Raw genomic sequence first — 1,149,375 nt, 5'->3', positions numbered from 1 at the left:
ATGAAATATGAATAATGAAGTTTCACTGGGATCCAACATGCGTGTGTTCGTTTCAACTTTTGATCGCGTTGATCGATTTTGATAAAATATGGTCACATACTTTAATTTACTTTTCTACATAATCTCACAAAATTTTGAGATGAAAACATAAAATTTGAAAAAATTAGAGCTGATTTTGTGAGGCAATCTCAATTTTCGCTACTTTTACTAAAATAGTTGCATCTCTCTTCCTAGTGCCCGTAAGATGTTAAAAACTCATTAAATAGAGAGTTTATAAGTTTACCTAGCTTGTGTGAAAGTTTCATGAAAAAATATCAACTGTAAGTGAAATGCCATTCTGTCACAGTTGGAAGTTTGTGCGCTGCTCTGCACGACTTCATTCTTTTTTTAACGCAACTGAATGTGATCACGAATGCATTAGAGGGTTTTAACACGTTCGTCGCCAGGGGACTGAGATAAATGGAGAATCATCGTCAATGATCAAACAAATTTTGCAGCCAATGATTGAATTTGTTATAATTTGTTGCAATTTGTTAGAGAGAATTAGAAGGTTTCAGTTTAAATGAGAGAAACCGGTGCTCAGAGAGAGTGAAAATGTGCTAATTGTTGAAAATGTTGCAAATTGTTACAATTTGTTAAGCAGTTGTGGAATTTTGATCATTACCATTCCAAATGCAAAGAATTCTCTCTCCACTGCAATCCCTTGTTCGTCGCCACGTCACCCATATTCGGCAGACGGGTGTATTTCCTGGGGGGGCCCGTAACCAGCGTTGCCACATTTAAATCTGTATTTTCGAGGCAAAAAATCTTTTTAATCTGTATAAAATCTCAAAAATCTGTATTAAAATCTGTATTCAAAATTTTGATTCCGGATACTAACATTGCACTACAGTGACCTTTTTTATAATGCGTGGCGCACTAATCTAGTTGCCCTTTCATTATTGCGAACTGCGACATTTGTGCGATCTTTCAAATCAGTGTTAATTCTGTGATTTTTCTACATGCAATCCGCTTTTTGGTTTGTTTGTACAAATAAATGCGACTTTGAAACAATCCACGAAATCCAATTTCCTGTACAACGAACAAAATACGTATCCGCTACCGCTACATGTAAAAAATAAGGTCACGCCAACTTTAAAGTGGATATGTTTCGTAAAATGCAACGATCTTTGTCCATCCGGGGTTTAAAAATCAGATGGGAGTTTTATATTGTGTCAATTGTCTCTGATCAGTTTCTGTATTTAGTTGTAATCGCTGTATACTGCAAGAAAAATATTCACAGCAGCTGAAGTAACTCAATGATATTTAACCACAGAGAACCAGAGTTCGGGCTGGAGCTCCCAGCGTGTGTAAAAATACCAACCGCGATTTCAAAATAAACGACGCCATTTTTGCAACTCAGCTAAGAGCCACTAGATGTCGTTACCGGTATTTTTATTTTTTCCATTTTTTCTACACGCTCAGACAATAGCACCTTCAACGAATGAAAAATGCACTCAAAGCCAATTCTTTTTGTCTGTCACCCAATCGGGTATAAAAATAATTGTATGATTTTTCGGTTTTTTGCCTGTGTTTGTTTTTGTCAACATAAAAAAAATACTATTACTATAACAAAATTGTTATCGGATATCTGTAATGAGTGTAATGGAAAGGAGGAATATTTGAAGAATTTATTAAACTTTGATATCGAGTTGCTTTCAAATGCCTTTTTCTTTTCCCTTAAATTCTTTGGAAGTTTCCGGGTAACCTCCATGCTATTAGTACTCTACTCCGACTAAGAGGCAAAATTCGGTATTTGGGGAGCTATTCCAATTTTCGAATATTTTCGGAAGTATGTACTGAAGTCCTATCTTTCAATTGATTATATTTGAAATGCTTCGTTATGAGTGAAATTTGTTTTAATAATCTGATCCTAAAAGACAAGTGAAGTTTATTTATCCAATCGAGGAGTATCATCAATAAACACATCATACAGAAACCCTGCGGCAAATGTAAATTTAACTATTTTTGAAATTATAATTCACATTAAACCAGACACATAATTGAACTGTTATATTAGGGGCCGATCTCATACCACGTGGACAACTTAGGGGGGGGAAGGGGGGTTTGGAAATGTCCACGCTTGTCCACGGAGAGGGGGGTAGGAGTTTGGGTTATGTTCACGTGGACATACTTACTTTCAATACATTTTCTAAAGGTAAATAAATATTAAGATGTTTCAATCAAAATCTTAAAATAGCATACCTTTCCAGTTTAAGTTCAAACAATAAGAAGCTTCTTGAAAGCAAGTGATAAATATGATAACTAAGAAATTTGAAATTTTTATTTTTTTTTTATATCATGAAATTCTTATTCGGTTTTACGGTTTCAGCCAAAAAGTGGTGTTTCAAACTGTCCAATTATACACAGCAAGAAAAAATCGTGTAAATTTAGATCGAAAACGATGCACGAAAACGGAACATCGATTTTGATGTAAAATTCTATCACGGTGTATTTTTTTCGAGGATGTAATTTTTGAGGCGTGTAAATTTAGATCAAAATCAATGCACGAGATTGGAACACAAAAGCCGTCGTGTAAAAATACACTGGGATGTAAATTTTAAAATTTATTATCGTAAATATTGATATTTTTTCTAAATATTAAGGTTTTTGCTTTTGTCTTGAATAAATACGCCGCATGTATCATTTTTAATTCACATTTATTTACAAAACTGAACATAAAAACCATTCGGAAAGCGTCAGGCTGATATTGTTGTTGCATCCGATGATTCCCAGCACGGGGATGTTTTTTGAATCAGCATGATCAGCATCCTCGAATGGTTCCGGAAATCATAATTTTTCGGTCAGCATCCTGCACACTCGAATTGTTCTGACAAAAGTTTCTCCGGATAATCACTGGCCGGATATCAGCCGCTGCGAAAAATCTGACCTTGCTGTAATGGAGAGAAAACTTATCAGTTTCAACAATATTCTTTATTTCACGTCTCATAAACTTACTACTTTAAAGACTCTTAAAGTGCACCTGTAGCTACGCCTTTGAATGACTCGTTTCCGAATAATTTTCCGACTTGTTTACATTGTGCCCGACGCGCAAACTAACTTGAAATATAAAAAGGCACAATTTAAATATTTGCATTCAATTTTAAATCAAACAGATATAATTTTACACTGTTTGTGATATAAATTTCGTTGACCGGTTGATTTTCGCATGATGCAGTGTAAAATTAAATCAAAACAGTTTATATCTATTCAATTTTGGAAAATAGGCTAGTATTACAGCGAAAGAAGTTTAAAATTACATCTTTTTGTAATTACACTAAAGAAAAAATAGATCACTCGTGTTTTAGATTCCGTGTACTTTTAGAAAATTTTTGCTGTGTAGGTATTTAAAATAAAAACTTTCAAATCTGTCCACGTGGACATCCGGGGAGGGGGGTAGGGGTTGCCAAATGTCCACGCTTGTCCATGGAGGGGGAGGAGGGGGTCAAAAATCTCATTTTTTTTTGTCCACGTGGTATCTAATCGGCCCCTTACCTTACTCGTCAAACAATTGAATAATGTTTGCTTTTTTCCCCAAACAAAATCAGTGGGTCAATACAAAACGAGTACCAAAGGCAACATTGCCAAAAACAAGATTTCGTTTAAAAAGCAGTTCTTGCTGCAATTTTCATTATGTTACTTTTTTTACACCCCAAAAAAAGAAAACTAGCTGAATTCTGTTTTGGTGCGACCTGGAAGTAAATTTTGGGTTATTTATGTTCTGAGTGTTCTCAACTGTTGACAAACAAAACCAACAACAACAGCTGAGTCACTTAGCTAAGAGCCACTAGATGGTGCTGTTTTTAGGCCAATTTTAACGGTTTTAAAATGGCCGACGATTCAAATTCTTACACACGGATTCGACACATATTTGTTCGTGGCCCGTTCTCTGGTTCTCTGTGATTTAACTAGGTACCATTAAAAGTTACATTTCGTGTAATGCAATGTCTGATCTTGGTATATGATTTTCGGACACAGGTTTGAAAACTGTTTTCTTACCGTTGCATTGATGCAGTTCCAAACTATAATCTGGAAGATTTTTCTCATTTGTGAGCATGGCAATTGATGGCTTGAACGTTGGATCATCAAAGGAGATTATTCTCGATTAACTCAAAGCATAATCAATATATCTTACAATTTTTTTCATTTGCTGAAAATCTGTATGAATTCTGTATAAATTTCCAATTATCTGTAATCTGTATGTACAGATTCTTGGTTTGAAAATTTCAAAAAATCTGTATGTTCACTGAAAAATCTGTATATGTGGTAACGCTGCCCGTAACATCAAAAAGCAGGTGACGCTCTCTTACTTGAGTTTACCGCTCAGCTTCGCCACACGTTTCAAATATGGAAGTTCTCCCTCTTTGCTTTCTCTCTCTGAAAAATTTTTTGGGCCCGGCTAGCAAAACTATCAAAACGAGCGTGGCGACGAACGTGTTAAAGTGTTTTAGAGTTGACCAAATGAGCAGTGTTGAATTTTACGGTTTCCTCCGACATCAACAGCAGCACACTTCTGCTGCCACGAGCAGAACCAACACATTTTTTGTTTTGGTTCCTCTTGCTATGTCCAATTCGCAATCGAGAACAATAATTCAATGGTTGCTTATTACAGGTGATGACGATAAACGCGGTACAAATGTTTACATCATCACACGGTTAGGCGAGAATACTTAAATTGGGTTTGTGAAAACACAACAGTGTTGCCAGATATTCTGGGTAAGAGTATCAAAGTACTCATTGAGAAATGAGTACTTTCCCGGTTAGGGAACATGATAAGTTGAGAGCGTGACAATAGCAATCGTTAATAAACTGTGTAGTTATGTAATGACTTGACTGAAGAAATATGAATAAAGATAACTCTATTCCTCAATTGAAACCTGCGTTTTCAACAGGTTAAGGGCCCAGATACGTCTGGAAAATGAGTTAGTGAGAGGGGTCCTCTCAAGTAAGGAGTGTATCATTGTATTTTGATTGTATTGATTTTATTGATGATTCAACAACCAAAGAAATAGTTCGGAAGTGTTTTAAAAAGCTTATTATTACTGTTTATAAAGAAATACAAGTAGAAAAGTAATTATTGGACTTTCGACTTGACGCGTTTCATTAGGATTTGTACAGTTGATTGATCACACTTTTTGGCCACAGCATTCCAATTTTTCTTGAAAACCACCATGGCCCTGTTGGCCTTACCATCCTTCTTGAAAACTCTCTTGACGATAGTCCAATATCGTTCTATGAGATGAAGCTAGGGGCAGTTTGGTGGGTTAATATCTTTCTGAACGAAATCTACATCGTTACTCCCAAACCATCTAAGAGGGGATTTAGCGTAGTGGGCTGACGTCAAATCCGGCCAGAACAATGGTGGAGTCGTATGTTTCTTATATAGTGACAGCAACCTATTCTGCAAACACTCCTTTTGATAGATATCGGCATTGATTGTTCCTTTTGTACAGAAACTCGCCGACTTCAATCCGCAGGAGCAGATTGCCTGCGACATAAGCACTTTCTGGCCAAATTTTTCCACCTCAAGCGACTTCTCATGGTCACTCACATCCTACCCAATAGCTGCAGTGTAGAATTGTGGTTCCGGAAGAGTACTGGAATCCTCTTTTACATAAGTTTCATCGTCCATCAGAATGCACGCATCTGGCTTCTGCAAAATCCGATGATACAGCTTCCGGGCTCTGGTTTTGGCTCGTGATTTTTGTTCAGCCGTTTGTTTGGACACTTTCTGCTTCTTTTATGTCTACAGGTTGTTCCGCTTCTTGATCCGCTGTACCATTCCGATCGATGAATCAGCTTTTTTCGCCAAATTCCGTATGGACATCGATTGATTCCGGTTGATAACCTTACGGTCTAGATTTGGATCAGATGGTTCTGGTTTTCTGCCTATTTCTGGCAAATCATCGAACGTATAGTGTTCTCCAAGCTTGTGGATTATGGATTTCACGCTCGCCGGATGAATGCCGTTTCGCCACTTCATTCATTGAGATGCCCTTCTCTCGCATCCAAGTGTCCAACACACGAATTTTGACTTCTTTTTTGATTCGCGACATTTTGGGAGAAACGAATGTTTCAAACGTAAACAAAGCGCTGGTTCACTCTTGACAGTCTAAGATGCTACATGCAGGTGAGAACAGTTGTGCGCGTTCACGCGTTAGTAAGTAGAAGGCCCAAATATGTTTATATGACCACCGTAGAGGGCCAGCCAGCTGATGGAGGACCGCCAGCACAGAGGCCAGCCAGCGAGATGTCCCAGGCCAGCAAGGAGGTTCCGCCAGAGATAGAGTCCAGGGAGGTTCGTGGACCGAAAGGGTTACTCTCGATGCCGTCATGAACCACGCTGCAGTTAGTGAGCGTAAGCTCACGGCCGACGGCCAGGAGAAGTCCCATTATCCGCAACCGAGACGGATCAGCTCGAAGGTCGGTAGGTCCACTCCGGAACAATTGAGTGGAGCTGATAGCCGAGAGGGTGACTCTCGTGCTTTGGCTGTGCGCTACGGTTCTGCAACGATTCTGTATGGCCAATTGTAAACCCGTAAGCACACCGTTTGACACCAACGTTCGCTGGACGAAGTTGAACGATGGTGAGGTTATCAACGTACAACCCTTCAAAGAATTGATCGGTTGTCTACAATATACGGCGACATCTTCGAGACCAGATGTCTGTGCTGCGGTTAGCCAGCCCGGCGGAAAGGCATTGGCGAGGCCTGAAGCGTATTCCGCGATACCTTTGAGGTACGACCGATACGGGCGTTGGTATTTCGCAGAAACGCGAAATCGAAACCACTCATCGGATATGCTGATGCAGATTTTGCCAAGGACTCCGATGATCGAAGGTCTGTATCAGGTTACGCTTACATGATCTTCGGGAATCTTGTTTCGTGGGCAACGAAACGTCAGCAGACGGTCAGTCTGTCGTCGACCGAAGCTGAGATAGGGGCTGTGGGGGGATTTTCGGAGAATTGTTGACTCGTTTACACTAAGTCTCCGATTGATTTCTTTATTTCGGTTCAAAAGGTTTTTATAAACTTACAAGTACGTGTTAGTGTAAAAGAATTTGTTTATGAAGCTAGAAGTCTGGAGCACCATATAGATTGGTTCGGTCGAAGACCAATTATGTAAACACCAAAAAGGTCGCGCATTCGAGCGATTCAATTATTTGTAAACACCCATCATGCGATCGCGCATTCGAGCGATCGCCCTCAAGTGGGTCATAAAACGATCGGTACGTACAGCATGGTATGCATGGTGTACGATCAGAACTCAGCATGTTTATCTTAGAGAAATTCAACAAGACATTCATTGTTCCACTTTTACCAAAGCGTTGGTCGAAGCAGAAAAATGTATAGCCAGTATTAATACAATGGTTTGGTCCAAATGCATCAAGAGCAGAAATGGATGTTTGTAAAATATCCGTTCATAAACATTTAAACATATTGGACTCAAAATAAATCAAAGTAGATTTTGTCACATAGGCATTATGCTCTATGAGTTAAAACATCCTGCAACAATGTTGCTTGGAAGTTAAATAAATGCTAGTCGGAATAATTGAATTGAATAATTGAATTGAATAATTGAATTGAATAACTGAATGCAATTATGCCACACCTTCCCCCTAAGAGAAAAATGATGTAGCTTTGCGAAGTCATTTTTTAAGAAAGAAGAAAGAAGTAGTGCTCCAAAAATCTTTACATTTTGAAATTAAATAAATTGAATGTATTTTATAAAATGTCATTTCTTAATTCTAATGTTAGTATTTTTATAAATGTTTATTTTTCATTTTTGTATTCTGTTGTAATAAAAAATATATATTCTCTTTTTTTTTTTTATTTAATATACTGAATTGCATTATTTTTATGAACTGTGTATTTTTGATTATTGTTTTCATCTAAAATGATTATATTTGGATGATCTATTTCGATGACTTTATAAGGACCTTTATAAATTTTGTCCAATTTTGTTCGATTGTGGTTTTCTAACATAACATAATCATTTAATCCAATTGTGTTTGGTTTTGAATTTTCAATTTGGTTCTGTTGTCTTTTCATTTTAATTTTATCAATTAATTTATTCGTAATGTGTGCTGCTGATTTTAGTTTATATTTCATTTCGGTGTAATATTCATCATAGTTATAAATTGGTTCAATATAGCTTGGATTTTTCAAATTGTTTGGTAATGTCACAGTATGTCCGAAAATTAGTTCAAATGGTGTGTATGGGAAATCTGTATGGGGAGTTGTGTTATAACAAAATGCATAGTAAGGTAACCAATCGTCCCAATCGCTCTGCGATTCGTTGACAAATTGCCTTACGAATTCATTCAGACAACGGTGATTTCTTTCAAGACCACCTATTGTTTCTGGATGGTATGGTGTTGAAAATTTATGTGTTATTTGAAGTTATTCATTAATTTTGTGGAAAACTTCATTTTTATATTCGGTTCCTTGATCTGTCCTGATGGCAGATGGGGTTCCGTATACTAAAATACAATTTTCAATAAAAGCTTTTGCTAGTGTTACAGCTTGTTTATCAGGGATAGGTTTAATTATAACATATTTTGATAGATCACACTGAATAGTCAATGCATATCTATTTCCTGTATTGGATTTGGTAAATGGTCCTATTGTATCTGATGCTATTGTTGTAAATGGTTTTTGTGGTGTAGGAGTTATTGTAAAATTTTCCAAAGTTTTGTATGAATGTTTATTTTGTTTACACTTAATGCAGTTTTTAATATAATCTGCAATAGATTGTTTCATATTAGGCCAGATGTAAAGAGCCTTTAGTTTACGATATAGTCTGTTAATACCTGTGTGTCCACCAATTGCGGAGTCATGGTTTTCTTTGATAATATTTTTGATTTCATCTGTATCATCAATCTCACGTTGTGGTTGATATAAGATAATTTGTATAAAACGAAGGTGTTCATTGCATGCTTTTTTAAAATCGTTTATACTTATTATTTAGAAAATTGTACTAGATAGCGCTAGAGCTATTTTTTCAATTTTCAGTTCCTTTGATTTTTCATCAAGTTTCTTCAATAGTGTACCAAGGATTTTATTCATTTCTTTTTTTTTAATGGGATAAATGGCGCTTGAGCCAAATCCTTGTTATATTTTTTATTCATTATTTTGCATATAAGGCCATTTCTGTTGTTTTGCGACGTCTTTTCGATAACTAATTTTGGTAAGTTATATACTGAGGTAATGAGGTATATATCAATGTTAAGTGATTCAAATATTTTGAGTTGATCAGACTCCATATCTGAAATCACGTTTGTTTGCTGATTTACAACCTGCTGTTCTTTCTTCCTACTTTCCGCTCTAGTTGTAACTTTCAAAATTGATAAATTTGTCAAAGTTTCTGTATCGATTTTTATTCTTGATAGGGCATCCGCACCTACATTTAATTTTCCTTTGACGTACTGGACTTCGAAGTTGAATTCTTCTAAATCCAGACGCATTCTTGTTAGTTTTGACGAAGGGTTCTTCATCGAAAACAGATACACAAGAGGTCTATGGTCTGTTTTTACAAAAAACGTACGTCCGTATAAATAAGGTCTGAAATGAGTTATTGCCCAATGAATGGCAGTTAACTCCTGTTCAATAGTTGATTTGTTGGATTCTCCCTTTGTAAACGCTTTACTTGCGTATGCAATAGGAAGTTCCGAATCATTTTGTTTTTGTGCCAGAATTGCACCACATGCTATTTTTGAAGCATCTGTAATTAGTATAAAATCTTTAGTAAAATCTGGAAATTGTAAAATTTGGGGTGACAGAAGTTTATTTTTAAGTGTTTCAAATGCTGTTTGGCATTCCGAAGTCCATATAAATGTAACATTTTTTCTTAATTATTTATTTAAAGGATGAGCTATTTGCGCAAAATTTTGGATAAACCGTCGGTAGTAGTTGCAAAAAGCTATGAAACGGCGTACATCATCTGCGTTTTCTGGAATTGGGTATTTTTCAATTGTTGCATACTTGGAAGGATCTGGTGAAATTCCTTTTTCTGAGATGTGATGACCTAAATATGTAACATCACTTTTGAAAAAATTGCATTTAGCCGGATTAAGTTTCAGATTGTATTTTCTTAATTTTTCAAATACTTTTTCTAAATTTTTCAAATGATGGTTGGTTGAACAACCTACTACAATAATGTCGTCAATGTACAAGAACGCACACTCTGGTGGTAATCCACTTAGAGCGATAGTCATCATACGTTGAAAACTATTAGGTGAAATATTTAGTCCAAAAGGCAAACGATTAAATTCATAATGACCTGATGAACTTGAAAATCTTGTAAATTTCTTAGAATCTTCGTCAAGTTCAATTTGGTGGAAACCTGACATCAGATCTAATGTTGAAAAGTATTTGGCTCTACCTAAATTATCCAATATTTCATCAATGCGGGGTAGAGGAAATTTATCCGCAATGATCTTTTTATTCAGTTGGCGGAAATCGATGACTAAACGCCACTTTTTTTCATCGGAATTTGATTTTTTAGGTACTAGAAGTACCGGTGAGTTGTAAGGAGAAACTGAATGTTGAATGATTTCTGCATCCAGCATCTTCTTAATTTGTTTGTCAATTTCGGTTTTATGTGTCTCTGGTGTACGATAGTTTTTTATGTACACAGGACTGTTATTTTCCATGTTAATTGTTTGCTTGTAAAAATTATTTGCACTCAAAGTATCATTCTCTAGAGCAAAAATGTCATTATAGTTTTCGCATAATTCGATTAATTTGACCTTTGCTTCTGTAGGCACGTTGTTTGTATTTATCTCGCGTTTTAATTTGATTATTCTTTCCTTGTTGCGTTTTTGCTTTTGCTCTTGTTTACTAATTTGTACTTTATCAAATTTACTAGCTGCCAATACTTTGATGTTAGATAGAAAATCATTTAACGACACTGTTTCATGTATATCATTAATGTTCATTATGTTTAAATATTGATCATTTTTATCAATCAAAGCATTTGAATAAAACACTCCTGGTTTTATTTCATTGGATAGAATAACACTATCTTCTGTTATATTTCCCAATTTTATTTGCTTAACTATTTGGCAACGTGGAGGTATGATAAAATTTTCTTTGTATTTGTCTTGAATAGGAATTTCAAATTTCTCATGGTTTAGTTCGAAAGTTAATAACCATGTTCTAAGACAAATATTACATTCATAGTTTACAAGAAAGTCACGGCCAAGGATTCCATCTGCATAGATAGGAAAATCCTTTGTAACTGCTTGAAATTTGTGTGGAATTTGAAAATCGTTTATTAATACATTTGTATATGTACAACCAATGGTTTTTAATTTGCCATCGGTAACTCCATTTATTATACAATTTTCATCTATGTAAATATTTACTAATGGTTTAAGTATATTTTCCTTAATAATTGAAATGTCAGCTCCTGTGTCAACAATTAATGTTACAGGTTTTTCGCACATTTCTAACTTTAAAATTACAAAATTAGAGTAATTTATGTTACAGTTATATACATTTATTGATTGTTTGGGTGTTGCACTTGTCGCGCTTGACCCTGATTTTGTTGTTGGGATTCCCCTCTGTTGTTGTTTGTTTGATCGACACAGCAGGCATGGGGGGCAGCCACTGGCTCTCTCCCGTTTTCCGCTGCGAAAACATTTCTCGGCCCACGATTGGCATTGGAGTTTTGATTACCATTATTATTACGCCAGTTTTGTTGGTTGTTGTAACCGTTTCGCTGACGCTGGTTAGAATTCGCATGATAGCGGTTACTGTTGTAATTTGAGTTATTCCGGTTATCATAATTCTGTTGGTATGTTGAGAAAGGTCGGTTATTGTACCGATTATTATTGTTACGATTGTCGAAACGGTTTTTCCCGTTTCTGTTATTCCACTGTCCGTTTTGGTGTGGAGACCTAGTATGATTATTTTGTTGCGTTCGCATAAGCAACACGCTTGATTCACTTACTGGGTCAACTTCCAACACTTTGTTAACGGCATCCGTCAGCTGTTTGAATGAACCCGCTCGAAGGATAAGTGCCGTTTGGCTATTTTTCAAGCCAGAAGCCATGTGCTTTACTGCTTCCTTTGTGGCTAGATCTTTTGCTACGTCATTTGGGATTTTGCGTGAAATATACGCTGTCTCAAGTTGAGAGGCAAGCGTTTCGATTTCTTTGGTGTAAGCGATAACATCTGTTTTTTGCTTACACGATGTGAGCTTTGCTATGATTGTCTCCGGTGGTGTTGGAGAGATAATTTCTTTGAGTTTGTTTTTTATCGAATCGATGTTTTCAGGTTTCAAAGGAAATGCCTGTCTTGCTTTTCCTGTAAATTTAGTAAGTATTACATTAATAACAGTGGCACGATTAGCATCTGTTACCAATGATTCGATGACGTCGAGAGCATCCACTACGCTCTCATATTTTTCAATTGATCCATCATAAGTTGTCATCAATGCACTGATGGTTTTAATAATTTCTAAATTATTTGCCATTTTGAAGTTATTTGCCTCAACTGTGTTTGCTAACAGTTGATTTAAATTTAGATAATTGAAACTTGTTAAACTTTTAGCCTTTTTGTTTAGACGAGAAAACGTGTCAGTAGGCAAATCTTTTTCTAAAATTTGGAGTATGGCTACAATATTGTCATGTGCCAACTTTGTCTCCTTTAATTTTTTTTGTATTGTCGATGTATTGTAAATTCGATCTTTGGGTCTTTTCTTTATATTTGTCTGTATATTTTGCAAAATTTCAAATTCTAATTCTAGTTCTTCCATTCATTTTTTTTTACAAGCTTCTTTTTTTTCACTCAAAAATTATTCTTATAACACTTTATAATTAATGATTGGTTGATAACTACTATAGACACATATCGGATTATATGATTTTTGTTTTTCGTACACTTGTTCCGCCATTACAAACAATTGAGAAAGTGTAATAATATAGTTGTGTTTAAAAAAAATAATTATTTGATAATTTGATTCTTGTTTGTTTATTTTACATGGACATGTGTGGATACTTCCATTCCTAACCACTAAATTTATCTACGAATGATGTTAGTTACCTGCAAACATCTCTTGCCATGCTCATCAGTCCAGAATTGTTGTGTTATCATCTCATATCGCTTGCTGATCGTAGATGCTTCTGCCAAATCCTTTTTGCACTCCATCTATTTGGTGAATGGCCAACTTAATCCAGGAATTCCCTCCGGGAAACAGGAACAACCAATTTGACTTAGCGAAATTTCACTACACCGTCGAATTGCCAACAATGAACAGGCTAGTCCACAGGTCCGTTAAACGGAAGTGACTGCTCAGCGCAGTGCTTTTCCCAGCGTGATGGCAGGTGTTGTATGAGGAAACTCTTTCACATTGAGAACTGAAGTTTTTATTGGGGTGTAATAAAATTCGATTCACTTATTTTGGTTTGAAATACCATCATGTCACCATCTACCGCCCAGTTAAGCGGTTTTTCAAACGTATCACAAGCCTCCCTGGGAGGTTTTTTTTCGCACACTTTGGCGCATTGGGTTTTGAATTTCACCTTACGACTGATACCGTTGTGTCACACTTGGCGCAATGGGTTTTCAATTTCACTTTACGGCTGGTACAGTTCAGTTTGCGTCGGGTTTACTTCTTTTTGATTTTCTATACTTGACGCAACGTGCTCAACTGCACTTCTCGTCCTGCGGCTTCGCTAATGTTGCTTTTTATGTACTTCGCGTACATTTTCCCGCATAGGAAGATTACGATAATTAGAACTATCACTACCAGCGCCGCGGCTATCACAGTGTTTTCTGATGTTGAAGAATTAGCCACGATCTCGTCGCTACTGAAGAAACCCATTTTCACTATTCACTGATATCAACTGTTGCAACTTCGCTGATGACTGAACGCACTACTTAACCAAGACTTGGTCACTTTTTTTAACTTTAAATTTTGGATTTTAGATTCTCAGTTCACGGTCGCCATGTGGGGGGATTTTCGGAGAATGGCTTATCGCGACGGAAATAAAAACACGATGTTGACTCGTTTACACTAAGTCTCCGATTGATTTCTTTATTTCGGTTCAAAAGGTTTTTATAAACTTACAAGTACGTGTTAGTGTAAAAGAATTTGTTTATGAAGCTAGAAGTCTGGAGCACCATATAGATTGGTTCGGTCGAAGACCAATTATGTAAACACCAAAAAGGTCGCGCATTCGAGCGATTCAATTATTTGTAAACACCCATCATGCGATCGCGCATTCGAGCGATCGCCCTCAAGTGGGTCATAAAACGATCGGTACGTACAGCATGGTATGCATGGTGTACGATCAGAACTCAGCATGTTTATCTTAGAGAAATTCAACAAGACATTCATTGTTCCACTTTTACCAAAGCGTTGGTCGAAGCAGAAAAATGTATAGCCAGTATTAATACAATGGTTTGGTCCAAATGCATCAAGAGCAGAAATGGATGTTTGTAAAATATCCGTTCATAAACATTTTATTGGACTCAAAATAAATCAAAGTAGATTTTGTCACATAGGCATTATGCTCTATGAGTTAAAACATCCTGCAACAATGTTGCTTGGAAGTTAAATAAATGCTAGTCGGAATAATTGAATTGAATAATTGAATTGAATAATTGAATTGAATAATTGAATTGAATAACTGAATGCAATTATGCCACAGGGCCCTTTACCATGCGGTCAAGGAAGGCTTGTGGTTAACAAACTTCCTTGATGAAATGGGTGTGGTTAGCACTCATTTCACGTTAATGGAGGACAACATCCCTTGCCTCCAGTACCTGGAAGAGGCGCGGACTCATCAGCGGATTAAGCATCTGGACGTGAATTATGCATTCATCAGGGAGATCGTAAGAAGCGGTAAGCTTTCTTTGATATACATCTCTACTGAGGATCAGTCAGCTGATGCATTCACGAAGGCGTTACCAAGGGCGAGGAACGCAGAGTTATTCAGCATTCTCAATTTGCGAATTGAGGAGAGGTGTTGAAACTTACGGTTTCCTCCGGCATACTTCAACAGCAGGAGACTTCTGCTGCCACGAGCAGAACCAAAACATTGTTTGTTTTGGTTCCTGCTTGCTATCCAATTCGCAATCGAGAACAATATAATAGCGCCAGCACTAAATTTTACTTCGGAAGTCCGGACTTCCGACTTCCGAAAGACTTCCGACAAGGAAAAGTGTGGTACTAGATTGTCGGAAGTCTGTGTTTTGTTGCCAGTTCACCAGTGACGTTTCTAATATTTTTCAGGTGTCCTGATTTTTCAGGTTTCATCCTGATTTTCGAGAGGCCATCCTGATTTTTCAAAAATGTTTGAATTGTCCTAATATTTGAAAAAGGCTCCTAAAATGTCTTGATTTGTTCTGATTTAAAATAAAAAATATCCTAACCATAACTAAATTTATTGTTAACTGATGAGAAAATCAAACAAATCTGAAATAAAATAGTTTAACCAGTTTAACCAATGATAATCTTTGACTCAAATGACATTTAAAAGACGTTTTTCGATATTAACTGCAGGCCAGCCAAGGTTATTCTCGCTTCAGTTGCATAATTTGAGGCGTCTTCAGCACCTATATTTCTCCTTTGGTAATGCAATCTAAGCAGAACTGTATTTGATTTTCACCAATTTGGTGATGTCCTGAAAAATCCTGATTTTTTTCTTCGCGTTTTCCTGATTTTTGACAAAACGACCTGGCACCTCTGAACGCGGTACAAATGTTAACATCATCACACGGTTGGGCGAGAAAACTCAAATTGAGTTATGGTAACACAACAGTGTTGCCAGATATTCTGGGTAAGTGTATTGTCGTAACATTGAGAAATGAATACTTTCCCGGTTAGGGAACATGATAAGTGGGGAGCACAACAATAGCAATCGCTAATGAATTGTGTAGTTATGTAATGACTAGACTGACGAAATAAGAATAAAGATAACCCTATTCCACCACTGAAACCTGCGTTTTCAACAAGCAGAAATTCAGAATTGGGCCTTCTGGCAGTCCAAAAAACAATTTCGGCTTATAAATTTTTGGTTCTCGAACATACCCGTATTTTCTTAAGCTACGCAAGGCAAAAAATTCACATTTTTTCGAGGTGCAAAGAATTTAAGAGCTTTTTTTTTTTTTTTTTGATATGTCTTTATTAGTCTTTTAATCATTACATTTAAGTTACATTATTAAAGTTAAATTAAAGTGTTCAGATCAATTATGATCAGTTCAACTCTTTGATACAGTTAATTTTAAACATTGTTTATTTGATTTAAATTTGCTTTAGCAATAAATAATTTGATTTAAAGGAGAATATCCTGTTAAGCAAAAAAAAAAAAAAAGATGTATAAACTTAATCCTAAATCCTATAAACTAACTTAATTGTAAAGAGAACGAATCTCTGCGATGGAAGACTGCATCGATTTGCCTCTGAAGTTGGAGATGATTTTGTTGGCCATCTCTTCGATCGATTCTATGCCTGCAATCCGATGAAGATCTTCGGTGCTGTGCCAAGGTGGAAGCCGCAAAATCATTTTCAGAACCTTGTTCTGAATCCTCTGGATGGCTTTCTTCCTCGTCGCGCAGCAGCTAGACCAAATCGGAACTGCATACATTATCGCTGGTCGAAAGACCTGTTTGTAGATTAACATCTTGTTTCGCAGACACAACCTGGATTTCCTGTTGATGAGAGAATAAAGAGATTTAGTGTATTTATTGCATTTAGATTGAATATCTTCAATGTGATTTTTAAAAGTAAGATTCCGATCAAGTGTGAGTCCCAAGTACTTCACGTGATCAGACCATTCTAAAGAAACCCCATTAAAAGTTATGGAATGATTTTCATTAGGTTTTAAAAAATTTGCTCTTGGCTTATGGGGAAATAAAATAAGTTGAGTTTTGGAAGCGTTAGGAGAAATTTTCCACATTTTCAAGTAATTCAAAAAGGAATTTAAATTTTGTTGCAATCTACTGCGTACCACCCGTAAATTTCGACCTTTGGCTGAAAGCAAAGTATCATCAGCAAATAATCTTCTACCTTTTCCTTCTGGTACATCAGGAAGATCAGAAGTAAAAATATTGTATAAAATTGGCCCAAGTATACTGCCCTGAGGGACCCCAGCTCTAATGGGAGTCCTTTCAGAGCATGAATTTTGAAAGCTTACTTGTAAGGTTCGGCTAGTCAAATAATTTTGAATAATTTTGGTGAGATATACAGGAAAATCAAATCGAGCTAATTTAGCTACTAAACCTTTGTGCCAAACACTGTCAAAAGCTTTTTCAATATCAAGAAGAGCAACACCAGTTGAATAACCTTCAGATTTGCTAGCGTTAATCATATTAGTTACACTCAAAAGTTGATGTGTAGTAGAATGTCCATGACGGAAACCAAATTGTTCATCAGGGAAAATAGAATTCTGATTAATGTGAATCATCATTCTATTCAAAATAACTCTCTCAAATAGTTTACTTAAAGAAGGAAGCAAACTAATTGGTCGATAACTTGATGGCTCTGAAGCACTTTTTCCAGGTTTCAAAATTGGAGTTACTTTGGCATTTTTCCATTTATTGGGAAAATAAGCCAAGTGAAAACATTTGTTGAAGATTTTAACTAAAAAATTTAAAGTGCTTTCAGGCAACTTTTTAATAAGAATATAGAAAATCCCATCTTCCCCCGGAGCTTTCATATTTTTAAATTTTTTGAAAATCAATTTAAGTTCATCAATATTTGTCTCACAAGAACTTTCAAACACATTTTGCTTTGAAAGAATATCATCAAATTCTAGGGAAATTTGAGCGTCAATAGGACTAACAACGTTTAAATTAAAATCATGAGCAGACTCAAATTGTTGGGCTAATTTTTGAGCTTTTTCTGAATTAGTTAAAAGAAGTTTATCCCCATCTTTCAAAGTAGGAATTGGCTTCTGGGGCTTTTTCAGAATTTTAGTTAATTTCCAAAATGGCTTTGAGTAGGGTTTTATGTCCTCTACTGCTTTAGCAAAATTTTCATTACGAATGAAATTTAAACGACGTTTGATCTCTTTTTGAAGGTCGCAATAAATTAATTTCAAATAAGGATCCCTAGTTCGTTGAAATTGGCGCCGACGAATGTTTTTCAGTCGTATCAAAAACTGAAGATCATCATCAATTAAAGGTTGATTAAATTTTTGTTTAACTTTAGGTATTGAAGCGGCTCTAGCATTGACTATTGAAGTTGTCAAATTTTCTACAGCCAAATCAATATCTTCTATTGAATTCAGTGGAACGTTTACATCTAAATTACGTTCAATAAAATTCATATATCGCTCCCAGTTAGCCTTTTGAAAATTAAAAGTTGATTTTAAAGGGTTTTCGATGGGACTTTGGGATAAAGAGAAAGTTACTGGAAGGTGGTCTGAATCGAGGTCCGCATGAGTAACTAATTGACTACAATGCTCGCCTAAATCCGTTAGAACCAAATCAATTGTGGAGGGATTTCTAATTGAAGAAAAACAAGTATGCCCATTAGGATATTCAACAGTATAATAACCTGCAGAGCAATCATTAAACAAAATATTGCCATTTGAATTTGATGAAATATTATTCCAAGATCGGTGTTTTGCATTAAAGTCACCAATAATAAAAAATTTAGATTTATTTCTGGTGAGTTTTTGTAAATCTCCCTTCAAAAAATTTTTCTGTTCACCGCTACATTGGAAAGGCAAATATGCGGCAACAATTATAATTTTCCCCATAGAAGTTTCTAATTCAATTCCAATTGTTTCTAAGACTTTTGTATTGAAAGAAGGAAGAAGTCTAAATTTGAGACGACTATTGATGACAATAGCTACACCCCCACCTTGTCGATCAAGTCGATCATTCCGTAAAATTTTAAAGAAAGCATTGCTTTTCAAGTTATTGTCTGGCTTTAAAAAAGTTTCAGTGATGGCAGCAATATGTATGTTTTGAGTTTTCAAAAATAAAAAGAATTCATCTTGGTTAGCCAGCAAAGATCTAGCGTTCCAATTCATAATATTTAAACATCTATTTGGATCCATGAGGGAATCGTAAAGTCATAATAATTTTGTTAGCATAATTAAAAGAAGTTTGAAAAGCTTCAAACATTGAATTTGCTTTCAACATAAGTTGCATCATTTCCATTAAATTTTGATGCAAAAATTTTAATTTTTCCTCAGTAATCTCACCCAAATCAACAAAATTGTTAGGATCAGAAAATGAAGGAGAAGAACAAGTATTTGAATTTCGGGGATTTTCCCAAGCCTTCGCATGAACGTTGAGACTTGGTTTTTTCCCATTTTTATTAGTTAAACCTGAAGAGGGAATCCCATTTTCAACCACCTCTGAGAACGATAAACAACGAGTCTGGGGCGCAGAATCAGCACAGGTAACATTAAAATCACTTCGGGTATTACCCAGCCGTGATTCCAATGTAGGCCGAGGCTGACCGCGAACAGGCAGGTTGTTTGCCGGCCCGACGTGTGAAGACGAAAAAGAGGAAGGAGGAGAAGAAACTTTTCTGGAAACTTTGGGATTTTTCCTAGAAGCAATAATTTTTGCCCTGATGGGACAGTCTAGAGAATTCGAGGAATGATTACCTGCGCAATTCGCACACTTAAAAAATTCTGTTTTTGGCTTATCACCACCAAAAAGGCATTTAGATTTTTCATGATCGAATGAACCGCAAAACATGCATCTGGCATTCATTCTACAATTTTTAGTGCCGTGACAAAAAGCTTGACAACGACGACATTGCGTAATATTTTGTAAAAAATTGGTAGTAGATTTACGAAAAGGTTCAAATTTTACTCGACAATGAAACATAAGACGAGCCTTTTCCAGAATTTTTAAATTATTAACCTGATCCTTTTTAAAATGGATCAAATAAAGTTCAGGAGCAAAACCAACACTACTGGTATTATTCGTGTAGGTTCTTTTCCTCATTTGAATTACTTGAATTGGAGAAAAACCTAACAAAGAATTTAATTCAGCTGTGATCTCATCCGGTGTCTGATCGCCAGTGAGACCACGAAGTACAACTTTAAATGGACGATCACTTCTAGTGTCGTACGTAAAAAATTGGTGTTTTTTATTATTCAAATAATTTAAAACCTTTTGAAAATCATTAAAAGATTCCGCCAATATACGAGCAGTTCCCCTTCGACCGATCTGAAAAGAAATCTTCACATCCTTGACGGAAGTGACGATTTCTTTTCGAAAGGCATTGAAGTCAGGAATCGTGACCGTTATTGGTGGAATCTTTTCGTTTTTAAGAGTATAAGAAGAAGAAGGTTTCTTAGTACTCTTATCAGAATTAAATATGAATATTTCCTCATCACCGATGTTATGAAGGACATCGAATGAATTGGAAATTTCAACTTTTTTGGGCGATGGACCTGAATTAGGTTCGGCAATCCGTTTTCTTCCGGCCCTTGACCCGGCCGATGACTTCCCCATGCTGGAAAGAAAAGAGAAAATATGAATAAAAGAAAATGAAAATAATTTTAGCACTGAAAAGTGCTGATTGAAATACAGGTAAGGAAAAAATAAATAATGTAAAATGTTCCTGCAGGTACACAGCAACGATACGATGCTCCGGCGTACGTGTTGACGGCTCAACGGTACAGATGGAAGTGAATTTAAGAGCTTATTTTGAATAATTTGGGGGGCACTGATTCATAATATAAAACTAGTTTTGTCTTTAGTCTGTCGTTTTCGAGGTAAAAGTTCATGAAATAAATTCGGGCACTTTTTGGGCAAAACTAGAGAACATTACAAAGATTTTCAAAATAAAGATTTTCCAAAAACCGCGAACAATTTTAGCATCTGAGAAAAAAGTTATAGAAGTTTCCCTTTGTGTATTTTTTCCTATTTTGCAAAATGCGGGAATTTTGAAAAAAAAATAAAAATTTAAAAATCTTAAATGGAACCTAATTTAAATTTCTAAATGAAACCTTTGATATTTCACTAAGCACAAGTTGAATCGTTTTGCAGTCTTCAACAAAGTTATTTAATGATTTAAAATCTTCAATAAAAAATACTCAAAGACTTCCTTGAAAGATGTCAACAAAAGTTATATTCGTATTTATAAAATAAGACAAAAGCTTACGATTAACGAATGATTTGAATTTAGGATGCTTAACGTATTTTACTCGCATTATTTTAAGTATAAGACATGAGAAACCCCCAAGGGCAGGACATGATATCAAATAAATGCACGCAAAACAGTTTATTATTTTTTATTCATTTTTATTCCTCTTTATTAATAGTTTTTCCATTTCACTTCCACTGTATGTTTGTGAATGTGTGTTTTTCTGCTGCTTCTTCTCTTTTGTTTACGACTTTTTTTTTGGTTGGCATTTAATCTGTTTTGTTACCTTCCTAAATATGAACAGCACTGTTTAAAAGTATACAGAAGCGGTTTGGAAATTATATACAAATTAGCCTCAATTCGACGAAAGTGAAAACAAAGACCGTTCTATTTATGCTTCTTCTTGTTTTTTTTTGTTTATCTGATCTCCTTAGTTCCTCAGAGGGCATTCGAATCTTATTTGTTGTGGTTTTTCTTTTGTTTTTATTTGTTCTTTCTTGCTTTCGTTTATTTCGTTACACCTTCGCATTTAACTAGTTTTGCTTCCGTGCACCCATTCCGTTTTGCTCTTTGTTTGTTCTAGTTTCTTTTTGTTTTTTTTCTGTTCTTGATTTGTGTTTGGTTTTGCGCACCTCTGAAGAGTTTAACCTTGTTTCGGTTTTCGATTTCCGAGATAGTTCGAACACTGCCGTCATGTTTTTTTCCCTTTCTTTGTTACTTCTCCATTTTCCTAGTTTTTTTTTCCCAGATTAATGCTTAGATATAGTTTTCTTCTTTTTTTGTTTTGTTTTGTTATTTATGTGTGGTGAGTTTTAATTTTATTTTCCTATTTGTTTAATATTAATCTACTCTTCCGTGGATCCGATTTTCAACAATTTTTCAATCAGAGTAAATTCCTACTAATACATCGTATATATATATATTTTTGTTTTTTTTTTTTTTTGGTTTTAATTATTTTCTCTTATTGACTGAAACATAGGTAACAAACAGTTCTACAAACTAAAATGTTCAGGACATGCGTTGATTTTCCTTACTTTGCTGTCGAATTCGGTAATTTATCTTTCAAGGTTTTGCTTTCTTTGCTGTTTCTGTGTTTGTTTTTCATATTTTTTGTTTGTTTTAAATTGGTAATTCGTTTCGCCTTAACACGCTACATTGTTTATTAAATGGGTATGTATGTTTTGTTTTCTGTAATTGGTAGTAAGTGTTTCCCAATTGCAAGGTTTTTCTTTTGGAAGGTTTGTTTTTTTTGCAAGGTTTCGATTAAACCTTCAAAAGAGTTGGTTTTTTTTTTGTTGCAAGAACTTGCTCAGGGTATAAATTTTTATTCTGTCCAACGGTTGCATTTTTTGAATGTGTGTGTGTTGTTTGAAATGGTATTCAATTTACTCGTTTTTTAACTGCTTGTCTAATGTGCGTGCCTGTCCGTTAGGCTCAGAGCGTTTCTTGAGACGATTTCGATTTCCTCGCGTGATTCTGGACTCTAGTTGAATTTCGAAACTTTGACTTGGTCGCATAACTTTTGCTTATGTTTTCGTGTGCTTCAGGAGTCAAAATCGACCGAGCGAGGATTTCGATTGGTTGAACTATGAGTGTTTTTCTCTTCTATTTTTGTTTATAATTTATTACTTCGTTACAAGTTTGTTATAGTTTAGCCTTCCGATTCGATTCTGTGGCGGGGGTCAATTGCTATTAATGTCAATGTTTTTTTTTATAGAGTTCGGTAGTTTGATCCGTAACCTGTCATACCTGTAGCCCATTCAATGGTGGTTGTCGAAATATTTTTTTTCCGAATGCCCAGTGCGTACTAGTTGGGTTCTATTTCTTTAACGTCGTAATGTGTATTTCTTAACTGTCGTCTGCTTTCAACTGCGTATTCGATTTAACTGGTTAAACCCTTACAAACTGAACGAAAATCAACGAAAACGGTCAACTGAAAATACTCATAACGGGATTTTTGTTTGTTAATAATGAACTCTGTTCATGCATCAAACGTCTGGATTCGTCTTTTCACCTCTTTTCTATCTGTTCATACGTTTTATTCTTTATGCTTTCTGTAGAATTAGATAACTGTACTTAACAATTTTTTCTTATTTTTTGCATTTTTTATAACTTTTTTCTTGCCTTTCTTTCTTCAATCTACGGTACAAGTTCAATTGTTATAGCTGGTTTGTTTCTGGTGTGAATTTTTTGTTTTTGGTTTCATACGAACTTGTTTTGTTTTTTTTTCTCCTTGTTGGTTTCATTACGTTAATTTTTTATCTATTTTCTTTTCACTTTGTTCTATAAAACACATTTATGATTTTATTTTGTCCATGTTACATGCCCTCGACTGCTAAGTTGCGGTTTGCGGTTTTTCTCTCAATTATCTAATATAGAATCTATTTTGCAACTATGTTGGTATTCACTTAATCCACAGTTTTTTCAAAATTGTGTTGGTTTAGTTATTATATTATTTTTGTTAAACTTTTTTGTTTCTTTTTTTTTTTGAAGGGTAGGTCATTATTGTTTTGGTTATGAATTGGTAAGCTGGATTTCCAATCGGGCATTCGGGGAGCGGTTGGAAGAGTTTTAGGACAAAAAAAAGAATCGCTATAAATGCAACAGAGTGCAACCAAAAGCATCAAATCTATTATACAACGTGCAGTTTTTTACAGTTTGTATTTCATAACGAGGCATCATCAAACCATTTTTGAAATTTTGGGTTGAAGTTGCGTAGAATATTTATCCTGAATAACTTATTTTGCAAAGGCTAGAGCACGAGACCCTAGTTGACAGCTTCGAAAGTAATGGCTGGTAGTACTGTTGAAAAATTCTCTTTTAGATGAAGGATAAGGGTAACTTGCGAAAACCGTTGATAATTCACATTTCTAATGTCTGCTTCCGGTACTGAAAGCTGATCTTGGAGCTTTCCAAAAGTTCGTTGATAATATGAACAGGAACCTGGAGGGAACGGAGTCGTTTTTTTACGATAGTGGGGATGACCCTGGACACGACTAAAACTTGGACCAAATTCTGCGACAAATCCAAAATTTTGCCTTTCGGCCAAGGTTGCTGTACTTAGATCAGAATCAGAAAAACCAAGGGGAGTGAATAGAAGGTGATTCAATCTGTCAAATTTTAGAATCAGCCATGTTGATTGCTTCGTAGCGTTTGTTTACCTTTAATCCATGGTATAGCTGAGACCTAAGCATGCCTTTTAATTTAAGTGCACTGCTTGTTTGTAAACAAATGTAAAGAGCATCACCCCGCTACACCGCGCTCTCCTCACCTACTTACTGTGAAAGTCAGATAACTTAATATTTTAGCGACCTTGAGAACAAACATCAAGCAATCTTCATTCGCCTTTAATGAAGACATTGCACGTAGACGGTGTCGAATCATTCGACGTCTTCTCGACTCGCTGTTCATCATACTCCGTCACGAATACTCCATGATGCAAAACGAGTAAATCCTAGGAACGCAAGAAGTGCCCTAAAACCAAATCTACGGCTTATTTTCCTCTCAAGTTTTGATAGGTAATTTTTTATCAAGTATTGATCATAGCCTTTAACCCGGGAAGTCCCTCCTATAAGCATGCTTTCCTAAGGGTCTGAACCTGGGCATTAATTCTGGGTCATATTCAGTAAGGATGATTCCCGTCGCGCCGAATCAACTCGCGAACGAATTGATTCATTTGCGAAGATAATGATTGCTGAAGTAAACAATGACTTTAGATCGGGAGGAGAAAATCAACAAGAAACGCTTGGCAACACAAACAGAAATATTGTAGGTAATATTGTAAACAGCTCACTTAGACGGCGATTTCCTGTTGCATGTTTTGATCTGTTCGCGAGAAGATGCTAACAGCGTCGTTACTGTGGTTGTGTCGGCAACGATTGGAAATTCTGAAGTAGCCTTGTCAACGTAGACACGAAGTTTCATCGAAACCTGCTGGGCTGTGACGACTGTTATTTCAGTAGACAAGCCTATGATCCGCATCTCTAAAAAGGAGCCTCGTCCCACACACTTTCATGCTTTTTCTGCATCCTGAGGTGCGTCTTATTTGAGCGGGAGCAAAGCTTCTTTAAGAGGAGATTTTTTATTTGTTATTTGTTTATTTTCATCAACAGATTACATATTGATCCAAGTGATAGGTTAAAAATTAAAGACAAACAACAATTACACGGAATTTACCCTATACTATACTTAAAGCACTAAGGATTCTTCTTCGGAATAATTTCCTCGAACCGTCAAAATCAAAATGATCGGATAAGCGGTTAAACGTGCTTATAGCCCCAATTAGCGCTGTATTTGCTCCGTAGTTATTCTGTCAAAGAGGAGCAAAGAGCTGAAGATCACGATTCCTCAAGCCTCGAGATCCTGCGCTGAGTTGAAGTGCTTCTATAACTGCGGGGCAGTCGGTTCTCGACGAGAGCAGATCGGCGACAATAGAGGCCCGTGTTGCGGTCCGACGGGCCTGCAGGGTGTCGATATCGATAAGGCGGCAGCGGCTTTCGTACCTGGGAAGTCGGAACGGGTCTTGCCAGTTCAGGTTCCGGAGAGCGAAGCGCAAAAAACACCTCTGGATGGCCTAGATACGCTCCGAGCCATTTCGATAGTAGGGGCACCATACAGCCGAGGCATATCCGAGGGACGATCGAACCAAGCTGCAGTAAAAACTTTTAAAACAATAAATATCCTTAAATTCTTTTGTCATTCGGAATAAAAGACCCAGACATCTTGAAGCTTTATCAACGATGTAGCTTGTGTGGATCTTGAAATCCAGCCGTTTTTTCAGGATCACACCAATGTCTTGCACATGCTCAACTGCCTCATGTCCCAGAAAATAATCAGCCGATAGCGGTAGCCGCTTGCGTGAAAACGAAATTACCGTACATTTGTTGCGATTCAAGAGAAAGTAATTGACATCACACCAGGCGGCGAAGATTTTAAACTGGCTCTGCAAGACGTTGACATCTTCGGGGCTGTTGATGGATTGAAACAATTTCAAGTCGTCGGCATACGCCAGTTTTGGTCCATCGAGAAGCAGCAGCACGTCGTTGAAGTAGATCAGGAATATTATGGGTTCTAGGTGGCTCCCTTGAGGTACTCTAGAAGAGGCAAGGAATTGATTGGAAAATGATTCACGTGATCGTACAATAAGTTTCCGTCCTACCAGGTAGCTACGGAACCATTTAAGGAAAGAGCTGCAAATACCGTTACGATCTAGTTTGGCTATTTCTATTTTGTGGATTACCTTGTCGGAAGCGGCGGTCAGGTCGGTGTAGATTACGTCGGTTTGAGATCTTTTGGCAAAGCTGTCTTGCACGGAAGATGTGAACGTCAACAAGTTTGTTGTCGTAGAGCGCTTGGGCATGAATCCATGTTGTTCGTTAGAAGAATAAAAATTGCAATAAGAGCAAAATGGATCTAATACAACCAGCTCAAACAGTTTGGCGATCGCACATAGGGCAGAAATAATTGTTAACGTTCTTCCTGTCACCTTTTTTGTAGACGGAAACATGTAAGCCTCTTTCCAAATGGAAGGGAACGTGGATTCCGTGAACGATGCTTGGAAGATTCGTTTTATAGGAGTCAGCATATGTGATATATATATCGTTTTAGGAAAGTCGCTGGAATGCCATCCGGACCTGCTGAAACACTGGATTTCAGCTTAGCAGTTGCCTTCAAGATGGTATCGTCATCAATTACGTTGTGATGAAAGGAAGTGCTCTAACGTGGGACGTTACTAGCCGCAATAGTAAACTGGTCCGTGGATATTGAACCAGAATCAAAAGGACTACGGAATTTGTCGGCGAAGAGGTTACAACTATCAAGGTCCGAGGTTGCCGACTTGTCTTCCAAAAACATGTAGGACGGAAAGCCCGATTCTTTCGTTGGTCCTTAATGTACTGCCAAAATGATTTGGGTCTAGTTTTAAAACCACGCTGAATCCGGATAAGGTAGCCATGGTAACAACGCGTGCATACTCTTTTATAAGCTGCGTTAAGTTTGCGATATTGGTTTTTGGCGTGGAGAGACTTGTGCCTCAAGTGACCCAGGGAGCACTTAGGTCAGTGGCTGCTGAGCGTTTTGGTACGTGACGATCGATGATGTAGTTGATGATATGGGAGAACTTCATAGCAGCGGCGTTTGGATCGGAAGATTCGAGTTCAGAAGTCCAGTCGATGGTGTCAATCGTTTGTGAAATAGCGACAAAATCGGCATTCGTGAAATCGAAAAAAGGATGCCGGCTTCTTGATAGGAGTCACAACTTCAGAGATTTTTAGCGAAAGCAGCAGTGCCAGCAGTGGTGGTGAGGAACAAGCTTAACCAGCAGCGCAGGAGCTAGTTCAATCGTAGTCAATTGGGATCGGTCGTTAACGAAACAGAGATCGAGCAAGCGACCATTCTCGATCTCGACGCTGTTAATTTGTCGGAGAGTTGCTGTGTTGAGTGAGTCGAGGATCAAACTGGAGGGCGTAGTAAATGAAGATCTCGCTGGATCAGCAAACAAAAAACCGCACTGGGAGAAACACCTTTTGAGTCCGGGCAGGTTGAAGTCACCAATAATAAGAATGTCGTCCTCGGGAACAGTAAGGGAACACAACCGGGAAAGGCCGTGGGAAAACGACTCTGCGAAGGCCGCGCTTTTGACACGATCAGGATTTAGGTATAAAACCCCAACGAAGAGCTTTCGAGTACCCAGATCGATACGGATCCACACTAATTCCTGATCGTACCATGATTCGTCGTCGATTGGAGTGGCTGAAAGACCGGATCGGATGGCAATCAGAACTCTCCCGCCGGTGGTTTTAGTACTATTGTAAGGACCTCGGTCACGCCAGAACACTGTGTAGTCGGAGCTAAAAACCTGACTGGTAAGGGTTCTGTCGTTCAGCCAGGTTTCGGTGAAAGCCACAATATCTTAGCTGGAGCATGAAGTGGCTAGCAGATACTCGTTGATGCAGGAGTTGATACCGCCGACATTTTGGTAGTAGATATTTTGTTGATCTCGTGACTCAACAGACACACCGGATCATCGTTCACTGAAACGAGAATTCATCACGAAGAGGAAGGTCGACGAAAGTTGAATACTTGCCTGTCAGTGCAGGCTGGAGATCCTCATCGCCGCAATCGAACTCAGGGCCGGGACGACTGATGCCGCTGGCTGGAATCAGCGCGACTGAGTCGAAAGGCTCCGAGGTCTCCGAAGAGCCTGGCTCGTTGCGTCCCGGTGAAGAAGCCCCTGAAGAAGCGAGGAATTGAAGATGCTCATGAAAGGCCAGATGATGTAGGTCGGCGTGGCTGGAATCGGAAATTTCGTCACGCAATGGGAAGGTTATTTGCACAATCTCCTATGAGACTAAAGAAACTCTTTTTTCTCCCGTGCCACCAGATACTCCCCAAGAGCGTCGTTTATTCACAGTTCTCTGAGAGCTTATGTTTTTTTTTTTCATTCAGAGCTTCTCTGACTGGATCATAGCTCCTCCAGAGTGCTCAGACTAGAAGCGTTTAGTTATACGATCACCAGAACGGAGAATGAAAAATTAAGTATCATACTCGAAAGTGAAATGTTTAGCTCAGGGGGATGGCAATCTGGCTTTTCTTGTAAGCAAGAATCTTTTTATTCTTTTCCATCAATCGGGAGAGACGTTTTGGTGTTTTGCTCTCAAAGTAGTTCAGAGATGAAAAAGTCAAAATTTCAACCAATGAGTTACCACAACGAGTATTGTGTGTAGGCGCGCCTACAGAGTACTCTTTTCTCTTTTATGAGCTGAGCGAGCCATGGAAAAGCTTCCTTGAAGAGTTTTATCAAGGAGACAACCGATGTCACTTTTTTTCTCTCCTTCTAAATGTGCCTCTTTGGGAGTAAAGCCAATTGAAGCCCCGGGGGTGTTTGTATCTTTGATGAGTGCGGAGGCCTGATGTCACATTCAGCGACTGTGACTCGCTCTGCTGTGCTACAGCTTATGAATCACTTGCTTTCAAGCGAGAGGAAAAGTCCGTAACCGCTGCTGTGTGTGTGTCACCGGTCTTGATAGATTCCATTTGCGGCACAACTATCACTTTCAAGATGAAAGCCGCTGCTTCCTTTAGGTACAAAGTGATCCAGTTCTTGGAAGGCTAGTGGCCAGTAAGCGCTTATAAAGTTTAAAAAGTACCTGAAAGTGCTCGAAAACGTAGTGATTGGTGTTAATATGCTTTCTGCGTACGAAGGACACCCCAAAGTCGGAGAGTGTCTGAGAAGCGCTGCTTTCTACGAGAGAAATTTCAGGTATAATGCATGACTTTCTCCACTGTGGACGTTTTGGAAAGAGGGAGAATCAGAGAGTACCCTTAAAGTAGAGGGCTTTTACACCGTATGAGTCTTTCGAGTCGGTGTAGGATGTCGCCATCATCAGGAAATATCCAAGCAGTAACGTAAACAGTCCTGAGCATGCGATGTGAAAGACGTGAGTTTGGAATACGCTTCACTGGGGGGACCAGTCCTCGGCCGGAGTAGACTGAGCCCATCGCCGAGGGATTATCAACTAGAGTTCGTCCGATCCCACAGTTGAAGCTACAAAGTGAAAGCAACATCTAAGACATAGCTCAGAGTGGACATTTTTCATAGTGGAGATCGTAGAGGAAGAGAAAAAACCACTTATGTTAAAGGAAGGTTTAACAGCAGTTCAATACGGGACTCAAGGCTAGATTCCATGAAAAAGGTATACGTGGATATACCGTGAGGTTCCCAGGGTATACTCTAGAAGCAGAGTTCACGGTACTCCAAAAGCGGTTTCATTCGATTTATTCTCACCGTGCCTTGGAATACAGTTTGTAGAAAAAATAAGCTACCGAAGACCCAGATGGTAGCTTTTTTACTAAAATAAAAGCTTCACCGGAAGAGTATTCAAAACACCACATTTTACAAAGTAAAAACTGCACAAGTTTGTTATATTTCAAAATTTCGACCAGTGAGTGCCGCTTGAACGAAATTTTGTCGATTATGAATTGGTATTGACCACCCTCGATGACATTTCCGAAAGATGGCCGTGCTTCGTTACGAATCACAAAAGGTAAACACTTCAACCGAAAACGGCTTCCTGCAGCTAAAATCATCAAATAATGTGCTCGATCTGAGGGTCCTAGAACATTTTTTTCTTCATCTCCAGTTCCACTTCTACTAGTCGGAAATTTTTAGATCGTAAATCTTGTTAAGCGTTTGATTTGTTGTTTTTCTTCTTCTTCGTTTTATTTTGGGTGTGGTGGTTTCCATTTTTTTGAATTATAAAAGCCGAATTGCTCTATTTAGTTTTGTTTGTTACCTATTTTTACCTTTTAATACATAAGTGTTTTCTTTTATTGTGTAGATGTGAATCAGAGTGTGTGTTTTGTTTAGAGTCCTTGGAAGGTGTGAGGAATTAGAAAATAAAAATGGTATAGTGTGTAAATGTGGGTGCATGAGAGTGTTTGTATATTTTTCGTGTATTGTTAAGATAGATATACCTTCTAGTACCTTAGATTTGATTTTCCATTTTCGAGATTTTTTTAGTTTTATTTCGATACTTATAATTTACGCTTTTACTCGGTAGGATTGATGAGAGGGTTTTGTATGTGTGTTTTGGGAGATTTTTTGCAATTGTTGTGTAGGTGTGGGTGTTTATAAAAGCGAGCCTATGTAAGACAGTGGCATGGAATTAGTGAGTGATCTCGGTGTAGTTTTATTAGAGTGACTCTAGGAGTACAGTAGTGTAATTGCAATCAATTGTTTTCGATTTTTTCTCTTCTTTGTAGTGGTAAAACTTCGCATAGGAAGAACGATATTTTACAGCGTTTGGTATATCTGCGGTTTCTTCCAATGGTGTATTTTTTTTTTTCTTTAGTTCGTAGCACAATTCTAAATAGTTAGTCGATTGGAAGTAAGGATATCCATGAACCAGAGTATGCACGTTTTTGTGTGGATGATGTTGTTGTTGTTGATGTTTGAAGGAAAAAAGGGTTCTAATTTGATAGAAAAAGGCGATTGTTTCAATATGGGATGAAATAAACAATTTCATCTGACCCGGTGAAAAAAAAAACGATTAATTTGTTTGATAATTCGTCTCATTTTGTGCGATAGTCGACAAACTAGATATTTAAAATTTGTATTCGCTGTTGCGTGCTTGTTTTGTTGCTTCTCTGCTGTACAAACGTGGCGAGTTTGGTTGCGATTTGTTATTTCTACGGTGTTTTTTTTTGTGTAAGAGAGGGAGTGTGCATTCATTGTTTACTCCTAAACTTTAGTACAAATTTGAATCTATACACTCTAATGTTTTTTCTCTTCTTTCCGGATAATGCTCTTTTATAATTTCTTTGTTTGACTAGTAGTTCTTAGATAAACTTCTGTTTTGTTTTTGGTTCTACTAAACCGCTTAAGTAGCATTCATTTCGTTTTCAGTGATGTTAAAACCATGTTAGATTTGTTCGTGTGGCTAAGAATTTTTTTTTCAAATTTTCTACTAAAAAACAATGCCCGAAAATATACCTATCATTCAATACAAATAAACCAACAACGCAATACCACGTGCTCTCCATTTATTTATTTTTCTCTCGTTTCATCTTGTGAAATAAGGTGTAAAAATTTATCTGGTGGGTTATTTCAAAGTAGTCGAAGATTCCTTTGAATTCAGCTACAGTATTTGAAAGACCCAAATACTAGTATTTCACTAGCTACTTGCTAGCATCCTCAGTGGGTTATCGACTGAAGAAAGTGTTACACTTTTTCAATCTAATAAATTTGTTTGGTTCACTAGGCGTGGATGCCATTGTCACTAATAATCAAAGGTTTGAAGAACCTCTTAGCTGAATGAAACTATTATTTCAAAGTAGTCGAAGATTCCTTTGAATTCAGCTACAGTATTTGAAAGACCCAAATACTAGTATTTCACTAGCTACTTGCTAGCATCCTCAGTGGGTTATCGACTGAAGAAAGTGTGACACTTTCTTCAGTCGATAACCCACTGAGGATGCTAGCAAGTAGCTAGTGAAATACTAGTATTTGGGTCTTTCAAATACTGTAGCTGAATTCAAAGGAATCTTCGACTACTTTGAAATAATAGTTTCATTCAGCTAAGAGGTTCTTCAAACCTTTGATTATTAGATCTGGTGGGTTTTACTAGATTTTATCTTCTTCTTACATGTACAACACTTCCCTTTCATGTTATCTTTCTCTCACTGCAACTAACAGCTTGTTTTCTGCCAAGCGATCATCTTTGACTTGTTATTTGTTTGTTTGTTTTTTTTTGTTACACTTTGTCCTACACGTTTAACATTACAACTTTTGATGAAGACTTCACTAGATTTTTTTGTTTTGTTTTTTTTTTTTGTTTTCAATTTCCCTTTCTGCTGACAGTTGTTTTGTTTATTAGATGCAGTTTGTTGTTCCATTTTGCCGGACTCTTCTTTTTATTGTTTCTCGGTGCAAAAGTGAGTGTTTTTTTTATTTGTTTCATATATTTAAATTGAACTGGTTTGTTTCGCTACCAGCTGTCGGTTCTTCTATTGTTTTTTCCTAGCTTAATAAACGAATTTTTGTTTTTCATTCTTCTTTAAATCTCACATTTATTATAACAAATATTGATTATAATTTCATTTGTTTTAATGACTATTTAAATGCTAAAAATATGGCTTTTCGAACGTTAACAATTTTGTTTTTATTATTATTTCTTTAGGTTGTTTTTTTTTTGTTTTCTGCTCCGATGAACAGATAAACTTTCCTCAATGTGTCAGTTTGCTATAGTTAACCGAATTAGGTTTTGTTGTTTGATGACGGTCATTCAGTTTCCTCCGGGATTGTTGACTTTCGGAAACGAATTCTCTACGCATTTGGGTCGGCAGGTCCGAACGGAGATCCCGCCTTGTCCTATGCAGTTAATTTTTTGTTTCGTGTTTTTATTTAAACGTGAACCAGACGTTCGTATCGGTTCGTTTGTGAGGCTGTTGTTTCAATTTTTTTTTCTTAACTGTCTTAACTTTCTCGCCGAGAAGTCGCGACCTAATGCTACGATTTAAGATCGATTCTAATGTTCACTATTTACTGCCATTGGATGTTTCAGCAGACAGCTTGGAATTTAGAAGTATGATTAGATTTACAATCGTTTCCGTAGTCTTTCTTCAAATGAATACTGAGGCAAAAGCAAAATGACGTTCATGTCTTTTTTGTTAGCTAATTCCCATTTGTGCATTTTTCTAAAATAATGAAAATTTCCAGAAAACTCAAATAAATTAGCTTCACAAGAAATGATAAATTATACACAGAGCTTATTTTAAGTCATGCGTGAGATAGTTTAAATGTTAAGAATAAGTCTTCGTTCAAAGTTGAAATTAAATCCCAACCTCATCAGACAAGCGTCCATTTTTTAAACATTCCACGAAAGTGTGTACTGATAGTTGAAAAATACTGCTTTTATCGTATTTGCAATTCAAAAACTTGAGAACGACTGCAACGTAGAAAAATATAGATAGAACCCGGATGTGGCCTTATTCAGCTGCAGATGATTTTTGTTTTGCTTAACTTTTCGTTTTTCGATCTCTTATCGTCATGTAAAAACACGAATAATTTCATTGTTGTTATGTTTCTGTTGAACCTTTTCTTGTTGCCTTATCTTCACCTATTGTTAGCTTTCGTTTACGTCTATTAGTTTATTTGTTTTTAATTACCCACTTTTCCACGCTGCTTAACAATTAATAATTTTTTATGTTTCACCTAAAATTGTCCATATTAACTGTGTGGGAATATGTGTTTTTCCGTTCTAATGTTTTTTTTTCGATTTCGAGTAGCAGAGACGAATCCAATCAGACTTTCCTAGCTAATCAGTGTTGCCTGCTTTTCCGTTTCTCCCATAACAGTGTTCGAATGTTCACCACCAATATTCAGCACCAATACAACCCAGATCCGAGCCCGAACCAGGAACTGCTGGAAGACTCGACCGAGCACCGAAATCGAAGGGACCAAAGGTGGTCGGTGGTGGTAGTTTTTGTGCATTTGTTTAATTTTTTCCTCTTGTAAAACTTTGGTTCAATTTCCCCTCATCGTTTGATGTGAACCACCCACAATCGCGGATTTGCACTGCAAATCGACCTTCAAATGTGGCCAAATAGCGCCGATCTCAACATTTCAACAACTATAATTATGCTTTCAAAGGGTTTTTGATGTTTTATTCGGGGTTTCTTTTTCGTTTTTGTATTCGTCACACTGAGTTTTGGAGTGATGATCACTTTTTTTTTATGGGTAATTGTGTTACTTTGATAGTTATTAGTGTAAGTTTGATTGTGTTTCCTGGAAACGCGTGTACGTGTGCTAGAATCTGTTTACGTGTTTGAAAGAGTATGTGTGTGTCGATGTGTATGTGTGTATTTGTATTGTGTGGCGTATTTTCGCTGTTTAATTAGCCAGGTTTGCACCTTAACTATAAACCGGCCGGTTGAAGCAAGATTTTCGCCCACGCGACAAGTTTATCGAGACATCGTAGTCGCATCGTCAGAGAGTTGTTAAAGTACATCGTAAGAATCGAACTCACGCTGATTAGTCTAACAACCACTGACGAAGACGCTAGCGATGATGCTGATGATGCGACCGACGTCGCCGTTGTTGTTGTTGTCGTCGAAAGCGATGCCTTCGGCGTTGAAGTTGTTCTTCTACCATCTCCGCTAGCCATAACTTGACTTGACGGTGTGGTAGATTGCTGATTTAGTTGCTTCTTGTCTAGGTGCTGCTGTACCAGCTGCTGCGGCGATTTACAGCTGCCCGGCTGTGTAGACGGAGTTGTTGCGCTTGTTATGCTCGGACAAGTTGGTAATCGTGGCGGCAGCTCGCTGCTGAACAGCAACTGGTCAAGGAAACTGCTACTGCTGCTGCTGGTGTTGCTGCTACTGCTGATGGATTGGTTAGTTGCCGTGCTACTATTTTTTCCTGGATTCGCTGTCTTGCCGGCGATGGTCGTCTTACCGGCTAACTGATGAAGTCGGTTATCGTTTCCTTTGTCCGCACGATCGTCACTTGCGTTATTTTCTTCGTCCTGTTCCACCAGGGGATCGCATCTACTGCACACACCGGCTTGGGGGTTTGAGCCGCAGTAATCGTAACAGCAGATGTCCGAGCCCGTATTTGAACGCTGCTGCTGTTGACCGACCTCGTCGATGTTGAGATCTACAGATGAAGGAAAGGAAATTTATTAGTATTATTATTAGTATTAGTATCAGCCTTTTCCAAAAACTGAAAAAAAAATCAAAATACTGATATCTTAAAGGACAGTATTAGCGAGTATTTTTTTTCCAGAGTATTTTCTAATAGGTAGATATCTCTTCGACTGCCCGTCAAACTACAACTTTCAAAAAATGTGTAATTTTTTTCATGATCTGGAATCATGATGTAAATGGAACTATGGAGATCTTCTCGTGACTGTGTGATGCCAATGAGATCAAATTTCATTTTGAATTTACTTTACGAGAATCCGATGGGGTTCGGGTCATTTAAGGTTCCAGCTTTACTGCTTTAAATTAGGTGTTTTGAGCTTAGAACGAGATATCTACTTGACTAAATATCAAGACACTAATACTAAGAAACGAAAGAATTTCAACATTGACATGGACGAACTTAACTGTCGCCCTTTGAGGCAGAGAAGATTATGGACACTAACTTTACTGTAGAAGTTGCCATCCAGGCCTGTTTTCTTATGTAAAGAGCGAGAACGAAATTGCGACACATTCAAGAAAACATAACTTTTTCACCGTTGGGTAAAAATCAACAAAATTTTGCACACTTTCTCATTGATGTGTATTATTTACATGCTATCAAACTCGAAGTCGTGTTTTTCAATTCCACGAAAATGGAGGTGTACCAACGCGAGTTGAGAGAACAAATTCTTTCCAAACACCTGGAATTTCCTAACCAGTCGCACCGGTAGTTGGGAAAAATGTTGAACTTTCACCATTCAACCGTCTTCAGAGCATTGAAGCGGTTCCAGGAGCAGTTGACGTTGAACCACAGCAAAGGAGCTGGAAGAAAATCGGGACCGGAGGACAAAAAGACGGAGAGAAAGGTGAAGCGGATGATTAAAGCAAATTTCGACGTCTCAAGCCGTGATTTGGCTAAAAAGGTCGGCATGTCGCAGAGCTAAGTCCAGAATGCGAAGAAGAGAGCTGGACTACATACAAACAAGGTACAGAACTTCTCACACCGCGATGAGCGGCAACAAACGACGGCTAAAACTCGGGCATGGAAGCTCTACGAGAAGATGCTGACAAAATATGACTGCTGTGTGATGGACGATGAAACGTTTATCAAAGCCAATTTTAAGCAAATTCCGGGGTTAGAGTTTTCCACCGGCAAGAGAAAATGTCGAAGCTCGTCTCCAAATAGCTGCTTGGCTATCTCAAATGTGCTCAAGAGAAAACGCAAACGGTAGAGTTCTTGACTTGATCTTTACAAACAGACCTGAGATAGCCGAAATTGTGGATCCCCCGAATTTTATCTTGCCAACTGACCGCCATCACCAACCGCATGATGTTTTACTCGATTGCTTAGAAGAAAATGCTGTAATCGAAGACGAATATCATCTCGACCTCGATTTCAGAAGATGTAATTTTCGCCTCGTAATAGAAGCACTAGCACCCATAGATTGGTCACAGCTTATTGGCAGCCTTTATACCGATGAAGCTGTCTCGATGTTCTACGAACAGTTGCTAAGAATAGTTGCGCTTCACACTCCAAAGAAACGACCTTTCCAACATCAGTCGTACAAGCAACCTTGATGGCCGACCTTCGTCGTTTAAGAAACAGACTACGCAAGATACGCAAACGATACTTCTTGAATAAAACAGCAGCAAACAAAGCCGAACTAAAATCAACGGAAGCTGGTTACTCAGCGTTACGAAACACTCTTTTCAGGATTTACGTCAATGATGTGGAGAGGGAAGTGAAAAGCAATCCTTCTGAATTCTGGAAATTTATCAAGTCTAGACGTCGCGGTCGTACCAGCAGCTTTCCATCGCGAGTATCGTTTGACGGGCGCTCCTCCTAAACTGCTTGTGAGTCTGCAAACCTTTTTGCAGATTTTTTTTAAGAGCGTTTATTCAACACAAATGCCACCTGCTACCAACGAAAACTTCGAAACATTGCCTACATTTGACATCAACCTTCCTCAGCCGCTTCTAATCCAGCATGAAGTTTTGACAGCTCTGAAAACTATCGATCCGTCGAAAGGACCAGGCTCAGATGGCATTCCGCCGTGTCTTATACTGGGCATTGCGGAATCACTTGCCGAACCACTGCAAATCATCTTTAATCGGTCACTTAACGAAGGTATTTTCCCTAGCATTTGGAAGTCGGGAAACAGTCATAGCGTGGAGAACTACAGACCTATTTCGATTCTCTGTTGTTTGTCAAAGGTGTTTGAGTCAATTATCTACGACTACGGGAGACTTTAAAACGCTGCTAAACCAATAATAACCGAACACCAACATGGTTCATGAAAAAAGGTAAACGGTCTCGAATCTGATGAGCTACTCTGCCCCACTTCATACAGCTATCAGCAAAAAGCAACAAGTAGGTGCCAATTACATAGATTTCTCAAAAGCATTTGATGAAGTTCCACATGAAATCGCCACCAGGAAAATAGAACGCTACGGCTTTCCGTCATGGTCCACAAAATATCTCTACTCCTACTTGACAAACCGACGAGCATTTGTGAATCTACGAGGAATCAGATCTCAGCCATTTGACGTCCCTTCCGGTGTTCCCCAGGGCAGCCACATAGGACCACTAATCTTTATCCTTTTTGTTAATGATCTTGCTTGTTTACTGCAATCCTCTAAATTGATGTACGCAGACGACCTTAAGATTTACCGGAAAATCGAATCACCAGTGGACTGTGCAGCACTTAAAACCGACATATCGACACTTTTGGACTGGTGCAAGTCCCATGGGATGGAAGCTAATGCCAGTAAATGCCGATGTATAACTTTCTGCAGAGCTAGAACTCCACTTCGTTTTGCCTACAAAATGGACACAGCAGAAATGGAACGAGTAGTCTCAATTAAAGATCTTGGAGTTATTTTTGATCAGAAACTAAGTTTTTCAGAACACATAGTCGCCACAACCGCAAAAGCCTTTTCCATTTTTGGCTTTATTCGTAGAAACACTGTTGGGTTTGAGGATGTATATTGTCTTAAAGCGGTTTACTGTGCCTTGGTGCGCAGCATTCTAGAATACGCCGTGGTAGTTTGGGCGCCGCATCAAACAGTACACACTGAAAGACTAGAAAGGGTACTGCCTGTATGCACCCCGTAGACTGGAATGATGCCGTTCGATTGCCACCGTATGCCGAAAGATGCATCCTAATAAGTCTTGAGACCCTGCGACGCAGACGAATATACATCCAAAGAATGTTTGTTTTTGATTTGTTGATGAACAATATTGACTGTCCTCTACTGCTACAAAGCATCCACATTCATGCTCCAGCGAGACGTCTTCGTCAACAGAACTTTTTGTGGATTCCTTCTAATCGCACAGTTTTTGCCCAAAATCACCCTTTGCATAATTGTTGTCTTGTTTTTAATGAAGTGTCTAACGCTGTTGATTTTAATCAATCCAAAGAAGTGTTTAGAAATAATATTCGTAGTCTTAGAACAAATTACATGTTTAGGTTAAGATATGTCTGTATGGTTTATATCAAAGACATTAAATAAATAAATATCTCGTTTGGCAGGCCATCTGCTCTTGCGGACTGAGGAGTGAGCCTTTCGTGACAAAGGGCACAGTAAATGAGGAGATCAACGAATCTGAGTGCCTCGTGAAGCGCCTTTTTGCCGTTCTTACCGTTATTGAAAAATGGGTACCGTTGTCCGAGTGAATTTTAGGAAATATGTGTATCAAGTTATGTCTTGTGACGGAAAAATATAGAAATAATAAACAAAATCTGAACTTTATTTGATTTTTGTCTGATTTTGCAATAAATGTGAATAGACCCGAATAAAATCCGATTTTTTTTTTCAATGAAATCCGAAAAAATGTGCCGGGCTGGACTTTTCCAAACTTTTGTCAAATATCCGGGCAAAACCGGGCAATTTGGCAAGTTTAGGCTAGAACCAGCGGTAGGTATCAGCCCTCAGGCAGGACGTCTAGCTGCAGGAATGACATCGGACTGGAACCATGACAGGTCGTCGGGCCATATTTATTGGGAGATCGTTGGACCTGGAGCTACTGGAAGGTCGTAGGACCGATGTTATGATAGGTTGTCGAGCCAGATCCCGGTGGATGTCGTCGAGCCGCAGCGAGATAGTCAAGACCAGAAGCCAAAAGGAAGGTTAACGGATCGAAGCCAAGTGGAGGTCGTCGAACTAGGAATTATGAAAATTCGCCAGTCCTGGAAGCTAATTGGAGGTCGTCGATTCTGAAATCCTGTTAGTTCGACGAACCGGAACCACTGAAAAATCATCTAGCGAAAGCCTTAAAAATGGTCTTTGAGCTGCAACAGGGGCGAGATTGACGGTGAGTTGAAGAAGCCTCCAATCTTCAGATAGCTCCAGAACTGTCCAGACTGTCGGTGAGTTGAGGAAGCCTCCAATCTTCAGAAAGCTTCAGAAGCCTCCTCCAGAAGCTCCAATCTTCAATTGGAGCCGCTGGAGTCAGTTAGAAGATTTCGGAACGCATGTCTTAAGGATAAGTGTGGAAATTCGTTTCATCGTTGCAATCGAGAAGAAAAAAATCATAACACGCATTATAAACATTATTGATAATCAATATAAATGTAACCATAAAGACGGACAATCGAGAGGTGATTTAAAGGTGGAAGCAGCACTTCGATGAACACCTGAACGGCACACATGCTTTAGATCACCCTGCGAAGTAGTTCCACCTCCCCGTGGTGCAGAGTGGAAACGTGTCTGCAGACTTGTAACCTACAGGCGTACGACCAAGAGAACTACACGTCATATTTTATGCAGCCAGGCCGCCTTTCGCGGAGTATCCGAGTCGAACGCGCCCTCTGCGACGGAGGCTGTGGGGATAAGACTATACCTTCTTCGCAGTCAAACTCGTAGGGGGAAGAGTATTCACGTCGCTGAATACTCTCGGGTAGAGTGGTCTCACGTCGCCGCCGGATGAGCCACTCGAGTCGGGTAGGATGACATCACCGTCGGGATTCATCTGAGTCGTAAGCGTCTAAGACCCGTACGTGTGCTGTGACAGGCGCGAGTCCAGGATAAGCTGCTCTCGATTCGGCACACGGCGGGCAAAAACCCTAGGGTTGCCAGCCAAAAAGGGAGGAGGAAGACCGGACCACGGTCGGAGTAGAATGTCCTTTCGGCGGGGGCATTCGAGTAGTGTACGTCCGATCCTAGCAGTGAAGCATACAAAGATAAGACTATACCTTCTGCGTATGCCGAGCTGTTTAGGTACGTCGCGATCGTTGTGTAGGATACCTCTACCGCCGCGGAGTATCTGAGTAGAACGCGCTCCCTACGAGGGAAGCTGCGGGGATAAGACTATACCTTCTTCGCAGTCGAACTCGTAGGGGGAAGAGTATTTACGCCGCGAAATACTCTCGGGTAGGGTGATTCACGTCGTCGGCGGGTGAGTCACCTGAGTCGGTGTAGGATGAATTCTTCGCCGGGAATCATCCGAGTAATTTTTCGTAAAGCCCCGGACGTGTGCTGTGACAGGCGCGTGTCCAGGATACGCTGCTCTCGACCGGCACACGGACGGGCAAAGAGGAGAAGGCCTCGAGCCAAGCCAGGCGGAGCCAAGACCTCAAGTCGTTAGAGGAGAGGTGATTGGTCTCTTGCTGTGGTCTCGAACAGAGGCGGTGCGCACGTTTTTCGTGGGAACCATCGTAACAAGAGGCAGGGTATATATGCTGGAGTTTGACTCGAACTGGAGTTTGCCGATGAGCGCTTAAGCGCGGACTTGGTCTCCCATCTTGAGTACAGCCTTCGTTGCAGGTCCGGATGGGAATTATAAACAGAGGCCCAGGTGGACTTTATGGCGTAGGGGTACATAGTATCATGAGTCGTCCAATTGCACCCATGGACCCAGAGTAGCATACTGGGGGGACTCGGTCGCTCGCCGTGCCTTGGAATGCAATCCGTAAAAAGGATTTACCACCTGGGTAATCAACTAATAAAAAAAAGCCAGGCCGCCTTGACGTGAAGAACGCCTTCAACAGCGTTGGACAGCGATTGCGTCGTCGCTCATTCGTCTGGGGATTCCGGCATATATCTGTAGGATGATGATGAAACCGTCAACTACAGTATATGACCAGCGAGAGACTGGGAACAGTGAGATTCTCGGCAGGGGTTCCACAAGGATCGATACTTGGCCCGGTATTGTGGAACATTGTCTACGACGAACTGCCGAGACTGCGTCGCCCCATGGGAGTGAGACTTGTGGTATTCGCCGATGACTTGGTTCTCCTGGCATCGGGCCAATCAACCGAAGAGATCCAGCTACTCGCCACAGTAGCTATTGAGGAGGTGGAAAGTTGGATGCGCTCCAAGAGCTTACGTCTGGCTCACCGCAAGACCGAGATTGTGCTGATCACCAACCTGATTTCAGTACAATCAGGGACGATTGCAGCTGGACCGTGCGCAATCGCATCCAAGCGTGCGATCAATTACCTGAGGGTGATGATCGACGACCGACTGAGCTTTACGGCAAACGTCCACTACGCCTGTAAAAGAGCGGCAATGGCGACAGCAGCCCTCTCACGGGCCATGTCGAATAACTCGGCGATCCGCTGCAGCAGAACGAGGGTCCTGGCGAGTATGACCTCGTCCATTTTGCGGTAAGAAGTGGCAGCCTGGAAGGCAGCCTTGAGCAGGCAGTGTAACTTGCAAAATCCCTGCAGTGTGCAGCAGCTGATGAACCTGCGAGTAATCAGCGCATACCGAACGGTGTCCTCGGTAGCTGCTGACGTTGTGGCGGGGGTCATGCCCATCTCGGTCTTGCTAGAGGAAGATATATTCTGCTACGAGCACAGGCACATGCCCGATGTGCGGAAACATGCCAGAGAGACCTCGATGTCCAACTGGCAGCACCAGTGAGACAGCTCGCAACGTGGCCGGTGGACCCATCGCTTGATCCCTAACGTCGGATCCTGGATGGACCGCGACATGGAGAGGTGGATTTCTGCATGACACAGTTCCTAACTAGTCACGGATGCTTCATGCAGTACCACCATCGGTTTGGACACGTGGCCTCGCCATTCTGCCCAACCTGCGGTGACACAGTAGTGACACCAGAGCACGTAGTGTTCAACTGTCCGAGGTTTGAAGGAGTACGTGCTAACATGCTTGTCGCCTGCGGACCAGACACGACAACCGACAACATCGTGCGGAGGATGTGTGAGGATGCCTATACTTGGCGCGTTATCAGCGATGTGTTCATCCGGATCATGACTGCCATGCAGAGGAGTTGGAACGTATTGTGCGTCCGATCCTAGCAGTAAAGCATACAAAAATAAGACTCTACCTTCTGCGTATGCTAAGCTGTTAGGTACGTCGCGAACATTGTGTAGGCTCCACCACCGCGGAGTGTCTGACTAGAACGCGCTCCCTACGACGGAAGCTGCGGGGATAAGACTTGATCTTCTTCGCAGTCGAACTCGTAGGGGGAAGAGTATTTACGCCGCGAAATACTCTCGGGTAGGTTGACTTTACGTCGTCGGCGGGTGAGTCACTCGAGTCGATTTAGGATGACGTCTTCGCCGGGAATTATCCGAGTAGTTTCGTAAAGCCAGGATAAGCTGCTCTCGATTCGGCATACGGACGGGCAAAGAGGAGAGGGCCTCGAGCCAAACCAAGCGAAGCCAAGATCTCAAGTCGTTAGAGGAGAGGTCATTGGACTCTTTCAGTGGTTTTGAACAGAGGCGGAGCGCAAGACAGTCGTGCAAACCAAGCGAGCCTCGAGGCCGGACCTCGAGTCGTCAGAGGGGAGGTCCTCAGTCTTGAATCGTAACAAGAGGCAGGGTATATCCATATGTTGGAGTTTTGACTTGGAGTTGAGTTAGCCGATGAGCCTTTAAGCGCGGACTTGGTCTCCCATCTCGGGTATAGCCTTCGTTGCAGGTCCGGATGGGAATATTGACCGGAATCCCCAGGTGGACTTTATGGCGTAGGGATACTTAATATTATGAGTCGACCAATTGCACCCATGGAACCAGAGTAGCATACTGGGAGGACGCGGTGGCTCGTTGTGCCTTGGAATGCAATCCGTTAAAAGGACTTACCGCCACCAATAAAAAAATACCGCAAGTCAATCCATTGCTATTCAAATTGATAAAAAAAAAATTTGGGTGATAATAAAAGATAATACTAAGTTTTAAATATTAGAAGCTCTGATCTATAGAAAATTGACGAGGAAAACAAGTTAAGTAAAACTGTTTTACTGCTTAAACATTGTATCACTTACCTCGACAGAGAAACGTTGGCTCGCCTGCGTACTGCGTCGGAAGTGCTGGCGCTCGATCCCCTGGAAGCATGTACGGACACTTTTGCTCTACGGTTTGACATACATCTAGACACGGTCGTATTCGTACTCGTTGCGTTTTTCGACGTGAACTGAAAAAAAGAGAACATAAATTCAATATCGGCAGATATGTAGTTCCGGTCGTATGCCATTGATAACTTTTGCAAGGTCCCGGTAACTTATGGTTTCGTCCTAGTCAAAAGCAAACCCCACAAAATTCTCAGTCCCCAGGTGAGAGAATTCCACTCGTCGCTGCTTTCCATCCTTGACAAACTATTAAGGCCAGAGCGCTTAGTTCCTACAAAAAATGCGTACTTTCCGGAAGTGTTTCACGTGGTGCCAGACAATATCGTAAGTGGACTTGATTACAGATTGGTATGGTATTGACCGAAATTGTCCGTAGAAAACTTACACCGCACACATTCCCTTCCAGCTGGACGGTATGGTGACGGTTGTTTTATGTCTTTATGTTGTCTGCATAGCGGAGGAAGGCTATCGCAGCATAACAGTGCCAGTAGTGGTGTAGAGAAAATTTAATTCGTTGCTCGTAAAAGAGCCAACTCTGAGATCATTATTCAGTTTTATTGCAAAACTTGTTCCCTGACAGCGCTCTTCCCGGCCGGTGAAAGGTACATACATACTAGGTATTGTAGTGGCCTCCAGACAGAATGGTTCGAGCTTACAAGGAAGCGTCATTCCAGCAGTGAGCTTCTTTTAAAGCTCTCGAAACGTAAATTTGGTTTGAAATAAGTGAAATTAAAACTAAATTTCAAATTCTTGTGTGCAACATTTGAATGTCAATAATTTATTTTCTCGTCGTTGGTTTTTTTGCCATCATCAACCAACAGAAATAATTGAATTCGAAGTTCGAAAGTAAAAGTCATTGGTCTTAACCAGTGGTTTCAAAATGGTTCCTACCCGCCCCCTGTGGGCGTTAAGTGCGCGGGCGGGCGGACAGTTTTATTTTTCAGAATCAAATGTATTTTTCCAACTTAAAGGAAAAATGGGGAAACAAGGTTTTCTTTTTTTTTTTCGTAAATTGGATTTCAAGCAAAGGTTTTGCAGTTGTAGTTATCCGTACAAAAATTTAATGAAAACCCGTTAGCGCGTAGAATTTCGACAGATTTTATACTTATTTCCATCCAATTTATTTTTACTATCTGACGGTTCACGCCGAGGGTCTTCAAATCTTCCCCAATATTGGAAATTCTACGACTTAATACATATGTATATTTATTTATTTTTATTTCTTGTTTTTCAATTTTGTTGAGTTAGATTCGGTTTGATTTTTTGCAAATAAATTAACAATATATTTTAAAACTACATATCGCTGTTATTTTTTAACGGCAATCATAAAATAGCACATTAAAACGCATGGAAATTTTGGCATCTTTTCTAATAAAATATTTAAAAAAAAAGTAATGATCTGTAACATGAAAAATAGTTAATAAGCTTTAAATAGTGTCTAAAAGTACCGTCTGCATCACCAAATAATCTATTAGTTTTGAGACAAACACTAAGTTGATAAGTTGATAAGTACTTTTTCCACGTTGTTAGAAACGCGCGCTATCTGCATATGAAAGTGCAGTTTTTCGACCATTGTTTGTTTTCGAAGCAAACTAATAGATTTATTGTCATTATTTCATTCATTACTCTTAAATGAGTTGTTGACCCCCTTTGGCGTCTTCAGATGAAAGTTGCACCATAAATAAGGCTATACAATGGTATTTTATTCGATGATCCAGACGGTACTTTTAGACACCCTTTAAAGGCTTTTACTATTTTCCATGTTAAACGTCATAAGTCAAAAGTGCGCAGTCTAATCTAGTGCGCTGCGTATAATATACTGATGAAAATACTTGATTCGAGGTTTAGCAACCATTGCAAAATGGAAAAATAAGACCCAGAAATCTCCGAAAAACAATCAATGCCACAGGTCCTTAACCTAAAGTAACACTTATCTTACGTGATTTGACCAGAGACATCTCAGTGAGGTGTTATTTGCCCTTTATTACTAAGAAATTAGCTATTTTTCTGATATGTCTTAACAAAAAGTTGCCAGATTGCCCGGTTTTATTCGGGTTTGTCCGGATATTTAATACTCAATTTAAGAACAGTCCGGCCGGCTGGTTTACCCGGATTTCAGTGAAAAATGCCCGGATTTTGCCCGGATTTAGCCCGGATTTATTTACTTTATTTGGCAAGTTAAACAAAAAAATACATCAAACACATCCAAAACGGAATTTTTTGAGCAAGTTTTATAATAAAAATCATGAAAGGTTTTTTGGAAACCTTAAAAAGGGGTACAAAATCTATCGATGAGTTTTGATGAAAAAAAAATTATTTGTTCAATTTTTTTTCTGAATTTTGTTGAGGAATTTCTGAGGATTTGAAAAAGTTTGCCGGGATATTGCCCGGATTTATGGTCGTCAATTTTAAACCGAATGCCCGGATTTTGCCAGGTTTTTATATAAAAATTGCCCGGTTTGTCCGGTCCGGATACGTGCTGGAAAAATTCTGCCAACCTTATCTTAAAAGCATGAGATTTTAAATCATTTAGATTTCATAAAACGAGCTGGAAAGTTTTTATATACTTGAAATCACTTGTAGTGGACCATTTACAGATGAGAAGATCTTACATTTTACTCATTAAGAAAATTTTGTCATTTTAGAAAATAATTGCTTTATATGTCACTTGAATGTTGATCGATTTTAGTAAAGTTAACTTTAAATTATTCCCAGAGATATTCCCTTTTGTATAAAAATTTAGCTTTTCAAAAAAAATAATTGATCAAAATAGCAGTTTTATGGGAAAGGGCTCATTGAAAAGGCTTTTAACTCATGTTACACTCCAAAAACCTTCATGAAACTTTCACATTTCATTAAAAGGTTTCTTAAAAAAAAGTTTTTCTGAAACAATTTTACTGAAAAGATGCAGCAAATAGTCATAAATTTAATTCTCTATGAAACGAGTATGATTTAGTCATTAAAGAATGTTGTGTGATTGTGTTGTGTCCTATGACTTTTGTCACGTGAATTCACACTTCAATTGATCATTTTTGACTTCAGTACATATCACCTTAATTTATTGTCCTCACTGAGGAAATAGAATACCAGTGTTTTTGGACAAGATGTAAACAAATTAATTGCTCATAATTTTATACACATATTTTTCTGATAGAACAACAACACAAAAAGTTATGACTCTTTAAAGTTTCTTTTAACTGCATTCACGTCACAAATTTGCTATTGCTATTCTGAAACACCCTCTACAGCCTTTAAATTTTCTGTACACTTTAAAAGTGACATCTGGTTTTTCCGACTCATTCAATCTTGAATTTTCAGTATCTTTTTCTTACTTTTTCCTTATTTTGACTCGCACTTACATAACAAATATTTAAGGAGTCGTGCGTTAAGATTCATACTGTTTCTCACAATTTGGAGGTATTTAAATATCAAACATAATTTTGTTTCCAAATTGTAACATTTTGTACTGTCATCATCTTTAAAAGCTCTCATTCCTATGTGTAACTGTGAATTTTCAATTATAAGATGGCACATAATTGATGTGCTCTAGTTCGAAAATTACTGTGTTTACGTAAATTACAGAAACTTAGGCTTCCAAAGCTCTTCGTTCAAATTTATTTTTTACTTAAAAAAGATATAAATTTTTCACTTTGATTCGCTTTATCCTATTTTGGAAGAGTGTATTCTACAAATGACTTTTTCTTTCTCGAAAATTCAATTACTTAGTATATTTGAATGACAACTTGAATGTGCGCCTTTCGGGTCATTTTACTCCGAACAACTTTTAATGGTAACGACAAAGTCAATAATATAAAAGTATGCTTAAAATTACTGATTTTGCAAAAAAAAAACTTGAAAAATGTTCTAAACCAAGGATGAGCAAACCACGGTCTGCGAGGCTATTTTGTGCGACCCGCGAAGCTTTTTTCAAATTTTTATGCCTGAACTTTTCTACAATTTTGTGGTTTGTCCCCTATTTATTTAGCTTATCAAGATAGATAACTCTGATTGATTACAGTAGTGTCACTATCCTGTTGATCAGGATTTTTTCAATTCGGAAGAATAACACGAATGAAGTTAACAACCTTATTGGAACCTAAAGAAAATACATCAGAAGGATCTAATATTCCTTTACCGAGTTGATTAGTTCTTTTTTTATATAAGACAAGGGCATTCACATAGAAGGTGTTCCGATGTTTCCTTATCAGCCTGAAAAAACGACAAATGTCAGATTGACTTCTTCCTATAAGTTTTAGATGATATCGAAATTTTCCCTTATTATTTAACTATTACCATTTTTTTTAACTTAGCGGCCCGCCACCCTCCCCCACACCAAGAAGCTCATATGAACCCGCTGGTAATGGAAGGTAACTGTTCTCAGCATGTCTGACCGCAAAAGGAAAAACACAAAACACGAACAAAAATTTACTCATGCTGAGAATTTAAATAATAAAGTTACTTAGTGCGAGGAGATGTTACGTTACAAAACTTTATTGCAACGTGAACCTCAGTGGAAAAAATATTTCCTTTTAGATCCATGTACATGTTTGATATTGATTACAAATAAATTTTAATTTGAAATATTATAAAAAATTAAACAAACTACAATTAATTATACTTTATTTACAGCTAAGAAAATACAAGAATAATAATAAATAACTTCTGAATAGTGGTTGGATGATCAACGGCTTAAATTTTCTTTGAAATAATGCATTAGCTTGATCTTGAAACAGTTTCTATTCGTGGAATTCTTTATATCTTCAGGAAGAACGTTGAATTTGGTTGGACCAATAAAAGAAATTCGAAATTGACCACGAAATGTTGAAGATGTGCTGCGTACTAAGTGATGAGAATAGCGGGTGTTATAGATCCTGACTCCTGTTGTAAATCTCAGGCTTTGACTACTGTTTGACGAGTGCAAATTATCAAATACATATATGATTGTTTGTAAATCGCAAAGTTGAGTTTGAGGTAATATGTTGTGTGACCTGTTAGAATAGATTAGATTAGTTGGATATAGTAGAGGAAGATTAAAGGTAGTCTGTAGAGAACGGTTTTGTAGGGATTGTAGACGTGACAAAAAGGACAAAAATGCCCTTATGGCGATTAAATAATATAAATGAGAATGTATGAAGGCAAAATAGAATTTTAGTAGAACGGTGTGGAACGAATGCTTTGACCCTCCATAAGATTCCGCCATAAGATGAGATATTTTTTTGTAAATTTCAATGCGATTGCTTCATGAAAGAGTTTCATCCAGAGTAATACCCAAATATTTGAAGTTGTTCACTCTTTCGATCGCGATTTCAGTCATTTTGGGATTATTATGAGGTTCAACTTTTTTTCGATAAGAGTGGAAGATCATATACCTTGTTTTGGTGAGGTTAAGTGTCAGAAGGTTTGTGGAAAATTATTCTTAGAGAACTTCTAAATCTTCTTCCATAAGCATGGTAACACTATTTGGACAGGTGCCGGGGTAAAATGGAGCTGTATCATCAGCAAATAGGCGGGGAACACCATGCAGAGGTAACTAGCTGAGATCGTTTATGTACAATAAAAATAAGAGAGGCCCTATGTTGCTGCCCTGCGGGACACCGATATCTGAAACTTCTAAAGACCTCCTTGCAGTTCCCAAACAAACAAATTGTTTACGCTTGGTCAGATAACTTCGTATCAAGTTGTTCGCAATGCCTCTGATATCATAACACTCTAGTTTTTTAAGAAGAATTTCATGGTTGAGAGTGTCGAAGGCTCCTAGGGCACCTACAATTTTTTAGAGTAAATTTTTTCAATAAGGGAGTCCAATAACTCGCAGATAGCTGTTAGCGTACTCGACCCAGATTTAAATCCATATTGGAGATTATACAACACATTGTTGCAGTTAAAAAAACAATTAATTCTGTGTATTAATAATTTTTGGTCTTCTACAATCATATTATTAACTTTCAAGTTTATCTCATTTGAATACGTGTGCCAGCATCTTCGATTTCACCAATCTTTCCCAAATAATTGAAAAACAAAATCCATTAAAGTGAGTCGGAAGAGCAACCTAAAATTGGAAGTTACACATGATCAAAGGAATTTCGTAGTCCGTTAGTGAAGTTATCATCTGTGTTCCAAACATAAGTAAAGTTGTATGATAAAAAATATGCTCAGCAGATTTTTTTTTAAATCACGCTATCCAATTTTGTGAAATGGCTTGTTCTGTAAGTATTTAAATACTGGTAGAAAAATTAACAAAAAACCTTGTGAAATATTTTTTGTTTCTGAATACTGATGAAAATTACAAAAGTAAAATAATAAAGCCTGGATGAACGATATAAGATTTTTTATCAGCATAAATAATCCGGCACCAAAGTTACTTAAAATAATTATTAGTTCTTGTTAAAAACAATGTATATCTGAAATTCTGTGAATCGACCTGAAAGGTCTTTGACTAATATCTGTGGTGCTTTTTTTCATAAATATTGATAGAAAATTCATAACGAACATCGATTAGTTGAGTTATTTACTTATCATTCGCATTCCACATTACCAAAGTCGTAATAGCTCTAGAAATCCTATCCTTATGATATATAAACAAGATTGAAAATAATAAAAAAAATTGGAAAAAAAATTTCCAGAATTGAGATTGTAATTTTTAAAGATAGTTTCTTAAAATATGTGAAATTTTACCATGCTCAAAATTTCAATGCAATGATTCAATACAGAACTTCAATTTAAAAAAAAACAGGATATTTATCGTTTGTAGGAAAAAATCTAGGCTTAGAGGACAAGTTTTGATTGTTGGAAAAAATCTTACAAAGTCAATTCGCGATTCAACGTCCAACGCTTAAAACAAGGTGATTTCTATAAATAGGGGAGATTGGGGTATCGTGGGCCATGGGGAAACGTGGGCCACTTTTAATATCTCAGATGTGTGTTGAAATAAGAACTCAAACCAACTGTGATCGTCGTCGCTTTGCGTGAGCATATATTCCTATATGTTGTTGACTGAAATACGCATCATATGCTTCACTTATTTCTCAAGCTAAAAAAAGTTAGAAAAATTTACTTACATAATCAAAAAAACACCCGCTAATTTCATCGATGGGGAACCTTAAGTGCAAAACAAAAATATGCTCATACGCTTATGATCTTAGTTTTGTCATGATCTTTCAAGTGGAAAAGGAATTTTTGATGAAACATCAATAAGTCACACAAACGCAACCAATTTGCAAATCATAGCTTGTGGGGAATCGTGGGCCACACATCTTAAATCACCTATATTTTTATGTTTTTATACACATTTTCGCGAGCCAGGTTTTGGAATCTATGCGATCATACACAGCTCTCTTTTTTATTTCATCATCTGAAATTGCTTTTAAATAATGGAATGAATTAGGAAATCACAGTTTTGGGTCAACTCATAAACTTTGCATGTTATTTGGTCAATTTGGATTTGGTGGCCCACGATTCCCCACCATTTTTCAAAATCCAAAAAATATTGCTTTTTTTTCAAACAGTCAGAACTTGGGGAAAATAACTTATTGAAATTTAAAAAAAAACCTCATGATACCTTGAAAATGTAGAAAACTAAACCATTTTTTATTTTCATATTATCTTTTATAATAAAGAAGTTATGGAACAACGAAAAAAAGTGGCCCATGATTCCCCACTCTCCCATATATATTTTTTACACTTTTACCCAAGTAACATTTAAAGTTTTATAGCAGGCTACTAGATAAAGTTTTGGTTTCATAAGGGCCAAGAGGAGGTGTTACTTGGGTAGTTATATTTGAGGAAAGTTCCAGAAGATTTTTAAATGGAAGTGATGACAAATAGTACCGTCGGTTTTTACAAGAAAGTTGTTAGTACGAATGTTCGCCAAGAAGTACTATTGAAAAAAAGAGAGAATTCATAAATGACAAAGATTTACGGTACATCAAAATATAAATAAAAATTGTCAATATCGGGTATTTAAAAAGTTGCGTTGAGTTACTTTTTTTAATACGGGAATTGTTAATTTATCCTTTTTCAGATTTGTTTTCATAAAAAAAATTGTAGTTAAAAAAATTACGTGAAGGTGTGCTAATTATACAAAAAAAAGTGATTTTATGTACGGCTCGCCGACAAGATTTCGAATCTAAATTCGCCCGATGGTTCAAGGGGTTGCTCCCCTGCTCTAAACCAAAATTGCCGAAAAAAAATCCGTGTTTTTGAGAAAAAAAATTGATTTTTTGTGATATTACCCAAAAAAAATCTGTGATGGTTTTTTGTGATGCTATTTCCTTTAAATTCATTGAAAATTCAATATTTTTCGTTTTAAATTTCAAGTTTGTGAAAGCCTGGCACCGTTTAAAACGATTTTGATAAACTTGGCCTGTTTATAGATAAAACATTTTTGCAAATTTTATCAAATTCCAGCTTTTCAATGAAAAATTCAGTGATTATTGTGAAGCAAATTTCAATTTCTTGTAGCTGAATCTTTTTTCAGTCATTGTAAATTTGTACAGCCTTTAAATGTTGTGGAGGGTTAGTTCGATTGCTGAACTGAAATTTGTAAAGTTTCATGAAAAAAGCTTTAATTCATAAAGTTACATCGACAAGTTTCAGCAATAATCAAATCTCACATAAACCTTGCAGTAAGGCTTATTGAGCTTGGATTTTGAAGCTGATTGAACAAAATTTGAGTATTTGTACTCATAAATATTTGGTAAAAAAACGTTTAGCTGTGTCAATTTTAGAATGCGAAATAATGATGAAAAATTTACCGGAAATACCGGTTTTTTACCGTCCCAAAAGTCGGTATTCCGGTATTGAGAAAATGGACGGTTTTACCGGTTTTACCGGTTTCGGTAAAACCGGTTAGACCACCCTAGTTCGAACTCAAGTTTAAACACCAGACACAAGTGAACCGGATGGGTTTTCAATACCAGGCCACCAAATAAAACGTTATGTATTATAAAATAGTTCACGCGGTGTGCTTTGTAGAATTGAAGATTAGAATTTTTGTTTATAAGAATTTCGTTTCCAATTGGAATTGCAACATCAAGAGCAATCTCTTTATTTGAAATTGAACAAGGAAGTGGAGTTTGATATCAAAACTTACCAATTAAATAAATATAAAAACTTTTTTACTATGAAAGACGTTGCACAGTACCAAGATTTTGATAAAAGGAAGTTTTCACACTTGTTTTTTTTTTCTTTCTAAAAAAAACTATGCCATGATGTTCTTCTTTTTAATTAAACTAATCCATATTAAGTCTTTTACAAAAGAAATTAAATTCCCATGGGCTCAAAGCATTTTGCGCAGATTTTGATGGCGCTGCTATTTTTTATGCATACCTTCGTACCTACATACTTAGTAACAAACAAGAATCACCGCTCTTAGACACGTTTCTGAGGAGAATAATTCGCTCCCATTGGAAATTCGTGATCCAATTCAAACATCGTGAAACAATCGCAGCTTCGTGTTTTTGATTGACCCTCGAGCTGCAGTTGTGCGATTTGATACCTTGTTTATGAATTTAAATAGTAATGTTTTGATGTAGGACTTGTGTTATATTCATAGGGTTTATGGTCGTCGTTTCGTTGTTGTTTACACTTGTTATAAATTGACGTCATATTGGTGCATTGCCATCTGAATCCGGAGTACCTATTTCGACGTGGATGAAAAATTATAAACAGCGTTTTAGATTTCTTGAAAATTGAAACTGAAATGAACCATTTTTAACAAACAATAACTCAATAACTTCCACACAAATAAATTTAATCAAAAAATATTTTGAACTTTTAAACCCTCCATGATGTTCTTCAAATGTAAAATTCTCGAGTAATTAGAAACTCCGGAAGGAAGAACCAAAATATCACTTGTTGATGTGATTGTTTAAGCCCGCCGCAGTTAAAGTTGAATTTAAGACACCCAGGGCAACAAACATAATCAGGAAAGCGACTCTTATGCAATCTACGCACCCGGGATGGGTCCATGTTTTGTGATTCTTCACGGAAAACATTTATTTATTCATTTAATGTTAAATTGCCCGGAGACAAACGCCACGGAATGGCGAATTGGAATGGATCCAAAGTCAACCGGAGTAAGTCATCAACATCATCATCCTCATGTGAGCAGATAGGTACACGATTCAGTCATAAGTTTGATGGCTCTGCCCCTGGTCCTGGAAGTGAATCCGACTCCGAGTGAGCTGCAAGGACTCCAGCAGCCAGCTTGAACAGGCTGCTCCCTCGGACGACCATTTCGACTTAAGAGCCCAGTGAGTGATTATTAATTTGCCCTGATCTATTATTTATCAGCAGAAACGTTAGTTGGTTTCCCTGGCCATGGTCTCGTGATGTTGGTGGTACTAAATTGTAGCAAAGTCCAATAAAAAAAAGCAAGAAGAAACTGTCGTAACGCAACAGCACAAACTACACACACAACCCGCAACACATCTCCATTTATCTAATCAATTAGGCTTCCACTTTCTTGAGTAATATTGCAAGTCTGGAAAAGCGATAACGCAACAGTGAATGACCTGTTCTTATTGCTGTTGTTGATGCCTCTATCGTTGCTGCAAGGCACTTTGTTGTTCATTCATGTTGACTGAAATAGAAATTATTCATGGCACAAAACAAAATGAATCTGCCCAGAGTACGAGAAGATAACTGCCCTGGTATTGAACACAGCCTCTTCGAGCAAATAAATGATGGAAGAACAAAGACAAATCATAATCGATTGGTTGTTATGAGAAAGATTTAGGCTTAGAAAAGTTTGGTAATAATTCAGAAACGCATTGAAGCTATCGAGGTTGAAACTGATATATCAAATAATATTTTCTTTGTTTCTTACTGTTTTTTTCGAACAGATTTTAAAAAGAAAGTATCATAATATCTAGTGTAAACGAAACTTCATCCACTTTTAATAGTTTTAAACATTTACATTCTTGGGAAATTGAGCTTTTCATATTTTCACCGAAGAAAATATCCCAGCTTAAACTTAAGCTCTTACAAAATAAAAATCTGCTCTATGGCAGTGTTCATCCAAAATTGGTGGCACTCGACCGTTCGCTGCATTTTGCATGACGGAAAAACTTTCTTGTTACTATACATATCTTCTTAACAAACTTACATAATCCAATCTGCATTCTCCACCAGAACATCTTTCCCAATCAGTCAATTCTATCGTGATGAATAGATGAAGAAACCAATCGAGACTGGCAAGAGACTTACACGACTTACGATCCAAGCACTGCTCACTGCTCACTTCATTGAGTCCTCCCACCACACACCAGATGCTGCCGATTTGGTTCATCATTTATTTTTTCGTTCTATCACATTCGGAAGTGAAGAAAAAAGCCCTGGGACCACCATGCATGTTGCTTCTACTTGGTGGAATTCGTCCTGGCCACGAGTTTCGTTAAGATCTTCATCAACAGGCCCCCGCGTGTTGTTTGTTCCGCTAGATGAAGTGATGATGAATTATTTATTCATGTAGGTACCTTTGCGGACTTTCGGTGCAAGGAGAAATTGTTGCTGCGTGAATCAAACAGCAGCCTCCTGTTCAAAGCAAAAATCTGATGTGAGCCAACCTTCGATTGTTGATCAATATATGAAAGAGTGGTTCACTCTGGTGAGTTTTATTTCAGCATGGAGCGTTGACCTGTTTTTAGATTTTAATTCGTTTGCAAGGTTTAAAGATTTTTATTCTCTCTTCAATACCTTGTGAAAGGAATTTTTATTTATCCAATTTGTTTTTCTAGCTATCTTTCTCGGCATACGGTTTGTTGAGAAAAATGTTACGAATGAATAAAATTCAAGCCCGCTAAAGGATCACAAAAGAGTATTAAACGGTTTTGGACCCATTTGGGTCCGAAAAAACCTTTCAAATGGATCTTCATTACCAATTATCTTCGAGGGGGCTCTAGAACAAAATAACTTGTTTTTTGCTTGAGCTGTAACATTTGTCAACAACCGATGCATACCAGCTACTGGTAAGCTACTGGAGAGGATAGTATTCAACAGACTAATTATATACACAGAAGGCGAAAGTGGACTGTTGGACAGACAGTTCGGTTTTCAGGAAGGGAGATCTTCGGTGGACGCCATCCAAATTGTGACAGAGTACGCGAAGCGCGCATATAAAAAGAAGCGGACAGGCTATTGTGACGATTGACGTTAAAAATGCCTTCAACAATGCCAGCTGGGAAGCAATTTCCAAAGCGCTTCACAGGATGCGTGTTCCCAATACCCTCTGCAGGATAATAGGAAGCTTCTTCGAAAATCGAGTCCTGACGTACGAAACTGAAACTGGGTTACGATCAACTGCCCTAACAGCTGGTGTTCCACAGGGTTCCATACTCGGATCTATGCTTTGGATGCCATGTAACGCTGAAACTACCAGCAGGCGTGCAGATAATCGGATTTGCTGGCGACATCGTAGTCATGATCACCGGCGAAACAATCGAGGAGGTAGGAGACCTTGCAACAGTGTCCGCAGAAAGGGTTGGCATCTGGATGTCGCGAGTTAAGCTTCAGATAGCTCACCACAAAACCGAAGTTCTGCTTGTGACTTATAAAAGAGTTGTGCCACGCATGGAGATTACTGTTGGAGGACACACGACATCTTCGAAACAGCAGCTGAAATACCTTGGAGTAATGGTCGACAATCGCTTAAGCTTTGGTGCGCATGTCAAATACTGTTGTGAAAGTGCTTCGAATGTCATAGATTCATTAGCCTGGATTATGCCGAACTGCCATGGTCCAAAGAACAGCAAGAGACGTCTCCTTGCGAGCGTAGCTCTTTCGAATCTTCGATACGGATGAGCGGCCTGAAGCTACGCCATAGAGGAAGAGCGCAACAGATCTAAATTGAGGAGCACACATCGGCTGATAGCCATGCGAGTTTCCTGTGCATACAGGACCATATCAGCAGATGCAGCTTTTGTCATCGCGGACATGATCCCCATCGACATAACTCTGGCGGAGAATATGAAGTGTTACGAAGCAAGAGCTGTTAGAGGAGTGCGTAAAGTTTAACAAGCATCGTCAATGCTCAAGTGGCAGGAGCAATGGGACGCATCGAACAACGCAAGATGGATGCATAGGCTTATTTCGCGACTTTCATACCGGATAAATCGGAAGTATGGAGAGGTCAACTTCTACCTGACGCAGTTCCTTTTGGGCCATGGGAGCTTTAAGCAATACCTTTATCGATTAAGGTTATCAGCTCCCTTATTGCCCGGAATGCGTAAGTAGATACGGAGGAATCGGCAGAACATGCTATCTTTGTCTGACCCAGGTTCATTTCAAGGCGTCAACAACTTCAAAATTTGAACGCTGAAAATGTTGTGAGTGAAGTATCACGACGAACAGTCTTGGCGTGCTATAGTCGAAGAAATCTCGCAAATCATGCGCGATCTCATACAAACCAGGAAAGATGATGAACGGAGAGAGCGAGATAATCAACCAAACTTGACAAGCTAATGGAAGGTCTTGGGCCTCGTATGACACAACAATTCAAAAGCAACGTGATCTTAGTTCGTGGTATAACCCTAATCTTGACTCATACGTGTGGTGGGACTTAAAAGGTCTCACGTACTCAGCTACGATCTTTCCTGCAGCAAAAGGAAGCGGAGATATCATGCGGGGTGGTCGTGACGGGATTCCTGCTAGGAAGTTTCTCAATCGGCTATGCCTTGGTGGTTAGAAATCCTATGGGAGTGGAGGCTGTGACGGGCGCGAGTTACTTTGAAAGCGTTACCTAACCGCAACACGTCTCGGGGTCTTCTGTAATAGTCTGAAGTTGGCGAAAGAGGAAAAGGAGAAAGAGGAAAAGAAGAAGGAGGAAAAGGAGAAAAAGGATACAGGAGAAAGAACAGAACACACGAAGCCCAAGGTGGTTTTATTTGGACGAACCCACTGACGGCAGTAAACACCCGGCTGTTATGGTTTGAAGTCAAATTTCCATCTTGTAAAAAAAACCCAATGCAAATCATGAAGGTTTCTGAGACAGTACCTATCAATGCTTTGAGAACTCCAGTTGCAAAGTCTTGTTCAAAAATTGTAATCGTCCGAAAAAACGTTGAAACTCGGAAGTTTTGAGTTGATTTTAATCAACACCTATACTGCCGTTCTAAGCAAGATTGTCCCATGTGAAAAAACGTGCAAACGAGAACAACGCGATTGAAATATCAGCTATATTTCCAATTATTCTCTCAAACTAAAAATTCACCGACAGTTTTTTCGTAGTGAACAGTTCAAGTTAATCATTTTACAATGTTTTCTGCCAAAAAATACATTTCCTACAAAAAATAACAAATTAGAGCCAAAAATGCACCGTGTGACACTTTTGCGTAGAATCAGAACGCATGCCGATGCTAGTTCTACGAAAAACTGTCACACGGCTACAATTTTTCTATCGTTTTAAAAGCTTGCGTAGTTAATTTTTTTTCCCAAAAACTCATGCTAAACCGTAATTTGAAAAATACGTTCCTCTTTGTTTATAAAAATGTATAGTTGAGTATGGATCTTGTAAGTAGTGCCTACCAAAGAGTGTTTAGTGAAAATTTTCTCTGAATAAAACACTCAAGGCTTCTCGCTCCTCCTTTGCCTTCTATTTTAGTGTTCTTTTCAGTGAATAACATTAAATTCAACAGTTTGAACTCATCATAAGACAATTTTCTGATAAAATTTGCATTTTTCATAGAAATTTCTCTAGTGTTACATTCTTGCGTAGAACTATCAACATAGAGACAACCACCTTGATGGAAATTTCGTATAAGTTCAGAACAAAGTATACTTTTTTGTGTTTTTATTCGAAAGTTAACACTAAAAGAGACCGTTTCCAGCAAAAAAGTTAAAATAACCCAAAAGTCACATGGGACATTCTTGCTTAGAACGGCAGTATAGGAAGTTAAACGAATTAACTAAAAAGATTTTGACTCACTTCCCAGTATTGATCTGATGTTCAATACGTTCACTGCTGCTCATTTCTCCAACGAGTATCACTGTGAAGAGAATCTCGTGTGTCGAAAATGTTTCTCTACAGCCACAATTTGTGGCGGTCTTTTACAATTTGTTGTAACGTGTACTCGAAAAAAAAATGCAAAACTTTCATTTGTAGATAACTTTTGAACGGACGGATGAAAATTGATGAAATTTTCAGTAATACTACCTTATAATATAATGTTCAAAAGTCCATGGAAGAAAAATTGTCGCTTTTGTAGGAGTTTTTTTTGGTATATTCGGCTGTTGATTGTTATGTAGGTAGGGGAACTGGGGGTATAATGCCCAGTGTTGGCAAAACGCCCCACTGCGATATCTAGCTATATATATACTTATTTTGAGAATTCGGTTCGCTATTCCCTTCTAATTAACAGTAGAAACCTTTTGTACAAAAAATTAGCATCAAATATGCGATAAATCCCTGCAAAAATCCAAAAATACTTTTCTAGCCATATTCCTTGCAATTTGTGCCTTGACTTTCGTAAGGAATTACGGCATCTGTCGACAAAAAAAAAAAATACCTGACATCTGTTACAATGATGAAGATTGGTCTTGAAAATCATCACAAAACAAAAATTTCCTTATTTAAATATTTTTTCTGTTATTTTGAACAATTTTTAATAAACATGTCTAGGTAGGGCAAAACGCGCCATGTCCGTTTATCTTTAAGCATGTTTCATATATGTTTGAATTTATATGCAGTTTCATAACACCAATTTTAAACATATTTTTAAGTTGTATTGGGAAATATATCTTGAATATAAACGAATATATTTAAAATTCCTAATTTTAATATAGATTTAATTAACTATTCACAAGAATTTCAGTATTTCTGTCAGCACTGCGCGTAGCAATACCTTTTTCCATTTGTGAAGTAAAATAGAAGTGTTTTTACCTGGCAAACACTTTCGGAGGCACTTGGATCAAAAATCACTTATTAAACGTTAAACGGCGCGATTGGGTACACACATATGCGCATTATGCCTCTACCGAATCTGAAATCCAATTTTCAACCTACTCTTCAAACTTCATAAAAATTTGTGGCCTTTTTTGACCTTCCAGTTATTCTAACTATAAGATTTAGACAGAAAATAAACCAAACTTCCAAACACAATCGAAAATGAAAGTTATTCTTTTCAAATGTATTCTAAAACAAGGCTTTCCTCTTAACGTGGGCATTATGCCCCCTCTTCCCCTACCACTTATCGATTTGCATCTTCAGATCTTCAGCCAAAATTAGTAGTAAATAAAGTTGCGTTCAAAAAAGAATAAAACCGCGTGAAGCTGCGCACTCTCTTTCAACTTGGACAAGCTTTCATTTCTCTATCATATTCATGATGTTTTTTACAAAATTTAGTTCAACTATCCAAATGACGCGTAATTAAATTTGAATTCTTTACAGAGCCTGGAAATGAAGATATAGCTTTTTCCGTAAAAAAGGGAATTTGGAATTGCTTCACTAAATTCATTGAAAAATCTTGAAATTTGGCCCAAAGATGTAAAAATAATTGAAGTTTAATCAAAATTAACTCATGCAATCAAAAATGGTGCCGGTTTGAAAATGAGGTTCATTATAGGCCAACAGACGATTTCATGCTTTTTGGACGCATATTTGTATAAGAGAGTGGAGAATCAGTGGCCACTTTTTTCTATGCTCCATTACTTCTATATTATTAAAGATAAAATGGAAAAAAATGTATGGTTTTTAACATTTCTAACGTATCATGAAGTATTTTTTTTAAATTTTAAATAAGTAATTTTCCCCAAGTACTGACTGTTTATAAAAGGCAAAATTTTTGGATTTTGAAAAATAGTGGACTATCGTGGGCCACCAAATACAAATTGACTAAATAACATGCAAAGTTTATGAGTTGAGCCAAAACTGTAATTTCATTACTCATTTCATTATTTTAAAGGTTATTTCAGATGGGAAATTTAAAAAGAGAGTTGTGTATGATCGAAATGTTTCGAAATCCTGGCTCGCGAACGTTTCGTCAAAATTCCGTATATAAGATGGTCAAAATATTTTTCATAACTCTTCATTCAGCATAAAATAAACTTTACAGATAGGAAAAACGTATTTTAAGTTCTAAATGTGTATAAAAACATAAAAATATAGGTGGCCCAAGAAACGCCAGAAAATGTGGTCCACGATTCTCCAGCAAACATTTTTGTACCTGGTTTGATATACATTCCATATACATTATAGAATGTTCGTATAAAAATTGAAAAAACAGGATTTACCTACCAATGTAGAGGCAATGTACATACCTACATAAATTTCATTTCTTTCTAAACCGACGAAAACTACACCAATTTGGCGTTATCAGACACCTTATTCGTACCTATCGGAAGAATGCAAGAGAGTGCTAGATTTTGCTCTCATAGTCTTCAAATCGCTGCCAGCGACAATATATTCCAATTCTCTCATTGGTCAATATTAATCAATTCCCATCTGATTTTTAGCCATCTGGATGCACTGCTGATTGCAGAGAGAACATGGCAATGATTTTCTCACTTGACGCCCGCGCGGGAGCAAAATCATTTCAAAATTTACAAACATGGCGGACTTACTATCATATCCGATTTAAACTGACTTCAGACAACATTTTATACGGTCTTTTCACTATGCAGTTAGAATTACGATTCGCAACACTATTGTAAACGACTTAAATTATATTTAGTGATACGATTTCATGTTTTCTGGGTTTCCACAAGCTATGATTTACAAATTTGTAACGTTTGTGTGACTTATTGATGTTTCATCAAAAGTTCCTTCTCCACGTCAAAGAACATGACAAAACTAAGATCAGAAGCGTATGAGCATATTTTTGTTATGAACTTTAGGTTAACCATCGATGCAATTAGCGGGTGTTTATGTATTGTGTATTTTTTTAAGCTTGAAAAGTAAAAGAAATATATGAAGCGAATTTAAGTCAACAAAATTAAGAAAAAAATCTTTCGCGAACCGACGGCGAGGGCAGTTGGATTGAGATTTTTATTTCAACACATCTGAGATATTGAGAGTGGCCCACGTTTCCCCACTCTCTCCTATAGAAAACATCGTAATCTATGTTTTCTTGGTTTTTCATTGGCAAAATCATTGAATGTTTTTCCGTCGGTGTGTCTCTCAAGTACCTTCTCATAACAGTATTTTGCGTAATAGTTATTTAAATAAAGATCGTTAGGAGTTAATTCCCTTTTAATTATAAGCCTGTTCCCAAAATCTTCCCAAATGGTCTTAACTCTACTATGGTGGATTTCGTTGCTTGGATTTTCTGTTTTGCCTCTAGATCTGTGTAACAGCCCTGGTATATTCCAAAGATTACTCGAACTAGCTGTATAGTTCGAAGTGTATGTATAGCTCGAACTTTATGCAAAAAATTTTCCTCGGATACAATGTACAAACTGTCCCTTCAAATAAGTCGAAACTGCGAAATTTTTTTGTGTTTGCGTACTACAGGAATTTCATTCATAATTTCTCGATAATAGTTAGATGCCTGCATTAGCTGACAGAGCTGAACACGCCTTTTGTATGGAATAATAAATGACAGGAAGTCGATAGTCGGTAGACTGTGTTCTCGAACTCGACTCAATTACATCTACAATGTAATGGTATAGCATAAAGGATCATGCACACCATCCTAGATTAATTTTCCGAATTTTTGGTCATGACCAGAAGAACTTCGACAATTTACAACCATAAGCTTCGCTAAGAGCTAGTTCACTCGTGTTGGGAAAAAGTGGTGGACATTTTGACACTTGTAACAGATTTTGAAAATTTTACAATGCAGAAATGTTTTATAAATCTTTGGACGTGGAATTTTTTTTACAACACTGTTTCTTTTTCAGCCGTATGTGATAGAAATCGAGCTAGTTTTGCATCACAGCATACGAAAATAGAACACGAGTTGTAAAAATATTTGAAGGCCCCAGATCTTGAAAATGTTTTTACATGGTAAAGTTTTCAAAATGTGCTAAAAGTGTCAAAATTCCTACTCCTTTTTTCCAACACGAGTGAATTTGCTCTAAGCTTCATCAACCATTCTTAGTGTGACTATTAGAAAAGGGGTAGGCTTATGAGCGGAACGTTATCCAAACAATCGGGAAAATTGAGCCGCGAGTTATAACTACCGGTTGATCTTTGGATGGGTGATGGGTTCTTTATCAGGTCAAATTAGACCAGTTGCAAGTTATGCTAAAGGTTTGTTAAGGTGCACGAATCAAGTTCTGCAGTGCTGCGTTATCGGTAAAAAACACAACAATTTGAGATCTTATCAAGCCAAATTTATCAAAGGGGACCAAGGTTGCGAAAAAAAAAATTCTGTGTTTTTGCGAATAAAAATTCTGACTTTCTGTGATTTTACCCAGAAATTCTGTGATGGTTTTCTTTGATGGAACTATTATAAATTTCTCCGAAAATTGGAATTGTAATTGGAATGGGACTTTTTTACATTTTACTTAAGAAAAACCAATTGACATAACCAATCTTATCATGTTATTCCAAAACAAAGTTAGGAATCCGAAATGTATGTTGACATAAAATTTATAATTTTTGAAAACTCGTTCAAAATTTAGAAAATCTGCGAAATCTGTTAATATTTCCAAAATTCTGTGTTCTATGACACAGATTCTGTGATGAAAATTTGCTCGAAATTCTGTGAAATTAGAGAACTTTGTGTGATTTCGGCAACCTTGAAGGGGACTTTGTGTGGATTTAAAAGCCTCAGCAAAAAGTAGGGAAACATATTCGGATAAGTTGACGGAATAGCTTTCGATACAATCATTTCATGTATATCGTTAGTTTTAGCTTAAAATTGCAAGAATGCCCGGTTTTACCCAGATATTTAATCCAGTATTAGAATATTCCGGTTCGGTCCGATTCCTTTGATTTCGTTGAAAAAAACCCGGATTTTACCAGGATTTTTTCATTAATGTATTTCCAAATGTGACAAAAAAAAATCAAATTGAGTTATTATATTTTTTATATTCTTGCGTCCAAAAATTTTTTTAACGATCTACACCTACTAGGATGGCAGTCAAAAGGGCCATATCGAATTTCAAAATCCGAACATATTCATTTTGTTGAATGGCCAGAGCAAAATTTCAGCATATTCGAACATGATTAAGGAGTGTTTTAAAGGGCTAAAAGTTTGCATTTTTTAACTCTCAAAAACCATCTAAAAGGAGACCAAAAGAAATAGGCATAATTCTAATTTTGATTTTTAAACCAAATGACTTAAAATAGATTTAACATCGAAATCTGGTGTTATTCCGAAAAAAAATTTGATCCAAAATCGATTTTCTGGTACTTTGAGGACTAAAAAAATCACACAAAGGAAGCGAAAGGCAATTGAAAAATAAATATTTTCAATTGATGCCAAACGAGTTCAAAAAGCAAAACATGTCGTGATCGTGAGGTGTTATCTCGATATTTGGCCTTACTCGACATTCTAAGACGTATCAGATAGTCGACTTTCAACCAATTTTTTTTCGAGCTAGCACCAAATATTGAAGTTTTATGCTTTTAGCATTTGGCATTAACATTTAAATTTCGATTTTTCCGATTTCGTTTGCCGATTTTCGAAATTGAAAAAAAAGGAAACTATAAGCGCTTTGAGACACTCCTAAATCAAGTCCGATTGAGCTTAAATTTTGCACGGGGCAGGCCTTTTAAGCCAATCTACAAAATGCATATGGTCGGTTTTCAAAATTCGATCATGAAACGGTTCTCATACATCCATTGCCACATCATAGTCTGGTTAACAGTATAAAGTTGAACAGTGCAAATTTTTACTTTTAAAACCCTTTTTGATAGTTGTCATACATTTGTTTTTCGAAGAAGTTTTTTTTTTATAATTTCCATAATGCTAAATACCTGACCATTTAAAGGTTTACTTTTTCGATTTCAGCTTTTAAACTTTAAATCCCTTAACTTAAAATTATGAACATTGCAAAAGATCAATTGAACTTACCTTTTCACATTGAATGATATATTATTTACTAGTTGTTGCTTATTCGCATCGTTCAAATTCGGTTCAGTCTGCTTGTTGGCGGCGGCTTTCCCATGGTAGTTTGTGTTCGATTTACCCTGGGTGCTACCACTTCCGGTTTTATTGTTAACACTTTTGTTACTGCTGCTGCTGCTACTAGCACTCCCCGACTTTGCCGTTCCACCGGGACTTCCACCTCGCATACTACTACTGCTGCTGCTGTTGTTGTTGCTAGTTCTGGCACCCCCTCCTCCACCACTTCCAGGACTCCCGGGGCCGGTGTCCATCTTGACGCTGTCGTTCGCCACTTCGTCCCGCGTCGTGAAATACGGCAGCAATATGGAACAGCCCCACCTTCGATATGCCTCCTGGAAAAGAAAGAAAAACGGGAAATAGGTTATCAAAATATAAATTCAATGGTTCTCAAAATGTTACATAAGATCTTTTGAAGTTAAAACATTTTAGAAATAAACTTAAGCTGTTTTGCAAAAGGTCAAACATTAATCAATGCTCTTCAGCTACTTTCGCTCAAGTGGAAAGCAGACATTACCCACTTATTTTGTTCTCAACGCAATCCTCTCGTTGCGCGTCGGCTTCGTCGTTTACGTTTCCCATGGTTTCGCGATAGTAGGAACCTACCAGGCCAACTGAAGGGTGCTTAATATTTAAATGAATGCATTATCATTCCCATCCTACCATTTCATTCAGCACACTTCTGTGCACCAGGTTCGAGCATTGCCGATTTGTTGGAAATGGAAAATTGGGTCAAACCGAGAACGTGGCGAGGGTTTAACGTGGAACAATCTTGGGGTTCTTTCTTTGGGGAGCTGCGAATTTTGCTTTCCAAATGATCGTATTTTATTTCATTTCTTATAACATACATATTTTCAGGGATTGCTTGGAACAGCTGTGATGGTGATGTTTTGACATAGCGAAAGTTATCAAAGTAGGTAGTTTTACTCGTTTGCTTCTGAAGTACGTGCATTTAACGTACAATTGTAACTTTAATCAGGCGCATCTTCTTGGACCCCAATGAATTTATACAGGAATCTTAATTTTGGAGCATTCCTATATTGTTATCACTATGCATCTCTGCAGATTAAAAGAAATTTATTGTTTTAAAAACATTGTGGCGTATACAATCATTCTATTTAAATACGCTAATAATTCAAAGTTAAAAAAAAATCGTAAAAAAGCTTCGAAATCAAGACTGTTGTAGATCAGCTATCAAATACTTAAAAAACACTTTTGTTTTAGTAAGCTGAAGTTAGAACTTATATGTTGCATATAATCATTTTTTTTTAGATAAAAAAGATAAAGTAAAATTATGTAAAAAATCGCACTTTCTGCCAATAAACCATTAAAATGATTAAAATTTTAGGTGGTATGCTCGGCAGAATGAAAAACTTTTGCATTTTCTGTCAGCATGTAATTTCGAGTTTATATGTTCCAAAAGTTGGAACAATATTTACATGAAGCCGTCGATGAACTAGAAGCATTCTCGTGGAAGTAAAATAAATTGCGATATTTTGGAAGTTAAGGGAGACTTGGTCCTTTATTGAAGGAGACTTGAACCTTCATTCCGAGGGCCCTAGTCCTTGAAAAAAAATCAATCAAAATTTCAAAAAATAATATCAATTGACTATTTTGGCCATGTTTTTTTTCTCATTTCACAAGTTATAAATGTCAGAAGAAGAAAATTCCAAAACTATGTCTCAACCATAGTTTCATTGCATACTTTAAGGCGCTATTTTCCGAATTTAAAAGAAAATCATTTTGACAGACATTTTTGTTTAAATATCAGTTATTTGATAAATAAACGTAATCTTGTAATCAACTTGATATCACGATTTAGTTAGAAGAAAAAAGAACATTTTTGAACTCTAGGGATTAATTGAACACATAAAAAACATTTTAGAAAACTTTCTGAAGAATGTTGAGAGTTAACCATTGTTTTGAAAATATGATTAATGAAGTTCATATTACACTCTTACGATTTATGTATTGGAATAATTTTTTTGTTTAAATTTTTTCATGCCAGAAACATTTTGAAGTGATGAAAAAAGATCTTTAAGCCGCATTTTGTGAAATTGTCAAACAAAGTTCAATAAATCAAAAAAAAAAAAAATTGTTAAAATTTGTTTAGCTTATAGCATAGATGTTTTGCTCCATTTGGACATTTTTCTAGAGCATTGGATCCTTGTAAGTCTTTCCAGTTTCGAGATATAGCTAAGGAATCAAGTATCTCCAGGGATCAAGTATCCTCATTCTCCCCTATATAAGCGACGTTTTTGCTTACCTACCGATCCAAAATTCAAAGTAAGAAATTGATTGACTAGCGAAATGAACACTTGTGTACGATCCTTCGCCTTGTTCGGATTACGAAATTATTTCAAAAAAATTTAAAAAGTTAATATGAACGACCCCTTTTCTGTCGTCTGATTCAAAATTTGAATCCAGGAATCAGTTGTTCGTTTTGTAAAATATCTGTAAATGAATTTTCGTCCGGATGCATAATAAAGAAATTACCCCTTCAACGGGGGTCATCCGAAAATTGGAAAAGCATTTCTGGTCCTAATGAGCAACCGTGCCAAATTTTATCTCCCCAGCTTTTTTAGATCATTCAATTCATCAAAATCATTCAAATCATTTTTACCATTTTCTGATTTATGCATAGTTATCTATGAGAAATTTTCTTACATTCTTATGACATGATAAATAATCCAGGTTAAAAAAGCTGTAGAATAAAAAAAACTCGAATTTTTTAACTGTTTTTTTAAGTGAAAAAATAAAACAATTTTAAATATTCGAAGGATAACATAAATTTCACTGAGTTTTAAATTCAAACAAACGAAGCCTTAGGTAACTTTTTTGTAAGTTAAACACAGTTTTGGACAGATTTGTTTTAAACTAGCAATCAATAATGAACTTTTTCTTCCAGAAACACTTAAAATTCAAAGAATAAACTCTCAGATTTTGCAGTTTTTAGAGAAAAAAGCTCGTTATTGATTGCTTGTTTGAAGTCCAAAACTGATGTTAACTTTATATATCAATGAATAGCTTTTTACTTGATCAACACAATCCACTCAAAAAATTATACGAACTCGGCCGAACTCATAAGGTTTTAACTTACTGAAAAAAGTAAATGAAAAAATCACTTATTTCATTCAAGAATTTGATAGATCATAAAAAAATATGAGAATGTTGCATTTACCCCTGTGTACGTCGATGAGCTGTTATATCTTTTTCGAAAAATTCATGATATTTACGGCTTATATTCATTCCGTCTTTTGTATCTCATTATTTCCCAATAATGTCCAATATCCTTGAAAATGTTCGCATGGGACATTCTGTCAGGTCAAGAAACGATTTCAGTCTTTAAAGTTTTGATTCCGGAACATATCCCTGGGATTGCAGAAAAAACCAAAAGGTTTTGACATTTTGTTGAAGTAAAATTCTAATCTTTTGATTGAACACATTGAAAAAGTGTAATATTTAATATAAGTCGTGGAAAGATAAAACACACAATTCATTGAAAATCAAATATCTCCAAACCTCAAAAAGAAACAAGTTAAATAAAAAAAAATCCAGAAAAAAATAATAATCCCTTTTCAATTTTCACCAACAAAATCCTTAACTCATGATATTCGCCATTTTTTTTTAACAAAATAATTACCGTTTATTCGGTGAAACAACATAAAAAGTATAATACATAGTTTTATTGGAATTATCTCTGGAAAAAAAAAATTTAATTTTTTTTTTAAACCAAAAGGTCCTTAAATAAAAAAATCTTGGTCATGGAGATAGCGGAATTGAATTTTTGAATCGATTGAATACAAGATCTAAAAATCAGAGCTTAAACTGTTCAACTGTTCAACTGGCTTGTTAGAATTCTATTTTATTTGCGTTCCAAACTTCATGATCAAATTTGCGACGCCCTTTTAACACCAATTCCATTCGAGAATATTTGTAGCAAATTTTTAAGACAATACATTAAAAAATAAAATAAAAGAATGGCCATCCAGATCATTTCAAATTTCAAGTTGTTTCGTAATTTGTGAAAATGTTAATTTTAAATTAACCCTACTGAGCCATTCAAACGCCCCCAAACTTCAAAGTTTCGCTCACCGCCATCTTAGAGGCTCTTAACGCCCCCAAGCACAGTGCTCAGTAGTCCGAAAGGCTAAAATTGGAACTTTTTACTAGTGCGTTTGTCTTTCGTTTTATCTCTTAAGTGTCTTCAAAACACCTGCCACTTTAAACATGTTTCGTAGCTTGAAAGCATCAAAATTTAATCAAAGTCTACTATGAAAAAATTGAAAATCCACAACTTTTTTATTTTAGTTGATAGAGTTTTACTTTACGCTACATAGATGTGGAGTGCGTGAAATAGTTAGATGATGATTTACATGAATGAAATGTTCAAAAATTTTGTTGAGGCATTCAATTCACACGTTTTGCATAAGATTTCAACATTCTTCGACGTTTCCAAGTTAACTTATTGCAACTTTAAGTTTTATTTTTTCTAAACTTCACAAGCGTTTATTGCAAAACGTGCAAGTGGATTTTTTAAACTTAGAAATTACGTTATATTTGAACACAACAAACATATATTTGATGTGTTTCGCGTGGAGACTAATGACGCCAACACCAATTTGTTGCACTTAGTTCAAGCTTCAAGTGATTTATTAGTTTTAATATCCATGTGCACGTTTTTGCAATAAACGCTCGTGAAATTGAGAAAAAAGTAAAACTTAAAGTTGCAATACGTTGGCTAGGAAATGTTGTAGAATGTCGAAATCTTGTGCAAAACATGTGATTTGAATGCCCCAAAAAATTTATAGAACATTTCATTCATGTCAATCTTCATCTAACTATAGTTAAGTTTCAAAAACTAATTTTTAAATAACTTTCAATATAATACCTTTATAACTCTGCTCTGAAAAAAAAATAGAGTTTTGATTATTATTAATATAATTTATTAGAGACCTTTTAACAACCTTTTTTTTAATTAAAGCTCTATCTCTATCTCTGAATTTTTTTTATTGTGGACTTTGACTAAATTTTTTATGCTTTCAAGTTATGAAACATTTTTAAAGGAGGTAACGTTCTGAAAAACATTTTTCAGGATATAAAGTCTCTATCTTGAAGCTGGATGGTACTTTTAGAGTTATTTAATTTTAAAATAGCATGGAGATGTAGATCTGAGATAGAAAAATCATCTCCCATTTGGGTGAATTGATAAGAAAAAAGTAACAGCAAAACATACGCATTTTTAGAAGCATTGTAGAGCATACTTTTGAGATATTTTGACATCTAAGCCTCCAAAAAGCCCATGATCACGTTTTTCGAGTTTTAAATCATTGTGGGGACGGTAGGGACCACTAGAAATCTACTGCTCTTAGTTGAAGATACCGATCGGCAGTAAAATAACCTTTACGAAGATAATGGCTTAGCATGACATCTGAAAATCATGAAATTAAGTCTAAACTTTTCTGCATATCTACCATTTAAAACAATTTTTTCAATCAAACTTAAAAGAGACGATGATGGACATGTAAAATCCGTCATTTATTTTCCGTGTCATAAAGAATTCGACAAGCCAGAACTTTCTATCGCTTTTCATTTGCAAAGATTACAGTTTGCTTTTCCACGCCATTATACTTTCGACCCAATGATCCCCAGCCCTTCTCCAGGCATCCACCTACCCTGTGGATCGTCAGAATAGCGAAACCTTTAAGCAGAACAACGAGAGCGGTCAATTCAAGATTACATAGGTATGGCCATTTATCCCATCCCACCCATCGGATCCGGTCAAACCACATTGTTTTCCTTGTTGCCTGCTAAAGTTTGCATTCCTTTCCGTTTCCGTTCCATTACGTCACGCTCCATTCCGTTCCTCCGCAACTCAAACGCCAACAGAGAACAGTAGGGCTCATTCAAATGGGCCCTACAAGGATACTAAAATTTGTATCCTTTCCACCTTCCTTAAGTCAGTTTAGTGGTGGGTGAGGGAAACAACAAAAAAAGCCCAAAGGCCAGCCCTATCAATGGGCTAGGCGGCAATACACAGTCTCTCATCCACACAAACAATCCCTTTCTGGTCAGGGTCGTTCCATTTCTTTGATGCCCAGAACTCGCCCCAGATGGTTCGTTGACTTCTTGCTGAGAAAGCAAGCGAACTGGTCAGCAACGATTTGATTTTTTCGCTTTTCGCTCACTGACCTGATGATGGCATAACCATGGGAGATTTTCAACTAGGAATGCTTTTGATACCTACATGACAGGATGGAAGATACACATAACTGTTATTCTTTAACTGTTTTAAAATGGAGCACGTTAAACCGAAAACAATTTATTCGTTGCAAATAAACCACCTTAAAAAAGGTGGACTTTCTGATGAAAAAGCGTTTCACGGAAAATAATTAAAAAGTAAAGCTACTTCGTCGACGTGAAACTCACCTCTAAAAAGGTTAAGTTTACCTAAATTAGTAGAATAAAAACGTACAATTCACCGAGAAAAAAGGTAAATCCAAAAAAGGTACTCTTCGAGGTAAAACATACCACGTAGCGAGGTGAAATTGATCTGGATTGAGCTTAACAATTCAGTACGATTCAACTAGCAAAAAGGTAACTATTTTTTTAACCGTTTATTTTGAGGTTGAAGTGTTATTTCATGAAGGAATAAGTTTTGCATTCAGGCCAGTAATTGAAATCCTCACCAATTTTCTCATCAGAGGCGTTCTTGAATTTGAATAACTCCAGCCGATAGCTGTCGTTGAGGAAAACATCTTCAACCTCGCCGCAAAGGTTGAGGCAACAACAAAAACAACCAAACTTATTGCATTGCACACACTTCCCGGCAATGTTATTCAAACCGTGTGGAGCACATCTCTCAGATTTCCCCTTTTTTTCCCCTCGTTTTGACAGATTTAAGCTTTTTTCCTCAGATTTAAGCTTTCGTCTCCTATGCTCTCAAGGCAAAAAAAGCTTAAATCTGAGAAAAAAAAAGCGTAAAAACGAGATTCACGAGCACATGTTTAAAAGATGTTGGTCACACGATACATAGACAAATCGTGTAACGTTGCAGGGATCTGATTGCACAGGCCCGCAACATATGGTGCAAAGAGAGGGGAGGAAAAAGAAACGAAAAAACTAGCTATCGGCGTGCGGTTGCTGTGCAATAATAGCAATAGCAGAAAAACCTCACGCATTCGATCCAGGCACAAACGAGGAGACTCGGGTTTGCTCTGCCTTTTGAATTCGGTTCCATCAAGCTTGTAACAGGAGATGAGTGAGAGCCATTCGTTTGGTTTTTTTGGATTCGCTACCTCGAATGCATATTGCTTCGTGAAGGCGGGCCATGTTGAGAGCGTATACATCATCGGTTTTGTCGTTTTCGCTGCCTCAAAGCAACCTTTGCTTCCGAGTAAAGTGTTGAGCGAGAGATGGTTGATCAACTCATGCTCAGCAAAATTCAATCACTGATTCAGACACAAAATATGAAAATCGGAACAGAACGGTAAAAGTAGCTTAAATTTCGTTCAGTTGTGTTAGTTCGCATATATTTCGCGTCCATTAAGGTTTAGTCCAGTGAGCTTCGAAGTGTTTTCCACATCATTCCAGGACAGCCAGACAATTATTATTATCCCCCAGCTGCTGGCCGGATGAGTCAAACGGAGAAGAGCATGAGTGTGCTAACCAATTTAAAAGGATTCAGGGGCCATCGTTGCGCGGAAGGACACGAAGAAGGCAGCGTTGATGTTCAAGAGGAAGCAAAAGTGTATTCATCCTACAAAACGGAGCAGTTAGGGGAAAAAACGAAGATGACCGAGCTGCATCGTCGAAAAGACGAACTTTATTTCAAATATATATTCCAAAAACGACAGACAATTTTGGATAAACATCAAATCTTGAAGGAATTTTTGTCTTTGTAATTTTATAATATCATTTGGTGACAAAAAAACAGAACCTTTTTAATCAGTGAATGAAAAACCGCTAGAACGTATCTTTTTGACCAGTGAATCTCAAAAAGGTTTAATTTTGATTGCAAGCTCAAGCTCAATTGAATCTCGAATAGGTTTATTTAACTAACTGCAAGATGAATAAAAAAAAAAGGTAAAACTTACCGGAAAGATAGGTGTAAAAAATCATCTCTGCTTCTCGGTAAATTTTACCTTTTTAAAATTTTACGTGTAGGTATCATAGGTATCATATACGTTAAGGTATCACGAATGTCCGGTTTTATACGTCTTTGCCCGGATATTTAACAAACATTTTTTGGAAAATTCCGGTCCGGTTCGGTTGCCCGGATTAGATTTATTAAAGCTCGGATTTATTCACTTTTTTGCCAAGTCAAACAAAAAACCAAATTGTTGTTAAATTTTCTTTTATTTGTGTGTCCAGAGCGAAGTTATTTGAAAAAGTTTTATAAAAATAAACAGGAAATAGTTTTTGGAAACCCAAACAACGATTTAACATCTTCTAATAAGTTATGAGGAATGAAAATTTTTTTTCTGGATTTTTGTTGAGTCATTTCTGAATTTTAAATAAATTTGCCCGGATATTGACCGAATCTTTCGTCAACAATTTTGAAATCAAATGGCTGGATTTCGCCAGTCTTATAGATAAAATAGCCCGGATACGTGCTTAAAAAGTTCTGGGAACCCTTATGTACATATTATTCAAATAACGGCAACATTTGTCCAAATCATCAATTTTGTTAATACTTAAATAATGTTTTGTTTAAACAGTAGGTGTTAAAGGCTTATGACGAGTGAATTTTTTCTCATTTTTTGGGATGTTTATAGTTTTTTTTGTGTTTTTTTTTCCTAACTCTATGTTATTTGTCATTAAAATTGAATTTTTTTTCATTTTATTTTTGGGATTTTAACTATTTTTAGGACCTTCCTTGTAGAAAATTGTGTTTTAAGGTATTGCTTAATAACTACTTAGTAACTTAATATCATTCAAATGGTGAACATGTCATTTTGAGCGGTTTGTGGTTAATTTTTTAAGGAAACGCATATTCCAAGTAAAACTATCGGTTTACCGAAAAACGGCTAAGGGAAAGTTTTCTTATATGCGCCTACAGCCGTTTGACGGAATGGCTGACAAAACAACATTATCAATGTATTTTGAGGGTTATAAGCTTTGATACATAAGGCATGATAGAGTTTTATGAAAAACAATAGACTGTTTTTATATGATCCCATCATGTTTGTATGTTGCCCCTATCCCAAAAAACAACTAAAATAGACTAAGTAAATATTTTTTTATTATAGAAACTTTGAATCAAAGCTCTAATAAACATCTCAAAAGAAAATTGAAGATCTCAGAATGGATTTCATTAAGTTTTTCTTATAGACGAAGTGATTTCATAATATGGGAACCCTAACTTTTGTTTTTTTTTCCTTTAATCTATAAATGACATACATACATGTTTATAAAATTACAGTTTTGTTGTATGGAAGCTATCAGTTTCTAATTTTTAATGAAACTATACGAAAATATTTCCTGAGTAACTGAAATATTGCTAAAACATAAATAGGTGCATTAAGCTCGAACGGTTCGAGGTTCGGCAACTTAGACAACTTTTCAAATCAAATAATTTGCTCGAATCAACTTCAAAACTACTCCAATGTATAGAAAACAGACTTTTGCCTAGTGTATCTACATTTAAAAAAAAATGTGCTCTCTTTGTCATTTGACGGAATTTTAAAAGATACGCATCCCGTTAAGAGTTTTTTTTTCAGAATCCTATCTCATCAATTGAAGATGCATACTAGTTCATGGATTTGTTTCAAATATGATCATGGAGGCTCAACCTCCTTATTATAGATGAGGGTGTGAAAAACAAATTTTTGGATGGTGCCAACTAGAAAAAAAATCATGTTTGGAGGTTCCGCAAATGCCATCCTTAAAAAAGTCCACTTTCGAAGGATTCAATTTGAAAAAAAAGTGATCCTTAAATTTGTACAAATATTATATATTTTATGTGCCTATTTTTAATTTTGTTAGAATTTCAGACTACACTGAAACAAATGAAGAGCTAAAAGCTGTAAAAAAATTGTTTTGTCCATGATTTTTTTTTATTTTACTGGTCAAAATGTGTACTTGGCATGTATTTTTTTAACCCCAATGCCATCAAATAATGCGAACTATTGTTCATTCAAACTTTGCTGAACAAAGTGTGTTGTTTGCATCATCATGTGGAAAGCTATACACGATTCAACCCTTATTAAAAGTTACGACTCAGCATACTTTTTATTTAATTTCGTCCGCAAATCCGAAAATTCCTGTTGCATTTGAAAAAAATAATGCTGATTTCCAGTCATTTTCAGCAATTTAAATTGTTTAAAATTTTGCTGGAAAGTCAGCGGGACAAAAACTAGCAAAATTTTGCCGGTTTCCAGCAAAATAAAATATGCATTGCACCGATAATGCCGACAAAATACTTTCAAAAACAAAATCACGGTGATTTCTCTGTAGCATAGTATAACATGAGTGGCCAGGATTTTTACAAATATACTTAAGTACCTATATTAGATTTTTACCTAAATTGTCTTATTTTTAAGCTAGCGGACAGTAGAAATTCAATATATTTATGAAATTTCGCACCTTGATTAGTAAAAAACTATTTGGCCCGCGAGCCATAAGATTTTGAATCCTTAAAGCCTTTGGATAAATGCAAACAACTTTTAACTTCAATGTACACAAAGAGTTTTCATAAATAAATTCAGTTTCTGCTGCCCACTAGCTAAATAAGACAACTTTGGTGAAAATTTTGACAACTCATGGTATAATTTCGTGTGTTTTGAGAAAAAAATCTGACTTTTTTTGATTTTACCAAAAAATTCTGTGATGATTTTCGGTGATGGAAATAACATAAATGGCTACCTTTTAACTTGAGAAAATTCAATATACATTACCAATCTTATCATATTTTTCCAAATCATAGTTAAAAATCCAAAATTTTCTGAGATGAAAATTTTCTCATGCTTCTATGAAATTCTACAGCTTGGTTCATTTAGAAATGGGACACTTTCAGTTGGTTAAAGCTAAGTCCCTGATGATCGAATATGCAAAATTGTATTTCCTGTAAAAAGTACTATCCTGAATTTTGTTTTTCAAAATTTAAAACCAACGCATTTTCGAGCTATTTAAGATGCAAAGAAGTAGACAAAAAAAAATTGTGCACAGTTTTCTTCAAAATGCATCATTATGAAATCGAGAGCTGACAAAACCGTTTTGTGAACCGAAAATTACTATGCTTGAATGGTGAAAAAGTATTAAAACACTGTCAAAAATTTCACAAATCTCAAACCAAGTGTTAGAGTGAAGCACTTGATTGGAAACTACCTTTAAAGATCATCAGGGAATTCAAGGCTAATACCAGAATTTAAAATTATTAATAAGCATAACACTCAGTGTGATCTTTGAAATCTCCCGAAAATTTGCCCCTGAGAGGCTTGAAGAATTGCCCAGCAATCAATCATATAAAATAAACCTCAAAAGACAAATTTTCGCTAGTTCCAGAGCTCGTGAGTTGTGTAGCCGGTACCGAGCCTATGCGACAGATAAATTTTAAAGGACGATAAAACTTATGAAATGAACAGTGATTCACAAGTTTCGGACGTTGAATTCTGAAACATCTCTTGCTCTGACAAGGTCCCTAGCAGAATAAAGTTTATATTTACTGATTCTTTTAGGAGAAATGTCATAATTTGGCAAAACTCTGCTCCTGTGGAAAAAACTAAAATTTCATGACGAAAACTTTTGATTACGATGATTTCAAAAGCTTAAAAAAGTAGCCCTGTTTCAAAATTGCGCAATTTACGATCTCAACTAATCGATTTTACTTCTAATTGAATCTTTAGATGATTCTACTATGTTTTTGTTTGGTTTTGCTGGCTGAAATTTCAGTGAACACGTGTTTTAGTGGGACAAAAATTATCAAGTTTTGGTAAATTCGAAACAGATGAATCCACTATATTATCTCCAGTGTCTGTCAAATAAGAAGTATTGGTCTAAACAGTAGCGGAAATTGAAGAGGAAGGATGCAGTCATTCAAATTACCGATTTAATGAAGTATTTTTGAAAAAACTTATGAATATAACTGAAAAAAGTATGCGCCGACCAATGGGAGATATCAAGAATAAAGTATAATTATTTCTTACAAAAAACGAAAACCATTTTTTTCATATTAATCATATTTTTCACAAACGATCATAAGATTACCTTCATCTTTCTCAGAAAGTTTTCTGATCAGTCAAGTGGTTCTCAAGATACGCGCATTTGTAACACTCCCATTTCTAAATGATATGAGCTTTAAATTTTTCTGTGATTCCAGCAAACTTGGTAAAAAGTATGCTTAACCCTCTAGAACCAATTTTTTTTTGCGCCGAAAAAATTACAGAAGCTTAAGGTTATGATTACAAAAAAACTATTGTTCTAAGAAATACTTTATAGATGAGACGACATTTTTTTCAAAAATTGCTTAACAACAAGAGCTAAGGAACTTTACCTTCAGTACTTTTTCGGTGGCAGTTTTTACAATCTTCAACCAATTTTTCTTACATTTTGAAACATAAAAACACTGACACATTGGTATATTTTTATGCAGGTAATTTTTTTAAAAATTGTTTCACAAATAACTGAGATGTTTCAACTTAAGTGAAATTTTAATATTGTGCATAATTTTTCGAATTGTTGTCGTACTTTCCCAACCCCTCCTTTTGACGGGGTTGATGTTTCATCTCTTCTACCTAACTTAGGAAAAAAGTTTTCTTAAAAAGTCAATGCAGAGTTGCAATATTTTTTTAAGATCTAAAAACTCATTGACCAAGAATTTATGACGCTGCCAAATTGATCCTGTTTCCTGAAATATTTTAATTTCCAGTTTTCTTATGTTTATAAGCCTCTTGCTGTAGCTTTTGACAACTCCTTGTCAAACAGCTTTCAACAATTTTAATTGTTAGTTTATCATTATTTGAAAGATCTGCGCAAAAAATAAATAAAAAATATTTTCGCTTTGGATTTATGCCGATTTTAGTAGACCCCCTACCGTATCCGGCGTATCCGGGCAGTGCAAATCAAAAAATTCTTAACCGAAAATCCGGTAGTATCCGGGAAAATTTGGTGAAAATTATTCAATTAAAATCGAGAGAAAAAAAACTTCAAATATTTTTGTTTGCATCAAAACACATTAGCAGATTTTGAACAGTATTTTAGGCTACCAAAAAGCCGTTCATAATAAAACGTGAAAAAATTTGGGAAAAAATGTTTTTGGACGAAAACATTTAAAATTATGATATCTCCATTCGAGTGGTTTGTTAGACTTAGCTTAGCTTAGCTTTGTTTCATATATGACGGTACTTATAAGCTGACTCAGTAAACTTACCGACTGTTGAGATGGCAATGGTATGATATTAGATTTTTTTCGGGATTGGAGAAAATAAAAAAAATATTTCTACTAGAAGTTTTTGACACTGATGAATATAAATGAACTCAAATGACATACAAATTAACTAAAAGGAGTCCTGAAAACTCAAATTCAGGCCTTTGAGTATATAAAATTATATATTTAGAATAATTTCAAAAAAGCATCAAATACAAAATTTCGTATCGATACGAAGCTCCGTTAATCAGTATGGGAAATTGGCTGGATATGAAACTATTTAATATATCACTGACTGGACATGTTGAATGGATCTTAAAAAAATCGAAAAAGGTACTTTTTATAATTAGTTTAAGTCAGGTAAAGTACCTATGATGTATGTTTTTAAGGAATGGGTTGAAAACTAAACTTTGAATATTAATACATACATAGTTAAATGTGTGCATATACATTTCGTCACCTCAGAAATCTCTTTTCATCTACCGCTGTTTGAATACCATAACTTGAAAAAGATAAATCTGATAGCACTATTTGCTCTCCAATTGCAATCGTTCACCGGAGCAAACCGATCGAAACGGTAAAGTACGAAACGATATCCTAACGTGTAATAATTTACACTTCATATCATGATTGGTGCTATCATAATAAACCAACCACTTGATAGCTGGGCTACCGGGTGCAAAATGCTGAAAATGAAACCCTCACAGCTCTGATTTACGCCCACCCCATAAATTTTTAACCACCCACACAACGTGCCAAGAGTGTACCCAGAAACGGATCCAGCCAGATTGATAAGAAATCTGTTTCCATATCATTCAGTGTTAAACTATATTGTGTAGTAAATCCGACCAGAAGCAAATGATTGCAGCATTTTCGTCATGTTGTTCTGCCTTTTTTTTTATCCATTATGAATGGGCAAGCATTATGTTTTTCGTTTTTTCTGTTATTTTTTGGTGTGGCTTTTTCTGTGTTTTCCCCTATATGAAACGGGATGATTCGACTGCAAAAACCACAATGATGTCGTCTTTGCATGGTTTTCCCACCATTGATGCTGGCTAGAACAGCGACCATCGTGGACGTGGTCAGTAATTAATTCATCGCTTTTGGTTTTTCCTCTCGGTGGCCAGTGCCTTTTTATCGGTGAGAAATTCATTGACAGCCAACACTCGACAGTGTGGTTGCCCTTTTTGAGTGATGGCCCAGGCAGATTAGTGATATGGAACGAGCGTTTAGTGATTTTGAGCATAGATTAGCACTCGATAATTATATTTGTTGATCAAATATTCTTTTGAATACGATGTCTGATTCTTCTTGATGGAACACATATGTTTGAAATCGAATGTTGTAAACATTGTTTAATTGAATTTGCTTGACATTGATTTTCAGTAAAGATAATAGGTACTTGTTTCCTTTAATCATCTGCCGGATGATATTTTAACGGAGTTTTCTGAACTATTCATTTCTTTTAATGCAAATTAGAAATATCTTCACCAATAAAAATTTGACAGTGGTACCAAAGATTATCAAAATAGCACAAGTTAAGCAAATCTTTAACGAAAAGCAATGAAAGGATAGTCAAATGCCACGGTACAAATAGACAAGGTAGGCTACTAAAACGAGTAAAAAACTCGTTTGAATGTAAACACGTGACGTCATCACTACCTTCGAATAGCGTGCCAGGCAAAAAGTTTTGCGCGCGTAAGATAATGCAGCATACACCGAGGATCACTAGATGAATAGTAATGACGACATTATCGGGAAGATATCACCTTATTATATTGTACACCGTGGTCAAATACGATTTTTTTAAACGCGCGATCAAAATTTAATCATGCTGAGAACTTTCAAAAATTCTTAAAATAGGGATTGTAATGAGAGAATGTAATGAGAGAATATTGCGCGAGGGAATGTTACACAGACTCAGTAAAAATAAATACATCCAAAAAATTCAAAAACTTCTAAATTCATTGTTTTAGAGTATTTAAAGGCCTCTCTCTGGAGCCACCTTTGTTAATCATAAAATTATGTACAGAGACTTTTGAATCTCGTGTCCACTGATTTTAAAGACGGTTTGGAGTCGGTTGTCTCACATTAGCACAAATTTATTCAATATAAAGGCACAAACCCAGTTGAGATAAATCAAAAGCTTTTAATTGGATAGAAAATACAAAAAAGGGGAACTAAGTTTGAATGATTGGAATCAATCTTTGAAACCCAAACAACCAAAGCAACCAAAAGTCTTGTGAAAAAGGTCAAACACAGCTTAATCAGCAAATCAGTGTGCTGAAATTCGTTTTATTCAGCTCAAAATTTAAGTTTTTTTTTTAATCTTTATTCCTCCCCTCACCTCAATTCATCTGACTTAATTGCTTTTGTTTTTGACTTTGTTCGATATATGCCGGCACGTACGACAGCTCTTCTACACATTTGTATTATTTGCTTACACAAGCAATCAAGCAATCTAATGGAAAAAAATATCCTTCCTAATCCTGATACCAGATTTGAACCGCGACCCCTCGAGATTATTGCCAAACACGCTGCCACAAGGTCACGCCTAGATGTGGCCTAACCGGCACCTGTAATTCGAAGTGGTAATAAGTTTTCCTAGAACACCTGCAAGGGCAGCCAGCGGCCAACAGTGAAGACGCATGTTAATTATTACTCAGAAACATTACGAAACGGCAAATAAATCAAACATCCGTTAAAATAATATCGGTTTAAAAAAATGGAGTTCCACACAGAATTTTTTTTTGACTATTACGTGTCACTGAAAACTGTAACATTTAAAATAAATCACCTGTAATTTACAAAACCTGTAATTTAAAATTTTTTTCCTTGAAAGTGAACGAAGATTCATTTATTATTACAGCAAATGTCCTGTAAAAAAGTTGTATACTAAAAATTAAAGGTCACGTAATCATGTTTTCGACCTGTAAAATTACGATAAATGTCCTGATCCTATTTGTTACAGGATATTCGGGTAATTTTACAGGAAAAAAATTTTGCTGTGCATGTTTATAACTTTTAAGTATAAAACTGTACAAATTCTTGATCTAGTTATTTAATTTATGAGTTGCTTTAACTGACTTTCAATGTGTGATAAATTTGTTTTAAATAATTACAGTTGGACGAAATTTTTTAATGTGAAAAAATTTACTCTTTTCAAAAACAATCCTTGGTGAATTTGTTCTGAATTGAAATTTCAATATAAATTATACATTTCAACAATTTCCGAGCTACAAAAAAAATTTTATTGATTATATGCCCTTTTGTGATGTTCGTTCTCAATGGCAGACATGTCTCAAAAAAGGCTATTTTAGGAACTTTTTGGAACTTCAAGTCCATAGAAGGCTATTTGAGGCCCTATATGTAACTTTAATTTTGAGTGACGCGATTGACATGTCACAGAAAGGCTATTGAGAGGAACATTTTGTAACTATAATGTTCGTATTTGAGAAAATTCGGTACTTATTCCCTTTAGAACCTTTGTTCAGTGAAATTCAAAATTTGGAGGCACGCGTTTATGTAGATATGGGACTTTTGGTTGCTTGGGAATAAATTTTGGAAATCAGTGATTTTGATTAATATTAAAAAAAAACAAAAATCAGAAAAAGGACAGGGGTTTTCATCAAAACAGAATCAAGATCAGGATTATGAACGGGGTCAGATTTTGGATTTGGTTCAGGATCAGGATAAGAATATAGATCGTCCAAATACTGGTCCTTGCCTTGGAAACCTGTTATGGAAAATTTTACCTTAAACCTTAATAACAAGCTTCAGATGTTTCTCAAATCTATCCTATGCGGTCCATAATTGGTATACTAGGAGCCATTTTACTCCCGAAATTCTGTTTAATATTCTATTGCCAGTACTTGTGGTATAAAAAGACCATAAAAATGAACATTGAGCGAAAATAGAATCTTCAGTACCACAAATAGTTTGCTTGGGCTTTTCGATTATTTTTAGGGTTTTTCGATTATTTTTTTCTCTCTCTCCGCATAAAAAGTGCATCCTTGGAGACAAAACCATCACTCGGGTGGACTACATTAACGATCTCGGCGTTATCTTCGATCAACGGCTGGAGTTCAAGACTCACACGAACTATGTTGTCGACAAAGCTTCCAGAACCCTTGGATTCCTTGAAGATGAAGAATGTACATATGACAAAAAAAACAGTAATGTGGAAACACTGGTAGGGGATACAAAGTGTAAACAAAAACAAAAGCCAGCTTTTGATATATTCTTGTGAGTCCCAGACGCGTTAGAGTAAATCTCTGAGTTAAGATTCATAAGAATCCTGAAATCACGAAAGTGGCGTAGTTGGTAAGATGAGCACAGATTTGCAAGGCTGCTAAAATTGTTTAAAAATGAATCCGGCTCCGGTAAATAAGACGAAGAGGCTGGAAAAGCGCAAATTGTTAACCCCCATCCGCCCCTGCTATTTTTTACCCGTCCTTGGAGTGTTAATTAGGTAGTCCTCGCTTTAACCCTTATACCTTTGCGCTACAACGATAATTTTTTTTTCAATAAATACAACAATAGAAACATTTTGATGTCAGAAAAAGAGTTCCGTACATTTTATACAGTTATATTCCTCGTTTGCTTCCTTGCAACTCAACGTCTAAAATAAAAAATAAAATTAAAATAAAAAAACATGCCATACCGAAACTACGGTAAGTCACATATGATTTACTCGAAAACAAGTTGCTTCTAAAGTTAAAAAAGTTTAAGTTAAAAGCTTTACGATGAAAAATTAAAAATTCACATTTTTGTCAAATTTTACGCAAACAAAAATTTAATAAAGTATTCTAAAAACGTAGTTTTCAATTCACCTCTCGAAAAACTGATTTAGAGATAGAAAAATTGTTTTAAAAATACGGCTTAAAAATTCATGTTATTTCCAACATTTTGCAATCATTAGATTTAGATACGTAGAGAATTGACAAGTTTTCAATGATGACTATTTCGCGGTAGTTTTGCGGGATTGCAAATGTTATCGTTTTTTTGTAATCTTCCCTAAGTTCGCACTCAGTTTTCAGTTAATTTTCACTGTTTAGACCAATTGGTTTGGGGTGGGAGAGCAAAACGGAACGAATGAAATTCACAGTAAAGCATGTCAATTGGAATTTGAATATTGTTTGTTGAGAGAGTGAGTGTGATCGAAATGATGACACGCTTTACTGTGAATTCCGTTTCGTTTTGATGGGCCTGAAAAAAGTTACGAGCCTTAAAACTTCCAATAGTAGATATCATATTGACACTCAACACATTAGGGTTAAGACTGCTGTTCTGATTGTTGTTCCTCCGGTAAAAAAGACGGGGATGCTGGAAAAGCGCAGATTTTTAAAGTTGCTGATACGATTTTTTTGTTTTTGATTTGGCCTTCCGGTGGAAAAAGACGGGATTATCTTTAGAAGTGCAAATTTTTAAGGCTGCTGCTGCTGCTGATTGTTTGTTTTAATTTGGCTTTCCGGGGAAAAAGACGGATTGGCTTAGGAAACGCAGATTTTTTAAACTGTCGCTGCTGATTGTTTATTTTGATTTTGTCTTCTGGGGGAAAAAGAATGATAGGCTAAGGAAGCGCAGATTCTTAAGGCAGTTGCTGCTGATTGTTTGTTTTGATTTGGCCTTTCGTTGGCAAAAGACGGATTGACTTAGAAAGCACAGATTTTTAGTATTGCTGCTGCTGATTGTTTGTGTGAATAGACCGTCCGGTGGAAAAAGACAGATTGGCTTAGGAAGCGCAGATTTTAAAGGATGCTTTGATTGTTTGTTTCGATTATGCCTTCCAGTGGAGAGGATGGATTAGCTTAGGAAGTGCAGATTTTATGACTGCTGCTGCTTTTGAATCGGCCTTTGAACAGATTTTGAAGGCTTCTTCTATGATTGTTGAAGGTTTCGGCACCGGTGATCGAGCTGAAAACGCAGGTCAACTGCCGCGATTGTTTTTGAAAGTGTGAAACGCGTGTAAATCGGTGAAATCGTTTATTTAAAAAATCAAATTAAATTTCTTTTTCAAGTTTAATAAGTATTAAATTCAGGAAGAATATTCAGTTAGGCTTCCGCTTTTCCAAATCCGAATTGCCGGGTCTTACGCTTAACCCCTGCCATCAAATTTTGTACAGCCACCTTGTCCACCTTATTTGCCGCAGAAAGCCAGTTTGCTTTGAACTGCTGCTCGTCCTTAGCAGTTTTTTTGGTCTGCTGTAGGTTCCGCTTGACAATAGCCCAGTATTTCTCAATTGGGCGGAGCTCTGGCGTGTTGGGAGGGTTCTTGTCCTTGGGAATCACCTGCATGTTGTTGGCGGCGTATCACTCCATGGCCTTTTTACCCTAATGGCAAGATGCCAAATCCGGCCAAAACAGTACGGAACAACCGTTTTTCTTCAGGAAAGGCATCAGACGTTTATTCAAACACTCTCTCACGTACATTTCTTGGTTGACAGTCCCGAAAACTATGAAAATGCTGCTTTTCAAGCCACAGGTACAGATGGCTTGCCAAACCAGATATTTCTTCGCGAACTTTGACAGTTTCATGTGCTTGAAAATATCTGCTACCTTTCCCCTTACTTTAGCCGTATAAAACTTCTGTCCCGGAAGCTGCTTGTTGTCGGCTTTGACGTAGGTTTCGTCGTCCATTACCACGCAGTCAAACTTCGTCAGCATCGTCGTGTATAGCCTCCGGGATCGCGCTTTGGCCGTTGTATTTTGTTTATCATCGCGATTTGGAGTCACTACATTCTTATAAGTCGATAATCCGGCTCGTTTTTTGGCTCGATGCACGGTTGTAGACGATCCAGCTTATTTGCGGCATCTCGGAGAGAAACTCAGACAACCATTTGGTGGGTATTTCGTATTTGCAACGCAAATATACGTGTAAACATATCGTATATAATGAAGCAAAACCAGTATATACGTATCATTTTGGAGGCCATATAGGTACATTAGCAAACATATTCTTGATTTGGATTGTATTAAATTACGATTTGCACGACTTGTCATGCGCATCATTTACGACTACCCTGATTCTTTTTGGAATATACTATGACAATTTACATCATCATAGAGATGATAGAGGTTGCAATATACGACATTTTTCGTAACAATATGGAAAGTTTGACTACTTATTTGGTCGTCTTTTGCGACTTGAGTGCAGAGCTCTCATTTTCCGTCAGTTGAATAAAAATAACATTATTTTTTTTTGTACTTTAAACCAATTGGTTTTTTCATCCCCAAAAATAATAAAAATAAGATGATTTCAAAGAAATGCGTTTTTTGCTGTCAAATTCAAGTTTATATCGTAAAAATTTATTATTTGCCTGATTGCTGATTTTTTTTAACGTTCATGAAGTTATTGCTAGTACCTGGACTTGATCCCCTGACCATACGATCTGCAGCTTATGATGGTTCCTCGACGCTATCTGGAATATATAAATTCAAGGGGATTTTCTTCAAAGGCATTAAACCAAAAGTAAATCGTATATCTCTATAACTTAAATCTTTTAAATCGTACAACACGTCATCGATGATCTAAAAATAGACCAACATTTTGTAGCCTCCTTTAATACGATTCCAATCATCGATGTCCCATTATCATAAACGATTTTATTGAACTTTTTTGTATTCTTTTACGATTGCCAGCAAATACGTTTTACGAAAATCAGACATGCGAATTAATTTGCAAAGGTATACGATTGCATGCACATTATTACGAATCAATGCAGTTATATACGTTTTTTATTTCGAATTATTTTATGCATAGCACGAAAAACTCTCTCAGTCACGGCTGATCACCGTATATCGGTCGTTTCAAGGATTTTTGCGAATTGTCGTACACAAAGGTCGAGTTCATATGTACATAAATACGAGTCTCTCTTCTTGTCGTAATAAAATCATGCAATGCTTTTAAATACGACAAAGAATATGCTTGGACCGCACATTGTAGGTGCAGATATACGGAAATGAGTATAAATAGCATTCTATACGATGTAATCTGTAAAAGAAAATACGACTTCTGGTTGTCTGGGGAGGTTAGGGTTTCGCTTGAAACTACCGGCAACTCTCTTTGTCGTCTCAGCGGCTTCCGGTTTTCGATTTCCCCCGATCCAGACTTTCTGGCTGTCGACAAACGTTCCTTAAACACTTTAATTACATTTGTAACGGTTGATTTGGCAACTTTTAGCGATTTTGCTATTTTCACGATGCGCGAGCAAAATTTTGATACGCTTCTCTTCTTCCTTGGACGGCATTTTGACAACTGAAGAGTGAATTCCAAAATCAAAATAGGAGCAACATTCTACACACACACACCTTCAAAATGAGGGGTGTTTTGGTTTTATAGATGCTAAATTCAAAGAAATACGTCAAGTTGATATTGACCAAATTTTGACCGTATCACCCTTTAATTTAGCCTAATTTAGGGATTTATTGAGAATGGAGGTGAAAAGGAATGAAGGGATGAGATAAGGTATGAGAGGAATGAAGATGAAAGTTTGAAATGGTTTTAAAAACTATTGATCAATGTATGAACAATTCAATTTAAGTTCAGATGTGAAAAGGAATATGATAAGATGAAAAATTTCCAAATGAATTTTATTTTTTATTATGAAAATAAATAAAACGAATACAGCCTGTGGCAAATTTAGTAACCAAGAACAATTTCCACCACAATTTTGCTCATGTGCATTGTAAAATGAATGCATTCTGAAAAAAAACTGTACTGTCTGTTTCTATTTAAGTTTCTTGAGAGACTGAAGTTATTTTTTGGAAAAATTAATAACCAAATGAGACCCATTTTATTCCTTATCCAAAAATTGTCCAAAATTGAATGTGACAAAAGTAAGTAACCGTATGAGTAAAAATAAATAAATTTATCAAAAAAAAACATTATTATATGTAATAATAATGTGAGCGTCGCGACGCCTACCAATTGGAAATTCTGGACAATGTAGATAAAGTACACTCTTTGATGTCCTTAACTGTGATTTTTCAGTTCTGCTCCATGGAGGTTAAAATTGACGATTTGGAGGTATTACTTGCATTAGGAGATATTATACACTAGGGTGTGTCGTTTTACATCTTTTCTCGAAACTCATAAACCCTGTAGTCTTAAACTTTACTTTGTGATCAAAACGAACTACAGAATTTTTGCAGAATTTTGAAATGAAATTTAGGCATCCGGGTTTTGATTGGAAATTTTGTATGGAAAAAGCAAAAATTTCTTTAGAGAATGTTGCTTTTTTGTTTTTCTTAAATATTTTGTTCTAAATCAATGTAAATGAAATTTCAATGCATGGATCTTACTCAAAAATTCTTTAGCTACAACTTTGCCGAAGACTGCAAAGCGGTAGGGGTAACAAGAAAATAGTTATAAGGTCCCGAAAAGAGCATTCTTTTTTTTTCACTAAAAGAAACTAGCATCACTGACAGACTTTCCGTCCAGTTTCCGGAGTTTTTTTTTTAAAGAAAGTTATTGATTTAAGAGTTTGGAAATGTTCTGGTGGAATGACCTTTGGAGCGGTAAAGGTAACCCTGCATAGCTGCAGAAGTTACCACAACATCCGAAGTGGTACGTCAGCACTTAATGTGCTACTTGCCGCGAAGGAAAATAGGAAACAGTAAGACCAAACTGTGGTCGAAATAACAAACATCAAATTTGTCAGCACAAAATGTGCTATCAACGATGGCGCGGACTCAACGACCGAGCTCGCGCACCCAGCCAACCCAGCAGCAACAATGTTGCATTCATTTCGTGAATAGCAGCCAGAAACCTGAGACGCAATTCGAGATGTGGCCGTTTACAATGGAATCGCCACCCGAAGTCGCCGTGGAGAATAACATCTCCACTCATAACATTGTGGGCTACTCTGTGGACGCCCTGTTCATCATCGCGGCGATCATCATCGTCATCGTCTGGCGTTGGCGCAGGAATGCGCGACGCCTGAAACAACTGGAGGGCGCAGCGACGAAGCTGCGTCAGCAAACTTTAAACAACTCTGTATGATACAGTAAAATAAATTCCAGTCTTTTTAAGTCTCTCTAACCGTTGTGTCGCGTTTCTGTTCCGATGACATTTCTGTGTTAAACCCTTGCGGGAGCGGGGTTTTACCTTAATTTCTAATCAGGCTCTTTCTGCCTGGAACATTGGTGACCCCGACGTGATCGCACGTGCGATCACTTCAGGTTTAGGCAACGACGCCTATCAATTGTAAATTCTCCCGTCGGGGGGAGAACGGACTGAAAAAAAAACATTCAAAGTGTTTCGGTGTGCCAAAATGGCAACGATAAATAAAGTGTAATCTAAGTGTAGGCAATCATAAGTGAAAACAAAAGTGCAAGTCTCCCACTGGTGGAAATGAATCAAAATTTGTGCAACGACGTGTTGTACTCTAAGTACTACGCTCAGTTAGCGGAAATCGAAGAGTCTGTAAGGGCTAGGCCGTGTCGATCGCGAGAAGAAGGCGCAGCCATTACAATCATCGTTTCACACCTGTTCAACTTAGCCGCCGGAGCTGCGGCTGTAAGAGGTTACGAAAAAAGATTTACTGACGAACTGGTGAGGTTAGCCGAATCAATCAGCGAGAGGCTAGAGTGGAACGTTTTGAATCCGCCGTCTATGTTTTAATTGAGCTCACACGCACCTGTGTGGCTAACCGTGTGATTAGTGCAAAGAAGAAAGTTGAAAATTCGCTCGCTGCGCGCGTAGTGTTTCCCGTCGGGGGGAGAATCCAATCAACGAAAGTGAAATCAGTGTGTGATTATGTGCCTTGGTGCCACTGCACCATCGTGAAAATAAATAAAACAAACGCGGCGAGACTTGTGTAGCTTCTCCCGTCGGGGGGAGAGCTAAACGAAAGAAAAAGCAGTAAATTGAAAAGTGACTCGCATTCCTAGTGTAGAACAATGGCCGAGGAAGAACTAAGTAAAGTGTGGATGCGGCAGTTGACTGCCCTAGAAGGGTCCGTCAACGAGATCGCGGTGCTGGTTGACCAGCGCAGCGACGCTAACCCTCCGGAAGTGGAGGAAATTGCAGTGCAAAGGGACACCTTGCGTGTTCTTTTCGACCAAGCAACAGCTGTGTTGCTGAAAATTGAAGGGGCCTCAGGTCCCTCGGCAAGGAGAGGGCCGTTACTAACTAAGGTAATGGTCGTTCAAGTGAAACTCGGCCGCTGGGAAAGACAGCATGCGGAAGCTGCCAGAAATCACCAGCGCCCGAGTGAAAACTTGCTCGACCAGACACTGGCACCAAGCACGAGTCGGGCGGATCATTTACCCCGAATCGAGCTACCCCACTTCAACGGTTCGCCGACGGAGTGGTTGACATTCAAAGGGCGCTTTGAAAAGCGCATGGTAACGATTGGAGAAGATGCCGACAAATTCGCATTTCTCTCCAAGTGCCTTGAGCATTGCGCGGCAGCAAGAAATTCAATCGAAGCGCTCGAAAGCTCTGGCACTAGCTTCGCCGATGCGTGGGCGAAATTAGAGACGCGCTTTTACAAAAAGCGAATTGCGTACGAAGGATACTTCGTAAAACTGATCAAATTTAAAAAAATAAATGTGCCATGCGCTAAGTCCATCATGAGCCTCATCGATGCCGTGGACACTACAGTTCACGCTGCAAAGCAGATACAAAAGGATAAAACAGCGACACTGGACTGCGTTGCGAATGGAATGCTAGTAAGTCTAGCAAAATCCCGTCTGGATTCGGAAACCGCATCCAGGCTGGAGGAGAGATTAGACATACATCGTGTCTACACTTGGACAGAATTCAAGGAAGAGTTGGAGAAGCGAGCCAACCAATTAGCGTGCCGAACCGATATCGACGAATCGAAATCGCGCAACACCAAGACGGTAGCAGCAGCTGCCATCACCCAACCCCAGCGTAGGGAAATCAAAACGCAACCGCAATCCTGTTTCGCGTGCAATGAGACAGGGCACGCGATCTGGCACTGCACCGAATTCAAAGCGCTGCCTGTACCGCAAAGATGGGATAGGACCAAAAGAGCCGGTCGGTGTTTCAATTGTTTGTCTTGGGGACACTCCGTCCAAAAGTGTTCATCCAAAAAGCGGTGTTCAGAATGCGGAGAAGCACACCACACATTGCTACATCCAGTGGATGCGGTTCCAGAGAAGAAGCCGGCGGCTGACCCAGCCGTTGTGGCCTCAACCAGCAGTAACAACTGACTACATGGCAGTTACGTATTCTTGGCAACAGCCGAGATCAACATTAAAGGTGCGTCCGACTGGTATCGAGTTAGGTGCCTATTGGACTCCGGTAGTCAGGTGGAGTCTATCACGGAAGCAGCCGCGCAGACTCTAGGACTACCGTACGCACGGAGCGACGTGCAACTTGTTGGCATTGGCGGAAGGGTCAATGCTTCCAGAAAGATTACAACCGTAATCTCCTCCAGATGCGGAAGCTTCGCTATGGAGGTAAGTTTAGTTTTGGTTCCGCACCCTTTAGACGACCAGCCCAGCATTCGGCTGGAAGCGAAGGATGTGAGTGTTCCGTCAAACATTGAGTTAGCGGACCCCACATTCTACAAGAGAAGAGGCATCGAGATTATACTCGGTGCCCGAGTACTATTCCAGATTCTGAGCCCCAGACAAATCCAATGTACAAATGGCCCGAATCTTCAGGAGTCAGCCTTAGGCTGGCTTGTTGGCGGACTAGTTTCGCTACGGTCAACCCGGAAAGCAGTAATGACTGTTGCCACCGTTAGTACAAATGAGATCCAAGAAGAAGAGGACCCCGATGGGAAATTGGATATTCTCTTCAAGAGGTTTTGGGCCTTGGAGGAGGTAACTTCTGCGGAAGCGAAGTCCACCTCTGACCAGGTAAACCTATGCGAGGAGCACTTCCTCCAGCACACCAAGATAGGGGCAGATGGTAAATATATTGTGCGCCTCCCTTTCAACGACAAGCCCATTCAACTGGGTGATTCCTACGAGCAAGCAAGAAGACGCTTGTTCTCGCTAGAAAGGAAACTCACGCGAACTCCGGAAGTATACGAGCAATACAGAGAGTTCCTGAAAGAGTATCTGACATTAAATCATATGGAAGTTGTAGAACCAAAGGATTATCAAAAAATCCGCTACTTCATACCACACTCATGTGTCATCAAGCCAGATTCTTCATCAACCAAGCTTCGCGTGGTATTTGATGCAAGCGCTAAGGCATCAAATGGACATTCCTTGAATGACATGCTGCGTAGTGGACCAGCGATCCAAACGGAGCAATTCGATTTGCTCCTGGACTTTCGCTGCCATGACAAGGTGCTAATGGCCGACATCGCGAAGATGTATCGGCAAGTCCATGTCCACGAAACGGACTCGTGGTACCAGTGCATCGCCTGGAGGGATAATCCTTCGGAAGCGATTCAGGCTTATCGCCTCAAAACAGTGACTTATGGCGAGGCGGCATCCTCATTCCTAGCATGTCGCGCTCTACACCAAGTCGGAGAAGAAATCCGATCGCATCAGCCGAGCATTGCTGATATCATTCAGAAATGTTTCTACGTCGACAATTTGATGATGGGGGGAAATTCAGCAGAAGGTCTTCTGAGTCAACGAAAAGCCGTGGAGGCCGCTCTTCTGCAGCGAGGCTTTCCCTTACGGAAATGGGCATCCAACGATGCCAGCATCATAGAAGATGTACCTGCCGACGATCTCGAAAAGGAGATCAACATCGGAAATCACGATGTGATTAAAACCCTAGGCGTGGCCTGGTCTCCACGCGGAGATACCTTTCGATTCCTAGTGGAGGACCGCAATGCAAGCAAGCAAACTATTACCAAGAGGCAGCTAGCCTCGGAGGTGCTCAGATTATATGATCCGTTGGGCATAATGCAACCGGTCATCATTACAGCAAAAATATTGCTGCAGAGCTTGTGGAAAACCAAGCTCGGTTGGGAGGACCAGATCCCACCAGAAACTTTGCACGAATGGCAGCAACTGAAGAAAACGCTGCCGAAGTTGGCGGAACTAGAGTTCCCGCGTCAAGCCATCCCGAGTAACGTAGCACACTTGGAGCTGCACGGTTTCTCGGACGCTTCTATTCGCGCTTATGGAGGCGCAATTTATGCCTTTGCCATAGACACGCAAGGTAACAAGTCCATGAACCTGCTTTGTGCAAAGTCGCGTGTAGTCCCGATGAAGGACCTCACTCTTCCTCGAAAGGAATTAATTGGAGCCAAATTGTTGGCAGAGTTGATGAGCCGCGTGATCGGCATCATACCACAACACATTAACAAGGTTCACTACTGGTGCGACTCGCAAGTAGTGTTGTCCTGGATACACGCAAACGATCAACACGCCGAGGTGTATGTTCGAAATCGTGTGAAAATCATTCAACAATTAACAAACAAGATGAGCTGGAGGTACATCCCCACCGACCAGAACCCAGCGGATGTGATCTCCAGAGGAATCTCAGTGAGGAAACTGTTGACCACCAAGAAGCAGCTGTGGCTGCATGCCACCCCGTATGCACTAGAGGTACATCCAGAAATTCAAGTATGCGCAATTCAGCAAGCGCCGACCATCGACCACACTCTGCATGATCCTGACCCAGAAGATTATATCCAGAGTTACAAGTACTGCAATTCTTTCCGAAGGACCAGAAGGCATTTCGCCTTAATACAGCGCGCCATAAGCAATTTTAAGGCAAAAGCTACAAGTTCTATTAATTCTGAACAACTCCTACAAACCATGACCGGCCCTCTAACTGTTGAAGAGCTGGAAGCAGGACTACATCTAGTCATCAAAAATATGCAATCCGTCTGCCTAGGACAAGAGCTGAAGAGCATCGGTTTACACGGCATTCCTACAAAGCAGGGCCCCCTGCAGCACCTCAATCCTATGCTGGCAGGTGGCCTCATTCGAGTAACAGGCAGGTTAAACTTAGCAGACTTGCCTGAAGAACAGCGACATCCAATATTCATTCCGAGGGAGCATCCGTTTGCACGAATCATCCTTGTGCATCTACATCGCTCCAATAACCACGCCGGTCTGGAAATAGTCTTGGCCGAATTTCAACGAAGCTATTGGATGAAGGGATTGCGGAAAACAACCCAATCCGTCCTTCAAAAATGCGTACTCTGCGTACGGGCAAGGCCTCGCAGATTCGAGCAAATGATGGGCCAGCTTCCACGGCCCAGAGTGAATCCCTCTACAGCGTTCACTCATACTGGCGTAGACTTGTGCGGGCCGTTCCAAGTGCTGCCAAGTCAGCGGGCGAAAATGAGGCTTACCGTTTACGCCTGCCTGTTTGTGTGCTTTTCGACCAAAGCAGTGCATATCGAGGTGGTGGAGGATCAATCCACCGGGGCCTTCTTAGCCGCCTTGATACGGTTTGTATCAGTGCGTGGTACACCGGAGGTGATATACTCCGACAACGGCCGCAACTTCGTCGGAGCCAGCCGCGAACTTGCAGAACTGAGCAAAGTATATAACTCGGAGTTGTTCCAAAACGAACTCATAGGGATAGCAGCTGAGGAAGGAATACGCTTTTCCTTCATCCCTCCGAGAAGCCCTAATTTCGGAGGTCTGTGGGAGGCCAACATAAAAGTGGCCAAAAGACTCTTCACCGCAGCCGCTCGTGGATCCAGCTTTAATATATTGGAGATTCAGACGGTGTTCTACCAAGTATCAGCGATAATGAATTCACGTCCGCTGACCTCAATTTTCTCCGACGCCGGAGCTCCGGAACCTTTAACACCAGGGCACTTCCTAATAGGAAGAGCCATGACTACTATACCCATCCCGGCAAGCCACTTAGAACAGCAAAACTTAGTTATGCGCTGGAAGCGCATTCAACGCCAAACCGCACAATTCTGGCGTAGATGGCAAAATGAATATTTGCAGCATTTGCGCTGTATCTTCAAGTGGACAAAAAGGCAACCTAACTTGAAGCCAGGTCAAATCGTATTGATTGGAGACGATAACAACCCCGTGGCAAAGTGGCCCATGGGAATCGTAACTCACACCAAACCCGGAAAGGATGGAGTTGTGCGGGTAGCAACGGTACGCACAGCTTCAGGTATCTACACACGAAATGTTCGGGCTTTGGCACCACTGCCCATCGACATTACCGAAAGTCAAGTAGGCGAATCAGTCGAACCATCTCAATTTGATTCTTCAGAAATAGTGAATAAACCACACCATGAAGTACGCGAGCAAGGGCCAGTACCTGAAAACGAAGAAGACCCACCACCCCTGGCTATGAGTAGCAATGTTTGGAGCGACAGACTTCGCTCCAAAGGGGGGAGAAAATGGAGCGGTTAAGGTAACCCTGCATAGCTGCAGAAGTTACCACAACATCCGAAGTGGTACGTCAGCACTTAATGTGCTACTTGCCGCGAAGGAAAATAGGAAACAGTAAGACCAAACTGTGGTCGAAATAACAAACATCAAATTTGTCAGCACAAAATGTGCTATCAACGATGGCGCGGACTCAACGACCGAGCTCGCGCACCCAGCCAACCCAGCAGCAACAATGTTGCATTCATTTCGTGAATAGCAGCCAGAAACCTGAGACGCAATTCGAGATGTGGCCGTTTACAATGGAATCGCCACCCGAAGTCGCCGTGGAGAATAACATCTCCACTCACAACATTGTGGGCTACTCTGTGGACGCCCTGTTCATCATCGCGGCGATCATCATCGTCATCGTCTGGCGTTGGCGCAGGAATGCGCGACGCCTGAAACAACTGGAGGGCGCAGCGACGAAGCTGCGTCAGCAAACTTTAAACAACTCTGTATGATACAGTAAAATAAATTCCAGTCTTTTTAAGTCTCTCTAACCGTTGTGTCGCGTTTCTGTTCCGATGACATTTCTGTGTTAAACCCTTGCGGGAGCGGGGTTTTACCTTAATTTCTAATCAGGCTCTTTCTGCCTGGAACAACCTTTATTAGACTCTCTTTCATTTGCAAAAATAATACAATTTTGTAGAATAAAATGTCTTTATAAAAATTATCCCATTTGAAATATGCTACTCAGTGAATCGCACTCGCGTCAAATGAAAAAACCGAGATGTTTCGTATTTGGTCCGCAATGTGTTAAAGCATTGAAGTGCTTCTACTTTGTGTAACCTGATATATCGTTCCGAAAACAACATATTTTTTAGTCATCCAATAGTATATTTCGTTCCAATTCATTAAAAATTAATGTCTATTTTCAAAACCTTGGTTGGTTTTCCAACTCGGTACATTTATCCCACTTTCTTCAAAGGTGTGCTTCATTAGCGCTAGATACAAGATGGAAAAACATCACATTTTTTAGCACCTCTCCATCATTTCCCTTGGCACGTGTCCAACGGGTGGCCAATTTTCATCCGCGTCTGCACCTACTCAGGCCGGTGCTTCCCCAACCCACCTCAATTCATCCCAAAACCACCTACTCTTGTGTATGAACTGTTTCGAACATCTATCGTTCATTCACTAGACTTTAGTGACTGGAGAGTCCACTCGAGGTTGCAGACTCTCGTCCTCGTCCCATCAGCGAAAATCGGCTTTCCCTAAAACAAGCAAAACAACAATAACAACAACGACAGCAACATCAACGAAAAGAAAAAAAAATCACCAGGAAAATTGTGCGACGAGAGCACGCTCATCGATTCTAACCCAACGAATACCATTTTCACCTCATAATAAAATAGTCCGTCAGCAGCTCTCTGAGCCGCGGTGAGTAGCATTTTGGAAAAGGAAGCCCCCAAAATTTGTTCTCGCTCTCTGTGCTCCGATCTTCCCCCGAAAGCTAGAGCTGCTGGAGCCGAGATTTGTCAAAACGGGAGATTGAGCGCCGAAGGAAGGACTCAAATCCTGGAGGAAAATGCTGAGCGCAACCCCATTCGGGATAGTTTACGAGCCGATGAAAATAGGTAGGTATTTTCCCCGAGAGTTATCCTCTTGTTTGATAAATGTGGGCCACGCGCTGCTGCTGGAGCAACAGAAAGCAAAACGGAGGCGACTTTGGCTCCGATAACGGATTTTACTTGTAGGTTTTTTTTTGTTGTTGTCTTGTTTCTCCTTCTCGATTGCCAGTTTTGTGTGGGAGGTTTTTCGTCTGCTATTCGAGGGAAAAAAGATTTTTCATTCTGTTTCGCTCCCTTGCATCACTGTGTAAGTGTAAAAATCAGCATTGCAATAATCAGATGGATTGAGCCTGTGGTGTTGTAGTGTTTGTAGCGATCCCTAAGGAATTTTTTAATTTGTTCGATTAAATTTTGATCCGAACGATTTTTCCATTGATGGAAATTGATGTAATTGGTTGGAAAAACGGGAAAACGGAAGCTGCAGGCAAGTTTTTGCGTGGAAGTAACATCGACGTGAACCAAAAAAGAAATGGTTTAATTTTATACCACTCAATCATATCAAATTTTATTTGGGACGTGCAATTCAAAGGCAAGTTTTGACGTAACTTTCAAAACCTGAAAATTTATTTTTGTCTTATATTGTTAAACCTCAGTTAAATCGAGGTTGAAATATTTTTACGCATTACAGCGATTGTCGTTGTTTATAAAATTTACCATAAGGGGATTTTTTTTATTATCTGACAATTCTCATCAGAGAGTCTTTAGATTTTACCAAAATTGGAATCAGTTTCAGTTTACAAACTCAAAAACTTGTATGTATCTTATAAGATTTCTAACATTTTTTTTTCGAGATTCGGTTAGATTTTATTGTCAATAAAATAAAACCATATTTCCAAGCTACATAACTCTGTTTTTGTTCAACGGATATCATAAAATAGCACATAACAACGCGTTTACATGTCATCAACTTTTCAGAGAAAACATTCAATTAAAGCTTTCCCATTTAAAGTAAGGACCTTTAACATGAAAAATTGTAAATAAGCGTTAAATGGTGTCTAAAAGTACCGTTTGCATCACCGAATATTCGAATAAAAATAGCACTCGCTATCTGCATATGTTACCATTGCTGTTCGACCATTATGTTACCTTTATTGTTCGACAATTTTTTGTTTTCGATGCAAAAAAAAGAGATATTGTCATTATTTCTTTCATTACTCTTGACGGATTTGTTGAACCACTTTGGTGCTTATTGAACCACTCATCGTTGACGGATTTGTTGAACCACTCATCGGGCTATATGTTTTTTTTTTTTGCAAAATATTCGGTGATGCAGACGATACTTTTAGACACCATTAAAAGCTTATTTTCAATTTTTCATGTTAAAAGTCATGACCTGAAATTTGTTTAATATTTTATATGAAAAACTGATCCAATTTCAATGGATTTATATGCACTAAAGCATGGATCACTACAAATCTGGACGCACTATTTATTTTACCATAGTGCTCCTAGTTGTCGGATCTGGAATGTTTTGGCAGCACTTTGTAGAGGAATGTTTCTTCTACCAGTGCTGAAAATTTCATAACGATTCGTTTTGTTTCAAAAAAGTTACACGTGATGGAAGCCGCGTGATGAAAATAAATTTTGAACACCCACGTCAAAAACCCGACGTGGTCGGGTTCAAAAATCGCGAAATCGTTAAAAATGGTCAAATCAACCGTGTGTAGCGTTCTCAAACGTTTCCGTGAGATGCGTACTATAGATCGGCAGGTTCATACCAAGCGTCATAGTGGAATTAAGGATCGGAAACTGCATTTGAAGGTGTTGAGAACGATCAAGGAAAACACAGGGTAGTCGGACTATGACATTGCTAAGAAATTCAACGCCGACCGGTGCACCGTCAGCAGAATTCGTCTACGCGAAGAAATACGATCCTATCGGACCAGTAAGCAACCAAACCGGACATTGAAGCAGAATTTAGTAGCCAAAGGACGTGTCCGGAAGTTATACAAGAAGATTCCAACGAAGTTCGACGGATGCATCCTCATGGATGACGAAACGTACGCGAAGATGGATTTTGGGCAGCTTCCTGGCCAAAAATTTTATAAAGCCACTGCAGTGGTGCACTGCACTGGTCATGGTGATGTCGCCGGCAACTTCAAATTCGTTTTTGCTGATAAGTTTGCAAGAAAGTGTTTGATCTGGCAAGGTATTTGCATCTGAGGACGAAAAATTCCGGTTTTTTGTGAAAAAGAAGACCATGGACTCCGAAATTTACAAGGAGGAATGCCTGAAAAACTTTTTTTTCGTACATTAGATCTCACAAAGCACTAGTTAAGTTTTCGCCAGATTTGGCAAGCTGCCACTACAGCTAGGAGGTTCTACAGTGGTATTGGGCCAACGGGTGGATTTTGTCGAAAAGGACATCAACCCACCCAACTGCCCTCAATTCCGCTCTATCGAAAAATTTTGGGCAATTGTCAAGCAGAAGATGAAGAAGAATGGTAGGACGACTCGGGAAGCAATAGAGATGAAGAGATTGTGGAACAAAATGGCCGCTGAGGTCAGCGAATAGGGTGTTCAAACTATAATGAGTGATACTCAACCAAAAGTTCGAAAATTCATCAAAACAACATCGGAATATTTTTTTTTATTATTTTTCCTCTAAAGTGCAATAAAAACCCTACATTTCAAGTACAAAACATTTTTATCTCGTTTATATAGCTCCGAGATAGACCCGTTTTAATGCGTCCAGATTTGTAGTGATCCATGCTTTATTGAATGATTTCTCTTTATAAATAACAAAGTTGTGTAGCTGGGAAATATGGTTTAATTTATTTAGAAAAAAATCTAACCGAATCAAACTCAAAAATATAAGTTTTAGGAATTTGATAAAATACATGTGTTTTTAAGTCGTAAAAATGAATTAATTTTTCAATTTTGAGAAAGATCATAAAATTCCAGGCTCATACCAGTCAGATAATAAAAAATCCCATAAGCAACTAAGTTTAAAGGAGCGATATGCTTTGTTTTAATGAGATATACATATTTGACAAATTCTGTATTTTGTTTCGATTAGAGTCATTTTACCATTAACAGCATGCAAGGAATGAGTAAATATGAGTAAACTACTAATTGAAGGGTTCAAAAGTGCGAACGTTAGAGTGATGCTAATTTGTATGATTAAAATATTTTTTTTTTAATTTTACGTGAGTCGATTTGGGGTCGTTTTTGAATTTCTCAAATCCTGGGATCTAAAAAGCTTCGTTTTGGTTCAACACTCATCCATGATTTTTTGCAGAATTTTTAAGTAACGTTTGCTTAAGTAAATTTGAACTTATAGGTTTGTATGGGAAAATTTAACATTTTGTACTGAAAAATCAACGTCTTTTCTGTTTCATCCGTGGAACCGAGCCTGCTAATGGGTTTTGAGTCAATTTATAAACTTTGTTGAAGACCAGCGGCTAACTTTTTTGTCTAATCAGATATGAAGTTACATATCTGATTAGACAAAAAAGTTAGCCGCTAAAAGGTGAAAAGAAGATCATTAAGACTTGTTTTGGAACTTGAAAATATCAATAGGAACTTAAATTTTGAGCTGCATAGAACGTATCAGGTATCAGAATGGGGATAGGCTTAATAGCGGCACGTTATCCAAACATACGGGAAAATTGTGCCTAGCCTTTTTTTATCCAAGATTTCATCATTTACCTGAGAAACCTGAAAACCTATAAAAGGAAGAAATAAATTCAATCTATTTAAGATGGCCTAAAGCCTATCCACTAGGGATTATTAGCATTAAAGCTCTTTTCTACATTCGATAAGGAATGATAGCATGTTTTTTAAGTTTAATTTCTTAAATTCAGATTCGCATCAAGCGTACGATCCCAGAGCACGAAAACGTAGTCTGGCAAATGACGGACAGTTACATATAAGATGTGAGGGATCTTCCACATCTGATTCACAACGTACTCCATATCAATGATGGGGCTGAATAAGCTTTTTTGTACCTGATTTGTGGGACTTTTGGTCGCTTAGGATTTCTTTTGGTATTGGAAACTTTTTTGTCTAATAAGATACCAAGCTACGGTCTAAGACAAAGTTGTTCAACGGAAAATTGCCTTTGAAAAATTAATAAATTGGCACAAAAACCATTAACAGGCTCGGTTCTTCAGAAAAAAATTATGTTGAATTTTGAGTACAAAATATTCTATTTTTCCATACAAACCTAAAAGTTCAAATTTACTCATGTAAACGTTACTTAAAAATTCTGCAAAAAAAATATGGATGAGTTTTGATCCAAAACAAAGATTTGAGACCCCAGGGTCCCCAGGGGGACTTGAAATTTGTATCGAATTTTGAGAAATTTCGGTTGGGAGGAACATGATTACGATATCACATTTCAATCAATAATTTTTATCCCTTTTTTTAATATGGGTTTTCTGAAAGCTTAAATTATGAAAAATATTTCATCCCAAGATCGCCTTTCAACAAGAGTTATTATAAAACTAAAAGTAGTTGAGAATGAAGGGCTTTCAATGTCAGCATCATCAACGTGCACAGTCCTCATCTCGGAATTACCAGTGATGACTAGGACGAGTTTTGCACGCATCTGGAACGTGAATACGACCGCGCTGCCCAAAACATGATATCAAGATCGTCATCGGGTTGAACGCTCAGGTCGGCCAGGAGGAAGAATTCAAACCGACAATTGGAAGTTGGAACGGGTCTTGCCAGCTCAGGTGTCGAAGGGCAAATCTCATGAAACGCAGTTGGATAGCCTCATTACGCTGGACCATGGCCGTAGGAACGGGGGGGTTTTGGGGGTTAAACCCCCCCCCCATGAGGGTCCAAAAAAGCAAGCGAGGTATTCTACTTTACACTTAAAATTTTAAATTCGTAATCCAGTTATGATAATAGAGCAAAGTTATTGAAGAGAAACAATCTAGACTAAAAACTAATCCAAAAACACAAAAACCCATCCTAAGTTTAAAATTCTGCTATAGTTTTTCAAAATTTTCTCACTTGTTCATGGAAAACGGTTGCCAGAATTTTTTCAGGATGTATCCAAGCCGGACAAATCCGAGCTGTTTTATATAAAAACCTGGCAATCCGGTTATTTGATTTCAAAACTGTCGACCAAAATCCGGGAATATCCGGGCAATTCTATTCAGAACCTAGGAATAACTCATCAAAAATCAATAAAGAAAACCTTTTCATGATTCTTTTTTTTTTTATATGCTTCAAAAATTTTGGACCCATAAATAAAAATAAATTTATTTACAACACAATTTTTTTAAGTTTGATTAAAAAATGAGAATGAGACCCGGGCAAAATCTTGGCTATTCCAATGAATTCCGGGCAACAGGGTCAAACCGGAATTTTCCAAAATTTTATATTAAATATCCAGGCCAACCCGGTTTAAACCGGAAATCTGCAACCTTGCCATAGAAATGAAGATCTGAATATAAAATTTTAAATTAAACCCATTTTGGAGGTTCTGGTTCCATATTCCCATAGCCAAATTTGTATTTCTACATATTTTCGTATTTCGGATTTGGTATCAAGTTTAGGATTCTTGATTTTCAGTTCGAATGATCATTAGAAATTAGCAGTGATAAGCTGCTTTGAAATCCCGGTTCAAAAGCATTTCACATCCAATTTGAATCATGTTTTTCGAGAATCCTATGCAATATTTTTATAACAGTTTTCCAAATATGAAAAAAGAAGAATTTTGTTTTAAATTCAAATTCGAAGTTAAAGAATAAAAATTATTCCTACACAATATTTGAACATTTAATGCTTCTAAGTGGTGATTCAAAATTAAAAAACTCAGATTCAGATTCATCATTCGAAATTCACATTTTAATTCAAATCTAAAAAACAGATTTTAAAATCAATTAATTAATAATAAATTAAAATAAGACCAGCACTACAGAGTTCAAATACAAGATTCAGAAATGAAGGCTTGGCTCATAAAATTCTGATTTGGAAATAAGATTCGAAAATCGTAGTTTTTGTACATTTCAGAAATCGTATTGAAATTCGTAAACAGATTCAAAAATCAATTTTTGAGTTCAGGTTCAGAATTCAGATTAAAAATTCAGAAAAAGATTTGGCTTGTGAATAAGTTTTTCAATCAACATTAAATTGTTGAGGAATTCAAGAGAACATGAACTTAAATATTTGCTTGTCAATTCAATATCCAGATTTTTTTTTTTTAATAAAAATAAGTTTGTACAGAGAATTCAGCTGAAAATTACAAATATAAAGTAGAATTTGAGTTAATTTTTTAAATTTTATTTTATGCAAAACATCATAAATTATATTTAAAAAAAATCATCCTCAGAACTATCATTCTGGAATTGATTCTTTATGAACCTATATTTGAAAGAAAAGAAAGAAACTGTTGAAAAAACATGTACCTAATCTTCACCTAAAAAATCTGCACGAAATTTTATATTTTCTCGGTGTATTGTTTAACATTTTTAATATTGTAGTTTTTTTTAAAGCCAAATTTGATCTGACATTTTTTATTATTTTCATTAAAGGTTAGAATCTTGGAACTTGCTTAAAAGTTTGGAAGATTGGGCTTGTTTGATTAAAGTATAGAATAAGCTTTTTTAAGAAATTGAAGGCTACCCTACAAAGAACTTATTTTATGCTCAAATCAAATAACTTTGGTCTACCCGACTCTTGAACAAATTCATAAATTTTAACTTTCAATGAAAACAAATTCCATACTTTGTTTCTAAAGGTTTCATTATAAATAAGCTCACCCTTAAGGCCAAGGACCACTTTTCTATAGTTACGATTTAATACGAAAACCATTAATGAGTGCTTAAAAGTTAATAATCATATAGTTTCAAAAATATTTTGATTTAATCTTTTTTTTCGTTTTCTGATGGGCAAAAAATCATAGGTAAAAATCAGTCACTAAACCCCCCCCCCCCCCCCATGAGTCGGTTCTTCCTACGGCCCTGCGCTGGACTGGATCGATTGACTGTAGACCAAACCGAGGACTGCCGTGGAATGCTTCAACAATGGAGCAACTGAACGACCTTGACCTGGCAGACGATATTGTTCCGCTCGCCCAAACACAACAAGACATTCAGAGCAAACTCGACGACCTCATCGAAAGCTCCAAGGCAGCAGGTCTCAAAGTCAATGTCGGAAAGACCAAGTGGATGGAAATCAACACAGAAAATCGTTCCAATTTCGTGGTAGCTGGACAACAGGTTGAGACAGTGGAGTGCTTCCAGTATCTTGGTAGTCAGATTACGCCTGATGGTGGTACATCGAAACCCGGATCAGAAAAGCCCGATTTGCGTTTGCGAGTCTCCGAAACATCTGGCGCTCACGCCAGATCTCTCACGAACTTAGATCCGAATCTTCAACTCAAACGTCAAATCCGTATTGTTGTACGGGTGTGAAACTTGGTGCACATATGCGGTGACGACGCGAAAACTGTAAGTTTTTGTGAATCGCTGCCTGCGGAACATCATCCGCGCTTGGTGGCCTGGCAACTGGAACTCAAACGTGGAACTTCATCACCGGTGTCATCAAAAGGCGCTAGAAATCGAGATTCGGGAACGCAAGTGGAGATGGATTGGGCACACGCTGCGGAGAGATGATAACGAGATTTGCAGAGAGGCGCTTGACTGGAATCCAGATGGACTTCGAAGAAGAGGCAGGCCCAGAAGCTCGTGGCGGCGTAGTCTAGCCGCTGAAATCCGCACAGTTGACAAGAACCTTGGCTGGCAGGAAGTGAAGACGCTGGCTCCGGATCGCCAGCAGTGGAGATCTTTTATCTCAGTCCTATGCGTCGGTCAATCGGCGCCGGACCCTTAGGTAGGTAGGTAGGCTGGAAACCGTTAGGAGGGAACGTAGACGTATTGAACAATGCTTGGAAGAATCGTTATAGAGGTTAGCATGTGTGATATGCAGCGTTTCCAGGAAGTGGCTGGTCACCATCCGGACCTGCAAGGCAACTGTGTTTCAGCATCACGGATGCCTTCAAGATGGTATCATCGTCGGATGCAAAATTAATGGTAATAAGATCTCCAGATAGCAGAGGCGTATTCAAGGATCAAACGAACTAAACTACAATACAGATTCTTCAAACAGTAAATATCTTTGAAGTTTTTCGTCATGCGGAACAGTAGGCCTAGGCTTGTAGAAGCTTTATCGACGATTTAATTACCCAAGTAACATTCAAAGTTTTATAGCAGGCTACTAAACTATCGGTGTTGCTGGGGTAGTGTGAATCTTGAAATCCAGCTGTTTTTTTTTTAAGAATGACATCCACATCTTTCACATATTCAACTCGAGTGATAACCAAGGTTGTCGAAAAAAATTCTGTGTTTTTGAGAAAAATTATTCTGACTTTCTGTGATATTACCCAAAAAATCTGTGATGGATTTCTATGATGCTATTCCCTTGAATTTCATAGAAAATTCATGAAAATTGGGTCTTTTAAATCAATTACCATTACCAATCTTGTCATACTTTTCTGATTCAAAGTAAAAAATCTTAATTTGAAACTGTCCAAAAAAAAATTATAATTTCGGAAGTCCATTCAAAATTTAGAAATTCTGTGAAATCTGTGAATATTTCAAAATTATGTGTTCTGTGACACAGATTCTGTGATGAAAATGTGTTCAAAATTCTGTGAAATTACAGATTTTTCTGTGATTTCAGCAACCTTGGTGATAACCCCGTCGCCGAGTAAATAAACTGCTATTAATGAAAGCCACTTACGGAAAAAAGGAATTGCTGGGCATTTACTATGATAAAATGGCAGACAATTGACATCCCACCAGTAGGCGAAGAGTTTGAGTTGGCATTGTCATGCCCGGTGATAAAATAAAATAACTTCAGGTCACCTGCGTAAGCTAATTTTGATCCATCGAGGAGCGACAGCGCGTCGTTGAAATAAATCAAGAATATTATTGGTTCAAGATGTCTCCCTTAAGGCGCTCCAGAGGTGGCCTACCCACCATGTTGCTGCGAAACCATTCCTGTAAAGACCCACAAAAAGCAATGCGATCGAGTTTGGCGATAGCTATTTCATGGTTAAGTTTGTCGAAAGCGGATGACTGGTAGGTGTAGATGGCGTCTTTTTGGAATTCTGAAGCAAAACTGTCTTGCACTTTAGACGTATACGCCAGCAGGTTTGTGGTCGTAGAACGCTCAGGCATATAACCATGTTGATCATCAGAAACATATGGTTTGCAGTACGAGAAGATAGGGTCTAAAACAAAATCAAATAGTTTGGCGATTGCGCATCAGGCAGAAAAGCCGCGATTCTTTCTGTCGCCTTTCCCGTAGACCGGAAACATGTAGGCTTCTTTCCATACAGAAAGGAACGTGAACCTGTTGAGCGATTTTGGGAAGATTCGTTTTAAAGGGTTTTTTTGTAATTTCTTTATTTGAAACGGCTCATAGCTTGAGGCTTTAAGGAGCCAAACTCGTTTTGTATGTTTACAATTGTTTTCTTAGGTCTACATCAGTTTATCACTTTTTTAAGGGTTAGCATATGTGATATGCAGCCCTTCGAGGAAGAGGCTGGTTACCATCCGGTCCTGCAGAATGACTGTTTTTCCGGTTTACGGATGCCTTCAACATGTTATCATCGTGTTGACTGCAAAATTATCAAATGAAGTGTCCAGATGAGGGACGTTACTTGTTGCACTATTTAACTGCTTCGAGGATATTGAGCAAGAGTCGAAAATACTATGGAATTTCTGAGCGAAGAGGTAACAGATTTTACGGTCCAATGTCCCCGACTTATCATCCAAAAACATATTTGATGGTAAGCCATCGGCCTTGGCGAAGTGATTAGAGTTCAAGTCATCTACGCCAAAGTTCATGAGTTGATCCTTGATGTATTGCCAGAACGATTGAGATTTGGTTTTAAAACCACGCTAAATCCGGATCAGGTAGCTCTGATAGCAACGCGTGCTTAGTATTTCATATGCTGAATCAAGTTTGCGATATTTGGGGTGAAGAGACTTGTGCCTGGTATAATAACGTGAAGATTGCAATGAAGATTGAAGAAAATTCGATGAAGATGCTCCAAAAATTCTCCGTAGTGAACAACATCCGAAACCGGCACCCACTGCGGAAAAATATCGCGCGACTGGAGCAACCTAAGGTCGCAGCAGACTACGCACAATCGCCAACGCTGTCAACATAGGGCGAATTTGACGAAGTACCTCTGGAGGGTTCTTGGGATATCATCAAGACAACGATCAACAGCGTTTTGGAGAACGTCACAGGGCATGTGGAACTAACTCAACGGAACAACTGATTCGACTAGGAGAGTAGGAGGATGATGTACGAAGAGACTGCCGCGTGGGCGGCTGCAGTGCACAGAAGCACCCGTCGAAACGTGAAATATCACTGAAAGCGCCGCATGGAGGAGGAGGAGCTTGAGGAGCTGGAGCAGCTGCATCGTTCCCAGGAAACAAGAAAGCTCTATCAGAAGCTCAGCGCATTCCGCAAATGCTTCGTGCCGCAAGCTTAAATGGGCCGGGATAGCCGGCTGAACAGCAACAAGTCTTCTGTAAAGGATGGCATTGCAGCTGAACTCATCAAAATGGGCCCAGATAAGTTGGCCAATTGCCTACACCTATTGATGGTCCGGATCTGGAACACAGAACAGCTACCGGAGGAGTGAAAGGATGGTATAATATGCCCCATCTAAAAAGAATGCGACAATTGATAGCGACTACTGTTCTCAATGCCGCAATGCAAAGTGTTGTCGTTCGTAGGAAGTTATCAGGTCGGCTTCATGGAGGGACGGTCTACCACGGACCAGATCTTTACATTATTTGTTTATTTGTATAAAAAATCAACGGATCATATGTTGATCCAAATGATAACTTAATCCTAAATAACTTATCAAAATTAAAATCCACTCGACACAGTTCTGGACACGTCTAATATTTTCCTTCGGAACACATTTCTCGAAACGTCAAAGTCGAAATGCGCAGAAAAACGATTAAAAGTTTTTAAGATTCCGACAAAAGCGCTGTTGGCCCCATAGTTGTTCAGACGAATGGGGACGTAGAGCTGCAAATGCTGGTTTCTTAATCCTCGGGGTCGTACACTGAGAGGGACAGCTTCCAGCAGCGTGGGTGAGTCTATTCTCGATGTCAGCAGGTCAGCCACAACCAGAGCTCGAGTAGCGTTCCTACGAACTTGAAGCGTGTCCAAGTCTATAAGGCGGCAACGATTTTCGTAGCTTGGCAGACGAAACGGATCGTACCAATTCAAGTGACGTAGGGCAAATTCCAATGTAAAATTCTAATATCTGAAAGATTACAAGACTAAAAAACAAATTTAAAAAGATGGGAGTTATTTCACCTTTTGTTTTCTTGATTTCATCGAATTATTCGATAAAAAATTACTTGATTTATGAGTTTTGTGCAACAATATAGTATGCAATTTTGTTGCATACAAGCTTCCGTGTAATTTATTCCCATTTATTTGTTTTTCGCATTATTTTTTATTGTCCCCCCCTCGCGATGTTTCAACTCCGAGTGACAAAAGAAGGATTTGAAATTTGTTCCGGCCTAACTGAGTTTCTGCAATAAAAGTGTATCCGTTTTCAATTTGATATCACACCGGGATGCACCGGTGGGGAGTGCGTGTTTTAGTCGATTCCAAAATTTGAAATTGTGCTAAAACTAATATACCCAAAACCAATATTCTCGCAAGTTCCGTTGCACTTGCTCTTAGTAAAATATTTGGAGCAAATGTTAGTTTGTCGAACTACCAGCTTCTTCCCCTCATAGGATATCTTGTTCGAGAGCCAATTTTGCATGCTTTCAGGATTGACTATGGCAACCGCTACCGGAGAAATGTTCACAAGCGTGTATGATGCTATCGACTCAAAAAATCAAGTTGGGATACTATTTTTGGATTCGAAGAAAGCTTTCGACACGATAGATCATGTCATTCTTTTAGAAAATTTTTTTTATTTTTAAACTGTGACCCAAAGATGGGTCTTGACTCAAACATTCAGTCAGCGAAACTTTTTTTGTAGAGAAATGAATCCAACTTAGATGAAATTTCAGGGACTAGATAAGGGAAGATTGATGTTGAAAAACATGCGAAAAAAAAATTCGCCTTGTCTCCCGGTGAGACTTGAACCCACATCTTGCGCCTCTCCGGGGCCCATGTATTAACATTCTACTACAGGAGACCAACCTGGCGTATGAATATTATACTGTCGAGTTCCGATAGACATCGACACTCAACCAGTATAATATTCATACGCCAGGTTGGTCTCCTGTAGTAGAATGTTAATACATGGGCCCCGGAGAGGCGCAAGATGTGGGTTCAAGTCTCACCGGGAGACAAGGCGAATTTTTTTTTCGCATGTTTTTCAACATCAATCTTCCCTTATCTAGTCCCTGAAATTTCATCTAAGTTGGATTCATTTCTCTACAAAAAAAAACAATTTTTTTTATTTCGGAATACGTGGACAAGGACAACAGCTCACCAAAAACTTTCTAGATGAAAGGGATCAATACGTCATGGTTAATGGAGTTAACAGCAGTCATCACCATTTGAAAGTAAGTGTACCCCAAGGCAGCAATCTACCTGAATTATCACTTTTCGGGAAACCTCAATTGTTCGCGGATGATACATCTTTATGCTATGAAGATTGATTCCAACACGATCATTCGTAAGATGTCCTATGATATGGTTATTCTTAAAGAGTACTTTGATGAATACTTGCTGTTACTCAACGTTTCAAAGTCAAAATATATGGTTTAACATTCTGCTCGAGCGAATAATCCGCTACGTGATGACATCATGATTGAATACATAAAAATTTAGAAATTTTCTCATACTTTACTTACTGATTACACAAAATACCTTCAAATCTATCTGGCACATTTTAGACTCACCTGAAATAAGAAAAGGGAAAGGAGAAATTAAAATTCCAATATTTTGCTATAAATGACGGTATGATATGATGAAAGAAATCGTTAGACTAAACGAAAATAAATTATCTAGAACTTTAAACAAGAATCTACTACCTAGTTGTATTACAATCCAACTCTTTGGAATCTATTTTATAACCGTTATATCATAATCAACATGTTTACAGTTTTAATTACATTTCTAATGTTTATGCTTGAAGCACTTAAATACACAGTTCTCAATCCCAAAACTATTAAATCCAATATATTTTTACTCATTAAAATTTCTCGTCGGCCCGACGATAACTTAACGATTTTAGCCGAAAACCCGTCCAACAACTGTGGCCCCCCGAAAATTTTAACCCCGAAGCGGAGCTATAAATATCAAATGGCATTTGTTTATTCCCTTTGCCGGCAATTTGTCACGAAGTCATTACAATCATCGGTTCATTTCACAGTTGTAATTTTCAGCAGCACCCCGTTTTCCGCGCCACTTTGAGATTCGATGCTTTCGGTTTGGGCGAGGAGGGTTGGATGATTTTTTTTTCCTGCATCAAAATTATTCATTTAAACATTCTCAACACTCTCTCGAATGCACTTGGCTGGACCACCGCACTCGTTCCGCACGAGGCCAGGAAGGACCACGAAATATGATCTGTCAAATACAGGAACCGACTTCGGATATCGAGGGTGGAAAAAAATATATACCTATGCATGGAAAGATGAAGGTGGTGGTGATGGTGAAAAAATGTGCACTCAATGTCAACATAACTTGCACTTTCCAATTCCCCTTTTGGTCTTTCCAAGGGGGGAAACGGCAAACGGCAGTCAATAGAGTGGCAATTTACTTTAATAAACGATAACATTTTTGGCATGATGGCTGGCTTTCAGATGAATGAAAAGAAGGTTTTAAAATAACAAAAAAAAAACTCTGAACGATATTTAAATATCACGATTTGCAGCTTGAAACGATACTCAGAAGGCATTGCGATTAAAATGATGATATTATTGATTGAAACGTCATGGCCTGAGTTTTTTTTCAAGCTAAACGAAACATTTTAAAATTTCGGTGTTTGAAGGAAAATAAATCAAGATTGAATGACGAATACGGTAAGAAAAAAAAATGAACCATACAATCATTCATATTTGTAAAACCCGTGAATATTTAAAAATCTTTAAATTTACAGTTTTACGGAATCACTTACATACATACATATGTGTTCCAACGTGCAACATTGTGGAATGTTTATTCGATGTAAGAATCCTTCTTGTCCATGACATAATGATTTTTTAAGAACTGTCAAAAACTTCCCGTAAGAAGTAATCTTAAACATTGATAAGTTTTATGAAAATTTATTATTTTTTTAACATATTTTAATTATCGCACCGAGTCCTGAAGAAGTACATCTGGGCAAAAAATAAAACACTTCAACGAGCCAGATTACAATAAGTGTAAGAGAATGGTGTATTGCATTGTATTATATTATATTATATTGCGTTGTATTATTATAAATCTTAAGTCTATTTCATATATTTAAATTTCAAATTCATTGGGTATGCCAAAATATATGTCGTATTTACTTTTATGGATTCTATCCTTCCTTATTTGCAATTCAATGTTGGGAGGGGCCTCGGGCTATCATCATCGAGGAATTTAAACGGGGGATTAGAAAATTGATAAGATTATTAAATCTGAGGTTTTGAGTTTTAGCAATTCAATTTCATTGGCCAATTTCTAACTTTTGAGTTGTTATGGATGACCAATGTAGTTGATTCTACCATCCAATTTTCAGAAAATTTGTTGAAGACTGTTTAGTACTGCGAATTCAAACAATTGATATCTTAGAGTTCAACATTGATTACTCTTCAAAATAATTAATGGGATGTTTGTGCCCAATAATAGAAAAATTGAATTGGTGACTTCGGTTCAGAGATGATCTGTTTTTGGTAACTTTCAAAATCTATTAGTGAGCGTTCAACATTTAAGGTAAAGTACCAGTGTTCGGCATCGCTAACTGAAAAATTAGCGCCGCTCATTAAATCGCTAACTCATACAAAGTTAGCGATCGCTAATTAAATACGCTAAATGTGCCAAAAAAGTTATCGCTTTAAGCTTAAAACGCTAATCGCTAATCGCTAAATGTTTATTTACCAACATTAAGGACAGAACAAATATCAAATTTTTATTTAGTCAGGCACTTCCCCCTTTCGATTTTTCCAAGTCTCCAAGGGGGGAATTAATGAAGTTTCAAGTATTTAATTTAAAATTAGATAAATTGATCGTATTTTCATAAAATTATATGAGCAAAACCAAAACTGTCAAAGATAAGAGTTTTGACGAGTCTCCGTGTTCTATAAATTAAAACAAACGATTTTTGAACAATTAAAGAAAGAGCAAAAGAACAGAATGTGGAAAATGGGAGCTATATCTCTCTTTTTTTAAATTTAAATTTTGGTTAAAAACTAACTCGATTTATCTACTTTGCACAAGATAAATATTATGCAATTTTGTTGCAAATAATCTTTTGTGCAATTCATTTTTTTTTTGTTTTGGCATTATCTTACATAATCCTCATTTAAAATCTTTAACCTGTTTTCCCCCTTTTCAAATCTGCAGGAGCATTGTCAAACTTGAACATTTATATAATTTCTATTTGAATTTAAAACGTAGGCTACAATAGTGATTTTATCTTATTTCTATATGAACTGATCTGTAAAATTTCAAAAAAACTGTATTGTGAAAAGTAAATAGCTCAACCACTTGAAAACAAACGCTGATGAAGAGATGTTGAAAATAGTTTAATATTGTTTAACACCTTTTATTGTTATCTTCTTCTGTAAAAGTTGCTAAAAAAAGTGCTTATAGAGAGAAAAATGACACTAAATTCATCTTTTCTCTAACTCCAATGAATCCAATTAAGCAATCAGAATGATGCACAATGTCACTTTGACTTGATTAATGAAAAAAAGTTTATTCTATCACTAAGAATTCGAGAGATTGATAGAAAATATATGGGAGTTAGCGATCTTCAATAAGTGGAACCAAAAAATAGCTGAACTTTTCAATTCGCTAAATCAATCCAAACTTAGCGGCAAAATAAAACCGCTAACAAAAAGTTAGCGGACTAACTAGCGAATAGCGGATTAGCGCTTTTGTGCCGGACACTGTAAAGTACTATTAAAAATGTGTTAATAAAAAACGAAAAAATACACACATACAATTGAAAACATGCAAAGTGAGTTTTTATCATGGTTCGACAAAGTTCGGAAGTCTTTTTAGAAATTTCTGAGTGAATAAAATTTAAACAAACCAATGTACAAAAAGATTATCCATCTTGAAAAGTAGATTAATCTCCAACAGAGATTTTCATAAGATAGGGGATAGGAAAGATAATAAACAGTTTCATCTTTTGAAGAAAAAAAATATAGGGGAAATATCTATTCAAACTTTCAAAAAAATGATGGATGTAAATGTTTTTCGTGAAAGGATGAATTAGCATTCAAGGGAAATTACTCGGAACTTGGAAAGAACTGAACCGATTCGCGTGAAACTTGGTAGATGGGGGTATTGGAGGCAGGGGAAGGTTTCTATTATGGTTTGAGACCCCTCTGTCTTCGCCATCCTGTCTAACCTGCGGAGACATAGTAGAGACGCCAGAACACGTAGTGTTCAGCTGTCCAAGGTTCGAGGAGGTACGTGCTAACATGCTTGCCGCCTGCGGACCAGACACGACAGCCGACAACATAGTGCAGAGGATGTGCGAAGACGCCAACACTTGGCGCGTGGTCAGCGATGGGTTCACCCGGATCATGACTGCCCTGCAGAGGAGTTGGAACCAGCACCAGTCCGCGATCGGTGTAGGGTGACTCCTTCGTCGGGGAGCACCTGAGTAGTGTGCGTCCGACCCTGGCAGTAAAGCATACAAAGATAAGACTATACCTTCTGCGTATGCCGAGCTGCTAGGTACGTCGCGCGTCTGTGTGTAGGATACCTCCAACGTTATCGTCGCGGAGTATCCGAGTCGAACGCGCCCTCTACGACGGAGGCTGTGGGGATAAGACTATACCTTCTTCGCAGTCGAACTCGTAGGGGGAAGAGTATTCACGTCGCGGAATATTCTCGGGTAGAGTGGTCTCACGTCGCCGCCGGATGAGCCACTCGAGTCGGGTAGGATGACATCACCGTCGGGATTCATCTGAGTCGTAAGCGTCTAAGACCCGTACGTGTGCTGTGACAGCGCGAGTCCAAGATAAGCTGCTCTCGATTCGGCACACGGCGGGCAAAAACCCTAGGGTTGCCAGCCAAAAAGGGAGGAGGAAGACCGGACCACGGTCGGAGTAGAATGTCCTTTCGGCGGGGGGCATTCGAGTAGTGTGCGTCCGATCCTAGCAGTAAAGCATACAAAGATAAGACTATACCTTCTGCGTATGCCGAGCTGTTTAGGTACGTCGCGATCGTTGTGTAGGATACCTCCATCGCCGCGGAGTATCTGAGTAGAACGCGCTCCCTACGAGGGAGGCTGCGGAGATAAGACTATACCTTCTTCGCAGTCGAACTCGTAGGGAGAAGAGTATTTACGCCGCGAAATACTCTCGGGTAGGGTGATTCACGTCGTCGGCGGGTGAGTCACCTGAGTCGGTGTAGGATGAATTCTTCGCCGGGAATCATCCGAGTAGTTTTTCGTAAAGCCCCGGACGTGTGCTGTGACAGGCGCGAGTCCAGGATAAGCTGCTCTCGATCGGCACACGGACGGGCAAAGAGGAGAGGGCCTCGAGCCAAGCCAGGCGGAGCCAAGACCTCAAGTCGTTAGAGGAGAGGTCATTGGCCTCTTGCAGTGGTCTCGAACAGAGGCGGAGCGCACGTTTTTCGTGGGAACCAAGCTAGTCTCGAGTTGCGAGTAAAGGCCGGGCCTCGAGTCGTTAGAGGAGAGGTCCTTAGTCTTGAATCGTAACGAGAGGCAGGGTATATATGCTGGAGTTTGACTCGAACTGGAGTTTGCCGAAGAGCGCTTAAGCGCGGACTTGGTCTCCCATCTTGGGTACAGCCTTCGTTGCAGGTCCGGATGGGAATTATGGCCAGAGGCCCCAGGTGGACTTTATGGCGTAGGGGTACATAGTATCATGAGTCGTCCAATTGCACCCATGGACCCAGAGTAGCATACTGGGGGGACTCGGTCGCTCGCCGTGCCTTGGAATGCAATCCGTAAAAAGGATTTACCACCTGGGTGATCAACTAATAAAAAAAAAGACCCCTCTCTCTCTCTCTTATGAAGGGGGGAGGGGCCTCCCAAACGAAAGACAATTGTTTGCATAACTCGAGAACCAATCAAGCAAATGGTATCAAATTTAGCATGGGGTGGTATTTGAGTACGAGTACGAGTTCAGTTGAGAGATAGGAAGTAGGGGGGGGGGGGGGGGGCTACCTTACAATTTTTCACAGAACTCGAGAACTAATCAAGACATTCGAACCAAATTTGGCATGGTAGAGTATTGGAACACAAGAAATGTTTCTATGGTCATTTTAGACCCCTCTCTTTTTACAGTGGGGATACAGGCAGGGAGAGAGGGGTTTCTGTAAATTTTTACTGCATAACTTGAGAACTATTCATGCAAATAGAACGAAATTTGGCTTGGAGAAGTATTGGGGTACGAGAAAGGTTTCTATGAATATATGCAAAAATTTCCAAGATACCGATAAATCCCGGTCACTGTCATCAGAAGGAGGAGGAGAATCTGCTACCCAACAACCACTAGTATAGCAGCCTTATCGGTGGTCTGTTGCACGTGGCAGCCAACACCCGACCGGACATCGTCGACAGTGTGGGCATACTGTGGCAATCAGTAAGCTCACCTACCCAAGCCGATTGGACGGAGGCCAAACGGGTGCTCCGTTATCTGAAATCGACGATGGACCATGGGTTGGTGCTTAGATCCGGCCAACCGAAGCTGGAAGCTTATTCCAACGCAGACTGGGCCAGCGAAGCAGCAAGCCGGAAATCTAATACCGGTTACATATTCCTGCTCAGTGGTGGTCTGATTTGCTGGGCATCAAGAAGGCAAACCTGCGTGGCATTGAGCAGCACCGAGGCAAAATACGTGACGCTCGCAGAGTGCTGCCAAGATTTGGTGTGGATCAAACGACTTTTTCGAGATTACAACATTTACATCCACTACCCAACCCAAATATTTGAAGACAATTAGGCGTGCATCAAGTAGTTGCAATCCACCCGGATCAACCACCGTTCGAAGCACGTGGATACCAAATATCATTACGTCCGCTCCCTTTACAAAGATGGAACAATTACCGTGAGTCACTGTTCTTCTGAAGATATGGTGGCGGATATACTAACCAAGCCGTTAGCTTACCTCAAGCTGGGAAAATTCAGAGAAGCAGCTTTAGTTTCGCTGTCGAGGAGGAGTGTTGAACATGCAGTTCCGAATAACGACAGACAAACTCAGCATGCCATGACTTAGAATACGATAGTATTTAAGAAAGAATTTTCTTCTAATGAAATCACAGTTTATTTAACCGTCAAACCTTGTAGTTGGTCCAGTTGGTCGGTCCAATCCGATCTACGGCTAAATCCTACAGTATCCAATAAAAAGTTTATGTTTACTATTGTGGTGATCAGCTCAGTCAGCTAACTGATCTGATTTTCAATCAGACGATGAGAGGTTAATTTCCTCACCCCTAAAAAAAGTAAGCCTCAGGTTAAGTTAACTTCTGAACACAGAAAAAAGATCTTCGGAAAAAAACCACAACATAATAACCACGAAGATAAATCACAATCATAATAATGATATCGAATGACAAAATTGTAAACTCCACGGAGTAATCAGAAGAAGATAGGGCACATAGCCAAATGGACTAGAAATATAAGCTACCGATAAAGTTGACTCGACCATTGTAATATAGAGCACATACAGAGCCAAGTTGGATCTATTGGTCTAAGGCAAAAGTTGATTAATATTTGCGCATTAGTTAAGTTAATGATCCTACGCCGATCCTCCGGTGCATAGGGCCGTGGTAAAAGACCTCCACTGATGACGATCCGGAGCCAGCGTCTTCACCAGGTCCCCGTCAATATTCTCGTCGACAGTTCGGATTTCAGCAGAGGCTTCGCCGCCACGAGCTTCTGGGTCTGCCTCTTCTTCGATGTCCTTCTGGATTCCATTCTAGCGCTTCTCTGCAAATCTCGTTTTCATCTTTTCGCAGCGTGTGGCCAATCCATCTCCACTTACGTTCCCGATGTAGTTCCTCAATTTATATCCAGCTGCGAGGCCACCAAGCGCGGATGGTATTCTGCAGGCAGTGGTTGACAAATACTTGCAGTTATCGCGTCGTTACCGCATATGTGCACCAAGTTTCGCACCCGCACAGCAATACGGATTTGACGTTTGAGTTGAAGATTCGGATTTTCGTTCGTAGAGAGATCTGGCGTGACCGCCAGATGTTTCGGAGACTCGCAAACGCAAATCGGGCCTTTCTGATTCGGGTTTCGATGTCTTTTCTGGTACCACCATCAGGCGTTATCTGGCTACCAAGATACTGGAAGCACTCCACTTTCTCAACTTGTTGCCCAGCTACCATGAAACTGGAAGGATTTCCTGTGTTGATCTCCATCAACTTGGTCTTTCCGACATTGACTTTGAGACCTGCTCTCTTGGAACTTTCGGTGAGGTCGTCGAGTTTGCGCTGCTTATCCGTTTGTGTTTGGGCGAGCAAAACAATATCGTCAGCCAGGTCAAGGTCGTTCAGTTGCTCCATTGTTGAAGGATTCCACGGCAATCCTCGGTTCGGTGCACAGTCGATCGATCCAGTCAGAATCTCATTCATTACGATTAGCGGTGATAAAATACATCCTTGTCTCACTCCAGCTTTTACCGGGATTGGTTCGGACAAGACACCGTCGTGATGACTTTGCACGAAAACGCCTCCTATTGTGTTTCAATGAGATGGACTAGTTTCTCTGGTACTCCTCTTCGCCTTAGAGCCGCCCTGATGTTTTCATGGTTAAGTCGGTCGAATGCTTTTTCGAAATCAACTAACACCGGCAGAAGAGAGTTCTGGAATTCTTTGATTTGTTCCAGTATGATTCGTAGCGTTGTGATGTGGTCCACACATGCTCGTCCGGGTCGGAATCCAGCTTGTTGCCGTTGGAGTGTCGGAGTGTCGGAGTTGGATCCTGTTCAAGATCACTTTGCAGAGTACTTTGAGGGTTGTACGGATCAACGTTATGCCTCGCCAGTTACCGCACTCTGTCAGGTCTCCTTTCTTCGGGACCTTTACGAGGATACCCTGCATCCAGTCGGCCGGGAATGTTGCAGTATCCCAGATGTCAGCGAAAAGACGGTGCAACATTTGTGCTGATAGGGAGGGTCGGCTTTCAGCATTTCAGCAGGGATGCAATCGATTCCAGGTGCTTTGTTGGATTTCATGTTTTTGATTGCCGCTTCTATTTCAGCCAGCGAGGGCGCTTCCGAGTTGACGCCATTAATGCGACTTACTGTTGGCGCTTCGAGCTGCGGGTTCTGTTGGCCATCGCTATTTGTGACTCGGAAGAGTTGTTCGAAGTGCTCAGTCCATCGTTTGAGCTGATCTGTTCGATCGGTCAATAACTGACCTGCTCGGTCTTTCAGCGGCATTCTTGCATTAGTCCTTGCACCACTGAGGCGGCGAGAAATGTCATATTCGCGAATACAAATAAAGTAGTTCAGAGCAATCCTGTTAAGGGGGTTGTAATACACTCCAAAATGCTTTTTTACTGGAGATCAATTCTAGTTAACGTAAATCGGGGTAGCTTTGATCACCGGGATAACTTCGACCAATAATAAATTTTTCCACATTATCACCAATAACTCAGTCTATAGTTTGAATTTTTCGAAAACTGTTTTCAACGTTTGAAAGCCTATTAATTGAGAATCATATTGGAAAAATTTGGTTTGTATTTGAATTATTTTTTCTGTTGGTAAAAATGTAATTTAGAAATCTTAAAATATCTTTTTTTTTTCAAAGCTCGCAAACCAACAGCTCTCCTGATGATAACAAAAAGCATTTAGAAGCAAACGGGTTGTTGAATGTGAAAGAACTTTTTTTTTTCTTTGTCTATGTTTGCATTGTATATGTACTTATTGTGCAATTTTTATAGTAATTTAATGATAATTTTTTTATATTTTAAATATGAGGACATCTTTCAAGAGTATTGGAAAAATGGATAGGAACCCTATAAAATGGTTAACTTTAGAAAAAATGAAAATTAAAATAGTGGGAGGGCCTAGGAGAATGTGTGAAGGTAAAATTTCATTTGTATTTTGAAGCTAAAACTATTTAACAATTGTTAAAATTTTGGCCCTAAATGTATGCAGTATCATTGTTCTTTTTTCGATTACATATAAATGTTTTTAAAAGAAAACGTTGAAAAGAAAGGTAAAATTGATAAACTAGCATCTGTTATTATTATGAAGGTATTTGTATCCTTTATGATCAAGAAAACTGGAAAAAACCGTCAAAATAGAGACTGATCAATGTTACCCCAAAGCATCAAACTCTGAACAGAGACGAAATCGATTTTTAAATCAAATTTAAAGTACTCTAATTAATTTCTGCAACCATGTTTTACGTTCATAGGAGTCCAGTACTGGTTTTAAAACTGTGAAACATGTCACATTTTCCATAACAGAAAAAATAATCGAAATAAATTGAAAAAAGTGATCAATATTACCCCGGATTACGGTACATGAATTTCGTGTTTCCATTACCGTTCTCTAACTTGGATAAAATTTCAAATCTCAATCTACTTTTAGTATAAATTTAAATTCCACCTCCATTTCTATTTCGATCCTTTCTACTTATGTTAAATCCATCAATTGAAATGACAAAATCAGGTATCGTGTCATTTGACCATGTTTCTGTAAAAAAAAATTAAATCCACTTTCCTTCCTGTAATAATATCATTTAGTTCATAAAATTTACTCATACTGCGAGCTTAGATGCTTCGAACGTTGATATGAGCGATTTTTGTTTATGCTGTAAATTGTGGTCACAAATAAAAACATATATTCCAAAACATAAAAAGCTTATTTTCTCATCTGCTCGTTTTTTCGTATGGGACTGTTATGCGAGTAGGAACACAGTAAACGTTTGGAAAACTTGAAAAAAGGTATTAACGATTTCAATAGTTAGCTATCAAAATGGCCTATCAACGTGAATCACATACACTACTGTTAGACCAAGTTTACCGGTGTTGGGAAAAAGTGGTAGAAATTTTGATACTTGTAGCACATTTTGAAAACTTTTTCATGCAAAAACCTGCGACCTTGAATTTTTACAACACGTGTTCTATTTTCGCATGCTGTGATGCAAAAATAGAAATATTTCTATCACATACGGCTGAAATAGAAACAGTGCTGTAAAATAAAACAACGGACAAAGATCTTGAAAGGATTTTTACATGTGAAAATTTTCGAAATGTGTTACAAGTTTCAAAATTTCTACCACTTTTTCCCAACACCAGTGAACTTGCTCTTAGAGTAAAACTTTTTTCTGTTTTTAAATAAAAATAAAAAAGTGATAAAATTGTTTAGCATTTTTCCGTCTAGAACATGTTTACAGGCTGTTCTCGAACATTCTTCGCAAAATATTGATTTATGCCGAAAACGAAAAGGACACGTACATGTTACATAAAAGCACAAGTCAACTCTCGCGCATTGTAGTCAGGCCCTTAAAAAATTACCAGCATGGAATTGCAAAGGGTAGCGGAAGAGGGTGGTGGAAACAATACCAACCACCCACTCACATCCCCCTCTCGTGGACCGAACCAAAAGGCACGTAAGCTCGCTATTGCACTGTAACCACCAATAATACTGCACCACCAACACAACACAGATCGCCATCCTCATTCTTCTTCATCCTTCGGCTCTTGTTGGTTTCTTTAACTCATTGATTAGGATTTTGCGTCACGACTTCCGCCGCCGAATGGAGTTTATGAAGTGTTGTTCTGGTTGAAGATTGATTTCCGTTTTCCGGCTCCCTCTTTCCTGATCCCGTCTTGCCATGCTAGATTTTGTCGTTCCTGCCGCTGAACCGAAACACGAAGAATGGATTACCCTCATGGTCGTTTAGTAGCAGCTCGAAAGACGCCTAACCTTACACATATGCACGTACACACACCGAAACACACACACACACATTTGAGGCAACCACACAAACGATTTCATACATATTTTTATGGTTGCTTTTTGCTACTTCAAAACGGACTGATAAGAGTTTTTCTTCCCTCCCCGACGACGAGAGCACTCTTCTCGAAGTGCAAACGGTGCACATGATGCATGAATGAATGAAAACGGCAAAAAAACAGGCACAAGAAAAAGAAGAAGAAGATACAAGAAAAAAATCGTAGTGCTGTAGCGGAAGAAGAAACTTCAATAAGAAACAGATTTGCACCAGTAGTACCCGAGAGTGGAAGAATCGAAAGAAGTAGAAGTAGAAGAAGAGGGCCAAGGTCTCTCCTCCGCACAGTAAAGTGTGCATATGTGAGCACGTAGCAAGTTGGATTATATGACATTGATGGTTCTGGGAAAATAAAGGAAACTTGTCTGATGGTTGTTGGATGGTTACTTCCAATATTCTGACGGATCGCCAATAAAAGCGCACCACTGAATGAGGTCTTGTTATTCGGGGGAGGAAGGCGGGACGCGGCACGGAGAAGATCCTTTCTACTTAGCTGAACAGGAACAGAATTGTGTACAAATGGTATTCCGTGAACAAACAATTTTTCAATTTTGCCATTAAACATTGAGTTAAAAGTCTTCTTAATGCTATCTTATCAATGTATAATAAAAATCACATGAATCAAAGCAATCGAAAGATTCCTTTTAATTCAACCACGGTAAATGAAAAGTTCATATACTAGTATTTCGATAGCAACTTAATACCTTCTTCAGTGAACGTTTTCGATCGATTCACTGAAGAAGGTAGTAAGTTGCTATCGAAATACTGGTATATGAACTTTTCATTTACCGTGGTTGAATTAAAAGGAATCTTTAGATTGCTTTGATTCAGTCGAATCATTCAACCAAGTAGGCTCATACCACAACATAGTGAAAAATCACATCTCAATCATGTAAACCAGGTGTGAGCAAATTTTTAAACCAGGGCACGGGCCAATTCAAATGAATACAAAATCTTCTCTCGTTCATAAGTACAAAAATGTCCAAAAGAAGGGGAAAACTGTAAAAAAGCACTAGCAGGGTAAGATTGCCCATGTCATTGTTTCTCAAAAATACAAAACCTGAGGCTTCGAATGATGATTTTCTTCATTTTTACTGTAGCGAACAAGCTTTTTCATCATTGAATAGATGAAGAGTTCAATAAAAATACTTGTCAATGGACATACTTAAATTAAAAACTACTTTAGTTCCGTAATCTGGGGTAATATTGATCATTTTTTTTAAATATATTTCTTTTATTTTTTCTGTTAAGGGGAAAGTGGCATGTGTTATATTTTTAAAACCAGTACTCCTATGAGCGTAAAACATGGATGCAGAAATTCATTAGACCTCTTTAAATTTGATTTAAAAATCGTTTTCGTCTCTGTTCAGAATTTGATGCTTTGGGGTGACATTGATCAGACTCTATTCTGACGGTTTTATTGAGTATTTTTGATCATAAAGGAAACAAAACACCTTCATATTATTTACATATGCTAGTTTATCAATTTAGCTCTGATGTTTATCGTTTCATTTCAAAAATATTTATAATCGAAAATAGAACTATGATGTTGCCTACATTTAGGGGCAAAAATAATTATAATTGCTAAATAGTTTGAGCTTCAAAATACAAATGAAATTTTACCTTCACACATTCCCCTAGGCCCTCCCACTATTTCCATTTTCATTTTTTCTTCAAAGTTTACGATTTGATAGGGTTTCTATCCACTTGTCCAATACGAACTTACTCTTGGAAAATGTCCTTATTTTTTTAATATCAAAAATTTATCATTAAATGACTATAAAAATAGCACTATAAATGTTCATATACAAAGATAAAAGGTAGTTCTTTCACACTAAACAACCCGTTTGCTTCTTAATGCTTTTTGGTATCATCAGGAGAGATGTTTGTTTGCGAGCCTTGGAAAAATAGATATTTTAAGATATAAATATAGATTTTTTACTAACAGAAAACAAAATCAAATACAAACTAAATTTTGCCCATTTGATACTCAATTAATAGGCTTTCAACGTAGAAAACAGTTTTCAAAAATTCAATCTATAGACTGAGTTATTGATGATAATGTGGAAAAGTTTATTGTTGGTCAAATTTACCCCGGTGATCAAAGCTACCCCGTTTTACGGTACTTAGAAACAGAAGAATTAATGGAATCAGCGTGAAACTCGTTATTTTGCCTAAATAACATATAAGGTTTTATTGTGAACCAGCCTGCGCAATCTGATGAAACTACAGCTTCTTGTTTTTGCACTCGTATGCACTTTTGGAAGACTATAAATATTTTGTTGTATTTTATTAACTTCCTACAAATTTGTACAAAAATTAATCATATGAAAATTGGGGCAGTATGCCCACAAGACTACGTGTTTTACGCTCAAATGTTGAATGCTGTTAACTTTTCAGAAAACCCAAATATCAGAACAAAATGCTTTTCTTTTTATTTGCTGACTTTAAAATTACGATAACAATGCATAATTATAACGAATTTCGTCCTTGTTCGAGTTAAAAAGGTGCACCAATATTTGACTCGAAAAAATGATCGGCCGCCATGTTTGCCGCGATATCAGTCAAAAAATTGAATTTCGTTGCCTACTTGAAGGCGTTTTATCTATAAGGATATAAAAAAGTGTATTTCGAAAAGCGAAATTTTCGATTAGTTTAGCATTACTACAGTGAGCGAAATTAGAACAGTACCACTATGTGTTTTGCTTGTTAAAATATGAATGATTGAAGATCACGAAAATTTTCTCTTACAGTTTGTTCTGAATTGTTTAACGGATAGATCTTCTTATATATTAAAATGGAGGCGTTTTCTTTGTAACACCATCACGTACACAGCAAATTTTTTATTGCTGGAAACCAGCAAAATTTTGCTGGTTTTTGTCCCGCTGACTTTCCAGCAAAATTTCCAGAAATATGAAATGCTGGAAAATCCAGCGAACATTAGTGCTGTATTCCAGCAATTCAAATTGCTGGAAATCAGCAATCCAGATTGCTGGAAACCAGCATTTTTTTTCAAAACATTCGGCTGTATTTGGTATCAAATTTATGTTTCAATTCGAAATTAAGTATTGAATACTGGCTGTACCTATAATGACCAATAAATAAGAGTTATTCCAATTTTTTTCAATTATGTGGTATTTATTACCAAAATTATACATTTTTTTAATATACCAGCACCGGTTCTGCTCTGGGGTGGAAGCTTTGTGCCAAAGTGTTGACCACCTGAAATAAAGTTTTGATTAGTATCTTTCATAAAATATCTACCTATCCAATGAAAACTCACCCTTGACTTGATGTCTGCAGAACATGGTTGCTATAATATAGAGGAAAATAAGAAAAATTAATTAATCTATTCAAAGTTCGTGAAAAAAATTCTCACCTTTTTCCGCGTACGAAAACAAACCGACTCCAATTTGACAACTCGATTGCTGATTTTCCAGCAAACTAGATCAGTTGCTGGAAAGTCCAGCAATTTGAAATCCGATTGCTGGGTTTTCAGCAAAAATGACAAGAACACAACCGAATGCTGGAAAATCCAGCAATCAGAAAACCGATTGCTGGTTTCCAGCAAAAACTTGGATTGCTGAACATTTCCAGCAATTTTTTTTGCTGGAAATCGATGCAAAAATTTACTGTGTATGAATGGACGGTCGGAATTATATGAAATTTTGTAATCGAGGGTTTTTCGGGTCAGAGATGGTTTGTATAATAGTTTCAAGAAGCTTACTTTTTATGGAAGGGGGGCTCCGATACAAAATCTACTAGAAACGAGACAAAACACGAACAACTTGAAGACGATTTTCATGAAAACTGATTCACGAGCACAAAGAAAATAAAGAACTGTAAACATTTTAAAAAGATTTATTAAATAACGGGTAAAACGAAGTTTGGCGGGTCAGCTAGTCAAGCATAATTTTACATTTGTGTACGTAGCAATTGGCGTTGAGGACCAAAAATGTGAAAAAAGGGGTGCGAAATAAGAACAGTACTACTTGAGTTTTTCAACAAAAACAAGATTATTTCTAAAAATTTAATGTGTACAAGTTCATATGTATATGTTGATGATTTTTATGATTTTATGATTTTATGATTTTATGATTTTATGATTTTATGATTTTATGATTTTATGATTTTATGATTTTATGATTTTATGATTTTATGATTTTATGATTTTATGATTTTTATATGATTAAATGATTTTTAGTCAAAGAATGGTTAGTCTACAAAATATTATGAACATGTAATTAAACATTTGTTGTTTCAATTATTACATTCCGTATAATCATTTTTCCAAGAAGAAGGATTATGACAATGAACTTTCGTTTGCTTATCGACTCAAATTGTGCACTGGGTAAGGTATCCAACTAGCGAGCTTAGATGTGATGTTGCAGTGAGTGCGATTCTCACGATATTTTTTTTTGGACTGAATTATCTAGGAGGATGAAAATCCCATTAAATGTTTTTCTTGAATCGTTTGAATGTAGTGATCATGCATCATTTGGCTTGGAAAAGTCTTTAGTGCTTTTCCAATCATATCATCTTTGGCATAGTACACATTTTGGCGCATTTTCGGCACAGAGATTTGCAAAAAATGCATTAAATTTTTGCAATCTTTGCTATGGGTATACACTATACACCAACCAGTAAATTTTTGTCAGTTTTCGTGGACATTTTCAATAATTAAAAAAAATAATTTGAACTTTTTTCTGGTTTACAAACAGCGACATTTCTTGCATTGCTTTTTTTTATCAAACACGGAAAAGGCCTACTATCGATTCAAAAAATTGTTTGACTTGTTGTCTGAGAATTTTTTTTTTGTTAACACCGCTGGTACTCAAATTCTTCATCCCTTCCATTTGAAGGTCTTCTGTCTTCTTGGTATTTGAATCTTTTTTTGAATTTTATTGAACATTTTTTACGTCATTGCATTAAGCAGGGTTGGGCGAGCAAAATCACTGAAAAAAAATCATATTTTTTCTGATATTTTAGCGAAGGAGACCGATTCAACCAATTCAACCAATAGTTCGGATAGCATTCCGCTATCACGTTTGATCAGCTCAATCGTGTATTGTAATACAACTTCTTTTCAGATCAATTTTTAAGTAGCTAAGCAAATTTTGAAGTTGATCAAAAGTTTGCATAAATTGTTGAACAACTACTAATCAGATTCAAAAAGCACTTTTATGAGCTGTACAAAAAATCGGAAAAAATACTTTTTTGCTCATTCTAATGCCTTGAAGTTCAAAAAGTCCGATAATTTGAATCAAATTAGTCAAGTATATTTGCATTTTAAATCTTCTTACGAAGCCTCGAGGCTAACCGCTTGAAAATCGAGCTACATACTTGTTAGTCTATACCAACATCATGAATAGGCTACGATTTTACTTGATGTACTTTACTTGATGTACTTTTTTTTTCAAGACGACTTTATGGTTTTGACGTAGAATTACGTCTCACGGCAACACTATAAGAGGGCAAATTGAAATTCGCGAACGGATCCCGTGTCACGAAAAACGCCTCTTTAAGAGACATCTTTTTCGTACATAATTTTGGGTTGGCTACACACCAATACTCATTCAGCGCATATAGGATGGCACGGAAATCTTCACGGCGAAGATAGAAAAAGAAGTGCTGCTTGCTGCCTCATGTTTCATTCGTGTTTGTACATTCAAGGAAATAACATCGCAAGCAGCTAGCGACCAAGGCTGCCTGATGGAGTGCTCCAGCCACCGGAGGAGTGAAGGAGAAACCGCATTGTTTCCGGCCTGGAATCACCCATGGACACCACAAACCTACCACAAGCATCCACCCACTCATCGTACATCACCACCCACCTATCCATACTACCCATCCTTCGCACATCACCACCAAACCAACACCCAACCATACAACCACCCATCACTCTTCACCACCCACCTACCCAACCATCACGTCGCGGAATACTCTCGGGTAGAGTGGTCTCACGTCGCCGTCGGATGAGCCACTCGAGTCGGGTAGGATGACATCACCGTCGGGATTCATCTGAGTCGCAAGCGTCTAAGACCCGTACCCGTAAAAACCCTAGGGTTGCCAGCCAAAAAGGGAGGAGGAAGACCGGACCACGGTCGGAGTAGAATGCCTATTCGGCGGGGGGCACTCGAGTAGTGTGCGTCCGATCCTAGCAGTAAAGCATATAAAGATAAGACAATACCTCCTGCGAATGCCGAGCTGTTTAGGTATGTCGCGATCGTTGTGTAGGATACCTCTACCGCCGTGGAGTATCTTAGTAAAACGCGCTCCCTACGAGGGAGGCTGCGGGGATAAGACTATACCTTCTTCGCAGTCGAACTCGTAGGGGGAAGAGTATTTACGCCGCGAAATACTCTCGGGTAGGGTGACTTCACGTCGTCGGCGGGTGAGTCACCTGAGTCGGTGTAGGATGAATTCTTCGCCGGGAATCATCCGAGTAGTTTTTCGTAAAGCCCCGGACGTGTGCTGTGACAGGCGCGTGTTCAGGATAAGCTGCTCTCGATCGACACAAGGACGGGCAAAGAGGAGAGGGCCTCGAGCCAAGCCAGGCGGAGCCAAGCCAGGTATAGCCAAGATCTCAAGTCGTTAGAGGAGAGATCATTGGACTCTTGCAGTGGTCTCGAACAGAGGCGGAGCGCACGATTTTCGTGGGAACCAAGCTAGTTTCGTGTTGCAAGTAAAGGCCGGATCTCAAGTCGTTAGAGGAGAGGTCCTTAGTCTTGAATCGTAACAAGAGGCAGGGTATATTTGCTGGAGTTTAACTCGAACTGGAGTTTGCCGATGAGCGCTTAAGCGCGGACTTGGTCTCCCATCTCGGGTATAGCCTTCGTTGCAGGTCCGGGTGGGAATATGGCCAGAGGCCCCAGGTGGACTTTATGGCGTAGGGGTACTTAGTATAGTCCATGGGCGACTCATGGTCCAATTGCACCCATGGACCCAGAGTAGCATACTGGGGGGACTCGGTCGCTCGCCGTGCCTTGGAATGCAATCCGTAAAAAGGATTTACCACCTGGGTGATCAACTAATAAAAAAAAACCTACCAAACCATATCCACCCTTCGCGCACCACCCACCCAAGGCTCACCACCCACCTATCGCACACCACCCACCCATTGCTCACCACCCACCTTGTACAAAACTCACCATCGCTCACCACCCGACCCGCACACCACCCACCAACGTTCACCTCCACCAAACCATCGCTCGCCACCCACCCATCGCACACCACTCGCCCATCGCACACCACCCACTCAAACATGATTCTGATTCCAATGAGACGCATGAGGCTAATCTGTTTGAGAGCTTTTTCACTGAGTCAAGCGTTTAGATCAAAGCAGTCATTGTAAGCTTTTCTCGCAAGCGTTTGATTCAAAGCTCTTCTGCTGATCGAATTCTTTGCAAAACGCAAAGTCGGGCGCAAACATTTCGACGATATAGACCTTGAAACCGCTTATACTTATATTTAATTCGCTTTTTGTTATACTGCTGTAAAGAGCTGCAAACTAAACATATCGGCCGTTTTAGACCATCAGAAGGTGTAAAATCAACAATTTATGGAAAAATAACTCCTGGCAAAAAAAATTGTCAAACTTTATTCGGGTATGCTTATGTAGTCACCGTTGGTTATTATTATATGTTAGTTTAATGGCATTGCAGTGAATGTTACGACGAAAATTCTTGATTGAAGAATTAAAGATTGACATTAAATGACGGATAGATAAAGCAGATGAGTCAAGAGCATATTTTATGGAAAGCTTCAAAGGTGCGTTCTAGACCCTTTGTCCCGCATCATCGCTTATTAAATATGAAAAACACATTGACAAAAGATAGGCTTTCGTAATTCTACGTGAACATCTCGGTCGTTTCTTATATAAAACCCCTTCAACTTTTCCAAATTCTAATTTATTCCCACTTTCACGGCACTCAATGTGTGCTTCACATAGTCGTTTCCTAAGTAGCGATCCCAAGCAACATGTTAAACTCCTGATGGTTTTATAGGGAAATATGGAAGTTTTATAACGAGATTGCAAAAGCCTTAATCGCCGTGAAGCGTATTTCAACAAGACCATTACAAAACCTATCTTCAGAGTATCTACACGACGTTTATAAAACCTGTTAAAAAAACCTCAATCAATTTCAAGAATATCTTATTTTCCGTGTATACACTGCCGGCCAAAAGTTTGGGATCACCCACTAAAAAACATGCAAATTTTGATCGTTCATATCTCAGCCGTCTTAGGACATATTGAAAATCTTCTGATTTTATTTGAAAGATAATGAGCAATAGCTATCTCGGAGGTATTCTGCCCAAATATAATGTTTTAGTTTTGAACTTAAAACTTAACCTAAAGTTATAACCTTTTCAAAAAATCGCACTCAATATTCAAAGCCGATCATCTCCGGATAGGGTGGACCAAATCTCAAAATTTGAGTGGCATTAGAATTGCTGTTCTTTACTTCTCAAAACACAATAAAAAAAAATTGAGAAAAAATTCAAAAATGTATTTTTAATGAATGAAATAGACACTTGAGTTATCGTCCAAAAGTTTGGGATCACCTCTTTGTATGGTGAGTTTGGGATCATTCTTATAAAAACATGCAAATTCATTTTATTCATATCTTTCTCATCTAACATCGTATTGCAGATCTGAAAGGTTCATTTGGAAGCTAAGAAATTGTTGTTTTTTAATAAATACATTCAAAAATTATATTTTGAAGTGATAACCATAAAAAATCACCTAAAATTAATTGTTTTTTTGAAAGTTCCCGGATTTTTTTAATAGTTCTCACCTTAAAATATAATTTTTGAATGAACTTATTAATAAACAACAATTCCTAAGCTTCCAAATGAACCCTTCAGATCTGCAATACGATGTTAGATGAGAAAGATATGAATAAAAAAAATTTGCATGTTTTTATAAGAATGATCCCAAACTCACCATACAAAGGGGTGATCCCAAACTTTTGGACGATAACTCAAGTGTCTATTTTATAAATTGAAAATACATTCTTGATTTTTTTCTCAAATTTTTTTGATTGTGTTTTGAGGAGTAAAGAATAGGGATTCTAATGCCACTCAAATTTTGAGATTTGATCCACCCTATCCCGAGATGATCGGCTTTGAATATTGAGTGCGATTTTTTGAAAATGTTATAACTTTAGGTTAAGATTTAAGTTCAAAACTAAAACATTATATTTGAGCAAAATACCTCCGAGATAGCTATTGCTCATTATCTTTCAAATGAGATCAGAAGATTTTCAATATGTCCTAAGACGGCTGAGATATGAACGATCAAAATTAGCATGTTTTTTAGTGGGTGATCCCAAACTTTTGGCCGGCAGTGTATATCGGGTTTGGAGGCCGTTATAAAGCAATTTCAAAACCTCGCTATAAAACCCTGTCAAAATGTCATAAACGTCAAGTGCCAACAGCTGTTTGGAAAACAAATAAGAAGAAAGAAGAAAAACAAAATCGACGAGAAATTTGCGTACGATTTCTGCAATCAGAAGGTAAATTTTCCATCGTAATTTTTAACTTGTAGCTAATATTTTTTTAATGCTCTAGGTAATACCCGGAAATATGCCCTGCCTGGCCCAGTCGTCCACAATTCGGCACAATGGCCCCGACCATCGTTCGCGGTTGTACTGAAGCCGAGATTGCAGGTTCAAGTCCTGCCGGTGAGGTGTTTATCGATTTGCTGGTACCGGATGGTTTTTCTCACCAGCAACACATCCAGAAAAGTCCGACTGTGCCGTCGCATTAGCCGTCGGAATTGCTGCGCAGCTGTGGCGGAATGTGGCTAGAAAAACACCCGGAAAACAATCTGGGCCAATGTTCCGGAGCTGCTGCATGACTGCGGCAATGGAAACCGGATTGACGACCTACTATTTCCCAAACAAGTACAGCGAATTCTACTACTGGATCCATACTAAAAGGTAGTGTAATATAAATTTAATTTAAATAAAAAGTGAAGCGAATTCTGGTGTTTTTTTTTAAAATTATTTCATGGAATCACGAAACGCCATTTTGATGGAATATTGAAAATATTGAGAAAATAAATCTCATTCATTCTGTTATTATGAAGCATTTAATATTATATGAAGCATATGAGAGCTTACACCTTACTTGCACAAAAATTGTATAAAATGCTGATAGAGAAACAAAATAATGTCAGAAACTCAAAAGTATTTTTCATGTTTCGAAATATACATTTATTAAAATCTTTTATTCCGCAAAACTATGACGGGGCGCGATTTTTTCACATGTATTTCGACAATTCAATCGATAAATTTTAAAGCGCACCAGATTTGTGCATGAGGTAGCGATTTAAACATCATGTAATTAAATTGGTCAATTAAATATTATGTATTGTTGATAGTTGGAAAAATGGAACCATCTTCGACTCAGTCTGATTTTTTTTTCGTCAATTCAATTTCAAAACCGCTGTAAGAAATTAATTTTTCACTCAAAAAAAATTTCACTCAAACTTGACAACTTTCATCTGACGAAACCTGGTTTTATAAGTTACTTTTAATGTGTTCTTCAGAACCTCCTGTAGGTGGGCCTTTTTACACTTGTAAGTGTTTTAAAGATGTTTTAATGGGGTTTATAAAACTAAACGTTGTTTTATAGCGCAGTTTGGAAGAATTCTTCCAGTTTTTTATAAAACTAAAATTGTTACTTGGGGATGTGTTTGTTCATGCAAACACGAAGTTTGAAACATGAAGAATTAAGCCTTTAATACTAAAAAGACCGGCAAATTGAAAATACCTATTCGGACCGTGATCAGTCAAAATTACTGGTAAAGGGAACTTTTTTATAACATATTATTTTAAACTTTTACCTCTTGATATTTTTTTGAACCTGGTTCAATAATATTTTTTTTATAAAAAGGAAATATTTTTTCGCCATGGAGGCGCCGAATAACCTCATTTTGGCAAAGTTGACGAATGCGTGTATGTCATAAAATGAATATATCAAATTGTTATCCAAAAATTTAAACACATTATCAATATTATTAGAATGTCATGTTAAATGGTTATGGGTATTATCCATAGGCCCAGCAAACATTTGAGAAGGATTATCGCAGGGTAAATAGAATTATTCTGACAAATACAGCAGATGAAAAGATTGTATTTAACTTACCAAAATAGCATATACATAGCTTCAAAAGTGGAGGCGATATAGCTACAATGACAAGGTTTGAACGATTTGATTTCCCCACAAAAAGCAAAATAAACGATTTTAAGTAATTTGAATATAACGAAAAAATAATTCCTCGACCGAGATTTTAACTCCAGTCCTCCGAGTTCGCTGTCTGATATCTTACCACTCCACTCCACACCATCAGTTGATATGATCCACGCTATAGCTTTATACCTACGTGAGATTTTCTTTTTACGAACCGGTCAAAGGAAAAAAGGAAGATACCGAATAGAGTATCAATTGAAGGACCATCCATTTATCGTAAATCAGTTCACTTTTACTTAGATAGCTCAAATCGTTAATGTCGAAATAGCATGTTCTCAACTTTTTGGAGACATATTTACGAATCGACTAAACTGCTATCCGATTCAACTTTTTTTGGGCAAATCTAGTCGTAAATGAATGATGGAAAATCACTCAATACCAACGTGTTTACGATGGTTATTGGCAATGTCTTAGTATTCGATTTGGATTATCATTTCTATTACTATTTCATGTTAGCTGAGGGTGCACGGTTTCACTTCAATTTTGAAGCAGTAGATATTTTCTAGCACCCATTGCTCTGAAGCTTTTCAACATGCATCCTGATATTGAAGGTTTTTAAGCATTATTATTCTTTGAGTAGAGCAATTTACCATGGGTGCACAGATTCACCGCCATTAATTTAAAATCACCTTTTTTGCATGCTAAAGGTAAAGGAATAAAGGCTTTTATAGATTCAAAAGAATATTTTTGTTAACTACATGATGGATTCACTGCATTTTCATCAAATATAGGTTTTTTTTACAAATTTTTGAAAAGCATTTTGACAAATCCTAACTAAATCATACCATGTCTCAACATGAATTTTAAATAACGATTTTTATTTTAAACTCCGTTTTTGTTTCATTTCTGAAAATTTTATTCTGAAAAATTTATTTATTTATCATTAAAAAGCAGGTACTGAGAACGGTTGGCATGTACCGAGGGAATTTGAGGAAATATGTGCAGCAATTTACAGGTCGATTTGTTTTTTCCGATAAAGATAATATTGCATTAAAAATACCTAAAGCATGGATCACTACAAATCTGGACGCATTGAAACAGGTCTATCTCAGAGCTATGTAAACGAAATAAAAATGTGTTGTAATCAAAATGTAGGGTTTTTATTGCACTTTAAAGGAAAAATAATAAAAAATTATTCCGATGTTGTTTTGATGAATTTTCGAACTTTTCGTCAAGTACCACTCATTATAGTTTGGACACCCTATTCGCTGACCTCAGCGGCCATTTTGTTCCACAATCTCTTCAACTCTGTTGCATCCAGAGTCGTCCTACCATTCTTCTTCATCTTCTGCTTGACAACTACCCAAATTTTTTCGATAGGGCGGAATTGAGGGCAGTTAGGTGGGTTGAGGTTCTTTTCGACAAAATCCACCCGTTGGCCTGATACCACTGTAGTACCTCTTTGCTGTAGTGGCAGCTTGCCAAATCTGGCGAAAGCTTAACTGGTCCTTTGTGAGATCTAATGTACGAAAAAAAAAAAGTTTTTCAGGCATTCCTCCTTATACATTTCGGAGTTCATGGTCTTGTTTTTCACAAAAACCGGAGTTTTTCGTCGGCAGCTGCAAATACCTTGCCAGCTCAAACACTTTCTTGCAAACTTCTCAGCAAAAACGAATTAAGAACTTGCCGGGGACATCACCATGACCAGTGCAGTGCACCACTGCAGTGGCTTTATAAAATTTTTGACCAGGAAGCTGCCCAAAATCCATCTTCACGTACGTTTCCTCATCCATGAGGATGCATCCGTCGAACTTCGTTGGAATCTTCTTGTATAACTTTCGGGCACGTCCTTTGGCTACTAAATTCTGCTTCAATGATAAACAGTGTTGAAGTGATCCATGCTTTATCATATGTATCTGATTTGTAAGCAAACAGAAGATTGTGGCCAGAACGAAAAGTTCTGGCCACAATCTTTGCCCACAAAGTGTACAATCAAAACTTTCCTTTGGCTTTTAAAAAACATTTCTGAAGTGTTGTTTTTTTTGGTACTGTTAATTTCCGTGTATATCGATAACATATAAACTGATTTAAATATCCTCGTTTACCAACGATTCCCCCCCCCCCCCCATTTTGACTGTCACATTACAAGGTTTTTGTCATTTGAGATAATGTTGAATTTTTAAAACTCCATAAAAAAATCATCCAATAAAGTTTTTTGGGTGTATAAATGACGCTTAACCAATAGCCCATAGGTATACATGAGTCGGATTCGAATGTTGAATGGCTCAGCCAGACTGTTCCCCATTCATTGATTTCGTAAGCGTTACTCATTTTCCATGTCATCTGCATTGCGCTAATCTCTTCTAACCGTTTTCAGTGTCTTGCAAACTTCCAGGTGTCACTTGTATGAAGAGGAGCGCATTAATGATGACCTACCCTCAGGGAAACGAAACGAAACTGGAGAAATGGCAATTTTCTTTTTCTGTCATTGCCGTCATCGGGACTCATTCAGCTCATCACCATTATACTTCTCGTGCGTCTCTTCGTCATTATCATCATCACCGCCATCGCCATCATCATCATTCTCATCATCATCAGCCGCAGCAGTAGAATTGTCGTCGTCGTCGTTGCTCGGCACAAATGACCACAAATGCTGCAGAGCGGGAACTTGGCTTTAGTCCGTCCATCGAAGCGTGTAGCAATTTTCGCAGACAAACACTCACGCGCGTAGACACACATCCACGGAACGCACCCTCTCGTTCCGCCCACGCGTAGCTATACACACCCACGCGCGCTTCCAGGACTACGCGTATGAAGGAAGGTAATCGGACCCAACAGAGAAAGTTGCTGCTGGATTGGACCCTTCGCTTCGTCGACGTCGTCGTCGCCCGGTTGCACGCATCATGGAATGGTAGATGAGAATGAAAAAAGGGACCCAAACCAACAATGCCTGGCTAGTAGGATGCTCGTTGGCTGTTTTCTGATGCGAAACGGACGACGTCCATCGATGGATTGCGGATGCAGGGAAAAGTGGACAACCTTTCGCGGATGGAGCATGTGATTTCTGACCTGGCTCACGGGTAGGTAATTGTTTCCGGTTTTACTCGGGCAGACAGTGATCGGGGATGACCAGCCCAGGTGAGCTGGATGGTGGAATTCGTTTTGTTGAAATTGGGAGTAGTATTTTATAAAATTACTTCGAAATCTTAAGTAGGTAATACTTTGCGAAGCAGAAATAATCGATTTTTATCTATTTGTTTGCTTCTAGCCTTGTCTTTTTATGTTGAACATTCAAAAACCTGTAGTGATTTTATGAAATTTTACTGTAGGATCTTTCCTTCAATTCAAACCCGAAATGAAAACACTTCCATTCGCGTTAACAAATGTCTTAAATCTGATTTTATTTTCCAAGCTTACTATGACTAGACAATTCAATTTTCTTTCAAAAACTATTGCTAACTCTTTTCGTCTTCAACTGTTTCATTTCTAACGGTACAAACAATTCCTGTTCGAAATAAATCCGCTATCCATGTTTTAGACTGCATCATAACTCAAACTTTGGTCGGCTAGTTCATTTTAGCTTATTTTTTCATTCGCATATTTTTTATGTCCCAGTCTTATTTCCTTTCTTAGTCTATTCTCACAAAACCCAACTAAAAACAGTAGGTTTAGCTAAATAAAGATCAGACTCTACTCCAATTCATGACTCCCTTAGGGTGTTGAAAAGTTAGCACAAGATGACCAAGCTTTGTGATCGCTGGCATTGTCCTTCCAGCGCAACCGCATTGCTTATGCTGCATAATGTTCGGCCGATAAATAATTTTTGAATCTCTATAACACTTTTGGTATTATTGCATTCGTGATGCTGTTTTGGGGTGGAGTATTAGTCGTGATGAAGGCTGTAAGAAAATCAGTCACACACAGCAATCGATCAGAAAAGGAAAAAGTACTTAATAAAAAACCAGTATTTTCGCTGGTACCGTGCGAAATTGATCATAATTCTATTCTCACTTAAGGCTCAATGCATTCCCTTCCTATTGTCAGACTTTGTTTAAATGCGAAATCAGGCATGTGGTTTTCTGATGATTTAAGCCTAGAGCACGTGAGATTTATCATATTTTACTCTTCCTACACAAAGCTTGATTATTTTAACCACTGATGAACTGATGTACAAGCTCGAACAAAAATTCTTTCGAAACTTGTTTAAAATTTCCAGTGCTCTCTTTTAAAGAAGCCGTTAAAAAGTGACGAAAAACAGTGCCATCTATTGCTTGATTTGTAACTTTTGAACGGCGCAATAGATGGCACTGTTTCTAGATAGCTCTTTAGAAAGTAAGAATTTTTCGAAAGGGTGCAATGGTATTTGAATTTATTTATAAATAAATTTAAATACAATTAGATGAATTGCTCTATATAATTGACTAAAAGTTTGTTATTTTGGTTTTGTTTACATTTTCATTTTCTTCTTGAAAATTCTCTCTGGAGTCCTTGGAGACATCTGGTGGCTCAACCAAAAAACATAAAATGATTCAAAACGGTCGTCGGGACTTTACACACTTTTCAAGGCTTAGCTTGTACATCAGTTCATCAGTGTTTTAACCCTCTAGCGCCCAATCCCACCTTAAGACGGGGTAAAATCGGCATAAAACCAGAGCCAACAATTATTTGTTTTTATTTTTTTGCGCAGAATCTATCAATAAAATGGGAAACTAACAATCCATGCTAATGAAAACTGTTTGACAAGTACTTGTCAAAAGCCACAGCTCAGAGAAGCTTAAAAACGTGAGTAAACAAAAAATTGATCTAATTCTCGAAAAATGAACAGTTTTGTAGCCTCAGAAATAATTGGGCGATACCACATTTTTTTCAATTTCAACATGATCATGGACAAACCTTGATAAAACCTGGCCATCTGGCAACCTTAATAATTTCTAATTATAATTTTCATAAGATAGGATTCATAAGATAAAGTGCATTTTAGTGGGTGAAATTTTTTTTAAATAAGAGTCTTTTTCTTTAAATTTTCATACGAAGTATAGAAGAAATAATAAACGGCAGTGTGAAAAAAATGAACATGTTCATTCCATCAGTCATTGTTTAACCGCCAAACGAAGTTGTGGAGTTATTAATTTTATTCTTATATATGTTAAGTTTGAATTGAAGTTTTTATTTATGTGAACGTTATTTTTAAACTCAAATTCGTTTTTTGTTTACTTTCAGCTCTTCAACCGGAAAATCCCAAAGTCAAACGACCGGATGAGACCAAACAACTTTTTTTTAAGCTAATTCGATAAGCTATCATAAAACATCCTGCAGAAAAGTTTTATTAGACCTTATAGAAATAGCTTTAAAGACACGCTTCCTGAAGACGACATCGTTATCATCGGCGACTTCAACCTACCAGGACTTAAGTGGATTCCCTCGCAAGGCAATTTTTTGTTTGCTGATCAGACCAGATCTTCGTTTTCGGCGCCTTCCAACACGATTCTCCACTCTCTGAGCATGGCAACTGTCCGCCAGATCAACAGCATAGAGAATGAAAATGGTCGCATGCTCGATCTCTGCTTCATCAACGACCGACCTAAATTGGCTACGATTGAATAAGCTCCTACGCCCTTGGTCAAGGTTGTTCCTCAACACCCTGCTCTGCTGCTTTCACTTGATATTCCTAGAGCTGTTGCCCACATCGAAAAACCTGGTCAATTCTATCTTGACTTTAAGAACGCCGATTTCGTTGCTGTTTCACCAACGTTCGACGCTATCGACTGGGAGTCTGAACTGGAATCTTCAGATCCGAATGCTGCAGCTATGAAATTTTCCCATATCATCAATTACATCATCGATCGTCACGTACCGAAACGCTCATCAGTTTCTAACCTACGAGCTCCTTGGGTAACGAAAGAATTGCAACAAATGAAAACGCTTAAGAATAAAGCTCTTCGTTATTAAACTAGGCACAAAACTCTTCGCTCAAAAAATGAGTATTGCAAACTAAACTCAGCTTACAGAAAACTATGCTCACGCCGCTACCAGAGCTACTTAATTCGGATACAGCGAGGTTTCAAAAAAAAAACCCAAATCATTTTGACAGTACAACAAGGACCAGCGGAAAGAATCCGACCTACCGCCCTCCATGTTTCTGGATGATAATTTAGCGACCTCGGAACCTGAAATTTGTAATCTCTTTGCTGACCAATTCCGTAGTATATTTAACTCAAACTCAATATCCTCGGACCAAGTTACCAGTGTGGCTTGTAACGTCCCTCATTTGAACACATGGCTTAATCGAATTGTTGTAGACGATGATACTATTTTGAAAGCGACCACTTAGCTGAAACACAGCCTTTCCGCAGGATCAGATGGCATACCTGCTACCTTCTGTGCCTCAAGGAAGTCATCTAGGACCAATAATATTCCTTATATACTTCAACTACGTGCTGTTGCTCCTTGATGGTCCAAAACTAGCGTATGCTGATGGCTTAAAACTGTATCGCCGCATCAACGGTCCCGAGGATGTAAACTTCCTTCAGAGCCAGTTCAACCTCTTCGCTTCTTGGTGTGATGTCAATTGCCTTTCCTTTGAATCCTAGTAAATGCGCAGTAATTTAATTTTTCCGCAAGCGGCTCCCGTTATCAGCCATTTATCATCTTAGAAACGAAGCTATCGCTCGCGTCAAACAAGTGAAAGATCTTGGCGTGATTCTTGACGCACGGTTGAATTTCAAGATTCACACTAACTTCATCGTCGAAAAAACTTCCAGATGTCTAGGTCTTCTTTTCCGCATGACGAAAGACTTCAAGGATGTCTATTGCTTGAAGAGTTTTTATTGTAGCTTGGTACGATCGACCCTCGAATATGCCTCGGCTGTTTGGTGCCCATATTATTGAAACGGCTCAGAGCGTATTGAGGCCATCCAACGGCGTTTTTGCGATACGCTCTCCGACAAATCAACTGGCCGACTTCCCAGTTACGAGAGCCGCTGTCGTCTAATCGACATCGACACGCTGCACGCCCGCTGGACCGCCACAGGAGCCTCGGTCACTACTGATTTGCTCTCATCGAGAATAGATTGCCCCGCATTGTTAGAGGAACTTCGACTCCACGTACGACCACGAGTTTTGAGGAATCGTGATCTTCAGATATTTGTCCCTCTCCGGCTGAACAATTATAGGGCCAACACAGCTCTATTTGGTGTTATAAAAACATTTAACCGCTAGTCAGAGTACTTCGATTTAGACGTTTCGCGTGATATATTCCGAAGAAAAATTCTTAGAGTTTAAAATCTAACGTAGATTACCGCTTGTATGTACATTGTCTTTAATTTTAGTTTTTCATTTGGATCAATATGTGATCTGTTAACTTATAATAAATAATAATAATATGTAATAATAATAAAGAGCTTTAAGAAACCCTTCAGCAGCTCTTTTAAAACTACATCATGGAATCTGATAGAAATTTTATTGTGGGAGCTTTCTGCTCCGTGTTTTTCTCGTGTTTTCACTTACTCTCCCAATTGGTAAAGATCGCATTTAAATAATTTTAAAAATATTTTCATTTATTTATATCTCAGCTCGAAACTTCCTGCAATCTAAGATTTCTGGTGAAATAAATACGAAATAGCATCAAAATATGCGGAGCTGGAAAAGGCAATTAAACGAGCTTGTAGACGAGACAAGAGAGCCTGGGCAAACTCCCTAGCCGAAGAGGGGGAAAGAGCCGCCGCCAACGGAGATATCCGATTACTTTATGACGTTTCTCGCCGCCTCAGTGGTGCTAGGACTAATGCAAGAATGCCGCTGAAAGACCGAGCAGGTCAGTTATTGACCGATCGAACAGATCAGCTCAAACGATGGACTGAGCACTTCGAACAACTCTTCCGAGTCACGAATAGCGATGGCCAACAGAACCCGCAGCTTGAAGCGCCAACAGTAAGTCGCATAAATGGCGTCAACTCGGAAGCGCCTTCGCTGGTGAAATAGAAGCGGCAATTAAAAACATGAAATCCAACAAAGCACCTGGGATCGATTGCATCCCTGCTGAAATGCTGAAAGCCAACCCTGCCCTGTCAGCACAAATGTTGCACCGTCTTTTCGCTGACATCTGGGATACTGCAACATTCCCGGCCGACTGGATGCGGGGTATCCTCGTAAAGGTCCCGAAGAAAGGAGACCTGACAGAGTGCGGTAACTGGCGAGGCATAACGTTGATCTGTACAACACCCAAAGTACTCTGCAAAGTGATCCTGAACAGGATCCAGGAGAAAATCGACGCTACACTCCGACGGCAACAAGCTGGATTCCGATCCGGACGATCATGTGAGGACCACATCACAACGCTACGAATCATACTGGAACAAATCAACGAATTCCAGGACTCTCTTCTACTGGTGTTTGTTGATTTCGAAAAAGCATTCGACCGACTTAACCATGAAAACATCTGGGCGGCTCTAAGGCGACGAGGGGTCCCAGAGAAACTAGTCCATCTCATCGAAGCACAGTATGAGGCATTTTCGTGCAAGGTCTTGCACGACGGTGTCTTGTCCGAACCAATCCCGGTAACTGCTGGAGTGAGACAAGGATGTATTTTATCACCGCTACTTTTTCTAATCGTAATGGATGAGATTCTGACTGGATCGATCGACTGTGCACCGAACCGAGGATTGCCGTGGAATCCTTCAACAATGGAGCATCTGAACGACCTTGACTTGGCTGACGATATTGTTTTGCTCGCCCAAACGCAACCGGGTATGCAGAGCAAATTCGACGACCTCACCGAAAGTTCCATGGCAGCAGGTCTCAAAATCAATGTCGGAAAGACCAAGTCGATGGAGATCAACACAGGAAATCCCTCCAGTTTCATGGTAGCTGGGCAACAAGTTGAGAAAGTGGAGTGCTTCCAGTATCTTGGTAGCCAGATAACGCCTGATGATAGTACAAAGAAAGACATAGAATTTGCGAGTCTCCGAAACATCTGGCAGTCACGCCAGATCTCTCTACGAACGAAAATCCGAATCTTCAACTCAAACGTCAAATCCGTATTGCTATACGCGTGCGAAACTTGGTGCACATATGCGGTGACGACGCGAAAACTGTGTTTGTAAATCGCTGCCTGCGGAATATCATCCGCGCTTGGTGGCCTGGCTACTGGATCTAGAATGAGGAACATCATCGCCGATGTCATCAAAGGGTGCTAGAAGTCGAGATTCGGGAACGTAAGTGGAGATGGATTGGGCACACGCTGCGAAGAGATGAGAACGAGATTTGCAGAGAGGCACTAGAATGGAATCCAGAAGGACATCGAAGAAGAGACAGACCTAGAAACTCGTGGCGGTGAAGCCTAGCCGCTGAAATCCGAACTGTTGAAAAGAACCTCGACTGGGACCAAGTGAAAACGCTGGCTCCGGATCGTCAACTGTGTTGTCATCTAGTTTAACGATGTACTCACTTGAGGGTCCAAAACTTGCGTATTCCTCAAACTTTTCCACAATATCAACGGCCTAGACGACATCGATCTCTCAATACAGGCATCTCAATACCTTTGCTCATTGGTGTGTCACCAATATTCTAGAAGTCTTGGCTTCTTATTTCGCGTAACCAAGGAGTTTAAAGATTTGTACCTAATGCCTAAAAGTCCATTTTTGCAGCATAGTTCGCTCAATTTCCGAATATGTATCTGCAGTTTGATGACCATTTTACCAAAACGGAGCTGAACGGATAAAGGCTATTCAGCCGTGCTTTATGCGGTTAATCCTGCAACACTTGAACTTAATAGATTCATTTCGTTTACCCCGTTACGAAAACTATGGCCGCTTGATTGATTTAGAGACGCTTCAAGTCCGCCGAAACACTGCACGTGTTTTAGTCGTAACGGATCTCATTGTGTCGAGGAATGACTGTCCCACCCTTCTGGAAGCTATTCCCCTCAGTGTGCGCCCCAATGATTAAGGAATCAAAATCTGCTGCTCTATGTTTCTATTCGGCTTAACAACCAGTGGAACAACTACGCTTTGCCGAATACTTCGATTCAACTTTTTCATGGCTACTGACCGACGAAAAATGTTGATGGTGCCGAGAAATGTGTAGATGTAAGTTGTTCTTAATTTTATTCGCTTATCATTCGAATCAACTTGTGATCCGTTCATGTTTTACACAAATTAAGAAATAAACTAATGTTTTAATTTTACATTGGTTATTTATGGTGCTATTGGGTCCTTTTGCATGTAGTTTCCATTTTTATTGGCCATCTCACATAAAATTATTGGTTTTTGGAAATTTTTCTTCTTATTAGGTCTCTGCTTTCCAATTTATAAAAAAAATCGTAAGTTACAAATTCCATTCCTTATTCAGTTGCTTATTTCAAAATTCACAAATACGACTCCTAAGTAGAGCCCCAACAACCTCGATCGCAATCCATTGTCGATCCATTGTTAAAAAATGTTTGAAAATTTTTCAACCAATCTTAGAGCGAACGAACGATCGAGGAACAGCGAGTTAAATTACTGCCAAACTCGTTGCAAATTTTCACGACCAAACTAGAGAATCGATTGCATGTTCGAGGCCGGAAACGTTCCGCAGGCCGTGAACTGGCACATTACACTCACTCGTGGGGCACATTTCAATGACGATTGCTAGTTGTGGTGTTCTGTGGAGAGCTGCCGAGCACCCTTTCGGATGGGTGGAAAAGTGGGTGGTAAAGAGGGTGGTTGGGTTGGGACTGGAAAAAAACCTGCACTTATAAAACACAAGGTCCCTCAAGTGGTGCAGTTCGATGCGCTTTTAACGCGCCGTTCGTGCCAGAACCTCGACTCGGACGCACTCAAGTGTGTTTAACGCCATCGACGACGACGACTGCCAGCTAGCTAGCACAATAATGAGCTCTGCATTTATGTGAAATCGTGAAAGAAGAAATTTCCTTCGTCTCTGGGAAATCCGGTCAGCTTCCAGGTTAGCGATTGTTCGGATAGGGACATAAATAATTGATTCTTCTTTGCTCGAGAGGTTGACATTGGTCTTTTGTTTGGCGGATGTATCTTGAGATGAAAACCCAAAGTAATCATTCGGAAGGCTGAATTTAATTGAGGAGATGCTTTTCATGTCGCTGTTTTTTGGTGCAATGGGCAAAACAACACAATTTTAAAAGCCAGTTTCATAACATATCCATTATTTTAAGCATTCACCTTAATTTGTATTTGTAATCTTTAAAAGAAATAATTGATTCATACATATATAATAGGCATTTTAAAGTTTTTTATTCAATGATGCTTGAAAAATGATGGGGAAACATGGACATAACGAACACCTCAAGTTTAAAGTTCAGGCAAAAAATCTAGAATGCACGGTTAGATTGGAATATAAGACACTTGAAAAATTAGATATGAATCAAAACGATTAAGTTAATGTGTGGAAAATTGGAATTGAGTGAATAATTTAAAAAAATCTGATGGTTTTCCAACATGCGGGGAAAGATGATCTCTGAGTTAGTGCCTTTGAATGCTGCTTAATGATTCTTTTCGTTTAAAAGTGGCCTTTTCAGCATTCGTGGCTTCCAAGTATTAGATGTGATTCCAAGTATTGTAACATCAGCATCATCAACGTGCACAGTCCTCACCTCGGAAGTACCGGTGACGACAACGACGAGTTCTATGCGCAGCTGGAGCATGAATACGACTGCATTTAAGGTTCAGGTCGGATAGGAGGATTAATTCAAACCGACAATTCAGCGCATCACCTCCAAACGTATGGCCGTATGTAGTACCTTTTTTCAGCCCCGCCTTCCACACAAAAATACTTGGAGATCACCGTAGAAAACACAATCACAGATTGACCACGTTTTAATAGGCAGCCGGCACTTATCAGACTTCATCGACGTTAGATCCTGTCGAGGCGCCAATAGTGAGTTGGAGCAGCTGCATCGTTCCCAGGAAACACGAAAGCTCTATTAGAAACTCAGCACATCTCGCAAAAGCTTCGTGCCATTTAAGATGTTAAATACGGTGAATAATATCTTTCACTGATCAGATCTTTTAAAAATAGAGCGTCAATCGATTTTCTGCGGGTTTCCAGGGAGTCTAATCCTACCAGCATACACAACACTGATACTCCGACATTTCTGCTTGTCATCCAAGGTTTCTCTAGACGTATCTCAGGAACTTCTTTTGAACTCTCTCTAGTCTGTTGATATGAATGTTATTGTATGGACGCCAAACAATACTGGCGTATTCCATTGCGGTCTGAACCAATCCGACGTAAATTGATACAATCGTATAGGGATCACTCAACTCTTGACTAATTCTGCTAACCATTCCGAACATTGAATTAGCCTTTGTTACAACTGTTTCTATGTGCTTCGAAAAGTTTAGCTCTGAGTCCAACTCAACTCCCAAATCTTTTATTGAAGCCTGCCGTGCAACAATCAAATCATTTCCCAAGCGGTATTCGTACATGTCATGTACTACATGATGTTGCTCATTTTCCAAGAAAAAGTAACCGCATTGCATTTAGAGTCGTTGATTCTTAATTCAAATCTACTGCAGCATTCCGAAAACCTGTGTAGAGCATTGGCAGAAACATCTTTAAATCATCGGCATATATACAAGCACGAACACATCAGACAGCACTCCAGGAAACTCGTTCATAACAGTGCACACTGGTATAGAACATCAATCTAGCGGAACTAAATTAATAGCGCCCAGGGATGAAAAGATAGACTTTTGATGTCTTCGACAACATTGCATAATTTTATAAGGCGCATACTTTGAAATAAAATATAGAGTCAAGGGGTCCACCAATAGCAAGATAAAAATGCTAACTTTTTTGTTAAGCATTTTAGAGCTTTGGTTTCTTCTTCAAAGTTGTTTATCTTAACAAAATACATAACTTTGCTGAACAAGTCAAAGTTCTACAATTTCATTCTAAGGAGTTACAATGAAATTAAAAATAAAACCTTGAAAAAACAGTTTTTTAAATCTGAAACGTTGTAGGTAAGGCAAAACCATTTTCAGTCTTCGAAACAAAGTTGAAAAAAGTTAAGATCTACAATCTTCTAGTACATTATGATGTGTTTTGAAATTGCTGAAGCGCTGTAGAAAGCATTTAGTGTAATATATTAACGATTTTCAAAGAAAAGTTTATCGAATTGCGCAAATTTTCGCACCATCAGCCAATGTGGATTTTATTTTTGGTGTTAAGAGGACTCATTACCATATAAAACTAGCGTGGAACTCGGTGGAACTCGAAGCAATTTTAAGATTCAAAATCTAGTATTTTGTTCACAAATATCACTTTTTTTAGACACTTTATTAGTTTCTTAGTTTATTTGATGCAATGAACTTGCAGAATTTGAGAATAAGAAATAATTAGATGATTTAACCGGTTTTCCGTTTCGAATTTATCAATAGAATCTGTTCTAGTACATCATTATATAAATGATATCTGTACCAACACGTGAAAGTGATTGAACTAAAAAAATAAATAAGCTTTCAGCTTTCATTAGCTGGTGGCAGGCGATTTTTTGCTCTATTTAATAAAAAAAAACACTTTTGAGATAATAAATTTTCGTTGGATTACAAACTCAATTTGAGTAAAGGATCTATGACCATTTTGAAACCAGAGCCGCATCACCATTCATTGCATCAAATAAACTAAGAAACTAATAAAGTGTCTAAAAAAAGTGATATATGTGAACAAAATACTAGATTTTGAATCTTAAAATTGCTTCGAGTTCCACCGAGTTCCACGCTAGTTTTATATGGTAATGATTCCTCTTAACACCAAAAATAAAATCCACATTGGCTGATGGTGCGAAAATTTGCGCAATTCGATAAACTTTTCTTTGAAAATCGTTAATATATTACACTAAATGCTTTCTACAGCGCTTCAGCAATTTCAAAACACATCATAATGTACTAGAAGATTGTAGATCTTAACTTTTTTCAACTTTGTTTTGAAGACTGAAAATGGTTTTGCCTTACCTACAACGTTTCAGATTTAAAAAACTGTTTTTTCAAGGTTTTATTTTTAATTTCATTGTAACTCCTTAGAATGAAATTGTAGAACTTTGACTTGTTCAGCAAAGTTATGTATTTTGTTAAGATAAACAACTTTGAAGAAGAAACCAAAGCTCTAAAATGCTTAACAAAAAAGTTAGCATTTTTATCTTGCTATTGGTGGATCCCTTGACTCTATATTTTATTTCAAAGTATGCGCCTTATAAAATTATGCAATGTTGTCGAAGACATCAAAAGTCTATCTTTTCATCCCTGGGCGCTATTAATTTAGTTCCGCTAGATTGATGTTCTGTACCAGTGTGCAGTGGTGAAAAAAGGGGTCCCAAGTCACTCCCTTGTAGTACACCTTTGTTTACCGAGTGGATCTCACGTTCTCCAGCTAAACGTATTGCGTTCTTTCGATTAAGTATGAGCGAATCCATTGTAGGCAAGTGCCGCCTATTCCATTTTTGTACAGTACAGAATCGTAATGCTTCGGCTACATCGCACACGTGCGAGAACCCAGGCTGTATCTGAACAATCTGCTCAAAGCATGCGTTGCCGAAAGTGTTGTGCTTTAAGCTGTAGCGAACCCAACCGACAGTTCGGTTTTCATCCCTTCATGCCTCCTGTTTCGAAAATAATTTCATCCTAACTGTCGGCTGCAGGGCGTGACAGTTTGGGCAGGACTGTCACGGGTGACTGTCGTGCCCATACCGTACCCATGCCCGATCGTATGCGCTGCTGCTCGGTTTCGAATAGATCGAACGAGCCATCTATTCGCACCGAGCAGCAGCATACGATCGGCGCATAACTTGATATGTGGTGCCGGTGCAGGTTAGGCGAAAAGGGGAGGGGAGGATGATTGGGGTGATCACCACCCGCAGTAGCTTCAAGCAAAAGGAAAATTCATAAGTTCTTTCGAAATTAACTCGGCCCGAGCGAATCTCGGCTACAGTCGGACGGAGTAAGTAGTACTGTCTGCGAAATTCAACGCATTAAAAACTGTCACGAAGATATTCCCAAAACTGTCACGAAGCTTAAAAAATTTTCATACCCACGAACAAACTCTCGCATGGGGTAAAACGAGGCCTCGCTGTACATCGCACGACCGCTCCTTTTCAAACTGTCGGAGGAAATATTCGGGAAGCTTTCATCGAGGTGCATGTGCGATATTAGCAAGAATACTGGCGTTCGCCAGTACTTTTCGGAAGCCTGCTCTTGAGACAAACTCTGTTAAATTCGTCACGGTTGACTGCCTTTTAAGGAAGCCATATTGAACATCTGAAGTTTTTGAGTGATCAATCTTGATTCAAAACTCATCCTCACAATATAGATTCCATTGAAAAGTCGAAGTCAAAAATAATACAATTCAGAGTTCAAGTCTCAAATTATTGTACCGAATAAAAATTTTAAAAAGCAAGTGATTTCAACATTTTAAATTCAAAATTTCAATTAGATAATCTCAGTTAAAGCTCCAAAACCAAATTAAAATTTGGTTACGATAAAGATTCAAAATTTAAAATATACCATGAATTGATATCAGTTAAAAAAAAATTCAGCATTGAAGAGCAGAATCTCATTTAAGTTCAAGGGGATCATTCAAATTACAAACTAATGTTATGGAAATTGAATAGTCGACTGAAAAGGAACAAAGGCAATTTTTTTATTCCTCGAAATCAACATCAGAATAAAGATCATTTATCCAATATTTGAATTTAAAAAAAGCTTCAAATTAAAATTAAAAAAATAATGAACATTGTGATATTCAATCAAATCATTGATTGTGTCTCAGAGAAAATAAAAAAAACCATACTTTGAAACTTGGATATCGATATTGGTGGATATGAATTTGAAAACTGAAAAATAGAATAGGTACCGTATTCGTTATTCAGGTTTTCGAAATTAATGGATCAAGATCCGTACTTGAATTTAAGAATAATTCAGAATTAGGATAGTGGATAAATTGTAGTATTAAATCTGTGAAATTTGAAATTTATCTTATAATAAAAAATAGATATATTTGAAAATCAAAGGATTTTTGATTAGTGCCACTAAAAAATTATGATTTGTAAATATTTATTGCTATGTTAAAAGTTTGAAGGCATGAAACGTTACTTTACCATTTTACCGTTGGGTCAACCCATATGAGGCCTTCAGAATCAATTGAGTTATATGCAAGAATGGTCAATTTTGGGCTTTTTGAATTAAATAGTGTTCCTGATAAAATTTTCAGCGTTTTTGAAAATGTACCTCCTCATCAGTGGTAAATCCGACAGCTCAAATAGTGGGGCGCGTTTTTAGAAATCAGAGTGAATAAGACAAAATCACGTTTTTATTCAACTTTCCAAGCAGAAGTTTAAAGAAAATTACTTTCACTGAACCATACTACCTATTTTCCAAAGAAAAAGAAAATCAATGGAAAATCCGGAATATTTGTAAAGGGTCCTAAAATAGGAAACTTCTGACTTTGATATTAAATTTTTAGACCTGACATCACCAAAACTTTGATTCAATACCAACAAATCAACAAAGGTGCAAAATGTTTAAAATGATTGATAAGTCATGCGTTAACAAATGTCTTTCCAGAACAGCTACAACTTTTGAATACGAACTCATTAATGAGTAAAAATAAATTTTTGACAACATTTTTTTTTTAATTTCCTTTCAGTTTTGAGTTTATCCGATATCTTTGAAATATATTCAATTTTATGTTTTTGTAGGAAATAAATTGTTCGTTTGATTAAAAAAGTTATTTATGCATCAAGTTTCAAAAAAGATATTTTAAGCACGAATCGTACGTTTATCCAACGAAACCCACCGAACTTGCAAATCATATAGAATGAAGTCCACATACCAAATCAGGACACTAAATGCCTCAGAGTATCTAAATCTGACCACCCCTCGCCATGAGGCATCCCAGTTAGTTCGGGAAAAAGTGTGAACTCAACTCAAGCAACAACGCATAAAAAATCTCACTGACAGCCAGATGAGCAAAGGGACCAGGGGACCTTGAAATAAGGTCAGTTAATTTAATTACCCCATAAACTTTATGGCATAAAGTGCATAATTCATGCGATGTGAATAGCAGCAGCAGCCCCGTCATCTGTTGGAGGCAAAGCTGAAGCAGAATGAAACTGGAACGTTGTTCCTCGTACTCGTACTCGTCGTACTCTTTTGTTCGGATTTGTGATGTAGCATAATTTGGATACCTACCTACTCAGCATCCCTGCCTCCCCCGCAAAATCCCCAGGAAAATCCCTGCCACATCAACGCCCCCACCCACACCAACACTCACTCATTCATTCAACCAACAACCCCACCCACTTCTGCTGGGCCTCGATGCTTCGATGCCTCGTGGCATATGGTGGTTGGTTGGCTGGCTGGTTTGACCTAAGGGAAATAATTGGGTGACAATTTTGTTATTTAATAGGACAATGGGCAGTGAATTGGTTTGGGAATTGTGGCGTCGATGGGTCGATTCGATTAAGCGATCACGGTGTGTGGCGTTTGGGTTTGAATTTCGGGAAATTCGGTTCGAAATTTAAATGATGAACGAGCTCCGAATTCAACAACTGGTGGCACCTCATTCGTTTTAACATCGTAGGAACTTCTCAGTTCTAGAGTGAATGAGAAAAGTCTGAGGTCTGTACGTAAACGAAAACTTTTAATCGCACGACTAAACAAACAGAAACAGAAAAATCTAAGTAAAATAACAAAATAAATATCTGCATAATAGAACGGTATAAAAACCTAGGTAGGGCGTTTCGGAATCTAATTTCAGTTAAAACTAATAACAATATCAAAAATACACAATAAATAAGAAATTGAAGTAATAACATCATTAAAATTGGTCTTTTGTATAAAGTTTTATTGCGATAACCTTGCGTTAGCATATTCAAATTTAGTTGCTAGAACTGTCTCAAAAATAAAGATTGATAAAAAGTTCGAAAAACAGCTACTTTTGAAAAGTCGTCCAAAATTCTGGTTTTGTGAAGAAGAAGAATCTAAATGATAGAAAGATCAACTATCATAATATTATCTAAAAAAAATGAGTTTTCTCTAATCTGTATGACTGTATCTCAAAGCAATTCTACGGAAAACTGACTTTTTGAACTTTTTCCACTCCACCTATTATTTAAATTATGCAAAAATTATTACACATTTTAAAGTGACAGAATTATTTAGAAGTTAACATGACGTTTAAATTTATATTTCTCATACCTTCAGATGAAAGAGAGGCATATCTGGTAAATGCACCGGTAGTTTATTTAGTTTGCGTTATTATATTCCTGAACGATGTGGTTCAAGGCTGTTCATGAATTTCAATCGGAATTCATTAAAAATAGACCTTATAATGAATTTTATATCAAATATAAAAAATATCAATTAATAGCGACAATTAAATTATAGAGAAAAATTAACAAAAATGAAAAATAACAGTCTACTTAACTTCTATTCGGTGAAAAAAACTGCTTCAATCACTTGAATTACAAATATTATTTAAGTATTCAAATTTGTCTGTGAAGCGAAAATCAAACCATACTGATGATTCATTGAAGGAACGATAAGTTTTGGTCTTGAATTGATCCTAAGTTTAGTGTCATTTCAATTTTGAAATGTTTCGATATTAAAGCTTTCAAAAATCAATATAGCCTCAACTGCCCCCTTTAGCCCTTCCAACGCCCCCCAAAATTCAAAATTGGGCTCGCCCCCTTAGAAGCTCTTAACGCCCTCCTGGGGGCTGTAGGGACCACTTTGAAAACCACTGGTTTAGATATTTAGAAATAAGCCAGTTTTAAGTGAAATCAATCAGTTTCTCATTACTACAGTAGAATCGTTTCTGGAATTGAAAATTTTATCTGGAAAATCTGGGCTAGTGAAGTAGACAATGTGCAACTCGAGACCCCATACACCCAACCCTCGGGTAGTGGTCATATCACCTCTTGTCTGCAACTCCGATTCTCTACCTCCCCGTGGTACTAGCTGGGGTGCGAGCAACCTTAGCGGAGATCGGGTACCCAACCCCGGTGGATGCTTTGGTCGCATGCAGAATGAGTTAGGGGGCTTCGTACGCGTCTGTTCTCCATGTTAGGGGCGGCGTGCGAAGTGCAACAACGTCCTGGTGGTGTTCGGGACCCAAAACAGCAACATCACGACGGTCCTCCTGAGAGATAGTGGGGTTAGCTGCGGGCCTTGCGAGCCTGTGACTACTAAAAAACATAAGCAACGAATAACGAACAACAAATTTCGGATGGAAATCGGCAAAGACCCACGCGACGAAAAGGGACTAGCGATTGGAAATTTGGAACATGGAACTGCCGATCTCTAAATTTTGTGGGCAGTACCCACGTGCTCTCCAACGAATTGAAGAGCCGCAAATTCGACATCGTAGCGCTGCAGGAGGTATGCTGGAAGGGCTCCACGGTACGAACGTACCCAGATGGTCGTGCCATCTACCAGAGCTGCGGCAACACACACGAGCTTGGAACAGCTTTTATAGTGATGGGAAAGATGCAAAAGCGCGTGATCGGGTGGTGGCCGATCAACTCACGAATGTGCCGGTTGAGAATCAAGGGCCGGTTCTTCAACATCAGCATCATCAACGTGCACAGCCCTCACCTCGGAAGTACCGGTGACGACAAAGACGAATTCTACGCGCAGCTGGAGCGTGAATACGACCGTTGCCCAAAACATGATATCAAGATCGTCATCGGGGATTTCAATGCTCAGGTCGGCCAGGAGGAGGAATTTAAACCGACAATTGGAAGGTTCAGCGCGCACCAGCTGACCAACGAAAACGGCCTCAGACTCATTGATTTTGCCGCCTCCAAACGAATGGCCGTACGTAGTACCTTTTTTCAGCACCGCCTCCCACACAAGTACACCTGGAGATCACCGTACCAAACTCAATCACAGATCGACCACGTTTTGATCGACAGCCGGCACTTTTCGGACATCATCGACGTCAGATCCTGTCGAGGCGCCAACATCGAGTCGGACCATTATCTGGTGATGGTGAAGATGCGCCCAAAACTCTCCGTAGTGAACAACACGCGAAACCGGCGCCCGCCTCGGTTAAATATCGCGCGACTGAATCAACCTGAGGTCGCGGCAGACTACGCGCAATCGGTCGAAGCAGCGCTGCCGGCAGAGGGCGAGTTTGACGAAGCCCCTCTCGAGGACTGTTGGGATACCATCAAAACAGCCATCAACAGTGCTGCGGAGAACGTCATCGGTTATGTGGAGCGATCTCGACGGAACGACTGGTTCGACGAGGAGTGTAGGAGGGTGATGGACGAAGAGAATGCTGCGCGGGCGGCAGTAGTGCAAAGAGGCACCCGTCGAAATGTGGAAAATCACCGACAGCGGAAGAGGCAGCGAGTCCGACTTTTCCAGGAGAAAAATCGCCGCCTGGAGGAGGAGGAGCTCGAGGAGCTGGAGCAGCTGCATCGTTCCCAAGAAACACGAAAGTTCTATCAGAAACTCAACGCATCCCGCAAAGGCTTCGTGCCGCAAGCCGAAATGTGCCGGGATAAGGACGGGGGTATCCTGACGGACAATCGTGAGGTGATCAAAAGGTGGAAGCAGCACTTCGATGAACGCCTGAACGGCGCACATGCAGGAGATCAAGACGGTGGGGGAAGGTACATCGCCGGCGTAGCCAACGACGAAGAGGAGCCACTCCCAACGATGAGTGAAGTTAAGGAAGCCATTCGCCAGCTGAATAGAAACAAGTCGGCTGGGAAGGATGGCATCGCAGCTGAACTCATCAAAATGGGCCCGGACAGGTTGGCCGACTGCCTACACCGGTTGATAGTCCGGATCTGGGACATAGAACAGCTACCGGAGGAGTGGAAGGAGGGGGTAATATGCCCCATCTACAAGAAGGGCGACAAATTGGACTGTGAGAACTACCGAGCGATCACTGTCCTCAATGCCGCCTACAAAGTGTTGTCCCGAATCCTACTCCGCCGCCTCACGCCACAAGCAAACAGATTCGTGGGAAGTCATCAGGCCGGCTTCATGGAGGGACGGTCTACGACGGACCAGATATTCACATTACGGCAAATCCTCCAAAAATGCCGTGAACACCAAGTCCCTACGCATCATCTATTCATCGACTTCAAAGCCGCATACGACACGATCGACCGTAACGAGCTATGGAAAATCATGGACGAGAACGGCTTTTCCGGGAAGCTAATCAGACTGATCAAGGCGACGATGGATGGAACGCAGTGCTGTGTGCGGATTTCGGGTGAATTGTCGAGTTCATTCGAATCGCGCAGGGGGCTTCGACAAGGTGATGGTCTATCCTGCATGATGTTCAACGTGGCGCTAGAAGGTGTTATTCGACGAGCGGTGGGCGAAATGCGGGGCACGATTTTCAACAGATCCAGTCAACTTATCTGCTTTGCCGATGACATTGATATAGTCGGCAGATCATCTGCGGCGGTGGAGGAGATCTACCGCAAACTGAAACGCGAAGCAGGAAGGATTGGGTTGATGATTAATACGTCCAAGACGAAGTACATGCTGGCCTGCGGATCCGAGACCGACCGAACCCGCTTGTCCAGTAATAACAAGGTCATGATCGACGGCGACGAGCTGGAGATAGTCGAAGACTTTGTCTATCTCGGCTCACTGGTGACCGCAGACAATGACACCAGCCGTGAGATCCGGAGGCGAATTATCAGCGGAAGTCGTGCCTAATATGGACTCCACAAGCAACTGCGGTCGAGAAGACTTTGCCCTCGTACGAAGTGTAACCTGTATATGACGCTTATTAGACCGGTTGTTCTCTACGGGCACGAGACATGGATATTGCTCGAGGAGGACCTGCGTACACTCGGAGTATTCGAGCGACGAGTGTTAAGAACCATCTTTGGCGGCGTACAAGAGAACGGAGTGTGGAGGCGAAGGATGAACCACGAGCTCGCGCGACTCTACGGCGAACCCAGTATCCAGAAGGTGGTGAAAGCTGGCCGGATACGCTGGGCTGGACATGTTGCGAGAATGCCGGACGACTGTCCTGCAAAACAGGTGTTCGCTACGAATCCGGTAGGAACAAGACGAGCGGGGGCGCAACGAGCGAGGTGGTTAGACCAAGTGGAGCGTGATCTGGCGAACGTGGGGTGCCCGAGAAATTGGAGAATGGTTGCTATGAACCGAGTGAATTTTAGGAATTATGTTCGTCAAGTTATGTCGTGAGACGGAATACTATGTAAATAAAAAAAAAATAATCTGGAAAAAATAGAGGTAGTTTAACCCCTAACCCCTCCAAGAGATTTCATTTCTCGAATTGTAAATTTTACTTGGACAAAATCTTCATGGGGTAGGGGGATGAAACCCCTAGCACCTCCTTCCCCATTCGCACGGCCTTGTTTATGACTATTACAAATTGTGAACACTTCAAGAAAAATGTTTTGGTCAAGGCATTTCTGAGGTAAAGAAAAATCGTTTAACATATAGAACCTGAATCTTATGATTCTTCTAGAAAATGCTACGAATTTTTAATCAATTTGAAAGAAAGATGAAAGGATCAGGTATTTACTGAAATATTCAGATATTATAATCTAAATTGAATATTGCTTTTTCTCATGTTCCGTTAAATATTTAAATTATGTCTAGATATTGTTGTTATAATTTGAAAATAACATTACAAACAGTCAAGATCTCACGTTATGTAACTCTCATCCCGATAAATGAACATCAGCTTTAGAAAACTGCTTGTTGGAATTTATTTATCATTCTTTTAAATTTTCAAACGTTATGACGCTGGAATGACAGTTATAAGTTTTTATCTGTTTCTTTTTTTTTTTTTTTGTGGCATCATTTTACGTTATTTGTTTTATATTTTGCTCGCATCGTTCTATTTAATAGACTATACTTTAAATTTGATTTCAAATTCGATTTTGTCTCTGTTTAGAATTTGATGCTTTTGGGTAACATTGATCAGTCTCTATTTTGAAATTTTTTAACGAGTTTTCTCGATCATATAGGATACAAAACACTTATTGAATGTCTGTGTTTCTTGGTTTGATTTCTAAGCGGTCCAAAAAAATATAACATTGCGGTCCTTAATGTGTTAAGGCCGAACAACAATTATAATCGAAAGATGATTAATGAAGCTGCATAAATTAAAAGACTTTATATTTTACCAAAACTAATAAAAAACTAGCTTCAAAAACAACCTTTATTAAATTCCCTAGGCCCTCGTTCTATTCATCTTATATTTTTTCCATTTGATAGCGTTTCTAGCCTTTTGCTATAGACTGGCTTACTCTTGGAAAATGTCTCTATTTTTTAAATACCAAAAATTTATCTCAAACTACAACAAACACTACAACAAAACTATACATTTACTACGGAAAAATATTGAACTCTCACACAAATCCAGCTGTTTTCTTCCAAACACTTTAAATTCATCAGGAAGAGTGTTTGTTTGCGGGCCTTCAAAAAATTGATGTTTCAAGGTTTTGAAATTACATTTTTACTAACATTTGAAGTTTTCAAAAACAAACAAAATGTTTCTCAATTTTGAAACTCAACTTACAAGTTTTTATAAGCAGAAAAAAGTTTTGAGATAATTCACTTTAGACTTAGTTATTGATGATTATGTATCTGAAAAAAAAAACATGTTGATTAAAGATACCCCGGTGATCAATGTTACCTTGTTTTACGGTACACCCATTTTTTTTATTCGAACAATAGGCATTTGAACATATTTGTGTTATTCGCGTATTTAAATCAACACGTTGCAATTGCTGGTCAATCATTAAAAAACAAATTCGGTTGACACCCCAAGCAACCAAAAGTCTCATATCTACTTAAACTCGTGCCTCCAAAGTTCGTATTACGCTGAATAAAAGTTCCAAAGGGAATTGGTACCGAATTTCCTCGAATGTGAGCATGAAAGTTACAAAAGGTTCCTCAAATAGCCTTCTATGGACTTGAAGTTCCAAAATGTTCCTCAAATAGCTTTTTTGTGACATGTCATTCGCATCCACACGGTATAAAAGATACAAATTAGATCTCAAATAGCTTTCTGTGGACTTCAAGTTCCAAGAAGTTCCTCAAATAGTCTTATTTGTGACATGTCAATCGCACCCACACATTACAAAAGTTACAAATTAGGTCTCAAATAGCCTTCTTTGAACTTCAAATTCCAAGAAGTTTCTCAAATAGCCTTTTTGTGACATGTCAATCGCATCCACACAGTGTAAAAGTTACAAATTGGGTATCAAATATCCTTCTGTGAACTTCAAGTTCCAAGAAGTTCCTCAAATAGCCTTGTTTGTGACATGTAATTCGCATCATTCAGAATAAAAGTTACAAATTGGGTCTCAAATAGCCTTCTATAGACTCGAAGTTCCAAAATGTTCCTCAAATAGCCTTTTATGAGACATGTCCGCCATTTCATGAATATGAAATGAGAACGAACATCACAAAAGGGCATATAATAAATTAATCATTTTTTGGAGCTTGAAAATTGTTGAAATGTATAATTTATATTGAAACTTCAACTCAAAACAACTTAAAACTAACTCGCAAATGATTGTTTTTGAAAAGAGTAAATATTTTGACTTTATAAAATTTCGTCCAACTGTATTTACTTACCACGAATTTATCACACATTGAAAGTCAGTTGAAGCAATTCATTAATTAAATATCAAGATAAACTCAAGAATTTGTATAATTTTATGCTTAACAGTTATAAACATGGAATTGGATGATTGATTTATATGCCGTTTCGTAATGTTTCTTAGTAATAATCAACATGCGTCTTTGCTGCTGGTCGCTGGCTGCCCTTGCGGGTATTCTAGGAAGCTTATAACCACTTCGAATTTTAGCTGCCGGTAAGGCAACATCTAGGCGTGGCGTCGTGGCAGCGTGTTCGGCTATCACCTCGGAGGATGGGGTTCAAATCTGATACCAGGACTAATTTTTTCCATTAGGTTGTTTGATTGCTTGAGTAAGCAAATCAAATAATTGTGTAGCAGAACTGACGTGCCTGCCGGCATGTTTCGAACAAAATTGAAAACAAAGCAATTAAGTATGATCAATTGAGGGAGGGGATGGGTGGAATAAAGATGGATGCAGAGAAACCGGCAGCACCACATGGGCTGGTGATGACCAAAATAAGAGAGGAGAGGAGAATTATTTTTTGTTTTTGCTGATTAAACGTTTACTTGTGGGCTGAATAGAAGGCCGTTCAAATCTGTAATGGAACTTCAAAGTTTCAACAAGAACTTAAATTTTGGGCTGAATAAAAGGAACTTCAGCACATAGATTATGCTGATTAAGCTGTGTTCGACCTTTTTAACGAGACTTTTGGTTGCTTGGGACTACTCTTGGGCCCGAACTCATGGACATCGAATGATGTCGGAATTCCACAGAGACTTACTTTCCGTTGAGGGATTCTTAGAACTGATCATATAAACTGAAATTTAGCAGATACCTTCTGACAAACCAAGGATCGACTTCAGCTTTCAAGTTTTTTTTTTTTGTAAGGTGATTAACTTTTCAAATTGTTAAACTATTCTTCAATTTCGATATCTGTATTATCGGTAAAAAATTTCCTCAACTCATCGAATCCCAACTATCGAATCGAACATATCATTCAAAACTTGAAAACCGGGTAGGTTAAACTTTAATTGTCTTTATCTCGGACACATACGTCATCAAATAAACATTTACTCGTCCCTGCGTCGTCGTCGGGAAGCAGATTGAATTTTCACAAGAGCACGCAAAATCAATAAGTCACATTTGATAGGTCCGACTTTTCCATTTCCCCCGTCGTCCGTCAGTGATTCACCATCTCCAGTGCAGTGGTGTGTAGATCTGATGGTCTTTGAAGTCGTCAGCATTTTTTTCTTCCAATGTTTCTCTTTTGCTCTGTCTGTGTTTTCCCTGTTCGGTGTGGCTTTGATAGACATCGAAACCAACGTGACTGACTAAATGTGGACCCATTCTTCGGCTCTTATCCTTAAACTTTGATGAAGTCGGATCTTTCTGGTCGTTTTTGAAGCGTGTTTTTCCGTCGCACGTTCAATTGAAAGGAGCAGCCAGCAGCAACTGGCAAATGGCTTTCGACTTCTAGGCTGCAAAACCAACAATTTTCAGGTGACGTAATATATAATCACGTCATTCGATTGATGGTGCACCGATTGACAGTTGCTCTGAATATTTTAAAGCCTTGAGCTGTGCTGTGATCATCCTCTCAGAGGTGTAACTGTATGACTCCTTTAGATCATAAATTTTAAGGGTGTGTCATAAAAGTCATTTGTCAGTCTTCTGTTTTCTGTTTTTCTATAGTTTTTTTTAAAGTAACTGGAACCTACTTATCCAGTTTACTAAACTATTCCTGCAATCTTGGAAAATTTTAAATGTCGATGCTTGAATTACTTTAGTTGCTAGTTTTACGATAGCAAAAGTTTCTATTAAGTCACGAATATCCAATTTCATCTGCCATTTTGTGGCAGTATATATAACTATAGTTTTGCATGCGAATGTTAAGAATCATATCACACGCCAATGTGAGGGCATAAAGTTCGGAGATGAATGATTCACCCAATTAACATATTTTTCAAATTGGAATATTCCAGCCAAAACCATCACCGCTGCAGATTTTTTCGTCTTTGTGCCGTCAATATATTGTTTTGAGTTCATGACCTTTCTGGCAACCAAACTATGTCATTTTATTTTTCACAACTTCATATACGATAAATAGTTTCCCATCTATCTCCAATTTTATTTCAAGGGCCCCCAGTAAACAATTTATTCTTATGGTGTTTTGATATACGTTCCATATACATTATTCAAAGATTGTATGAAAGTTGAAAAAAAAACAGCATTTACAACCAAAGTGGAGGCAATATACATACATAAATTTTGTTTCTTTCTTAAGCGACGAAAACTATGCCTATTGCGCGTTATCCAACACCTTATTCGTACCTATCGAAAGGATGCTAGAGAACGCAAGATTTTGTTTTCATAACTTTCAAATCGTTGCCAGCGTTAATATTTTCCAGTTTTCCCATTGGTCAATATTCCTCAATTCTCATCTGATTTTTAACCATCTGGATGCATTGCTGGTTGAAGAGAGAACATGACAATTATTTTCTTACTTGAAGCCTGCGTGGAAGCTAAATCATTTCAAAATTTACAGACATGGTGGACATTCTATCATATCCGATTTAAACTGACATCGGATGACATTTTATACGATCTTTTCACTATGCAGTTGGAATTGCGATTCGCAACACCATTGTAAACGACTTTAGTTATCATTTCTGGTACGATTTCTTGTTTGCTAGGCCCTCTCCAACAGCTCATTTGCTTTTTTGGAAGGTATTAATAACGACGATCACAATACCGCAGATACAAACACCTTCCTTTTTTTCTTTATTTTAAGTACGCGTTTCACGTACGCTGTCACCGTTTGGATGGCGTTCACTGTAGATCTCCTTTCCAGAACTCCGGAATGTTTGTCCAAAAATCTACTTTAACCTTCATTGTAGATAGATTGCCTGTTGAATATTATTCATCAAAGAAATTGGTCTGTACGATGTCGGATGCCCTGAGGGCAAAAAAAAATCAAAGATAGCGGCTTCCACTGAACTTTAAAATTCTGTAAATGACTAAAAAATGCTCGAAAGTTTTACAATATCGGTATTGGGGGAAAGGGCCAAACTAGAAGAACCAAACCCTGTTTGTTTTTGACAACACGCCCGAACATTTTGTGTTGCCAAAATCGAACGATTTTTATCTCAACATTGTGTTCATTTAGTACAACTTTAAAACTACTTTGATTTTTGATTTTTTGACAATCTCCGATCTTTTTTAGTCATTTTTTGTTTTTTATCATGTTTCTAATGAATTTAACACTTTTCTTGTTGTTTTATTTTTGTCATATTTGCTATTTATGACATTCTATTATATTTAAATTGTATTGGTCCTATTCTAGTGAAAATTATAAGATTGTGTTGTTTCTCTAAACCGTTCGATTAAGGCATATGTGCCAAAATATATGATATGACTTCATCTAGTTTAGCCCTTTAGCCAATACCCATATTGTGGAAGTTACATGCGATGTTTAGTCATTTGTAGCATTTGAAAGTTTAGCAGAAGCAGCTATCTTGGATTTTATTATGGCGTCGGATAGCTGAATTTGACTTCTACTAGTTTAGCTATTTCTCTTAATTCTCATATTGTGGGAATTTCATTTGATTAACATGATAAACAGATTTCAAGATGGCATCGGAAAGGAAAAATTCTACTTTTTCTTGTTTATCCATTCACCCAATACTCATATAGTGGCGGTTTTGTGCGATTTTTTGTCATTAACAGCATTTCAGAGTTCAGCAGAAGCTGCCGCTTTGGATTTCAAGATGGTGTTGGATAGTGAAATTCGACTTCTACTCGTTCACCGCACCCCTTTCACCCAATACCAATATTGTTTGGGTTCCATGCGATTTTAGGTCATTTACAACATTTTAAAGTTCAGCAGAAGCCACCATTATGGATTTAAAGATGGCGACGGATAACGAAATACGACTTCTACTGGTTGATCTCTTTCAACTAATACCCATATTGTAAGGGTTTTATGCGATTTTCAGTCAATTGCAGTGTTTTCAAATTGAATGGATATTAAGATGGCGACGGACACCGGAATTCGATTTCTACTCTTTTATCGCTTTCACCTAACAACCATATTGTGAAGGTTTCATGTAGTAAGGGAACGAGCTGACACTTCCCGACGGGAATTTAGACCTACCCGAAAGCAATCTAAATGAGCTTTCGGGAGAAATAAGCTCTGTTCAGAACAGGGAGAAAATGCACACATACACTCAGGCAAATTCTTATTATAATTTTTATAAGATGCGTCTTATGAACCGCTTTTTAAAGTGCCAAATTGGTTGTCATAAGAGTCTTATGAAATTCTTTCTATTTTTATAAGAAGTTCTTATGAAAAACGCAAGAAGCGGCATTGTGAAAAATAATGAACACATTCACTCCATTAGTCTGTTTTTCATCGTCATACAAAGGACTCACTAGTTGGAGAGCTATAAGTTTTTGTAATAGTTAAATGTGATTTCGATCTTCTAAATGGTAAGTTTGAGTAGGAAATCATTTTTTGTGAACGTTGAAAACATTTATTTACTCAAGTACTTTCTTTGTTTACTTTTCAGCATGCTGAACACCGTCTGAAATAATTTTATGAATGGACCGGTTGCTATCGAATAACTTTATTGGTATCGAGTATGATGTGCTGCTGATAGTGATATAATTTGAAATAAGTCGGCCGAATAATAAAATTAAAGTTTTAAACATCAAATTTCTTGAATTATTTCCACCAAACATGACATTTCCTGTTTCCATAAGACCCTCTTATGAGAAGCGAAAATTTCTTATTGGAGTAGGTGTTCATTTCAGAATTCATTCGCGTCATAAGACAATCTTATGAATTTCATTAAATGTTCTTATGGCGCCACTTCATAAGAGAATCTTATGGCATATATAAGAGTATTTTTCTGAGTGTAGTAAAATTTCTTCTATTTTCTCAGATCATATTTTACATACACAAACTGGTGAATGTGTTGATGCTAAAAATAGGGAATTTTATATTCATTTTCTCTGCTTTGCCACTTTTTGAACAACACAGTTGAGAGCACAGTCCAAACCAATCCGCCGTGTTGACTACATCGTCTAATAAAACCCCCCCAATTCGAATCGAATAAACTTGTCGTTTTAAGTAAAACCCAAAATCGTTGCGAGTTCACTAAATTGTGTCCGAAAGGTGTTCCGGTGCCTAAATAGCGTTTTCAAAACTATATGAAAATATATGACGAAACAATAATATAAGCATTTTGCATGACCATAACCGTCATAAACCGAGCTGCACAAAGAAATGCATGATAAACCATAATAAAATTTCCTAATGCTAGTTTTCTTAATATGTGTTCGGCTGTATTTTGAATAATCTGTATCACTGATTAGCAGTTTCATCAATAGATCGAAAGCTGGTTTTGGCTTCGAAGATCAGGACCAAGTTCTCAAAAAAGTTTCCAACATCCAACATCCAACCCATTGTGTTAGTTAAAACTCCTAGCTAGCATTGTTGGAGGCACTTTAAAGATGTGTCCGCTTCAATATAATTGCATTACTGACACTCATTTGAATTGCTGACCATTACATTGAGATTCTCAAGAACACAAGTAAAATTTACCAAAAATTTCCGAAAATATCAACATACTGTGAAAGTGACGTGTTCTCAAATGGGTTTTCAAAGAATTTATAATATCACTTCGATGCTAAGTTCAAAATGTACCCTGCAGCAATTCGACTATACTTCATCCCAAATTCCGGTGCATCACTGATTAAGTAGCATCATTCAACTGACTAGTCACTATCGCTTTCGCCATGACCAGCTACTAGCAGTCAGTACAGCGAACCTGGATTCCAAGTAGGGAGCAGATTCAATCTGCAAAAGTATTGCTCTCTAATTAAAACGATTAAAATCGATATCGACTTGGTCCGTCCAATAGCCAAGAGCCCAGCAGCAGGAAAAACACTTTTCCATACAGCTAGCAGCAGGTTCGTTGCCTTGTGTGGGTGTGTGTGTTTGTATGTGTGCGTTTCTGATTATGAGCTTTGTGCTTACGTGCACCTTCCTTCGTGTTGGTGCGATGGTGTAAGCTACAAAATTCTGCGAAAAAACAATTACCCGAAATTGCTTGATTGTTTGCCGTGTGCTGTGGTGGTTTTCCTGACATCCTGGCTAGTCTTTTTTTTTAGTTTTTTGCTTCTTCTCTTATTTCCGTTCGTACAGCCGAAGCTGGAGTGCCTTTAGTCATGGTTTGGAAAGCCATCAGTGCCATGGAGAAGATATCTGACTCACACCACGCTGGCTGGCGATTCCGGATGCTTCGGTTGGATGTCAAGAGAAACGCTTAGCAGCCAATTCCAAGTTTTGACTTGAAGTTGCTTTAATAGTCGATTAAATTTGGATGATTTGTTTAAACAATTCATAATATAATGATCAGTAGAGATTTACTGTTATTAAATTTTATCTTATTTTAAAATTTCTAGAATTGTTCGCTTCCATAATCTAAAAATATACGAAACCATTCTTAACATAACAATGTTCTCATCATACTGCATCAGACTGAAAACTCAAAATTTTAGGTTAAACCACATCCGGGCGGAAGTCAGGATGAAAGGTAAAACCCAAGGGGTGGCTCCGGCGAATTAAGCAAAACCTTTATTTACCTAGGGTACACACATTCGGCGAACGGAACACACGATGAGCAAACTTTAGAGGAAAAAATCGTCACCATCATCCGCATCAGCATCATCACCATCATCGTCATTAAAATGTTTTGTAATGTTAGTCGGGTCATCGCCATCAGCTGCAGCCAGCAGGTTAAAGTTTTTCGTCATTGCCTCGGATAACCCACTTTCATTATCGATGGCTAACAGAGAAGGATGTGAACCTACAGGAAATCATTCAATGTCGCTGATCAAAATCAATGTACCTGGTGTCGCATCGAGTACAGAGTTTAGAGTTCCGACTAGTCATAAAGTAAGGGTTTATCGCGTTGACCACCTTAGAGCTAATGGAAAATTAGAAAATTCTCATCATCCTTAGAATATAATGAAAATTTACCAAAGTTTCCTTTTGAACCGGGATACTCCAATTCTTCAGCAAAGCAAAGTGAGTCATACTATGCTAAAAATACCGAGCTAACATTTTAAGTTGTTTTAAGTGAATTTAAACGCATGATAGCCACCTGAGGCAAAATTGGCACTTTTAGTTTTGGAAAACAGAACATCCAAAAATGTTTTTACTAAGCAAACTTTCTTTAAGAGTTCAAGAAAAGCATGTTTTCTTCAAAACTTTAATTTTAAAAAACTTCAAATAATTCACCTCTGTTCAGTCTGTTAAGCCTAATTCGGCTAAGATGGCGTTTGTCTTTTAAATAATCTGTTTCCATAATATGAGTGAATTAGACCATTTTGTTTCGGAACCACCACAACATATTACTATTATTGACATGGTTTTCCGTTTCACGACCTTATGAACAATATTCTTCTGATTCCCTTGGTCCATGGGAGGCGTTCTCCAACTTCTCGGGAATCCCCGAGATCACGCTCCACTTGGTTTAGCCACCTCACTCGTTGCGCCCCTGCTCATCTCGTTCCTACCGGATTCGCAGCGAATACCTGTTTTACAGGAGTTTTCCGACATTCTCGCAACATGTTCTGCTTAGCATATCCGTCCAGCCTTCGTCACCTTCTGGATACTGGGTTCGCCGTATAGTCGTACGAGCTCGTGGTTTATCGTTCGCCTCCGCTCTCCGAAATAGAAAGTTCTTAACACTCGTCGCTTGAATACTCCGAGTATGCGTAAGTCCTCCTTGAACAATATCACGTCTCGAGCTCGTAGAGGATATCCGATCTAATGAGCGCCATGTACATATTACACTTCATGCAAGGGATAAGTCTTCTCGGCCGCAGTTGCTTGTTGCTGGTTGCTTGTGAAATCCATAGCATGCACGACTTCCACTAATCATTCGCCGCCGGATCTCACGGCTGGTGTCACTGTCGAGCCTACATAGAAAAAGACTCGAACTATCTTCAGCTCGTCGTCGTCGATCATGACCTTGTTATGTATGGATAAGCGTATACTTCGTCTTGGACGTATGAATTATCAACCCAATCCTTCCTGCTTCGCGTTTCAGTTTGGGGTAGATCTCTTCCACCGCCGCAACTAATCTGCCAACTAAAATGTTTTGTTGTTCAAAATACCTTACGCATAGCTTTTTAACCACGTGCTCAATTTGGCTGCGCATAGTAAATTCGACTGCGTTTTAGTAAAATTGACAATGAAATTAGGCATTGTTTTACTTCGTGCCTAGTAAAATTGATATGATTTATGATGAATGTTATTATAAAGATAAGTATGCACAAGGAGCTTGATTTAAAAAGATAAATTACTATGCATGTTTGTTTGTTTATTTGCACGCATGCATTATGATATTATTTAAAATAATAAAATTCACACTTCCCACACACGTCGGTCAATGTTAGTGTGTTCTCCCGATGCTCTGGAAATATTTTGAAAGTTATGAACCTCGAAAACAGCTCAAAATTTGTTTGTTTAATCACGGATTTGATAATTAATGATCATTAATTAGTATAAATAACAAGAATGTTTACCAAAGTAAAATTAACATACGCACAGATGTTTTTGAGTCAAATATGTTTTGTTTTAAAAAGTACCATGTGCGTGGTATTTTGTTGATATGAATTGGTGCCACAACGTCTAAATTACTATGCAGACGCTATTTGTAATAGATATTATGATGATATTATCATGATCATAGTATTTTCGCCAACGAACAATGAAAGTTATCGAAAACTACCAGGTACATAGTGTCGTGATTTTACGAATCTTAATTCAGAGATTCACTTTAACACGTCTGTCGCTCGCAAGAATAGATCAATGACTGACTTTGTTTTGTTTGTTTGTCAAGTGCTGCCAAAATAGCAAACGTTCTCATAGAAATTTATTTTATTTTATTCATCTACAGTGTTGCCGAATACAACTATTATTTTATTTTATTCCTAATTAAATTTGATTTATTTTCTGTATATTCTTCATCTCATCCCTACATTCCTTCTCACCTCTATTCTTAATTAAAACTTTTCACGCATCAACATTTGTTTTTTTTTTCTAGTGCAAAATTTAATTTACCAAATATCCTCAATTTTTATTCCATATTCCACATCTTTATTCTCCATCCTACAAATTTTATTTAATTTCTGCTTATCCTTCATGACATTTCTACATTCCTTCTCAACTCTATTCTCAATAGAATCTTTAATTTACCGACTTTTGTTTATCTAAAATACAAAATTTTATATCCCAAATATCTCTCATCTCAATTCTACATTCCATTCTCTGCAAAAGCTTTTCAAATCTTTTTTTTTGCATATTCTTCATTTCATCCGAAAATATTCTTCACAAAAGCCTTCCCAATTTGTGCTTTCTCTGTCGCTCTGCTTTTATTTACCAGAGCCGGAACAATCCGCTAAAAAAACATTCTTAGCAACAGCTTTCTCAAACTGTGCTTTCCTTGTTATTCTGTCTCTGTTTACAAGAGCCGGAATAATTCGAGAGTATTCTAAGAAACAGCCTGCCCAACCAGAAGGCTTATTCAAAACAAACAATCAGCAGCAGCAGCTTTAAATATCTGCGCTTTCTACGGCAATTCCGTCTTATTTCCACCGGAAGGCCAAATCAAAACAATCAGCATCAGCAACCTTAAATAGCTGTGCTTCTAACGGCAATTCCGTCTTATTTCCACCGGAAGGCCAAATCAAAACAATCAGCAGCAGCAGCCTTAAATATCTGCGCTTTTTAGGGGCAATTCCGTCTTATTTCCACCGGAAGGCCTATTCAAAACAATCAGCAGCAGCAGTCTTAAATATTTGCGCTTTTCAGGGGCAATTCCGTCTTATTTCCACCGGAAGGCCAAATCAAAACAATCAGCAGCAACAGCCTTAAATATCTGCGCTTTTCAGGGGCAATTCCGTCTTATTTCCACCGGAAGTCCAAATCAAAACAATCAGCAGCAGCAGCCTTAAATATCTGCGCTTTTCAGGGGCAATTCCGTCTTATTTCCACCGGAAGGCCAAATCAAAACATTCAGCAGCAGCAGCCTTAAATATCTGGGCTTTTCAGGGGCAATTCCGTCTTATTTCCACCGGAAGGCCAAATCAAAACAATCAGCAGCAGCAGCCTTAAATATCTGCGCTTTTCAGGGGCAATTCCGTCTTATTTCCACCGGAAGTCCAAATCAAAACAATCAGCAGCAGCAGCCTTAAATATCTGCGCTTTTCAGGGGCAATTCCGTCGAAACGTAGGATTAAAATAAATTTTATAAGAAACTGGACTGATTTGCCGAATATAATTTCATCAAAACATACAGTCGAAAACTCAACATCAACATTCCGTCTTATTTCCACCGGAAGGCAAATCAAAACAATCAGCAGCAGCAGCCTTAAATATCTGCGCTATTTGTGCTTATTCTACCAACCACGCCATTGTCGTGATTTTACGAATCTTAATTCAGAGATTCACTTTAACACGTCTGTCGCTCGCAAGAATAGATCAATGACTGACTTTGTTTTGTTTGTTGGTCAAGTGCTGCCAAAATAGCAAATGTTCTCAAAGAAATTTATTTTATTTTATTCATCTACAGTGTTGCCGAATACAACTATTATTTTATTTTATTCCTAATTAAATTTGATTTATTTTCTGTACATTCTTCATTTCATCCCTACACATAGTAATTGCAATAATGTTTCATGCGTACTTTTACAAAATTGATGTTACATTTTGCGTGGTTGAAAATACTATAACGCAGAAATGGTAAAATTATCATGACGTCTTTGAAATAGCCACACCATTTTTTTTCGTGTATGCACCCAGCAGTGGTGTCAATTGAATTTATTGTTTATCATTGCCAAAAGATATACCCCTGTTAAACAGCTAATAACTTTTTTTCTGATAAGATTCAAAGTTACGATTTTCGACAAAGTTGTTCAGCGAAACATTTTCTTTACAGAAATTATAAATTGGCACAAAGAACATTAGCAGACTCGGTTCCACAGAGGAATCAATAATGATGATAATTTTTCAGTACAAAATAGTCAATTTTCCCATACTGACATGTAAGTTCGAATTTACTTATGTAAACGTTACTTAAATATTCTGTAATAAATCATGGAAGTGTTTTGAACCAGAACGAAAAAGACCTCAGGGTTTGAGAAATTCAAAAATAACCCCAAATCTACTCAGTCTAATGTACATATGGAATCATCAAATTCCAAAAACTGATCAACGTATATAACGACTTTTGATTTTGCGTTCAGAACCCCAGCAAATTCGTTCTTTGATTCGCCTTATCCGTGGCTATTCGGATTTAAACTATTTTTAAGTCTATTTGCAATTCGAGCCCCGTAGCATAATCGTCCACGCCCGGCTAAAGCACTCTCTATGTTGTTAAGGTGCTCAAAATATGAAATAGCGCAAATAAATAAATTCAGATTGCATGTCCTTGAAGTTGCTTATTATTGCATGCAAATCCACATAATCTTATAAACTATGATTTTACCTAAGTGCTACTTACGAACTAAACAAACATTCAAATCTGTAGTGATACACAGTTAATTGATTGCCAGTAGCGGTTCTCCGCTACTGGGGCACTTTTCGAGTTCGCTTGGATGCGATTTCAATCCCTGCTGGCTGTTCAAATTCCTCGCAACTAGCGCGCTAGTAGAATTCTGCATGCATCGGCATGCTGCTGATAAGATCATGCTGGTACAAATTCTTCCGCTCTCCCGATTTTCCTTCTCCCACTGCTGGGTGGTGAGTTCCAAGTCACTCACTTCCTCGGCGCGCTAGCCCGATGCTGCTTATCCAAAAAAAAGTACTCCGTTGAGCAACCACAAATCGAATGTACTATTTTCCACGTGCTTTTGCGCAAGCTTTCCTATGACTGCTCCGATTATTTCAGCTACTGCACTTTTCGCTCTTGTGCGAATTCCCTTCGATGACAACGACGACAACAACAACAAGTTTGCATGCACTTGTTGTTTGGTTTGCACAATTTTTAGAGGGCGATCCCCGACTTCAGCAACTTCTTCAGCTTTGTCGTTTCTTCATGCAACGACGACTCGGCTTCTCCTACGTTCCCGCATGCACTCGATCTCCGTCACATCTGAGATTTCAACGTTGTTGAGACTCGTTGACTTCACTCGAGTTCTCGAAGAAGAAGATTGAACTCCCGAAAACGGCCCTATAGTGTGAAATGTAGTGTGTTAGGCAAATCATATTAGTCTTAATAAGTTCCGCTTACTTCTCGAGGAAGGCCGTTGACATGCACGGAGCTGGGTTCGACAAAGTGGCTACGGGGCCCTTCTCTCCTGCCCTTCTCTGCGGTCGTCCTAATCTGCAGAAAAATGTGTAATGCAATTGGTGGAGCGTTTTGCATGTGTTTTGCCTTACGTGAATTTCGCGCCGGACACGATCAATAATCCGCTTGCTGATCGGTAGTCGATCGGTGCTTTTGGCTGTAATTTAGGTTTGGGAAGATTTAGATTAAAATCGAAATGTGTTCGATGAAGGCTTCTTACTTTATCGAGTAGGTCGGTGGCATGCGGCATGCACCACGAAGAAGACCTTTTTCGATATTCTCTAGGCTGATCATATAGCCACATTCGTGTTTTATTTCACACGATCACATGCACTACGATTTCACAACCGTTTTTTGAGCCGCACAAAGAAATTAAAAGCACAGTCCGCGAAACAATTTTGCCTTGAGTTAGCGCATCGCAAAAACTCCGGCCTTCCTAGACTGTTTACACTACCGATTTACCACCGGAAACTCTTGTCCGAGAGCTGATAGACATCGCTTTTAGATAGTTTTCCAGAAAATTATCCTTCTGGCTCTTGGTTTCAAGCAAATTAGATGTCATTTGCTTTTAGTGATTTGCCATAAAAACTGTTACCTTAGGCTAAATTGTAACACAACAGTATGCAAAGGGCAACGAATTTTTTGTGAAGCGAAGCTGTGAGCTTCACAAAAATTTCGTAAAATTTGGCTTATAGATATTGATGGCCACATTAAACAGCTGCTGCTGACAAATCCGGTTCATATCCGTGTGTTGGCTTAAGCTTATCCAGAACAGTTAACTTTTACTCCTTATAAATAGATGCACACGACAGATCCTCCAACGTATGAGTAGACTCCGCATATGTGTGTTCCTCAAAAACTATCCTAATTGTTGATTTAAGATGCTATGCTCACACTTTACGAAGTGACAAATTTGTACCAAGTGTAACCACAATCATGTTGAGTTGTGCAAAGTAGCTTACAATTATAACTGAACTTTTGTATCACTTGAGCTCTAGTCTCTCTGAGAGATTATTTTAGTTTGTGTCGGATCATGTTTTACATAACATTACGGTAAAGTAGCAGTAAAATCAAGTTTGTGGATTGTAATCTAGTCTCTTCGGACTATGTTCAAGTGCACTTTGTGCGTTTAAGTGGATGCGCTTAATTAGATGTTGTTTGATTATGGGTTCTCATGCTTATTTGATATACTAGTCGATTCATTATGTAGTTTAATATTGGCTTTTGATTGGCTTGTTTATCGCGAATAGTTTAACTAGAAGAGTGGCTTAAATTCTGTTTTAGTAGGGTTTTCATTATCTCTTATTGTTTGTATTTTCATGGATAAGTTTTCTTAATGATGATGTGATGGTGATCTTCTTCGACATATGGCCAGATATGGTAGTGGTAGAAATCATGACACCCACTCCTCACGGTCGCCTAATAGTTCGGTTAGCTTTCAGGATCGCCATTCCGTTTCGTTCCATGTTATGAAGCGAGGTTTCCTGTGCAGTTGTTTAGGGCTCTCGAGCTGTCATAATTACATGTTTTTTCTGTGTGATTGTTAACAGTTAACTGTCTACATAGCTGTATTATTTTAGAGTTAATCAATCAAGCTTTATGTCCTTCAGATGATATATTCCAACATTTGATGTTTTAACATCCTCGAGCATGTAGTTATTTTGTCCTTTTATTTCCTTAACATAACAAGGAATGAATTTTGGGCATAGTTTTTTAGTTCTCTGATCAATAGCTGAAGATTGGACGAACGATCTTCTCCACACTAAATCTCCTACGGACAATTTCCTGGTGCGTGTTCTTAAGTCATATCGGTTTTTACTTTTTTCATGAGCTTCTTTGATACGGTGTACTATAAAAGATTGAATCTTTTCAGCGATGTTTGCTCGTTCTTCGAAGGACGATTTGGGGTCTTGATTAGAGTTCAATGAAGTCAAGGGATACTGATCTGTAAACAGAATATGGTGTCTGCTGTAGTTGGCAAAGAACGGACTGCATCCTAAGGATTCGTGTTTGGCTGTGTTTATGGCCAACACAATTTGTTGAAGATTTTCATCCCAATTTTGCTGATTGTCATCTACGAGCGAACGAATGCATGTGACTAAGGTTCTGTTGCTTCTCTCAGCTGGGTTGCACATCGGCGTGTAGAAAGCTGTTCTCATTGGTTCGATCTGATAACGGCGCAACAGTGAATTATAGACTTGGGATATAAACTGGGGACCGTTGTCCGAGATGATGATCCTGGGGGTGGAAAACTTCAGAAAAACGTATTTTTCTAGGAAATCGCACATTTGACTTGCATTGGCCTGCTTGAATGGTTCTGCTATCAGGTATTTGGTTATCCAATCAACTATCACCAGTAACACCGAGTTTCCGTTTCTGGATCGCACCATGGGGCCAACCCAATCTATAGATATGAGCTCCCACGGTTGTTTAGCAGGCTTGACTCCTCCCATAGCTGGTGTTAAAGTTGTTGTTGGGGCTTTGCTTGCTTTACAGATGTTACAGGATTGCACGTATTTTCTGACATCTTGTGCCATTTGTGGCCAATAATGATCCAACTGGATTTTATGCAACGTTCGATCAAAGCCGAGGTGAGCAGCTGTGGGTAAATCATGATAACGTCTAATGAGGCCCGACCGGTTAGGATGCGGTACCAGCTGCTTCCACCGGTGAGAGCGAACTCCGGTTTCATCAACTACTACGCAGTTTTTGTATAGTACGCCTTCCAAGATCCTAAAGTCAGGGAATTTATCTGCATCGTTCTTTACCTGGTTGAACAGCTTCTCGTACCACTGATCGGCGCCATCCGTATTGCAAATTGCGGCAGTCGTGATTGTGTTTATTTGACCGATTCGGCTGAGGCAGTCCGGAACAACATTCGAGGAACCTTTCCGGAATTTGATGTCGAATGAAAAAGCATTTAGTCTAAGAATCCAGCGTGCCATCAACGGAGTTGGGTTTTTCATGGATTTTAAGTACTGTAAGCTGGAGTGATCACAGTAAACTGTAAATCGACTGCCTTCCACGTACCCGCGAAATTTTTCAATGGCACGTATAACGGCCAAACATTCCCTTTGGGTAACGGAGTATTTCCTTTCTGATGATGACAGCTTCTGTGACATGTAACAAATAACTTTTTCGCCACCGTCAAACTCTTGTGACAAAACTGCTCCTACGGCCATGTCGCTTGCGTCGCAAGAGATGGAAAAGGGACGGGTGTAGTCCGGGGTAGATAGAACAGGTGCTGAACACAGATGTTGTTTTAAACTTTGGAACGATTTTTCACAGTCTGGAGTCCAGGAAAATTTAGTTTTTGCTTTCGTGAGCTCAGTTAATGGTGCAGCGGTTCTTGAAAAATCTTTGATAAATCTTCTATACCACCCACATAAACCCAAGAATCGTTGAACCTCTTTTTTCGTCGATGGAGTAGGGAATTCGCTGATTGCTGATGTTTTTTCTTTGTCAGTGTTCCAGCCATTTTCATCCAGCACATAGCCAAGGTATTTGATGGATCGCCTGCAGAAGATGGATTTCTTCGCATTTATCGTAAGTCCAGCTGATCGCAGACGTCTCGCAGCTTCTCTTAAAACAGCGATGTGTTCTTGAAAGGTGTTCGTTGCTACTATCAAGTCATCCAAGTATACGAAGATTTTTGGTTCTAGATCAATAAATATGTGATTCATCACTCTCGATAATGCTTGGCTTGCTGTAGATAGACCCATCGGAACCACTTTGTATCGGAAGTGCCCTCGTTGTGGAATGGTAAATGCTGTCTTGGATCTCGAATTCTCCTCAAGTGGTATCTGCCAAAACGCAGCTTCAAGATCGATTGATGATAAAAATTTAGAGCCACTGAGGTTATTCATGATTGAGGCGATCATTGGAATTGGGTAAGCCTCCTGTACAATTATGGTATTAAGCCTCCGTGCGTCCAGGCGGATGGTGTCGTCTTTTTTCTTGACCGCGACGATTGGGTTGTTCCAGGGGCAACAAATTGCTTCTTCAATTATGTCCATGCTCAACATTCTGTCGACTTCTTTATTGATGTCCGACAAAAGAAACTTTGAAACAGGGTAGTACTTCAATTTGAACGGTGGTGCGTTTCCGGTGTCTATTTTGTGAAAATACAAATTTGTTCTTCCTAAACGACCTGTGTTTTCCATGGTTGGAAATAAGTTGATGGTGTTGCGCAATTCAGTTTGCTGTTCTGCGTTTAAAGAATTTATCACTGATAAGTCTGTTTCCTCTGATACAGCAATGCCACAAACAGAAATTTTGACCCCGAAACAGTTCCAAAAATTCATTCCCAATATGAAAGTCTCCGGCATGGATTGAACACACAAAATCGGCAAGGTGTGTAGTTTGTCGTTGTACTGGAGTGGAAAAAATGCATAAAAAGAAACTGCATGCGAAGTGTTATCTGCGGTTCGGATGAAGCCCAAAACAGGAAATTTCTTGAGACCTAATTCATCTACAATGTTTGTCAGCGATCCTCCCATTAAACTGCATGTGGCGCCGCTATCTAACAGTGCACGTAATCTTTTACCTAATATGTTAACTTCGGCATAGGGTCTGTTGTCTCCCGATGATACGTCAAACTTTATCAGTGACACGTCCCGGAAGTAGATAGTTTGTTGTAGAGAAGGGATGTTAGAAGAATTCGAGAAACCCTTTCCCTTCAGTGTGGGATCCTCGGTTGAGCGTTTCCCGCCTGAAGTGATGTTTCGGGTAGAGCTTGAGCAAGGCGAGCAAAACAATCCGAACAGTTTCGAGAAATCACGTCTTTTTTACCACATCTGTAGCAGAACAAGAAGGTTTTAGGGTTGACGCAATTTGGAAAGATATGCCCTTTCTGCTCACACTGCCAACACACGATGTTGCTCCAGTTATGGGTTCGCTGATCCGCGCCTTGATTTTTCTGTTGCCATCCTTGTGCGCGAATTGCGTTGACCTCCGAAGCATGAGGATTGTCAGCCTGTTCCTCTGTCTGCGCAAAAGCAGTGCTTTCTTCTTTTATGGGTCCATTATTATTTGCTTCCATGGTGCCGTAGTCACAATCTTGAAGTAAGTTTATTTGATTGAATCTCCCACCTGACCCGCGATTCCATTGTTGAGGAGGATTTGGATTGCGAATTGGCCTAGACGGTGTTCCAAAATTAGGTTCCATTAGAGCTGCACGAGGGATTATAGCTGATTTATTGCGATTTGAAAAATATCTAGCTCCATCATAATCCTTGCAAACTTCGATGAGTTCATTCAATGTTGATACTCTGGAAGCTGAAGCTACTCCAGCAAATTCAGCATTCAAGTTGGATTTCATTATGAAAAAACAATCTTCCGATGATAATGGCGGTTCTATTATTTCGCACAATGCTAAAATGTTCCTGTAGTAATCAATGAACGATTCATCCTGACCTTGAAAACGGAAGTACACGTCTCTCTTGATTAAATGTGAGTACGCAGCAGGTAAGAACACATTTTTAATCTGTTTATTGAATTCATCCCAGGTGTGAAAGCGATGATAATTTCGAGTGTACCATTGCAAGGCCCTACCTTTAAGAAGATACTTTATTTCACGAATTAGCGTCGTTTCATCCATATGCTCAGTTTCTGCGAACGTCTTAACTTGAATAAGGAATGCTGCTAACTGCATGATGTTCTGGTCACCGGAATACGAGAAAGGCCAACTATGCAATGGCTGCGATGGCCTAGGTCGAACGCAAAGTGACGACAAGGAACGAAAATTGTCTTGCCTTTGATTCAGTAATACCCGTATAACCTCGTCTCTAATATCCGGTTGGTTATTTGGTTGTGAATTGACCTCGTTGTTAGAGTTCCTTTCGTTTTGGTCCGAGAAATGGAAGTTTCTTGGCATTTCCCTATCTGTAAGATTGTTTCTTGATCTACCCGAGTGTCCAACCGAGTGTGGAGTTGACCTTTGATTGAGAACGGCTGGACTAGATGAGTTAGAAGGCCACGTAGGAATCTGCCGGGGAGGTGGAACCTGCAAAGGTGAACTGGTCGCAACCGGTTTTCCCCCTTCAGTGTTATGCGACTGAGACTGCTCCTTGCCTCGCCCATCAAATGGTTGTTCAGTGTAGTTGTTCCGGTAAGGTGGTAATCTACGCCCCGTAGGATGAATGAAAAGCGTAGCACTAGTGAAAAAGTCCGATATTAACTGTAAAGCATGATCCATTTCGTCTTCGATTTTCCTAGCGTTTTTTATCAGATTAGTATTGGTTATCATAGAAACTCGGGATCTGTAATGCAGCAGTTTACTCTTACAGACCTTCAAATCCGCAGGATTCTCGTTTTCTAACGCCCCCTTGAATCTTTCATTGATGACCCTCAACATATTCTTACAGTGATCTAAATGGTTTGATTGCTCGATAATATGATCAGCAGATGTTGGAAATTCCATTGTAACTCTCTCCCTTTCAATCATCATTCTTAATTTAGCCGTTTTCTCTCTTCTAGTTTTGATTTTTAAGTCCGTCTCATTTCGAACTTTTAGCTCAAAGTCTAATTCTTCTTCCGAAAGATCTAAGATATCCATGTTTACCCTTTTAAAATTAAACAGAATTATCGAACAATATTCAATTGACAGAAACTATCAGATAATGTGAGTTTTTGTCGTTGGGCGCCAATATAACGACTTTTGATTTTGCGTTCAGAACCCCAGCAAATTCGTTCTTTGATTCGCCTTATCCGTGGCTATTCGGATTTAAACTATTTTTAAGTCTATTTGCAATTCGAGCCCCGTAGCATAATCGTCCACGCCCGGCTAAAGCACTCTCTATGTTGTTAAGGTGCTCAAAATATGAAATAGCGCAAATAAATAAATTCAGATTGCATGTCCTTGAAGTTGCTTATTATTGCATGCAAATCCACATAATCTTATAAACTATGATTTTACCTAAGTGCTACTTACGAACTAAACAAACATTCAAATCTGTAGTGATACACAGTTAATTGATTGCCAGTAGCGGTTCTCCGCTACTGGGGCACTTTTCGAGTTCGCTTGGATGCGATTTCAATCCCTGCTGGCTGTTCAAATTCCTCGCAACTAGCGCGCTAGTAGAATTCTGCATGCATCGGCATGCTGCTGATAAGATCATGCTGGTACAAATTCTTCCGCTCTCCCGATTTTCCTTCTCCCACTGCTGGGTGGTGAGTTCCAAGTCACTCACTTCCTCGGCGCGCTAGCCCGATGCTGCTTATCCAAAAAAAAGTACTCCGTTGAGCAACCACAAATCGAATGTACTATTTTCCACGTGCTTTTGCGCAAGCTTTCCTATGACTGCTCCGATTATTTCAGCTACTGCACTTTTCGCTCTTGTGCGAATTCCCTTCGATGACAACGACGACAACAACAACAAGTTTGCATGCACTTGTTGTTTGGTTTGCACAATTTTTAGAGGGCGATCCCCGACTTCAGCAACTTCTTCAGCTTTGTCGTTTCTTCATGCAACGACGACTCGGCTTCTCCTACGTTCCCGCATGCACTCGATCTCCGTCACATCTGAGATTTCAACGTTGTTGAGACTCGTTGACTTCACTCGAGTTCTCGAAGAAGAAGATTGAACTCCCGAAAACGGCCCTATAGTGTGAAATGTAGTGTGTTAGGCAAATCATATTAGTCTTAATAAGTTCCGCTTACTTCTCGAGGAAGGCCGTTGACATGCACGGAGCTGGGTTCGACAAAGTGGCTACGGGGCCCTTCTCTCCTGCCCTTCTCTGCGGTCGTCCTAATCTGCAGAAAAATGTGTAATGCAATTGGTGGAGCGTTTTGCATGTGTTTTGCCTTACGTGAATTTCGCGCCGGACACGATCAATAATCCGCTTGCTGATCGGTAGTCGATCGGTGCTTTTGGCTGTAATTTAGGTTTGGGAAGATTTAGATTAAAATCGAAATGTGTTCGATGAAGGCTTCTTACTTTATCGAGTAGGTCGGTGGCATGCGGCATGCACCACGAAGAAGACCTTTTTCGATATTCTCTAGGCTGATCATATAGCCACATTCGTGTTTTATTTCACACGATCACATGCACTACGATTTCACAACCGTTTTTTGAGCCGCACAAACAAATTAAAAGCACAGTCCGCGAAACAATTTTGCCTTGAGTTAGCGCATCGCAAAAACTCCGGCCTTCCTAGACTGTTTACACTACCGATTTACCACCGGAAACTCTTGTCCGAGAGCTGATAGACATCGCTTTTAGATAGTTTTCCAGAAAATTATCCTTCTGGCTCTTGGTTTCAAGCAAATTAGATGTCATTTGCTTTTAGTGATTTGCCATAAAAACTGTTACCTTAGGCTAAATTGTAACACGTAGGTATATTTTGTTCATTAAACTTGATTTTTCCATTTTAATTTAAAATTTAAGGGTTTGACATGTGCCAATGAAAATCATTATCAATTTTTGGATTTGATCAGACATTTGATAGAAACACCTAAGAGACATTTAGTTTTTGCCAACATACCTTGCAGTCCTCGCAGTGATGGATGATCGAGTACGCCTGTCCGCAGTCGTACCGCACCAGGACCTCGGTGAACTCGCAGGTGATCCTGGCGGCCAAGGTGTCGATTTCCAGCAGGTCACTCAGCTTCTTGAAACAGTTTGAACCACCTTTTAGCACCGCGACATAAGCCTCATTATGCAACGCGCTGCCAACAGTACGTTCACAACAATGTCTTAAACGTAACGCTCTCAACTTGGTCTCAATACTTTGTGACGATTTTTTACAAATTTGTGCTGGACTTAACTCATCATTATCGCCCAAATAGTCAAGGCACTGTTGTTTATCATTTAACCGGTTCTCCATGTTATATTTAGTATTATCAATATTGTTTGCCTTATAATTACTATTATGTTTATTATTAGACTTAAGAGCCGTGCATGGCGGTGGACAGCGCGGTGGACCAGGACCTTCGTCTATCCAGGCCACAGGCAGTGTACCGGCTGAACATTGACCCTGAGGGGAGGAAACGAAAAACAATATTAGTAAAGTTTCTATTATTACTGTTTACCATCAGATACCATTTAAGTTTTGAATGTTCCCAAAAAAAACAAAAAAAATGTTCTTATTTGTCGATTTGAATGAAAAGTTTAAAATAAGTATTCTAAATTTATTAGTTATCTTTATACCAGACGATGTTTCCCCTTGGTTTTTATACAAACACGAGAAAACCGATTCCAACGAAGAAATCAAGTATCTTCTACCTTTGAAATAGAACCCCTGCACTCATTTAATCAGTTCTCATTGGGGAAATATTTTACCATCTTGATACTGCATTCTTGGGCCGAGGATAGAACCATAACATTCTCGAAAGTTTCCATTCTCTTGGACATGAGCCAAAATCATTTCCTGACGGCACACACCTCGTTCCGGTTTCCTGTATGGTGGCGATTCCTTATTTGTATTTTGCTATTTCAAACTTTAGTATTACTATGTATGAAAATAAAGCTAGTAAATTCAACAACTACCCTTCTGGCACAATAGCTACCCACGTATAGGTGACTTGCATTCTTGGCTCGTCTGGAAACGGCACAGGAGTGACCCACAAATGGAAGCACAAAAAAACACAATTTAAGAATGAACACGGGACCATGTTCACCATGACGTAATTGTCTTGTTTTTCTGGACCATCCCTTGCGTTCTGTTGCTTCTGCTGTTGATAAGCCAGCCACAAAGAATCGTCATCATCCTCAGCAGCAATGTCTAATCCCCGTACAAAAATTTCTCACCAAATCGAAAATTAGTTTCGAAAAGCTGAAGCAAAAAGGTAGGACACACTGACTGGCGAGTGAATGTGTATGACTCATACGGTATGAGTTGACCGGCACAAGTGAAAGCAATTTTCTATGAAAGCGAGTAATAAATTTCAACCCTCTCGCCTGTCGAAAGAATTGTCTTTTAAAACGACACTTTAGCTCGACTGTTAGCTCCGATGTTAGCTGGAATCCTTCGGAAAGATAGCAAATTTCTAGGAGCAACTTTTCAATTGATGGAATAAATATCGAAAAAAAAAACCAATGCAGTGAATAAACTCTGTAGAATAAAACAAACAGTTTGTTTTATTAGGGAAATTCAGTGTTTCGTCATAAATAAATAATCTTATAAGTAAGTTGCATCTCATTTGAGTAAATCTACAACAAACAAGGAAAATTTAGTTTATTGTTGAAAAAAGGAGATCTTTTGTTTTTTTCACCATAGTTAAGAGTTTAGTGGACATTTTAGAACTGAAGAAAAACTGGGCTCTGAAATAAAATTTCAACTTAGATCTTGACGCTTTGTATATGATACCACGGCGCTTCTAGTGGTCGAATCTGGAACTTTTTGACAGTGCTTTTTTTAATGTTTCCTCTATCAATGTTGAAAATTGCAGGAATACGATCTTATTGGGCCAGTAAGCAACCAAACCAGACATTGAAGCAGAATGTAGTAGCCAAAGGACGTGCCCGCAAGTTATATAACAAAGTTCTAACGAAGTACTACGGATGCATCTACATGGCTGACGAAACGTACGTGAAGATGGATTTTGGACAGCTTCAAGGCCAAACATTTTATAAAGTCACTGATCGGAGTGATGTCCCCGGAAAGTTCGAATTCGTTTTTTTTTCGATAAGTTTGCAAGAAAGTGTTTGATCTGGCAAGGTATTTTCAGCTGCGGACGAAAAACCCCGGTTTTTGTGACGAACAAGAGTATAGACTTCAAATTGTACAAGGAGAAGTGCGTGAGAAAACGTATGCTTCCGTACATTACTTCTTCTTAAATTTGTCGTCCACATCGAATTTACTCTTGCCGATGAAAAACTTCAACGCTGGAATTTACTTAAAATCGGCTTTTATATACGTTTCGTCGTCCATCACACAGCAGCCATATTTTGTCAGCATCTTCTCGGAGAGCTTTCGTGCCTGAGTTTAAGCTGTCCATTGCTGCCGCTCATCGTTGTTTGGGAAATTATGTACATTGTATGTATTTAGTCTAGCTCTCTTCTTTGCATTTTGAACGAAGCTCTGCGAAATGCCGATCTTTTTAGCCAAATTACGGCTTGAGACGTTGGGGTTTGCTTCAATAATCCGCTTCACCTTTCCCTCCTTCTTTTTGTTCTCCGGTCCCGGATTTCTTCCAGCTCCTTTGCCGTGGTCCAACGTCAACCGCTTTAACACTCTGGAGACGGTTAAATGGTGAATGTTCAACATTTTTCAAACTGCCGGTGCGACAGGTCAGGAAATTCCAGGTGTTTGGAAAGAATTTGTTCTCTGAACTCGTGTTGGTTCCCCTCCATTTTCGTTGAATCGAAAAACGTGACTTTGAGTTTGACAGCATGTAAACAATACACATCAATGAGAAAGTGTGCAAAATTAAGTTAATGCCCTGTTGCATGTGTTGCAATAATTTCGTGTTCGCCTTTAGATCACACATAGAATCAGTCAAGTTTTGGCCAGACTTGGCATACTGCCACTATAGCAAAGAGGTACAACATGTGTATCGGAATAACGAGTGGATTTTGTCGAAAAGGACATCAACCCATCCAACTGCCCTCAATTCCACCCTATCGAAAAATATTGGGCAATTGTCAAGCAGAAGATGAAGAAAAATGGTAGCAATAAAACGTAGCAATGGAAGATTAATGGAAAGTCGATTGAAATATAGGCAAATTGTTAGAAAACTAACAACAATATCAAAAGTGCTGATTTGATTGCAATCATTCTGCACGAGGCGGCTTGAAATGAATATTTATTTGAATAATTTTTAATGGAAACTTGTAAGATGGTTTAATAAAATAGAATGTCGGGACACCAATTGTGATATGCAAAATCCATTACCAGCATCACCTATCACATAAAGACGATTATTAAGGCGAGTCGAACAATAAGTCCCGATTGATTTTTTTTGGCTCTATTGCTGACTTTTACGTTTTTGGAATGCAAAAAACAGTTGAAATCACTCTGGTCCAAGTACCCGTTTTGAAGAAGTTTAGTGTTCATCAATAGAAACGTTATAGCTGGTTATTACTATACACCCACAAATCAAACTTTACTCCAATAATGGCCTTCCTTAGAGGTGAAATGATCGGCATGTACGCCGACAAAGACGGTTCTTAACACTCTTCGCTCGAATACTCCGAGTGTACGCAGGTCCTCCTCGAGCAATATACATGTCTCGTGCCCGTAGAGTACAACTGGTCTAATGAGCGTCATATACAGGTTACACTTCGTGCGAGGGCTAAGTCTTTTCGACCGCAGTTGCTTGTGGAGTCCATAGTAGGCACGACTTCCGCTGATAATTCGCCTCCGGATCTCACGGCTGGTGTCATTGTCTGCGGTCACCAGTGAGCCGAGATAGACAAAGTCTTCGACTATCTCCAGCTCGTCGCCGTCGATCGTGACCTTGTTACTACTGGAGAAGCGGGTGCGGTCGGTCTCGGATCCGCAGACCAGCATTTACTTCGTCTTGGACGTATTAATCATCAACCCAATCCTTCCTGCTTCGCGTTTCAGTTTGCGGTAGATCTCCTCCACCGCCGCAGATGATCTGCCGACTATATCAATGTCATCGGCAAAGCAGATAATTTGCTGGATCTGTTGAAAATCGTGCCCCGCATTTCGCCCACCGCTCGTCGAATAACACCTTCTAGCGCCACGTTGAACATCATGCAGGATAGACCGTCACCTTGTCGAAGTGTCGAACTCGACAATTCACCCGAAATCCGCACACAGCACTGCGTTCCATCCATCGTCGCCTTGATCAGTCTGATCAGCTTCCCGGAAAAGCCGTTCTCGTCCATGATTTTCCATAGCTTGTTACGGTCGATCGTGTCGTATGCGGATTTGAAGTCGATGAATAGATGGGGCGTAGGGACTTGGTGTTCACGGCATTTTTGGAGGATTTGCGACAAAAGTAATCGCTCACGAATTATGTAGTTGCATAATGGCTAAACATGAATAAAAATAACCCTATTCCACTACTGAAACCTGCGTTTTCAACATTTATAAATCCAAGAGAATCTGCCAGCTAGTGCTACAAGCACCCTGGCCGATTGACTACACATATGTTGGATAACGATAGGCCTCTAGAATTTTGAAAACCAGGAACACAAGTAAGCATCCAGTACAAATTGGCAGCACAAAAAGGGTTTACGGCAATGAACTCCAACAAGGTTCTAAAAACAATTTGGTAAATTTTTATCACCCATCTGCCGTTTGTCCCATGCCTTCATGCATGTCCTGTGCTCGATACATGTGTATAAGCAGTCGCATACACATTCGTTTAGATAATATGACAGGTTACATCAACCGGACATGCCTTGGCTTGGCTGCAGCATCTTTGCTTCTCTTATACCAGTTGTTGGTTCCTAGCTATTTGCAATGGAGTGTTTTATTTCTCGAGGGTAGCTGTAGAACGGGGACACAGGCGAGTAGAGAACACTGCTGCTGCTGCTGGCTGGCTGGTTAGTCTGGCCATTTGTCCTGTTGCCTTTATCCGTTCCGTTCGAGGATGGTTGACTGCATGAGTGCATGAACGTGTGTGCAGATGTATGTGTGTATATGTGAATTTGTATGTATGATGTTGGTTACGGTCACTGCGGTACATGGGATGTGGTTAGCGCTTTATTACTTTTGCTGCCACGCCGCTGCTGCTGCTCTCATTCATTCACTCACTCACCTTCTGGTGTTGCTGTTGTCTAGCTATCTACTCTCTGGAGCCCCCGAGCATGCTAGTCAGCTCAAGCGGAGCAGCTCCCGTTGTATGTCGGTTCGTTCTCAAATGAGCAAATGGCCATTCTTTATCCCCGGTCCCCATTGCTGCTGCTGTTGATGTTGGGGATGGTATTTTTTAACATATACATATGGCTCAGCATAGCATAGCATCCATTGTCCCATCCCATATCGATGGCGGCTGCTATCGGATGGATTGCACTGCTCCGGAAGGACAATGAAACATTTGCCCGTCCCTTCCGTTTTGCGGATCACCTTCAGCTATCCCCCGCCATTGAGCCGAATGAGACGGGGGATTGATTTTAATTCACCCCGGGCGACAAACGACGATGACAGTGTCGCGTATGCTGTAAATTTCTATACAGTTGAATTGAAGGTCAATTAGAGCGCTGCGATGGTTCGAGGGATTCCGATGAGCGAAAAAAAAACTGCTGTATCGTGGTCATCAAAGGAAAGCAGATGAAGCGTTTATGGGCATGTCTCTTCTGTTTTGAGTAAATTTCAATCGCCTTAGAGGAACCGATCTTCTGATAACAAAAAGAAAAAGGTTTCAATTAACACTTTGAGGATCAAATACGAGAATTCTCGTTTTTTCGCTTGCCGCGAAAATGTTACTCTTTTAAGCATAACTAAAATGTTTTAAGTTTTATAATAAAATTATACTCAACAATATTTAATACAATTCTAAATAAGAAAAATTTGGTCCAGCAAGTTGTTAGATATACAGTATCGAGTTTTAGTGTTTTTCGGTCTAGATTTTTTTGTGGAATTTAATGTGTTAAAATGAAAAAAAAAACATTTTCATTACTTCTGATTTCAGCGACGCTTTTCTAAAAACTTTTCAAAATTTGTTATGAAACAGCGTAACAGATGGCACTTTGATTGGCGGGCATTGTGTAGAGTAAAATTTTCTCAGTGTATAACCTCCACTTTCCTACCCTTCCTTTTGCTGAGTGGGTCGGTTTGGAAAAACTATTGTTGCCCGATTCATTTTGGCAACACTGGAGAACGCGGAGGAAGAGGGATGGAAAAAAAGAACTAATCGATGGTTCAAGGAGTTTTGACGAGACTACCATTGAGATCGTACGCATTCCGCCAGTTGGTCCGACAACTGTTCCGAAACCAGGAAGCACGTGGGTCATCTTCCGGTCTAGCCTATCAGGAATACCAACCGAATCCGCCCGAGTCGACCAAGAGGAGGGCTATGTGGATGTTGGTCAAGGTAGCAGCCCCAGTGACATCCGCCCGATCCCGGGTACATCCGGTTTTGTCCACCAAGCCGGGTAATCACGCGGTCTGAAGCAGGTCCTAGATAAATCCGGTTCCGATTTGCCGTTGCCGGGTTCAGCTTCAACATCACCACGGGATCTGCTACAGCGCGAGTCGACCCTGCTAAAGCTCACTTAGCACCTGTACGAGCTCCCTTCGGAAGGTCATCGAAGTAGGCACTACCACGTGGGTATCCTTCACCCAAGACCACGCTAGTCATAGCAGGTAAGTCCTTTAGGTCTCCAACCTGAAGCCATCTACCAACCACCCACGGTCAAATTCCTAACCTTCCACCAACATGTATGTACCCAATAAAGCCTAAAATGTAAACTCGTGTTCGTGCACGCCATCCGAAACCCCTTTTTTGATTTGTTCTATTGCCCAAGTCCGCCTGTGAGTAATCGTGTACCTAAAGTCGTGAGTCCCCTTCCTTGATAGGGTAGGGTAGGGTTTCAAATTCCTCAAAGCTTATGTTTTTACGTTTTCGTTCGAAACTCGTGCAGCCAAAGAAACAGAATCAATTTTGCAGCAAATGTAAGAAAATTTTGAAAATTGATGAAATTTTTCCCATGAGTTATTTTCTGATTAAAAAAAAAATGAAAATATTTATACTGCCCCCTATTATCCACTTGAAGAAAAGGTGTTTGATCTTAGAAACGTAACCACATAAATATATCTAAACCGCTATCAGTTTTTAATTGGTTTACCTAAAACACCTTTTTCTGAATTTTTAAGATGTGAGTATGAGTACTCACAACAAACTGAAGCAAAATTCTATAGAGAAAATAATCTCAAAATAGTAAAACGTGTGCTACTCAATGGCGTGGTTAAGGACTTTATACGCATTTTAAAAAGAAAACTGATTTTATTAAGTTCTCCATCATTTATGCGTGCAATAACTACATACCATATTTTGTAGAATTGTGTACACCTTAATAAAAACCATAGTGATGAATTGTTGAGTTTTCCTGAAATTAAAGTTGCCGAAATCCAGTTAACATCTTTGTAGCTATATTCATATTCTGTTTGGTTATATGTACCGTTAGACCGCTCCAAAAAATGACTTTTTGCTTCCCTATGTTTTTTCGATGCCTTTTGAGTCGCCAAGCATCAGTGTAAAATTTGAGATGATTTGGTTAATTCATTAGTTAGCGCAACGCGTATCAAATTTGTATGAATATTTGTATGGAAGAAGAAATTTTTTCACATTAAATCATCCAGAAAATTCAAATTAGCTTGAAATGAAATCGGTCTTTAATTTTTGGTTTTGACTATTCTTAAGCTTCATTTTTTGCACACATGACAAGCAGCTAAGAATTTCATGAAAAAAGTTATAACCATTTCAAAATAAAAAAAAAATCTGAATCCATTGAAAAGTATTCAAAAATGGCAGACTTTACTTGCTAGAGCTGTTAATGATTGCATGAAATGTTTTTGCAAAGGCTTTATAAATCAATAAATTCTCTGGCAATGCAAACCATTTTTTGAGGTTTTTTATTTCCATCCTACTGTTATACAGCTTTCAAACAAGCAGTCAAAAACGATATAATTAAATAAATGAATTTTGAAATCAAAAATTTTATATAACATTGAATATCTTTTCTGGGGTACTTTCAGAACATCTCTGGCGATTTTCGAATGAAATTTTTTTTTCCCATACAAATTTCCGTACAAAATTAAAACTCGTTGCGCTAATTCAGGACTGGATGGGTCGCTTCCAAAATTTTGATTGCTGTTTCTGGCTGCAAAACCAATAAAAAAAAGTTACGGGAGGTGTGAAAATTTAAGAATTTGAAATTTCCATACAAAGCTTGCAGCGGTCTAATGTAGGGTCAAGTGGGGTAATTCCGAACAAGTGCCATACGCGCTGCTGTGGGGGATGAATGAACACATAAAGTTCCAAAAGTGGTAGTTAAACATCCAATTGATAGCTATAAGCGATCTGTCTTCAAATCCTAATGATATCATTTTAGATGTTTTAAAAAACCATTACCCCTTGAAACGGAAATCGTTTTCGACAATGTTCAATGTTTTGATTATCTGATCATAGGAAATCCAGCTGGAATGGTGTTATCAACTGTTTTTCATCCAGTTTGGGATGCTTTGTTTGGATTTTGAAAACAATTTGAAAAATTTTATTCCTACTGATTCACAGATGAGTGTTCATATTTAACCCATAGTTTTCGTCCTATATGGGGTAATTATGAACACATGTTCTTATTCATTTCCTGACATTTCTTTGGCCTTTTTATGGTCAAATGTTTTATTCATCAACTATTGGGGTCATTTACTAATTTCCCAAGCATTTCCAGATCTCTTTCCCCCTCCTTGATTTTAATTCACCCCGGGCGACAAACGACGATGACAGTGTCGCGTATGCTGTAAATTTCTATACAGTTGAATTGAAGGTCAATTAGAGCGCTGCGATGGTTCGAGGGATTCCGATGAGCGAAAAAAAAACTGCTGTATCGTGGTCATCAAAGGAAAGCAGATGAAGCGTTTATGGGCATGTCTCTTCTGTTTTGAGTAAATTTCAATCGCCTTAGAGGAACCGATCTTCTGATAACAAAAAGAAAAAGGTTTCAATTAACACTTTGAGGATCAAATACGAGAATTCTCGTTTTTTCGCTTGCCGCGAAAATGTTACTCTTTTAAGCATAACTAAAATGTTTTAAGTTTTATAATAAAATTATACTCAACAATATTTAATACAATTCTAAATAAGAAAAATTTGGTCCAGCAAGTTGTTAGATATACAGTATCGAGTTTTAGTGTTTTTCGGTCTAGATTTTTTTGTGGAATTTAATGTGTTAAAATGAAAAAAAAAACATTTTCATTACTTCTGATTTCAGCGACGCTTTTCTAAAAACTTTTCAAAATTTGTTATGAAACAGCGTAACAGATGGCACTTTGATTGGCGGGCATTGTGTAGAGTAAAATTTTCTCAGTGTATAACCTCCACTTTCCTACCCTTCCTTTTGCTGAGTGGGTCGGTTTGGAAAAACTATTGTTGCCCGATTCATTTTGGCAACACTGGAGAACGCGGAGGAAGAGGGATGGAAAAAAAGAACTAATCGATGGTTCAAGGAGTTTTGACGAGACTACCATTGAGATCGTACGCATTCCGCCAGTTGGTCCGACAACTGTTCCGAAACCAGGAAGCACGTGGGTCATCTTCCGGTCTAGCCTATCAGGAATACCAACCGAATCCGCCCGAGTCGACCAAGAGGAGGGCTATGTGGATGTTGGTCAAGGTAGCAGCCCCAGTGACATCCGCCCGATCCCGGGTACATCCGGTTTTGTCCACCAAGCCGGGTAATCACGCGGTCTGAAGCAGGTCCTAGATAAATCCGGTTCCGATTTGCCGTTGCCGGGTTCAGCTTCAACATCACCACGGGATCTGCTACAGCGCGAGTCGACCCTGCTAAAGCTCACTTAGCACCTGTACGAGCTCCCTTCGGAAGGTCATCGAAGTAGGCACTACCACGTGGGTATCCTTCACCCAAGACCACGCTAGTCATAGCAGGTAAGTCCTTTAGGTCTCCAACCTGAAGCCATCTACCAACCACCCACGGTCAAATTCCTAACCTTCCACCAACATGTATGTACCCAATAAAGCCTAAAATGTAAACTCGTGTTCGTGCACGCCATCCGAAACCCCTTTTTTGATTTGTTCTATTGCCCAAGTCCGCCTGTGAGTAATCGTGTACCTAAAGTCGTGAGTCCCCTTCCTTGATAGGGTAGGGTAGGGTTTCAAATTCCTCAAAGCTTATGTTTTTACGTTTTCGTTCGAAACTCGTGCAGCCAAAGAAACAGAATCAATTTTGCAGCAAATGTAAGAAAATTTTGAAAATTGATGAAATTTTTCCCATGAGTTATTTTCTGATTAAAAAAAAAATGAAAATATTTATACTGCCCCCTATTATCCACTTGAAGAAAAGGTGTTTGATCTTAGAAACGTAACCACATAAATATATCTAAACCGCTATCAGTTTTTAATTGGTTTACCTAAAACACCTTTTTCTGAATTTTTAAGATGTGAGTATGAGTACTCACAACAAACTGAAGCAAAATTCTATAGAGAAAATAATCTCAAAATAGTAAAACGTGTGCTACTCAATGGCGTGGTTAAGGACTTTATACGCATTTTAAAAAGAAAACTGATTTTATTAAGTTCTCCATCATTTATGCGTGCAATAACTACATACCATATTTTGTAGAATTGTGTACACCTTAATAAAAACCATAGTGATGAATTGTTGAGTTTTCCTGAAATTAAAGTTGCCGAAATCCAGTTAACATCTTTGTAGCTATATTCATATTCTGTTTGGTTATATGTACCGTTAGACCGCTCCAAAAAATGACTTTTTGCTTCCCTATGTTTTTTCGATGCCTTTTGAGTCGCCAAGCATCAGTGTAAAATTTGAGATGATTTGGTTAATTCATTAGTTAGCGCAACGCGTATCAAATTTGTATGAATATTTGTATGGAAGAAGAAATTTTTTCACATTAAATCATCCAGAAAATTCAAATTAGCTTGAAATGAAATCGGTCTTTAATTTTTGGTTTTGACTATTCTTAAGCTTCATTTTTTGCACACATGACAAGCAGCTAAGAATTTCATGAAAAAAGTTATAACCATTTCAAAATAAAAAAAAAATCTGAATCCATTGAAAAGTATTCAAAAATGGCAGACTTTACTTGCTAGAGCTGTTAATGATTGCATGAAATGTTTTTGCAAAGGCTTTATAAATCAATAAATTCTCTGGCAATGCAAACCATTTTTTGAGGTTTTTTATTTCCATCCTACTGTTATACAGCTTTCAAACAAGCAGTCAAAAACGATATAATTAAATAAATGAATTTTGAAATCAAAAATTTTATATAACATTGAATATCTTTTCTGGGGTACTTTCAGAACATCTCTGGCGATTTTCGAATGAAATTTTTTTTTCCCATACAAATTTCCGTACAAAATTAAAACTCGTTGCGCTAATTCAGGACTGGATGGGTCGCTTCCAAAATTTTGATTGCTGTTTCTGGCTGCAAAACCAATAAAAAAAAGTTACGGGAGGTGTGAAAATTTAAGAATTTGAAATTTCCATACAAAGCTTGCAGCGGTCTAATGTAGGGTCAAGTGGGGTAATTCCGAACAAGTGCCATACGCGCTGCTGTGGGGGATGAATGAACACATAAAGTTCCAAAAGTGGTAGTTAAACATCCAATTGATAGCTATAAGCGATCTGTCTTCAAATCCTAATGATATCATTTTAGATGTTTTAAAAAACCATTACCCCTTGAAACGGAAATCGTTTTCGACAATGTTCAATGTTTTGATTATCTGATCATAGGAAATCCAGCTGGAATGGTGTTATCAACTGTTTTTCATCCAGTTTGGGATGCTTTGTTTGGATTTTGAAAACAATTTGAAAAATTTTATTCCTACTGATTCACAGATGAGTGTTCATATTTAACCCATAGTTTTCGTCCTATATGGGGTAATTATGAACACATGTTCTTATTCATTTCCTGACATTTCTTTGGCCTTTTTATGGTCAAATGTTTTATTCATCAACTATTGGGGTCATTTACTAATTTCCCAAGCATTTCCAGATCTCTTTCCCCCTCCTCCCCTCGTAAGCAATTTCTTACAAAACCTCCCCTTCCCCCTTCTGTAAGATCTTAACACATCAAGGACCGTGAAAAAATCTAAGCCGGGAAACATATTACAGAATTCACAAGACCAAATTCAAAAAAATTCATATTTTAATAAGGTCCGCAATGTTTTAAGTGTTAAGTTTTGAATTTTTGAAAAATTGATTTTTTTTCCTAAAATGAGATTCGGATTTAGAAAAAAAAAGCTATAGCAGTTCTTTTCAGTCTTTGAAAAAAAACTTTTGAACACAATTTTATCAAAACTGGATATAAAATTTCAATAGTGAAAAAAGTGAATAGAACAGAAATTTAAAAAAAAAACTCAATTCGTAACCACATTTGAACAAGTCTTAATTTTGTTTCAAAAATTAGTGATAAGAAATTGCGTTTTGTTGATGGAAAAAAGGCAGGCAAATGTTTTCTTAGATTAAGTAAGTGGTGCGTAAGGATAGTTTTACCGGTAATACCAAAACCGAAAACGTGTATCCCAGGAATAGTTTTTCAATACCGAATCTAGGTTTTACGTCCTTCCAAAACCAGTTTTTCTGGTAGTGAGAAATAGCAAGGTTATAAATTAAACTTGAAGAAATGTTTAATTTGACTTAAAATAAAATTCACCATTTCTTTGCAAAATGTTTGCTGAATGAGCTTCATAACCGCGTTAAAGATAACATTATTATGAACTTTAAATCTCTGTGGTTGAATTTTGATAAATATTATAGGTGAATAAGTCCACAAAGTTCCATTTTCCTGTATGTTTGGAAAACGTGCTGCTATTCATAACATTAGATTTACAGAAAATAATAATTGTTTATGTGTTACATCCGGAGAGCAAAGATCCAAAAACTAATTTCTTCCAGTCTTATTTTTAAACTTAGATACTTTTTTCAGTGTTATTCGAATATTCGAACACATATATTTTTTAATAATTTGGTACAAAATGAACATTTTTTGTTGCAGATTTTCTCTTTCAGTTTGGTGAGGATAATTTTTGCAGTACTTCAATTTTTTTAGATAATACAGCTACTAATGTGAAATTTTGTAGACGCGATAAATAAATTTATTAGGGTAAATATTTTTAAAACAGTCGATCATCAACAGCACGATTTAGGTATAGACTTGATGTTTGCTGTACAGAACATTTTAAACGGATGTAAAAATGATCGAGTAGCCAAACTCCCCTAAAATTTCACTCGTTTGGAGAGGTCCTATCAAATAAAAATTTTCTGCGACCACATAAAGAAACGAAAAAAACAAACCAACCAAAACGTAAATACTGCAAAAAAGAAATTAAACTCCCGAAACAAAAGATAGACAAAATCAATAGAAAAGAACACTAAATAACTATTTTTCTGTTGTTTAACATCTTATTTTTGATACTATTTGTGTATTCTACAAGTTTTACACATCAATTGAATTGAGTTTTTATACAACAACCCATTTTCATATTACTGCTAGTTATTTTGATTATTTGGTGTTGAATTGGGACTTTCTGACACCATATAAATCATATTGGACATGTCTCGGGGTAATGGTATGAACAGGTTTTGGGGTAATTATGAACATAATTTTTTTAGTACAATATTCATACACTGCTTACTATGGGTAAATGTTACGTATAACTACTGTTACTTTTCAAAAATTTTATACTAAGTTCGTAATCCGTGTTCATAATTACCCCCTAGACAGTGGGGTAAATATGAACAGACGGGGTTATTATGAACAGACGTCTCAAGGACGTGGGTTGCGATTCATCAATATCTGTTTTTTAGCCATCTGGATACACTGCTGGTTGAACATGACGATAATTTATCCACTTGTAGTCCCCGTGAGAGTAAAATTATTTCAAAATTTACAAACATGGCGGACATTCTATCATATCCGATTTAAACTGACTTTTGACAACATTTTAAACGATCTTTTTACTATGCAGCTGGTATTGCGATTCGCCACACCATTGTAAACGGATTAAGTTATCATTTCTGATACCATTTCATGTTTGCTGGGAATGTCATATGAATGGCTTTGGTACGAGGCTTCTGGACAAGTCAAGAAACAATTCTAGATCCCCAGCTTTTCTATTCTGGTGTATGTAGCCATCCTGAGGGACAACAAAGAAATCACTTAGTAGTCAACTCGAAAATATCTTCAATCTTTAATATATCGGGGAAGAAATATTGTATTGGGATTTTGACTGTGAAATTGTCTCAAAAAACGATGAAATTATAACGTTGTAAATGATACTATAATTTATTTGAGAAAACTAAATATGGTTCAATATTTTGACGACAATTTTGTCATTTCTCTATCAATTCTAAGTTCAGAAATGTAACAATTAAAGTGATATCTTTTTTCAAAAATCGTGAAAAAAAGAAAGAGAATCCAGAGACGAAGGATGGGCAAATGATTCTCAAAATTCCAGGATTTATATTGTTGACCATATTTAGTGAGTATGTCGACCAAGTTAGACGAATTTTGGATACCATTTTTCTTGTGCTATTATTTTTCGGCATAAAACTACTCTAATACAATTTGTACGTTTTCTTTGCTGCATATGTCAACGCTAATATTATAACACCACTAGAATAGGTATGAAATTTTCATTCTGATGAATATAAAAATTGTTAAAAATTTATTGCGAAAATCTTGCGTTAAAATACCCGAAATCCAGTACAAAGTTGAATTTAAGTGCAAAAAAAAAACTAAGGAGTTGCAAATTGACAAAAAGTTCGAAAAACAGCTACCTTTGAAATTTCTTCAAAGCTTCTGTGTTTCATATTTTGAAAATCTACAGATGCGAAATTGTGCGTAAACAATGTCAACTTTTCGATCCTTTTTTCAAAATTTATCTGGTATGACTCGAACAATTTTGACGGTTTATCAATTGAAAAATACGTTTTTTCACCACTTTCTCACATGCCATGTCATCTTAAGAAAAATTCAAAAGAAATATCCTTATGTGCAATCTAAAGCTTCTAACTTCTGCTTTTTTGAACACCAAGTGAATTTGTTTTGAACATTCCGTAGCTGATCTACAGTCCAAAGCATGTTTTTCGGATTATTTTCTTATACTTTGAATCAGGGCCGTAGGAAGAAACGACTCATAGGGGGGGTTTGGTGAAAATTTTTACCTATGATTTTTTGCCCAACAATGCACGAATACAAAAAATTTAAAACAAATAATGTTTGTAACTATATGATTATCATTTTTTAAGAACTAAACATTAAAATTTTTCGTAATAACTTGAAATTTTAGAATATTGGCCCTAAACCTAAAAGGTGAGCTAAATTCGTTTTCATCGATGGTTGAAATCTTTGAATTTTAGAGTCTGATAGATCAAACTTAGTTGATTTGAGCATAAAATATGATGTTTTAGGAGAGTCTTCCATTTCTTAAAAAAAAACTTATTCTTTACTTAAATCAAATAAATTTTCAAAAAAAGTTGGAGAATAAAATCATTCGGATCTAATTTCTTGATGCAAACTTAAACTAAATTAATGATTTTAGTATGAAATGTGGCTTCAAATGTTATGAATCTAATAATAAAACCTATTTCTACAAAACTTAACACAACACTTCCTGTTACTCAAATATCTGTATTAAATAAGCAGATTTTTATCTATTGGTTTCTGTAACATAAAAAGCCGAAATTTTGTGTCCTTCATGTATTAATAATGTTCAACAAAACACTAGGAAAATATAGAATTTTGTGCAGATTTTTTAGATGAAGATGTTTCTTTAACAGCAAATATTTTTCGTAAAGAATCATTTCCATTATGAAAATCCTGTGGATGATTTTTTGAGAAATAAAATTTGGGTGTTATTGGACAAAACCAAAAAAACTCAAGTTCTACCTTTTATTTGTGATTTTCAGCTGAATTTTGTTTACAAACAAATTTTGTTTAAAAAAATGATATTTGGAAATTGAATTGACAAGCAACACATTTTACAAATTTAGTATTTAAAAGTTTCGGCAAATGTTGTGTTCAATTTTGTCGAACAAAGTTTAACTCTTAAGTTCAGTCCATTCGAGTTATAATTCGAAGTGTAGCACACTGTAGGCAAGCAAAAAACGAGATATATATATATATATATATATATATATATATATATATATATATATATATATATATATATATATATATATATATATATATATATATATATATATATATATATATATATATATATATATATATATATATATATATATATATATATATATATATATATATATATATATATATATATATATATATATATCTTATTTTTGGTCCGCAATGTGTTCAGTTCAGTTCATGCATGATCTCTTGAATTTCTCAACAATTTATGTTGATTGTTATATTTATTTACAAGCTTAATCTTTTTCTGAATTTTGAATCTGCATTCTGAATTTGAACCTGAAATCAAAAATTGCGCTTTTAATCTGTAGCCAAATTTCCAAACGATTTCTGAGATATACAAAAAAATCTATTTCCGAATCTTATTTCAGATCAGAATTTTATGAGCTAAGTTTTAGAGCCCTCATTCATGAATCTATTAAACAAATTATGTAGTTCAGGTTTCATCTAAATTCACTATTTAAATTGTTTATTGTTAATCTGTATTGTGAATCAGAATGTAAATATGAATTTACAAAGATCTGAATCTAATTTTTCAATTTTGGATTGCCATTTCAAAGCTTCAAATTTTCTAATTTTGTGTAAGATTTAAGTTTGAGAACTCGAACTCGATTATCTCGACAAACATGATTCAAATTTGATATGAAATGCAAAACCAAATCCAAACCAGGATTTTAAAGAAGCTTTTAAATTCTTATTTCTTATGACTATTCGAACTGAAAATCGAGAATCTTGAACTGAATACAGAATCCGAAATACGAAAATAGGAATATAATTTTTGTTATGGGAGTTATGGAATCAAAACCTCCAAAATGGATTTAATTTAGTTAAAAATTAAATATTCAGAACTGAATTTCGATGAACAAGTGAGAACATTTTGAAAAAGTGTTGCACAGTTTTGACTTGGGACGCGTTTTTGATGTTTTGGCATTAGTTTTTAGTCTAGATTGTTACTCTTGATTGACCTTACTCTATTATCATAATTTGGTTCTGAATTTAAAATTTTGAGTAAAGAGTTGAATACCTTGCTTGGCGTTTTGGATCATCATGGGGGGGTTTAACCCCCAACCCCCCCCCCCCCCCCCCCCCCCCCCGTTCCTACGGCCATGCTTTGAATAATGCAGAACTGAAGTGTTGTAGCTGAATGTAATATGAGACACATATTCGAGTTATATTACGAGGTTTCCAAAACTATAAGTTTGTAAAAATCGTTTTAGAAACAAAAGAGATATAGCGGTTAGGAGGAGTGTCAAATTGACATTCCAGTTCTGATTAGGATGTTTTTTTTCCTGAGCTTTCGGGGTGCGTCCATTAAAAATGTAATGATGCAAAATCAAAGATTTCAAGAATTTATTGACAGTCCCAGAAGAAATTTGTTTGTTTAGATGCATCCGAATAATGTTACAAGCCGCCAAATTCCAATAGTGTCATATTGACACTCCAGAGCAGATTAGGTTTATAAATCTTAATATAAGAAATAGTGGAGCTTCCTATTTTACGAAAATTCAAAAAATTTCATGTATTATGCTTCAACCGTTCCTGAGACATCGTATCAAGAAGGTACAGTTCGGGTCATATAGACTCTAGCCACAAAAAAGGTTAAGTACTAGTGTACGGAAATTTTACCGGTAATAAACTAAATGAAGTAATATCTTTTAAAATTTCTCAAAACTTTTAATAAATGTTTACAATAGAATTTTATTTTTGAAGTGCATTTATGTTTTTTTTCTTGATCAACTGTATCTTCATATCTCTTTAACAGGCGCTAGAACGAACTAAAAACCATTTTTTCTTCAATAATTTCATAAATATTTCATGCAGTAAAGGGTTACATTTTCCAATCTGTGTAGAAAATATTACTTTTTTAATTTCCAAAATTACAACTTTTCACTGCCCAATGAAGCATGGCAGTGTGGTTTCAATAGCATCTTTAAAATTGGAACGCTTTCATTTCAGTCTAACAAAATTTCATCAAACAGGCCAATTGGATCCAAAAATATGTTTTTTTTTCTGGATCGCGTGTCGAAATCTATAGCTCAACAGCTAAATATGGATCCACTTGAGTGCTTGTGTTATGCCACCGGGAGAGTAGTATTGCATCGCATGTTGCAAACCACCACATATTATCTGCTGGAAATAAGTTTCTACTCCGTCATGCTTCGTTACATCCGTTGATATCAATCATGGTCCTGATATTCTTTTGGTGTGTTAAACTTTCTCCGCCGCAGGGATAGTTGAAACATATTTGTATATATTTCTGCAGAGTTCTCTTTACAAAAACGAAAAAGTTTAAATTTAGAGAAAAAATTCATAGTAAAACTTTTAAAGCGATGGCTCAAAATATCTCAATGGTACTAGATCATAAACAACGTAATTAGGCTGATCAATGTTCATGGTTTAATTTGTCTGTAATACTCGCAGTAATGTGTCAAACAGAAGATTTATAAGCTTCAACACTAATTAATTTGCCTCTATCTTTTGACCATCGCAATCTAAAAGTATCAATAAATTAATGGTAACCTCAAACTACTTGAGCTCAAAAAAAAAACCTTTTTGTTTCTTCCCATATCGATTTGCCAAAACGTCGATGCTTCTTGTATATAGGTTCGAATTTTCCTCTGAGAAAAAAAAATTGGAGAAGTAGCTGAAAAATATCGTCTAGCAATGATTCTCCGATTCAGCTGCACTTATTCGTTTTGCCCTTTCTGGGTGGCCCATGCAGTTAGAATAGGAAAATAAAATTGCAGATCCCGAGGGAGCAGAAAGGAAGAATGATTGGTTCCTCGACAGTGTAACTCTATACATACGAATATACTTTGCACCAGCACGAGTGATGTGAACCTGCAAAAAATAGTCCATTTGAGCTGCACAAGCCAGCATCCAAGCGTGATGCCTATGGCCTAGTTTTCAATCAAGATTTCGTGGCCGGTTGCAGTGTCTTCTTACTCGAAAACTGTTGGTGAAAATTCGTTCTTCCATCTCCAGCTAGTGGCTAGTTCTTGACTGCAAATGGCAAACGATTGACGATGCCACAGCAAAAACTGGAAACTGTGCATCAGAATACGAAGGAGGACGAGGTGAAAAATTCTGCCCTCACCTTTCCTCGTTTTGTGATTCCTGTTTGTTTGTAAGCCGTATAATAAATCTCGGAAAGAAATAATAAACCACGTCATGTAATGGCCGGATCAGACGAAACGGTTATAGCCAGCAAGTGGAATAAACGAATCGAGGGGTTTTCATTATGAGTATTGAACTAAAAATATCGGAAAACCTGTCAAAACGAGAAGAGCGAAGGAGAGCTGCAAGCAAAAAAAAAAAGAAAAGAATAAGTCGAGTCATGAGAAGGGATGAAAATAATTTCTCGAATTGCAGGTGGGATGAAGAAACAGGTCGGTTTCAATTTCGGTACTTGGCGCTTTTTTATTTCGGGAAACTGAGTTAGATAATTGTGTTTTTATATTTTGCGTTTTTTTCGGGAAATGTTCTGAAATATTTTATTTAATTGACAAATAAATGTCATTTTAGTACAACAGTTATTAATAGTGAAAATTCTTTGAACTCTATTTCGAATAAAAATTCGGAATAGTTCAAATTTTGTCTTCAATTGAAAAAAGAATCTCTACTGCTCCTCTACTATTATTTTTTTTTTTCACGAAAAAGGAGCTTATTCACGCAGAACCGTCCTGTGGGAACAAAATATTCTTTCTTAAGACTAGTCTTCGCGCGTTTCATTCAGCTGATTGAAAGTTTACCATAAAAGTGCCATACCAGCGAACATTTCGAAAGATACATATCGCAGGAACATCTAAATTACTCAAACACATATCCTAGATGAACACGATCGTACTGAATTGATGCATTTCTCAAGTAACACAGATTAAGCCAACTAGCATTAGGAAGTTTTATTATGGTTTAATTATGGCATTTTTTTGTGCAGCTCGTTTTATGACGGTTTTATTATGGTCATGCGGAATGCTTATATTTTTTTTCGTTTATATGTTTTCAGATGGTATTGAAAACGCTTATAAAACTTTTATTAAACATACTCTTTTAGTTATTTTGAAAGAGTTATGAATGCTCTTTTTAAACTTTAATAAAACACAAACTTAGAAGTTTGCTCCAAGCTTTCTTTGCATGTTCTATAATAGCACTCAGTGCATGATTTTTAAACCACCATAAAACTTAGTGACAGTTCTCGATCAAGATGTCAAAACAGGATACGCTCAGATTAGATAGCACAAATTTGAATTGGAACTCCCATTTTTACACATTTTTGGTAAGTTATCCGTGTTGGTTTTGAGTTAAAATTAAAAAAATACATCTTTGAAAACTTGAAATCACCGAAAGTGGTATGGATATCTTTACAATATGAGTATTGAGTGAAAGGGCGCAAATAGTAGGAAAAAAATTGTTGCTTGACGCCATCATTAATCCAAGATGGCGGCTTTCGCTTTTATTTTCAAAGCTGTAAATTACTGAAAATATTGTGAAACCTTCACAATATGGTTATTAGGTGAAAGAGATAAACTAGTAGAAGTCAAATTTCGTTGCCCGTCGACATCTTAAATCCAAGATGGCGGCTACCACTCAACTTGAAAATACTGTAAATGACTGAAAATCGCATAAAACCCATATTATAGGGGTATAAGTTCAAAGAGATCAACCGGTAGAAGTTGAATTTCGTTTTTCCGTTCGTTTATGGTAACATTCGATTTTGGCAACATCGAATTTGGCACATGTGCCTCAATCAAACGTTTAACAGAAACAACATAACCTTATAGTTTTCGCTAGAATAAGACCAATACAATTTAGACATAATAGCATGATAGGAATATTAGAATGACATAAATGGCAAAAAAATCAAAAACTATAAACAAAACAAGAAAAGTTCCGAATGTATTAGAAACATAATGAAAAAACAATAAAAGTGATTTAAAATCATCTAAATTGTCTAAAAATAGAAGTTTTAATGTAGTATTAAGTGAAAAAAATCGTTCGATTCTGGTAACACAAAAAGTTCGGGCGTGTTGCCAAAAACAAACAGGGTCTGGTTCTTCTTGTTTAGCCCTTTCACTCAATACCATTATTGTAAAGCTTGCGAGCGATTTTTAGTCATTTACATTTCAGTGGAAGCCGCCATCTTTAATTTCAAGATAAAGTAAAAAAGAGGAATTCAACTTCTACTGGTTTCGCCCTTGAACCCAACAAAAATATTGTGGCGTTTCATGCGATTTAATCGTAGAAATTGCGTGTTTTATTTTGAAAGTTGGGTGGCATTTCCTAACTGGGATAGCATTTCTTCAAATCGATCGATGCGCACTCTGGAATCGACATTGCGTACTGTTGGAAAAATTATCCAGAAAACGAAGTCAGTAGTCAGTATGGTCAGTGCTTATAGTGATGGTTTAATGCGACTTTTTGTCAGCATTAAAGCATTAAAAGTTGAGCGGATGCCGCCATGTTGGATTTCAAGATGGCGTCTGATAGCGAAATTCGACTTCTACTCGTTTAGCCCTTTCACCCGATACCCATTTTGTTGAGGTTTCATGCGATTTCAAGTCATTTACATCATTTTATAGTTCAGCGGAAGCCGCCATCTTGGATTTCAAGATGGCGTCAGACAACGAAATTTGACTTCAACTCATGATTTATTCCACGGGTCATTCACAACCAATCCCTTTTCATTCAAAAAGTCTGTCCTCATTTACTGTACTAATGATTAACAACTCAGAAATGAGGAACTCATCCTTAGCGTGTAATTGGTTGGCTTGCGAGAGAAACGTCAAATCGTAGCTTTTATTGGGGTCATCATTGAACCATAATAAAACTATCAATTGACTCACGCCATGTAAGTTGCAAAATCGAAGGGCACAAAATGACGCCATGTTGATGGATTCACAATGCAAGCATTGGAAAATATTTTTCAGGCCTTTTTTCAATCAATTCCATCATGATTGACCATCAGATTTGACGAGGCGCATTTATTTTAAGATACTATTTCATACAGATTTTACCTAAAATCTTGACTGGCAGTAGAAAAGTCATTCATTATATGGTTAAAACATTGGTTTTTTAGCTATTAATTTTACCAGATCATATCTGAATAATGCAATCATCATTCATCAACCATTATGGTTGCTGGAAAAAATAAAAAAAAATCTCCGAGAACTCACAGAATCGAAAAAAACAAAAATTTCTAACATGTTTAATACTAGCTTTTTAAAAGCTTTGGTGACCAACATTGATGACCAACAATGATATGTCATGATGACGTTTCTAGGGTTGGGCCAAATAGCCAATTTTGGCTTTATTAGAGTCCAGGTGATGTTATAGAATGCGCTTTAGCTTTTTATGAAGATTAATGCTATAGTCCAAACGAAATTTTGCCGACCATAATAAAACTAAAATTGTTACTTGGGTTAGCATGAGCCTTAAAAAATGAAAGCGATATACAACGAGTAATTTGTTTATCTTCCTAGAATATGTTTCATCAATATAGTATATCATTTGCCCAATTCAACTTCAAATTTCTTGAGATGCATATTATAAAAAATGATTAGAAGTGTCTAGTTTATAAAACTATATTTTTCACCTAAATTATAGAATTAAGAGATTAATAAATATATATAGTAGTAACTTTTTTTTAAAGTAACCTCGATTTTGACCATGTTTTTAAGAGGTTTAACTCATTGTGAAAAATTGGATAAAATGCCTGCCTCGAGCAAAAAATTTCTAAAATACGGAATCTAAAACACGACTGATCAATTTTTTCACAAGTGAAACTAAAGAAAGATGTAATTTTCTACTCCTTTTGATGTGATTTTGATATTTTTTCTAAAAGCTAAAGCTTAAAGCTGTTTTGCTACAGATTTACATTCCGTGATGTAGAAATCAAACCAATGAAATTTATATCAGAAACAGTGAAAAATTATATCTGTTTGATTTAAACCTGAATGACACAAGCTTCACTAAATGGTTGGTAAAAGTCGGTTCCAACTGGTTTCTGTCAACTTGTAGATGTTCAACGAGCCAATGTTTTGGCTGAAACTAGTCGGGTCTTTGTTCAACGGAGCGAGTTGAAACTATTCGAAACCAATCTAGCTCGGCAGCAGGATTCGTTTCGACCTTGTAGAAATCGGTCGAAGTCAATTGGAAAGACACCAGTGATAAACTGTCATTCCATTTCTACTTGTTTCGACCCATTTCGACCAAACTTGAACATTGAACAAACTAACTGTTTGTCTGTGCTATTTGCCAGTCGAGTCATCACGCGGAAACCGAGTATCTTCGTTCCAAGACGCAGCTCCTGCATCTCCATAATTTCCTAAAAGTGTTAGTTTTCTAAAGTGGAAAACAAACGAATGATGTTATTGGAATTAATCAGTTCTTTCTCAGGGGCTTGTGATATAGCTCAGTTGGCAAGTCAGTTGCCTTCTGAGCCGATGTCTGCGAGTTCGAGCTCAAGAGTTGTACCGGATAAGTTTTTCAATAACTGTCCTTCAACTGCAACGTTGATAAAGTTGCGAATGCCATAAAGATAGTAAAACGACTAAAATAAAAAAAAAAAGTTGTTCCTCAATTACAGCAACGACAGATTTTACAGACTTACAGTGTCATGAATCCGGAATATGAATGGAGAGGAATTTGCCTGAACAATTTGAGGCATTTGTGAGTAAAAACCCAACCTGTCCTGGCAGTGACGCGTGGATCCGGACCATGATTGTCTGGAACAGAATTTCCTTAGTTCCCCCAGCGACGCGAACGGGTTTAAAATTTTATTTTTAAAGGACAATTCACGGAACAGCTTCCGTTTTCGTGAATCGTTGTTGGTCTGAATTTACACGCCTCAATGTAACGTTGATGTAATTTTAGATAAAAAACGATGTCCCGTTTTCAGGCAACCTTTTGCAGCCTAAAATTACACGATTTAAAGGGCTTCAACAATAAACATTGGGCTTATAATGATTATAATCGAGTAAACTCTTTTTAATTACTGAATCGAGAGCTGAATGCTTTAGACTGGACAAATTTTTACAGCATTAATGATCCAAGTATTTTAGTCAACACTTTTAATCAGAGGATCAATCAAATATTCGAAACCTGTGTTCCTCTTAGACGTGTAGGCGCTAAACAAGCAAATTCGTGGTTTAACAACACAGTTTCAAGAGCAATTGTTAATCGTGATTTGAACTGAGGAAAATCATACACTTTACACAAACCTACGTAATCAAACGAATATGTTGATAAATAGAACCAAACAAGAGTTTTACAAGAATTTTAAAAATACTCAACTTCCTACAAAAGTACTCTGGCAGAGACTTAAGGCCACTGGAGTTGGTAAGCAAAGTGCAGATACTTTCAATAATTTTAATGCCAATGAAATCAACGAGAATTTCGCAAAAGCTTTCACATGTGATAACGTTAGAACCAACTATGCAATGACCAGTAGTCAACTTAATAGATTCTTTTTTCAAGATGTAACTGAAGGTCAAGTAAAATATGCGCTGTTTGCTATCAAATCCAATGCAATAGGACTCGACAATGTTCATTTAAGATTTATGAAATTAATATGGCCATTTATTGTTCAACCTGTCACACACATTTTTAACGAAATCATTCATACAACAAGTTTTCCCAGTGAATGGAAAAAATCGAACATTATACCTATAAGAAAGAAGCCTGTCAACACTTTAGAGAACCTACGCCCCATAAGTATTTTGTGTTCACTGTCAAAAGTTTTCGAGTTTGTAATCAAACAACAACTGTGCAATCACATTAATGCATATAAACTACTCAGTGATTTTCAATCTGGTTATAGAGAAAAACACAGTACAAAAACAGCAATGCTAAAGATTATTGATGATGTTGGGGTTGTGCTAGATAAAGGAAATTCAGTTATTCTAATTATGCTTGATTATTCAAAAGCTTTTGATACAATTTCTCATAAGTTACTCTATAATAAACTTATAATTTATTATGGATTCTCATTGAATGCTGCCAATTTGCTTAAATCGTATCTAAACGGTAGATCTCAAGCTGTTTTTAATAATAGAGAATACTCGAGATTCGTACCAGTTACATCTGGGGTACCTCAGGGGTCAATTTTACAAACACAATGTGGAAAAATATACAATGCTTTGCGTTCTTTACGGCAGAGTGACTCTATAATAAGCATTGAAACAAAAATTCGACTCTTTAAAAGCTTGATTTATCCACATTTTTTGACATGTGATTTTCTGATGCTACAAGCTACGGCGCAAATGCTTAATAGATTACGTGTTGCATTGAACTCTTGTGTTCGCTATGTTTTCAATTTGAACAGTTTTTCCCACGTTTCTCATCTCCAGTGTCATCTTATCGGCTGTTCATTTGAAAATTTTATTAAGTTTAGATACTGTATGTTGCTCCATAAGCTTATCGAATGTAAAACTCCAGGATATTTATATGAGAAATTAACATTCGCAAGAAGTACTCGGTCAAGAAAATTAATAATACCACGACATCACACCGCAAAATACGGCGATTCATTTTTCGTAAAAGGCGTATCTTTATGGAACTCATTACCTAATGGTGTGACGATAGAAAAAAGTGAAAAAGTTTTTAGAAAAATATGTCTTGAGCATTTTAGTGTTTATAAATTGTGAAAATTTTATTATATTCAATAACTCTCATTCTATGTACCGCAAACAAACTGTTGTAACAATTAAAAAAGATGTTAGTCTTAAGTTACAGAAATAAACGTATAAAATAATAAAATAATAATAATAAAACGTTGGGCTAACTTTTTTAAGGATGGTATTCAACACAGTCGGGGCGGTTGAACATATGGACGCCTCATTAACAGTAATGAATACCACCGTATAAAATTTCAACCCATTTTTGAAGACTAATTACTTTTTTATCTTAACTCTTATCGGAATGCAGTCTTCGGATGAAATATTTTTCATAATTAAGGCTTTAAGAAAACCCGTTTTTGAAAGAAATCGGCCGACGGAAACCAAAGTTATTGATGAAAAACTGGTTTTTCATGTTTCTCCCGAACAAAATGTCTCAAAATCCCATACAAATTTCAGGCTCGTTGAGCGACCCGTGATCCGATCTGGCCCAAATTTGGCATGAGATCTTGTACTAGGCCTAGGATCAATTTTAGCCTGCAGCGCATAACTTTTTCAAAAGTCGGGTCATTTGGGGCAGTCTACTGCCCATCTGCACGAAAACTACGATGAAAAAAGCAATACCTGATTTTCTAACGCGATTCTACCTTAGGGTGTCCGTCTTACCCGACTTTCCCCTATGATATTTTGACCAACGCTGTTGACTGGCCCCTACTGCTACAGAGTTTCAACCTTATCTAAATCTATGTTTAAATTGCAATCCGTCATGTAATCTAATTTTTTACTAATTTTTAATAGCATTGTTATCTTATTCATAAGTTAGTTTTAGTTTTAAGTCTGTATGGCAGTAGTCAAAGACTTTGCGATATCATTCGGCAGTGTCCCGCACAAAGTTGTAAAATTTCGACACAACACGTTAACATTGATATACAAAAATCTTCTGGTTAAAATATGTCCATGACTTTCAACATTGTATCTTTTTCCAAGTTACCTACTTCGATTTGACGAAATGTTTGACTTGCTTATTTTGGTAATTTTTCCATATCTTTTATCATCAAAGAACGTGCACCGACAGAGCTCAACTTCCACTATCACAGACAGAACCCAAGCAACCAAAAGTTTGGGTATCATATCTCTTTCAAGTTATATCAGCCCAATCTTGTATTCTTAAATGACTTTTCTACAGCTCAATTTTCAAGTAGTTAAACGAACTTTGAAGTTTACTTGAAGTTCACATGAATTTCGAAACAACTTTTAAACAGCTTTTAAAAAACACTTTTATGAACAGTCCAAAAAATCGGAAAAATACATTTTTCGCCTCCTATTGGCTTGATTGATGTGACTTAGCATATATAACTAAATTACATTTCAATTACAATGTTTTTACCAATTGATAAGAAGCATGTGTGTGTTTACTTAAACAAATTCCATATTGTGAAGTTGTTATGGAAAGCCCATTGAAACTCATCAAAAACTTTTAAGTTTACAAAAGAGTACAACAGCGATTTTTACGAGTTAAAGCTGCTTCAGATGAAATTGGAACAAATCAATTGCCTTTATTTCAGTTATTTATTATTGAATTCAAGATCAATTTTCATACAAATGTAGCGTTTTCTTTAAACTTAAAAAAATATACAATTATTCGTCACGGGATCGGAGGAATTCTCGAATTTCACCAGTAATACGGTTCATTAGGCGACGCACACCTTCTTCGTCCATCGTTTTAGCTATCTTATACCACCAGCTCTTCATCTGATTTATGTCTTTGACAACCTTTCCCTTTGCCTTGAGTCTCCTCTTCATGATTGCCCAGTATTCCTCAATAAGGTGAAACTGGGAGCAGTTGGGATGGGTTAAGTTTTTCGGATCAAGCTGGATCCCTTTCTCTGCAAAATATTTCTGAACGACTTTGTTGAAGTGACAGCATCGCAAATCTTGCCAGAACGTTATGCGATGATCATAGGATCGAATGAACGACAAAATTCGTTTTTGGAGACACTCTTTTTGGTGGTTCCGACGTCATTGGCTTATTTGTAACTAAAACTTTCATTTTTTTTTGCCACAGCCGCAAATGCCCTGTCAAATAATAAATTTTCGTACAAATTTGTCGGCAAAAACAAATTTAAATTTGGCTGGAATATCCCCCCAAATCGTTGCTAAGATAAATATTAGACCTGAGATTTGCACGAAGTCAACCTTGACATAGGTTTCATCGTCAATCAGAAGACACCCGTCGAACTTGGTCAGCCCCTGATCGTATAGTTTCCGAGCACGGATTTTGGCAACACTATTCTGTTTTATGGTCCGGTTTTTCTGTTTGTTAGCTCGATACGATTGGATTTCTTCCCGAAGTCGAATTCTCCTCACGGTACTTCGGACAGCGCCGAATTTTCTGGCCAAATTACGGTCCAACAGATTGGAATTCCTCTTAATCGTCTTCAAAATCTTATCATGCAGTTTCCAGTCGACAGTTCCACTACGAGGATTGGCTTGCTTTTTCCGAATTGTTGTCAATTTCTCCTTATACCTTATTTGATAACGAGCCATACGGTATTTCTGGGCAATTTCAGCTGTTTACCTCGCCTAGATGCAAATCATAAAGGATTTTCCAAAAATCTGTCCACAATTTTCCCCTTCTTTTGGCTTCCATGTTGATTGTTTGCAAAGTACAGTCGATTTGCGTTATGTCAAAAGTACATATGTGAAGCTGGCAAAATTCCTGAAACGCGGGTGCCAAGAACTTCCAAATTCGTCCACCAGGGGCGCCACTATATGAGCAAAAGCTTGTTTCAATTCTAAATGAAGCAAGCTTTACTAAGCTGTTAAGAAAGACTTGCAACACTTTGAAAACTACTTGTTTGAAAAAAAAAAAATGATAAATACGTGACAAGTAAGATTGTTTTTATTCATACAAACTTGAAGGTTTCAATAAGGGAGAAAACTAAACTATAATAGTACTTCGTCGTCTTTTTTTGATTATTTGTTGAATTTGATAAAAAATTAAGCTCCATGGGCCTTGAAATGTCTGTTTAAACAGCAGAAAAGTTCCGTGAAAGCTCTGTGTTGTGAAATCCTGCTGGTCACTACTTAACAGACGCTTCCCGGTTGACATTAATGTGACCTATGATTATGGAATTCCTGAACAGCCTGCCAAAAGGCTAATTGGAACGCTGATTGACTGACTTTCATATAAAACAATCAATTTGCTTTTAAATGCGATCATTTTATCAGGAGAGGTGTTTGTAAGAAAGTTTTCGAAGAAACAGACTGCATTTTAAGTTATATAAAAAATCTCCAACTACAAATCAAATTTAGCCTATAAACTCAATATATAGGCTTTCAAACGTACAAAACAATTTTCAGCTATTATATTTTCAGACTTAGTTAATGATGATTATCTGCGAAAATTTCATGTTGATCAAAGTTATCCGGGTGATCAAAGTTCCCCCAGTTCACGGTACCTGTAGCTGTACCGGTACGGTACCGGTAAATTAAGAAAAAAAAAATAAATAAACTATCTGTCCATGTTGACAGGGATTTGCCGAATATCTACGCTTGCATACGAATGGGGCGGGGGGGGTGGGTCTAAAATCTCATTGAATGTCCACATGGTATCTGAATCCGATACAGATACTGATTCTTTTACCATTCGACCATTTTCAATCAATAACAAAGCTTCTCAAGCCAGCTTCATCATGTGTCTTATTTTGTTTATTGTAAAATCGTTCTAATTTTTTTTATCAATGAATTCAAAGTGGGAAATACCGTGAGCACTGCCTTCATTCAACTTTCTACTCAATGGCTGCTTGCTGAAGACGACGGCCAGGCAAGCCAAAGACCGCCTTTTCACACACAACAAAAAACAACCATCGTTCACTTTTAATCTTGAAACTCTCAAAAAAGCAAACAGCACATTCCGCGCAACACATCTGGATAAAAGCAAATTCCAACGCCTATGTCCGACAAAACTGCTGAATGATCGATTTCAAAACAGCTTTGACATGGAAAAATCCCTCTTTCGGGTGAAAATTTATTTGCTCAAACAAGCCGTAAAGCTTATTTTGAGCCCCGTCAGTCACCGGGAGCTGAAAAAGCCGACGCCACCACCCACCGCACCCATTCAGACATCGTCGTCGTCTCCATTTCGTGCACTGCTTTTTTTTTCTTCCGGTTTCTATACCGAGCGCACAGCGTATGAGTGGGTGAGTTTTTCCCACTCTAAATCAGATGTTCACTAATTTCATCAGCCTTTGGACGATTCGCAGAACACGAATATTTCTCACAATTCATGTTCTGCCACCACCCATCAATCCACCGCACCCAACTTTTCGCTTCCTTCGTCCGATGTTATAAGAGTTTCACCCCTCCATTAGGCGTTTTCCTTTCAGAGGGGTTTGAGTAGATGAAATGAACTTCTAAGATCTCGATTTGGGGTTTGAAATTGCTGTTTTTAATGTGTTTTATCTTGGTTAGACAATTGATAATCTCTTTTCCGCACAATCAAACTCAGTTGGCATCGTTCCGTTGTGATCGATTTGTTGGTTGAGAGCATCCCAAGAATAATTAACATTAGAGCAGGTTTCTGAAGTTGTTTTGCTGGCGTTAATTAGTTCGTTGTTCTTTTGATTTTCGGCATTCGTCCTAAATTATATGGAAATCATCATTTTCGGTCCACGGTAAAAAAATAAACCTCACGGATTTTTTCTTCCATCAAAAGACTTTCATTTGAAAAAAAATAGCAATTGTTTAATGCAGCTCTCGAAAGCGATTCGGGAGAAATTCCGTCACATGAACTACAAAAAGATTTAGTACTATTATATGAGTGAAAACTGTATAAAAGTCAATATTGTCTGTTCTACAATAAGGCTTTGACGCAGCGGATCTTTAAAGTTTTAAAACCGCAATCTAAAACTAGGAATTCAAGGCTCTTTAAGCTACATAGTTCTTACAACACGCAAATAGCAGAAAATCACTGACAAAGTTGTTTAAGGAGGACTTTGGTGCAGTTTCTAGATGTAAGAGAGGCAGACTGAAATTCGAGCAAAGGTGCACTATGGGAAATCCCCATACAAGCAAGCGGACAAGTATATTCTAATAATTTTTCAACAATTTGACAATAATTACTGCTTTTAGTGATCGAAACTAGTTGTGTAGATTATTTTTTGACATATTTTGAATAAAAAATTCAATAGTGGCATGTTTTGCTTGCTTGCATGGAAATCTCCCATAGTAAATGGATAAAAAAAAACTGAACACGGCATAACTTTCAAAGTGCTCTGAATCTCTCAGCGGACTGAGATTAAAAGAGATGATCCGTCGTTGATCACTCAAGTTTTACAGCCAATGATTGAAATTGTGGTAAATTATGGCAATTTGTGTGGGAAAATGAGTAAACTTGAATTAAAATGAGAGAAACTAGTGCTCAGAGAGAGAAAAAATGTGCTGATTGCTGCAAATTGTGATCATTACCATTCTCAATGCAAAAAAAAAATCTCTCTCTACTGCAATTCCCAAAATCTCTTCGTTACATGAGGTTGCAGCTGGATTCTTCGGAACTTGTTAGCACATACTAAAACTTGAATAAAAATGAGGCATCAGCCGGAGCATAGATCCCGGCCAAAAACTTTGAAATTTTTATTTAATTTGATTTTCTTCTTTTTTATGCGCTATCTTCTTTTTCTTAACGCCAAAGTCACACACAACAATATATTTTGGAAAGCTTGATCTATTACGTTAACACAGAAGTACAACACTTATAACTTTTGAGTTATAAGGAAAACGGATGGCATAAAGGGTTTCAACCCCTTTTTGTGTTAATACTGTCCCAAACATAGATATTTTGAAATATATTATAGTATTTTATATTATATTATATTTTACGGAAATAATCATTTTTTGCCATTATTCATTTTATTTTTCAATATTTCGATCATGGTACCTCTAACAACCCCAAAATTTCAAACTTCTGTTTGATAAAAGTGTCTACTTTCCATGAAAAATGCATTGAAAATATTGGTGCAATCTTCTGATTTCTGATTTTTGGCCACCCGATCTCCTTAAGTGAAATGGTCCATTGATGACTAGATATGTCAACAGCAACATGAGTAAAGTGTGATACGGTCAAAATTTGGTCAATACCAATTTGACGTATTTCTCTCAATTTTGAATTAAAAAAGCAGAACACCCCTCATTTTGAAGGTGTGTGTGTAAAGAATGTTGCTCCTATTTTGATTTTGGAATTCACTCTTTAGTTGTCAAAATGCTGTCTAAGGAAAAAGAGCAGCGTATCAAAATGTTGCTCGCGCAAAGCTGGCAAAATCGCTAAAAGTTGCCAAATCAACCGTTACAAATGTAACTAAAGTGTTTGGGGAACGTTTGTCAACACCCAGGAAGTCTGGATCGGGAGAAAATTGAAAACCGGAAGCCGCTGAAACGACAAAGAGTGTTGCCGGTAGTTTCAAGCGAAACCCTAACCTCTCTCTCTCCGAGATGCCGCAAATAAGCTGGGTGTATCGTCTACAACCGTGCATCGAGCCAAAAACGAGCCAGACTATCGACTTACAAGAAGGTAGTGACTCCAAATCGCGATGATAAACAAAATACGAGGGCCAAAGCGCGATCCCGGAGGCTGTACACGACGATGCTGACGAAGTTTGACTGCGTGGTAATGGACGACGAAACCTACGTCAAAGCCGACTACAAGCAGCTTCCGGAACAGAAGTTTTATACGGCAAAAGGAAGGGGAAAGGTAGCAGATATTTTCAAGCACATGAAACTGTCAAAATTCGCGAAGAAATGTCTGGTTTGGCAAGCCATCTGTACCTGTGGCTTGAAAAGTAGCATTTTCATAGCTTCCGGGACTGTCCACCAAGAAATTTACGCGAAAGAGTGTTCGAATAAACGTCTGCTGCCTTTCCTGAAGAAACGCGGTTGTTCCGTACTGTTTTGGTCGGATTTGGCACCTTGCCATTACGGCAAAAAGGCCATGGAGTGGTACGCCGCCAACAACGTGCAGGTGGTTCCCAAGGACAAGAACTCTCTCAACATGCCAGAGCTTCGCCCAATTGAGAAATACTGGGCTATTGTCAAGCGGAACCTAAAGAAGACCAAAAAAAAACTGCTAAGGACGAGTAGCAGTTCAAGGCAAACTGGCTTTCTGCAGCGAACAAGGTGGACAAGGTGGCTGTACAAAATCTGATGGCAGGGGTTAAGCGTAAGGTCCGGCAATTCGGATTTGGAAAAGCGGAAGCCTAACTGAATATTTTTCCTGAATTTTATACTAATTAAACTTGAAAAAGAAACTTAATTTGTTTTTTTTTTTAAATAAACGATTTCACCGATTTACACGTGTTTTCCCTTGACCAAATTTTGACCGATCACCCTTTACTGTTAAAAATTTATAGTAAAATTTCATAATCTCTACTATGACCTCTTTTTTATTAACATGATACCCAGGTAGCAAATCCACGTTTAAGAATTGTGCGCTCCTCAGAACACTCGTAGATGAAACATGATTCGGTAATAGCTCTCCTCATTACGACTGAAAGCCTGAACTCTCTTCTAACGCCTCGAGAATCGACATCTCCTCGTAATTACTAAAGGTTCTCACCCAAACCTCTCATCTCAAGGCCTGATCTATCCTCTGAAAACTCATGACTTGACCGTTCCCACCGCTCCTCGCATTGACTCGAGGTTAACGTACACATACTCTTCAATTATTCAACTCGATGCACGGCCTGATCTCTCCTTTAACGGCTCGAGATCAGAACTCTACCCCAGTAAACATGGATCGGCAGAGAGGTAACTTAAATCGACAAAGGGATTGTAACGATCTCTCTAGCCATTTTGCATCATCTAATCGGCAGAGAGGAACACACCATACGCGTGCCTTGAGTGAGTGCCACGAAATAATCTAAAGCGGGCCATAGACTACACAAATAACCTGTACAAATTCGATGATTCCACGACGATTGTTTGATCTATGCTCGCCCACACACTATACAAACATTTTTCACGCGAACACAAACGATTGCTAGCGAAAACAGCAACAGCAACAAAAAAAAAACCATCTCCACCCCGGCTGGGAGGATGTTTTGTACAAAATATTTCGATCCTGACCGATTTTACTCCAACCGTTTGGGCGCTCATTCAAGCAGTGCCATACACTATGCAAATCGTGTTTAAAGCGACAAAATTTCATCGAATTTCATCGCATTTGTACAAATGTTGTGTAGTCTGTGGCCCGCTTAAGGCACGCCCTCCAGAGAAACACACGAACACAATTCGAATCGTATGTTTCCCTTCGAGACGCGTGTTTGCCTGCATGGGAAGTCGACTGCTACGATTGAAAGCACAGATATAAAAAAACACGGGGATAAAATGCGAGCACACCGTACGAGTGTACGATTCAACCTGATTTCGCATGTACGCATTCCTATTCGTTGGCTCTAGGTATCTCGGCAGGACAAACCGAATGAATTCTCCGAGTGTCGCTGAAATTAACCGTTCTATTCTAAGTTCGAAGACTCAACTCTTAATTTTTTGCATGCTCTGTTGATTTCTGAAAGAACGCGCTTACTGGGACTCATTTGCGGCTCGAGATCTGACATTTCATCATAAAGAGTTGAACACTAAAACCTCTAATCTTAGGCACTAGAACAGGCTCTCCTCTACGGACCCGAGGTTGACTTCTCATCAGCAAGATTCGAAGTTCGACACCGTTTGCCTGTTGTGTGTAGAACGAGGTCAGTTTATCCTGAACTCGCACTTGTCACAATACATGCTGTGCCTTGCCCTAACGAATAGGATGATTCTCGGAGAAGACGTCATACTACTTCGACTGGAATGATTCGCCCGGTTTCGAAAGCCACTGTACTCCGCAAGTTCCCTGCCACATTGGAATAATCCTCCCCCAACAGCCTCCCCTGTCAAGAAGTTCATGTCTTATCCACGCAGCTTCGATCGTTGGCAAACGCATATCCAGGTCCAGATGGTAAAGTTATCCTACTTACGAATACTGTTTCTCCGCGGCCGGCATCCATTACGCAGATGTGGAAACTTATCTTTGTAGCTTCAAATCCCGGTCTGGGCGCATACTACTCGACAGCCCTACGGTTAGTCTACGCCGTGTTGAAGCAGTATCTTTGTATGCAGAGTCGTGAGAGTTATCTGTGCCTGAAAAGTTCCAGAACATTACGGTACCAGACTTATTCTAGAAATGAGTAATGAATCTTGGTATTCATTTCGGTATTACTTGCTATGTTGTGCTAGCAGTTTACCTATGAGCAAATTATATTTCAAGTTATCAATAAATTTTTAAACATGCAACGCCCTTTTGAAAACCAACAACACAAATAAAACACAAATGGTCCATCAAAGGCTATCACATCTCTCCTCTAATAGTAATTTTTGTTCAAATCGTAACCTTACCACCCATAATTGATAAGAGATCCTATGGTTCTGCTTAAGCAATTAGCCGAAATGTAACAAGCAGCATTTTCCTAAAAGAAGGTCGGATTCGCGGGTGATATCCCAAAAATAGTGAAACGGAGTGTTTTATACCTACTATACACAGCCCCATGACATGACCTGCAAAACAGAAACGGTTCGAACGACACGATCTTCGCGATGATGTGGCGGCATGAGCCAAAAGCCGTTTGCAACTTTACCAAGCCGCCAATCAACTCTCCAACATCTTTTGAGATTCTTGAATAAATAAACACCAACCCAAGTTTCGCCCGTATGGACGCGCCGCGCCGTTCCTGTGAACCAAAACGAATCCGGCAGGCCAGCAGCCAGGCATCTCTCTCTTCAATCCGCCGCTTTTCATTGCCGTTTTGGCAACTGACCCGTTTCTTCTCCCCCTATAGCTTGGAACGTTCCCATCGTTGCTCCTCACACTGCCAAGGAAAATGGAAACAATTTTCCGTCGAGCGATTTCGGTGACCGTCTGAGGTAGTTTTTCCAACGCAACGGAAAATGGTTAAGGGAAAAGTGGAAAGGAAACCTGAAAACCGGTCCAGCAGCAGGGTTTTCCATCATGCATAATACCGCAGACGGCGATCATTTTATTATTATTCAGGGCTATTAGGGCGAGAATTTTAATAACCACTTGGAGTAACCTTTCAAACATCAACAACAACAACAACCACAAACTAGCCGCAGACGGTTGTTGGATTGAATTTCGCTAAACCGCAGATGGATAGATATATGTGTAGGTACGTATTTGGCTGGTCTGACAGAAGATAGTTTGGCAGTATCGGTTTCAAACGAAAGGTATATCTGATTGACTTTCGTTATTTCTGGAATAAATACCGATTTCGTACCAGCTTAAGAAACAATTCGTATACTCACTTAAAAAAAAACATTACACAATGAATCCAGAACAGAATCCATAACACAAAGAACTCATTCCAAGAAATAAAAAAAATGAACCCAGATGAACATCTCCGAATTCTGAATGACTTCTCAAAACCAGATACCTTTTTGATTAGCTTAATCAAAAGTCGTAATGAGCACAAATGTCGATGATAATAATAACAAAACCTACTCAGATAAAAATTCATAATCAGGAGCCAATACTAGAAAAAAAAATCAAATTTCATAATGAAAGTCTATAACGTGATGTAAAATCAATATAAGGAATGTATTCGAAAAAAATGCAACATTTTGTTTGAGAACAATTTTTAAATGTATTAATTGAAATTTATGTAATTTTCCTCGAAGCTGCCTAGTAATGTAATGTTTAGATGTGCAATTTTTTGTGATGTTCTTTCGAGTGGTTTTTGAGATTGCTTCCAATGAAGAAGTTTTTTTTAATTTAATTTTTGGGCCACACGTGAGTCATCTATAACACATATTATGAACCACCCTTTTTTTCAATCCAAACCTTTTTTCGATTAAGTTTTCTAATTTCTGAAGCTTGACCTTCAAAATAACTCAACTGATTCGGTTGAAGCTATAACAAATTTAGCTGATTGTTCTTCTTCGGCACAAAAACAACATGTTTGATTTTTTATAACTCCATCACAGTTTTTGCGTAATGGCACTATTTCACATCCAACTTATCAATCGTTATGAAACTCTGAGTGATTTTAAATTTCCACAGATCGTTAGACTCCTCAAGAACTAGAATTCAAATTTTTCAACTATTTCTCCCTTTTTAACTCCGGAAAATACACGCGAGACTTGTCAACGAAAAGTTTCTGGCCTCAACCTGCCAGGTGCTCGCTTAAGAGTTCGTTTTGCTGTTCATTACGAAACTTTTCAAATTTATCTTGCCTCTAGCAGTCCAAATATTTTGCGCACGATTTGACCACCGTATTTTGTTTATTTTACATGTGGGCAGCTATATTTCTACCTTGTAGAAATGATGTCAGGCCTGTTTATAAGTCAACTTGACGAACCAGTCAGAAAAATTGATTTTTTTTATCACGTCCTTTATTGATATTTTCGGATTAAGCTTAAAAAAAACCTCTTACATTCCTTAACTTCATGGAATCTATCACCTCTGCTTTTATTCAAACTTTAGTTCACTATTTGGTTCCTCTTGGTTTTCTTAAACGATTGTCTATATGAAAATTTGTCAAATATTTGATTTAACTGTTTTCAGGTCTCCCACTGGGAATTCCATGGTTTTTCTCGATCCTGCACAAAAAATTTTAATGTTGGGCGATATCACAAAAACCAGTCAACAGATTGCCACCAATTTTTTTACACGTATTTAGGTAACTTCACTGAAAAATTTATCAATTTCCATCAATGTCTTCAAAAATTATTCACAAAACAAACTGTTGCATTTTTTTTTCGAATACACTATTTGGGACATGGCTGTGAAAACGGGGTGGGGGGCTTTTGAGGGCTTACCCCTCCCATAAGGTGAAAAAAGTCAAGAAAAATGTTCTTCTCTAAACTCAAAATTTGAAATTCTTAACCCTTCGTTTCATGAAGTAATAAATTTGCAACAATTAATGCATGAAAAAAGTGAAAAATTGTATTTTATTTTAATTTTTTTTCTTAATGTACACATCACTTTCAACTGTTTTAAATGAGTATTATGGAAAAATGAAAAAAATGAAATGAAGTGTTAATCAATTTTTGGTGAACTAATAAAATGAGTAAAAAATGAGTAAAAAGTAATAATCTGAGTAAGAGTAATAATCTCGACTTAGAACTAAAATGATAATCACGAAATCTTGTTCTAGGACAACAATATTACCACAGATTTTCAAAAAGTTTCTCATTTGTTGATAGAGATTTAGTGTTTTGTTATAAAGAATAGGTTTTCTAGTTTCAGTATTTTTATAAAATAATTTTGAAATTGATCCGGATATTGGCAGAAAAATAGCTGGTAAGCATAAGTTAGGATTGTTATGGATAGCATTTCATGATTCCAATTTTGCTTATGTTCATTAAGATTATCATTTTTTTTTTAATTTTTATTTCCAGTTTGAATCATCATTATTTAAAAAAAATAACCTTATTCGATTCTTGGTTTTGCATTTTAAACCTCAACCATATTCGAAACTCATCATTTTGGAATGTGAAAAAGTTAAAATTACAACTTTTACAACATTTCAACTTTGAATTTTTTTTGAAGAATTGGAACTAAAGCTTATTTCATGGATCACCATCTAGAATTGAAAAATCTGAAACAGTTTCATCATTCGCAAGTTTTATTTAAATTTAAAAATCGAGTTTAAAATAAATAACTGAAGAAGGAATTCACATGCAAAGCCGAAAATTTATAATCTTAATAAAAGATTTCTAGATCAAGGTTTTGATACAAATTTCGCTTGTTGGTTCATAATTGCAAGAAATTATTATCTGGAACTAAGATTCAAAAATCGAATCAAAAATCTAATTAAAAAAAATAACATTAAGCTTGAACTAAAGTTTTATAATCAAGAAAAACATATAAATGTGAGAATTTCATTAAGGATTGAAATTGCAGGTGATCACAGTTACAAAGTTCAATCAATAATTGTAACAAATTGAATTCAATATTTAATGTTTATATTTTTTCAAAGAAAGTTTGGAAACATAAGCATTAAGCAAGTAGAAACCAAAGATAAAAAATAAAATTTGGATTTGTTTTGAAGGTCTGTTTTTTGAACCGATTTATATAGATTAAAATATTAGCAGGATTTTAATTATAAAATAAATTATCTTTGTCGATTTTTATTGGTCAAAGAACTCGTACTTTAACTTCAAGGGAAAATTGAGCTGTTAATGTATTTTATTGGTTTTTATATTTCATATTAAAGATATCGCCGTCTAAGTCTAAAAAGGCTTTACTGACTGAAGAAATGATCCAAAATTCAAATTGCTTAGTTATGAAAAAACATAGTATTAAACTATAATCTTTAATTCAAATCGAGGTTACAAGAGTAGATTCTGATTTATAATCTCTAATTTTTATTTCTAAATTTGTTGTGGTTAAAATGAATTAAAATATTATTTGATAATTTAAGTAAATACAAAAAGTTTTTTTCTTGAATAAAATTTTGAAATCCAACATTTTTTATTTGAAGTTTTGTAAAAAGTAATGCATTTCAAGGACTCAATTTCGAAAGTAAGGATTCAAATAAATACCACACTATTATTGTAAAATAACTCAAAGCTGAATAATTATATTTTACCCACACATTTTTTTAATATCTTTATGTATGAGTTGTTCAAGCAAAACTGTTATGAGAAAAAAAAATGTCACCTGGGAAACGATAGATTCTGGTGAAAATTTTTCTGGGAAATGGTTAATATTGACGAAAAAATGTCTGGAAAATGGTTATTTAATACATTACATTTATTATTATTTAATACATTAATACAGTCGGGTAAATGGTTTGTCAGTGGTTAAAGAAATATATTCACTTTGCCTTATTAGATATTGTTGAAAGGAAGAAAAGTGCTCTAGTTAAATAACAGAAACATATCGTTAAAGCTGAAGAATGACTGTAAAAGAGAACTTTTTCAGTTTAAATAAAATATTAAGAAAAATAATTCATTATCGAAATTATTCAAAAAATTCCGTCGATTTTAAATAAAAATAACTGATGATTATTCTTACCAGGCCATGGAAAGGTAAAACATAGTGTGTTTTAGTGTGGTTAAGCAAGAAACATAGATTTTACATATCTCAAAATATGTAAACATATAGCAATTTTAAGAAACATTAACAATTATTAAAGAAATTATTTCTTCTTTTTTACTTATTAATATTCGATTATGTTAGAAATTTGAATTATTTTCATTCATTCTCCATATAAAAAAGCTACTTCAATTTTACATACTTACAGATACATTTTGAAAAGATTTCAAATACTCGAATAACTGCTCAAAGAGTTGATTTTAAATGAGCATTAATTACTTAAACTATTTGTTCAAATCATTCATAAGCTGAATCATTATAGAAGTATTTTCGTGTTTTTTAAATTATGAGGCAAGCTAAGAGAATTTAACAATAACATTCAATGGTTTTTACATTAAAATTTTTAAAATATACAAGGTTCTCAGAAGTCGATGTTCAGGTGCTTTAAATAAAGTGTTTAGGTCAAAAGTGAAGTGCTTATGATGTTGAACAATATGTTTTTTCCAGGAATTTAACAACAAGCTGTCATTCATCCCTTCAACAAGAACAATATGTTTCTTGTTCAAGTGGATTTTATAAAAGACCTTGCAGGACAATTTCACGAAATACTAGAACAAATCCATGTTAATTTTTTTAATAAACAGGATTTTTTTTTAAATTTAATCAACAGTTGACAAAAGTAGATACTGTAATTGTTGCTGACCACAATTGCACTCGTATACTTATATTATTATTTTTCCACCCTATCTTTATCGCATGACTGTTTCATTCAAAGAATATCCAACTCTCAATAATTTGATCTACCGTTTAGATACGTTACGGTTATCGTATATTAGGCCGGAACAAATTTCAAATCCTTCTTTTGTCACTCGGAGTTCGAACATCGCAAGGGGGGGACAATAAAAAATAATGCGAAAAACAAATAAATTGGAATAAATTGCACGGAAGCTTGTATGCAACAAAATTTCATATTATATTGTTGCACAAAACCTATAAATCTAGTAATTTTTTATCGAATAATTCAATGAAATCGAGAAAACAAAAGGTGAAATAACTCCCATCTTCTTAAATTTAATTTTTAGCATTGTAAACTTTCAGATATTGCAATTTTTGATTGGAATAACCATAAATTACTTAAAACTTTATTTATTTCCCCCTTCAGGTTTTTGAAAATTTCGAAGGGGGGGGTGACAAAAGAAGAAATTGATATTTGTTCCAGCCTTATTCATAGCAATAATCGAAAGACATGAATAGTTTGAAATAGCATTTTACACGTCAATACTTTTTTTTATAAACGATCATAACAAATAATATTGTTGACACAATTGCAAGGATTTCCAATTGAATATTCCCTTGCAGAGATAGATTAATCAAATTTTTCCATCATTACCTTTGCCTTCTGCTACCTACTGCCGCCTCTGCTCTCAGTACGCCGTCTGATGATCCGGTCACGATTGTATCGCCTCAATCAGCTGATGCCCTTCTAGATTCGGTCCTACTTAGGTATGATTCAAAGAAGGACGAACCAAAACAAACAACGGCGATTACACCGTCCGGGTGCGTGCATAATCTTCTTTCTCTCACGTACACCACTGACGGCTAATGAAAATAAACCACGGGGATTACACCGTCCGGACGTGTGAGCAATCTTCTTCCTCTCACAAACACTAATATTTGGGCAATGAACATAAACTTCTACGATGCCAGCTTTCAAATGTATAGCTGCTTTTCTTTCACACACATGCACACTATTGACGGGGAATGATCATTCACCCACGTCGCTTTGCATCACTGAAGCACCCCTTTGAGGGCCATTAGGATTTAACTGGATTCTTCAGCACGTTGGTGTGCTCACACACGCGTTACCGCGCAGATAACTCATTCGGACACGTAGACTTTCGTTGACGATAATGCGGCGCAGTCCTCCCGCGGCGATGGGAGTTCCCGTGAAACTGAGCTCTATCCGTTTGAGCTGATAGCTACACTGCTGCACGCACACCTTGATGAACATTCATCCAGTTTGTCGGATTCGTGATCCGAGCTCTGCGCGCACACCAGCCTAAGGCTGATGTCATGCTGAAGCAACTAGCAACGCGACCTACAACGCAACGTTCACACGACTAACCAGCTCTCATTTGATCTCCATGGAAATCGCGCAGACCTGTCATACTGGTCGCTTTGTATAGCGCGACCAATCTGATGCCAATGTGTTTTGTAGCGCGACTAGTAGTAAATCCAATAGGAATATTGTTTTTTCTCGATTTGAAGCAGTGATCCCGGGTTTTAAGCACAATAGTACGAAGATCTGTCCGAACTTGTGATAATAAACTAAAAAATATCTTAATCGGCGAGAAAATTTTCATGAATTCTTAGTTCCCGCAAAAAAACAAGGAATTTTGTCGGTTCAAATTTTGGCATTCTTGCAATCCGGGTCGTGATTTGATGAGTTTTTGATGGCTCCCGAAAGAAAGGAGACGATTCAAAGCATTATTAGATGTAGAGAAGTTTTGATTTGTAGGGAATTTCAAAGTCACAGGTCGCGCCAGCATGACATACCAATGCGTTGCAACGCAATCTTATTGGAACGTTGCGTTGCGTTGCGTTGCTAGTTGCTTCAGCATGACATCAGCCTAAATGTTCACTTGGAGGTTCCAATGTGTGTGAGCCGATTTGATCAGTTCGATTCTACGACCACTCCGTCACCGATGCAAGATTGGACCTACACGAAAGCCCTGGAGACAACATGTGTTATGTTTATGTGGTTTCATGAATGACTCGATTACGTTACCTTCAGTGAGGGCTTGTTTACGTTTCCTTTCCAGATCCAATTGGGTGAGGCAGGGCAAAATCCAATTGGAATTGTTTTAGCGAACGTTGTACGCCTGTGTGGTAGGTTTTCTAATTAGGATGAGCTCGATCATGAAATAACGTAATAAGTTTACCTATCTTAATTCCTTATTTTGCTTATCAAATCCAGCTGAACAGCATGTGAGTTCTCCTTTCGAATGCCTCTTCGAACTCTGGTTGCCTGCACGACAGTTCTATGATTAGGTTGAGCTTACTCTGAACGAATATGAGAATTTTACCTTTCTTATCTCGTTACTTTGCTAAGCAGCCTTTCGGTCGCACCAAGCGGATATTGGACCGTTCGCGGAAATCGCTTTATCGAAGTATGTTCGCCTGCGTGTGAATTGTTTGATTTAGGCTAAGCTCAATTATTACAGAATAGATCCTACCCTTATTCTCATGTGTCAACTCTACCTAGGTTCGATCCCGATCATGCACTTTGGGGCTTGAGTGAGGAGAGATTCTTAACCCGTGTCCTAGCTGTTTCGTTATCGTCCTATTGCATGCTTCTGGCATGCCTCCACTCGCCTTGGATGGTTGGTTCCGGATGTGGTAGCACGTTCAACGCGCCGTATCGACCTTCGTTAAGGTTGGGGTTATTCGTATGATTATTTTCCATCACATATGATTGATTTCATTCGATTACCTTTAACACAGGAATCACTTTGTTTGCGCGGATCCGAATTTCTCTAATCATGCAGAGAAGTTGCTTAGGATCGGATTGACTAATTGGTTTTACGACAATCTGCATGCAAGATGTCGATCATAGACTCGATCATAGAACACGAGAAATGAAAGTGACTAAGCGGAAATGCTGCTTCTTGTTTTTGACAACTTGACAAGTGTCAGGGCTGCTTTAAGTAGATGGTGATGTCATTACAGGCTGAGTTCGATTTCTTGAACGAGTGATTCTAATTTATAACAAATTGTGTTATTTGTTCTGCAGAATTTGATCTCGCTCAAGATACGGTAATATAATTTGAAAAAAAAAAACAGGAAAAGGTATAGTTGATAATATAAACTGCGGTATTAAAGTTGTTGTTTTGAATTTGGCTTGTGAAGTAGACAATGTGCAACTCGAGACCCCATACACCCAACCTTCGGGTAGTGGTCATATCACCTCTTGTCTGCAACTCCGATTCTCTACCTCCCCGTGGTACTAGCTGGGGTGCGAGCAACCTTAGCGGAGATCGGGTACCCAACCCCGGTGGATGCTTTGGTCTCATGCAGAATGAGTTAGGGGGCTTCGCACGCGTCTGTTCTCCATGTTAGGGGCGGCGTGCGAAGTGCAACAACGTCCTGGTGGTGTTCGGGACCCAAAACAGCAACATCACGACGGTCCTCCTGCGAGATAGTGGGGTTAGCTGCGGGCCTTGCGAGCCTGTGACTACTAAAAAACATAAGCAACGAATAACGAACAACAAATTTCGGATGGAAATCGGCAACGACCCACGCGACGAAAAGGGACTAGCGATTGGAAACTTGGAACATGGAACTGCCGATCTCTAAATTTTGTGGGCAGTACCCACGTGCTCTCCAACGAATTGAAGAGCCGCAAATTCGACATCGTAGCGCTGCAGGAGGTATGCTGGAAGGGCTCCACGGTACGAACGTATCCAGATGGTCGTGCCATCTACCAGAGCTGCGGCAACACACACGAGCTTGGAACAGCTTTTATAGTGATGGGAAAGATGCAAAAGCGCGTGATCGGGTGGTGGCCGATCAACTCACGAATGTGCCGGTTGAGAATCAAGGGCCGGTTCTTCAACATCAGCATCATCAACGTGCACAGCCCTCACCTCGGAAGTACCGGTGACGACAAAGACGAATTCTACGCGCAGCTGGAGCGTGAATACGACCGTTGCCCAAAACATGATATCAAGATCGTCATCGGGGATTTCAATGCTCAGGTCGGCCAGGAGGAGGAATTTAAACCGACAATTGGAAGGTTCAGCGCGCACCAGCTGACCAACGAAAACGGCCTCAGACTCATTGATTTCGCCGCCTCCAAACGAATGGCCGTACGTAGTACCTTTTTTCAGCACCGCCTCCCACACAAGTACACCTGGAGATCACCGTACCAAACTCAATCACAGATCGACCACGTTTTGATCGACAGCCGGCACTTCTCAGACATCATCGACGTCAGATCCTGTCGGGGCGCCAACATCGAGTCGGACCATTATCTGGTGATGGTGAAGATGCGCCCAAAACTCTCCGTAGTGAACAACACGCGAAACCGGCGCCCGCCTCGGTTAAATATCGCGCGACTGAAGCAACCTGAGGTCGCGGCAGACTACGCGCAATCGGTCGAAGCAGCGCTGCCGGCAGAGGGCGAGCTTGACGAAGCCCCTCTCGAGGACTGTTGGGATACCATCAAAACAGCCATCAACAGTGCTGCGGAGAACGTCATCGGTTATGTGGAGCGATCTCGACGGAACGACTGGTTCGACGAGGAGTGTAGGAGGGTGATGGACGAAGAGAATGCCGCGCGGGCGGCAGTAGTGCAAAGAGGCACCCGTCGAAATGTGGAAAATCACCGACAGCGGAAGAGGCAGCGAGTCCGACTTTTCCAGGAGAAAAAGCGCCGCCTGGAGGAGGAGGAGCTCGAGGAGCTGGAGCAGCTGCATCGTTCCCAAGAAACACGAAAGTTCTATCAGAAACTCAACGCATCCCGCAAAGGCTTCGTGCCGCAAGCCGAAATGTGCCGGGATAAGGACGGGGGTATCCTGACGGACAATCGTGAGGTGATCAAAAGGTGGAAGCAGCACTTCGATGAACACCTGAACGGCGCACATACAGGAGATCAAGACGGTGGGGGAAGGTACATCGCCGGCGTAGCCAACGACGAAGAGGAGCCACTCCCAACGATGAGTGAAGTTAAGGAAACCATTCGCCAGCTGAATAGAAACAAGTCGGCTGGGAAGGATGGCATCGCAGCTGAACTCATCAAAATGGGCCCGGACAGGTTGGCCGATTGCCTACACCGGTTGATAATCCGGATCTGGGACATAGAACAGCTACCGGAGGAGTGGAAGGAAGGGGTAATATACCCCATCTACAAGAAGGGCGACAAATTGGACTGTGAGAACTACCGAGCGATCACTGTCCTCAATGCCGCATACAAAGTGTTGTCCCGAATCCTACTCCGCCGCCTCACGCCACAAGCAAACAGATTCGTGGGAAGTCATCAGGCCGGCTTCATGGAGGGACGGTCTACGACGGACCAGATATTCACATTACGGCAAATCCTCCAAAAATGCCGTGAACACCAAGTCCCTACGCATCATCTATTCATCGACTTCAAAGCCGCATACGACACGATCGACCGTAACGAGCTATGGAAAATCATGGACGAGAACGGCTTTTCCGGGAAGCTAATCAGACTGATCAAGGCGACGATGGATGGAACGCAGTGCTGTGTACGGATTTCGGGTGAATTGTCGAGTTCATTCGAATCGCGCAGGGGGCTTCGACAAGGTGATGGTCTATCCTGCATGATGTTCAACGTGGCGCTAGAAGGTGTTATTCGACGAGCGGTGGGCGAAATGCGGGGCACGATTTTCAACAGATCCAGTCAACTTATCTGCTTTGCCGATGACATTGATATAGTCGGCAGATCATCTGCGGCGGTGGAGGAGATCTACCGCAAACTGAAACGCGAAGCAGGAAGGATTAGGTTGATGATTAATACGTCCAAGACGAAGTACATGCTGGCCTGCGGATCCGGGCCACTTTTTTTCGTTGTTCCATATCTTCTTTATTATAAAAGATAAAATGAAAATAAAATATGGTATGGTTTTTTACATTTTCAAGGTATCATAAGGTATTTTTTTAAAAATTTATAAAAAGTTATTTTCCTCAAATCTGACTGTTTGAAAAAAAGCAATATTTTTTGGATTTTGAAAAATGGTGGGGAATCGTGGGCCATCAAATCCAAATTGACCAAATAACATGTAAAGTTTACGAGTTGACCCAAAACTGTGATTTCCTTATTCATATCGTTATTTTAAAGCAATTTCAAATGATGAAATAAAAAAGAGAGCTGTGTATGATCGCATAGATTCCAAAACCTGGCTCGCGAACGTTTTGGCAAAATTTCTTGTAATAGGATGGACAAAATATTTTTTATAACTCATCATTTGGCATAAGAAATCTTTACAGATAGGAAAAATGTATTTTAAGTTCTGAATGTGTATAAAAACGTAAAAATATAGGTGATTCAAGATGTGTGTCCCACGATTCCCCACAAGCTAGGATTTGCAAATTGGTTGCGATTGTGTGACTTATTGATGTTTCATCAAAAATTCCTTTTCCACGTGAAAGATCATGACAAAACTAAGATCATAAGCGTATGAGCATATTTTTGTTTTGCACTTTGGGTTCCCCATCGATGCAATTAGCGGGTGTTTTTTTAATTATGTAAGTAAATTTTTCTACCTTTTTTTTAGCTTGATAAATAAAAGAAGCATATGATGCATATTTCAGTCAACTACATATAGGAATATATGCTCACGCAAAGCGACGACGATGACAGTTGGTTTGAGATTTTCATCTCAACACACATCTGAGGTATTAAAAGTGGCCCACGATACCCCATTCCCCCTTACATATGTTTTGACCTTTGAATTGCAAAATAATGGAGTAGGTTCATTTACATTTTAAAATCCTTTTTATTTGAATATCAACATGGAGGAAACTAGAGCCTAGAATCGAAGTGCACTTTCCAAAGTGATTGCCCTACTACGTAACCTTCCCACAAGCTGAAATTTGATTATGACCTCGTTCCTTATTAGATTCTTATAATCATTTAAATTAAGTCAAAAGTTAGAGTAGAAATATCCACACACTTGTCAAAAGTGTTTCCTGATCATAACCTTTTTCCCACATTCCTAAACATTTTTTTTTGGCTAGAAGGCAGAGGTAACCTTGGTCCTGAGGCACAAATTTATGTCTTTCATCTCTTTCTCTATTTTTCCTAACTATCGAAATATTGAGTACTAGGACGTGGCTGGCGCCGTAATTGATGTTCAAAGGGAGAGCATCAGTTCTGTACATTAAGAATGAGCTTATAGTTCCAAGAATAATTATTTTGACCTTTTTACAAAATTGATGGCCTCGATCAATCAAGGAGTAGCAACCACTGGCGATGTGAAACATCTTTAATTTCGTTCAAATAGCTCTGAGATAGACCCTTTTTAATGCGTCCAGAATTCAGATGATCCATGCTTTAATTTCAATGAGTATCAATCTTTCGTACATTTCGACATAATTTTAAATATAGTTTCGAGTTCAATGACTAAAGGTGGATGTGAGTAATCAATCAAGTTTAGCTAAGCTAAAACAAAAAAAAACATTTGATTGATTTAAAATTCATTCCTATGAAGTTGGTTAAAAAAAGAATTCGAATCAACGTGGCTAACTTTCGTCAATGAATACAAAGAATGTGCTTAGAAACTTTTAATCGTTTGGTCCATTGATGTCATTAGAAGAATTTAGGCATTTTTCACCCAATAGTAGCGGCAGCGTTTTGTCAAAAACAGAACCGAAAAACTTTTGTTCAAATTAATCTCTTCATCCTAGTTCTAGACGATTATTTTCAGCTGCGAAAAAGACGTGAAATTTGCATAAGAGTATGGGATTTTGATTAACAAGGCATTCCACTGTTAGTATCTACTGGGAATGATAGGTTTCAAGCCGCTATCATTGCTTAGCATTCCATAATAAGCAACAGAAAGCTGTCCATTGTACACAAAACGTCGTCGCCCATGTTGCAAAAGTTGACTGTTCGGTGCAAAATGAGTTCATTAGAGCAGCATACCCTTTATGAGGATTTTACAGTTAGCATAACAATTTGGGGTCGTTCGGAGTTGTCAAAAATCCCTGAACAGTTTCCGAGCGACCTTACCAGCTCTCAAAATCTCTTCACCTACTCTCAGCCTCTCAAAGGATCACCAGAAAGGATGCGCTCTTTCACTCGTTCACTCACAGGCACTCGCCGTTTTCCACTCAATCTGGCTCCCTCTCTTGGGAAAGTCACAGATTTCCGTCCGTTTTTCCAACTACATCAGCACTCGAATAATATAGTCACATAAAACCGAAAATCAGGTCTCTTCCGAATATTGCTCTATTATTTTCACACTCTCTTGCACTCATCCTCTCCGATTCCTGTGCGTTGAATAACAGAGACTGCAGAAACGGAAATCTGAATGAGCCTTCTGCTCCACATTAATGCTTCTTCCTAGAAACGTGAGGTCACCCTCCCCCAATTCAACACCCGTTCTTCTCCTCTTCTGTCTTCTCTTCTCCTGAGCTATAGCGGGAAAACTCGCTGCTCATCATCATCGTCGCCACACTTCCATCCACTTCGGCAAAAGAAAAACCACCAACGTTCGCGTTCTTCTGCCTTTTCGTTGGCCTTACTCTTTGGTTGGAAAATCGCATACCACCGAAGAATCTAGTTTTTCCTTCTCAAGAAGCTGAGCGGCGGCGGCTCGGAACCGGGTGCCTTAAAAGAAGGGGGTGGGGGGAGGCTAAAGGTGGATAGATGGGTGGGTGGTCGGAAAATCATGTGTTGGTGTGGATTGACGGTAGGTCGTTCAGTGGATAGGATTTTTATTCCTACTTCTTATTCCGCATTGAAGGTGAGCATTCTATGTTCCACAACACCTGACGTTGTCGTTGCTGTTATCGTTGGTGTATTTTTTTTCTCGTTTCGAAATGGCAATGGTGAAGGTTTAGAATCAAAGATGTTGTGTTTTGTTCCCCGTGGATGTCTACATCGGTTCTATCCCTAGTTTATTCAAGGGTTTGAATGAGATAATATGGCTCAAACTTGTAGTGCAATTGGAAGGGAATTATTTTTTTAATGTTTCCGAGATTTTAGGTCATTCAATAAGTTGTGTAAAATCATAAATAATGTATTGATTGTTTTATTGTTTTTCTACATGACATAAAAATGCACTTAAAAAATTAACTCAACCATTTACAAAAGTTAATGAATACCAACGTTTTTAAAATATTTCAAAAAGTTATCTTACATTTTAAGAACGTTCTGAAAGAAATTAAATTGGATGTTTTAAAAGTTTTTGCTACGATTTATTGTTTCTCGTAAAACATATACTTTCAAGTCAAAAGTCGAGATATAAGTACATGTCTGTGAACTGCATTCTGAAAACAAATCTATACATTTTCGAGATTTAGCCTAGATATTCATCAAACCCAGCGACACCGGCACAAACGTTGTGGCCCTAATATTTAAATAACCCCAACCAGGAAATTTTGTTGGTCAGCGAGTAGGAAGAAAACTTTGAGAAAACAGTTGCCAGCTTAGTTTTAAGCAAAGCAGTTTCAATAGGGGAAAGGTTTCCTAAATGGGCCTATCGGGTTAAATGGCCCTACGGCTGTTTGATGAAATGGCTGACTAGACAGCTTATCTAACCAATGCATTTTGAGGGTGATACGCTTAGAACATAGGGCAAGAAAGAATTTTATGAATTTACACGCTCAAAAAAATTTAAAAAATCATACAAAGTTTTGGTACATTTTGATGTAATATTTCGACTTTTAAAAATTATACGTGAAGAAGCCTAAAACATAAACTAGGATGGTTTTCGTTTCTTACTTAAATGAACTTAAGGAATTAAACATATTTCAGCTTTTGTGGAGGTTCAATAATGATTATATAGTGGGATTATAGAGTGTTTTTGTATGCCCCCATCATGTTTGTAAAATGCCTCCATCCTAAAATAACAGGTTAAATAGAATAAATAAATGATTTTTATCATTGAACCTTCAAATCTAAGCTCTGAATAACATCTTAAAAGAGAATTGAAGATCTAAAAACAGATTTGATAAAGTTTTTCTCATGGATAAACTGCCTCCATAGTATGGCAACCCTAACTTTTGTTTTGTTCCATAAAATTATAATATACATAGATTTTTATAAAACTTCAGCTTTGTCGTACGGAAATTATTACTTTCTAGCAGTTTCAATGAAATTATACGGAAATATTGCCTAAAAACAGAAATTTTGTTCAAATCATAAATAGGCGCATTTAGCCCGCGCGGTTTGAGGTTCGGCATTTTAGACAACACTTACAATAAAATCGTTTTCTTGGAAACGGAAGAAAATTTTAACATAAAAATTACTCCATTGTATAGAAAACAGATGCCTGCACACGTGTATATAGTTTTTGTACTCATATTCGATGTGATATTTGATTAAATCAGTGTTCTGCTTAATAGGCGCATATAGCCCGCTCCTCCCCTATATGGTTACCAGACTGGACAAAATTTGTGTGGGATTCCAACTCGGCACTCCAAGATTGGAGCCTTCAGGGAAAAAAATGACTTTCTGAAAGTTTCAGAACTGATGAACTGATGTACAAGCTAAGCATTGAAAAGAGTGTAAAGTCCCGACGATCGTTTTGAATCAATTTTATGTTTTTTGGTTGATCCACCAGATGTCTCCAAGGACACCAGAGAGAACTGTCAAGAAGAAAATTAAATGTAAACAAAACAAAATAACACACTTTTAGTCAATTATGAAGAGGTCGCATTACTATTTCACGAGTTTCGAGCAAATTGATGTTGAAGATTCGTTACACATTTATGATTTTCGTTATCAAATTTTTTAGTTTAAAGCTGTTTTTCGAATTGCTTCAAACTAGCATGAAGCACTTAATATATACAGATATGATGCTTGAAAATGCCCGCTCAGAGAAGCCTAGAATCTGTATCTCTTCGTTGAATTGTTAATTTTAAGCTCATCAGGATAAAATAACTGATTCGACTGGCTTGTTCAAAGTTGTTAAATAGTTAGTCACTTGCACTTTTTCTCAGCTGAAATTTATTCGTGGTTCATCTAATTATATGGAGCGGTTCATCTAATTGTATTAAAAATTTATTTATTTATGAGTTCAAATACCATTACGCCCTCTCGAAAAATTCTTACTTTTAAAAGAGCTATTTAGAAACATTGTCATCTATTGCGCCGTTCAAAAGTTACAAATCAAGCAATAGATGGCACTGTTTTTCATAACTTTTTAACGGCTTCAAAGAGAGCAGTGAAAATTTTACACAAGTTTCTGAAGATTTTTTGTTCGAGCTTGTACATCTGTTGTCTGTGGTTTCAGGTCATTTGGCTGAAGCGCGAGCAAGCACAAAGGATTATACATTTCTATGAAGATTTGCGGCAAAATGTAGGTAAAATCAACATATTTTCACTGTTTATGTTCTAAAATATGTTCCCTATATATAAGAAAGCATGAAATCGGAGCCGAAGACAAGAAAAACTCTCATGAAAGCACTTCTAGCAATGGATACTCGATGCTTCATATTGAATAAAGTCTGCTTCATTTAATATTGGAACAAATTCTTTTGCTCATTGTGGCGCTCCTAGTGGACGGATTTGGAAACTTTTTTCACCCACGTGTCATTACCTTTCACCATGTATTTATTTCATAACACCAAACGATAGCATTTTGTAAACAACCGCCATGGAAGCCGAACGGAGAGATCAAATTGTGCACAGTTTTCTTGAAAATCCATTGTTGTCGGCATCGAAGCTAGCTAAACAGCTTAAAATGCCCAGAAATACCGTATGGCGTGTTATCAAGCAGTACAAGGAAACATTGACGACGGCTCGGAAGCCGCATTCGAAGCGTCGGAGTGGAACTGTCGACCGGAAACTGCGTGGGAAAGTCATCAAGGCCGTCAAGAGGAATCCCTATCTTTCAGACCGCGATTTGGCCAATAAGTTCCAGGCCGCGCACAGTGCGGTGGGACGAATTCGTCTCCGGGAAGGAATAAGGTCATTCCGAGCCAGCAAACAGCCAAATCGGACGCTGAAGCAGAACAATGTGGCCAGAATCCGTGCTCGAAAGCTGTACGACCAAGTGCTGACCAAGTTCGACGGATGTATTCTGATGGACGATGAGACCTACGTGAAGGCGGACTTTGGGCAAATCCCAGGTCAAAAATTTTATTTGGCGACGGCTCGGGGGGATGTACCTGCAAAATTTAAGTTCGTGTTTGCGGATAAATTCGCTCGCAAGTACATGATTTGGCAGGGGATATGCAGTTGTGGACAGAAAACCAAAGTCTTTCTCACTGACAAGACAATGACATCAGAAGTCTACAAAAAAGAGTGCCTACAGAAACGGATTCTGCCGTTTATTCGTGCCCACGACCGTCCAGTAATGTTTTGGCCGGACCTCGCCAGCTGCCATTACAGCAAAACGGTTATGGAATGGTACGCACCGAACGGGGTCAGCGTAATACCGAAGGACCTCAACCCCCCAAACTGCCCCCAGTTCCGGCCGATAGAGAAATACTGGGCAATCACGAAGCGGAGGCTTAAGGCAAAGGGAAAACTTGTTAGGAACATGACTCAAATGAAGAACTGGTGAAATCAAATCGCCAAAACGGTGGACGAAAAGGGTGTGCGCCGCCTAATGTGCCGTATTACGGGAAAAGTACGAGAATTTCTTCGAAACAGCAATGAATAATTTTTTTAATTTTTTCTATGAAAGAGTAAAGAAAATGCTACATTTGTATGAAAAACAAATCATGAATTCGTTAATAAATGACTGAACTACACGCAATTGTTTGTGTTCCAATATTAAATGAAGCAGACTTTATTCTTTCAATTATAAAAAGAGTCAATTCCGAGAAATTTTACAAAAAACAAAATGTACGCCCATTTCTTGTTCGAAAAACAGTACAAGTACTGTAAACTGGGGGAACTTTGGTCACCGGGGTAAATTTGATCAACATGAAATTTTTGCAGATAGTCATCATTAAATTAGTCTGAAGTAAAAATATCTGAAAACTATTGTTACGTTTGAAGCCTTTAAATTGAGTTTCAAATAGGCTGAATTTGGTTTGAAGTAGGAGTTTTTAATATATTAATAAAAATGTAGTTTTGAAGTTTCAAAATATCTGTTTTTTCGAAGACTCACAAACAAACACCTCTTCTGGTGGAATGATAGCTTTTAGAAGCAAATTGGTTGTTTAATATGAAAGTTTATTTTTTTCCTTTGTATAGGAATAGTTTTAGAGTTATTTTTATGTTCATTTTATGATAATTTTTGGATATTTAAAAAAAACGGACCTTTTCTATGAGAAAGCTTAAATATAGTAGGGGAGAGTGGGGTATTGTGGGCCAGGGGGAAACGTGGGTCACTTTTAATATCTCAGATTTGTGTTGAGATAAAAATCTAAAACCAACTGTCATCGTCGTCGCTTTGCGTGAGCATATATTTCTATATGTTGTTGACTGAAATACGCATCATATGCTTCTTTTATTTATCAAGCTAAAAAAAGTTAGAAAAATAAATTAAAAAAACACCCGCTAATTTCATCGATGGGGAACCTAAAGTGCACAACAAAAATATGCTCATACGCTTATGATCTTAGTTTTGTCATGATTTTTCACTTGGAAAAGGAATTTTTGATGAAACATCAATAAGTCACACAAACGCAACCAATTTGTAAATCACAGCTTGTGGGGAATCGTGGGCCACACATCTTGAACCACCTATATTTTTATGTTTTTATATACATTCAGAACTTAAAATACGTTTTTCCTATCTAAATAGTTTTTTTATGCCAAATGAAGAGTTATGAAAAATATTTTGTCCATCCTATATAAGGAACTATGCCAAAACGTATGCGAGCCATGTTTTTGAATCTATGCGGTCATACACAGCTCTCTTTTTTATTTCATCATCTGAAATTTATTTAAAATAACGAAATGAATTAGACAATCGCAGTTTTGTGTCAACTCATAAACTTTGCTTGTTATTTGGTCAATTTGGATTTGGTGGCCCACGATTCCCCACCATTTTTCAAAATCCAAAAAAAATTGCTTATTTTCAAACAGTCGGAATTTGGGGAAAATAACTTATTTAAAATTTTAAAAAATATTTAAAAATACCTTGAAAATGTACAAAACCATACTATTTTTAATTTTCATTTTATCTTTTATGATAAGGAAGTTATGGAACAACGAAAAAAAGTGGCCCATGATTCTCCACTCTCCCATAAAATGTTTAAAACAAAAACCCCATTAGTTGGTGAGTTTTCAATAAAAAAAAAGGACATAGGAACAGTGGGAGGACCTATGGAAATGCATGATGGTAAAATTTCATTTTTTTAGGGCAAAATATATTGAGAAATGTTTATCATATTTGCCCCTAAATGTAAGCAGCAACATTGTCCATCTTTTGAGTACAATTGTTTTGGAAAGAAAGCGTAAAAAATTCAATTGTGTCCAAACAAAAAAATAATGTTATTGATGTTTTAAGTCAAGCCTTCTATGCTAATTGCATCAAAACAATAGTTTTGAAGATGTTGTACGTAAAAACCATTGTTATCAAAGCTACCCCGAAACATGAAATCTGGTTTTTTAACAAACATTTGGTTAAGGGGGGGGAGGGGGGGGGTAGGGTCTAACGGGTATAAAAAAAACACCATTTTCACGATTTTTTTTTCTAGAACTATCGTTCAAACAAATGTATTCAAATTTTCTGCATTATACAAAGCATTGTTAAAAGAACATTTAGTAATTTTTTCGAAGAAAAATATTGAAAAATGAAACGGTGACGGAGCACTTTCGAGGATGCCTTTTAGAAAACAGGATTTGCGGTGGACACTGTATCTCAGCACAGAATCATCTGAAGTCAAAAAATCAGAGAAAAATGTTTTTAAAAGATGTTTTTCTGGACCCCAACGTTTTTATTTAACTAAAAAAAAATTTTATGAAATTTTTGTGGCTGTTTGAAGTAAAAACTACGATTTTTTACGAAAAAATCCGCCATTTTTCACCTGTAAAATCTCCCCAAAGTAATAAAAACAAAAAAGAAAAACGTTGGGGTCTGGTATTTTGTATGTAGAAAATATGATCCAAATTTGAAAAGAATCGGATAAGTAGTTTTCAAATGACGATGTCCACGGACTTTAAAAATGTGCTTTCGAGAAAAACGCGTTTGAAGTTTCTGCTCTTGCTTTCTTGCAGTATTAGATAGAAGGAGATAAAACCCTATAATTTCTACAGTTTTGCTTCAATTGACTTGAAAATTTGACACAACATTCTTGAAATGTTTTACAATAAGAAAATAAAAAAATAAAAAAATCGATTTTTTTAAAGTGTTAGACCCCCCCCCCCCCCCCCCCCCCCCCCTTAAAGTCGCTAATGTCGTTTGAATATTCTGCTAACAATGATCATTTTTTTACTCCTTGCCTCAGTGAGTATTTTAAAATTTTTTAGTGTTACAAAAAAGCAACCCCGTCCAAAATATTCGAAAATGAATTAAAAAAGTAATAAATTTTCCCCCAGTTTACGGTGGGGAAAACTGTACAGAACGCACCAGTTAAGCATTAACGCTATTTACAGCGCTAAAAGTTATGAGCGTTTACGACGATTTAGTGATTTATTTTATGTCTTACTAGAAAGAAAAATAACTATAAAAACTTAATTTTCATGATATTTTCTGTTAAACTCTCAATCAGCTAGAGAACAAACCGTGGGGTAGTACGCCGAAAATAGTGGACAGAACGCACTCTACCGAATGGTGGTCAGAAATAGAATATGATTGTATGGAATATAATGATTGTCACATCAAATTTTTAGTAACATGTTCATCGCATTTTTCTAAACTAAGCATACTTTGGCAAAAACTCATTTGTTATTGCTAAACGTATCGCTGGAAGAGAGGAGGGAGTCTCTCAAATAAATGTAATAAGTTTTCAGAACTGAAGAACTGATCATGCAAATGGAACCAAATTTGGCATGGAAGTGTATTTCGGTACGAGGAATGTTTCTATGATTGCTTGCTACTCTTCCTTCCTTCCAGTGGGGAGCTAGGAAGCGGGGAGGGGGCTCCCATACAATTTTTCGCACAATTCAAGAATTAATTAAGCAAACGGAACCAATTTTGGCATGCGAGGGTATATGGGTAGGAAGAATATTTTAAAGATGGTTTGAGACTCCTCCTTCTTTCCACTGGGGATATTGAAAAGGGGGGGGGGGCTCCCCTAAATTTTTTTGCAAAATTCGAAAACTAATTAAGAAAAAGGAACCTTATTTAACAGGGTTTGTTATTTGGGTATGAGAAAGGTTTCTATGATTATTTGGGACTCCACCCTCTTCTATTGGGAAGATACAAAGGGGATCCATAAAATATAATACACTAGCTGATCTCATACGAACTCCGGAATATAACAAGAACAGTTTGCATGAAAGTCAATTGCCAAGCACTCTTCAGAGGCACTTTTGAATTCATTGTTAAGTAATAATTGCAAAAATATTGAACTATCACTTTGTCTGTCGTCTGCTACTCAATTTGAAATCAGGAATCAATTGACCGTGCCAAAAATACCCCGTGTATAAATATCGACTCAATCGTTACATAACCTCGCAATCATTGCCAAAAAGTTAAACCCCTTTCGGTGGCCTCTTATACAATCTTTGATATCTGAAATCGATTGCCCTTCCCTCAAAACTCCCGTGTGCGAATTTTCAAAGCAATCCGTTGTATAATAACGTCAATATAGCTAAAAACAGTGGAAATTAATCTATATGGACGACCCCTTTCGTCAACCCCTGGCAAAATATATGATATCTGAAACCGATTGCCCGTCCCTGGAAACTACGGTGTGCAAATTTTCATCCCAATCCAATGTATAATATCGACGATATAGCAAAAATATTAAAAGTTTAATATGGACGACCCCCTTTGCCGGTCTCGTACACTGAATTGAATACCTGAAATCCATTGCTCGTCGCTCAAAACTCTCGTGTAAAAATTTTTGTCAAAATCCGATGTATAATAACGACAATATCGCATCAGCAGTGAATAGTTAATATGGACGACCCCTTTGGCCGACCCCTGATTTTAGTTCGGATAAGTAAAATCAGTTGTTTGTCCCTAATAACTCCTTTGTGCAAATTTTCATCCCAATCCGATGTATAAAAACGTCAATATCACTAAGATACTGAAAATTTAATATGGACGACCCCTTTAGCCGATCCCTTACACAAAATTTGAAACCTGAAATCGAATTCTCGTCTTTCAAAACACTCATTTGCTAATTTTCAACACGATCAGACGAAAAGTAACGTCAATATCGCGAAAACAATATTTGTCTTCTATGGACGACCCCCTTCAGAAGGGATCATCCGAAAATCTAAAAACATTTTTCATCATTCCTGGTCCTAATGAGCATTTTCTGAAATCGGTAATCAATTGACTGTTCCAAAAAAACCCTGTGTATGAATTTTCGTCTCGATGCGATTCAAACTCTCCTAATTATTGCATAAACAAATTTAACAGTTGATATGGATGATCCTTTTTTTTTCGTTGGATACAAATATTGAAATCAGAAATCAATTGACCATCTCAACCGCCGTGTATAAATTTCGACACGATCGTTGCTTGTCGCTCGAAAATTCCATGTACAAAGTTTTATCTCAATCTGAAAAAGTGAACAATTTATATGGACGACCACTTTTGTCGACCTCTGGCAAAAATTTTGACACCTGAATGAAATCAATTGCACGTTCCTGAAAAATCTCGTCAGTAAATTTTCACCTCAATCCGATGTATAATAACGGAAATATTCCAAAAATAGATAAAAGTTAATTTGGGCGACCCCTTCAGCCGACCCATGACTCAAAATTGGATAATTGGAATCAATTATTCGTCCTTAATTACTCCTATGTGCAAATTTTCATATCTATCCGATGTATAATAACGTCAATATCATAAACATATTAAAAAATTAATATGGATGACCCCTTTCGCCGGCCCCTCACACTAAATTTTACACCTGCAATCGATTGTCCGTCCCTGAAAATTCCCGTGTACCAATTTTCATCATAATCGGATGTACAATAACGTCAATATTGCAAAAACAGTGGAAAGTTCATATGGACGACCCCTTTTGCCGACTCCTGACCCAAGATTTAATACCTGAAATCAAATGCTCGTCTCTCAATACCCCCATGTGCAAATTTTCATCACAATCCGACGAAAAATAACGCCAATATCGCGAAAACAATATTTGTCTTGTATGGACGATCCCCTTCAGAGAGGGTCATCCGAAAATCTGAGAACATTTTTCATCATTCCTGGTCCTGATGAGCAACCATGCCAAATTTCAGCTCTCTAGCTCTTAAGATGGCTGAGTCTATAGAGGACAAACAAACAAACAAACAAACAAACCCACAGAAATTGCTTTTTATATATATACTAGCTGATCCCGTACGAACTTCGTTTCGCTTTAAATCATTGGTACGTCAAAATGAGTTTAGAAAATGAATTCGAAACATTCTTTCAACAATTTTGGGGGAAAAATTCAACAGTGTTTAAATTTGCTTCTTTTACAATTACTTGAAATTCAAATTAAACGGTTGATTGGATTTTTATTAAAATTTTGTGAGAGTGTTTTCTTCTCGATCGGTTGCAAAATCTAGACATTATGGCAGAAACATGTACTATTTATTTATGTGCACGACTCTTTAGCTCGACCTTCACACTTAAATTGGTATCAATTAACTGCCTCCAATAAAATTATTGCACAAAACACTGAACTTTCAATGAAACCCTCTTTTTCTGTCCCATGGCCCGAAATTCGATAATTGAAACCAACTTTACGTTCCTCAAAACTCCCTTGTGCCATTGTTTCTTTTCAAATTATGTGTAAAATAACGTCAGGAACTTGAAAACAGTGAACAGTGAATATAGACGCCCTTTTCGCCGACCCTTGACACGGAACATGCTACCTGGAGTCAATTGCTCATAGTTTATAACCCTCATCTGAACATTTTCATCTCAATCCGATGCATGATCACGACAATATCGCGAAAACAGTGAGCAACTGACATGGACGGCCTTTTTTTTTTTTGACCACGATTCAAAACTTGACACCTGAAATTAATTATCTTTTCTGTTAAACTCCCATGTGTCAATTTTCATTACAATTCTATGCTCAATCAAGAGAATATCGTAAAAACAGTGAACAGATAATAACCCCTTTTGCCGACCCCTGAGTCAAGATTTGAAACCAGAAAGCAAAAGAGCGTCCCTTAAAACTCCTATGCGGAAATTTTTATCTCAATCCAATGTAGAATAACGTCAAAATCGCAAAAACATTAATCAGTGAATATGGACGACCCCTTTGGCCGACCCCTGACCCTAAATTTGATAACTGTAATCGATTGTTCGTCTCTCAAAACACTCATGTGCAAACTTTCATCACAATCCAATGTAAAATAAAGCCAATATCGCAAAAACATAAATCAGTGAATATGGACGACCCCTTTTGCCGACCCCTGACCCTAAATTTGATAACTGTAATCGATTGCTCGTCTCTCAAAACACTCATGTGCAAATTTTCATCACAATCCGATGTACAATAACGCCAATATCGCAAAAACATTAATCAGTGAATATGGACGACCCCTTTGGCCAACCTTTGACCCTAAATGTGATAACTGTAATCGATTGTTCGTCTCTCAAAACACTCATGTGCAAACTTTCATCACAATCCAATGTAAAATAAAGCCTATATCGCAAAAACATAAATCAGTGAATATGGACGACCCCTTTTGCCGACCCCTGACCCTAAATTTGATAACTGTAATCGATTGCTCGTCTCTCAAAACACTCATGTGCAAATTTTCATCACAATCCAATGTACAATAACGCCAATATCGCAAAAACATTAATCAGTGAATATGGACGACCCCTTTGGCCGACCCCTGACCCTAAATTTGATAACTGTAATCGATTGTTCGTCTCTCAAAACTCTCTTGTGCAAATTTTCATCACAATCTGGTGTATAATAACGCCAATATCGCAAAAACATTCATCAGTTGATATGGACGACCCCTTTGGCCGACCCCTGACCCTAAATTTGATAACTGCAATCGATTTCTCGTCTTTCAAAATACTCATGTGCAAATTTTCAACACGATCCGACAAAAAATAACGTCAATATCGCGAAAACCATATTTGTGTTGTATGGACGACCCCCTTCAGAAGGGGTCATCCAAAAATCTGAAAACATTTTTCATCCTTCCTGGACCTAATGAGTATCCATGCCAAATTTCAGACCTCTAGCTCTAAAGACGGCTGAGTCTATAGAGGACAAACAAACAAACAAACAAACAAACAAACATACAGATAATTGCTTTTTATATATATAGAAGATATATAGATTATTTGATAACCAATCATGCTAATTAATCCTAATTTCACATAGGAAGGTATAAGGCTACAAGTCAAGTTTCTACGATGTTTGTGACCCAACTGTTTTTCCACTGGGGGATAAGAAGGGGGTAGGGATCTCCCTTTCATGCATTACTCGAGATCTTATCGAATAAAAAACCAAATTTATCATGGAAGTATATTCGAATACGAGAATTGTTTTTTTTTGTTTCGACACCATTCCCTCTCTCCAAAACGGGAAAAGGGGAAGAAGGAGGAATGTTGTCATAAAATATTTCTGGATCACTCGAGAACTTATTATTCAAATAATAAAGCAGAAAGAATACATTTTTTTCTATGATTGTTTAAGGCTTCTCCCATCTTTCCTTGATTCGATAGGAAAGGGCAGGGTAGCTCATTTGCAATTTTTTTCAAGAACTCGAGTGCTAATCTAGCTGGTGGTAAAAAATTGGAAAAAAAAGTATTTCAATACAAGAAATATTTCTAAGATAATTAGGTCCCCTTACGGGATTGGAAAAAGAAGAGAAGTGTCATACGAATGTTTGAAAAATTCAAGAGCTCATCAAATAAGTTTAACCAAATTTTACAGGGGCAGTATCAGGATACGAGAAATAATTCTATGGTTATTAAAACAACCCTTTTCACCTTCCAGTGGGGGATAAGAGAAAGGAAAAAGGGCTCCGCACAATTTGTGTATAACTTGATAACTTATCTAAAAAATGGAATCAAATTTGAAAGAAATAGTATTCGAGTACGAAAAATGCTTCTATTTTTTAAAGGACAAATTTCACACAGTTCAGAGCCGGAATGAGACAGGTTATGTGGTATAGTTTTTAAAACTCTTCATATTTTACATGAGAGGTTTTTTTTTAAGATTCAAGACCATTCCTTCTTCCAGAGGAGAAACGGGAAGAAAGAAAGTAAGTATAGCTCGAAAATTAATCAAGCAATTGGAGCCATAGGTAAAATTTGATGTTTGATGTTGATGTTGAATACAAAAAATGGTGTTATAACAGTTCGTATACCCTTCCCACATTGCAGGGTAGAAAGAAAAATAAAACCATGTTCTCAAACCATCAATTTCAAAACCATTATGGAAAAAAACAATTTCAGATCCAGTTTAAAAAAAATCATTTCAGAGAACCTTATCTTCTTAGTATTCCAATAATAATTTGATGAGAAAGCTCTCATTTTAGAAGAGTAGAAGAATAACATTTCGTTTTGGTATTCGGTTTCAGTATTCAAGACTCTCTTTTTAAAATAATTTAATCAATTTTGGCACATTATAGGGATCTGAATTGAGCCTGTCAGATTGCTCGGTTTCAGCCGGACTTGTCCGAATATTTGAAACAAAATTGAGTAAAGTCTGGCCCATCCTGGTTGCCTAGATTTCGTTAGAAAAAAAATCCCGGATGATGCCCCTGATTTTTTCTCATAATTTTCCAAAACCAACGAAGAACAAAAATAAATTTATATAAATTTTTTATTCTAGCGTCTCAAAATAGAATTTAAAAAAAAGTATTATAACAATATTATTGAACGATTTTTTTGGAATCCTGCATAACAATTCAAGATCAACTGATCGATAAAAAAAATATAAGTTAGAAGGTTTTATTTTCAAATATAATTTACTGGGTTTTTGCCAAAGTTTGTTCGGGTTTTTCCTGGATTTTTGGTTAAAACTTTTAAAACCAACTGCCCAGATTTTGACAAAAACACGAAGTTTGATTTTAGATCGTTTATTATGAGTCATGTCGATGATTGTCAATATTGATTCGACGAATGTTTGAAATTGGCTGTTCTCTGGAATTATTTTCGGTTCTTCAATTTTTGCTGCCAGCCCGGTAGCAGTGTCTCAAAACCATGAGCCACAGTGACTACGTTGCTATGAATTTCGCTGCGTGCAATTAAAGTGACAGTTTCGCTCAGTCTCAGTCCTCGAGTTAATTAATTGAGTTGTACACCGCCGCCAGGAAACGCCAAACTAGGGACACGGCAGCTCGGCAGAATTCCTAAAACCTAATCTCAAACCTGCCCATCCAGATGTCGGCTCGACTTGGTTGTTCGTTATTGCCTCTACTCTACCTTCGAAGACATTTGAACGATAGATGGTTGACTGATGGCACGTTGTTGGCTGCCGCAATTTTCCCCGACTCTCGGATTGGAAAGAGAGCATTGCCATGGCTACCTTCTGCCGGGTGGAAAACCTCACTCCTCTACCCTTCTAGGATACTGTCACTGAAGCTATCCGTCCACCCACACCCATCAATCGAGCTGCCTGTAGTCTGTTCGGGGCAAAACTAAGTAAAGCCAAATCAATCGTTTTCGTTTCTTTCCATTTTTCTGTTGCTTCCTTCCTTGGAGCAACAGAAAAAGATCGAACAACGCAATTCACCATTCCAGAAAGTGTAGATACAAGGCTGTGCACCACCATAAAAGGAGCAACAAAAAAAAAGAAGATCTGACCTGTTTTCCCCTCCAGCTAAATTTTCCAGAAAACCTAGATTGCTAGTTCGGTTATAGTTTTCCGTATTGCGGGCATGTCCTGCGGGCACACATGTGTGTGGTCCAAAGTTATTATAGTGGTTTGACCGAAAGGCAAAACTTGAGCTGAGCGTAGCCATCTCTAGGCATGTTAGTAGGAAGAAAGTTTAATATTGACCAACATCTTGGCCGGTCCTCTCATTTCTTACGAAGCATCACACACAGGGCACATAACAGCAAAAAGTGGAACATTGGCCAGTCCATTTTTTTGGGGGAATGGGAATGGCAAAATGGAAAGTTACCGATGCAAAGTGGACTCTACCGGCTGGTCCTCGATGATGGCCCCGGGAATGCTCTGGCTGGACGAGCCTCTTCAGAAAAGAATGAAGGCAAAAAAAATACAGTCCTACGAAGAGAATTTTGAGAACGAGTTGAAGCTCCATAATTTCACCGCCAAGGGCTATTAACATAGATACTTTATCTTGTGTGGGTTATGTATTTTATGAAGGGTACGATTCCGGTTCCGGCAGGGACGTAAAATGCGAAAAAATAATCAATGTCAAACATAGCCTCTCGATTTTTTTTCAGTTTGATTCTGATATCGCAGCCATATCGATTCGATTGAGCTGTAACCAGATATTTATCTGCTGTTTTCACAGGTTATGAAAATGTTTAATATGCATGAAAACAGGAAAGCTAGTTCATCTTGATTATTTTTGATATTTATAACCGTAAAATGAGGTAAGTCGAGATAAAAGTTGGAGAAAGCTATTTACAAATAATTTGTTTTTGTTTTCAGGACTTAATAGTAGACACCTTTGTGCATTGCGTAATATCACATGAGAGTTCAATCACAGCTCAGAAAAATCAGTATGTATGTATGTGTGTTTGTAAACACTGCATAAATTGATGTGCCATGTCTGCAAGCTTGATTTACAGTGGAGAGTACTTCGAACATGATTTCGATTAAAATTAGGGTGATTTGCCAATCATTGCAGAGCGAAGCTTATGATTTTTGTTTTATGCTGTGTTTTTGTCATTTCAACGAATTTACTCAATTTTTTTTTTCTCAATTGCACTCATACTGGATTGGTCAACAAGATCCAAAAGTACAAATGTTCGACAAAAGTGACATAAAAATTTACTTAAATATATTTTTCTTCTGAATGGATTTGATCATTGCTAAGCACGAAATCTATATATATAAAAATGGATTTCTGTCTGTCTGTCTGTCTGTCTGTCTGTCTGTCTGTCTGTCTGTCTGTCTGTCTGTCTGTCTGTCTGTCTGTTCCCTATAGACTCGGAAACTACTGAACCGATTTGCGTGAAACTTGGCAGGTGGAGGTATTGGAGGCCGGGGAAGGTTCCTATTATGGTTTGGGATCCCTCCCCCTAACAGTAAGGGGGGGAAGGGGCCTCCCAAACAAAAGACAATTTTTTGCATAACTCGAAAACCAATCAAGCAAATGGTATCAAATTTGGCATGGGGTGGTATTTGGGAACGGAGAATATTTCAATGAATATTAGGTACCCCTCTCTCCTCTCAGTAGGGTGATAGTAAGGGGGTGGGGGGCTACCTTACAATTTTTATATAACTCGAAAACTATTCAAGATATTGGAACCAAATTTGGTATGAGGAGGTATTTGGATACGAAAAACATTTCGATGATTTCTTTCCATTGGAAAGGGGGAGGGGTCCTCTCAATTTTTTTTACACAATTCAAAAACTAATAAAGCAAATGGAATCAATTTTTTCATGGGAGGGTATTTGGATACGAAAAATATTTCTATGATTATTTGAGACCCCTCCCGCTTTCCAGTAGGGAGATTTGAAGGGGGGGGCTATTTTATATATTTTTACATAACTCAAAAACTAATTAAACAAATGGAACCAATCTTGGCATGGGCGGGTATTTGGGAACGTGACATGTTCTAATGATTGTTTGAGACCCCTTCCTTCTTCCAGCGGGGAGAAAGGAAAGAGGGAGGGGAACTTAATTCAATTTTTACTGTATGACTCAAGAACTACAACAGCAAATTTGGCATGGATCGATATTTGGGTACGAGAAATGTTTCTGTGAATATTTGGTATCCCTCACTCCTTCAAAGAGGTGAATGAAAAGGGGGAGGAGAGGTCTCCCTTACAATTTTCAGTATAACTGGAGAGCTGATCGAGCAAATGGAACTATATTTGGCATGTGAGGGTATTTGGATACGAAAATGTTTCTATTATAATTTGAAGCCCCACATTTTTTCAGTGGAAAGACATAAAAGGGGAAGGGGGGGTTTCAATCAATTTTTTTTTGCATTACCCGAGAATTAATCGAGAAAATGAAACCAAATTTGGCATCAAAAAGTATTTGAGTACGAAAATACTTTTTCTATGTGAGTCAATACCTTTCTTGCAGAAGGGTGATAAAATTGTATGTTTAGGAAGAGAAGAGGAGGCTTACATTTAACTTTTTTTTTACAATATCCGAGAAATAGACCAAACTTAACATGGAAAATCATTTTGGTATGATTGGGAACAAAAAAAATGGGTATAATTATTAAAGATCACGACCTCCATTCAGCAAGGGATGAAGGGAAAAACAAGGGGGCTCTTTTATCAGTTTAGCATAAATCCAGAGCATATCAAGCAAAACAACCCTATTTTATAATTTGCGTACGATTAATTTGAGACCCTCCAGACTGATCAAAATTATCAAATCTTTAACACAAATTTAAAGAGCAAGATTCAGAATATTAGTTTAAGTTATCTTTGTGTTGCAATTCGTTTTATAGCGGTTCTTATGAATTATGTTATAGTTTTATTTTTAACTAGCTGATCCCGTACGAACTTCGTTTCACTTTAAATCATTGGTACGTCAAAATGAGTTTAGAAAATGAATTCGAAACATTCTTTCGACAATTTTGAGTAAAAAAATCAACAGTGTTTAAAATCGCTACTATTAATATTGCTTGAAATTCAAATTAAACGGTTGATTGGCTTTTTATTAAAATTTATGTGAGAGTAATTTCTTCTCGATCGGTTGCAAAATCTAGACATTATGACAGAAACATGTGCTATTTGTTTATGTGCACGACTCTTTTGCTTGACCTTCACACTTAAGTTGGTATCAATTAAAAAAAATATTGCACAAAACACTGAACTTTCAATGAAACCCTCTTTTTCTTTCCCATGGCCCGAAATTCGATAATCGAAACCAATTTTACGTTCCTCAAAACTCCCTTGTGCCATTTTTTTCTTTTCAAATTGTATGTAAAATAACGTCAGGAACTTGAAAACAGTGAATCAGTGAATATAGACGCCCCTTTCGCCGACTCTTGACACGGAACATGCTACCTGGAGTCAATTGCTCATAGTTTTTAACCCTCATCTGAACATTTTCATCTCAATCCGATGCATGATCACGACAATATCGCGAAAACAGTGAGCAATTAACATGGACGGCCTTTTTTTGACCACGATTCAAAACTTGACACCTGAAATCAATTATCTTTTCTGTTAAACTCCCATGTGTCAATTTTCATTACAATTCTATGCTCAATCGAGAAAATATCGTAAAAACAGTGAACAGATAATAACCCCTTTTGCCGACCCCTGAGTCAAGATTTGAAACCTGAAAGCAAAATAGCGTCCCTCAAAACTCCTATGCGGAGATTTTCATCTCAATCCAATGTAGAATAACGTCAAAATCGCAAAAACATTAAAGTTGGGTATGGACGACTCCTTCAGCCGACTTCTGATCCGCAATTCGAAACTTGAAATCGATTGCTCGTCCCTCAAAACACTCATGCGCAAATTTTCATCACAATACGATCTATAATAACGCCAATATCGCAAAAACATTAATCAGTGAATATGGACGACCCCTTTGGCCGAATCCTGACCCTTAATTTGATAACTGTAATCGATTGCTCGTCTCTCAAAACACTCATGTGCAAATGTTCATCACAAACCAATGTAAAATAAAGCCAATATCGCAAAAACAATAATCAGTGGATATGGACGACCCCTTTTGCCGACCCCTGACCCTAAGTATGATAACTGTAATCGATTGTTCGTCTCTCAAAACACTCATGTGCAACTTTTCATCACAATCCGACGGAAAATAACGTCAATAACGCCAAAACAATATTTGTCTTGTATGGACGACCCCCTTCGGAAGGGGTCATCCAAAAATCTATAACATTTTTCATCATTCCTGGTCCTAATGATAATCCATGCCAAATTTCAGATCTCTAGCTCTTAAGACGGCTGAGTCTATAGAGGACAAACAAACATACAGATAATTGCTTTTTATATATATAGATAATGCCAATAAAATAATAAAATTTTTAATAATTTTTGAAAATATCATATGATTTGGAAGGTGTAGCAAAGCACACCGGGTCAGCTAGTTATAAATATTTTTCGAATCACTAATGTTTATCCAATAGTTTCCTTATGTAAATGGCTCATTAAAGTGCGTTTATCAACAAGCTACAAAATTGCGCCTAAAAGTATGCAACAAATATAGGGTTATAAACAAACTTTTAGAATTTTTTTGTCTGACACTTATAAACTGTGAAATGGAAAGTTATATGGCCAAAAAATTCAATGAATCTTTTATCTTTTGCTTTGGCCTTAACCTTTTTTGCCAACATGAGGAGAAGCAAAGTATTTCATTTAAAAAGTTATAACTATTTCAAAATTAAAAAAAAAACGGAATCCATTGAAAAGTTCTGTTAAATTGCAGGCTTTGCTTGCTGGACCATTCAATTATTTCATGACATTTGGCTATGCAAAGCAGTTAATTTGGGATTTTTTTCATTTTCATCCTATGGATAAACAGCTTTCCAATCAGCAATCAAATACACAAACTTTTTTTTTGTATTTTTTTTTGTATGACATCGAATATTATTTCAAGGATTCATGTTAGGTTTGGTTTTTGTTCATATGAAATATATTGCAATTACCAAAAAATATTTAAAAAAAATCAAAACATTAGTTTTTTAAACTTGCCGTACATCTCTGACGATTTTTGAATGTCCAATATGTTTTTTCGATGCCTTTTGGGTCACCAAGCATCAGTGTAAAATTTGAAATGATTTGGTTGATTCTTGAGCAAGCGTAACGCGTTTCAATTTTGTATGGAAATTTTTATGGAAGAGCAAATTTTTGCACATTGAAACATCCAGAAAATTCAAATAAGCTTGAAATGAAGTCGGTCTTTGATTTTTAATTTTGACTATTCTTAAGCTTATTTTTTTGCTAACATGGCAAGCAGCTAAGAATTTTATGGAAATAGTTATAACCATTTCAAAAGAAAAAAATCTGAATCCATTGAAAAATATTCAAAAATGGCAGACTTTGCTTGCTAGAGGTGTTAATAATTGAATGAAATGTTTTTGCAATGGCTATATAAATCTTTAAATTTTCTAGCAATGTAAAGCAGTTTTTTGAGATTTCTTTTTCTATCCTACTGCTACACAGCTTTCAAATAAGCAGTCAAAAACGATCAAATTAAAAAAAATAAATTTTGAAAACAAAAATTTTATACAACATTTATATAAATTTTATAAAACATACAATTGGGATACAATTTAGGTTTGTGCTTTATTCACATGAAATGTACTGCAAGAATCTTGGAACATTTTTCATCCAAAGATATAATTTTTTGAACTTTCAGAACATCTCTGGCGATTTTTCAATGAAAAATGTCATATTCCCATGCAAATTTCCATACATAATTAAAACTCATTGCGCTTATTCAGGAATGGATGGATGGAAAATGTTATGACTTTTTCTGGCAGCAAAAATAATCAAAAAAAGTTATGGGAGGTTTAAAAATTTAAGAATTTAAAATTTCCTTACAAAGCTTGCAGCGGTCTAATGGGGCAAGGAGGAGATTGAGCGGAACAATTCTACTGATAAAATGATAGCATTTAGAAGCAAATGGGTTGTGTTATGTGATAGTTTTTTTTTCCTTTTTATACGTATAGTTTTAGTGTTATTTTTATGGTCATTTTGTGATAATTTTTGGATATAAAAAAAGGACAATTTCTTTATTAAACCATGTATAGAAAAAAAAACAGCTAAAAACTCTATCAAATGGTTAAGTTTGAAGAAAAAAAAAGAACATGGGAACAGTGGTGAACCTAATTAAAGAAAGGTAAAATTTCATGTGTTTTTCAGACCAAAAAATATTGAGAAATGTTTATAATTTTTGCCTCTTAATGGATGCAGCAACATTGTCCATCTTTTGAGTATATTTGTTTTTGAAAGAATACGTCGAAAAACTTAATTGAGTCCAAACAAAAAATTACTTTTTTATTGAAGCCTTCAGTGCTAATTGGCATCAAACCAATAATTTTGATGATGTGGAGAGTGGAGATATCACAGAGAACAGACGTACAAGCTAGCCTACGGAACTTGTGTAAAATTTCCAACGACCGTTTTTAATCGACTTTTGTTTTTTGGCTGGGCCACCAGATGTCTCCAAACACACCAAAGAGAACTGTCAAAACCAAACTGAGAGAAAAAACAAAATTTTGGTCAGTTTTGAACAGGTCGTATGAATTGTTTGTCATGTTTTTAGGAAATCGCTGTTGAAGTTTCGTGACACCTTCATCACGTTGCATAATGGAAAAATATCTTAAACGTTAATCGCTATTTTCTTCAAGCAAATGCTAAATTTTGTACAATGGGATGCAAAAGCGATACTTGAAAGTAACCCGCTTTGAGATGTCTAGAATCAGTTCTAGTGGTTCAGACTGATTGTCAAGAATGTTCCTAAATAACTGAATACAGCCGATTCGTCCTCTGACGCTAACCGTCCAAGAAGAGCAAAAATTTATTCCAAAACTGTTAGTTATTTTGACTGCCTCAGTAGTGGAAAAATAAAGGAAGTGAAATTCTGTCCAGCCAAAGGTAACTCTTATTGCAATTACCTAGCAATAAATTGAACCCGTCTATTTTAGAGCGGCATTAGTTTAATGAGTTATTGTACGATTAAGCCTTTTCGAAAACTGGGCACTTGAAAATTTGCTTAGTAACTTTTGAACGGCGCAATAGATGGCACTGTTTGAAGTAAATTTTTAACGTATTTTTTGGATGTCAGCATTTGAAATTTTACACACTTTTTTGAAGATTTTTTGTTCGAGCTTGTACGTCTGTTCTCTGTGGAGATATGTTAAAATCATAAAGCTTAGTTCTTTTAGAAATACACTTTCTTTTGCTGATAACTCTTTTACGTTTAATCGTACATTCAAGATTTGGACAGCTACTTGTTGCTTGTAAAAAGTACTAACTGACCTATTTTTTAAAAAAAATTTAATTCACGGGTTTTTGAGATATAAACGATGCAAGAGAAAAAGAAAAATATTGTTTTGCACAGTTTCGTTAAAAACCATCATTTTCAAGCTAATAACTGAAAAAAGCGTTGATTATTCAAAGAATTACCGTGTGTAAGTGGTGGAAAAGTATGCAAACACTATCAAAAATGTCAACACAGTTCAAATCAAGAATTTTGTTGGAACACATGATCGACAACTACGGTTAAGCGTCATTAGGGAAGTCAAATGTCATATCAGAATTTTTGGTTTTTAATAAGCAAAAAACGAAGTGTAGATCGCTGAAATGTCCAGCAATTTTTTTCTTCGATAAGCTGAAAGTGCTGCCTCGTTATGAGTCAAGCAAACCTAACCTCAAACAACAAATTTTTGCTAGTTCCAGAGCACGTAAGCTGTATAGCCGGTACCGAAGCTATGAGACAGATGATTTCTCTAGTATATTAAAGTATATATTTGCTGGTTGTTTCGAGAAAATATAAAGATTGGCCAAAATTCTGCTCCTGTGGAAAAAAATAGCAATTTTAAAAACGAAAACTTTGTTTTTTTTTTCTGTTTTTAAAAGCCCAAAAAGAGTAATCTTGTGTATACTTTTCGCAACCTACCATCTGTACTAATCAATTATACTATATTCATCTCATGATGGATTTACTTCGGTTTTGTTTAGTTTTACCAGCAGAAATCCATTATAAACACTTTCAAGTGACTCAAAAATAGTCAAGTTTTGTAAATTTCGAAACAGCTGTATCCCCCAAATTGCCCTCAGTTTCTTTCAAAATAGAAGTATTGAACTAAAAAGTAGCAGAAATTGAAGGAAAAGGATGCAGTCACCTAGAATACCGATAAGACGAAGTAAAAGTTGGAAAAACTGATCAATATCATAACTTAAAAAAGTGTGCGCCGGCAGATAGAAGATACCAAGAATAAAGTAGAAATTTTTCTTACAAAAAACGAAAAATTGTTTTTTTTTTATTTTTTCATGGATTATCATAAGTTAATGATCCCGCGCCGATTACCATCATTTTCTTAATAGAAAGTATTTGAACAAACGAATGATTTTTGAAATACACGCATTCGTAACTGTCCTATTTCTAAAAGAACTAAACTTTAGTGATCAAAGTTGCCCCTAAACATGAAATCTGATATAGGGCTTTTGCACAGTGCATTAGTACTAGTAAGCCGTTGGGCAAACTAAAGTGACAGCTTCATGCAAAATGTATACGATTAGAAAGAAAAAGGATAGTTTTTGAATTATTTTCTGAAAACTATCGAAAGTTTTTCAAAATACAGCACATTTTTGAGAAGCCATTTGTTTATTTGTTTGCAATTTTTGTTTCTGATTTCGGATGAGGTTCTTTGAAAAAATAATGATTTTGTACAGGATACGACCGTTTCCTGAGGAAGCAGAAGAAACATTGCTAAATTTTCTTTATAAATCCCTAACGAAAACACTTAGCTTCATCCACCGGATTAAAAATTGTAAAAGATAGACCCGAATACTTCAACAAAAGATCTGAAGGAACCGTCAAATATGCCTTTCAAACATAATGGTATTTTTTCATTTTGTTCTGCTTGTTTCCGCATTGCTACTCAATCAAATATTTACTTAATTGTTTCCTCTTGTTAGCCAATGATTTTAAATATACTTGTTGGCCCTTTTTTATAGAAGAGACGCATTCATTTAAGTTAAAAACAACGTTTTAACTGATATTTTCTATTTTTGCATATAAGAACCTCGATGTGTGCCCATCAGACCTCTTGTATGTGTGTGTAGCAAAAGTCCAATTGTAACAAACATTTAGTTTTAGCCACAAATGTCGTTTGAATATTCTGCTGTCAAGGATCACTTAAAACTTTTCAGTGCTACAAAAAAGTAACCCCTTTCAAAATATTCTAAAATTAATTAAAAAAGTGATCATCAGTTTACTGTGCCTTCCATCATGTTATCAATTGATGCAATTGGTTCTTCTTATTAAAGCTTGCCTCATAAAGAATTTGAACAATCAACATGGAAGCCGAAAGAAGAGAAAAAATTGTGCACAGTTATTTGGAAAATCCATCTGCATCTAGGCTTGCTAAGCAGCTGAAATTGCTCAGAAATACCGTATCTAACGGAATAAGGAAACATTGACGACGATTCGGAAGCCTAAAGCCAATCGTCGGAGTGGAACTGTCGACCGGAAACTGCGTGGTAAGTTTATGAAGACGATTAAGAGGAATTCCAATCTATCGGACCTTGATTTGACTTGAAAATTTGGTGCTTCTCATAGAACCGTGAGGAGAATTTGTCTCCGGGAAGGAATCAAGTCATATCGAGCTAGCAAACAGACAAATCGGACCGTAAAACAGAATAGTGTGACCAAAATCCGTGCTCGGAAGTCAAACGGCCAGGTGCCGACCAAGTTTGACGGGTGTTTCCTTATGGACGTTGAAACCTATGCCAAGGCTGACTTCGGGTAAATGCCGGGTCAAAAATTTTACTTAAAATTAGCTCGGGGGGATGTTCCAGCTCATTTTAAATTTGTTTTTGCCGACAAATTTGCACGAAATTTTATGGCAAAAAAAAACAAAGTTTTCGTCACAAATAAGACAATGACGTCGGAACTATATTAAAAAGAGTGTCTTCAAAAACGAATTTTGTAACTAATTCGATCTCATGATCATCCCGTAATGTTTTGGCCAGATTTGACAAGCTGTCATCACAGCAAAGTCGTTCAAGAATGGTATGCAGAGAGAGGGGTCCAGTTTGTTCCGAAAAACCTTAATCTACCCAACTACCTCCAGTATCGCCCTATTGAGAAATACTAGGCAATCATGAAGAGCAGGCTCAAGGCAGCAGGTTGTCATCAATCAGATGAATAAGATAGCTGAAATAAGATAGCTAAAACTATGGACGAAGAAAGTGTGCGCAGTTTAGTGAACCGTGTTACAGTAAAAATTTGAGAAATTCTTCGAAACCGTGTCGGATAATATTATCCATATTTTTTTCTTAAAAGCATGAAACAAACGCTACATTTGTATGAAAAACGATTTTGAATTCAATATTAAATAACTAAAATACAGGCATTTGTTTTTGTTCCTATTTTACCTGTAGCAATCTTTACCAATTATCTTGCGAAACTGGATTTTTAGTTCAGCTTGTCCTCTTAACAACTTGAATATTATTTCTTCAGATAAGTACTGAATTTTCCCACAATTCAAACAGTTTTGGTTAGGGGACGAGAAGCTCGATTTTTTCCAATTACAAAGAAAAGACTGCTTGTCATACAACAAAAAGTTAAAATTAGGCCAAGCTCAAAAGAAAAGAAATGAATGGCTGGAATAAAAAATCCTTCAGAGTTTTTTTTTATTGAAGGAATACTTTCCACTGCATTTGCATCTCGTCGAAGTAAATGTTCCATGTCAATGGTTCCAAAACCATGAACCCGCTATGGTTGGTCGAACGACTGCAAATGACTAAAGTGAAGCAGATCGTTCACATACAAACTTTCAAGTGTACCCATAGAACGATTCCATCAGTCCAGGTCCATCTCTGCTGAACTGCTGGGCTTTTGCTCCGGGGAGCATTGGAAAAATGGGGTGGAGAGGATCGAATGGAAAGAAAAAAGTATCTTCATTCAAGTGTCCGCTCTCGAGAAGATTTATTCCCTTATTTTTCATTGAAGTGAATTTGCATTTGTTGTGCTGCGCCTTGGATTCACCCGGTTTTGTTTGTTTGAGGAATTTCCCGTTTATTCGTTCGTTTTTCTTGGCTTGGGGGTAGCAAAACTGGGGAGCGAAGGAATTTTCCAGTCCTTCGACAACCACTGTGTTAAGTGCAAATAAAAGTACTGACCGTCTCCATTATTGGTTTCGGAAAGCACAGGCAAGCAAAGAAGCGCAAGCTGATGGTGTTGGTGTGCAAAAATCACACGATTTATCCACCTACTTATTAGTTGTAATCTCGGGGCTGCAGCAAAAACAACAACAGGCAGAAGCAGGGATCCCGTTGTTCAGGCGCTATACGGGCTTTTTTTTCTTCTATTCGCTTCCGATTAGAGACTGGCGATTTGTATTTGGGTGTGTGTTTGTCGTCGTCGTCGACGTCGTCGGAAAATGTGTGGTGTTATCTGTCTGACGAGGCGCGTGATGTGAGTTCCCTATCTACTACTTATGACTGGTTTTCGATTTTTTTTCTTTTCTAGCTATAGATACTTCTTGGTTAGATCTTGGTCCCAATGTGGGGGAAACGGATTGAGGATGAAGGATTCGCTCATGTTCGCTCATTTCCAACGTCTGGTATCAAACAAGGGTCCACAAACACAGGAGTTTGGAGCTCTCTCTCTCTTTCGAAGGATGCTCACAGGATTTTTTGTTTTTTTTTTTTAGATTCGTGAAAGATCTGAATTTTATTATTATATAATTGATGAATGAGATGTGTGTTTTTGCCTCAGCGGTTGGATTTTTTAGCTGACAATGATTTAAGAATGCTATTTGTTTGCCATGGACGTCAGCAAACTGAATTTTTACATTGAATTTCAGGGGTGCCGCTGTTTAGCTAAGTTTCAGCCAATATGAAAATAAACAGGGAACATTCAAACGAGGTACCTGAAACACAGAGAGGAGCTTTGTGGGGATAGAAGTTTGGGGTACCTGGAGATCCGGTGCTGAGTTGGGTTGCGCCAGATCGCACGCTGACAACCACGGATTTATCCGTGATAGTGCTTCCGTATTGTCTTCCTCAAATTTGCCCAACTTGTTGTCTTGACTGGCACTGCTCTGTTGACTGGTGCCTCGCCGAGCCCCCGAAATAAACGCAAGCGCCATCACGACCAGCCCGGGTCCTGGCCGCATATTGACCTCGGGTTCGGCGGCGCTAGCATGGTGCAGGCCCGCTTGAGACGCACTTGCGACTCTTGATGACCTCGGGGCTCGGGCTCATGGCCCCATCATCTCAGTTTTCTAACGTCCTTGCGTATGCTTCTTAGTGGTACCGCTGCACTGCTGCAACGTAACACGGTCTTCGGCAAAGGTTGACGGTCGTAACACTGTTTCTTAGCACTGGTCGTGGAACACTTGCGGCCATTTTGATCGCACACAGTTATACGGGAAGAAGCAGCTTCTTTTTCGCACAACACAACCACGACACCACCGGAGGAGGAAGATGACGAGGACGACGACAGCGACCGAAACGACCGAAATGGCCCCGTTGGGCAGGATTCCTTCGGAACGTACGCGAACCCGGATTCTTCTCGGACGGCTATGGCGGATGGTAACGACGATGTCGGTCCGTCAAACTTTTCGCTCATCCGCGGTTTTGGTTACGCGCTGCAGGATGTCGTTCCCTGCCTTGCTCGATGATGGCCCCAAACGGCATTAGAGCACTGGAGCACAGCAGTAGTTGTTGTAGATGGCGCGGTGAGCAAAGGGTTTGCGTGCGCAATCAATCGATATCACAACTCATGCGTACTACGGGGTCACTGATTAAAACGCCACTTCACTCGCTCTCATCTTTCCGAGAGAGTTTTCCCTGTCGAGGGCAGCACTCTCGTGGGCTCTCGCGAAGGATCCAGACGGATATCGCCAACTGGTTCCGTTTTATGAACCGTAACACACAAGGCTATGAAAAATCCTGTAACACACTCTCTCTGGGCGCTCTCGTGCACTCCGTATCCTCTTTCGGTTCTCACTTGAGTGAACTACCTACGGCTGCTGGCGAGATTTAACGGGCGAAATCACTCATCAAAATAACGCCAACGGGGCGACCAGCGCCATAAACACTCACCGGGTATCAGCACCTTTTAGAACAACTGCCGATTCTTCTGTCAACCACCCCAATCAACAGCAGTACTCTCAGCTCAACAAATGCTCCACTTTTGTTTTCCATCCGTGAGTTACCGGAACGATTCGTTACACGGAGCACACCGCTCGATTAGAGACACATTACACAACTCAAAGACTTTCCCTGTGGAGCGCCTGAGAATAGCCTACATTTGTTGGGCTGGCTGGAAATCAAACTTACAGCATCACACTAGAGCACCACTAACAGTTATCTTCTTCGTCAACGGATTTATTATAAACACACCGAGGAACCTGAGAGTAACAAAGTGTACTGGAGAGAGTAACAATGAATGAGACCAGCAGTCAGTCACACATGCACCGACACACATACACCTTCCGTTGTGTGGGTGGAGGCCACCAGTGATCGTCACCAGCAAGAAGAACAGGAAGAATCTATGGCACCAGCCAGCATTCCTTGGAACGATGAAAAAATCCCAGAAAACCTGTTCCAGAACACTATTCCGGGCTATCTGATTCGTTAACTTTTGTTTAATCCTAACCAGCACTTGTGCTCAAGCGATCCTCCAAATCAATCACTCTAACAAGGAGTTTAATCTCGAAAAAATCATCTCGTTCAACTCATTCCAGTTCAATTGTTCCTTTTTTCTCACTTCCCACACTTGACTTATAGGCTTTTAATTTCACGGGTCATTCCCAACGACACCTTCACTAGTTTAAACTGGCAGGGAAAGTCAGACAAGTAAAATAAAATTTCAAAATCTTCAAAGCCCTTTCCGAAAAAAATCTCCGATGATGATAGTAGATATCCAGGCGTTCACTGCACAACTAAATCAACCGAAAACGGAAAGTTTTCATTCAATCGCCACCACAAATCCCGCAAGGTCCTGGATGTTAGTTAGCAGGAAATTCCTGGCGGTCACCTCAACACCCAACAACAGTCACTTCCGCCGCGGCCACCGCAGCACCGAAATCGGTTGCCTCCTGCTGAAGGGACACTTTGCTGCTATTTCTGCTTCTGCTGCTGCTGACTCGGCAACGTCGTTGTGCATCCGTGGTCCGCATTCCTTTATCGGTGTACACTCACTGAACAACTGCTCCCCAAACGACCAACTTCAACTGGAAACGGGGCTTCCATCCAATCAACCATAAGTGGAAAACCATCCGCGCTCTCTCTCTCTCTCTCTCTCTCTCTCTCTCTCTCTTTGATCTCACTTCGATTTCTCCCCCGTTTCATTCGCTCGGAAAAAGGGAAAACCCTCCGAAAGTGCGCTTCCTGTTTCCATTCACATTCCAGCACACAGACGTTCCCACTCTCAGCCACAGTTGGTGCTTAACGAAGCGCGGAAACGACCGGAACTCACTCTCCCCACCACAAACCAAACCAACCCTCCCACCCTGCTCCAGCGGCCGAATGTTATGTCACCCTCGCAAAGCAAACTCACCACCCACTGATTCAAATTGCCCGTTTCCAAAAATCTAGAAAACGATCACCTTCAACTTCGCCTAAGTCCAAGTATCCAGTAAAAACATGAAAAACCAACAAACAAACAACCGATCCAGTCCCGAATTTATGATTATCGCTTTCCATTAGAGGAAATTGGGCAGCAGCGGCGAAAAAAATATATGGAAGTCCATCTTAATGCATCAGGTACTAATACACTCTACCACCCGCTACGAAAAGCGCCGCGTGCCGTCGTCGTCATCCATCGTTCAACAGTTTTCATTAGCGCGAAACGTTTCGTTTCCATTCTTGGCTAAACATACTGAATCTGAAATTCGAGAATCAACCACTTGCTGCTGTTTTTGAGAGTTTAGTATTGGTCGGCCAACATAGGCATAGCGAATTATCGCATTAGCCCCACGAGTAAGTGCGTATACCTACTAACCAGTACACACAAATCCAAGATTAAAACGGCCGATCGAATCTAATGTAATGTATAGTTAAAAGTGGTTGAAGTACATTTTGGCGCTGTTGAAGGTGCTGCTCGGTGCATAAACATTAAGATGTTTCATGTGTCTTTTCCAGTAGATAAATGAGGGGTGAGAATCATTTGTAAAATATTTAAAAGAAACCCTCATACTCTTTTACGCTTATATTTAAAAGAAACTCTTATATTTTCAGAAATTTTTTAAAAGAAAAATATCACTCTTGGCTTTTATTTTTTAACAGTATAAGTAGGTCTAAAGGGTGATACGGTTAAAATTTGGTCAACATGGAGAAAAAAGTATAGTATTTCCAACAATAATCCACTTATTTTCAATCATACATATATCTGATTGCTTCTCGGCTAACTATAATTATTAAAATTTCATCAATACATATAATAGACAATCTGATTGATTTCGTACAGTCAACAATGTATATAATACATTCAACTATAGTTGTATGATAAATTTTGTGCATTCATCTATAAATATAATTTATTCAACTAGAATGCACGATTGATGTTACACATTCAACAATAATTATAGTAGAATCAATAATAATTATATGATTGATTTAATTATAAATATGATAGATTCAAATATAATAATGTAACTGATGTAATTATTAATATGATAGATTCAATTTTATTTCTATGATTGATTCCCTGAAGTTAACTATAAATATTGTACATTTAATTTCTGTTTATATTGGAAGTTATCATATCTGAAGCACTTTTTCGGAATAATTTTATGCTACGTTTTATTTTCTTTTAATTTATTATTTAAGCAGCATTTTGCATTTAGTTCGTTTTAGCTTCCATGATGCTAGAAAACCTGACCGGAAATCCCGATAGCCACGCCCTAGTTCCTTCGCTTTTATTCTTTTTGGGTCTTGATGCGTGGTTGCCCAGGAAATTGTGCGTCTTAATTAATCGGTCCCGGAAGACTTCCGTGCTTCTGCACCCGGCGAAGATTGACCTTGAGGGGAGCAAATTTACTCAATATCATGACATAAATCTATAATGCTATAAATCTATAATGCTATAAATCTATAATGCTAGTTTAATGTGGGATCCTGCCAGGATCGTGTAAAAGAACGTCAAGACCTACGTCGATTTCCCGGGCAGCCAGTGTAGGTGTACTTTTCTCAATTCCAGTAACTGTCGGCCTTCTACACGACCGCTGCTACGAACTGGTAGAGTAAAATCTTTCCCCATCACCGGGGAGCGCTTGCGTTTTACGACCGATGTTCCACACTTACTGTTTTTTTTTGTTTTTGCTGATGAACACTATAGTATTCAAGTAAAACAGAATCTATCATAACAATATAGTTTTATTTACTATATTTATGGTTCAATACCTAGAATCAATCATACATTTGTGGTTGAATCTATCATATTTACAATTGAATCAATTATACCACTACAGTTGAATCAATCATATTTACAGTTGAATCAATTATACCAGTATATTCATAGTTGAATGTCTATAATCAATCATACAATTGAAGTTGAATCTATCATATCTACAGTTGAATTAATTATACCATTACAATTGAATCTATTATATTCATAGTTGATTGCATAAGTTCAATCAGCAGTAGTTGAATCTATTGTATTTATAGTTGAATGCATAAAATAAATCAAACAGTTGAATGCATTTTATTGATAGTTGATTGCGTAAGGACAATTAGGAATTTGTAGAATCTATTATAAAAGTAGCGAAAAAATCAACTGCATTTTGACTATTGGTATAACTAGCTGAAATAATTGTAACAACTGTCGTCATTTTTCTCCGTGAAGGGAAAAGGCGTGCAAATCGATGAAATCGTTTTTTTTAAATCAAATGAAATTTCTTTTCTAAGTTTAATTAATACAAAATTCAGGAAAAATATTCAGTTTGGCTTTCGCTTTTCCAAATCCAAATTGCCGGGCCTTGCGCTACCTCTGCCATCAGATCTTGTACAGCTTCTTAGCCGCAGAAAGACAGTTTGCCTTGCTGCTCGCCCTTAGCAGTTTTTTGGTCTTCTTTAGGTTCCGCTTGACAGTAGCCCAGTATTTCTCAATTGGGCGGAGCTCTGGCGCGTTGAGAGGGTTCTTGTCCTTGGGAACCACCTGCACATTGTTGGCGGCGTACCACTCCATGGTCTTTTTACCGTAATGGCAAGATGCCAAATTCGGCCAAAACAGTACGGAACAACCGTGTTTCTTCAGGAAAACAGACGTTTATTCAAACACTCTTTCGCGTAAATTTCTTTGTTGACAGTCCCGGAAGCTATGAAAATGCTGCTTTTCAAGCCACAGGTACAGATGGCTTGCCAAACCAGATATTTTTTCGCGAACTTTGACGATTTCATGTGCTTGAAAATATCTGCTACCTTTCGTCTTCCTTTCGCCTTATAAAACTCCTGTCCCGGAAGCTGCTTGTAGTCGGGTTTGACGCAGCTTTCGTCGTCCATTACCACGCAGTCAAACTTCGTCAGCATCGTCGTGTACAGCCTCCGTAATCGCGCTTTGGCCGTCGTATTTTGTTTATCATCGCGATTTGGAGTCACTACCTTCTTGTAAGTCGATAGTCCGGCTCGTTTTTTGGCTCGATGCACGGTTGTAGACGATACACCCAGCTTATTTGCGGCATCTCGGAGAGAGAGGTTAGGGTTTCGCTTGAAACTACCGGCCACTCTCTTAGTCGTCTCAGCGGCTTCCGGTTTTCGATTTCCCCCCGATCCAGACTTCCTGGCTGGCGACAAACGGTCCCCAAACACTTTAATTACATTTGTAACGGTTGATTTGGCAACTTCTAGTGATTTTGCCAGCTTCTCGTGCGAGTAGCTCGGATTTTCACGATGCGCCAACAAAATTTTGATACGCTGCTCTTCTTCCTTGGACGGCACTTTGACAACTGAAGAGTGAATTCAAAAATCAAAATAGGAGCAACATTCTATACACACACACACCTTCAAAATGAGGGGTGTTCAGGTTTTTTAAATGCATAATCGAAAGAAATACGTCAAGTTGATATTGACCAAATTTTGACCGTATCACCCTTTATGCATAGGATTGGGATGAAAATTTGAACACGGTTGTTTTCTGGGATCGGCGATCGATTTCATATGTCAAATTTTTTGCCAGGGGTCGACGAAAGGGGTCGTCCATATTAATTGATTTTTATCTTTTTTTTTTTAAACAAAATTGACGTTACTATGCAATGCATTGCTTTTAAAATTTCCACACGGGAATTTTGGGGGAAGGGCAATCGATTTCAGATATCATAGATTGTATAAGAGGCCATCGAGACGTGTTTAACTTTTTGGCAATAGTTGCGTTGTTTTGCAACTATCGAGTCGAAATTTGTACACGGTTGTTTTTTGGAACGGTCAATTGATTCCTGATTTCAAATTTAGTAGCAGACGACAGAAAAAGTGATCGCCCAATGAATACTAAACAATGAATTGGGAAGTGCATCTGGAAAACGCTTGGCAATTGACTTTCATACAAACTGTTCATGACATATTTGTTTGTTAACGTGCTTTTTCACAACCCTGGAATTCGTTAGTAAAGTACTATGAAAAGAGATGATGAGGTGGACTGATAGTGAGGAGGAAATTTATAGCTGGTGCTGACCATCCTCCCGACGACCCATTGTTTCCCGACCAACACGAGTCTTGAGCACAGTTACCGCCCGAGTCTGATAACGTTTGGTTGGTGTCGAACCACATCGTTTTTTAAGCTTATATCCTAAATTTGTTAAATACCTAAGTGCAATTAAAATAAGTACATAATTATCTAGAAGTGCCAGTGTTTTTAATTGCATGCATAAAATCGGAAACATCCAACGTATAAAATTCCGGTATGGTGCATGCAGAACATCATTTCGGAATTCGGCCATTGTTCCATATTTGCATGCGGCTTGAAAGGGAACTCCGGAGCCAAACGGACAATCCAGGCCATAATTGGAATAGGCAGCGAGTCGAAGGATAGCAAGGTAACCGGTCCTATCTCCAACCCATATTCCAAGTTGAAAGCGAAACGGAGTTCGTATGGGATCAGCTAGTTAATTATATTATTAACGTTTCATTTTATTCAATTCAGCCAATAACTTTTAATTGATTTAAATATTTGATATCGTTGATCTCACTTCTCATACTTATACTAAAAGCTAGGGTTTTTGAACATCCCTTCCACTCTAGTAGTGTATGTTCTAGTACTGGTTAGTAAACAATAGTACTCTCCCTTTGAAATGAGTTCACGAAGAGATGTAGAATAGTTAAAATAAAAACCGGCAGGTCAGTGCCCCTTCGATCGCTAAGCAATAAACGTGTCTTGAATTTTTTCACCAAATAAATGTAGTTTTGTGCTTGAACTCTGATTATTTAAAGTTATATTATCCTGAAAAGAAAAGGATTATTGCATGTGGTGAAAGTTAATGTTCATGCCTCGATGCATGTGTGATTCCGGAAATAGTTGGAACTGTAGAATGCACTTTTGGTCAATAATTTCTCAGTGCGAAGTAACAAGCTAAATCACACAATACAGTTCATGACAGAGGTTACTCGAGGTCATAGAAAGTGTTTTCGAAGCCATTTTCTGCACTATTGGCTATGATCTAATCAGTACCCAGATGGCGGCAACGTTACACGATTTGTCTATGTGTCGTGTGACCAACATCTTTTAAATAAGTGGTCGTATATCTTGTTTTTAAGCTTTTTTTCCTCAGATTTAAGCTTTTTTGCCTTGAGAGCATAGGAGACGAAAGCTTAAATCTGAGGAAAAAAGCTTAAATCTGTCAAAACAAGGGGAAAAAAGGGGAAATCTGAGAGACGTGCTCCATACGGCTTGAATAGCGTTGCCGCCTACCACACTGAAAATTGCATACATAACTAAAAGTATTTGTGAGCGCTTGGTTAACATTGGTCAATCTGTGGATTTGAAGTGACAAAGAACAGTCGACGAACCCGGTGAGAACAATATTTTAAAATAATTTCTGTGGTTCGTTTACTAGTAAATAATGGTCCGTTACACCATAAATATCATTAGCACGATACCAAAGAAAGACACAGCGGTTGGATACTTCTAGGATGCATCTCATTGCCCAATCGAAGAGGAAGTTCTCTTATTATACCTTGTTTTTGAAGGAAATATTTATTCGATCTCAAGTGGACACGACTATGGAAAGAGGATTTTCTATTAATGCGAAGTGCATATTTGAAAACTGTAGGTAGTGGTTGTATAGTTGAAAAAAAAACAAATACGTAGAATCACAGAGAACAGACGTACAAGCTCGAACAAAAAATCTTCAAAAAAGTGTGTAAAATTTCAAATGCTGACATCCAAAAAATACGTTGAAAATTGACTTGAAATAGTGCCATCTATTGCGCTGTTTAAAAGTTACAGATCATATTTTCAAGTGCTCGGTTTTCAAAAAGGCGTAATCGTATAGGAACTAATTAACTGTTAAACTAACGCCGCTCTAAAATAGACGGGTTCAATTTATTGCTAGGTAAATGCAATAAGAGTTACTTTTGACTGGACAGAATTTCACTTCATTTATTTTTGCACTTCTGATGCAGGCGAAAAAACTAACAGTTTTGGAATAAGTTTTTGCACTTCTTGAACAGTTATCGTTAGAGGAAGAATCGGACATAGCCAGTAAATTAGGTACATTCTTGACGATCAGTCTTACCCATCAGAATTGGTTCAAGACATCTCAAAACGGATTACTTTCAAGTAAGTTTTTTGTATCCCATTGTTCAAAATTTAGTACTTCTACCTTGAACAAAATAGCGCAAAACTTTTAAGATATTATTCCTTATGCAACGTGACAAAAGTGTTACAAAACTTTAACAGCGATTTTCTGGAAATATGCCAAACAGTTCATACGACCTGTTCAAAAGTGACCAGAATTTTGTTTCTTTTCTCAGTTTGGTTTTGACAGTTCTCTCTGGTCTGTTTGGAGACATCTGGTGGCCCAGCCAAAAAACAAAAAATGGTCCAAAACGGTCGTTGGAAATTTTACACAAGTTTCGTGGGCTAGCTTGTACGTCTGTTCTCTGTGGTAGAATTAAGCGCTCATTAAAAATAACTCATTTAGTACAGAAGCATACTATTAAAGTCAGCAACACAGTTCGATCGTGCAGTTTTGTCAATTGAACGAAACCGCGAATTGTCGAATCCGTTAATTGTCCAGCCGTTTCACGTTTTCCTATAGGATCTATAGATAACATCTTGAACAAATGAGTGAAAAAGAGGCTCTTTCACACAAGTACGAATTTCACAACGCTAACTACTTTAATACTTTATCAAATCGTTTTCTTGGAATATTTTGCGGAGAGTAGAAGCGTGGAGATGTTGTTTCAAGCAATTTGTATAAAACAATAAAATAAAAAAAAAATAAACCATTAAAAAAATTGCATACGACGAAATTAATAAGGCAAATGGAAATACAGCTCTAAACGTAACCAAATTATAAGCTACTAAATCAGAAATTCTAACTCAAGATATTTGTTGTCCTCAAAGGCAAAAAATAGAGAAAAATGTGAAAGAAAGTATTGCAAAACAGAAGCGAGGGGCGGAAATGGAAACAGTAGAACTGGAGGCTGAAAAGACGAAGCTATTATCCGACGGGGAAAGCTTGATGAACAAAACTCGTTCGTAAGTTGGACGTTGTTGGCACCGGCTACCTAAAGTTTTGCTGTTTTGTTTCTCCCACTTTCAGGTAAAATTTCGAAACCAAACAAAACCAAGAACGGGGTAAACAAACAGGTCCTAAAAAACAATAAATAGAGTAGTTTTAAAAAATAAAGTTTTTAGTCGTTTTTAAAACACAAATATATTTGATTCTTATGTTAATTTCAGAACAGGACAAATTTAAAGTTGTTTTATTGAGCTGTTTTGAGTCTTCTCGACCACTGAAAAAAAGGTAAAAATTTATTATTATTATTATTATTATTATTATTATTTTTATTATTATTATTGTTATTTTCATCTGACATTCTGAGTCTACATGAATTCTTAACAAACTAGGGTAATTTAAAACTATACAATAAGAAACATCAACAATTTACATGAGTAAAGCTGCGTAATAGATGAGATTTTCTTATGTTTGATTTGAAAGTCTCTGTGAACGTGTGAAAATCGTTTAACTCGTAGAACCAATTAAACACCTTAAACATAGCGCGTAATGGCTCTTGTTGTCCGTAGTTGGTCCGCTGAAAGTTGATCCGAAGAAATTCCGAACTCCTAAAAGTACGAGGGCGTACATTGATATCGACCTGTCTAAGCAAGGCTGGACAGTCGATTTCTGCATTGATCAGCTTTTTCACAAAAATAGCACGTGCTATCACACGCCTTTCGTAGAGTGTTTCCATGTCTAAAAGGAGGCAGCGGTGTTTGTAGTCTGGAAGCTCGTTTGGGTTGTTCCATGGAAGAAATCGTAGGGCATACTTCAAAAATCTCGATTGAATTGCTTCGATTCTTTGAGACCAGTATGCTGTATGAGGGCACCACACAATTGAAGCTGTTTCAAGGTGGGAACGAACCAGCGAATAGTACAGCGAACGAAGGCAGTATGGGTCCTTGAACTCCTTCGATAGTCTTGTTATAAATCCCAAATTCCTGTTGGCTTTCGATATAAGACCGTTCAAATGCTCACGAAATGTTATTTTTTCGTCGAGAATGACTCCAAGATCCTTAAACGAGGATACTCGTTCTAGCGTCACGTTAGAGATTCTGTATGTCCAATTAATTACATTAGTTTTGCGTGTGAATGAAATTACAGCACATTTTGACACACTAATTGTCAGCTTATTAATCGTGCACCAATGCTCAAATGTATCAATGATGGATTGTAGTATGGTGCAGTCGCTTTCGGATTTTATTTTGTGAAAAAGCTTCAGGTCATCTGCTTAGGAAAGTCGGCATTCATTCGGTAGATTGAGCAGTATATCATTAAAAAAGAGCGAGAAAAGTAACGGGCCTAGATTGCTGCCACGCCAGATGGATTGCAAAATTCGGTAGATTCATAAGATCCTAGTTTAACCCTCACTTGTCTGTTCTGGAGGTAGGACGCTAGCAATGTGATGAAAGCTTGTGAAACACCGAGTTTATCAAGCTTTGCTAGTAGCAGTTGGTGGTTCACTCGATCAAATGCTGCCTTTAAATCTGTGTATATCGTAAAAGTGAGTACGACCAACTGCAAGAAAATTCGGCTATGAAAATGATTTCACATTTAAAGCATCAATACATTGATGACCACAGACAATGTCACCAGCTGCTTGTGCTCAGCAAAAAAAACAATCTTGTAAGAAATTAGACAAATTTGGCAGATAGACTCACTGAGGTCTGCAAAGGAGCTGTTCACTAATTACGTAAGCACATTGGGGGGGGGGGGGGGGGTAGGGGGCTTCATATTTGCTTACGATCTCTTACTAGGGGGGTTGGGGGGGTTTCCATAAATCTTACGTAAGAAATATTACGGTAAAAATTCATCAAAGCCACAGCCATACGAAACCATATTACTCAGGTTATATTTTACTCACTACCTATTTGTTGGTTAATTTTGATGTTATGTTATTTATCTTTTAATGTCTTTGAATTAATAAAATAAATTGCAGGTTCTATAAAATTTATAGAGAATCAATTCAAACCAAAAACACTAAACCACATTATTATAAAGATCGTAGCTTTTCATCATAACAATCTTTTCAATTGAGAAATTTATAGAAACAACAAGGAAAATGGCGTGTTGTGACACCACGATTTGAATCCATCATATTTCGAAAATGGCTTCAATCAGAAAAAATCTTTCAAAATCAATATAAAGCGCTTTAAATAATGAATTTCTAGACAGTTTTTTCAGTGATAGACACTACTATCTCTAAATTTTACAAAAGATTTACCCAAAAAATCCTAAAGCTTTATCGCTTACCGCTGAATGAACCTGAGCTTTCAGGTTAGTTGACAACGTGATTGTCGTTAAACATTTTTGCTCAAATTCTAGTAGTATTGAATGATTTTTTTTAAATATTTTTATGATTTTCAGGTTAAAACCATAACATTTTTTATGGTACATTGTGCTAACCTGATCTCTCTTTTTAAAACCGGAATTTAGATTTTAAATCGTTTATTGAAAATTATTGTTACCCCAAACATGTCTTGAAAAATGTTTTGTATAGATTGTGCTTTTCAAATACAGTTTTTTAATTTTACTTAAAAAGTGCTTTGCTTTGAAGTATGTATGTCGCATTTTTAATATTTTCAAGCTTTTTTTGAAAAAACGTGTCAATTTCTCTGACACGAATTCTTTTTTTTTTTTTAAATATGTCTTTATTTGTATCAAATCATGATTACACTTATATTACATTATTGCACTAAACTAGGTGTTCAGCTCAATAATGAACTGTTCATAGCCCTATAAGTAACTAGATTATAAAAATTTATTTATAAGATTTAAATTTGCTGAGCGCAATCAAGTTTTTAATGTAGGAGAACATCCTGTAATAGCAAAAATATTTTATACTTAAAACTAAACACTATCTTAAAATTAAACTAAACATAAAGAGAACGAATCTCTGCGATGGAAGACTGCATCGATTTGCCTCTGAAGTTGGAGATGATTTTGTTGGCCATCTCTTCGATAGATTCAATGCCTGCAATCCGATGAAGATCTTCGGTGCTGTGCCAAGGTGGAAGCCGCAAAATCATTTTCAGAACCTTGTTCTGAATCCTCTGGATGGCTTTCTTCCTCGTCGCGCAGCAGCTAGACCAAATCGGAACTGCATACATGATCGCTGGTCGGAAAACTTGTTTATAGATGAGCATCTTATTTCGCAGACACAACCGGGATTTCCTGTTGATGAGAGAATAAAGAGATTTAGTGTATTTATTACATTTAGATTGAATATCTTCAATGTGATTTTTAAAAGTAAGATTCCGATCAAGTGTAAGTCCCAAGTACTTCACGTGATCAGACCATTCTAATGAAACCCCATTAAAAGTTATGGAATGATTTTCATTAGGTTTTAAAAAATTTGCTCTTGGCTTATGGGGAAATAAAATAAGTTGAGTTTTGGAAGCGTTAGGAGAAATTTTCCACATTTTCAAGTAATTCAAAAAGGAATTTAAATTTTGTTGCAATCTACTGCGTACCACCCGTAAATTTCGACCTTTTGCTGAAAGCAAAGTATCATCAGCAAATAATCTTCTACCTTTTCCTTCTGGTACATCAGGAAGATCAGAAGTAAAAATATTGTATAAAATTGGCCCAAGTATACTGCCTTGAGGGACACCAGCTCTAATGGGTGTCCTTTCAGAGCATGAATTTTGATAGCTTACTTGTAAGGTTCGGCTAGTCAAATAATTTTGAATAATTTTGGTGAGATATACAGGAAAATCAAATCGAGCTAATTTAGCTACCAAACCTTTGTGCCAAACACTGTCAAAAGCTTTTTCAATATCAAGAAGAGCAACACCAGTTGAATAACCTTCAGATTTGCTAGCGTTAATCATATTAGTTACACTCAAAAGTTGATGAGTAGTAGAATGTCCATGACGAAAACCAAATTGTTCATCAGGGAAAATGGAATTCTGATTAATGTGAATCATCATTCTATTCAAAATAACTCTCTCAAATAGTTTACTTAAAGATGGAAGCAAACTAATTGGTCGATAACTTGAAGGCTCTGAAGCACTTTTTCCAGGTTTCAAAATTGGAGTTACTTTGGCATTTTTCCATTTATTGGGAAAATAGGCCAAGTGAAAACATTTGTTGAAAATTTTAACTAAAAAATTTAAAGTGCTTTCAGGCAACTTTTTAAGAAGAATATAGAAAATCCCATCTTCCCCTGGAGCTTTCATATTTTTAAATTTTTTGAAAATCAATTTAAGTTCATCAATATTTGTCTCACAAGAACTTTCAAACACATTTTGCTTAGAAAGAATATCATCAAATTCTAGGGAAATTTGAGCATCAATTGGACTTACAACGTTTAAATTAGAATCATGAGCAGACTCAAATTGTTGGGCTAATTTTTGAGCCTTTTCTGAATTAGTTAAAAGAAGATTATCCCCATCTTTCAAAGTAGGAATTGGCTTCTGGGGCTTTTTCAAAATTTTAGTTAATTTCCAAAATGGCTTTGAGTAGGGTTTTATGTCCTCTACTGCTTTAGCAAAATTTTCATTACAAATGAAATTTAAACGACGTTTGATCTCTTTTTGAAGGTCGCAATAAATTAATTTCAAATAAGGATCTCTAGTACGTTGATATTGGCGTCGACGAATGTTTTTCAGTCGTATCAAAAACTGAAGATCATCATCAATTAAAGGTTGATTGAATTTATGTTTAACTTTAGGTATTGAAGCGGCTTTAGCATTGACTATTGCAGTTGTCAAATTTTCTACAGCCAAATCAATATCTTCTATTGAATTCAGTGGAACGTTTACATCTAAATTACGTTCAATAAAATTCATATATCGCTCCCAGTTAGCCTTTTGAAAGTTAAAAGTTGATTTTAAAGGGTTTTCAATGGGACTCTGGGATAAAGAAAATGTTACTGGAAGGTGGTCTGAATCGAGGTCCGCATGAGTAACTAATTGACTACAATGCTCGCCTAAATCCGTTAGAACCAAATCAATTGTGGAGGGATTTCTAATTGAAGAAAAACAAGTATGCCCATTAGGATATTCAACAGTATAATAACCTGCAGAGCAGTCATTAAACAAAATATTCCCATTTGAATTTGATGAAATATTATTCCAAGATCGGTGTTTTGCATTAAAGTCATCAATAATAAAAAATTTAGATTTATTTCTGGTGAGTTTTTGTAAATCTCCCTTCAAAAAATTTTTCTGTTCACCGCTACATTGAAAAGGCAAATATGCGGCAACAATTATAATTTTCCCCATAGAAGTTTCTAATTCAATTCCAATTGTTTCTAAGACTTTTGTATTGAAAGAAGGAAGAAGTCTAAATTTGAGACGACTATTGATGACAATAGCTACACCCCCACCTTGTCGATCAAGTCGATCATTTCGTAAAATTTTAAAGAAAGCATTGCTTTTCAAGTTATTGTCTGGCTTTAAAAAAGTTTCAGTGATGGCAGCAATATGTATGTTTTGAGTTTTCAAAAATAAAAAGAACTCGTCTTGGTTAGCCAGCAAAGATCTAGCGTTCCAATTCATAATATTTAAACATCTATTTGGATCCATGAGGGAATCGTAAAGTCATAATAATTTTGTTAGCATAATTAAAAGAAGTTTGGAAAGCTTCAAACATTGAATTTGCTTTCAACATAAGTTGCATCATTTCCATTAAATTTTGATGCAAAAATTTTAATTTTTCCTCAGTAATCTCACCCAAATCAACAAAATTGTTAGAATCAGAAGAGGAAGGAGAAGAAAAAGTATTTGAATTTCGGGGATTTTCCCAAATCTTCGCATGAACGTTGAGACTTGGTTTTTTCCCATTTTTATTAGTTAAACCTGAAGAGGGAAACCCATTTTCAACCACCTCTGAGAACGATAAACAACGAGTCTGGGGCGCAGAATCAGCCCAGGTAACATTAAAATCACTTCGGGTATTACCCAGCCGTGATTCCAATGTAGACCGACGCTGACTGCGAACAGGCAGGTTGTTTGCCGGCCCGACGTGTGAAGACGAAAAAGAGGAAGGAGGAGAAGAAACTTTTCTGGAAACTTTGGGATTTTTCCTAGAAGCAATAATTTTTGCCCTGATGGGACAGTCTAGCGAATTCGAGGAATGATTACCTGCGCAATTTGCACACTTAAAAAATTCTGTTTTTGGCTTATCACCACCAAAAAGGCATTTAGATTTTTCATGATCGAATGAGCCGCAAAACATGCATCTGGCATTCATTCTACAATTTTTAGTGCCATGACAAAAAGCTTGACAACGACGACATTGCGTAATATTTTGAAGAAAATTGGTAGAAGATTTACGAAAAGGTTCGAATTTGACTCGACAATGAAACATAAGACGAGCCTTTTCAAGAATTTGCAAATTATTAACCTGATCCTTTTTAAAATGGATCAAATAAAGTTCAGGAGCAAAACCAACACTACTGATATTATTCGTGTTGGTTCTTTTCCTCATTTGAATTACTTGAATTGGAGAAAAACCTAACAAAGAATTTAATTCAGCTGTGATCTCATCCGGTGTCTGATCGCCAGTGAGACCACGAAGTAGGGTAAAACTGTACAAAACGCACCAGCTAAGCATAATTGCTATTTATAGCGATACCAATCATTTAAGAACCAAATTGAAAGTTGACGACGATTCAGGGATGAAATTTACGTATTATCAAAAAGAAAAAATATGATAAAAACTCGATTTTGACTATATTTTTGTAAAAAAACTAAAACAGCCAGAAAACAAACCGCGGGGTAGAATGCCAAAACAAGTGGACAGAACGCACCAAACAGGAAGGGTGGTAAGAAATAGAACAATGATTATACGGAATGTAATTATTGAAACACCAAATATTTAATTACATGTTCATCGTATTTTTGTAAACTACCATTCTTTGGCTAAAAATCATTTATTATTGCTAAACTCATCGAAAATTTCGCTTTTCAAAATACACTTTTTAATATCCTTATATATAAAACGCCTTCAAGTAGGCAACGATATTCAATTTTTTTGACTGATATAGTGATATCGCGGCAAACATGGCGGCCGATAATTTTTTTCGAATCGAATATTGGTGCACAGTTTTAACTCGAACAAGGACGAAATTTGTTATAATTATGCATTGATATTGTAATTTGGGAGTCAGCAAATAAAAAGAATGGCATTTTGTTTTGATATTCGGGTTTTCTCAAAAGTTAACAGCATTCAAAATTTGAGCGTAAAACACGTGGTCTTGTGGGCATTCTGCCCCAATTTTCATATGATTGATTTTTGATAAAATTTGTAGGAAGTTGATAAAATATAAAAAAAATATTTATAGTCTTCCGAAAGTGCACATGAGTGGTAAAACGATAAGCTGTAGTTTAGTCAGATCGCGCAGGCTGTTTTACCATAAAACCTTAAATATTACTTATGAAAAATTACAAGTTTCACGCTGATTCCATTAATTCCTCTGTTTCTAAGAACTAAAGTAGATTTTTTGAACTTTTTATCTATTGAATGATAAAAAAGCTTGTTTGCTACAATAAAAATGAAGAAAAACATCATTGGAAGCCGTAGGTTAGTGTATATTTGAAAAAGAATGGCATGGGCCATCTTACCCCGCTGGTGCGTCTTGTACAGTTTTCCCCTACAACTTTAAATGGACGATCACTTCTTGTGTCGTACGTAAAAAATTGGTGTTTTTTATTATTCAAATAATTTAAAACCTTTTGAAAATCATTAAAAGATTCCGCCAATATACGAGCAGTTCCCCTTCGACCGATCTGAAAAGAAATCTTCACATCCTTGACGGAAGTGACGATTTTTTTTCGAAAGGCATTGAAGTCAGGAATCGTGACCGTTATTGGTGGAATCTTTTCGTTTTTAAGAGTATAAGAAGAAGAAGAAGGTTTCTTAGTACTCTTATCAGAATTAAATATGAATATTTCCTCATCACCGATGTTATGAAGGACATCGAATGAATTGGAAATTTCGACTTTTTTGGCAGATGGCCCTGGATTAGGTTCAGCAATCCGTTTTCTTCCGGCCCTTGAGCCGGCCGAAGACTTCCCCATGCTGGAAAGAAAAGAGAAAATATGAATAAAAGAAAATGAAAATAATTTTAGCACTGAAAAGTGCTGATTGAAATACAGGTAAGGAAAAAATAAATAATGTAAAATGTTCCTGCAGGTACACAGCAACGATACGATGCTCCGGCGTACGTGTTGACGGCTCAACGGTACAGATGGAAGTCACTGACACGAATTTCATAATGCTGGTATAGTGTCAAAAATAAAACCTAAAAAAAGTGTAAATTTGTCAAAGAAAAAAAAACGTAAGATCTTACAAGGGGGGGGGGGGGGAGGGGGGTTTTTGAAAAATCTTACTTTGTCTTACCAGGGGGGGGGGGGGGGAGGGAGGGTTGAAAATTTCCAAAATCGTGCTTACGTAATTAGTGAACGGCCCCAAAACAAGTCCTGAAATATTGACCTTCCCTCCATTTTTCACGATTTTAAAAAATATCATAATTTTCTAAATGCAATATCTTCGTCTTTAGAAGTAATATAAAGTTGACAAAATTCACGTTTTGAAATTTTAACTTAAATCTTTTAATTGATTTTATTGATGGTAAAAATGACGTAAAATTATCGATTAAAAAATAATACCGTTAGTTTTCTGTAGGAAGTATTTTTTTTCAATTTTATAATTTCATCTTGTTTTTGAGATGATTTCGAATAAGAACCAATTAAAATTCTAACCTAATCCTACTCCTACTTCCCGAGATTTTAAAGATAGCATATTTATTCTCAGTTTTTTTATCCATAAGACTAAGTGATCCCTTTACTTTCGCCAGGTTGACAGTAAAAATACTTAGTACACCTGAAACAAGTCCGTTTAAAAAACGTAAGATGATTAGAGCTGAGAGAAATAAAGTTATTAAGCTTCAAAGAAGGTTTTTCTGATTGTTCCTGTGGGGTTCGTTCCGGAGTCTACCGGAGAACCAGAACGTCGGCCCGGGTTTACTTTGTCCCGTCGACGTATCTTCGGTTTCTCGAGGTGCGGTAAAAGCGCACAACCGTTCTGGCGCACAACAGACGAGTGAACTGGCGAACCGACTGGTCGTGTGGCGAATGCGCATTGGGGAGAGCGAGAGGATTCGAGCGAGACAGATGTCAATCATGACAGGTCTAACAATGCTGGCAAATAGTGGTGCCAGTTGCATTGGTTGACTTCATTAAACATTTGCCATGATTCTTTGTCTTATATCTCACATCTTCCCTCTTCTCCATAGAAATTTTTTTTTTTATTTGTGTGTCTTCTATTCTTTTTGACTTTCCTGTATCTCTGTCATTTTCTCCTCCCTCCGTTTATTCAGTGTACCATCGACCACTTTCAGTGCAAAACTGAGCGCATAAACGAATACGATGATAGCAAAAAGCGCACTGGTGGTGAACTTGTGCAAAACTGTATAAAAGAATACTCTATTAGTTTGCCTTCTGTCATTCGAGTGTGTTTTCATTCAGTCCAGCAAGACTTTTTTTTTTAACCGTTCTACGAAATTGAAATTGAGCTAATTAAACAAACTCATTTCGAAATAATCAAATTTGTTCGGGAAATTTTCATCTTCAGATTCACAAAACAGAAACCAAATGACTATCGACTTTTCTTTCAATGATAGTTTTAAATAAGTGTATGATTACTTCCCATTTACATTTGAGAAGAAAGTTCACAATTCCAATTTTAGACACATATCAGTTTTTTTTTATCTTTACAACTTCAATGTTTTAACCAAGTCACATATTCAATTCAGGATCTAGATTTCATTCTCTTACAGCAGATTTGGGTCTGTATTAAAAAAATTACACTCAAGTTTCTTGATTGAATGTCAGATTTCTATCACAAACTCTAGTCTCCAAGGGATTGCAGTGGAGAGAGAATTCTTTGCATTTGGAATGGTAATGATCAAAATTCCACAACTGCTTAACAAATTGCAACAATTTGCAACAATAAGCACATTTTCTCTCTCTCTTTCTCTCTCTCTCTCTCTCTCTCTCTGAGCACCGGTTTCTCTCATTTTAACTTAAACCTTCTAATTCTCTCTAACAAATTGCAACAAATAACCACAAATTCAATCATTGGCTGCAAAATTTGTTTGATCATTGACAATGATTCTCGGTTTATCTCAGTCCCCTGATAGTCTTCCTCTCAATCTCAACCGAATGCATGCCTTCGTCATCAGATGCAAACCGCAGACTCAGTTTTGAGATTCCGATTCCACCAAGCAGACTTTAACTCCATTTAACGTCATATTTGTTCATTTTTTCTTTTAAATTTTTATGTTGGTGCTACTTCTTACAAGCTCTTCATTAATTATATAAAATGTCCAAAATATTTTTAAAATGTTCTAACGTTCTAAAATGTCCTAATTTAACGATATCCAGTGGCCTTATAATCCGTTACTCTCAAAACATTTAAACAATTGTGGCTTTCGTTACATAATACTTTCACATGTAAGTGTTCATTGGCTTCTCGGTTTCAGCAACTATCTATTTAATCATCGCTTCGAAGATTAAATCGACAACTATACTTATCCGCCATCAGGTGCAAAACAAATTGTGCATTTTCCCATTTCCAGCTGATTCAGCGGTAATTAAAATAGTCGGTTTAGTCAAACGAAAATTTACTATTAGACAACTTCTCATTTGTCATTTCTTATTTGCCAACTCTTCTTCTTTTCTGCGCCGCAAACTCCACAAAAATATTCATTTTTCCAAACACAGATTTTAATCTCCGGTTTCAGCCTTTATCAACACGATGCCAGTTTTAACATTTGGTAATTAACGTTTTCAACATTGCTCCAAACACAATGTTCAATTATTGAAATTCTAGGTTTTTATTTCAACACTTGACACTGATCTTTCAAATTCAATCGCTTTCAGATGAAAAAACTCAATGCAACAAATCACGATGAATATCTGTTTCGTTCATCACTCGATATTTTTCGGGAGAACGAGGATGGTAAGTTTCCGCCTAACTGAATATCAAGAATCCTCCATAGTTTCAAATTGTTTTCATCAATTTTCAAAATATGCACTTTCAACAACTACAACAACAAGTTCATACTTAAAATCGGTAATTGTCAAACTAGGACTCAATCTTCCGCCCGGCATCCCCCGGAATAAATCTAGGTCTTAGTCGGTGACGACCGACCTCGACCTGTTCAACGAATCATCCGGTATCCGCCGGAAGGCTTCAAGATCTTAATTAGTTTCCGCTAACTAGCATATTGCACTTTTCTCGATCCAGCCGGCATCCCTGAATTTTTCTATTCAAATATATTCACCAAACCACAGAAACAAACATTCAGGAGTCTTTTTTTTATTTCTTCCAAAAGCCGGTATTCGCCAATCATTCGGAACTCATCCATCGGTATCCGCCGATTATTTTCGCAGTCGGTATCCGCCGAACTTTTTGGTTTAATTCACCGGTATCCACCGGTTTTTTTCTCCAATACATAGCCGGTATCCGCCGAGCTATGAGGATTTGTATACCGGTATCCGCCGGTTTTCGATCCATAGTCGGTATCCGCCGAACTATGGAAATTTTTATACCGGTATCCGCCGGTTTTTTCTCCAATCCATAGCCGGTATCCGCCGGGCTATGAGAATTTATATACCGGTATCCGCCGGTTTTTGATCCATAGTCGGTATCCGCCGAACTATGGAAATTTATATACCGGTATCCGCCGGTGGTCCAAGCCTAAGTCAGTATCCGCTGAACTTAGACAAAACTGTGAATTTATCAAAAATCACCCGGACTGTCTCGTCACATGCACAGTTTTTTTTTTCTCTTTGCCGACCGCCATTTCGAAGAAACCCGATGTTGGCGTCCTACACTCACTTTCAATTTTTTTTTAACTTCCAGGATTAGGGAAATCAACACTGTGGTTTCCCTGTCCTGTCACGGTCGCCAAAATGTGGGGTTCGTTCCGGAGTCTACCGGAGAACCAGAACGTCGGCCCGGGTTTACTTTGTCCCGTCGACGTATCTTCGGTTTCTCGAGGTGCGGTAAAAGCGCACAACCGTTCTGGCGCACAACAGACGAGTGAACTGGCGAACCGACTGGTCGTGTGGCGAATGCGCATTGGGGAGAGCGAGAGGATTCGAGCGAGACAGATGTCAATCATGACAGGTCTAACAATGCTGGCAAATAGTGGTGCCAGTTGCATTGGTTGACTTCATTAAACATTTGCCATGATTCTTTGTCTTATATCTCACAGTTCCTAAATGCTTTTGTCTATCAATATTCCTTTTCCGAGATTTATCTTTCTCCTCATAAATGATCGCGTGAGTCTCTTTTTTTATTTATTTATTTGATCATAAGGATTTTAACACTAGAATGTCATTCATCCCTCAATTATCGCGTGAGTCAATCGTACTTCTGTCACATATGCGAAAAGATATCGTGCAACATTATGGCACTAATGTTGCCGAGTGACATTATGGCACACGATATACCAAAGTTCCGACTTATCGAGGATACAAACCCATTTGTGCTTTCTGTTCGAAGGGACGCATGCTTGATGTTCGAAAAGCTTTGCAAAGACGAAAATCGATAAAGCTAAGATGATGGAGTCTTTGCATTCAGCTGTTCGGTTATACGTAAATTTGACCGTAAAACGGATTGATCGGTTAGAAGAATAAAACTTATTGAAATTATAACTTTAAAATTTAATGGTAAAAGCATGGAACTATCACAAGAAAACTTTTCACAACTCTTATGTTCATTTTTGCTTTACTAAGTATTTTCCGTTTTTTACGATGATTTCGGTAACAAAAAAAAGCAAGGTTGCAGTTGTAAATTCCTGTTCTTTGTTTGCACACATGCTTAAAAACGAATCGATTTTGTTTATGCTCTTTCAGATCTCTACGTTTTAACTTGTACCTGCCACGAAAAAGACGCAAAAATAGTCGCCAAACCGCAATCATCGGTGTTATGCTAATGCGATTGGCAGAAAAACTTCCTTCGAGGATCGGTAGGTAGGGTAGGCAATAAAACTTCCCAACTCGAAGCGATTTCAAGTTTTATTAGGTTTTCGTATCTTTTGTTTTGATTCACTCGTTCCGGCGTAGCTTAAAAAGAATCCGGCTGTTATCAGACTCGGGTCCAAAACAAAAACAGTTCAAAGAATATAGACAGCATGGGAAGCTCTCTTCTACCAAGTCTAGCATTGTGAGATAAAACTGTTTTAGGTGAACCGTGCATCGTACTTTTAAGCTTATCGTATCGTACGGTTTGATATGATCACGCCAGGCTCTCTTTCCATGAAATGAGAGACATCGTTTGTCCAATTGAGAACTGAAAAGAAAAACTTACCTGGAAAATGATTGTATGGGAACAGGACTGTCAATTTTATGGTTTTGACGGTATATATCTTTTTTTCCATTTTATCAATGTAATTAAACCTAGTTCAATTATTATATAAGTTATTATATGAATTTATTTCATATTGTTGAGTACCTACTTAAAAGGGGTAAGTTGCAACAAACTTTGTTTTTAATGAAAAATTCTACCTTGAATTTTCACAACTCGCCGAAATGCCAAAAATTAAATAAGGAAAAATCAAATCAAAACATTTGAAAATTTGAAGTTTTTGATACCTTTATGATGTAATAACGCATGAAGCACTTATTGCAGCAATTTTTAATTTTGTTCGAATTAAATTTTACATTTTTTCTGTCAAAAATGTTTATAAAGAAAAAAGCATAAAAGTGCGGCATACAAACAGACAAACAGACAGGACACTTAGAAGAAAAATCTGTTGATTTTTCGCAAAAAGATTACATTGCCATCTAGCGGCGACATTTCCTACCAATAAATTAAAATTCAAGAAACTATAAACTTTCTTTTAGTTAGATATTTTTTAGATTCAATTCGCTCTACCAGAATAATAACATAAATTTCAAAGAACTACATCTACAATTACTTCCGAAAATCTAACTGGGAAATGGGAAAAGAGGAAATTAATAGCCAACACTTTTTATTGATAAAAAGTCTAAAAACAAACTGGTAATTTTCATCTCGACACAATTCCAACATTCGCTGTTTTGTGCCCTCGGAATCAGCTTTTGGATTCGATATCCCCGCACTATTATTTTTAAACGAAATGTTTTGAACAAGAGCGGCCATAATAGGAAAACTTCCAGTAGTATCTTCGATAAAATTTTGCTTGAGTTTTCGCATTTTCAAGAACACACATTCGGCTGGATTAACACTTCCGGACCACTTTTCAAAGCATCAATTCTCTGATCTTATTCACACAATAGTTTTTCTTAATATTCATCCACTGGGCTATCTTTCCTGGACTCCTGAAATATTGAATTCTTGGTTTTAAAATAGGCATAAAATGAACAAAACCAAAACTTATCCTTTCGCACGAGGAAATTTTTTTCGGAACACTAGTTTTGTTTGTTGTTAGATCAGACTGAATGATATTGGAAACCCTGGAGATATACAAGAACGGAATGTTACCATGATCGAGAATCTTTTATTCGAATGCAGTGCACTCTGGTGTCGACATTGCCTAGGTTCTCAAGAATCTAAACCGGTTTGCGAAGAATGAAACATGAGTATCCCGTCTGTTTGTCTGTGCTTTATCCTTCACTCAGGAGACCTTAAGCCTTAACTCTTGACAAAAATAAAATAAAATGAAAACATATTAGGTTTATAGACTTTCTTGAACCATATAAGTTCTCATTTTACAGTTTATAAGTGTAAGAAAAAGATCGTTCTGAAGGTGTTTTAAACCCATTTGTTATTCCATTTTTAAAGGCGCTATTCTCTAATTCGAAACAAAATCAATTTTTAGCCCATTTTTTTAATTCTTGAATAAATATTCGTGTAATTAATAACGAGTAATTTCGTGCCAAGCAATAAACATGATAAATCCAGAAGAACATTTTTTCAACTCTAAGGATCAATTGAACTCATAGAGATAATTTTAGAAATCTTTTTCTGAAAAAAAGTAAAGAGTTTACCATTGCTTTGAATATAAAGGGTGACAATAAAGTTCCCGTACTTTTTTAAAATTCTTCAAAACAGTTACTCTTCTTAATTATTGATCAATTCGAGTCTCCTGAACAATTAGAGACATTTTATGACACCTTGGCAACAACTTCAAACAAAAAATCAAGATTGGTTCGAACTTTCCACCTACGTCCTTCTTAAAAACATTCCAGTTACGAATACCTTCGACTAAAGCATGGATCACGACAAATCCGGACGTACTATTTATTATACCATGGCGCTCCTAGTAGTCGGATCTGGAATTTTTTGACAGTACTTCGTTCGGAAATGTTTCTTCTATCAGTGCTGAAAATTTCACTTCGATTCGTTTTGTTCCAAAAAAGTAACACGTGATGGAAGCCGCGAGACGAAAATGATTTTGGACACCTACGTCAAAAACCTGACGTGGTCGGGTCCAAAAATCGCGAAATCGCGAAATCGTTGAAAATGGTCTAATCAACCGTGTGCCGCGTTCTCAAACGTTTCCGTGAGATGCATACTATCGATCTGCAGGTTCATACCAAGCGTCATAGTGGAATTAGGGATCGGAAACTGCATTTAAAGGTGTTGAGAACGATTAAGGCAAACACAGGATAGTCGGACTACGACATCGCCAAGAAATTCAACGCCGACCGGTGTACCGTCAGAAGGATTCGTCTAGGCGATGGAATACGATCATATCAGGCCAGTTATCAACCAAACCGGACATGGAAGCAGAATTTAGTAGCCAAAGGACGTGCCCGGAGGTTATACAACAAGATTCAAACGAAGTTCGACGGATGCATCCTCATGGATGACGAAACGTACGTGAAGATGGATTTTGGGCAGCTTCCTGGCCAAAAATTTTATAAAGCCACTGCAGTGGTGCACTGCACTGCACGGGTCGGGGTGATGTCCCCGGCAAGTTCGAATTCGTTTTTTTCTGATAAGTTTGCAAGAAAGTGTTTGATCTGGCAAGGTATTTGCAGCTGCGGACGAAAAACCCCGGTTTTTGTGAAAAACAAGACCATGGACTTCGAAATGTACAAGGAGGAGTGCCTGAAAAATGTATTTTTTCCTTACATTAGATCTCACAAAGGACCAGTAAAGTTTTCGCTAGATTTTGCTAGCTGCCACTACAGCAAAGAGGTACTTCAGTGGTTTCGGGCCAACGGGTGGATTTTGTCGAAAAGAACACCAGCCCACCCAACTGCCCTTAATTCCGCCCTATCGAAAAATTTTGGGTAATTGTCAAGCAGAAAATGAAATAGAATGGTAGGACGACTCGGGATGCAACAGAGATGAAAAGATTGTGGAACAAAATGGCCGCTGAGGTCAGCGAATAGGGTGTCCAAAGTATGGTGAGTGGTACACGACGAAAAGTACGAATATTCATCAAAACAACATCGGAATAATTTTTTTATTATTTTTCCTTTAAAGTGCAATAAAAACCGTACAGTTTAAGTACAAATCATTTTTATTTCGTTTACATAGCTCCGAGATAGACCTGTTTTAATGCGTCAAAATTTGTAGTGATCCATGCTTTATGCACGTTAGCATTTTTTTTCCGTAAATAACGTTCCAAACCTATGTTAGTGTCAATTTTGGGGCATCTCCAGGACCGAATCTTGAAGCTGATAGTTTTCCCTACAAGAAGGATGACATGGGATGTTTTTGAAGGTAACGTAGACCTGTGATTTTGACAGGCGAGTATTCTTGACACTAAAGCTTCAAAAGCGAAAAAAAAACTTTTTATTTAAAAAAAAATACTATCATTTTTTTTACTTCCACGAAAATGCTTCTAAGGCTATGATCATTTAGTATACGGGAACTTTATTTCGGTGATAGCTAAGTTAATAGAGCTCGGATATGCAAAACTTAAGTAGCGATGTATTGGTTATGAAAAGGACTATCTTGCCTATTTTTGATAGAATTTTTAATTAACGTGTGTTTGAGATATTTACGATGCAAAAAGTCATGGTAAAAATAATTTTGCACAAATTTGCTCCTCTTACTCATTTTGCGCCTCGTTGATTTTTTCTGATTTTTTTTTCGGACCAAATGGTTAAGAAGTATAAGGAGCCACTCTAGGATCCACACGACGTTCAAACCAACCATCGGAGTGCAACCCTTGATCTTGAATATGGTAAAAAGTCTATGGTTATTGGGGATTACTGAATGCAGACTTCTTAAATAATGCAAAAAATCCATTTCCGGCTGGCAAAAAGTGTTTCCTGACTAGTAGACACCAAGTAAATAACTAATAATGATCAGTTCCAAAGATCGCAATCTGTGCATCCAGTTTTTACGCAATATGACAGATGTAATGTGATGGACAAAAAGATTTATGTTAAAACCGGATTTAAGAGATCAAATTATTCGAAATGCCTACTCATGAAAAGGTTCCAACCTGATTCCAATTGCTTTTTCCAGGTGAGTTTGTGTAAAATATCATGATTTTGCAAAGGTTTTGCTTCTGTAGTAAAAAAAAATAAATCAATACATGACTGAAAAAAGTGTGCAAAGTTTAAAAAAGAGATTTTATGAATAAGTTAGAGTATTTCTTGATATCATTGATAAATTTTTTTTTATATTTTCACATCAAATATGGAGGAAACATAGAAAGTATTTCGATCAAATGAATGGTTTCTAAAATACACACGTTTGTAACTTCCCGGATTCTAAATGATCATAGTCTTAGTTCATCTACGGGTTCATGTATCATTCCCACTTTTGGAGCATATCAACTTGAAATTACACGCTGTCAGAAAATGCAAAAGACGGTGAGTTGCTAATTTTTTCCAAAAAGATATGAAAAAAAAAATAAGAAATGGCAATCAAGTATTCCCTTTTCTCCCCTATTCAAAAATTTCCTCAAGTATCGTTTTGTAATGTTCTCCAAACATACTCCAAAAACTCAAAAAAATTATTTGTTACAGTTTTTTGAGCTAACAGGATAGTTAATTTGCTCCGTTTGGCACATTTTTCTAGAACATTTAATCTTCATAAGACATTCGTAATACAACTAAGGAATGAAATCACCCCTTGAAAATCGTCATTCATCCCTTCTAGATTTACACCGCATAACATAAGTTTTGCATTTACATAAGTTTAAAATGGATAGCAGCACTGCTTTGCTGATTAGCATAAACAAAATTCTCTTTTCTCAGCATGTTATCGTCTCTACGTTCGCTCACTCTCAACCTTCTAGGTCTCTCGAGAGGATCGAAACGACCTAAACACGCGTGGTGGTTGCGCTTTGCGCAAAGCATAACTTCTTGAGCGCAACCAAGACGCCTTCAACAAGTCCCGAATCGTCGTCAACAGGGTTGTCAGATGGTTTTTTAAAAAATCTGTATCAGCCTCATGAAAAAATCTGTATTTATCTGTATTTGATTGAACTTTATCGACCAAAAACTTATATCATTGTTTTTTATGTAAGCTTATCGCCTAATATGCTATTTGGAAATCAGTTTTGTTGGTTTTAACGTATTCACTATTCACAAATTGACAATTTATTTCATTAATTGAACTTTATCTAGAGCAGGGGCGAGAAACCTTTTGAACCAGTTTTATTTCAAAATATTCTCGGCGGGCCGCACTAATATGAAATAAAACCCATTAATCATTTATCGAACTCTATAGATAATAACAAAAACATTAGCTAAATAATAAAAAGTTAAATCGTAATAATTTCAAATTTATTGCGATTTTTTGATTTCAAATCATTTATTTTAAATCTTTGAAAATGTAGTTTTTCAATTAACTTTAACTTCTTCGCAAACATTCGTTCTTCCAAACATAGACATCATTTGCATCACATTTTTCCTTAAAAACGTACGATGCACAAACACGTTTAACGCCTTTCCATATAATAATCATTTTTATCTTAACTGGTGGTATCTACTCATTACTTTCTTTAAGTCTTCTGGAGCTATGTATCTATATCACAGCAATAACTAAAAAACTAGAGATATATTTTTTTTTATTTTTGTGGTTCAAACTCACTGATCTAAATCTCGGTTTTCTGTACGTATTTCCAAAAAAAATCCACAGTTTAAATTGGCCATACGAAGCCCTGATATTTTTTTCCTGCAATTCGCGAAAAACATTTTTAATATAACTTGCCAACCAAATTTGCTGAAATCCTGGGAATAACAAAAATTTCACAGATCCCCTGGCAAATTTTAGGAGAGTCTACATTCTTTATTGTTTTTAAGCATTTTTAATAGATTTTAATAATTAATCTTTAGTGCTACTGGGAAAAGATTTCGAAGGCCTGTTGAAGAAAATATCTTAACGTTTCGAATATGAATTGTTATTTACCAAGTGGAAAGACTGAATTTGTCAACATTTGGTAGATTCAACATCAACATTTCCACAGATTTTTTGAATCAAATACAAAATTAAAATACAGGGTTTTATCATGAATGTAATTTTTTTTTCCGGCACTTTCCATGCTGAGTTTTAATTCAATTACTAACAAAATTAGCATTTTTTCCAATTTGATAAAATAATAACGTTTTCAAAAAAAAAATTCTGCTGAGTTAATTTATCATACAACTTTATCTTTGACAAAAATATGAAAATCATCATTATGTGCTCATAAATATTCTTCCGATTTTTTTAAATTTGCGATTGCCGATTTTGAATTTAAAAACGCTCAAGAAAAATTAGGACCCTTTGAAAAACACATTGAATGTTACATTTCTGGAAAAAAGTCCCCAATATGAATGATTGAGGGATAAATGCAAACAGAAACACGTAAATTACATATTTAAACAAGTCATCGCCGTATCAACTATTTCTGGTTTATTGGATGGTATTTTATGATATCTAACGAACTACCGCAGGCAAAAATTACGAAAACAATTCAATTCGGAAAGGCTTAGCGGGCCGCACATTAGGGTCTCGAGGGCCGCGAATTGCTCATCTCTGATCAAGATTGCTCAGTTTTTTTTTCATGGGATATAAAATTATTACTAAAGGCTTATTAACTCACGCCAGATGAAAACATGCACTTTTGTTGGCCGCAACCTAACAACCTTAGGACAAATTTTAAAAGTTTGTCACATTTGAACAGCATTTTGTAGAGCATCTTTTCATTTTATTACAGAAAACTTTTAAACTATGTTTTAATTGTCTCAATCGGAAGGCAAAATGCTTAAGATTTAGCTCAATGATTTTGAGTTATAATTCTAAAAAATTAACCATATAATTATGAATGTTATTCTGAATTCAGAATCTCATTTCTGTTTTCTAAATTTTCCCAACCTTATTTCTAAAATCTTAAAATTCAAAAATGTATATTTAAGTACGAAAATTGAATTCATGTTACGATTGAAAGTTACACAAGGGAAAGTCATATATGTTTCCTATGTTTTAATACTCAATTGATTTTGGTAGATTTTGGGTTCCTAAATTCAAATCAATCAATTTCAAAAAGAAATTTTAATATTTTATTTTAAAACTTAAAAATAAACCTACATGAATACGTACAACAGATTTTAAACTTTTCTGTTGTCTTTCATTCAATCAATCTTGCTTATATATTTTAGTTTCAGAATCACAACTCTTTAAAAACTCAAATAATAGCTAAATAATAAATCTTATTTCCCAACCTTGCTGAAGTCTACAAAACGTTTTGACTGGTGCCTCAAGAAATATGAAAGATTTATTTTGTTCATTAAATTTAGTTCCAAATTTCCATTTTTTGTTGTATTGGAACAAAACTGACAAAACGAATACTTTTATCACTTTTTCCCCCAAAGTCAAAATTACTCGCGGTCCTCGAGAAAGTCGATAACGAAATTGAAACAATTTATTTTATATCTTTTTTTTTTTGTAACATCTTTATTTGAAACGGCTTATACCTTTAGGCTTTAAGGAGCCAAGATTTGTATATCTTTGTCATGTAGTTTTGCCAGCGCATAAATTTATTGAATGCATTTTTAACCTATTTTTAGTATTTGTATCTAAAATAAGAGCGTATATTACTCTTATATTGCTTAAAATTTTCTGCCATGTGTTATCGATAAAAATTGTAAATCTAATTTTTAAATCCTTAGCACATTTAGGACTAACTATGAAAAGTTTCGTCTAAGAAACACATAGGAAAAATTATATGTGCTATTGTAAGCATTTGCGGTATACTGCAGTTCGAAAGATAAAGGTTTAAAAAGATTTAGCTCAGTTAGCCCGTGGAAACCGTTTCATCAACAATTGATTTAAATTTTCTAAAAAATCTGTATAAATCTGTATTAATGTTCAAAAATCTGTATAAAAATCTGTATCTGTATCTTATCTGTATTGACGTTGAAAAATCTGTATAATACAGAAAAATCTGTATATATGACACCGCTGGTCGTCAACACCTTTCTGGCCCGATAGTCATCAACAAGCCAGCCAGCTAGCCACCTTCAGTAGACGTTTGTCTGTTGACCGGAAAGCATTGAAATCTCTCTCCGAGCGAGGGTGTTCTTTGATACGCGGCTTATCTGTCGGGTGCGTTAATTTAAAAACGTATTTCCCCACTCTATTGTGAATGTTATCGCGCTTAAATTGTGCATTTGTTTTGTTTGCAAACCTTCTGAAAAAGAAACGATTTCCGGTTCTCACACTCAAGAACTTAAGTGATAAAACGAAGTGTAAAGTGGCCAGAAATCGCTTAACTGTTGAGGATTGATCAAAGTGCATAGCATTCCGTTAAATATTCGCCAAAAAGAAACTTGGCTTTGGCGAAAAAAGACTATTCATACCGCTAATCACGTTGCTGGTCGTCCCATCAACTGTCGTTATAAAACGGAGGAATCTTGAACAAGCAAATTTTATCTCTAATAAATAGCACAATATAGCTCAGCTTACAGTAAGAAGGTGACTGACTGCAAACATTGAGCGAGGGTTGGATTCTAGCCAACATTGTGCTGAGCGTGTCTGTTTTATTTTTTGCACAAAACAGTATCGCCCCAGGCGTGCGACTATTTTTAGCAAACTTAGGAAACTTTTAAATCTTTGTGTACCTACCACCGAATTGTTGATTGTTTTTGAGCGAATTCCGTCGTTCGAAAAAAAAAGGCGAGATTCGAATGAAATCAACAAATCGAAAATTTTGAAATGGAAATCTGTGAGCAGTATCAGAATAAAAAAAAGCATAAGAATTTATATTCCGAAATCACAATTCAAATAAGAACTCGGATTCAGAATTCTAATTCATAAAATTTAGATGAGGTATAAGAACTAAAAATCGGAATCAAAATTTAGAATCAGACTCCGATTTCAAACGAAAATTTAGAACCAAAATTCAATATTTTAAATTTGATTCCAGAGTTAGATTTCAGATTTTGGAACCAGATAATGAAATACCGTTAGAAATATGAGTTATTAATTAATTAATTATTAATTAATTTTTACCACAAAATTATTTATCCGGAAATTTGCCACACGCATATTTGACTTGTCCACAAAAATAAAATCAATTTGGCTGAAGCACGAGCTGACGCAGGCCAAAGTTGATCACATTATCTCACAATGAGAATAACAGATAAAAAGTTCGAACAAAGTTGGAAAACAAGCTCTTAAAACAATATTGTTGAGGACATCGATCTAGGAGGTTCATTATCATTTATTTATTATCATCTTCCTGTCGCTTTTTCCTAAAATTTAAAGGATCTTTCTAATTTCTTAATTAAATGTTTCGTGCTAATATAACATAAAACATTTCAGAAGCTCATGTTTTGTCAATCGTTGTTTGTAGCTTTATTTAAAGATATTTGTTTTCAAACAGGCTTCAACTTTGCCGAAGACATGAAAATGAATCTGTTTTGATGATTGTGAGATAATCTGGTCAAATTAATGCTAAAACTATACACCGTTCAAGAGATATCAATGAAATGGAAAAAAATCTACACATTCAATTGCGAATATCTGATCATAGTCAACTCGTATCGTGTCACAGTTTTCTACAAACTTGTTCTTCATTGTTTGAACTGAAATTTTAATATTTTAAGCTTGATAACTTATCCAGAACATGAAGAGAGAAAGTATGTTGATTTGTCATAAATTTTTAGAAAACCTCCACACAAATCTGAAATCCTTTGCGTCAGCTCGTGCTTTAGTCAAATTAGCTGAAATTTTTAGAAATATATTTTCGCACCTGGAGGTACCGATATGGAGGGGAATCGCGTTGAGAAAAAATGTTATAAAAATCATCACATACAAATTTGGGCCAGTATTATGCATATTACCTACCAAATAATAAAATGACCTGACTGGATCAAGATTGTTTCCAGTCACATATTGAAAAATCATTCAATAACTTTTGCCAATATTCAATAATTTTAAATTTATTTACTGTGTGAAGTTGTTATTGGCGTAAATTTGATAAAAAGAAGTATTTTGCTTAAAATATCTTCACGTACGTCGGAATTTAAATATAACACAATGACATGTAGTGATTTTTCTACTCCTTAATTTATGTCCCCCCTTTAACATTCATTCGAGCATAATCGACTATGAGGGCAAAGGTGCTAAATCAACCGTAAATTGAGGGAACCTTGATTCTTTTTTTATAATTTTAAAAATTTAAAATGTGATCAAGGTTTAGAAGGTATTTCCTTTTATAAAAACTTGAAGGTTTCTAAACATTAACTTTGAAGAATGTAGGAAAAATTATGTAGTTTGCTTCGGGGAGTTATGTAAACCTACAACCTGCCATCATCAGCCTAACACCAAGATTGCCTAAAAAAATCTGTGCTTTGATGAAAACAAATTCTGAATTTCTAGGATTTTCCCTAAAATTCTGTGGTGGTTTTCTGTGATGCCTTTTATTATTTATTTCACTCAAAAGTCATGTCAAATTGCATCTTTTTTTAATTTACTCAAACAAAAAATTTAAATAACATTTCCAATATTATCATATTTTTCCAATTTGAAGTTATTTATCCAATTTTTTTATTTACACAAAAATTTACTTTTGAAAAAAATCCAACATTTTAAAATTCTGTGAAATCTGTAAAGACTTCTAAATTTCTGTGTTTAACACAAATTCTGTGAAGAGTTTATCCAATTTTCTTATTACTTCGACTTCAGCAAAAGAATATAAGGTTAATTTCTTCATAAACAACAAGAAACTTTTAACCCAAATTTTGTCTCATAATAAAAATGAAATTTTTAAATTAAACATAAATTTCTCCATTTCCTCATTTTTTGTATTTTGGCGGGCTTATAAAATCCCTAATCGGAGAACAGCATTTTGAGTTATACTTATTTTTCCATAATTTGAAGTGAAACCAAAATAAAATCTTGCATGAGTTTCTGCCTCAAGAAAAATTCTGGACGCTGGGAACTTTCATCACCGGGGTAACTTTTATCAACATGAATTATTTCGACATAATCATCAGGAACTAAGTCTCAAATTTAAATATATGAAAATTGTTGTCTACGTTTGATATCCGATAGATCGAGTTTCAAACAGAAAAAAAAATGTTTTTTTTAAGTTTTGACTGTTTGTAAAAATGTGATATAAAAATCTTAAAATGTTAAAGCATTAAAAGGCAATCGGGTCGTTTTATGTGAAAGTTCAAATTTTTTCATTTGTTTGTTTTAAATTTAATTTTTGAGTTATTTTTTATGATTTTTCGATATTTAAAAGTATTGACATTTCCCAAGAGTAAGTCTGTGTCGGACAAATGGCTAGGAGCCTTATTAAATGGTGAAATTTAAAGTAAAAAGAAATTAAAAATAGTGGGAAGACCTAAGAAATTTTATGAAGACTTCAAACGATTTTGTTCCTATGAAATATTTAGTAATGTTTTTCATTTTTTCTCCTAAACGTTTGTAGCATCATTGTCCATCTTTGAATTATAAATGTTTTTTAAAAAAACGTTATAAAATCAGTTTGACCTTTACAAAACTCTACTGTAATTGATATTTCTACGTCTTTTTCGCGAAATAGTCCCAACTCAATAATTTTGAAGGTGTTGGGATACGGTTGAACCATGCTGATTATACATTTTATGCTTTGGTTTTTTTTTATAAACATCAAATTGTAGGCACATAAAAACCATTATTGAACTTGCTTTCCAAAATCGTTTAAAATTTGTTCTCAATATCTGGGTGCAAGTTGACGAAAGATGTCAAACAAAATTTGAAAAATTCAGATCGACAAAAAGTCAAACAACTGCCTACTTTGAAAATCGTAAAAAAATCTTTGTTACTGAATTAGGATTTCTAACAAAATGAAAACAGCCAAGCGATGAATAGTATATTGAGCCATTCATGGAATTAAAAATAAGGTTGCCCGGTTTCATCCGCGTTTGCTCAAATATGTAATACAAAATTTGGGAAAAGTCCGGCCGGCTCGGTTGCCTGGATTTTATTGAAAAAAGCCCAATTTTTCCCGGAAATATTTACTTTATGTGCCAAATCAAACAATCTTGTAAATTTTTTATGTTTACACGTCTTAAACAAAATTTTTGAGCAAGTCTTACAAATATAATCATGAAAGGTAATTTAGAATCCTAAAAAATGATTAAGAATCTGCTGATAAGTTTTGATAGAAACGAAGTTTTTTTATATCTTGATTTATTTTTGCCTGGATTTTGTACATATTTGCTTGGATATTACCTGGATTTTGGTTAACAATTTTGAAATCAATGTCCAGATTTTTCTAGGTTTTTAGATAAACCTCAATTTAAAAGAATAACTGAAAATAGAGTACAAAGTTCGTCGTGTATCAATAGCTAGTTATGCAAAAAGCGTAAATGTACGTCAACTTTACAATCCACTTTTCGAAGTTTGCCTGCTGTTACTGAAACAGCTTCAATTGTTATTGGTTAAAAAATACGGTTTATACACCACTTTTTTACGTTTTTTGTGGTTATTATTAAAAAAAAAAGTTGTTGATATACATATATACAGCTGTGCAAAATTTAGCTTAAGTTTTCTTTTTTGAGCACTTGATAGCTGATTTACAGCCGTTTGTCCCAAGCATGATTTTTTATATTTTACTCACACTCTTAATAGAGTAAAAATTAATTATTTAGCTGAATATTGTCTGAAAATTATATTCAAGTCCCTCAATAAAATTATCAACACTTTTTTTTACATTTGTATTTGTATGATATTTCAGAAAAAAAGTTTTAAAGTTTTCAGAGCCAAAAGGCTAAAAGAGCAAAATGATAAATTTTGTAAAAATAATACCACTCTTCATGCTTCAAACAACATTTGATGATATTTTCCGATTTTTAAAGTTTTCTTTACATAATTTTCGTTGGAAAGAAAAATAAAAAAAAAATATATTTGACCAAACATAATATTTGTTGTATCTTATTTTTTAACCATTCGAAAGCTGAGACTTCCTCCTTTTAATTGAGCCCAAATTTGAAGTAATCCATCGAGGGGTTTAGAACATTTAATTTATTCTTTTTTTTGAAGATTTTTTCAACTTTTTAATGGTTAATTCAATGGCAAATCCTTACTAATCATTGTAAAATAAACTTGATTTACCTTTAGAGTTATTCAAACCCCATTCGTCAAAAACATGGAAATGTTCCCTGAAAAATTCCCTGACTACAACTTTGTCGAAGACATCAAAGTGATATAAAATGAGAGGAACCAGTTGTAATGTCGCAAACTTTGTGATCATTTCTTAATTTTAAAAATCTAATAAAACTTTTATTCGCTGATTGTATAAAACCAGGAAAAGTATCGTACTTGTTGATAATCAACTTTTCAATAAAATGGGACCAATTGAACAAATGCTTGCATGCAAAATACTTGTATACAAAAATTATTAAATTTTCAAATAAAATACCTTGAACTTTATTCTTCCACCTTCGGGGTTTTAGGACAAATCGAAGGGGAGAGGTGGGGAAAGGATGAAGATTTTATAATCTTCAATTTTCTATTAACCGAAAAAATAAATAAACAAAAGACAAGGTTTACTTCAAATGAACATATTGAAGTTTTGATTCAAAAATGTGTGTAAACTAAAATTTTAACACTTTATTACATACACGAATGCATCTTAAAAGGCTGGCTTATGTTATCAAACATTAACTAAAGGTGATTTTTTTTAAAATTGTAAATGAACCTTCACCATCTTTGTGGTACCCGTGACTAAGGCTGAACAATCGATTCACAGTAAAAGTATGAAAGCCTTCAAAATTCATCAAAAAGGATGAAAGATTTTCAACAAATAAATTTTTTTCTGATATCCAGGAGAATTGTTTAAAATTTGGACTTAAATTAAAAATAAAATTATCTTTTTCCTAGTCTCAAATATTTTTTTTTACGAAAGTCGTCACACGAACTTAAAATTTAAATAGCAAATTTAAAAAAAAAGCAGTAGACGATTTTTGTAAGATAAAACCCCATGAATGCCCCTTAGTTCCGATAATTCTAATCAAACTCATGCAAAAAATTGTTAATCAAATGTAATTGAACCATTCTTAAAATTTTCACATTTTAACGATAGATTATTTGGGTTCAAATGAAAGGAAAAAGTCCCGGCTTTCGAATGGAGCAAAAATAAGCGATGCTCATTTTTGAAAAATGAAGTTTTCTCTTAAATAATTTTAAAGCATGTTTTCTCAATATGAGCTATTAAGCACTTCTATTATTCTGGTTTATGTTTTTGTTGGGCATTTATCTTTAGTTCCAACTGTAAAATTTGTTCAAACAAGGGCCGTAGGAAGAACCGACTCATAGGGGGGGTTTTGATGACTGACTTTGACATTAAAAGTTTTTGTTTTCAATTGAAACTTTGGAAAATTGATCCTAAACCTAAAAGGTGAGCTAAATTCGCTTTCATCGATGGTTATAATCTTTGAATTTTTTTAGGAGTCTGGTAGATCAAACTTAGTTGATTTGGGCAAAAAATAAGGTTTTTTATTAGGAGGGTCATCCATTTAAAAAAAAAAACTTATTCTATACTCAAATCAAACAAGCCCAATCTTCAGAACTATTTTTCAAATTCAAAGATTTCAACCTTTGATGAAAATTTGTCAAATTTTCAAGAAAAAAGTTAGAGATAAAAATAATCAGATTTTCGGATCAAATTTTCTTGATGCAAACATGAACCAAACTAATGATATAAATATTTAATTTTTGTTAAAAAAAACTGCAATAACTAACACATTGCGGACCAAATACAAGATATCTCGTTTTTTCGCAGTAATTCAAGTGTTATGAATCTAATAACGAAACTTCATTCTACAAAATGTGACACAACACAGAATTTTGTTTATTGGTTTCTGAAACATAAAATGACAAATTTTGGTGTCCTTAATGTGTTAATAATGTTGAACAATACACTGGGAAAATTAAAAAAAATGTGCAGATTTTTTAGGTAAAGATTTTTTTTTAACAGTATATATTTTTCAATACAACCTGCCTGCTTTTTTAAATACAATTTTGGTTTTTGAGTATAAAAAACACTCAAATTCTATTTTTCATTTGTGATTTTCAGCTAAATTGTGTTTACAAACTAATTTTGTATAAAAAATTGAAATCTGATGATTGAATTGACTAGCAATCTAAACACATTAAGGACCGCGAAAAAAATCTATGACGGGAAACTCCGTAATTCGGCATTCTGTATCTCAGAAACCTCTAAACTAAATTTTACATATAAAGCATCACAATATTGAAAATGCATATGATCTCGAAAACAAGATTCAAATTTGACATGAAATGCAAAACCAAATTTGAACCAGGATTTGAAAGCAGCTTTTCATTTCTAATTTCTTATGATAATTCGAACTAAAAATCAAAAATCCTAAACTGGATACAGGATCGAAAATACGAAGATAGGAATACACTTTTGGTTATGGGATTTATGGAATCAGAACCTCCGAAATGGGTTTAATTTAATTCGAAATTTCATATTAAGACCTGAATTTCGATGAACAAGTTAGAAAATTTTGAAAAAAGTAACAAAATTTTGGACTTCGAATGGGGTTTTGAGTTTTTGGCATTAGTTTTTAGTCTTGATTGTTACTGTTCATTAACCTTACTGTAGTATCATAATTTGGATCGTTTTAAATTTAAAACTTTGAGTGTAGAGTAGAATCCTTCGCTTGATGTTTTGGAACATCATGGTGGGGGGAGGCTGGGGGTTTAACCATCAACACCCCCCCCCCCCACGTTCCTACGGCCATGGTTCAAACTAATCAACATGATTCATTTAAGAACACACAAAGTTCTAATTTTTATGATATTTTTTTTTATTTGATTGTTAGGAAGCGATCTTGGCAAACTTTGACAATATAAGCGAATTAATCATCACCGCTGAATTTTCAGTTGGCAATGCCGAGCTCTGATTTTTTTTTTATGTTAAGGCCTCTATTCCAAAATTGCCGAAATCACAGAAAAATCTATAATTTATGAAAATTTTCAACACAGAATCTGTGTCACAGATTACAGAATTTTTAAAAATACTCACAGATTTTACAGAATTTTAAAATTTTTGAGGTTTTTTTTTCAAATTCAATTTTTCATATCAGTATAAATTTTGGATAATTATCTTTGAAAAATAATGTGAAATTGGTAATGTTACATAATAAATTTTTCTAAAGTATAATGTAGAAAAGACGCAATTTGACATGACTTTTAAATGAAACTAATGGAAAAACCATCACAGAAAACCGCCACAGAATTTTTGGGTAAGATCACAAAAAGTCAAATTTTTGGCAACCTTGCTTTATTCTTCCCACACCCTCAAAACTCATCCTTGGTAAAGGACGCTACAGTTCTCAACATGTCTAATAAAAAATAGTAAAAATTAATGTGCAAATCATCTAAGCATGAAGATAACACAGTTATAACAGTTCTTTGCAATAATCTTTTTTTTCGCAAGGAACTGTTATGTCTACCTTGACACATGATATCTGAATATCGCAAGCTTCAAATCGAAATTCTCATAATAAGAAAATGAAATCAAGAAATGTAAAAATAACTTACTGAACTTTATTGGAAAATTCAGGGAACAACATTTGTAGCTTTATAGTTAAAAGAAGAAAGACGATCAATTTAAGTTTTTTTTTTCCTACAAACACATCAATGAGATCGATTAGATTATATCCGATCGGTTAGCAGCGGGTGAGAACTCTCAACTGTCTCAACCACTGCCTGTCCCATTCGGAGAAAAGCCGGGAGCAAGGGAAATTTCGCCTCAATTTTCCGACTTTTCTCCGTTCCCGCTGCTTTTTCCCGCTTGGTTGTTGTTGCCAGAGCAAGCAGTCAGTTATTGGTGTTTGTCATTTCCCTCATCTCTCAAACCGACCGAAGATCGGTCCGAAGAAAATTCGATCCTGGGCCTGGGCTGAAGCGCAAATCACCACACTTGGCGATCGTCATTCGCAGTCGAACTGTGCAGCCAACTGGTTGTATTTCTCGTCCTGAGTTCTAACTGAGGAGGTGGCTTAACGTTTTCGCGGATCTTTGCTTGGTTTGTTCGGTGGATTTTGATGGTGGTGAAGTGGAGGAAAGAGTAGCGATCGCCTTGTAACTCTTTGGTACGTTCCGTGCGCTGGCCGTGAGAATTATTTTCTTCTTACGATTTTGAAGGGAAACTAGTGAGACTGGGTTGGATTTTCGAGTGAGAAAAGTGCTCGCAGGAACAAGTGAAAACGAGAATCGTGAAAAGTGCCTCACGTTACGTCAGCTTCGCGGCGTGAATCGAAAGCAGCCAAGGATAGCAAGAAGAACACGAAAGCGGCGAAGCTTAGTAGCGGTTTAAGTTTCGTGAATTTCGATTGGCTAAAAATAAAAATTAGCGAATACAAACTGTATTTTTTCCTCCGTTCCACTTCAAGAACCGTTTCAAAGAGAAGAAATTTTGGGGTGCAAAAATTGGCGATTTTCTGAGATTTTTAGTTTTATAATTCGAGAAAATTACCATTTTTTGGATGATCAGTGTAACCAAGTGGTATAATTAATTTTATTTACAGTGTCAATAGTTTTTGTTTGTTGTGTTGCGAATTGTAACTCCATTTGGTGTCTGAAGTCTATCAGACTGATAAATATACCAGATTATCGTGTGCTCAAGCAAACGAGGATTCCAAATCCTTGGAGTGAAAAGTAAAACTAGTGCGAATCGAAAACCGAAATACTCTATCCCGGAGGACCTGTTCCTTGACTTCTGGGATCGAAAGTTCGAAGAAACATCAACCGAGTTAAATTCCTTGGACAAATCCACATTAAAAAAATAAGTTGCGGATTTGTCTCAGCGACAGCAGAAAGGCTCTGGTTTTCAAGGTGAGAATCTCAAGTTATGTGTGCATGCAAATTTTAACGGACGACTCTTAATCTTAAGAAAAAAATGATATAAAATCCCCTCCGAGTGGCTCCATGGGTTTGACCACAGGTCAACCAAAGGAGGGTAATTCCAAAATAAAAAAAAATGCGATCAACATTAAAATGAGCCCGTTCGGGTCCTCGGCCATAATCCAATAAGTTCTGCGCGTTCAACATTTCAAATGCGCAAAAGGTGAATAAACTGTTGGGGTCTCAGGAAATTTGTTTCGAATAAAAACGCACAAATCCAGAATTGGATGCACTTTTTTGCGTGAACATAAAAAAGAAAATAACGAATCAACGAAAAAAAAAGTGAACTTGGACTCTGCAACTTCTTTCCCGCCCTCCGCGCCGTTGAGAGTCGAGGTTACACTCGTCGCCAAACGTATAAAAATAATCTGGCGGGAAGCACGTGGTTCTTCTTGAGTGGTGTGGAGTTTTCAAGACCACCGAATGTGAGAATGGGGGGATGATGATCGAGGGAGCATGAATGAGCCGAGTGAGTGAGTGAGTGGGTGAGTGGGTGGTTGGGTGCAGAGGGATTCAACCAGCAGATGAATGATAAAAATGTGAAGCCAAACGTGAGGAAGACATCGCATCGCGATTCTTGGGCTTGGGAAGAACTTGGGATGGGATGGCTTGGTTGGCCAGCCAGTCAGCCAGTCAGTGTCCGGAACCAGTTTAATGAGTTTGCTGATAATCGTTAAAAAAATTTAAGTATAGAAGGCAGGAACGAAAAATAAAGCTGAACCAAGCGCAGAATTATACCGAGCAGAGGATTTTCTCATTTGTATATTGAGCCGTCTGGTTAGCTGACCGAGCTTGTGTTGTCATCGTCGTATGTAATTGTATGTGGGGAGACGTTCTGAAAATAGAGTTCGTTGTTATTTGGTGATTCAATTTGATCCGTCCAAGCTGAGCATCTTAAGTCACAATTTGCGCTTCGAAAGTTAAAAAATTACAACTATTGACCAAATGAATCAAGAAATAAAATTAAAAAAAAATTAAAGTACTCACAAATCTGAAAAAGTTAGGGGTCTAATAAATAGTGCAGGCTATGTTTTATTTGTCTTTGGTACGACAGTTATTGATTCAATGATTCACACGTTATTACAAGTAGTGTGCTTAAACGTTTCTAGTCAAACAAAGTTCAAATTATATAGTCAACTTTGACGGATCATTGATTGAAAATACGGGCTCTACACCAATTTTTGGCGATAATAATTTAGAAGCAATTAAAAATAATTTCCTTATGTTCAAAATGTAGATACCGATTTCAGCTTGATGCATCAGGTGACATTGCTTCAAGCAATAAAAAGTTGATCTATTACTGTATGTTTTTACGAACTCTTTTTTTGACCTTTTAGACGGATACCTAAATTTGTGCAGTTCAAAATTGTTAGATTGATATTGAAAAGAATTATATTTAAGTCAAAAAAGGTTTTCAATTCTATAAAATTCATACATGGGTGTTGAACAAGAGATATAGCGATTTTATACACCTTGAAAAAGTAACAAGCCATCAAACTTCCAAAAGTGTCAAACTGACTGTTAACTGTTAACCAATTGAGAAACAAAGGAATATTTGATTCGAATGACTTAACAGATATTTAAGCCCCTTTTCATCATTGTTGGTTGGTTATTTCCGTACGTAAAAACAAAAAAAAATTTTTTTTTATTAGCACGGTGTCTCTGATAGAATAGTTTTATTTATACAAAATTGACATCAATAATTTTTACACCATCATAAAGCTGTTCGTAAAGTTCTATATACATAGAATACTAGGGTGAGTGTTCCTAATTTGGCATGTGTGCCGAATGTTAACACACTGTTGGATTTTGATTGTTTGTAACTTTATTCTCGAATTATCACAACTACAAAACAAATCATACATACAATTTAGTTTTTTTAACTCCCAAGATTTTTAGTACCGGCTTGGAGTAAAACCGGATTGTTTCAAAGTATGTCCAAATTTAAAGGGATTCTCAGCATGTTTCTAAAAAAAAACACTATTTTAGACGTTTTTTGACGTTTTTATAGGATTGTTTATAATCATGATTTTTGTAATCAGAATGTTAAACTATGTTTTTTTCAAGAAAAAACTAAAAACTTTTTTCGTTGTGTTCCTAATGCTGGACATAGTCTGGAACACTTTGACTATATCGAAGTTCTAGTTTATTTTTGAATGAATATGGTAAACGTTAAGTTGTTTAAACTAAATTTATCTTATCTTTATTTTCAACGAACTGTAAAATAAATGGCATATTGTTAAAACATGATAATTTTTTTCAACTTGAGTATATAGTGAGCGAAATAAGAATATCACCACTATGTGTTTTGTTTGTTAAAATATGAATGATTGAAAATTACGAAAATTTTCTTCCACAGTTTGTTCTGAATTGTTTAACGGATAAATCAAGCATAAGTTTACTTTTTTTGAACGTAGCAATTGGCGTTGAGGACCAAAAATGTGAAAAAAGGGTGCGAAATAAGAATAGCACCACTTGAGTTTTACAACAAAAACAAGATTATTTATAAAAACTGACTGTGTAAAAGTGAGTTATAATGCTTCTACGAATTTTTTTAATAGTTAACTGCATTTTAAGGAGTTTTCCAAAATTCCAAAGGTTTTAAAAAGGGGTTTTAAGAGATGCTCCTCTAGCGTTAAGGAATTTGATATTTGATTCTTTACCAAACTACTGACTTTCTTCATTTAAACGACGTGAAATGAAGAAACAAACCATCGGAATTAATTTTGAATCAGAAAAAAATAGGTTGGAGATCATAAACTTTGATTTTGTTCAGTAAACCACACTTTTTTCCAATTTCAAGTCGTAGATGGCAGCACTATCTTGCAGTTAAAACCAAATTTAGTCTCAATATTGATTTTCCAGGTTTATCTAGGCCCATATTCACCATTTTTAGGTATTTTCCCATCACAGTTTTGTGGAAGTTCACGCTGCAGAAAGCTTTTCCGGATTTGCAAAAATATCACCAGCACAAAAATGTACAACCGCTAAAATTCCTGCTCATCTCAACTTCCGATTCAATTTCAAATCATACCAATAATACTGCTAGCCCTCTGGTCCATCAAGCTCCATCGCATAGTATAACTTTATTCTGATAATCGGTCCAAAAAATTCACTTTTAGACCTTGATGCAATTCTAATTTTTTTTATTTTTGGATTTATTGATCTTAGAATTTATAAAGCGTTCACATGGTACGTGTATTTATTTCTTGACCAAAATCATCCAGCACTCCCCAATTAATCCCGGATATTCGAAAATGGGCATGAATTTGGTTAAATGGCAAGATAGTGCTGCCATCTATGACTTAAAACTAGAGAAATAGTGTTTGACTATTAAAAAACTTAAGTAATTTTTAATTCAAACCTGCTTTTTGGATTCAAACTCAGCCCCAAATATATGTTTCATCATTTTGCATCATATTTATGTATATTAATGAAAAAATCAAGCAGTTTGATAAAGTTTTTCAGCTCAAATATCAAATTCCTTAACGCTAGAAGAGCATCTCTTAAAAACCCCTTTTAATACCTTTGAAAACCTTTGGAATTCTGGAAAACTCCTTAAAATGCAGTTATGTATTCAAATAATTCATAGAAGCATTATAATTCACTTTTTGACAGTAAATTTCAAAAAATTATCTTGTTTCGGTTGAAAAACTCAAGTGGTGCTATTCTTATTTCGCACCCTTTTTTCACATTTTTGGTCCTCAAAGCCAATTACTATGTCCAAAAAAAGTAAACTTATGCTTGATATATCCATTAAGCAATTCAGAACAAACTGTGGAAGAAAATTTTCGTAATTTTCAATCATTCATATTTTAACAAGCAAAACACATAGTGGTGCTATTCTTATTTCGCTCACTGTATTTGAAAGCTATATCTCGAAAGTTTTATAGAACGCTCAATAAGAATCCCGAAGTGGTCCTCGAAAAAGACCTGAAACTTCACAGCTTGAAGAAACCATGACTACAATTGAATCCAAGGAAGCTTTTAATAAAAGCCATGTGTCAATTTCGATAGAAAAAATTATCCATAAATATTCATGATTTGATGGGCATGAGCATTGTACAAAAGTTCTAGGAAAATAAATATTCACTAAATCGATATGAAAGCATTCTCTGTTATAAGTATGAAGAACTTTTGATAGAACCATTCATTAGTGAGAACCACGGTTTGATTTTGAAATAGCGAATCATGAAGCAAAAATTACTACCGTAGAAAAAAATGATCCTGTACGTGACTAAATATGAAGTTGAATGCGCCTACAGATGTTTCACGGAATGGCTGACAAAACAACAAATCTTATCAATTCCTTTTAAGGGTCTTTGAACACAAAGTATGAAAGAATTTTATGAATTTATAAACTCCAAATTTTTAAAACAATCATATATGGTTTAGACAACTATTTATGTAATGTTTTGACCTTTAAAAACTATACGTACAATAGCTCAAAATAACAAGCTAAGTTTCTAATTCAGTTGAACATCAACAAAATTACCACAAATTTTAAGTCTTTTTGAAGGTTTAGTAATAATTAAAAAGTGGAACAAGAGAATGTTTTGTAGGCCCAATCATGTTTGTAAAATGACACTGTTCCAAAAACAGAGAAAACGGAATAAATTTACGATTATTATGATTTGAATCTTCAATCTAAGCTCTCATCAACATTTCAAAAGAGACTTGAAGATCTCAAAACAGATTTGGTAAAGTTTCTCAAATGGATGAACTGATTAGAATGACCACAACCTTAACTTTTGGTTTATTCTAAAAAACTATAACAGAGATTTTTATAAATTACAGGTTAGACGTATAAAAGCTATAAGTTTCTTGCAATTTCAATTAAACATCTCGAAAATATTGCCAAAGAAACTGATTTTATTTTTAGAATCTCAATAGGAACATTTAGTCCACACGATTCTAGGTTCGGCAATTAAGACAACTTTTACAATTAAATCGTTTCCTCGAAATTGCAGAGGATTTCAACAAAATAATAAATCCAATTGCACAGAACAGTTGTCTTTAGTTTTCATATACATATTTGATAATATATCCAAAAACATCTGAATTCTGCTTAAAAGGCGTATATAACCTTCCACTCCTCTATCTGATTAAACGACACGGGTTTCACTTGAAAAATTCCTCAAAGCAGAGCAAATTGGCATTATCGATCTTCCAATAATTATTGAAGAACCACGGGAAAACTTTTGCTGAAAGTCTGCTTCAAACCAGGAAAATCAAAATTCGTCTCATGTAATGGGAAAATGCTCCTCAATTTGTCTTCAAATCGAAGACGAATCTGAAAAACCTCCACGCTATTGAAAGACACTCAAAGGAATTTTTTTATCCAAGCATCCAATTCTTTCAAGTTCTGTATTTATTTTTTTCTAATCTTTAAACTGCCATTCCAAGCAAAACTGTCGCATGTGACTTTTGGATTGTTTCCATTTTTTTTTGCTGGAAACGGTCTCTTAGTGTAAATCTTATATATAAAAATGGAGGCGTTTTCTTTGTGATAACATCACGTATGAATGGTCGGTCGGAATGAAGTGAAATTTGGTATCCGAGGGTTTTTTGGGTCAGAGATGGTTTGTATAATACTTTCAAGAATCTCACTTTTTATGAAAGGGGGGTCCCCATACAAAATTATCTCTTCACATCTTATATATAAAAATGGAGGCGTTTTCTTTGTGATAACATCACGTATGAATGGTCGGTCGGAATGAAGTGAAATTTGGTATCCGAGGGTTTTTTGGGTCAGAGATGGTTTGTATAATAGTTGCAAGAATCTCACTTTTATGAAAGGGGGTCCCCATATAAAATTATCTCTTCTCATCTTCTTATATATAAAAATGGAGGCGTTTTCTTTGTGATAACATCACGTATGAATGGTCGGTCGGAATGAAGTGAAATTTGGTATCCGAGGGTTTTTTGGGTCAGAGATGGTTTGTATAATAGTTTCAAGAATCTCACTTTTTATGAAAGGGGGGTCCCCATACAAAATTATCTCTTCACATCTTCTTATATATAAAAATGGAGGCGTTTTCTTTGTGATAACATCACGTATGAATGGTCGGTCGGAATGAAGTGAAATTTGGTATCCGAGGGTTTTTTGGGTCAGAGATGGTTTGTATAATAGTTTCAAGAATCTCACTTTTTAAGAAAGGGGGGTCCCCATACAAAGTTATCTCTTCTTCACATCTTATATATAAAAATGGAGGCGTTTTCTTTGTGATAACATCACGTATGAATGGTCGGTCGGAATGAAGTGAAATTTGGTATCCGAGGGTTTTTTGGGTCAGAGATGGTTTGTATAATAGTTTCAAGAATCTCACTTTTTATGAAAGGGGGGTCCCCATACAAAATTATCTCTTCACATCGTCTTATATACACTGCCGGCCAAAAGTTTGGGATCACCCACTAAAAAACATGCAAATTTTGATCGTTCATATCTCAGCCGTCTTAGGACATATTGAAAATCTTCTGATCTCATTTGAAAGATAATGAGCAATAGCTATCTCGGAGGTATTTTGCCCAAATATGATGTTTTAGTTTTGAACTTAAAACTTAACCTAAAGTTATAACATTTTCATAAAGTCGCACTCAATATTCAAAGCCGATCATCTCGGGATAGGGTGGACCAAATCTCAAAATTTGAGTGGCATTAGAATTCCTGTTCTTTACTTCTCAAAACACAATCAAAAAATTTTTTGAAAAAATTCAAAAACGTATTTTTAATTAATAAAATAGACACTTGAGTTGTCGTCCAAAAGTTTGGGATCACCTCTTTGTATGGTGAGTTTGGGATCATTCTTATAAAAACTTGCAAATTTATTTTATTCATATCTTTCTCATCTAACATCGTATTGCAGATCTGAAGGGTTCATTTGGAAGCTTAGGAATTGTTGTTTTTTAATAAATTCATTCAAAAATTATATTTTAAGGTGAGAACTATTAAAAAAAACTGGGAACTTTCAAAAAAACAATAAATTTCAGGTGATTTTTTTATGGTTATCACTTCAAAATATAATTTTTGAATGAATTTATTAAAAAATAACAATTCCTTAGCTTCCAAATGAACCTTTCAGATCTGCAATACGATGTTAGATGAGAAAGATATGAATAAAATAAATTTGCATGTTTTTATAAGAATGATCCCAAACTCACCATACAAAGAGGTGATCCCAAACTTTTGGACGACAACTCAAGTGTCTATTTTATTAATTAAAAATACGTTTTTGAATTTTTTCAAAAAATTTTTTGATTGTGTTTTGAGAAGTAAAGAACAGGAATTCTAATGCCACTCAAATTTTGAGATTTGGTCCACCCTATCCCGAGATGATCGGCTTTGAATATTGAGTGCGATTTTTTGAAAATGTTATAACTTTAGGTTAAGTTTGAAGTTCAAAACTAAAGCATTATATTTGGGCAACATACCTCCGAGATAGCTATTGCTCATTATCTTTCAAATGAGATCAGAAGATTTTCAATATGTCCTAAGACGGCTGAGATATGAACGATCAAAATTTGCATGTTTTTTAGTGGGTGATCCCAAACTTTTGGCCGGCAGTGTATATAAAAATGGAGGCGTTTTCTTTGTGATAACATCACGTATGAATGGTCGGTCGGAATGAAGTGAAATTTGGTATCCGAGGGTTTTTTGGGTCAGAGATGGTTTGTATAATAGTTGCAAGGATCCCACTTTTTATGGAAGGTCGTCCCAATACAAATTCAACTGTATTTTTTACGATTTCCATAAGAATCTATTCGCAAGCACGATGCAGTTAAGGACGTGTAGATGAATTTAAACATATATCACGATTTATACTTAAGAAGGTAAAACGAAGTTTACCGGGTCAGCTAGTTTCAAATAAAAACACAAACAAGTACTTATACTTTGTTCTGAATGTATACGAAATTTTCATCAAAGTGGTTGTCTTTATGTTGGTATTTCTACGCAAGAAACTAACACTAACGAAAATTCTATAAAAATGCAAATTATATAAAAAAAAAATCTCTTAAGATGAGTTTATACTGTTGAATATAATGTTATTCACCGAAAAAACACCAAAATAGGGGGCAAAGGAGGGGCGAGGAGCCTTGAGTGTTTTATTCAGAGAAATTATCACAAAACGCTTTTCGGTAGGCACTACTTACAGGATCCATACGTATCCAAAAAGGAACGTATTCCTCAAATTACGTTTAAACTTGATTTTTTGGGGAAAATAGAAACCATACGAGCTTTTCAAATGATAGAAAAATTGTAGCCGTGTGACAATTTTTCGTACAATAAGCATCGGTATGCGTTCTGATTCTACGCAAATGTGCCAGACGGAGCATTTTTGGCTCTAATTTGCTGTTTGTTGAAGGAAATGTAATTTATTGTGCAGAAAACATTGCAATTGTAAAATGAATAATATGAAATATTTAATACGAAAAAACTGTCCGTAAATTTTTAGTTTGAGAGAAAAATTAGAAATATAAATAAAATTTCAACAAACTTGTAAAACAGATGACTTTTCGAAATTCGTGAAGCAACCTTCGACACCCCAAAGAAAAAAGAAACATCGTAACTACAGTAAAAATGTTTGCTCTATCAGCTGGAACATGCATAGACGAAATCACAAAAAGAATGCATAAAAGAAGTACTTTGAAAAGGAAAAAAAATCAAAGATTGAAGAAAGATAAAAAAACAATAGAAAAGTAAGTTACAGAGAGCTTCTCAAAATGAAAAATTGAAAAAAAAGTCTGAATAAAGTACGTTTTATGTTTACATATTTTTATCCATAACTTTAAATTTTCAACTCGTTCAAATATAATAATTTTTAAATTAAATAAAAAGTTGAGAAGAAATAAATCAAGCTTTAACAGTACCTATTGAAAAAATAAAAAGTTTAGTTTTTAATAAGCTCAACATCCACTTCTTTCTTCAAAACTGGCATAAACGAATTTCATGTAGAATTTTAGCAGACCGGTTTTCTTTTTTCATATTCCAAAAAAAATATCATTTAAGTTTTGATAAAAAGGTAAGTTTTTAGAATTTCCTCAAATAAATAAAAAAAAAACATAGCCATATCCAGCTTCACTAACAAATAATGTTATTTAGAATACGCCGATACCCTTTTCCTTTATATGTCCATAGTTAAGAACACATATGTTATAATAAGGAACAATAACTGCCACATTAGGATCATCGACACACTTTAAAAAACTTATAAGTGTTCGAAAATAAGGGCTTGAAATGATTGTTTCAATCTTTCACCGAGTGCACAAAAGAATTGGGAACTTAGCTACCAAAAAAAATATGCGTTACAATTGTAGATTTGGCCTACTCTCATCAAATCTAAAAACCCCTGACAAAATATAGCGAAATAAGGCACACTCATTCTGCTAGATAAAACCCGGCATTTTTTAATTCCATCAAGAAAATTAAAAAAAAATCTTTAGTTTGACCAAAATTCGCAAAAAAATCAAATGCATTTTATCCAAATTTTTAGTTGGTTGTATTGAGAAAATATTTTCAAATAATTGTATTAAATCAAATCAATCAATACAAAAAATGTTTAAACGAATAAAGTTGATGTTGAGATTTTGTAATCCTCTTTTTCCTTTTTATTGAAAAAAAATCAATAATACACATCAGGTTCACTTTGTGTTCTTTTGACAAAATGATCAATCTTGAATTTTCGCTTAAGAACTGTAACAATTCAAATTCGATCACATTTTAACATGAACTTATTGCTTTTAATACGCTTACTTATGCAATCAAACATGAACAAATGGTTGATTTTTTTTTAATTTTACGAATGAAGCTTTACAATCCTTGTGGTACCTGTATCGATTTTAATCGATAGAGTTGAACTATCGATTAAAATCGAAAAATATTAATACCTTCAAAAATCATAAACAAAGAAGAAAGATTTTCAGAAAGTTTTCTTCTAGAGACGCCGTATTAGAATTTACCACCAAATATGCCTACAGCTTTAAAGTTTCTTAAAAAAACATCTACTTTTATTTGATTGTTTTAGGCTACCTAGCATTGAATTTTTATTAATTTAATTCAGTGCGGAATAGTGAGATCAGAGATTTTGTCGATGAAAATAGTTTTAATTAACATTTTCACAGGCCATCGGTAAGAAAAAAAAAGCTTCTTTCTTTGCTTCTTTAGAAGTTTTTAAAAGTTTTATCAAGGCCGGATTAAAGGGGGGGCAAAAGGGGCAATTGCCCCGGGCCCCCCGGCTCAGGGGGGCCCCCCGAGGGCAAAAAAGTTTTAACATTACTTTAATCATACACTACAAGTCCATGAAAAGAAATCAAAACTGGCAAATCGGAATAAAAACTTGAACTATAAAACTTGAAATATAAAAAAATATAAAAAACTAGCTGCCCCGGTAAACTTCGTTTAACCTACTTATGTAATCGTTATAATGTTTGATTTCATCTACACGTCCTTAACTTCATCGTGCTCGCGAATCGATTCTTATGGAAATCGAAACGAATTTGTATTGGCACCACCTTCCACAAAAAGTGAGATCCTTGAAACTATTATTCAAACCATCTCAGACCCAAAAAACCCTCGGATACCAAATTTCACTTCATTCCGACCGACCATTCATACGTGATGTTGTAACAAAGAAAACGTCTCCATTTTTATATATAAGATGTGAAGAGATAATTTTGTATGGGGACCCCCCTTTCATAAAAAGTGAGATTCTTGAAACTATTATACAAACCATCTCTGACCCAAAAAACCAAACCAAATTTCACTTCATTCCGACCGACCATTCATACGTGATGATGTTACAAAGAAAACGTCTCCATTTTTATATATAAGATATAAAAAAGGGCCCACGTGAAATCTTTATTAGTTTTTGTCTTAAAAAGCTAAGGGGCCCCCAAGAGTAAGCAGTGAAGGAGCTCTCCGACATTTTGCGAGCTGAGAATATCAAAATCTTCTGGACAAAACCGAATTAAAAAAAAAATAAGAAGAATATGAGGCAAAACACTTCAAATTTTCATTTTTTTTTATCAAACATATCAGTTACGATATTCTGTACAGAACAGATAAAATTTAAAAAAAACATTTCCCCATTTTCATTTCATTCAAACGTCTTGCACAAAAATAATGTTTGTGGTTACGTTAAGTTTACAAGTTATGGTTTTCTGCACTTAAATAGCAGCTAATTTCGCTTTATGGTAAACATTTCAGAATTTTACCCGGGCAGTATCCGAGTTAATACAGCGTATTATAATAACTTTTCACCTTTCAATCATTATTATTGAAATTTTCATTGGTTTATAAACTCTTAACCCTTTTCCCTCCCTATTTTTGAAAGTAAAATCTTCAAAAAAAAACTGTAGTTGCTTAAATTGGACCAATCGACAGTACAGGGTTTCTTTATTGAATTTCCATACCAATGTCTGTCTTAGACTTGAAATTGATACTGGAACATTTTCAACTGATTTAACTAAAATTTTATCATCTACTGACGTGAATATCCTGAATCTAGCAGATCATTTTCCAAATGATCATTCTCAAATTATCATAAAAACGATTGAGTGATTTTCTTAATATGACTATTTCTATGATCTTTTTTTAGATTCAATTCATTGGGATTTTCAAGTCTTGTGTGTTTCTTCAGTTACTGAAGTTCACTTTCATCATTTTTCTGAATTTTGAAAATTCAGGATCTTTGTTTAGAGTAAGGCTGCCAGAATTTTTTCAGCACGTACCCGGGCCGAACTAATCCAGGGTATTTTAGCTTAAAACCTGGCAAAATCCGAGCATTTGATACCAAAATGTCGACCAAAAATCCGGGCAATATCTGGGCAAAATTGATCAAATCCCAGGAAATACTCAACACAAATCGAGAAAAAAAACTTGATTTTTTTTTCTATCAGCAATTTCTTAAACGTTATTTAAGCTTTAAAAAAAAACTTTTCATTATAAATTTAATAAAACTTGCTCAGAAAATTCCGTTTGGGAACAACACAACACAATATGATTTTCTCTGTTTGTTTTGGCAAATAATGTAAATAAATCTGGGCAAAATCCGGTTTATTCCAATGAAATCCGGACAATAGGCCCGGACCGGACTTTTGTCAAATTTTGTGTTAAATATCCGGGAAAACCCGGATAAAACCAGGCAATCTGGCAACCTTAGTTTAGAGTACTAAACTCATTTGGATTCCGTATCTGTTTTTTTTCGATGATAACTGATTCTGTGTTTCAAACATTCAATCTTTATTCTCAATTTTTTTTTTCAACCGATCATTTTTGCACTAATACTCCTTTGGCTTTGAGGGCATCGAATGAAACTTTCGTCACATTTAGAATAACAATTTGATAAAAACAAATTTCATTTGATGAGAATCATTTTCAAAAACATCTCAGGAAAAGATTTTTTTTGTGTTTCAAAGACATAAAATTGAAATTCACATTTAGTGCAATTTCTATTTTGCTCTGATTGTAACTTTGTATCTTTTTTTTTTTTTAATTTAATTCATATTTTGATTCTCAAAACTTGATTTGAGATTATGATTTAGATTTGGGACACTGAATTTTGGTTCTGAATATAACGTGATTTAAAGTTTTGAATTCTTAAATTCCTATATCTGTATCTCTATGGAATATGGATTTTGTTATTTTGTTTTTTTTAATTTTGTTTTCGATGTTTCAAATCTTCAATATACTTCCTAATTGTCACTAGGTAAATATATCTCGAATTAGCACAAACCAAACGATCAATGATTATATGAAAATCATTTAAAATATCTATCCGGTCATTTTTTAAATTAGAGAATTTTAGTTGGTGATAAGTTGGTTAAAAAACATAAAAATTAAATTTAGCATTTTGCAGCTTAAATTTGAGTTTTCATTTCTTCCGCAGTGTTTGCACGTGATTGATTAACAATTTTTATTTGAAGATACTAGAAACTATTTTTTACGCAGACAACATGGCTATTTGAAGAAAGTATACTGAACTCAGATCCAGTTTTTTAACACGTTCAAAAGCTTTTGTATTTTCTGAGTAGCATTTGAAAAAAAAATCGAATTATAGGGGCCCCCCGAGAAAAATTGCCCCGGGCCCCCCGATGGCTTAATCCGGCCCTGAGTTTTATTGAACTTTCAAAGAATTGTGCTTGATCTTGATGTTGTTTTTGGTTCTCCAAAAGTGTAATGTGAAATATGGTGAATGATAATTTATAAGTAGTTCACATTTCGAATACCCATTGAGATTTTATTTTCATGTGTTCTAGAAAGTTTTGGAAGAAAATATCAAAAATATAAATTAAGGTGAAGGCTGGTATAAAAATCGTCGTCTTAAAATACTAAAATGTCTGAAAAAATTGTTTTTTTTACCAATTTGTGATAGGAAAACAAATTTCCATGTGATATTCGACTAACGGATATCATGAAATTTTTAGTATTTAGAAAGATTTACAAAAGTTAAAATTTTTCTCAACTCGCAAAGATTAGCAGCTAAAACTTATTGTATCAGTTCCTATGCTTTTTAACACAACTTCTAATGTAAGTCTGAGATTGGCAGAATTTGGTAATTGTCTTATGGCTTGATTGAAAGTTTCGATTCTTCATAGATTTTTTTATGTTAAATCATTTTATGTTTATCAACTGATTGACGTTGTTTTACTTCATCAGTCTCTCTAAAATGTATTCAAATAAATTATTCAATCCTTTAGCAATATAATGAGCACAAAATTCCGATTCGGTTTCCCGTGATTTTTTTTTAACTCAGAGAAAACTTCAAGTGGCAATTCCATTTATTTGCAAGGTCTGATTTAAAAAGCTTATTTAACTTTGTTTCTTTTTTCACTTGCTACGTGTGTCAGATACGTCAGACACTTGCAAAAATATACTCAAAAACACTCATTCAATAGCAGCAAGATGCACAAACATCATAGCTTAGTGAGAAATGATTAAAAAAAATATCCATTTTTCAAATTTTGTCCATTGGTCAACACACTGTGCATCTCCTAGAAATTGGCACTTTTTCTTTCATCGAGAACCAGATCCCGATAGTCGTTAACGTTAGGGACAACGATCAGTCCCATCGAAATCGGCAGCCGTGTCGAAACCGGAAAAAAACTAAACTGGTTCTAAGCGCATTGAAATCGAAAACTTCAACGATCGATGATTTGCCTACTAAAGCGATGCTTATTGAGGAGCTTGATTTAGCAAACTCGGTGGTGGTGTTCATATGTGAGAACGCAAGCAGGACTTCTCGAAAACGAGAACGGTTGGTTATTTATTTTGTTTGCTCAGGCGGAGTTGCACCAGTTTTGGCATCATCGTTCGTTCTAGGGTGAACGGGAACGGAAGTGAGGATAAGGAAAAAGGGGGAGATAACACCGAAACTTAGAGCTAGCGCAGTCAAGAATTTGAAGTTGTTTATTCAGAGACCTGGCATTCGCTTAGGGATGATCTTAAAGTTTGATATTTATTTTGTACCAATTTTCGGTACGAATTAATAAGCTCTGAAGGTATTGGTTTTAGGCAGAGGTAAAGTTGATCAAAATTTAAAAGCCAGCGGCTTTGCTTTAGTGGTTAGAGCTCAAATCATCTACTCTAAGGTTCATAAGATCAAATCCCGTTCATGGAATACAAAGTGCACTGTCTGTGGTCTGGTGGTTTTAGAATTTGTAAGAGCAGAGCCATCATAATTTTAAAGATATACATTTAGAGTTGATGAATTAAAATTTCTTTTGAGAAATATGAAGTTTCACTGAGATTCTATTTGTGTGTTTTCTTTTGTACTCCTTTACACGACAATAGTCATTTTGGGAGGCTTTGTCTTAAAAAAATCCGAACTTTACTGTCTAGATCCACCCTAGTTGCACATACTTGGCCGAAATTCCAGAATTCGCACCGAAGCAGACGATGGACTTCGATCAAGCGGACAGACCAGTTGTGCAAACACCCACACACACCAACGATCGGTTAATTCGATTCCGACCGAACTTGGACGGCTTGTGGAACGAATGAAATTCCGACCTTACACGGCTTAGTTAGTTAGATCGAGAAGCCGTCGCGTCGTCAGCGCTCGTCACCTACGAAAAACACGGAGCAATTTTGTATACATATTTAGGTTTCGGCCCCGGACGAATTGCGTGAGTTGTTTGCATTGGCTTTTGCCTCATCCCATCCCATGACTTCTTTTGAACTCCTTTGGCTGGTAACATTGCGATAGGCCAACTTCTTAAGGGTGCTAGCAACGATCAATCGGCCGATCATTGCTGATAATCTTCTCGATCCAACGAATGTTTGAGGCAGAAAAGAAGTGGCATCTACTCGTAGTAAACTGCTGCAGCAGAAGGTTTGTCGATCTTGAAATTATGGAGTTGCTGCAGGGATTTCCTCGCCACTTTTCTTCTTCGGATCGGAGCATTGTTACTTTTGCTGTTGTTGTTTATGTTTTTGTTGTTGTTGTTTTGGATTCTGCTTACCCATGTCTGTCTGTGCAACTAAACTTACATGGAAGGAGATGGCGGGCGGCGCTCAGATTTATGAATTGTTTTCAACTGATAACAGAGCTTTTGTCGTATTTTATGAGTTATGGAATTGTTGGCTTCGTTCGCGGGACCTGTTCTTCAAGGCCAAAGTTATGGGTAGTAATTGAGGTGATTTTAGATTGCGTCAAATGGTTCATTACCTAGGCGATTGCGAGGGCTTTCCTTCCAAGGTGCAATCGCAAAACAGCAGACTAAGGATAACAATGAAGTATCTGAATAGCTTGAAACTAAATAAGTATTGGAGATTATTTTATGCAACAGATTTTGAAAATACACATCAATGTTACCAGCGCACAGTGGTACAAAACCCAGAAAAGCTGACAGAAAGTCGATTTTTGAAGTGGTGAAGTTTATACTTCCATATATTTCACCCTGTTTCGGCATTTTTAGGCTTCACAAAACCGTGAAAATGTTCTTCATAAGAGACCGTTCAGGAATCCTCAAATTCTAGGAAGAGTTTGAATATTATTTAAAAATTACACAATAGTTTGCTTACATTGAATGACGATTAAATACTTAAATCACGAATGTATTAAGCTTTGCAATAATTTTTATATTTTTGCTAGCATACTTTGAACCTCATTAAATGAAAATTTGTTTTATTAGATGAAGTAATTTTTTTTAAATAGGTAATTAATTCTCAAAAAAACGATAGAATTTTTAAATTTTCAAAATTCAACTTGAGATTTAAACAAAACTCCACATAACTTCACCTTAATTTTATTTTGAATAAATTCCCATATTTCAAGATTAAAACATATTGCAACTTGGGCTGCCTTTTTGCCGTTTTTGGAGAACGGTTGCTAACATTGGAAGCACTTTTTTCCTCAAATTTGTCTTCTTAGCAAAGCGGATAATGCGAACTAGATTAAATTCTTATAGGATCTTCAAATTCAGTTTCCTCGAAAATTCATTAAATCATTAAATCGCGGTTTTTGAAATTTATTACTACTTATTGACAGGAAAGCAAATCAAGCAGATCTGATAATAATAGTTTTACCGAGGGATTGAAATCGAGAGAGAATTATTTGCATTTGGAATGGTAATAATCAAAATTCCACAACTGCTTCACAAACTGCAACAATTTGCAACAATTAGCACATTTTTACTCTCTCTGAGCACTGGTTTCTCTCATTTTAACTCAAACCTTCTAGTTTTCTCTAACAAATTGCCACAAATTACCATAAATTCAATCATTGGCTGCACAATTTTAGTGATCATTGACGAATTTTCTCCCTTCATCTCAGTTTTCTGAGTGTAACACTTAGCGATAAATATTAGAACGCGATGATTTTTCATCCCTTTCCCATGCCGATCAAGATAACTCGTCCGAAATTATTTTCTCTCGTTCAGTTCTAGTTCCAAGAATATTCTCCGACAAAACTGGAAGCGATCAAAAGAAGAAACGCACAGAGAGTGGTTTTTCTAGCTATTTACGTCCATTCTGACTCTCCGCACCCTCAACTCCATGCTAAATAGTGAGAAACTATCTGTCGTCCGGGAGCGGAAACTTATCCTTAACGTAGTCCCGTTTTTTTTTTGGGAAACTTTTACAAAATTAACTAACTAACACTGAAAAAAAATCAAATTTTTGTCTCAATTTGAATTCTGTGACAAAAAAAACAATCTTTTAAATTGGTCTGTCCCGCTTTTTTCTAAAAGTATCTGGCAAGCCTACCTTAAAGTTACAAAAGACGATAAATTTGAATAGGAATGCACAACTGATCGAGAGCAAAATTGAAGTTGATAAGCGCTAGTACAGTGTTCTTGCGGATGAAAATCTCTCTCACGGGTGTTTTGATCGATTTTTGGATTCCTTGATTATTGATGAACTAATAGTTTGCTGGACAAAATTCGTGAAAACCAATGGAAACTTTAAAAATGATTTGAAACTTTAATTGGAATGTTTTATGGATACGAAATATGAAAAAAAAACAATAAGTTAGGATATGCTCTGTTTTTTTTCTTATTTAAAATTGACATGAGGCGTTTGGTGATAAAAACAACCATTTATAGAAAAAAAAATGATGGTTAAATAGAAAACTTCTCAATACCTTTATTTAAAATTTTGATAAATATTTGCGAAATTGTTTATTTATTTACAATATTTGTTATAAAACTCTAATCTAGCCTGATATTTTTAAATTGACTAGGAAAAAAATGCAGTCAATAGAAAAGTTCATACAGTTTTCAGCGCCAGATCTGGAATTTATGTTAATGTGATTTGATTTAATTTTCTTTGTGTTGATTTTTTGTTGATTTTAGCTTCAACGAACCCTTCTAGTAAATAAGACATTTTGAAGCAAGTAGTTTGAAAATTTTAATACTGGAAACACCTAACTGAGCTATTGAAGTTTTTTAAACTAATTCGGCAAAATAAAAATACATTGGATTAAATATGAAAACAAACTTTTTACCAGTTTTTTTTTTTTTTTTTAATTGGACCACTGTGCAGCGGTGCTAATGTAACTTATGTTGTGCTAATGTAGTTCCTATGTAGTGATTTTTGAAATGAAGCAGGGGCGGTCCTATATCTGGTGAAAAAAAAACCATCATTTTAGTGAGCGAAAGGAGAAGGAATGGGTTGCGGGGGGTGGAGGGGGGGTTTGTTCCTTTATAAAACAACCAGCGAATCTATAATAACCACTGCGAAAAAATGTTGATATTTTTTTTTATTTGTAGGTACATCAGGTATTTTAGAATTGTCCCTTTAAGAGCTCTTTCAAGAATTTCTCGTTATAAATGTAATTTTTTCAATGAAAATAATACACACGTTGTTGAGAGATAAACACGTAGAAAAAAACTCAAATTATCTTAATTTTTTCCCTGAGCGTCTAAATTTTAGCGCTCTGGTATTTAAGAATTTATCGGAAGTATTTTACTTTTCACCGATAAGCCTGATAAACAAATTTACAAACATAACTAACGGGCATTGAATTCTTCATTGCGGTATTTTACTGAATTGTGATTTGGAAATTTAGTATTATAATTTTAAAATTTCAGTATATAAAATTAACACTTTAAATATAAATTTGTAGAAAAAAAACCGATTATCAAAATCAGTTTCTATATTCTGGAACCGAATTTTATTTGATTTGCTCTTGAATTTAAAGTTTTCATTCAAAATTTTCAATTTTAATTGTATTACAACAAATAAATTACAAAGAAAAGTGATCAATCTTTGTTCACTTTCACATAATTACCATTTTTTTAAAATAATTTTGAGTTGTAAAGAATATTATGAAATGAAGGGTTAATTCTGAATGTTTACCCTTCGTTTCATAAAATAACAAATTTGCAACAATTTATGTATGAAAAAAGTGAAAAATCGTAATTTATTTTAAATAATTTTTTTGATTTCCTCATAATTTCCAACTGTAAAAAATGATTTTTAAGGAAAAATTTAAAAAATCAAAAAAAAACTCTTCTTTAGTGAACAGTCTCAATCATTTCCAATTGAAATAGCCAAGCTTTCAGATTAAGAATATCAAACCTTAAGCTAAATTTTAAATTAAAATTTCAATATTATTGTGTAGATGAGTTGAACGCAGTATCGGTGACATAATTGCTGTAGATCTAGAAATCCAGGAGTGTTTCTTTAAAATCACTAAAAGATCTTCTGACTTTTTTGCATGATAGAATGCCTTGTTGCCGAAAAAATAGTAGAATGATAAGGGGATAGTTTTTATTCACAAGGGAAAAATTAAAATCGTGGCAAACTGATTTTGGAAGCATTTTGCGTCTCAAACTCGATTTTTTTGTCTGTATTTTCCCTTCTCATTTTCTAGCATTGAGTAATTTTAAAACTTAGCAGTTCAGAGTGAAATCGATCAATGATAATTGATGAAGTCACTAACCTGAACAACAAAAGATATGCTGAATCTTTTCATTATCCTTTATTCATTCAACGATGCAGGTCAGAGGGAAGAGTGCTAAAAAGTAACAAATTCCCGGAAAAAAACAATACAGATTTAGTCTAGATAATCTTCATATTTTACAAAATGGGGAAAGACACTTATTTTTATAATTTTTTCTCATGGTAAATTACTCACAGCCTTTATGAAAATTGATCATTAGGTTAATACCTTTTTCTCAATTTTTTTTGATATTTTACACTTTTGCTTAAAAGTGCACAAATTTCTCCAATGAGCCTTGTATTTTCAAAATTTATACCGGAAAAAGTGCTGATAAAATAATACAAATTTGCATTTAGAGCTCCTAAATAAGTTGAAATCAGTTTTCACATTCATTGCACTTCGGAAAATGTGAATTTTGTTTTCTTGTGTTATAGTTTTGAATGCAGATTTTGGGTTCTAGAGATGAATTTGAATCTCTATCTCCAACACCAATTCCTGAAACAGCTGATATAAATACTTTTTTGTTCCTTTTTGGCACTGAAAACTCACAGGAAACGCAAAAGTCATAAAACGTAATCTGTTTCTTCGATTTATTGTTGCTGAAATCTCTTGAGAGGATTTTTTTTAAATTTAAACTCTACCTATGAATATTTTATATTCGATTTCTGTTTGGCTGTACTTGTATTTTTTTTCACAGTCATCCATAATATGAATGTTTGATGTGTTACATTTAAAACAGAATTTAATAAAATCAGATCTAAAATTGAAATTTTTGTTTTTTAATTTCATAATATAGGTTATGAATTTTCAGCTTATAATTCATATTAGAATGGTGGATTAATTGAAAGTGAAAAATTCTCGCGAAAGAGAATTTTCATTGTGATTCAGAACCTGATTTTTTATTTTGCAATTGAAGGCAATAAATGTATGATGAAAGCAGAACAAAAATTTCAAATATTTCAGTGTTATAACCACTTTCACCCCCTATATGACATTTCCAAATTTATCATTTCATTAAAATTCAAAACAAAATCAACAATTCAGAAGCTCTGAATTTGAAGCAAATACTAAAATTTGTTGCGATTTGCTCGTGTTAATTGAGGCATATGAGGGAAATTAGTGACAATTAAAAAAAAAAAGTTGTCCCTACATTTTATTACTAGCAAATTCCAAATCAACACTCAACAATACACTTTTGTTAAGTAACTTATCAACAAAAGTTATTTGGTATAATTCAGTCCAGGGAATCCTAAGTTACAGTTGCTTGAGTTTAGTGGACCGACTTTTTTCAATATTGAGCCTTTTAAGTGATAAATTAACTTGTTGAATAAACACCCCACGTAGTTGAAAATTTTTAAAATTGAAAGCACATCTACTAAGAAAAGTTCCAACTTTTTATAGAAATTCGAGCTTATGCGGGTATTTTGTAACGGATTTATGCCGCTTGGGGGGGGGGGGGGGGGGTGATCACCCCGATCACCCCTCCCCCCCCCCATAGGACCGCGCCTGAAATGAAGTCTGATTTTCTCTGATTTCTTTGAATGTGATGAAAAATGGAAATGTATTAGCTAGCATTGATTAAGGACAAAATGTCCAGCTCGATCGAAGATTCCTTAACTCTGATGGACCTTGAATTTTATTTCACAAGTTCCAGAATTATAAAAAAAATGACAACCCTGAATTTCACCATAAAATTTATTTCAATTCTATTTATGCAACTATGATGGTATTTGTTCTTATCAGCACTAAATAAAAAAAAAACAATTGATTGTTTTTAATTGGATTAAAACGTGTGGAATAATTGGTCGTGATTCAACCAGACCGAAATGAACGCCAAATTGAAAAAAAAATTAGTTATCTATTGCAGTGGATGCAAAACATGTTAAACAACCTGCTCTATGAAAATCAGGACATTTTTCCAATTTTTAAGGATTTTATTTCAAAAATCCAATGTTGCAGACAGTGGATTTGGCAAAAGTGCACTGCGCCGAAAGTGAACTGAGAGCCTCCTTAAAGGGATAAATAAAAAGCACGTTTTGCTAAAGAAAATTGGTTTTGTACGAGATAATCTGCAGTTTGTTTGGTTTTCCGATTCAAAACTGCTCTTCGGCTCTGTTAGATCTGAAGACTGATTATTTTAATGGTGAATTAAGCTCTAGTGGCCAAAAACTTGATGTTCGGATCGTCAGCATTTGTATACATGTTCGTTCAGCCAGATCGAACTGAGTCCTTTAAATTTGGTTTTCCATTTCTCGTAAAGATTGGTTGGATTTTTAACTTGTAATGATTATAGAAGCTTATTTTTGTTGCTTATTATCATTTAGAACACAACCGGTAAGTTAAAATCTTAAATATTTCTTATTTCGAAAGTGCGAAATTTGTAACGCTCGGTTCACTCTTGCTCAACGAAAAATGCAATTTTTCGAGCATCAGCCATACTCGTTGGGTACTGATCGTAAAGCGCCTATTAGTAGGCTCCTAAGTATAGTCTCAATGCCTTGAAAAGAGTTAAAATTTGTTGGTAAAATGATTAAATAAGATATCTTATGAAAAAGTACCGATTGGTAAGGCTATGAACTTTGAAGTCAATCATCTCGAAATCAAGTTCATGGCGTTCAGTCCAATTAGCATTGAGTAAAGATTCGAATCACAGTGAAGATTGTTATTGAATTACAGAATTTAGTAAAAAAACAATTTTTGATAAAAGTTATTCTATTCGATTTTGAGCACGTTGTCAAAAAACCTACAAGTTTGAAATTCAATTTTCTTAAAAAAATGTTTTCTTTGATAGTGATTCCACTTTCAAATATTTCAATTATTCAAACAATTTGTATTACAAATTCTATACTTTTGAATTCTAGAACGTCTATGATAAAATGTTTCAATATATTGATTATGGCTTTGATTTAATATTTGATTCATGTATTGATATTATTTATCTGGAACTTGTAGACCTGAAGATCTTGAACAGTTTAAAACATATTGGTTGGCTGAATTTATTTGTTTTTTTCCTGCATGCATGTATAAGTTATTGAAACCGTTTTTCAATGTTTCAAAGAACACTAACTGAAACAGGATTATCTTGAAAACGCATGGATATGATTGAGTCACAAATTCAAAAACAGTGTGCATGATTTCAATAATTTACCCTTCGTTTCTAAGTATTTGAGTCATTATTTATGTATGTGTAATTTTAGTAGATGACCAAAAATGCGAGTATCAAATTAGGTTTTTTTTTAATTGAGTGATTTTTGGATAACATCCCGTAGATTTTAACAAACTTGTGAGTCCCCATAAAATACATAAATTCTCCTGCACTCAATGAACTATGTTTGGTACATATTTTAAAAATTGTATTGCAATCAATTGATGATGGCACAGACATTTATTACATTATTTTGATGAGTGATAACTTTCATAAGACCAAAATTATTCCGTCTGACTGAGCTATTTTATTTAAAAAAAGACTGGCAAATCTGGGCTTTTGATCCTAAAATTTTCGACTAAATTTTGGGCTATACCCGAGCAAATTTGCTCAAAAGCTAGGAATTACTCATCCAAAATCAAGAAAAAAATTATTGATTTTTTTTATCCAAATTTACCATCAAATTTTAAATCGAATTTAAGGATTTGAAAATAACTTTTTATGATATTTTCTAGGAAACTTGCTCGAAAAAATCGTTTGGGACGTGAAAATAAAAAAATACAACAAAATTTGTTTATTTTTTTTTATTTGAGAATAAGATTGAGAATAAGAATAAACCCGGGCAAAATCAGGACTTTTCCAATAAGATTCGGGCAACTCTTCCCAAATTTTTATTTGAAATATCCGGATAAAACCGGGCAATCTTGCAACCTTAGTGTTGAAGTTATATTTGCTAATTTTGACAAATTTATTACGTTTATCATTGTGATGCCTCATTTAACAGTGATGAATGCAACCCTTAGAAAAGTTAGCTCAATTAGCCTAATAACTTTTTTATCTTAACTCTAATCGAAATACAGTCTTCGGATAGAATCTTTATCATAAGTAAGGCTGTGTTCAAATTTTCTATAAGCGCATCGCATCAGGAATCAAATATCACCAAAATAATGATGCCATTTGATAGATCTTTCGAAACTACACTTATTTTATCATAATACATCTCAATTTTATCCTCTATAGCTGATGATGATGATGATATTTATTTAGGATCTTTCAAACTCGGGGGTTATTCGGGTCTGTTTATAGCTAATTAAATTCAAAAACAAAAAAACATTTTGGGGTGGAAATTTCTTAAAGCGCAATTCATGTTTTATCAAGAACACTTCGAAACTTATGATCAGAAAACCAAAAGCTGTCAATAATTATCAATAACATGTTATCAAAAAAGTGTCAAATATTTTGTTTGGCATTGAACCAACTGGATTATCCAAGGTTTTCGAAACTTTTTTTTATTCATGAGGATACTTGATTCCTCAGCTATATCTTGAAACTGGAATGGCTTACATAGATCAAATGTTCAAAACAAAAATTGCCAAATATAACAAAACAATAAACTTGTTATCTCATGAAATTTATTTTATTTTGAGTTATTGCACTCTGTTTGAAAAATCTAACATAATGTGACTATGACCATGAATTAGATCTTTTTTAATCACTTTAAAAGGTTTCCCTAAAGAAAAAATTATAGTAAAAATATTTATTCGAATATTTCAATCGTTAAGAACTTCTGAATGCCATACTTTGAAAGCGAGTCTATCTCGATCCTGTGTCGTGTTCGGACGTGTTTCCCGCACAAGCGTATTTAAGTGCCCATCTTCTCTATCACAGACATCCTTTTGTAGTGAATCTTTTTCACCGTCAAGCTAGGAAAAATATCTCCAGCTTCGAAATCTCCGAGTGCATAAAATAAGTGCACAGCCGCCGCCATGGGGGAAAATACCCCGCCATGGGGAAAGTCCCCAATCCCATCAAGCTCCAATCAAAGACAAATCCCTGAATGGATGGATCCGAACGGAGCACACGGACCGATTAAGTTCCTGCTGCTCAAACCCACCCCAAACAGCAAACTGCCGACTTACCCATTCATAATTTCAAAAACCGTCGAGCTCGCCGCCGGGCAAATCGTAGGAGGACACCCGTGCGACCAAGGACAAGCTTATCTGCTCAAAGTACGATCCCAAAAGCAAATTGACAAACTGTTATCCGTCAAACAGTTGATTGACTCAACTCCCGTCACCGTAGAGCTCCACCCAACACTCAACAGCTGTAAATGCGTGGTAACTTGCCGGGAAGTTGCTGGCGCTACTGACGAGGCATTAACCAAAGACCTGGCCAATCAAGGGGTAACCAACGTGTACCGATTTACCAGAAAGATTGATGGAAAAATTCAACCCACCAACACCTTTGTCCTAACCATCCAAGGAACCCTAGTTCCCACCCACATCCGATTCGGCTTCATTCAAGCTCAAACCCGTCCGTACTACTCTCGACCAATGACTTGCTTGCAGTGTGGCATACTTGGACACACCAAAAAGCACTGCAAGAATGATGTCACCTGCCTTAACTGCGGAGAAAAGCAAAGCCACAAAGACTGCCAAAAAACACCCTACTGCGTAAATTGCCAAGGCTCCCACCCCAGCAACAGCCGATCTTGCCCTGCCTTCCAGGCCGAGCAGGAGATAATTAAAATCAGGACCGACAAGGGCATATCACACAACGAAGCTGTTAAAGAATATCGTCTCCGCCAAAACCAAACAACATCAGTCCAACAGCGACTCAACCAAGCCAGCTTAAATTCCGCAATCAACGACAAGAACAAGGAAATATCAGAACTCAAACAATTGGTAGCCATTCTCACCACCCAAATTGAGAAACTCACCAGCCAAGTGAAAAACCAAAATCAACCGGATCCAGGATCACACGAGGAATCTGACAGCGACACCGACATGACCAGTAACAGCTCCACAGTTAGCACAATCTCCACACCCAAGCGCTTTTGGAAGACATCCTCCGAAGACTCCCCCACCGGAGGTGACCCCATAAAAAGCCAAACAAAGGAACGACCCAAGAAAAAACGATCGCGCGGTCAGAAAAATCAAGCCCTCCCATCCACTTCGCAAACCACCCAGCCAGGTAAAACTACAACACAAGACCCCTCCAAGCAGTTCGGTAAGTCACAAAACCAAAACCGTTAAATTAAACCTATCCCAAACAAACATGGATACATCGTCAAGCACACTAAATAGAATGCAGAACCAATCTTACAATACCACCGTGACTAACCGACCCGCTCAAAAAAAATCTCAAAATTTTGCCATCCAGTGGAACACTAGAGGCCTCACAAAAAGACTTCCTGATATTCAAATCCTCCTTTCAAATGCTTCACCGACTATTTTCGCCATCCAAGACATACTTACGAACTCCAAAATCCCTCAAAACATCATAAAAGGATACAATCTACATACGATATCCGACCCATCATCGCGCCAAGGCGCCGGTCTAGCCGTAAAAATCAACACCCCATACAAACTTCTCAACATCAACACCACTTTAAACGCAGTTTGTGTCAGAGTCCACACACCGATAGACATAACCGTCGTATCTCTCTACATTCCTCCACAACTGCCCTACCATCAGTTCACAAGTGAAATAGAGCATCTCTTATCCGAGCTTCCACCCCCTTTCATCATCATGGGTGACCTAAACGCCCACTCCACTAGCTGGGGCAGTTCCCACACCACCAATAAAGGCTCCTTTTTGGAAGACCTAGCCTTAAGCCGAAACTTGACTATTTTAAACAACTTGCAACCAACCAGAATAGACCCTGCCTCCGGCAATATGTCCGCTATCGACATCACACTGGCCTCATGGGAGCTCGGACCAAAGTTTGGTTGGCAAATTTTTGACGACACCTTTGGCAGTGACCACTTCCCTATCTTGATTAAGCTCGAACACCCTACACCTAAATCCGCGACCAGACCTCGCTGGAAGTACGACGAGGCAGACTGGATAGGATACCAAATCGAAGTCGATAAATCCCTAGCCCTTGAAACATCATTATGCATCCCCTCCTTCACAAAAATACTTTTGGAAGCAGGAACTAAAAACATCCCGAGGACCAGCGGCGTCCCCGGCAAGACTGCAGTCCCTTGGTGGGGTCCAGAAGTCCGTTCCGCCATTAAAAAAAGGCGGAAAGCACTACGATACCTGAAAAGAATTCCAAATGATGATCCTAGAAAACAACAGGCACTCTCAGAATTCAAGACAGCCGTTCACTAGCCAGAGCTGTAGTTCGCACCGCTAAAGCCAACAGCTGGCAGAAATTCACAGAAGAGGTTCATCCAAACACCCCAACCAATGTTCTCTGGAACAAAATAAAAATACTCAACGGCGAACACCGAAGCAATCCCTTCCATCTTCTCCTGAACCAGAAATACATAAACGACCCTTCCACCCTAGCCAACTCCTTCTGCTCCCACTTTGCATCCATATCATCTCCCTCAAACACCACTATGCTACCTTTGCCAACAAACCCATCCCTGAACGAAAGGATCTATAACACCAACTTCTCTTTCGACGAACTTGAGGCAGCTTTGAGGAAAGTCAAGGGCCTCTCAGCCGGCCCCGACGATATTGGTTACCCCTTTTTAAAAAACCTATCACTCACCGGCAAAACAACGCTTCTCCATATCTTCAATGAAATCTGGATAAATGGCACTTTCCCCAACTGCTGGAAACTGGGTCTAGTCATCCCTATAGTAAAGCCTAAACAAGACCCTCACCTCCTGGATAGCTACAGACCCATTACTTTGCTGGCCTGCACTGGCAAGATAATGGAACGAATGGTAAACCGACGACTCCACGCCATCCTCGAAGGACAGTCTCTGCTAGATCATCGCCAATATGCCTTTCGTAGTGGTCGATCCACCGACGACTACTTTCAAGAATTAGAAATGCTTCTTGATTCACCCTCCCAAAAGAACTACCATACAGAGTGTGCCTCTCTCGACCTGTCTAAAGCATTCGACCGTGTCGACAGAGTCGCTATCATAAATCAACTGAACGAATGGGGAATAGTAGGAAGGATAATGCACTACATAACTGACTTTCTATCAGATCGCAGCATCCAAGTCCTCGTAAACGGCACTCGCTCCGTGTTGTGCACAAGCTAGCCCCTCGGACGACCCAGAAACAGCTTTGACAGTAATTTGATAACAGTGATAAGGAGGCGTCGCGACGCCGCATATTCGAGATAGGTTGTCAGAAAATTTTGCAAGTCATTATTAACAATCGTCATTGTAGAGTACCAGCACGTTTCAAGTATTATATTTAAAGATCTTTATTTGCCAAATTAATAAACAATATTTGTATAGTTCTAGTTGAAAACGGAGCGTATTAACCGAAGTTTGGTTCGTGAAATACAAATTGTAGTAGGAGATTAAATTGTAAGCATAAAATTATCTAACTTGAATTCAATTACTAACATGCCAATAAATTGCAGTTTGAGCTTGAAGCAATATAAAACCGGCGTTATTCTTGCTGAAAAACTCCAGGATCAATTTCACGAACAAACTCAAAAATTTATCCAGAAGTACCATGGCTTCCAACCAGCATCAGCGGCAAACCCGATCGCAGACTAAGGCAATTCGAGAGGCAATGAAAGCTAACCTACAAATTGCATCGTCCCACGCCTCTGAGAATTGCGGTATACTCTTCGAGGCTACTTTCGTTGAGGCAAATCGAGGTCACGAGCGGGACTGTATTTCTTGCGATCAACGGAATGATGCTGATAAATTCATGGTTCAGTGTATGGGTTGCCAAGGATGGGAACATTTCAAGTGTGCCGGTGTAACTACTGCCAACGCCCACGAGATAGCGTATCGGTGCGTGATGTGCAGGCCCCGGATCCCTCCACCAGCACCTAGTTCAATCACGGCTGAATCCACAGCTAGCAGCTCTCGTCGAGCTCGTATAGCTCGTGATTTGGAACGGTTGGAAGAAGAGCGGAAGCTGCACGAAACAGCAGCCAAGGCGCAGATGGATCGAGATAAAACTTATCTAAACAAAAAATATAAACTGCTTGAACAGCAGGATGAAGAGAATGAAAGAGATAGTGCTCGGAGTAAACGCAGTAGTCAAGCCGGATCCTGCCGGGTAACAGATTGGGTTAAGGATCAGTCAAGAACCGTTGAAAGATCCAACCGGGACGTCGTTACAATGCCGTCAGAATCTGCCAAGGCCATTGATTCCGGGAGAGCAGTTGAACCTACGCTAGTGAGCCAGCTTGGTGGCCCTCAAACGTCGACCCCATTAACAAAACCCATCGAAAGTGAGGAGAAAACTCCCGCAGCAGTTGTTCTTGATCTGGCTAGTTGGATTGTGGATTTAGATCGCACATCCCTGCAACGAACAACCGGCAGTATTTCCGTAGGAGAGTGTCAGGACAATGAGTCTGCTGCTACCGACGATGCCGCTAGAATCCCGTTAGTTGACATACAACCTTTTCTACGTCTTCTAAAGGATGTGGAATCCAACGATCAAAGAACTGGAGCCTATCCGAAGCCATCCCAACCTACATTCGACAAGTGGCGGCTTGAAATCGACAACCTTCGTCGTGTACAAAATTTACAACAACAACATGCCCAGGAAAACGATATTCGTCGAAAGCGTGAAATCGAATTGATGCAGCAGTTGAAGTTAGTTGAACAACAACGACGCGCGGATGCGGAGGAAATGCAGAAACGGGAAGCGGAGTATCGTAGGCAAATACGATCTCAGGAAGAAGAGCGTATCGAACATCGGAAGCAAACAGAGAGAGCGCTGGAAGAGCGTGATCGTGAATTGAGTCGATTGCGTCTTGTTGAACAGCAACTTATGAGTCGGCTAAATCAATTTTCTCAACCCAACAAGACTTTATCACCGGAAATGAACATCGGACCTGTGTATTACCAGAATTGTCAACCAGCGGCAGGTAACAATACCCTCCCCCAAAACGATGCACCATCGGTAAGTGAATTATTTACACAACATAATCCCTTTGAAAAACCTATCAATGCATCGATGTATGAAAATATAAGCACACCCATCGGGAGAAGAACCCCCTGTTACGATTTCCCTGAAGTTACACCACCCATGCTACCTCAGCAACCACCATATCCTCCCACTCCAGTTGCCCCTATTGTGAATCCATCGTATGAAACAAACCACGTTCGTGACCACCTTTCCGGGCCAACATCGCAGCAGTTAGCAGCCCGCCACGTGGGGAGGAAAGAACTTCCTGTGTTTAGCGGAGATCCTGTGGATTGGCCGCTCTTTTATAGTAGCTATCAGCACTCCACCGAATTATGCGGTTTTTCAAATTCGGAAAATCTTCTTCGCCTGCAACAGAGTTTGAGAGGAAATGCTAAAGAAGCCGTGAGCAGTTTCCTGTTGCACCCTTCGACGGTTCCGGAAGTAATCGAGACGCTTAAAACTTTATTTGGTCGACCGGAACAGATCGTACATCACATGGTCAACAAGGTACGCAGTACTCCAGCCCCGAAAGAACACCGATTAGACATGCTGATGAATTTTGGATTAGTTGTACAAAACATGTGTAGCCATCTTAAAGCCGTAGGATTGCAGAACCATTTATCTGACCCTACTCTGCTCAAGGAACTCGTAGATAAATTACCACCTACAGCTCAATTCAACTGGGCGTTGTATCAGACGCAGTTCCCGCTCGTAGATCTTAATGTATTCTCCAAATACATGCAATACATAACTACCGCCACCAGCCGCTTAGTAATGAACGGCGGAATCAACAATGCAACATCAAGAAGCAAGGGAAGAGAATTTGTTCACACGCACGCTGAAATCGTCGATGACTCGGAACAACCCGAATCGAGTCAAACAGAACAGCTGAACCATGTTGCACTGAAACCATGCGTCGCGTGTCAAAAATTCGCTCACCCATTAGAAAAATGTTTCAAGTTCCAAAATATGAGTACAGATGAACGTTGGAAGCTAATTAAACAAAACAATAAGCTCTGTAGACGCTGTCTTGTGGCCCATAGTAGGTGGCCGTGTAAAGGAGAAGTTTGCGGGATAAACGACTGTTCGAAGAAACATCATCGTTTATTACATTTCGATCCACAAGAGAGTACATCTGCGAGACAACATGCCACCGTGTCTATACATCGTGAGGTTACATCATCTATTCTCTTTCGCTTGCTACCGGTAACGCTTTTTGGTAGCAAAGGCAATGTGCAAACCTTTGCATTTTTGGACGACGGATCTTCTGTCACGATGTTAGAGGAATCGCTAGCAGACGAACTAGGTGGCGACGGAATTACAACGTCGCTTTGCATCCAGTGGACTGGGGGAGTAAACAAGAACATCTCTAATACTCGAATTATGGAATTTGAGATAGCTGAAACTAGCGACGCTAGGCGTCATAAACTATCAGAAGTATACACTGTTGAGAGTCTTGATCTACCTGAACAAAGTTTGCATTTCGACAGAATGTCTCAAGAATATCCACATCTACAAGGTTTACCAGTAACAAGCTATGAATCTGCAGTGCCGAGACTACTCATCGGACTAAATAATGCTCATTTGATTATGCCATTGAAAGCCAGAGAAGGCAGACAGGGTGAGCCAGTTGCTACCAAAACACGGATTGGGTGGTCAATCTTCGGTCGTGTACCACGAAGAGCGAATACGTTGCCCCATCACCAGTTACACATCTGTGCTACAAAATCTGATGACAATTTACACGAATTTGTTAAAAACTTCTTCTCGATCGAAAGTTTGGGCATACGAGCTGCCCCAGAGTTGCAGACCCTTGAAGACCAACGAGCTTATAAAATATTATCTGAGACAACAAAACGAACATCAAGTGGCCGATTCGAGGTTAGTTTATTATGGAAATATAATTACATTGAATTCCCCGACAGTCGACCGATGGCTGAGAAACGCTGGAAATGTTTGGAGAGAAGACTTACGAAAAATCCTGCCCTGTATGACAAAATTCGTCAACAGATTGCAGATTATCAGCTTAAAGGTTATGCGCATAAAGCCACCCAGGCCGAATTTGAAAGTTTCGATCTTCGCCGTACGTGGTTTTTACCCATGGGGGTAGTGCTGAACCCAAAAAAGCCTGAGAAGGTGCGGCTAATATGGGACGCAGCTGCTAAGGTCGATGGTGTATCATTAAACAGCATGCTCATGAAAGGTCCCGATCTTCTAACATCTCTTTTATCTATACTTTTTCGGTATCGAGAGCGTGAAGTAGCCATTGCAGCGGATATTAGAGAGATGTTTCACCAGATATTGGTGCGCCCTGAAGATCGTAGTGCCCAGTTGTTTCTATGGCGAGATTCTCCGGACAAACCCTTGGACATCATGGTGATGGATGTGGCCATCTTTGGTGCTACGTGCTCGCCTGCACATGCACAGTTCGTGAAAAATCTAAATGCGGCAGAATATCAACGAGATTATCCGAGAGCAGCGGACGCAATCACACGGTGGCATTACGTAGACGACTACGTACAATGCGTTGACACGGTCGAGGAAGCGGTGGAGTTAGCCTTGCAGGTGACAGAAGTCCATTCTAAAGGTAAATTTGAAATTGTTAATTGGATTTCAAATCGCAATGAAGTTCTACAACAAATCGGTGCCAACAACCCAACAGTTGTTAAGAACATGCAGTTTGGTGATGAGTCAGAAGGCCAACGTTTGTTAGGGATGATTTGGCAACCATCCTCTGATGTGTTCTCTTTTCCAGTACAATTTAGCAAAGAGATTGCAGATTTAATTAATTGTGAAACTGTTCCAACAAAACGGCAGTTATTGAAGCTAGTTATGAGTTTGTATGATCCCTTGGGTCTAATTTCTGCTTTTACGATCCACGGAAAAATAATTATTCAGGAGGTGTGGCGAGAGAAAGTTGCATGGGACGATAAAATACCTGAAGAGATTTTCACCAAATGGAAACTGTGGCTCAGTGCATTACCTGGTATAGAATGTTTAAAGATTAAACGATGTTACTTTCCCGGATACACAAAAAACACGTATGACAACGTTCAGCTGCACATATTTGTCGACGCGAGTGAGCAGGCGTATGCAGCTGTAGCCTATTTGCGAGTCGTAGAAGATAATAAGGTTCGATGTGCTCTGGTATCCTCGAAAACAAAGGTTGCACCGTTAAAGATTTTATCTATTCCTCGTCTTGAGCTGCTTGCGGCCTTGATAGGAGCTCGACTGAGAAAGGTTATAGAAGAGGAACACACCCTCACTATCCATGAAGTCCTTTTCTGGAGTGACTCAACTACAGTACTGTCATGGATACGGTCAGATATGCGTCGCTATAACCGATTTGTAGCTCATCGAATCAATGAGATACTTGAATTATCCAAAATTGAAGAATGGAGATGGGTCCCCACACGCCTTAATGTCGCTGATGAGGCTACGAAGTGGGGAAAAGGACCTTCGTTTGACGCTGAAAGTCGATGGTATAAGGCACCGGAATTCCTCTACGAGCTGGATGAAAACGAATGGCCGAAAGATCGTATCGTCTACGCTGAAGTTAGTAAAGAAGAGTTACGCATCGATAGTGTCCATGCTCATGTGGCACGAGTTCCTATAATCGACATCAACCGCTTTTCTAAGTGGGAACGCCTTCTGCGCGTGACGGGCTACGTTCATTACTTTGAAGACTGTTATTTGAAGAAGTTTCTGGGCAAGCAGATCAACACTATTGGTATGAATAGCGATCACTTGAAGAGGGCTGAGCGTGCATTGTGGAGAATTGCACAAAATGATTCCTTTCCGAAAGAGGTAGATATACTCCGACATAATAATCAAACGAGCGTTCCGAACAGGAGAAAGATTTCAAAATCTAGTTCCATATCTTCCATGGGCCCAACTATCGACGAGTTTGGTGTGATTCGCGTAGATGGTCGAATGCAGGCGGCTGATTGGATGGAATATGATGCTAAGTACCCGATCATCCTACCCAGAGATCATAGGATCACTTACCTTGTACTGGATTGGTATCATCGAAATTATGGGCACGCGAATGATGAAACTGTCGTCAATGAGCTTAGGCAACGATTCAGAATACCGAGACTACGAGTCGAGTTGAAGAAAGTCAAAAAAGCATGTCAATGGTGTAAAGTCTACAAAGCGTCACCTGTAGCGCCGAAAATGGGTCCGCTCCCACGCGTAAGACTCACACCGTTTGTACGTCCATTCACCTTTACCGGAATCGACTACTTTGGACCATATCTGATTAAAATAGGAAGAAAAGCGGTCAAACGATGGGTAGTGCTCTTCACCTGTTTGACTTTGAGAGCGGTTCACCTCGAAGTTGCTGCCAACATGTCATCCGATTCATGCAAAAAAGCTATCCGTAGATTTGTCGCACGTAGAGGAGCTCCTGAGGAGATTTACACGGACAACGGAACAAATTTCCTAGGCGTTAGTCGTGAACTTAGAACGGAACTGAAAGCGATCAACAACGAGCTGGGTAGTACATTCACCGACACCAGAACCCAATGGTATTTCATACCACCAGCGGCACCCCACATGGGCGGATGTTGGGAACGGATGGTCCGATCCGTAAAAACTGCTTTGAAATCGGTCCCTACGGTTGATAAATTCGATGAAGAATCCTTCCTAACGGTTCTAATTGAAGCTGAACATATGATAAATTCTAGACCGCTGACATTCATCCCTATTAGGTCGGAAAACGAGGAATCTTTAACCCCCAACCATTTTTTGATGTTGGGGTCCAAAGGAGTACGGCAGGGTGTTAAAAGGCCTATCCTGAAGGGAACGGTTATAAGGTGTAGCTGGGACCTTATTCAACGAGTTTTGCAAATCTTTTGGCAGCGATGGGTGGTGGAATATTTGCCGACCATTACAAGACGAACAAAGTGGTTTGAAGATGTTCGTCCAATCAATGATGGGGAGTTAGTAGTAATTGCCGATGAGGGTGCGCGTAACCGATGGATCAGGGGTCGAGTGATTAAGATGTATCCAGGAAAGGACGGTGTATCCCGGATGGCAGATATACAGATAAGCGGTGGAGTTTTGAGTCGTCCTTGTACTAAACTTGCGCTTTTGGATGTAAAGTGAACATGACGCCGAACGGAACGTTCTTTCGACATGCGGGGGAGGATGTTGTGCACAAGCTAGCCCCTCGGACGACCCAGAAACAGCTTTGACAGTAATTTGATAACAGTGATAAGGAGGCGTCGCGACGCCGCATATTCGAGATAGGTTGTCAGAAAATTTTGCAAGTCATTATTAACAATCGTCATTGTAGAGTACCAGCACGTTTCAAGTATTATATTTAAAGATCTTTATTTGCCAAATTAATAAACAATATTTGTATAGTTCTAGTTGAAAACGGAGCGTATTAACCGAAGTTTGGTTCGTGAAATACAAATTGTAGTAGGAGATTAAATTGTAAGCATAAAATTATCTAACTTGAATTCAATTACTAACATGCCAATAAATTGCAGTTTGAGCTTGAAGCAATATAAAACCGGCGTTATTCTTGCTGAAAAACTCCAGGATCAATTTCACGAACACTCCGAAAAAATAACAGTCCACGGAGGGGTCCCTCAAGGATCAGTGATGGCCCCCACCCTATTCCTCATCGCAATCAACTCCATCTTCCAAAAAATCCCGCCAAACATACAAGCTCTGGTCTACGCAGACGACATTCTGCTCATATCAACATCAGCCTTTCCCAAGACTACCAGGAAAAGACTCCAAGATGCCTTGACCGAAATAGCAAACTGGGCACCCACTGTGGGCTTCCAGTTCTCACCCAGTAAATCCTGCCTCCTACATATCGGTCCAAATCGAAGAAAACTCAAGAAATTGCCCGACCTCACCATCAACAACCAAATAATACCACTGACCCGCTCCACCCGCCTACTTGGTATTTGGGTGGATGACCGACTAAACTTCAATCTTCATCTGAACCAGATTCGAAAGAATGCCAAAGCTAAGTTATCCATCCTTCAAATCCTAGCCAACAAAACCAGCCACGCCCACAGAGATTCCCTCTTTCGCTTCCTCCACGGTTGGTTTCTTCCTTCAATCCTACACGGGCTGGGCCTACTCAGCCGAGCTAGTTCAGAAATCATCAACAAATTGGAACCTCTGTACAATAGCTGCATACGAATCATTGGCTCCGCTTTCTGCACCAGCCCAATCAGTTCACTGATGGCTGAGAGCGGCCAAACCCCATTCAAATACACAATCGCTAAACTTCTATCATCAAAAGCCGTGCGTTGGCTCTCAAATGGGGGCTCCAGCGAATACCAAATGGTTGCTAGAACGAACACCCTTCTCTCCAACCTGACGGGCAACGAAATCCCACCGATCTGCCCCAGACCAGAACCTCGTATTAGTTTCTGGAACGATAAAACTCCCATAGTAAATTTAAGCCTGATGCGAGTTATTAAAAAAAATGATCCCCCAACAATCATTCAAGCCCACTTTAGACAGCTTGTGGAACATAAATTTGGCCACCTCCCTCACGCATACACAGATGGTTCCAAAACCAACAACGGCCGAGTCGGGAGCGGCGTATACAATGGTAACAACAATCTAAGTCTACCTATCCCATCGCAATGTTCGGTCTTCAGCTCCGAGGCGTTCGCAATACTAAAAGCAGCTGAAACATACGATCCAAAAACTGTCATCTTCAGTGATTCGGCCAGTGTGCTCTCCGCCTTGTCACACGGCAACATTAAACACCCTTGGCTACCAACCATCACCAAAATAGCTCTCCAAAAGCAAATCACCCTTTGCTGGGTACCGGGGCATGCCGGAATCCCCGGAAACGAAGCCGCCGATCGACTTGCAGCCGCAGCCACGCTTTCGGATCCCCCGCCGATAGCCATTCCTCAACAAGATGCCCTCAACTTCATAAGAAGGTCTCTACAAGAATCCTGGGACATCGAATGGAACTCCAATCTCCATGCAAAGTTGCGTGAAATAAAAAACTCCACGGTTAAATGGACAGACAGACCGACCCAAAATGAAAGAAGGGCTCTTACCCGTCTCCGTATCGGTCACACTCGCCTCACACACGAACATCTTTTGACTAAAAGCCACCCTCCAATCTGCCCATGCTGCGACACAGAAATCACCATCAAACACATCTTGGTTACATGTCCTCAATACCATCTTATCAGACAGACCTGCCGTCTTGCAACAAGCCTAAGGGAAATTCTAAGTAACTGCCCGGAAGAAGAGACCAAGGTTCTGGCTTTCCTTCGGAAAGCCAAACTTTTGCATAAAATCTGATCTAAAAACCACCCCAATGACCCTAATGGGTTAAACACCATTTTCATCGAGGAAGAATGACCTAAATGGGTTAAACTCCTATCAAAAACAACAAAAAAAAAAATACTTTGAAAGCAAAAGTAAACTTTAATAATTTTTAAGAAAAAGTTTTCCAAAATGTTTGTTATGACTTCATTTGATCCTTCGAGTTCAAAAAGATTTATTTTTCATCTGAATAGATGTTTATCATAGCTGAGCACGCAATTATCAATATTGATCCTATAAATAATATTTATCCAACAATTTCTCGATAAAAAGATCTCAAAAAGTGCTTTTACCAAGAAAAAAAAAATAAGCAAACTTTTAGAATTCTTTTTTTCTGACACTGAAATTATAACTGATGTGTCCAAAAAAGTCAATGGAACTTTTATCTCAAGATTTTGCATGATTTTTGCCAAAGCTTAGGGCACCCCGATTACAGGATCAAGTCTCTTTTATCTTTCGAAAGATCACAATTTTTTAGTACCACAATAACGCTTCTAGTTAATCTATTCTATTGCAGCACATAAACTTGAAATTACACGCTGTTAAAAAATGCAAAAAACGGCGATCTGCAATTTTTTTTTAAATATATGATATTTTCCCCTACTAATATCTGTTTTATAAGCAGTTCACAAAAGCCACAGCTTAGAGAATCTAAAAAACATGAGAAATCGGGAAATGACCCTATTTTTGGAAAATTGTTATTTTGGTAGCTTCATGATTGATTTTTGGGTTGATTTTTTGAGTAAAATATGATACTAAGTTAAGTTGAAGTGATGAAATATGAACCCGTCCAAAGGCGGGGTTGATTAAAAAAAACTATATCATATCGATCAATACATACCTAGTTTTATTTTTGTTTAAGTTGGAATATCACAGTTATTTGTAAAATTTTTTTGACAAAAACTATATAAAACTATAGGAATGAGACAAAACTTATATGTTTCAAAATTTAGAAAAAAGTTTGAAACGTTTATAAACTACAACCGAATGAAAAAGTTCTTCTGCCCCTTTAGTTATACAATAAAAAAAAAATTATCCTCAACTTTCAGGATGTTGTAAAACCAAAGATATTTTATTTAAAACTAACGTGGGTTCAATTTGTGTTCAAATTAATTGAACACCTACATTTCAAAAGAAACTTATAGTCATAATTTCAAAGTTTCCATAACAGGACATATCGATATTATTTTAATTCTCTGAGATGTAGCAAATTTGTTACAGATAATTTTGGGATTCACCAAAGCAAATCGGCAGAAGACTTCATTAATACATTTCAAAAAGAGTCATGCAATCCATTTCCTCCGAAACTTATTACAAGACAGATGCAAACGATTTCCCTCCTGTTGCGTCTTCCATCATCCAAACAGTCCAACACAGGAGTGGTGCATGGTTTGGTGGCATGTATCGTAAAACACGAATAATCCCTTGATCCAATCCAGAACATCACCCAGCAACACATCGTCCGAATTTGTCCGGATTCCCCAGTATTAACCATCAACCATCGAAGAAACCAAACCAAAATGAAGTGAAAAATTACTTCATATTTTTTTGACGTGACCCCGAAAATCCTTAATGCGACGGCTATAAAAAAATAGATTCTGAACGCACATTTCTTTGCACGACTTTTGGCGCGAGATGACGCGATGATGCCCATGTGCGTTTGGATGGACCGACCGAGGAAATCTTGTACTGGCTGTTGAATTCACATTTGAGAAAATAAAATAGAATAAACCGCACACGGAGAGGTAGGCAGACTTCCTTCCCCGGCCCATAAAATAAGAAGGGAAAAAAACATACCGGCGCGGCTGATTCAGCGACTTTTCCCTTTTCCCCAACGAGTTTCGAGTGGGGAAATAGCGCGGTGAAAAACGAGTCCACGCTCGGTGGCTGCCGGATTTTCGTGATTTAAAAATAGACAAATCACCAACTCATTCGATCCTACATATACTGCGAGAGACTTGCTAGTAGAAGGAAAATTTATATGGTAGGGAAAATCATACAGATACATTCAAGATTGGGTGCCACATATGTGGAAGAACGATCTCGGTGGGTAGACAATTAAGGTTAAATTGTTTTATTGCTGCTCCAAACTGTTATGGAAAATCATCACCACCTGCTAGAAAAATACCCTGGCTAGTTAACTCCGGGATTCCAATTTTCTAGGAAAAAAATATCCCAGACCACCAGTTCGATCGATCGCTATTATTCAAGACCAATGTAGAAGATATTTTTAAATCAGTTCCCCAAAATCATCCACCTTACAAAGAATACCAAAACATTCTCCTACAGTGAGTCAAACAAAATCTAAAACACAGCCGTAAGTCAAAACAGCATTTGCCAAAGCAAAAGCAAACAAACAAACAAACATTAGCAGCAAATGACACTTCGGGGATGGCTTTCTCGTTCTAGAGGAAATGGAAACTTAGTTTGACGGGACATGCAAAATGGCAAAAAAAAATTATAAATAATGTTCACCTTCAACGATGGTTTTTCGATGCTCTTCGGCGTATTTTAAGTTACTCAATCGTCGACACGTATAAATAGGTTGGGGTCAGCAAATTTGTTGCTTTCGTTTTTTATTGCAGGATTACGAAATAAGCACTTGAAAAAAAAAAAAAAGTTTGCCGAAAAAAAGTGTGAGAAGAATTCACATTTCGATAAACGTTCGGATATGGCATTAGATGGATTCAACACAACACATGAAAAATATACATCTTTTAATAGCCTCATAGCACTTAACCGTTTAATGGCTTAGTAGATTTAGAAAGCCTAGAGCTCAAACGGCCATAAATTTTTTGGCATGAATCAAACTTCAATCATTTATTTATTTCATACATCTCAATCAATCATTCAAGAATTTAATATTCTGATTTCATTGACTTTCAACAGAAAAGTAATTTTCCGTTTGAAATCAATGAGCAATATACAAAAGTAGGCACAAATGACTAAATCCATGGCTCAAATTAACCGATGAAACGTTTGCTCAGATTGAGTAATAAGCAAATCATTTGCAGATTCTTAATGGACACTTTTCCCTCAATTGAACGGATTTGTTGATTTTTTACCGATCGGTCAAACATACGACACCACCCGGAGTGATGTCATTTGAAAACGGATCGAGTTGGTAATTTTGTGGGCATCAGCACATTTTTTTCTTACCTCGCAAAAACCATTTGGAGGATCCATTTGTGAGCCGTTGCGATGGCGTTAATATGGGATATCGATCGAATGTTTGCATTACTGTGACTCACCCTCCACTTCGGTTTTTGTTGACTTTATCGATTAGCTGCGCCCCAGTACCAGTTTTTATCAGTTACATGTTTGACCGATACGTGATTTTATCTTGTTGATAACAACTGATTGACAATTGATATGTTATTCATGACAAAAATGACAAAAATGACAAAAATGACAAAAATGACAAAAATGACAAAAATGACAAAAATGACAAAAATGACAAAAATGACAAAAATGACAAAAATGACAAAAATGACAAAAATGACAAAAATGACAAAAATGACAAAAATGACAAAAATGACAAAAATGACAAAAATGACAAAAAAGACAAAAATGACAAAAATGACAAAAATGACAAAAATGACAAAAATGACAAAAATGACAAAAATGACAAAAATGACAAAAATGACAAAAATGACAAAAAATGACAAAAATGACAAAAATGACAAAAATGACAAAAATGACAAAAATGACAAAAATGACAAAAATGACAAAAATAACAAAAATGACAAAAATGACAAAAATGACAAAAATGACAAAAATGACAAAAATGACAAAAATGACAAAAATAACAAAAATGACCAAAATGACAAAAATGACAAAAATGACAAAAATGACAAAAACGACAAAAAATGACAAAAATGACAAAAATGACAAAAATGACAAAAATGACAAAAATGACAAAAATGACAAAAATGACAAAATGACAAAAATGACAAAAATGACAAAAATGACAAAAATGACAAAAATGACAAAAATGACAAAAATGACAAAAATGACAAAAATGACAAAAATGACAAAAATGACAAAAATGACAAAAATGACAAAAATGACAAAAATGACAAAAATGACAAAAATGACAAAAATGACAAAAATGACAAAAATGACAAAAATGACAAAAATGACAAAAATGACAAAAATGACAAAAATGACAAAAATGACAAAAATGACAAAAATGACAAAAATGACAAAAATGACAAAAATGACAAAAATGACAAAAATGACAAAAATGACAAAAATGACAAAAATGACAAAAATGACAAAAATGACAAAAATGACAAAAATGACAAAAATGACAAAAATGACAAAAATGACAAAAATGACAAAAATGACAAAATGACAAAAATGACAAAATGACAAAAATGACAAAAATGACAAAAATGACAAAAATGACAAAAATAACAAAAATGACCAAAATGACCAAAATGACAAAAATGACAAAAATGACAAAAATGACAAAAATGACAAAAATGACAAAAATGACAAAAATGACAAAAATAACAAAAATGACAAAAATGACAAAATGACAAAAATGACAAAAATGACAAAAATGACAAAAATGACAAAAATGACAAAAATGACAAAAATGACAAAAATGACAAAAATGACAAAATGACAAAAATGACAAAAATGACAAAAATGACAAAAATGACAAAAATGACAAAAATGACAAAAATGACAAAAATGACAAAAATGACAAAAATGACAAAAATGACAAAAATGACAAAAATGACAAAAATGACAAAAATGACAAAAATGACAAAAATGACAAAAATGACAAAAATGACAAAAATGACAAAAATGACAAAAATGACAAAAATGACAAAAATGACAAAAATGACAAAAATGACAAAATGACAAAAATGACAAAAATGACAAAAATGACAAAAATGACAAAAATGACAAAAATGACAAAAATGACAAAAATGACAAAATGACAAAAATGACAAAAATGACAAAAATGACAAAAATGACAAAAATGACAAAAATGACAAAATGACAAAAATGACAAAAATGACAAAAATGACAAAAATGACAAAAATGACAAAAATTACAAAAATGACAAAATGACAAAAATGACAAAAATGACAAAAATGACAAAAATGACAAAAATGACAAAAATGACAAAAATGACAAAAATGACAAAAATGACAAAAATGACAAAAATGACAAAAATGACAAAAATGACAAAAATGACAAAAATGACAAAAATGACAAAAATGACAAAAATGACAAAATGACAAAAATGACAAAAATGACAAAAATGACAAAAATGACAAAAATGACAAAAATGACAAAAATGACAAAAATGACAAAAATGACAAAAATGACAAAAATGACAAAAATGACAAAAATGACAAAAATGACAAAATGACAAAAATGACAAAAATGACAAAAATGACAAAAATGACAAAATGACAAAAATGACAAAAATGACAAAAATGACAAAAATGACAAAAATGACAAAAATGACAAAAATGACAAAAATGACAAAAATGACAAAAATGACAAAAATGACAAAATGACAAAAATGACAAAATGACAAAAATGACAAAAATGACAAAAATGACAAAAATGACAAAAATGACAAAAATGACAAAAATGACAAAAATGACAAAAATGACAAAAATGACAAAAATGACAAAAATGACAAAAATGACAAAAATGACAAAAATGACAAAATGACAAAAATGACAAAAATGACAAAAATGACAAAAATGACAAAAATGACAAAAATGACAAAAATGACAAAAATGACAAAAATGACAAAAATGACAAAAATGACAAAAATGACAAAAATGACAAAAATGACAAAAATGACAAAAATGACAAAAATGACAAAAATGACAAAAATGACAAAAATGACAAATGACAAAAATGACAAAAATGACAAAAATGACAAAAATGACAAAAATGACAAAAATGACAAAAATGACAAAAATGACAAAAATGACAAAAATGACAAAAATGACAAAAATGACAAAAATGACAAAAATGACAAAAATGACAAAAATGACAAAAATGACAAAAATGACAAAATGACAAAAATGACAAAAATGACAAAAATGACAAAAATGACAAAAATGACAAAAATGACAAAAATGACAAAAATGACAAAAATGACAAAAATGACAAAAATGACAAAAATGACAAAAATGACAAAATGACAAAAATGACAAAAATGACAAAAATGACAAAAATGACAAAAATGACAAAAATGACAAAAATGACAAAAATGACAAAATGACAAAAATGACAAAAATGACAAAAATGACAAAAATGACAAAAATGACAAAAATGACAAAAATGACAAAAATGACAAAAATGACAAAAATGACAAAAATGACAAAAATGACAAAAATGACAAAAATAACAAAAATGACAAAAATGACAAAAATGACAAAAATGACAAAAATGACAAAAATGACAAAAAATGACAAAAATGACAAAAATGACAAAAATGACAAAAATGACAAAAATGACAAAAATGACAAAAATGACAAAAATGACAAAAATGACAAAAATGACAAAAATAACAAAAATGACAAAAATGACAAAAATGACAAAAATGACAAAAATGACAAAAATGACAAAAATGACAAAAATGACAAAAATAACAAAAATGACCAAAATGACAAAAATGACAAAAATGACAAAAATGACAAAAATGACAAAAATGACAAAAATGACAAAAATTACAAAAATAACAAAAATGACAAAAATGACAAAAATGACAAAAATGACAAAAATGACAAAAATGACAAAAATGACAAAAATGACAAAAATGACAAAAATGACAAAAATGACAAAAATGACAAAAATGACAAAAATGACAAAAATGACAAAAATGACAAAAATGACAAAAATGACAAAAATGACAAAAATGACAAAAATGACAAAAATGACAAAAATGACAAAAATGACAAAAATGACAAAAATGACAAAAATGACAAAAATGACAAAAATGACAAAAATGACAAAAATGACAAAAATGACAAAAATGACAAAAATGACAAAAATGACAAAAATGACAAAAATGACAAAAATGACAAAAATGACAAAAATGACAAAAATGACAAAAATGACAAAAATGACAAAAATGACAAAAATGACAAAAATGACAAAAATGACAAAAATGACAAAAATGACAAAAATGACAAAAATGACAAAAATGACAAAAATGACAAAAATGACAAAAATGACAAAAATGACAAAAATGACAAAAATGACAAAAATGACAAAAATGACAAAAATGACAAAAATGACAAAAATGACAAAAATGACAAAAATGACAAAAATGACAAAAATGACAAAAATGACAAAAATGACAAAAATGACAAAAATGACAAAAATGACAAAAATGACAAAAATGACAAAAATGACAAAAATGACAAAAATGACAAAAATGACAAAAATGACAAAAATGACAAAAATGACAAAAATGACAAAAATGACAAAAATGACAAAAATGACAAAAATGACAAAAATGACAAAAATGACAAAAATGACAAAAATGACAAAAATGACAAAAATGACAAAAATGACAAAAATGACAAAAATGACAAAAATGACAAAAATGACAAAAATGACAAAAATGACAAAAATGACAAAAATGACAAAAATGACAAAAATGACAAAAATGACAAAAATGACAAAAATGACAAAAATGACAAAAATGACAAAAATGACAAAAATGACAAAAATGACAAAAATGACAAAAATGACAAAAATGACAAAAATGACAAAAATGACAAAAATGACAAAAATGACAAAAATGACAAAAATGACAAAAATGACAAAAATGACAAAAATGACAAAAATGACAAAAATGACAAAAATGACAAAAATGACAAAAATGACAAAAATGACAAAAATGACAAAAATGACAAAAATGACAAAAATGACAAAAATGACAAAAATGACAAAAATGACAAAAATGACAAAAATGACAAAAATGACAAAAATGACAAAAATGACAAAAATGACAAAAATGACAAAAATGACAAAAATGACAAAAATGACAAAAATGACAAAAATGACAAAAATGACAAAAATGACAAAAATGACAAAAATGACAAAAATGACAAAAATGACAAAAATGACAAAAATGACAAAAATGACAAAAATGACAAAAATGACAAAAATGACAAAAATGACAAAAATGACAAAAATGACAAAAATGACAAAAATGACAAAAATGACAAAAATGACAAAAATGACAAAAATGACAAAAATGACAAAAATGACAAAAATGACAAAAATGACAAAAATGACAAAAATGACAAAAATGACAAAAATGACAAAAATGACAAAAATGACAAAAATGACAAAAATGACAAAAATGACAAAAATGACAAAAATGACAAAAATGACAAAAATGACAAAAATGACAAAAATGACAAAAATGACAAAAATGACAAAAATGACAAAAATGACAAAAATGACAAAAATGACAAAAATGACAAAAATGACAAAAATGACAAAAATGACAAAAATGACAAAAATGACAAAAATGACAAAAATGACAAAAATGACAAAAATGACAAAAATGACAAAAATGACAAAAATGACAAAAATGACAAAAATGACAAAAATGACAAAAATGACAAAAATGACAAAAATGACAAAAATGACAAAAATGACAAAAATGACAAAAATGACAAAAATGACAAAAATGACAAAAATGACAAAAATGACAAAAATGACAAAAATGACAAAAATGACAAAAATGACAAAAATGACAAAAATGACAAAAATGACAAAAATGACAAAAATGACAAAAATGACAAAAATGACAAAAATGACAAAAATAACAAAAATGACAAAAATGACAAAAATGACAAAAATGACAAAAATGACAAAAATGACAAAAATGATAAAAATTACAAAAAAGGAAAAAAATTACAAAAATTACAAAAATTACAAAAATTACAAAAATTACAATATATACAAAAATTACCAAAAATTACAAAAATTACAAAAATTACAAAAATTACAAAAATTACAAAAATTACAAAAATTACAAAAATTACAAAAATTACAAAAATTACAAAAATTACAAAAACTACAAAAATTACAAAAATTACAAAAATTAAAAAAATTACAGAAATTACAAAAATTACAAAAATTACAAAAATTACAAAAATTACAAAAATTACAAAAATTACAAAAATTACAAAAATTACAAAAATTACAAAAATTACAAAAATTACAAAAATTACAAAAATGACAAAAATTACAAAAATTACAAAAATAACAAAAATTACAAAAATTACAAAAATTACAAAAATTACAAAAATTACAAAAATTACAAAAATTACAAAAATTACAAAAATTACAAAAATTACAAAAATTACAAAAATTACAAAAATTACAAAAATTACAAAGATTACAAAAATTACAAAAATTACAAAAATTACAAAAATTACAAAAATTACAAAAATTACAAAAATTACAAAAATTACAAAAATTACAAAAATTACAAAAACTACAAAAATTACAAAAATTACAAAAATTACAAAAATTACAAAAATTACAAAAATTACAAAAATTACAAAAATTACAAAAATTACAAAAATTACAAAAAATACAAAAATTACAAAAATAACAAAAATTACAAAATTTAAAAAAAAATACAAAAATTACAAAAATTACAAAAATTACAAAAATTACAAAAATTACAAAAATTACAAAAATTACAAAAATTACAAAAATTACAAAAATTACAAAAATTAAAAAAATTACAAAAATTACAAAATTTACAAAAATTACAAAAATTACAAAAATTTCAAAAATTTCAAAAATTACAAAAATTACAAAAATTACAAAAATCACAAAAATTACAAAAATTACAAAAATTACAAAAATTACAAAAATTACAAAAATTACAAAAATTACAAAAATTACAAAAATTACAAAAATTACAAAAATGACAAAAATTACAAAAATTACAAAAATTACAAAAATTACAAAAATTACAAAAATTACAAAAATTACAAAAATTAGAAAAATTACAAAAATTACAAAAATTACAAAAATTACAAAAATTACAAAAATTACAAAAATTACAAAAATTACAAAAATTACAAAAATTACAAAAATTACAAAAATTACAAAAATTACGAAAATTACAAAAATTACAAAAATTACAAAAATTACAAAAATTACAAAATTACAAAAATTTCAAAAACCACAAAAATTACAATTATTACAGATATTATAAAAATAACAAAAATTATAAACGTTATAAAAATTTCAGAAATTACAAAAATTACAATTTTTTTTTTTCAAAAGCTACAAAAATTACGAAAAAGACAATAATGAGAAAATAACAATAACTTACAAAAATGAAAAAAATAACATTAAAATTTGTAAGAAAAAAAAAGTAAGAAATAAAAGACCGTCATGATTTTAAAAATGCATTTGTGAATTACCTGTGCCTTTAGTCGAAATTTTTGTTTGCCCATGAGATTCACCGCTATGAATCGCTATGAAAAATATCGATCTATAAAGCTAGAAAATAAAGTTTTCTGACTTTTGCAAAATTGTTCTGTTTTACAATTTTTCATATTGTGGATACGATTAACAGAGACATTCTGCTAAAAAAAGTTTAATAACCCGAATATGGCCAAATTTAGCCGAATTTCAATTTTTGCTGGAGAACCAAAACTACTGATCGACTTTTCTTGAACTGTCTAAGTTTTTTAAGGAAATTTGGAAAGGTTCTTACTGCTCCTAAGAAATTAACTTCCAGGCCAAAAGAAGGGTGTTTCGCTCAAATATAATTCGTTATGAAAATGAAATATCAAAAAATTTAAATTTCAGATCTGAGAACTGAGACCTGAGTCCTGAGATCTGAGATCTGAGACATGAGATCTAAGACCTGAGACCCGAGACCTGAAACCTGAGACCTGAGACGTGAGACCTGAGCCCTGAGACCTGAGACCTGAGACTTGAAACCTGAGACCTGAGACCTGAGACCTGAGATCTGAGACCTAAGAACTGAGAAATGAGACCTGATACCTGAGACTTGAGACCTGAGACTTGAAACCTGAGACCAGAGACCTGAGACTTGAGACTTGAGACCTGAGACCCGAGACCTGAAACCTGAAACCTGAAACCTGAGACCTGAGACCAGAGACTTTAAACCTGATACCTGAGACCTGTAACCTGAGACCTGAAGACCTGAAACCTTAGATCTGAGACCTCCCCCTGGTCCCAACTTCAAAAGTTTTTTAGATGACTTTCAGCATTCAGCGCGGTATTTTTACGCGGTTTTCGAGAATTCACACGGATTTTTATGCGTTTTTTACGCAGTACGTAAATCAGAGGAAAAAAAATTAACTGTATCACTTCGATTGGAAGTGAATGTAATCGAATCGAAAAGCAATTTGTGTAATCAAAATTCCCTATTCTCATAAAATACAGATATTAAATCATTGAATTTTTCTTATGAGCTTTTGAAATAACCAACTGCGGTCTGCAAAACCAAGCATCTTTATTATTTAAATATGAGATTTTAATCTATCTGAATTAATGTCATTTAAAAATTTTTCAACATGACTCCAGCTAAACGAGTTAACTTTATTGGATAACACCCGTTTTTGAAGGTCATTTTGTCTTTATTTTCGGTTCCTGAAGACCACAAAAATCATGACCAAAATTTAAGATGCATGTGATAGCAGACATTTGGACAATTTAAAACTGCTATAGTTTATGAAAATCGATTCTCCCTAACCGGCTTATGGTCCTTTTTGTGCTAGGTGACTCTAGTATTCCTTTTAAAAATCTTAAAATAATAAATTCTAGAACTTCTCATTTTAGAAAAAATTCCAGAGATATTGCATCGAGAAGGTACAATTCGGGTCTTTCAGATAGATCCTTTCCACATATGAAGGTTACAATGACAAAAAGTATAATTTCACTGACCCCATGTGGCTAATTCAAAAGTACAAAAAAAAAAAGATTTTATCTAGCGATTTTGCTCAAAATCATTTTTAATTTTTTTGTATTTAATCAAAATAATTGGAATTAAGATAACAGATACATAGTATTTTATCTTTAAATATCCAGTAGGGATGGACAGTGGAAGACGGTTTTTGCAAAGACCCATTTGTAATAATGTTTAGTATTTTTTTAATATCTTTATTATAGAGATTTTCAGCTCCAGCTGGTTCATCGTCATCATCATATTTAGTACAGACCCCGTTCGTTTTTGGCACCATCGGATTTTGGCACATGTGCCAAAATCGAACGGTTTTTTGCAGCGAAATTACCGTATAGTTTTCGCTATAAAATGACCAATATAATTTTGACAAACACCATGAATACGATTTTACGTTCATAAATGTTGATAGATTACAGTGACAAAAACAAAATTTAAAAAAAATATATAAAGTATTCAAAAAAGATGAAAAATTTCATAAAATAAAAACAAATACAAACAAAAGGCTAGAAATGACATAAAATAACTAGAAAATGATGGAGTATGACAGAAAAAGCAAATAAAACATTAAAAACCAACATTATAAACACAACAAGAATAGTGCTAAATGCATCAGACACATGATAGGAAAAAACGAAAAATGACTAAAAATGATCAAAAATTCATTAACAATTATGTAAATGATACATACTAATAATGATTTTTTTTTTAAATAAGTAAAAAAAAAGTTGAGAAAGTTGCCAAATTCGAACGGGGTCTGTAATAATAAAGTGTCATATTTAGATGTCCTTTTTTGATTGTCAGAAAACTCATGGTGTAAGAAAGTATAAAATACAGAGTTCAAAATGCACTTAAAACTATCTATTCATATTTACTAGCAAATCAATGATTTTCTACAACATTTGAAAGCTTCTGCAATTTAATATGAGATACTAGCCTGATTCGATTTGGGGACATTTTTGAATTCCTAAAACCCTGAGGTCTAAAATACTACGTTTTCGTTCAAAACTCATTTATGATTTTTGCAGAATTTTGAAGTAATGTTCACATGAGTAAATTTGAATTTTAGGATTGAAATTTAACTTTCGGTACAAAATAATTAATTTTACCATACAAACTTAAAAGTTCTGATTTGTTCATGTAAACATCACTTCAAAATTATGCAAAAATCATGGATGAGTTTTGAAACGAAACGAAGCTTTTTAGACCCCAGGGTTTGAGAAATTCAAAAATGACCGCAAATCGACTCAGTCTAATGAGACATCCTAATTACTTTGTTGATCACTATCCTATCGTTTCTAATCCTCCTGTAAATAAGTAAATTTTATATTACTGATTTATGCAGATAAACATTTGAATATTTTATGTTGCCCTTACTCCCGCCATAATCCGGCCTATCATTTCTCATAAGTTTGGGATACCTTATCTTTGGGCTTATCAAATGACAAATTCTTGTCTCATAATTTTTTTCATAGACTAGAACTTATTCACGAAAACACATGTATGTATGTATGTATGTATGAGAACCCACCAGTGGCTGATAGGTCTTTCGACCCGAGGCGGTACGGGAAGTCTCGATCGCATATTCAAATATTGTTCATGCTTAACTCATGAACAATAATTGCAGCACAACCAAGGGGTCCGTTACCACTGGCTTGGGACAGGTTTGACTCATCTCACTCCCTTCCAACTGTTCGAAACAAATAAAGAATTCTGAAAAGGTTCTTAAGTAACCTTCTCATGATTCTAAATTTGTCGAGATACTACGGCTGGCTTAAACCCACAATCCATTGTATATCAGTCTTCCGATCGTTCGATGTCTTGTCTGACCCCCCTCTGAACCCTATAATAGAGTTAAGCTATTTTAAACATATGAATATAAAAAAAAGGTTACACTTTTTCACATCTTACCTCTTTACCACTTTAAAAGGATACTTGTCTTCATAACATAAAATTCTTCGCGAATATTTAAAAGGCCCACAAATAAGTGCTAAATATTTATCTGGTCGCAGCATGCCGAGAATGCTATAGCGATCACCCGAACAAAAAAAAAACATATTTTTTTTTTTTTTTTTACTTAACTTAGCATTTATTTCTTTGAGGTAATAATTGAGTAAGAAACCTTAATGAACTTACGTTCCTCTAAAAGGTTTCGGTCCAAGTGGACATTTCAGAACTTAGTTTTACGATGCTTACATTAACCGCTCTAAATTATTTTTCATGTAATTTTTCACTCGAGTTTTGAATATAGGTACATTTTCACTCATTTGGATATCTCTACTTAAGCGATTATACAATATAGGTCCTGTTGAAGCTATTCTTCTCTCTCCGACTCTTGTTGATGCATTTTCTACTACTAATCTGTCAGTAGATCGGGTGTTGTGGTTATGGCTGACATGTTGGACATTGAAGTTATGGTGAATGTCCTTTATCTTCACAATTCGGTGCATTATGGTTAAAGTTTTCAGATCTCTCAAACAGTTTATCGGTAGAATATTGTGCCCAGGCATTTTATACAATTCCAATGTAGGATGCATGTGGGGAAGTTTGTAGATTGATTTTATGCATCTATTCTGCTGAACTTTTAGGGTTGATAGGTTTGTTACATTGGTATGTCCCCAAGCACTTATAGCGTAAGTATACCTACTATGCACGAAACTATTGTAAAGCTTTAGCAAAGCATGCCTTGGCATGAAGTAAGATAATTTACGTATTATTCCACAGATTGGAGCACAGTTTTTTATCAGATTCAAAATATGTGGTTTCCATGTTAATCGGTTATCTAGGCACACTCCCAAATATTTAAAACTAGACACTTCTTCAATTATATTTTTCTTGTGAATAAGTGGTGAGTGTGGCGGCAATTTAGTTTTAATTCCACGATAAATAACGTATTTCGTTTTAGCGGCATTTAAAGTGAGTAAGTTGTTTTGCAGATATTTATCCAAAACATTCAGATCATTCTCCATTTCTCGTATTAAAGTTTCTACATCGCGATTCGAGTATTCTAAAACTGTATCATCTGCAAAAAGCCTCGGAATTCCAAATAGAGAAAGTTTTGCTAGATCATTTACGTAAATTAAAAATAACAATGGACCTAGGTTGCTACCTTGGGGTACCCCTACAGTTATAGATAGCTTATCACTTAAAGTGTTATTGATTTTGACCAGTTGTTGACGATTTTGTAGATAACTTCGCATAAAGTCGTTTGCTAGTCCCCTAATTCCATACGCCTCTAACTTTTTTAGCAATAAACTATGGTCTATCGTATCGAAAGCTTTCGATAAATCAAGAAATAGAGTTGCAGCAATTTCCTTTTTCCTGTCCATGTTGTGAGAAATACTGTTTACTAACTCTAGGACGGCAATTTCAGTGGATCCTCCTTTACGAAAACCATGTTGGTGTTTATACAAGAAGTTTTCACTTTGGAGAAACTCTATTAGTCTTGTCGCGATTAGTTTTTCGTAAACTTTACTGAAAGCAGACAGAACTGAAATAGGTCGATAGCTATTCAGTTCTTTAGGGTCACCAGATTTGAACACAGGATGGACTGCAGCGAGTTTCAAAACTTCGGGATACTCAGCCATACACACACTTTCATTAAATGATGATGATAGGATTGGGGCTAGTTCCATGTGATGAGTTTGTAATGCTGACACCGGGAAACGATCTACTCCAGCCGCCTTAGTAGGATCTAGATTCAATATTATTGCGATAACTTCTTGGATAGTCGACGGGCGAAGAAATATGCTGTTTCTAATCCGCTCGATTGTATGATGCTCATCAATATTGCCAGTAGAATTATGTTGACTTGCTAGATGGGTTCCGATGGAAGTGAAGAAGATATTGAATGCGTTTGCCACAACTGAAGAGTTCTCCACTATTCGTCCATTTATATTTAATGACAAATTTTCAGGCTTGGAATCTTTCCCAATCATTTCGTTAATCCTTTTCCACATAATTTTCATGTTGTTAGTATTCATTTGTTGTTCGTAATATTCAGATTTTGTCTTTCTTTTAACGCTCTGTAGTTTTTTATTAATTTGTTTCGTTTGTTCGGTTAACTGAAGGTTTCCAGGATTTCTCCTCCATTTCCGTAAAATCTTGTCTCTGGTTTTCAAAAGATGCCATACTTCTAGGGTCATCCATGGACATACTTTTTTCATCCGTACTGTGGCTGTAGAGATACTTGTATGTTTTTCAAGCAGTTTTTGGTAGTGTTCTCCAATAGATTGTAGTGTAGAGTTCGGGTCTTGATTCTGGAAGTTTGAATTCCTGAGGAAGTCGGAAAAGTCTCTCTGAAGATTTTCTCGATTAATATAGCTTCGCGATAAGAGTTTAACTCCCGCTGCTTGTTTCTTATTGCTATATACAGTAAGGATGGGCCTGTGGTCGCTGATATCACACTCAAATGTGTAGTTAGTTATGGCATTTAAGTCGTTGAAACGTACGATGCTGTGGTCTAGCAAATTATTGCTTGCGGGTCTTGTAACTATAGTATTTGAGACAGCCAAACCGTAACAGTTCAGGAGACTTTGGTACTGTAGAACACAATTTTCGTTTTCTCTATTGACTGGGACATTTAGGTCACCCAAGACGAAAATAGGTTTACCGGAGTCTGCTTCGGAAAAAATGGGTTCAATTTGGTTTAGAAATCTGGAAAAACTGTAGTCTGGAGGTCTGTAGATTCCATGAACAGCTATCTGTTCACCATGCAAGGTCAGGTCAACTTCAATATGATGATATCCATCATCTTCAGTGTTACATTTCAAGTTGAATTTTATATCGTCTCTCACATATATCGCTAGACCACCGCCATTGCCACAGCGAGAAGAAAAATTAGCTTTGTATCCTGGTAAGTTATATAGTGCAGCGTTCACACGTTTAATCCAGGTTTCACTAATAACTATAACATCTACGTTTATATTTAAGTTCTCCAGAAGTATTTTGAATGAATCAAATTTCTCCAAGTTATTCATTCCTCGAATATTTATCTGCAGTAAATAAGCGTTTTTGTATGCACAGTTTTGCGGAATAGAACCTACAGAATCACTAAAGATATTTAAACTTTCATTTGTAAGCAATTCATCCGTCATATTTGCTGAAGTTCAGTATGAATGATTTTTGTTATTTTATTGAGGTATGACTTTCCTCAAATCCGAACGTGATCGAACAACAATAGGTTTGCATGTTGGAGTTTTCTTCAAAAGAATGTTTCCATCAATGCCAATCCAAACGTACGCAATATTTAGCTGGTTCTGTTTGCATCGCAATTCTTGTAGCAGTCCATGAACCACAGGAGTAATTTCACTACGAACAGAGACATAGGCATCTCCTTGTTGTACATGCGAAACATTTTTCTCCAGTTCGCTGACATGAATACGCCCATATTTACGCTTGTCTTCTAAGATTTTGAATTTAGTGACAGGATCTTTCAAAATTACACGAATTGGGGGTTTGTTTTTAGTTGACAAAGTAGATTTGAATCTTTCGCATGAAACAACAGAGCCTTCTTGAATATTACTACTGAAAGTTGATAGAGTCTTTTTAACCACTTCGGGTAATATTTCATCGCTCATAACAGGAACACCAGTGATAATAATGTTGTTTGCAACAGAGGCTTTCTCTTGATTACTAACCAGAGACTCCAGAATTTGAAAACGATCTTCGAGGGTTTTAGTTACACCAAATGATGCTGAGAGTTCTTTTTTCAAAGCAACATTTTCCCGCTTAAGCGCAAGTATTTCATCGCTAAGGACCTGCAATTTAGCTAGTGTTTTGTCAACAAGAGTGGACATAAACTCCTGACTTCGTATTATCTGGTCGGTGATCTCGTCAAACTTATGACCCATTTTAGACAATATTTTTTGATTCATTTTGTCTTCCGTCATTATGGCAACACGGAATTCAAATATCTTGAGGCTTGCAAATCTGAGATGCAGATGGCGCTGTGATCACAAAAAATTGACAGAGTTCTGTCAGAAGCTGTGTTGTTTCACGAATGACTTCCAAGCAACTCAAACAATAGGTCTCGTGCTCACCTTATGTGTTGCGGCCAAACGTCTATTCCATGTGATGTTGGGTTCAGGTTTTGCTCTTCTTGGTTTATGTAGGGCAGGTATTGAGCTAACCTTAACGTCAGGAGTTTTCCTCGGGTTCAAGCTTTGGTCGTTCTATGATGACAGGACGGTGGTTTAGCAGGAGCGGGGTGTGACGGATCCGAATAAAAACAACAAGCGATGAGGAGTTTTTATTTGGTAGCAGATCGAAGTTCTACATATATCTTTGTAGGGCACTTTACGATTCAATGTATGTTTGATTTCTTGAAGGATTTTTTTAACAGCAGCAGCAGCAGCAACAGCAGAGGGTAGTGAGCAACAGAAGCAGAGCAGCAGGGAAATTGGTACGTCGATCGAGTATCTTACCGTGGTTGGAGGGCTTGGTGCAAGGTGGCGAGAGCAGTGGGCGGGTGGGGGGCGCGCTCTATCGACCACTATCAAACCAGCGTAAATTTAGAATGTGTTTTACATACCATTCCAAACCAGCGGTGATATCACGATGAGCGTAGTTGGCCAGATATGTGCTTATCTCGATTTTCCCAGGTGGAACGGCGCAGTTGGGTCAGTTCTACGGGTATAAATTGATGCAAAATCGGAGCGGCTAAAGCAAGCGAGTGTTGACCAGAGCAGGGTTGCCAGAATTATATATATTAATTTTTCCATACCAGCATGATATGACCACTAATCACAATACGACCATAAGTTTTTGAAAATAACATTCAGATTCGTTGAAATTGGTAATTAGAATATGGTGCTTATTCTTCAAACTTGATTATTATGCCCATTCAGTAAGAAGCATTCAAGAACTAAAAACAAAAAACGCTTTACACAACCAATGTTTTACCCCACAAGGTTTCTGTTTAAACGAACCATTTTCGATACACATAACCACAATCATCACGTCGGAGCTTGCGGGATCTTGAAGTGGTTACATCCCATCGGCATTATGATACAACGTTTTAGTAAATTTGGTTTAGTTTTTGTTGAGAAAAATTATTTCTACTCACGATAGTCACGAACCAGAGAAAGTCACTGTCAGTTGCACAAAAAAACACTTGCCAAAGCAAACTTTTTGTACCCACGAACCAGTACCAGAACTACTTCACGAAAACACATGCTAAAAAAATCCAGAAATGTATTTTACAATTGAGTAAACGAATGTTGGGTGCTTTTTCGTATTCAGAAGAGATTTTTTTTTTGAAATGCATAAGAAACTTGAATATTTCACAATGTAAAACACCAATAACATACTGTAACTTAAAATAAGGATTAATGTTTTAAATGTTCCTGGGCTTTTAAAAATTTATTTATTGTGGATTGAGGATTGGGACGATTTTTTCCTAGCCCGTTTGTTTAAACTCCTAAACCGATTTCCACTAGTGTCCATCCATCTTGTCATGTCATGAGATATAATAAGATAGGTTTTATACAAAAATAGTCTTTGAAATTTGAAATTGCTGAAGATGTATGAACGATTTTTCTGTTTAAAAATCAATCTAACAATGATAGTTTCAAAAGGAAGGAATATTGTTAAATATGACATGATATGCACGATTGTATTTGAGATTTTTGCACAGGCATCTTAATATAATTAAAACAGATTTGTTATCATCCTGTCAAGAATTCTTCCCTTAAACCCATCTCATTACATAATCTGTAATGAAGAAATCAGTCATAAAACGCCTCAACAAGCTCAGAACCTTATGCAAACTATTCCGAATTTCCCCAGTCGGGTAGCAGTTACAGCAGCAAAACTGACACGAGAAATCATGAATCCATCTCTAGGTCAACATTGCCTCATCATGCGCACATGTCTATATCTATGGGCCACAAACAGTCAAGTAGGTAACATATTACGTGTGCAACTCCCACGGCTTTTTTGAGCGCCATCCCGAAATTTGAACAGTAACGAGCAAAACATCTCATTCACAGGTTTTCCTCGTCCCGCACACCGAAGACCAATTACTTACCCATTTCGCCGACGAATGAGATCAAGATCACGCCAGGTGCTATTTTGGTTTGCACCTCAACTATTCGAGGGCCGTCGTCCCTTCACTGCGCTGAAAAATTATGTATGACAAGTTGGAGACGCCCTTTTGAAATGTTTTGAGAGTCGGAGAGAGCGTTTGAGTCTGGTGGTCGAATCATCATCATGAGACACGCACGAGGTCACATTCTTATGGGTGCGTTTATTTTTGAACCGGGACAGTGAATCTATTTTGAAAATAAAACAAACACAAGAGATGTCAAACAATTTTCTTGCGGTACTATTGGAAAACTGTGGTGGACCTTTTAGCTTATTTACGGCAGAGATTCTTGAAAACCTTGATTCATCAGTTCGATTCCCAAGGGTCGTCGTCACTGCTAGTATGTTTTTACGTGCATTTTTTACAAGATTTTTTCTTTCAATTTGACAACATCTCTCGTTGAAACTAACAGAACAGGCGACGAGGTCTATTTGTGCCAACACTTGTAGTGACTATCAGAGCAGGGAAAAACGCGGATTGCTAAAATTAGCCTGCACTGTGCGATTTTAAGTCTGTTTAAAGTTGGCATTATTTTACTTTTTCAGTAGGACGGACGCTGATTGAGTTTACTAGGGACCATTAATCTCTGTGAGTGGGTGAAAGAAAATGGTTCACAAAAATGGGAAAGAAATGTTGTTGAAGCGAGGCAAAATTGTCAACTTGATGGTCGCTGTTTTTTTTCTTTCATTTTCACCAACCCAGACTCAGAACTTTTAACGCGTCTCTTTGATCATTTCATTGAACAAATAAACAACATACACATGATGACAACACCGATACGGTACAGAACTTTCAAATTGTTTAATCAAAGTGCTAAGTGCTGGCGGTGGATAATTGGCTATTAGTGTCTGTGAACAAGTGGCGCTCCCTTTTGCTCGAGGCTTGTCGAAAGGAGGAATTTGAGCGGCTTTAACGGCTTGGCGCTTTTGACTCCAACTTGCGGTCACATATCGATTGGAATGTAGTAAGGTGAATGTGAACCAGACGAGGCAACTTATCGCGCGGAAAACCATGATTCCGTGAATGATACGTGCTAGGTATTATGGTTCCAATCATAAAGCATGATCTATTGATTTTATTAATGAGTTCATGATCACTAGCTGTAACGCTCATCATTCTTCAATTAAGCATAGGTATTTTCTTAAAAAGCAAACCTTTTTTATCATAATTTTATGAGTTTGTTTTTTTTTAGGTGGCCTTGTTGCTAAGTTTAAAAACTAAATTCTATTGGTGAGAAGACCAGGCCCATGCATGGTTGCTAAACCTCAGGTTGGGTACATTCAACCACGTATTAATCGACTTATCTATTTCATTGTTTGAAATTGGATTCGATTTTGAAATTAAAAGATTAATTCAAGACGATCAATTTCTGAAGGCAGTTCGTTTATTCCATATTTGAGATATTTAATCCAAAGATATATACCATTGCGCTTTTAATGAAACATTCAAAATGGAGATTCTGGGTTTTTTTTGTTGCTTAATTGGAATCACAGAAGAAATTATAATAATTTGAAATCTTATAAGATTTATTTATTTTATTTATGTTCAAATTTCAAGTTTAGATCATAAACATTAACGTAAGAATTAACGATCAGTATTGAATTGCTACTCTGTTAGTGAAGGACCAGTTTTAAATTTTTGAGTTAAAATTCAGTTATGGAAATTTATTTAGGTTCATAACTCAAATACTGATTTACTTTTAACTTGGGATTTGGATAGAAATCTGAAAATATAGTTTGCAGTTCAGATAAAGAATTCAGTCGAAGTTTTCAAATTTAGTTTCAGTAAACATTTCAGTACAAACTTTAAGGCTTCAAGAGTTTGAGCATTGTGTCCGTTTTGAATACTTTTTTTTAGTATCTTAGTAGGGTCTTCAGAAGGGTCTTTTAGTGACCTAAACTCCATCGAGAAAACTCTCCAATTGTTGCAAACATATTATTATATTATCTGCTATTCCTTAGCTTCAAAAAAGACTTTTTTGCTGACCACACATGCTCTTACATTTATACTACCTTTCTGATGACTTGTGGGCAGGGTTGCCAACATTTTTTTTCTCAAATTCAGGGAGCTTTGAGAAGAAAAAATCAGGCTTACAGTAAATAGTCAAACTGATGAACTATTTTCCACAGGGATAATTATCGATCATGGTGAAATCCCCAATAATGACTGAAACCTTATTTTATAGATACCTCTTGATTATCAAGCTGACATTAATTACATATGTTTGTTCGTGGATGTTTTCGAAACTGGGCTGAGCTAACCAACTTTAATCAGTCTCCGAAACTAATAAAAATATTCCATAAAAATTAGCGGATATTTAAATATAGTAAGTATTCATGATGGCTGCAAAAAAGGTAGCCAACTTGGAAACGTCTGGATGATGAACTTTATAGATGATGACTTTTTTATCGCTTTTATTTGATTCTATACATTATCAATTACTTTTCAATTACTTATTCGAACCATTTTCTATCACTTTATCATGAAAATTCTGAATTTTTATTTTTTTGTTGAAAATATCATGCCCAAACTCAAAAGTCTGGAATAAAAGTCAAAAGTTTTGAAGTCTAGAAACCTAAAAAAATTGCCTGACGAAAGTCCAAAAAGTCTAGAAGATCCGGACAAAATCTGGAAAGTTCACATCACTGATCACCCCATCGACTCGAGGTTTTAGCCGAGCGCGAACATGGTTTTCAATTGATCATAAGTAGCGGCAAACCCGAAGCAATCGATCGAGCGTGCTCGGATAAATCCCAAGTTAATGTATGGTGATTGCAGGGTTGCAAACATTTTTTTTTAAATTCAGGAACGTGTGAAACAAAAATCAGGATACATCATCAGAATTCTCTGTCAAAGAGAGGACCTTTTGTTTTTGGTCGTCGTTCCACATTTTGACCTCCTTCAGTGGTTTCTTATACAGTTCAATATCACCTTTTCCCATCATATTCAGAAAAATCAGGGAAAATCAAGAGCTTATCAGGTTGTCAGGCTGAGCCTCTAAAAATCAGGCAAAACCTGAAAAATCGTGCACATTGGCATCTCTACTTATAGGTGAATTTTTCAACAACTCTTTCAAGTTCCAATTGCCTTGTGTTGGAATGAGAAATTCAACGCAGGTTTCAGTGGAAGAATAGAATTAATTTTATTCATTTTTTTTTTTGGGATTTTAAACCAACTGGTTTATTCATCCCCATTGAATTAATTTTATTTGCTATTTCAGTAAGGTCTTTTCAGTCGTTGAGAATTAACTCACGCTGTTAACCGCAGCGTAGCTCGTGGCTCGTGAAAACCATTCAAATTCGTAGATTTGACAAAAAACAAATATTCTCTAATTTTGGTAAAATTAAACTTGATAACTTTTTTTTGGGCGTCAGCTTGCTTTGCTATAATTTTCAATTATCCTTAGAAATCCGAAGAACATTCTGAAAATATGCAGATAGCGGACATCGATCCGTAAAAGAGGTCTAAATCCGTAGGTCTATGGAGAAATCCGTAGATCTGGCAACACTGGCACAAAGAATAACCTTTTAGAAGCCCGCCTTCCACTTCCAGACGTATCTGGTCCCATAAGCTTTTGAAATGAGTAATTCAACGCAGGCTTCAGTGGTGAAATAGAGTTCATCTTTATTTCCTATCTTAATAAGTTTCTTACAATGCTACATTCTACATTAGCGATTGCTTCTTCTACTAACGACCAAGTTTCAAACTTACTCAAGTTATTCTGGAAATTTTACTCAAGGAAGGGTAAAATGCTTAATTATGCCGCACCTATGCGTATCACTAATTTGCTATGTATTTCTCGTACACTATGTGTAAAAAAATGAGTGTTCTCGTTGAAGAAAGGTGTTTTCTTCAAATGCTTATGATTTTTTTTAACTCAAATTAATTAAGTTGCTTCCAAAAATTAATTTAAAAAAACCAATTCAAAGCCACAAAACAATACTTTGTTGCAGATACGCGCCGCTGTATATTCATAACGCGCCTAGCAGCCGAACACACCCGAAAGAAGCCGAAGGTCGAAAAAACACTTATACTTACAGACACTTTGACTGAAGAGAAAATCAAAATGGACTAATCAAAATTTAAAAAAAGTTTAAAGTGGATTTTTTGCGCTAAATACACGCTCAAATAATGGTTTTTAACTTTTTGTTCACTTCCAATGAAAATTGGCCGTTTTGAAATATTAACGCTATTTTCGGGACATAACGATTGGCGCGTTATAACGTGCGCATGGGCCTTGATAAATCATAGGGGAACATGCCCTATTATGCGCCACCTAAGCGAATCGCTGATTTTCTTTGTATTCCACGTACGAATTGTGTTAAATATGAGTGAAATCGTTGAAGAAAAGTGCTTTCAACAAATGCCTATGATTTTTTATTACTAAAATTGCTATAGTTGCTTCAAAACCTTAAATTTAAAAACCATATTCAAAGCCACAGAACAAAACTGTGTTGCAAATACGCGCCGCAGTGTATTTAATACACGCCTAGCAGCCCAACACATCCGAAAGCAGCCGAAGACCGAAAACACACCAATACTTACAGACACTTCGACTGAAAAGAAAATCAAAAGGGACTAATCAAAATAAAAAAAAAAATAAAAAAATTCACGCTCAAAATATGGTTTTAGACTTTTTGTTCATTTTCAATAATAATTGGCCTTTTTGAAAAATTAATGCAATTTTCAGCCTACTTCGATTGGCGCGTTATAATGAGCGCATGGGCCGTGATAGAACATATCCATAAAAAGCATACCTTAGCGAGTTCAGTATGATTTTTTAGCAGAAAATCATAGTTTAGATTCTCCTCTATCGATGTGTAAGAAAATATTGTCTTATTCATTTTTCTCTGCAATTTGACACCTTATTGACAGTGTTTTTAAATTTAGATCAAAATGAAGAAAAACCTAAAATGTAAAATTATCACTACACAAGGGCATTTTAAGGAAAAATTCATACTTGCCATGACCAATCACAGCATTTAAAACAAATTGGTAATATTTTGCAGGCTTAAAATGTTTCAGATTCTTAAAAACAAGGGTGGCGCGTATTAGCCACATGGGGCGTTATATGAACTTTTCCCCTACCCATTAGGGTGTCCCAAAACTGCATAATGTCTGGGAATCTGGGAGCTTTCCCTTCAAGCAGTAGATTAAGATGTGGAAAACAACATCTTGTATGGGCCACCTAAAAACAGCATGCTTAGAAGTTTCGCAAACGAGATCTTCGAAAAAAGTCAACTTTTCAAAAATTTTATTTAAAAAAACTCTGGGTCCTAAAATTTTTACCAAATGTATTTATTTTATATTTTTAAAATTTTGTTCGGGTGAAAAACTACACGTTAAAAATAAAAAATGAACCGAATTGGTATCAAAATTTTAAATCAGATAGCTTTTTTCAAAAAAAAAAAAATTCTGTCCAAAAATTTTTCATTCAACTGACCAAAATGTGTACCTAGCGTGGAATTTTTGAATACCAAGGACATCAAATCGTCATGTTAAACACCCATAAGGAGCATATCTTAGCGATTTCAGTATGATTTTTAGCATAAAATCCAAAGTTTTGATTCTTATCTAGCGATGTGTCAGAAATTATAGTCTTATTCATTTTTCTCTGCAATTTGACACCTTATTGAAAGTGTTTTAAAATTTACATCAAAATGAAGAAAAACCTACATTTACGAAAATATTCATACATACAATTGGTAATATTTTGAAGGCATAAAATGTTACAGATTCTTCATAACACGAGTATAAGCCACATATGACGTTATTTGAACTTTCCCCCTACTCAGAATATTTTAAATTTCAAGACTCAGTCTAATGATACTCTCAATTATAAACATTTTGTTTTTAAGCTTCTTAAAGCTAAAATTCGCGGTAAGATGTTTTATCAAAATTTAAACGATTCTTTAAAAACGTTTGTAAATCCTTGCGTAATTAATGAAATAGAAATAAATATTTTATAAATGCTTGAAATTAATCAATTTCTTTTGTTCTATCTCTACAGACCTCACCAACATCCACAGCATTTATTTAAACAGGTAAGTTGCGGTTTATTATTGTATTATCAGTATTATTGCGTCTCCTGATATTATTATGTATCTTTATTCAAATAATTTTTCAAATCTAAATCCCTTTGCTTCTTGCCAGTGGGAGAGGTTTTTCAATTATTGTAAGGAATAAGAAATATTCAAAAATCTCTTATTCATAAAAAGCAAAATACCGAAACAGAAATGTATTCACTACTGAACTTAAATGAATCAAATCTAATTCTCTTACAATATAGCTCATCAGAAAAATCGCTGAACTTTCTTTGGGCAACTTTATATGGGACTGTCTTGTGCTCATTCGTTTTATTGATCTTGTGGTAGTTTATGAGAGATGGAAAACGCTGTGTAATTTGAGCGTTTTCCATAATAACTTTATTGCGACTTCGGTGCTAAAAGATCAATACATCGTTTTGCTTAGATTCGCTTAGACGCACCTAGCACATCGAATGCATGTACGAATGCGGAAAAGAATTGCCTATTTTGTGGTTTCAAGTACCTGCCATTGATCTTGAACTAAGGTGGGCTACGGGCCTGAGATGAAAATTGATACCTACATTAGTTAACCAGTGTGAAACATTCTCTTCTCAGCAGAACGACGAAAGGTTATGACTTATGAAGTCACTTTGCTGGGTTTAACGAGAAGACGATTTATTAAAGCTCATTTCTCGGAAATTTTTCTCATGAAATCACGATTGATGTTTATAGTTTTCCACAAATAATAAATCGTAAATAACTGATTGACTAATCAGACTGCAATACATCCCTCAATCTGGATATATTTCTAAATCGATATGAGCTTGTAGGAATTAAAATGTGACTCCCCAAAACATCGATTCACTCTTCATTTCCGCATATCGAATCACATCAAGGCGAACCTAACATTTCAACCCGAACGTATTTCCTTGATCGCCAAAAAAAAAACACACAACCGAGCGTGGTTATTTCAAAAGTCAGCGCCAATTATTATTGACTTCTACTCTACGCCTTCCGATTCATCCGTGTCTGTTATTTACAGCAGCTACGGATTCGGTTCCAGCGAATCTGTAATCGAAATCTTGGCATCGGAGAAATAAAAAAAAACTCTCGAAATAATAACAGTTGAAACTAAAACCAGAATATCATAAGCGCAGCTTGACCCAGTTAATAATTTATTCCGACATTAGGTTGATAGTTGCTTTGCTTGATTCGATCGTTCCCAAACCTGGTGCCCCCGGTCAGTTTTCTATGAGGCGTTTCTGAGTCTAACTGCATCATTTTGGCACATTTACCGTACGCTCTTGAGTACAGAATTCGACTTCTGGTTCTGGCAAACGAGGGAACGCACCAACTATAAAATATCACTTTTGAGCAACATTCGGTTTGACATTCAAATGTATTTAGCTGTCAGTTTCGATCGGTTGTTGCAATACAGTTCAGTTCTATGAAAGAAGATGTTCAAAGTAAAATCGGTTCATGTCAAGTTAGGGTTTTCAATTTTTTAGCGTTGATGTGCTGCTTTTTATGTCTCTATTTAGGAGAACGATAACTGCTCGATCGTTTTGAAATCAAACTAAGGGAATAGCCGGGTTTCTCATTGGATTTGAAATGTGTCTTGTCAGTACAAGAATTGTATTCAACTCCGTCAATACTTAGGTTTGTTTTTTGTTGTGAGTTACACACTATTAATTTTTTGAAGTAAATTTATGTCAAATAGGATGCACAAAATTGAAGCATCACTTTTGACATAATATTACACAAAGAAAAACAGAAACGCTTGAAGCCATAAACTCTCTGCCATTAAATGTATGGCGTATTTGACATAATTTTATATAATTAATGATGTAAATTTATATGAAATCGGACGCACAGAAGTAAAGCATCTTTTTTGACATAAATTTAAATTGTCAAAGATGTAATATTGCGTTGCGTACAATTTTGGTGACATATGCTTTCGGAGACATATACTGCCGCTGGAAGCATAATTGTCACATGTTACATTTTGATATGAGAGGTATTTTGGTGTCTACTGCCTTCTTGCGATGAATATTTTTATTTTATTTGATAAAAACATGTATTTTAGAGTTAACTTGAAGTTTCTATCAAATGATGGCAATCCAAACTTTTGAAATAAGTCCTCTAGACACCGAAAAGTAGCCAATTTCAGAATGTAACATGTGACAATTATGCTTCCAACGGCAGTATATTTTAGAAAAAAAAATTTTCATGGACATAAATTTTTGGTAAATTTTCACACTTAGCGAAAATACTTGTTATTAAACTAAGGTTGCCAGAATTTTTTTCACTCCCATCCGGGCCTAGCAATTCCGGGCATTTTTTCAAAAAAACCTGGCAAAATCCGGGCATGGATTTCAATTTTTCAAATCCAAAAACCGGGCAAAAACCGGGCAAAATTTAGGTGTTATTATACATAAAAGCAAAGAAAAAATGCAAAAAAATATGAAATTAATATTTTATTAATGTAATTGCAGACTTCCAAAAACTTTTTGGAACACTTAAATATTTAAAGGTTTATAAAAGTAAATCAGCGAAATTATTTGAAAGAACCGTTGAAAATTTCCATATCGTTAATCGATTTTGCTGAAACTTACTCAATAACTTTGCTTTTTTTTGGGTTTCTTTGTGAAAATTGTAAAAAAATCCGGGCAATATCCGGACTTTTTTCACGATATCTGGGCAACCGGGCCGGACCGGACTTTCTCGAAATTTTGCATCAAATATCCGGGCAAACCCGGATAAAACCGGGCAATCTGGCAAGCTTATATTAAACGCTATTCAAGTTTCTAATCATTGGAATCACAGACACTGAAGTGTGATTAAAATATGGCTTGAAACTTTGTTAACATTCAAAAACAAGTTTTTTTACAAAATGTGAATTTTTGCTTAAATATACATGAGAATGAGAATTTATTTTTCTAAAAAAGTGTGCCTCCGAAAGCCTTATCTTTTGAATTATGTAAATGAATCAAAAACTTTTTTTGGAGAAAAATAATTCTACGATCGTCAACTATGAAGTATCTCAGGTATCAACAAAGGACATGCTTCAAAAAATTCAACAAACCATGAAATTTTTTTTCTAATTTTATTAATTGTATCGACCAAATTTTTATGATTAATGTTTTAATTCATTCTAATAAATGGAAAAATTTTGAAACTTAATTCGCAAATTACCTTTTCTAAACTAGTTGAGCAAAAATATTTCTTGTAGCTCACATGCATTCTTGCCACTTATTTTTTCACATGATTCCGAAGTTTTAGTAATGATATGTTTAGTAATGAAGTTAAAATTAAAAATTCAGCAATGACCTCGGCAAACGGCAACCCCTGCTGTAGAACTGGTAACGGCATTTGGAAGATGTTTGATAGTCTGGTCAAGCTGATATGTCGCAACTGAAAGTCGCTGACGAAAACTCCGAATGTTAATCCTTAGATTCATCGATGTACAAATTGTGTTCCTCGAAACTGAGTATTGAGGACCTCTCCGTGCAAGTCACTCAAAGTAACAATATCAACCTTCGGTGATACTTGATCGTCCATCAGTTAAAGTTGAATTCCAATTCGAAATCTGAAAAATAAAAAATGTTAAAGTTGGTCCAAATCTTTCCAATTTGCGATGGATAGAATAACAATTGAACATTTTTAAGTCATTTTTAAACATACATTGAAGTATTTTTACTGATATCAACATTTTAATCGAATTGAACTTTAGAGGCATTAGATTCGATGTACTGTTTCAGCAAAAACATTTGTAACAACTTTTTATAAACTCTTCGAGGCGAATACACTTAAGTTTTTTTTAAATTATCATCAAAACATGGAATTGCGAGAGTTAAAAACTAAATTAAAAGGTTTAGGAAAAAAAATTAAAGCTGATAATTCCAATTTCGTAAACGATGTTGCAGCCTTCAGTTGTAGATTTCACGATGTACTCTTTTAAACACACCTTCTACATTTACGCCGGATTCTCCGAATTGAAGGGATTGATTAGGTAGCCACCGAGGAAAACTCACTTTTTTCAAGGTTCCACAATCCGGAGTATAAAAATTTTCGGCCGAAACAATTTCGTGGTACGTTCATTTTTTAAATCAAAATAAAATCTACACGAAAAACATTTGTATACGAAAAATGAGATGGATTTATTCTACGTAACTCGGCTTACCCTAGAATTGAGTATTTCATGCTCAAAATTAAGTTTCCTTAGCTTAAATTGAGCAGCAAATGATTAACTATGTTCCTCGCGATTTTTTCAGAGAGGCACAAAGATTTTTGATTCTAGGATGAGATAATGGAAAGGGGGTTAACTGAGTGTTACCAAAATAGCTGAACAGGTTACTGTTCCATCGTAGATTTAGCATTTGCAGGGCCAGAAAAAGTTATAGTTATCGGTTGAATCGTAGTTGAAGATGCACAGAACCATGCAAACGACTGTTATAAATAATTTTAAGAGCCCTGAAACTCTTTGCGGAAAAGCGCCGAAATCCGAGCTGTCGACGAGAATTTTGACTGGAACCAATTGAACCAGTGGAGGTATTTTACCACGGCCCTAGGCGCCGGAGAATCGACGCGGAACCATTAAGTAAGTATTGTCAACATTCAATGATGTGCGGCTTAGAATGTAGAGAACTTCCGGACGTTATATTCTCTGGAAGGATCCGGAAGTTTTCATTGTAGTTTTGATCGGGAGTGTTCAAATTTGAGCTGGGTTTAGCGAATGCTAGTGGCTCAAGTTATTTCACCAGTCGAGCTTCTGTTTTGAACCTAAGTACTCAACTTTGAGTGTGAAATTAGGAGCGTGTACAAGAATTTGACAGACCAGAGCAAGATATATCACAATATGAACCTCAGGTACAACATTTTGGTGAACCTGCATGTGTTGGTGAGTGGCACAAAATAATATAAAATTTAATTTAATTTAATAATATTTAATATATTATATTCGAAATTCCATGGTATAAATTTCAATGTATTCTCAGATGTGTTTCAAGAAATGAATTATTTTAAGTAGGTCCTGATACAAGATAAAATATGCTTTTGCGTACACTTAATACAGATGCTCGGAAATAAAGTTTGAAAATACTATCTAAACTCTGTTTAAAATCCCCTTTCATCAATTATAATTTATGAACTTTTGAGGTGGCTGTTTAACGTTTTCAAAAGGGAATTTTAGGTCTAAAATAATTTCATAACTTAATAATATTTGAAACTCGTCTGAAATACATGCAAACAAATCAGAATGCCGTACCGTACCTGGTAATTATATTTATGTTTGCTCACCGTGTTGATACAAAAATAAACATAATAATATTCAACGTTTTTTTTAGTAATTTTTTAATCGATTTAACCGTTCTGATTGTGTTTAAAATCTTTGGAGAAGAATTTTGAGATCTTGGAGGTAAGTATCAAATATTTAAATTAAATGAACATCATTCATGCTTCCGTTTTCAGTTACTAGCTGCCAAACTGTTCCATAACGCTCACTTTTCGGTGGATCGTTCCAGACAATTTTACAATCTGGAATCTTTAGAGATGGACTTCATTGAGAAACTGCAGAACTTATAAGTTTCAAAAAATGAAATTCTGGAGAAAGTGCTTCGAAAGAATGGATAAGAAATTTAGGAAGAGCTCGCCTCTCAGAGGGAAGTTGCTGAATCAAGTCCCGCTGCCTATACACGATCTTTTATTGCGAAATAGTCATTTTCCATTTCCCTGGCTGATGAAACGGACTGTTTTTTTTTTTTTGGAAACATCGCCCGGAATTTGCTCGACCGAGTCGTGAGTACATATTTCTATGTGTTTAAATGAAAACCGACTATAGCCGATCCGAATAAGTTGGAGCCTCGTGAATTGATCAAAAGCTATCACAGTGTGAATATGAATGTCAAACGCACCAAAAAACTCACACGATCACATTTCTACCAAGAAAACTTCGAAGCAGCAAGCGACCAGAAGATAATGAGGCTGTTTCTCTGAAAGGTATCTGTATCATTTCTGTTTCTGCAATATCTACTAGCTTCTGTAATAATGCTCAAATTCGAGCTAAAGAATAAACACGTCACTGTTTCACATTCTATCACACCGAACATTAACTGACTATAATAATCGTTCTGACGGATCACTATACCAGAGAAACACGTATCAAACTTATGAGTCGTTTGAAATTTTGGACAATTCGGTTGAAGACAAAGTAGCATAAAATTCAGATACATCAAAATCGCCAATATCGCACGGAACGTAAAAATTAGGTCAGGGTGGGTCAATTACGAAAAATTTATTTATTTTTTAATTCTTACCTTTGGCTGGAATTTGGTTAGTCCAGCAGCATCAGAAAGTTTCACTCACATGCTCCGAGAACAATACTTTTCATGACTTTCATGACTGGCAATCAAAATTTAGTGTTTTTCAAACCTAAAATTTAAAGATAAAAATATTAACAGAACATCTTACTTAATTGTGTCATTTTACCAGTGTCTTACCTCGGATTACCAAAGACTGCTCAGACTGCGGATTACCAAAGACTGACCATATTAAATATTTTAATCCTTACTGTACTGCGCAAACCAAGCTTCCCTCATTGAACACACAATTTCTTGAAAACATTTTTCACCTGATTAGAAGTTTCACTTTGTTTTTAAGTTATGCAATATTAATTATTTTATTCGCTATTCTTTCAACAAATTTTCATCACGGATTCAGCGGCTAATAACACCAAATAATTGGAAGCTTTTTAAACTGCACTATTACGCTGACATAGGTGATTGAAAATGGCTGTGCGTTTGGTTGAAAAAAAAAAATACGAAAAAATGGCTATGTACGTAATTTTACATCTTTTAATACTTATTTTTGGTTGACATCTGATTTATACTTATGCGCATTTAATAATATGTGTGTAAAGATGTAAAATTAGATCATATTCAAAAATAAATCAAATCTAATTATGGCTTGAAGCGTTTCTGTCACCAATAAATTTGATTATTTTTTGGTGTGTACGTAAAATATCATTCAAATAAAACAGATTTGGCATTGGAGCGGTACCAAGTACTTATATTTTGACAGAAATATGATATTTCTTATGTGATTATGATGTGATATGATTATGTGATATTTCTTTAAAATTCACACAGCGCAAACAAATACTAATTTAGTAAACATTGCGCAATAAAGTTTAGCTTAAAAGTTGCTAAATCGAATCGTTTTCGAATTTTTTAAAGATAATTTTAAAAATAATGATCGAAAACATGATTTTGAGGCATAAAAATAAATTCAAAGTTTATCAATTTTCAATCGCAGGCTTTAAAGTTTTGATTATGAAACTACATTTTCTTTATAAAATCTAAGATTCAAAGATGTTTTCAGAACACAAAAATTTAGAATGGAAAAACAAAGACAAAATTAATAAAAAAAATTTTAGAAATTTTTATTGTTTGATTTTCAAATTTAGTGAATTTATTTGAAAATTGAAGCAAATTATAAAATTGGAAAAGATAAGGTTTTTGACATTTAAGACGGTTTTTCCGATGAACACATCTAACGTCAATATTTTATTGATTGATTTGGTATATTTTGTAAAAATTGTTCTATACCTTTAATATTGGTGATTTGAAGTTTATAATTTTTGAAATGTGCAAGTTTTAATCTATATTTAAGAAAAAAAAACGATTCTGAGTTTGTTTATTAAACTTCATTCAACTAAGGAATAATTTTTTACTGATAATTATGCACCATTTTAAAAAGTGAAATACTACAGTTTTTATGAATTTGGAAAGATACCATTACAATTATATCTGATATTAATGCAGAAACTTAAAAAAAATAGATTTCATTTATTAGATGCATTCAAAATTATCTCAAATTCAATTTGGTTTGAAATTTCTTAAAAAAAAATATTTTTTTGGGGAACTTTAATAAAAAATGTTATGATTTCGTTTTAAATTTTTTTTCAACTAAGTGCAGGATTTTGACCTATTTTCAAAATTTCTTTTAAAAACATAATCTGATAAAAAATGGCATATTTGGATTCAGGGCACCCAAATTAGTCAAAATTAGCTTTTAATTGTTTGCACTTCGGAAGAATGTCATTTTTGTGGCCTTGTGTAATTTATCAAATCTTTTTGAATGTGATGTTCAGTTTTTAAAAAACCAAGAAACGTAAAATAAAATGAATACTGCAATTGGTTTTTTTTAAGAATATTTCATATCAGTATAACATTTGCAATGACGGTAACACTTTTTGTAGCAAAACATTTTTTGTAATAAAGAAGAGGATACTTGATTTTTGACTTTTGTTTTCTAATTCTGATGACAATCGTTATGTTAATCACCTGTATGGCCTGCAACGTGTTGATGTATAATATTAGAATTCGAAGAATCAATTAGTTTTGAAGAAATGATTGGTTTCAAACTCCTTATTTGTTTAGTTACACTTTCTGATAAAAACCCTTTCTAAAGACGAGGTTATGTTTTTGTATGTCAAGTTGATTGTTGAAAAAAAGTTGATTGAGTTGCAAATCGAAATTTAAAATCAATAATATGTTTCATTTCGTGAACGTCATATAGTGTCGTGAAATGAAATATCTCAAGCCTAGAGTGATTTTTGACGAAATTTTTGACTTGCTTGCTAACACTTAGTATTTAAAACCTCTTAATTTCAAGTAATTTTCCGTTACTAAAGTGGAAATTTTACTTGCCAAAATCTCCATGGGGGTGAGGTTGAGCCCCTAAAGATTGGAAATAATGTTGCATAAATTTAGGGACAATAATTTGAAAAATGTCTTATAATTTTTAGCTACAAAAACCAATGACCTTAATGCAAAACCTTGGGTCCTTTGACAATAACCAAATTAATTTTATTTTCTTGAAAATTTGTCATTTGAAACATTTTTAAGTCATTTTTAATATTCAGGCTCACTCTTGGAAAAGAACTCATTTTTAATATGAACAAATTATCGCAAAATTACCATGCAAACAACACTGAAACTAAAACTATAAACAGAATAAAAGTTCAATTTTCCCATAAAGCTACAAGTTTACTTCTGAATGCTTATATTTGATCAGAAGTCGTTGGTTTGCGAGCCTTTCAAAAAGACATATATTTAAATATTTTGAAATCATATTTTTAAAATCTGATTTTGCCTATTTAAAACTCAATTTATAAGAACTCAAACCAAGAAATCAATTTTGGGATATCGAAACTTAAAACCAAGTTATTGATTATTATCTGCAAAAATTCCAACCCCAGTCTACGGTAGTTTTATTTTAATAAATCTTGCTTTGCACGTTGTTGGAATGTTCATTTGTATTTTATTTATTCATTGCAATATAGGACAGTGTTGATTGCGAGTATCGTCTAAAAGTACAAGTTAAGAATTTTAGTTTTATTGAACTGACCCGGTATGCTTTGCTACACCTTCCATAATTGATGGAAATTCATAAAAAGTGATTAATTCTTGTTTTCTTAAATATTATTTTCTGGTTTCAAAACCTGTCTTAAAATTTGTTTTTCAATCATTATTTTGTATCTAAAATTAAGACCCTATATTTATTTATTCAAAAGTTTCTAAACTTTTCCATAATAAATGTTTTACTTATACATAAAAATTCATCTCCCAAGCCAAATTTGGTTACTGCTTGATCACTCTCCAAGTCATTAAAAATATGAGAGTCCCCCTGTTTAAAATCAAGAACACTTTTCTCGTACCCGATACCCTTCCATGCAAATTTGCACGATTATTGCTCAAAAAAAAAAATTATTAAAAAGTATGGACGCACCCCTCTTCATTTTGAAGCTCCCCACTAAAAAGAAAGGAGGAGTCTTAAAATCTTATTTGCATATACAGTTGCGTTCAAAAAAGAATGAAATCGCGTGAAGCTGCGCATTCACTTCCAACTTCGACAAGCTGTCATTTCTCTCTCGGTTGATATTTTTTCATGAAATTTTCACACAATCTAGTTCAACTATCCAACTAACGTTCTGCAAAATTTGAAAAATTTACAATGACTGGTAATAAAGATACGGCTATTCCCGTAAAAAAGGGAAATTTGGAGTTGCTTCACTAAATTTGCTGTATCTTGTACAATTTTTATTGAAAAACCTTGAAAATTGGTCAAAAGATGTAAAAATGTTTGATCTAGTACCAGGCCAAGTTTTGTCGAAATCGAATAACGTGATCAAAAATTGTGCCTGTTAGAAAATAAGGTTCATTATCGCCCAACGAATGATTTCATTCTTTTTTGGACGGATGTTTGTATAGAAAACATCTTAATCAATGTTTTCTTGGTATTCTCTTACACAAAATCAAAATTTATCACAAAGAATCTTATAAATTGTAAGGAACTTCATTCTTGCTTCGTTTAGAAATAAAAATTGTTCCAACAGAACTGGTACTTAAACACAAGAGCAAATATAATACTCGTTTTAATTGTGTATCAAATTTGTTTATCAGTATATTTAGCAGGTCATTTCCGAAACACTGTTCTTCTTATTTTGAACTCTGTTGACACACTTTCTATTCCTAAATAAAGCACAAATGAAGTTTCTACCAATTCACAACATTCGGTGTGATAAATTTTTATTTTGTGTATGAAAAAACCAAGAAAACATTGATGAAGATGTTTTCTATACAAACATCCGTCCAAAAAAGAATGAAATCGTTCGTTGGGCGATAATGAACCTTATTTTCTAACAGGCACAATTTTTGATCACGTTATTCGATTTCGACAAAACTTGGCCTGGTACTAGATCAAACATTTTTACATCTTTTGACCAATTTTCAAGGTTTTTCAATGAAAACTGTACAAGATACAGCAAATTTAGTGAAGCAACTCCAAATTTCCCTTTTTTACGGGAATAGCCGTATCTTTATTACCAGTCATTGTAATTTTTTCAAATTTTGCAGAACGTTAGTTGGATAGTTGAACTAGATTGTGTGAAAATTTCATGAAAAAATATCAACCGAGAGAGAAATGACAGCTTGTCGAAGTTGGAAGTGAGTGCGCAGCTTCACGCGATTTCATTCTTTTTTGAACGCAACTGTAGTTTCCTATGACAAATTTTAATCCATGAACGTATGAGACCCCCCCTTCTTCCCTTTTTATCCCCCCACTGGAGGGTTCCGGAATATGCATAGAAACATTTCTCCATCCCTAAAACCCTCCCCTACTTAAGTTGATTCCTTTCGTATAACTCTTTTTATAGAGTATTGCTGAAACTTGTATGGGCCCTCATAAACCCTCATATCCAGTGATCATATTCAATAATTCTACTTGACTACTGAATTATTTTAATGTACTGAATCTAATTTTACAACGAATCTTGACTGACACCTCTTTTTGCCACCTGTAATTTGCCGAAAATCATAACTCATTTTAAAGTTAGAAAGAAATCTACAGTGGTATTCGAGAAAATAGCAGCGCCATCAAGTCCCACATTAAATATAATTTAATAAAATATATATTCATTTATTGCAAAATAGTATTCACAGCTTTTTTATTTTATAAGAAATCACTCAATATACTGACAGCAATCGTCTGTGAATTGCTCAATCCCACCCACCACGGTCACTGACACCTGTGAATGGCTTCGGCTAAAAGTGACTCAGAACAACACGTTTAAAAATTGAAAAACCACCTTCCAACCGAATCACATTTTGCGCATCAACTCAAACTGTGCAGAAAATGTCAGCCGCTGCCAAGGGAGAATAGAAACTTTGGAGGCGGCGAACTAGCGAAAAGTTATAAACATCTCGTAAACGAAGTGAGGGGAAAATGTCGGTGCATTCTTTCAGCACCTTTCAATGTCAATTGAGGGTTGGTCTTTCTCCGGAAAACCCTTCTAATACTTGAGTAGAATATGTTTTATGGAATGGATGAATGAAATAAAAATTTTAGATCCGCAAATATCGTTTGCAATTGTTAGCCCACAGTTTAAAATTACAGCTTTAACATTTTTATACAGATTTTTGGTTATTGTTTATGGTCTCTTAAAGGGTTTGCCACTGCCAGAACAGAACTGCATTCGGTTCCAACTGGCTAACTTCCAACGAATTGGTGCATCACTTATATACAATATACCTACATTCATCGAGGGCTAGCTATCCATCTAAGCATGTATCTAGGACCGAAGACGTTCCATCCATCCATCCATTTCAGCCCGGTTGCCGTTTGCAATTTTCATTCATTCATTCTTATTCTTCACCTTGACGGATTTATTCGGTTTCCCGCGAGCGCCCTTCGAAAGCATAATTTTCCACGGCATTTTTCCATCCTAGCCGAGTTGAGTTGAGTTGAGTCGATATCCCCAGCGATCATCGGCAGACCAAAGAAAGCGGGCGGCATAGTTTTTTCATGTTGTACCGCATCGATGCATTCTAGCTAGCTTGGCACTCTTCTTTTATACAGCTCCAATGATGGTCTTCTGACGATTCTTCTTCATTTTCTAGTGAATGGTGATTCTATGCCGTTTCTTCAAAATAGCAAGATGAAGATTACTGCATGTATGAAGGTATCGGAACCCCATATAATGAAGAGCGGACGTGTTGACTGATGTGTGATGGTGCAGGTTTATTTTCTCCATTGGGGACGCTTTTAATTGGAAGCTTGCAATAGTGAATATAAGGTAAAGTTTCAATAACAATAAAGGTCCAAAGATCCAAAGAGGTATAAAAACTTCTTTCGAGTGAACAAAAATGATAATTTTTATGTTGCTGACAGCTGAGTTTAACATTTATTTTTCGAACTTTTGTAGTTTTTATTTCATTAAAAAAAGTATGAAGATTTTCCGCGAAATGCAAGACGGTCTCGATTCTGCGTACCCCCCATTTTTTCGGAACGGATGATCGAATCCGACGGTTAAACGGGTCAGAAAGTTTTAACTACGAAAAGAGAATAACATTGCTTTAAACAGAAATCTTTGGAAAATTTTATGTCTGCGAGTCAGATTTTGAAAAACGAACACACACATACATATCAGTGAAACTTCATGTTTTTTGAAGAGATCTAAATTCTACTTAACACTAAGATAGCATCTTACAAATGCGAAAACCTCCAGCACGAAAACAGTAGGGGAGAATGAGGATACTTGATCCCTGTGGACACTTGATTCCTTAGCTGTATCTCAAAACTGGAATGTCTTACAAAGATCAAATGTTCTAGAAAAATGTGCCAAAATGAGCAAAATAACAATGTTTGTAGTTTAAAAATTTTTAACAAAATAATTGTTTTAGTAATTGAACTTTGTTTGAAAAATTTCACAAAATGTAACTTGAAGATCTTTTTTCATCATTTTAAAATATTCCTTACATGGGAAAATTATGAAAAAAAAATATTTGTTCCAATGTATCAATAGTTCGAGCGTAAAATGAACTTCATAATGCCATATTTTCAAAGCAATGGAAAACTCTCAACTTTTTTCAGAAAAAGTTTTCTAAAATGTTGATTATGGGTACAATTGATCCCCTAGAGTTGGGTACAACTGATCCCCCTTCCAAACGGCATATTCTTCTTCTGAATTGATCGTTATGATTGCTGATTACGAAATTACTAATATTTATCCAAAAATTAATATTTATCAAACAATTGTCTGAAGAAAAGAGCAAAAATAATTAATTTCTCTTAATTATAAAAAATAGCGCCTTTAAGTATGCAATGTTATTAGCGTTGAGACAAAGTTATAGAATTTTCTTCTTATGTCTGCTATAAATTGTAAAATGCGAACAAACATGACCAAAATAGTCAATTAACATTCTATCTTGGGGTTTTGTTTGATTTTTATACAAGGATTAGGGCTTCCTGAATAAAAGATTAAGTCTCCTGCAATAGGGGATCAAGTCTCCCCTAACTTCATGAAAATCGCATTTTTTTTACTCCTACGAAAATGCTTCTAGTTCATCAACGGGTTCAAGTATCGTTCTAATTTTTGGAGCATAAAAACTTGAAGTTACAAGCTGTCAGAAAATGTCAAAGGCGGCGAGTTGCTAAATTTTTCCAAAAAGATATGGTGAAAATAAGAAAAGGGGATCAAGTATCCCTACTCTCCCCTACTATGTATGCCATGACTGAGACTCGGCATACATAGTACATACATACATACATGACCTCTGGCTAAGAAGACTTGATCGCAATCCTCTAGGCCACGGTCGGCGGCCAGATTTTGAATACAGACAAGAGAGGACTTTATTTCAGAAGTACACCTATGTCCGTGTTTCTGGCCCGTGTACTAAGTGGCTTAAAAATACGCGTAAATGACTCGTAAACTTTTTAAACAGTGGTTTTTTAAGTTGAAGAGAACCGTTGCCTCACTCTAAAAACCGAAGCATAACTTCAACCAATGGATCAAAACATTATCCAGATTATCAAGTTTTGTTAATGATGTACTAAGTCGTTCTGTGGAATATGACTAAAATATCATGCATGAGATTTAGCACGATACAGTTCTAGCGTCTTCCAGGACTATATTTTGTTGGATCTTATCATAGAACGACTTATGTACATCAATTCAACAAATGTTAATTAACACAATAACACTGCTCAAGAAGTAGACGTTCAGTTTGATGTGATGAATGGTGAAAAAATCGGGAGATTGAAATGAATCCCAATTTCTGATTCCTCATAACAGCGATTTCTTTGTCAAATATACATAAGTCCTCTAAGCAATATGGTAAAAGACGATGAGATTATTTCTGATACCTCAGAATTAGAAATAAAACCATTAGTCTATTGAGATTAGGAGATTTAAGCAGAATAATAATGTTAAAAAATCTCCTAGAACAATAACACTTGGCTGATGTTTTTGCAGAATAAATTGAAAATTTGGATTATTTTTCTGATATTTCGCCCATCCCAAGTAACAATTTAAGTTTTATGCCAACCTTCACAGCTCGCTTAAGACTATTTCCTGAAGCTACTCTATAAGCCAAAGCGTATTCAAGCACGTATTTAAAGCTAGTTCTATTATTATAGAACGTCCAACAGAATAGTTTTATTCGACCTTATAGACATAGCTTTAAGAAACCCTTCAGAGCTCTTTTAAGACTATCCACAATTCTTTTAAAACTACGTCATGGAATCTGGTAGCATTTTTACTGTGGGAGCTTTCTGTTCCGTGTTTTTTTTCTCGTGTTATCACTTACCCCTCTTATTTGGTGATTGGAGAAGATTCCATTTAAATTATTAAAAAAAAATCATTTTCATTTTCAATATATCTTAGCATGAAACTTCCTGTAACCTCAGATTTCTGGTGAAATATATACGAAATAGCATCAAAACATAAGCGCGCCTCAAAAAAAGCCTTGACCACATTTTAAGCATTTTTCAAATTAACAAATTATAATAATAAATAATCAATAAACATATTAATTTGCTCAAATGATACAAATTATAATTTGCATTGAAATTCATTATCTTTACAACAAATAGTACCGCAAACATTGTCAAATTTGTCGAAAATGTCTAGTTTTTAGCATTATAATATTATTTCCAGCAAGTTGGCTTCAAAAATTTCGATTGAATTTCACAATCAATATGGCGTTTAGTAAGTTAATATTGAAAGTCTTAAACCAGTTGTAAAACAGTTTTAAAATTTGTTTATGCCAGTAAGAAAAATGTTTTAATAAAACAATTTTAATAAATAGTTTTAAAAAAGTTTTAAGAGACCTTTAATCACAGTTTCGTTTAACGTTTCTCTTAATGGAATACACGCTCTTGATAGATTTATCCATTTTTGAGTAAGAGAAGTTTGTCGCAGTAAATGAGAACATTTCGATTTGTTGCTTGGCAAAAGGCATTCATGCAACTATTTGTTCTGTTCCGTTTTGACTATGAGGATGGTCAATTATCTTGAAATAACAAGAAGGTATTGTTTTGTTATCAATTACCTAACCTCAGTCTGTTTTGGAATAATTTTCTTTCATCAAAAGACTGGCCTCAAAGCTAAATTGTAACCCTCATAAATGAGAATTATAACCAAACGATTTCTTAAATCGTCAAACGACGATTTGATGAAGCATAAAAAAACGTTTAGCAAACGATCATAGAATCGTGACTTATGGAATGATTGTATTTTGAATATGCTGTTAGGTTATGTAATTGTTAAAACAGTTGTATGGGAAAACTTTTCTGCAAACACTATGCTAACGGTTTAGGAAACGCTATTAACACTAGAAAGACCGCACCAGTCAAAATGACTGGTGGGACACTTTGTTTGTTGAATATCTTTTAAACACTACGCTCTAAAAATTCGCAAAAAATACGACTTTTCATGAATTTTGAATCTCTACAAAACTGTGTATTTTTTATTCTTCTAGCTCTTTTATTAAGCGAGAAAAATTTCGCCATGGACACTCGGACCGTGACCAGTCAAAATGACTGGTAAAATTCACAAACCTATAACTCGAACAAGATAAATTTTTTTCGCTTGCTTTTGATTTTATTTGCAATCTACATTCAAGACAAAGAGCCTTAGTTGATTAATGGTGGGCAGGAGTGTGTCATTAGCTATGAAATTATTGATTTTCGATGCGAAATCATAGAAATTTGTAGAAAAACTTCTCGGATCGACCGCTGTCTGGCGCTTCAAGCACTTGTCTCCCAATTTTTTTGGTCTGTTTTGTTGCTCAACTATAATAGAACTTTCTGTCAAAGTTTGGCGAAATTTCATCAAAATTTGTAAAAGTTATGTTAGTTTTAATACATGTACATTCGAGTAATCGAGTAATTTTAGGTGATAAATATGTTTTATACTGAACTAGTATGGGTAAAATAATTATGAATTGTGTACTTATTTATTTAAATTTGAAGACCTTATGTCTATGAAACTGAAGAATTTAAATGATTTTTTTATATTTGATTATTCTTCATACGTTGGTTATCCACCATGGGTGCACGGATTCACCGCAATCTCTGCCCAAGTATGTATTCACATGCATTCTTAGATTATTAGGTTGCAGTTTCAGTGACACGTAATAGTCAAATTTTTTTTCTGTGTATTGCGAAAATAGTTTGATTTAATGAAAAGTTTTTATAGAACGGATCAGACTCGGCACAAAAATGAAGTTTATTTACATATCTGCCAATAAATGTTTTGTTGATGGTAACACTATCGGGTCTAAAATACTCCTTTTGAATATTTAAAGACCGCTTAGGGTCTGAAATACTCGGCACCATTCAGCTAGAAAAGTCAACAATTGAAAGATGACTATAACGGCTATCGGTCCTGAAATAGAGAACTTCAAAGCAGCTGATTGAGAATTCTCATAATTTTGTTTACATAAACTGTTTTATTTATTTGTTATGTGGTTACAATTCTAATGTGATATTATTTAACACATGACAGCTTTTCGTTTAAAATTTAATGAGAATGGTTGCAAAATTTCGCAATATTTCTCAACGAACATTATTTTAACATCGATTTATGACAACAAAAATAATTGGAAACTAATCAGCCAGCACTTGTCGAAGGGGTAATAATACGAATAATTTTGAAAGCTCATTGATTAGTAGAAAGCAAAAGTTTTAAAACAAGATACTCACCAGAGCGCTGCTATTTATGCAAATGTAAGGAACAAATAGGTTGTTATTGCATATAAGTTCTCCCGGACCCCGACTCGAATGGGCGTGGGAACAAATTTGTCCGCCGGCAGCATGCAAAGTAAGAAATGACGCTCTTCTCTAAAGTAGATATGCCTTAAAATCGAAAGCTCCGTGGTGCTGCGAAAACGCACAGCCAGCCCCGAAATATGACCTGGGAAGGGTTGTTGGTTGTTGGCCCAAAAGTGCAATCCAGCAGTTGTTAAAAGAATTGTTTCGACCCCCGGGAGAAATGATTTACTACCCGGATAAACAGAGCGACCTTACACGAGAGATTGGCCGTGTGTCTTACAGTTTATTTTGCATATTTTGAAAATTTGAACCCGTGAAGTCGAGGTAGCAAAATTATGTGTGAAAATGTCCCCTTGTCTTTGTATGTTGCTGAAACATTTTGCAAAATATATATTCAAAATGCAAAATAACACATTCAAACATTTTTTTTTCTTTAAGTAACTTTTATGAGTAAAATTGAACTAAAATTTTAAAAATGCTAACGTGGTCAACGAGTGGGTCAAAAAAATGCATCCATGCGTTATCGTCATACTTGTTTCCCCATTCGACAGCTTTTGGTTGCAAATTTTATGTTTTTTTGTCTGGCTCAGTACTCAACAGGGGGTCACAGTTTCTCTTTTTTTTTGGTCAACTCAACCCTGAAACCGATATAAAAATATAGGTTCAAAAAATAAACTTCACCACACCACGCGTTGGAGGAGAGCTCGAGTTGATAAATTGATTACATGCCATTTAATCTCGTTTCGGTATGTAAGATGATGGTGATTAAAGAGCACACGTTTTGATTATGCTATATAGAGCAGAGTGATGGAACGATATGTGAGCTGGTCCATTCATCGGTTGAGATCTATTTTTAACGTGTGTTCGATTTTTGATCGAAGGTTTACCAAGACTCGCCATGAATGGAATATCTCTAATGTAACTTCATCTTATGGAGGGGTTCTTCAACTAGAATGTGTTTTAAAGTGTCTTTTATGATTTCAAATACCTATTATGCAAAGTAGTTATAACAATTTCAGTGATATATTCCCCATTTTCTATTAAATATTCTGACTAGAAAATAACTTTTTATTTCTTAATCATTTTCCAAACGACAGTTTACAATATTTGTGCCATATCCAATGGAAGTTTGAACATTATGCAGTAAGTGTTAGAGTTTTATTTTAGAAAATTACTCAACCTCTGTCGATACTAGATAGAAAATGCAAATTCTTTTTCATGATGGTGCCTTGTAACATCGCCTAGGAGTGGACAATCTCTTGGTGATCGCACGAGACGCTTGCAAGAAGCTGTCAAACCAGTAATTGAGGTTCCGCGTCAGGATCGTAGAGGTGCAAATTAATGCAACCTCTATCGATGTCCAACTCTATAAATTCAACAGTTGGTCTATCGTCATCGTGTTGCGTCTCATAGAGTCGTCAGGCAGTCAAGAAGGAAGTTAATACTTCAGGTCGGTGCGCAATGTAATATGTTGTAGGAACGTACGTACATCTTCAAACGGAAGGTTTTATCACGTGCTACACCGGTTTTGTTATATGGCTGTTTAAAATGTTTTAAGCTGCCTATACGCTCAGCGAAAGTTATCTAACTTGTTTCGTTTGGTTTTATTGTCACGTTTCAATCCACAGTTTCAGTAATTTATGTTTTTTGTTAGTTCATTGACTAGAAGCTGAATTTTGTCATGTCTCAGGAGCGGCAAATATGAAAAGACTTTAAACTGGATTTCATAGACTTATCTATTCAAAAGTTAGGAATAGTTGTATGACAAACATATTCTCAACCATATAAATTGGAGATTTTTAACATAATGCATATTTATAAATCTTTTTGTTTTAGTTATGATACCATAAAAATTAGATTGGAGTTAGTGAAGATTTCGCCATTCAGGTATCCAATACTTCTTATGTCATACAAATGCTCTGAAAAGTATTCACTAAATTTCTCAATCGGAGTCATTCCTAAATCGCAGATTAAATTTTATTTTCGTTTTTCAACACCTGTTATAAACATTTCAATTAGGTCCGTAGGAAGAACTGCTTCATAGGAGGAGTTGTGGTGACAAAATTATTCCTAGAACATTTTTGCTTGAACAATGCAAACAAAAAGAATAGTAAAAGTATCTCATTATTTGGGTTTAAGTTCTTTAATAATAATAGTTATTCATTAAAAATCATTATTTTCGAAAATAAGTCCTAAAAGTGTTGAGTTTTTTAAGCCTTAAGAAATGAATGATTGATCTTGGGCTTTATTTGAAAGAAAAACTTATTTGGGGTTCAAATTAGACTAATATTTAATTCTTGTAAAATCTATACATTCAGATTTTAGTATGGGAGAGTGGGGAATCGTGGGCCACTTTTTTCATTGTTCCATAACTTCTTTATTATAAAAGATAAAATGAAAATAAAAAGTGGCATGGTTTTTTACATTTTTAAGGTATCAGAAGGTATTTTTTTAAATTTGTGATAAGTTAATTTACCCAAATTCTGACTGTTTTAAAAAAAAGCAATATTTTTTAGATTTACAAAAATGGTGAGGAATCGTGGACCAAATAACAAGCAAAGCTTATGAGTTGACCCAAAACTGTGATTTCATAATTCACTTCGTTATTTTAAAGCAATTTCAGATGATGAAATAAAAAATAGAGCTGTGTATGATCGTTTTTGCAAAATTTCTTAGAATGGATGGACAAAATATTTTTCATAACTCTTCATTTGGCATTAAAAAACTTTACGGATAGGAAAAACGTATTTTAAGTTCTGAATGTGTAAGGGAGAATGAGGATACTTGATCCCTGGGGATACTTGATTCCTTAGCTATATCTCGAAACTGGAATGTCTAACAAAGATCAAATGTTCTAGAAAAATGTGCCAAAACGAGCAAAATAACAATGCTTGTAGTTTAAAAAATTTTAACAAAATAATTGTTTGAGTAATTGAACTTTGTTTGAAAAATTTCACAAAATGTAACTTGAAGATCTTATTCATCACTTTAAAATATTTCTTACATGGGAAAATTATGAAAAAAAATATTTGTTCCAATGTATCAATCGTTTGAGCGTAATTGAATTTCTTAATGCCATATTTTCAAAGTAATGGAAAACTCTCAACTTTTTTCAGAAAAAGTTTTCTAAAATGTTGATTATGGGTACAATTGATCCCCTAGAGTTGGGTACTATTGATCCCCCTTCCAAACGGTATATTCTTCTTCTGAATTGATCGTTATGATTGCTGATTACGAAATTACTAATATTTATCCAAAAACTGATATTTATCAAACAATTGTCTGAAGAAAAGAGCAAAAAAAAATTAATTTTCTCTTAATTATAAAAAAAATAGCGCCTTTAAGTATGCAATGTTATTAGCGTTGAGACAAAGTTATAGAATTTTCTTCTTATGTCTGCTATAAATTGTAAAATAAGAACAAACATGACCAAAATAGTCAATTAACATTCTATCTCGGGGTTTTGTTTGATTTTTATACAAGAATTAGGGCTTCCTGAATAAAAGATCAAGTCTCCTTCAATAGGGGATCAAGTCTCCCCTAACTTCAGAAAAATCGCAATTTTTTTACTCCCACGAAAATGCTTCGTTCTAATTTTTGGATAAAAGAAACTTGAAGTTACAAGCTGTCAGAAAATGTCAAAGACGGCGAGTTGCTAAATTTTTCCAAAAAAAAATGGTGAAAATAAGAAAAGGGGATCAAGTATCCCCACTCTCCCCAATAAAAACATAAAAATATTGGTGGTTCAAGATGTGTGGCCCACGAATCCCCACAAGCTATGATTTGCAAATTGGTTGCGTTTACGTGACTTATTGATGTTTCATCAAAAATTCCTTTTTCACAAGAAAGATCATGACAAAACTGAGATCATAAGCGTATGAGCATATTTTTGTTATGAACTTTAGGTTCTCCGTCGATGCAATTAGCGGGTGTTTTTTTAATTATGTAAATAATTTTTTTTAATTTTTTTTTGCCTAATAAATAAAATAAGCTTATGATGCGTATTAAAGTTAACAACATGTAGAAATATATGCTCACTTAAAGCGACGACGATGACAGTTGGTTTGAGATTTTTATCTCAACACACATCTAAGATATTACAAGTGGCCCACGTTTCCCCATGGCCCACGATACCCCACTCTCCCCTATATTTTTTTAAGTATCTACAATATAAATAATGTTAAACAACAAACCAATAAAAAATATTTCCTGAATCCGATTATGAAGTACAAGTTATTTTATCAACAATAAATTATCATTAATAATTTATTTCATTCTTGAAATCCTGGGAAAAAATGAAACTTAGATTTTTCAAGATATGCAATTTTAAAAATGATTAAAGACCTTATTTATAACAGTGCAGTTGTTTTTACCTGTTTTGCGTTTTGTTTTGAACAATTTTGATTTTAAATTTCGAATCTGAATTCTGCATTTTGAACCTGAATACATTTTTTGAATTCCTATCCTATAAAATAGATTTCTGAATAATCTAAAGTCCAAGCAAAAACCCCCAATAATTATGAACAGAACAGACAGAATTCTTAACCAAAAATATTTCATTCGAATTTTGACTTTTTGATTTTCTATATGAATTAATACTTCAATAATTTATTCGTAATTCATTTATTGAATCTGACTGAAAATTACGAACGATGAAACTCTGGTATTTCATTTCTGGATCACAATCATGGAACTTTTTAAAGTTTCAATTCGGCATAGTAATGAAGAGTTAAAATTTCAAAATTTAAAAAATGGGTTGTTATTTTAAATATTTGTTGATATTCCGGATTGATGAATTTCGAACATGTGATTTACTTTAAAAAAAAATTGGAACCAGAACATCCGAAATTATTCAAACCTAAGCTCACCAGATTTTTTTCCGCTCTTATGCGGCCAGGAAAAATCTTGACTATTTTATTTAAAAACCTTGCGGAATCCGGGTATTCTATTTTAATGTTTTCAACCCAAAATCTGGGCAATATCCAGGCAAATTAAGAAATTCTTCAATTAAAATCAGGGAGAAAAAAAAACTCGAAAAGTAGTTTGTTTTCATCGAAATACAACAACCAGTTTATTTGGATAAACTGTTAAAAAAAATATTTTGGGCGCAATATACAAAATTTCTATCGTGCAATTTAAATCTTGCTTTGATTTTACAAATAAGTAAAAACTTTCGGGCTAAATTTGGAAATCAGGACCCCTTAGTGAGTCTTATCTCATTGAAAGTTCGACATTGGAGACTAGGGACTGTACCCAAAGTTCATGTACCAACTTATTTTGTGAATAACTTTTGATAGCGTTTTTTGAGTACAGTTTTTAGGTTTCTAACAACAAGTGAGAAAAATTTTCAAAATGTGTAGAATAATTGTGGACCTGAGATAAGATTTCGAAGTTTTGGTCTTAGTTCTGTTGCTCTTGATTAAATTAAGTCGTTCATCAAAATTTTATTATGGCAAGGCGAAAGATTTATTCGACAATTGAAAAGAGATCAGAGTAATATTTTATTATGAACTAGCTGACCCGTTGTGCTTTGCTACACCTTCCGGAAATAAATGTAATTTGTAAAAATTTATTCAAATTAAGATTTTAGAAAGCCTTTTTTTTTAAATCAAATCTCATAATCTGAAAACCACCAACTTTGAAATGAGAGCTGCAGCTGCAGTTCTGAATTGCAATTCGAAGATGGTATTTATTATTTACTGAAACTTGATCTCTTAACTCGTTTTTCACGATCTGAAATTTGTACTCTGTAACCAAAAAAACCTTTTTAAATCTGGTCCCTTCTTTGAAAAGCTCTTTATATTAAATTTACATCGGAGCTCTCCCATCTTTTTCAATTTTGTCCACCACTGCTTGAAGAAGGTAGGCAAATTAAACCGGCTCGATACCCAAACAGCACTTACCATGGTAATGGAAAATATATTAAATTAGTTATGTATAAATACAGTGCAAATTTCTTTTTTTAAATAAATTTATTACGGTTATAATATAAATACTTAAAAAATATCAGTTGCACCACTAAATAAGTTCTCAGCGTTTTTTTTTTATTTTCTCTTTGATAGTCAAATATTCAAAAATGTTGGCAAAAACAAATTTCTAATGCCATATTCGTTTTCATTCTGGTGGTGCACCGGTAGTGCACCAAGTGCTGTCAAAGCGTTCTTTTTATATGAAGATGACAGCAGTTGGTGCACAACCATCTTTCCACCAGATGAAAACGAATATGGCATAAGTTTACATTTGTCCCGTATATTGGGGCAAGTGTCAATGCAAAGCTTATTTACAGATGCGTCAGAGTAATGGCTTTAAAATAGATTTAATACGAATTTCTGCTTTTTGTTCTATCAAGTTTCACTGATATATCTGCAGTATTCCTGCAATATAAATTTATGTTTGTTACTCCACTTTTAACGAATGCTGTTCAAAGAGAATGACCTTCATTTACAAAGACATTTAAGAATTTTCCATAACCGCTTCAGTTTCAACATTCGGAATACCCCTTCTGGTCTTTCCAACATATTGAATCATTTTGAAGATGAATTTCTTAAAAATTCGACGTTTGCCCTTACCCCACTGTGTAAGTTGACAGAAAGGAATATTATTTTTAACACTTTAAGGGTATATTTTTGCGTCCTGTTGAATATCAGTTCTAAAGTCTCGCTTTCCAAAACGAAGCGGATCAAAAGTCTCTTTTATGCAGCCAGGTAACACAAAACACTTTTCATGTTAAGTACGTACTTGAATTGGTATGTAAGCAAAAAGTACGATGGTTATTTCAGAATTATTTAAAATAAAAAGCTCCCATTTTCATTTCTAAATTCGTTTCAGTTGTGTATTTGGACCGAAGTAACAATTTCTAGAAGAAAACATAATTTTTAATTTTTTTTTACAGAAAAAGTTGAACGTTTGAACATGTTCTAATATTCCTTGAATGAAAAGTCGAATGCTACCTACATTAACACGAACTAAATATGGAAGTATTTTTGCAAATCTCTCAATTGGTTTTGATTCGATTGATAAAATACCAATCTGTGTCACATCTAGGCGTCATTTATTACCACGTGCTGTGTACAAATCAAATAAGCAAGAAAAAAAACACATCTAAGCTGCATATCGCCCCCACGTGTTTGAGAAAAATTCCAGCAAATTTTCCAGCAATCAATGAACAGTGTGCTTTGGTTACTATCCTCTTGCGACGACGTTTGCTCGCCCATGGAGACGAAAAACAAACCCCTCAAAGAAAATATGCTTGGTTGAGAAATACGCGCCAAAATATTCCTACTGATCAGTATGCTATGCCTGGGTTACTTTCCTTTTACGACGTGGGCTCGCGACGCCTCGACCATAGAGACGAAAAACAAACCGCCCAAAGGAAAAAAAATCTCAAGAAAATGGATGTCATGACTTTAATTTGTTTCGAAAAACTACAAATTTTGTATGGAAGCCCCCATTCCCTTAAGTCGGATGGAGTTTTGATTATGACAGAAACCATCCCCGGCCTCAAAAACCCTCAGATGCCAGTTTTGACGATGATCGGTTCAGTAGTTTCCGAGTCTATAGGGAACAGACAGACAGACAAACATTCATTTTTATATATATAGATTTTAAATTTTGAGTTTAGAGACGAACATTTTGCTTGACATTTTTGCTTGACATTTTTGGACCCTCATGGAGGGGGGAGGGGGTTTACGCCCAAACCATCCCCCGTTCCTACGGCCATGATTGCAATAATAAATGATTTTGATCAAAAGTATTTATAATAAAAGTTGCGTCACATCATTTGGAAAAACTATTTTTTTATATGACTCGAACTGTACCTTCTTGATGCGATATCTCAGGAACGGTCGAAGCTAGATACATGAAATCTTTCAAATTATTTCTAAAATGAGATGCTCTACAGTTTTCTCATTTTAAGATTTTTGAATAGGGTTACCAAGCCAAAAAACGTTAAATTAGCCGGTTAGGGTCATGTCTAGGCTGTTCGGATTGTAAAGTAGTCCGACTAAATTGCGTGTAAATCGAATATTTATATATAAAAAAAAATTAAAGTATCTTTCATTTGGAAGTTCAATATGTATAAAATAAGGGGAAAAAAATGCTCAGTTAAGATTCCGGTTGACCTAGTCCAAATTAGCGAGCTTTTTGTTTGACGCCTGCCATCAGATTTTGCACAGTCACCTTATCCACTGAATCAAAGCAATCGAAAGATTTCTTATAATTCAACCACGGTAAATGAAAAGATCAGATACTGGTACATATTTCAATAGCAACATACCATCTTCTTCAGTGAGCGTTTTCGATTATCCACTTTCTTTGCCGCAGAACGCCAGATTGCTTTAAACTGCTTCTCGCTGTTAATAGTTTAAGGGTCTTCTTAAGTTTCTGCTTAACTATCGCCCAATATTTTTCGATTGAGCGAAGTTTTGGTGAGTTGGGAGGGTTCTCATCCTTGAGCACAACCTGAATGTTGTAAGAGGCATACCACTCCAACGCCTTTTTTCATAATGGCAGGATGCCAAAATCCGGCCAAAACAGCACAGACAAGTCATGTTTCTTCAGGAAAGGTAGCAAACGCTTTTGAAGACGCTCGCTCTTTCACGTAATTTCCTGGTTGAAGGTCCCGGGTGTAATAAAAATTTAGGTTTTCAAGCCACATGTATAGATTGCTTGTCAAACGATATAGATTCTAGCAAACTTTAATAGTTTAACGTGCTTGAAAATCCAATCTTTGCCCTTCCGATTGCTGTGTAATACTTTTGTCCAGGAAGCTGTCTAAAGTCTGCCTTGGCGTAGGTTTCATCGTTCATTACCACGCAACCAGCTTTGTCAACAATGTCGTATACAGCTTCCGAGAGCTTGTTTTTGCCGAGAGGTTTTGCTTTTCATTGCGATTAGCAGCCACTACCTTTTTATAAGTCGATAGTCCGGATAGTTTTTATGCTTCATGCAGGGTTGTAGAAGATATTCCCAACTTATTGGAGACATCTCGAATAGAAAGATTGGAGTTTAGCTTGAAAGTGCTAGCCACTTTTCTGTTCATCACTGCGGCTCCCGGATTTCGATTTCCCCCAGATCCCGGCTTTCTAGTTGTCTAAATACGTTCCCCGAACACTTTTATTAGTTTGGTGACGGTTGATTTCGCCATATTCAACGATTTTGCTATTACTGCGTGCGTGTTGTTTAGATTTTCACGACGCATGTACAAAATTGTGATTCTAGCGCTTCTTGCTTGGACGCCATTTTGGAAACTAAAGACCTTATGTCAAAAGCCAAAAATAAACATCATTGTATACACACACCCAAGGTGTGTATATATTCAGGAGGTGTTACCGAATATCGAATTCCCGATTCAGCCATTTTGGCTATGTAGGCTATGCAACTAGGCGGAACTCATGAAGTTTGTTTACCAACAAACCACCGAAAAGCTGAGCCAAAAATAAACAAACTCATTGAGAGCCCCGCTCACTCCTCGCCTACTTACTGTGAAAGTCGGAGAACCTAGTGTATCAAAAGACCTTGCACACACCTACAAAATGAGGGGTGTTCAGGTTTTTTATATGAATGAATACAAAAAATACGGTGAATTTAAGTTCACCACTTTTTGATCCGAACTTCCTTTTGACGCGGATTATTGTTCCGGTTATAGAATGAAAACTTCTAAACCGATTTTAAAAAAACATACCATTCCAAAAAGTATATAAAAATGGGTGTTTTGCTTCAATGAAAAACTTTTCATTGATATGAATTTGAATAGATTAGAAGCTCATTTTGAAATAATAAAAGTGCTTATTTTACGGGCAATAGTTGGTAGTTTGAATAGTTAATAAATAAAATTTCCAATGATTTTATAACTTTAATAAAGCTATAATAACTAGAATTTCATGAGAATCATGGAGAACCAAAAGGCCTTTTTACGCCTTCAGACACCGGTCCAGGACCGTTGTACTCCTAGAAGACTTTTGGATTTCAAGTGTACCGTAGACTGATTCGGACCCTTATGATCAGTACTTGTTTTTCTTTTTGGTGATTGAATGTGTTGAAAAGTGGTTCTTCAGAGCCTACCTCGATTTAATTTCATATAGTAAGTTTGATTTTCTTTTTTAAAATATGCTTGATGTTCCAGTTCAAAATATTGTTAATTTATATATTTCCCACTGATGGTATAAAAACTTGTTAAAAAGTATAATTGCTTGCAGCATACATTCAGGAGCTTTCTCTAATTGCATGCGCTAGATTTGCAAAATTTTACGCTTGAAAAGTTCATCATTCCACAGCTACAAATCTGTGTCGCAGGGTTTAAAAATATATTTTAAAGATTTTAGGTGAAGAATTTATAAATGTGTGTGTGTGTATGTTCAAATTTGATATTTTTTCTATACTTACATACAGTTTTAAATTACGTTATTGTAATTTATTTTTTTTATTTATTTTTTTTTGCAACAACTTTTTGAAGTTTCCGTTCAGGAAAATGTAGTTAATAATAAAAATAAATCGGGAAAACATTCTCCAAAATAAAAAAAAATTCATCTCAATAAAGGGATTTTACATTTATTCACTTTTTCTGGTTTCAAGGTTTTGAAAATTATAATCATTTCATCGATTATTATTCTTTGTACTACCGAGTTATTTTAACACCAAGTTTATATTTGGAAGGATATTTTTATTTATATCAAATGTGAAATCATTGAACAGGTTTTATCTTTTCATTTCTCATGAATTCGTACCTCAAGTGTCTTTCTTTTCGAATGTTTACACTGACAGACGGAGCTTTATTAATTCACATTAACATTATTAATTAACAAGTATGTAAGTATTATTTTCTTCTCCATAATAGCAGAATCCAAATGAGGCAAAGAGCTGAATCGCATTTAGGAATTTCCAAAAACGACCTTTATCAGTTATTACAAATGACAAGTTATTTAAAAATTAAAAATACCCAGGTTCATTTTTTTCATTGATTTATCTTTCAGATATTAAATATTCAGATTTAATTGTACTTCAATCTGTCTATTCATTTTGAAGAAGCGATTTTTTTTTAAATTTATTAATATTACAGGAATAAAAGTTAGGAAACAAGCTAGTTTGAAGAAAATTTAAAAAAAAAATGTTTTTTTTTGTCTTTCTGACAGCTTTAGAGTTTTTAATACCTCACAGATAGGAATAGAAGTTTCCATAAGAAATGTCTAGGAGCGTAGAAGGTGTAGGAAAACACGTTCGCACCATTTATCAAAATGGATGCTGATCTACAGTTGCGTTCAAAAGAGAATGATATCGCGTGTAGCCGCGCACTAACTACCAACTTCGTTAAGCTGCCATTTTTCTCTCGGTTGATATTTTTCCATGAAATTTGGCAACAAAGATACAGCTATTCCCGTAAAAAAAAGAAATTTGGAATTTCTTCACTTAATTTGCTGTATTTTCAACAATTTTCATTGAAAAATCTTGAAATTTCGACCAAAGATGTAAAAATGTTTGATCTAGTACCAGGTCAAGTTTTGTTGAAATCGATTAAGGTGATCCAAAACGGTTTTCTCGTTCAAGAATTTAGTAATATTCCAAATGAAAATTAAGTAAGAATACTCATTCATACCTGAAGATGTTTCGAATTCATTACCATAAAAATATGGTATTAACAAAACTCATGTCGTGAATGTTTGTATGGATAAACCTAAAAAATATATAAAAATAGAATGGTGATCTTGTTCTCCTGAAACATGGTTTCGTCAGTTTTGCTTGGCTTCTAAACTATGCATTTAAAATCAAGCAAATGAGTTTATTCTTATGAAAAAATCCAAAATGGTGAGTATTGGTTCTAAAAATGATGAAAATCGAAAACCTTAAAAGTCAAAACTAACAATAAATCTTCTGTCAAACGGATCTACACACCATTTGCAGTTTCAACCTAAATGCAGTTCAGCGCAGACAAAACCTTTGCCCTTTCATCGATTCATCGAAATCCGTTCCCAAGCAAAATGTCACGTACGGAACTACTTTTTCCTTCTGCTGAACCCAACGAAATCGAATCAAATTGACCCACAAACGATTCCGGCAAAAGTTTCATTACTCGAATGCGAGGAACAAAAACCCAAAAATAAAGAAGAACTTACACCCAAATAAAAACATAATTGCCCCACGGCGAGTTCGAACGTAAGAGTAGGACCAGAAATGTTTTGCAGAGATCTTCTACAAAGTGTGAAATGGAAGGCAAAAAATATGTTGCATTGAGGCACGTTTCGTTTCGTTTTCTGTAAAGTTTTTTTTTTGCTGTCTCCCTGGTCCAGATGCGTTCTTTTTTTTTTTTCTTATGGTCTGCATCATAAGCAGAATCAGGGAATCCCACTCATGATGCTTGCACTTTCGGGGCTATTTCGTCCGGGGCAGGAAACACACATTATGTGTACGTGCTGATGTCTGGTAAATATGTTTCAAGGATTCGGCTCCAGCTCCGGTTTAGTTGGGTTCGAACGCCAATTGTAATTGGAGTAGAATGGAATGCGGCCGAGCATCATTTGTGGCGAATTGCATTCCTGCAGCATTGCGTTCGATCTTTTACGATCAATACACTTTCAGTTTTCTCTGATTTGTTAACTTGTTTTTTTTTTGTTTGAGGGGAATCGAGAAGAACATCAGTAGAAAAATTTATTCCAGATAATACGCGAAAGTGTTTGACGGTCGCCATATAATAATATAGATAAGATAAATTCATTTCTAGTTGCACAAAAAATGGAGCATGGTTGTTATTTATGCTGTAGACAAGCTTGCAAGAATTTTTTACGGTCGCCATAGAATCGTAACTGTCAAAAATATTTTTGTGTTCCTCTTAATGGAAATTATTTTTTTTTTCAGGTAAACCTGAGGACCAAAACATTAAATATAGATTTTTTAGCATATCAAACTATATATATTTTATTTCATCAAAATTAAAATTTGCATTTCTCATTTAAAAGTTATTTCACTAAGGTATTTTCTTTCTCTTTTCAGGTAATTCGGATTTTGGTAAATATCATTGAACATGTGCATTTCGAAACAGTTACTTCAACGAACTTGATTACACAAGTTGTCTAGTTTTGATTCCACCTTTCATTTTGCTCCTAACACAAGATGTTTCTTAAATGAATGATGATGTTCTAGGTCGTGGAATGACCTATTAAATAAAATACTGCCTATTGTTTCGAATGTTCAAACATCTTTTACAAGCTGTACAGCAAGTACCTGACAAACTGTAAACTACGAGCTACATAAATATTTTTTTGAACATCGAATCTATCCATGGGCTCACACGTCGCTTTGTGAGAAGAGAGGAAAAGAAAACAAAAATGCAACACTTCCCATGAGGTTCTCAACATAAATCGTAGGAAAATAAAACAACTTACTAATGCTTATTTGTGAACGTAAGGAGAAGTCCGGCGAAACAACGCTTTTCTAGTTCAACATGAGAACTAAGCCACGATCACCATTATATTATGGTTCACATTATTTCCATTCTGATCTTGGGTATTTTTTCGAAGCCCTTACAACTTAGTCACTCATTTCTTACTCAGTTGGAGCTTTCCCGGAAGCAAAGATCGCGATTGTTGTTGATTTTGCAGTTTTAAAGTTCTTTCACATCACCAAAATCAATCTAAAGTGTCATGGTGACGTCGTTGCTAACCAGAAACGGTGTCTAATTTCACAGCTAAGTGCGAATCTTATTGGTGCTCTTTCTTCATAAGGGTGAAGAAAGGGCTCGGGGCAAGATTGATTTGCTGATGAACGGCAGATCATGAGAACCGGATAGAAAATAGGAAAAAAAAGGTTGTTCAAGTTCTTTATCAAGTTGAGAATGTATGTATGAAGTATGAATATGAAGTATGAATGCTCCCTCAAGATTTCAAAAAGGTTTCAAAAACCTCTAGAATGAAAAACCTTGAATCAGGTTTGTCTATGAGATTTCTAAAAATTATGAAGTGGAGTTAGAGATTATTGTTAAACCACACTTTATACAAAAACATCTACAAAGTCAATCCTGCATCCTCATTCACAACTTATCGTTTGACATTGTATCCAGTCAAAGCTGCGCAAAACATGTTGAAAGGGCTGACATGTGCCATGAATGACTGTAATGAGCAATGCGCGTCGTCGTTTGGTTTTGCGGTTTTTGCGGAGAAGCGCTGCTACTCTTACCATGTTTGTGATCTGCCGTCAAACACTCGCTGAATGAACGTGACCGTCAGCAACAGTTGGATATTTCAACACTTTAAACAGTTAACCAGACGGCCAGCTCATCGAGTGTTAAGCAGAATTTCATAAAAAAGGTTTTGTCAATTGAAAACAATAAGTCTTATTTATAACATTTTTTAAATCAGTTTAAGAAATTTCTCACCAAGACATGATAAACCCTTGAAAATTCCCAAAATCGTAATTAATTTTTTTAAAGGACAGCACGTTTACGAATCCGAAACAAACAAAACCGAGCCTTAAGTAATGAGTAAGCAGCCCACCACTTTAGGGACGGATCCGTCTGACTGGATCTGAACATCTGGGAAAATCATTAAATCACAAGTCCTTTCGATCGATGCATGCCGTCGTCGGCAAGACGAGACAAGACGAGAAGAGCCGCCATTACCTACTCAGGACTTGTAGCCGCTGCAGCCGCTGATTAAACGGTGACTATGAGTAATGATATGCTTTCATCGGCTGACGTCTTGTGTCATTAGCCCACCCAACTGCAACTGCAGTGCCGTGTGATTGTGATGAAGCGTTGCAACTGCATAACTAAGAGAGCCTACATAATAAATTGGTTGGTCGTATGTAGTTTAAATAAATTAAGCCTAAAGTATGCTTAATATGTTTAAATTTAATGTAGGGATTTAACAGCTTTAAACTTATTCATCATTTGATTTTGAAACAAAATTGCGCGTTTATGTCTTTCTGATATTTAATATCTATCATGCTTTTTAGCAGGAAATGCAAATTATTAAACCTTTAGGAATGATTAATGAGTATATCGATGATGACTTGTAACATGGAAAAAGGGTCATAATTATTTAGAAATATGTCAAAGGATAACAATATGACTTGATGATCGTATGTCTTAGAAAGAAGATAATTTTTGTTTTAAATAAAAAAACAGAGAATATAAAAAGTTTATTCACAGGTTTTTGCCAATTTTGAGAAAAAAAAATCACGCCAAGCAAAGGCAATGAAACTCCTAAGTATCAATTCTATTTCCATTGCTCAGTAAATTTTGTTCCAGTGAGCTGAATTTAAAAAAAATATGCTAATAAAATCTAGTGTTCGAATGTTATTTTAAAAAATCCCAAAAAAATAGAGATTCCGGAGTAGAGTGCAGAGATACCAGGTGCCTTGATTATTTAGGGTTTATCAGGATTTTTGAGAGTCCGTTCTGATTTTTCAAAACGGGGCATAGTGCATCAGGAGGGCTTGATGCAACATTTGTACACCACAACACTTATTCAAATATTATTTTAATATTATGTAAAAAGTTATCATTCTATGATGATAACATAGTTTTTCACATCGTTTTTTTTTAATATTTGATTCTCATAGAAAATTTGAAAAATCGAGAAAAAGATGTACAAATTTTTACATTTTTCGATGCCGTAAGAAACTTTACCCATTGAAATTGATTGGCTTGATAACATTACCTACAGATTTTATATTGCTTTTATAATTCTATAACACCTATGCGTAAAAATATTTTTCAGACAACCACCAAATGTTTATAAATAAATATTTTTTTAAATTCAGTTAACAGTCTGGACTAAAATGCATGAAAATACAAATCAAAGATTCACCTTTTAAATCTCGATTCCATATGCCGGAATATGATTGTTTTGTAACACGTGTTTGTAAATTTCCAAATTTCATCCATCTACTTGCAAAAAATCAGCTTTTTGTTGCATCAACTAGGTTGTAATACAAACATCAGATACTGAAAAAAGGAGAGGCGTTTTTTTCTATTTCACTCGAGAAAATGATTTTTGAACTTTTTTTATTTTCATGTTTTTTCAAGCAAAAGTATCAAATCCTCCTCGAACACCCCCTAGTTTTTCGGCTTAAAAAGTTTTAAAAATATTTTTGCTTTTATGCAAAGGTCTCAATATCCATAGACGGATACCTCATTCATGTCAAGTGCATGTTTCACTGAAATGAATTTTCAGAGCACAATTATGTCAATTTTTGGTGTAAATGAGCCTTAAAAATGGTGTCGTTATTCTTTCAAAATTTATTGAAAAAGGCTTCTTTAACGAGGTATCAAATACAAATTAAGTATATTTTTGCCAAAAAAGTCTGCTCGGGTGTATGGAACTTCCATTTCGTCTGATCGAAGCTTTTGCGCTATCTGAGACCATTATTTGCATAAAAGCAGAAATGTTTTTAAAACTTTTCAAGCTGGCAAAATACGGGGTGTTCGAAAAGGATTTGATTTAAAAAAAAATTAAAACAAAAAATGTTCTAAAATTAAAATTTAGGGTTGAACAGAAAACGCCTCTTCAGATTTTTCAGTATTTAATATTAGTATTACAACCTCGTTGATACAACGAAAAGAAATGTTTTCTTTTGCTCCAATTTGAGATAGCACAGATGCAACACTTTTCAACTTCAATAGCTTCTAAAAAAACCTACGTCCAGAGATAATCATACCCTTTATGCATCTAATGTTTTTAGATAAGTAGGACATCAAATTGACGTTGCCTGGAAAATTATTGGTTTCTTCAGTAAAATTTCCCTTTTTTTAAAACATGCGATTATCCTTACACTTAGAAAAAGGGAACACTTGCCACAAACTTTGTTTTTAATAAAAAAAAAATTTAATGAAAACTTATATAACATTTACAGTTTTGATAAATTTTTAATGCCATTACGCATAAAAACACCAATTGAAGTAATTTTTGGATCTGTTGAAACATATTTTTGCATTTTTTCTGAACATAAGGATAAAAAATACTACAAAAATTATAATAGCTGGAATCATAGAAATAAATGTTTGGATGAATTATATTTCAATACTGACAAACGCGTTATGCAAACCAGTCATATTCCAACACATGGATACGAGAATTACAAGGTGTCTCTTCGAATTGCATTTTTTTGCATATTACCCCAGACAGGTAACTGTATTACAAAAATATTTGTTAAAAAAATTGTCTTTAAATCTTGAATTCTTTCTTAAGATGTATAAACGGGAAAAATATTTCGGCTTTTTCAGTCAATTCACGGATCCAAAACACCTTCTCTTCTTATTCCGACGTTTCGTTCTTTATTTGAACTTTTTCACAGGAATCTACAACAAACATTACAATCTCTTAAAGAACTAATTGACAACATAGAACAGTAGAAAACTTACAGAAAATTGTGTTTCTTCATCTGGAGGATCGATTACAATTAAATTCACATACAATAATTGGACACTTTTTACCATTAAAAACGCTAAAAGATATTAAAATGAAAACTTAGATGAAAAGGCTTACTTAAATATTTATAAAATGAAAATTACTGCCTAGAGCAAACTCCAAACACGAAAGAAAATCTCAAAAAAACTCAGCAAACAAACACTCCGATCACTAGCTGGTTGCACTACCAAATGATGTTGTTGATGTAGCAGTACCGGTCTGTTTGGGTATGTTTTTCTTCGGTCTATTTCCTTTCTTGATAGTGTTGAGGATCCCGGAATATGTAGAGCTCAGATGGTCAACATCGGATCTCTTATTCACTGTTGCATCTGTGTTGATGATGTGACAAACTTCCAGTATGGGCAATGCAGACTCCCGACGGCTTTCATCCAGAATGGCAGCACCTTTTAAATTGAAGCGATGTTCTGTCTCTATGCAATGTTGTAATAGAGCCGTTTTCCCTTTGAGTTCAGAAATTTCGTGTTGTTTCCTTGGGCTATTGTTGATGGCATATTCAGTCAGTAGCTGATTCAATTTGTTGATATTACTTGCATGGCCTCCTATGCGTGTTTTCAACGTGTTGGTGCTATATCCAACATATTTCGCTGGGCAATCGTTGCACGAAATGCAGTAAACAACGTTATTTTTCATATCTGGCGGAATTGGGTCTTTGGTTCTACTGAAAAGTTGGCTTGTAGTTTTTTCATAACGAGCAGCTAATTTTATGTTGGGAAAATCATTTTTCAAAACATTTTGTAGCTTATTCGTCAATCCGCTGACAAATGGAATTGATCTGTATCGTACAGTTTCGGGTGGAGAGGGAGAAACAATTTGCGTTGAATTATTTCTTGCTATTGTGTTCCTGATTCTGTGGCGAAGTGAAACTGGGTAGTGATTTATTTTTAGGTGTTCATCAATGATTCGATCAATTTCTTCTCCGGTGAGATTGGTGCTGAATGTCTGTACTCTTCGGATGAAATTATTGACCATGTTGATTTTCATGTGTAACGGGTGGTAAGAATAATAATCCATGAACCGCCCCGATGCCATAGCTTTACTGTACCATTCAGTTTTGATAGTTTGGTCGTTTTGGCGCATGCAAGTAATATCAACAAATTGAATCAGCTACTGACTGAATATGCCATCAACAATAGCCCAAGGAAACAACACGAAATTTCTGAACTCAAAGGGAAAACGGCTCTATTACAACATTGCATAGAGACAGAACATCGCTTCAATTTAAAAGGTGCTGCCATTCTGGATGAAAGCCGTCGGGAGTCTGCATTGCCCATACTGGAAGTTTGTCACATCATCAACACAGATGCAACAGTGAATAAGAGATCCGATGTTGACCATCTGAGCTCTACATATTCCGGGATCCTCAACACTATCAAGAAAGGAAATAGACCGAAGAAAAACATACCCAAACAGACCGGTACTGCTACATCAACAACATCATTTGGTAGTGCAACCAGCTAGTGATCGGAGTGTTTGTTTGCTGAGTTTTTTTGAGATTTTCTTTCGTGTTTGGAGTTTGCTCTAGGCAGTAATTTTCATTTTATAAATATTTAAGTAAGCCTTTTCATCTAAGTTTTCATTTTAATATCTTTTAGCGTTTTTAATGGTAAAAAGTGTCCAATTATTGTATGTGAATTTAATTGTAATCGATCCTCCAGATGAAGAAACACAATTTTCTGTAAGTTTTCTACTGTTCTATGTTGTCAATTAGTTCTTTAAGAGATTGTAATGTTTGTTGTAGATTCCTGTGAAAAAGTTCAAATAAAGAACGAAACGTCGGAATAAGAAGAGAAGGTGTTTTGGATCCGTGAATTGACTGAAAAAGCCGAAATATTTTCCCGTTTATACAGTTTTACCAGTCGAGAACAATTATCTACTTTCTTAAGATGTTTATGAGACCTTAGATTCGAAGTTTTAATGATAAGAATCATATGTTTATTATATTCAACAAGTTATTTTTGAATAGCGGCATTTTACAAACATGTGAACATACAAAAATATTCTCTAATTCCACTTTCTTATCGTTATGAAATCTTCATAAAAGCTTAAATTTATTTGACTAAGAAAAAAAATCCTTCAAATTTTTGTTTTGAACTTCTTTACGTATAAATTTTAAAAGTCAAAGTATATAATATCACAAGGAATGAAAACCTTGTATGCATTTTTATTTTTTTTAGTTGCTAAATTCATAAAAAAAATTTCTTACCTTATGTTCAAAGCGTATCACCTAGAAAATGCATTAAATAGATACAGTTGCGTTCAAAAAAGAATGAAATCGCGTGAAGTTGCGCACCCACTTCCAACTTTGACAAGCTGCCATTTCTCTCTCGGTTGATATTTTTTCATAAAAATTTCACACAATCTAGTTCAACTATCCAACAAACACTTCACAAAATTTGAAGTCTTTACAATGACGGAAAACAAAGATACAGCTATTCCCCTAAAAAAGGGAAATTTGGAGTTGCTTCACTAAATTTGCTGTATCTTTGACAATTTTCATTGAAAAATCTTTAAATTTGGCCCAAAGATGTAAAAATGTTTGATCTAATATCAGGCCAAGTTTCGTCAAAATCGATAAACGTGATCAAAAATGGTGCCGGGTTGAAGATGAGGTTCATTATCGCCCAGCAGGCGATTTCATTCTTTTATGGACGGATGTTTGTATGGAAAACATCGTAATCCATGTATTCTTGGTTTTTACTTTCACAAAACCAACATTTATTACAAAGAATGTTGTAAATTGATAGGAATTTCATCCTTGTTTTGTTTAGAAATAGAAATTGTTCCAACAGAGCCGGTATTGAAACAAAAGAGCGAATAGAATATTCGCTTTAATTGTGGATCTAATTTGTTTATCGGTATAATTAGCAGGTCATTTCTGAATCTCTGTTTTTTTATTTTGAATCCTGTTGAAACATTTTCTCTTTCGAACCAAAGTATGAATGATGTTTTTAGCAATTTACAACATTCTTTGTGATAACTTTTGGTTTTGTGAAAAAGAAAACCAAGAATACATGGATTACGATGTTTTCCATACAAACATCCGTCCAAAAAAGAATGAAATCGTCTGCTGGGCGATAATGAACCTCATTTTCAATCCGGCACCATTTTTGATCACGTTCATCGATTTTGACGAAACTTGGCCTGATATTAGATCAAACATTTTTACATCTTTGGGCCAAATTTCAAGATTTTTCAATGAAAATTGTCTAAGATACGGCAAATTTAATGAAGCAATTCCAAATTTCCCTTTTTTACGGGAAAAGTTGTATCTTTGTTTCCCGTAATTGAAAAGACTTCAAATTTTGTGGAATGTTAGTTGGATAGTTGAACTAGATTGTGTTAAATTTTCATGAAAAAATATAAACCGAGAGAGAAATGGCAGCTCGTCAAAGTTGGAAGTGGGTGCGCAGCTTCATGCGATTTCATTCTTTTTTGAACGCAACTGTATGTTGTCTTTTCAGCCATTTCGCCAAACGACCGTAGGCGCATTTAACCCGCTAGGCGTATTTAGGAACACTTTCCACTATAGTGGAAGCAGTTCAAAATTGAATAATTGTACACAATAATGCTCCTAGCTCCAAATACAATAAGATAGCCTTGCACTATTTTCGAGAAAAATATGGGTTTTGTTGCGTTGATAAAGTATTTAGAATACATTAAACTCGTAAAGTTTCTATGAAAACAAGTAATATGCGATGAACCATATTTTAAGACACGCCCTATTTTTTAACCTTGAACAAATCATTGAACGCTATTATTTCATTGCACGACTTTGATACGTTCAGCAAAGTTACTTCAAAAAAAATCTATAGCTTAGTAGAACATTTCATTACTCTACCTATACGCCGTCTGAAATTATTATCAAAAATTTTCATGGTATTGACACGTCCTAATAATTTACATTTTATAAAGGAAGCCCTTGTTATACGAAGTAACTCTGTAGAAGAAATTATTTGTTTAAAATGTTAGATCTGGACCAATTGTCTAAATGATCATGTTTTTTATAGACGATAAAATCTACACATAAACTAAAATTTCAATATTTTAACTTCTATCGAACATTTTTCTACGAAAAAAATTTCGTTGAATTTCGATCCACCCAGTCAAAAATAGTGACGGTTTCAAAATTTGATTTTGTATAAAATGAACCAGCTATGTATGCAATACATTTCCACATTGCTGCATCAACTTTGGAGAAGACAACATTTTAATTGAAAGTTACCGCTCATTTTAAAAGGCAATCTCAAATTTCCATTTTACGAAAAAAGATCTCTTTTCTTAGTTCATTTATAATGCTGTGATGTTCATCTATTTTCTGAATAATAGTTGATTTTTATTTGTTAATGTGAAAACTTCAAGAAAAAATTATGGACTGAGGTAGAAATATTTTTTTTAATATTGTTTGAATTCTGGCCAAATTTTTGCCCGTATATTGCTCAGATTTTTTGTCGCCTATTTCGAAATCAGGTTTTCATATAAAATTGCCCGGTTTTTCGGCCCGCATACGTGCTAAAAATTGTATCATTTTTTTTTAAATTCACATGTATTGCCGATACACTCAGATTTTTTTACGCGGTATTTCGTCCCGCGTAAAAAAAACCCGCGTAAAAAAAACCCGCGTAAAAAAAACCGCGTTAATTCGAAAATCCGCGTAAAAAAAAACCGCGTTAGTTCGAAAATCCGCGTAAAAAAAACCTCGTTAATTCGAAAAACCGCGTAAAAAAACAATTTTAATTAAAAAATTCGCGCGAAAAAGCACGTTACTAAAAAAAACGCGTAAGAACCATGATTATTTGAAAATTTGCGTACAATGATAGTTTATTTTTAAGATAAAAAACAAAATCAATTAGATTAATGGAATAGTAGAATATAGTGAGGCTTATTTGACAGTGTGGAATTCAGATCGTCTGATGTCTCATGTCTCAGGTCTCATGTCTTAGGTCACATATCCCAGGTCTCATGTCTCATGTCTCATGTCTCATGTCTCATGTCTCATGTCTCATGTCTCATGTCTCATGTCTCATGTCTCATGTCTCATGTCTCATGTCTCATGTCTCAGGTCTCAGGTCTCAGGTCTCAGGTCTCATGTCTCATGTCTCAGGTCTCAGGTCTCAGGTCTCAGGTCTCATGTCTCATGTCTCAGGTCTCAGGTCTCAAGTCTCATGTCTCATGTCTAATGTCTCAGGTCTCATGTCTCATGTCTCATGTCTCATGTCTCATGTCTCATGTCTCATGTCTCATGTCTCATGTCTCAGGTCTCAGGTCTCAGGTCTCAGGTCTCATGTCTCATGTCTCAGGTCTCAGGTCTCAGATCTCAGGTCTCATGTCTCATGTCTCAGGTCTCAGGTCTCAAGTCTCATGTCTCATGTCTCATGTCTCAGGTCTCATGTCTCATGTCTCATGTCTCATGTCTCATGTCTCATGTCTCATGTCTCATGTCTCATGTCTCATGTCTCATGTCTCATGTCTCATGTCTCATGTCTCATGTCTCATGTCTCATGTCTCATGTCTCATGTCTCATGTCTCATGTCTCATGTCTCATGTCTCATGTCTCATGTCTCATGTCTCATGTCTCATGTCTCATGTCTCATGTCTCATGTCTCATGTCTCATGTCTCATATCTCAGGTCTCAGGTCTCATGTCTCATGTCTCATGTCTCATGTCTCAGGTCTCATGTCTCAGGTCTCATGTCTCATGTCACAGGTCTCATGTCTCAGGTCTCATATCTCAGGTCTCATGTTTCAAGTCTCTGGTCTCATGTCTCATGTCTCATGTCTTAGGTCTCAAATCTCAGGTCTCAGGTCTCAGGTCTCAAGTCTCAGGTCTCAGGTCTCAGATATCATGTATCACGTTCTTAGTCTCAGAGCTAAGATATTCCCAACTACAAAAAGATTCTAAGTGTTTTCCTTTGAAAAAGTCTTAGAATATTTTCTCTCAAAAACCGCGTTAATTCGAAAATCCGCGTAAAAAAAAAACCGCGTTAATTCGAAAATCCGCGTTAAAAAGCCGCGTAAAATAAAACCGTGTAAAAAAAAACCGCGTAAAAAAACCTCAGTGTATTTTTCTCCTGATCAATTCTTCATAATATGAGATATTTTTTCTATTTTTCAACCTCTATAACCTTATCACAACGACATCTTCGTAAAAGTTGTAGATATTTCAATTTATAAAAAAAAAATTGTAGAAGATACCAAAGATCTTTCGAATATTTAAGAACATTTTTTCGAAAATTAAACTCAAAAACTTTTTTTTAAACTTTTTAGAGCGAATTTGAGACCCATTTTATATGAGGGAATTTTTTAAAGATATAAAGTCTCTATCTTGACGTTTGTTGGTACTTTTCGAGTAATTTCATTTTAAAATAGCATATTTCTATGCATTAAAATCTCTGAAAGTTGCCAACATTTGAAAACAAAAACATATTCATTTGAAAGGGCAACTTTTCAACGTCCATATAATTTCATGTGTATGTATGAGGTTTTACTTTTAAAATGCACATGCTATCAAAAATACATGCTATTTTAAATGATATTACTCGAAAAGTACCCACAATAGAGTGTCCCAAATGACCCGACATTTGAAAAAGGTAAGCGCTGCAGGCTTAAATTGATCCTAGTACAAGGTCTCATTCCAAATTTGGGCCAAATTTGATCACGGGAAAAGGTCGCTCATCAAGCCTAAAGTTTGTATGGGATTTTTGGAGATTTTGTTCTGGAGGAAAACAAAAATCCAGTTTTTCATAAACAACTTTGATCCCCTTCGGCCGATTTCATTTGAAAACGGTTTTTCTTGAAGCCTAAACTAAGACAAATATTTATCCGAAGATTGCCTTTCGATTCAAGTGAGAACACAAAAGTTATTGAACTTTAAAAAATAGTTATATTTTTAGGGGATCACTGTTAATCAGAGACACTGCTTCGAACATTTTGACGCAGCATTAACAGTGTTGAATATTACCCTAAAAAAGCTACCCCATTTTTGAAGTTTAATAACTTTTTTATCATAAGTCGAATCGAAGTGCAGTCTTCGGATGAAATGTTTGTCATAGTTTAAGCTTTAAGAAAAACAGAAAAAAAGAAATCTGCCGAAGGGGACTAAAGTTATACATGAAAACCGGATTTTGATGTTCCTCCAGAACAAAATGAGCGACCCTTTTCCGTGATCCGATTTTGCTTAAATTTGGCATGAGACCTAGTACTAGGCCTAGGATAACATTTCACAAGCTTGATATTTCTCTTACAAATTTGGGGCAGTCTAACCAACAAACTTCAAGATACAGACTTTATAGCTTTAAAAAAGTTGTGGAGTTTTACAGTTGTCACAACTCACTCATATAAAAAGGGTCTCGAAACTCGCTCTAAGAAAGTACAAAATAAAATATCATTTTTTGAATTTAATTTTCGAAAAATATGCCTTTGAAGCATTCGTTTCAAAAAATGGAGCTTTGGTTTCTTCTAGAAAGTTTTTTTTTTAATTGAATAATCTACAACTTTTACGAAGACGTCGTTGTGATTCGATGATAAACTTAAAAAATTGAAAAATTATTTCACTTTAAGGTGAATTTAACAGGAAAAAAATAACAGCAAAACATGTGCATTTTCAAGTAATGAAACATTGTAAATCATACTATTGAGAGATTTTGACATCTAAGCCTTCAAAAAGCCCATGATCTCGTTTTTCGAGTTTTGAACCACTGTGCAGTGCCGGATTTAATTCAATTACTTTAACGCTACTACATATGTTCATAGAAGATAAACATAAAATATATGATAGTGCAACTTTGTACTACGCTTACGTTGGCCATTTTTGGTACTCCCAGTTCCTCATATTTGACTGTCTTAGAGATTGATTAATTAAATCATACATGTAATGTCGAGACTGAACAAACACAGACCCAATTCGATTTCGGAAACACACTATAGCACTTGTTTTGCCAAAATCGGACGGCTTTCTTTCTTGTCTTTTTTATCACTTGTTGCTGAAAATAAACCAAAGTGATTTTCAACAGCCTTATATTACGTCAATTTTTGAAAAAAAAATTAATTATTTTTTAAAAGGTTTAACTTTGTAATTTTAAAGTTCTAATCATTTTTTTTTAGATTTTGGTCATGTTTACCCTTTTTTGTATTTGTTTTATATTTCATGAAATTCAAACCATTTTGTCGAATCCGCCAGTTTCATCCTTTTCTAAGCAGCTCACAACATTTTTAATCTAGCACATCTGTATTCTCCAATAGCCGAAGAACAACTGACTCTCCTCTTTGCACGCTCTGGAAAATCTGAGTATACACGCTAATACTCAAACCCCAATCTTAAGTTTGTTGCTAACCATTCTAAGTTGAGTATGATATTTGTAATTTTATATCAGTATGTTTTTTAACCTAATTTCATCTATACTCTAAACATTTTTGTCATTTTGGAGTACATTTTTTAAAGATTATCGTTTTTATTGTTATTTTATTTATTGTATAAACATTACAGAACATAATAAAATGTTAGATAATTGAACACCCTGTACACTTATTGTGGTATTGAAACAATAAATCAAATATTAAACGTTAACTGATTTATTTGGGTACAAAAATATGCACACTTCACACAAAACGAAACAAAAGAAAAATACTTTGGAAGGCTTTTCAAAATTTAACGGTTGAGATATTTTTGATTCAAGTGTTCCTGTTAGTGTATTTCTGCTGAAGATAAGTCTCTCTATCGAAACTAGTTTCGAATTTTCTAAATTGCATTGGTTTTAATTTACGAGTAAAAAAATAGGGGGGCGTAGAATCCCAACATTTTGAAAATGCACAAGCTAATAAAAATGACGATTTTCTTATCGGTTAGAACATGAACACTAAACTTAGTAAACTTCGTGTAACAAAAATAATCAACACATTTTAAAGATTACAACTAACTCAAACAAAAATAAACCACCCCAACAACTCCATGATTCCTTCTAGCCTGAAGTGCAAAATGGTACCATAACGAGCGAAAATTTGCATCTTTCCCCTGAAATTATCTCTTCACGGACGCGGGCCTCAGTCCTAAAGTGAGTTCATCAACCATAACCTCTCATTTCGTTTTTCCTCGTTTTCCTTCGTCGGCGATCGAACGTGTAGGGGTACTTTACCTGTTTGCTAAAGAGGGTTAAATGAGGCAAAAGTGCCGCAGGATTACTTGAAGGTTCGAGCATTTGAACCTATACAACGACCGGCCAGCAGACCCGATAACTAGGCATGGGGCTAAGCCAAGTGTTGATTCGATCAATTCATCGCGCTAAAGAATTCCACATTGACGCTTGGCAGGACGGAAATGGAAAGTCCACCTAATGCTCGCGTGTTCAACAACAAATCACGTCTTCGGGAATCCTCTGCCAGGGTACACGGTGGACGGTGATTTTTATTTTTTGAAATTAACAATTTGACATATTTGAGGAAACCAATTTTTTCTGATAAACGCCGTAATGTATACGCGTTTATATTTGAGAATTTTCCATTAAACCAAATGAAAGCGTATTTGGCCACTTTCCAAAAATGTTTTCCCAAGATGCGCTTGGGAGAAGTAACAGCACAAGATGATTACTCCATCCTCAAGTTCCAAAAGTTTGTAGCATTTCGATTCTACCAGTTTTTCTTGAGCTGGTCGCAGCTGATGAGGATGAATGATACCTTCAGCTCATTTGACTGGTAATTGTATTGGAAGCTTTGGGTCCAAATCAGAAACTATCCCGTAACGATGAGGAAGAATCAATGATGCCTTTGAAATACAGGTACTTGATCCCTGCAGCTTATTGATGAACTAAGTTGATCGTTGCATTAACCATCACGCAAATGTAAATGACCGCTATCGACAACTTTTTCTCATGGAAGTGGTGAAATTGGGTATGAAAGTGCATGTTCACGGGGTTAAATATGTAAGCTCAGAGTTGTGGTGACACATTTGAGGAAAAAGGCTCGGTAAAATTTACAGATTTTCTCACTTGCTAAAAAATATATGAGAAGTTGAAAATGATTTATTGGAATTCATTAGAATCTTTATCTTAAATCATTAGAACCGAAATTGTATACCCACAACTCTCAATAAATGACTGTGCACAAATTTTCCTCATCGATGCGATGCATTAACTCTTAACTCATAATTCCACAAAACGGATTGATTCGCCTAACCTAAAAAACCCGTGTGCTAATTTTGACATTCATTTTATTGTCCTTCACTTCAAATCCAGATTTAGAATTTTTTTGTCCAATCCAATCCCAATCCGATGCATAATAACGTAAATATCTAAAAAACATAAACAGTTAATATGGACGACCCCTTCTGCAAACCATTTACACCAAATTTGATACCTAAAATCGATTGCTCGTCCTATAAACTTCCTAGATGGCAATTTTTTATCCAAATCTAGTAAATAACATTGTTCAAATCGCAAAAAAACAGTGGTAAGGTAATATGGACGACCCATATGGCCGACTCGTCTTACAAAATTTGATACCTGATGATTTGATACCTTTTAAAACCCACATGCGTGAACTTTCATTGGACTCCAATGAACAATAACGTCAGTATCACAAAAACAGTGAACATATTATATGGACGACCCCTTTTGCCGATCCCTCACATTAAATTAATTACCTAAAATCGATTATCTATCCGTCTCTGAAAACTTCCGTGTGCCAATTTCCATCTTAATCCAATTTATAATAACGTCATTATAGAAAAAACAGTGAACAGGTAATATTGGCGACCCCTTTTGCCGACTCCTGCCCGCAGTTGCAGAATTAGAATCATTTGTTCGATTCTAAGATCTTCCTTGTGCCAATTTTTCATCTCAATCCGGTGTATAATGACGTCTATATCGCAAAAAAAACAAGTAGGATATGGACGACCCATCTGGCCGACCCCTTTTACAAAATTTGATACCTGAGATTGGCTGCCCGTCTTAAAAAAAACCACATACGTGAGTTTTCATTGAAATCCCATGTACAATAACGTCAATATCGCAAAAAACAGTAATACGCTAATATGGACGACCCCTTTTTCCGACCCCTGGCCCAAAATTGGATGATTGTAATCAATTGTTCGTTCCTTAAAACGACAAGTGTTATAAAAATCAACAATAGCCCAGAAAAAATTTTTCAACTTTTGAAACAACAACCGACAGCTGTAAACGATACGCCGTATCAAACCAGACAAAAAAATCAGACAATTTTTTCAGTAAAAATCACTTAGATTCAGTAGACGTTAACTTAATTTTGTAATATATTTTAGTCCCCGGTGAAGATCCGATAAGGATCGAAGCGTTGGATATGTAAAAATAAAGTCGTTTCTACAAAAAAAAAAACTTGAGAATGAAAGCCTAGAAACAACCTACTAGAAATATTTTTCTCAAAAGCAATTTCACGAATTTTCCCTGAACCCTATTTAAATCTTTCATTAAGCAAATCAATGTCTATCGTATGAGAATTTTTACAGTCATTTGTTTCAGTAAGATGATTGCAATCAGCAAGGAAAGTTGTTATAATTAAAATTCATTGTCACATGATCATCTCAATAGAGAAATCTCGACTTCATCAATAAAATTATCATCCTTCATAACACCTAAGTAAAAAAGGAAAAAATGAAAATTTGAAATGACGAAAATAAAGAAAATGCCAATTACAGGACAGATACAGCCAAATTAAATAGAACGTGCGCAGGATTACTAAACACAGTAAAAGCCATATACAAAATTAGCAACAATATTTTTCCCAATACGTAAAACCCACTCTTTGTAGATAAAAAGGTCCTATCGGCTTTAATCTCTAGTTTAAATATTTTTCACGTACACTCGTGCACCAGTGCAATTTACATTACATTTTTCACCTATTAAAACTGTAAGAAATTTTGTGAAATCGCAGTTTAAAGTAAATTAACGACAATATTCCCACAGAAGAGCAGCGAACACTGAACTTCTTAAAGTTGGACAAAACGGAAATGACAATAACAACGGGCAGATAAGTGAGTTTACACACTACGTATTATACTCATTCTAACACAATAAAAAACAATAAAATCCAGTTTTCTTGAAAAAAGCCACCAAAAATGGTCGAAACGCCAGGCATTTCTAAAGCTAGGTTATTTTACTCAACCCCTAAACCGAATATTTGCTATTGCAAAAAGTAACTATAACTTAAAAATAATTCAATAATTTTCTCCCAATTGGTTGATAGCAGGGCCGTAGGAAGAACCGACTCATGGGGGGGGTTTTGGTGACAATTTTTTTCTCATAATATATTTGCTTAAACAATGCATACACAAGTGAAAAAATGTACATATTTGTATAAAGTACAAATTATTAAGGTTAAAGTTATTTAGCATTAAAAGCTTTATATTTTTGGAAATAAGTCCTAGGAGTTGCCGATTTTTTTTTCCTTGAAGCTTTAAAAAATATGAGGATGATTTAGCTCAGTTGGTAAATCAGTTGCCCCCTGAGCTGATGTCCGTGAGTTCGAGCTCATGGGTAAACATCGAACACAGTTGTTCCAGGTAAGTTTTTCAATGACTGGTGCACCTACTGCATTGTTGAAAAGTCGCGAGTAGCCGAATGATGTAGAAACGACTATAATCGGAACGAAAAAAGGATTTTGAACGCTTCATTTAGAAAACAAACCCTTTTTTACTCACTCACATTAGCCAGCTAATTCTTTCGAACCACAAGCATAACCTTTAAGCATGGATCAAAATGTGTCAAATATTATGAAATAAAAGTAAAAATTAGGTTTACGTTTCAAATAAGGTTTATTTTCTACTCTAGTAAAATCGATTAAAATTTAAGATTTTAGACAGAACCATTGAATTTGAAGAATCTGCAATATATGTAAATAATTTTAACTAAAATTTCCAACAAAACCTTGGATTTTAGTTCCAAGTCTGAATTTCGCATTTTGAACCCAAAATCAAAACCTTAATCTAAATTCCAGATAAGAATTCCTTTAAATTTGAAACCAAAAAGCGAAATTTGTATCAGAACCCTTAACCAGAAATCGTTAATTTGATTCTGAATTTATGCTTTTCGATATGATTTTTTTTCAATTATTAATTCGTAATTGAACTTGCAAATTAAATTAAAATTGCGAATGATAAAATTATTTCACATTTGTCAATTATGGCCTCATGAAACTTTCTTATGTTTCAGGATAAAAATTCAGATCCAAATCTTAAAAATGTTTTGAACTTTAATTTTTTTTTACATATTCCGAAATTATGAGTTTCGAGTATGGAAAATTCATCACATTTTAGATTGAAATTCAACAGCAAGGTTCGAAGCAGGATTCTATACCAATGATGATCTAAACTGAAAATCAAGAACAATAAACTGTATACTTACTAATTTTTCCGCAAGTATCCGGGTTGGGAAAATCCATGAAATTTTATCCCAAAACCTTGCGAAATTAGGCATATTGTTTCAAAATTTTCCCAAAAATTCGACCAATATGCTGACAAATTTCCGTTCCATCCTTAATTCCATTAAATCAAGAAGAAAAACACATGGAAAACAGTTATTATTTTTTTCGAAACACATCAGCCGATCCAGAATAATATTTAAGGCTTCCCAAAAATCGTTTATTTTTGTTTTGACAAAATTTGTTAAAAAAATATTTGGACGCAAGATACATAATTCTGAGGACTCAATTGAAATTTTCGTTTGATTTTGTAAATAAAGTAAGAAAATCTGGTCAAAATCCGGACAATATGCTAAGCTTAGTCTAACTTTATTGGGATTCAATATTTGGGACTCAATTAATATTTACAAGTGAGAATTTTTTTGAAAAACTGTAGTAGAATTGTGGTCTTGAAATGAGATTTCGAGGTTTTTGAGTCGAGATTGTTACACTCTTGTTACTCTTGAATTATTTTAGTTGTTCATCCAAATTTGATTAGAAATTTCAAATTTTATGTTTAGTGAAAAAATATTTCACTTGGCATTTTTCGACCTTCATGGGGGGGGTTAACCCCCAAAACCCCCCCCGTTCCTACGGCCATGGTTGATAGCATAAGACGTGATCAAATGACAGAAATAAAAACGTTCCGGTAACGTTGAAAACTTCCCTAGAGTTTTTTTAAGCTTTCAGTAGATCAAACGGATTTCATATTCGAATGATCATTTCGGGTACAAGTGAGCTAAGTAGATTTTGAAAATTAATCGACGATTCAAAGACGAATTATCCATAGTCAGTGAACTGAACGTTCAAAAAATAACTTTTACAAAGAAGTAAGCAAAACGGATAGTGATAAAATTGAAAAATGTCTGCACTGCTACTGAAATTACCATTCAGCAATCATTTTTATTTGAATGCTTAAAACCACAAAAGTATAAGTGCTTAGCTTGTAAAAAAGCATTACAAAGCTTACGAAGTTTCGAATAGTTTTAATTATACTTTCATGACGGAATCGTATGAAAATAATAGTTTAATTCTAACGGAACGAAAGTAACGGAATTATTTTGGACCACCTTTTCTAGCTCTCTTGTAAAGTAACTTATTATGAAAAATAATAATACAATATATTTAGCGTCTGGGCTTCAACTATTTTTGATAAAACATATCATGATTAGTTGCTTTATAACAGAGCTACACATTCAATCTTTTTTTCTGTGTTCGTGACGATTTCGACCTGTACTTTCAACAGCTGAAGTTGCAGGACAATCTCAGGGCAAAAAAAAAACAGCTCAGGAAAACAACTGTCAATTTCGTCTGTAGATTCGAAACGATGTTTTCCTGCAATTTGCAGGGAGTTTTGACATTTTTCTGCGAAAACGTTTCTCCATGTGTTTTATAGTGAATTCAGCTTTCCATTCCCCTGGTTCTGAATTGTTAAATTTTGTAGAATAACGTTTGATTATAAAATTCATAACATTTGAGGAAGGGGCGGTCCATAAATGATGTCACGCAAAATTTGGAAAAAAAATATTCCCCCCCCCCTTTTCACATATTGTCACAACTTCCGTCATCCCCCCCCCTCCTTTTGTATAACGTCACGTTTTCAAAACCTCAATCCCGTAGGAAAATTTTATTGAATTTAGGATAAAATTATTTGTTATTTTTAAATTGCGACCCAGAGATGGGTCTTGACTCAAACATTCAGTCAGCGAAACTTTCCGATAGACATCGACACTCAACCAGTATAATATTCATACGCCAGGTTGGTCTCCTGTAGTAGAATGTTAATACATGGGCCCCGGAGAGGCGCAAGATGTGGGTTCAAGTCTCACCGGGAGACAAGGCGAATTTTTTTTCGCATGTTTTTCAACATCGATTTTCTCTTATCTAGTCCCTGAAATTTTATCTAAGTTGGATTCATTTCTCTACAAAAAAAATTATTTGTTATTGTTTTGCCTTTTTTTGTAACAATTTGTGATGTCACGTTCAAGCTGACCTCCTTCCGCCCATGTCACAAATTGTCACAAAAATCGAAACCCTTTCTCCCCCCTAACGCGTGACATAATTTATGGACGGCCCCTAAGGAGAGAAGCACAGCTGCGGAAAGTGAAAAACGAGATATCTCGTATTTGGTCTGAGATGTGTAAAATAGTCATAAGACCTCATCGAATAGTCAGTTCAATTGTTTTTTTTTATTATAGATTAGAAATATGTTAATATAAAGATGGGATTGGAAAAGTACAACCAAAATTCGAAAAATATGCACAATATTTACTATTAATATAATTTGAAATAACTCAGATATTTGAAAACCAATTTTAACGGCATCTTTATATAAATAGCTAGACTATGGATCAGTGTAAATATGTTTCAAAATTTAGAAAAATGTCTTAAAACTGCAACCTAAAAGGAATGAAAGTCAATTTCCCCAATGCTTATGAAATTTTTATAAAAATTGTCAAAACAAATTTTCTCATCCAAGATTTTTTTCTTAAAACAAAAGTTGTTTGTAATCATAAAACTGAACTTCTGTGATTTTTTCAACAAAAAATGGGGTGCTAGATGGTAAAATTCAAAACAAAATAGAGTAGAAACAGTAGTTATTGAACAGGTACCAGATATTGAACACTAGTAAAACATTAACCAATTAAAACAATGATATACAGTAGAAAAATTAAACAAAAATCGTTGTGTCACTGTTGAATCATTTTCTATCTCTGTTCAAATTTTTATCAAGAATTTTGGACTCTTTGAGCCACAATCTGCGAAACAAGAATATTTGTTCGAATTTCGACATGATTTTTTGACTAGATGAAGAAAACGCCCGTTTTTTATGGGGAGATAAATTGTATTAAAAACAAATAAATCTTTGAAGTAATATCATCACTGTTTTCCAATAAGTCTTCTTTTAATTTCTTGTAGAGTGGCAGCCTTTACTATCTGTGTTTTCTTAAAATTATATAAATTAAAGTATTAAATCATTGGATCACCGAAAACGCCAATGTTTCAATTATTGAACGTTCGGTCTTGCCATATCCGTTTCGGAAAGAAATGCATGTACCGATTATTGAACAAACATTGGTTGGGTGCTTGGAAATGTAGACAAACTATTTCTTGGTTGCTAGCTCAACTCAAATTGCCCCGGCAAGGTATTTTTTTGAATGAAATACCCCTACATTTACACAATGATTTCCAATGTTTACGTGTTCAATCACTGAAACACTGACTGTTCAACATTTGAATCATCGTCTTCAATAATTGGGAAAAAAAACAATTTTTAATAGAAAGGCTTTAATCATGGTTTTAAAACAAACTTCTGCTAAGAAATCATATCGATTCGAAGCAGTGGGACAAGTTTTAACTACACTATAAAAATTTCATCCAAAAAACCTTTCGTTATTCTTTGAGGACCACATATTCTAAGAATCCCAAAGATGGTGTTCAATAAAAAGCGTTCTTACCCTTTTTCGATCGTCTTTTAACATAAAACTCGCAACTGATAATCAATCATTTTTCCAAATTTTTACGATTGGATGTATAAAACGATTTGAAGTTGGACATTCAGTTGATCTGTCGATTAGACATAAATAAATGAATAAAAAAAAAGGGCAATATGCGATTTAATCAATTCTAATATTTTGTTTTATTTTTTTTCTACCAAAAGCTGACTTCAAAATGCAATGCTCCAAACAACAATTGAAGCAAAATCAAACTGAGAAAACTTTCAATTTTCAAATCTGGTTCACAACTTTTAATAATTGATGTAAGGTTTTTTTCCTTACTCTCTATTTTAATTTTTTCCTGATTCTGTTTTCTCTGTGGTTAACCCCTCCAGCCGTGGGAAACTGGAGAAATTACTGTTTTATTTACACACTTTCAATACAATTTTTAAAGGGATTTTCACTTCACAGGAAGCATTCCTCCCTACTTTAAATGCATTTCAATTACTAGCTTAAATCGAAAAATATTTTAACATTTAAATTTTTTTTTTGCTGAAAAAAAATATTTTTGTTAGCATGAAAACTAACAGACACATTAAAATTGTCTCTTAAATCAAGTCATTAAAATTAAGTCCAGCAAAACATATGGTCCTTTTAATTATGATGAAGTTTTTTGAAACTTCTATAAAGATTAAAAAATTTAAGAAACGCGAAAACAAATCTCAAACAAGAAATGTCAAACTCCAGTATTCTATAACTAAGAAACCACTGCACCGAATTCTATATTTTCAATATCTTATAGTTATGCAAATGATGTGTTAATTTTTCTAGAATATAGTTTCACTTTTAAATTTATAACATTTGAATTATGCTTTTAAGTATAGCACACTCCCGGCAAACGAAAAATAAGAAATCTCTATTTTGGTCAGCAATGTGTTAATATAAAAAATTAAAGGGTTGGAAAAGGTTTTAAAATGCTAATGTGAATTTCAAAAAGCATCAAAATCAAAATCTGTCTAAAATTCGACAGAAAATTTCCAAAAACTCGTAAACTTGGACAAATATACAAACAATTCAAACTGAAATTTCAACTTTCACTTTTTCCACATATTTATGAGGTGAGTAAAACCGTTTCCTGCCCTGTGAACTCTGTCTCCTGTATGGGAAAAAATCCCCTCGATCATTGTCACCAATTTGTTTTAAAAGTCATACCTCGCTCGTCGATCACTGACTGTTCGGTTTATTCGGGTTCATAATCTGCTATCAATATCGACTATCGCGGGGGCCATTAACAATTAGCAATCAGCGGGTGAATGAGTGAGCAATGGCCGACCTACTTGCGCTCTCGTTTGCATTCGGGCGGGCACATCAAAGTTTCGCCGAGGAGCCCTACAATGGGCACCTCCTATCTCGGCCTGGCCACGTTTTCCGCTGTCGATGCATATGCATTTGCAAAAAAGTTAAACAAAATTCCCGCCAGGACAAATTGCACTGCTTCAAGTTGGCGCAAAAAAGAAACGGGACAGGGAGAAATGGCTAACCTCTAATCAGATTTATTATAAAGTGGCAAATAAACATGATTGAGTAAATTGAATAGTATATAAATAAACACAAACATGTCGCTACCCCGGAACATGAACCGAAAGGAGCCGGAAAACGGACAATCAAAAACTCAAACGAAACGTTGTAAATAAATAATAAAACACCTCTCATTACCGGACTGATTGGTATCTAAATGGCAAAACAAGGGTCTCTTAATAGTGCTAGCCAGTTGTAACATCTTGAGGAGGAGCAGAGTTTTCTCTTGCTTGCAGACTCCTAGCCGTAAAACGAGAAGATGAATTTGCATATTCTGATGTGGTGTGAATTAAATGACATCCCTTTAGGTCTTTTCGTGTTACAAATTAGTATTTTTAGAAGACTTTATTATAGAAATAAGAAAAACTTTTCAACCACTTTTAGTGAAACACTTAAAACTTAATGTTCGATCAACTTTTATAAAGATTCATATTCAAATCGAAGGGTTGAAGATTTAAATTTCGCATCAGGAACGAGAGGGTCAACTTGAAGAGACACGTTTGCTTGTTGCTGATGCAGTTGATCTTCCCGTGTCTGCCGAGATGCACGAGAAAGCAATAATTGTGTGCAAGTTTCGCGGAATGTCTTTTATTTATTATTTTCGCGTCTTCTTTGGCCTCTGCTGCCTCTTGTTGGGCGTTCGCAGGATTTTGTTGTTATAGTCTGTCTGACTAGCTAGAGCTACTAAAGCGCAACAACACGATCGAGCTCTCAAGGTTATGTTTGTTTTTCCGGCATCTGAGAGCGTCGCCCCCGTTTTTCGAAGACCGATTTAAAAAGGGAACTTCATCGATACGAAAGTCGGCGTGGAGAGTGAATTAGAGAATGGGATCGGTGTATTTTTAGAACCTGATAAAAACGGGTCGAAAGGAAGGCCTTGTTTCAGCAGTTAACATTAGTGTGTGTTTTTTCAGTGTTTCTACTTTTTCACAATAATTCCCATGTGATTTGAATATGGTTAAAAGTTGGGCTCCTCAAAATTGTCCGATGATAAACTAAAACTGTCCGTTGAACTAAAATTTTAATGGTGTGAATCCCAGATTTAATCAAAATTCAAGAAAAAAAAAGTTAAAAAAAAAGCATTGACTATTTTTGCCCTTGGATTTATGCAATTTCTCGGACATCCCACATTTGCCAGATAACTCAATCTTCTGGATACTGGATACTGGATTCTCTGTAGAGTCGGACGAGCTCGTGGTTCATATTTCGCTTCAACACTCCGTTCTCCTGCACGCCGCCAAAGATGGTTCTTAACACTCGTCGCTCAAATACTCCGAATGTACGCAGGTCCTCCTAAAGCAATATCCATGTCTCGTGCCCGTAGAGGACAGCCTGTCTAATGAGCGTCATATACAGGTTACACTTCGTGCGAGGGCTAAGTCTTCTCGACCGCAGTTGCTTGTGGAGTCCATCGTAGTCCATAGGTTTTAGAAAACAAGTCGGCAACCTCGGACCTAGATATTTGTAAACTCTTCGCTGACAAATTCCGTAGTATTTTTGATTCTGGTTCAATATCCACGGACCAGTTGCCTATTGCGGCTAGTAATGTCCCACGTCAGAGCACCTTCTTTCATTATATCGTAATCAATGACGATACCATCTTGAAGGCGACTGCTAAGCTGAAATCCAGTGTTTCTGCAGGTCCGGAAGGCATTCCAGCGACTTTCCTAAAACGATATACATACATATATCACATATGCTGACGCCTATAAATCGAATCTTCCAAGAATCGCTCACGGAATTCACGTTCCCTTCCGTTTGGAAAGAGGCTTACATAATTCTGGTCTACAAAAAAGGTGACAGGAAGAATGTTAACAATTATCGCGGTATTTCTGCCCTATGTGCGATCGCCAAACTGTTTGAGCTGGTTGTATTAGATCCATTTTTCCCGATTCGCAAATTTTATGTCTCTAATGAACAACATGGATTCATGCCTTAGCGCTCTACGACAACAAACTTGTTGACGTGCAAGACAGCTTTGCCAGAGGATCTCAAACCGACGTAATCTACAACGACCTGATCGCAGCTTTCGACTAGGTAAACCACAAAATAGCCATAGCCAAACTTGATCGTATCGATATTTGCGGCTCTTTAATGGAATGGTTCCAAAGTTACCTGTAAGGACGGAAACTTATTGTATAATCAGGTGAATCTTTTTCCAATCAATTACCTGCCTCTTCTGGAGTACCCCAAGGGAGCCACCTAGGACCTATAATATTCCTGATCTACTTCAATGACGTGCTGCTGCTTCTCGATGGACCAAAACTGGCGTAAGCCGAAGACTTGAAATTGATTTAACCCATCAACAGCCCCGAAGATGTCAACGTCTTGCAGAGCCAGTTGAACATCATCGTCGCCTGGTGTGATGTTAATTGCGTTCCCTTGAATCGCAACAAATGTACGGTAATTTCGTTTTCACGCAAGCGCTGATTATTTTCTGGAACATGAGGCAGTTGCACGAGTTGAGCATGTGAAAGACCTTGATGTGATCCTGGACAAACGGCTGGATTTCAAGATCCACATAAACTACATCGTCGATAAAGCTACCAGATGCCTGGGTTTTTTATTCCGCATGACAAAAGACTTTAAGGATATTTATTGTCTCAAGTGTCTTTACTGCAGCTTGGTTCGATCGTCCCTCGAATAGATATGCCTGTATGGTGCCCCTACTATCAAAATGGCTCGGAGCGTATCGAGGCCATCCAGAGGTGCTTTTGCGGTTTGCTCTCCGAAACCTGAACTGGCAAGACCCGTTCCGACTTTCCAGCTACGAAAGCCGCTGCCACCTTATCGACATCGACACGCTGCAGGCCCACCGGACCGCAACACGGGCTTCTATTGTCGCCGATCTGCTTTCGTCGAGATACGACTGCCGCACACTGCTAGAAGCACTTCAACTCAGCGTACGATCTCAAGGCTTGAGAAATCGTGATCTTCAGCTCTTTGCTCCTCTTCGACAGAATAACCACGGAGTTAATACAGCGCTAATTGGTGCAATAAGGACGTTTAACTGTTTATCCGATCATTTTGATTTTGACGTTTCGAGGGAATTATTCCGAAGTAGAATCCTTAGTGCTTTAAATATAGTATAGGGTTAATTTCGTGTAATTGTAGTTTGTCTTTAATTTTTAACATTTTGATCAATATGTGATCTGTTAATGAAAATTAACAAACAGTAGGCACGATTTTTGCTGATCATTCGACTCCGGATCTCAATGATGGTGTCGTTTCAATAATAATTTTCACTACCTTTTTGAAATTTCCAAACTTTTTGAATTTTCCAAAACATGTTTAACTAACAATCCATGCTAATAACAGAAAAAGTCGGGTAAACAGCCTGCATTTACACATATTTTTTTCAATTTAACTTGAAAACACTCCGAAAAAAAGAAGAAAAGTAGTTTTTTTGCATAAATGAAGTTAATTATAGAATTTTGAAATAATGACAAATACGTCAAAGCAATAAAAAATTTTGTTCTCAATGAAAATATTAATGTGTCTAAGTCTATTATTTTAGTTGTCTCCAACCACTATCAAATGCCGAAGAAAGAATTTCATTATTGAGCTTCTGCTTTGCACAATATGCTGTGAATCACAAGAAATCTTGAAGAGCAAAAGTACGAACCACAAATGGGGCAAAAGTACGAATGATATTTAGGGTCCATAAAAGTTTATCTGAACAGAAAGTTCTTACTTTTTAAAAAATACACTGGAAACATTTGCGCATATTTTTGCATTTACCATCACCTGCTCACGCAAAAAATTGCTCGAACACGATGAGAACTGGATTTAGTAAATCTGTTGAATATGAACAATTAGTGGAGGACTCCGAATTCGCGCGGGTTATTCGCCCATGTATAAGATTTGTATCAGAAACGAACACAGAAGCTGCTGCTGAAAACAAAGATTAATTTGAAATAATTTTAAACTTGACCTCAACCAGAAATATGTAGTTTTGATGAGTCGTACTTTTATCCCACATTATTCGTACTTTTACCCCAGTGCACAGTGGAGATTTTCAAGCCATTTGCTGTTAGTGGCTCATTTTGCCTCTTTCTTCCTAAACTTATGACATTTTTCAAAGAAATGCTGTCAAACAAAGTGTAATACAACAATTTTTCATCATGAATGATAATTTTTGGTGGATTCATTCATTCTCGAGCTGATCGTGTTTTTTATCGTGTCGCTTTTTTGCACTAGAATGAATAGAAACGGCTAAATATCCCCAACTTTCCCTAGCTTGTTTTAAATTTGTGCATAAATTTCATTGTTACAACCGAACAATTCACATACGGAATGCAAAAACCTAGCGATTTAGAGTAAAATTTGTTGCTGAATAGAGTGATGTACACCGCTTAGAACTCGTCTTACGAGGATAGTCGTAATCACTCCGATATCCCCTAAATTCATGCTTTTTATTCGAAAAATTTATTGTAACAAACGAGAATGCAATTGAACAGATGCAAAAAACATTGAATCAGGTGGCAAACTCATTACTGAATCGGATTGATAAACACCGCTTAACACTCATTTGACGAGGAAAGTCTCATTTTCCCCATTTTTTCTTAATTAATTCATAAACTCATACAATGTGTAAAAAAAACTCGAAGTAATAAATTAGAAAGCATTAGAAAAGGTACAAAACATGTGTAAAAATGACTGATGAATAAAATAATGATCACCGCTAAATTGTTGTTGATGAATGCGGTCCTAATTGTCTCAATTTCTCCTAAATACCTGCAATATATTAAAAAAAAAATTTTAACATTCTTGAATGCATCAGAAAGTGCAAAGAAACAATTGAATCATGTGGAATACTTATTGTTTAACAGAATGATGTAAACAGCGAAACGTTTAGTTGACGAAAAAAGCCTGGAACGCCTCCTTTTCCCCTAAATTTTAACGATATTTTGTTGAATTGATATTTGATATTGGTTTCTGCAGTGGTGGGTTAAAGGTACTTTTCGATAGCAGTTGAGCATTTTCACAGCTGCTATCAAATCCTTCCTTCGATTATCTTCGTTTTTTTTTTAGAAAAGAGATAAAAGTCTATGGATTGAAATGCTGTTTTTGGTTTTTTGGAAAACCAACTGTAAAAACGTCTTAAAATATGATAGAATGGAAGAGTGGGGAATCATGGGCCACTTTTTTTCGTTGTTCCATAACTTCTTTATTATAAAAGATATAATGAAAATAAAAAATGGTATGGTTTTCTAAATTTTCAAGGTATTATAAGGTATTTTTTTAAACTTTTAAATAAGTTATTTTCCCCCAATTCTGACTGTTTTTAAAAAAGCAATATTTTTTGGATTTTGAAAAATGGCGCGGAATCGTGGGCCACTAAATCTAAATTGACCAAATATCATGCAAAGTTTATGAGTTGACGCAAAACTGTGATTTCATAATTCATTTCGTTATTTTAAAGCAATTTCAGATAGTGAAATAAAAAAGAGAGCTGTGTATGATCGAATAGATTTCAAAACCTGACTCGCGATCGTTTTGCAAAATTTCTTATATCGGATTGACAAAATATTTTTCATAACTCTTCATTTGGCATAAGAAAACATTACAGTTAGGAAAAATGTGTTTTAAGTTCTGAATGTGTATAAAAACCCTAAAAATATAGGTGGTTCAAAATGTGTGGCCCACGATTTCCCACAAGCTACGATTTCCAAATTAGTTGCGTTTATGTGACTTGTTGATGTTTCATCAAAAATTCCTTTTCCACGTGAAAGATCATGACAAAACTGAGATCATAAGCGTATGAGCATATTTTTGTTATCAACTTTAGGTTCCCCAAAGATGCAATTAGCGGGTGTTTTATTTAATTATGTAAGAGAATTTTTATAACTTTTTTTAGCTTGATAAATAATAGAAACATATGATGCGTGTTTAAGTCAACAACATATAGAAATATATGCTCACGCGAAGCAACGACGATGACAGTTGGTTTGAGATTTTTATCTCAGCACTCATTTGAAATGTTGAAAGTGGCCCACGTTTCCCCATGGCCCAGGATACCCCACTCTCCCCTACTAATGTCGTACTTTTATCGAACCCTACACCATTTATTTATAGAAGAGAGTGGAGTAATGTGGACCATGGGGAAACGTGGGACACTCTGAATATATCAGATGTGTTTTTAGATAAAAATTTCAACCCAACTGTCATCGCCGTCGCTTTGCGTAAGCATATTTTTCTATATGTTGTTGGTTTAAATCCGCATCATATGCTTCTTTTATTTATCAAGCTTAAAAAATTTACTAACATAACGAAATAGAAACCCACAAATTGCATCGATTTTTTCCCTTTTTAATAGGAATTTAACCCATTAAGGCCATTCTTCCTCGTAAATTGCATCGATGGGAACCTAAAGTTCATAACAAAGTATGCTCCTATTTTGTCATGTTCTTTCACGTGGCAAGGGAATTTTGGATGGAACATCAATAAAAGACACACACGCAACCAATTTGCAAATAATAGCTTGTGGGGAATCGTGGGCCACATTTTGTGGGGTATCGTGAGCCACCTATATTTTTATGTTTTTATACACATACAGAACTTAAAATAGGTTTTTCCTATCTGTTAAAATTATTGGTGCTAAATGAATCAAAGCAATCGAAAGATTCCTTTTAATTCAACCACGGTAAAAGGAATCTTTCGATTGCTTTGATTCAGTTGAATCATTCAACCAAGTAGGCTCATACCACAACAGAGTGTGCTAAATGAATATTTATGAAAAATATTTTGTCCATCCTTTAAAAGGAATTTTGCCGAAACGTTCGTGAGAAAGATTTTTGAAACTTTTCGATCATACACAACTCTCTTTTTAATTTCCTTATCTGAAATTACTTTAAAATAACGAAATGAATAAAGAAATTACAGTTTTTCGTCAACTCATAAACTATGCATATTATTTGGTAAATTTGGAATTGGTGGCTCACGATTCCCCACCATTTTTCAAAAGCTAAATAAATATTGCTTTTTTAAACAGTCAGAAGTTGGGGAAAATAACTAATTGAAAATTTAAAATAAAAATCCTTATGATACGTTAGAAATGTAAAAAACCATATCATTTATTTTTTAATTTTATTCTTAATGAAAGAAGTTATGAAGCATAGAAAAAAAGAGGCTAATGATTAAAATATAGTTGTGAGCCGTTCAAATGTTCTAAAATTTATGAGTAAAAGGTTGAAGTGTGTAAAAACTACAATCGAAAAATTATAGAAGTATGGGGATACATTATATCTTTTTGAAAAATAGCAGATCGCCGTCTTTTGCAATTTCTGACAGCGTGAAGTTTCAAGTTTATATGCTCCAAAAGTAAGAACGATACATGGGTCCGTAGATGAACCAGAAGCGTTTTCGTGAGACTAAAAAATGGGTTTTTTTCAGGTTACAGGAGTCTTGATCCTTTACTAAAGGAGACTTGATCCATTCAGGGTGCCCTGACCCAAGGCAAAAATTTAGAAAAATTCGAAGACAAAAGGTCCATTGACTGTTTTTGCCACATTAGTTCTCATTTCACAGTTTGTAAGTATTAGACAAAGAGAATTAGAAATGTTTGTCTATTACCCTATAGTCATTACATACTTTTAGGCTCAGTTTTCTAGTTTTTAGATAAATACAGTATTTTGAGTTCTTTTGCACAGACTATTATTGGATAAACATTAGTTAATCTCATGATAACCAATGATTACGATCCATTCAGAAGAGAAATACATCTTTTTGGACTCTAGGGGTCAATTTTACCCATAACTTACATTTTGGTTAACTTCTTTTTAAAAAAAAATGAGAGTTTACTATTGCTTTGAAAATATGACATTATGAAGTTCATATTGTACTCTTGCGATTGACATGTTGGAATAAATATTTTAATTAAAATTTGTTCATGAAAGAAACATTTTCAAGTGAAATAAAAAAAATCTTCAAATCACATTTTTTTAAATTTATCAAAAAAAGTTTAAAAAAATTCGAAAAATAAAATTTTTAATATTTGTTGAGCAAATAAAAGCTGTTTGCTCAACAGGCATATTTTAGCATATTTTTCTAGAAAATTTGATATTTGTAAGACATTTTTGATTCAAGATATAACGAAGGAATCAAGTATCCCCAAGGATCATCTTTTTTTCGTCTCACGAAAATGCTTCTAATTTATCTACGGGTTGATGTATCGATATAACTATTAAATCATATAAAGACGGCGAGTTGCTAAATTTTCCCAAAAAGATATGATGAAAATAATAAAAGGGGATCAAGTATCCCCATTCTCCCATACCTTAAGGATCATTCCATGTTATCTATATTGTAGGAATAAATCTCATCTTCACGATGCAGTTCCGGAGATGTCCTAAAAATAGCACTGATAAAGTCTGGAACGATATTTTCGGAAAAATCGTCGGAGGCATTTGAAACTAACTGAAAAACCTTGAAAATCAAATTTTTTGTGTTGTTGCTTAAGTTCCATAAAATGTAAGATCAGATAAATTAGTAAGCAGGGTTACGGTTTTAAAACATTGTTAAAAAGTACGGGAACTTTATTGTCTAAGTTTCTTAAATCAAACAATCAAGAAATCAATCAACTTTACTGTTACCCTGTAAACAGATCAAATGGAAACCTTTACAAAAACGAATATCTCTGTGTACTATCATAAAATAAATATAAAAATTCTACTGAAATCTCTAAACAGTTGATTTTTTTTTCGAAAACATAAAGTGTGGTCTAGAAGAAAGTTTTTTTTTCGTTTTTATCTAATTCATTTGAATTTCACTTAGTTTTCATTTTTAACATCCCTTTTCCTTTTCCTTTTATCCTTTTTTTCAGATATGGCTAATTTGATCACAGTTCGTCTACAGCGCAATCAAGGTCAGCCTTGGGGATTCCGTCTTCAGGGTGGCAAGGATTTCTCCTCTCCATTGGTTCTTCAGAGGGTAAGTACTCACTCAGTTAAAATGTATTTTTATATTTCAAACCTGAAACGGTATCCCAGTGGAGCAGCAAGTTAAGCCAATGAACCTTCATCCATAAATCTCCCAGCGGTCCCGATCCGAAGTTACGAAATCGTAGCTAACGAAAGCCAATTCTATTGCCTTCAGCCACGCAAATGCTTAATAATCTTTATTAATCAATAAATTCTGAATTAAAAATTAGCGACTCAAGCTCGCTCGCATGAATTATTTGCATAATGACGGTAGACGGTCCCATACATTGAACTTACGAACTGTGGTGGCTAAACCCTGTGTGGACCACGCCATCCAGTAGAGAAAAACCTCCCCTGAAGGGCAATAAAATCGGTTAGGAGCACTGTTTATGGTTCCCCCGGCCGGCCGAGCGGCAAGATCCCAAGAGTTGTGATCAGCCCGATGTAAACTAGACCATTCAAACGATAAAGTCAGCTTTCGATTTCCACATCATAAAAATAAAGAAAACAAAGTAGAAAAAAGTACCAAATGGGACTGACTGACTGGGTGGAGCGAGACTTCTTTGAACCCCCATAATAAGGGATTGTATTGATCGGTTAAGTGAGGGGCCTGAAAGCTCCCGCAAGTGGTTGTCGTAGGTTTTTAGTCTACCACTTGTAAGTGTATAAAGTTAGAAGTCAACCTGAAAACTTTGTCAACCATCTTTTGAAATTTAAGAAGATTTTTAAACTTTCATGTAAATACCTTATTAATGATGAGTTTTGTGCAATCTTTACTGATCTTATCCTGGACTCAGGATAATGAAAATCAAGAATACGAATGGATCTGGTAAATAAATTTGTTTGAAACGGAAGGCTAGAATGTCTTCGTTCGGACCAAAATGAACAACAAGATACTAGATATGTCGGTTTATTTGGTTTGAGGTTATTTTCTGGAAACAATCTCTAGAGGTTTTTTTTATTTATAGTAATTGGTATAAATAGTAAAAAACCACTAGAGAATTTTTCGACTATACGTTGTTTATTTATAGTAATAGCCAAGCAGTCTTTTTAATCCGAACTTAGAAATTACTTTGTTAAGTAAATTAACAAAGGACAGATACATTATTTTTTTCCTGATGATGGTGCCAACAAGCACCGAAACGTTGAACAAATAATAAATTTCTAAGTTCGAAAGACTGACTGCTATTACTATAAATAAACAACGTACAGTCGAAAAGTTCTCTAGTGTTTTTTTTTTCAACCTCATAAGTCGTCAAGTTTGTTTTTGTTACCAAAAAGATAAGTTGTTTCCAATTTCATTGCTTATGTAAACTGCAAAGCTGTACTAAAGTTTCATATTTTTTCCTGTAAATTTGCTGTACCGTTATTTAGATTAAACTTTCACATTTTACTGGTTATTTTAAGTTGAAAAATAAAGTGCACTTTCGTTTTTTTTGTAATCCAAAAAAAACTACTCTGAACGTGAAATCTCTAGAACAGGTGCGCTGTTGAAATTTAATCTCCTAGCAACAACCCGCCACGAGACACGTGAAGCAGCTGTTCTCCTCAAATATCCCACATCGTTCATGATCTCCCCCAGAACCCCAACGTCTGGTGCCGGCTCTTTGGCTGCTCCGATCAATCATAATTACTGCCGCGACAGATCGGTTACCAGAGTGAATAAATTAAATCGCCACTGAATCGTCCAACCGCATTTGACTTGCATTTGGTCAACGTCGGCACGGTCGCCATATCACGACGGTTAATCTGCTGTCAGATCTAATCTTCATTACAACCGCCTGAATGGCCCACCCTCTAGTGCTATCTCTTTCTTTCTCCACACCAAACCCCGAGTTGCTCCCATTCGATCGTGTAAATTAGAAGGAGTATTAACTACTCCTTTTACTACGCGATCAAGCTCAAGCAAATTCGGTATGTAAGTTAAAAAAAAATTGTGTTCATACATCAACTAGGTACATGGTCGATAAATGATGCAATTTTCCGCCAGGTTCTAATTGCCTCACCTTCGTTCTTCGTCAAACTCTGTCCCCAGCCAGTCAGCTAGCCAGCCGTCGACCATTAGAGTAAAGTTTACCCAAGCTATGCCCAAACATTGGTACGATATTGCACCCGGGCGTGCGAGGGGCTTATAATAAATTTAAAATTCCGAACGCCTGTCCAGAAAAGCAAACACAGTCGCCTGAAGGGGTTATAAATTTAGTAATCAAATTAAGTTCACTACGAGACATTTGTCGCCACTACTACGTACCTCTTCTAGTTCTAGCGTTCATGGCTCGGTTGATTTCAGTTGAAGCATTGTAAAATAGATGGTGAACTTACGAGTGTTATGAATTATCGGTAGAAATCAACATTGATCAACTTTTTTAACAAAATTAGAACTAAGAATTGGAATTTTTTAAACTCATTGAAGAAATAGTTTGTCAATGCTCGAAAAGTTTTTTCCAGTTTCGATTAAGTGTAGTATGGACTTCAGCAACCTACAATCATTATCTTCAACCATCTAGAAGCCATTTTTTATTCGACGAAAAATTTTACAAATTGAGAAGTTTATTACTATAACTTATGAGGTTTTTAAGTTCAATTTTGTTCCTTATTATATACATAATCATATGCTCATTTGTTCAGCCTGTCTTTTTAGTCAATGTTTTTTAGTCCGCCTGTGTTCCTTATTCGGCACTACTTGTTCCTAACGTGAACATATTAGGATTCTAGAGGATTAATTGGCACAAAATTCATGAAATGTACAGTAGAACCCCAGTTATCCAGGGTAGTCGGGGGAGGGACCACCTCTGATAATTGAACCCTCAGATTAAACGAAATACGAAGGGTTCAGGATTCCGACGATCGATTTAGCTCCCGCTCCACTCGTCAAAGATGTCCTACATCACCCAGCTCGAGTGGTCTCACTCGGTGCCGCTAGGTTATATTCTCCCATTGAGAAAACGTCTTACTATAAAGATTTCAAGAATATGGATTCCGAGGCTATATTGCGCGTTCTGGAATCCATCGAATGGGAAGTCATGCTCGATCTTTCTGATCCCAACGCAGCTGCAGAGACATTTACGAATATCCTTAATTACACCATCGATCGCCATGTGCCGAAACGTAGCGTAGGTGCTTATCTACGGGCTCCGTGGGTCACTATTAAAGAACTGCAGCAACTGAAGACAGCTAAAACATGTGCGCTTCGTAACTATAACAAGCACAAGTCGCTCTACGCTCAGAACGAATATCGCTAACTGAATTCGACTTATTAAAAAACCAGTAAGCGCTGCTACCAGAATTATCTTAATCGGCTCCAGCGAAACTTCAAGACCAGCCCGAAAAAATTTTGGAAGCACGTGAAAAATCAGCGGAAAGAAACAGGGCTCCCGTCCACATGTTTCCAGACAACAACACAGCTGCTTCCAATCTCGAAATTTGTGAGGTCTTCGCCAGGAAATTCTCAAGCGTTTTTACCACCGAAGGCATTTCTTCAGAGAAACTAGCCAGGGCTGTCCGGAATATTTTACCTCTAGGTTCATCTTTGAATGGATTCATAATTGAAGATGCAGCCATCTTGAAAGCGACAGCAAAGTTTAAAAATTTTACCTCTACGGGCCCGGATGGTATACCAGCAACTTTTTTGGAGGGTTTTATGCTACTTTTGCTGATTCCAATCAAATATATTTTTCAATCATCGCTGAACAACGCAATTTTTCCCTCACTGTGGAAGGAAGCTCATATGTTTCCTGTCCATGAAAAAGGGGACAAGAAAGATGTTAGCAACTACCGTGGAATATCAGCTCTATGCGCGATATCCAACTCTTTAAACTGGTCGTTATGGATCCTGTTTTCTCGTTTTGCAAGCCTCACATTTCCAACGACCATCATGGATTCATGCCTAAACGATCCACAACTACCAACTAACTGAGCTTCACATCTTTCGTTCAAGACTGCTTTGCCAGGAAGATTCAAACTGACGCCATTTACACTGATCTCTCAGCTGCGTTCGACAAGGTGAAGCATGATATTGCAATCGCAAAGCTCGGACGCTTAGGATTTTGTGGATCTCTACTGGATTGGTTCCTGAGTTATCTAACGGGACGGAAACTATCCGTTCGAACTGGTGAATCCTTTTCCAGGCAACTCCCTGCCCCCTCAGGAGTACCCCAAGGAAGCCTTTTAGGACCGATTATTTTCGTAATCTACTTCTATGACGCACTCTCGCTCCTTGAAGGCACAAAACTTGCTTATGCTGATGACCTGAAACTTTTTCACGTCATAAACAACCATAAACGACTTTTTACCGCCTCATAGACTTGGATACTCGAGCTCTGGTTGTGGCTGACCTGCTGACATCGAGAATAGACTCTCCCACGCTGCTGGAGGCTGTCCTTCTCAGTGTACTACCCCGAGAATTAGGAAACCAGCATTTACAGCTCTACGTTCCCATTCGTCTGAACAACTATAGGGCCAACAGCGCTTTTGTCGGATTCTTAAAAATTTTGAATCGTTTTTCTGCGCATTTCGACTTTGACGTTTCGAGAAATGTGTTCCGAAGACGTGTCCAGAACTGTGTCGAGTGGATTTTACTTTTGATAAGTTATTTAGGATTAAGCAGGGGACTGAGATAAACGGAGAATCATCGTCAATGATCAAACAAATTTTGCAGCCAATGATTGAATTTTTTGCAATTTGTTAGAGAGAATTAGAAGGTTTAAGTTAAAATGAGAGAAAGCAGTGCTCAGAGAGAGTAAAAATGTGCTAATTGTTGCAAATTGTTGCGATTTGTTAGATTTGTGGAATTTTGATCACTACCGTTCCAAATGCAAAGAATTCTCTCTCCACTGCAATTCCTCGGGATTAGGTTATCATTTGGATCAACATGTGATCCGTTGATTTTTTATACAAATAAACAAATATACAAATACACTGACAGACCCTATCCTCTTGTTTTAGAATTGCATATCACCCAGGCGCATAGCTTTCTTTCTACATGGATTTTATTTCTGGCAATGAAATGACCATAAACTTTGCTACTCTCTTTCGAGTATCAGAGCTCCTCTCGCTCTTTATCGCTCCGAATTTTTGGCGAGATACACTCTAAAGTGTTGATGTTGCAAAAGATGTTTATGATCACACAAGAAAACTTCTGCTCAATTTAACAATATGTATTAAATAGCTACAACCATAAACCATGAATTATGCTACTTATCTCTTCTTTTATTATTTAATATTATTCTATGCCTAATTCTCTAGACATGCTATAATTCATTGTTGTATTTGTGCTGTTTTTGAGAAAAGTTTTTACATTTTCCGATGTAATATGTACTGTACATCAAATAACATTCAATAAAATTAAATTAAATAATGTATTAACTTACTTCAAAATATTATTTCAGTTTACGTTTTTATTGGTCAACAGTTTGTCAGTTAGCGATTAACGCTTTAAGCTAAAAGCGATAACTTATCTAGCACATTTAGTCATTTTAATTAGCGATCACTATCTTTGACTGAGTTATCGATTTATTTAGCGGGGCAAATTTTTCAGTTAGAGATGCCGAACACTGCTCATAATATTTCGGAAAGGTACCTATCTTCCAGACGTCGAACTAAACTGTGGAGGCAATAAGTGCCTTGAAGTATGCAATAAACCCCAAACAATAGATAGGGGAGAATGGGGATACTTGAACCTTTTTTTTTATTATTTTCATCAGATCTTTTAGGAAAAAAATTGCCGATAGCCGTCTTTTGCGTTTCCTGAATGCGTATAATATCAAGTTAATATGCTGCAAAAGCTAGATCGATACATGAACCCATAGATGAACTAGAATCGTTTTCGTAGGACTAAATAGGAGACTTGATCCTTGGGTACCTTAAGCTTTGGCAAAAGTCAAGCAAAATCAAATGATAGTGTAGGAAATGATAGTAATGAAAATTAATGTAAAAGGAAATCCTAAAGTAACAATGTGTCCTTCCCCTCGATCGTGCAGTTCGAGCCCCACTGGCAAAAAAATAAATAAAAGAGGGCAAGCCAAGTGGTATAATAACCGTTGGGAATATATTTTTGAGAAAGAGAGAGAGAGAGAGATCACTTTAAAAGAGAGAGATCGTTCAATTTTAGACGAACCAGTTTTGAGAAAGAAGTCGTGTGTAGCAGACGTATAGGTGGAAAACATTTAGTTTAAACGTAGTGAGAAATAAGAAGAAATGGAGAAAATTGAAGGAAGCCCTTCCGCCGGATACGACCATATTACTATTTTGGCCATATTACTTTTCATTTCTAAGACAAAAATAAATCTTAAAGTTTGTCTATACCCTATGGTAATTGCATACAATGCGCAATTTTCTAATTTTTAGATAAAAGCATTTTTTTAGCCCTTTTTATCCGGCAATTATTGGATGAATATTAGTTATTGGATAAATATTAGTAATTTCTTGCTAAACAATTATAAGGATCTATTCAGAAGCAAAATATACCTTTTGGGACTCTAGGGATAAATTAAGCCCATAACATACATTTTGGAAAACTATTCCTCAATTGAGAGTTTACTAATGCTTTGAAAATATAGCATTATGAAGTTCATGTTATGCTCTAACGATTGACATATTGGACTTATTTTTTTTTTATTTTAAGTTTTTCGAGAGGAAAACGTTTTAAAGTGATAAAAAATGATCTTCAAGTCACATTTTGTTAAATTTTTCAACAAAAACATAACTAAAAAAAAAACTTTCAAAATTTTTGATACAACAGCATTGTTGTTCTGTTCTATTTGGCACATTTTTCTAGAACATTTTATCTTCGTGACACACCCCAAGCATATTCTTAATGCACGTGGTGGCGATGTGCAGCCTAGATGTAATTTTTTTCTTCTTCATTCCTTGCTCATTTGTTCAGCACATGGTAATGAATGATTCCTAGATGTGACCCAGATTTTTTTTTGCCAATCGAACAAAACCATTACATGATTTTCATAAATAATACCATATTAACTCGTATTAATGTATTAAATTTTTCAATCCATTTCACCTAAAAGGTTAGTTTTTATTCATATTGATAACATAAAAAAAAGACTAAGATGTTTTCGACAGAAATAAATCGAAAACATTTAGTTGAATATGTGCAAATGTGCCTAACTGAAGGCGTTTCAAGCGCCTATTAAATGTTTAGAAAAACAAAAAAAAACGATGAATATGGACAGACATATGAACTTTGTAGATGGCATTCTTTGAATATAGATAAGGCCGAGTACAGGAAAGTATTCGTTTTTTCAAGAATAAGTAAAAACTAAATAAAATAATCAGAAAGAATTTTCAATTGAGAAAGTACACTGAAGCAATTGAGTGAATTATTATTTCTTCTAGAAATTTTGGTTTGGGCCCAAATAAACAATCAGACTAAATAATTAAATGAAAGGTATGTTTTTGATTTACATATTTTGGCTACGTAAAAGAGACTGAAAACTGCAGAAGCATTAAGGTTTTGCCCGAAAACTTAATATACAATTTGGAAGAACCGAATTTTGCTCGGGCTTATTCTAATTCTCAGTAGATAATCAAACTTAAAAAACAAATTGTGTTGTTAAAAATTTATAATTTATGCTTCCAAAACGATTTTTTGAGCAAATTTCATAAAAATAGTCATGAAAGGTTTTTTGGAATCCCAAAATTCAATTTAACGTCTGCTGCTAAATTTTGATAAATATTTATGTTTTTTTTCCTGATTTTTTAGTAATTCCTAGATTTTGACCAAATTTGCCAGGATATTGCCCGTATTATGGTAGAAAATTTTGAAATCAAATGCTCGGATTCTGCCAGGTTTTTAGATAAAATAGCTCGGCCCAGATACGTGCTGAAAAAAATCTGTCAACCTTATGAAAGTTTATAAAACAAACAGTAACACGTATTAAAATAATTTCTAAGCCTTCAGAATACAATGTCATCTGCGAAAAAGTTAAGAAGCATTGAATTTTCATTTGCCCCAAGAAACGGGACAAATATTAACTTAGAAATAGCTTTTTGTTAACATTTTTGAATGTTTTTCGTACAATGAGAGGTTTTTTTTAAGATATACCTACATATTTTTCTGAGATTTTTGAAAGTTGAAGTTTGCCCCGGTGTATCTTTATTGAAAATTGAGATCTAAATTTAAAAAAGAGTCAGAAGCAAAAAAAAACTTTGAAAGCGGTAGCCCTTCTCAGCGAAATCATCATTTTATGGTTTTGTGTTTTAAATGGTGTGTTTTATATGCAAAATTTAAGAAAAAATATTACTAATCGATCTAATAAAGTTTTGAAAATCGGGTTTTCAATCGATTGTTATTGAACAGATAAAATCATTAAGTTGAAATCTTGAAATCATCCTTCTATCTTGAATGGGGTTGTAGATCATCACCAACAATGTTCAGGAAATTTAAAAAAAAGAACAGAGCATCCAAATGCTGGTATTATAATCCTTTTTGGAAATTTGTTGAATATGATCCTCATCACAAAAAAATAGACATGATTTGAAAACGGGAAGGTAGCATTGATCACTGGAGTAGTTTTGATCAACATTAAATTTGTTCACATAATCATCGATAACTAAGTCTAAAGTTAAAATATCTCATAACTTTTTTCGTCGCTTAAGAACCTACATGATGAGTTTCAAATTGGGAAAAACTTGATTTGTTTTTAAAAATTTCAAATGTTAGTAGGAATGTTATTTCAAAATCTTGAAATATTTATTTTTTAGAAGGTTCGCAAACAAACACCCTTCCTGCTAAATCAAAACGTTTAGAAGCAGCAGGTTGATTTATGTGAGGGTTCAACTTGTTTCCTTGGTAAATTTATAGTTTTGGTGTAGTTTTTGTTGTATTTTCAGGATAATTTTAGGTATTTAAAAAGTAGGGACATTTTCCAATGATAAGCCAGAATAGGAAAAATGGCTAGAAACCTTATAGAATGGTAAAGTTTGAAGAAAATAAAATTAATAGTGCGAATAGTGCGAGGATCTAGGGAAAAATGTTAACAAATTTATCCCCTTAACTAATCTAGCATCATTGTCCATAATTTGATTTTAATTGTTGTTCGGCCTAAACACATTAAGGACCGCGATTTTTTTTTGGGACCGCGAAGAAATCTAAACCAAGAAATACTGAAATTCAGCATAACATATCCTAGAATTCACTGTACCAAAAGTGGCAAAAATTTAGTATCTTTAAGCCACCGAAAGTGTTTTGTTCAATTCTATAGAGTTTCATGACTAATTTTATATCGTTTGAGTTTGTTCCGAACTGCCGTTTGATAAACTAGCATTTGTGAATATTATGAAGGTGTTTTGTATCCTTTATGATAAAAAAAACTCTTTAAAAAAAAATAGAGACTGATCAATGTTACCCAAAGTATCAAATTCCAAACAGAGGCGAAATCGATTTAAAAAAAAATACTGTAGTCTAATAAATTTCTATAGCCATATTTTACGTTCATTCATAGGAGTCAAGTAATGATTTAAAAAATATGAAACATGCCACATTCCCCTTAACAGAAAAAATAATCGAAAAATATTTAAAAATGTGATCAATCTTGCCCCGGATTACGGAAGCTTGAAAACCTAGCAACCAATCGGGGCTTCCATGAAAGAATGTTGGAATAAATCTAGAGCTTATCAAGCAAAAGGAATCATATCTGATAAAAGAGGTTTTTTGCGTACGAATAATTCGAGACCCTCCCTTTTTTGGGAGTAATCGGAAAGAATATGGAAAGTCTTTATGCATAGATTATTTGGCATAATTTGAAAACATATCAGACCGATAAAGCGTAACATTATTAAGATATTAAAAATGAGAGGGTGGGACGTTCATATCAATAAACATAAATTCTGTCATCATTTATTACCAAATTTAAATATCTTTAAACAATCTTTTTTTTAAGGTGTAGCAAAGCACACCGGGTCAGCTAGTTTAATTATAGAATCATTACATGAAATAATGAAGTCACGATAAAAAATTGTAAAAAATGTGGAAAAAACCTTTGTTTGAAAACTTTAATATTCACATAAATGCAAAAATATCACATATCACCATTGTTTAGAAAGTTCTGTTCAACAGCAGTTCAGTCTTATTCCCAGGGACCACAATGAGTTATTTGCACAACACCCAACGGCGTGGCGGCGAGATCCATTCTATTTGCTTTTCGCACATTCCAACTCGTTTGTTTAGTTCATGCGTGTTACAAAATTAGTCGAATGCTTATGTTAAACATTGCGGGAGGAGAAAACCAGCAAAAAAAACGCCAAAGTACATCGCACCTGACCCAACGAACGAGAGCGTCTTCCTCCGGGCCGGAACCAAACCAGAGACCGCTCGCAGCGAAGAACAATTGCATAAACAAACAAACCGCGATCCAAACATAGGATTTTCCCCTTTTTTCCTTTCCTCCTAGCAAGTACACACATCCTTCCAATTTGGAAGCGATCGAGAAAAAGAATCTGTTCTTTTATTTTTGCTTGTCCATTGAGAAGAATCGAGACGCCTGGCTGGCCGCCACCCATTCACTCTCTCTCTCGGCCGTCGTCCAATAAACCTTTACCTTTTCCGGAGGAATGCCATTTTCGCGATCGACCACCGCCAATGCTCTGGCGATAAACATCGACTTACAACACAGGTAAGCTAACAGCCAGCCGTTTTGTATGCGGTCGGTCGATCTTCTAGCTGGACGATCTACCTGTTCGAAGGGATGCGAAGTGCCAAGGCATGTGAATGTGGTCGCCATCCATGAACCAGAGCTAGATAGTTGCTGTCTTACCTGCTGGCTTTTACCAACCGCGCGTCTAAAGTCGGTTCCGATGTTATATTGAGCCAGACCGCAAAGATAGCAACCGACCAACAAATCCGTTTTATGATGCGGTCGAAGTTTATTCTATGTAGAAACGACTTGCCCGGCGCTGTTTTGCCTTTGGGCTCGATCCATGTTCCGATCGTTAACCGGATAGCCGGCTGATCGTTGTTGTTGTCGTCGTCATTGATGCCAATTGTAGGATTATTTTATTACGAAGCTAAAAAAAAAAGGGAGCTCCGAAGATCACCCCGAACGGAAGTTGGACGACAGAAGTGGTGTAAAGTAATTATGACTAGACTTATAAATTCTTTTTATAGTCATTCTGGTAGATGCTATTCAATTTTATGGGTTTAAAAAACGAAGGAAAGGCGTCGTGATTCTACTGTTGCTTATGTGACTAAAATTAATTAGAAAGCATATGTAAAGTCTTGATATGATTTAACTACGTATTCCTTGGTTTATTTACTGAAGAATTAAAAAATTGAACCTTAAATCTTTAAGAAATGGCAAATTTCTTTTTATATAAAAGCAAAGTTTTTATTGATCTATATGGGTAAAAAACTGAACAGTACAATGCAGTCTATTTTTCATATTAAAGCTACGCTTTTCTTAAAATAATTGCCAACAATATCTTCTATTATCGATCATTATCAAATTCAGTTTTGGCAAAACTGTTAGGGGGAAGTTGTCAACTACCGGACACTTAAGGTTTTTAAGCAATAACTTCCAAAATTGATTTTTGTAAATATTGGTTCCTCTACATATTTGAAGAGTATCAATGTTATGTCAACTTAACTTTTTTAGAAAAAAAAATTTACAACTAATTCATGTGGTAAAGAAATCATTCCATGTTAATTTTCACTCATTTCCAAAAGTGTTGTCTACGGCCGGACACTACAAATTACTTCACCAAAGTTGTCACCAATGGCACAAAAACGTAGCAAAATAACTGAAATCACTTGCACAGGTCTTGTAAGTATGTGTTTTCCAATACTGAACGTTCTATGAAGCGAGTCATAAAAGTTTTTTTGACAAACCAGAATAAAACATTTATTTCCAAAAAAAACTAGAGAAAAACTGCCTACGCCCGGACAGTAAAATTTAAAGTTTTTCAGGGGACCAAAATAGTTTCGTTATTGAATCCTTATCTTCTGCTTACCATGTGAGGGTGCTATAGAGATGAAAAAATGAAAGTTTCAAGTTGAAATCATCTATAATTTAGAATATTTTCTGGTCCGGTCATATTTAGACAACAATTTAGTGTCATAGACAAATCGCATTTTTTTTCAATTTTCCGAATATTTCGTTTGAACTTCCGTTTTGTTATCTTATATCGACTGTAGTCGAAAGATAACCAATCAAAGATGTCGTTCATGAGCAGTTCAAATTTTACAAGCCGAAAAAACTGACCACAATTCAAATGCAAAGTTTAAGGCGATCCTCTCCGCACTACTAGACAAAAGCTTTAGATGCCTATTATTGATTTACCTTTTTAGAATAATTTACCATATTTCTAACGCCATATCAGGCTATTTACTTCATTTTCATGGTGTTAAAACATTATTAAGGTATTGTGTTTCCGAATAATCTATGTTGTCCGGCCATCATGATGTTTTAGGTCATTCAAATACCGCCAATTTGTTGCAAGATAAGGGTCTTACATGACAAATGCACAGTATTTTAAGTTGGATTACTCAAAGTTGAATAAAAAAAAATTGCATTTTTCAAAGCGTTTTTCATGGAGGCGTTTTTTCGTCAAAACATTATTGCTGATTCGTGCGCGTTCGATTTGTGCACTATGCTTTTAAGCAATTTGTAGTTAAGCATATTGCCTACTGTCCGGGAGTTCATTGCATACCCAAAGGCGCTAATTTTAAACGAAAAATCCGTTTTGAAATTGTGAATGTACTCGTGATTCCTTCTATTGGTAGCCATCCTTATTTATTTAAACGATATTTGTAGATACTATTAAATGTTTATTTTAAAAAATCGAGAGCTTCTGTTTCGGGGTAATTTTTATCAGTTTTTCGTATCTCAAATCTTCAAAACAATTGGCTTTGGTATCATTTCGCTAAGGAGGTAAAACAAATTAATTACAATTTTTTTTGTGAAGACCAAATTGCGAACTCTTCCGAAAGTATTTATAATCGAAAGATGGACAATAATCCTGCATACATCTAGGGGCAAAATTATAAACATTGCATTAAGCTAAAAATGCATATGAGATGTTACCTTCATTTTACCATCATTTTTGTCAAACTTAACCATGATATTCCTACATATTTTTCGACACCAACGCTTGTTCCTACTCGGAGATAGTTCAATGATGGTAATTCTTAAATTAAAAAAAGTGGTATTACAAGGGGAGAGTGAGGATACTTGATTCCCTAGCCATATATCGAAACTGGAATGTCCTACAAAGATCAAATATTCTTGAAAAATGTGCCAAACGGAGCAAAACAACAATCCTTAAAGCTCAAAAAATTATAACAAAATAATTGTTTTAGTAATTGAACTTTGTTTGAAAAATTTCACGATATTTGACTTGAAGATCTTTTTTCATCACTTTAAAATGTTCATTACATGGAAAAATTATAACGAAAATATTTGTTCCAGTAGATCAATCGTTCGAGCGTAATATGAACTTTATAATACCATATTTTCAAAGCAATGGAAAACTCTCAACTTTTTTCAGAAAAGGTTTTCTAAAATGTTTATTGTGGGTTCAATTGATCCCTAGAATTAGAAACGGTATATTTTTCTTCTGAATTGATCATTGCTGATTACGAGATTCTAATATTTATCCAATAACTGATATTTATCCTACAATTCTCTGAAGAAAAGGGCTAATATAATTAATTTTCTCTTAATTATAGAAAAAAGCGCCTTTAAGTACGCAATGCATTTAGCATTGAGACAAAGTTAAAAAAAATAATCTAAATTTTCAATAAATTTGAATAAATTGGACAAAACTAGCTTGCTACAAACTTGCATACAACCTGCTTCGCACAACATCGAAAAATTGAGTTATTTTAGATCGAAAATTTGGAAAAATTTCGAATACAAAAAGTGATACAATGCCCATTCACTAAAATTTGACTTTCGCTCTTCGCATTGTTTGAATTTTCGCTAAACTTATCAAACTTTTCAATAAAAAAAAAACCTTGAACTTTATTTATATATTTATTTCACCCTTCTGAATTTTCGAAAAAAATCGAAGGGGGGGGGGGGAATGACAAAAGAAGAAATCGAAATTTGTTCCGGCCTAAAATGTTAGAGAGGTATCATTTAAATTGAAAGACAAAATCGAGTATTAGATGTAGAAATCTATACATTTTACAATGCCATAAACAAACTTGACGGATTGGCTTTATGATATCCCCTACAAATTTTAATCTGGATTTACTACTCTGTTGCATCACTGTTGGTGTAAAAATATTTTTTGGACAATCACATTTTTTTAAAATAAACATTTTTCTAATTCAGTTACCTGTCTGGGGCAAATTGCAACAAAATGTAACTCAAAAAAAGACCTCACAAATCTCGTTTCCGTATGCTGGAATATGATTGTTTACATTGCACGTTTGTTAAAATTATAACTTCATCCATCCAAACATTTATTTTCATAATTTCAGCTAGTAGAATTTTTTAATGTACTTTTACCCCTAAATGTATGTAGTACATTATAACAGCTTTATTGACAGAAAAAATGCATTATTAAGAGTGAACGAAACGGGAATTGATGTTTTTATGCGCTATGGCCTTTATGTCTTCACACACTTAACAAAAATCACAAATTTTCACACTTTTTGATTAGATTTTTCATCGAAATCCAAATTGAAATGAATGGTTTGTAATTGGTAAACAATAGTTTCAGTTGGAACAAAATTTTGAAAACAACCCTTTTTTATTTTTTATTTTTGTTGAAGAGTTTATATCTTCAAAAAAAAATTCTCTTTGATTTTCAGTATTATATCAAGATTCCTATTTTCAAATGCCTTTTCTTATTCAATCTGAAATTTTCTTGAGAATTAAAATATGAGCTATCTTAAACTTATTTGTTTCAACAAGTTGTATAACGAGGATTTTTGAGCACGAGTTTAATATTTATCAATTTGCCTCAGCGGACAATTTCTGAAAGAAAATTGAATATTTTCTTCAAATGCGAACGAGCGGTAATGATTAAACCATCTCAATTCATGAAAAATCCTTCATTCAAACAGAAGCTATTTCCTCCCAAAATCCATATTACACCCTCTTTAACAAGTTGTACATACTAAAAACAATCATAAAAAAGTGCTGAAATTAAAAATAGAAAAAAAAAACAAGATACAGTTGTGTTCAAAAAAGAATGAAATCACGTGAAGCTGCGCACTCACTTCCAACTTTGACAAGCTGCCATTTCTCTCTCCATTGATATTTTATTTTTATTTTTATTTTTTGGAAAACATTATAACCCATGTACTGTTGGTTTTTTCTTTCACAAAATCAAAATTTATCTCAAAGAAAATTGAAAATTGATAAAAACTTCATTCGTGCTTTGTTTAAGAATACAAAATATATCAACAGAATTCAAAATAAAACGAATAGAGTTTCACAAACGATCTGCTAAATATACTGATAAACAAATTTGATACACAATTAAAGCGAGTATTATATTCGCTTTTGTGTTTAAATACCAGCTCTGTTGGAACAATTTCTTTTCCTAAACTAATCAGGAATGAAGTTCTTATCAATAAACAAGATTCTTTTTGATAAATTTAGATTTTGTGAAAGAAAAAAACGAGAAAGCATTGATGACGATGTTTTCCATACCCCAAGCAACCAAAAGTCCCATAAAACAGGTACAAAAACGCTCACTCAGCCCCATCATTGATATGAAGTACGTTCTTTACAGCTCAAAATTTAAGTTCTTATTGATACTTATTGATCTTGTTGATGATAGACTTCTCTAAAGCATTCGATAGAGTTTCACACGTTAAACTTCTAAATAAGCTTTCACACCAATTCATGTTTTCGCGAAGTGCTGTATCGTTGTTAGATTCATATTTAGGAAATCGAAGTCAGTTTGTTATTTGTAACGGTTCGCGATCAAGCGCCGCTCCGGTGATTTCGGGAGTTCCACAAGGATCAATTTTAGGACCGATTCTATTTTCCATGTTCGTCAACGATTTGCCTATGTCTTGCAGGAGAAGCAACATTCATTTGTTCGCTGATGATGTTCAAATTTATCTTTCGAATCCGAGTTTTTCAGCCCGGACTTCTGCTTGATGCCATGAACTCGGACTTAGAAAATGTTTATAGATGGTCCCAAAGGAACCAATTACCTATCAATAGTGACAAAACCAAAGCTATGTTTTTCCCCTCATCCTATAACACTTCAAATTTACCACCGCTTAAAATAGGTAACGACACTATCGGGTACGTAGAGAAAGCTACTAATTTAGGAGTTTTTTTTTTTTAATATAAACATTTATTTTTCATTCGAAGGCTCATTTGCTTTGAAGCCTAAGGAGCCGAGTTGTGTTTTATGTTTCACAGACGGGAACCCTTTTTCTGGTAAACGGTTGGGTTGAGTCTGCATCCATCTTGCCATGGAAAGTTATCCTCGATCGGGTGATGTTTTGTAGTGGGGAACCATCGTCGAAACTCGTAGATCAAAGCTTCAGCAATCGTACAACCGCAAGCAAACAAGATAGTATAGAAGTAGGAAAGTTTGAGAAAAGGTTGAATCAATAGGAATTAACTTTTTGATAATATAGATGCTGTTGTTCTGGAGAAGAAGACATTATTTATGAATAATCTTGAATCAGCGACCTTAATGCCTTAGAAATGCTCATCACAATTGAATGTTGCTTGACTTCAAAAATCATACAGCAGCTTCATAAACTCAAGGTCCTGTCGGGCCAAAATATCCCGAATTGGAGTTTCAGCTATTTTCCCGTTATGTTGGAGGGCAGCTAAAAACTTCATTCTAGTATCTACATGCTGCGGGCACACCCATACGACATGGTCAATGTCATCATAAGAGTTTCCACAACCGCAAATGTTTGTGTCTGACATATTGATACGGAAATGGTGCGCATTGGATCTGTAATGGTTTGACTTAATCCGAGACATAACACGTATAAAATCTCTAGTTAAATTAAGTCCCTTGAACCAAGCTTCCGTTTTTACTTTAGGGTGAATAGAGTAAAGAAACCTTCCTTTTACGCTTTCGTCCCATGAACTCTGCCATTCCCTCATAGCCATTTGATGAGCAATTGGAAAATACTCATGATATGCGATTAAACGTCCAGAAATGGTACCATTTATTGCTCCTTTTTTCGTCATCTCATCGGCAAGTTCGTTCCCTGGAATTGAACAATGCGCAGGAACCCATACTAGTGTGATCTTGAATAGCTTTAAACCTAGTGTAGTCAGTCTTTTCCATATTTCTAAAACAAAATACGCTTGACGATTCTTAAAATTGATGTTCTTGATGGATTCGATTGAACTGAGACTGTCAGTGAAAATAAAAAAGTGATTCGCAGGCATTTCTTCCATAAGTTCCAGAGCTCTATTGATTGCAGCTAACTCTGCAACATATACTGAAGCTGGTTCTGCAAGTTTGTGGAATTCATTGCACCTGGCACTCACTATACCGAATCCGATGCCTCCGTCTATACTTGAGCCATCAGTATAGAACATGAATCGTGGATCGATGTGACTGTATTTATTACTAAACAGACCGGGTACGACTAATGGTTTCATTGGATCAGGAATATCCCTTATTTCATTCTTCATTGAAAGATCAAATGAAACGTGGTCTCTATTCGTGGCAATGGCATCAATGCGATCAGGAAAATCGAGTGGTGATACGTTTAATAACAAAAATCGATCATACACTCTCATAAATCTTGTTTGCTGTTTTAACCTAAGCAATTTTTCGAAGTTGTCGATGATTGAAATGTGTTTTACTCTTGAACGAATCAGTACTCCTGTCAAAATTTCCAAACTTTTCACATGCGTTGAATGCATACTACCAAGAGACACACGTAGACATCTATATTGAATCCTCTCCAGTTTAGTTAAATGCGTTTCAGCAGCATCCTTAAAGCAAAAACTACCATATTCTATAACTGACAACACAGTGGTTTTGAACAAACGAATCAATGATTCTGGATGAGCTCCCCACCATGTCCCAGTTATAGTTCTTAAGAAGTTTATTCTCGGTTGACATTTCTGTTTCAAATAATCAACATGTGTTCTCCATTTGCATTTAGAGTCGAAGTACACTCCCAGATATTTGTGAGTGAAAGCTTGAGTCACCACCTCGCCCAACAGAGAAAGATTAAGTGAAGATGGTTTATGTTTCCGAGAAAAAACTACTAGTTTGGTTTTTTCTGCGGAGAATTCTATGCCCAGTTGCAATGCCCAACCAGATAGACAATCTAGAGTGTCTTGAAGGGGCGTCTGCATATTACTTGATCCGATTATTGAAACAACAGCATCGTCAGCTAGCTGCAATAATTTACAAGATCCTTTGAGGCAATCGTCGATATTACTGATGTAGATATTGTAGAGGAAAGGGCTAAGGCATGAACCCTGTGGAACGCCCATGTAACTAGTTCGGCTTATATTTGATGATCCATAGTTAAAGTGCATACACTTTTCCGAGAGTAAATTAGTTAGAAAGTTGTTGAGTCTTGGAGAGAGACCACATCGATTCAGCTTCTCAGAAAGAACAGAAATTGCAACATTGTCAAATGCCCCTTTGATATCCAAGAAAACCGATGCCATTTCTTTTTTGCTTTCGAATGCTATCTGTGCCTCTGTTGTCAATGAACCTAGACAATCTAGAGTACCTTTACCTCTACGAAACCCAAATTGGGTGGGTGAAAGGAGATTATTGTTTTCAGCCCAGGCATTTAATCTATTCAAGATCATTTTCTCCATAAGCTTCCTTAAACAAGAGAGCATTGATATTGGTCGGTAGGAGTTGTGATCCGAAGCAGGTTTACCAGGTTTCTGGATCGCTATCATTTTTACTTGCCTCCATTCCGTTGGAACGAGGTTTTGTTCTAAAAGCTTGTTAAATAATTTCAATAAGCGTCTCTTGGCAATATCTGGCAAATTTTTTAGTAAACTGAATTTAATACCATCAAGTCCAGGAGAACTATTATTGCACGAGAGCAATGCTACAGAAAATTCAATAATGGAAAACTCTGGATATCCTACATCATCAACTGAATCAAACAATTTCATGCTCGGTTGGACTGAGTCTGGGCAAACCTTTTTAACAAAGTGATGGACCCACCTCTCCGAATGCTCATCTACATTATTTGAAGGTGGAACATGATTCCGTAAGTTCCTTGCCGTTCTCCAAAGCGTGCTCATTGCTGTATCTGTCGTCAAACCTTCAACAAAATGTCTCCAATAACTCTGTTTTTTATGAGAACACACTCGTTTGAGTCTACGTTCGAGAGCTTGATAACGATTGAAATCAACTATGGAACCATGCTTCCGGAAAATCCTAAAAGCTTCGGTTTTGGATTTGTAAACATCGGTACACTCAGTATCCCACCAAGGTGCAGATGGTCTTTTCTTAACAGTGGAAAGAATTGGTTTTGATTGAGCTTGAACTGCGCTTTCATAAATGGAAGATGCAAGGAAAGTATACTCATCGAACGGCAACATCTCTCCTAATCCATTCAATCGCTCCGAAATTAATTCCATGTATTTCTTCCAATCGATGTTACGTGTTAGATCATACGCTGTCTCAATTGGACTGTCCCGTTGAGTTTGTTTATGGATTATGACCAGAATTGGTAGATGGTCACTACCATGAGGATCTTGTAAAACTTCCCAGGTACAATCCAGAGCTAAAGAAGTCGAGCAGAGAGAAAGATCTATTCGACTAGCTCTATTAGGAGGTTTCGGTACTCTCGTTATCTCACCAGTGTTCAAGATTGTCATACGATAAGTGTCGCATATATCATATATTAGATAAGCTCTAGCATCATCCTCTGATTCTCCCCACTCTGTGCCATGAGAATTAAAATCCCCAAGAAGAAGTCTTGGTTCGGGCAGTGATTCAACAACATCAGAAAACTGTCTTTTAGTAATGCTTGCACTGGGACTAATGTAAACGGAAGCTATGCAGAAATCTTCACCTCTGATTTTCACTTGACACGCAACAACTTCTAAACCGGAAAAAGTTGGAACCTGAACTCTATAAAAGGTATGTTGAGTTTTTAAACCAATCAATACACCTCCGTATGAATCCGCTCTATCAAACCTAACGATGTTAAACCCTCGAATGTTCACATTTGTCTCATGAGAAAGCCATGTTTCTGAGAGAGCAAATGCGTCGCAGTCAAGGTTTGTAATGTGATATTGGAATGAGTCGCAACGAGGCATAAAACTCCTGCAATTCCATTGAAGAATTTTTATTCCCGGTATAAGATGTCTATGATTATGCATTGAAATCAATTATCTCGCTCAAAAGTGGCCACTTTGTAGCGATACACGTGCACAATGTTTGCACTAAAGGGAACAGGTGTTTGATAATTCTTGTTATAGAATCTGGAAGGTCAAAAAATTGCGATATCAATTCGATCAAAGACGAAAGAGTTATGAGCTCTGGAGAACTTGGAGATTCTTCGAGGGGTATTGGATTAGGAATACAAGGGATGGATTGAGAAAATTTTGACGAGGTTTTTTGAAACTTTGGAGAAGGAAAATCAGGAGTGGGAAATTCTTTGTTGTAGCGGGGATGGTTGTTAGTTGGAGGAATTGGTTGGTTAGATGGAAGTCTGTTGGTCTTATTTTCAACATTTCGAGTAATCTTTTTGGAAACCACATTTAGAGGTAATTTTTTCCTCTTCGGAGTTCGTTTCCTTTCCTGCAAAATGAAGTTGTCCTCTACTGAGTCAGCGCTATCTACCTCCTCGTCTGAATCATCGGTTAAAATCTCGTACCGGTTTCGCTCTGCGGCTTTTACAATATCTGCAAACGATCGCTTGGAACGTTTCATCAAACTTTGTCTAAGCTTAGAGGATCGTTCTAAATATTTGGGACATTGCACCAGAACATGCTGATTTCCTTCACAGTGAAGACACTTTTCGGTTAATTTATCGCATTGTTCTTCCTTATGAAGATCACCGCACTTGGAGCATTTGGTTTTATTATTACAATGGCTCGCTGTATGTCCTAGCTGTTGACAATTTGAGCAGCTCATTACTTTTGGACGAAACAAACGCACTGGTAAGCGCAATTTTCCGACCATAATGAAATCTGGCAGAGCTGAACCTTTGAAGGTCAAGCGGAATGATGATGAAGGTGTAAAGGTTCTTTTTTCCCCTCCCCCATTTACTGTTTGCAATTGACGGCATTCAATAATATCAATAGATGGAAGCCCTGGTTTTCGAAAGAATCCCTTAACACCCGAAAGATCTTCGATGCTAAGGGAATCTTCTGTCACTACTCCGTCAATTTCAACAATATGAGCAGGGATCCATACACGGTAAAGGGATGTAAACAAAATGTCCATAACAATGCTGTTTGCACTCTTGGCATTGTTAACGACGACGACTATTTTGTTGTTATGAATTCGGCGAATTGTTTCTATACCCGTGTGACGTTTATCTAAGTCTTTAGCTATTTGTATACGGTTCAGCGTGTTTCCTGCTTTCGGACGAAAGTAAACAACATATTTATTATCCTCGCCAAGAGGATACTGACGAATGCGCGGGGTTATATTGTTGCTGCGTTCTACAGACGGAAGAAGATTTTCTTTGGACGATGTTTGACCTAAAGGACCCATAAGGTTTTGACCCGCTTTTGGATAAGCTCCTGTAGAAATAGATACTTGTGAGGCACCTTTTTCTACAAGCTGTGGTCCTGCAAAAAGCAATGGTGAACGAGCATTCCTATCATTACGGTTTCTTTTCCGGCTTTTCACCGGGATGAAGCAACCGTTGACAGAGTCGGAAGATTCAGGAAGATCCGGAACTTCTTCATCGCTGGCTGCAGCTGATGAAGGAGCTGAAAAAACAACATCTTCAAGCTCCTTCCCTTCAACATCCATACTAGGCCAACCGGCGAAAATATCCGCCAGCTCGCAATCAAAAAATTAACACCAATTGATAAAGCGGGAAACAAAGAAAAAAGAAAAACAGGGAAATAGGAAATGAAACGCTTACTTACGATTGCAACGATTACCTTCAACTTTGACCCTGCACCTGCCTTGTCCTCGAGTTGAATTCGGTTCGGATGGATCGTACACACACTTCGTTCTCGGATTGGATTCGGGAAGGTCTTTTTCGCTGCCCACTCTTGGGAGCCGCAAGTCCAACGGCCTTACTTCAAGGGAACCAGGACCAGTCGGGAGTCGGATGTTTCGCACCACGTGAATTCCTTGGTTGTTCGGTTATAAATCGGCCTAATCACCTTGGCTTGCCCCAAGCGGCACTAACGGCCCACAAAACCGGATGATTCGAGCTGCTAGGGAACTAGTTATTTCCGATACTTTTTCAATAACGTATGAATTTTCAACGTTTTTACTTCTCGTTAATGGGGAGGAATTTAGGAGTTATAATTCAAAATAATTTGCAATGGACTGCATTTGTTAATGACCAATGCTCAAAAATTTATAAAACGCTACGCATGCTAAGACTGACATCATATTTCTTACCGGTTAGTACCAAAATGAAGTTGGTTAAATCTCTTATACTTCCACACTTCGTTTTTGGGGCAGAATTGTTAGTTGGTGCTCCTTTAATGCTAATGAACCGACTTAAAATTGCATTGCATTGCTGCATCCGATTTACCTTTAACCTTTCTCGTTACCATGGAGTTAGTCACCATCAAACGCATATTTTGAGTACGCCTTTTGATAATTTCTATAAACTAAGAACTGTTATCTTCATCTATAAAGTCATAACCGCAGAAAGTCCACCCTACTTACATGAAAAATTTATTCGCTTGAGAAGCACACGCATTCTTCATTTTAAAATACCTCGTCATCACACTGAAAGCTACAGTAGAACATTACTTGTCAGGGGCATATCTGTTTGGAATAGTCTTCCGAACAGTTAAAAAATCTGCAATAATCTTAACGTCTTTCGAAGAGAGTGTCATAGCTTTTTCAACGGGGGGGACCAGTAAGTAAAATAATAAAACAAACACGAAGAGAAAAATTAATTTAAGTATGATCTTTTTTATAACTTTCAAGCACGAAGTGTAGTAACAAAAAAGGAATTGAATTACCTTAAACTACATGTTAAATAAATGAATAAAAATAAAATAAATAAAAAATACTTTCAAGTTCCAAAACAAGTCTCTATGACCTTCTATTCAGCTTCCAGTGGCCTCTTAATTCAGCTTCCAAAAAATCGCAAATTAAGCAAAAAATCTCTCTCTATCCAACTGAACCCTTGATTCATATCACCTTCTCTTGATTATTTACTGTATTCTGTACGGTGTTGCTATGATGCCACGCGCCGGATTCCAAACTCGACAAATTGCTCAATTGCTTCTTTCCTACATTTCCTACATATATCGCATCAGAATAATCACTTAATTACTAAATTACTTATTGAAAAAAAACTTGCCCGGCTTGGGGATCGAACCCCGACCTTCGTAGTGAGAATCGAACACGCTACCACAAGACCACGCCTAGATGTTGTTCTAACAGAAACTAAACCACTAAAACTCGAAGTGGTGATTTGTTTTGAAAACTTTTGTACCCTTTATGTGACTTAAGTCCCGTATAACGTACGTATAGATCACTTTTGCAACTTTCAAGTTCGTTAATTAGTACATATAGTTCACTCTTGGGAATTAGGCAAAACAAGTCACATACAACGTACATATTAATCACTTTTGCAAATTTAAAGTTCATTTATGAGTACATAAAGTTCACTAATGGGAATTGCGCAGTTGATTCTCTTTGTCAGCCAATATGCAACTTTCAAAGCCTTCATTCAAATAAATATGTGACTTTTGGTTTGGGACAGACATCCGTCCAAAAAAGAATGAAAGTGTGTTCAGACTAGATCAAACATTTTTACATCTTTGGACTAAACTTCAAGATTTTTCAAAAAAAATTGTCAAATATACTGCAGATTCAGTGGAGCAATTCCAAATTTCTCTTTTTCACGGGAATAACTATATCTTTGTTTGGAACCATTGCATTCAAATTTTGTAGAGCGTTAGTTGGATAGTTGAACCAGATTATGTGAAAAATTCATGAAAAAATATCAACCGAGAGAGAAATGGCAGCTTGTCAAAGTTGCAAGTGGGTGCGCAGCTTCACGCGATTTCATTCTTTTTTGAACGCAACTGTATATTGATTGGCGAAATATGGTTTCATTTAGATTAAAATTGTTTCAGAAATTTTCTAAATCAACATGACAATACAAATCAGAGATTGAAAAGCTTAACGATGATTGAATCAGACAAAATAACTGAATTGGTCGTCTTTTTCTTTGCTGCTGTCTTCATGAAACAAACCGTCATCCTCACCAGTTGTTTGAAATTTCAATGTCGACCAGAATCTTGTAACCGGGTCCTACCGCCTAGTGTTATGATGGCAAAAGAAAGCGAAACTTCAACGCGCTCCCCGCTTGTTGAGTCATTCAAGTCACTTTTCCGTCGTTCGCCGCGAGTTGTCTCTGCAACTCCTTTTTTTCTCGATTCTTCTCCTTGAACTACTGTTATGTGAAAGACAGACATCATTGGTTGGTAAAGCCCCATTCATCGAGTTGACGTCGTCGTCCCTCAGCTCAGTTTACTCACCTGTGAGCCAAACTAAACAATAGAAGGAGGCATATTCTAGGAAAAATTAGTTCACTTCATCAGCCAGCAGCAGAAACACCAACGCGCGACCTCGTCCGGATTGAGGAATGCACTTTGATGTTTCTCCTCTCTTCTTAGCCTTTTGCCGATGCAACAACAACAGAGAGTGTGTTCGTGGAATGCAGCATGATTCATTGATTTAAATTCTTTCCCATTCCGCTTAAAGCCTCATTTTTATCAATTACCATTTTATGTCTCGTTCCTCCGACAGAGCCCGGCCGCCGATCCATTTTATTGGGATCAGCTTTTTTTTTGCTCGCCCTCTTTTGAGCCCGTCTGGAATGTGCCGGTGCGCCACTTGGAGGATTACCTGCTTCAAGCTCTCATGAGACATGGCTTTCGTTTTTTTTTTAACCCTCGCCGACCATTCAGCAGAGCGTAAGGATCTTGATGAGACTTTTCCGGTGGACATCTTTCCGATCTTGTAAACTTGCGACAGACTTAATCTCGTTACCTTGAGACGCCTTTATGTAAGCACTGGAAGTGGGTAATTGACGCTAACTCGCCGCTTTACTTTCACAATCCCACCGCAAGGATCGGAACGCTTTTGGTTCCTGAGAACAACACCGCAGATTTTAACAAGATTTCCGTTGTAAAAGGAACTCAACACAAAAGAGCAATAACTTTAATAACAACTCGCAGCTCATTGTTGAAAATTCACGATTATTGTCTGATCAATCAGTAAGGTGGAGCTTCAAATATTAGGGGAGAGGCGGGCTATATGCGCATATTAAGGAAAACACTCATTTTCTCCCATATTCCGATAGATAGGAGCCTGAAAACTATATGCACATGAGCGGGCATCTGTTTTCTATACGTAAGAGCAATTTTTCTGTTAAAATCTCTTACAGTTTTTGTGAAAATAATTTTATAATAAAAGAAGTCAAAATAGCCGATTTCCGAAACCGGCGGGCTAAATACGCATATTTATGTTTTTAGCTATATTTCATTTACACTCGCAATATTTTGAAATTATTTGATTGAAAATGGTAGAAACGGATGTTAGGCATACGTCAAGGCTGAAATTTTGGTGAAATTTTTTACATCACTAGTTCTTTTGCATGAAACATAGTTAAGTATGCCATATGGCCATATTTCATGGTAATATTTTGTTCATATTGTATTTTTATCGGATCATTATGAAGTTCTTCTTTTTTCGCTGTAAGATCGTGATTTGAGCGTAGATTTAATGTTTAAATGATAGAAAGTAAAAAATTTATAAGAATAATCTATTTTTCTTGATATAGGCATTTAACCTGCCTTGATATAGGCATTCAGAACCTGTCTCGTATTCCAATATCTTATCATCTACAACTTTGCCAAAAGCTTCAATTTGTTGAATTTCCGATTTCCAGATGAATAAGAAAGAAAAACCATTAAAATTTTTGTTCACCGAACCTGTACGCACGATAATTAAAGTTCAATATATTATAACAAAACTGACAAAAATCTTGTTTGAATTTTTAAATTTTTTCGACTTTATATAACAATTTATTTTTTTCATGCCATGTGTTAAAAGCGTACTACCCTCAAACTGCACTGATTAGATATGATGAATCTCTAGCCATATCGTCAATCGGCTGTATGCGCATATTACCTAACATGCGCATTTAGGAACACTTCCCCCTACATCATCAATGAAGTTGAGAATCCGCAAGACAACAACCACAGCAGAAAAAAACACCGGTTGAAGGACAGAGTGAAGAGCTTCTGACAGCATGAAAGCTACTTTTGGGGAAGATTTTCAGTTAGCTATCGTCACCATGTTTATCGTTATGACAAATCAATTTTTCGCACGTTTGCGTTCACATAGCTGAATCATTGTAGGCTGTTTCATTGCAAAAAGTGTGAACAAAAATATTCAAATAACAGCAGGTTATCATTCCAAGTATTAAAATTCGTAAAGATATGAATCATTTGAGTTAAAGAACCTTTTATGGCGACCGTGAGAAATTGGTTTAATAAGTTTCTGTAAGGGATATTTATTTTTAAACTAATCTTTTCAACTTATCTAACATTTCTCTTTTTCTTTCTTTGCAGGTGAGTTATTGGATAGCTGAAATGTACCATTTTTTGCTTAACTCAAAACAGGTAACAACTTTTTTTAAATGCTACTTTAATCATCCTTCGAAAAGTTTGTAAATTTGTATCAGTTTAATTGAAGGTTTATATGATTCCGTCTTTTATTCTCTTAAGCAATACTACCCAATAAAACTTCCTTGTTCATTCAGGTGCCAACCTAATGACGTATAGCTGAACTTGATCTCATAAAGCCCACAATGACGCACATTTCATGGCTCCAGCTCAGATGGAAGCTTGGCCTGGCTTGGGGCGTAAATTCCATCCATGCCCCAAAGCCTCACATGCACTAAATGCATCAGACCACGTAGTTGTTTGATTTCGAAAGAATGAAAAAAAAAAACGCGAAAGACCACCCCATCGACCAAATACGGTTCGATAGATTTTTTTTGTTGTTGTTTTGGGTCTTTCCCGCGCAGACTCCGAAGAGAAGACGCACGTGTTTGGTCGATGTTTAATCGATGACTCATCTGGTTGGGGAATGTTTCGAGATGGATTAACACCAATCGGAATGTATGTTTCTCGAGTGTTGAGACCACAAATTTTGGGTGATCAGTAGCTCAATGTCAATCAGGGTGTTAATAGCACCTGATTAACAATTCGTAGATTCATGTTTGTCATGAACGGATCTGATTTTGTATAAAAAAAAGTCATGAAAATATATGATCAAACTCGTGAGAATTTATATTGGATTGTTACAAGTTCCTGTTAAATATTTTCATTTTGGCTTCGGTAGGCAATAACATCTGATTGTTTGATTCCTTAAAGTACACAGCAATTTCGAATGTTGATTATTTTTAAAACAAACGGCAATCCAACTGCCGTGTATAGTAAATAACTTTTTTTAACTGATTTGCATTGTGCCACTACCAGCTGCTTCAAACTTCTTTTTGACGCTCTAGTGCAAACAAAAAATTGCAATTTTTTGCAAGAATGCACAATTGGCACTTTAGGCAAAAAAAAGCAATGCTTGGAATGAACATTCTTTAACTGAAGCATTCGTTCTACTATGCCTTTAAAAAAGTCACTTTGCTGAGTAACCAGTAATGAAAAGCAAAAACAGTAATTCGATATATTTGCGATATGCATATGAATCATAAGCCGACACTCATTTCATAACAAATGGTGTTTTTTAACCTATATTTTCAACATTATTTCTTCATTTGTAAGCTTAAATTAGTTTTTTTTTTATTCTTTTTCAACGTTAATTAATTGGAATTCAAAAAATGTGTTTAATTCCATCTACTAGCATTTCATGTATAATTTGTTCAAACTCCATACATCAAAATGATTATTTGAACCACACGATTGTCTACCACAAAGTCATTTTTAAATTAATAATACCGTCAATTAATAACAGCAGGGTTAGATGCAACATTTTCAAACCACAACACCTATTCATTTTTTTATATATGTTATGTTATTGAGATATCATTTCATAATAACAAAATGATGATGAGATGGTTTTTCACATCGTTAAATACTTTTAAAAAAAATTTAAATCTCATAGAAAATTTAAAAAAAAACGAGCAGTTTACCCAGTATAACGGATTGGCTCAATAATATCATCAACAAACTTTATATAACTTTAACTATCCCATTTCAACACTGTTGATGAAAAAATATTTCTCGGAAAATCACCAATTTTTTAAAATAAATATTTTTATAATTCAGATACCAGCCTTAGATAAAATGCATCGAAATGCAAATCAAAGATTCACCTTTTAAATCTCGTTTCCATATGCTGGAATATGATTGTTTCGTATCACGCGTTTGTCAATTTTAAGATTCCATCCATCCAAACATTAATTTTTATGATTTCTACTATAACTATTTTCTAGAGAATTTTTTACCCCTAAATGTATGCAACACTCGACCGCTGCAAGCTTTGTTTGGAAATTTTAAATTTATAAATTATTGCACCTATCACGAATTTTTTTTTTTTGGTTGTTTTAACTATTGGAAATTGCAATAAAAATGTTTGAAGCGATTCATTGAGTCCTGCTTTGGCGCAACGAGCTTTAATTTTGTTTGGAAATTTGTGTGGAAAAACGTTTTTTTTTCATTTAAAAATCACCAGAGATGTACAGGAAGTTCAGAAAAATAAAATTTTAGATGATTAATATTCCTCAGCCCTTGCAGTACTTTTCATGTAAACAAACCACAAACATAACATGTACCTCAGAAAAAAAATCGATATCGTACATTAAAGTTTTTTTTTTTTTGATGATTTTTTTTTTAATTTTAGCGTTTTTGACTGCTTAATTGAAGGCTAATTTACAGTAGGATGAAACTACAAAAAAATACAAAAACTGCTTTGCATAGCCAATGAGTTTTTTGATTTATATTACCTTTGCAAAAATATTTCGTGAAATTATTGAAAGCCCTAGAAAGCAGACTTCCATTTTTCATCACTTTTCAAAGGATTTAGATTTTTATTTTGAAATGGCTTACTTAGCTTCATTTCGTGTTAGCAAAAAATGAAGCTTAAGAATAGGCACCACCGATTACACTAGTTTACAAAATTTAAAAAAAAATCGTGAACTTGATTGACTGACCAATATTTTTAATGTAAAATTGGGCGCTGAATCCGAAAATGAAATTCAAAAAAAATCTCAGTAGAACCGTTTTTAAGTTATGCTACAAATATGAAATTTTGGAAAAATAAAAAAAGTTCTTGTACTTAGATGGAAATATCTCGGACGGCATAACAGTAATTTTAAATCTCTTTTTTGCATATTGAAGGTGAATAAATTTTCTATCGATCATCTGAACATTGTTTTTGCGTATGATCAACAGTATTGTTGATATTAGTGACTTTATGATGGAAAAAATTATAAAAAACGCATTTTTTAGACAATATTTTATTTCAGCGAAAGTTTTAGACTCGATGGTAACATTTAAAAAATTGATTTTCTTCTGCGCTCAAATATCAATTTAAAACAAAGATTTCAAGTGGTTACTGATCAAAATCGGTTGAAAATTGAAGAAGTTATGGCTACTTTACCATAACAGTATTTTTTGTAGTTTTTAATAATTTGACGAACTGCAGTACACTAATCATAGTATAGGAAGAATGAAACATGATAAATCTCACCCGCTTCAAGTCAAAATTATTTACTAGCTTACCAAAAGGTCACTTGCCAAATTTCAGGAAGATCTGACTATAGGGAGGGATAACTTGAGTCTCAAACGTGAATAAAATTTTAAGCTATTTTGCCCGGGAGGAACGAAAAAAACTGGTTTTTCATCAATAACTTTTTTCATCACAAGCCGATTGGTTTTGATAGTTGATTTTCTTAAAGCCTAAGTTGAGACAAATATTGCACCCGAAGACTGCAACACGATTGGACTTGAAGTAAAAAAGTTATTGCAGTTCAAAGCCCGCAAATTTTGTTGTTCAACACTCAATGAGTACTTTTTACGCATTGCGTTTTATACGAAAATTTTCGACCAAAATACAATCTTGAAACCACAATAACTTTCCTGTTTCAAACCCAATCGAGTTACAGTCTTTGGGTGAAATATTTGTCTCAACTTAGGCTTTAAGAAAATCAACCGTAAAAAACAATCGGGTAGTGATGATAAAAGTTATTGATGAAAAACCAGTATTTTTCGTTCCACCCGGGCAAAATAGCTTAAAATTTTATTCACGTTTGAGACTCAAGCAACCCCTCCCTATGGTCAGATCTTCTTGAAATTTGGCATGTGACCTTTTGGTAAGCTAATAAATAATTTTTACTTGGAGCGGGTGAGATTTATTATGTTTCATGCTTCCTATACTTTGATAAGTATACTGCAGTTCGTTAAGTTATTAAAAACTACAAAAAATACTGTTATGGTAAAATAGCCATAACTTCTTCAATTTCCAACCGATTTTGATCAGTAACCACTTGAAATCTTTGTTTTAAATTGACATTTAAGCGCAGGATAAAAGATATTTTAAATGTTACCATCCAGTCTAAAACTTTCGCTAAAACAAAATTTTCTCTAAAAAATGCTTTTTTATAATTTTTTCTATCATAAAGTCACTAATATCAACAATACCGTTGATCATACGCGAAAACCGTGTTCAGATGATCGATAGATAATTTATTCACCTTCAATATTCAAAAGAGGGATTTCAAATTACTGTTGTTCCGTCCGAGATATTTTAATCTAAGTACAAGAACTTTTTTAATTTTTCCGAAATTTCAAATTTGGAGCATAACTCAAAAACGGTTCTACTAAAAATTTTTTGAATTTCATTTTCGGATTCAGCGCCCGATATTACATTAAAAATGTTGGTCAGTTAATCAAGTTCACGATTTTTTTTAAATTTTGTAAACTAGTGTTATTAAAGTCAAACTTCGTTTAAAGCTAATTTGAATTTTCTGAATGAATTTATATGCAAAAATTTCTTCTCCCACAAAAAATTCCATACAAAATTGAAACGCGTTGCGCTTATTCAGGAATCAACCAAATCATCCCAAATTTTACACTGATATTTGGTTGTCGCTACCCTCGATGTCAGTTTCGAAGAAACTGCATTCAAGTTCACCAAAAACTTTACCGAGAACAAACTACGCAAACTGCACCTAAGAACCGAACGGCTTTTCGTTCCTAATTTATTTAACAGAATGCCCTTTTTGTCATTTTTTTAACGTTTCATGTTCAAGTCTTGTGACGCGTGCACGCTAACGATTTTTCAATCATTTTTGACTTACAAGAAACTTTTAATATAAATATTGAAATTTTTCGGTTTGTTTCTTACTTCAAAGAAAAGCAGTTAACTTTATCTATTTGTCCAATTCTATGCATTACATTGATGATTCAAAAGGCATCTTAAAACAATTGTGAGCAAAAAATATTTGCATCGATCTTATGCAGCACATATAAGCTTATTCTTTAAAAAAAAATTGACAATAAAATTGTAAAATTTAATTCAAACAAAACCAAAAATTACTGCAACTGGTGCTTTATGCTTTATGATATCACAAATATATCAAAAATTTTAAATTATCAAACGTTTTCATTTGATTTTCCATTAAAAACAAAGTTTGTTGCAACTTTCCCCATTTTCTTAGTACGGTGAAAGTCGCAAGTTTTTGTAAATTTAAAAATAACTAGTGAATCCAATAATTCTCCCGACTGCGTCAATTTGATGTCGCATTAACCTTAAAACTTTTGAAGTACAAGCGGTAAAACTATCTGTGGACATTAAGTTTTTAGAAGTCATTGAAGTTGAAAAGTGTTACATGAAGCCCCATACGGTAATCATTTAAACTTACATACACAATTTGAAAGGTAAATTATTCAGCCCTATTTTGCAATTAAAAAAAATCAAATTTGGCTTTCAAAAATCGAGGTATATACAATTCAATAAGTTCATTTTTATAGCAAAGTTGTACTTTTGATAAATGTTTGCAATTTTTGCCTGTATAAGGGGCCGCACGCGTTTATTTTTCGCTGACAGTGAAAACTTTCTTTAAAATAAATTTTAAAAGTGTTTTTCAAATGAAATTGAGGAAAAAAGTTACCGAGAGTTAGCTAAGTGGAATCCCAATAGTACTTACAGGACGTTTTGAGGAGTTTTTTGTGAATGGAGTAGTGATTTAGCTACCAAGCTATGTCGCTTTTTTGTGTTTTTTACTATGAAATATTGCCAGAAGTTGCCTCCAGATTTATTTTTTTTGTGATGCCGTGTGTGAGTTATGAATTAGAACAAGAAGAGAAATGGTGAAATCGAAGAAGAAAGTATGGTTGCTGTGATGTGTTTCTGGTTGGGTTCCGTTTTAATAGAATGGTTCACTTTCATCAATCGGACAACTACATAGACGGCACACGGATGTTCACATTATGCTGATACTACCAAAAGCTAAGTAGAACCATTTTCATTAGGTCACCTTGTAATATTGAATTATGTGTTTTTAATGTGGTTTAGATGAGACTGTTGTTCAAGAATTTTTTAACGATTTCATTTGCGATCCAATAATAATTTTACAAAGTTTTCTAGAGCATCGTATAACACTTGCCTTTTTGTGTGATTATCCATCTTTCTTGCTATTTTTTGAGCCAATCTACTTCTAATTTTCGTATAGCAAACGGATCTTGTGTGCGTTCCATTCCAAATAAAGCAGAAAGATTTTATAGGCTCACAACACTTTTCATCATTATGTGAAACGTGGGTGGGTGTTCAGGGGGTGTTAAAGGAACCTGGTTGTATTGGTTTAGAATGATTTGAGAAGCGGAAGTGTTTGAGTGAAGATGAATGAGATACCTAAGGGGAGCGATTTCTTCCGATTCTCAATTTTAATGTAATTCATACTGTAGATGAAAAATTTAATGTTGACTGTATACATAAATTTCATATTGATATTTTCACAGGTTTTCATTTTTAACACCACTTTTATCGTACTGCCGAACAACGTGACATTTGATTTTCCAGAATTTTGCTACCTTTTATTGATCTGATAATTCTAGTAGATGCCAACCGAATTGTATAAATACCAATAATGGAATCATAACGCAGAACTAATGATATTATATATTGCACGCAACGCACGTTGTTTTAATCATTGTTATTAAATCTTATCATAAATATTAGTTTTTAGTATGTATTCCTTTTGGTGCTGAAATCTTTTGGAATTGAAAAATTCTAATGATTTTGGTGCTGTATTAATAATTTCTCTGCTCTTTCAAATCTTTTCAAAAGCGAGCAATGGCGCTATAACCATGGTCGATGACCTGAGATGAAGGTACAGGGATCCAAAATTAAACAGTGTATAATGGTTAAAGAATTTTTTTTAATTATTGTATTGTTAAATTTGGGACTCTCTGTAGAAAAACCTCATTTCCATCCCCTGAAGGAAGAATCGCAAGGCCCAACACCAAGGAGCATAGAAATATCTTAGCATCTATGCTCCCAACGAATAAATATCAAATGAACATGGGAACGTATGGTACTGTTGTCCACGTTTCTTCCTCCCCTGGTTCCAGTCGTCTCTGCGTCCAATACTGCACAGTGGGCCCGGCCTTGTAAAGATGAATAGTAAATGTATTTTTACTATTCACCGGGATGCTGACAAGATCTGGCTGTGTATGTATCATAAGCATAAGCATAAGCATAAGCATAAGCATGTTTGCAATTTTTGCCTGTATAAGTATTAAACTTGAAAAATCATTCTGAACCCAACATCCTGGTGAAAACCAAATGCTCTCAGGATGTCAATAAATAAGATACAACGGGTTTTTGTAATCTTATTTTTATTGCGACTTCCAGGCGCACATCGGATACTTTTGATGAGCTAACCCTTGGAATTTTGGAATATTTTCAAACAGTTTTTTTATTACAACTGGAATCGAGGTACAGTTTCAAAGACATTTTTTGTCATGGTATAAGCTCAAATAAAACTCACATTCAAACTAATCGATCACTATTGAAAAAAGTTACTGATGAAAAACCAGTGCTACCTTTTCCGTTGCGTCACATAATGATCAAAACCCTGTTGCAACAAAATTGTGTGATGTGACGCAACGCACTTAAATTTAAAACCAAAAAGTACAATTTTTGGTCGATTCATAATAAATTTTAAATAACTATTTTTTTTTTAATTTCATCAATTTCCATCGGAACAGAGCCTAAATGTTCAATATTAAAAACAAGAAAGGAATTAGCTAGAAAATCGCCTGATGTAACGCAACGGAGGAAAACTACTCCATGGGAAAAAAACTTTTATCGGTTGCAAATTAAAGGCTAACTTATTTGATTTACAGTGACATACAGTTTGCTTGGTAAAGTTTAAACACCTGATAATTATAACGAAAATCATTTACAAAAGTTTTCCCAAATCGTGCGACGCAACGCTTGAATGGCTCTTTTATATTTCGTAAACTCAACATGATATTCTGTTTACATAAGGATACTATACCTACTTGCTCTTTTAAGAGTACATGTACTCTTTTTGATCGAGAAATTAGCGTACTCTGCTTTTTTGGAAATTTGACGAAATGTTCTCATTTCTCGGTGAAAGGAATCAAATTAAATTTTCTTATATAAATATACTTATTTCTTCCGAAACATGAAGATTGTATTCGATTTTTCGTTCAAAATTAGCGCCTCTGAGTATGCAATGAAATCCCGGACAGTATACAATATGCAGAATGACAACTTGCTTGAAAGCTTAGAGCACATATCAGAAGCGCACGAATCAGCAATATTGTTTTTAAAAAATGAAAAAAATGCCTCTATAAAAAAAACTATTTAAAAAAAAAAGTGTTTTTTGCAAATTTGGTGTGCTTTCTGTATGTTGGTTATCCTCCATGGGTGCACCGATTCCCCCCAGAGTCGGCCTAAGTATGTGCTCACTGCATTTTTAGATTATGTATTTTGGAAGAACGAGTCAATCAGGTGGGCTAATTTACTTACAGGTATTCCGGCATCCGTGTATATACCTGGCCAGCTTGCAACTGATTGAACATTCTTCTAATGTAGTCAGATCTAAAAGAAAACACATCTTACCTGTCGGCCACTTATGGGATTCGACCCAAAACTTTTCTTGCCGATACTGAAAAACGAACCCAATACGCCTGGCATACCAAAACCAGACTCGCACCAGCGTATCCGCTAGACCACATCGGCGCTCACGTCAACTTTGGTGTGCTTCTTCAGCATAAAATAGAAAATTTCAAAAATCCAACTAACTAAACCATCATGGTCTTTTATAAATGGCCTTTGTCTTTTGAATTTTTTTTTCAGTATACTGTTTTTGGCGTTGCAAGATATGGTAACTCTAATATAGCCCCTGTCTGTTTTACAACCAAAAATATTGAAAATCATGATTCTAGCCCCTGTGGTCAATCAAAAAAGTATTTTTGTTCATTCTCGACGATAAACATAGAGGTTTTAAGATTTCTCGCACATGCTCATGATGGTATCTCAATGTCAAGTCTAAATTCCGCCAAGATAAATGCAGTAAAATGCAAAATTCAATGCCAACCACCCACGCAGTTGTTAACGTTTGTGATCTGGGTAAAAGTGAGACGACTAGATCCTTATCTCAGAAATGTGCCACGACGACCGAAGGAATATTTGACTATAGCCCAGAGAAATTCCAACCATTCTAAATGCAACTTATAAGACGGGTGTTGTGTCGCTCTGAAACAAATAACAAAAGTTTGAAATAATCTCGGAAATTTCAGTGTTAATGGTCCTCATTTAAAATTGTTCATTCCATCAGCTCTATTGACAGCCATATATCTAGTTAATTCACTGATAAAGATGTTAATATTTACTTGCTCTAATTACTGTGTAAATGTTGGAAGATTTCCTAAAACGACAACAGATCGTAAAACCACATTTGATGATCTGTCATTTAGCACTGTAATATATAGAGTGAATAAAATTGTTTTTTACAAAAATCACAAAAGTAGAAAACTCAGAAGTCGAAAGTAAAATTGAGAATCAACTATTATTAGATTGTATAATTAGTTCAAATATTAGTCAACGTTAGTAAACAAAACTTAAATTTACTTCTCAACTTATTGAATTGCAATTTGAAAATGGCCTCAGTAAAAAACTGATAATTTTGTTTTGAGATTAATCCAATTCTCACTGGCATCGGCTCCCGGTGGGGGACGCAAGTCTGAAAAATGACACCACATTAGCTGCTCACCGTTTGATGTCGTTTGAAGCTGATGCCGACTTGAAGGAGCTTTCCAGAAGGCAATCTTTATTTGCATGGCTCCATCCCTCGGTCGGAGCCATCGGAAGCAGAAAGATTATTATTTATTAAAGTGCCCCACGACGCAGCTCGCCGCCATTGCCGGTCGGGAAACGTTTGATTTTAATTTTTTTCCCTTGCATCCACCTCACTTGTCTTAACCCGTAATTGATGCATTCTAAGAGCTCCACATGAGCTTTTGAGGAGATGCTAGCGGCAGGATTTGAAAGGTTAACTCTGTAGCATCGGAGTCTATTTTTTATGAACCGATTAAAATCGAAACAGATGACATGGATGTCGGTTGATATCATTAAATGTTATCGTCTTTGATCTGAATGTGGATCTTCTAAAAAATAACATTGTATGAAACAATGTTTCAAGCTGAATTAAGTGTAATTATAAAATGTTATAACATTATTTACCTACATATCCTGATTTACGATTTTAGCTTTGAATTGCTTCGAATGACTCGGAATTCCGATAATAACGTTGTGAGCATATTGATTGATTAATACTTTAATCTGAGTGCCAAAGGAAAGCGTCTGATTATACATCATCAAATGTTTTATACAATTTTATACAAATTTAAACGCCTCTGGATAGGCAAGAAAATTAAGTTAAACATGTATAATATTGAAAACCCTATCCTTTTGCTCTGGTTTTGCATATCATCCAGGCGCAAAGCTCGGTAACTGCTTGTAGTTTGAATGAACATGGGTGGCTCGGATTACACAGAAGCTCGGATAACCGGAATTCGGATAAACGGGGTTCTACTGTACTATCTTATTGAACAATCGTGTTATCATATGCTTATGACAAAAATGTTTTCAGAATAAAAATGTACCTCCAAACAAATTAAAAATGGTGAAACTTCCAAAATTTTCAATATTTAGACCAAGTTATTAACAAAAAATTTAAAATATCTCTACGGTTTCATAACATTTACTAACTTCACTGGATAATCGGACAATCAATTGCTGATGAAAAAATTTACTTTCTATTGTGTCGGATAATTTTCTTCAAACCATACTATTAGATTCAAACAGAGAACCAAGAAACTTCACTTCGAAATGATAAACGATTCTCAGGTACGCACAAGACGCACAACAATCTAAACATGTTCAAAGGTACTGGCAGATATCGCAAAGGCGACTACAAACAACAACTGGGAAGTGGAGAAAAATTAATCGAAAGCAAAAAATAGCATCCTACTAATAATTTACGACCTAGAATAAAACAACGCGATAAAACACGCGTTTGCCGCGGCTGAGAGCGAGCCTGATACGCGTTTTGTTCGTTTTTATCCTCTAGAACTCGGCGTTTTTTTTGTGCTACAGAAACAAAACTAAACTGAAAGAAGGCTGCCAGGAATTGAATGCTGCGCTTCTGGCAGGAGATCAGGCCATTCAACTGTGGCTGCTGCAGCCGTTTACAGTAACGCTATAAAAATATGGAAATTTATACCTAAAGCAGCCGGCCGGCGGAAAGCGCAAAACGGTTGCCTTTATCGGTGACGAATATGGACTCAGTCTAACTGAATGAAAAAGGGCCTATGAAAATGCAATTCTATCCTGACGACCGACGGATATCTACGCGGCATTTGTAGATCGCGACTGGACAGAACCCGAAGCCTTTGGAAGTTAGTAGCCCAGCTACCTATCAGCCGGCGCTAGATGATACATAAATCATACTCTCAATTAGGTGTGTGCATTGACCGGTTGCTGCTGGATGCTGCCAGCAAGTTTCAGAACATTTGGTCCAATAAGGTTTAGTGTTGAGAGCAGCTGGTTTTCGCGAGTTGAAATAAAACTACAGTAGAACCTCGTTTATACGAGGTAGTTGGGAGAAGTTTCCACCAAGGAACCAAGGAAGTGAAACCTCGGATTCCACAAAATACATTGACAAAGCCTAGCTTTCTAGCTGGTTTTGCATACCATTCAGGCGCGTAACTCTGGGAATAAATAGCAGTTGTTATGCATTTTATCGACGTTTATTGAAAGTTTAGACGTTAATCTCGCCGAAAAATGCCTATTGAAAAGCAAAACAAGATATCGCGGGAAAAAACACAACTTCACTTGGAATATATATGAAAATGGTGGCTCGGATAGCGCGGAAGTTCGGATAAGCGGGGATCTACTTAATACCTTCAAACGGCGAATCATGCGAAAGCAGGGCTAGATGCAACATTTGTTTGCCACAACACTTATTCAATTTTTATTTTAATAAAATGTTTCAAGTTATCATTAAATGATAACAACATGATGACATAGTTTTCCACATTGTGAGATAGTTTTTTTTTTGAAATTTTGATTCTCATAGAAAATTTTAAAATAAATTGAGCAATATATGTACAATTTTTACATTTTTAGATGTAATAAAATCTTTATCGAGTACCGTAATCCGGGGTAATATTGATCACTTTTTTCAATATATTTCGATTATATTTTCTGTTAAGGAGAATATGACATGTTTTGTATTTTCAAAACCAGTACTGGAGTCCTATGAACGTAAAACATGGATGCAGAAATTTATTAGACCTCTTTAAATTTGATTTAAAAATCGTTTTCGCCACTGCTCAGAATTTGATGCTTAGGGGTGACATTGATCAGTCTCTATTCTGACGATTTTAACGAGTTTTGTTTTTTATCATAAAGGATACAAAACACCTTCATTATATTAAAAAAGCTAGTTTATCAATTTTACCTCGATTTTTAACGTTTTATTTTAAAAATATTTAAAATCGAAAAAAGAAAAAAAGATGCTGCCTACATTTAGGGGCAAAAATAATTATAACTGCTAAATAGTTTTAGCTTCAAAATAAACATGAAATTTTACCTTCATACATTCCCCTAGGCCCTACCACTATTTCCATTTTCATTTTTTTCTTCAAAGTTAACGATTTGATAGGGTTCCTATTAGACTGCCCCAAATTTGTATGGGAAATTTAAAACCTGTAAAATGTTATACGCTGCAGGCTAAAATTGATCCTGGGCCTAGTACAAGATCTCATGCCAAATTTGGGCCAGATCAGACCACGGGAAGGGGTCGCTCAACGAGCCTGAAGTTTGTATGGGATTTTGAGACATTTTGTTCGAGAGGAACATGAAAAAACAGTTTTTCGTCAATAACATTTGTCTCCTTCGACCGATTTCTTTCAAAAACGGGTTTTCTTACAGCCTAAATTGTGACAAACATTTTATCTCAAGGTTTCATTTCAATTTAAATTAAGATAAAAAAGTTATTTAGCTTCAAAAATTGGCTAACTTTTTTAAGGGTGATATTCATCACTGATTTAATGAGGTGGCTAAATGTCCGACCAGGACACTCAATGTGAAATGCATGCCGTTTCGTCAAATAATGACCGATTTCAACCATTGTTGTTGCGCTTTTTTACAATTTTTGATGTTTTTCTAATATTTGTGTTTGGATGATATTCACTTGATAGTTCGGAAAGAAGTAAGGGCGGAAAAATGCTTGACAATTAAAAAAAAATTGCATAACCACAGGGGCTTAGGAACATGACTGGACGATTTGTGATGCCAATAAAAAAAACAGTTTTTCATCAATAACTTTGGTTCCCATCGGCCGATTTCTTTCAAAAATAAATTTTCTAAAAGCCTTAATTATGATAAACATTTCATTCGAAGACTGCATTTCGATAAGAGTTAAGATAAAAAAAAGGCTACAAAAATGGGCTAACTTTTTTACGGTGGTATTCATTACTCTTAATGAGGCGTCAATATGTTCCACCGCCCGACTCATTGACAGTGATGAAAACCATCCTTTAAGAAAATTCGTTTTTGAAAGAAATATACCAACGGGAACCAAAGTTATTGACGAAAAACAGGTTTTTCATGTTTCTTCCGAGCAAAATGTCTCGAAATCCCATACAACCTTCAAGCTCGTTGAGCGACTTTTTCCCGTGATCCGATCGGGACCAAATTTGGCATGATATCTTGTACTAGGCCAAGAATCAATTTTAGCCTGCAGCGCATAACATTTCACAGGTTTTGAATTTCCCATTTTTCTCACGTTTCTATTATATTAGCTGTAGTTTTCTTTTGATAGAGAATGAGGGTGAATCTTTTTAATTAGAAATGTACCGAATATTCGGCGCCAAATACCGCTAAAAAACCGTTAAGCCGAATATTCGGCTCACCGAATAGTTGAGCTAAGTATTCGGCCGAATAGGCCGAATATCTATTACAGACTTGTAAAATTTTTCAAATGATTTTGGATAATTTAGAACATATTCAAAAGTAATGCGGTATTTGCGATACATCTAAAGCATGGATCACTACAAATCTGGACGCGTTAAAACTGGTCTATCTCGGAGCTATGTAAACGAAAAAAAGAAAAAAGTTTTAAAATCAAAATGTAGGGTTTTTATTGCACTTCAAAGGAAAAATAAGAAGAAAAAAAATATGTCGATGTTTTTTGATAAATTTTTGAACTTTTCGTCTGGAACCACTCATCAAAGTTTGGACACCCTATTCACTGGCCTCAGCGGCCATTTTGTTCCACAATCTCTTCATCTCTGTTGCTTCCCGAGTCGTCCTACCATCTTTCTTCATCTTCTGCTTGACAATTGCCCAAAATTTTTCGATAGGGCGGAATTGAGGGCAGTTGAGTGGGTTGATGTCCTTTTCAACAAAATCCACCCGTTGGCCGAATACCACTGTAGTACCTCCTAGCTGTAGTGGCAGCATGCCAAATCTGGCGAAAACTTTACTGGTCTTTTGTGAGATCTATTGTACGAAAAAAAAAAATTTTAAGGCACTCCTCCTTGTACATTTCGGAGTCCATGGTCTTGTTTTTCCCAAAAACCGGGGTTTTTGGTCCGCAACTACAAATACCTTGCCAGATCAAACACTTTCTTGCCAACTTATCGGCAAAAACGAATTTGAACTTGGCAGGGACATCACCCCGACCAGTGCAGTGCACCACTGCAGTGGCTTCATAAAATTTTTGGCCAGGAAGCTGCCCAAAATCCATCTTCGCGTACGTTTCGCCATCCATGAGGATGCATCCGTCGTACTTCGTTGGAATCTTGTTGTATAACTTCCGGGCACGTCCTTTTGCTACTAAATTCTGCTTCAATGTCCGGATTGGTTGCTTATTGGCCCGATAGGATCGTATTCCTTCGCGGAGACTAATCCTTCTGACGGTGTACCGGTCGACGTTGAATTTCTTAGCGATGTCGTAGTCCGACTACCCTTGTTTGCCTTGATCGTTCTCAACACCTTCAAATGCAGTTTCTGATTCTTAGGTCCCCTATAACGCTTGGTATGAACCTGACGATCGATAGTATGCATCTCACAGAAAACGTTTGAGAACGCTGCACACGGTTGATTTGAGCATTTTTAACGATTTCGCGATTTTTTTTAACCTGACCACGTCGGTTTTTAACGTGAGTGTCCAAAATTTATTTTCGTCTCGCAGCTTCCATCACGTGTAACTTTTTTGGAACAAAACGAATCGTAATGAAATTTTCAGCACTGATAGAGGAAACATTTCCGAACCAAGTACTGTCAAAACATTTCAGATCCAACAAATAGGAGCGCAATGGTATAATAAACAGTGCGTCCAGATTCATGGTGATCCATGCTTTAAGGTGTCTCCGCATATCTTTCACTGCAGATCGTAAACCGAATAAAAAATCATTTTTTTTAACTTTTAGATTTTGTGTTCAATAACGATTTTTCAAAAATTTAAAAATAAACATAAATTTTCCCTTTTTTAATATTATTTTTTTCATAAATCGTCCTGAATGTCTGACCGTGTGAATACGAGTGGTTGATAGTATGGTATACTTGAGGTTACAAATAGTCCTTTTTTTCAACAACTATTTTGAAGATATCTTGCTCAAATTCGACCTTCATCTAATTCAATATCAAAGAAGCAAATTCAAATTGCACCTGTTTCGACATGTTTTGTCCCATATTTCACAGGAATTCAATCTCTTTGGGGATAAACGCTCTAGAAGCGACTATTCATCTGATGTCTTTTCAGTCATTGATGACATTTGAAAAATCAGAAAGACCCCTACTTAAAAAATATCTGGTAATACATCATCCGATAATATCATCTGGTTGAAACTAATCGACTAAAATCATGAGGGGCATTAATATGGAGGAAACAGAAAGCATTGAAATAATCGCTAATTTTGTTTTTTCATTAAAAACTCAATAGAATATTCGACCGAATATTCGACCGAATATTCGTTTGGCCGAATAGTTGAAAAGGTCAATATTCGGTATTCGGCCGTTCGCCGAATACCACTATTCGGTACATCTCTATTTTTAAAGAACATCAAGACTGACTCAAATCCGGGCAATTTCTTTCAAAACCCAGAATCTACTCAACAAAAAAAAAAACAAGAAATAAATTGAAGAATTGTTTTCATCATAATTCCTCGACAGATTTTGAATCGTATTTTAGGCTTCTTATAAACTTTTCATCATTATTTACATTAAAATTGCTCAAAACATTATCCCAGCTAACCTAGATAAAACCGGGCAATCTGGCAACCTTCTTCTAAACAACAATCGAGAAATTACTGAAATTATATGCTTTAGTCCCTGTGGTTATGCAGTTCTAAAATTCCCTGTAGATACATGCCTACTAATAAGTTTCTTGAAGAGCATAGATTGTTTGTAATCATGAAGCATAACTTCTTCGAAATTTTTAATGATACAAATTAGGTAAGAGGGTTTATAAATAATGAAAAATACTCTAAAGTGGCTTAAAGATTCCAAAATTTCCCGATGTTATACATAAGCATAAAACCTGAACAAACAAATCCGCCTGATGACTCACAGAGCTTCGGACATAGCATTCTATTAGCTTTTAACCTAGACAGAAGATCGTCTACCAATCAAATTAATCCCCAATCGAGACCGCATTCTGCTGCGATGAACTTTTACTAAACTGTGTGTGAGAACCTGAGAGGACCGCTTGAATTGTTGATAGATCACCACTTGCCTCGGGAGACCCTCGCTTGAGGATTGGGAACTGTCAATGTGACATAATAATCACGACTATTGACCACCATTCCTCAAGCAAGTTCCAGTTGCGGGCTAGCGAATTGATTCGATTGTCACCTTCAAGAAAAGTCACATTTTTCCCCGGCTTCACGCGATCGGCGCCCATAAGAGCGTGAAGAAAGAATCAATCGCTCTCTCGCAGGAGGACATTATCCCGCGATCAATAAATCCTGCCGGAGCCGCACCCATTTTTCGATCAAACATGATCCAGCTGGGCAAATGATTCTATGGATTCGCGATTCAATTACCGGATCGGTTGTCACTCCGGTCACACGAAGAATAAAATAAAACTGGAAAATTGCACCAGATTCTAGCTAGAGACTTTACAAAGTACATTCGCGCGGTTGGGAAATTGAATGTGCCATTTTGGCGGAGCATTTCTTAACAAGAAACAGGGCACCGAATGGCTTGTCAGAAGTTTTTTTTCCCCATTCAACCCTCGTGAGTTAGTTATTCAGTTTTTTAATTCACAAAGTGCAGCGGAATCAATTATTCGACCACTTAGGGGGTGCAGTTTGATTGATTTATTGGACGTCGAGAATTCTAACCTAAAAGCAGATACCAAATTGCGTTTGCCTCAATCGGGAGCTCTTAAGATATTGGATGCATTAGGCAGTTTGTAGGGATTTAAACCGTAAGTAACATGAACAAGCAAATCGTGATGGAAATCCTGACAAATAAGTACAGAAAAATTATAATATCTTAGTGTTCATCTTTTCCTAGCAACACCGAAAAAAAGGAAAAGTTTTTACAGCGTTCGGTTTGTTGATTATTCCGAGTCTTGGAGATGAGAAATGTGGATGGATTTAATGCTGTTCAAAGCTGCAGATATATGTAGCAAACTTGTTTTGGTAGAAAAAAACTTACATGAAAAAAAAACAAATGCATAGACATATAAACAAATAGGTAATACAAAGTTTAGTTTTCGTATAACTTAATTTTTTCTTTATTTATTCGTAGAACAATTTATAAATTAAATGAATGAAGATATGAAACAGTCTTCATATTTTCTGAAATTCAGAAAATAAATGGTTGAAGTGTGTAAAAAGTACAACAAAAAAGGACTGAAAATTAAGGTTTTTTGCCCCTGTGGTTATGCTATTTAAAAAAACCTCAACGTTTCATATAGCAACAACAATGACATTTCTCCGATGTACCAAGAGCTAAGAAACTGATCTAGACTAATTTGAGAACACTGATACCAAATATGCAAGAAGTTTTGTTGTGGCAACTTTTTTTCGAAATAACTTTGGAAAATGGGTTATTCATCTAACCGATTTGTGCACTTTTTGGTAAAACTGTAAAAGATTACAAAGATTTTGTTTAAATCCAATGATCAACTTTTCCGAAGATCGCGAGTAGTTTTGATATCTGAAGAAAAAAATTATCGAAGTTTTCTTATTGTTTTTTTCCAAATTTTACAAAATACGACAATTTTGACGGATTTTTAAGGAAATTGAATCTGAGATATCTTAAATATCAAATACTCGAAGAATTTATTTAGTGATGTCAGAAAGAGTTGTAATGATATCTATTTAAATTTCTCTAAAATTGTCGAATTTAAATTTTCCTTTAGCTATATATCTCTGAACTGAATCTATGACATCAAAATCTGAAACCTGATTGAATGGAGGATAATAAATAGAAATTAATTGTTTTTAATGTAGATTTGTAGGTTCATCAGTTATCCATGATCGATTTAACTCATAAGCGATCAACTCAAAAATTTTAAGTACAGTAAACTGGGGGAACTCTGATCATCGGAGCAACTTTGATCAACCTGAAATTTTCGCAGATAATCTTCATTAACTAAGCCAAAGGCTAAAATATCTGAAAACTGTTTTCTACTTTTGAAAGCTTTTTAATTGAGTTTCAAATAGGCTTGATTTGGTTGGTAATTGGAGATTTTTTATTTTACCTAAAATGTAGTTTTAAATTTTCAAAATATCTGTTTTCTCGAAGACTCACAAACAAACACCTCTACTAATAAAATGATAGCATTTAGAAGCAAATAGGTTGTTTTATATAAAATTTTACCTTTTTCCTTTGTACAGTGTGTAGTGTTATTTTTATGGTCATTCTATGATAATTTTTATATTTAAAAAAACGGACATTTTCTATGAGAAAGCCTGTAGAGAACAAATGGCTAAAATGCCTATCAAAAGGTAAAGTTCTAATAATAATAAAAAACAAAACATAAAAACATAGGATGGCCTTGGGAATGGCATGAAGGTAAAATTTCATTGGTTTTTGAGGCCAAAAAATATTGAGAAATGTTTAAAATTTTTGCCCCTAAATGTATGCAGCAACATTGTTGAGTATACATATTTGTTTTTTAAAGAACACGTTAAAAATTCAATCGAGTCCAAGCAAAAAACTACTGTTATTGATTTTTTAAGCCTTCTGTGCTAATCGGCATCAAAACAATAATTTAGAAGAAGTTGCGATACGTAAAAACACAACTGTTCAAAGTTACCCTGAAACATGAAATCTGATTTTGTAACAAACATTCAGTTATAGCCACTAATGTCGTTTGAATATTCTGCTATCAATGATCTTTATCAATGCTTTAAACTCCTTACCTCAGTAAGTATTATAAACAATTTTAGTGTTTCAAAAAAGCAACCCCTTCCAAAATATGCGAAAATGAATTATAAAAGTGATCAATGTACCCTCAGTTTACAGTACCAAAAAGGAATTGAAGGATTGATTCCATTTCGAAGTTCATTTAAGAAAGATGACGTAGGGATGAAACTTATTTTAGTTTTTTTATAATGATTAATGATTAATTTCGCTGCATCAGCTAGGCGACTTAAACCATTTCGGCCAATGTTTCCCAGCTTTTGAGCAAACATTGCTCAATTTTAGAAACCAACAAACGTGGAAACAACTAATCAAACAACTAGCTCCCTATGGTCATGCACGAGTAGGTTAATCATTTATCGCAAAACGGATTCTATTTCTGGAAATGCTTTCGTTTCTGATCTTCGCCTGGAGGCGCATAGCTCAAACTTCGATTAGTCGATTAATAAAACCAATATGTAATTCACTCAGGGACAGAAAAAATAATTCCATTGGCCTGTCCTAGAAGTGCATTTTCCTGAGGACACTTGAGGTACCTAACTATAAAAAAATAAGCTGGAACTGCAGTTATGAGCTAAATAAGAGGAAAAATAATACTGTCGGCACGTTTCCCTGTCCGCGCTTTTTCAGTCCGCCACACCATTTAGCGAGCTTTAATTTTTGGCTCGAAGCGATTTTCATTGCTAATGAAGCTATTAGTGGCGTGATTGTTGTCTCTGCCGTGTTAGCCCTTGTTCTGTTTTTTTTTTGTCGTCAGCTAGCATTTCAGATCATTTTGCGGTTGATGTCGATTGCACAAAAACTGTTTCAGTCATTATTTTTCCTCAAAAGGGCTATTAATTTTATTAATAAAGACTATAGATGAGCTTTCAAGCTATGGAAAATATAAGGAATTCTTGTAAACGTTAGTTTATCGGCCTGATCGGTGAAAATGATGTCCATTTTTAGTAAGCACATTTTTTAAAGGATTTTTAACGGCTTTCAATCTCGGATTTTAAGTTAAAATAACTGTTTTATTTTCCCAACGTGTCGATCCTTTTTGAATCTTCATCAGCGGCGATAATGTGTCTTTTTCTTGATTCGGCTTATCTTGAACTGCTGTTATTGGGTTTTGTTGTAAAATTTTCGTAGAATATTCGCATGTCTGTTGAATATTGGGTGTTTTTAAAATTTTCTGCATCGAAACTTTGCACTATGAACTGTTTTGGTTTTCGAGTGGTTTTTTTCTCGAATGGACTTCATATTTCTTAACATGTCCATCTAGTCTTTGCCTGTCTTCTTGCTCTTCCGAAGTTCCCGCTTCATTATTGCCCAGTACTGCTCCACCAGGCGCAACTCCGGACAGTTTGGGGGATTCATGTCCTCTGGAATAACATGAACAGAATTGGCCTCATATCACTCCAGGACACTTTTAAAAAAGTGGCCAAGAAATAGCTTCATGTTGCTGCTGCAAAAACGGCAAAAGGCGCTTCTAGAGGCACTCAGATTTGTGGATCTCGCCATTTACTGTGCACTTTCTAACGAAAGGCCCACTCCTCAGTTCGCAAAAGCAGATGTTTGGAGGTGAACTTCGACATTTTCTTCTTCTTAAATTTGTCGTCCACATCGAACTTGCTCTTGCCGGTGAAAAACTCCAACCCGGAATTTTAAAATCGGCTTTTGTTTACGTTTCGTCGTCCATCACACAGCAGCCATATTTTGTCAGCATCTTCTCGTAGAGCTTCCGTGCCCGAGTTTTAGACGTCGATTTTTGCCGCTCATCGCTGTTTGGGAAGTTCTGTACCTTGTATGTATGTAATTCATCTCTCTTCTCTGCATTCTGGACTCTGCGTCATGCCGATCATTTTAGCCAAATCACGGCTTGAGACGTTAGGATTTGCTTTAATCATTAGCTTCACCTTTCCCTCCGTCTTTTTGTTCTCCGGTCCCGGTTTTCTTCCAACTCCCTTGCCGAGGTCCAATTTCAACCGCTTCAACACTCTGAAAACGTTTGAATGGTGAATGGTCAATATTTTTCCCAACTGCCGGTGCGGCAGGTCAGGACATTTCAGGTGTTTGGAAAGAATTTGTTCTCTCGATTCGCGTTAGTTCACCTCCATTTCCGTTGAATCGAAAAACACGACTTCGAGTTTGACAGCATGTAAACAATACACATCAATGAGAAATGTGCAAAATTTGGTTGATTTTTAACCCAATGGTAAAAAAGTTATGCCCTGTTGATTGTGTCGCAATGATTTCGTGGGATTCAAGCGAGGAAGATGAAAGTCATACTCTAGAACCGATTTAATTAGCAAATGAGGACGGATCAAATTTCAGGAGGAGTAGGCGATGCCTTTTGCGAGCATCAAGCGTTTTTTTTTACGTAGAATAACGTCTTACGGCAACATTATAGGGGGTAAAATTGAAATTGGCGAACGGATCTCGCGATACGAAAATAGCTTCTTTAAAGGACATCTTTTCCGAGGAACATTTTGGATTTCCTGTGTGTTTGTACACCAATACAAGTAAAGCGCAGATACGAAATTGTGCTTGAAAAGTTACAAATAACACTGCCGGTAGTATCAAGTAGTCAGTGGTATCGACTATCGAGATTTGAAATGTTTCTGTTGCTGCCACTTCGGCGAAAAGCTCTCAACGGAGGAAAAGCACCTGGCGCCAAGACAGTTTTTTTTCAATTATGTTGTTTATTCCTAATACCCGAGAGAAACAGTGGGTCGCCTGCATTGAGCATAAATTGCATTTAATAGATCTAAAGGGCCTTTTCAGGGTTACAATACAGAATACAAAGAGTTGGAATGTGTGCTTTTCTCTATCCTTTCTTGGGTAGAAAATCATCGAAGTAAGCTTCATTTGAAATTAGATTGTAAGCACAGAGGGCATTTATTGGTTGTTTATCTGGGCGAACCTTTGACGGTTTACATCCAAAACCAAATGAGAGCTCGTCAGTAGAAAAACTTAGTTTTGTCATATTTACTCGTCCAATAGCGGTAGCGGTTGGTAGGGTAGGTGTACCCTCCTCCGTCGTATCCCTCTTATTCGTCTTAATACATGAATGCATGTTTTAGAGCCGAAAAATCACTTTCCACTTTAATAGGCTACTTCACATGATAAACTTACGCCTGTGAATTTATTTTCTATCACAAATTTGTCACTTTTAAAACTATTTTTTGAGATATTTGATTTTGAAATCTCGAAGTGAAATTAATTATTGACACACTCCGCCATATTGAAAGACGAACTTAGTGATCCCCCCAACGTGTTTCTTTGTTTTAACGCTTCCTGTCAATGCATATAACAATCAAAATCATCAAATTCAACAGAAAAAAGTTGAAATAAAATTAGAAAAATGATTTCATACTAATCTGAACTATATAAATTTGTCAATATTCGATTGAAATCGAATCGCTCGGCCCCCATAATTCGTCGTAATTTTGCGACAGGAATAGGAAACCGTTTTGCAAGAATTGGAATAAGACCGGTTCATTTTCAAAATTTTTTGCTGACCACAGTCGGACTCATAGAGAATGAACATAATTGATTTCTAAATAATCACAACACAATAAAGTAATTTTGAAGCTAGGAACTAGATGCGCTGGGAGATAAGTGCAAAAAGTCAAGAAGTTTTTATATTAATAAATTACTTGAATGTATTCAGATTGCTTATAATGCATGGTTTTAAATGAACATAGAATTGATGGCTTTTTTAAGCTTAGTGGTTGGTGTTTTACAAATTATTTACTACCAGTACCGTGCATAATTTAATATACGTTTGAGTGCACACAAGAATATCTCTTACTTTACACATTTCTAACGTTCAACTCCAATGACATTGTTTCTTCATAATTTTATATTTTAAGATTTGATTATTTTTGGTTCGATTATCTGATGACACTAAACCTTTCTCAAGTATTTGAAACATTAGATGCATCAATTATATGAAAATTAGACTTTTTCAACTTCTTTCATTCAAACTGCAATATCTTACACACGACCAAACGCTTTGCTCTACAGAATGTTCACTGAGAGATCCTTGAAAACTAAAACTTATACTTCTCCAGTTTTCAGAAATTCTCTAAATGGGAATCAATAACTACTCGAGGAAAAAAAATCAATTCCTGGACCGATAACCTCGATTTCTATTGAATTTTGACGATGCACGGAAAATCGATGCAAAAAACTCCCGTTGAAGTTCAAAATGACAAGAGAATTTAGATGAATGAATAATTTAAACTTTGAAATAAGAGTTCACGAGTCTCTTGTTTGGATCCCAATACAAGTTTAGATAAAAAAAAATCGGAAGATATGATTTTTTGTACAAAAAGTCATTCAAAATAAAACAAAATCGAACCCCTTTTTTATGCTGATTCCTACCATATAAGTTTTGAAACTTGACTCATGTTTGCTTCATATTTTATAAATTCTCAGTGAATTTTCAACAAAAGATGTTTTGTTATTTTTGACATATGTTGTAATATTACAGTTTGAATGAAAAAGTCGAAAAGTTTTATCGCTCGTTAAAAAAAACTCGAATAGATGAGCTGAACCAGTCTAATGCGCATTACACGCATCAACGTGGCGTTGCTTTGTTTCGATATCCTTCGCCAGGGTTCCCACATGTATAAGAATACACATGTTGACAAAACGCAAATGTGATTCTGCCTCTCCTCAAATGTCTTACTATTCAGTCTCATTACGTAGAAAAACATATAGTTCTATTAAAAATGTTGATGTTCTTTAAATATGGGTAGTTTCTGTGTAAATTTGTGCATTGTAATTTGTGTTAAATGTCTGTATGAATGTTATGAAATTTTATCTTACAGACAAATCCTGGATCATGGCAGCCCTGTCCGTTGGAGAGTGTGTTGGTGCAAAATACATTTGCAGGGTGAATTCAATTTTTAAGGTCTAATATTGTGCTGCCTGCAATTGCCTTAGCCAAGCAATGGTACCTAGATACAATAACGCTACCTTGAGATTTCTTGGCAAGACCATTTATTGCGACTAAGATCTCATTCGAACTTTGCCGTTATCCTGCGCGGTTGATCCGTGCGAAGTAAATAATAGCATTTGCATGAACCGCAACCGCAAAATTTCAAATCTATACCTCATGAGGGAGGAATAGTTTGAGACAATTTCGGTATAATTGAATAGAAGGTATAATATTTTGCTGCTTGCAGATGCATTAGCCAAGCAATGGTAGACCTGTTTGCAATAAAGCTATCCTAGTTTCATGGCTTATTGCGACTGGTTACTTGAAAGAACTTCTGCTGTTATCCTGTGCGGTTGATCCGTTCGATGTAAGCCAATGCCGATTGCATGAACCGCAACCGCAAAATTTTAAATGTATTTCTGAAGAGGGTGGAATAAATTGAGACAATTTCTGTCTCCTTGTACGACGGAATTAGGAACCTGGTACGACAATGAAGGAACTTGAATGAGGAAAATAAATCATAAATTGACTCAAAAGTACGTAATGGATTGATCTATTTCCTTCATGGTTTCATAAAACAGTATTAGAAATATAGTTCAATTACTAAACATCAGTTTTAAACCAAGGTTGAAGGCAATTCTATTGAAATAATGAAAAAAGCTTCCTTAAGCCGTTGTCTTAGGGTCCTTTACCCTAGTTTCGTTATAATTTATGTGATATTTAAAATATTTCAGAAGAAAAGCGACTTCTTAGCTTGAAAGTGCTTTTGTAACACATGAACCCAAAGTTTTCGAAAACCAATGTTTTTTGCGATACAAGTATACACACCATTCTTCATTCAAATAACAAATGGGATGATTCATCCAATAGGATGAAAATACCAAAAAAAATCTTCATTCAACGAATACAGAGAAAAACTTCAGTGATTCTATGTTAACTTGACGGTGGTATGTCATACTAATCATTAAAGCTACTATCGGAAAGCTGTGGGTTGTTCTCAATAGAATTAATTTTTAATTCAGAACTCCTTCCCCGGAAAAAAATAGAAGTGCCGTTACCCGCCAATTTTTTTTTCGTTGTTGAAATTGCTGTGGCGGTTATATTATTTTACTTTAATAAACGGTGCTTTTAACATTAAATTAAATTCGTTATTTGGAATTACTAAACCATACCAAAACTTTAAAAAAGTACTTTTCAGTGCTATTTTATTACAAGTTTTTAACAGCTATTATAAAATGGCTTGCAAAGTCGACAGGAGGAAGGCATTAAAAGAGAATATATGGAGAAAATTGGATAAATACATGTAACTTAAACGATCGCTTGTGATACCATACACTTAAAAACTACACAAACTTGAAAAATGTTTGAAATACGTGTGTAACTCAAGGTTTGCTCTACGCTGGCAGAACGGGAGACGTGCACCTTGACTCGCCGAAGACCGTTGACGTACTGCCGCATATCACAAGTGTGTGTTTATGCGTTGGGCGTTGTGAGTTCACTTCGGTAAGGCTGTGAGAGCCGACGATGCCGTTGGTTAGGGGTGGGCAATCGCACAAGCGATAATCGGCTACACATCTCCCCTACACAAAAAGCTGAAGCGAATAAAAATGAATTAATTTAAATTGAACAATTCCTCTCCACAAACAATAATAAAAGACGTGTTCTCTATAATTCATAAATATTTACATAAAACCAAAAAAACTATGTTTCCTTCATTTGTGTCAACATTTCTACTTATGCCCAATACTTTCGGACTTCCCAAAAATGGGATAGTATGGCTTTCGAACACCATAATTTTGATTGTTCGCTAAGCTCTTGTATAGCGACATTACGATTACTCTTAATAAATTTACATCATAGTTTTTTTTAGTTTTGAACCTTTATCTATACCGTAACTGATGATGACATTGTTAGTAGTATGCTAGAAGCAATCATCGACTTCTTCATTTTTGTTACACAATGACTGTGTAACTAGATTCGTGTGCCCGCAATAATCCCGCTGTGTATCCTTCATATTGAGTTTCGGATTAGACAATAAAGCATGCTTTCGAGAAGCTGCATCCAAACGAGCTGATCTTGATTCACTTTGCTATAAAACTCGATTGTTACATGAGCCACGCATGGAAGGCTATATTTGCTCGAAAAGCCTTGCTTTAGACTGGATACTTTTCAATGAACATCGACAGAGGTTGAGGATGGCCCTGGATTGGCTCCTGTTCCATCTTCGATCTACCTCCTCCTCTCCTCGTTCTTCGAATTTCAAAACACTTGATGACAAACTATTTTATTTGGCGTGGTTTAAACCAACCATTTAGTACTGGACTGTTAAAATGGTGATCCATAAAGTGAACCTTCAGTACATTCTTCACGTTGGTTCTCCTGATCAAACGAAAATTCATAAAGTGAACCTTCCGAACACCCTTCATGTTGGTCCTCCCGATCCAACGAAAATTCATAAAGTGATCCTTCAGAACACCCTTCATGTTGGTCCTCCCGATCCAACGAAAATTCATAAAGTGATCCTTCAGAACACTCTTCATATTGGTCCTCCCGATCCAACGAAAATTCATAAAGTGATCCTTCAGAACACTCTTCGTGTTGGTCCTCCCGATCCAACGAAAATTCATAAAGTGATCCTTCAGAACACCCTTCATGTTGGTCCTCCCGATCCAACGAAAATTCATGAAGTGATCCTTCAGAACACTCTTCGTGTTGGTCCTCCCGATCCAACGAAAATTCATAAAGTGATCCTTCAGAACACTCTTCATATTGGTCCTCCTGATCCAACGAAAATTCATAAAGTGATCCTTCAGAACACTCTTCATGTTGGTCCTCCCGATCCAACGAAAATTCATGAAGTGATCCTTCAGAACACCCTTCATGTTGGTCCTCCCGATCCAACGAAATTTCATAAAGTGATCCTTCAGAACACTCTTCCTGTTGGTCCTCCCGATCCAACGAAAATTCATAAATTGATCCTTCAGAACACTCTTCATGTTGGTCCTCCCGATCCAACGAAAATTCATAAAGTGATCCTTCAGAACACTCTTCATGTTGGTCCTCCCGATCCAACGAAAATTCATAAAGTGAATCTGTTGGTTCACGTCCAACTCCCATCGTGACTGGAAATTTTATATTTTGATCGGAATTTCCATCGTAATCAAACTTCAGCCGAAACTCTCAACGCGACTGGAAACTTAAGCTTTTGATTGGAGCTTCTATAGCAATCAAACTTCAGGCGGAACTCCTATCGCGACTGGAATTCTTGTAATATTGGAAAAGAAATAAAAGACGCATTTGAATCCACAAGCTCAGACTCTAACCAGAAATGAGCAAATAATTTCACCGAAAGTACGAATATTGCTCAGTAAAATAACATTTAGCTTACAGAGTTATTAAATTATTTCCTTTTCCTTTGGTATAAGTTGAAGACCCTGCGCAGCCGAACACTTCCTGTCCTCAGCTCTGTCTCAATGAATCATCTAAATTTTGATTTTATAATAGAATATTTTAATTTACAATCGCCAAGTATTAATATACATTTGGTTTTTATTTTTCAAAGCCATTTAATTTTTTTAAGAATTGGCAGTACAATCTCATTAAACGATCATAAACTTCACTAAATAACCTTCCATAACTATAATGTTTTTTCAGTAGTTCAAAACTTTTCAAGGTAATACGCTCCTATATTTAAAATTAGTTTTAATCGTTATCAGTAAAACTACAATGTCTTCACTCACCCCGTTGTACTTTATTCAAAATGATCGTTATCCAGAACAACCAAAATCATAGCTTAAAAGATTTAATTATATTCCCTCCCCAAACAAGTATTCATTCTAAACAGACATGATGCGCGCATCTCTTCAAAAACTCATATTGCAATTTGAGCAGAACGATTTCAGCACGTTTAACTCAAACCAACTGATTGCGAGAAACCACCAAAGCAAGTTCGCAAAGTCTACCTGTGATCGGTTAAACCTGCGAACTCAAAAGCCAACTCGGTCGGCAGCCAAAACAGCTCACGAAGAACGCATCGAGCAGTGGTTGAAAGTTGTAGGGACAAGAGAACAAAAACGAGCGAGAGGGTGGTGTGGCAATGTTCGCTCAGTTTCTCAATCAATGAACATCCGTACGAATATGTGTGTATTCGATGTACTCGCAAACTACTTGGCACCAACCAGAAAAATGAGAGCTTTATTTGATTTTGATTAACGGAACGGGAAGAGGAAACAAAGCCAAAATCCTTCTTCCACTTCCAACGGATTTCGGTTATTGAAAACAACAGCCTAAAGAAGGACCCAACTAAATGCTGACACTTCGCAGATAAACCATAAATGATTCAAACACAGCAGTTTACCTTCCAGCTGCTAAGACTCAGTTCCACTCTCCGCGAATAGCAAATAAGCATTTCAAATAAGCTACGCGTCATATTTATTCCACCATTTTCTTCAAAATTCTATTTTACATCATTTACTCACCGAATCAGTCACAAGTCCTGGCATACACTTTATAAACAACCCTACTATATAAATTTAATTTCACACTACAAACACGCAACGCAACTAAAAAAAAAACACGCGAACTTCCCGTTCAGCCGAATTAATTTTCTTCTGGCAGGATGCGCCATTGTGTAACTCAAGGCTAGCTCTACGCTGGCCGAACGGGAGAAGTGCACCTTGACTCGCCGAAGACCGTTGACGTACTGCCGCATATCACAAGTGTGTGTTTATGCGTTGGGCGTTGTGAGTTCACTTCGGTAAGGCTGTGAGAGCCGACGATGCCGTTGGTTAGGGGTGGGCAATCGCACAAGCAATAATCGGCTACACAATACGGAACGTTGAAATTGGGAATGCTATTAATGCATCTATGTTAATTCTAATGGCGTTTATGAGAGGAAACATAAACAAATGATACTCACTTCGGATTCGAAACGTATACTGGCATACCATCAAACTTAAAAAAACACAGTTTATAAGAAAGCTGCTTGAAACTTGAAGGTGGTTCAACTCCTTATAGATAACAGTCGAATAACAAATTTATAACAATTTTTTTCGCATGTTACTGAGTTGTTGAAACAATCATTTTCTTCGATGATAGCTAATAGAGATGAACCGAATAGTGATATTTTGCAAACCAGGCCAGTGAATTTCCATGTATAACTAAATATAAATACTGATTGTTTCAAAGAATGTATCTAGGGAAAATCTTAGAAGGTTATTGAAGCTGAGTGGATTGCCAACCATTGTAGTTCTCTGAAAGTTGGATGCCTTCCCCCGACGAACCTCGGCCGTGGAAGCTCTACAAGTAATTTCCAAGCCCATGTGTTGTGGGGGGATGTGTTTTAGAGGCTTTAGGCTGGTGATAACAAAAAATCGAGACAAATATATTCTTGTATTCATAACAAAATTTATAAAATAATTTATGTTCTTCGAGATTTGCCTTTTCCCAAAGACATTTGTTGATTTGCCCTTAAAACCAAAGGCTCGTTCTCAAACCGAAAGTGAAAGGGCTTTCTTCGCACAGCTGCCGACCATCTTAAGACCCAATTTATTCCAAACAATCCAATTACCGCTAATGATGACAAACCCACCAACTTTACAAAACTTTGGTTGGTCTCTGAATGAAAGTGAAACAATATGGCATTGCAATTTTTGCGATAAGAGTTTTAAGTAAACAAAGCTTCGTCGTCGCTCCCGGTTTGTTGCTTAAAAGGACAATGAGTTCACAGCTGAATTTATCCAGTGCACACAACCGGAGGGTGTTTTTTCCCATCAGCGTGGGGTTGATGATCTGAAAATTAGCATTTGTATGCATTTTTTTTAAAGTCCACATCCGACGACGACCGTTTAGTCGAGACATAATAATGTCGAGTGCTGATATTTACTCTTTTCACTAAAACGCTTCCTCCGATTTTTTGCTGTCGTTGCAGGTAAATGGCGGAAGCGTAGCAGATCAAGTCGGTCTGATGGCCGGCGATGCCTTGGTCAAGGTTAACAGTACCGAGGTGTTCAATCTGCGCCACAAGGAAGCTCAGGATGTCATCATGGGCGCTGGAAACTCATTCGAGCTCACAGTCTCCAGGTTTGTCTTAATCAATTAACGAGAGAAAAAGCGTGCCACTAAATTAAAGTTATTCTTATTTTACAGAGGCACCGCGTGGAGGCCATCGGTCACACCAACCGGATCGATCCCTTCGCCTTCCCCATCGCTGCCCGGAAACATCACTCCGGTTACCAAAACTTCGCTGGCCGCCACTCCTCAGCCCGTTCAGCACATCGGAAGTGCCCACAATCAGGCCGCCAAGCCGTTTGCTGCCGTGAGTATTTGTTCATTCCAAAAATCCAGACTGGCAACAAGGTCAATACTGTTGTTATGTAATTTTTGCTACTTTTAATCAACCTTTTTTTATGAATTTCTGACATTTTAATTCGTTATTTTGTGTTTATGTTATTATTACTGTGCGTGTTTGACTCAACATAGTTTGGGTTAACTGATTTGATCATTCAAAGTGTGCAAATTCCGGGTAGTGTTTTTCTTCCGGAGCAGTGATTTTCGTTTCGCTTTGACGAACTTGTTATTATTCTCCGTACCGGAAGCGACATCTGACGGAAAATTTTGAAAGGTCACTGTTGTGCTTCTCAACTTTTTCACTGCTGGTTGCATATCTACCGGGCGATTATGGCGAAAGCATGCTCGAATTGTTGCAATACGATCAACGGGATCGAATACATGACCTGTCGTGGCATTTGCGGAAAGGAATTTCACCTTACTTGTGTTGGCGTTACCAATGCTGCAGCCCGAAGTTTAAAATCACTCTCGAAAAATGCATTTTGGATGTGTGATGACTGCGCCGGGCTTTTTGAGAGTGCCCACTTTCGCAGCCTTGCTTTTGCGCCACCTCCCGAGCAGCCGGGAATAGCTCAGTTGACAGAAGCTATTTCTGAACTTCGTTCAGAGATAAAGCAAATTTGTAGTAAACCTTCAGCTACACCAATGCCAACACTAACGCCTGTCCGTCCTGACTATCGCCGAGCGCTGAAAAGATTACGACCCTCTGATGCACCGATTAGTGAACCTTGCAGATTGGGAGCGAAACAAACCTCTACAGATGTCGTTTCGGTTCCCATGTGCAACAATGAAAATGACAACCTCTTTTGGCTATACATCTCGCGCATCAAACCGGACGTAAGCGAAGACAGTGTTTCAACAATGGTTAAGGCAAACCTTCAGACGGATAACGCACAGGTGGTGAAGCTTGTACCCAAAGGCACCGATACGAGCACGTTGCGTTTCGTGTCATTCAAAGTAGGCTTTGATCCTGAGCTTAAGGATAAGGCTTTGGATCCGGAAACTTGGCCAAATGGACTTAGTTTTCGAGAGTTTATCAACTACGACAGGAGCAATCAGTTTCGCGGTCGTATTTAAAGATGGAAATTTGCTGTTTGGACATCTGGGACGCACTAAAACTAGCACTATGGAGGCCCCCGAGCCCTTCGTCACAGTCGTCCCGGCCCTGTGTTCGAAGAAGGCAACGGGGCTCTCCAGCCTGTGCAGCCAGGCAAGTATTCTTATTCATATTTTGATTCGTCCAGTGACCGCGCTTCGCTTTGCAGATTTCCCTCCGATTGTCGTCTGAAAAAGAGATTCGATAATCAATTAAATGTTGATGAAATTGATGATTCCTCGACTGAAAGACCAACGTCATCTAAACAGCGTCAAAATGGGTATCCGGGATGCACCGAAATTAGCATATTGGAAGCCCCCGAGCCCTTCGTCACAGTCGCGCAGATTCCAGCCAGCGGCATCAGTCGTCCCGGCCCTGTGTTCGAAGAAGGCAACGGGGCTCTCCAGCCTGTGCTGTCAGGAAAGTATAGTAATCCATCTTCCGATTCGTCCAGTGACTGCCGTTTGATTTGTAGCTCACATCATCTTGACTGTCGACTGAATGTAAATGGAAATGCATTACCTAATGTATGCAATTATCGCTCAACCGAGGACGTTACCGATCTATTACCTGTTGGATTCCCGGGACGCACCGAAATGAGCACAATGGAGGCCCCCGAGCCCTTCGTCACAGTCGCGCAGATTCCTGCCAGCGGCATCAGTCGTCCCGGCCCTGTGTTCGAAGAAGGCAACGGGGCTCTCCAGCCTGTGCTATCAGGCAAGTACCAGTTTTTAAATTCTGATGCGTTAAGTGATCTCCCCTCGCCTTGCAGAATTCGCCTTGATGGAAACTTTGCTGACGGTGTACGCCTCTACTATCAGAACGTTCGTGGCTTAAAATCGAAAATCTCTGAATGTTTCATCTCCACATCAGAGCTCGGTTATGACATCTACGCTTTCACCGAAACCTGGCTTGACGCAACAGTACCATCCAGTCAACTTTTCTGTTCGGATTACACCGTGTTTCGATGCGATAGAAATGGCTCTAATAGCTGTCGTAGTCGGGGCGGGGGAGTGCTTATAGCCGTGTCAAGTAAGTTTAGCTCGTCCATAGTCACTCTTTGTAATAGCAGTAGTATAGAAAATTTATGGGCAAAAGTGTCCTATGAACAAAGTTCATTTTTAGTCGGTTTGTCGTATATCCCACCTGAAAGAAGTCAGGATAGCTCTGTGTTAAATTTGCATGTTGAGACTTTATCAGAAGCTAGATTGAAAGAGCCATCATGCGGTATTATTTTCCTTGGCGATTTCAATCAACCACAGTTATTGTGGGTTCCTAGTCATAGCAACAAATTGGTGGTCGATTCTGCTTCAGTACTTAGTATGGCTAGTGCTACTTTTTTGGACGGCACTGTATTGAACGGCCTTCATCAACGGAATGGTGTACAAAATCTTCAAAATCGGACGTTGGATTTGGTTTTCACGGACGAATCAATCTTGAACAGCCCAGTTATTGAAGCAAGTGATGCCGTTGTTCCAATTGACGTATATCATCCTCCGCTTGAGTTCATCATTTCATTCCCGAATCCGGTCGCTTTTGTAGAGGCTTTCGACCCATCTGCACGTGACTTCCGTAGGGCTGATTTCGATCTCATGAACCTAGTTCTATCTGAAGTAGACTGGACAAATCTTCAAAGATGTACTAGTGTGGATGTAGCCGTGAATTCATTCTGCGCAATTATGGACGATGTGTTCGACAAATCTGTACCCATGGCTCGCCCTCCACTCAGACCTCCTTGGACTAATTCTCGTTTAAAACGATTGAAACAGCTGCGCTCGAAATTTCTACGAGCATTTAGTAATTCTAGATGCCCATTCATTAAAATGAAACTTAACGATGCTACCAGACAATATCGAATCTACAACCGATTATGCTATCGCCGCTATGTAAATCGTACTCAAAGTGAGCTTCGTCGGAACCCGAAAAAGTTTTGGAACTTCGTGAATAACAAACGGAAGGAATCCGGTCTACCTGCGGAGGTACGTTTAGGTGACAGAATTGCTAAATCACCTGCTGACAAATGTGATCTTTTTGCAATGCATTTCTCCAGTGTATTTTCAATTCAATCGCCAACTGAAGATCAAATTAGCGCAGCTGTCACACGATTGCCCACCGATGTTTTAAATCTCGACGTTTTTGTTGTTACCGAGGAAATGGTTTTCGAGGCTATAAAAAATTTGAAGTACTCTACCTCAGCTGGACAGGATGGAATTCCTGCGTGTGTGTTAAAAAAGTGTTGCACTTTACTTGTAAAGCCCCTTACTTGTATTTTCAATAAGTCCTTACAACAACATCAGTTTCCTGCCTCCTGGAAAAGATCCTTCATGAGCCCAATCTTTAAAAAAGGTGATAAGCAAGAGGTGCGCAATTATCGAGGTGTTACATCGTTAGCTGCCTGCTCGAAGGTCTTAGAGAGAATTGTCAACGATGTTATGTTTTCAGCCTGCCGGAACTGGATTTCGGAAAATCAACACGGTTTTTTCCCGAAACGCTCGGTTACGTCAAACCTAGCTGTGTTTACATCATTCTGTATATCCAGTATGGATTGTGGCAAACAAGTCGACGCAATTTACACGGACATCACTGCGGCATTTGACTCAGTGAATCACTTAATTTTAATTTTGAAGTTAAAACGCCTGGGATTATCTGAGAGATTATGCGCCTGGATCAGAAGCTACCTAACTAATCGTCGTCTCGCTGTAAAAATTGGGTCTTCAGAATCTCCAGATTTCATTCCGACTTCAGGGGTACCACAAGGAAGTAATTTGGGTCCTTTATTGTTCACCCTGTTCTGTAACGATATTAACATGCTGCTTGTTGGATGCGGAGTACTCATGTATGCGGACGATTTGAAAATTTTTTTGGTCGTTAACAGCTTGGCAGATTGTCAGATATTACAGCGATTCCTCGATACGGTTGTAAATTGGTGTGCTGTTAACCTACTGGCCTTAAGCGTCTCAAAGTGCTGTATCATAACATTTGGACGCAAGAAACTTCCATTTTTATACGACTACAATATCCAGGGCGAATTTCTACATCGTGTTGATCAAATAAAGGACCTTGGCGTTGTTTTGGATAGTCATATGACATTTAAGCGTCACTACTGTGCTACACTTGAAAAGGCTAACCGAATGCTGGGATTTGTCATACGTCTGAGTAAAGAATTTACAGACCCTGTTTGCCTACGAGCTCTGTATTGCTGCCTGGTCCGTTCAATACTAGAATCTGCAAATCTTGTGTGGTGGCCATTTGAAGCTACATGGGTAGCGCGTTTTGAAGCGGTTCAACGGAAATTCGTTCGTTATGCTCTGCGTGATCTACCGTGGGATAATCCTCGAAACCTGCCACCTTATGCACAACGTTGCGCTCTGCTTGGCCTTCACACGCTGTCAGATCGCCATTCTATCGGTCAATCACTATTTGTGGCGAAAATTCTCAGAAACGAAATCGACTGTTCTTGGATACTCTCCCGCTGTAATATTTATGCCCCAGAAAGAGCTCTGCGAAACCGTGACTGGCTCTCACTGGAATCGAGAAATACACGCTATGGCAGCAACGACCCTTTACGTTCCGCAAAAATTAGCTTCTTACGCAATTATGCTCTCTTTGACTTCAATATCTCAACTGCAACATTTAAACGCTTGATCGAATCTAACATAAGTGACCAGTTAAGAAACAGCTAATTAGAAAACTCAAAAAATGTAAGTTTAGATAGACCTAGATTTAAGTAAACCATTAAGACACCTCCGTCAGATGGTCTTTTTATAAACAACAATAAACAACAATAAACAACAATTAAGTACAATATTAGTCCCCCAGCAGCTAAATAATTAGAGTAGATATAGTAAATAGAGTTGTAATCATTGATCAATCAATCAGAGCTGCTCCGTTTTCAGGTAATAATCGTGAAAGGGTTATGTATTTACTCAGGTTTATCGTTTTACCTTTTCCAGCAGGAGGTCAACGGCACCGGCGATCAGATCAAGAGCATCGTCAACAACCAGTACAACACACCGGTCGCCATGTACAGCGATGAAACCATTGCCGAGACGCTGTCATCTCAGGCGGAAGTGCTGGCCGGAGGAGTTTTGGGGTAGGTTTCGTTTTTTTTTTTTCATATCAAAACAAGCACTGTTCTACTGTATTCGATGTTAAAGTTCTTTGATTGAAATGAGTTCGATACAGCACAGAGGGAAAATGTTAGCCTCAAATCTAAAAAAATTCGTAACCTGAATTAATACTTACTTTAACTCTCTAGAACCCAATTTTTTAACACAGAAAAATTCACAGAAGCATTGTTTCATGATTACAAACAATTTTATTTCCACGATACAATTTATATATGAGAGGATTTTTAATTTAAAAAGTTGCAAAAGCACAGGGGCTATAAGCTTGACTTTCAGTACTTTTTCGGTTGTAGTTTTTAACACTTTTCAACCAATTTTTCTTAAATTTTGAAAACTATTAACACTAGTTCATAGCTACATATATTTTTGTGAAGTTTTTGTTTAAATTGGCTAACAAATAACTAAGATATTTCAACTTATATGAATAGTAAATATTATGCATATTTTTGGATTTGTTGTTTCACTTTCCCAACCCCGCCTAGACGGGGTTTAAGTTTCCTCTTTCCTTCCTAACTTAGGATTTTTTTTTTCAAAAATCAATCCAGAATGCTGGTAACTGACCTAACTGCCAATTATTTTCTTAGATCAAAATACACATTTACCAAGGATTTTTGAAGCTAAATAATTTGTCGAAAAATAGGTTCATTTACAGTTTTCTCGTGTTTTTAGTCACAGTTTTCAGTGACAAAGATCGATAGGTCAATATATTTTTAATCGTTTAGCGAAAAAAATGTAAAACTAACTATTCGATGCGGTTTTTATGACTTTTTTAATATACCCCATATAAAGGCGGGGTTGGGCACTAGAGGGTTAAGAGAAATTTTCTCTGGAATTGATGTTGATCTCCACAATCATCAGGTATTCTGATCCTGATCCGAAACCTTTTCCGATCTTGTTTTTGATTCAGGGCCTGGTCCTGTTTCTGATCCAGATTTAGATTCCAGATCCTGATCCTTAAATTTACACATATAAAGTCGTCTGGCTTAATCAGTCTAGTACTATTCGCTCATTAGCTCCCTAACTTGGTAAGCGAATTAATTTTCTCAATTTCTGAAGAAAAAAAATTGAATAGGAAGATTTTGTTTTCAATGTGTTCAAAATGTCTTGCGGAGCCAAGCTACACAGAAATATTTCAAAAATAATCGGAAAATTCCAAGCACCCTATTTCCTTCCCAAAACATGTTCAAACATGCCTTCAAATCCTTTTCAATTTTCAAATAGCGATAAGCACTTTAAATTCAAGATCGCTAACGGTTGCCCAACATCTATCGCTAACTTTAAATCAGCTAGCGATTTGGTAAGCTTTGAGGTTTGATCTGGATTACATGAAAATTCCTAAAGGAATTGCTCTTAGGAAAAACTTATGTCCACAGATAATCATACGACTAGTACCGTAAACTGGGGAAACTTTGATCACTTTTTTCATTTATTTTTGAATATTTTGGAAGGGGTTGCTTTTTTGTAACACCTAAAATATTTAAAACACTTACTGAGGTGAGGAGTATTAAACATGATCATTGATTGCAGTTAATTCAAAAGACATTGGTGGTAATAATTAAATGTTTGTACAAAACCAGACTTCGAGTTTCGGGGTAACTATGATCACTATGGTTTTTACGTATCTCAACATCTTCAAATTTATTGTTTTAATGCCATTTAGCAAAAAAGCTCAAAACATCAAAAACAGTATTTTTTGTTTGGACTCAATTGATTTTTTCAACGTTTTCTTTCAAAAATAAATATACTCAAAAGATGGACAATTTTGCTGCATACATTCAGGGGCGAAATTTATAAACATTTTTCAATATTTATGGCCACAAAAACAAATGAAATTTTACCTTTATGCAATTCCTTAAGTCCTCGCACTGTTCCCATGTTCTTGTTTTCTTCAAACTTAACCATTTGATAGGGTTTTTAGCCATTTTTTCTATACGGGCTTTTTCATGGAAATGACCGTTTTTTTTAACATCCAAAAGTCATCAACAAATGACCATAAAATGACACTTAAACTAAACCTTAACCAAGGAAAATGTTTGAATTTCACATTTAAAAACCCATTTGCTTCTAAATGCTTAAATTTGATCAGGAGAGATGTTTGTTTGTGAGCCTTCAAAAAACCAGATATTCAAAGACTTTTAAATTACATATTAAGTAACATCAAAAATCTCCTAATAAAAACCAAATTCAGGTTTCTTGAAACTCAATTTATAGACTTTCAAACGTAGTAATCAGTTTTCAGATATTTTAACTTTATACTTAGTTAATGATGGTTATCTACAAAAATTTCATGTTGATCAAAGTTACCCCGCTGATCAAAGTTCCCGCAGTTTACGGTATATTGAAAAATTTAAGGATCATAGGGTTGACATAGTTAGAAAAAATATTAGGATCGTCGGTAATTTTTAAAATCTCAAAAACATGCGTTTTGCTTTCTACCTAGAGAAAGGATATACTCTCACAAAATTGGTTATTAATGAAAAACCCAATGGAAAGAAAATTTATAGTGATTGACTATTTTTCGTTGCCATAAGTTCCATTTGGCGTAAAATTCAAATTGCAGTAATTTTTAGTTTTGTCAAACTGAACTACAAACATTTTCTATCACTAAACTGTCGTTCCTAGCAAAACTGACCCATGTGTCTTTTGAATTATTTGCATTTGTTTTGCTGGCAACGGTTTCTTTTAGTGTTAACTTTCGAATAAAAACACAAACAGGTATACTTTGTTCTGAATATATACGAAATTTTCATCAAGGTGGTTGTCTTTATGTTGATATTTCTACACAAGAATGTCAAACTAGAGAAAAATCTATAAAAAATGCAAATTTATTAAAAAAAATTCTTTTGATATGTGTTTAAACTGTTGAAAGAATACTAGAATAGAGGGTTGGGGAGTGCCGAGGAGTCTTGAGAGATTCACTAAGAGAAATTTTCACCAACAATTTCCGGTATGCACTACTTACAGGATCGTTACTCAACTTAACATTTTTATAAACAATGAGGAACGTATTTCTCAAATAACTGTTTTTCAATATTTTTAGATTATTTTTTCTGTTAAGGGGAATGTGGCATGTTTCAAATTTTTAAAACCAGTACTGGACTCCTATGAACGTAAAACATGATTGCAGAAATTTATTCGACTGTTTTAATTTTGATTTAAAAATCGATTACGTCTCTGTTCAGAATTTGATGAATTGGGGTAGCACTGATAAGTCTCCATTTTATCGGTTTTAACGAGTTTTCTTGATAACAAAGGATGCAAAACACCTTCATAATATTGAAAAATGCTAGTTTATCAAATTTACCATGCTTTTTAACGTTTTATTTTTAAAACGTTTATAATCGAAAAAAAACAATGATGCTGCATACATTTAGGGACAAAAATTAAAACATTTACTAAATAGTTTCAGCTTCAACATACAAATGAAATTTTAATTTGACACATTCCCCTAGGCCCTCCTATTACTTCCGTTTTCATTTTTTCTTCAAAGTTAACCATTTGATAGGTTTCCTATCCATTTGTCCGATACGGGATTACTGTTGGAAAATGTCCTTATTTTTTAAATATCAAAAATTTACCATTAACTGACTACTAAAATAGCACTATAACTGTACAAATACAAAGGAAAAAAGTTGTTCTTTTACATTCAACAACACGTTTGCTTCTAAATGCTTTTTGGTGTCATCAGGAGAGCTGTTTGTTTGCGAGCCTTGGAAAAATAGATATTTTAAGATTTTGAAATAACATTTTTACAAACAGAAAATAACATCAAATACAAACCAAATTTTGTCTAATTGATATTCAATGTTCAAGCTTTCAAACGTAGAAAACAGTTTTCGAAAATTTAAGCTATAGACTGAGATATTGATGATAATGTGGAAAAAATTATTGTTGGTCAAAGTTACCCCGGTGATCAAAGTTACCCCTTTTTACGGTATCTAGGAAAGATCTGATCCTTGATTGAATGAAGGATGATAAATCAATTCAAAATCTGGTTTTAGTTTTCATGTAGGTTTATTAGTTTATCAGTTATCAAACGTCGGTTTCACTCAAAACTGATCAGTTATAAATTTCCACACGCCATATTTCCAAAAATAAAACTAATGATTTGAATTCAGAACTCCGAAAATTTTTAAAATCAGTTTTATAAAAACATAGGCACCGAAAATGCTGTTCCCTCAAACCATTATTCAATTCAGGCTGCAGTTGGTCTTCTTGTATATCTATTAATTATATTTAACGTGTTTTTTGGAACATTCCTAAAACCTTACCATTAAAGCTTGGTTATTTTAGAAAAGGAACACTTTCATTTACTGTTTGCCCATTTACAAGTTATCGGACATTCTGAATTTTGCTGCCTGTGAAAAGAACTGTCCGACCTATTTTTTTTTAGATATTTACGATGCAAGTGAAAAAAATGTTTGCACAGTTTCTTTCAAAATCTATCATTATCAAATTGATAGCTGACAAAACCGTTGAATATTTATTTTTAAATAAGCGAAATAGATCGTCCAACAATTTTTCATCAATGTCCAACAATTTTTTCTCCGATAAGCTGAAAGTGTTGCCTTGTTGTGAGCCATTTAAACCTAACCTCAAATAACAAATTTTTGATAGTTCCAGAGCTCGTAAGCTGTATAGCCGGTACCGAGGCTATGAGACAAATGATTTCTGATTGACAACGAAACCAGCGTTTTAATCCCATGACATGTCTGCTACATTAAAAATGCTTTCAAGTGGCACAAAAATAATCAAGTTTTGTTAATTTCGAAACAGCTGTACCCACTAAATTGCCCTCAGTTTCTTTTAAAAGAGAAGTATTGAACCGAAATGTAGCAAAAATTGAAGGAGGAGGATACAGCTACCTAGAATAAATATTAGACGAAGAAAAAGTTGGAAAGCTGATCAATATCACGACTGAAAAAAGTGTGCTCCGGCCGATGGGAGATACTAAGAATAAAGTGGAAAAACGATAATTTTTTTTTAAATTTTTTTTATGCATCATCATAAGATAACCTTCATTTCCTCAATAGAAAGTTTTTCTATCAAACGAATGGTTTTTTAGGTACACGCATCTGTTACTGTCCGATTTCTTAAAGAATTAAGCTTTATTATAGTTTTTAATAAAAATAAATAGACTGTCGATAAAAAATACGACAGATTTTGTATTATCTTCAACAAGTGTTGCAGTTTGATATAAACTGTTGATTTTTGTTTATTATGGTTTCGTCTTACTTTATAGAAAGTCGTAAAATTTTACAGAATCCACACTTCAATTATCCATACAAAACTGACATGACGATACTGAAAATGCTTTTGTTTTTTTCTTTCCAGAGTGAACTTCAAGAAGAACGAGCGCGTCTACTCGCCCGCCAACTCGGAAGTCTACAAGCTGCTCCACGAGCAAGGCAACGACCCGGAACCAGGTAGGGATGGTGAGGACCTTTTCGGCCACTATTACGCACTGGCTTGTATGTTGAAGCTCCTGAACGGGTCCGATGCTGGCCCATTTGCTTCCGATCCACTAGTTGATTGATCTGGTCTTGTCTTCTACTAAGGGATGGTTTTCTTTAGGACATTTTTTCATTCGACTATCAGTATTCTAGATTTGCTTGAAAGGTTTCAACCTTGTATGAAACTGTTTTGTTCTAGAAATGGTATTTTTCAAAGAAAAGTTTATATTATTCATATTTATTTAATCACTTTTCAAATGAGATGTAGGACCTAAGTGTTGCTGATTCAATCTATCTGAAGGTTTATGGCTTACATAAGATCTCACAAAAGAGGCTCATTGTTCATAACTAACTTCATTGAGTTCGATCCATTGATCTTACTAACAAAGAGTTTATGTTCATAATTGTTTAGTGTAGATGCGGTAAAATGTTTCTCTAAGTTGATTCGATTGATATCCTCCGTTACCTAAATGTTTCAAACGACTCCTTACGCCAATAAACTAATCTCACCTTACCCGAAAAATAAACAATAAAACAGCCTATCAGCAACAACATCAACCACAACAACAACAGCAGCAGCAGCAACAGGTTCAGCAACATCAACAACAACAACAACAATCCACCAATGCCGTTACCCGTCACGTAACGGCTCCGGTTGACAAACCACCATCGGCCAACACCAATGGCCTTCCGGCGGGACAGAACATTTGTTCCTCCTGTGAGCGTTTGATTGTGTAAGTGTCAGTAGTTGAAAAAAATGAGAAGCCTGCCTTCCGATGGGACATCCAAAATACGGCGGAAGTTTTTCGAATTGAATGAGTGTGAACGAATGCCAGAGTGAGTGAGGTTTTCAACTTTTACATCGCAGTTTCTTGTTTTGCTGGTCGATAAAACTTTGTATTACAAATTTTGGAAAACCATACTTTTTTAAATGGACACACACATACAGAATCTCAGTGAAACTTCATATTTCTTTGAAGAGATCTAAATTCTACTTAACTCTGAACCGTACATTTATATCAAGGATATGATGACTAGCATCTTACAAATGCTAAAACCACCAGACCATGGAAAGAGTAATATGTATGCCGTGACCGAGATTCGATCTCATGACCTCTGGCCTTAGAAGACTGAAACGCTCTCCTGTTGGCCACAGTTTTGTTTGGTCCCATAAAATTGTTGGACAATAATTTCGTGTTGAGAAAAACTATCAATTTCTTAGCTAGAGAGATTTTTCAATGAGTTTTTCATTCAGTAGTTGACATGTTTTGTCCGATTGAATTTTTTAATTCCCGACAACCAAACTCGAAGAAGGCTTCAAGATAGTGCCTAGTTCCAGGAGTAAAGGCAATTCGGAAAATATTCTAAACTTTTTTCTATGATTCCAATAAAAATTGGGATCGAGTATATTCTTGAACTAAAACTTAGCAGACTATTTAGAGATAAGAGGATTAGCGTTTTTCCACCATACACTGCTATTTACTGTGAAAGTTTCCTGTATTCGATGAAAACGCATACTCTACAGCTGTAGACACATCTGGCATGAAGAACCCTTCGATTCAGATTTAGACCTGGAATACGATTTGGATAATCCAAAAGCTGAATATTTCTCGCAGAAAATTGGAATTGCTAATTGGAACTATGATGCAGTTGTTAAAATTTGGTGAAAATAATGGTATGTGGTCAAGAAGACTTGAGTAACGGTTCTCCGAGAGCCTATTGATCTTTTCTGAATCCTATAAATAACCTAATGGGTACTACCAGAAACAGTCATATTTGGAAGTTTGAATCATTTTGTCAGTTTGAAACATGTCCAAGATACGGAGGAATGTTAAGATCGACCACTTATTCGGACGGGTGGAATTAAACTCCTCAAAACCCCTGATTAATCTTTCAATGCACATGGATCGTAATAACGACCCGAAAACTGCGAGTTTTGATAATCGCGATTAACCAGTTATGATCATACTTTTGTTTTTTTTTCACTTCGTGCATGGTAAATAACATGTGAAGAATAAGTGCACACATTTCAATTTATTCTGGCACATTTCACCTTCTTTAACTTCTCTTCCAGCTGGAATGTTCTGAACGCCATTTCAAAAAGTTTTAATTAATCCAAGGACTGTATTGGAAAAAGCTTGGAACTTTGAATTGTGAATTTCTTTTGAATCCATGGACATGGATGGAAATTGATCAAATTCTTGCGATCTGTCAAGTTAATCTTGAGACAGCTTTTGAAAAAGATAAAGAGATAGTAAAAATCAGTTTGAAAACAGTTTTTTGAGGAAAAATCGCATTGAACTTGCAAAAACACGTGTTTTCAAACATATTCATAAAGTTTCAGAAAAATTGTACGACTGGATGTAGTCTCGGCCATCAATAGGTCAATGAAATGGACCTAATTCAAATCAAGAAGTATAGCTAAAATATTCAGGACTGTTCTAGAATGCCAGACAACTGACCTTATCTGAAGAAGGTCTGACAAGGTTACGTTAGCGATTGATTTAGTCAAACGAGCATTCGGAACAATCGCATACTTCTTAATCCCATTTACAAGGGAGCGGTGATAAACTAAAGGTGCTTAAACAATTTAGTAGTCCGATATTAAGATCGGGGGTGTATGAGTACTGGTTTTTTTTATTATCTGACAATTTGCGCAGGGGGCCTTAAGATTTTCCCCAAAAAAGTAAAAAAAAAAATCATTTTTACATCTTAAAACACATGTTTTTTTTTTATTTCTAAAATTTTATTTTTCGAGTGAGATTCGGTTAGATTTTTTTTTTGTGAATAAAATAAATCCATATTTCGAAGCTACATAACTGTTATTTTTCATCGAAAATCATGAAATTTTATCGGCTAAGTTCAGCTTTAAATTTTATCAGCTTTTCAAATAAAATATTTCAAAAATTTCAAGTAATTACCTTGAACATGAAAATTGTAAATAAGTCTTGAATGAAGTACCGTAGCAGTAGCATCATCGAATGGTCTGCAAAAATACCATTGTATAGCCCAATTTGTGATGCAGATTTCATTTGAAGACACCAAAGTGGGCTAACAACTCCAACATCAACAGTAGTTATGGCAGAAATAATAACAATGAGGTAATCTCTTTTTTTTATTGAGGGATGAATGACCCCATAGATGTTAAAATCCCATTGATCAAATAAATATAAAAAAAATCTCTTTTTCGCATCGAGAACAAACGCTTCTAACTAAGAGTAAATAAAAGTACCAATCAAAGCAGGCAAAAAAAAACAATATTAAAAATCTAAAATAAAAAAAAAGAGAGAGTAACAGAGTTGTGTAGCTTTGAAATATGGTTTAATTTTATTTACAAAACAATCCAACCGAATCTGATTCGCAAAATGGAAATGTTATAAATCTGAAAACATACATGTGTTTTAAAATCACAATAATGAATCAAATTATCTATTTTGGGGAAGATCTGAGGACCCCCGGCGCAAACCCGTCTGATAATTTAAAAATAAATACCCGGTTCTTATTCTTAGGCACGATGTGGGCTTTGTTGGCCGCATATCACTTTTAAGCATAGTGGTATTAGGCCAAATCCGACAAAAACATCATTGAACCTTGCAGGAACGACAAGAGGCGTTTTTGAAGAAGTTAATCGTTATCGATGGAGCCGGTTGTTACAGATATGCTACTTTTCTGCCCACCTGATTCTATCGATTGCCAAACTAGATAATTCTATGCAAATTCGACAATTTTATGTTGTTAAACATCTCTGCCACCTTGGTCCCTAAAATTCTTGTCCCGGAAGCTGATTGAAGCACTTTTTGGCCTTTCCACCCACAACCTTTTTTCTTGGTTTAGGCCATCAAATGCCATTTTTCTCACTTTTGGGCTCTGGAGACTTTCACGCTTCTTTTTATTTTCAAACCCGGGTTGAGTAACACATCAACAACGTTTCTTTCCTCCCTCGATCTTAAGAAGAAAAGCCAAAAATTTCATACTGGTAGGATCGTCAAAAATTTCAACCCAAAATCTGGACAAAATAATGTATACCGAAAAAAAACTCTTCTCTTTTCAATCATTATTATTGAAAATTCCGTAGTTTAATAAATTCTAAACCCTTTCCCCTCCCTATTTTTGAAAATAATGTCTTTTAAAAAATGAGGTTGCTTACATTGGAGCAATCGACAGTATCGAGTTTCTTTAATGAATTTCCATCCCAATTTCTGTCTTACACTTGAATTTTTATTGAAAAATTTTCAACTGATTTAACCAAAATTTTAACATCCACTGAAGAAAATATCCTGAATTCAGCATATCATTTTCGAAATGATTATTCTCAAATTATCATGAAAACGATCTCATATTTAGTTGAGTTACAAATATCATTGAGTGATTTTCTTAACATGATTATTTCCAGATCGATTTCCAGATTGAATTCATCGAAATTTTCAAGTCTTGTTTTGTTTCTTCAGTTACTGAAGTTCACTTCATGGTTTTTCTTAACTTTGAGAACTCAGGATCTTTGTTGATTTGGATTCCTTATCTGACTTTTTAAGAGATAACTGATTCGGTATTTTAAACATTTAATCTCTATTCTGTTTTTTTTTTCCAGTAGATCTTTTTTGCGTTTATACCCCGTTGGCTGTGAGCGCATCAAATAAAACTTTTGTCACATTTAGAATAACAATTTGGTAACAATTTCCATTTTTTTATCTGATGAGAACCGTATTCATAAACCTCTCATGAGAAGTTTTTTTTTTTGTATTTCAAAAGATAAAAATTTAAATTCACATTTGGGGTAATTTCTGCTTTGGCTCTGATTGTAACTTCGAATCTCTTTTTTTATTGAATTAATTTTTTTCTTCTTAAAACTTGATTTGAAATTTTGATTTCGATTTGAGACATTGAATTGTGGTTCTGAATATAACCTGATTTTAAATTTTGAATTCCTAAATTCAAATATCAGTATCTCCATGGAATTTGAATTTGATTATTTCGATTGATTTTTTTTTGATTTTGTGTTCTATGATTCAAATCTTTATGATACTTCCCAATTGTCATTAGGTAAATATTTCTCAATTAATCACAAACCAGACGACCAATGATGAAATGAAAAACATATAAAATATCTATCCGGCCATTTTTCTATTTCAGAGAATTTTAGTTGGTGATACAAGTATTTAAAAAAAAATTGAGAATTAAATTTTGCATTTTGCGGTTCAAATCAGAGCTTTCATTTTTGAGAAATTTCTAAACTCTTCCGCAATGTCTGCACGTGATTAATTAACTATTTTTATTTGAAGATACCAGAAACTATCTTCTACGCAGACAAAATGGCTTTTTGAAGACAGTATACCGAACTCATCTTCAGTTCCTTTACACGTTTAAAATGTTTTGTATTATCTTGGATAGCATTTGAAGAAAATCGAATCAAAGGCACCCGCTAGAAAAATCTTAATCCGACGCTGCCTGAAAGGCAATTTCAAGTGGTGTAACTAAGCGCTGCAATATTTTACAAAACTATGATAAAAATAAAGTATTGTGTATGGAGTTTATTTATTCAAATCCAATGAAAATTTAAATGTAGATGTTATAAAATTTAAGATAGTTTAGAAAGTTCTAAAACACAGCTACCTATGAAAATTCATCACAATTCTGTGTTTCGTATTTCACGAATTTAAGAGTATGAAAATGTGTCAAATTACCTTAACTTTCCAATCCACTAATCAAAATTTTTCAACCGTGGCTTAAATGACCGTATATTGATTGGAAAGTACGGGTTTTACATCACTTCTTTACATTTTGGTCATTATCCCAAAAATATTTAAAAAACATATATTCTTGTGCGCAAGGTATAGCTTATTACTTCAGTTTATTTTAACACTCAGTGATTTTTTTACTGGAACTTTTTATGTCCTCAATAGTCTTTTTTCCGAAGCATGTTATATGGATATTTTTTTTCTTAGATTTTAATTAACTTGATAATCCTCTTATCTAAGTTTATGGCATATCGGCAAATTGAAATTCTAGTTGGAGAGCAATTAAGACAGAAATGAAAATTGATAATGAAAAGTTGTAGCTGAATATTGTCTAGATCACATATTTAAGTTACATCACGAGGTTTCCAAAACTATAAATTAAGTACAAATCGGTAGAGAAACAAGAGAAATATTGCAGTTTCAGTCAAGAGTGTCAAATTGGCATTCAAAGAACTCTGACGGTTTAAAAAAAACTGGGAAGAATTAGGGGGTTAACACACAAACACACACACAAGGACTTGCGCGCAAATCCGTCTTTATATTTTCAACATGGCTGTTTAAGTATCACTTCTGTCGAATCAACTACCGCAGTCTGCCAACAGTCATCCGTGTTACGTTCTACGTTTGTCCGTCCGTGTTTCGCTTTCCAGTTGCAGTGGCCAACATTGAGCAGAGTTAAAACAATCTTCTACTTTTTCAGCGCTGTTAGTATATAATCGAAACCCCTGTGGTTCTAATCTACTTTCTGTCTACTTTTCGCTATCCTCCGAAACCACCTCCCTTCCCATCATCGACCACGTTTCGACTACTATCTACTACTACTACTGACTTGTTTTCTCTGATGGGCGCCTTGCAACCAACTACTGTAAATATGAACCGATGATTTGTGGTTTTTACTTGGACCCGGTTTGCTCCGAACGACCCCAACCGAACCTTACCAAAAACAAAAAATCCGATTTACGTGACCCAATCCCGAAACCCCGTAGGTGATTCCCAGTACTCAAATCGTTCTCATTATTCAATCCATAAACTGGAATCAGCCTCGTCGCATTTCTATGCAACTCAAAGCCACGCGATCGGTGGCTATGCGACGGCTGGCCGACTTCCGGTGGGTCCCCTGAATAAACCCCGCTCGCCAGTTCCACCACAGATGTTGCAGCAACAGCCTCAGCACAGACCGGTCCAGGCTCCAATGCAGAAGCCCCAGGCACCGATGATGAAGCCACCACAGCCGGCAGCACCAGCTCCGACCGCAGCGGCCCCAGCTCCACAAGCGACCCCGAGGGCCGGAATCCCGCCAAGGATTCATCCAGAGTAAGATTTCCAAATCGCTATGTTGGCGGAAGCCATCTTACTTAGGCAACAACGCTTTGAGGTCGTTTTGGGTTTGTGATTCCCGAGACACAGCTGCAGCGGAACAACCCAACCGATTCGCACACACACAGAGAGAAGAGTTTTGGTTCCTCGTTACTGTTTGAAACTTTTTTGCTCCACCACACGCCTTATGGTCACCATTCCTTGTAAAGTTTTTCACCCATGAAGACTTCAGGTTTAAAAAGCCATTCAACGCTCTTTGATAATATTAATTTATTTTGGAAAACTTTACATGGGATTTATCGAAATATTCGATCCACTTCATTCTACTGTTTATAGATTTGTTTTCAGCATGCGAATGATTGTCATAATCGAATGAGAGAGAGAGTGAGTTGACAAATTTGTTCCCCATTTTTGGATGGTCACCCGAGAAATCCAACCAAAAAGTGCATGTTTTACTGATCTTTATACGTTTGCTTTATTTTCCGGTTCCCTTTCTGTCTGTTTGGATTGCCAATTTGCCAATATCTACCACCACCACCTCCTCGAACCACCACTTTCGAAAATCACGACACATCGATCACATCAATCAACACCAATCACAATCGAAAACAACAACAACAAAAACAAACCCAACGCACAGTGGCGTGTTTGTGCGCATCAAGGACAAGAATCTCCATGCCGATTGCTTCAAGTGCGCCACTTGCGGAACATCTCTCAAGAATCAGGGATACTTCAACCTGAACAACAAACTGTACTGTGACATCCACGCCCGGCTGGCAGCCATCCAAAGCCCTCCGCCCGGAACCAACGGAATGGTTCCGGTCACTTTCACCAAACCGTACGTACCAAAGTTGACATTTTGATGGTTCAACAAAAAGCTACTCGCAAACCAAAGAACTCTCTACAATACTACACTTAATAATCTATCTGCTCAACTTCTTTCTTTCTTTAGTCAATCTTATTTGCTGTCTTTTTATTTTGTCTGTTTTTGCTTTTCTCCCCTATTCTATTGTGTGCTTTGTTTGTTTTTGTTTTCTCTTTTCCTTTCTCTGTTTTTTGCTTTTTCTTTTTTTTTCTTACCTTCTTAAACAATCAACGTACTAGGGAAACCGTTTTAGAAGTAAAACCTATTGAATACCTACTTTGGTAGCCCACCAAACTCAAATCGGGTGTAATATTTAGTGATAAGTTAAGTCTAAGCGCGAACCTACAGTATTCAACCACTAGGAAATTTAAGCTACGAAAAATATAACTGGCTGAGAGTGTAAGTTTCAAGATGTTTCGACAATCATCTGTGAATGTTCTCAGAAATTCATAAAAAGTGATAATATTCAGTCATGGAAACGTTTGATTAATGTATTCTAGTCATCAAAAGTTTTCACGAACATTCGTTTTTATATACATATACACTGCCGGCCAAAAGTTTGGGATCACCCGCTAAAAAACATGCAAATTTTGATCGTTTCTAACTAAGCCGTCTTAGGACATATTGCAAATCTTCTGATCTCATTTGAAAGATAATGAGCAATAGCTATTTCGGAGGTATTTTGTCCATAAATAATGTTTTAGTTTCGCACCTAGAACTTAACCTAAAGAAGAACATTTTCAAAAAATCGCACTCAATATTCAAAGCCGATCATCTCGGGATAGGGTGGACCAAATTTCAAAATTTGAGTTGCATTAGAATCCTTATTCTATACTTCTCAAAACACAATCAAAATATTTTGTGCAAAAATTTAAGAATGTACTTTTAATTAACAAAATAGACACTTAAGTTATCGTCCAAAAGTTTGGGATCACCTCTAGTACGGTGTATCGGCCAAAAGTTTGGGATCATTCTTTTAAAAACATGCAAATTTATCTCATTCATATCTTTCTCATCTAACATCGTATTGCAGATCTGAAGGGTGCATTTGAAAGCTTAGGAATTGTTGTTTATTCATAAATTTATTGAAAAATTATATTTTAAATCAATAATTCAAATCAAAAATTCAAAATCATAAGTGTGAATTTTCAAAAAACAATTAATTCCAGGTAATTTTTTTATAATTATCACTTCAAAATATAATTTTTGTATGAATTTATAAAAAAAACAACAATTCCTAAGCTTTCAAATACACCCTTCAGATCTGCAATACGATGTTAGATGAGAAAGATATGAATGAGATAAATTTGCATGTTTTCAAAAGAATGATCCCAAACTTTTTGCCGATACACTCTAAGAGGTGATCCCAAGCTTTTGGACGATAAATTAAGTGTCTATTTTATCATGGCACACAATTTTTTGATTGGGGTTTGAGAAGTATAGAATACGGATTCTAATGCAACTCAAATAATGAAATTTGGTTCACCCTATCGCGAGATGATCGGCTTTGAATATTGAGTGCGATTTATTGAAAATGTTCTAACTTTTGATTAAGTTTTAGGTGCAAAACTAAAACATTGTTTCTGGGCAAAATACCTCCGAAATAGGTATTGCTTATTATCTTTTAAATGAGATCATAATATTTGCAATATGTCCTAAGACGGCTGAGATATGAACGATCAAAATGTGCATGTTTTTCAGCGGGTGACCCCAAACTTTTGGCCGGCAGTGTAGATAGATATTCCATTGCAGTTAGCAAATATATGTATCTCTTTTCATTATTCTGTTTACCGGTGGAATGATAAGTATTTTACAAGGCATTTGAAATTATTTGCATCATTTCTTCAATTAAAGCGGATGCAAAATGCACTTTTTGATTATTATTGAACAACAAAAAACAATTGCAAATTTAGATTTTTTTTTGATATCACGTGTATTTGATATGTTTTGAATTTTTTTCTTACTTAATTAAAATCTGGGTGACAATGATGTTCCCGTACTTTAAAAAAATGCTCACAATTTTCTAATATAAAATCAAATCGAATCAACCAAACAATAGTAACGTTCTTTGAATTCTTGGCTTCAACCGAAAAATATTGAAAAATAGCTCAAAATACCCTCCTTAGACGTCTATACACGATTTCAGAAAGTGGATCAATAAATGATCCACTATCTGAAATTTTATTCAACGATGTTCGCTACTAAAACTTTTTACAGTGCTTTTTCTCCTCAACGTCAAGATTTTCACAACTGAACCACTTCACTATCACCAATTGCTCAAGAGGAGCCTGCAGCAATATTCTACAGCAAATTTTTTTTTCGAAATTTTTCGTGGAATTTGTGCCCTCTGTATGATTCTATCCACTCGGCACTGGAACCTCCGTGACGTAATCAAGCCAGAGCACTTTGGCCCACATGGTTTCGCAGCTTCAGCTAAACGAATTCTGTAAAATCGACCATCACCATCTGCAAAAGCAGTATTTTTTCGCTTTTGGGGTTTTGGGGTCAAGAATACCTGACCGCCAGACTCACAGGCTTATACTTAAAGGACCATCCAGGGCAGAATATCTTGTAGAAAAAACTACCAGCTTCAAGATTACCCAAAAATGGCACTGACATTCACTCAGGAAAATACTCTTGCGTATGCCATCTATTCTCGTAAACCTACACTGCAGTGTCGCACTGGCGTCATAAGAAAAATCGTTGAAATTCATAAGATTGTCTTATGACGCAAATGAATTCTCCAGATGAACACTTTCTTTAATAAAAGATTGTGGTTTTTCATAACAGGGTTTTATAGAAACAGTAAATGTCACATGTTATGGGAATAATTCAAAATATTTCATGTTAAAACTTTTTTTTCGGCTTATTTGTTTGAAATTACACTTTGGTAACACACTTAAGCACCCGGTTCCATCAAAAAAAGTAATTCTTCTTTATTAATCCTCATCCGGTCCTTTTACTTTGTGCATTTTGCCGGTTGATTTGTTGAAAAGTAAACAAATGAACATGTATTTAAATTCACAAATATTTTCAGCGCCACAAAAAATAAACATTAACTCTAACCAACCATTTGAAAAATCACTTTTAACTATAAGGAAAAGCTATGAAACTTAAAAACTCCGTACGACGATGAAAAAAGACTCATGGAATAAATGTGTTCATTGTTTTTTCACAATACCTTTTTTCCTATTTTTCATTAGAAGTTAGTATGAAAACTGAAAGAATTTTAAAAGACTCCTATGAAACATAATTTTACACTCCTAAAAGCAAATCGTAAGACGAAACTTTTGAAAATTATAATTAGAATTTGCCTGAGTGTTGTTTTGGAGAGCCATCGTCGAAGTAAAGCCCTACAGTAAAAGTGCGGCAGACTGAATTTCTCACCGATTTGGCAGCACTGAAAAAGCTTATGTTATCTTTCAACACTGCCAATAACGTAAAAATTCGCATGAATTCTTGTTGATGTGCAGCTGTGTCGCAAATTGTGAAGTTGATTTTCGTTTTGTGAACATTATTTAATTTATTCTTCGTTGTGTCAATTGCTAAAATAAAAATGAATAGCTTTTTTCCGTTTTCCTCCAATGAATTTTCTCTGCATTCTTGATTAATTTCAATTTAAAAATTGAAAGTCACAGTCACATAGATTACAATACTTCCCACGAATTTGAAATGGTAAAAATGGTTATGCTCGATTGGAACTCCGCGGTGACAGAGTGCCGCACTTTTATTTTAGGGCTTTACGTCGAAGGCATTCGCAACCAGGAGTGTCAGGTGTTCTGATTTTTCAGGATTTGTCCTGATTTTCGAGAAGACGTACTGATTTATAAAAACCCTTGAATTGTCCTTTGATTTAAGTTTTGAAAAATAGACTTTAAAATGTTCTGATTTGTCCTGATTCTTAAGAAATGTCTAAATTATAAATCAATTTATTGTTAAATGATGATAATATCAAACAAATGTCTAATGAAATAATGTATCTAACCAGATGGTATTGTTTGGAACAGAATTTTAATGATTTTTAAATAGTGTGTTCCAAATAAACTGCAGGCCAGCCAAGGTTCTTCTCGCTTCAGTTTCATAATTTGTGGCGTTTTCAGCACCTGTATTTCGTTTTTAGTTATGCAATCTAATCATAGTTGAATGTTTTTTTTATCAATTTAGTGGTGTACTGAAAAATCTTGATTTTTTCATCGCGGTGTTGTGATTTTTGACAAAACCAACCTCTGTTCGCAACTGATAGAAGGAATGTTTACACTGATAATATTTTTTACACTTTTCCATTGTGAAATTGACAGAAGGCTACATCAAAACAAACAATCAGCAGCAGTAGCCTTTAAAATTAAAATCAAAATAAAAAATCAGAAGCAGCAGCCTTAAAATTTGTCCTTCTTAAGCCAAACTTGTCTTTTTTCCACCAGAAGGCCAAATCAAAACAAACCATCAGCAACAGCAACCTTAAGAATTTGTACTTCTTTAGCCAATTACGTTTTTTCACCGGAAGGCCATATCGAAGCAGACAATCAACAACAGCAGCCTTAAATTTCTGCGCTTCTAAAGCAATTCCATATTTTTCCACCGAAAGGCCAAATCAAAGCAGGCAATCAGCAAAAGCTACCTGAAAATCTACACTTCCAAGTCCATTCCGTTTTTTTCCACCTGATGACCAAATCAAAACAAATAAGCAGCAGCCTAAAAAATCTGCACTTCCTAAGCCGATTCCGTCTTTTTCCACCAGAAAGGCAAAAAAAAACAATTAGCAGCAGCAGCCTTGAAAATCTGCGCTTCTAAAGCCAATTCCGTCTTTTTCCACCGGATGGCCAAATCAAAACAAATAAGCAGCAGCTTAAAAAATCTGCACTTCCTAAGCCGATTCCGTCTTTTTCCACCAGAAAGGCAAAACAAAACAATCAGCAGCAGCAGCCTTGAAAATCTGCACTTCAGAAGCCAAGTCCGTCTTATTCCACCGGAAGACCAAATCAAAACAATCAGCAGCAGCAGCCTTAAAAATCTGCTCTTCTAAATCCAATTTCGCCTTATTTCACTGGAAGGCCAAATCAAAACAATCGGCGGCAGCAGTCTTAAAAATCTGCGCTTCTAAAGCCAATTCCGTCTTATTCCACTGGAAGGCCAAATCAAAACAATCGGTGGCAGCTGTCTTAAAATTTTGCGCTTCTAAAGCCAATTCCGTCTTATTCTCCCGGAAGGCCAAATCAAAACAATCAGCAGCTGCAGCCTTGAAAATCTGCGCTTCTAAAGCCAATTCCGTCTTATTCCACTGGAAGGCCAAATCAAAACAATCGGTGGCAGCTGTCTTAAAGTTTTGCGCTTCTAAAGCCAATTTCGTCTTATTCTCCCGGAAGGCCAAATCAAAACAATCAGCAGCCACAGCCTTGAAAATCTGCTCTTCTAACGGACTGGCCGTCTTATTCCACTGGAAGACAAAATCAAAACAATCGGCAGCAGCCGCCTTAAATATCTGCGCTATTTGTGCTTATTCTACCAACCAAGCCATGCATTGTCGTGATTTTATGAATCTCAATTCAGCGATTCACGTAAACACGTATGTTGATCACAAGAAAAGATCAATGACTGATTTTATTTTGTTTGTTTGCCTAGTGTTGCCAAAACAGCAAATTCATTTATTTTGATTTATTTTCTGCATATCCTTCGTCCCATCCCTACATTTGTAAGCAGGGTAACGGTTTCGAAGCACTTTCAAAAAGAACGGGAACTTTATTTCCATCCTGGATTTTATATTTTATAGTGAGTAATTTATTTCTATTTCAATGGAACAAGTTGGAATTATTATAGTGTCCATTTATTATTAAATTGCTCGAACATTTTTTGAAGTGATTTTTATGAAAACCAAGATTTTTAACAGTCTGAAAGTGGCCTTGTTTTGTAGTATGATCATTTTTTTCTCTAAATATTAGTAAAAAAACAGATATGATGAAAATACGTACAAATAGATTTATAAGAATTAAACAACAACTTAAGAGTTATCGCAAGGATAAGATACAAAAGATTAACGGCTTTCCAATTTTCTAAGAAAAAAAACCTGCTTTAAAGCAAACACTATAAGTTGCTTTAATAAGGGCGACAATGAAATTAAAAATATACGTTAGTTGTCTGCCTTCATTACATCCACGTAATTAATATCTTTCGAACGCATATCAACACAATTCCATGAAAATAAATCTTTTTGTTACTCAATTTATCGGCTTTATTGGTGGAAAGTGATATCCTTTTCAGTAAATCTGTTTTTTTTTTATTATCTGTATTAAAGTTAGTTTTCAAAACATTAAAATTGGCAACTGAAAACTATGGTAAAATTTAGAATTAAAAAAAATTCTAATTTTAAACTTTTTTTTCTTAATTTTTTTAAATTTGTTAAAAAAAAACCTGCTTATTTCGTTTTAATGGAGTGATTTTTCTCTCGACGAAAATCAATTACTCCATTGAATTTTATTTCTGAGCTATGATTTCATTTTACATTGCCTGTTTTAGGGCGTTTAAAGAATTCCATCAGAAATGGATAAAAATAGTTTGCATTTCTGTATTTCGTAACCCTGAATTTGAAATTAAGATTTATGGAATACAAAATCCATTATAATACCTACACATACTTATCCTGGATTGTGCTTCATGCTATAATGATCGACTAGTTTCAAAGTGATTACGTATGCAGAATTTAGTTTTCGTATAGTTAGGGGAGAATGAGGATACTTGATCCCTGGGGATACTTGATTCCTTAGCTATATCTCGAAACTGGAATGTCTTACAAAGATCAAATGTTCTAGAGAAATGTGCCAAAATGAGCAAAATAACAATGCTTGTATTTTAAAAAATTTTAACAAAATAATTGTTTGAGAAATTGAACTTTGTTTGAAAAATTTCACAAAATGTAACTTGAAGATCTTTTTTCATCACTTTAAAATGTTCCTTACATGGGAAAGTTATGAAAAAAATATTTGTTCCAATGTATCAATCGTTCGAGCGTAAAATGAACTTCATAATGCCATATTTTCAAAGCAATGGAAAACTCTCAACTTTTTTCAGAAAAAGTTTTCTAAAATGTTGTAAAATGGGTACAATTGATCCCCTAGAGTTGGGTACAATTGATCCCCCTTCCAAACGGCATATTCTTCATCTGAATTGATCGTTATGATTGCTGATTACGAAATTACTAATATTTATCCAAAAACTAATACTAATCAAACAATTGTCTGAAGAAAAGAGCAAAAATAATTAATTTTCTCTTAATTTTAAAAAATAGCGCCTTTAAGTATGCAATGTTATTAGCGTTGAGACAACGTTATAGAATTTTCTTCTTATGTCTGCTATAAATTGTGAAATGAGAACAAACATGACCAAAATAGTCAGTTAACATTCTATCTTGGGGTTTTGTTTGATTTTTATACAAGGATTAGGGCTTTCTGAATAAAAGATCAAGTCTCCTTCAATATCAAGTCTCCCCTAATTTCAGAAAAATCGCAATTTTTTTACTCCCACGAAAATGCTTCTAGTTCATCAACGGGTTCAAGTATCGTTCTAATTTTTGGAGCATAGAAACTTGAAGTTACAAGCTGTGAGAAAATGTCAAAGACGGCGAGTTGCTAAATTTTTCCAAAAAGATATGGTGAAAATAAGAAAAGGGGATCAAGTATCCCCACTCTCCCCTATTTATGCAAAAAGTTGACAACATACAACATGGCTTACTGAGTTGGATAATAACGCCAACTGCTGGAAAAAATCGAGTTTGGCAACGAGTTGCATACTAAATTTCAGGACAATTGAGAAAACTCACGTTAAACCCTTTGGTCAACCTACAAGATGCTCATCTCAACAAGTAATCGCGTGTGGACGACCATGCCAATGACAAAACAAAATCAGATCAAATATGTCGTACAATTTAAAACAAGTAATTTGCAAGCAAACAAACAGAGGCAAATAGTAGCTCTTTACAGGGTCGAAAAGTTTACTTTTTAGCACTGAACTGCATAAAATGCTTTTTCTTGCGTGCATTCGGATGCAAAATATCTGAATTTGAAAATATCGAAGAAGAAAAGCTTATAAAAAGGTTAAAACAATTTTGCTTATTTTTTGGTCTTCTGGATACATAATAAGATTTGTCTGTTTTTTTAAGCATTCTAATTATGAAATTTAAATTCACATTTAGCGGTTTTCAAAAAAAAAACAATTTTTAATTTTGGTGGGTACTTAACCATCACATAATTCAGCAATTATTTTAAATGACTGCCTTGATAAAATACTTAAATTGATTATGATGACAACAACAAAATGTTTGATCATCAGAATTTTTTTTAATCTAGATATTAAACGCCTTTAAATAGGCTGTTCCACCTAGTAATATTCAATTATCTCTAAGCTTAAAAGAATCATCATACATAATTGAGCGAGCCAATATCAAAATATTTGAATCCAAAGCCGCATTGGTTGAATCCAAAAACAAAAATTGTGCAATAATTGCTGATACCACCGTCGAATTTAAAAACAACATAATGCTGGGACCTACATTGTTGAAAGTTATAAAAATGGGTTTTATTTGAATTCAACTAAACCCACAGATGTGCTTTCGCGTAAACATTTTCCTTACGCTACGTCACATTCGAACGTGACATCATCCTAAGCTCCGAGAATGTCACTTTCAGCGTAAAGTTATTCCCAGTACTTGTATGCCTGAGTCAGCCAGTCAGTCAGTTAGTAAGTCAGTAAGAACAACTGAAACACTTTCCTGATATAGACGAAAACGTTGAGTAGGTACCTACCTATTTGCTTACCTTTCGATTAAGCTGATAGCGGCGCGAATACTTATGTAGGTAGGTAGTGTAGACGTGTAGAAAAGTATCAACAAATGCGCCACTCAGTGCAACTTTGTTCTCACTTCTAAGTAATGGCTCTCTAGTCGTCTAGTCGAAGTCATTAAATGCGGGTTAAATTCACCTCCACTTCATTGAACGAAACAGGGTCGCGCCCATCGGTATGTGTGAATATTCTTTGTTATCTTTTCCTGTTCATTATTAAATTCAACTTTTTTGTTTGCGCTTAGTTCTATTAACTTTTTCCTCAATCTGTTTTCCATTTATTTTAATCTCTCTGTGTTCTGTCTTCGCTTTTCATCCTTAGGTGTATTATTGTACGAAAAACAAACGAATCTAATCCTATTTGATCTTATTCTACTCTTCTGCAATATCAATCAGTGGTCAGAAAACCGGAGTCCAGGCCATCTCAGCTGCTCTCAACGCCCACGCCAATCTGAACGGACGTTCCCAGTCTCCCTACACCAACGCTGTGAGTAAAATTCTTCCATTATTTAGTCTTCTTCTTATAACCAAATGCAAAAAGAAACGTGAACAATGACTGCGTTAACCGATTCTGTAACATGTTTTGTTTGGTGTGTTTTGCAAGAGTGATTCTATTTTTAATGCTTTGACCAAAAACAATAACACCAGCAACAGTTGATGTTGATTGACACCCGATGTCTGAGAACGGTGGTTGACATTCGTCGTTGGCCGATAGATTGATGGACTTCGATTGAAGAAAGTGCATTTGGCGAGTTGAAGACGTTGTATGAACTGTCGAAAAAATATCAAAAAACTTTAGAATTTAACATTTTTTGAGTTAATCCTATATGATGATATCAAACGATCAAATATTTTCCCAAAAAGGTTTCAAAAAAAAAATTTAAAAGTTGACTAAGTAAAGAGGTGTTCTAAATGAACGATTTGATCAGCCCCAGTTTCATTTTTGAAAGCTTTCTTAAAATTTAACAAATTCAAGAAATAATACATTCCAAGCATAAAAAATCCATCGGGGGTTCAAAACAACATATAATTGTCTAAAAACTTCTAACTGAAGAACGGTTTCAAATACAGATCTCCACGTTTGATAAGCGTGTAAGATAGTCATCATTTAGTGTTAGAACAGAAAATAGAAGATGTGATGTGGTGTGAGCTTCACCGATTAATCCGAAGGAACTGAACTAATAAACAATCACTAAGGACTTTAAAGTACGTTCACGTTAGTTAGCTAGCAAAAAGTCAATACGGGAATGTTCAATTTATCCTGTTCGTTTGAAATAAATGTGCTCTCAAATTCTTCTTAATTAATTCGAAATTATTGAATCAATATTTATTAATATGTTTGACCTCTAGTCTGCTTCTTAAATTTTAGAAAAAAGCTGATAGCATGAATTTGAAATTTCGTCCCATTATTATAAACGGTTAAGCCATTACAACATTAGGGACAAGTTGTTTTGGAAAACGTTTTATTTCTTCAAAATCATACATCCGGGTTGTTTTCAGTTGGTTCCATTTTAATTTGAAAACATTCTCAATTGCTTTATTCACAAAAATATGTAGGGGAGAATGAGGATACTTGATCCCTGGGGATACTTGATTCCTTAGCTATATCTCGAAACTGGAATGTCTTACAAAGATCAAATGTTCTAGAAAAATGTGCCAAAATGAGCAAAATAACAATGCTTGTAGTTTAAAATTTTTTAACAAAATAATTGTTTGAGTAATTGAACTTTGTTTGAAAAATTTCACAAAATGTAACTTGAAGATCTTTTTTCATCACTTTAAAATGTTCCTTACATGGGAAAGTTATGAAAAAAATATTTGTTCCAATGTATCAATCGTTCGAGCGTAAAATGAACTTCATAATGCCATATTTTCAAAGCAATGGAAAACTCTCAACTTTTTTCAGAAAAAGTTTTCTAAAATGTTGATTATGGGTACAATTGATCCCCTAGAGTTGGGTACAATTGATCCCCCTTCCAAACGGCATATTCTTCATCTGAATTGATCGTTATGATTGCTGATTACGAAATTACTAATATTTATCCAAAAACTAATATTTATCAAACAATTGTCTGAAGAAAAGAGCAAAAAAAAAATTTTTTTCTCTTAAATATAAAAAATAGCGCCTTTAAGTATGCAATGTTATTAGCGTTGAGACAAAGTTATAGAATTTTCTTCTTATGTCTGCTATAAATTGTGAAATGAGAACAAACCTGACCAAAATAGTCAATTAACATTCTATCTTGGGGTTTTGTTTGATTTTTATACAAGGATTAGGGCATTCAGGAAGCCAAAAGCCAAAAGATCAAGTCTCCTTCAATAGGGGATCAAGTCTCCCCTAACTTCAGAAAAATCGCAATTTTTTTACTCCCACGAAAGTGCTTCTAGCTCATCAACGGCTTCAAGTACCGTTCTAATTTTTGGAGCATATAAACTTTGTGGTGATTGCTTATACTTTCAGCACACTGTAGGCTTAGTCATTTAGCGTTGGAAGTCATTATACCAATATACACCTGCTTACTAAGTCAACCCTGCTATGTACGACCACTCGGTGCGTAAGCTGTCTTAAGCATTCTATCGTAGACCACCAACCGTGGTGCATTGCACATGGGCTCGCTCCCACAAACTTGAAGTTACAAGCTGTCAGAAAATGTCAAAGACGGCGAGTTACTAAATTTTCCCAAAAAGATATGGTGAAAATAAGAAAAGGGGATCAAGTATCCCCACTCTCCCCTACTTGAACAGCATATTAACGGCTTCATCTACCTTTTCAACGCCGCACAAAGGGTAAAACACAAAAAAGGCGATCGAAACTATTTTCTGCCAAAACTATGCGTTTTAAACCTATGGTGTCTTCAGATAAAATAACCAACATTACAAGGGCTTTCAAATTTTTTGAAAAAATGATTAAATCACCTAGCAATGAGACAAAAAAATTATTTTTTGTTATATCCATTTTAGGGGTATAATATCTGAGAAAAGTTTTTAGCTTGTACCAATTCTAGCCAATTCGAACTCGTCCGAACTCGGTAGATATAACTAGTTTAAAATGACTATTTTTGTTAATTATTTTCAAGATATCTCGTTCAAACTTTAAACTTTTTCTGCAGTATATTCAGCAAAAGTGTGCAGCTTTACTGTTCCTCAAACAATCTTCAACATACTTTGTACCAAAAATCACTTGCAAAAAAGTTATGGTTGAAAAACTTAAAATAGAAGATATTAATTAAGAAATACCCGATCAGAAGAGCATATCAAAATAATAACTCAAACGTATCTCACCAAGATATTTACATCTGATTCAGTTATAATTAAGTACTCTAAATTTTCGATTTTAAGTTTCTCCAATCTGGATTATATCTTATTCTGATTGACAGACTTGAATGGAGTTGAGCTCATTTTTAATGATAAAGATTATTTTGGAATTGTCCTAAAATAAAATGATTATATCATATTTTGATGTACGTGCAACTTTTTCTGAAACACGGACATCGAAGTCAACGGCCCAAACCGTGCATTGAACAGTTTCGCTCAACAGCTTCATAAATTTGAATCTAACTTTTTGGAAATCAAAAATGGAGCACGGTTTAAGCATATTATGTGGTTTATTGGCATTCCACTAGAAATTTTTCTCGAAGCACTTATATCTTGATGAGTTATAATTTTGTTCTGTCCAATATCAAACTATGCTATCTGAATGAGATATACTTGAAAGGAGCATATCTAAGATTAATATAATTTAGCTTTGATCGCATAGATTGTTTGATATAATTTGAGATATTTTAACATCCAACAAGTATTGAATAATAACGCATTTAGATAGAAAAAAATTAGTATCAAAATATCTTATCTTGATATAATTTTGTTTTTCCCTCCTGATCGGGTAGTCATAACTTGCAAACGTTTGTCGATACGAGAATGATGTCTATGACAAAGTTGCTAGAATTGATACAAGCTATAAACTTTTCTCAAATATTATAGCTCTAAGATGGATATAACAAAAAATACTTTTTTCATCTCTCTTCTAGGTGATTTAATCATTTTTTTAAAGTTCATTTTATAGCCCTTGTAATGTTGGTTATTTTTCCTGAAAACACCATAGGTCTAAAACGTATAGTTTTGGCAGAAAATAGTTTTGATCGCCTTTTTTATGTTTTACTCCTGTGTGCGCCGTTTCTGTTTTACCCGACCATGCTAGAAAAGTGAAAATTGCAAGCGTGTTTAAGACGGCTATTAAAACAATCTTGATGATGGAAATTTACCATTTCCAATATTAAATGCTATAGCAAACATCCGAAACTGCCGAATGGTACGAAAACTGCGATTCCACCTTAGAGTGTCACGGTGTTTCTGATAGAACGATTTTATTAATCGAAAACTAGCATCGCTAATTTTTGCACCCATTGAAAGTTATCAGTTTCCCTTTTTTTTAGCTCAAATTTGAAGTAATCTACGGGAAGGTCTAGAACATTTTTTTTTCAAGATTTTGAAACCTTTTCAATGGTTTATTCAAAGGCATAATCATTCCAATTACCCGAGCAGACTTTTATGGTAAAATTATAGCAAATTTTGCTATCACGCCCTAAGGGCCAAATTTGCTCTCATTTTGCTTGAAAAATGGCGGTACACTCCAAAAATGAGATCTCAAATTTTTATTCTTGGTTAGCAAAGTGATAGCAAATTTGTCTAAAATTGAGAGCCTAACTACACTTCATTTCTTAAGAGCTTGGAGAGCACAATAATGCCAATATAGGGCATCACATATTTTCCAATGATAGCATAATTTGACATCATTATCTTCTTCTTCCGGGACAAAAGTACTTTTCATCACTTCTTATCATCCAAATGTTTAAAAATGCCACATTGTACGGAACAACAAAGCAAAATTGAAATATTGCGTGAAAAGTCTGTATTTACAAAGCTTCTCCACTTGCTCCAAGTAAGATCTGGAATGGAGCATTTGATGAAACAGTGCTAAGCGAATTTTCAGCTCTCGCAGACCCCTTCTACTGGGTTTTCAAACAAATCCAAACTTCAGTGCAAAGGACTGCTTGCGCATAATGAGGACATTATTGAATAAACATTGAAAAATTTGTATGATCAACCCATTTTCGCGGTTTGAATTTACGGCTCCTATAAAAAATCACTATATTTTTGCAAATATGCCCAAGTTTTCAATTATTTAACGATCAAAATTTTATTTCCCATTTCGCGAAGAATGGAAGGTTAAACAGATATTGCCAGTGCCTGGCGTTAAGCTCTTACCGCTCATAAGTCTGTTCTGTTTTTTGTTAATATATTCTTTTTCAATTTTATTTATGTATCTTAATAAACCTTTGGACTAACGAATAGGCTAACAAACGCAAATCGCTCATCAATCCGCTATCTATTTTTGTTAGCAAATTTATCTTCTCACCAAGTTTTAGATAAACTTTTGGACAAACAAACTCCCTTTAAAAAAGCAAACCTCCGATGGATTTTTGATGAACTAACAAATAAACAAACTTTCTTTAGAAAAAAGTTGTTTTGAACCTTCGAAAAGTTTTTTCGTCATACATGCAATTTTACCAGGACAAACCTTCTCATTAACCAAGACTTAGTCTCATTAGTTTTTCAAAGAAAAACAAAACAAACTTAACACCTCAGTCTTGAAACGAAAAGGAACAAACAAAACTGAAAAGCGATCGAATTCCAACTGTATGAATCACTCGAAGGTATTCCCCAAAGCCGCCAACATCTTTTTGTATGATTTGATAATTTATACTAATCGATGCATTCCTTCCATGACCGATGATGACGTTTGAATGTTGCATGCTCCTCCTAACACAAATCACCTGACCGAAATGTGTGCGCGCCTTCGTGTGTTTTTGGTGTGTTTCTGTGCATGTATAACAACCGACCGATCGACGATGGCGGGCGGCTCAACGGGCGACAGATCACAATCACCACCACACCATTAACAGTACCGCCCACGAACGGGCCATTCATTAACGGCAGCACCATTATCAGCGGCGGCAACGGCGGCCTTACTCAGTCTCCTTCGCACTCCCGATCGAGCAGCACGACATCGTCCTCGAGTGGATATTGCCCGTCGAGTTCCCTATCGCCGGTCACCTCGAACAAAGTATCACCGCTGCATTCGCGCACCAGCAGCGAGAACGAATTGATCCTCCTATCGCCAACCGGATCCCTAGCCTCGCCGCCGCCACCGCCACCCCCGCTTCCCTTTGGCGGAACGTCTAAAGTGTCTTCAACCGCCAAGAAACATCCGTCCATTGTGACAAGTGCTGAGTTTTCATTTCCGCCGCCCCCGCCACTTTTGGCCACAAGTGTAAGCATGGAAAGTTCCGAGTCCCAGCAACCGGTCATCGATCCGGCCTCGTTTGGTCCCAACGGGCTGGCGCAGGCCGACTCAACCGATGCCGCCAGCTGCAACGGCGATTCGGTTACGCAAAACGAGTACGGATTCATCTACAAAACGATCGGCGGAGCCGTTATTCGAAGTGTTCTTCCGCCTGGAAACAACTCCAAGTACAAGGTAGGTGGTGCCGCATGATCATGATTTCCTTAACTCAGGATTCAGGACCTTCGAGAGCACGGAAGGAAGGCAAAAACTGTCTATCTTTGCTTCCTTCCGTTCGATCAAGTGTTTATGTAACAGCTTTCTTCGGTGATCGATCGATTCAGTAAAATTTTTGGCGTCCTGCCAACAGCAGCTTTCTCGAGTGGGGATTCTGGCAAATATCACGGAATATCGCGTTTACGGATTACGATTGGGTGTGGGTGGGGGTGTGTTTTCAATAGGAAATGAATGAACCTGCTAGTAGGCCTCGAGGGTATCGAGCTTTGGCAGGGCCGAATTAAGGTGTTATTATGAATGTTTGTCTTCAACGTTCATTTGGCATCACGTGAGGGTTTTTTGACACATTTTTTTTTCAAAATGTTAGGCATTTTGGTGAAGGGTGTTCGGATCAAAAAGTGGTCATGCTCAATTACGTGTAAATCGATTATTTGTTTATTTAAAAAAAAATCAATGTAGGGGGAACTCATATATGACCGGACAACATAGATTTTCCGAGACACAATATCCTAATAATGTTTTAACACCATGAAAATGAAGTAAATAGTAGCCTGATATGGTGTTAGAAATATGGCAATCCAATCTGAAAAGATGAACAAATGATAGGCATCTAAAGTATTGCGGTCAGTTTTTCAGCTTGTAAAATTTGAACTTCACATGAACGACATCGTTGATTGGTTATCTTTCGACTACAGTAGATATAAAATAACAAAACGGAAGTTCAAACGAAATATTAGGAAAATTCGAAAAAATGCGATATGTCTACGATCGGACACCAAATTGTTGTCTATAACCGGACAAGAAAATATTCAAAATTATAGATGATTTCAACTTGAAACTTTCGTTTTTTCATCTCTATAGCACCCTCAAATCGTTAGCAGAAGATAAGGATTCAATAACGAAACTATTTTGGTCCTCTGAGAAACTTAAAATTTTGCTGTCCGGTCATAGACAATTTTTCTCTTGTTTTTTCAAAACAAATGTTTCATTCTGGTTTGTCAAAAAACTTTTATGACTGGCTTCATAAAACGTTCAGTATTGGAAAACACGTACTTACAAGACCTGTGCAAGTGATTTCAGTCATTTTGCTAGGTTTTGTGCAATTGGTGACAACTTTGGTGAAATAATTCGTAGTGTCCGGCCATAGACTACACTTTTAGAAATGAGTGCAAACTAACATACAATGATTTCTCTTACCACATGAATATGTTGTAAACTTCTTTTTTTTTTTTTCAAATATAGTTAAGTGATCATAATATTGAAACTCTTCAAATCATTAGAGGAACCAATATTTATAAAAATCTATTTTATTAGTTATTGCTTAAAATCCTTAAGTCTCCGGTAGTTGACAACTTCCCCCTATATTTTTTTCTAATTTTAATGTGTATAAAAGACGGAAAAATACTCAATTAAGATTCCAGTGGAACTAGTCCAAATTGGCGAGCTTTTCGTTCGACGCCTGCCATCAGATTTAGTACCGTCACCTTACCCACTTTCTTCGTCGCAGAACCGCAGTTTGCTTTGAACTACTTCTCGCTGCTAACGGGTTTTTGGGTCTTCTTAAAGTTCTGCTTAACTATCAACAACATTTTTCAATTGGACGAAGTTCTGGTGTGTAGGGAGGGTCCTTATTCTTGGGCACATCCTGAATGTTGTTAGCGGCATACCACTCTATGGCCTTTTTTACATAACGGCAGGATATAACAGTTGCTGTATAATACTCTTGTCCAGATGCTGTCAGAAGTCGGCCTTGGCGTAGGTTTCGTCGTCCATTGCCACGCAATCAAACGTTATCAACAATATCGTCAAATGAAAAAAGTTGTTGACAATATCTTTGCGAATTGGAGTCAGAAGGAAGTGACAACTCCTCTGATTAACAATCTCGCGTGAGCTTTCATTACGTCGTATGAAACAAAATGCGAACAAACAGTTTTAATTACGAAAAAATACAAAAACTCACATAAACTAGTCACATATTCTTTCCATTCAGAATTTTTGTAGCCCAGACAATATATTCTTTATGTGAAGAATAAACTTTGAAATTCTTTTGATAACTTTTGAAGCAGTTTTCTGTGAATTCTTAAGATGTTTCATACGGCGTAATGAAAGCCCACGTGAATTTTAAGTCGATAGTTCGGATCGTTTTTAAGCTTCATGCACGGTTGTAGATGATATTCCCAACTTATTTGCGACATCTCGAAAGGAGATGTTGGGGTTGCGCTTGAAAGCGCTAGCCACTCTTATGTTCATCACTGCGACTCCTGGCTTTCGAGTTCTCGCATATCCAGGCTCCCTAGTTGTCGACATACGTTCCCCGAACACTTTTATTAATTTGGGACGGTTGATTTGACCACATTCAAGGATTTTGCTATTGATGCATGTGTGTGGTTTGGATTTTCACGACCCATTAACATAATTTTGATTTGTAGCTCCTGTTGCTTGGACGCCATTTTGATAACTAAAGATCTTATGTCAAAACCCAATTAGAAGCACCATTCTACATCAGAGGTGCCAGGTGTCCTGATTTATCATGATTTGTCCTGATTTTTGAGAGACCGTCCTGATATTACAAACACTCTCGCTTTGTCCTGAGTTTTTTTTTAATATGGACATTCAAATCCCCTCAATTGTTCTGATTTTCATAAGAACATCTCAAATATAATCGAATTTATAGTTAAACTTCGAGATAATCGAATAAATCTGTGATAAAATAGTTGAACTCATTCAACAGATGGTATTCTTCGGTTCAGATGATATCGAAATGGAATTTTTCGATATGAATTGCAGGCCAGCCGAGAAACTGCTTACTTATATTGCATAAACCAAGGCGTTTACCGCATATGTATTTCGGTTTTATTTACGCAATCTTTGCAGAGCTACTTGTGATTTTCATGAATCAAGAAGTGTCCTGAAAAATCATCGAACAAATGAGGGGTGTTCAAGTTTTTTTTATATGCTTGATTAGAAAAAATACGGTGAATTTAAATTGACCACTTTTTGTTCCGAACAATCTTTAGTTATTATTCTCGTTACAAACATTAAGTTTCAAAATACCTTGAAATTGTGTTCTGTTGCTCTGTTGAACCAATCATTTCAAATTTGTTGTCAGAGATGATTTGTCCAACTGTTCTATGATGTTCTTTATTAAATGAACATGACCATGTATCTACACGATGCAGTCACTAATCGGCTAAGACTTGATGTCGAAATACGAAACACTCGAAGCAAAAGCTTTAAAGGTATTATTTGTAAGTTATGCCATAAGTAATTGAAACACAAAGCGGCTTGCTTATTAGCAAATTTTCCAACCATTTGAAGGGCAATGGTTTGTGAATAAAATATTTTCTGTTTTGAAACCCAAATTAATAATATGTTGATACCATATTTATTGGGTAAGAGTAAAACACGCACCTACATTTCTTTAAGTAAAAAAGTGCTTTAAATCCGTTGTGTAGCACACACCCTCATGTTTGGCCAAAAATTGTTGGCAAAAAAACTGCATGATATACACTGTTACATACGGTAATTCATCAATGCAACATTAGCACTTTTTATACAAAGAGTTCTAAAATCCTGCACTCTTGATACATTTGTAAACTTACCGGCGGACCTCTTCCCAGCAAAATATGCGTTTAAACATGCGTCTGGTTATAGCATATCAAATCCAATTTCAGTCATTTAATATTAAATTTCAATGTTGAGCTAGCAACCAAGAAATGTTTGGTTTTGTTGCAAAAATGTGAACTATAATTGTATGAAACTTTGTGGATGATGTAACAACTACAGGCTTAAAGGCTTTAAAAAATTTCGCGTTTTATCCGTTGAATATCAATTTGAAAACGTAAATTTTACCTGCTATCCATATCGTTTAAAACGTACAATTTATTATTCAGTTCAAATTGCACAATTTCCAGTTTAAAGTAAATGATACATTGCCATAAATTAAAAGTAAATTTTTTAATTGAAACAGTTGTTGGAAGAATTTGTCAAGCAAGATGAAAATAGTTAAAAACGAATTTGAAATTTTGTGATTCGTTAATAAAATATGTAGAATATGCGTGCTAAATTTGGACAAACAAAAAGCCTTGTGGGTTTCCAAATCGAAATGAAAGTTATCAAATAACACTTAACATTACTACCTTCTAAAACGATTTTTATTACTCCACAAAAAATATGTTTTGAAATTGAATTTCAGTTTAAGTTGGTTATATGATCAGTGTTGAAATATTCACACTGTCATTTCAAATGAAAGCTAATGCTAATACTAATTTTGTAGATTACTGAGCTTTCAACGCCTCCGAGGGGGTGGTAAAAATAACTTAAAAACCGTTTTATTATCTATAATAAGATAACAAAACTGAAAAAAGGAGTGCACCACCGAAAACAAAAAAAAAAGTGAATTATCTCTATGTGGGGAAAATAATTAGAATATTTTCAACAACGAACCATTTGAAAATTATAGTTGAGGGAATCTGCAAACGTGTGAAAACTAAAATCGAAAAAGCATTTAAAATTGAGTTCTTTTGCCCCTATGGTTATGAATAAGGTTTTCCAGATTGCTCGGTTTAATCCCGGTTTGCCCGGATATTTAATACTACATTTGTGGAAAGCTCGGTCCGGCCCGGTTGCCAGGATTTCATTGGATAAGCCCAAATTTTGCTCTGGTTTATTTTCATTTCCATGCTCAAGTCACACTTTAAATTGAATTAAGTTTAAATTTTTTTTTTATATTTATGCGTCCAAAACAAAATTTTTGTGCAATTTTTATAAAAATAATCATGAAAGGATTTTTGAAAGCCTTAAATACGATTTAAAATTTGCTGGTAAATCATGGTAAAAACATTGTTTTTCAAGTTTTTATTCTTGATTTTTGATAAGTAATACCTAGGTTTTGACCAAACTTTCCCGGGTTTGGGTCAACAATTATGAAATTAAATTCTCTGATTTTGCCAGGTTTTTAGATTAAATAGCCCGGATTTGTCCGGCCCAGATACGTGCTAAAAAAATTTCCGCCAACCCTATAAATAACTTTAAAAAAATTATTTTAAAATTTTCTTCAACAATTTTTGAAAATCAGTTGTTTGAAATCATTAAGCTCAACTTCTTCAAATTATTTGCAAAAAACATTTGAGTACACAAGATAACAAGAGGTGGTTTTCTGGAAAAGCTCTTGGTAAAGTTCCTAGAAGCATTCCTCCACGTTTATTACAAGAATGGCATTTTGTTTTCTTCCAATGGCATTCTAGGAAAGATATTCAGAAAAATTAAGATATTTTTAAGCCCTGAATTTTACCAAAAACATGAGAACAATCCTTCTTTTAAATAATTCAATAATGAAAATAATCCAAATGTGCAATAAATTTGATCAAATTGTACAAAAGCTTGCATGCAACAAACTTGCGTACAATCTTCTTTATTTTGTTTTTTATTTTTTTATTTACATAGTATTCCGTCTCACGACATAACTTGGCGAACATAATTCCTCAAATTCACTCGGTCCATGGAAACCGTTTTCCAATTTCTCGGACACCCCACGTTCGCCAGATCACGCACCACTTGGTCTCACCTCGCTCGTGCGCCTACTTTAAATCTTTTATTTATTCTCTCCCTTCAGGATTTTCGGAAAAATCGAATAGGGGGAAGGAGTGACAAAAGAAGAATTTTATATCTATTTAGCCTGTAAATTATTAGCAACTTTGTGTTCAATAATTGTGACAAAGACACTTTTAAATGTCAGGTAGTGGAATTAAATTAAGGTTGCCAGAAGATTTTCAACACGTATCCGGGCCAAACAAACCGGGCACTTTTATATACAAACCTGTCAAAATCCGGGAATTTGATTTTAAAAGTTACGACCATAAATCCAGGAAAAATCAAGGCAAATTTTCTCAAAATCCAAAAGTTACTCAACAAAAATCAAGAAAACAAATTGAAATATTTTAAATTTTTCATCAAAGCTTATCGACAGACTTTACATCGTATTTTAGATTTCTAGAAAACCATGCATGATTATTTTTATAAAATTTGCTCAAATTTCCCAAAAATTTCGTTTTGGAGGCGTTGGTTATTTTTTTTTTTGTTTGTTTTGCCAAATATAGTGAATAAATCCGGCCAAATATAGTGAATAAATCCGGCCAAAATCTGAGCATTTTTTGATGAAATCCCTGCAATCGGGCCGGGCCGGTTTGTTCCCAAATTTTGTAATAAATATCCGGGCAAATCCGGATAAAACCGTGCAATCTAACAACCTTAGTTTGAATAATAGTGTCAAAACTAGTCATACTAGTTGTCAACAAAGATTTACACCCAAAATAATTTTCACTTAAAAAATAAGTGACATCTGTAGTAAATTCTCGCCATGCGTAATTTCATTTGAATTTTAAGTGATGGGTCAAGTGAATTCACTTAAGTGACCGGTCAAGTGAATTACACTAGGACGTTCGAGTGAAATTAATCTGAGTTTCTAAGTAAGTTTCTAGTTAATTATCTGTCGCGTTTTTAAATAAAAGAACATTTATAGAACAGCACTACGATTTCAAATACTTAAATTACGCTTTCGCCATAAAATTATGGCGAAAGGAAAATTCCATCGTAATCCCAAGGCAGATCGGTTACTGCGGATAGTGCGACTTCTAAATCTTCCCTGCTGCAAACCAGAAAATCTGTCCCGTTCAACCCACAAGCTGAAACATGATAACACCTTTAACCCTTCGTTTCATAAAGTAACAAATTTGCAACAATTAATGTATGAAAAAAGTGAAAAATCGTATTTTATTTTAATTTTTTTTCTTGATGTACTCATCATTTTCAACTGTAAAAAATTATTTTTAAGGAAAAATAAAAAATCATGAGATGAAGGGTTAAATAACTTTTTCTTACATCACGTTTAACACAAACTACCGCCAAAATCGCCTATTAAAGAATTGGGAAAATCCAAATCCAGCATAAGCTTTAAACGCTGCTCTTTAGAATTTGCCATTTTGAACTCTGAAAATAAATACAATTACAACCTGACATTCACTTGAAATTCAAGTGATGGGGAAGTGAATATTTTTTCTCACTTCAAATTCAAGTGACGACTGAAGTGAATGTGGATGAATTCCAAGTGAAATGTATATGTCGCATTGCCAAGTGAAATGTATATGTCGCACTTGAATGGAAGAAAATCACTGGATCCTTGTTTTTAAGTGAAAAATCATGTGTATTTTAAGAGTGAATTTGGGTTCAGTGTAGTAAAGATGATTTGAAATTGCTTCAGAACCTTGTGGTAAACTCAGTTACTCATCGGTTATTTAAAAGTTGAGAAGGGAATTTTTATAAGAGTTCTCAAAAGCAACATGGTAACATTCGCAGAAATTCTGAAAAATCACTTTTTTGCTTATGAAATTTTTTTATAGTTTCATAGTTCATAGTTTCAGAGTTTTCGGAAATATCATATCTCTAAGCTTTTGCGATCTCCAATTTGACTCCTACTTCTAGTCTTTCTATGGCAAGGGCTTACGTGGAATACCACTTATTTATGATTGTTTTATTGCCGAACAACAGCTACTATTTCAAAACCCTACTACGACAATCGTAATCAAACCTTGAAAGGATTAGTTTTCAAGACTCAAAACAGCAGTGCACTTGAAAACCAAATAAACAACGAACCATGGCAGATTTGTTTATATCAGCAAAATTTTGTTTGCTTAGGGTAGCATTTTATACCACCAACCCGAGCACCTTAATTCGGTCCTGCCTGAACAAAGTCATCATCTAAGCTCTATAGCTAGCTAGCTGGCTGATAGTAACTTGTGCAAACTGCACTCTAGAACGGAATCGAGTTTGGCGACAGCCAAGTTGTCTCGAGATTTTCTAGCTTAACTATGTGGGCTAGTAGGTGGACGTCGCCAGGGAATAACAGTTTCCAAATATAATTGGTTTTATTTTCGGAAGCCTTCGAACTGTCCGAGATTAGTTTAAATCGAATGCTTTAATATTGGAATAGCTCAGCGGAAAATCACTGGTAGTTTTAACAAAGGACTTGCGGGGACACTATCGGAAGTCACGTGAATGCAAAACCGAACCCGATTGATGAAATTGATATCGGGTGATGAATAATAACAATCATCACGGACGACTTCGCGTGACTGAGACACTTTTGAAATTGGACCGCGCGGTGTTATTCACAGATGTGACACATCACTTACCGCAAATGGGTATCAATTGATTGTTTCATTTGTTTTTCTTGGAGGGTGACGTTTTTAATGTATGATTTCGAGGCTCGTGACTCGATTGCAATAAAAATGTGGCAAATGTCGCATCCTGCAACAGTAAAGTTCCATATCTACATCAGTAATTTAAATCAGCCGCATTCAGTTTAGAATTGTGTAAGCTCCCTAAATTTGACGTAATTTTAAAATTAACGGTTACACGTTGGATATGTTTCTTCAGGATATGTCAGCTGAATGTGTTATAAAATTGCATACACAAAGGCGCATTTTTATATTATGCCTGATTTCGCACCAATATTTTAAAGTGAGTATTTTAAAGTAGAAACTTGAAACTTGAGGAATTAGACGAATGGTTTTCCAGAATAACTTTTCATTAGAGCTAGTTGGCAACGGTAAGTGATTTTTTTTCAATGATTTCTCAAAGTTTGCTATTAAATCCGCTTCTTATCATTTTGTGTTACAATGTATTGCCAAGCTAGGCCCATTTTGAAATTGTAACAAAACCGCGATGCACAAATGCGTTAACTATCGATTGAGTGTTTTGCATGGTGGTGTTTTATTTTTAGCAAATCGATACATTCTTCGCCCGACGCATCGCGTTTGCTGATCGACGTCAGTCAAACCGGGTGACGCCAATTGCTGCCACCGGTTATGTTATTTGGTGGCGCCGGAACTCTGAATATTTTTTTCTCGCTATTTCAAATTCACCATCGATTAACCTTCTTATCTTGAAACGATTTCTCTCCCCCGCAGAATCAGAACAACACCCTTCCGAAACCCTTCGGAGCTCCATTGCCAACTAGCAATTTGGCTCAGGTTCAACCACCATCGTCCTTCCCACCGGTTGCCGGTAGCGTCCCGACGCCATTCTCCGCCGCCATCACCGGCCAGGCTCCGTCGGCTCCAGCACCATCGGCTGCCCCGGCTCAGACGTCTTTCCCACCGGCGGCCGCCCCAGCTCCGGCTTCAGCTCCAGCAGCCGCCCCAGCCGCCGTGCCAACTCCACAAGGTTGTTACTCATTTGCAATCGACTCTTACTGAAATGTGCCCTCTGCCCCCAAAACCCCCTCACAATGTTGTAGGGATGCCATGCAAAATTTCACATATTCAGATTGTCGACACTCATAAAAGCTCAACATTGAAATTTTAACTCTGTTTTCAACTGTATTTGTGTGTTTAAAAGATAAAAAAAAATATTATAAATTTCGAGAGATTATGAAATAAATTTGATGTCAGTTATGGAAAACATAAAATTATTAGAGAGATTATGAATAAATTTACAAGTTCAATTTAACTGACTGAACTGTAATTTGGTATTTAAAATTCAAGAATGTGAAAGGAGAAGGTGAGCATTAATGAAAATTATGAATAAGGATCTCACTTTTGATATGATTCTTATCCTTTTGGACATTTTATCACAAACTTTTCAAGACTATTGAAAGTCAGGAAAAGGCTATGTTTTGTGTATTTTTTCATAGATCAAAGGTGATCTGGAGGCGAAAATTAGGTGACGGTGGAAGGAGAAAGTCAAAATTGGAAAGAGAAGGTGTGTGGAATAAAGCCTCTTTCAATTTCTCGAAAGGCTGCAAAACTAAGTATCTTGTGAAATGAACTAAAAAGTGAAAAAAACATAATTTTGGTTATTTTTATAGAAATAAGTCTAAATGTGTGTTGATTTACTAACAAATAAGAATCATTAGCTTTATTCAATTCATATGAGTTAAAACTACAATAACTAATTATTAATTTTCGAGAAACGATTTGACAACTTTCGTAATTCGACTCAATGGCATCCCTCGATACAAATAGTATAGATAACAACACTCAAAAATATACTTCATAATCATAATTTGTTTATGTTATTTTCAACGGAGTATCATAGAAGTCATTGTACAATAAAATACTGGGACAAAGCTCATTGTACAAAATACTTAAGTGACATAATAATATTTTCTTGGGCATTTTCATTCGACCGCAACTGTACACCTACTGAACCCACTACAGGAAAACCCTACTTTTACAACAAAAAGTCAGCTCAACCCCCCAAATTTAATTTTAGAGGTACGATATTTAGCTGCCTGCGTAATGAGTCAAGCTAGAGATGCTAAATGTCAGCAGCCTGCCTTAAACAAACTACACGTTGTTCATCATACTTCCTCTATTCGTGCTTCCTCCACTATTTCTAGAATAACGCTTTCCTAATCATGCTTTCTATGCTTTCGCTTTCTCTATTCTATGCTTTTTGCCTCTCTCTCTTTCCACGTGCTTTAAAATAATCATAACGCAAACGGCGTGAACTTGATTGAACAATCCGATTGATGAAATTGATTGAACAAACTTGATCAAACAAAACCACGATAACATCAGACGATGAAGAGCAAGAATACTACGTCGAGGAGAACGAAGAGGATGAAGAACAGGTACAAATTCAAGCCGAATCTCCCGTTCCTCCCTTTACCTGGCCTCCAAAACGTGTCGAGGATCAAACGATCCCTACGGCCGTTCCCATTTATATCCCACCACCAGAAACTCAGAAGGTTACACCCAAAAAGGTACTTCAATGGGTCGTTCCTCCGCCGCTGCCCAAAGATAAAAGCAACTCACCCCCGGAAGAACAGAATCAAGAAGCAAGTCAAGGTGAAACCGTAGAAATAGTAGTACAAGAACCTGAGCAGGTAATTGTCAAAAGCGTCCAAAGCAAATCGGCTCCGGAGCTAAGTCGCAGACAAAGCGATGCGCAACAGGATCAACAAGAAGAGGATAGCTATGAAACGTACACAACATCGACTTCGGCATCATCCGAAGAGTATCGAATGTATTCGACCCAGACGTCACAACCGATAGTGACGTACTACGACACCCCGCTAGTTGAAATGGATTATCCATTCGGAGGACCTCTGTATAGCGCACAGGCAAGTACGGTTACCATGTCTGACGCATCGTACACTCATTTCGTTTACACCGACACTGCATTGGACGAACCACCGACTGTCGAGCCATCGCAAGAACCGGAGCCGGAGAAGATCATTGAACGAGTCAGAACTCCACCACCGCCGGAAGAGGTGAAGCCTCAGAAGCGAGTCGAATTCGTCGACTACCGCCAAGAGTTAGAAAACTATCTTAGAGCAGAACTAGATGCCAAACGAAAAGCCGAAGAGCTTAAAAACACTATTGAAAACGAAGAAGTCGCAGAAGAAATCACAATACCGCATTACGAACTACCGATCATCAAATCTCCGAATCCGGAAATGTACATGCCTCCCAAAATAGTTCCCAATCCCGTTCCGAAACAGTGGCAAAGTGCACTTGTGCAAGCACTCTGCGTGGCCCCTCGAGACCCCGTTCGCTTAACCGAAGAACAGATTGAAGAGGCCAATTTTATGAAATCACGTAACGAAGCCTACATCCGAGAACAGGAGGACAAGAAAATGCGTCAACTGGAAGCATTAAAGAGACAAGTGGACGCCCTCGAACGGCGTCTCGCTCAAAACAAGGAACCTGAACCGGAACCGGAACCCGAACCATACCCGCCTCTGGACATTCCCCGGAAGGGCTCTGTGATGGCTAGGGTGCTTGCCTCGTCTACCACTAAAGCGGAACGTTTTCCAAAGAACCTCCCAGCTCCGGTTATTCGGCTTCCCGAACAAACCGCTCCATACTTTCCCCCTCCGCACTCGATGGAACCGATTCGGAGCGAGAAAATTTCATCTTTTCGCACAACACCCCTTTTGGACGCTCTTACTACAGCTCCTTATACCCCGTTTCAGACCTTCGGCCATGAGATCCCATCGCAAATGGAGGGAATGCCGGTTCCGTCGGGTCGAATTTCGATGACCGATGCACTGGCAACGGCACCGGAGCGGCCCTATACACCGTTCCTCGAGGCCAAGTTTGAAGGGTCCGAAGTGTATCAAGATTTGCTCAAACAGCAACCCTCGATTCAGGTCGATCCCGACAAAAACTTCTCGGCTTTTGCCAGTGTTTCCGGCAATCGAACTCCGATGCCTTTCAAACCGATTCTGCCGGAGCCTGATCTAGCTCCAGTACCGGAACAACCACAGGAAGTAGAGGTACCGATAGAACAACCAGAACCTGAACCAGAACCAATCAGCAAACCGGAAAAAGTCGAAGAACCTAAGGACAAAACACCACCTAAACATGATCTTAGTGTAAATCATTACTCTTTAGCGCTACGCAGGGATCGAGAGTCACCCTTGAATCATCCGGCTGAGATACCTCCGTACCAACGGAAATGGTTCAATCTTCCTACGCAAAATCCACCCAGAACGCCGGAACCTCCCGAATTGCGCCAAAATGTTCCACTGGCATTTGTAGATAAACATTCGCAGTCGCAGCCTATCGCAAAGCCTGTAAATATTAGAGAACAAGTAACGTTGAAAAAAACACAACCGTTCACAGTCATACAACCAAACAATCGTACCATCCCAGTCATACAGATGCCCATAGAAGAAGATGCCGAGCTGGCACACTTCAACAACGCACACACGAGGCTTCAAGCCAAGGGAGTCATCGATCGAGGGCAAAGTTTCACACCCTCGATGATCCTTACGAAACACCCAACAACGATCCCTTACTACCAACATCAGCTTGGATTCGAAGAGTACTTTGCCGAGTCCAAGCAATTTGATGGACGTCGCACGCCCCAAACAGCGACGGCTCGTAAATCACCAGCCTTTGGGCCACCTCCAAACCCTCTGAAGGCGTTTGTTCCACCCTCTCGAGACGGTATTCCCAACGAATCGGGGCTGTATCTTTCAATGGGTAAGCTACAGGGTACTCCATGGTACGCAAATAAAGATCATGTTCCGACAGATATTCAGCAGAAGTTGGTACAGCAGCACCACGGCATGGGTCCCGGTTGGAACGCAACCGCACAGCAACATCAGCAACAAAGAAATACCGTTAGCCAGCAGCGAAGTGTTAGTCAACAGAGAGCCGTTAGCCAGCAGAGCAGTGAAAAGACAGTTCGCTCCCAGGAAAGATCATCAAGGGAGATTTCTTCTGAACGATCCGTCTGTAGCGCTAGCCAGGTTGGAAATGCACTGATTCAGAAACGCGTCAGCGTAGTCGAAGATCAAGATGCGGCAGCTGCCAAATTTTCATCAAAAATCAAAGAAGAAGAAGCCCCCCAAAAAGGTTTTGTAGCTCAACAAACGAGGAGATTTTCGGGTCAAGACGATGCTCTGAATATCCCTCCACAAATGCAACAGTACACTCCGCCTGAGGAACCACTGATACAAATCTCGGAATCTTTTCCCCAGAAATCACAACCAGCTTCTCAGACATCTTTCCCTACATCTTTCCCACAACAAATGGTATCCCCACAGGTGCCACAAAAAGCAGCCGATTCTTTCCCCACGACGAGTATGTTCCCCGAACCCCTCATTGATCGTTTTCCAGCTAAAAGTTCACGCAAGGTAAGCGTCATGATACCGCAAAAACATTCACCGACACCCAGCTCGGGTGGTTTCAAAGCTCAGTTCAACCGATACATGTACGGCAGTCTACCCGAGGAACAACCACAACAGTCTGATCAAGTTCAATCGTGGCCGCCACAAATTCCATCCGTCATTGCTAGCACTAACACAGCTCCCGCTCAAGCTGCTGCGGTGAAACCACCACTACCGGTTGCCGCACAGCCGCAGGCGCCGGTGGCAGAATCCTCTGCGCCGCTAACCTCCAGCTACAGTAACCATAGTCAAGCGTCGTCGATCGGCTTCAGTAACACAACTTCCCGCAAAAACAGTTGTCGTAGCAATATTTCTGATCGAAGTTCTGGTGCTAGCGCAGGTTCGGGCGCATTTAACAAGGGTCGGGCGGCATGTTCAACCTCAGCCCCTACCCGTGGACGTGGTGTCATGAACAACGCCGTTGCCCCCGGAGGTCGTGTTCCGTTGTGCGGCTGCTGCAATCAGCAAATCAGGTGCGGGGACCGTTTTTTGAGAGTTTGATTTGGGTTTGCTGCACGTATTTTTTTTTAAAGCTGTTGTGTTTTTGAGTGTTGTTTTTTTAATTTGATCTTTTTGCATTACCTAGTAAGATTTTTTATTTGAAGCATGGTTTGAATACTCGTTAACCAATAGTGTTTTGTGTTTTCCAACTAACAGAACTTTTCCAGCAGAAAAAGACGTTGCCGTTTAAGCAACAATCGCCTTACGAACTAGGTGCAGCGACGAAGCTTTTGGACAATTCGGTAAGCAAACTGGGCACCTTCAACGGCAATAGCGAATACCGCAAGCAAGCTTCCAACGTTCTGAAGGAAATGCTGGAAGCAAGACTCAAAAAACACGAAGCTTCCGATACGGACACAATTCGGGCCAAGAACAAGGAGAACCTCATGAACAATAACAATACCCTTCCCAAGAAAAGTCTGAACCCTTCCCATCCTATGTCCAAAATTATCGATATCTGTGATTCCTCAACGGTCCCGGTTCCTCCTCCTCCACCTAAATTCCCACCACTCGAAACCGGGCCGAAAGATCTCAAACCGCAACAACCTTTGTCCTTGAACAACACTGTAGTGTTGCGTAACAAAACAGCCAACCAAACCCAACCGAAGCCCGACGAAGAAACCTACGGACAGGTCAATCGACGCAAAGTAAGTTCCGAACTAACCTCGCATGCCCGTGATAGACGTTCGTACGTTGAGAAAAACAATAACTCCAGTCCGAGCCTAGCTGAGGACGAAGAGAAGAAGCAAACCGTTCCCAGCTTGGACAGGGTTCCGATCTGCTGTCAGTGCAATCTCAAAATTGTCACGTAAGTAGTTTATGTGTGTGTTTTTCAGTGTTTCAAATGCTTCCTTTTACTATTTTCAATCTACCTATTCTGTGTCGTGCTAATCTCTTTATCTCTCTCACACACACACAGAGGACCATTCATCACCGCTCTCGGTCGCATCTGGTGCCCGGATCACTTCATCTGCCACAACGCCAACTGCAAACGTCCGCTGGCCGACATCGGTTTCGTCGAGGAGAAGGGTGACTTGTACTGCGAGTACTGCTTCGAACAGTTCCTCGCTCCGATGTGCAGCAAGTGCAACAACAGAGTCAAGGTACGGTTTCCACGCTTTGCCAAACAATCTCAAAAGTCTAACTTCAACATTCTCTTCTCCACAGGGTGACTGCCTAAACGCTATCGGCAAGCAGTTCCATCCGGAGTGCTTCAAGTGCACCTACTGCAACAAGTTGTTCGGCAACAATCCGTTCTTCCTGGAGGAAGGTGATCCCTACTGCGAAGCCGACTGGAACGAACTGTTCACGACCAAGTGCTTCGCCTGTGGGTTCCCGGTCGAGGCCGGTGACAAGTGGGTGGAGGCCCTGAACAACAACTACCACAGCCAGTGCTTCAACTGCACCGTAAGTATTGGAATTATTCGAACGAAAACTACATATGTACATATATTCACTTCTATTTTGTCGGGATTCGACTAGACCGAACTGAACGTCATAAACTTGATTTCGAGAAAATAGAATTAAAAGTTCGCAGTCCTACCAATTGATACCATATCATTAGATATCTTATTTAATTACTTTTAGACTCTAAAAAAGCCGCCGAGGCTATACTGGTCGATTTCTGATTAGGGAAAAACTATAGGGGAGAATGTATCCCCAAATGTGATCCCCTTTTCTTATTTTCATCATATCTTTTTCGGAAAATTTAGCAACTAGTCGTCTTTTGCATTTTCCGACAGCGTGTAACTTCAAGTTTATATGCTTCAAAAGTTTAAACTCGTTGATGAACTAGAAGCATTTTCGTGAGACTCAAAAATGTGATATTTTTAAAGTTACAGGGGTCTTGATCATTTACTATAGGAGACTTGATCCTTAACTCAGGGTGCCCAGACCCTAGTCGAAAATCTAGTAAAATCAGAAGATAAAAGGTCCGTTGACTATTTTTTGCCATATTAGTTCTCATTTCACAGTTTGTGAGTTTCAGAAAAAGAGAATCGCAACAGTTTGTCTACTACTCTAGAGTCATTGCATACTTTAAGGCGCAATTTTCTAGTTTTTAGAAAAATACAGTATTTTTAGTTCTTTTAAACATATAATTACTGAAAAAAAATTATTAATTGAACAGATATTAGTAATATCATGATAACCAATGATCACGATCCATTAAGAAGAAAATTATATCATTTCGGACTTAAGGGATCAATTATACCCATAACATACATTTTGGAAAACTTCTGCTAAAAAAATTGAGAGTCTTCAAATCACATTTTGTTAGATTTTTCAAACAAAGTTCAATAACTTGAAAAATAAAATTTTTAATTATTTTTAAATAGCAGCATTGTTGTAGCAACAGTTTTCAAGAACATTTGCTATTTGTAAGACTTTCCTGTTTCGAGATATAGCGAAGGAATCAAGTATCCCCAGTTGAGTATTATTGCTATTTACATCGCTTTCGATCATTTCAAAATAGAAGTACACTTTTTGATATCCTTGCTGGTGAACGCCTTCAAGTAGGCAACGAAGTTCAAGTATAGATCTATAAGGATATACGGTCGATGGTATTGATGTCTGGCCATAACCTCGAAACTTGGTTAAGATTTGGCCTCATCAGAGTTGCCAGGTTGTTATGACAAAAATGAATATTCGCTCGCTTTTTATTTCTCGAATATTTTAACTCAATTTTCAACTATCAACATTTCCTACACATTCGATTGCAACTTTGCAGAATTTCGAGAGTCATGTACGCGCTTTGGGTATGCAAAATCTTCATTTCAGTAGATAAAGAAAATGTCAAATTTCTAAGCATGGTATCTGTCGTGTCTGGGTATAAAGTATCCTTTTAAATTATGGGTGTTGAGGCAGTAATGAGTGATAGAAAAGCTAAAAATGTTTCATATTACGGTTCAATCACTAAGAATTACAAGAAGTATTTGCCAATTTCAAACTAATTGCGGAAGGTTAATTTCAAACAAATAACTATTACACACCTAAACAAATTGAATACGGACTCAAGGAATGCAGTGACTAATGAAGATGTATACATTTTACTTTAAAATTATTACTTGAACTGAGATATGAAGAGCCTTTTGAAAACATTGATTTTTTAAAATTATTTTCAGATTAGATTGAAAAAAAAATCATTGCGAATATTGAAAAATTATTTGACCTGGCTCCTCTGGGTAACATTCAAAATCAAAGCATTGAAAACTTAACTGGTTTTCGAAGGGGTGAAAACGGCAACTTTTCTTAAAAAAAAAAATACGTTTTGGGTACGTCCTTCTTGTTTATAAATTAGGGCTGAGGCCTTTCGGTAAGGTAGTGTTCGTAAAGATCTGCCAATATATCCTAATAGATAGGCAGATATCGTGGAAAATATGGAGGCCGATGATTTTCTCGAATCAAATATTGATGCACCGTTTAAACTTGAATAAGCACGAATTTGTTATTATTATGCATTCTTATCATAATAAGGGAGTTAGCAGATTGAAAGAATGGCATTTCGTTTTGATATTCGGTTTGTCTCAAAAGTTAAAAGCATTCAAAATTTGAGCCAAAAACGCATATTTTGCCCCAATTTTCAAGATTGTTTTAAATTAAAGTTTGTGGGAAGTAAGTGGAATATATAAAAATATTTACAGTCATAAGAAAGTGCATACAATTGGGAATACGAGAAGCTGCAGTTTTATAAAATTGCGCGGGCTGGTCCACCATGAAACCTTATATGTTAACCATGAAATATAACAAGTTTCACACAGATTCGATTAATCTTTCAATTTCTAAAAATTTAACTTATTTTAGAGAACTTAAGAAATTAAAGAAAAGATTGTTTGCCACTATAAAATGAGGAAAAATGCCAATCGAAGCCATAGGTTAGCATATTTTTTAAGAAACAATGGCATGACCGCCGCAAAAAATGACTTTATGCTCCCATATGTTTCAGATGATTTGATTGTTCGAGAGTCATGTACGCGCTTTGCGTATGCAAAATCTTCATTTCTGTTGATAAAGAGAATGTCAAATTTCAAAGCATGGTGTCCTTTAAAATTATGGGTGTTGAGGCAGTAATGAGTGATAGAAAAGCTGAAAATGTTTCATATTACGGTTCAATCACTAAGAATTACAAGAAGTATGTGCATATTTCAAACTAATTGCGGAAGGTTGATTTCAAACAAATAACTATTACATACCTAAACAAATTGAATACGGACTTAAGGAATGCAGTGACTACTGAAGATGTATACATTTTACTTTAAAATTATTACTTGAACTGATATATGAAGTGGACTCAAAACACTGGTTTTTAAAACTATTTTCAGATTAAATTGAAAAAAAAAATCATTACGAATATTGAAAAATTATTTGACCTGGCTCCACTGGGTAACATTCAAAATCAAAACATTGAAAACTTAACTGGTTTTCGAAGGGGCGAAAACGGCAACTTTTCTCAGAAAAAATTACGTTTTGGGTACGTCCTTTGGTTTCATTCTTGTTTATAAATTAGGGCCTTTCGGTAAGGTAGTGTTCGTAAAGATCTGCCAATATATCCTAATAGATAGGCAGATATCGTGGAAAATATGGAGGCCGATGATTTTCTCGAATCAAATATTGATGCACCGTTTAAACTTGAATAAGCACGAATTTGTTATTATTATGCATTCTTATCATAATAAGGGAGTTAGCAGATTGAAAGAATGGCATTTCGTTTTGATATTCGGTTTGTCTCAAAAGTTAAAAGCATTCAAAATTTGAGCCAAAAACGCATATTTTGCCCCAATTTTCAAGATTGTTTTAAATTAAAGTTTGTGGGAAGTAAGTGGAATATATAAAAATATTTACAGTCATAAGAAAGTGCATACAATTGGGAATACGAGAAGCTGCAGTTTTATAAAATTGCGCGGGCTGGTCCACCATGAAACCTTATATGTTAACCATGAAATATAACAAGTTTCACACAGATTCGATTAATCTTTCAATTTCTAAAAATTTAACTTATTTTAGAGAACTTAAGAAATTAAAGAAAAGATTGTTTGCCACTATAAAATGAGGAAAAATGCCAATCGAAGCCATAGGTTAGCATATTTTTTAAGAAACAATGGCATGACCGCCGCAAAAAATGACTTTATGCTCCCATATGTTTCAGATGATTTGATTGTTTCTTTTAGCGCAACGCATTTCAATTTTGTATGGACATTTGTATGGAAGAAGAAATTTTTGCACATTAAATCTTCCAGAAAATTCAAATAAGGGTGAAATGGAATTGCTGAAAAAAAAGCTAGAAAAAGTCCATTTTTCAAATCAGCGACAACCAAATTTGTAATGTAGGATTCGAATCTTCAATTTCCAAGGAAAGTTTTGATGTAGTTAGATTTTTTCTAGGACTCTTTATAACCCTTCCATGAAACAAGAACGACAGCTGAAACACAAAAATTTAAAATAGGATTTTTTATTTTTACTACAAACGATTAAAAAAGGCAACTATAGCTTTAAAATTTTATAAATGTCCAGACCGAAATTATAAATTATAATCTATTCCACAAAAAAATATCTTAAAATCAGCAGCTAGTTTTTGCTATATTTTGAATACGATAGCATTGAGTGAAACGCTGTATGGTTCAAAAATGAAAATTTAAAAGTATTTATTCAGAGAAAACCAAGCAATTCACCGTAAAACATCATTTTTAATATTCATACCACTGACCTAGAGGAATTTCGTAGGCTATTCTTCATTTTAACCAAAATATTAATATGTTATCGAAAAATATTCAAATTTCCCGTATCAGCTCAAACCCCGTTTTTGCAATTATAGGAAAAGTAGCAAACTTTGAAGAAAAAAATTTACTTCAATTTGTTTTCAACTTTCCGCATACAATCTTGAACAAAGAAAGATTTTTATTATTTTACCAACTTTTTTTGTTTTTGAACCGCTGTGCGCTGGTGCGTCTTGTACATTTTTTTCCTCACCAAATAAGCAGAAAACTGAATTTTGAAAACAATATGTTTGCACCCGTTTTACTCTGGTCGAAAAAAAATATTTAAAAAAAATTGCCATGCTCTACCATTACACTTGGGCAATTTGTTCTAAACGTAGGAGCCTACTTAAAGGCGCTTTACGAGCAGCACCCAACGAGTATGGATACCTACCTACCTAAGGGTCCAGCGCCGATTAACCGGCGCATAGGGCTGAGATAAAAGATCTCCACTGCTGGCGATCCGGAGCCAGCGTCTTCACTTGCTGCCAGCCAAGGTTCTCGTCAACTGTGCGGATTTCAGCGGCTAGACTTCGCCGCCACGAGCTTTTGGGCCTGCCTCTTCTTCGATGCCCATCTGGATTCCAGTCAAGCGCCTCTCTGCAAATCTCGTTTTCATCTCTTCGCAGCGTGTGCCCAATCCATCTCCACTTACGTTCCCGAATCTCGATTTCTAGTGCCTTTTGATGACACCGGCGATGAAGTTCAACGTTTGAGATCCAGTTGCCAGGCCACCAAGCGCGGATGATGTTCCGCAGGCAGCGATTCACAAAAACTTGCAGTTTTCGCGTCGTCACCGCATATGTGCACCAAGTTTCACACCCATACAGCAATACGGATTTGACGTTTGAGTTGAAGATTCGGATCTTAGTTCGTAGAGAGATCTGGCGTGACCGCCAGATGTTTCGGAGACTCGCAAACGCAAATCGGGCTTTTCTGATCCGGGTTTCGATGTCCTTCTTGGTACCACCATCAGGCGTAATCTGGCTACCAAGATACTGGAAGCACTCCACTGTCTCAACCTGTTGTCCAGCTACCACGAAATTGGAACGATTTTCTGTATTGATTTCCATCGACTTGGTCTTTCCGACATTGATTTTGAGACCTGCTGCCTTGGAGCTTTCGGTGAGGTCGTCGAGTTTGCTCTGCATGTCTTGTTGTGTTTGGGCGAGCAAAATAATATCGTCTGCCAGGTCAAGGTCGTTCAGTTGCTCCATGGTTGAAGGATTCCACGGCAATCCTCGATTTGGTCTACAGTCAATCGATCCAGTCAAGATCTCATCCATTACGATGAGAAAAAGCAGCGGTGACAAAATACATCCTTGTCTCACTCCAGCAGTTACCGGGATTGGTTCGGACAAGACACCGTCGTGTAAGACCTTGCACGAAAATGCCTCGTATTGTGCTTCGATGAGATGGACTAGTTTCTCTGGGACCCCTCGTCGTCTAAGAGCAGCCCAGATGTTTTCGTGGTTCAGTCGGTCAAATGCTTTTTCGAAATCAACGAACACCAGCAGAAGAGAGTCCTGGAATTCGTTGATTTGTTCCAGTATTATTCGTAGCGTTGTGATGTGGTCTACACATGATCGTCCGGATCGGAATCCAGCTTGTTGCCGTCGGAGTGTAGCGTCGATTTTCTCCTGGATCCTGTTCAGGATCACTTTGCAGAGTACTTTAAGGGTTGTACAGATCAAAGTTATGCCACGCCAGTTACCGCACTCTGTTAGGTCTCCTTTCTTTGGGACCTTCACGAGGATACCCTGCATCCAGTCGGCCGGGAATGTTGCAGTATCCCAAATGTCAGCGAAAAGACGGTGCAACATTTGTGCTGACAAGGCAGGGTCGGCTTTGAGCATTTCAGCAGGAATGCAATCGATTCCAGGCGCTTTGTTGGATTTCATGTCCTTGATTGCCGCTTCTATTTCAGGCAGCGAGGGCGCTTCCGAGTTGACGCCATTAATGCGACTTACTGTGGGCGCCTCGAGCTGCGGGTTCTGTTGGCCATTGCTATTTGTAACTCGGAAAAGTTGATCAAAATGCTCAGTCCAACGCTTGAGCTGTTCTGTTCGATCTGTCAGCAGCTGACCTGCTCGGTTTTTCAGCGGCATTCTTGCATTAGTCCTTGCACCACCAAGGCGTCGAGAAATATCATATAATAATCGGATATCTCCAATGGCGGCGGCTCTTTCTCCCTCTTCGGCTAGGGAGTTTGTCCAGGCTCTCTTGTCTCGTCTACAAGCTCGTTTAACTGCCTTTTCCAGCTCCGCATATCGTAAGCGGGCGGCTGCTTTGGCTGACCCGGTACATGCCTGCTCAATTCCGACTTTCGCCTTTCTCCGATCATCGATCATCCTCCAGGTTTCATCCGACATCCATTCACTTCGTCTTCCACAAACTTTACCGAGAGTACCATGGCTCGTCGTGATAAAGGCATTCTTGATTCCACACCACTGTTCTTCGACTGTTCCGTTTGTCGGCAGCTCCGAGGCTCGGGATTCTAGCTGTTCAACGTATGCCCTTTTCACCTCTGGATTCTCCAACCGGCGGACGTCGTATCGACACCCGACTTTCTCCTCGCGCCGTTTGACACGCGCAACTCTCAGTCGTATCTCGCCAAGGACGAGGTGATGGTCAGATGCAATGTCTGCGCTTCGTTTGTTGCGGACATCAAGAAGGCTCCTTCTCCATTTTCGACTGATGCAGATGTGGTCAATTTGATTTTCTGTTCGGCCATCTCGGGATACCCAAGTGACCTTATGTGCTGGTCGATGGGGGAAGAGCGATCCACCGATCACCATGTTGTTGTTGCCACAAAATTCTACAAACAGCTCTCCGTTTTCGCTCATCTGTCCTAGACCATGGCGCCCCATGATGCGCTCAAAGTCCTGATTATCGGAGCCAATCTTTGCGTTGAAGTCGCCTAAGTGGATTTGAATGTCACCCTTCGGAATTCTCTCAACCACGCTGTTCAATTGACTGTAAAACTGCTCTTTCTCCTGCAAATCGGCAACGTCAGTTGGCGCATAACACTGGACCATCGTAAGGTTTCTAACCCGTGTTCTGAATCTGGCTACGATTATTCTTTCGTTTATCGGTTCCCATCTTATGAGGGCCGCATGGGCCTGCGGGCTTAACAGGAAACCAACTCCTCGTTCCCGAGTAGCATGTTCTCCTCGTATGCCAGAGTAAAGCAGTACTTGCCCGGACTGTGTCTTGTGTTCTCCAGTGTTAGGCCAACGGACTTCGCTCAGTCCCAATATCTCTAGCTTGAGGCGGCTAGCTTCTCTAGCAAGTTGAGCCAGCTTTCCTGGCTGGGCAAGGGTCAAAACATTCCAAGTTCCAATTCTAGTCCGTGTTTTCATGCTAAAAGTCGTTGCCAAAGTTCCAATTCGGTTATTTCTTCTCTCAGTTTCTGTAACAATATAAGGTGTCAGGAGCAGTAGGTTGTTAGCCTAAAGTCCCTATCCCGCGATGGGGCTGCCATCTTGGACTTAGCTGGCGGGAGCCGCATTTCATAAATTCAGCCGCTTGCTGCAAGACAGACGCTGTTTGAGCCGCCCCTGACCTGGAGAACAGACGCTCGGTTGTTGTTGCACGCCGCCCCTGACCTGGGGAACAGACGCGTGCGGCCACCTTCTCAGTCTGCATGCGACCAAAGCATCCACCGGGGTTGGGTACCCGATCTCCGCTTAGGTTACTCGCACCCCAGCCGGCACCGCGGGGAGGTAGAGATAGGAGTTGTGAATAAGAGGTGATATGACCACTATGGGGTCTCGTGTTGCACATTATCCACCGTTTACCAGCCAACGAGTATGGATGATGCTTGAAAAATGTTTATTTTTTCGTTGAGCCAAAGTGAATCAAGCCCTATAAATTTTGTAATTTTGAAAAGCGGAATTTCTTTGATTTTTACTTACCGGTTGTGTTCTGAACGACAGAACGCAATAAAATAAAGCATCTTTTATCGGTAAATGTTAAAAATCCTAACATTCCATAAGTAAATTGGAAAACAAAATTCAAGGGGTTCGGTTCAGTCTGGCTGAACGAGATTTTAACAAATGCTTTAAATACAACATGAAGGTTTTGGCCACGGGAAAGTTTGTTATCAATTAATTTATCAAACCTATTAATTCTTGAAGAGCCGAAGAACTGTTTTGAATAAAAAAAAAAACCAACACCCATAAGATTATTCCGCCTTAAATCAGGTTTCATGACCAAAACATACTTTTCATCTTTTCTTCTAAGGTGGCTCTCAGTTCACTTGGGCGCAACGCATTTTTCCAATTTTCACGATCTGCAACATTGAAATTTTCAAATAAAATAAAAAAAAATGGGTAAAATGTTCTGATTTTTATTGGACAAGTAGTTTATCACGTTTCGCATCTGCTGGTAACTCTTTTTTTTTTAAATTGGTGTTTAGCTTGGCCTAATCGAATCCCGACCATCTAAGATCTATCATTATTCAAAATGGGGCTTGTGATATAGCTCAGTTGGCAAGTCTGTTGTCTCCTGAGCCAATGTCCGCGAGTTCGAGCCCAAGAGTAAACATCGAACACAGTTGTACCGGATAGTTTTTCAATAACGATCCGCCAACTGCAACGTTGATAAAGTCGCGAATGCCATAAAGATGGTAAAACGACTATAATCGAAACAAAAAAAAAAAAAAATTATTCAAAATATCTGTCCCTTTTTTAGTTTCAAAATTCCATTTTTTTTTCTATCCATTCTAGAGTGCTTGATAATTCCTTGATAATACATGATTTCAGCCAGTGTGAAAATAAGTTCCATATCTATGTGTTTTTACGGAATGGTTCTAAAAATTAAGCAAGATGGCCGCAGTCAATCTCAACTTAAATTTAACCCTCTCCATTTTGCGTTAGCACAAGAGCTTATATCTTGAATATCTTATATCAACCTCGAAAGTTCGAGCTTCCACTGCATGCCCACTTATTGATGACTGTCAATTTGGATATGTTGTCTAAATTCGTTGATCTGTTGAGAAGAGAATAAGTCTCTCAATAGTTTGATCGACTAGATTTTGCAATGAGTTCAGACTAATAACGGGCTTATTTCAAAACCTGTTGGATAGTAGTCAGGATTTTTGTTAGTGTCTGTTAGTGGAATAAGTTCAAAGAGTTTTTACATTTTTTTTTGTGTTCACAGCGAATGGTTTTTTTGCAATGCGAAACATTCAATCCATAAATTTTTATCTTCTTCACAAAACTGTGCTAGTTGGATTTAAAGAATGGTCATTTTTTCGTAAGTTTAGAGGCTTAAAAATTGGAAACCCAGGTGGCAATAATTACTGTTTTCGACAACTGCTCATTGTTGCATTTTTGCGCAAATGGACTGGGTCGCTTCTTGATTTTGATGAAATAATAAAAAAAATTCACTATTTTTATAATCCAACAAGCATAGTTTTGAAGAGCAGATTAAAACTTACCGTCAACTGGGGCAACATGCAACAATTTTCAACTTCAATGGCTTCTAAAAAACTTATGTTCACAGTCAATCGTATCCTTTATGCATCAAAAGTTTTAAGGATGCTGGGGCATCAAATTGGCGTAGTTCAAAAAATTATTGGTTTCTTCAGTTATTTTTATTTTTCAAAAAACATGCGATTTTCACCCTCCTTAGAAAATGGGGTAACTTGCAACAAACTTTGTTTTTAATGAAAAATCTTATGAACACGTACGAAAATTCATAGTTTTTAATATATTTGCGATGCCTTAAAGACCATTACGCATGACAACACCAATTGCAGTAGTTTTTGGGTCTGTAATAACAAATTTTCACATTTTTTCTGAAAATAAGGATGCTGCATACATTTAGGGACTACATAATACTACATTTAGGGACTACATAATAATTCTGCAAGCTGAAATCATAAAAATAAATGTTTGGATGAATGGGTGGTATGAAAAAAACTTAGTAATTGCTTTTGCTAAACTGAATCGAGCAGTCGAGCAGTCGCTTAAAGCAATTGCTTCGGTTGTTATGAATAAAGTTTTTTTGACAGCTGTTTTCTCAGTCAGGAGCTTTTACTTTTAGAACAAGCTAGTTTGGTATGAATAAAGCTCAAACCTGAAGCAATTGCTCGACAAATCTCATAACAATTGCTTTATTTTCTAAGCATGCTCGGTAGCAGACTTTTCCAATAAAAAATTCTTTTATAACGTCATGAACTTATCAAATTAGCAATATTTCACTTCAAAACAATTCAAAAAGGTATTTTCAACATGGATAAAGAAAAGTCGAAGTGATAACCCAACTTTTTTCATATTCCTGTCGTTGTATAAAATCTTGTATAAATTCGTCTAAGATGACTATAAACAAATCAATTAGTAAATATTTTAAATTAAAAAAAAATCCGGCTATAGTAGAAGAAGTCCCAATTGGCTCAAAGTAAGAAATAAATTGTAATAATTTAAAACATTATACAGATCTCTCATTTTTATATAATTTTTTATAATCCTAAGATTTAAAAAAAAAATCTAAATTAAAATGCGCGCCTATTGCCTATTTTTTTTATACATCGGATTATCCCGATCCAAATACATGTGGGAGAGCTTATGATAAATATTAAAGTTAGGCCATTTTTTGTTTGACAATATTCGAATATGTATTCATTTTCCTTTAAACATCAACATACGAGCACGCATTAACAAAAGAATTCCGGTCGTTCTTACACCCACCAGTACCACCCGCTTCGTCGACTTCAAGGCTACTTTAGCCGTACTTTTCAATTTTCCGATCGTCTTCTTTCATTTTACTTTAGAAAACTTCAGATTCTGCTGGTTGGATAGCTCTATTTTTCGAAGCAAAAGCTATGTTCTAAGACTTTAGTACACATCCGCTAAGCAAATGTTTATTCATACCAAACTAAGCAAATGCTTTTGACTTTTGCTTTGATTGATTTCGAGCTAAGTAAAAGCTACCGAAGCAATTGCTAAACCTTATTCATACCACTAAATGAAATTTAAATGTTTACAAACGCGTGATGCAAAACATTCATATTCCAACACATGGAAACGAGATTTACAAGGTGACTCTTTGTATTTTGTTGCATTTAACCCCAGACACCTAACTGAATTTTAAAAATATTCATTTAAAAAAAATGGGTGATTGTTCGAAAAATATTTTTACACCAACAATGTTGATATAACATGAGGAAACCTGTAAAAAGTTTGTAGGCAATTTTATCAAGCCGATCCGTCATACTGGGTAATATTTTTTTTCGACTTCAAAACATGTTAAAATTTGTACATTTATTGCTCGATTTTTCAAATTTTACATAAAAATAAAAAACTTAAGACAACTAGCTTAAGATGCGAGAAATTATGTCATCATCATTTTGTTATCATTAAAAGATAACTTTATTACAATACATTATATTAAAAACTGATTCAATGTAGTGTTATATAAGTGTTGCATCGAACCCCGCTGTTGCATGATGCCCCGTTTGACGGTATCGAATGAATGTTTTTACGATGTAAAAAAACCATGCGCTGTGAATAGAACAAAATGTAAAAACGCTCTGAGGTTATTCCCCAAACCAATATTTCAACAATAAACTGGTTCAAGCTGATATCTGTATAAAGAAATAAAAATAATCGTACTTGTCTTCTGGATAGCAAAGTTTATAATAAGGTTGCCAGATTGTCCGGTTTTATCCGGGTTTGCCCGGATATTTGATACAAAATTTCAGAACAGTCCGGCCCGGCCCGGTTGCCCGGATTGCATTGAAAAGTGTCCGGATTTTTTCACTTTATTTTTCAAATAATACAAAAAAAATAGATTGTGATATAATTTGTTTTTTATTATTTAGCCAACAAAACAAAAATTTTTGAACAGATTTTGCGAAAAATAATCATGAAAGGATTTTTCGAAGGCTCATATACGATTTCAAATTTGTTTTTGAATTTTGATGAAAAAATTATTATTTTCAATTCTTTTATTTTAATTTTTGTTAAGTTATTTCTGGGTTTTGACAAAATTTGCCTGGATATTGCCATGATTTTTGGTCACGGTTTTGAAATGAAATGCCCGGATTTTGCTTGATTTTTTTTATAAAAAATTGTCCGGCCCGAATACGTGCTGAAAAAATTCTGGCAACCTTAGTTTATGAGCATTCAAAATAAAATTGTAGGGCGCAAAAATAGTGATTCCTTTTCTCGATTCATATGCCGGTTTCTCCACTGAGCTTTTGTTAAACCACTCCGGCAAAGAGAAGCCATTGGTTTTCTGAGGCTTACGAAAACGCTAGGTGATTTTGTCAGAGACTACACTTTACGTCCCCCTGTACTACTCATCTACAAAACCGAACTTTTCCGCAGGATCTTTACAACAATTTACCTTAAATTTGTTTCAATCATTAGCATTTTCGGTAAATTATTTTTGAGCGTCCTATGAAGCTCGACGCACCAATAGCAGTAATTTTGTTTTTGTTCGAATTAAATTTAACATTTTTCTGTCAAAAATGTTTTTAAATAAAAAAAATAAAGATGCTGTATACATTCAGAAGTAAAAAATACTTCGAAAAATTCTACTAGCAGAAATCTTAAAAATTAATGTTTCGATGAATGGAACTTTGAAATTTACAAACGCGTGATGCAAAACAATCATATTCCAGCATATGGAACCGAGATTTAAAAGGCGAATCTTTGATTTGCATTTTGATGCATTTAAGCCCAGACTGGTAACTGAATTATAAAAATATTTATTTTAAAAAAAAAACTGGCGATTGTCCGAAAAATATTTTTACACCAACATTGTTTGTATGAGATAATAAAAGCAATATAAAGCTTCTATGTGATATCATTAAGCCAATCCGTCATACTAGCATCGAAAAATGTAAACATTGTACATCTTATGCTCGATTTTCTAAATTTTCTATGCGAATTAAAAACTTTTAAAAAACTATCTCACCAATAATATATCAATCGTTAGAGACTCTAACTTAGAGCATGAATTTTATATGCCATATTTTCCAAGCAATAGCAAACTACCAACCTTTTTTTTGAAAAAGTTTTCCATAATGAATGTTAAGGGTTCAATTGATCCCTAGAGTCCAAAAAGATGTATATTTTTTTGATTGGATCGTGTTCTTTGCTTAGTACAAAATTACTAATATTGGTTCAATAACTAATATTTATCCAGTAATTACCTGAAGAAAAGGACACAAAAACTGCTTCATCTAAAAATTATAAAATTGCGCCTTTAAGTATGCAATGACTTAGTGTAGAAGACAAACTTTAAGAATTCTCTTTGTCTGACTCTTATGAACTGTGAAATGAATAGTCAGTGTTCGGCATCGCTAACTGAAAAAATAGCGCCGCTAATGAGATCGCTAACTCATTCAAAGTTAGCGATCGCTAATTGAATACGCTAAATGTGCCAAAAAAATTATCGCTTTAAGCTTAAAGCGCTAATCGCTAACTGTTGACCAGCATGAAGGCCGGGACAAATATCAAATTCTTCTTTTGTCACGCTCCTCCCCCCTTCGATCTTACCAACTCCTCAAGGGGGAGTAAATAATGTTTCAATTATTTAATTTGAAATCAGATAAATTGATCAAATTTTCATACAATTATATGAGCAAAACAAAAACTGTCAAAGATGAGAATTTCGACAACTTCGACAAAGAATTTTCGAACAATCACAAGAGCAAAAGAACAGAATGTGGAAGATGGGAGATATCTATTTTTTTTTTTAATTTAAATTTTTGTTAAAAATTTACTCGATTTATCGGTTTTGTGCAAAGTTGATAGTATGCAATTTCGTTGCAAACAATCTCTTGTGCAATTCATTCCATTTTATTATTTTTGCATTATTTTACATTAGCATCATTTAAAATCTTTAAACTGTTCTCCCCCTTTTCAAACTTGCAGGAGCATTGTCAAACGTAAACATGTATACAATTTCAATTTTAACTTAAAACGAAGGCTACTATGGTAATTTTATCTTATTTGTATATGAACTGAATCTCTAAAAAACTGAATATGAAAAGTAAATATCTCAACCATTTGAAAACAAATGTTGATGAAGAGATGTTAAAATATTGTTTAACACCTTTTACTTTTATCTTCTTCCGTCAGTTTTGCGAAAAAAAAGTGCTACAAGAGAGAAAAATTACACTAAATACGTCATTTCTCTAACTCGAGTACGCATTCCTCCCATTGATCCAATTGAGCAATCAGAATTATGCCCAATGTCACCTTAACTTGGTTAATGACAAATAGTTTCTGTCACTAGTAATTCGAGAGATTGATACAAATATATGGGAGTTAGCGGTCTTCAATTAGCGGAACCAAATAATAGCGGAACTTTTTAATTCGCTAGATCAATCAAAACTTAGCGGCAAAATTAAACCGCTAATGAAAAGTTAGCGGAATAACTAGCGAATAGCGGATTAGCGCTTTTGTGCCGAACACTGTGAATAGTAATATGTCAAAATAGTCAATTGGATCTTTGGATTTTGCTTAATTTTTGCTAAGGGTTTGAGATTCTTGAATAAAGGATCAAGTCTCCTTCAGTAAACCCGATCAGGAGAGCATATCAAAATAATAACTCAAATGTATCTCACCAAGATATTTACATCTGATTCAGTTATAATTAAGTACTGAAAAATTTAGATTTTAAGTTTTTCTAATCTCAATTATATCTTATTCTGATTGACAGACTTGAATGGGGTTGAGATAATTTTCAATGATAAAGATTTTTTTCGGGTTGTCCCAAAATAAAATGATTAAATCTTATTTTGATATAAGTACAACTTTTTCTGAAACACGGACATCGAAGTCAACGGCCCAAACCGTACATCAATGAGTTTCGCTCAACAGATCCTTAAAATTGGATCCAATTTTTGGGAAACCAAAAATGGAACATGGTTTTAGCAAAAAATATGGTTTATTGACATTCCACTAGTAATTTTTCTCGAAGCACTCATATCTAGATAAGTTATAATTTTGATAGGTTTTGTTCTGCCCAATATCAAATTATGCTATCTGAACAAGATAGAATCTTGAAAGGAGCATATCTAAAATTGATATAATTTAGCTATGATCGTATAGATTTTTTGATATAATTTGAGATATTTTAACATCCTACGAGTACTGAATAATAACTCATTTAGATAGGAAAAAAATTAGTATCAAAATATCTCATCTTGATATAATTTAGTTTTTCCCTCCTGATCGGGAAAGAATTTTTTCGGGTTGTCCCAAAATGAAATGATTATATCTTATTTTGATATATGTACAACTTTTTCTGAAACACGGACATCGAAGTCAACGGCCCAACCCGTACATTAATGAGTTTCGCTCAACAGATCCTTAAAATTGGATCCAATTTTTGGGAAACCAAAAATGGAACATGGTTTTAGCAAATAATATGGATTATTGACATTCCACTAGAAATTTTTCTCGAAGCACTCATATCTTGATAAGTTATAATTTTGATAGGTTTTGTTCAGTCCAATATCAAACTATGCTATCTGAACGAGATATAATCTTGAAAGGAGCATATCTAAAATTGATATAATTTAGCTATGATCGCATAGATTTTTTGATATAATATGAGATATTTTAACATCCTACGAGTACTGAATACTAACTCATTTAGATAGGAAAAAAATTAGTATCAAAATATCTCATCTTGATATAATTTAGTTTTTTCCTCCTGATCGGGAAGGATCAACTCTTCTTAACTTAACTTAAAACTTAACTTAAAACTTAACTTAACTTAAAACTTAACTTAACTTAAAAAATATCACAATTTTTTTCGTCTCACGAAAATGCTTCTAGTTTTTCTATGGACTAATGTATAGTTCTGACTTTTGGAGTATATAAACTTCAATTAATACGCTGTCAGAAAATCCGAAAGACTACGAGTTGCTATTTTTTCGAAAAAGATAAGATGACATGAAGCAATTATATTGAAATACCATTAAATTTTAAGCTTTTCCTTCAAATCTCACACTCAAAATTTGTAGACTTTTTCCAGGTCTTGTTTGTTTCTTGTTTGATCTTCTAATAAAGTCTGCTTCATTTAATATTGGAACAAATTCTTTTGCTCATTGTGGCGCTCCTAGTGGACGGATTTGGAAACTTTTTTCACCCACGTGTCGGGAAATTCATTACCTTTCACCATGTATTTATGTCATAACACCAAACGATAGCATTTTGTAAACAACCGCCATGGAAGCCGAACGGAGAGATCAAATTGTGCAAATTTTTCTTGAAAATCCATTGTTGTCGGCATCGAAGCTAGCTAAACAGCTTAAAATGCCCAGAAATACCGTATGGCGTGTTATCAAGCAGTACAAGGAAACATTGACGACGGCTCGGAAGCCGCATTCGAAGCGTCGGAGTGGAACTGTCGACCGGAAACTGCGTGGGAAAGTCATCAAGGCCGTCAAGAGGAATCCCAATCTTTCAGACCGCGATTTGGCCAATAAGTTCCAGGCCGCTCACAGTACGGTGCGACGAATTCGTCTCCGGGAAGGAATAAGGTCATTCCGAGCCAGCAACAGCCAAATCGGACGCTGAAGCAGAACAATGTGGCCAGAATCCGTGCTCGAAAGCTGTACGACCATGTGCTGACCAAGTTCGACGGATGTATTCTGATGGACGATGAGACCTACGTGAAGGCGGACTTTGGGCAAATCCCAGGTCAAAAATTATATTTGGCGACGGCTCGGGGGGATGTACCTGGAAAATTTAAGTTCGTGTTTGCGGATAAATTCGCCCGCAAGTACATGATTTGGCAGGGGATATGCAGTTGTGGACAGAAAACCAAAGTCTTTCTCACTGACAAGACAATGACATCAGAAGTCTACAAAAAAGAGTGCCTACAGAAACGGATTCTGCCGTTTATTCGTGCCCACGACCGTCCAGTAATGTTTTGGCCGGACCTCGCAAGCTGCCATTACAGCAAAACGGTTATGGAATGGTACGCAACGAACGGGGTCAGCGCAATACCGAAGGACCTCAACCCCCCAAACTGCCCCCAGTTCCGGCCGATAGAGAAATACTGGGCAATCACGAAGCGGAGGCTTAAGGCAAAGGGAAAACTTGTTAGGAACATGACTCAAATGAAGAACTGGTGAAATCAAATCGCCAAAACGGTGGACGAAAAGGGTGTGCGCCGCCTAATGTGCCGTATTACGGGAAAAGTACGAGAATTTCTTCGAAACAGCAATGAATAATTTTTTTAATTTTTTTTTATGAAAGAGTAAAGAAAATGCTACATTTGTATGAAAAACAAATTATGAATTCGTTAATAAATGACTGAACTACACGCAATTGTTTGTGTTCCAATATTAAATGAAGCAGACTTTATATTGTTCACAAAATGTTCCCATTCAGGTTATTTTTACCAGCGGAAAACAAAAAAAAATGGAAATGATATTTTCATTTGTACGTGAAATTAACAAAAACTAACCGATTCTTAACTAACTAAACGAGTTAAAAAAAAAAGTTAGTATAAATTCAGGCGTTTTCCATCATCACTTAACATTATAAAAGAGTGGTTGAACCATAACGAACTTAATGGAGACGAATTAAATTGAAATGTTTTTTTTGTTTTTAAGGTTTATGAATTTACTCATTGAACTCAAATTTCCCATTTATTGTCGTTTCAGAGCTGCAAAAAGAACCTCGAAGGCCAGAGCTTTTTCGCCAAGGGTGGTCGTCCTTTCTGCAAAAACCACGCCCGCTAATAAGTGCCGCTAACCACTAGGGTCGGTCCAAATTGTACATAGGCTAAGAAGAAGTCCACTTTCGGAGCGGCCAACCAAGCGTTGATATGCAATACAAAAAAGGGTTATCTATTTTTATTCTATTTATGAATTTTTATTTTCTTCAATCATCTGTTGCACATAACTTAGCTCATCTGTTTTAGTTTTTTTTCTATATTCGCTCCTTAAAATCAACACCTTTTTTCAGCATAGGTAGAAAAAGTGTCTGAAATTTGAAGCCCAAATCACAGTGTTATTTCAATGTCGAAGAAAATGTTTGGTCTAAAATAATTTTGAGTTCACACGTTTGAAGCCAAAAATCGTTTACCGAAAACAAAAGCTCACTAATAAAATCGTTGAATCGTTTGTACTAATCAGCGGCACTAAATCGGTCATCAAACAGGAGTGAATTGAAGAATCAATTTAGAATAATCATATGGAATCATTTTCATCTAACTAAACAAATGCTTCCTAGTACTTTCGTAAGAAATAGCAATGCTCTAATGCAACGAAATTTGTGTGTATGTAGCCATAAAAACATCAGCAAAACCAACAACATTGTACAGGGTTGAAAAAGAAAGAGAGGATAATGTGTAAGCTTTGGAAACGTGTCATCAAGTTTTCGTTTTTATCGTTTACGAATATCGTTAGGTCAGCAAAATAAAGTTTCCCCGCTGAATATTCAAAGCTGTGCGAAATATTTCAAGACAACTTCACGGGAGAAACATTTCAAAAGGGGTTTGAAATTTTCCCTTGTGCTATAATTTCAACAGCTTGAGCTTTATAGCAGAAAGTTTTTGATAAGGAGAAGCAAAGCATAGAAACTGATTTTTCTTTAAATTCAAAGAAATGTATACAAGTTTGTAATACCTTTACGATCAAGAACAAAACGGCAGCTTTTAAAGTTTATTCACTTGAAAGGATAAAACCAATAATATAAATTTGTATGTTTTAAAACCAAATTTGAGAAACTCTGACTTATTCGGACCATCCGTTGAATGTTGAAATCATAGAAATTATGTCCAAAAAATGTGTGTGATAAAAAAGTGTAGAAAAACAGATTTGTTATTATTTTAACTTTTATTTATGTGATGAAAAAGAACTCAGAAGCAGAACGATGAAGGAGGAAGCAAGAAAACAATATTTAGGTTTTCGATTTCGAACCTACATAGCTAAATTCCCTACACGGAACAAGAAATCGCTGCTTTATTCTAGAACGCTTTATACAGATAATATTGAATAGAAGCATGAGAACAACTGTTACAGTTAGACAACTGGATTGATACGAACAAAACCAAGATCAATAGTGTGTAAATGAGATAAGATTTAAGATCAAAGATGCGTAATATAAAATCTTAACGTTTTAAATAAAACTGTAAGAATGTTTGATTTGATCCGAAATCCATGCAACCAATCACTGAGAAAGAACTCCTATTGAAATGATAAAAAAATCATTCTCTTCTTTTCATTTTTCTTCTGTCTTTGATGATAGCTGCCTGCGTTGAGATTTTATTTAAAACAAAATAAGGCAGTTAACATTGTGAATCTTTCTGCGTAGAAAAACATGTAGTCGACTTAAAAGAACATATAAGAATGAAAAACTACAAAATGTTATTTATGTTAGGTTTTTTCAATTATTCTTCTTCATTCTTTTTTCTGGGATTTTCATCCTGTGCAGATGATTCATTCCTTAACGTGTATTTCAATAAAAACAGTTTAAAAACTAAAAAGTAGAAAACTGTTTCAATTTCCAGAATCTACATTAGAAAAGAGTAAAATTTGAACGGCTTTAGTCAGTTTGGCTTGAGCGAAGCAATTTCGATCGCCAAATTTAACCTGTTGTGGGCGATTCTTATCCAAAAGCCATATTTTAGACGACTTGTTACAAGTATTTAATTGTAATCATGAATTGAATGTTTCATTAGAATGATTTTTCACATCCTTAATTGAAGTTAACGGTCACAAAAGATTATAATGAAGCTTGGCTCTCATACCAACCAAATACTTAAATCATAGAAAATTATTTCCGATATAATCATCTAAAAAATAGCGATTTCCTGTTCGATCGCCTTCTTCAAACGACTTGCTTGAAGGTTTCTTAATTCAAATACATGCAGAAAATCAGGCTATAAAGTACCAGTCCATTATACATTAGAATAAAAAAATCATAGCACAAATTTCCTTTTTTGTCTAGCAATAAAATATATAGGAGAGGCAACTGAAATTTATTCATAGGAAAAGCGATTTCAAAAACTTAATGATCACAGATAATCAAACCGCTTGGATATCAAAAGTTTAAAGGTTGATGGGACATCAAATTTACGTAGTCAGAAAAAAAAAATTTCACCAGTTATTTTGAAATTTACAAAAAAATGAAACAGGGGTAGATAAGTTGCAAATAACTTTGTAGAAAAAAAAATTAAATGAAAATTTTTAAAATTTATAGTTTTTGATACAATTGTGATGTCATAACGCATAAAGTAGGTACCCATTGCAATAATTTTTGGTTTTATTCAATATTTATTTTACATTTTTTTGTGAAAAAAGTTTTTAAACAAAAAGCCTAAACTGTACTACATACATTTAGGGGTAAAAAATACTACGATAAATTAAACTAGCTGAAATCGTAATAATAAGCGTTTGGATAGATGAAATTTTGAAATAAACGAATAAAAAAATCTTATTCCAGCATATGGAAAGGAATTTAAATGGTGATTTTTTTATTTGCATTGAAGTCTGACTGGAATTATAAAAAAAAATATTTCAAGAAAATTTATGATTGTCCGAAAAATATTGATAACTTTATAACATTATGTTGAAAACATTAGGTATATGAAAACAAACACAAATTTTGCACTTTTCAAAAGCTGCACTCTTTTTTTGAGCTAAAATTTGTGTTCGATGCACACTGAGAAAATCGTGCACGAATAAAGTGGCGCTTTCTGGTCCTGGGAAAGCGAAGCAGCCCAGTGAATTTTCATTGTTTTCCCACTGGGGCATGCTGTCAGACCAAAGGCGTTAGCAGCAGTGGGCTGCGAGGAAAACAATAAAGAACAATTTCCGCTCTTTTCTGCAGGCCTACAGTATAAAAGGCCCTGTAGGAAAACGCGTGGTCTCTTTTTCCGACGGTGGCAGCCGAGGAGTAAAAACATCAACAAACCAGCAGAGCAGAGCAGTGCGATTGTTGACAAAAATAATGTTGAAATTTCTTAAAGTTTTGTACTTGTAAATAGTTTAAATTTAGTAAATAGTAAAAGTAGTAAATAAATTTATGTAGTGTTGAAATAAATGTGTTAGAAACAAAATAAGTGCAATAAACTTACCGGTGCTGAAAAGGAAAAAATGAAGACTGCTTACCTGTAACTTACCTGCGTATAATCGATGACGAACCTGAAAGAAAATTAAAAGGAGAGGAAAACCAACAACGAAACGAAAGGTACTTCCGTTCATGGTCCTTCGAACCGGATGCCCGTCGAACTCCGAGCGTCCGGAACTAATCTACATCCTGGAAAGTACCCTATTCATCTCGACGTTGGTGGAGTGAGCTGCAATCAAATTTTCATAATACAAGGCATTGAAATTGCCTCGAGAAGGTAATTAATATTCCAACCACCTCTATTTTGCTACGTTTTGTGCTCCGCTGGGAATTTATCTTGCAGATTAACGCACGTGCATGATGGCTACGGAACGGCGTATCAAGTCGCTCAGAATGCGACTTCGAAGTATCGAGACGTCGTTCAACCTGATCAAAGTCTTCGTTGAAAACTTCGACGAAGAAACTCAGTCGATGGAAGTTCCCGTTCGGCTGGAAAACCTGGCCGTGTTGTGGGCGGACTTCGGCAAAACGCAAGCCGAACTTGAAGCCGCTGATGTCGACGACAATGCGGTGATGGAACATCAGCTGAAGCAGCGGGCCCAGTTCGAGACGGACTACTACCGAGTGAAGGGTTTTTTGCTGTCCGTTAATAAAAGTACATCGCCCAGCTCCACCTCTTGTCACTCCAGTGCGCATTTCCCTACTTCTTCGCAAATTCGGCTCCCAGATGTAAAACTTCCTGTTTTTAATGGCGCTCTCGAAAATTGGTTGAATTTTCATGACTTATTTATTTCGTTGGTGCATTCGTCGACTGAATTGTCCAATATTCAGAAGTTTTATTATTTGCGTTCGTCATTAGCGGGGGATGCGTTAAAGCTGGTACAAACGATTGCGATTAGCGCCAATAATTACCCAGTTGCGTGGAACTTGCTGATAGATCACTTCCAAAATCCTGCACGTTTGAAACAAACCTATGTCGACTCCCTTTTTGAGTTTGCTCCGTTGAAAAATGAATCTGCAAGTGATCTTCATTCTCTGGTGGAACGATTCGAAGCTAATGTCCGCATCTTGAAGCAGTTGGGAGAGAGAACCGAGTTTTGGGATGTGTTGCTGATTCGTATGCTCAGTATTCGTCTTGACCCCACTACACGAAGGGATTGGGAAGAATTTTCGTCGACTCATGAGGCAGCTACCTTCCCAGATCTGGTCAGCTTTCTTCAGCGGAGGGTCACCGTTTTGCAGAGTGTGAGCAACGTTCAACTGGACACTTCCTCTTCTTCGCTGCCTGTTCTTGTGAATTCTGTTCTGGGATGAGTTGTTTCTGGGAAAGTTACCAACTCTACTGCTACAAGCTCCGTTATCGCCAATCTTGCAACTGTCGCAGATATTTATCGCCTCATGCAACGATTCTGGATCATCGGAGAGGCAGATTCAGCTCCTTGTATGTCGGTGGAAGAAGCAGCCTGCGAAAAGCACTTTTCGCAGAACGTTCAACGCACCCCAGAAGGTCGATACATCGTTCGATTGCCGTTCAAGGAACCTGTTTCCAGCGTAGGCGACAATCGCAGCATCGCACAACGTCGATTCCGGATGGTTGAGTCTCGCTTGCAACGGGACACTAATCTACAGGCTCAGTATCACGACTTCATGGCCGAATACGTCACCTTAGGGCACATGCAGCGAGTAGACACTTCTACTCCACCTACCCAGCAGTATTACCTTCCTCATCATGCGGTGATTCGTGAAGATAGCTCGACTACCAAGGTGCGAGTCGTCTTCGATGCTTCGTGCAAGTCAGGATCTGGCAAATCGCTCAACGACGTGCTCATGGTTGGGGCAGTCATCCAAGACGACCTTCGTTCAATCATCCTGAGAACCAGAATCAATCCCGTTTTGCTCATCGCTGACATCCAAAAAATGTACCGTCAAATCCTGGTCGACGAACGAGACACTCCTCTCCAGCGGATTCTTTGGCGAAGTTCACCGGACGAGCCTGTCAGCACGTTTGAGCTGAAAACAGTCACCTACGGCACAGCTAGTGCACCATTCCTGGCCACCAGAACCCTACAACAATTGGCAGACGACGAAAAAGCGGATTTTCCTATGGGCGCGGCGATTCTGAAGAGAGATGTGTACGTAGACGACCTGGTTACCAGCGGAAGGACTCCTGAAGAACTGGCGTAGGTGCGGAATCAACTTGACCAATTGTGCCGTCGAGGAGGTTTTGAATTTCGGAAATTTGCGTCGAATATCGAATCCGTTCTTGATGGCATTCCTTCCGAACGACGTGCACTTCATTCATCAGTCGAGCTCGCAGCTGATCAGACCATCAAAACCTTGGGGTTGCACTGAGAACCAGCTTCGGATCACTTCCGGTTCCAAATTCGGTTACCTGAACACTCTCGAGACGTGGTTCTCTGCAAAAGGTTGGCCTTATCACAAGTCGCCCAGCTGTTCGACCCGTTGGGATTGGTAGGCCCTGTCATCGTTACTGCAAAAATGTTTATGCAGACTCTGTGGAGTCTGAACTCCGACGACGGCAAGCCATGGGGATGGGATCAACCACTACCACCATCTCTGACCACGTATTGGCAAAACTACTATGCGCAATTACCTGTCCTTGATCAGCTTCGAATCCCACGATGCGTCGTGCTTCCCGAATTTGAATCCATCCAGCTACACCTGTTTTCTGACGCTTCAGAAAACGCCTACGGGGCCTGTGCCTACTTCCGATCAAAGGACTCATCAGGTTCTATTTCCGTCGGCCTTCTCACGGCCAAATCCAAAGTCGCTCCTTTGAAAAAACGTAGTATTCCCCGGCTGGAACTTTGTGAGGCTCTCGAGGCTGCCCAATTGTATCAAAAAATCTCCTCAACCTTCGGAAAGAAGTTCGAAACCTTTTTCTGGGTCGACTCAACCACGGTGCTCGCCTGGCTGAAGGCAACTCCCTCAGTTTGGACAACTTTCGTGGCCAATCGGGTTTCAAAAATCCAGCTTGCAACAGTCGGCGCTTCCTGGAATCCTGTTGCTGGTCAAGAGAACCCTGCTGACCATTTGTCTCGAGGAATCGACGCAAAAACGCTGATCTCCTGTAAACTGTGGTGGAATGGACCAAATTGGCTTCGGTCCGATGACTTTTTGCAGCTAACATCGCCATCAAGCACCTCCTTCGAGACCCATCTAGAATTCCGCACATCCAAACCGGTCGGCCTAACCGCCTCAGCAGACAGTTCCTTCATCGATTCCTTCGTTGGCCGATTCTCGAAGTACCAAACCATGCTGCGCGTCACAGCATTCTGCCTCAGGTTGTCACGCAAGTCTCGAAGCGCAGAAGCAAGAAAAAGATCGTTCCTCTCAGCAACGGAAATTCGCGATGCCGAAAATGCTCTCATACGATTGGTGCAAGCTCGAGAGTTCTCCGAGCACGTAGCAGCTCTTCAAACATCGAAGCCAGCTCCAATCAGGTCCCAACTCCGATGGTTTACTCCGTTCCTGGATGCAGATCGCCTGATGCGTGTTGGAGGACGAATCGACAAATCAGCGCTAAATTACGACGCCAAGCACCAAATTCTTCTTCCGTACAATCATCGGTTCTCCGCCCTGCTGGTGGAGTGCTTTCATGAAAGGCATTTGCATGCAGCACCTCAATTGCTACTTGGAATCCTTCGATTGCGGTACTGGATCACAGGGGCCAGAAAGCTGGCCAGAACGATTGTTCATCGCTGCATAATTTGCGTCCGAGCTCGCCCTAAATTGGTTGAACAATTCATGGCAGAGCTACCAAAGGAACGCGTAATTGCCGCCCGACCCTTTTCGGTTTCCGGTGTCGATTATTGGGGCCCGATCCTGCTCAAACCTCCTCATCGTCGAGCAGCCCCAATCAAGGCATTTGTAGCGGTGTTCGTCTGCTTTACTACGAAGGCTGTCCATATCGAACTCGTTTTCGACTTAACGACAGCCAAATTCATCCAGGCTCTTCGTCGCTTCGTGTCCCGCCGAGGCCCACCATCAGACATCTACAGCGACAACGGAAGAAACTTTCTTGGTGCCAGCAATGAATTGCGCAAACTTCTTCGGTCGTCTGAGCACTCTAAAGGAGTTTCAATCGAGTGCTCCGATTGCAATATCAGGTGGCATTTTAATCCACCACGAGCTTCTCACTTCGGCGGATTATGGGAATCCGCAATCAACTCTGCGCAAAAACATTTTCTCCGAGTTGTCCGTGATAGACCGCTGGCTTATGACGATATGGACACATTATTGTGCCAGATAGAGTGCTGCCTCAACTCCCGCCCGATTACTCCACTGAGCGATGATCCGACGGATTTCGAGCCACTTACTCCAGGGCATTTTCTGGTGGGTACGTCCCTGAAATCCGTTCCAGATGAGAACTTGCATGACATCCCTTCGAATTATCTGCGGAAGTGGCAGCAAACTCAGCAGCTGCTGCAGGACATCTGGCGTCGATGGCACCTAGAATATTTGTCCTCATTAGCACAAAGAGCAAAGTGGCATAACTCACCTGTGATACTAAGAGAAAACCAGCTCGTTCTTCTGAAGGAGGATGGAACTCCACCAATCCGCTGGCCGACGGCCAGAATCACAAAATTGCATCCAGGGACTGATGGCATCACGAGAGTCGTCACTCTGCAGACCCCAAAGGGCTCTTGTACCCGTCCGGTGGCGAAAGTTTGCCTTTTGCCCATTGCATCATCAGCGGAGGAAAGTGAAAAACCGCCCGCCGCTGACCAATAAGCAGCAGACAAAATTTGTTGTTACTCGATCACACCAACCATTCTCCGTTCCTGCTCCAATCATCTTCACAACACTTCACATCGACGCAGAATTCGTTTCCTGTTGCCGATTGCATCACCACCGGAGGAGAATCAAAAACACTGCCGGCGTTGACCAATCAGCGACAGAAACAAATTGTCATCACACGGCCAAAACGACACTAAACACATCCGGCGGGTCCAGTTTTCTTAAACTATACAAGGCACTGTTATTTGTTGGATCAGGTGAGTTCCTGTCCAAAGCTTTCCATTCACTCGAAGGGGTCTACCTGGTCTATTTTCCAGAGCACTTTCCAACCTGCGGTAACCAAACACACCAACCAGCCACACTCCAGTAAGGTCGAATGTCCCGAATCCATCGTTCTTAACTTTCAAGGCCTTATTCTGCTTGGATCAGGCACTTTCCAATCCTCCGAAAATTAAAACCAAATAGCAGCCAAGATCCGAGCTTCTGAGCTCGTATGGGATGCAACGGTACTTCGAGCTTCTTTTGTGTCAGCTGAAATCCCATCATGCAGGCAAGCAGGTTGACGTCGACTGGTCCAGGTCTACCGTTTTGAATTTCCAAGGCCCATTTTCACCTGGGCCAGGTGAGTCTCTGTCCAAAGACGCGTATTTATCCCGAAAGTGCTACTGGTCTTAACATTTCAGTATCTACGAATCGAAAACACGACACCGACCGGCGAAACGAATCCACAAATGCGACCGACGAAACAAATCCAAAGCCCGACATCGACCGACGAAACGAATTCACAACCGCGACCGACGAGACGATTAAAAACATCACACTTTTCGACCGACGAGACGAAATTTCCGAAGAGCCGGCTCAAAAGTAAACAACTTTGACACGCTACGAAGGAAAAGATCATCGGTGCCCGAGTTTTTAACCAATTGGATGCTGTCAGAAATGGGTATTTTTGAAGGGGCCAGTATGTTCGATGCACACTGAGAAAATCGTGCACGAATAAAGTGGCGCTATCTGGTCCTGGGAAAGCGAAGCAGCCCAGTGAATTTTCATTGTTTTCCCACTGGGGCATGCTGTCAGACCAAAGGCGTTAGCAGCAGTGGGCTGCGAGGAAAACAATAAAGAACAATTTCCGCTCTTTTCTGCAGGCCTACAGTATAAAAGGCCCTGTAGGAAAACGCGTGGTCTCTTTTTCCGACGGTGGCAGCCGAGGAGTAAAAACATCAACAAACCAGCAGAGCAGAGCAGTGCGATTGTTGACAAAAATAATGTTGAAATTTCTTAAAGTTTTGTACTTGTAAATAGTTTAAATTTAGTAAATAGTAAAAGTAGTAAATAAATTTATGTAGTGTTGAAATAAATGTGTTAGAAACAAAATAAGTGCAATAAACTTACCGGTGCTGAAAAGGAAAAAATGAAGACTGCTTACCTGTAACTTACCTCGTATAAACGATGACGAACCTGAAAGAAAATTAAAAGGAGAGGAAAACCAACAACGAAACGAAAGGTACTTCCGTTCAATTTGAAACATTTTATTTTTTTTTGAAGATTTTTGAACATTTAATGATTTATTCAAAGGCAAAATCATACTAATCACTGTTAAATCACTTTCTTATATTTAGCGTCATTTAACTCCATATGTCAATAACATGATCTTATAGGAAAAATCTTACAACTTTGTGGAAGACATAAAAATGATATAAAGTGAGAGAAAATAGTTGAACTGTGTCGCAAAAAGAGTGATTTTTATTTCATTTGAATATCTATTGAAAATCGCTGATTGTACCAAGACTAGAATAAGTATCCTATCGACTGTGATATTGATTGTAGAGTGTTAAAATGTTCAGGATAGTTTAATTTAGTGTAACCATATCCTGCAACGCCAAAAGAGTTCATTACGATCAATTTTCCAAAAGAGAAAGGTGAAACGTTTTAAACCAAGAAATTTAGGATTATTCAAACACCACCAATTTGCCAATATTTTAAAATAATCTTTAAATGTAGAAAAGTGAGAAGTCATGGGATGAATGACAAAACAGACTAAACATGGTAAAATTCTGTACTTTAAAAAGATTTCTTTCAAAGACACGAATAAACAAAAATTTGCTGTGCGCCATTTATTTGTGTAGGTTACATTTAAGAAAGTTGCTTTTGTGCATATTAATTACTGTTAGAAGGTATATTGCATACTCAAAGGCGCTTTTTTACGCTGTGTGGCAGTGGCCTAAAGAATACTGCCACTGGGACACTGGTCCATGTCGTACGAGGCGACTTATCCAGTACTTCCTAGATACGTAAACGTTCGTATGGACGAAAGCCAGTAATTTTGTCCACTGAAGAGGAGCGAACGCCAAAGTAGCTCGAAACGTCTGGACAACTGGTAAAAAACAGTTTTTAATTTCTAAAACTCGCCGAAAAACGTCGATTAAATTCAACAACAATATATCGCGGCGATTAACCAACATTCATCAATTATGAAACTGCGATCGCTTGTGATTTAAATCCTTAGTGAAGATCTCACATTTATATTCTAATCTTGATTATAAAACTTAAATTCAAACTGAATCTGAATTTTTATTTTGATTTCGAATCTGAGAACTGCCTTTTGAACCTGAATTCGAAATCTGTATTCCGAATGTAAAAATGATTTTTGAATCTTAGTTCCAGATAAAAATTTTTACTAATTATGAGCCAAAAAGCGAAATTAGGATCAGAATTTGATCCAAAAATCTCTTATTTGAATTCTGAATTTTCGCCTTTCAATGTAAGTTCGTTCTTCAGTTATTCATTCGAAATTCAACTTATGAACCTGAATGAAAATTGCGATTGATGAAACAGTGTCAGATTTTCCAATTCTGGATCACCATTTCGAAGCTTTCTTTAGCTCCAATTTTGCCAGAGAGTTTAAAATCTCAAATCTTAAAATTGGTTCGTAATTTTTAAAATTTTCTTTTCATATTCCAAAATGATAAGTTTCGCATATAGAAGTTTGAAATCCAAAACCGAGATTCGAATAAGGATTTTTCCACAATGATGGTCCAAACAGAATTCAGTAATAATAAACTGGATTCATAATGCGAATTCTTTTCACAGACATCGAATTTTAATTTTTATTATCAAATTTGGAACCACTAAATCCTGAATTATTCTAACCTAAGCTTTCCGGATATTCCGCAAGTATCCGAGTCGAGAAAATCCGGGACATTTTTTTTCCAATATCCGCCAATGTCAAAATTTTTAAATCAAAATCATGAAGAAAAACACTTGACTTTTTTTTAAATTTTTTTTAAAATACACACTTAATTTAAAATCATATTTTAAGCTTTCAAAAAATAATTCAAATTTATTTTGATAAAATTTACTCAAAAAATATAGACGCAAATACATGATGTAATGACTCTATTCAAAATTTTGTATGATTGTCAAAATAGTGCAAAAACTCGACCAAAATCTGGGCGATTTGGCAAGCGTAGTTTTATCTTATTAATATTCGATATTCGAGATCAAATTTCTATCGACAAGTTAGAATTTTTTTTAATAAGGCTGGAACAAATATCAATTACTTCTTTTGTCACCTCCCCCCTTCGAAATTTCCAAAAAATCCGAAGGGGAAAATAAATAAAGTTTGAAGTAATTTATGAAAATTTCGATAAAAAATTCCAATATCTTAACGATTACAAGACCAAAAAAAAAACAAATTTAAGAAGATGGGAGTTATTTCACCTTTTGTTTTCTTGATTATATATCTTGATTGTATTATTTTATAAAAATTTACTTGATTTATAGGTTTTGTGCAACGATATAATATGCAATTTTGTTGCATACAAGTGTACGTGCAATTAATTCCAATTTATTTGTTTGTCGCATTATTTTTTATTGTCCCCCCCCCCCCCTCGCGAATTTCCAACTCCGAGTGACAAAAGAAGGATTTAAAATTTGTTCCGAAGCATTTTCGTGGGAGTAAAATAAATCGCGATATTTTTGAAGTTAAGGGAGACTTGATCCTATATTCAGGAAGCTCTAATCCATGGAAAAAATCAAACAAAACCCCAAGATAGCGGAACTTTCTTATCCGCTAGCTGAAGAAAAATTTAACGAGAAAATAAATTCGCTAACCGAAAGTTAGCGGACTAATTAGCGATTAGCGGATTAGCGTTTTCATACCGGACACTACAAATCAAATTTCTTAATATCATCTAACAAATTTGAAAAACAAATATTTTCGATACTTTGAACAAATTCTGATGTTTAAAAAAAATTTTACAAAAATCCGATAGTCCACCACAAAACTGAGATAATATTTTCTAATATTTGTATCAAATCAAATCGTCCTGTAAAATTGGTTGATAACAACGTTCCTCTTTTTCCATTCGATCAAACAAAAAAATCAATGTACTTTTGGCATAAATGAACAATTTTTAATTTTCGTTAAAAAAAAGGTATGTAAACACACATTCGACCACATGTTTACATACACAAATGTCTGTAAAACCGCTAACTTGTTCAATCAAACAGAAACAAAATGGTTGAAAATGTTTTTTTTGTTTTTTACATACAGTGAGCGAAATATCAATAGTACCACTAGGTGTTTTGCTTATTAAAATATGAATGATGGAAAATTACCAAAATTTTCTTCTACAGGTTGTTCTGAATTGCTCAACGGATAAATCAAGCATAAGTTTTCTTTTTTTATCGTAGGAATTGGCGTTGAGGACCAAAAATGTGAAAAAAGGGGTGCGAAATAAGAATTGTACCATTTGAGTTTTTCAACAAAAACAAGATTTTTAAAAAAATTTAATATCTTTAAGTGAATAATAATGCTTCTAAGAATTATTTCAATAGAAAACGGCATTTTAAGGAGTTTTCCAGAATTCCAAAAGTTTTCAAAGGTATTTAAATGGGGGTTTGAGATGCTCCTCTAGCGTTAAGGAATTTGATACTTGAGCTATAAAACTTCATTAAACTGCTTGATTGCTTCATTAACATTCACAATTATGATTCAAAATTATGAAACATAGATTTGAGGCTAGATTTGAATCCAAAAACAGGTTGGAATTCCAAAATACTTACATATGTGTTTTAGTAGTCAAACACTATTTTTCTAGTTTTAAATCATAGATGGCAGCACTATCTTGCATTGTAACCAAATTCATGCTCATTTTCGAATATCCGGGTTTAATTGGGGTGTGCTGAATGATTTTGGTCAAGAAATAGGTATAGGAATTAAATCAAGGTCACTAAAAGTGAATTTTTTGGACCGATTGTCAGAATAAAATTGTGTTGAAACTTACGGTTTTCCTTGGGAACAGCAAGCAGCAACTTCTGCTCCCACGAGTAGAACCAAAACAGTTTGTTTTGGTTCCGCATGCTTTGAGTCAATTCGCAATTGAAACAATAGCGGTGATGATTGAAGATGACAGCTGATGATGGTAAACACGGTATAAATGTTTACATCATCACACGGTCAAGCGAGACAACATAAATTGGGTTCGTGGTAACACAACAGTGTTGCCAGATATTCTGGGTAAGAATATCAAAGTACTCATTGAGAAATGAGTACTTTCCCGGTTAGGGATTATAAGATGTGGAAGTGACAATTAGCTATCGCTAATTAATATAGTTGTAATCTAGTGACCTCATAGACGAAACATGAATAAAGATAACTCTATTCCACCACTGAAACCTGCGTTGAATTATTCATTTCAACAGGTTATGGGCCCAGATACGTCTGGATTTTTGGAAATACGAGTTAGTGAGAGGGGTACTCTCAAGTTTACCAGACTTGCGGTTAGCAAGTGCTTCAGCAGCCAGCGCAGTAGGACCAGCCAGGTCGAGGAGCCAGCCACCAGCCAGAGGACCACCGAAGAGGGCCAGCCAGCTGATGTTGGACCAACCAGCGCCGAGACGAGCCAACCTAGGGTCCCCGAGCCAGCGGAGATGGACCAGCCAGGGCAGAGACCAGGCAGCCAAGAGTCCACGGCCAGCCAGGAGGTATCGCCAGAGCCCGGGGAGGTTCGCGGATTGAGAGGGTTACTCTCGATGCCGTCACGAGCCACGTTGCGGTTAGCAAGCGTGAGCTCACGACCGACGGCCGGGAGGAGTCCCAGGATCCGCAACCGAGATGGTACAGCGCGAAGGTCGATATATCCACCCCGGAAACATTGGGTGGAGCTGATAGCCGAGAGGGTTACTCTCGTGCTGTGGTTGTGCGCTGTGGTCAGCAGTTATGAGCTGATCCAATCGCAGAAAACCACCAGCGCAGAGGATCGTCAGCGCAGAGGCCACGAGATGCTTCAGGTCAGCCAGAAGGTGCCACTGAAGTTCGAAGCCGGGAAGTCGGGTTCCGAGAAGGTAACTCTCGATGCCGACACGAACCGCGCTGCGGTTAGCAGCATGGTTTCATTTCCGACGGCAAGGAGGAGTTTCAGGATCCGCAATTGGGCTGCGCAGGGGAGGAAAGGTCCAGCTGCAGCAGCAAGCCGGATTAATTGGGTGGTGCTAATAGCCGAGAGGGTTACTCTCGTGCCCTTGTTGTGCGCTGTGGTCAGAAGTTTTGAACTGATCCAAGCGCAGAGGATCACCAGCGTAGAGAATCGGCAGTGCAGAGGCCAGGAGATACTCCAGGTCAGCCAGAAGGTGCCAATGAAGTTCGAGGCATGGAAGTCGGGTTCCGAGAGGGTTACTCTCGATGCCGACACAAACCGCGCTGCGGTAAGCAGCGTGAGTTTATTTCCGACGGCCGGGAGGAGGACTCTCGGGATCTGTAACCAGGATTGGTCAGGTCCGAATGCTCCAGATGGAGGATTAGCCCGTATCGGAGATTGGAAGAAGCTGTTTGCCGAGAGGGTTACTCTCGTGATATGGAGCTACGCTGCGATCAGTACGCGTGAGCTTATCCAAGCTTACAGAAGGATTTTTCTGTGGCTTTGGCGGAGATGTTTTGGGCGACGGTTAGTTGCCAAATACTTCAGCACTATATTCGATCCAGATGGGTCGCATGCAGCTGAACGTTGCCCTCCGGTTTTAAGGAGCGCTCGAAGCGTTAAAGCAACGGAGCGGAAAGCCATGAAGCTGCAAGTCGAGACGATTATTCTCGTGCTTAGTAGCTGCGCTGCGGTTAGTATGCGCAAGCTTGTTTCCGGCGGATGGTTAATGTTTCGGGTGCTTCGAAGGAGGTGGTTTCAGCGACGGTTAGTCGCTAGCGAAGTCAACCAGTTCTTTCTGCGGATTCCTGCCGAGAGTGCAGATTCTCGAAGTCATCGCAAAATGAAGGCTTTGAGAGGGAACGCGAAGAAAACGGCAAGAGGTTTTTTATCTGGGGTTACCAGAAAACAACGTTCGAGAAAGCAATATGCTTTTCGTTCGCGTGCTGGGGTTATCAGCCACCGGAATCAACGAATCATCGGTTCCGGTGCCAGTCAGCATATGGCGCGAGACGAGAGCGACTACGAGAGTAGCGATGGCGAAGATGACGATGATGATCAAGATTCCGTCAATCCCGAATCGGCCCAGAGACGCAGTCAGCGAAGAGGAGAAGCTAATCAACGCTACGTGGCTAACGTAGCAGCTGATGATGAGGAAGAGCAACTTCGAATCGTCAGTAAGCTCGAGGGCCAAAGGGACTCTTTTTTCCGGAAGACCACCGTAGCCATGAAAGAGAACGAGATTCGGGCTGAACGAAGTGAGGTTATCACTGAGCAGCCGTTCTACGATTTGATCGGTTGTTTGCTGTTTTCGAGGCCGAACATCAGTGCTGCGGTTAGCGTACTAAGCAGCTATCGAGCAGCCCTAGATGAGAGCGAGATTTGGGAAGCGGTCAGCTTAACCCATGTTACAGGAAACCCATTCTATGTTTCGTACACATGGGTCTTCTGTAAGACAGCTATCGAAAAAGCCCTGGAGAAATACGCGGCATGGGAGGTGGTTGGCTCTAGGTCCAGTGAACTCTAGGTCACAGGTTTCGTGGCATGAACGTTCACTGGACGAAGCTGAACGATGGTGAGGTTATCACCGAACAACCGTACAAAGAATTGATCGGTTGTCTACAATATCTGGCGACATCTTCGAGACCAGATATCTGTGCTGCGGTTAGCGCACTAAGTAAATACCAGGCGAGGCCTGCAGCGTATTCTGCGATACCATCGACGTATGACCGATATGGCGTTGGTATACCGCAGAAACGCAAAATTAGAACCACTCATCGGATTTGCTGATGCAGATTTTGCCAACGACTCCGATGATCGAAGATCTGTATCAGGTTACGCTTACATGATCTTCGGAAATCTTATTTCGTGGTCAACGAAACGTCAGCAGACGGTCAGTCTGTCATCGACCGAAGCTGAGATATGAGCCCTTTGCCATGCGGTCAAGGAAAGTTTGTGGTTAACAAACTTCCTTGGTGAATTGGGTGTGGTTAGCACTCCTTTCAAGTTAATGGAGGACAACATCCCTTGCATCCAGTATTTGGAAGAGGCGCGGACTCATCAGCGGATGAAGCATCTGGATGTGAAGTATGCTTTCATCAGAGACATCATAAGAAGCGGTCAGCTATCTTTGCGACACATCTCTACTGAGGATCAGCCAGCAGATGCATTCACGAAGGCGTTACCAAGGGCGAGGCACGCGAAGCTGTTCAGCATTCTCAATCTGCGAATTGAGGGGAGGTGTTGAAACTTACGGTTTTCCTTGGGAACAGCAAGCAGCAACTTCTGCTCCCACGAGTAGAACCAAAACAGTTTGTTTTGGTTCCGTATGCTTTGAGTCAATTCGCAATTGAAACAATAGCGGTGATGATTGAAGATGACAGCTGATGATGGTAAACACGGTATAAATGTTTACATCATCACACGGTCAAGCGAGACAACATAAATTGGGTTCGTGGTAACACAACAGTGTTGCCAGATATTCTGGGTAAGAATATCAAAGTACTCATTGAGAAATGAGTACTTTCCCGGTTAGGGATTATAAGATGTGGAAGTGACAATTAGCTATCGCTAATTAATATAGTTGTAATCTAGTGACCTCATAGACGAAACATGAATAAAGATAACTCTATTCCACCACTGAAACCTGCGTTTTTCAACAAATTGTATTTTACGATGGAGCTTGATGGAACAGATGGCTAGCAGTATTATCGGTATGATTTGCAATTGAATCGGAAGTTGAGATGAGCAGGAATTTTGGCGGTTGTACATTCTTGTGCTGGTGATTCTTTTGCTAATTTGGAAAAGCTTTCTGCAGCGTGAACTTCCACAAAACTGCGATAGGAATATAACTCAAAATGATGAATATGGGTCTAAATAAACCTGGATAATCAATATTGAGACTTAATTTGGTTTTGACTGCAAGATAGTGCTGCCATCTACGACTTGAAACTGGAATAAGTGTGGTTTACTGAAAAATAAATCTAAGTTTTTAATTTGCAATCTATTTTTTCTGATTCAAAATAAATCCCGAATGTTTGTTTCATCGTTTAACGTCATTTTAATGAAGAAAGTAAGTAGTTAAGTAAAGAATTAAAGCTCAAATATACAATTACGTTAGTAAGAGGGGCATCTCTTATAACCCCATTTTAAAACCTTTGAAAACCTTTGGAATTCTAGAAAACTCCTTAAAATGCAGTTCTCTATTCAAATAATTCGTAGAAACCTTATTATCTAATCCTCTTGTTTTTGTTGAAAAACTCAAGTGGTACTATTCTTATTTCGCACCCCTTTTCCACATTTTCGGTCCTCAACGCCAATTGTTACGACCAAAAAAAAGTAAACTTATGCTTGATTTTTCCGTTAAACAATTTAGAACAAACTGTAGAAGAAAATTTTCATGATTTCATTCATCATTCATATTGTAACAAGCAAAACACATAGTGGTACTATTCTTATTTCGCTCACTGTAGTAGGCCCGTGAGGAACGAAACGATGAAATGTTATGAAAAGTTTTTCAAATAAAAACTATCCTTCCGCTCATTTTCAATATCTTTCACCTTATTCTAATCTCTATCCGTCTATAATCTTTAAATTCTAAAATATTCTTTCTCAAAAATTAAAATTTCACCGATATAGCTGATAAAATAATTTCATAAAATAAATTTACGGTGAGATTAACTCTTCATTTCAGATAAACTGATAATTTAAATCGAATGCTCTTTCGTGGCAGGTGCCAGATAGAAAAATTAAAAAACTATCCGACGAGGATGGGATTCGAACCCACGCGTGCAGAGCACATTGGATTAGCAGTCCAACGCCTTAACCTCTCGGCCACCTCGTCATGTTGGTCTACGTTTATAGTTCTGGTTATATGAGCGTTCATTGTTATCAACCACGAAAGATCTAACTGGATCGTTTCAGATTGTGATCAATTCGGTCAAAGATGGAATCATCCTATCTAACGATGAATTGCTATCAATTGAATTGATACGATCTTTATATATTGAATCGTAATGGGTAAGGAGGAAGATTTCATTTATCAAGGTTTGTCATCATAAGAAATGAATCGAACAACTGGTTTATTTTGCAAGATTTTCCATACTTTAATACTCGTCTAGCTTTGTCTCGTTAGCGATAAACCTCTGTCATTCTTTGGTTAAATATAAAATAAAAACATTTATGATACAGCTTATTTTGTATTCATTTGTTTTGCCCGTCCAAATGTTCCTCTTTGTTTTTTACATAACTCTTCTTTTTTTTAAATAGCTTTCAATTGTTTTTTTTTTTGTTTCATTTTTCTACTCTCGAGGCATGTGTTGAAGATTTCACTATCGCTTAAAATTTATGCGAGTTTTTAACGGTTACTTTCAAACTGTACAGATTGCGTTCTCAGATTGGTGTTCGGGTATTTACAATGCGGAGGATAAATAAGTAGAAGGGTAGTTCAGCAACCAAACGGGAAATGGAATCGGTTTGCGGTAGTGCACCAAATGTTCTGTAAAACAAACGAAATTAAAACTAAATTTGTTTCGCCTCCAAACTAACTCGATATGAAAAGAGTGGGAAAAAGTTGCGGGAAAACTGTCAACCTACGGCTGGCGCCAGCATTCGTCGAAGCAAAGGCCACGAGAAAGGTTCCGGTTGTTTGTGTTTGCAATTAGTTTCTCATTTTCAGGCACATATTAAATTAAAAAGTTATTTGTGTTCTAATTTTGAGCCTTCCTCCCCCGGCTTGGGCATTCTCATTTGACGATTTATGATCTTTTCGAGTTATCTCTATTTGCTTTTAATTCTAAATTGTGTTTTTCCACTGACAGTGCGGGAGCTTAGCGATAGTGGGTGTTCGAGTGATTTTTCGTTTAGCCCTGAACTTTTTTCCGACAAACTTCAAAACTCTTATCCAATTCTAAAGAAATCATTTTGTTTCCATTATCGGCGACTTACGGCTAAAATGCGAACAACTTAAAACACTAAAGGGGTTGAATGATTTAATCTTTATGTTTTTCTGATTTTGACATCAGGTAGGGTGATTGAATTTTGTTCGAGAAAAAACTTAAAAAAGTTTTCATTCATCCACACCGAACAAAATAAGAGCTTAACAAAATAAAACAAGTATAAATTGTATCTTAATAAAAACTAGACTTCCATGGCGGTTGTGAAAATATCGTTTGTCGATTGTAGTTATTTTCGTTTATCTGTTATTGGCTTTTTGATTTTCATTGTTTCGATCTCGCTGTTCAACAGTGATAGAGTTTGTATTGAAAAAAAAAAGTAGATTCAAATAGCCGTGTCCTCATCGTCGAGGACCTCACGTGGCTACAGATGGCCATTGGGTGGGTCCATGCTGGGATCACCCCGACCCGCACTAGTTGTCCCGTCGCCATTCACAGTCTGTTTCGATCTTTCGAGCGAACCGGAAATGGTCACAATCGTAACTAAATCCTTGCCGTTTTTGCTGCTCTTTCTACTAAGCTGCCCATCGTCCACTTTAATACTATTTCCACCATTAGCGCTACTATTACCGATAGCATAACTATTACTAGTACTATTGTTACTGCCGCTATTGTAGTCGTTTTCAATTGTTTCGGCCGTTATTGAATTTCGTTGTTTGTGATGCACGACGGCCGTCGTTGTCGTTGTTGTTGATATTTGTGGCGTCGAGTTCAGTCCGGAACCAACCAGGGGTGCCGATTTGGTGTCATCAATTTTAATAATCAACTGGTCTTCCAACTGGCTGTTGGCGGTGTCCCCAAATGACGTCGCAGAGTCCCTCCGGTCGATGGTGCGATAGGTGGGTGGTGGCACAGCTGGGGCCCCAACGCCATTGCTTGGAGCTTCCGACCCAACAGCTGTCGGAGGTCTTGGATGTTGTGGGGTGCTTGCCGTTGAAGATCCATTTCCACCGCCGATGGCACCGCTGATAATTCCACTGAGTCCTCCGAACAGGCCGGTGCTATTGTTGGAACCTGGTGGGTGGGCTCCATTGACGCTTCCATTCGCGCTAGAGGCGGAGTTGCTTTGCCGAGAGGTGAGCGGAATCCTGAAATAATTAAAAGCGTTTAGTACAATTGGAATTTTTGTGTTGGATCTTTCACGAAAATATTTTACTTCTGACATAACAAGTTTGGATTAAGTGTGACCTTAAGAAACAATTCTTGAACTCGGATTAAGTTACGTCTTAGTTTACTACTCTTACACTTCTTATAAAAAAAAATCAGATCTATTCTTTGCTATACTTACCTGAGAAGACTTCCGACATTGGAACGGTAGGTTGGAGGAGGAGATGCTGTGCTTCGGATCCTTCCCGATTGGCGGTCTCTATCGAGTAGCAATAGTCTGCAATAAAAAAAAAGGAAAACGCTATGAAATATTGGTAAAATTTTTTTCAATGAAATTCACACCCGAATTTCAACCCGAATAATTCAAATTATGAAAATTTTACCCCTTCATTTATGCACCACCATCATGTGTTTTTCAAATACAAAACATTAGTGACAGAACGCGTCAAAAATAGAAAAGTAGCACCACACATTTCTCAACAACTGCAACAATGAATTTTTTTTATCTAAAATTTGTTAGGTGATCTCGAAACAAGAAATCTCGTTTATAATGCTCACAGCGTTGAATTTGCTGATAACACAGGTACAAGAGACCTGCTTATCCGAGCTTCCACGCTATTCGAGAAACCACCCCCCACCCCTCTCCACCCCTTTCCCATGTGGGGCAGAAAGTGATGTATTCTACTCTGCACTCAAAATTTTAGATTCTGAATAAAATTTGGATCATTGAATAAGGCTTAATCTTAACTCAGAGATAATGTTAAAACCTCGAAAACTAATCACAGGTTCAGAATTCTGCTTCAGTTTTTCAAAATTGTTGCTTGTTGATAGAAACACGTTTCTGAACATTAAATTTTAAAGGAAATTAAACTCATTCAGGAGGTTCTGGTTCCATATTATCCAAATCTTAATTGTTGTTCTGTTTTCATATTTTGGATTCGGTATCCTGTTTGGAATTTAAGATTTTCGGTTCCAATCATTAAAGCTTAGTTCTTTTAGAAATGGGACAGTTACGAATGCGTGTATCTAAAAAACCTTTTGTTTAATCTTAATACTTTCAATGAAGGAAATTAAGTTTATCTTATAATAATTCATGAAAAAGTTTGAAAATAATTATTTATTGTTTTTTTTAAAAGAATAAATTCTACTTTATTCTTGGTACCTCCCATCGGCCAGTGCACACTTTTTTCAGTCATGATTTTAACCATTTTTACAAACTCATACTTCGTCTAATCTGTATTTTAGGTGGCTACATCCTCCCCCTTCAATTTATGCCACTTTTCGGACCAATACTTCTCTTTTAAAAGAAACTGAGGGCAATTCAGGGGATACAGATGTTTCAAAATTAACAAATTTGATTATTTTTGAGCCACTTTTTGAGCGTTTTTAATGGAATTTCTGCTGGCAAAATCTGGTAATAACGAAGTAAAACCATCATGAAATTGAATTTTAAGTATAATCGGTTTGTATAGATCGTAGGTTGCGAAGAGTACATAAAAGATTACTCTTTTTAGGCTTTTAAAAACAGCGTAAACCGTAGTTTTTGTTTGAAAATTGTAGTTTTTTTTTCCACAGGAGCAGAATTTTAGCAAATCATTATATTTTATGCAAGATAACCAGCAAATATATACTTTAATATACTCGGGACCTTGCCACGAGCAGACATGATGTAGGATTCAAACGCTGGAATTTGTTTAAAACAGGGTATTTCATAAGTTTTTTCGTTCATCAGAAATCATGTGTTCCATAGCCTCGGAACCGGCTATACAGCTTACGAGCTGTGGAGTTAAGAAAAAAATGTTGTTTGAGGTTAGGTTTGAATGACTCATTACCAGGCAACACTTTCAGCTTATCGGAGGAAAAAATTTTTGAAATTTCAGCGATTTGCCCTTAGTTTTTCGCTTATTGAAAATTAAAAATGCTGGCTACAATGCATGTTCTATTTATCAGACACTATGTTGAAAAGAAAAATGAGGAACGCCAGTTTTTCATTTTCCAGGATGCATACGAGTTTTGGCCATGGTGGTGTAACAAGAAGAAAATGATTATATCATATCAATGTGTGTTCATATGTGTATGTATTCCTTTTGGCGCTGAAATCTTTTAGAATGGAAAAATTCTAAGGATTTCGGTGCTGTATTAATAATTGCTCTGCTCTTTTAAATCTTTTCAAAAGCGAGCAATGGCGCTATAACCATGGTCAATGACCTGAGATGAAGGTACAGGGATCCAGAATTAAACAGTGTATGATGGTTGAAGAAGAATTTCTTTAATTATTGTATTGTTAAATTTTGGACTTTATGTAGAAAAACCTCATTTCCATCCCCTGAAGGAAGAATCGCAAGGCCTAACACCAAGGAGCATAGAAATATCTTAGCACCTATGCTCCCAACGAATTAATATTTAAAAAAACATGGGAACGTATGGTACTGTTGTCCACGTTTCTTCCTCCCCTGGTTCCAGTCGTCTCTGCGTCCAATACTGCACAGTGGGCCCGGCCTTGATAAGATGAATAGTAAATGTATTTTTACTATTCACCGGGATGCTGACAAGATCTGGCTGTGTACGTATCATAAGCATAAGCATATTGAAAATTAAAAATGCTGGTATGAGACTTGACTTCCCTAATGACCCTTAGCCGAAGTTGCCGATCATGTGCTCCTCTCCAATGCTTGATTCGAACTTAGTGGACATTTTTGACAGTGTTTGCATTATTGTAAACAATAATTCTTTGCATATTCAACGGTTTTGTCAGCTATCTATTAAAAAACGATGGATTTTAAAGGAAACTGTGCAAAGTAATTTTTTCTTTTTCTCTTGCATCTTAAATATCTCAGAAACGCATAATTATAAAATTTTGAAAAAAAAAAAACAGATCTGATGGTTCTTTCAACAGGCAACAAAATGCTGTCATAGTTTTGAATGTGCGATAACTAGTAAATGAGATATCAGCAAAAGAAAATGTCCCATTTTTAAAAGAACTAAGCTTTATTAAAAAAAAGAAATGAAAAGCTATTTTGAAATTTTATTCAATTTGGTTTTGCATTTAATTCACAATTTGATTATAAACTTATGAGACTTACATGTCTTTTCAATATTTCAATAATATGTTTCCAAATATGAAATAAAAAAAAAGGGTTTCTTTTGAGTTTTTGGTTGATATCTTCTCGAAGTTCTTCAACCCAATTTTTTAAAAACCCATGAAAAATGTTGAAAATAAGCTCTAATGCCGAATTCAAACTCCGATCCAGGTTGAATTACAGATTCAGCTCGTAAATGAGTTTCACAATCAAGGTATAGTTATCAAGATGACTATTTCGTTTGGGAACTAAAATTGCAAGAAATCGCATACTAATAATTTTGGTAGCAAGTTAAATTTCAAAATTTCAATTTCTTCACCAATTCTCATTTTGAATATCGTAAATTGGGTGAATCAAGACAATTTTTTAGACTGTACCCGTAATATTTCTGTCAAATGATGCTCTTTTGGCATATGCTCTTGTCCTGAATAAAACTTAATGTTAGAAAAAAAAAGTTTTTAATGGGTTTTCACTGTCAATTTTTTAACATTAATTTTTACTCCCCCAAGTGGGGTGACAGTTGCTTGTTTATTGAGAAACTCCTGTACATAAAAACTGCTTCACATAACAAATTCGTTCATTTTAGCTTCCATCATTTAGAAGGCAAGTTAGTGCATAGTTTTTCGCTTTGCAGATATTTTTTTTGTTTTTTGCAATCAATTTTTTTTTTATCACCCCATACTTATGTATATTCGGAGAAATACTAATGGTGGTGCCTAACTCAAAGGGCAAAAAAATCAAATAAAATATAGATTTTTATTTTTGACTCCCTGCAAAAGATGGAAGCCCTTTTTTCTAGGATCATCTTAAAAGTAAATTTTCTTCACATCAACATCATTATCCTCAATCTTGAAATATTTTAAACAATTTCATGGGCATGTCCCGATTAACCCCACGGTAGGCCATATAATGTTTTGTTAGACTGTGCCACCGTTCGAAGCAGTTTTAATTAGTTATCTTCCTTTTTTCGACAAAATTTCACTATATAATCAAAATTGTAGACATGAGCGTATTGGGTTCGATTCCCGGTATCGGCAAGAAAAACTTTTGGGTTCGAATCCTATAAGCGGCCGACAGGTAAGATGTGTTTCATTCTATAACTGACTCTATAATTGGAATGTTCAATCAGTTGCCAGCTGACCAGGTATAAACACGGATGCCGGAATTCCTGTAAGTAAACTAGCCCACCTGATTGATTCATTCTTCCAAAATATACCTACATCAACACAATACATTCACTACATAACAGTTCAAACGAAGCCATGGGGTCCGGGTATGGTGTACGCGCTGCATTGGAGATTTGCCGAACTTAATAATCTAAGAATGCATGTGAGCACATACTTAGGCAGAAACTGCGGTGAATCCGTGCACCCATGGTGGATAGTTAACATACATAATCAAAATTGTAGACATGTCACATCACTATTTGAAGTGATGGCCAACAACACTTGTCGTCGTATGAAATTTGGCGAATTTATTATGCTTCAAAAAACTTTTTTAAAAATTTATTTAAGCAACATGAAGTAAATTTAATTTATATTTTTTACGCAATAAATCAAGGAACGTTTTGGTCCTGAAAGGAGAAAAAATAATGTGTAGAAGGCTTGACACCTCCACGTCCCTACTCATCCAATATTACGATACATAATTCAACAAAAAATTATAAATTTAATGTAGGATTTGAAATGAATTGGCTTTTTATAATGAAAAAACCGTTTTTAATAGTTTTTTTTTATTTCTCTGCAAAACAAATTGCAGAGAATTCAATATGTTTTGTGTATTGTTGAACATTGGTAATATTGATTTTTTTAAAGCTAAATTTCAAACTAAAATCTAGAATTCGAATAAGTTTGCAAGAACCAGATTTGAACTGCATTTGAACCGCTGAATCTGAAATCTGAAATCTGCTGAAATCAAATAAATTGAGCTCACCTGTATTTTTAGTTACCGATTTTGCTACTGAAGCAACCTTATATAAATATGGCTTTCCATTTCAAAGATTTGAGGATGTATTTTCAAAAGTTTCTATTCAATACGAAAACTGCCAATGTAAAAGAACTAAAAATGAATAATGGAATATATTAAGAAAAAAAAAACTTTTTAATTTACATTATTGATAATTGTTTGAGTATCATAGTAAAAAAGGATAACCAAACCTGTCCCCGCCATGAGACGGTTCTTCCTACGGCCCTGTATATTAGGGTGGCAGCCAAGAGGGTTAACCGACAAAGGAATTTTGTAGATTGGCCCGAAAAAGGAACCTTTGCAAAATGACAGCTAAATTGGACTTGATTAAGAAGTCTCTCAACCCGCTGAAAATAAGAGGTTTTTACCCTCAAAATATCACTATAGGGAGACCAAAGACAATTCGGAAATCGAACTTATTTTGATGTCAAATCGACTTTCTGGGACTCGAATAACGACCGGTTTTCCGGAAACCCTGAAATTCAAGAAAGTCGATTTTTGGCATAACATTTTTTTTTTTCGAGGTCACACCAGATCGCGACGTTTCATGCATTTCTTAGTAATTAGTAATCAAAATTATATATTTGATTTTTCCGGTTTCCTTTGGATCCCTTAGATGATTTATGAGGTTCAAAAACTAAACTTAATTTTTAATGCGGATCAACAGTACGTGATTGCTGATGAGGAAATCGACATTTTGAGCGAAAACCTGGAAGAATCCATGCTGTAAACGGACAGGGGGACAAACCCATACTTCAGAAAAATACTGACTCAAGCCAAACAGCATAGAAAACAGCAGTATATATTTTTAATTTCATGACCGAAACCAATCGTGTGGCCATCCCCAACTCCAAAACAAATTCCTTTGAGAGTTTGTATACATTTTTGAACGAAATTGAAAACACAAATCATGTTTAGATTTAAAAAAGTTGTTTTACTGTTTTGGGCCCGGGTAACTTTTTTGTTTCAAATGCAATTTTGATGATGTCTTCGACAAAGTTTTTTAAAATTACATGATCTACAACTTTACTGAATATGTCAAGCTTCAAAACTAAGTATTTCAATAAATAATTTTTTTATCTTCCTCCTTAGTGAGTTAATTACATTTTACTTAATGAAATATAAAAGATCATTAAATTTACAGAAAATGTCTCTTAGACATCAAATGTCTAACGTGTACCGTTTGGCCGTAAATAATTATGATCAGCTTTTTGCTCATTTACCCCTGTGTGCGCCGGCGATGTACCTTCCCTCACTGTCTTGATCTCCTGCATGTGCGCCGTTCAGGTGTTCATCGAAGTACTGCTTCCACCTTTTGATCACCTCACGATTGTCCGTCAGGATGCCCCCGTCCTTATCCCGGCACATTTCGGCTTGCGTCACCAAGCCTTTGCGGGATGCGTTGAGTTTCTGATAGAACTTTCGTGTTTCTTGGGAACGATGCAGCTTCTCATGGTCAATATCAGGTACGAAAATGTACCAAGCCTAATTCAGTTCAAAAACATTAAATTTGTTATGTTAAATGTTATTTTTGAGATGTCGACTGTATACCAGCTTTCCAACGGACCAATCGAAATTTTAAAAGATTATGAGCAACTGAAATTATCAAGATTTTAAGATTAAAAAGATTGGTGGATTTTTATTTGTATCGGTCAATGTACATATATGTATATTTGTATATTTATTTAAATTTCTTCTGACTGTGGTGTCTTGATGAATAATCAAATAGAAACAAGAGAAATTAAAACCATTACAACAATGATGATCTTCTCAGTTTCCCGGTAAATTTTCCAGGGGAACATGCCAAATAAGAACAAACTTTCGGAAGCAGTAAACATTCTTATCATCGAATCTATTGGTTGGTAGCAGGCAAACATAGTGCATCGAAATTAAGGTTGTATGAGAGAATTATTTAGTAGTGTCCTTTGATTTGTGCGTATATCCAGCGAGGATAGCAGCTCGGGGCAATCAATTTCACCGTTCAAAATTTTCACTACAAACGTTGCCTGTTGTAAACTCCGCCGACGAGATAGTGTTTCAAGTTGCAATAGTTGGCAGCGATCAGGATACGATGTCATTTCTTGAGGTTCTCTCCATTGTAAACGGCTTAGTGCTCGATGGACAATTTATTTCGGAATATGTTCCATTCTCTGATTCCAAGAAACTTGATAAGGCAACCAAACCAAAACATAACTTTCCAGAACAGGCCGTACGAGCGATCAATACAGTGCAGTGCTTTCAAACAGTGAGGATCGTTAAAATCTTTCGACATCTTGAAAATAAATCCTTATTGTCGGTTAGTCTTTGCTATAACCGTATCACGATGTAAATTAAATTTTAATTTAGAATCTAACAAAACTCCTAAGTCTTTCACGCAATCACTGCGTTGTAAAAGTATTCCGTTGATTGAATACTGGAATATTTCAGGTCTCAATATTCGATGGAACGACACAACAGTACATTTGGGAATACTCAGTGTCATTCTGTTTCCGGTACACCAATCCACAAAAATATCCAGTAAAGATTGCAAACGTTTACAATCTTCCAGAGTACGAGAAATCAGATACAACTCTAGATCATCAGCATACACAAGCTTACATCCGCTTTCGACGATTTAAACGCCATCGTTGACAAATGAACAATAATGGACCAAGATTCGATCCTTGTGGCACGCCAGAAAAAGCATCGAAAAGACCTATTGGAGCACAAAGTCAGTTTATGCAGTGGTCTTATGTACATCTACATACATAGCACCTAACATATTTGACAAAATTAAAAGAAAAATAACAAAGAATGATAAAAGAAAGAAGAAAGAAGGATTCAAATTCAGGACGCCAAATTCTTTCTTAATCAGAGGGGGATTATGGAACTCGAAACAATCGAGTTTAGTTCGATTCGACCGACTTTGGAATTACCGATCTTGAACGAGTTCGATTCGAATGGAACGTTTCGAGATGATCTACTACCCGGTTTACTCAAAAACGAGTACGTTAAAATTTAGAACTCGAACGAGATACGTAATACCGACTCTAATTCGATTCGAGTAAAACTAGTCGAGTAAAACGAGTATCTCGAATCGAATTGTATTCATAATTTCCCCCCAGATTTAAAATTTAAGACACCGAACATGTTGTTCTCCTGTGTAAACCGTTATTGAGCTATCATTTAGAATGTGAAAACGCTTAAAAGTACCGTGAACTGGGGGAACTTTGATCATCGGGGTAACTTTGATCAACATGAAATTTTGTCAGATTATCATAATTAAATAAATCTGAAGTTAAAATATCTGAAAACTGTTTTCTACGTTTGAAAGCCTATAAATTAAGATTCAAATATGCTTAGTTTGGTTTTTAGTTGAAAAATTAATATTACTTAAAATGCCATTTTAAAGCTTGAAACTTGAAAGCTTTCCAAACACTGACAAACAAATACCTCTCCTGATAAAATGATAGCATTTTGAAGCAAATGGGTTGATTTATGTGAAAGTTTAACTTTTTTCCATTGTACTGGTATATTTTTAGTGTTATTTTTATAGTTATTCCGTGATAATTGAAAAAATTGATAAAAATCCTATTAAATGGTTAAGTTTGAAGAAAAAAGAACATGAGAACAGTAGGAGGACCTAGAGAATTGCATGAAGGTAAAATTTCATTTGTTCTTGAGGCCAATAAATATTAAGAAATGTTTATAATTTTATCCCCTAAATGTAAGCAGCAACATTGTCCATCTTTTGAGTATATGTATTTGTTTTTGAAAGAAAACGTTTAAAAATTCAATTGCGTTCAAACAAAAATTACTGTTTTGGATATTTTGAGCCTTCTGAGCTAATTGGCATCAAAACAAATTTGAAGGTGTTGAGATACGTTAAAACCATAGTGATCAAAGTTACCCTGAAACACGAAATCTGGTATTGTACAAACATTTAGCTATAGCCACTAATGTCGTTTAAATATTTGGGTATCAATGATCATGCTGATGATATGATGATACTCCTTGCCTCAGTTAGTAGGGGAAAACTGTACAAGACGCACCAGCGGGGTAAGATAACCCATGTCATTCTTTCTCAAATATACACTAACCTACGGCTTCGAATGATACTTTTCTTTATTTTTATTGTAGCAAACAAGCTTTTTCATCATTCAATAGATGAAAAGTTCACAAAATCTTCTTTAGTTCTTAGAAACAGAGGAATTAATGGAATCAGCGTAAAACTTGTAATTTTTCATAAATAACATATAAGGTTTTATGATAAAACAGCCTGCGCAATCTGATCAAATTACAGCTTATCGTTTTACCACTCATGTGCACTTTCGGAAGACTATAAATATTTTGTTGTATTTTATTAACTTCCTTCAAATTTTATCAAAAATCAATCATATGAAAATTGGGGAAGAATGCCCACAAGACCACGTGTTTTACGCTCAAATTTTGAATGCTGTTAACTTTTGAGAAAATCCGGATAGCAAAACAAAATGCCATTCTTTTTATTTGCTGACTCCCAAATTACAATAACAATGCATTGTTATAACATATTTTGTCCTTATTCGAGTTAAAACGGTGCACCAATATTCGACTCGAACAAATTATCCGCCGCCATGTTTGCCGCGATATTACTATATCAGTCAACAAAAATTGAATTTCGTTGCCTACTTGAAGGCGTTTTATCTATAAGGATACAAAAAAAGTGTATTTTGAAAAGCGAAATTTTTGATGAGTTTAGCTATACTAAATGATTTTTAGCCAAAGAATGGTAGTTTACAAAAATACGATGAACATGTAATTAAACATTTTGTGTTTCAATAACTACATTTCGTATAATCATTGTTCTATTTCTTACCATCCTTCCTGTTTGGTGCGTTCTGTCCACTAGTTTTGGCGTTCTACCCCGCGGTTTGTTTTCTGGCTGTTTTAGTTTTTTTCAAAAATATATTTAAAATCGTGTTTTTATCATATTTTTTCTTTTCGATAATACGTAAATTTCATCCTTGAATCGTCGTCAACTTTCAATTCGGTTCTTAAATGATTGGTATCGCTGTAAATAGCAATTATGCTTGTACAGTTTTACCCTAATTTAAATCTTTTAAGTGTTACAAAAAAGTAACCCTTTCCAAAATATTCGAAAATGAATAAAAAAAAGTGATCAATGTTCCCCCAGTTTAGGGTATGTATGCTTCTTATAATAAACAATATGAAAAATAAACCTACCATAACCTATAGAGTAAATTACGTACTCAAACAGGAAAATGTCTATAGAAAACATTGAACTTGTACTTATGAGACCGGCACTACAAAATCATCTTAAAAAGATCAAACGTAAGATGCGTACGTACGGTATTGGTATCGAATCGGAAATTTTTTTTGAAAGATATTCTTCAATCAATTTTTTTTATATTTTTCCCTACTTCTATTTGCGTAATTTCAAACTAAGTTGGTTGGACAGTTTGTTTCACATTGTTCTACAAAGCCTAATTATATATTTTTCATCTCAATGTTCTATCTCAAGCACTCTTCCCCAGAAGCGGAATGAAAAGTTACAAAAGCATATCGGCATCCTCGAATGATCGGAGTTTTCAATTTCAAAAACACGGAACAACCAAATTCCATTCCCGCTCTTATCAGCGCAGTGATTGTTTTGGAAGGACGGACAGCAGGTGCAAAGGCGAACCTTTACAACAAACAAATCCACCTCAGAGCAGCTCCCGCCCAAATGTAATTGAGATAAATGTTGGATCCCGTAAATGCTAATCTGAATAATTACCGGTGCTGTTCTGTTGATGGCGATTCGCTACAAATCACACCTCTTTCTGTAGGGATATACAACGTTTGGAGAACAGTGGGTGAAAGGAGAAGGAATGCCTCAAAACTTGACGCTGAGTGGGTGGGCAGGATTTGGCGTGCGTTGTTGAACTTCCGAACTGGGAAACCAACTAGCGCCTAAATTGGCGGGAAATGGGTGACGGGAGGTGAATAATGACCACCAGAGGGCCGATGTTAAACAGTGTGTTCCTCCCGCTTTCAGATTAACTTTGGACTACCTAGTTGTAGGGTTAGTTTGCGCTGGGAAATCACAGTCTCTATGATGTGTCTGCAGTTTCTGTTGTGTTACGGGAGTTGTGCTACAATTTGTCTAAATCTCGTTTGGAAAATTGTTTTAATAAGTAATTGAATAATGTAGGAGGATGCAAAGCGAATGCGGTGGCGACGCGATGACTAAGCTATGAGCGCAGCAGTTCGAGAGTGCTGGTGGTATCATGTACACAATTAATGCTGAATAATTGTGTCCTTTAGGTATTCTGTGGTGTTAGGAGTGTCATTCTAGGGGACATCCGGCTTGTGTTTGTAAATATGTATGATTAGTTGTTTCAAATTGGTTAACAGCTTTTTGAGCGGTGATCCAAATGAAGGATTATTTTAATGTTTAAGTGGTCGACGACCATCATTATAATACATTTTTCTTCAGTCAAATGGACACAGTCGACAGAAAGAGGTTTGGGTGGTTTGGAAAGGGAATTTGAGCTACTCTGATCAAGTAAAGTTCATTCGCGTTTCCAAAACCTATTTCAACAATATTTTTCAACCTTCGAGCCGATTATCTCGGGTCATGGAGACGAGTTCTTCTGGCAAAAGCTGATACGGAAAAAGACACCTGACACATTCCACGCGCTTGTTCAGCTCCAAAGTGAGTTTTATCCGTTCGCGTATCAAAAATCTCAAAAAGTCTATAATTTTGACAATTCAAATCATACAAAACCAACGCAAAAAAGAGAAAAAAAGTTTTTTTAAACATATTTTATATGATTTTTGGTTGGAAAAAGTGGTTATTTTGACAACTTTTACAAAATCATTAATTTTAATATATGTATGAATTTTTTTGGAAATATTCTTAGTATGTTTTGAAGCAAAAAAAAACACGGCTTCATTTTGTAGAAAAAAGAATTTGTTTATATCCAGCGTAGTTGGTTTGAAAAGCGAACAAAAACAGTCGCAAATGAATGAATTCACGTTACAAAAAAAGGAAACATCACAAAATTTGATTTTTTGTTGAATTTTATATGAAAAATATGCTCTGAAAGCTGTTTTACCCTCCAGATAGATGGTCGGATTTTTACAAATCGAGCATAATTTAGTAGATGTTTTTAATAAGTTCATTATTTTCAAATAAAAATACAAAAAGATTGAAAAAAAAATTTTTTTTGGTGAATTTATAAATGAAGACAGTAGTAATTTTAATATATGATCCCTAAATGTTTTGCTATTCAAGTGCCAATTAAAATAAGGAAAAAGTTAGGTACAGATACTGAAAATTTATGATTGTAAAAGTCGAAACAACAGAATCTCGTTTTTGAAAGTGTACATAAAATAGGAAGGCTCCAAAGAATGGTTCAGTATAACCACAGGTATGTACATGTAACTTTATATTTGTGACGTGAATTCAGTCAACTACCCTGTTCTGTTTGAACTGAATGAATTCACGTCACAACTTCAAATAAGCTTAACTTCGTTCGTTGTTGTTCAATCGAGAAGCTACGCACATCAAATTGTGGTTAATTATTTTTTCTACAACTCATTTGAAAACACCGATATTCTATTTCCACAGAGAGAACAGGAAATCAAAGTTGTATGTAATAAAGTCCAAAATGGTTAATTCAAGCCTGAATTCACGTCACAGAAGTAATCAATCACAACAAAAACAACTTAAATTTTACAATGACCAAATTATATTCATTTTGAAGGAAACTCAATTTACGACCGTTTGCTACATTTTTTTCATTTTCAATTAAATTGGTTGACTTCTAGAATGATAACAGTGCAGAAAAGTCCGGAAAAGCGATTTCACGTCACGGTGGAATGTGTCACCTGAGCAACAGGAATATGGATATTAGACCGCTGCCAAAATTGTCTTTTTGCTCCCATATGTTTGTTCGATGCCTTTTGGGTCCCCAAGCATCAGTGTTAAATTAAAGATCAATTTTGTATGGTGATTTTTTTAGTAGAAGATATTATTGCATATAAAAGCGTCCAGGAAATTCCAGTAAGCTTAAAATCGAGTTTGTCTTTAATTATTGGCTGTTATACATTTTTTTCATGAGAAGAAGCTTAGAAGGTTTTTCATGAAAACAGTTATAACCATTTCAAAAACAAAAAATTGAATCTATTGAAAAATATTTAAAAATGGCACCCTTTGCATGCTACAGCTTTTATTAATTTCATGAAACCTCTCGTGACCTTTCCTTACGTCGCATGAAACAAAATGTAAATAATCAGTTTCAAACGAAAAAAAAAAACACTGACATAAACTTGTCGCCACTTCTTTCTAACAGGAATATTTGTTGCTTAGACAACATATTCTATACGTAAAATACAAATTTTTAAGTTGTCTCGATAATTTTGGCAGTGAATTATTAAGATATTTCATACGATGTAATGAAAGCTCACGTGAGATATGTTTTTGTCAAACCAAACATTGATTTTCATCTAACGGTTAAACAGCTTTCAAACTAGCAATCAAAAACTCTAAAATGAAAAAAAAAATACTTTAAATTTTTAATTATTAGCGGCTCAGTCAGTCATATTTTTTAAAATCAAAACGAATGATTTTTTATAATTTCCAGATGTTTCGGCTATTTTTTATAGCTATCTTCTGTGGAGAACTGTAAATTTATTGTAATGATGTAACATTGTATTTTTTAAGTTTTACATATTGAGGTTTCCATAAAATATGCTTTTGGCTCATTTTCAACTTCTATAATTTTTCTCTTGCTGAGCATCTGCTTTATCCAACCGTCATTTAATTTCAATCTTTAATTCTTCTATCAAGAATTTTCGTCATAAAAAGTTCACCGCAATGCCATTAAACTTGTATATAATAGTAATCAACGGTGACTATTCGTTAAAAAGAACATTGAGGTTTTCTACTCGCTAATTGTCAGGTTCGTTTTTTGTCTAGTGACTATTTGAGCAGCTGACTTCCCAAGGATTAACGCAAACCAAAGGATAAACGCATTTCTCACAAAAACATATTACGACCTAATTAAATGATTTATTATGGTGGGGGACAGGTTTTGATGTATTTGGACCAATAATTGTATTTACAAATAATTTTGTAGGAAAGTGTCAAATATATCAGAACTTGAACAATTTTCGAACGATTTTGATCAAATTTGGCACATTATAAAATTCTTGATGTCATGAAATTATTGAAAGATTTCTATACGTTCACCATTTTTTTAAAGGGGGCTCCTATACAAAATTTTTAAAAATATGATTAAATTCGAACATTTTTTGATCAAATTTTGTCAAAACTTGATGAATATTAGGGTTTTAACATGATGAGATGATATATGATATGTTGTATAGAAAGGCTCTTTCCATTTAAATAATGAGAGCACTCATCTATATCTTATAAAATTGATGTTTGTCTATTTGTCTGTCTGTCTGTTTCCTATAGACTGGACAACTACTGAACAAATCGATTTTAAATATGGTATGTAAGAGTTTTTTTTGGTCGGAGATGGTTTCTTAAGTTCTTCCAAACCGCTCCGACTTAAAGAAGGGGGGGCTTCCATACAAAATCTCTAAAAATATGACACAATTCAAACTATTTCTGGAAACTAATGAATCGATTAACGTTAAATTTGGTTGTAACCATTTCGAAGACCGAGAATGGCTTCTAAAATACTTTCAAACCCACACAAATTAAAGGAGGGGGGGGGGGGCTCCTATACAAAGTTAATAAAAATATGACACAAATCCAAAAATTTTAATTTTAATATTCAAATATAATTTAATTTAAATAATTTACACAAACTTTAATATTTCCATAGAACGGGTAGCAAAGCACACCGAGTCAGCTAGTGTCATCATAAAAGTTGTAGAGTTTTACAATTGTCACACCTCTCTCATACAAAGTGGGTCTCGAAACTCGGTCCAGAAAAAAAATTAAAAAGCATTTCGTTTATATATAGTTTTATTTATGAAAAAAATGTCTTTCGTTTTCGTTTCAAAAATAGAGCTTTGGTGTCTTCTGCAAAGTTTTTTTTTAAATTGATTGATCTACAACTTTTAACCAAGATGTCGTTGTGAGAAGATGGTAAACTAAAAAAATAAAAAAAAATATCTTACTCCAAGGTGATTTGAACAGGGAAAAAACAAACATGTGCATTTTTAAATAATGAGACATTGCAGAACATACTATTGATTGAGATCTTTTAACATCTAAGCCTCTTAAAAGCGCATGACCACGTTTTTCGAGTTTTAAACCACTGTGTGTTTTGGCTCCCAGCTATTCATTCTTTCTAAAATTTCTTACTTTAAATCAGAAAAGTATCAAAATCCGGAAGATTGAATTTTATTCGAGTTTAATTTTCTCTGAAAGATATGAAGAAAACAGGAAAAGGAAATCCAAATCTCCCCCGCAGTTTCACTTGGACTACTCTCCAAACCATCGTGTGAATATGATTCGCAACCAAATATTTGAAAAAATCATATGATTTTGCAATCTGTCGCAACAAAAATAGTTGAAATTGAGCATTATTTGACGAAATGGCATGCATTTCAAATTGATTGTTCTGGTCGGGGCGGTCGAACATTTTGACGCCTTATTAACAGAGATGAATACCATCCATAAAAATGTTATGCATTAATAACTTTTTTATCTTAACTTTTATTGAAATGCAGTCGTCGAATGAAACATTTGTCATAGTTTAAGCTTTATGAAAAATTGTATTAAAATAAACACGATTAAAAATTGATGAAAAACTTGATTTTCATGTTTCTCCCGTCTGAACATCCCATACAAACTTCAGGCTCGTTGAACGACCCCTTCCCGTGGTCTGGCCCAAATTTGGCGTGGGGCCTTGTGCTAGGCCTAGGATCAATTTGAAGCATGCAGCGCATAACTTTTTCAAATGACGGGTTATTTGGGGCACTCTATTGCTTACTGTAAATCAGTGCTGGTAAAATTTGTTATAACCAAAACCACAAAATACAGACCTAGTCCAATGTAAAAGTTTTTGAAAGGAAAAATGGTTATGTAACGCTGAGCTTACCTCCCCACCTTCCCTATGTCACATATCGTAACGTTCGAATTCACTTCCTTCCACCCTGGGAGCGTTACGTAAATAAATGGATGCCCCCTTACCACAGTAATTGTTTTAATACTTTCAGGTATCACATAAAAGAAATTTCTCAAAGTAGATTTGAAAATGAATGAAAAAAGTGATCAAAGTTATCCTACCTTACGGTATTAATTTTTCCATAAAATCTATTATAAACTCACCGCTTTAATGCTGATAATGTGCATATTAGTAGTTTCGGCGACTGCCATACATAAATAATCATTATCATTTCGGTGTTCCCAAAAGGCACACGAAAAAAATAAAGCAAAAGCCTAGCCAATTAAACCGTGGTCGTGATAACGATCTCCACGTGACTCCAACGCCCACCCCAAGTCTTTTTTCGCTAAAGCCCCCTCCCTCGGGGGACGTGAGTGACGACGATTATTTTTGCACCAACTCACCTCAATCGATACTCCTGCATGCTGGCCTGATATGACGGGGGTGGCGGCCGATGCTGGAACTCGGGATACAACAGTCCGTGGGGGGTGCTTCCACCTCGTCCGCAGGGTCTCCGGGAGCAGCGGGCCAAATCCACGGTCGAGCCCAGGCCTAGGCAGGGAGGCGCTCCAGGAGCCGTCATTCGCCAGGCTGCTCCACTAACCGTCACCAGGATAACTCCGACTCCTATTTGAGAAGAGAAGAAGAGAGGAGAAACAAAAGATGGCAATTAAAAATTATCTGCCACTGTTTGCCGAGCCGACAGTGCTGAAAGCAGAAGATGGGGCTAACAAGAACGCTCCCCAAGGCTAAGTATTCGATCTAATCCGGTTTAATGAATGGCGCATAAAATTGAATAATGAGCATAATTGCTCCAGAGTGGGCGAAACAATTCCCGAGAAATTATAAGCTGGAAAAAACGGAAAAATGGTGGAAATATAGTTTGCTTTCTTTTTCTTCATGGGAAATGGTAGGTTAGAACGACAGGCTTATGGCTCTTGAGATATTTTTTCTGTCTTCCCAAACTTCTGAACGGTGTCCTTGCTTATACTCAGACAGAACGTCGTTTTCTTAATGGCGAATGGGGCAGCGTACGGTGTTACTGTTTACGTGGGAGGAGGAGCTACCCCTACAACACTAAGAGAGGGAAAGTTTTTTAATTAAGATGTTAATTTACGTCTTCTTGCGAGGGGCGGTTCTCATACTTGGGAGTTAGAAGTGTGAAACAACGAACAAAGATGAGACATGGTTGAATGTGATAGCTGCTCGAAGACTTTCAAACGCTCGGAATCGAGTTGAGGGTTCCTCGTTTAAGTGGACTTTAATTGCTTCGGATAGTTGCTTGCACTTTTACGGATTATTTTCTCGGGTATAAAAAAGACTGAAAATATTGCGTGGTATTAAAAAAAAGAAAAACAAGAATTTAATCAATTGATAAACTTTCAAAAAACAACAAATAAAACATCAATATACAAAAATGTTAAAAATGGCGGAAAAGTCGAAATCAACGCAAATCTTTGGTGAGAAAATAGTCATAAAATTTAAAAGTTTACACAAAAAAAAAAACAAAAACAAAAGAAAACCATTGACTTTTTTCCCATTTTTAGTTACTTTTGATACTGTGGGCTTTCTAGATACTTTTTGAAGCAAAATAAACCCCAAAATATTCAAAACATATCGATTGAGTGATCGTTCTTTTCTGATTAAAAGCAGTAGATTTGCACAATAAAATGGAATCTACGGATTCATTCACTACACTAGTTTACAGCATTTTTGAACTAAGTAAAATGATGACCACTTTTAATGTGAAATCGGACGTTGAATCCGAAAGTGATATTCAAAAAAAAATTCATCTGATTTGTTTTTTGAATCATGCTCCAAATGTGAAATTTTGGAAAAATTAAAAAACTACCTATGTACTAATATTCAAAACTCGAGAAATACTGCGTGGTAGTATGATGCTGTGTAAGTATTTTTTTTCTACGTAATCAGTCGGACATCATCCTGTAGATGGGCAACATCGAGCCTGAAACCGGTCGATAAAATGGTAATTTTAGTTTTTTTTCCGTTACTAAGAACGTTAAGTGCCGTGTCCTTTTAAACGTCGTGTGTTATTTGTGTAGTAGATCTTACGTTGGCACAACCAACTAAAATGAGTACTTATATTCAGGATCCAATATCTCGGACTGAAAAATTATTTTTTGTTGTCAATGTAAGACTCGATAACTATGGGCCTTAAATGCCAGTTACAAAAAAAAGATTTGATGTAGTTATTTATCAAAGTCGTTTGAAAATTGCAGAAGTTATGGTTATTTTACTATAACAGTAATTTTTGCTTTTTTGATTAGAACTTTGGGACAGCATTTTTGGTGTCTATGTTTTAAAAACTGTTTTTGGAAAATTTTGGTGTTCTGAATTCGAAACATTTGACAGATTTTGTCTATCAGCTCTTGTTTTATTGATATGGCGAGTGGAAGTTTTGAAATTGATCGGTTTTGAGTAAAATCGATCATTGATAACGGATGAACCTGCATGAAAAACAAAGACTGATTATGAATCTTTTTTTGTCATCCATTCAATAAAGGATGCATAGAAATACATAGCTTTAACCCATTCGAGACGGAGGCCTTTTCACGACATTCGAACTCATAGTACTTTACTCTTAGATAAGTTTTTTGTCGTTTGATTTTCATCAACACCATTTTCCAATACATTTTGCCTTACATTTGAGGATTCCATTAGTATTTGAATATTATTTTTCCGAGCAATAGTAAACTCACTATGAAAGATTGTCCAAACAAAGGCACAAAAATTCCATTGCACACACGGTGTGCAATCGGTCTCGAATCGGTTAAAAAACTAAATTCTGCAAGTTTAAGAAATTTAAAAATTACAACTTTTTCTGACACCGCTGAAGAAACTTCTTCGAGTCTTCGAGTATTTCATATGAAAATTTTTAATTTATCTAAGAACTTTGTTGAGGACTGTAAAACAATTGGACTTCTTGATGAAGAAAAATGTAAGACCCAATTTGGGTAAAACTTTAATAAAAATTTTGTCAAAATTGCAGTGTTTTGCAAAATTGGAAAAAATAAACAACAAGAAAACTTGTTTAACTTTAACTCAATAGTCAAAATGAATTGAAATCTTCAATTTGCAAATTTTTAAAATGTTCTTCAGTTTTGCTTCAAAAGTGCACAAATGGATGAAATAAACTGTTGTCCATTTTCAAAAGTTATTTAAAAAAAACAAGAACTGCTAGAAAAACGAAATGCATATTTAGAATAAGTCTAAATCAGTTCCTAAATTAATTTAAATCAGTTCCTAAGTACTTTGCACCTCGGAAAAATACAATTTTTGTAGCCTTGTGTAATCAAACAAACTGCAGTGTACTAATCTTGGTATATGTAAATTAAACGTAATAAATCTCACTGGTCCCTAGCTTAATTTGATTTTGCGTTGCAGAAGGTCACGTGCCAAATTTCAGCAAGAACTGACCATGGGAAGTGGTTGCCTTGACCCTCATGGGTGAATGGGATTTTAGATATTTTGCTTGGGAAGCAAAAACACTGGTTTTTCATCAATAACTTTTTTCTCCACTGGCCGATTGCTTTTATGAATAATCTTCTTAAAACCTAAATTGAAATAATGGAATTTCAAATCTGTTCCGAGAGATTACCGTTAGCTTTCGCATTTCGTCTAGAGGCTTATCTGAATATAATAAAGAAGAGAAAGACATCAACAATCAAAAATCATAACTAGAAAATTTGTTCATGAAAAGTAGGGCGAAAAGTAGCACGTTTAATTTCGTACCGATTTGAAAAAAAAAGTTTATTGCAAAAATGAAATCTCTGAACAACGAGTTGAAAAGTCAAATGATGATATCATTTCATTTTAGAACATCAATGAAAAATGTTTTTGTGTCCCGGTTGTTTTTTTTTAAATTTTAAACTAGCTGATCCGGTGTTTGCAACACATTTTAAAAGTATTTTAATTTTAATCGGTACGTCAAACTCAAATTTCAAAATTGTTTCTTGAAATGAAAGCTGCAACTTCCACTTCGAACTACAATACTAAGAAGATTAATTCTAACTTTTCAAAACCTTTTGTTGAATTTGTTTTTGAAATCATTTTTTCAGTTTTCAAATTAGTACTCTGCCTTTATTTGCTTCAAAAGCAGCAGTTATGCACAATTGCATATTTTACTTGTATGGAATTCCCTTCCTCTTCCCCGTAAAATATAGAATAGGTTTCGAACTAACATAGAAACATGTTTTGTAACTGAAAAGCATCACATGCATTAATTGACTTTGATTGCTTTATAAGATTTCAAGTTATGACAAAAATATATAAAAAAGCCACCCCTTTTTTCTCGTCTCCCGCTTGAAAGAAGGATAGATGCCTTGTTGGAGTATGAGAGAAATTGTATGAGATTTTTTCCCCTCTTTTTTCCTTTGTTAGATAGAGGGGTCTCAAATAATCATAGGAATAATTTTCTCACCCTAATACCTTCCCAAAAAAAAAAAAATTAACTTTGTTTTGCTTGATAAGGTTTAATTATCAAAAAGGATTGGAGCATTACTCCTCCTTTCTCATCTTCCCACTTTAAGGAATAAGTAGTATCAAACATTTATAGAAACATTTATCATTTCCAATAACCCTCATTTGCCTAATTTCTTTCAAATATGTAATTCCATTCATCATACAAGTATTTTTCATCCTCAAATAGCCTGCCATGCCCAATTTAGTTCCATTTGCTTGATCAACTTTCGAATTATGTAAGAAGCAGTAATGTAAAAAAAACTATGAGAACCCCTTATCCAATCTCCCTCTAGAAAGAGAGAGGGATCTAAAATCTACAATAAATATTTCTCGTACCAAAATACTCTCCTATATCAAGTGCAAAATTTATAAAAGGCAAAAATTCGGCCATTGAATTGTATGGGATGCGAACCCTCTTAAACAATAATTGGAGAGGTTTTTCAAAACAACAAATCATCTAGCAAAACTCGATTTATATCATTTTAATGCATATCACTCAGAAATGTTTTGATAAGTGTAAAGCTTTATGTTGGTTGAATATGGGATCAACCCTTTACAAAAAATGGAAGGAATCTTTATTACAATAATACAATAAATTATCTCATAAAATAAAACAAATAAAAATTACCATGTTTAAAAGGCGAAGGAAATTTCAATACACTAGATTTTCCACAAAGTAAAAAAAAATGTAACAAACCTCATAAAAATGATTGCATGTATATTAAATTAAAGGCTCTCATTAATTAAAATGGGTAGAGTCTTTTAATGCAAAAAATTTATTTTATTTTTTTATATTTTATTTCAGCAAAACTTGTTTACCAAATCAATAAATCATCTCATAAAAACAAAACGCTTATGTTTATCAATTTGAATTGAAAATATTTCAAAAATTGTTCAAATTTACCATGTTTCTATTTATTTGTTTAGAAGCCCCTTTTACAAAAACGATTAGGTTACTTGAAATAATTTAATGACAGCAAAAACTTCATTTGCTTAATTTGATCATATTCGTATGAAAATTTTTCGATTTTTCTAACATTTTACTATGTATTTGTAGGAGTCCCCTCCTTTTCCAACATAGTTTGTTTTTTTTTTTAAATAGAACTGCTCATTCAAATATAATAACACCTGTCAAGCAACATAATAAATCATTTAAATGTGTTAAAATATGTTCGTATAGAAAATTTTCTTATCTAAGTTTGTGGCATATCGGCGAATTGAAAATCTAATTAGAGAGCAATTAAGACAGATATGAAAATTGATAGGTGGAAAGGTCAAAGCTAGAGCGCTTTGGGTAGAAGAAACGAATAGATGGTGAAACTGTGAGCTAGGGCATTGTTTCTTATCGACAGCATGACTGCTTGTGTGATTCTTTACCCGGCACCTGCTGGCTGTTTGTAGTAAGTGACGAAGAAGCCACATTGCTACCCACAACCAGCTCAGATGGGTCGAACACATGAGGTTGCGTTCGACCTGGCAAAAAATCACACAAGCAGCGCTCACAAGTGCTGTTTTGATTGCTGAACCAATTCTATCGATGCGTGCTACTTGTTCAGGTACATCAGATGGTTGCTACTTATTGTTTTTCGCATGTTATCCATCCGGTGCCTTACTTTTTCGCCAAGTGCCTCGTGTTGAATCGTGTTGTTATTTGTTTTCCCATTTCCCCCTTCTTTTAGCCATTTGATTTTGTTATCTTATTTTGATCGCCGCTGGGATATATTCTTATCTAAGTTTGTTTCGCCGATATGCCACAAACTTAGATAAGAATATATCCCAGCGGCGATCAAAATAAGATAACAAAATCAAATGGCTAAAAGAAGGGGGAAATGGGAAAACAAATAACAACACGATTCAACACGAGGCACTTGGCGAAAAAGTAAGGCACCGGATGGATAACATGCGAAAAACAATAAGTAGCAACCATCTGATGTACCTGAACAAGTAGCACGCATCGATAGAATTGGTTCAGCAATCAAAACTTCAAAACAGCACTTGTGAGCGCTGCTTGTGTGATTTTTTGCCCGGTCGAACGCAACCTCATGTGTTCGACCCATCTGAGCTGGTTGTGGGTAGCAATGTGGCTTCTTCGTCACTTACTACAAACAGCCAGCAGGTGCCGGGTAAAGAATCACACAAGCAGTCATGCTGTCGATAAGAAACAATGCCCTAGCTCACAGTTTCACCATCTATTCGTTTCTTCTACCCAAAGCGCTCTAGCTTTGACCTTTCCACCTATCAATTTTCATATCTGTCTTAATTGCTCTCTAATTAGATTTTCAATTCGCCGATATGCCACAAACTTAGATAAGAATATATCCCAGCGGCGATCAAAATAAGATAACATATAGAAAATTTTATAAAATCACTTGTTAATTATTAACATTGTGTCATATATTATGTTATCTTTTTATGGGAGCCCCCCCCTCTACCAAGTCTAAGGGCTCTAAAACTATTAAAGAAACCATCTCCGGCCCCAAGAACCCTCAGATGCCAAATTTCATGTTAATCGGTTCTGTAGTTTTTGAGTCCATAGGGAATAGACAGACCGACAGACAAACATTCATTTTTTTTATACAAAATGTTCAATAATTTCGAATAAATTAAAATAACTGTTATTCAAAATCAACTGAACAGATTTTTTTTTACTCAAATGGAAATGTAATTCAATAATGGTCAATCACACCTATTGTTTAGGAAATTTTTTACCTTAAACCAACCATAAGAAAGCTGACGAATTTTAAAGAAAGTAAAAATAGGTTTCCTGTATTTTTTTTATTCTCGACGACATGTATGATAGAACTAACCAATCCAAGAGAGTTATATTTAAAGGGCAAGGCACTTTTCATTTTGAGCCAATATTTCCAAAAACCTGTATTATTCTGTGTTAAAAGACTTATAAAAATAAACACTACATGCAAAATTAGCCAAAAAATTCATTAATAACCAATATAAACTTAAACAAAGTTACAAGAGCACATATTTAAAAATTTTCAACTATTTATGATGTGCAATTATTCTTTGCTTAATCACGTTGATAAGTTTTTTGATGTAAATCAGCGAGCACGTAGCTATTTTTTCGACATTTCACACATAATACGCAAAAAATAGATTTTATATGACACAAGTTTAGGAATTCTGTACTTGTTTATTCTCGACATAATCAATGATCATGAAAATTTTATCAAAGGAGGCAGAACAAGTGACCTGTAAACTATTTATTTTGGTCAATGAATTGGAATTTATGCCTGTACCAGTACACTCAGAAAAATACTATTATATATGCCATAAGATTCTCTTATGAAGTGGCGCCATAAGAATAATCATTGAAATTCATAAGATTGTCTTATGACGCGAATGGATTCTGCAGATGAACACCTTCTTCAATGACAGGTTTTTGTTTTTCATAAGAGGGTCTTATAGAAACAGGATATGTCACGTTTGATGAGAACAATTCGAAACAATTGATGTTAAAACACTTTTATTTTATTTTTCGGCTTTTTTGTTATTAATTACATACATTTTAGTCGCCATCAGCAGCACATCAATACCCGTTTCCAAAAAAGTTGTTCGGCCGTATCCGGTCCTTTTATCTTGTGTTTTTTTCCCGATCAACGGGCTGAAAAGTAAACAAATGACAAATTTGAGTTTACAAATATGTTCAACGTTTACTAAAAAAAACTTCAATTCAAACTCACCATTTAGAAGAATAAAACTGATAACTCCACAATTTCGTTAGACGGTTAAAAATGACTGATGGAATGAATGTGTTCAATATTTTTTCACAATGCCGTCTTTTCTATTTTTCATAAGAACTTCGTATGAAAATTGAAAGGATTTCATAAGACTCTTATGAACAATTATTTTACACCCTAAAAGGCGCTTTATAAGACGTATCTTATGAAAGTTATAATAAGGATTTGCCTGACTGTAGAAAAAAGCTATTATTTGTGAGATACATCATTGCTTCATGTTCAGACACTAAAAAAGTTTATTTTCTAACGGGCTTATACTTGAAAAAGTAGATAAAAACGTTCAAAAATGCATTTTAAAATTTTATGGCAAAACCTGAAAATCAATCTCTGTAGGGGCATAATGAGAACCCCCACTGGAGTAGTATAAGCACCATAAATCCGGACACGATGAGCATTTTCATCCGTAAAATCTAGCGTTGAATTCAACTCGACGAAGTCAACTAAATTATAGAGCTACCCCAAGTAACATTTAAAGTTTTATAGCTGCTACAAGACCAAGTTTAGGTTCATAAAAGGCTTGAAGGGTCTTACAAAACAGTCGGTGTTACTTGGGTACAGCTTGACTCGTTTCATCTGACATTTCAGCCTATTGGTTTGGTGTAAGAGAGGTAATCAGTGGACTCGAGTTCAATTTTTGTTCTAAGTGCCATGCCAGTATGGTCAGTTATTTTACTAAATCAGGAAATAATTATTTACTTAAACTATTTTTTTTACTTTTTAGTTATGATTTTTTTAAATAACACAGCGTATCGATTAAATTGTAGATTGATACATAAATTTAAAAACACGTCAAATTTGTTTCTTCAAAAAACCTAAAGATTTTTTTTCTCGAGGGATTTTAAGCTTCGATGACTTATACAATCCGAAGAACTAAAACATAATTCTAACATGTATGTTTAACTGATAATTTTGTGGCAGTGACCTTCCAACAATGTGAAAAGTACATTTCCTAGCAAAAACTTAAAATATGTCCACAGGAAAAGTTGGAAAAAATGTGAAAAAAAACTAAACATAACCTTTCAACAAATAAAAGCTTCCAAACCGGTGGCATTTCAGTTTTGCCATTCTGCTCTTCCGTTTTTCTTGCGCAAAAATCCCTCTCAACCGACCCAACCAGTGGTTCATACAGTGGTGGTGCACCAAACCAAGTGTGTGTGTGTGCTGCTGTGAGAGTGAGTGTGGAAAAAGTTCATTCATAAATCATAAACCTAACCGTAACGTGAGATTTTTTTGCCGGAGCCGGAGAAACGGAAAAGAAAAACATTGTCGTAGGGGAAAAAGGACTAAAATGTTGCCGAGAAAAAAACACACAAAAATTTGCACCGTATGTGTGCAGCAGCAGCAGCATCTGGTGCGACAAAAACTGCATTTCACGAATGATGCTGCAGGAGAGAACCTGATGGTCGGAATTCATCTTGGAGAGATCTTTTAAAGTGTTTTAGGGGCCAGGTGGAATATGTTCTGTAAGGTGTAATTTAGGGAGATTTAAGAAAAAATTTATCGCTGTTCTATCGATCACACTTTACAATCCTTAGTTCCCATCGGCCGACATAAAACTGATTGCAGTTGCAAAATCGCAATGTTCACAGCCGTGGGAAAGCTTAGAAGTCACAGCGTCCAACTTAGATCTCTCTGTCAATCGAACCCGGCCGCTCTACGTGATCGATTTATTAGCTGAATATTGAATCGTGCTCAGCTGAGATAATATAAAACGATTTCTCGATTCGCAATATGACACATTACTGTCATTTTTGGAGCGTGTGGGAATTTGCGCGACCCGAGTTTGTTGGCCGATAGTGGCAGTTAAAAGACGATTGAAGGTGTTCAACTTGGATCTACCAGTCCACCGGTGAGGAATTTGTTCAGTTCAGAGCATTTTTCAACGAGTTTCGATGATGATTGGTCATAAAAGACGATCTCCGTCCTAGTCTCTCTGATTGACCGCAATCGAGTGCGAGCCCATCCATAACTAGCGAACAGCTATGGTAATTTAACGCTTTGTTACAGGTCATTTATGTAAATCTCGAAGCTAGTGTATACTGTATCATATTTATATAATGCAATAACCCGCTCAAAATGGAATCATTTGAAAAAGGGAATATATGTCGTTCCATTTTTTAGTATTCAAACGTTGTTTTTAGAAATATTTTGTAAATTCATTGATAAAGAAAAGCTTTTCAACATCCTTCAAAAATCGATAGCCATTTCCATTTGCAAATTTAACTTTCAGGATATTGCACTCTAGAAAGATAAAAGAAATCACGTAACGAAACCGCCATTACTTTTTTGCTATCATCCGTTCCCAACTTGTTAACGATTCATGGAAATTCACCTGGGAATGCCATTTTTATTTTCGTTATCCCATCAGAAACGATTTGCCACATTCCGCAAATTGGATCGAGGTGCAGTTGTTTGTCGAGGAGGGAAAAGCACTGGAACCACCATGTGAGTTTGCAATGCAATTCGTTACTCCTTCTTCCCACAAGAAGGAGGTAGCCCGTACATAAACGTCCTGAGAATGAAATTTCTGATCCCAAATAAAATGGCACTCTGAAAACTGCTAAAGTGTTGAAGTTAGACTGGGTGAAAACACCTAGCTACTCCTCGGATCTCACGAGAGAAATAAAAATTTCAATTGGTTCAGTTTTATGGCAATTTATCGGGACCGAATCAAAAATTGGGTCGAATAAAGAAGTCGTTTTCCCGTGATTTTGATGGGTTTGTCCATTTATTGATTACATTTACAATATCCCTGCAAATAACTTTCAAGGTATTTTTAAGTTTTTGGAACATTAAGGATTTTACAAAGAGAACAGACATGCTTTTGCAATTGAGAAATTTTTACTGGTATTTTTTTCCGGCAATCGGATTTTTTTTCCTAATACAGGAGATTAAAGTGATATCTCACTTGGAAGATTGATAAAAACAACAATAACTCGTCAACGGAACGAAGTTCAGACCAACTTGCTTCAAACTTTTCAAGTTTTCCAGCAACCGAATGTCATAGGCCGATGTTATCATTTGGCATCAACATCTCGCCTAAAATTCCGTTGAGAAAAGCAGGTTGATAGCCATTTGACGAACAACCATATCGAATTCGTTCGCTAAAGATAAGATGGTCTTAACATTCTTCAATTTGGCAAAAGAAGCACAGATTTACCAGAACACCAATATTGGGAAAACCCATTTGTGACCAATCGAGCTTTGTAACGACCATCTATTTCACGATGAACACTAGACTGAGTCGATTTGGGGTCATTTTTGAATTTCTCAAACCCTGGGGTCTAAAAAGCTTCGATTCAAAACTCATCCATGATTTTTTGCAGAATTTTTAAGTAACATTTACATGTGCACAGCAAAAAAAAAATGTAACTATTGACGATGTAATTTCTGGGGATTACGGATTTCTGTTGCAATAATACATCTAGATGATGTACACAACTCAAATACGTCGTGAAGTGTAATATCATAACCTTCTATGTGATATCGCATCAAGTAGTCAATGTTTTCCTTTGATGACGTTCAAATTTGATTTCATTTAAAAAATTAAGAAACGGATTACGGACCTCAGCTGTATTTGTTTGGCAAAATTAATCAAAAATATAAGCAAACCAACAGCTTGAAAAATAATTTAATTATTTTTCATTTTTTAAGAAATTTGGCCTCTATGGATCATCGGTACGAAACATATTCTTTGTCTCCAAACAGCCGGGTACATCAAGACAATGTGAAATAAGGTACATTTTGCGTCTCAAGTTATGTGCAGGTACTACCTACAACACACTTTTTCGAAGGCCTGCATTTCGATGAATCCCACGGAAATGTGAGGATTTACGCGTATGCTCCCATTAGAATAACATTTAATTAGGTGTACATGGTTTACAATACTGAACGGTGAACTAGTGAACGGTAGACAATGTGCAACTCGAGACCCAACCTTCGGGTAGTGGTCATATCACCTCTTGTCTGCAACTCCGATTCTCTACTTCCCCGTGGTGCCAGCTGAAATGCGAGCAACCTTAGCGGAGATCGAGTACCCAACCCCGGTGGATGCTTTGGTCGCATGCAAACTGAGTTAGGGGGCTTTGTACGCATCTGTTCTCCATGTCAAGGGCGGCGAGCGGAGTGCAACAACGTCCTGGTGGTGTTCGGGACCCAAAACAGCAACATCACGACGGTCCTCCTGCGAGATAGTGGGGTTAGCTGCGGGCCTTGCGAGCCCGTGACTACAAAAAACATAAGCAACGAACAACGAACAACAAATTTCGGATGGAAATCGGCAAAGACTCACGCGACGAAAAGGGACTAGCAATTGGAAACTTGGAACATGGAACTGCCGATTTTAAATTTTGTGGACAGTACCCATGTGCTCTCCAACGAATTGAAGAGCCGCAAATTCGACATCGTAGCGCTGCAGGAGGTATGCTGGAAGGGCTCCACGGTACGAACGTACCCAGATGGTCGTGCCATCTACCAGAGCTGCGGCAACACACACGAGCTTGGAACAGCTTTTATAGTGATGGGAAAGATGCAAAAGCGCGTGATCGGGTGGTGGCCGTTCAACTCACGAATGTGCCGGTTGAGAATCAAGGGCCGGTTCTTCAACATCAGCATCTTCAACGTGCACAGCCCTCACCTCGGAAGTACCGGTGACGACAAAGACGAATTTTACGCGCAGCTGGAGCGTGAATACAACCGTTGCCCCGTCATCGGGGATTTTAATGCTCAGGTCGGCCAGGAGGAGGAATTTAAACCGACAATCGGAAGGTTCAGTGCGCATCAGCTGACCAACGAAAACGGCCTCAGACTTATTGATTTCACCGCCTCCAAACGAATAGCCGTACGTAGTACCTTTTTCCAGCACCGCCTCCCACACAAGTACAACGCAATCACAGATCGACCACGTTTTGATTGACAGCCGGCACTTCTCGGACATCATCGACGTCAGATCCTGTCGAGGCGCCAACATCGAGTCAGACCACTATCTGGTGATGGTGAAGATGCTCCCAAAACTCTCCGTAGTGATCAACACACGAAACCGGCGCCCGCCTCGGTTGAATATCACGCGACTGAAGCAACCTGAGGTCGCGGCAGACTACGCGCAATCGGTCGAAGCGGCGCTGCCGGCAGAGGGCGAGCTTGACGAAGCCCCTCTCGAGGACTGTTGGGATACCATCAAGACAGCCATCAACAGTGCTGCGGAGAACGTCATCGGTTATGTGGAGCGATCTCGACGGAACGACTGGTTCGACGAGGAGTGTAGGAGGGTGATGGACGAAGAGAATGCCGCGCGGGCGGCAGTAGTGCAAAGAGGCACCAGTCGAAATGTGGAAAATCACCGACAGCGGAAGAGGCAGCGAGTCCGAATTTTCCAGGAGAAAAAGCGCCGCCTGGAGGAAGAGGAGCTCGAGGAGCTGGAGCAGCTGCATCGTTCCCAAGAAACACGAAAGTTCTATCAGAAACTCAACGCATCCCGCAAAGGCTTAGTGCCGCAAGCCGAAATGTGCCAGGATAAGGACGGAGGCATCCTGACGGACAATCGTGAGGTGATGAAAAGGTGGAAGCAGCACTTCGATGAACACCTGAACAGCGCACATGCAGGAGATCAATACGGTGGGGGAAGGTACATCGCCGGCGTAGCCAACGACATAGAGGAGCCACTCCCAACGATGAGTGAAGTTAAGAAAGCCATTCGCCAGCTGCATAGAAACAAGTCGGTTGGGAAGGATGGCATCGCAGCTGAACTCATCAAAATGGGCCCGGACAAGTTGGCCGATTGCCTACACCGGTTGATAGTCCGGATCTGGGACATAGAACAGCTACCGGAGGAGTGGAAGGAGGGGGTAATATGCCCCATCTACAAGAAGGGCGACAAATTGGACTGTGAGATCTACCGAGCAATCACTGTCCTCAATGCCGCCTACAAAGTGTTGTCCCGAATACTACTCCGCCGCCTAACGCCACAAGCAAACAGATTCGTGGGAAGTCATCAGGCCGGCTTCATGGAGGGACGGTCTACGACGGACCAGATTTTCACATTACGGCAAATCCTCCAAAAATGCCGGGAGCACTAAGTCCCTACGCACCATCTATTCATCGACTTCAAAGCCGCATACGACACGATCGACCGTAACGAGATATGGAAAATCATGGACGAGAACGGTTTTTCCGGGAAGCTGATCAGACTGATCGAGGCGACGATGGATGGAACGCAGTGCTGTGTGCGGATTTTGGGTGAATTGTCGAGTTCATTCGAATCGCGCAGGGGGCTTCGACAAGGTTATGGGCTATCCTGCATGATGTTCAACGTGGCACTAGAAGGTGTTATTCGACGAGCGGTGGGCGAAATGCGGGGCACGATTTTTAACAGATCCAGTCAACTTATCTGCTTTACCGATGACATTGATATAGTCGGCAGATCATCTGCGGCGGTGGAGGAGATCTACCGCAAACTGAAACGCGAAGCAGGAAGGATTGGGTTGATGATTGATACGTCCAAGACAAAATACATGCTGGCCTGCGGATCCTAGTCCGACCGAACCCGCTTGTCTAGTAATAACAAGGTCATGATCGACGGCGACGAGCTGGAGATAGTCGAAGAGATTCGGAGGCGAATTATCAGCGGAAGTCGTGCCTACTATGGACTCCACAAGCAACTGCGGTCGAGAAGACTTAGCCCTCGCACGAAGTGTAACCTGTATATGACGCTCATTAGACCGGTTGTTCTCTACGGGCACGAGACATGGATATTGCTCGAGGAGGACCTGCGTACACTAGGAGTATTCGAGCGACGAGTGTTAAGAACCATCTTTGGCGGCGTACAGGAGAACGGAGTGTGGAGGCGAAGGATGAACCACGAGCTCGCGTGACTCTACGGCGAACCCAGTATCCAGAAGGTGGTGAAGGCTGGCCGGATACGCTGTGCGGGACATGTTGCGAGAATGCCGGACGACTGTCATGCAAAACAGTTGTTCGATACGAATTCGGTAGGAACAAGACGAGCGGGGGCGCAACGAGCGAGGTGGTTAGACCAAGTGGAGCGTGATCTGGCGAACGTGGGGTGCCCGAGAAATTGGAGAACGGTTGCTATGAACCGAGTGAATTTTAGGAATTATGTTCGTCAAGTTATGTCGTGAGACGGTATACTATGCAATTCCATAATAATGGTTTACAATACCCACAAATCAGACTGTACTCCAATAATGACCTTCCTTGGAGGTGGAATAATCGGCATGAGATTAAAGTATTTTAAAAGTTTTTGAATGAAAAAGTGATATTTTCACAAAAACATTCATTCATAAAAATTGTTGGAGATATTTGTAAGATAAACTTACGAAAGTTCTGTTTTGGAAAGCATTCTAACAAGGAAAATACTTTTCAACCAGGAGTTTTACTGGAATTTTATCCTGATCTCTGTTAACCAAAGTAACAAATTTTATGGTTTTTTTTCTGGAATCATCGGAGTGTTTGAGTTGTTTTTTGTACTGGAAGAAGATTCAAAATTATTTAGATTTTTCATAGATTTGTTAAGAGTTGTATTTCATTTTTGAAAAATTCACTTCTGAAATATCTGCTTTTATGTGAGAGCTGTTTGCACATTTTTCGAAAATATTTGTAAGAAATCAAATGTATTTCTGTCGGCGTGTCTTGCAAGTATACCTTCTAATGACAAAATGTTGTCCAATAATTATTAAAAAATAACATTCGGAGATAATTTCCTTTTAATCATATGCCTGTTCCTAAAAGCTTTCCAAATTCTCTAAACTCTAGTATGGGCACTTTGTGGCGCTACTGTTTGGTTAATATCTCGAATAGTTTGCTTGTGGATGAAAATTTCTCTCATGGGTGTTTTGATCGTTTTTTAACATATTTTGCTATTTTAAAAATAAACAAAAAAACCCAAGAAGAAATCGCACCGGTTGGGTGAGCTGGCATTTAAGAACAAAAAATCATTCGAAAGAGCTCGTGTGTCGGAGGGGCTGTCAGTTTGCTCAACTTCCATGCTCACCACTCACGGAGGCAAGCTGCTTGCACGTTTTTTTTTGTTGGTACGAAATTCAAAAATGATGCTTTAATTTTAGAAATATGATATGAATTATAAACCATTGCAATTCTTGAAATTTGAAGTTTAGGCCATTATTCATTTTGTAGAGTTTTCGGAGGATTGCAATAGAATTTGATCGTGAATTTTTTAATATGCTGTCAGTTTTTTTTAATTATTTACAAATCCGTTTTATTTCTTTACTTTGATTCAAATAAAATATTTAATTCATTCAAAATCGATATTTATCTAAATATTGAAAATTGAAGAATAAACAATTGCAATGCACCTTTAACCGAAACTCTCCTTGTCTTGGCTGTAGAAATGACAATTGAATCTTCTTGACAAAGTCCAAGTCGTTCTGATCTTGCACATTATGCCTACTAGTCTTAAACGTCATAAAATTGTAGAGAATTTAATTTTCATTTTAGAATATATTTTGTTCAGATTGCATGCTTTCTGACTCGATTGGGGTCCAATTATGTCTCGAGCGTATTCAATTAGGACCACTAAACCGCAATCTTATCGGTGCAATCATTTGCATCAGGAAAACTTTCACTATACAGTTTAACCCCATAGTTTCTCTACCCATACGTGCTCAGTTTTAAGAAAGACAATCGTTCCGAAAACAAGGAAGCACTCACAACGCCAGAAGAAAAACTTTCCTAAACATGATGTGTTGTTGGGAGGGAGAAGGAACTTTTCGATCCCTCCCCCAATTCACAGAGCAAATGGGTAACCGAAGTTCGAGTGACAAACAAATAAACCATACAAAACGCCAGCTGCAACCGAGTCTTTGATAAATTGCGGTTTTGGTTAGAACCATTTTCGGTTCAATTTGTTGAGCGTTAAAACGCAAATGATAGGGATAGTGTAAAGACAGCTTGAATTGGTAGAAAATTTTGTAAACTTCAACACATCAATTCCAAACACAAAAATTTACATAATTTCAGATTGGTATCTAAACTTCCCAAGTTATAATAGATTGCATATATTCAGATTATTGGAAAGAATAAACAACTTATGATGTTCACAAGGTTTTGTTTAGGTTCTTCAGAAAAAAATCCTTAATGTCTCAAAACAACATTGAAAAGAACCTAAGATAAATCAAGGTCTGTGGATTTCATCAGACTATCCAGTAAGCACGAATCTCAGAACAAACCAAACCATCTTATAGCAAATGGATCTCAAAAATGGTGGGTGCATCCAACAAACAGTACTCTCCTTTTTTGCTTCTGCAAACAGCACCAATTTCAATTGATGTTATCAGTTTGAGCAGTAATATCCTCGGTACAAAAAGCTGACTTTGGCGGAAGAGGTAAAAGTTGGTTGTTGCACCGGAGAAAAAAAATGTTATTTCCAACAGTACAACCGAATCATGTACCTGCAATCTACGCTATCTGTACCAGAACAGAAATTGCATAACATAGAAGGAAACAAATTTTCTGGAAGGGAGCAAGTAAATTACAAATATTAAAAAAAAAAGTTTTTTGTAGAGAATTGTTGTTTTTTTTTTAAACTTCTTTTTTTGATTATCAAAAAGAAACTATGATGATATTTTTTCAGGAAGTTTTCAACATTTTGAAAAATATTTCCAGGAATAAGTCAAGCTGTAAAGCGAGGATGCTATCTAGGGCAAAAATTGGGTTTGCAGTGTGATCCCAGTAGGGTAGGCTATTGCTGAATGGTTTTCCCTGGTATCAGGGATAAACAGTAGGTAGCCAAATTATTTTTTCTTCCTGTTATACTGTTGATTTGAAACTGTGTTAAGTTATGTTTGAAAAGATTTCCGTTAAATTAATCCTCATGTTAGTTTTCCTTGAAGATGCAATAAAAATTGTGTCAGGTTTAGAAAATTTCCTAATTTTTTTCTTAAAAAATCAGTTTTTTTTTGTAATTTACATGCTTGTGAAGGATCATAGCTAACAATCACCATAAACTGCATATGGTGTTCTGGTATGTTCACAATCTGATAGCTATAAGAGGAATGTGCATTTTCCGGGAGCAATAGCAGTCGGCTGCAAAACAAAGGAAATGAGAAAAACAGCACACATTTCATTTCCGCTGGGCACGGCTGGCTTTCAACTATTCCGTGATGATTGCTGGCAGAGGTGTGCCAGATAAAAAAAAGAGAAAATAGGGTAACGGGCTTTTTTTGGACCAGAGGACCTATTTTTGAACCACCTTGTCTAGCTCTCTTATAAAGCAACTGATCATTGTTTTTTTAACAAATATAGTTGATACCTGGGAACTTAATGTAATGCACTATTATTTCATAATTAGTTGCATTACAATAGACCAGAAGGCCAAAATAGGTCCTCTGGTCCCAAATAAGTCCATTACCCTAGTAAATACCTGTCTATTTATGTTCCCTCAAACTTTTCAACAAACGGGAAGAGTTTTCCATGTATTCAATTAGGAATGGTTTTTTTAAATATTTTTTTTTAAAGATTATTGGAACACAATCAAATTTATGTTATTTTCATTTTTCATACTAGAATGAAGCTCTTTAATATGCAACCATTTCATATAACAAATTGGGAATGGATAAATCGGATTTTTGTTTGTTGTAAAGACATGCTGCTAAGCGCTCATAGAAACATGACAAATATGAAATTTTTATCAGCTGAACTTCTTGTACCTATAGTTTCGTCAACCATTTCTCATTCATTCTGACAGTTGCCGTGGCTCCAGAGACTTAAGGTTTTGTTTCCAGCATCTTTTGTTATGAGTTCAGTACAACTGAACCTTGCTAGAAATCACAAATAAATTTTGGTTTTTTGTATCCGACTGTGAGATTTTGAGATATTTTACTACAAAGCAAAATATAAAACCGTATCTCTGGAGCCACCATTGAACTTCTTCTGCGATTTTTTTTTCTTTTTGTTCCAGCATATCTTATATGTAGAGAAATGCCCGAACAAAAAAGTGGTTCCTATTTTAAACCTTGGTGGCTAAAATTGATCCTTTACTAGCAGAAAGCTTCATCGGTCAACTCAAAGGTCGCCCAATAACGTTCAAGTTCTTACATATAGGCATAGGCCTTCATTTGTTCTAGCAAATCTTCAAAATTGAATTTTGTGGCTCTAACTTGAACAATTTAAAACCGATCATTCTATAAATTTGGTTTAAGTGTTTTCTAAATGATTCTACAAAAAATCTTTGAAAACTACAATTTACTATAAGCTATCAGAAAAAAGTTCAAACTAATGTATTTGTCTATTTTATTGTTGATTTGAGCTCCACTTTGAGTTTAAGACATATTTTGTCTTCAAAACAATTGTATAGAATCATTTGAAAAACATTTAAAAGTGTTTATATGATTATGCAAAACATAAAAGTAACCTTCATCAGGTTAACACCACAAACAGTTGAAAACTAAAAAAAAATAACGTTTAAAAAATGGTCGGGTAGAACGACTACCTATAAAAAGTAAATATTGCCTAAAAATTGCTGTACAACTTCATATTTTTGTGAATGAAGCATTTTGAAATGATTTTTAACCAAAATGAAATCAATCCACCAGCAAAACAACGTGATTTTCAGGATCCGTATTTTATTTGCGTTTTTTCACCGCGATCAACTTTTAACAATGTTTATGGCCTGTTTGAGAATCTGAATGCTTTTCTACCGACAATTGTTCTTGATATGGTCTTTTGGAGGCATATAGATTATGAAGAATCAAACCGATGAAAAACATGAAATGCCTAGAGAATCTTATATGTCCTTACCCGACCTAACAACTTATTTTTTAAAGTTTGTTACTCAAGTCTGTCGACCAAAATTCGCTGGTTTTCCTCCAGGTTGTTAATGAGAAGCATCATCATCATTGTACCGTTCGAAACGGTTAAAATTTCTGAAAATGTTGTGAGATAAGAATTTTTTTTTCTGAGTAGAGAACATAACATCAAATTGTGCATTTGTTTACCCTTAAAAGATCCTGCTTGCTTTAAATCAACAAATGATCTCGAAAGTACACATAGGCGAACATATTTCCATCATTAAATTTGTTCCAATCATTGTAATTTTCGAAAAACTTAAAAGTGTCAGTTTTACCCGATTTTCTTCTACTAGTTTATTTTCTCCGTTTCTGCTTAGATCAAAGTTGAACTTTTTTGGATTTTATGTATCTGTATACAGATTTTCGTACCAGATTTGAGAAAAAAAGAAAGGTTCTTTGTTTTGAGATATCAGATTTAATGGAAAAAATTACGAATGTATTGCTGATACTTAGAAAAAACTTAGATCACATACAAGGCCAGCTTAAGCCCCCCCCCCCCCCCTGGGAGCAATTGCCCTGGGCATCCCGGCTCAAGAGGGCCCTCGAGGAGAAAAAGTTTAAAGTTTAGCTCTGAACAGTTATCAAAACTAGCAAACTATATTAAAAGTTCAAAATTTATGAAATATTAAACTAGGGCGAAGGGCCTCCAAAAATATAAATTAATTCAGGATTTGAAACTCACCGTATGTAAAATTCAAAAACAATTCTTCGCGACCCGAGGGTTTAACTCAATACACACACAATACACATATTTTCATAAGTTGTAAATCATTAAGTGGGAAAACTTAAATTGAGAAAACAAGTATAAGGTTGTCAGAATTTCTTCAGTACGTATCTGGGCCGAGCAAATCCTGGCTTTTTATTTAATTTTAAAACCTGGCAAAATCTGGGCATTTGATTTCAAAATAGTCAAACAAAAGCCCGAGCAATATCCAAGTCAAATTTTTTTCCTCAAAACTTATCAGCAGATTTAAACTCGTAATTTAGGCTTCCAAAAAACCCTTCATGATTATTTTAGTAAAACTTGCTTCAAAAACTTGGTGTTGGGCGCATTAATTGAAAAATTCTACAATGTAATTTGTTTTTCTTGTTTGATTTGGCAAATCCAGTGAATGAATATGATTCAAAATCTGGGCCTTATCAAATGATTTCCGGACAACCGAGCCGGACCCAAAATCTACCAAATTTTATTGAAAATCTGCGCAAACCCGGATAAAACCGGGCAATCTGGCATGCGCACCTAAGAGCCACACGTACATCAAAGCTGTTTTCAAGAAAACGCGCTTCAAAGTTTAATTTTTTATAGTTTTTTGAACATGTTTCAGAAAGTTATAACTTTTGTTCAATTGGAAATGTATGAAGAATTTTTTTTTATTAATCTGAGAATTGCACTAAATATAGTATGAATCAAGAAAAATCGTTATGAATTGTGAGTGAACATTTTTCACATTTACGTCTTTGGTTCTAAAGACCTTATATAGGTTAAGCAAACAGTAAAATTATAAAGTAGCGTTTCATATCTTCAAACTTTTGATAAAGCAATAAATTATTTAAAAATCATAGTTTTTAGGAGATACTTATCACAAATCATTTATTTCAAAAAAATATATTTTTTCTCTTTTTTGAGATAAATTCCAAGTTTTTTAATTCCAATCTGTCAGCATTCGATATTCAAGTTTTGATGAATTCTTCTGCTTGTTTTCTCGGAGACACAATCAATGCTTCGATTGAATATTACAATGCTCATTTTTTTTCTAAAGCCGTTTTCAATAAAGAAATGACAAAAAATGCTCTTTTTTTCAAATTACCCATTCATTATCTAATGAGAGTTTTGATTTCAGTTTTAAATTATAGACTGATTTGGAATTCATAACTGGATGACTGAACCTAGCTCTGGCGCTGGATTTTTATTTGAAAGTCTGTATTGTTGAATTCTGTTTTAATTTTATTTCTATTTTATCCAAATTTTCAATTCGTTTTCGGAATTTTTACTGATATTTTCTTATTCAGAAAATTTTGATTTTAATTTTGACTACGACTTTTTCAACAGAATCAGTATTGAGCTCTCGAGTTAGAATAAACGATCCGCAGATGTATTTTGAATTCCATTGAGTAGAAATATAGCTTGTTTGAGAAAGAATAAACTAGGTTTTTTTTTGTTTACTAACTGCTGAACGAAATATCTTTGATTAAAATGAAAAAAAATTAAGGGCTCCCCCTAGAACATGGGTGGCCAACAATTTCAACAGGTGGGCCAAATTTTGGATATGAAATTGGCTCGCGGGCCAAACGAAAATTTTTTCTTTAATGTTCAAGGAAAAAACAGAATACTTTATTACAATTGAAAATTGCTTCATATGGCTGTTTCAAGTACAGATTCATCCTAGTAAGAAATTTTTGTTCCATGCATTTTTTTTACGAATTCTTTCAAGGTTTAAAACTTTTATTATTTATCCCATAAATGTTAAATCGCCGCCATTTCTGAAGTTTAAAAGTTTACCAGTTTCCCTGAAAAATGTTGTAAGTATTTCGAATTAAAATAAAAAAAACATTCAATGGAATGGAATAATCGAAAAATAGTACCGTTCTTAAGCTTTCGGCATTTAAAAGATTATTGACTTAAAGTACTTATAAGCACGAACCTCCTGAATTCCTTCGAATGAAATCTCAAAATTTTCCCTTTTTTGCACACAGAAAAAAAAATCCAGCGGAGTTCTCAATAATATTTAAATTTTTAAAAACACGTTAACACCTTTTTTTTATTTGGTTAAATTTTCTTAATTATTGAATGTTGATGACACAAAGCAACAAAATTTACATTTTTCCGAGGTGCAAAAACTTTCAGAGCTAATTTTTACTATGTAATTGAATTCCAATGCAATAAGATTTTTCCTATCAGCTCTTATTTTCGAGATCATTCCAAAAAATAGGGAAAAATTCATTGTAGGAGTTTGTGTACTTTTTTGTAGACTATTGAACATTTTAATGATTTTGAAAACCAATTTTCAATTCAATGAACAACTTTTCAAAAGATCGCGTATAATATTGTCATCTGAGAAAAAAAGTTAAAGTTGCTTTCTTTTTCTCAATTTTTCCTGCAAAAGTTTGACGGAGTTTTCAAAAAGATTTAAGATCGATTGTAATTGAAACTGATAAATTTTTAAATCTTCACACGATTTATATCACTAAATTTAAAAGTGATAGAAAAAATATGAAATAATATTAAAAAATATTCAACAAAAATGCTGTTCCCCTGTGAATGTGTCAAATATTGTGCAATTTTGAAAATGTCAATTTTTTATTGAAATTTTAATTGATCCTTTATTAAGAACCTTTTTGTAAAATTACATCAAATCAAGAAGATTTCACCGACTTTAATTTCGAATGAAGTTGATGAAGCTTTAGGTGTTTTTTTTTTCAAATGATATGAACCAAGAAAAACATACGATTCTGAGAACATGATAATTTCAAAAAGAGCTTCGTGGCCCGCGGGCCTTGGTTTGGCCACCCATGCCCTAGAAAAATTGCCCTGAGCCCCACAAAGGCTTAATCCGGCTCTGATCACATACTATCATATATGTTGTTGATTGGGCACATAAAGGCTCAAAGTTGAAACTTGGTTCTTCAAACAGCTGTAACTTTTTATTCATTTTAAAGGATTTCACCTAATAACTTTTGTTGAAATACTTGGAGTGTTGAATTTGAATTAGTTGACCGTATATTTTCTATTTATTTATATCAGAAACTAAGGCTAGTAATGAACTGTAGAGACATTTTTCTCTTTTTTTTCAACTGTCTTCAATTTGCCATCATACGAAAGCTCAAATTCATTAGGAGTAGATATTAGTTTTTTAGACGCATTAACTTGTGAGCTTCCAAATTCTTCATTTAAAATTTCATTTCATTGGGTTGAAAATTTAACACTAAACACAAATTAGTGCATGGGAATACTTTAAATAATTTTTCGCTTAAGTCATTCAATGCCTCGCCTTCTCTGAGCTGTATCCTGCCGTAAATTATACTTAAACAGAATCATGTTATTTGAAATTTTCCTTGAATTTTCAGACTTTCTTGACATGTTTTACCCATACAAGATTTTGTACCTTATAAAAAAATTACCTTGTTAAGGTCCAACGTGACAAACAGTGAATTTCAAGTTCAAACTAAGTAAAATACGGATAGATAAGAAAACATAATAAAGACTAAAAAAATTAAGATAGGAACGCTAAATTCCTCGACAAACTTAACTTGAGGTAAAAGGAAATTAATATTCACAGTGAGTTATTAAAAAAAATGGTTTGTTTTCAGCTTTAAATCCGATATATCTCCAATTTATTGGGACGAATTTGACGAACTAGAAAAAAAATTGACCAAAATTGAAAAATATTTAGAAGCTTGTTCAAAAATTAAAAACAAGCGAAATAAGTTTTTTCGTCCAGAAAGTTCTCCGATTCGGATTTTGACCGAGTTGATTCACTTTATTTGGCAAATCAAACAAAAAAAACATTTTGTTGTGTTGTGAAAATTGTGAATATTTGCATATAAACCTTTTTTTTTTGAGCTAGTATAATAAAAACAATCATGAAATATAATTTAAAATCTCTCGATGAGTTTTTATGAAGGAAATTTTTTTCAATATTTTTTATTTTGATTTTTGTAAAGTAGTTGTTGGGCTTTCACAAAATCTATCCGGATTTTGCCAAGATTTTCGGTCGTCAATTTTGAAATCAAAAGCCCGGATTTTGCCAGATTTTTATATAACATCGCCCGGATTTTTCGGTCCGGTTACATGCCGAAAAATTTTTTGCAATCAAAATTTCACATCAATCAGATGTGCCGGCTTTCAGTTTTTTGAAAAAAAAAAATAAATCATCACAAAAACACATTACTCGTTCTAACTATCGTTTTGGTACAATCCTGTCTGAGAACGGATTTTATCAAGCATCGAACACTTTTTACTTTGTTTTGTTATATCATATTAATTAAAAATTTATTAAAGACGTGTAACTGGAATAAGAATAATTTAATAATTGTCAAAGAAATTCCGAAAACAGTAGGTGGTTTTCTCTACTATTCGGTTAAAAAAAAATCACTGAAAATAAAAATAATCCCCCACTATCAATTTATGCCTTTACCACTACCAAAACGAATAAACCTACGTCAATTTTCGAGTCCTATGAATAAAAAAGAGGTCCTCAGTCATGCTTTTTTTTTCAATTCAAAGCGTTCCAAGAAAGATACAAAAAAGTATCCAACCTTACACATGCAATTCCACCTTTTTCGTGGGAAGCCGCGTAAAAACCAATTTCGCTGGAACCGGAAAATGCACTTTTCCCTCCAACCCCCCTGGCCAAACCATCCGAACGGAAAATCGCGGTTTGCCTGCGCTGTGATATCGCGTTCTAGGTGGTCGTGAAAAAAGTTGCATGAATTTAATTATTTTTTATTTTGCTCTGCTAGAGTTCTCTAGGACCGCACGCGATATGGTCTAAAGTAATTTTTTATCCCCCCCACAAATTTCGGTAAAAGCTGCAAAGCGGCATTGAAGCTGTTTTTTGTTGTTGGTTTCTTGCAAGTTCAACTCAGCTTTTGAAGGTTTACTGTTGATGGTTTTTCTGCAGCGCACGACTTACATGCATGTTTTCTCTCACTCTATTTCGAGAGTTAAATCTCTTTCAGGATTAAACTTTCGACCCCGCGCGATGCAATCCAAAAAATTGTAATCGGATTTGCGGGAAAGCGGTTTTCCAACTGTTTTCAGTCTTGTTCCAGTTCCAGGTTTAGAATCGGATTGCCTTGGCGTTGTTTTTACATTTCAAAACGGGACAACGCCAAACTGAGTTTTTTGAAGGTCGGAAAAACTTTTCCCGGCTTGGGATAGCGAAAGAAACCGGAAAAGTTACACTATTCATCTTTTCCACCAGCGAGCGAGCAAGCGGAGCGAATCCTGGACTAGGAGGGAAAACTTGACTTTACTTGTTTGTTTCCCCGTCAGTAGGAATTAGGTTGTTTCGGGGCTGATTTCCGTTCCCATTCAGCCGGAAGTGGATGAGTGGAAAAGTTTTGTTTGGCGAAGCAATTTATGTTTTATTTTTCAAACGTCTCCGGGGGAGATTCTTTCGAGGCTAGTGTGTATGGGCCAGAGCGCTGACTCGAGGATCAGTAAATGGTGAATAAATTATTGGGCTCTTTGTGGCTTGGTGGCAGAGTCCGAAATAAATCTCGGAGCTTAACGAGGGATGATGAGGGATTTTCCCTTAGCATGAAGAGGAAGCTACTTTGGCGAGAGATTTAGTGGTTAATGGAAAACACTTTCATGGCTCCGGGGTTAAACTGTTGTTTAATTATTTCAGCAACCATAAATTTAAACGCCTGAATGTAGTCGTGAACGTATGATACGCTTAAGGTTTTGAATGTCTTGAACACTTCGTAGGAAATATTTTTGGATGAATTTCTCAAAAGTATTGATATTCACGGAGTTTTGGTTTTTCCGATACTTTAAGATATTCGCTTCGATATGGAAACTTACCGATCATGAGTAAGGCCGCTGTCAGGTGTGAGGTAGGTGAACCGGCCAATCCGGTTGCTCCGAGGGCTGCCCCGCCCAGTGCACAGGCCACACCGCCTAGGGCCACCACTGCGATCAGCGCCCGCAGTGGTGGCCCCGCGAACCAGTGGCCACAGCAGCCTTTCCGGGACCGTTCCGACGGGGAGCTGGAAAGAGGAAAAAAGAAAAAAAAACAACAGTTAATAATTATCAAGTTTTATTGAAGCTCTTTTTTACTTAAATCCCACTGAGTTCAATTATATACATATAGAGATTAACATAAAGGGTTTAATTTCTAAGAAAGTATAACAATTATGCTTTAATCTGGAAAACAGTCGAGGCTATTGGAAACAAATACATGAGGAGTGTATTCGAAAAAAAAAGTAACACGTTGTTTTGTGGATAACCTTAGAATGCATGGATGGAAATTGAATAAATTTTCGGTTAAGTTACCTAGTAATATAATGTATACGTATGCGAAATTGGGAAAATATCTGTACTGTTGTTTTTGAAATTGTGTCCAAACCAGATGCTCATTGTCCTGTTTTTTAAAAAGGATCGATAAAAAACCAGAAAAGTTCCAGTGGGAGACCCCAAATCAGCTGGAAATCAATTATTCGACCAAAGTTCATATAGCCATCCAGTTGGGAAGTCTAGAGAAACTAACAGTGATTTAAAATTTGAATAAAAGTGAAGACTATTGATTATGATCTCATGGATCTATACAGCAATATCGAGACCCAGATTATCCTATGCAGCTCTTGTCTGGTGGCCCAAAACATTACAGGAAACAACACGGAAGAAACTATGTAAATTACAAAGAGTAGCATGCCTTTCAATAACTGGAGCATCAAAGTCAACTCCATCGTCTGCGCTGGACGCAATCTTAAATCTCTTGCCTCTACCTGAGTACGTGCAGTTGAAGGCGGAAAAAGCAGCTTTAAAATTGAAACGAACTGATTTATTACAAAATTGGGAGCTTAAAGGGCACCTAAAAATTTTAAACAGGTTCAACATGAATGCATTGGTTACATCCGTTCAAGACTGGATGATTACTAAACCAAATTTTTATACAAGTTTCAAAGTTATTGCTACGGATCGATCCATATGGGCAGAGGGTGGCCCTACAACTAGGATAGGATCGATAAATTTCTTCACTGATGGCTCAAAAATGAATAATAATGCTGGTGCCGGAATATATGGTCCAGGGGTAAACATCTCGATTCCAATGGGAGGCTGGCCCACAGTTTTTCAAACAAAAGTCTATGCGATATATTGTTGTGTGGAAATATGTTCACAACTCGCCGAAATGCCAAAAATTAAATAAGGAAATATGTTTAAAGAGAATGTATAGACACGCTCATATCTGCATATTTTCAGACAGTCAAGCAGCAATACGGGCTCTAAAAGTCCCAATGTGCAATTCAAAGGTGGTGTGGGATTGTATTAATGCTTTGAATCAATTATCAATCCAAAATCAAGTGAACCTATACTGGGTTCCAGGCCACTGTGGTATAGAAGGCAATGAGAAAGCAGATGAACTCGCTAGGAAAGGATCTGAGAGGCGCATGATTGGCCCTGAACCTTTTTGTGGAGTATCTACTTGTGCTCTTACAAGTGAATTAAAAAAATGGGAGAACTCAAAGATCAAATTCAAATGGCTTGTAGCCATCGGTGCTAGACAATCTAAAAAATTCATAAAGCCCGATTCTAAGAAAACTTGTGAACTTCTAAGTCTATCGAAAAGGGATCTTAAAACAATTACAGACCTTTTTACAGGGCACTGTCCATGCAACTACCACTTACCTACATAAAATAGGCAAACTCAGTAATAAGATGTGTCGGTTTTGTCAAACTGAAGTAGAAACTGCAGAGCACTTAATGTGTGACTGTGGATATCTTATGACATTTTTTCTTGACTTTTTTTTAAAGACTTCCAGCCTCTGGTTGGTTTGTATGGTACCTAAATTGTTTTTTGGGAGTTTGAAAAAAGGATTTGATCGCTGCTTACGTGTTTCGATTGAAAAATAGAATGAAAATTCAAGGTGTTTGTCCTCACATTTTTTTAGTTTATTTTTTTCTATTAAAATCACTGTATCTGCTTTAATATGTTAGCAGTTTCTGCTAAAAAGATTTCTATCCAAAGCCCAAATTTTGCTAGGTTTATAAAACTGTCCTGATTTGCTCAGGTAGTATAAATGCAGGAACCGAAATTTCAATGCTTACTCTAAGGCAAGGATGAGCAATCCGCGGTCCGTATGTGCCCCGCACGACGTGTTTGTGTGGCTCGTGAAGCTCTTCTCAAATTGCATTTATTTTACTTTTTTACGATAGATTGTAAAACATCATTAAATAGTGACCCAAACCAATTAAAAAAATGTCAGTAACTTAATAAAATATGCACTTTACTTGTTTGTTTTTGCATTTTCCCCAAAACCATTCTGATTTATAACTTCTTCTAGAAATGAAGCATTGATTGTGTTCTTGTAAAGTCTTAAATTCAATCTTATTTATTGGCAAAACGTAATAAGTATTGATTTTGTTAGGTCCAGATTACATTATTTCTAATTATTTAACTACCACTTTCAAATTAAAATCCATGAAACGGATCGGGAAGGTAAACAAGAAGGTCCGTTAGTGAGATAATTTTTTTTCGTTTCAAGCAAAGATGAAGTTTTTTTTATGAGTATGCTCAGCAGATTATTTTTTCCAAAATTTAATTATTTCATTTAATTTTGAAAAATAGCTTGGTATGTTTGCACTCAAATACTAAAAATAGTAAAAATAAAACCATGTATAAGTGATTTTTATTTTTAAATTTTGGATAATAGAAACCGGGAGAACGATTTCATATCTTTCATCAATTGGATTTATTATCTAAGTCCCCGATAAAATTCCTGAATTCTCAAATACAATATTTGTAATTCTTTGATAAGAGTCAAAAAGTTGTGACAGTTATCCGTGATGCTATTATTAGAAATTTCATGGAAAAATCATGCCGAATATTGATAAATTGAGTCATTTTATGTCATTTACAAAGCAATCGACATCACTATAGTCATAAGATTTCCATAAATAAGCTTTAAATAGCCTATCCCAGTGGCATCTTAATGTAATTCATTAAAATTCATAAAATTAATATAAAAAAATCAAGAATATAGAATGTAAACTGAAAATTTGACGAACTTTGCTTAAAAATCTGTAAAATTGTGAATTTTGCAGCAATGCAATTTTCTTATAAGGAACTTCATACAAAAACAGTTTTTCACCGTTTGCAAAAAAATCTGACCTTCGAGGACAAAATTTAAATTGTGAAAAAAGCTTTTCGAAAATTTGCCCAGAAAAGGGATGTTAAGTCTACAAATTTAACTAACCATTCAACATCAGACGCTGAGAAGACAGTGATTTCCAAAAAAAAATGTTATCCTGGAAGTGATGGCGAAAAGTAGCATCAGTTCGAACAAAAAAGAAAAGGGTTCATTTCTTTTTCGAATCACAGAAAGCCTCTAGAATTTTCGGTTTTTTTTTTATGAAAAAAGGTAAACTTACAATGTCTCTGTTTGTAAGAAAGGTCATTGAAAAAGTTAAAATCGGTTAAAATATTAAAATTATTAAAAAAATGTTCAAGATTTAGTTCTGCAGGTATCTGTTCAATTTTGGTTGTTATTTTTTACCTTGTATTTGAAAAAAGGTGTTGAATTTCTATTTTCTTTCAAAACATGAATTTATTTTATTTTTCCATTTGATCGTTAAAAATTTGTCGTTATTGAAAAAATCACGTTATGCTCTGCAACAATTAAATCCAATATATTATTTTGAGTGCAGTCCAACGAAAAGTTTTCAAATTCAATTTGGCCCATTGCTTTAAAACTCACTCCTAGAGCAGGGGTGAGCAACCTTTTGCCTGGATTTATCCACTTTTTTTGCAAAATCTAACAAAAAACTCAAATTGAATTACCTACTATAATTTTTTAATTTTGCTTAAACTTTTTTTTGGCAAATTTTGGTTAAAAATTGTATAGTCCAATGCCCGAATTTGGCCAGATTTTAAAATAAAATTTTCAGGATTTGCAGAATCTAGATATGTTCGGGAAAAATTCTGGCAACCTTAATTTGAAATTTAAATGAAACTTTTCGAAATATTATTTCTCAGGGAACTCTTTGACGTTATATTTAATCCCCCCCTCCTTTCCTTAATCCGGCTTTGTTATTACTTGTCTGGGTTAGTTCATGTTGCTATGTTGCACAGATAAAAAAACAACATAAAATATTGCCAAAAATGTTTGTTAAAACCTGCTTATAAATAGTACAAATTATATGACTTAGCCCCGAGATTAGAGATCGGTTAATGTTTAATGATTCTGTTTTACATATTGACATGAAACTTTGTAGTATTAATCCCATAAACAGCCAATATTTGAGATGTGTTATCTCAAATAATTGAAAATTCAAGAATGTTCAATCCGTTTGTAGACGCTTTGTTCGTTCGTACGATAATATTTTTGATTGAGCAAGGGCTACTTGTAAGTGTAGAAAGACTCAGGAAAATAAATGGGTCTTATTCTGTGAGTCAACTTTAACTTCCTTCGCAAATTATTTATCAGTCCTTATTAGGCTGGAACAAATATCAATTTCTTCTTTTGTCACCACCCCCCCCCCCCCCCCCCCCTTCAAAATTTCCAAAAACCCGAAGGGGGAAATAAATAAGGTTTCAAGTATTTGATGTAAATTTTGAAAAAAATCAAGAATCCAAAAGATTACAAGACGAAAAAAAACAAATTTTGGAAGATGGAAGTTATTTCACCTTTTGTATTCTTGATTTTATTGAATTTTTCGATAAAAAATTACTTGTTTTTAGGTTTTGTGCAATAATATTGTATGCAACTTTGTTGCATACAAGTTTTCGTGAAATTTATTTTAATTTACTTGTTTTTCACATTACCCCCCAACCCCCCTTCCCCCCTTGGGATATTCCAACTCCGAGTGACAAAAGAAGGATTTGAAATTTGCTACGGCCTTACAGTCTTCACTCTCAGCAAACATTTTTGTAAGTATATTTCCCAACAACTTTGTTATACGTTTCATATACATTATTGAATGATCGTATGAAACTCAAAAAATAGCATTTACTTACCAAAGTGGAGGCAATATACTTACATTTTACTTAAACAACTTCTGGCTATAGCGATAAAAGTATACGATTTGAACGATATTCTACACCATATTCATACATACTGAAAGAATGCAAGAGAGCACAAGTTTTTTCTCTCAGAGCATGTGAACCGTTGCCAGCGACAATATTTGCTGCCTCCACGCTCATTTTTTATAACCATTTTAGAGTTTTTTTTTCAACCGTTTTATGGTTTTGTACCGAGAACTTCGATTATTGTTATTTTTCAACCGTAATGAACTGTTGAATTTCAACCATTTTCTAAGTTCTGGCGGAAAACCAAAAAAAATGGTTGAAAATCAGAGCATATTTCTTTAGTGAACGGTCCGCCATTGTTTTCGCTAGCATCAACTCAACACTAATGGCTAAGAAAATTCATCTGCCAAGGAAACATCTCCTGGACAAGGAAGATCCGGATGGCCCAGTTTCAAAAGAATCGTGTCCGAGGCGTAAGAGGTGAGTTTTGTTTTTATATCACTACTGCGCAATTGAACAAAATTTGACTGAAAAAACCGGGTTAAAGCAATTGTTTGTTGATTTGGAGGCAATTATTTCGTTTTTTTTTCTCGTTTCTATCTTTAGTTTTCACTGAAAACTCATAAAACGACTTAACCCACAGAACTTGGATTATGGTTATTTTTCAGTCATTAATGGTTCAATATGGCCGAGCGTGTCTGTCATTGGGCAATTCTAATTTGGTGCAGGGTAAGTAAAATAAGTGTTAAATTTTACTATCCGAGACATTGAGAATTTTTTAACTACAATAGATGCATCCCGAACATTCGTCAGCGTTGGTCTGTTCACGCTTAATTTGATAGATCACCAGAGTCAATGGTGGTAGCTAGCAGTGTCCATATAGTCCAATAAAACAATCCTGCGATGGAGACTACTGCGCATATCGATGCAAGGAGCCTTCAAGCGAGCACTTCCGTTTTATGTATACGGTTCCGAGTGTTTTGAGCTTTACTTCATTCAAATTACAACGAAATAGATCGACAAATGAAATCAATTATCAAGTGAGATTCATCAATTTACAAAAAGACGCTAGCGCCAAAATTCAATGCAAAAGGTTGTAAGTACACTTTGACTATTAAGAACAAAGTTTATGTCCATATTCAATACACAGGCATATTCTTAATCTATTTCAAGATTGAAAACCAAGTTTTCAGAGAATTCTGAACGATGGTTTCAAAACCAGAATTTAAATAGTGTTTCAAAACTTCCAAAGCGATTTACTCAAAACTCATTAGGTGACTCATACGACCTAATCAAATCAAACTCTAGAATGCTTGCATATATACCATCCGATTTTTAGCAATCTGGTTGCACTGCTGGTTGCAGAGAGAACAACAAAGCTGTTTTCTCACTTGACCCACGCGGGAAAAAAAGGAATGAAATCGTCTTCCGGGTTGTTTTAAGGTGCATAAATCGAAAAAACTTTTGTAAAAAGTTATGGTATGTATATTTTTGTCGTCTAGATTTATTTATAATTCGCCAGAGTCACTGTTACTTGGAATAATGATATTTTTTTTATCAACAGTTATGAAGTTTTTATGCTTCTGACGAAATAGATAAATAAATAATGTTTTCTAATTCGTATCAGGTTTAATACTTCCTTAATAAAAGGGCAGTTTATATTGACCACCATATTTTGAGATCAGCAAATTTAGGCTTAATATAAAGCAATCAAAGGCCTGCTACACAGTTTTCAAAAGACACGTGTTATCGTTTATCTCACTTCTCATACTTATACTAGAAGCTAGGGTTTTTGAACATCCCTTCTACTCTAGTAGTGTATGATCTAATACTAGTTAGTAAACAATAATACTCTCCCTTTGAAATGAGTTTACGAAGAGGTGCAGAATAGGCAAAATAAAAACCGGAAGGTCAGTGCCCCTTCGAACGTTAAGCAATAAACGTGTCTTGAATTTTTCGCCAAATAAATGTAGTTTTATGCTTGAACTGTGATTATTTAAAGTTATATTTCCTGAAAATTAATTATTGCATGCGGTGAAAGTTAATGTTCATGTCTCGATGCATGTGTGATTCCGGAAATAGTTGGAACTGTAGAGTGCACTTTTGGTCAACAATTTCTAAGTGCGAAGTAACAAGCTAAATCACACAATACAGTTCATGACAGAGGTTACTCGAGGTCATAGAAAGTGTTTTCGAAGCCATTATCTGCATGCATCAATACCTTACTATTGGCTATGATCTAATCAGTACCACACTGGAAATTGCATGCATAACGTAAGTATTTGTGGAGCGCATCATGGTCATTCTGTGGATTTGAAGTGACAAAGAACAGTCGACGAACCCGGTAAGAACAACACGATTTTTCCCAGAATCATGTTTTGAAACCATTATTCAAGCCCTTTTACTTATTAAAAATATCTGTTTGTCACAACTATTGAACACAAAGATACTTATAATAAACAGGCTATATCTTACTCAACTTTCAAATATTCAACTCGAAAACATTGGAAACGCTTGAATCATTTAGAGGTTATTCGTTTGAAAGTATAAAATAAAGTTTTTTTTTATATGGCTTTTAAGACTTTTTCTTAATCACGGGTTTTAAACGAGTTTACGCAATAGGCGTGATTTTATTCGATTTTCGCAATTCACACGATCTTTGAGGGAGTCCTTTAAATATAAAACACTTACAAATTATCGAAGTTGGGAAAAACTTAGCTCTAAAGCTCAAAAAGTAAGACATGGATTAGGGACGAATGCCTCCTGTGGATTAAAATCCCTTATAAAAAAACAGTAAGACATGGACCCTGAAATGACACTTTGGTAGGTAAATGCTGTTTTTTCGAGTTTCATAAGATCATTCTATAATGTATATAAAACGTATAACAAAGTTGTTGAAAAATATACCTACAAAAATGTTTGCTGGGTCAGCTTTTAATTTCATCAGGTCTCAGGTTTCGTTCTTTTTTTCTTTTTCTTCTTTTGTTCGTAATTCTTAGAACGTTATGGATCGGGGGCCAAAATGACTTATCAAAATAAGCTCAGAACTTTCAAGGGACTACAAAGTGACGGAACACTCTACATGCCGGCTGACATCCTTAACGAGGATGGTGCCGTCAAACGAAGCCCAACTGGAAAACACGAAAACCAATTCAGCACATTTTATGCAATCCTCACACTCGCACTCCTGATGGCGGCTGGAACAAAAAACTGGCACGTGTCGGTCGTGATTGGATTCAACCAACCAAACATGTAGACGTCATCAAGTTGAAATCGGAGAAAAATAGCCCACCACTGACAGTTTTCCCCATCCGCCTTTCCAACCCGGGAACTTTGCGTTTCCGAGTGCCCCAAAAGCCGGAACCATCTGTGTCCTCTTTCCGGTCGACGGGGAGGGGAGGACTGACAATTTTACACACATGCAGCACCATTCCGCACATAAATATATTCCGGGCACACTCGTCCACGTGTGGCTGTTGAATTTGTGATTTTTTCTGTTTGCCTTCCCATGTACATTAGTAACAATTTGTCACCCGTGTTCGGCTGGGCGCGATGAATCGTCGCTTTTGATCTTCGCCTGGGCCGCATCAGTTTGGTGTTGTGTTGTGCCATTTCGTTGAGAGGAAGCTGGAAAACGTTTTGTGAATGGTTTTATTTTTGATTGCTCTGCTGCTGGGAAGAGGCGTTCAACAGATGTAATATATTGGAACTGGGGGGAGGTGTTTTGATTGCAGGGATTTTTATAATTTATTTCCATACTTCCTGATGCGGTTATGTGGGGATCAGTGATGGATTGCTTACATTCTAGTCAAATAAAGGTCAGTCATGAATCTATTTATGGCCTTTTGTTGCAAAGGGTTTATGGTGTTGAGCTTAGAGCTTGAGCTTAGATAAACCGTACATTTCAGTAGTTGCTACTCCGTGATTGACAAGAACCATCAAAATTGCACATAGATCCAAATAAATGGGGCTTGGGATTAGCTTACCATTTTCTGTGTGCACGTTTCGAAGGTTCCTTTTCTTATATGGTCAATAACGGCGCCGGCCACGTCCTTACGGTTCATCGGGGAAGGGAAGGATTGTTAGTTCGACTTCCGTTGCTACTAGAGACCGAATACACCTCTAAATCTCCAAGGTCGTCACAGGAAGGATGGTTTGTTAGTGGGGAAGGTAAATAAGATCTGGATTCCCTTTGGGAAGGGATGTGATCAAAGCAAAGTTAAAAATCGTCGCGTCGCACACTATCGAGTACATCGCGTTTTTATACGTCCTAACTAACAATGTACTTAGCACCGGCGTAACAAACCGAATTTAACCGTGCGCTTAAGACGAGAAGAGCAAAGCGTCCTAACGTGGCACTTTCATACACGTACAATGCACTTGGTAACGATGCAACTCACCGAATTTTATCACGCGTTTAAAGTTTAAAACGAGAAGAAGAGCAAGAACGACTTAACGAGCAAAAAACGACGACCGAACCAACCGATCACGTCAATTTTTTCCACACAAACACACACACACACACACACACACACACACACACACACACACACACACACACACACACACACACACACACACACACACACACACACACACACACACACACACACACACACACACACACACACACACACACACACACACACACACACACACACACACACACACGCACACAACGAACCGACCCTACTGACGGAAAAATTATCCATTACCGAACACTGCACAAGCCTTTGATTTGACCGAATACTTAAAAAAATTAATAAATAAATAAACACGCAAATTAACTCTTGCAAAAACTCAGAATAAAAGCTTTACAAAGCTAAAATTTGTTTGTAACACGAAAACTAACATTACATTGATTTTTCTTCTTCTGAATTTACAAAATCCTTTGATTTAGAAATGTTTTACGATTTTTCATATTCATCGATGAACGTCAAAAGACTATTATTTGTTTAGGTTTTGTTACTAAAGAAAAACAACGAGCAAAAAAAAAAACACGCACACGCACACACACACACTTATCATCTTGAATTAACTTTGTTAGTAAATTAATTAAATATGTACTTAGCTTTTCAATCCACGGTGTCCACCCCTAAACACATTTTCTTCTTCAAAAAATCATTTCAGAACCTGCCACCAGGGGAATCACATTTTGCATGCAATATTGCATTTCATAATAATAACCAACTTCGTTGAAGTAACGCCCGTTACTCCCGTTACAAACCGTCAGAGCTTTTCACACGTATGACGCAAGCTTTTAAAACACAAGCTCACTATCTTCAAATCAGATCTTCTTAGCGTCGCCATTATTGCAACAACAATTTCTTCAAACTCAACATCACAAAATCACTCAAAAACAGACTAAAGCACTAAATTTTTTTGTAATTTTACTTGTTACGACGAAAACTAATCACCGCGCTACCGAACAACCAGCCAAAAGACATTAATTCGATAGATTACACCAGAAAAAACTAACATTACTACACCGCGTCTCGAAACAACCACTTGAACTTGGCAATGTTGCCAGTTCTCTCTTTGTTGCAAAGGGTTTATGGTGTTGTACATTTTTTCGAACTTTTGAATAATTGATTATCTATTCAATTAATGTCGAGGATTGAAATCTAATTGAGGTCTGTTTGCACTGAATACCAACCCATTTGAATTTATTCGAAAATGACGGGTTAGATAGAATATAAGTTATTTCTACTGGCTACATATAACGGTTTTTGTCGTAATGAGGAAGATCATTTTCTCACCAACCTTCAGATGGCTGTGATGGTAAATCTTCTTTATCGAGGACCAAAGTGCAAATCATCCGCTGATTTAGTTATAAAAGGAGTAAATGTGGTGAAATGTTCCTGAAACATACTATGCTTAAAGAATTGCCTGTCTGAAGCCCGGGTAGCAAACATAGAAATCTTTTTTGAGATTCGGTGAAACCTAAATTACGCCACAGTGGTCCACGACAGTCTTCCGGAAGAGATATATGGAGACTTATATGTAAAAGCAACCGCTTCTGTTGGAAACGAGCTTTTTCGCTTGAGTTGGGACCCATATTGAATTGACAAAAGTTATACCTAGTGTTTATGAACCAAGACCCTAGATAGTAGATCACCTGATGAGATCACCGTCGCTAAAGTGCGCCAGCTGATAGAAGTGTGTTCCTAGTAGTGGCAAAAATTTTGGAAAAAACGATTCAATCAAGACGGCTAGTTTACTACAAATCCGTGTACATACCTGGCCAGCTGGAAACTGATTGAACAATCTAATTATTTAATCAGTTAGAGGGGAAAACACATCTTACCTGTAGACCACTTATGGGATTGGAACCCAAAAGTTTTCTTACCGATACCGGGAATCGAACCCAGTATGCCTTGCAACTCATACCAGACTCGCACCAGCCTATGAGAAACCAGTTAAACAAGGGAGATTGCAATCTTTAGAAGAGTCTGCAGGACCGATTGTATCCGACAAAAACAACAGATAGTGTGTTATTGTCTTGCGTATACTCAATAACTTGGCAAACCAAAAGCACCCAGGGTAGAAATTGATAAACCTGTTAGTCAATTTCCTTAATGAGGCAATGTTCAAGGGAAAACTGCGTAATGCGCTTATCTCCAACGTTTATGTCAATAAAACCATCATTCAGCTAACACAGAAAAGAGCGACAAGTGTATTGAATGTGGACGACTGATGCTGACACTAGCTGGGAAGCTATTGCCAAAGCGTGTGTAGCAGGATGCGTGGTTACGATGTACGGCTCTAATAGCGGTTATCCCACAGAGATCCATACTCGGACCTGTGCTTTAGAATGTCATGTATTCCCATTCATCGAAGGAGCAGACGAAGCCAGACTGAAGAAGAAAAGAGGAGACCGGTTTTGCACAGTGGTCACCCTGGACGTGAAAAACGCCTTCAACAGCGTCAGTTGGGCAGCGATTGCGTCGTCGCATTCATATGAGGATTCCGGCATATATCTGTAGGATGGTGGAGTGTTACTTCCGTAACCGCCAACTACAGTATATGACCAGCGAGGGACTGGATACGGTGAGTGTCTCGGCAGGGGTTTTACAAGCGATACTTGGCACGGTATTTTAGAACATTGTCTACGATGAGCTGCTGAGACTGCGTCTACCCACTGGAGTGAGACTTGTGGGATTCGCTGACGACGTAATTCTCCTGGAATCGGGCCCATCAACCGGAGAGGTCCAGCTCGCCACAGTAGCGATTGAGAAGTTGGTTGCGCTCCAAGAGCTTGCGTCTGGCTCTCCACAAAACCGAAATGGTGCTGATCACCAACCTGATTTCAGCACAATCAGGGACGATTGCAGCTGGACCGTGTGCAATCGAATCCAAGCGTGCGATCAAGTTCCTGAGGATGATGATCGACGACCGTCTGAACTTTAGGCCCACGTCGACTACGCCTGTAAAGGAGCGGCAATGGCGACAGCAGCACCTCTCACGGGCCATGTCGAATAACTCGGCGATCCGCTGCAGCAGGGGATCCTGGCAAGTGTGACCTCGTCCATTTTGCGGTATGGAGCGGCAGCCTTAAAGGCAGTCTTGTGCAACCAGTGTAACCTGCAAAAGCTCTGCAGTATGCAGCGGCTGATGAACCTGCGAGTAATCAGCGCATACCGAACGGTCTCCTCGGCAGCTGCTGATGTTGTGACGGGGGTCATGCCCATCTCGGTCTTGCTAGAAGAAGATATCTTCTGCTATGAGCACAGGCACATGCCCGATGTGCGGAAACATGCCAGAGAGGCCTCGATGTCCAACTGGCAGCACAAGTGGGGCAGCTTGGAACTTCGGACGATGGATCCATCGCTTGATCCCTAACGTTGGATTCTGGATGGATCGGAGACATGGAGAGGTGCTGCATGACACAGTTCTTAACTGGTCACAGATGATTCATGCAGTATCACCATAGGTTTGGACACGCCGAACCTGCGGTGCCACAGTAGAGACACCAGAGCACGTAGTGTTCAATTGTCCGAGGTTCGAAGGGGTACGCGCTAACATGCTTGCCACCTGCGGACCAGACACGACAGCAGCAAACATCGTGCGAAGGATGTGTGAGGATGCCAATACTTGGCGAGTGGTCAGCAATGGGTTCATCCGGATCATGACTGCCCTGCAGAAGAGTTGGAACCAGCACCAATCCGCGACCGGTGTAGGGGAGCGTAGGGGAGCATCTGAGTAGTGTGCGTCCGATCCTGGCAGTAAAGCATACAAAGATAAGACTCTACTTTCTGCGTATGTCGAGCTGCCTGGTACGTCGCGCGTCTATGGGTAGGATACCTCCAACGTTACCGTCGCGGAGTATCCGAGTCGAACGCACCCTCTGCCACGGAGACAAGACCTTCTCCGCAGTTGAACTCGTAGAGGGAAGAGTATTCAGGTCGCGGAGTACTCTCGGCTAGCCAACGCCAAAGTATCATGAGTCGACCAATTTCACCCATGGACCCAGAGTAGCATACGGGGGGGACGTGGTGGCTCGCTGTGCCTTGTAATACATTCCGTAAAATGGATTTACCACCTGGGTGATCAACTTATTAAGAAAGGAATGCCACGTATTATGAGGTGTTAACGCTGAATCTACCAGCAGGTGTGCTGGTAGTCGGATGCTCATGATAATCAACGAAACAATCAAGGAAGTGGAAGACCTTGCAGTGGTGTCTGTAGAAAGGGCTGGCATCTGGATGGAAGGAGTTAAGCTTCAGATAGCTCACCATAGAACCAAAGTTCTGCTCATGACCAACAAAGGAGTTATGCCACGCATGGAGATTATTGTTGGAGGACACACGACATCTTCGAAAAAGCATATGAAATACCTCGGAGTAACGGTCGACAACCCCTTTAAGTCTTGTAGCGCATGTTTGTGGGAGTGCACTGAAAGTCATCGACTCATTCGGAATATGCCGAACTATCATGGTCCAAAGACTAGCCAGAGACGTCTCCTTGTGAGCGTAGCACTATTGAAACTACGATACGTGGGCGGTCTGGAGCTCCACTATAGAGGTAAAGCGCAACATATCCAAATTACGGTGCACACATCGGCTGATAGCCATGCAAATTTCTTGTGCATACAGTTCCACCTCAGCAGATGCAGTCTTAGTCATTGCGGGCATGATTCTCATCACGTCGACATCACTCTGGCGGAGGATAAGAAATGTTACGACGAAGCCAAAGCTGTTGGAGGAGTGTAGCTCAACGAACAGTGTCGAAGCGTGTACAACTTATAAGTGCGATGTATCGCGACGGACATTCGTAGCGAAATCTTGCGAATCTTGTGCGATTTGATACGGATCAGAAAAGAAAATGAACGGAGAGGAGGAGATGGACAAACTTAAAATCTAGTCACAAGAGTCTTAGTGTAAGACAGTTTCCAAGTTACCATTCATTGTAAAATGATGAAGAGCTACTTCAAGAACCACCAAACATATAAAACGACCAGCAAAGCGCTATAAACATAGGTAATTCAGCGCTGAATCAACGCTTCAATTCTGAAACTCATCTTCTCATGGATAATAAACTTGATTGGTTTCATCGTTGACGCCATTTTCGTTAGGAGGGGTCGTCAGATGCAATACATTGATCTCCAAATAGACTTGCACTACAAACAGCCAGGATCATAGTCGGATCGAATGCCATCGATTACGAGCATGCGCATCTGGGTATGATGATCTAGCGTACGAAATATTTTGCTAAAAGTCTGAAGTGTGCAAAGGCTGATGAGCTTTTGGGTTAATCGGTGGATGTTAAACCTTCAGAGATGACTTTTTGGGATCTAGCTGGCTGTTGAAGAACCTTTTTCGAACTCGTTACTATTTTGTTACATTGTAGTAATTGGTTCGGCCAGCTTCCACATTTTTACTACATTTTTTTTACAAATACATTGCACAATGGGGAAAAAAGTGTACAAACCGCGAAGAAATTCAATATCTTTCGTGCTACATGACCCAAATCTATGGAAATATACTTTCCTTTTGTGAAAATTTCCGGAGAATCGATTGGACATAATTTCAAACGCCGCACAAGCTTACGAACGGAGATATAGTGCCTTTTTAACCCCTAATTCCCCTATATTTTGTAAACATTCCAGAAAAACACTGATTTGAACGAGAGAATTTTGAACGAAAACAAATCTATCGTGTGTAATTTTTTCTAAGGAATCGAATGAAGGCTGTTTTGGCCTCCGCACGCTTCAGAAAATGGAGTTATGGCTGTTTTTACCCTCAATTCCCCTATATTTTTCGATTATTTCAGAAAAAAGCAAACTCGAACTTGAAAATTTTGAACCAAATGGGCTGTATCTTGTGTGATTTTTTCCGAGAAATCGAATGAATGCTGTTTGAGCCCCCGCACGCTTTGGAAAATGGAGTTATGGCTGTTTTACCCTAAATTCCCCTCAATTTTTCAAATTGTTAAGAAAAATCATGTTTGGACTTGAAAATTTTGAATCTTTTGGGACGTATCTTGTGTAATTTTTTCCGAGGAATCCAGTAAAGGCTGTTTGAGCCACCGCACGCTTCGGAAAATTAAGTTATGGCTGTTTTTACCCTCAATTCCCCTACATTTTTCAATAATTTAAGAAAACAGCATGTTCGGACTTGAAAAATTTGAACCGAATGGAATGAATCCTATGTGATTTTTTCCGAGGAATCCAACGAAGCCTATTTGAACCACCGCACGGATAAGGAACAGGAGTTATGGCTGTTTTACCCTCAATTGCCCACCATTTTTGAAATAGCTCAAAAAATGCATGTTGAGACCAGATAATTATGAACCAAAAGTAAAGTATTTTGTGGAGTTTTTTCCGAGGAATCGAATGAGGGCTGTTTGAGCCGCTGCACGCTTTGTAAAATGAAGTTATGGCTGTTTTACCTTCAATTCCCCTACATTTTTCAAATTGTTAAGAAAACGCATGTTCGGACTTGAAAATTTTAAATCTTTTGGGACGTATCTTGTGTGATTTTTTCCGAGGAATCCAATGGAGCCTGTTTGAGCCACCGCACGCTTTGGAAAATGGAGTTATGGCTGTTTTTACCCTCAATTCCCCTACAGTTTTCAATGGTTTCAGAAAAAATCATGTTCGGACTTGAAAATTTTGAACCAAATGGGTTGTATCTCATGTATTTTTTTCCAAGGAATCCAACGAAGCCTATTTGAGCCACCGCACGGATTGGAAACAGAAGTTATGGCTGTTTTACCCTCAATTTCCCTACATTTTTCAAATAGCTCAGAAAAAGCACGTTCGGACTTGAAAATTTTGAACCAAATGGAACGTATCATGTGTGATTTTTTTCGGGGAATGCAACGAAGCCTATTTGACACACCGCACACATCGGAAACAGGAGTTATGGCTGTTTTACCCTCAATTCCCTTTCATTTTTTCAAAAAGTTCAGAAAAATCATGATCGGACTTGAAAATTTTGAGTTAAATGAGACTTATCTTATGCAATTTTTTCCGAGGAATCCAATGGAGCCTGTTTGAGCCACCGCACGCTTTGAAATAGTGAGTTATGGCTGTTTTTACCCTCGATTCCCCTACATTTTTCTGAAATCATTGAAAAATGTAGGGGAATCGAGGGTAAAAACAGCCATAACTCACTATTTCAAAGCGTACAGTGGCTCAAACAGGCTTCATTGGATTCCTCGGAAAAAATTGCATAAGATAAGTCTCGTTTAGTTCAAAATTTTCAAGTCCGATCATGGTTTTTCTGAACTTTTTGAAAAAATGAAAGGGAATTGAGGGTAAAACAGCCATATCTCCTGTTTCCGATGTGTGCGGTGTGTCAAATAGGCTTCGTTGCATTCCCCGAAAAAAATCACACATGATACGTTCCATTTGGTTCAAAATGTTCGAGTCCGAACATGCTTTTACTGAGCTATTTGAAAAATGTAGGTAAATTGAGGGTAAAACAGCCATAACTTCTGTTTCCAAGCCGTGCGGTGGCTCAAATAGGCTTCGTTGGATTCCTTGGAAAAAATTACATATGATACAACCCATTTGGTTCAAAATTTTCAAGTCCGAACATGATTTTTTCAGAAACCATTGAAAACTGTAGGGGAATTGAGGGTAAAAACAGCCATAACTTAATTTTCCGTAGCGTGCGGTGGCTCAAACAGCCTTTACTGGATTCCTCGGAAAAAATTACACAAGATACGTCCCAAAAGATTCAAAATTTTCAAGTCCGAACATGATTTTTCTTAACAATTTGAAAAATTGAGGGGAATTTAGGGTAAAACAGCCATAACTCCATTTTCCAAAGCGTGCGGGGGCTCAAACAGCATTCATTCGATTTCTCGGAAAAAATCACACAAGATACAACCCATTTGGTTCAAAATTTTCAAGTTCGAGTTTGCTTTTTTCTGAAATAATCGAAAAATATAGGGGAATTGAGGGTAAAAACAGCCATAACTCCATTTTCTGAAGCGTGCGGAGGCCAAAACAGCCTTCATTCGATTCCTTAGAAAAAATTACACACGATAGGTTTGTTTTCGTTCAAAATTCTCTCGTTCAAATCAGTGTTTTTCTGGAATGTTTACAAAATATAGGGGAATTAGGGGTTAAAAAGGCACTATATCTCCGTTCGTAAGCTTGTGCGGCGTTTGAAATTATGTCCAATCGATTCTCCGGAAATTTTCACAAAAGGAAAGTATATTTCCATAGATTTGGGTCATGTAGCACGAAAGATATTGAATTTCTTCGCGGTTTGTACACTTTTTTCCCCATTGTGCATTGCTACCAATCTAGTAATAACTTTTTTAGTTAAAAGTATCGTGAAATATATAATCTAACGATATAACATCAGTTTTGAAGTGCTTTAGTTATAATCAGCACTACAGCCTGAAAAATAAGGCTATTCATTCTTCCCTCTACTGAATCACCTTCAAGGATTCCAATCCTTTGCATCGGCTTACGATGCCGTGGAGGTGTTTAAATTAATCTGAAGCTCCGGTTAGGATAAGCGTTCGCTGGCTGCGGCTGCTGCTCCCTGCAAATGAATGTGGGCTACTGTCATCAGATATTGAGGCCACCGGCATCAGTTTCCGACCGAGGATTTGTTTACTTTGTGGCAAAACACAACCGGTAGATGCCTGCTGGAATTCGAGCGAGAATCATCAACCAACAGCCGACAACTTCAGAGGAAGGCCGTAGGTAATGTTTTAGTGGTTCAATCAAACGGAAAATGTCAACACTATTATCGGTCTCTGTGGCTGCGGTTGGGAGTGTTCTGAATCTGGTGACTGATACAGTGTTATGTCGAAGAGAACTATAAAGCTGAGAAATTGGAAATTTCACTTTAACCGATACATGGGATAGCATGAACCTAAAGCAGCTGAGCTAATATTTGAACCAGTTTCGGGAAAACGTTACCTATCATAATGAATATTCAAAATTATTCAACAATACTATAACTCATGCGATTGTAAACAATCAACAAACCCATCTGTAGGGAGCATACGCTCAAACCAACAACAGCCACAGCATCAAATGCTAATTAATATTGATTACATTTTATCGGTCCTTGTTTTGCGGTGTAATTTAACGATGTTGATTAGTCTCTCCGGGCGTTTGACGTTGGCGTGTGTAATACAACACCCCGTTTTCTGGTGACGACGTCAGCGACGCACGCGGTAGGATGCTGCGAAATCAGTGAGAAAAAAAAAACAAAATGGCGGGGACTGGTGGCGATGCTGGTGGAATTCACAAGGTTTATGCGGCCAAGCGGAAGCCGCAGCCGCTGACAGTACTGTTGATTTATGATCCAATAAAGCGTCCATGATTGAGTGCACTAATTAAGACACGCTGTTCACTGATCAAAGTTAGTGTTGAGGAGAAAATTGTATTAATTTTTTGCCGTATGTAAAAGTTTTGAACAAAATACATGAGAGGAATGTAATCTTTGACATCTTATCTTTCCTGGCAAAAGTACAAGAAGACGTGCAAATGTTAGTTGTCAGAATGAAATACTCCCCATGGGGACGTAACAAGCACGTTTAACAACTCCAGAAAATCTTTCACATCTATTCTTCCAGATGGAATGTTGAAAATATCACACCAAAAATGTTTCGAGCTTTGCATTACTCGAACGAAGACAAAATCTCCGCATTATGACAAATTGAAGAACGCAGATCCTGGTGGTGGCTTTCGACTGATTCCGGTAGATTTTAAACAAGCGCAAATGCAATTGAGATGATGAATGATAATTTGAATAGAAACATTAAAAAAAAACCTTAATTTTACGTCTCATTGATCAAAAGGTAAATTCTTTTAAAGAGGTATATTTTAAGTAAATAATGAGAAGTTTAGGAAGATAGAAGGCGGAGGGGATTTGAGAGTCAAGAAATTGGAAGCGAGGTATCTACTCTAGGGTTACCATACATACTCTTTTAAGAGTACATGTACTCTTTTTCGATCGAAAAATGGGCGTACTCTTCTTTTTGTGAAATTTCACCAAATGTACTCTTTTTTTTGTTGAAAGAAATTTGATAAGAAAACCCAACGCATTTCTTCCATTTTATGAAGTAATTTCTCATCTTATGCAAAAACTACGAAAGGAATACAACTTACAATAAATTACTTAAACATTTTGTTTGAATAATCATGCATTTTAGTCGTTATAAACAGTGAGCGCGATAAGCGCCTTTGAGTATACAAACAGTAATCATTATGCACAACATTTAGGTATAGTACATATGTATATGACCCATTCCAGCGTGACGTCACAACGTTTGCAGAAATTTTTTTTGGTATATTGTATGTTACTTTTACAGGTCATATTGCACCTTGAAAAAAATTATACCTTCTATGGTCAAAATTTAATTCTCTACAATTTGAAACCAAAAGTATTATTATAGAACAAATAGTTAACCAGATATAAACAAAAGGAATCGTGACGTCACAACGCGCCTCTTTTTACACTTTTCAGTTTTTTTTACAACACCGCATTTTTCTGCTCTTCTACTCGATCAAATTTTTTGAAAATTCAAGGAAAGTATCAATTAATTACAACCAACAAAACGCTGTTTTTGATTTTTTCAAATTTTGATTTCAATTTATTTCAAAGCGATTCAATTTCGTGACGTCACAACGCGCCATTTTTTTAAGCAGAGTTTTGCAAAGCGTTGTGACGTCACGAAATTTTGTAGTGAGCTATTTGAAATAAATCAAAGTATAATCTTAAAATTAATGCATAATTTAATCGAAATGCTTAAAAACTCAATAAATAATGTGATTTGGTGATGAATTCGATCCATTTATTCCTAAAAAAAAAGGAAAATTCAATCTCAAAGGCCCATATAAGCAGATAAGGTTTGCAACACTGGTCACATCAATTTTATTCGAAGTTTTTTGTGCGGTTATGTGAATATTATTTAAAAAAAGCTTATAGGTACTATGAAATAATTATTCGTAAAAGGAAATGTGTTTGCACATCTTCAATTGCAAAGGAAAGGAAAAATAAATAATGATTTAAAAAGCCTTCGATCTTTATAAAGTTAGTTTATGAACACTAGAGTGCCTAAATCAGCCGACTTATGAAAATCTTATAAGTTGAAAGCTAAAATAAATGCTAGGCCTAGCACAAAGTCCAGTGCCAAATTTGGGGATTGGACCACGGAAATAGATGGCACAATGAGCGTTTACTTTGTATGGAATTATGAGAAATTGGGTTTAGAAGGAACATTAAAACCAAGTTTTGCACCAATTTCTGAAGTTCCTATCGGCTGATGTGTTTTAATTATTGTCATTCATAAAACTTTCGTGATGACAAATTGTTTATCTAAAGTTCCCATTTCGACAATGGTTAAGTTAAAAAGTATTTTGAGTTTCAAAGATCTGATGGATCAATTACAAAAAATACTTTACTGATCGTTAATCGTCGCTTGTATACCCGATTTTGAACGTTATAGCTGTTTTATGATAATTCTAATCGAAATGCGTTCTTCAGATGAAATATTGTCATCATTAAAGCTTTAAAACACTCAAATTAAAAGAAAAATTGGTTGATAAATAATTATTTACGAAAAACTGTTTTTTTTTTGTTCATGCCGAACAAAATCCACATAATTCCATACAAACCTCAGGTGCGCTACGCAACCCCTTTCCTTAAAATTATCTGGCTCAAATTTTGCATGAGACCTTGTGCTAGTACATATTTGAATTCATTTAATTTTGTAATTCAGTTAAAAGTCTCTTTTGGGAGATTTTATGTGAACACGGGATTCGATTTGGATTTTCTAGTGACATTCTTCGAGGTGGAAATTACAACTAAGGACAGTTTTTTATAAGAATAATTTAATTAATTTTCTATGAAAGTCTTATGAATTTTTTTGATATATAAGGTTTATCTATTAAGTTCATCTTGATCAAAGATTTTTTTAATTTCATTACATTTATTTCATGGAACTTGTTTTGTTTGAACATAATGCCAGAAAGAAATAAAAGCTATTAGCGGTGTTTTTCATGCTAACATAGATATATCAAGAACTATGTTTTTTTGCAAGATTTTTATTCAAATCACAGATCACTACCTGCTTTATGATCTACAAATATTATTTCACAAAATTGATGAAGATTTCATTTGTTCGATAGTTTGTTTATTCTCGAATCAAGTGTTTTTAAGCGCGATTTTATACGTTTTATTAGAAATGTTTAAAGACAACCGAGTTAACGCAACAAAAAAATTTTTGTTTCTTTAAAAACTTGATAATAAAATTCGTTTATTGAAGCGCATTGTTGTGTTGAACTTGTATTGAAGAAAAAGTGTGATAGTTTTGAAGTTAAAAGTCTTGAACGTTTTCGAAAAAAAAAATCGTGACGTCACAACGCATTCTTTACCCGGGTGCAACTCACAACATTCTAAACCGATTTCCAACCTTAAAATTGCATCAAATTCCATTTAAAAAGTTTGAAGAGACCTCCAATTTTCAACAATATTTAAATTTGCGGTAAATCATAAATAGAAAAACAGTATAATTTTCGTGACGTCACAACGCTTAAAAATAGATACCTTTATCTACGATTCTAGAGCGAAAACTTGCAGTTACTGTTATTTATCTTATATCGTGCTTAAAAGATGGCTTTTCCACCATCATTTTGCAATAGTTTTTTTTGACATAGCTAGAATTTTGACAAAGTTATGTTATAAATAAAAAATAATTGCAAAAATCAATTTAATTACATACAAAAAATTTTAAATTTCAACGTTAATAAACTCAATTCTAAAAAAAAAAGGTAACTGAAAATCTTTTAATGGAAAATGACACTCAAGAAAAAATCTTTCTAACGCTATGAAATTCATTTTTGAATAATGAAAAATTAAAATCAGTTCTCCAGTTGAGGGGCGCTTGGAATGGGTCATATGAATATTTTAAAAGAAAATTTATTATTGTCATGCTAGTCACAGCCCCAAGAAATTAACAATATTTGATTAAATTGAAATATATCGGTGCCACCTCCGATAGCACGAATATGAACAGTAGAACACCGCCGATCCGAGCTTCGGTTATCCGAGCCTCTGCCTTATCGAAGCCACCATTATTATCGAAAAAATCCATGTAAGTACCAAGCTATGCGCCTGGATGATATGCAATTCCTGAGCAAAAGGGTTTGTCAATGTATTCGTTTAATCCGAGGTTTCACTTACCCAAGGTGGTCTCTCCTCCGGCTACCTCGGCTACTAATGTACATCCATTGGCATACCACCCGGGCGTAAAGCTTGCTAATATATGGATCTTGTGTCAATCTGATGCTCAGAAAACCAAAGCTAGGATAAGCGGGGTTCTACCGTTTAACGTTTCTCCGGACTTTTGGGATATAATGATCTCAATGTACTCTTTTTGGTGTCGAGGGATATGGTAACCCTAATCTACTCTAAACTTAAAATTTTAAATTTTCAAGAAAATGATGATGATTGAGTAAGGATATTCTAGAGTAACATTATTGACTCAGAACTGTTCTCAAACCTCGAAAACGAATCCCAGGTTCAAAATTCAGCTGCATTTTTTGTTACTTAATTAGTCGGTCTTATCGGTGAAAAGTGATGTCCTTTTTATGTGATGTGATTTTGTGATGATAACACTTGTTTACAAAATTTAAACGTGAACTTTATTGACCGACCTATATTTTTAATGTGAAATCCCAGTAAAACAGTTTTTGAGTTATGCTCCAAATATGAAATTTTTCTAATAATAAAAAAAGTACTTGTACTTAGATTAAAATATCTCGGACTGCATTATTAAAAAAAGCAAAAACTACTGTTATGGAAAAATGTTGATAACCGTCACTTCTTCAATTTTCAACCGATTTTGATCAATGACCTCTTGAAATATTTTTTTTATAATTCACATTCAAAGCCAATAGAAAATTAGATTTTTTAAATGTGACCATCAAGTCTAAAACTTTCGCTGAAACAAAAATTTCTCTAAAAAATCGTTTTTTATATTTTTTTTTTAACATAAAGTCACTAATACCAACAAAACTGTTTATGATGCGCAAAAATGGTGTTCAGATGATCGATAGCAAATTTGATCATCTATAATATGCGAAAAAAAAAATCCAATTACTGTTATGAAGTCCGAAATATTTCAATCTAGGTACTAGTTTTTTTTTTATTTTTTCAAATTTTTTTATTTGGAGCATAACTCTTAAACTGTTCTACTGAGATTTTTTGAATTTCATTTTTGGATTCAGCGTCCGATTTGAATTTGAATTGACCTTCAGTTTACTCAGTTCAAAAATTCTGTAAACTAGTGTGATGCTTCTAATAAATTCTACCCGCTCATTTTCACCATATTTCATTTCTACTAACTTTCTACCTGCCTATAAAAATTCCACTTTCCACTAACATAAATTACAGGGATTAATTTCTTCAATTTTTTCAAAAGTTTTTTTTTTTTTTTGATAGAAAGTGTTCCAAATATAAAACTTTGAAAGATATTCAACTAATTCCCGAGGATCTGATTCCATATTATCAAAATCATAATTGAATTTTTGTATTCCTATCTCGGATTCAGCATCAATTAAACTGCAGTTTGAAAGTGTGAATTTTCAGTTCGAACATTCATTTAAAATTTGAAATTAACAGGTGTTTTGAAATCCTATTTCAAATTATGTTTAACATTTCATATAAAAAAATGTATTGAATATTTTCGAAACCTGAATGTATTCTTAATATTTAGATACACATTATTTTCTGAATATGGAATGGAATAAAGAAATAAAAAATAATTGTGATTTTTTGTTTTAAATTAAATTTCGAATTTTTTAAACTTAACTCTTATGCAGTATTCAAACATAACAAAACTTTAAAATGGCGATCCAGAAGTAAAAGAAAACCCAGATTCATCATTCGAAATTCATATTTTTATTCGGATTCAAGAGTCGGATTAAAACTAAATAGAAATAATAAGTTCAGATTTGAAAAAAATTTAATCAACAATAATCAACATAAAAATATCAAGATGACTATTTTTTTGATTTCTTCAAATTCACAGATGTAGCAGACTTCTAATTTGAATCTTAAATTCAAAATTTAAAAAGGTTTTTTTTTCAAAACACACTTCACCAAGTTAAGCTGAAAATTACCAATATGAAGTGGAATTTGAGTATATTTTTACGTTATGTTTTATGAGTAAACCTGTTTTTAATTTTTTAAATCCACGTTTACTAGATTTTTATTTTGAGCCGTGGTTAAATCAAAGAAAATCTTTCGATTGCATTGATTCGGTAGAAGTATTCAACCAAGTTGGTACACAAAACATATAAGAGTGATTATGAAATTTTTTTTAATGAAAAAAATTTGCTGATAGTTGAATCTGTTATCTCAACGTTTAAAAATTTACAAGCAATTAATTTTTTTTTGGTGATTTGATTTATATTATTTATAGGGACTTTTTTTAAGTAAACTTTCAAACAGAAATCTTAAATTAAGATCGAGTTTGCAGGAATCAAATTGAAGTGCAAAATATAAATCCCTTTTGAAAATCGATTTATATTCATCAATCGTTAAAATATTTTAAGTTACTAGAGAGTTTGGTAGATAAAGCTTATTTGATTTGAGATTGATCAAGTTTGTTCATCAGTTGAAGGTTTCTTTAAAAAAAATGCTTAGAATCAAATCATCAAAGACACTTATAATCAAAGATTTTTGAACAAAGTCAAAAATTTAACCATCTTTGAAAGTATCTTTCTTTTGATTTGCTTAAAGCTTTGATAAACACATTTAGCTTACCATTTTGAAGATTTTGAGATGTATTTTCAAAAGTTATCTTAAATACGAAAAGCTATAAAAACAATTTAAAATAATATAACTCTTAACCCAAAGTTTTGAAAGTTTTTTTTTCTTTGGAATATTGAGCTAAAATATTAGGCTGGAACAAATACCAATTTCTTCTTTTGTCTCCCCCCCCTTCGAAATTTTCAAAAACCCGAAGGGGGAAATAAATAAAGTTTGAAGAATTTAATGTAAATTTCGAAAAAAAATTCAAGAATCAAAAAGATTACAAGACGAAAAAATCAAATTTTGGAAGATAGAAGTTATTCCACCTTTTTTATTCTTGATTTTATTGAATTTTTCGATAAAAAATAACATGTTTTTTAGATTTTGTGCAATGGTATTCTATGCAACTGTGTTGCATACAAGCTTTCGTGCAATTTATTCCAATTTATTTGTTTTTCGCATTATTTTTTAATGTCCCCCCCCTCGCGATGTTCCAACTCCGAGTGACAAAAGAAGGATTTGAAATTTGTTTCGGCCTTATTTAAAAAAAATCAGGCAACCAACGTTTCAATGCGTTTTGATGATATATTTTATGATTTTCGTTAAAAAATGAAATAGTTATGCGCATTTGAAATATGATATAATTTTTATCACGAAAAATCTAACCCCAAATATCTCCGAAAATATATTTTTTGAACTGCTAAAGTCGTTAAAATTGACCAAATTTGAAATTTTGAGAAAAATCTTAGACCCTACCACAGTACCTTCTTCGATGGATATTTTCCTTAAAGAATTAAGATTCAATTTGTCATGGCTTTTCTTAAAGGGATTATTCGAGTTAGTTTGTGTTTGTACTAATTTGAAAAGTTTAAACAACTTAATCGATAAAATTTAATGGTATTAGATTATCGATTTTGTATCTTATAAGTTAAAAGAGAGTGCATTTTTATTCTTCAGTTAAGTAGATAACCTATATAGTTTAATACTTTTTCTCAGCAGGAAAGTGTTATTTGAATTTCCTTTCGTAATGTTTCTATATGAAGATATAATTTCCGCAGCCCGTGGAGTAGAAGAATGTCTTCAAATCTTCTTAGCCAACTGTCATGAGATCGAATCACGGTAACGATATATATAGTACACTTTCTGTGGGTTGGTAGTTTTAGCATTTGTAAGATGCTAGCCATCACACCCTCGGAAGATGTACGCTTAGAGATAAATAAAAAGGAAACATTAAGTTTCATAGAGATCCTGTATGTTTTTGTGTTCGTTAAAAAAAAGCTCTAGTAAATGTTTTGTTTTATGATTACAGCAGCTTTTGTTCAACGAAAAACTTTATCGTTGAGGAAATTATTCTTATTTTTTGTGATAAGTTGCATACTCTTAATGAAAATAAAATATTAAACCTTTCAGTACTTTTTCGACTGTAGTTTTAACTCTCTTCAAACGTTATTCACGTGGCAATGAGATATTTTTATTCAATGAAATGGTGCCAATATTAAAGGCTATGTGTCTTACATGAAAATTATGAATTTTCTTTTAAAATATTGTTGTACTATACCTAAATGTTGTGCAGATTGATTACTGGTTGCATACCCAAAGGCGCTTATCGCGCTCACTGTTTATAACGACTAAAATGCATGTTTTTATTATTAATTTTATTTCTGACTTTTTAAACACTAAGTGTTTATTCGAGTCTCAAAATGCATGTTTATTAATACAATATGTTAAAGTAATTTGTGTAAGCTGTATTCTTTTCGTAGTTTTAGCATAAGATGTGGAAAAACTTCATAAAATGGAATACGTTGGTTTTTCTGATCAAATGCCTTTCTAAAAAACGAGTAAATTTGTTGAAAATTCACAAATAGAAGAGTACGCCGATTTCTCGATCGAAAAAGAGTACATATACTCTTTAAAGAGTACGCATGGTATCCCTAGTATAGCTTTTACTTTATTTTTATAGCTTTGTCATTATTATCAAAACTGTTTCACAAATAACTGAGAAATTTCAACTTATACAAAATTTATGTATTTGTCGATTTGTTGTGGTTTTTTTTTTCAGTCTTAACTCTTAGACCTACAGGGACCGGCTCAAATAAAAATTCACTTTCCTTCTTTATCTTCAAATTCCGATATTTTCAGTTTTTTTTTTATTTTTAAGAATTTTACTGATGATTTCAAGATAATTTTTCCATTAAAATTTTATTATTAAATTTTCTAAACTCAGTAGTCATCAGCTTACAAATTTGCATACTTTTAGGGTATGACCAAAAAATCCACGTTATGGTTTGAAAGATACAAATGATTAGAAAAATGTAATAAAAAAGTAAGAAATAATCTTTACTGGCCTAGATGATTTGCTTGCCACACTGTGTATACTTTTTTGTAAGGTATTGTAATTATTTGAGGTTGGAGTGGGGTTGTCCAGGCGGGTCCCAAAACAGTAGAAATGCTTTTTTTTCTAATCATCAGTTTATTTATTAGAAACATCAATTTTGATTACTTTTTTGTTCAAAAAGAGTCTTAAACTCTTAATGGAGAAATGATAAACAAAGTTGAGGTTAACAATAAATTTTTTTTTTTGTCTGTTGAGGGGTCTGTCTGGAAAGCCTTCCCCGCTCCATAAATATCATCTCCTCCCACTCTCTAAATTTTTCTGTCATACCCTGAAAGTATGCAAATACGTTAATTGATGACTACCCAAGCAACCAGAATTCCCTTAAAAAGGTTCCATAGAAGCTTAATCAGCTCTCGTTTGTGTCTGAAGAGAATGCTAATCAGCCCAAAATTTAAGTTCTTAAAGCTACTTTCAAGTTCGTTTAGGTGGCTGTAGAGAACGCTATTCAGCTTCTAAGAGAATGTCAAGTAACTTCTACGCGCCGAAAAAAAAAATCCAGTTGACAAATTGCTCTGACAACCAGATGACAGATTGCTAGATTGCCGGTCTATCATGGTCTATCTCATTGATTTCAATTTTAATTAATTTTCTTTTTATTACAAAAGCTACTTACCCTTACGAGAATTGAACCGCTGCTCTCTTGGTTGCCATGAAACTTAGCAGCCTCTCGACCATTCCAGCAATAGTTCATTGCCACTGTAATAATTAGTATTTAAACTTAATGTCATTTGAGATCGCGTATTTGCGATGATGGAATCGATTGGTCGATAGATTGTACTTTATTTAATTTAAGGACTTTCGGTACACTTAGTAAATAATAACAAGAATATTCATCATGATAAATTTATTTGAACCCTAATTATTACACAAAAGGCTAACTAAATATATGGACTGGAACTACTATCTACCACAGCAGCCTTGTCCTCCAGCAGAAAGTGGATGTTGTCCGTAACGACGGCACGATTCAGGCCGTTCCCAGCTGGATGTTTTCATATGCAAATAATAGGATGCCGTCCTGGAGAAAGGTTTTTCCTGAGCTGCCAGAATGCCGATTTTTATCCAAATCGCCAAAAGAAAGCAGATGCTCTCCTCGCAATCATGCGGATGGAAAAGATCTGAAAATAAAATCCCAACGATAGTGAAAATCCGAAAAATCCTTGTTAAACTTGTTATTTCAACCTTCGACGAATTTTTCTTTTCGCGTTGAACTCCATTGTAAATATCGTATTGATATAAACAAAACAAATACCATGACAAGAAATTGACAGACATTTTTGACATGTCGCTTAGATTTCCCATACAGGTTCTTAAAAACACCTTCAAGTATCTTAATGTTGCGTTTTGGAATGTTACGCGAACGTTATCGACCTTCTTGAAAGAAGTTCCATTAAAAGCGCTTAGAAGTTCCGTTATCGATAGTTTAACCTCTCAAAGGGCGATGGAAGTTCCTGAGTAACTTTTGCGCAACAAGAGTCACCTGAAGTTCCCGTAAAACATTTTTTCAGCCAAATGTGAACTTCGGAGTTCCATCTTTAAGTAAAATCGAGACTTTTGGTTGCTTGGGTACTGATTCAATACAAATATTGAAAAAACATTTTTAATGATCTTGAAATTACCAGCTTTTCAATGAACTCATTGAAATTCTTTAAGATTATTATTATTGTAAATTTATTTTTCGGCATATCGGTGAAAAAGAAAAAATATCGGAACTGAAAATTGATAAAGATGGATAGAGAAGTGAGGAGAAAATTTACAGATGCTGAAAAGAGCGAAAGAGCATTTTTGCGAGGAAAACTTATTAACGTACACCATACTTTACTCCGCAACATTTCATTATTTAGGAGAAGTAGTACCGGGATAGAGGTGGCACTACATGAACCTATACAATGAAATCTTGTTGGTCCGAAGTCAACATGTGGTGAACGTTAATAAGTTTTCCTCGCAAAAATGCTCTTTCGCCCTTTTCAACATTTCTTAATTTTCTCCTCACTTTTCTATCCATCTTTATCAATTTTCAGTTCTGATATTCTTTCTTCAAGAATATACATTTCACCGATATGCCGAAAAATAAATTTACAAAAATTAATTAACGGTGGTTAACTTATCTTAAAGATTATTATTATAACTCAGATTTCAAGAAACTGGAAATATCGTAAGGTCGCCAGAATTTTTTCTCAACATAACTCGGCCGAACAAACCCAGGCTATTTTATCTTAAAACTGTCGACCAAAAATACAGGTAATATCCGCGCAAATTTTGTCATAACCAGAAATAACTAAACCAAAATCAAGAAAAAAAAACTTTATAAAAATTATTTTTCTTCAAATCACTTTAGCAGATTCTTAACCGTGTTTGAGGCTTCCAAATAATGATTCATGATTATTTTCTAAAACTCGCTAGGAAATTCATGTTGGACTTTAAATCATTTAAAAACACAACTTTTTTTTTTTTTAAATTATGTAAATAATTCAGGAAATCCGTGCTGAATTCGAGTTTTTTTCATTGAAATCCGGACTATCAGCCCCGACCGGACTTTTCCCAAATGTTGTATTAAATATTTGGGCAAATTTAATACAAAAGCGGGCAAGCGGTCAGGTAAAATTTTCGCTTATCCGCAGAACCCCTTTTTTTCAAATATCCGTACAAAATCCGTAGGAAATGCTGAAAATTCGTAGATTTCAAGCATCAATCCACAGAAAAATCTTTTGATCTGGCAACGCTGCCGGGCAATCTGGAAAGCTTAAAATACCGGCATTTTTAAAGTTTTAGTTTAGAAAGTGTTTTAGATCGAAGAACATATAGGCCAAGGATTTCTGAAGCAATCAATATGATGTTTTTTGAAAAATAGGTTCGATTCCTGTTTTTTTTATATTTTTCATATTCTCTTAGCTGTAGGTAAAGGTATTTTTTGTCATTAAAATGAATTATAAGATGAACATTCTGCGCAAGTAAGTAATATCAAGTAAAAATAAAGAATGGCTGTGGTTCTTTGCCAATTTTAGTAAACCCTGTCTAAAGGCGGGGCTGGTTTAAGAGGGTCAAAAGTAAAGAGCTTAGATGTAATAATTCAAAATGTACCTTTACAGTTCAGAAGAAGAAAAAAATAAAGCTGAACCCTTTTCACAGTAAACTTTCGAATTGAACTGACTTCGGAGAGTACCTTTATATCGTAGAATTTCCACTCATTGCTGATAGGCATAAAGATATACTAGGGGTGACAAGTCATGACAATCAAAATTGCTTTGGGGATTAAATTTTCCATAAAGCTATTCACGTCCCACCGACCCACACATGGGACCACGGGGTTGTTGCTACCCCGACAAAGCTTAGTTGTTTCAATTAACGAAATCCGGTTAAATATAAATGACGAATTCCCACCCGGGCTACTGGCAGCGAAAACATTCGAAGCACCCCAAACAAGGCAAACGACGACCGAGACGTCGAGAACCAAAAAAAAAAGGAGAAAAAAAGCTCTCCATCAAACAAACATAATTCTTCACTTTAGCAAAGCCTTGTCTCGTGTCAAAAAACAATACCCCGGAAAGCAGTTGCGGAAAATTTCGACTTTCATCGCCGTGAAAGAAGATGAAAACATGTAATCCTCGATCCGAAGAGTCGCGAATGGCTCACGCGACACGACGACGACGATGATGATGATGATGACGTTCATTTCGGGGGTCGTAAATTGTGTTTCCTGTCATGTCAGCGCACCCCATTGGGGTAGTGTTTGGGTAAAGGTGACTTTTTTTAAAAATCTTTTTTCAATAGATTATTTGAATAATTTCAGTAGTTTTTTAACGAACTTGAGACTGCATAATTCTCAAACAAATCTCTTTGGTTTTTATTTTTATCAGTGTATTTCAGGATTTCAAGTTAAAAATAACTACTAAATTCATCTCCTTGGAGACAGTCTTGTCAAGGAAGGACAATTGCCCCAGAGTACTCCTCCTGTACCAGTGGATCCGCGTGGGTGTTACTTTCGTTGGTAGGCCCATACTTTGTGCCAGGCTGTGCGTCGGTTTGGTGCGTTTGTTTCATCTCCAATGTCATTATTATCCTTGTCGTCTTCATCAGCATTGCTGTCGAGGGAATTTTCCTACCGATTTGCAGCCATAACAATCATCAGGGTGGTTCATGGCTATTGGGAAAGTTCATTCATAAATAGTTATTTTGTAGCTTTTGAATAATTTATTCTAAACCTCAATTTATTAAAAAATTTAGGTAGAATAAACATTAAAATTTTAAAGCTTTCTTTAGGTACTTGAAAGTTGAAATGTCACTGTCTCAAGTGAGTATTAACTTAACTCTAAGCCTTTCGGAAGCGTTAAGTTGTGAATCCTCCTAATAACCCAGTCCGAACTTAATCCTTGTTGAAGGAAAGAAACAGTAATCATCGTGAAACATGTCGCTCCGCAATGAAGTTCGCTGTTGTTTGTTTATTTGTATTTTTTTTTTCGGTGTGTAGCTTGGTCATGGTCGGTCTCTTGTCAATGTCACCGGGGTGAAGTTCTTGTGTGACTCTTTCTTAGGAAGCTAGGCATCCACAGTGACATTCAATTGGATGGTTTATTTTTGTCAATATTCAACTTTTCTGTGCATGAATTTCATGATAAGTTTTACTCATTTAATTTTGTTCTATATATTCATATACTTCTTAACGCTTTGGATTACCATGAGCCATATGGCAATATTAAAAAAGAAGATTAGAAAACAGTACAACTCTTTTGAGGTGGTGAGAACATGAAATAGAACCGGATCTCGATCCTGCTCTTGAAAATGATTTTGAATTTGATTCTGAATCAAATCCTGCAACTTATTGTGGACCTGATCCTGGACCAAGCCCTGATCTTGATCAATGTCCGGAGCCAGATACTGATACTAGTTCTTTTGAGGAATGAGGTTTTGACCTTCAGGTCCTGTTTCTGATCCTGAAGTGAAACCTGGCCTTTATCTAAGATCTAATTCTGAACCCTGAAATCCAACCCTTCTGATAAAACTAGGTTCTGGATCATGATACTAACACTGATTTTTTATCAGAATTCTAATCTGAACCTGAACCTGAACTTCATCCTAGGTCATGGCTGCAATTGTATCTGGAAACTGATTTTGGATACTGATCTTGGATCGTGTATCATGATCAGGATCTTGATTCGGATCCTCGATATTGATTTTGAATTCTGAACCTGACACTGTAGCTATATTAGATTTATATCCTTATCCTAATCCTCAATTTTCGATTGGATCTCAAATCTGCTCCCGACTTGAAAACTGATTCTTATGTGGAAATTTATACGATTGGATCTGGTCGTGTTCATGAAACTGACCCTGACAGATGGGTCTGATTCTGATGTATAAACTGACTTTGGGTCCTGAATATGGATCGTTGATCCCGTTCGGGATCCTGACCCTGTTCCTCTATCTTGAAGCTTTATTTTTTTATCCGGTTTTTGTGTTTGGGCTCTGATATGTGATTCTGATTGTGATACTCATCTCACGGTGTATTTTATAAACAATTTCAAGTTAAAAAAAAATTTGGCGTCTCTGAAAATTTGCACACAGGTAGAGAAACTCTTTACTAATCAACGCACTTTTCAGGGAAAACAATCAATCGGGTGTCTAGAACAACTTTTTTTTCAAATACACACGATAAAAAATTCACGAGTGGAATGTTCAAGTTTTCGCTAATAATTGATTTTATTTTTACTTTGGACACCTATGAGTTCCACTTGTTTCGATAATCAATTGAAGTGTCCATTGTTGGCTTGCGGAAAACCCATTTTTATTATGAAGAAAATATGTTATTTATATGTGTTTCCATATTAATTGTTTCCTTTCAACATCGAACGCCCATAATTCAGATTCAGATTCAGCTTGTAAATCAGTTTCATAATCAAAATAAAACTATCAACATGACTATTTCGGTAAGGAATTAAAATTGCAAGCAAATTGTTGGTTTGATTTTTAATTTTACTAAAGTTAGTTCGTTTGCACAATTCAGCAATTGTGACACAATTCAGCAATGACAAAAATTGAGAAAAAATTTGAGTTGGTTTTGCTAGTTTTGTCTTATGAACAACTTATTTAAAAAAACCATCTACAGGAATTGATGTTTCATGAGAATTAAATAATGATAAAGAAACATGTTTCTTCTCTAAAAAAATTGCAGAGAATTCCGTATGTTCCGTATTGTTCATCATGATGAATATTGCATTTTTTTCAAGAACAAATTTTCAAACTAAAATCTTTAACTAGGATCGAGTTAGCATAGATCCAATTTGAACTGCTATATTTTAATCTTTTACTTTAACTTTTGGAATTAGGATCTCTTAAACTTTTTTCTTAAACAAAACTATAGCAAATTTAAATCAAATAAAAAATATCGAGCTGACCAGATAACCCAATTGTATCCGAACTTGCCCGGATATTTAGTAAAAAAGAATTGGGCCCGGACTGGTTGCCGAAATTTTGTTGAAAAACACCCTGTTTTTGTCCGGAATTATTCTTATTTTGAAAAATTCATATTGTATCATTAAAATTTAATTCTTTGACAAGATTTCCAAACTAGATTTATTAAAATTAACATAAACGATTTTTTGGAAGCCTGAATTACAATTCAAATTCTGGTTATGTTTTTAGATGAAAAATTATGATTCAAATGTTTTTTTTTTATTTCCGTTATATAGTTCATGGATTTTTGTTAAAAATTTTACGTTTATTGCTCGGATTTTGTTATGAAAATTAAGAATTGTTATGCCCGAATTTTGCCAGGTTTTAAATAAAATATCCCGGATAAGTGCGGGAGAACATCTGGCAACCTTAAGCTAATTTCACCAGATTTTGTTGCAAATTTAATGATTTCATCAATCGATGAATTATGAACTTGATCAATATGATTTTTGAATTTAAAACGCACATTACCGTCAAGAAAATAGTGAGAATCATCAAACACTAAGATTTGTTTTTCATTGAATTCTCAATACATTATATGCTATCACGTAGAGCCTCGTCGCATTTTTGAATCCATAAAAATCGAGTTAGAAAATCAATTTTATGGTTTTTCCACGCAGCAATAAGGCAATCATAGAAAATACACCTTTATTATCGTGTTCTTGTTAACTTGACACAGTGTTGTCATATAGCTTAACAGCTAATTCTAGATAATTTTTATTGATGATTTTCAAATTTTCTTCGGACTTTAACATTTTTGTCCAAATGTTTTGATTTAAAATTAAATAAAAATTTTCGTCAGTTTAGGTAAAACAGCTGGCTATAAAGAAGGGGAAAGAAGAAAAAAAAATTAATTTGAAGTTATGAAGTCTTATGAAGTCTTATCAATAAGCTAGTAAATATAAAATTTGAAGTTCTTAAGACAAATTTTTAGCGAAAACATGAAAATTTTGCTCGTGTATTTTGTTCTCATTGAAAACTTCTCAAATCTTAGAATTCGATTTTTATCCTGAATAGTGCGTTGAAAAGGGGAGAGTGCAGGATGCCGGATTGATTCGAAAGATTTGATACATTTGGGTTGAGGTCTTTATTGCTTGACGTATAGGAAGAATCTGTTCTAACTATTAATACGGACTTACATGCTTATTTATTCTTTAATTTTATAACCAAAGTTAATATGATCCCTACAAGAGTCTTTTCTGTAATATGGAAAATTTTCAGAGGTGTCGATTTTTTTTTTGTTTTTCAATGTTTTAGAAAGACACCGTGCTCTACAATCCTTTTTTCTCGTTTTTTTCTTGATCTTGGATTCTGATCATGATCATCTTGGTTCAATCAGTGATGAGAAGTTTTATTAGATTTTTCAAATTAAATAATAATCACTCTGTTTGTGACATTTTTACTCTTTTCTCTCAATTTCTATCACTTTGATGTCTTCTACAAAATTGTAGCCAGATAAATTTCCTATTTTATCTTGTTATTGACATATGGTGTTAGGTTAACGCTAATGGTAAAACGAGCGTTTTCACAGTGATTAGTATGATTTTGTCTTTAAAAAAACCATTAAAAAGCTTAAATTTAAAAAAAAAAATAAATTGCTCTAGACCCGCCGGTGGATTATTTCATATATTGAGCTCAAATGAAAGGGGAAAGTCTCTGCTCTTGAATGGTGTAAAAATTAGCGATGCAAATTTTCGAAAAATAAAGTTTTCTCTCAGAGACACCGTGAATTAATCTAAACATTTAGATGAATCAAATTTTTGAACTAAAGTTGTTGGCAAAACGGAATAAATTTCTCAAAAAAAATAGAATGATTATTAAAAATTTTATAAAATGAGCTTTATAATAACGGGCAATATTGTAGAAAATTTTCAAAAACACAGTTCGTATATTTCCAGGATTCTAAATTTCGTTTTAAGCTTGATCCTCGATTTTTAACCTTATCCTGATCCTCATCTCTTCCTTAAGTATTATCCTGTTCTTGATTCTGAATCTGAAATTAATCAGGCACCTTATTTTGGATTTGATGCTGATCTGGAACCTTTTTCTGTTCCATGTGCGACATTATTTTATGCCGATTTTAGAACTTTTTCGTGATATTTGTAGTAAGACTTTTTGGTGAAAAAAAAAATCAACCCATATTTCAAATGCCCATACCCAACTTTGTTATCTTTCAACGGAAGCTATTGAGTAGCACGCAAAACATTTGGAAATTTTATGAATTTTTCAAATAGTATATTTAATTACAATTTTTACTAAACTTTATTTTGGAAAATCTTTTAATATTTAAGAATGAAGTGTGTTTAAATGTTTTGTTTTCATCACCATATATTCTGCATCATGATTTTTGGGGAAATGAGGACTTTTGGCTCATATTGCCAGACAATATTTAAAAATCCCCAAGTTTCGAATTTATCTTAGCAATTTAAAGGATTTCAAAGTAGTTTTTTTCAAGACTTTTTGAATCCAACTTTTATTGTTTTCAAACTTACATTTTCGATCTGTATAAGGAGAAAAACTATCCTTGTCTTATGTAGAAATACTTTTGCTTCTTTACTCTACTCATGCTAATCTATGGTACATAACTTCAAAACCATTTTCTTAACCCTCATCCGCCCCTGAAATTTTTACCCGTTACAGTTCCTGGAGTTTCAATTTGACACTCACACTCCTGACGAATATATCTCACTTGTTTTTCAATCAATTTATACTAAATTTATAGTTTTGGATACCTCGTCATGTAACTTAAATATGTTTCTCAGGCAATATTCACCTACAATACATAAATTTTTCGTAATTCAAAGCCTAAGAACAAAAATTCGAAAAACATGCATCGGTAAAAAGACTGTAGATCAGTTGCGGAGTGCTCTAACTTCAGCTTTCTTGGACACTAAGTGAAAATTTTATGAGCAGTACGTAGCTGATCTACAGTCTTTTTTTTCGAAGCATGTTTATCGATATTTTTTCTTAGACTTTGGATAACGGGAAACTGAAATATTGTAAGTGAATATTGACTGATATTTGAGTTACGATATGAAGTTTCCAAAACTACAAGTTTTGTAAAAAACGATTGAGAAAAAAGAGAGATATAGCGGTTTTAAGCGAAGAGTGTCAAATTGACACTCTATATCTGATAAGGGAGTTTTTTCTTGGGGTTTCAGGGTAAGTCCATAAAAAAGTAATGATGCAAAAGATTTTAAGATTTAAAGAATTCATTGAGGGTCCCCGAAGAAATTGTACTATTTGGATGCACCCAAATAAAGTTACTAGCCGTCAAACTTCCAATAGTGTCATATTGACACTCGAGAGCGGATTAGGAGTAAATAACCGGGCTTGTGATATAGCTCAGTTGGTAAGTCATCTGCCTCCTGAGCCGATGTTCGCGAGTTCGAGCCCAAGAGTAAACATCGAAAACAGCCCAAATAACCATAAGCACTTAAACATAGCCCATAAGCAACACAATATTCCCATATATAACTCTGAATTAATGCTTGTTTTGCTCTATATGCGTATATAGTGCAGATTTAATGCTTAAAAGGCATAATAGCGGGCTGAATTAATGCTATCACAACATACCCAAGCAACCAAAAGTCACATATTTACTTGAATGAAGACATTGAAAGTAACATATTGGCTGACAACGAGAATCAACTGCTCAATTCCCTTTACTCAACTTTATGTACTCATCAATGAACTTGAAAGTTGCAAAAGTGATTAATATGTACGTTGTATGTGACTTGTTTTGCCCAATTCCCATGGGTGAACTATATGTACTCATGAACGAACTTGAAACTTGCAAAAGTGGTTAATACGTACGTTATACGGGACTTAAGTCACATAAAGGGCACAAAAGTGCTCTAAACGGGATTTGGTAAGTCACATAAAGAGCACAAACGTGCTCAAAACAGGATTTGGTTAGTCACAAAAAGTGCAATGATGTGCTTTCAAAATCAAATCACCACTTCGAGTTTTAGCTTCAGTTAGAACAACATCTAAGCGCGGTCTTGTGGTAGCGTGTTCGATTCTCACTACGAAGGTCGGGGTTCAATCCTCAATCCGGGCAAGTTTTTTTTCAATAAGTAATTTAGTTATTGAGTGACCATTCTGATACGATATATGTAGGAAATGTAGGAAAGAAGCTATTCAGCAATTTGTCGAGTTTGAAAACTGCGCGTGGCATGATGGCGGCACTGGTACAGAACATAGTAAATAATCAAGAGAAGTTGATATGAACCGAAGCCAAGGTTTCATATGAGATAGAGAGAGATTTTTTACTCATTTTGCGATATTTGAGAAGCTGAATAGAAGATCAGCTTCTCAAATATCGCGATTGCGATTATAAGACCGCTGGAAGCTGAATAGAAGATCATTAAGACTTGTTTTGGAACTTGAAAGTATCAATAAGAACTTAAATTTAAAGCTGCATAGAACGTACTTCATATCAATGATGGGGCTGAGTAAGCGTTTTTGTACCAGTTTTATGGGACTTTTGATTGCTTGGGTAGCCTTTAATAAGCATTACAAATGCTGAATTAGAGCATCATCAAAACGTTGATGATTGATCGTGATGGAAGTAAAATAGGAATTCAAATAATAAAATCAATATCTACAATAGTAATCAACCTTCTGAATGAAGGATTATGCCTGCTTAATGAAGGATTCTATGAAATGAGAAGTGGTTATAATTGAATTATGAATTACATTTGATGAGTCTCGCACCGAGGATCCCGCAGCAGCCTTTACCTTTCCTTCCGCCTTTACCATTTCGACCACTCTTGATGCTGATGAGGTGGGTGAAAAAAACCCGTACTTCAAGTACTGTTCGGGTCAAACCACTTTTTGTTGCGTCTATATATTAATGATGCTGATTTAAAACTTAAAAGTATTAATAATGTTGATATAATGCTAACTTGCATTATATCTGTTGATTTAATGTTGATTAAGAGTTGAGGCTTAATGCTTTTGGTTACATGGGAGTTGCATCTTATGAGTTTTCCTATAACTTATCGAAAACTGCAACGTTGATATATACCCATGAATGCAAAACCATTTTTACGGTGTTGCGACTTTATCTAATTGAAAAAAAAAGTCTTAGTAAAAATTCAACACCAGTTTAGTTTGCGTTTTTGCAGCTTAGAATCGTGCATCTATAATAAAAAAAAAAGTATAAAACAACTACCAGTCCAAAAACCCAGTTTAAAACGGTATGCTCCAATTACATTTTTTTTATGTTTTGATGTAAGCTACTACGTTATCAGTATTTTAGATAAATTGGTTTGACCTCAGGTGAAAATTGAAAAGATAAAAACATGAAAAATCAAACATTTGTTTTTAATTGCCTTAATACTCGCGGGCGCTGAATCCAACACTCGTTTAAACATTGAAGCCTTGTTCAAATTTATGAATTTTACGCACCCAATCAATCGAGAGCGAGCGAGGAATGTCCTGGTTGGTATAATCACTGACTCTGTTCGTTTCGTTGGTCCAGGAGCACCCAAACGTGATGATATGGCCAATGATTGGATTAATTTCATCCCCACCTCCTGATAACAACCAACCCTTGGCTGCCAATTGATGGTTTTACAACTGGATCAACAAGCTTTAACTTGAGCGCAATAAAATTGAAGAGGACGAAATAAAAATGGCTGAAAATTGTGATGAGTCGTGCATGAAAAATGATACCCTCAGTTGGGTGGGTGTGCTCACATTAAACAATGTTGATTCACACATTCACACACGGCTGCGTACGGAATTTTTTGGAATCACAGTCGTTTTCGCGGCGCTGTTTTAATTAAAATTCGCCATAGCCCGGCTGTGTCTTGCCGTTGCTTTCCGTATCTGATGGGGGCCTACAATTTTTTTTCTTCGGAAAAACACATTCACATTTTATGCTTCGAAATTACCCTGGTTGATTGTTCGACTGAGTGTGTGTCAGAAAAGTAATAATCATTTGCATCGACCGTAGGGTAACGCATGGTTTCGGAAGGTTTTTGAGCTTTGTTCAAACAACGTTAAATCGTGTTCGGTTTAAATGATGCTCATTAATATAACGATAATTTTTCGAATGGGTGGGTCGTTGAAAAATACACTTCCTTTTTGAAAAAAAGAATCCCTCAAGGCGTGAACTTTTCCACCGCATTATAACTTGCTAAAGTGTAATAATCATAAAATTCACCTCACAAAGATATCACTTCGTCAGAATGTGATACTTGGAATGGTACCAAATGGTCCTCTGATGATGGTCGCCTAAACTTTGTCTAATCCTGATATGCTACAGTGTAACAATATCAGCCATTAAATGGTCATAATTTTCTTCAGCTTCCTTAGACACATTGGGACTGCAACAAACAGGTTTAGGGAAACGTAGAAGGTGATTCATTAATCAAACATTGCTTTCATCCGATGTGATGGATGAAAATCTACCTCCAACTTAAACCTCAATGGCTCGGATTCTGGGTCAGCTCCAAAGTTCGGAAACTCCAAACCCACACCATGGCAGCTTGTCTAAATGGAGTGTCATTTATGACGAGGGATAATTTCCGATATTTTGTGGCCTTCCATGGACGACATTGCTTCTAATTCTTGCCGGGACAAAGTTCGTCCAGAGCACATGGGTTTCTTGTTCTTCTTATAAACATACAAACACCATCTCGAAAGCCATCTCATTGAATATGTAAGAGTAGGTATGGCAAAGATGGGACAACCGACACCAGGAGAGGAGGGTTTGTGATGAAACTCACATTAACCTTCACCCTCACTTTCCTTTCAAGCCCCAGCAGCCAAAGGTTCGACGTAAACTTCAACTCCTTCCCCAGAAAAATAATGTCGTCAACTAATGGAATGTGAGATTGGGCGAGATTTCAGCCTCTTCTCTTAGCCTCAGATGCAAGGACGAGAGGCGGCGGACGTGTGATGGTTATTAGTCTAATTGGATTTTCGGAAAGGATTTCACGTATCGGTGAATGTACTCACCAGGGACGACCAAGTTGTATACCTACCTATTTCGACTAAAAGGCTCATAACGGTGGAAGGCACGTTTCAATTTCGAGCGTTTAAAAATTAGAATCAAAGCAGTGTAATGCTTACTGAAAGGCACTATTTTGATAATAAAGGTCGGATTTGGATTATGATTTTTAAACAGATTTGTGCCCTCATTTTTTTTAAGGATGTATCGTTTAAATAATGGGCCCTTAGGCATTTACTGCAACAAAATGTTAGCGATCGCTTATAAAAACCGCTCAATGTGCTGGAAAAGTTATCACTTAAACATAAAGCTTTTCATAGATTTTCGTTTTTTTTCAATTCTCGCCAAATTCACGCTCGATTTTATCACGGTTATTATTTCGATTTTATCACGTTTTTTCAGAAATCATTCAGTAACCAGTTGCAGGACCTTGATTTTCATTGAAAAGAGAAGAGTGTCTTTGTTAATAGTATTTTGCATGCTTTATGTTATAGTATATAAGCATTCAATTATTTGAAAATGTCATTTAGCTGCTTACTTTTGTTGTATAGCGTTTAAACTCGTCATTTGAATTTTTAAAACTTTTGAAATAATCGACGTATTCCAACGTCAAGCTGTTGCTAGTGTTGTTATTTGTGATAAGTTAGCTGTTTTAAAATAGTATAATTTGTTGGTTATTCGAATCATATAAAGTTGCGGGTGCGGCGTTCTTGAAAAAAGATTAAGGTTTTCTGATTTTTTTTTTAATTCTTTAATTTTACAATTGTTAAATTTCCATAAAAATTTAACATTTCACTTTTATTGGCTGAACACTATCAAATTGATATTTAGCTTGCTTTTTCTTGAAGAAAAATCTTAAAATTGCTATAGAAAAGAATGACTTGAACTTAAAATGAACTTTTATGTTCAGTAAACTTTGATAAAAAAAAAAACGAATGATCAAAGTTGAATGAAACAAAACGTATCCACTACTAATGACATTATAATTAATCATTTAAAGTGATAAAAATACATTTATCTGCTTTAATATTAGGTTTCGCCAAATTCACGGTCTCGCCATCATCACGTTAAAATTTTATCTGAGCGTGATAAAGTCGAAAATCTACAGTAAATAGAAAAAAAAAATACTCAAAGCTACAAAATTTACATTTTTGAGACGCAAAGAACTTGTAGGCTAAATTTTTTTTCCAAATATGCTATTTATTTCTTCTTACAGCTCTAGATCTCGAGATAACTTTGAAGAATAAGTAAAAATCAATTTAATCAATTGGTGCACTTTTTCAGCAACAATTTAGAACATTACAAAATTTGCAAATTGGAGATTTTATATTTCATTATTATTTCAAAGATAAATTTTATCGAAAACCGCAATTATTTTTACGCCAGAGGAAAAAGTCGTAGATGTTTACAATTTTGCAAAATACTGGGATTTTTACGAAATTTTCTTAAAGCTTGAATAAAATCTTTAAGCAGTCTTCAATAAAGTTCCTTAGTCAATTGAAATCTTTATTATTAAATACTAAAAAACTTTGTTCAGTTATATTATGTCAGATATAGTTATCTATCCAAGTTTATAGAAAATTGAGCGATTTATTTTTTTAAAGCTTTGTATCTCTGAAACTACAACATCTGTGTAGGCAAAATCTGAATCCTTGCTTGATTGGAGGATTAAAAATAAATTAATAATCAGTTTATGTTCAACATGTTGGTTTGTTAGTTCATCAGAAGTGAAGTAGGCGTTGGCGATTGGAAGGACGTGAAAAAACTTTCAACTTTTTTATTTTAGTTTTCGATATGAAATTAAATGTTCACTTGTAAGAAGTTCACTTGTAAGAAAGAGCAGTCTTGTTGTCTTATTTATGTTCAGGTACCTGTTCACTTTAATACGGTCGATTTCCCGGAAAAATCATCATTGGCAAACGGGAACACACAACAAAGTCTTTAATTTTCAATTTATTCCTAGAAGTTAACAATTCATAAGTTGCAATCAGAAAATCGACACAAACATTGTCGGATTGCGGTACAAAACTTTTTTTAACAAATTAGTGGACAAATTTTACGTCATTTTATCGATAATGACGTTATCGTAAAGTTCCGTACTGAGCAGTTTGCAATTTATTTTTGTGATTTTGATGATGTTCCTGATTGAATCATTCTTCAAATCATTTTTGATTTACATAAAATCTCGCGTGATTTATGAAAATAACTTTAAAGTTATCAAAATAACATTAAAATTTGTATTTCACATATAAAAAATGTTATCCAGGTTATTAATATTTTAAATGGAAAGAAGTTGTGACTATTCAGGTTATGTCAGTTTTTGTATTTTTTCGTAAAAAAAACTTTTGTTTACATTTTGGTTCATGTTCATGTAAATTTTTGAACGAAATATGCAATCATGTATGTTTAAAAAAAATAGGCCAAAAAATGAATTTTACTTGAATTATAAATATTAAAATTCTACAGTATAAAAGTATGTTCAAATATTCAAACTCGACAAAAATTGGACAATAAATGTAGAAAACAAAATATTTAAATGTGATCAAAAATTGTTATAGTAGGTACTCAATTTTTGAAAAATTTCCATGTGAAGGGTAAATTATAGAAAACCTATCAATTGCATTCATATTTTTGACTTTGCAATATCTTTTATCCGATTCTTTAAGAATTTTAGTAACTACTTTACAGCCGCTATTCGCAAGAGACTGTCCAATATCCATTTTCATGATTTTTCTATTTACCCCAAAAATCTTTTTAATACAGTTAGTTCTTCAACGTCGACTAAATACTTTCATAATTTTGTCCTTAACCCTTCGTTTCATGAAGTTACAAATTTGCAACAATTAATGTATGGAAAAATGGAAAAATCGTATTTTATTTTAATTTTTTTTCTTGATGTACTCATCATGTTTAACTGTTTAAACTGATTTTGAAGGAAAAATAAAAAATCATGAAACGAAGGGTTAACATATATGAAAAAATACCAAGTCGTGTCTGTCCCATATGAAATATACCCGCAAAGCTGTCCCACATGTCAATTTAAAGATTTCACAATTTTTACAGGGCTAATGAGTAAATTTCACAAAAATGATTTTATTTTTAAATTTCGTATGAGACTTAAAAAAAATAGTCAGCTTAAATCAATATTTTCATGTTTTTTTTTCATGATATTATTAGCTGCTTGGGCTCTATAGATTCTATAAAATAAAATACGCTAATTCAATTGATCTTTCAAGTTATGTTTTTGCAGCCAATATGCCTTGCTGTTTCTGATTCAGAATTTTTCTAATTTGTATTTATTGTCTTTTTAAAAAGATCATCGTCAAAAAAAACTTTCGAAAAGATGAAGATACAGTAGAATGCCCCAAATTTCCCAACATTTGAAAAAGTTATGACATTTTTTTTAGGGAGGAACAGGAAAATCCGATCTGGCCCGAACTTGGCATGAGACCTTTTACTAGGCCTAGGATCAATTTAAGCCTACAGTGCATGACATTTCACAAGCTTGAAATTTCTCATACAAATTTGAGGAAGTCTAAGGTATAGGTTGTTAAATAAATGGAATATTGTTATTTATTTTCTTCAGAAAACTGCCACATCAACTGATAAAAGAATATTCAAATATGGGATAGTGTTTCGAGTACATTCAGAACGCTTGCTAAACTTGCTTGCTTGGCTTTCCCATGATTTTTTTCTCCACTGCATCAATAAATTCTAAAGCAAAAAAAAAACTTCACGATTCAATTATCTTTAAATCTGTGTAGAAAGAAATAGAAAAAATGAATAAAATTTCAACGGAGTAATCCACGAAAGTTTAAAAAAACATCAAGGTCGTTTTACTATATCTAAACTTATCATTTGACTACTAGGATTTCGCCGGCGTCGTTATTGATGTTCAAAGAGAGAGCATCACTTTAGGGTGTTGTGAATGTGAATCTTAGACACAATTTTTAACCTTTGTACAAAATTGATGGCCTTGGTAAATCACGGAGAGGCAACCATTGACGATGTGGAATTTGTTCTACTGACCCACGCCTGCGATCGTCGAATTCGAAATGTTTGTAATCTCAAGCTTAAAACCAATCATGAATGATAAGATTTATTTTTATAATGAAATTTTCTGATGCATTTCGTAGTGAACCCGACACAGGTGGGTGTGAGTCACGGTGTACAATATAATAAGGTGATATCTTCCCGATAGTGTCGTCATTACTATCCATCTAGTGATCCTCGGTGTATGCAGCATTATCTTACGCGCGCAAATTTTTTGCCTGGCACGCTATAGGCAGATAGTAATGACGTCACTCGTTTACATTCAAACGAGTTGTTTACTCGAGTTAGTAGCCTACCTTATATATTTATACCGTGGGTGTGAGTATTTAGTCAATCACGCTAAGCTAAGCTAAGCTAACATGTTGGGTTGTTAGTTCATCAGTTAACTCAAATCGAGGAATTTCAAAATTTCCACAAGCCATACTACCAAAAAAGAGCTGAGAGAATAAAAAAATTTAGAACAGGGGTCTTATTTATAATTTTTTTAATTTATTGTTTTTACATATTTCAACGGATATTACAAAAACACTCAAACACATTCAATGTACATACAATAACTAATAGCTTCAATGATTGAATTAGTATCTAAAAATAACAAACCTTTTTGAAACTTCCATAGAATAAAAACACAATTTTCAGATATGCAGATTACAATCGAAGGAAAAATCAATTTTTAACTTATAAGCTTAACAATACCAATTGATTTGATAGTGATATTATCTTGTTGTTATATGAACTGATCTCAGGGCCGAATTAAGCCTTTGGGGGCCTGGGGCGATTTTTCTAGGGGGGCCCCTAGGAATATTTTTATTTCATTAGCCGTCCTAGAGAAAACAATATTTTGGACATATGAAAAAACTGGAAACGTGTTCAGTATATTTCCAGATTATCCGGTTTTACACGGGTATGATAAAATATTATCTTTTGAAATTTAGTAAAATTGCGGTCCGGCCCAGTAGGCCGAAAATCTTTAAATATTCTCTGATTTAGAAAACATCAAAGACAGATAGTAACATGTTTTTCTTTTCATGAATCATTTCAGATCATTGAATGCAGATTGGAAAGATCGAAAGCACAATAAATATTTGTATCATGGTAATTGGGAAATAAAAATTGGGATCTTCGACTTAGATTTAAATATTAGAAAAAAAAAATAATGCAAATAAATTCAAATTCCATTGAGATACAGATAAATGTGTTCAACAGTAAAATTTGAAGCTTAAAATCGGATTTAATTCAGAACCACAATTTTGTATCTCAAATTAAAATTAGAATTTCAAACCAAGATTTGAGTAACAGATTATAAATGAATTTCTAATAAAAAAAAATAAGAACCAGGGCCAAAGAAGGAATTGCAAAATTTAAAATTTCAGTCCATATGTTTTATTTCAATTTCATAACTTAAAAAATTCGTTTTCATAAAATGTGTTGGAAATTGAAAAAATAATGCGGATTATTCAAAATTTTGTATAAAAAATAGGATTCTCATCAGATCAAATTGAATAATTAATAGAATTTTTTTCTAATAGTTAATCTATATGTTGCAAAATGTTCAAGGCACAGAATCATAAATCTGTAAGAAGATAAGATTAAAATCATTTTCATATTTAGAGAATCACTCTGTAAAATTCAAAATTCCACTATTAGTTTTTTTCAAGAACAAGAAAAATTTCAGATTGATCAACTGTAAAATAACATGCTGATTTCCGGTTCCGGTAAAGTATAATTATACAATAATAGTGCGAATTTCATAAATCAGCGAAAAGCCAACAATAGTTTTGCATTTTTCATACTAATACTTTTGCATTCTTATAAAGTGAGCATTCCAGATTGCTTGGATTCATTGTTAATCTAGTCCCCGTTAGCTGTCGTAAAATTCGTTGCATTTTTTAAGCGTTCAAAAATAGTGTTGCGTGTGGACTGTATGCTTGGTGTGAGCGCTTGGCAAAACTACCACTGGTGTGGCACATTTGTCCGCCCCCCTCGTGGGATTGGACCTCAAAGGAACAACCACGCATGATTGTCCCACCAGTGGAGGCAGGTTGTCAGAACGCTGCCTGGGGGCCAAGGCTCGGGGGATCTCGGTCGCCTAGTTGACCGAGATCCAAAACTCTTTCGAAGTAGGGCTCTGAAAAGAGCCGATTGATTGTGGAATCGGAGCAAGAGCAGGAGCGAAGCAAATGAGAACACTTTTACTGCTGCTTCATTGTTTATTTTCTCTTGAACTATTTACACTTTTTATTTTCACTTATTCTTTTTCTTCTTCTTACTCGACGAGCAACGCTGGCTGCTGCTTTCTTCCGGTGGCCTTAATGCAGCCCACTGCTGGCTGGCTCTCTTTCTGAGCCGCTCTCTGCTCTCTCTGGATGGTGTTGCTCGCTCGACGGTTGGATTAAAACTCACCCGACTGGAGCGCGACCGCTTGTTTTTATAGCGCTCGCTACTCGGGCGTCGCGCATCGGATTTTCTCCCTTCTCGCTGTTTCTCCGGTTCTTCAGTCCGCTGGGTGGACTGAACAAATAGTTTTACAAACGATTCGAACGATGTTTACAAGTTACGATAAAAAATGAAATTTTGAGATGTTTGGTGTTGGTAATTTTGTTATAGATTTTTTTTTTCGAATGATCGCTGGATTTGATTTGTTTGGATTTGGTGTAAAACTATTCGAAAACTAATGCCCATATTTCGCTAGGTTTTGGAAATAGTTGTACTGATTTGCCAATTCAATAGAAATGTAAGAAAAATTATGCAATTCTAATTCCTCCTTAACTTATATCTATTATAGCGAGACTTTTAAAGAAATTATTTCACTGGGCCCCCTTACTTGTTTTATTTTTATGTTTTAATTCAAATTTTCTCGTTTCAATTGTTGTTTATCAATTATCTCTTTGAAAGTTCTCAGTATTATTAAAACTTTGCTCGCGTTTTTAGTATAAAGTTATTTCTTGTTTTGCTGCCAGACATACTAAAAACAGTAAGCGTCCATTACCAGGGGGCTAAAATCGAGCTTTTTGGTGTGGAGGACTATGGTGGGCCGCTAAGGCAAAAAATAGTCTTCCTTTGCTAAATGAAATCAATAATATTAAAGTAAAACAGCTAACGAATCAAGTTCACAAGCAATAAAATTTAGTTGAAGTAAATGTATAGAACTAAATACATGAAATTTGAAAAAACCTATTTTCCATTCTAAAAATTCGTAATTATATAATTTATTATAAACCTTACTAATGATATGCGCTTTACCAATAAATCAGAATTTCAACATAAAAAAAAGTATGAACGGTTCTTGAAACTTAAGAGTCAAATCAACATGCAAATCGGATTGCAAAATGACGTTTAAATCATTTAAACTTTCCAAGTAAAAAAATATGAATGAAATGAAACAGAAATATAAGATAAAATATTTTTTAATCGAATAACTTTAAAGATTTTCATTCATAACAATAAAAGCTTTGGCTCTTACAATAATATCCTTAAAAAAAACTATCGAACAAATCCGGGTTATTTCATCTTGAAACTCGACAATATTCGAGCAAATTTAGTCATAACCCAGGAATGTCTCATAAAAATCAAGGAAAAAATCTTGAATAACATATTTTTCGCATCAAAAGTCAACAGCAATTTTTTAAAAGGAATTAAGGCTTCCAGAAAAACTTTCATAATGCTATTTATAAAAGTTGCTCAAAAAAGTTCGTTTTGGATAAAAAAAAAAATTACAACACAATTCTCGCGTGAGCATTCATTACGTCGTATAAAACATTTAAAGAATTCACAGAAAACAGCTGCAAAAGTTATCAGAACAATTTTAAAATTTGTATTTTGCATATAGAATATGTTGTTCAGACAACAAATATTCTAAATGAAAGAAGTTGCAACTAGTTTATATCAGTTTTTGGTTTTTTTTTCGTAATAAAGCTCTTTGCTTACATTTTGTTTTATGAAACAAAACAGTATGCTGCGTAATGAGAACTCACGCGAGAATTTGTTTTTTTATTCATTTGAAGTAAATAAGTCCGGGCAAAACCAGGCTGGACTTTTCCTAAATTTTGTATAACATACTCGGACAAACTTTGATAAATCCGGAAAATCTGGCAAGCTTACTCTTAGAGATGCCATATATGAATTTTGTTCAAGCTCAAGCATGTTAGCTTTTTCATATTTTAAAACGAGAGTTTTTTTGAATTTAAAAAATCATTAGAATGAAAGTTGTTTTTATTGCTAACAAATGTATTAACAAATTTTTATTTCCATTCATTGTTTGCTTCTGTTGTATTAAATTTAAACAGTCCTGTTGTTGATAAGACTTAAAAACAGAAGGAACTAAAAGTTTAAAACGCTCGTTTTGTTCAGTTTTAACTTTGTTCATCAAATTGAACAAAAAAACCATAAACAAAGTGCTTAAACAGTTTTTTTTGCTCTCTCAACCTGTTTGCAATTATTTCCGGATTAGTTTGATCAGCAGCATCATCGTCGTCATCAAAGAAGCGGGAGAAAATTGTTGGAGTACAACTTTTCTGATTCAACAAGCAGAAAAACTTCAATCGCACACAATCTTCAACTGGATAAAAAACTCATCGCAGCGGGAAAACTGCTGCTGCTGCTGCTATTATTAGGAAGGAATCGGAGGCAAAGAAAACTTGTGCATCAAATACTTCCGAACTCTCAACGTCGTCGTGCCAATACACTAAGTATCTTGTTTATGCAATTTCTACTTTTTATTTTATTTTGTTGATTCCACCTACCTACATCTTCGGGGAAATGGAAAGAAGTAGATGGGAGGCTGATGGAAAAAGGCGACCGAATAAACTTGTCGTATTTGCAAACATTATGTTTTTTTCTGCACTTTGGTCCTATCAGTTGAGTTCTGTGCTTGATCCTTGGAAGACATTTTTTCTGCGTTCCTCGTAGAGGGAATTACGCAAAGGAAGGATCGCGTTTAAAGTGGGAAAAAATAACTGTGGCTTCAGCTCGCCTTTTCCGAGTAATGATGTTTACGTATTAGCACAAGGATATGGAAAATAGAACACAAACTTCTCGGAAATTGAGTTTTCCTAAACTCAGTTGTTGAAGTTGTCTCGGAAAACAGTTGCATGGTAGAAAGCGGAAATTTTCCAACCAAAAAAGAACATCAACTTACAGATTCGTAGTATCTAGTTGTTTGATTGTTACTTTCCCTCCTCATGTTTAAAAGCTAGCTTCCATAAACATGAAAGAATATTTGTCTTTTTTGTTGGTTTTCTTTCCAGAGAATCAACAACGGCAAACCGAGAAAATGGCACTATAAATTGAAAAACATGATTCTTTTCGCAGGGGAGAATCCTCGAGAGGTACGCGCCAAGACGACAGAAAAAATCTTCGCACCTAACTCTACTGATGTTCGACATGCTACCTGACAAGATGTCTTACTCGGATTTGTGTTCCAGATCCGGAAAAATCTTAACCGTCAAGGGAGATACAAAAAGGGAAGAAAAATTCTGTCACAGTTTTCCAACTACAAACATACGCGTGTTGGGTGATTGTTATTTCGTTGGGTGCTTTTTTCACTACTTAGAGTATTCCGCCCCCAGTAACAAGATTTTTGGTGTCAAGAAAGCTGTCGTAAGAATTTGCATATAAATGACCTTATTCAATGAAGGTAATGGAAAAGTTGTTTGGTATTTTTTTGTTTAAAGGCGAAGAAAATAGGTTTTTTGAATAAAATTTCACAGCCTTTTTATTTTGATAACAGTGTTTGTAAACTGAAAACACACAGATTTTCAATGCTATGAGATCTGTATTCATACGAAAGTGTTTTTATAGACAACTTTTCAATAATTTGTTTATCCTTGCTTGAGGTAGTAAGTTTCTGTCTTCAGCATTATTTTTCTTGCCAAGATTTAAATTTTCTTGAGTAAAAATCAAACACTACACTTGAGTTTGTAAAACCAAACTCCCTTCCCTTCATTTTCTGACCCGAAAATTTTAAATTGATTTTGTGGGTTTTCCCCCAATATGCCGAGGGAAAATGAAGACGTTCATCATTTTCACTGAACCCTCACCACTTGGCGTCGTCATTGAGGAAATATGTATTGTATAGAAAGGGCGGAAAGAAATAAGAATAAGACTATATAAGTTACTGTCTGTCTGCCTGGCTCTCTCGATAGAACTCGATTCTTACCGCTTTGTGTGCCAAACAAGGCAAGAAATTCAATTTATCCCAATATAATAACGCAAAACGTTCAGGTTGTGCCAGTCAGCCAACGCCAGGCAGTAGGATTTTGCATTTTCCATCATCGTTCTGGAAGAGCGGCTATGTTCGGATGTTTGGGAAGGACTACTTGAAAGGGCTTGTCGAACTTGGGATTTGAGAAAGAGGAAAAATTAAATTTATTGTGGTTAATCACATTGAGCATATGCCAACACCTTATGAATGAACTTAATCAAACTGGTTACGGGTTGAAACCATGCCAAAAATAAAATATTTGGGAAATATTTTTGTAAATTTTAATTTCAGTGTATCGGTGAAATGTATATTTTTCAAGAAAGATTATCAGAATTGAAAATTTATAAAGATGGATAGAAATGTTAGGAGCATGGTTGGTCGGTTCCTCCTAAACAACATGAAGCAGAGAGAAAACAACACTGTTTTCGATTCGGCTTCCGAGTGTCATCATCTTTCACTGATCGTGCTTAACTCATTATCAGCGATGCCAAACATACCGATTTACCTGTATTTATACCGATTTTTGAGAAAATTTTCGACCAAGAATCGGTATGTACCGAATATCGATTTTTGGCAAATTATACCGATTTCATACCGATTTTCGGAAGATTCGTAAAGACAAAAAATAATTTGAAAATTTAACGAGAACTATTGTTAATTCATCCTACACAGCAAGAAAAATTCGTGTAAATTTAGATCGAAAACGATGCACGAAAACGGAACATCGATTTTGATGTAAAATTCTATCACGGTGTATTTTTTTCGAGGATGTAATTTTTGAGGCGTGTAAATTTAGATCGAAATCAATGCACGAGATTGGATCACAAAAGCCGTCGTGTAAAAATACACAGGGATGTAAATTTTAAAATTTATTATCGTAAATATTGATATTTTTTCTAAATATTAAGGTTTTTGCTTGTGTCTTGAATAAATACGCCGCATGTATCCTTTTTAATTCACATTTATTTCCAAAACTGAACATAAAAAAACCATTCGGAAAGCGTCAGGCTGATATTGTTGTTGCATCCTATGAATCCCAACACGGGGATGTTTTTCGAATCAGCATGATCAGCATCCTCGAATGGTTCCGGAAATCATAATTTTTCGGTCAGCATCCTGCACACTTGAATTGTTCTGACAAAAGTTTCTCCGGATAATCACTGGCCGGATATCAGCCGCTGCGAAAAATCTGACCTTGCTGTAATGGAGAGAAAACTTATCAGTTTCAACCATATTCTTTATTTCACGTCTCATAAACTTACTACTTTAAAGACTCTTAAAGTGCTCCTGTAGCTACGCCTTTGAATGACTCGTTTCCGAATAATTTTCCGACTTGTTTACTTTGTGCCCGACGCGCAAACTAACTTGAAATATAAAAAGGCACAATTTAAATATTTGCATTCAATTTTAAATCAAACAGATATAATTTTACACTGTTTGTGATATAAATTTCATTGACCGGTTGATTTTTGCATGATGCAGTGTAAAATTAAATCAAAACAGTTTATTTATATTCAATTTTGGAAAATAGACTAATATTACATCGAAAGAAGTTTAAAATTACATCTTTTTGTAATTACACTCAAGAAAAAATAGATCACTCGTGTTTTAGATTCCGTGTACTTTTAGAATTTTTTTGCTGTGTAGTGCCTTAATAAGCCAGCAATTCTCAACGTAGTGAATAGCATCTTCAGCTACACAACTGATATCTATTTCTAATTAATTGTTTTCATTCACAATTATTTCGCTTTCGCTTCGAAAGAAAATCGGTATTCGCACTGATTTTTGAAATTTTCATACCAAATACCGATTTTTCAGGCTTGAAAATACCGATTTTAATGAGGCATCCCGCATTACTGCCCATTACCCGAGTTTACAAGAGCTGTAAGCTACTCGGACAGCAAGCAGCATAGCCAGGTCTAGGGATTTTAAGCACTTCTACGGATCTACAGATCGATGCTCGAGATCTTCGGATTTTCAAGATTTCCTACGGATTTTCTACGAATTATCGAAAAAATATAAAAATTCTGCGAAAAAACAAAAATTCTACCAGACGGCCAAAACACAATCTGGTAACACAGACGGCAAGTGTGAGAGTTCTCACATCTGAGTGGGAGATAAAAAATTCTAGCCAAGATCTCCCTAGTGTTTTAGTCATACACACAGCGACGCCACACATATCGATTTTCCGGTATTTATACCGATTTTCGGTATTTATACCGATTTTCCGGAATTCATACCGGTTTTTTACGAAATTTTTTACCAAGAATCGGCATAGAGGGTGATACGGTCAAAATTTGGTCAAGGGAAAACGCGTGTAAATCGGTAAGTCGTTTATTTAAAATATTTAATTAAATTTCTGTTTCAAGTTTGATTAGTATAAAATTCAGGAAAATTTTCAGTTAGGCTTCCGCTTTTCCAAATCCGAATTGCCGGGCCTTACTCTTAACCCCTGCCATTAGATTTGTTCAGCCACCTTGTCCACCTTCTTCATCGCAGAAAGCCAGTTTGCCTTGAACTGTTGCTCGTCCTTAGCAGTTTTTTGGTCTTCTTTAGGATCTGCTTGACAATAGCCCAGTATTTCTCAATTGGGCGGGGCTCTGGCGTCTTGGGAGGGTTCTTGTCCTTGGGAATCATCTGCAAGTTGTTGGCGGCGTACCACTACATGGCCTTTTTACCGTAATGGCAAGATGCCAAATCCGGCCAAAACAGTACGGAACAACCGTGACGTTTATTCAAACACACTTTCACGTAAATTTCTTGGTTGACAGTCCCGGAAGCTATGAAAATGCTGCTTTTCAAGCCACAGGTTCAGATGGCTTGCCAAACCCGATATTTCTTAGCGAACTTTGACAGTTTCATGTGCTTGAAAATATCTGCTACCTTTCCCCTTCCTTTTGCCGTATAAAACTCCTGTCCCGGAGCTTTGCGTGCGAGTAGCTCGGATTTTCGCGATGCTCGAGCAAAATTATGATACGCTGCTCTTCCTCCTTGGAAAGCATTTTGACAACTTAAGAGTGAATTCCAAAATCAAAATAGGAGCAACATTCTACACACACACCTTCAAAATGAGGGGTGTTCAGGTTTCTCTCACTACGGCCTCTCTACGCAAGTTTCAGCGTAGTCGAAGGCATCTTTGTCTTCTTTACCAACTACCTTGAGATCGAATCTTGATCATCGAATAACATGATAGATTAGGGATTAAAATAGTTTAAAACGTTTATTGATCATGTCTTGAAGCTGTATGTATAAACTTAAGAACCAAGATAAGTGCATTCTCGTGATTAATAGCACAAGTCAACCAAATCAATGAAATTCCGAACTGCAAAGAATAAGAGCTAATTTTGATTGGTTTTGAGGTGCTGATTTCAAATATTCATTTGGTTTTAATTTTGTATGGAAATTTGTATCGGATAACAAAATTTTTCAGTCAAAAAACTCCAGAGATGTACTGAAAGTTAAAAAAAAATATATTTTGATTTTAAATGTTTTTTGATTCTCTCAGTACATTTCTTATAAACAAAAACCTAAACCTAACTTTTACCTTTGAAAAAACATTTGAAATTTTGCAAAAAAAAATCAAAATATACTTTTTTAACTAAAGTGTTTTTTAATGATCATTTACAAGCTGTTTAACCGTAGGATGAAAATAAAAAAATTGCGAAAAACTGCTTTGCATAGCCAATGAATTTGTTGATCTTTATACCTTGAGAAAAAAATCTTCTTATTTGTGAAAGCTCTTGCTAGCAAACCTGTCATTTATAAATTATTTTCTTTGAATTCAAAATTTTTGTTTTTAAATGGTTATAACTTTTTTCATGGAATACTTAGCTTCTTCTCAGGTTATTAAAAAAAGGAAGCCTTAGAATAGGAAAAACATTTCATTTCAAGTTTATTTGAATTTTCTGGATGATTTAATACGCTAACATTTCTTCTTTCATATAAATTTCCATACAAAATTGAAACGCATTGGGCTTATTCAAGAATCAACCAAATCATCTCAAATTTTACACTGATACTTGGTAACCCAAAAGCTATAAAAAAATAAGAGCAAAAAGTCAATCTTTGCAGCAGTCTAATGTCCACTGCTGTTTTGTATTTTTTTTTTGCAATAATAACTGTCAAAGGTGGCGTTCGAAGCCGAGCGAGGTGGTTTTGTCAAAAAATCAGGACTCCACAAAATAAAAAACCAGGATTTTTTAAGTCACCAATAGATTAGAGGAAATAAAATGGAGCTCTTCTTAGATTGCATAAATTAATCTGAAATAACGGGTTTTTTCGCCACGCTCATTTTGGTAGTTTTACTAGCCGGGCCCAAAGAAATTCTCGGAGCGAGAAAGAAAAAAAGGAGAACTATAAGATTGGCAACGTGTGGCTAAACTCAGCGCCTAACTTGAGTAAGAGAGCGTCACACGTTTTTTATGTGACTGGGCCTCCCAAAAAATTCACCTGTCACCCGAATATGGGACGAAAGTGTAAAGCATCTACGGTTTATTCATCCCAAAAACGATGCTGTATATGACTTAATTTATGCAACAAAATATGTCAACTTCTTGGCCTCACAAAAATCAGGACAAATCCTGAATAATCAGGACACCTCTGGCACCTCTGATTCGGAGAACAGCGTCTTTTCTTATAAATTTACCAAGGAAAAGCTGTGTTAGCTCTCAAATTTCTCCTCAAGTAGGAGACTCTTTTCTACAGCGGATATGTCTGCAACAAGCGAAACGCAGACATTGCATCTGACCATCACCTCGTCTTTGGCGAGATACAATAAAGAGTTGCGCGTGTCCAACGGCGCGAGGAGAAAGTCGGGTGTCGATACGACGTCCACCGGATGGAGAACCCAGAGGTGAAAAGGGCATACGTTGAACAGCTTGACTCCGAGCCTCGGAGTTGCCGACAGACGGAACAGTCGAAGAACAGTGTTGTGGAATCAAGAATGTCTTCATCACGACGCACCATGGTACTTTCGGTAAAGTCTGTGGAAGAAGAAGTGAATGGATGTCGGATGAAACTTGGAGGATGGTTGATGATCGGAGAAAGGCGAAAGTCGGAATTAAGCAGGCATGTACCGGGTCAGCCAAAGTAGCCGCCCGCTTACGGTATGCGGAGCTGGAAAAGGCAGTTAAACGAGCATGTAGACGAGACAAGAGAGTCTGGACAAACTCCCTAGCCGGAGAGGGAGAAAAAGCTGCCGCCAATTGAGATATCTTTATTACTTTATGACATTTCTCACCGCCTTAGTGGTGCAAGGACTAATGCTAGAATGCTGCTAAAAGACCGAGCAGGTCAGCTGTTGACCGATCGAACAGAGCAGCATTTTGACCAATTCTTCCTAGTCACAAATAAAGCCAACTCGGAAGCGCCTTCGCTGGCTGAAATAGAAGCGGCAATCAAAGACATGAAGTCCAACAAAGCGCCTGAAATCGATTGCATTCCTGTTGAGATGCTCGAAGCCGACTCTGCCTTGTCAGCACAAATGTTGCACCGTCTTTTCGCTGACATTTGGGATACTGAAATATTCCCGGCCGACTGGATGCAGGGTATCCTCGTAAAGGTGCAGAAGAAAGGAGATCTGACAGAGTGCGGTAACTGGCGAGGCATAACGTTGATCTGAACAACCCTCAAAGTACTCTGCAAGATGGTCCTATACAGGATCCAGGATAAAATTGACGCTACACTCCGCCGAAAACAAACTGTATTCCGATCCGGACGATCATGGGTGGATCACATCACAACCCTATCATATTGGAACAAATCAACAAATTCCAGGACTCTCTTCTGCTGGTGTTCGTTGATTTCGAAAAAGCATTCGACATACTTAACCATAAAAACATCTGGGCGGCTCTAAGACGACGAGGAGTCCCAGAGAAACAAGTCGATCTCATCGAAGCACAGTACAAGGCAGGTCCTAATTCCGATCTAATTTCGGTAATTGATAGAGTGAGATAGTGATGTATCTCATCACCGCTACTCTTTCTAATCGTAATGGATGAGATTCTAGTTAAATCGATCGACTGTGCACCGAACCGATGAATGCCGTGGAATCCTTCAACAATGGAGCAACTGAACGACCTTGACCTGGCAGACGATATTGTTTTGCTCGCCCAAACACAACCGGATATGCAGAACAAACTCGACGACCTCACCGAAAGCTCCAAGGCAGCAGGTCTCAAAGTCAATGTCGGAAAGACCAAGTCGATGGAGATTAACACAGGAAATCCCTTCAGTTTCTTGGAAGCTGGGCAACAGGTTAAGAATGAGGAATTTTATCAGGCGTTATATGACTATCAAGTATCTTGGTAGCCAGATAACACCTGATGGTGGTATCAAGAAAGACATCGAAACCCGAATCAGAAAAGCCCGATTTGCATTTGCGAGTCTCCGCAACATCTGGCGCTCACTTCAGATATCTCTACGAACTCTAAATTTGAATCTTTAACTCAAACGTCAAATCCGTATTGCTAAACGAGTGCGAAACTTGGTGCACATATGCGGTAACGACGCGAACCTCAAATGAGGAACTACAACGCCGGTGTCATCAAAGGGCGCAAGAAACCAAGATTCGGGAACGTAAGTGGAGATGGATGGGCACACGCTGCGAAAAGATGAGAACGAGATTTGCAGAGAGGCGCTAGAATGGAATCCAGAAGGACATCGAAGAAGAGGTAGACCCAGAAACTCGTGGCGGCGAAGCCTAGCTACCGAAATACGAACTGCCGACGAGAATCTTGACTGGGATCAAGTGAAGACGCTGGCATCCGGATCGTCAACAGTGGAGATTTTTTACCACGGCCCTATGTGCCGGAGAATCAACGCGGGATCGTTAAGTAAGTAAGTAAGTTAATGAAAAATCAAATAAATAATTTAAAATTTAATCTTGTTTATAGTTCATTATTAATGATGTCTTCATATTGATATAATCATTCAATTAATCATTGACATGCCCCATTACAGGTACCATCACCCCGTGTAACGTTACATTCATAAATGTCACAGAACTTTACCATTCACAATCTATGTTCTTCTTAAATTGATTTTCAAAAAATTTAAAAATATGAAAGCTCCAGGGGAAAATGGGATTTTCTATATTCTTCTTAAAAAGTTGCCTGAAAGCACTTTAAATTTTTTAGTTAAAATTTTCAACAAATGTTTTCACTTGGCCTATTTTCCCAATAAATGGAAAAATGCCAAAGTAACTCCAATTTTGAAACCTGGAAAAAGTGCTTCAGAGCCTTCAAGTTATCGACCAATTAGTTTGCTTCCATCTTTAAGTAAACGATTTGAGAGAGTTATTTTGAATAGAATGATGATTCACATTAATCAGAATTCCATTTTCCCTGATGAACAATTTGGTTTTCGTCATGGACATTCTACTACACATCAACTTTTGAGTGTAACTAATATGATTAACGCTAGCAAATCTGAAGGTTATTCAACTGGTGTTGCTCTTCTTGATATTGAAAAAGCTTTTGACAGTGTTTGGCACAAAGGTTTAGTAGCTAAATTAGCTCGATTTGATTTTCCTGTATATCTCACCAAAATTATTCAAAATTATTTGACTAGCCGAACCTTACAAGTAAGCTATCAAAATTCATGCTCTGAAAGGACACCCATTAGAGCTGGTGTCCCTCAAGGCAGTATACTTGGGCCAATTTTATACAATATTTTTAGTTCTGATCTTCCTGATGTACCAGAAGGAAAAGGTAGAAGATTATTTGCTGATGATATTTGCTTTCAGCAAAAGGTCGAAATTTACGGGTGGTACGCAGTAGATTGCAACAAAATTTAAATTCCTTTTTGAATTACTTGAAAATGTGGAAAATTTCTCCTAACGCTTCCAAAACTCAACTTATTTTATTTCCCCATAAGCCAAGAGCAAATTTTTTAAAACCTAATGAAAATCATTCCATAACTTTTAATGGGGTTTCATTAGAATGGTCTGATCACGTGAAGTACTTGGGACTTACACTTGATCGGAATCTTACTTTTAAAAATCACATTGAAGATATTCAATCTAAATGTAATAAATACACTAAATCTCTTTATTCTCTCATCAACAGGAAATCCCAGTTGTGTCTGCGAAATAAGATGCTCATCTACAAACAAGTTTTCCGACCAGCGATCATGTATGCAGTTCCGATTTGGTCTAGCTGCTGCGCGACGAGGAAGAAAGTCATCCAGAGGATTCAGAACAAAGTTCTGAAAATGATTTTGCGGCTTCCACCTTGGCACAGCACCGAAGATCTTCATCGGATTGCAGGCATTGAATCTATCGAAGAGATGGCCAACAAAATCATCTCCAACTTCAGAGGCAAATCGATGCAGTCTTCCATCGCAGAGATTCGTTCTCTTTATGTTTAGTTTAATTTTAAGATAGTGTTTAGTTTTAAGTATAAAATATTTTTGCTATTACAGGATGTTCTCCTACAATAAAAACTTGATTGCGCTCAGCAAATTTAAATCTTATAAATAAATTTTTATAATCTAGTTACTTATAGGGCTATGAACAGTTCATTATTGAGCTGAACACCTAGTTTAATGCAATAATGTAATATAAGTGTAATCATGATTTGATACAAATAAAGACATATTTAAAAAAAAAAAATCTATGTTCTTCGAGCAGCTGCGAAGAGTGATGATGGTGACGAATGTAGGTGGTGCTGGATGCCGCATGCGGTAAAGATGAATATCTTGGTGCTCATAGAAGCAAAGCCCGGCAGAACGGAACCCCCTCAGTGAGGCGGAATCATCTCTTTGCTTCGATGGAATCGGAAGAAAAATGATCCGGAGCAAAGTCTTCCGGTTCTTGTTCTATGTGGAAAATAGCCAATATTTAGAAGCGGCTGTGAAGGAAGACGCCGAGTGTGTGTACGGTACGTTTGCATCATAAATGTTGCTTACGTGTGTCCTATTTATGGCTCAGTTCACTCGGCAATGTGTCCCCATAAATAGGGGAGTGTTGCGGAAGTAAGTAAAGAAGAACCTATAGTGAAGGTATAGCACAGTTTCTGTATCTTACACCGAGAGTAGTGGCACTCACCCGGCAAAGAAAAGCTCGTCTGGAACTCAGATGCACAATACGGAAGAATAGATTTTATATTAGCCATCATGTTGGCCCGTTTGTGACAGCCGGTGAAATGGTGGGCGCCACATGTGGGAGGATTTCACATTTTCCATACAAATATGTTCTGCTTAAATCCGTTTGCCATTGGAGATGACAATGAATGGAAGAATGCATTATTTATGGAAATAATTTCCCCCGGGAAGCTCTCGGGGATTTCTAAAGTGATAATTTCAATGATTTATGTTATTGTCATGATGAGGTCTACAAATGTGCCTCAAATTGGCGCCTTTGTTAGAATTAGATTATTTTGTAGCTTGTAAAGCTTATTATTTAATTTTTGGGTAAATATATTTTTGAATGAGAATGTTTATCAGAAAATAACACTCCTTGAGTATGAAAGACAGTAAAAAATGTTCTTATAACTTACATTCATCCAAATTGAACAATGCTCACCATTGTACCTATCGTAACCGAGTATCCTAAGCATAATCATCCAGCGGGATAACAGTCCATTTACCTGTAAATGAAAAAAGAGAAAAAAAAAGTTGTCAATTAGTTCAAACAAGTCCATTGTGAATGTATGTCAAAAGTTTCATACCGAAGTGATTAAAAATACATGGTTAAACAGCTGAATTCAGTAGAGTGCATGGATGAAAAGAGCGCTTCTAAATCAGGGGGGAAGCGAATGGCGGGCGAACAAGCAAAAAGTGACTGACCGGAGTTAACCACCGCTAGCCAAGCATGAATAAATCACGGAAACAGAAAAAATAGAATGAATCAAACACCTCCCATGGTTAAACATTTGATTTGTGATTATTTTTTATCACACTCGAGAGGTTTTATAATTAATGCTTGCTGTTTTGTTCACCGCTTTAAAAGCTGAATGCAACGATTTCTAGATTGCTTTATTTTTTATTATTATCAGTACTTGTATTGAATTCAAATAAATTCCTATTTGTGAATTTGAAGCATAGTTCATTTAGAAATGGGACAGTCACGATAGCGTGTATCTAAAAAAAAACATTTGTTGATCGAAATAATTTCTATTAAGGAAAGAAAGTTAATATTATGATAACTCATGAAAAAATATGCACTTAAATATTAATCGTTTTTTGTACGAAATATTTCTACTATATTCTTGGTATCTTCCATCGGCTGGCGCACAACTTTAATAACTTATTAATTTTTCACACTTACAATTCGTCAAATCTGTATTTTGGGTAGCTGAATCATCCTCCTTCAATTTCCGTTTCTATTTTTCTCAATACTTCTCTTTTTAAAGAAACTGAGGGCAAATTGGTGGATTCAGCTGTATGTAAATTAACCAAACTTGATTTTTTTTATGTCACTTAAAAACGTTTTTACTGGAATGTCTGTTGGAGAAATCTGACAAAAACGAAGCAAAACGATTATAAAATTGAACTAAAAGTATAATCGTTTATTTTAGATCATAGGTTGCAAAATATACATAAAAGAGTATATTTTTTAAACTTTTAAAAACAGAAAAACCCAAAGTTTTTGTATTGAGAACTGTTGAATTTTTTTTCCACAGTAGCAGAACCTTCCCAAGTAACACAGATTCAGCCAACAAGCTTTTTTAAGTTTTATTATTGTTTTATGTTGACTTTTCCATGGCATCCAATTTTTAAAACTGTTTTACTGTAACAAAGGAAATGCTTCATTTATCGTGTGTTTTATAAGAGCCCTAAAAGTTTTGCTAAAACTTGAATAAAACACTATGAGTGTTGAAAAAAATTTTCAAAAGAATTGCTTAAACGCCAACAAAACACAAACTATTATGTTTTCATTAGGGCTTTGGTACCTGTTTTAATAAAGCACTCACGGCTCTTTTAAAACAAGCGTTCAGCCATGTTTAAAAATTGTCTTATTGGAACAGTGAATGTAGGCATGACAAAACTAATTGACAAATGATTTGACAATCGAGGAGAACGCATACATGTTTAAACATTATTACTTTTTTTTGAGATAACATAACCTGTTTTTAAAGGATTTTGAGTGATGGCTTTGAGAAATACAGGCTCTCAAAATGATATAAATTAACACAGCTAAATTCGTCTAAAAAACAAAATCAACTTTGTAGCATCCGCATTCAAATTTCAAAAGAATCGCAAATCAGTCCACATCATTATTTGCTGAATTCTTTTGATTTGAATAAAAGCACTTACGTTTTTTGTGATTCGATAAGAACAAATGTATTAGACAACTAATTGGTTTTTGATTGAATAATATTTACTAGTAATTCTACTTGTATTTTTTTTTTGTTTCGATTATAGCCCATTTACCATCTTTATGTCATTCGCGACGTTGATATCAGTCGCAATGCAGTTGGCGGACGGTCATTGAAAAACTGATCCGGTACAACTGCGATCGATGTTTACTCTTGGCCTCGAACTCACGGACATCGGCTCAGGAAGCAACTGACTTTTCAACTGAGCTATGTATATCACAAGCCCAATTCTATTTGTAAAGTACTGGCTTTCTTTATCAATCTCTGCCTCTCACTGCGAAGTTAATCCAGAGTTCTTTGCGGATAAACTACCCTTGAAAATTTCTAGAAGACAGCAGCCACCGGCTTCTCCTCAGAAAAGACGGAAAAATGGAGCTTCATCACAAGCGAAAATGCTCATTTTAAGCTTTCATCAACCTCAACAAGTTTCAGATGAAGACCTCTAGCATTGGCCGATCATTGAAAAAGAAGAATTTACAGATATTAGTCTTAAAAAACCTCATTTTAAGTGCACCCTTTTTAAAATCAGGTTTTTTAGATCGGATTGAGTCTTCTTTTGTGTATTGTGCTATACAACTTATACTGATTGAATTTTTTGGTTTACATAAAAATGTTATGGCTTGAATTGGAAACATTTTATATTAAACAATATTTAATATCTGACTGGTTCGAATCCAGATAATAATTTCATTTACAATAAACTTTGACTTTTAAACTAGTAACTTTCTGAAACAGTGATTCGAACAAGACCCGTTCTCATTTATTAACCACTTAATTAAAAATCAAAAACAAAAATAAAACTGATAGATTATTTAGTCCATAATTAGCTAGTTTCCACAAAAACATTAAAAGCGAATACTTACAATGACTAAGGTAAATCTTATAAGAACGATGAAAATACGAATCCTTATTATTTAGCTTTGAGTCCAGGCTTTCGATGACAGAAAATGTTCTATTCCAAAACATACAGAGGCTGTTTGATAACAATACCTACTTGTTATATAAAGATAATTGACCGTCCTCATAGTCAAAAGGAAACGTAACAAATAGTTGCAGCATGGATGCCTTTTGTCTAGCAACAAATCGATATATTCTCATTTATTGCGACAAACTTCTACTACTCAAAAATGGATTTATCCATCATGAGCATGTATTCCATTTAGAGAAACGTAAAACGAAGCTGTGATCCAAGCTCTCTCTAAACTCTAAAAATGAAAATTGTTTTATTTATTACAAAATTTATATAACTGGCATAAAACTATTTTAAAACTGTTTTACAAAGCTGTTTACAACTGTTTTAAGATTTTCAATATTAACTCACTAAACGCCTTGTTATTTGTGAAACTAGAAATAATATAATAATACTAAAAACTAAACATTTTCAACAAATTTGACTATGTTTGCAGTACTTTCAGTTGTTTTACCTGTAATGAATCTCAATGCAAAAAAAAAAATTACATCATTTGAGTAAATTTATATGTTCCTTGAATTATTATTTTCAATTAAAAAAAATGCCTAAAATGTGGTCAAACTTGATTTTCTTTGAGGCGCGCTTATGTCGCCGAAAGTTTCATGCTTAGATATAAATAAATGAACATACATAGTTTTGATATTATTTAAATGCAAACTTCACCAATCACCATATGCTTGGGAGAGTAAAGTGAGAACATGAAAAAAACCACGGAACAGTGAGCTCCCACACTAAAATTTCTATCAGATTCTATGACGTAGTTTTATAAGATCTGTTGGTAGTCATAAGAGAGCTCTAAAGGGTTTTTTAATGCTACACTGCCGGCCAAAAGTTTGGGATCACCCGCCTAAAAACATGCAAATTTTGATCGTTCATATCTCAGCCGTCTTAGGACATATTGCAAATCTTCTGATCTCATTTGAAAGATAATGAGCAAAAGCTATTTCGGAGGTATTTTGCCCATAAATAATGTTTTAGTTTTGCACCTAAAACTTAACCTAAAGTTAGAGCATTTTCAAAAAAACGCACTCAATATTCAAAGCCGATCATCTCGCGATAGGGTGGACCAAATTTCAAAATTTGAGTTGCATTAGAATCCTTATTCTATACTTCTCAAAATACAATCAAAAAATTTTGTGCAAAAATTTAAGAATGTACTTTTAATTAATAAAATAGACACTTAAGTTATCGTCCAAAAGTTTGGGATCACCCCTCAGTATGGTGTATTGGCCAAAAACATGCAAATTTATCTCATTCATATCTTTCTCATCTAACATCGTATTGCAGATCTGAAGGGTGCATTTGAAAGCTTAGGAATTGTTGTTTTTACATAAATTCATACAAAAATTATATTTAAAAGTGATAACCATAAACAATTTACTTGAAATTAATTGTTTTTTGAAAATTCACACTTATGATTGCGAATTTTTTATGGTTATGGATTTAAAATATAATTTTTTAATGAATTTATGAAAAAACTACAATTCCTAAGCTTTCAAATGCACCCTTCAGATCTGCAATACGATGTTAGATGAGAAAGATATGAATGAGATAAATTTGCATGTTTTTGAAAAAATGATCCCAAACTTTTGGTCGATACACATACTAGGGGTGATCCCAAACTTTTGGACGATAACTTAAGTGTCTATTTTATTAATTAAAAGTATATTCTTAAATTTTTGCACAAAATTTTTTGATTGTGTTTTGAGAAGTATAGAATAAGGATTCTAATGCAACTCAAATTTTGAAATTTGGTCCACCCTATCGCGAGATGATCGGCTTTGAATATTGAGTGCGTTTTTTCGAAAATGCTCTAACTTTAGGTTAAGTTTTAGGTGCAAAACTAAAACATTATTTCTGTATAAACTAACTCCGAAATAGCTATTGCTCATTATCTTTCAAATGAAATCAGAAGATTTGCAATATGTCCTGAGACGGCTGAGATATGAACGATCAAAATTTGCATGTTTTTTAGCGGGTGATCCCAAACTTTTGGCCGGCAGTGTATGTCTTTAAAGTCGAATAAAATTATTCTGTTGGATGTATTATTATAGCTTATAGAATGAGCTTTAAAGACGTTGTAAAATCACTAGTTCTTATATAAGCTTTTAAGAGGTTGTGCTAAAGCATAGAATGCGCTTTGGCTTATAAAGTAGCTTTAGGAAATAGTCTTACTGAACGACCAGCAAATACATACCTACTTTAATCTGCAAGGGACCTTGCCACCCTCAGAAATGTTATAAGATTCAACCGCTTCAATTTGTTTGAAATATGGTTTTCCATAAATTTTGTCGTCCATCAGAAATCATCTGTCTCATTGCCTTGATACCGGCTATACATCTTACCAGGTTTTGGACTACCAAAACTGTGTTGTTTGAGGTTAGGTTTTAAAAGCTCATAGCTATGCAACACTTTTAGCGAAATTTGGGGAAATTTCAACCTTCTACACTTAGATTTCCGCTTTAAAAAATTCTGGTAAATATGAGCCTTGACTTTTATGATGACCCTTAACCTGAGCTACCGATCATATGCTTCACTCCAACGCATGATTCGAACTTTGTGGACATTTTTCACAGAGTTTGCATACTCTTCCACCACTTTCGCACAGTTTTTTTTTTAATAATTAATGAAATAATTTTGTGAAATACTGATGGTGGCGCATCTTGCCTGCTCTGCGCATACAGTTTTTCCTAGTTTTACTTAAACCACTTGAAGATTTTTCAAAAATGCATTCTATTGTTTCTATAATTTCCATTCACGGCCCTATGCACCGGAGGATCAGCGCGGGATCATTAAGTAAGTTAAGTAAGTAAGTATAATTTCTATTGTTGTTGCTGTTTTAAGACTGTCCTGGGGATTTTTTTTATTATCTGACAATTTGCGCCGGGGGTCTTCAGATTTTCCCCAAAATTGAAAATTTGGTTCATTTTTGCGACTTAAAAACACATGTATTTTTTCAGATTTCTAACATTTTTATTTTTTGAGTTAGCTTCGGTTAGATTTTTTTGTAAATAAAAAATAACCATTTTTCAGAGCAACATAACTCTGTTGTTTCTCAACGGAAATTATAAAATAGCACATCAAAATGCATTGAAATTTTATCAGCTTTCCAAATAGAATAGTTGAAAAAGTTGTAAATAAACTTTAAATGGCGTCTAAAAGTACCGTCTGCACCACCGAATATTTTGCAAAAAATACCATTGTATAGCTCGATTCATGATGCAACTTTCATCTGAAGACACCAAAGTGGGCCATTAACACCTTGAAGAGTTATGAAAGAAATAATGACGATAAATCTCTTTTTTTTGTGACGAAAACAAACAATGGTCGAACAACTGCATTCACATATGGAGAGAGCAAGCACTTCTAACAACATGGAAACAAAAGAACTTACCAAAGCAGGTAAAAAACACTACTATTTCGTGCTTTGTAGAGTGTTTGCAGCAAAACTGACTTTAAGTTTTAACCAAAATTCTGAGTATCGTATTGTTTATGTGATATTACTAATAATGGGAATGTTGCTTTTACAACCTGGTCATATACTATATAACTTATTATTTTTTCGATCAAAGATCATTGTGAAACATAATCAATGCCAATAGTAGAAGGTTCAGTCCCTGTGTTTGGGATCACAAAAATGTGATTAAAAAAATGAAATATAGACGTGCTTTACAAAATTTTTATATCGGGAGCTAAACACTGGACACCAAAATCCTTTCCCATTGATCAAAAAAGTATGAGAAAGTGGCACAAATGTTGTAGAAATAATCAAAGAGCTCAGTATGGCCAGCCCAGGCTGTAAAATGATGAAAATATGATACTTTTACCATATTCGTTTTCTACATTCGCCCAGTTTTGAGGTTTACCATACTAGAACGAAGATAATTCGTCGTCAGTGTTTTGCTACCTCGATCGCTCACACACGAATCTTCAGTGTTCCACCGTCTATTTTAAATCAAATCTGGGGAGTTACGAATGTCAAACTTAGCACATAAACTTCTAAAAATGACAGTAAAATGTGCATAACTTGTTGTGACCTGGTGCAAAACTGGGTATGAACGAATACGTTATTAGAATTTTGGATATAACATGAAGTCAGTTAAGCTGCAACACTCTACCGCCCCTACTTTCATAACAGTCCCATATACAAAAATAAGCAAGCGAGACAATCAGCTCTTTCTGTTTTGGAATATATTATTAAATTGCGACCACCACTTTCAGCATAAACGAAAATCGTTTCTAGGTTGTCATAATAAATCGTTAGACTTGACATTTTCGAAATTGGGTTATTGGTAAGGTCGAGAGCACCATTTTTATTCATTATGGGACTGTTAATCGACCATATTTGAAACCTTTTTCAAATCTACTCGCATAACAGTCCCATACATAATATTTTTCTCTAACCAAGCTACTTTCTAAGACTTAAATTGATCATTTTTGAACTTCTTAATGCAATTTTCAGAAAAGAAACAAACTATTGGAAAAATATCGTAAATTCCACATTTTAAGTTGAATATATTTACGATTTTTGATTGCATCCGATAGTTTTTCGCCCAGGAAGTCATTCCTAAGAAAGTCAGACCTGCCTTCGAAAACTAGTGTGCATCATTCGACATCAAGTGAGTTGAAAAAATGTTTAAATGATTCAAAGCAATAAACCAAAGACTATTTCGCCGAAAGAAACATTGAAAAGTATCCAAATCCGTGGTATTTCACATATGGGACTGTTATTCAGGTATATTTCATATAGGACAGCCACGAATTGATATTTTTTTTCGAAATTTCTAGAACAAAACCTCTTTTTTTAGTCTTTTATGTTGAAGCCTTATGTTGACCTAGAATGACGAAAATTCATATGGGACTGTTATGCGAGTAGGGGCAGTCTGAAAAGGACGGAAAAATAGTGTTTTTTTACCAACTTTGATAAGTTCTTTTGTTTCCATGTTGTTAGAAGTGCTTGCTCTCTCCATATGTGAGTGCAGTTGTTCGACCATTGTTTGTTTTCGATGCAAAAAAAGAGATTTATTGTCATTATTTCTTTCATAACTCTTCAAGGTGTTAATGGCCCACTTTGGTGTCCTCAGATGAAAGTTGCATCATAAATCGAGCTATACAATGGTATTTTTTGCAAAATATTCGGTGGTGCAGACGGTACTTTTAGACGCCATTTAAAGTTTATTTACAACTTTTCATATTGAAGGTCATTATTTAATTTTTTTTCAACTATTCTATTTGGTAAGTTGATAAAATTCCATGCAGCACGAAAGCCGAGGAATTCCAGATCAACATCGTCCGCTTATTGTTCCTAGGATTTTCCATGCTAAATATGGGCACGTCAGTGCTGATCGAATGTACTTTACTGATGGTTCTCTTTTGAATGAGTCAACAGGATTTGGAGTATTCAATGAAACATCTAGCGCTTTTTACAGTCTTCAATCTCCATGCTCAGTATTTATAGCAGAGTTAGCAGCAACCTACTGGGCTCTGGACAACATAGCCTCACAAGCTGCTGATCACTTTTATATTGTAACGGATAGCCTTAGCTCTGTTGAAGCTATCCGTTCAATGAGGCACGTAAAGTACTCACCGTACTTCCTCGAGAAGATACGAGAAACACTGAGTGCTTTATCTAATCGCTGTTTTTATATCACCTTTGTTTGGGTCCCTTCACATTGCTCAATATTGGGCAATGAGAAGGCTGACTCTCTCGCAAAGGTAGGTGCCCTTGAAGGTGATATATATCAGCGCCAAATCTCCTTCAATGAATTTTTCTATTTAGTTCGTAGAAATACTCTCGCCAACTGGCAGCGCAAATGGGATGCAGATGAGTTGGGTCGGTGGCTCCATTCGATTGTCCCAAAGGTGAAGCTTAAACCATGGTTCAAGGGTTTGAACTTGAGCCGGGATTTTATTAAAACATTTTCCCGACTCATGTCCAATCACTGTTCCTTAAACGCGTTACTGTATCGTGTAAATCTGTCTAGCACCAATCTCTGTACCTGTGGTCATGGTTACCAGGACATTGAACATGTTGTTTGGTCGTGCGAGGTCCACTTAGTCGCTAGAGCGCAATTAGTAGATTCCCTCCGGGCCCTAGGAAGGCAACCTTATGTACCCATAAGAGACGTGTTAGCTGCGTTGGACTTGACTTACTTTTACGAACTCTACTCATTCTTTAAATCTATCGATCTTATTTTGTAATCTATCCCTTTATCTATTACTAACCCTAGTTTAAACAAAGAAATGTAAACATTTAAAAAAAAATGCCCGTGGCTCCTTAAACCTACAGGATTGAGCCGTTTCAAATAAACGAAATTAAAAAAAAAAAAAAAAAAGTTGATAAAATTTCAATGCATTTTGATGTGCTATTTTATAATTTCCGTTGAGAAACAACAGAGTTATGTAGCTTTGAAAAATGGTTATTTTTTATTTACAAAAAAATCTAACCGAAGCTAACTCAAAAAATAAAAATGTTAGTAATCTGAAAAAATACATGTGTTTTTATGTCGCAAAAATGAACCAAATTTTCAATTTTGGGGAAAATCTGAAGACCCCCGGCGCAAAACCGTCATATAATAAAAAAAATCCCCTCCTATCAAAGCATTTTGAAACAAGTTAGTAATCATCAACATCATATAATCAGTAAATTTTATCCGCCAAACAAATGTTTTAAACACATTATGAACCGCGAAGAAATCTAAGCCAGAAAACACCAATATTTCACATTCTATATTTAAGAAAAACACTGGAGCAAATTATACCAATTTAGTACTTTTGAATAGTTTTAATTGTTGTGTTAAATTTTGTAGAATAAAGTTTCATTATCAAATTTGAATTAAGCTTCATAGAGTAACTGTAGAATAGCGACAATCGAAAAATTCGAGATATCTCGCATTTAATCCGTAATGTATTAAGAGTTCAGTTAAGAACGATTTTTATTCTTTTTTCAACCCCTAAATAAATGCACATTTATGTATCTTGTAAGATTAGCTTCAATGGCAGAAAAATGATCAGTTTTGAGGTAAATTTATCTTCGATAACTCATAAACTAAAAACACATTTTGAGACCATTTATTATCCTTCATGCAATCAAGGACTCAGATCTTGCCTCATTATTTTAGCTACAGAATCACAAACAAAGTTTTTTTTATTAGTTTAATAAATCAGATAACTAATTTTTGTGATATCTTTGAAGAAAGTTTTTGAGTAGGTTTTATATTGGAAATTTGAACTTATCATAAGAAATTTTGAGAACTGAAAAACGATAAATTTGAAAAATATCAAAGGTTCTATTCACTGTAAATCATTATTGAAACTTTGCCTAAACTTTCGTATTTAGCAGAATGGGTAAAAATTGACAAAATGAAATCTTCTAAAACTATTTTCTCAGAATTTAAAACTCCTTCCGATCATCAGGAAAATTAGTTATGGAACTAAAACTTTTATTTGCAAATCCTTTGTAATGTAGTAACAAGGCACAAATATATTTCGTGAATGCTGCTCCAAAAGCTGCTAGAAAATACAACTAATCGCATATTTATCATTTCGCATATCAGCGCTCATAAATCATTTAAATTAAGATGTTTGAATTTTTGCATCTCGGAAAAATATGAATTGTGTTGCCAAGTGTTTATAATGATTAAACATTTATACCTAACCTCTGTTTGGTAAAAAGTAAAAAAAAAAATTCGCGATTATCGTTCAGAAATATTTAACTTAATTATTTAGATCATTAAGCGAAAAATTATTGGACAAAAATTCCCATTCACGATGGGAACTGAATCTGTGAAATGGCATCAGAAAACAGAAACAGGAGTTCAGGCCGACTGAAGGAGGCTGAAAATAATATTTTCACAACTTTTGTTTATCTGCGACATTTCCCCCATTTGTTTATGTTTCCGAGAACGGAACAACAAAATGCGCAGAGGTTGTTGTGTGTGAGTTTGAAAAAGCATGGAAATGTAAAGTTCAGTAGGCACTGTTTCAAACAAAAACGATGTTTAACTTGAACAATGCGTTAAAACATTGCTGCTCATTTTTTTTATGATAATCTGTGAATTTATTTTTCCATGTGATGCATGTAAGGATTTTGCATGTGTAGATTATTAATGGTTCATCAGTTATCCATGATCTATTTTACTCAATATCGATTATTTTTTAAATTTCCAAAGCCATATCACCAAAACAAGACCTGCTGATTGACAAAATCTGACAAATAATTCAAACTGAGGACGCCAAAATCTTACAATCGCAGTTTTTAAAATATAAGCACTAAAAATGCTGTTCTTGCGTTATAAACTCAGTTTTCATCCCAAAATTGTCATAACCAATTCCACTATACCTACATTTATTTCTCTTATAAATTCTGAATTTCAAACCGACCATTCATACTGTGCAACATTTTCGATGTCATTTTTTTAAACAACTTCTGTCTTCTCTTGTTTTCAACTTCATATAAAAAGTAATTAACCCTGAAAAAGATTTGTTTTCTGATTCCATCAATAATGAATTTTCTGCCTCTTCGTATTTGACTGATATTTGACAATTTTTGATTGCTCGAATACGAAATGCTTGCTTATCTCATATTTCCATTGAATGAGGTAATGTTAATTTGAAGCACCGAGCCCTCCTTTTTCTAAAATCTGGAAGAGGTTGCATTTAAGTTACACTTTTTTGGTTTTCAAATAATTTCAAACGTCCACCGACACGCCCGACCACATAGAACCAAGATCGTTGATTCGAAATTTTTTAAATTTTTTGAATAACCACAGAAAAATTTGAAACAGAAAACAATATTTAAAACTTTGGAATAAATTTGATCAATGAAAGAATTGTGATGACTGTTGGTATTAAGTTTTTTCAAAATTACTGCAACTGACCACCTTGTTAATGTGAAAATAAATTCTGAAGAGTCCAATCAGTCAAATTTGCTAAATCGAGGTTGAAATTCATTGTTGAATTCTTTTTAAGATTGAAAGCAAATCCTTTATCGAAGGATTCCGAATCGAATGGTTGCATGATCAAAACATATTGCACCAAGTCATTGTGTGTCAGATGCAAACCGCGACAATGAACCGCGTAAAAACTGCTCCGCCCATATTTGGGGAGTTGGTGTGTTTCTTTTCTTTTTTTTTTTTTTTGTTTTTTGCATTCATTCAACAACACACGCCAATCACGACAGCACGTACGTTTTTATTTGGAAGTTTAAGGTGATATCGGTGCGCCATAAACGATTTCGGTAGCAAGGTTAACCCGGGTGCTTTTACGACAACGACGATTGCCACCGGCGAGGGTCGTCAATGGGGTTTGTTTTCGTGGTCAAGTTTATTTCAAGGAGCTACCATTAAACCTGGGTGTTTCAAATATGAGTTTAGAAACTTGGAGGTTACATCGAGTGATTTACCAATAGTTTGGTTTGATTTTTGGTTTTGGTGTTCAACATATATGATTTTTTCAACCGGTAAACAATGCTCATCTCAATCAAATTCATCAATCCGTAACCGAATTAGGAGTAAATTGAATTGATCTCGAACGTTAAATCAAATCTCCTAAAGCATTTATTTGAATGTAAACTTAATTGCTTTAGTTTTAGAAGCAGTATAAAAACAATCTTTTGTTAAATAAATATTCAATCCTAATTTTGAATAAAGTCATCACTGCATCACCTTCATCCCAACAGCTCAAAGCGAGAAGAACATTTTTTTTAGTTTAATTTATATTTAAATTTATTTAAATTGCTGATCCTAGAATTTATCACTTTTTGAATCCATGCTTATTAAGAAAATCCCAAACGAAATTGGCACACCTTTAAATCAACACCTGCTGCCACAATGTTCTCAGGTCGTCAAATCCATCACCCGGCTACAATCGTCTTCCGTCAGATCTTGCGCTTCACCGTGGCTCATCAAATTTGAACTTGATCTTGACAAACGGTGAATCAACGAACCATCGCCATCAATGTGATGCGCAAAGTCGTGAATGGCAGCACTTGAGCTTATTTACCTTTGCAAACAATCACCTCCAGCTAGAGTCATTGCTTTGTTGTTTGGGTAAGATCAATACTTTTTTTTTAAAAAACCTTGAGTTCATTAGTCGTTTTGGATAGACGCAACAGCTTTTGCGTTTAGGCAAAGCGGAAGTACTTTGCTGTTAACGATTAATATCTACAAGTCAAGTTTTTCAGGCGTTTAACCAGGGATCATGTGAAGGTGTATTAACGATTACTTATTTAGCTTATCAATAAAATGTGTATGCTTAATGGGAATATTTTTGTTTTATATACCGTAAATAAGGTAAATAAGAACATGGAGTTGATTCGGGACAAACAAGATTTTCATTTTCGTTGAAGGATCACTTACATTATCACTTTACATCATTTTACACAAAAAAAATTGAAAAAAATTTAAATAAATAAAATCGTGAAATTTACTAAGGGATAGTGGGGTAACGTGGGTCATGGGGTGTTGAGATAAAAAATCTCAATCCATCTGTTCTCGTCGTCGCTGAGCGTAATCATGTTTTTCTATATGTTGTTGACTTAAATATGTACGTATCATATGCTTGTTTTATTTAACTAGCCTAGAAAAATGTGCTTACATAATTAAACAAGCACCCGAAAAATTTCATCCATGGGAGACCTAAAATACATAACAAAAATATGATCATACGCTTATGGCATTAGTTTTGTCATGTTCTTTCACGTAGAAAAGGAGTTTTTGATGAAACATCAAAAAGTTACACAAACGCAATCAATTTGCAAATCATAGCTTGTGGGGAATCGTGGGCCACATTTTGCGCGGGACCTTGGGCCACCTATAACTTAAAAAAAGTTTTTCCTACCGGAAAAGTTTTCTTATTCGAAATAAAGAGTTGTGAGAAATATTTTGTCCATTTTTTCCAATGCGATAGAGATGAACATAAATCCTATATAAGGAATTTTGCTGAAACGTTCGCGAGCCAGGAATTAGGAACTATTCGTCCATACACAACTATCGTTTTTTTCTCATCTGAAATTGATTTAAAATAACTGAATGAATTAGGAAATTTCAGTTTTGGGTCAACACATAAACTTTGCACTTTATGTAGTCAATTAAGATTTGGTGGCCCACGTTTCCCCAATTTTTTTTTTTCAAAATAAAAAAGAAAACTACGTTTTTTAAACAGTCAAAACTTTGAAAATAAATGTTTAAAAAAAATGAAAATGCCTAATTTATGCTTAAATTTTGGGTACAGTCCTTAGTCCAGAATATCTAATTTTAAATTAGATAAGACTCACTAAGGTTTCCAGATTGTAAAAATAATGCCTCAATGTTTTTTATTATATTTGCAGAATCAAAATTGAAATTATGCCGGCATACTGCCCAGATTTCGGGTTGTAAACTTTGAAATCGAATGCCCGGATTTTGCAAGGTTTTAAGATAAAATTGCCCGTATTTACCCTGCCTGGATGAGTGCGGAAGATTATGTGAAAAGCTTAGGTTTGAATCATTTCCGAGCTTCTGGTTCCAAATTTTTTTTATAAAATCTAAATTTTGTGCTTGTGAGCGGATTGTAGAATCTTTATCTAGTTTTCATATTCTTGATTTCAGTTCGGTCCATCATTGGGTCAAATCCTGATTTGAATCTTGGTTTGACATTTGAAACAAAACTAGGTTCATTTTCCATGTTCGACACTCATAATACCGGAATATTAAAAGAAAATATTTAAAATAACGATTTTAAAGATTTGGTAGATCTGAATGTAAATAATGTAAATAAAACCCTAATAAACAAAAAAAATTAAGACTTGGATTTAAAATTTGTATTTATAATTCTTATACAGAGTTGAATATTTAAAAAGTTCCCAAGTGACCCAGAACTGAAATAGCAGAGTTTCATCAATCGGAATTTCAATCAGATTCACTCGTTGAATAACAAATGAATAATTGAAGATTGAATAATTATAGAAAAAAATATTTAAAATTCAAATAAAAGATTTCTTGTAATAGATTCTGTTACAAAATAATGCCCTTTTTGGTTAAAAATTTTTTATTGGGAAAGTTTGTTGGGAATTTCCGATTTAGAAACCATTTCAAAATAAGAAATTCAGAATTTTTATTCAGGTTTGCAGTATTCAGATTCGAGATCAAAATTTGAAATTTCACAAAAATACAAAAAACCGGTGAAAACCACTTTTTTAAAATAAGATATAAATTATTAAATTTAAAGATTCATTCCATGAAAAATTAAAATTTTAATTATACTTTTCACAGGATTTTTATAATGAAAAAAAATATTAATGATATTTTATTGTTGATAAAATAGTACTTAATGATAGGTTCAGGTAAATTTAGCTGAAAATATATTTCATTAATTTTTGTTATTGAAGATGCTTCAAAAACAAATATTTAAACTTAAATCGGAATGTATAGAGTTTACAAGAGTTGAAAACAAATCTGATTTGAACCTCAAGCAAGCTTTTCTTTTCAATTTATTTTTTAAAGCTTGAAAAAACTGGAAGGATTAAGGAAGATTAAGAAGTAATAATTTTTGATGAATAACTATTAATATAAATGAACTTAAACCCGAATAATGAGATACTGTTTATGTCAATTAAATTATTTTTTGCTATTCTAAAAATGTTTTGGAAAAATTTTGGGGTGTTTTGGGGATACCCTCCCCCCCAATTAGGGTCCAAAAATGCCTAGCAAAATGTTCTTCTCTTAACTCAAAATTAACAATTCCCAATAAAATGTTGATGATCGACTAAAATTATACAACAGGAACAATATCATTTCAGTTTAAAGACAAAACCTAAAAATCTTATTCCAGGTTAATCATTCTATTTCAGTTTTTCTAAAAGTTTCTAATTTCTTGATAGAAATTGGATCTCGAATATCCAATTTAAATGGGATTAGACTAAACTTGCCAAATCACACAGATTTTGCCAGAATTTTTACGCTTGATTTGCAAAATAAAACAAAAATTTAAATTAACTCATGAAAATGATGTATTTTGCATCTTAAGCTTTTGAGTAAATTAAAAATTATATGAACGTTTTTTGAAATCTCAATATGTGATTTGAAATTGACTGATGTATTTCGATAAAAAAGTGAAGTGTTTTTAATGATTTTTTTTATTAAAAAAGTTGATATTGGCGGATACTGATGAGAATATACCGAATTTGCTCAGCTTGGATACTAGTGGAAAAAAAATTTAAATTAAAACTCAATATCTGTGATGAAAGTTCGAATTCTGTATCCGGTTTATTGTTACTGAACTTCAGTTTGGATCATCATTGCGAAAAAAAATACTGATTTGAATCTCGATAAGGCTGTTCAGACTTCTACATTCGAAACTCATCACTTCGGAATATTTAAAGTTTTTAAGGAAGTATTTAAAGTTACCAACCATTTCTGAGATTTTTACTTTATTTCTTATGAAGAGTTGGAACTAAAGAAAGTTTCATAATGTTGATCCAGAATTGAAAAATATTAAACAGTTTCATCATTCGCAATTTTCATTCACATTCAGAAGTTCAATTTCGATTGAATAACAGAAGAAAGAATTCATGTTCAAAGTCAAAAATTCGAAAAAAAAAGATTTCTGGTTGGAAAATTTTATCTTATTTTCGCTTTTCGGCTCATAATTAGTGAGAATTATTATCTAGAACTTCAATAAAAAAAAAGGTTTTCAAATTCGAAATCTGGATTTCGAACTCAGGTTACTCAAATTATTAAGATTAAGTTTTAAAATCAAAATTAAAATATCAATGTGAGAATTTCGGTAAGGATTCATATAACAGGCGGTCGCAGTTTCAAAATTTTGATTCTGTATTCAAAATTAAAATTATATCTTAAATCAGAGTCAATTTGAAACACAAACCAGAATGAATCACTAATTTAAAATTCAACTTTAGGATTTTTTATTTCTCAGGATTATAATCATGAAAAAAATTAACAATGATAATTTTATGGGGCCAAAGAACTTGTATTTTATTTTCAAGGTAAAATTCAACTGAAAACATATTTTACTGGTTTTTTGTTCAACATTATTTCTTTTGCAGACTTAATCTCTTACTTTAATTTCTAAATATTAGATAATTTTTACCAATGCTTCATATGGTCATGCTTTAAAAGAATTAGCGTACTGTTTTCTAATTTAAGTAAATATAAGAGTTTTTCTTTGAAATGGTTCTTCAAATCCCAATTTTTTTTTTAATTTCTTGGTAAATCGGCAACTTCTAGAACTTATTTTTGAAAATTAAAAAACTAAACCAACTCATCACTTTAAATGTAAAAAACTTAAACTTAAATAATTGTGTAAAACCCCCCTATGAGCCGGTTCTTCCAACGGCCCTGCTTCAGAGTGACAATAAAGTGGCCGTACTTTTTGAAAATACTCACAATTTTCTTATATAAAATCAAATTGAATCAACCAAGCAATATTAACATTCTTAGGAATCTTGGCTTACATGTTAAACCGAAAGAATTCGAAAATAGCTCAAAATATTCTCCTTAGACATCCATACATTTTTTCAGTAAGTGGAACATTTAATCGACAATGCACGCTACTTAAACTCTAAATAGGTTTTTCTTCACTAATGCGATATTAATAAAAAAAAACAAATCGGAATTATTAAGAGTATTTTTTAAGCTCTTTTTCTAAGTTTTAGTCTCTTTTAGAACCACACTTTGTCTGAGTAAAATAACTCTTTTCAATTTGCACTGCACAAACAGTGCATTAATAATAACATTTGCATTTATTAAGAAACACTTAATACCTTGGCCCCGAAGAAATTCTCCCACTGGAATCTTGTTTTGAATTTAAAAGTATATTACTAATTTAAAAAAAATAATCTAGGGTCCAAAGAAAATTCAACCAAGCTCATAAAAAAAACAAACCATTGATTTTTTTTAAACCGATTAAAAAAATTCTTTTCCAACATACTACAGCCCACAAATATAAAAAGTCATAAAAATGTTCAGAAGCGATACTAAATCAAAGTTTTCTATGATTTCAGATTTTCAAACAAGTAATAAAGTAATTTGAAAGCGATAATCTTACTGAAAAATAAAATGTTCAAAGTTTGTTTGTATGATTTTTGCTTCATCAATGTTTGAATTCATTTAAAGCATACTATTGGGCTTGTGATATAGCTCAGTTGGCAAGTCTGTTGCTTCCTGAGCCGATGTCCGCGAGTTCGAGCCCAAAAGTAAATATCGAACACAGTTGTACCGGATAAGTTTTTCAATATTTGTCCGCCAACTGGAACGTTGATAAAGTCGCGAATGCCATAAAGATGGTAAAACGACTATAATCGAAACAAAAAAAAAAAAAAAAAAAAAAAAAAATTTAAAGCATACTGAAACTAAACTTTTCATTGTAACATGTTTTACTTTCGCATGCAAACGATAACCTGTTGGTTATCAGAATCCATCTGAATGAAAACTGCACCCAAAAGTCAGCCAACAAAAACACAGCAACGCTACGTTTATTGTTAGAGTATCTCGCCGTCACCACGTGCATTCATCGAAATTGGTAATTTAAATTTTCAAGTTTAACGCAAACAGCCTTCGCAGGGCTGGTAGCGGTTTGACAATGAAAAAGTAGTGACTTTAGTGACCAAAATTTGAAAAAAAGTGACCAAATAGTGACTTTGAGGACCGAAAAAAGTGACCAAATAGTGACTATGTAGAACGAAAAAAATAACTTTGAAGTACAAAAAATGTGACCAAATCAGGCCCGTGCGAAGGACCCGTCCAGGGGGGGGGGGAGGGTGTTTCGAAATTCAAATTTAGATAAAAACACACAAACTAAAAAAAATGACTAATAAACAAAATTTTGGAAACATATTACAATGAATGTTTCAAATTTTCGATAAGTCAAGAAAGTGAGAAATAAATTAGTTTCAAAAGAATTTCTTAGCAAATTTAGAATTTAAAAAAACTGAATTCTAAAATAAATGTCCAACCTTGTACAAAACTTACCACGAATAGATGTTAGGAAAAATTTAATAATTGTTAATTTTTATTCATCTAAATATGGAATTCTTTTCCTTATTTTCAACTGGAAGTTAAGTGAGAAATTCCGCTGTGATTTTTTTAATTAAAACAAAAAATATTTAATCACGATTTAAAATGTGAATTACCGATTACTGAATAAGAAATGAATTTTGAACAGAATTTATTCGATGGTTTAATTTAATTTGATAAAAAGAAGAATAGATTTATATTTATTTGAAAAGTGTCAGTTATATAAGCCAGACATAAAACCTTTAATAAAGTTAAATCCTTCAGTTATCAAAATTTCATTTTTGAAGCTTAAATAAAAACTTCATGTTCCACTACACTGACAAAGAAATGTTAGAAAATGAGTAATTACGTGAATGATAAAAATAATTAGTTCAAAACTTTTGTTATTAATATTTAAAGCACAAATCAAATACAAAGTTAGTTAACACTGTGTATTAAAATTTATTTTTGAAGTTGCTACTTAGAACAATTTTTCAAACTTTTTAGATTAATTTAAAAACCATGATCGATCCAAAAAACATGATTTCATATAAAAAATATTAAGAAAAAGTTTTTAAATTTTCAATCACAGGTTTTTAAGCTTTAAATTATAAGCTCGGAGTATTTTGTCTCTTATGATTAAAATATTGGGTCCTGAAAGAACAGAAGGTTGAAATTATGTTTTATTATTAAAAATTTGGAGTTAAAGGCTTATGGTTGAAGAACACGAAAATTCAGAATTTAAAAACAAGAAAACAATTGTTCAAAATTTGTCTTAAAAATTTAAAAAGTTTGATTAAAAAAAATCCGGCAAGTTGATTAGAAAATTGGAAAAAAAAACTGTACAATAAAATTCGGTAAATGTATTTGAAAATTGAAAAAAAAAAACAATATGGAAATAAAAAAGATTAGTTTTTAAAAACATTTCAGGATGAGTTTTTTCAATAAACATGTTTCACTATAAACATTTTGGTGCTTAATTTTATAAATAATTGATTTGGTAAATAGTGTCCTAAACTAGAAATTTTATCATATTCGGCCGAACACATTTAGTTTTGGTGATAAAGAGTTTATTACTAGTAAAATCAAACATTGATAGAAAACTGATTATGGAAAAATGTCATTACAAGTATTTTTGACATCACAGCAGAAAGTGTAAAAAAACTTCATTCTATTTAAAGCTCATCAATTCATATAAAACTTTTATTTTTAAATAAAATGTTTTTGATTTGAGTTTTTGTAAAAAAATAAGTGCAGAAACTTCTCTAAAGATTTTTAATTATTTTCAAACGTCATTTCAATAACTAAAGCTGATAGAAATATTGCATACCTACATATTTAGATTCATAATTATAATTTTAATGGCATGTGCGGCGGAATGAAATCTAGAGAGAATTTATTTTATAGAAATTTGAAAGAAAGGTGGATAGACAGGTATTAGTGCGCCAATAGGAGAAAGCTTTATAGGTGTGTAAATTTTAGGTGAGAACAGTTCTTGCGACTTTTCCATTTTTTTTTTTTCAGATTCGCTGCGAATCGTTAGCTAGTGTAGAGCAAAGGCGGGAGCAATTCATGGGAGCTTTTCATCAACATGCCCTCTAGCCTAAAATTTCAACACCTATAAAGCTTTCTCCTATAGGCGCACTAATGTCTGTCTATCCACCTTTCTTTCAAATTTCTATAAAATAAATTCTCTCTAGTTTTCGTTCCGCCGCACATGCCATCAAAATTATAATCCTAAAAAATTACGGCGATTAAATTCATATAACAAACATATTTAGATTCGGGGAACCCAAATTAGTTGAAATTACCGTTTAAATTCATTGCACCTAAGAAAAAAGTAAATTTTGTGGCCTTGTGTAAATTTTTAAAACCCTTTTTTTAAGTATTTAGAAGAACAAAAAACACGAAATAAAATTGAGTATGAATTTTTTTTAAGAATATTTCATATCAACATAACATTTATTATGACATAAAAGATTTTTTTAATAAAAAAATGGTTCGTTTCAATCTCAATCTTAGTTACACTTCTTAATAAAAACCCATTCTAAAGACGAGATAGGATTTTTGTATATCAAGTTTTGAGTTCCAATACAAAAGGTTGATTGAACTAAGAATTAAAATCTACAATCGAAGTTAGTTTCAATTCATGAACGTCAAATAATGTCGTAGATCGAAATGTTTCAAGCCATGGGTGATTCATGCCGAAATTCCGCCGGAGGCGAAAAAAATTTCTGACTGACTGATCAAGTAATTTACCGTTACTACCGTCAATATTAACACGCGCAATTCAAATTACTCTTTCATTCGTTTGTTTTCGGTGAAAAAAGTGACTTTTGGTGATAAAAGTGACCATTTTTCGGAAAATAGTGACTTTAGTGACCAAATGATGAAAAAAGTGACTTTTTAGTGACTGACCCAAAAAAAGTGACCAAGTCACTAAAAAGTGACTCGCTACCAGCCCTGCCTTCGCAAAAAGGCCATTTAGTGCACATTTTGGAAAATTCGCACGGAAACCAATATTTGTTGCATTGAAAGCAACAACGAAAAAATGCAGGACAGATTTATGCTTGTTAAACACAAAAAGTGGGTGCTGTTTTTGGCACACATGCTGCTCAATTTTTCACTCGATTCGGTAGTTAATCATCGGGAAGCACTCGGCGTCGCATTCATTTTTTTCGGTATATCCTGGTGTGAATTTCATGACTTTAAATTAAATAATGCAGGACGAGGAAAACAAATATTGCATGAGTAGATATACGCACAACAATGTTAACCGAATTAACAGAATATTTTAAATTTTAAATTGAAAATAATGATCGAACTTCGTTTTCGAGGCAACACAGAGTTGATTTACTCACAAATATATTTAAAATGAAAAATAGAGCAGCAATGTATAGAGGCATTGTTCAAGGTAAACTCCGTTTTTGTTCCAAAAAGTGCCTCCTGCACTTCACATTTTCATGCTTTTTTAAACTCACACACAACTTTTGCGCATTTTGTTGTTCCGTTCTCGGAAATATAAACAAATGGGGGGAATGTCGCAGATAAACAAAAGTTGTGAAAATATTATTTACAGCCTCCAGCAGATCCCTGTTTCTGATTGCTGATGCCATTCTACAGTTTCAGTTTTCATCGAGAACGGGAATTTAATCGAATAAATTTTCGTTTAATGATCTCTAAAATTAAGATATATATTTCTTTACAATAATTGCAAAAATTTCCATACTTTTTTCAAACAGACGGTAGGTATGTACACATTTTTTTGAGGTTCATAGAGTATATGATCAGAATTAGAATAATTTATGAGCACTGATTTCAATAAAGCAATTGTTTTTTCTATCAATTCATGATATCAAATCGTGCCTTGTTATGGAAGTACTATAAAACATTACAAAAGTTTTGAAAATCAAGATTTCAATGCAATGATCCACTTTCCCGACAACTGTGAGTTATTTTTAATTCTATGAAATTAGTTTTTTATGACCCATTCCAGCGTGACGTCAAAACGTCTGTTAAACTTTTTTTCGGTATGGGAGATGTGGGAATCATGGGCCACATTTTTTCGTTGTTCCATAACTTCTTTATTATAAAAGATAAAATGAAAATAAAAAATGATATGATTTTCTACATTTTCAAGGTATCATAAGGTATTTTTTTTTTATTTTTAATAAGTTATTTTCCCCAAATTCTGAAAAAAAGAAATATTTTTTGGATTTTGAAAAATGGTTGGGAATCGTGGGCCACTAAATCCAAATTGACCAAATAACATGCAAAGTTTAGGAGTTGACCCAAACTTTCATAATTCATTTCGTTATTTTAAAGCAATTTCAGATGATGAAATAAAAAAGAGAGCAGTGTATGATCGCATAGATTCCAAAACCTGGCTCGCGAACGTTTTGGCAAAATTTCTTATATAGGATGGACAAAATATTTTTCATAAGTCTTCATTTGGCATAAGAAAACTTTACAGATAGGAAAAACGTATTTTAAGTTCTGAATGTGTATAAAAACATAAAAATATAGGTGATTCAAGATGTGTGGCCCATGATTCCCCATAAACTATGATTTGCAAATTGGTTGCGTTTGTGTGACTTATTGATGTTTCATCAAAAATTCCTTTTCCACGTGAAAGAACAAGACAAAACTAAGATCATAAGCCTATGAGCATATTTTTGTTATGCACTTTAGGTTCCCCATCGATGAAATTAGCGGGTGTTTTTTTTAATAATGTTAGTAAATTTTTGTAACTTTTTTTTAGCTTGATAAATAAAAGAAGCATATGATGCGTATTTCAGTCAACAACATGTAGGAATATATGCTCACGCAAAGCGACGACGATAACAGTTGCTTTGAGATTTTTATCTCAACACACATCTGAGATATTAAAAGTGGCCAACGTTTCCCATGGCCTACGATACCCCCCTCTCTCCTACATATATCGTATGTAAATTTAACAATTCATAGCGCCTCTAGGTTCAGAATTTAAATAGCTACCATTTGGAATTAAAAATATTTAAATGAACGAATGGTTATCAAAACATTAGCAAAATAAATTGTGACGTCACAACGGGCCATTTTTTCAACTTTTCTGATTTTTTTTAAAAAAACCGTATTTTTTGCTCTTTTGGAGAAGTAGGCGTGTGCTTGAACGGTCAAGTTTAGGAAAAATTGTGCTCCGGTGAAAATTTTCCTAAAAGTTTTGTTTTCTGAAGAAATTATAATTTTTATATTTATTTGGACAATTATTTAAACAATGTTGAGTGTCTTTGTTAGAATAAAGTAAAGAAGTGTTATTGAAATTAGACTGAGCGATGAGAAATTAGGGAAGCCTGAAATGAACATTAGCAAAGCTGCCTCCGGTGAGATCAATCCAATTTTCTTAATATTTAACCTAACAAAATGTGTTGCGTTATCTGGGAACATTTCAATTTGATGAAATGAATTTTGAAATTGTTAATACTTTGTTTTGTTGAGCATTTTTTGAAGGTTTTGAAGGTCCGCTCGGTATTTTTCGGATGGAAAATAAAAGATTTCCTAGTTGAAAAAATCGAAATGATTTCTTGCTTTTGATTGGAGAATAAATTGATGAGTGAACAATTCAAATGTTTATACGCATTCTCTAGATTTGATATCAAATAAAATGTTCGTTTGAGTTATTCTTGGAAGTCAATCTGTAGATGTGACACATAGGTTCCTTTTTTCAAAGATTGCTTAGATAAACACAAATGTCATAATAAATTCAGCGAAATATCTACAACTTGGTGAATTCTTTCCATTATTATTTTTTCTTTTCTCATAAATTTAATCGATCTCAATAATCAATTTAAAATATTTTAACCCTAATCAAGGCCGGATTAAAGGGGGGGGGGGGGCAAAAGGGGAAATTGCCCCGGGCTCCCCGGCTCAGGGGGGCCCCCCGAGGGAAAAAAATTTTAACATTACTTTAATTATACTACTACAAATCCATAAAAAGAGATCGAAAGTAGAAAATCGGAATGAAAACTCGGAATATAAAAACTAAAGGGCCCACGTGAAAAAATATCTAGATTAGATTTTGTCTTAAAAAAATAAGAGGCCCCCCTAGAGTAAGCAGTGAAGGAGCTTTCCCACATTTTGCGAGCTGAGAATATCAAAATCTTCCGGACAACACCGAATTTGATAAAAAATTTAGAAGAATATGAGGCAAAACACCTCAAATTTTAATTTTTTATCGAAACATATCAGTTACGATATTCTGTACAGAACAGGTAAATAAAATAAAAAAAAAACTCTCTCCTCATTTTCATCACATTCAAACGTCTTGCTTAAAAATTTTGTTTGTTGTTACGTTAAGTTTCCAAGGTATGGTTTTCGCTTTTTTGAAATTTTTTTTCTTGATGTACTCATCATTTCCAACTGTTAAAAATGGTTTTTAAGGAAAAATAAAAAATCATGAAATGAAGGGTTAAATTGGACCAATCGACAGTACAGGGTTTCCTTATTGAATTTCCATACCAATTTGTGTCTTAGACTTGAAATTTGTACTGGAACATTTCCAACTGATTTAAACAAAATTTTATCATCTACTGAAGTAAATATCCTGAATTCAGCATAATTCTCAAATTATCATAAAAACGATTGAGTTATTTTCTTAATATGCATATTTTTATGATCTATTTTTAGATTCAATTCATTGGGATTTTCAAGTCTTGTGCTGTTTCTTCAGTTACTGAAGTTCAGTTTCATCATTTTTCTAAATTTTGAAAATTCAGGATCTTTGCTTAGAGTAAGGCTGCCAGATTTTTTTCAGCACGTACCCGGGCCGAACAAATTCAGGCTATTTTAGCTAAAAATCTGGCAAAATCCGGGCATTTGATACCAAAATGTCGACCAAAAATCCGGGCAATATCTGGGCAAAATTGATCAAATCCCAGGAAATACTCAACACAAATCGCGAAAAAAAACTTGATTTTGTTTTGTCAACAATTTCTAAATCGTATTTTAAGCTTTTAAAAAAAAATTCATTATTAATTTTATAAAACTTGCTCAAAAATTCCGTTTGGGAACAACACAACACAATATGTTTTGCTCTGTTTGTTTTTGCAAATAATGTGAATAAATCCGGGCAAAATCCGGGCTTTTTTCAATGAAATCCGGACAATCGGCCCGGACCAGACTTTTGTCAAATTTTGTGTTAAATATCCGGGCAAACCCGGATAAAACCGGGCAATCTGGCAACCTTTGTTTAAAGTTCTAAACTCATTTGGATTCCGTATCAGATTTTTTTTAATGATAACTGATTCTATGTTTTAAACATTTAATCTTTATTCTCAATTTTTTTTCAACCGATCATTTTTGCACTAATACCCCTTTGGCTTTGAGGGCATCGAATGAAACTTTCGTCACATTTAGAATAACAATTTGATTAAAAAAATTTCATCTGATGAGAATTATATTCAAAAACATCTCATGAAAAGATTTTTTTTTTGTTTCAAAGACATAAAATTGAAATTCACATTTGGTGCAATTTCTGCATTTGCTCTGATTGTAACTTTTTAATTTATTTTTTGTTTCTTAAAACTTGATTTGAAATTATGAATTAGATTTGAGACACTGAATTTTGGTTCTGAATATAACGTGATTTAAAGTTTTGAATACCTCAACTCTTATATGTATGTGTATCTCTGTGGAATATGGATTTAGTTATTTTGTTTATTTTTTTTAAAATTTTTTTTTCTATGTTTCAAATCTTCAAGAAACTTCCTAATTCTCATAAGGTAAATATTTCTCGAATTAGCATAAACCAAACGATCAATGATTATATGAAAATCATTTAAAACATATATCTGATCATTTTTTTTAAATTAGAGAATTTTAATTGGTGATAAGGGTTTAAAATAAAAAGAGTTAAATTTAGCATTTTGCAGCTTAAATTAGAGTTTTCATTTCTAAGAAATTTCTAAACTCTTCCGCAACGTTTGCACGTGATTGATTAACAATTTTTATTTGAAGATACTAGAAACTATTTTCTACGCAGACAACATGTCAATTTGAAGATAGTATACTGAACTCATCTCCAGTTTTTTAACACGTTTAAAAGCTTTTGTACTAACAATAATAAATAATTCAAAATGTAATCAAAATGTAATTGGATACACTCGGCACAGAAAACTTAATGAGTCAAAGGCCTGAAATAAACATTTATTTTATTAAAAAAGAAGCTTTTGTATTTTCTGGGTAGCATTTGTAAAAAAATCGAATTATAGGGGCCCCCGAGAAAAATTGCCTCGGGCCCCCCGATGGCTTAATCCGGCCCTGACCCTTATATTGGGGATGATGAGGGAGATGAGGTAAGATGTTAAAAATGTGTAAATTTGTATTAAATTAAACTCATATTTTCATAATAGCTTAACTCTATTATTGGGGATTCCTGGGGGGATTGGACAAGGCATCAAACGATCGGAAAACTGATATACAATGGATTGTGGGTTCAAGCCAGCCGGAGTATCTCGGCAAATATGGAATCATCTGTAAGGTACCGAGGTACCTTTCCAGGATTTTTTATTTGTTTCGAACAGTTTGAAGTGAGGGAGATGATTCAAACCTGTCCCAAGCCAGTGGTAACGGACCCCTTGGTTGTGCTGCATTTATTGTTGATGAATTAAGCATGAATAATATTTGAATGTGCGATGGAGACTTCCCGTACCGACTCGGGTCGAAAGACCTATCAGCCACTGGTGGGTTCTCATACATACATACATACATACATACAAAACCGTTATTTTTGCTCTTTTATTCGATCAAACTTGATGAAAAATTTCAGAGAAGTATCAATTCATAACAACAAACAAATCGCTTTTAAAGTCTCTCTAATCATCGCTGTTTTTGATTTTTCATTTTTTTTTATTTTGTAAAGCGGTCCACCACACTCCCCCACTCCAAGAGGCTCGTTTGAGCCCCCTGGTAATGGACGCTTTCTGTTCTCAGCATGCCTGGCAGCAAAAAACAATTATCAACAACAACTTAACGCGAGCAAAATTTACTCATGCTGAGAACTTAAAGAATATTTTCATTATGCGGGGAAATGGTACGATACAATAAACTAAATTTAGACATGAATCTCAGTGAAAAAAGATTTACTTTTGAGAGATCCATTTTATTTAACAAAAACAACAAAAATTACTATTACTAGAATCTATTAAACTAATGCTTTATGAAAGAAAAATTTAAAAAAAAATGTTATACTTTTCAATTAAAATTAACAGATTAAAAATAAAATTATTGACGAATACGCAAAAAAAAAACTGGCAAGATGATTTGGTTATTGACTTAAGTAATCCTTTGAGGTGGCGAATGATTTGGGTTTTGAAAGACCTACGGTTGTTAGTGGTTTTAAGGACTTCTGGAAGATTGTTGTAAGGTAATGGTCCAATGTAGGAGATTATGCGTTGACCGAAAGATGTTGAACAGCGACTTTGAAGCAAATGATTTGACTGACGAGTAATTCGAGTGCGAGTACATGACCTAAACAATAAATTACGGTTATTATCTGTGGAGTTTAAATTATCGAACACGCACATTAATGTTTGCAAGCTGCATAGTTTAGATAAAGGCAAGATATTATGAGATGTACTTGAATAAAGTTATGAATTATTAAGCCGGAACAAATTTCAAATCCTTCTTTTGTCACTTGGAGTTGGAACATCGCGAGGGGGAGGGGAGGGATAGTAAAAATAAGGCAAAAACAATTAAATAAAAATAAATCACACGAAAGCTTGTTTGCCACAAAGTTTCAAACTAATTAATAATTTTTGTATAAAAAATTCAATAAAATCGAGCATACTAAAGGTAAAATAACTTCCATCTTTCGAAATTTGTTTTTTGGTCCTGTTATCTTTCGGATATTTGATTTTTTTTTCTTAATTTACATAAAATACTCCAAACTTTATTTATTCCCCCCTTCGAGTTTTTGGAATTTTCGAAGGGGGGTGACAAAAGAAGAAATTGATATTTGTTCCAGCCTAATTCTAGTTTCTTTTACAGCGATTCAGTTTCGTGACGTCACAACGCAACATTTTTTATCTATTTAATGAATCAATAGATTCATTCATTCCAAAAAAAAAAATAAGAGCAATATTATTTCAAGAAATAATACTAGGAAAAACTTATTCATAAAACGTAAAATGTGAATCTTTCTAATGCCTATTTAATTACAAAAGAAAAATACATAATAATTTCAAAAGCCTTCGATCTATTAACAGTTAGTTAATGGTTACTAGAGTGTCCAAATCGGCCGACATATGAAACTCTTATAAGTTGCAAGCTGAAGTGGATCCTTGGCCTAGCACAAAGTACGATGCTTAATTTGGGGAATCGAACCACGGAAATAAATGGCGCAATGAGCCAAACAATTATATGGAATTATGAGAAATATTTTTTGGAAGGAAAATGAAACCACAGTTATGCACAAATTTCTTGTGTCTTGAAAGGCCGATTTGTTTTCTTCACGAAGCTTTAATTATAAATTAATTAGTTGGTTCATCCCAAGATACCATTACGAGAAGGGTTATAGTCTGTTAAACGAAAGCATAGTTAGTAAAAAAGACATTGAGTTTCAAAAATTATCTTCTGAAGAGTCAATTACTGAAAATATTAGAATGGTCGTTAATCGACGCTTAAAAACCAGTTTTGAAGCTTTATATCTGATTTTAGCTCAAATTCTAATTGAATTGCGTTCTTCAGATGAAATATTTTCACAACTAAAGCTTAAAAACACTCAAATTTAAAGAAAAATCGAAATTGTTGGTTAAAACGGTTTTTTATTTGTTCATCCCGTACAAAATCCACGATTTTCCATACTAACTTCGCGACCCCTTTCCATAGTATTGTTTGGCCCAAATTTTGGTAGGACCTTTTGCTAATACCTACATATTTGAATTAGAATAATTTAGTTTTTTTTTCGAAAGTCTCTATTGTGGGATTTTATGTGAATACGGGTAAAAATTTGGATTTGGACTTTCAAGTTAACTTCTTTGAGGTGGAAATAACAATAAAGGACAGTTTTATTAGAATAATTTTATAAGAAATTTATATATCTAACAAACAAATCCATAAGACTTAAAAATTGATTTGTTTGATAGAAAAAGATTATTTATGTAATTTACCTTGTTCAAAGATTTTTTTAATATCGTTGCATTTATTCCAAGGACACTAATTTTGTTTGAACAAAATGGCAGTAAATAAAAGAAGCTATTAGCGGGTTATTTCAATCTAATAAAGATATATGAATTACTTAATCTTTTTGCAGAATTTTTATCCAAATCACAGAATACTACCTGGTTTATGATTCACAAAGATGCTTTTAAAAAATCGACGAAGATTCTATTTTTATGATAGTTTGTTTATTCTCGAATGAAGTGTTCAACAAGCGCGATTTTATAATCTTTTTAGAGACGTATTAAAACATTCGCGTTTATGCGAAAAAAATAAGTTTCTTAGTTTCGTTAAAAACTTGATAAAAGAATTCGTTTATTGAAGCGCTTGTTATGTTCAACTTGTATTGCAGAACTCAACCGATTTTCATGCTGAAAATTGCATTTAATTGCTCTCAAAAAGTTTGAAGTGAACCCCAATTTTCGACAATATTTTACTTTTAAAGGAATCATAAATTGAAAACAGTAGAACTTTCGCTAGATCACAACGCTTAAAAATAGATACCATTATCACCAATTCTAAAGCGCGAGCTCTCAGTGATTGTTATTTATCTAATACTAGCTGATCTCTTACGAACTTCGTTTTTTTTTAATCATTAATACGTAAAAATGATTTTAGAATATCGAATCCGATGCACATTTTCGACAATATTTGGTAAAACATTCAACAGTGTTTTAAAGTTGCAAGTTTTTCTTGTCCTTCCACTTGAAATTCAAATCAAGAGGTTGATTGGCTTTTCAATAAAATACATGAGATAATGTTTTCTTTTTCGACCAGTTATAAAACCAAAACCACGACATTTTAATAGAAAAATGCATTATTTGTTTATATGCACGACTTCTTTGCTTAACCTTCACAATAAAATTGAAAACCAATTATCGATTGATATTGATGACCTCTTTTACTGTCCCATGGCCCGGAATCCGATAAAAGAACCCAATTTTCAGTCCATCATAAATCCGTTTTGCGATGTTTTATATTCAAAATCATTGTATAATAACGTCAATAACTTGAAAACAGTAATCAGTTTATAAAGACGACCTCTTAACTCGACCCGTGACTCTAAACTTGCTATCTGAAATCAGTTTATCATATCTAATAACCTTCATCTACTGATTTCATCTCAATCCGATGCATAATCACGACAAAATCGCGTAATCAGTAAACAACAAATTTGGATGACCCCTTTTTTGGACTACGATCCAAAACTCGACACCTGAAAATCAATTACTTGAGCTGTGAAACTCCAATGTGTCCAATAATCAAGACATGTAAATCATTAAACGATTGATATGGACCACCCCCTTTGGACGACTCCTGTTCCTCAATTTGATATCTAGAATCCATTGTTCGTCCCTCAAAACTCTCATGAGCAAATTTTCATCACAATCCGATGTATAGTAATCAGTATAGTAAATCAGAAAACATTTTTAATCATTCCTGGTCCTAATGAGCATCCATTTCTTTTTATAATTAGGTCATTTAAAGGGTGATACGGTCAAAATTTGGTCAATATCAACTTGACGTATTTCTTTCAATTTTGCATTTAAAAAACTTGAACACCCCTCATTTTGGAGGTGTGTGTGTAGAATGTTGCTCCTATTTTGATTTTGGAATTCACTCTTCAGTTGTTAAAATGCCGTCCAAGGAAGAAGAGCAGCGTATCAAAATTTTGCTCGCGCATCGCGAAAATCCGAGCTACTCGCACGCAAAGCTGTCAAAATAACCAAAATTTGCCAAATCAACCGTTACAAATGTAATTAATGTGTTTGGGGAACGTTTGTCGACAGCCAGGAAGTTTGGATCGGGGGAAATCGAAAACCGGAAGCCGCTGAGACGACAAAAAGTGTTGCCGGTGGTTTCAAGCAAAACCCTAACCTCTCTCTCCGAGGTGCCGCATATAAGTTGGGTGTATCGTCTACAACCGTGCATCGAGCCAAAAAACGTGCCGGACTATCGACTACAAGAAGGTAGTGACTCCAAATCGCGAGGATAAGCAAAATACGACGGCCAAAGTGCGATCCCGGAGGCTGTACACGACGATGCTGACGAAGTTTGACTGCGTGGTAATGGACGACGAAACCTACGTCAAAGCCGACTACAAGCAGCTTCCGGGACAGGAGTTTAATACGGCAAAAGGAAGGGGAAAGGTAGCAGATATTTTCAAGCACATGAAACTGTCAAAGTTCGCGAAGAAATATCTGGTTTGGCAAGCCATCTGTACCTGTGGCATGAAAAGCTGCATTTTCATAGCTTCCGGAACTGTCAACCAAGAAATTTACATTAAAGAGTGTTTGAATAAACGTCTGCTGCCTTTCCTGAAGAAACACGGTTGCTCCGTACTGTTTTGGCCGGATTTGGCATCTTGTCATTACAGTAAAAAGGCCATGGAGTGGTACGCAGCCAAAAACGTGCAGGTGGCTCCCAAGGACAAGAACCCTCCCAACACGCCAGAGCTTCGCCTAATTGAGAAATACTGGGCTGTTGTCAAGCGGAACCTGAAGAAGACAAAAAAAAAATGCTAAGGACGAGCAGCATTTCAAGGCAAACTGGCTTTCTGCGGCGAAGAAAGTGAACAAGGTGGCTGTTCAAAATCTGATGTCAGGGGTTAAGCGTAAGGCCCGGCAATTCGGATTTGGAAAAGCGTAAGCCTAACTGAATATTTTTCCTGAATGTTATACTAATTAAACTTGAAAAAGAAATTTAATTAGATTTTTTTAAATAAACGATTTCACCGATTTACACGCATTTTCCCTTGACTTAATTTTGACCGTATCACCCTTTAGATACTAAATGATTTAAGAGTAGCTCGTGAGCACTTCTTGCTTCCAATCCAAGAAGTGCTCACGAACTATTGAACTAAATATGAAGCTTATTAAAACGGAGTAAAAGTCTCAGATCTTGAAAATCAAATTGAGGGATCAATTTCAGGAAAATATTTTTATATCGTCTTTGTATTGAAATTCAAGACTTCAGTTGCAGCTCTCTTTTTAAAGCCGCTTGCTTCTAAATTATGTTGAAATTTTGTGTTAAATGCTGCCAAAGAATAAAACTTCATTTCAATTAAACATATTTTTTTCATTTTTGGAAGGTGTAGCATAGTCAGTTAGTAGTTTTCTAAAAATTTGTGATGCCATACGCATAAAAGCACCAAATGCAGTAATTTTTGGTTATGGTCATCAAATTTCCTTTTTTCAAACCCGTGAATGAATAAAATCATACGAGTCCAGTTAATATTTCAAAGTATGATTTTCAAAAAGGTAGTGATCGGAAACTAGTAGGGTAAGTGTGCCTAATTTCGCTATATTTTGTCAGGGGTTTCCAGATTTGATAAGAGTATGCCAAATATTCAATTGATAGATATAAAATTTTTAGGTTACTTGGTTCCAAATTCTTTAAGGCACTCGGTTGAAGTTTTAAATAATCATTTTAAGCTTTAATTTTCGAAAACTAATGTGTTTTTTAAAGTGTGTCAATGTTCCTAATTTGGCACTAATTGTTCCTAATTGTTAACATGTGTGTTCCTTATTATGGACATATAAAGGAAAAGTGTATCAGCGTACCCAAAATTTGTTCCTAATTCTGCAAATCATTATCTTTCTTATTAGTTAAATGAGAAAATTCTTAAAACACACCTTTTTATCATAACTTTTATAATATTTTTTGGAATACGGACAGAAAAAACATTCCTTTTAAAATTCTACAACAACTTTATTTCTGTCAGTTTTGAAGAAAAAAGAGAATGATAAGCTTATCAAAAATCAAACTTTTCATTTTTTTCAATTCTGACAGATGAAACATGCTTTTTTTTAAATATTTTTTTTAATTTAACATTTATCATATTTGAATAAGAAGAAAATTTAAAGTAAGGGATACAAATACAATATATATCATTCAGACTCTTTTTTTAATTTTCCATTTCGATTCTGTTCTCGTTGAGAAGCTCTCTAAATCATGACGGTTTACTTTTCTAATATTTTTGAGTCTTTCTTCGATCCTTTGTTTTTTCCTCCTCAAAATACTTGTTTGGAACCATTCAAATATTACGTAACGCTTTAAGGGGGGGGAGGGGGTATAGCAGTTTGTTACGCTTTGTGGATTTTGCTTAGAAATTTTGAGACGAATGTGTTACGTAGGGGAGAGGGGGGGTTGAAAATGTTCACAAATTGCGTTACGTAATATTTGAACGGCCCCTTTGCATCCATTGCTTTTGTAGGTGCGTCAATGCGGGTTCCAGCTGATAGATCAGGAAAATATTTTTTTCTGTAGCTACGATGTTTCTTTTTTGTGGTGGCTGAGGTAACTTCAAAAGCTGCGAAAAATCATCTGCTTTGCAAGTTTGTTACATGTTCCATGATTTAAAAAAAAAACGGAATTCGATAATTTGCTTCGATGAAAGAATTACCTTTGGGTGCTTTTTTATCGCGTTTAGGTTTCTCAGATTGGTCTTCGATTTGAGGACGATTTGAAAAGCTTTCTATCATCGCCCATTAAATACATGTGACAAATTCAGATTTTCCTGGTATGTAGCAGACTCCAAGAAGTTTTCCTGTTGTTTTTCAATTATTGGAAGATCGATAATATCAATAAGCTCTGCTTTGAGCAGTTTTCAACCGAAATATGTGTTTTAGTACTCTAAATACACATGAGCAGACATCTGTTCTCTATATATCAAAATAATTTTTATTTTGAAATCTCCTGTAATTTTTGAAAAAACTATTTTATTGTTAAAGTAAAAGACAAATTGTTTAATGATTCAAATTAGTTCTTTTAAATTTTCGAACAACGATTTTCTTTGAACTTTTGTACAATGCTCATGCCCATCAAGTCATAATTATGGATAAGTTTTTATTTTGGAATAGACATATGGTTTTTATTTTCCTTAAATTCAATTTTAGCCATGATTTCTTTAAGCTGTGAAGCTTCATGTCTATTTCCAGTACTTCTTCGGGTTTCTTAAACATCGCTTTGCAATATTTTTCACAAATATATTTTCCACATTTAGATATAGCTTTGAAAAACACTATAGTAAAAAAAAATTATCATGTTTTTACTCATAACCATTTATTTTACAGTCAGTTGAAATTAAAGTAAATATAACATAAGTTTTGACAGCTTTTCGTCAATCTTTTTTTTTTTATTCATTTTACGTCAATGATATTAATTTCGAAACGCTATAACTTTAATATAGTTGGGAACATTTTAATATGTCCAACATTAGGTACAAACTGGAAGAAGTGTTCTTTTTTTATCAACATAGCATTTTTTTTTAGTTTTTACCTGGAAAAACATGACTTTAACTGTCTAACTACAAAAGTCATTGTGATTGACAATCCGACAAAAAATTTCAAAAAATCGGTTAAAGTTCAGCTTATATCTTTCATATCTAAAACTGTGTATTTTAAGAAACATGCTAAGAATCCCGTTCAATTTGGACATCTATATATATAAAAAGTAATTTCCGTTTGTTTGTTCGTTTGTATGTTTGTCTTCAATAGGCTCAGCTGCCTTAAGAGCTAGAGAGCTGAAATTTGGCATGGGTGCTCATTAGGACCAGGAATGATGAAAAATGTTTTTAGATTTTCGGATGACCCCTTTTGAAGGCGGTCGGCCATTCAACAACGGTTTTATTCCCCCGAACCGAAAGTCATGGCACCCATTTTGTGAACCGACTTTCGTATCCGTTCGTTTCGTTGGCGGGATTATTTTCACCATCACCATGGGCAGGCTATTAGAAACGACCATCCAGAGCTCACATGTACTGGATAGCAAATCGAAGCTTGCTGAGCATTAAAAATTTGAAAGTGAAAATTTTGGCGGGTGTTTTTTGTACCTTCTACTGTTCAAAGCACATGCTACCGGTACGAGGTATTTGGATACAATTATAAGCCTACATTTTGATCGAAAAATACAACTAGGCTGTTGGGAATATATTGACTAGAATAGTAGTGGCTTTCAAAGTGCTCTTTACCGTTGCTGGGGGCTTTGGAGGTTAACCATTTTTATATTTTCGGAATTCCTCATAAAGAAAGAAAATATTTTTAGATTCAGAGTTTATAAGTTTGAGGCTGCAATTTTAACGCTTCAATTGGAATTTTAATGGGGGATTAGAAAATTGATAAGATAATAATATTTGAGGTTTTGAGTTTTATCCAATTCGATTTCACTAACCAATTTCTAACTTTTTAGTTATCATTGATGACCAATGTGGTTGATTCTACCATCTATTAATGAGATGTTTGTGCCCATGAATAAAAAAAACAGAACTAAAAAAAACATTTTCATAATATAGAAATGGTGTTTTCGAAATGATTTGTTTTCGATAACTTCAAAAAGCTATTAGTAGAACTTCTAACATTTAAGGTAAACTAAATTAAACAGTGTAAAAATTGAAAAGCGAAAAAAATACACACATGCAGTTGAAAACATGCAAAGTTAGTTTTCAACATGCTCAACAAATTCATCCATATTGAAAAGTGAGATAATCTTCAACAGATATTTTCATTAGATAAGGGATGGAAAAGATAAAAAAGCAGTTTAATCTTTTGAAGATAAAACTATTAGGCCAAATTTATTCAAGCTTCCTAAGAAATGATGTTTGTCTATATTAAGTTTTCAATATCTTAGTCATCTTGCTGTTTTTATACATCGGATCGGGTTGAAAATAGGCACAAAGGAGTTATTTGGGACAAAAAATTGAATTCATTTATCCAAATTAAAGTCAGGGGTCGGCCTAAGGGGTCGTCCATATTAACTATTCACTGTTTTGCGATATTGTCGTTATTATAAATTGGATTTAGATGAGAATTGGCACTCGAGAGTTTTGAGGGACGATCAATCGATTTCAGGTATTGAATTCAGCGTAAGGGGCCAGCAATGGGGTCGTCCATATTAATCTTACAATATTTTTGAAATATCGTCGTTATTATACATCGGATTGGGATGAAAATTTGCACACGGTAGTTTTCAGAGACGGACAACCGACTTCAGATATCAAAGATTGTATAAGAGGCCACCAAAAGGAGTTTAACTTTTTGGCAATAATTGCGTTGTTATGCGACGATCAACTCGAAAGTTTTGAACGGTTTTTTTTGGCACGGGCAATCAATTCCTGATTTCAAATGAAGTAGCAGACGACAGAAGAGGTGTTCGTTCAATATTTTTGCAATTATAACTTAACAATTAATTCCGAAATGCATCAGCAAAATATTTGGCTATTGACTTTCATACAAACTGTTAATAACATGTTCCAAGTTGAAAGCGAAACGGAGTTCGTATGGGAACAGCTAGTATTTTAAAAAATACAATTTTTACAAAAAAAAAAATTTTGAAGAACTAAATTGTGTGTTTTAGGCACAATTTTCCCGTATGTTTGGATAACGTGCCGCTATTAAGCCTACCCCCATTCTCATGATGAAAGTTAAGATGATCCGTTACGTTATCATATTTTTGGTAGTTGTGATAAGTCGAAAAAAACGTCACAATCAGTCAAAATCAAACGGTTTGTTAACATTAGGTACACATGCCACATTAGGAACACCCACCTTATTTAAATATTTTGAAATTGGTTTTATTTTATTTCAAGTGCTACCTGTGAATCAATTTGAAAAAAATGCTCAAAATAATCGATGAACTGCTTAGAATACAAAAAAAGGTTTTTTTTAACTTAAACAGTGAAAGGTAAATATGAACAAGCAAATCTTCCAATCGTTTTATTAATCTGTTTTAATTCAATTGAACAGCAATTTAAGGTTTATTTTACCAAAAACGCATTATTTGTACACTTTGTTCAAATTTTAAGTCTGAGACTAATACAAATGCGTAAACATATTGATCAATTTGAAAGTTTATTGTTTGAACTTAAAGTATTAAAAATAGTAGGTACACAAATTTAGTTTTATTTGTCTGCAAAATATCTCCGGTAAAATCAATCCTGGCAATGTTTTTGCCACAATCCACTAACCACATCAACCGTGCACACTTCATTACTTGTGTTTGCTTTCTGTTTTTTTTTTTCAATAGATAACTGAAACTATTCCCATCATTCAGTGGGAAAAGGTGAATGAAATCGGATACTTAGAACAACCCACTCGCATAACTGTATCAGAATGTAAAATCAGCATCCCATTTCATGTTTTCAAATTCATTGAACCCCTAAATGCATTGAACTTTCCCGATTAATTATGCAACTACGAAGCATGCCTCTCATGATTGGGGCTTGAATGCATTTATTTCTACTAACTCGGTAGAACTTGTAGAGAGCTCCGCAGTTCAGGCGTAAAGCAACTGACAAGCTACAGCAACTTTCCATAACCTATCATTGACCAGAACGAGAGGGTTCCTAGTCAGCTAGTCAGCCTGCACTCGATCTCTGGAATCCGATGCGATGTGCAATGTGCTCGCATTTAGAGCAAGAGCCAGGCTGCAACCATTTTAACCCACCAATCTCAAACGAACCAGGTGTGATGTTCGAACGATTAAGTTCAATTACCGATCCGTTCTAGAGATCTAAAACACAAATCGCATCGATAGCTCAAAGCCGAGCGCACTCTCTCAATATCATCACCCCATTCACCTTCCCCCAAAGGATGTTTGCTATCAATTAACGGTTTAGGGGCACTGGCGCGTGTCTATTTATGTGGCGGAGAGTTTGGATTCGCTCGAGATCTTTATGGTTGAAACTTAACGATTCTTGCAATACGTCTACATTAATCTACACTTAACAAGTTGCATACCATTTTTTTATCAATTTTCTTGATGTGAACGTACCTGTAACGAAAAAGAAAAAGATTGATTAGAAACACAAACTTTAAAAAATACATAGATAGCAGCAATTATATAAAGCTGTTTAAAGCAATAAAATAAACAACAAAAAATCAACGATCAAACCCGTCCTACTAAATCTCAAAACTGATGACCATAAAACAACTCATCTGTTTCGCGTGTCAAGCGTGCTTCCAATTCCAGCTGCTGTTATAGCCACTGAAGCGACGATGAAGTCGACGACGCCGAACAAATGCCTGAAACAAATGACGACGGCGCCTTTTAAACGACGACATCAACGACTGCGAACAATTACGCAGAATGCGGAATAGCCAGCTCAAAGGTAGGCATCAAATCTTTCGACGATTTGGCGATTGTGTTTCGGATTTAGTAAACGGCAAAAGATGAATCGACACCAACCTGCCCACCACTAACTCATCCACCCACCCACCAAATCCATTCATCGGTGTTGAGTGCTCTCAATTGACTGGTTCGATGCCTGCCTATAGATATATCTACACAGCTCTAGCGTCATTCATCATTTCGGTGACTGAATTTCGTTTGTTGTCAATCGGTAGCTTCGGATGACACCGGCCGGGAGCTTTGTGCAGGTGCTTGCCTGGCTTTTATGGACGATTTGTTACGCCTACACGACAGAAAAAGTGCCCAAAAAAAGTTGACTAAGTGTATCAATTCCGGATAGGAAGAAACGATTCACGAGCCTATCTATGTACCATAAGGTTGCCAGATTTTTTTTCAGCCCGTATCCGGGCCAGGCAAACCGGGCATTTTTCTATAAAAACCCTGGCAAAATCCGGACATTTCATTTCTAAGTTGACGACCGGAAATCCGGGCAATATCCGGGCAAATTTGTTTCAAAACCCAGAATTACTCAACAAGAATCAAGGTAGGAAAAATTGAATAATATAATTTTTTCAACAGAATTCAGAAACAGATTTTAAATCATATTTTGGGCTTCGAAAAAACCTTTCATGATTATTCTTGCAAAATCAACTCAACTATTTTTGTTTTGGTGCCTAAATAACGAAATGTTTACAACACAATTTATTGTCATTTTGTATGATTTGCCAAATAAAGTGAACAAATTTGGGCAAAATCCGTGCATTTTTTCAATGAATTCCGGGCAACTAGGCCGGGCCGGACTGTTCCCAAATTTTTTGTCAAATATCCAGGCAATCTGGCAACCTATATGTAGCATAAAAGTAGTTAACCTTTCGGTTATTTTCGCAGATCAAAGTCGGACTCATTTGGGTTGTACCTCATCCATTTTCAAGTATTTTTGACAAATTTTAGATCTTTTGAATTTAACTGTTCTGCGCCATGAGTTTTTGTGAACAAAAAAGTCAATTTTTCTTGAAAAATTCCGTATCTGAGTTCTAGCAAGCCAATGTTAATATAATTTTTTTTAATATATTTTAGGATGCATGGTGGTTGATATTACAAGCATCTATATGGATTCGTTTTACATAAGCGTTCAAAACAAACGGAGAAGTTTAAAATAATTTACACTATCAACTTGTACAGAAATATTACTTACAAGTTGGATGTAAAAACATCAGCAATAAATAAGCAAAAAAATATTCAAGTATTATTGAAGTAATAAAATCTTTTTTTGTACAGATAGCCCTAGTTTCAGGTTATAATCTGAACAATTTTCTAAAACAGATCCATATGACAAGATCAAATGAGAATGAGAACAAAGATGATACAAGATGGCGGCTTTCGCTTAAATCTTAAACCCGTAAATGACTAAACGTCGTATAAAACAACCATAATATATGGTGAATGGGACCAACGACTCTGAATAGCTAAAATAAATAATACAAAATGCATCAAGATGAAAGAAGATAACAAAAAAAAAACAAATTACAGCTTGACATAACAAGTTGAAATTAGATACAACAAGATAACTATAACTTGAAGAAGATCAAGATGGAGCATCTTCAATAAAAAACAGAACTTAAAGAAGATAAAACATGACAAATCTCGATGATTGGAAATAAAACTGGACAGAACAAGCCTAAACAAGAAAAATTGTAATAAGACATACCGTCAACTGGGGCAACATGCAACAATTTTCAACTTCAATGGCTTCTAAAAAACTTATGTTCACAGTTTATCGTATCCTTTATGCATCAAAAGTTTTAAGGATGCTGGGGCATCAAATTGGCGTAGTTAAAAAAATTATTGGTTTCCTCAGTTATTTTTAATTTTCTAAAAACATGCGATTTTCACACTTCTTAGAAAATGGCAACAAACTTGCAACAAACTTTGTTTTTAATGAAAAATCTTATGAACACTTACGAAAATTCATAGTTTTTAATATATTTGCGATGCCTTGAAGACCATTACGCATGACAACACCAATTGCAGTAGTTTTTGGGTCTGTGAAAACAAATTTTCACATTTTTTCTGAAAATAAGGATGCTGCATACATTTAGGGGTTAAATAATACTACGAAAAATTCTACAAACTGAAATCATGAAAAAAATGTTTGGATGAATGAAATTTAAATGTTTACAAACGCGTGATGCAAATCATTCATATTCCAGCACATTCAAACGAGAATTACAAGGTTATTCTTTGATTTGCATTTTGTTGCATTTAACCCCAGACACCTAACTGAATTTTAAAAATATTCCTTTAAAAAATTGGGTAATTGTTCGAAAAATATTTTTACACCAACAGTGTTGGTATAACATGAGGAAACCTGTAAAAAGTTTGTAGGTAATTTTATCAAGCCGATCCGTCATACTGGGTAAAGTTTTTTTCGGCATCAAAAAATGTTAAATTTTGTACATTTATTGCTCGATTTTTCAAATTTTACATAAAAATGAAAAACTTAAGACAACTAGCTTTAGATGCGAGAAATTATGTCACCATCATTTTGTTATCATTAAAAGATAACTTTATTACAATACATTAAATTAAAAATTGATTCAATGTAGTGTTATATAAATGTTGCATCGAACCCCGCTGTTGCATGATGCCCCGTTTGACGGTAATAAGCATTTTGAAGTAAATGGAATCCTTCATTATGGATTGACTTTTTTTTAAATTTTTTCCCAACTTTTATCTTGGTTTTTTGGTTTTTTTCTTGTATAATTTTGTTTTACTTTACGGTCATTTAATTTTTTTTAGTCTTGTCTTGTTTTTATTCTTTGCTTTTTTTTATTTCACATTGTTTTTTTTTATTGGTTGATTCTTGTTTTTTTCCAATTTTATTTAGTTTCCTTTCTTCTGACCTTTTTTACTTTGTTTCATATTTTTCTGAATAGTTTGTTTAGTTTTAATGTGATTTTAGACCGTTAACAGCGTTTTAAAGATAAGCAGAAGTTACCATATTGGGAATCGTTACCAATATAGGAATTTGCCTTCTACTCGTTGATCGCTTTCAACTAATACCCATACTGTAGGATGAATGCGATTGGATTTCAAGTTCTCGTCGGACAACGAGAATCGAATTCTGCTCGCTTAGCCCTTTCGTCCTATACCCCTTAGTGTTTATGTTTCATAAAATTTTCAATAAAATACAGCTTTGAAATAAAAAGCGAAAGCCGCCATCTTGGATTAATGATGGCGTCATATAGCGAAATTCGAATTCTAGTTTAGTCCTTCCACCTAATACTCATATTGTGGGAATTTAATGTGATTTTCAATGATTAAAATTATTTAAATGTTCAGCGGAAGCCACCATCTTGGATTTCAAGATGGCGTCTGATAGTGAAATTCTCCTTTTACTTATTTTTTCATTCCACCCAAGACCCATAATTTGGTAGTTTCATGCGTTTTTCAGTGATTTACAGCGATTTAAACTTAAACGGAAGTCGTCATCTTGTATTTCAAAATAGCGTCAGAAAGCGAAATTCGCCTTCTATAGTTTAGCCTTTCACTCAATTCTAATATTGGGGTTTTATTGGCGATTTTAAGTCATTTACATTATTTAAAAGTTAGGCGGAAGTCGTCATCTTAATATTCAAGATGGCGACTTCCATCGTGGATGGCGACTTCCATCTTGAATATTAAGATGGCGTCACACAACGAAATTCGACTTCAACTTATGGTATCATTCCTGTGGATATTAACAAAAAATACCTTATGTATTTCATTTAAAAAGTCTGTCCTCATTAACTGTACTAATGGTTAAGTGCTCAGAAATGAAGAACCCATTCTACGTGATTGGCTTTGCGAGAGAAACGTCAAAAATTCTAGCTTTTCATTTGACTCTCATAAAACTGTTATAAAACTATTTTCACATTTATCTGACCATAATAAAGCTATAAAGCGTTGAATTGACTAACGACATGTTTATTACAAAATCTAAATGCAAAAAATGGCGCAATGTTGATGGAATCACAATGTCAATTATTAGAAAATATTGTTCAGGCTAATTTCCAATAAATATCATTGTGTTTGCGATGTCATTGTGTCATATATTATGAATTTTGAAAAATAGATTCGCGCTTTTTTCAATTTTTTTTTATTCAAATAAATATTCTATCAAAATTCTAAAGGTTTGACGAGGCACATTGATTTTGAGATATTTCATACACATTTTACCTTAAATTATGACCGGCATTCAATAAAAGGCTTAGAATATACTTAAAAGATAGTGCTTAGAAGGTGCTTTTTAAAAGCTTTAGTTACCAAAATTTTAAACCATAAAGATTTTATCGAAGCATTAAAAAATAGGTCATAATGATGTTTCTAAGATAGGGCAAAAGAAGATTAACGATGTTTTGCTGACCATAATAAAGCTAAAATTGTTACTTGGTATGACAGCTCAGAAAACAAAAAAATACCTCCTTTAATTTTTATCAGTGTGCTTTTTGAATGTTTATTATTTCTTAAAATTCGAATGCAATTATTTTTTTAATTAAAAACTTTCGTCAAAGAAAAAAGCTAAAATAGTGTACGGGATTGTAGTCAATTTAATATCGTATTTTGATATGGGCTTGAAAATTAAAGAATTATTACGATGAACATGAAATAGTGCCCGCTTCCTGTAGTTATCCAGAATAAAAGATACTATCAAAAGCAATTTATTTGATGTAAGTAACTTTTTCATGAACTTTTTAAACGCAAGTTTACGTATTTTTGAAGATCACCCTCTTTAAAGAATCTAACAATTATTTCAAATTAATCCAATGAATAGATTATCCTGCCAATGCTTAGTTAAGAATCTCCAATTAAATATAACAGACCAATAAACCCGATTTGAAATTAATACTTAGAACAGATAACATAAAGCTCTAATGAAATAAAGAGGACAGTCGAACGCAGAGAATAGTTAACTCTTCGACTATTTCTCGTCGCTTTTATTTGTAACAAATGCCAAATGTTTTTAAAAAATGTGAAAATGATGCAGAGAAAAGAAGAGTGTGTTATAAATTTTTAAACGTAAAGTTTTTGAAACTTAAACTTAGTTTTATGTTTTCCAATGATGTTTTAACTTCAAATTCTGTGAAATCTGTAAATAAATTCAGGTTTTCTGTATTCTAATGCTTCTGAACGACATAGAATGCACATTGCCTTTAATTCCTGTGAACAGTATGTTTTTTTTTCAAATTATCTCATTTTCATAGAGTTTTCGAAAAAAAGTTTTGCTCGTGTGAAGTAATGCTTATAATCTCAAAAATTTGCAAACCGTATTTCGTTCTATTAACGTCAAACAGTTTGCGAAAAATACTTGTTTATTTAATTGGAATAATGTTCCAAATATACTTGAAATTATCGCCAGTTTATTTTACATTACAAAATTTTCACCTTATGTGGCAAGACTAAACAAAACATTAATAATTATGATGATAATGATAAGAAAACTTCTTGTGATGGTCATTTTTTTCTCTTATATGATTCGAGATTACCCCTGAGAATAATTTCACAAATACTTATTCATTAAAAAAAAATTGGATGAATAAATAGTTATAAAAGATAATTTTGACCAAGTGTGACCTTAAATGAAACTCAGAATCGATCAAACATATGAAACCAAGGTGTTAGATAAAAAAGAAATGAATTTAAGAACTGTAATTTTGAATATTTTTAAAACCCCATAACGAATGCATGGTGACCAGTTTTTATTCCTGATGTTTTATTTTTTCTCAAACGTACTGAATAAAATGGTTGGTGTGAATTCAAGCTTTTCGTTTATATCTTTTCTACTTCCCTTTTCATTTTAGCAAAATATTTTGACTGAAATAACCTAACATGAGGATTTTCAATTATTTTTCTGGAAGTATTAATATATCATCATTGTAAATGAAATTTTCTTAAAATAAACATGCAGTAAATAAGTTAAATACTTATGTTTTCATATCTTTTCAATATCATTTTAAGGTCAATATTATATTGAGGTCCAAATTACCGCAATAAAATTCAAATGAAAAATTTAAACATAATTGCAGTTTTAAATTTCCTATTTTGGTTTACAATTATGCTATCATCATATATCAAACTATTCAGCAAGAAGTTATTTCATATGTAACTATTCTTTTATCGGTTTGGTCATCTGATGCCTCTATCTCTATCACGTTACTAGTTGTTTACTGATGAAAATAAGTGTGAATAATTGTTTTTGGCGTATTCTGATAAAGATTACGAAAGTTCATCATTAGAACTGAGAAGATCAGAAATAACTAAATATTTACATTCCTTGAACTTAACAACCTATAGATTCATGTTTTCAGAAGATTCGCGGTCGATGATATTTATTATAATGACTATCAGTAAAATTTAAATTAATACTGAATCAGAAGCAACAAGCATTGTGGCATGTATAATAAGAAAAATCAATTCAATAAGACTTACGCGTTTGCTTTTAGGTCTGCGTATTTTAGTTCATGCAAGCCCAAGCTGAAAGTAGCAGTTTGACAAAAAACTTTATTTATTTGTTTGTAATTTCAATTAATGCTTATTTTATCGTTTACACTCTATGAATGCTTGAGAAGAAATTATCGTTCAATAAAGGAACAATTTCTAAGCATTCTATGGAAATAGACATATGGAACAGCTTTGCGGGTATATTTCATATGGGAGAAATGTATGTTGGGAACAAAGTTATGGAATGTTTGAGACTGTGTTGAAGAACTGTTTATTACTTAGTCTTTGGATGAGGAATTACCATACAGACAGAACTCTACTCTATTAGAATGCTTTTCGAGATAAACTGAAAAATACATATGGGACAGATTTGCAAATAGCGGCAGTGGATCTAAGAGAAATTGAAAGCCGGGAGCTGCAGGACAAGCGCTATTTCAACCTCTTTATTCGAGATGTCGCATATAAGTTGGGAATATCGTCACATTGTGCATGAATTTAAAAATCGATCCAGACTATCGGCTTAAAGTAGGTAGTGACCCCAATTCGCAACAAGTAGCAAAACCTTACGCGAAAACAGGATCTAGGAAGCTGTATACGTAAGATTGTCAGAATTTTTTCAGCACATACCCGGGTCGGACAATCCGGGCTATTTTTATCTAAAAACTTTGCAAAATCCGGGCATTTGATTTTTTAATGTTGACCAAAAATCCGGGCAAATTTGGTCCAAATTCAGGAATTACTCAACACGAGTACAGGAAAAAAAAACATGAAAATTAATTTTTTCATCAGCAGTTATCAAATCGTATTTTACACTTTCAAAACTTTCTCATGGTTATTTTTATTAAACTTGTTCCAAAAATTTCGTTAAAGACGCATAAATAAAAAAAAATTAAACAAAATTTGTTTTTTTTTTGTTTGTTTTGGCAAATTATGTGAAAAAACACGGGTGAAATCCGAGCATTTTTAACTGAAATCCGGCCAACCAGGCCGGCTGGACATTTGTCAAATTTTTTGTTTAGTATCCGGGCAAACCCGGATAAAACCAGGCAATTTGGCAACCTTATGTATACGACATTGTTTACAAAGTTTGATTGCGTGATAATGGACGACGAAACCTACTCCAAGGCAGACTCCAAATAAGTTCCTGGACAAGGGTATTATACAGCAACCGGAAGGCGTTTTAATTGAAAAACTGACAAAGTATGAGCATTGGAAAAATGGTATAATTTTACCACAAAATACTCTTACCACAATTATTTTGAATAATCAAAAATCTGCTATAAATCATGTGTTTCAAATTTTCAAACGAATCATATTTGAAATTCAGAACAAAATCTGGAAACCCCCTACGCTAATTGTACGTTTATAAAAAACCACTATTGATGAGATTGATTGATATAAGATTGTTTAAAAAAAACGTAAAATTGGAAACAACTAGGCAAACCTTAAATAGATAGGTAAATATGTACAATTGTGAAAACTTAACCCAGCCAACATTGAACGTCTCCTTCATTGAACGAGGGTTGCCCATCCTAGAGATATAAACAAAGAAAACCTTCCCCTTGACTTATCGGCACATTTTATGCACATCATCATCGTCGTTGTCAATGTTACCTTTCCATTCAAGCTGTCATACGGTTTGACCTCAACCGCATCCCATTCATATGTATATATGTTTGCTACACACAGCAACAACTCGTTTGTTACGTAAGGTGTGACAAGGACGTCACGGTAATGATTTCAGCATCTCATCTCCTTGGCCTGCTCCAGGCAGAGCGATTCCGCGCTAAGCTATTTAGTATCTTTGTATTTATGTGAGATCGCTAATCATCCGTCGTCGTTGTCGTTAATATGTACGGAACCGCAAATACAAAGTTATTTTTCTTCCTTGAGCAGCTACATATTTGTTGTCCGGTCGTCCGGAGGATTGCCCAGCCCATAAAAGGGTAGTCTGCAGCAGTATTTCCTCCACATACAAACGAAGATGTAAAGTTATTAACTGTGTCACTTGAAACTTCAGATATATTGTAACCTCAAGCAAAAACGAATGATAAATAAACAATGTTTTCATCATCAGTATTTCCTCCACACATGACTACTTGACTACCGACAAGGTGTGATGATTTGGGGTACGGTTGTCGTTACAAAGCAATGCGTTGTCCCATTAATGGCAACTCGGGGTAGCTACTCTCGAGCGTTTGTGGTATGCAAGTAGATATATTTATTAAATACCATCCCAGGCGATTGCGACTTAATCTGCCAGCTTTTGGTATGATTCATGTAACGATTGGATTTGAATTTTAATGGAAAACGTGAGTTGCCCTAAACAGAACGACGACGACCGCAGTCGATTGTCCTCTCTCGATAAGGCTTGTCGTTACATACTGGGTAGGAACTAGGCTAAGCTTTTCAGCAGGCAGTCGGTGAGAATCACTTTATCGAGAAGATTACTTAACAATTAGTCGAGCAAAGTGATTCGAATGATCGTAAACACTTTGTTTATGGGAACAATGTCTTCTCGAGTTGTCAGAATCTGACAGCTTTAAAAAGGATTGTCAGATTTGCAATCACTGTAATTAACTAAGGAATTTAGACGTGGATTATTGTTTATTTTGATGATAAAACACTCATGAAAAAATTCGAACAATAAAATCAGTTTATGATTGTTATAGTTTGTAGAATCAGGAATAAACATACATTTGGTAATTCACTTGTCAACAAAAAATTTAAAATAAACTCAACTCATGAATACACATTTAAGTAGCTAAAACTTTTAAATGGTCTGACTTACTTAAATTTTATGGACTAAAATAGGTTTAAACAAACTTATTGTTTAGAAATGCTTTGCATAAGTTTTATTTAAAATTCATCATTAGTTAAATATCACACAAAGGTAGAGATGAAGTTCATCATCACTGTTTATAATACTCTTAAAATACCAAAACCATCACCGAAAAAATCCAAGTTTCAAGGAAGTTCCTTCTTGAGGATATCCTGCTCTATTCAGCCGCTCGCTTAAGCTTTAAGAATCCCCATCGGTACAATACAAAGCAAAACACCACTGAACAAAACGTAATCAAATCAAGTTTAACCAACTTTCACTCTTGTTTTTTTTCGTCAGTGGGTTACCCTCTACTGTAGTTATATCCTCGCGACCCCCACAAGGGACATCAACAACGAAGGGAAACCTCGAGGCCTCGAGGCCGCGCGCGCTTCACAACCTCACAAATGTCAAATAAGTATACTAAAGTAGAAAATATGGTAGCAGTGGGGGTGGAATAGTAAATGATCATCGCCGCTTTGCCACGTTTGCATTTCTTCTGCCTTTGGGCTCCTGCCAGCTGAACAAGAAGAGACTGCAGCAAGATCTACTGCTCCTGCTGCTGCTGAAAGTACATGTGGGGTAAGAGTTTCTCGGCTTGAATGGAAAAGTTCATGTATGACTCCCCCTGGTCGGTTGCGGTGCAAGTGACGGGTTTGGAACCATTCTCTGGCGGTGAAAGTGTGAACCCACTGTGCTCTGTGCTCGGGCGTACGACGAAGACGACGACGACGACGCACATCCCCCGCCTTCGCCATCGAAATTGAACCAGTCAGTGCGGTTGACTGACTGGAACCTTCCGCAAAGTTGGCTCAAAGCATAAACTACACAACCGCCCGCCGTCAAGCCGCGAAAGAAAGAACATGCTCGTTCGGCGAAAGTGAGACTTTTCCAGCGAGAGACAGACTCCCCCGCCAAAAGTGGATGCAAATTTATTCATTCAATGTTGTACCACAACCACGTTGTCGGGAAGCGCACGAGGCTGGGGCTACACGCAGTAGCCAGCAAGCCAGCCAGGCAGCACTTGTACGTACGCTTGAACCGGTCCCGATGCCCCGGTCTTGTTGCGCAAAGATGGGACATTAATGGAACAGTGATGAAAGTTCATGTTTTACACGTTGTCATAAATGGGTTCAGCTGGGAACGTTTTGCTTGATAGAAAAATATAGTTCGGGTTTAAGATATTGATCGATATTTTGGCGATGGTGCGTTTGAAGTCGACGGGCCAAAATATTTTTACTTTTATCGATGGGATATAAGGAACAAAGGTTTAAGTACTCACAACAATGTTTATAGACCAAATGCAAAAGAGATTGAAATCTTTCTGTTGAATACGCAGGTTTCAGTGGTGGAATAGAGTTATCTTTATTCATGTTTCGTCTGTGAGGTCAGTCGAATACAACTATATTAATTAGCGATAGGTAATTGTCACTTTCCACTTCTTATATTCCCTAACCGGGAAAGTACTCATTTCTTAATGAGTACTTTGATATACTTATCCAGAATATCTGGCAACACTGTCGTGTTACCACGAACCCAATTTGAGTAGTCTCGCTTGACGGTGTGATGATGTAAACATTTGTACCGCGTTTATCATCATCACCTGTCATCAGCAATCATTGATCTATTGTTCTCGATTGCGAATTGAACATAGCAATAGGAACCAAAACAATCAACGTTTTAGTTCTGCCCGTGGCAGCAGAAGTTTGCTGCTTGCTGCTGTTCCGGAGGAAACCGTAAGGTTCAACACCTCCCCTCGATTCAAAAATCAAGAATGCTTAAAAGCTTCGCGTGCCTCGCTCTTGGTAACGCCTTCGTGAACGCATCATCTGGCTGATCCTCAGTAGAGAAGTGTCGCAAAGATAGCTGACAGCTTCTTATGATGTCTCTGATAAAGGCATCCTTAACGTCCAGATGCTTCATCCGCTGATGGGTTCACGCCTCTTCCAGGTACTGGGTGCATGAGATGTTGTACTCCATCGAAGTGAAATGAGCGCATAGCACAAGGCTCCGATCGATGACGTTCCGTTGACCACGAAATAAGATTCTCGAAATGGATCCGAGTTTGCGTATCTGCGGTATACAAACGCCATATCGGTCATACGTCGAAGGTATCGCAGAACACGCTTCAGGCCTAGCCAACGCCTATCTGCCGGGCTGACCTGATATTTGCTAAGAGCGCTTACCACAGCACTGATATTCTGATGACTGCAAACAACCGATCAAATCGTTGAACGGCTGCTCGTTGATAACTTCACCATTGTTCAACTGCGTCCATCGAACATTCGTGTCAGAGACAGAATGGATTTCCTGTAACCTAGGATAAGTTAACTGCTTCCCAGATCTCGCTTTCATCCGGGGCTACGTATAGTTGCTTAGTGCGCTAACAGCAGCACTGATATTCGGCCTCGAAAACAGCAAACAACCGATCAAATCGTTGAACGGCTGCTCAGTGATAAACTCACTGCGTTCAGCCCGAATCTCGTTCCTTTCATGGCTGCGGTGGTCTTCCGAAAAAACAGTCCTTTTGGCCCTTGAGCTTGCTGACGATTCGAAGTTGCTCTTCCTCATCATCAGCGGCTACGTTAGCCACGTAGCGTTGATTAGCTTCTCCTGTTCGCTGACTGCGTCTCTGGGCCGGTTCGGGATGGACGGAATCTTGATCATCATCATCATCTTCGTCATCGCTACTCTCGTAGTCACTCTCGTCTCGCGCCATACGCTGGCTGGCACTGAAATCGATGATTCGTTGATTCCGGTGGCTGATAACCTCAGCACGCGAACGAAGAGAGTTTCTTGCATGTTGCTTTCTGGCTACCCCAGAGAATCAACCTCTTGTAGCTGATAGTGCTAATTCTCGATGCCTCCGAGAATAAGCAAGAGTTCGCTGACAATTTGAGGTACCTCCTCATTGATACCAGCAGCTACGTTAGCCACGTAGTGCTTTAAATGTTCTCTGATTCGCGTCTCAGAGTCGATACTGGATTGAAGGAATCTTGATCATCATCGTCATCTCCGTCATCACCACTCTCGTAATCGTTTCCGTCTCGCGCCATACGCTGACTGGCACCGGAACAAATGATTCGTTGATTCCGGTGGCTGATAACCCCAGCACGCGAACGGACAGCATATTGCTTCCTCGAACGTTATTTTCTGGTTACCCTAGAAAAACAACTTCTTGCCGCTTTCTTCGCGTTCCCTCTCAAAGCCTTCATCTCGCGATGACTGAGAGAATCTGCACTCTCGGCTAGAATCTGCATCAAGAACTGGTTGACTGCGCTAGCGACTAACCGTCGCCGAAACCAGCTCCTCCGAAGCACCCGAAACATCTTCCAACCGTCGGATAAAAGCTTGCGCATGCTAACCGCAGCGCAGCTACAAAGCACGAGAATAATTCTCTCGACTTACAGCTTCATGGTTTTTCGTTCCGCTGCTTCAACGCTCCAAAAAGTCGGAAAGCAACGTTCAGCGGCATGAGACCGATCAGGCACTGATGCGTTGCTGAAGTTGCTGGCAACTAACCGTCGCCCAAAACACCTCCAAAGCTACGGAAAAATCGTACTGTAGGCTTGGATGAGCTCACACGTACTGATCGTAGCGTAGCTCCACATCACGAGAGTAACCTTCTCGGCAAACAGCTTCTTCCAATCTCCGATCCGGACTAATCCACCATCTGGAGCATTCGGACCTGGCCAATCCTGGTTACAGATCCCGAGAGTCCTCCTCCCGGCCGTCGGAAATGAAATCACGCTGCTTACCGCAGCGCGGCTTGTGTTGGCATCGAGAGTAACCCTCTCGGAACCCGACTTCCCAGCCCCGAACTCCAGTGACACCTTCTGGCTGACCTGGAGCATCTCCTGGCCTCTGCGCTGACGATCCTCTGCGCTGGTGGTCCTCTGCGCATGGGTCAGCTCATAACTGCTGACCATAGCGCACAACAAAAGCACGAGAGTAATCCTCTCGGTTATCAGCACCACCCAATTAATCCGAGGTGTTGCTGCAGCTGAACCTGCCCCCCTCTGCGCAGCCCGGTTGCGGATCCTGAGACTCCTCCCGGCCGTCCGACGTGAGCTTACGTTTACTAACCGCAGCGTGGCTCTTGATGGCATCGATCCGCGAACCTCCCCGGATTCGACCTCTGATGGAACCTCCCGGCTGGCCTGGGAAATCTCGCTGGCTCGTCTATGCGCTGGTGGTCCTCCATCAGCAACTCAGATATCGATTCGCAGTAGCTCAGTGGCAACCGTGGACCAGTGAGCAGCGTTGACGGTGAGCAGCAATGACGGGCAGCAGTGATGACGGGCAGCAGCGTAGGCAGCCAGCGGCGGAGGCGTCCAGTGGATCCTACAGGTCATTGCAAGTGGCGTTGTTTGTCAAATTCTGTGACATAGTCGAATAATGTTGCATAATCAAATTATGTCACATGGTCCGATTATGTTGCATGGTCGGATTATGTCACATGGTTCGATTATGTTGCATGGTCGGATTATGTCACATGGTCCGATTATGTTGCATGATCGGATTATGTTGCATGATCGGATTATGTTGCATGATCGGATTATGTCACATGGTCGATTATGATGCACGGTTGGATTATGTCACATAGTCCGATTATGTAGCATGACCGGATTATGTCACATGGTCCGATTATGTTGCATGATTGGATTATGTCACATGGTCCGATTATGTTGCATGATCGGATTATGTCGCATGGTCGGATTATGTCACATAGTCCGATTATGTTGCATGGCCGGATTTTGTAACATAGTCCGATTATGTTGCATGGCCGGATTATGTCACATGGTCCGGTTATGTTGCATGATCCAATTATGTCACATGGTTGATTATGTTGCATGATCGATTTACACATGGTCGGATTATGTCGCATGGTCCAATTATGTTTAATGATCCAATTATGTCATATGGTCCGATTATGTTGCATGATCGGATTATGTCACATGGTCGATTTATGTCACATGGTCGATTATGTCACATAGTCCGATTATGTTGCATGGCCGGATTGTCACATGGTTCGATTATGTTGCATGGTCGGATTATGTCACATGGTCGATTATGTCACATGGTCGGATTATGTTGCATGAACGGATTAGTTCACATGGTCCGATTATCCATTGTGCATGATCCGATTATGTTGCATGATCGGATTATGTCACATGGTCGATTGTGTTGCGTGGTCGGATTGTCACATGGTCGATTATGTTGCATGATCGGATTGTGTCACATGGTCGGATTATGTCACATGGTCTAGATTATATTGCATATTCAGATTGTGTTGCATGGTCCAATTATGTCACATGTACTGCTTGCTCAGATTATTTCTGGTGATAAGTTTATGTCACATGGTTAAATTCTGTTATATGTTTGAAATTTGTCAGTCAAATATTGCCATTTTTACACTGTCATATGTTGGTCATTTCGGAAAAAAACACCATAAGTTCTATTATTGTGGAAAAGAATTGCGTAATTCTACGTTTAGCGGTCGTAGCTAATTTACTACCTCTTCCACTTTTTTTTTTGAAACAACTAAAAATTTCGAAAATAGCTTATCGTTGTTGAACGTTTTAATAAAAATTTTGATTGATTATCACTGTGTTCTAAAGCCGAAAAAAACTCAGGTGTCGGAAATATTCGACTACGAAAGCGAAACACAACAAGGATATTTCTGTTCCGCAGATCCAACGAGTATCTAAGTATGTTTGCAATGTTCGCACTGCTCAACCCGAAGTAGGTAGCTGGATGAAGACACGCCACCCAAAAGGGGAAATTTAATATTCATCATGAAAAATGATCTAAATAGACTTTCATCGGGTTGTTTGAAGCTGTTTTGCCAGCCAGTGTCAGATGGAAGAGAAGAGGCCTACAGCCTTCATTCGCGCTTGGTGAAATTGATAGGCCTGGAAAAGGCATTTAGTCTGATGAATGCTGTCGTTTCACTGTCTCTCCGGTCTTCAGGTTGGTTTTGCGGCTGACTTTTGCGCGAGAGCTTTTCTCCTTCCGCCTAGCTGGGACCTTCACACAGGATAGCTGAAGGAAGATGCTGCGTGATGGAGGAATCTACACAGTCTACAGTCTATCAGGCATAGCACACACCTTCTTTTACCAGCTGCCATGATGGTTTCACTAGTGGCATGTGCAAATTGGTAAGCCCGTAATGCTACGAGTTGATTGAATTTGCAAAACGAGTTCATTATGCATTCCAACCGAGAAAAGCGAATAAGATTTCATCTAGCTGATTGCGTTACGTGACGTGTTGTTTTTTTCCGTTTTATTTCGCTTGCCCTTCGAAGAATTTTGGAATCAATAACGGGGCAATAAATCTATTCTATGGTAGTCAAACTCGAGTTATGTTTTTTTTTCCAAATAAAATTTCAATAATTGATAATATTTTAAACGCATTTCTATTTCTTCATGATATTTTTTTCAGGTTCAAAATCATATTCAATGAAGAAGCAGTGTATATCAAAGTTATGATGGTCGTTTTAAGGAATAAGCACTGAAAGTATTGAAATACAAAGAGCTGTGATTATTTTAACATGTTAAAATTAAATTTGCAAGAAAATTTAATAAACACACGCATCAGAAAATTTAGGCAAACAAACAGTTTTGCCCTGTGTGGAGAAAATATTTCATTATCAAACGACTTTTTTCTAGTCCTTATTTTTTTTATAACTTTATAAAAATTTGCGCTTGAGAATTCTGGGACTTCTTGTTCGTCATTAAAAAATCATTCCGAGGTTTAAGTAAGATACCGTATTGGGAGAATAAAGTATTACTCAATTCACACTTTGTTTGTATAAATCCTTATAAACATTTGTTAGGACATAATAAATTTTGATAAAATTAAAAATCGTTTTTAAAGAATTTCATAAAAATAAGGGATTCATTGCTATATTCAATCCAGATGTCAGCAGCTTCAAATGATGTATTATTATAAAGCATTCACTTAGAAATCTGGCACGAATTCGAATGCCAGCCTAATAATGATTATGAAATAAAATATATTCCGAAACAAGCTAAACAATAGAATCATTTCAAATAAGATTGATACGAATTAATTAAACCGGATTTGTTGACATTAAAAATAATTTTGTTAACTTTTTAAATTTAAAATAACCTATTCAAATAATGACCCTACGTACTTCAAACACGAAAAAAGGTCAATGTTTTGGTGAAAATGAACATGGAAATAAAAGAGCGGACTAAATATCAAAACACGAAAAAAAAAATCCTATTTTATACACGGATAATCATGATCGTCTCGAAAATAAATCCTTTAAAATTAAGATCTCAGAAACTTCAGAAGAAAAATATCTTACCAAAAATTGTCTTATAGTAGTACCGTAATCCGTGGGAATATTGATCACTTTTTCAATATTATTCGATTATTTTTTCTGTTAAGGGGAATGTGACATGTTTCATATTTTTGAAACCAGTACTGGACTCCTATGATCGTTAAACATGGTTACAGAAATTGATTAGTCTACTTGAAATTTGATTTAAAAATCGATTTCATCTCTGTTTAAAATTTGATGCTTTGTTTTATTTGTTTATTTGTTTATTTGTTTATTTGTTTATTTGAATTAAAATCATCTGACATAAGTGTCTTAATGATCTACTTAATATTATTAGCACATTACATGATACTTTTCTTAATTTCTTAATTGGTCACTTAAATAAGATTCAATACGGCGTTTGAAAGTTGGAGTAGAAACATTGAAGTCGAAGACATTATAATAACGTAAAAAGCACATTTTTGCGGAACGAAGAGGGTCGTTGCTGCCATAGGTCGTGTTTCTGGGTTCCAGAGAGAGCCAGTTTCTATTACGCAAGGTTCTTTCTGGAGCATAAATATTACAGCGAGAAAGTAGCCAGGAGCAGTCAATTTCGTTACGAAGTATCTTAGCCACAAACAGCGATTGACCGATGGAACGACGATCCGACAGCGTATTAAGTCCAAGCAGGGCACAACGATGAGCGTATGGCGGTAAATTCAAAGGATTCTCCCAAGGTAGCTCACGAAGAGCGTAACGCACGAACCTACGTTGGACGGCTTCAAAACGCGCTTTCCATGAAGCTTCAAAAGGCCACCATACTAGCACTGACTACACTGACTTGACTCTTAGAACAAAAATTCAACCATTTTCTGTCTAATTTTTTGTTGTCAGCTTTTGCAGGTTCGCAATACCGACGGCAGGTGGCGAACCTGAAAAATTTGACAAAAAATGCCCTGTAGGAAAAATGGTCCTATTTAGCCCGATTTTATCGTAGAAATTGCGTGTTTTATTTTTAAAGTTGGGTGGCATTTCCTAACTGGGATAGCATTTCTTCAAATCGATCGATGCTCACTCTGGAATCGACATTGCGTAATGTTGGAAAAATGTTTTTTTTTGTTTTTTTTTCTGGAAAAATTATCCAGAAAACGAAATCGAGTGTCCAGTCAGTATGGTCAGTGATACTAGGTTCGCAGATTCCAAAATCGATCGCACCAGGCAGCAATACAGAGCTCGCAAGCACACTGGATCAGTAAATTCTTTGCTCAAACGTATAATAAATCCCAGCATTCGGTTTGCCTTTTCGAGTACCACAGAGTAATGACGCTTACAAGTCATATGACTGTCCAACAAAACGCCAAGATCCTTTATCTCCTCAACACGTTGCAACTGCTCGCCCAGAATATCGTAATTATGCATGAAAAGATTTTTCCTACGCCCAAACGTGATAATACAGCACTTCGCAACGCTCAAAACAAGTAGGGTAAAACTGTACAAGACGCACCAGCTAAGCATAATTGCTGTTTACAGCGATACCAATCATTTAAGAACCAAATTGAAAGTTGACGACAATTCAAGGATGAAATTTACGTATTATCGAAAAGAAAAAATATGATAAAAACACGATTTTGACTATATTTTTGTAAAATACTAAAACAGCCAGAAAACAAACCGCGGGGTAGAACGCCAAAACTAGTGGACAGAACGCACCAAACAGGAAGGGTGGTAAGAAATAGAACAATGATTATACCGAATGTTATTATTGAAACACCAAATGTTCAATTACATGTTCATCGTATTTTTGTAAACTAACATTTTTTGGCTTAAAATCATTTAGCATTGCTAAACTCTACGAAAATTTCGCTTTTCAAAATATACTTTTTTATATCCTTGTAGATAAAACGCCTTCAAGTAGGCAACGAAATTCAATTTTGTTGACTGATATAGTGATATCGCGGCAAACATGGCGGCCGATAATTTTTTCGAGTCGAATATTGGTGCACCGTTTTAACTCGAACAAGGACAAAATATGTTATGACTATGCATTGTTATCGTAATTTGGGAGTCAGCAAATAAAAAGAATGGCATTTTGTTTCGATATTTGGGTTTTCTCAAAAGTTAACGGCATTCAAAATTTGAGCGTAAAACACGTGGTCTAGTGGGCATTTTGCCCCAATTTTCATATGATTGATTTTTGATAAAAAATTGTAGGATGTTATTAAAATACAACAAAATATTTATAGTCTTCCGAAAGTGCATATGAGTGGTAAAACGATAAGCTGTAGTTTGATCAGATTGCGCAGGCTGTTTTACCATAGAACCTTATATGTTACCTAAGAAAAATTACAAGTTTCACGCTGATTCCATTAATTCCTCTGTTTTTAGGAACTAAAGTAGATTTTGTGAACTTTTCATCTATTGAATGATGAAAAAGCTTGTTTGCTACAATAAAAATGAAGAAAAACATCATTCGAAGCCGTAGGTAAGTGTATATTTGAGAAATAATAGCATGGGCCATCTTACCCCGCTGGTGCGTCTTGTACAGTTTTCCCCTAAGTTATTACGGCACCAATTCACGACTGCGTCCAAGAAGCGTTGCAATTCATAACAATCAGCTTGGCTGTTTATGACTAAAAATATTTTCAGGTCGTCCGCGTACAGGAGAACTCCACATCCAATCAGCACCAAGTTGATGTCGTTACAAAAGAGCGTAAACAATAAAGGACCCAGATTGCTGCCTTGGGGTACCCCAGACTTCGGAATAAAGTCCGAGGATTCAGCAGAACCTATTTTTACAGCCAATCGCCGATCCGTTAGGTAGCTTCTGATCCACGCACACAATCGTTCGGAAAATCCCAATCTAACCAATTTTTTCAGTAGAATGTCATGGTTTACAGAATCAAATGCCGCCGAAATATCGGTATAAATCGCGTCAATTTGCTTGCCACCATCCATGTTTGATATGCATAAGGATGTAAAAAGCATCAGGTTTGAAGTTACCGAACGTTTAGGAAAAAATCCATGCTGGTTCTCAGAAATCCAGTTCCGGCAGGCCGAAAACATGACATCGTTGACAATCCTCTCAAATACCTTCGAACAGGCAGCTAGCGATGTGACACCTCGGTAGTTAACAACATCTTTGGGGTAACATTGATCAGAGTTCCCTTGATCATGAATAATACAAAACACCTTCTTAATTTCTGTGTTTCTTAATTTAGATTTCTATGCGGTAAAAAATAACATCACGATTCTTTATGTGTTGAGGCCGATCAACAATCAAAATCGAAAGATGGACAATGATCTTGCTTAAATTAAGAGGCTATTTTTTAGAATCTATATATATTAAAATGAATTTCTGTCTGTCTGTCTGTCTGTCTGTCTGTCTGTCTGTCTGTCTGTTCCCTATAGACTCGAAAACTACTGGACCGATTTACGTGAAACTTGGCAGGTGGAGGTACTGGAGGCAGGGGAAGGTTCCTATTATGGTTTGAGACCCCTCCCTCTCATGAAGGGGGGAAGGGTCTCCCAAACAAAAGACACTTTTTTGCATAATTCGAGATTCTATCAAGCAAATGGTATCAAATTTGTCATGGGGTGGTGTTTGGGAACGAGGAATATTTTTATGAATATAAGATACCCCTTCCTCCTCTCCGTGGGGTGATAGGAAGGGGGGAGGGGGGCAACCTTACAATTTTCATATAACTCGAAAACTAATCAAGATATTGGAACCAAATTTGGCACGGGAAGGAATTTGGATACGAAAAGCATTTCAATGATTATTTGAGACCCGTCCCTCTTTCCAGTGAAAAAGGGGAGGGGCCATATATTCATTACTTTTTTCATAACTCAAAAACTAATAAAGCAAATGGAACCAAATTTGGCATGGGAGGGTATTTGGGCTCGTGACATGTTCTAATGATTGTTTGAGACCCCTTCCTTCTTCCTGCGGGGAGAAAGGAAGAGGGAGGGGAGATTCATACAATTTTTACTGCATAACTCAAGAACTACAACAGCAAATGGAACCAAATTTGGCATGGAACGATATTTGGGTACGAGAAATGCTTCTATAAATATTTTGTATCTCCCACTCCTTCAAAAAGGTGGATGAAAAGGGGAAAAAGTGGTCTCCCTTACAATTTTCAGTATAACTGGAGAGCTGATCGAGCAAATTGAACCATATTTGGCATGTGAGGGTATTTAGATACGAGAAATGTTTCTATTATAAATTGAAGCCCCACCTTTTTTCAGCGAAAAGATATAAAGGGGGAAAGGGAGGTTTCCATACATTTTTTTTGCATAACTCGAGAATTAATCGAGCAAATGAAACCAAATTTGGCATAAAAAAACAATTCCTTTCTTGCAGTAGGATGATAGAATTGGGAATATATGAAGGGAAGAGGAGTCTTACATTCAACTTTTTTTTTACAAAATCCGAGAAATGAACAAAACCACCATCCTCCTTTCAGTGAGTAGGTACATAGGAGGAGGGAGGTGAGTCCAATATAATTTTGTTAGCATAAGTTCTCAATTTATGCTAACGAAGCCAACAAACGGAAACAAATATGGCATGGAAAGGTACTTGGTTACGAGATATGTGTCTACGATTGTTATAGATCCTTATGCTATTCAGTGTAGAGAGGGGAAGAAAGGAGGAGGCTCCATACAAATTTTGTTGTAAAGCTTAAAAACTTATCAACCAACGGAACTATATTTGATATAAAAGGATTTTTGGGAACGAATAAAAATTGGGATGATTATTAAAGATCACGATCTCCATTCCGCAGGGGGTGAAGGTAAGGACAGGGGGAGGGGGGGGGGCTCTCTTATCAGTATTTTAGCATAGTACCAGGAAATCTCAAGCAAAAACAACCATATTTTAGAAGTTAGATTGTATGCGTACGATTAATTTGAGACCCCTGTTTTTTAGGGCGAAGCATAAGTAAACAGATTAAAATTATCAGATCTTTAACACAAATTTATAGATTAAGATTCAGAATATTAGTTTAAGATATCTTTGTGTTGCAGTTCGAAACTCCAGCTGCAGCTGGAGGCGGTTGCTTATGAATTATGTCATAATTTGATTTCAAATAATGCCAACAAAACAATAAAAATTTGAATTATTTCTGAAAATGTCATTTGCTTTTGAAAGGTAGCAAAGCACACCGGGTCAGCTAGTTACTAATAAAATTGTAGCTAGAAAAACAAATTAAATTTTTCCTTCATTCAGTTCCCTACGGCCTTGCACTGTTTTCATTTTATTTTTTCTTTGAATTTTTTTTTAAGCGAACACACGTACACAAATAGGATCTCAGTGAAACTTCATACTTCTTTGAAGATGTTTTCTTTCCTTAATTCTTAGCGCACATCTTTCGAAGTAATGATGGCTAGCATCTTACAAATGCTAAAACCACCAGACCACAGAAAGTGTACTATGTATGCCCTGACCGGGATTTGATCTCATGAACTTTGGCTTAGATGACTTGAACTTTAACCACTACGCCAAAGCCGCTGGCTTTGCCATTTGATAGGGTTTTTAGCCGTTTGTCGAAGACTGGCTTACTCTTGGAAAATGTTCCTATTTTTTGAGTATCCAAAATTTACCTAAAAATACAACATAAACTACACCAAAGCTATACATTTACTACGGAAAAAAGTTGAACTCTCACGTAAATCAACCTGTTTGCTTCTAAACGCTTTGATTTCATTAGGAAGGGTGTTTGTTTGTAAGCCTTCTAAAGAATAGATATTTCAAGATTTTGAAATTACATTTTTACTTACATTTGAATTTTTCAAAAACAAACCAAGTTTTTCCCCTGTCATCAATGTTACCCCGTTTTATGGTTTGCAACTAGGTTTACCAGAATAAATTTGGACAGCTTGTTCGAGAAACTATTCAAAAGAATAACATTCTAAAGTAACAATTTAAGTTTTAAGCCAACCTTCACAGCTCGCTTAAGACTATTTCCTAAAGCTACTTAATAAGCCAAAGCGCATTCTATCTAAAGCACAACTGCTTTAAAGCTAACAAATGGACTAGTTGGCCTGCGTTGACAACATCTTTAAATCTAATTCTAGAGGCTATAATAAAACAGCCAACAGAATTGTTTTATTCGACCTTGAAAAAGTCAATCAAATTTTCAAGTGTCCAGTTTTCGAAAAGGCGAAATCGTTTATCAACTTATGTCGCTCTAAAATAGACGGATTCAATTCAATGATAGATGCATGCAATAATAGATACTTTGGACTGGACAGGATTTCACTTCCTTTATTTTAAACGGTTTCTACTTATTGACTTTTTTCGGTGAATGAAACAACTATTTTTAAATTAACGTAACGTTTCTGGTTACTTTTCTTCACCCATCATCAGTTGTCACCCAGAGTAATCTGAAACGTTCCTTTACTTTTAAAATAAAAAAAAGTTTCACAATAAGTTTGAACCGTATAAAAAGTACCGGTGAATAACTTTTATTTATTCCATTATTCTTGCACTACTGAGGCAGTCGAAATAACAGACAGTTTTACATTAATTTTTGCACTTCTTGAAAGGTTATCGTCAGAGGATGAATCAGCTATATCCAGTCAATTGGGAAGATTCTTGACGGTCAGTCTTACTTATCAGAACTGATGCTAGATATCTCAAAGCGGGTTACTTTCAAGCATCACTATTGCATCCCATTATCAAAAAAGCAACCGGACGAAAGTGTTACGACACTTTAACAGTAATTTTCTAGAAACATGCCAAACAGTTCATACAACCTGTTCAAAAATGACCAAAACTTTGTTTTTTTTCTCTCAGTTTGGTTTTGACAGCTTTTCTTGTGGTGTTTGGAGACATCTGGAGGCCCAGCCAAAAAACAAAAATAGGTTCAAAACGATCGTTGGAAATTTTACACAAATTTCGTGGGCTAGCTAGTACGTCTGTTCTCTGTGTAGAAGATTCAATATAGAATCTATTATACTCGAAAATTCAAAACACATAATTGATTCATCTGCTCGTAGATTGATCTATTACATTTTTTTACTCTCTATTCTCTAGGTGACTTGGTCCTCCAGAATGTAAATTATAAATTAGGCAATAGAAAGGCACTTATAGTGTAACCATTCTGAAACGAAAATGTACTCACGAAATATTCAGCTTCATACTTGAACAATGCAGTTTCCCGCTGCTGCTGTTGCTGTTTTTCACGAAAACTTTTTCTCGAAGCTGCTTATTAAGTTAAACAATAAAAACCGAAAATGAGTTCTGTTGAAGTTTCTCATTCAGAATCGCAACGCCAGAGAATGGAGCCGTAAAGCGGGCGCTAATTTTAAAGTTCCTACTTTTGTTTGAGCTATGCACGCTTTCCGTTTATTCGCCTACAAAAGTTTCACGCTTAAAATGGGTCCTAAAGGAAAAGCGCTTCCAAAATTGAAACCTTCCAAAAAATGCAACATGGAAGGGTAAAGTTTTTCTCTTGTGTCATAAATTGCGGGAGAAAATGAAAGAAAAATGATGATGAAATTGAATTTCTGCCGAAGACCAATCAATTGAGGAGAATGGTGCTCTTCGAGTGCTCCTCCGCAAAGTCCCAGCTGCAACAAGGACCTGAAATTTATCAGCTTGATGATTTTGGACAAAGTTCCAGACTCTTTCCTGCAGCTGATGGTTTGTTCTTTCGGGATGATTATGATGAAGTGCCAAGAAGTTTTTGGCATGAAAGAAGAGAAAGTCCAAAGAAAAAGTAGTTTCTCATCGTGTTGGTGACAGTTTTACACTTCAGATTGTCACCTATTTAACTGATTACTTACAAACGGTTATGCTTGAATTTTTGTTAAAAAAACCGAAGATATTTCATCAAAAATTTGGAAGCTCATCTGTCAATTGCGCTGGCATCACGAAAAATGGTTATCGATAAAAATTCAATTTTGAACGCAGTCTTACATTTTTTGTAAAGCAGAAGCTCGGAAGGAAATGAGTTGTTTCTTCTTTGCTTAGGAGTTTGATACACTCTTGAAAATCTCAAGACTTTTATTCCTGTCGAAAAGGTTGATTTATACATATGGAATCAATCTAAACACTCAGGTTATTTAATTCGGTTCAAGAATAAGTGCTCAACAAAAGTTTCCCTTGGGAAAGAGTTAAGAAGGGCAAACATAAACTTCCTTCGTTAAAACAAATTGAGCAGCCTTCAGTCGACCCACTCGATGCTAAATAAATGCCTAAGCCCCAGTCCTTCATTCCGGATCTCTAAACTTCCTCAATATCAACTAATGAAAAAGTTGAATTCCCTGGGCACACATTGTTACACAAACTAAAATGTTTGCTCCATCCAAGCCCAGAAGGGAAGTTCATTTTAATCTCCCCGACATCTGTGGGCCTCACCGAATTCGAGCCGTTTGGTTTGGTTGTTTACTTTTGAAGAAAGCCAAAAAAAAATTGAGGGCGCCTCTAAAATCGACGGAGGATTCAAAATTAACTTCTCCAATCATCCGAATCGTGGGTCCTGTTTGTGAAAGTTCTGACAGAGAGAGAACAGCAACAGCAAACAAGAAAAATTAACCCCAGAAGGCAGACGAGCGAACGAGAGTCTAGGAAATGTTTTCCAGAGGCGGAAATGAAGCGTTCAATAGCCAGAACGCGAGTGTTAAACGATTTATTCCTCCTTCAGCCTGTGCGCTTGTGTTCTAGTTTAACTTATTAGTATGGCGTTCCATGTTGCTCCCTTTCGTAAAGATTCTGTTTCAGCTCTGCCCTTCTTCTCGTTTCTCATCCAAGGATCTGTTTGCTTGGGATATGGTTGTTGAAGCGGAAATGTTTTCTGGCTCGAAACACGTAACAAGGGTCTGAAGAAGGCATCAGAAAAAAGTGATCTAGCATGGAAAAGTTCGATGACCCATGCAAGACGGATTTCTGGATTGGATTCAACGAGCAATTAACTGACTTTAACTTATCGAGTTTGACGGTTCGGAATTTCTAAGCGTCTTTTTTTATTTTGTGGTATTGAATAATCGCTCCCTAGCACCTGGATCGGAGTTTGCACCGGAAAGGATTTATTTTCTTATATAAATTTCAATGTGATACTCTATCTTGATTCCTTTTGTATTTGCTTTTTCATCTGTTGGATAATTAATCTCTTAAACTGAGCTTGATTTTAGTGATGATGCCAGTGAAAATAGGACTTTTTTCTATTTATTATGATGCTCATTTGGCCTTGAGGTAAGACTTCCAGGTTTTTGTACCACGTATCAACAAAATACTGGCTGTATTATTTAAAAATCTGAAAAAATGCAGGAATTTAATTTCAAAATTTTCGATCTAAATTCAAGCAACTTTGGCCAAAACCCAGGAACTACTCCACAAAAAATCAAGAAAAAATACTTAAACATATATTTTATTTCAACAAAACTTATCAGCAGATTTAAAATCTTTTTTTGGTTCCTTTAATTTAAATTTGTTGTTCGACCGGGAATAACTATGAGGTTATGTATTGGCTTTTCGGTCTTATCAGGTCAATTTTAACACTTTTTATATGTGCTTCATCCAACGTTTCGAATTATATTAATTCTTTATCAAGGTTCCTAATATCCTGTTTTGATTATTTTTATTTAACCTGCTTGTAAAATTTCATTTACGGATTATGAATTAAAACTCTACAATTTTTTTAAACCATCGATAAATCCGGGCAAAGTCCGGACATTTTTTCCAATGATATCTGGGCAACCGAACCGGACCGGACTTTTCCCTAACTTCGTTTAAAATATCCTGGTAAACCCGGATAAAACCGGGCAATCTGTTAAGTTTACCTTAGAGGAGTACTTCACCCGAATTTGAAATTCATTTTACAACTCTATTTTCAACTACTAACTTAACCCAGTGTTTGTTGCAAAATATTGATTCATAGAGAGTTAAAAATTATTTTTAGAGAAAAACTTTTCCAATAAATCACATGTCTTCTTTTTTCAAACTGTACCTTTGTATAAGGATCATTTAATTTTCCTGATATAGAGTAAAATTAAAACGTCAACAGTAATTTTTTGTGACAAAGATCAAATTCCCAAAAAATATGTGCTCTTTAAATTGTCAAGTCAAGTCAACTGTCTGGGTTATTTGTTTTGATTTTATTATTCTGTTTCAAAACTACCCACTTATTAAAAGCAGGATTTAAATCAAGATTCGACTAACAATACTTTATTCTTGATCCAAAATTTAATTGTTTTTTAAGCCTTGGTTCACAACTTCTACAAACACTTATCGTTCAAACATTGGAAAAAGAACACATTGCAGATGATCTCTGATCTTTAACGTTCAAGGAAAAGAAAAGAGGAAAGTATAAAAACATAAATTTGTTAATCGATTCAAGTTTCAAACATTCAGATTAATATTCCTCTCTGAGAAAATTCGAATTTGAAGTTCATCTTTTTGTACATCTTTCGAAGTCATGATGACTAGCATTTTACAAATGCTTTAACCACCGAACAGAAGTGTACTATGTATGCCATGACCGTGACTCAATCTCACGATCCTTGGCGTAGAAGACTTGAACTCTAAACCACTAAGCCAAAGTCGCTAACAAAATAATACAAATGGTCGGGCTGCGTGGGCTAGTTTTTGATCATCAAAATAAGAACCATTTGTAAATTGTTGTTTGTAAGTTTATGTTATTGACCTTTATTAGATTACTGGATTTTCTTATTCTATTTTAATTACATAAAAAACTTTATCTCTTTTTAAAAAAAATTCTGATGCAATCAAAACATCTCTGTAATCTGTTGATTATTTTTTAAATTTCAGTTGAATCTCGTTGATTATTTACCAAAAAGTGCTTATTCACCATCAAAAATTGAGATAAGGCTAAAATATGTCAAGCATTTGATCTAACATTGCGAAGCTAGAGAGTCAAATAATTCAAATTAACATTAAATGGTGACACATTATTTCATTTTTTTTTCTTCAACTCTTATTAAGCCTTCGGGCAAATACAGAATTGTGTGTTAAAAAATGTTTCTTTAGGTTAGCCCCGAAATGACTGCAAGTGTATTTCTGATTTGAAGCACAAATTGATCGATTGTTTTTTTTCATCATTTATATCCCTGAATTTATTATCGTATACATGTTCTCAAATATAAGCATGGCATCAATGTAATGATGCATGACTACACGTGGAGTTAAAGTATTGTATTTTACAGGTTTTTTTTCGAACAGTGTCCTCTTATAGCCACGTAAATGTTTTCTCGAAATGAAGTAGCACACTATGCATGACTTGTCTAAAAAAAAATCCACATAATGGATATCTTCATCAGGACATTTTGGACAGTAGAATAATGTTATCTAGAATAATATCGACAGTTTTTCATCAAGGAGGCTTTTGAAATGGATGAAACCATATAACTCTTCTAACCAAAATATTCGTCTATCCACAGAAAAATATGTCCAAAATAAATTTGTTGGAAATTTCCATAAAAAAAACCTGAGTTTGACTGGATTTCACTCTGAATTTTGGAAGTGGTTCCCCCTTTCTTAAGGGGGAAAGGCGTTTTACTTTGTAGGAACAACTCCAGCCCCCCTAAACTTCTCGATGCCAATTTTGCTTGACATACAGACATTACAATCCTTTTATACATTAGATTCATCATTAGTTTTCAATTCTCCTTGAAAAAATATCTCAAGAATTGAAGAATACAGACAAAAGGAAGCTAAGATTAAGGTGAAAACTTTTCAAAAACTTTTGATCTCATAAAAAAGTTTAACACGAAAAAAACTGTTTTGAAGTAGTAGATACAGGTAGAGTGAAAGTCTCAGTAGCTTCAAAAATTTCAAATGCGATGAAAAGTTATCAAGTTTTAACAACCCTTCGTTTATTTTGAACATTTTCTATTTGAATATTTTAAATATTTTTCGATTTGTTGACGTTCATTTAAAACCCCGCCTTCAGGGGTTCAGTTTCATTTCTTCTACCTAACTTTTGTTCTTTTTTTCGCATACAATATATCAAGAATTGTTGTTACATTTAATAAGGGTTGTAGAGGTTACACAAATGACAATTTTTTGACTATTTTTCCAATTTTTATGTTATTAAGTTTCTCTTAGATGTAGCTTTCGACAATTTCTTGACAAAATGTTTTTATTTGTATAGATTGTTAGATTAACAAACGCATAATGTAAGTTAAAATAGTGTTTCGTTTTGGTTTCATACTGATTCTAGTAAACCCCTTCCAAAGACGGCGTAGGGTTGTAAAAAGTAAATATTCAATTCTCGAAACATTCTACCTCAAAGAATCTAAAATTAACCGGTATTGTATCCGTCAAAATAATTTATTAAAAAAAATCAATGGTGCTTAATCTTTAAAAGTTATTATCATCTTTTTGAGCTTCCAGCTTGAAAGTAAAATAACTTCTTGGGTATGAGCTCAAAATGTTAATTATGCTTCTTTCCAAAAGTGCCTATTATGTCTTTATTTTCTCAACACATTTTTTAAAATAAATTTTCAACTAACATCGTTTAATGGTTATTCAGTATATACGTTGTAACAATAAAAAAAAACCCGATTTAATACACTTATCAGTGGATTGGAGGCTTTCTTACAGAGTGTCAATTATCTTTGGAAATAAATGACACAATAATGGATTCCTTATTTCTGAATTATTAATTATTAATCTATAAAAAAGATTATGATTAAAGAAAATCGATAGCAAAAATTACTAAACTCAATATAAAAAAAAGGTGCCCAGTACGTTTTTTGGAGGATAAACGAACTTATATTCAACGAGTTCATTTATAATCCAAATAATTCAAACTGTTAAAGTTTGAGAGCCACATATCTCGACGCTCACTAGTGGTCAAGGGGTTAACCTCCTAAACTCTCATGCTTGATGGCGTGGGATCGATTCTCTGCTGTTTTATGAAATTTTTGTCAAATTTTTGATCGCCTTTGTAATTAATTTAGCGATTGCTGGCTACTGCTGCTGAGCAAATGGCTACCTTTTTTGGAGCCAACGTAAGCATGATATGTTCTATGGAATAGAAAAATTTTAAACAATTTTGTTTTTTTTTTTGGTTTTGAAATAAGTCCTACAGGAAAAAAAATGCAATTTTTTGATACTAAATTCATCAAAATCGTGAAACCTAGAATAGGAGTTAATGTGTTAAGAACGTTTTTATGGAACATACAAATTCCCGGACATCATCGTAACTCGTCGAGCTGAGTCGATTGGTACCTATAAAGCGGGGTCTTGGACCCTTAATTAATGATATCCCCAACTGACCGTTCCCTATGCCTTTCTGTAAGAAAGCCAAAAATGTTATCTTCTGGTAAAGTACACGGAAATATATATAAAAAACAGCTTAGTACTCAGCCATTAAAAATTTACCTGTAAATAAGCTTATACCACCAATAATCATAAAATAGAAAAAAAATTATCAGGCTTTTTTTTTTAATTTTCAAATACATGCTCGGAGTGAATTAATTTAACTAAAAAAACATACAAAAAAAAACTGTCACCTGATGATAAGCTGGAATAACGAAGGTAATCAAACTTATCATTTTTCATGCAACAATGCATTTCAAAGCGGATTTTGAAAAAATTGGAACGCTGAGTTAATTGTTAAGTGATTTGTTTTTAATTGGCTTCTTTCACTTTGCGAAAAAAAATGGTAAAATTTCATTTGAAAATAAAAACTATGTGTTATTGTTGAGTACACTGAAAAGTTGAATAACAGATTTGAAATAAATCATCAACTATTTCAAAGACCACGAGTTATTTTTTTTAATTTAATAAATTTGCTTTTAATAAAAGCAACACATGTACTTTTATCATTTTAAGTATTTAAACGTCATCTTTGTCATTTTCTTATGATTAAAAATATGAAAATATGTTTTTTCTAACATTTGCTGATCTAAATAAATTGATTTTTATATAAAAAATGAAGAATCGAGTAAAAGATGTCAAAATTTTAACATTTTTCAAAGCCGTAAAAAAACATTATCTAGTATGGCGGCATCGCCTTATTTTACTGGGTGTGCTTTCTGGATGAATCCGATTTCAACATCGAAAAGCTCCTCCATTTAGCCGATTTTGAGAAGTAAACACAACACTTCAAAACATAATTTTGAACGATTTTAGCTATGAGCACATCAAAACACCTATGCTCTGAAATGGTAGCATATTGCTTTGAAAGCGATCGTTATGAACACTTTAAAAAGCGTGAAAGTGTTAAAATAAAAAAAAACTACTTGGACTACCATCTTGCTCTCAGGACTAAAGGGAACCAGTTTTTTTTTTGCTTTAGGGATATTAAGTCGACGCTGTATTCTAAATTTGATTTGTTAAAAATTGTTTAAAGTATCCAGGAAGAATCTCGTTTACTTTTGAAAAACCCTTGAAAAATAGCTGTGCTTTTCTACGTTGAAATTGGATACATCATGTTGAGTATTATTATCTTTTTATAGTGATTGTTTATTTTATATCAACACTTATAGCAAAATCTTTTTTTTTTGCAATCACCATTTTTTTTTATACTAGTATATAATTCAGTGACCTATCTGGGTTTAGGTACAACAAAATGAACATCAAAATGAACCTGAAAGATCTAGTTTTCACATGCTGGGATATGGCTATGGATATGGGGAATTTGCAACAAATGTTTGTCAACAGTACAATTTCATTCGTCTAAATATTTTTTTTACCGGCCCCATGAACCAGTTGATGGCTCAAAAGAGCAATCAACGATAGAACAAGAAGAAGAAGAAATATTTGTTTGTGAGATTTTAGTTAGCAGAGTTTTAATTGATAATTTGTACTCCTTAAAGTATGCTTGAGGTTGCCAAATTTTTTGCAGCACGTGTCCGGGCCGGCAAATTCGGACAATCTTATATATAAAAATGGAGGCGTTTCCTTTGTAACGCCATCAGGTATGACCGGTCGGTCGAAATGAAGTGAACTTTTGTATCCTAGGGTTTTCCGTGTCGGTGATGGTTTGAATTATAGCTTCGAGAATCTCTCTTCCATACAAAATCAACTTGAAGTGGAACATAACTCGAACAACTTTAAAACGATTTTCATGAAAATTAATTCACTAGCACAAAAAAACTATAGATGTGTAGATGAAGTTAAACGTTTTCTAACGATTTTATTGGTAAAAGATTGAACAATGTTTAACGGGTCAGCTAGTTTAATCTAAAAACCTGGCAAAATACGAGCATTTGATTTCAAGATTGACGTTCAATTATCCGGGCAAATTTTTGTCATTTTCCAAAACATTCTTCAACAAAAATAAACAAAAAGAAATTTTGAAAAAAATTTCATTCACAACTGAAAGACAGATTTTTAATCGATTTTAAGGCTTCTCAAAACCTGTCATAATTATTTTAATAAAACTTGATCTAAAAATTTCGGTATGAATTGAAAAAAATTACAACGCAATTTGTTTTTTTAATGGTTTGATTTGCCCAGTGAAGTGAATAAATGCGGACAAAATATGAGCATTTTTCAAAAACAATCCGAGTAATCGAGCTGGGCCGGACTGTTCCCAAATTTTGTATTCAGTATCCGGACAAACCCGGATAAAAGCAGAAAATCTGGCAACCTTTGCATATACCAGCTTTAGTGCAAAAAATTTAGTTTCACCAAAACTAAAAAATAAGGCAATTGTTTTATTATGCTTCCAGGGACGGGATTTTGTCGTAGTCATCAGGCAAAATTAGCAAAATGTCGCTATTTTAAAAATTTTTTGAAATGAAAGTATGCTATGAAATTATTGTTTTGGTAAAGAAAGAGTTTTCCATTATGTCATTCATCATTGAGATTTCAAATATTTCGGAAATGACATGATTGTTTTGATGGGTCAAGTCAAGATCACTGGTACAATGTTTGCAAATCTTTAGGATCTTTTGTTTGCCATGCTTATTTTCAATTTGTTATACTAACAAACTTCAGCTATCAGTAGGGTAACTCACTTTTTTTGACCACCTTGTCTATCACTCTTATGAAGCAACTAATCATGAAAATTAAAAAAAAAATGAATTTTTCTCTTGTTGCATTGATTGATAAAAGAGATGGAAAAGTTGGTCAAAAATAAGTCCTTTAAAATAAGATACTGTCTCTTAACGAAAACAGAGCTAAGAGTTTCTAGACACATTTTTAATGCTTCCATTTGATTTTCAAATTTCAGTCATCGCCCTTTCTTCTCATGGGTGTATACTGTTTCCATTATGTGAATAACCGAGGTATTCACATTCACGTTATGGGAATATTTCTGTCATGTTATGTTCCAAGTTCCAAGACTGACCGTTTTTCTTTGAGATAGAGATCCAAAATAAATTTCGGCATCCTTATGAATGATTAGATATTTTCAAGCCCTTATGGCATCAACAATTTTTTGAGCCAATTATAATTACCGACGATACTAATAATTTTTCAAACTCCCATAAACCTTCATACTGATGATGCATTAGTGATATTATTTTTGTACGTTTTATTTAACGAGGGATGAACCTGTTGTTTCCACTCTGCATTTGTGATATGAATTATCTGGGCATACCTACATTTTTTAAAGAAAATGAAATTGAAAAGTATTGCATCCCAGTTGACTTTATTTTTTATTTATTAAAGCATAAGTCCGAAAGAATGAATAACTTGTGGATCAAAAATTCAAAGTTGTTTGCAGTTATGCCAGAGATTTGTTTTAAACTTTGTCAACAGAACTTTCTAAAATTGCATAATTGGCGTTTTTTTTTTCAAAGTACTATATCGCTAAAACCAAAATATATCATGGAATTTCATAAATATAATTTCTAAAATCTCTTGTTCTCAGTTAGAATAATACGTATATAGAATTCAGTGATTCAATGAAATCTTATTTAAAAAACGCTTCATTTGGGAAACATGCCATAATTCAAAATTATTGCGAAACTATCAGTGAAAAGTAAACTTAATTTCCACCAAGGTGATTTTCAAAAAAATGCAAATAAAATTGAATCCCATAACCTCCGTATTCAGTCGAAATGCGGTTCACCTTTTCCATCTGACTTGGCCCAGAAGTACGTTGAACCCCCATAAGGCTCCGGTTTAAAAAGTCAAAATTTCCACCGATCAACGTCATGTCGGTCGCATTCAAAGCCACAGCCCAGAGACACTAGCAGCCAGCATACTCGTAGAGCCCAGTAACGCACGACGGTGTCACATTCAGGAAACCACCGAAAGTTGGCGAAGTGTGTCCGATACCAAAACAGTTTGTCCTCAGATGTTTACGTTTGCAGCCGGAGCTAGCGAGAGATAGGAAGTTAGGGTGTGTCAATTTGGACGCTCTTATATATACTCATAAAACTTCAGGTTTAAGTAGATTTCTTTTGAATGAAAATTCTTTTTCTCATTTTTTTCCAGCCCTGCCCAGCCCAGATTTCTGTTCATTTCATTCATTAACAACAATTTTTACAACCCAGGAATATCCAAAATATGAAAAATGTCATAAATCGACACACCTCAACAGATAGGGACAAGAACAAATTCTCCAACCGAATACCTTCGCTTTGTCTGTAGTCAGTTTCTCGCTGCCGCATAAACTTCGAACTCCACTCGACAGGAAACGAAGCTACTGGACCATGGAACCGAGACCCGGGTAAATGATAGCGCCTGCAGGTACCCTTTTTCGGGCCAACTTTAGCCGGTATCATTCCAACGGACGGACGCTACACTACTGGAAGGTTTCCGGTTGGTCGGCCATCACAGTCACGAAAGTCAGAGCGCGATTTGGCGTTGGAAGAATTTGTTCTGAGCGCCAAACGTCGCGTGCCCAAAACTCCACTACTGGCCGGACCAGATGTTCTTGCGGTGTTTCGAGGACGCGTCGCTTTGGTTGGTTTGATTGGATTTTAAGTTTTGAGCTGAGCTGAGAACGTTAGTTCTGGTAGACGTTTGTCGGTACTTACGATACGCGACGCCAGATGGTTGATACGGATGAGGGATTTTCGGTGCTTACCTGAAAGTGGAAAATGTAATGCCGATTAGATAAGTTGAAATGTTTTGGGCACGTGTTTGTGTTGTCAGTGTTTGGGTTGGAGGATGATTTTGAGATTATTTTTGATAGTTTGTAGTATGATCTCGATTTGATTCGAGTTTTAAACGGAAATTTCAATTGATTTTTTTTAAATCTTTAGCGCATTATCATTTTTTTTTTACTTCAAAGCCTTGCGAGCAGGGCTTCACATCACATAAGGATTGAACTTATGTATATATCTCATTTAAAATAATGCAGCCTTTAGAATAGGATCAAACGTTTTCCCATATTGTGGCGCTCCTGGTGGACGGATTTGGAAATTCTTGGCACCCACACGTTGAGAATTTGTCAGCTTCAGGTATGTTTTTTGACATTCCGCAAATCGACTGTATTTTTTAAACAATCAACATGGAAGCCGAAAATGGGCACAGTTATTTGGAAAATCCATTGTAGTCTGCATCTAAGCTAGCTAAACTGCTGAAATTGCCCAGAAATACCGTATGACACGTTATCAAACGGTATCAGGAAACATTGACGACGATTCGGAAGCTTCAAGCCAATCGTCAGAGTGGAACTGTCGACCGGAAACTGCGTGGTAAAATTTTGAAGACGATTAAGAGGAATTCCGATTTGTCGGACCGTGATTTGGCCAGAAAATTTGGTGCTGCCCATAGTAATGTGCGAGGAATATGACTCCGGGAAGGAATCAAGACGTATTAAGCTAGCAAACAGCCAAATCGGACCATAAAACAGAATAGTGTGGCCAAAATCCGTGCTCGGAAGCTATACCACCAGGTGCTGATCAAGATCGACGGGTGTCTTCTGATGGACGATTAAACCTATGTCAAGGCTGACTTCGGGCAAATCCCAGGTCAAAAATTTTACTTGGCAACGGCTCGGGGGGATGTTCCAGCCTAATTTAAAATTGATTTTGCCGACAAATTTGCACGAAAATTTATGATTTGGCAGAGCATTTGCAGCTGTGGAAAAATCGAAAGTTTTCGTAACAAATAAGACAACGACGTCGGAACCACCAAAAACAGTGTCTCCAAATCGAATTTTGCCGTTCATTCGATCTCACGACCATCCCGTAATGTTTGACCAGATTTGGCAAGTTGCCATTATAGCAAAAACGTTCAAAAATGGTATGCAGAAAAAGGGGTCCAGTTTGTTCCGAAAAACTTCAGCCCACCCAACTGCTCCCAATTTCGCCCCAATAAAGAGATAACTCAAGGAAAAGGGAAAGTTCGTCAAAGACATCAATCATTTATTTATTTATTTCGCCAAACATTGTAGGCTACATATATAATAACTTAAAGCTAGGGATTACAATTTATAAATATGCTTAATAATAATGATTTTTCTTTACATTTACAAAGTCAGGTTCTTCGGTGCCTGTTACCGTAAAACCCTTTTTTCAGCTGCTGTTTTGACATAGTAAAGTCTATGTTCTCATAATATTTATTGTAACTATACATTAAACCATTCATTGGACTATATTTTCCATAATCAGTTCGAGTAGAGGTTACAATGAAAAGATTTCTTGTTCTTTGTTCTTGTTCTGTAAAGTTTAATTGATTTAGTAGATAAGCAGACTGAACGCGCTGATTAATTATGTCGTTTACAAAACAGATTGCAGCCAGCTCTCTTCTTACACTTAATGTTTCTTCTATGTTTATAAGCAGGCAACGTGATTCATAGCTAGGTAATTGGCTCTGAGACCATCCTAAATTTCGTGAAGCGAATAGAACAAATTGTTTCTGAACTGATTCCAAACGGCTTTTATGTGAAATTTGAAAAGGTGACCACACAACGCTGCAATACTCAAGAATGGATCTAACATAAGCTGTGTACAATGTTTTTATTGTGTATGAGTCTTTGAAATTATAACTAAAACGTTTTATAAATGCTAACATACTGTTCGATTTCTGAATTATTGAGTTATAGTGTTCTACAAAGGTAAGTTTTGAGTCCAATATAACTCCAAGGTCTCTAATCTTGTTGACTCTCTTGACAGGATCATCTCCCAATTTGAAAGTTTCATATGACTGACATTTTCTTCTGGTAAAAACAATATTTGAACATTTTGCCACGTTAAGTTTGAGCAAACTTTTAGTGCACCATTTGTTAAATACATTAACCTTGTTTTGAAAGATTCTGAAGTCTTCTTCGCTATTTACTTTCATATAAAGCTTCATATCATCAGCATAAATTAGCACATTTGACTGCTTGAGAAGACAAGTTAAATCATTTACGTATAAAATAAATAATAGGTGGCCGAGATGGGAGCCTTGAGGCACACCAGAAGTAACGGAGATACTTTTTGAAAGTGAACTATTAAATCTTACAACATGTGAGCGGTTCGTTAAATAGGACCTTATCCATTTCAGTAGGTGTGAACTGAATCCTTGTTTATTTAATTTAAAAATTAACATGGGGATGTCAATTCTGTCAAAAGCTTTACTGAAGTCCGTGTATAAAGCCTGTACAGAATTACCGCGATCCATACAGCTAATATTATAGGTAACAAACTCGAGTAAATTAGTGGCTGTAGATCTTACTATAACAAATCCATGTTGCTTTTCAGTAATGAGAGTTCTAATTTGGTTATATATTTTTTCATTCACTAAAACTTCGAAAAGTTTTGGTATGCACGATAAAATAGCTATGCCCCTGTAATTTTTTATGTCAAATTTTTTTCCTGACTTAAATATGAGTGTTCTGCTGGGCGGTTTTTACTATCTATTGGTTCGATACGCAATGTGGGATGCTGCCATATGCTCTAAATTTTGATGAGATATTTTAAGAGAGTGTCTCTCCACTCTGTTCGTCTTATGAATGACCATGGTTTTTGATAGGGATAGCATTAGCCGGATTTTCGTGTTAACAAGCCGTGTTACAGGAAAAATTTGAGAATTTCTTCAAAACCGTTGCGAATAATTTTATACGTATTTTTTTCTGTTAGGTATGAAGAAACGCTACATATCTATAAAAAAAAGATCTTGAATTCAATAATAATTATAATTAACTGAAATACAGGTAAAAGTTTTTGTTCCAATTCTATCTAAAGCAATCTTTACCATGCTTTTTTTGGGGAGATTAAATCGTTGGAATCTTGTCATGGTAGATATATAGCCTCCACTTTTATAGCTATATACTATTTTGGTAAGTTTAATAAATCTTTTGATCTGGTTTATTTGTTTATTCTGTGGTTCCTTCGATATTCCTTCAAAAACGTTTGCTGTGCACAGTTTACATTCTTGATTCTAGAATTTTTTTCCCGGATTTTTATAATTTCAATTTCAATCTTATTAACATAGGATTTTTAAAGCTATTTCATGACTTTGGTATCCTTCACTCAGAGTCTATTTTTAAAAATTCCTAATTTTCGTAAATATTCAGAAAAAAATTTTTTATCTCAAGGTTTTGGGTTAATTTTTTTGCCAGTATTTGAGTGCTATTAGATCAAGCCTTTGTGCTAAATTGGATAAAATAATTTAAAAAAATATCTACTGAACATATCCTTCCTACAATTTTATCTTTGCTCGAAACGAAAATAATTGCAGTTCGAAATTTCTTTGATCATGTGCAGCTTTCGATTTTTTGGCTGCTCTTTTGACTCACTTTGATGGGTTTATCTTTTCAAAGTGGTAGGAGTAAATGATAAGGAAAAATTCTGAATAAAAAAAACTCCAATATTACATTTTGCAACCAAATAAAATTGCAATCACGCCTTGAACAGAACATTAGTGAAAATAATAACAATCTGATCGACAATCTGAGAAAAGTAAATATTTGATCAAGTCACACGAATTTTTCTCACAATCCATTGTTGAAAAAAGCTAAGACATAAATTTTTAAAAAAGCTTCGCGGGCCACATAAAAAGGTTTTCGCGGGCGTCATCCCTGATCTAGATTATTGGCAGATTGATGCTACTTTATCAGGGTCTTCTAAGAAGCAATTTTGGCCTTTAAACAGACCCTATAGGCCTCCGAAAATTTTCAGGGACATAACACGCCAAACACAATTTGCGAATAATTATTTAACCAATGATAAATTGATATAGTGATATAAAACTGGGCACCATTTTCAACAACCTGAGATTCGTGTCTTAAGTAGCTTAAAAAAATTTTCTGAATGTTTCAAAACCCGGAAAAAATGATTTTTAAATTTCATTTTTAGCGTAGTAATTTCAGACAACTTGAAGTATTCTGCATGTAATCATGTATTTTGCTTATGAGTACAATTTGTTTAGTTTTTTCGACTATACCCGATTGTTTAAGTATGCAAAAATAACTCTCATTTTATAATAAGGTGTAAAGTCTGATCTCTTTTTTGTTGTAAAAAATATTGTGAACATTGATGTTCAAAAATGTAAACGGAAATAAACGAATGTTTACGAAAAGGGTTAGAGATTTGCTCAAAACAAATTGAAATTTTTTTCGTAGCTCATTAAGTAAATAATCTGTAGCGTTTTCTTGAATCATACCAAACAATAAGCTTTTAATTTAATGTTTTCTACGTAGAATTTGCTTTGTTCAACATCTGTAATTTTTTTTAGATTCCATAATAATAATAATAATAAGTAAAAGTTGAAAGGGCTAAACTAGAAGGAGTCGAAATTCACTACCTGATGCCAACTTGAAATTGCTTAGCCCTTGTACCCAAGAGCCATACTGTTTTATTGTGTTGGGGTTTCAAGTGATTATTAGTCCTTTATAGCATTTTGGAGTCAATCGGGAGCCGCCATCTTGGACTTCGTGATGGCGTCAGAAAGTGAGATTCGACTTCCTCTAGTTTAGCCGTTTCACCCAATACCAATATTGTAAGGATATCATGCGATTTTCAGTGCTTAACAGCCTTATGAAGTTAAGCGATTGCTGCCATTTGGGATTTCAAGATGGCATCAGAAAGATAAATTTAAAGCCACCATCTTGAATTTTTAGATTGCGTCGAGTAGCACCTTCTTTAGCTCTTTATCCCACTACCCAGGTGGGAGTTTAATACGATTTTCAGTCATGAATTGCGTTCTTTAATTAAACGGAAGCCGTCATCTTGGATTCCAAGATGGTGTCAGATAGCGAACATTGACTTCTTCTAGTTTTGCCCTTTCACCTACTTCCATCCTACTTCATAAGTCATTTACAGCATTTAAAAGCTCAGTGGAAGCCGCCATCTTGGATTTTAAGATGGCATCAGGTAGCGAAATTCGACTTCTTCAGTTCAGTTTTTCCCTTTTAATCATTACCCATATTGTAGGGGTTTCATGGGGGTTTTCATTGGTTAACAGCATTTTAAACTTAAGCAGAGGCGCCATCTTGGATTTCAAGATGGCTTCAGATAGAGATACTCGACTTTTTCTAGTTTAACCCTTTCTCTCCATACCCATATTGTGGGGGTATTATGCATTTTAAGTCCTGCAAAACATTTTAAAGGATAGCACCAGAAAATGAAATTCGACTTCAACGCATGGTATCATTCCACAGGACATTCACAACCAATCCTTTATTTATTTATTTCAGACAGACTTTCTTCATATACTGTACTATCGGCTATCAACTCAGAAATGCGGAACTCATCCTATGCGTGTAATTGGTTGGCTTGCGAGAGAAACGCCAAATTTTAGCTATTAATATGGCTCTCATAACCGTTATAAAATTAATTAGCCTTTTATCTGGCCATAATAAAGCTTTTAAGCAATGAATTGATAAACACCATGTTGGTTGAAAAAATTTGCCATGATGCCGTTTATGGATAGCCTAGCCTTAGAAGCCAGATTTTAGCTTTATGCGTGTTCTGGTGATGTATTATGGTGATGCTTTTTATGAAGATTTATGCTGCTCTAACAAAATTGTGCTGACCATAATGAAGCTACAATTGTTAGTTGGGTACTTGTCTTCTGCAATTTTTGAATGTTTTTCAACAAATTTTAAAAGACAGCACCCAGCAAACATTTTTGTAGTTATATTCTAATGCTGTTTTGATATACGTTCCATATAACTTATAGAATGATCGAATGAAAGTTGAAAAACAGCATTTACCTACCAAAGTGAAGGAAATGTACATACAAAACTTTCAATCCTTTTTGAAGCGATGAAAATATCACCAACTGAGCGTTATTCAACACTATATTCCTACCTATTGGAAGAATGCAAGGGATCGCAAAATTTTGCTCTCGTAGCCTTCAAATCATTGCCAGCAACAATATTTTACAATTCTCTCGTTGGTCAATATTGCCTATGTATTGTATGTTCGACATCCATGACTTACACCCAAAAACGGTGTGTTCGAACATTTAGCTATAATAATCTCCGAAGTTAGATATTGGATTTTTATAAATAAGAATAAAGTTATGAACTGAGCTCAGTTGCAGTTAATACTCCAAACAAACAACGTGTGTTTAATCCGCGAATGAAAGAACATTTCAAATATCACTCATTTCCCAACTGATTTTAAGCCATCTGGATGTACTGCCGGTTGCAGAGAGAACATGACAATGATTTTCTAAATAGACGCCCGCACGGAACCAAAAATCATTTCAAAATTTACAAACATGGCAGACTTTCTATCATATCCGATTTAAACTGACTTCAGACGACATTGTATACGATCTATTCACTGTTTAGTTGGACTTCCGATTCGCAACACCATTTTAAACGACTTTAGTTATCATTTCTGATACGATTTTACGTTTGCTGGGCTCTTGAATTTCAAAAACTTGTGGTTTCAGAAAATACTAATTACGTATTTTGCACCGCCTACAAGTTTTTAGAAATCAAATCGACTTCGAAGCACTTCGGTAAAAAGTTTTTTTAAGACCTGCGATATTAAATAATTCAAGTTTTACAATTAAAATTCCCTTGAAGAAAATTTTTGAAATTATTTCCCTCCTAGGAATTTGTAAAAAAATATCAATTTACATTCAACTATACGAAAAAGCATTGTAAAGTTAAAAATCTTAATGCAGATCTTTAAGTCTGGAAACTGAAATTGAAATTTAAATCTTCTCCTCAATCTGAATATGAATATGAGTTTTGAACCTTAAATATCAATCTAAACCTGAAAACTAAATATGAAATCTGAAATCTGAAATTTTGCGGATTTTAAAATGAATAATATCACATGTTTTAAATTTTAAGTTTTGCATCGCTAAGTTTTGAGCCATTTAGCAAACGCAGACTATGGCTTGATGCAGCGACGTTTTCATTATCAAATTGCTTTTCAATAATGTAGCCTGCAAATGGTCCCCGATGGCAATCAAATGGTAACAACTGCAGTCCCTGCAATCTCAACCTTACTCTATTCCGCTTACAGACGGTCAAAGCGAATGTCACCAAGTCGTCATCTTTGGTTCCATTAAAAGGTTCACCGAAGGTTGAGCAAAAATGGTACCAACCGGCGCCCTCCAGATTAAAAGAACCCATTTTGAATGTGATGTCTCTTTCATGAGACTCTCCCAAGGTTTTTTTTGCTCCCTAGTACAAGTGACAAGTTATATTTCGAAATGATTGGGCAAATTTCTAGTCGTCGTCGTCGTCGTCTTCCTTGCCGAAGGGTTTCTGGAAAACTATCACTTTGTGCTGGAAATTCGATTACAAAGAGGACTTTCTCCGATAAATTGCCGATGGCTTGTTGTAGGACCTTCTTTTGACTTGTGTTGAAAGAAATTACCCTTGAATGGATGCTTGGGTCTTTCAAAGTTTTCAAAGCTAATTTAAACTTTGAACCAGGTTCAGGCGATCGATATTGGAGAGCGATAGGAAAAGCCGTTTTCCCATAGATTCAAGCTTTGTAAAAAGCTCATCAACAGAGGCATACTGAAAGACAAAGACAAGCGACTTTAAAAAGGAGAAGAACCGTTTCTTGAGTCCAAATAGAACTTTATTATTTGAAATTTCTGCAGTCTGAATTCGTAAGAACGAGGATGATAAACATATCAAAATTCATTAAAATATAAGCAAACATCATAAGAAAAAAGGGCGGACGATCAAACGTCTTGCGCAATTAATTTTCTTTCCCCAATATTCTCTGGTTAGTTTGTGAATACTCAATTGGTACCAAATATTTCCCCTTGAAACATGTTTTTCTCCAAAGATATACTCTACCCCCAAAGTAATTGAGTAGAAAAACCAACACTCTACTAAATACTTGCACTCAAAGCAATTTCCGCTCATTTCCCACCATTTTCCCGGCTCGATTCCCACCCTAAACGAAGTTTAGCTTGATGTATGCTATCGACTTAAGCAGGTTATAATCTTCTCAACTCATTTCACCAGAACACAAGAACAGGACGATGCACACTTCACCTGCTTGCACATCTCCCAGAGTGAAGAACATAGACAAGAAACCCGACAGCATCCCCCAGAAGACAAACCAGAACAAGATAGACCGACAGACAGATACCAAGCTCATCGACAAAAACTGAAGAGCTGAAAAGCTGCAACCGGGATAGATGGGCGAGTTTCGTTTCTTTCATTAGGAATGAACACTTCGTCGTCGTTTACATTTTCCAAGCTTGAAGTTTTCCTCTCCGTTTCATCTGCTGGAAGGGCGATTACTTTTGCTAATGGAGAACAATTCGCTCGAAAAGCTGCCCCAGGGAAGGGGAGGAAAGGAAAGATATTTTTGCCTCAACCTCCCAGCTACCCATTTTCATCCCCCAACCTACAGCTTAAAATTGAGAGTGCACTTTCGACAAGAAGAATGCTCTTAAACTGCTCTCTAATGACGCATGAATAAGAAAGTGCTGGCAAAAGTTTTACCACCTCATATAACTTCTGGCTGCCACTAGTTCTGGTTTTCTGGGTTATGAAGTTTTTGCTTTTGTTGGGTTCTTCAAATATCGAACCAATCAAACTGTTCAAAATCTTGTTATTCCTGATGATTTACCTCATTGAAGAGCAGTGAGGTAAGTATAAGTTTTGGCAATCGTTTCTTTATGTTGGTTTGTGAGAATGGTGTATGGTTTTATTTTTTATCGATACTATGGAAAATGCTGTCAAAGTAGAGGGAAACGAAAGAGCTACATAACTTATTTCCTTATAATTGATTTGTAAAATGATTTTTCAATTCCCATGGAACGCTAATATTTGACTTTAGAAGAATAAAAGCTCCATTGTGTGATTGAAGACATAATAACAAAGTCTATCTAATTTGGCCAAATTAAATAGCTTTATTGTGTAGTGTATACAACAATACTTTAACAACCAAAAATATCTCAGAGTCGCAGAGATATATTAAATCATACAATCCTACAAAGTATTTCAGACATTAAGATAAATTAATCAAAAAAATGCACAAAATCTAATCTATCTATCCGTGTATCTTACACTGTATGTAGATCGAGCTAGAGAATACTGACGATTATTGCTTTATAATTTGACTATCGTTTATTCCAGATTTTCTAGGATAAACTCGGGCTTCCCGATGAATTTTGTAAAGAACTCGAGATAAGCCAAATTTGGCCAGGATAATCAGATGATGGTGAAAATTTTACCAATTTTTGCCCGGGTTTATTCCCATTATTTGCTAAAGGAGATTTAAAAAAAACTCAAATTTCTCATCGAACTAAAACTTAGTTTTTTTGATCAAAATCAATTTTTTTAAATTGAGTCATTGTAAAATGAATATTATTTTAGTATATATTATTTAGTATTTAAAAACGATTTGAACACTTCTGACGGTGAAAAATTTGATTTAAAAAAAAAATCGTTCACTTTGTATTGTATGTTGTGGAATCATGCCCAGAAAGATATTTTTTCAACTTCGACCTTCATCTTTTCAGATATCAAATAATCAATTTCAAATTGCTTGGAACCTGTTTTGAACTGCTGGAATCTTGGATAGACAAGAGAATAATTATTGAAAAAGATCTTATGCATTACACATCTGGTTGAAAAAAAATCGACTCTTAACATGATGGGCATTTGAAAGGAAGAAATAAAAAGAATTTGAAATGATTCCTAAAGATTTTTCTTAAAAACTCAACCAAATATTCTGCCAAATATTCGTTTCACCGAATAGTAGAAATTGTCAATATTCGGTTTTCAGCCATTCGCCAAATACCACTATTCGATACATCTCTAATAATAATTACCTATAACTTCAAAACATTTAAAAAAAATTTTCTGTTAAGTTGACTATTTTTTCTCAATTAAACTGTTTTTGAATTTAAAATTTAATTTTCTTTTTTCTTCTTATTGTAGCTAAATCTCTCATTCGAAAGAATTATAGAATTTTTATTTTGCCTGTCTAGTCAACTCGAAGCAACATTTTTGTTGGTATCTTAAAGTTGATTTTTTTTTATTTTGTACTTTACCAATCTCAAAAATAAAAAAAAATGACACAAAAAACAAAAATAATAAAAACATAAATATGACAAAAAATGAAAAAAAATATTATTTTTTGCCTCAAATGCCACTTGTTAATTAATAAAATTTTTGCGATCTTATCATTTGGATCATTTTTTTTTGTATTTAGATTTTTTGTGGGGTTTGTCAATTTTGTGTATTTGTTTATTTACAACACGATTCAGAGTGTCATAGAAATTGTACTTTCATTTCGTTTTTTGAGTTTAAATTTTTTTTTTTGGATCACCTTATTTCAAATTGTGGTTAAGATAACCTTTTGAACAATCAAATGGTAAAAACATCTTTTATAAGCCAACTGTGAAACATTAGGTGACTTATGGAGTTTAAAAAAATCGAAACCTTTAAAATCAAGCCCCCACTTTATTTGGCAAATCAATTAAAAAAACAACAAATGTCTCCGAAACAACATTTTTATTTGAGGTTGATTTTTAAAATCAATAACACTGAGTAACAAAAAAAGATTTTTTGAAAATAGTCCAGGGTTTTCCAACTGAATTAGACTAATATTGACGCCCTGAGTCCGAAAATGACCATGGTTTTGTTCAATCAGGTCAAAACCCCTATTACTAGCATATTGAAGCGTATATAGCCATATGGCTGTATCTCAAAAAGTTGACCTGATACAGCAAAATCAATGTGATATTCTAACTCAGAACACAAAAATTAGTCTAAATCAGCTGAGAAACCCCAGACTATTTTTTGGCTGTCACCCAGTGTAATCAAAAAGGTTTTTTGGAAGCTTTTAAAACGATTCAAAATCTTTCGATAAGTTTTGATAAAAAAAAATTTCTTTACTTTTGTTTATTAAATCCTGGGTTTTGAAATAATTTGCCCGGATATTGCCCGGATTTATGATCGTCAGTTTTGAAATCAAATGCACGGATTTTACCAGGCTTTTATACAAAAATGCTCGGTTTGTCCAGCCCGGATACGTGCTGAAAAAAATCTGGCTACCATACGTAAAACACATTACCTTGTATGATAGATTGGCTACACGATATTAGCTAGAACGTTGTATTGACTGTTATTGTATAAACATTTTTCGGAGCATCATAGCAGTTTTTGAATGAATATTTTTATAATTGATTTCAGTTTCCTGCAACTAAAGATGCAACTAATGTAATGCCTTGTGAATTTCTTTTCCTGTCGTTCCCACATGGTTAAATTTGATTTTTTATAACACACTACTGTAATCATTTAAATTTTATCCTTTCGAACTTTTGCTTTTACTTCTTCTACATTTACTAGACTTTGACTACGTATATAAAACAGTAAAGAATTAAATAAAAATTTACCCCTAAATGCAAGCAGCACAATAACGCATTTTCTTATGTCAGCTTAAACGACAGAAACAAGTTTAAAATTAGTTTGGACAATACGGAAAAAAAATCTGAAATCAGTTTTTAAGTATTCATGGCTCTCATTAAATATTTAAGGACAAATATACTTCTTTCTTTGGGCAAGGTGAAAACGCATATTTTTGCTTTATCAAAAATTACTAAAGAAATTTTCAATCTTTGAGGCAACGCCAATGTGATGTCCCATCAGTCCAGGGGCGGATTTAGCCATCGGAGGCCCGGGGCATTTTTTTAGAGAGGCTCCTATGAATCGTTTTTTTTTCATATGCCGTTCCAGAGAATACATAATTTTTCGAACATACGAAGGAACTGAAAATGAGCTTATCATCCTTCAGTTTAAATAACCATTTTGTCTGCATAGAAGCAAATTTCTGGTATTTTCAAACCATAATTGTGAAACCATCACGTCTAAACATCGTGGAGCAGTTAATAAACTAAAAGGAAGTTTAAACTCTGATTAGAGCTGTAAAATACGAAATTCAATTCGAACTTTATTCAATAGCTTTATCACCAACTGAAATATTCTGTTTTTGAAAAATTCAGAAATAAACAAATAAAATTTCATCATTTTGTATCTAAGTAAGTGCTTCATGGTAAGCAGAATAAATCCTTTCCTCATGACAACTATGAAGTAACATTAATATTTCAATCTAAGAATCCAACATTACAAAATAAACAAACGAATTCAACTTAAATTCCAAAGAAATACAGATAAAAATGCTCAAGAGTAAAATTCAAAACCATTAATCAAATTGAACCATTTAATCATAATTTCAAATCAAATTCAGATATGAATGCCACAAGGTTGGTAAAGTGTCGTTAGTAAAGTTCGTAAATGTGAAAAAAGTTGAAACCTTAAATTCTAAATGGTGATTAGATGTTTAAAACACGGAATCATTAAATTTTTAAATACGTTATAAAAAAAGTCGAATAAGGAATCCTATTAAATTAAGTACCTTCAAAGATGATCTCGAGTTCTCAATACTCAGAAAAATCATGAAAGTGAAGGAACAACATCATTTTGTTTAAATACCAACAAATCAAAAATTAAAACTCTCAAAAGGGCTGTTCATTTTTTAAATTTGATTCATAATTTATTTAATAATTCTATCAACAACTAAATTCATCTTGTGATGCAAAAATGAAAGATAGATATAAAAATATTTTTATTGCATCGTTGATAGCAGATTTTCAAAGTATAGTTTGAACCCTCAAATCAGTTAATATTCAGAACCAAAATTAATTGTCAGAAATAAAAAATAAACATCTTCAAATAATATTTGAAAAACAAATTAAAAGTGCGATTCATAAACGAACTTGATAAACAAAGCCACAATCAGAACCAAAGAAGGGATGACTTGATTTTTAATTGAAAATATAAATTTAAATTTTTAATTCATAAACACAATAAATCTCATTTTTGATGCTATACAATTTAAAAAATGTGATCCGGAATTCAAAACCACATCAAATATTCGAATAGGACAAAAAGTCGAAAACTAATTCTTAATGTGACGAAACATAAATTTTAAAACATACAATCAAAATGTAGATTAGATGTTCAAAGTACATAATCAGTAATCAGATGTTTAAAACACATCACAGTAATCAAAAAGTTAGATGAGTTTAAATGTTTCAACAAGGATCTCGAGTTCCCAAAATTAAGAAACCCATGAAACTCAAAAAATAACGCAAGACTTGAAAAATGTCAATAAATCGAATTTAATTGTATATTGAAAACTATTTGAGAACTATCCATTGGGAAATGATATGCTGATTCTAGGGTATTTACTTCAGTAAGAATAACTTTAGAATAAAAGAACATCAGAATCAATAGTAGAAAACTTCAGGTGCGATAATTTCAATTTGAATTGCTAATCTCAGGTAAAAAATAAAGTGAAAATTCAAAGTGGATCAATTCAAGCAACTAATAAATTTTTCGAATTGGTTTTCATAAATTTCAATAATGATCAAAAAGCTTTCAATAATTTTGCGTTATTCATATTCAAACTTATGTTTATAAAGGAGCATTCTAGATTGCCTTTTTTTATAAATCCAATACCCTTGGATTTCAAATGTTTCTCTTCAAGTTCTTCATATTATTTTTTGAAGATTAATAATTCCCGTCAATTTCTCTGATATTGTCCGGCTTAAATCCAGTTTTTTTTTGTAAAGTCTTTAAATCAATTTAGGTAAACATGAATTATAAATTCTTAACAAATAATGGTAAAGTTTTAATCCAAAGCAATATACCTTGTGATTGTGCTACACAATGAAACTTAATTAAAATGGGAAACGTTTAGCTTTGTTCTACCTATTTTTTGCTGCTAGTTTTCATTAAAAAAATGACAATCAGATACTGTAATCTGTTGTCGAAACTTAGACAAAACAAATATCCAGTCGCCGTTAAACTTTCACATGTTTTTTTCTGTTGAGCAAATATATTATATATTCAATGAACAAGAGAACGTGATGTATTATTTATTGTGGATAGACATTCAAGATATTTCAGATTTTTCGGGCATATACGGGTTTTCAAAGTAAAATGAATAAATTTAGTAACATACTGTCTTGCTGGTTGCCATGATAGTGTATATAAGTCCGTATTCTGCTGGATTTATATACACTTAAAAAGCTGGAAACTCAAGTTGTGCTTAATTATTTGAGCTAGCTTTATCGATTTTTTTTTAAATTTGGAAGTTCGGAAAACAATTTCAACGTTTCTGACGTTTTTCAATAGCAATGATGAAATTGATAGTATTTTTTCTTACTTCATTCTTGTTTTTAAAGAATAATCACTGAATTCAGCCCAGATTTTTTCCGGAATATGTTTTGACAAAAAATCAAATCATATGCTCAGTTTTTGGCAAGTTTTGAAAAAAATGACCCTGATTTGTTCTAGTTTCAATCTTGCAGGAAGAATTGTGCAATTCTCACTCTTGGGGACTCCCTTAGCTTATATTTGAGTGAAACTATTCGAGATATTATTTCAAGGGGCCCCCTTAGTTGTTATATTTCACGTTTTAATTAATTTTGTAGTATTTGGTATGATTAAAGTAAAGTAATTTTTTTCACTCTGTTGGCCCGGGGCAATATCCCTCCCTTGCCCCCCCCCCCCTTTATACGGCCTTGTAAATTATGTACAACATTCTATATCATTAAATTCCATACCAATCTAAAATCACGGACTTAAAATAACTACTTTTGACAGAAATACCACCAAAATAGTCCTAAAAACTATCTGATTTACCCCGTTTATATGGTACCGTAAAACGGGGTCATCAATCACTTTTTTCAATATTTCTGGATATTTTTTTTTGTTAAGGAGAATGTGACATGATTTATATTTTTGAAACCAATACTAGACTTCTACGAACGTAAAATATGGTTGCAGAAATTAATTAGACTACTTTTAATTTGATTTACAAATCGATTTCGTCTTTGTTTAGAATTTGATGCTTTGGGGTAACATTAATCAGTCTCTATTTTGACGGTTTAACGAGTTTTATAGATCATAAAGGATACAAAAAACCTTCAAAATTTTTAAAAATGCTAATAAGGGGGCACCTATAAATTACGTAACGCTACAAGGGGGGGGGGGGAGGGAGTAAGCTCAATCGTTACGAATTGCGACATAGGGGAGGGGGGGAGGTAAGCTCATCGTTACGTAACGATTTTTCCTTTAAAATTTCAGTTTACTAATTGCAGCTATTTTGATGTCATGTAATTTTCACAGAACGATGAGCAAACCAAAATCAGAGGAAAGATTACATTTACCGAATAGAACTCAAATCAACCTCAAGACGGATTTTTTTTCTGAATTCATTTAAAAAATGCAATTTTGACTATTCCGAATAATATTACTAAGGGTAGTATATTTCACATAACAAGTTATGCTTCATGAACTAAATAAAGTAATCAAGATAAATCATCAGTTAACAAGCACAGAGCAGTTACGTAAAAATGCAATCAATTTATTTTATCAGAGAGTTATCATCAATGAGTAGTACTAAGAAGCGATTTGGATAGATATTAATTCCGTTTTGAAGAACGCTAAAAAATTTTATATTTAAATCTATTTTTGATCTTCGAAAATCAGTATTTAAAAACATTAGAAGATGAAGGGGGGGGGGCTAAGTATCAGCGTTACGTAATTTTCATAGGGGGGTACGTCAAACCGTTACAATTTGTGACATACGGGGGGAGGGGGTCAAAAAAGTGCATTTTTTGCGTTACGTAATTTATGGATGTCGCCTAATTGATAAACTAAGGCAGTTCGTGTGTCCTCAGGCCGAACAGCAATTAAAATCGAAAGATGGATTGATTGCATCATAAAGGGTGTTTGTTTGCGAGCCTCCAAAAAAATAGATATTTCAAGATTTAGAAATAACATTTGAAATTTCCAAAAACAAACCCAAAGTTTTACCCGATTTGAAACTCATCATGTAGGTTTTCAAACGTAGAAAAAAGTTTTAAGATACTTTAATCTTAGACTTAGTTATTGATGATTGTGTGGCAAAATTTAATATTGATCAAAGCTAACCTGGTGGTCAATGTTACCCCGTTTTACGGTACTCACCAATTATGACCTAAAAAGCGCAGTGAAAATTAAAAGATAAAGCCGCATTTTTTTGTTTCAAATTTGCAATACAAGCCTGAAATGCGTTTATGTACCTTTTCTTGACTTTCGGATATCTCTTGTCTGACTCTTCGAACAAGAGATGTCCGAAAGTCGAAAACAAGCAATGCAGTTACTCCTACCATCTTACTTTAAGTCCGGGCAATGTTATCGGAAATTTCCCGCCTTTAAAATAGGACGGCGCCATCATCATAAGCTTCGGCCCTGTTCCGGTGCTGTGGTGATGGTGTGGTGGGTTGACATTTTGTAACTTGTTCACACCATTTCCGCCATGCCAGCCAGCCAAGCATCAATCTCTTCTCTTCTCTTGTCCAACCCACCCCTTCAAACACGAAAAATTGGCGCCCAACAAGCGGCGTTGACTGGTTTTCGGGGTTTGACGGGGTGGTATTTTGATGGATATTGGAGCCCCGAAAACAGTAGCTACATAGCTCTTTTTTGGATGGGTGGGCTTCTGGTTGGCATAATGTCTGTCTACCCGAGACGAGCAATCAGCTTCCTTTGCGTGTTGTAGAGCTGAAGAGAGAGATGATGTTATGGGATCCAAACTTGTTGTTGGGCTAGGACGGTTTTTGTCCGGGCAAACCCGGGATGCTGCGCTGTGGTCTTTCCCGTTAATGGAACCGTTGTAATTGGATATGAAACTTTAATGGATTGTCAAATACATTCGGTTACTTTTACGAGGAACTGGATTCGTGTTTCCTTTAAATGTATAAATGAACGTAATTCGTAGGACGTTGCTCACATTTCGTGATATGATGAAATGTGGATATCCGGCAGAAGTAATATCTTCATGAATGCCGATGACATTTTTTTGACCATTTGATTGGTTAATTTTTATCAAATAAGATAGAAAACACAATTGAAGGTACAATTTTTAAGTACATACCATACACTTGCTTCGGCAAACAAATGGTAACACATCAGTTTAATGAACGAAAAATTGAAGGCTGATGTATCCTCATGACCATGACGACTAGCAGAGTGTTCCTCACCATAACGGATTCAAAACCGACGGAATTTGAAAGTGATCAAATTACGATCATTTTGAAAACAAAAATCCCTCTAGTCACAATTATGCCTATCCAATCAAACAACTGCCAGCTTCGGGATAATTTAGCCTTCCTAATCTAGTTAATCTTCCAGCTGCAGCAATAAATCACTGCTGTGACCTTTCGAAAATTGGCGCTCACTCCAGGGAAAAATCATCGCCAGCCGATACGCAGCCAGCAACGGTTTCTGGTTTCTGGTTCGTCAAAGCCGTTGCTAACTCAATAAATCGGAAGCATTATGCTGCTCACTGAGCATTCGTCTTAGCTTAGCAGCTGTTTAAAGTGGAGGCAGCGAATCTAAGTTCAAGATCAGTCACGATCAACGGATTCATGGAGTGGCGAATTTCAGTAGACGATTTGCTTCGGAAATTACGGTATAATTTTGTCTGACGCTTTGGCTATGACTTGACTGCTCATTGAACTAGCTCTGGGATTTTCAATTGCCTAAATTATCATCCTATAAGCAGGAAGAGGAATCAAGATAATGAAGTGAGTGATGTTTCTATTTGTAGTTTTAAATGATCAACATCAACTTCACAAAGAGAATGGTTTGATATTTGAACAGGCTGTTCTGAAGGAAGTGATACAAAATGGCCAAAACAGTCAATATTTGAAACTTTAGTAACATGGTTTTTAATTTTATCTCCCAATACTGCGCAATTAATAATACATAAAGGGACAAATATTGGAAAATATTATTTCCTCATATTTTGGGTATTTAGCAAAAATATTATTTGTTGCAAAATGGTCACAACATGCAACGGACATACTTTTTTGTTCTACACACAAAACAGTTAGAAATAAATGCTTAGGGGAGAGTGGGGATACTTGATCCCCTTTTCTTATTTTCACCATATCTTTCTGGAAAAATTTAGCAACTCGCCGTCTTTGAAATTTTCTGACAGCTTGTAACTTCAAGTTTCTGTGCTCCAAAAATTAGATCGATACTTGAACCCGTTGATGAACTAGAAGCATTTTCGTGGGAGTAAAAAAATTGCTATTTTTCTGAAGTTAGGGGAGACTTGATCCCCTATTGAAGGAGACTTGATCTTTTATTCAGGAAGCCCTAATCCTTGTATAAAAATCAAACAAAACCCCAAGATAGAATGTAAATTGACTATTTTGGTAATGTTTGTTCTCATTTCACAATTTATAGCAGACATAAGAAGAAAATTCTATAGCTTTGTCTAAACGCTAATGACATTGCATACTTAAAGGCGCTTTTTTATAATTAAGAGAAAATTAATTATTTTTGTTCATTTCTTCAGACAATTGTTTGATAAATATTAGTTTTTGGATAAATATTAGTTATTTCGTAATCAGCAATCATAACGATCAATTCAGAAGAAGAATATGCCGTTTGGAAGGGGGATCAATTGTACCCAACTCTAGGGGATCAATTGTACCCATAATCAAAATTTTAGAAAACTTTTTCTGAAAAAAGTTGAGAGTTTTCCATTGCTTTGAAAACATGGCATTATGAAGTTCATTTTACGCTCGAACGATTGATACATTGGAACTAATATTTTTTTCATAATTTTCCCATGTAAGGAACATTTTAAAGTGATGAAAAAGATCTTCAAGTTACATTTTGTGAAATTTTTCAAACAAAGTTCAATTATTCAAACAATTATTTTGTTAAAGTTTTTTAAACTACAAGCATTGTTATTTTACTCATTTTGGCACATTTTTCTAGAACATTTGATCTTTGTAAGACATTCCAGTTTCGAGATATAGCTAAGGAATCAAGTATCCCCAGGGATCAAGTATCCTCATTCTCCCCTACTCTTAATTTCTTTGCATTAATCATAGTTTCAGCATAAGAACTTAGCCAATCTAGTTTCCTGGACTTTGAATTTAAAGTTTTGAGTGATAGTTTAGAATTTTACTAGGATAAGCTATGCGATAATATACGACCTACTGAGGAACTTATTCCTATCGTTTGCTTGAAGGTGCTACTGCTTCATGGATAGCTGGAGCTTCTTTCCAATACAACTTTTTTGAACATAACCTTGCATCAACATTTTTAAGTTTTTTTATGGTTTAAAATTCAAGCACTTTTAGCAGGATTTCAAAGTGGTTCTAATGATTGTTGCATATTTGTTACTCTATAAAACGAATGGTAAATTATTTGCAGGACGATAATCAATAGAATTTGTACTTGTTTTATTTATCCATGTTTCAGCAGTTGTCAGAACTCTTTTTCAGTCAGGGGATTATTCATCTGGAACATTTTCGAAGTGTCATTAAAAATGATAATAAATCGTCAATAACGATAACACTTTCCCCGAAAAACAAATAAACTGTTTAAACGATGCAAGTTTCGAAAAGACACTATGGAACCCTCATCCCTAGCTAGGGTAGTACAACAGGGTTTTTTGACGCGGTTTTTTACACGGTTGTTTTACACAGCTATTTTTAGACCGTTTTCGGGAATTAACACGGTTTTTACACGGATTTCGCAAATTAATACGGTTTTTAACAGAAAATAGTCCTTTTGAATAAGAAAAACAAATGAAAATTTTTGAAGTTGGGAAAATCTTAGTTCTGAAACTAAGAACGTGAGACATGAGATCTGAGACCTGAGACATGGATCAGAAGACCTGAGACATGGATCATATGACCTGAAACCTGAAACCTGAAACCTGAGACATGAGACCTGAGACGTCAGACCAGGCCTGTGCGAAGGAATCGTCCATGGGAGGGTTTTGAACAAATTAAGTGAGCAAAAATAAAACTATCATGAACGATCAATGAAATAGGAAGTTATTACCCTAAACCATTTTACTACTTAAACCATCATACAAATTTGAAAAAAAGAAATTTTAAATGAAATGAAATGGGAATTGAAGAAAAAAACTCGCGGTGTTCAGGAAATTTAATCATTGAATTTAAGCTTTTATATTCGAAAGCTTCATAATGTTCACATATTTATTAAATGAATTTTAAGCTATTTTCAAAAGTTATCTCGCAACATGAGTTGATAGAGAAAAAAAGCATGTTTATTTGGGATCAGCGCCGGGGAAATATTCATAATTGGCTCTTAAATTCATTGCATATATAAATTTATTTTTAATTTTGTTGCTTTGTACAATCGCTTTTAAATAGGAAAGGAAGAAGGTTTTTTTTTCTTTTTTCAAGGTGTTCAGTGATCGAAGTCACAGAAGTTTTTTTTTAAATTTAAATCTTCCTGATATCAAAATAAAGTGCAAATAACATTTATATTCAGAATTTTCGATAATTACATTTAATATTTGAAATAAATTAAATTAGTTCCAATCATCATTGAAACTAACATCCAAAAAAACTACGTTTTAAAAAATTTGAATTGATATTAAATGAGCAATATAACCTGATGAGAAATAAAAAAATCCAAACTTGGTTTCAAACATTGAAAGTACAAAGAATACACAAATAAAGAAAACATAACGGATCAAAATTAAGCTTAGAAGTCGCTATGTTTTTCGAAAAGTTTACTGACTTTTCATAAATGATTTTCAAAATTATGATCGATTTGAAAAAAGAGATTGAAAAATACAAAAATAATTAAAACTGATTTATATTTTGAATCGCTGGCTCATCGTAAATTGTCTACTCAAAATTTCGGAATTCCAAAGTTGACTTTTAAATTTAAGATATTAATTTGATTTATTATTAATATGCATTAAAAATATTATTATTATTTCATTTAAATTGTTCAGTTGGTTTGCAATTTTGAACTAGTGTACACTTCTTAAGGAAAAATGTTTTAAGGGCAGAACAGCTTTAAAGGGTTTTTTTTTAAGACAAGATTTATTGCATTTTTCTCGCTGGCACAGAAGCAAATCTTAATTTCTTATACAAGCCAAATCGTCACCCGGATGATGCATATAATGGAATGGGTATTCAAAATAAACTATAATAATTGGTTACGATTTGTCGATATCATACTTTATCGTATAATGAAAAGCCCTGATTCCAAACTGTATAGTAATATGGGATAACACTCTGGCGAAGGCGATGAAATTTTCTGATAAGTTTGTAACATCTACTTTAAATCACCTTTCTGGGTTATGATAGATTCATTTCATTTTATTTGGAAAAATCGTCATGGAAGTGGGGGTTAAACCCCTAAACGCCCCCCCGGTCGCACAGCCATGCCGCAGACCTGAGACATGAGACATGAGACATATGACAGAAGACAATCATTTCTTTTATCATCTCCGAAATGTCCAATTAATCCGAAGGAAGGAAATAATAAAGTTTTGAGTATTTTATGTAAATTATTAAAACAAGCATCCAAACAATTAGAAGACCAAAAAACAAATATTGGAATACAGAAGTTATACGACCTTTTAAATTCTTGATATTATTGAATTATTCGATAAAAATAATTACTTGATTAATAGGTTTTGTGCAATAAAATAGGATAAAATTTTGATTCATACAAGCATTACAAATTCTTTGTTTTTCGCCTTATCACAGAAAAAAAAATCCTCAAGTTTTGAGTATTAGGTAAATTACTCGGCAGTTCAGTCAATAAATTTCCAAAACGATTTTTCGATTGTTGCAACGTTTCGAATTGTTTAGCATCATCTTCAGGAAATTCTAAAATATTATGTATTGGATCTTAAATCTTAAATATTAACAAACAAATTTGATATTCTTATTTACAATCAGATCGTATCACGTAAAATTTGAATGCTTTTAAAAAGCTTACTGTCCACTATTTTTCCAATTGTTTTTGTGTTGCACTGTGAATGGAGCAGAAATTAATTTTTTTCATTTGAAACTTACTTAAATATTAAAACACTAACGTTTAGTTTTTTAAAATTCTCACGATCAACAAGGTCTGATCGAAGCGGTATAATCTTAAAAATGTTTCCAATATGGCTACCAATAGACGATATTGTAGCGGCTAGCAGAGCTATTCGAGTCTATTCGATTTGCGATATTTTTGACATTCTTCTTCGGATTATTTCTGTAGTTCTGTTTTTTGAGAGAGTGGAATATTGAAGAGTAAGTTGCGCTTAGATTGGTGATATCGGTTCTATAGTTAACTGAATAAGGTGTTTGGTACCTATATGTGGCACATTTTTTAAGAATTTCAGTGTGATTTTTTTAAAGGTGTTGTCTTAAATTGTTTTATTACCCATATCAAAACAATGTCCTGTGTTGATACAATGATCTGTCTTGTTTTGTGTCTTGTTTTGATTTCTCCTTCTTGGAATTGTTTGTGTCCCGGTCGTTCTGTTTTGGTTGCTTCGCAGTTGTAGTAGTGTCTTCAGATGTTTTCGTTGCTTGTTTTGCTCTATATTTGTCTAGCAAGTATGAAAAAAAAACTTCTCAACGTGAACTAGACTATGCCAAAAATCTGAAAAATAAGGCTTTTTCAAAATTCCATATTTTTAGGTTCAAGTTAGTCTTGTTTCTACCTTTATACATTGAAAGATTTTTTTTAATTGAACGAAATCTAGTGAGAAATTATGTGTATTGTTTACATGCTGTTTAACTCGAAATAATGTTTTTCGATTAAACGAAAATGGAGGTGAACCAACGCGAGTCGAGAGAACAAATTCTTTCCAACACCTGGAATTTCCTGACCTGTCACACCGGCAGTTGGGAATAATGTAGAACATTCACCATTCAACCGTCTCCAGCGTGTTGAAGCGGTTTCAGGAACGGCTTGTTTACATGCCATGGATGTGTATTGGACCACGGCAAAGGATCTGGAAGAAAACTGGGACCGGAGAACAAAAAGTCGGAGGGAAAGATGAAGCGGATGATTGAAGCAAATCCCAACGTCTCAAGCCACGATTTGCCTAAAAAAATCGGCATGTTGCAGAGCTACGTTCAGAATGCAAAGAAGAGCGCTGGACTACATACATACAAGGAACAAAACTTCCCAAACCGCGATGAGCGGCAACAATCGACGGCTAAAATTCGAGCACGGAAGCTCCACGAGAAGATGCTGACAAAATATGGCTGCTGTGTGATGGACGACGAAACGTATATAAAAGCCTATTTAAAGCAAATTCCGAGGTTGGAGTTTGTTTGAGTGTAAACTCGCCGTGCGCTCAATAGTAGTGGTAGGAAAAGATATTGACATCTTTTGAAGGGAATTTAGACCAACCCAAAAGCAATCTAAAAGAGCTTATGCTCTGTTCAGTACAGGGAGAAATATGCACACAGAGTAAAAATTATGCTCTTTTCTCATTTTCATATTTAACACGTTCACAAAATGTAGATGTGTGAAATCTTATTGATTTGTATTCTGTTCCACCATTCGCCACTTTTGGTACAACACAAGTGTAGACACAGTCCATATCAATCACCCACCGTGTTAAGATCGCATCAATAAAACCCCCCAATTCGAATCGAAATAAAAGTTGAGTTTTTAGATTACAAAACCAAATCGTCGCTAGTTTCGAATCGTGTCCGAAATTGTGTTCCCAAAACAGAGTTCTTCACCGGCAAAAACAAGTTTCATGTGGACAACAAGTTTAAGAATAAGAAAATATCGAAGTTCGCCTCCAAATATTTCATTTGGCAGGCCATCTGCTCTTGGGGACTGAGGAGTGAGCCTTTCGTGACAAAGGTTGTTCTTGCAACAGCACGACGAAGCTCTGCTATTTTGATCTGATTTGGCATCATGCCACTATTGTTAAAGTGTCCTGGAGTGGTATGAGGCCAACTCTGTCCATTCTGTTCCAAAGGACATGAAGCCACCAAACTGTCCGGAGTTGCGTCCGGTGGAGCAGTTCTGTGCAATAATGAAGCGGGATCTTCGGAAGAGCAAGAAGACAGTCAAAGGGCACAAAAAGGACATGTTAAGACAAATGGAAAAAAAACTGAGAAACTAGTACCGGATGACACTGTAAAGACAATGATGGAGGGCATCAAGCGAAAATGCGTTCAAATTTACACTCAAGGCTCCATCGATTAGTTTTTCTTTTGATTTTTGAAATAAGTATTTGTGAAAAACTACCCTTAAATTTTAGTTTGATTCTAAACATTATAAGAAAATCGAAATATCATTTTCGGTGTTGCAATAATTTTGTGTTCACCTTTTACATGTATGTGACTCATTCACTTCATCGAAATTTCGATTGATTGATGACTTTTAGACAAACGGTGGACTTCATTTGACGACGAGGGGCTTTTAAATTACAACTCGATCGATGTTCGTGATTGGTTTTAAAGGGGGCCATCATTTGTAAAATATCGAAAACATTGATGGGAAAGAAAATGGACTAACCTCATGAGGTCTGCTTTCGGACGAAAAGGCGTTTCTGAGCTGATTTTGAAAAAAAAAAGCAAAAACAACAACAAATGAAGAAAAAAAGTTTCGTGCAGCGATTGATTGTGCTTTTCCGACTCAAAATGCTAGATCGTGAGTCAATTTGAGCGGATCAGCTGATGAGGTGCTGAGTCTCGTATTAGCGGAAGCTGCATGATGCTCTCACTGATGCATGGCATGTGTCTGGTCAAGGAAATCCGCAGCACCAGATGGAGTTGCGTCGTCGTTCGTCCGAAAGGGAAAGTGAAAATCCCACACCAACCCATCCATTGATCGGATTGTTGAGCTGTTGAGTTGCGGAGCCATGCGTGTCTAGTAGATTAACGAAACTTCAATTATATCGACCGGTCATTAAGTTACCCGGGGAGTGAAACGCGTCCCATCGATCGATAGACCTGCCTCCTAGCAACGAACGGATAATCATAACCGGATTGATTTACACGTTCGTGTTTGTAGGGTGCATTTTAGACGTTTTTTTTTTTCAAACAAAAATAAAGGTGGCACCCATTCGAAAAACAAGTTTGGCCAACAAACGACCGACGCGACGCCTGGTAGAGGGTGCTGCTGATTATCCACTTTACCAGATACTGTTACCTAGCCCCCAGAAGGTGATTGAATATCAGAGGGCTCTCTCTATCCAGTTATTCGTGCTTCCATTGATTGACAGCTACCGATCCAAGAGTCGAACCTCCCCGGGTGGGTATTGGGTAATAATAACCGCTGCTGGACCAGTATCGTGTGAGAAAGTTCGTTTAAGGAAGTGTCTTGATTTTTTTCTGACTCAAATTGCAATAAACTGGCTAAGGTTGATTAATATTTTCAAAAGTTCACTAGAGCACTTGTGCAAGACCATGTGGAAGTTGAGTTTTTTTTTACGATGGACGATTACCGCTTTTATGGAGTGTAATACATTTGAACTCTTCACGTCTGGGTTTCTAAATAATGTTTTTACTTTTTCTCACATTAAAGTAGCGATTCCGAAATAACTAATAATTTGACACTACTCACTGAAGTTTATCGAAACCACTAAGTTAAAATTGTCAGTATTTCTGGACATATTCAGGCCGGGAAAATCCTTTATATTCTTTCTTGAAACCTGACGTAAACAAGCCATTTGATTTCAAAATTTTCAATTCTAATTCCGGCTAGAAGCAAGCAAATTTGGTCAAAGCAGTTTGGAATCACCCCCTCAAAACACGACAATTTTAATCGGCCATATACATATTGGAGTTTTTATTTTATCTCTTTCAATAGATTGTAGCAAAATCTTCTTAGTATATATTTGAAGAAATGTTAATATTGACTTTATTTGACTTAAATTTAGCTTAAAATTGGGACATTTTTTTTTTTAAACCGAAGCTTTCAAATAAGCAAATCCGATCTGCAATTTGTAAGACAAATAAATTATGGTCAAAAGAAATTTGCATTTTTTTGAACGGTCGGACTATTTGGAGAAAATCATCAGAATGTGATAAAACTTTAGCTAAAGTTCTAAAGAAGTTTGTCTTCAAAAATATTTCAACTAAATATCTATAAAGCAAGTTAAACTCATAAGCTTCCAAATCAGCTCACCAGGTAAACAATACGCTGTTTGATAACAAAGATATGTGTGAAATAAAAGTGCTATTTTTTATATCAACATTGTTCCAAAAGGGCACAAATGAGTTTATGTATTAAGTAGAAAAAAAATCTTTAAACTTTTAAAACTTATTTTAGACACATCCTCCTCATTCTTTGTCCGATTAAACTTTTTTACATTTTCCAACGTCCCAGAGAAAGAAGTTAAACCTATAAAAGCTTGAATGAACCTAATTTTTCATTCTTGGGTTAAACATTTAGTGATTTAAATACTTATAAGCTATATTCAAAGCACACTCCAAATCTAAGAAAAGTTTCGAAAAAATATCGGTTTTAAGCATCCTACTCTGAAGAACAAGAGGAGTGATATTATACCCAGTTTGTAAGAGATTTCTAACATTTAAAAGTAAGGTTTTTATTCAAAATTCCACGTTGAGTTATACAGTTGCGTTCGAAAAAATATAAAATCGCGTGAAGCAGCACATTCGCTTCCAACTTTGACTAGCTGTCATTTCTGTCTGGGTTGATGTTATGTCATGAAATTTTCATCAAATCTAGTTCAACTGTTCCACTTACACTCCACAGAATTTGAAGACTGTACTATGACAAGAAAAAAGGTACAGCTATTCTCGTAAAAAAAAAGTAATTTGATATTGATTCGCAATTTTGAATGAAATTACTTTATTAATATTTAGACAAAATATGTAAAAATGATTGCTCTAGAACCTTTCCAAGTTTCATCAAATCGATTGACGCGAAAAAAATTGGGATCGGTGAAGTTCATTATAGTCCAAAGACGTATTCATTCTTTTTTGGATGCATGTTTGTGTGGAAGATATCGTAATCACCTTTTAATTGGATTTTTCTTTCACAACTTCTAAATGAACCACTAAAAATGTCGTGAATTTACAAAACAAACATTTATTACGATATTTTCCATACAGACATTCGTCCAAAAAAAGAAAGAAATCGCCTTTCAAACCGGTCCCATTTTTTGATCGCGTCAATCGATTTTTATGAAACTCTGCCAGGTACTAGATCAAATATTCTTACATCTTTTGGCCAAATTTCAAGTATTTTAAATACAAATTGTGTTTTCAAAGTGAATTTCTTGAAGCAATCTAAAATTTTCCTATTTTATTTTCCAATCACAGTACAGTCTTCAAATTCTGTAGAGTGGATAGTTGAACTAGATATTGTGAAAATTTTATTAAATTACTTCAACCCAAATTGGAATGGCAGCTTATCGAAGTTGGAAGCGCGAGCGCGAGTGAAGAACTAAGATTCAACTTTTTTTTAATTAAAAAAAAAAAGCTACCAATGTCTTTTAATAACAATGTTCTTTGTCTTTTGTGAGGCATGATTAAGGGTATATCGTGAAATGTAAAAAAAATTATTGAGAAATTCCTTTCTTGTTCTAGAACTCAACTGTTTCATATGGAGTCCGTTTATAAAAAAACAGATTTCAGTAATACGGCGCCATAATTTTTTTCTGAACCATTTATGTATGGAATGCTTATGAAATTAACGCGTATGATATAGAGTTCTCGTGAGTTGCTTAAACCATTTTTTTTTGTTTGAAAATTTCAGGGCAGTTTGCAATATACTTTTATTTTAACGGGTTAAGATCAGCATTACTTTTTAACAGTTTTAAATTTCTCGAGTTATGCACAAAAGCTCCATCACGTTGTCCCACTGAAAGAGAGGTGAGGTCCGTAATCATTAAGGAAATATTTTTCGTATGCATTTATGCTCTTGAATAAAATCTGGTTCCTTTTGCTTGATAAATTCTTGTTTTGTTCCATAGACTTCGTATGGGAGTACCCCTCCAGATCATCTCCTTGAAAAAGATAAGGGTCTCAAACAATTATAGAAGCATTTCTCGTATCCAAAAGACATTTCCTTGGCAAATTTTACTGTGTTTACAAAATTTGAATGAATAGTGCAAGAGCTACTCAACAAATATGTTTATGGAACCTCCCAATTGTAAGGTGGATGGGGCCTTAAATTATATCAAATTTGATTTCATGTGAATTATAGGCGCTCGAGATATGATAAAAAAAATGGGAGCCTGTTTCATGCTGTTTTTTTCTTAATACTGAAAAAGAAAGAAAAATGGCTCTTGAATAATCAGAAAAACATCACTCGTACCCAAAAACATTCCCATGCCAAATTTGTGTCCATTTCAAGATTGTATTGGAGCCCCCCCCCTCCATCCCTTTGAATGATGCGATTAAAAGGAGGAGGAGGAAGTGCACAATGATCATAGAAACACTTTTCGTACTCTCATACCCTTCTTTTCCATATTTAGTTTTATTGATTAGTGTTCGAGTCATGCAAAATAAAATATATGAAAGCACTATACCGTTTCTTACCCTCCCACTGGAAAACTGTAGGGGTCTAAAATCGAAAAAAAATGCCAAATTTAGTTCAATTTGCTAGTTCTCGAGTTATTCAAAAATTTGTATGAGAGACCCCCTCCTGCGTTCTTATTTCCTCACTGAAATTAAGAGGAACTATCGAAAAACTCAAGAAATCTTTTTTTTGTCGTACCATAATATCCTCGCCAGCCAAATTCGGTTCCATTTTCTTGGAAAACTCTCGAGTTTTGGCTTTTTGTAACTCCTCATTAGAAGAAGAGAGGGGTGCTAATTTATCTTATTTAGTAACATTTTACGTACCCAAATATCTCTCAATGCCGAATTTGATTCCATTTTATCGATTCGAGTATCCGAGTAACGCAAAAAAAAATCAAACCATAATAGAAACATTCTTTATACCCAAATATTCCACTTACAAAATTTAGTTCCATTTGCTCGATTAGTTTCCTCCCTCTTCCTATCTCCTCACTGTAAGAAAGAAGGGATACCAAACTTTAATTTCGGTAATCAAATTCACTGCAATTTAACAAGCTGTTCGCAAAACAGCTACATACCTTTGAAAATTCGTAAAAAATTTTTGTATTTCGTTTTTTGAAAATCTTAAGATGCCAAAGTGTGTCAAATTACGTCAATTTTGTAATCCATTTTTAAAATTTATCTACTGTGACTGAACAAATGTTGACGATGAACAGATTGAAAACTACGGTTTTTACACCACTTTTTTATTTCTGTGGTCATGATCTTAAAAAAATTCCAAAAAATATTCATACATACATGTGCCCAAAGTATATCTTTGAATTCCTGCAATCTTGGACACTTGGTTTTTATGCATTTTGTAGCTAATCTGCATGTTTTTCTAAATTTCCTTCTTAGACTTTGAATAACGGAAAACCGAAGTTTTTGCTGAGCATTGTTTGAAAAACTTGCAAAATCAAAGATTACATGAATTCATTGTGAGAAGAAGTTTTTTTTGTTTGGATGCACCTGAATGAAGATTTAAGTCACCAAACTTCCAGTTGTATTATATTAACAAGAGCGGATTAGAGTTTAAGCTGCTACTGGAATATGGAAGTATAGGCCAGAATGGGGGTACTTGATCCCCTTTCCTGATTTTCATCATATTATTTTTGGAAAAAAATTAGCAACAAAATGCAAAAGACAGCGCTTTTGCATTTTCTGACAGAATGTGTTTTTGAATTTATATGCTTCAAAAATTACGACGATACAAGAACTTCTAGATGAACGAGAAGCATTTTCGTGAGACTAAAAAAATGTGATATCTTTTAAGTTACAGGAGACTTGATCCTTTACTAAAGGAGACTTGATCCCTAATTCAGGGTGCCCTAACCCTACGCAAAAATCTAGTGAAATTCGAAGAAAAAAGGTCCTTTGACTTTTTTGGCCATGTTAGTTTTCATTTGACAGCATTTAACAGCTAACAGTAAGTATCAAACAAAGAAAATTCAAAAAGTCTGTCTAATACCCTAAAGAATTGCATACTTTAAGGCGCAATTATCTTGTTTTTAGATAAATACAGTATTTTAGTCCATGTTTAAACAAATAATTACTGGATAAACATTAGTTATTGGGCGAATGTTAGTAATTTCATGATGATCATCGATTACGATCCATTCAGAAGACAAAATATCTTTTTGGACTCTAGAGATCAATTATCCCATAACATACATTTTGAAAAACTTCTTCTTAAAAAAATTGAGAGTTTACTATTGCATTGAAAATATGGCATTTTTTAGTTTATATTATTCTTTAACAATTGACATACTGGAATAAATATTTTTATTATATTTCAAGTTAATCACATTCGATTGGAAGTGAATGTGATTTAACAGAAAAGCATTTTTTTTGAATAAAATTCTCTGATTTCAACTCAAATATTGCAACAAAATCATAGGATTTTTTTTTGTTTTATGAACTTTCCATACAACAAGCTATGGTCATCAAAACCAATCATTTTTATTGTTTCAATATGGGCTTCTAATCTATCAATAAAAAGTTTTTCAATGCGACTGCAGCAGAATGAGATATTTTTTCTATTGCAAGACACCCATTGTTATGGACATTTTTGGTTCTGAATCTGAAGACCACGAAAATCATTATAAAAGTTTTCAAAACGTATTTGAAAGTAGCTATATAGGAATTTCAAAATGGTTTACCTAGTAAATGAAAATCGGTTTAGTAGTTTTGATTTTATATCCTAAACAATTATCCGGATCTGTACCAAGCTTGTCAGATAGTCAAGTTAAATTGTGGTTTGGCTCGGATATTAATAACAAAGCTTCGAAAAAGTCCGGTATTTGAAAAAGCTCGGATTTGTTCAAAATCAAACAAAAAAAACAAATTGTGTTGTATTTTTCTCTGCTTTTAAAACGAAATTTTTGAGCAAGTTTAACACAGAAAAATAAAAAAAAATTCTCTGGAGTACACGACACGATTTGAATCTGCTAATGAGTAAGGTTGCCAGAATTTTTTTAGCACGTACCCTGGCCGGAAAATCCGGGCTATTTTCATCTAAAATCCTGGCAAAATCCGCGCATTTGATTCCAAAATGTGGACCGAAAATCCGGGAAATATCCGGACAAATTTGATTCAAATCCAGAAATTACTCAATACAAATGAAAACTAAATTTCATCAGCAATTTTTAAATCGTATTTTACGCTTTCAAAAAAAACTTCTTTTGGTTGTTCTTATTAAACTTGTTCAAAAAAAAAATTCGTTTAAGACACATAAATAAAAAAAATACAACAATATTTTTTTATTATTATCTGTTTTGGCAAATAAAGTGAAAGTTTTGGCAAAATCCGGGCATTTTAACTAAAATCCGGGCAACCGGGCTGGGCCGGACTTTTCCAAATTTTGTGTTAAATATCCGGGCAAACCCGGATAAAACCGGGCACTATGGCAACCTTACTAATGAGTATTGAAGGATACAAAACTTTTCAAGTTTTTTTTTGTTGAATAATTTCTGTGTTTTAACCAAATTTGCCCGGATATTTGGTCGACAATTTTGAAATCAAATGTCCGGATTTTGCCAGGTTTTAACATGAAATAGCTCGGATTTGTCCGGCGCAGATATGTCTGAATAAAATTTTGCACACTTTACCTATATGATCCTAATCAGTTTATTGTTCGATTTTCACTGGGTTAATTTAAATCTAAACATGAAGGGTTTTAAAGAGTCATTCAACAAAATGTCAGAAAATATTATGAAAGTGTTACCATTATCAAAAAAAAGTTTTCGTTAAAAAACTTTTTTTTTTAATAAAACCTATGATTCTTAAATTAACCAATATCAATGGAGGGAGAAACTAATCCTAAAATAACGGAGCTCTTATGATTTCGACTCACTTGGACCATTCAAATCGAATTCTCACAGAGTATTAGATAAAAGATGATTTCATAACAGTTTCCATAGCTACACAGCAAAAAATAATGTAACGATGGATGATGTAATTTCTGGGGATTACGTGTTTCTGTTGCAATAATACATCTAAATGATGTACACAACGTGAATACGTCGTGAAGTGTAATATCAAAACCATCTATGTGATATCGCATCAAGTAGTCAATGTTTTCCTTTGTTGACGTTGGAATTTGAATTCATTTCAAAAATAAAGAAACGGATTATGGACCTCAGCTGTATTTGTTTGGCTTGTAAGTACTTCCAAAATTAATTAAAAATATAAGCAAACCCACTGCTTCAAAACAAATTTCATTATTTTTCCTTTTTTAGGAAATTTGGCCCTAATGGATCAGCGGTACGAAACAAATTATTTGTCTCCAAACAGCCGGGTACATCAAGACAATGTAAAATTAGGTACTATTTGCGACTCAAGTTATGTGCAGGTATTTGATGTAATATAGCAATACTTTTTTTGCTGTGTAGATGTTGGAATAAAAACAACTTAAACAACACCACATGAGAGCTGAACTCTCAAAATTGAACTCAAGGGCTTAGCCTAGGTGGAGGGAGCAGCAGGGGAGGAAAAAAGATGCGAAGAGTTGCAGGCGTGCTGCTAATGGGCGAGCTACAAGTGTGTCAAGAGTGTGATTCCGTGCAAATGGAAGCTTCCGAAACGCTCAACTCACGCTGCCACACACGTGGAAAAACCGCGTGCGCTAATCAATTTCCGATAAGTTTTTCTTCCCTCCATTTGCGGCGGCGTTTCTGTTTTGTTTTGATTCCAACTGAAAAATGAAACTATACTGTTGCATAAGGGGGTTGAAAAAAATTGAGCAATTGGGCTCGATGAGAAGGTGAAAATTAACGAACATTGCGGTAATGTGAACAAATTGATAATAAACCTACTTTGAAGCTCTTGGCTTTGTATTATGGAAGGGCACCTTTTTTTTCTGTTTGAGTCAAAACAGCATTGGTTGGAGTAAGTTTTAAAACAAAGCCAAAGAGTTGTTGACTAGAAGAATAAATTTCCACTTAATCAATCATCTTCCACCTTAAGTTTCCCTTTTTATTAGATTTCGTGGAAAACACATTCCAACACTGTGTACTGTCAACGATCTGGAGTGGTGACACAAAACCGTTTTCCCTAAGATAGATAAATTTGGCTTTTTCCTTTTTGATCTTGGCGTGACGGCAAACGAAAGAGACGAGACGAAAAAAAAAACAAATCTCACTAATGAAACTGCGCGACAGCCAGGGCGAAATGCTTTCGTTGAAAGGGAAAATTAGATTAAAAGATTGCCTAACCAGACCGGTCGGTCGCTCCATTTAGTTTGCAGGAAATGCGACGCGGCCGCCAAAGTGATGATTTTCATTTCGATGGAAATTTCAGCGGCCAAAACGCGGGAAAAAGAGGTATTCCATTTGTTCAAGATTCAAATTAATGCAGTAAGACAACCAGAGTGACATCTTCGAATATAAATGCAATACTTTTGGTAATATACAAATCTCAACGTATATTTTTTTGATTTTTTTTAAATAACTTTAAAAGTATAAAATTATACTCAACTATCAAAATGCATTTCCATTATTTTGTGTACCATTTTTTTGTGATTAGACAGTTCAATTTGAAACTGACTTAAACATCCTCCCAAACTGAATGCTGTTTGGGACGGAGAAAATAAATTGAAAAGCGATGTCCCGTGTAATGGAAAAAAAGGGAAAAGGGTTTCCCGTGTCACCTCGGGAAAACTTGATTCTATCTTAAGGCATGCGTCTTAAAATAACCAACTTGAACAAGAGTTCGTCGGTTGTTCTAGGTAATTAGGTACAGAAGGGTTCGAATGAAAGGAAAAAACGGTTTCGGCAAACAATTTGTTTTAAGCCGTACAACTTAATTAAGATTTCTGCAGGAATATTAAATACTGCCGGTTTTGAGATTTTCCTAAATCCTGGAAGGGTCTCGCAGATTCAAAGCATTATCGATTGATAATTCGTGATACTAAAATTATATAGATTTAATGACATTTGTACAGAAAAAGTTAAAAAAAAAAACATTTCTACTTATAGGGTGAAAACACTAGATACTGCACACCATCTCTGGGATTAAGCGAATTCGTGCCCAAAAAAAATTAACGAAAGGGTTTTATGGTGAAATTTTGATACTGTAGTTTTAATTTGTTCCACGGCTTCGAATCGATTCCAAGTCCTTTTGTTAAAAATTGTTTTGGTCGCTATTATTGAATACGATGATTCTTAAGGGGTAATTCGATAGTATTATACATTGAAGGGCTAACCAGCAACCAAAAAAAGTTTGTTTACATCTTCTAGTACCCAACCAACTGGTAGGGGAGAGGCGGGCTTGATGCTCATACTTAGGAAAATACTCATTTTCTCCCATATTCCAATAGATAGGAATCTGAAAACTTTACGCACAGGAGCGGACATTATTATTATTATTAAAGAGTGATTTATTTGCGGGATTTTAACACTGGTGTCATTCACCCCTATGAGCGGACATTTGTTTTTCATACGTTAGAGAAATTTTTATATTAAAATCTCTTTTGCTTTTTGAGAATATGATTTTTTTTAAAAACGTAGTCTAAATAAGTGATTTCCGAAGCCGGTGGGCTAACCGCGCATATTTATGTTTTTAAGAATATAAAAGTACATTAATATAACGCTACATTCTATAAAAAAAAAGTTCCACTTGCAATATTTTCGTAAAATTTTATTGAAATTGGTAGAAACTGATGTTAGCATACGTCCAAGCTGAAATTTTGACGAAATTTAAGATATCGCTATTTTTTTTGCTTAAAACATAGTTTGGAAGTTTCATGGACATATTTTGTCATATCATATTTTTGTCACATCATTATTAAACTCGTCTATTTCCACTGTAAGATTGTAATTAGAGCGTAGATATTGCTGATCTATTTTTTCTTGATTGAGGCTTTCAACCTGTCAGATATGGGCGTTCAAAACCTGTCTCTTATTTCAGTTTCTTATCATTAATAACTTTGTTAAAAGCTTCAATATGGTGAGTTTTTGATTTTCAGATGAATTAGAACTAAATTCTTCAATATTTTTGTTTACAGATTCTGTACGCACGATTATTAAAGTTCAATATTTTTTAACAAAAATGATGAACATCCTGCTTGAATTTTAAATTTTTCGACTTTATATAACAATAAAAATTTTTCATCCCATGTGTCAAAACGAGATAACTCTCAAAATGCGCTGATTAGATATGTTGATCTTTCAACCATTTCGTCAACTATCCGCGTTTTTAGGTGATCTAATAATTTAACACCTTAATTTGCAAAATAATAAGAAAAACGGATGAAGAAAACTGCCATTTCATCGGAAACCATTGAAAGAAACCTATTTGATAATGGTCATGACGGTATCATGGACGTTCAATTGCATTTCATTCCTTTATTTCCTCACTTAAAAAATCTGTTTCTTCATCCGGTGGAAAAGCACGTTTCACATAAGTTCTTATCTCTCTTATTGTGATTTTTTTTTCTCAAGAAAATATGTTAATTTTGAAACTGTTAATTTTGGATTTATTCGGTTTATGTTTTACTAGAGTAGTATTTAAAAATTGTGTGCTTCAACATGTTTCAACCTGCAAATAACTGGAAAAAGATATTTCTACAAAATTTACATGATTTATGACGTAATTTTAATTCCCGAAAAGAGAAAAATGTCATTGTGAATTTACATGACCATCACAATGAAATCGTTTCGGCTAATTATTCTCTTTTAGTTTTTGAATCATTAGCCTTTTAACAAAGCAGGACAATGATTAAAAAAGATATTCATAATGTTTATGTTTACTCGAAATCCACGAGCTCCCCACATGAGACTGATTTTTTTCGGCGCATCAAATCGAACTTCTACACTGCTACAGGGTGTATCTGAATTTGCTTTTTAAGTTTCGTTTATACTTTTTGGATGGATGATTAAAAAAAAACATCTTTTTATTCAATGAAGACAGCATTATGTTCATCTAGAATGTTTTTTGAATAATATGACTTGTTATTTATTCGTTGTGCAATGTCCTTTACGATGGAACTTGAGGAAGGGGTAATGAAGCTTGGCATTTCTTTGTAAGAATATTAAACAACTCAAAACGGTTCAATTGTATAAAAGTCCATGAACCTGATTTTTTTAAATTAACACGTTTATACTTAAATCCAAGAACAAAGAGAAAAATGGATTTATTGTGCTGAAATTTTTGTAACAAAATATTCAGAATATTGTTGACCTTTTTCTGCAATATTTTATTCTTACTAAAAATTTGAATAGTTTTTGTGCCATTCATTTTTAAATGTTGAATTTCATCTCAACCTTATCGATTATCTAATATTAGAGTTATTCTTATGTATAAAATATATTTAGAATTAGGAACCAGAGGTGAACTATATAGCTTAGAACAAAATATCACTTCTATCCAATAAAGTCTATAAATTCTAAACAGTAATATACTATTTTAAGGTTTTTTAAATAAAGCAATAAAACATTATTTGTTTTTGGTAATTTTTTTTTGAAAAGATTTCACTTTTTTCATATATTTATCGGCAAATAATAACACACCCTGTGTGCAACTCCAATGTTTTTGACTGCAAACATAATTTCATGTAAAAGTCTTGTAAAATTACAACAAATTGACCCGAACGAGGAACCGCCCGTTTTTTTCAGGGCTGCGTTATAATATACAACACATCCGACCGAATTTTACATTTAAATTTTTTTTACATGAAATGTAAAGCTCAGGTTTTTTGTTGTCTGTGTAGTGTTCAATAACTTATACTTGTTCAATAGCTCGTGCTTCTACCTTAATGATTCGTATTTAACTACTAGGCTTGTTATTTTTAAGCATTTTTCTTAATAATTTTTTTTCGAAGGCTCGTTTGTGGTGAGGCCTGAGGAACCGAGTGATATTTAATTTTTCCTGACGTGAATATCATTTGGGTTCCCGGTTGGAAAGATTATGTTTCAACCATTTTAGATCAAAATGGAAATACTAGTTTAAGACAATAAATTTCACTAGGTAAAAGAATGCAAAAGCTAAATATTTTGGGAGGGGCTAGTTTCAAATATGCTAATTTTTTCCAATCAGCTTTTGTTTTCGAAATAACTTTTGAAAATAGGTTTATTGAAAAAATTGGTGCACTTTTTGGCAAAACTATAGAACTACAGACCCCGTTCGATTTTGGCAACATTCGATTTTGGCAACATCGGAGCAAAAACCGTTCGATTTTGGCAACATAAAAAAAGACGGTTTTTTTGTAACTTTTTTATATTTTATTTTCATTTCAAATTAATAAAAATAAATGTAAAACGAAATACTAGCATGAATTTTTTCAATTTGGCTTTTTTATAATAGTTTAAAATTGTAAAAACACGAATTTTTCCATGTTTTACTGCTTAAAACCAATATAATTGAGCCAAATTGAAAAAATTTACGCTAATATAAGGTTTTACATCAATTTTTGATAGTTTGAAATTAAAAATTGAAATAAAAAAGTGACAAAAAAAACCGTTCGATTTTGGCAACATTCGATTTTGGCAACATAAAATTTACGGGCGTGTTGCCAAAAACGAACGGGGTCTGTATATAACATTTTGAAAATAAAATTTATAATTCATGTGCAATTTTAAAATGTTTTAAAAGTTTGTTTTTTCAATTGTTAAATGAGTCAAAATCTTAAATATCAAATACCCAAAGACTTTTTTGAATGATGTCAGAAATATTTGTTATCTACAGATTCAAGTTTCTTAAAACAGTGAATTTAAATGATTTAAAGCGTTATTTTTCTAAAACCATAATATTCTGGGAAGAGTTAAATCCTCTTGATTGAAAAAAAGGATAATAGTTAGATACAAAAAGTGTTCCATATTTTTATGCAGATTTGTTACTCAATCAATCATTAAAGATCAATTTTACTCAAAACTGAACAATTTCGAAATTTCTTCAATGATAAAATAATGACGAATAATTTTAATTCAGAACGGCAAAATCTTCCAAAATCATTTGTTTTTATCAGGCTTTAAAAATGTTGTTATGTTTTCACTAAGTTATCAAACTTATGAGTACTTAAACTGGATGGTTTGAGAAAATGGTTAAAATTAATTAAATAATAATTAATTTCCTGTTGATTGAAATCGTCATAGCTATTTAAATTTTAGTTTTTTTTATTTAAGAATGTTCATTGACACGTGCGGCGAGATTAAATGCTCGGTAGAAGAAGAATGTTTTTTAAAATGCAAAGTTCCAGCTTCAATTCGAAGTTCAAATGAATAATGATTCTGTTTTAATGATGATGATGATGATGATCATGATTCGAAGCCCTTTTTCCTACTTTGCTGAAATAACTTTCAGTTGTGAGATCGTTATTAATATTGAAAATCAGTAACTTTATTATTTTACAATGACGCAACTCATCTTCAGCATTAAATTATTTTTTTTACGTTTTTTGTGTATGTGCAGAAATTGATGGCAAAACTTCAAGTGGTTTTCACGGTTGATTGATTCAAACATATAATTATCCATACAAGAAAAAACGATCTTATCTTGTCAACCTTCAAGGTTAGAAATGCTCAACAACTTTTAAATTTTGTTTATTTTCTTTTTTCAAAGAATAATGAAATTTGTAAAGAAATTTAAATTCATTTCTAAGATATAAGATTGTATTTCATGGGCCATCATTGAAAGCTACTGTTTGTTTGTTTGCTCAAAATTTTTTTAAATTTTTATTTACTTAAATGTATACAGGAAAATCCATAAAAATCAAAATTAACGAACCGACAATTTGTCTGAAAACACAAAAGTTTCATGGTCTGGATCATATTTTATATGTAAGACCTTCGTCTGAGATATTTCGCAGTTTGTTCAGTGCTCTCGATGCGAACGGTTCGCTCCTACATTTACTCCGCGATTCCCGTACGGAATTAAAAATAATGAAAAAGTGTTCGGTTGTTAACGGTATTCAAATCGAAAAAGTGCAATGGCATGACCTGTAAATAGCCATTTATATTTCTTTTGAGCACCTTTTGTGTAAATAACGATGATGATTTGGGGTTTTAAATGAAACCAGCGAGCGACGAACGTCTTGTCAAAATGGCGTCATATAAAATGCTCAAAAAACTGAAATTCCATTTGAAAGCTAGGGGACGGGTGAAGTCAAATTGTGTGTTATTTGTGGAAAGCAATGGGAAAAATATTGGTAGAAAGAAAAAGAAAATTTCTTGAAAGGAGCTACATATTGTGAATGGGTATCAATTAAAACGTGCTTAAAGTGAAGTGAAAGCTGATAAAAGCTGCTTAAAATCAATCAGGAGGGGGGGGAAATTATAATCAGTGGATTAGAGGAGAGGAAGTTTTTGAAACCCAAATGCAGTTTTGAAGGTGATAACGTGAAAAAGTGATGGTGGAAATAGAAAGCGCTGAGAAAAAAAGTTAGGAAATATTTAAAAAATGTGCGGAAGGTGAAGAGGAACAGCTAGATGGGGCATGAAAAATGTGGGTGGAAGCAGAAGTGCAGTGGAAAACCCGGCTCGCTTGGTTTTCTTTAATGAAGCGGGATTCGACCGAGCCAAAAAGTTGTGTGGGCGAACGGAGATTCGTAGAGAAGTGGAGGAAAGAGTGTGTGTGGTGGGACAACCCGGCTTGCATTGATTGAAGAAATTCAGCGAGAATCGGCAGTGAAAAAAGTGGTGTGGCAAACGGCAATTCGATTATTCGAAAAGAAGTGGGTGGGAAGAAAGTGAGAAGTGAAATGGAGAAGAGCGCCTAATCGGTTCTGAGAGAGCCTGTAGAAAGCGACCGGGTGAAGAGTGCGGAATAAAATCTGTCCCCGGAGAAGTAGTGTGGTGAAAAGGTGCCAACGAGGGAAAAAGAATCGAGGTGGCATATTGGAAGCGAGGTTCTATAGCTCCAATCAGAAAGAAAATTTTGCTACTTTTGCTTTCAATATAGGGAAAAAAGTAGTCCGAAGAAAAAAACAAGTGAGGGTATAAGGTAAGGTAAGTAGAGTGACGACAACAAGGTAAGATCTCTTGGTTATTTAAAAATTCAATTTTCATATAACTATATGTAGAATGGTCAATCATTTGCCAACTATCCAGGTATATACACGGATGCCGGAATATCTGATGAAAATTTATAAAAATGGTTTTTTTTATAAATTTTTGAGTGGTTGCGGAAGTAATTGAAACATTCATCCAAAACAAATACCAACATTGACACGAAGTACACACAGCCACAACAGATAACACGAAGCCATGGTGCCGGGTATGGAAAATTCTGCATTAGAGATATGCCGAACTGTTAATACAAAGAATGCAGAGGTGTTCATACTTTGGTAAAACTGCGGTGAATCCGTGCACCCATGGTGGATTACCAACATACATACATACAAGACCTTCGTCTGAGATATTTTAATGTAAAATTTATCACAATATTTCTAAGATTTTCTCGTTGAAGACTGGATGTTGCAAACAAAATTTTAAAAATTTATGGGAGTTGAATGTTCCAAACTTAAAAAAAAATCATCGGCATCCATTATTCACGTTACGCATTTTTTTTTATTTATTAGTATTTTGAAGAAAAATATTGTTACGTAACGTTGATCATATCTTCTGCTCTTCTTTATGTCACAATTCGCAACCCTTAGCTTACTTCCCCCCCCCCCCCACTTAAGGGGCGTTACGTAAGAAATGAATGCCTCCTTCCTTTATTTGTGCTTTGAAAAAAATTAAGCAAAAATCAATCATATCAGCGCATATTGCCACATTTTCTACGTGAAATTGTTCATTGGTATTCAGAATTTTTATATACTTTCATGAAATTTTAATCTAGCAAGTTTAATGAACTATGTTTTTTGTAAATTTTGGAAGTGATTAGGTTAAAATATCGCTTAGTTATTTTAGATCAAAACTTAAGTGAAATTTGAATTTCTGAGGAAATTTGTCAAACGGAAAGGGAAGTTAAGCGTATTTTGGGCAACTTTTGCTCCATTTAAGTTCAAATAAACATTTTACGATTCCAACTTATTTTTTGGAAATACTATTTTATTAATTTATTGTCCCGATTTTTGACAGTTTAAAATAGTTTTTATATATTTTAAAAATTTGTAGAGAATCGTTGGCGATCAAATCAAAATTGACTTAATAATATGCAGTATAAATTATTTTCAAATAATTTCGGGTGAGAAATCGAAAACTTGAATTGTGCTTGACATATTCATAGTTGCAATTTTCATGTCCGGGTTTCCTTTTTCATAATTATTTGAAAAATATAGGGAAATCGAGAGGAAAATCACACAAGATAGGTCTGTTTTTGAACAAAATTGTTTAGTCCAAAATTTGGACTCCAAATCAGTATGTTTCTTGATTCTCTACAAAACATAGGGAATTAAAGATCAAAAAGGGACTGTGATTCCGTTCGTAAGATAGTGCAGTGTCTGAAATTATGTACAATTGATTTTCCGCAAATATATTTTCATAGATTTGTTTGAAGGGGGGGGAGGGGGGGGGGGTTGATGTTTGATAATGAATAGAATTTTTTCGTGTTTAAGCACTTTTTTATAAATGGTCCCGCTGCTTTTTCTATCTTCTCAAAGGGAAGGCGGGTATCCGTCATATAAACATGAAAACGTTTCTTGTATCCAAATGCCCTATCGTGCCAAATTTGGTTCCTTTTACTTGATCAATTCTCTAGTAACGCAAAATTTTGTAAACCCTCCTCCTCCCTGCACTGAAAAAAGGAGGGGTCTGAAACAATCATAGAAACATCTCGTATCCCGATACCCTCCTATGTCTAATTTGGTTCAATTTGCTCGTTTAATTCTTGAGTTACACAAAAAATCATAAGAAAGCCCCCTCTAAGGCGAGAGGGGGCTTTCTTATGATTTTTTGTGTAACATCTCTCCACTGAAAAGAGGGAGGGTTATCGCACCATTTAAGAAACTTTCTCATACACAAATAAGATTCCAAGTCAAATTTGGTTCCATCTGTATGATCAGTTCTCGAGTTATGCAAACATTTTTCTTTAAAGATATTACTGTGCTTGAGAGAAAAAAATGCAATTCCAAAGGCTAGAGAAACTCTAGAATTTGCTCTAATGTGTGTAGATGCGATCGAAACAGGTTAAATTTACCTCCCCAAGGATCTGTCCGGGATTCGAACTAACAACCCGAACCATGTTAAAGCCAAAGTTTTAACCGAATGCAATCGTGTACCGTTGTTTCTCTGGCTCTGCCTCGTTCGAACAATGAAACAATAGTAAACATTGCTGCCGTTTTGAATTTCGCGATGCACACCTAATGAGAAACACCTTGCTGAACCAATTAGCTCAAACAAATACGTGCAAAAACAAGTAGAAAAAACAGTTTTGCAAGCCCCAGCCGCTAAAGGTACCAGGAACATAAACAAAAACCCTCAAAACGGCAAACTTTCCGTATAACCTACTTTTGCATCGAGACCCACCTCGACTAATTCGTTACATGCTTCTTGTTGTTGGTGGTGAATTTTTTGTTTTGGTTTGGCATTTCAAACAACGCGATGCAAAATGCTTACACATTTTGTTCGGTGCACTTTCCTGAGCATGGCCGTACATAATAAGTTTGGCATTTTACTGACCGTAACCAAGACAATATGGTGTGGTGGGATTGAATCAAAAAGTTTTTTTTACACTAAAAATATTTTTAAAACTGTTATTTGAAGATAATCGGTAAATTTTGTGTTCATATGACGCAAAAACTTACATGAAAAAGTACTTTTGAAGTTGGAGTAACATACCTGAAAAAAGAAGAGAAAGATCACTCATTAGTAAACGTTTCTATGATTGAAGCTGTTTGTCATCTTAACACAAGTGAAACATAGAATTCAGCTGGTAATCCAATCGACGCGACCATAATTCGCACATGTGCTGTACACAGCTAAATGCAATTATTCCGTCCCCAGTCCAAGCCTCAAGCCAAGCACCATTCAGAAACTGACCGACAACAGAAAAGCGGCAAGTCATTCGAATGAATGCGAACCATTTAGCACCAGTTAATGGACACATATAAATCCCACTCTTCGCAGTGCTTCGGCTCCTCAAACGTGAAAGATGGTTTATGGGACGAGTACGATGTACAACATTATAAGCGAGAGGTGTAGCTCCATAAATAGACTTGTAGAAGGAAACAAATGAACAAAAAAAATGAATAATTTTATTCGAAAAAAAACACACAAACCAAGCATGTGTTTCCCCACTGAATAGCAACTATTCAAGTAGGGGAAAAGTTCATATAACGCCCCATGTGGCTAATACGCGCCACCCTTGTTTTGAAGAATCTGAAACATATTAAGCCTGCAAAATATTACCAATTTGTTTTAAATGCTGTGATTGATCATGGCAAGTATGAATTTTTCCTTAAAATGCCCCTGTTTCGTGACAATTTCACAATTTAGGTTTTTCTTCATTTTGATCTAAATTTTAAAACACTTTCAATAAGGTGTCATCAAGCAGAGAAAAACGAATAAGACAATATTTTCTGACACATCGATAGAGGAGAATCTAAACTATGATTTAATGCTAAAAAGTCATACTGAACTCGCTAAGGTATGTTTTTTATGGGTATGTTCTATCACAGCCCATGCGCTCGTTATAACGCGCCAATCGTAGTAGGCTGAATATAGCAATATTTGTTCAAAAGGGCCAATTTTAATTGGAAATAAACAAATAGTCTAAACCCATATTTTGAGCGTAAATTCACCCCAAAAAATCTACTTTTAATTTTTGTTAAATTTTGATTAGTCCATTTGGATTTTCTTTTCAATCAAAGTGTCTGTAAGTATTGGTGTGTTTTCGGTCTTCGGCTGCTTTCGGGTGTGTTCGGCTGCTAGGCGCGTATTGAATACACAGTGGTGCGTATTTGCAACACAGTTTTGTTCTGTGGCTTTGAATAAGGTTTTTAAAAATCAAGTTTTTGAAGCAACTATAGCAATTTAAGCAATAAAAAATCATAGGCGTTTGTAGAAAACAATTTTCTTCAACGATTGCATCCATTTTCAACACAATTTGTACGTGAAATACATAGAAAATCAGCGATTCGCTTAGGTGGCGCATAATAGGGCATGTTCCCCTACGCTTCTATTTGGTGAACACTTTTACTTTCCGCTGGATTTTTTTTCTCACTAGGATGGCTCAAAAGGCACTGTAAACTATTTTGAGGCAGTATTTCATTTCCCGGTAAAATTAGATGAATTGCGACAGCTTTTGATTTTTTATACCCAACACTGGCCAACACATTTTATTTTGCTGAAAAAGGGCTGAAAAAATATCGTGATTCAGTTTTTAATCAGCAATCTGACTGAAAAAAGGCCACCAAAATTTATTTAGAAGCGTGTAATGATCTGCATTTGGAGAAATTATCCAGCAAAAATGTCACTTGTCGCTAGTTGAAATATACTAAGATATCAGCCACCCTAGTACCCCGAGGTACAGTGAGTACTAAGAACCATCTTAGTGAGTGCTCAATCGTGACCGCTGCCTTCGTCACGACACAACTTGGTAGCATCAGCCAGCGTCCGACTAAATAAAGAACCAAAATGGCTCAAAAGACTGGGCAAATACTTCGCACAAAGCCACAGAGTGTAAATGAAATGAAAAAAAAAAAAACACTGAGCTCCCTAGAAAATGCCATTCAAAGCTACGAAGGGACTGCACTGACAGAGACTTTTGCAGATTTCCTACGGATAAGTACTGACTGGCATGCTACCATACTTACTAAAGGATCTGCACTGGTGCCACGAGACTCTGACTGACTGACTTGACTGACTGTCGAATGATGGCTGTCGCCTATATGGTATTGCACCGACCGATGCGATGCTTGGGAGAATCCTAGACAAAGATCCAATTACTAAATATGAAGAGTCATGGCGTTGGCACTCTCTGTGCTGAGGTTTACTTGCTGGGAATAGTTTAATGAGGTTCAAGCGCACCTTTCTGTCCCGTAAAGTTTTTGAAAAAGGTCGACGGTGGTGCTGGGCCTCATGACCAGGGCAGCTCGTGGCTTTTCCCGAGCAAGTGAAAACAGATGGACAGTAGGATTATTTTTTCACTGGTAGGTTGGATGTCATTTTCCAGCACAACAAATTGGAAACATTCATTTATCTACTGAACCTACTCATGATCTGATAATTTCTGAAACAAACAAAAAATGTCATACTCTTCCACAATTTTCATATAATTCCATACAATCAAAATTACTGATCAGTTATATACAGAAAAACAGTTCGAGTAAGTTTGTAACATGTTGTCATCATCAGTTTGAAAATATGTTGTAAGCAAAGTGAAAATTTTAGTACCTACATTTAAAACCTTCAAAAATATGCTTCAAAATGAAAATCAAGTTTAATTGCATCCTTTAAAAATGTAAAAAACGCTTATAAGTGAAGTGAAAGGCAAAAACATGATTTGATTTAGTTTTTTTTTAATTAACTGAGTGTATTTTTGGTAACATCTCCCATGAATCCGTGTTCCTAACTTTCTGGGTCAGGTCAGGGGCGGCTCAAACAGCGTCTGACTCGCAGCGAGCGGCTGAATCCATGAAATGCGGCTCTCGCCAGCTAAGTCAAAGATGGCAGCCCCATCGCGGTAGAGATACCTTAAGCTAACAACCTACTGCTTCCGATTTATTAAATTGTAACGGAATCTGAAAGAAATGACTTACTACCTGGAAATTTGGCGATGACTTTTAGCATGAAAACACGGACACGAATTGCAACTTGGAACGTTTTAACCCTTGCCTAACAAGGCAAGCTGGCTCAACTTGCTAGAGCAGCCAGCCGCCTCAAGCTTGAAATTCTGGGACTGATCGAAGTCCGTTGGCTTAACGCTGGAGAACACAAGACACAGTTCTGGCAGGTACTGCTTTACTCTAGCATACGAGAAGAACACGCTACTCGGGAACAAGGAGTTGGTTTCCTGTTAAGCCCGCACCTAAACGAAAGAATAATCGTAGCGTGTTATGCAGTGTTATGCGCCAACTGACGTTGCCGATTTGCAGGAGAAAGGGCAATTTTACAGTCAATTGAACAGACTTTAACGCAAAGATTGGCTCCGACAATCCGGATCTAGACCATGGTCTAGGACAGATGAGCGAAAACGGAGAGCTGTTTGTAGAATTTTGTGGCAACAACAACATGGTGATCGGAGGATCGCTCTTCCCCCATCGACCAGCACATAAGGTCACTTGGGTATCTCGAGATGGCCGAACAGAAAATCAAATTGACCACATCTGCATCAGCCGAAAATGGAAAAGGAGCCTTCTTGATGTCCGCAACAAACGAAGCGCAGACATTCCATCTGACCATCACCTCGTCCTTGGCGAGATACAACTAAGAGTTGCGCGTGTCCAACGGCGCGAGGAGAAAGTCGGGTGTCGATACGACGTCCGCCGGTTGAAGAATGCAGAGGTGAAAAGGACATATGTTGAACAGCTAGAATCCCTAGCCTCGGAATTGCCAACAGACGGAACAGTCGAAAAGCAGTGGTGTGGAATCAAGGCGAGTCATGGTACTCCTGGTGAAGTTTGTAGAAGAAGAAGTGAATGGATGTCGGATGCGGAGCTGGAAAAGGCAGTTTAAAGAGCTTGTAGACGAGACAAGAGAGCCTGGACAAACTCCTTAGCCGAAGAGGGAGAAAGAGCCGCCTCTAATGAGGATATCTGATTACTTTATGGCATTTTTCGCTGCCTTAGTGGTGCAAGGACTAATGCTAGAATGCCGCAAAAAGACCGAGCAGGTCAGTTATTGACCGATCGAACAGATCAGCTCAAGCGATGGACTGAGAATTTTGAATAACTTTTCCGAGTCACGAATAACGATGACCAAAAGAACCAGCAGCTCGAAGCGCCAACAGTCAGTCGCATGGCTGAAATAGAAGCGGCAATCGAAGCCATGAAATTCAACAAGCGCCTGGGATCGATTGCATCCCTGCTGAAATACTGAAAGCCGACCCTACCTTGTCAGCACACTTGTTGCACCGTCTTTTCGCTGACATCTGGGATACTTCAATATTTCAGGCCGACTGGATGCAGGGTATCCTCGTAAAGGTTCCAAAGAAAGGAGACCTGACAGAGTGCGGTAACTGAAGAGGCATAACGTTGATCTGTACAACCCTCAAAGTACTCTGTGAAGTGATCCTGAACAGGATCCAGGAGAAAGTTGACACTCCCCTCCGACTGCAACACGCTGGATTCCTATCCGGACGATCATGTGTGGACCACATCACAACGCTACGAATAATACTACGAATAATACGAATTCGTGCGAGGTTCTGCACGACGGTTTCTTGTCTGATCCAATCCAGGTAACTGCTGGAGTGAGACAAGGATGTATCTTATAACCGATACTCTTTCTCATCGTAATGAATGAGATTTTGACTGAATCGATTGCGAATCCTGCGACAATGGAGCAGTTGAACGACCTGGCTGACGATAATGTTTTGCTCGCCCAAAGACAACAAGACATGCTGAGCAAGCTCGACGACCTCAACGGAAGCTCCAAAGCAACAGGTTTCAAAATGAATGTCGGAAAGACCAAGTTGATGGAAATTAAATCAGTAAATTCTTCCAATTTCGCGGTGACTGGGCAACAAGTTGAAAAGTGGAGTGCTTCCATTATCTTGGTAGCCAGATAACGTCTGATGGTGTTACCAGGAAAGACATCGAAACCCGGATCAGAAAGGCCCGATTTGCGTTTCCGAGTCTCCGAAACATCTCTTTACGAACGAAAATCCGAATCTTACACTCAAACATCAAATCCGTATTGACATAAGCGGTGACGACGCGAAAACTACAAGTATTTGTGAATCGCTGCCTGCGAAGTAACATCCGCGCTTGGTGGCCTGACAACTGGATCTCAAATGAGGAACTACATCGCCGGTGTCATCAAAGGGCGCTAGAAATAAAAATTCGGGAACGTAAATGAAGATGGATTGGGCACACGCTGCGAAAAGATGAGAAAAAAATTTGCAGAGGCGCTTGAATGGAATCCAGAGAGACATTGGAGGAGAGGCAGACCCAGAAGCTCGTGACGGCGAAGCCGAGCCGCCGTAATCTGGACTGTCATCAAGAATCTTGACTGGAAACCAAGCCAACTTTGACCAAGTGAAGACACTGGCTCCGGATCGTCAACAGTGGAGGTCTTTTACCACGGCCCCATGTACCAGAGGATCGGCCCGGAACAATTTAGTTATGTAAATAATTGAATACATGAAAACATGTTACCCGTCTAAAAGGTGATCGGATCAAAAAGTGGTCAACTGAAATTCGCCGTATTTTTTTCTAACCATTTATATGAAATCCTGAACACCCCTAATTGTATGTGCAGAATGATGAATCTATTAGGACTTTGACGTTGGATCTTTAGTTTCAAAATGGCGTCCAAATTTATAGTTTAGTATAGGCGTCGTGGAAATCAAAAATTCACAAATTCAGAAAAACGTTTTTTTATCATTTGAATCAAGATAACATTAGAATATTTTTTTACTGTATTTTAACATTAAAAAAAAGTTCAGTCAGTTTCAACAAAATTAAACAAATAAACAGCATTTTTTTAAAGTACTAGCTGACCCGGCAAACTTTGTTAATCCTGTAATTTTTGAGTATTTTTTTATATTTTAGCACTGTTCCTTAGTCAGCCTTCCTTTTAAGTGTATAAAAGCTATTGGATACCAAAGTATTTCAAAATGATCAGAGAACGTTTGTAGAAAACTAGGAAGCCTGGATCTGGGGGAAATCCGGGAGCCGCAGTGATAAACAGAAGAGTGGCAAGCGCGACCCCAACTTTTACGTCCAAGATGTCACAAATTAGTTGAGAATATTGTCTACAACCGTTAATAAAGCTTAAAAACGATCCGTACTATCGACTTATAAGAAGGTAGTGACTCCAAATCGCAACGATAAGCAAAACCTGTAGCATTTTTTATCTGAGCTTGAGAACCACTTTCAGAAGTAGCATTCAGATGAACAATACCCTTGATAGTTTGGCAAAATAAGATCGCTAGGCAGGAATTTTACACGACATCTCATTTTTCCTATCCGTCACCACTGGATCGTACGAGTTGGGAATTGATAAAAGGGCCGCCAGTTGTTGCAGTCGGAGCATTCTGTTTTTGGACGTTATCCCACACGGTCAACACCTAGTGCTGTGCTGTGAAAACCAAGTGACTCGATCTGGTTTCGATATTGCGACAGTGTGTTTTCGGCAAGGATGTTATGGGATGCTGATCGATCTTCAAGGCACTGCAATATCTGGATCGTGGGAGCGATCGGAATGCCAAATCCACTGGCAAGAGACCGCGCAATGCGGAATCGGCAGTTTTCACTGCCAGTAAAATTTTATGAAAGAGATCGGAAAGATGATCGCTCTCACGCGCCCAAGTATGCTGAAGCAGAAAGGCCGAGTAAGTTGTTAAATTGTGAAAATCTTTAATGACGATCGCTTAGAATGAACCGTGGTTTCTCCAGAACACCATCGACCTTTTCCTGTTTGCTGATTTTTGCTTGAAGGATTCCGGATTCAGCTGAAGGATGCCGCTCATGAAGCTGATCCGTGAGAACTTTCACTCAGTTCGTTTTTTTTATGTAAATTTGGCCAATTAGTTTAGTTTTTGGAAAAATTGTAATACAATATGTACACTTGACAGAGGGTTTTGAATTATCAAGAACAGTTTCTAAAAATTAGCTGCGGATCCACGACTTGCCGCTAGTCGCCGTGCAAACTGGAAAGCGAGTACTGGCAAATTTCTCAAAGAATTTGGCGCGTAAGCCAGTATTTTGTTTACGGATCTAGTTCTTATAAATTATGTACTCCTTTTCCGTAACATAAAACGTTACAAACCTTACGGCAAAATCAAGATCTCGGAAGCTGTATTCGACATTGTTGACAAAGTTTGATTGCGTGGTAATGGACGACGAAACCTACGCCAAGGCAGACTTCAAACAGCTTCCTGGACAAAAGTTTTATACAGCAACCGAGAAGGAAAAGGTGGCAAATATTTTCAAACATATGAAACTACCAAAGTTTGCCAAAATATATCTTGTTTGGGAAGCTATCTTAACCTGAGGCTTGCAGAGCGACATTTTTGTTGCAACCGGAATAGTAAACCAGGAAATTTACGTGAAAGAGTATCTTAAAAAGCGTTTGCTGCCTTTTCTGAAGAAACATGACTTGTCTGTGCTTTTTTGTCAGGATTTGACATCCTGCAATTATGAAAAAAGGTCATGAAGTGGTATGCCGCTATCAACATTCAGGTTGTGCCCAAGGATAAGAGCTCTCCCAACACACCAGAACTCGCCCAATCGAAAAATATTGGGCGATAGTTAAGCAAAATCGTAAGATGACCCGAAAAAACTGTAAGCAGGAGAAGCAGTTCTAAGAAAATTGGCGTTCTGCACCGAAGAAAGTGGATAAGGTTACTGTACAAAATTGTCTTTTGTGCATATTAAACTTAAAAAAGAAAGATTATTTTTATAAACTAACTAGCTGACCCGGCAAACTTTGTTAAGCCTGTAATTTTTGAGTATTTTTTTATATTTTAGCACTGTTCCTTAGTCAGCCTTCCTTTTAAGTGTATAAAAGCTATTGGATACCTTTGTATCAGAAAAAAATCCAGGATTATGGTTCGTTATTCGAATTTCATTATTTTAAGTTCATTCAAAAAACCGTTAATGGAATGGAAAATATTATACATAGATAAATTTATATTCAAAGCCGGCAGTTCGTGACACAAAAACGCTCATACGATTTGCTCTAATAAGTTCGCTAACTTTTGTTTAGCGAACTTATTTTCTTGTTGAGGTAGCGTATAATAAAGTTCTGCTAATGATCAGTTCCGGTAACTTAAGAACGCTTAATCTATCAAGTTTCAATTTAATTTAGTCATCATTCTTATTCAAAAACTCCTATCTGATAAAGTATTTTAAAAATGTTGAAGATTGATTTCCACAGAAAATGGATCTTTTTTGCTGTAGTCGTCATAAAAAGTGTTGTATTTTCGATTTGTGTTAACCTCTGTATTTAAATACATTACAGTTTTCTTTAAACATGATCGTCAGTATAGAAAAATTAAAAAATGGATCCGGAACATTTAAAGAATAATGAATATAAAATTAATTTTTAATTTTTTTTAGTTATTTCAAATGTCTTTTTTCGGACGTGGCACTAAATACACTAATTGAATCTTATTGTGAATTTACAGAGCTGAGTTTGACAAATATTTAACAATTCAGAAAAACTTACTATTCATTTCATTTTACAGCAACACTTTTCTATAATGTTTGAAAATGTCTTCGGAATTTGTGTCATCATTATATCTTTTTTAAATTTTCAGTTAGGGATTGGCAAATTGCACTAAGAATTAAAGAATTAAAAAAAAAGAATTTAAATTTTCTTGTATTTAGATTATTTTTCTCTAAACAGGCAAACCCTGAATGAAAGCAAATCTATTTTGAGTATTTGGAATGAAAAATTCAAAATATTCACAAATTACTTAAATTTAAAGTTTATGATTGTATGATAAGAAACTGTAATCCAGACAGTTAAATTTAATTCTGAATTTTATTGTTAATTTGAATCAATATCCTGAATTTGGCTTTATGAATCTGGATTTTCAGTTAAATTAAAACGTTAATTTAAAAGCTGGATTTTCGTTGATCTCGATTTTATTTTTTTTGGTCGAATTTAAGTGTTTATATTCTTTAATTTACTTATGCTTTACAGATTTGTTTTTTTTTTTAGATCTTATATCTGATACGAAACTTTTTTGTATTTTTGTGTATTGGTTTAGATTTTTCTCTATACTTAAATGTTCGAAATTGAAGGTGGCGTGCTTTTAACTTAAGATTTAATTTTAATATTCTTTCAAGGTTTTAGTACTTGATGATATTATTGATTATGATCCTTTTTTTTACTTTTGAAACTGAGAGTTGGATTTAATATCAAGATAAAGTTTTATATAGCTAAAATTTTCAAAAGTTCTGATTAACCACTGAACATGAAAGGTAGTGTAGATTTTTCAATGTTTCCTGATCCTCTAATCCGTTTTTATGATAATGATTCAATTTACTTGGAATCACAAAATTAATAACCTTCAATTCTCAAACTATCTGGATAAAATCAACAAAAAATAAATTAAGGTGATCTTTTACCAGTTATATAACTTTCTATTGGTGTTACCAAAACTCATAAAAAATGATTTGATAATGAAATGATTCAATTCAATCTCATTAAGTTGTTTTGAGGCTATTGGAAATTTTACAGCCTTTTTCTTGAGTTGCTAAAAAAAATATGACATTTAAAAAAAATTAACGTTGAACGAACAAACATCTTAAAAAAATCGAAGAATTGCCTTGATTCTGATGCAAAAAATTACTAATTTTGTCAATATTCTTCGTACAGGCTTTGCTATGCTTCGTAGTTGCGTAGTAGGAAAAATCACATCCAAGTATCCATTTTACTGATGGCACGTGAAAAGTACACTTGCAACGAAAATGGGCGCCAAAACTTCCTATAGAGAGATGGATGCACATCAGTAAGCCTTGATTGCTTTTGGCGCCTTCCTACTCTGGGTGGTTCGAATGAAAAAAAAAATGGAAATTGGGTGCCATGACTTTTATTTGATACGAATAAAAACTAAACATTAATTTTCAAAATCCACAAAAACATTTTCGAAATTATCTCTCCGTTGTGTTATTCTTCGCGTGAAGACGCACACAACAAAAAAAATCGCATGCAAATCGGATGATCCCGTGAAGAGTTTTGCGTGTTCGTACATTTCTGTATGGTCTGTCTCTCTCCCTGTTTTATATATATAGATAGATATTCGATTTAAACGCAATATACATTGGACACTTTTTGATCCAAACACTCTTTATTTATTTCGTATTTAGCTTACTAAATTCATCAAAAATTTAGAGTTCTTCAGATAGTGGAACTAAAAATAATCCGAATTTTTGTATCCGTTAGTTCCCTTTTTTTTTTTGCCTCCCTCTTTCTGCTAGGACCTATTGTTCCATATTGCCAAGTCTTGTTGTTTTGAGCTGTTATGCTTGCCAGAAACTGTAAGATGTAATTTGTTGCGTGGGTTTATACGTGTGTTGTTTTTCACTAACTAGGAATGCCCACGAACTATCAACGTGAAAACACACCTGTTCCCAGCCACGATAGAAATCTTTGAACTCGTGATTCCTTAAAATTAGTCATCAAAATTATAAAACTAAGGCAAAATCGCCTTGAGCACCAAATTCCATTTGTTATGCGGCAAATCAGGTTTCTCTATTTCTTCAGTTAAAAATGTTAAATCCAATTGTGTTGGCCAAATAGGGCTATATTGAAGAGTGATCTCTCTAGAGACATACCCCTAAACCTAACATCCAGAATTCATCCCATACAATCTGACCTCCTCTCAACACCAAACGTTTATCATCACATTTGTTAAGTGTCCTTCATCGAACAAAGAAACTTAACTACCCCAATTTTCACCGGGATCGTCAGCAACAAGGCTTCAGGTCGCAAATTTTCATGCCATGTTCAAAATTATATATGAACGAACACATCCTGGCAGCAACAGCCATCGCACAGGGACTTTGGGACCTTGTTCAATCTGCCTACCTTGGCTCCTTTCATTTTGGGGTCGAGCCAGTTTTTTTCCGGTGCACCGAGAAAAGTTACAGGCATGGGACACACTCCGAATGACAGAACGAGAGAGAAAGACACAACTCGCCAATTGGGGCGAACGAAAGTTTTACTCTGCCCTGCATAAACGATTTTCCCGCCCAGATAGCGCCCGGTATGGGCTTGTTAAAAATAACAAGTAGCTTAATAAAACATTTAACAGAAAATAAAGCTCCGGAGGTCCGGGGGGCTGGTCGAGCGAGTGAGTAGTGTGCCCTTGGCCGGGTGGGGCGGACTTCAATTTGTATTTATTGGATGTTTCTTTTTTGCTGCTGCTCTTCACCTTTTCTGTTTGTATGTACATTTACTGGCCCAGCCATTTAGTCGTAAAATGCAAGCAAACTAAATGAAACTGTGCAGACTTTGGCCGCGCCGAGCAGCTAGAACTTGACCGTGGACTAATTGGCAAACACATGGGTGAAATCCTTCGCTTGGGTACTTTGCTTCTGAATGGACTAGGTGGTCGTCATAACATATAATACCTACATATTTATTTGCTCGTAGAACTGGAGACCGACTGCTCACGAGACCGAAGTTATGGATGTGATTTATAGTCTGTTTCCACCATAAACAAATAGTTATTGTACTGATTTGCCAACAAATGTAGATTGGGCAGGTTGATATAAAAAATGTATGAAATAGTGTGTCTAATCATACGTACATATGTGTAAGTATTTTAAGTTCTTTTGGAAGGTTATCCAAAAACTAGATTTACTTCTAAGATACAAAGGTTTTTTAAGGAACTTTGGAAAGCGAAAAGCTTTCCCTAAAGTACCGTAAAGTATCTCAAACAAGCCACACTAGCTTAAATTATGCACCAATGCAAAAACTAAATGGTATTGCTCAAATTGCTTGCTCATCATTCAGGTTGCCGTCAGTGAAAACCGGCATCCCTAGTACCACCTACCTATCTTGTCAGTGAGTGTGCAGCAGCAATGACAAGGAGTGCTCTAGCAGCCAGCCCTAAAACGGAAATTAAGCTTCATAACTCCATTTGCAAGGCGAAAGGAAATGCTCGGATTACCCGACAGCTTTTTATCAGCTCGTGTTTCCGTCCCAGACCCCGCACGTTTTCTCTCTTGCTCTTTACTTCACTCCTACTTATGTGTACATACCGGTTGAGGGTGATCTGATTGGAAATGCCATCTAGGAATGCCCGGGATCTTTTGTATGCAGTCAGCACAAAATTTCATGCCCTCTCTTCCGTGACGAGGGGAAGTTTAACCACAACTTTGAGGAGTATTGCGTCACAAATCATGCCACAAGCAGTCGTTAAAGACTTATCTAATGGTTGGGTGAAACAGATATTTCCGATGTTATCTAAAACAGGCTGAAAGAAAATTGACTCTTCTTCGTTGTGTTTATTAAATCAGATTAATTTTTTGTTTATACTCAAAGAAATGATTCTTAACTGCGAACAATTTATTGTTTGAGTTTCATAAAAAAACTTAGTTAAAAATTATTATAAGATAAGCTGAACAGATTTTTTTTCAAAAACGAATACAAACACTTATGTACAGGACCTCAATGAAACTTAATGTTTGCTCGAGGAGATTCCTTTTCACTTAACTCTAATTGTACATCTTTCGAGGATATGATGGCTAGCATCCTACAAATGCTTAAACCACCTACCCACAGAAAGTGTACTATGTATGCCGTGACCGGGACTCGATCTCATGACCGCTGGAGTAGAAGATATGAAGGCTATCCTCTGATCAACGGGCCCACAAATGATTTTTTTTAACTTGTTCTATCAAAATCATCATGAACTGTTTCCTGGAAGCTTTCAAAACGATTTCAAAACTGCTGGTGTGGAAAAATATGTTTTTAGTGTTCTTCATATTGAGTTTTATTGAATCATTCCAGGGTTTTGTCCGGATATTTTGATATCCGATAATTTTGGGATAAAGGTTTCGAATTCAAATGACTAAGTTTTTTTTCAGGTTTTTAGATAAAATTTCTCGGATTTGTCCGGCACGGATGCGTGCGGTTCTGACAACTTTATTGTAAGAGCTTTGAAAAACACTCGTCTATTGGAACCATAAGCTTCATAATAACACTTATTTAGCGTTCAAAACGGTTTAAATACCTCTAACAAAAATCGAGACTTTAAAAACACTTAGATGAGAAGCTACTTTATCCTTTAAGGGTGATAAGATTGACTCTTTTTGGAAATTCACTTTTACCATGATTGAATCGCAAATATAATATTTGGCATTTGAACCCCCAATCAAGGTTACTGACCCGTTGTTGGTTGGATTAGCTCATAAAAGTTTATAATCAGTTTGTTTGCAAAAATCATTCATCTCGGTTTTACGGTTCCTTGATTCAAATTAGGCCACCCTCTTTCCTTTTAGCTGCTCATCTCTCTCTCTGTATCAAACTCTGATTCCAGCAGTGTGGTGGCAGTGTTTGGTAAATGAGTAAGTTTACCCAGCAGGCCGCGGTTAAGCGAAAACCATTACCGCAATGCAAATGCCGCAGCTAATGTCTATATATTTACTTCTGACAGCGGTCTAAGGGCTGCTGAAAATCGCTTATCCGGCGCTTTTCCAAAAGGACTTTTCAAATCCACAGCCGACTGAAATGACCAGCCAGCGTCCAGTCATGAATTCGCATGATATGTAAATAGTTTTTTATACTTCCTCTCCCTCGGTAAACCATCAGCTGATTTTAACTGATTTCATCTAAACTGACTCATTTGAAGCAGTCCAGTTCCCTTCTTCCTGATCCTTTCCGATGCTCGATTTGAACTTCCTGTAAATTGTAAAACTATTTACTATAATAATATAATTAAGAGGAAGTTATAATCGAGCATCGTTGACACGAGAGCTGGTTTCAAAACTACTGATCGATCGATCGATTTCCTGATGGAGTATCCTATATTGAAGGTGAATAGCAAGTGAGCTAGATAAAACACATTTTTTGTTTCCAACCAAGACGACAAAAAACCATCAGCCAAGATAAGCTGTGCGTGTGTATGTAAACCGACTGGCATTTGAAAACAGTTTCTAGTTTTTCATTCCCCTTTCATAGTCATTCCTTTCAAAGGAGTATGAACAAAACATCGACCAAACGGCTGACGTCCAACGCAGTCCGTTTTTTTGGCAATCGGCGGTGGCAGAGCGGCTATGACAGTAAACTGCACTGTGTTAAATATCGGACTGGCAAGCCTAAAAGAGCCTCTCTTTTTTGGGTGAATTATCTAATAGGATGAAAATTCCATTACATGATTTTCTTGTTTCGCTTGAATGTGGTGATTATGCATCATTTTGCTAGGAAGCTCGAGTATTTATACAAGTAATGCTTTTCCAACCATATATCTAATCTTTGGCACAGTACACTTTTCAGCGCATTTTCGGCACAGAGATTTTCTAAGTAGGCAATGGATTTTGCCCTTATCTATGGGTGTACTTGATGACTAAGTACAATAACAGTTCTCGTGTTTCTTTAAAGTAAAACTGCATTTGTACCAAAATAATGCTTCAATCCAATATGAAGGAAATAGACAGGGATCAATAATAATTAGGTTAAAGGCCCCTGAGCAACGGCTCATGAAAGTTGTTTCCATTACTTCAATATAATTGCCTTCCATGTTGGATTAAAATATTAGCATTTATTCATTGAAATATATTAATATATTCAAGTATGATTTTATGAAACTATGCAGTTAATAGATCAATCCATTACGTACTTTTTAGCCTATAAATGATTTATTTTTCACATTCAAGTTGTTTTACCGTATTGGCGTACCAGGGCCCTACTTTCGTCGTAGGAAGGACTCCGACATTGTCTCAATTTATTCCTCCCTCTTGAGGGATAAACTAAATACTTTGCGTTTGCAGTTCATGCAATTGGCATTAGCTTACTTCGAATGGATCAACCGCGCAGGATAACAGCAAACGTTCTCTCAAAGTAATCATTTGCAATAAGCCATGAAATTAAAATAGTTTTATTCTGGACAGCTTACCATTGCTTGGCTAACGCATCTGCAAAATCATTCTTGTTAAACAAATTCCGTTTAAAACTTTGCACGCTCTTTTTGTATGTATGATTTCTTCATTATCTTTGTTTTTTTTTTAACCAAAACCCATTGAAGATACGAGTTAAAATCAAAGCAATGATAGAAGGAGAAAGTTTCAAATTAGTTTAACAAGAATAGAACAAAAGAATTGTGATTAATGTTTTTTTTTCAGTAAAAATTCGATGCTGAGATGTTATACCCTACAGATAATTAGTGACAATATTGCAGTTTTTGTAAAACATATTTTTCAATTCGGAAATAAGAAGCAACGACTCGATCACTTTTAGGTCTTCCACACTTAAAAACGAAATGGAAATCGTATAATGTGTGTTCAAAATCCATGGAAAAATCACTGAACTTTTGATTTGAAGAAAGACGGTCTGATTTCCAACTTAAATGTTTTTTGTGTGAAACGGCATGCCATAAGGAACGTACATATGTTCAAAATTCGTGTGGCAGGACACCCCAGTCGATTTTCACTTTTCCGAAAACGACATTTATATTGAAACCGGAATCATCTGCAAAGAACTCCAGAGTCTAGAGCTTATCTCAAAAAATATAATAAAGTTAACATGTAGGTTTTTTCCCAAATACATACTAAGGAGGTTTCGCTTGACCTATCGTTTGATTCCTAACGTCGGATTTTGGATGCATCGGAGATATGTAATGGTGGATTTCTGAATGACGCCTTTATTAACTGATCACGGATGTCCAACCTGCGGTGATATATGTGAGACACCAGAGCATGTAATGTTCAACTGTCCAAGGTTCGAAGGGGTGCGTATGAACATGCTTGCCACCTGTGGACCCGACACGACAGCCGACAACATCGTGTGGAGAAAATGCGAGGATGCCAATAGTTGGCACGTAATCAGCGATGGGTTTACCCAGATAATGACTGCCCAGTAAAGGAGTTGGAACCGGCACCAGTCCGTGACCAGTGACCAGTAACTCCTTCGTCATGGAACATCAGAGTAGAGTGCATTCGAACCTAGTAGTAAAGCATACAAAGATAAAACTTTACCTTCTGCGTATGCCAAGCTGCTAGATACGTCGAGAACGTAGTGTAGGATACCTCCACCGCCGCGGAATATCCGAGTAGAACGTACCCCTTATGACGAAAGCTGCGGAGATAAGACAATACCTTCTCCGCAGTCGAATTTGTAGGGGGTAGACTGACTTCACGTCGTCGGCGGGTGAGTCACTCGAGTCGGTGTAGGACGAGGTTTTCGCCGGGAATCATCCGAGTAGATCCGTAAAGTCCCGGACGTGTGCTGTAACAGGCGCGTGTCCAGGATATGCTGTTCCGATTTGCACACGTACGGGTAAAGGAGAGAGGGCCTCGAGCCAAAACAAGTGGATCCAACGAATAGAGAGGTCTCTGGTAAAGGCGGAGCACACGATAGTTGTGGTAACCAAGCGAGCCTCGAGTTACGAGTAAAGACCGGACCTCAAGTAAAGACCGGACCTCAAGTCGCAAAAGTAGAGATCCTTAGTCTTGAATCGTCATAAGAGGTAGATCTAGAGTTTGACTTGAAACCGAGTAAGCCGATGGGCGCAGGGGTACAAAATATCTACAGTCGATCAATCGCACCCATGAACCCAGAATAGCATACTGGGGGGACGCAGAATAGCATACTGGGGGGATGCAATTCGTAAAAAGGATTTACCACCTGGATGATCAACTAATATAAAAATTATCAAGGAGGTTTTAGATATGGCCGAAGAAACGTTTCGTGTATTATGTTCTTAACATGTATGTAGTATTCTCTTTAACTAGAGTCACCTAAAGAAAGTATTTTCATGCTGTTTCTTGTCTGAAAATGTCTGATGTGACGCAACGAAAGAAGATCGCTCGGTTAATTACTAAAATTGAAAAAACCAGAACTAGAAGTTGTTTGTCAATGCATAATTCCTACGTTAAATAGAGCAGAAATATTTGATACCATAAATAAACCCGAAAACGATATAAAAAACGCCTGAGGTTTTGCAACCAAGCTTAATCTTGTAAACCACTATAAAGAATAAACAAATTAAAGGTAAACTTGTTCAATATATAGTTTGTCTGGTAAAGTTTAATCGCCTCAAAGCTATTATTAAATCATCTAAAACAATTTTCCAAAAAATGTGACGCAACGCACATTTAGAGATTATAAAGAGCCCCAAATATCGAGAAGAGTCGGTGGACGTTGGTTAAGCTTCGGGTACCATAGAACTGAAATATCTCATTGTCAACACCAGCACAATTTTTTAGCACGCATGTCAAATACCTTTGTTAGATTACATTGTAAAACATTTACTCATTCGTCAGAATTATGTTGAGCTTCCATAGTCCAAAGAGCAGCCAGAGAAGTCTCCTTGTGAGCTTAGCACAGTCGATATGGGGGCCTGGAGCACTACTCTAGAGATATAGCGCAGTAGAACCGAACTACACATCATCATGGAAGAGATATAAGTGCTACAAAGCAAGAGTTCTTAGAAGAATGCATAAAACTCAAGTGGCAGGAGCAACAGTGGCATCGAACAGCGTAAGACTTCTACCAAACTCATTTTCGTCTCAAGGGTAATTTGCTTTAAGCAATACCTAAGAAACCAAAAGACCCATGAAATAGGTAAGAAAAAGTTTATCCAGCCCCATCATTGATCTGAAGTACGTTGTATGCAGCTCAAAATTTTAGTTCTCATTAATACTTTCAAGTTCAAAAAACAAATCTAAATTACTTTCTATTCAGCTTCCAGCGGCCTTTTAATTCATAATTTCTAAAATGAGCAACAATGTTTCTCTATTTCGATTTTGCCCTAGGCATCAATGTATATCACCTTCTCACCTACCACAAGACCAAGCCTAGATGTTGTTCTAGCTGCAACTAAAACTCGAAGTGGGGATATGATTTTCTAGCATACCAGCTGGTGCACCGGCCCAAACAGACAGCCAGTCAGCCAGAGAGAAAGCACCTCAATATACTTTTTGTGACGTAGAAAACGCTGTTTTGGGAGATTTTGTGTCCTTTTTGTGACTTAAGGGGGGGGGGGGGGTGGGGTTGTGGGGTAGGGTCTAACACTGTCAAAAATTTATTTTTTTTATTTTCTTATTGTAAAACATTTCAAGAATGTTGTGTCAAATTTTCAAGTCAATAGAAGCAACACTGTAGAAATTATAGGCCTTTATCTCCTCCTATCTAATACTGCAAGAAAGCAAGAGCAGAAACTTCAAACGCGTTTTTCTCGAAAGCCACATTTTTAAAGTCCGTGGACATCGTCATTTGAAAACTACTTATCCGATTCTTTTCAAATTTGGAACATATTTTCTACATATTAAATACCAGACTCCAACGTTTTTCTTTTTCGTTTTTTTTTTACTTTGGGGAGATTTTACAGGTAAAAATGGCGGATTTTTTCGTGAAAAATCGTAGTTTTTACTTCAAACAGCCACAAAAATTTCATTAAAAAATGTTTAAGTTAAATAAAAATGTTGGGGTCCAGAAAAACATCTATTAAAAATATTTTTCTCTGATTTTTTGACTTCAGATGATTCTGTGCTGAGATACAGTGTCCACCGCAAATCCTGTTTTCTAAAAGGCATCCTCGAAAGTGCCCCGTCACCGGCTCATTTTTTAATATTTTTCTACGAAAAAATTACTAAATGTTGTTTTAACAGTGCTTTGTATAATGCAACAAAATTGAATACATTTGTTTGAACGATAGCTCTAGAAAAAAAATCGTGAAAATGGTGTTTTTTATACCCGTTAGACCTTACCCCCCCTTAAGTCCCTTACACCGTACAAATGTATCATTTTTGCAACTTTCAAGTTCATTAATAAGTACATATAGTTCACTCATGGGAATTGGGCAAAATAAGTCACTTAGAACGCACATTTATAGCTTTTTCAACTTTCAAGTTCATTAAACAGTCCATAATTTCAAAATCTTCATTTAAATAAATATTCGACTTTGGTTGTATAGATACGTTTCATCGGTTCAAGCTTAACAGCTCGCCATTTTGCCAGAAACACGTAGATACGGCGAAATCGAAAGTTTATCTGAAATTTTTGATTGTACCAGGTTGAGAAAGTAATAGCCAACAATTTTTCACACAAACCATGTATTAAATAGCGATTGATGTAGGATGACCCCATTTTCGAGGAGTACCTGCGAATAAGACTTTTACTTATCAAGATGGAGAAGGTCAACTAAATATGTAAATTATAATCAAATAACGAAATTCAGTAGTGACTTCGTTCAGAAAGATTGTTGTGGAACACTTCTATCCTAAGAGATACTTTAAGGTCCCTTATTGGATAATGGTTAAAGGTCTCACATAAATTTAAGAGCGAAGAGGATTTATGTAAGTACGTATATAGTGAGTCGACTCTTTGCATATTCAATTCATGAAGTAATCTAAAAACTTGGTAATTAAATCGGGTAGGCTGTCATTTAAGTGAGAGCCATCCATCTAAATTTACCTAGTGCCTGAAGTGAAATTTTACGAATATTTATTTCCTTCCTATTTTCGGTACACCCGCATCTGCATGTAGTGTTGCAGATCCCTTAAATCTATATTCAAATGTCTACGTTGCATTGAGGGACAACTGCATTAGGTCAAAAACTAAATGCTTCTAGTTGCATGGCACTGCATTTTATGGCGTCAACTACCATGGGACATTGTTTGGGGAAAATTGCTGGTTCGTGACATTCCCGGGGCACCTGTTCCAGCAAATACGCGCAAGTAAACACGCGTAGGTCTTTGCGTGGCATGCCTTTACTTTCGCTTTCCATGCGTCTCGGCTTCTGGTGCTTCCAATGGGCACCAACGACGTGGCCACGTCCGACGTAGAACGGAACAGACCAAACCAGATAATAAGTGGATAAATATCGCTTTTACAGAGTTTAACAACCATTCTTGAATGCGAACATAATCGCTTCCGAACTTAACACAGGTCGTGGACAAAGTCTAGAAGGAGGTGATTGGTAGACAGCAACATTTTATTGTTTGTGAAAACATAATGCAGTAGTTTTGTAGCATTTTTTTTAGCTAGCTGGAGTCGGTTCTGTTGGCTTGGATCCAACTTTTGTTGACCTGTGTGTCTGGAAATTTACGTGAGAAGTTCTAAAGAAAAAAAAAATAACCGAACAATGTGCGTAGTCGATGATTGTCGGCCTATGAATGTTGACTATTCTTAAGGAAGGTCATGAGCACAGAAAGGTATACAATTATTGTGTTGCGTTCAATTGATAATGGTCAGACTTGAATGAATTCGCCCAAATCAATTCATGGTAGTACCTTGAAGTGTCTGAAACTCAATAAAAACCTACCATTGACAAAGGAACATCAAGCTCGAAAGTTTTTGGTTTTCTCTGAACGTGAACGAAATATTCCGGTACAAAATATCAGATTTCAACTGATTTCGATTTTAACACACCTTAATATTGTTGTGTAAACATTGCCCAAATTAACGTTAACAATAAAACTACCCAAAAATGAGTGAAAACACTCATTTTAATGGCACTGAAAGAAAATAAAAAGCGCTACAATTCCGCATGCTAATTTTCCAATTATTTTGGAACGATCAATTTCCCCGATTGCGGTTGTGGCGTTCTGAACCGTGCAGAATTGGCCCTGGAATTGTTCTCTTTGTGGTGACTGCAGATTTTCGGTTGGCATTTTCCTCGTTTTATTTTGTATTTTCTTTACAAAAAGCTAGCCATTGAAAATGTAAAGCATAACAGTTGCAGGGTCGTTAAAGTTCTCAAAACAGAAGCTTACATTCAAGTATTTACAATCTGTTTGGATTGAAAGCTCCATTGTAAAATTTAGTTTCAAATCAATTTTATAGAACTTTCGAACGAAATCAAATCAGTGAAATTTAATAACAACTTTTGTCAATTCAAATTGGTACATTAACGATTACAACAGAAGGTGAAAAGTTCAAGAACCATCTTCAATCGAATTACCTTCCGCCTTCAGCTACCTACTAAGTGCCGAGAGAGTGGGAAAACCGTCTGAATGACGACGAATGCGATTGCATAATCTCGAAAACGATTTGCTGGCTGGCGAATTGCAAACAACAGTCTAACTTTGATCGGTTCCCTCCAACACTGGGTTTGAATCCGTTCATTTCGGAGACGGTTTTTTTTTGTTTGTTTGTTTGTTACTTCATTGCTAGACATTTCCACACAAAAGCAATAAAAAGTTGATAGGATGGAAAACAATAAATTCCTCGTCTAGGTACGTACCTACGGAAAGTTCGCCATTTGCAGTCTCGATTTTCAATCATGATGGAAACAATCGAAAGAAGCCGAAAAATGCACCAAATTGGGTAACATTACACTGCTGTGCAGATTGGAAAACCAAAAATTGCTTTCCACTCCTATTGGGAAAAAAACACGAAAAACAACCATAAAAATCACCTGACAGAAGCACTTTCGCGGATTGCATTCTGGAGCAACGTTGAAAACTGACACTTTTTCTGGGGCTTGTTGAATTGTTTGCCTTTCCTTAAAAAATTTCTTTGATCAAAACAAGTGTAAAAATAAATTCAAGCAATGAAAAATAACTTCAGCTTTTGTGTTTTAAACCTTTTTGTTGGAAGAAGCTCTAAAGTAGGTTTTCTTTAACTTGAGTATGAAATGTGCAACAAATATGTTTAATTTAAACATTGAAAACAAAATCTGAGGAGTTTTTAATTGTGAAGTTAAAAAATTTTTTATTTTAATTTTGAAGTTGGTAAAATACAGGTTTAACTACGATAACAATTCCACAAGTGCTTATTCACATAGCTTGATATAGATTTTTTTTCAGAAATAGTTTCACAAAAATATTGATCCAACCGAACTTGTAATTTAATGATGAGAATATCCCAAGCAACCAAAAGTCACAAATTTACTTGAATGAAGGCATTGTAAGTTAGATATTGGTTGAAAAAGAAAATCCACTACCCAATTCCCTTTATTGAACTCATTATGTACTCAATAATGAACTTGAATGTAGAAAAAGTAATTAATATGTACGTTGTATGTGACTTGTTTTGCCCAATTCCCATGAGTGAACTATATGTACTCATTAACGAACTTGAAAGTTGCAAAAGTGATCTTAACGTACGTTATACGGGACTAAAGTCACATAAAGGGCACAAAAGGGCTCAAATCGGGATTTGGTAAGTCACATAAAGGACACAAAAGTGCTCAAAACGGGATTTGGTAAGTCACAAAAAGTGCATTGATGTGCTTTCAAAATCAAATCACCCCTTCGAGTTTTAGTTTCAGTTAGAACAACATCTAGGCGTGGTCTTGTGGTAGCGTGTTCTATTCTCACCACGAAGGTCGGGGTTCGATCCCCAAGTCGGGCAAGTTTTTTTTAATAAGTAATTTAGTAATCGTGTGATCATTCTAATGCGATAAATGTATGAAATGTAAGAAAGAAGCAATTGAGCAATTTGTCGAGTTTGGAATCCGTCGCGTGGCATCATGGCGGCACCGGTACAGAACACAGTAAATAATCAAGAGAAGGTGATATGAACCGAAGCCAAGGGTTCAGTTGAGATAAAGAGATATTTTGCTCATTTTGCGATTTTTTCGAAGCTGAATTAAAAGGCCGTTGGAAGCTAAATAGATGGTCATCGAGACTTGTTTGGGAACTTGAAAGTATCAATAAGAACTTAAATTTGGAGCTGCAAAGAACGTACTTCATATCAATGATGGGGCTGAGTAAGCGTTTTGTACCTGTTTTATGGGACTTTTGGTTGCTTGGGATATAAATATAAACATTCAAATGTGTCTAAATGGTTTTTAAAATTAGTATTTCATGATTTTGGAAGGGAGGGTAACAACACTCAGGTGCATGATTTTATTAAAACATCCTATCATCGAAATCATCGGTGTTATCCTTATATTTTTTTTTTCATTTTCATTACCTACAAAAGTCGCATAAAGGAATAATGCAAATATTTGGTAGTTTGTATTGTTCTTAATTTAGGGTGCCCCGACCCTTTCTAGAAAAATACGAATATAAAAGGTCCGTTGGCTATTTGTTGCCCTACTAGTTCTCATTTTATAGTTTGTAAGTATCAGACAGAGAGAATTCTAAAATTAATTCTACCTTATAGTCATTGCATACTTTTAGGCGTAATTTTCTAGTTGTAGATAAATACAGTATTTTTTGTTTTTTTTTTTAATAGATAATTACTGGATAAACGTTATTTATTGTAACATATCAGTAATTTCATGGCTACCAATGATCACGATCCATTCAGAAGAAAAATATATCTTTTTGGACACTAGATATCAATTATACCCTTATCATACATTTTGGAAAACTTCTTCTTAATAAAAACGAGAGTTTAATATTGCTTTGAAAATATTGCATTATGAAGTTCATATTATACACCAACGATTGGCAAATTGGAATAAATATTTTTATAGTATTTTTTCATGTGAGGAGCATTTAAAAGTAATAAAAAAGATCTTCAAACAACATTTTGATAAATTTTTCAAACCAAGCTCATTAACTTGAAAAGTATGAATTTTAAATTTGTTGAGATGACAACATTGCTGTGTTGTTATATTTGGCACATTTTTCTAGAACATTTGATATTTCTAAGACATTCCTGTTAAGAGCTAAAGCGTAGGAATCAACTACCCTTTCCTGTTTATTTATATTGGACAAAATTTAAATTGTTTTTAATGTCTTAATTCTAGAGATTTTCAGCTTTCAGCTAGTACATCTCTTAGAAATTTGAAAATTAAAAAATTAAATACTTCAGTAAAATTTTTATCCTCTTGCGTTAAAATGCTTTTTTATTGGAATGATAAAATCTGATATTAAAAAGAAGTTTTAATACCTACTAAAACTATTGAAACTATTAAAAAAAATATACCAAATTGTTTTGAAAAAGTATGTAATTATATTTTGATACGTGTGTCTGTTGTTAAAGGTTAAATTTCACGAAGAAAAGTAAAATCGGATTTAAATTTCAAATGAACTGTTCTAGGGCCTTCTAGTTTTGTTTGAATAAATAAATTTACCAAAAATCGCCTTTACGTGACGCTACTCAAAGTTCGCTGCTTTACCATCATCGAGAGGTGTTTGATCTCTTTTGTATCGTTTGGGATTTTAACGCTCTCGTGTTGTTCATCCCACACAGAGAGGTGTTTGAAGTTTACCTGTAATGAAACAAAAAAAACTTGTTATAGAAGTTGAATGATCAATTAATGGAAATATATGTAGATATACTACTATTATGAGTGAAGTGTAATGCTGAGTGAGAGAGTTTTAGAATAATTTCTAGCAGTTTATTTATATTTAGGTGTACGAGTTCAAATTTCCTTCAAATACAAAAAATCTAAAGTGCAAAGAATTATATTAAACTTACTTAAATTAAGCAGAGATTTCAAAGTGATTGTTTTAAGATTATCAAACAAATTTCAAGCGGATAATCTCAACTTTAGTTTTGAAGTTTGAATTCAAAGTTGAGGTTTGAACGATTGATCATTATTTAGAATTTTCTTTTTTAATGAAAGACTAAAGTTGATTGCTAAGCAAAACAGAAAATGATAAAAAAGTCATTTGTTATTCAAAAATAAAAACAAAAGACTGTAGTGAAGACCAGAATGAACAATCAGCGTTTAAAAGGGCATAAATAAAATTAAAAAAAAAGACTGTAGTTAATATTAAAAGCAAACTTAGGATTTTTTTTATCTAAAATTTGGATTTAAAATTTTCCAAGAACATAACGTTTTCAAAACATAAAATTGATCATTCATGCTCCAATAAATCTACATAAAAAAAGATTCTTATTTTAAGAAAAAAAAATGAAGTTATTATATTTAATTTTGGAATAATGGTGATGAGGATGTTGGTGATTATGAATGATCTAAAAGAATTTAAAGATGTCATTACAAGCATTTCTGGCACGAGTGAAAAAATTTAATAAAAAATTTCTTTTAAGATCAAAAAAACTTTTAAACCTGAATTTGATTTTTGCCTTTGAAATATCATTCAATTTGGTTTAAACGGAGTGAAGTTGACAAAAGAAGACTTTCATATTTTTTTGCTCAAATCAAAATTTCTTGCGATCTTTTGGAAAGTTAAATATCGATTTGAAACATTTATTTAGATTTTTTTTATGTTTTGAAGTTTTGTCAAATAACAAAAAAAGTGATTTCAAAAACCAAAGCTGTTAGTCAAAAAACTTATTACAAATTTGATTTCAGGGCGCCCAAATCAATCAAAATCAGCTTTTACATTATTTGCACTAATTTATCAAAACTCTTTGCAAATATTTGCATTTGCATTTGCATTTGCATTTGCAAATTTTGCATTCAGAAGAATGAGAAATTCAAAATGTGATTGAGGCTGACATGGGTTTCTTGAAGAATATTTCATATCAGCATAAAATTTTCAATGACATAAACTATTTTTTTTATAATCAAAGTGAATAAATGGATACTAAGTTTTTGCTTTTATTTTGCTAAGTCTGTTGACTATTGTGAGTATTCAACACCTGTAACATGGTAACCAACCTGCGTTGTGTGAAATGTGTATTTGATGAATGAATTTTGAACACATTTTCAAAGTTGATGGGGAGTATTAGAGAAACATGAGATATCAAAGAAATAAAGGACATAAGCAGAAATATCATCAATTTTATCGAAAAAGATCCAACGGCTCAACGGCTCAACGGAGATACAATTTCCGCTTTATTACAACGAAGTTCAAATGGTTGGTTTCAAACATCAAACTTGTTCAGTTACACTTCTTAGTAAAACCCCATTTTAAACACGAGGTGGGGTGTTTGTGTGTCAAGATTTGAGTTTCAAAACAAAAGTCTAACTGAATTGCAAATCGAAATTGAAATTTAAAAAAAAGTTTCAATTCGTGAACATAATATAAAGTCTTAGAATGAAATGTCTTAGCCCTAGAGTGATTTAAGATAAAGTTCCGCTGGAGGCGAGCCAATTTCCTGACATGGATGTTAAAACTTATTTTTAAACACCTTTTGGGATCTAGTGATTTCCAGGCAAACTTATTTGTCGTACTCAAAATTTTCCTTTTTTTTTATTTTTTTTATTTTTATTTTTTAAACTACGCCCCAGAGATGGGTCTTGACTCAAACATTCAGTCAGCGAAACTTTTTTTTTTTGTAGATAAATGAATCCAACTGTGTTAGATGAAATTTCAGGGACTAGATAAGAGAAAATCGATGTTGAAAAACATGCGAAAAAAATTCGCCTTGTCTCACGGTAGGACTTGAACCCACATTTTAAAATTTTAATTTAAAAAATTCTCCATGGCGGGGAGTTGTTTAAACCCCTAAACCCCCCCCCCCCCCGTTCGCACGGCCTTGGCCTATACTATATGATGGTTTCGAGAAAACGAACTTAAAAGTTGTGAAGATGCTCGATTTTTCATATATGTTTCGAACTCTAGCAGTTTTAATTCAATCGAAAAAGTGTTTGAAAAAAGTTATAAAAAAAATCGAGTTTGCAGATGTACATTGAAACATAAAGAATCGTTAGGTATATTTAACTCAAAATTGATGATCTTGGACTTGTACCTATCTGATCCTGAGGGCTTCAATTATGCTGGACAATGGTTCATTTTTTAACCTGATCTGATATTTATTTTATAAACCGAGCAGCGAAACTTTGATCAGCTTAAATGTTATGAAAATAAAATTAAACTTTCATAATACAGCAAGGTAAAAATATTTGTGCTCCCTATAAAATTTCAATTTTTTCAAAAGATTCTTCGATTCTATTTCAAAATTTCACTCTTCGAAATAATGATCTGTTACTTTGAAGGCAGTAAAAGTCGCTTAGTTGGTTACCCGTTGAAACTATGAAACTATTCAACGTTTTAATATTTTTTTCAACAGTTTGACACAAAAGTCAGACAACCAAAACGATAAAAACGTTGAGTTGATATAGGAATTCAAGATTTTGGAAAGCATCGTATACTTTTTGTTATTCCTCATTTCAAATCATCACAAATGGAACATTGTGAAATATGTTGTAACACCCAGTTGACCCTCTGAAAGTCAAGTTTTTTTGAGCTCTCATTTCTGAAAAAAAAAAATCAGAGTGTTGATGGAAAATGTCATCAGATTTCTCTGGAAGAGTTTAGAAGAACATATAGAGTGCGCCATCAGGATGTTTCCGATTTCAACGTTAAATTACTCCTCAAATTGCTAGTCGTTTTCCAAAAATTAACAAGCTTCTGTTGGGACATTTTATGTCATTTATTTCAAACCAGATTGAGAACACAACATCGATTAAATGACCAACCCCAATTGATGAGCAAAAAGCATAGCTCTTTTACGGGAAATTAGCATACTATTGACCAAAATTTCGGGGTTTATAGTGGTTATTTCACATCGTAGACTAGCTTGAAGTTCGTCATTGTTTTTGATGCACTGGCGTAAATTTTTTTTTAAATATGCTCACCAGAAAAAAGTTTGAAGCCGACAAATTTTGAGAACAAGGAGGACAGTTCAAATCATTATTTTTTAGACAAAGATTTTAACGGTAAACACGCACAGTTTCGATCGTTTTCGATGTAAAGCACTAGAATTTAAGCGCGTTCTTTTGGTCTATATTGACTCATAGCTAAAATGGCTAATTGACTGAAAAAAAGCGAAGATATTTGACCCGGAATCGTTTTGACATGAACAAATTTGAACCTCTTGAAAATTAAACATAGTTTCCGAAATTGATAATTTGTTCCTATACTATTTGATAAAAATCAACTAAGCAAAGTTCATAGAGCGCTGGAAGATGTTGTTAGATTACAAAATGTGTAGAAATTATATCGATTTAAAAAAATAATATTTTTTTAAGAAAAAGGTTTGATTGTTTTAAAAAATGTATGCATATTAATTCTAATATCTCTTACATTCATTGAAATAATGTGATAGAAATACCATTTGTTCAAAGTTTTGAATGTGTTTTTATAATTTTATAATGTTTATAAAAATAATAAAAAGGGTTGAAAAAAAATTTTTTTTGTCCGCAAACAAATTTCATTTCTGAAATTTGGCTCGCCCGCTCAAAATTTTGGCCACACATGTTATAGAGGGTTAAGAGACTTTTTTCTGAAATTCCAGTACATTTATCACTTTTCCTATCAAGATTGAGCATTCAGGAGTCCTGAATCAGGACCCTTGCCATATTTCAACTCTTTAGATGGATCAGTTTGGGATGAAAAAATTAGCACATTTTAAATTTTTATTAAAAAACTAACTACAGAGTTCAACTTCGAACAATTCGAGATTAACCCGAATTAGTCACTTCCACTGACAAAGATTCATTAGACCATAACACGTCTATTTGTCGAACTGACACAAAAATCATCTAGCCAAAAGCCATGAAAATCACCCAACTTTGGCACCATAAAAACCGCTAAGTAATTCCGCAGGACTTTGAAGAGGCCGATGGGCAACCATCATGAAATCAACTTTCACTTTCGGTTGAGTTTGCCGACACAGATCGCCTTCTGCCAATGTGTCTATGTATAGGATGTGCTTGCCCCAGGTCGCAATTCTAAGCTAAAGTAAACACTCGGACAGTTGGAGAGCCACTCGAGGTTTATTTTTCTGTTGGACTGAATCAAAATTAGAATGCCAAATGGTTGAATTATCTATGGTTTTGCCACTCTATTGAGGTTACGTATCAGATCAACCAATTGGAATTGGAATGGGTTCCAACTTATCCCGAAGGGGTTCAAAGAAGCCTCCGAGATCTCCACGAGATAGCAGTAATGGAAGATAGTTAATCTTGCGGTTATACAATGGGATCCTCCGGCAATTTGTAAGCTGAGAACTCTGAAAACAAAATGAAGGCAAAAACTCCATATCGAGATAGAAGTGGACGGTTTAAACTCGATGGGGAAAGACTTACCTTGGATCCCCGAAGGCACAAAGGAACACCCGTCTGTAATCACAGAGGGTCCCACCTTCACAGCCCATAAAGCCCATTGGCGACGCCCTTTCACGAGACACACCAGTAGTCTCTCATGGCACAAAACAAGACTTCTTTACAGCAGCAGTGCAGATATCGAAACGTCTCTTCGTCCATGCAGATACCCAGCCAGCAGTAGAACTGCTTCCATTGCAATTTTCTTGCATTCCATTTCGCCCCAGTTTAGCGAAATAGTATCAAGCTAGTGGTCTGCTGCCAGAGGTCAGAAAAAATCAACCCGGTCGCTAGCTAGAGTGCAGCCTTGGCGCGTGTTCCGCAAAGTATAGTAAACTGCCACCCCCAAAAGGGCCCTGCAGACAGCCTTCCTGATAGAATGATAGGGGTCCCCCATTGAGCAAAGGTTTTGAAGGAGAAGCAAAACAGCAAAGCTTGTATAACCTTTGGCAAATGTCAAACGTAGTACTAGTCAAACGTAGTACTAGTTAGTTGGAAATTAATTTTGAAACGTTAGCATTTTTTTGCTTTTCCAAAATTGTGAGGCGTTGATTAACATTCAAGTTACCGACGTTCAGAAATAGTTAGCTCTAAAACTTTATTCAACGTGTCTAGTTTTGTTTGTAGAACATCATATATCTTCTAAATCAAAGAATTTTGGACGTAGTTTTGAAGCCAAAAATTCTTAATAATTTTAATTGCCGCCTACCTAATGTGCATACATCACATTCACCATGCAATACCGATTTTTGCCTTTCTTTCAGAAAGGTGTAGTTATCGGTCGATTCGGAAGATCATTAATTATGGGTCTTAGATATACCTTTATAGGTACCTATCGAATCAGCTCGATGAGTTCAGACGATTTCTGTGTATTTGTGTGTATTAGTGTGAATTTTTGTAAACTTTGTTCTCTACGTTTTTGCAAAACTGGGCAGTACAATGAAAATGATTTTTATCTCAAAAAAATTGATTTTTTTTTACTCCTCTAGTTTTTTCGTTCACTTTTCTCTCTTCAGATCCATCGTTGCGTGATGAAAGCTTTTTGTTCGCATTGAAAAACCTGTGCAATTGTTCCGTTGTGGTTGTTGGGGTTGGTTTCTAGCAAAGCAATGACGGCTTGGGAGTCAATCTGAACTCTCACTTGCTGAAGCCAATTGAAGATAATGGCCAAACAGTAGCGCCACCAAGTCCTCCATAGTAGAGTTTGAAGCACTTGGGATTTTTTTTTGGAACATGCATATAAACCTAATAAGCTTAAAATAATAATTATAATTATAACTGACAAAGTTGAAGAAACAGAAAAAACTGTTCGAATTCACCATTTTAGCAAGGTTGACCAAATACAAAATATGACAAAATCGGCAAAATTGACAATTTAACAAAATCGATAAATTTGACAAAATCGACAAATTTGACAAAATCGTCTAAAATGATAAAATATAACAAAAATGACAAAATTTACAAAATTTACAAAATTGATAAAATTGACAAAATTGACAAAATTGACAAAATTGACAAAATTGACAAAATTGACAAAATTGACAAAATTGACAAAATTGACAAAATTGACAAAATTGACAAAATTGACAAAATTGACAAAATTGACAAAATTGACAAAATTGACAAAATTGACAAAATTGACAAAATTGACAAAATTGACAAAATTGACAAAATTGACAAAATTGACAAAATTGACAAAATTGACAAAATTGACAAAATTGACAAAATTGACAAAATTGACAAAATTGACAAAATTGACAAAATTGACAAAATTGACAAAATTGACAAAATTGACAAAATTGACAAAATTGACAAAATTGAAAAAATTGACAAAATTGACAAAATTGACAAAATTGACAAACTTGAAAAAATTGACAAAATTGACTAAATTGACAAAATTGACTAAATTGACAAAATTGACTAAATTGACAAAATAAACAAAATTGACAAAATTGACTAAATTTCCGGCCATAAGATTGCATCATCCCTTCAAAAAACCAGAAGCCTAAAGATTTGCAATAACTTGTAAAACAACTGAGTTATAGTCAAAACAAATGTGCATGTTTTTTTATCGTTCGGACTATTTGGTGAAAATGATCAGAAAATGATCCTAATTTAGCTAAAGTTCCAATGAATATTGTCTTGAAATATATTTCAAATAAATATTTGTTATGTAAGTTCTACTGATTAGCCTATCGAATAAAAAATATGTTGTTTGATGCGAAGATACGCGTGAAATAATATGCATGTTTTAGAAAACTTATCCCAAACTTTTGGCCGTTCCATCGTACTGCCAGGTGATCCCAAACTTTTGGACGATAACTTTAGTAGTTTTTCAGATATTTTAAGTACACAACAAATAAACAAATGTATTTTGATCAGTAAGAAAAAAGGATTCGAATGCATCTCGAAATTTGAAATTTGGTCCACCCCATCCTGAGATGATCGGGATTGAATTTTAAAAGCAGTTTTTGGAAAATGTCCCAACTGTAAGATAAGTTTAAGTCATACAAACTCAACATAAACATTTTGTTAAATATTTACAAAAAAGGTTTTGCTTACGATCTTTTGAATGAGGTCTAGAGGATTGCAATGCGTTAAAAGATGGCTGAGATATGGCCGATCAAAAATTTCATGTTTTGGAGGGCGTGACCCAACCTTTGACCGACAGTGTACATACATATGTTTATCAGGGTGTCCCAAAATTGCATAATTTCTGGAAAACTGGGGGCTCACCCTCCAAATGCTGGATAAGAATGTGGAGAACGAACTTTTGAATGGGCCAACTAGAAAAATCATGTTTTGAGGTTCCGCAGACACGATTTTTGAAAAAAGTCCACTTTTTAAAGATTTTATTTGAAATGAATTCTGGGTCCAAAAATTTTCACAAAATTAAAATATTTTATATGTTTAATAGCGTTTGGATGAAATACTACACATAAGAGAGAAAAAATTAACATAATTTCTATCAAAATTTAAATTTTCCAGAAAAAAAATTTGTTTTGTCCAAAAATTTTGTGTTCAACTGAACAAAATGTGTACCTAATGTGAATTTTTTTTAATATCAATGCAATCAAAAGGTACGGATTTTTGTGCACTTAAACTAAACTAAAATACCTACTTGAAAATCAAACCACTTTCAAAGAAAAGACTAAGATGTTTTTAGGGAATTATAAGAAGGCCATAGTTAAAATTTGAGCTAAATCTGATAACAGGAAGGGGTTGCACTGAATCTCAAGAATGAAAGAGTTTCTGAGACATTGTGTTCTGAAGAAGCTTTAAAAACTTGCTTTTCATCAAAAACTTTTTAACCAATCGATTACTTGTTTATGTTGATTTTTTTAATATTTTAACTAAGACTAACATTTCATCTGAAGACTGCAACTCGGTTGGACTTATAACAAAAAAGTTATGGCGGTTCAAAGATTGTGTTTTGGTCGAAATTGTCATATAAAACGCAATCTTTAAGCGATCGATTTGTAAAGAAAAAAGTATTAGGTGAAAAGCCAGTTTTTTATGCTTCTTCAGAACACAATGTCCCAGAAAAACTTTCACAATTGAGATTCAGTGCAGCCTCTTCCCGTTATCAGATTAAGCTCAAATTTGGCATATGGTCTTCTGATGATTCCTTTGAAATATCTTAGGATTTTTTTAAGTAGGTATTTGTTCAGCAAAGTTTAAGTGCACAAAAATTCGCCTCTTTTGACGGAATTGATATTAAAAAAGTATTTGGACAAAAAAATATACCGAAAAATGGCTTGGTGATTTTAAATTTTGATACATAGTTGGTTCGTTTTTTTTTTGTTTTTTACGTGTTGTATTCAATCCGAACGAAATTCAAAAAATATATAAAATATATAAATTTTGTCAAAGTTTAATACCCAGCATTGATTTCAAATCAAATCTATAAAAAGTGGACTTTTTTTTAAAAAAATCGCGTTTGCGGAACCTTCAAACATGATTTTTTTTAAGTTGGCCCTATACAAAATTTCGTTCTACACATCTTAATCTACCGTTTGGAGGGTGAGCCTCCATATTTCCAGATATTATGCAATTTAGGGACACTCTAAGGTATATGTTTAAGGCCCTTTTTTTAAAAAAAAATCGCAGAAGAATCTTTTTCGGTTCGAAAAATCGATGCTTGGATTTTTGCCATCTGCAAAAACTCAAAACATTTTTTTTCGTCAAAACACATTATATAGTTTCAAATCGTATTTTAGGATTCAAAACAGTTCATGATTGTTGTGAAAAACTTGCTACGACAATTTTATTGTTGGACGCAAAAACACAAAAAAAACTCTACATATGTTTCTTGTTTGATTTAGCAAATAAAGGGAATAAATCCGAGCAGAATTCGGGCTTGTTCAGTAAAAAATCGAGTTTCCGGGCCTGATCTGACCTGGACTAAATTTTGTAGTAAAACCCGGAAAAGGCAATCTGACAAGCTAAGTTTAAAATCCTTTCTTGTTGTTGTTGATTGTTATCTCGATACTTTGGGCTGGTTAGAAATAAATACACCGTCAAATTCTAAATTTCCAAATTGAATCATTTTTTTTATTTAACAGATACTTGGATGTTAAAAAGACCCAAATTGTCTTGTTTAACATATGTTAGTTTACAAAAATCAGATTTGACTGGTAGTCAGTAGTTTCAGAGCTGATTTGGGCTAATTTGGGTATGCTGAGGTAAAATTTGCGAAAACATTTCCTTACTGCTTTAGTTTAAGTTCAAAAGTTTCAACTTCAACCAATTTTCTCCAAGACCGTGAGTAAATTCCACTTCTCAGAAACTTTCTGTTTCTCTACAATTTTTTGAAATTTGTAGAAATAATAACGATTTTCGAAGAATTTAAGAAAAAACAAATAAAATATTTTCTCAAATTTCACTTAGATGAATAAACATCAGCATAAAATATAACCATGATTTTTTTCAAATCAATAGAATATTTTTTTGTAAAAATATGATTTAAAAATATCACTGCGTTTCTAAAAAAGTTTATTTCAGTGTTTTTTCGGAACAACATTATGCATAAAAAAGTTTAATATTAGAGTTGCCAAGAAGTTTTACAGGAATTCTGAAATAAAGTAGAACCCCTTTTTCCGAGATAGTAGGGGTAAGAACCACCTTGTATGAGTGGAACCTCGAATTACACGACAAACGTTGTCAAACCCTATCTTTGTTATGCTTATCATTCAGGTGCATAACAGGGAAAATACAATTTTTTCCGGGATTTTCATCCCGATAGAAAACCGTAAAAAAATAATTTCAATGCTATTTAATGGATACTTTTCGGCATGTTTAGACTAAAACTCGTCGAAAACGTCGATTAACTAGCATAGCAATATGTCGTGGTAATACAACACAAATTACTTATGAAAATGGCGGCTTGGATAACGCTAAAGCTCGGATGAGAAAGGTTCTACTGATAATCTTTTTTTTTTGTTTTTTTTTTGAGTATTTATCAAAATGCTCTGCTCAAATGCTCAGAAACATTTGAAGATTTTCGTTTATAATTGCTACTATATTCCATATTGTGGAATATTTTTGAATAATTTTGATGTGTTAAAAATTGTCGCAGTGCAATGAACAGTATAATGCATCCAGAGAATTACCAATAAACCATTTCCCAGCTTAACAAACGAAAACTGCTCCTATTCGCATATGAGTCCCATGGGCAATTTCATCGTTTTTGTGTTATTGATGGAAAACGCTTCCTTGTGGCCCAAACCTATAAAACAGGTTTTTGTACGAAGATTGTTTCCAAAATTTCAAAAAAAAAGTATGAACCTTGGTTGTCCCATCATGGGACTCCCATGTGAGAAATATTCGCATAAAAATCCCATGACCAAAATTCAGCGCTAGAGCAATCAATTAAAGAAAACTGTAAATAGAAAATAAAGTAAATCAATAATTTGGAGCTAAAAACATTTTTTACTTACATTACATTTGAACGTATAGTAGGTAGCAAAATGATTTCATAGAAATCTCTATCTTTATCACAAAAACATTAAAACAGTAAATTCTTTCAAAATGGGTTATTTGACAAAAATCAATCAATGAGCAACGTTCAATAGATTAGTTTTCAGTCAGGATGGATCCTCCGTGGGTAATTTTGACGAGCTCGTGTTTGATCGGTAGGTGGTACTTGAAGCGTTGTTTCGAAAATAAAATAATTAACTTTTTTAATTAATTTTTCCTGCATCCACAACAATATCAATACCACGTTTTCGTTTATCACCTAGAAAAATGTTTCCAGAAGAAGTCCTCTTTTATGTCTTGGAATCCAGTAAATTTTTGGGTCGTGATTATCTACGTATCTGAACATTTTTGACGAATGGAAGCAAAGTTTTTGAAAAACACTAGAAAGCACATCCCACTTGAAAAAAAATCGACCGAAATCAATTTCGAATCAGGATCTTTCGAAAACTTACTTTTCCATAAAAAAAATGGTAAACAAATGATAAACAAGAGATTCGTTTGCGAATAATCTCTGCTCGAGGGTTAATAATATTCGCATATGAGTCACATGAATATTTTATTGGAATTTCTCTGCAAATACTAGTTCGTATTAGCGCAAAAGTAAACAAAAGTATTCTTTAAAGTGTTTTCTATCCGGACTATTGATAGGTTTCAACAACAAATGATGCATTCGATTGTTTTCATGAAAACAAGTTTCAAACTTTACAAGCGTTTTTCTGCAAATAGGGGCAGAACAGCGGATTTCTATTTCCGCTGAATAACAACAACATTAAGCATATTCAGTGACCGCGCAGTATCTAAATGTGTTTCACGTCAAAATAAAATGCATGTTAAACGATATGTGCCAAAATAACGTTTTTTCAGGTAGATATGAGTTTGTATAGATTCATCGCATTTGAAAGAAATAAAAAAATGGGAAATTTGTTCTGAAAACGAATATTTAATTTGAACAAAAAAGATTTTTTTTTCGAAAAATCATTGAACAAATCTTATTCTCACAGTTCAAAATAAAAATCAACTAAGATTTTATGATTTTTCAAAACAAAAAAAAACAACATAGTGGGCCATCATCCGTCTCAGGAAATACCTGATTAAGCCTACATTTCAGATCCTGATAAACTAATTTTTAAAAAGAGCGCAGCATTCGCAATGAATTCGGTAACCAATTAACAAAGAATAGTATTCCAGTCTACAGTTTGGTGACTTAAGCTGCAACATACGTAGATCTTTATGCTAACAAAAACGCCAAACTTTAGTTTTCATGAACAGAAAAATCTGTACCTTCAATCTTTAATTGAACGCCCGAGCAGTACTGAAAAGTCTGCTTCAATCGGGATTCAAAGTAGGTATGTATATTTCCATCAGTAGTTGGAGCCCTAGCACTGCGCTAAATAGAAGCCGGCCACAGTTGAAATAGTTCAACTAAGAGTCGGAACCTCCAAAAGCATACCCAACTAAGGAATGGCAAAGGTTGAACCTCTCTCTCTTTTTCGAGCCGCTCTTAACGGTGGCCAGGCTGAGGCTAGGATTCGATGCCGCAACATAGTTGCAAAGTGCTTTCGCCATCATTTGCCACCGCCTTCCTTCTATTTAGGTCCTGAGGCTAGTGCTAGTGATGGTGGCGGTGTTTGAATTTATGGATTAGTTGATTTAGGGTGAGGTTTCAATGAGTTGAGGCAAAACAAATTGAGTCTCGTGCAGTACCAAGTGGCCAATGTAGATACTTGTCTGGTGCGCGCTATTTTAATGTCGTTCAATATGGGCCTTCGGAGTTCAGAATCTCTGGAGTTGATTATTTCTAAATGAATATATCACATTTTGATGGTAAAAGTGGATTCAACAAACAAGGAGATGAAAGTCAATAAAGGTCTGTCTAGTTCGAATTTTGAAACTCCTTATAGGATGTTAGTTTGGAAGCTCAAATAGTTCGGCAACAAAAAACATTTTTGAAGATATCAATAACGACATTTTATTTATGGTGATGATGATCGCACCTCTTTGTCCTAGACAAGTTTAAGCTGATCGATTAATGTTTACGATTGTTTGAATATTGTTACTTTTTTTAAATCAGTATGCAATTAAAAAGGGCTAGTCTCTATTTTGCCCAGATTTTAAGCATAAATACCAAGATAATGTCCATTCGAGGCCAATTTTCAGCTGGAAAATTTTCTGGAACATAATTTAAATAACTTGTTACAAATGAACAATTGATTCAAAGCGATCAATCCTCAAATAAACAGTGTTACGAATCTTTGACACTTAAACTTTCATCTCAAATCACAAATCAAGATCAGATCTCAAGATAAACTTTTCCATTACCAACTCATCAGTTTAAGTACTCGTTCCAGCCAGACAACAACATTGCGTTCACCGCCTTGACTGAATCATAAAATTTACAATCCGTCACACATTTATCTCTAAATGGAGTCACACCTTCTAAAATCCCTTCTGTTATGTTCCATTTATGGAAACCTTCCGGTGTTCTGAAAACGTTGGAACTTCGCGTTTGTACCATTGCTCTTTCAGTTAAGCATACTCCGGAGTAGGAACGAGAATGAGGGCTGCTTCACATCATGATGATAACACGTCAAGCTGCGTAATTGTTTGTCTCGAGATGGATGGTTGACGTAATTTCGGGAGTTTTCCTAAACGAACAACGACGAAAACAACGAACGATGGAAAGCAATGGAAATCCAAATTTGAGCGACACACATCCTTGTTTCAAATTAATTATCTCGTCGTTTTAGTTCTAGAAGCTACAGAAAGGTAACAGATCTAAACTGAGAACTAAACAACTTCCTTCACGTTAGTTTTCGTGAGTAAAAATAATGGAATGAAAATTATCTGGATTCCAAAGTAATTTACATACAAAAATAATGAAATATTAGCTTAAATAGTTCGATGTTCTTGAACCTAGCGAATCTTGATGGTCTGTTACTCGAAATGATTTGTTTCGCAACTTTTCGCAGGAAAGCGATTGTATCATTTCGGCTTCACTTGGCTTACATAATCTATCCTTAAGTGTTCGCATTATGCCAAAAACGCAAGTGTAACGAAACACGGAACTTTTGCCGCCATCATGATACGAGCGGCGAAATTCCTCACTCGTGCCGAAGCCCAAAAGCTAGACAAATGTGGCGTTTTTTCATCACAACGCGAAGTCAATATAGGGTACCTACTGTCCTACATACACACGTTCCTACAAACATCCAAGTTAAGCGCCATAAATCAACCTTCTTGTCTAGCGAGCACGCATCCCATTCATCATTCACAAATTTCGTCTTAATTGGCGCAAAACATTGCTCCAAGTTGGTGTGTGTTCTTTCGTCACTTGACGAGACAAATTTTTAAAAGCATGTGAGGACAAAACAGAGACGTTAAAGAATGAGGTCGAAAGTATTTTTGGGGAAAAAATGTAATTATTACTAAAAACTATTATAAATGCTCCTCAAATTACATAAAACATTTCAATACGCCAGGGCTTGTGATATAGCTCAGTTGGCAAGTCTGTTGTCTCCTGAGCCGATGTCCGCGAGTTCGAGCTCAAGAGTAAACATCGAACATAGTTGTACCGGATAAGATTTTCAATAACGATCGCCAACTGAAACGTTGATAAAGTCGCTAATGCCATAAAGATTGTAAAACAACTATAATCGAAACAAAAAAAAATTCAATACGCTTTTTGAAGCATTTGAAAATTATCGTAGGTTTTGTAAATATTTTGAATGGCATTTTTGAAAGGTTCTTCGGTGTACACTAGGATGACCCTGAGTTTTCAATCATGATGCAATCAAAAATAAAACCATAGCAAGAAAACTTCACGCCACGCATATCTTCGAGCCAATTCTCAAAAAAAAAACTACAAGTTTGTATGGGAGTTTTTAATGAGAGGGAAAATTTTAGGAAAAGAAGAAAATTTATTCTTTAAACACTGTAGAATAAAAAAAAACTATTTTTCTCTCAAGGATTCAATTTGAATAACAGTTTTAATAATTTTTCATCTTTGCTTTTTCTTCTTTTAGGAGAGAATGGGGATTCCTGATCCCTTTTTCTAATTTTCATCATATATTTTTGGACAAAAAATGCACATCGCCATCTTTTGCATTTTCTGACAGCGTGTGATTTACTAGATCGATACATAAACCCGTAGATAAGCTTGAAGAGTTTTCGTGGGAACAAAAAAAATTATGATATTTTGAAAGTTGAAGGAGACTTGATTCTTCATTAAAGGAGACTAGATCCTTGAACCAGGGCTAAGCTTTGGCAAAAATCATGTGAAATCTACAAACAAAAAGAAATCCAAAAGTTTGTTTTCTACCTTATATTCACAGCGTTCTTATAGGCGCAAATTTTTCATATTTTTATATAAAAGCACTTTTTTGAGTTCTTTTTATACGGAAGTTAATCTATATATATAAAAATGAATGTTTGTCTGTCTGTCTGTTCCCTATAGACTCGGAAACTACTGAACCGATCATCGTCAAAACTGGCATCTGAGGGTTTTTGAGGCCGGGGATGGTTTCTGTAATAGTCAAAACTCCATCCGACTTAAGGAAGGAGAGGCTTCCATACAAAATTTGTAGTTTTTCGAAACAAATTAAAGTCATGACATCCATTTTCTTGAGATTTTTTTTTCCTTTGGGCGGTTTGTTTTTCGTTTCTATGGTCGAAGCGTCGCAAGCCAACGTCGCAAAAGGAAAGAAACCCAGACATAGCATACTGATCAGTCGGAATATTTTGGCGCGTATTTCTCAACCAAGCATATTTTCTTTGAGGGGTTTGTTTTTCGTCTCCATGGGCGAGCAAACGTCGTCGCAAGAGGATAGTAACCAAAGCACACTGTTCTTTGATTGCTGGAAAATTTAACAATAAGGCGCCTGTTTCTCAAACACGTGGAGCGATATGCATCCTAGATGTGTTTTTTTCTTGCTTATTTGATTTGTACACAGCACGTGGTAATAAATGACGCCTAGATGTGACACGGATTGGTATTTTATCAATCGAATCGAAACCAATTGAAAGATTTGCAAAAATACTTCCATATTTAGTTCGTGTTAATGTAGGTAGCATTCGACTTTTCATTCAAGAAACATTAGAACATGATCAAACGTTCAACTTTTTCTGTTAAAAAAAATTAAAAATTATGTTTTCTTCTAGAAATTGTTTCTTCGGCCCAAATACACAACTGGAACGAATTTAGAAATGAAAATAGGAGCTTCTTATTTTAAAAAATTCTGAAAAAACCATCGTACTTTTTGCTTACATACCAATTCAAGTACGAACTTAACATGAAAAGTGTTTTTGTGTTACATGGCTGCATAAAAGAGACTTTTGATCCGCTTCGTTTTTGAGAAGCGATACTTTAGAACTGATATTCAAATGGACGCAAAATTTTTAAGAGAAATTTTTAGTTTACCCTTAAAGTGTTAAAAAAAATATTTCCTTCTGTCAACTTACACGGTGGGGCAAGGGCAAACGTCGAACTTTTAAGAAATTCATCTTCAAAATGATTCAATATGTTGAAAAGCCCAGAATGGGAAGAAAAAGACCGGAATTCGTATTAAATACATTTTAAAGCCATTACTCTGACGCATCTGTTAATAAGCTTTGCATTGACACTTGCCCCAATATACGGGACAAATGTAAACTTAGAAATTTGTTTTTGCCTACATTTTGGAAAATTTGACTTTCAAAGAGATAAAAAAAACGCTGAGAACGTATTTAGTGGTGCAACTGATATTTTTTTTTAATATTTATATGTTTACCGTAGTAAATTATATTAAAAAAAAAAGAAATTTGCACTGTATTTAATACATAACTAATTTAATATATTTTTCATTACCATGATAAGTGCTGTTTGGGTATCGAGCCGGTTAAATTTGCCTACCTTCTTCAAGCAGTGGGGGAAAAAATTGAAAAAGATGGAAGAGCTCCCATGTAAATTTAAGATAATGAGCTTTTCAAAAAAGGGACCATATTTAAAAAGGTTTTTTTGGGTACAGAGTACAAATTTCAGATCTTGAAAAACGAGTTTAGAGATCAAGTTTCAGTAAATAATATATACAATCTTTGAATTGCAATTCAGAACTGCAGCTGCAGCTCTCATTTCAAAGTTGTTGGTTCTGAAGTATGATGAGGTTTAAAAAATGCTCTCTAAAATCTAAATTTGAATAAATTTTTACAAATTACATTTATTTCCGGAAGGTGTAGCAAAGCACAACGGGTCAGCTAGTTGATGAATATTTGTCATTTGATTATTATTATGTTCGAATTATACTTTTGTCTTAAATCTATCGATCTCCGCGTTTAACTATCCCTTTCCTCTTTCTCCTTTTCTTTTTGTCTGACAGTTTTGAATAATGAACGACAAACTCAATACCTGAATCCATAAAAGGAATATATGGACAATAGACTGGCCCAAAAATGTATGGGATGATTTTCATAACATTTTTTTCAACGCGGCACCCCCTAGATTGGTGCCTTTAGGTGAAAAAATGACTTTCTGAAAGTTTCAGGTCATTTGGCGCAAAGGACTTGAAATTTGTATGGAGATCTTCAGCAAAATGTATGGAAAATCGACATACCTTCACTCTTTGTGTTCTTAAATATGTTTCCAGTACGATAGAAAGCTCAGATTTTCAGGAATTGTTGTTCAAATAATGACAAACAAGATTGTAGAACATTGTGACGCGATACGAGTTGACTGTGATGAGTTATTTGCAATTGAATGTATGATTTTTTTCGCATTTCATCGATATATCGTGAACGGTATATAGGTGGATTATAAGTACTAACTTGGTCGCATTGTCACACAATGAGATAACAGATAGAAAGTTTGTGTCCTCGGCATAGCTGCAACTTTTTGTTTTAAAATAAGCTACAACTTAGCTGGGAACACAAATTTTATATATTTTATTCTCATTGTGTGACGATGCGATCAAATAAGTGCGATTATCAGCCCATGTACCGTTAACGTTATAACAAAGAAATGTGACAATCACACATTAAATTGCAAATAACTCACCACAATCAACTCGTATCGCGTCACAATCTTCTACTAACTTGTTTGTCATTGTTTGAACTACAATTCCTGAAATTCTGAGCTTTCTAGCATACTGGGAGCATATTTTAGAACACAAAGAGTGAAGGTATGGCGATTTTACATACATTTTTCCGAAAATCTTCATACAAATTTCAAGTCCTTTGCGCCAGCTCGTGCTTCTGCCAAATGACCTGAAACTTTCAGAAAGTCATTTTTTCACCTTAAGGCACCAACCTAGGGGGTGCCGCGTGGAATATTAGGATTTTTTTTATTATGGGCCAGTCTAATGGACAACAATGCGATAAATCCCCGTTAATCAAACATAAGCTACTGTTCTACTAAAAATAATAGTCTCTTGGCTCCGTAAAGCTAAATAGTTTGAGCCGTTTCAAATAAACGAATTGTAAAAAAAATTGATTATTATTAAAATTTCGTGCAGATTTGAATTTAACGTTAACTTTAAATTTAAACAGAAAATATTAACATCCAACTTTGAAACGTTAAATAATGTTACATTTCAGATCTTAAACTAGTATTAATATTTTTTAAATTGGCAATCTTGGCAAAAAAAACGATTTTTGATTTCTAACTGAAATTTGATAAAAAAAACTTGTCAATATATGCTCAGGAAACAGTAAAATCGATTTTCAAATTCCCTCTGGGATTAAGCTCCTTAAACCGCTTCATCGCAATCAGAAAACTAGAATAATTTTTTTTAACAAATGCTTTATTTGAAACGGAAAGGATGATTTGATAAAGCAAATAAGTAAGAATATGAAAAAAAAAAAATATGAAGAGGTCGGTTATCAGCACTATTTATCTATCATAACGTACAACGATTCGTCGTAATTTCTTACTAAATTTAAATATATATAATATATAATACGATTAAAATATAAATGCAAACACCAAATTTATTTATACGGTTACATATCGACGATAACAACTTGGGCCAAGATTGATTTTGTGAATGGCATAATTTATTTTTCAGGAGAACAAAACTGTTTGCACAATTACATGGTAAATCAATGTGATGATTGTGGGCTAAGACCGATAATTTATGAAAAATGACTAAACTAGGCAACACAATTCACTTTCTTTAGAGTCTTTGCCTCTCTAAAAAGGTGAAGGCATATTTTAAACAATTTGTAGGTGGAGATTTCAAATAGGCAATTAATTCATCTCATGTTTCAAGATATGTAAATTTAAAAAAAAAAACATTGAAATGGAAAATGTGTTGAAAATAAACGTTTGAATTCAACAATTATCAACTTCCGAAGACCGTGAGCTTTTTTAACTCCTAGAGAACAAAAGTGTGGTTTGTTTTGCGTTTGTGATGTTTTCCCAATCTGAAACTACAGGAATTTGGGTGAAATTTTACCCAAATGAAAACTTCAATATTTATTGAAGTCAAATCGTTTTGGAATCTCCAACGAAGGTGTCAAAAAGGCTAAAAATCAACATTTTCAAGAACTCAAAGACTTTTTTGAATGAAGTCAGAAATAGTTGTGTGATCCATTTCAATTTATAAAAATTGTAGGATTAACATTTACAACATGTATTTCTGAAATAGAATATAAAGTAAGATCTGAATACTTGATGAAATGAAGGATAACAAATGGATTCTTAATCGGTTTTTCGTTTTTTATGTAGGTTTATTAATTTATCTGCTTTCAAAATCAATTTTACTGAAAATTGATCAATTCTGAAATTTCCACATCCTATTTCACCACAACAAAGCAAAGCAAAGACCTTCATATCGGTTGAACAGCATGGGTTTTTCCTCGGAAGATCTATTAGCATTAATCTGATGCTTTTTATATCTTTTTCTCTAAAATGCACCGAAAACGTTATCAAATCGACACCATTTACACCGATTTGAAAGCAGCCTTCGACCGCGTCAACCACAAGATTTTGCTAGCTAAGCTAGACAAATTGGGTGTAGCAGACGTTATAATAAAGTGCATGGAGTCATGTCTAACCGGTAGACATGGTTGTCCATTTCTCCCCGAGCGGCTTGAAAAATGCAACTAAGTGAACTTTTCGTTCTGAAACAATTGCCCTGCTCTGTTAAGACGCCGGGCGTACACCCAATCAAAGAGAAGAGAACGCTTCGTTAGGGTGAGAGCAAGAAAAAAAAATCATCACATAAGTGTAGAGGAGCAGCGCTAAAGCAACTCAGTAGGCTTGGTTCTTTCCCAACAAGAAAAGGAAGAAGAAGAAGCAATATCGTTTCGTGCTGTTTGTTTGCCTACTGTGGTAGGAAGAGAAGGAAAAAAATGCACTTCAGTTGTGTGTTTCGGGATTTCTCCTGCTCACACAGTAGTGTTGCTATTGGGGCACCGGTTTTGCTCGGCACTTGGCTTCGGCTGTACTCGGAAACGAGTGTAGAGCATTTCGGAATGAAGTGTGGTGCTCTACAAATCGTGGAAGATAGCGGTGCGATTTACACAGCGCACTGTCGGATTTGAGAAGTGCGGGCCAACCATGCCGGTAGAAGAGTATCAGTGAAAATTGAGTCTCATGAATCTAAGGATTTCCAGAACAATTCAGGTGTCCCACAGGGGAGCAACCTTGGTCCGCTTCTTTTCTCTATTTTCTTCAAAGATATCCTGTTAGCACTCCTCGAAGAGTGTCGGCTGGCACATGCTGATGACCTCAAAATCTATAGCAAGATAAAAACGAACACCGACTGTCAGGACTTACAACGTTACATTAACAAATTCAGCGATTGGTGTTGCATGAACTGCCTAGCTATCAGTATTCCAAAATGTGCTATCATTTCCTTCAGCCGCAAGACTTATACCATCAGTTAGTCCTACAACATATCTGGATCAACGATCTAACGCTGCACGTCTTTCAAGGATTTGAGAGTTATTCTGGACGATAAACTAATATTTCGTGAACACTATTCGACCATCATTGCGAAAGCCAATAGAAACCTTGGCTTTATCACAAGAATTCCTAAGCAATTTCGTGACCCCTACTGTTTGCGATCCCTCTACTGTTCGTTAGTCTGTTCTATTCTGGAAACGGCTTCTGTCGACCAAATTCCTAGTTTTGGCCTAAAAGAATCGAAGCCGTTCAACGCGGATTCGTTAAATACGCTTTAAGGTTTCTCACCCCTACTTTCTCCCCGAGTATCATCAGAGATGCCAATTGCTTGGCATGGAAACCCTTCAGGAACGCCGTATAATAGCACGAATTTGTGAAAAAAAATCCTGGATCGCGAAGCGGATTGCCCTTAACAAGAGTTGAGATGTTTTTATTTTTCAACCAACAATGGTCAGTAAGTTGATTATATTTTTTGCTTGAAATTTATAAAAAAATAAGTGGAAATACCTTCCATATAAAAAAAATGGATTTCTGTCAGTCTATCCGTCTGTCTGTCTGTTCCCTACAGACTCGGAAACTACTGGAGTGTGTGGTGATATAGTATTAGGATAAATGAAATTATAGTTAATTTATATTTATTTATATTATTAATTTTATTATTATATACTTAACTTGTATCAAATTATATTATGTGGAAACTACCATAAATTTGTTTTTGAATTTCAATTCGTCATAACGCACATTTAGAATAAAAAATTGTTTTTCGACAATATTAGAATCAATCCCTTCAAGCGTGCATTGCTAGCGGCACAAAATGTCGAGCATGCACCCTATATGCTGTCAATACACTGTGCCAGGGGTGTACAATTGATGACAGTGATTCCCAATGGTATTGGTAAGAAGTACGATAATGCTATAAGACATGTGTTGGTGACTACGAAACACGGGCCGTATTTCAAAAGTGAAACTGAGATCATTCTGTAAACGAATCTCGGCGAATGAAGTCGCGGCTCTGGTCTTTCATGACCCTGTGTAGTGAAACGACGGTGAATGGCAAGGCCATTCACCACAGAGTGATTTCCGAAAATCTCGGCAGGGTGGGGTATTGAAGGCCAGGGAAGGTTCATATTATGGTTTGAGACCCCTCTCTCTCACAAGGAGGGGGAAGGGGGTCTCCAAAATAAATGTTTGCATAATCCGATCAAGAAAACGGAACCAAATTTGGCATTGGAAGGGTATTTGAATACGAGAAATATTTGTATTTGGCTTTTAATGGTTCTATAGTAAAAAAAAACCCGATTTAATACACTTAACAGTGGATTAGAGGCTGTCTTACAGAGTGTAAATTATCTTTAAAATCATATGGCACAATGATGGATTTCTTATTTCTGAATTATTTATGATTTATCTAAAAAATAATAAAGATTAAAGAAATTCGAAAGCAAAAATTACCAAACTCAATATTTAAAAACCAGATTTAATACACTTATCAGTGGATTGGAGGCTTTCTTACAGAGTGTCAATTATCTTTGGAAATAAATGACACAATAATGGATTTCTTATTTCTGAATTATATATTATCAATCTATAAAAAAGATTATGATTAAAGGAAATCGATAGCAAAAATTACTAAACTCAATATAAAAAACCCGATTTAATACACTTATCAGTGGATTGGAGGCTTTCTTACAGAGTGTCAATTATCTTTGGAAATAAATGACACAATAATGGATTCCTTATTTCTGAATTATTTATTATTAATCTATAAAAAAGATTATGATTAAAGAAAATCGATAGCAAAAATTACTAAACTCAATATAAAAAAAGGTGCCCAGTACGTTTTTTGGAGGATAAACGAACTTATATTCAACGAGTTCATTTATAATCCAAATAATTCAAACTGTTAAAGTTTGAGAGCCACACAACTCGACGCTCACTAGTGGTCAAGGGGTTAACCTCCTAAACTCTCATGCTAGATGGCGTGGGATCGATTCTCTGCTGTTTTATGAAATTTTTGTCAAATTTTTGATCGCCTTTGTACTTAATTTAGCGATTGCTGGCTACTGCTGCTGAGCAAATGGCTACCTTTTTTGGAGCCAACGTAAGCATGATATGTTCTATGGAATAGAAAAATTTTAAACAATTTTGTTTTTTTTTGGTTTTGAGATAGGTCCTACAAGAAAAAAAATCCAATTTTTTGATACTAAATTCATCAAAATCGTGAAACCTAGAATAGGAGTTAATGTGTTAAGAACGTTTTTATGGAACATACAAATTCCCGGACATCATCGTAACTCGTCGAGCTGAGTCGATTGGTACCTATAAAGTGGGGTCTTGGACCCTTAATTAATGATATCCCCAACTGACCGTTCGCTATGCCTTTCTGTAAGAAAGCCAAAAAAGGTGGCCAGTACGTTTTTTGGGGGATAATCGAACTGATAATCAACAAGCTCATTTACTCTCGAAATATTTCAAACTGTTTCAGTTTGAGAGCCACACAACTCGACGCTCACTAGTGGTCTAGGGGTTAGCCTCCCAAACTCTCATGTTAGGTGGCGTGGGATCGATTCTCGGCTATTTGATGAACTTTTTGTCAAATTATCGATCGCCTACGTAATTAATTAAGCGATTGCTGGCTACTGCTGCTGAGCAAATGGCTACCTTTTTTGGAGCCGACATAAGCATGATATTTACTATGGAATAGAAATTTTTTAAACAATTTAGTTTTATTTTGGTTTTGAAATATGCCCTACAGGAAAAAAAATGCAATTTTTTGATACTAAATTCATCAAAATCGTGAAACTTAGAATAGGAGTTAATGTGTTAAGAACGTTTTTATGGAACATACAAACTGACGGACATCATCGTAACTCGTCGAGCTGAGTCGATTGGTATAAAGTGGGGTCTTGGACCCTTAATTAATGATATCCCCAACTGCGCGTTCGCTATGTCTTTCTGTAAGAAAGCCAAAAAAGGTTTTTATTCATATTTTGTAGAACTTCCTTCTTTCGGTGGAGAGAAAGGAAAGGAGAGAAGAATCCTTTACAATATTTTCCATCAGTTGAGAATCAATCAAGCATATGGAACCAAAATTGGCATGGGGAATCATGAGGTACGAGAAATGGTTTAATGGTATTTGAGACACCTTCCTTCTCCCAGTGATGGGATCAGAAGGGACAGGAGGGGCTCCCATACAATATTTTTAGAACTTATCTAAATATTATTTTGTTGTATAGTTTAGAACTTATCAATCATTGCTAGAACCAAATCTGCCATGAAGGGTTTTTGGGTACTAAAAAATGTGTATAATTATTAGAAAACCCTATCTCCTTCATGCAGTGGAGAATATCAAGGACTTATCAAGAAAATAAGACCTTATTTTATAAGAGGGGTTGCTTGCGTACGAAAATTTATCATAATTCGAATACTAATGAATCAAATAAAGCTAAATGTTGCATGTGTCGTTGTTAAGATATTGACATTTTTTGTGGTAGTTCGTGAGCCCTCCCAACTTTGGAAGGGTCACACATAATAAAAGAACTTATGAAGCTTTGTATGAAACAATGAGAGAAAAATTAATCCTTGAATATCAGATGTAGAGATCAATTTCCAGTAAATAATATGAAATCATTTATCTCTTACAATTCAAAATTCCAGCTGCAACCCTCATTTGATAGTTGATGCTTTTTACATATGTTGGAATTTGATTAAAAATTATACCACAAAAACTCAAAATTAAAATAATTTTAAAAAAATCATTTAATTTTGTAAGGTGTTGCAAAGCACACCAGGTCAGCTAGTACTTACTAAAACCACGAAAATATTGCTCAAAACAAAGCGCTCTCGAACTATTTTTCTGTTCTATTTAAAAAAAAAATCAAGTTTAAAAATGAATTTGTTGAAATACAAAAACAACCCGAAATAAAGCGAAAAAGGATACAGATACTGTCTTTAAATTAACGATTCTCATTTCCTTCCCTATTAAATAACTTAGAATACATGGACAGTTTTTTTTCGATTTAGTTCAAAACTTCTAGTAGAAATCTTCACCTCAATGCATTAAGTTTTTTTTTTGGAAAGGATTGCTTATTATTAAAATTATATAAATTTCAGCTTTGGAAAACCTCCACACACTTTAAGATCACTCTCATGTACGTGTATCCACAATAAAAACTTTGTTTATATTCTTAAAGCAGCATAACTTCCTCTGAAAACCTGTTCGTAATTTAGGAACTGATTAATTTAAGCAATTTGAAACCCATTTCAGATAGAATCTTTTCAATTTCGAAGGTCTAAAGCTAATCTTAAACGCTACTGAAAGGTCATGCTGAGTACACTTAACACTGCCACTGCTCGGCATTCCATGTAAAATTTACGATATAAATAAATCATCAGTTGTTTGTTTACAGGTTTTCATTCAAAACGTCAGATGTGAACAAAAACCATTCATGATCAAAACACAATGATAACCTATGGCTGCCAAAGATCTAGAAATGTATACGGAACGCTGCTTCTGGAAGGACAGCATAAATGTTAGAAAATTACGATGTTAGCCATGTAAATAGCTCCAGAAATCCAATTCCTCATATTCTAACTTGCCACAAGAAACCTTCCACAAGTGGCGCGCCTCCAATTCAAGATATATCTCACGATTGTCACACCTGGATGGTCGCTTTTGCACATGTCGACAGCAACCACGGCAAGAGGTTTGTTTTGCTTCACAAATTGCTTTTCGTTAACGCGCGCTGGCTCTCGGGCTATTGTTTTCAAAGACCCAAAGCCGCCCCTGGAATGGAGGTCTCCGAAATCTGCGGTGTTTGGCCCGCGTGTTTTCGACCATTATTCAACGACACCGACGCCGCACACAGGGGTAAATGAACCTAGTAAGCGATCAAAATTATTTGCGGACAAACGGTAAACGATAGACATTTGATGTCTTCGCAACATTTTTATATTTTTTGATGATCTATCAAATTCTTGAAAGAAAAAAGTGATTTTTTCATCTGGAAGGGAGATAAAAAACTTATTTCTTGAAATAATTAGTTTAGTGTCTCGATGTCTTCACAAAAGTTGTAGATCTAATTATTTTAGGCAACTTTGTTGAAGACATCATAAAGGTCGCATGAAATTCAAAAAAGTTACGAGCATTTAAAAAATAACGAGAATTTTAACAAGTAATTTTGAGTTTTTATTTAATATCTTTTTAAGTACACGATTTACAAACTTGGTATATTTGAGAAAGTTGTTCAAATTGTTAAAACACACAATTTTGTAGAACATTTCAAATACATATTTCAACTAAGAAAGGAGATATACTGCAAAATATCCAAAATAATGCCTTTTTTCAGTAAGTTATAACCTTAAGAGTTCGGACGAGTTCGGATAATTTTTTAAGTGGGTTTTGTTGGTCAAGTTATTGGCTTTCCATTGATATATAAATTAACCATTAGTTTTGAATAGATTTTCTGCAAACTAGCAATCAAAAATGAGCTTTTTCCTCTAAAAACAGGAAAAAATGAAGTTTTTTTTCTTCGAATTTTAAGTGTTTCTAAAGGAAAAAGCTCATTATTGATTGCTAGTTTGCAGAAAATCTATTCAAAACTAATGTTTAATTTATATATCAATGGAAAGCCAATAACTTGACCTACAAAATCCACTCAAAAAATTATCCGAACTCGTCCGAACTCTTAAGGTTATAACTTACTGAAAAAAGGCATTATTTTGGATATTTTGCAGTATATCTCCTTTCTTAGTTGAAATATGTATTTGAAATGTTCTACAAAATTGTGTGTTTTAACAATTTGAACAACTTTCTCAAATATACCAAGTTAGTAAATCGTATACTTAAAAAGATATTAAATAAAAACTCAAAATTACTTGTTAAAATTCTCGTTATTTTTTAAATGCTCGAAACTTTTTTTAAATTTCATGCGATCTTTATGATGTCTTCAACAAAGTTGCTTAAAATAATAAGATCTACAACTTTTGTGAAGACATCAAGACGCTAAACTAATTATTTCAAGAAATAATTTTTTTATCTCCCTTCCAGGTGAAAAAATCACTTTTTTCTTTCAAGAATTTGATAGATCATCAAAAAATATAAAAATGTTGCGAAGACATCAAATGTCTATCGTTTACCATTTGTCAGCAAATAATTTTGATCGCTTATTAGGTTCATTTACCCCTGTGTGCGCCGCCGACGTGAATAAAACATTGACGGTGGCGGCGGCTCCATTTCAGTCTTAGGCGCAAAAGCCATTCGATTCAATCATACCCATTTTACATCACTCTGTGAGACGTCAGATTGGCTTGAGTTGAGTAGCAGCGCGTACGCATCAAAGAAAATTCAAGCGTATTTGGAGGCGCCAACATTCAGTGGGCTCCAAATAACTATGATCGATATAACAATGCTAAATAGTTTACCGTCTTTTTCTCTGAGGTAGCCTTTTAAATAGCTCGATAAATTAACGGAGCATAGCTACCATGAACTGAACAAATTTTAAGATTATTGAAACCTGTTGGGTAGATACATAATAAGTTTACAAGGTTGATGTTTAATCTTGACATTTTTTACAAAATTTTAAAATGGTTTTATTATTGACGATAATATTAAAATTAAAAGAAAACTTTCAAAACTAAGCATATAAGCATTGATAAGTATTTATAATTCACCTTATTTCACCTAAAAGACAGGGTAGACAAACATAAACTGGACGTTTGACGAGAGTTTATGCAAGTTTAGAAGGATTTTTGTTTACTAAACGATGCTGTTCATTTCTTTATGAACTTATTTTCCTTGTTTTTATTTAAGCGATGGAAGCTAAAAGCTCTTCTCAAGAAAACCCCATAAAACCTGTCAAAATTTGGATGAAATTTTAGCTGCATCCCACTTGCACTTATGGAAAACCATCACTCAAATTCGGCACCGCTTCCACCGTCTATAAACGCTTTGATTTACCTACTCACCACTGCTAGGTAACCTATGTTTTGCTTTAGTTGTTATCGATATTTTTTATGTTATTACCTGAAAAGAAAAGAAAACGACTCTATTAGAATTGTCAATTTGCAAATAATCTATTTGCATATCTATTGAATGCATATTTTTAAATATGGAAAACGTGTAAACTTGAATTTTAAAAACAATTATGGTAGATTAATACACTGAAACTATGGTCTAAAATTTAAAAAAAATCAATTATTTGAAGGTATTCAAATTAAAAGTCATTTAAGAAGTTTTAAATCATCTTAAAACATTGTTTTTTAATAGAAACAACTAACCGTGTGGCTGAACAAATAAGTGCTGGCTAATTATTATATTTTTATCTAAATTAAAAAGAAGCTTTTTTTGCTAGTTAACCTCTCAATTTAAAGATTATTCTGTCAAATCTTGAAATTGAGAAAGCATAACTTACGAAGATACTTAATTTATTTTGAAAATAATGTGAATAAAACCGGACAGAATCCGGGAATTTTTCAACGAACCCAGGCAACCGGGCTGGACCATACATATTCCAAATTAGTTGTCAAACTTTCGGTCAAGTTCGGATAAAACGAGGCAATCTGACAGGCTTAGTTTAATGTGAATTTTCTTCAGGAGGCTGAAGAAAAATGAATGAATCATAGAAGTTCCATAAATACAAAAGATCAAAAATTTTAACAGAAATAGAACAGATCTATAGTACTTGTATTTCAACGTTATGAAACAATGCATTAGACACATTCCACGCGCTTGTACTGTTCAAAATGATTTTAGATATTTTAGATGATTTTGAAAATCAGTTTTCTTTAGTTGAAAAAAGTGGTGTTTTGACAACTTTTACAAAATCAATAATTTTAATATATGGATGATTTTTTTTGAAATATTTTTAGTATGTTCGAAAGCCAAAAAACACGGCTTCATTTTGTAGAAAAGAGAATTTGTTTATATCCAATGTAGATGTGTAACGGTGTTACAAATAAGTAAAGTAAATACCTAGATTGGTACAAAGATTTGAATTTAAATTATCTGAGAAAGACTTAAGATCCCTCGATTCTTTTAGGCGATACTAGCGCCAAACGCTAAAATAAAGTTTGAATGCAAGCACATACTTAGGAAATTGACCAATCAGGGACTGACACGAAATTACGCGGAATAAGGATAGGGAAACGTGGGTTTGATCAGCTAAGTACCGATTCAGGGGGCTCATTTGAAGTGGTCATTCTCAAGTGAATGGGTGTTAGAGAAACCAAAACTCAAAGAAGCACTAAGAAAGATAGTGACCACGCTTGTCCATGTGTTACAAGTAACCGAATCAGGTAGAAAAGTGGTTTAAATTAGCAAAGCATTTGGAGCTAATATTATTATATTGTTTGAAGGAAAAACCTTCAAACGAAGGTTTTGGTTTCGGGCTCAACGCCAACAACGAGCCCCGCCTCCTGCCCGGAAACGGATTGCAGATTCCCCGAAGAAGTTACGTCAAGGCCGTTAAGTATTTCATCGGTCGGAAGAATCCAAGAAGCATCGTTGGGAAACCCTGCAATCCTCGCCAGCCGATACTTTGGGATTGTCATTGGAAACCCCCTCGGCCGACAGCATAAGTGCATCACCTCCACCGCGTGGTGAATATCTCGGAACATAGTCATCGCGGGAAACATCGCCGGTCGTCGAGAACACAAACCGCTCATCCGAGAAACACACCAGGTGATCGAGGTAACGTTACAAAAAGCCTATCGAACTTTCACCAGAATAAATTCCGGCGTTTAACTCCGACCTTGAGTTTTGACTTACCGAAATTAGTTTTCTGAATCGGTCCGATTAGATTTTGCATTCGCTTAGAGTTATATTCAATAATATCGTTTCGGTTGCTTATTGGTTGGTCCTCTAATGTGTGCCTGGATTTAAACGACCCCCTAAGAGTCTCACCGGGCCTTTAAGACTTGCGACTTTGCGGCAGCTTGCTGCCTGGCGCGAAAGCAAAGCCGTTGCTTTCCTCGTACGCGTTACAGATGGTTTGAAAAGCGAACAAAAACAGTCGCAAATGAGTGAATTCACGTCACAAAAAAGGGGAAATTTTTAATTTTACGAGAAAACTCTGACTTTTTTTGAAATAAAAAAATGACATTTTCTTTGAAAATGATAAGACGATTCTAAAACTCTAAAATTTTTAGAAATCAGTTGGAATCTAGCTGAGTTACAACAGCGCGAATGATTGAATTCACGTCACAAAATTTGATTTTTTGCTAAATTTTGTATGAAAAATATGCTCTGAAAGCTGTTTTGACCCTCCAGATGGTCGGATTTTTACATTTCGAGTAAAATTTAGTTGATTTTTTTTAATAAGTTCATTATTTTTAAATAAAAATACAAAAAGATAAAAAAAATAATTTTTTTTGGTGAATCTTTTAATGAAGACAGTAATCATTCTAACATATGATCCCTCAATATGTTGCTATTCAAGTGCCAATCAAAATAAGGAAAAGGTTTGGTGCAGATACTAAAAATTAATAATTGTAAAAGTCGGAACAACAAAATATCGTTTTTAAAAGTGTACATAAAATTTGAAGACTCCAAAGAATGATTCAGTATAACCACAGAATAACTTTATACTTCGCGACGTGAATTCAGTCAACTACCCTGTTCTGTTTGAACTGAGTGAATTCACGTCACAACTTCAAATAGGCATAATTTCGTTCGTTTTTGTTCAATCGAGAAGCTCCGTATACCAAATTGTGGGTAATTGTTTTCTTTACAACTCATTCGAAAATACCGATATTATATTTCCATAGAGAGAACAGGAAAATCAAAGACGTATGTACCAGAGTCCGGAATGGTTAATTCTAGCGTAAATTCACGTAACAAAAGTAATTAATTACAAAAAAACAACTTGAATTTTAAAATGACCAACTTATACTCCATTTGAAGGAAATTGAATTTGCGACCGTTTGCAACATTTTTTTTTTTCATTTTCAAGTTTATTGGTTTACTTCTAGATTGATAACAGTACAGAAAAGTCCGGAAAGCGATTTCACGTCACGGTGGAATGAGTCATTAACATTTTAATTAATATTTAACATTATTCAAATATCTTAGTAGATAATTTTTTACAATGTTTCCTTCAATAGACCTATCTGTAGTTTTTTGAATAGATTTAAAGTTAAAAATCTCGGAGCGTGTAAGTAAAGCTCCAGAGCTCCAGATTTTCAACGCGTGGATTGAGTTAGAGATCCGTCACCCGTAGGTCCCATGGCGACGAACGTGTCAAATTATTTTTTTTAAATAAATTATCGCTCAGCCTTTGCCATCAAACAAATCACAATTTTTAAAGAGGTGTTTAATTAACAAATCTTTTTGGCGATTTTATGAAGAATGTATAATTTTGAAATAAATTTTATTTCAGAGTTTTTAAATCAATTTATTTAAAAGGCAATTTGTTTGAAAAAAAAAAAATACATTGTAAAAAGATAATTTCTTTTCAAAAACATTTTCTGGACAAAAAAAATGCAAAACCAAAATGGTTGCTCGTCAGCACATTCTGCAGCAGCGTGATAGTTAGATTTTTTTTTTGTGTCTACTTGTTGCTTATTTCCCTAATGCTGACAAAAAATGTTGGAAACGCTTTTTATATGTTCTTATTTGTACCCTTATTGAATTTTGCCCATTATCTGATTGGTTAGTATTGGAAAAATTTAAGTGTCCTATTTTAGCTATTTTAAAGCTGTCGTTTTACCACTAAAGAGAAAGTCCTTTTTTAAAACGTTAAAAATTTTAGGTGAACTACTTTTTTAGGAAAATAGCAGTTAGATTGGATAAAGGAAGAATAAGAGTTCATTATTTGCATAGGAATGCAACGCCGACGACGCACACAGAAGTATTTTATCCCAAAATCCTGGCAAAAACCTCGTAATAAGAATTTGAAAAAATCTATTTTTTTTAAGGTTTTTCGGTGAATAGATAGTTGTTGCATCTAAGTATTGTTGATGTTAAACCATCGGTGTAGTGAGTTCGTAATGGCATAACTCGAAACATTGATGTATCAAAATGATAAATTTTGTCTTTTAAAATTTGGCGTTAACACGTACTATCACAGGCTGCGTAACACGCAGAATAATGTGACTTTGAACAAAATTTCTTCTACAAAACTTCAGTTTAAATATGACCGATGAATTGTGGCTCAAATTGCCATTTTTTCTTGATAAACACATGTAGGGGAGGAGCGGGCTATATGCGCATATTAAGCAGAATACTGATTTAATCAAATATTACATCGAAATTGTGTAAAAAAAACTATACACACATGAGCAGACATCTATTTTCTATACATTGGAGTGGGATGTTTTTTTTTTAAGTCTGTTTCCGTTTTTGAGAAATTGATTTTATTATAACTGTTGTCAAAATTGCAGAACCTCAAACCATGTGGGCTAAACGCGCCAATATATGTTTTAAATAAAATTTCTGTTTTTTTGGCAATACTTCCGTATAATTTTATTGGAAATGCTAGAAACTGAGAACTTTCATACGACAAAGCTGAAGTTTTATAAAAATCTAAGACTTTTATAAAATACTTTAAGAAACAAACAAAATTAAGGGTTGCCATCATATGGAGGAATTCCATTCCTCAGATGAATTTGATCAAATCTGTTTTGAGATCTTCGATTTGCTCTTAAGATATTAACTAGAGCTTAGATTTTAAGTTTTAACGATTAAAATCATATATTTATTCTATTTAACCTGTTATTTTAACGGCCTTTTACAAACATGAAGGGGGCATACATAAATACTCTCTTATTCCGCTTTTCCATCATTATGAAACCATCATAAATGCTTAAATTTGTTTTACTTCTGAGGTTTATTTGAATAAAAAACAAAAACCACCCAACTTTTTGTTTTAGCTTCTTTACGTATAATTTTTAAAAGTCAAAATATTACATCAAAAGTTATCAAAACCTTGTATGAATTTTTAAATTTTTTTTGAGTTGGTTCATTCATAAAATTTTTTCTTGCGTTATGTTCAAGGCGTATCACCCTCAAAATGCATTGATAAGATATGTTGTCTTGTCAACCATTTCGAAAACGGCTGTAGGCGCATTTAACCCGATAGGCCCATTTAGGAAACCTTACTAGGGGAACTAAACTTACTAGAAGCTAAACAAAATTGTGCAATGTTTTCGAACAATCTTTAATTGTTTTTTTTACAAATTAGTGTTAAGCTTGTCTTCCGGGCTCCACCGGCGAAAATTTCACATATCTATCACATGAATCTTCTTATTTCCTTAAACATGTCCAAAAGAAAAATCGAGCTTTTTTCAATTTAAAAATTAAAAAATTTGAGCGTATTTTGTCCCTAATTTCGATTCAGATAGCAAGCATGTCATGCATTCGCATTGTGTTATACAAACGTTTTCTATAAGGATTGATTTGTTTGTTTAAAAATGACATTTTCCATCATTTCTGATAGTTGATCGGCTGGTTTGCTTCGAATTTGCTTTAAACCACAATTTTATCAAGTTGCAGCAATTGACCCAAATAGACCAAAATAATGAAATCTGAAATTTTGGTTAAAAATGAGTTGTGTACACTTTAAATCAACGAATAAAAAAAAAGGTTTTTAATCATTTTAAAGGAAAAAAGCTCTTGGACAACTTTTTTCATAGAGTACTTCTATGAGCGACGTTCATAAAACATTAACAGTGGTGGCGGCTCCATATCAGTTTTAAGCGCAAAAGCCATTTAACATCACTCTCTGAGACGTTAGATTTGCTTAAGCTCATTTGTTGCACAAAAAAACCAACTATCTCAAAAATTTCACAAATCTAAAAAAAAAAATTACAGAAAGTAAAACGCCAAACTAAACCATGGTTAAATTTCTGAATCTGTTCTGTTGATACATCGATGCTACATCCTGCTTATCCTTTTTTTTGCCTTATCTCAAATCAGAGAGAAAAAGAAAAATAAAACAAATCATCGAATTGGTTAGAATACTTTTGAAAAGATAATCATCCAGTGAAATCAATTCTCGCTAAATGGTCCAATAAAAAGCTTGTATGAACAAGAGATTCAGTTTAAACAATAGGTTTATTGCTAAAAATTTCCGAAACGTTCGATTCCAGGGCTCAAATTTAGAAATGAAAAAAGTCTGGTCCGGCCCGATTGCCCGGATTTTATTGAAAAAGGTTGGATTTTACCGGATTTATCCACTTTATTTGCAAAATCAAACCAAAAATGTGTTGTTAACATTTTTTATCTATGTGTCTAAAACAAAATTTTTTGGGGAAGTATTATAAAAATAATCTTGAAAGATTTTTGGATTCCTTAAGGAAGGAAGGGGGTAGGGTCTAACGGGTAAAAAAAAAAACCATTTTCACTATTTTTTTTCTAGAGCTATCGTTCAAACAAATGTTTTAAATTTTTTTGCATTATACAAAGCATTGTTAAAAGAACATTTAGTAATTTTTTCGTAGAAAAATATTGAAAAATGAGCCGGTGACGGAGCACTTTTGAGGATGCCTTTTAGAAAACAGGATTTGCGGTGGACACTGTATCTCATCACAGAATCAACTGAAGTCAAAAAATCAGAGCAAAATATTTTTAATAGATGTTTTTCTGGACCCCAACGTTTTTATTTAAATTAAAAAAAAAATTATGAAATTTTTGTGGCTATTTGAGGTAAAAACTACGATTTTCCACGAAAAAATCAGCCATTTTTTATCTGTAAAATCTCCCCAAAGTAAAAAATAAATAAAAGAAAAACGTTGGGGTCTTGTATTTTATATGTAGAAAATATGTTCTAAATTTGAAAAGAATCGGATTAGAAGTTTTCAAATGACGATGTCCAAGGACTTTAAAAATGTGCTTTCGAGAAAAACGCGTTTGAAGTTTCTGCTTGCGAATTTTTGCAGTATTAGGTAGGAGGAGATAAAGGCCTATAATTTCTACAGTTTTGCTTCAATTGGCTTGAAAATTTGACACAACATTCTTGAAATGATTAACAATAAGAAAATAAAAAAAATCGATTTTTTAAAGTGTTAGACCCTACCCCCTTCTTAAATAAGATTAAAAATCGGCGGATGAGTTTTGATGAAAAAAAGATTTTTTTTTCCATTTTTCTTCTTAATTAGTGTTGGTAAACGTTTGTTCGGCCCGGATACGTGCTGAAAAAATTCTACCACCTTATGTACATTTGATCTAGACGAAAATTCATGCATGGGACAAACATTCGGTTCCCAAATTCATTTTTTTTATCAGAGGACAAAAGCGGGGATTGTTGAAATTCTAATGTTTTTGCAATAATTTTGTTGTTATGCTTTTGAACAAGACAAAGATTCGTGCACGGGTGTTCTTTTCGACGGTCACTCAATTACTTATTTTGAATTCCAATTTTATAGACAAGCAAAACGGTCGTTCATAAATACTGTTTAGTATTAAATGCAGTACACGCTGACACGGTGTGCATTGCTATACCTTTTAAAATAGATGGAAATTTCAATATTGATTTAAATTTTGATTAGTTTGCATACAAGGCCCTCTATCTAGTCTCTATCTAGATATCTAGTCAGCAATACCAAAGGATTTTTCAGAATTCTAGATTCTAGATTCTAGAGAATTCTAGATTTTCTAGAATTTTAATTACATACTATTACGTTCGATAGAAAACAACTAACTTCTAGAAAAGTATGGAAATGGCCAAACACAAAAACTTCAAAGCGTATTTTAAGGAATCAGTTTTTACTCACTTCTTCAGCTTTGACTCTATGAGAGTCCCCCTTTCTAATAGTCATCAAAACATTACTCGTACTCAAACCCCTCTCTGCCAAATTTGCTTGATCATTACTCGAGTTATTGAAAAATGTAGGGGTGCACTTCTCTCCTTTTTCTTTCTCCCGCTGACAAAATCTCAAAAATAATTGTGGAGAACGAAAGGGTCCCAAGTAATCATAAAACATTACCCATATCAGAAAACAACCGCATATAGTATTCAGTGCCTTTCAATTGATTAATTCCCGAGATCTTCTTAAAACAATTATGGTGGCTCCCTGTCCTCTTCCTTACTTCTCGCTGGGATCAGGGATGATTTTCAAACAACCATAGAATCTTTCATCGTATCTAAACCTACTCATATGGTAAATTTATTTTAATTCAATCGATAATTTCTTCAGTAATTAAAAAAAAGTGTATTGGAGCTTGTTTTCCTAATCGAAAGTAGGAAGAGCCTCAAACCATCTTAGGAACATTTCGTTCACCCAAATACCCTTAAATGCCAAATATGGTTAATTTCGCTCGATTGGATGTCGAGTTATGCAAAAAACTGTATGGGTGCCACCCTCCCCTCTTCCTATCCTCCTTAATGAAGTAGAGAAAGGGTTTAAAACAATCATTGAACCTTTTATGCCAAGTTTGGTTCAATTTGCTTCATTAGTTCTCAAGTTATTCATGTGTCTTTTATTTAAGAGACCCCGTCTCCCTTTCCAATCAGAGGGGGGGGGGGTCTAAAACAATTTTAAGAACCTTTTTCCGACCTCAGAAGCACCCACTTGCTAAGTTACATGCTAATCGATTCAGACAGGCATACAGACAGACAAACAGACAGACAGACAGACATATAGACAGTAATTCATTTTTATATATAAACTAGCTGACCCGGTGTGCTTTGCTACACCTTTCAAAATCGAATGATATTTTCAGAATTTATTCCAATTTTTATTGTTTTGTTGGCATTATTTTAAATCAAAATATAACATTATTCATAAGCAACCGCTATAAAATGAGAGCTGCAGCTGGAGTTTCGAATTGCTAAACAAAAAAAACTTAAACTAATATTCTGAATCTTGATTTATGTTAAAGAGCTGATAATTTTAATCTGTTTCTTTAAGCTCCGCCCTTTAAAATGAGGGTTCCAAATAAATCGTACGCTAACAACCCAATTGTTAACATATGTTTTTTTTGCTTGATATTTTCTGGATTTATGCTAAAATACTGATAAGAGAACCCCCCCCCCTCACCTGTCCTTCTCTTCCCCCTGCTGAATGGAGATCGTGATTTTTAATAATCATATCCCATTTATTCGTTCCCAAAAATCTTCTTGTGTCAAATATTGTTCCATTGGTTGATAATTTTTTAAGCTTTACAACAAAATTTATATGGAGCCCTCTCCTTTCTTCTCCTCTCTACACTGTAAAGCGAAAGGATCTATAACAATCTCGTAACCATGTACCTTTCTTTGCCATATTTGTTTCCATTTGTTGGCTTCGTTAGCATAAATTGGAAACTTATGCTGAAAAAATTGTATTGGGTTCACCTCCCTCCTCCTATGTACCTACTCACTGAAAGGAGGATGGTGTGTCAGATAATCATAGAATCATACCAAAATGATTTTCCATGTTAAGTTTTGTCCATTTCTCGGATTTTGTAAAAAAAAGTTAAATGTAAGCTTCCCTTTTCTCTTCCTTTATTTTTCTTTATATGAATTGTTTGACATAAAAAAGTTTCTCGTATTGAAATACCATCCCATGCCAAATTTGGTTTTATTGGCGATGTAAATTCTTGATTTATGCATAAACTTGAAAGGAAGTACCAACCCATTCCATCCGCCCCACTGAATGGAGGGGTGAGAACTTAATATTCATAAAAGTATTTTTTGTACTCAAAAAATTTTTGATAGCAAATTTAATTTCATTTGCCTCAAGTTATGCCGTACCCAAATATCGTTCAATGCCAAATTTGGTTCCATTTGCAGTTGTAGTTCTTGAGTTATGCAATAAAAATTGTATGGAACTTCCCTCCCTCTTTCCTTTCTCCCCGCTGGAAGAAGGAAGGGGTCTCAAACAATCATTAGAACATGTCACGTTCCCAAAAATCTGCCCATGCAAATTTGGTTCCATTCGCTTGATTAGTATTTGAGTTATGTAAAAATTAAAAAGAGGGCCCCTCCCCCCATTATATCTCCCTACTGGAAAGAGGGAGGGGTTTCAAATAATCATAGAAATATTTTTCGTATCCAAATACCATCCCATGCCAAATTTCCCAGCAAACATGAAATCGCATTAAAATGATAACTCAGGTCATTAAAAACGTTACAGCGAATCGTAATTCCATCTAACGCAAGTAAATGGTCGTAAAAATCGATACTCGAAGTCGATTTAGATGATTTAAGTCGGATATGATAAAAAGTCCGCCATGTTTGCAGATTTTGAAGACGATTTCGTTCCTTTGCTTTCTCCCGCGTGGGCCAAGTGAGAGAACAGCTTTGTTGTTCTCTCTGCGACCAGCCGTGCAACCAGATTGTTAAAAATCAGATGGTGTATTTGCAAGAATTGCCCAATGCCAGAGGCAGCAAATATTGTCGCTGGCAACGGTTCGCATGCGTTGAGAGAAAAAAACTGGTGCTCTCTTGCATTCTTTCAGTAGGTGTATGAATATGGTGTCCTATATCGTCCAAATCGTATAAGCTTATCGCTTTAGCCAGAAGTTGAAAATATGTATGTATATTGCCTCCACTATGGTAGGTAAATGCTGTTTTTTCGAGTTTCATACGACCATTCCATAATGTATATGAGACGTTGTAACGAACCAACCTAAGTCGTTAAAGAAGTTTAAGAAGAGAAAGGAAAGGAAGGAAGAAAGGAGAAGATCAAGAGGAGGATTAGTCAAACCTTAACCGGGTAAGTGAACGGTCGAAGTCGGCGGTTTGATTATACAATTGATTATTATTCGGGAGATTCGGCGGAGTTTTTGAGTTTCGCGTTACGGAAGAAGTCTTATAGTGACCGGGTTTTAGTTTGAGGGGTCACAACTGGGGGCTCAACCGGGATTATTCCCATTTTTATATTGAAGCAGATTGGTGGAGATATCATGGTGGAAATAGAAGTGAAATAGCCAAACAGATCTAAACAGAAATTGGCGCGGTCAGACGTCTGGTCTGTAGGAAGAGATCTGCACGAGTGTCGACGAAGAGAGATATTTTGGGCAACTAATCGCGTGTGAGAATTTAGTGTTGAACAGCGAGGGAGTGCTATTTGGGTGACACACGTATTTGGAAACGGATGACTGAGTGGTCAATCTGAGTTTCAGTGGTAGTATTTCTGCCAAGAGTGTATTGGTGAAGGAAGTGATTGGGGTTGAGAAGGTGCAAGATTGAAGAGAGCACAAAGCTCAGAGAGAAACCCGGGGCTATTGTGTAATGCGGTGTTAGTGCGATAGAAATTGGAGATAAGTTAGTGTGATACTCACGAATGGTTAGATCAAAACAAACGGGAAGAAAAACAAACGCATGAGCTGAAATGGAAAACGATTTTTCTTGGCTAAGCATACCACCAACTGCGGAACAAAATCCACTTCCGCGGATAAGGTTTGCTTCGACCCCAAGATGTCCGGGTAACGTTATGATGCCTCCAAACCAAGCAGAGGAAGTAATTGCGCAACAGGTAGACCCCGTTGGAGGTGAGTTACCTAGGTCGCAACAGCAAAACGGAGCATCGAGTGGAGATGATTTGGCGGGAAAGACCGCTGAACGGAATCCGGAGCCGATTGGAGAAATTTCGGAAGATCAAAGAACAAATAGCCTTCTCGAACAAAATCTTCGAGGGCAAAATATCCTGTTGAACATGGTTCAAGCTCTGAACGCTCGAATTGAAGAGTTAGAGAATAACTTGGGGGCTACAAAGGCTCAGAAAAATCCCCCGAGAGATAACTACGGATGTTCAGAACCACCAAATACCGTGCCATCAACCAGCAGAAACGCGTACTGTGGGGGAGATACCAGACAAGTGCCAAATTCAACGAGAGCCCCTCCCCAAACAACCGTCGGGGGAGCTAATTTCCCAGTATGGCCCCACACCAACGTTTTTCAACCAAATTCAGGTTCTCCCATGGGTCAACCGTTTGGAACTAGTTACGGGACTTGGCCGGGAGTAAACGTCGTGGGAATAGGTCCTGGAAATCAATCGGGCTTCCATTATTATCCTGGGGTATCAACAAACCATTTACCACGACCAGAAGTTACAGAAGTTTCAACGTCTAAAGGGTTTTGTGTCGAGAAGCCTTCGTTCAGTGGAACAAATGATGAGCAGCATCCAGTGGAATTTTTAAGAGGCCTCGAAAGATATTTTCTGCATAACTCGATCAGCCCCTACGAAAAACTTCTGGTAGCATTGTCATGCATGGTAGACGAAGCAAAGATTTGGGCCAGGGGTTTTGAGCATCTTTTCCAAACCTATGAGTGTTTCGTTTACTACTTCAGAGAGAACTATTGGGGGCAGATGAGTCAACGCCAAGTATCAGAGGAAATCATGAGGGGGTCTTATATTCAGCGGAATCGTTCGAACATGGCAGAATATTTTCTGAATATTGTTGCAAAAGCAAGATATTTAACTCCTCCTCTTACTGAACGGGAACTTATACAAAACATATCCCGCCACTTTCCCCGGAACGTCCAGCATCTGTTGGGTTCCTGTTTGGAAATCGGGGCTGCGTACCAAATACTGCAATCAGTGGATCGGTTCATCAATGCAAATACGAGGCAATACTCTAACTCCGGTAATCAACAACAGTGGAGAGAATCCGCGCCAGGTCATCGGTTTCCAAGGTCAGGAAACAATAGCTCAGGCCAAGGCGGTGCGTCGAACGCGGGCAATATTCGTCTGGCAACGGTGGAGGAACAAGAATCAAATGAACGACCGGAACCAGCTGTGCTTACGGTATTCGTGGGAAGAGAGGAGCTGTTAGAGGAAGATGAAAAGTCCGAAAAGCAACAAGGTACCGCTAGAGTTCGCCAATCTCCTTACTTAGCGATTCAGATTTCGGAAATTTACGTCGATGCTTTAGTTGACAGTGGATGTGAGCTCTCATGCATTTCGGGTGATCTGTATGATCGATTGAAGGCTGCTGAAATTTCTATGGCTGAGCTTCCTGTGCAAGCGATTACTCTTAGGGGTCCTTTTGGGAAGAAGAGTAAAAAAGTCACGTCTCAAGTCTTAATCACTCTTCAAATTGCTAACCAGATGCTAGATGTCTCGTTCATTATTGTACGAGAGTTAGTGAATTCGATTATCCTCGGAGAAGATTTTCTAGAAAATTTCTCCGTCTGGGTCCATCATGATGAAAAAAGAATACGAATGGTTCATAATCACGAGGAATTCTGGGTACCATTTAGTCGATGCATCGATGAGGGAGGCTGTTCAGAAAAGATTTCCCTTTGCGAACGAATGGTGAACTTCATCGAAGGTAACGTAGATGAAGAAGAAGAGGTGGGGGCTTGCATCGAAAACTGCAAGATGCTTAACTGCGAGGAGCAACAGCTTTGGGCAGAACTTCAAAAGGAGTTTTCGGATATTTTTTCTGAAGAAAAACCAGGGTTAACGCGAGAATATCACCATGAAATTCACGTTTCGGATGAAAAACCTTTCAACATGAAACAGTATCCTATTCCATTATCTCGAGCGCGAATTGTGGAATCAAAATTGGAACAAATGGAGAAATGGGGCATCATCACACGGAGCCCTACATCGTATGTTAGCCCTTTGGTCACAACGATTAAGAAAACCGGAGATGTGCGCGTTTGTCTGGATGCACGTAAACTGAACAAGGTTCTGGTAAAAGATCATGAAAAGCCGCCAAATATTCAGGAGATACTTCAAAAGTTTGATGGTGCAAAATATTTTTCATCTGTCGATTTGACTTCGTCTTATTGGCAAATTCCCATCATTCCGGAACACAGAAAGTTCACTGGGTTTATGTACAATTCGAAAACATATGTTTTTAACGTCTTACCATTCGGTATCTGTACGGCGGTGGCTAGTTTCTCCAGAGCAATGGATCAGATTTTAGGAGCAGAAATCCTAGAATTTGTTGAAAAGTACGTAGACGATCTGCTAGTTCACTCCACTTCTTTTCCCCAACATTTGGAGCACCTTCGAATACTTTTTAGCAGAATCAGTGAGGCAGGATTGAAGATCAGTGCCTCTAAATCACGATTTTTTCGACCGCAAGTGTCCTTTCTGGGTCATATTATCGGAGCAGAAGGTATATCAATCGATCCCAGCAAAACATCGGCAATCAAAAATTTTCCTTTGCCACGTTCTGTTCAAGATCTGCGTTCATTTCTGGGGTTGGCCACCTATGTAGCGCGCTTCGTACCACAATTTTCGATAATCGCAAGACCCCTCTATGATCTCCTTAAGGCCGGGCAAGCATGGAGATGGGAAGTTGGACAAGAAACGGCTTTTCTAAAATTGAAGGAGTTGTTCATGGTACACACCATGTTACGGCACCCAGATTTGTCTAAGGAGTTCGTAGTGCAAACAGATAGTTCGACGAAAGGTATAGCTGTAGTCCTTTTTCAAAAAAACGACTCTGGAAACAGAATGGTAATAGCTTATGCCAGTCGGACTCTGAAGCCAGCAGAAGTCAACTACACGGTTACAGAACTAGAAGCGTTGGCCATAGTGTGGGCTTTGGACAAGTGGCGTCAGTACTTACTTGGACGGCACATAACAATAATAACGGACCACAAAGCTCTCATATTTTTAAAGCAGTGTAAACTACTCAATGGCCGACTTACGAGGTGGATACTATTCCTGCAGCAATACGATTATGAAATCGAACACTGCAAGGGCATCGAAAACACCGTAGCAGACACGTTATCACGCTACCCGGAGGGACTGCATCTAACTGCTACGCCAGGAACACACGCCACCGTCAATATTGCTGAAATTCAGTCGACGTCGCAAATAGAGAAGAATTTTAGGAACATGATAAAACATATTGGTGTGCTGCAAGATCAAGATTCGAAGATCAACAAAATCAAAGTTTCACTGATTGATTCCACTGAAGGAAATTCAAATTATAGACTGGAAGGAGGAGTTTTGTTTGTACGTCAGAAACGGGACAAGGTTTGGCGAATATGGATACCCTCTGGAGCCATTCCCGAGGTTCTCAAGCATTACCATGAAGAAAAGGGTCATTTTGGAGTATTCAAGACCTACCGGGCGATGAAACAAACATCGTATTGGCGGGGAATGCGGAAGGATCTGAAAACGTTCGTGAAGCAATGTTTGACTTGCCAATTAGCGAAAAATCAAAATTTCAAACTTGCTGGAACATGTAGGAGTATTCTGCCTCAACGCAAAAACCAGATAATTTCGATAGATCTTTATGGGCCCCTGCCTCCAAGTCGGGGTGGAGTGAAACATATTTTGGTGGTACTAGACGTTTTCACCAAGTTTGTGACTTTTTACGGGGTGCGAAGACCCACGTCCGCAGTTTTGTGGCGGAGAATCGAAAAGTATATGGAAATCCATGGAAAACCTGATGCAATACTTTGTGATCAAGGGACCCAATTCACGGCAAATCTATGGGTAAATAGTTGCAAGGATGCTGGAATAAAATTGATTCATACCTGTGTAAGACATCCTCAAGCTAACCCTGTGGAAAGAGTTATGAGAGAGTTATCACGACTATGCAGAACATATTGCCAAAACAAACATAAATCTTGGGCCAACAAAATCGATAAGTTTGCCGAGTTGTTAAACGCCGCGTGCCACGAGTTTACTGAGTGCACTCCGTTCGAACTACAGTTTGGAAAGAAACCTTTGGATACCCTGCGTCAGCTGATAAAATTTCCACCGGGTGGCGAAGAGATAATCGATTTGGACGTGGTTCGCGCGACCTTACTTCTGAAGTCGAAAAGAAGAAATCGTCGATCACCAAACCCATCCCCAAGGTTCCAAGAAGGCAACATGGTTCTAGTGAAAGCCAATCCTGTCTCGTCGGAACAGGAGGGTGAAATAAAAAAGTTTTTCATGGTGTATGAGGGGCCGTATCAAATAGCCAAGGTGTTACATGAGGACGTATATTGCTTGGTTCATCCTCAAAACAAGAAAGAGCGTGGGCGGTTTCATATCAGTCTTTTGAAACCGTATTACGATCGCTCAGAAAACTAAATCTACTTAAATCTGCGAGTCGTAAACCTAAAAAAAAATCACGAAACCGTCAAATGTGCCATTCGCAAGTTTTCGCTGGAGGGGGTGTTGTAACGAACCAACCTAAGTCGTTAAAGAAGTTTAAGAAGAGAAAGGAAAGGAAGGAAGAAAGGAGACGATCAAGAGGAGGATTAGTCAAACCTTAACCGGGTAAGTGAACGGTCGAAGTCGGCGGTTTGATTATACAATTGATTATTATTCGGGAGATTCGGCGGAGTTTTTGAGTTTCGCGTTACGGAAGAAGTCTTATAGTGACCGGGTTTTAGTTTGAGGGGTCACAACGTATAACAAAGTTGTAAAGAAATATACCTACAATAATGTTTGCTGGGTTGGTTCCATTTGCTTTATTAGTTTTTGAACTATGTAAACAAATATGAAAGAGACCCCTCCCCTTTTCTTCTGGAAAGAGGGAGGGGTCTCAAATAATCATTGAAATATTTTTCATATCCAAATACCTTCCCATGCCAAATTTGGATCCAATATCTTAATTAGTTCTCGAGTTATTTGAAAAATTGTAAGGTAGCCCCCCTTCCCCCCTTTCTATCACCCCACTGGGGAAGGGGGAGGGAGGGGTACCAAATATTCATACGAATATTCCTCGTTCCCAAATACCACCCCATGCCAAATATGATACCATTTGCTTGAAAGGTTCTCGAGTTATGCAATAAATTGTATTTTGTTTGGGAGGCCCCTCCCCCCCTTCATGAGAGAGGGAGGGGTCTCAAACCACAATAGGAACCTTCCCCTGCTTCCAATACCCCCATCTGCCAAGTTTCACGCAAATCGGTTCAGTAGTTTCCGAGTCTATAGGGAACAGACAGACAGACAGACAGACAGACAGAAATTCATTTTTATATATAGGGGAGAGTGGGGATACTTGATCCCCTTTTCTTATTTTCACCATATCTTTTTGGAAATATTTAGCAGCTCACCGTCTTAGAAATTTTCTGACAGCTTGTAACTTCAAGTTTCTATGCTCCAAAAATTAGAACGATACTTAAACCCGTTGATGAACTAGAAGCATTTTCGTGGGAGTAAAAAAATTGCGATTTTTCTGAAGTTAGGGGAGATTTGATCCCCTATTGAAGGAGACTTGATCTTTTATTCAGGAAGCCCTAATCCTTGTATAAAAATCAAACAAAACCCAAAGATAGAATGTTAATTTACTATTTTGGTCATGTTTGTTCCCATTTCACAATTTATAGCAGACATAAGAAGAAAATTCTATAACTTTGTCTCAACGCTAATAACATTGCATACTTAAAGGCGCAATTTTTTATAATTAAGAGAAAATTGATTATTTTTGGTCTTTTCTTCAGACAATTGTTTGATAAATATTAGTTTTTGGATAAATATTAGTAATTTCGTGATCAGCAATCATAACGATCAATTCAGAGGAAGAATATGCCGTTTGGAAGGGGGATCAATTGTACCCAACTCTAGGGGATCAATTATACCCATAATCAACATTTTAGAAAACTTTTTCTGAAAAAAGTTGAGAGTTTTCCATTGCTTTGAAAATATGGCATTATGAAGTTCATTCTACGCTCGAACGATTGATACATTGGAACAAATATTTTTTTCATAATTTTCCCATGTAAGGAACATTTTAAAGTGATGAAAAAAGATCTTCAAGTTACATTTCGTGAAATTTTTCAAACATAGTTCAATTACTCAAACAATTATTTTGTTAAATTTTTTTAAATTACAATCGTTGCTATTTTGCTCATTTTGGCACATTTTTCTAGAACATTTGATCTTTGTAAGACATTCCAGTTTCGAGATATAGCTAAGGAATCAAGTATCCCCAGGGATCAAGTATCCTCATTCTCCCCTATAGATATATAGATTGTCATGAAAATGTATGCCATTTACCATTTTACTTATCGCAAACTTTTCATATCATAATAAAAAGTAAATAGCGAGTCCTTATGGGATCAGCTAGTAAATTATAAATGTAGATCAATCGCATCTTTTAGACATTCTTAATCATTATTTAAGACGCGTACTTTCATGTTCTCAATAATACGTGCATTTGAGCACACTTGAGAAGCAAGCTTTTCAAACTTGATTGTTCAAAAATGCTTCAATTTTAAGATGAAGATTTAATCTTCAACGCACAGTTTCAAGTTTGGGGCAAATAAACTTTTCAGTCCCATAAAACCCTTTGATGATTTAATAAAAAAAAACCCATTCAGCACCGAGTACCGTAAGCCTAACTTCTGCGTTAGACAAACATACTCACCGATCATCTCATCTTCCCGAAAAAAAAACCGACTCCGGGATCAGCCGCCCTTAGCAGAAACAATACAAAAGTAACAAAGTTCAAACAGAATAATAAAACATCGTCGAATCAGCCAGTTCCTGGTAGGTACACTAAGCGGGAAAAGATAGAGAACCATCATCCAGCCAGAGTCAGAAGGGCATTATACCGAAAAGGAATAACAGGGAAAAAAACTTGGTTGCAAAGAAAAAATATGAAACATCAACATAAATCTGAGTAAACGAAAACAACGTAAAAGAAAGGAAGAAGTGAAAAAAAACTCTTCGACAAGAGGAAGAAACCGACAAGAGCATAAATCAATAAAATAAAGAGTAAAAGCGACAATGCTCGTGGCACTGTGCGATTGTACTTCTCGAGGTCTAGCGGGCAACCGTTTATCCTAAAATTCAAGTGCTGCCAACACACTTGATGCTGCAAAAAGGGGTTTGTTTTGAATTGTTTAAAATTTTGATATCGTTAAAGACTGTAGAATATTCCAAAAATTGTGTATCAGGTTTCTATTTGTTATGTCAATTTCTATTTCTAATGTTGCCTGTTGCAATTTTAGTTGGTTACTGTTTTGGCACCACTAAAACGAAAGCAAACCGAATTCGCCTGTCTCCAAATCTCGAAGAGTGATTCCGAACAAACGATGTCGGTTTGGTGTCTAGCCCGGCAGATTGTCGATGGAATGATTCCGACCTTACAGCAGGGTTAAAAATCTTGAAGCCCGTCCAAAGCGAGACAGAAACGGAGATAGACTTTCTATTTTTGGTATTTATTTATGCTGCTCGAATCTCTGACTCACTTTTTATGTTGCAGTAGCAGCAAAAAAGAAACATAAACTCTTCGGGACTCGGAAGGAGCGGGTGGTAATTGTCGTTCAGTTACACTGAAACAAATTCTTGGCTGGAAGTTCTACAGAATGTGCACAATTATTTAAATTTTCTTTAGAATTTTGTGAAATTTATGAAATTAGTGTCTCTGGTTTTAGCAAGAAACATTGTATTCAAGTTGACATAATAATATCAATCAAAATATTGGTAACATTTGGCTTAGTGCAAGAACAGTGTGACTTCCTTCTGAAGCCAATAGCCCAGCACGATAAACTGCGCTTTGTTGAGATGTTTCCTTCCTTGGATTTTCGCCTTTTTGTTCCCTACGAAAGTTTTCTTTCTTCACAAAACCGTTTCCCTTTCTAAAACTTGTGGGACGCCGAACAAAAAATCGAAACCACTATGCCCCTTGCTGGAACAATAAAAAATATGGTATTTTGGATCCCAAATCTTCGGATTCCCGCGACTCGACACGGGTCTGGCTGGATCCCGCCGAAATGTGGATAATTGATGCTTTTTCGGGGAGGCATTTTTATTGTCTGGGTCTGGCGAACGAAAACGGCGAACCAAGCCAGTGTTTGTGTTAAGTTGTTAGTTGCTAGAATAGTGCCAATGAATGGGATTTCGTCGGAAACTCCTCCTCCTCTGTTGCTGAAGACATGCAGGAGACGTTGCTGGTTCGTTGATGAACGACCTTTCCTTGGATTCGGTTTTTTACCTTATTCAACATTCTTTTTCTACCTCAATCTTCTGCCTCTCGGATTTGGTTCGACTTTTCTGCTGTGCCTTTTGATGGACTGACGACTAGCTGCATAGCACAGCACAACACGAAGCATCAGGAACATCTGGCTAAGCCGAGAGGCCCCAAAAACTTCCAGCTGTCATTAGGAAAAGGTTTTATGTTGCAGCAAATTGTGGCTGATGGTTTTTTCTCTTGCTTTTTTTTTGTGCTTTGCTTTTTGTGCACTTTATGCTATGAAACTTGACGAACGGAAATTAGCTCCTTCCAGCTTTTTTGTTTCGGGTTCGTTCGTTTTTCGACGATCATGCTGTTGTGTTTTGAAGGAATTTTGTCTTTCTGGAATTTTTGGTGCCGAAGTGCTGTCATTGAGCTGAAATGACCTTCGTTTTCAGTCTTTGAGGTCGATGGAATTTTTGTTGAATAAATTTGAAATATCATCATTCAATTTGGTCAATCTACTTCAAAAGTCCAAGTGTATACTAAGTTGAAAAAAATATATTCATAAGTCTAAAGCTGGTATCAGTTGGCCCAGTTTGAGAAACGAAGATAATTTCAATTATTCACTTAAAACTGCACAATGTTTTCTTTTCTCGAGTTGTTAATTTGCCAACTTAAATATTGTCCTCTAAGAATGCATCCAAGTGTTTCATTGAAATGAAAACACAGTTTAGTTTTGCCATATAAGCCGCATCTGATTTCCCACATCCCATGATTATCTGTAAATAAGTTGCACAATAATACACCTAAAAACTTAAATCCAAACTTCCGATCTATTTTGGCAATACGTCCGAACATTTTGTGTCAAAACCGAAAAAACCTTTTTTTTTACTTATTTAAAAAAAAAACAAGCCCAAATAGGATCTCAATGAAATAAGATGTTTCCTCGAAGAGATTCCTTTTAATTTACTCTAAACGTATAACTTTCGAGGATATGATGGCTAACATCTTACAAATGCTAACAACACCAAATCATAGAAAATGTACTTTGTTTGCCGTGACCGTGAATTGAACTCATAACCGTTGACTTAAAAGACATGAAGGCAATCTTCTACACTAAGGTTGCAGATTGCCCGGTTTTATCCTGGTTTGCCCGGATATTTGATTCAAAATTTGGGAAAGTCTGGTCAGGCACGGGGCTGCCCGGATCTCATTTTAAAAGCCCTGATTTATTCATTTTATTTGCCAAATCAAATAAAAAAACAAATTCTGTTGTAAAATTTATTCATTCGTGCGTCTTAAACAAAATTTTCCTCAACAAGTTTTAAAAAAATAATCATGAAAAGTTTTTTGGAAGCCTAAATTACGATTTTAAATTTGCTGAAGAATTTTAATGAAAAAAATTCTCGTTTTTTGTTGAGCAATTCTTGGATGTTAATCAAATTTGTCTGAATATTGCCCGGATTTTTGGTCGACAAGTTTTAAGTCAATTGTCCGGATTTTGTCAGGTTTTTAGATGAAATAGCTCGGATTTGCCCGGAGACGTGCTGGAAAAATTCTGGCAACCTAATTCTACCCCATGGCGCGCCAAGGGCTGCGGCGAAAATAACTATTTTTATTATGATTATAATAACTTTTATGAAATTTTTGACAATGTTAGATATTTTAAATTTTTTCTTCCCGTGTTTTCAATGCACTTAACACTTTTCTTGTATTTTTTATACTGTTTTTTCATATTTTCTTTAATTCTCCATTGTTCTTTTGTTAATTTTCGTCATTTTTAGTCTTTTATTTGTATTTGATTTTTAATTTAATGAAATGTTCATAATTTGCTCATTCTAAATATATGAGGCCCTCAGAACCAAAGTGACAAATTATCGATTTTTTGAAAATAATGCCAAACTATTTTTCATATTAAAAACTATATTTGGTTATAATTTGAGACTTTTAGAATTATTTTGGAGTACTTTTAATGAAGAGATTAACCACCGTAATGTTTGCATGTTACTTTAATTTGTCGGCCTTAGCGGTGAAAAGTGATGTCCTTTTTAGTAGGGACATCTATAGCTTATGAAATTTTATAGGTGGATAGAAGGTTAGATGATGCAACTCTATCTGTATCTACTGCTTCATAGTAATAGGCCCGTGAGGAACAAAAATTTGATATGAGATGATATGCTTCTAAATAAATTCTACCCGCTCATTTTCAACATCTGTCATTTTCATCTAACCTTCTATCCACCTATAAAATTTCATAAGCTATAGATGTCCCTACTAAAAAGGACATCACTTTTCACCGCTAAGGCCGACAAATTAAAGTAACATATATTGAAGTACATTTACTTTTAATAGAAAAATAAAAAAAATCGGAAAATATATGGAAAATTACCAAACACAAAAACTTTAAAGCGTGTTTTCTCGAAATAAGCTTTTATGCATGTATACCCCTTTAGCTCCAAGGGCCTCATATGTCCTGTAAAAGAGAAAATTATGAGGTAAGGGGGCATCCATTTATTACGTAACGCTCCTAGGGGGGGGAGGGGGTGAGCTCTAGCGTTACGAATTGTGACATAGGGGAGGGGGGGAGGTATGCTCAACGTTACGTAACAATTTCTTTCATACAACGATTCTCATTCTGATCGCAGGTATTTAGCAGGAAAGTCAATTTTATGTCATGTTAAGTCAATTCTGACTTATCGGAAATGTTGAGCAAACCAAAGTCAGCTAAAAAGCTCTAAACTTCACCATCTTTGAAGCTGGTTTGTATTCCAAAGATTCTTCAAGCCATTTCCTTATAATCTGAACTACTTTGCTATGAAACGACCGGTTGAAAACCGAATATTTTACATACACAAGCCAAACTATCAGTTAACAAGCGTAGATCAATTCGTATGGCCAACAATAAGTATAAACAGAAAGTTATGACTATTGAGTAATAAGACGCAATCAAGACAGGTGTGGACTTCGATAGTGAAGTGATCTGGAAATATGTTGTTTGGGGCTGGTGATATAGCTCAGTTGGCAAGTCTGTTGTCTCCTGAGCCGATGTCCGCGAGTTCGAGCCCAAGAGTAAACATCGAACACAGTTGTACCGGATAGTTTTTCAATAACGATCCGTCAACTGCAACGTTGATAAAGTCGCGAATGCCATAAAGATGGTAAAACGACTATAATCGAAACAAAAAAAAAAAATATGTTGTTTATGTTTAAAAATATTACCAAACTCAACAAGTTATTGAAGGTCCAATTATATGTTGAGTTTGGTAATATTTTTGAACTTCTTATATTGTAATATAATTGTGTTAAATTTTTTGCCAACCTTTGAACTAAAAATTTTAAAATTAGAAAGGATGGTGGAGGGGGGGGGGGAGTATGTTTCAGCGTTACGTAATTTTCATAGGGGGGTACGTTGCAGCGTTACGATTTGTGACATACGGGGGGGAGGGGGTCAAAAAAGTGCGATTTTTGCGTTACGTAATTTATGGATGCCGCCTAATGTCGTTTAAAAGAACATCGGATGTTGCCAAAAACATTCAGGGTCTGTATTAAGGCTTAATCACTAAGTAAAATGAAAAAAAATTATCTGAATAATTTTTATTTCTTTCCGTTTTGATAATTATAAACTCTACTGCTGAAATATGGCAACGCAGAATTTTGTTAAAAAAACGGTTATAAAATTTTTGAGTTAAACTCAGCTTAAGGAAAGCACAAAAACAAGTCCATTTCGTGACCCAATTTTAACGCATTTTATGGTTTCTTGACGGAAATCTTTCCGGAAATTTACAAAAAGTTGAAAATTCTTAAGAAAAAAAATCGTAAAGAAGGTATATTTATTGAAATGTTTCTACATGTTTGAATAAACCCTTTTTCAACGTGTTCCATCTGGCTCAACCCTCTTTGCATTGAATATTCTGGGACAGCCATTCTTCTTGTAACAAAAATCCCATCGAATGTATTAATGTGGAAGCTTCTGAAGAAGACGAAGTAGAGTGTCCAACCCGGGATTCCCGATCGGGAATTCCCGGGAATTAGAAAAATTCGGGAATTCCCGAATCCCGGGAAACGCTTTGAAAATCCAGGGAATTCCCGAAGCCAATAAAATGTTTTAAATTATTGCAAATTTACACGATCTAAATTGGAAAAATGAATCATATTGAGCAAAGAAAATGATAGTTCTACAACTGACCATACTGAGTGGACACTCGATTTCGTTTGTTGGATAATTTTTCCAACAGTACGCAATACCGATTCCAGAGTGCGCATCGATCGATTTGAAGAAATGCTATCCCAGTTAGAAAGTGCCACCCAACTTAAAAAAAGGCGATTTCTACGATAAAATCGGGTATAACAGGTTGATTTTTCCGTCGGTTTTGTAAACCTACAAAAAAAAACCAGAAATTGGTTGAATTTGTGTTCTAAGTGTCATGTCAGTGTGATCAGTGGCTCTACCTTGACGGCTTAGTCTTAATTTTTTTTTATTAAATCTGGTTAACATATTGAATTTGATAAAAACATGTTTTTTCCAATCGAAAACTTAGTATAATAGTGAAAAACGCCAAAGGATCTATAAAACCAAACAATTCCAATAATGAAACGCTACGGAAAGATTCTGAATGATCTATTTTGTAACACTTTTAGAACTTCCGTTTCGGATACTGTTTACAGTAGCAAAATCATCAGCAAAGAAATAACATATTGTTGGACAAATGGATAATTATCTGAAAATTTACGATGTTCGATGAATTACAGTCTAGCCAACTAACTTCTATCGATAGTGAGAAATCTTTTTCAATTATTTCAAATTTTTGCAGCTAGAATCAGACCAGTTGCAATACTAGGGGTACTTCTTTAAATATAGCAATACCTCATTGATAAGAATTCGTACGCAGTACAGGGTTAAGATCGTCATGTTCAAATCTTCATTTTTTCCGGGATCCCGGGAATTCCCGGGAAAAGGATCTTCAAATTTCCCGATTCTCGGGAACGCTAAAATGGCCGGGAAATAGACACTCTAAGACGAATGTGTCGAATCGAATGTCCGGGAGCGCCTTTTGTAATTTTGACAGGAAGTATTCTAAATTTTTACAATATGATATTTCCGAGAAATAAAAATATCGTCTGATATTTTGAATGAATTTACTCCAATATTTCTGCTTTAAGCTAGATTAACAAACAAAATGATTGATTTTCGTTTTTTGATACTAAAACATCTTATTTCCTAACAACTAATTTCTTTTTCTTTTTTTATCACAAAGCTGAGCTGAGGACTAATGCTAAAAATCAGTGAGTGAAAATTAAATGAGGACCCAAATGTTTGCTTTGTTGCCTCAATGTGTAAAATTGGAAACTAAGAAATCAAAACGGGAGTCACGAAGTGTTAGAAACAGTGAAGTTAGCCAATGCGTGGATCGTCCCATCAACTAACACTTTCAAGCAAGTTGAAGAATTTATTTCTAAGTATGAAACAATTTTATGATAGCAGCAAAAATGTCGTATTAAAACTCTATTTCTGTATATTTCAGGTTGTATTCATTCACTCCAACCGCTTTATCGGAATATTATTACAGATAATTTGACCTTTTTCTTGACAGCAATACAAACACGCAATACAATTCGCTTGATTCTGACGCGGTTCAATTTTGGCGTGATTCGATTGAAGATTGAAGTTACACTACTTAACGGTTTTCAAAATTGTCGAAAACGATGGAACATTTATAAAATTCTAGAACACATACAAACAAAAATGACAAAAAATAACTAAAAAATTACTTGATATTACAAGTATAAAAAAAGTTATAATCAACATCCACAGGAATGAATGTGTCTAAAAAATTAAATTAATTTACACAAAATTTCAATTGTTGTATTTAACAAAAGCAATATTTAATTTTTAGTAATAATAAAAAACATTTGATAAAAAAAGCTGTTCGATTTTGGAACGACTCAATTTTGGCAACACAAAGTGTTTGTTCTTGTTCTTGAAAAACGCTTCAGTTTACTAATTTGAATTTAAATGAAGCAGTAGGTATATCAAAAACAATAATGAAATTTCTTAAACCCCAAATGTATATGCATTTTCAAAGCTGTATTGAGAGGGGAGGGGGTTGGGCAATGGGGGTAATTGCCCCGTGCCCCCGGCTCAAGATTAAATTGAAATTTTAACTTTTTTTTAATCATACTGCTTTAAGTTCTAAAAAGTAGGAAAGAAAATGAAAATCGAAATTAAAATGTTTAAAATAACAGGTAAAGGGCCCCCTTCAAATAATATCTCGAATTGTTTCACTCTATCATTAGCGAGCCTCCTACATTATTTTTCTCGCAACTATTTTCTGAACATATTTTTACAATTCCTGGCAAAATCTGGGCATTTAATCTAGTTTTTCATCATAAAATCCGGAAAAATCTAAGCAGAATTCGATTAAAATCCATAAGAAATAACTTAAACCTCCAAAAATTTTCATTTTTTTTATCGAAACTTTTCAGCAGCGTTCGAATCTCTTTTCGAATTAAAAAAAAAACAATTTCTTAGATTTGTCAAAATTTTAAATTAATACAGAAATAATCAGTTTTTTAAAGGAAATTTGCAGACATTTTAAAAAAGGGAAGAGACTCTCTTCACGTTTTTAAAATTTCTGCAAATTTTCTCTTCAAGAGAGTGAAGAAACACATTTCAAAATCCTTTCAAATCGTAATTTTTCTCGGACTTTGTTGGGAATAAAGTTAACAAAACCTGGAAATCTGAAATGCTGACTTTGTAAGCAGGATTATGAGTATAAATAATGCAAGAGATAGTATAAGTATTTCGATCATTATTAAAACTTGCATTGATTTATACACTCTACACCAGGCATGTCAAACTGGGGGTTCGCGGGCCGCATGCGGCCCGCGGCCTAGGTCAATGCGGCCCACGTAGCCCCGTCTTAAGTTGTCACAAAAAAACACCACTGATTTTTATGTAAAATATAACTGCAAAAAAAAACTAAATCTGAATGTACCGATTTAACTGGTTTTTGCTGCGGCTCTCTACGTTATAGATAATTTTTAATGCGGCCCGCACACCCAAACGAGTTTGACATGCCTGCTCTACACCCATTTGAATTTAGAAAGACTAACTGAAATTGGCTAAATATGATCAATCAACAAAATTGAGTTCCGCTATTGAATTTTTATTCCAATTTGAATCTAAGATTCGAAATTCTAATCGAAACTTTTCCAACTGATTAGGCCAAAATTTCACGCTTTTTATTCTGATGTACATTTTTATGAATTATCTTCTACTAAAAGAAATGCCCTGAATTCTAAATAATCATTCTCAAATTATTATTTTAAAAAACGCTCTTATAGTTCAATTGCGAATTTCATTGAGCGACTCTCTAAATATATGTATTTCCATAGGTACCGTTCAAAAGCAAATCATGCAACAGCAGGATGAAATGTAACATTTGTTTACCACAAAACATATTAAATTTCCATTTCAATATAATGTTATAAAGTTATTATTTATTGATAACAAAATGATGATGACTAGTAGAATTTATTGTAGTATTTTTTCTCCTAAATGTATGTAGCACCCTTACGCTTTTTCTGTGTAAAAAATTTTGACAGAGAAAATGTAAAATTTACCTCGAACACCATACTTTAACTACAATCTACACATTTTCAAACGTTTTCATTTGATTTTTCATTAAAAACATAGTTTTTACACACATATCTGAATTATGCTAATGTTGAAAAAACAGATTAATCTTTTTCGAGTCAAAGTGGAACAACTGGATTCGAAACTGTGCCTTTTGGAACTTCGTAGTTGACAGAAGTTATTAACTCTGAGAAGCCTTCATTATGCCTGTTCCATTATGCCGAGTGCTGCCTTATGGTGTTAATCTTGACTTCTTTTTTTTAAATATATACATATGGAGTTTTCTATTTTTAGTTAATTTGCAAGTAATAAAAAAACCAAAGTATTCAAAAAACTTTTATGAAGTCTTTATAGCCAAAGGGGTATAAATACCTTAAAGCTGTTTTCGAAAGAACACTCTTTAAAATATTTGGGTTTGACCCTTCTTCATACAGTTTTCGGAAACTTTTTTTGTCAGGATTTAGTTCAAATAAAAAAATCAAACTCATTACAATATCAATTTTAATTATTAACGTCAGGCTTCACAGGCATTTTCCCAAGCACCCCTTAACGAGAAATGTATCCATTTTCATTCAAAGAAATGTTTCTCGTTTTTTTTCCTCATGAGAAAAACTGCTCAAAGTGTATCGTGCAACAATGTTTCCAATTTAATCAGGTCAGGCAGTAGGTAGCTAGAATGATGAATCGCCTGAACTGCAGCTGGATCCAATTATTCGATGAAACGAGCAACAACACAAAAAAAAAGAAACATTAAAATCTCAAACACGGAAGAAAATGGCAATTCATCGAAATCGCAGGCACAAACGTTTCGAGATTCGAGAGAAAACTGTGTTTCGAATCGACAGCAACAATTCAACATGTTGTTACTTTACTTCAGCACAGGTTCTTGAGGACCTCGTAAATGTGAAAAGTATTAGAGAGCGCCCTTTTTTCCTATTTTAGTTGAGTCGAGCAGCTTACAGGTGCACTCGAACATGGCAGCTTTTATGCTTTTATGAACTCTTTTTTTCCACGAAACCATCCAAGCTACGACATAGCAAAGGTACAGCTCAACCGGTACCAACTTGAAGAAAGTGGTCTTTTCGGTTTAAGTAAAGGGCGTTGTAGTTTGCTCTTATTGCTGTTACTTTTGTTGGATGTCAGATGATGGGGAAGTTTGGAAGGGGGTCACTGAAGTATTTTAGCGTTTCCCCTCTGCTCGCCAAGCTGCTTGCACCTAACAGAAGTTTGCGCCAATTCACTTCGATTCTTGTTGCTCCATTTCTCATATGCTTCGAGACGATCGATCGAACCCAAACTCAACTTACTCATCGGTGACTAAAGTTAAAAGTAATTCGAAGTCGCCCACTTGAAGGAAACCCCCTTCCCAACATACTGGACGAAAGCATTGTAAAATTGCATTCCAGTTCGCATCCCCCCAGTGTTGCAGATTCAGCAATGTAAACGTTCTTCAACAAGCTGCCACCCTCAATGGTTTATAAAAGTTGCATTTGCGGATTTGAACGAGACCTCCACCTGAACGCAGAGCATGAAATGCTTTTCTTTTTTCTGAATACCTTCCGGATGAAAGATGACGCTGCTTTCAAATAAACATCGCATTGGTACATTCAGGCTGAAAGTTGAAATGGGGATCAATGAGAGGCACAGAGCCATTTACCCACTAACTAATGCAAGCAGTTTAACCTGCATAGGTCGTGATTTTCCGCACATTATGGGAAACTGTAACTTATTATATGATTGCTGAAAGTATAAAATTTATCTCGACTATGTCAATTGCTTTAATGGTCGGGAGTTTCACTTTCGAGCTGCGTTTTTATTCACAGCTCACCAATAGGATACCTGCTTTTTTATGATCACGAAGAATCCAAGGAAATGTTATTTTAAAATTTTGCGATGCATGTCACGTTTAAGCATTTCGTCGGAGTGATTGGAATATGTTTCATCTTTACATATTACGAAACTCTATTTGTAGGAAACTTATTTTGTGTAGGAAATATTTTTTCTTCGAGAATGCATCTCATCGATACCTTCATATCAGGTAATTCTGCTTGATTTAATTTGAAATGATACAATATTCCATATTTCATTTCATAATGTAAAACGATGAGTTACATTTGACAAAATCATGGTAGATAAACATCCATCAAACTTTATGGGCCAAGATAGCACTTTTTAGTTGTACGTATTTCAACTTAAATTGATTGCCATTTTCAAACCTGGGTTCGATTTTGAAATCAATTTCAAAAGCAATTTTTCAAACTTAAAATCGTTTGGAAATTAGTACGACAAAACCGTTGAAAACGCTTTAAATAGAAACCTTGCCCTTAGAAAGGGTGTGAGTCGAGAAGCTCCTCAATGGCAACTTACTAGTTTTGCTACATAGCAATAATGACCCACTGACTCTACTCTGTACTAAAATGGATTCATTTGATTGGTATTTAAATTTCAATGACTTTTAGATGTTCTCTATTCTATTCTATTTTGTTTATTTATAGAGGATTTTAACCACCTTGGTCATTCTTCCTCTTAAGAAAGTGTGTACATTTGGTCTTAATTCTACAAATTTATCTAACAATTTTGCACTTTTCAGGAATACCGTTAGTTTGTTCTCGTTCGTAATGTTTAAAGCTGCCGATGAATCGTAACCGATTCCACTGCTCTGCCGTTCCGTTGCGTACAACCTGCACTCTCCGATAATATGGGAAACTGTGAGTGGTACATTGCACGTGTTGCATGTGACTATTCCTTTCGTGAAGAACTCCAGGTGCGTTAATTTCGTGTGCCCTATCCTAAGCCTTGTCAAGGCACGTTGCTCGAGGGGGTTACTTCTATCGTTCCAACGTAGAGTGTTGATTCTTACTCTTCTAAAAATAGTTCCCGATTATTAAGCCATTCTTCTTCCCATTTTAGATGTTCTCAATCTTAACAATAACACCTACAAGAAATATCGTATAAGTTCATCAAAACAAAATTTAGGTGGTAGAAACTGTTTACCTTTTTTTCCAAAGCTGAATTGCAGACTATTGAAATAAACATACATTAAAATGAAACGAATAGTAAAATTATCTTCTAAATCAAATTAAACTCCATATTTTAATTTCTATTTCATGTATCCATATTACAAATAACACCAATATTAGCTTTTGTTTAAAAGCTTGAACTATTGCGCTGTTCACTTTTATTTACTATTTTATTTCCGATACCGATATATAATCTCTCAAATATGCACACTTTCTTCAAAGTCAGTATCTTAAAAAAAGTCTTTACCAATACAATTTAATGGTAACATTCCTGAATTCGGGAAAAAACTCAGCCGCTTTGAAACCCTGAAAGAGAAAATATGGCATGGGAACTCATTTTGAGAATAAATAACAGAAGAAGATGTCCACATCGGAGAAACTTTACTAAATACGGGCAAGATTTAAAAAAATCTGTGTTTTTGACAAAAAAAATGATCGAATTCAGTGATTTTCACCCAATATTCTTTGACGATTTCCTTTGAGGAAATTCATTTTATTAAATTAATAAAAAAAAAATCATGGAAATAATCAACAAATCAAAACTTTTTAACAGATCTATGAGGAAAAAAATACATCACCAATGTCTTGGAATATATTTGAATTAGAATCATAAATAACATCAACAGTGATTAAATACCTGGGAAAGTTCAAAAGTGAAATTATAATTGAGATTTTTCGAAATTTGTAATTCTTTAAAAACCTGTAGTTTATGACACAAGTTCTGTAATGAAATTTTGCTTTTAATTTAAGTTTTTATAAATTTTTTTGTGATTTCGGCAACTTTTAGTGTGTGAAGAAGTTTACAAAACATTTCCTATTTCTGTGCTATTATCTTCACTCCAAAGTGGATCGCTGTTAAAAATAGCACAGGGTTGAACGCCTTTTTCAACAGAATTTCATACTTTAAGGCTCTAAAAGGTTTACGTCACTTAAAACTTCAATATGTCTTCGATGAAAATTTTCAAAGAGAATACACCTTTAAAATAGTGCACAGGCGTCCAGAACGGGAATTTAGCGAAAAAAAATTAAAAACGTAGAAACTATAAGATTTAAACAAACGGTGTCTTCATCAAAAATGCTCATTAAATAAGGCGCCCCAATAATACAGAAAAATATTGGGACGTGTCATCTTTTTCATGATTTTGACATTCAATTTTTATGATTGCAAAGTAAAAGTAAAATTGTCTTCCTCAAATTTGTAGCCAATAACTTTCAAAGCAACTTTATTGAAGACATCAAATTCTTATGACGGTAAGAAAGCGCGTTTTGTTTTTTTCAATGTTGAAATGTTAGAGCGTGTCTGCAAAAACAGTTTTTAGCTCTGATTTTAATAAATAAAATTTATACGTAGGCAATGGCTTCTGCAAACTTTTATAAAATCAAAATGCTCCCGATTTTTGTCTCGGTTATCAAATGTCTATCTTGAAGCATTCGTTAGTTATAAGGTTTTTTCTATTAAAAATGTACTTTTCAAACTGCCCTATATCATATTGGGGCAAATAAAAAGTGGAAGAGGTAGTAATTAAGCTACGACCGCTAAACGTAGAATTACGCAATTCTTTTCTTCAATAATAGAACTTATGGTGTTTTTTTTCCGAAATGACCAACATATGACAGTGTAAAAATGGCAATATATGACTGACAAATTTCAAACATATAACAGAATTTAACCATGTGACATGAACTTATCACCAAAAATAATCTGAGCAAGCAGTCCATGTGACATAATCGGACCGTGCAGCACAATCTGAATATGCAATATAATCTCGACCATGTGACATAATCAGAACATGTGACATTATCCGATCATGCAACATAATCGGACCATGCGACATAATCCGATCATGTGTAAATCGACCATGCAACATTATTAACCATATGACATAATCGGATCATGCAACATAAGCGGACCATGTGACAAAATCCGGCCATGCAACATAATCGGACTATGTGACATAATCCAACCATGCGACATAATCCGATCATGCAATATAATCGGACCATGTGACATAATCCGATCATGCAACATAATCGGATCATGTGACAAAATCTGGTCATGCTACATAATCGGACTATGTGACATAATCCAGCCGTGCAACATAATCGACCATGTGACATAAATCGACCATGTGACATAATCCGATCATGCAACATAATCGGATCATGCAACATAATCGGGTCATGCAACATAATCGGAACATGAGACATAATCGGGTCATGCAACATAATCGACCATGTGACATAATCGGACCATGTGACATAATCGGACCATGTGACATAATCCGACCATGCAACATAATCCGATCATGCAACACATTCGGGCTGTGTGACATAATCGGATCATGCAACATAATCCGATAATGCAACATAATCGGACCATGTGACATAATCCGACCATGCAACATAATCGAACCATGGGACATAATCCGACCATGCAACATAATCTGACCATGTGACATAATTGGATTATGCAACATTATTCGACTATGTGACAGAATTTGACAAACAACGTCACTTCCTGTAGGATCCACTGGACGCCTCCGCCGCTGGCTGTCAACGCTGCTGCCCGTCATCGCTGCTCACTGGTCCACGGTTGCCACTGAACTACTGCAAATCGATAGGGGAACATGCCCTATTATGCGCCACTTAAGCGAATCGCTGATTTTCTGTGTATTTTACATACAAATTGTGTTGAAAATGGGTGTAATCGTTGAAGAAAAGTGTTTTCTACAAATACCTATGATTTTTTATTACTCAAATTGCTATAGTTGCTTCAAAAACTTGATTTTTAAATACCATATTCAAAGCCACAGAACAAAACTGTGTTGCAAATACGCGCCGCTGTGTATTCAATATGCGCCTAGCAGCCGAACACACCCGAAAGCAGCCGAAGACCAAAAACACACCAATACTTACAGACACTTTGACTGAAAAGAAAATCAAAATGGACTAATCAAAATTTTGAAAAATATGAAAAGTAGATTTTTTGGGCTGAATTAACGCTCAAAATATGGTTTTAGACTTTTTGTTCATTTTCAATGAAAATTGGCCTTTTTGAAAAATTAATGCTATTTTCAGCCTACTACGATTGGCGCGTTATAACGAGCGCATGGGCCGTGATAGAACATACCTATAAAAAGCATACCTTTGCGAGTTCAGTATGATTTTTTAGCATAAAATCATAGTTTAGATTCTCCTCTATCGATGTGTCAGAAAATATTGTCTTATTCGTTTTTCTCTGCTTGGTGACACCTTATTGAAAGTGTTTTAAAATTTAGATCAAAATGACGAAAAACCTAAATTTTGAAATTATCACGACACAGGGGCATTTTAAGGAAAAATTCATACTTGCCATGACCAATCACAGCATTCAGAACAAATTTGTAATATTTTGCAGGCTTCAAATGTTTCAGATTCTTCAAAACAAAGGTGGCGCGTATTAGCTTCATGGGGCGTTATATGAACTTTTCCCCTATCTGAGTCGGATTACTGGTGGGGTCCACACTCAGATCGAAGCGCAGCTAACGTCTGCTCAGTTCAACGGCAAACAGAGAAAGAAACCGAGTAGGGGAACATGCCCTATTATGCGCCACCCAAGCGAATCGCTGATTTTCTTTGTATTCCCCGTACAAATTGTGTTAAAAATGGGTGCAATCTTTGAAGAAAATTGTTTTCTACAAATGCCTATGATTTTTTATTTCTCAAATAGCTATAGTTGCTTAAAAAACTTGATTTTTAATAACCTTATTCAATGCCACAGAATAAAACTGTGTTGCAAATACGCGCCGCCGTGTATTCAATACGCGCCTAGCAGCCGAACACACCCGAAAGCAGCCGAAGACCGAAAACACACCAATACTTACAGACACTTTGAATGAAAATAAAATCAAAATGGACTAATCAAAATTTAAAAAAAAAATAAATTAGATTTTTTGGGCTGAATTAACGCTCAAAATAAGGTTTTAGACTTTTTGTTCATTTTCAATAAAAATTGGTCTTTTTGAAAAATTAATGCTATTTTCAGCCTACTACGATTGGCGCGTTATAACGATCGCATGGGCCGTGATAAAACATACCCATAAAAAGCATACCATAGCGAGTTCGGTATAATTTTTTAGCATTAAATCATAGTTTAGATTCTCCTCTATCGATGTGTCAGAAAATATTGTCTTATTCGTTTTTCTCTGCTTGGTGACACCTTATTGAAAGTGTTTTAAAATTTAGATCGAAATGTAGAAAAACCTAAATTGTGAAATTATTACGACACAGGAGCATTTTAAGGAAAAATTCATACTTGCCATGACCAATCACAGCATTTAGAACAAATTGGTAATATTTTGCAGGCTTAAAATGCTTCAGATTCTTCAAAACAAGGGTGGCGCGTATTAGCCACATGGGGCGTTATATGAACTTTTCCCCTAGTAGCACAGCAGCTCCAGAGGCTCAATTTTTTTTTTTTTTTTTTTTTATACGGGATTTTCATCCTCTGGGATGATTCATCCCTACTCCAGTCGTGTCAAGTTGATGTGTTTTTTTTTCTTCTTCTCTTTTTTTTTGTTTTTATTTTTTGAATTTTTTTTTGTTTTGTATATTTTTCCATTTTTTGTGTAGTTTTTTTTTGTAGTTTTTTTTTTGTAGTTTTTTTTTTGTTTTTGGTAAGGGGGAAAGAGAAGGATAGAAACACTGAAAAGATAAAAAATCTTGCATTTACATCTTTTTGGATAGAAAAGATAACGATAGAGTACACATGTATTTTGATAAAATTTTCCATTTTTGGAGAAGGATAGAGTAACATATGTATGCTGATGACGTTTCACGTATTTTTGATGGGTAGGAAGATTTTAGCTTTTTCTTCGTCAGGGCAATTTGTTTTTGTACTTTTCTGTGTTTTCTTTTTGAAATAGGGGGAAAGTGAAGGATAGAAACATCGAAAAGAGAAATTTTGTTTTCACATTTTTGATAGGAAAGATAAAGATAGAGTAACACATGTTTGCTGATATCGTTTCACACATTCGTGAAGTTCCAACGTTATATTTCGTGAAGGAGTTTTGATTTTTTGAGGAAGGTCATCAGCTTTTTTTCTTCGTCTGGGCTATTGGAGAGTATTTCACGTAGGTGTGGTGAAAGGGAACAAGACTGTCTGAGGTTTTGATATTGGAGACAAGATGTGAGAATATGTTTGATGGAGAGGGGGGTTTGGCAGGAGGAACAGAGAATGGGGTTATTTTTGGTGATGAGGTGGCTGTGGGTGAGCCGGGTGTGTCCGATACGGAGCCTAGTAAGTGCTCGCCTTTCAGCAATGCTGTGTCTGTCCAACCACTTTTCGGTCGTGTTTTTGATCTCACGTAGTTTTGCCTGGTTATTGTTGGACCAGTTAGTGTTCCATGCATCATGAATGATGTTTTTGATAAATCTTGTGGCGTCAGATTGAGGAATATTGATGGTGGGAGGGACAAGTTTGGTACCAGCTGAGGCTAAACGGTCGGCCACCTCGTTGCCAGGTATTCCCGAGTGTCCCGGTACCCAGCAGAAGACGATGTTTTTACAAGGGGCTGTTTTGGTAATGTCCATGATCCAGGGATGTTTGACATTGCCTGCAGCTAACGCAGTTAGGACACTTGCTGAATCCGAGAAAATAACGGTGTTTGGAGTGGCTTGTTCAATAGCTTTCATTATGGCGTAAGCCTCGGAACTATAGACCGAGCAAAGTTTTGGGAGAGGCAGGCTTCTATCCGATACGCCATCGTGGATTCCGCATCCAACATGACCGCTATTATCTTTGGAGCCGTCGGTGTATACGCGGGGGTGGTTGGGATATTTATTATGGATGAGTTGTCGAAAGAGAGGAAGAACGACTGTCGAGGAGCTTCCGGCTTTGATGTTTTGTTTAAGGGAAAGATCAACCTTTATGACTGCGTCATTCAAAAATTTTATTTTGAGACCACTTCTAGAGCATACAGGAGGAAGGGTCAGTCCGGTTAGTTCCGTTATTAGAGAGTTTGTCGTAAGGACTATAGGGGAGTCATTATCCGAGCCGTTGGAAAGGGCTCGAAGGGCTTTAGCGGAAAGGTGTTTAGCTACCAGAAATTTGAAGGGAAGTTGACCACTTTCTGCCATTAGGGAGTGAATGGGGCTGGTGCAGAAAGCTCCGCTTATTAGTCGGATACAGTTGTTGTAGAGTGGTTCAAGTTTCTTCATCACATCTTCCATTGCCAAACTGATAAAGCCGAGACCGTAAAGGAATGAAGGGATAAGCCAAGCATGAAGAAACCGAAAAAGAGCGTCTCGGTGGGCTAGACTGGTTTTGTTCGTTAGTATACGGAGGATACTTATTTTGTTAGTGGCGTTTTTACGAACCTTGTTCAAGTGGGATGAGAAACTTAGCCGATCGTCAACCCATACTCCAAGTAGCCGGGTTGATCGGGTTAGAGGTATTGTTTGGTTTAGCATTTTAAGCGGGGGTAGTTTGCCAAGCTTTCTTCTGTTGGGGCCAAAATGGAGAAGGGAAGATTTGGTTGGTGAAAACTGGAAACCAACAGTGGGAGCCCAATCAGCTACCGAATTAACAGCGCCCTGCAATCTTCTGCGGGCCATTCTGGCGAAGGGAGAGGTCGAAATGAGCAGGATATTGTCGGCATAGACTAGTGTTGAGGTGTTGTTGGGGATGTTATCAAAGATGCTGTTAATAGCTGTTAGAAAGAGGGTGGGTGCTATAACTGACCCCTGAGGCACCCTCCCGGGGACTGGTTTGATTATTGATCGAGTGCCGTTAATAAGGACATGGATGAATATGTCTGATAAGAAATTTTTTATGTATTGGAACATTCTACCCCCAATGTTCCATTTGATGAATTGATTTGCGATTGCCGTCCTATCCACTCTATCGAATGCCTTGGATAAATCCAACGAGAGGAATTCAATGTGGTGTCGATGATCTAATGACGAAGACAAGATAGATTCCAGCTTTTCAAAATAATCATCGGTTGATCTTCCGGTCCGAAAGGCGAATTAACGGGAATCAAGGAGTTGTCGCTTTTCAAGGATGGCGTGTAGGCGTCGATTTACCATTCTTTCTAAAATCTTTCCGGAACAATCGAGGAGGGTGATGGGTCGATAGTTGTCGATAGTGAGGGGGTTTTGTTTTGCCTTAGGTATTGGTATAACTAGTCCAATTTTCCAATTATCGGGGAGTTCCCCTTCAGACCAGATTCTATTTAGGATATCCAGAAAGCTTTTTTTGCCTAGAAGCGAGAGATTTTTTAAGAGGGGGTAGCCAATATCGTCGGGACCCGCAGATAGCCCCTTAACTTTTCGAAGAACGAATTCTAGTTCCTCAAAGGCAAAATTGCTGTTGTAGTCTAAGTCATTGTGGCAGGGAGAGGGGGGAAAGTCGGGTAGAGGTAGGGTAGATTGGGTGGAAACTGAAGAAAAATGATCACAAAACGAGTTGGCGAGAGCTTGGGGGTCATTAATGTACTCATTATTTAAGAGGAGAAGGTAAGGGTTTCTGCGTGAGTCGCCATTCAATGCCTTAATTTTGGCCCAGAGTACATTAGAGGGAGTATAAGGGTTAATTCCTTCGGTGAATTCTTGCCAGCTTGTGCCTTTGGCTATCCGTACAGCACGTCTGGCGCTAGACCGAGCAAATTTGAATTCTTCGAGAGCGGTGAATTTTCGTGGATCGTCGTTAGGAAGCTTTCTCAGAGCACGAAGCTTTTTTCGTCGGAGTTTAACGGCATCTCTCACTTCGGGAGTCCACCAAGGGACTGCAGTTTTCCCTGGTATGCCAGTGGTTCGAGGGATGTGTTTCTCGGCTGATTCGTAAAGGATTTTGGAAAAGCAAGGGATGTTAGTTGGATTTTGTAAAGATAAAAGGTTATCAACTTCCAGTTGATAGCTGAGCCAATCTGCGTTTTCATATTTCCATCTTGGTCTAGCGGCTACCAGCGGGGTAGGGTGTCGAAATTTAATAGTAATTGGGAAATGGTCACTGCCGAAAGAATCCTCGAATACGTCCCAAAAAAATTTTGGCCCAAGTTCCCAAGATACTAAGGTAAGATCCAGGGCAGACATATTTCCGGTCGAGGGGTCTAGGCGGGTTGGTTTTGAATTATTCAAGATGGTTAAATTGTAAATTGAAGCTAGATTTTCTAGATGGGCTCCTTTTCTACATGTATGGTTACTGCCCCAGAGGGTAGAGTGGGCGTTGGGATCCGTCATGACTATGAATGGTGATTGCAATTGGGAGAATAAGTCATCAACTTTGTCGGTAAATTCGGAGAAAGGAATTTGAGGGGGAATATAAAGCGAGACTACAGTAATTTCGAACGGGGAACGGAGTTTGGCACCTACAGCGTACAATGTGGTGTCTAGATGGATTAAGTCGTAAGGGATGTTGTTTTTAATTGCGTGGCCAGCACCTTGCCGAGCATTGGAGTTGCCTGATGTGTGGAGGTGGTATCCTTTGATAAGGTTTTGTGGAACAGTGGAGTTGATAAGGATATCTTGGATAGCCAACACTAGGGGGGAAAACTTTGACAAGATAAGCTGAATGTCAGGGAGCCGGCTGGTTAGGCCCCGAGTGTTCCACTGGATAGCAAAATCGAGACACTTCTTGTATGCAGGAGATTTTTGGGTCTTACCGGTGGAGAGATTATTGGAATTATTTATGGGAGTAACGAATGCGGAGTCAGAGGAGAAATTAGCCATTGCAGTGTGAAATTAGGAATGCGTTCGAAGGGTAAGATGCGATTTGTCAGAATAAGGGTCACTTACCGGAAGTGTTTTTATGGGCCGTGATACTACCTTGGTTTCTTGGATCCCTTGTCTTTTTGGATGTTGTAGCGAGGTCAGGTGGGCTATCAATAGAGCTGTTCTGGCGGTTTCGTTTGGGGGTGGATGTGTTGCTCGGGGTGCAAGAGGTCGTCATTCGGCGGTCACAGTCGGAAGCAGAGTCGTCGGAGTCTTGGGTAGTTGAAGAATCCCCTACGAGTGTGGAGTTGTTGTTTTCTTGGAGGATTGCCAGCTGTTCCATGAGCTGACGAACTTGCGCTTCGAGTTCTTGGATCCGTTTGTCTTTGCCGGTTTCGATTTGTTCCGCCTGAGCCCGCTGCATCGCCGCTCTCTGGTTTAGAAGACGGTTCCGGTACTCCTTGGCTGCCTCTGTTTGAGAAATTCCGAGGTTGACTCTCAGTCGGACGATTGCTTGCTCCTCCTGGAAGACTGGGCAGTTTCGATCCATAACAGAGTGATTGCCCTTGCAGTTAACACAGTGCTTTGGGTTTGGACATTCCTTGTGTGCACCTGCTTCACCGCAATCAATGCAAATAGCTGGATTTTTGCACCGATTCTTGGTGTGCCCATACGTGCCACAGTGGTAGCACAATAACGGACGAGGATAGTATGGCCGGGTGGTGACTCTCAAAAAGCCAAAATAAATGTATGGTGGGGGAATGGTGCCGTTTAGTGTGAGAACCATCGAGTTAGTAGGAATGGATTGTTCACCGGATTTCTTAAGAAAGCGGTACACCTTAACGACGCCTTGATCTGCCAGGTACCCTTGAAGTTGGTCATCGGTCAATCCGCCAATGTTATCGCAGGAAACGACGCATTGACAGTGGTTGAGAGTCGGATGATATTCGATAGAAATGGGAGTTTCGTCGATGAGTTTGTCCATTTTGAGAAGCATGTTGATTTGCGTAGGGCTCCTGACTTTTAGAAGGTAGTTTTCCCCCCGGTCGGTGGGATTTCCGCCTTCGATTCGTCCGACAAGCTGTTGAATGCTGGTGGAAATGATGAACGGATTTTTGGGGAGGTTGAATCCGGTGGCTGGTTTAAGACGGAGAAATTGGACATCGCCGTGTTCCCCTCTGGGATCCATCCAAGATGGAACAGTTCTCAGGTTCCGATTTCCTATTGGGTTTGGTGTGTTTCCCCACACCGGGGGAAATTCCCCCATCGTGCCAAAAGAAGCGATAAACTTTTTCGTAGCACCAATTTAATTCAGTAGCACTCGCGAAAACTCAAACGAATTGGATGTCCGTGTTTTAGAAAGCACTAACGCGAACGAAAAACTAACCACGATAACGTAAGAAAAGAAACGTCTGCACGCGACGACAGTTCGAGACGGAATCCTGTCCAGAGGCTCAAATTATTTCTAATCCTTCTTCACGCGAGTGTTATTTGCATCACTATTCCAACAATTGTAGCATCCAATTCCCCCCAGCTAGTTCAAACTAGATAAGAAAACCCCTAGAGTTGATGCAAAAGATCAAGGGAAAATGGAAGAATCACCGATAAGTCGGAAAGGTACCTACGTCGTCGGAGCTGGCGCGAGGAGTTTGGAAGCTATAAAAGGGCTGCGATGGTAGCGATCGAGCTTCACTTCAGTTTTGGGCACTATCCCGTGTGGTCACGAGTAAGACCAAAGTGACAAATAAAACCAGCTAGTGGCAAGTGGTTCGCACCAACCAGTAACCAAGGTTGTGTGCTATAGTGTGTGGTTTAGTAATCGTCGTGGGATCGTGCGGAGGGCCGTTCGCTGACCAGGGCGCTAGGCACACACTTCACGGGATCGATCGTGAGAGCGATCGGGGTTTTAGTCCCCACATACCGATACCGCTTGCGGAAACGGCCGTTTTCACGGCCAATAAATAATGGAAAGAGCCACAAAAGAATCGATCGCTCTCACTTGCCGGTGTGTCCAACCATCAGAAAGCCGAGTAAGTAACTCTAAGCTACCAGTGCAGTGAATTATTCTAAATGCAACCGTGGCTTCATCCAGAAAACCATCGGCTTCTACGTTTGGTTCTCCTCTCAAGAAACCGGATTCAGCTGAAGGACGCCGCTCCTGTCGGACCGGATGCTGTTTCCGTGAGCGCTCACGTTGAGTTGGTTCATTTTTTTTGGCCAATTAGCTTTTGTAAAACCTTGCTCTTAATACAGATTGTAAAATTGAAGGGTTTTTGCATCTTTGTTGAACTGGTATCCTTAAAACAAGCTACGGAACCACGACTTCCCGCTAGCCGCCGGGCAAAGGAAAGTGAGATTTTGGCAAATTCAACTTTGAATTTGGCGCTTAAGCCAATATCTTTCGTTTTGGGACCTTTAATCAATTTTAGATAATTCCTTTCCTTTCAAAACGTTACACAATGAGGCACTATTTAGAGTAGTCCCCGTGACGTTGTACGGCCCCAAAAAAAGCGTTTCCACGTATGCTTTTTTGGATGATGGTTCTTCATTAACTCTGATCGAATCAACACTTGCATCCGAGCTTGGGGTTAAAGGTAAAGATGAATCGTTATGTTTACGTTGGACCAATAGCAAAACTAGGACAGAACCAAATTCACAGAATGTTACGATAGAGATATCTGGAACCGGTAACCATCAGCGGAAATATCGACTGAACGAAGTTCATATTGTCGAAAACCTTGATCTTTTCCAGCAATCTTTGAACATGGAAAAAGTTCGTAAGAAGTACAAACATTTGCGAGGTGTTCCAGCGGAATCCTACAGTGATGTTCAACCACAAATTCTCATTGGGATTAATAATGCTAATCTTGGCTATGCACTCAAAGGTCGCAAAGGTAAAATGCACGAACCAGTCGGGACGAAAACATGCCTTGGATGGCTTGTGTATGGAGGCAGGGAAACGTCTAATTTAAATTTCTTCGGATATCATGATATTTGCAAATTTCAATATGAACGCGAAACTGAAGCAGCACAACCGGGAGCGCAGGATTTTCTTCCTATTTATAATCTGAATTCTTCTGAGTCATCTGTATCACTTGAGTCAAGACAAGATCGTCAGGGAGGCACAATAATGAAGGCAATTAATCGCGCGCAAACTAATTGTCAGGATCGTTGTGAGAAATTCTCTCGTTCTGGGTACCGCAAATGCTACTTACCCAACAGCAAGTCACTCACACTTGTACTTTTACTTGGACTTGTACTTCTTGGATTGAAATGGCATTCAAATTCACAACGAGACTCATTAATAAAAGATAATAATCTCAAATTGATACAAAATTATCCGATCGATGTGGGGCCGATTTCTTGTTCTTCACCATTCAAACAGCGCTCTTCATTTACTGGAATAGACATCATTGGACCATTCTACGATTTAGTTAAACAAAAAATCGAAACACGATGGGGTAGTAAAATGTTTAATTCAGTTACAGAAATATTTCTGGTTACGGTAGCATTCTGGAGAAAAAAGATGGGCAGATTAAATTACCTGTAACTGTCGCACACGAATGAGGAACGGCTGAAGGTACCATGGAAAGCCGTTTTGGGTCGGAAGATAACTTCAGATTGCTCAGAAACTCAAGTGCTAGCTCACATCTATCTGGAAATCAATAGCGGATCAGGACGTACCACGATCTAGAATCACAGCACAAACTCGGAACTTTGGATATGATTTTATCAACCGAAAATTTTTAGACGATCAAGATGTTGGATCTGATAAAACCAATGAGGAATCGTGAAATCTACTAATGGTAGATCCAGATCTTCCAAGATACTGCCGGGTCATGGCAACAGTGATATCAACTGAAGAAGAAGAAAAACAGCAACTATAAACTACAAATATTTTTCTGCAGTTAAGTTAGTCTTGCTAGATTTAGACGTAAAGTAGAAGTAAGCCATAGAGATGGCATACTTGAGGGGGGGTGTCACGACTAGGAGTCGACACGTCTCAACTCAGCGAAACTCAACAGCAGTTTTATGACATTTCGGTAAATTAACATCAATAATGTTCGAAAATGCCGCACGTAAAATAATAATAATAATCATAGGAGGTAGAAAATTAGAAGCTATACATTTGAAGTTTGCGCCATTTGTAACAAGTAATGAATCAAAGATCAATCTAAGAATCAAAGTTTCTGAGAATATTATGTTTAGTTCGCTACATCAGCATTTGGAAACAGTAAGTTAACAGGAAGATAACTATTGCTAAATGTGACCTTTAAATTAAAACACAATATTGAAATTCACAGTTGTTCTAAAAGGCACGTAGGCACGACTAACAGAAAACTATAATTGATGTTAATCCGGAACGACCATCGCTGGTCTAAGGTGAATTCGTAATGTTAAAAATATTATAAAAACGTATTCAAAAAGTGATCATCATAACAGGTTCTCTGATAGTGCTGTAATTGATACAAAGTCGTGTTTGGAGGTTAGGAAGGTAACGCAGTAGAGTTGTAGGTCGAATCCAGGAGTTTAACTAAGAGAAGCATTAAACGTAAGCAATTTAAATAAGTATCCGATAAGATATATTCTAAACTATTGTTAACTTTCAGAAATATTTTAATACAGTCTAAAACGTATTAAAAAATTGGAATTGTTGCTTCCCGAAACTCCACACCAGCAATATCGTTAAAATACTCTTTACTACAATTCTCATTCAGTTGAATAATAATTCTTTAAGTTAAAAATCTTTTTTTTTGCAAAATGCAATTCTGACTTTCATGTAAATCTCACGAAAAAACGGTTCTGAGCCTACAGGACTGTTTTAAAACTCCTTCAATTCACAGGAAAAAACTGTTGCGAACTTAGAGGACAATTAGGGAATTGTTTTCCTTAGCGATTTTGCAGTTCTGAAATCGTCCTGTAATTTAAGCTGTTGAAAATACAAGGCGAAATCGTTGCGACCACAGCAGAAATAATTAAGTGTGTGCAATTAAAGATTGAAAGCATGTGCAGGTGTTGTGAATTAGGAGACAAACGGCAGCGTGTCAAAGGACTTTTTTAAAAGGGAGTTTTAAAAGTTCTTTAATGAATGGGTTATAAAAAAATGTCATACAAAGCCAAAAGATATTAAACGGGGGAGTTTCATTTATGCAGAAAAAATTTAACAAGAACTTGCTGAAACAATAAATTAAAACGGGCTTGTGATATAGCTCAGTTGGCAAGTCTGTTGTCTCATGAGCCTATGTCCGCGAGTTCGAGCCCAAAAGTAAACATCGAACACAGTTTTACCGGATAAGTTTTTCAAAAACGATCCGTCAACTGTAACGTTGATAAAGTCGCGAATGCCATAAAGATGGTAAAACGACTATCAGGTATCAGGTATCTTGAAAACAACTATAATCGAAACACAAAAAAAAAAAAAAATAAATTAAAACTTTCACATACAAAAAAGAAGCAAATTCATAACCAGAAACAAAAAACTTATATCTTCAATAAAAGGATAGGCAAACCAACAAGTTTTATAGGCCAGAACCAACTAAGTTCATTTATGGGATCCCAGTCACCATTAAACTTGGATTATGATAGCGAAAATACCAACACAGATAAGCAATCGTTACTAATGATCCTAATGATCGTTTATCGTAAATCTACTCCGCTCATCCCAATATTGTGACCCAACACATACACACAAATCAACAACGGCAAGATTGGATCTAAATTTTTAATTTCACCATAATCTTAAACTGGAGCCATCGTAGGCAGAGTAGAGCAGAGCAATGCGGAACGCAACAAAGTGATTGCGTAATAATCCGACCATCAGGCCAGCCCCTCTGAATTTGCTGCCAAGAAGTTATCATAATAATCACTTCATCTTACTGGGGCTGCTGGGGGCTGCTGGGGGCTTGCTTGAACATGGCAAATGAGATACTAGAGAGAAAGAAGTTGAAAAAAAAATGGTTTGAAAGAAGGCGGCAGTAACAGTTCAGCATCCGTTAACCGATGACGACGACGATAGTCTTAAGTGATTCGCGTAAGCTCATTCAGTCAGTAGTCTTAGGTAGGTAAGCAGTAGTGGTTCTCTTGGCTGTTGAATGACTGACTCTGTATCGGTTACACTCAACGGGCCACCACAAGAGCTTCACTTCAGAAGCCACAAGCCAACAGAAGAGACCTCTCTATTACACAGTCCGCACGTCGTAAAAAAAGGGAAAGTTTCTTAGGAAATGCGTATTTAATTATAATTGAAACACTTTTCTAGAGGCTTGGGTTTCTGATGCGGAAGATCGTAAAGCGAAAACTACACGCGGTTGACTCGGGTGGCTTGTTGGATGGAGATCTTCGGGCAATTCGCATGTAAAACCTCCTTCTCCACCGCCTTTACATTGAGACTGCGCCAAAAGCCGGGGGCGGATCTTGTTTGGGTGCAGAAAATGCGACTGAGTCACCACCAACCCATTCAAACGGCCCCAACCAAGGCTTTAAAATTTTCCCAAGATATCTTCATCCCCTGAATCGGTCGGTAATCTTTCTTCGGTTGCGTGATGAACGCGCCAACTCAAAACGAACATATGCCCTATAGGAAAACATTCCGTTTTATTGTTGTCTGTTTGCATATTCACTTCAATCGGTACCCACATGGAAGCTTCCTTCTTGTCTCAAAGGCCAGGCATGATGGCACAAGACCACAACAAATCCAACCGACAAGCTTCTTATTGATAACACAGATCCCCTCCCTCTCATGCCACCCCTTCTATACAAACGGCCGATCCCATTCATTGTGTGACCATTTCGCTTCCAAGAGGAATTTCTCTCCGGACTTTTATGCAATCGAAACCTTGCCGTTTGCGGCCGCAGATATTTTGCAAGGCTAAATTATGTGAATAGGTTGGTACACTAGCATTGTTTTGGGGCATCGGAGCAGGATGTGAAAATTTCACACTGAACGCGGTAACAAAACAAAACGTGAAACGAAAATAAACCCTTGCATTTTCCAGGTATTTATGTTAGCTGTCGTAGATAATTTCAAATTGGATTTTTAAGGAGAATGCTGGGCAGTCATTTCAATTGACTTAATTGATGCTAGATCTGGGTGAAAGCTAATATGATAATTGTAATTATCCAAATGAGGCAAAACTGCACTTAGAGCACGTGATCACATGAATGATATCATATATTTTAAAATTTCATAACTTTTAATCGCCGCAAAATCAAACGATTTGCATAATTCTCTCTTTCAACATAGTTTATTTAAATTTAGTTCTTAGTAAAATAGAAAGGCACGATCATGTGTTCACATTCTTAGAGACAAACTTGCCTTGAGAGAATGTATACCTAAAAAGTTTTTTTTTATCGGTGCACAATGGGAAAAAAGTGTATAAACCGCGGAGGATTTCAATAACTTTCCTCCTGCATGAACCAAATCCATGAGCATATACTTTCCGTTAGTGAAAATGATATAAAGTCTTTTTAACCCCTACATTTTGATAACAATCCAAAGAAAAATTCATTTGGACTTGAAAATTTTGAGTAAATTTTTTCGAGGAATCGATTAAAGGCATTTGAGCTTTTACACGCTTCGGAAAAGGGAGTAATGGCTGGTTTTACAATCCATTCCTCTATATTTTTCAATTATTTTTGAAAAAAGTAAGTTCGGAAATGAAAATTTTGAAGAAAATGGAACCTTTCCTGTGTGATTTTTTTTTCCGAAGAGTCAAATTAGGGCTGTTTGAGCCATTACACGCATCGGAAAATGGAAAATTGCTTCTTTAACCACAAATCCCCTTTTATAATGTTCCCGTAAAAGCATATTCTGACATGAAAGATTTGAACAAAATACTACTTATCTGGTGTGATTTTTTTCCCGAGAAATCATGTGATCACCATTTGAACCACCCTACGCTTCGTTAAATGGTATTTTGGATAATTTTACCATCGACACCCCTATATTTTACAATTAGTTACGAAAAAAATAAGCTCGGACTTGAAAATTTTGAACCAATTGAAACCTATCTTGAAGGATTTTTTTCGAGGGATCGGATGAAGGCTTTTACCCTCACTTCCCTTACATTTTTAATATAGATCGTAAAAAGCAGGTTAAGACTTGAAAATTTTGAACCAAAAGCTATAACTCCAATTTCCGATGCGTGCTGTGGTTCAAAAAGCTTTCATTCCATTCCTCGGCCTAAACACATTAGATATGTTTCATCTGCTCAAGAATCTTCCAGTCCGAAGCTTTTTTCTGAACTTTAATAAAAATAGGTTTATGTTTTCTACCGGGAAATGTTTTTAAATTTTAATTTTTGGCTTTTTATGGTCTTAGATCTCATACAAACAACTTATTTTTCAAAATACTCGACGTTTCGACCATTTTTTGTGGTCTTTCTCAAGGAAACTGGAAGTTTATTTGAGTATAATAAGTTTTGAGCATTGTTAGTGGACTACACTAAAGTGTGTAAACTCACTTATCTGGCTGCTGTTATTGTCAATATCGTTTATTCCAACGGCTAGGTGTCCAGTACTTGCAGCTCTGTGGGAGGCATTGTTGTTGTTTTTTTTTACATTTGAATCAGCCTACTCCAACGGCTGTTGGAAAAAACGATATTGACAATAACAGCAGACAGATAAGTGAGTTTACGCACTTTAGTATAGTCCACTAACAATGCTCAAAACTAATTTTACTCAAATAAACTTCCAGTTCCCTTGAGAAAGACCACAAAAAATGGTCGAAACGTCGGGTATTTTGTAAAATAAGTTGTTTGATTGAGATCCAAGATCGTTAAAAGCCAAAAATTAAAATTTTAAAACATTTAATAAAAATGTTGTGAACTTGAGGCTAAAATGGCCATAACTCCATTTCATAATGCGTGCGGTAGCTCAATCAGCCTTTATTTGATTCCTCGAGTTTATCTGGATTGTTTACAAAATATAGGGGAGTTAAAAAGACCCTTTTTTCATAGATTTGGTTCATGTAGGAGTTATTGAATTTTTTTCGCGGTTTTTACACTTTTATCCCCATTGTGCGATGCCTAAGATAATTCCAAAGACTTTAAGTACTTTAGAAACTTAGTTTTTCAAAACCGCTTTATGCAATTCAGCTTTAGTTAGAACTTTATAAAAATTCTTCAAATCTATTCTTTAAGATAATCTGAAGAACATCAATGAACCTCCAAGATCCCATATAAACAAAAATCAGAAATTCCAAGAAATTTAGTTTCCATTCCTAAAAAAAGCAAAAATATTAAATTTTTGTTTTGTAATTTTGAGACCATAAATAAAATTTATTTATAATATGTTCATTCTACGTTTTTGATGAACTAATTGAAACTCATTTCCGAAGGGTTTACGATACCTGAACTATACAAAAAGATACACAAGAATTCATCAAATTAATGTAACAAAAAACAAACACTCCTAAAATGAGATGGATGAAATCCTCTCGAAGGGGAAGCTTTCAATTGGTTGCTTTCAATTTTGAAGTTGCACTGTATTAAATATCAAATTGTTTTGGTAAAAAATGCAAAGTTACTGTCAAAAAAAACATTTTTGTAGCATTAATTATAAAATTATTATGATTTTGAAAACAATTGCTATCAGATCATGCATCACTAAGTAGGATGCTTAAATTAAGGTCGATAGAAAATATTTTTTTTTAATTTAAAAAATAAGTCGAATCCCGTTGATGAAATTTCAATTTTACTAAAAACAATGCGGTTAGTGTTTTGATCATAAATTCACATATATCTACAACACTGTTCATTAGTCTGCTGCAAAAATTGACTTTTAGCTCCCATATATTTTCCCGATGCTATTTGGGTCACCAAACATCAGTGTAAAATTTGAGATGATTTGGTTGATTCCTGAATAAGCGCAACGTGTTTCAATTTTGTAAGGAAATTTGCATGGAAGAAGAAATTCTAGCATATTCAATCATTCAGAAAATTCAAACAAGTTTGGAATGTAGTTTGTCTATAATTTTATTGGTTTTGCATATTCGGAGCTTAATTTTTATGCTAACACGAGAAGAAGATCAGTTTTTCATGGAAAAATTTATAACCATTTCAAAATAAAAAAAAACCTGAATCTATTGAAAAGTTTACATAAATGACAAGCTTTGCTTGCTAAAGCTTTCAATAATTACATGAAATGTTTCTGCCAAGGTTATATCCATCAACAAATTCATTGGCTATGTAGTTTTTTGCAATTTTTTATTTTCATCCTACGGTTAAATTGCTTCCCAATTAGCAGTCAAAATCTCTAGATTAAAAAAATATATATTATGAAAAAAAAAATTTGTATGGCATTCAATACATTTCCTGGGGTACAAGATAGATTTTCGGTTTGTTTGCATGAAATGTACTGCAAGAATCAAAGAAAATTTCAAATCAAATGTTAGGTTTCTTTAAAATTTACGTACATGTCTTGGATTTTTGAACTTATAATTTTGTTTTCTAATATGAATTTTCATAAAAAATTAAAACTCCTTGCGCTAATTCAGGACTGAATGAATCAACTTTCAAACTTTTAAGTGCTATTTTCGCCAGTGAAAACAACCAAAAAAGTCGCGGGAGGTATATAAATTTATAAAATTGAAATTTACATACAAAGTTTGCAGCGGTCTTCTGTTAATGGAACACTTGAGATATTTAAGTTCAAATGATCGATTGAAAATTTATCCAGCTTTACTAGGACGTGGCTGGCGCCATTGTTGATCATTTAAAAAAAAGAAGGGTATCACATTTATGCATTGAGAATGGCTGCTTATCTCAAGCATCAGTCTATAGGACTTTGTGCAAAATGGATGGCCTCGATAAACCACGGAGTAGCAACTAGCAACCATTGGCGATGTAAAATTGTTCTGCTAAGCCAAGCACAGTGATCGTAGAATTCGAAGTGCATGAATGGAATGATAGTTATGAAAAATTTTCTCAATTAATTATGGTTAGTGAAATTGTAGTTTTGCAGTACTTCAGGTTCAAAAATTTGTGGTGGATATTATTAATCAAAAGAGCTAAGCTAAGCTAAGCTTGAAAATTTATTCAGCTAAAGTATGCAAAAAAAACTCATATTTTTGTGATGTAGTGCAAAAAATCTGGGTTTCAAAATATTTTAAATACTGTCTTGAAGGACTGAGAAATTCAGAAAGGATTTCATCGTCCAGCGTTCATGTGCCTATTTTTCATAACGTCTTTTCAAAATCTCCTGTAGTAGAGCCTTTTTATAAAGACAGCACAGATTTACCTACTTTGAGAATCTTTTAAATTGTTGGTTGGTTCTGAAATTTTTCTCTTGAAGAATGAAATATCTCTATTTGTAATTCACTGTTTTCTATGAAATTAGGCAAAAACATAGTAGAAAAATTGTTATGTTGCTTGAAATTTTAAAAGCCTGAACGAATTGATTTGCTACAATAAATAAATGCTTTTATCTATTACTTAAAAACATTTTGTTGAAAAAAACTGTGAATCGAATAAATGGTCAAAAACTTCAACACAAAAACTGCTTCAATGTTCTTAAATAGAGATGTCTACTTATGTGCATATAGCTCTCATATGTATTTGATAAACTATTCTAGATAAAAATATTTGGAAAATTCGAAAAAGTATACATCTCAGGCTTCTCAAACAGCTTACCCTTCAAAACATTACTTGAATAATCAGAAGCACTTCTCCGGACGGTATGTTGATTACCTGAAAAAGAACAAAAACAACTATTATTGTCTCTGGAATACGTGATATATGAAAGTAAGCTTGAAAGCAAATTTTAGAAGAAAATATTCTCGTATGCCATTTCTCCACAAATCTAACGCTGAATGTTTGTAGGAAAGGAGAAGTGGCATGGAAATTACTTTGGTAAATGATGCGGCCACTACTAACTTTACCTTCAATCTCCTGCAATTCCTAAGTTTCCTATTTAAACTCCTGATTAACTCCTGAAGATCCTGATGAATAATGAAATCACAATGTTAAATTATCTTAATGGTTCATCGTTCTGTTTTATATTAAGTTATTTTATTTTTGAATTCATTCAAACATTTTTTTTCGATTTTACCATTCATATATTCTAATCTTTTAAAATTCAGTTTTCTACTGAAAGTCTTTGATACTGTCTTCTTGAACCATATTAAGTTTTGGCAGACAAAAATAAAAAAGATGATTCACGTTAAGACTCGTAAGCTCAAATATCTTTTCTTAATAAAGCGCATATTCTGAATTAATTTTTAATCAATCAAGCTGTATTAGTTATGAGTGTCTTTAAAAGGCATCAGCAAATTTCTTTGATCGAAGCTTAAAATTTTGATGTTTTTGTTTTTGATAATCAAAGAAATAAGTTAGTGAAGATGCTTGGCTCCTAAACATTTTTCCGCAGCATTTAGCTTTTAGCTTTTGATAGTTATTCCGAAAATCCATATACATCTTCTAAATTTCGAAATTTTTACACATCCGAATCGTTTTCAAAAATGATGGATGGCAGTTATAATAAGCCGCTAGCTTAACAGGCTTCATTATATTTCAAGAATTTTTTTTTTTCGCAGCCCAAGGCCTTCTTCGAACTCCAGAATGATCGATTTTCAGTTCTGTCAAACGATTTTCCATAAGGCAGGAACAAATATTAATTTCTTCTTTTGTCACTCCTCCAAAATTTAGAAAAAAAACCCAAAGGGGGAATAAATAAAGTTTGAAGTATTTTGTGTAAATTTCGAAGAAAAATTTCAATATCTCAAAGTTTACAAGACCTTGATATTACTGAGTTTTTTGATAAAAGATTGCTTGATTTATAGGTTTTGTGCAATGATATAGTATGCAATTATGTTGCATACAAGCTTTCGTGCAATTTATTCCAATTCATTCGTTCTTCACATTATTTTTATCATCCCAGCACCCCCAACCGAAAAACGTGTTTTTTCGAAACGAACTCTCTCGCTCCAAGAAAGTCATATAAAAGTTTTCTTCGAGGCTATTATTCTTTTAATAAAAATTCTTTCTCCAATTAACCTTGTTTTGAAGATATTTTTTGTGATAACCTACACCCATCGTACCAAGAATTTATTCAAGAGCATTGAAATTCATTCTCTCGTTTGGTTCGTAACTGTAACTCAAAAAAATTAAAAAGGACCTTTCATGAAGCATTAAACGTAAAGACGGGTTTGCTTCGAAAAAAGAAACCTGTTGAACAGTTAAAAAAAGAACAGGTGTCTGGACTGTGACCCCAATATTTTTAATTATACGCCAGCCAGTGCTCAGAACGATCGCCTTAAAACTTGACATCGAGCATCGCATAACCTGTACTGAGCAAAAATACGGAAGCAAACCGACCCTCACCTTGGTCAATGCTTGATGGGCTCCTTGAGAATTTAAGACTCATCAGCATCGCCATCAACATCGTCGTCAGCATGAGAAGACAGGGGGGTCACTGGCACAAAACACCACTCAAATCGATAAACACCGAAACGACACGATTTTGGGCCCCCATCATCACCAGCATCATCGTCGTCGTCTTCGTCATCTCCTTCATCTTAGTTACCACGGCAAATCAACTGAAGCCCGGAGCAAAATTACATATTTTTTCGATCGTTTCCCCCAAACCGCCATTCAGCTTCCCCCATCCAATCAACCAGCAACCATTTTAATGGTGATGAATTTACTCCTGCCGCGACGAGACGCTCGCAGTTTGGTACCCCTATAGGATGAATCTTTTGAACGAATCATGAAATAACCGTAATTGAATGTAATCTTGCGTGAGATCGCCGTGGTCAGTCATTCTGCGTTGGAGCCCCATCTTAGCCCCATCCATCGGCTCCCTGCTTACCTCACCCACAACGACCGAACGCCGTCAAAGATTCCAAAAACGTGCAATCAAATCGAGCCGAAATTACTCGCGCAGGAATTTGGAATCGATTAATTTTAAACTTATAGGATACCTGCAGAACAAAAAACAGAGCGGCGGTGCTTCACAGAAGGTTTTTATCAATAGTTTTTTCGATAATTGCGAATAGATTGAAAAATTTGTTTTGTATTGCAGTATTTGCAGTACGATATCTGATGACAACATAAGTCCGTCTAAAATATTGGTGAAATGTATCGGATTTCAAGATATGTATTTTTAAATTTTTGATAATTTATTGTAGAGGTTCGGGGGAACTAACTCAATCATTTACAAGAAAATATCAAAAATCATAAAGAAACTTTGAAATATGTACAGTAAACCACTGCAAGCTATGAATGAAAATTTCAAATTGATAAATTTTAACACCTGTAGAAGGATTTCGGTAGCTATTACTGCCAGAAAAAGCAATAAAAATTTTGAATGCGATTCATTCAGTCCTGAATAAGCGCAACGAGTTAAAATTTGGTATGTAAATTTGTATGGAAAGAGCTGTACCGATAGTTAAATAAAAAAAACAGATAACTTTGTGCCTCGGCTTTGCAGTACATTTCATGTGAATAAACACAACCCTAAAATCGAAACAATTTTTTTTAAATTTTGGCGTTTTTGACTGCAAATTAAAAAGCTTTTAGCGACCTACCACACTCCTCCACATCAAAAGGCTCGATTAAATCCCCTTAAATTTTAGCACGTCTGGCTGTCATATTGATATTTTACTACTAACGTTCCAAAGAGGGAGTAGAGTTATTTTTTTTCTAGAAATTTAGTGGAGTAGAGTTAATTCTTAATTCGTTTTCTAAATAAGGTCCTTACTTACCTACACTCTACACTAGCAATCGCTAGTGCTACTAATGATTGCTAATACGCGAATTGCCCAGTCACGGATTTTGCGCCAGCGATCCGAACGCATGTTTCAATGGTGAAATAGACTTATCTTTATAAATACAGTTTTATTTATTTTATTAGAGAGGTTTGCTTGGTTAATTCGTCTCTATTTAATCTTTATTCATTTTCGTCAATCCAGTCCTTAAACTACAACTTATTGCGTTAGTGACGGCTATTGATTTCTCTTATACTTAAATTATACTCTCACTATTAATGTCCACGTGTCCAATGTATGGGTCCAATGTATTCTGAGCTAACCACTGAAAATATCTAGCTACGCAACTGTATTAGCTCAAACCTAGTTTGATTAGTTCGGCTTCAACGTGTGATGATGTGAACATTTTACCGCGTTTATCATGAATGATTTAGTTTCGTCGCAGTTGTCCCAGATCTCCTTGTTGTGGATCAGATCGGACCGATTCTAAACGTTTATCCCCGGAGGATCCGTAATGGAACCGTTAGTCTCAACACCTTCCCTCATTTCGAAAGTTGAAAAAGATGAACAGCACTTTTAAACTGACTAAAAATAAGATTTCAGCTATCTGACGTCTGAGTTTTCCTCAGGAAAACTACTGAGCACCACTCAATCTATGCTTTTAGTCAAGAATTATTATAGGAAACTGCAATCTTCACAGCCGACATTACCGATACATCAGTTCATTGGATAAGATATGCACTGTACTTTAATTCACCAGACTCATTGACACATCAGTTATAAACCGTAAAATTCGATCGAAAATAACCCTTTTACAGCCATACAGCCACATACAGCCGCAACCATCGCAAAAGCATTTTGTCCATTGCTTACCCTCATATGACTCTTTTTTTCCCTAATCAATTCTAGAAATGTAAATTTACTCAGTCGTGTCCTGACTTAAATCTTTTTATCTCTCTCTCATTTCTATGATTAATTATGTACCTATGTAATGTAAATCATGAAGCATCATGAATGGCTCGAACAAAATTCACGTACAGTAAATTATTCTTACGTTACTCAATGTCTCAGAACAAAAATTCACGTGTCAAAATTGCTCGGAGAAATGGTTGAGGATCGGAGATACGAAGCCTTTTATGTGATAGAGATAAGAAACCTTTCTTTGAAGAAATTCTAGCATCATTTTCAAATGATACGAGGTAAGATGATGAAAATTTGAATCTATTTTGTTTATTATATTCGTATAATCAAAACCCCACTATTTAAGGGTATAAGTGGGGGTTGTACAGGACACTGAACTATCCGAAAGCTGATGTTTGACTTAGCTGAGATTCTAAATTTATGATTCCCAAATTATTCCTGAATCAGACTGAATTCCTTTAGATATTTTTTTTTTGTATTTTATGAAGTTTACTACTCACATTGATGAGATTTTATAGAGAAGTTAAAAAACTACATTACATTTGAAAATTTACATTCTTTAGCTCATTTAGTCAATGAGCCCAAATCGATTTTCTCTCAAAAATCCCAATCTAGCACGACGTTGCTCGCTCACGATTATTCACACAGGTTCAAGTACGACCACCGAACCGAACCATGATCAATCGGTTACGACGACTAGTGTTCGGCCACCATCATTTGCAAAATCGATCAATCGAAGCACAATGACCTTCGCGTTCGCTGTTAAAACCGATCATCGAGCCTACCTGTTGAAGGTAAGCCGAAGCCCGAGGAACGAATCGGCCCAAACTTTAGACCCACCAACCCGCCAACCCCTTTTCTCGACTCGCACCCGTATGGATCGATCATCGACAATTCGAACCTGGAGTATGTTGTTCCATGAGTACGTTCATAAAAAGTAAGATAAACAACCATCAGCGGACAATGGGGGAACCTACGCATCGAGATCCAATCACTTTTTTGCCCTCTTCGGCAGGTCCCGGGTTCAGCTTTGTTCTTGGGATTCCTCTATCATCTTATTTTTTTCCATTTTGAGACACACCGGGCGAAGGATGAATACGGCTTTTTTTCTTGTTTTTCTATTTTTTATGATTTCTTCGAATTCCTTCGAATTTGTTTCGGGACCCAACTAACTAAGGGCTCCCCGTACTTCGGACACACCGACAGAGGTCAACGGGTTGTTTCAGCAGTTCTGTTTATGGTCGCTTTCTGCTGGATGGAAGGAAAAAAAGTTTTAAGGCTGGATAATTTTACGATCATTAAAAATGCTCATGAATGCAACATAAAAGCATTTATACCATCACCAGGATGTTATTGAGTCGCTAGTGAAATGAACGGTTTCCAAAGTTTCAGGGTAACGCTGAGGAGGGGAAAATTTTCATATCAACGAATTTCAATTTTATACACTAGGGGACCTTTTCGTTACTTTAACAACAACAAAAACCCCATTTTAACAAAATTAAAGTGAGATTTTTTTCAGAATTTTTAGTAACTATTGTTCGAATTCATTGTATATAATATTTTTCGTTTGTGAACCTCCTACCCCTTAGATTTTTCTGAAATTCTCTTAGGGGAATCACATTTTTCATTCTAGGTATTTCGTTGAAAAAATTGATAAATTCTTTAAAAAATCAAACAAATGAAAAATTGAATGTTAAACTGTAGAAGATGGGAAATGCATCACCTTATGAATTCGAGATTTCAACAATTGTCATAATGGTTACTCGAAGTCGATAGTAATCGGATTCGATAAAAGTTAACCATATTTGCAATTCTGAATACGATTGCGCTAGTTTTTTTTTCTTCTCTATTTTGACTTCATGAGAGAAAATCAATGGGTTTTTTTTCTGCAGCCAAATGGTATAAAATTTGTAGGAAAAATATTGTCGGTGGCAACGATCCGTATGTTTTGAGAGTAAAATCAAAGATCTCCAGTCTCCAAGTATCAAGATAGTCGGGCTGTTGTTTTTTTTTTCGAACAAATCGTTGGCGTCACCTACGCAATGTTTATGATGCTGCCGCCCTGCGAGATGGGATCCAAGCTTTGTAGCTTTCCACACAAGCATTGCAGCCTTGCATTCAAGCTTTAAGTGGAAGCACAATATTTATGTAAAAAGAAAAAATCGTATTCCATTTAAAAAGTTTTCAAAATGGCAGGCTTTGCTTGCTACAAGATTCAGTAATTTCATTAAATGTTTTGCTAAGGTTATATAAATAAACAAACTCATTTGCTATGCAAAGCATGGTTTTGCGGTGTTTTACTTGCATCCTTCGGTTTAAAAGTTTAGCATTCGAAAACGCTGAAATTGGAAAAATAATTTTTTTCTTTGTTACATCAAATATTTTTACTGGAGTACAAGCAAGGTTCGTGGTTTGTTCATATCGAATGTATTGCAATAACCAAGGAAAATACAAAATCCTATTTTAGGACTTCCAGTAAACATTGAACATTAAAAAATTTTGTTTTCCCATAAAAATTTCCATACGAAATTAAAACTCGTTGCACTAATTTCAAAGTGGCCACTCAATTTCAATTTTTTATTTCCAGTATTCTTCTCGATTTTTCCCGCATGGTTGCATAAAATTCCCGATTCTCAATGAAAAAAAATCAGTCTCAAAAGTTCTATTTTCTACTTTAAAAAAGTGATTTTATAATTTTTTTTGACAAACCCGAAAAACATTACATTTTCAAGAAGGTTTCCATTTTTATTGTGAACGCATTTTTTACTCTCTCATTTTTCAATAAATGAGAAAATGCGCTTTTTGTTTTAAAGTTGTTATGCAGATAATGTTAAAGATTGCTTATTGCTTTTTAAAGAATAGAGGTATTTAAGACAAAGTGGAAAGATTGCCTTTCATTGGAAATTCTGTACTCAGAGTATGAATATAATAAAAAGGTACTTTTTTTTAGTAAAACTCATTTTTATTCAATGGCACATTTTTTTTTTTTTTATTGCATAAAATTCCCCATTCTCAATAATGAAAAAAAAAAAAATAGTCTCAAAAGTTCTATTTTCTACTTTAAATTAGTAATTAAATTTTTTTTTTAACAAACCCGAAAAGCATAACATTTTCAAGAAGATTTCCATTTTTACTGTGATCGGTTTTTACTCTGCGCATTTTTATAACTCGATATCAAAAACCAATTCGATAAATGAGAAAATGCTCAAAGTTGAAATAAAACAGAAATGGTACCGATTTGGGAAATAAAGTAGTTATGCAGAAGATGTTGAAGAAAATAAACAATATACAATCACACACTTATTGCTTTTAACGAATAGAGGTATTTAAAACAAATTGGTAGATTTCCTTTCATCGGAAACTCTGTACTCAGAGAATGAATATTATAAAAAGATACTTTTTATAGTAAAAATCATTTTCATTCAATGGCCATTAGATTGAGTCGATTCGGGGTCTTAAAAGCTTCGTTTTGGTCCAAAACTCATCCATGATTTTTTGCAGAATTTTCAAGTAACGCATGAGTAAATTTAAACTTTTAGGTTTGTATGGAAAAATTGAATATTTTGTACTGAAAAATCAGAATCATTTTTGTTTCTTCTGTGGAACCGAGGTTGCTTATGATTTTTATGCCAATTTATACATTTTTTAAAGGAAATTATCCGCTGAACAACTTTGTCGAATATCATAACTTCGTATCTTTTTAGACACACAAGTTTTAAGCTGTTTAACAGGTATATGTCTTTTAACATTGATAAACAATAAATTCAATTGATATTCGACAAAGTTGTTCAGCGGATAATTTCCATTGAAGAATTTATAAATTGGCACTTAAATCATAAGCAGGCTCGGTTCCACAGAAAAAACAAAAATGATGTTGATTTTTCAGTACAATATATTCAATTTTTCCATACAAACCTAAAAGTTCAAATTTACTCATGTAAACGATACTTAAAAATTCTGCAAAAAATCTCGGATGAGTTTTGGACCAAAACGAAGCTTTTAAGATTTCAGAAATTGAGAAATTTAAAAATGACCCCAAATCGTCTCAGTCTAATGGCCATATCATATGAATGATTCAAAATTGTTGCAAATAAGTAAATTCAAGTCACAACGAAGGTAGTATTCTAATCTTGCAATCATTGTTTATTTTAAAAACCTCGTTTGAATTTATTTTATGAACTTTGTAAACCTTTTGCTTTTCAAGAAAAAAGATTGATTTTCAAAACGTTCGAGTTTAAAAATTGGCTTGACTGTGTGAGTTTAGGTCTCTATTTAACTGATATTTTCCTGTTAGTTTGATCCATCAATCATACTGAAATTTACATTTCTTACTCCTGAATATTTCATTTGAATATATTTGCCGAATTTTTATTTTTTAAACAAATTGTTGGAATTCGAATAGACCGAACTAAAAATCATCAGCATTTTTTCGAGAAACTTCAATTGAATGTTCAAATCATTTCTACAAGAGACATCATCTATGAAATGTATGGATAAAAATCTTTTATTTTCGTAAATTATATTCGCTTTTTTAGTTTTTTAAATAAGTTTCAAATTCTGTTGTTTCAAAATTTTAACAGGGCTTTGGCGCTTAGTTTGGCCTAGTCAAACCAAACCAAATATTCGTTAAAAAAGTTCACTAAATTTTCAAAATGTTAAATTGTAGCAAAAAATAAAACATAACCCCCAAACCCGTTACTTTGCAACGCATTCTCAGGGTTTAATGAATCATCTTCGTTTAGATTTGAATTGCTGTCAACGTTATATTTTAAATTTAAATCGATTTCATTAAGTAGTGAGCCATCATCAACAGCTGCTGGGTTGCCCTTTTCAAGTTTTTTTTTTTTAACAAATATAGAACTTCTACGTTCTTGCACAAAACTGTTCAAACGAAAAAAAAACCATCTTAACTTCAGGGAAAACTTACTAGATCTTGAAGCTATCACGTCGGTAATTTTTTCATCCCTCGTCACCTTACTGAATCTCAAAGTAGAACCATATTCGTCGAGGGCATAAGGAGTAACTAGAATAAACTTCCTAGTTCTTTACGAAACTGTTCTTCATTTATAACATTTGAACGAGATTGCAAACATTCTTTAAACCAGTAACCTGATAATAATTTTTCTGAATCGTTTCAATACTTTTTAATCGATTCACGAAATCTTTCTTAGGTAAAAAAAACCAATCTCTGACATACTTCAAGTTCAGATATCGACCCGTATTCGAAGTTCCGATTTTAATTACATATGTAAGTGTGACTTGTAATTTTAATAATGTGCTTAATAAGTTGATATTTAGACTTTTAGCTAAGACCTAAACTTTACTTAGACAAGAAAGAAGATGAAAGTTAAACGAAAGTTGAAGTTGAAATATAGACTGCAAAGAAATACAAACGGAAAAGTCTCATATTTATATTAGCTAGTTCTCGGTAACAGCTATACTGAAGCCTACAATTATTTTTGAGTTGCTCAAAGTTTCGAGTTTGATTTTCAAAATCAGGTTTGAGTATAAATTTACCATTTTTTGAGAAATCCTGGAGCATTGGAGGCACTAAAATATACTCACTGTGCAGTTATGATAAAATTTCATAATTTCTTAGAGTAATTTCCGGCTTTTTTGCAGTTTCCCGTTGGATTTTAAATCCAGTCTTTTTCACGCATTTCCCGACTTGCCCGAATTAGTGGCCACCCTGTAATTTGGGACGGAATGAACAACTCTATCATTTTTTTTTTTTTATTTCAAAAACAATATAAAAATTTATGGGATGTTAGAATCTTTAAATTTGAAAATTCAATTCAAAGCTTGCAGTGGTCTACTGGAGCAGACATTAACCTTATCCAGTAACCACAAGTGGTAAATCCTGGTTTACGGATTGAATTCCAAGGCACGACGAGCCACCGTGTCCTCCAGTTTGCCATTATGGGTCCATGGTTACAATTGGAAGACTATATTCAGTGCATAACTCCTACTTCCTAAACTCCACCTGGAGCCGCAGACGTAGTTCCCGCCTCGAACTGTTTAACACACTATCCTTCAACAGTGGGATTTCTGTTTGCGCTATTGCGCTCCAATACTCATCGACTAAATCACTTTCAGCAATACTTTTCATCATTACGCCTTTTAAGTCTGAGCTCTCCTTTAACGACTTGAGAAACGATATCTCCTCGCAATGATTTGAGGTTTCCACATAAACCTCTCTTCTTCGCTACTTGAGGCCTGATCTCTCCTCTCACGACTCTAGATCAGACCCCTCCTCGCATCGACTATAGGTTGACGTACACATACCTCTCCTCTGCACGACTCAAGGCCCGATCTCTCCTCTACCGACTCGAGATCTGATCTCTTCTCGTAATGACGCGTGGTAAATACTTATAACCCTCCTCTTGTTGATTGAAGGACTGATCTCTCCTCTTGCGACTCGAGACCCGACCTCTTATCATCGGACTTGGGGTTCACCACACAAACCTCTTCTAATGAAGACCTGAGGCCAAAACCTCTTCTCTAACGATTCGAAACCCCTAATCTCCAGGATTCGAGGTTTTCCAGCTTAAAGCAACTATTTGGAATATTCCCGATGATACACAGACTCGAATGGCTAACCCTGCGTCAATAATCACTTTACCCGGGAGTATCACCCGTTCATAGAATAACTCTTTTCCAACGATTTCCTCTGCGAAGAAGATAAAGCCTTATCCCCGCAGCTTCGATCGTTCGGAATTGCACTAATACTCCCCAAAGGTGGAGCATCCCACGCATAAACGCAGCGTACCCACGGCATCAGTTACGCAGAAGATGTTGCCTTATCTTTGTAGCTTCAAGCCGTGGAGTCGGACGCCCTCTACTCGAAGTGCTCCGTTAATGGGGTCAGTCAGGCTGTTCTGCAATCCTAGGATTCATGGACCGCGGCTTTTTTGCACCCGTCGTGTGCCAGATTGAAAGCAGCTCGTCCTGGACTCGAGCCTGTCACGGTACACATTCGGGACTTTGGTAACTGCCCTGAGGCTTCACTTAGGTAGGGATCGAGCCAGGGGCGGTCCTAGAGTTGGCTCTTGGGGGGGGTGATTTTCCAAAATTTCAAAACTCAGTCAATATGAAGGAACGTAATATCTGGTAAAAAAACGATCATTTTGAAAAAGTGAAAAGAGGGGGGGGGGGAGGAATGGGTGTGTGCCACTTTCAAATGAGCACAATATAAGCTGCGCATTGGTCTTCCAATTCAATTTCACTGAGCAAAATCAGATATATTTCGAAAATATGAAATAAGAAGAGAATAATGAAATCTTTTAACAAACTTTTTCAATATTTATAGAACAACCAGCAAATTTATAATATTTACTGCAAAAAAAAAAGTTAATTAGAAGAAAATTGTCATAATTTGTATATCTGGTAGCAGGCTTCGGACTCTTTTCAGAGCCCAACAAGAGCGGTGTAAAAATCAGCTCCGCTCTTTGAATTTAGTTGTGAGCGGAGCAAGAGTGGTCGATAGGAGCGGAGTGACCATACACACAGGGAGCGTTTTTCGTCACTCACAAAATACTCAAAATTGAAATGAGCGCTCTATAAGAGCGTCACCTAAAGAGTACTCCTAAGGTGTACACAATGTGCGTCCAAGTAATTAATTGATGGTGCTGTTCGCTTTGGTTCGTATCCAGCTGTTTTTTTTGGAAGATGAATCAAAAAGATAATAACATCAAGCCGGAATAGATGAGAACAATATATTCTAATATACTTTGGTTCAATATATGTCTCTATCAAACAACAAACCAAACAAGTCACGCTTAGAACCGATCCGAAAGTTCATTACCGGGTGAAACTAAATTGCTCCCCCACGGTGGTAAAGGTAGCATAATAGTGGTGCAGTATAGTGGTGCTGATTGGACATTGAAAGTTAATTTTGCAGTCCGCTAGCTAGTGTCGAGGGTATTATCAACAAGATTTTTTTTTGGATTTAGATTGTTTTGCATTCGTGAAATTAAATCAATACCTACTAGCCTATACTAGCAAAGAATGCTCCTAAATGTTTGTCAGAAACAAGTCGTTTTCATGGAGTTCTATGTGACTAACAATTGTTACAGGCTACAATTTTGACCAAAATATGCGTTTTTGAAAAACGTTATTTTTAACAAAATTTAAAATAATAACATATCGTCAACTGGGGCAACATGCAACACTTTCAACTAAAATGGCTTCTAAATAACCCACGTCCACAGATAATCATAACCTTTATACATCTCAAGTTTTAAGGTTGATGGGGTATCAAATTGGCGCAGTCAGAAAAATTATTGGTTTTTTCAGTTATTCTTAATTTTCAAAATACATTTGATTTTCACTATACTAAGAAAAAGTAATAACATGCAACAAACTTAGTTTTAAATGAAAAATCTAATGAAAAAGTATATAAATGTATTGTTTTTGATAAATTTTTGATGCCATAAAAATCATTACGCTTAAAATCACCAATTTCGGTAAATTTAGGATCTGTTGAAACTGATTTTTGAATTTTTTTGTGAACATAAGGATGCTGCATACATTTAAGGGTAAAAAATACTAAAAAAAATACTACAGAAAAATTAAACCAGAAAAAAAGTTTGTAGGTGATATCATTAAGAAAATCCGTCATACTGGGGAAAGTATTTTAAGGCATCGAAAAATGTTAAAATTTGTACATCTATTGCTCGATTTTTTAAATTATTTTTAGGTTTTTTCTTGATTTTTTTAATTTTGAATGAAAATGAAAAACTTTAAAATACTAACTTAAGATGTGAGTAATTATTTTATCATCATTTTGTAGGCATTAACAGAGATGTTAAAATCGCGAGTCTACATACTCGCACTTTGCCCTTCTTTGCAGAACGATTTTATTTCGTTAAACTCAATCTGCAATGATGCTATCTAAAGTTCAACTCGGAAAGCATCAGGAAGTAAGCTTCGGGTAAACTCGGCAGGAGTAAACAGCAATCGAGGGCATGGTTGCCACATGTACAGATTTATCTAGACTGGTATAGATTTTTGAGCTCATTTTTGGTACAGAATCTGTACGTACAGATGACAGATTTTCAAAATTTGGTACAGATTTGTACAGATTATTGATTTTTTTGACTTTCATCCAGTTTATTGAAAACTTTATAGAAAATAAGTCAAAGTTAGCCATTATTATTCTGACGATAGGAGTTTCTTACTGGGAAGTACACGATGGAACAATAAGATTTCCAAATTGGCTACAAATAATTAAATATCTGATTATAATCTCCAACTCGTCAGCAGTGGTTGAGCGCATTTTCTCGTAAGTAAATGCCAATAAAACCAAAGTTCGTAATCGTCTGAGTATTGACACATTGGACGTTCAAAACGAGAAGTTATTTAAGATTAAACTGCGGTTCGAAAAATGTCGTATTAAATATGACGCTCTAAAATCGTTTTAATACAACTATGTATAAACATCATGAACATTAGAAAGTGTTTGTTATGAAAAATATTTTTTAATGTCAGTTTTTTCAAGAGAGAAAATAAAAATGATTAAATGAGTTTCACAATAAGTGTTTAACTAAAAAACTGTACTTAGTGAAATAATTTTTTTTTTTGAAGATTAAAAATAAGGTAACAAAATCTTCACATATCTACATATTTAATGCAGAACTTTTTTTTTTACTTTGGTACAGATTTTGGTACAGATTTTTGAGTTTTCGGTACAGATGAAAAAGATTTTTACGATGAGCGGTACAGATTTGGATGTGGTAACACTGATCGGGGGAGAAACATCAGCGAAGCAAACGAACAGTTCAGCGAATTAAAGAAAAAATCGTTTTCGTTCGGCAGCCGAACACATCAATCGGACAACGCATGGGGGCGTGGCTAAAAGTGATATATACAAGGGAACGGGAAACGAGCGAGAGAAGGGTGCGAGGAATGTTAACTCGGTCCGTCGGGCAACGATCGCTCGTGAGCATTCGTGTACGGTAAGCTTCGTTCTGTTGTTTCATTGGTGTGATTTTATTCCTGCGAGGAGGGGAAAACATCAACTCGAAACTGTTCTCTTCGTTTTGTGTGCAATCACGTCATGATTGGAACGAAGATAAAATCAATCTGCACACAACAAGTTAAACTCGGAAAAAATCAGCCGAATGATTCTTTCCGAGGCGAGTTTAAACACCGCTGGGCATTAAAAGACAACTTGATTGCATTATATAATATTAAAAATAAAACAGGGCTAGTAGTAATCAAATGTTGCATCTAACCCCGCTGTTACATGATGCCCTGTTTGACGGTACTTGAACTCAAAGAGGAAGCATTTTGGGACAAAAATTCACGCAAAGCTAGATATTTGGTCTACTAACACCCGGATAAACGAAAAATTAGTGGGAAAAGGAAACGTAAAGTGATCAATGATTGTGGAAGGACCGCAGTTAAAGTTTTTTTTTTGCCAAAAATTGACTTTGTGGGACTTTTTCGGTTTTCTGAAACATAGTTTAATATGCATTATGAAAATTCAAATGATTAACATGTGATTTTCAGCGAGTTGTGAAATTCTTAAATATTCCATATGAATCCCTTAGAGATCTAAAAAAAATGGCAGTGCCAGATGTTTTATGCAATTTCTAAGTCAAGTGACATCAAACAGTCATCAAAATGAACGTACAAGTTTTTTTTTAAATTTTATAATGAAATTTTCCCCATTCATCTATTGTCATGCTTTGACCCGAATGACAATTGTTAAAGGGTCTTTAATAAATATTAATAATAATAATAATAATAATAATAATAATCTATTGTCATAATAATGTAGATATATGTTTTTGAGTAACTGTAAACGATTACTTTACATTACATAAATTTCATTAAACCATTGGAATTTGAATCTCGGCACCAAGCGCTTGCACGCTTTGCTTTCAAAGCGCTGCCTTAAGAATTCCATTAATGAGCGTCTTTTTTTGCTATGCAGATGATGGGAAGGACGGTTTCCTAAAAACACACTTAATTCCCCTAAGAGCACGCTCTAAGAGCTACACTGACGGAGCACACATCACTCATGTAAGTGAGTGTCGAACATTTATTTTCCGGGAAGCATGAGCAGAGTGTGTGCGATTTAGCGCTCACAAGAGCGTGGGTTCCACTCCTCTTTGTGAAGCTTTGCTCTAGCACTTATGAGTGACACCTCAGGAGCCGTCCGAAGCCTGTCTGGTAGTTTGAAACTGTCACTTTCAATGATCTTTAAAAAAAATTTTGCCATAAAAGTCATATTTCAAATTAAAATTATACACACGTTGTTGAGCTTTTGAATATTAGTGCTAGGCCAAACAAAAAGTATAGTTTTAAGATAAGTTTTTGTCAATTATTGCTATAAATTTCAAACTAATTAACAGTGATTAAATTTTTCATACAAGTAATTTACTGAATAGTGATTTGGAAATTTCGTAATATTTTTTTCAATTAGGATACACAATCCTCATTCAAAATTGTGGATTTGATTTTCAGTTCTTAAAATAAAAAATCAACACTCCAAACACAAATTTAGTGGAAAACAATATTATCAAATTTAATTTTTATTGATTTGCTCTTGAATTTCAGGTTATAATACAAATTTTTCAAATTAAACTATACTGAAACAAATAAAATAGCAACAAATAAATTATAAAGAAAGTGAAAACTCGTGTTTTTTAACATGAAGGATTAATTAATGAAAAGTATTTATCAATTTCAATTGAAATAGCCAAACCTTCAGAAGTAGTGTATCAAACCTTAAACTGGATTTTATCTTAAAATTTCAAAATTATTATGTGGATGAGCTGAAAGCAGTTTTGGCGATATAATTGGTGCAGATCTTGAGATCCAGCAGTATAAGTCAAAAGTTACAAAAAGCTCTTTCGAATGTTAATTTGATGGATTGTCTTGTTGCCGAAAAAATAATCGACTGATAACGAGAGTTTTAATTAATCCACAAGGGAAAAAAACAAAACATAGGCAAACTGATTTTGAAAATTTATTGCATCCTTAACTCGATTTTTTTGTCAGATTTTTTGTCAAAAAACTAATTAGTTTAGAATTTAATCGAACAATGATAACCCGATCAGGAGAGCATATCAAATTAATAACTCAAGCGTATCTCACCAAGATATTTACATTTGATTCAGTTATAATTAAGTACTACAAATTTTCGATTTTAAGTTTCTCCAATCTGAATTATATCTTATTCTGATTGACAGACTTAAATGGGGTTGAGCTCATTTTCAATGATCAAGATTTTTTTTTCGGATTGTCCTAAAATAAAATGATTATATCTTATTTTGATATACGTACAACTTTTTCTGAAACACAGACATCGAAGTCAACGGCCCAAACCGTACGTTTATGAGTTTCGCTCAACAGATTCATAAAATTGAATCTAAGTTTTGGGAAACCAAAAATGTAGCATGGTTTTAGCAAATAATGTGGTTTATTGACATTCCACTCGAAAATTTCCTTTAAGCATTCATATCTTGATAAGTTATAATATTGATAGGTTTTGTTCTGCCTAATATCAAACTATGCTATCTGAACGAGATATAATCTTGTAAGTAGAATATCTAAAATTGATATAATTTAGCCATGATCGCATAGATTTTTAGATATAATTTGAGATATTTTAACATCCTACGAGTACTGAATAATAACTCATTTAGATAGGAAGAATATTAGTATCAAAATATCTCATCTTGATAAAATTTAGTTTTTCCCTCCTGATCGGGAACTGATGAAGCAACTGACCTACATGAACAACAAATAATTATTTTGAATCTATAAACTATCTTTTATTCATTCATCGATGCAGATTTTAGGGAAGAATGCCACTAAGTGACAAATTCCCGAAAAAACGATACAGATTTTGTTCCTAAAAAACAACGATTTGAAAAAAAAATTTATTTAGATGCTGTTATTTTGTCTTCCAGAAGTCACGATAAATTACTCGCAGTTTTCAGAAGAATTGATCATGAAATTAAAACCTTTTTTCCTAAATATTTTGACATTGTACACTTTTGCTAAAAAGTTATATCGAAAAATTTGATTTTGATTTTTGAAGATGAATTTAAATTTCTTTCTCAAAACACCTATTCCTTCATATTGAAACAGCTTTTATGAGTAGTTTATATTCCTTTTTGGCTCTTCAAATCTAAATACAAATCTCTAAAAATCACAGGGAACGCAAAAATTACAAACACTGCCAACAACTTCTTCTTTTGATTTAATAGTGTTCTGGAATGTCTCAAATCTTTTTACGGTCATACATTAAATGAATGCTTGATGTGATAGATTTTAAACCAAATTAAATTAAATTGGATTTAATTTTTTTATGGAATTTTCTAATAAAGTTTATTTTGAAATTTCATAATTCATATTCAAATGATGTAGAATGGAAGGAGAGATAAATTCGTGCAAGAGATTTTTTTTCTGGGAATTTATTATTTGGATGTCATTCTTCCCTATCGTGCAAGAGAATCTTTACTGTGATTTGAAAACTCAATTGTTATTTTGCAATCTAATTATAAATTTCTTGTAAACGCAAGTGAGAATAGTACTGTATTGGATTTTGGAATGAGTTAGACATCACTTTGTAAAGTGTTGAATTTATTTTGTAAAATATTGGTGTCAAATAGAGAGATAAGAAAGTACCAAAGACTGTCAATTGAAGTCACACGTTTCTTAAGCGCCTACTGGAAAACTGATCACACCCATGGAGAATGTGACTAAAATTTAAATTTCTTACGAATAAAGCAATTTAACAATTAAAGTCCAAAGGTATTTTTTCACTTCTTAGAATGACCAAGATCTGTAAATCAATTTAACATGATGGTAATTTATGAAAATTAAAGGAAATTGAAAAATCTTATGATTCCGTACATGTATATAGTTTGAGTAATTTTATTATTTTCTTCTATCTGACCGAATTAAAAAGAAACTACATGGTAAAGGCAATCGATGTCTGATCTAAGAATAAAAAATATTCAAGTATTTCAGTGTTACAACAATGTTCACTCCCCTATTTGGCTTTTTCAAATTCGTCATTTCACTAAAATTCAAAACTGATGAAGAATTAAGAAGTAAAGATTTTGAAACAAATACGAAATTTATCACAATTTGCTCCTGTAAATTTAGTCATATGAGGGATATTAGTGACAATTGAAAAACTGTCCCTACATTTCATTACCTAGCTCAAATGTTAAGTAGATAAATGGTTAGCAAATTCAAAGTCAACATCCTAAGTAATTCAACAGAAGTTGATTTGTATAATCCGGTCCAGGGATTGCAAGTTACAGCTGCTTGAGTTTGGTAGACCGCCTTTTCTCCAATCTTGAGCCTTTAAGTGCTAAACAAACTTTTTCGTCGTTTAAACATCCCCACGGAGTGGAAATTTTTTGAAAATTTAAAAGCTCATCTACTAGGGGAAGTTCAAAATTTTTATAGAAATTCGAGTATTAACGAGTATTTTGTAACGGTTTTTTGCTGCTTGGGGGGGGTGATCACCCCGACCGCGCCTGGATCGAGCAAACATGAAATCGTATCAGAAATGATAACTTAAGTCGTTTACAATGATGTTGTGAATCGCAATTCCAACTACATAATGAAAAGATCGTATAAATTGTCGTCTCAAGTCGGTTTAAATTGGATATGATAGAAAGTTCGCCATGTTTGTAAATTTTGAAACGAAGCCCTGCACGGGCTCCAGGTCAAAAGATCATCGTCATGTTCTGTCTGCAATCAGCAATACATCCAAATTGCTAAAAATCAGACGGGAATTGAATAATACTGACCAATAAGAGAACTGGAAAATATTGTCCCTGACAACGATTTAACACGTTCATCGCCACGGCACCCATATTCGGGTGACGGGTGTATTTCCTGGGGGGCCCCGTCACATCAAAATGCGTATGACGCTCTCTTACTAGAGTTTACTGCTCAGCTTCGCCACACGTTTCAAATATGGGAGTTCTCCCTCTTTGCTTTCTCGCTCTGAAAATTACTTTGGGCCCGGCTAGTAAAACTACCAAAATGAGCGTGGCAACGAACGTGTTAAAGGCTATGAGAGCGAAAATTTGCGCTCTCTCGCATTTTCCAATAGGTACGAATATGGTGTCGGATAAAGCACAATTGGTGTACTTTTCGTCGCTTTAGAAAGAAATTAAATTTATGTATGTCTATTGACTTTACTTTGATAGGTAAATGCTGTTTTTCAGCTTTCATAAGATAATTCATTTGTGTATATGGAACGTAAATCAAAACAGCATAATAATATAGCTACAAAAATGTTTGCTTATCCATTATTCCTCAGGAGGTGCTCACTTTACCCCACAAAGTGACAGATAATCACTCACAAGGAAGTGGACTATTTAAGTTAGTTTCTGATCACGTCCCACAAAAATAATTCTCATAATTAAGCTGTTTTATATGCGATCGATTAGACGGTTTCCTTTAGGTGCTAATCATGCACTTTTGAATCTCTTCTAAAATGAAAAAAAATAATAGATATTTATTCAGTTCAAAATCGTCAATCCACCAAAATACTAAAATTCAAGGTTCATGAGATAATAGAGTTTTTTTTTTTTGCTTGATGCGTGATATTTTTCCATTAGGCTTAGCTCGTTCGGAATAGTCCTGTGAAGTTGGCAAAGCTAAAAAAGCAACACCTTATCTTGATAAAATCCTCCAATCTGTGATTGGTAAACCTCAGGAAGGGCGAAAGAAAATGGCGTAATGAGCATTCCTTCGGGAGTCATCTCAACTTATACGAACCAAAACCGCAAGCTAACAGAGTGCCAAATTGTATCTGCTTGGAGTTGTTTTTTTATCTCACACAAAAACCGACACCGACAGCATCAAATAATCGTTTGGGGAGCTGGCAAAAGAGCCATTTAGGACCCATATTATTGCTCGGTTCGACGTTGCTGACGATGCTGCTCTTGCTGCTACTCTGCTGATGTTCTGCGACGATAATGATAATGATGATAGTTCTATTTTGTTTTTATATCTTACTTCTCACGTGCGGTTCCTTCCTAACTGTATAGGAACCTTCACGTGTACAAGTCAAAATGGCAAACGGACAAAACAATGTAGGAAAATCACTTCCACGATTGGAGTGAAAAAAAAATGGAACAGTCTTCGTCTCGTTCTCGGACGATTGCTGTTTCGATGATTTTCTTCTGGGATTTCCAAGTTCTGTTGGGATTGGTTGGTTTGGGTCTTTCCTGGCCAGGAAATTGCCCGTTGATGGCTATTGCTCTCACATTTACGTGAGACCGCGGAATTGGCGCCGCAATGCGGTGTGATATCGTACCCAACACTTGTGAGACAATTTCGGTTTGGAACCCTTGAGCTCATGTTGTGTTTACGAGGTTTTATAACAGACTTCAGTAAAAAATAGCCAATTGCCAATCAAAATTTTTTGTTCATTTTAAAAACAAATCAATCGAATGCTACTTAGCTACAAGAATCTAAAAAATATAGTTTGAGTAACAGTATTTGTTCATTGAATAAAAAGCTGGTGAACGAAAGGGTTAAATCATCGACTACACTTCCTGATGTTGCCAATGGTCTTTCATGAAACCGAAATGTTTCTTTTATTTGTTGTTGTTTGGCTTTTGGGAAGCAAGTTTCAAATGATGGACAATTTAAGAGCCATCTTCAATCGTTTTCCATTTTCTTTCATACTAACTTCATAATGGTAGCAAATGGTAATCGAGAAGTCAAATGGGAGGAGAGGCTCCACAAGGGAAAGAAAGAGTGTTTGTGGTCTTCATTCGAGGCATACGAACGAACTCTTCGACATGAAAAACGGTTCGTTTGCTGATGATCTTTGCAGCTTCTGCTGATACTTTGCTTTTTTGGTATTGTGTGAATGGTTTGTTATTTTTTCCTCCTGGCTGCTGTATGTATACATACATATCGAGGTTCCAAACACTGCTCTCTCGGGAATGGAAAAACATTTCTCGACCGCACAAAGAAAAACATGGATTTGCGTGGAAATGATGGTGGTTCGGAATCCGGATGGGAGCTTCTTCGGTCACTTGCAATCCAAGAGCCGGGCTGGTACTCGATCTGATGGATTAAACTGGACTGAATAATTTCGATACGACCGAACGTCGTCGTCGTTGCCGGCAAATTTACTCCGTGTATAAATAAATCGAATGAAGCGGGTTTTCTTTGTTCAAGGGCTTGGCCGCATGGAGGGAGATGGACCGTAAAACCGATTCTAGTGGAAAACGATAAAGATGGAAATCTCCGGACGATGGATGCGAGACGGATGATTTGATCAGTTATGGGTTCCGGTGACTCCGTATTAGCATTGTGGGAGAAATTGTGCTGCTCTTCGGAAACCGTTCTACGAGTTGGTTCCGAAGGAAATCTTCCATGATATTCCTTTAAGTTCATAAAGAAATTTCGTTGGATATTTGAAGTTTTCTTAACAGTAAGTTCATTTTGGATGGAAACGAGCTGCATCGATTTTACAACAAAGTTACGACAAAGTTAAAAACACAGAAACTATAAGATTCGGACCAAAGGTGTCTTCAGCAAAGATGCTCATAAAAAAATACGCATTTTTAAAACAGTATCAGACATTTGGACGTGTAATTTTTTTCATGGTTTTGACATTCAAACTTTTTAAATTTTATCAAAGAGAAAAATTGTCCTCTACAAAGTTTCAACCAATAACTTTTGAAGAAACTTTGTATAAGACATCATATTTATATGACGAATAGGAAGCACACTATAATTTTTTCAACGATGAAATGTTAGAGTTTGTCTAAAACGTCTCATTTTAAGCTCTAAGGTCGAGGACGCGTGGAAACCCGCTTCAATGAGAAGCACGTTGAAATAAAAAACATCGACCGGTCACAATGCAAGCAATTTTTCGCGCGAAGAAACGGCTCGGTCCAGCTAACCCATAAAGAGTTCATCCGGACGTACATTAAAAATACTATTTCATGTATTTTTCATTGCAAATGAGAATTTCTCGAAAAAAACTTTATTTAAAAATTTCTTTACTCAATTTTCAACACCGTTTCCCTAATGGTTATAAAACATCCGTGATTTTACGCGGTATCAGTCTTTTTCAGTTCAGACAAGAGAACTGAAAATAAACGACAGGTGTGGCACAATATGCGTATAGGGTGAAGGGACTGAACCGATGGAAGCTGAACATCGTTGTTGACGCCATCTTGAAATCGAATATGGCTGACTAACTAAAACAACACATAGAACCCCGACAATATGGGTATTGGGTGGAAGGACTGAATAAGTAGGAGACGAATTTTGCTGCCTGACGCCATTTTCGAATCCAATATGGTGGCAATGGCACTATGGAAAAATGACACTTAACTTAAAAATGATCTAAATAAATGAAATCCGCATAAAGCACAATATGAGTATTGATTGAGTGAAAATATTCAACAAGTAGATAAAAATGACTGTTTAAAAAAAAAAATTTAACATTAAATGTAAAAAATCTGGAAAAGCACTGAAAAAATTATACAAAAATATGACTAATGTTAGAAAAATAATTTTAAAAAATATAACAAATGAAAACTGAAAAAAAATGTCTTAAATTCAACAATCAAAAGACAAATCTGAAAGAACTATTACAAAAAAAATTCAAACCGAAAAAGTGAAAAATGACAAATCTTTGAAATAAAATGCGATACAACTTATGCTAAAATTATGACAAACATAACAGAACTATGAAAAAAATATGGAAGAAATTGATATAAATTTAAAAAAACTGAAACAACTTTGAAAAATGTGTTAGAAAATATGCCAAAACATTGACAAAATAATGATAAAATTTGACAATAAAATGATGAAAACTTCCCAAGCAACCAAAAGTCACACATTTACTTGAATGAAGGCATTGAAAGTTACATATTGGCTGACAAAGAGAATCAACTTCCCAATTCCCTTTAGTGAACTTTATGTACTCATTAATGTACTCATTAAGTGATTAATATGTACGTTGTATGTGACTTGTTTTGCCAATTCCCATTAGTGAACTATATGTACTCATTAACGAACTTGAAAGTTGCAAAAGTGATCTATACGTACGTTATACGGGACTTAAGTCACATAAAGGGCACAAAAGTGCTCAATACGGGATTTGGTAAGTCACATAAAGGGCACAAAAGTGCTCAAACGGGTATTGAAAAGTCACAAAAAGAAGAATTAAGAGGCTGCTGGAAGCTGAATAGAAGATCTTTAAGACTTGTTTTGGAACTTGAAAGTATCAATAATTACTTAAATTTTGAGCTGCATAGAACGTACTTAATATCAATGATAGGGCTGAGTAAGCGTGTCAATTGACAGAGCTACAATAAGAACAAATATTTGACAAAAAAAATTCAAATATGACATAATAATAAAAAAAAAAATACAATAAAATTACAAAAATTTGACAAACAAATGGTAAAACTATGAAAGAATTATGACAAAAATAATAAAAAATATTTCAAAATCTGAAAGAACTAAGATAAAAATATGATAAACGAAAAAGTGACAAATGATAGAACTTTGAATAAAATACGACAAATGAAGTAAAAAAAATGTACCAGAATTTTGAAAAATAGTAAAAAATTATGAGATAAATACGAAAATAATTTGGAATAAATTTAAAAAAAAGTATGACAAATCTTTAACAAATGTTTTAAAAGATTTGATTAAACTTTGACAAATACGACAAAATTTTAATCAAAATTTGACAATAAAATGACAATAACCTGACAAAACTAAAATAAGAACAAATAAATGACAAAAAAACAAATATGGCATTATAATAACAAAAAAAATAGAAAAAAAATTCACTAAAATCTGACAAACATATGATAAACTATGAAAAAAAAAATGGCAAAGGTGATAAGATATTTGGCTGAAATTCGACATTAAAATGTCAAAAATATGACAAATATACTAGAACAAGGTTGCCGCATTTCCCAGTTTTATACGGGTTTGCCCTAAAATTAAAAAATTGAAAAAGTTCAATCCGGCCGGCCTGGTCCCCGGATTTTTTGAAAAAGCCCAGATGTTTTCACTTTTTTCCAAATCAAACAAAAAAAAAAAAGTGTACTTAAATTTTTTATTTTTACGCCCAAAACGACGTTTTTTGAGCAAGCTTTATAAAAAAAATCTGATTTTTTTTTGAAAGCCTAAAAATGAGCCAAAATCTGAATCCAAGCAATCGAAAGATTCCTTTTAATTCAACCACGGTATACCACGGTATTGATTCAGTTGAATCATTCAACCAAGTAGGCTCATACCACAACAGAGCCAAAATCTGCTTTTGAGTTTTGATGATTTTTTTTAGTTTTTGTTTCCTTGCTTTCTGTTGAGTTATTCCTGGGTTTTATCCAAATAAGTCCGGATGTTTGGTTAACAATTTTGAAACCGATGCCCGCATTTTGCCAGGTTTTTTTTGATAAAATAGCTCAGATTTGGCTGGCCCGGATACGTGCTGAAAAAATTCTGGCAACTTTATGCTACTATTTGACAAATTTATGACAAAATTATGACAAAAATATGACAAAATAATGACACAAATCTGACAAAATAAAGAATTGGAATATAACAAAATTCTGAAAAAATATGTCATAAGAATTACAAAACTATGGCAAACACAACAGTTAAATTAAAAATATTTGTCGAAATATGACAAAAATCAGAAAAAAAGAAAAAAAATGTTACAAAAATCCAACAAACGTGATATAAAAAATGAAGAAACAATGACAAAATATGATAAAATTGAGACGGGGTTGTGATATATGTAGCTCAATTGACAAGCCCGTTTCCTCCTGAGCAGATATCCATTAGACTGCCCCAAATTTGTATGGGAAATTCAAAACCTGTGAAATGTTATGCGCTGCAGGCTAAAATTAATCCTAGGCCTAGTTCAAGATCTCATGCCAAATTTGGGCCAGATCGGATCACGGGAAGGGGTCGCTCAACGAGCCTGAAGTTTGTATGGGATTTTGAGACATTTTGTTCGGGAGAAACATGAAAAACCAGTTTTTCATCAATAACGTTGGTTCCCGTCGGCCGATTCCTTTCAAAAATTATTTTTCATAAAGCCTAAATTATAAAAAACATTTCATCCGAAGACTGCATATCGATAAAAGTTAAGACAAAAAAGTTATTAGGCTTCCAAAATGGGGTAACTTTTTTAAGGATGGACAATCAAATCAATAAAATCTGACTGAACTATAACAAAATGCAACAAATGATAAAAATAAAGCCGAAAATTGCATTTAAATAACAAAAATCTGACATAACTTTAACAAAGTTTTGTCAGTTTTTTGTCGTTTTATAGGTTTTTGTCATAGTTTTGTCATATTTTTTAGCATAATTTTGTCATATTTTTAACACATTTGTAATATTTTTGTCACAGTATTGTCAGATTTCTGTCGTTATTGTAAATTTTGTATCATTATATTGTCAAAAATATTTTTTGGTAGTTTTGTCAGTTTTTTTTTTTTTCATTTTGTTATTAAATTTCTGGCTTCTATAATATATTTATTTCATTTTCTTATATTCATTATTTTGTCATTTAATTGTTAAATATGTTAAATTTATGTCACATTTTTCTTATAATTCTCTCATAATTCTGTCATTTAAATGTCGGATTGTTTTGACACTGTTCAATTCTGATTCCGCTAACTAATTTGCAAATATTTTTTCACGTATGATAAATTTTTACAAATCACCAAGATTTTTTTTTTCAGTGTTTCATCGCTTCGCAATTTGCATGCACTGTGGCCGGCACGAAATTCATCCGATAAATGAACATTTCCTTTCGAAGTTCGCTTCGCGCTCACTGTGTTTGTACTTTAACTCTTTTAAATGAATTTATACTTTAATGGTGACTTCTAAGCATTTCTATTAAATCAAAATGTGCACTTTTTTTTTGTTTTGGACAGCAAATGTCTGTCTTGAGGCATTCGTTAATTATTCAGCTTTTTCTATCAAAAATCTGTATATACAGGGTGACAAAAAAGTCCTGTCACACTTTTTTTTTGGGGTCGCCTGTAGCCTTTACGTTGCATCTCTCTGGTGCCATCTATATGTCAAATGAAAGTGCTAACTTTGCTGCCCACAGTGGCAGAGTTTCGTTTCTGTGCAGTTTGTGTACATTAAGTTGTGAGTGGCAGAGTTGAGAGCAGCTGTTATCGCTGAATATGTGAGAGGGTACAAACCCGGACACATATTCAATATATCAAACACCTAAAACCGCTCTTAATCAACTGGAAATTCGTGTACCAGACCATAAATCGATACTTAGAGACCAGAGGCTCCGAGGACAAGACACGATCTGGACGACCAAGGTCTGTGAGAACGCCAAGGTTGAAAAAGATTATACGAGACCGGACGTGCGCGTCGCTTGCGACGACTTTCTGAGACGTCTGAAGCTGGTTCGATCAGAGAAAGGTGGTGCACGGAAAATAAAAAAAAGGTGAAATTTACCTTTTTGCGAGGTGAATTTTTTCCACCCCTCTTTCGAGGTAAATTTTACCTTTTTTTCATTCACCTAGCAAAAAGGTAAATTTTACCTTTTTTCAATTTACCTAGCAAAAAGGTAAATTTTACCTTTTTCGCATTTACCTAGCAAAATAGTAAATAATACGGTTTTCCCATTTACTGATTTAAAAGGTAAATGCTGGTTGGTTTGATTGTTTTCTTCAATAAGAATTAAAAAAATTCAAAATTCTTTCAAAAATGATATTTATTGGAGATAAATAGGGACTGGTAATTCGGCTTCGCGTTCTTCTGAGCCGCTATGGCCGCTGAATCCACCTGCGTTGCGTACATTCATGGCCTCCTCCGTTCGACTAATCCGGTCAGGTTCGGCTTTTCCGGCTGGAGGATGACGTGGAATACACCTCAAAGCTCTATGGGCCGATCTGAAACAAAATCAATAGTATTATGATGAGAACCAGCACAACTAAATGATATTTAAGAACACTTACCATTCTATTCCGATTTCCACATATTAGGCACAAAGCAAAACTTGTTCCTAGAATGACAAAACAGCTTAACCTCAATGAACGGGTTCGGCGAATAGTTACTTTTTTTTTAGAAGAATTGTACCGTTTTGTTTGGCTCAATCCAGGTCAATTACACCTCGCTAAGAGGTAAGTTTTACCTTATTTGGATTTACCTTTTTTTCTAGGTGAATTATACTTTTTTATCGAGCTCAATTCACCTCGCTACGAGGTAAGATTTACCTTTTTTGGATTCACCTTTTTTCTCGGTGAATTGTACCTTTTTTCAAACCTCGATTCAGGTAAATTTTACCTCACTGTGAGGTGAGTTTCACCTCGAAGAGGTAGAAGTTACCTTTTTGGCTTTCACGAGCGTTCACCTTTGCTAACTCGGTAAATTTTACCTTTTTATTATTTTCCGTGTGTAATTCCGAGATATCGTCTGTGAAGTATCTTGATGAGTTACTGAATGAAGCTATGAAAGTCAGATTCTGATTGTCTTCTTTTAATTATCTCAGATAAGTTATTTTTTTTAATTCGATTATAATAATTCCAAGTTTATTAGAATAACTCTTCAAAGAAGAACCCTCTCATTTTTCGCGGAAAATGAATAAGAGCAGTAAAATAGTTCAGTAAGTGATTTAGCCTAATTTGCTACCATTTTGGTCGAATTGATTCAAATATTGCTAAAATAAATTTAAAAAGTCCTTTTTCCTTGGAAAAACATTTCATCAATGTTTGTATCAGTGTAAACATGAAGTTTAGTCTTCTTTTTGACATTGAAAATTACCCTTGATAAATCAAACTAGTGAAAAAAGTTCAAACTCGAGCTTGGATCTTATCCCGTCAACCTTCATTTGGCGCTAGCGTTTTGTCGCCAGAATTCCGTGGAAGCCGATAACGCCTGGCTTAAGTTTAAGGATTGTTATAACGAGCGCATGGGCCATGATAAAACATACCCATAATATGCAGATCTTAGCGAGTTCATTTTTCTCCGCTTAGTGACACCTTGTTAAAGTGTTTTAAAATTTACATCGAAATGAAGAAAAACCTTAATTGTGAAATTTTTACGATTCAGGGGTATTTTAAGGAAAAAATCCATATTTGCCAAGGCCTATCACAGCATTTAAAACAAATTGGTAATATTTTGCTGGCTTAAAATGCTACAGATTCTCCAAACCACGAAGGGTGCGTATTAGCCACATAAGGCGTTATATGAACTTTGCCCCTATCTGAAATAATTCCTTGTTTAATTTCAACACCTCTTTTCTCAACACTCAACCCAAAATTCTTCAAAGATGTCGAATGATGTTTCGTCAACAGAACAGAACCGGATGGTGAAAAAGTGGGCTGCAGAAATTCGAACCGAATCCCATCGAAACCACATCGTCTCGATGCTGTTTGCAAATTCTCAACATTCCATTTGCAACGGAGCGTGTTCTGCGGTATCCAAACCAAATTGCTCTCTGGATAATTTGAAACCGATGTTGTGTTTTTTTTTCATTTCTGGAGCAAAATTGTTTCATTGAACGATCAGGTAGATATCTGGTTCTATGAATTCTTCGCTGCAGGCCGGTGTTGCTGGAGAAAAACAGCTTCCAGTTGACTGTGAATCATTGAATTTGTCACAGGAATTCCCGTCTAGTATTTAAACTGCAAAAACGGAAAGAAAATGTGACAACTTCTGACTCTGTCTGTTATTATAGAAAAATAACTATACCTTTCTGTAAGAAAGGCAAAACAGTAACGGGTTTTGTTTTCTCTGCATTTTCCAAAACAGAAGATCTCAGTTGCTTAATTTGCTTCATACATTGATCCAGCATACGAAACAAGCTGCGTCAGACGGAGACATATGTGATCTTTTAAATTTTTTAATCTTCATTTGGCAACCTTCGGATAAATGGCTACTGACAGTTCAGGTAACATTAGAAATTAAAAGCCAAACTTCAAGATTGCAAAAATATAATAAAATGTGCAATTTATTTATCTTTTTCGGACTCGTTTCTGCCACACACTTTCAAGTTTAATCGGCAACACGGTTGATGGATGCCAATTTGGCACGTCATCTCCAGAGCCGTAAATTACTTCAGTTTTTTTTTTGGAATAGTTTCGCACTACATGTAAGCCAGAGAAGAGTGAAAAAACAGCGAGGGAAATGTTGCAGTGCATCATCGTCTTTGCCGCCAGAAAAATTGCAACAACTGCCCTTTGAGGCAAGTACATACGAGTTTGGAGAAGAGGGTTTCGCAACAGGTTAACCTCATTTTTCACTGCCAGTAGCATCGTCGTCGTAGTCGTCATTCGGTCCATTGATCGTTCACTTGGTTCTTTCATTTGACCGTCATATGGCAGTTTGCTCCAGTTTCCAACCCAATGAAATATACTACCACTGGCTGCAGTCTTCATCAATTGGCCTGGCCCCAAAGGAAGAACCAGTTTCGCAATGTCTCGGGGCACTATTTGGACATAGCCGATTGCGATGTTTTGATGTGTCTGTATGTCTGTCTGTGTGAATGTTTGTGATCTTGATCATCACTCCCACACAGAAAATGCCGGGGGGCTTCTGGGGGAGCACGACGAAATCTACTAGAGCACGGCTCATTGGCGGTAATTGGCTTTTAATGGATGGATTGGTATGTAATTAGCTGAATGGACTTTGACTACTAGTAGGGCAGTGCACATTAGACCGCTGCAAAAAATGACTTTTTGTTCCCATATGTTTTTACGCTGCCTTTTGGGTCACCAAGCATCTGTGTAAAATTTGAGATGATTTGGTTGATTCCTGAGTTAGCGCAACGCGATTCAATTTTGTATGGAAATTTGTATGGAAGAAGAAATTTTTGCACATTAATTCATCCAGAAAATTCAAATAAGCTTGAAATGAAGTCGGTCTTTAATTTTTCGTTTTGACTATTCTTAAACTTCATTTTTTGATTACATGACAAGCAGCTAATAATTTCATGAAAAAAGTTATAACCATTTCAAAATAAAAAATCTGAATCCATTGAAAAGTATTCAAAAATGGCAGAATTTGCTTGCTAGAGCTGTTAATAATTGCATGAAATGTTTTTGCAAAGGCTTTATATGTCAATAAATTCTCTGGCAATGCAAAGCAGTTTTTTGAGATTTTTTATTTCCGTCATACTGTCATACAGCTTTCAAACAAGCAATGAAAAACGATATAATTAAAAAAATGAATTTTGAAAACAAAAATTTTATAAAACATTGAATATCTTTCCTGGGGTACAATTTAGGTTTGTGCTTTGTTCACATGAAATGTACTGCAAGAATCAAGAAACATTTTTCATCCAAAGTTATATTTTTTGGAACATTCAAAACATCTCTGGCGATTTTTGAATGAAAAATTTAGTTTTCCCATACAAATTTCCATACAAAATTAAAACTCGTTGCGCTAATTCAGGACTAGATGGATCGCTTCCAAAAATTTTATTGCTATTTCTGGCAGCAAAAACAACTAAAAAAAGTTATGGGAGGTGTAAAAGTTTAAGAATTTGAAATTTTCATACAAAGCTTGCAGCGGTCTAGTGCACATACAAAGCGAGAGTGAGAAGACCCCTTCTTATTAACTGAGGACTTGCTGGAAGCTAGTTGACCATTATTGATGATTATTGTGGTTTATCGACTATATCGGGAAGCCATCGAGGGAAGATTGAAATTATCGGTTCGCTTTCAATGGCAGCGGAATCAATAAGCTGGAATGCCTAAAGGAAGAAGCTTCTAGTAGTCAGTACTACAGAGCTAAAATCAATTATGAAATTTAAATAGATCCTAGAAAAGCTCACGTTATTTGAGGACTAAGTGGTTTTGAAAAAAAAAATAAAAAATGGCACTGAGGTTGTGAATTTCTATAGTTTAAAGGTTGTTTGACAAAATCACACCCATAGAAGAGGATGCAAAAATCCAATGCCTATTTAGCAAACCTCTGAGCCGAAAATGTGCTGAAAACGGTACTGTACCAAAGATAATTTGATTGGACGAGCACTACTGGCACAAATACTCGAGCTCCCAAAATTATGCATGACCACTACATTCCAGTGAAACAAGAAAAACATTTTATGGGATTTTCATCCTATTGGATAAATCATCCAAAAACAAAATTATATTGAGAATCGAACTCACTGCAACTGACCGATTGTTTCCAATGCCAGTTATTAGAAAACTTGTTAATGCCGATCCGACATAGAATCTTATACCGATAATTTCACCTCCAAGGAAGTTCATTATTGGAGTAGAGTCTGATTTGTGGATGTAGCGTATAGCCCAGAAATGGGGGCGATAAACCTATAATGACAAATGAACTATCCTGGGTAATTAAGTAGATGACAAGTCCAACTCATCAAAGCTAATTTATGTGACACTCTTTAGTTCTGAAGTTGAGATTTCCATTTTTCGACCGGCTCTACAAAAGAAAGGAAGACACCCGTTTGAATGTCAATTGAAGTCAAGCCCATTCATCGTTAATCACAAGGATAGATTAAAAAGTTAAAAACCAATAATTATATTAGCTTCTTTTTGACAACACACTCACAAACTAACCAATCGTTTTCCCGTTTCAATTTATTTTTGAGCAAAGCGTGAAAAGTCCTGAAAAATAACTTAATACAAACATTGTTACGATCACAATTGAAAATATCCATATAAACGATATAAATCATGATTCCTTGTTAGCTAGGTAATAAAGATGATAGTGAAGAACATTACTTTTATTTTGATTTGAGACTTTTGGAGCCTTCAAATGCATTTTAGCATATTCCGAGAAAGCTTTTAAATGTTTTTTTTTGTCCATTTTTAATATTTTTTACGTAAATTTATAGTTTTTTTCGAACGTAAAAGTATGTAAATAAAATACAAAAATCTTAAAAAATAACCAAATTCAATGCTGAAAGGAAATAAAATAATTTATAAACTGGCACAAAAACCAGAACCAGGCTCGGTTCCACGGAAGAAACAAAATTCGTGTTGATTTTTCAGTACAAAATAATTCATTTTCCCAAAAAAAAAACAAAAAGTTTAAATTTGCTCATGTAATCGTTTAAAATTTGGCAACATATCATGGATGAGTTTTGAACCAAAACGAAGCTTTTTAGACCCCATGGTTTGAAAAATTCAAAAATGACCTCTAATCAACTCAGCATCCCATTTCTAAATGCACTAAGCTTTACGGGCACTTAAAGTTAGATAGCCGCCATCTGGGCCGTAGGAAGATTCGCCTCATGGAGGAGGGGGTAGAGCGTTGAATTACTGATTTTTTTTGCTCAACAGTGCATACATGAAAATATTTTTTAAAAAAGTATTTCAAGGTTCGTTAACATAAATAGATGTTTGTCTTATATAGTAACATTCGAAAATACGCTTTCAAATGTTTAAAATGGTTAGCATCATTTTTACAATGAAGTCATTGGTAATTCAATAGGAAACTTATGTACTTCCATCGATGGTTTTATTGAAATCTGTGGATTTGCTTTACAAGCTGGAAGATTTAAATTTTAGATTTTAGCATAGAATAAGTGTTTTTAAAAAGCCTTCAATTTCTTTTTAACCTTTTCAATGCTGAAATAAAATAAACTGAGTCTTCCAAAGTTTAAGATAACACAAAAATTTGAACCATTGAAAAATCAAAACAAATTTCCAAAGTATGAAATCAAAATTTTACGGTTGAAATCTAGAACAAAATTATAGATTTTTGTTTGAAATTGGGATCTTTGAAAAACTGAAACATGTTTGTAGATGAGTAACATATAGAACACAATATTCAAAGAAAATATGGATATCCGTGCACATTGCTAAATTTTTAAAATTGTGAGTTTCTTAATCAGCAATTTTTTTTCTCCCAAATCAGTAAATAAAAATCTTTGGATGATATTTTCAAAACAAAAATCAGATTTTTTTAATAAAAAAAACTTGTGAAAAACTCCAATTCTACTTGATATTTTTGATTTTCAGCTAATTTGCATACGCAAACTGCCATTTATTAAAAAATTATATCTTTGGAAAAGTATTCAGAAAAAAAAGTCAGATCTGCGATCTCCTGCGGTTTAAATTTCTCCTCGAAATGTAAGTCTTGATTTTTTTTATTTTGCTTATTAAACTCATTTTAGAACTGAATCTAAAACCTGAACAGAATTTTAAATATTCATTCTCAATCTGAATTATGAACCTTAATTCAAAATTGGATTTTTAAATCTGATTCCGAAGGTCAAAGCAATTTCGGAATTGAAAAAACAAACGATTTCTGAATCTAAATTACAAATCAGAGCTTTAAATATGAGCCAAGAAGTGAATTTCATTTCAAGGCCCTCAATCATGAATCAATAATTAAAACTGAGATGTTTTGGGTTTAATCTGAATTCTTCATTTTTAAAAATTGCAATTTCGAAGCTTTGATATCCTTAAATTTTTGATAAAAAAATAAGTTTGAAACTTTGAATCTAAACATGAAACAAAACTTAGAATAGTTTCTAATGTATTCATTTTTTAATTTTATTTTCGATTGTATATTTAAATAGTTTTTATCTCAACATTGAAAATGAACACGAGTTTCGAGAACCATGAATACAATTTTGAAGTATATAAATGAAATGGGAACTAGGATTCCAAAACAGCTGTAAATGTCATTATAAAGATGGATTGAAGTGAAAATCAAGAATCCTAAGCTATATACAGAATCCGAAATATGAAAAAAATTATAACAATTTTGATTTTTGTGATTTGGAACAAGAACTTCCGATACGAATCCAATCTCATTTGAAATTATATTTTCAGAACTGAATTTCTATTAGGTAACTAGTGCGAAAATTTTGAAAAACTGCAACAGATTTCTGAATTTTTGATTGATTTCTAGTCAAGATTGTTACTCTTGAAAAACCTTACTCATCCAGCAGAGTTTGATTAAGTTTTTCGAAATTTAAGTTCAACCAAGAAAACTACGTTTCTTCATGGAGGGATTTTAACCCCCAACACCCCCTCCCCCCATTTCTGCGGCCATGACCAATATGCATACTAAATGCAAAAAATGAATTTTTCTCCCTTATATTTTTCTGATTTCTCTTGGGTCACCAAGCATCTTTGTAACATGTAAGATAATTTTGTGGATTCCTAAATTAGCGCAACGCGATTCAATGGATATGATATGGAAATTTGTATGGAAGATGAAATTCTCTCAAATAAAATCATCCAGATTCAAATTCTAATTAGCTTGTAATGAAGTTTATCTCTAATTAATGTTTTTTAAGCTTCATATTTTTGTAACATGCAAAGAAGCATAGTCTTTCTTGAACAAAGTTATAACTAGGGCAGGTGTTCCTAATTTGGCATGTGTGCCTTATGTTAACATACCCTTCGATTTTGACTGGCTTTGACGTTATTTTTGTTATTTATATATTTTATAATTTGTATATTTTATTTTTATATTTCATATTTTTTTTAACTTTAGTGTATTTCAACGCTAAAAATGTTGAAAACATATTTTTGCCAGGTTGTAAAGAAATAGTCCTATGCGACAGAAAAGGAAACCATCAATTTACACAGAGTTTCTCAACAAGAACAGCATCGAACGATTTTTTTTAAAGTTCTGAACACGTTGTATATCGTCACCTTAGGCATCAAGCAACACTTTTCAACTTCAATGGTTTCTTAAACCCTAATGTCCACAGATAATCATACCGCTTGTACATCAAAAGTTTTTAAGGTTAATGGGACATCAATTTGACGTTGTCAAAAAAATAATTGGTTTCACCTACTAAGGAAACAGGATTTATTGCAAAAATCTTTGATTTTAATGAAAAATCAAATGAAAAAGCTTGAAAAGTAATAATTTTCAATATATTTGTGATTTTGTTACGCATAAAGTACGATCTGCAGATATTTTTGATTTTGTTCGAATTAAATTTTATATTTTTTCTGTTAAGGATTTTTTTTAAAGAGAATGCAAAGGTTCTGTATACATTTAGGGGTAAAAATTCTACAAAAAATTTAGAATCATATTCCAGCATATGGAACAAGATTTTAACTGTGAATCATTGATTTTAATATTGATGCATTTAAGTCCAGACTGGTTACGGAATTTAAAAAATATTTATTTTAAAAAATTAAATGATCGTCTGTAAAATATTTATACACCAACAGTGTTGATATAGGATAATAAAAGCAATATAAAGTTTGTAGGTGATATCATTAAGCCAATCCTGCATCGAAAAATGTAAAAAATTTGTTTTTTTTTTTAATTTTCTATGAAAATTTTAAACTTCGAAAAATATCTCACGATCTGAGAAACTATGGCATCATCGTTTTGTCTATTTTACCAAATTCATTTTAAGGCTCTATTGTTATAAACCATCACTGAGCCGGGTATCAATTACAATTTTTGTTTTTTTAAATAATATATGAAATTAACATTTTTATGACTAAAAAAAATATTTACAATAAATAACTCTCTTACAACTTCACTTTCGATTTCATTAAAAAATTCATGGATCAATAACATGCTGACATGCTTTGTGTATCTCTCTAAAATATCCCTTATAGGCACATTAATAGGTTTTCCATAACGATCCATTTCCCTGGTGAGCACCGTTCGATGTTCTTCGAACCTCAGACATCTCCAAACGACGTGGTCTAAGTGCTCGTAGTCGTCGCCTCACTCGCATAGATTGGATTTGGTAATATTAAATCTGAAAAGATGCGAACTCAAAGTCGAGTGATTAGACATGATCCGTGACATATTTTTAACAAACATTCTGTTACACATAATTTGAGAAAACCAGGATTTATCGTTCACAGTTGGAATTACACTGTAGCAAAATCTTCCTAGTTTACTTTCGTTCCATTGTTGTAAAGTAAACTGAGTGGTTTGAGTTATAAACCCCAAAGCCCGCAACGTTATCTTTAAACGAATCATCGGTGACAATTAATTTTCAGTTGAGTATCCTAAGAATTTTTCTTCACAAATAAGCTGAATCTGCTTCCTTGGAAAATTTTCCCTCAAATTAGAAACGATTTCGTGAATCGATGTGTACCATCGTTTTGTGTATTAAAATAAAAATTGAATAAGTGTTGTGATGCACAAATGTTGCATCAAACCCTGCTGTTGCATGATGCTCTGTTTGACTGTACTTAAATATTTGTTTCCATTACAAAGAATTTTCTAAGCAAAAGGTAAAGTTTAAATTAACTACTTTCTTCAAAACTAGCGTAAAGAAATATTGTGTAAGATTTAAATAGTCCTCATTTCTCTATTCATATTCCAAAAACGTTATCAATTTTATAAAAAGGTGGGTTTTGAGATTTTTCTCATTAGAATATTTAACCAATTATTTCAAACCATAACTGAGTTCAGAAAAAAAAATTGGAACTTACTTATCAAAAAATTGTATATCTAAGAATTAAAGATTTGGACTACTAATATTTAGTTTTTTTTAAGCACGTACCCGGGTTTGACAATTGATTTCAAAATTGTCGACCAAAAATTCGGGAAATATCCAAGCAAATTGAATAAATCCAGGCAAAATCCGGGCTTTTTCAATGATATCTGGGCAACCGGGCCGGGCCGGACTTTTTCAAATTTTGTATCAAATATCCGGGCAAACCCGGATAAAACCGGGCAATCTGGCAACCTTAACTAATATCCAAATTTGATGGCTACGCAAAGCATTTTTTGCGATTTTCAATTTTCCAAAAAATATATATTTCGAAATTGTGTTATGCCTTACATCGAATATTTTTATCTGGAGTAAAAGTTAGATTTATGGTTTGTTCACATGTAATGTACTGCAAGAATCATGGATAACTTTTCATTGAAAGTTATATTTTTTAGAACTTTCAGTACATCTCTGGGAGGTGTAAAAATGTGTAAATTTGAATTTTTCAAACACAGTTTGTAGCGGTCTAATACATACATACATATTTAGATAACCTTAGTTGAGGGTTTGAATTTAAAGTGCTACTCACCAAACGGTACCACGCTTCGCATTATACGAACAGGAAACTCACTAGCCTAAAAATGAAGAACTTGTGGCGTTCTTCCATGAGAACGCCAATCAAATGTTCAACCAGACCGCCACAACCTTTAACCTTGTGGTCGTTTTGTGTGGCTTGGTTCCTCTACCTAGGCTTATTCTGTGTTTCTATTCCTTCTTTGCTTTAATATTGTGACGCAAAAGTCCCTCAATCACCTCCCCGATTGGCCCATAAACCATAAATGGCCGTTTATCCGAAGCAATTGTTCGAAACGATTACGCAAACGGCGCACTCTTTCAGAAGGGGGCTCGCAAATCATCCATTAAGGCGGGCTCGAACTCGCGATCGATTGACCAGCCGAAAAGTTTCGCGTTCACGTTCACAATATTGGAACCAAATGAATGAAACACACGGTTCGTTGAAGATGACCAGAAGACCCGCACTCAATTCACCCCCCCGTCGAGTCAAGCGATGGAACAAATTGAAATCACCTCAAATGCCGCTTGAATCGATTATCGGTACCCGCGCGACCTACTCCCACAACCATTTGTTCAGTTTTTTGCATCCCCTCCTGTAGTTGTCGATTTTTTTTTGTATTCGTCTCTCCGTTTTTGTTTAATTCAAATTCAACTCCCTCCCGATTTCATTGGCCATCGTCGACTCACCCATGGGGTTTTTTAAAGTGATCCACAAGAAACAGCGAACAATCACAAACTCACGTTCGCACGGTCAACCGAAAGGTGCCATTTGAAAGCAAAATTGCAACCTAAATAGGTCCACGGATGGGTTATTAGTAGTTGGATCGCGTTCGACTTTTGTTTTTGCCACATTGGTTTCTGTTGGCTTTTTTTGCCAATTCAGCGATGCGCATTGCTGAGTGAGGGGAGCTGGACAAATCTCAAGAAAATCTATGCTGCTGGCATCGGCGCAATTTCTTGTCACACGTGTGTGCCAATTGCAGTGAAAGGGTTCAGTGCAGCAGTGCCAGTGACCTGAATTGTCGGTTCCGCCTTCTTTTATGCCCATTTGATTCAAATCAATCGAATCACTTTTGAGACGTGTTTGCCGACTTTACTTTTCCTTTCCTTATGTATTACCTGTTTCGAATTATTATCAGATACACACAAATCCAACTAACTACTAGGAAATACAAACAAACTGGCTTGAATTACTGTAAGGAAGAAGTAACTTTTCCAATTTCAAAATTTGATTGTTTACAGTTTTTTTCTCAAAAAAAAAAATGATAGCCATCCTTAGCGCCAATTCATTGTTTCTATAGAAACACCTGTTGTAAAGAGTGAGTCATTTATGATTAAGCTCGAATTAGTACAATGACCCAACACATTGAATAATGCTCATCGGTTGATTTCCTGTTTGCTAATTTTGCGCCTAAATTGGGAGAAGGCAGTTTGTTCTCCTATTATCACTTTGGTGTGAAAATCGGTATGAGTTTATTGCACTTCTCGACTTTAGAAAGCTGTTTTCGAAACGGTTCAACTCAAAGAACATCCGATGGTTATAAAAAAAACGAACACAAACACATACAGGCTTTTAATGAAACTTGATCTTTCCTCGAAGAGATTCTTTTTTTCTTAACTCTATTCTTTTTTTCTTAACTTTCGAGGGTATGATAACTAGCATCTTATAAATGCTAAAACCACCAACCCACAGAAAGTGTACTGTGGGTTGGTGGTGACCGGGATTCGATCTCATGCCTGCTGTCTTAGAAGACTTTAAGGCTATCCTCTACGCCATGGGCTGCGGCTGCAGTAGTTTATTTCATTTGACAGTCAGTTATCTTCAAGTTGAAATAGAATCACTGTTTTGCTATTAAAGTTTGGAAGATATAATTTTTTTTGGAGTTTTGACTGGAGGACCCTTAGGGAATTGTTGTCTCTTGGACGCATTCAAAGTAGGTGCTCAATAAGGAATATGATAAGATCAAAAGGGACAGTAAAGTGCAATAAACATGACTTGTATAAGAAAACATGATAAAACTTATTTTAATTACTTCATTTTCAAATTGTTGTTTCAAACAATTTCAAAATATTCCGTTATGAATTTTTTAGGAATCAAAATCAGGCGTTCGGTCGTAAAGCTGTTTGGAAGGTGGGGAGAGGGGCTATAAGTAAATATTCAAAAAGTCGAGAATTTTAAGTAAAATAAGTGTTTAGTATATTTTGGGACACATCCCCCCTTATTGAATCTCATGGTACAGATTCAGATGTTTTTGGAAAATTAAAACATTGCCTACAGACAATTTGTTATCATCCAATCAAAATTTTGTTTATCGAAATCCTTTGATTTAATTACAAACTACGAAATTACATTTAAAAAATTTATAAAAGGTTATATTTAATGATTACAACTTGAATTTTTAAATAATCAACTTATCAGCTTTTCAAGGAATCAATCTTAATTTAATATGGAAAATAAATCATAATACACATATTGTTGCAGAAGATGAAAGTTACAATTGAATTCTCTCGAAAATTTCATACTGTCATTCTAAGAGTGTCCATCCTGAGATTTCCCGACCGGAAATTCCCAGGAAATCAAGATAATTCGTGATTTCCCGTATCCCGAGAAACGGTTGGAAAATCCCGGGAATTCTCGAATCCAACAAATAGAGCTTTATTTTAAAGCTTTAAAAGTTTTATTTTGTTTGAGAACCGCCATAGAATCTAATACCGATTTTTCCACCTCAAAGGGAATTCATTATTGGAGTAGAGTCTGGTTTGTGGATGTATTGACAACAAAATTTAAAAAACATCCAAGTTGCAAAGAATTATGTTTCGTCAGACCATTTTCTGACTTCGGGTAGGGAAAATAAGAACGACTTTTCTTGAGGAAAACTAAAACCAAAGAGGATTTTTATTTTGTACATTGCCTTAATTACAACTTTTCCCGCTTAATGATGAACCAAATTACAAAGGAATGAACAACTAGCATCATTATAGCGGTGGATAAATTGTTAGAAATCTAGTCTACTTTACGGCGTTATCATCATCTCAGGGTGACCAATAGTGATGAGATTAATCAAATTGAATAGCTGATTTTGGGTGGCTGGGTGCAAATGAGGTGCACTGATTTAAACTAAACAGTTATTTTTTTTCTTGCAGTTGTTTTATTCATGTTAACTTTTTAAAACTGGTTAAAATTCGTTTAAGAATTATCTGTCCTTTATGGCAAAACTATAAAGCAAAACCAAGATTTTGAGGATTTAAATTTAATAAGTCATTTTGATTTCAGAGAAATAAGTTATTGAAGTTTTTTTTTTGTTTGTTTTTCCTTTTTCATAGGAATTTAACCCATTAAGGTCATACTTTATCGAGTTTTGCTTGAGAGCTATTTGCTAATTTTTCTCAACTCTGAAAAAATCGAGAATTTTAATAAAATTTTTAAGGAGAGCCAAATTATTTTGCGGTCTTCAACAAAGTTGTTCATTGAGTTAAAATATTTATTATAAACTTTCTGAAATAATATAAAAAATTTGTAATGTTATTTCTTCAAATTTCAAAACATTGTATTATTTAATAAATATCTTCTTGGCGCTGTACCTCGAAAACCAGGATATCTAGGCAAAATATGATTTTTGATTGAATGAATAATAATAGAAAGATTCAAAATCAGTTTTATGTTTTCATCTAGGTTTGTTAGTCTACAAGTTATCATAGCTCGATTTGGAACAAAACTGATCCATTCAAAGCTGCCCTCGAGCCATAACCAAAAAATTTTACAAATGGTTGGATTTCAGGACGACGTCAAAATATTCTTAAATCAGTTGCTGTAACATAGGCACCAAAAATGTTGATCACAATAGTGTTAATTTTGACGAATCTCCGGATAAATAACGAAAAAGCTTTTTTAAGGAAGTTGGTTGAATAAAATTCCTCTAAGTTTAAAAGAATTAAAAAAAATTGTTATAAAATCTTAGATTTTTGAAACTTTTAATAAATGAAGATTAAAGGATTTTTTTTTCAGGACGAAGTCGCGCTAATTTAATAAAACTCGATCAATTCAATGTAATATGAAGTACTATGAAGTCTCATCCAAAATAATCATAGAAGAAATCGGTAGAAAGTTTTTAATAGAGCGAATGCACTAAATGTATACAAACAAAGTTATCAGCTGGGATTTGGAAAACCTACATTTCGATGGCAGTTATTTAAAATATATTTGGTTTTCGAGGAATTAAGGAAATAAAATAATATTTCTGCTGGGAGCCTAAGGAGCTGTCAAACTTTAAACGCCTTTTTTTTAAACAGCGATGTTGGCACATTCGCAGTATTCAAAATTCGATACCGTATATATAAAGAATGGAACAATAATTCAAAAACTTAAAACAAATAAAAAAGCAGATGGAACAAAGCAAATCTGGTATTGAAAAAATAAAAACAAAATCATGTTGAACTTGGATTTAATCTTCAAATTTTGGCTATAAACTCTGCTGTTACACTATAACAAAATTTCAAATACTTTGTGAAAATGTCGATGAAAAATTTAAAATAAGTTCATTATTAAATGTAAAAAAGTATTTAAAAAACAAGATTAAATCTAAATACATCAATTTGTTTTTTCTTGTATGAATTTTACAATGTCGATACCATTTTTTTTTGATCGATTTTCTGTATTCAAGTTTTAGCTAGTTTGATGACAAATTAGCACTAGGGAGATACAAAGATACCACGATTAATTGAGAATGTTCCTGCCTTCTAAAATATGTTTCTTATTTTCAAACTTTTTTAGAATTTTTAGTATAAAATTAAAAAAATCCATGATTAAAACATGATAACTATAAGAAATAACTTTGTTAAAAACAATTTAATGCGCTCTTTTAAGATCAGAAAATAAATGAGGTCAATTCAAAAAATGAGAACAATTTAAAACCCACCCTTTCTGAGCATGGGGTTATCTTAAGGTTGCCAAGTTGCCCTGTTTTATAGGGGTTTCCCGGATATTTAATACAAAGTTTGGGAAAAGTCCGATCCGGCTCGTTTTCCCGGATTTAGGGGAGAACTGTACAAGACGCACCAGCGAGGTAAAATGGCCCATGCCATTCTTTCTCAAGAATACACAAACCTTTGGCTCCGAACGGTGTTTTTCTTTATTTTTATTGTAGAAAACGAGCTTTTTCAAAATTTTTTAGATGAAAAGTTCACAAAAACGACTTTTATTCTTAGAAACAGAAGGATTAATGGATTCTGCGTAAAACTTGTTTTTTTTTATGGTTAACATATAAGGTTTTACGGTAAACTAGTCTGCGCTATCTGATCCAACTGCAGTTTTTCGTTATAACACTCGTATGCACTTTCGAATGACTAATAATATTTTATTATATTTCACCAAGTTCCCACAAATTTCAACTAAAATTAATCCTATCCAAAATGGGGCAGAACGCTCGCAAAACCACGTGTTTGAGGCCAAATTTTGAATGCTATCAACTTATGAGAAATACAAAATGTCAAAACAAAATGTCTTTCTTTTTATTTGCTGACTCCCAAATTACGATAAGAATGCAGATTTATAACAAATTTCGTCCTTGTTTAAGTTAAAAAGGTGCACCAATATTTGACTCGAGAAAATTATCTGCCGCCATGTTTGCCGCGATATCAGTCGAGAAATTGAATTTCGTTGCCTACCTGAAGGCGTTTTACCTATACGGATATTAAAAAGTGAATTTTGAAAAGCAAAATTTTCTTTAATTAAAGCAATAATAAATGACTTTTTGCCAAAGTATGGTTAGTTTGCAAAAGTACGATGAACATGTAATAAAAAATTTGGTGTTTCAATTACTATATTCCGCATAATCATTGTTCCATTTCTCACCACCCATTCGGTATGGTGCGTTCTGTCCACTAGTTTTGGCGTTCTACCCCGCGGCTTGTTTTCTGGTTGTTTAAGATTTTCACAAAAATATAGTCAAAATCGTGTTTTTAACATATTATTTCTTTTTGATAAGATGTAAATGTGATCCCTTAATCGTCGTGAACTTTCAATTCGGTTAATAGATTAAGGGTATCGCTGTAAATAGCGATTATGCTTAACTGGTGCGTCTTGTACAGTTTTCCCCTAATTGAAAAATGTCCGGATTATGCCCGGTTTTATTCACTATATTTGACAAATCAAACAATAAAAAAAAGATATTATTAATAATTTTCATTTGTGCGTCCAGAACGAAATGTTTTGAACAAGTGTAGAAACAATAATCATAAAAGGTTTTTTGGAAGCCTTAAATACAATTATAAATTTGCTGACAAGTTTGGATGTAAATAACTATTCTTCAGGCTATTTTTTCTTGATCTTTGTTGAGCCTGGATACGTTTTTATAAAATTCTTCATCTGTAGGTTATCTGCTTTCCATTTTTTACGTTTAATTCATTTTACTTTACAAAATTAACTGCTTGTTCAAAAATATTTAGAAAGCTCGAATTTTATGTGATGAATTTCATCTGTTATGGTTCAAAAGCTTCATATTTCGAAAATATGAGATAAATTCCAATACCTTTTCACTAAATGAATGTATGAGTCAAGACCTATCATGGGGTCTAATTAAAAAAATCTTATATTATGTTCTGAAAAATCAGTAGTTACGTGACACTTATGTTTTATTTTTCATAATGGATTTAAAGCATAACAAAAAGAAAAAAAAAATTCAATTTTATATAATTGCATTATTGACACAGAAAAAAAATCAAGAGTCCATCTATGCTAAGGTTGCCAGAAATTTGCCCAAACGTATCCGAACCAGACAAATTCGAGCCATTTTAGAAAAATTAACATGGCAAAAGACGGACATTCAATTTAAAAATGTTTATCCAAAAATGTGGCAACATCCGGGCCATTTTGGGCAAAACCAAAAAATTTTCAACAAAAATTTAAAAAAGCTTGAAAGAAATGTCGAAAAGCAACAGTAAATTTCAATCGTAAATCCAAAAACCGTTAATGATTATTTTAATTAAATTTTTTTCCAAAAACATTGTTTTTGTACCCAAAATTCTAAAATTATAATAATTCGATTGAGATTTTTGTTCGATTTTGCAAAAAGTGTTTATAAATCCGAACGAAATCAAAGCGTTTTTCAACGAAATCCGAACATTTGAGCCGGACCAGATTTTTTCTGAATTTTGTATCAAATATCCGGGCAATCCGGCAAGCTTAATTATAATACTTGTTCTTGGGCGCAAAAGCTTATCATAATTTTTTTACAATTTTACAAGCATCGGTGTAAAATTTGAGATGATACGGTTGATTCCTCAGCTTGCGCAATTCGTTTCGCAATTTTTTATCCAAATTAGTATGGAAGAAGGAAGTTTTGCACATAAAATTATCTACAAAAAAAAACATTTCAAAATAAAAAAAAACTTAACCCATTGAAAAGTAAAGTATTTAAAAATGGCAAACTATGCTTGCTAGAGCTTTTAGTAATTTAGCTTAGCTTAGCTTGACTGACTACTCACATCCACCTTAAGTCATTGAAACCGAAATGCCGTTAAAAATTTGGAATTATACTTTTAAAATGATATAAAGTTCTTGCTTTCCATAGTTCATTCCATCATAATAGTACTAAAGCATTTCGAATTACATAACCGTTGCACAGTGCGGTGACCAGTGGACAAAAGTCAAAAATTTTAGTTTATCAAACATTAAATTCAACTTTACCAATCGATTGGAATGAGGTTGGAGTTTCATGAACGGACATGCTTCTGACATAATTTTGCTTCCTACACGCGCAGCATTGGTTCAAAGTCGATGCATTAAGAAGGCAAGAAACAATTTTTTTTTTCGAAAACTTACACCTTTTTTGAAACTTTTGTTCACCGTTGACAAGTTTCGCAGCAAATTCAAATTCTTCGTTCTACAAGTTGAAGATTTAAACTCAACGCATGTCGTATTGTGTTTTTGAGTGAGAAAAATTCGTTTTTGGTCTTTACCGGTACCTCTGAATCTACCATTATTTTTGAAAATTTCATCAACAAAAATTGCTCAACTTCAGCTAGACAAAACAAATTCGCGTCACAAGACGTCACTACCATTTTACACTCAAATGCTAGGGAATTTTACCCTGAACACCCAGTATGCTTGCTGAATTGCGTTTTTTTGCGCTAACAGAGATATGAGCAGTTTACGGAGGGTCATTTTTACGCCACAGGAATGAATTTTTTTCGAAAAAGAACCGCTGTGGTAAAACGAAAACCGAAATCAAGTGAATTTTTCTTCTTGAACTTATCAGTATTATATTTTTAAAAAATATTTTGAATAAAAATGGATTTTTGGTATGGTTGTGGCTTTGAAATCTCATTGAAAAATTATAGAAGCTTTGTGGATTGAATTTTGAAATATTTTGACCTAAGATAAAGCATAAATCGGCCAAGTTTCCGTGGATACTATATTCGCTTGAAAAGCAAATTGTTGTATTTAGCTATTTTCTATGTTTAACATAATCAGTATCAAACTTAATCGTTCATGAAAGCATATATTTGACAGATCCAAAGGATTTTTTATAAGAAAGATTGAAAATCTTCAAAATATGAGTTTTTAGAGTCATGGATTTTAAGGCTTAAAAAATCAAAATAGAGGCAAAACTTTCAAAACACAGTTTTTCTGACGTATTTTCAATAATTGAACATTTAAACAAATATTTTATAGAAATAAAACAGTTTACGACTTTTGTCCATCGGCTCTATGGGATCACCGCACTGTGCGTTGGTGTGGCTCAGTAGAATGAATTCTACATCACCAATGGTTGCTACTCCGTGATTGACCAAGGCCATCAATTTTGCCCAGAGGTCAAAAGAATGGTGTCTGGGATTGACAACACATTCACAATGAACAAAACTGATGCTCTCTCTTTATACATCAATAACGGCGCCGGCCACGTCCTAGTAGTCAATAGATAGAGAGGAAAATAAGAGAAAGGGATGAAAGATAGAAATTTGCGCTTTAGGACCGAGGTCACCTCTGCATCCTAGCAACAAATTTTTTGTAGGGATGGGGCTTGCTAGAGCTTTTAGTAATTTCATGGATTAGGTCAGTAAGTTTATCGGTTTAGTTGGTTTCTGGAGATCTTTGAGAAGCAAGGATGCAGTTCTGGAAGCAGTTTCACGTTACTCATCTTTGGATCCGGTTCTTCGGAAGAAAATAAGAATGTAAATGTAACTTCTAATAAAAATTTTAGGATAAAAAATCAATTTCACTAAATAAAAGAAAATTATGTTAATACCTATTAGAAAGATTTTATTTTAATTTAGAGATGAGAAAATTCCGTTTTTGATTCATATTGAAAGAAAATACAAAATCCAACTGGAAAGTTGTTCTTCCTTTATTCAGTGATTCTATAATTTACATCATTTTTATTTAACACGTCGCAAAATTTTACTGGGCTGTAATTTCCAACTAGTACTGAAAATTCCGTCATAAATGGTGCTTCTTTTTATTTACATCACTTGTGATGTGATTTTACAGATTTTTTTTCGTATTGTGTACTAATAATAAATGTGTTGCACATTTAAGGATCTCGTTTTAAAATTTAAAATATCATGAATTTGATTGACTAGAATGTTTGAAGGAATATTTTGACAAAATGGTTCATTCTTCTGAGATCTTCCGTTCCAATCAGGTATAACATCATTAAAATTATAACTGTTTTGTTTTGAAAAAGAAGAAGTAAGATTCCAGAGTAGAAAAAATACTTATATTTTAATGTATTTTACCCGTTAAAATTTGAAGTTCACCATACCTGAAATGAAGAAGAAAAAGAGAAAAGAAAAATGTATTAGAAAAGAATAAAATGACAATAAGCTAATTTATTTTAGTTATGAATGTGGCGTAATGTTAACAGTTAACTTAGGCTCGTAACATATAAATTTGACTTCAAATCAATCCCAAATTCTTCACAATAAACCAACCTCCGAACAAACATAACCCAGAGATCACCTCGAACCGACTAAGCAAAGCGTAAACTTTCTCGAGCCAAGGAATCGATTGGTAAATACTGAGCCATTAGTGCTCCTGCCTGTATCGTTAAGGTAAAATCAGTGAAAATCCGATCCCGGAACGAGATTTTTCCAGTCACCCTCGATAAAATTTTCTCGGCTTCCGATTTTCATCGATCCCAGACGATGTCACCAACAAACAAACCGGAGCCAGATATTTTTAGAAAAACCTTTTACCAATCCAGTTCTGGTTTCGACTCGATTACTTCTTTTTTTTCCTTCTGTCGTGCTTCTTTTCGTTTTTCTTTTTTTTGGGAAAACAGATACGGTTCGGGAGACGTTCGACTTCCTGTGTCATCTTACCGTTAATCCTTCGGTAGTATTTTTGGCTCTTCCTTACTATTGCTGCTGCTGACAGTAGGATTCGGAGCCAATCCTAATGTCCCGAAATATCGGCGGCGGAGTTTAAAAGTAGGTACCTTCGCATGACAGTTTAATGGTGCCTCGTGCGTGTGACGCCGTTTTTCCGATTCCGTTTTCCCACCATCCTGCTGGCTGGTTTCTGGAAAAGTGGGAAACGTTTCTTTTTTTCTTTTTGCTTGTCTCTTCGAGCACACTTCCATTACCCACCACAACTGTGCTCGGTACAGAGATAGCAGACTTTAACGTTCCGGAAAGCGGATGAACTGCGCTGAAACCGTGAATGTTTGTTCGGGATTTACGATCTGATTCTTTGGGCCTTGCAGAGACACAAGGCGAGTTGTAAAAATGAAAACGATGAAGGGAATTTATCCATTAGTTGACGCTCGTACTTAGAACCGTGTCTCCCTGCACTACTGGTGGAAGAAATTGAGGAGGGGAAACTGATAGTATCTAAATCTGGTATTGGATTTCCCTATGTTTGTTTCGGCAATTGGCTCGAATTTCCGGCTCTGTTTAGTTTAAACGGATTTGTTTGGATTTCAGAAGTTCAGGACTTTTTATCAAATCATTCACGTGTATTTTAGACTTATCTGTGTACATTTCAAGTTGATATCACAATTCTTCAAATTGAAATTGTATAAACATCTTCATTTAATAAACAAATGAAAAAGATAAACCAATACGATCAGAAAAATCTCTCAGTTCATTAATAAATGAAGGTCAACGCCCTACCTTGGTCTGCGAAGGTCTGCATTTATCTATAATTTTTCTGACTTCGATGTGCTTTGGAAACAACTTTGTCCACATCTACAATCTATATAGGAACGCTTAGAAAAATTTATATTTTTAGTTTCTGCAATCTCCCAGCATGAACTGTAAATTAATACTATTCTGTGAAGTTAAAATGTAATTAAGTATAATCGTATGTTTGCCACTTTTTGACATTATTTGTACGGACTTAAGTATCATCTTCCCGAAAGTTCTTGTTTTGAGAGAAGTCCGTCGTAAAATAATAATTTCAATACACTTAACACAAATATTTTTAAGGATTGTGAATAAACTGTCTTTTGAAAAAATTAAACTTATCAACGCTATTACTATTTCATGTTATATGGATCTTTTTCCATAAAAAATGAAGCCAGTTAAATTCATTTTCTAACAAAGAATTTGTGAAGCGCTTTTTCATAGGTGCACGGACACAAACAAACAAATTACTGAAAACCTATTGTTGAGTTCCATCAAATGACCAATTAACCTCTGTTCGTGGCCATAGGAACGGTTGAAGGGGGATTCTTCTCTCAAAATTTCTAATTCTTAATCAAATTTTGATGAACCGCTAAAATGATTCAAGAGTAATAATCTCGACTTAGAACTAAAGCCAAAATCTCGAAATCATTTTCCAGGTCCACAATTCGACTACCGCTTTTTAAAAAAAATGTTCACTTGTTGATACAAATTTAGTCTCAAATAACGAATTTCAATAAGATATGACTAAGCTTGCCAGATAGTCCAGATGTTGCCCGATTTTGTTCACCCTATTTGCAAAATCAAACGAAAATTTGAATTGATTCATAAGTATTTTACTTCCAATTTTTGAGCAAATTTCATCAAAATTAACAAGATCGATTTTTTGGGAAAAATGATAGAAAAAATCGATTTTCAAGTGCTTTTTCCATTATTTTTATTAAATAATTTTGATATTGATGGATTTGGGGGAAAAATCCGAAATTGCATGGCCCGATTGTTAACAAAAAATATTAAGTATGCTTAGCTTAGAATTACTCTAGACTTTGTGATTCCAAATTTGCTTATACTTATAAAATTAGATGCCTGTGATTGGATTTCGGATTCTTTAATCAATTTTTTTTTGTTGCAATTCAGTTTGGAGCATCATTGAAAAAAAACCTGATTCGAATCTTTATTTTGCATTTTAAACATCGACTAGATGCATTTTCCATATTCGAAACTCATCATTTCGGAATGTTAAAAAATATTAAAATTACCACTATTACATCATTTCAATATTTAATTCTTATGCAGAATTGAAACTAAAAGAAGTTTCATAATTAACGATGATCCAGAAATCTGAAACAGTCATTCGCAATTTTTATATAGATTTATGAATTGATTTTCAAATAAATAACTGAAGAATGAATTCACATTAAAAGCTGAAAATTCAGAATCCTTATAAAAAATTTCTGGTTGAGGGTTTTGATACAAATTTTGCTTATTGGTTCATAACAATAAGAATTTCATATCTGGAACTTAAATTTAAAAATCGTTCTTAAATTCAGAACTCAGGTTTAAACGGCAGGATTCAAATTCGAAATTCAAATAAAAAATTCAGATTGAGTTTCAGCTCGAAGTTAAGTTTTATAATCAAGATAAACATATCAATGTGAGAATTTCATTAAGGATTCCTGATTCTTTTATTTATCTTGATTCTCTTATTTATCGGCCTTATCGGTGAAAAGTGATGTCCGTTTTAGTAGGGACATCTGAGATTTTGATTTTTTTTTATAGATGGATAGAAGGAAATGGAAAATGAAAAATGGTGGAACTATACATCTATAAAAAAATCATAATATCCAGATAACCCTATTTAAAAGGACATCACTTTTCACAACTAAGGCCGATAGAAAATAGTAACAAACATAAATTACGTTGATTAATCTCTTCATAAAATTTTTGATACAAAATTTAAATTTAATATCTAATCAGAGTCAGTGGAAACAAAAATCATCAGAAACAACAAATATAAAAAAAAATTAAGATTTCGTTCTTTGAAAAACAAAGATTTTAATTTGAAAAAAATATTCACAGGATTCTTATAGTAAAAACAATATTTATGATCATTGTCTATTGGTTTAGGAACTTGAACTTTATTTTTAAGCGAAAATTAAGCTAAGTAAATATATTTTGTTGGTTTTATATTGCAAATTAATGACTTACACCGTCTTAGTCGATCAAGGCTTTACAGACTGAAAAAAATATTCAAGATTAAAGCTGCTTAGTTATTCAAAAATAAAGTATTAAACTAAAGTTTTAAATTTTAATCGCGTGTAAACTCGAGAGTAGAAAATGAATACAATTTGAGCCGCAAATATAATCTCTTACTTTTATTTCTTAATATTTAAATATATAGAAAAAGTTTTTCTCTTAATAAACCACTTTAAAAAGCAAGTCGCTGTGAGAAAAGTTTCCAAAAAATACATGAATGTAGTTGAAGTTTTGGAGAAAATTAAAAGATAATATCGAAAGGTCATTTGAAAACAGTCTTAAAAATGTAATAAATGGGTCATTTAAGTTTTTTATTAAAAAAGTACTGTTACAGTACTTTAAATATAACCATAGATCATATTTTCGTTACATTACAATCTTATGTTAAAGAAAAAGAACTCTAATTTTTCACAAAAAGTTGACTAGCAAATTGATGCTAACGAAAATTAAAATGAAAATAAGGTGATTTTTTTTAGCCACACATTGCAATTTTGAATTTTTTTTTCTTACTCTTGAGTTTAAAAAGCACATTTGTAACATTCAAATATAAAAAAGTAACAGGACAGAACTGTAACTTCATATTTATTCCTATTATAAGGATTTCAACGACATAGATAGAATAAAAATAGGGATATTTCATGATTTAATACATATCTATTGTTAGTTTCAGTGTCAAATTAATACTTCTTGGGAGGAACGAGTGTTTTAGGTGCAGCTACTTAGAAAAATATATTTGAGGAATCTTTTTTTTCTCTGTGACACATAAAGTTGTTTTAAAGAACATCATCTTAAATTAAATAATCTAGGAAACGTGTGGATGTTCACAAAAAATTGTGATTAAAAGTGAAAGGAATTGAAAACAGTGTGTTTATAACTGATTTAAGCGCAAAATATTTGAGAAAATTCTAAAAAAATATTGTAATTTACTTGAATAAAGGTTTTGAAAAGTATTTTGAATGACTTTGAAATTTCGATTAAGATATTATTAGATTTTATTAAATTTGTAGAGCTACTTTTTCAAACCGAATTCCCGGATTTTATTGAAAAAAGGACGGATTTTGACTGAATTCACTTTATATTACAAATCAAACAAAAATATTGTATTGTGAAAATATTTTATTTATGCCCTCAAAACTAAATTTTTTCAACAAGTTTTGCCTAAATAATCATAAAAAGAAGCCTTTAATACGATTTAAAATCTGTCTTTAAATTTTGATAAAAAAAATTTTTTTATATTTTTTTAATTTTGATTTTGGTTGAGTTATTTCTGAGTTTTGAAAAAATTGGCCCGGATATTAACTGTATTTAAGTCGTCAATTTAGAAATGAAATATCTGGATTTTGTAAGTTTTTATATGAAAGCCCGGCCCGGATACATGCTGAAAAAAATTCTTGCATTCTGAATTTATCCATATGCTCAAGAAAACAACGTACCTAATGGAATTCAAATGCACTTTTTGCTTAAAAATCTTTTGTGAAAATAAATTTTTTTTAAGATATGCATTAATTTTTTTTCATTTTGATTCAATTTTCAATCATTCAACCTTATTCAAAATACACGAATTTTATGAAAAAACAACATCCTATGCTTAAATTCAAGAGAGATTAATTTTTTTTTTTGTTGTTTGGAGAATTTGTAAAAAAATAGTTTTAAAGTTTTCTTCAAAATAAGCAAATTAAAAAAAAAACTTGATCAATATCAGTTTCACTTCGACCCCCTATTTTTCATTTACTCTTCTAGACTAATTCTCAATGATTAATCAATTTTTTTATTGTTTCTCACTACAACAGGATAAAATAAGTTTGTGCCCTGTAATTTTTATTTGAAAAAAGAAAAAAGGTTGAGTTATTTGAGCAATTTCAATAAAAAATATTTTATGAAATATGGAATTTTTTTTTCTCTTAGTTTAAAAAAATACTTGTTAGAAGGCAGGATTCTGATTCCAAATTATATATGAACGTACCAAATTTTGACTGGTTTTCAGGGAAATAATTTGAAAAACAAACGTTTTCCTAATATTTCGAAACAAGGGTTTAGAATAAGTAGAGTTAGAATTATTCGAATTCGGTTTGAAGAAGTAGCTCTACAAAATAAATAAGATCTGGAACTCAACTTAAAGTTCATAGAATCGAACTTTGCTTTGAACCATGGTCAAACTTAGTTTTGAGTACCAAAAAGGAGCGTGTATATGGTTTATTCCAAAGTTGCAGATTGCCTGTTGTTATCCGGACATGCCCGCATATTTGAAACAAAATTTGGGGATAGTCCGGCCCTCAATTTTGCAGTCCAGTCAAATTTTTTTTCAAATATTCGGGCATGTCCGGATAACAACGGGCAATCTGCAACGTTAAGATAAATCATATACATGCCACTTTTTTGTTGCTTAAAATTGAGTTTGACCGTGGTTCAAAACATAGTTTTTACTAGGTATGTACTTAAAGTTGAGTTTCATTTTTCTTTCTTGCGATGAAGGTTCAAAACGGAGTTCAAACTGCGATTCAAAACTTATCCTTTTTTTGCTTCGACAAGGAGGCAAAACTGAGTTTGGCCGTATGAACTAAAAATTAAACTACTTTGTGTATGTTGAACTGAAAGCACTTAGCGAGTTCACTTCTTCAGCCGTGCGGCAATTGAGTGGCTACGAAAAAACGCTTGAAAATAATTCTAATTAAAGTTCGCCTTTCGACTTTAGTTTTGATTATGCCAACTCGAACCAATGCAAACTCAAATTGAAGACTGTCACTGATGTGCTGTTTTAAACCAAAACAGCTTAGTTTGGAGTTTGAAAAAGGAGCGTGTAGCCATCATTTCCTTGCAAGATGTACGCCTCAAAAGTAAGTAAATTCGATCTCTTCAAAGAAACATGGAGTTTCACTGAGATTTTTTTAACAAGTTAATTTATGTGTATAGAATAATTTCAATAATGCTGATGCATATACTCAAAACTAAGTTCAACAGTCGAACCTCAATTTGAACTTTTTTCATGCCTTTACATGTAGCTACTCAAAATACAGTTCAGTAGTCGAACTCAAAATTAATTCGCTAAGTGCTATAAGTTCAACATGCACAAAGAGAGTAAAATTTTTAATTTTGTAGAGTCAATCTCAGTTTTGCTCCATCGCCGAAGGAAAAATGGGATTAGTTTTGAGTTCGCACTTGAATTCCGTTTCGAACCATCGCTAGAAAGAAAAATGGAACTCAATTTTAAGTTCATAGAATCCAACTGTGTTTTGAAACACGGTCCAACTCAATTTCGAGTACCGAAAAAGGAGTGGAACCACAAACACACACCAAATAGAGAAAAAGTCATTTTTTCAAGGGTGCCAACATTGAGTGATTCAATCATAGTAAAAATTATATTTTAACTTTTTTTCCTTTTCATACTCTATTCAAAAAGGTCATCAACAGCGCATACTATACTAATATTCTTACAAAGATGATATGCTGTTTTTTTTAATGGAATTAGAAAAAATCATGTAGGACGAGCTTTTTTACTGTAATTTCGTTAATTGTAAATTAGAATTAAAAATGCAGTAGAATTTCAGAAAAATTAATCTTTCTTCAAAACTCTCTATTAAATACTAGTTGAGTTTAAAAGGTATCGTTTGATGTATGACACAAAGCTATTGAAACAGTTTTGACTGCTTGAAATACTTTGTCTATTTAAAGTGAAGAAAAAAAACTATCGATTTAATATGCAAAAACTGTTTAAAATCTAACTATTTTTTGCTAGGTCTACACACTTAAATTTTTATCCTGTTATCAAGACGATTTTGCTAGTATTTTAAACAGCTGTTATTACAGGACGATTTCAGGACAGAAAAACCGCTCAGGAATACAACTGTCAAACTCGCCTGTAGGATCGAAACGGTTTTCTTCTGGAATAAGCAAGAGTTTTGAAATATGCCTGTGGGCTCGAAACGTGCTCCTTCTATAGTTTCTTGAGAATTATGCTTCCGTTTCCCCCTTTTTCTTAAATCTTCTAATTTTCCCATAAATATTGAAACACAAAGATTGTTTTAAATATTATAATTTGATTTTCACATATTAAAACTTTTTTGTTTTCATTTGCCTTATTTGGTGAGGTAGTATTTTCACTTAAACATTATGTCTTCAGCGATTCAGGAGAACCTTGTCCTGAATACAAGGGATTGTTCAGAGTTCCTGTGTTCCCTTAGCAAGTTTGCCTCTGATTTTCAGGAGAATTTTTAAACACAACAAGCATTCATTAATGAGTTTTGAAATAAAACATTGCTTTCTGAATTTCTGCTGATTTTTTACATTGTAGAATGAGCGAAATTACAGCAAAATGCTATACTTACATGATTAGTTTTTTAAATTTTATCACAAAAAATTACGGATCAAATTTTTAATAATGTATATACAATATAGCGGCTGATGAGCTTTTTGAATTGAGTTTGACAAGAAAAAAAGTTTCACAATAATTTTTACTATGATCGAGTTACAAAAGTATCAGATGTGTAGACTCAATTTTGACACGCTCAAAAAACTATATGTACGTATGTTTATAAACTGTAGGGGAAAGTGGAAAAAAAATAGCAACTCGCCGTATTTGACATTTTCTGACAGCTTGTAACTTCAAGTTTCTATACTCCAAAAATTAGAACGATACTTGAACCCGTTGATGAACTAGAAGCATTTTCGTGGGAGTAAAAAAATTGCGTTTTTTTCTGAAGTTAGGGGAGACTTGATTCCCTTTTGAAGGAGACCTGATCTTCTATTCAGAAAGCGCTAATCCTTGTATAAAAATCAAACAAAACCCCAAGATAGAATGTTAATTGACTATTTTGGTCATGTTTGTTCTCATTTCATAATTTATAGCAGACATAAGAAGAAAATTCTATAACTTTGTCTCAACGCTAATAACATTACATACTTAAAGGCGCTATTTTTATAATTAAGAGAAAATTAATTATTTTTGCTCTTTTCATCAGACAATTGTTTGATAAATATTAGTTTTTGTATAAATATTAGTTATTTCGTAATCAGTAATCGTAACGATCAATTCAGAAGAAGATTATGCCGTTTGGAAGGGGGATCAATTGTTCCCAACTCTAGGGGATCAATTGTACCCATAATCAACATTTTAGAAAACTTTTTCTGAAAAAAGTTAAGAGTTTTTCATTACTTTGAAAATATTGCATTATGAAGTTCATTTCACGCTCGAACGATTGATACATTAGAACAAATATTTTTTTCATAACTTTCCCATGTAAGGAACATTTTAAAGTGATGAGAAAAAATTTTCAAGATACATTTTGTAAAATGTTTCAAACAAAGTTCAATAACTCAAACAATTATTTTGTTAATTTTTTTTAAACTACAAGTATTGTTATTTTGCTCATTTTGGCTCATTTTTCTAGAAGATTTGATCTTTGTAAGACATTCCAGTTTCGAGATATAGCTAAGGAATCAAGTATCCCCAGGGATCAAGTATCCTCATTCTCCCTTATGATTTATCTATCTGCTGAATTAAACTTCGATGAAAAATTCTCGAGATCATGGGAAGGAAATATTTCAGAAAAATTAGGTTTAAAATTGGGTGTACGTACTCTCATTTTTGAGAGTGACTGTAAATATTATTATTATTATTATAATTTTTTGACAAAATTGATTCGATGTAAATCAAATACTTCTACACTTCCAAAGTTTTCTACTGAAGAATATGGATGGATAATTGACTGAACAAAAAGGGGAAAAGTGACCAATAAAAAACAGTGCAATAAGGGTAACGAAATATATTTTTCGCAAAGTATGTGAAAATGTCGTCTATTTCAGATGTAAATTATCTGAGATAAGTTTCTAACGAAAACTTCTACTAATTTTCACCCAATTTGATCAATCTTTTGATCCTTTTTCAACTCCTCAAATAATCTTTCATAGATTATTCCGAAAAGCAAAAGAAAAAATTCGATGACAGCACATTTTAACCGATTGCCACTTCAATCAGGAACATTCTAAGGCGTTCCAGGAACAAATTTCCATTTTCCATTTTTTTCTCCTCGGTTCGGGAAAACATTCAGAAACGAAAAATTCAATCACACTCACTTTCAATTGTCTAACGCAAACTGGAACTAATGCCTTTCAGCATAAATTGATTGTGAATTTGTTAGCGGAAAGTTTTGCAATCTTCCGAACTCTTCAATTGTATCTACAGTTTTTACAGGTAATGGAGTATGTTAAACATGTTTCAATGAATATCCATTCGAACGGTTTATAATTTTGTCCATGTATAAAATTTTAATTCCTCCAACACAAGCCATTAAATCTGCTAGATGAATTGAATCTTTCTTCGGAAAACGTTTAACATTCCTCTTTCGAGTAAACTATTCTTCTTCCGTCGGGAAAAATTCGTTCATCTTCACAGATTCCAGATTACTGTAGGTCTTGGTTTAATTTTGTTCTCGCCCCTCTCAGTTTCCCTTTTTTGTTGTTCCTTCCTTTTGCTTAAGTTCACTTCCCGGGCCAGTTCAACACATTCTTCAATGCAGATACCGATGTATCTATGATATGTATCTCTGAGTCTGAGTCGGTGAAATTCTTAGCTCGCCCACATGCTCCGGATCTGGCTAAAGTCCTACCCACCTACAACATAAATAGGATGAACTCTCGTTTGAAAAGTATGCTCATTAGATGTTGCTTATCCGAGTTTGAACGCATTTGGGAGAAAAGTTATTCAAGGGGAATTTCCTTTCCTGTTGAAGATTAATTGAAAGGTTGAGACGTGTGAGAAGACAAAATGAACGATTTCGAAGTCGGAACGGAAGGTTTCTTGAAATTTGTTAGCGTCAATTGTTTTTATAGATTTTTAATTAACACATCAATTTGAAAATAAAAGCATAAATACTTGAAGATTTATATCGAAGTGACCTCTTTATACTAACGAACCTAACATTCTTACCGAAATCTTAACAGGAAAATTCCTCATAAACCGTAAATAAATTCGGCTTTTAACTGAAGCCATCTCCGAAACCAATCCGACATGTTCCCTCACGATTTTTCGAAGCACATCTTCCCTTATAATGAGTATTTAGTAGCCCCCCCAAAACACACAAGCCGGACGTATTAACAGCAATCGGTCGGCTCCAAATGAAGCACCGGCCAAATTTCCGGATTTCGGTCGAATGATTGATCGAATTAATGAATCAACAAACGACCAATGAATGGCCGGCCGATGATGATCATGTGGGAGGAGGCAGCCAAAACTTCAACTTTGATGGTCCACCGGAAGATTTATCTGTCTCGAGCAAGAATCAAAAACCCGGCAATGTTTGTTTTTCCTGAATGGCTCCCCGATCGTGTGAGTAAGGCCTAGCAAATGGATGGACGGCAGATTGCAGCGCTTCCCTCCATTAAAGAATAAAAATAACAACGACAGCAAAATACCTTTAAATGTACCTTCCCCTGCTGAAGATAAGAAGTACAGTGAGCAATTCAGGTATGAAGGCATGAGAGGAGAAAAGATGGCGGTTTGGCTTTCGGTTTTATGGGATGCCCTAAAACTTGCAATTTAGATTTTATCTCGGGAGGTGGTCATAAAATCTGAAAAGTACGGGAGCTTTTAACGTCGTAAAACTGTATCGGTTTGTTTTCACTTCGTTCTGGGAAGTGTATAATTGCAGCTTAGCTGGGAGAGTTGGGAAAATGGGGATGGCTAGAGAGGAATGGATCGAAAACTCTGATGTTATGTAATTAAATTCATAAATAGCTACATTTTGATTTTGTTGAAGCCAGCCGTTGCCATTTAATTTCAGACATTCAGGATGGAAAATCTAATAAATATTTTCTAAGGTTAAAGTTGCATTAAAAAACATTCTCCTAGTTTGAGATCAGAAGAACGAAAACAATTTATGTAGTGAAAATATACAAACCTTATAAAAGGGATTTTATCATAATGTCATTGTATCGAAATAGAAATCCAGATTTATTTTCCGCGCATATCGAGGCCGGTTAAATATTATTCAAAAAAAATTGATGGGAGAGAAAATTCACTAAAGTGACATTTTATTGAAGCGTATAAGCAGAAGAGCGTTCAAATCAGACTTATAAAAATTGTCCTGTGTTTGCTCGCTTAATAGAAATAATGATAAATCTATTTGGGTTTAGGTTTATTTTATGAAAAAATGTGAATACGTTCAGATAATATCCAAACTCTCATAACTTTGCCCAAATTAGGGGTTTCTGATATATTTCGCTTTGAACTATTGCACTTCAATCTACATAAGGAGTGCATTCGAAAACTTTGCAACACTTTGTTTTGTGAAAACCTTTTAAATACATGAATTTTCAGTGCTGCTGCCTAGTTTATATGGGCAACATTTGGTGACGTTTTCTCAAGTGGATTTTTTAAATAGCGTCCAATGGAGAAATTTTCTCGATATTAATGTTTGGGCATCACGGGCGCCATCTATATCGAATACCATGAACCACCCCTTTTTCCAAACACGGCTATTATTGATAAAGTTTTATGTTAACCTTCAAAATAATTCAAAAGTTTTAAATTTGGTCGTAATTACCTTTTGCAAAAAAAAAACAACATATTTGATTTTCTATCACTTTACCATAGTTTTTACGTGATGCACGATTCCAGATCCGACCAAAACAAAATATCAACTTTGTTGGACTTACTGAAGACACAGGAAAAATGGTCGCCTTTGAAGGGAGTCTTCTTTGTATATTTAGCCATTTATCGTGTCAGTCATTATAAAACACTGACTGATTTGCAACTTCCACAGATCGTCAGCCTCCTCAAGTACTATTAATCAATTTTTTTAATTTTTTTCTCCTTGTTTATCTCCGAAACATCCGGGAGAGATTTCTCAACGAAAATTTTCTGGCAGGAAACCTGCCAGATGACCGCTAGAAGGTTCGTTTTGCTGTCCTGTCCATCACAAAATATCAAAAATACCTCAACACTAACGCTCCCAATATTTTTTGCACAATTTTACCTCCGTATTTTGTTAATTTTACCGGAAGGCAGTTTTTCAAAATTGTAGGAATAAAGTCTGGCCTGTTTATATACTTGTCAGTTATATCACTACCCCTATTTATATTTTTGGAAAACGATTGATGGAACCACTCACTATACTCAACTTCATGGAATCTATCAGCTTCACTTTTATTAAAATTTTAGCTCACAGTTTGATTTTCAAAGTCTCCTTGAAAGATTAACCATAAGAATTTTAGTCAAAAAGCTGATTTCCATCAGTTTTTGAGTCTTCCACTGGGACTTATCTGGATTTTTACTATCCTGCCCAAGAATTGTGGTCAATGACCTTCTTCATTTGAAGCTATTTCAAAAACCACTTGATAAAAAGTCTCAAAACTTTCGACATGTTAACATTACATTAAGAGCTTCACTAAAAATTATTTAAATTCTCATCGATGCATTCAGATGTTAATCAGTGATCAAAGTGTTGCACTTTATCGAATACACTCTTTATATCCTCTATTTTAATATCGCAATTCAATATATTTTAAACAGAGTTTGATTTTAATTGTATGGGAGAAATTTTGACTCAGACAGCTGAAGGATCTTATATTTTAACTATAAACTCTTAAAAATTATTTGTGACCTAAATTTATTCCTAAAAAAAAAACAAATAACAAAATGTCTAATATCTGATTCCTCAAGAAGGCTCAAAAATCCATCCCGCTTCCGGCAGAATTTAATCTTGTATTACTCTAGGCCTAAGACATTATATTCTACGAAACAATAGGACGTTTACGAATTGAAACTTGTTTTCAATTTTTCAATTTCGATCTGCAATTTAATAAACCATTTGTATTGAAATTCAAATCTGGACTCACAAAAACCTTTCCTCGACTATAAAACAAGTTTTTAGTATATGCTCATTAGGGTGGCTAAAATTGCATAATGTCTTGGAATCTGGAGGCTCACCCTCAAATTTTTGTATGGGGCCAACTAAAAAATAATTTTTGGAGGTTCCGCAAACGCCATCTTAGAAAAAAGTCCACTTTTCAGATATTTGGTTTTAAAATTAATCTATAGGGGAGAATGAGGATACTTGATCCCTGGGGATACTTGATTCCTTAGCTTTATCTCGAAACTGGAATGTCTTACAAAGATCACATGTTCTAGAAAAATGTGTCAAAATGAGCAAAATAACTATACTTGTAGTTTAAAAAATTTTAACAAAATAATTGTTTGAGTAATTGAACTTTGTTTGAAAAATTTCACAAAATATAACTTGAGGATCTTTTTCATCACTTTAAAATGTTCCTTACATGGGAAAATAATGAAAAAAATATTTGTTCCAATGTATCAATCGTTCGAGCGTAAAATGAACAAAATACTTTCAAAGTAATAGAAAACTCTCAACTTTTTTCAGAAAAAGTTTTCTAAAATGTTGATTATGGGTATAATTGATCCCCTAGAGTTGGGTACAATTGATCCCCCTTCCAAACGGCATATTCATCTTCTGAATTGATCGTTATGATTGCTGATTACGAAATTACTAATATTTATCCAAAAAATAATATTTATCAAACAATTGTCTAAAGAAAAGGGCAAAAATAATTAAATTTCTATTAAATCTAAAAAATAGCGCCTTAAAGTATGCAATGTCATTAGCGTTGAGACAAAGTTATAGAATTTTCTTCTTATGTCTGCTATAAATTGTGATATGAGAACAAACATGATAAAAATAGTCAATTAACATTCTATCTTGGGGTTTTGTTTGATTTTTATACAAGGATTAGGGCTTCCTGAATAAAAGATCAAGTCTCCTTCAATAGGGGATCAAGTCTCCCCTAACTTCAGAAAAATCGCAATTTTTTTACTCCCACGAAAAAAGCTCATCAACGGGTTCAAGTATCGTTCTAATTTTTGGAGCGTACAAACTTGAAGTTACAAGCTGTCAGAAAATGTCAAAGACGGCGAGTTTCTATTTTTTTCCAAAAAGATATGGTGAAAATAAGAAAAGGGGATCAAGTATCCCCACTCTCCCCTATATATAAAAACGATTTCTGTGTGTTTGTTTGTTTATATGTTTGTTTGTTTGTCCTCTAAAGAGTCAGTTGTCTTAAGGGGGAGGGGGGGGTAGGGTCTAACACTTTCAAAAAATCGATTTTTTTATTTTTTTTATTTTCTTATGAATGTTGTGTCAAATTTTCAAGTCAATTGAAGCAAAACTGTAGAAATTATAGGCCTTTATCTCCTCCTATCTTATACTGCAAGAAAGCAAGAGCCGAAACTTCAAACGCGTTTTTCTCGAAAGCACATTTTTAAAGTCCGTGGACATCGTCATTTGAAAACTACTTATCCGATTCTTTTCAAATTTGGAGCATATTTTCTACATATAAAATACCAGACCCCAACGTTTTTACTTTTTTGTTTTTTTACTTTGGGGAGATTTTACAGGTGAAAAATGGCGGATTTTTTCGTGAAAAATCGTAGTTTTTACTTCAAACAGCCACAAAAATTTCATAAAATTTTTTTAAAGTTAAATAAAAACGCTGGGGTCCAGAAAAACATCCATTAAAAATATTTTGCTCTGATTTTTTGACTTCAGATGATTCTGTGCTGAGATACAGTGTCCACCGCAAATCCTGTTTTCTAGAAGGCATCCTCGAAAGTGCTCCGTCACCGGCTCATTTTTCAATATTTTTCTACGAAAAAATTACTAAATGTTCTTTTAACAATGCTTTGTATAATGCAAAAAATTTGAATACATTTGTTTGAACGATAGCTCTAGAAAAAAATCGTGAAAATGGTGGTTTTTTTATGTTGTTCAGATTTCGACTGGTTTTTGTTGATGTTGTATTGATTTTCTTTTCTGAAATCGGCACTGCAGTCTATTTTCGAAAAGATGATTATTTTATTTCATCCAACGTTTCGAGACTCCAGTTTCGAGACCAACCCAGTCTCGAAACGTTGGATGAAATAAAATAATCATCTTTTCGAAAATAGACTGCAGTGCCGATTTCAGAAAAGAAAATCAATACAACATGGTGGTTTTTTTTAACCGTTAGACCCTACCCCCCCCTTTAGAGCTAGAGAGCTGAAAATTGGCATGGATGCTCATTAGGACCAGGAATGATGAAAAATGTTTTCAGCTTTTCGGATGACCTCTTCTGAAGGTGGTCGTCCATACAAGACAAATATGGTTTACACAGTATTGACGTCATTTTTGGTCGGATTATAATGAAAATTTGCACATTTAGGTTTTGAGAGATGACCAATTGATTTCAGTTATTTAATTTTGGATCAGGGGTCGGCCAAAGGGGTCGTCCATATCAACTGTTTAATATTTTTGCGATATTGGCGTTATTATACATCGGATTAAGATGAAAATTTGCACATAGGAGTTTTGAGTGACGAACAATAAATTTCAGGTATTAAAAGCGTATTCAGGGGTCAGCCAAAGGTGTCGTCCATTTAAATTATTCGCTGTTTTCACGATATTCACGTTATTATGCATTGGATTCAGATGAAAATTGGTACAGGAGAGTTTTGAGAGACGGGCAATCGATTTTAGGAAACGAATTTAGTAAAAGGGGCCGGCAAAAAGGGTCGTCCATATTACTTTTCAATATTTTTATGATATTGACGTTATTATACATCGGATCGAGATGAAAATTTGCACATATGAGTTAATAAGGACAAAAAATTGATACCAATTATCCAAATCTTGGTCAGGGGACGGCCTAAGGGATCGTCCATTATAACTGTTAACTGATTTTGCGATATTGACGTTAGTATACATTGGATTTAGATGAAAATTGGGACACGGGAGTTTTAAGGGATGAGAAATTGATTCCAAAAATCCAATTTTGAGGCAGGGATCGGAAAAGGAGTCGTCCATATTACCTGTTCACTGTTTCAGCGATACTGATGTTATTGTACATTGGGTTGCAACGAAAATTCTCGCATGTGTGTTTTAAAAGACGGGCAGTAAATTTCAGGAAAACTTGTGCAAAGTTATTTATCGAGAATTTTGGGTATTCAATTTCGGATCATCATGAAACGAAGTTCGTACGGGATCAGCTAGTATATTTAATATTTTTTAAATTGTGTTTAAGTTAATTACTTAACGTATAAAATAGAAAATGAACCACATTTGTATCAAAATTTTAAATCAGCAAGCTATTTTAAGGAAAAAAAATTTTTTGTTCAAAAATTTTTGATTTAACTGATCGAAATGTGTACCTAGCCCCAATTTTTTTAACATCAATGCTATTAATCAAAAGATGCGAAATGCACTTAAACTTTGCTGAACAAAGTATATGGTTTGTATTATCGTGTGAAGAGCTGTTTACGGTTCGATCTTTGTCAAAATTCACAATTTAGGTTATTTTTTAAGTTTATTTATCAAAATCTTCTCAATAAATATCTGCTTGAAAATCAAAAGGCTTGCAAAAAAGATTGAGATGATATAAGAAAATCATCGGGAGGCCATTGTCAAAATTTAAGCTAAATCTGATAACGGGAAGAGGTTGTACTGAATCTCAAGAGTGAAAGGAATTCTAAGACATTGTATTCTAAAGAAGCATAAAAACTAGTTTTTATCAAATATTTTATTCTTTGCTTATACCAATACATTGATTTTATCAGAATTTAAATCAAGGCTAACATTTCATCTTAAAACTGTAACTCGATTGAACTTAAAACAAACAAGTTATTGCGGTTCAAAAAATTGTATTTTGGTCGCAAATTGGTGTTTAACAAGCAATACAGTAGTTCAAAATATTAAAAAAAAAAATATTAACGGATTATAGGCGGAAGTTGAAAAGAATTAAAAACTGAATTTTTTTTTCACAGTTTTCTTTTTTTTCATGATTGCCAAAACAGAGTTTGAGCTTTATACTGGAATTTTTTTTTATTATTTTTATATTTTTTAATTAATTATAAATATTCTCGTTAAAATTAAGTATGGACTCCAAAATTCCTCTATGTAAGGTGTGGCTTGAAAACTGGATTTTTTTCCAGCTTTTTAAGGATTTGAACCATTGTGCGCAATGAGTTCATTTCACTTACTTTACATTTTCTGCAATTTTCTGACAAAACTTTAAAATATACCAATTTTTTATATAAACGTATTTATCAACTTTCTTTGAGACCGCGAAAAAATTTGACTTCTGCGAAAAAAAAAGATGTTTTCTATTTGTTTACTTTTCCCAATTCTCACAGAAAAAAAATGTATTTTTAATAAATTTTGAAAGAACAGTCTGTTACTTACAGATTTGTTAAGTAATCAGATATCAACGATTGATTTTACTCAAAACTGTTTCATTTCAATACTACGTATCACCAAAACGAGACGTGATAGACAAAATCTGACAAAAGATTTGATGTCAGGACGCCACAATCTAACAAATCTTCATAAAAACATAGCCACCAAAATGCTTTCTCTTGAGTTCCATAAATATGTTTTCAAAAAGGTAAGACGTCTTTATTGAAATAATTTCTCTCAAAATTGTTCAAATCTTATCTATTTCATCATCATATTATATATTAATTTATGATGAGTTTAATCACTGTTAGTAATGTTCGTTCATTTTATTAATAGATCCATGTGTTAAAGTTGCATTCTTAAAGTAAGAGCATTTCAGAATTATGAAAGTAATAGGCAGATGGAACATTGAAAAAAAAGAATAGATATTGAAAATGAGCGAGTCGAGCACGATTAGAACGAATATGAGCGATAAATTGGATTCAAATTAAGTTTTTTTTTCAAATAAATTGATCTTTTTTTTACTGAGGAATTTTTTCATTTGGGTCCAATGATCAAATGTTATTGTATTGTTTTTCAAATTTTCAAATAAATTAACGGAATTTTATAGTCAAACTAATATAATTATTTGCAATATTGTTTTCGATATTCGACTGAGTAAAATTTTTATAATATTGGTCTCTGATGAAGCGTTGCAGTCCTACTGATACAGAATTTTTATTCAGAAATTTCAACCATTGGTCTTTAGCTACAAGAGAAATTAGACAAAAAACGCACCTGACAATTGATTTCCACTGAAGAAGGCTACAAAAAATAGCCGAAACGTAGTAAACAATAAACCTTTTGATTATAAAAATTGACTGAAAAGCCGTTAAACAATCAATATTACAATTATTTGAAATATTTTAATATGTTTGTTCAAGTTTATCAGCTCTTAAATTTTTGTGTCCTGGAAACATTATCTTCTAAAAAGCCTATAAATCTAAAATTTCAATAATAAAAACATATTTTCTTGCTTTTCCTATCCAGGACTCAACATTTCAATTGACGCTTGAAAGTTGATTATCGTTTCATTTATCTTTTTAAATTACTTTTTAAGAACTGGTCATTATCTTTTAGTAAATCTATGAAATGATCGAAAAATGATTCAAAGTAGCAAGCTTAATTTGAATGCGCTATGTAATCATAATTTGTATTCACTTTGTGCTTTCAATATCTACAACAAATCTTTGAATTACTTTTTAATATTTATATCAGTTTCGTATTTGATAATTTAAGAAATCGCCCATTTTTCAACGTTTGTCAAGATAATGATTTCAAACATGTTGTATTTTTAATATATGAAGTAATTACTTTAAACTATTAAAGCCTTTAATTTTGACAACTTAATAATTTGAATATAAAAGTACTTTGACTTTGTTGTTTGTCTTGACTTGAAAATACATCACATATTGAAAAAATGAAATTTAATTAAATATTATCATCTATGGGTTTGAATAAAATCTTTTGAGTTCAAAATGGATATTTTTTTTCCTTATTGAAAATTCACATTTCAAATTGTGATTGATTTTTTTTTTTAATTTATGATATAACAGAAGATTTTTTCAAACTACCTTTAACTTAAAATGGAGAAAAGAATTTCAAATAAATATGATTAATAATTAACATAATTTGCTAAACAATTTTGAATTATGTATGGATAATTTTCGATCAGATTTGAAATTTGATTATTTTTTGAAATCTGGTGATGTGTTTTCTGTATTCTATTTCTGTGCCCTGATTCGTGCAAAGCTTTAAATTATGGTTTATTCAATTTTATTTCCGATTCGTTTTCTCGTTTTTTTTTCTGAAATCTAGACTTGAAATTTGTAGATCAGAATAAGTATTATCAATTTGAATAATTAATAATTAACTTACCGGAAATAAAATTGATTTCTAATTTTGATTCTGATATATTTTGAATCATATCAGAGAAATTTCTTATTTTCTCGAGCAGTGTTCCGAAAATCACTCGGAAGAAACGCTCATGATAGGTTTCTAGTTGGAAACATTCAAAGCCGATTGCTGCTGCCTGTTGTTCCCTAGAGATTCGGCAGAGCGACAATGCAAAGTCGATGTAAACAAGATTCAAAAGCGAGAGCGGATTCGCATCTAAGTCGATCTCTCAAGCTCACTACCTGGTGTATCAGAAGTGATTGAGACACTGACTGATACAAGATCCAATTCGAAAATTCACTCAAACTCAATCAATGCGGCCTTGCATCGGTTCATACTACCTGCGTACTTTCTGGCAAAGCGACAGATCCATATGTTCATACATACTGCCTGCGTGTTTGAATGGCTATTTTGGTCCTCCCCAACAACATCAACAACAAAGCAAGATGTATCAGGCAGACAGCATTCGATCATCGATCAGTAAACGAGTGAGTGAGTGAGTGATTGAGCAAGAAAAGTTATTGACTGAAAGAAGAAACTGAAAATCAGGTAGCTCCTCACTCAGTTGAGAATTCCAACTGCAAAAGAAACGTCTCTCTTTCAAATTTTATTTCATTGATTCTCGGAGCAGCGCTGTCGAACACAATCTTTGCCCCGTTGGGAGATAAACCAACCGACAATTTAGGTTTTGCTTTCGCTGTTGAAAACGTTTCAGTGTCTCTCATGAGAATTGAGTGATTTTCGGAACACTGTTCTCGAGTTTGTGTGATGGTGAAGAGTAAGAAAATGGATTTTGGAATCAATTTCCTTATTTTTCTGCATTTTTTTTTAGTATTGTTATTATTTCTAGCTAAATTTTAATTTCGAAACCTTTTCCCCGTATCCCCCTCATGGACGGGTCCTTCGTACGGGTTTGGGCCTATCCTACACGGAGAAAAAAAATTGGCATTGAAATAAAAACGTGTCAGCATTTTAATTATAATATTAAATTTGAAAAGAATCATGCAATACCTCGCTAGGCACCAGTATTGTTGGCAGTTGAAATGACAAATGACCTACTCCTATTCGATAGCTATTAAATAACTTTTCCGCCTAATAAGATACGAAGTTACCGCCAACGGTGGTCCAAAGGATAGCGTTCAAGTCTTCTAATTCAGAGGTCATGAGATCAAACCCGGTCACGGCAACATAGTACATTTTCTGTTGGCTGGTGGTTTTAGCGTTGACCAGATGCTAGCCATCATATCCTCGAAAGATAGATATGCTTAGGTTAAGTAATGAGATATCTTCAAAGAAACATGAAGTTTCTCTGAGATCTTGTATGTGTGTGTTCGTTTTTTAAAGTTTTCTTTGACAATTTCTTGTTTAACACCAACGGCAATCAACCACTGGTCAAGTTTCCCGACTGTAATAAGCAGCCTGTGAGTGTGTATGTAAGCAGGCATTAAAAAAGCAAAAAAGAAAAAAATCGTTTTCAATCAGGTCCATGCAACGTTACACGTATTCTCCATAAAACGTGTGAGCAACATGTATTTTCTAAGTATTAACGAATCTCGTGTTTAACCTTTTTTCAGAGTTTTGTTTTTTGTTTGCCTTGAGAGCATTGGAGATGACAGCTTAAATCTGATAAAAAAAGCTTAAAAAAAACCTAAAATCTGAGAGATTGCTGCTTCTGTAAGGTTGCCTGTTTTCAATTCTCATTCCCATCATAAGATAAAATAGGATGAAAAATTGTCAGAAAGCCAGCGTTTTGAGTTTTTTCTGGTGATTGGCCATGGTAGAAAGGCTATGAATATTCTTCCTCGTTTTTAACTGACTCAGGTAGTAAACTGGTAAAAAAAGGATTGTCATGACAAAGTTAGAATGTTGCTGTGAGTTCGAGTATCTCTCTCCGATAGCATTTCTATTTTTATGTTTTCTTGCCTCTAGGGCGAGTTATCCAATTAGATGGAAATCATATAATTTTTTTCTCTTGTTTCCCTTGAATGTTTAACACGTTCGTCGCCAAGGGACCCATATTCGTGTGACGGGTGTTTTTCCTGGGAGGCCTCGTCACATCAAAAACGTGTGACGCTATTTTACTGAAGTAAGCCGCTCAGTTAAGCCACACGTTTCGAATATTGAAGTTCTCCTTCTTTGCTTTTTCTCTCCGAAAATTGCTTTAGGCCCGTCTAGTAAATCTACCAAAATGAGCGGCTAACTTCAAAGAGAGCGTCACACGGTCTTTTATGTGACGGGGTCTCCCAGGAAATACACCCGTCACCCGAATATGGGTCCCATAGCGACGAACGAGTTAACACGTTCGTCGCCACGTCACCCATATTCGGCAGACGGGTGTATTTCCTGGGGGGGCCCGTCACATCAAAAAGCAGGTGACGCTCTCTTACTTGAGTTTACCGCTCAGCATCGCCACACGTTTCAAATATGGGAGTTCTCCCTCTTTGCTTTCTCTCTCTGAAAATTTCTTTGGGCCCGGCTAGCAAAACTACCAAAATGAGCGTGGCGACGAACGTGTTAAAGTGTAGTGGTCATGGATGATTTTGCTCGAGAGCGCGAGTCTATATGCCAGTAATTGGGAAAGCAATCCTATCATCGTTGGCGCAACCGGGAAAATCAAAATTGAAACTTAACTTGGTTTTAACTGCAAAATTGTGCTGTCATCTACGATTTTAAAATGGAAAAAGTTTGGTTTACTGTAAAAATCAAAGTTTTTGAATTCCAACCTGTTTTTTTCTCAAATATCAAATTCTTTAGTTCTAGATGAGCATTTCATTAAACTTCCTTTTAAGACCTTTGAAAATCTCTGAAATTCTAGAGAACTCCTTGGAATGGAGTTATCTATTCGAACAATTTGTAGAAGCATTATTATTCAGTTTTTCACAGAAAATTTTTAGAAATAATCTGGTTTTTGTTAAAAAACATAAATAGTACTGTTCTTATTTTGCATCCTTTTTTCATATTTTTGGTCCTCATTGCCAATTGCTACGTTAAAAAAAGTAAACTTATACTTGATTTATCTTTAAAAAAATTTAAAACAAATTGGAGAAGATAATTTTGGTGATGTCTAGTCGTTCATATATTAACAAACAAAACACATAGTTGTACTATTCTTGTTTCGCTCACTGTATTGATGACTTTGCGAAAAATAGGTCCATTTCCAATTTTCTCATGTTTTTAAGCTTTTCTTCGCTGTAGCTTTTGACAACTCCTAGTCAAACAGTGTTCATAAGCCTGGATTGTGATATTAACATATTTTGAAACATTTTGCAAAAAAGTAAGTAAAAATTATGACTGGCACTGATGTTATATCGATTTTAGTGGACTCCGTCTAAAAGCGGGGTTGGGAACTAAAGGGATAACATCATTTTAAAAACAATTTTAAATTTCAAAAAACTTTCAATCTACATCCAGATAACTATTCAGAGGAATATGAACCAAACGGATAGAATTTTGCGATCAACACAGTTAAAAACAACATGAACCTATTCGGCATGGTAAGCTGTTTACCGAATCCCAAAATGATATCCTTTCCACTCGTTTCAACCTTGTAGCAGTTCTCTCAATCTGCCGCACACCTCCAGGGATTGGCACAGTTTCAGATTTTTTTTTTCTGGCTACCTGTGTCACACCTGCCAATGACACTTTCTCAAACTTGCATGCCAAAACATCATCCCTACAGATGAAAGGTGTCAATCCTGAAACAAGATTCCACCGAAAGGACCGAAGGAGAAGAAAAGGTGAAAAACACATTCCTCGGCATAAGGGGACACAGATGAACCAGGCCTACCTTCAGGAGAAAAAACATCTCTTTTGGAATTGCCTGTAATTCGTCCTTTCAGCCTCGTTGATGACTCTCGATGGAACGGAGAAGAACGTTGAACGAGAACAGATGATGGGAAGGAAGGACGAAAAAAGACGTCAAGCTAGAGTGATTCGCAAAAGAAATTGTTGCTCGTTGCTCAGAATGAATGAGGTGAATGAGCCGAATCTCCTGGCAGAATGGAAAAAAACGCCAACAGCACAGGGGTTGTTCAACTATTCCCATATATTACCTACAACGATGGCATTTGGCCACTTCAGTATGTTTTTTATCCTGAATTTTTCCTCACGTGTCATTCTGCAGCCTTTGTTCACACCCCTGCATTGAGCGAACAGAGGAAAAACCCGAAACTGTTTATGAATTATCGTCATCAACAGCAACTAGGATAAAGATCTGTCCTGTCTTGTTGTTGTGCCGCATCCGTATGGATCTGTTGGGTTTTGGGGTTGAGTTTTTACGGCCTACACATGTCCTTTCACATGTGCCATAAGGCACGGTTCCTCTACTCTTATAGTAAACAACACATGATGCGAAAATGCGACGAACATTTGTCACTCGATTCGATGGGATGTAAAAATGTTATGGGCTATCGTTGAACTTTTCCCAGAAAGGTCGTTTGCAAAAATAACAACAAGGACGATGTTACGGCGTATCGCGTTACTTTTAATAACAAAGGATCAAAATGTTGGGAATAAACAAAATACGTCTCATATGTTGAAGTTTCTTTATAGGTAAAAATACAAAATAAGTTGTTTATGCATAAAAACACTTGAAAAATTAAGTATTTAGATTTTTAATGAAATCGGAAGCAAACGAATAAATATGCCAAATGTTTGAAACTTGAAAAAAACCAGTTCCCCCTTTCAAATACTTCGAAAACAATTTCCCGAAAGTCAGAAATTTGTGCATTGTCACTAGAATTTTTGCCCTTTCCCCCAGCTTCGTCACTTTTTTTTCCCCGAAGCAAAATGACGCAATTGGTTTGTTGGTGTTGTGAAAATGCACGGATCCATCGAGCATCGTGAGCAAGGAATGGCTTTGTTTGATTCAGAGCAGACAGACTCGAAGTTCCCCTAAACTCGACCGAATCGATGAAGTTAAGACGAATCCATTGAAGCGTGTCACATCTTTGGGGTGAGTGAGAGAAAGAGTGTGAAAAATGAACGTACAGAGATAATCAATTGAACGTTTTTCCTCCTTTCCCGGAATCGGTTTGGTTCGCGTGATCAAATCTAGCGCTAGAGGACGACCCATCGTACCTAGATAAGTGAGGGTTTTTCTGTATTTCCTTCACCTACGGGTTTTCCCTCTCATTCTCCCAATTCAAGATTGGAAGATTGGTGCAGAAGTGGACCGAAAAAACGAGGGCTAATGAACTCTGCAACGAGTGGATCATTAATCTTGGTTGAGTTTTCGGAGGAGAATGGATGGATGGTTTTTTTTTTCTCGGGTACTCACTTAAAATCGAATAACGCGCGCTTAGCTCACCCACCACAGCCGATTGGACCGAGAGAAAAATGATGCTATCGTGATTTGATTTTCAAATTTCGGGAATCGTTTTCCAAAAAGTCATAGGTGAAAATTTGTTTAGTGGTGAATTCTTGTTGAGATCGTCAACCATCGTTGCCATGAACTTATAAAAACAGAAAAAAAAGTTCAAACTTCAAATTTAAGCCCTTTTTAAATCTCAGCCTGGAGTTGACCTATGCTAAACGATGTCGGTTATGGAAATTGCTTCGAGGCGTCTAGTCTGCAAAAGATCGACTCTCCTCGGCGGTCTTACATAACGTGGAGCCCCAAAATTGGATAGAAATTTGTTGCTCATCAACAGGCTAAGGCTAGACCCGGCTAGATCAATTTGTTGGTAGATTATTGAGATCGATAAAAAAACAAAATCGATCGTTTCGAATGCTTCTAACACGACAGAGAATATAAATCAGTGGAACACCCACGTCACTGAACGTTAAAAATGCGTTGCTTAGCTAACTTGTTGATATGATTTTACAATTAAATTAGATGTTTCACATTTTGTATGTAAATGTGGGATGAAAAGGATTTAAAGTAATTGGTAAGATGCTGATATTTGAATGATAAAAAAAAAATTATGGCATCTTACCAATATCGGACAAAAATGATTTCATAGCTTTCATATAACTTATGCTACTTCAAAATTGAAAAGAAATCAATAAAGGAATGGTGTGCGTTTAAAATTATCAGAAAAATTTTGTCCTTAAAAGCATGAATTTCAAGTTATTTCTCTATAGTTTTAACCAATAATTCAGGTCTTTTTTGTATTACTGCAGGATTCGGGCCCGGCGAGGATTTTCGTTAGATCTGATAAAAATTGAGGATTTTTGTTAATCAATCCGAAATCCAGTCCTGGACCAGTACTTGTGCCAAGGGGTTTCGAAATAAAAATTTAGAAATAATAGCAAAACCACAAATGCACAATTAATTTGGTATGGCATTGAAAAAATATTAAAGATTATGTAATTTCATATTTTTTTTGGAAATATTGAAAAAACAAAGCACATCAAATACATTAAAATTCTGCTTGAAAGTTTCTACATGTAATCATTTTTGAAATTTTTTATAGATTTACTAAAAAATCATGATCGATTAAGTGAAACTTTTATAAACTTTCATATGTATATCATATAGTTTAAATTTTCCAGGTATGAATACTTTTTTCGCTACCATTTAAAATATTGTGTCCTGATAATGACAAAATGTAGAAACTGTGTTTTTCTTATAAAAATTTAGAGAAGATTTTGTTTTTAGAAACAAAAAAATCAGATTTTTAAAACAAAGACAAACTTGTTATCAAATATCTCGAAAAATTAAAATATATTATACATAAATATAATTATAAACTAGTATTTAAACTAAAGTTTACTTAAATATGCGGTCAGTTTATTATGAAATAAAAAAAAAACTTTACAATAAAATCCGGTAATTTTATTTGAAAATACAAAAAAAAATTATGAAATTACAAATCTTCCTGAAAAAAAAATGATTTTGAATATTTTCAATATACTTTATTTGATTAAGGAGGAAAAATATTTTGATCATAATGCTGTTGAATAATCTGAAACAATCAATTCTTCATTTTTTTTTTAAATTAATAGATATCATAACAATTTTTGCTGAAAAACTGAAGAAAGCTTCAAATTAAAGGTTTTATTTGATTAAACCAATTTGATGATGCTTGCAAAACTATTCAATTTTTGCTTTAAAAAATGTCTATAATTTAATTTTGATTGAAACATCTATTAAAATTCGTTGAAACTCCTTTATTATTCAGAATGTTTAAATGTAACCAAATAGGAATCATGTCTTACTTTTTTTTTCGCAGAAGTCCATATAACTTGCGGAAAAAGTTGATAATAAAATGAAAACCTTTATTTAATTCTTTTTTGTAATGTTTTAAAGATTTGGTAAAATAATTAGAAAAGTTCTTCAATGATTTTTAAATATTTTTAAAAGTTATTTTGAAGAAGAAAAGCTGAAAAATAATTGCATCTTTGGATTTAATGAATTTATTAAAAATATGCTCTAAGTTCTTTGCACCTCGGAAAAATGAGAATTTTGTGAAATTTATAAGAACCCCTTTGAATTTGTAGTTGAGCATTTAGAAGAATAACCCAGCAAACATGAAATCGTATCAGAAATGATAAATCAAGTCGTTTAAATTGGTGTTGCAAATTGCAATTCCAACTGCATTGCGAAAAAAATCGTATTAAATGTCGTCATGAGTCAGTTTAAATCGGATGTGATCGAAAGTCCGCCATGTTTGTAAATTTTGAAATGATTTTTCTCCCGCGCGGGATTCAAGTGAGAAAATCATCGACATGCTCTCTCTGCAACCGGCAGTGCATTTAAAAGGCTACAAATCAGATAAGAATTAAGCAATATTCATCAATGAGAGAACTGAAAAATATTGTCGCTGGCAACGATTTGAAGGTCATGAGAACAAAATCTAACGCTCTTTTGCTTTTTGCCGATAGGTACGAATAAGGTGTCGGATAACGCGAAATTGGTGTAGTTTTCGTCACTAAAGAAAGAAAGGAAATCTTTGTATGTCTATTGCCTCCACTTTGGTAGGTAAATGCTGTTTTTTCAACTTTCATACGATATTTCTATAATTTGTATGAAACGTATATCAGAACAGCACACGAATATAGCTACGAAAATGTTTGCTGGGAAGAAAAACAAGGTAAAATTGATGGTAAAGTTTGTTTCTAGAAGAATATTAATAATAAGCAGAAATGTTTAATGACTATTTTGATACAATCAAAGTGATTGATACTAAAATCGAGGTTTAAGATTTTTTTTCCTTATTCTGTTGATCATCGTAAGTTATAAACGCCTGTCTCTTGGCTACACATTTGTTGATATGCAAATTCGATGAAAGAATTTTTAGGTTGGGGATGAATAAACCAACTAGTTAAAAATACCAAAAAAAAAATTTAGGTTAAAGTGGTTATCTTTAAATTCTGAATTGATTGGTTACACTTCTTAATAAAAACCAATTTTGAATACAATAAATTTTTTGTGTCAGATTTGTGTTTCAATACAAATGGTCTTGTGAATTCTAAACTGAAATTTAAAATTGGAAATTCGTGTCTATTTTGATACGCCTTAAAATGAAATTGCTTAGGTCTTGAGTGATTAAGGATTAAATTACGCCGGAATGAGCTTATTTTCTGACATGTACAGTAAATCTGGAAACTTGGAAAAAATCTTCATTGGGAAGGTTTAACCCTTGTACTAAACCACTACACCCCCCCCCCCCCCCCACCCCATCCTTTTGGCAATATACTTGCAAATTCTCTCAAAATCAAGGCATCAAGAAGTAAAATTTACAGGAAAGTAGACGAAAATTTCTTGAAAAATTAGTAGTTACTTAGCACATCATCGGCTTGAACGCAGACTACTAAAATTATTAATTGTTGAACATGCAGTTCCGAATAACGACAGACAACCTCAGCATGCCATGACTTAGAATAAGTTAGTATTTAAGAACGAATTTTCTGGTAATAAAACACAGTTGTTATTTAACCGTCAAACCTTGTAGTTGGTTTATCCATTCCGATCTACGGCTAAATCCTACAGGTTATGGGCCTTTTTTTTCTGAAAGAGTTCTTGAACAGTGTGAGTCATTTGGTCCCTAGAAGATGGAAGGCAGCAAGTTCCTGGTCGAGAAGCTACGCAGCGGCGGATACGAATCATGGCGATTCAAAGTGGAAATGCTGTTGGTGCGCGAAAATCTCTGGAAGTACGTGAGGGAGGACGCCCCTGAACCTCCGACGGAAGCGTGGGCAGAAGGAGACGCCAAAGCACGAGCCACAATCGTTTTGCTGGTAGACGACAGTCAGCATCCGCTGATTCGGGAATGCCAAACCGCGAGGGAAACATGGCATCAACTGAAGAACCATCATCAGAAAACCACCATGTCCACGAAAGTATCGTTGCTGAAAAAACTCTGCAGGGCAGAGTACACCGACGACGAGGACATGGAAAACCATTTGTTCCGCATGGACGAGCTATTTTCTAGCTTGACAAACGCGGGGCAAGAGCTGGGCAACAGTCTAAAAGTGGCCATGGTGTTAAAAAGTATGCCTGACTCTTTTGACACCCTCACAACCGCTTTGGAAAGCCGATCCGACGACGAGCTCACGATGGAACTCGTCAAGAGCAAGCTGATAGACGAAGCCCAGAAACGAGCAGAAAAATCCGGGGAATCCATTCTGCTGCGAGCCGCAGAAAAGAAGCCGTTTGAAAATCGAAGCAAGCCTAGACATTTTCAACGGAAAACGACGCCCCGCGAGCCCGCGAACGGTGAACGTGCCAATCTTCCCGAAGGTCCGAGGAAGAAGAAGGTTTCGCCTAAACAGTCGATAGGTGAAAAGTCATCATTTGCTTTTACGGCCAAGAGCAATGTGAAGTCGAAGACGTGGATTATCGATTCTGGAGCAACATCCCACATGTGCTCAGATCGGTCATTCTTCAGCAAACTGAAAGCGAGCAAAGACATTTCCATCACACTGGCCGATGGAATAGAGATGATGGTGCATGGCGTTGGTACCGGTCGTTTCAGTTGCCATGGTGACGACGGTAGCGAGAATGAAATTACGCTTTCCAATGTCTACTTTGTTCCTGAGTTGCAGTCGAATTTAATTTCCGTTGGCAAACTGGTTGCCAAAGGAGCCGAAGTCGTTTTTCAAAAGCCCCATCGTTGCGTGATCAAATTTGGTGGTGCCGTCATTGCTGTCGCTCGGAAAACTGGTGGGCTGTTCCAGCTCGTCACTAACCGAGAGCAAGGGCAACACGTGGCACATTATCCGAAAATGCGAGTTGAACGTGCAGGGCTGGCCAAAAACATCCAAAAGCGACGACCCCCAGCAGTTGTAGAATCCAAATCAAGTCGAGGTGACGCTGCTCCAGCAAAGGTGCTGGAATCCGAAACATCAAATCCGGCAATGGTGCTGGAATCCGATGGTACTTTGGTTAAGGAGGAGCCTGAATCCCGAAGCAGCGCGACATCAACCAATTTCGATGATTTGGTGCGTCAGGTGACGTTCCGAACCATGCTGACGGTGGCGAGTCAGCGCAACATGCTAGTGAAACAAGCGTACGTGCGGCCGAGAGGGTACGAGCAGTCCGATGGTATTCTGAAAGAACTCAAGTTTCAGGAGTCGAAAAATTCCCCCTTTTTATACGTCCGACAAAACGGTAAGCGGTCTGCCTACCTGGTGATCGACGGGGATAACATGGTCATATCGTGTCACGACGAGCAGGAGTACGACGACATCATAGCAGCGTTGAACCGAAAATTTTCCGTTACCTCGTTGGGTGACATTCATCATTTTCTCGACATTGAAGTAAGGCGCGAGGATGAGAACTTCAAGCTTAACCAACGAGCGTGCATCCAAAAGCTGCTGACACAGTTCGGTATGGAAAACGCAAAAATTTCCAAGATACCGATAAACCCCGGCCACTGTCAACAGAAGGAGGAGGAGAATCTGCTACCCAACAACCACTTGTATAGCAGCCTTATCGGTGGTCTGTTGCACGTGGCAGCCAACACCCGACCGGACATCGCAGCCAGTGTGGGCATACTGTGGCGATCAGTAAGCTCACCTACCCAAGCCGATTGGACGGAGGCCAAACGGGTGCTCCGTTATCTGAAATCGACGTTGGACCATGAGTTGGTGCTAAGATCCGGCCAACCGAAGCTGGAAGCTTATTCCAACGCAGACTGGGCCAGCGATGCAGCAAGCCGGAAATCCAATACCGGTTACATGTTTCTGCTCAGTGGTGGTCCGATTTGCTGGGCATCGAGAAGGCAAACTTGCGTGGCATTAAGCAGTACCGAGGCAAAATACGTGGCGCTCGCCGAGTGCTGCCAAGAGTTGGTGTGGATCAAACGACTTCTTCGAGATTTCAACATTCACATTCACCAACCAACCAGAATATTTGGGGACAACCAGGCGTGCATCAAGCAGTTACAATCTACCCGGATCAACAACCGTTCGAAGCACGTGGACACCAAATATCATTATGTCCGCTCCCTTTACGAAGATGGGACAATAACCGTGAGCTACTGTTCTTCCGAAGATATGGTGGCGGATATATTAATCAAGCCGTTGGCTTACCTCAAGTTGGGAAAATTCCGAGAAGCAGCTGGAGTTACGCTGTCGAGGAGGAGTGTTGAACATGCAGTTCCGAATAACGACAGACAACCTCAGCATGCCATGACTTAGAATAAGTTAGTATTTAAGAACGAATTTTCTGGTAATAAAACACAGTTGTTATTTAACCGTCAAACCTTGTAGTTGGTTTATCCATTCCGATCTACGGCTAAATCCTACATTAATATCTTAATTTTATTTCTATGGTGCACTACATATCATGACTGAGATAACAGTTTTGTTAAGTTCTACATTGAACAAATCCGGTCGAAATTTGGACTTGATCATCGGACATGCTAAATCAAAACTAAGGTTGACAGAACTCCGGCAAGCGTCCGAGCTTGGATTTTATTTATCGTAGTCTGATTTAATCCAAGCATGTTAATTCAAAAATCGGAGTAAACGACCGATAAGTTCACGTAGAATTACGACAGCCTGTCCTTTGTCAATGTGTTTTTCGTCTTAAATTAGCATTCTAGAATAAAGTAGGGGAAAACTGTACAAAACGCACCAGCGGGGTAAGATGGCCCATGTCATTCTTTCTCAAATATACACTAACCTACGGCTTCCCATGATGTTTTTCTTCGTTTTTATTGTAGCAAACAAGCTTTTTCATCATTCAATAGATGAAAAGTTCACAAAATCTACTTTAGTTCTTAGAAACAGAGGAATTAATGGAATCAGCGTGAAACTTGTAATTTTTCATAAGTAACATATAAGGTTTTATGGTAAAACAACCTGCGCAATCTGACCAAACTACAGCTTATCGTTTCACCACTCATGTGCACTTTCAGATGACTATAAATATTTTGTTGTATTTTATTAATTTCCTACAAATTTTATCAAAAATCAATCATATGAAAATTGGGGCGGAATGCCCACAAGACCACGTGTTTTACGCTCAAATTTTGAATGCTGTTAACTTTTGAGAAAACCCGAATATCAAAACAAAATGCCATTCTTTTTAGTTGCTGACTCTCAAATTACGATAACAATGCATAATTATAACAAATTTCGTCCTTGTTCGAATGAAAACGGTGCACCAATATTCGATTCGAAAAAATAATCGGCCGCCATGTTTCCCGCGATATCACTATATCAGTCAAAGAAATTGAATTCATTGCCTACTTGAAGGCGTTTTAAATATAAGGATATTAAAAAGTGTATTTTGAAAAGCGAAATTTTCGATGAGTTTAGCACTACCAAATGATTTTCAGCCAAAGAATGGTAGTTCACAAAAATACGATGAACATGTAATTAAACATTTGGTGTTTCAATAATTACATTCCGTATAATCATTGTTCTATTTCTTACCACCCTTCCTGTTTGGTGCGTTCTGTCTACTAGTTTTGGCATTCTACCCCGCAGTTTGTATTCTGGCTGTTTTAGTTTTTTCACAAAAATATAGTCAAAATCGAGTTTTTATCATATTATTTCTTTTAGATAATACGTAAATTTCATCCTTGAATCGTCGTCAACTTTCAATTTGGTTCTTAAATGATTGGTATCGCTATAAATAGCAATTATGCTTAGCTGGTGCGTTTTGTACAGTTTTACCCTATGTCGGTTTTTTTTAAAGGAAATGATCTTCAAGAAAAATCAGTCTTCCCTAAATTGTCGTTTTAATACCAATTAATGGTCTAAAACGACCCATATAGATAGAATGCAGCTTGCTCAACTGCATAACAAAAGGCGAATTAAATATAAGTATAAGCAGAAACAAAGTCGATGTCGTCGAAATGATTGCGCCCGGCAGTTATGCAAATAATGTTATCAACACATGAGCTTTGTATCAAACGCTTGCGAGAATAGCTTTCAATGACTGCTTTGATCTAAACGCTTGACTCAGTGCAAAAGTTCTCGAACTGTTTCGCCTCATGCGTCTCGTTGGAATCAGTATTATGTTTTCATTTCCCTTCAGATCACATTGCAATCGCTAACTTAAAATGTTGATTTTACCTAGGATTCCGGAGCAAGCGTTATATTAATTATGTTTTCATTCAATCAAAGTATTATAAACGGTCCTTTTCAGGGCCAAAAACTATCAGAGAGTCGGTCTTGATCTTTTTAAATTTTTGTTTTATGAAATGAATTTGCGGCTTTATCGGTGAGGGTTAAGAGTTGAAATGAAAGACGGATAGAAGATCAGAAGAAAATTCTAAGGTGGTGAAAAGAGCGAAGAGCATTTGAAATAGAAGCTTGACCACATACTAAATTCTTTGTCCCACACCAATTAACTGTATTGAAGAAGTAGTACCCAATAGAGAAGGCACTACGTTTTTCGATACAGTTAATTATGGATGGTTCGACCGCCATGTGAGTGTGCACATGTGCCGAACGGACAAAAAATTCAGCATGTGGTTGCTCTGTTAAGTCTTCTATTGTGCGATATCAAGCTTCTATTTCAAATGCTCTTCGCTCTTTTCACCACCTTAGAATTTTCTTCTGATCTTCTATCCGTCTTTCATTTCAACTCTTAACCCTCACCGATAAAGCCGCAAATTCATTTCATAAAACAAATTCACGGTGATTTCTCCTCTTAAAAATAATTTAAATTTTTGGAAGTCGTGTGCGTTGAGTGGGCGGTATGGATGGGTGTGGGGTGGTGTGCAATGGGTAGGTGGTGGTGTGCGATAGTTGGTGGTGGTGTGCGATGGGTGGGTGGTGGTGTGCGATGGGTGGGTGGCATGTAACGGCTGGGCGGTGTGAGATGGATGTGTGGAGGTGTGCGATGGGTGGTGAGGTTGGGTGGGTGTTTGGTACAGCGCGATGGGTGGTGAGGTTTGGTGGGTGGTGTGCGATGGGTGGATTGTGAGCGACAGATGGGGATGGGAAGTATGAAGAGTGATGTGGGAAGAGGGCGGGGGTTGGCGGGTGATGTTCCATGAGAGATTTTTTTTTTATGATGGGAGGTGTGTGTGTATGCGTGCGTGTGTGTGTGTGTGTGTGTGTGTGTGTGTGTGTGTGTGTGTGTGTGTGTGTGTGTGTGTGTGTGTGTGTGTGTGTGTGTGTGTGTGTGTGTGTGTGTGTGTGTGTGTGTGTGTGTGTGTGTGTGTGTGTGTGTGTGTGTGTGTGTGTGTGTGTGTGTGTGTGTGTGTATGTGTGTGTGTATGTGTGTGTGTTGTGTGATGTCATCTTAGCTGTCACTATTTTTTTCCCGGCGCGCTGTTGGCCATCTCTGATGCTGCACATGTGACAAGTTTGAGTTTCTTTTCACAAATGAAACAAACCGTCAGTCGACTCCTTCTTTTATAACTTTCGTTGGCTGGAAACAACAAAAATCATGAAGGGGCGGGGCTTTCAAGTTTTTTTTCCATTTTCGAATAGCCAATCAACGTTAAGCAGGCTGGGTATGTCTTTTAAGAAAGATGTCTCTCAAAGAGGCGTTTTTCGTGACGCGAGATCCGTTCGCGGATTTCAATTTACCCCCCTATAGTGTTGCCGTAAGACGTAATTCTACGTCAAAAAAATCCTGAGTTGTCAGAGAATAGCAAAGAAGCAAAAATCAATTAAGAACAACGAACTTAAAAAACACTTTCAACTGATGATTTTAAAAATTCTTTGAAATATCTCACGAGGCATTATACAATCCAGAACAAACCTTAATGGCTTATTTGCAATGTTCCTTTTTAAGCCTTTTTTTTAGCGGCCCATCACACTCCCGCACACCAAAAAACTCATTTGAGCCTCCTGGTAATTGACGCTACAATTCTCAGCACGTCTGGCAGCAAAACAAATGAAACTTAAAAGCGAACAAACTTTAATCATGCTGAGAACACAAAAATTTATAACGTAGTGCGAGGAAATGTATGATTTAATTGAAATAGATTACGATAAGAATCTCAATGGATTAATGAGGTTTAATGAGGTACACTAAATTTTTATATTTCTAGATTTACTAAATTACAAAAAAAAAAACTAAACGAAACTACTAGGCTACAAAATACACTAAATAAAATAAAACAAATTTGGTTCAGTTGAAAATATTATGCTCTCGTTTTTCGTATGGATGTGACATATTTAGGCCAAATTTAGATTCAAAACAAGCTTCATTACGCCTTTTTAAGCCAGCGTAAAAGGAGTTTAGAAAGCACATCAATGCCAGACGAAACAGAAAGTGGCAACAAGGTTTCAGTAAAACCACAAATTATGATAAAAATTTTAAAAAATTCTGCTGTCGTGCTTTGTTAGCTAAATTTGGAATCATTTTGCCTTAAAAACGGTGAAACAATGGTTCAATATTGCTCTCATTACTCATACACGAATTGCAAAGTTATGCAAAAATTTTAGTTGCATTGAAAACTCATTGACACTTCGTAAAGGCAGCCTTTTCAAAGAAATGTCTAAACCGAACTGATGCCAAATTTTGGATGTAATCAATACCAATCGCGTTTTTAAAAAGCTGGTTACTCTAGGTACCATTAAGGTTCCAGTGAATCCTACAGTTGGTGTAATTATGGTATCGGTATATGAAAAGTAAGACCCAAATTTTGGAATTGTCAACATTTTTCGTGCAAAATGATACCTCATTTGGCATTTAACTCATAACAGCATAATGTGGTAATTTTGCCATAGTAGTCTGCTTGGGGCAAGCTAACTCAAAGCCTTATAAACAAGTACCGTAATCCGGAGTAAGATTGATTATTATTTCAATATTTTTCGATTATTTTTCTGTTAAGGGGAATATGGTATGTTTCATATTTTGAAAACCAGTACTGGACTCTTATGAACGTAAAATATGGTTGCAGAAATTTATTACACTCCTTTAAATTTAATTTAAAAATCGATTTCGTCTCTGCTTTGAATTTGATGCTTTGGGGTAACATTGATCAGTCTCTATTTTGACGGTTTTAACGAGTTTTCTTGATACTAAAGGATACGAAACACCTTCATAATATTAACAGATGCTAGAAATTGAAAAAATAAGGCAGTTCGTGTGTTAAGGCCAAACAACAATTAAAATCGAAAGATGGCAATGATGCTGCATAAATTAAGGGTCTGAATTTTTTAAAATTGCCACCTTAATTTTAACTACAAATCTTGCGTTCATTCCATTTTCTAGGCCCTCGCACTATACACCTTTAATTTTTTACTACAATTTTTACCATTTTATAGTGTTTCTAGCCTTGACTGGCTAACTCTTGGAAAACGTTCCTATTTTTTAAATATCAAAAGTTTAACTCAAAATACAACAAGAACTACACCAAAACTATCAATTTACTTAGGAAAAACGTTGAACTGTCACATTAATCAACCTACTACTTCTAAACGTTTTGATTTCATCAGGAAGGGTGTTTGTTTGCCAGCCTTATAAAAAAACGATATTTCAAGATTTTGAAATAACAGTTTTACTTACATTTGGAATTTTATAAAACAAACCAAGTTTTTCCTAATTTGGAACTCAACTTGTAGGTTTCTAAACGTAGAAAAAAGTTTTAAGATATTTTAACTTAGTTTTTGATGATTATGTGTTTAAATATCATGTTGATCAAAGTTACCCCGGTGATCAATGTTACACTGTTTTACGGTATTACAATAATTTTGAAGAATGTTTTCATCTTGAATCTTATTTTCAAACTCAATTTTTATTCATTATTACACACCTGCTGTTCAATAAAAGGCATTTAGTCGGCTTAATAAATGTTTGTTCTTCACTCAGAAACAAAACATCCCGAAATTATTAACGGCAGGGCACCAAAACAAAGTTCGGATAACATTCTTAATTTTGGGTTGCTGTCAACATCCCAAAAAGAAAGTTTGCAGCTATTTTTTGTTTAATTTTCTGGTATCGACAGGATCGCATCAATTATTTTTTGTAAAATCAAGTGAAGAGATCGATTTGGATATGCTTTCTTGATTTTAGTAACATTTATTTTCTAACTTTTACAGGAAACGAGAACTTCAAAGTGAAGGATGGTCTTATATAGTGACAGAAACATTTCTAACGGATGGAACCTTTAGGAAATATCGCTGCCCGAACTTCTTTCAAGAAATGGACCCATGTGAATTCTGGTTCCGGCAACTGTGTCTAAATTGAATCAACGCGTGTGAAGTGTGTGAGTTCTAAAGGTTAAAAATGTTTTTCATAGTTGACATTGTTATAGTTTTTCCTAACCTAATTCCTCTTTTCCAGGTAAACGAAGTAAACCGACCAACCGTATCGACAAGCTCTGGTTATACATTTTTGAACAGGGAAACATGTCCTATTAAACCAAGTTTTTATTCCGTTCCGTATTTTCTCGGATTACACACTAATCGGAGCTTTTCTTCCAGGAGCATTCCGCAGGCTAAGTGATAAGCTATGTTCCAAAACATTAGAAAATCGAGGGTTACAATCGTTGTTAATATCAGCCTATAGGGGAGAATGAGGATACTTGATCCCTGGGGATACTTGATTCCTTAGCTATATCTCCAAACTGGAATGTCATATAAAGATCAAATGTTCTAGAAAAATGTACCAAATGGAACAAAACAGCAATGGTTGAAGCTAAAAAAATTTTAACAAAATATGTTTTCGGGTTATTGAATTTTGTTTGAAAATTTTACAAAAAGTGACTTCAAGATCTTTTTTTATCATTTTTAAATGTTCCTAACATGAAGATATTATGGAAAAAAATATTCATTCCAATACATCAATCTTTCGAGAGTAACATGAACTTCAAATACAATATTTTCAAAGCAAAGGAAAACTCCCAACTTTTTTTCAGAAAAGGTTTTCTCAAATGTTGATTTTGATCCCAGTATATTCTTCTTCTCAATGGATCGTGATCATTGCTGATTACGAGATTACTAATATTTATCTAATAGCTAATATTCATCCATCAATTATCTGAAGAAAAGGGCTAAAATAATTGATTTTCTCTTGTTTATAAAAAAAATTGCGCCCGTAAGTATGCAATGTCATAAGGGTTGAGAATTAGCTATAGAATTTTTTTTTTGACAATTATAGATTGTGAAATGCGAACAAACATGACCAAAATAGTCAATTAACATTCTATCTTGGGGTTTTGTTTGATTTTTTCCACGGATTAGGGCTTCCTGAATATAGGATCAAGTCTCCCTTAATTTAAAAAATATCGCAATTTTTTTACTCCCACAAAAATGCTTCTAGTTCATCTACGGGTTCAAGTATCGCTCTAATTTTAGGAGCAAAGAAACTTGAAGTTACACGTTGTCAGAAAATATAAAAGAGTGCGAGTTGCTAAATTTTTCTAAAAAGATATGGTGAAAATAAGAATAGGGAATCAAGTATCCCCACTCTATACTACTTAAAAATGAATTTTGAGGATTGTATTTTTGTAAAAGCAAGTTTTATTCAAATTAAAAATGTACAAAAATAAGAATGTTTATCCACCAAAATTTTTATATGCCTTTTTGAGAAGTTTGGTAGGCTGCCAAAAACCTACCAAATGACAACAACTCAAAAACAAGTTCTGAGAATGTTTATTCTCAAGTTTAGGAAAACCTCTCCGAACTTATTTTCGTCGGGAACCAGTTTCATCCGATTTTGCGGCATTACGACTTAGTTTTGGATAGTAGCAGCCTTAGAGTGATTGTTGTGATTTAGGTAGTTATAAATTTCTCATTCAACGCTTTAGTTTTTGAATCGTTGCTTCGTCAATTTCCATGGAGTAACACTACTAGAATGTTTTTGAATGTGAATTTGAAAAAAAAACGTTCAAAAGTTAGGCACCAATGGAGCTCTTAAATTGCAAATCGTATTATTTAAAAGTTTATAATTTTCAAAGAAATTGTGAGTTTTGGTAAAGTTTTCAAAAATAAAAAATCCGGAACGTAAATTATAACGCTGACATATTTATGTGATCATTTTAAGTTAAGTAAGTAAGTAGTAACATTTTAGGTTAAGAATCCACAAATCTTTATCATATTACTGGAAATATTTGAAAATAAGCCAGTTCAACCGTTTCTTGTTCGCATGAACCGAAACTCCGCATAAAACGTTATTCACACATTGTTTAATTCTCAAGAGGATTATAAACAGTTCAGTTAAGAGACCGAGAAGGGTTCATTAACAGCAACCACTCGCACGAGGAACTTTTTCCCTTAATTCGTGCCAGAATCCCCTCGAAAAGTCAACTTATCGACGCTTCTTTCTGATACTGGGATTTGATATTCCTCCCGGATGCATTTTCGGTTTCCCTTAAATACAGTCGAGACGTTAATGAAGCAGCTCTTCAACTGAACCATGAATTCGGAACAGTTTGATCGTTCCAATAATAAACTTAATTAAAATCTCTAGAACTGAAGCACGCACTAATTGACGAATCGGTATGATTTATGAGCAGAAAATTTTGTAACTCTAGATTTTTTTCGCCCTCCTCTAGTTTTGAAGGGATTTTTTTCTCTTGATTATGGCAAATTCCGACGACGAGTTGGAAACATGAAACGGCAGAAAATCTTCCGATTAACTCTTTCCTCCCTACCGAGGGTCGCCAATCAGCTAGCTAATAAAGTGAGTACTTCCATGAATGGTTGCTACTTGCCAACCTAGTGGGAAATGCGAAGGGGAACGTCGGCAGAGTCGGGGTATAAAATTTTTCGGTTAAAGAATTTGCCATTTGCCGGACGCCGATTTCATCCGCTGACTGGCTGGCTGCGCTGAGATTGAAAGATGGTGTCGGCCAACTCCAGAAGTAATTCCCAAAAAAATTTGAACCATCAGAAAACGAAATCTTGCACATCATCGCCCTCATTTCCGAACCGCCCGCAGGGTTCTTTTTTCTCATTCGGTTAGGTTCTTCCCAAAAAGATGCGGATCAATAGGAAAGGAAAAAAAACTGAAATCGGTTCAAAGGAACCAAATCTAATAGCAAATACTCGATGAAGTGTTGCTTGTTAACTCGGAATAGACCAAGTTCAACATAACATTTTTTTTATTATCTAACGTAGTTTGTCAACAAACCCTTTAAGAAAATTGACTCCACTGGTTGGTGGTTACGACATTTTTTTTAATTAAAGCTTAGTTCTTTTAGAAACCGGACACTTTCTTTGGCTGATAGCTCATTTACTAGTAATCAGATAGGGTAAATGATCTTGAGCGGAACCAATTGGCTCAATTCGACGCAACTCGGAACAGTTGATCAAGCGGTATGGCTTTGGGTTATATCCCAACAAATATTTTTTCAGTTCAGCGGATAGAACTTGGTTTCTGCTTTCTAATGATGATTTTTAGAATATTTTAGAGTGAATCCTTATAACTCTAGAGATGTTTTACTGAAGTAAGAATTCTGATCTTGAGCGGAACCACGCTGATCTTGAGCGGAACCAAAATATGATCTTGAGCGGAACCATTTTCATCTGTCAACATCTTTAATAGCTCTTATTCCTAATACTTGTGTAACTGTGAAAACTTCAATTAAATTTCATCTTTGAAGATTTTAAAGTTCAAAAATTAATCTTTTTACGTGAAAAAAAGAAACTTAGCGTTCCAAAGGTGTTCTCAAAATATCCGTTCAAATTTATTTCTTGCTTAAAAAAAAGTCCAATTTCTCTTTGATGCACTGTATCCTATTTTGAAAGAATCGTTTCTCTAAACTCAAATTTTAGTTTTTTTAATCACAAAAATTAAATTCGTTAGTATATTTTATTGATTGATTGATTGATGAAGGTAACGACAAAATTAGTAATAAAAAAAAGATACTTTAAATTACAGATTTGGCAAAAAACGGTACATTGCTCTAAATCAATGTTTTTGAGAAAAAACTCTCATTTTTTTAATCCTTATTTCCTTAATTCCTTTAACTTTATTGGAAATTCATGATAATTTGTGTCGTGTTTATATTTTAGTTGGGAAAAATCAGTTTACGTTGAAAATCTTCTCATACTTTTTTAATTCAATGTTCGCAATTAAATAATTCTGTGAAATCTGTAAATATTTAAAAATATCGTGTTCTGTGACACAGATTCTGTGATAAAAATTTCCTCAAAATTTTGTGAAATAACAGATATAACTGTTATTTCGGCAACCTTGCTGTAAGCAACTTATTCATAGAATAAAGTTTAAAATAAATTCCAGTTTCTCATGAACCACGTTGACATTTATTGAAACATTAATTATTTATCTCAATTGATAAAACAATTATTTCTCAAACCAATTTCCAGTTCGAGCTCAAATGTAAAGTCAAACACAAGGAAATCGGATAGGTTTTTAATACCAGGCCACCAATTGAATTGTGAAGTATTATAAAATAGCTAACCCGGTGTGCTTTGCTACACTTTGTAAAACTAAAATGATGTGTGTAAAAAAGCAATATGAATTTTTATTTATTCGATAGTATATCGTTTTCAATTGGAATGTGAACATCTGAAACAATCTCTTTAAAAGAAAGCTACTTCATAAAGTACGAATAAGAATGGCAATGAAGATTGATTCTTATTCTGAAATAATGATTTAACTTGATTGGCTTCATTAGTTCTCGAATTATGCCAAAAATTATGTATGAAAGCCTTTCTCCTCCTTCTCGTCGTCCCTCTGAAAGTAAGATTCAAAAACACATTTCTTGAACCCCAAAAAATTAAACTTTTTGTGTGCCTAGTTTGGTACGCTGTGACGCCAATTAATTAGTTTTTGTTCTATTCGAACTTAATTTTACATTTTGATAGAATAAGAAATAAACAAATGTGCTGCATACATTCAGGGGTATAAACTGCGTGTGAGACATTAGGCATAAGGCAGCGCACCTAGCGGTTTATTTCGGAAGCTAGTAGTTCCGCTCAAGATCGAAGATGGTTCCACTCAAGATCATATTTTACTTTTAAAAACTACGCTATTAATTGATATTCTGAGGGAAAACTTGCTACAAAAACCCGAATAATGCTTTTTTATGAGTTTTTCTACCATTTTAATCATTGAGAATTAGTTTACAACGGTCAAGGGTGACATAAATTGACGTTCAAAGTCAGCGTAGATTGATAAAAATTGCAGCAGAAAAGCGTATGTTTTTAAATCTTCTAATAACATTATTTGAGTTAATAAATTTTAGCAAAAATGTCAATGCTTGTATGACAAGATCTTGAAAAAGTGTTTTTTCAACAGTTTGGTAAGATTCATAAACAATCATTGCCTAGAACTTAGAAAAAGTAAATGGTTCCGCTCAAGATCAGATTTTGACTAGTTCCGCTCAAGATCATTTACCCTATTCAAAATTTTGACAGCATTTTGCTGCCTGTGAAAAGTCCTACTATCCGACTGTTTTTTTTTTTTTAATTTAAAATTTAGGCGTTTTTGAGATATTTTCCATGCAAGAGAAGAAGAAAAAAACCAAATTTTGTACAGTTTCCTTCAAAATCCATCGTTATCAAATCGATAGCTGGCGAAACCGTTGATCATTCAAAGAGTTACTGTGTGTGAGTGATGGAAAAGTATGCAAACACTGGAAAAAATGTCCACAAAGTTCAAATCGGGGATTGGAGTGAAGAACATGATCGGCAACCACGGTTGAGGTATCAGAAAAATAAATTCTCATACCAGAATTTTTAATTTTTCAAAACGAAAAACTAAGTGTGGATGGCTGAAATAACCAAAAATAATTTTCTCCGATAAGCTGAAAGTGTTGTCTAGTTATGAGTCACAAATTTTTGCTAATTCCAGAGCACGTAAGCTGTATAGCTGGTACCGAGGCTATCAGATGATTTCTGATGGACGACAAAACAAACCCTATTTTAAACAAATTCCAGCTGTTGAATCCTGTAACAATTCAAATCGTGGCATGGTATCTTGCAAATTAAAGTAAGTATTTGCTTGTTGTTGTATTAGAAGTATAAAGATTGGCCAAGACTCTGCTTCTGTGAAAAAAAAACAAAATTTTCACCATTGCTTTAAAAACAGCGAAAACTCGCTGTTTTTAAAGCAAAAAATAATAGTACTCGTCTATGTACATTTCACAACCCACGATCATAACTAACTGATTAGACTTGAAGTTCAATCTCATGATAGTTTTGCTTCGTTTTTTTCCAGATTTTGCCAGCAGAGACTCCCGTTGAACCGTTTTTAGTGGCCTAAGTAAGGACTGTATTCGAAAAAAATGCAACACTTTCATTTGTGAATAACTTTTGAACGCATGGATGGAAATTGATGAAATTTTCAGTGATACTATCTAGTAATGTAATGTTGACATGTGCAAAATTTTGTCGCGAAGTGTCGAACAATTTTTGAGATAGCGTCTAATAAATTAGTTTATTGACTAAAAGGTTTGGGCAAGATATGCGCCATTTATATTGCACACCTTGAACTATTTTTTTATCTAATTCAAGGCTATTTTTGTAGACGATATTCATTTCCTGAAGTTTGACCTTCAAAATAACTATGTTTTACCGAAGCTAGGACAAGTTTTGTTGTTTGTCCATCTTCTGCAAGAATTAACTTTATTAACATTATTAACTTTATATCACTCCATCACAGTTCTCGCTTAATGGCAGGAATTCAGAACCAACCCAAACAGAACATTAGCTTCAAAAACCTTTGAAAGTGCCATCGAAGGAAAACGGTCGCTTTTGTAAAGATTAACTGGTATATTTCGCCGTTATTTTGCCCGTCGTTTTGTACCACTTATCGATTTGCATCTTCCACATATCAACAGCCAAATTTAGAATTAGATTTTTTTTTTATTTTTCCTATCGTTCTTCTCCGGAACATTCAGGTGAAGCTTTTAAATAAAAAGTTTCTGACAGGAGATCCGCCAGGTGCCCGCTAGAAAGTTTGTATCGATTTCCTTCACGACATTTTTCAAAATTTCAAGCCACTAATGGGTCTATCATTTTGCTCACGATTTTACCACCAAATTTTCATAATTTAACCGTTGGACAGCTTTTTTAATATTAAGACATGGTGTTTGGTCTGTTTTTTTTCTGTATGTTGGGAAAATCAGACAGAAAAATTGACTTGCTTTACCACTTCTCCAATTGGAAGGTTCGGATGGCGCTTTGTCAAACCCCTCAATTCCCATACCTTCATGGATTGAATCATTTTTACTTTTATTCTAATTTTATCTCACTGTTAGATCCTCCAGGACTTCTAGAACGATGAAGGACATGGATTTTGATCGCATAGTGTATTTCCAACTGATTCGGGGTCTCTCAATTAGACCTCCTAGATTTTTCACGACCCTGCCCAAAAATTTGAGTCAATGAATTTATTAATTTTACGCTATCTCTTAAACAACTTGACAAATCGCCACAAAATTTGGTAAATGTCAACTATATGTATAATATTACTAGGTAGTATCACTGAAAATCATCAATTTCCATCCATTTTTTTCAAATAATATTCACTAATGAAAGTGTTTTATTTTTATTTCGAGTACAGTCCTTTATAATCCAATTTTGTTAATTTCAAAATAACTGTATCCACCAAATTGCCCTCAGTTTCTTTCAAAAGGGAAGTTTTTGGCCAAAGTAAGTGTTAGTGAGAAGAATTGATCAATATCATGACTGGAAAAAATGTGCGCCAGCCGATGCATCAATGGGAGATTCCAAGAATAAAGTAGAAACATATCTCACAAAAAACGATAAATTTTTTGCAATTTTTTTCATGATTTATCATAAGATTACCTTTATATCTTTCAGTGAAAGAATTTCGATTTAACGAAAGGTTTTTTAAGATACACACATTCGTAACTTTCCCATTTTCAAATGAACGCAGCTTCATAAGTATGAGTTGAGGATCTTGGTTATGAGTTATTTTTGAATATATTTTATGTCAATTAAATATAGGTATGCCGTTTTGGTGAAGTTTTTTTTCGTCATTTTAATGTCACTCTTTGCCATTTTTGCTTATTTTTTGTATCAGTTTTCATTTATTTATAAATTGTGCAGTTTGGTGATATGTATATACTATATATTATGTATATAAACCCAATTCGTTTTCGGCAACATTCTATTTTGGAAATATCAATTTTTTGTTTTTTTTGGAACGGTTCCAACGGTTTTTTTTGGAACGACATTATCATATAGTTTTTGCTATAACAGGATGAATATAATGTAGACAAATACCAAAAACACGTATTTTATTGTTCTTGAATGTTGATAAAATATAACAACTAAAACAAAAAATTCAGAAAAATTAAAAAGCACTCAAAAATGACGAAAAACATAAAAATATCAACTAACTAAAAAAAAACAAATACAAATAAAAGAATAAAAATTTTAAAAAAGATCGAAAAAAATGGAAAAATTGCAAAAATAACAAAATGATACAAATACAAACATTCTTAACATAACAAAACAAAATCGAAATGTGTTGAAAGCTTGACAAAAAATTATTAAAATGTACCAAAATTTATCCAAAAAATGATGAAACATTGCGTTAATAATAATAAAATGTATTGTTTTTTTTTAATAGGTAACAAAAAATTTGATGAAAAAACCGTTAGATTTTGACAACATAAAACTCTCGGAAGAGGCCTGTATAATATTTGTATTTTATTCGGTCTTTTTTTTCTTTTTTTTTTCAAAATATCATCATTATTATCTTTTAGTTTTAATGATATTCTTTAATTTGAAATCTTTATTTGTGTCCTTTCCGTACCATTCTGATAAATTTTTGATCAATTTTAAAATTTTTGATGTGACAGGTTTACCTAAAAAAAAAAATAAATAAATAATAAAAAATTAAAAAAAGGTTTACCTCATTTTTCTTAGCTATAATTTTTTTTTTGGGAAAATGTTTGTTTCCTGTTTGTGTTGGATTAGTTCTTCAATTTGTGTTTATTTTATTTCATGTCTGTGTCATCAACGTTTCGGTTTTTTGTCTGTTTTGTGTCATTTCTGAGTTAATTTTGTGGAATAAAAATATTTTTATGCCATTTTTTGTTTGAAATGAGTTATTGACAAATTTAAATGTTTATTTAAATACTTTTCTGATTGAACTTTAGTGTCTTTTTTTGTCAAACCTGTGTCATTTTTGTTAAACTCCTTTGTTTTATTATTGTCTTTTTTTCATTTTCATTTACTTTTTTGACAGTTTTGTTTCATTTTGTATAATTTGTATGTATTTTTGAGATATTTTTGTAAATTTAGTTTTTTTTTAATTTTTTTAATGAATATCAATAGTTATCATTCAATTTTTAAAAGTTATTTATCAAAACTTTTTTGTTTACATTTTTCTGTTTACATTGAGAATGTTTATATGTAAATGTTAGCTTCTTATTTTCGTCAGTAAAGTCCTTTACGTTTTACCTTTTACTTTTTCATTTTTGTGTCATTTATATCTCAAATCTATCACTTTTGCATAATATTTATGTTCTTTTAGTGATTTTTTATTTAAATAAGAACGAAACAGAAAACAAATTCTTCTTCTATCTGACCATCCCCACCCTACCTCTTCAATATCTCCGGTAATCCCGAAATGAGAAATAAAACAAAAAATAAGTTTTTCTATTGATAAAATTGTATTTCATTCCAAAAAATCAAGCACTAGAAAAAACCAAAGTCAGACTGTAGATGATAGGAGTTTGAATACCTTTTGCTCTTGCGACTTTTTCAAATTTTGAGTAAAAAAACAATCGTTTTTTTTAATTCCAAGATTAATTTCAATTTCTTCCTATTTATCGAAAATTTTAATTATTTTTTTCCTTATCGTGATGTTTCAACTTGTGACAAGAGAAGGATTTCAAATTCGTTTCAGCCTTGTTTTTGTCGTTTTTTGTATCTATTTTCGTTTGTATTTTTTTTGATACTTTATCAATTATAAATTTTGAAAGCAACTTTGGTATTGATTTTACATCATTTTTAAACAGTTGTGTATGTTTATTGATTTTCAGTAAATTTGGTTTACTTGAAAACTAATTTGTGTATGATTTTTGTTTTTTTTCTGGTAATTTTTTATGTTTATGAAATTTATCATTTTTGTCATATTCGTTTTTTTATTTCTTTTTCATGTTTGTCGTTTTCTATACTTCTGTTATTTTGAGAAGTTATAATTCAACTGAATTTAAATTGTTTTCAAGGCAATGATGTAATTCTTCCATTTCTTGTTTTTTTAACGTTAAATTTTTACTTTTTTATAATTTTTTTGTTTTTATTTATTTTTCTTTTTGATAAAAAAAAATTATTTAATTTTTGTTCAGAAACAATTCAATTTTTTCAATTTTGTACAATGTTATTTGCAATTTGTTGCATGCAAGTTTTCGTCTAATTCGCTCCAATTTATCGAAAACTAGCTGACCCGGTGTGCTTTACTACTCGTTCCATGAAAAAATGTATTGAGAATCAACGTTACTTGAAGGTTTTAAGGTTGAAGGAGCACCCTTTTGAAGAAAAGAATATGAGGGATATTTAATTCAATAAAAAAATCGCTTTAAAATAAAAAATCGCCACTTTCTGAAGCGGGAGGAGTATTTAGATATAGGCAAATTTGAACAAAGTTAAAAAGTGTGCCAGACTTTATGAAAACACTAAGACGTTGGTTTAATTAATAATATGTATGATACATTTATTGAATATGAGAGTCTTCATTCATTGAAGTGGGAAGCGTCAATCAGTACAATATATCATCTAGTTTTGTAAAAACTTATTTTTGAATTTAACAAATCATCTCATTATATCAAAACGCTTACGCTCATGAATTTTTAACAAGAATATTAAGAAGATGTTTAAAATTTTTTTCTATTTCTTGATAATTTTGTATGGGAGCGCCCCCTCCCCCTTTCTTTTTTCGGATTTGGAGGAGTTTGAAAATGCTATAGAAATCATTTTCAGTTTTGAAAACGGCTTCACACCAAATTGTACGTTGAGTAGTTCAATAGTTTCAAAAAATTGTTCGAGATGTGTCAAATTCTTGATTTTTTAGTATAAGAGCCCCCCATTTTTGGATTCGGAGGAGTTAAAAGTTATTATAGAAACCATTCCCGGACTTAAAACCGACTATTCACAAATAAATTTTACATTTATCGGCTCAGTAGTTTTCAAAAATTGTTTGAATTTTGTCATATTTTTTATTAATTTTATGTGAATTTTATTGATAACTACTGATAATTCAACTGAATTTTAATTGTCTTCAGGGCAATGCTGTTGGTATTTTATTTCTGTAATTTTTTTTTCAAACTTTGATTATTTACCTTTTGATTAATTTTTCCTTGTTTTTTTTTAAATTTTTTTACTAAAATTTATTTGTTTAATTATTTTATTACGGCGATCCTTGCACAGTTGAATTCTCCTATTTTTCAATAGATTTTAGGTTTATCTATTATAGAAAAAAATAGTTTTTTCTCGGCTTGAACATTTTATGAATTTTTGTGAAATCATTTTAGAATCCATTTTTTTATCTCATCTAGCATCACAGCTTTTCAAACCGAACAAAAGTCTCTGTTCCCTGGTCTCCGAACATGAACTGCACGGCTCCATTCACACAAATCACTTCAAATGCCATGGTTTGAAAATAATCCTCAATGTAATGGAAATAAAATTGAACGATTGGCAAGGCGGCTTTCCATCGCATCGTTCGCGTCAAACGAGCGGGAGAAAAAAAAACGAATGTAGAAACGAATATCGAAACGGGAGGAGGCGCACGAACCGAGGACCAAGAAAGAAATTTGAGAAGAACGAGCCCATAATCTTCTGGAACGCGTATTAAAAGCGGTTTTTCTATACTAGAAAAGAAACGGAGCAGTAGGTACCTTTCATTTTATTCATTTTTCGGCAACCCAAAAAAATTCTGTTTCATAAGGAATTCCATGAACGGAACGAGCGCGTGAACCGTTGATCCCTTCAGAAATAGGAAAGTGGGAACCGGGAGTTGAAGAAAAGATGTTATTTGATGTCTCGAGGTTACCCAATTCCAAACAAAATTTGGGGACCAATCTTTTTTTTCTTGTGTTGAAAATTGGGCGAGAGAAAAGATTTCAATCTTAATGTAGAAAGTTCTTTGAACTATTATGAATGTCTTTCGCGGGCGGGCTTCTCGTAGAAGAAAATGAAGGAGGGTTTTATATGACTCACAGTATGAATTTTCGATACCCCACAGTAATTTTGATGAAAATGATCAAGGCAAAAAAGGGTACAAAGCAGATGACAAATTTGAATGAAAATACCCTTGAAGCGGCGGCGGAAAAAAAAATCCCACAACACAAGTACAGAACTCGTCAAATTTACATTTAATCTTTCCAGCCGATTTCATTCGAAATATCGACCCTGTGTCAATCTTTCCCGTTTCATGGGAAAAGTTATCAGCCAACATCCATCCCAAGATGTCCGCTGCACGTGTCAAAGTGCTAAAATTTTGCCAATCAGCAGAAAATAATAACAGCCTTGACGAACGGAAAAAAGAAGAGAAAAAAGTTACAGCTCCCATTTGGTGAATGGAGAACGGTCAAAGCCTAAAGCAGCATCCAGCTGAAAATCAAAAGGCAGGAAGGAAAATGAATCTCGCTTTCGCCTTCTTCTGAGTATTCCGGAGGAAAACCGCCGCGAGCAGAAGGCAATCGGGGCTGTGTTTGTTTCATTTTATTTACACCCCTCGCCATTTCCCTGAAGCTGTTCCTTTCCATTCCATCCCAGATTATGGCGATCGCTAATGAAGCGATTCCTGACAACTGACTGGTGGACGTGGAGGAAAGGGAGCCTGGGGAGGGGTTCCCGAAAATAAGGAAAAACCCCGAGCGAAGGAAACTCGTCACCCACGTTATCTTTATTGCCTGGAAATTGTTTCGTTGGAGTTTGAGTTTTCACCCAGTCCTGTTTTGCCCAGTCTCTGGTTGTGAGTGGAAAATTTGTTATTAGTGGCTTTCTATTGCTGAACCATCAAAATGATAAGAGAAGGAGAGGGCGAAAAAATTCCAGATGAACGAAGTTAAATTGAGAGTTTATGAAAAAAAAAATGATAGGTTGAAGCATTTGAACTGATAAGATAACATGCAGCTTGATTATAACATTGTTTTTTTTTTTCAATCGATCTTTCTTGTTTACTATTAAAAATAAGCTGTTAAATGAACTCCGGTTTGAAAACAAGAAATTTTGGTATTGAGTGTTATTTACGTGAAAATATCAACAAGTTATTTCAAATTATGAAAAAAAAAATCGGCTCCTTAAGACCAAAAAAAGGTGCTAGTACCAATATATTGAATGCTTCCTACTCCTACAGCATTATAAGGATGTTTTATTTTGTAATTCTTCGTTTCGATTACAGTAGTTTTACCATCTTGATGGCATTCGCGACTTTATAACAACATTGCAGTTGGTGGACAGTTATTAAAAAACTGATGTTCAACTGTGTTCGATGTTTACTCTTGGGCTTGAAGTCACGGATATCGACTCAGGAAGCAACCGACTTGCCGACTGAGAAAGTTTTCGAAGAATTACAAGCCCTTGTAATTCTTTGAGAATTTAAAATCACAGGATTTTTAAATACTGTGAAAAAAAGCTTGATAACGGTGTCGAAGTTCGCAAAGTTGTAAACATTAAGATCTCTGTTAAGTCAAAAAATTCATCTTAGATTAAAAGTTTTATAGTATTTTACAGAGTGGGAAAAACATTCATTTTTTTCCCAACAGTCAAAATATATCGTAGAGTATTTAGAAGATGATCATTGATTTTAAAATTTTATTTTCAAATTCTTCGAATATTTTAAAATTTTACCTAAATTTTTCAAATTAATTTGTAGCTAATTGCAAAAGAGAATTCAGAAAACAAAATACTTTCATAATTGAATTCAGTGCGAAAAATTATTCGACATCATTCCTGAATTCTTGACTCCTCGGAAAATGGTAATTTTGTTGTGTAATTATTTAATTGAATAATTTTTTTCTTACTTTTCAGCCACCATCGATATGAGTTTGAGGTTTACCTGAAATGAAAACAAAAAAAAAAAATATCTGTTATTTATTTGTTATAAAATAGATGATGATGAAGGATAATTTAATTATCATATGGCAAAAAACAATCGCTTTACACAAAAAAAAACTAAGTTAAATTCACAAATTTAACTTCTGATCATATATACCGTCAACTAAAGCATCATGCAACATTTTTCAACTTCATTGGCTTCTTAGATAAAATATGTCCACGGATAATCAATCGGCTTATACATCAAAAATTTTTTAGGTTGATGGGACATCAAATTGATATAATCAAAAAGTTTCTTCAGTAATTTTTAATAACCCAAAGCCATGAGACTAATTCCTTGCGCGTGTATCCCTTACAAGTGATTTTAATCCGTTGGCGAATCAAAAAATTCCTAACTCTTCAATAATTTAGGTTTTTTAAATCACACAAAACGAACGGAAAATAGATAAAAAAAATTTTAACATGTTTTATATGATTTTGAATATAATTTTTTATGGAAAAAGTGTAAAATTTCAAAAATTTTACAAAATGATAAACAAAAAATACCCGGATTGATTTTTATGCAATATGCATGGCACATTTCAAATCAAACAAATACTACTGAATGGTGTGGGAAAAGAGAATTTGTTTATCAAGGACAGCCGCAAATGAGTGAATTCACGTAACAAAAAGGAGATTTTTTTCAATTTTACGAGGAAATTTTTACATTTTCAAAAAAGAACTAGGCCCGTACTAATGTCCATGAGAGGAGAGGTTTGCCAGATTAAAATTTCGTTAATGTAATTAAAATACCAAAAACACACAACAAATAAGCAAATTTATTTCTAAAACCATCATCTTACACTAGTGTTACCACGCATGCTCCAATAAGTAAGTTTCACTGATACGATTCAATATTAATCAGAATAAATGTTTTAAGCTAATGCCTTTTTTCTGTAAGTCACAAATTAATTATTCAAAATGACGACACTGATTCTGAACTAGAAATTTGCATAGAAAAATGACCAGGATTTAATTGTTTAGCAAAATGATAATAATGGTTGATTATTGATAAGCTTAATTATAATTTCTTTTTTTCAGTTTCAACTGGAGGGTTTATGACACAACATGGCTCAACACATCATCTAAAGCTTAAACTGACAATGTACAGGTTGAGTAATGAAAAAATTCTTATGTGATCACTCAGAAACTGATTGAAAAAAGGGAATTCCCTGTATTGTTGTAAATATTGAAAGCACGAAGCATATTACATTAGTAAACATGACCATTAAAATTCAACTTAACAGCTGCTACTTCGAATCATTCCTCAGAGTTTTCATAGATTAATTTAAAAAAAATATGATCGATAAAAAAAATTATTTAAAATAATAAAAATGAATGAAATATTTTTAAATTTTCGAGCGCAGTTTTAGTCATTTGAAATTCTAAGCTCTGCATACATTGCCGCTGTCTATTGTAATGTTGGGTCCTGGAATGGACAAAATGTAGAAAGAGGAAATTATTTTTTCTTATAAAAAAATAAGATTGAAATAAATGACAAACTTATTGGAAATATTATAAGAAATTTGAAAAGTTTAACTTAAAAAAATCGGTAAAATGAAAAAAATGATTTTATATTATTTGTTAAATGTTTTTGAAAATTTAAACAAAATATGAAGATGAAAACGATAAGTTTTTATCAATTTGGAATTTGGAAGGTTTGTTTTTCTCAATAAAAACATCTCTTTTTTTAGGGATTTTCATCCTATTGGATGATTCATCCCATATAAAAACATCTCACAATTTCAATAACTAACTTAAAGAATTTAATTAACTTAAAAAAAACTGCATTTTGGAACCTATATTTTAAAATTTGGTAATTTTAGCGTCCTCAACTCTAATCTTTTGTCATATTTTGTCTACCGCTTCTTATTTTGATGATATGATGTTTTTAAGTTTTCATGTGAAGTTGAGTAGAATAATGAAATTAATTTTTACGGCTTTATCGGTGAATGATATGTTTTCATAGTGAGAACATTTCAAGATTTGAAAATTATAGTGGAAGATTAGAAGAAGAATACAGGTGTTAAAAATGATTCTAACACTTCAAAATAGTTGATCCGTGCTTGTACAAAAGTTAAGTATGTGGTGAAAATGCTTATTAAAAATTTCTACCCGCTCATTTTCAACACCTGTAATTTTCGTCTAAACTTTTTTTACCAATCTTTATATATTTTTATTTTTATTTACATAGTATTCCGTCTCACGACATAACTTGACGAACATAATTCCTAAAATTCACTCGGTTCATAGCAACCGTTCTCCAATTTCTCGGGCACCCCACGTTCGCCAGATCACGCTCCACTTGGTCTAACCACCTCGCTCGTTGCGCCCCCGCTCGTCTTGTTCCTACCGGATTCGTAGCGAACACCTGTTTTGCAGGACAGTCGTCCGGCATTCTCGCAACATGTCCAGCCCAGCGTATCCGGCCAGCTTTCACCACCTTCTGGATACTGGGTTCGCCGTAGAGTCGCGCGCAATCTATAATTTTCAAATGTCAAAATGTTCTCACTATGAGAACATAACATTCATCGATAAGGCCGTAAAGTTAAATTTCAAAACAAAATTCACGATGATTAAGCTTAATAAATTGAGTTGAGTGTTGAGTGAAATCAATAATTGATAAATGATAAATTAAAAATTTACATGAAATAAAAAAAAATGATTCTGAATTTGTTGATTATACTCCATTCAATTAAGGAATAATATCTTGTTGAGACAATGAAAAATTATCTTCAACATATCATTACTATTATTGCTGACGATATAGAAGAAAGTTTGAAAAAAGGTATTATTTCATTTAACAAATGTGTTAAATCCTGCTAAATGATTTGGTGTTTTCTTTAAAAAATATCTTAAATTCAATTTGGGTAAAAACTATTTCAATTTTTTTTAAATTCCCGTATCTTGCAAAATGAGGTAAAGGAATCAAATTCGAATCTTCTATGACTTTTTTCGCAGAAACTGAAAGTACTTGCGTTCTTGAGGAAATTTTATAATTAGTTTAAAAAAATTTTTTCAAACTTTGAAGTTTTGCCAAAAAAGTTTTGAAATTTTTTTAATGATTTTTTTTTAGAAATTATTAAAACAAAAAACTGAGTAGAAAAAAAAATACTAATAGCAAATTTTTATTAAGTGCACCAAATTATTCATAATCATTTCTTAAATTCCTTGCACCTAAGAAAAATGTGAATTTTGTATCTTTGTGTAAATTATCAAAACCCTTTTCAATATGATTTTCAGCAATTGAATTGAGATTGAAATTGGTTTTTTGAAGTATAGTTCAAAAGCATACAATTTGGAATGACATTTTAGGTATTTTATTATTATTTTCAAAGTCAATAGGAATTGGAATGAAGAAATGGGGACTAGGATTTAGATTTTTTTTTTGCTTATTCAATTGACTATTGTGAGTATTGAACATCTCTCACATAGCTTCAAACATGTTGATTAGAGTGGAGCAAAATTGTAAAATGTCTGGAAATCTGGAGGCTTATCCTCCAAATGGTAGATAAGAATGTGGAGAACAAATTTTGGTATGGGGCCAACTGAAAAAAATTTTTGTTTAGAGCATGGGTGGCCAAACCATGGCCCGCGGGCCACATGTGGCCCGCGACCAACTTTTTGTGGCCCGCGAAGCTTTTTTTGGAAAGCCATGGTCTAAGAATTTTACGTTTTTCTTGATCTGCGTATATGTTTTGGATAAATATGTATATCTGAATCTAAACTAACTAAATTGAAAACAGAGATCTGAAAATCTCTTTGAAGGGATATAAGTCAAAGGGGTGAAAGTGTATGAAAACTAATTTCGAGAAAACATGCTTTTAAATTGTTGTTTTTAGTCATTTTCCATACATTTTTAGAATTTATTTCGAACATACAAGTATGAGGGTATAATTATAAAAATCTCAAAAGTTTACTCAATATAATTTGCATTATAGAGAATCGTTTGGCATTATGAATTTTGCACTTATACCCCTTTGGCTCTGAGGGCCTTATACAATCATATCATCATTATAACTAAAACAATACTTTTACAACAACTTCTACCATTCGTAACTTGAATTCTATTTTAACAACGTCGTTCATCCATCCAAATTTAGTAACTTTTGCAAAAATTGTAAAATACCGAAAGTTTGCTGTGAAAATTTTTCCAATTTGTTATTATTTGCTAAGCTTTATGAAAATTTAACCAACTCCAAATATATTTTAATTGGCATCTTGCTTTGTATTGATGTACAAGTACGTCAATAATGAAAAACTAATCAGAATTTACAGTTGGGTAGTAGAATTCAACTAGATCCGGTTTGGTACTGACAAATCTCCCAGAAGAACGATTTTTTTACCAAATTTTTTACCTACAAAATGTTCTATGATTATCAAAGAATCCAATTCGTATTCGTCTTGTTTTTGGAAAGCTTTCCCAATTCACTTGACAAAGCGAGATACTGGAAAATTTGAAAAGAGTTGGATTGAGCTGAGGTTGAGGTCCGTACTTTAAAAAATCAATATTATTTATGATATAACTAGAGTTCGTTGGAAAAGCATTCTTTTTAATGTCAAAAGCATGGGAAAGTTACTTTATTTCAACAATTCCATTCCGCGGTTTTTTAAATTTTTCTAAGAAATACGGTGAACTTGGAATCTTTGAAAAAGCGCGGTCATTTTTTAAATTGAATACCATAAGAATGACTTAATGTCACGCTTTTTGACATTTTTGGGATGAATAAACCAAACTTTTAATTGCCTTGAAAAGATTTACCTGAGCATAAGTTGGGATGAATAATTTATTTCGTATTGCGGAATATTTCCACTATTTTTCAAATGGAGCAAAATTTCTTGAAATATGCAAGGAACAAAAATGATTTATTAAGATGAACCTATACTGAGGTTGCCAGATTTTTTTCAGTGCGGATCCAGGCCGGGCTATTTTATCTAAAAACCAGGCATAATCCGGGCATCTGTTTTCAAAATTGTCCACCAAAAATCCGGGCAAATTTGGCCAATACACAGGAACTACTCAACAAAAATCAAGAAAAAAAACCTTCCATGGTATGTTTAATAAAATTTTCTCAAAGAAAAAATTCGTTTTGTAGGCATAAAAAAAAAAAAAAATTACAATACAATTTGTTTTTTTTTTTGTTCAATTCGGAAAAAGGAGAGAAAATCCGGAAATTTTTCACTGAAATTCGAGCAACCGACCGAACCGGACTTTTCCCAAATTTTTTTTTTTGAATATCCGGGAAAACCCGGATAAAATCAGGTAATCTGGCAAGCTTTATCTAAACTTGATGTGACCAAGGCAAAAGTTTTTATTTTTATAGTGTTTTAAAAAAAAACTGTTATTATTTGTTTAATTACGAATATTCCAAAACAATTTTTTGGCCCGCGCGCCAGTCTCATTCCTGAAATTTGGCCCGCCTGTTGAAAATGTTGGCCACCCCTGGTTTAGAGGTTCCGTTCCGCAAATTTTTGCAATCTTCGCGATCTTTGAAAATAAAGTCCAATATTTAAAGATTTGGTTTTATATAAATGCTCGGTCCGAAAATTTTCACAAAATTAACATATTGAATATATTTTTTTTTATTTTGTGTGATTTCAATACTGAACGTAAAAAATAAAAAATGAACCAAATTTGTATCAAAATTTAAAACCAGCAAGCTATTTTCTAGAAAAAAATTTTTTTTGGGAAATTTTTTTTTGACTCAACTGACCAAAATGTGTACCTAGCGTGAAATTTTTTTTATCACCAATACCATCAAAAGATGCAGATTTTTGCACACTTAAACTTTGCTCAACAAAGTACGTTGTTTGTACTATCGTGCGAAGATCTATACACGGTTCTATCCTTATCAAAAAATACAATTGGAGATATTTTTTTGTCAATTTGTCAAATTTGCCTTGATAAATTCCTACTTGAAAATCATCGGAAGGCCAAAGTCCATATTGGAGCTAAATGAAAAAGGGAAGGTTGTACTGAATCTCAAGAGTTAAAGCGATTCTGGAAAATTGTATTCTGGAGAAGCATAAAAAACAGGTTTTTCGTCAAATATTTTATTCTTTACCATTCGATTGTTAGTTTATGTTTAATTTATAAAAATTTAAACCACCTAGTGTCGTAAAATGAAATGTCGTAAAATAAAATGTCTTTAACTTAGAGTGATTTAGGACTTAATTCCGCCGGAGGACACCTTTTGGGTTCAAAAAAATTTCCAGTTGCTATAATAAATTCATTTCTTGATCGGAACGTTTCACTTAGATAAAATAGCTACTCGTTGCACGGCCTCGAAAAAAATATATGGAAATGACAAGACCATTTTGAGATCCTAATCAATCCCAAATGTCCTCTGAGGTGAAAAAGTTTTAAATAAATATCATCATTATCTTAAACCCAAAATTTTATAGAAATCGGTTGAAATCCAGCTGAGTAACAACAGCGCGAAAAGGTGAATTCAAGTCCTATGATTTGATTAAAAAATATTATTAGGGAAATGTGCCCTTAAAGCTGTCTTTACCCTCCAGATGATAGATTTTTTTTTTCAAATCAAACTTAAATTTGTAGATTTATTTCAAAATTAATTCGTTGTTTTCAAATCAAAATTAAACAGTAGAAATTTTAACGAATAATTTCCCAATTTGTTGTTATGTAAGTGTGAACTAAAATAAGAAAAAAGTTAGAAAATGATACTGAAAAATATTGCTTGTAAAAGTATAGATAAAATATGATAAAAAAAAAATACTAAAAATTTCGTGACTTGAATTCAGTGCACAACCCTGATTTGTTGAAACTAATTGAATTCACGTCACAACTGCAAAGAGGCATTATTTTATTGCTTGTTGTTCAAACAGAAAGCTACTTACATGAGATTGTGTTAATCTTGTTGTCTATTTTGGTTGAAAACTATCGATATTCTATTTCCACACAGAGATAAAAAATTAAGGTATTATGTTCTGAAGTCAAAAATGTTAAATTTTGGCGTGAATTCTCATCACAATACTTATCAAACGAAGCTCAAACGCTTTTATTCATGCGTGCCATTAATGTGTCACGAGTTTTCTGCCTAACGCAGAGAAAAAGGTTAATTGCAACAAACTTTGTTTAAACTAAAAAAATCTTTTGAAAACTCATGAAAATTGATAGTTTTTGAAAAGTTCGGAATACAATTAATGTCATAGGGCTTAAAAACACCAATTGTAGATATTTTAAATTTAATATACATTTAGAATTTATACATAACACAATTTAATACAAAATACAATGATGGTAGTTTTATTTTTGAGTAAAATATTAAAAGGTAGATAATGTGTTCAAATAACTTCATGAAATGTTTTTGAAAAAGTTTTATAAATCAATTAATTCCCTGCCTACGCAAAGCAGTTTTTTGAGATTTTTCAATCTAATCCCATGGTTTCACAGCTTTCAAATCAAATGAGCAGTCAAAAACGCAAAAATTCAAAAAAAAATTGGAAAAAAACGTTTAGCCCTAATTAAGGACTGATCGATCCAGTTCTAAATTAGGGCTACACGTTTTTTTCCAAAACTTTTTTTTGAATTTTTGCGTCCCTCAAAATTCATATTGCAATTTCTAGTAGCAAAAACAACAAAAAAAAAGTTATGGGAGTTGTAAAAATTTAAGAATGTGGAATTTCCATACAAAACATGCAGTGGTATAATGTACCACATTATGCTTTATGCAACACTTTTCCACGTAAAGGGCTTCTAATAACTTAATGTCCACAGATAATCATACCACTTGTACATCAAAAGTTTAAAGGTTGATGGGACATTAAATTGAAGTAGTGAAAAAAAAATTGGTTTCCCAAGCTATTTTAAAATTTACAAAAACATGCGATTTTCTCCCTATTAAGAAAAAGGAAAAGTTGTAACAGCTTAGTTTTAAAAAAAATCCATTGGAAACGTTTTAAAATTTATTGTTTTTGATATTTGAAATGAAATAACGCATTAAGCACCAATTTCAGTAAGTTTTGTTTTGTTCGAATTAAATTTCACATTATTTCTGCTATAAATGTTTTTAAAGAAAAAATATAAGGATGTTGCATACATTTGATGATAAAAAATACAACAAAAAATTTTACTACCTACAATCATAAAAAATAATGTAGATGGATGAAATTTTGAAATTGACAAACGCGTGGTGAAAAACAATCATATTCCAGCATATAGAAACGAAATTTTAAAGGTGAATCTTCGATTTGCATTTGATGCATTTTAGCCCAGACTTGTAACTGTATTATAAAACTATTTATTTAAAAATATTACAACAGGTATTCCGGCGTCCGTGTGTGGCCAGCTGGCACCTAATTGAACAGTTTCATTTAAAAAATCAAAATCAAAATTTCAAAGAAAGTAACAAGGAAAGCTAAAGTTAAAGTAAAAAAAACCATGATTCGATATCTATTATTTTTACTTCCATGAAACAATAACAGATGATGCTTAAATCTTAAATACGAACAAGTTTTCAGAAAATGTTCAAAAAATCTTCACATTCCAGTAACTATCCGCGATCCCAGAAGAAATTATCTTATGTCTTTCATGACAGTTTAAGTCTAAAAACTGTCAAACCCTGTAACAATCAGCAAACTAACATCAAAAGATAACCTCCTCAACATAATGTTAAGGTCGTCCCACAAAACACACATATAGAAACACGCTGAATTCCGATTCCTAACCCTTGCCAAAATCACACCCTCAAAATGTTTCTATCTACAAATATAGATAGGTAGGTAGGAACGCGCCACACTTTAAGCCCGCAGGCCCAAAAGGCAACCCCACCGAAGTCTGTCACGGCCAAACAAAGCCACATTAAGCCAAAAGTTGAGAAAAATCACTCCGCAAAGCCACCACAAGATTTAGATTTTCACTCGACACAAAACTTCACAAAAATCTGACGACGTCGTTGGAGGAGCGAAACAGAAGACGACGCCAGCAAAAGTAGCAACAAAAATAGCAACGACGTGCTGCCCCAGCCAATCACATCGGGGTTGTTTGTGCTGGATGATTCCAACAAACTCTTGGGACGCGACTAGGCTGGTTGAGGCAGCATATTCGAGATTTGCGTGTTTCGTGACTTGGATTTTTTATGCTGAAAAGTCTGAAAACCCTTTTCCGAGACACATTCCAACCCGTAATAGCCACACACCGCAATCTTCGGGGTAGTATATGGGGTATTAAAATCCGAAACCTCACGAGAGATTGCGACTCTACGGGATTGTGACGACGAGACAAGACGAGCTCGGGGGTTGAGATGGGCCCAACATTAGGAACCCTTTGTCACCCGCACATCGCAGCAGCGAGCGAGCCAGCAAGCGTCCAAGCAGCAAGATGTTTCCTGTTCGGGGATTTTCTCTCCCGGCTGACAGTCTCAAAATGGGTTTATTTGAAAGCTCGCAACGAATTAATGTGAAATGATGCTTCTATGAGAGGCATTCGGTCGAAAATCGTGGCTCTAACTATGTTTGGGGCTTTCAAGGAGAGGAGGGTAAAAGCTGATGATGTGCGACGACGAAGGGGAATCATGTTGAGGTTTTTCAAACTATGTGAGAAAGGTCAGAAAAGTCTGTGTGAGCCGATGGCATGTACTCAAGTTGTTTTTTCTCCTTCTTCTGCTAAGGTCAGGGCGCGCATGTTTTGGGTTCGGGTTTGGGTAAATCTCGACAATTTGGACGAGGAGAAGGTTTTTGGACGTTTTTGGGTCAATTGCAGCGTGAGATTGCGGTTGGTGACCGAAGCGCTAGACATACATATACACAAACTCATTCACATATGGTGAGATATGCGGCTCACGATCGAGATTACATTGTAATAAGATGTGGTCATGTCTGTGTGTGTATGCGTTAATTCAGCCTTCAATGGAGATTTTGAAGGCTTTATTCCTCCGGATAATGGCCCAGCGATGAGTTCATGGATTGACGTGAACCTTTTGAAACAGTTTGAACTCGAACAAAAACAATGATAATGTTTAATTTTCGAAAGTGAAAACGTCGATCAAATGGTTGAAAGAAACATGAAGTCGTGTCTGGAAGCACCATTAGATTGACCTTTGGTAAAATAGTAATTTGTTGTATGGGGTAGGTAATATTAATGTTTTTTGTTGTTGTGCAGAAGCATGAAAAAGTGGTTATAGAACCTAAAAAAAAGTTTCACTTGTATCTATGGAAAAAAATCAAGTTTATTATGCAAAATTGAGTTTAGAATCGACCTCGCAAAAGAATAAATTATGTATGTCAGATGTTTTGATAATATTTATTAAGTTTGAATAAGAGAAAAAAAATAGAGTTGGACTGCGGTGGGCTCTCAATTTGTGTATAATATATATTTTTCTCCGAATAATGACTTTTGAATACATGAACCCAAAGCTTTTTTTTTATCAACAACCAGTTTTAGAAATTGGCAAAGTACAATTTGCAGAAGAAAGTATATTGACGAATTTCCGCATAAGTTTTGTCAAGTAAACAAATAAAAACGAGGAATAAATGCGAATTATGAACTGCAGATTTTTTACTTTCACTAGTAGAAAGATCAATGCAAAGAACCCGACCTTTTTATGAACAGGGTAATTTGCATCTCAAATTTGTTATTAAGTTTACCCATGAATCGATAATAGATTTGGCTTCCATACATACAGGGTGAAAAAAAGTCCTGTCACACTTTTTTTTTGGGGTCGCCTGTAGCCTATACTTTGCATCTCTCTGGTGCCATCTATATGTCAAATAAAAGGGCTAACTTTGCTGCCCATAGTGGCAGAGTTTCGTTTCTGTGCAGTTTGTGTACATTAAATTGTGAGTGGCAGAGTTGAGAGCAGCTGTTATCGCTGAATATGTGAGAGGGTACAAACCCGGACACATATTCAACATATTCAAATTCCTAAAACCTCTCGTAATCAACCGGAAAGTCCATAAATCGAAACCTAGAGACCAGAGGCACCGAGGAGACACGATCTGGAGACACGATCTGGACGACCAAGGTCTGTGAGAACTCCAAGGTTGAAAAAGATTATACGAGACCGGACGTGCGCGCCGCTTGTGACGACTTTCCGAGACGTCTGAAGCTGGTTCGATCAGAGAAAGGTGGTGTTATTCCGAGATATCGTCTGTGAAGTATCTTGATGAGTTACTGAATAAAGTTATGAAAGACAGATTCTGATATTCTACTTATTCTTTGAAATATTGAGATTATTCTGTGCGACCGGACTTTTTTGTCACCCTGTATAGGTTCTTTTTTAAAAAGCTAGTCCAGAAATTTTACATTAATCTCAGAAAAAGAAAATAAAAATTTCAATTCAAACTTCAAATAAAGACCTAAAACTGCATGAAACTTCGAAAACTGGTTTCGTTTCAAAAAACAAAATTTATTATCTTTCTTTGTGGGACATAAATTCCCAAGCAACCAGAATTCTCTTTAGAAGCTTAATCAGCTCCCGTCTGAGTTCCTAGAGAATTCTGATCAGCCCAAAATTTAAGTTCTAAAAAAATTTTGATGTTCGCTTCGGTGTCTGAAGAAATTGCTATACAGCCTTTAAGGAATACCTAAATTTTTTCTACACGCAAATCAAAGAAAAAAGTTGAAAGATTGCCTCTTGACCATACCAACCCATTTCCAACCACCGTTAAAAGTTGTATTTTAACAACAGAATTTTATTTATTTATTTAGGAATTTTATTTATTTTTTCGTCAACCGTAACCTAGACTAGTTTGATACATGTGCATTTCCTTAAGAAAAGGTTTGAGCAGTGCCTGCTTTACAATTCATCTTAAGAGTTTAGATTTCTTCGATTAAAATATTGTTTGAGTTTTTGCCGAGACATTTTAAAGTCAATGGTTTCGCAGTTGTTGATTTCGAAGTTGCCGAGAAGGTGCGTGATAGTTCAATTTTAATAGAATTACTTTTGATGGAAGTGGAAATGATGTCCAACCTATTTTACGAAGGGCATATAGTAGAAATTGCTTTTGTACTGATTCTATTCTTTCTTCGTGTGATATTGAATATGGGGATCAAACAACGCTGCAATATCCCAGTAAAGACCTTACATAGGCAATATATAGTGTTTTTAATGTGTATGGGTCTTGAAAATTAAAGCAAATGCGCTTGATAAAGCCCAGCATGTCATTTGCACTATGGATGATAGTATTGTAATGGTCTGTTAAAGTACGTTTGGAGTCTAAGATAATTCCTAAATCCCTGACTCGTTCACATTTTTCTACATTCTGATCTCCTAATGTAATTGTGATGTTTGGTGTTGTGCTTTCTGCTAAATGAAATAAAATTGCATTTTTTTACATTTAGCTTCAGAAGGCTTTTTTTTGCACCACAGTTAGAAAATGTGAATTTCATTCTGGAATATGCTGATGTCTTCTTCATTTCTCATTTCCAAATTGAGCTTCATGTCGTATGAGCAGTTTGAGATTTTCGAGAATAAAGGAAATGTCGTTTACATAAAGTATGAAAAGAAGAGGTCCTAAATGAGATCCTAGCGGAACTTCCGAAGTGAATTGAATAGGGAGCGATTTCTTATGTGAAATTTATTGTTTGTTGGCGATTCGTTAGCCATGATTAAAACCATTTCAGGAGTTTAGATTTTATTCCAATTTTTTGTAATTTGAAAAGAAGCATTGGTTTGTCTATGCGATCAAATGCCTTAATAAAGTCAGTATAAAGAGCTTCCACATGGTTGTCATCAGGGCCGTAGGAAGAACCGACTCATGGGGGGGGGGGTTCTGATGACTGATTTTTACCTATGATTTTTTGAACAACAATGCACAAATACAAAAAAAAATTAAAACCAATTATGTCTGTTACTATACAATTATTAATTTTTAAGTACTTTGACATTAAAAGTTGTCGTATTAAATCGTAACTTTAGAAAACTGGTCCCAAACCTCAAATGTGAGCTAGATTTGCTTTCATTGATGGTTAAAATCTTTGAATTTTTTTAAAGAGTCTGCTAGATCAAATTTAGTGTATTTGGGCATAAAAGCATTTTTTAAGAGAGTTCAATTTCCAAATCTATACTCAAATCAAACAAGCTTAATCTCCCAAACTATTTTAAAATCTTAAAGATTTTAACCTTTGATGAAAATAAAACAAATTTTCAAAAAAAGTAAGAAATAAAAATCACCAAATTTTGGGATACAATTTTCTTGATGCAAGTTTGAACCAAATTCATGATAAAAGTATGAAATTTGACTTAAAAAAAACTGCAATAATAACAAATTGCGAACCAAATACGAAATATCTCGTTTTTTCGCTAGCCGCTAGTATGCTCCATTAAAAAGTATAATTCAAATGTTATGATTTAAATAATGAAACCTCATTCTGCAAAATGTAACACAACACTTCCCGTTACTCAATTATCTATATTAAATTTGCAGATTTTGGTCTTTTGGTTTCTGGAACATTAAATGCCAAATTTTGGTGTCCTTAATGTGTTAATAATGACAATACACTGGGAAAATATAGAATTTTGTGCAGATTTTTTAAGTGAAGATATTTCTTGAAAAGTTTTTTTTTTCATAAAGAATCAATTCCACAATAAAAAGCCTGTGGAAATTTTTTTTTAAATAATTTTTTTTTAGCGGATAAAACAAAGAACTCAAATTTTACCTTTTATTTGTAATTTTCAGCTGAATTGTGTTTATAAAATAATTTTGTTTAAAAAATTGGAAGCTGGAAATTGAATTAACAAGCAATCTTAGCACATTAAAGACTGCGTAGAAATATATGACGAGAATCAACGAAGTCCGCATTCTGTATCTCAGAAACCCCTGGGCAAAATTTTAAAAATTTAGCATTTTCAAGTAACGGCAAATGTTGTGTTCAACTTTGTCGATAAAGTTAAACACTCATATTCAGTCCATTCGAGTTATGCTGTTGGTAAGCGAAATTAAAAAAAATGCGCTTTAAAATTGTATCCAAATTTCCACACGATTTCTGAAATTTAAAAACAATTATGTTTAGAGAATCTTATTCAAGATCAGAATTTTATGAGCCAAGTTATAGAGCCTTCCTTCATGAATGTATTATTTAAACTGTGTATTTCTGGTTTAATTGAAATTCACTATTTAAATAATTTATTTTTGACCTGTATTGTCAATCAGAATTAAAATATAAATTTACAACGATCTGAATCTTACTTTTCAATGTTGGATTGCCATTTCAAAGCTTTAATTTTTTGAATTTTGTGTCAGAATTAAGTTAAAAAAATTCTAATTTGAATATTAAAATAAATCTATTTTCATCTTCGGAAAACTATCACAATATTGAAAATGCATATGATCTCGAAAAACATGATTAAAATTTGATATGAAATACAAAACCGAATTTGAACCAGGATTTCAAAGCAACTTTTCATTTCTAATTTCTTATGATTATCCGAACTGAAAATCAAGAATCCTAAACAGGATACAGACTCCTAAGTATGATAATAGGAATACAATTTTGATTATGGGAATCATGGAATCAGAACTTCCGAAATGGGTTTAATTTAATTCGAAATTTAATATTCAGACCTAAATTTCGATGACCAAGTGAGAAAATTTTGAAAAAGTGTTGCAGAATTTTGGACTTGAGGTTGGGTTTTTGAGGTTTTGGCATTCGTTTTTAGTCTAGACTTTTATTCTTGATTAACCTTACTCTACCATCATAATTTGGTTCTGAATTTGTAATTTTGAGTGTAGAGTAGAATATCTCGCTTGCTGTTTTGGATCCTTATGGGGGGGGGGGCTTAACCCCCAAAACCCCTCCCGTTCCTACGGCCATGGTTGTCATTATCCATTGTATTCATTGAAAAGTCTATGAATTCAATTAAATTAGTTGAGGTTGCCTGTAAGTTATTCGGTTCTTAATTTGAGAAAATATTTTTTAGTTTATAATTGCTTCAAAAAGCTTGGAAATGCTAGAGATAATGGCTATTCCGCGATAATTTCGAATGTCAGTCTTTCAACCAGATTTGAACAAGGCACTAAAAATAAGCTTTTCCAAATTTTAGGAAAATTGCCTGATTCCAATGACATATTGAAAAGCCAAAACTGGAGCTGTCAGTTCATTTGCCAAACTTTTCATGAATACAGGAGGGATTCCGTCAGGTCCTGGACCTTTCGAAGCGTCTAGATTTTTAGTCCATGTATTTAGAATATCCTGCACATGAACTTGATTAATGCTTATGTCCCTTGAGAATTCTGAGAAAAATGAAAAAAGACATCAGCAGCAGTTACGACATTTCCTTCATTCCTAAAAATGTCTTGTCAATCGACTGGTATTGTTGAGCTTTCTAGATAGACAACCATTTTCACGTTATAACTAAATGTTGAAGTTTTATTTTCATTCATAAGTTCATTACTTTCAAATTATTCTATTTTTTCCAATTGCTCATTTTTTTTTCTTATTTTTAATCAAATTTCCACAAAATTTGCGGCTTCCGGTGCAGATGTTGTCCTAATCGACAACACCAGTGATAAATAGGATGGAACCGTGTCTTTTAATTCTTGCCGCATGATTTTTCCAGGTCGAAATTGTTGCCTTTTGATTCGATCTTTGATTCCAATGGTTTTCCTGATGAGTTTCTTTGAGCTGGTGAAGATTGTTGCTGATGATTATCAATTCAGTCTCACTCGGTGGAACTCCTTTATGTAAACTAAGGTTTTCTTGTATCGGTTGACATGTTTCCTTACCAAGCCCAGTCGATCCTCCATGCTTTTTTCAATTAATTTCCTTCAGGATTTTTTTCCTTAATTTTATTGACTGTGTAGTAAACAACCCAAAAAAAATCTTTTTCTTCTTCTTGGTTCTATGTTGTCCGCAAAATGTCTCCTAAGGGAGTCACATATGATTTAGTCGGTTCATTAGAAAAAGCTTAGGAGACACTCTGATTGCCTTTAAAAAGATGTCGCTTAAAAGGTGCATTGAAGTTCCTTTTTTTAATGCTATACTGCCTAAGCAAGAATGTCCCATGTGACTTTTGGGTCATTTTCACTTTATTTACTGGAAACGGTCTCTTTTAGTGTTAACTTTCGAATAAAAACACAAAAAAGTATACTTTGTTCTGAACTTATACGAAATTTTCATCAAGGTGGTTGTCTCTATGTTGATAGTTCTACGCAAGAATGTCGCACTAGAGAAAATTCTATGAAAAATGCAAATTTTATCAAAAAATTGTCTTAAGATGAGTTCAAACTGTTGAATTTAATGATATTCACTGAAAAGAACACTAAAATAGAGGGCAGAAGAGCAGCGAGAAGCCTTGAGTGTTTTATTCAGAGAAATTTTTACCAAACACTTTTCGGTAGGCACTACTTACAAGATCCATACTCAACTATACATTTTTATAAACAATGAGGAACGTATTTCTCAAATTACGGTTTAGCATGAGTTTTTGGGAAAAAAATTAACTACGCAAGCTTTTAAAATGATAGAAAAATTGTAGCCGTGTGACAGTTTTTCGTAGAACTAGCATCGGCATGCGTTCTGATTCTACGCAAAAGTGTTACACGGAGCATTTTTGGCTCTAATTTGATGTTATTTTGTAGGAAATTAAATTTTTTTGGCAGAAAACATTGTAAAATGATTAACTTGAACTGTTCACTACGAAAAAACTGTCGGTGAATTTTTAGTTTGAGAGAAAAATTGGAAATATAGCTGATATTTCAATCGCGTTTTTCTCGTTTGCACGTTTTTCCACATGGGACAATCTTGCTTAGAACGGCAGTATAGCCCTTCAAAAGGCGATGGAAGTTTTTGAGAAACTTTCACGTAAAATGGGTTTTGAAAAACCTTTACATAGCCAAATGTGAATTTTAAAATCATGTTTTCAAGGTAGTATGAGACTTTTGGTTGTTTGGATTGTCATCAGTGTGGTCCATTCTTTTTCCACTAGGTAGTCCTTGAAATACTTAAAAGTCCCTTAATGATTGAACATATATTTTGAGTAGTTTTTAGATTTCATTTCTTACAAAATTAAAAATTTAACATGAAATTTTAAAACAATAGTTGAACTTTTAAGCTGTTAACATGCAAATCAACGAAAAAATAGCCAATGAAAAAAAATGACAGATTTCGCGCCAACTCGCGCCAGCATGACCCTCTCAGAATTGAATGAAACTTTGTGTGTGTATTGTCCTCACGTAGTTAAGGCACTTGATAAACTTAGTTTTCCCAAAAAAAATCTAGACTAACATTTTAAAAAGGCAAAACATTATTGGCAAATTTTTTATGAAAATTTTTTGCTCTAAAACTACAACTTCTACACCAATGAAAGTAACGAAAATTATTGACGGATAGATTAGATTAGGAAGCATGAAAGGTGTTGAAAATGAGCCAAGAGCGTGTTTGAGAAAATTTCTAGCCGTACAAGACCTTTTGTCCCACATCGTATCATTGCCTAAAAGAAGCAAAGTTAAAAAATATTTTAAAATCCTACACTGCAAAAAATAAATTAAAATAACCAAAACTCAATTTCCCAAAAACGCCATCTCACATTGAATATTTTTTCTAAGACGAGTGGCAACAATGCCTACAAGTCGGCCATACATTGAAATTTTGTGCATAGGGAAAAGGGGAAAAAAGTTTTTCTTACAAAGTCAAAAAAAAAATTCATCTTTAGTAAGCATTTTCCCAGAGTAGGATTTCCACTTACTTTGTCCACCAATCATAACAATTGAAACTTTCATTTCTTTGAAATCAGTACAATTAATTCAACGAAGCGAGTTTTAAGCTAATGGTAGAAAATCTACACAAGAAAATTAAATAACATGATCTTCAAAAAAACATGAACAACTATATGTCAGAAAAACTTTTTTCCCGTAAATATGAACAGGTTGTAATGTATGGACGACTTTAAAACCTAATTATCACCCGAATAAAGAAAAATTCATCAATTTCTGAGATGGCGTTTTTTTCTCATTTTTCTCATTGAAGGATATAAAAAAAATTTAATTTTTTTTTTAAAAATTCAGTCTTTTTTTCATGAGCCACATTTGAGTAAAAATTCTTATTTTCGAGCTTAAAATTTTTATAATATATTCGCCTTAAAAGTTTAGCCTTTTTCAAATGTTAGTCTAGATATTTTTTGGAAAACAAAGTTTGCCAATTTGCTTTACTAGATAAGATCTATATGCCCACAAAGTTTGTTTGAATTCTGAGAGGGTCATGCCAACCTCGTGTCGATTTGTCGTGAAATACGTCTAATTTAAAACGATGATTAACATGACAAAAACTTCAGAAATGCCAAAAAATAGTAAAAATCAGGTCACCAGATTGCAAAAAAAAATGATGAAATTAAAAAAAAAAAATAATGAGAGAATTTACAAATACGATAGCAAGAACGAAAATGACAGAAAGGAAAACAATACATTTTTTTCTATTTATGCGATATTTCGGTGATTTTTCCATTTTTTCTGGACTCAGTAGAATTCATACAAATTTTTATTTTTTAATCTTTCACTTTGATGTTATCAAGTTTTTTATGCATCACTCTAGCGGAACGCTAATAGAAAACCTTAAACCCAACATTAAGCCTGTACTCCAATCATGTGCTTCACATATTTCAACTACATTGGCATAAAATGTGAACGCCAGCGGCGATGATTCGATTTGAGATAGCCGGTATTAACCTTCCAGCGCAACCGTATTGCGTATGACTGAAGGGAACGAAATGAAAACGTTTTCATGCCCCTTCGTATCCCATAAAAAGATAAAAGAGGATGGAAACAATAAATTTATGAATTGAATGAATGTTTTTTTTTTGTAATGAGCCGTGCAGAAAGACTGTAAAAATTAACCCTCGTTCTCCATCTGCCTCAGTTGGAACACTGGTTAAGCTGTCGGATGAGCAAGATGAAGGTAGAAAATTGATGTGAGTTCGTTTCTCACTGGCTGCAATTTTTTTTGATGTTTTTGATATTTCGCTTGAATGTTTGTATGTCCTATGATCGACTCTTTATGCCAATGATGGGAAATGAAACATATTATTATTGGCGCAATGCACCTTTTAGCGTGTTTTCGGCACATAGTTAGCTCCAATCGGCATCGAAATTTTGCAATCTCTTCTTTGAGTGTAGTGAAAAATGATGTCTTAGATGCCTCATGCTCATTTTAAGCCTCGTTTACACTTCCCGTGAAAATGAACGTGAAATAATCTTATTTTGTCAATAACTCAAAAACGCGTCCCAACTAGTGTTTGTAACACAGAGGAACTGATGAGGAATCGTTGAAAGATACAAATCCAACAGGCCTTGTTGTTCATAACCTTCTAGAACTGTTTTAATTCCGATTAATCCGGTTTTCACCGCGGAATTTTCACCATGGCGGGGGAATCGGAATCGAAAAACAGTTCTAAGAGGATTTAAACAACAAGACCAGTTTTACTTTCCCCTTCCTACCATTCCCCATGGATTCTTCCATGTTACAAAATCCAGTTGAGTTGCGTTATTTAGTTATTGACGAAATAAGATTTTTCACCGCGAAGGAGTCTAAGTCAGGAAAGAGCTTAATTTGACATTCTGTAACCAAACATGGGCTAGACCAAATTTTACAAATTAAGTTTCTTGAGTTACGGAATAAGGTCTGATTTTTTGGTCCAAAAAAAAAAATTAAAGTAGATTTTTGAAAGTTTCATGCAGTCTAAGTCTCTCGTTTTTAAAAATATGTTCAACATATTTTTTTATTTGATTTTTTTTAATTTTGAATATGTTTTTCAATAAGGCCAGAACAAATTTCGAATCCTTCTTTTGTCACTCGGAGTTGGAACATCGCGAGGGGGAGGCAATAAAAAATAATGCGAAAAATTGGAGTAAAATGCACGAAATCTCGTATGCAATAAAATTGCATATTATATCATTACACAAAACCTACAAATCAAGTAATTTTTATCAAAAAATTCTATTAAATTAAGAATACAAAAGGTGAAATAACTCTTATCTTCCATAAGAGAGAAGGGTCAAAGAATGAATTGATATTTTTTCCAACCTAACTTTCTTTTTTTTAATTTCATAATAGTTAAATTCTTAAAAATTACCTTTCAGAGCTTTGAACTAAAACTCTTGTTTATTTTTGAAACACTTAGCCTTTTTAAATTTTATCGTATTCCGAAAATAAATTTTCCATAAGGGGGTGATGTGCAAGTTATCTCTGCTAAATTCAGTAACAGACCAAAATGAAACATTTTCTAGGCCCAGAGTTCTTTACCCTTTAAATTCTCCGAATTTGTGAATATTTAATCAAATTTTACCAAAAGTTCCTTGAATAAGCCCTCCAAATTCCTCGTACCAATCCCTCGAGTGGTCACCAAACCGACTGGACAATCAACTTTCCTAGCCATGCAATCGTCTCAAAATAGAAGTGGTTAAATCAGTAGCCAAAAGTAGAAACGAAAAGTCTACCCAAGAAAGCAAAAGCAAAAGTAAAAAAAAAAACAACAACCACGTTGTTGTTGGAAGGCGCCACCCAAAACGTAAATAAAAGAAAAACGAAAAATGCGCCCGTTGAAAATGCTAGAGAGCAGCAAATTCATGAATAATTCATTCGGGCGCGCAAAGGAATTGGTTCGTTCTCGCTTTCGATTTCTATGAAACGATTGCCGCAGACCGACCAACCAAGCGGGCATAAGAGGGAGGTGTCCCTCCGAAAAATCTGCTAGAAAAGCTCTGGTTGGAGCTTTGGGCACAGTGACGGAATTTTGGGATTTAATTAAATCTTTTTTCCAAATGCTTATGCTTATGCTTATGCTTATGATACATACACAGCCAGATCTTGTCAGCATCCCGGTGAGTAGTAAAAGTACATTTACTACTCATCTTAACTAGGCCGGGCCCACTGTGCAGTATTGGACGCAGAGACAACTGGAACACAGGGAGGAAGAAACGTGGACAACAGTACCATACGTTTCGAAGGCTACTTTTAACTAAGATTTTAACGTTGGAAGCACATATGCTAAATTTTCTGTGCTCCTTGATGATGGACCGTGAGGATTCGTCCTTCTGTGGATGGAAATGATTTTTTTTTTTTTGCACCGATATCCAAAACCCCATGGTATAAGTAATATTTTCATCCGAATTTCCTATGATTTTTATTATTTTAAATTACGATTATTATTTATTATATTAACGTGCATAGTAATAGTGAAAAATTAGAGTTTCGGATATCGATGCACTATCATTTCTGGTCTTTGACCTTGGATATAGCGCCTTTGCTCGCTCTTGAAAAGAAACATTAGAAGATAAAAAAACATAATTAGTGTTTCCAAATCCCCTTCCCCCAGGAAAACTTGTTCCAAAATATTTCAATGCCCACCAATCCCCTTGAATAGAGTTAAGATATTTTGTTTTACATGAATCACTTGAAAAAATACTGTTTTGATTAAAATGTAATGAAATTAAAGGATACTTATCTTTAAGCCATCATGAGGCTTCAGCAGTTTTTAGTAGATCCACATCACTTAGCAAAAATCTGCATGTTCTTCAGTTAGGTATCAATTTATTACCTATCGCAGCAATCTAGTATTTAATACCAGCCTGCCACCCACGCACGTGCGCGAAAACGGAAAAAAATTTGCCACGATTGACCATAAGCAATCTTCAAAGTTCGCCAGTGCAAGAATTTTTATTTGAACTACTTTTAACTAATCTTATAACTTTAGATCAGTTTCATCAAACAACATCAAACTAGTGCAGAGATATGATCGCACGCCCTGAAACGTGTTAGACCAGAGAGCTAACCACTAGACCACCAGTGAACGCTTTAATTAAATCTTTTTTCCAAATTTATCAAAACATGTACGATTCCAGAAATTGAAAGCAATAATAAACTTGAAAAATCCATCAACTTATCATCAAACTAAACAAAACATAAAACTATAATAGCTTTTAATTTACAGATTGACCCACTGTTCTCAGCTTGCCGGCAGCCGAGATTCAAATTTCATTTGAAATATCGACCCCCATATTTTAGTCGCAAAATGGAAACCGTGTGCTTTGCAGCAACAGCAGAGTGAGCAACGGACAGATCGATTCGGGGCCGGTATTTTGCGAATTGATAGCGCCAAATTGAAACAAGATTACCAGTCCGATACTGACCTGCTCCGGCTTTCGTGTTATGTCACCACCATCAGTATCCAATGGCGGTAGAATGAAAGTGAAAGAAAGAAAAATTTATTCAATCTGTTTTTTGATTGTCAAAACATTAATGTGAGTCACCGTATGTTGCGTTTAATTTTTCGAATTGCTTTCAATCGTGTGTCACTTTGACCGACAACGTGCCTCATCGTTTGTCGTCGAGCTGGTTAGCCCGGGGAAATTTTCTTACGGTAGGTACCCGCATTCAAATACCCAGTTGCAGAAAACCGTTCATTGGATTTTGATGCTAATTTAGCGCTCTTTTTAGCTGTTAGTATCGGTGCAACATGTTTTGCTTCGTATTTGATTGCAATTGCCTTCAGGAGGTGGCACGTTGAGTTCTGTTTGAGCAGAGGAATCCACTAAATATGAATGATGTTTGAACCAACTGAACTGATTAAAAAAAAGGGAATTTTAAAATGATAAAATTCTCAGATTGTTGCAGATTTTCGAACTTTAAATTTAGCTTGAAATAACAACAAACCCAAAAATTCAAAAGTTGCTACTTGTAATCATTTTTGAAAATTTTCATAGTTTAATTAAAAATTCATGATCGATTTAAAAAAGATGATTCTAAAAATAAAATGAAGTGAAACCTTTTTGGCTTTCTTACAGAAAGGCATAGGGAACGGTCAGTTGGGGATATCATTAATTAAGGGTCCAAGACCCCACTTTATAGGTACCAATCGATTCAGCTCGACGAGTTACGATGATGTCCGGGAATTTGTATGTTCCATAAAAACGTTCTTAACACATTAACTCCTATTCTAGGTTTCACGATTTTGATGAATTTAGTATCAAAAAATTGGATTTTTTTTCTTGTAGGACCTATCTCAAAACCAAAAAAAAACAAAATTGTTTAAAATTTTTCTATTCCATAGAACATATCATGCTTACGTTGGCTCCAAAAAAGGTAGCCATTTGCTCAGCAGCAGTAGCCAGCAATCGCTAAATTAATTACAAAGGCGATCAAAAATTTGACAAAAATTTCAAAAAACAGCAGAGAATCGATCCCACGCCATCTAGCATGAGAGTTTAGGAGGTTAACCCCTTGACCACTAGTGAGCGTCGAGATATGTGGCTCTCAAACTTTAACAGTTTGAATTATTTGGATTATAAATGAACTCGTTGAATATAAGTTCGTTTATCCTCCAAAAAACGTACTGGGCACCTTTTTTTTATATTTAGGGTTAGTTGCCCTACTTTCGACCTATTAAGCGATGCGTTTTAATGTTCGATATATTTTCAATCGAAAAACTAAAGTTTTTTTTGTTCTTGTTCTTTTCTAGAACAGTTCCTAATCTCCTCTTTCGAATCAAACTCTTCTTTTGACCTGTAGAGGCGTATTTTTTTAGAAAAACGCAAAATTTTGATGAATGTAAAATTCCTAGTTTGGACCCATAGTTCTAGTATTAGTTCTAGGACTGATATCCTGTATTAGACCTATGCCCAAAGGGGGAAAGGGATTGGTTTTTATTAAATATGTAATGTAAAATGAAAAATTTACTTTTTACAGAATGACAAAATATATATAATAATATGAACTGTCTTCGGATGTGAAGCGTTGAGATGACGGAAATTCATTTGGTTAGTTTCTAATATTTTTTGTTGTGTTTTTTAGTACTTATTTCAAATGTACATAGAATAATAAGTTACAATGGTTATTATTCATTTCAAACAGTTTATATAACAAAACTACTTTTTGTAAGGATAAATGGGTAATGTAATTTATCCTTTTTTTCATGTTGGGGAGAGAACCCACTGCGACCAATTAGTTGACCTATTGTGGTAGTACCCTGCGTTATTATTTTTACTTTGCTAATACTACTTGACACCCCTGCACTTTTGGTTGAAGTTGCAGTTGTTTACCGGTAGTACTACAAAAAAATGTTTCTAGGTAAGATCTCCAAGTTCCCTTGAAAAGATCCATCCATCATTAAGGCTCACAATTCCACGGTAAACCCGGCTAGCATGACCGCAATCCAATCTCATGACCGTTGGCTTAGAAGACAAGGACGCCAGTCTCTTGGCCACGATCAGCTGGCAATTTAACCTTTAGAAAACTTATAAGTTTCTAGGATTTATACTTTTCTTCCATTCTATTTTTCAATTTTTTTTTTGTTTCAGATGTATTAAGAATTTCCTCTTTTTTCACAAAATGTATCATGATATACAAAAAAAACTGTTGAATTTCTTCATTTGTAATTCTATAATATTACACCCGCAGCCTGAAAACCCAAGAACAAACGGTTGTTTGGGTTTTTCATCTCTTGTTTCCTCATCAAAGTTTCGCCAGAGTATGGAACAATACCATAATACATTCTCAATCCAATTGCATTAGGCTTTTAGAATCTTCTGCATAGTTTAGATTCGCTTTCAACGGCGCTGGTTGGAGTGACTGATTCGTAATGCTCGCTGTATATCAGAAGCCTTTTTTCATTTCATTTTCGATCTGAAAAGTTAAGGAGGACAATGTTAAAATTAATTTCAAACAACACCATAAACATAAAAAAAATCAAAATGACTAAAGTTTTGAGTAAATTATTGTTCTAAGTCATTATTTAAATTCCTTTCTTGCTTACATTTCTAATATTGGTAAAGTTCCAGAACTGTAAGCAAGAAAAGGATTTGAATCATGATTAAAAACAATAATTAGCTTAAAACTCTATTTCCTACGGTTGATTTGATTCAACGCACTTTAGTTCCTAAGAATTTGAATCACCTACCTGTAATGTTGTCAGTAAAAGATCCTTTTCTATCGCCCTCCAGTGAAACAACTTCTGGCCTTCTTCCATACACAACATTGTTTACGCTTCCTCTGTCGGATTGTGTTTTATTTCCGTTTATATGACACACTAAAGCAGACTGGCCATTACCAATTCGTACCTTAAATCGTTTTAGTTTTCTGGATGTTCCGGTAGATGTAGATCGCCGAATTCGTCGGAATCCAGTTGTTCAGCCATTGTACGACTGAAATCACGTAGATTAGATTAAATTTGTGAACTCACTTTTATAAAACAAAACTAACCTTTTTCGACACCTGAAAAATCTTCGGGAATCTTCCGAAAGTTTGTTTTCACGGTTTTCACTCGGCAAACGTTTGTTTTTATTCAGGCTTGTCATTTCTAAATGGGTTATCCCAAAAATATCCGCAAGAATTTGGTTTGGTAGTTTCAAGTTCGTATTGTCAAGAAAGGATTATTACTGTACAGAGCATAAAAAAACAAAATTTAGAAAAAAACATATCGCTATTCTCGACCTTTCGAAAAAAATATCTCTGTTAACCTCGGAGAATCTACACGGTGACAAATTTAAACTCAAAATTGAGTTTGACGTTTCAGAAAAAGTTTGACTCTTTGAAAATTGATTACATTTTTGTTTGTGCCGACTTCATGTTTCATAAATACTAAAATTATAATGAACTTAAACTGACTTACTGATTTTTCTCCCTGATAGTTGCGAAAATTCTTCCAATTCATTTGAGAAAACGAAAAGCTTAGTTATATATGCTTTGTCGAACTTTGTTTTGGGAACATCTGATATCATTTTCAATATAAATTGCCCGTTAAAACTCAAATTTGAGGTCCGTCACTGATCTAAGATTTCAAGCTCTAGTTGATCAATGTTGTGTTCGAACATGAGACCGTGTATGATACCTATATATATTTGTTGGTTATGTTTGGTCTATGTTTGGAACAAGATTGAAAATTATTTCTGAACAGAGTGCCTATTTGGACCGTTTTTAATTTGTTATTTTCTCGCGATTGTACCGTGTAAAGTGTAGGTTTTGTGGAATAATTAGGTAATATAAAACACTATCTTCAAAATAAATAAAAATTTAAGAAAAAATATGACATTGTTTAGCTAAAAAAGGCATACTTGCTTATGCAAACAGGTTGCTTTGAATGACACTTCTTTATTAGCGCTGTATATTCTGTCGTGAAAAAGTATTGAAAATTGAAAACCTTCGAAACTTTTTTTTAATACACTTTTTTAAGAAGTTATTGATGTAAAAAGATGCAGAAAAGTCTGGATTTTGATGTCCGTGGAACATTTGCTTTAAATTATGCGAGTTGATAAGATTATTTAAAATTTTCTTTTGAATAGGACCAAAGTGGGGTATAGGTCCAAGGTAGGACAACTAACCCTAGTTTAGTAATTTTTGCTATCGATTTTCTTTAATCATAATCTTTTTTATAGATTAACTAGCAGACCCGGTAAACTTCGTCTTACCATGTTTAACTTGGCGTCTCACTTTCGTGAACATGTCCTAGGTTTTTTTTACATATCCTTCTTTTCCTTTTACTCGAATTGTCACGCTTCATTCTATTGGAATCAAACCTAAAAAAATTAACTCAATTCTACGGGTCTTTACATAGATTATCAAAACATTATCTTCAATCAATCTTACATGCATCTTACAGGAAAACTTGTCATCTAATTTTCTTTGATTCGGATGCTTTAAATATTGCCGAATGGTGTCAGGTATCAGCTTCCCGTTGAAAATTTGAGTTTTTCAGCACTAAACGTGACGATCAAACTTGGCAAGCCTCATGCAGCATGCTTAAAAAATCCATTCTTTGTAGCTTGTTCCATAAAAAACTTTATGTTGATAATATCTATGTTTCATTTATTGCATACCATTTAGTTGATTTACTCCGCTTTGCTCGAGTTCACATTAAGGTTAAAATCGGAATCAAAAGTTTCTCATTAATTAGAATTTATTGCTTATGAAACTTTATGGAAAAAGAATTTTGGGGACCATTTTAGGAGTATTTGCTCAATATTCTGCGTAACGCAGTACATTCAGCTCCCGAGTTTCTTCGGATGGTATATTTTTTAGAACTGAAGAAATAAAAAAAACATTGAAGATTTTTTACTAACCATTTTCAAGCAGCTTTTGTTCACTATTTTCACCCTTGGAAGCAGTGGTGATTAAATAATATCCATATTTTCATCAAAACCATGTCAAAAAACAGTTCACCGTTTTATTATTTTTTTCAGCAAAAAAATGCTAATTAGATTCTTTTGAACATTTACCCAATAAATAAAAAAAAACGATCGGTTTTGAAAGGAGGAATATATATATTAAGATTTGTTTATATTCAACCGAATTACAGCAATATCATTTGCATTTTTATTCTAATGGACATATCTGCCAATTTAAACCACTGTTTTTTGTAAGATTCTAACTGAAGCATTGAGGTTTTTATAAATTAAATAAATCGAAAAGAGCTAATCTGTTAAGGCTACAATGATTCCATGAGTTCATTCGTTTTTTCTGGAAGTTTTCATGTAAATATACCTCGAAACCTTTAAAAACATATAATTGTCTTTCGGCTATCATCACAGTTCAACTTTCATATTCTTTCAAAAAGAAATATCTAAGTAAAGGTACATTTGTCCCATTTACCGATGCAAGGGAATACACATTGCTCTTTTTCAGATGCGTCAGTGAAAAGACTTTAAAATAAATTTAATACTTTTTCCTGTTTGTCTTTTTTATCAACTTTCATTGATATACCTGCAGTTTTTCCAGAAAAAAAAATGCTTGGTACTTCAATTTTACTGAACTCTGAATAACCATAAGACTTTCATTTACAAAGACATTTAATAATTTTGGGCGCGTTGCCAGTTGTTTCACCGTGTGAAATGTCAGGAGTTAATATCATTTTCGGCACTTTCAGGTCATAATAAAAACTTATCAAAAAAATTCTGCTTCTGCTATCAAAAAAAATAATGCTTCTGGAATATCAATCACAGAAAAACTTTTCAACAAAAAAGCGGATCTCAAGTCTCTTCTATGTAGCCAAAATATGTTAAACATAAACACACTTTCATGTTAAGTACGTACTTGAATTCTGTGTAAACAAACAGTGAACCTGTAAGCAGTTTTTCGGTGAATGATTTAGAAAAAAAAGTTGAGTTTATTTAGTCAGATTTTTTAATTGGGCTTAACGATTTATAGATGAAGAAATAATGTGAATATGTATACATGAATAATGTATGCATTTTTTGTAAATGTTTAATGTTTGCACTTGCTCTAGTGTATCTTTTAACTGAAAATTCTTTCATTTTTATTGATAACTTTCACTTATGCTTGCAAAAAATCGAAAAGTTCTTTGCATTAGGCCTTAAAATTAACATCAATCCTATATAATCCTTTTAAAAGGACAGGCTCTTGTTCAGTTCATGTGTCTGTTCATCTTCAATGGATTTTGTTGTTGTTCTGAAAATTTAAAGGCACCCGAAACATCTTCAGTCATGCACATTTGTACATGTTCGAAAAATGTTTCTAGGGGAATTGGATTATAAAATTGTATGTTAATCTCCCACTTTCTTTATTTCAAATGTCAGCAAAAAGTCATACCATAATTTTATATGCATCAGTACTAATTTAATATTTTTCAGACAACAATTTCAACAAAACAGTTTTATTTTTTTTAAATCGTTTAAATGATATTGATTTGATCGGCAAAATATCAATCTAAGTGTCATTCATTACTGTGTGCTGTACAAATGATCTAGGAATCAAAAAGAAAAAAACACATCTGGGATTCATATCGCTACCACATGCATTGATATTATGCTTGGTTTAGAAATGCGCGCCCAAATATTTCAACTAATCAGTATGCTATGCCCTGGTTACCATCATCCCTCGACGTTTGCTTACGACGCCTTGGACGACCATAGAGACGAAAAACAAACTGCCCGGCGCCCAAAGGAAAAAAAATCTTGAGAAAATTGAAGGCCATGACTTTAATTTCATTCAAAAAACTACAAATTTAATTATTACGGACAATTGATGCGACTTTCTGTTATTTTTATTCGATATAAACCGATTCGCATGCCTACAGAATATTCTAAAAATAATTTCATTTGAATCGTTTGGGTCATTTCGGAGGAGTAGTACTACAAACACCGTTACAAGAGAATTTTATATAATAGATAATAAATAATTCAGAAATAAGGAATCCATTATTGTGTCATTTATTTCCAAAGATAATTGACACTCTGTAAGAAAGCCTCCAATCCACTGATAAGTGTATTAAATCGGGTTTTTTAACTTTCAAAAGCATGTTTTGAAGTTTCAAATTTTAAAGCTCTGAATATTTTTACAGCCAATTTAAATATTCGGTTCTGACAAGGACAAAAGATAGAAACTGTGTTTTCTTATTAAAATTTAAAGAAGATTTTGATTTCTGAAAATAAAAATTCAGAATTAAAAAACAAAGACAAACTTATTTTAAGATATCTAAAAAATCAAATAGTTTACTAAGATATGCGGCAAATCCTATCTTATATTTATCTTATATATAAAAATGGAGGCGATTTCTTTGTAACACCATCACGAATAAATGAACGATCGAAATTAAGTGAAATTTGGTGTCCGAGGGTTTTTCGGGTCAGAACTGGTTTGTATGTATAATAGATTCAAAAATATCACTTTTTATAGAAGGGGGGCCTCTCATATAAAATCAACTTAAAATGGGACACAAGTCGAAAAAATTTGTTGCTTTTTTTCATTTAAATTGATTCACGAGAACGAAGAAGTTGAGAACGTGTAGATGACCTTAAAAATTATAACGATTTTTAGTTTAAACGTTAAACCAAGTTTACCGGGTCAGCTAGTATGTATATAAAAATGTAGGTGTTTTCTTTGTAACACCATCACTAAGGTTGCCAGAATTTTTTCAGTACTCATCCGGGCCGGACAAATCCGGGCAATTTTTTTATAAAAACCTTGCAAAATCCGGGCATTAGATTTCAAAATTGACGATCGAAATCCGGGCAATATCCGGGAAAATTTGGTCAAAACTAAAAAATTATTCAACAAAGAAAAAGAAAGAAGATACTGAAAAAAAAGTTTTTTCATCAAAGTACATCGACAGATTTTAACTCGTATTAGAGGCTTCCAAAAAACCTTTCATGATTATTTTTTATAAAACTTGCTCTAAAATTTCGTTTTGGAGGTATAAATTATCACTTTTTATAACACTTTTTGTTTTTTTTTTTGTTTTATTTGTCAAATAAAGTGAATAAATCCGGGCAACATCCGGGCATTTTCCAATGAAATCCGGGCAACCGGGCCGGGCCGGGCTGTTCCCAAATTTTGTATGAAATATCCGGGCAAACCCGGATAAAACCGGGCAATCTGGCAACCTTAACCATCACGTATAAATGGACGGTCGAAATGAAGTGAAATTTGGTATCCGAGGGATTTTTTTTCGTTAGAGATATGGTTTGTATAATAGTTTCGAGAATCTTACTTTTCATGGAAGGGGGGCTCCAAAACAAAATCAACTTGACACAACTCGAACAATTTGATGACGATTTTCATTCAAATTGATTCACGAGCACGAAGAAGTTAACGATGTGTAGAAGAAGTTAAACATTTTCCAACAGGAGGGGTATGACAACCATCAATGTTTGAGGCCCAACATTTTTTGGACCCAAAACAAACCTGACTTTTGACTGTCAAGGACCCGAACTAATTCCCATTGTAGATAAGTATGGTTGATAGCACACTATCACAACAATCTTTCTTATTCCTCATTGGTTAAAATTTTGACTTTTTCAATTCTGTACTGCTTTGAGAGGAAAACACCATAAACGTTTCTCCCGATAGATAAAAAATCTTGCTTGCAATCCCCCCATCACCCTTTTTTTCCAAGGATTTATTAAGTAAAAGGTTAAACATATTTTACCGGTCAGCAAATTTATTTTAAAATAAAAAAGAAATACAAAAAATTCAGTGATTTTTTTAAAAGTATAAACCAAATATAAAAATTAAACAGATAAGTCTTTGAGAAGAAATTTTTTCAATAAAATCTTTTTACCATTTCGAAAATTAATTCATAGAAATCCATATAAAACTAAAGAAAACAGCGTTTTGGTGCTTATGATAGTTTGGTACATTTCGGTTTTCCTGAAATTTCCTGAACCGGAATCTTAATGCTGATTTTGTCTGTCTCCTCTAGTTTTGATGATATAGAGCAAATGTGTGCAACCTTTTGAACCAACGGGCAAATTTTAATTCCAATTTTTTTCGGAGGGCCGCACATAAAATAATGCTGTTTAATTATTTTCTGATCTTGAGAACATAAGAAAGTAAATTGTATATGACTAAATTTTTTTGGCAAAAAAAGGGGACCTTATAATAATAGCCTTCAGCATCGTTTGTCTTTTAAGGTTCATCACTAAACCATTGTCAGTTTCTGTGGTTTCTCTTTTAAACGTTGGACCAGTGCTTTTCAAAGTGGTCCCTAGCGCACCCTTGGGGGCGTTGAGAGATTCCAGGGGGGCGGTGAGCTCAATGTTTAAATTTAGGGGGCGTTGGAAGGGCTCAAGGGGGCGGTTAGGTCATAATTCACATTTTCACTAATCACGAAACAACGTAGATTTGGAGTAACATCGAGTAAGTTCGATGAAAAAAATGAAATCACGTTACAAAATTCGACATCAGGTTGAAGACTAAAATATCTATAACTTCACAGAGCTGCAAGCAAATTTCTGTTCCAGTATCTCAATTATTATTTTTAGATATAACTAAAAGATTTTTTTATATTGTCACTGATTTTGTGTACGCTCTACATGTTGATCTTGTTTGGTAAGATTGTGTTTGGTTATACTCAAACAAGAATATTTTTAGATGGCAATGCTTGATAATCTTTAAAATGTTTTGTCTCAAAAAATCAGCAGAACAGAAAAAACCTTCGAAAAAATCTGTATAAAAAGGCGTCATCTGTGATTTAGTGATAGAATTTTTTTTTAAAGAAAACATGCAAGAATTATTTTAGATTTGAGAATTTTTGTTCAAAGTTCTAATTTGTTCATCTCTATTCTTATCTATTCAAAAAATCAATTGTGCCATTTGCCATGGATAAACTTTTAATTTTTTTGGTTACCATTTACACCGCCTGGATTTAGTTATTAGAATCTAATTTTAACTTTAAGACCCGTGAATGCTGCATAACTGTCAACAGGACTCAAATTCAGATATCAAGAAGTAATACTATTCTTACATTATTTAACCGGCTTGACAGTGTTTAACTTGTATTCAATAATGCAATTTAGTCTTCAATACTAATGCACAATACTGGTGAAAAGAAAATTTTGTTTACCAAAATTTTAGATATAGGTTTTGATATCAAACTAATTAATCAGTTTTAGTAAGTGTCCAGAAAACTTTACACAGAATTAAGTGTTTACTGGAAGTTTGAAGCGCTAAATGGGTATTAGTTAAGGTTGCCAAATTGCCCGGTTTTATCCGGGTTTGCCCGGATATTGGATAAAAAATTCGGTCCGATTCGGCCTGGTGGCCTTGATTGTATGAATGCCTAAAATACGATTAAAACCGCTGATAAATTATGATGGAAATTTTTTTTACGTTTTTTTCTTGATTTTTTGTTAAAAAATTCCTGTGTTTCGACAAAATTTGCCTGGATATTACCCGGGTTTTTGGTCGACAATTTTAAATTAAAATGCCCTGTTTTTGCCAGGTTTTTAGAAAAAAATATCCCGAATTTGTCCGGCTCGGGTCCTTGCTGGGAAAATCTGGCAACCTTAGTATAAGTGTATAAAAAGCTAATTTCGAGAAAATACGCTTTTAATTTGTTATGTTTGGTCATTTCCCATATATTTAAAAAAAAATCATTTTTCTTTCGAACAAAATAGTATCTATGTAAATAAAATTTAAAAAATCTGATAAATAATGCAATATTTAGTTTTAAATTTAAGAATCGGTCGACATTATTAAATCAAAATCAACTATTTATAATACCCCTGTCATAAGGTGGCTAGAATTTTTTCAGCACGTATTCGGGCCGGACAAACCGGGCATTTTTTATATAAAAACCTGGCAAAATCCGGGCATTCGACTTCAAATTGACGACCATAAATCCGGGCAATATTCGTGCAAATTCGGTCAAAACTCAGAAATTCCTCAAAAAAAATCAAGAAAAAAAATTTAAAAAATGTAAATTTTTCATCAAGACTAATCGATAGATTTTGAACTGTATTTTAGGCTTCCAAAAAACCCTAATGATTATTTTTATAAAACTTACTCAAAAAGTTTCGGTTTGGAAGTGTTTGTTGTTTTTTTTTTGTTTAATTTGCCAAATGAAGTGAATAAATCCGGGCAAAATCCGGGCATTTTTCTTTGAAATCCGGGCAACCGGGCCGGGCCGGACTATTCTTAAATTAAGTATAAAATATCCGGGCAAACCCGGATAAAACCTGGCATTCTGGCAACCTTACCCTATCCTTTTGGCTCTGAAGGCTTCATATAAATCTGGCTGAGTTTTGAATTATTTACAACAACATCAAGCCTAGAGCTGATGGTTTTTCAACAATTCATATTTTTTTAAATAGTTTTTCTGAAAATTTGCCCAGGGGACGTTGAGCTTGAAAATTTTGCAAAAGTAGGCGGTGAGTGAAAAAAGTTTGAAAACCACTGGTTGGACGTTGAATCGTTACTGAAATTACTTAATCAAAATTTTGTTCTGCGTATTTCTCAGAAGTTTTCCTTCAGTTAAACAGTAATTAAAACTTTAGGATAGAATTTTTAACGCTAAATTTCGAAAATCTTATACTACTTCAATAAGATTTGCTGCTTTCTAAGTGTAACGACTCAATTGGATTCCTTTTTGAGTTTTTTTAATCTTAAATTTCATCCTTTTCAGAGGAGACAAAAATAATCAACATCCTGTGGCCATCAGTAGTTCTCCGAAGCCTTTATGAAAAATCGATAAAAATGAATGAAAAAAAAAACTCTTAAATAACATTTTTAACAATTAGAGATGTATCGAAAAGTGGTATTCGGCGAATATTATTGCTGCTATCTCAATGTCTCTCATGTGTTTAAGTTGATTATTTATTTCCAACCAGATGTATCAGTTTTTTGTAAGTAGAGGTCTCTTTGATTTTCAAAATCTCACCATCAGCTGAGAGGACATCAGATGACTTGACGCTTCTTGGTCGTTTATCTCAAAATAGATTCCCGATCAGAAGAGAGAAACAAAATTATATCAAGATGAGATATTTTGATATTCAATTTTTTCTTATCAAAATGAGATATAATTTAGTACTCGTAGGATGTTAAAATATCTCAAATTATATCAAAAAATCTATGCGATCATAGCTAAATTATATCAATTTTAGATATGTTCCTTTCAAGATTATATCTCATTCAGATAGCATAGTTTGATATTGGACAGAACAAAACCTATCAAAATTATAACTTATCAAGATATGAGTGCTTCGAGAAAAATTTCTAGTGGAATGTCAAATAAACCACATTATATGCTAAGACCACGCTCCATTTTTGGTTTCCCAAAAATTAGGTTCAAATTTATGGATCTATTGAGCGAAACTCAATAATGCACTGTTTGGGCCGTTGACTTCGATGTCCGTGTTTCAGAAAAAGTTGCACGTTTATCAAAATATGATATAATCATTTTATTTTAGAACGATCCGAAAAAAATTTTCATCATTGAAAATGAGCTCAACCCCATTCAAGTCTGTCAAACAGAATAAGTTATAATTCAGATTAAAGAAACTTAAAATCGAAAATTTGGAGTACTTAATTATAACTGAATCAGATGTAAATATCTTGGTGAGATACGTTTGAGTTATTATTTTGATATGCTCTCCTGATCGGGTTGTATTCTAGTGAAATCTGGGACAAAACATGTCAAAACAGATGTTAAGCTATTTTAAATTGCGTTTTTTAATATCGAATTAGATTAATGTCTAATTTTTGCTAGATGTCATCAAAATAGTTGTAAAAAAGAAAAACGATCTTTAACCTAAAATGCATACAAAACTTTCTACGACACGTATCCACACGGCCGAGTCTGAACGGTTTTTTTTTTCAAAAACTTGTAAAAAAAGGGAAAATCTAAGAAAAACTATGCATTATTATCAAATATGTTTGAGAAAAATGAAATAAAATTACTTGAAATTTAAAGTTTTCCTAAAATTATTTACAACAGCAGTGTTCAAATTGATCCAACAAATAAATTTACTCCAAAAAATCGTTTAGTAACACAAAACTCAAAAATAACCAAAGAGATCTTCGATTTTGCAAAAAATCTAAATTAACCCGGATAAAATCCAATATGTTGCCATGCCGGTCTGATTGAACTTTTCTTGAATTCTTTATTTGGTTTCATCGGAAACAAAAGTTTTCAATTTTTTTTCTTTTTTCCTAAACTTTATTTTCTTGGATCCAAATTCATCAAATCAGGACCTGAGGTTAAGAGCGCTTTGGGTGATTAAAAATAGTTTCGAGAAAATTAGCTTCAAAGTTGTCAAGGTGATAAAATAAATGTTTCAAATTCGAGCAGTTTTAATTTAACTTTTTTTTCGAAAAATTTAGCATCAGATCAACAAACATAATTTGCCGTTCATATTATTTTTGTCGGTATTTTGAAAAATTACGTGCTACCGGGTTATCACATTACCATTTAAATAATTTCAAATAGACAGATTTGATATTAACACCAAATCTGGACATTCAATAAATGAGGCCAGGTTCTGTTAGAGACACATAAGTACAGTACAGCCTAAGTACAGTTCACAATTTGTAAACTTATACCTTTTAAGCCCTCTTAGCTCAATCATGAGTTTTATTTGGAAACGTAGATGGTTTAAGATATTAGGAGCTTAGGTTTCAAGTGGCTTAATCGTCTACCAAGATGTTTTTCTATGGCGCACTACCTTTTTGCAAAACTTTCAGCGTGGATTTTAGAAGAATGTCGTACAGCCGGACTCCATTAAACATATTTTCGCATGTGCTGTACTTTCTTCCCTCCATTCATGGACTTGGCTGGCGTCGTTATTGGTTGATTTTAAAGTAGGAGATTCTCAAAAGTGTACAATGAGATTGTGATGCTTGTTCCCAGCACCTTCCATTTGTTCATTGTATGATATTAATTATCTCGAACCAACCACGGAGTGCAGACTGACCGTAGTTGATAGCAAGCTCAAGCTGACGCTGGAATCGTCTTCAAAATAGAGGCAGACTTAATAGCGGCACATTATCGGCAAAACTGTGTGATCAGTAAAACCCAAACCAAGCTGTTTTAATCTCTATATATATAAAAATGAATGTTTGTCTGTCTGTCTGTTCCCTATAGACTCGGAAACTACTGAACCGATCGTCGTCAAAACTGGCATCTGAGGGTTTTTGAGGTCGGGGATGGTTTCTGTAATAGTCAAAACTCCATCCGACTTAAGGGAGGGGGGGCTTCCATACAAAATTTGTAGTTTTTCGAAACAAATTAAAGTCATGACATCCATTTTCTTGAGATTTTTTTTCCTTTGGGCGGTTTGTTTTTTCGTCTCTATGGTCGAGGCGTCGCGAGCCAGCGTCGCAAAAGGAAAGTAACCCAGGCATAGCATACTGATCAGTAAAAATATTTTGGCGCGTATTTCTCAACCTGGGGTTTGTTTTTCGTCTCCATGCGCGAGCAAACGTCGTCGCAAGAGGATAGTAACCAAAGCACACTGTTCATTGATTGCTGGAAAATTTAACAATAAGGCACCTGTTTCTCAAACACGTGTTTTTTTCTTGCTTATTTGATTTGTACACAGCACGTGGTAATAAATGACGCCTAAATGTGACACGGATTGGTATTTTATCAATCGAATCAAAACCAATTGAAAGATTTGCAAAAATACTTCCATATTTAGTTCGTGTTAATGTAGGTAGCATTCGACTTTTCATTCAAAGAACATTAGAACATGTTCAAACGTTCAACTTTTTCTGTTAAAAAAAATTAAAATTATGTTTTCTTCTAGAAATTGTTACTTCGGCCGAAATACACAACTGAAACGAATTTAGAAATGAAAATGGGAGCTTTTTATTTAAAATAATTCTTAAATAACCATCGTACTTTTTGCTTACATACCAATTCAAGTACGTACTTAACATGAAAAGTGTTTTTGTGTTACATGGCTGCAAAATAGAGACTTTTGATCCGCTTCGTTTTTGAAAAGCGAGACTTTAGAACTGATATTCAACTGGACGCAAAATTTTTAAGAGAAATCTTAGTATACCCTTAAAGTGTTAAAAACAATATTCCCTTCTGTCAACTTACACGGTGGGGCAAGAGCAAACGTCGAACTTTTAAGAAATTCATCTTCAAAATGATTCAATATGTTGGAAAAACCAGAAGGGGTATTCCGGATGTTGAAACTGAAGCGGATATTGGATATTCTTAAATTTCTTTGTAAATGAAGGTCATTCCCTTTGAACAGCATTCGTTAAAAGTTGAGTAACAAACATTAATTTATATTGCAGGGATACTGCAGATATATCAGTGAAACTTGATAGAACAAAAAGCAGGAATTCGTATTAAATCCATTTTAAAGCCATTACTCTGACGCATCTGTTAATAAGCTTTGCATTGACAATTGCCCCAATATACGGGACAAATGTAAACTTAGAAATTTGTTTTTGCCAACATTTTTGAATATTTAACTTTCAAAGAGAAAATATAAAAAAACGCTGAGAACTTATTTAGTGGTGCAACTGATATTTTTTTTAATGTTTATATTTTTACCGTAGTTAATTTATTTAAAAAAAAAGAAATTTGCACTGTATTTAATACATAACTAATTTAATATATTTTTCATTACCATGATAAGTGCTGTTTGGGTATCGAGCCGGTTTAATTTGCCTACCTTCTTCAAGCAGTGAGGGAAAAAACTGAAAAAGATGGGAGAGCTCCCATGTAAATTTAAGATAAAGAGCTTTTCAAAGAAGGGACCATATTTAAAAAGGTTTTTTTGGGTACAGAGTACAAATTTCAGATCTTGAAAAACGAGTTTAGAGATCATGTTTCAGTATATAATATATAACATCTTCGGATTGCAATTCAGAACTGCAGCTGCAGCTCTCATTTCAAAGTTGTTGGTTCTGAAGTATGATGAGGTTTGATTTAAAAAAATGCTCTCTAAAATCTAAATTTGAATAAATTTTTACAAATTACATTGATTTCCAGAAGATGTAGCAAAGCACAACGGGTCAGCTAGTCTATATATATATAAAAATGAATGTTTGTCTGTCTGTCTGTTCCCTATAGACTCGGAAACTACTGAACCGATCATCGTCAAAATTGGCATCTGAGGGTTTTTGGGGCCGGAGATGGTTTCTATAATAGTTAAAACCCCATCTGACTTAAGTGAGGGGGGGCTCCCATACAAAGTTTGTAGTTTTTCGAAACAAATTAAAGTCATGACATCCATTTTCTCGAGATTTTTTTTTCCTTTGGGCGGTTTGTTTTTCGTCTCTATGGTCGAGGCGTCGCGCGCCGACGTCGCGTGAGGATAGTGACCATGGCATAGCACACTGATCAGTGGGAATATTTAGGCGCGTATTTTTCAACCAAGCATATTTTCAATGCACGTGGTGGCGATATGAAGCCTAGATGTGCTTTTTTTCTACTTGATTCTTAGCTCATTTGTACAGCACATGGTTATGCACATAGCATTAATTTTTAGAGATTTTCTTTTCTTTGAGGGGTTTGTTTTTCGTCTCTATGGTCAAGCAAACGTCGTCGCAAGTGGATAGTAACTAAAGCATACTGTTTATTGATCGCTGGAAAAAAATAACAATCAGACGCCTGTTTCTCAACCAAGTACCTTTGTTTCTTATGCACGTGGGGGCGATATGCAACCTAGATGTGTTTTTTTCTTGCTTAATTGCACGTGGTAATAAATGACGCCTAGATGTGTCACGAATTGGTATTTTATCAAACGAATAAAAACCAATTGAAAGCTTTGCAAAAATACTTCCATATTTAGTTCGTGTTAATGTAGATAGCATTCGACTTTTCATTCAAGGAACATTAGAACATGTTCAAACGTTCAACTTTTTCTGTTGAGAAAAATTAAAAATTATGTTTTCTTCTAGAAATTGTTACATCGGCCCAAATACACAACTGAAACGAATTAAGAAATGAGAATGGGAGCTTTTTATTTTAAATAATTCTGAAAAAAAACCATCGTACCTTTTGATACCAATTCAAGTACGAACTTAACATGAAAAGTTTTTTGGTGTTACATGGCTGCATAAAAGAGACTTTTGATCCGCTACGTTTTTGAAAAGCGAGACTTTAGAACTGATATTCAACTGGACGCAAAATTTTTATGAGGAATTTTTAGTATATTTTTAAAGTGTTAAAAACAATATTCCCTCCTGTAAACTTACACGGTGGGGCAAGGGCAAACGTCCAAGAAATTCATCTTCAAAATGATTCAATATGTTGGAAAGACCAGAAGGGGTATTCCGAATGTTGAAACTAAAGCGGATATTGAAAATTTTTAAATTTCTTTGTAAATGAAGGTCATTCCCTTTGAACAGCATTCGTTAAAAGTAGAGTAACAAACATAAATTTATACTGCAGGAATACTGCAGATATATCAGTGAAACTTGATAGAACAAAACACAGGAATACTTATTAAATCCATTTTAATGCCATTACTCTGACGCATCTGTAAATAAGCTTTGCATTGACACTTGCCCCAATATACGGAACAAATGTAATCTTCGAAATTTGTTTTTTCCAACATTTTTGAATATTTGACTTTCAAACAAAAAAGGAATAAACTCAAAAAACTGTCTCGATTCACGCTATTCATCGGTTTTAAAAATTCTATCTCCATTAAGTACAATTTGCAATAAATTCCAATATGCGAATCTTTTTCTTTCAATTAGTAATTTATGTAAACTCGAGCCGGTTAAATTTGCCTACCTTCTTCAAGCAGTGGGGGACAAAATTGGAAAAGATGGGGGATCTCCCATGTAAATTTTAGATAAAGAGCTTTTCAAAGAAGGGGTCATATTTAAAAAGGTTTTTTTTTGGGGTACAGAGTACAAATTTTAGATCTTGAAAAACGAGTTTAGAGATCAAGTTTCAGTAAATAATACAGACCATCTTTGAATTGCAATTCAGAACTGCAGCTGCAGCTCTCATTTCAAAGTTGTTGGTTCTGAAGTATGATGAGGTTTGATTTAAAAAAAGCTCTCTAAAATATAAATTTGAATAATTTTTTACAAATTACATTTATTTTCGGAAGGTGTAGCAAAGCACAACGGGTCAGCTAGTGAATTATAAAATTTTACACTTCTTTAGAATATTTAATTGGTGATGTGATGTATTTTTACTTGCTAACCGACGATCATCACTTTAAAATTTCCTGAGTATTGATATGAAATTTCTTTTAAATTTTTAATTGAAAAAATTTCTTTCCCTTTACTTTATTTCATACAGTTTCGATGGTCCAATCATCACTCCAAGATTTTTTTCGGATTAAATTGAAGGCGCCATCCAAACCGCAGCAGCACTCTCGTGGAACCGGATATCGGAAGATCATTTTTTAGTGACTCGGATCCACAATCCACTTTTTTTCGAAGCTTAATAAAGGTTACTGCAGCAAAAGCAACTCGAAACTTCCAATCGGGCCTACGTTACCAGTCGAGTCTCCGGTAGGAGAAAGAGGAAGGGTATGTGCGGGAAAACCTGTCTCCCAACTATACGCAACTTGAAGCCTTCTTGTCGTTCCTTCGTTTCTCCGGATTGGTGTAGGTATCACTGGATCTGATGGTGGGCCGCGAGAACTGGCCTGATGATGGTGCGGTTCAATCCGAAAGTGAAAAAAGTCGAGTTACTTCGCGAAGAAAGTGCATTCAGCGCGTACCTTCCTTCCTACCTTAAGCTGTATCTTGGTTGTTGCTTTTGCTCTGGTGGTGTCTCTACTTGCCTAATGGTGAGAAGGTCACGAAGCATGCGAAAGTGTTGTTGCTGGCTTCTTTTCCGTTTCTGTTTTTTTTCTTCTACAATTTATGTTCCGCCAGAGCATCTTTTTCATGGTTCGCGAAACATTAGCGCAGTACCAGCAGCAGCACTGATACATAATTGAACCCAACCAGCACAGACGCAGTTGATCCGGAAGTTTGGAATTTGAAGAAAATTGAACTTTTACTTTAACGGTAGGAGGTGAGCCCCCGTTCGCTGGCAGTTTTCTTCGCAGTTTGTGTGATGTGGTTGCACCTTAAATTGAATTACTTTCTCAGGCGATTATCGCGCACTGAGCATTTGGTGCGGTGTAACTTCCGCGTAATTTGATGAAACGCGATACTAACATCGTTTTTGGTGATAATTTTTTCATCTCTCGGGGCTACCGTAAACACTTTTTTGTTTCCTTTATTACGTTTGATAGTCACGAATGCCATAATGCTGGTAAAGTGTCAAAAATAAAACCTAACAAAAAAAAATTATTACGTTTGAAGTTCATCCAAATGTCTTTTAAATTTTTTTTTCTTTTGGAAATCATTCGAGCGGTTCCACAATGATTTGGAATTATTCAGAATTCTAGGTTCTATACCTCCTGTTTTTGAATGTTTGAATAATAAATTTCTTCTGTAGCCGAGCTCATGGTTTTTGTGCCAATTTATAAATTCTCTGAAGGAAATTTTCCGTTGAACAACTTTGTCGAAGACCGTTACTTCGTATGTTAGTAGTAAATTTTTTATTAGGTGTTGAATTAGGGCATGTTTTTTGGCATTGAAAAACAATAAACTCAACTGACATCAACAGCAGGTGCCTTGCGAAGTATTGCATGAAATGTTATGCTTATTATTTTTCAATGATAAAAGTTATACCTTTGTTTAACAGCTAAGACCTTTTTTTGCCTAATAACTTACGAGGTCACGGTCCTTGACAAAGTTGTTCAGCGGAAAATTTCTTCTAGTTAAATTATAACTTGGCACAAAAACCATAAGAAGGCTCGAATCAACAGAAAAAGAAAACTGATGTTGATTTTTCAGTACAAAATATTCATTTTTCCCATACAAACCTAAAATTCCAAATTTACTCAGGTAAACTTTACATAAAAATTCTGCAAAACATAATGGTTAAGTTTTGATCCAAAATTAAGTTTTTCAGTCCCCAGGGTTTGAGAAATTGAAAAATGACCTCAAATCGACTCAGTCTTCCGCTTAACCTTCACCCAGAGTAGGGCGCCAATTTCACATAATCGGAAGATCATTTTGATGATTTTCTTAGGAGCTTTCAAGATAGGTTACTCCTTCTTAAACCCCTATCGTATCCAATTCTTGAATTTGCATCATCTTTGTTTTTGTCGCTACCAAACAAAACCTCTAATTGATCAGGTCAGAGAGTCAGTTTGATTCTCTTGGCTAAAGATAGCTTTATTTGTTCTAATCCTCAACCATCTTCATTTGTTTTTTTTTCTTTTTTTGTGTAAAGCCATTTCAACGCGAAGCCATGAAGCTAAAAAGAAACAAAAACGACCTACTTGAGCTCTAGGTCATGTGAGCTTCCGATAAAAAAAATTGAAATATCGTTAGAAAGATAAGTAAAAACAATAAATAATTTGCTAATTTTTTTGCTGTGTTTGCTATAGTATGATAAACACAGAAAAAATCGGAACTTAAGATTTCATAATAAACTTGGTTAAATGTTAAATTGGTTTCTATGTGTTGTATAATTTGCTTACTTATAACCTTAAAGTAAACGCAACACATAATAGAAATCATTCGTTGTCTCATTTGACTTGCTGTGTTTTAATTTCATATGATTTCAGTTTGTAAAGATGTGAGGGGAAGAAAATATTGCACGATGCACAGATGCACAGTGGCTTATTGAAATTTCGATATATTGAAGCAAGGCCGTAGTTAAGTGTATCACAACCCCCTCTCCCATGGATAATGTATCAAGTAAAATTTTAGTTCAAGAAACAGATTTACCTTCGTAACAATAAATTACTTGATCCCAATAAGTAATTTAAAATAGGTGTCAAAAAATTTTATAGAACTCTAGGCCTATGGCTATTCATTTAACGACTCTTCAAACTTAAACTCTTTTTAATTGTAAATTTCTAATAACCAGCAAACTTGAATCTAAAGCCGTTTCTCAGGTGACTCACGATATTTAACAGAATGAGTAAAAAAATCTAAACCTCTGATATCCATTGCTATATATCTAAACACTTAAATTATAAAAAAAAAAACCTCGTTCGTAAGTACAATTTTTATGCAGATATGGACTATTCTGCATAAAAAACCTATTCCAAATTCAATTTTTTGTACTCAACTCCATATTCAAAAGGATATCGATCAATTTTACAATGCAATAAATTAAACATTTTTCGAGGTGCAAAGAATTCAAGAACTTATTTTTGATTAATTTAGGTGTCCTGAATCGAAATATGAATTTAGATTTGTCTTTCTTTCAGCATTTGTTTTTATTTTCTTTTGAGAAATCTTTTGAGACATTGTTGCAGTTTTTTGACAAAACTGAAAAACATTACACAAAATATTTTTAATTGACTAATTTATTTTAGTTTTGTCCGATCATTTTTAGATAATTGTATCTCCGGAGCTAGAACAATTCCACAAACTTGGTAAACGTCGCTAGCGATCGCTAATTGAAACCGCTTAATGTTGCGTAAAAGTGATCGATCTCTTAAAAAGTGTCCAACTCACCTTCGTCAGTTCACGATTTTATTTGGAAAAGACAGAAGGAACAACATTTGAATTAATATTCCTTTTATTGGTTATTATTCCCGATGAACATAAAACAGCAGCAAAGACACCTAAGCGCAGAAAAAAAAATGAAATCTCACAAAACCAAGCGTTTAACGATACCCTTGAGAAAGACCAACAAAATTTGTCGAAACCTCGAGCATATTTTTTTTTGTGATGGCCCCGTAGGCATTTAAAAAAAAATATTGCTTGGAATCCAAGAACGATAAAATAGCCATAAACAGAATTTTGAACATCACTAACAATCGATAGCAAAAACCTAATTTGAATCAATTTTCGACAAAATACATTCATGAAATTTTAGTTTCACTATCAACCAATGCAAATATTTTTAATGCAACATATGTTGTGTTCTTTCCAAAACTAATTTAACTTTTTTCCTGTTATCCATACTCAATGAAGGCAAAAATGCGGTCATTTCATCCAAAGGTAAAAAAACGCGAAAAGAATTCTTCGCTTTTTTTCTATGATTCCAGTAATAAATGAGCTTGAAAATCTTCGGGAATCATTAATTGAAAAAAATTAAAAACCTAGTAGAAATTAAGGTTTTGAATCTGAATGATGGTGAAATAGTGATTTATTCGTCTCATAGATCAGTTTATCATTCTTCAGTTACCAAAACTGACTAGCGAAACTTTCTAATCTGATAGCTAAAGAAAAATGCAGCGAGAAAATAAGTGGTAATGGAAAAAATCTCACAAAAGATCAAATCAGTCATGAAAACATAGGCCTCAAAAAGGCTGTTTCATAAAGTTGTAAAATAAATTGAAAAATATATTTTTTGAAATGGTAAGACGTGTTAAGTCTTGAATTGTGAAACAAATCGTTAATACAATCTCTATATTAATTTATTTAACTTCAGACATTTTATCGATAGGGGAGAATGGAGATATGTAGATCACATTTTGTTATTTTAATCATATCTTTTTTGAAAAAAAATATTACCTCGACATCCATAGCAATTTTCGACAGCATTTATTTCAAGTTATATGCTCCAAAAGTAAGAACGATACATAAACCCGTAGACGAACTAGAAGCTTGATCTTTTATTCAAGGTTCCCTCACATATGACAAAAATCAAAGAAAAATTTAGAAACAAAAGGTTCATTGACAACTTTTAGCCATTTTAGTTCTTATTTCATAGTTTATTACTATTAGACAAAAGGAATTCTAAAAATTGTGTTTGCTACTCTTTAGTCATTGCATATGTAAAGGTGCAATATTCTTATTTTACGATTGAAGCAATTTTATGACTCCTTTTTATCAAGCAATTATTGGATGATTATTAGCTATTAAACAAATTTAAATGATTTTGTGCTAAAAATGATAAAGATCTATTCGTATTTTTTTTTTGACTCTAGGGATCAATTGATTCCATATTATACATTTATGCAAACTTTTTTTTAAAATTGAGAGTTTACCATTGCTTTAAAAGAAAAGAAATTATGAAGTTGATATTGTACTCTAACGATTGAAATATTGTAATAAGTGTTCTTTATTTATTTTTTTCACGTGGGAAACATTTTTAAGTGATGAAAATGATCTGCAAGTCAAATTTTGATAAATTTGCTGAGAAAAAAACATTTTCTTGCTTCAAACCACCGGCAAACAACCACGGACAAGCTGCCCGACTATAAGCGTGTGTATGTAAGCAGGCAGTAGGAAAGCAATAAACAGTTTCTCGTTTCCAATTCCTTAGTGCTCTACCAAATTTAACAGATTACTCCCATCAGTTTTTTTTTTAAATTTAAATTGTTTGAAAAATCGAATTCAATTCTCTTTTAATAAAACAAAATATATAAAAGAAAACTGCAACACATTATTAATAAACTTAATGTTATCAACGGTTTTTTCTATAAATAAAATAGGTACTTTTTTATATAAAAAGTGTATTTTCAATCATTCAAATCTCAACTAGTTCTACCGATTTCCCCGCTGATTTCAAATAGTTATGGTTTCGTTTATCATAAAAAATAATCAAAAAAGGGGATGTTGCGAAAATGTGCACTTTTCGATGAACGAGCCTTCCAAAATTGCCAATAAAATATACTAAATGATTTCTATAGAGCTTCAGTAACTTCTAAATCCATCATATTGTATAAGACAATTGTAGATTGTGGCTTGTTACAACTTTTTTCAAAGACAACGAACCATTTTATCCAATCTACAACGTGTAAGGTTCAAAAAACTGTTTTTTTCAAGAGATTTTTTTCTACTTTGACTGTAACTCCTGAGGGTGATGTGATAGGACTTTGACATGTTCAACAAACTTATGTATTTCGATCAGATTGACAATTTTATCAAGACAAAAAAGTTCTAATTTGAAAAAAAAAAGTTAGCATTTTAATCTTATTTTGATACTAGAATATGCTCTCTGTAAAACTGAACAATGTTGCTGAAGACATCAAATGTCTATCTCTTCATCCCTGGGCGCTATAAATTTCGTACAGCTAGATTGATATTCTGCACCACTGTGCACTAGTGAAGCTGCCGGATTGGTAAGATGAAGGAAAAAGTTGTTGGGAGTTCTATACTCGTTACCCGACAGCAATTTTTGCAATTATTTTCTTGTTTCTGCTATGTATTATCCAATAGGAAAAATATACCATAAAAGGATTTTCTTGTTCCGCTTGAGTGTTGATGCATCATTTTGTATGGGAGCTCGAGTCTTTATGCTAGTAGTGGTTTTCAAATCATATCTTCTTTGGTACAGTACATTTTTGAGCGCAATTTCTGGCATAGAGTTAGCGCCGAGCGGCAGTTCCTCCGAATTTCAACTCCAAAGAAATACCCACTCTTGTGTCATTAGTGTATAATCCCTTTCTTATAAATGATACAGATGTCCTCCACAATCGGCAGGCAAATGAACACGCTTATGTAACAAATTATGAATAATTAGAAACAATGAGTTCAAATCAAAAGCCTACCGAAGTTAATCCTCCAAACAATCCTAAATTTCCTCCACTAACCTTTCACTTATGTCACTGGGATTTAATTTTTTTTCTTAAATGAACCCCTTGATTGAAAAAAAAAACTCCAAGCCATCATATTCATAACAGATTCTGCGCTGTTCCACCGAGCACGCTGCCTGATTTGCGTGCGCCAAACCCGGACCTCTTGGAAGCCTTTTTCAATATCCGCAGCCAGCCCAAGGTACCTTCGCGTTCATCACCGATGCTGAATTGAAAGCCCGATTCAGCTCCAGCACCCAACGACGGCCGAAAGCCGGTGCATAGTTAGAGGTCTCGTTTGATGAAAGCAAACCACTTTTGGGACTGGTTGGTGTTCCGCTGACGGGCAGCCGCCAAGCCAAGATGGTTCCTCCGTCATTGATTGTTGCCGTTGTGGTTGTACCAGAAAACGTGTTTGATCGCGGAACTTCGCGGAGACGTTCCCGGTTGTCCAACTCCGAGAAGTGGTTGTGTCGTGCGCGCGCGGGAATCAAGGCAGCTCCCCAAAGCACCTCAACTCAACTCAGCTCAACCAGAAAGTACAACCGCGAGTCACGGGTGAAAGTGAAATATACCTACGATATTTTGAACGAATAAAGAAAGGAGTAGAAAAAATTGAATTCGTGTCGTTCAAGTCAAAACCTTTTGCTTGGCTCGTTCGATCAAATGCCTTTTGAGGAGGTTTTTTTTTTTCGAGTGCTGGTGTTGGTTGAACATTTGAACGACCTTTTCGGCTGTTTTATATTTATCACTTTGTGGTTCAGCGAAGCAAAGGCCTCTGCTGCCTGGCTGACAAATGTATTGAAAGTGAGTAGATTTTTGCTTCGATACCGTGAGCGTCGTTCCGTGTTTGGTTTTCGATTGTATCATAAGCAATACAGCTGAAGCTGTAGGTAAAATCTATGAGTTAACCATCAACGTCAATGGAAATGTACATTAAATTCGCTTTTTATTGCGATGCTAACAGTAAGTAAATAGAAAAGCAGCATGAGTTTAGCGGGAACAACTGTTTTTTTTTTGAATATGACAACTCCCGTTTAAGTTGTGTCATCTATCTTGTGTAAGTAAATGAATGTCTAAGCCAATAATTCGAACATCAACTAGGTAATTAAGCACACAATTGAAATTATTAGTTTCACATGTGTAATTGAAAAAGCATTAGAAAAAAAAATCCGATTTGAAATGGAGTCAGAGATTCGTCAATTACTTCGTCGTAGATTGCTTGAATCGTTGAATATTTAAATGATGAAACGATTAATAAAAAAAGAAGTACTTCAAATGAATAAAATTTAAATTAATACGTAGAACTGATACGAATACTGGGGCTTGCCTCCTAATTTATGTAAGAATTTAACATTATGAACCTTAAGTAAACATTTTAACTAATATTTTGTTGGGTTTGGCCAGGCTGAACTGAGTGACTGAGACTTTTTTCCTTTTTAATAAAATAAAAAAAAACATTAAACAAAAAAGATTAAAAAAGTTAAAAAAATTAAACGATGGCGCTCTGTTTGGTCTGGCCAAACTCAACAAAATATTGGTGAAAAATATTTAAAAATATGAAAATATTCATGAAAAAAAATGGAACCACAAATCTTATCTAAAAGACCGAGAAAGCGAGTATGATTTACGGCAATCATTTTCTTTAATTGAAAACTACTGATTCTGGTCCTTACAATTAAAAAATGTTCTGGTTGAATCCAGACACATCACCTAATTTCTGACTTAAATTCGTACGGTGAAAACAAAAAAAGCTTTCGCGTCTTGAAAATCACTCTGATTTCTTGAATTTCAATTTTTTTTCATGAAATCCAAAAAAGTTTTTGAAAATTTAACATATGATTACGATGTTAAAAAATTACCATCTTTCTAACATGAATTTACTTATTTGCGACTATTTTGAATTTTTGTACCAAATGTGCCATTTAATGACAACGAGTGCTGCTACAATAATTAATATATCACATTTAGTGTGCATATTTTTCAATATTCCTTTAAAAAAAACAGTAAGTTTCAGTTGGTAAATTGTCTTCTTTCTCGAATATCTACAATAATTTCAAAAATTCTCATAAAAAACACAATCCGGTACCATTTCTGCACATTTCGCATGTTTTCTAATTTTGGTATCACGTTACAAATCAATCGATTTTAGAAAAGGGCCAATATGCCAAGAACTCTGTTTTGAGAAAAGCGCAATTCAAGTTTCAGAAAATACAATCGCAGGGCTGGAAGTGACCATGAAACAAAAAAGAAGGGAAAAACAGTTACTTTCAAATGAAATTAGGGCAAAACTAGTGATCACATCAAGTCAAAAATTAAATAATAAATTTGTAAATATTAAAATACGATATTTTATAAGGATTTTTTAGCTCCTGGCAATCAAGAAAAAAGTTTATCAAAGAAAAGTTTTCATGAGTAAATCTGGGTTTTCAGGATTTTGTGGAAAAATCTGTTCTGCAAAACAAACATAATCTTTCTTTCTATTCTGGAAAGTGTTTTATCGCTGTTGTGCCAATTTAGGAATTATGTTTTTTTTTCTGATAGAGAACTTTGTCTATGACCTGAACTTTGTATCCATTAGTTACACATTACAAGATAGTGGATGCATTTTGTAGACTTCAGGACGTAAGAAATTAAAATTTCATACTATTTTAATGCATCAACAATACAATAAGCATTTATTAAACCTTATAAAGGGTTCCTATTCAAACCATTCAGAAAACCATTCCAGAAAGACTCAAAATCGACAGCCCAACACGACATGCATGTTTTGAAGGACATTAGCAAAGAATGTCTAAATAAATTTTCAAAACATTCAAAATTTGAGTTAAGTTTTCAAGTTGAAGAAAGAATTGAAATTAAAAAATTCAAACTTGCATTTAAATACTTTATGGGTGAAGTTAAACTCCACTAGCTAAAAAACTATCAACTAGAGTGAAATTCATGAAACAAAAATGCGTGAAAAACTATTAAAAACTTTTGGAGAAGAAAGCTTTAAAATTTTGTATCCAAGATTAATTTATATTTTATAATATTAAATTCCACATTTAAATTATATAAACTCATAAGCCCACATTTTTAATCCGAGAAAAATGAAACTTTTTTGAACATAAACACATAAAAAGGCTAAATTTCACTAGAAAATAAATTTTACAAAATACAGCAAACTGCTTCATACAAAAAGACGAAAAACAAACGATTTTCAAGCATGGATAAATAATTGAATCTAGAAAATACGAATAATCTAGGCCGACCTGTAGAATGAAATTGAAACAAATATACAGAAGCAAGTTTTTGGAAAAAATTATTGAAACTAATGACATTAGTGACCAAATTTTTAAAAAGTAACTTATGAGTGACCTGCTTAAAAAAGTGACAAAGTAACTGAAAAGTTACCAACTTCTAGCCCTGGAACTGATTGCATATTGCGCAGTATCTTATCATTTTTCAAAATTTATACCTGAACTCTTTAAAAATAAGCAATATTTTTTCCGCGAGAGGTAAATAAAAGTTTTCCGTTAATGTTACTTAAAAAATTGGTTAGTTGGATTTTGGCCCTTTTGTTTTCTCATTTTGTATCAAAATGCGAGGGTCCGGCAAGTTTGATTAAAAAAATATAAAAATGCCCTTTTTCGATCCCGGATTTACTATTGAGCTTTTTGTTCGCGATGAAATTTGGAGGGGAAAAACCTTACCTGATGAAAAAAAAAATCAAAAATTACTTTTCGCCCCGGGATGAAAATAGCGCAAAAAACATCGTGATTGCATAGGACTCATAAAAAAATCTATTTGTTTTTTTCATAATCTAATTTAATAACGCTAGAATTAAAGATCAAACGACTTTTTCAAATGTCGGTTCCAAAATCTACATTGCTTTTCTTGAAAACCAGCTTTAAAAAATTCAAATCTTTTTAAATATTTTATGATTTTTTGATTTGGTTAAAAAAGTTATTCATACAAAAAGTTGCATAAAGTTGATTTTTTTTAGCACGAGTCGTAAATTTAGTTTTCAAGGCATGCCAAGTTGGATAATAATGTCGAGTGCTGAAAAAATCGAGTTTCGCGACGAGTTGCATACACAGTTTAATGCTTATTCGAAAAATCCTTTGAAAATTACTTAATAAACCTACAAGAAGTGCATGCTATCAAATAACAACTTGTGGACGACCATGTCAACGACTAAAAATTTATGAAGTTGATCGCGGAATGTACTTTTCGAAATTGAATATAGTGCTGTAAAGTAGCACTTTTTGATACTTCGAAGTATTCACTTTTCAACACTGAATTGCGTAAATATATTATCAAAGACTGACTGAAATTTTGTTTTTGAGAAGTTTCTTGAGATCCTGCGGAAAAAATTGGAAAAATGCGAGAAATAAAAAATTAATACTGTTTGGCCACCCTGTTTTTGACAATTTATGATCCAAATAATTATTGTTTGTTTTTGTCATAACTCATAACCATTTGAAATACTTGAAGTGACTTAATGATTTATCCAAATTCAGGGGACCTTAACCTTTGTTAAAATCCAGCAAAAGTGTATTAGCGCAAAAATCATCAATTTCGATTATTCATTTTTCAAACAATATTTGGTATTTTTTTCAGGTTTTAAGAGTTTGTTTTACATACTTTTACGTTCGGAAGAAAATAAAAAAAAAACAAGAAATGGCCAAACACAACAAATTTAAAGCGTGTATTCTCAAATTTTATGCACTTATTTCCTATTTTTTTGCCAAATTACTAATATGTCACAGTTTATAAGTCTTAGAAAAAGGGGATCCCAAAAGTTTGAAGTATTTGAATAAATCAAAATTCAAAATTCGCAAAGGAAACGTGGCAACTGCAAGAGGCAGCTGTCTGCACGAACACAAAAGGAAAGATTTAATAAGCCTAGGACATGTTTAAAGTTAGAAGATTGTTTTCGAGGTATTCGTGGAGGTACATCCACATTAGATCGTCCCAAATGAGTCGTCTTTTGAAAATGTTATACGCTGTAGGCTGAAACATGCAAAATTTGGGCCAGATCGAACCACAGTAAGGGGAGGCGCAACGAGTTTCTATGCAATTTTGAGACATTTTGGAAAAGAGAAACATAAAAAACCATTTTGCCAACAATTGTTTTTGTCTCTTATGGCCGATTTCTTTTGAATCTGAATTTTCTTGAAACTTGTTATGTACAAATTTTTTTTATTGAAATCTCAATAATTTTAATTGAAACATTATTCAAACGGATCCTCTTGAAAAGTGCTATCTGAAACTTGACTTTCGGATTGAAATGCAAAGATAACATACGAGTGTTTCAAATCTGAAATAAATACTTTAATTTTGGGGAGAGGTCTTGAGTTGCCTTAGATTTTTTTTCCGTAAACTTATTAGGTTATGTTCCACATAGAGCCATTTGCTTGATAAGTTTACATGTTATGGCCAACAATCTGCACCCCTTCTTCTTCCTATGTCTCTACTGGAAGAAAGTAGAGATATTGAATAATCAACTAAAACATTTTTCGTATTAAAGTACCTCCCATGCCAAATTTTAATACAATAAAGTTACACAAAAGTGATGCAAAAATACCGATAAATGGGACCCTTCTTTACCCCTTTTTATCTTCCCACCTGAATGTTAAGAAGATACCAATCAATCATAGAAACATTTCTCGTTTCCAAATTTCTTCCCTTAAAAAATTCAATTTCATTGGCTTGATGAATTCTCGGGTCATGCCGAAAAATATTATCAATTCCCAAATACTCACTGGAAGAAGTGATGGGTATCAAATAATCATAAAAACATTTTGTTAAATTCGCTTGATTACTCGATCTTTTTTTTTTCATGCCAAACTTGTTTTCCTTTGCTTGCAAAAATGTATATAGGAGCCACTCTCCTTCTTCCTAACTTCCCATGCATTGGAAGGAGGGAAGGGTACCGAAACTTTATCATGTCAAATTTGATTCCATTTGCTTGATCAGTTCTCGAGATATGCAACAAAAATGGTACGGAAGTACTCCTCCACTCTGCCCATTGGAAGGAGGGTAAGGTCTTAAATCATGATAGAAATTCTCCATTTGCATTTCTCCCCACAATCTACAACTTTTCAAAATGTGTTCCAAAATAAGACTAGAAAAGTCATTACAGCTACAGATAAGTTGTTTTTGGTGTCTTATTCAAGAGGTCATCAACATTGATGTGTGTTTTCCAGATTTTCAGTACTGTAAAATGGAGTGAATTTGGACTGTTTCCGTAATATTTCTGTCAAATACTGCTCTTTAAGCACCCAATTTGTTTTAGATGGTGTATTCTGTTGGCCTGGACAGACTTTAACAAATAGAAAAAAATAGTTTAAAAGGTTTTGCCTATCATTTTTTATCATTAAAAATTTGTTCAACCCTCATGTGAAATGAAAAGTAATATTCGCTTATTTTTTGGAAGCTCGTGTGTTTAGAAACAGTCTTACAATAAATATACTTTACTAACATTTTTCCTCCTATTTACCTTCCAGTATTTAAAACGTAAATCATTGCATAATTTTTCGCTTTGCAGATATTTTTTTTAAATTTTTCTGAGAGTTCGAGTAGGCGTTGACTTGCGCGGACGTCGAAAACTTTCGCTCCGCAAATATTCTGTTGAAATTGAGGAAGATTAAACAAGGAACAACCAATATTGATCTTGTTGAAAACAACCGTAGAGGTGTACAAAATTGTGAAGTGTGCTGTAGCCAAAAAAAACTACAGGATGTTGGAAAAAACAAATCAGCTTTAGAAACTTCAGTAGGTTTCGATATCAAAACAGCATCAGCCTCGCTTCTCTCAACTTTAGATCTACGGTTCCGAATCAGCGAAGAATGTGTGCTTTTTATTAATCACATACATATTTGGTGAGATACAACCTTTTTTCAGTATCTTTTGCGGTATTTACCACATGGTTGGCCTGCCCGTAGTAATCTCTGCAATGTATATTTAAATGTTACAGCGATTTCGTTGAAAAGAAGAAATACAGGCCGCAAGTCTTTTATTTTATAGGAAATGTTTTGGCTAGGAGAAAAAACTGATTTTTTTTTATTTTCCCAATCCCACGTTATCCTTTCTAATCACCTACACTTATATTCGAAGAAGTGTTGAAGGTGATTCTTAATTCCAGGGGCAAAAATAATCAAGAAAATTATAGATATTTTTAAAGTTTTCCAGTGCAAGTTGAATATCAAATTCTTCTGGGATCAAATTGAAAGTTAATTTTCATTTGTTTTACACTTTTGGTCCTTGAGGATTCAAAACACTGTTTTTCCCAAGAAATTTTCAGCTAAAATGTTTAACGATCGTCAGCTGTTTGTTGAGGGATTCATTTTCGTATATCAAATTTGCAGGCATGACACATGATGATGATGATAATTATGTCCTCCACCAACCCTCGAACATGGGTAATTGGGCAAGATTATTCTAATAGTTATTTTTATAAAATGTCTCATGTAGTTTTTGATCAATTGATTCGTTGGATCTTACTGGATTTGTTCCCATGTACGTCCATAATTGCATTTTATATTTATTGCTTTTTTTGCTGCTCAACTTTAGAACAGTGACCATCTGGGAAAAGGGACATTTAGGGGTGCAATCCCATCCCACACACACACATGAGTCCATTTTCAGTGTTTTACCTTTCCCCAGATCGCATTGCATTTGAGATTTGTTCATCATCATCATGTAATTTAAAACCTAGCTTATTATAACACGTACTATATACTAATATTGTTTTTCACGAACGCCAAACATTTATTTTTAAAATTTGTCAAGATTTCTTCTCACTTGATTTCCATAGGTTAAGTGTTATACATTTTTATTCCTCTATAAAATAATGAATGCTATGTGGATGCTAATGACAATGAAGCTGCTCTTATCTCACTGGCAAAACGAGTTTCATAGCGATGAAGGTCAGTTCCTCTGATTATTCTGGTGCTATTCCTTTTACAACTTTAAATATCAAGATCATGGTTTGATACGTCACTCGCTGCTTAACTGAGAGCCATTGTAATGTACTCAGCATATTTTGAACAGAAGTTCTTCGGTCACATATAAGAATGAATCTCATCATTTTATTTTGATAGAAATGATTAAACGCTTTGAACATTGCACGAGGTGGTTCTAGGCAGTGTTGACGCAGCACTTTGGGCAATGGAAAGGAGAGACTTGTTAACTACTTGTTGCTACGATAAGACAAATCTCGACAGGCTGTTTGATGAACATTTCCTCATACATGTCTCAGTTCATAACAGATTCAAATCAATGACCCCACCCACCTTCTTATGATCGGGATCGGGAACGTGTATCTGCAATCCTCTACTACTCCAGGGACGGCAGCAGCAGCAGCAACCCCAAGTGGCCCACCGCGATGATGGTGCCCCAGGGGTACGGCTGCTATCGGCAAAGGGGGCGGAGGTCCTGCTAGAACCGCCGTTGCCCCCATCGGAAGCGTTGTATATGGTGGCGGTAGATGGCTGTGCAAAATATCCGGAATAATTTCCAACGGAGCCGGACGCAACGGCTGCTGGTCCATCGGATGGACATGCTGCATTCGGTTGCGCGCTTGGCGACGCTCCCGACGTTCACGGCGCCTATGCTCACGGGTATTGAACTCGGTCAAGGGAGGGGTAAGGAGTAGGGTGGGGTGAGTAGGAGTTGCAAGGATCGGTTGGGTTGGGTAGGGGTGCGTTTCGCGAAGGGGCACTGGGGCACTTGTAATTGGGGGGAGACTGTCAGTTTGAGCCTCCGTCGAAGTGTAGGTGCGGCTCAAGTTCTGCTCGATCTGGTCGATATCCGTTTGGGGGTATGGGAGAATAGTTTGCTGGTCGCTGCTGCTATTATGTACACTATGGCTACGCTTGATCGTAGGATTTTGATTTTGATCGTGGGCTAAATAATCACCACTCGCCACGATCGTGTCGTTAGAAACATGAACCATTTGCTCTGCACTTGCACTGATATTTACAGGAATTTTATTTGCATTAGGATTAGCACTGTTAACATCACTTGGATTGAATTGACATTCAAGACCACTTTCACCATCATTGGAATCACTGGTAGCATTTTCCTTCGACGTCGTCGCGCTCACAGGCGTTTCGCGATAGCAATTAACGATGCTCACGCCTGAAGACGCATTATTGACGACATCATTCTGCTGCTGATTGTTGGTATCCACTCGATTCACTTGTATGGTAAGGGTAGGCCTAGATCCAGCCTCGTGACCACTATTATTGCCTTGAAGATCCACACTAGCAATCGTCCCTTCCGAGGACGGAATGTAAACACTGGTCCGGCTGCCCTCGGGGGCAGCTGGCACGTTCAAACGCATGATATTCGCGAACCGATCTCTCACGCTTCGACCGAAACCCTTCAAACTATCCAAAGCCCTGTACCGCCTATTATTGTAGGTTGACCCACTGGAATAATTATTATTGTTGTTTTGGTCTCCGAAAACGGAATTCCGCTCGATATCCGTCGACCGTTGTTGCTGTTGTTGTTGGTTTCGTCGCTGGTCGGTCGAAGCGAAAAAACGACGTTCCGACGCGTCAACAAAACTTCCGCACGCAGTTGTTGCTTCTCCGTTCACGATCCGCACACTACTAAATGACGCGACGCGATCCAAACCATTCAACGCCGTTCCATTAACCAGCGCATGTTGTTGATATTCATCGACGTCGCCGTCGAACCCTCCCGTTTGTGGGTAATGCTGTTGCAGGTCGTTAAACGGATTTGTGTTTTGTTGCTCAGTCTGCTTTGAATGTTCATCCGTAGCAGCCGCCGAGAGCGTCGCCGTCGCATCAGCATTGAGTTCATCCGTTGATTGGAGGCGACGGCGGCTGTAACGATGCATCCATTGCATAGTGTTGGTGGAACTTGATCCAGTTGCATTCTCTATGCTGCTGCTGCTGCATAGCCGCCGTTCTTCTTCTGGTTCGGAGTTCGGCCTTTGCGGACATCGATGTTGTTGATGTTTTGAGAAATGTAGGTCTCCAACGTTGCCATTATGGCTCAAGTTGCTTGCACTGCGCATGACTGGCTTAAGTATTGCGGAAATTTTGCTTAGACTGTTGTTATTGTCATCGCTGGGCGGCTGGATGTAACCCGATGCCATGCTAGAGGACGCCGCCATTGGCGCTGTGAGGAACGATGGCGCGGAGGCTGAAGAAGACACGTTCGGCAAAAGTTGGCTCCATACTCGTGGAGGCTGCTGCTGCTGCATGATGTAGGAACTAGCACCGATTCCGACTGGAGCCGGGGGTGGTGGAGTGGGATAAACCTGCCGAAAGAAAAACAAGGTAAATGGTTAGCTAGCTGGCGAAGAAAAGGTTGCGCGAAAATAAATTTATGGTTGATCGGGTGAAAAGGGAACAAAGAAACTTTGCCAAGTGGAGAGTTGCCTTTAAGTCCTTGGCGCAAAGCTTAGGGGCCTCAGACTTAGGAGGATGGCCGTCGTACTTTGTACACAGAGCCTCATGATGATTTATTGCCGACCATGGTGAGTCAACATGTGCTCAATTGTTAGGCAAATGAACAGTTACTGGAAGCAGTCTCCCGAAGGTAGACATTTAACAGGTTATCAGATTTGTTCAGTTAATATTTTCGTAGTGAAAGAGCACTCAATAAGCTGGTCAAACTGTTTTTGTATGGGACCATAATTGAAGGCGATGTTTGGTTTTTAAGCTTTCGAGGTATGAAAAGGTCATTAGAAATGCCGACGGTTAGGAGTAAGGGTAAGTCATTTGTTTTAAAAACAATTTGTTCAATTAAGTTTAAATCTCTTTGAAAACTTCGTCACAATTCCCGGTTTGTTTTACTGATTTTGGGAAAATAAACAAGAAGAAAACTTGAATATCTTTTCTCTCAGAAGTCAAAATCAAAATCGGTCTTCGGGATAGTTATTTGGATTTGTTACTTAATTTTATCGGCTTTTTCGGTAAAAAGTGATGTCCATTCTAGTAAAGACATTTTAAATTTATGAAATTTTTATAGACGCATGGAAAGTTAGAAGAAATGAAAGATGGTGAAAATAAGCGGTTAGAATTTATTTAGAATCATTATCATCAAATATCTTTTTTTTTCAACACGGGTCTACTATTATGAAGTAGTAAATACAGAGTGGCATCGGCATATACCTGCACACATTAGTAGGTCAAGCGTGGTTCGCCCCACAAGCGGAAACTTGCAGTGCGGACGAACTGTAGCAACTCTGTATGTATCTACTTTTTTCAAAGAAGTTGGCCCATGCCGAACAAAAATTTAGTACGTGATGAAAATGCTTCTTATAAGTTCTACCCGTTTAATTTCACCACTTTTCACTTCTTCCAACTTTCTATCCGCCAACAAAATTGCATAATTTTAAGATGTTCTTAAAAAATGGACTTTTCACCGATATGGCCAATAAAATTAAGTAACAAACAACAATTATGGTGATTCATCTCTAAATAAAATTAAAACTTAAATTTTCAAAATTTTTAGGATGTTCTACAGTTTCGCCAAAAAAGTGCCCAAAAGTATAAAATAAATTATTGACTTTTTTGAAAAATAAACTTCTTAACCTCGAAAGAACTTGATCTATAAATAAAAAAATGAATGTTTGTCCGTCTGTTCCCTATAGACTAGATGACTGCTGATCTGATCAATCTGAATTTTGATATGAGAATTTTTAGGGTCGGAGATGGTTTCTATAATACTTTCAAACCGCCTCAAATTGAAGGAGACTCGTCTCCCATACAAAATTAACATACAATATGGCACAAACCAAACAATACTTAAGAATCAACCATCAAATTTTCTTAGAACAAATTTTTACATCATGAGGTGTTTTATTGAATTGTTGGACCTGTCCTTGAGAAAGGTGGTGGTTGGGGGCATACTAAGTCCATATAATTTATGATGGAGCAAGAACAATTTTCAACCTTTTTTGATCAAATTTTAAACACTTCTATATCTTAAAGTTATAAGATGATTTTAAATATTTTAACACGTTTTCTGTTTTTGAAAACTGGGGTAAAGTAAAAAAATATTCGACCGAACTCGAATAATTTTCAAGAGATTTTAAATCGATGCATATCAATATTTTGACAAGAAAGGATGATTGATTGAATTGGCAAACAAGTTTTCGTTAAAAGATAAATTATTCAATTGAATGAACCTTCTCAGTTTTTGAAATTATCTTGCATGATAAATAAATGTAACTTATAATCAACATGGCTTATAATCAATGGCTGGTAAACGGTGGATAATGTGCAACACGAGACCCCATAGTGGTCATATCACCTCTTATTCACAACTCCTATCTCTACCTCCCCGCGGTGCCGGCTGGGGTGCGAGTAACCTAAGCGGAGATCGGGTACCCAACCCCGGTGGATGCTTTGGTCGCATGCAGACTGAGAAGGTGGCCGCACGCGTCTGTTCCCCAGGTCAGGGGCGGCGTGCAACAACAACCGAGCGTCTGTTCTCCAGGTCAGGGGCGGCTCAAACAGTGTCTGTCTTGCAGCAAGCGGCTGAATTTATGAAATGCGGCTCCCGCCAGCTAAGTCCAAGATGGCAGCCCCATCGCGGGATAGGGACCTTAGGCTAACAACCTACTGCTCCTGATACCTTGTATTGTTACAGAAACTGAGAGAAGAAATAACCGAATTGGAACTTTGGCAACGACTTTTAGCATGAAAACACGGACTAGAATTGGAACTTGGAATGTTTTGACCCTTGCCCAGCCAGGAAAGCTGGCTCAACTTGCTAGAGAAGCTAGCCGCCTCAAGCTAGAAATATTGGGACTGAGCGAAGTCCGTTGGCCTAACACTGGAGAACACAAGACACAGTCCGGGCAAGTACTGCTTTACTCTGGCATACGAGGAGAACATGCTACTCGGGAACGAGGAGTTGGTTTCCTGTTAAGCCCGCAGGCCCATGCGGCCCTCATAAGATGGGAACCGATAAACGAAAGAATAATCGTAGCCAGATTCAGAACACGGGTTAGAAACCTTACAATGGTCCAGTGTTATGCGCCAACTGACGTTGCCGATTTGCAGGAGAAAGAGCAGTTTTACAGTCAATTGAACAGCGCGGTTGAGAGAATTCCGAAGGGTGACATTCAAATCCACTTAGGCGACTTCAACGCAAAGATTGGCTCCGATAATCAGGACTTTGAGCGCATCATGGGGTGCCATGGTCTAGGACAGATGAGCGAAAACGGAGAGCTGTTTGTAGAATTTTGTGGCAACAACAACATGATGATCGGTGGATCGCTCTTCCCCCATCGACCAGCACATAAGGTCACTTGGGTATCCCGAGATGGCCGAACAGAAAATCAAATTGACCACATCTGCATCAGTCGAAAATGGAGAAGGAGCCTTCTTGATGTCCGCAACAAACGAAGCGCAGACATTGCATCCGACCATCACCTCGTCCTTGGCGAGATACGACTGAGGGTTGCGCGTGTCCAACGGCGCGAGGAGAAAGTCGGGTGTCGATACGACGTCCGCCGGTTGGAGAATCCAGAGGTGAAAAGGGCATACGTTGAACAGCTAGAATCCCGAGCCTCGGAACTGCCGACAGACGGAACAGTCGAAGAACAGTGGTGTGGAATCAAGAATGCCTTTATCACGACGAGCCATGGTACTCTCGGTAAAGTTTGTGGAAGAAGAAGTGAATGGATGTCGGATGAAACTTGGAGGATGGTCGATGATCGGAGAAAGGCGAAAGTCGGAATTGAGCAGGCATGTACCGGGTCAGCCAAAGCAGCCGCCCGCTTACGATATGCGGAGCTGGAAAAGGCAGTTAAACGAGCTTGTAGACGAGACAAGAGAGCCTGGACAAACTCCCTAGCCGAAGAGGGAGAAAGAGCCGCCGCCATTGGAGATATCCGATTATTATATGATATTTCTCGCCGCCTTAGTGGTGCAAGGACTAATGCAAGAATGCCGCTGAAAAACCGAGCAGGTCAGCTGCTGACAGATCGAACAGATCAGCTCAAGCGTTGGACTGAGCATTTTGATCAACTTTTCCGAGTTACAAATAGCAATGGCCAACAGAACTCGCAGCTCGAGGCGCCCACAGTAAGTCGCATTAATGGCGTCAACTCGGAAGCGCCCACGCTGGCTGAAATAGAAGCGGCAATCAAGGACATGAAATCCAACAAAGCGCCTGGAATCGATTGCATTCCTGCTGAAATGCTCAAAGCCGACCCTGCCTTGTCAGCACAAATGTTGCACCGTCTTTTCGCTGACATTTGGGATACTGCAACATTCCCGGCCGACTGGATGCAGGGTATCCTCGTAAAGGTCCCAAAGAAAGGAGACCTAACAGAGTGCGGTAACTGGCGTGGCATAACTTTGATCTGTACAACCCTTAAAGTACTCTGCAAAGTGATCCTGAACAGGATCCAGGAGAAAATCGACGCTACACTCCGACGGCAACAAGCTGGATTCCGATCCGGACGATCATGTGTGGATCACATCACAACGCTACGAATAATACTGGAACAAATCAACGAATTCCAGGACTCTCTTCTGCTGGTGTTCGTTGATTTCGAAAAAGCATTTGACCGACTGAACCACGAAAATATCTGGGCTGCTCTTAGACGACGAGGGGTCCCAGAGAAACTAGTCCATCTCATCGAAGCACAGTACGAGGCATTTTCGTGCAAAGTCTTGCACGACGGTGTCTTGTCCGAACCAATCCCGGTAACTGCTGGAGTGAGACAAGGATGTATTTTGTCACCGCTGCTTTTTCTCATCGTAATGGATGAGATCTTGACTGGATCGATTGACTGTAGACCAAACCGAGGATTGCCGTGGAATCCTTCAACCATGGAGCAACTGAACGACCTTGACCTGGCAGACGATATTGTTTTGCTCGCCCAAACACAACAAGACATGCAGAGCAAACTCGACGACCTCACCGAAAGCTCCAAGGCAGCAGGTCTCAAAATCAATGTCGGAAAGACCAAGTCGATGGAAATCAATACAGAAAATCGTTCCAATTTCGTGGTAGCTGGACAACAGGTTGAGACAGTGGAGTGCTTCCAGTATCTTGGTAGCCAGATTACGCCTGATGGTGGTACCAAGAAGGACATCGAAACCCGGATCAGAAAAGCCCGATTTGCGTTTGCGAGTCTCCGAAACATCTGGCGGTCACGCCAGATCTCTCTACGAACTAAGATCCGAATCTTCAACTCAAACGTCAAATCCGTATTGCTGTACGGGTGTGAAACTTGGTGCACATATGCGGTGACGACGCGAAAACTGCAAGTTTTTGTGAATCGCTGCCTGCGGAACATCATCCGCGCTTGGTGGCCTGGCAACTGGATCTCAAACGTTGAACTTCATCGCCGGTGTCATCAAAAGGCGCTAGAAATCGAGATTCGGGAACGTAAGTGGAGATGGATTGGGCACACGCTGCGAAGAGATGAAAACGAGATTTGCAGAGAGGCGCTTGACTGGAATCCAGATGGGCATCGAAGAAGAGGCAGGCCCAAAAGCTCGTGGCGGCGAAGTCTAGCCGCTGAAATCCGCACAGTTGACGAGAACCTTGGCTGGCAGCAAGTGAAGACGCTGGCTCCGGATCGCCAGCAGTGGAGATTTTTTATCTCAGCCCTATGCGCCGGTCAATCGGCGCTGGACCCTTAGGTAGGGGGTATAATCAACAAGAAAATGTATAATCTTTTTTTATATAATGTGGTGCATTACCCAGATTTGATTTAATGGAAGAATATCGGCGTTGAAAGACTTCTTCTACTAAATTATCCTTAATCAATTTCTTCATGGCACCAATTCGAATGAAATTGTTCACATATGGATAAAAATATTAAGTACTATTCGAAAATTCATAAAAAAAAAGAATACTAGGTACATCAAATGCTGTCAACATTAAACATTTCACGGTGTCTCTAATGGAACAATTTTATTTATCGAAAATTTACATCGCTAATTTTTGCAACATTTGAAAGCTGGGACTTTCCCTTTTATATGAGCTCAAATTTGAAATAATCCATTGGGGGTCAAGAATTTTTTTTTTAAATTTATAATGTTTTTAATGGTTTTTTCAAACAAAATCAAACTAATCACTGTGAAAACGCTCGTCTAACCTTTAGCGTTTAACCTACTACGTATGTCAATAACATGAATAAATAGAAAAAATTTCTGGCAATAACTTTGTAGAAGACGTCAAAGTAATGCAGATTGAGAGAAAAGAGTGAGAATGTCACGAGCAGAGTGATTATTATTTCATTTGAAAAATCTAATAAAACTTCTCATCATTGATTTTACCAAGTCCAGAAATAGTATTTTATGAGCTTAATTATTGATTGTAGAGTGTATAAATGTTCAGGATGGTTTATTTTCAATAAAAAATCCATCTTTTAAATAAATTTGATCAGGATTATTTGAAGTATTATTCGCGCATTTATGGGGTTTTGTTATTCAAAAACAAATATCAAATTCTATTTTTCTCACTCTGAATTTTTCAAAGATTCCGAAATGGGAAATAAATAAAGTTTAAGATATTTTAAACAAAAATTTGATTCATTCTTCAAAAATTTAAACCGTTGAAAACACGAAAGCCAAACTGTAGAAGTTGTTGTTTACAATATTTTTTCAAATGATTTATCTTAATTTTCTCGTTTATATTTTGTGTTGTTGTTTCCTAGTCCCAAATATTTGTTTATGAAATTCTCACACTAACTAAGCTCAAGATATAAATAACTTATATTTCAAGAAAAGTAGGAGACATTTTTTTATAATCAAACCCTACAAATGCTCTTTACTTCAGATTATTATGAACGAATTTTTGAAAGGTTGATTTTTCGATGTAAATAAACCATTTTGAACATTAATATACTCTACAATCAATAAGAAGCTCGTAAAATACTATTTCTGGTCTTCGTGATATCAATGATGAGAAGTTTGATTAGATTTTTCAAATGAAATAATAATCACTCTTTTTGTTACATTACAACACTTTTCGCTTAATATGTATCACTTTGACGTCTTGTATAAAGTTGTAGCCAGAGAAATTTTCTATTAATTTATGCTGTTGACATATGGAGTTGGTTAAACGCTAAAGGTAAGACGAGTATTTTCACAGTGATTAGTTTGATTTTGTCTTTGAAAAAACTATTAAAAAGATTAAAAAATCTTCAAACAAAAAAACTGTTCTAGACCCCTTGATGGATTATTTCAAATTTAAGCTAAAATGAAAGGGAAATGTTCCAGCATTCAAATGGTGTAAAAATAAGCGATGCTTTTTTTCGGAAAATAAAGTTTTCTTCCAAAGAAACCGTGTTTTTTTTTACTTTTAGGTTATTTAAAATTTTAATTGTTCTAAAAATAACCAACCAAATGATCCCGACACTGAGATTCTTTTAGAAATCAATATTTCGAAAATAAAATTCACACAATTTTGTTTTTAAAAAAATCTAAGAATCATGAAACGATAGTCCACAGACAAAATAGTCATTAAACCCTTTAATACATAGTGTTGTTTTAAAACAACACTAATCAAAATACAAATATCTCGAAAATGCGTGGATATTTTTGAGTGATGTGTTCACAAAAAATATTCTGAAGATTAAAAGAAATTCGTCCATGGTATTTTTTATCACGATATTTCAATGTATGTGTGAGATATCAAAAATAGTACGCAAAAAAAAAATGAAAAATTAAATTTATTTATTTTTTTGGAAAAAAGTAGTTTTTGGAAAAATGCTGTTATTTCTTCAGATTTGCAAATTCTAACAAGTTTTTTTGTCTCATTCAATCACAAACACCTTCCTGCACTCAATTAACAAGGTTTTGAAGAAATTAGCAAAACCGTATTAGAATAAATTAAGAATTTCAAAAATTATTTTTCATCTTTGATGGGCAATAACTTTCATAATACTCAAAATAACGACTTCAAACCTGTTTAGTTTTGTTATTCGAATAAAAATGTTTTTATTTCTTTGAATCAATGACTGTAATTCTTATTTTAAAATAGTCATGCATTAAAGGGTTAAAAAAATCAGAAAATTATTTCTTTTCCGGTAAAACCAAAATCGTTTCTTTCGTGAAAACTCATTATAAGTTAATAGATCATACGCAAATCTTGCTCTGCCATTATTGTTATTAAAGTAATAATAGTTTAATTAGAGTGAAAAATCACAAAAAGTAAAAAAAAACCTAATTTTTGGATATCACAAATTTCAAATTTTTACATATTTATTAAAATCAATCAACTAATTTTTACGATGAATTTGAATCCAGTGGAAAGTTTTTCGGTACATAAACAGAGTACCGAACAGTACATAACTTTGAGATTTTAAGTTGAACCATGGATAATCGCACTACTTAATTTTGAGGTCGATGGATGAACAAATCAGATTTCAAAATAAAAGTTCTCAAGGCTTGTCAAAATACTTTTTTTTTTATTTAGAAAATTTATTACCAAACCATTGACGTATTTTCAACTCCGATTCAATTCGAAAACTTTTCTTGTCCAGGAAATATTCCAGAACAAGACACTCAATGATCTTCGAACATTGTCATAATTTTTTTTTTGCTTTTTAGAATAATCCTTAAAAAACTAACAAAGATCTAAAACAGATCGTATCTGATCGAAATCGGTCAAAATAAAAATAAATCTGTCGGTAATTTACATACAGTGGAAAAAACTTGCTTTACAACTCCGTGACATCAAAGAGGTATTTATTCAAGAGCGGAAAGCAATCTTTTAAGGCTCTCTAATCCAGTGAAATTTTACAAACAGTGGCAGATTCTGGCCAATCCTTTTTTTTTTCTCAAAACTTATCCCTAATACCACCTTTAATCTGACATTTTTGGCAGTATCTTCATGCTTTTTTACCACGTCAAACGTGCAACGGTTCGTGACTTCTCGAATTGATAGTGAAGGATTATGAACGAAATTGTGTATAATTAATTTTTGCTTATTCTTTTGCATCGTTAAATATTTCGGAAACGTGTAAATTTTTGAATCTGGAAAATCATACAGCATAGTGCTTTTTAATCTACAGAACGCTGCTAAAATTTTGTTCATGATCACAGTATTGTCTTAAAATTTGTTATTGTTTAAGAAACAATCTTTAAACCGGTGTTACCGGTTTTTACGAAAATTTAAACCCCCATTCGTTTAAGGGAAAGGACTCGATATTACTATCCCTAATTGACCATTTATTTTGCTGAAAATACTTGAGATTACTGAAAAATTTGTGTATGCCAATATATTTTGAGAGCTCAAGCAATTTAATAATGTTAGTAAAAATCGGTTAAGTTATATAACTAGAAAACAGGGATTGGATCTATGAGTGTTTAGATGGGAGTGGTTTAGATAGGTACAGAACCGTTCATAATTGTAGGGGAGAGTGGGGATACTTGATCCCCTTTTCTTATTTTCACCATATCTTTCTGGAAAAATTTAGCAACTCGCCGTCTTTGACATTTTCTGAAAGCTTGTAACTTGAAGTTTCTATGCTCCAAAAATTAGATCGATACTTGAACCCGTTGATGAACTAATAGCATTTTCGTGGGAGTAAAAAAATTGCGATTTTTCTGAAGTTAGGGGAGACTTGATCCCCTATTGAAGAAGACTTGATCTTTTATTCAGGAAGCCCTAATCCTTGTATAAAAATCAAACAAAACCCCAAGGTAGAATTTTAATTGACTATTTTGGTCATGTTTGTTCTCATTTCACAATCTATAGCAGACATAAGAAGAAAATTCTATAACTTTATCTCAACGCTAGTAACATTGCATACTTTAAGGCGCTATTTTTATAATTAAGAAAAAATCAATTATTTATGCTCTTTTCTTCAGACAATTGTTTGATAAATATTAGTTTTAGGATAAATACTAGTAATTTCGTAATCAGCTATCATAACGATCAATTCAGAAGAAGAATATGCCATTTGGAAAGGGGATCAATTGTTCCCAACTCTAGGGGATCAATTATACCCATAATCAACATTTTAGAAAACTTTTTCTGAAAAAAGTTGAGAGTTTTCCATTGCTTTGAAAATATGGTATTATGAAGTTCATTTTACGCTCGAACGATTGATACATTGGAACAAATATTTTTTTCATTTTTTTTCCCATGAAAGGAACATTTTAAAGTGATGAAAAAAGATCTTCAAGTTACATTTTGTGAAATTTTTCAAACATAGTTCAATTACTCAAACAATTATTTTGTTAAAATTTTTTAAACTACATGCATTGTTATTTTGCTCATTTTGGCACATTTTTCTAGAACATTTGATCTTTGTAAGACATTCCAGTTTCGAGATATAGCTAAGGAATCAAGTATCCCCAGGGATCAAGTATCCTCATTCTCCCCTATAGAAATTGGAAGCACGCGCACTGTCATTTCGACTTTGAACTTCCATAACTTTTTACTCCAATGATATTTTTGATCAAGTTTTTTGCGTTGGATAGATCAACTATTACACTATTATACCACAAAATTTTAGCTTTCTGGAGTTTGTGTGGCCTGAGACAGACTTGTAAACCATCGACATTTTCTCTGACAGTCGCACAGCCTGCTTTTATCAGTATCATTGTTCGTGCCATCAAACGAATGCGACCGAAAACTTGCCGAACAGTCGACTACCATCAAACGAAACGACATTCATTCTTCTTTGTGTGATTGTCGAACAAAATTTCGTGTCTTGGTACACGAGAGGGATAATTTGATGGTCAAACGACCATCATTCCCGACAGTTTACGACATCGCCTATCTCTTTCACGCAGCAGAACTTACAGACTCAATAAGCAAATGCAATCTTTTCTATTCACTCCCTCCTGTTGAAAAAAAAAATTCGTCACTCTGCAGCGCCGGGTGATGTTTGGATGAGTTGGTCGAACAATGTGGAATGATTATCTCGATTATCTACGCAAGAGGGATGACAGTCAAACGACTAACCACAAAAAAGATCAAAATTTCGTTTGACATTTTTTTGCTCTCCGATCAAACGATTGCGCTCTCCACGATTGTCACGAACGATGTGTGGTGGTTGTCTCCGGAAAAATTCAAACGATGGTGACCAATTACAAGCCTGGCCTGAGATACAGTAATCCTACGAAAATCGAACTTTTTGGACTTTTCTCATTCAAACTGCAATATCTATTGCTACATTTTTTATTGAAATTTTGCAGAGTGATTGTTGAAACATAAAGCTGGCATGTCTGAAGTTTTCGAAAAGTTTTATCGATGAGATCAAAAGTTACGCGAGGTGCAATATTTCAGGCATGAACCTAGAAATGCGATTTCTATAGAATTTTGGACGAATGTTTCTATAGGAAAATCATATTCTCTGTTCAACAACCAGTAAATCTTTTTCAACCAAAAATCAAAACAGAATCGTGAGATTCTGATTTCAAAACACAAATGGATCATTTATTCCATTTTTTCTTTTCTTCATTGCTTTTGCCAGTCACTTTTTTCTGATTGTTGGATTTAAACGATATTGTTCTTATGAATCGTCCAAAATTCTATAGAAATCGCATTTCTTGGTTCATGCCTGAAATATTGCACCTCGCGTATCTCAGGCCACACAAACTCCAGAAAGCTCAAATTTTGTGGTATAATAGTGTAATAGTTGATCTATCTAACGCAAAAAAAAATGATCAAAAATATCATCAGAGCTAAAAGTTATGGAAGTTCAAAGTCGAAGTGATAGTGCGCGTGCTTCCAATTTCTATACAATTATGAACGGTACTGTAAGTATATTAATTTTTAAAAGACAATCATTATTTTTTAAATTTTTGAGTGAAAAATGGTACTATAGTTAACAAGTCTAAAGTTGTTTAAAACGAAAGTGAAAAAAATACAGTTTTACCCTACTTCAATACTGAATAAGACGACAGCATTACCATGTAAATTCAAAACAACCAGCCTCCGCCAGTTCTTCTTGGCTAACATAATGATTGGAGTTTTCTCGGATGAATCGGTAGCTGCCAACGTCTTCCCGCTTTATTTATTCCATGGTCCCATTTTTTGTATGTTTTTTGCTCAAAACTGAACTGAAAAGCCATCTCCAGCAAAAGCATAAGCTCGTCAAGCAAGTTGTTTTTAGTTTGTTGTAACTTAAGTCCCTGCTCCAGACCCACTTCCAAGTGGCCCTTCTTGGCTCGGTAGTCATAATCTTTGTTTTGCAACATTCTTGATTTAATTTTCTTCGCTGGTTGCTGTCGGAGTTGAGTTTCGTTTTAGTTGGTACAGATACAAGATTGCATTTTTTCGCTTGTCCCTGTCTTCTTCTGTGCCATTTTCTTTGCATGCAGTAGTGCCCGGTTCATCGGGAGACGGAGGAATCGGATAACCTCTGCACCCTCACTCGCACCAAGGCAATCGGGTAAATTCAGTGAACGAAAATAGGTTACGTGCAACATCTCGAGGTTGTTGCATAGTTCGTCTCGTCCCTCCCCTTGAGGTTCACCAATCATGAACTGAGCCAGGGGTCGGCAACCTGTTGAGTAGGAAGCTTTGGCTGGTAGAAGTTTTATATTCAACAAACCGGCTGCAGGTTGCGTACCCCTGGGCTGGATGATGTTTAAAAAATGCCATTTTCCGCATTGCACAGAGCAAAACAATTTTAACAATAATTTGCTTGTTTTGCTATTTGTTTCGTTTTGACAGAGATCTGAAACAGAGCCGTCGTCGTCGTAACTGTTTTTCCGTTTTGTTTATTTCCACTCGAGGACGGTCGCGTTTCTGTTGGTGACATTTCCACCGCAGCAGCGAGCAATGGCTTCCGGCAGTTTTGGGTTTCCCGCGTGTCATCGTACTTGCTTCTGGATGGATGAGCAAGTTGGCACACCTAAAGAAAGCCGCCGCGCCCAGGGCAAAGTTTTTGAAGCTGAAAAGAAATATTTAGTCGATAAAGCGGGCAGTAGTTAGGTAGGATGATGACACGTGCCAAGACCTGGCGCTCGCTGATGAGACCATTTAGATAAGTGTAGACTTTCTGAAAAGCAGAGCGCGTGTGGTTTCATTTCCGAGACTTAAGACGATTTTAAAATATAATTGCACTTAGATGCAACGAACGATTCAAATAGTTTCGATCTGGATTTACAGCAATAGATTACCGTTCTTTGTTGCTCATTGCCGGCACGTGTTTCAAATTCCGTTCTTGCGCCGATGGCAATGCTCTCGGTTGAATGAACCTCACGGTATCTGTCATAAAGAAATTTGAAGCGTTCAACTGCCCTGCCCTGATTATATCAGTCACCAAATGTTACACAAAGCTTAGAATTTCTTGAGGTATTTGTGTCTGTTTATGCTTAGCTTGATTGACTACTCGTATCCACCTTAAATAATTGAACTCGAAGTAAAGGGTGATTACGGTCAAAATTTGGTCAATATCAACTTGACGTATTTCTTTAAATTTTGCATTTAAAAACCTGAATACTCCTCATTTTGAAGGTGTGTGTGTGTAGAATGTTGCTCCTATTATAATTTTGGAATTCACTCTTCAGTTGTCAAAATGCCGTCCAAGGAAGCTACTCGCACGCAAAGCTGGCAAAATCGCTCAAAGTTGCCAAATCAACCGTTACAAATGTAATTAAAGTGTTTGGGGAACGTTTGTCGACAGCCAGGAAGTCTGGATCGTGGGGAAATCGAAAACCGGAAGCCGCTGAGACGACAAAGAGAGTTGCCGGTAGTTTCAAGCGAAACCCTAACCTCTCTCTCCGAGATGCCGCAAATAAGCTGGATGTATCGTCTACAACCGTGCATCGAGCCAAAAAACGAGTCGTAACATCGACTTACAAGAAGGTAGTGACTCCAAATCGCGATGGTAAACAAAATACGACGGCCAAAGCGCGATCCCGGAGACTGTACACGACGATGCAGACGACGTGTGTCTGCGTGGTAATGGACGACGAAACCTACGTCAAAGCCGACTATAAGTAGCTTCCGGGACATGAGTTTTATACGGCAAAAGGAAGGGGAAAGGTAGCAGATATTTTCAAGCGCATGAAACTGTCAAAGTTTGCGAAGAAATATCTGGTTTGACAAGCCATCTGTACCTGTAGCTGTGGCTTGAAAAGCAGCATTTTCATAGCTTCCGGGACTGTCAACCAAGAAATTTATGTGAAAGAGCATTTGAATAAACGTCTGCTGCCTTTCCTGAAGAAACACGGTTGCTCCGTACTGTTTTGGCAGGATGTGGTATCTTACCATTACGGTAAAAAGGCCATGGAGTGGTACGCCGCCAACAACGTGCAGGTGGTTCCCAAGGACAAGAACACTCCAAACACGCCATGCTCCGCCAAATTGAGAAATACTCGGCTATTGTCAAGCGGAACCTTAAGAAGACAAAAAAAAACTGTTAAGGACGAACAGCAGTTCAAGGCAAACTGGCTTTCTGCGGCGAAGAAGGTGGACAAGGTGGCTGTACAAAATCTGATGGCAGAGATTATGCGTAAGGCCCGGAAATTCGGATTTGGAAAAGCGGAAGCCTTACTGAATATTTTTCCTGAATTTTATATTTATTAAACTCGAAAAAGAAACTTAATTTGAATTTTTAAATAAACGATTTCACCTTTTTACACGCGTTTTCCCTTGACCAAATTTTGACCGTATCACCCTTTACTTCATTTACAGTTTTTTTTAATCGATTCTAGAGGAACTTCAAATTTTTTAAATTTGTTTTAAAACTATACATTTCGAATTCCATGATCGTTGGCGCACAGCAGAACAAGTTCCACGTCGCTTATAATGATTGCTACTCCGTGATTAATCGAGGCCATCAATTTTGCACAAAATCCAAAATAATGGTGCTTGGTATTAGCGACCATTCTCATTGTACAAAACAGATGCTATCCCTTCTTATATGATTTATATGATTAATAACGGCGCCGGTCACGCCCTAGCAGTCAAATTTGAAGTAGTCAGAACCAAAGAAACATTAGTATCACCAACTAAGGAAACCGTCTATAGGGGAGAGGCAGGCTATATGCGCATAGTAAGGAAAGCACTCATTTTCTCCCATATTCCAATAGATAGGAGCCTGAAAACTATATACACATGAGCGGACATCTGTTTTACATACGTTAGAGCAGTTTTTCTGTTAAAATCTTTAACAGTTTTTGTGAAAATAATTTTTTAATAAAAGAAGTCAAAATAGCCGATTTCCGAAACTGGCGGGCTAAATGCGCATATTTATGTTTTTAGCTTTATTTCATTAACACTTGCAATATTTTGATATTATATAATTAAAAATGGTAGAAACGGATGTTAAGCATACGTCAAGGCTGAAACTTTGGTGAAATTTTGTACATAACTAGTTTTTTTGCATGAAACATAGTAAGGTATGCCATATGACCATATTCCATGGTAATATTTTATTCATATCGTATTTTTATCGGATCAGTATGAAGTTATTCTTTTTTCGCTGTAAGATCGTGATTTGAGCGTAAATTTGATGTTCAAATGATAAAAAATAAAAAAAATATAAGACTTATCTATTTTTCTTGATATAGGCATTTAACCTGCCTTGATATGGGCATTCAGAACCTGTCTCTTATTCCAGTATCTTATCATATAGAACCTTGCCAAAAGCTTCAATTTGATGAATATCCAATTTCCAGATGAATAAGAAAGAAAAACCATTAAAATTTTTGTTCACAGAATCTGTACGCACGATAATTAAAGTTCAATATATTATAGCAAAACTGACAAAAATCTTGTAGGAATTTTTAAATTTTTTTGACTTTATATAACAATCAAATTTCTTCATGCCATGTGTCAATAGCGTATTACCCTCAAACTGCACTGATTAGATACGTTGAATCTCCAGCCATATCGCCAATCGGCTGTATGCGCATATTACCCAACATGCGCATTTAGGAACACTTCCCCCTACGGCTGCGAATCTATATCCAAATATCCAAGAAAGGGTTATGTTAGTTTGTGAAAGGTAGAGAAGAGGATCCATTTTAGTAAATGGTGTGACCATGATTTTCCTACACCTCCTATGCTCCTAGACATTTCCTAAGGAAACTCCTATTTCTATGAGGCATTTGATGAACATCCAATAAAAATGGATCGAATAAAATATTGAAGGCAAATCAATACCATTCTAATTTCTATCTTGATAAACTAGCTCTTTTTCCTGACCGTGACAAGTTGTTCCTAGAATGCCATTTTTACAGAAAATGGTTTATTTTAGTTATAAAGTAATGGAAATTCTCAAAAAAAAACTCATTGAATATTATCATTTTTGACGTGTATTTGAATAAATCAAATCATTTTCTATTCGCACTGAATATTTTATCACATACTGTCATATAAACTATCATATAAAACTATCCAATAAACTTGCAATTATCAGCTAAAAAGTGAATACAAACTGATTTGGATTAAAATTTTAAATTTTGAACTGGAATCAACAACTAAAATTGTAAGTCTGCGATCTCTTGTGGTTTGAACTCCGCAACGAAACATTTATCTTGATATTTTTACCTTGGTTAAAAAACTCATTTTTGGGCTGAATCTGAATTTTTAATAATAAATCTGAATTATGAACCTGAGTTTAAAATTTCAATTTTGAAACTGTTTCCGAATTTCATTAATAATTTTAAAATGTACATAATCGAATTTGAAGGAATTTAGAGTGTAGATAAAAAACTCTTTTAAACATCCTGGATCTTCTTGAAACCCCTAGGGTCGTTTCTAAAATTTGAGGATTCGTATCATTGACCAGACAATAGTCCTATTTTCAGGAAAATTTGAAAAATTTCGGATAACTTTTAAGAGGAGAAATCACCGTGAATTTGTTTTATGAAATGAATTTGCGGCTTTATCGGTGAGGGTTAAAGAGTTGAAATGAAAGACGGATAGAAGAACAGAAGAAAATTCTAAGGTGGTGAAAAGAGCGAAGAGCATTTGAAATAGAAGCTTGACCACATGCAAAATTCTTTGTCCCGCATCAATTAACTGTATTGAAGAAGTAGTACCCAATAGAGAAGGCACTACATTTTTCGATACAGTTAATTTGGATGGTTCGACCGCCATGTGAGTGTGCACATGTGCCGAACGGACAGAAAATTTAGCATGTGGTTGCTCTGTTAAGTCTTCTATTGTGCGATATCGTTCCATCGATGGCTAGGTAGATTTCTTATTTTCGTTTTGTGCGGATGTTCCAACTGGATTGAGTTGTCGCATACGGTCAACGGTCAGAAATCTTGGCCTAACTATTTTCGATTATCGGTGTAGTGCCTTCTCTATTGGGTACTACTTCTTCAATACAGTTATTTGATGCGGGACAAAGAATTTAGCATGTGGTCAAGCTTCTATTTCAAATGCTCTTCGCTCTTTTCACCACCTTAGAATTTTCTTCTGTTCTTCTATCCGTCTTTCATTTCAACTCTTTAACCCTCACCGATAAAGCCAAAAATTCATTTCATTTCGGATAACTTTTTTTTTTTTTAAATTGCGACCCAGAGATGGGTCTTGACTCAAACATTCAGTCAGCGAAACTTTTTTTGTAGAGAAATGAATCCAACTTAGATGAAATTTCAGGGACAAGATAAGAGAAAATCGATGTTGAAAAACATGCGAAAAAAATTCGCCTTGTCTCCCGGTGAGACTTGAACCCACATCTTGCGCCTCTCCGGGTATTAACATTCATACGCCAGGTTGGTCTCCTGTAGTAGAATGTTAATACATGGGCCCCGGAGAGGCGCAAGATGTGGGTTCAAGTCTCACCGGGAGACAAGGCGAATTTTTTTCGCATGGTTTTCAACATCGATTTTCTCTTATCTAGTCCCTGAAATTTCATCTAAGTTGGATTCATTTCTCTACAAAAAAATTTCGGATAACTTTTTTAGCATTGTGCACTTGACAAGGAATGACCCATATGTGCTTTCGATAATAAAAATCTTAGATTTACAGGTTTGCTAGCGATTTTCCGTATTGAAATTCAAGTTGAAGGTCAAATTTTTCCCGGGGTTTTTCTCGGTTTTCACCCGGTTAAAAATGATGATTTACCCGATATTCATAGGGTATTTGTTTTTTTAACCCTTTAATGCATGACTCTTTTAAAATGAGAATAGCAGGTTATTGGTCATTATTTTTAGTTTTATAAAAGTTATGGTCTTTAAAAGTTGAGAAATAATTTTGAAATTCTTAATTCATTTCAATACGATTTTTCAAAATTCTTTCAAACCTTGTCAGTGGGATGCAGGAAAGTGTTTGTGATTGATTGAGGCTCAAAAATTAGATAGAATTCGCAAAACTGAAGAAATAACAACTATTTTCCAAAAACTACTTTTTTTAAAAATTGCACTTTGACTTTGCAATTTTTCCGCATACTTTGTTCGATATCTCATATTAACATTGAAATTTTGAAATAAAAATACCTTGCGCTAATTTCTTTTAATCTCTAGAAATTTTTTTGTCAACACATCACTCAAAATAAAACATCAATACATCATACATCAATACATACATCATCTTACATCATACATCAATAAATCACTCAAATATAAAATCATGATGAATTAAAAAAAATAATGTAAAGCTTTGAAATTTCTAGCAACTGTTTCCAAAAACTTGTTAACCGCTAAGCAATCGTAATAAACTTCGACGTCTTGTAACACGTAGTTTTTTGTATCAAATTGACAGGTTTTCATTAATTTTTGGAACGAATTCTCGAAATTGAGATCGTTTCATTATTTTGATCCCTAATTTCAACAATTTTGCAAAAACAAGTCTAGTTTACTTGATCTTGAAATAATAATGTTGTTCAATTTTTCTAGAATTTGTATAGATTTGCACGCAGTTGCTTCCGTCGGTGGTTTGTTCAAGATTGAATGCAATGAGATGGCAACCGTTGATAGACGCTCAAAGGGATATAATTCAATAAGTGTACGAACAACACTCAATTATACATCAAACTTAGGTCTGTTCTTCAACAGAAAATACTTCGAAACATAATATCAAATCGACTTGTCAACTTTAATAGTGATTTATCTTAAAAAACTTAAAATCATCAGAATACAGTAAAAAAACATTGAGTTATTTTATAAGTGCAGTTATAATACAATGAATAACTCACAAGAGATCAGAAGAGAAAAAATCTAAAATCAAGATGAGATATTTTGATAATAATTTATTTTCATATCAAAATGAGATAAAATTTAGTACTCGTAAGATGTTAAAATATCTCAATTTATAACAAAAAGTTCATGCATGAGTAACTGAATTATATCACCCTTTGATAGCATTATATCAAGATTATACCTCAATCAGATATGATACTGACAACCAAAAAGGATAAAAATTTGAGTCTTGCGTACAAGCTTTTAAGCAATGTTTGTTTTGGACCCAAATACTTGTATGCAAGCTTGCATTGCCAGCTGCCTTGTACTCAAACTTTCATGGATTGTTCCAATTGGAAAAAATCTTGAAAATTTTGGATACAGCCAGGAGATTCGAACTTCGACCTCCGGGTGGGAGGTGCGCATGCTACCACTGAACCATACCTGATGCATTGGAATGAGAGTTTAAGAGTTCCAATAAAAGGATTCCAAGCAAGCAAACTTAGGTAGGATGAATAACTGTTTGTATCAAATGAGATATAAATTATTTTTTTTGAAACGACTATAACGAAGATTTTGATATGAAAGCTACACAGCAAAAATTATTTGCTGTAAAATTACACAAGTGTCCTGTAACAAAAAGGAGCAGGTCAAAAAACAAATTACGTGACATTTAATTTTTGGTGTACAACTTTTTTACAGGACATTTGCTGTAATAATAAATGAATCTTCGTTAACTTTAAGAAAGACAATTTAAAATTACAGGTTTCGTTAATTACAGGTTGATTTATTTCAATGGTTGCAGTTTCAGTGACACGTAATAGTCAAAAATTTTTTCTGTGTATGTCTGAATAAGATAATAATATCTCATTGAGATGGGTTTTAGTAGTAATTTTGATATGCTCTTCTGATCGGGTTTAGTAGTGCCATAGTCAACTAAACTAAACGAACTAAAGATTCGTAAAAATATAGAAAATCGTGAATACAGGGCTAACAGTGTTAAACTTCAATCGTTTGAATGTAAGATATTATTTTGTATCAGGGTAAAGACTTTAGATTTCGACAAGAGCTTATTTTCAACACAATTTTTACATAAGACATCCTAGCGTAGAAAGCTTTAAACTAAAATTTAATGTAGGAGGATTGAAAAACAAACCACTTGCGATATTGTGCTTCGATCCTCAGGCTAATTTAGACGAAATACACAACAGCAACAACGATGAAAAACAATATTCTTTTTTAGTGGAAATGAGATTCCTTTCGTCAGAAAAAATGTAACTATGCCTTTAAAACGTCTCACACTGCCGAAATATTTGCCTTATGCATAAGATAATTTCATGAAACATGTATACCGAAAAGAACACTAAATCATTTGACGTCGAAAAATAAAACTGGTAGTCGGGAATTAAATAACATAATAGGTTATAAGGTAACGCAAATGAAATGGTAGGTGAGAATGAGAATACTTATCTCCCAAGTAACACAGGTTAAGCAAATTGGCTTTTTTTAAATTTTTATATTGTTTTATGAAGACTTTTCCATGGCATCCAATTTTTAAAACAGATTTTTGGAACATAGAAAATGCTTCATTTATCGTGTGTTTTAAAAGATTGAGGGCTCTTACTAAAACTTGAATAAAACACTATCTTAAGAGTGTTGTTAAAAAGTTGCAAAAGTATTGCTAAAGCTTTAATAAAACACATAATTTCCTGTTTTTATTAGAGCTTTGGTACTAGTTTTAAAAATGCGCTCAATGCACTTTTAGAACTAGCGTTCAAGCCAAGTTGAAAAACTGTTTTATTGGGACAGTGAAAGTAGGCATGATAAAACTAAGTGACAGATAATATGACAATAGAGAAGAACGTATACACGCTTAAACTTGTTTACTTCTTTTTGAGATAGCATAACCTGTTTTGAAAGAACCATCACTCAAAATTGAGAAAAACGGGCTATCAAGATAATATAAATTAACACAGCTAAATTCATCTGAAAAATAAAAACATCTTTGTTGCATCCGCATTCAAATTTTAAAACAACCGCATATCAGTTCACATTATTATTCGCTCAATTCTTAGGGTTCGAATAAAAGCACACTGTGAATAAACGTTTTTTGTGATAAGAATAAATGTATTAGAAAATTAATTTACTAGTACACCGAATAAAATACTTGTTTTATTTACATATTCATCTCTGTCTCTCAATCCGAAGTTAGTCTATATTTACGTCATCGAATCCAGAGTTAACAAAAATATTTCCGGATAAAGCGCCCTTGAAAATTTCTTCAGCCACCGGCTTCTCCTCAGCAAAAAAGGAGAAATTATGCTTCATCACAAGCGAAAATGTTCATTCTATGCTTTCATCAGCCTCAACAAGTTTCATATGATATATTCAGAATGAAAACCACTTGCATTGGCCGATCATTGAAAATTACGATTTATTTAAAGCGTAACGCAGTACTGATTATCGTAAGCAAAACATCCGAAACACGTTTTAAAGAATCGTTTTATCGTTCTAATTGCAACAACAACCATTATAGTTTGATGTGTTGCATATTATTAATAACAGTGTTTGTGCGGGCTACTATTATGCTTTGAGGCCAGGTTTTTGATGACAGAAAATGATCTATTCAAAACAGTCTGAGATTATTTGATAACTATACCTTCTTGTTATTTCAAGATAATTGACCATCCCCTAATCATAGTCAAAAGGAAACCTATTAAAAAGTTGCATGAATGCCTTTTGCCAAGCAACAAATCGAAATGTTCTCAATTGTTGCGAAAAACTTTGTTTTCTCAAAAATGGATAAATCCGTCATGAGCGTGTATTCCATTTAGAGAAACGTCAAACGAAGCTATGATTCAAGGTCTCTTAAAACCATTTTAAAACTGTTTACTGATATTTTTTTATTACACAATTTTTCTAACCGGCATAAAACCATTTCAAAACTGTTTTACAACTGCCTTATGATTTTCAGTTAACTTACTGAACGCCATGTTGATTGTGAAATTGAATCGAAATTACTGATACCATCCTGCTCTAAATAATACTATAATACTAAAAACTAGATATTTTCGACAAATTTAACAATGTAGGGGGTACATTTTGTTGTATAGGCAATGAATTTCAATGCGAAACAAAAATTGAATCATTTGAGCAATTCCACAGCTGCCACAGTAAAATTCCTATCAGATTCCACAGCTCTCACGGTAAAATTCCTACCAGATTCCATGACGTATTTAAAAAAAAACTGTGGATAGTCTCAAGAGGGCTCTGAAAGGTTTCTTAAAGATGTGTCTATAAGGTCGAATAAAACTATTCTGTTGGATGTTTCATTATTGCTCATAGAATTAGCTTTAAAGACGCTAACAAAACAGGGCCAACTAGTCCATATGTTAGCTTTAAAGTAGTTGTGCAAAAGCGTAGAATGAGCTTTGGCTTATAAAGTAGCTTTAGGAAAAAGTCTTAAGCGAACTGCTAAGGTTGGAATAAAACTTAAATTGCTACTTGGGCCCTGAGGATACTTGATTCCTTCGCTATAACTCGAAACAAGAATGTCTTACAAATATCAATTGTTCTAGAAAAATGTGCCAAACAGAACAAACAACAATGCTGTTATCTAAAAAAAAATCAAAAAAAAATCGAGTTATTAGTTTTGTTAGATTAATTTAACAAAATGTGATTGGAAAATATTTTTTTATCTAATATCTAATACCTCAAATCAAACAAACCACAGCCTTTATTAGTTTGGTACGTCTGAATAATCGATGTAAATTGAATGACATTTCTTCAACAGATTACTTTGCAAATCGTTTCTTTCATTAAAGCATAATCTTTGCTGAATTTCTTAATAACATAACGTGTACATGTACATCAATTGCCAATATCAGAGCATCGCTCCTTCGTTCAACTGCTGGTAAGGTTGCTAAAAGTAAATTGGAACAGGAACAACAATCAATTTACCTGATAATCGGCAAAAGTATCATCTACTCCGGCTAACAGCATCATATTGGAATTGACCAAATCTTCCTCGCAGAACGTTCCACTAGCGCTCCCGATACTAGATGGCGGTGGCAGAAGCAAAGTGCTATTTGCATTGGTCGGAAACAGAGAATCTGCCCCGAGGAGCAGGTTAAAAGGCAACGCTGGAACCAAAGCTGGTTGTGGAAGTGGCGGCAGAGGCTGACTGGCAATTGACCGATTTTGCTTCCAGTAGGAGTCCAAAGGAAGTGGAAATATGGTCGTGGCCATTAGTGTGGCCTGTCGTGTACTGGCCATTGCAGGACCAGGACCTGGTGGATAGTCATTTGGGTAAATATTATTACTATCCCAATAACCGTCGGGCGTTCCAAGGTCCGTGGCCATTGGCGACGAATGATGCATTCCGTAGTAAGGATAGCTGATCCGATTACTGGTTTTGCCATCGGCACTGTTCGAAGAACTGCTCCGGTAATTCCGTTCCGAGAGACTTCGCTTCATCAGCGTCGCCGGATGATGACCCGCCGACGATGAGCAAGTACTACTGACATTCGGCTGGCCGCCGCCATACTGGAACCAGGACGACGAGGGCAAATGATTGTTTTGTGCGTTGGAGTGCGAGTACCTTCCAAGGATCGTGAAAGGGTTTCCGCCCGGTGATGGTCCATTTCCGTTGCTGCTGTCATCATCGTCGTCCGGTGAGGAATCCGAGTCGGAAACATTATTGTCGTACGGTGTCCAGAGCATCGAGGACAAAGCTTCCTCGACGTCCGGTGGCTTCCGGAAGGGCCGAGGTTGAGTCATTTTTGCCAGTGCGGGTCACACGGTTAGAGACTGAAAGAGAGGGAAAACAGGAAAAGACATATTTAAATTGTTTCTGTTTTAAGCATTTAGCGTGGGATAATTCTAATGGTTTATTTGAGTGATTTCACCAATTTGGTGCGGGCATTATGAATTAAATCTGTTAAAGGAATAGATTTTTCGGGTTCAATTTAAATCATATTTTACACTTATACAGAATTTAATTTCATGAATTTGTTGAAAGAGAATACCAAAACATTTATGATTCGTTCTAGTAGAAGAAATAAGTTGCCCGAAAATGTTCTGTCAGCAAATCGGCCAAACTATGCCTTTTAGCAATTTTATCGTTTGCAGTCAAACTCAATTGTTCGTACCATTGCGCGCTCCATTAGCCAGAAAGTTAGCAGAAATCAGACCGTCAGCAACCATTCGAGGCATCAATCGAGCCTTCATTGTTGCACTATATTTTTCCTTAACGAGATTGGCAATTTTTCAATGGCGCAAATGTAATCCTTTTTTAGAAAACATATATTTTTTATGAATAGAGGAGATTGACAGAAGAGAGCCAAAATTACAGTTTTTGAATGAATTTTTGTAAGTCAGTTCCTATGGTTCCTAGTGCCAACGTTAAACTTTTATTCTTCATAGGTCAGTTCAATTATTTAGTTAGCTCTGAAGTTTAATGATTGATTTCTAAGTAAAACTCAGGTTTAGAATCCAGACTTAGAATTTTTTTTTTTTTTTTTTTTTTTTTTTTTTTTTTTTTTTTTTTTTTTTTTTTATTAAACTAAAAAACTAAAAATACATGTTCACACTCTTATTTCCTAGCATTACAATATCAAATTCAAATATTTTCCGAAAATTTCTTGTGTTCGTTTCCTGTATTTCCATTTCCATTCTAACAATCCTTTCTTTAGTTCGTACAAATTTGCATGAGGAAATTTTGAAAGTAGGAAGCTCATAGTATGTATTACCAACCACTGTCCAGTTTTTAAACATTTCTCCCTGGTTCCAATATTCAAACTCAGTAGGTCTTCAGGTTTCTTGCAATTTATTCTCAATTTTCTTATCAAGGCATCAATCAACCAATCCCAGACTATTTTGGATGAAGGACAAAGTTTCATCCTATGCTCGTTATCGTCATTGCTGATTTCACATTCATTACATAAACTGTTTTGAAGTCCTCCGATGTTATACAGTTTTAACTTTCCTTTGTTGGGGATCAGATCGTTTAAAAGCATAAACATATTCGAACGATCAGCACTTGGGAGCCATTTCCAATTTACATTCGACCAAATAAGTTTCCAGTCCATCAGTGGATGTTGTTCTTCTACCAAAGGCTTGACTCCACGTACATTGATGAAATGCCAATAAATTTTCTTTGCCGAATCTAAATGCTGCAACCGTTTTATTTGGTTTCCTTCTTCAATCCATTCTCTCATGTTTCTTCCAAGAAATTCAGAATTTCGGAAATTCATTAAATAAAGTTCTTCTTCTTCGATTACCTCCTCACTTTCTCTTAGTAAAAGATTTCGGATGAACAACGCTTTTGATTTTATTCCAGGATCCACTAAATTTAAACCACCTTCATCACACGGTAATGACAGCTGATCTCTCCCTGTTTTGAAAATCATGCCACGCCAGATAAAGTACCCTATTACAGTTTTCAGTTCTGCTATATTCCGATTTGTCGGTGGAATAATCTGAGCTATGTACCATAGTTTCGAAAGCACAAATGTGTTCAGAAACCAAGACCTTTCAAACAAATTCATTGATCTGCTTCCATTGACACTTATTCGATATTTAACGTTCGAGATCAACTTGTCATAATTAGATTTTATCATTTCTGTCCATTTTTGATTGATAATCATACCGAGGATAGTTATCTGCACTTTCTCTTCCAGTTGCATTGGTCCTCCCGATGTGTTGTTGAGTCTAATGAAGCAAGACTTATGCTGGTTCATTTCAATACTTGCATAAGCGGAAAAAGATCCGATGATTTGAAGAAGCAAATCAAATTCTTCGACGTTTCTAACAAATATATTAACATCATCTGCGTAAGCCAAGACCTTCAAAATACGATCGTAAGCCATTATTCCTTGGACACTATCGTGTATTTGGCGAATCAAGGGTTCAACGTATAGAACAAAAAGCAACATGCTCAGAGGGCATCCTTGTCGTACCGATGACTTTATTTCCACTTCATCTGTCAAAAAACCGTCAAAAATAATTCTGGAAGTGGCATTTGCGTATAATTTTTGCAAGCAAAGGACTAACTGATCTAAGAAAGCGAATTTTCTGAGAACTTTCCAAAGGTAATCATGAGAAACGTTATCGAATGCTTTTTTAAAGTCAACGCTGACCAAAAAACCTTTGAACCTCCGAGTTTCATTAGACTTGAGAACTAACCTTCGAATATCTTTTAGATTAGTTACACATGATCTTCCTGGAATGCAAGCTGCTTGGCCTTTGCCAATCAAGTCAGGCAAAACAGAACTCATTCTGTTGAATAGAATTTTTGTAAACATCTTGTAATCTGTGTTTAATTGACTGATTGGACGATAATTATCTAGACTATTACGACTACCCTCTTTAGGTATCAATGAAATGATTCCTGATGAAAACTCCTTTGGGGGGATCAAATTTCCTTGTAAATAGCCGTTGAATACTGTGCACATTTCACTTCGTAGAGAATCGAAATGCTTAAGGTAAAACTCGTATGTCAAACCATCTGGTCCTGGGGATTTTTTTCTTGATGATTTTCGAAGGGTTTGATAGATTTCATCTTCTGTAATTGGTGCCAGAAGCATAGATTGCTGGTTTTGAGACAAAAATTTGGTGATGTAATCTAAAGGGGTTGGTTGATTATTATCTTCGTTTCTAGATTCAGTTTTAGCTTTAAAGGTATTCGAGTAGTATTGTTTTACCATTTGCTTCAATGATGGCACATCAGTTATGACAGAATCATTAGCAGAGAGACAGAATCGAGAGTTGTTTTGGAATCTTTTAACTAAAGCGGAAACTTGGAAAATATTCATTTTTTCATCTGCAAGCACGGAGGAAATTGGCAGATGATTTCCTAGATAGTCAAGCCTGGCTTGTTCTATTGACATAAGCTTGGACTTGACTATCTGTAATTCATCGAAAACTTGTTCACCGAGATTCTGGCGAGTGGAGAGAGCATCAATTTCTGCATACAAAGAACTTTTTTTACATCTAACAGATTGGTTAAATATCCACGATTCATTTTTGTAAAACCCTCTTGTTTTGGATTTCAAAGCGATATTCCACCATAAATTTATATCTTGATTGAAAACTTGTCGTTGTTTTAACAAGCTCAGTTCCGTGTTAAAGCGATTGGCAATTTCATCTTTTTCTAAAAGAACTGCATTAATCTTCCAATAACCTTTTCCGCGGGGCACAAAAGGATTTGAGTCAATTTTAATTTTCATTGTTAAAGCTGAATGGTCTGAAAATGGTAAACAAATCGTTCTAACGCTGATCACATTATCTAAAAACTCTTGGCAGGCATAAAAACGATCGATGCGAGATTGTACGGATCCTCGGAAGAACGTGAATTCATTTTTCCTCAGTTCACGGAAAATATCTTTTAAAGAGAACAGTTGTACGAATTGCGAGAGACCTACTGAATAATTTTTATTAGAACCACTACTATCTTGCGCATTCAAAATGCAGTTGAAATCGCCACCAATCAAAGAGAACCTGCTATTTGCTTTGTTCATATGTGGTGCAATTGCATCCCGAAAAAGCTCATCACGTGCTTTTTTAAAGTTGGATCCGGATGGAGCATATATGTTCACCAAATTAATGTGATTGATAACAATAGAGACTATCCTACTATCTTCATCGAACAAGACTCCATCATGCTGAAAAGTGTTACGAACCAGAATTCCTGTACCTCTCTTATTATTGCCTACATTTACTATCGCTCGATAACCAGGGAGAAAACAAAAATTATCATACACTAGCTCTTGAACAAATAAAACATCTACGTTATGATTAACAATGAAATCCCTGAGAAGATTCTTATTAATATCACTAGAGGAACTGTTTAGATTTATGCTACCTATAACCATCGTATAGTTCATTTCGAAAATCTTCTATGGATTAACTCACCACCCTGCTCACTTCTCACTGAGCTTTCGCTGCTTCGACCTGGACCTTGTTCTCTGCGCTCTCAGTAGATCGGGTGCCTCGGGAACCTTAAAGGGTTTTTCTCCACTGTCCGAAGAGTCGGACGAAGCAGCTTTCGTCAGAGCTACTCGCTTTACTCCTTTACCTCGAACTACCTCCCACTCTTTCCCTCTCTCCTCGTCGGATGGGTGTACCTCCATATCATGGCCGGTATCTGCTTCGTCCGAGATGGTTTCGCTGCTTCGTTGCTGTGTGCTCGACTCTACCTGCTGGCAAGGAGTAGGTAGAGGAGCGGTCGCGATTTCAGCTGTATCTTCGTTGCCCGTTGGTTTCATCAAACCAGTTTTTGGTTTCAAGGCTACCAAATTCAGCTCGAGTTTTGCCGTGGAATTGGAACCCAAAACTTGGCTGTAGGATGGTGATGGCCGAGGATCACCCTCCTCTTCCCTGGTTTCTCCAGCGTTACCCTGCTTCAAGCGATCGTTCACTGTAAGGCGTTTAGGACACTTTGCCTTAATGTGATCCGTTGCCCCGCACGCAAAGCACTTATTTTTGAGACCATCATAATACAATCGTGCCTGAAAGTGGAGCACGTGGATTGTTGCCGGTAGGTCCTTTGTCACCTCCATATGTATGCCTCGGATCCCGTTCCAAATGGGGAATCCCGTTTCGGAACCATATTTCTCCCGGATCATGCGATAAATTTTTCCATGTTTGGACATCACCTGCGCGATTTCTGAATCGAGTATGTCCGGAGGGAGACCGAAGATCCGGACATACTTCACCTTGTTACTAGCGATTGACACAGTGAGTGGGTATGACAAACCGCTGGTATAGGTGAAAATCGGGTTTCCGGTTATCCTTGAGTAGGCAGCATCCATATCAGCATCGGTCTTGAACATTGCGTACACACTGTACTCCTTGACCTCTTTATACATGGCCTTTAAAGATTCGGCCACAAAACCAACCTTCTTGAAAAAGGTGAAAATTTCAATGTCCGTTGGCATGGGCTTGTCCTGCCCAAAATAAATCCGCAACGAACTCGTTCGGAAGTTCCGGTCGGCTGCTCTATTCTCAGCACTCATTGTCTTTTTTCACGTCCGAGATTAAAGGTTATAGATCACCGAGGTAATAAATTTTTTTTTTAACCACAGGCGAAAGCCCAACAAACACGCGCTTAAACAGAATCTATAAGATACGTCTTCTCTCTTCGGCTTGCAAACGTGAACTGAGTCAGTTCCTATGGTTCCTAGTGCCAACGTTAAACTTTTATTCTTCATAGGTCAGTTCAATTATTTAGTTAGCTCTGAAGTTTAATGATTGATTTCTAAGTAAAACTCAGGTTTAGAATCCAGACTTAGAATTCAGAATCAGAATTCATTTTTAATATAATGTATCTTGTTTTGCTGAAAAAGCAATTCCCATTCTGGAAGGTTGAGTTGTTTTTTGTTCTAGCAACACATAACTACAGCTCATGACACAAATTAGATGCATGACCGTGCTCTTCGATACTTCAGCAAGCACAAGTCCCTCTGCACAAAAGAAGAATACCGCAAGCTAAACACGGCATACAAAAAAGCAGCAGGCGTTGCTACCAGAACTATCTTCACCGGCTACAACGCAATTTTAAGACCAACCCGAGATTTTTCTGGAAGTACGTCAAAAATAAGCGGAAAGAATCCGGGCTTCCGTCTCAAATGTTCTTGAAAGACCATACAGCGAACACCGATCCTGAAATATGTAATCTTTTTGCTGAGAAATTTTCAAGCGTTTTCACAACGGGATCCATTTCCTCAGAACAACTGGATACGGCTGTAAGAAATATTCCACCTCTCGATTCTTCCTTAAGCCGAATTTCATTCGATGACGCAGCCATTCTGAAGGCTACAGCTAAGCTTAAAAATTCCTCATCTACGGGTCCGGACGGGATACCAGCTATTTTCTTGGAACGTTTCATGCCACATCTACTGACTCCCATTAGGCATATTTTTCGAGCTTCGCTGGACTTCGCTATCTTTCCCTCGATTTGGAAAGAAGCTTACATGTTTCCTGTTCACAAAAAGGGAGATAAGGAAGATATAGACAACTATCGTGGAATTTCAGCTCTCTGTTCGATAGCTAAACTGTTCGAATTGGTTGTTCTGGATCCGATTTTCTCGTCCTCGAAGCAATACTTTTCCAACGATCAACACGGATTCTTGCCAAAACGATCCACGACAACAAATTTGCTGACTTTCACATCATTCGTGCAAGATAGCTTTGCCATGAAGTTTTCGACAAAGTAAATCATGATATTGCAATCGCAAAACTCGAACGCTTGGGATTCGGTGGATCCCTTCTGGACTGGTTTCGGAGCTATTTAACAGGACGAAAGTTATCAGTGCAAACTGGAAATTACTTTTCAAGACAGTTCTCCGCTTGTTCAGGTGTGCCCCAGGGAAGCCACTTGGGACCGATAATTTTTGTCATCTATTTTAACGATGTACTCACTCTCTTGGACGGCCCAAAACTTGCGTATGCCGACGACCTCAAACTTTTCCACACCATCAATGGCCAAGACGATATCGATCTCTTGCAAAGGCAGTTCAACACCTTCGCTCACTGGTGTGACACCAACTGCTTGCCTCTGAACCACAGCAAATGTGCGGTCATTTCATTTTCTAACAAGCGGAACCCTCTTTGCGCAGAGTACACTCTCGGGAACGAAACCATTGCCCGGGTGGAACACATCAACGATTTGGGAGTTATCCTAGACCATCGGCTGGAGTTTAAGACTCATACGAATTACATCGTTGATAAAGCATCTAGAAGTCTTCTTATTTCGCGTAACAAAGGAGTTTAAAGATGTGTACTGCCTAAAACCTGTATTGCAGCATAGATCGCTCAACTCTCGAATATGCATCTGCAGTTTGGTGCCCATTTTACCAGAACGGAGCTGAACTAATAGAGGCTATCCAGCGGCGCTTTATACGATATGCCCTGCGACACTTGAACTGGTTAGATCCGTTTCGTTTACCCAGTTACGAAAACCGTTGTCGCCTAATTGATTTAGACACGCTTCAAAATCGTCGAAACGCTGCACGTGCTTTAATCGTAGCAGATCTACTTGCGTCGAGGATCGACTCTCTTACGCTGCTGGAGGCTATTCCCCTTAGTGTGCGGCCCCGAGGATTAAGGAACCAAAATCTGCAGCTCTATGTTCCCATCCGGCTGAATAACTACGGAGCCAACAGCACCCTAATTGGAATTTTGAGAACTTTCAACCGCTTTGCTGAGAACTTTGACTTCGACGTTTCAAGGGCTACTTTCCGAAGAAAAACTTTAATGGTTTCGAGAACTTTGTAGATTTAAGTAGTTTTTAATCTATTATTTTATTAGGTTATCATTAGGATCAACATGTGATCCGTTGAGGTTTTACACAAATAAACAAATAAACAAATGAGAAGATGGCATATAGCAACAACAATATATACATATGTGATATTTTCAGGCTATTGTAATAATTGACGTAATAGCCTAATTATGCTTTTTTTACATTACCGATATTATTATTATTATTAATTTTCAATTCCTAGGATAATGATAAAATTAAAATCAGAAATTCAGCATAAAACCCTTATTTGTATTCAAAATTTAGAATTCGGACGTGTTCCAAAACGACAGAGTAGGCGCCGACGCCCTAGCCGGCACCAGAATATTTAGCACGTAAGCCACACGCAAACGTTCTTCCTCACTTCCGACATGAAATGAGAATTCTAATTCATAATTCATAGTCAGAATTCCGACGATTGATGAACGCTGTCGGAGTGCATCTGCTTTGGACAATAACGCGAATGTGCGAGTAAGTAATTTATGAAAATATTATTTAGGGGAAATATGTTTCATGCACCTGAACTTAATTTTAGTTCCTTGATGAAGAATTAATATAATTCGAAACGTTGGATGAAGCACATATGAATAGTGTTATAATTGAACTGATGAGACCGAAAAGCCAATTCATATCCTAAAAATTTCCGGTCGAACAACGAATAGAATTCGGAAAAAAATTGAACCTTAATTCATAACTTTAATTAAAAACTATGATTCAATGCTCCGAATGAGGATCATATTCTGATTTGGATCAAGAACTCGATTCAGGTGTGGATCCTGTTGAAGATTTAAAATTCCTAATTCAGTGAATTCAGTTTTAGATTTCAGATTTATAATTGAGATTTAGAATTAAGACCCAGAATTCAATTCCATCATAAAGATTCAAAGTCGATGGTCAGAATTAAGATTTCAAATCAAAGTCAGTTTCAGAATAAAAGTTGTAATTATTAAACGAAATTAAAATTACTGATTTATTTCAAAACAGTTTGAGGTTTTGACTGATTGCCATTTCAGAAAAAAGAAAAGAAATTGAGAATCATTGATATTTTTTGAAACATTATTATTCCTGTTAATAGATTTTGAACAAGAAAGATTATCATCGATGGATTCAAAAACGTTCAGAAAATTTGGTCATTTATGTCCAAGAGAGCCTGTGGCTGAAAGTTTAATTATGGGCCGTACTTATAAAGTTCAGGCTGCAGCTGCAGGAAGATTGATAATCCGGATCTGGAATCATAATTTGGATCTTGAAATTGTACATCTAGAAAAAAAAATGCTGGATCTTAATTTTTTTTACTTTGAGTTCATTTGATTTATGATTTGAGTTTATTCATCTGATCTATGATTTTTAAAATTTCTGTCATTCAGGACTTGAATGCTTAATACAGATTCAGGATTTGAATTCTCAATGCAGATTCTGAATTCAGATTCAGTTTAAGGATTCAATTTTATATTTCAGATTTAGATCCAAAATTAAGATTCAAATAATCTAAATTTTGAATCTAAATCAGAAATATTAATCTGAATCATTAAACCTGAATTCTTAACCAACGTACAAGTTAGGTCAAAATTTAAAATCACATTGAATATTTAAATTCAAAACTAAGGTTTCGGATTCAACATTCATATCGGGCTCAGAATACAAATTCGGATTAAAAATTCATAATGACAGTTTAGATTCAGAATTCAGTTTTCAGATAACTATTTTTTCAGAGCTCGAAATTATGACTTAAGAATTATTCAATAATTAAAATTAGATACAAATTATTTTATTTGATTCAAATTATATTAACTTACCCTGATTAATTTTTTTCTTCTACAGTTCGAGTTAGTTTTCAAAAAATATCATTCTAACCATGCCACTGCAAATCATTGATATTAAACTTGGTTTCATGCCACGAGCTACATGAATAAATAAAAAAAACCATTACCACATAATTACTGCCATAAAATGATAATTATCAAACGAGATTCACACCTAGACCACTTTCTCGCTCACATAAATCTCAGATAATTTACACATTGTTAGAAAGGCTCCCATTCACTGATAAATTTGTAAAATCGGATTTTTCTTTAATTTATTTTGAATGGTTTCTAATAAAATTATGTTTTCAAAACACAAAAATTCAGAAATGAGAAACAAAAACAAACTTATCTTAAAAATTCAAAAAATTTAAAAGTGGTACTGTTTAATTTGGATTTTTTTTATTAAATTTAATAAACATAATGTATATTCAAAAGCATTTTATGTGCCTCTGTTCTAATTATTGTGATTTGATGATGATGGTCCCACCTCATTCACCTACACATATTTGAAATTTATAAGTTTTTTAGCTCGTGCTTTAATCAGATTTTATTTTTCAAAGCTAGTTTCGGTAATATATATTTATTAGTTTAAAAATAAATCAGATCTGAATGAAATCAATCATTGATAACTGATATACCAACATGAAATATAACAACTGATTGTGATTGTGGAAGCTAACGCCAAAACCTCAAAAGTCCATCCCAAGTCCAAAATTCGGCTCCACTTTTTCAAATGACTCTCACTTGTTCATCTAAATTTCAAAACTAAATAGTTAATTTTTAATTAAGCTAAATCCATTTCGAAGGCTCTAATTTCACAATTCCCATAACCAAAATTGTATAACTATTTTCGTATAACGGATTCTGTATAAAATTCAAGAGTCTTGATTTTCATTTTAAATAATCATTAGAAATTTGAAATGAAAAGCTGCTTTGAAATCCTGGTTTAAATTTGGTTTTGCATCTCATATTAAATTAAAATAATGTTTTTCGAGATCATATGCATCCTTAATATTTTGATAATAGTTGTCCAAATATGAAAAAAGGGGAATTTTGTTTTATATTCAAATTCGAAGTTCTTAAAATATTTCCTACACAAATTTAAAGTAATTAAAGCTTCAAAATAACAATTCAAAATTGAAAAATCAGATTCAGGTCTCTGTTAATTCATATTTTAATTCTGATTCACAATACAGATTGAAAATATCAAATTTAAATAGTGAATTTAGATGAAACTTGATCTACAAAATTTAAATAATAGATTCATGAATGAGAGCTCCAAAACTTGGCTCATAAAATTCGGATTTGGAATAAGATTTGGAAATCGTTTTTTTAGTATATTTCAGAAATCTTATGGGAATTCGGATACAAATTCAATGCGCAATTTTTGATTCATGTTCAGAATTCAGATTCAGAATTCAGATTCAAAAGGTGTGCTATACTTCGAAGTATAATTCGTATGGACTGAATTTGAGTGTAAATCTTTGTTCGACATAATTAAACACAAAATTTTCCGTATCTTCGCGTCTCCTAATGCGTTAAGATTGCTTGTAAATTCATTTACCAGATTTCAATAAAAATATAGATTGTATACATCATCACAAATAAGAGGTAGAATTTGAGTTTTTTGTTTCATCCGCAATACCCAAAAAAAAAAAAAATTAAAAAATCATCCACAGGATTTTTACTATGGAATTGGTTCTTAATGAAAAATATTTGCTGTTAAAGAAACATCTTCACCTAAAAAATCTGCATAAAATTCTATATTTCATCAGTGCATTATTTAACATAATTAACACATTGAGGGCACCGAAATTCAGCAATTTATCATTAAGAAATCTTTTTTTAAAGCCAAATTTCATATTAAAATCATTAATTTGGTTTTAGTTTGCATCAAGATAGTTTGATCGGAAAATCTGATGATTTTTATCTCTTACTTTTTGTTTTGAAAATTTGATTTATTTTCATCAAAGATAAAAATCATTTACTTTGCCAAATAGTTTGGAAGATTGGGTTTGTTGAATTTGAGTTTTGAATAAGTTTCATTTTAAGGAAAGGAAGACTCTCCTAAAAAAGCTTATTTTATGTCCGAATCAACTTTAATGAAATAAAGTTATCGTTAAATGATTTTAAAACGATGACGACATAGTGTCTCGAATCATGAGATAATTTTTTGATGTTTATGAATCTTATGGAAAATTTTAAAAATCGAACAAAAGATGTACAAATTTTTGCATTTTTCGATGCATTAACAAACTTTATCCAGTCTGACTGAGTGGCTGAATGATATCACCAAATAACTTTATATTGCTTTTATTGTCCTATACATACCAGCACTGTGTGTATTGGTGTTAAAAATATTTTTCGGATAATCACCAAATTTTTTAAATAAATATTTCTATAATTCAGTTACCAGTCTCGGCTAAAAAGCATCAAAATTCAAATCAAAGATTTTTATATAATATGATTATTTTGCATTACGCCTTTCGAATTTAATTCATAATTCATAATTCATACATTAATTATTATGATTTTGGCCAGTAGAATTTTTGTGGAATATTTTACTCCTTAATGAACGCAACACCTTTATGCTTTTTTCTTTAAAAACACTTTTGACAGAAAAAATGTTAAAAAAACGTTTGAACAAAACCAAAAATAACTGCAATTGGTGCTTTATGCCTTATTACATCACAAATATATCGAAAACTTTAAATTTTCTAACGTTTTTATATGATTTTTCATTGAAAACAAAGTAAGTTGCCTTCTTTCGTAGTAGGCTGAAAATCGCATACTTTTTTAGATTTGAAAATTACTGGTTGAACCAATATTTTTTCTGACTACGCCAATATGATGTCCAGTCAACCTTTAAAATTTTTAGATTCATGCGGTTTGATTACTGTGGACATTAAGTTATTGGAAGCCATTGTAATTGATAAGTGTTGCATGATGCCCCAGTTGATGGTGTTTAACGATTAGAACTTCAATAAAAATCGAGAACAGTTGAAATATAAACCAAAAATTCCAAAACTTGATGATTGTTATAAAATTCGAATAATGTCGCAAATTCAATCATGTGCACCACATACGTCGTCTCTTCATTCTACTAAGTCCAGCCTTCGGATGTCAATTTTCTTTAATTACGCTCCATCGACAGCCTCCCAAGTTCATGGAAAACTTCCGCTTTTTTGTTGGGTAACTATTGCTAAATGGCCCGATCATCGTTTTATTGCCCCGTCGACTGCCCAATAGAAGTACCTACATATTATAGTCTTATAGTGGGTGTCGGCAGACGGAAGACGTGTCTCTAATATACTAAACAGACAACAACAGCAACTTTACGAAGCCAAACATGAAAAGCTGCCCAAGTTTTGCTGTCGTCTTCATCGCTGCAAATGAACCTGCTGTCTCGTTGAGTATTGGAGCGACATCGTTTTGCGAAACAATACAGCTTCCGGGCTGGGCCCTGGCATACTGCAAGCTAGACTTTAATTTTTAAGCTCACTCTTCCGCCTCGGCAGATGTGTTTTGCGCTCCGTGGACATCACTATGACGACGGCGACTACGGCAATGGTGACGTGGTGGTAGTTGAAAATTGTCAATGGCAGTCGCTGCGGCATTTATCCGGGAGGGTGTCTTCGTATCGTAGAGAGAAAAACTTTTATTCAACCAACGGACGTCGAGCGAGGCATGGCGGTGACAAACGATAAACGATGACAGTGGCCAATCTTTATCCACCCACAACCAACGTTCAACCCATGAGGTCCGTTGTCTGCTGCAAGAAGAGGGCGCCCCATGTTATTTGCCGAATACATACAGTTCCCAGAGATGCATTCATAGGTTGAATACGACTCGTTTCACTTTTCTTTTTTCCGCTGCTCTTTGTTTTGAATTGGAGAGACCGCCCGGCTTAAAGGTGGAAGATGAAAAACGCAACCAGATACACCATTCACCTCTTTCTTCCGTTTTTCATTAGCATTTATTTCCTTTCGTAATTTATTTATGTGCCCATTCTTTGCAAATCTTTAGCAGTTTTTTGTCTGCTATTACGTGTGCCGGTGACATCGTGAACTGTCGAGAGTAGTGTTTATTTGTTAGGAAAAAAATATTTTGTTTCATTTGTGTCCAAAGTTTTGCAGTTTTCTTTTTAAATTTCAACACAAATTCTAAAAGAAGGCTAAATGTACCCATATTTTTCCTTGTAGGGAAGAGCCCACTGCGACCAGTAGTTGATCTATTGTGGTAATTATCCCGCGTTACTGTATGCTATCAGTTTGTACCCATGGAGGACTATCAAATCAGATCAAAAGTAGCGAAGAATAAGAAAATGTTAAAAAAAACTCAAATTTAAAACAAGTTAAGTTGGCTTCAGATAATGCAAATTTGAAAAGAATGACATGTTTTCACACGGAATTTGTTAAATATTTGTCAACATATGTAGACTTTTTTAATATAGGGGAGATAAGGGCATAATGGCCACCTTAAGGAAAATACTTTTTTAACCATAGAAAACAGCTACATGAATTACATCATTGTTTCGGACACTAAAATAGTCAACCAATTTGCTGAAACTTAAAAAAGTAGATACAAGCGTTTCAAAATTCATTTTAAAACCAGTCACTACAGGGGCATAATGAGAACTCCCACTGGGGCAGTATAAGAAACGTTAATCGGGGCACGATGAGCGTTTTCTGCCGGGGAATCTAGCAGCGAATTCAGCGATGAGGACAACTGAATAATAGAGCTACAACTTGACTTGTTTCATCTGACGATTTGGCCTAGAGGCGATGGGCGCGCTCGCTATTCCGGTATACGATTTCTCATGCGTTAAACAGAGAAAGCATTAGCCTTCACTCCAATTTCACACCGATAAGCTGTCATTTTTTATGAAAATCTGTGTAAGAGTAAAGAGCAAGCTTTATTTTTTTTAACAGGCCCAAGCCCCATTGGAAGGTGTTGGAGATATAACCAGAGGCCCAATCGTCAGATGTAAACCAGTCAAGCTGTAGCTCTATAATTCAGTTGACTATATCGAGTTGGATTCGCTGGCAGATTATACGACAGAAAACGCTCATCGTGCTCCGATTGATAGAGCTCTGCTCACCCCCAGTCAACAAATTTGATTAAAAACGCGTTTTAAAATGGTGATGGTGAAATTTGAGAAACAATTTGTACATAATGTTACAGTGCGAAAATTATAGATCAAGATGATTTTAATGTCATAAAAGCTTGTTTCGTGGTGCACAAAAATAATTATATTTTCGTCACTTGAGAACCTAGCTGGTATTTTTTTTTTAGATATTTCTGTACAGATGATAAGGAGATTTTTTTTTTGGTTAAAAATTAATACTACAAGAAGTACGAAACAAATCCTGATGAAAATTTATTCTAGAAAATACGTACTTCTGTAGAAAGAGGAGTGCTTATTATGCCCCGGGTCTCGTTATGCCCTTAGCTCTTCCAAGGAAAAATCATTTAGGGACGTCAATAACTTTGAAAGAGATACGACTCCGACAATAAATAGCGGGTATTTACAGCGACTATTTCTTAATTTTCTATTTTTAATTACGATGTCATGTACCTGAATGTAGAAAAAAATCCTAAATAAACCAAAAAAAAATATTAAAGTGATGGCAGGAATTAAGATAGATGCCGAGAAACCGGCAGCACCACATGGGCTGGTGGTGACCGAAGTAAGAGAGGAGAGAAAATATTTTGTTTTTGTTTTTGCTGATCAAAAGATGACTTGTGAGCTGAACAGAAGGCCGTTCAAATCTGTAATGGAACTTCAAAGTTTCAATAAGAACTTAAACTTTGAGCTGAATAAAACGAACTTCAGCACATTGATTATGCTGTTTAAGCTGTGTTTAACCTTTTTTACGAGACTTTTGGTTGCTTGGGATGGCTTGCGAACGTTTTGGCAAATTCCCTTAAATAAGATTTATGTTCGTCTATGTCTATCACATTGAATAAAATTGACAGAATATTTTCCATAACTTTTCAATTGGCGTAAGAAAACTTTACATATAGGTTAAATCTATTTAAAGTTATGAAAGTTTATAAAAACACCAAAATAAAAGGTGACCCAAGATACCCCACATGATGTAGCTCATAATTCCTCACAAGCTTGAATTTACAAATTGGATGCGTTTGAGTGATTTATTGATAATTCATGAAAAATTCCTTTTCCATGTGAAAGAACAAAACAACACAAATATAACTATAATAAGCATATAAGCATATTTTTATTATGAACTTTAGATTTCCCACCGAAGCAATTAGCGGGTGATTGTTGAATTCTGCAAGTAGCCGAATGTTCTATTGAGTTTTTAACAAAAAAAAGCGGTTATTTCAATTTCCTTCTGTTTTTTTTTTTCATTTTAATGCCCCTCATGTTTTTAAGTCGATTGTTTTCAACCACATTATATTACCAGGCGATGTTTTACAAGATCTTTTATAAGAAGGAGTCTCTCTGGTGATTTTTCGCTTCTCGGGTGCTTATCACCCGATTGATTTGGTTCCTGTGAAATCTGGGACAAAACATGTCGAATCAGGTGCCAAGCAATTTCAACTTGCTTATTTGATATCAAAAAAGATGAATGTTGAATTTGAGCAAGATATTTAACAATAGTTTTTTTTAAAGGACGATGATCATTAACCTAAAGCAAACAATACTTTCTACCACACGTAATCCAAATGGCAATTCATGAGAATTTTAAGAAAAATTTAGAAAAAAAATCAATCTGAACAGAATTCAGGGATTATTCTAAACCGTAAAAAAACACTTGAAATTAAAAGTTTGCGTTGAATCACAGCAGCAGTGTTATCTTATCTTATTTGAGGATTAAAACGTTTAAAAATATGTATGCTTATTTCGATTTTTTTTATATCGAACACAAAATCTTAAAAATTTCGATGTGAATTTTAAGTTTTTCATTTGATTTAGCTAAGAATCCGAATAAACCCGGGAAAATCCGGAAAAAGAAGAAATTGATATTTGTTCCGGCCTTATGGAACTTGTTCTGGTAAAAACTCCGGAACCGGTAAAATGGTCAATGCCATACTTATCTGCGTTGTACAGAATAATAATATCTTTCATTGAGCGGTTTTTGGATGTAAATCGGTTTAGCTTATGTTGAGAAAACTAATAACCAATTTTAGGTGCCGGTTTTACCCCCAATAATTTATGAATACTGTTCACTGTTTAATAAATTAATGCTATAGGGGAGAATGGGAATACTTGATCCCCTTTTTTTATTATATGTTTTTGGGAACATTTAGCAACTCGCCGTATATGCATTTTCTGACAGCGTGTAATTTTAAGCAGCATACTTAAAGGCGCAATTTTCTAGTTTGTAGATAAATACAATTTTTTTATTCCTTTTAAACAGAAAATTACTATATATACATTACTTATTGATCATATATTAGTAATTTCATGATAACCAATGATCACGATCCATTCAGAAGACAAATATATCTTTTAGGACTCTAGGGATCAATTATACCCATAACAAACATTTTTGAAAACTTTTTCTTAAATAAAATTGAGAGTTTACAATTGTTTGAAGAAATGGCATAAAGAAGTTTATGTTATACTCTAACGATTGACATATTGGAATTAATATTTTTATTGTAATTTTTTCATGTCAGAAGCATTTTGAAGTGATAAAATAAGATCTTCAAATACATTTTGTTAAATTTTTCGAACAAAGTTTAAAAACTCGAAAAATAATTTTTTTTAAAATTTGTTGAGATAACAGCATTGTTGTTTTGTTCTATTTGGCACATTTTTCTAGAACATTTGATATTTCTAAGACATTCCTGTTTCGAGACATAGCGAAGAAATCAAGTATCCCCTAGGATCGTGTATCCTTATACTCCCCTACTTATAAAATAACGGTTTGAAATCCCTAACAGCGTGGATACCTTATTGAAAAAACTAAGCAACGATTCTGTGAAAGAAATAGAACAAAATTTGCTCTCAGTTCTTTCCTTAGGAGGCCGGTCTAAAGAAATCTACAACGAACATTGGCGGACCATGAGGAAATGGCAAAAAGGGTATTACAATTTTCAAAAACAATCCAGTTTTATGACAAAATTTAGTCATTTCCTGTCATTTTTGTTCTGACGGATTGAAATGATGACGGACGGACTGACGGATTGAAACGAAGAAAAAGACCTTAAATAAATGACAAATGAAAAGTTTTGCAATATCTATTGTTTCATCTAGTTTTTCCATTATTTTCTAATGAATAGATCCTTTTCCTTGATGAATGCAAATAACCTTTTGAGTATGAAGTTTAATACACCAAATGACACCTTTTATACTCAACTAGCATTCAATAGTGACCAGTTGCTCGCGTTCTCTCGTCAGATGCGGGCGCGTTTTTTGATCGGTGTACCTACTGATGCTTTTTCGTTTTCGTCGTAGTAGAAATGGGAAGGTTTCGCGTCGGCAAACAGTTAATCGTGTCTTTAAAATCGAGTGAACTTTATCGATCCTAAAATTGAAGAATATGAAGTGGTTGTTATGCTGAAACAGTGAATACACTTCGTCGGATTATGAAAATTTTCGACTGGAAATGTCGATACGTGGGAAGGTTTAATGTCATGGTTCAATGAGGTCAGAATGTTTAAAATAAAAAAGTTTTTGAGGGATGTGTATGCGTTTTTTTGGCGAAAATGTGAAGTGATTAAGTGAAAACTGATTTCCCGCTCCAACATGTCCGAGCATGTCAGCAAGAAGCATCGAAAAACCCGGTGAGGAACTTCCATGTTATTGCCTCTCTTTATTTCTCTTTTCTATCTTCTTACGCACAAAAGCATAATATTACTTTTAGATGATTATTTTGAAATTTGTTTTAGGTACATATTTATTAATCCTTTCCAAAATCAGACAATATGGCGCCTTATTTCGTGTGGTCAGTTTGGGAATGTTAGTGAATAGATTTTTAAAGGATGCTCCGTAGGTTTTAACATGTGGGCGTAAATGAATTTGTGGGCGTGAATAAAGCGTTTGTTTTCCGCGGCCTACTTTGATTTTTTTTCTGATCCGTTTGCGTTTGATTGTAAGTGGGTGGATTATGAGAGTAAAATTTCTATTTTCTAATATTTGGATTTGGATCGTCCGATCCGGTTGTTAAATTAATTTTTTATTGATTTTGAATACATTCTGTACCCATATGTTTTTTTGGAATATGTAACAATTTTAAATAATCAAAATTGTGTGTCGCAGTATCTCAGTATGTAGAGTATGGTGGGGTAAAAATACGACCTTAGTGCTATACTATTTTTAGAAATTTTGCTGTTGATTTTCCAAAAAAACAAGAACAGCATTGGATTCCTTAGATTTTTATCTCACTTCTAAAAAATTACGAAGATAATCAATCGACGCATTTGATAGCAGTAGTGAAAATGCCTAACTGCTATCGAAACGTACTCTTACCCCACCTCTGGGGCAAAAGTTCGAATGATGTGGGGTAAAAGTACGACCATTCAGAACTCCGCAATTCTACATGAAGTCAAGAGGAAAATTATTTTATGTCAATCTTTGCTTACAGCAGTTACCTACTTCTGTGTTCGCTTCTGATACAAATCCTATAAATGGGCGAAAACCTGCGCGAATTGGGAGTTCTCCATATTCAACAGGTTTACGAAACCCAGTTTTGATCGTATTTATCCAATTTTTCGCGCGGGCTAGTCCATGTAGAAACAAAATTACGCGCTGATGTTCCCAGTGAATTTTAGAAAGAAGTTAAAACTTTCCGTTCAGATTTACTTCAGAAGACCCTGTATATCACTCGTACTTTTGCCCCATTTGCAATTCGTACTTTTGCCCCTTTCCAGGTTTCTTGTGATTTACAGTTTATTGTGCAAAGCAGAGACAAATTAATGAAATTCTTTCTTCGGCATTTGCTAGTGGTTGAAAACAACTATACAGACACATTGAGTCTTTCATTGAAAGCCAGAATTTTGATTGCTCAAACATGTTTGCCGTTATTTTGAATATTACATCATTTGGGCAAAAAAGCTGCTTTACGGCATTTTTCGGAGTATTTTCAATTTTCCCAAATAAAAATTATATCTGGATGAAGGCAGTCCAAATCATTATCAATCCACGCCAGAGTTTTGAATTTTACTGTTCTCGGTTTGTGATAATCTCAAAACGCACTTTTACCCGACTCGTACTTTTACCCCACCTTACTCTAGTCATCAACAGATAACGGATTCTATTTCATTCCCTAGCATACATTTTCAATTATCACAATCGATTATTTATTTTGTATTTTTAAATTTAACTATTATACCCCTTTGATTGTAGCAGATTTGAGGTCCTTTTGGTCAAAATAAAATTTATTTTTTCATCTTAGCATTAGATGGATAAACAATGTTGAACATTCGTAAATTGTTCAATGTTTTGTTATTGTATAGTATTTGATCACCATTTCATAGATGAATATAAAACTTTATACACATTTATATAAACAGGCATAATAACAACTTTTATTTCAGGTCCGTATCCTTTTGTTAACGAAAATTGTTTATCTTAATAAACTGTATATTCAATAAATATGTTAAGTAATTTTCCTTTCCTGCAGATATTTTATAACCATTGTATATTTTTAGAAGGAATGCATCTGGGGATGACCTGAAGAAATTTTTGCAAGCGGCACGGGTAGCCGGCCATTGTAGGTTTCTGAGGGTTGGATGCCTTCCTTCGACGAACCATCGGACCGTGGAAGCCCTAGAAGAAATTCGAAGGCCAAGCCACACAGCCATAGGCAGGACCTTGCTACCGATGGGGGAACCATACATACATACATACAATAGATCCTTTTCCTTGATGAATGAATATTCTTCATAAGTCTACCAGTTCATGTAATGTTTGTATTAAAGAATATTAAATCAATTAGATAATATTACCATTTCAATTGAATTCAGTTTAATTACCTTTTAATATAAGTTTGAAGCTTGAATTCATATTCTGGTTTAAGCAACTATCGAATGAATCAACAGAATTAGCACTCTTCACAAATTAGTCAATTAGCTTCAATAAGTAATCATAATTTTTTTTAGCAAATATTCACACAATGACCCAAAATTGCGGTTGGTGTCATAAGCCTCTAGTAACTCGATTCGTTCACCATCTTCACCCATACTAACCTGTTCAAATTACCGTTTATCAAATCAAACCATCCACGGAGAATGAAAATGGTTAGCAAATAAACGCCGGAATATATTTATTCTCATGATTTGCATACATTCCACGGGTACATTTTCCCCAGAACGTCAGCCTTTTCAAAACCCACCACCCATGTCGAATGGCTTCGACGTCAAAATTTTGTTCTTCAGAGATTTTTTTTATTCCACGGGCTCCAATGTTTGCGCTTCATTCATTAGTGTGCTAAAACGGGAGGAAAATTGCTAATTTGCTTCATTTTTGCTGGTTTTTTTCCTTACCTAGTCGGTGCCTTTGACTTTTGTTTGCGAAAAAATTAGGCATTTCTTTTTAAGACAAACGGTGATTGTTGGACTCTTTGAAATGTAACTTTGTAAATGTTTTCATAGGATTTATCTTTATCATTTAATTTTGTGTAAATTCTGGATTTTGAATATAATCAATCCCTTTAAAGCAGTTCCATCAAATTTTTTTTTCGCGCATTCCGTTTTCAAGTTGAGTTAAACTGTTTCTAAAAAATCTTCAACCAATTAATGTTCCTCAAAATATTCTTGGCTCGAATGATAAGTATTCGTTTATAACAGATTGAAGTAAAGAAAGTCACAGGAATTTTCTTTGAAATATCAAACTAGGTTTGAAGACCTATTTATTCAATTACCGACAAGAACCCTTTACATTTACAGCATCTAACGGCTAATCTGATCATTTACTTCATTAAATCGTTAATTACATCTTCTACGGCAGCATCAGATAAAGTAATCCAACCGATCAATATTGACCTTTTCAATCCGGGAGGAAAATGCGAGCACTCCTGCTTCAATATACCCTACTCGAAGCGCTAAGCAAGCACTCACCCGTTTAATCAAGGCGAAAGGAGAAAAAAGTACGAAAACGAAAAGGGAAAACTAGAGCAAATATTGAAGTGCACGCTCCAATTTCGCTGCCCTAGAATCCCTGCATTTAGCTCCGTCGCATTCCACCAGCCATTTGCACCAACCATCAGTAATCTCGATTGGAAAATTTTTCACCGAAATGGAAATTCCATTTCCTCAACAACCAGCCAATGGCCAAGATACATAGGTCGAGGCTTGAGCTTTTTTTTCTGCCGCTGCCTAGCTAAATCCCTAGCGTGTTTCCCTGAATCGATGTGGGCGGAAATGGCACAAGAAATTTAAACTTTGAAAGAAAAAAAACTAGAGCGATTACCACGTGAATCGAAGTCCTGTTTGCCTATTCGGGAGATGTTAAATTGCGATTGGGAAATCAAGGGTACAAGAAATGCTGCAAATAAGGTCGAGCTGGTCTTGGAATGCTGGTATTAAGTTGCTATTCTCAATTTTTCTCTGCGATTGCAGGGAAGTAAGAATGGAATATGATAAAAAAAAAAGTCGGAATGATTTACTCGTATCCAAATACCTACCATTTTTAAATTGAAAAACAAACCCTCAAACTACAAAACGAACCCTCATCGAAGAACGGATTTCAAATCGCTTTCTGCCAATGAGTGGATGATAAAGATGTTTCCAATCGGAACCTCCGGGCGGCCAACCCAACTCCAGGGAAGTAAATCAATCGGAAACAAATTGTCGTAATTCAAACTTTGAAATCTGTGCGTGTGCTGGCTGACCGGGCCAATCCAACCTCAACAAACAAGGATCCAAATTTGCGGAATCCAAAAACGAAACAAAGACCGATAAAAATCAATTTTCCACGCACGTACCACTAGTTTGTTTCTCACTCAGTTCTGGTGGTGATGGTGAAGGAAATACCAAATCTCCATCTTCTGCTCGGCTATTTCTTTGGCTTAAGTTGGTTTTGGAGCATTTGTTTCTGTTGTGGGTGGAAAATCTTACCGACGACGGCCGACAGTTTGGATAATTTGTGGCTGGCTGTTCGATTTCAGTGTTGAACTTTGGGTAAAAAAAAATCAATTTAAATTTCTTAAGTCATATGAACATTCAAAGGTCCAACGTCTTTTTAAACACCTTCAAAAGATTTCAAATTTCTATGGAAACGATTATGGAAAAACTGAATTTTTGTTCCAGAAATCCGACAGCCTCACTTTAACGCTGGAATCAGTTTCCTCAAGTTGCCACTGACCATGGCCTAGAGGATACCGTTCAAGTTTCCGAGTCAGTGGTCATGAGATCGAATTTTGGTCATATTTATACAATTGGTGTGAAAGTTAGTTTCTTACTTAGAACAATCCCCTGGTGCCTCGCAAAAAAGAGGGGTCCCATATAAAATTGACGTAAAAGGGGACGAATTTTATCTTGAATTTGTTATTAAGTTATGTTTTTGAAAAAAAAATTATTAAAAAAACTCGGTTAAAAATATCGAAAAAAGTGTACCGTCAACCGGGGCATCATGCAACACTTGTCATTGAAGGCTTCTAGAAACTTTATGTCCACAGATAATTATACCGCATGTACATAAAAAAAAATTAAGTTGAAGGGACATCACCAGTTATTTTTTTAACATACAAAAACTTGCGATTTTCACCCAACTAAGAAAAAGGGGTAATTTGAAACAAACTTTGTTTTTAATGAAACATCAAATGAAAACGTTCGGGTTTGAAATTTGAAGTTTTTGATATATTTGTTTTGTCACATCACGAAAAGCACTAATTGCAGTTATTTTTGGTTTCATTTGAAATAAAAATTACATTTTTTTTTCTGTCAAAAATGTTTTTTAAGAAAAAGCATAAAGGAATACATTTAGGGGTAACAAAAATACAAAAATTCTACTAGATAAAATAATAAAAAAAATATTGTTTGGAAGGATGAAATTTTTAAATTAACAAACGTGTGATGCAAATCACATTCCAGCATATGGAAACAAGATTAAAAAGGTGAATCTTTGATTTGCATTGCATTTTAGACTGAAAATTGAATTACTTTTTTTCCATATTTTCCTGTCGACTGTATGATTAAAGTTCTAAGTTGTTTTCGGCATTTCAGTCTGTTAAGTGATTAAAAAACGAATTTAATCACAACATCCAACGTTCCGGCTTATATTTAGCCTTTATCAAGGATTCTAGCAAGTGTGTAGAAAGTGTAGGAAAAATAAAAAATATTTAATTTTTGTTGTATGATGATTCCAAAGTATAAAATAGTGTCGTCATGATAAAAATAGTGTTTGTGTACTTACAATGAGGTTTCGTTTTTTTCGACCAGTTGTTTTGCTAACCTGTAAAATTGTCAATTAATTTAACTGTGTATGAGCTGTTAAATGTGTACGAATCTCTGTCTATGGTGTGTAAACAAGCAAAATAGTTGAAAAGTTTGATTTTTTCTTTACTGTTTCTAAATATCCGTCCGTAAAACAATTTGGGAATTGTCTGAAAACTATTTTTACACCAACAGTGTTGGTATTGGATAAAAAAAAACAATATAAAGTTTGTAGGTGATATTTTAAGCCAATCCGTCATACTGGGAAACGTTTTTTACGGCATCAAATAATGTAAAAATATTTGCAATTGCTCGATTCTTCAAATTTTAAGAAATCAAAAAATGAGAATCAAAAAAATGTGAGATACCAAGTCATCATCATTATTGATAACTTCATTACATTATATTAAACTAAAAATTGAATAAGTGTTGTGGTATATAAATGTTGAATTTTACCCTGCTGTTGCATGATGCCTTGGCCCCACGTTGGGCGCCATTCAAAAAATATTGGTTAAGCTGCCTGAACTTGGTTCAGACACGACCTGATTTTCAGACACTTTAGAAATAGACGCTTTCGATTTGGAATCTACCAACGAACTGAACTTTTATTTCCGCTAAATTTGATGTTTCTCTTTTTTGTAAGGTGTTTCAATGTTCAAGGTGTGTTATGTGTTAGGTGATAGTGTGTGAGTGTGGATTAATAATGAATATTCAATTAAGAATCTTGTGTATGACGCAACAAGGGGCCCCGTCTTTAGAGTTCTTGATTCTAAAAACAAGGTTTCTAAAAAATTTTGCACAACTTTGATTGTGACCGTGAGTGTCAATTTTTACTCCATTTACTCGAGTTTTCAATGGAGTTGGCTTCGTACCATGTTTCTCATGGCGTTTATCGATTATAGGCTAGTGCTATTCAGTAAATCGCAGTTTGAGACATTTTGGAGAATTTCGGTATTTCTCTATCAAGTTTACTTTTTCTAGGTTCAGCCGATAAGTGATTTGAGAACAAATCGAGCGAATGCCATTGAGATTCTGCAGTTAGTAAAAATGAGCCTGAAATAATATAATTTATTTTTTTAAGTAGGTCTCTACACTTACTACAGTGAGCGAAATAAGAATAGCACCACTATGTATTTTGCTTGTTAAAATATGAATGATTGAAAATGACGAAAATTTTCTTCCACAGTTTGTTCTGAATTGCTTAATGGATAAATCAAGCATAAGTTTACTTTTTTTGGACGTAGCAATTGGCGTTGAGGACCAAAAATGTGAAAAAAGGGTGCGAAATAAGAATAGAACCACTTGAGTGTTTCAACAAAAACATATTTATTTTTAAAAATTTACTGAGTAAAAGTGAATAATAATGCTTCTACGAATTATTTCAATAGATAATTGCATTTTAGGAGTTTTCCAGAATTCCAAAGGTTTCCAAAGGTATTAAAAGGGGGTTTTAAGAGATGCTAATACAATTCAACAAAAAATAATCATGTTTTTGTTGAAAAAACTCAAGTGGTTCTATTCTTATTTCGCACCCTTTTTTCACATTTTTGGTCCTCAACGCCAATTGCTACGTCCAAAAAAAGTAAACTTATGCTTGATTTATCCATTAAGCAATTCAGAACAAACTGTGGAAGAAAATTTTCGTCATTTTCAATCATTCATATTTAAACAAGCAAAACACATAGTGGTGCTATTCTTATTTCGCTCACTGTATGTGCAATGAAAAAATTGCAGAGCACTTCTTGCCTAAAATACAATATTTTTATCCCACTAATACTGGTATTTATTTTTCAAATGCATTGTAGGTCATCAGGAAAATCCCAACAACATTACAAAAAATTCAACCTAGAATGCGAACTCGTGTTAAATTTGGCAAAGGCATCATCTTCTTCCAGAAGCCTCAAATTTTTGCTCACAATTTATTTTAGAAAGAACTTTTAGTAAAATTATGATGTTATATATGTAAGAACAAAAATAACAATATTTCTTTACAGGGCATATTGATTTTCAATTTTTAATTCTAGCTTGATTGAGTTTTATTTTAAATTTTTATTTGCTGTACATAATCTTAAATATGCGCATTTTTTTGGTTATTTTTTCGAGTAAATCACGCTTCTCTAGAATTCAAGAAGCGAACGGTAGCTTTCTTGTTATTCCGGTTGCCTGGTTTCTTTTTCCACCCAAATTTCAAAACATCTTCAAAACAACAAATTTTTCCAGTCACCTTATCCCTCATCATATAGTTAGTCCCTGGAGAGTCATTTAAACACTCATCACTTAAAACAAAACGTAATAACTTTGCGATTCTACCGTATTACTATGATCAATTTTTTTTTCAATAAATTTATCATTGAAACATTTCAATGTCAGTAAAAATGTTCCGAACATTTTGTAAAGTTATATTCACTAACTTCCTACCGTAAGTCACATATGGATTGCTCTAAAAATATTGCATTAGAATTCATGAAGGCTGAAGTTAGAAGCTTCACGATTAAAGTTTCAATTCATCCTATGTAAAAACTGTTTTGGGGATGGAAAAATTGTTTTAAAATACAGCTACAAAACTCATTGCATAACTTGCATATTTTGGTGACAAATCACAGCGGAATTTGATTTATTTCATAAGAATGTTAACTAAAAATGCTTTCCATTGAATATACTTTTAATGGGATTAAACAGAAAAAAATAACTGTAACCTGAGTGCAAACTCAGGGAAGGTTACAATAAAAAGCTAATTTTTCAAATTCCAACAATATACCGCGAAAAAGCCAACTTTGAAAAATTGTAGTGGATTCAATTCTCTACTTACAAAAAATCTAATGATTGCAAATTGTAGGAAATAACATGAAGCCGTATTGTATGGTTCAACCCCCAAACTTATTTTATGAAAATTATCATGAAACGTTTTTTCAAAGCCTAAAATAAAATCCAAAATGACGAAAATAATTTTTTTTTTCAATTCTTTTTCTTGATTTTCGCAGAGTTAGTTTTGGGTTTTGACAAAATTTGCCCGGATACTGCCCAGATTTTTGTTCATAAATTTTGAAATCAAATGCTCGTATTTTGCCAGGTTTTTTTTTAAATTGCCTGGATTGTCCAGGCCGGATACGTGCTGGAAAAATTCTGAAAGCGAAGCGCATTTTCAAATAGCACATTCAAACCCCTTGCGTGACTTATTCAACGCCAAATCTAGCATTCCAAATATTTATAATTTTCAATTCTTTCCTTGTTTCACGAGGAAACATATTTCTCACCGATAAACTTGATATATAAAAATTTAACCAATTTTTTTTTAAATTCATAAACATTATCCGCAACATTGTAAGTTACCTTACAAAATTGAAATTGCAGATTTTAAATAACAAAAAATCTCTTTAAAAAAATTTCCAGTTTATTCAACTTCTGAGAAATTGTTTCAGTTTATGCCCCAATTCAAGGATGATTTGCTATCGGGAGCACAGCATTTGGAACTACCGTTTTGAGCTCGGAAATTTTCTGTTATACTAGGAGTTTATCGGGAACCAGCCATTTCCTTACTTTTCCATCGAACAGTTGATTTTTCAAGTTCACAAATGTTTTGTCATATCCTGGTCCGCTAGAATAAGAACAATATTAACACATTGCAGATCAAATACGAGATATGTATCTCGTTTTTCGCTTGACGTTTGTGCACTTCACTGAGAAGCATAACTCAAATGTGAAACATTTTAGAAAGTGCCGTCTACAAAATGATTCAACACTTTCGACAACTCGAAGATACTGAATTTGAAAAATTTTGGTAAAGTGTTTTCTAAGATAGAGAATAACAAATTTTGGTGTTCTCAAGCTTGAATTCCTTTGCGGTCCTTAATGTGTTAGGCATGTTCAATGATTGGGCAGTACTTAAATCTGATTGATGCCAAAATCAAATGAAAATCAAAGGATATGTTTCAAATTAATTAGAAATTGGAGTTTGAAGATTGGAATTGTACAAGATCCATCGTACTTGAAACTGATCAAAAATATTAAATGTCATATGAAAAAATAAATTTATTTCGAAGGGAAACAGGTTTTTCCAAAAATTATTGATCTTTTACGTTCAAAATAAAAATCATCTGTGATGTTATGATTTTTTTTTTAAAACATACACAAAAGTTGGATATGTCTCAGGTATAACCTAATTGTGTGTTTTTTATTAGTTCGAACAATTTTTTTTTATTTTCATATCGTTTACTTTCAATTTCTGTAGTGGAATCTGATGTAATCCTGTAGTCGTAAAACGCAAAGTCATAGATCCACCCAATAATTTCGGATGGTCTTCCTCGAATATTATAAGCGAAAATAGGAAATCATCGATTTAAGGCAGTGGTTTTCAAACTTTTTTCCCTTACCGCTCCTTTTTGTTAACTTTTCGAGCTAAACGCCCCTAAGCAAATTTTTGAAAAATGACAAAATTTAAAAAAGGGTAGTAATTAAACGCCTATCTGAATTTTGGTTAACGTTTTTTTTTCGAATTCAATTTATAATTACCTATAATTATAAATATCAATAATTATTGTTCAAGAAACAATTACCGTTATTTGATTAAATAGCATAACATGTATAATGCATAGTTATATTGTTTGATATAGAAAATTTCTTAGAGCAAAGGATCGAATGAATAAAAAAAATTAAAAAGAAAGTATATGTAAAACTTTTAATAACGAAAATTATTGATTTCATTTGAATACTATTCAAAGTGTAACAGTTTTCATTGGTCTTAAATTCTAAATTGTTTTGTAATTCGATAAAATGTAAATTTTAAAATGATACCACCATCTCCCTAATTTGCGCTCACAGTTCTCTAGAAGCTCTCAACGCCCCCAAGGGGCCGGAAGACCACTGATTTATGATTTTATCACGTTTAGGATCTCAATAAATAGATTTCAATAAACAGATAATATATTATGTTTTATGATTTGAATTATCAATTTTATTCGTTTTACACTTTTCAATTTAAAATATGTCATACTTCCAAATATTCAAAGCAATCTCCAATGTTGGGTTCTATTAACCTAAGAAAAAAATTTGCTGTAGCAATTTAATCGTGAAAAATTTGTTCCAACATCCCTTCCGATTTCAACCCTGGCTTGTGAGAAGATCGGCCACTTAAGTCATTCTCTAAACCGCCAACTGACTTTTTTCCTATCAGATCAAGACTGTGCCTGGTTGGTGCGAAAGAAAATTGAAACAAATGATGTATTTGGCAAACGTTTTGGCCACAAATTTTCTTCCCGAATGGTGCGGTTCAGAAAATGGTTTCTTGGTAGAAGGAAGAAGATTCCAACAACATGTGTGAGATCCACATCTTCCGGCGGCCTGGAGGAAAAACCTTGACCAGCGAAAGGGATGTACACATACATATTTATATAACCCCGAACGGCCATTCAAGCAGGGTATAAAATTGCTTTCTCGACCAGGCCACAATCGGAATTTGGTTCCTTCTAACGACCTCCATTGGCTTCACTTTCACTTGATATCTTTGTTAGCGAAAGGATAGGCTTTTTTGGGCAACAGAAGACCCTTTTCTTGACCAATATTTTTTATTTATTTTTATAGCCTTTCATGTGGTATAGTTGGAGAATTTTCCTAAAATGCCCCTGGAAGAATGTTTTCCTTTGTTAAGTTTTCCTTTCCAGACCAGGAATCTCATTCCAATCGATAAATGCTAAATTTTTTTCCCAATAACATCCCTTAAACCTTTTGCTTATTGAAACCATTTTTTTAGAGTTTGCAATCACCGGAAGAAATCTGAAAAAAAAAAAGATTTCCACATCAACAACGTTCTTAAAAAGGTAATTTCATTTCAACACAAGCAAACTCAAGCGGCAATTTTACGAGATGTTTTTTTTTTTCCAGCATAACCTTTTCTTATTCAAAAAATTCTCCCAATCCATTTGGAAATAATTTGGAGCGAGGGTGGTGAAATAGCTTTACCTGTTAAAAGAAAACTCATTAGAGCTAATCTCTTTATGCGTTGCTGCTGCTGTGTAGGTTCGAGGTTGAGGATTCTTTTTACAAGCCGCTCGGAAGACTTTCCTGCTTCTTGGGAAAAGGTTTTAATATTTTCCCCTTCTTTTCTAAGGGCTGACAAAAGTTTACACTGCTAGGCAAATGGGACAATGAATTTGGGGAAGAGGTTTGAAGAGATTGCTGGAGTTACTGGTTTAGAAGCTTGAAAGTAACTCAAGACCATTTATTTGAAACTTATGGTTGTTGTTGGGTTAAACAGATTGCTACTAAGAATTTTGTCATTAGGCTATGTTGCTGCACAAAGTTATTAATAAAATGATTATCATGAGGTAAGAAATATATTCGAAAAAAATGCAACACTTTGTTTTGTGAATAACTTTTGAATGTATGAACGAAAATTGATTAAATTTTCAGCATAGCTACATAGTAATTAACTATGTACTTGTACGAAATTTTGTGATCATCTGTCAAGTGGTTTTTGAGATAGCGTCCAATACTGAAGTTCATTGACAAAATCTTTTTGGGCAGGATTGTAAAAAATCCAAAAAAGTCCCAGTGGGAGACCCAAAAACAGCTGGAAATCAACTATTCGACCAAAGTTTACATGGGTAAATTGTTTAATAATTCCTAGAGAACCTAACCGTGAGTTAAAATTTGAATAAAAATGAAGACTGTTTATTCCGTTAAGTGAGAGGAGGGGATTTTTTTTTATTATCTGACAATTTGCGCCGGGGGTCTTAGGATTTTCCCCAAAATTGAAAATTTGGTTCATTTTTGCGACTTAAAAACACATGTATTTTTTCAGATTTCTAACATTTTTATTTTTTGAGTTAGCTTCGGTTAGATTTTTTTGTAAATAAAAAATAATCATTTTTCAAAGCTACATAACTCTATTGTTTCTCAACGGAAATAATAAAATAGCACATCAAAATGCATTGAAATTTTATCAGCTTTCCAAATAGAATAGTTGAAAAAAATTAAATAATGACCTTCAACATGAAAAGTTGTAAATAAACTTTAAATGGCGTCTAAAAGTACCGTCTGCACCACCGAATATTTTACAAAAAATACCATTGTATAGCTCGATTCATGATGCAACTTTTACCTGAAGACACCAAAGTGGGCCATTAACACCTTGAAGAGTAATGAAAGAAATAATGACAATAAATCTCTTTTTTTTTGAATCGAAAACAAACAATGGTGGAACAACTGCACTCACATATCGAGATAGCAAGCACTTCTAACAACATGGAAACAAAAGAACTTACCAAAGCAGGTATAAAACACTACTTTTTCGTGCTTTGCAGAGTGTTTGCAGCAAAACTGACTTTAAATTTTAACCAAAATTCTGAGTATCGTATTGTTTAAGTGATATAACTAATAATGGGAATGTTGCTTTTACAACCTGGTCATATACTATATAACTTATTAATTTTTCGATCAAAGATCATTGTGAAGCATAATCAGTGCCAATAGTAGAAGGTTCAGTCCCTGTGTTTGGGATCACAAAAATGTGATAAAAAAATGAAATATAGACGTGCTTTACATAGTTTTTATATCGGGAGCTAAGCACTGGACACCAAAATCCTTTCCCATTGATCAAAAAAGTATGAGAAAGTGGCACAAATGTTGCAGAAATAATCAAAGAGCTCAGTATGGCCAGCCCAGACTGTAAAATGATGAAAATATGATACTTTTATTATTCGTTTTCTACATTCGCCCAGTTTCGAGGTTTACCATACTAGAACGAACATAATTCATCGTTAGTGTTTTGCTACCTCGATCGCTCACACACGAATCTTCAGTGTTCCACCGTCCATTTTAAATCAAATCTGGGGAATTACGGATGCAAAGCTTAGCGCATAAACTTCTAAAAATGACAGTAAAATGTGCATAGCTTGTTATGACCTGGTGCAAAACTGGGTATAAACGAATACGTTATTAGATTTTCAAATATAACATGAAGTCAGTTAAGCTGCAACAATCTGCAACAGAAGGGGCTTCTTTCATAACAGTCCCATATGCAAAAATAAGCAAGCGAGACAATCAGCTTTTTCTGTTTTGGAATATATTTTTAAATTGTGACCACCACTTTCAGCATAAACGAAAATCGTTTCTAGGTTGTCATAATAAATCGTTAGGCCTGAAATTTTCGAAATTATTCATTATGGGACTGTTAATCGACCATATTTGAAACCTTTTTCGAATCTACTAGCATAAGCTTGCCAGATTGCCCGGTTTTATCCGGGTTTGCCCGGATATTTGATGCAAAATTTCGAGAAAGTCCGGTCCGGCCCGGTTGCCCGGATATCGTGAAAAAAGTCCGGATATTGCCCGGATTTTATCACAATTTTTACAAAGTAACCAAAAAAATCAAAGTTTTTGAGTAAGTTTCAGAAAAATCGATTAACGGTATGTAAATTTTCAACGGTTGTTTCAAATAATTTCGCTGATTTACTTTTATAAACCATTAAATATTTAAGTGTTCCAATAAGTTTTTGGAAGTCTGCAATAACATTAATAAAATATTAATTTATTTTTCTTTTGCATTTTTTCATTGCTTTTATATATAACAACTACTAAATTTTGCCCGGTTTTTGCCCGGTTTTTGGATTTGAAAAATTGAAATCCATGCCCGGATTTTGCCAGGTTTTTTTGAAAAAATGCCCGGAATTGCTAGGCCCGGATGAGAGTAGAAAAAATTCTGGCAACCTTATACTAGCATAACAGTCCCATACAAAATATATTTTTCTCACCAAGCTACTTTCTAAGACTTAAATTTGATCTTTTTTGAACTTCTAAATGCAATTATCAGAATAAGAAACATACTTTTGCGAAAAAATATCATGAATTCCACATTGTAAGTTGAACCTTTTTACGATTTTTGATTGCATCCGATAGTTTTTCGCTCAGGAAGTCATTCCTAAGAAAGTCAGACCTGCCTTCGAAAACTAGTGTGCATCATTCAACATCAAGTGAGTTAAAAAAATGTTTAAATGATTCAAAGCAATAAAACAAAGACTATTTCGCCGAAAGAAACATTGAAAAGTAACCAAATCCGTGGTATTTCACATATGGGACTGTTATTCAGGTATATTTCATATAGGACAGCCACGAATTGAAATTTTTTTTCGAAATTTCTAGAACAAAACCTCTTTTTTTAGTCTTTTATGTTGAAGCCTTATGTTGACCTAAAATGACAAAAATTCATATGGGACTGTTATGCGAGTAGGGGCAGTCTGAAAAGGACGAAAAAATAGTGTTTTTTACCAACTTTGATAAGTTCTTTTGTTTACATGTTGTTAGAAGTGCTTGCTATCTCCATATGTGAGTGCAGTTGTTCGACCATTGTTTGTTTTCGATGCAAAAAAAGAGATTTATTGTCATTATTTCTTTCATAACTCTTCAAGGTATTAATGGCCCACTTTGGTGTCTTCAGATGAAAGTTGCATCATGAATTGAGCTATACAATGGTATTTTTTGCAAAATATTCGGTGGTGCAGACGGTACTTTTAGACGCCATTTAAAGTTTATTTACAACTTTTCATGTTGAAGGTCATTATTTAATTTTTTTCAACTATTCTATTTGGAAAGCTGATAAAATTTCAACGCATTTTGATGTGCTATTTTCTTATTTCCGTTGAGAAACAACAGAGTTATGTAGCTTTGAAAAATGGTTATTTTTTATTTACAAAAAAATCTAACCGAAGCTAACTCAAAAAATAAAAATGTTAGAAATCTGAAAAAATACATGTGTTTTTAAGTCGCAAAAATGAACCAAATTTTCAATTTTGGGGAAAATCTGAAGACCCCCGGCGCAAACCCGTCAGATAATAAAAAAAAATCCCCAGGAGTGTGAGAGGATTTTTCAAGCTCAATCCGAAAATATGAGTAGAGGAAGTGATAAAAAAGTCATTTTTTTTACTTGTCTTGCTGACTTATTAATCGGTCTGACTTCATTTCTACAATGTAGAAAAGCTGCCCACCGATAATATAAACGAAATATGGTGGTCGAATCGTGCGCAAAAAATTTGGGCTGCTAGTGGAGAGATATTTTTAAAAAAATGGTAATGGACAGCGAAACGAAATCCAACCAGAATTTTATCGTTAACATGTCTCCTCTGTATTTTCCGGAGCTTAACAAGGATAAAAATTTAAAAATTTAATGTCTAATAGTCAGTAGTAAACTGCAGGTTACTTAGTCTTCCATAACGATTGACATGATGAATGGCTAAAAATACTAAGAAGACTGCCTCCAAATGCAACCATTTTCTCTGCAAAGCACATCAATAGGTCCCACAAAGTTTAAATTTCGTTTAAGTAGCCATTATTCAAAAACGGTGGTGGAGTGATATGCAGTCAAATATGTTGTTTCTGTGCCGAAGGAGGAAATTCAAAATTTTGTGTTATTTTTGAGGTCAAGCTTCAGGAAACAGCAAACCTCATAAAAAAGGCATTGATTTGAAAAAAAGGTTGTTCATAGTATGCGGTATAGATGACGCACGTGTTGCCCAAAAATTTAATTCAGAAATTTTTTTCATTCGACGCTCATTTAACAGAAAATCACAACTATGTGATGTAATATACATAACATTTTCAGATAACTTCGCTGAAAATTTTCATCCACGCAGTCAAAAGTTATTCACAAAACAAAGTGTTGCATTTTTTTAATACACTCCTTAAATTTTGATTGCCTTTAATATAATTCCTCTCAATTGTTTATGTAGAACTAGAAATCTGCTGAATGTTAAAATTGAAAATATAATCATTATTAAAATTATTGTGTGTGCCAACTTCATTTTTAAATAAAAACTGTAACAGTGATGTAACCGAAATGTTTTCCAATCATCTGAATTATCATAAGAAGTGTCAAGCTGTAAGCGATGCGTGCTTTGAATAGTAAGTATAATCGGTTTAATAAATTTTTGCTGTGAAGCAGGTATGTAATCTGGAATATACCGAAATGGATTTTTTTATTTAGCTATGGGCAATTCTTCTCTGCACTCAAAATTTCAAATTATTATTAAAATATTGGTTAACCACTAAAATGATTCAAGAGTAATAATCTCGACTAAGAACTTAAACCAAAATCTCGAAATCTTATTCCAGGTCCACAATTTTACTAAAGTTTTTCAAAAAAAACTTTCACTTTTTGATAAAAATTTATTTCCGAATAACGAATTCCAATAAAATAAGACTTAGCTTGCCTTAGATTGTCCAGATGTGACCCGATTTTGTTTACATTATTTGCAAAATCGAACGAAAACTTAATTTTATGCATAGGTATTTTGCGTCATAATTATTTGAGCAAATTACATCAAAATTAACATGTACAATTTTTTTTAAACTTAAAATATTATTTAAAATTGACTGATGTGTTTCGAAATAAAGAACAGGTTTAAAGTGCTTCATTCATTGTTTTTAATGAAAAATTTTGATATTGGCAGATATTGGGGAAAATAATCAGAAATTATACGGCCTGTATGTTGTTATAACCCCTCTTTACTGCATACGAAATCATAAATTTATAGTATTCTGTACTAACATAATTTTTCGCCTTATTCTGTACTGTGTATTTCCAAAATCGAACGGAGTCTGTAGCTCCTAACCAAAAAAATTGATTGCTTCTTGCTACAAAAACTGGATAAAATTGAGAAAGATTTTCCACCATCGATGATATTGGATTAGCTAGAAAGGTTATCCATGAAATATGGTAGTTTTCAAATAGTGTTAGCTCTCTGCCGATGATTTTGCTAAATACTGCACACAGTTTGCGAAACGAAAGTTCTAAATAATGAAAAATGCCAAATAGAGAATTCCATATTTTCTTGTGCTGTTTCTTGTTTTAAAAAAAATCAGCCCTAATTATAAACCAAGGTAGAACAATAATTTACGTAGTGTTATTTTCCGAAAATATAGCTCGATTTGTTATGATCGGGAATTCTCGGGATTTTTTTATCGTTTCCTGGAATTCGGGAATTGCCGAAATTGTTTGATTACCGGGAATTCTCGGTCGAAAAAACCCAAGATCGACTCTATATTCCAAATTTGCTTAAGCACATTAAAATTCGTTGTCTGTGATCAGGTATGGATTCTGCATTTAGTTTTTTTTGTCAAATTCGAATCTTGGTTTTGCATTTTAAACTTCAACTAGATGCATTTGCCATATCCAAAACTCAACATTTTAGAACGTGAAAAAATTAAAATAACAACTATTACAACAAATCAAATTTTCGTGGTTGAATGAAAAGGAATCTTTCGCATGCTTTGATTCAGTTGAATCATTCAACCAAGTAGGCTTTCACAGAATTTTTGCTGAAGCATGTTTCTTATTGGTGATCCAGAAACAGCTACATCATTCGGATTTTTTATTTAGATTTACAAATTGAATTTTAAATAAATATGTAACTGGAGAAAAAATTCACATTAAAATCCGAAAATTCAAAATACTAATAAGAGGGTTTTCATACAAATTACGCATTTCTATGAATAACTAATATATATAATTATCTGGAACTTAACTTAAAAAATCGTTGTCAAATTCAGAATTCAGATTTTGAACTCAGGTTCAAACGACAGGATTCAGGCACCAAATTCAAATAAAATTATAAGATTCATCCTCAGCTCGAAATTTAGTTTTATAATCAAGATGAACATATCAATGTGAGAATTTCAGGTGATCGTAGTTTCAAAGTATTAATTCTTAATTCAAAATTGAAATTTAATATTTAATCAGAGTCAGTTTGGTAACCTAAACCAACAGAAACAAAAAATAAAAAAAATTAGATTCATTTTAAAGATTTCGTTCTTTGATTTGAGATTTTAATTTTAACCCATTCAAGACGGAGGCCTAGCAAATCCTAGCACTTTAATCATAGATAAATTTTATGTAGTAGTATTTTCTTCAAATCAATTTTCAATATATTTTTTTTAAATTGCGGACTCCGTCGATATAGGGATATTATTTTTCAGAGCAATAGTCAACTCACAATGAATGATTGTTCCGATAAAGGGTCTCGAGTTGGTTAAAAATATTCACAGAATTCTAATTTTCTAAATTTTCTAAAAGATAAATTATTTGTGTTTAATTTGAATTGGTCAAAGAACTTGTACTTTATCACAAAGTGAAATTAATGCTGGTTAAATATCTTATTGGTTTTATTATTGTAAATTAAAACTTACACCGTCTTACCCGATGGAGGATTAATATATTGAAAAACCAACTGACCCGGCAAACTTTGATGAGCCTTTGAATTTTCACAAAAAAGTAAGTATCATGTAAGTAGAGGGTAAACGGTTATATTTTTTCATAAAATTGGACTGTTGTTCACAAAGTGGGGTGAATCGGGCAGATTTCGGACTTTTTTCAATAATATTTCTGTCAAATTAGAAATTTTAATGTTGGTACTTTCCTCTAGGAGCTAAACTTATCGAGGAAATTTATTAGTTTTGGTTTTTGATTTTCAGCCGGAGCTGAAAGCGAATATCTTCTGGGATAAACTTGAAAATGATTTTTCTTCCGTTTAACAGTGTTTTCTTCGTTTACAGAGGATTCTAGACATTGTTATGTCCATTTTAGGTTAACCGATAAGAGAGCTAAAAAATGTTCTGATGTCACCATTTCACGCAGTTTTAGTGAATTGTTTTTCATTTTTCGCCAAAATCATGTCAGAAGTTTTCTTTGCCGTATGCCAAATTTGCAGACATGGCACATTAGACTGAGTCGATTTAAGGTCATTTTTGAAATTCTTAAACCCTGGGTTCTAAAAAGCTTCGATATTGTTCAAAACTCATCAATGGTTTTTTGTAGAATTTTTAAGAACCGTTTACATGAGAAAATTTAAACTTTTACTGAAGGGGAAAATACACCCCTTACGCTGAAGGGGAAAATTGAATATTTCGTATTGAAAAAAAAACATCTTTTCTGTTTCTTCTGTGGTACCGAACCTGCTTATACATTTTTGGCAATTTATGAATTTTCATAAGAATATTTTCCCCTGAACAACTTCGTTCAGCCCATAACTTCGTATATTATTAGACAAAAAAGTTATTAGCTGATTAATAGGGGTTTGTCTTTTAACATTGGTTTCACAATAAATTAAATTGACACTACTGATGGGTGCCTAGCGAGATATTGCATGGCTACTTTTCATGCAATACATCGCAGGGCACACACAGTTATGTCAATTGAACTTATTGATTATCAATGTCAAAAGGCATACCCCTGTTAAACAGCTAATAACTTTTTCGCCTGATAAGATACGAAGTTACGGTTTTCGTCAAAGTTGTTCTGTTTTCCAATATCTGTTACCTGAAAAGCATTTGATTGCCTACTCTGATTTATATGATCTTTCATTTAATTCACATTTCATAATGTTTATCATAACATGAATGCTTAATTTCTGATCAAATAAAATTAGAACACTAAAAATATTCATCAAATTATGATTCACAGCAACTTCAAACCAAAGAGTTAAAAATCTTTTTTTTTGCAAAAAGGCATTGGAAACTCTCAAATTACGTAGAAAATTAGAGTTATTTCTATTTTATACTTAAATTTACGCGTTTTTAGAGTCTATAAATAATTTTAGTGCCTTTGATTCAGGACAAAGGAATATGTGATTATATTTTTTCTAAGTTCCAATATCTGGTTCAAAACTCTCAAACAAACTCACTTTTTTTTTTGAGAATAAAGTATTTATTTTCGAAGCTTCTTGTGTTCAAATATAATTAATCAAATACTTGTTTCTGACGTCTGATACTGAGTGTTGGTTCAAGTTTTGAGTTAAAGTTTAAAAAAAAAGAGCAATGATGAATACATGAAGAGGAAAAAAGTTTAGTTTTCAAGAATCTAACATAGATGGAAGAAGTGGCGATTTTTTAACGTCTTTTAATTTTCAATTTTTTTTAATGATGAAATTCTCAAGGAATCACAATATTGATGACATTCCATGCCCGAACTAACTGAATTCATCCTGAAAAATTAATTGAAAATCAATCGTGAACAGATAGACATTTCAGAATTTTACCCGGGCAGTCTCCGGTTTAATACCGGGTATTAACATAACTTTTCACTTTTCAATCATTTTTATTGAAATTTCCGTTGGTTGATAATTTCTAAATCCTTTTCCCTCCCGATATTCAAAAATAAAATCAGTAAAAAGTTGTAGTTGCCTAAATTGGACCAATCGACAGTACAGAGTTTCTTTATTGAATTTCCATCCCAATTTCTGTCTTAGACGTGAAATTCGTATTGAAACATTTTCATTTAACCAAAATTTTATCATCTACTGAAGTAAATATCCTTAACTCAGCATATCATTTTCCAAATCATCATTCTCAAATTTTCGTGAAAACAATCTCATATTAAAGTTGCAAATATCTTTGAGTGATTCTCTTAACATGAGTATTTCTATGTTATTAATCTTTTCGTCATCCACATTCTATTCATTGAAATTCTCTACTCTTGTGTTGTTTCTTCAGTTACTGAAGTTCAATTTCATGGTTTTTCTGAATTTTGAGAACTTAGTATCTTTGTTTAAGGTACTGAACTAATTTGGATGCCTTATCTGGCTTTTTTCAAGGCTAACTGATTATGTGTTTTAATAATTTAATCTCAGTTCTGAATTTTTTTTTTCAAACGATCATTTTTGCACTTATACCCCTTTGGCTTTGAGGGCATCGGATGAAACTCTTGTCACATTTAGAATAACAATTTGATAAGTTTTTTTTTTATCTGATGAGAAGCATATTCATTAACATCTCATGAAAACGTTTTGTTTTTTTTATGTTTCAAAGATATAAAAATGAAATTCACATTTTGTGAAAATTTTGCTTTGGCTCTGATTGTAACTTTGATTTATATTTTGTTTTACAAAACTTTTTTTGGAATAATAATTTAACACTAAACATACCGGCACTTTGTATATACCTATTTATACCGCCGGGGGTCAAATGACCCCTAACACATTTTCCGCTAAAACTCTGTTGTTTCTCAACCGATTTTTACAAATTTTATAGTTTTGGAAAGCTTGTAACGTGACAATTATGGATTTCGAAGTTATTCGTAGTATAAGAAAAAAAAATCCAAAAAAACATGCTTCGGGAAAATGGCTGTAAGTCAGTTTATAGGAGCGCGAAAAAAAAATTCATTTGGTGCCTGAAAAACCTGAAGTTAGAAGCTATACGTTGCACATATGGAAAAAAAATTAAAATTTTTTTTAAGATCATGACCACAAAAAATGTAAAAAAAGTGGTGTAAAAACGTACTTTTTAATGAACCAATCACCAAAGCTGTCCCAGTCACAGTAGAAATTGTTTGAAAAGTGAATTAGAAAATTGACGTTATTTCTGACATTTTGGCATTTTTAGATTTATAAAACACGAAACACAGAATTTTTGACAGATATTCAAATGTAGCTGTTTGTAGACTTTTCTATCAATTTACTTTTTCTGAGACTATTCTTACACTTACGATCGGCTTTGCACTGGATTTTCAGTATGTTAACAAAAGATTTAAAGAATAAGTTTATATGCTCAAGAAAGGAAATTTCATACCGATTCTAGTGATGTAATTATATTGGCGGTGCAATGCGTGACAAAAATATGATAAATATATTTCTGAAAGTAAAACCAGAAAATTTGAGCGAATGCTCGTTTGTTTTTTCGTTTCCTTTCGCCCGTCTTCGTGTGCAAAATAGTTGTGAAATATTACCACCCACAGCGCCCGTCTGCCAAGCAGGAATTGGTGCTGACTTTTCAAAATTCTGAAACTACTTCACTATTTTATTTATCATATTTTTGTCACGCATTGCACCGCCAATATAATTACATCACTAGAATCGGTATGAAATTTCCTTTCTTGAGCATATAAACTTATTCTTTAAATATTTTGTTAACATACTGAAAATCCAGTGCAAAGCCGATCGTAAGTGTAAGAATAGTCTCAGAAAAAGTAAATTGATAAAAAAGTCTAAAAACAGCTACATTTGAATATCTGTCAAAAATTCTGTGTTTCGTGTTTTATAAATCTAAAGATGCGAAAATGTCACAAATAACGTCAATTTTCCAATTCACTTTTCAAAAAAAATTCTACTGTGACTGGGGCAGCTTTGGTGATTGGTTCATTAAAAAGTACGTTTTTAACACCACTTTTTCCATTTTTTGTGGTCATGATCTTAAAAAAAATTTTAATTTTTTTTTCCATATGTGCAACGTATAGCTTCTAACTTCAGGTTTTTCAGGCACTAAATGAATTTTTTTTCGCGCTCCTATAAACTGACTTACAGCTATTTTCCCGAAGCATGTTTTTTTGGATGTTTTTTCTTATACTACGAATAACTTCGAAATCCATAATTGTAGCTGAATATTGTCTGGGAAAAATATTTGAGTCACGTTACAAGCTTTCCAAAACTATAAAATTTGTAAAAATCGGTTGAGAAACAACAGAGTTTTAGCGGAAAATGTGTTAGGGGTCATTTGACCCCCGGCGGTATAAATAGGTATACCACATACGTATTTCGAAATCTACAAACTTAAAAAATAATATTTTGATGCAAAAATACGTGCATTTTGAAAATAAAAATAGTCATGAAGAAAAATTTCCGAAAAAATGAAAACAATAGGAGTTATAGTCATTTGAAGTTCAAAAAATGTCATTTGACCCCCTCCGGTATAAATAGTGTTAAATTAAAGTCACTGAATTTTGGTTTTAAAATTAACCTGATTTTAAGTTTTGAATTCTTTAACTCTGATATCTATCTCTTTGAAATTTGAATATTACTATTTTGTTTATTTTTTTTTTAATTTTGTATTATATATTTCAAATCTTCATGATACTTCCCAATTCATCATTGTTAAAATTAAAATCATTTAAATTATCTATCCAGGAACTTTCTTAAATCAGTGAATTTTAGTTGGTGATAGGGGTATTAAAAAATAGAATTAAATTAGGCCTTTTGCAGCGCAAATGAGAGCTTTTATATTTGAGAAATTTTTAAACTCTTCCGCGATGTTTGCATTATGAGAGTTTTAATTGGAAGATACCAGAAACTATCTTCTACGCAGACAACATGGCTATTTGAAGACCGTATACGTAACTCATCCCAGTTCTTTTTCACGTTTGTTTTATATTCTCTGGGATAGCATTTGAAAAAAAATCGATTCATAGGGGCCCCCCTAGGAGATTGCCCTAAGCCCACCGATGGCTTAACCCGGCCCTGCTTTTTATGTATGCTTTATTCAAGGAAAACTGTTATGAAAATAATTGGCCCCAAACTCCCCTTCCGCCATGAGGAGGTTTTTTCCTATGGCCCTAAATGATATTGTAGTCAAAATACGATTTATTTTTGAAAACTTTGCTAAGTTAATCTTATTGCCATATTCATTCAACATCGAAATTTTATAACAATTTATGTGCAGCTTTTAAACGGTGTATGATTAATTTGAATTTTTAATATTTAATGGCTTGTTAGGCTAACAAATCAAAATTTTCTGAATGTTTCTCATGCCAAACGTTATCAAATGACTTATGTAATAGTGTAGAAAATACAAGACAAATGTTTATAAAAATCAAAACATTGAAGTTTACTGCTGCAAAAATGTAAGAAATTTACATGAAATGTGAAGCTGGACTTGTGAAGCTATTAAATTCAACACCCAAGCCTATGGTTATCAAGGCTCGCGTGGTAACTTTATCATGTACCTCTCCAGCAAAGGATAGTAATTGGTAGCACGCTAGCCTGAGTGCCAATTTTGATACTCGGATAAATTCAGATCTCACCCCTACCCTTTTTTCCCCCTTACTATACACCGACAAATCATACAGAGGTAGATTAAAAATTCCATTACCTCCATCAAAGTTCCGGTGATCCAGTGTTCGCTGTTGCTAACGTCCTTTGTCGATGCTGGTGAACGAATTCCGCCAAGTTCATTTCCACCGTACCGGTACTTCCGGAACGACCTTGCTACGACTACGTGTTACGACGGCTTTCGGAGGATTCCACGCACACACTCACAGCACGTTTTATCCAATTATAGGTAAAAATCCGCACGAATGTATCCGGACCAGAGCCGTGTTTATTCGGTTGGAGGCTCACATTTTTGTTGGGTCCAAAGCTGCAGAACCCGTCAAACACGCAACACAGTCCAACTCGCTAAAGTTGAAAGTAATGTAATTACACCCTTTGCCTCCCGTGTGGGACACTCGAACACAAACATGTAGGGCTGTTCAGAGCACTTGTATCCTTTCAGCTCGCAGCTACAAACATGTAGGTTATGTTTACCGGTTGAAAAACACGGTCCCGCACATTCCGGTCGAATTTGCTTAGATGCGGTTTTCCGGGGCCCCTTCTAACGGAAGGTCTAGAGCACTGAATAAAAAAAATCACCACCGAGTTCGAGAGAGAAAAATCGATCCCTCTGGAGCCAGGAAAAGTGAGCTGGAAAGCGGACGTCGTCGTCGTTTTGCCGGAGTCAAACTTTCACCATAAATAAGACCATAAATCAAAACAAACTTTTATTCGCTCCACTCGGTCCACGTGCACATGAACCTTCAGGATGGATTCCGACGCTGATTCCTGAGACTGGATGTGGAACGCGGAGATGCCATAGGTTTTACTGTTTTTTTTTTCACTTTTTCACTACTCCTTTGCACCGGAAACCACTAAACTGAGAGTTTTTTTTTCTCACACAGCTTCGAGGATCCAAACGGTTAGTTTTTCCTCACAGCAGCAAACCTTGCACTGCTGCTACTGCTGAAAATTAACATTTTGCCTCCTCGCAGTGGGATAGATTTTTACGGCACTCTAACTAATATGTGTTAGTGAGGATGTTAGTAAGGAACCACCGAGAAAACCCTTGGGGTTGTAAAAGTCTATACCGAACTGAGTAGTGCAAAAATGCCAGGCTTCACAACCGATTTTCCACCATTACAGTACAGTAGTTGCTTGTTTTCCCGAAAACGAAGGTGAGATCCTGGAATGGATGAAGTTTTTAGTGCAACATTTCATTTTGCAGCATCCTGTCGGAAGGGCCTGGGAACGAAAATAAAACTCCTAGTTTTGGGTGGATTCCAGCTTGTATATAGGTATGGAAATGCGCAGCACCATTCTTCGACTGGCTGGTGTTGTTCCTCGATTGCTCCCCGCGAAGAAGGTTGTTCGTTGAATATTTTATCAGTTCCATTACTTGGAGCTGGAGCTAGTTGCAGCTTCTCAAGGAAAGCCTCTTGGAAGTCGGAAGGATATTTGGTTTTCCAATGAATAACAGGAAAAATATGAATAGTTCAAGTGTGTCAAAGTTCTTAAAGAAATATTTTTACTGTCCCGAATGTTAAAATGCCTTCTTACCTCAAAATGTTGACTAGAGGTGAAAAGGCTTCTTAAAGCGGGGCAAATTATATGGCAGTTATGTTGCTCAGACACGAGAGGAAATTCTGCAAATAGAGGTGTTCGGTGTCCTTGGTTACTACAGTGAACGAACATGAAAATACAGTGCTTGTTAAAATATGAATGATTAAAAATCATCAAAATTTTCTTCTACAACTTGTTTTATATTGATCAACGGATAAATCAAGCATCAGTTTACTTGTTTTAGATGGATCAATTGACGTTGAGGACGAAAAACATGGAAAAAGGAGTGAAATAAAAAAAGTACCGCTTATGTTTAGCTACAAAAATCTAAATGTTTTCTCAAAATTGGCTATTTAAAAGTGAATAAGGCAGGAACAAAAATCAATTTCTTGTTGTCACCCTCCTCTTTGAAATTTCCAAAAAACCGAAGGGGGGAATAAATAAAGTTTGAAGTATTTTGAATAAATTTCGAAAAAAAATCTTACATCTGTAAGATTACAAGATCAAAAAACAAATTTTGGAAGATGGCAGTAATTTCATGATTTGATTGAATTTTTTCGATATAAATCTGCTTGATTTATAGATTTTGTGTAATGATATAGTATGCAATTTTCTTGCATACGAGCTTTCGTGCATTTTTTTAAAATTTATTTGATTTTTGCATTATTTTTTATTATCCCCCCGCCTCTAGCGAAGTACCAACTCCGAGTGACAAAAGAAGGATCTGAAGGAAATCTGTTCCGACCTATTAATGTTTCTACAAACTTTTTGATCAGATTACTGTATTTTCAAGCGTTTCCTAATATTCTATAATTCTAGTTTTTTCAATGGGGTTTTAAGAGATTTTTCACTAGCACTAAAGAATCGAATATTTCAGCTTTAATTCTTTCACAAACTGCTTAATTTCTTCAATAACATAACGTGAAAAAATAAAAAAACATTCTGGAATAATTTGAATCAGAAAAAAAGGTTTAGATTCAACAGCTTTATTTTTTTTTTCAGTGATTCACACCTTTTCCAGTTTAACCCGTTCGAGACCGATTGCACACCGTGTGTGCAATGGAATTTTTGTGCCTTTGTCTGAACAATCACTCATTGTGAGTTTACTATTGCTCGGAAAAATAATGTTCTTATACCAATGGAATCCGCAAATGTTTGGCAAAATGTATTGAAAAATGGTTTTGATGAAAATCAAACGTCATAAAAGTTATCTAAGAGTAAAGTACTATGAGTTCGAATGTCGTGAAAAGGCCTCCGTCTCGAATGGGTTAAATTGTAGATGGCAGCAAAAACCAAGATGCAGTTAAAACCAAATTAAGCCTCCATTTAGATTTTTCGTGATAACTTGAGCCCATCTTCATCATTTCTGTGTAGTTTTCCTTTACAGTTCTATTGGAATTCACACTGAAGAAAGCTATTTGAATTAGCAAAATATCACCAGAACAAAAATTTACTACCGCCGTCAAAAACGGGTCTTAACTTCGTGTGACAGCAATACAGTGATGCCGCCTACGATGTAAAACTGATAAAAAAGTGTTTGGCTGGTTCTAAAAATTTATGTTTTTGAATACGTAGATTGTTTTTTATACAAATTTACACTAGATTCTATTATTTATCATTTCTCACTGCTGTTTATGACGAAATTGAGCAGTTTGAGAATGAATTATAGCTCAAATGTTTAATTCTTTGGTGCTCTTAAAACCGCATTTAAATCCCATTTAAAACTTTTGGAAACTAGAAAACGCCTAAAAAGTCAGTTATCCATTGAAGTAGTTCGTAGTTACGCTGAATATTATTCACTTTTATCTTGTCAATTTTAGCAATAATTTCGATTTTTGTAGAAAACATAAGAAGAATTATTGAAACCTTTTCCTGCACTTCTATTTTAATTTATTGAATCCCTAATACTTCTTTTAACCTCACAAGCTTGCATTAAAAATGATGCATCCCATTCTTCCTCACACCGTGACTTATAGCTATTGAAACACGTTTTCGAAATGCATTTTTTACCGTTGTCATCATCAATTTCCAAGGAAAGACTTCTTGTTGTTTGGACATGAGACAGTGAGGTAACTTACCCACGTTACCTTTTTTTTTAAACAATAAAAAAACTGCATCTCTTAAAATTAACTACATTACAGAAAAAAAAGTTGTTTAATATTTACGAACAATGTGAGTTCGAGTGAGTTTTCCGAATTTTTCACTTATAATAATTCTTTAACACATTTTCCAATCAATGCATAAATTTCATATTTCTATAAAAACAGAATGTAGTGCTTTGAGCTGAGTTGAGTCCTTTTATCTTTACTCCCTTTAAATTTATTTATTTTTTGGACACCTCTGGGTATGGTAATAGGTATAAATATGAAAACAAACAATTTATGATAATGTTTAATGTTTGAAGATTTGGGCATTGTATTCTTAAAAGTGAACCTTTCTCATGAAAGTATGAAGTTTTTTTGAAATCAAAATTGCTACCTTTCATAATACAGTATTTCTTTTTAAGATTGTTTGAGAATATTTTTAATTTATTTAATTGTTGATTGTCATAAAGTGTTTCATGTTATGAACCTTGTATGTTTATTTAAATGCTTTTTTTAGTAGATTTTGAATTCATAGCTCCAGGCAAAGGACCCTGTAAAATTCAAATTTTTCTAGAAATAATAACAATTACAAAAATGCCCGATAAATAAAAAAAATGGTTTCTAAAACTATTTTCTTACTTATGACCACGAGACAGATTTCAGTAAAAAATATATGTTATTGTAACGAATCAAAACGAATCAGAAAAAAAAATTCAAATCAATCATTTTTCACCGGAAGCCAAAAATATTTTTTTTAAATAGATGTCCCTTAATCGGGATATGAAAGTTGTTTGAATATAAATTTTATGCAGTTGAAATCAGAATTTGCGAGACACTAGAAAACGAATACGAATTAAAATTTCTATAAAAAAAATTATTCTTCAGGCTTAAAAACCTGTGCAAAAAAAGATAACATTAAAAATGAAACCAGATTTAAAAAGAAATTCAATCCGAATTCCCAAATAAATTTCAGATCATAACAGAAATAAAACATGAATTTGGAAAAAAAAAATCATTTAATTCACCCTTTGAAATTTCAACTCTTGATCAGGAACAAAAATATCCATTTGAATTTAAGAGAATTCATTCTAAACACATACCTAGTAGCAAATTGAATTTGATGAGACGATGCTTATCAAATGCTTAAATTTCTGACGTTGATTTTTTTCCAATTTCATTATTTCAGTTATCAAAATAAAAGTGTCTTTGCGGTTCTCAATATTGATTTTATATATTTATAATGAAACATGTTCAATTCATCATTGAATACTTAAATGTACTGAGGAAGTCAAAGTTTGGAATTGATTTCTTGAACAATCATTGGGAAACTGATAAAAAAATACTGAATTTCAAGTACTGAAAAGCTGAATGCTGAAAACATGAAACAAATACTGATTAAGTTTATATTGTGCATTAATATTTAGCTTTTAAAGTGCAACTTCGAGTTACAATTCGAACTTTTCATAGATTAGTTCGAAATAGACAATCAGAATCGATAAAAAAATTAAAATCATAAAAATGAAAGTAAAATTTTATATTTTAATATGTATGTTGTGGCTGTCAATTTAAAATGTGGGTCAAGGACAATACAAACAATGAATTTCTTTTTTAAAATTTATTTTGAATGGCTTTCAAGAAAATAATGTTTTCAGAACACAAAAATTCGGAATTGAGAAACAATGACAAACTTGCGTGTATAAAAAATTCAAAAATTTTAATAGCGGGACTTTCCAATTGAGAAAAGTTGTTTGAAAATTAAAAAAACATATCGTAAATGGAAAAGGTTAGTTTTAAAAAGGAAATTTTTTCAATAATAACGTTTTACCATTTTTGAAACTTAAATATTGAATTAGCACCACTTTCTGCGCCTTTGTTTGAATGAATGTGATTTGAAAGATTTAAGCTTCCTATACTCGAAGATTTTGTTAAATTTTGTTTTTCAAATCCAGTTTAGGTGATACATAAAAATTATTCAGATCTGAATGAAATCAATCATTGATAACTGATAAACCAACAGAACAACATGAAGGACAAAAATGGATTTGAATTTGTTTGGTTTTCTCCATTCAATCAAACAATAATATTTTGCCAAACTTCATATGGAAAATTGTTTAAAAAAGACAAATTCTACCTCTGACATAACTGAGTTTCTTAAGTTTATTTTAATTTAATTAATTTGTTGAAGACTGAAAATCGATTTGACTCATGTTTAAATAATATCCAAAATTCAATTTGGTTCAAAATTACTTAGAAAAGTCGTAAATATTTTCTTTTACCAAGTATGTAGAAGAATACAAAAAGAATACTTTTTTTCTTTTTTCTCGGAAGTCGAAATTTCTAGCGGGCTTCTAGAAGTTTTATCATTGTTCACAATATTTATTTAGGATTTTTGTAAAGTCAAACAGTTTTGTCAGAAAAGCAATTGGCGCTGAGGACAAAAATGTAAAAAAGGGGACGAAATAAGAATAGTACCACTTGAGTTTTTCAACATTATTTAAAAAAAAATACTGTGTAAAAGTGACTAATAATTCTTGTATTATTTGTATAAAAAATTGCATTTTGAGTAATTTTCCAGAATACCAAAGGTTTTCAAAGGTATTAAAAGTGGGTTTTAAGAAATCTTCCTCTAGCGTTGAGGAATTAGAAATTTGAGCTATAAAGCTTTATCAAACTGCTTGATTTCTTCATTAACATTCATAAGTATGATGCAAAATGATAAAACATAGATTTGAGGCTGGATTGGTATCTAAAAAACAAATTGGAATTCAAAAATACTAATGTTTTAAAATAGTCAAACACTATTTCTCTAGTTTAAAGTCAAAGATGGCAGCATTATCTTGCAATTTAACTGAATTGATGCCCATTTTTGAATAAATGGGACGAATTAAGGTGTGCTGGATGATTTTTGGCAAGAAATTAGTACTTGGTGCTGTGAGAATGCCTAGGAAAAACTAAGATCACTAAATGAAAAAAAAAAAAAAAGTATTGCATCAAGGTCACTAAAAAGTGAATTTCTAGGACCGATAATCAGATTATTATTGTGCTTTTCGATGGAGCTTGATGGACTAGACGGCTAGCAGTATTATTGGTATGATTCAAGGCCGGATTGAGGGGGGGGGGGCAAAAGGGGCAATTGCCCCGGGCCCCCCGGCTCAGGGGGGCCCCCCGAGGGAAAAAATGTTTTAACATTCCTTTAATCATACTTCTTCAATTTCTACAAATCTATGAAAAAAAAACTAGAAAATCGGAATGACAATTTCAAATATAACAACTAAAGGGGCCCCCGGGAAATAATATCTAGAATAGTTTTTCTATTGCATAAGTTAGCAGCGAAGAAGTTCTCCTGCATTTTCCGAGCTAAGAATATTAAAATCTCGGTATTGGATTTTAAAAATTTCAACTCAAAATCTGGACAAAAATAAAATGAACCGAATTCGCATCAAAAATTAAGAAGAATATGAGGCAAAACATCTCAAATTTTTAATTTTTTTTATCGAAACATGTCAGTCGGGATATACTGTACAGAACAGAAAAAATTAAGAAAAACATCTCCTCATTTTCATTGCATACAAACGTCTTGCACAATGATAATGTTTATTATTATTTTAACTTTCCAAGTAATGCTTACTGCACTAAACTAGCAGCTGATTTCGCCAAAACTGGTTCACTGTGATAAGAGAGAACAGAGAAACTTTATGATAAGCATTTCAGAATCTTACCCGCGCAGTATCCGGGTGAATACCGGGTATTATTATTATAACTTTTCACTTTTCGATCATTATTATTGAAATCTCCATTAATTTATAAATTCTCAACCCTTTTCACTCCCAATTTTTGAAAGTAAAATCTTTAGAAAAAATTTTGATTGTCTAAATTGGACCAATCAACAGTACAGAGTTTCTTTATTGAATTTCCATTTCAATTTCGGTCTTAGACTTGAAATTCGTCGTGAAACATTTTCAACTGATTTAAGCAAAATTTTATTATCTACTGAAGTCAATACCCTGAAGTCAGCACATCAATTTCCAAATGATCATTCTCGAATTATTATAAAAATGATCTCATAGTTAAGTTGCAAATATCATTGAGTGATTCTCTTAACATGAATATTTCAATTTTTTTTTACTTTTTTCAGATTCAATTTATTGAGATTTTCAAGTTTTGTGTTGTTTCTTCAGTTACTGAGGTTCAGTTTCATGGTTTTTCTGAATTTTTAGAACTCAGGATCTTTTTTAAGGTACTAAACTCATTTGGATTTCTTATCTGATTTTTTTTAATGATAGCTGATTCTGTGTTTTAAACATTTAATCTTTAATCTGAATTTTTTTTTCAAACGATTATTTTTGCACTTATACCTCCTTGGCTTTGAGAATCAAATGAAACTTTTATCACACTTCGAATAACAGTTTGGTAACAATTTTTTAACTGATGAGAATCATATTCATAAACATTTCTTGAAAACATTTTTTTGTATTCCAAAGATATAAAATTGAAATTCACATTTGGTGCAATTTCTGCTTTGGCTCTGAATGTAACGTTAAATCTTTTTTTTTATTTAATTCATACGTTGTTTATCAAGACTCGATTTGAAGCTACGATTTAGATTTGAGACACTGAATTTTGGTTCTGAATATAATCTGATTAAAAGTTTTGAATTCTTAAACTCTTATGTCTTTATCTCTAAGGAACTTTAATTAAATTATTTTGTTGATTTTTTTTAAATTTTGTATTCAATGTTTCAAATCTTCATGATACTTCCCAATTGTCATGAGGTAAATGTTTCTCGATGAATCACAAACCAGATGATCAATGATGAAATCAAAATCATTTAAAATACCTGTTCGGTAATTTGTCTAAATCATAGAATTTTAGTTGGTAATAAGGATATTAAAAAAAAAGAGAATTAAAATCAGCATTTTGCACCTCAAATCAAAGCTTTCATTGTTTAAAAATTCCTTAACTCTTCCGCAATGTTTGCACCTGATTAATTAACAACTTTTATTTCAAGTTACCAGAAACCATTTTCTGTGCAGACAACATGGCAATTTGAAGTATGTAAACTGAGCATATATCCAGTTCTTTTACACGTTTAAAATGTTTTGTATTCTCTTGGATAGCATTTGAAAAAAAAATCGAATCATAGGGGCCCCCCGAGAAAAATTGCCCCGGGCCCCCCGATGGCTTAATCCGGCCCTGGTATGATTTGATATTGAATCAGAAGTTGAGATGTGCAGGAATTTTTGCGGTTGTACATTCTTGTGCTGGTGATTCTTTTGCAAATCCGGAAAAGCTTTCTGCAGCGTGAACTACCACAAAACTGTGATGGGAAAATACCTCGATGTGATGAATATGGGCGTAAATAAACCTGGAAAATCAAAATTGAGCCTTAATTTGGTTTTAACTGCAAGATAGTGCTGCCATCTACGACTTGAAACTCGAAAAAGTGTGGTTTACTGAACAAAATCCAAGTTTTTGATTTCCAACCTATTTTTTTCTGACTCAAAATTAATCCCAAATGTTTTTTTCATCATTTCACGTCATTTTAATGAAGGAAGTAAGTAGTTTGATGAATAATTACAGCTCAAATATCAAATCCCTTAACGCTAGAGGAGCATCTCTTAAAACCCCCTTTTAAAACCTTTGAAAACTTTGGAATTCTGGAAAACTTCTTAAATTGCAGTTATCTATTCAAATAATTCGTAGAAGCATTATTATTCACTTTTACACAGCAAATTTTTAAAATTAATCTTTTTTTTTTTGTTGAAAATCTCAAGTGGTGCTATTCATATTTCGCACCCTTTTTTTTACATTTTTGGTCCTCAACGCCAATTGTGACGTCAAAAAAAAGTAAACTTATGCTTGATTTATCCGTTAAACAATTCAGAACAAACTGTGGAAGAAAATTTTCGTAATTTCCAATCATTCATATTTTAACAACCAAAACACATAGTGGTGCTATTCTTATTTCGCTCACTGTATTAGCAAAACTCTATTCTACAAAATTGAACACAACACATTAGATCACTCAACGACACCAAATTTATAGAATTCGGTCAAGTTGGTTCAGAGATATAGAATGCCTAATTTCAGTGTTTTGAAAAAATAAAACGGAAATTGCTTTTAATATAATTAGATTTGAGGCAAGTCACCTAATATATTTATCTAAAAGGATCGTTTTCATAATTCGGCGATGAAAGATTTAATCATAATAATGATCAATAAAAACTGTCAACAGCGATTGATTACACTAGTTTACAAAATTTTAATAAAATCGTGAACTTGATTAACTGACCAACAGTTTTAATGTGAAATCGGGCGCTGAATCCGAAAATGAAATTCAAAAAAATCTCAGTGGAACCGTTTTTGAGTTTTGCTCCAAATATGAAATTTCGAAAAAATTAAAAAAGTTCATGTACTTAGATTAAAATATCTCGGACGGCATAACAGTAATTTGAAATCCCTCTTTTGCATATTAAAGGTAAATAAGTTTTCTATCGATCATCTGAACACTGTTTTTGCGTTTGACCAACAGTATTGCTGATATTAGTGACTTTATGAGAAAAAAAATTAAAAAAAAACGCATTTTTTTAGAGAAAATTTTGATTCAACGAAAGTTTTAGACTCGATGGTAGCATTTAAAAAATCTGATTTTCTTCTGCACTTGAATGTCAATTTAAAACAAAGATTTCAAGTGGTTATTTATCAAAACCATAAAAACCGCAATAACTTTTCTGTTTCAAATCCAATCGAGTTACAGTTTTCGGGTGAAATATTTGTCTCAACTTAGGCTTTAAGAAAATCAACCAAAAAAAACAATCAGCTAGTGATGAAAAAAGTTATTGACGAAAAACCAGTATTTTTCGTTCCTTCCGGGCAAAATATCTCAAAATTTTATTCACGTTTGTAACTTAAGCAACTCCTCCCTATGGTCAGATCTTCCAGAAACTTGGAATGTGACCTTCTGGTAAGCTAATGAATAATTTTGACTTGGAGCGAGTGAGATTTATCATGTTTCATTCTTCCTATACTATGATAAGGGTACTGCTGTTCGTTAAATTATTAAAAACTCCAAAAATTTCAGTTATGGTAAAGTAGCCATAACTTCTTCAATTTTCAACCGATTTTGATAAATAACCACTTGAAATCTTTGTTTTGAATTGATATTCAAGCGCAAAAGAAAATCAGATTTTTTAAATGCTACTATCGAGTCTAAAACTTTCGTTGAAACAAAATTTTTACTAAAAAAATGCGTTTTTTAATTTTTTTTCTCATAAAGTCACTAATATCAGCAATACTGTTGGTCAAACGCAAAAACAGTGTTCAGATGATCGATAGAAAACTTATTCACCTTCAATATGCAAAAGAGGGATTTCGAATTACTGTTATGCCGTCCGAGATATTTCAATCTAAGTACATGAACTTTTTTAATTTTTTCGAAATTTCATATTTGGAGCATAACTCAAAAACGGTTCTACTGAGATTTTTTTGAATTTCATTTTCGGATTCAGCGCCCGATTTCACATTGGAAATGACCTTCAGTTCACTGAGTTCAAAAATGCTGTAAACTAGTGTTATTGGAGTACTGGCCTTACCGAACGAAGATATATAGATGAATTAATTTTCAGGCGTTATTTCGCTCATCTTATGAGTCCTATCTTTCAGAAGGCAAAAAATATATATGAAGCATAGTAATAATCGCTATTTTTCGTTTGCACGGAACTCTTCAAATACGGTGATTCAGATATGACGCCGAATCTCAGGATGAAGAACCACCGTGAAGTGTGGATTTGGAAACAATGGATAAAAACAAAAGACCGTTTTTATCGCATTTTTGAACGTTTTTTTGCTGATAGAGATGAAAAGCTGATAATGATGGTGATTGATTTTTTTAAAAGAACATGTATGAAATGAATTATGCCTTAAACCTCAGGTTTAATGATCATAATTCAAAGATAAATCAATTATTTATGACAACTCTGGCCACGAAATTGATTGAATTCGGATTATCTGGTAATGAAACCACTTAAATGTAACTAGACATTCCAAATTCTTAAATTTTATAACAAAGAATTTTTTGAAAAGTGTCATTCTAGTTCTAAACAAACGAATTACTGCTCTTTTTTGAGCACATCACTATTGCACAGTAGGTAGGAATCCAATGAATCATACATTCTGTCCGCATGAATGCACGAAGGCTCACTCGCTGCATCCCTCACAAACCCAACACCAGACCAGACCGATAGATGGCGCCAACTAATGGTGGAAAACACACTTCCGTTGGTAGTTTTTATTTCCTTTTTTTTTTGCTTGGTTCTCCATCACTACGCTTCTCCCGCGTTCGAAAACCTTTTTCCGGAACATTTATCACGTCACGTCGTCGTTGTGAGGGGGCAGGTTGGTTTTCGGTTTGAAGTCCTTCTCACTTACACGCACTCGAGAAGCTGTGACAGCCGGAGCTTGGATTTTTTTTCCCTGCATGAATTCGATGCAACTTCCAACTTTCGCGAACACAAACGGTAATGAGGGCCAATATTTTTTACTACACTCATCCTTACATTTCCTTTATTTCGATTCTCTTTTTTCAGTCGCGTTCGTCCAGAAGGTGCCACCCTTGTTGATGGTGTGGTGGAAAAACAATTTTTCTTCTTGCCACCCACCAAATCAAACGCACATGGTGGCACAAAATGGGGTTTTCCACATCAGCATTTTTCAGCGACATACATATGTCGCTATCCATATCGTGGCGTGGCACCGATTCACCGTTGGAATTTCGCGGCAGATTTTTTCAGGTCTTTTTGCCGGAATTATGTTTTTATCTTCTTAAAGGTTCGCCATTCAACATAGTTTCGATGGGATTTGATTCTTGAGGGACACGAACTTGCCTAATACTGTTGCCATTTGAATATTTTTTTAGATATGAATGTCTTTCAAAATAAATAGTCTTTAGATTCATTAATGACTTCATCGTGATTTAAAAACAACAATCCTTCGCGAAGAAATGAAAATAAAATCATGAATGAAATTCAATCTTCAAGAGTTTTTTGAACTTAAGGGCTTTTTTTTACAATTCGTTCATTTGAAACGGCTCAGACAAATTAGTTTAACGGAGTCGGGAGACCATTATTTCTACGATAGACAAAAAAGAAATAACTTAAGGGCTTCATGAAGAACTCATTCAAGACAGCCAATTTTTAATACGGAAAGTAGGTAAAAAATGCCATGTTTTTACCCTTCGCCTTACCGTCCTACTTTTTATCTGAAATTTTCTAATATTTCACCCTATGTTTCATTTCATTCTACTTAGAAACAATTTGAGTGTTTGTTTATTAGTGACGAAATTGCTAAAACTTTTTGTTCAACATTTTCATTTAAAACTACTTAAGCTTATCAACTTATTTAAGTATCAATTTAGCTTTCTCCCACACAATAAATAAATCATGACCAACTTCTGCTTTTAATAAAATGAAGTCGAAAAAATAGTAATTGGAATGAATAAGACAAGACAATTATTCGAGTGAAGGGGATAAAAAGGCATAATGGCCACCTTGAGAAGGACGCTAATTTAACCATATGCTGATCAACAAGAAAGTGACACTACTGTAATCAATCAGAGTGATCTATCTTGAGAAGCAACAGTAAACAGGGGACAAACCACAAAAGTTCTAACAACTGGTCGCAGTGGTAGGGACCCAACAAAAAAAACATAGAAAACAGCACATAGACATAGAAACATAGAAATATGTGGGTTACTTCATTGTTTCGTGGTCATACTCTAAAAAAGCCTTTTTCCTAACAGGCTTAAATTGAACAGTAGATAAAAACGTTTAAAAATGCATTTGAATTTTTTTTCTAAATGCTGAAAATCAGTTAATGTATGGGCATAATGAGAAACCCCACTGGGGCAGTATAAACACCATTAATCGGGACACGCTGATCATTTTCTGCAATAGAATCTAGCAGCGAATTCAACTCGATAATGTCAACTGATTTACCAACCCCATATTTGACTAAGATATTTCCAGTTTTTCAACTCATTATCTTGGATACTGAACGCACCACAGACATCAGACTTTGAAAAATTGAAATATTTATATGATGAAGAAAAAAATTCAAATCACATATATTTCTATTGAATACATTTTTTTCTTAAATTTAAAGTACACCATCTGAAAGCTTATTTTAAAAGCTATCATTTAAACCATTCAAAATTTTTACACACTAAGTTGATATATGATAAAAATGGGTAAATAATTATTTTTTTCAAAAGTCAAAACTTTAAAGCCTTACCAACACAAATCCCCGCATTTCTCCATACTCTTTTCACTATCAAGATCTAGTTTAAGTTCCCTAAAATACAATGAAAGATTCCAGGCACCTTAAAGCACCGTTTTTTTTTTGAGTTATAGCCAAAAAAAAGCTGAAAATATCATGCAAATGGGTACTTTTTACCCATTAATGAGTATAATTTCAACAAAGTTGAGGTTGGTTTGTCGAAAAAAAATGTAACTCATGATTGATCATTCGTTTCACACATTTTTTTCTAAAGTTTCATGAAATGTAGTATTGAAATTTATCATTTATTGATCAATTAGTCCAAATCCCGGTTTTCAAAAGAAATAAAAAATAAAAAATAGGGTCAAAAATAACACCAATTATCCTATTTTAAAAGTTGTTTATAAAATTGTTTTGTATGAATTTATTTTAAGTTAGTTAAATGAGTAATTTTCATACAAAATTTTCAAAAATTACAAAATAGCCCCAAACACCTAATATAACTTTTCGCCGCCTCCTTGTATGGAACTGCCCCATATTGCATTTGAAGTGACAATTTTCGTATGCAGCTTATGTTGAAGTCAGAATGACACCCAATGTAGCTTAATCAAAATTTAATGGCAATATTAAACCGCTATAAAAAATAGCGAACAAATTAGCGATTGGCGGAATAGCGCTTGTGTGCCGAACGCTGGGAAATTGTAATTAAAGGATTTGGATTTCATTAGCCGTTAAAAAAAAATCGAGGTAAACGTGGAATTGGGTTTGGCCTGTATGACCAATATTGACGACTAATTACTTAAATTAAGTTTGCATGAAAAGAATTTCTAAAAGAAAATTTTCAACCAATCTAATAGTCTCTTAAAATTTCTCAAGATGGAAGAATATTCATTTTTTGATAAAGCAATTATTTATTTTACTTACAAAGTTATAAAGTAATTATACAACCTCAAAGAACTTTAGACGTTGTCAAAGTTTTACCTGACAGGTAATTTAAATGGATATGAACTGATATTTCAAAACATTTTATCGCAACCTTCAGATTCATTTTGTGAGTTGCGTTTTTTCTAACAAAGTCGCTATTTGAGATTAATAATAAGGCTACATTAAAAACGAAAATGAGAAAGCTTTCTCAATGAAACTCAATATAAATGGTTTTGTTGGAAAATGAACTTTGTTTTAAAATTTTTTACAAAATGGGCATAATGGTCACCTAAGAAAACAGTTATAATTTGTGAGTAACTTCATTGTTTCGTGTTCAGATACCAAAAAAGTCTATTTCCTTACCGGCTAAAACTTGAAAAAGTAGATAAAAAGTGAATAAAAGATTCAAAAAACACGATTTCAAAATTGAATAATTAAATTTGATTTTTATCACTTACTGGGTGCCATCTTGCACTGCATGTTGGGTAGGATGGCATTTACCCAACATGCAGTGCAGGAGGCGGCCATTTGAAAGGATATGAAAAAAAAAAAATCAAATTAAATTATTCAATTTTGAAATTGTCATTACTTTGGATGGACACATTTTAGAGGTTGACGATCTTCAGCAAAGTTGTTCTCTCAATCTTCAGCTGCAGCAATGCAGTGTAACATAGAGGTTGTAAGATTTTTGAACAAGAAATTTACTTTTTCCATACGAATTCCCATGCAAACTTTGATTCTTTTCGCTATGACCTATTGCCAATCTTAGTGCCACTAAAAATTGCACAATTGTTATTGGGCTCAAAAGGAAACTTAAACTGTTTGGTACCTTTTTGACCCGGTTCTGACTAGTCTATTAGAGGTCCTGTTAATATAAATGTGTATTATTCACCAGCTAATAAATAAAACTGAGTGATAAGAGAAACTTAATTTATTCCACAAATTAAAAAAAAATACAGATTTCTCGTTCATTGAGCTGTTTTTTGAAAAACATATTCCAAGACGCCAAATTAATCTGTGAAGTCTTTTTCGGTTTGTCAGAAAGCACCTTCTTGCATTCAAGCCAAGTTGACAAATTTTCTTATTTGTTCTAAATTGTTGATGCATCACATTAAATTGAACTTTCAGCTGCAAAAAAGTTTATTTCGCGAAAGCGCTGAGGTGGTCTTGATGTCAGGATGTCGCGAGACTTGTTCAAATTAAATTCAATTTAATTTGTAGATTTTTTTTTTACTGTTTTATTTTTCTATTCATGAAATGGGTAAAATTTATGATTAAATTTCACCACTTTTATACTACTAGCGTTGAAAACAATTTAAAAATAATGCAATCTTTTAGCACTGTCTTAACTTTTTAACATTTTGTGAGGTATTGAATGCTTGTTGTTTACCGACGGACCTTACGTGGATTTTGATAAATTTCGTTACAACAGCCACATAGCTTTGAATTTGCTTAATAAATTTCGTACCTGAAAATTATCATATTTACAAAGATGATGGATACTTATAGAGAAGCATTGAAATCAAGCAAAGAAGAACATTAGTCGTAAATAACATGCATTTGCATTTTCTACTAGTTATGATTAGCCAATGAGTTCAAAGTTCTGCTACCAATGATCAACTGTCATGTCAATGTGCTAAGAATATTACACTTATTTGAATTTTTACGTATAATGCTGTCTCAAACGGGGCTGAACCATATTTGAGAGTTTAAACAAATATGTATCACGTTTTCAATGAATATTATAACTATTTGAGATATTCTCAAAAAGCATGTTTTCAAATATCAACTCATATTAAATTGAATAAACTTTTATTAAATTGATTTATTCTAATCTTTTATAGCACGATAGTTACAGTTCATGGAGTTACATGGGGAATCTTTATCATAAGTGTCTATATCAAGGGATTTTTTATAATCTTACAACGTCCATACGCAACGAACTACAAAATCGCAATTCGTCAAACTGACCTACGAGCCATCACAGAAGAGATTTGAGATTATCCAATTTAGTATCCATATTTTATGATTTTATCATTTCCGCTTTCCAGATTTTTTTGTTCTCCTCATTACGTTCCCAAACATCCCAACGTACGACGCACCGAATGTTGTAGCGAATTTTCGTTTCCACTCGAATCGATTAGGAAACCCACCTTACATTGAAATTCAATTCACAGGCACATCACTGCAAATAGGCTTTTCAAGACAGCACTTTTCCCATCCAAATCATCCCCCCACTCCACTCCTGACCCAATCATCACACAACACGTGGATTCCCACACCACCACCCAAAACAGCCAGTCCGCAGAATGGTGCCAAGTTTCGAGCGACACAGAAAGTTACTGGAGGAAATATCCAGTAGCAATAAAAAAAAAAGAAAACAATTCACACCAACCACCGACGCAGCCGAGGAACAAATCCGTCCGTTAATGTTGAAATCTCCCGCCGAACTGTTTAGACCTACCCCACAACAGCCAGCAGATGGCAAACACACGGTGTGAATCCTCTGTTTCAACCATTTCCGCATCCTTTGAGGAGTAAAATTTGGACCCGAAGCCACTGGAAACAAATCTTCGGAAAAACCATATGGTGGGATGGTGAGTTTGCGCAATAACTCCACCGACAAATTGGCAACACTTCCACCTCGTGGTGACAACGAAATGAAAGGAAAACAAACACAACAGGGAAGGATTACGATTACGGAAGCACATGCTACCCGATCCCACACCAGGATGCGGCTGATGCTGCCTGCCGGAAACAATTTTCGGTCGTCAGGATTTGTTTGTTTTTGCAGCTGTTCCCTTTTCGCGATGTTCCGATGAGCATCCGTTGCGAAAAGTCAAGACACTCCAAGTTGGTGCAGCACTGACGTGTGGCTGTGGGAAACTGTGGCGGTGAGACATTAAGAAACGTTTTGATTCTTTAACGATTCACTTGATAATTCTTTTGGGTGTTAGAAAAAAAAAACTGACATTCAATCTAAATATTTAATAAAGGGTGTCTATGATGAAATGGTCACATACAAAATTGATTCGCAAAATTCGAGTTTTCATCCGATTACCATCCAATTTTCAGGAATTGAAAAATTACTATTCAATTTCATTTTTCCATTCTACTCGTACTTTATTTACAGTCCATACGCAAATGCCCGCACCTTCGCCTTAACCCCGGCCATGAGATTCTGCACAACCTGTGAATCAACCGTGTTTTGCATGTAGGGGTAAACTGTACAAGACGCACCCGCGGGGTAAGATGACCCATGCCAATCTTTTCCAAAAATACATTAAACTATGGCTTCTTACGATGTTTTTCTAGATTTTTATTCTAGCAAACAAGGTTTTTCATCATTTATTACATGAAAGGTTCATAAAAACTAATTAAGTTCTTAGAAACAGAAAGATTATTGGAATCAAAATGAACCTTGTTATTTTTCATGAGTAACATAGGGGAGATAAGGGCAAAACGAGCAACCAGGGCATAATAAGCACTCCTTTTATTGTACGTATTTTTTTAAACAAATTTTCAGGGGATTTGTTTCGTACTACCTATAGTATTAAATTTTCACCAAAAAAGAAACATCCTTTTCATCTTTACAGAAATATTAAATAATTACCAGCTAGGTTCTCAAGTGATGAAAATATTAAAATTTTTGAGCACCACCAAATAAGCTTTTATGATCTTTAAATCATCTTGATCTGAAATGTACGCACTGCAACATGGTTTGCACATTGTTTCTCAATTTTCACCATCATAAAATTATTGATTTTTCACTTTAATCAGTTTTAAAACGCGTTTTTACTTTTATTTGTTAACCTGGGACGAACAGAGCACTATCAATCAGGGCAAGATGAGCATTTTCTGCCGTATAATCAAGCAGCGAATTTCACTAGATGAAGTCAACTGAATAATAGAGCTACAGCTTGACTTGTTTCATCTGACGATTTGGCCTATTGGTAAGGTGTCGGAGAGGTTATCAGTAGGCTCGAGTTCGATTCCTGTTCGAGGGGATTTTTTTTACATACCATTCATGATTGATTTTTTTGATTGTTACATTATACGGCTAGTAGCATCATCCATCAAACAAAACACCAGTAACATAATGTATGATAATGTGTTAATTGTTTGAATTCTACAAACAGACCTAGATCATTTTGCTATTGCTTTGATTGATGAATCTACGCCTCACCGTTTAGTGCAAATTGCATCGATCATGAGTGATAAATGAAAAAAAAGTCACCTTGACCAGGAATCGAACTCGAGTCTACTGATTACCTCTCCGACACCTTACCAACGACATCTCAATTATTCAGTTGACTTCATCGAGTCGAGTTCGTTGCTAGATTCCCCGGCAGAAAACGCTCATCTTGCCTTGATTAATGATGCTTATACTTCCCCAGGGGGGTTCTCATTATGCTCCTGCAGTGACTGATTTTCAGCTTTCAGCAAAAAATTACAAATGCATTTTAAACGTTTTTATCTTCTTTTTCAAGTTTCATCCAATTAGGCAATAGACTATTTGAGTGCCTGAACACGAAACAATGATGTTATTCACATATTATAGCTGTTCTCTATGGTTGAATAAGTTATAATATTTTAATGGCATTTCGGCGAGATGAACTCTAGAAGAATGAAATCGAAAGATAGGAAATGATAGGTGGCTCGATAATGGCTCGATTAGGTGTGTTGGTACACATCTAATCCATCGGGTTGATTCTGTATGCGAGCTGCGATTGCTTCGCCTCCCATACAGAATTTACCGTTGCCGAGCAAAGATTCAACCGATTAGTTTAAGCTTTCTCCCACATGCCCTAGACTTACGTTTTCAAAACCAACTTTCAATATTTCTTCTCCAAAGCGCCCTAGCTTTAACTATCCACCTATCATTTCCTATCTTTTCGATTTCATTCTTCTAGAGTTCATCTCGCCAAAATGCCATTAAAATCTTATAACATAGTTATGACGGCGATAAAAATCTGAAAACATATGGTTGAGTAAGCGATTTCTTGGGCGAAACTAGCAGTTACCTCGAATCGAGAAAAACGCGTTTGAAATTTTGGAACATCTAATAAAATCCTATTTAAAAAAATCGACCACTTTTTGTTCAACAAAATTTAAAAAAAAAAAAGTGCATTATATTCACTCATTGTTCGTTGGTTACCAAGAACTTTAACTTTTTTCACTTAATTTCAGATATTTTCGAGTTTCGCCGTTTTTTGTTTTCGATTCAGGTGACGCCTGCAAGTTTCGCCCAGTTGATCGGCTGTTTTGGTTTTGGTTTTGAAGTTAAGCCCTTTGGTCCTACACGCAAAAACTAATTAGGCCGTTTTGTCACACACGGTCAACTCAGTTACGCCTATTGGCCCTACACGATTGGAAAAATTAACCCCATTTTGAATAGGCGTAACTTCACGTTCCAACGAAAATGCATCAACATGAATTTTCGCCCAATTGAATTTTATCAATTTTTTGAAAGATAAAAGCGTTTTAAAAATGAAAACGCATTTATTAGGTAAAGTGCAACCGCGTACATCCGGAATGACCGTTAACTCGATTTGTTTACATTTGACAGTTTCGCCCTTTTGAAATGTTACGTTAGATTTGTATAGTTGTCATCATCATCGTTGATCATTGGTGTCGTGACCGCGTCTTGTAACATTGCTGTATATATAAATAACAATTAAAATGGCCTGGGCCATAATGACGACTGATTCGTTGAAAAGTCCTGTTCTATGCACCATTTTTAATTTTTTTTGTGAGCATAACTTAAACACATCCTTTAAAAATCTTTCATACATTCATTAAAGTTTCGTTAACCCCAGCTTTTTCGTACACATAACTTTTTTGTGAAGGATGTTTTCTTAATCAATTTTAAAAAGTGTGAATAAAGCCATAAAATAGAATCGAGTTTCTTTAAATTTTCAATGATATGAGTGTGATAAAGCAGCAAAATCAATGAAATGAGTTGAAAATTTTGATATTTTTTGACGAAATTAGATAATCAAAGCTTTGAACATACCTTGAATTTATGACCGGGAAAATCGGGAAAAACCGGGAATTTCCAAATGAAAAAGTTGTGGCCATCCTGTAAAACAGTTTAATCTTTTTCTAACCGTTTTAAATAACACTGGTGGCTCCAGAGATAAAATATGTATTCCTTGTGATATTTTTAAAGGCGCGTGATTCGCGCGGAGTAATAAATCTTTTGAATAACTTAGGTTTAGAAACAAAAAAAAGTCCATTTAAAAACCTTCGCTTGAATGATGGTTACGCAGGTAATCCAATTTTGCTCCACTAACTATGATTGTGCCATGCAAAAAACACACAGTAGCAGTAAAAATATGGAGTAACTAAGATAGGCTGAAAAAAAAATCAAAATGGGAATAAAAACAATATATTGAAAACTTTCCCCACGTAACATGAATATGCCTTTCCGAAAGGCTCATAAATAGATCTAAACAGCATAAAAAGCTCTGCTCATATGCTAAGATTCAGACATAAACATTAATTAACTCATTCTAGGGGAAAAGAAGGCTCTATGCGTCTTCTAAACAAAAAATGATTTAATCAAATATGATATCGAATATGTATGTATGTATGTATGTATGTATGTTTGACCCACCAGTGGCTGGTGGGTCTTTCGACCCGAGTCGGTACGGGAAGTCTCGATCGCACATTCAAATATTGTTCATACTTAACTCATCAACAATATTTGCAGCACAACCAAGGGGTCCGTTACCACTGGCTTGGGATAGGTTTGACTCATCTCGCTCCCTTCAAACTGTTCGAAACAAATAAAGAATTCTGAAAAGATACCTAAGTAGTCTATTCATGATTCCAAATTTGCCGAGATACTCCGGCTGGCTTAAACCCACAATCCATTGTATATCAGTTTTCCGCTCGTTTGATGCCCTTTCCTACCCCCTCTAATCCCCAAGAATAGAGTTAAGCTATTTTGAATATAAAATGAATAAAAAGTTACACATTTGTACATACTTTTCCATCTTACCTTTCAACCAACTACACTTTGCTTACCTCGTTGTTCTCACCCCCAACTCTGACTTGATAACAATTAACTTTATGATCCCATATCCTTAACCTGAACTTTAGTTTGTAACTGACAAGCTCACGTACTCCTTACTATAAACAATAAATTTTGAACATATTACGATTTTGATTACCAAAAAATAACGGAAGCTAAAAAAATGATACGATTAAAAAAAAGAATTAGAAGCTTTCAACAATTAATGATTTACCAATTTTCTGTAACCTGGAGAAGAGAGAAAAAACAATTATGTATAGATAAAATAAATGATGCAAAGCAAAAAAACCGATACATAGAAAAAAATAAATAATGCATAGAAAATCACAGATTTAAGATTGTGAGGCAAGAATATTGACGAAAAAAAATAAATAAATGGTCAATAAGAGGAGAGAAAAAAAAGAAAAAAAAATGCCATGAACATTTTAACTTACCCATTACTTTGCTTTTTAAATAACCTGCACATAATTTCCTTCATAGTATAACTGTGTTTAGTAATGATTTAGTAGGGGAGAGTGGGGTATCGTGGGCCATGGGGAAACGTGGGCCACTTTTAATATCTCAAATGTGTGTTGAGATCAAAATCTCAAACCAACTGTCATCGTCGTCGCTTTGTGTGAGCATATACTTCTATATGTTGTTGACTGAAATACGCATCATATGCTTCTTTTATTTATCAACCAAAAAAAAGTTATAAAAATTTACTTACATAATTAAAAAAACACACCCTAATTTCATCGATGGGGAACCTAAAGTGCATAACAAAAATATGCTCATACGCTTATGATCTTAGTTTTGTCATGATCTTTCACGTGGAAAAGGAATTTTTGATGATACATCAATATGTCACACAAACGCAACCAATTTGCAAATCATAGCTTGTGGGGAATCGTGGGCCACACATCTTAAACCACCTATATTTTTATGTTTTTATACACATGCAGAACTTAAAATACGTTTTTCCTATCTGTAAAGTTTTCTTATGCCAAATGAAGAGTTATGAAAAATATTTTGTCCATCCTTTATAAAAAATTTGCCAAAACGTTCGCGAGCCAGGTTTTGGAATCTATGTGGTCATACACAGCTCTCTTTTTTATTTCATCATCTGAAATCGCTTTTAAATAACGGAATGAATTAGGAAATCACAGTTTTGGGTCAACTCATAAACTTTGCATGTTATTTGGTCAATTTGGATTTGGTGGCCCACGATTCCCCACCATTTTTCAAAATCCAAAAAATATAGCTTTTTTTCAAACAGTCAGAATTTGGGGAAAATAACTTATAAAAAATTATGAAAAATTACCTTATGATACCTTGAAAATGTGGAAAACCATAACATTGTTTATTTTCATTTTATCTTTTATAATTAAGAAGTTATGGAACAACGAAAAAAAAGTGGCCCATGATTCCCCACTCTCCCATATTCATTACAGCTTATGAAAAATGCATCAAATTGGGTAGAGTTGTTTCAAAAACCCACAAGCTTTTGGGTAAAATTACAAATTTTGATAATAAAAACTATTAAACTCTACCAATTACCATCGTTACTTAACATGGAAGTTGAAGATAATTAATAATTTATTTGGATTACGGTCTTTATTTTTTCCATAAAATTTACAAACTTGAAGTTTTCAGAATGAAACAATACAAAACTTCAGAATGGGGGTAGGCTTAATAGCGGCACGTTATCCAAACATACGGGAAAATTGTGCCAAACTAATTTGAAATTAAAATTAAGATCTACAGTACCGTTCATAATTGTATAGAAATTGGAAGCAAGCGTACTGTCACTTCGACTTTGAACTCCCATAACTTTTCACTCTGATGATATTTTTAGATCAATTTTTTTGCGTTAGATAGATCAACTATCAAACTATTATATCACAAAATTTGAGCTTTCTGGAGTTTGTGTGGCCTGAGAAACAGTAATTTTACGAAAATCGGACTTTTTGGACTTTTCTCATTCAAACTGCAATATCTCTGGAACTACGCAACATTTTTCATTCAAATTTTGCACAGTGATTGTTGAAATATGAAGCTAGCATGTCTGAAGTTTTCGAAAAGTTCTATCGATGAGATCAAAAGTTACGTGAGGTGCAATATTTCAGGCATGAACCTTGAAATGCGATTTCTATAGAATTTTGGACGATTTATGAGAACAATATCATTTCTTCCACCAATCAGACAAAAAATGTCTGGCAAAAGCAATGAAGAAAAGCAAAAATGGAATAAATGGTCCATTTGTGTTTTGAAATCAGAATCTCGCGATATTGTTGTGATTTTTCGGTTGAAATAGATTAACTGGTTGTTAAACAGAGGATATGATTTTCCTATGAAAACATTCGTCCAAAATTCTATAGAAATCGCAATTCAAGGTTCATGCCTGAAATATTGCATCTCGCGTAACTTTTGATCTCATCGATAGAACTTTTCGAAAACTTCAGACATGCTAGCTTCATACTTCAACAATCACTGTGCAAAATTTCAATGAAAAATGTTGCGTAGTTTCAGAGATATTGCAGTTTGAATGAGAAAAGTCCAAAAAGTCCGATTTTCGTAAAATTACTGTTTCTCAGGCCACACAAACTCGAGAAAGCTCACATTTTGTGTGATAATAGTGTGATAGTTAATCTATCTAACGCAAAAAATTTGATCAAAAACTATCATCAGAGTAAAAAGTTATGGAAGTTCAAAGTCGAAGTGACAGTGCGCTTGCTTCCATTTGCTATACAATTATGAACGGTACTGTATATCATGTGTATAAACATCATGTATCCAATTAAGAACAAATTTTTAATATGTCGATCAAGATAATACAAAATTGAACTGTTCTTATCTAGTCAAAGGCTTCGTCAATCGTGTATCGAAAAACTGCCAAATCACAGCAGGCTATACCCTAACTGATGTGACGCATGGAAAAAAATTGTAATTTGTAAACTATTGTTTATCAACTTCAACGCAGCCTGTTAGTTACAATAAACTTTAAAGTAAGGTTAAGGATAACACTTCAAAACAATATCCTACTTATTGAGTGATCAAACAAAAAAAAATCTTCCCCCGATCGGCAAAACTTACTTCTTCCATCAATATATCTATCTTTTCCCGTGAATATTCATATCTTCACGATTTTTTCTCTATCATACAATATCGGTGCGTTTAAGGATTATCGTGATAAACCATGATAACATTAAAAAAGGAACGAGCTCACCATAATAAAAGCAGCAACAACCGCAACATCTTGACTGGTCAGCACTGGACCTGGTTATTTCACTTGCATCGAACCTCATCAGGAAGCTCTTAATGGAAAAAATGTTCACTGAACAACTCGAATTCCACGAATTAGAAGGTTTGTCACAAAAACTCCATCACTTCAACTCTATCTGGAAGTTGGAACTTCGAAAACTTAATTATTTTGTAATAAATTATTTCAAATTTTCCACAACCGAAAAAAAAAGCGTGCTGTCTGTTTACAATCGCCTACTCTTACCTAATCAAATATGACATCGAATATGTGTACAAAAAATATACATACATGAGCAGTATACATCTGTTTTGTATACATTGATGTTATTTTTGTGTTGAAATGTCTTCCAGTTTTCGAAAAAATGATTTTGTTATAACTGTTGTCTTAAAAGTCAAACCTTAAACCGTGCGGGCTAAAATCGCCTAATTATGTTTTGGGCAAAATTTCTGTTTTCCGGGAAATATTTCCGCATAATTTCATTGGAAATGCCAGAAGCTGATGACTTTCATAAAACAGACTGAAGTTTTATAAAAAAAACTATGCTTTTTACACTTTTATGGAAGAAATCAAAAATTAGATTTGAATGAATTCATCCATAAGAAAAACTCTAAGATGTTTATCATAGCTTAGATTCGATGTTTTTATTATAAAAACCATATATTTATTCTATTTTACTTGTTATTCTAGGAAAGAGTCATTTTATAAACATGATGGGGGCATACATAAACACTCTCTTATTACACTTTCTTATCATTATGAAACTTTCAAAAAAGCTTAAATTTGTTTTTCTTTTCAAGTTCATTTGAAAAAGAAACAAAAACCATTCAAGTTTCTCGATAATTTTTTTTTACTTCATCAGATATTATTATTATTATTATTATTTTTATTAAAGACATTTTACCATTGATATGGCATTCGTGTCTGTAACAACAGATATGTTTTTATTTTAAAGAAGAAGATAGAAGGCATTTAAAACCCCAACTCTTGAGACTTTCAATTATAAAAACCACATTTTTTCTGTTTAAAATTTTCACATCGTTTAAATCAACAAAAACTTATCGCAGCGTAGCCAATCTGTCTGATAATGATATTTTCCTAAACCCATTTATCGTTTATTTGCTCGCTGCTGGCGATCGACGCATATTGGTTTAAACTTGTCTGTGGTTCTGTTGGGAAAATATGCTAGGCCACACCAAAAGAGTTATTATTATTTGCTAACCAGCAACCAACCAACCAACCTTTGCCACATACATCGAACGGGCAGTTCGGAGAAATTAATTCATGATCACCGTTCTTGTCGCCCGAATCATCACTTATTATCGTGATTGGAAAATCGAACTGCAAAAGCTGGGAGTGTTTTTCCCTTCTCGTTACCTAGAAAACCAACTTCCCCGAAACCCAAACCCGTATGTGTGTTTATCGAGTTTATTTGGAAAGCTCATTTCCACCCAGCTGCACATTTGGTGGTTGGTGGAGAAAATTTTCGATAAACTTTTCAATTATGACTGTCGATTGGGGGTTTGCGAAAATGTTCGATTGGATTCGGTTGCATACGTTAGATATTTGATTGAATTTATGCAATCATAAAGGAAAAAAATATTTCGAGTTGGAGCTCGTTCTGGCGAAAATCAAATTTAACTGGGGGTAAAAATAGTTTTAGCATAGATTTTCTAAATTATGTGAGCTCTGAACTACTTTGAAAGAAAAATCTACTTGAAGCAAAAATGCTTTTCTTGACAAAAGAAACAATTTAGGTTTTTTTTTTGTAAAAAATAACTGATTTTAAATTTATTTCAGAATTAATTAAAAATTTCAATATTTGTTTAATACAGTTTTCTGAATTCTGTGATATGGATGAAAATATTTTAAAATTAAACATGATATTTCTTGCATTTAATAAAAAAAAGTTTTCATTTCCAGGTATTCTTAATGTGGATCTGAGTTTAAGAATCTAGTTTTAAAAAAAGTCGTCAATCTTTGATCCTAAGAAATAAGAAATTAATTTTCCGCATCTCGAACCGTAGAGGATAGCCTTCAAGTTTTCTAACCCAAGGATTATGAGATCAAATTATGGTCATAGCATACGCTTCCTGTGGTTTGGTGGTTTTAGCATGTTTAAGATGCGTGCAAATCAAATCTTCGAAAGATGTACGCTTGGAGTTTTCAAAAAAGAAACATCGAGTTTCATTGCACGTGTTTCGGTTCGTTTGAACATTTTTTGTTGTTGTGTGAATTCAACAATTGGCCTTCAACATTTGTTATTGCTTTTTTAGAAAGGTCTGGTCTGAGTATCTTTATTTCACTTTAAACTTAAATTTAAAGGATGTTTGAAAATTCTATAAAAACTTTTTTTCATTATTTCATTTCATTTCTGAATATTTAAGAAATACCTTTATTATAAGTTCATTTCTCTCCCGTCCTTTAAAAATTTTAGAATAAGGTAAAAGTGGGAGGAGTTATTCAATTGAATCGTTTTATTATCATATTTGATTGTGAACAAAACTTCGTGAAGTTACTTAGAAATTTTTTAAGTAGATTTTCATCTGTGGTAGATTTTATTTCTAACATACATAATAAGTTTGCTTTGAAAATCCTCTTTATAAACATGGAAAGATTTTTCAACAAAACAATATTAAATCAAAACTTACCTTTCGATACAAACCATGACCAGTTTGGTGCAAACCACCTTTGAATTGTTTTCGTATGTTCTGAATTCGATCAGAATCAGACGAAATTTTTCTCAGTTCTATCGTCTATTGTTCGAATTCGTATGGCAGCTCCCTCCCTTTTTCTTAAAAAGAAGTGGTCTGCCAGTAGCATAAGTTGTCCTATTATATCATAAATCGTCTATCAATGTGTTCAATCATGTCATTAAATCAAAATTAGTTTAGAAGAAAATTTGATGCAAAACTCTTAAAACTTTTTGTATAGTTAGATCGAGTTCTATCATATATTATATGGATTTTACATGGGACCGCCCCCTCTTTCAAAAATGGCATTAGGGTTTCATATAACATATCATCTGATTATGCCAAAACATGTTCACAATGCAATAAATAAAATCATGGTTAAAAATATGGCTTGTAGAAAAATTATGGAAATCGCTTTAAAATTGTATGGGATGTTCCTCCCTTAAGTCGAAAAATATTAAAGAATTCCCCTGTCCTGGAAACGGTCATATGCCAAATTATACAATGATTGGTTTAGTAGTTTTTGAGTCTACAAAGAATAGAGAGACAGACAGACAAACATTCATTTTTAAATATTTAGATAAGTTGAACGGTTTTAATTTGAATAAATAGTTAGCAACAAAAATACAGAAAACACCATGGTGGTGTTTTTTCCCATATTAATCAGAACCTGCGAACAAGTGTGCGTTACAACTGTCAAAACAATTTCATTAGCTTTTCGGAACAGATTGGTTTCTAAAATACAAACTTCAATACTCGGATAGAATCGAAGCAAAAAAAAAACTTTTATTTCAAAAGACATTGTCGAAAAACAAATGCAAATTTCCCTTGAATTTGGAACAAATACAAATGCCTTTTTTTTTCAAATACATTTCCCTTTCTACAAAAAAAAATTTTTGTTTCGAAAATTTTTTTTATACCAAAATCCAAAACATTTCACTGTATCTTCTGCTATTGTGCTCTCCAGAAAAAAATGAAATCAACAAAAATAATTTCGCTGATATTTAATAAATGTAACAAATGCAATGCTTTGTAATTCCACCATAAAAAAAATTAAAAGATGAAAGAACATTGCTATCTTGATGCAATCAAAGGTTATTTTTTTCAATCCGTTGCTGGCGATGCAGAGGTTGCCAGGTGGTTTTGTAAAAAATAAAAACATCGCAAAAAAAAATATCAGGATTTTCAGGACGCCTCAGAATCTATCGAAATAATATACAGCTTTGCTAAGATTGTATAAATGAAGATGGAAAACAGATGCTCACTTCTGAGAGAGCAGCTCTCTGGCCAGCCTTCAGTTTATACCAAAAAACACCATTTAACTATCATCTGAACCGAAGATTACCATCAGTTAGATAAGTTCAACTATTTAACTACAGATTGTTCTATATTCTCATAGTTCAATTAAAAATTTGTTTATAATTGAGATGTTTTGTGAGAAAATCAGGACAATTAAGGACATTTAGACGACAAGTTTTCAAAGATAAGGACAATTTGAGAGTTTTTGAAAAATTACGATGGTCTTTTGAAAATCAGGACAAATCCTGAAAAATTAGGACACCTGGCACCTTTGTTGAAATTTCAAAATGGCTGCGTGAGCAGATATGCCAGGTATCCTGATTTATCAGAATTTGTCCTGATTTTTCAAAAACTCTGGAATTGTCATTATCTTTGAAAATGTGCCTTTAAATGCCTTGCATTGTCCTGATTTTCGAAAAAAAATATCTCAATTTCAATCGAATTTGTAATCGAACTGTGTGAACTTCGAAAAAATCTGTGATAAAAAAAAGTTGAACTCGTTTTACCGCTGGTAACCTTCAGCTCAGATTATATTTAAATGATATTTTTTAATATGAACTGTAGGGCAGCCAAGAAGCTGCTCACGCCTGTGGCATAAATAAGGGCATATACAGCACCTGTGTTTCATGCAATCTGAGAAGAACTGCATATTATTTCCATTTATTCCTAGGTGTCCTGAAAAATCCTAGTTTTTTTCTTCACGTTGTCCTGATTTTTGACAAAACCACCTGGCACCACTGTGTGTGAGTTAATTCGTTTGTTCGTTTCAATTTTGATGTGAAGGCATGTGACGAGTTCACGCTCATTTTAAATTAAGCGATTTTACGTGTGGAAATTAAAAAAGTGCTTCAAAATTTATCCAATAAATAATGAAAATCGTGTAAAAAGTAATACGGTTAGGGCAACGATAGATCCCGAAGTAGGTACAATAAGAGCTTAGGATAGGGTTGCCATCCATCCCGCAAAAGCGGGACATGTCCCGCTTTTTTTCTTGGAAAAAAATTACAAAGTTAACTGAGTAACACTGGAAAAAATAAAACTTTAGTCTCAATTTGAATTCTGTGATGAACAGAAAATCTTTCAAATACATCTTTCCCAAATAATACTTGATTTATTTATGAGACTCTTCAGGCCACTTATGAAACTTAAACTGGGTCTTGTAGCCTGTTATAAAACCTGAAATGTTGCTTGGATTTTCTCAAAATAAGCAGCATTTTTAATAGTTTATATAAGGCCATACTGAATAACTCTGGAGCTCTAGCATTCCAGTAAGATTATGATTCAGTTAAGTGTTTTTGGAGCACGTTCAACAAATGTATGAAGAAAATTTCCTTTAAGTTGCCTCCAAATAATTATAGATTATATAATTAAAGAGATTAATTTTGGCGCCTGAATCTTAGTTAAATTGCGTTATATTGTACACCATCTTTTTCGACTCAATTGTCCAAAGTATATAAAGATGAAATGTGATGGAAGTTTTCTTGAGTTTTCAAATTTTTAAAGAAATTACCAACAAACTAATTTTGAAACAAATTACACAAAAGTTCATGTTTGAATTGAAATATTTTCTCACAAATAACGTGTTAATTCGCGAGAACCGTAAAAAATTACAATCCATATGGCAAAAAAAAATGTGAAAATAGAAGTCATGTAAGAAAAACTGAGTAAAATCAATCTGCGTTAACCTTAGTGTACTTTCTATGAACAACTTTGGCTGATGGTAAAAATATAAGTTTGGCTACACAATTAAGCTTTTTTTAAATGTCCCGCTTTTTCCGACTGTGTCCCGCTTTTTCTTGGTGAAATGTCCCGCTTTTTTCTGAAAGTATCTGGCAAGCCTAGCTTAGGATGATAAAAGGCGGTCCGAACATTTTGGCTACAATCAAATCGAAATTTTCCTAATTTTACGGTGGTTTCACCACAAACAGTTGTCGCTTGGGATGGCTGCTTCGAAGAGGACGGAAACGTTGGCTTTCACAAATATTGATGACTACCCAAGCAATCAAAAGTCCCATACAACAGGTACAAAAAAGCTCACTCCGCCCTTTCATTACTATGTATTACGTTCTATGCAACTCAAAATTTAAGTTCTGTTTGATGCTGATAAATTTCAAAACAAGTCTTAATGACCTTCTATTCAGCTTACAGCGGCCTCTTAATTCACCTTCCGAAAATCGTAAAATACGCAAAAAATTCTCTCCCTATCTCAATAGCATCCTTGGCATAGGTTCATATAACCTTTTCTTAATTATTTACTATGTTCAGTACATGAGGCAGCCATGATGCCAAGCGCTGGGGACAACCAAGGAACAGCACCGTGTTCTAGAACCATATTCTTGTAAAATGAGAATGTGGTTATTCTTCAAACAAAACGGAATCCTCCGGTTTTGCCGGATTGGCTCTATGTCTCTCTTTCTTAGGATAAACCTTTATGACTAATCGATAAAAATTTCAATTTAAAAACTATTATGTGTCATCTAATTTTATTTTAAACTAGCTGACCTGGTGTGCGTTGCAACACCTTTCGAAAATAAATTAAATTTCAAGAAATTATTCAAATTTTGTTTTTTTTTGTAGTTGTTATAAGTGCTCGGTTTGTGCCAAAAACTTGTATGGAAGCCCCCCTTTCCCCTTCTCAGCCGCAAATGCTGGAAGGAGGTAGGTTTTTCGTAATCAAAAACTCTCATAACAAATTTGGCTTTATTGATTGATAATTTTTAAGCAATACATTAACATTTACATAGAACCACCTTCGTGCCACCCCTCTCCCCTCACTGCAAGGCAGAAGGGTCTGTGAAATTCTAAGGAAACATATGTATCTTGTACTCAAATACTTTCCCATGTCAAATTATTTTTTTTTCTTGATTACTTCTATACCAAAAAAATTGTGTTACACCCCCTTCCCATTTCCTATGTACTCACTGGAAAAAATATGGTGTTTCAAATAATCATGAACCATTTCTTATACCCAAATGATATTCCATGTCATATTTGGTTTCATTTGTTTTATAAGTTCTTGGTTTATTAATTAAGATTAATCACCGTGATTTATGTTTTTGAAATTAATTTTTACGGCCTTATCGGTGAAAGTTATGTTCTCATAGTGAGAACATTTCAAGAATTGAAAATTATAGATGGATAGAAGAAGATTAGAAGAAAATAATAAAAAATCAAAAACGTTGTTCTTTGCATCGATAGCCAGTCTGTACCACCCTATCGACCGAAGCGAAACAATCAAACCCGATTGGATCGCTCGCAAAGATAACAACCGGTACAAGTCTGACGTCGATAGAACCGTTGTACTGTTTACGGGAGCTTTTCAGAGCGACCACATGCTTTCCTTTTGTTCGTTCGCACTGCAAGTTTCGCGGTGCAAACCACGCAAGATCAACTATTGTGTTGTGTTAGACTCAACCCTGTCCGATTCTAACATTTCAAAATAGTTGATCCGTGATTGAACAAAAGTTAAGTATGTGGTGAAAATGCTTCTTAAAAAAAATTCTACCCGCTCATTTCAACACCTATAATTTTCTTCTAATCTTCTTCTATCCATCTATAATTTTCAATTCTTGAAATGTTCTCACTATGAGAACATAACTTTCACCGATAAGGCCGTAGGTTCTTGGTTTATGCATTAACAATTGAAGAAGAAGGAAGTTCCGAATAACTATGTAACCATTTGTGGTATCCAAATGCTCTTCCATGTCAAATTTGTTTCCATTTGCTCGATTAGTTCTCGAGTTATGCGAAAAATTGTAATGGAGTCCCCTTCTCTCCTTTCTATCACCCCACTGGAAGAAGAAAGTAGTACCAAATATTCATAATAGTATTGTTCGTAGCTATTCAAATAACCTACCAAGCGAAATTTGTTTCCATTTGCTGCCCCCTTTCTATCTCTCCTCAAAAAGGAGAGAAGGGTATCAAATATTCATAGAACCCTTTCTCGTACGAATAGTACTGAAGTTATGCGATAAATAATGGATAGAGTCCCCCCCCCCTTCATACTTATAATCTGATTGAAAAAAGGGAGGGGTCAAAAATAACCCACTGAAAGGAGAGAAGGGTATCTAATATTCGTAGAAACATTTCTCATATCAAAATACCACCCCATGCCAAACTTGATACCATTTGCTCGGTTGGTTTTCGAGTTATGCAAACAATTGTCTTTTTTTTAGGTGGCCCCACCCATTCTCATGAGAGAGGGAGAGGTCTCAACCATGAAAATGTAGAAGATTTTAATTTAAATACTTTTAATAATGATTCAAGATCCTTTAGAATTTTGCAATGGAACGTACGTAGTATGAATAATTTAGATAAATTTGATTGCATATTACAGACCATTGATCATTTTAATGTTTGTATCGATGTTATTGTTGTTTGTGAAACCTGGCTTGGTAAAGATAACTGTTGTATTTACAACATTCCGGGATATACATCGATTTTCTCTTGCCGCGACCAACCATATGGAGGCCTAGCTATGTATATAAAGACAAATTTGAAATTTAAAACTACTGAAAATATAACTTTTGATGGCTTTCACCGAATTAGTGTCGAAATTTGTACAAGTGGTCAAGTAATTTGTGTTCATGGCGTATATAGACCCCCTTCATTCCCGTTTAACATGTTTTGTGATCAAATTGAATCTCTTCTAACGTCTGTTGCTGATAATCACTCCTGCTTCATTGTCGGTGACCTAAACGTTCCTGTGAATTTGATTAACCTGAATACCGTAGCAAAATATAGATCTATCTTAGAATCTTTTGGATACGCTTGTACAAACACCTTTCCTACTAGGCCAACAACTCAGAATATTCTAGATCACGTTATATCGAAGCAAATTGACTTAGATCGATTGAAAAATGATACAATCTTTTCTGATGTTAGTGACCATTTACAAATACTCACATCATTCAATTTATTATGTGATAAAAATGTAACAATTCTTAGGAAAGAGATAGTTGATAACGCTAAACTAAACAGCTTATTTGTGAATTATTTAAACAGTATTCAACTACCAGAAAATGTTGATGAAGGCCTACAAGAAATCACATAAACTTACAATCGCTTTGTGAAAATTTCTTCTCGAACACTTAATAAAAGGGTAAAACTTAAAGGAAATTGCTGTCCGTGGATGACATTTGACCTCTGGACACTCATCAAAATAAAAGAGAATTATTTAAAACGATCGAAAAAGCATCCAAATGATATCAATTTAAAAGAGATGCTAATTCACATAAATAAAAAATTGAGTTCAAAAAAACAAGAATGTAAAAGGCTCTATTACGAGCGCTTATTAAATAATTCACCACATTCAAAGCTCTGGAGAAACATTAATACGCTCTTAGGTAAATCTAAAACGACTTCCTCAATTAACCTTTCAGATGAAAGAGGTGTTATAACCAATAGTACACAGATTTGTGAGAAATTTAACAAACACTTTTCCACAATTGGAAAGAACCTGGCTGAAAAGATTCCAGTAAATACTGAAAATGATCATTTGACTCAAATCGAACAGGTAGAAAATACAATATTCTTACGGCCCGCTAGTGTAAACGAGGTTCGACTTGTAATTTTTTCACTTAAAAATAAAAAGGGTCATGGACCAGATGGTTTCCCTGTTAATGTCTTGAAAAATAACCACGAAACATTCTCGCACATACTTACACAATACTTTAATAAAATTTTGGAGTCAGGAGTTTTCCCGAACTGTCTAAAAATTGCGAAAGTCATCCCTGTTTTTAAGGCTGGCGATTTGCTTGACGTCAATAACTATCGCCCTATCTCGACTTTAAGCGTTTTTAGTAAAGTGTTCGAGAAGCTTCTTGTTAATAGAATTGTAGACTTTCTAAATCAGAACAATATACTTTATAAACTGCAATATGGATTTAGATCAGGTTCGAGCACTCAAATTGCCATCTCAGAATTAGTTGACTCCATCATATGTAAAATAGAGTCAAAAAATATTGTTGGGGCACTATTTTTGGATCTCAAAAAAGCCTTCGATACTCTAAATCATGACATATTATTGTCCAAACTGTATAAATACGGGATAAGAGGAACAGCAAATAATATCCTTCGTAGCTACTTAGAAGGTCGCAAGCAGTTTGTGGCTATTGAAAACACAAGAAGCGAATTAAGAAATATTGATATCGGTGTACCACAAGGGAGTAATATCGGGCCATTACTTTTCCTTTTATATGTCAATGATTTATGTAACCTTCAACTTAAAGGCACAGCACGTTTATTTGCCGATGATACAGCAATTTTTTATTCTGAAACTTCACCTGATATTATAATTCAGCACATTGAAGACGACCTAAAACTGCTTTCAAAATATTTCAATTCAAACCTACTTTCACTAAATTATACTAAAACAAAATACATGTTGTTTCGTTCTTCGCATAAAAAGCTACTTCGTACTAATGACCCAGCTATGAATGGAAATACTATTGAGAGAGTTAGTTATTTTAAATACTTGGGAATTTACTTAGATGAAACTCTCTCATGGAATCGTCACATTGAACACTTGGAAAAAAAAAATTACTCCTCTTTGCGGTGTTCTTTGGAAACTGAGAAATTTTGTTCCACAACATGTTCTCTTTAAATTTTATTTTGCGTTTATCCACTCTCAATTGAACTACCTTATTATGATATGGGGAAGAGCCTCCTTGTCCCACTTACAGAAACTTCAAACGCTCCAGAATAGATGCTTGAAAAACATCTTAAAGCTCCCTTTGTTATTCCCTACCCTTCAGCTTTACTCTTTAAGAACGCATAACGTTCTTCCAATATCTGAACTCTGTGATTTGCAAACTGTTGTATATGTCTATGATAATCTACACTCAATTGAAAATATTCAAAACCTCCATTTTACTACGGGGTTGCGAACTCATAACACCCGCCAGTCAGATTTCTTGCAACGAAGCCGATCCACAACATCATTAGGGCAAAAAAGAATTTCATTTATTGGACCTACTAAATACAACACCTTACCAACGGATATTAAAAACATAACCAATCGTTCCATGTTCAAAACCAAAGTGATACAGCTTTTGAAAGAAAAATTGAACCATTAAAACAGTCGATCATCAACCAGTCTTTGTTTTGTTTACCTTTTGTACTTTTGTAGCGTTAATATCTAATATTATTTTTCTTAAAAATCTTGTAGTTTGTATTTTATCTTATAAAATTATTGAACATAACATAATAAAATTAGCAATAAATAAATAGTATATTAGTAAATATCGAATAATGAATCTCTTCAAAGGAAATTATTTTCCATTGAGATTTCATATTGTAGTCAATTTAGTTAAATAATACATTTCCTCGCACGACATTATAAATATTTGTGTTCTCAGCATGATTAAAATTTGCTCGCGTTTACTCTTATTATCATTTTGCTGCCAGACATGCTGAGAACAGTAGCGTCCATTACCAGGGGGCTCAATTGAGCCTTTTGGTGTGGGGGAGTGTGGTGGGCCGCTACAAAAAAAAAAAAAAAAAAAAAAATAGGAACTTTCCCCTGCCTCCAATACCCCCACCTGCCAAGTTTCACGTCGGTTCAGTAGTTTCCGAGTCTATAGGGAACAGACAGACAGAAATCCATTTATATGAAAGATCTAATCAATAATTTATGGTACTTTTCAGTGCATCGTATTTTAATCACAATCACTGAAATAAGGAGATAAAATGGTCCATAGAAAGTGTTTCCAGTGCGCTCTTAATACAAAAATAGTACTTTATCGGTTTTTGAATCATGTAGGTATCTTATTTTTTAAACCATAAAAAGCTAATAAAAAATCGAGCGTGTTCAAAGCGTGATAAACCAAGTGCTCTACAATATGCACACCAAAATAGTTATGATTCTATAAGTTTTTATTCATTTGTGTAGATGCCCGCTAGTTTTACGATAACCCGTAGATAGTGCTGTGGAACGGGTGCCAATATCAGCCTTCAGTGATTAGTCTGGGTATCTGTTGTCTGCAAATATATGTAGGGGAGAATGAGGATACTTGATCCCTGGGGATACTTGATTCCTTAGCTATATCTCGAAACTGGAATGTCTTACAAAGATCAAATGTTCTAGAAAAATGTGCCAAAATGAGCAAAATAACAATGCTTGTAGTTTAAAAATTTTTAACAAAATAATTGTTTGAGTTATTGAACTTTGTTTGAAAAATTTCACAAAATGTAACTTGAAGATCTTTTTTCATCACTTTAAAATGTTCCTTACATGGGAAAATTATGAAAAAAATATTTGTTCCAATGTATCAATCATTCGAGCGTGAAATGAACTTCATAATGCCATATTTTCAAAGCAATGGAAAACTCTCAACTTTTTTCAGAAAAAGTTTTCTAAAATGTTGATTATGGGTACAATTGATCCCCTAGAGTTGGATACAATTGATCCCCCTTCCAAACGGCATATTCTTCTTCTGATTGCTGATTACGAAATTACTAATATTTATCCAAAAACTAATATTTATCAAACAATTGTCTGAAGAATAGAGCAAAAATAATTAATTTTCTCTTAATTATAGAAAATAGCCCCTTTAAGTATGCAATGTTATTAGCGTTGAGACAAAGTTATAGAATTTTCTTCTTATGTCTGCTATAAATTGTGAAATGAGAACAAACATGACCAAAATAGTCAATTAACATTCTATCTTGGGGTTTTGTTTGATTTTTATACAAGGATTAGGGCTTCCTGAATAAAAGATCAAGTCTCCTTCAGTAGGGGATCAAGTCTCCCATAACTTCAGAAAAATCGCAATTTTTTTACTCCCACGAAAATGCTTCTAGTTCATCAACGGGTTCCTCTTATCTAAAAACCGATTTTGCAAAAGAAAAAAACATGCAAATAGATTCCCAAAATTGCTTCATGAAAAAACCAAAAATGTCCAGAATAAGTCCATCCATATTTCATTCAGAATGTGTGTGCATGTTCCAATACTATCGCTTTCCGAAATGAACAATAATTCTTGAGAGGCTAAATTTTAATTACGACCCGTAAACAATCGTTATTAATTCCGAGCCTTATGTTTGATCAGTAGCATCGAAACCACATCGCATAATGCTTCATCGAACAATATCATGGTCCCAGGTTCGAGTTCTGGTCCTGGAGCCCTGAAGCAGAGGACGAGCTTTTCACCACGAGAAGGACAAACCCGGCCGGAACGAGACTCAGGATTTATGCCTTCAGCCGTCGTTTCACCATGTAATAATTTACGATTCATCACATCATCGGAGAGGCGGAAATGAGACCACACGTGCAGAGTATCACAATTCAACATGGCCCTCAATAAATGTACTTCCTCTCCACAGACAAAGAATGGCATATTGTTGTACGATGGAAGGCACTTTACAGTCCTTGAAGACCGCCTGGTGGAAAGTTTGAGGGACTTAAGGGGGGTGGACTACGGATCGGAACCCCGGAGGGCCGAATGGAATAAGAGCAACAGGAAGTGGCTCTTTTGGGTAGGATCCGGAATAAAGGTTTGGTGTTAGTTTTGTAGGCCTTCATGCTGGCTGGTTCTGTTTCGGTTCAGAAGGGTAAATCTAATCACAATGGTACAGGTCCAACACTTCTTCGCATGAATGATGACGGAATTGGGTTGTCCGGTTGAGCTGGTCTTCCGAAATAACGGACGGCCTAGGAAAGACCGATCGGTTCTCGAAGTGTTGTAAATGTCATGGATCGACCTATATTAGTAAAAAACATATGACGCCTAGTCAGAGGTGTAGTTTATTCAGAAACATTGGTTCACGTTAATTCCATGTGAAAAAATTAAGCAAATGTTCAATACAACTGAATTTCCAAGAATTTAATTTATAGTTTTTTCTAATTCCTACAACTATTCCAAATTAATGTTAAAATCCTAATTTTTTTTATTTCAACAATCCAACATCCTTGACTTCCCTCTGATCCCAAACCAATTGACCCCCCAGAGCAGTAAAATCGACACAAACTCGTCACAAAAGAAAGGCACACATCATCATAGCTGTCGCCATTATTGCGTTTCATTCTTCCCGCCAGGCCCATTCAGGCAGGAGTGTTCCGGAAGCGTAGCACATTTTCCGGACATTCATAAGTTTGATTGAACTGTTTGTAAAGCTGTGTGTGTGGAAATTTTGCAAAAGCACAATCCACACAGAAGGCCCATTTAACGGCATGGGGGGAGTTCCTATCGATCTGGATGGACCTTTTTCGAATGGCCCCCAACCGTCATTGGATGCCATATATGTACTATGTTACCAAGAGTTCAAACTAGCTTAATGTTTGAGATGTATGGCCTACAAGGAAAATAAACTTGTCGCTCGAAAATATGAGCTCATAGGGAAAGCGGGATCAAAATATTTGCTTTGTGACAATATTAAAGCTTTGACGCTTGATACATTGATTTTAAGAATCCTTACTTTAAACTATCATACATACGGAAGTAAAATTTTAAATTAGCCCGGAGGATAGAAGCAAAGATCTCGTAGTATCAAGATAATCGGGCTATTTTTCTCTTGAATAAATCGTAGGCGATGCACATACAATTTTTATGGTGTTGCCGCTCTGCGAGATGGGATCTAAGCATTGCAGCTTTCTTGCAAGCATCGCAGCTATGAGTTAAAGCACATCATCGCACTGAGACATTGAAAATCAAACGCCAATTCATTCACACCATGATTTTGTTTATATTGTTTACAGCAATGTAAATTGCTCTGGTGCAGCAGTGTGCGTGAAAAGTGTTTAACCTAGATGTTGAACCTCAACCCGTTAACCTTTATTTGGCGCTAGTTTGTTGTCGCCAAATTTTCAGGGAAGCCGATAGGATCTGATAAAATTCTTTAATTAAAACATTAAAGTGAGATAAACAGAAAGATATACCCAAGCAACCACAATTAACAAGTAAAGAGTTTACCTAGCCTCATCAATGATAAGAAGTTCGTTCTATGTAGCTTAAAATTTAAGTTCTTATTGATATTTTCAAGTTCCAAAACAAGTTTCAATGACCTTCTATTCAGCTTCCAGCGGTCTTTCAATTCAGTTTCCAAAACATTGTAAAATGAGCTGAAAGTTCTCTCTCTATCTCAGTTGCACCCTTGGCATCGATTTATATCACCTTCTTTTGATTATTTACTATGTTTAGTACATGAGGCAACCATGATGCCACGCGTCGGATTTCAAACTCGGAGAATTGCGGTTTGTCGAGATAGGTTCAATTTGCTGCTCAATTGCTTCTTTCTTACATTTCCTATATTTATATGGTATCAGAATGGTCACTCAAGTATAAATTTACTTATCTAAATAAAACTTGCCCGGCTTGGGGATCGAAGCCCGACCTTCGTGGTGAGAATCAAACACGCTACTACAAGACCACGCCTAGATGTTGTTCTAACTTAAACTAAAACTCCAAGTGGTGATAATTTTGTATCACTTTTGCTACTTTCAAGTTCATTGGGCAAAAAAAGTCACATACAACATACATATTAAAAGCTTGTGCAACTTTCAAGTTTATTAATGAGTACAAAGTTCACTCAAGAAATTCGGCAGTTGATTCTCTTGGTCTGCCAATATTTAACTTTGAAAGCCTTCATGCAAGTAAATATGTGACTTTTGGTTGATTAGGTACTCATTATAATAGCATTCCAAATTGATAATATAAAGCTATGATAATTTGTATCCGGACATCTTATTTCGGTAATATCTACGTTACTAGAGCTTGGATGTGCAAAAATTTGGTTGGTTTTTTTTTTCAGATTTATAAATTTGCGTGTGTTTGAGATATTAACGATGCAAAATAACATGATAAAAATAATTTTGAACATTCGCCTCGGAAATTCTTCCCTGTCGATTTGAAAACTCATGAACTGTTGATTTTTTCTGATTTTTTTTGGCCCAAATGGTTAAAAAGTATAAGAAGCCACTCTTGGAAGCTCACGAAGTTCAAACCAAGCATCGTATTGGAACTCTTGATCTCAACTAAGGTATGAAGTCTATGGTTATTGGGAATAACTCAATGCAGACCCTTTAACTATGCAGTAAATCCGTTTCCGGCAGGCAAAAAGTGTTGCCTGTCTAGTAGACACCCAGCAAATAACTAAAAATGAGCAAATCCATGGATCGCAATCTGTGCAACCGGTTTTTTACGCAATGTGACAGATGTGTTCTGATGGACAAAGAAATTTATGTGAAAACCGAATTTAAGAGGTCGAATTCTCCGAAACGCTGATGAAAAGGTTCAAACCAGATTCCGATTGGTTTTTCCAGGTGAATTTGTGTAAGATATCATGATTTTGCAAAGGTTTTGCTTCGGTAGTAAAAATAATAGATCAATACATGACTGAAAAAAAAGTGTGCAAAGATAAAAAAAGGATTTTATGAAAAAGTTTTATTATTTCTTGAAATCATAGATATATTTTTTATATTTTTAAATAAAATCCGAAATTAAATTAAATTAAATAATATGACATTAATACCTTCATTTCTACTATAGAAAGTTTTTCGATCAAATGAATAAATTTTAAAATACACACGTTTGTAACTGCCCGGATTCTAAATGATCATACCCTTAAATGAATTTTTTTGAAAATTCTTTAGCTGATTTAAAATCTTTTCCCGAAGCATGTTTTTTCGGATTTTTTTTTCATAGACCTTGAATAATGGAAAACTGAAGTGTTGTAGGTGAATATTTTCTGAAAAATATATTTTAGTTACATGTGACACATAGATGTTTTAAGCGAGGAGTGTCAAATTCACACGCAATGTCTTATTATGGAGTTGGTTTTCCCTGGGCTTCAGGGTGCTTCCATAAAAAAGTATTAATGCATTTTTAAAGATTTCAAGAATTCATTGAGGATCCTCGAAGATTTTTTTTATTTGAATTCACCAGAATAAAGTTACAATCCTCTGTCAGTTTTTCAAACATTCGCAATTGAATGCATGAGCTTTGTTTTGAAGTTCTTATCCCCTAACCCTCTTGAACTCAAGTTTTATTTTTTACTGAAAAATTCGCAGAAGCTTAGTTCTATGATTAAAAACAACTTTTGTTCCACGAAACACTTTACAAATGAGACAAATTTCTTGACAATTTTTCCAAAAATTGCTTAACCACAGGAACTAAGGAACCTGATAGTCAGTACTTTTCTGGTTGTAATTATTAGAAACTTAAACCATTTTTTTTATAAATTTCTCAAAACACTGACCCATATTTAGTAATGAAGTTTTTTTTTCCAATTTTTTCACAAATAACTGAGAGATTTCAACTTATATGAAAAGTAGATATTGTGCATATTTTTCGAATTTTTGACGTACTTTCCCAATCCGCTCTTATACGGAGTTTATGTTCCATCTCTCCTTCCTTACTTAGGAAAAAATCCTTGAAAATTCATTCCAAAATGGTTGTAAATACAGAAAGTAA

At 35.4% G+C, this 1,149,375-nt stretch overlaps 8 protein-coding genes, 1 long non-coding RNA gene and 1 other non-coding gene across 29 annotated transcripts; 6 read left to right on the top strand and 4 right to left on the bottom strand.

The window, feature by feature from the left end:
- Positions 1-32,332: 32,332 nt before the first annotated feature.
- LOC129751214 (uncharacterized) lies at positions 32,333-254,367 on the bottom strand. The gene is made up of 5 exons (XM_055746587.1): positions 252,142-254,367; positions 176,615-177,106; positions 64,564-64,949; positions 43,523-43,671; positions 32,333-35,263 (listed from the first exon to the last, which is right to left on the bottom strand). The coding sequence occupies exons 1-5, from the start codon at positions 252,340-252,342 to the stop codon at positions 34,524-34,526; spliced, it is 1,968 nt and encodes a 655-aa protein (XP_055602562.1). The 5' UTR covers positions 252,343-254,367; the 3' UTR covers positions 32,333-34,523.
- A 28,914-nt stretch (positions 254,368-283,281) lies between these two features.
- Positions 283,282-544,749, top strand: LOC129751442 (PDZ and LIM domain protein Zasp). Of its 18 annotated transcripts, none has more exons than XM_055746963.1 (18): positions 292,214-292,333; positions 292,836-293,142; positions 355,972-356,005; positions 418,275-418,381; positions 475,284-475,435; positions 475,502-475,670; positions 480,752-480,891; positions 486,260-486,360; positions 486,917-487,112; positions 494,071-494,268; positions 503,520-503,610; positions 509,059-509,661; positions 518,670-518,925; positions 520,284-520,336; positions 521,684-523,860; positions 524,808-524,991; positions 525,056-525,295; positions 543,281-544,749. In XM_055746963.1, the coding sequence occupies exons 4-18, from the start codon at positions 418,277-418,279 to the stop codon at positions 543,356-543,358; spliced, it is 4,743 nt and encodes a 1,580-aa protein (XP_055602938.1). In that variant the 5' UTR covers positions 292,214-292,333; positions 292,836-293,142; positions 355,972-356,005; positions 418,275-418,276; the 3' UTR covers positions 543,359-544,749. The 18 variants fall into 18 exon arrangements, with proteins under 18 accessions (XP_055602921.1, XP_055602923.1, XP_055602938.1 ...); XM_055746962.1 differs by having other exon boundaries at positions 520,284-520,828; XM_055746946.1 differs by lacking the exon at positions 292,214-292,333 and adding an exon at positions 283,282-283,389 and having other exon boundaries at positions 520,284-523,860.
- Positions 320,871-328,145, top strand: LOC129751441 (uncharacterized). The gene is made up of 3 exons (XM_055746944.1): positions 320,871-320,898; positions 320,952-321,023; positions 321,080-328,145. The coding sequence occupies exon 3, from the start codon at positions 321,175-321,177 to the stop codon at positions 327,697-327,699; it is 6,525 nt and encodes a 2,174-aa protein (XP_055602919.1). The 5' UTR covers positions 320,871-320,898; positions 320,952-321,023; positions 321,080-321,174; the 3' UTR covers positions 327,700-328,145.
- LOC129752708 (uncharacterized) lies at positions 328,204-348,385 on the top strand. The gene is made up of 2 exons (XM_055748480.1): positions 328,204-329,572; positions 348,219-348,385. The coding sequence occupies exons 1-2, from the start codon at positions 328,204-328,206 to the stop codon at positions 348,383-348,385; spliced, it is 1,536 nt and encodes a 511-aa protein (XP_055604455.1).
- Positions 544,750-547,052: 2,303 nt separating the features above from the next.
- LOC129752707 (uncharacterized) lies at positions 547,053-548,006 on the top strand. The gene has a single exon (XM_055748478.1). It carries the CDS (start codon positions 547,053-547,055, stop codon positions 548,004-548,006), a length of 954 nt encoding a protein of 317 aa, XP_055604453.1.
- Positions 548,007-548,090: 84 nt separating this feature from the next.
- LOC129752706 (uncharacterized) lies at positions 548,091-548,876 on the top strand. Its single transcript, XM_055748477.1, has one exon. It carries the CDS (start codon positions 548,091-548,093, stop codon positions 548,874-548,876), a length of 786 nt encoding a protein of 261 aa, XP_055604452.1.
- Positions 548,877-549,191: 315 nt separating this feature from the next.
- On the top strand, positions 549,192-551,447 carry LOC129752705 (uncharacterized). Its single transcript, XM_055748476.1, has one exon. The coding sequence runs from the start codon at positions 549,192-549,194 to the stop codon at positions 551,445-551,447; it is 2,256 nt and encodes a 751-aa protein (XP_055604451.1).
- A 10,187-nt stretch (positions 551,448-561,634) lies between these two features.
- Trnas-gcu (transfer RNA serine (anticodon GCU)) lies at positions 561,635-561,716 on the bottom strand. Its single transcript has one exon. It is a non-coding gene; the product is annotated as a tRNA-Ser (tRNA).
- Positions 561,717-562,677: 961 nt separating this feature from the next.
- LOC129751445 (uncharacterized) lies at positions 562,678-1,124,137 on the bottom strand. Of its 3 annotated transcripts, none has more exons than XM_055746966.1 (8): positions 1,124,090-1,124,137; positions 1,106,913-1,108,037; positions 1,063,578-1,064,426; positions 1,038,861-1,040,860; positions 606,682-606,866; positions 580,498-580,720; positions 564,116-564,211; positions 562,678-563,915 (listed from the first exon to the last, which is right to left on the bottom strand). In XM_055746966.1, exons 3-8 carry the CDS (start codon positions 1,064,394-1,064,396, stop codon positions 563,192-563,194), a joined length of 4,047 nt encoding a protein of 1,348 aa, XP_055602941.1. In that variant the 5' UTR covers positions 1,064,397-1,064,426; positions 1,106,913-1,108,037; positions 1,124,090-1,124,137; the 3' UTR covers positions 562,678-563,191. The 3 variants fall into 3 exon arrangements, with proteins under 3 accessions (XP_055602941.1, XP_055602939.1, XP_055602940.1); XM_055746964.1 differs by having other exon boundaries at positions 1,106,913-1,108,096; positions 1,124,090-1,124,136; XM_055746965.1 differs by lacking the exon at positions 1,124,090-1,124,137 and having other exon boundaries at positions 1,106,913-1,108,098.
- On the bottom strand, positions 1,008,011-1,009,176 carry LOC129751446 (uncharacterized). The gene is made up of 3 exons (XR_008738712.1): positions 1,009,079-1,009,176; positions 1,008,777-1,009,020; positions 1,008,011-1,008,502 (listed from the first exon to the last, which is right to left on the bottom strand). It is a non-coding gene; the product is annotated as an uncharacterized LOC129751446 (long non-coding RNA).
- Positions 1,124,138-1,149,375: the final 25,238 nt, after the last annotated feature.

This window comes from Uranotaenia lowii, chromosome 3 (assembly GCF_029784155.1).
Source record: "Uranotaenia lowii strain MFRU-FL chromosome 3, ASM2978415v1, whole genome shotgun sequence".
NCBI classification, from domain to species: domain Eukaryota; kingdom Metazoa; phylum Arthropoda; class Insecta; order Diptera; family Culicidae; genus Uranotaenia; species Uranotaenia lowii.
The sequence above is the reverse complement of the archived record's forward strand: the minus strand, read 5'-3'. Positions and strand labels throughout refer to the sequence as shown.

Bases quoted from the DNA above. Each gene is read 5' to 3' on its own strand.
- LOC129751214 (XM_055746587.1), bottom strand. From the start codon at position 252,342: ATGCGGCCAGGACCCGGGCTGGTCGTGATGGCGCTTGCGTTTATTTCG. The intron at 177,107-252,141 runs GTACCCCAAACT...TCCTCCCCTCAG, and splicing joins ACTCAGCACCGGATCTCCAG to GGTCAATGTTCAGCCGGTAC. The intron at 43,672-64,563 runs GTAAGTTCAATT...TCTTTTTTTCAG, and splicing joins ATATCATTCAATGTGAAAAG to TTCACGTCGAAAAACGCAAC.
- LOC129751441 (XM_055746944.1), top strand. From the start codon at position 321,175: ATGGCTTCCAACCAGCATCAGCGGCAAACCCGATCGCAGACTAAGGCA.
- LOC129752706 (XM_055748477.1), top strand. From the start codon at position 548,091: ATGCAACGATTCTGGATCATCGGAGAGGCAGATTCAGCTCCTTGTATG.
- LOC129751442 (XM_055746946.1), top strand. From the start codon at position 418,277: ATGGCTAATTTGATCACAGTTCGTCTACAGCGCAATCAAGGTCAGCCT. The intron at 480,892-486,259 runs GTAGGTTTCGTT...TTTTCTTTCCAG, and splicing joins CTGGCCGGAGGAGTTTTGGG to AGTGAACTTCAAGAAGAACG. The intron at 486,361-486,916 runs GTGAGGACCTTT...ACAATAAAACAG, and splicing joins CCCGGAACCAGGTAGGGATG to CCTATCAGCAACAACATCAA.
- LOC129751445 (XM_055746966.1), bottom strand. From the start codon at position 1,064,396: ATGACTCAACCTCGGCCCTTCCGGAAGCCACCGGACGTCGAGGAAGCT. The intron at 1,040,861-1,063,577 runs GTAAATTGATTG...TTCTTTCGGCAG, and splicing joins ATACTTTTGCCGATTATCAG to GTTTATCCCACTCCACCACC. The intron at 563,916-564,115 runs GTAAGTATAGCA...TAATTATTTCAG, and splicing joins AATGTCGGAAGTCTTCTCAG to GATTCCGCTCACCTCTCGGC.
- LOC129752707 (XM_055748478.1), top strand. From the start codon at position 547,053: ATGGCTACGGAACGGCGTATCAAGTCGCTCAGAATGCGACTTCGAAGT.
- LOC129752705 (XM_055748476.1), top strand. From the start codon at position 549,192: ATGTTTATGCAGACTCTGTGGAGTCTGAACTCCGACGACGGCAAGCCA.
- LOC129752708 (XM_055748480.1), top strand. From the start codon at position 328,204: ATGGCCCCCACCCTATTCCTCATCGCAATCAACTCCATCTTCCAAAAA. The intron at 329,573-348,218 runs GTGAAATAAAAA...TTTTTTTAACAG, and splicing joins CAATCTCCATGCAAAGTTGC to CAGCAGCAGCAGCAACAGCA.